Source organism: Pelophylax lessonae (genome assembly GCF_965119305.1).
Source record: "Pelophylax lessonae genome assembly, chromosome: 9".
In the NCBI taxonomy this organism is placed as follows: domain Eukaryota; kingdom Metazoa; phylum Chordata; class Amphibia; order Anura; family Ranidae; genus Pelophylax; species Pelophylax lessonae.
Window position 1 is genome coordinate 272,147,351 of NC_138776.1, and position 894,275 is coordinate 273,041,625.

The 894,275-nt window shown below is 46.1% G+C and overlaps 40 protein-coding genes, 2 long non-coding RNA genes and 1 pseudogene across 44 annotated transcripts in view; 29 read left to right on the forward strand and 14 right to left on the reverse strand.

The window, feature by feature from the left end:
* Positions 1 to 9,196: 9,196 nt before the first annotated feature.
* LOC309564469 (uncharacterized protein) lies at positions 9,197 to 11,271 on the reverse strand (the record flags this gene model as incomplete). The annotated part of the gene is made up of 2 exons (XM_082269099.1): positions 9,197 to 9,755; positions 11,247 to 11,271. The coding sequence occupies 2 exons, from the start codon at positions 11,269 to 11,271 to the stop codon at positions 9,310 to 9,312; spliced, it is 471 nt and encodes a 156-aa protein (XP_082125225.1). The 3' UTR covers positions 9,197 to 9,309.
* Positions 11,272 to 41,941: 30,670 nt separating this feature from the next.
* Positions 41,942 to 720,950, forward strand: LOC309562616 (uncharacterized protein). Its single transcript, XM_082266869.1, is given in 15 exon segments — positions 41,942 to 42,552; positions 104,928 to 105,851; positions 144,205 to 144,601; positions 165,941 to 167,136; positions 225,056 to 225,872; positions 432,892 to 433,701; positions 454,285 to 455,954; positions 555,364 to 555,684; positions 571,575 to 571,995; positions 571,999 to 572,576; positions 587,610 to 588,864; positions 588,868 to 588,961; positions 598,539 to 599,849; positions 621,394 to 622,144; positions 720,507 to 720,950. Coding segments are annotated over 15 exon segments (11,367 nt in total). The 5' UTR covers positions 41,942 to 42,118; the 3' UTR covers positions 720,895 to 720,950.
* LOC309562621 (uncharacterized protein) lies at positions 51,136 to 529,726 on the forward strand. The gene is made up of 15 exons (XM_082266874.1): positions 51,136 to 51,246; positions 51,447 to 51,581; positions 51,668 to 51,791; positions 51,908 to 52,005; positions 52,095 to 52,175; positions 63,675 to 63,785; positions 117,930 to 118,110; positions 201,562 to 201,587; positions 282,999 to 283,196; positions 283,286 to 283,513; positions 297,026 to 297,232; positions 297,321 to 297,539; positions 418,122 to 418,328; positions 418,450 to 418,591; positions 528,307 to 529,726. The coding sequence occupies exons 1-15, from the start codon at positions 51,163 to 51,165 to the stop codon at positions 529,707 to 529,709; spliced, it is 3,444 nt and encodes a 1,147-aa protein (XP_082123000.1). The 5' UTR covers positions 51,136 to 51,162; the 3' UTR covers positions 529,710 to 529,726.
* LOC309564111 (uncharacterized protein) lies at positions 52,844 to 54,823 on the forward strand (the record flags this gene model as incomplete). The annotated part of the gene is made up of 2 exons (XM_082268739.1): positions 52,844 to 52,861; positions 53,744 to 54,823. 2 exons carry the CDS (start codon positions 52,844 to 52,846, stop codon positions 54,821 to 54,823), a joined length of 1,098 nt encoding a protein of 365 aa, XP_082124865.1.
* LOC309562718 (uncharacterized protein) lies at positions 62,691 to 188,241 on the forward strand. The gene is made up of 9 exons (XM_082267006.1): positions 62,691 to 62,797; positions 62,925 to 63,059; positions 63,146 to 63,269; positions 72,763 to 72,860; positions 72,950 to 73,168; positions 73,250 to 73,456; positions 98,731 to 98,943; positions 141,270 to 141,482; positions 188,035 to 188,241. Exons 1-9 carry the CDS (start codon positions 62,714 to 62,716, stop codon positions 188,233 to 188,235), a joined length of 1,494 nt encoding a protein of 497 aa, XP_082123132.1. The 5' UTR covers positions 62,691 to 62,713; the 3' UTR covers positions 188,236 to 188,241.
* LOC309564112 (uncharacterized protein) lies at positions 64,062 to 66,396 on the forward strand (the record flags this gene model as incomplete). Its single annotated transcript, XM_082268740.1, has 4 exons — positions 64,062 to 64,130; positions 64,897 to 65,368; positions 65,621 to 65,918; positions 66,051 to 66,396. The coding sequence occupies 4 exons, from the start codon at positions 64,062 to 64,064 to the stop codon at positions 66,265 to 66,267; spliced, it is 1,056 nt and encodes a 351-aa protein (XP_082124866.1). The 3' UTR covers positions 66,268 to 66,396.
* LOC309564113 (uncharacterized protein) lies at positions 73,841 to 76,740 on the forward strand (the record flags this gene model as incomplete). The annotated part of the gene is made up of 3 exons (XM_082268741.1): positions 73,841 to 73,867; positions 75,676 to 75,972; positions 76,225 to 76,740. The coding sequence occupies 3 exons, from the start codon at positions 73,841 to 73,843 to the stop codon at positions 76,579 to 76,581; spliced, it is 681 nt and encodes a 226-aa protein (XP_082124867.1). The 3' UTR covers positions 76,582 to 76,740.
* LOC309562897 (uncharacterized protein) lies at positions 84,838 to 86,321 on the forward strand. The gene is made up of 4 exons (XM_082267217.1): positions 84,838 to 85,121; positions 85,201 to 85,407; positions 85,790 to 85,996; positions 86,105 to 86,321. The coding sequence occupies exons 2-4, from the start codon at positions 85,273 to 85,275 to the stop codon at positions 86,306 to 86,308; spliced, it is 546 nt and encodes a 181-aa protein (XP_082123343.1). The 5' UTR covers positions 84,838 to 85,121; positions 85,201 to 85,272; the 3' UTR covers positions 86,309 to 86,321.
* On the forward strand, positions 90,520 to 91,746 carry LOC309564115 (uncharacterized protein; the record flags this gene model as incomplete). Its single annotated transcript, XM_082268743.1, has 2 exons — positions 90,520 to 90,542; positions 90,972 to 91,746. The coding sequence occupies 2 exons, from the start codon at positions 90,520 to 90,522 to the stop codon at positions 91,744 to 91,746; spliced, it is 798 nt and encodes a 265-aa protein (XP_082124869.1).
* On the forward strand, positions 174,031 to 223,205 carry LOC309562944 (gastrula zinc finger protein XlCGF53.1-like). Its single transcript, XM_082267272.1, has 3 exons — positions 174,031 to 174,197; positions 222,512 to 222,620; positions 222,821 to 223,205. The coding sequence occupies exons 2-3, from the start codon at positions 222,537 to 222,539 to the stop codon at positions 223,049 to 223,051; spliced, it is 315 nt and encodes a 104-aa protein (XP_082123398.1). The 5' UTR covers positions 174,031 to 174,197; positions 222,512 to 222,536; the 3' UTR covers positions 223,052 to 223,205.
* LOC309564116 (uncharacterized protein) lies at positions 174,305 to 180,118 on the forward strand (the record flags this gene model as incomplete). The annotated part of the gene is made up of 5 exons (XM_082268744.1): positions 174,305 to 174,727; positions 174,845 to 174,942; positions 175,032 to 175,244; positions 175,828 to 175,884; positions 179,909 to 180,118. Exons 1-5 carry the CDS (start codon positions 174,643 to 174,645, stop codon positions 180,116 to 180,118), a joined length of 663 nt encoding a protein of 220 aa, XP_082124870.1. The 5' UTR covers positions 174,305 to 174,642.
* On the forward strand, positions 253,801 to 257,783 carry LOC309564117 (gastrula zinc finger protein XlCGF66.1-like; the record flags this gene model as incomplete). Its single annotated transcript, XM_082268745.1, has 6 exons — positions 253,801 to 253,997; positions 254,271 to 254,405; positions 254,492 to 254,615; positions 254,732 to 254,829; positions 256,316 to 256,490; positions 257,749 to 257,783. The coding sequence occupies exons 1-6, from the start codon at positions 253,914 to 253,916 to the stop codon at positions 257,781 to 257,783; spliced, it is 651 nt and encodes a 216-aa protein (XP_082124871.1). The 5' UTR covers positions 253,801 to 253,913.
* LOC309564118 (gastrula zinc finger protein XlCGF66.1-like) lies at positions 261,306 to 265,069 on the forward strand (the record flags this gene model as incomplete). Its single annotated transcript, XM_082268746.1, has 3 exons — positions 261,306 to 261,405; positions 264,657 to 264,791; positions 264,878 to 265,069. The coding sequence occupies exons 1-3, from the start codon at positions 261,322 to 261,324 to the stop codon at positions 265,067 to 265,069; spliced, it is 411 nt and encodes a 136-aa protein (XP_082124872.1). The 5' UTR covers positions 261,306 to 261,321.
* LOC309562791 (uncharacterized protein) lies at positions 270,547 to 271,877 on the forward strand. The gene has a single exon (XM_082267096.1). It carries the CDS (start codon positions 270,574 to 270,576, stop codon positions 271,759 to 271,761), a length of 1,188 nt encoding a protein of 395 aa, XP_082123222.1. The 5' UTR covers positions 270,547 to 270,573; the 3' UTR covers positions 271,762 to 271,877.
* Positions 286,588 to 288,197, forward strand: LOC309562729 (uncharacterized protein). Its single transcript, XM_082267016.1, has one exon. It carries the CDS (start codon positions 286,633 to 286,635, stop codon positions 288,091 to 288,093), a length of 1,461 nt encoding a protein of 486 aa, XP_082123142.1. The 5' UTR covers positions 286,588 to 286,632; the 3' UTR covers positions 288,094 to 288,197.
* On the reverse strand, positions 289,657 to 289,981 carry LOC309563042. Its single transcript, XR_014225704.1, has 3 exons — positions 289,901 to 289,981; positions 289,763 to 289,854; positions 289,657 to 289,694 (listed from the first exon to the last, which is right to left on the reverse strand). It is a non-coding gene; the product is annotated as an uncharacterized lncRNA (long non-coding RNA).
* On the forward strand, positions 299,204 to 313,425 carry LOC309564120 (uncharacterized protein). The gene is made up of 2 exons (XM_082268749.1): positions 299,204 to 300,670; positions 312,215 to 313,425. Exons 1-2 carry the CDS (start codon positions 299,447 to 299,449, stop codon positions 313,334 to 313,336), a joined length of 2,346 nt encoding a protein of 781 aa, XP_082124875.1. The 5' UTR covers positions 299,204 to 299,446; the 3' UTR covers positions 313,337 to 313,425.
* Positions 338,607 to 339,950, reverse strand: LOC309562792 (uncharacterized protein). The gene has a single exon (XM_082267097.1). The coding sequence runs from the start codon at positions 339,832 to 339,834 to the stop codon at positions 338,650 to 338,652; it is 1,185 nt and encodes a 394-aa protein (XP_082123223.1). The 5' UTR covers positions 339,835 to 339,950; the 3' UTR covers positions 338,607 to 338,649.
* On the forward strand, positions 350,194 to 412,148 carry LOC309564121 (uncharacterized protein; the record flags this gene model as incomplete). The annotated part of the gene is made up of 16 exons (XM_082268750.1): positions 350,194 to 351,429; positions 356,752 to 356,809; positions 359,539 to 360,964; positions 365,210 to 365,346; positions 365,508 to 365,646; positions 365,905 to 366,141; positions 366,236 to 366,406; positions 366,883 to 367,119; positions 372,356 to 372,556; positions 372,641 to 372,749; positions 373,104 to 373,398; positions 380,954 to 381,022; positions 392,027 to 392,112; positions 392,221 to 392,315; positions 405,115 to 405,188; positions 410,730 to 412,148. The coding sequence occupies exons 1-16, from the start codon at positions 350,222 to 350,224 to the stop codon at positions 412,146 to 412,148; spliced, it is 5,961 nt and encodes a 1,986-aa protein (XP_082124876.1). The 5' UTR covers positions 350,194 to 350,221.
* On the forward strand, positions 471,002 to 498,699 carry LOC309564122 (uncharacterized protein; the record flags this gene model as incomplete). The annotated part of the gene is made up of 4 exons (XM_082268751.1): positions 471,002 to 471,152; positions 488,387 to 488,619; positions 498,381 to 498,535; positions 498,684 to 498,699. Exons 1-4 carry the CDS (start codon positions 471,068 to 471,070, stop codon positions 498,697 to 498,699), a joined length of 489 nt encoding a protein of 162 aa, XP_082124877.1. The 5' UTR covers positions 471,002 to 471,067.
* Positions 496,685 to 498,155, forward strand: LOC309564123 (gastrula zinc finger protein XlCGF66.1-like; the record flags this gene model as incomplete). The annotated part of the gene is made up of 3 exons (XM_082268752.1): positions 496,685 to 497,542; positions 497,743 to 497,877; positions 497,964 to 498,155. Exons 1-3 carry the CDS (start codon positions 497,447 to 497,449, stop codon positions 498,153 to 498,155), a joined length of 423 nt encoding a protein of 140 aa, XP_082124878.1. The 5' UTR covers positions 496,685 to 497,446.
* LOC309564124 (uncharacterized protein) lies at positions 537,499 to 541,248 on the forward strand (the record flags this gene model as incomplete). Its single annotated transcript, XM_082268753.1, has 8 exons — positions 537,499 to 537,649; positions 537,731 to 537,898; positions 537,985 to 538,188; positions 540,293 to 540,484; positions 540,571 to 540,694; positions 540,811 to 540,908; positions 540,998 to 541,149; positions 541,245 to 541,248. The coding sequence occupies exons 1-8, from the start codon at positions 537,524 to 537,526 to the stop codon at positions 541,246 to 541,248; spliced, it is 1,068 nt and encodes a 355-aa protein (XP_082124879.1). The 5' UTR covers positions 537,499 to 537,523.
* LOC309562834 (uncharacterized protein) lies at positions 541,829 to 543,060 on the forward strand. Its single transcript, XM_082267149.1, has one exon. The coding sequence runs from the start codon at positions 541,970 to 541,972 to the stop codon at positions 542,927 to 542,929; it is 960 nt and encodes a 319-aa protein (XP_082123275.1). The 5' UTR covers positions 541,829 to 541,969; the 3' UTR covers positions 542,930 to 543,060.
* LOC309562739 (uncharacterized protein) lies at positions 549,699 to 652,463 on the forward strand. Its single transcript, XM_082267027.1, has 3 exons — positions 549,699 to 549,875; positions 650,522 to 650,669; positions 651,339 to 652,463. The coding sequence occupies exons 1-3, from the start codon at positions 549,735 to 549,737 to the stop codon at positions 652,430 to 652,432; spliced, it is 1,383 nt and encodes a 460-aa protein (XP_082123153.1). The 5' UTR covers positions 549,699 to 549,734; the 3' UTR covers positions 652,433 to 652,463.
* On the forward strand, positions 568,472 to 569,280 carry LOC309564125 (gastrula zinc finger protein XlCGF66.1-like; the record flags this gene model as incomplete). Its single annotated transcript, XM_082268754.1, has 4 exons — positions 568,472 to 568,628; positions 568,705 to 568,817; positions 568,904 to 569,027; positions 569,144 to 569,280. The coding sequence occupies 4 exons, from the start codon at positions 568,472 to 568,474 to the stop codon at positions 569,278 to 569,280; spliced, it is 531 nt and encodes a 176-aa protein (XP_082124880.1).
* On the forward strand, positions 581,769 to 582,306 carry LOC309564126 (uncharacterized protein; the record flags this gene model as incomplete). Its single annotated transcript, XM_082268755.1, has 3 exons — positions 581,769 to 581,822; positions 581,909 to 582,032; positions 582,149 to 582,306. The coding sequence occupies 3 exons, from the start codon at positions 581,769 to 581,771 to the stop codon at positions 582,304 to 582,306; spliced, it is 336 nt and encodes a 111-aa protein (XP_082124881.1).
* On the forward strand, positions 618,226 to 619,304 carry LOC309564127 (gastrula zinc finger protein XlCGF66.1-like; the record flags this gene model as incomplete). The annotated part of the gene is made up of 4 exons (XM_082268756.1): positions 618,226 to 618,335; positions 618,680 to 618,814; positions 618,901 to 619,024; positions 619,141 to 619,304. Exons 1-4 carry the CDS (start codon positions 618,240 to 618,242, stop codon positions 619,302 to 619,304), a joined length of 519 nt encoding a protein of 172 aa, XP_082124882.1. The 5' UTR covers positions 618,226 to 618,239.
* LOC309564128 (uncharacterized protein) lies at positions 642,073 to 643,495 on the forward strand (the record flags this gene model as incomplete). Its single annotated transcript, XM_082268757.1, has 2 exons — positions 642,073 to 642,079; positions 642,197 to 643,495. The coding sequence occupies 2 exons, from the start codon at positions 642,073 to 642,075 to the stop codon at positions 643,465 to 643,467; spliced, it is 1,278 nt and encodes a 425-aa protein (XP_082124883.1). The 3' UTR covers positions 643,468 to 643,495.
* Positions 662,957 to 729,800, forward strand: LOC309562707 (uncharacterized protein). The gene is made up of 5 exons (XM_082266992.1): positions 662,957 to 663,092; positions 668,114 to 668,305; positions 668,392 to 668,515; positions 727,246 to 728,477; positions 729,764 to 729,800. Exons 1-4 carry the CDS (start codon positions 662,979 to 662,981, stop codon positions 728,361 to 728,363), a joined length of 1,548 nt encoding a protein of 515 aa, XP_082123118.1. The 5' UTR covers positions 662,957 to 662,978; the 3' UTR covers positions 728,364 to 728,477; positions 729,764 to 729,800.
* Positions 684,182 to 696,446, forward strand: LOC309564129 (uncharacterized protein; the record flags this gene model as incomplete). Its single annotated transcript, XM_082268758.1, has 8 exons — positions 684,182 to 684,222; positions 686,041 to 686,178; positions 687,672 to 687,839; positions 687,926 to 688,049; positions 688,166 to 688,263; positions 688,353 to 688,583; positions 691,273 to 691,378; positions 694,078 to 696,446. The coding sequence occupies exons 2-8, from the start codon at positions 686,083 to 686,085 to the stop codon at positions 696,444 to 696,446; spliced, it is 3,192 nt and encodes a 1,063-aa protein (XP_082124884.1). The 5' UTR covers positions 684,182 to 684,222; positions 686,041 to 686,082.
* On the reverse strand, positions 728,372 to 729,820 carry LOC309564471 (uncharacterized protein; the record flags this gene model as incomplete). The annotated part of the gene is made up of 6 exons (XM_082269101.1): positions 728,372 to 728,380; positions 728,458 to 728,797; positions 728,881 to 729,069; positions 729,238 to 729,289; positions 729,374 to 729,594; positions 729,636 to 729,820. 6 exons carry the CDS (start codon positions 729,818 to 729,820, stop codon positions 728,372 to 728,374), a joined length of 996 nt encoding a protein of 331 aa, XP_082125227.1.
* Positions 729,821 to 738,785: 8,965 nt separating this feature from the next.
* LOC309564472 (uncharacterized protein) lies at positions 738,786 to 739,545 on the forward strand (the record flags this gene model as incomplete). The annotated part of the gene is made up of 3 exons (XM_082269102.1): positions 738,786 to 738,966; positions 739,083 to 739,180; positions 739,270 to 739,545. Exons 1-3 carry the CDS (start codon positions 738,882 to 738,884, stop codon positions 739,543 to 739,545), a joined length of 459 nt encoding a protein of 152 aa, XP_082125228.1. The 5' UTR covers positions 738,786 to 738,881.
* A 20,140-nt stretch (positions 739,546 to 759,685) lies between these two features.
* LOC309564473 lies at positions 759,686 to 761,118 on the reverse strand (annotated as a pseudogene). Its single transcript has one exon. The product of its transcript is annotated as an uncharacterized misc_RNA (transcript).
* A 1,793-nt stretch (positions 761,119 to 762,911) lies between these two features.
* Positions 762,912 to 789,433, reverse strand: LOC309562828 (uncharacterized protein). Its single transcript, XM_082267142.1, has 8 exons — positions 789,331 to 789,433; positions 789,077 to 789,245; positions 788,869 to 788,960; positions 788,666 to 788,771; positions 787,758 to 787,855; positions 787,468 to 787,677; positions 787,246 to 787,381; positions 762,912 to 763,084 (listed from the first exon to the last, which is right to left on the reverse strand). Exons 1-8 carry the CDS (start codon positions 789,352 to 789,354, stop codon positions 762,927 to 762,929), a joined length of 993 nt encoding a protein of 330 aa, XP_082123268.1. The 5' UTR covers positions 789,355 to 789,433; the 3' UTR covers positions 762,912 to 762,926.
* LOC309564130 (uncharacterized protein) lies at positions 768,615 to 775,415 on the reverse strand (the record flags this gene model as incomplete). Its single annotated transcript, XM_082268759.1, has 3 exons — positions 768,615 to 768,763; positions 769,451 to 770,515; positions 775,337 to 775,415. The coding sequence occupies 3 exons, from the start codon at positions 775,413 to 775,415 to the stop codon at positions 768,615 to 768,617; spliced, it is 1,293 nt and encodes a 430-aa protein (XP_082124885.1).
* Positions 784,980 to 786,068, reverse strand: LOC309564131 (uncharacterized protein; the record flags this gene model as incomplete). Its single annotated transcript, XM_082268760.1, has 1 exon — positions 784,980 to 786,068. One exon carries the CDS (start codon positions 786,066 to 786,068, stop codon positions 784,986 to 784,988), a length of 1,083 nt encoding a protein of 360 aa, XP_082124886.1. The 3' UTR covers positions 784,980 to 784,985.
* An 11-nt stretch (positions 789,434 to 789,444) lies between the features above and the next one.
* LOC309563022 lies at positions 789,445 to 790,405 on the reverse strand. The gene is made up of 3 exons (XR_014225683.1): positions 790,331 to 790,405; positions 790,144 to 790,244; positions 789,445 to 789,501 (listed from the first exon to the last, which is right to left on the reverse strand). It is a non-coding gene; the product is annotated as an uncharacterized lncRNA (long non-coding RNA).
* Positions 790,406 to 799,596: 9,191 nt separating this feature from the next.
* On the reverse strand, positions 799,597 to 813,201 carry LOC309562797 (uncharacterized protein). 2 transcript variants are annotated; one of them, XM_082267102.1, is made up of 3 exons: positions 813,120 to 813,201; positions 812,910 to 813,033; positions 799,597 to 800,671 (listed from the first exon to the last, which is right to left on the reverse strand). In XM_082267102.1, exons 1-3 carry the CDS (start codon positions 813,171 to 813,173, stop codon positions 799,698 to 799,700), a joined length of 1,152 nt encoding a protein of 383 aa, XP_082123228.1. In that variant the 5' UTR covers positions 813,174 to 813,201; the 3' UTR covers positions 799,597 to 799,697. The 2 variants fall into 2 exon arrangements, with proteins under 2 accessions (XP_082123228.1, XP_082123229.1); XM_082267103.1 differs by lacking the exons at positions 812,910 to 813,033; positions 813,120 to 813,201 and adding an exon at positions 801,214 to 801,319.
* On the reverse strand, positions 811,300 to 812,145 carry LOC309564132 (uncharacterized protein; the record flags this gene model as incomplete). The annotated part of the gene is made up of 1 exon (XM_082268761.1): positions 811,300 to 812,145. The coding sequence occupies one exon, from the start codon at positions 812,143 to 812,145 to the stop codon at positions 811,300 to 811,302; it is 846 nt and encodes a 281-aa protein (XP_082124887.1).
* Positions 813,202 to 821,881: 8,680 nt separating the features above from the next.
* LOC309564474 (uncharacterized protein) overlaps positions 821,882 to 894,275 on the reverse strand; it is a gene marked incomplete at its 3' end in the record, with an annotated part of 139,275 nt that continues 66,881 nt past the window's right edge. The window contains exons 7-17 of the mRNA XM_082269103.1: positions 887,821 to 888,078; positions 883,680 to 884,780; positions 868,702 to 869,354; positions 862,657 to 862,791; positions 860,947 to 861,015; positions 860,629 to 860,687; positions 858,021 to 858,156; positions 854,740 to 854,919; positions 845,419 to 845,553; positions 840,249 to 840,802; positions 821,882 to 822,578 (exon numbers count right to left, since the gene is read on the reverse strand). Of these exons, the coding sequence (XP_082125229.1) occupies positions 821,882 to 822,578; positions 840,249 to 840,802; positions 845,419 to 845,553; positions 854,740 to 854,919; positions 858,021 to 858,156; positions 860,629 to 860,687; positions 860,947 to 861,015; positions 862,657 to 862,791; positions 868,702 to 869,354; positions 883,680 to 884,780; positions 887,821 to 888,078 (3,977 nt within the window). The remainder of the gene's footprint in view (positions 822,579 to 840,248; positions 840,803 to 845,418; positions 845,554 to 854,739; positions 854,920 to 858,020; positions 858,157 to 860,628; positions 860,688 to 860,946; positions 861,016 to 862,656; positions 862,792 to 868,701; positions 869,355 to 883,679; positions 884,781 to 887,820; positions 888,079 to 894,275) is intronic.
* LOC309564133 (uncharacterized protein) lies at positions 822,722 to 827,242 on the forward strand (the record flags this gene model as incomplete). The annotated part of the gene is made up of 2 exons (XM_082268762.1): positions 822,722 to 822,739; positions 826,466 to 827,242. 2 exons carry the CDS (start codon positions 822,722 to 822,724, stop codon positions 827,240 to 827,242), a joined length of 795 nt encoding a protein of 264 aa, XP_082124888.1.
* Positions 830,169 to 830,969, reverse strand: LOC309564134 (gastrula zinc finger protein XlCGF66.1-like; the record flags this gene model as incomplete). Its single annotated transcript, XM_082268763.1, has 4 exons — positions 830,169 to 830,284; positions 830,402 to 830,525; positions 830,612 to 830,746; positions 830,874 to 830,969. The coding sequence occupies 4 exons, from the start codon at positions 830,967 to 830,969 to the stop codon at positions 830,169 to 830,171; spliced, it is 471 nt and encodes a 156-aa protein (XP_082124889.1).
* Positions 858,238 to 860,622, reverse strand: LOC309562763 (uncharacterized protein). Its single transcript, XM_082267061.1, has 2 exons — positions 860,540 to 860,622; positions 858,238 to 859,520 (listed from the first exon to the last, which is right to left on the reverse strand). Exons 1-2 carry the CDS (start codon positions 860,619 to 860,621, stop codon positions 858,319 to 858,321), a joined length of 1,284 nt encoding a protein of 427 aa, XP_082123187.1. The 5' UTR covers position 860,622; the 3' UTR covers positions 858,238 to 858,318.

Sequence of the window (894,275 nt, forward strand, 5' to 3'; positions counted from 1 at the left end):
ATTCCTTGGTCCCCTCGGAGGAATGGGTGGCACAATCGGAAAAAGACCAGTAAGCAACCTCTCCCCCAGAATTCAAGCTCTTTCCTGCCTTTTTGGATGAGGACTCTCTTTCTCTCTTCAATGCTTTCTGGACTCCGAGTTAGAACTGCAGGAGCAAACCTCTTTGGAATTAGACACTGACTCTAGAACTGCAGTTTTCTTTCATTCGGCAGACATTTACTCTAAAGCAGGAGGCCGGATTAAATGCAGCTCATTGCTATCAAAGGAGGCTAGCCCTTAAAGGATACAGTTTAAACTCTTGCAATGTAGAAAAGAATGTCCAACTTGTAGAATTATTCTTTAGGATAGAATCAATATTCTTCACACCAACTTCCATTGCATTGGAAGAGAGGCAAGGGTTAAGGCAGGTTCACAGGCTACAACTGCAGACAGATATACCCCTTAGGGACAAGTCCAACACAAATTTACCACCAGAAGACCCTAAACCCCCCAAAGGACCAACCTAATCATCATTATTGAGTATACCCCTGAAGGACACAGCATCCCCCAATGGCAACTCCATGTATATGGCTAAGCTCATGAAGGCCACGTCAACCAAATAGGTGACTCATTATGCTGGAAAACCTCTTCAAGTGCCTAATCTGACATCCTGCAGTACAGGTAGAAGTGTTCTGGTTTGGGTTTGAACTGAGCAACCCAGTGCTGCAAAGTGATGACCACTAAGACATTCTGGTGCACTGTCCTTCTGTTCAATTTGCACCACTCTTCTAGTAAGAGGTTCTAGATTAAACATCATAGGGAAAAAGGCAACGCACTCCTTTTTAAGTGCTAAAAATACTTGCATTGCAGGTACCTCTGCAGGAAGGGAGGTACAAAAACCTGCTTATAGACCGTCCTCATCTTCCTTTTAGGAATTGTTTGAAGAGGATTAAACTGGTCAGTTGAGTGATCCTGCAAGGGAAAAGCTTGACATGGTCAGAGTTGAGACTCCTTGTACACGCAGATCTGGAGAGGCTTAATAGAAAGTGTCCATTAGTCAGCTTCCCATACACCAGCTTTATGAGGCCTGCAGAAGAGCTGACAATCCAGGAACAGTATCAGTAAGGAAGACGCTGCCCCCCTCCAGCTATAACCTGCATTGAGCAGCCACAGCATAGAGGGATTAGGCTGCAGCAGCACAAGGACCTGTCACAGTAAGAAATAAATCCATGATAAACAGAGACGGTGCAAAGGAGAACTCCATATTGTTAGGAAAAAAATATTATATTATACCATATATAATTGCTACTCTAGTAATTTATTTAAAAAAAAAAATCGCAATTCAAACTACGGCTGCTAAAGTCTCCTAAGCGGTCAGAAAAGACAGTGTAACAGTTGTTTGTTTGCTGGGTGAGAAAAACCCGTAAGGGGTTAATTAGTGCTAAAGGAATACTGACACTGCAGCTTCTCACATCAGAGCACCGTCCCAGCAGGTGAATAATCAAACAGACCCTTCCATACAGATGTAGAGCCCTCCTAGGTAGGTGCTAGAATGAGTGGATATCGTTTTTGGTTTTTCTGCCCAACAGGGACACAGCTCATGCTGTCTTGATGATTCACACTGATCCAATAGCCATGGAGTATATTGGACAGGTGGATGGAAGCCTGGCAGATGAGATCATGGATGTCTGTACAGCCCTGGCCAATTATAAGGGGATGTGCCCCAAGGCATACTGGTTACCTGCATTTATTTCTGAAGAGCACATGGGCTCGTAGTCCAGTTCAGTCTAACTCTAGGGAGAGAGGTCTAAGTGGGGAGGGGGCTGCTGCCTCTCCCTTGCAGAGGCTGCCAGGCAGCCTCAGGTGGGCGACCTGAGGGCCTAAAACATTGAAGTTGCAACCCCATTGGTTCTTACGAGGGCTGACTGAGGGAGGACATCTGCAGATCCTGTCTGGTACTACTGAGGAAGACTGGTGTGTGGGCTCCAAGAGCCTTGCGAGTATAGACCCCCCCACAGGGGATCCTTAAGACTTGTGCTGTTAGATCCTCCTCTGGGTGATAGAAGTCAGTTACTGGGTGCAAGCTAAAGGAGACACTGGCTGGTGTCTTGAAGAGGCAAGGTTCACTGAGTTCCTTCAGCTACAAAGGGACTTGTTCATCCCATACAGGTGCTTTATGGTCCTGCAGATCTGCGATACAGTTCTATTGAGAGAGTTGTCCTCACCTGTGAACAGTTATTTGGAGAATCCTACTAAATCCCTTCTCTTATCCAAAAAAATGCGAAACTACAGATGATCACAAGGAACCACTGTCATATGTATGGACTTTAAGGGCACAGCATGAGACAGATAACAACTACATGGATTTATCCTAAAATAACATTTATTGATTTATCTAAAACCAGATCTCAATAAAATGAGGAAACTGGCCCCAAACTGAGCTCAGCTCGTACACAGGAGATCAATGTCTCCTACTAATATCACTCATGTACATCATACATATATATAAGGATAAGTTTGTATATATCATAAGGTTCGTGTAGATATAGATATTTTGTCTGTTCACTGGTCTACGCGTTTCGCACAAGGCTTCTTCAGGACTATGAAGATGTACAGACAGTTTTCGCTTATAAACAGACTCGATATTAGTGTTTCATAAACATAGAACATATACTGTATTTATGTACTTCATAATAAATACAAACATGGCACACATCCTTCCTTCCAACCCCCAACAAATTATCCCGACCTGGGGTGGACACAGGGGAGAAAATCAGACCAAAATGTGTTGTATATATAGGTATCAGTCCTGATAATCCTAGGTACAAGATAAAATATATATGTGTAGTAGTGTGAGGAGTAATTACATTTTCTATTCTATATCTATTTATACAGAAAGGAGGAAGGATAATCACCTTATGAGGATAGCAGGTTGGTATACACCGGATGGAGTTTATACTCCCATAATATGTGGGTGTCTCTCTCTATAGGGGTCACCTAGGTATATGATCAAAGCCCATCTTGTTTATGACTCATAGTTAGTGTACTCTTATCTTTAATAATGTAGGTTTCAGCCTACCTGTAGGTTAGGTATATCTCTTGGATATACTTACCGCCCCTTACCTATGTAAGAAATGTCAAATGGAGGAGGAGCCTGCAGTAGTTATTTTTTAATAAGGGATTTTTTAAGAATTGTGTGTGTGTTCTTATTAATTTTTGACACTTTTTTGGTGAATAGGTACGAGTAATATGTTCCAGATGCTCATTCACATGGGGGGGTGGGATCTGGGGGCCCCCTTGGTAAAAGGGGTATTCAGATTATGACAAGTCCCCTGCCTGCAGACCCCCACAACCACAGGCAATGGTTGTGGGGAAGAGGCCCTTGTCTCCATCAACATGGGGAGGAGGTGCTTTAAGTTGGGGGGGCAGAGCTTCCCCAAAGCACCCACCCACCTATGTTGGAGGACATGTGGCCTGGTATTGTTAAGGAGGGGGGGCCCTCACTCGTCCCTCCCACTTTACTGACCTGCCAGGCTGCATGCCGGGATAAAGGGTCTGGTATGGATTTTAGGGAAGAACCCGTGCTGGTTTTTGTTTTATTTACATTTTGGCCCCCCAAGGGCTTGGTATGGACTGGGGGTGGGGGAGCACGCTGTTTTTTTTTTTTTTTCTATTGCCGGACAATGCCAGCATTCTTTTATTTCCATTCATCTGTCAGTGGGGAAGCCCGCTGACAGCTGATGAGTCATGGTTGGTAAGGATGCAGGAGGCCGGCTTCCCGGCTTGCTGCTTAACAACCAGCTATTTCTTCACACAGAATTTGCATCTGTCAATCGTTTTTTTTGACTGATCCTAACTCAAATCGTTCTGAAAAGTTGGAATTTGTATGAAAATTAATAAACGAAACAAATTTTAACAGATTTCAACAAAATTTATTACAATTTGATTTTGTCAGAATTAACCACTTAAGCCCCGGAAGATTTTACCCCCTTCCTGACCAGGGGGTTTTTTGCGATTTTTTACTGCGTGACTTTAACGGACAATTGCGCGGTCGATCGACGCTGTACCTAAACGAATTTCACGTCCTTTTTTTCCCACAAACAGAGCTTTCTTTTGGTGGTATTTGATCACCTGTACCATTTTTTGATCATGCGCTATAAACAAAAAAAGAGCGTAATTTTTGCAAAAATAACAATATTTTTCACTTTTTTTTTATATGAAATTCCCCCCCCAAAAAAATGTAAAAATCTAAATTTTTAAAAATTTTCGGCCAATTTGTTTTACGCTACATATGTTTGGTAAAAAAAAAAAAAAATCGCAAAAAGCGTATTTTGATTGGTTTGCGCAAAAGTTATCGCGTGTCAAAAATGTCAGTCAAGGGTCCGATCTGTCCGCCGCAATGTCGCAGTACCGCAAAAAAAATCGCAGATCGCCGCCATTACGCGTTAAAAAAAAAAACAACAAAAATGACAAAAATCTTTCCCTTTGTTAGTAAACGCGATAACTTTTGCGCAAACCAATCAAAATACGCTTTTTGCGATTTTTTTTACCAAACATAGGTAGCATAAAACAAATTGGCCGAAAATGTTAAAAAATTTTGATTTTTACATTTTTTTGGGGGGAATTTCATATAAAAAAAATGTGAAAAATATTGTTATTTTTGCAAAATTGACGCTCTTTTTTTGTTTATAGCGCGTGATCAAAAAATCGCACAGGTGATCAAATACCACCAAAAGAAAGCTCTGTTTGTGGGAAAAAAAGGACGCCAAATTCGTTTAGGTACAGCGTCGCACGACCGCGCAATTGTCCGTTAAAGTCACGCAGTGCCGAATCGCAAAATACCCCCTGGTCGGAATGGGGGTAAAATCTTCCGGGGCTTAAGTGGTTAAGTGACACTAAACTGAAGATAGGGGTCATACAATTTCTGTGCAAAAATATATATATTTATTGAATACTTAAGTGCAAGATAAAATGTCAAAATATAATTGGTGATAAACACAAAATTAGAATAAAATACAATGAAACAAATCACAAAGGTAATATGAGAATAAAACCAAAGAATTTTGTCTCAGAATATTAAAATGATCATAACCAAAGACTTTTAGGCCCCTTTCACACCAGTGCTACTGAAAAGTCGCGCGATTTTGCCGCGATTTGTAGACGCAATTTTACCGCGATTGTACTGTGATTTTGACGCGATTTCGATCCGATTTGTGGTCATTCCGACTTTTGTGCAACTTTAGGATTGGGTGGGGCAAGGGTCAAAAAGGTGCTTGTGTTAGCTTTGAGATACAAAGACGGACAGAAGTTGCGCTGAAATCGCGTCTGTATTATTCATGTGCGATTTGCATGCGTTTTTGGAGGGTTTACATTGAGGTCTATGGACATGAAAACGCATTAAAATCGTGGCAAAGTAGTGCAGGAACTACTTTGAAGTCGGTGCGACTTCAAAAACGCACTGATGTGAATGGGGCTATTGAAAATAATGGAAAACGACTTGTCATGCGATTTTGCGGTCCAAAATCGCGGGACAAGTCGCACTAGTGTGAATGGGGCCTTAGAAAATAATTAATAGTCTAAATATAGCAACCAACATGACAGATGTGACACGTGACTTTTCTCTCATCTAACAGATGTTCAATTCCTATGTTTTAAATAAAGTTGCATGGATCAACATTGTTGTACCACGCCTCAAAAGTCCAGATTAGTTTTGGTAAAATATGTTTCTATTTAGTTAATCTACCATAAAGAATACATCACAACTGAACCATATACTAAAGAAAATCAAACCAATCATACTGCAGTTAGAATGGTCCCAAATTCAAATCTTGATACTAACAGTTTCAATGATGGATCAGTTAGGTGCATCTAATTAACCACTTGCCGACCGCCGCACGACTATCTACGTGGGCGGTCAGCCCCTCACAGGCAAAGTGACGTAGGGCTACGTCACTAGCTTGTGAGGGTCTAGGGAGCGAGCGCGCGCCACCGGAGGCGCGCTCCCGCTCCCGCGTGGTCACGGACCCCCCCGCGCGTGTGACCAGCGGACCCGATGTCCCCCGGTCACTCGGCGATCGGCGGGGGAGAGGGAGAAAGTCAGGCAGCTTGTGTAAACATGCTGCCTGTCATTCTCCCCTCTGTATGAGAGATGATCACATGGATCTACTATGTAGATCCGTTGATCACTCTGCATACAGTTGAAGCCACAGCCAATCACAGTTAGAATCACGCCCCTAGGGACACACACAGCCCCTCCCTCTCAAATAAAGTTAACCCCTTCACTACCAGTGTATTTTTACAGTAACAGTGCATATATATAGCACTGATTACTGTAAAAATGTCACTGGTAACCCCAAAAGTGTCAAAAATGTCAGTCAAGGGTCCGATCTGTCCACCGCAATGTCGCAGTACCGCAAAAAAAATCGCAGATCGCCGCCATTACGCGTTAAAAAAAAAAACAACAAAAATGACAAAAATCTTTCCCTTTGTTAGTAAACGCAATAACTTTTGCGCAAACCAATCAAAATACGCTTTTTGCGATTTTTTTTACCAAACATAGGTAGCATAAAACAAATTGGCCGAAAATATTAAAAAATTTTGATTTTTACATTTTTTTTGGGGGGAATTTCATATAAAAAAAAGGGAAAAATATTGCTATTTTTCCAAAATTTACGCTCTTTTTTTGTTTATAGCGCGTGATCAAAAAATCGCACAGGTGATCAAATACCACCAAAAGAAAGCTCTGTTTGTGGGAAAAAAAGGACGCCAAATTTGTTTCGGTACAGCGTCGCACGACCGCGCAATTGTCACGCAGTGCCGAATCGCAAAATACCCTCTGGTCGTTTAGCAGCCAAATCCTCCGGGGCTTAAGTGGTTAAAGCAGATCAAACTGTTTGTAAGAAAAATAAGAATATACTTTACCAGCCAAGTCTATTATCTGAGATGTCACGCTGTCTTGCCTTACAGGGTCAAATGTCACCCTCAGTGTCTCAGAGCATCTGACTTCTCTTACGATCTCTCCAGTCCTCCCTTCCTCCCCCCTCTAGTTGACAAGAACCTTTTATGCCCCCAGCAGTGTGGGTGGGGATCTCGTTATCATATAAATTCTACGTCACTAGAAGGATCTGATTTCTATAATCAATGACTGCAGTATTGCATTACTCTCATATTCAGTATGTAGAATATAACAATTAAACTTTGAACCTTATGTTGACCAAGAGCCTATAATCCCCGACCTTCTAGACCAGACTTACAATTTACAAATGTTTACTGAAGCCTGTTTTGACATACAGAGAGATGATTCATCAAAATCAGTAAGGTTAGAAGTTAGCAAAATATGAAACATTATAATGTATAACGGTCTTCTACATATCTATGTATGCTAGTTATATATTTTATTGTTAATATCATGTTACATATAAGATTATAACATATCTGTAAATTTTAGTTTTACATTGGTCTAAGCATAGAAAAATACTGACTTGTTTTATGATCCCAAACAGAGATAAGATTACCTTGGAATAGTGTCTTAGACCTTATCTTAAAGAAAGTCAACAGACTATTTATTTATACAGCCTGTCTGGAATAAACCTGTTGAATAGCCACTTTTCCTGCATAGGCACTTTTTGTTAAAGGATATTTTAACCTTTTAGAAACCTGACAAAAATGGATACTACTGCTTCATTTCTATGTAGATCAAAATATGACATTTCATTTCTATTTGTTAAATTTAACGTCCCCAAATAACCCTGACAATTTGGAGATTTGGATACATCCGAATCTAGGAATAACCAGAAATTTGTCGGAATTTGTATTCGTACCGAAACAAATTTCACGTGTCTAACACTTAATGGCCACCCGCTAACAACTGGGCTCCCAGCCAATGCAAATCATAAAAGAAAGACTAGTGACGCCCAGATACGCCCACCAAAGCCCAAACACCCCGTGACGTCAGACGCAGCCGGAAGAAGCCTCCACAACGCTCCACATCTCCTATGCCGATCCGACCCGGAAGTCGCCTGAGAGACCCCGGACTTCTCCCGGATGATTGGACCGCATCAGGACCCAGAGCAGGCACCGAGCTAACTGACCAACACCAGGGAGGGCACCACAGTGACTGCACTGAAGTGAGTCCATTATCGAGTCACCATAACCTGTTCCTTTTTTTAATAAAACTTCCTTCTTTTAAAACTGCGCTTTTTTCCCCCTTTCTTTTATGATTAACATTGAGCTGCTTCGCTCACCCGGAGAGCAGCCCGGAGTGCAACCCATCCTCATCCACCCACTGAACAGTGGATCGTCCACACCCGGACTCCCCCTCCCCCCTCCCCTCTTACACCCGGGGTCAGCCCAACACTGTCAGCCTCCAGGCATTTGAGCCCTACTCCCCCCCAAGGCTGCTCCAGCTGACAACTCGTCTAAGTACCAGTGTCCTGCCTGAACCCCGCCTGACCATTTGCCTCTACTAGCAGCCACAATAGAGAGCAGCACCCCCTGTGAGCGCTTTAATAACATACTCTCTTTAGCCAATGCAAATGGCCGCCGATGGCAGGGCCCACTCTCCAGGCATGGATTCTCTACATATGTGTGCCATAACACCACCCCGCTGATAGCTGGGGACTCAATGACCACTCGGGACATCCTGGAAGACTTCTGGATACCAAAGGAAGCTCCTGACATCCCGCACAGCTGCCCAGCACCAGACTCCCCCACCAATACTTCCAATAGGTAGGAAAACTTCATACAAAAATGGTCCTATAAGTGAGGAGGACAAAAAAGCAATGCAGACATTGGCTTATCCTGAACATTTATGGGGGTGGGGTCTTATGGGGGAGGAATGAGGGCGGGGCTACTCAAACATATGCTGCCATGGACATCTGTCAGGAAAGCACATTATGGCCACTAGATGGAACTCACCATTATAGGAAACCCCAATTCACCATGACTGGGGGAATGCGGGTCACATTTCATCAACACATTTATAACAACCAGACCTGTAAGTGTTTGTGAAATCTTCCCACACAAAATGTACTCAGCCAATGAAAGGTAAGGACTCCATTTTTACTTTTCTCCTCCTATCAATGGCCAACACGGAACAACACTTCATCCATGTCTTTGGTGATCTTTGATCTCCTTATGAAGTGTTTCTTACATGATGAAGATCAGCCATGGAGTATATCTGAGGTGTATATCAGGGTTTGCTTCTTCCCCACATGTCCACCAACATTCATATAGAAGACATTTCCAGCACTCAATGCACTAATACACCTCCAGGGTTGTGTGGGATCCCTGATGTACAGGAAGACAGGACTTCAGTGAGGAACATTTCCCTCACTCAGGACAGGAATATGGCTTCTCCCCCGTATGAGATCTCTGATGTTTATAAAGATTGGACTTATCTGAAAAACATTTCCCACACTCAGGACAGGAATACGGCTTCTCACCAGTGTGTGATCTCTGATGTGTGGAAAGATGGGACTTCCGTGAAAAACATTTCCCGCACTCAGGACAGGAATACGGCTTCTCACCCGTGTGAGATCTCTGATGTGTGGAAAGAGTAGACTTCTTTGAAAAACATTTCCCGCACTCAGGACAGGAATACGGCTTCTCACCAGTGTGAAATCTCTGATGTGTGGAAAGATTGGACTTCTGTGCAAAACATGTCCCGCACTGAGAACAGGAATACGGCTTCTCACCGGTGTGAGATCTTATATGCACATTAAGATTGCCTTTCAAATGGAAACTCTTCCCACACTCAGAACAGGAGAACCTCTTATCTGTTGTAAGGATGGCACCGTCCCTCACAGTCTGAGGTTCCTCAGTATAAGAGGAATACGATGGTCCGGCACCGTCCCTCACAGTCTGAGGTTCCTCAGGATAAGAGGAATACGATGGTCCGGCACCGTCCCTCACAGTCTGAAGTTCCTCAGGATAAGAGGAATACGATGGTCCGGCACTCTCCCTCACAGTCTTAGGTTCCTCAGGATAAGAGGAATACGATGGTCCGGCACTGTCCCTCACAGTCTGAGGTTCCTCAGGATAAGAGGAATACGATGGTCCGGCACGGTCCTTCACAGTCTCAGGTTCCTCAGGATAAGAGGAATACGATGGTCCGGCACTCTCCCTCACAGTCTTAGGTTCCTCAGGATGAGAGGAATACGATGGTCCGGCACTGTCCCTCACAGTCTGAGGTTCCTCAGGATAAGAGGAATACGATGGTCCATCTACACTGTGTGGTGCCGGATGGACATTTGAGGTAGCCGGGTTTTCTCCTGGACTATACTGTGTGATGTCCTCATCTTCTACTTTACAGTCTGGAGACAAAGTGAGACAATCCTCTGAGGTTTTCCTCATCTCCCGTCCATATACTAAAATAGAAATACAAAGATTATTACTAGACATCAGCAGATTGGTTCCCCTAAACCAGGACTCCGCCCACATCAGACAGCTTTGTCTCTGAGGATCTTACAATTCCCCCCTCAAGGTAACTAGTAAATGGGTCCTCTGATCTCCTACCAGTTCATTTCTTTATTCATGGACCTTAGTCAGAGAGTGAGGAAACAATGAGAACTGTCTTTTATAGGAGTGACAGTGATGAGGGGACGAGTATAGGACGTCCCCTCCCCCTCTATCACTCATTGCCATCTTCCCAACACAAGAAGTCCCGCACTTCCTTATTTAGTCCATGATTTAGTCATGAATAACAGCGGGGCTGAGCCCCACCAGAGGTCAGAGAGTGAGGATGGGGGGAGAACAACCAAGATGAAGACTGGACTGATCCTGAAGACCACCATCATTGGGCTACTGACTCCTCCCCCATTATCACTTTCTGTTTAAGGTTCCAAAGTTGGAGGATGTTATCACATTATTATCACCATGTAAAAGTCTGTCCTCCAATCAAATCATCAGATATAAAATGTCCAGCTGGTAGGAAATGGGTGTAACAAAAGAGAATCCATATTATGTGTATATATAGCAGTAGGTAGAGGGGAGAGAGCAGAAGTCAGGAGTATGTAATGTACAACATAGAGTGTATAGTGCAGGGGTCAGGACTAATAATATTTGTGTTCAGTAATCAGTTGCAGAGGTCCCACATCGCTGCCTCCCATCTCCTTAGACTGCACTCAGTGACTTGGGTGTGAGACTATACAGACATATCCCTCCACCCAGCACAGCCAGCAAATAACAGAGCAAGTAACCCCAGGAGAATTGTTCTGTCAGAGATCTTGCTAGACCCGGGCATGGGGCTGAAGAACCAAGGTACATACCCCAGGTGTCTAGGCTGAGCAACATCTATGGTAAACATCAACATTTTACTGCCAGCTGAACCCCAGAATCTCCATAAATCCATTCTAGAGACATAAATTGTGTCTGCAGCACAGAGAAGGAAGATTATCCGAGAGAAATACAGAAATACAGGACGGGGAACACAGCTCAGGAAAGTGACCAGGGGATTACAGGCTGATATCACCCAGTCCCCGCCCTACTCTGGACCAATCAGTGAGCAGTATGGGTGGAGGAATGTATTTAGTGTTAATGACCCACCTGTGCTAATCTCTGTAGGAGTGTCCTCCTCTATAAATGTCCCCGTTATTCCATTCTCCTCCATAGACTGCTGATCATCCCTCACATACGTCTCTTCTTCTGCTTTAACCTCAAATTCTATATCGATTGGATCTCCACTCTAAACCAAGAGAAGGAGAGAGAATATCATCTGGAAGATATAAGCTTACATAAAAAACACACACATCCCCTCCACAAGTCTATGTTCTAGATACTCCATCCCACCAACCTTGTAACATTGAGGGATGGTGTGACCTTCCTGTGTGGAATCCCGGGAATACAGAGGACGGGGACATCTCTCTGGTGGGTTTCTGTAGCTGGATGACTTCATCATGGTGTCCTGGTACAGATCTTTGTGTACTTCCTCTATGACCCCATCCTCATCATCCTCCTCTTTTATCTCTTCTTTAACCTCAACTTTAGAATCTCTCAGGTTTCCACTCTGAATATATAATAAAAATGACATCAATGGTAACAATGCAGATAATGTACAGATCCTAATGATACTATCAGTGATTGTTCCTCATCTACCTGATGATGGTGAAGGATGGTGTGACCTTCCTGTGTGGAATCCTGGGAATACAGAGGACGGGGACATCTCTCTGGTGGGTTCCCATTACTGGATCCATCTGTAGGAAACACACACACACACACACGCTGTCAAGGACCATAAACCAGGCGAAGACAGAAAGTACAGTTAAAAACAAATCACACCTTTAATGAAATAGAAAAAAAAAAATAACAGTTCAGGAACTTTGTCAAAAACAGAAGCCGGGATTTGGATTCCAGAGCAGGTAATCAGAGGAGCCGGGATCAAGAAACCAGAAGTCAGCATAGTCAGGAGCAAAAATCAGGAATAGGAGGAGAAGTCAGCCAGGGCAAGTAACACACAGGAACACACTGGAGATCATAGACCAAGCAAGGGCAAGGATGAAATGAGCTCAGCTGCTTCAAAAGCAAAAAAGGGGCTGGCTGGAGGCTGGACTAATGAGGCAGGAAATGGTAATCAGGTGAGCAGCGTCTAAACACTGAAAGAAAAGAGCAGCTTGTTAACTAGCAGAAGCCCAGCCCTGACAGTAGCCTCTTCCCCAACAATCCCTCTCCCTTGGGGGAGCCCCAGGCTTGAGGGGAAAACGTATCTGGAAAGCCTGGAGCAGGGCAGGAGCATTTACGTCCCAGGATGAGACCCAAGAGCGTTCCCCTGGACCGTAACCCCTCTGTGAACTGGATATCCTATGAGTCCACTAAACCTACGGGAGTCAATGATATATTGTATCTCATATTCCACATGGTTGTCAACCTTAAGCGGGCGAAGGCGTGGTACTGAGGTGGTATAGCAATAACACTTAAGGAAACATGGAATACGTTGTAAATATGCATGTTGGAAGGAAGATCTAATGTGTAGGCCACTGGGTTAACCTTACCGTCTCCCCAACTTAGGAGGATGCAGGTAGGCGTCAGTGGTAAGCATTGTTTGTACCTCTCTCTGGAGTGTTGCAAAGATTCTTGGACCTGCACCCAAGTGGAACAAAGTTCGTGAAGATGTTGCTCTAACGCAGAAATGCCTTGCGGAACAGATGTATCAGGCAACATGGATGGCTGGAACTCATAGTTCACCATAAAATTAGATAATCAGGGGGTGGCATTGATGGTGCTATTGTGAGCAAACTCCACCCAAGGTAACAGGTCCCTCCAGTTATTATGGTGGTCAGAAATATAGCAACGTAAGAACTGCTCCCAGCAGGGCCGGAGTGGGACTCATTTTCAGCCCTGGAGTTTCATGCCTTAGACCAGCCCACTTTAGTTCACCTGACTGAAAAACCCCCACACATGGCATCATCCCATCCTACCTTGTTGCTAAGACTTTGCTACAACACTCCCAGCTGTTCACCTCCACCATCAAAATGGTGAGCTCCGTCTCCGCGCTTTTTCTCCCCTAGTGCAGTAGGTGTGAGCTAAAAGGTCACTCATGTGATGGTGGAAGTGGGATACCATCACTGGGAGGTTTTTAGTCAGGTTTCAGGAGGTATATAAATGGCCTTTACCTATAACAAGGGCTTTATTCATCTTTAGTCAGAGCTTTACTATTTCATTTTAACCACCCCCCTTATCTGTATTGGCAGTTTTTGGAAAAGATGAACTAATCCTTTCATGTTCACTAAAACATGCAGTTTGGCTCAGGGGCAGACTGACAACTCATGGGACCCCCGGGGAATAGGGGATCATGGGGACCCCTGTGTCCCCATCCATGTGTCCCAGCCCACACTTAAGCAGCTTATCAGTACCCATCAAATGCAGCTTATCAATGCCCATCAAATGCAGCCTTACCAGTAACCATCAAATGCAGCCTCATTAGTGCCCATCGAATGCAGCCTTATCGGTGCTTATCAAATGCAGCCTCACCAGTGCCCATCAAATGTAGCTTATCAGTGCCCATAAAATGCAGCTTATCAGTGCCCAAACGCAGCCTCGTCAGTACCCATCAAATGCAGCCCCATCAGTGCCCATCAAATGCAGCCCCATCAGTGCCCATCAAATGCAGCCCCATCAGTGCCCATAAAATGCAGCTTATCAGTGCCCAAACGCAGCCTCATCAATACCCATCAAATGCAGCCCCATCAGTGCCCATCAAATGCAGCCTAACCAGTGCCCATCAAATGTAGCTTATCAGTGCCCATAAAATGCAGCTTATCAGTGCCAAAACGCAGCCTCGTCAGTACCCATCAAATGCAGCCCCATCAAATGCAGCCCCATCAGTGCCCATCAAATGCAGCCCCATCAGTACCCATCAAATGCAGCCCCATCAGTGCCCATCAAATGCAGCCCCATCAGTACCCATCAAAAGCAGCCCCATCAGTACCCATCAAATGCAGCCCCATCAGTGCCCATCAAATGCAGCCTAACCAGTGCCCATCAAATGTAGCTTATCAGTGCCCATAAAATGCAGCTTATCAGTGCCCATAAAATGCAGCTTATCAGTGCCCAAACGCAGCCTCGTCAGTACCCATCAAATGCAGCCCCATCAGTGCCCATCAAATGCAGCCCCATCAGTACCCATCAAATGCAGCCCCATCAGTACCCATCAAATGCAGCCCCATCAGTACCCATCAAATGCAGCCCCATCAGTGCCCATCAAATGCAGCCTAACCAGTGCCCATCAAATGTAGCTTATCAGTGCCCATAAAATGCAGCTTATCAGTGCCCAAACGCAGCCTCATCAATACCCATCAAATGCAGCCCCATCAGTGCCCATCAAATGCAGCCTAACCAGTGCCCATCAAATGTAGCTTATCAGTGCCCATAAAATGCAGCTTATCAGTGCCAAAACGCAGCCTCGTCAGTACCCATCAAATGCAGCCCCATCAAATGCAGCCCCATCAGTGCCCATCAAATGCAGCCCCATCAGTACCCATCAAATGCAGCCCCATCAGTGCCCATCAAATGCAGCCCCATCAGTACCCATCAAAAGCAGCCCCATCAGTACCCATCAAATGCAGCCCCATCAGTGCCCATCAAATGCAGCCTAACCAGTGCCCATCAAATGTAGCTTATCAGTGCCCATAAAATGCAGCTTATCAGTGCCCATAAAATGCAGCTTATCAGTGCCCAAACGCAGCCTCATCAGTACCCATCAAATGCAGCCCCATCAGTGCCCATCAAATGCAGCCTAACCAGTGCCCATCAAATGTAGCTTATCAGTGCCCATAAAATGCAGCTTATCAGTGCCCAAATGCAGCCTCATCAGTACCCATCAAATGCAGCCCCATCAGTGCCCATCAAATGCAGCCTAACCAGTGCCCATCAAATGTAGCTTATCAGTGCCCATAAAATGCAGCTTATCAGTGCCCAAACGCAGCCTCATCAGTACCCATCAAATGCAGCCCCATCAGTGCCCATCAAATGCAGCCTTACCAGTGCCCACCAAATGCAGCTTATTAGTGCCAATCAATGCAGCATCAATAGTGCCTATCAAATGCAGCCTCACCAGTGCCCATCAATGCAACCTTACCAGTGTCCATCAAATGCTGCCTTATTAGTGCCCGTCAAATGCAGCTTATCAGTGCCATCAAATGCAGCTTATCAGTTCCCATCACATGCAGACTCACCAATACCCATCAAATGCAGTATGTTAGTGCTCATCAATGCAACATCAGCAGTGCCAACAAATGCAGCCTTATTAGTGCCCATCAAATGCGGCTTATCATTACCCATCAATTGCAGCCTTATCAGTGCCCATTCAATGCAGCTTATCAGTGCCCATCTAATTCAACCTCACCAGTGCCTTGATCACACAGAGCAGCGATCTCTCGCTGTGTCACAGAGCTTAAATTTAAATTGCCTGGCGGCTGCTGTCACCATAGTTCCACCTCCTAGACTGGCTCCTATGATACACGTCACACTGATTCAATTTTCTAGCATTTGATCAGTGTGCCGTCTATCATAGGAGCTGGTCTAGGAGGCGGGACTTTGTTACATCGCTGCAGAACAATTCAGATCCAGGTTCCGTGACACCGCAGGAGATCGCTGCTCTGTGTGACATACACAAGGAGAGGAGGAAGGAGGGGAGCACTCTGACAGGGGCGCCCCAGAATGACGTCATTGATGCAATTGTGATTCAGCTGTTGCCTGCATTGATGGAGAATCGTTTAAGGCTGAATCGCAATGCATCGATTATACAATTATTTTCAACACCCCTACTTGACCACCAATGTTAGTCCCGGTTCACATTCGTGCGATGACAGACATTGCATGTGATTCGCAGGGCACTGCTCTGAAAATCATGTGATGTTTGTGTGATGCGAATTGAGCCATACCGATTGTATGGCTAAATTCTCATCGCATTTGGACACAACTCGCACAGGATACCTTTTTTTGGGTCCGCAGCAGAATTGGATTGCATGGGTGTTCACACCTATGCGATCCGATTCATGTCTGAACTGACAGTTCACACTGCGATATGCAAACTGATCTGGGGGTGTCGGTAACTTTGTATTGACACCCCCCAGCGATTCGCATATGGCAGTGTGAACTGCCTGCGATTTGAATGCGATGCGGGAACCTGCAGTGCATTTGCAGGGTTCCCGCATCGCATATGTGTGAACCGGCACTAACAGACATTCTTCCAGCTGAAGTGCACAGATGTCAGTGTTAGGGAAAAGCCCTTAGTGTACACATATCAGAGATATATATATATATATATATATATATATATATATATATATATATATATATAGGGAATAACTCATTAGGTGCTGTTCCCTATAGATAACACTGATATCTGTACACTGAGTGGCACTCACTATACTGGGGAAGAAGGAAGGAACACTCCTGCTGGTGATTGGACACACAGAACACCTTAAACTGCTGTCATTATCACACACTGACCTGCTGATACACACACTGCAGGTCAGGCTGGTTTAGCTCCGAGGTGACTGCTCCACTCTGCAATCTACAGCCTCCATCTCCCTCACCCGAGGCAGTGATGTGTAGCCCCGCCCCTCAGCTGAAGGGAGGGGTGGCCAGAGCTCCTGTCCCTGCTATTATCTCCACAGGGCTGACGGCTCCGTGATCGCTCTCTGATCCATCCTGTGATAGGGTGCCAGCTCTTCTTCCACGCCTCCCACCAGAAGTGTATCGCCTGCAAGCCAATTATCGGCAGCGCTGGGCGGCCCGGGGGCGTGTTTTTGGAGTGGGAAGAGGCATGGAACGCAGCATGTCCTGGAAGTGAGTTCAGTAAGTGACTTCCTCTTCACCAAGACAACGGCCCTCGACCAATCCGGCCCACCGGGAATTCTCCCGGTGCTCCCGATTGGCCAATCCGGGCCTGGCTCCCAGGCTTGGTTGGCCCATTCTGCGGCCCCATTGGACTGTGGGTGATATGCAGAAAAGGAAAGCTGAATGTGCACAAAAGGCTCCCCAAAACTTGGACACCAACTGGCTACCCCTGTCCGAGATGATAACTTTAGGTAACCCATGTAACTGAAAGAACTCTCCAGTGAAAATGAATGCCAGTTCCTTGGACACAGGCAACTTCTTTAGCGGAATGCAATGTGACATTTTGAAAAACGGTCAATCACCATAAGAATAACTGTGTTGCTATGGGAGATGCCTAAATCAATAATAAAATCAATAGACAAGTGGGTCCAAGGCCTCTCTGCACTGCGTATGGGTTGAAGGAGGCCCACTGGAAGGTGTTGTGGTGTTTTATTCTGAGCACACACAGGACAAGCGGCTACAAAGCTGGTTTCATGAGCACGGAGACTAGGCCACCAGCATTGTTGAGACATAGGCCATATGTCTCAACAATATGTCCATACGCCGTTGATTTTTTCCTGGGTGCCCAGCTGTCTTAGGTGAATGGTAGGTCTGGAGGAAAATCGTGCAGAGATTCTCAGGGACAAAGCAGCGGTCATGAGGTTTTCCAGGAGGAGAATGGATCTGAGAGGGCATCATTCTCTCACCCAAAGGTGAAGTGAGACTAGAAAAAAATAGCCAAAATGCAGTCCGAAGGTATCACAGGAGTGGGAACAGACTCCATTTTGGAAGAGGAGGAAAACTGCGGCAATAAGGCATCTGCTCTTATATTCTTTGTATCCGGTATGAATGAGACTATGTAATTGAAGCTTGACAGAAAAACGTCCCACTGAGCTCTTCCAGGAGATAAACGTCTAGCCTCAGACAAGAATGAAAGATTCTTATGGTCAGTCAAAATGAGGACCAGCACAGTATTACCCTTGATGAGATGCCTCCCTTCTTTAAGAGTTAAAATTATGGCTAATAATTCTCTGTCCCCAGTTTCAGAATTTCATTCAGCTAGAGACAATTTATTTTAGAAAAGTAGCCACAAGGATGGATAGAACTCTCAGGGGTAGGAGGTTGGGACAGGACAACGCCTACTCCAGTCTCAGATTCATCAACTTCAAGAATGACGGGTAACATGGGATCAGGATGTTCCAGCACTGGAACTGCAGCAAAAGTGGCCATGAGGGATTCAAATACTTTAATGGATTCCGGGGACCAATTCTGTGGGTTGCCCTCTTTTCTGGTCATACAGTATCAATGAAGGGGTTTGACCAGAAAAGAGAAATTAAGAAAATCTTGTAGAGGACGTAGACCTGTGGGCCGAAGCCACTTTTGGACTGCAGATGGCTTCTCTAGGTCCATCGAAAACCTGGCAGCACAAATGACATAACCCAAAAATATAACCTGTTCATGGAATTCGCACTTTTCCAACTTGCAATAGAGGTTGCTTTCTCTCAACCTCTGTAGCACACGGGAGAGACATCTGTGTGGTGGTTCTCTAGGGATTTAGAATATATGAGAATATCATCCGGGTAAACCACCACACATTATGGCAACATATCTCAGAGGACATTGTTAATAAAGTCCTGGAAAACTCCAGGAGCATTGCAGAGACCAAAGGGCATTACGAGGTATCCGTAGTGTCCGGTCCTAGTATTAAATTTCCATTCGTGGCCCTCATTAATCCTCTCAAGATTGTATGCCCCTCGCAAATCGAGCTTAGTGAAGACCGTTGTTCCCTTGAGGCAGTCGAATAACTCCGTTATCAATGGGATCGGATAAGTATTTTTAACAGTAATGCGAATGAGACCTCTATAATCAATACAGAGACTCAGTTCACCACTCTTTTTTTCACAAATAAAAAGCCAGCTGTGGTAACAAGCGGCTGGTAATTAACCGACAGCTAAGCAACTTCTGAGCTCTGAAAGAAAAGAGCTGCTCGTTAAGTAGCAGGAGCCCAGCCCTGACACACACTGACTGAATACATTGTTTCTATGTGTTTATCAGATGATGGGGGATCTAGGTGGATCCTCTGTACTGCTCTCTCCTTTACAATAAAGTCTCCTCTTACCCGGTGATGTGAGGGGCGGCTGATTCTCCATCATGATGTCCTTGTAGAGATCCTTGTGTCCTTCTAAATACTTCCACTCCTCCATGGAGAAATCAACAATGACATTTTGACACCTTATAGGAACCTGACACACACAATGATACAGTCACCATCCAGACACATCCCTTGTCTGTTACTGGATAATGTCCCAGAATTCCCAGCACCGCTCACCTCTCCTGTCAGCAGCTCCATCATCTTCTTGGTGACTTCTAGAATCTTCTGCATGTTGTGTCTCTCAGGTCTTGGGGAGTCACATGGAGGCACTGTGATGGTCATATGATCACCTGACTTCAGAAGAGGAAATCTCTGTATTGGAGAACCCATAGGAATATCATGTTAGAATTCCAAAATCCTCCTCACCTCTCCGGTCAGGTCTGTGTTTTATTAATAGAGATAAGAGTGATGTCATGTGACCTCCCAGAATCCTCCTCACCTCTCCGGTCAGGTCTGTGTTTTATTAATAGAGATAAGAGTGATGTCATGTGACCTCCCAGAATTCTCCTCACCTCTCCGGTCAGCAGGTAGATGATCTCCAGGGTGAGGTTTAGTATCTTCTCAGTCATGTGACTCGGGTCCTCCTTCATCCCCATTCGTTCTGTCACTCGATCTATACAGGTTTCTGTCTAGACAGGTAAGGATAAAAATATATATGTAAGTGGAGGAATGTTCTGACCCTGAAGGTGTTGTTCTAGGTTTCCACACTATATATGTGTGTATCATCATCTGCTGGAGATAAAAGACATCACAGTGACTATGGAGGAAGAGGACGGACATGAAAGGGGGGGGGGGGGTTTCTGGGTGTAAATAGAAAATAAGATCTTATTACCTCCTCTGCTGCCTCTTCCAGCAACGTCTCCGCTCTACTTCCTCCTTACTCACCTCTGACCCGGAACTTCCTATTAATACCTGACATCACTTCCTGTCTTCTATAAAGACTTCCTGTCTGGGTAGAAGTGAGATCACCATCTTCTGAAGCTCAGAGGTACTGCAGCCCCGAGAATCATCTCGTAGTGTGAACACGGCCTTGTACTGTGTGTGTATGTACTGTATATCCTTATAGATGGGGTCATCTCCACTCCCACCAGGGAGGGGGGGGGGGGATATATTACTGCCTAATACCATCACACGCTCATCCCACCCTTTCTTGGCCAGGCAGGCTGCATGCTCAGGTTAACAGTTTGGTGTTTATTTCCTGGTTGACCTCACACATTCTCCAATGAAAACTCATATGGCTAAGCTCATGAAGACCACAACAAGCAAATAGGTGGCTCATTATTAGGGCTTGTTTTCTCAGAGAATAGGTGCAGGAACTCCCCCTTTCTCTGCCCCTACCCACCTCTGAGCATCATTCTATGGTTCCACCCCCTAACCACCTCCAAGCACCATTCCTTGGTTGCACCCTCTACAGTACCTACCTCCGAGTACCCTTCCTTGGTTCCACCCCCCTACCCACCTCCGAGCACCATTCCTTGGTTCCACCTCCAAGCACCATTCCTTGGTTCCACCCTCTACCGACCTCCGAGCACCATTCCTTGGTTCCACTCTCTACCCACCTCCCAGTACCATTCCTTGGTTCCACCCTATACCCACCTCCGAGCACCATTTCTTGGTTCCACCTCCTACCTACCTCCGAGCACCATTCCTTGGTTCCATCCTCTACCCACCTCTGAGCATCGATTCCTTGGTCCTCGGAGGAATGGGTGGCACAATCTGAAAAAGACCAGTAAGCAACCTCTCCCCCAGAATTCAAGCTCTTTCCTGTCTTTTTGGATGAGGACTCTCTTTCCCTCTTCAATGCTTTCTGGACTCCGAGTCAGAACTGCAGGAGCAAACCTCTTTGGAATTAGACACTGACTCTAGAACTGCAGTTTTCTTTCATTCGGCAGACATTTACTTTAAAGCCGGAGGCAGGACTAAATGCAGCTCATTGCTATCAAAGGAAGCTGCCCTTAAAGGATACAGTTTAAACTCTTGCAATGCAGACAAGAATGTCCAACTTGTAGAATTATTCTTTAGGATAGAATCAATATTCTTCATACCAACTTCCATTGCTTTGGAAGAGAGGCAAGGGTTAAGGCAGGTTCACAGGCTACAACTGGAGACAGATATACCCCTTCGGGACAAGTCCAATACAAAGTTACCACCATAAGACCCTAATCCCCCCAAAGGACCCACCTAATCATCATTAATGAGTATACCACTGAAGGACACAGCATCCCCCAATGGAAACTCCATGTATATGGCTAAGCTCATGAAGGCCCCATCAACCAAATAGGTGACTCATTATGCTGAAAAACCTCTTCAAGTGCCTAATGTGACATCCTGCTGTACAGGTAGAAGTGTTCTGGACTGAGCAACCCAGTGCTGCAAGGTGATGACCACTAAGACATTCTGCTGCTCTGTCCTTCTGTTCAGTTTGCACCACTCTTCTAGCATGAGCTTCTAGATTAAACATCTTAGGGAAAAAGACAACACACTCCTTTTCAAGTGCTAAAAATACTTGCATTGCAGGTACCTCTGCAGGAAGGGAGGTACAAAAACCTGCTTATCCTCATCCTCCTTTTAGGAATTGTTTGAAGAGGATTAAACTGGGCAGGTAGTGTCACCGCTGAATCTCAGCCATGGCTGTGTAAGATCTTCGGAAATGGCCTGAGATTTTCCTGGCCTGCCGCAAGACGTCCTGGACCCCAGGGTATTTGGCAAAGAATCGCTGCACCACCAAGTTCAGGACGTGTGCCATGAATGGCACGTGTGTTATTTTGCCCTGTTTCAGCGTGCTCAGCAGATTGGCACCGTTGTCACACACCACTTTACCAACTGAAAAATTCAGCGGTGTCAGCCACTGATCTGCCTGTGAACGCAAAGCTGAAAGGAGTGCAGGACCAGTGTGGCTGTTGGCTTCCAGGCACAACAGACACAGCACAGCATGGCAAGCAACGTCTCACCTGGCATGTGGAATAGGTTCTGGGGATTTTGGGCGGCGCAGCGGAAGAGACGGTAGCAGTGGAAGAGGAGGAGTCAGCCGAGGAGGAGAGAGAGGATGGAGGAGGAGGAGAAGAAGAGGCAGGCCTGCTTGCAATCCGTGGCGGTACAACTAAATCTACACTGGTGCCACGGGTTGCATGCTTACCGGCCGTCAGAAGGTTCACTCAGTGGGCAGTAAAAGAGATATACCTTCCCTGCCCGTGTTTGCTAGACCATGTGTCTGTGTAGATAACACCCCGCTTCAATCTGTGGTATTGGGGGGGCACAGGTTTATCACACCAGTTCTACAAATAATTGGCCAGTATCTGTTGTCAATGTGTGTAGCACAGTTAACACAGCAAAAGAGGCCACATTTTTGCAGGACAAAAATACAATCTTAGAAAAGTATTCTGTTAAATAACACCCCACTTCAATATGTGCTATTGGGGGGCCACTGGTTTATCACACCAGTTGTTCAAAAAATTGGCCAGTGAGTTTGGCACTGTGTGTATCAGACTTATCTCAGAAGAAGAGGCAATATTTTTGCAGGACACAAATACACTTGTAAAAGTATACTCAGATAGGCTCCAAAAATTAGCTCACATGGTTTGAACTGACAGCAAAAGACTTAGTTTTTGATGGCTAGAGGTACAGTAGGCGTTCACAGTATATACAAGTTGTTGGCGGGCTGTTTAGGCCGCAAACATGAGCTCACATGGGTTGAACTGACACCTTTTTTTTTACGCTCCAACATTTGAGCCACAGAAGCCTGCCTTTTTCCAGAAAAACGTGACGACGGCATCATGGAAGGTGGAGTGTTGGACAACTGTGAGGAGACAGGAGAAGGAGAAGGGAGAGGAGAAGGAGAAGAGGCTGGACAGTGAGAGCATGGAGTGTGGCTTTGTGGGTTCTGACAGTTTTGCTCCCACTGGGCTTGGTGATGGGATTTCAGGTGCCTTCTTAAGGCGGTTGACCCTAGTTGAGTGTTGGGCTTACCACGACTTATGCGTTGACTGCAAAGGCTGCAGATGGCAACACGGTGTCAGCAATGGACACATTAATAAAAGCCCACACTGCGGAGCCATGTGCCGGCATCCTAGGAGCACCAGATGTGACTGTACATGGCTGATGGCTCGCTCCTGATACATTTGCAGTCTGCTTTATACCTCTTCTGCAATGCAAGTTCTGCCTGCCTCTCCTCCCTATCTGCCGGTCCGTCAGTCCGCCAGTTCTACAAATAATTGGCCAGTAACTGTTGTCACTGTGTGTAGCAGAGTTAACACAGCAAAAGAGGCCAAATGTTTGCAGGACTAAAATACAATCTTAGAAAAGTATACTGTTAAATAACACCTCAATTCAATATGTGGCATGGGGGGGGGGGGGCACAGGTTTATTACACCAGTTCTACAAATAATTGGCCAGTAACTGTTGTCACTGTGTGTAGCACAGTTAACACAGCAAAAGAGGCCAAATGTTTGCAGGACTAAAATACAATCTTAGAAAAGTATACTGTTAAATAACACCTCAATTCAATATGTGGCATGGGGGGGGGGGGCACAGGTTTATTACACCAGTTCTACAAATAATTGGCCAGTAACTGTTGTCACTGTGTGTAGCACAGTTAACACAGCAAAAGAGGCCAAATGTTTGCAGGACCAAAAATTCAATCTTAGAAATTTATACTGTTTAATAACACCCCACTTCAATATGTGGCATTGGTTTAGCACAACAGTTCAAAAAATTGGCCAGTGAGTTTGGCGCAGTGTGTACCAGACTTCACTCAGCAAACTAGGCAATATTGTTGCATGACACAAATACACTTGAAAAAGTTTACTCAGATAACACCCCACTTCAATATGTGGCATTGGGGGGGGGGGGCACAGGTTTATTACACGAGTTCTACAAATGATTGGCCAGTATCTGTTGTCACTGTGTGTAGCAGAGTTAACACAGCAAAAGAGGCCAAATGTTTGCAGGACTAAAATACACTCTTAGAAAATTATACTGTTAAATATCACCCCACTTCAATATGTGGCATTGGTGTAGCACACCAGTTCAAAAAATTGGCCAGTGAGTTTGGCGCAGTGTGTACCAGACTTCACTCAGCAAACTAGGCAATATTGTTGCATGACACAAATACACTTGAAAAAGTTTACTCAGATAACACCCCACTTCAATATGTGGCATTGGGGGGGGGGGGGGGCAATTAGTCTATCACATCAGTTATAATACATTATAAGTGCTTTTGTCACGTGTGTAGTGTTGCTGTAGAAACGCTCAGTCTCACCACCACACCTGTCACAATGCTGCACAGTGCACAATAATAGTACTAATCCACTATAATATGCTTTCTACAAAGTATTATAGACAAAGGGGACAGCTAACCAACAAAAGGATTTGTAAATCAAAAAGTACAAGTATCCACGTCCCAATCAAATGTAAAGAAGGAAAATGGATGGGCCAAGGGGACTTTTAAAGGGATACTGTCATCAAGACAAATAGCAAAAAATCCACATATATGTAAAAATACACAAATTTTATTGATACAAAACCAAAAGTAAAGAAGAAAAACATTAAAAGTAACTATTATCGTGTTGACAGAACACCAATAATATTACAGCATACAGAGCAATTGGGCAGTACATACAATATACAGGCTTTAGGAGAGCCAGATATCCACGGAGGGTGGGTGTAGATCACGCTGTCCACTGCAGACCTATGCCAGAGATGGTATGACTGGTGGGTCTGGTGTGATGGACCTGGGTGTCTAAACCCAAACCCAGCCCGACATGTTTCGCGGGTGACCGCTTCCTCAGGGGCAAATAACGTGGGTATGTATATCAACAATGCTACTAGAATTTTAAGAAAAAGCAAAGTCAGTGCATATCTATTTGAGAGACATATCGCATAGTAAATCTCATAATGGTAGGTCAGAACAGAGGTAAGCGCCAACTAACATATGACCCACCTGTATAGCCGGTTCTAAAAACAACTGGAGACCTAGGGGATCACGACTGGGACTAGTACCCCCCCGGGCGGACATGGGAGCAGTCCACACCAAATAGGGGTCCAAATCAAAACGTATAAAGTGACTGTATTCTAGATAATGAAAAATATATAATCAAAATTAGATAATTGCATACATGCTTGTATATGTCAGCTCCATAATAGGAGGAGGACTTACCAAATACAGTGTACTTGTATATGTCCCCTGTAGTATCTCGTGACAGGGCTAGGGGGTGGCTGCTGGAGTAGCCAGGACTGGTGAACGGAAGATTGGGTCGATATCAGGACCAACAAGCCTTATGTCCATAAGGAGACAGAAAACGCAGCATTGAAATGTTTGGTTAGAACCAATGCGTGAACGCAAAAGAGAAAGTGGAAAGAAGGATAGACCCATCTCAGTAATTTGAGAATAGCGTATAAACACCTCGTGCTGTGAGTAAGCCAAGAACTATACCAAAGACCAAAGATTAGGTTTGGGATTTTGTCCTTCACAATCAATTAACATAAATGACACTATTAAAGACTTGTACCTTTTTGCTCGTAACTTGACTTACAAGTACATTTTCGATGCTGACCGCCAAAAGAAAAAGCTTGAGTTGGCTCTCACCGAGCAAATCAAGCATTTCTCAATGGATGAGTTCCGGGCTTTCCGGGATCTGATGCTCCTCTATGAAGAGGGTTCCTCAGATCCCGGAGAGCCTATTACCACATCCATTGCTACATCTTCCCTACAATCTGTTCCTCCAACTTTCAAACCTAAATCCACGAAATTTCCTGATCTATCTATTTGCCCAAAGATCTGGGCATTTGTCTGCCAGGTGATCCGTGATCTCAAACGGAAACGCTGGCAACCAATGCCCCAAAATCTAACCACCAATTTAAAAGCAGCCTTAAAGCAACTACAATCCAATCATGATATCATCATTAAACCCTCTGACAAAGGGGGAAATGTGGTAATCATGACACACCCACAATACCAGATGATGTGCTTAGATGTGCTCAACAATGAGTCGTGGTATCTCCCTATACAACCTGAACTAACAAATACTTTCCAAAACGAACTACAGAATTTATGTCTGAATGCCTATCTTGTAGGCACTATAGACAAAGACACATATGAGTATCTGCGCGTTCAATACCCCAGAACCCCAACTATGTACACACTCCCAAAAATCCACAAGAATTTATCTAGGCCCCCGGGGAGACCCATTGTCTCCGGCATCGGATCCATGTCAGAGCATGCTAGCCGATATGTGGACGCTTTTTTGCGCCCCTTTGTGCAGAGTTTACCATCTTACATCCAGGATACTCCCGACCTCCTACGCCACCTTGAGGACATTTATACACCCCCGGATGCCCTCCTCGTGGCGGTTGATATCGAGGCTCTATACTCGAGTATACCGCACGAGGAGGGCATCCGGTCGGTTAAGTCTTTCTTGTATGAGCAAGATCGTTCCACTTGGTCTCACAATGATTTCATTCTATCCTTATTAAGATTCATTTTGACTAGGAATTTCTTCACGTTCATGGATAAGACCTATTTGCAGATTCAAGGAGTCGCAATGGGGACCTGTTGCGCCCCCTCGTATGCCAATCTATTTCTTGGAAGTTGGGAAAGACACATTTTCGCCAATGAACAATATGCACAGTGGCTAAAATACCTACTGTGCTGGTTTCGTTATATTGACGACCTCCTAATTATATGGACGGGTCCACGCAGCGAACTAGGCGCTATGCTATCTGCCATGAACGTGAACGAATTCAACCTCAAATTTACCCACAACATACATGACAGGCAAATTGTCTTTCTTGATGTCGAAATCAAAAGAGAAGATGATGGACACATCATCACTAACCTCTATAGGAAGCCAAGTGCAGGCAATATGCTACTGCATGCATCTAGTTTACATCCTCAACCCCTAAAGAATAGTATCCCCTACGCACAATATCTGCAAACTCGTCGCAATTGTACATTAGACGCAGACTTTTTGGCAGAATCTAAAAAATTACGGGATAGACTCCTACAGCGAGGATATTCCCGTAAGATTCTGCGAAAAGCCTTCAACCGAGCGCAAGCTCAATCTAGAGCTGACTTGCTATATCCTAAAAAAACACATGAGAATACTCAGACAGTGAGATTTATCACGCAATACTCTAGTAATTCGTTGCAATTACGGAACATTTTGGAGAGAAATTGGCATTTACTGGATGAGGATCCTATCCTCTCCAGGTATATCAAGGACTCTCCTGAATTGGTATTCCGAAGAGCAACATCACTACGTGATCGGTTGATTACCAGTCACTATAGGGAACATACCACTGTAGTCCCACAGATTACGGGGACATATGCATGTGGGCATTGTCCCAGATGCCCCTGGATCAGGGAAGGCATTGTCACCTCACTACCCAACGGTCAATCACATAGACTTAATGGATATGCTAATTGCTCTACACGGGGAGTAGTTTATTTGATGCAATGCCAATGCTCTGCCTTCTATGTAGGCAAAACCATCCGTGAACTAGGTCAAAGAATAGGGGACCATCTTTACTGTTCAGAGGGTGGCAAGATACTCACTCCTGTCACACGCCACATTGGCCTCAGACATAGATACAACAACACATGTATATCCTTTAGAGTTTTAGAAGTAATCCCCCCAGACCCCAGAGGGGGTAACTGGGACCGTCGCATTCTCCAACGAGAAACACTTTGGATTGAGAGGCTCAATGCCCTCTCATATCCTGGTTTGAATGAGGCACATTCCTACAAATCATTTCTATAGATTTATGGTTGGTAGTTTGATTAACTGTTCTCTTTTTTGTCTTTCGTTGTTTCTTTTTCTTGCTACATTTTCTCTTTTTCCCCCCTCCCCCGTCTTGGTTTTCCCCTTCTTTCCCCCCCCCCTCTTTCCCCCTCCCTCTTTTTTCCTTTTCCTTTCCTTTTCCCCTTCCTTTTCCCTTCCCCCCCCCCTTTTTTCTTTCCTTCCTCCTTCTGTCCCTACCCTGTTCCCCCAATTGATCCATTATCCTATGATATTTAAGAGCTTGACTCCCAATTTGGGAATTATCAGGCTCCATACCTGGGAAGCAGCTTCTCCCAGAATGTTATGCAATTGTCTGAAACCCCTTATCATTTGAATCAATGTTTATGATAACTATGTTGTTTTGCTCATATGTTGTCAGTAATAATATTTTTCCATATGATCTGATGTATACATGTAAAATCTTGTATGTATATTTATTTATTGTATATCAATTATTTGTTGGTTATGGTCACAGAGGTATAGCGCCATTTGGCATTCATCTCCCCTGGTTATCCCTTGTTCAGCAACCCGGACCAATTTCCATCACCATCCACGGATGGGAGGATCCTGCTGGATGTTCCCCATGGCGGGCATGTGACGCCCGTCTGGGTACACATTCAATATGTGTCCCTGAGCCATGGTGTAGTGTCCGGGTACCGACACTGCTGACAGTCACTGGATATCCGGTGATTCGTCTGCGTCGGCGCCGTAGACACACCCACTGGCTATGCGCAGTACGTCACATCCGGCGCATCTTGATGAGCCGCTTGTGTACAAGCGCATTCGGAGCGTCTGCACGGCTATTACGTGGCCGGCTGATTACCGACCCAGCTGTGTTTGGGGTGGAGCGGTTCCTCATATAGGCGCCATCCCCACTGAGACACTCACTCGGCTACGGGATACCGGACTGCGAGGAGTGTTAGGTAAATATAGCACTTGGCTTTATTTTGTTACTCTTCTCATTGGACTCTCTGCTGCTTATGGATTCAAACACTATCACTCTTTGAGACGTCTGGGCTCTTGTCATCCACTTTATGGGTCTGCTTTCTGCCGTCCTTACTTCTTCACACTTTCATTCTTTTATGTTCACCATTGCTACACTTCACGTTTTTTGTAATTATTTCACTCTCACTTCTTGGTCTTATTTACTCACTTTTGGTGATGCGTGCACCTGGTTTTGGATCTTTGGTATAGTTCTTGGCTTACTCACAGCACGAGGTGTTTATACGCTATTCTCAAATTACTGAGATGGGTCTATCCTTCTTTCCACTTTCTCTTTTGCGTTCACGCATTGGTTCTAACCAAACATTTCAATGCTGCGTTTTCTGTCTCCTTATGGACATAAGGCTTGTTGGTCCTGATATCGACCCAATCTTCCGTTCACCAGTCCTGGCTACTCCAGCAGCCACCCCCTAGCCCTGTCACGAGATACTACAGGGGACATATACAAGTACACTGTATTTGGTAAGTCCTCCTCCTATTATGGAGCTGACATATACAAGCATGTATGCAATTATCTAATTTTGATTATATATTTTTCATTATCTAGAATACAGTCACTTTATACGTTTTGATTTGGACCTCTATTTGGTGTGGACTGCTCCCATGTCCGCCCGGGGGGGTACTAGTCCCAGTCGTGATCCCCTAGGTCTCCAGTTGTTTTTAGAACCGGCTATACAGGTGGGTCATATGTTAGTTGGCGCTTACCTCTGTTCTGACCTACCATTATGAGATTTACTATGCGATATGTCTCTCAAATAGATATGCACTGACTTTGCTTTTTCTTAAAATTCTAGTAGCATTGTTGATATACATACCCACGTTATTTGCCCCTGAGGAAGCGGTCACCCGCGAAACATGTCGGGCTGGGTTTGGGTTTAGACACCCAGGTCCATCACACCAGACCCACCAGTCATACCATCTCTGGCATAGGTCTGCAGTGGACAGCGTGATCTACACCCACCCTCCGTGGATATCTGGCTCTCCTAAAGCCTGTATATTGTATGTACTGCCCAATTGCTCTGTATGCTGTAATATTATTGGTGTTCTGTCAACACGATAATAGTTACTTTTAATGTTTTTCTTCTTTACTTTTGGTTTTGTATCAATAAAATTTGTGTATTTTTACATATATGTGGATTTTTTGCTATTTGTCTTGATGACAGTATCCCTTTAAAAGTCCCCTTGGCCCATCCATTTTCTTTCTACAAAGTATATTATACTGTGGATTACCCCCCTCCCCCACCCCCCCCACCCCCCTTTTTAGTGCAATGCACAGCAATACCAAAAAATTTGCAGCCCTTTACATTACTTTTGTGGACATTGACAAAGGGATTTCTGTGTGACTGCAGCCGATATCTAACTGCCCCTACAGCAACCACAGGATACCTCTCCCTAAGCTCAAAAGATACTAGACCTATATACCGAAATACCAGCCCTGAGAAGGGCTTTTGTGGACATTGACAGAGTGATTTGTGACAGCAGCCGATCTCTAACTGCCCTTAAAGCAACCACAGGATACCTCTCCCTAAGCTGCAAAGAGACTGTAGAAGGCCTATACCGAAATACCAGCCCTGGAAAGGACTTTTGTGGATCTTCACAGCGCTACGTGTCTAGCAAACTCTCCCTGACGAGCACAGCAGACCTCTCCCTACACTGGCAGAAAACGGAATGTGAAATGGCCACCAGATCAGGTCTATTTATAGGGTAGGGGGACTGTCCATGTGCTGGAATGTTTCAATTGGCTGTCCCTGACGGCTGTGTCATGGGTCAAAGTTATCCACAATATAAACAAATATGGCCACCGCGAACGACGCCATGTGTCCGAAAATTTGGCGGGTAGCGAACAAGCAAAGTTCGCCGCGAACCGACCGCCGGGCGAACCGCAAGGCCATCTCTACTGAGGAAGACTGGTGTGTGTGCTCCAAGAGCCTTGTGAGTATAGACCCCCCCACAGGGGATCCTTGGGACTTGTGCTGTTAGATCCTCCTCTGGGTGGTAGAAGTCAGTTACTGGGTGCAAGCTAAAGGAGACACTGGCTAGTGTCTCGAAGAGGCAAGGTTCACTGTGTTCCTTCAGCTACAAAGGGACTTGTTCATCCCATACAGGTGCTTTATGGTCCTGCAGATGATCTGCGATACAGTTCTATTGAGAGAGTTGTCCTCACCTGTGAACAGTTATTTGGAGTATCCTACTAAATCTCTTCTCTTATCCAAAAAAAATGCAAAACTACAGATGTTCACAAGGAACCATTGTCATATGTGTGGACCTTAAGGGCACAGCATGAGACAGATAACAACTACATGGATTTATCCTAAAATAACATTTATTGATTTATCTAAAACCAGATCTCAATAAAATGAGGAAACTGGCCCCAAACTGAGCTCAGCTCGTACACAGGAGATCAATGTCTCCTACTAATTTCACTCATGTACATCATACATATATAAGGATAAGTTGGTATATATCATAAGGTTCGTGTAGGTATAGATATTTCCTCTGTTCACTGGTATACGGGTTTCGCACAAGGCTTCTTCAGGACTATGAAGAGGTGCAGACAGTTTTCTCTTATAAACAGACTCGATATTAGTGTTTCATAAACATAGAACATAATCTGTATTTATGTTTATCATAATAAATACAAACATAGCTTACTAGCACATGGCCTTCCTTCCAACCCCCAACAAATTAACCCGACCTGGGGCGGACACAGGGGGGGAAACCGGACCAAAATGTGTTATATATATATATATATATATATATATATATACATATATACAGTCAGGTCCATAAATATTAGGACATCAACACAATTCTCATCTTTTTGGCTCTATACACCACCACATTGGATTTGAAATGAAACAAACACGATGCACTTTAACTGCAGACTTTCAGATTTAATTTGAGGGTATTTACATCCAAATCAGGTGAACGGGGTAGGAATTACAACAGTTTGTATATGTGCCTCCCACTTTTTAAGGGACCAAACGTAATAGGACAATTGGCTGCTCAGCTGTTCCATGGCCAGGTGTGTGTTATTCCCTCATTATCCCATTTACAAGGAGCAGATAAAAGATCCAGAGTTCATTTCAAGTGTGCTATTTTCATTTGGAATCTGTTGCTGTTAACTCTAAATATGAGATCCAAAGAGCTGTCACTATCAGTGAAGCAAGCCATCATTAGGCTGAAAAAACAAAACAAACCAATCAGAGAGATAGCAAAAACATTAGGTGTGGCCAAATCAACTGTTTGGAACATCCTTAAAAAGAAAGAACGCACCGGTGAGCTCAGCAACACCAAAAGACCCGGAAGACCACGGAAAACAACTGTGGCGGATGACCGAAGAATTCTTTCCCTGGTGAAGAAAACACCATTCACAACAGTTGGCCAGATCAAGAACGCTCTCCAGGAGGTAGGTGTATGTGTGTCAGATCAAGAACACTCTCCAGGAGGTAGGTGTATGTGTGTCAGATCAGGAACACTCTCCAGGAGGTAGGTGTATGTGTGTCAGATCAAGAACACTCTCCAGGAGGTAGGTGTATGTGTGTCAGATCAAGAACACTCTCCAGGAGGTAGGTGTATGTGTGTCAGGTCAGGAACACTCTCCAGGAGGTAGGTGTATGTGTGTCAGGTCAGGAACACTCTCCAGGAGGTAGGTGTATGTGTGTCAGATCAGGAACACTCTCCAGGAGGTAGGTGTATGTGTGTCAGATCAGGAACACTCTCCAGGAGGTAGGTGTGTATGTGTGTCAAACTCAACAATCAATAGAAGACTTCACCAGAGTGAATACAAAGGGTTCACCACAAGATGTAAACCATTGGTGAGCCTCAAAAACAGGAAGGCCAGATTAGAGTTTGCCAAACAACATCTAAAAAAGCCTTCACAGTTCTGGAACATCCTATGGACAGATGAAACCAAGATCAACTTTTACCGGAGTGATGGGAAGAGAAGAGTATGGAGGAGGAAAGGAACTGCTCATGATCCAAAGCATACCACCTCATCAGTGAAGCATGGTGGTGTTAGTGTCATGGCGTGGGCATGTATGGCTGCCAATGGAACTGGTTCTCTTGTATTTATTGATGATGTGACCGCTGACAAAAGCAGCAGGATGAATTCTGAAGTGTTTCGGGCAATATTATCTGCTCATATTCAGCCAAATGCTTCAGAACTCATTGGACGGCGCTTCACAGTGCAGATGGACAATGACCCGAAGCATACTGCGAAAGCAACCAAAGAGTTTTTTAAGGGAAAGAAGTGGAATGTTATGCAATGGCCAAGTCAATCACCTGACCTGAATCCGATTGAGCATTCATTTCACTTGCTGAAGACAAAACTGAAGGGAAAATGGCCCAAGAACAAGCAGGAACTGAAGACAGTTGCAGTAGAGGCCTGGCAGAGCATCACCAGGGATGAAACCCAGCATCTGGTGAGGTCTATGTGTTCCAGACTTCAGGCTGTAATTGACTGCAAAGGATTTGCAACCAAGTATTGAAGAGTGAAAGTTTGATTTATGATTGGTAATCTGTCCCATTACTTTTGGTCCCTTAAAAAGTGGGAGGCACATATACAAACTGTTGTAATTCCTACACCGTTCACCTGATTTGGATGTAAATACCCTCAAATTAAAGCTGAAAGTCTGCAGTTAAAGCACATCTTGTTTGTTTCATTTCAAATCCATTGTGGTGGTGTATAGAGCCAAAAACATTAGAATTGTGTCCATGTCCCAATATTTATGGACCTGACTGTACATTTCCTGACGCCTTCTGTTGGACCTCCACATTCCTCATGTTCCCTGATATGAGATTATATTTTGGGCTTGTTCAACTTTCCAACCAGGAGGCAATGGACTTTGGAAGATGCCTCATGTTGAGGGTATGTGGTCTGGTATGGTTCAGGAGGGGGCATGCTCATTCCCCAGTCAGGCTACATGCTCAGATCAATGTCTGCTCTGGATTTTGGGAAGTACACAACACTTTTTGGTTTCTTCCTAGGTAGTCTAGGGGCCTAGGGAGGACAGCTAGAAGTATTATTTTACGTGCTCAGGGCAGATAGGTCCTTGACAAAGAAAAGGCCACCCCTCCCCCTTCCACCAGGACACCACACAGCACCCCCAGTCCCCCCTTCTTGCACCACACACAGGACCCCTGATGACTCTAATTTAACCTCCCCACACACAATACCCTCCACTCCCCTTCTCCAGACACTACCACCTCTCAGAGGACGGGATACACAGAGAAGAGATGACTTGTATAGACCTGGCTGCGTTGGATCACTACATGCTCATTGGCCACTTACAGACCCATCCTGGACACTGATTGGTCTACCATTGCCTGGACACAAACACATTTACATATTTTGCTGTGATTCCCGGGACACTGCCCGGGTCACAGACATCGCAGGACAAATAGATGACTGTCCTGGCAAAGTCTGAGACAATTGGCAACTATCCATCTATAAGGATATACAGTACATACACACACAGCACAAGGCCGTGTTCTCACTACGAGATGGTTCTCTGGGCTGCAGTTCTTCTGAGCTCCACAAGGTGGTGATCTCACTTCTACCCAGACAGGAAGTCTCTATGGAATACAGGAAGTGATGTCAGGCTGAGGCAGAAAGGGATGTCATGTATAAATAGGAAGTTCTGGGTTAAAGGTGAGTCGAGAGGACGTAAAGAGAAGACATTGCTGGAAGTGGCGGTAGAGGAGGTAATAAGATCTTATTTTCTATTTACACCCAGTAACCCCTCCCGTCATGTCCATCCTCTTCCTCCATAGTCACTGTGACCTCTTTTATCTCCAGCAGAAGATGATAAACACATATATAGTGTGGAAACCTAGATTAACCCCTTAGGGGCAGAACATTTCCCCACTTACGGGGCCGGAACATTCTCTTAATTTTTTTCTTTATATCAGTGGCTTTTATTGGCTTATATGACTTTTATATGGTGTGGGGAATGGTATTTGTCTTTCTTTGTTGGAAGATCAAAAACTACCTAACAGGCTTTGCGTAGAAACAGGAGTTTGTGATCCATCAAGCCAAAAGTAATTCCAAAAACACCAAAATGTTCCTCTGTGCGTAATCCCACTGAGGACGGTTCTTTTCACTCATATTATCCTCCATACATCCCCATCCTAATATTGTACCACCAGTACAGTCCACATCATTCTCTCTTATCGATTATTGGTCTACAGGAAACCTGTATAGATCACATGACCATTGGGGATGGAGGAGGACCGGAGTCACATGACTGAGAAGATACTAAACCTCACCCTGAAGATCATCTACCTGCTGACTGGAGAGGTGAGAAGGATTCTAGGAGGTCACATGACATCACTCTTATCTCTATTAATAAAACACAGACCTGACCGGAGAGGTGAGGAGGATTCTGGGAGGTCACATGACATCACTCTTATCTCTATTAATAAAACACAGACCTGACCGGAGAGGTGAGGAGGATTCTGGGAGGTCACATGACATCACTCTTATCTCTATTAATAAAACACAGACCTGACCGGAGAGGTGAGGAGGATTCTGGGATTCTAACATGATATTCCTATTGGTTCTCCAATACAGAGATTTCCTCTTCTGAAGTCAGGTGGTCATATGACCATCACAGTGCCTCCATGTGACTCCCTAAAACCTGAGAGACACAACATGCAGAAGATTCTAGAAGTCACCAAGAAGATGATGGAGCTGCTGACAGGAGAGGTGAGCGGTGCTGGGAATTCTGGGACATTATCCAGTAACAGACAAGGGATGTGTCTGGATGGTGACTGTATCATTGTGTGTGTCAGGTTCCTATAAGGTGTCAGGATGTCACTGTCTATTTCTCCATGGAGGAGTGGGAGTATTTAGAAGGACACAAGGATCTCTACAAGGACGTCATGATGAAGAATCAGCCGCCCCTCACATCACCGGGTAAGAGGAGACTTTATTGTAAAGGAGAGAGCAGTACGGAGGCTCCACCTAGATCCCCCATCATCTGATAAACACATAGAAACAATGTATTCAGTCAGTGTGTGTGTTTCCTACAGATGGATCCAGTAATGGGAACCCACCAGAGAGATGTCCCCGTCCTTTGTATTCCCGGGATTCCACACAGGAAGGTCACACCATCCCTCACCATCATCAGGTAGATAAGGAACAATCACTGATAGTTTTGATCAATACGCAAGCTTTTTGTTACAATGAATGTTTTGTTATATTTTCAGAGTGGAAACCTCAGAGATTATATTATTGGTGGTAAAGAGTATAAAGAGAAGGATGAGGAGTATGGAGTGATGGAGGAGTATTCAGAAGGACACAAGGATATGATGGAGCCACCTAATACCAGGAACCCACCAGAGAGATGTCCCCGTCCTCTGTATTCCCGGGATTCCACACAGGAAGGTCACACCATCCCTCACCATAACAAGGTTGGTGGGAAGGAGCTTCTAGAACACAAAAGTGACTTATGGAAATGATAAATGAACTCAGATACAAGATATTATAATCTATCATTCTCTTGGTTTAGGGGGAAGATCTGATGGATATAAAAGTTGAGGTTAAAGCAGAAGAAGAAGAGACGTATGTGAGGGATGATCAGCAGTCTATGGAGGAGGGTGGAATAACGGGGACATTTATAGAGGAGGACACTCCTACAGAGATCAGCACAGGTGGGTCATTAACACTAAATACATTCCTCCTCCCATACTGCTCACTGATTGGTCCAGAGTAGGGCGGGAACTGGGTGATATCAGCCCGTGACTCCAACTTAGCGTGCTCCACTCCTGTGTGCCCCCACTCAACAAAGCCCAGATAATATGTCTTTCTCCCCTCTTTTCCACGTGGTGGAACGTATCCAAAGCAGGCCTGTGACCCAGTGATCACCTCCTTATCTCCTCCACTTCTCTCTCCAAGTGATTCCCAGCCGTGTTTTCACCATGCAAGGAACGGGAGAACATCCGTAGTGTGATACTGTTAACTTTATACTTTATTACCCCCTTAAGAACCGGAAAGGTTTTACCCCCCCCCCCCTTAATGTCCAGGCCATTTTATTGACCACACCGCACCCAGATGACACCCGCCAGAGGGGTGACACCATGGCTGGATCTTGAGGGGGTGCTGATTTTAGTTGTACCCCCCCCCCCCCAGGCTGATCTTTTCATGGCTGCTGAGTGCCTTCCCCCTATCTCCGCACTCATGGCCAGGACAAGGGGAGAGCAGCCAGGAGCAGTGAGGTCCACAAAGGAGAGGACAGAGATGAGAGAGGTGGGAGGTGCTGGCTGTGTTCTTCCCTTCCAGTCAGCAGAGCGATCTTCCATAAAGCATATGACACAGGATCGATCGCTCTTACATCTTACAGTGTTTGCTTCATTCCCTGCTGCCGAGACATGAGCGGTCATTGGAGGAGATAGGTGGGGGGGGGGGGGGTAATCAAACAGTTTGCAGCCCGATCCTGTGTCATCTGCTGTATGGAAGAGTGCTCCACTGACAGCCGTGTGAGAGCACAACCCCCACCTCTACCTGGTTTCCTACCTGTAAGTTTGGGGTGGGGGGAGGTTACAGGCCAGGGGAACTTCACACAATGAAACGGGAAATAACAATCATTGGTGCTGAAATGGGAAGTTTGTGCAGGAGGAGGGATTGGGGGGATTTGTGCTAGGAGAGGAGGTTGGGGAGATTTTTACGAGGAGGGGGGGTTGTGCTGGGGGAGGGGATTGAGGGAATTTGTGTTAGGAGGGGGGGATTTGTGTTAGGAGAGGGGAATTGTGCGAGGAGGGGGGATTTGAGCTCGGATGCGGAATTGGGGAGATTTTTACGAGGAGGGGGGATTGGGGAAATTTTTATGAGGAGGGGGGTTTGTGCTAGGAAAGGGGATTGGGAGGATTTGTGCCAGGAGGGGGGGGTTTGTGCCAGAAGTGGGGATTGGGGGATTTGTGCTAGGAGGGGGGGATTTGTGTCAGGAGAGGGGAATTGTGCGAGGAGGGGGTATGGGGAGATTTGTGCGAGGAGGGGGGATTAGTGTGAAATGGGACTGGGAGGATTTGTGCTAGAAGAGAGGATTTGAGCTAGGAGAGGGGATTGGGGAGATTTTTACGAGGGGGGGGGGGGTTGTGCTAGGAGAGGGAATTGGGAGAATTTGTGCCAGGAGGGGGGATTTGTGCTTGGAGAGGGGATTGGGGGGGTTTGTTCTAGGAGGGGAGATTTGTGCTAAGAGAGGGGATTGGGGGGATTTGTGCTAGGAGAGGAGATTGGGGGGATTCGTGCTAGGAGAGGGGATTGGGGGGGGATTTGTGCGAGGAGAAGGGATTTGTGCTAAGAGAGGGGATTGGGGGGATTTGTGCTAGGAGAGGAGATTGGGGGGATTTGTGCTAGGAGAGGGGATTGGGGGGGGGGGGATTTGTGGGAGGAGAAGGGATTTGTGCTAAGAGAGGGGATTGGGGGGATTTGTGCTAGGAGAGGAGGGGATTGGGGGGATTTGTGCTAGGAGGAGGACTTTGTGTTAGCAGGGGGGATTTTGTTGGGGATTTGTGCTAGGAGTAGCGGCAGGACCACATTGTCCCCCCCCCAGCCTCAAGGGGGGGAGGGGGTGGCACCATGTTTTACCGCACCAGGCGACAACCAACCCTAGTGACGCCACTGGCAGCGCTGTACCCAAAAAAAAAAAATGTATGTCTTTTTTTTCCCCACAATTAGATATTTCTTTTGGTGGTATTTGATCGCCTCTTTGATTTTTTATTGTTTGCGCTATAAACAAAAAAAATCGCGACAATTACGGAAAAAAACAAACATTTTTTCACATTCTGCTATATAACATTCCCAATAAAAAAAATTAAAAAATGAATTTTTTTTCATCAATTTAAGCAAGTTTGTATTCTGCTCCATATTTTTGGTAAAGAAAAATCCCAATAAGCGTATTTTGATTGGTTTGCGCAAAAATTATCACGTCTACAAATTTTGGTTAGTTCCGTGCAATATACCTCACTCACCAGAGAGCTCTCCCCTCTTGTACCTCATTCACCAGAGAGCTCTCCCCTCTTGTACCTCATTCACCAGAGAGCTCTCCCCTCTTGTACCTCACTCACCAGAGAGCTCTCCCCTCTTGGGGGTAACCAGGATCCACAGCACCCAGTAGCTGAGACAGCAGACCTAAGATCCACATCCGAGTAGCACCCAGAAGCTGAAGCAGCAGACCTAAGATCCACATCCGAGTAGCACCCAGTAGCTGAGTCAGCAGACCTAAAATCCATCTCCGAGCATCACCCAGTACCTGAAGCAGCAGACCTAAGATCCATCTCCGAGTAGCACCCAGTAGCTAAGACAGCAGACCTAAGATCCACATCCGAGTAGCACCCAGTAGCTAAAACAGCAGACCTGAGATCCACCTCCGAGTAGCATCCAGTAGCTAAAACAGTAGATCTAAGATCCACCTCCGAGTAGCACCCAATGGCTGAAGCAGCAGACCTAAGATCCAAATCCGAGTAGCACCCAGTAGCTAAAACAGCAGACCTGAGATCCACCTCCGAGTAGCATCCAGTAGCTAAAACAGTAGATCTAAGATCCACCTCGGAGTAGCACCCAATGGCTGAAGCAGCAGACCTAAGATCCACATCCGAGTAGCACCCAGTAGCTGAGTCAGCAGACCTAAGATCCACATCCGAGTAGCACCCAGTAGCTGAGTCAGCAGACCTAAGATCCCCATCCGAGTAGCACCCAGTAGCTAAAACAGCAGACCTAAGATCCACATCCGAGTAGCACCCAGTAGCTAAAACAGCAGACCTGAGATCCACCTCCGAGTAGCATCCAGTAGCTAAAACAGTAGATCTAAGATCCACCTCCGAGTAGCACCCAATGGCTGAAGCAGCAGACCTAAGATCCACATCCGAGTAGCACCCAGTAGCTGAGTCATCAGACCTAAGATCCACCTCCGAGTAGCACCCAGTAGCTAAAACAGTAGACCTAAGATCCATATCCGAGTAGCACCCAGTAGCTGAAGCAGCAGACCTAAGATCCACCTCCGAGTAGCACCCAGTGGCTGAGGCAGCAGACCTAAGATCCACCTCCGAGTACCACCCAGTAGCTAAAACAGTAGACCTAAGATCCATATCCGAGTAGCACCCAGTAGCTGAAGCAGCAGACCCAAGATCCACCTCCGAGTAGCACCCAGTGGCTGAGGCAGCAGACCTAAGATCCACCTCCAAATAGCACCCAGTGGCTGAGGCAGCAGACCTAAGATCCACCTCCGAGTAGCACCCAATGGCTGAAGCAGCAGACCTAAGATCCACATCCGAGTAGCACCCAGTAGCTGAGTCAGCAGACCTAAGATCCACATCCGAGTAGCACCCAGTAGCTGAAGCAGCAGACCTAAGATCCACCTCTGAGTAGCACCCAGTAGCTGAAGCAGCAGACCTAAGATCCACCTCCGAGTAGCACCCAGTAGCTGAGGCAGCAGACCTAAGATCCACATCCGAGCAGCACCCAGTGGCTGAAGCAGTAGACCTAGGATCCACATCCAAGTAGCACCCAGTGGCTGAGACAGCAGACCTAAGATCCACATTCAATGGTAATCCTTTTACCTCATTTCACATGTGGAAACCTAAAAAGCAATGTCCCATATAGTGCAATATTGTATGTTTCCTTTATTTCAAACCCATCCCAATACACCTACAGCATGCACGAACGAACAGGAAGTCCGGGTTGTGATGCGTTCCACAGACTCTAACCAGAAGTGACGCAATGACAGACATTTTTATATCTGATGATCTGATTGGAGGACAGACTTTTACATGTTGATAATAATGTGATAACATCCTCCAACTTTAGAACCTTAAACAGAAAGTGATAATGAGGGAGGAGTCAGTAACCCAATGATGGTGGTCTTCAGGATCAGTCCAGTCTTCATCTTGGTTGATTAGGGGAACCAATCTGCTGATGTCTAGTAATAATCTTTGTATTTCTATTTTAGTAGATGGACGGGAGATGAGGAAAACCTCAGAGGATTGTCTCACTTTGTCTCCAGACTGTAAAGTAGAAGATGAGGACATCACACAGTATAGTCCAGGAGAAAACCCGGCTACCTCAAATGTCCATCCGGGACCACACAGTGTAGATGGACCATCGTATTCCTCTTATCCTAAGGAACCTCAGACTGTGAGGGACAGTGCCGGACCATCGTATTCCTCTTATCCTGAGGATCCTCAGACTGTAAGGGACGGTGCCAGACCATCGTATTCCTCTTATCCTAAGGAACCTCAGACTGTGAGGGACGGTGCCGGACCATCGTATTCCTCTTATCCTGAGGAACCTCAGACTGTGAGGGACAGTGCCGGACAATCGTATTCATCTTATCCTGAGGAACATCAGACTGTGAGGGACAGAGCCAGACCATCGTATTCCTCTTATCCTGGGGAACCTCAGACTGTGAGGGACAGTGCCGGACCATTGTATTCCTCCTATCCTGAGGAACATCAGACTGTGAGGGACAGAGCCGGACCATCGTATTCCTCTTATCCTGAGGAACTTCAGACTGTGAGGGACAGTGCCAGACCATCGTATTCCTCTTATCCTGGGGAACCTCAGACTGTGAGGGATGGTGCCGGACCATCGTATTCCTCCTATCCTGAGGAACCTCAGACTGTGAGGGATGGTGCCGTCCCTCCAACAGATAAAAGGCTGTCCTGTACTGAGTGCGGGAAGTATTTCCGTTATAGGTCCAAACTTAATGCACATATAAGATCTCACACAGGTGAGAAGCCATATTCCTGCCCTGAGTGCGGGAAATTTTTTTCAAATAAGTACAATCTCTCCATTCATCAGAGATTGCACACAGATGAGAAGCCATATTCCTGTTCTGAGTGCGGGAAATGTTTTTCAAATAAGTGGTATCTTACCATACATCTGAGATCTCACATGGGGGAGAAGCCGTTTGCCTGTCCTGAGTGTGGGAAATGTTTTTCAGATAAATCCTTTCTTTCCCAACATCAGAAATCTCACACGGCACAGAAGCCATATACCTGTCCTGAGGGCGGGAAAAGTGTTTCAGATAAATCTTGTCTTTCCCAACATCAGAGATCCCACACGGAAGAGAAGCAATATTCCTGTCCTGAGTGCGGGAAATGTTTTTCACATAAGTGGTATCTTTCCATACATCAGAGATTTCACATGGGGGAGAAGCCGTTTTCCTGCCCGGAGTGTGGGAAATGTTTTTCAGATAAATCCTATCTATCCCAACATCAGAGATCTCACACGGGGGAGAAGCCGTTTTCCTGCCCGGAGTGTGGGAAATGTTTTTCAGTGAAGTCCAATCTTTACAGACATCAGAGGTTGCACACGGGGGAGAAGCCGTATTCCTGTCTTGAGTGCGGGAAATGTTTTTCAGATAAGTCCAATTTTTCCGCACATCAGAGATTGCACCTGGGTGAGAAGCCGTATTCCTGCCCTGAGTGTGGGAAATGTTTTTCAGTGAAGTCCAGTCTTTACAAACACCAGAGATCTCACACAGGGGAGAAGCTGTACTCCTGTTCTGAGTGCGAGAAATGTTTTTCAGAGAAGTCTCGTCTTTACAGACATCAGATTTTGCACTTGGATATTAAGACCTATTCCTGTCCTCAGTGCGAGAAAAGCTTTCTTCATAAATCCTCCCTAATGAAACACCAGAGATCTCACACAGGGGAGAAGCCGTATTCCTGTTCTGAGTGCGAGAAAAGTTTTTTCCAGAAGTCAGATCTTGAGGCACATCAGAGAACTCACACGGGGGAGAAGCCATGTTTCTGTCCTGAGTGCGGAAAATTTTTCTCAAGGACATCCAGTCTTTACAAGCATCAGAGATTGCATGCGGGGGAGAAGCCAGAGTGAAGGAAATGTCTTCCTGTACGTCAGGGGTCCCAAACAACCCTTGAGTTGTATTAGTGCCTTGAGTGTGGGCAATGTTTTTCAGTGATGTCCACTCTTCAGAGATTGCACATGGGGGAGAAGCCGTATTCTTGTCCTGAATGCAGGAAATGTTTTGCAGAAAAATCACAACTTGTCACACGTCAGAGATCTCACACGGGGGAGAAACCACTTTCCTGCCCTGAGTGCGAGAAATGTTTTTCACAGAAGTCCAATCTTTCCAGGCATCAGAGATTGCACACGGAGGGAGAAGCCGTATTCCTGTCCTGAGTGCGGGAAATGTTTTTCACAGAAGTCCAATCTTTCCAGACATCAGAGATCCCACACGGGGAAGAAGCCGTATTCCTGTCCTAAGTGCGAGAAATGTTTTTTCACAATCTTTCCAGACATCAGAGATCTCACACGAGGAAGAAGTCACATTCCTGTCCTGAATGAGGGAATTGTTCCTCACTTAAGTCCTGTCTTTCTGTACATCAGGGGTCCCACACAACCCTTGAGGTGTATTAGTGCCTTGAGTGCGGAAAATGTCTTCTATATGAATGTTGGTGGACATGTGGGGAAGAAGCTCACCCTGATATACACCTCAGATATACTCCATGGCTGATCTTCATCATGTAAGAAAAACTTCATAAGGAGATCAGAGATCACCAAAGACACGGATGAAGTGTTGTCCCGTGTTGGCCATTGATAGCAGGAGAAAAATAAAAATGGAGTGCTTACTTTTCATTTACATTTTGTTATGTGAAAACACATAGAGGTCTAAAATGTTGGATAAATATAACACGCATTCCTCCAGCCCTGAAAAATTTTGTCTGTATTTGAATGAACTCAGTGATTTCCTATAATCATCAGCTCCATTAGGTGGCCATAAACTGGTATTTCACTATTTATCCTGACTTAGACCTTCCTGGAAAAATACCACTTTAATTCCAATCTCTACATTCATCAGAGGTCTCACACAGGGGAGAAGCCGTATTCCTGATCTGAGTGCGGCAAATGTGGGGGTCTTTCAGCAGAAAGCTTATCGGAATCTGGAAGCCGCCTTTAATACCAAGATACTGACCCCCACTGATATGAATGGTTATGGGGTACATTGTACCTGAAGGTACCACTAGCCGAATGACAGATCCCCAAGCTGTTATCAGCTCTATAAGAAAGTGGGGGAGATAGTGGAGACATTGACCAGTGGCTAAAGACATGGATGAAGGGTTGTCCCTTGTTGGCCATTGATAGCAGGAGAAAAATAAAAATGCCATTACCTTTCATTGGCTGAGTGCATTTTGTGGTGGAGAGACTAAAGCCCCGTACACACGCAATGATTATCGGCCGACCGATCGTCTGTCTTTTGTCCAGAGTTGTGTTTTGTTGGTTGGAATGTGCCTAGACTGCACACGAATTTTCTCGCCCAACAAAATTCTACTTCAGAAGTGATGTCATGTGTTGGATTGCTTACTTTGTGTTCTTTCTTCTCTGAGCATGCCCAGACTTGCTCCTCAGATTTTTCCCTGTCGAAATCTGTACTGACTGCACGAAGATCCACGTTGTGTTGACGGCCAACAAAAATTTTATAGTCTGCACACCGGATTTTTTTCGGCCGAAAAGTCAGAGTTGGTTGTCGGAAGCATCATACTAACAACCTGAAAATTGGCAGATCGGTCGTCGGACGGAAAATTCCCTGCCAATTTTCGACGCGTGTGTACGGGGCTTTAGAGGTCTATTTTGAAAAAGGAAAACAATTTGTTGATCGAATGTGACACGCATTCATCCAATCATGACAAATATTGGATCATCGACTCCATGTAATGGCAAAAATCTGGCACTGTGGTATTATACCACATTTTGGCCACTAGATGGAGCTGACAGTCATAGGAAATCAAAATACGGCCAGAATTCATCACGCCTGGGCAAATGCTTGTCACATTCATTCAACAAATTTTCTATAAGTAGACTCCGTTGTTTCCTTCGTCAGGGGTGGTGTACTACAAATACCCGAAATCATCCTCATACACTTTTGAGTTTAGTAGACATCGAAGAACGTAAGTTAAGTAAGTGGGTAGGGGAGGACTCTAATCAAAAATACCATGGCACTATCCCCATGTAAATGGGTACATTAGACAAAGGGTCCCTAAAACCCATCACAAGGAAGAGATGGTGGGAAATAGTGGATTTTTAAGTGCCCATCAAAAAACTAAAAATTACATGAATGCACTAAATTCTAAAAACATCGTAAAGTTTATTAATACAAAAAGTCCTTAAAAGCGTGTATATTATCAAAACATATTAAACAATATGTACCATCCCGTGCAAAAAAAGCGCAGAATAATACATATGGATCTGGGTCAACGCGTTTCGCCCTGACTCGAGGGTTTCCTCAGGATCCACGTTTCTGATTTTGATAAGCTCTAATGCAGATCACCAAGAATGTGACCTATTCATTGTACCTTGCAAGACCATGATCGAAACGGGTGTCGTAGAAATGAGTGAATGGGACTTTATTATATCTGCAAAAGACAATAGCAGCGGTATTTCAATCATATGGATCAAATATGACAGAAAGATGCCAGCCATTAATCCTGGTAAAGGGCAGATATTATTAAAATGATAAGAATTCCACATCACAAACATATCTCCGCAGTGAACACCGGGGCCCCGGCTGGCTGATATACATTTGTGAATACCGGGGCCCCCGGCTGGCTGATATACATTTGTGCGCGGGAGTTCTTCTTGCACTGCCATAGATCCGGACCGGCACCGCTGATATGGATGATTAGGCTACAAGTAGTGTGCAGTCTCCATTTAATGGAAGGTTTCCACATCTACAGGTCTTTCCTCACTGCTAGTTAAAGCAATAGACACTCGGCATAGCGATTACCGGTAAACTGACACTGGGAGACATTATGGCAATTTAACTAAAAATACATCCTAAAGAAACGTCCACATAAATATTAATAACATCTCCACAACACTGGGAGGTATATATTCACAAACATATAAAATCTCTCCTCTGCACTTCACAGTATTCAAAACGGCAAAATCTGAATTTTTGAATACCGTCACTTTTTCCAAATCAGCGTCATGGGCAGCTGAGTTAACCTGGAAGTGACGTTGCTTCCGGGTCACTTTATCGGACACCCCCCGATCGAAGCTGAATCCGGCTTCGTTCAGGATTCTGACGTGCCAGCTGGTCACTCGCGTCTCCCGGTGGGACGGGAGATCCGGGCAGAAGGCAGTGGGAGGGGAGGGGGATGTCCCCTCCCGCTCACTGGGATAACAGCTGAGCGGCTGCAGAGCCGCATTGGTTGTTATCATCAGAAAGCCGACTACCGGGTCTAAAAAACGATACCTGCAGATCATCCCGCTACAACCACTTCTTCAAGCTGGTGAACAGGTACATCAGTTTTCGGGAAGTGGGAAAACAGTGTATCAGACATACAGTATCTGACAAAAGTAAGTACACCCCTCACATTTCTGTAAATATTTTATTCTATCTTTTCATGTGACACCACTGAAGAAATGACACTTTGCTACAATGTAAAGTAGTGAGTGTACAGCTTATATAACAGTGTAAATTTGCTGTCCCCTCAAAATAACTCAACACACAGCCATTAATGTCTAAACCGCTGGAAACAAAAGTGAGCACACCCCTAAGTGACAATCTCCAAATTAGGTTCAATTAGCCATTTTCCCTCCCCGGTGTCATGTGACTCATTAGTGTTACAAGGTCTCAGGTGTGAATGGGGAGCAGGTGTGTTAAATTTGGTGTTATTGCTCTCACTCTCTCATACTGGTCACTGGAAGTTCAACATGGCACCTCATGGCAAAGAATTCTCTGAGGATCTGGTATGGATTTTAAGGGGAACTCCACACCAAAATTAAAAAAAAAACATGTGGGGGCCCCCCCCCCCCAAAATCCATACCAGACCCTTCTCCGAGCATGAAGCCTGGCAGGTCAGGAAACCATACCTAGCCGCTTGCCCTCAACATGGGGAGGGTGCTTTGGGGTGCCATGTTGATGGGGACAAGGGCCTCTTCCCAACAACCCTGGGCTGAGGTTGTGGGGGTCTGCGGGTGGGGGGCTTATCGGAATCTGGAAGACACCTATAACAAGGGTATCGGGTACATCGTACCCCTACTCATTAGCCAAAAAAGTGTAAAAACCACAAAACACAGTTTTTGACAATTCCTTTATTAAAAAGACAAAGAAAAGAATAGCGTCCCTCGATGTAAATCCATCATCAATCACAATGCCTCATCTATATAGTCTACATTTGAAAAACATTTCCAGAGACACCCCTTTTTTGCTGTGTGTTCCGCGCAAGCCATCATAGGTGAAGAATGTCCATTAATTAGGGACGGGGCATTTATTTAAAATGGGCGTGGTTCTACAAGACGCATATTGATAAGTTATTGTACAAAAAGATTTTTATAATACTGTATATACAGGAAGATTTATCATAATAAGGACGGACACAAAGACAAGAAGGCTGTGTTCATCATTAAAATTATTCATATATTTGGTTATCTGGTTATAGACTTTAAAGCTCTTTTAAAGTTTAGCAGTTTCATTGCCGCCCCTCTGAAAAACGATCCATGGTGAATTACGTTGCAGGGAGTGGTTGACAAGCGGGTGGGAGGCAATAGGTCACCACATGTTTTAACACTGAAAAGCCTTCACCACTGCACATGGAGAGGTGAAAAGAGGGATGAGGTGGATGGGGAAGTGATGAGGGGGACATGGGGGGGTGAGGAGGTGATGAGAGGGACTATAGGGGGTGAGGATGTAATGAGGGGGATGAGGAGGCAATGGGGGGGGTGAGGAGGTGATGAGGGAGTATGAGGAGGTGATGAGGGGGATGAGGAGGTGATGAGTGGGTATGAGGAGGCAATGGGGGGGAGGTGAGGAGGTGATGAGTGGGTATGAGGAGGTGATGAGGGGGATGAGGGGAAAATGAGGAGGTGATGAGGGGGATGAGGAGGTGATGAGAAGAAAGAGGAGATGAAGGGGAGGTGAAGATGGTAACAAAAGGATAAACAGGGGGACTTGGGGGTGATGAAGGTGATGGGGGGTGTTAAAAGGGGAACCGGAGGGTGAAGAGAAGGATGGGGAGATGAGGGGGTGATGAGGGGGATAAGGAGGTGATGAGGGGGGGTGAGGAAGTGATGGGGGGATGAGGGGGTGATGGGGTGGGACGAGGGGGTGATGAGGGGGATGAGAAGGTGATGGGGAAATATGGAGGTGATGAGGGGGATGGAGAGGTGATCAGGGGGATGAGAAGGTGATGAGAAGAAAGAGGAGATGAAGGGGAGGTGGAGATGGTTACAGAAGGATAAAAAGGGGGACTTAGGGGTGATGGAGAGAGAGTTCAAAGGGGAAAAGGAGGATGAAGAGAAGGATAGGGAGATGAAGATGGGGAAGGGCGAGGTGAAAAGGGAAATATGGAGGTAAAAAGAGTGGGCAAGAGGGTAAAGACGGGGGACATGGGATTGATAAAGGGAAAGGGGAGGTGAAGTGGGAAAAGGGGGTGAGTAGGGGAAAAGGAAGGAGGATAGGGGGATAGGAGGGTGAGGAACAGGGGAATGGGGAGGTAAAGAGGGGGAATGAAGAATGAAGAGTGGAATTGGGAAATTAAAAGGGGGGCCAGGAGAGTGAGGTGGGGGACATTCGGGTGATACAAGCATGGGGAGGTGAAGAGGGGGGCAAGTTGGTGAAGAGTGGGATGGGGGGTGGGTGGAGAGTGGGATTGGAAAATGGAAAGGGGACCAGTAGAGTGAAGAGGGGGACATTGGGGTGATGCAGGCATGGGGAGATAAAGAGGAGGATGGGGAGGGGTAGAAAGGGGGAAGGAAGGTTTTAGGGGTGAAGAAGGGGGGGGGGGTGAGGGAGTTAAGAGGAAGATGTGGGGGTGAAGAGGTAATCGGGTGGGTGAAGAGGGGGAGGGCAGTAAAGAGGATGATGGGGGTGAAGAGAGGAAGGGAGGGGATATGAAGAAGGGGAAAGGGGAGTAAGGAGGAGGATGTTGAGGAGAAGCAGGGGATGCAGAAGTGAAGTGGGAAATAGAGGGAAGGTGAAGAGGGGGACAGTGTAGTGCATATGGCGAAAAGGGAGTGAAGTGGGGGGACAGAGGTGTGAAGTGGGTGGCAAGTTGGTGAGGAAGGGGATGGGGTGAAGAGGGGGATTGGAAATGGAAAGGGGGCCAGGAGAGTGAAGCGTGGGACATTGAGGTGATGTGGGCATGGGGAGGTAAATTAGAGGAGGAGGAGGGGGGGGAGGTTTTGGAGGGGGGTGAAAAAGGGGGGAGGTCGAGGGAGTTAAGGGGAAGATGTGGGGGTGAAGAGTGAAGAGGGAAATTAAGGGGATACGAAGAAGGGGAAAGAGGAGTAAGGAGGAGGGGGGACGGAGGGCAGAAGAGGGGGATGCAGAAGTGAAGTGGGGAAGAGAGGGAAGGTGAAGAGCGAGACAGTGTAGTGAATATGGCGAAGAGGGGGATGGGGTGGTAAAAGAGAGTGAAGGGGGGAAGATGGGGACAGGGGGTGAAGAGGGGCATGGGGTGGTGAAGAAGGAGATGAGTCGGTAAAGAGGGGAACATAGAGATGAAGAGAGGAGACAGGGCAATGAAGGAGGGTATTAGAGGGTGAGGAGTGGAGTGAGGATGGGGACATAGGGTGTAATTAGGAGATGGGGGGATTGAAAAGGACACATGGGGGGGGGGGGTGTTCTCCTAGCAGTGAACAGCTTGAAGCAATATTTTACGTGGTAAGGGTAGATAGGATGTTGAGAGCATTTCCCCAGCCAGGTGATGGGGACATAAAAAGGGCCACCGCTCCCCCTTCCACCAGGACACCACACAGCACCCCTAGTCCCCCCTTCTTGCACAACACACAGGACCCCTGATGATTCTCATACAAACCCCCACACACAATGCTCTCCACTCCCCTCCTCCAGATACTACCACCTCTCAGAGGATGGGATGCACAGTGAGAAGCAATGATCTCCATACAACTGGCAGGTTTGGAGAAGCCAGGCGCTCATCACCGGACACCCCTCAGGAGGAGAATCCAGAGCGGAGCCCATTCCACACACTGTGCACACCGTCCTGATGAATCCCGAGAGCAGGAACGCCTTTGCCTGAGTGTTCTCTGATACCCCCCCCCCCCCCCCCCCCCACTGCTGATCACTAAATGCCTTTTGGCCACTTACAGACCCATCCTTGACACTGAATGGTCTACCATTGTCTGGACATAAACACATTTACATGTTTCGCTGTGATTCTCGGGACACTGCCCGGGACACAGACATTGCGGGACAAATAGATGAAAAGAGTGACTGTCCTGGCAAAGTCTGAGACAACTATCCATCTATAAGGAGGATATACAGTACATACACACACAGCACAAGGCCGTGTTCACACTACGAGACGTCACTTTCTCTGGGCTGCAGTTCCTCTGAGCACCACAAGATGGTGATCTCACTTCTACCCAGACAGGGAGTCTCTATGGAAGGCAGGAAGTGATGTCAGGTATAAATAGGAAGTTCCAGGTGAGAGGTGAGACGGGAGGAAGTAGAGAGGAGATATTGCTGGAAGTGGCAGCAGAGGAGGTAATAAGATCTTATTTTCTATTTACACCCAGTAACCCCCCCACGTCATGTCCGTCCTCTTCCTCCATAGTCACTGTGACCTCTTTTATCTCCAGCAGATGATGATACACACATATATAGTGTGGAAACCTAGATTCCCCTTTCAGGGTCAGAACATTCCCCCACTTACGGGACCGGAACATTCTCTTCATTTCATCAGTGGCATTTATTAGCTTATATAAGATATAAGATCAGAAATTACCAAAACAGACTTTACGTAGAGATAGGAGTTTGTGATCCATCAAGCCAAAAGTAATCACAAAAATACTGAAATGTTCCTCTGTGTGTAATCCCACTGAGGACGGTTCTTTCCTGACAGAAACCCTCATATTATCCCCCATACTAATATTGTACAACGAGTACAGTCCAGATCATTCTCTCTTATCAATTATTGGTCTACAGGAAACCCGTATAGATCACATGACCGATGAGGATGGAAGAGGCCAGGAGTCACATGAGTGAGAAGATACTAAACCTCACCCTGGAGATCATCTACCTGCTGACCGGAGAGGTGAGAAGGATTCTGGGAGGTCACATGACATCACTCTTATCTCTATTAATAAAACAAAGACCTGACCGGAGAGTTGAGGAGGATTCTGGGAGGTCACATGACATCACTCTTATCCCTATTAATAAAACACAGACCTGACTGAAGAGGTGAGGAGAATTCTGGGATTCTAACATGATATTCCTATTGGTTCTCCAATACAGAGATTTTCTCTTCTGAAGTCAGGTGATCATATGACCATCACAGTGCCTCCATGTGACTCCCTAAAACCTGAGAGACACAACATGCAGAAGATTTTAGAAGTCACCAAGAAGATGATGGAGCTGCTGACAGGAGAGGTGAGCGGTGCTGGGAATTCTGGGACATTATCCAGTAACAGACAAGGGATGTGTCTGGATGGTGACTGTATCATTGTGTGTGTCAGGTTCCTATAAGGTGTCAGGATGTCACTGTCTATTTCTCTATGGAGGAGTGGGAGTATTTAGAAGGACACAAGGATCTCTACAAGGACGTCATAATGGAGAATCAGCCGCCCCTCACATCACCGGGTAAGAGGAGACTTTATTGTAAAGGAGAGAGCAGTACGGAGGATCCACCTAGATCCCCCATCATCTGATAAACACATAGAAACAATGTATTCAGTCAGTGTGTGTGTTTCCTACAGATGGATCCAGTAATGGGAACCCACCAGAGAGATGTCCCCGTCCTCTGTATTCCCGGGATTCCACACAGGAAGGTCACACCATCCCTCACCATCATCAGGTAGATGAGGAACAATCACTGATAGTATCATTAGGATCTGTACATTATCTGCATTGTTACCATTGATGTCATTTTTATTATATATTCAGAGTGGAAACCTGAGAGATTCTAAAGTTGAGGTTAAAGAAGAGATAAAAGAGGAGGATGATGAGGATGGGGTGATGGAGGAAGTACACAAAGGTCTGTACAAGGACACCATGGTGGAGCCATCCAGTTACAGAAACCCACCAGAGAGATGTCCCCATCCTCTGTATTCCCGGGATTCCACACAGGAGGATCAAAACTATACACATGATCAGGTTGGTGGAACTGAACTACTAGAATGTGAAAGTTAATAAACTCTCTGACATGAAGATGTGTGAACCCTGCAAGATGATATTTTCTTTGAAGTCACCCATTATTAGAGCTTGTATTTTACAGATGATATTCTCTCTCCTTCTCTTGGTTTAGGGTGAAGATCTGATAGATATAAAAGTTGAGGTTAAATCAGAAGAAGAAGAGACGTATGTGAGGGATGATCAGCAGTCTATGGAGGAGGATGGAATAACGGGGACATTTATAGAGGAGGACACTCCTATAGAGATCAGCACAGGTGGGTCATTAACACTAAATACATTCCTCCACCCATTCTGCTCACTGATTGGTCCAGGGTAGGGCAAGGACTGGGTGATATCAGCCTGTAATATCTTGGTCACTTTCCTGAGTTGCGTCCTGAATTCCTGTATTTCTCTCGGATAATCTTCCCTCTCTGTGCTGCAGACACAATTTATGTCTCTAGACTGGATTTATGGAGATTCTGGGGGGCCGCACTTAATATTAGGTGGGTGGTCATGATGTTATGGCTGATCCATTAATTGTACATTACATACTCCTGTCCCCTGCACTATATACTCTATGCTGTACATTACATACTCCTGACCCCTGCACTATATACTCTATGTTGTACATTACATACTCCTGACCCCTGCACTATATACTCTATGCTGTACATTACATACTCCTGACCCCTGCACTATATACTCTATGCTGTACATTACATACTCCTGATCCCTGCACTATATACTCTATGTTGTACATTATATACTCCTGACTTCTTCTCTCTCCCCTCTACCCACTGCTATATATACACATAATATGGATTCTCTTTTGTTACACCCATTTCCTACCAGCTGGACATTTTATATCTGATGATTTAATTGGAGGACAGACTTTTACATGTTGATAATAAAGTGATAACATCCTCCAACTTTGGGACCTTCAACAAAAAGTGATAATGAGGGAGGAGTCAGTAACCCAATGATGGTGGTCTTCAGGATCAGTCCAGTCTTCATCTTGGTTGATAAGGGGAACCAATCTGCTGATGTCTAGTAATAATCTTTGTATTTCTATTTTAGTAGATGGACGGGAGATGAGGAAAACCTCAGAGGATTGTCTCACTTTGTCTCCAGACTGTAAAGTAGAAGATGAGGACATCACACAGTATAGTCCAGGAGAAAACCCGGCTACCTCAAATGTCCATCCGCCACCACACAGTGTAGATGGACCATCGTATTCCTCTTATCCTGAGGAACCTCAGACTGTGAGGGACAGTGCCGGACCATCGTATTCCTCTTATCCTGAGGAACCTCAGACTGTAAGGGACAGTGCCGGACCATCGTATTCCTCTTATCCTGAGGAACCTCAGACTGTGAGGGACAGTGCCGGACCATCGTATTCCTCTTATCCTGAGGAACCTCAGACTGTGAGGGACGGTGCCGGACCATCGTATTCCTCTTATCCTGAGGAACCTCAGACTGTGAGGGACAGTGCCGGACCATCGTATTCCTCTTATCCTGAGGAACCTCAGACTGCGAGGGACGGTGCTGTCCTTCCAACAGATAAGAGGTTTTCTTGTCCTGAGTGCGGGAAGTGTTTCCCTTTTCTCTCTAAACTTAATGTGCATCAGAGAACTCACACAGGAGAGAAGCCGTATCCCTGCCCTGAGTGTGGGAAATGTTTTTCACAGAAGTCCAATCTTTACACACATCAAAGATTGCACGTGGGAGAAAAACCGTATTCCTGCTCTGAGTGTGGGAAATGTTTTGTACAAAAATCAGACCTGGTCTCACATCAGATGTCTCACACGGGGGAGAAGCCGTATTCCTGTCCTGATTGTGGGAAATGTTTTGTACAAAAATCAGATCTTGTCAGACATCAGAGGTCCCACACAGGGGAAAAGCCATATTCCTGTCTTGAGTGCGGGAAATGTTTTTCAGATAAGTCCAATCTTTGCCAACATCAGAGATTACACACGGGAGAAAAGCCGTATTCCTGTCCAGAGTGTGGGAAATGTTTTTCACAGAAGTCCATTCTTTACAGACATCAGAAATCTCACACAGGAGAGAAGCTGTATTCCTGTCCTGAGTGCGGGAAACGTTTTGTACAAAAATCTGATCTTTTCTCACATCAGAGGTGCCACACAGGTGAGAAGCCGTATTCCTGTCCTGAGTGCGGGAAATGTTTTGTACAAAAATCAGATCTTGTCAGACATCAGAGGTCCCACACAGGGGAAAAGCCATACTCCTGTCCTGAGTGCGGGAAATGTTTTTCAGACAAGTCCTATCTTTCTCAACATCAAAGATTGCACACCGGGGAGAAGCCATATTCCTGTCCAAAGTGCAGGAAATGTTTTTCATTGAAATCTAATCTTTATAGCCATCAGAGATCTCACACAGGAGAGAAGCCATTTTCCTGTTCTGAGTGCAGGAAATGTTTTTCAATAAAGTCAAATCTTTCCAGACATCAGAGATCTCACATGGAGGAGAAGCTGTATTCCTGATCTGAGTGCTGGAATTGCTCTTCACTTAAGTCCTGTCTTCCTGTACATCAGGGGTCCCACACAACCCTGGAGGTGTATTAGTGCCTTGAGTGCGGGAAATGTCTTCTATATGAATGTTGGTGGACATGTGGGGAAGAAGAACGCCCTGATATACACCTCAGATATATTCTGATATATAGCATCACCCTTCACTCTGTAATCAAGACCTAGTCTGGCAATGCCCAGAATAATACCAATGAGTCTCTGACCAATCTCACGGTTTGGATGGACTTTCTCCTTTTCATTATTTCCATTAATTAGAGTCCCAATATCTCCCCTGTATTCTGCAGACAGATATACATTTCCTGAAGCTCCATACCACGCTGAACGGTCCTGGCCTGCCCCTTCCCGGATGTAGACACGCCTCTTCCGGGTGTGCTGTGCGGGATGGCGTCACTCCCTAGCCCATAATTATGTAACACGTTGTGTATTGTATTGTACCAAATCAATAATGACTCCGCCTCCACATTCCGGACAAGTGATTTTCCTGATCAATTGGATTTCTACCTTTTTACTATTTCCTGATTTATGATTTTTACTGCAATCTTCATAACAGTAAAATTTATAATAAAAAAAATGTTGAATAAAAAAAGAAGTGTGTTGACAAATTTTGGTATCTAAAAATTATCCAAAGGTGACGCTTCAAAAGGCTTTACAGGTCATCAGTTTAGAGATAACTGTAAATAATGGCCCGGAGTGCAGTGGTCAGGAGTAGAGTTGGGCAAACGGTTTGGGTCAAGCAAAAGTTCTACATCTACTATTTGGTGAACACCCGAATTTGCGGGGTGCTCGGTGGGATGTTTTGCTGGTCAGGTGCAAGGCTTTGCCAATTAGGGCACAGAGCACTGTCAATGCCCTGATTGGACTAAGTGATGATGACTTTGTCCAATCGGGGCTCAGTACTCATAGTCCCATCCCACACTATAAAAGGTTCCTTCCCACAGAAAGCTTTTGCAGTGTGTTGGTGTAGTGGAGATAAATAGAGCACGGCTCAGTTTGCTCCTAGCGATTTAGTGTGTTCACTTATTGTGTAGAGTGTTCCTATAGTGAGTCAGTAAAGTGTAAGTTCAGTGTGTCAGTATAGTGTAAGTGTAGTGTCAGTGTAGTGTGTCAGTATAGTGTAGTGTGTCAGTATAGTGTGAATAATATGTGTCAGTATAGTGTGTCAGTTTCGTGTAGTGTGAGTATAGTGTAGTGTCAGTGTAGTGTGAGTATAGTGTAGTATCAGTATAGTGTAGTGTCAGTGTCGTGTGAGTACAGCGTAGTGTCAGTGTAGTGTGAGTACAGCGTAGTGTCAGTGTAGTGTTAGTATAGTGTAGTGTGAGTATAGTGTAGTGTCAGTGTAGTGCGTCATTGTAGTGTGAGTATAGTGTAGTGTCATTGTAGTGTGAGTATAGTGTTAGTATAGCGTAGTGTGAGTGTAGTGTCAGTGTAGTGTGAGTATAGCGTAGTGTTAGTGTAGTGTGTCAGTACAGTGTAGTGTCAGTGTAATGTTAGTATAGTGTGGTGCCAGTGTAGTGTGAGTATAGTGTAGTGTTAGTGTAGTGTCAAAGTAGTGTGAGTATAGTGTAGTGTCAGTGTAGTGTTAGTATAGTGTAGTGTCAGTGTAGTGTGAGTATAGTGTAGTGTCAGTGTAGTGTTAGTATAGTGTAGTGTCAGTGTAGTGTGAGTATAGTGTAGTGTTAGTATAGTGTGACTATAGTGTAGTGTCAGTGTAGTGTTAGTATAGTGTAGTGTGAGTATAGTGTAGTGTCATTGTAGTGTGAGTATAGTGTAGTGTTAGTATAGTGTAGTGTTAGTATAGTGTAGTGTTAGTGTAGTGTGACTATAGTGTAGTGTCTGTGTAGTGTTAGTATAGTGTAGTGTCATTGTAGTGTGAGTATAGTGTAGTGTCAGTATAGTGTAATGTGAGTATAGTGTAGTGTCAGTGTAGTGTCAGTATAGTGTAATGTGAGTATAGTGTAGTGTCAGTGTAGTGTTAGTATAGTGTAGTGTCATTGTAGTGGGACTATAGTGTAGTGTCTGTGTAGTGTGAGTGTAGTGTAGTGTCATTGTAGTGTGAGTACAGCGTAGTGTTAGTGTAGTGTGTCAGTATGGTGTAGTGTCAGTGTAGTGTTTTTTTTATAGTTTTACATTTCTCTCAGCGACAGTCCTCAATTTATAGTGCACCCAACACCACTTTCCATTGATTAAAGTGCATCCACGTACACATCTCCCCGTCTCTATTACAATTTAGTAATAAGCCCCCCCCCCCCATCATGTCTGGGAGGCCACCAAGGAGAGGCAGACTTTCCCATGGCACTGTGAGGGGCCAGCAGCGTATTTGTCCACAGGTAAAGGTGGACGCGGTCAGTCCTCAGGCAGGGCATCATTTCCTCTGGTGATGTTGCCCGTGCCATCCAGCCACAGCATGCAGAGGAGGTGGTGGACCGGCTTACTAAACCATCCTCACCCTCCTTCACCCAAGAAGAGACTAGTGCGCAGTCCACTGCAGCTGCCAGAGCGACTTATTCTGCCTCCTTGTCCACAACTACTCCTGCCATAGCCCCAGCATCAGGCATGGAAGAGTCAGCTGACTTATTTGAACACAGCGAGAACAGTGGTACACAAGTCGGTAGTCATGTTCCCCTAGCTGCAGCGTATTGCCAGGTTGTCTCCAGTGATAATGAGGATGGATGGGGATGTTTCCAATGATGGAGATCCAGAGATTGACCTGAGTCTTCTCCATTTCTCCAGACCACATCTTCCTCTACTATTAGGGGACCTTTCTATGACTACTCAGGACCCCAACCTCTTCTATAGGATTGTGAAGATTTCTATCCTATTTACTCAGAAGCTGAATAAAATGTCCTTCACTCTGTAACTAAGACCTAGTCTGGCAATGCCCAGAATAATACCAATTAGTCTCTGACCAATCCCAGACTTTGGATGGACTTTCTCCTTTTAATTATTTTCAGGTGACGACGAATTAGAGTTCCAATATCTCCCCTGTGTTCTGCAGACAGATATACATTTCCCGAAGCCTTCTGTTGTACAGATTCCTCATGTTCTCAGATATGAGCTCAAACATTGAACTTGATCAACTTTCCAAGAGGAGTGAATGGACTTGGCAAGATACCCCCCCCCCCCCACGCTGAGGACACATTGCTGACACCTGGTATGGTTCAGGAGGGAAATATGCTCACTCCCTTCTCCCCACCCTTTAGTCCCCAGTCAGGCCGCATGCTCAGATTAGGATCTGGTATGGATTTCAGGGGGGAGGGGGAGTACCCCACATTTTTCCTGTTTTATGCAAAGGGTTCCTTCCTAAAATCCATACCAGACCTGAGGGGTCTAGTATGATTTTTCTTTTGGGTCCCTATGCAGTTTTTTTTTACATTTTGATTGCATTCACCTGTTAGCCCCAGTTGACAGCTAAATGGTGCGGAGGGGCAGGATGCACCACCAGGTGTTGGGGTGCCTGCAGCCGCTGGCTCCCCATAAGCCAGCCTGAGTGGGAAGCTGCCACATTTAGCAGCAATAGTAATACTGCAACTAAAGGTTCAACTTGGCCTAATACCCATTTAGTTCAGACACTCGCTGACATCATCAGGAAATCATTGTTACTGAGAGACAGAAATTGTTCATTGCTCATGGAACCCCTAGAAACCTTTTGGAGGAACCCTGGCTGAGAAAGGCTGGACTAAGCAGTAATATATTTCTCCCCCTTGGTGGGAGTGGAGATGACCCATCTATAAGGATATACAGGCAGGGGTTGCATTGGCAACTACCATCTTGGATAAAGTATTAATATTGGATTAAGTATTACACTTCGGCTCAGCACCTCAGCGAATGCACAAAGCATACAACTGCAAGCCAACAGACAGACTACAGGTGATCTGAGACTCTATACAACTTTTCCATCTCACATTCAGTCTACTTCTCAATCTCACCACCCTGTATTATGCAATCCCTAATTCTCCTTCTCATGTTTGCATCCTCTCTCCTAAAACTTTCTCTCCTTTACCCCTCATCTCCGCCCCACAGCTTGTATATATCACCCTCACCTTTATACTGCACTCATCAACTCCTGCTGATTCTGAACCCACACACCAATAAAACCTACAGGACACTGAGATGTGTCCCCCCTCATAAATCACACTCCCATATCACCTCCCTCACCCTTCTGCTTCTCCTAACCTCTGGAGATATTTCCCCAAATCCTGGACCCCCATCATTTACCTTTGGCAAACATACCCATCACCCCCTATCCTCTGACACCAGCCGAAATCCACACAATCTGGTTTCTATTCCTCTTCTGCCTAGAGCCAACCTCCCCTTCTCCTGCGCCCTCTGGAATGCCCGCTCTGTTTGCAACAAACTCACCTCTGTCCATGACCTATTTATCACAAACTCCTTCAACCTGCTTGCAATTACTGAGACCTGGCTTCAAGAATCTGACTCTCCTTCTCCTGCTGCCCTCTCCCATGGTGGCCTCCTGTGGACTCACTCTCCCAGGCCTAGTGGACGGAAAGGAGGTGGGGTTGGAATTCTGCTTTCCCCTCAAAGCACTTTTCAGGTTCTTCATCCACCCCCTTCTCTGTCTCTCTCCTCATTTGAAGCTCACTGTATTCGTCTATTTTCTCCAGTTTGGTTGAGAATTGCTGTGATCTATCGGCCTCCTGGACCGGTATCAGGCTTCCTTGATGACTTCTCTGCCTGGCTACCCTACTTTCTCTCTTCTGAAATTCCCACAATCATTCTTGGAGACTTCAACATCCCTGTTAATCTTAACACTCCTGCTACTTCTAAACTTTTCAGCTTAACCTCCTCTTTTGACCTAAAACAATGGACAGATGCTTCTACTCACTCTAATGGCAACAGCCTTGACCTCATGTTCTCCTACCTATGCACCCCTCACAACCTCTCCAACAATCCATTCCCTCTCTCTGATCACCACCTCATTAGTTTCAGTCTCTCCTTGTCCTCCTACTTACCTTCCAACTACCGAACAATTACCTGTAGAAACCTTCGCCATCTTAACCCTTCACTTCTTTTTTCTGATACAGATTGTCTCTTCAACACAATATCATCCCTCTCCTGCCCCAACATGGCCACTTCTGTCTACAACAGTTCACTGTCATCTACCCTGGATGCTTTGGCCCCCCTCACTACACACAGAATCAGGCCCCGACCGCTACAACCCTGGCAGACAGACAATACCAGAAGCCTCAAAAAACGTAGTCGCGCTCTTGAGCGTCTGTGGCATAAGACTAAGTCACAGCAAGATTTCAGCCAATATAAATCTGCCCTCCAAAAATACAGTTCCTGCCTCCACACTGCCAAACAGACCTACTTTATCACTCTCATTAACACCCTCTCACACAGTCCCCGTCAACTCTTTTCTACCTTCAACGCTCTACTTCGTCCTCCATTGCCTCCACCCACTAACTTACTCACTGCCCAAGAGATTGCCAATCACTTCAAAAATAAGATCGATACAATTTGTGAAGAGATTTTTACACTAAAGATATCTCCCTCACCTTACACACCTTGTCCTCCTGCACAATCAATACTTCCCTTGTTTAACCCAACTACTGTAGAGGAAGTCACTAAAATTTTTTCTAATGCCCACCTAACTTCCTGCCCCCTGGACCCTGTTCCTTCTCAAATACTACGGTCACCCTCTGACTCTATCCTACACTCTTTAACTCATATCTTCAACCTCTCCCTCTCCACTGGCATCTTCCCCAGCTCTCTAAAACATGCGCTAGTAACTCCCATACCAAAGAAAGCCTCGCTAGACCCCTCCAATCTTAAAAACTTAAGACCCATCTCCTTACTCCCTTTTGCTTCCAAACTCCTTGAACGTTTAGTCTACAACCGCCTGAGCGAGCACCTCATTGAGAATAACCTCCTTGATCCCCTTCAGTCTGGATTTCGCCGGCAACACTCCACAGAAACTTCTCTCCTAAAACCTACAAATGACTTACTAACAGCTAAAACCAATAGTCACTACTCGATACTCTTACTCTTGGACCTCTCTGCTGCCTTTAATACTGTTGACCACCCCCTCCTTCTAAAAAAACTCAGTTTGCTCGGTCTCCATAGCTGTGCTCTCCATTGGTTCGAATCTTACCTATCTCACCGCACCTTCAGTGTCACTTACAATTCCACTTACTCCTCTGCAACTCCTCTTACCGTTGGGGTCCCCCAAGGTTCTGTCCTTGGACCGCTACTATTCTCAATCTATACCTCCTCCCTGGGTCAGCTAATAGTCTCCCATGGCTTCCACTACCATTTCTATGCTGATGACACCCAAATCTACCTCTCTACCCCTCAGCTCACCCCATCAGTCTCCTCCCGCATCACTGATTTACTAACAGACATATCAGCCTGGATGTCACACCACTTCCTCAAAGTGAATTTATCTAAAACTGAGCTCATAATATTTCCTCCTCCACGTGCCCCTTCCCCGGAATTCTCTGTCAAGATCAATGGAACAACTATCAGTCCTTCCACACATGCCAAGGTGCTAGGGGTAACCCTGGACTCTGCACTGTCCTTTCAGGCTGACATCCAATCCTTGTCCAAATCATGCCACCTTAACCTCCGCAACATCGCTAGAATACGTCCCTTTTTAACCAATGACACCACCAAGCTTTTAATTCACTCCCTGGTTATCTCTCGCCTCGACTATTGCAACTCCCTCCTCATTGGATTACCCTTACATAGATTATCCCCCCTTCAATTCATAATGAATGCTGCTGCAAGACTTATCCACCTTACCAACCGTTCAGTGTCCTCCACCCCTCTCTGCCAATCCCTTCACTGGCTCCACCCCTCTCTGCCAATCCCTTCACTGGCTCCTCCCCTCTCTGCCAATCCCTTCACTGGCTTCCACTCACCCAACGAATAAAATTCAAAGTGCTAACAATAGTTTACAAAGCCATCCACAACTCTGCCCCCAGCTAGATCATTAACCTGATCTCAAAATATCAACCAAGCCGCTCTCTTCGGTCCTCCCAAGACCTCCTGCTCTCTAGCTCCCTTGTCACCTCTTCCCATGCTCGCCTCCAGGATTTCTCCAGAGCTTCTCCCATTCTTTGGAACTCTCTACCCCAATATGTCCGACTGTCCTCTAATCTATCCATCTTTAGACGATCCCTGAAAACTCTTCTCTTTAAAGAAGCCTACCCGGCTACTAACTAATAACACTGTTTCACTTGCTCCATCAGCTCATCCCCCACAGCTATTGCCTTTTGTATCAATTGACCCTCCCTTTTAGATTGTAAGCTCTAACGAGCAGGGCCCTCTGATTCCTTTTGTTCCAAATTGTATTGTAACTGTAATGTCTGCCTTCATTTTGTTAAGCGCTGCGCAAACTGTTGGCGCTACATAAATCCTGTATAATAATAATAATATAATACAGTACATACACACACAGCACAAGGCCGTGTTCTCAATACGAGACGTTTCTTGGGGCTGCAGTTCCTCTGAGCTCCACAAGGTGGTGATCTCACTTCTACCCAGACAGGAAGTCTCTATGGAAGACAGGAAGTGATGTCAGATAAAGACAGGAAGTTCCATGACGTACACAGTAACGAGGTGACGTTGCTGGAAGTGGCAGCAGAGGAGGTAATAAGATCTTATTTTCTATTTACACCCAGTAACCCCCTCCCCCCGTCATGTCCATCCTCTTCCTCCATAGTCACTGTGACCTCTTTTATCTCCAGCAGATGATGATACACACATATATAGTGTGGAAACCTAGATTAACCCCTTCAGGGTCAGAACATTCCTCCTCTTACATATATATTTTTATCCTTACCTGTCTAGACAGAAACCTGTATAGATCGAGTGACAGAACGAATGAGGATGGAGGAGGACCGGAGTCACATGACTGAGAAGATACTAAACCTCACCCTGGAGATCATCTACCTGCTGACCGGAGAGGTAAGGAGGATTCTGGGAGGTCACATGACATCACTCTTATCTCTATTAATAATACACAGACCTGACCGGAGAGGTGAGGAGGATTCTGGGATTCTAACATGATATTCCTATTGGTTCTCCAATACAGAGATTTCCTCTTCTGAAGTCAGGTGATCATATGACCATCACAGTGCCTCCATGTGACTCCCTAAAACCTGAGAGACACAACATGCAGAAGATTCTAGAAGTCACCAAGAAGATGATGGAGCTGCTGACAGGAGAGGTGAGCGGTGCTGGGAATTCTGGGACATTATCCAGTAACAGACAAGGGATGTGTCTGGATGGTGACTGTATCATTGTGTGTGTCAGGTTCCTATAAGGTGTCAGGATGTCACTGTCTATTTCTCCATGGAGGAGTGGGAGTATTTAGAAGGACACAAGGATCTCTACAAGGACGTCATGATGGAGAATCAGCCGCCCCTCACATCACCGGGTAAGAGGAGACTTTATTGTAAAGGAGAGAGCAGTACGGAGGCTCCACCTAGATCCCCCATCATCTGATAAACACATAGAAACAATGTATTCAGTCAGTGTGTGTGTTTCCTACAGATGGATCCAGTAATGGGAACCCACCAGAGAGATGGCCCCGTCCTCTGTATTCCCGGGATTCCACACAGGAAGGTCACACCATCCCTCACCATCATCAGGTAGATGAGGAACAATCACTGATAGTATCATTAGGATCTGTACATTATCTGCATTGTTACCATTGATGTCATTTTTATTATATATTCAGAGTGGAAACCTGAGAGATTCTAAAGTTGAGGTTAAAGAAGAGATAAAAGAGGAGGAGGATGAGGATGGGGTCATAGAGGAAGTACACAAAGATCTGTACCAGGACACCATGGTGGAGTCATCCAGCTACAGAAACCCACCAGAGAGATGTCCCCGTCCTCTGTATTCCCGGGATTCCACACAGGAAGGTCACACCATTCCTCACCATCATCAGGTAGATGATTGACAATTATTGGTAGTTATGATTTATACACAGAATGTTTGTTACAATGAATGTTTTGTTATATATGCAGAGCGGAAACCTCGGGGATGATAATATTTCTGTAAAAGAAGAGTATAAAGAGGAGGATGAGGAGTATGGAGTGATGGAGGAGTTTTCAGAAGGACACAAGGATATGATGGAGCCACCTAATACCAGGAACCCACCAGAGAGATGTCCCCGTCCTCTGTATTCCCGGGATTCCACACAGGAATGTCACACCATCCCTCAATGTTACAAGGTTGGTGGGACGGAGCTTCTAGAACATGGATTGGTGGAGATGATATGTGGATTTTGTTTGTAAGCTTATATCCTACAGATGATATTTTCTCTCATTTTCCTGATTTAGAGTGGAGATCCAATCGATATAGAATTTGAGGTTAAATCAGAAGAAGAGGAGACGTATGTGAGGGATGAGCAGCAGTCTATGGAGGAGGATGGAATAACGGGGACATTTATAGAGGAGGACACTCCTACAGAGATCAGCACAGGTGGGTCATTAACATTAATACATTCCTCCACCCATACTTCTCACTGATTGGTCAAGTGTAGGGTGGGGACTGGGTGATATCATCCTGTAATTGCATCATCTTTGGCTTGCTTAATGTGCATGGGGTGATTAGGGTGGGCCCAGGCACTACCGGCATACCACATGCACAAGTCTATGAAGGAATTGTAAGATCCTCAGAGACAAAGCTGCCTGATGTGGGCGGAGTCCTGGTTTAGGAGAACCAATCTGTTGATGTCTAGTAATAATCTTTGTATTTCTATTTTAGTAGATGGACGGGAGATGAGGAAAACCTCAGAGGATTGTCTCACTTTGTCTCCAGACTGTAAAGTAGAAGATGAGGACATCACACAGTATAGTCCAGGAGAAAACCCAGCTACCTCAAATGTCCATCCGGCACCACACAGTGTAGATGGACCATCGTATTCCTCTTATCCTGGAGAACCTCAGACTGTGAGGGACAGTGCCGAACCATCGTATTCCTCTTATCCTGAGGAACCTCCGACTGTGAGGGACGGTGCCGGACCATCATATTCCTCTTATCCTGAGGAACCTCAGACTGTGAGGGACGGTGCCGAACCATCGTATTCCTCTTATCCTGAGGAACCTCAGACTGTGAGGGACAGTGCTGTCCTTCCAACAGATAAGAGGTTTTCTTGTACTGAGTGCGGGAAGTCTTTCCGTTTTAAACACGATCTTAATGTGCATAAAAGATCTCACACAGGTGAGAAGCCGTATTCCTGCCCTGAGTGTGGGAAATGTTTTTCACAGAAGTCCAATCTCTCCATTCATCAGAGATTGCACACAGGCGAGAAGCCATTTTCCTGTATTAAGTGCGGGAAGTGTTTTTCAAAGAAGTCCAATCTTTACATACATGAGAGGTGTCATACGGGGGAGAAGCCATTTTCCTGTGCTGAGTGTGGGAAATGTTTTCCTTTTAAATACAGACTTAATGAGCATAAAAGATCTCATACTTGTGAGAAGCCGTATTCCTGTCCTGAGTGCGGGAAATGCTTTTCAAACATGTCTGATTTCACCCTTCATCAGAGGTCACACACAGGAGAGAAGCCGTATTCCTGTCCTTTGTGTGGGAAATTTTTTTCAAGTAAACATTATCTTTCCAGACATCAGAGGTTTCACACGGGGGAGAAGCCTTTTTCCTGTCCTGAGTGCGGGAAATGTTTTTCAAATAAGACCAATCTTTACACTCATCAGCGACTGCACACGGGAGAAAAGCCGTACTTCTGTTCTGAATGCGGGAAACGTTTTGTACAAAAATCAGACCTTGTCACACATCAGAGGACTCACACGGGGGAAAAGCCGTTTTCTTGTTCTGAGTGCGCGAAAAGTTTTTCAAGGAAATCCATTCTCCGCACACACCAATGGTCTCACACGGGGGAGAAGGCACTTTCCTGTCCTGAGTGCGGGAAACGTTTTGTACAAAAATCAGATCTTTCCAGACATCAGAGGTCCCACACGGGGGAAAAGCCATACTCCTGTCCTGAGTGCAAGAAATGTTTTACAGATAAGTCCTATCTTTCCCAACATCAGAGATTGCACACGGGGGAGAAGCCATATTCGTGTCCAGAGTGCGGGAAATGTTTTTCATTGAAGTCCAATCTTTATAGCCATCAGCAATCTCACACAGCAGAAAAGCCGTTTTCCTGTTCTGAGTGCGGGAAATGTTTTTCAGGGAAGTCACTTCTTCACAGACATCAGAGATCTCACACGGGGGAGAAGCCATTTTCCTGTTCTGAGTGCGGCAAATGTTTTTCAGTGAAGTCCAATCTTTCTAGCCATCAGAGGTGTCACACAGGAGAGAAGCCGTTTTCCTGTTCTGAGTGCGGGAAATGTTTTTCAGTGAAGTCCAGTCTTTACAGACATCAGAGATCTCACACGGGGGAGAAGCCGTATTCCTGTCCTGAGTGAAGGAATTGTTCCTCACTGAAGTCCTATCTTCCTTTACATCAGGGGTCCCACACAACTCCCGAGGTGTATTAGTGCCTTGAGTGCGGGAAATGTCTTCTATATGAATGTTGGTGGACATGTGGGGAAGAAGCACACCCTGATATACACCTCAGATATACTCTGATATATAGCATCACCCGTCACTCTGTAACCAAGGCCTAGTCTGGCAATGCCCAGAATGATCCCAATGAGTCTCTGACCAATCTCACGGTTTGGATGGACTTTCTCCTTTTCATTATTTCCATGAATTAGAGTCCCAATTTCTCCCCTCTGCTCTGCAGACATTTCCCGAAGCTCCATACCACGCTGAGCGGTCCCGGCCTGCCCCTTCCCGGGTGTAGACACGCCTCTTCCGGGTGTAGACACGCCTCTTCCGGGTGTGCTGTGCGGGATGACGTCACTCCCTAGCCCGTAATAATGTAACACGTTCTGTATTGTATTGTACGCAAATCAATAACGACTCCGCCTCCACGTTCCGGACAACCCTTTTTTATGACCAATCGGATTTCTATCTTAACTATTTTCTGAATTATTATTTTTACTGCAATCTTCATAAAAGTAAAATGTATAATAAAAAAAAAAATTTAGTGTACACAAAAAAAAAGTGTGTCGACCAAATTTTGGTATCCAAAAATGATCCATAGGTGACGCTTTAAAAGGCATTACAGTTGTGTATCAGGACTTACTATAGGGCCACACACCTCACCAGAGGGCCACACACCTCACCAGAGGGCCACACACCTCACCAGGCTGGTTGACTGGCATTGCCACGCCGAGGCCAAGAGCCGGGTGGCCATGGAGATGGAAGATTCTGACAACGCTGCAAAAAGTTTGCCTTGATTACCCTTCCTCTTCCTGAGGAGCTCCTTAAACACCCTACCTTAGGGAGCACACTCACAGTTGTCCGGGAAGACCTCCATCACACTTCAGTATCCCCTATGCCACAGGTGGCAAACACAAGGCCCGCGTGCCGAATCCGGCCCACCAGGCCTTGTCATGTGGCCCTTGGCAGCGGCCTCTGGCCACCACCACTTTTGCTCCCCACTGTTCGTTTTTCTCAATGCCAGGTCTCCCAGGCAACAAGAGTAAACATCCTCTCCCTCAGTCCCGCGAACGGCGGCGGCGGCTTTGTATCAACGCATGTGCCGCTAGTCGGTCTCCAAGGAAACGAGAATAAACATCTCCCATTCTCTCACCTCCTCAGTCCCACTTGCGGTGCCGGCTATTTGTGAGCTAAGCACATGCGCATTGGGCACGGCATAGCTGTCAGCACTCCTGATCCCTGCACTCTGTACGTAGCGCACTCCTGATCCCTGCACTCTGTACGTAGCGCACTCCTGATCCCTGCACTCTGTACGTAGAGCACTCCTGATCCCTGCACTCTGTACATAGCGCACTTCTGATCCCTGCACTCTGTATGTAGCGCACTCCTGATCCCTGCACTCTGTATGTAGCGCACTCCTGATCCCTGCACTCTGTACGTAGCGCACTCCTGATCCCTGCACTCTGTACGTAGCACACTCCTGATCCCTGCACTCTGTACGTAGCGCACTCCTGATCCCTGCACTCTGTACGTAGCGCACTCCTGATCCCTGCACTCTGTACGTAGAGCACTCCTGATCCCTGCACTCTGTACGTAGCGCACTCCTGATCCCTGCACTCTGTACGTAGCGCACTCCTGATCCCTGCACTCTGTACATAGCGCACTCCTGATCCCTGCACTCTGTACGTAACGCACTCCTGATTTCTGCACTCTGTACGTAGCGCACTCCTGATTTCTGCACTCTGTATGTAGCGCACTCCTGATTTCTGCACTCTGTACGTAACGCACTCCTGATTTCTGCACTCTGTACGTAGCGCACTCCTGATTTCTGCACTCTGTATGTAGCACACTCCTGATCCCTGCACTCTGTACGTAGCGCACTCCTGATTCCTGCACTCTGTACGTAGCGCACTCCTGATTCCTGCACTCTGTACGTAGCGCACTCCTGATCCCTGCACTCTGTAAGTAGCGCACTCCTGATTCCTGCACTCTATAAGTAGCGCACTCCTGAATTAAATACTGAGAAAATTATTTATGATAATAAAGAGTAGAAACATAGTCTTACAGATACAACTGGCCCTTTGAGGGCAACCATACTGCTAATATGGCCACCGATGAATTTAAATTTGACACCCCTGCCCTATGCCCTCTCCAATGATACTCATCATGGACAACCCAGCCTTTGAGCCAGGCCTCGGGGGTGTGCATTTCCAGAGCTTGAGGCTCAGGGGTCGCCTGCACCTTTGGGACTTCCTCAGGCCTGACGGGGAAACTCTTAGCCGCTTCCTTGACTTCAGTGGGGGACCCTCCCCTTGGACTTTTGGAGTGGTCTTCAACTCAGACATTTTCTCCGTAAATGCAGCCGAATCCCTGGTATTTCTAGACCCCTCACGAAAATTAGAGCGCATCTGTTACAAACGCGAGCCGATCCGACATAGCCTGGCCACCCTCTATGCCACCCTACAAAGTGCCCGGCTACTTTACTTCCCACCCCCCCCCCCCCATTTCTAACGAGATGGGAAGCCGACTTATCCATCAAATTCACAGACTCCCAAAAAGAGAAAATTCTTCACTTCGCTCAAAAATCATTCATAGCTACGAAAATTACAGGAAACAAACTACAAAATACTCATGAGGTGGTTTAGAGTACCCCAACCCTCCACCGCTTCTTTCTGCAAGCTCCTGACAAATGCTGGCGCTGTGACATGGGCCCTGGGACCGTCTTCCAAATCTTTTGGGACTGCCCCAAAATTAAACCCTTCTGGCAAGCTGTGACTGACATTATATATCAGCTGACCAATGTAGACCTCTCAAGCGACCCTGTGGCATGCCTGCTCCATTTTACCCGAAGGCCCATTAAAAAATATATGGCATCCCTCACCATCCACCTATTCAATGCAGCCAAAAGCTTGAATTTCCCTATGTTGGAGATCGTCTGCTGCACCCCCAAAGTCCTTTTGGTTCTCCAAGGTCAATGAACTGAGAGACATGGAGGATCTTACAACCATGCTTTACGACGGGGGGCTTCTGGGACAAGTGGAGGCACTGGAAGCACTTTGTCTTTACAGATACTTACCTGCAGGAATTCCCACAGCATGATTGAGGTTGGGGACCATGGGTTGTAGAGGCCCCGCTCAATGTCCTCACTCTCCCCTTCCCAGGCTTTCCTTTCTTCCCCTTCCTTTTTTCCCCTATCCCCCATACCATTTCCTATCTCAGGCTATCTTTCCATTGATCATATCACATTGACGTCATCATATTGACGTCATCAATCCCATCCAAAAAGAGGTTGTTATTTACAGGACTAATTTTCCTTTCACATACACGGTCTTTCAGGAGGATGGAAAACTGTTGTAAAACAATTATTCCTGTTGCTCTCATTTGCTGTGCTGCGACACTGTTAACTGTTCAGTTGTACCTCGTTTTCCTTTTATTCTACTAATTGTTTGTAATGTACTGTAACCATTTAATAAATAAAGAATTACAAAAAAAAAAGGCATTACAGGTCATCAGTTTAGAGATAACTAAATAATGGCTGGAGTGCATGGTCAGGAGTAGAGTTGGGCGAACTAATTTACAGGATACTCAGTGGGATGTTCCACTGGTCAGGTGCAAAGCTGTGCCAATTAGGGCACAGAGCACTGTCAGTGCCCTGATTGGACAAAGTAATGATGACTTTGTCAAATCAGGGCTCAGTACTCATAGTCCCATCCCACACTATAAAAGGTTCCTTCCCACAGAAAGCTTTTGCAGTGTGTTGTAGTAGAGATAGATAGCAGGGCTCAGTTTGCTCCTTGCGCGTCAGTGTGTTCACTTATTGTTGTTAGTATAATGTGAGTGTAGTGTGTCACTATAGTGTGAATATGGTGTGTCAATATATTGTAGTGTGTCAGTATAGTGTAAATATAGTATAGTCTGAGTATAGTTTGTTAGTATACTGTAGTGTCAGTGTAGTGTGAATATAGTGTAGTGTGAGTATAGTGTAATGTCAGTGTGGTGTGAGTATAGTGTAGTGTCAGTGTAGTGTGTCAGTGTAGTGTAATGTCAGTGTGGTGTGAGTATAGTGTAGTGTGTCAGTATAGTGTAGTGTCAGTGTAGTGCGAGTAAAGTGTAGTGTGAGTACAGCGTAGATTCAGAGTAGTGTGAGTATAGTGTAGTGTGAGTATAGTGTAGTGTGAGTACAGCGTAGTGTCAGTGTAGTGTGTCAGTATAGTGTAGTGTGAGTACAGCGTAGTGTAGTGTGAGTATAGTGTAGTGTGAATATAGTGTCAGTGTAGTGTAGTGTCAGTGTAGTGCGTCAGTATAGTGTAGTGTGAGTACAGTGTAGTGTGAGTATAGTGTAGTGTGAGTATAGTGTCAGTGTAGTGTGAGTATAGTGTAATGTCAGTGTGGTGTGAGTATAGTTCAGTATAGTGTAGTGTCAGTATAGTGTAGTGTGAGTACAGTGTAGTGTGTCAGTATAGTGTAGTGTCAGTATAGTGTAGTGTGAGTATAGTGTAGTGTCAGTGTAGTGTGTCAGTATAGTGTAGTGTCAGTGTAGTGTCAGTGTAGTGTGAGTACAGCGTAGTGTGAGTATAGTGTAGTGTGTTAGTATAGTGTAGTGTCAGTCCCACTGTATTTGTTGTCTCACCATGTTTTCAATGATGGAGATCCAGGTATTCTCCATGTCACCAGACCACCTCTTCCTATACTATTAGGGGACCTTTCTATGACTACTCAGGACCCCCAACCTCTTCTATATGATTGTGAAGATTTCTATCCTATTTACTAAGAAGCTGAAGAAAATATCCTTCACTCTGTAACCAAGACCTAGTCTAGCAATACCCAGAATAATACCAATTAGTCTCTGACCAATCTTACAGTTTGGATGGACTTTCTCCTTTTCATTATTTCCAGGTGACCACGAATTAGAGTTCCAATATCTCCCCTGTGTTCTGCAAACAGATTTACATTTTCTGATGCCTTCTGTTGTACAGATTCCTCATGTTCCCCCGATACGAGTTCATAAATTGGACTTGTTCAACTTTCCATCCAGGAGTGAATGGACTTGGCAAGATACTTCCCCAGGACACGTTGCTGACACCTGGTATGCTTCAGGAGGGAATATGCTCACACCCTACCCCCACCTTTTATTCCCCAGTCAGGCTGCATGCTCAGATGAGGATCTGGTTCCTTTTTTATGCATAGGGTTTCTTCCTAAAACCCATACCAGACCTGAGGGGTCTAGTATGATTTTTTCGGGTGCATATGCAGTTTTTTTACATTTTGTTTGCATTCACCTGTTAGCCAGGAATCCCCAGTTGACGGCTGAATGGTCCATAGGGGAGGATGCACGGGGTGCCTGCAGCCACTGGCTCCCTATAAACCAGCCTGAGCGGGAAGCTGCCACATTTAGCAGCAATAGTAATACTGCAACTGAAGCTTCAACTTGGCTGAATACCCATTTAGTTCAGACACTCGCTGACCCTCTCCCCCCAAACAGGCCAAATTCTGTACAAACATGGATTCAGTCCAAACCCGGAGCGAATTTCAAGTGGTCCATTATTGGTTTCATATTGGTGACCAATTGGGGGAAGGGCATTCTTACATTATCATGAAATCATTGTTACTGAGAGACAGAAATTGTTCATTGCTCATGGAACCCCTAGAAACCTTAGGAGGAACCCTGGCTGAGAAAGGCTGGACTAGGCAGTGATATATTTCTCTCCCCCTTGGTGGGAGTGGAGATGACCCATCTATAAGGATATACAGTACATACACACACAGCACAAGGCCGCGTTCTCACTACGAGATGGTTCTCGGGGCTGCAGTTCCTCTGACCTCCACAAGGGGGTAATCTCCCTTTTACCCAAACAGGAAGTCTCTATGGAAGAAAGGAAGTGATGTCAGGTACAGACAGGAAGTTCCAGGTGAGAGGTGAATTGGGAGGAAGTAGAGAGAAGACATCGCTGGAAGTGGCAGCAGAGGAGGTAATAAGATCTTATTTTCTATTTACACCCAGTAACCCCCCCCCCCCCGCCCCCCCCTCCTCTTCCTCCATAGTCACTGTGACCTCTTTTATCTCCAGCAGATGATGATACAAACATATATAGTGTGGAAACCTAGATTAACCCCTTCAGGGTCAGAACATTTCCCCACTTACGAAGCAAGATCATTCTCTTCATTTTGGAGATGTGTCACCTTTCCCACCAATCATCTTCTCAGTTTATACTAACAAATTATATGATGATAAGGGATGGGGGTTGTTATTTAGAGGTGGATTTATAATACGTATGTTTGATTTTATTACCTCACCGGGTAAGAGGAGACTTTATTGTAAAGGAGAGAGCAGTACGGAGGATCCACCTAGATCCCCCATCATCTGATAAACACATAGAAACAATGTATTCAGTCAGTGTGTGTGTTTCCTACAGATGGATCCAGTAATGGGAACCCACCAGAGAGATGTCCCCGCCCTCTGTATTCCCGGGATTCCACACAGGAAGGTCACACCATCCCCCACCATCATCAGGTAGATGAGGAACAATCACTGATAGTATCATTAGGATCTGTACATTATCTGCATTGTTACCATTCATGTCATTTTTATTATATATTCAGAGTGGAAACCTGAGAGATTCTAAAGCTGAGGTTAAAGAAGAGATAAAAGAGGAGGATGGGGTGATGGAGGAGTCAGAGTTTCCAAAAGAACAACAAGATCTGTACCAGGACACCATGGTGGAGTCATCCAGCTACAGAATCCCACCAGAGAGATGTCCCCGTCCTCTGTATTCCCGGGATTCCACACAGGAAGGTCACACCATCCCCCACCATCATCAGGTAGATGATTGACAATTATTGTTAGTTATGATTTATAGACAGCGTGTCTTTGTTACAGTGAAAATGTTATTATATATTCAGAGTGGAAACCTCGGGGATGATAAAATTGATGTTAAAGAAGAGTATAAAGAGGAGGATGAGGAGTATGGAATGATGGAGGAGGTTTCAGAAGGACACAAGAATATGATGGAGCCACCTAATACCAGGAACCCACCAGAGAGATGTCCCCGTCCTCTGTATTCCCGGGATTCCACACAGGAAGGTCACATCATCCCTCACCATCAGCAGGTAGATGAGGAACAATCACTAATAGTTTGGATCAATACACACGCTTTTTGTTACAATTAATGTTTTGTTATATATTCAGAGTGGAAAACTCCAAGATTATACTATTGTCGATAAAGAAGATTATAAAGAGGAGTATGGAGTGATGGAGGAGTTTTTAGAAGGACACAAGGATATGATGGAGCCACCTAATACCAGGAACCCACCAGAGAAATGTCCCCGTCCTCTGTATTCCCGGGATTCCACACAGGAAGGTCACACCATCCCCCACCATCATCAGGTAGATGATTGACAATTATTGGTAGTTATGATTTATACACAGCATGTTTGTTACAATGAATGTTTTATTCTATTTTCAGAGTGGAAACCTCTTGGATGATAAGATTAATGTTAAAGAAGAGTATAAAGAGGAGGGTGAGGAGTATGGTATGATGGAGCCACCTAATACCAGGAACCCACCAGAGAGATGTCCCCGTCCTCTGTATTCCCGGGATTCCACACAGGAAGGTCACACCATCCTTCACTGTTACAAGGTTGGTGGGATAGAGTATCTAGAACATGGACTTGTGTAGGGGGATGTGTGTGTTTTTTATGTAAGCTTATATCTTCCAGATGATATTCTCTCTCCTTTTCTTGGTTTAGAGTGGAGATCCAATCGATATAGAATTTGAGGTTAAAGCAGAAGAAGAAGAGACGTATGTGAGGGATGATCAGCAGTCTATGGAGGAGGATGGAATAACGGGGACATTTATAGAGGAGGACACTCCTACAGAGATCAGCACAGGTGGGTCATTAACACTAAATACATTCCTCCACCCATACTGCTCACTGATTGGTCCAGAGTAGGGGGGGGACTGGGTGATATCAGCCTGTAATCCCCTGGTCACTTTCCTGAGCTGTGTTCCCCGTCCTGTATTCCTGTATTTCTCTCGGATAATCTTCCTTCTCTGTGCTGCAGACACAATTTATGTCTCTAGACTGGATTTATGGAGATTCTGGGGTTCAGCTGGCAGCAAAATGTTCATTTTCACTAGAGGAGTAGCTCAACCTAGACACCTGGGGTATGTACCTTGGGTCTTCTGCCCCATGTCCGGGTCTAGCAAGATCTCTGACAGAACAATTCTCTCGGGGTTACTTGCTCTGTTATTTGCTGGCTGTGCCGGGTGGAGGGATATGTCTGTATAGTCTCACACCCAAGTCACAGTGCAGTCTCAGGAGATGGGAGGCAGCGGTGTGGGACCTCTGCAACTGATTACTGAACACAAATATTATGAGTCCCAGGGGGGTTATGTTGGTAGCCTTTCATCTCGGGGGGTTGTTTCAGTCTGTCATCTTTGGGGGAGGGGGATGTTTACAGGATGAAAATTGCATCATCTTTGGCTTGCATAATGTGCATGGGGTGATTAGGGTGGGCCCAGGCACTTCCGGCACACCACATGCATAAGTCTACAGAGGAGATGTAAGATGCTCAGAGACAAAGCTGCCTGATGTGGGCGGAGTCCTGGTTTAGGGGAACCAATCTGCTGATGTCTAGTAATAATCTTTGTATTTCTATTTTAGTTGATGGACGGGAGATGAGGAAAACCTCAGAGGATTGTCTCACTTTGTCTCCAGACTGTAAAGTAGAAGATGAGGACATCACACAGTATAGTCCAGGAGAAAACCCGGCTACCTCAAATGTCCATCCGGCACCACACAGTGTAGATGGACCATCGTATTCCTCTTATCCTGAGGAACCTCAGACTGTGAGGGGTGGTGCCAGACCATCGTATTCCTCTTATCCTGAGGAACCTCAGACTGTGAGGGACAGTGCCGGACCATCGTATTCCTCTTATCCTGAGGAACCTCAGACTGTGAGGGACGGTGCCGGACCATCGTATTCCTCTTATCCTGAGGAACCTCAGACTGTGAGGGACAGTGCCGGACCATCGTATTCCTCTTATCCTGAGGAACCTCAGACTGTGAGGGACAGTGCCGGACCATCGTATTCCTCTTATCCTGAGGAACCTCAGACTGTGAGAGACAGTGCCGGACCATCGTATTCCTCTTATCCTGAGGAACCTCAGACTGTTAGGGACGGTGTCCTTCTACCAGATAAGAGGTTTTCCTGTACAGAGTGTGGGAAGTCTTTCCATTCTAGATACAATTTTAATGTGCATAAAAGATCTCACACAGGTGAGAAGCCGTATTCCTGCCCTGAGTGTGGGAAATGTTTTTCACAGAAGTCCAATCTCTCCATTCATCAGCGATCGCACACAGATGAGAAGCCATTTTCCTGTACTGAGTGCGGGAAATTCTTTTCAAATGTGTCCCATTTCACCATTCATCAGAGGTCACACACAGGAGAGAAGCCGTTTTCCTGTCCTTTGTGTGGGAAATTTTTTTCAAGTAAGTATTATCTTTCCAGACATCAGAGGTTTCACAGGGGGGAGAAGCCGTTTTCCTGTCCTGAGTGCGGAAAATGTTTTTCAAATAAGACCAATCTTTACACTCATCAGCGACTGCACACAGGAGAAAAGCCGTTTTCTTGTTCTGAGTGCGGGAAACCTTTTATACAAAAATCAGACCTTGTCGCACATCAGAGGACTCACACGGGAGAAAAGCCGTTTACTTGTTCTGAGTGCGGAAAAAGTTTTTCAAGGAAATCCACTCTCAGCAGACACCAATGGTCTCACACGGGGGAGAAGGCACTTTCCTGTCCTGAGTGTGGGAAATGTTATTTAGATAAGTTCCGTCTTTCCATACATCAGAGATCTCACATGGGGGTGAAGCCGCATTCCTGTCCTGAGTGCGGGAAATGTTTTTCAATGAAGTCCAATCTTTACAGACATCAGAGATCTCACAGGGGGGAGAAGCCGTATTCTTGTTCTGAGTGCGGGAAATGTTTTTCACAAAAGTACACTCTTTACAAACATCAGAGATTGCACTCGGGGGAGAAGCTGTATTCCTGTGCTGTGTGCGGGAAATGTTTTCAAACTAAGTCCGATCTTAACATACATCGGAGATCGCACACAGAGGTAGATCCACTTTCCTCTTCTGACTGGAGGAAGTGTAACCCACAGAAGTCCTCTGTTTACAGTCATCTGAGATTGGACACGGAGGAGAATGAACTTTCCTGGTCTGAGTGAGGGAATTGTTCCTCACTGAAGTCCTGTCTTCCTGTACATCAGGGGTCCCACACAACCCTGGAGGTGTATTAGTGCCTTGAGTGCGGGAAATCTCTTCTATATGAATGTTGGTGGACATGTGAGGAAGAAGCACACCCTGATATACACCTCAGATATACTCCATGGCTGATCTTCATCATGTAAGAAACACTTCATAAGGAGATCCGAGATCACCAAAGACATGGATGAACTTCCTCCACCCCAAACTTGCTCATCCATGTCTTTATGGTCTTTACTTTGTGCACTGGTCCAAATCATTTGGTGGAGGGGGGATTATGGTGTGGGGATTGTTTTTCAGGGGTTGGGCTTGGCCCCTTAGTTCCAGTGAAGGGAACTCTTAAGGCGTCAGCACACCAAGACATTTTGGACAATTTCATGCTTCCAACTTTGTGGGAGGAGTTTGGGGATGGCCCCTTCCTGTTCCAACATGACTGCACACCAGTGCACAAAGCAAGGTCCATAAAGACATGGATGAGCGAGTTTGGGATGGAGGAACTTGACTGGTCTGACCTCAACCTGATAGAACACCTTTGGGATAATTTAGAGCAGAGACTGTGAGCCAGGCCTTCCCGTCCACCATCAGTGCCTGACTTCAAGAATGTGCTTCCAGAAGAATGGTGAAACATTCCCATAGACACACTCCTAAACCTTGTGGACGGCCTTCCCAGAAGAGTTGAAGATATTATAGCTGCAAAGGGTGGGCCAACTCAATATTGAACCCTACGGACTAAGACTGGGATGCCATTACAGTTGATGTGTGTGAAAAGGCAGGCGTCCCAATACTTTTGGTAATATAGTGTATGTAGCAGATAAATGAATAGACCTAGCAACCTTATTACCAGGCTGCAGCTATGGGGAGCTCTTTTGTGACCTCAGAAGAGTGATCCTATCTACCTCACATTAACCCCTTTCACTGTCAGAGCTGTTTTTGGACCTGAAGATTAGTTAAAACCCCCAATCATCTATTTTCTGAAAGCAGAGGCCCGAAGAATAAAATAGTGATGAGTATTAAGGTGTTCCTCGTACACAAATGTCACCTTCATATCCTGGTTTATTTCCTCCTTCTCCCCATTCTCTATGGCAGGGGTCGGGAACCTTTTTGGCTGAGAGAGCCATGAGCACCACATATTTTTAAATGTAATTCCGTGAGAGCCATACACTATATTTCAGGGGTCGGGAACCTTTATTTAATATTCATATTCATGGGCTGCAGCTATACAGTGAGTAGATGGAGCCGTGTGAAAGTGTCTGGAGTCCGGTCGGGAAGAGAGCAGAGCAGGCAGGTATGCAATGAGGCCGGAGTGGCGAAGCGCCTGCAGGCCTGATGGAGATGAGTATAGGCCCTGAGAAAATGGCGGCCGGACGCTGAAGGCCTCAGAAGTGGATGTGAGAGGCGGGTCCCCGCGTGTCAGAGGGGAAGGAGATTGCGTCTTTCGGGGCACAAGGAGCGGATGGCAGGTCTCCTTACCGGGCGGTGATTGCCAAGGCCCTCAGATGCACAGCACACGAGCCAGCGGCGGTACCGCGAGTAGGCCGCGGGGTCCGTAGTGCGGCAATCCAGTCTCCCAGTGACGAACTGAGGGTAACAATGGGTAGCCCACAAAGTGTACCATCGATGGGTGCAGAAATCTCCTTGGCACCGGGCACAGCTACGCGGATGGCACTGAATTGAGTGGTAGATGCTCTGGGACTACACGTCCAGCGTGGCTCACGTCCGGACATGCCCCCCTTTATTAAAGATTTGTCTGCGAGCCAGATGCAGCCATCAAAAGAGCCACGTCTGGCTCGCGAGCCATAGGTTCCCTATCCCTGCTCTATGGTGTGATCTTTTCTACAATACTTTTTATAATAATGTAGCACGTTGTGTATTGTATTCTACACAAATTATTACCGACTCCGCCTCCACATTCCAGACAAGTCATTTTCCTGACCAATCGGATTTCTTCATTTACTGTTTCCTGATCGTATGACTGCAATCCTTTTTTTAAAGTAAAATTATAATAAAAAAGCTTTATTGAACAAAATAAAAGAATTGTGTGTGTCGGTGTAAATTCGAAGTCTTTGCAGGTCATCAGTTTATAGTTTACCGTGAACAACGGGTGTGAAAGTCTTCTCACTCCGGTGTGCACAGGAATATATAATGTGATGCAACCAATGTTTTTTTTTTTTTTTTTAAATAATCTTTATTTAACAAGTTCAAAATAACATACAGATACATAAACAGCAAAGAAGTGCACAAGTGCATTTAGAAAGAACAATGAAAAGGCACAGTCGGCATTATGATCAGTCCGGACACCATTAGTGAAACAGGAACGTCCATAGGGGTCAATCAATCAGACATTGTGAAGGCGTGTGCCAATGTCGGCCAAACAGCAAGTACATTCGAGGACCCCCAGGATGCACCATGTCTGTCAGTGCCGCCCAAAACGGGTCTCCGCAAAGGGAGCCGGAGAGCCCGACAGACACCACGCATATTTCAAACAACAGTGCACATTAGTATCCATGTTACAGTACATACTACCGAAGAATTAGCCACCGGCCTCAGGGAAGAGACGGTGAGAGAGAAATACAGTCAAGAAGAATAGAAAGACAGCAGAGGTGAAGAGACACAGAGGAGGGAGAAAACAGGTAGGGAGAGGGAGGTCCGGGTTGGGGGCGCGGGCCCCAGGTAGGAGAAGATCAGGCAGGAGTCTTAGCGTTCAGCTGCTAATAGTAGTTGTATGCACGTCTGGGATCTCATCAGAGTAATACATCCACCCCACCCAAGTGTCTTTAAAGCGTTCCTCTCTGCCCTGTGATGTGAGAACTCGCCGTTCCGCTTCCATCACCAGGTTAACCTCCCGTTTCCACTCAGAAAGCGTGGGGCAGGTGGAACTTCGCCAATGCCTCTGTATAAGGCACTTGGCGGCGTTCAGCAGGAAAGGAACTATACTACGTTTGTAGCGTTTGAGTGAGGAACGTGTGTCATGGAACAGGTACTGAAGGGGGGTGCGGGAAGGAGGAGAAAGTGACAACTTGGACACCCACTGATGTACGGCGTCCCAGAAGGGCTGCAGTAGGGGGCACTCCCACCAGATGTGGAGGAAAGTACCCACCTGACCGCAACCTCTCCAACAATGGGGGTCCGCGCCTGGAAAAAGCCGGGCTAATTTGGCAGGGGTCCTGTACCATCGGGCTACAAACTTATAGGCCGACTCCTGTACCCTGGTACTAATGGAGGAAACATGGGTCAATCACAGGATGCGAGACAGTTGTGGGGGAGTGAATTCCACCCCCAGTTCTCTCTCCCATTCCTTCACGAAATAGGGAGGCAAGGAGGAAACCCCACTCAGTAATAATTTGTACATATGTGACAGTAGATGGCGGGATTCCGGGGGGTCAACAAACCACTTCTCGAAGACCAGTAATCGGGCGTGGAGCATTCGGAAGAGTGGCGAAGAAGTCAGTCAGTTGCCTATATCGCCAGTCGGACATCGGAAAATCGCCGAAGCGGTCGCGTAGAGTCGCTAAGGGTAGCAAAGTGCCCGCAGGAGCGAATTTCCCGCAGTACAGTTTGCCATCCGCGCTCCAAGAGCGAAAAAAGCGTATATCTTCCCCCGGGGGGAACCAGGGAAATCCACCCAGGGGAGTCAAAGGGGACACGCCAGAAGACATAGCGCCAGACGTGTTAAGGCCATCCCAGATGCGAAGTGTGGCTATAGTCAGGGGTGACGTCCAGGCCGACAATCCACGACTACCCGGTGGAATCCACGGGGCTCCCGCAAGATTCCGTCCCGCCAGCGTTTTCTCCAAGGGGACCCAAATGCAACCAACGTTTTCATACACAGGCCGCCATGACACGTGGATTTACGTAAGGGCTCACAAATTTGGGGAAAAGGGGTTTAAGTGCTTGGGTGTAACTTTAACTTTTACATTTGTTTCACTTCCATTTTATTAGTTTTTCATACTGGATCAATATTCTCCTATGTGATAGGATATTGTGACAGGTATTCTTTAATGAGACATCAGATGTTCGCTTGTCTCCTCTCCTCTACATGGCAATATCTGCCAAGCCGGTTCCAGGCCCACAGGTGGGATAACATCATTTACCCGTGCTCAACACGCCCATTACCCTGCACCCTCTGGCTGCAGCCACACTCAGCACAATCTAGTTCCCATCTTTCTTCTTCCCAAGACCAGACTCCCTTTCTCTTGCGCCCTTTGGAATGCCCGCTCTGTCTGTAATAAACTCACCTCTCTCCATGACCTTTTTATCGCTAACTCATTTAATCTACTCTCCATCACCGAAACCTGGCTTCACGAATCCGACACTGAACCTCTGCTGCCCTATCACAAGGTGGTCTTCTATGGACTCACTCCCCCAGAACCAATGGACGCAAGAGAGGGGGTGTTGGGATCCTTCTAACCCCACATAGCACCTTTGAGGTACTTCACCCACCTCCCTCCATGTCACTCTCCTCATTTGAGGTACATTGCATTCGTCTATCCTCCCCTGTTTCTCTAAGGATAGCTGTGATCTACCGCCCACCTGGACCAGTATCGACCTTTCTTGATGACTTCTCTGCCTGGCTACCCTACTTTCTCTCTTCCAAAATCCCCACAATCATTCTCGGCGACTTCAACGTCCCTATTAATACTAACACTCCTGCCACTTCCAAACTTCTCAGTCTAACCTCCTCCTTTGACCTGAAGCAATGGATACATGCTTCTACTCACTCTGAAGGCAATATCCTTGACCTTGTTTTCTCCCACCTATGCACTCCGCACAACCTTTCCAACAATCCTTTCCCTCTCTCTGATCACTACCTTATTAGTTTCACTCTCTCCCTCTCCTCCACTTCCTCTCCCTCCAGCTACCTTACAGTTACCCACAGAAACCTACGCCATCTCAACCCTTCTCTTCTCTACTCTGCTACCGACCACCTCTATGATAAAATCGCACCCCTGTCCTACACTAACCATAGCCACGTCTGTCTACAACGCTTCACTCTTAGCCTCCCTGGAGACACTGCCCCCCTCACTACACACTGAACCAGGCCCCGACCCCTTCAACCTTGGCAAACAGATAACACTAGAAGTCTGAAAAAGCATAGCCGTGCTCTTGAGCGCCCATGGCGTAAGACTAGGTCTCAGAAGGATTTCAACCAATATAAATCTGCCCTCCAAAAATACAATTCCAGTCTCCACACTGCCAAACAGACCTATTTTATTACTCTCATTAACAGCTTGTTATCCCACCCCCGGCAACTCTTCGCTACCTTTAATTCTCTACTCCGTCCTCCAATACCCCCTCCCACTGACTCACTCATTGCCCAGGAGATTGCCAACCACTTCAAACAGAAGATTGACACAATTCATAAGGAGATCGTTGCTGTTCAGATACCTTCCTCCATGCCTTATGCTTCATTCCCACAAGTGCGATCACTACTTCCCTCATTCAACCCCACCACTATAGATGAGGTTGCTAAACTACTTGCTAACGTCCACTTACCCACCTGCCCTCTGGATCCTGTTCCCTCGCAAATGCTATATTCACCTTCCGGCCCTATTCTATGCTCTCTAACCCACATCTTCAATCTCTCCCTCTCTTCTGGCTTCTTCCCCAACTCTCTAAAACATGCACTTACTTAAAAAGCCCTCACTGGACCCAACCGATCTTAACAACCTACGCCCTATTTCCTTGCTCCCCTTTTTATCCAAAATCCTTGAACGTCTGGTCTACAACCGACTGTGCGACTACCTTGCTGAGAATAGCCTCCTTGATCCCCTTCAGTCTGGATTTCGGCCTCAACACTCCACTGAAACTGCTCTCCTAAAACTGACAAACGATCTACTAATGGCCAAAACCAATGGACACTATTCTGTACTCCTACTCATGGACCTTTCTGCTGCTTTTGATACATTTGACCATCCCCTCTTCCTCAAAAAACTCCATACCTTTGGTCTCCGTGACTGCACTCTTCATTGGTTCTCTTCCTACTTATCCAACCGCACCTTTAGCATTATGTACAATTCTACTTCCTCCTCTCCTCTTCCCTTCTCTGTTGGGGTCCCACAAGGCTCTGATCTTGGACCCCTCCTATTTCCAATCTACAACTCCTCTCTTGGTCAGCTGATAGCCTCCCATGGCTTCCAATACCATCGCTACGCTGACGATACCCAAATCTATCTATCCACCCCTCAGCTCTCTCCCTTAGTCTCCTCACGTATCACTAATTTACTATCAGATATATCGGTCTGGATGTCTCACCACTTCCTCAAACTCAATCCACCCAAAACCGAGCTTATAATTTTTCCTCCACCACATGCCCGTTTCCCTGATCTCTCTGTCAATATCGATGGCATTACTATCAGCCCATCCCAGCATGCCAAGGTCTTAGGTGTTGTCCTGGACTCTGAACTTCAAGCCCCACATCCAATCGCTGTCCAAATCTTGCTGCCTCAACCTCCGCAACATCTCCAAAATACTCCCCTTTATACCCAATAACGCAACAAAGCTCCTAGTTCACTCCCTGGTCATCTCCTGCCTGGACTACTGCAATTCCCTGCTCATTGGCTCTACATAGGCTCCTCCCCCCTTCAATCCATCATGAATGCTGCCGCCAGACTTATCCACCTTACCAATCTCTCAGTGTCACTTGACCCTCCCTTCTAGATTGTAAGCTCTAACGAGAAGGGCCCTCTAATTCCTCCTGTATTGAATTGTATTGTCCTCCCTCACATTGTAAATCGCTGACCAAACTGTTGGCGCTATATAAATCCTGTATAATAATAATAGTGGTCCTTTACACTGGTGACCAAGGGGAGAAGGATCCCTTGTATCAGGGGTCAGTGTAGTGATCCCTTATATTGGTTACCAATAGGAGAAGGACCCCCTTATATCAGAGGTCAGTGTAGTGGTCCATCATATCAGTGACCAATGAGAGAAGGACCCCTTATCTCAGAGGACAGTGTAGTGGTCCATTATATATCGGTGACCAATAGGAGAAGAACCCCTTACATTAGTGGTCCCTACATTTGTGACCAATGGAAGAAGGACCCCTTATATCAGAGGTCATTGTAATGGTCCATTACATTGGTGAGCAATGGGAGAAGGACCCCCTTATATGAGTGGTCCCTTACATTGGTGACCAATGGGGGAAGGAACCCTTATATCAGAGGTCAGTGTAGTGGTCCCTTACGTTAGTGACCAATGGGAGAAGGACCCCTTTATATTAGTAGTCAGTGTAGTGGTCCCTTACATTGGTGACCAATGGGAGAAGGACCCCCTTATATTAGTAGTCAGTGTAGTGGTCCCTTACGTTGGTGACCAATGGGAGAAGGACATTCTTGCATTGTCATCAGTGGGAAAACTGCCCCCCTTACAGATCATTGATGTCAGTTGTTACTGAGAGACAGAAATTTTTCATTGCTCACGGAACCCCTAGAAACCCTTTGGAGGAAACCTGGCTGAGAGAGGCTGGATTAGGCAGTAATATATTTCTCTCCCTCTTGGTGGGAGTGGAGATGATCCCATCTATAAGGATATACAGTACATACACACACAGCACAAGGCCGTGTTCACACTACGAGACGGTTCTCGGGGCTGCAGTTCCTCTGAGCGCCACAAGGTGGTGAGATCACTTCTACCATAGAGACAGGAAGTCTCTATGGAAGACAGGAAGTGATGTTAGATAAAGACAGGAAGTTCCATGACGTACAAAGTAGCGAGGTGACGTTAATGGAAGTGGCAGCATTAGAAGGTAATAAGATCTTATTTTCTATTTACACCCAGTAACCCCCCCCCCCCGTCATGTCCGTCCTCTTCCTCCATAGTCACTGTGACCTCTTTTATCTCCAGCAGATGATGATACACACATATATAGTGTGGAAACCTAGATTAACCCCTTCAGGGTCAGAATATTTCCCCACTTACGGGACCGGAACATTCTCTTCATTTTGGAGATGTGTCTCCTTTCCCACCAATCACCTTCTCACCTCATCAGTTTATACTAATGGATTATATGATAATACGGGATGGGGGGTGTTATTTAGAGGTGGATTTATAATACGTTTGTTTGATTTTATAATCTTTATGGAGGAGGAAAGAACTATTCCTGATGTCTGTTAAGATTCAACACAAGGGATGTGTCTGGATGGTGACTGTATCATTGTGTGTGTCAGGTTCCTATAAGGTGTCGGGATGTCACTGTCTATTTCTCCATGGAGGAGTGGGAGTATTTAGAAGGACACAAGGATCTCTACAAGGACGTCATGATGGAGAATCAGCCGCCCCTCACATCACCGGGTAAGAGGAGACTTTATTGTAAAGGAGAGAGCAGTACGGAGGGTCCACCTAGATCCCCCATCATCTGATAAACACATAGAAACAATGTATTCAGTCAGTGTGTGTGTTTCCTACAGATGGATCCAGTAATGGGAACCCACCAGAGAGATGTCCCCGTCCTCTGTATTCCCGGGATTCCACACAGGAAGGTCACACCATCCCCCACCATCATCAGGTAGATGACTGACAATTATTGGTAGTTATGATTTATACACAGCATGTTTGTTACAATGAATGTTTTTCTATATATTCAGAATGGAAACCTCGGGGATGATAATATTGTTGTAAAGGAAGAGTATAAAGAGGAGGATGAGGAGTATGGAGTGATGGAGAAGTTTTCAGAAGGACACAAGGATATGATGGAGCCACCTAATACCAGGAACCCACCAGAGAGATGTCCCCGTCCTCTGTATTCCCGGGATTCCACACAGGAAGGTCACACCATCCCTCACCATCATCAGGTAGATGAGGAACAATCACTGATAGTATCATTAGGATCTGTACATTATCTGCATTGTTACCATTGATGTCATTTTTATTATATATTCAGAGTGGAAACCTGAGAGATTCTAAAGCTGAGGTTAAAGAAGAGATAAAAGAGGAGGATGATGAAGATGGAGTGATGGAGGAAATACAAAAAGATCTGTACCAGGACACCATGGTGGAGTCATCCAGCTACAGGAACCCACCAGATAGATGTCCCCGTCCTCTGTATTCCCGGGATTCCACACAGGAAGGTCACACCATCCCTCACCATCATCAGGTAGATGATTGACAATTATTGGTAGTTATGATTTATACTCAAGAATGTTTATTACAATGAATGTTTTATTATGTATTCAGAGAGGAAACCTCAGGGATGATAATATTGCTGTAAAAGAAGAGTATAAAGAGGAGGATGAGGAGTATGGAGTGATGGAGAAGTTTTCAGAAGGACACAAGGATATGATGGAGCCACCTAATACCAGGAACCCACCAGAGAGATGTCCCCGTCCTCTGTATTCCCGGGATTCCACACAGGAAGGTCACATCATCCCAACATGTTACAAGGTTGGTGGGACGGAGCATCTAGAACATAGACACATGGAGACAATGTGTGTATTTTGTATGTAAGCTTATATTTTACAGATTATATTCTTTCTTATTTTCTTGATTTAGAGTGGAGATCCAATCGATATAGAATTTGAGGTTAAATCAGAAGAAGAAGAGACGTATGTGAGGGATGATCAGCAGTCTATGGAGGAGGATGGAATAACGGGGACATTTATAGAGGAGGACACTCCTACAGAGATCAGCACAGGTGGGTCATTAACACTAAATACATTCCTCCACCCATACTGCTCACTGATTGGTCCAAAGTAGGGCGGGGACTGGGTGATATCAGCCTGTAATCCCCTGGTCACTTTCCTGAGCTGTGTTCCCCGTCCTGTATTCCTGTATTTCTCTCAGATAATCTTCCTTCTCTGTACTGCAGACAATTTATGTCTCTAGACTGGATTTATGGAGATTCTGGGGTTCAGCTGGCAGCAAAATGTTGATTTTTCACAATAGATGTTGCTCAGCCTAAGCACCTGGGGTATGTACAGTGCCTTGCAAATGTATTCACCCCCCTTGAACTTTGCACCCTTTTGCCACATTTCAGGCTTCAAACATCTATATTAATAAAATGCAACTGTCCCTGCGTCCACACTCTAGATTCCGTGTGTCCGTGATATTGCGCTACTGCGCATGTGCACCACGGACAGCCAATGGGATTGGGAATGGGGGCGGGCACTGACCTTTTTAGGCTGAGGGAGCTCCTCGGTGTCGGAGGCCGGGTATTGGGGGTCACCCCCGATGATGCTGCGGTGTGAGGGCCGTTGTATTGCCGGTGCTCACGGTGCTGCGGTGTGAGGGCCGATCGTTTCAGTAGCCACTGTCTGATCCGTATGTGCTGGGGAGGCGGGAGGCGGAGTTCCGATCCGCTGCCTTAGATTTAAAAATGGCGTCACACGTCATTGAGTATACGCCGCCGCTCGGGAAAGCTCGGATACGTTTTGGTATTCCCGGAAATTACCGAGCAGCGGCGCATACGCAATGACGTGTGGCGCCGGGTGGCGCCATTTTTAAATCTAAGGCAACGGATCGGAACTCCGCCTCCCACCTCCCCAGCACATATGGATCAGACGGTGGCTACTGAAACGATCGGCAGTACAACGGCCCTCACACCGCAGCATCATCGGGGGTGACCCCCAATACCCGGCCTCCAACACCGAGGCGCTCCCCCAGCCTAAAAAGGTCAGTGCCCGCCCCCAGCACATAGGAATTCAGAATGGCCCTCACACCGCACCATTATCGGGGGTGACCCCCAACACCCGGGAACCGGCCTCCAACACCGAGGAGCTCCCCAATCCTCCCCAGCACATATCAGGAACAGGTAAGTTAGACTCCTCCACTGCTGCACTGCCTGCCATTATGCGGGGGCTGCAGGCATACTACAAGAGATGCAGTGCTGCAGGCATGGTACTCCTGTACCATGCCTGCAGCACTGCATCTCCTGTACCATGCCTGCAGCACTGCATCTCCTGTACCATGCCCGCAGCCCCCGCATTCCCCTGTACCATGCCCGCAGCCCCGCATTCCCCTGTACCATGCCCGCAGCCCCGCATTCCCCTGTACCATGGCCACAGCCCCGCATTCCCCTGTACCATGCCCGCAGCCCCCGCATTCCCCTGTACCATGCCCGCAGCCCCGCATTCCCCTGTACCATGGCCACAGCCCGCATTCCCCTGTACCATGCCCGCAGCCCCGCATTCCGCTGTACTATGCCCGCAGCCCCCGCATTCCCCTGTACCATGCCCGCAGCCCCCGCATTCCCCTGTACCATGCGCGCAGCCCCGCATTCCCCAGTACCATGCGCGCAGCCCCGCATTCCCCAGTACCATGCGCGCAGCCCCGCATTCCCCAGTACCATGCGTGCCGCCCCGCATTCCCCTGTACCATGCGCGCAGCCCCGCATTCCCCAGTACCATGCGCGCAGCCCCGCATTCCCCAGTACCATGGCCACAGCCCCGCATTCCCCTGTACCATGGCCACAGCCCCGCATTCCCCTGTACCATGCCCGCAGCCCCCGCATTCCCCTGTACCATGCCTGCAGCCCCGCATTCCCCTGTACCATGCCCGCAGCCCCGCATTCCCCTGTACCATGCCCGCAGCCCCGCATTCCCCTGTACCATGGCCACAGCCCCGCATTCCCCTGTACCATGCCCACAGCCCCCGCATTCCCCTGTACCATGCCCGCAGCCCCGCATTCCGCTGTACTATGCCCGCAGCCTCCGCATTCCCCTGTACCATGCCCGCAGCCCCACATTCCCCTGTACCATGCCCGCAGCCCCACATTCCCCTGTACCATGCCCACAGCCCCACATTCCCCTGTACCATGCCCGCAGCCCCGCATTCCCCAGTACCATGCGCGCAGCCCCGCATTCCCCAGTACCATGCGTGCAGCCCCGCATTCCCCTGTACCATGCGCGCAGCCCCCACTCAGTCAGCCATATGTTCTAGCGCCCGTTAATTTAACGGGCTTAATGTCTAGTAAAGATATAAAACTAATTTTTTGTGAAGAATCAACAAGTGGGACACAATCATGAAGTGGAACGAAATTTATTGGATATTTCAAACTTTGTTAACAAATAGAAAACTGAAAAATTGGGCGTGCAAAATTATTCAGCCCCTTTACTTTCAGTGCAGCAAACTCTCTCCAGAAGTTCAGTGAGGATCTCTGAATGATCCAATGTTGACCTAAATGACTAATGATGATAAATAGAATCCACCTGTGTGTAATCAAGTCTCCGTATAAATGCACCTGCACTGTGATAGTCTCAGAGGTCCGTTTAAAGCGCAGAGAGCATCATGAAGATCAAGGAACACACCAGGCAGGTCCGAGATACTGTTGTGGAGAAGTTTAAAGCCGGATTTGGATACAAAAAGATTTCCCAAGCTTTAAACATCCCAAGGAGCACTGTGCAAGCGATAATATTGAAATGGAAGGAGTATCAGACCACTGCAAATCTACGAAGACCTGGCCGTCCCTCTAAACTTTCAGCTCATACAAGGAGAAGACTGATCAGAGATGCAGCCAAGAGGCCCATGATCACTCTGGATGAACTGCAGAGATCTACAGCTGAGGTGGGAGACTCTGTCCATAGGACAACAATCAGTCGTATACTGCACAAATCTGCCCTTTATGGAAGAGTGGCAAGAAGAAAGCCATTTCTTAAAGATATCCATAAAAAGTGTCGTTTAAAGTTTGCCACAAGCCACCTGGGAGACACCAAACATGTGGAAGAAGGGGCTCTGCTCAGATGAAACCAAAATCAAACTTTTTGGCAACAATGCAAAACGTTATGTTTGGCGTAAAAGCAACACAGCTCATCACCCTGAACACACCATCCCCCACTGTCAAACATGGTGGCGGCAGCATCATGGTTTGGGCTGCTTTTCTTCAGCAGGGACAGGGAAGATGGTTAAAATTGATGGGAAGATGGATGGAGCCAAATACAGGACCATTCTGGAAGAAAACCTGATGGAGTCTGCAAAAGACCTGAGACTGGGACGGAGATTTGTCTTCCAACAAGACAATGATCCAAAACATAAAGCAAAATCTACAATGGAATGGTTCACAAATAAACATATCCAGGTGTTAGAATGGCCAAGTCAAAGTCCAGACCTGAATCCAATCGAGAATCTGTGGAAAGAACTGAAAACTGCTGTTCACAAACGCTCTCCATCCAACCTCACTGAGCTCGAGCTGTTTTGCAAGGAGGAATGGGCAAAAATTTCAGTCTCTCGATGTGCAAAACTGATAGAGACATACCCCAAGCGACTTACAGCTGTAATCGCAGCAAAAAGGTGGCGCTACAAAGTATTAACTTAAGGGGGCTGAATAATTTTGCACGCCCAATTTTTCAGTTTTTTATTTGTTAACAAAGTTTGAAATATCCAATAAATTTCGTTCCACTTCATGATTGTATCCCACTTGTTGTTGATTCTTCACAAAAAATTACAGTTTTATATCTTTATGTTTGAAGCCTGAAATGTGGCAAAAGGTCGCAAAGTTCAAGGGGGCCGAATACTTTCGCAAGGCACTGTACCTTGGGTCTTCTGCCCCATGCCTGGGTCTAGCATGATCTCTGACAGAAGAATTCTCCCGGGGGTTACTTGCTCTGTTATTTGCTGGCTGTGCCGAGTGGAGGGATATGTCTGTATAGTCTCACACCCAAGTCACTGAGTGCAGTCTCAGGAGATGGGAGGCAGCGGTGTGGGACCTCTGCAACTGATTACTGAACACAAATATTATGAGTCCTGACCCCTGCACAATATACTCCATGTTGTACATTATATACTCCTGACTCCTGCACTATATACTCTGTTGTACATTACATACTCCTGACCCCTGCACTATACGGCTCCCCACCGGCAGAACGTAATGGCGCTGTGGGAGGGATTCCCCTATCAACACTGACTGTGTTACAGGAAAGGAAATTGCTTCCCTATGTCTTGCCGGAAGTGCCTTGGCCCACCCTAATTACCCCATGCACAAGTCTACAGAGGAGATGTAAGATCCTCAGAGACAAAGCTGTCTGATGTGGGCGGAGTCCTGGTTTAGGGGAACCAATCTGCTGATGTCTAGTAATAATCTTTGTATTTCTATTTTAGTAGATGGACGGGAGATGAGGAAAACCTCAGAGGATTGTCTCACTTTGTCTCCAGACTGTAAAGTAGAAGATGAGGACATCACACAGTATAGTCCAGGAGAAAACCCGGCTACCTCAAATGTCCATCCGGGACCACACAGTGTAGATGGACCATCGTATTCCTCCTATTCTGAGGAACCTCAGACTGTGAGGGACAGTGCCGGACCATCGTATTCCTCTTATCCTGAGGAACCTCAGACTGTGAGGGACGGTGCCGGACCATCGTATTCCTCTTATCCTGAGGAACCTCAGACTGTGAGGGACAGTGCAATCCTTCCAACACATAAGAGGTTTTCCTGTACTGAGTGCAGGAAATGTTTTTCAGATAAGACCAATCTTTACACTCATCAGCGACTGCACAGGGGGGAGAAGCCGTATTCTTGTTCTGAGTGCGGGAAATGTTTTGTACAAAAATCAGACCTTGTCAAACATCAGAGGACTCACACGGGGGAAAATCCGTTTTCTTGTTCTGAGTGCGGGAAATGTTTTTCAAGGAAATCCAATCTTTGCAGCCACCAATGGTCTCACAGTGGGGCAAGGGCACATTCCTGTCCTGAGTGCGGGAAATGTTATTTAGACAAGTCCTGCCTTATCACACATCAGAGATCTAACACAGGGAAGAAGCCGTATTCCTGTTCTGAGTGCGGGAAATGTTATTCAAATAAGTCAAATCTTTACAGACATGAGAGATCTCACAGGGGAGAGAAGCCGTATTCCTGTCCTGAGTGCGGGAAATGTTTTTCAATGAAGTTCCATCTTTACAGTCATCAGAGATCTCACACGGGGGAGAAGCCGTATTCCTGTTCTGAGTGCGGGAAATGTTTTACACAAAAGTACACTCTTTACAAACATCAGAGATTGCATTCGGGGGAGAAGCTGTATTCCTGTCCTGTGTGCGGGAAATTTTTTCAAACTAAGTCCGATCTTAACATGCATCGGAGATCGCACACGGACGTAGATTCACTTTCCTCTTCTGATTGGAGGAAGTGTAACCCACAGAAGTCCTCTGTTTACAGTCATCTGAGATTGGACACGGAGGAGAATGAACTTTCCTGGTCTGAGTGAGGGAATTGTTCCTCACTGAAGTCCTGTCTTCCTGTACATCAGGGGTCCCACACAACCCTGGAGGTGTATTAGTGCCTTGAGTTCGGGAAATGTCTTCTATATGAATGTTGGTCGACATGCCTGATATACACCTCAGATATACTCCATGGCTGATCTTCATCATGTAAGAAACACTTCATAAGGAGATCCGAGATCACCAAAGACATGGATGAACTTCCTTCACCCCAAACTTGCTCATCCATGTCTTTATGGTCTTTACTTTGTGCACTGGTCCAAATCATTTGGTGGAGGGGGGATTATGGTGTGGGGGTTGTTTTTCATGGGTTGGGTTGGCCCCTTAGTTCCAGTGAAGGGAACTCTTAAGGCGTCAGCACACCAAAACATTTTGGACAATTTCATGCTTCCAACTTTGTAGGAGGAGTTTGGGAATGGCCTCTTCCTGTTCCAACATGACTGCACACCAGTGCACAAAGCAAGGTCCATAAAGACATGGATGAGCGAGTTTAGGGTGGAGGAACTTGACAGGTCTGACCTCCACCTGATAGAACACCTTTGGGATGAATTAGAGCGGAGACTGTGAGCCAGGCCTTCCCGTCCACCATCAGTGCCTGACTTCACGAATGTGCTTCCAGAAGAATGGTGAAACATTCCCATGGACACACTCCTAAACCTTGTGGACGGCCTTCCCAGAAGAGTTGAAGATATTATAGCTGCAAAGGGTGGGCCAACTCAATATTGAACCCTACGGACTAAGACTGGGATGCCATTACAGTTGATGTGTGTGAAAAGGCGGGTGTCCCAATACTTTTGGTAATATAGTGTATGTAGCAGATAAATGAATAGACCTAGCAACCTTATTACCAGGCTGCAGCTATGGGGAGCTCTTTTGTGACCTCAGAAGAGTGATCCTATCTACCTCACATTAACCCCTTTCACTGTCAGAGCTGTTTTTGGACCTGAAGATTAGTTAAAACCCCCAATCTATTTTCTGAAAGCAGAGGCCCCGAAGAATAAAATAGTGATGATTATTAAGGTGTTCCTCGTACACAAATGTCACCTTCGTATCCTGGTTTATTTCCTCCTTCTCCCAATTCTCTTTGGCATGGGGTCGGGAATCTTTTTGGCTAAGAGAGCCATGAGCACCACATATTTTTAAATGTAATTCCGTTAGAGCCATACACTATATTTCAGGGGTCGGGAACCTTTATTTAATATTCATATTCATGGGCCGCAGCTATACAGTGAGTAGATGGAGCCGTGTGAAAGTGTCTGGAGTCCGGTAGGGAAGAGAGCAGAGCAGGCAGGTATGCAATGCAGGCCTGCGAGTGATGGAGGTGAGTATAGGCCCTGAGAAAATGGCGGCCGGCCGCTGAAGGCCTCAGAAGGGGATGTGAGAAGCAGCTCCCGCGGATCCCCGGGTGTCAGAGGGGAAGGAGATCGTGTCTGTCGGGGCACAAGGAGCGGATGGCAGGTCTCCTTACCGGGCGGTGATTACCAAGGCCCTCAGATGCACAGCACATGAGTCGGCGGCAGTACTGCGAGTAGGCCGCGGGGTGAATAGCACGGCATTCCGATCACCCAGAGATGAACTGAGGGTAGTCCACAAAGTGTACCATCGATGGGTGCAGAAATCTCCTTGGCACCGGGCACAGCTACGTGAATGGCACTGGATTTAGTGGTAGACGTGGCAGAGCATTGGAACTACACGTCCAGCATGGCTCACGTCCAGACTCGCCCCCCTTTATTAAAGATTTGTTTGCGAGCCATCAAAAGAGCCACGTCTGGCTCGCGAGCCATAGGTTCCCTACCCTTGCTCTATGGTGTGATCTTTTCTACAATACTTTTTTATAATAATGTAGCACATTGTGTATTGTATTCTACACAAATTATTACCGACTCCGCCTCCACATTCCAGACAAGTCATTTTCCTGACCAATCAGATTTCTTCATGTACTGTTTTCTGATTTTATGACTGCAATCCTTTTTATAAAGTAAAATTATAATAAAAAAGCTTTATTGAACAAAATAAAAGAATTGTGTGTGTCGGTGTAAATTCGAAGTCTTTGCAGGTCATCAGTTTAGAGTTTACCGTGAACAACGGGTGTGAAAGTCTTCTCACTCCGGTGTGCACAGGAATATATAATGTGATGCAACCAACGTTTTCATACACAGGCCGCCATGATACGTGGATTTACGTAAGGGCTCACAAATTTGGGGAAAAGGGGTTTAAGTGCTTGGGGGTAACTTTAACTTTTACATTTGTTTCACTTCCATTTTATTAGTTTTTCATACTGGATCAATATTCTCCTATGTGATAGGATATTGTGACAGGTTCTCTTTAATGAGACATCAGATTTTCGCTTGTCTCCTCTCCTCTACATGGCAATATCTGCCAAGCCGGTTCCAGGCCCACAGGTGGGATAACATCATTTACCCGTGCTCAACACGCCAATTACCCTGCACCCTCTGGCTGCAGCCGCACTCAGCACAATATAGTTCCCATCTCTCTTCTTTCCAAGACCAGACTCCCCTTCTCTTGCGCCCTTTGGAACGCCCGCTCTGTCTGTAATAAACTCACCTCTCTCCATGACCTTTTTATCGCTAACTCATTTAATCTACTCTCCATCACCGAATCCTGGCTTCACGAATCTGACACTGAACCTCTGCTGCCCTATCCCAAGGTGGTCTTCTATGGACTCACTCCCCCAGAACCAATGGACGCAAGAGAGGGGGTGTTGGGATCCTTCTAACCCCACATAGCACCTTTCAGGTACTTCACCCACCTCCCTCTCTATCACTCTCCTCATTTGAGGTACATTGCATTCGTCTTTTCTCCCCTGTTTCTCTAAGGATAGCTGTGATCTACCGCCCACCTGGACCAGTATCGACCTTTCTTGATGACTTCTCTGCCTGGCTACCCTACTTTCTCTCTTCCAAAATCCCCACAATCATTCTCGGCGACTCCAACATCCCTATTAATACTAACACTCCTACCACTTCCAAACTTCTCAGTCTAACCTCCTCCTTTGACCTGAAGCAATGGATACATTCTTCTACTCACTCTGAAGGCAATATCCTTGACCTTGTTTTCTCCCACCTATGCACCCCGCACAACCTTTCCAACAATCCTTTCCCTCTCTCTGATCACTACCTTATTAGTTTCACTCTCTCCCTCTCCTCCACTTCCTCTCCCTCCAGCTACCTTACAGTTACCCGCAGAAACCTACGCCATCTCAACCCTTCTCTTCTCTACTCTGCTACCGACCACCTCTATGACAAAATTGCACCCCTGTCCTGCACTAACCATAGCCACGTCTGTCTACAACGCTTCACTCTTAGCCTCCCTGGAGACACTGCCCCCCTCACTACACACTGAATCAGGCCCCGACCCCTTCAACCTTGGCAAACAGATAACACTAGAAGTCTGAAAAAGCAAAGCCGCGCTCTTGAGCGCCTTTGGCGTAAGACTAGGTCTCAGAAAGATTTCAACCAATATAAATCTGCTCTCCAAAAATACAATTCCAGTCTCCACACTGCCAAACAGACCTATTTTATCACTCTCATTAACAGCCTGTCATCACACCCCCGGCAACTCTTCGCTACCTTTAATTCTCTACTCCGTCCTCCACTACCCCCTCCCACCGACTCACTCACTGCCCAGGAGATTGCCAACCACTTCAAACAGAAGATTGATACAATTCATAAGGAGATCATTGCTGTTCAGATACCTTCCATGCCTTATGCTTCATGCCCACAGGTGCGATCATTACTTCCCTCATTCAACCCCACAACTATAGATGAGTTTGCTAAACTACTTGCTAATGTCTACTTAACCACCTGCCCTCTGGATCTTGTTCCCTTGCAAATGCTATATTCACCTTCTGGCTCTATTCTATGCTCTCTAACCCACATCTTCAATCTCTCCCTCTCTTCTGGCATCTTCCCCAACTCTCTAAAACATGCACTAGTCAGCCCCATACTTAAAAAGCCCTCACTGGACCCAACCGATCTTAACAACCTACGCCCCATTTCCTTGCTCCCATTTCTATCCAAACTCCTTGAACGTCTGGTCTACAACCGACTGTGCGATCACCTTGCTGAGAATAGCCTCCTTGATCCCCTTCAGTCTGGATTTCGGCATCAACACTCCACTGAAACTGCTCTCCTAAAACTGACAAACGATCTACTAATGGCCAAAACCAATGGACACTATTCTGTACTCCTACTCCTGGACCTCTCTGCTGCTTTTGATACAGTTGACCGGTGACTGCACTCTTCATTGGTTCTCTTCCTACTTATCCAACCGCACCTTTAGCGTTATGTACAATTCTACTTCCTCCTCTCCTCTTCCCTTCTCTGTTGGGGTCCCACAAGGCTCTGATCTTGGACCCCTCCTATTTTCAATCTACACCTCCTCTCTGGGTCAGCTGATAGCCTCCCACGGCTTCCAATACCATCTCTACGCTGACGATACCCAAATCTATCTATCCACCCCTCAGCTCGCTCCCTCAGTCTCTGCACCTATCACTAATTTATATATATATCCGTCTGGATGTCTCACCACTTCCTCAAACTCAATCCATCCAAAACTGAACTTATAATTTTTCCTCCACCACGTGCCCCTTCCCCTGATCTCTCTATCAATATCGATGGCATTACTATCAGCCCATCCCAGCATGCCAAGGTCTTAGGTGTTGTCCTGGACTCTGAACTTCCAGCCCCACATCCAATCGCTGTCCAAATCTTGCTGCCTCAACCTCCGCAACATCTCCAAAATACTCCCCTTTCTAACCAATAACGCAACAAAGCTCCTAGTTCACTCCCTGGTCATCTCGTGCCTCGACTACTGCAATTCCCTGCTTATTGGCTCTACATAGGCTCCTCCCCCCTTCAATCCATCATGAATGCTGCCGCCAGACTTATCCACCTTACCAATCGCTCAGTGTCACTTGACCCTCCCTTCTAGATTGTAAGCTCTAATGAGCAGAGCCCTCTAATTCCTCCTGTATTAAATTGTACTGTAACTGTATTGTCCTCCCTCACATTGTAAATTGCTGACCAAACTGTTGGCGCTATATAAATCCTGTATAATAATAATAATAATAATAATAATTGTGGTCCCTTACATTGGTGACCAAGGGTAGAAGGACCCCTTGTATCAGGGGTCAGTGTAGTGATCCCTTATATTGGTTACCAATAGGAGAAGGACCCCTTATATCAGAGGTCAGTGTAGTGGTCCATCATATCAGTGACCAATGAGAGAAGGACCCCTTATCTCAGAGGACAGTGTAGTGGTCTATTATATCGGTAACCAATAGGAAAATGACCCCTTATCTCAGAGGACAGTGTAGTGCTCCATTACATTGGTGAGCAATGGTAGAAATACCCCCATATATCAGTGCTCCCTTACATTGATGATCAATGGGAGAAGGACCCCTTATATCAGAGGTCAGTGTAGTAGTCCATTATATCGGTGACCAATAGGAGAAGGACCCCTTACATTAGTGGTCCCTACATTTGTAACCAATGGAAGAAGGACCCCTTATATCAGAGGTCAGTGTAGTGGTCCCTTACGTTGGTGACCAATGGGAGAAGGACCCCCTTATATTAGTAGTCAGTGTAGTGGTCCCTTACATTGGTGACCAATGGGAGAAGGACCCCCTTATATAAGTAGTCAGTGTAGTGGTCCCTTACGTTGGTGACCAATGGGAGAAGGACATTCTTGCATTGTCATCAGTGGGAAGACTGCCCCCCTTACAGGTCATTGATGTCAGTTGTTACTGAGAGACAGATATTTTTCATTGCTCACGGAACCCCCTAGAAACCCTTTGGAGGAACCCTGGCTGAGAAAGGCTGGACTAGGCAGTAATATATTTCTCTCCCCCTTGGTGGAAGTAGAGATGACCCATCTATAAGGATATACAGTACATACACACACAGCACAAGGCCGTGTTCACACTACGAGACGGTTCTCGGGGCTGCAGTTCCTCTGAGCGCCACAAGGTGGTGAGATCACTTCTACCATAGAGACAGCAAGTCTCTATGGAAGACAGGAAGTGATGTTAGATAAAGACAGGAAGTTCCATGACGTACAAAGTAGCGAGGTGACGTTAATGGAAGTGGCAGCATTAGAAGGTAATAAGATCTTATTTTCTATTTACACCCAGTAACCCCCCCCCCCCCGTCATGTCCGTCCTCTTCCTCCATAGTCACTGTGACCTCTTTTATCTCCAGCAGATGATGATACACACATATATAGTGTGGAAACCTAGATTAACCCCTTCAGGGTCAGAATATTTCCCCACTTACGGGACCGGAACATTCTCTTCATTTTGGAGATGTGTCACCTTTCCCACCAATCACCTTCTCACCTCATCAGTTTATACTAATGGATTATATGATAATACGGGATGGGGGGTGTTATTTAGAGGTGGATTTATAATACGTATGTTTGATTTTATAATCTTTATGGAGGAGGAAAGAACTATTCCTGATGTCTGTTAAGATTCAACACAAGGGATGTGTCTGGATGGTGACTGTATCATTGTGTGTGTCAGGTTCCTATAAGGTGTCAGGATGTCACTGTCTATTTCTCCATGGAGGAGTGGGAGTATTTAGAAGGACACAAGGATCTCTACAAGGACGTCATGATGGAGAATCAGCCGCCCCTCACATCACCGGGTAAGAGGAGACTTTATTGTAAAGGAGAGAGCAGTACGGAGGCTCCACCTAGATCCCCCATCATCTGATAAACACATAGAAACAATGTATTCAGTCAGTGTGTGTGTTTCCTACAGATGGATCCAGTAATGGGAACCCACCAGAGAGAAGTCCCCGTCCTCTGTATTCCCGGGATTCCACACAGGAAGGTCACACCATCCCTCACCATCATCAGGTAGATGAGGAACAATCACTGATAGTATCATTAGGATCTGTACATTATCTGCATTGTTACCATTGATGTCATTTTTATTATATATTCAGAGTGGAAACCTGAGAGATTCTAAAGTTGAGGTTAAAGAAGAGATAAAAGAGGAGGATGATGAGGATGGGGTGATGGAGGAAGGACACAAAGATCTGTACCAGGACACCATGGTGGAGTCACCCAGCTACAGAATCCCACCAGAGAGATGTCCCCGTCCTCTGTATTCCCGGGATTCCACACAGGAAGGTCACACCATCCCTCACCATCATCAGGTAGATGATTGACAATTATTGGTAGTTATGATTTATACACAGCATGTTTGTTACAATGAATGTTTTATTATGTATTCAGAGCAGAAACCCCGGGGATGATAATATTGTTGATAAAGAAGAATATAAAGAGGAGGATGAGGAGTATGGAGTGATGGAGGAGTTTTCAGAAGGACACAAGGATATGATGGAGCCAACTAATACCAGGAGCCCACCAGAGAGATGTCCCTGTCCTCTGTATTCCCGGGATTCCACACAGGAAGGTCACACCATCCCAACATGTTACAAGGTTGGTGGGACGGAGTATCTAGAACATGGACTGGTGGAGATGATATGTGGATTTTGTATGTAAGCTTATATTTTACAGATGATTTTCTTTCTTATTTTCTTGATTTAGAGTGGAGATCCAATCGATATAGAATTTGAGGTTAAAGCAGAAGAATTCGAGACGTATGTGAGGGATGATCAGCAGTCTATGGAGGAGGATGGAATAACGGGGACATTTATAGAGGATGACACTCCTACAGAGATCAGCACAGGTGGGTCATTAACACTAAATCCATTCCTCCACCCATACTGCTCACTGATTGGACCAGAGTAGGGTGGGGACTGGGTGATATCAGCCTGTAATCCCCTGGTCACTTTCCTGAGCTGTGTTCCCCGTCCTGTATTCCTGTATTTCTCTCGGATAATCTTCCTTCTCTGTGCTGCAGACAATTTATGTCTCTAAACTGGATTTATGGAGATTCTGGGGTTCATCTGGCGGTAAATGTTGATTTTCACAATAGATGTTGCTCAGCCTAGGCACCTGGGGTATGTACAGTGCCTTGTGAAAGTATTCGGCCCCCTTGAACTTTGCAACCTTTTGCCACATTTCAGGCTTCAAACATAAAGATATAAAACTGTAATTTTTTGTGAAGAATTAACAACAAGTGGGACACAATCATGAAGTGGAACGGAATTTATTGGATATTTCAAACTTTGTTAAAGTGGAGTTCCACCCATTTTTTTCACTTTAGATCTATGTAATCCCCTTTAAAACGACTTTTACCAATTGAAAGTTTTTTTGGGTTTTTTTTTTTGCTAGTAAATACCTGATTTTCTGCTTTATTTATCCTCTTCTCACTTCCGGGTCTGGTCGGCGATTGCGTCATTCGACAATTCGCAGTGTGTGCTGGGATGGCATGAAATCTCGCATTATTACACAGGAGATGAGCTGCACTGTGTGCTCTGCCTCGCCTCCTCTCAGTGAGCTGTATGTATGTAGTGTATTCAGGCCGTGCTCCGCCCCGCCTCCTCTCAGTGAGCTGAATGTATGTAGTGTATTGAGATTGTGCTCTGCCCCGCCTCCTCTCAGTGAGCTGTATGTATGTAGTGTATTCAGGCCGTGCTCCGCCCCGCCTCCTCTCAGTGAGCTGAATGTATGTAGTGTATTGAGATTGTGCTCCGCCCCGCCTCCTCTCAGTGAGCGAGGACTGAAAGCATTATAGCTCACTGAGAGAAGGTGGGGTGGAGGCGGGGCGGAGACATTGGAAAAAGTCGTTTTAAAGGGGATTACATAGATCTATGTAATCCAATTTATTAAAAATGGGTGGAACTCCACTTTACCAAATAAAAACTGAAAAATATGGCGTGCAAATTTATTCAGCCCCTTTACTTTCAGTGCAGCAAACTCTCTCCAGAAGTTCAGTGAGGATCTCTGAATGATCCAATGTTGACCTAAATGACTAATGATGATAAATAGAATCCACCTGTGTGTAATCAAGTCTCCGTATAAATGCACCTGCACTGTGATAGTCTCAGAGGTCCGTTTAAAGTGCAGAGAGCATCATGAAGAACAAGGAACACACCAGGCAGGTCCGAGATACTGTTGTGGAGAAGTTTAAAGCCGGATTTGGATATAAAAAGATTTCCCAAGCTTTAAACATCCCAAGGAGCACTGTGCAAGCGATAATATTGAAATGGAAGGAGTATCAGACCACTGCAAATCTACGAAGACCTGGCCGTCCCTCTGTCAGGGACACAGCTGTACTGGCATTTCTGCCAGTACTAATCATGGGCGCTCCTGGCTCAATCGACACAGCCCTCTGCTGGCCCATCAGGGAAATGGCCGTAGGAGAACTGGCAACATTGCCAGTAATAGCAATGGTCGCTCCTGCCTCAATTGACACTGCCCTCTGCTGGCCTATAAGAGGTGGCCATAGGAGCAGACTCATTGCTGGATTGTCTCTCAGCTTCCTGATTCCTGTTTGGACTTCCTGTTGTGACCCAGTGTAACGTTAAAAAACCATACCCCGTGAAGAAACCATACCCCTCGTCACTTCCGGTCTGAAACAGCAGAGCAGCGCAGCAGAGCGCATGCTCAGAGCCCCGGAGACGTGATTGAACAAAAAATAAGTTAAAGCGGAGTTCCGGGCACAAAAAAGATTTTTTTTTTTTTGTGCCCCTCCGCTAGGTATGCCGCACCTGAAAAGGAATTGGATAGTTATTTTTTTTTTTTTTGTTTACTCACCTTTTTATTGACGATCGTAAATACTCACCTATGACAGCTTCCTCCTCCAGCGCCGCGGCTCACCCCGTCACTTCCTGCCTCGCGATGATTCCTGGGAGCTAAACGTCATAGCTCCCAGGAATCAATGCGCCGCACCGGCCCCGCTCGTCATTTCCGGGCGACGCCGCATTCCCCTGCTAAACAGCTTCTGGGCATGCCCAGAAGCTTTTTAGGAATGCGGCGCCGCACCGGAAGTGACGAGAGGGGCCGGTGCAGCGCATTCTGGGACACGAAGACGCGGAAGAAGACGGAGAAGAGGACCGCGCCGGCTTCAGCTGCCCACAACCGAGATGGAAACGCTGTGGAAGAAAACTTCTAAGTAAGTATTTCTTCTAAAAGGTAAGTGCGAACCGAGACAGATCAGAGGCTAGCCATTGTGGAATGTGCTAGCCCTGACTGTCCCGGGGGTATGTTCAAAAAAAAAACGATTCTCTGCCCGGAACTCCGCTTTAACAAGTGCGCATGCTCGGAGGGTATGATATGTTAACGGCAGTAATACTTGCGGCGGTAACATTAAAACAGTTCTGCTGCAACATCAATCATCTCCTCTCCTCTCCCTGTCACTTCCCTGATCTCCCCTAATAAATATAAAAGCGGCGGCGGGTGTATGAAATGTAAGTGACGGCGATCTGTGCTCCGTGATCCGCTTTTATATTTATTAACGGAGATCAGGGAAGTGACAGGGGAAGGAGCGGACATGAGCCATGATGCAGAGGAGCTGTTATAATGTAACCGCCGCAAGTTAAAGTACCGTGAAAAATCCATACCCTCCGGAAGTGACTAGGGTATGGTTTTCTCACGGGTATGGTTTTTTCACGGAACACCGGCTTGTTTCTGAACCATCTGATCTCCTCCTGGTGTTTGACCCTCGGCTTGCCTCTCGGACTTTGCTCTTGCTACTACCTGCCTGTTTTCCCAGTGTATGACCCCGGCTTGCCTAAGGACTCTGTTTCTGCCTGCTCACCTGTGTATGACCCCGGCTCGTCCCTGTTCTGCTACTTACCTTGCTCTTGGACTGATCACCGGTGTTTGACCCTCGGCCTGGCTTTTACTACTCCTCTAGTTGCCTACCTTACCCAGAGTTCCTGAAATCATCTGGTGCGACCTGTGCTACTTGGGATGCTTCACCTCCTGTACCACTTCCAGGGGTGACTTGCACTGAGCTGCAAGGGAAGCCCTCTCTGCACTTCGGCCTTCATCCAGATTGTGACACCCTCTAAACTTTCAGCTCATACAAGGAGAAGACTGATCAGAGATGCAGCCAAGAGGCCCATGATCACTCTGGATGAACTGCAGAGATCTACAGCTGAGGTGGGAGACTCTGTCCATAGGACAACAATCAGTCGTATACTGCACAAATCTGCCCTTTATGGAAGTGTGGCAAGAAGAAAGCCATTTCTTAAAGATATCCATAACAAGTGTCGTTTAAAGTTTGCCACAAGCCACCTGGGAGACACCAAACATGTGGAAGAAGGAGCTCTGCTCAGATGAAACCAAAATCAAACTTTTTGGCAACAATACAAAACGTTATGTTTGGCGTAAAAGCAACACAGCTCATCACCCTGAACACACCATCCCCCACTGTCAAACATGGTGGTGGCAGCATCATGGTTTGGGCCTGCTTTTCTTCAGCAGGGACAGGGAAGATGGTTAAAATTGATGGGAAGATGGATGGAGCCAAATACAGGACCATTCTGGAAGAAAACCTGATGGAGTCTGCAAAAGACCTGAGACTGGGACGGAGATTTGTCTTCCAACAAGACAATGATCCAAAACATAAAGCAAAATCTACAATGGAATGGTTCACAAATAAACATATCCAGGTGTTAGAATGGCCAAGTCAAAGTCCAGACCTGAATCCAATCGAGAATCTGTGGAAAGAACTGAAAACTGCTGTTCACAAACGCTCTCCATCCAACCTCACTGAGCTCGAGCTGTTTTGCAAGGAGGAATGGGCAAAAATTTCAGTCTCTCGATGTGCAAAACTGATAGAGACATACCCCAAGCGACTTACAGCTGTAATCGCAGCAAAAGGTGGCGCTACAAAGCATTAACTTAAGGGGGGCTGAATAATTTTGCACGTCCAATTTTTCAGTATTTTATTTGTTAACAAAGTTTGAAATATCCAATAAATTTCATTCCACTTCATGATTGTGTCCCACTTGTTGTTGATTCTTCACAAAAAATTACAGTTTTATATCTTTATGTTTGAAGCCTGAAATGTGGCAAAAGGTCGCAAAGTTCAAGGGGGCCGAATACTTTCGCAAGGCACTGTACCTTGGGTCTTCTGCCCCATGCCTGGGTCTAGCATGATCTCTGACAGAAGAATTCTCCCGGGGTTACTTGCTCTGTTATTTGCTGGCTGTGCCGGGTGGAGGGATATGTCTGTATAGTCTCACACCCAAGTCACTGAGTGCAGTCTCAGGAGATGGGAGGCAGCGGTGTGAGACCTCTGCAACTGATTACTGAACACAAATATTATGAGTCCTGACCCCTGCACTATATACTCTATGTTGTACATTACATACTCCTGACCCCTGCACTATATACTCTATGTTGTACATTACATACTCCTGACCCCTGCACTATATACTCTATGTTGTACATTACATACTCCTGACCCCTGCACTATATACTCTGTTGTACATTACATACTCCTGACCCCTGCACTATACGGCTCCCCACCGGCAGAACGTAATGGCGCTGTGGGAGGGATTCCCCTATCAACACTGACTGTGTTACAGGAAAGAAAATTGCATCATCTATGTCTTGCTTAATGTGCATGGGGTGATTAGGGTGGGCCCAGGCACTTCCGGCACACCACATGCACAAGTCTACAGAGGAGATTAAGATCCTCAGAGACAAAGCTGTCTGATGTGGGCGGAGTCCTGGTTAGGGGAACCAATCTGCTAATGTCTAGTAATAATCTTTGTGTTTCTATTTTAGTACATGGACGGGAGATGAGGAAAACCTCAGAGGATTGTCTCACTTTGTCTCCAGACTGTAAAGTAGAAGATGAGGACATCACACAGTATAGTCCAGGAGAAAACCCGGCAACCTCAAATGTCCATCCGGGACCACACAGTGTAGATGGACCATCGTATTCCTCTTATCCTGAGAAACCTCAGACTGTGAGGGACAGTGCCGGACCATCGTATTCCTCTTATCCTGGGGAACCTCAGACTGTGAGGCACAGTGCCGGACCATCGTATTCCTCTTATCCTGAGGAACCTCAGACTGTGAGGGACAGTGCCGGACCATCGTATTCCTCTTATCCTGAGGAACCTCAGACTGTGAGGGACAGTGCCGGACCATCGTCTTCCTCTTATCCTGAGGAACCTCAGACTGTGAGGGACAGTGCCGGACCATCGTCTTCCTCTTATCCTGAGGAACCTCAGACTGTGAGGGACAGTGCAATCCTTCCAACACATAAGAGATTTTCCTGTACTGAGTGCGGGAAATGTTTCCGTTTTAAATATGATCTTAACATGCATAAAAGATCTCACACAGGTGAGAAGCCGTATTCCTGTACTGAGTGTGGGAAATGTTTTTCAAAAAACTCCAATCTTTACACACATCAGACGTGTCATACGGGGGAGAAGCCGTATTTCTGTGCCGAGTGCGGGAAATGTTTCAGATTGAAATACAGACTTAATGAGCATAAAAGATCTCACACAGGTGAGAAGCCGTATTCCTGTCCTGAGTGCGGGAAAAGTTTTTCAAAGAAGTCCAGCCTCTCTGTTCATCAGAGCTCTCACACAGGAGGCAAGCCGTATTGCTGTCTGGAGTGTGGGAAATTCTTTTCAAAAATGTCCTATTTGACCAGTCATCAGAGGTCGCACACGGGACAGAAGCCGTTTTCCTGTCCTGTGTGTGGGAGATGTTTTTCTAATAAGCATTATCTTTCCAGACATCAGAGGTCTCACACGGGGGAGAAGCCATTTTCCTGCCCTGAGTGCGGAAAATGTTTTTCAGATAAGACCAATCTTTACACTCATCAGCGACTGCACAGGGGGGAGAAGCCGTATTCTTGTTCCGAGTGCGGGAAATGTTTTGTACAAAAATCAGACCTTGCCAAACATCAGAGGACTCACACGGGGGAAAAGCCGTTTTCTTGTTCTGAGTGCGAGAAATGTTTTTCAAGGAAATCCACTCTCTGCAGCCACCAATGGTCTCACAGTGGGGCGAGGGCACATTCCTGTCCTGAGTGCGGGAAATGTTATTTAGACAAGTCCTGCCTTATCACACATCAGAGATCTCACACAGGGGAGAAGCCGTATTCCTGTTCTGAGTGCGGGAAATGTTATTCAAGTAAGTCAAATCTTTACAGACATGAGAGATCTCACATGGGAGAGAAGCCGTATTCCTGTCCTGAGTGCGGGAAATGTTTTTCAATGCAGTCCAACCTTTACACACATCAGAGATTGCACATGGAGGAGAAGTCGTTTTCCTGTCTTGAGTGCGGGAAATCTTTTTTACAGAAGATCAATCTTTCCAAACATCAGAGATCACACAAGGCGGAGAAGCTGCATTCCTGTTCTGAGTGCGGGAAATGTTTTCAAACTAAGTCTGGTCTTAACATGCATCGGAGATCGCACACGGAGGTAGATCCACATTCTTCTTCTGATTGGAGGAAGTGTAACCCACAGAAGTCTTCTGTTTACAGTCATCTGAGATTGGACACGGAGGAGAATGAACTTTCCTGGTCTGAGTGAGGGAATTGTTCCTCACTGAAGTCCTGTCTTCCTGTACATCAGGGGTCCCACACAACTCTGGAGGTGTATTAGTGCCTTGAGTGCGGGAAATGTCTTCAATATGAATGTTGGTGGACATGTGGGGAAGAAGCACACCCTGATATACACCTCAGATATACTCCATGGCTGATCTTCATCATGTATGAAACACTTCATAAGGAGATCAGAGATCATCAAAGACATGGATGAACTTCTTCCAGCCCAAACCCGCTCATCCATGTCTCTATGGACAGTGCTTTGTACACTGGTCCAAATCATTATGGTTTGGGGGATTATGGTGAGGGGTTGTTCTTCAGGAGTTGGGCTTGGCCCCTTAAGACACTGAGAGATCCGGTCCGGAAGTGGGAGGAGCAAGCAGCAGCGAGCAGCCGGAGGAGTGTGTGTAGAGGAGAGCGTGGAGGAGAGCCGGGTGACACGTGCGGGGGAGCCGCACTAGGTCACCAGAAGCCGGCGCGAGTGCAGGGGACAGAGAGACCGGAACAGAGAGCGGGACCGGGACGTGAAGGACCAGGACTGGAAGCCGCGGCCGTAGACGGTGGAGCGGCGGCTGCGGCGGTGAACGGACACCACACAGTATTGAGGAGGGAGGTTCACGGAAGCAGGGGAGGAGGAGCAGCGGCGACTGGTGAGTATCTCCCTGCAGCTGTGTGACGTGCTTTGGGGACCTGTGACTGACGGACTGACAGACCATCCTGTGACTGACTGACCATAGGGATCTGTGACTGACTGACCATAGGGATCTGTGACTGACTGACCTTGCTTGCGACCGTCAACGACTGACAAGACTGTTCTGCGACTGACAAGACTGTTCTGCGACTGACAAGACTGTTCTGCGACTGACAAGACTTCTGCGACCGACAAGACTGTTCTGCGACTGACAAGACTGTTCTGCGACTGACAAGACTGTTCTGCGACTGACAAGACTGTTCTGCGACTGACAAGACTTCTGCGACTGACAAGACTGTTCTGCGACTGACAAGACTGTTCTGCGACTGACAAGACTGTTCTGCGACTGACAAGACTGTGCTGCGACTGACAAGACTGTTCTGCGACCGATAGACTGTTCTGCGACTGACAAGACTGTTCTGCGACTGACAAGACTGTTCTGCGACTGACAAGACTGTTCTGCGACTGACAAGACTGTTCTGCGACCGACAAGACTGTTCTGCGACCGACAAGACTGTTCTGCGACCGACAAGACTGTTCTGCGACCGACAAGACCGTTCTGCGACCGACAAGACCGTTCTGCGACCGACAAGACCGTTCTGCGACCGACAAGACCGTTCTGCGACCGACCGACGGCGCTCTTGACTGATCGACCGTGAGTATTTTAGAGACTGGTGAGTATCTTAGCGACTAGTGAGCATTTTGCGACTGGTTAGCATCTTGCGAGGGTTAGCATCTTGCGACTGGTGAGTATATTTGCAACTGGTGTGTATCGGGTGAGTATCTTGCGACTGGTGAGATTCTTTGCGACTGGTGAGTATCTTTGCGACTGGTGAGTATCTTTGCGACTGGTGAGTATCTTTGCGACTGGTGAGTATCCTTGCGACTGGTGAGTATCTTTGCGACTGGTGAGTATCTTGTGTCTGTTGGATCTTTGCGACTGGTGAGTATCGTTGCGGTTAGTGAGTATCGTTGCGACTGGTGAGTATCTTTGCGTCTGTTGGATCTTTGCGACTGGTGAGTATCTTTGCGTCTGTTGGATCTTTGCGACTGGTGAGTATCTTGCGTCTGTTGGATCTTTGCGACTGGTGAGTATCTTAGCGACTGGTTAGTATATTAGCGACTGGTGAGTACCCCAGGTTTAGTACCAGGGAAGTTAGAGGTAGTGTAGGTAAGGAAGAGCAGTTCGTTAATATATCCCCATAGAGTAGAGGGTAATAATGTCCGACAGGATTGCGGATGCCACTCAGTGCACTTCTTGCTGCATGTATGCGTTCCTTGATGAACCATTCGAGGGCGAATACTGCTGTGCAAGATGTGAGCAACTTGTTGCTCTGGTAGACCAGATCCTGGACCTACAGAACACAGTGGCAACACTGCGTGGCATCAACAACCTGGAAAGGAGCTTGGACATTACCTATCAGGCGCTGGTAGGGGCCAGCATAGAGGAGGGAGGAACAGAGGAGACGCAAGAAGCAGAGGTACGCAGCTGGGTGACTGTTAGGAAGGGTAGAGGGAGGAGAGCCAGGGAGGCCAATCCTGAGTTGGTACACCCTAACAAATCTGTCGAGTTGCAGGTTGAGGGGGATATCAGCTCAGGGGTGGCAGAGCTGGAGCATGCACCCTCCCCCAGCTGCCAGGGGAGGGACGGCTCCAGGAAGAAGGGGGGCCGTAACTCAGGAAAGGTTAGAAAGGTTGTGGTAGTGGGGGACTCAATTATCAAGAGGACAGAGAGGGAAATCTGTAAAAAAGATCTCGTGAACCGAACAGTTTGCTGTTTACCGGGCGCCCGAGTTCGGCACATCGCAGATCTGGCAGACAGATTGTTGGGCGGGGCTGGGGATGACCCAGCGGTCATGGTGCACGTGGGCACTAATGACAAAGTTAAAGGTAGGTGGAGGATCCTTAAGAACGATTTCAGGGACTTAGGTAATAGATTGAGGAAAAGGACCTCCAAGGTGGTTTTCTCTGAAATACTGCCGGTACCTCGAGCCACACAGGAGAGGCAGAGGGAGCTTAGGGAACTTAACAAGTGGCTGAGGAATTGGTGTAGGAAGGAGGGGTTTGGGTTCCTGGAGAACTGGGCTGACTTCTCAGTCGGCTACCGGCTCTTTAGTAAGGATGGGCTGCACCTTAATGGGGACGGTACAGCTCTTTTGGGGAGAAAGATGGCCACCAAGTTGGAGGGGCTTTTAAACTAGGAGACGGGGGGGAGGGCTCAGAAGTAGAGTCAGTCAGGAGGAAGCAGAGGACTGAAGGCAGCTGTAGTGTCAGCAGCGACAGTAGGTCCACAAGGTCAATTGGCAGGTCTGTGCGGGAGAACCTCAGACCAAACAGGAATAAACATAACCGCCAATCACGTTTAACTTCCGTAAAACTAAGAGGTGTATATGCTAATGCCAGGAGCCTAGCTAATAAAATGGATGAGTTGGAAATATTAGTACATGAGGAGGACATAGACCTTGTGGGAATAACAGAGACTTGGTTCGACCACTCACATGACTGGCTGGCCAATATCCAAGGGTATTCGGTGTACCGGAAGGACAGGGTAGGAAAAAGAGGGGGAGGGGTATGTCTCTATGTCAAGAACAATATAAAGGTGACAGAAAGGAGTGACATTACGGATGGGATGAGCATGGATTTAGAATCTGTGTGGGTTGAACTCCATAGGGAAGGAGAAAAGGGGAAAGTAATTGTGGGGGTTTGCTATAGGCCACCTAACCAAGGGGAGGAGGTAGAGCTGGAATTTTTAGCACTAATGGGTAAAGTGGCAAAATTGGGATCAGTCATCGTATTGGGGGACTTCAATTACCCCGACATTGACTGGGAAGAGGGGACTGCACACTCACAGAAGGCCCGCCTATTCACGGAAACCTTACTGGATAATTACATGTCACAGTTGGTGGATTCCCCCACCAGAGAAAACGCAGTCCTGGATCTATTGCTCACTAATGACCCAGACATAATCTCGGAGGTAGGAGTCCAGGACAACCTGGGCTCTAGCGATCACAGGATGATCACATTTAGTGTAAATAACAACATAACAAGACAAGTGGGGAACATAAGAACCCTAAACTTCAGAAGGGCAAACTTTCCAAAATTGTACTCAATGATGGAAAAGGTAAACTGGGACCAAACCCTGGGATCCCTGACCACAGAGGAAAAATGGGAATGCTTTAGGAACATATTAGGCAAAGGCATCTTGCAGAGCATTCCTATGGGAAATAAATTTAGAAGAGACAAAGCCAAACCTGGCTGGCTAAACTGTAGCGTCATAAAACTTATTAGGGGGAAAAAATTGGCTTTCAAGAAGTATAAATCAGAGGGCACAGTATCGGCTTTCGAGCAATACAAGGAGGCAAATAAGAAAAGTAAACAAGAAATCAAGATGGCTAAAATCAACTTTGAGAGACAAATAGCGGAGGATAGTAAAAAAAACCCAAAGAAATTCTTTAAATATATCAACAGCAAAAAAACTAAGGCAGAGCATATTGCACACATAATTAACAATGATGGGAGGATGGTTACAGAGGACACTGAAAAAGCAACCGTGCTAAATGCTTTTTTCTCGTCAGTCTTTACACAGGAAAAGGAGGGGTACACTGACCATGACTGTATGGTTAGTAGTAATAAACAGGACTTGCCACCATGGCTAACAGAGGGGGAAATCAGGGAAAGGCTGGATAAACTTAACACAAACAAATCACCAGGACCGGATGGCATACATCCGAGAGTACTCAAGGAACTCAGTAAAGTTATATCGAGACCACTGTTCCTGATCTTTGCTGACAGTATTAGGACAGGAGATGTACCAGGGGATTGGAAGAAAGCTAACGTGATTCCAATATTCAAAAAGGGCCAGAGGCATATCCTGGGAAATTATAGGCCTGTCAGTTTGACATCAGTAGTATGTAAACTTCTGGAGGGGATGATAAGGGACTATATTGTAGAGTTTGCTAAGGACAACAACATCATCAGCAGTAATCAGCACGGGTTTACAAATGGGCGTTCTTGTCAAACCAATCTCCTTACATTCTACGAGGAGGTGAGCTGTGAGCTAAATAGGGGCAGACCAGTAGATGTGGTGTACTTAGATTTCGCTAAGGCGTTTGATACAGTTCCCCACAAGCGCTTAATTTATAAAATAAGGTCTGCAGGTATCGATAGCAGGGTTTGCTCTTGGATACGGAACTGGCTAAAAAGGCGGGTCCAAAGGGTAGTAATAAACAGCGCATACTCAGACTGGTCTGAGGTGGTAAGCGGGGTCCCCCAAGGCTCAGTCCTGGGACCAACCTTGTTCAATTTATTCATAAACAACATTGAGGTCGGGATCAGTAGTTCGATATCAGTTTTTGCAGATGACACAAAATTGGGCAGGGCAATAACTTCACAACATGAAGCAGATATCCTGCAGAATGACCTGGACAAAATAACAGAGTGGGCAACGACATGGCAAATGAGGTTTAACGTGGAGAAGTGTAAGGTTTTGCACTTGGGGACTAAAAACATAAAATCACAATACACGTTAGGAGGGGAGCCCTTGGGGGAATCAAAAATGGAGAAGGATCTGGGAGTATTGGTTGATGATAGATTAGGAAACAGCATGCAATGTCAAGCGGCAGCTTCCAAAGCCAACAGAATATTAGCATGCATAAAGAAAGGGATGCATTCCAGAGATAAGACTATAATCCTTCCACTTTATAAAACTCTGGTCCGACCGCATCTGGAGTATTCCGTCCAGTTCTGGTCGCCAGTCCTCAGGAGGGATGTGTTGGAGCTGGAGAGAGTCCAGAGAAGGGCAACTAAACTAATTAGGGGATTGGAGGACCTTGACTATGAAGAGCGTCTACAATCGCTCGATTTATTCTCCCTGGAGAAGAGACGTCTGAGGGGGGACATGATAGCAATTTATAAATATCTTAATGGGGATCCCAGCTTAGAAAAAAAGCTGTTCATTCGAAGGGATTGCATGAGGACTCGAGGGCATACAATGCGATTAGAGGAGAAGCGTTTTAACCTCAGGCAACGCGGGGGGTTCTTTACTGTTAGGGCAACAAGATTGTGGAATTCTCTACCACAAGAGGTGGTTTCTGCGGGTAGTATGGTGGCTTTCAAAAGACTCTTAGACTTACATCTCAAGGATCAGAACATTCAGGGGTATGGGAGATGATTACAGCCACACATGCCTACACAGGTTGAACTGGATGGACTATTGTCTTTATTCAACCTCACCTACTATGTAACTATATATGTAACTATGTAACTAGTACACACGCAACGATTATCGGCCCGACCGATCGTTCGACTTTTGTCCAAGTTGTGTTTTGTTGGTTGGAATGTGCCTAGACTGCACACGAATTTTCTCGGCCAACAAAATTCTACTTCAGAAGTGATGTCATGTGTTGGTTTGCTTTCTTTGTGTTCCTTCTTCACTGAGCATGCCCAGTCTTACTCATCACATTTTTCCCTGTCGAAATCTGTACGGACTGCACGAAAATTGGCGTTGTGTTGACGACCAACAAAAATTTTATAGTCTGCACACCAGATTTTTTTCGGCCGAAAAGTCAGAGTTGGTTGTGGGAAGCATCATACTAACAAGCCGAAAATCGGCAGATCTGACGTTGGCCGAAAATTCCCTGCCAATTTTCGACGCGTGTGTACGAGGCTTAAGTTGCAGTGAAGGGAACTCTTAAGGCGTCAGCATACCCAGACATTTTCGACAATGTCAGGAAGACATTGGGGATGGCCCCTTCCTGTTCTAACATGACTGTGCACAAAGCAAAGTCCCATAAATACATGGAGGAGCGAGTTTGGGGTGGAGGAACTTGGGGGTGTGAGGTTGTTTTATCAGGGGTTGGGCTTGGCCCCTTAGTCTCAGTGAAGGGAACTCTTAAGGCGTCAGCATACCAAGACATTTTGGACAATTCCATGTTACCAACTTTGTGGGAGGAGTTTGGAGATGGCCCCTTCCTGTTCCAACATGACTGCACACCAGTGCACAAAGCAAGGTCCATAAAGACATGGATGAGCGAGTTTGCGGCGGAGGAACTTGACTGACCTGCACAGAGTCCTGACCTCAACCTGATAGAACACCTTTGGGATTAATTAGAGCAGAGATTGCAAGGTCAGTCAAGTTCCCTCACCCCAAACTCGCTCATCCATGTCTTTATGGACCTTGCATGGTGCACTGGTGTGCAGTCATGTTGGAACAGGAAGGGGCCATCCCAAAACTCTTGCCAGAAAGTTGGGAGGATGAAATTGTTAAAAATGTTTTGGGCAATCATCCAAATCATTTGGTGGAGGGGGGATTATGGTGTGGGGGCTGTTTATCAGGGGTTGGGCTTGGCCCCTTAGTTCCAGTGAAGGGAACTCTTAAGGCGTCAGCATACCAAGATATTCTGGCAAATTTCATGCTCCAAACTGTGGGAATAGTTTGGGGATGGCCCCTACCTGTTCCAACATGACTGCGCACCAGTGCACAAAGCAAGGTCCATAAAAACATGGATGAGCGAGTTTGGGGTGGAGGAACTTGACTGGTCTAACCTCAACCTGATAGAACACCTTTGGGATGAATTAGAGCGGAGACTACGAGCCAGGCCTTCTCATCCAACATCAGTGCCTGACCTCACAAATACACTTCTGGAAGAATGGTGAAAACTTCCCATAGACACACTGCTAAACCTTGTGGACAGCCTTCCCAGAAGAGTTGAAGTTGTTATAGCGGCAAAGGGTGGGCCAACTCAATATTGAACCCTACGGACTAAGACTGGGATGCCATTAAATTTTATGTGTGTGTAAAGGCCGGCGTCCCAATACTTTTGATGATATAGTGTATGTAGCAGATCAATTAATAGACCTCCTACGAATGATATTACCAGGCTGCAGCTAGGGGGAGCTCTAATGTGACCACAGCAGAGTGATCCCATCTACCTCACATTAAACACTTTCACTATCAGAGCTGCTTTTGGGAAGGAAAGATTAGATAAAACCCCCCAATCATCTATTTTCTGAAAGCAGAGGCCCCGGAGAATAAAATGGTGGTGATTGTTAAGGTGTTCCTCGTACACAAATTTCCCCGTAATTTCTATGTTTATTTCCTACTTTTCCCCCATTCTCTATGGTGTGATCATTTCTACAATACTTTGTTATAATAATGTAACACGTCGTGTATTGTATTCTTCACAAATAATTACAGACTCCGCCTCCACATTCCAGACAAGTCATTTTCCTGACCAATCAGATTTCTTCATTTACTGTTTTCTGATCTTATGACTGCAATCCTTTTTGTAAAGTAAAATTATAATAAAAAAACTTTATTGAACAAAATAAAAGAATTGTGTGTGTCGGTGTAAATTCGAAGTCTTTGCAGGCCATCAGTTTAGAGTTTACCGTGAACAACGGGTGTGAAAGTCTTCTCACTCCGGTGTGCACAGGAATATATAATGTGATGCAACCAACGTTTTCATACACAGGCCGCCATGATACGTGGATTTACATAAGGGCTCACAAATTTGGGGAAAAGGGGTTTAATTGCTTGGCTGTAACTTTAACTTTTACATTTGTTTCACTTCCATTTTATTCGTTTTTCATACTGGGTCAATATTCTCCTACGTGATTGGATATTGCGACAGGTTCTCTTTAATGAGACATCAGATGTTCGCTTGTCTCCCTCTATATTACATGGCAATATCTGGTTCCAGCCTGGGAAACATGGGGGGGGTTGTGACCAAAACTAGAAGGACCCCCTTATATCAGTGGTCAGTGTAGTGGTCCCTTACATTGGTGACCAATAGGAGAAGGACCCCTTATCTCAGAGGACAGTGCAGTGGTCCTTTATGTCGGTGACCAATAGGAGAAGGACCCCTTATATCAGTGATCAGTGTAGCGGTCCCTTACATTGGTGACCAATAGGAGAAAGACCTCCTTATATCAGTGGTCTCTGTAGTGGTCCCTTAAATTGGTGATCAATGGGAGAAGGACCCCTGATATTAGTGGTCCCCAAAATTGCTGAGCTATGGGAGAAGGACCCCCTTATATGAGTGGTCCCTTAAATTGGTGACCAGTGGGAGAAGGACCCCCTTATATCAGTGGTCAGTGTAGTGGTCCCTTACATTGGTGACCAATGGGAGAAGCACCCCCTTATATCAGAGGACAGTGTAGTGGTCCATTGAGTCGATGACCAATAGGAGAAGGACCCCTTATCTCAGAGGACAGTGTAGTGGTCCTTTATGTCGGTGACCAATAGGAGAAGGACCCCTTATCTCAGGGGAGAGTGTAGTGGTCCATTATGTCGGTGACCAATGGGAGAAGGACCCCCTTATTTCAGAGGATAGTGTAGCAGTCTATTATATCAGTGACCAATGGGAGAAGGACCCCCTTATATCAGTGGTCAGTGTAGTGGTCCCTTACATTGTTGACCAATGGGAGAAGAACCCCCCTATATCAGTGGTCAGTGTGGTGGTCCCTTACATTAATGACCAATAGGAGAAGGACCCCCTTATATCAGAGGTCAGTGTAATGGTCCATTATATCGGTGAAGGACCCCTGATATTAGTGGTCCCCAAAATTGGTGAGCTATGGGAGAAGGACCCCCTTATATGAGTGGTCCCTTACATTGGTGACCAGTGGGAGAAGGACCCCCTTATATCAGTGGTCAGTGTAGTGGTCTCTTACATTAGTGACCAAAGGGAGAAGGACCCCCTTATATCAGTGGTCAGTGTAGTGGTCCTTTGCATTGGTGACAATGGGAGAAGGAACCCCCTTATATCAGTGGTCAGTGTAGTGGTCCTACACTGACAATGTTACCCGGAAGAAAGGTAACATTGGACGAAACGCCGCGTCAGGCGGGACCTGTGACGTGGGACGTCACTACTGAGTGAAGCAGTGGTCATCTCGTTGGCGGTCAAACATTTCCGGCAGATAAGCTCTTTTTACTCCTATTACCTGTAAGTAGTTATTTGGCCTAAGAAAATAAATGGTGGTTCATTACTGTAGGTGTTGCACTATGGTTTTCTTTTTTCTGGTTTATATGAGTGATCAGCCTGCCTTGTACCATCTGTTTGGAGTCGCACCTAATTGGCTTGATCCTGGAATTGCTGAGGATTTCTGGAGGAGCAGTTTGGTGGATCCATTGAGCCTTCTTTTATTAGTGGGACGGTAAGCAGCAGTGTGATTGGGGTCACTCTCTCTATTTGGTGGTAGTGGCACTTCAAGGAGACCAATCAGCTGGACCCTACCTATACCTGGACTTTTTATATAGCGCTGCTTTTCAATTTTATAATAGGAGAAGGACCCCCTTATATTAGTAGTCAGTGTAGTTGTCCCTCACATTGGCAACCAATGGGAGAAGGACCCCCTTATATCAGTGGTCTGTGTAGTAGCCCCTTACACTGGTGACCAATGGGAGAAGGACCCCCTTATATCAGTAGTCAGTGTAGTGGTCCCTTACATTGGTGACCAATGGGAGAAGGACATTCTTGCATTGTCATTAGTTGGAGAACTGCCCCCCTTACAGACCATTGATGTCAATTGTTACTGAGAGACAGAAATTGTTAATTGCTTAAGGAATCCCTAGAAACCTTTGGAGGAACCCTGGCTGAGAAAGGCTGGACTAGGCAGTAATACATTTCTCCCCCCTTGGTGGGAGTGGAGATGACCCATCTATAAGGATATACAGTACATACACACACAGCACAAGGCCGTGTTCTCGCTACGAGAGGTTTCTCGGGGCTGCAGTTCCTCTGAGTGCCACAAGATGGTGAGATCACGTCTACCATAGAGACAGGAAGTCTCTATGGAAGACAGGAAGTGATGTTAGATAAAGATAGGAAGTTCCATGACGTACAAAGTTGCGAGGTGACGTTACTGGAAGTGGCAGCATTAGAAGGTAATAAGATCTTATTTTCTATTTACACCCAGTAACCCCCCCCCCCCCCCATCATGTCCGTCCTCTTCCTCCATAGGCACTGTGACCTCTTTTATCTCCAGCAGATGATGATACACACATATATAGTGTGGAAACCTAGATTAACCCCTTCAGGGTCAGAATATTTCCCCACTTACGGGACCGGAACATTCTCCTAATTTTGGAGATGTGTCTCCTTTCCCACCAATCATCTTCTCACCTCATCAGTCATACTAACGGATTATAGGATGATACGTGGTGGGGAGTGTTATTTAGGGGTGGATTTATAATACGTATGTTTGATTTTATAGTCTTTATGGATGAGAAAATAACTATTTCTGATGTCTGTTAAGATTTAACAAGGGATGTGTCTGGATGGTGACTGTATCATTGTGTGTGTCAGGTTCCTATAAGGTGTCAGGATGTCACTGTCTATTTCTCCATGGAGGAGTGGGAGTATTTAGAAGGACACAAGGATCTCTACAAGGACGTCATGATGGAGAATCAGCCGCCCCTCACATCACCGGGTAAGAGGAGACTTTATTGTAAAGGAGAGAGTAGTACGGAGGATCCACCTAGATCCCCCATCATCTGATAAACACATAGAAACAATGTATTCAGTCAGTGTGTGTGTTTCCTACAGATGGATCCAGTAATGGGAACCCACCAGAGAGATGTCCCCGTCCTCTGTATTCCCGGGATTCCACACAGGAAGGTCACACCATCCCTCACCGTCATCAGGTAGATGAGGAACAATCACTGATAGTATCATTAGGATCTGTACATTATCTGCATTGTTCCCATTGATGTCATTTTTATTATATATTCAGAGTGGAAACCTGAGAGATTCTAAAGTTGAGGTTAAAGAAGAGATAAAAGAGGAGGATGGGGTGATGGAGGAAATACAGAACAATCTGTACCAGGACACCATGGTGGAGTCATCCATCTACAGAATCCCACCAGAGAGATGTCCCTGTCCTCTGTATTCCCGGGATTCCACACAGGAAGGTCACACCATCCCTCACCATCATCAGGTAGATGAGTGACAATTATTGGTAGTTATGATTTATACACAAACATGTTTGTTACAATTAATGTTTTTCTATATATTCAGAGTGGAAACCTCGGGGATGATAATATTGTTGTAAAAGAAGAATATAAAGAGGAGGATGAGGAGTATGGAGTGATGGAGAAGTTTTCAGAAGGATGCAAGGATATGATGGAGCCACCTAATACCAGGAACCCACCAGAGAGATGTCCCCATCCTCTGTATTCCCGGGATTCCACACAGGAAGGTCACACCATCCCAACATGTTACAAGGTTGGTGGGACGGAGCATCTAGAACATGGACAGGTGGAGATGATGTGTGTATTTTGTATGTAAGCTTATATCTTACTGCTGATATTCTCTCTCATTTTCTTGGTTTAGAGTGGAGATCCAATCGATATAGAATTTGAAGTTAAAGCAGAAGAAGAAGAGACGTATGTGAGGGATGATCAGCAGTCTATGGAGGAGGATGGAATAACGGGGACATTTATAGAGGAGGACACTCCTACAGAGATCAGCACAGGTGGGTCAATAACACTAAATACATTCCTCCACCCATACTGCTCACTGATTGGTCCAGAGTAGGGTGGGGACTGGGTGATATCAGCCTGTAATTCCCTGGTCACTTTCCTGAGCTGTTTTCCCCATCCTGTATTTCTCTCGGATAATCTTCCTTCTCTGTGCTGCAGACACAATTTATGTCTCTAGACTGCATTTATAAAGATTCTGGGGTTCAGCTGGCAGAAAAATGTTGATATTCATCATAGATGATGCTCAAACTAGACACCTGGGGTATGTACCTTGGTTCTTCTGCCCATGCCCGAGTCTAGCAAGATCTCTGACAGAACAATTCTCCCGGGGTTACTTGTTCTGTTATTTGCTGGCTGTGCCGGGTGGAGGGATATGTCTGTATAGTCTCACACCCAAGTCACTGAGTGCAGTCTCAGGAGATGGGAGGCAGCGGTGTGGGACCTCTGCAACTGATTACTGAACACAAATATTATGAGTCCTGACCCCTGCACTATATACTCTATGTTGTACATTACATACTCCTGACCCCTGCACTATATACTCTATGTTGTACATTACATACTCCTGACCCCCTGCACTATATACTCTATGTTATCACCCGGGGGTGGTTGCACCCTGTAATCTCGGGGGGGGGGGGGGTTGCAGCCTGTCACCTCAGGGAGGGATGCAGCTTATCAGCTAGTGGGGTGGTGGTGCGGTGGTTGCAGCCTGTCACCTCAGGGGGGGGGGGGTGCAGCTTATCACTAGGGGGTGTGTGTGCGGTGGTTGTAGCCTGCAATTTCATAGTCACCTTGAGGAGGATGGGGGTTGGTGCAGCTTGGGTCTCACCAGTGCTATGAGATCCTTTCCCCGGCCCGGCTCTCCTCCCTCCCCCCTTCTTCTTCTTCTTCATGACCAGAGAGAGCAAGGCGTAGTGGTGCTAGGAGAGGGGGAGCGGGCACCTTCTGGTGTGTTGGAGGGTGACAGTGCAGGATGTGCTGGCTTGCTCCGCCCATTGCCAACCCCCGCTGTATGTCCTGGCTCCCAGCAGTCCACCAACCAGCACCTGTTCTCGGCCCGGGTGTTGGGGACGCAGTTGAGACAGAGAAAGGGATTGAGGACAGAGATTCCCCACGCCTTTTCTCTGCAGCCTCAGCTGCACTGTGTGCTGAGGCTTCCTGTTCATTCACAAACTGAAGCATAGGAAACCCCGTTTACTATGCTTCAGTGATGAATGGACACAGGAGCGATCGGTACCCGTCACTCGCTGAGCTCATTACGGAAAGAAAGGGCTGGTAAAATATTTACCTGCCCTCCCCCGCTCTCCATCCTGAAATCAATCCTCCTCTGTATCTGGAGGAGCTACCAGTGGAAGAGCAGAGGAGAGAACCCGGCAGTGCTTCGAGGGGGGAGAGGCACAGTGGGGGGGGGGGGGTCAGACAGCAGTGGGGTGGGGACAAAGATGCCAATCCCACTAAAATGCAGCCAGAGGAAAAAAGGGAGAAGAAGCCGGCAGCACTGCAGGGGGAGCTACAAGAGTTGGCAATAAAGCAGTTCCACATCTCCGCAAGAGAGTGCCGGCAGTACAGCCGTATCAGCAGCCCCTGCAATAATCATGTTTTGTCAGCAGGGACAGCTCCCCACCGGCAGAACGTAATGGGGCTGTGGGAGGGATTCCTCCATCAACACTTGACTGTGTTACAGGAAAAAAAAATTGCATCATCTTTGGCTTGCTTAATGTGCATGGGGTGATTAGGGTGGGCCCAGGCACTTCCGGCACACCACATGCACAAATCTACAGAGGAGATGCAAGATCCTCAGAGACAAAGCTGCCTGATGTGGGCGGAGTCCTGGTTTAGGGGAACCAATCTGCTGATGTCTAGTAATAATCTTTGTATTTCTATTTTAGTACATGGACAGGAGATGAGGAAAACCTCAGAGGATTGTCTCACTTTGTCTCCAGACTGTAAAGTAGAAGATGAGGACATCACACAGTATAGTCCAGGAGAAAACCCGGCTACCTCAAATGTCCATCCGGGACCACACAGTGTAGATGGACCATCGTATTCCTCTTATCCTGAGGAACCTCCGACTGTGAGGGACGGTGCCGGACCATCGTATTCCTCTTATCCTGAGGAACCTCAGACTGTGAGGGACAGTGCCGGACCATCGTATTCCTCTTATCCTGAGGAACCTCAGACTGTGAGGGACGGTGCCGGACCATCATATTCCTCTTATCCTGAGGAACCTCAGACTGTGAGGGACAGTGCCGGACCATCGTATTCCTCTTATCCTGAGGAACCTCAGACTGTGAGGGACGGTGCCGGACCATCGTATTCCTCTTATCCTGAGGAACCTCAGACTGTGAGGGACAGTGCTGTCCATACAACAGATAAGAGGTTCTCTTGTACTGAGTGCGGGAAGTGTTTCCGTTTTAAAACCAGGCTTAATTTGCATAAAATATTTCATACTAGTGAGAAGCCATATTCCTGTCCTGAGTGTGGGAAATGTTTTTCAAAACCCTCCAATCTTTACACACATCAGAGGTGTCATACGGGGGAGAAGCCGTATTCCTGTCTTGAGTGCGGGAAATGTTTTTCCCAGAAGATCGGTCTTTACAAACATCAGAGATTGCACACGGGGAAGAAGCCCTATTCCTGTCCCGAGTGCGGTAAATGCTTTTCAAGTAAGTCCAATCTTTACACACATCAGAGATCTCACAGGGGGGAGAAGCCGTATTCCTGTCTTGAGTGCGGGAAATGTTTTTCAAAGAAGAGCAATCTTTACAAACATCAGAGATCTCACACGGGTGAGAAGCCGTATTCCTGTCTTCAATGCGGGAAATGTTTTTCACAGAAGTACAATCTTTACACACATCAGAGATTGCACACGGGGGAGAAGCCGTATTCCTGTTCTGAGTGCGGGAAAAGTTTTCAAACTAAGTCTGGTCTTAACATACACACAGAGGTAGATCCACTTTCCTCTTCTGATTGGAGGAAGTGTAACTCACAGAAGTCCTCTGTTTACAGTCATCTGAGATTGGACACGGAGGAGAATGAACTTTCTTGGTCTGAGTGAGGGAATTGTTCCTCACTGAAGTCCTGTCTTCCTGTACATCAGGGGTCCCACACAAACCCCGAGGTATATTAGTGCCTTGAGTGCATGAAATGTGTTGGTGGACATGTGGGGAAGAAGCACACCCTGATATACACCTCAGATATTATTATTATTCTTTAATTACACTTTACAATATAGAGGGGGGACAGTACGGTTCAGGAGGTGGCCTGGGTGCAGTTCTTAGGTGGAGGTGGGGTAAGCTTTCATGAATAAGTGAGTTTTCCGGAATTGCCTAAAGGCGGACAGTGTAGGGGCTGACTGGACATACTGCAGCAGGGAGTTCCAGAGGAGGGGAGAGGTTCTAGAGAAGCCCTGGAGGGGGAATTAATGGAGCTAGAGATGAGGAGGTCTTGGAAGGAGCTGAGAGTACGATTTGGGCGATATCTGCAGATGAGATTAGGGAGGTACAGTGCCTTGCGAAAGTATTCGGCCCCCTTAAACTTTGCGACCTTTTGCCACATTTCAGGCTTCAAACATAAAGATATAAAACTGTAATTTTTTTGTGAAGAATCAACAACAAGTGGGACACAATCATGAAGTGGAACGAAATTTATTGGATATTTCAAACTTTTTTAACAAATAAAAAACTGAAAAATTATTCAGCCCCCTTAAGTTAATACTTTGTAGCGCCACCTTTTGCTGTGATTACAGCTGTAAGTTGCTTGGGGTATGTCTCTATCAGTTTTGCACATCGAGAGACTGAAATTTTTGCCCATTCCTCCTTGCAAAACAGCTGGAGCTCAGTGAGGTTGGATGGAGAGCGTTTGTGAACAGCAGTTTTCAGTTCTTTCCACAGATTCTCGATTGGATTCAGGTCTGGACTTTGACTTGGCCATTCTAACACCTGGATATGTTTATTTGTGAACCATTCCATTGTAGATTTTGCTTTATGTTTTGGATCATTGTCTTGTTGGAAGACAAATCTCCGTCCCAGTCTCAGGTCTTTTGCAGACTCCATCAGGTTTTCTTCCAGAATGGTCCTGTATTTGGCTCCATCCATCTTCCCATCAATTTTAACCATCTTCCCTGTCCCTGCTGAAGAAAAGCAGGCCCAAACCATGATGCTGCCACCACCATGTATGACAGTGGGGATGGTGTGTTCAGGGTGATGAGCTGTGTTGCTTTTACACCAAACATAACGTTTTGCATTGTTGCCAAAAAGTTTGATTTTGGTTTCATCTGAGCAGAGCCCCTTCTTCCACATGTTTGGTGTCTCCCAAGTGACTTGTGGCAAACTTTAAACGACACTTTTTATGGATATCTTTAAGAAATGGCTTTCTTCTTGCCACTCTTCCATAAAGGGCAGATTTGTGCAGTATACGACTGATTGTTGTCCTATGGACAGAGTCTCCTACCTCAGCTGTAGATCTCTGCAGTTCATCCAGAGTGATCATGGGCCTCTTGGCTGCATCTCTGATCAGTCTTCTCCTTGTATGAGCTGAAAGTTTAGAGGGACGGCCAGGTCTTCGTAGATTTGCAGTGGTCTGATACTCCTTCCATTTCAATATTATCGCTTGCACAGTGCTCCTTGGGATGTTTAAAGCTTGGGAAATCTTTTTGTATCCAAATCCGGCTTTAAACTTCTCCACAACAGTATCTCGGACCTGCCTGGTGTGTTCCTTGTTCTTCATGATGCTCTCTGCGCTTTAAACGGACCTCTGAGACTATCACAGTGCAGGTGCATTTATACGGAGACTTGATTACACACAGGTGGATTCTATTTATCATCATTAGTCATTTAGGTCAACATTGGATCATTCAGAGATCCTCACTGAACTTCTGGAGAGAGTTTGCTGCACTGAAAGTAAAGGGGCTGAATAATTTTGCACACCCAATTTTTCAGTTTATTATTTGTTAATGTTTGAAATATCCAATAAATTTCGTTCCACTTCATGATTGTGTCCCACTTGTTGTTGATTCTTCACAAAAAATTACAGTTTTATATCTTTATGTTTGAAGCCTAAAATGTGGCAAAAGGTCGCGAAGTTCAAGGGGGTCGAATACTTTCACAAGGCACTGTAGCTGGGGGCGATGTTGTGGATGGCTTTGTATGTTGTGGTTAGTATTTTCAATTGTATACAGTGGGGGAGGGGAAGCCAGTGGAGTGATTGGCAGAGAGGGGTGGAGGACACTGAATGGAGGTCAGTGTAGGGATTAACAGAGAGGGATGGAAAACACTGAATGGAGGCCAGTGGAGTGATTGGCAGAGAGGGGTGGAGGACACTGAATTGAGGTCTATGGAGGGATTGGCAGAGAGGGGTGGATAACACTGAATGAATGCCAGTGGAGGGATTGGAAGAGAGGGATGGAGAACACTGAATGGAGGCCAGTGGAGTGATTGGCAGAGAGGGGTGGACACTGAATGGAAGCCAGTGGAGGGATTGGCAGAGAGGGGTGAAGGACATTGAATGGAAGCCAGTGGAGGAATTGGCAGAGAGGGGTGAAGGACACTGAATGGAGGTCAGTGGAGGGATTGGCAGAGAGCGGTGAAGGACACTGAATGAAGGCCAGTGGAGGGATTGGCAGAGAGCGGTGGAGGACACTGAATGGAGGCCAGTGGAGGGATTGGCAGAGAGCGGTGTAAGACACTAAATGGAGGGATTGGCAGAGAGGGGTGGAGGACACTGAATTGAGGTCTATGGAGGGATTGGCAGAGAGGGGTGGAGGACACTGAATGAATGCCAGTGGAGGGATTGGCAGAGAGGGGGTGGAGGACACTGAATGGAATCCAGTGGAGGGGTTGGCAGAGAGGTGTGGAGGGCACTGAATGGATGCCAGTGGAGAGATTGGCAGAGAGGGGTGGAGAACACTGAATAGGGGTCAGTGGAGGGATTGGCAGAGAGGGGTGAAAGACACTGAATGAAGGCCAGTGGAGGGATTGGCAGAGTGCGGTGGAGGACACTGAATGGAGGCCAGTGGAGGGATTGGCAGAGAGCAGTGTAGGACACTGAATGGAGGGATTGGCAGAGAGGGGTGGAGGACACTGAATGAATGCCAGTGGAGGTCTTGGCAGAGAGGGGTGGAGGACACTGAATGGAGGTCAGTAGAGGGATGGGCAGAGAGGGGTGGAGGACACTGAATGGAAGCCAGTGGAGGTATTGACAGAGAGGAGTGGAGGACACTGAATTGAAGCCAGTGGAGAGATTGGCAGAGAGGGATGAAGGACACTAAATGGAGGCCAGTGGAGGGATTGGCAGAGAGCGGTGGAGGACACTGAATGGAGGCCAGTGAAGGGATTGGCGGAGAGGAGCAGCAGTCCTGGGTTGGTTAGTAAGGTGTTTAAAGGGCCATACACACTATAAGATTTTCTGAAGACTTTTTCCTTCAGATTTACCTTTTCTATGTAGTGAAGGGCCTGCCAGATTGCATACAAATTGAAAGTGTTTAGGTTTGACCTCATATTATATGGTTTTGGTAAATCTAAAGGAAAAAGTTTTTAGAAAATCTTATAGTGTGTATGGCCCATTAGTCTAGTAGCAGCATTCATAATAGACTGAAGGGGGGAGGAGCCTATGTAAAGGTTAGCCAGTGAGGAGGGAGTTGCAGTAGTCGAGGCGGGAAATAACCAGGCAGTGAATAAGAAGTTTTGTGGTGTCGTTAGTCAGGAAGCGGAGTATTCTGGAAATGTTGCAGAGGTTGAGGAGGCAAGATTTGGCCAGTGATTAGATGTGGGGAGAAGGAGAGGTCAGGGTCTAGGATTATACCCAGCACCTTGGCATGTGCGGAGGGACCAATGGTTGTGCCATTGATCTCAATGTTAAAGTCCTGGGGAGGGGATCGGGGAGGAGGAAATATTACAAGCTCAGTTTTAGAGAGATTGAGTTTGAGGAAGTGGTGTGACTCAGTAAGTTTGTGATACGTGAGGAGATTGAGGGGTGAGTTGGGAAGTGGAGAGATCGATCTGGGTGTCGTCAGCATAGAGGTGGTATTGGAAGACATGGGAGGATATCAAATGGCCCAGAGAAGAGGTATAGAGAGAGAATAGGACAGGCCCAAGGAAGGAGCCTTGAGGTACCCCAAAAGAAAGAGGAAGAGGTGGTATTGTATGTGACACTGAGATAGGTAGGAGGAGAACCAGGAAAGAACGAGTCACGGAGGCCAAGGAAGAGGAGTTTGTTGAGAAGGAGTGAGTGGTCAACTGTGTCGAAGGCAGCAGAAAGGTCCATGAGTATGCGGTATTGGCCGTTGGTTTTAGCAGTTAGCAGGTCGTTGGTGAGTTTTAGTAGGACTGTTTCTGTGGAATGTTGTGGGGAAAAGCCGGACTGTAGTGGATTGAGAAGGTTGTTGTCAGTGAGGTAGCAACTCATACGGTTGTGGACAAGGTGCTCAAGAAACTTGGAGGCAAACGTGAGCAGGGAGATAGGTCTTAAGTTATTCTAACAGGTGGGGTCCAGTCAGGGTTTTTTAAGTATGGGGTTAACCAGTGCATGTTTGAACTGGGAGAGAAAGGGACCGGAGGAGAGGAAGAGGTGAAAGATGTGGTTTAGGGAGTTTAGGATAGGTGGTTGCAGTAATTATGATGGGACAGGTGGTGAGGTGGGCTGTGAAAAGGTTGTTGGCAACTTTCTTAGTGGTGACAAGGCTGAAGGAGGAAAGCAGTGTGGTGTAGGACCTGGTGTGTTGGCTTGGGGAGGTAGCCGGGCGCTGGAGATCTCAAAGTAATGCATAAAATGGCCTGGTCATGAGGGGGGGGGGGGGGGGGGGAGAGATTAAACCTTTCCGGGACTGAAGTGGATAAAGGCGCTATAAACAAACTACTGAAAATGTTGAAAAACAATATTTTGTCTAATTTCTGTCATAAAACATCAATAAAATCAACTTTCTTCATAAATTTGGCCCAAAATGTATTCTTCTGCATGTCTTTGGTAACAAAAATCCCCAAACAGTGTTTATTGATCGGTAGAGATGGCCTTGCAGTTCTCCCGGCGGTCGGTTTGCGGCGAACTTTGCTCGTTCGCTGTCCGCCGATCATGCGAACATATGGCGGTTCGCGGCCGCCATATTCTTTTACATTGTGAAGAACTTTGACCCATGACACATCCATCAGGTTGAACAGGACGGCCAATTGAGACATTTCAGCACATGGACATACCCCCTACCTTATAAATAGACCTGATCTGGCGGCCATTTTACATTTTGCATTTTGTCAGTGTAGGGAGAGGTTTGCTGTGTGGAGCAGGGACAGATTGTCAGTGACACAGATCGCTCGGTAATAAGTCCACAAAAGTCCTTTAAAGGACTGGTATAGGTGTACTATTGTTTGGTGTTCACTATATAGGGGTGTAATACACTTATAATATACTTTCTAATATACTGTAGAAAACATATTATAGTGTATTTGGGTACTGCAGAAATGTTGCCTCTTTCGCTGCGTTAACTCTGCTACACACAGTGAGAAAAGTTACTAGAAAATATTTTTCATAACTGGTGTGATAAACCAGTGGCCCCCCAAAACGACAGATTGAAGCGTGGTGTTATATACCTTCTTCCACATATACTGCGCTTCTCTAGAGACTTTTTTCACAGGGTCATCTAAAAAATGACAGGCAGAGGAAAAGGCAGGCCCTTCCGCAGGGGTGGTAGGAGTAGGGCAGGAGCAGTAGGCCGGAGCCAAAGTGGGAAGTTGCAGAAGGTGTGTTTGATTACATCAAAGGATGCACCAGACTTGGTTGAATGGCCGTCCTCTTCTGCACCCTCCTCATCCTCTCTATCTGCACCCTCTTCACTCTCTGCTGTGTGCACCCGCAAAGACACCAACACCACCACCATATACCCTCCGCTTGAGTCACAGGTATTATTTTCCGATCCATCGCAAAACATTGGCGATGCGCAATGTACCTCCAGCCACAGAATACAAAGTTCTTTGCTGTCAGGTGAATACCTGTTGGCTAATTTTTGGGGCCTGTACTGGCCGACACTTACTTCTGTATCCTGTGTATGCCTAATGTACCTCCAGCCACAGAATACAAAGTTCTTAGTTGGGAGAAGGACCCCTTATATGAGTGGTCAATGTAGCAGTCCCTTATATTAGTGACCAATGGGAGAAGGACCCCCTTATATCAGTGGTCAGTGTAGTGGTCTCTTACATTGGTGACCAATAGGAGAAGGACATTCCTGCATTGTCATCAGTGGGAAGACTGCCCCCCTTACAGATCACTGATGTCAGTTGTTACTGAGAGACAGAAATTGTTCATTGCTCATGGAACCCCTAGAAACCTTTGGAGGAACCCTGGCTGAGAAAGGCTGGAGTAGGCAGTAATATATTTCTCTCCCTCTTGATGGGAGTGGAGATGACCCATCTATAAGGATATACAGTACATACACACACAGCACAAGGCCGTGTTCTCACTGCGAGATGTTTCTCGGGGCTGTAGTACCTCTGAGCTCCAGACAGGAAGTCTCTATAGAAGGCAGGAAGTGATGTCAGGTATTAATAGGAAGTTCCGGGTTATAGGTGAGTCGGGAGGAAATAGAGAGGAGACATTGCTGGACGTGGTTGCCGAAGAGGTAATAAGATCTTATTTTCTATTTACACCCAGTAACCCCCAGTTATGTCCGTCCTCTTCCTCCATAGTCGCTGTGACCTCTTTTAATTCCAGCGGATGATGATACACATATATATAGTGTGGAAACCTAGATTAACCCCTTCAGACCATTTCCCCCACTTACGGGGCCGAAATATTCTCTTCATTTTGGAGATGTGCCACCTTTCCCACCAATCATCTTCTCACCTCATTCGTTTATACTAATGGATTATATGATAAAACGGGATGGGGGTTTTATGCAGAGGTGGATTTATAATACGTATGTTTGATTTTATAATCTTTATGGAGGAGGGAATAACTATTCCTGATGTCTTTGAAGGTTCAACACAAGGAATGTGTATGGAAGGTGACTGTATCATTGTGTGTGTCAGGTTCCTATAAGGTGTCAGGATGTCACTGTCTATTTCTCCATGGAGGAGTGGGAGTATTTAGAAGGACACAAGGATCTCTACAAGGACGTCATGATGGAGAATCAGCCGCCCCTCACATCACCGGGTAAGAGGAGACTTTATTGTAAAGGAGAGAGCAGTACGGAGGATCCACCTAGATCCCCCATCATCTGATAAACACATAGAAACAATGTATTCAGTCAGTGTGTGTGTGTTTCCTACAGATGGATCCAGTAATGGGAACCCACCAGAGAGATGTCCCCGTCCTCTGTATTCCCGGGATTCCACACAGGAAGGTCACACCATCCCCCACCATCATCAGGTAGATGAGGAACAATCACTGATAGTATCATTAGGATCTGTACATTATCTGCATTGTTACCATTGATGTCATTTTTATTATATATTCAGAGTGGAAACCTGAGAGATTCTAAAGTAGAGGTTAAAGAAGAGATAAAAGAGGAGGATGATGAGGATGGGGTAATGGAGGAAATACAGAACAATCTGTACCAGGACACCATGGTGGAATCATCCAGCTACAGAAACCCACCAGAGAGATGTCCCCGTCCTCTGTATTCCCGGGATTCCACACAGGAAGGTCACACCATCCCCCACCATCATCAGGTAGATGATTGACAATTATTGGTAGTTATGATTTATACACAAGCATGTTTGTTACAATGAATATTTTATTATATATGCAGAGTGGAATCCTCGGGGATTATAATATTGTTGTAAAAGAAGAGTATAAAGAGGAGGATGAGGAGTATGGAGTGATGGAGGAGTTTTCAGAAGGACGCAAGGATATGATGGAGCCACCTAATACCAGAATCCCACCAGAGAGATGTCCCTGTCCTCTGTATTCCCGGGATTCCACACATGAAGGTCACACCATCCCAACATGTTACAAGGTTGGTGGGACGGAGCATCTAGAACAGTGGTTCTCCACTCCGGTCCTCAGGGCACACTAACAGGCCAGGTTTGCAAGATAACTGAAATACATCACAGGTGATATAATTTGCTGCTCAGTGATTGCAGTACTCTGGTCTGCATCTCCCCAAGGTAATATTTAAAATTTGGTCTGTTAGTGGGTCCTGAGGACTGGAGTTGAGAACCACTGATCTAGAACATGGACTGGTGGAGATGATATGTGGATTTTGTATGTAAGCTTATATTTTACAGATGATATTCTCTCTTATTCTCTTGGTTTAGAGTGGAGATCCAATCGATATAGAATTTGAAGTTAAAGCAGAAGAAGAAGAGACGTATGTGAGGGATGATCAGCAGTCTATGGAGGAGGATGGAATAACGGGGACATTTATAGAGGAGGACACTCCTACAGAGATCAGCACAGGTGGGTCATTAACACTAAATACATTCCTCCACCCATACTGCTCACTGATTGGTCCAGCGTAGAGAAGGGGACTGGGTGATATCAGCCTGTAATCCCCTGGTCACTTTCCTGAGCTGTGTTCCCCGTCCTGCATTCCTGTATTTCTCTCGGATAATCTTCCTTCTCTGTGCTGCAGACACAATTTATGTCTCTAGACTGGATTTATGGAGATTCTGGGGTTCAGCTGGCAGAAAAATAATGATATTCACCATAGATGATGCTCAATCTAGACGCCTGGGGTATCTTCCTTGGTTCTTCTGCCCCATGCCCGGGTCTAGCAAGATCTCTGACAGTACAATTCTCCCGGGGTTACTTGCTCTGTTATTTACTGGCTGTGCCGGGTGGAGGGATATGTCTGTATAGTCTCACACCCAAGTCATTGAGTGCAGTCTCAGGAGATGGGAGGCAGCGGTGTGGGACCTCTGCAACTGATTACTGAACACCAATATTATGAGTCCTGATCCCTGCACTATATACTCTATGTTGTACATTACATACTCCTGACCCCTGCACTATATACTTTATGTTGTACATTACATACTCCTGACCCCTGCACTATATACTCTGTTATACATTATACTCCTGACCCCTGCACTATATATTCTGTTATACATTAAATACTCCTGACCCCTGCACTATATACTCTATCTTATACATTACATACTCCTTACCCCTGCACTATATACACTATGTTGTACATTACATACTCCTGACCCCTGCACTATATACTCTGTGTTGTACATTAAATACTCCTTACCCCTGCACTATATACTCTATGTTATACATTACATACTCCTGACCCCTGTACTATATACTCTATGTTGTACATTACATACTCCTGACCCCTGCACTATATACGCTATATTGTACATTACATACTCCTGACCCCTGCACTATATACTCTATGTTGTACAATACATACTCCTGACCCCTGTACTATATACTCTGTTATCACCCTTAGGCGGGGGGGGGGGGGGGTTTGGTGGTTGCAGCCTGTGATCTCATAGGGTGTGGTCATGTTGAGGAGGATGGGGGTTTGTACAGCCTGGGTCTCACCAGTGCTATGAGATCCTGTCCCCGGCCCGGCTCTCCTCCCTCCCCCCCTTCTTCTTCTTCATGACCAGAGAGAGAAAGGGGTAGTGGTACTAGGAGAGGGGGAGCGGGCACCCTCTGGTGTGTTGGAGGGTGACAGTGCAGGATGTGCTGGCTTGCCCCGCCCATTGCCAACCCCCGCTGTATGTCCTGGCTCCCAGCAGTCCACCAACCAGCACCTGTCCTCGGCTGGGGTGTTGGGCACACAGTTGAGAAAGGGATTAAGGACAGAGATTCCCCACGCCCTTTCTCTGCAGCCTCAGCTGCATTGTGTGCTGAGGCTTCCTGTTCATTCACAAACTGAAGCATAGGAAAACCTGTTTGCTATGCTTCAGTGATGAATGGACACAGGAGCGATCGGTACCGATTACTCGCTGAGCTCATTACGGAAAGGAAGGGCTGGTAAATTATTTACCGGCCCCTTCCCCCGCTCTCCATCCTGAAATTGATCTTCCTGTGTATCTGGAGGAGCTACCAATGGAAGAGCAGAGGAGGAAATCCGGCAGTGCTTTGAGGGGGGGGCACAGTGGGGGGGGGGGGAGTCAGACAGCAGTGGGGTGGGGACAAAGATGCCAATTCCACTAAAATGCAGCCAGAGGAAAAAAGGGAGAAGAAGCCGGCAGCACTGTAGGGGGAGCTACAAGAGTTGGCAATAACGCAGTTCCACATCTCAGCAGGAGGGTCGGCAGTACAGCCGTATCAGCAGCCCCTGCAATAATCATGTTTTGTCAGCAGGGACGGCTCCCCACGGGCAGAACGTAATGGCGCTGTGGGAGGGATTCCTCCATCAACACTGACTGTGTTACAGGAAAGAAAATTGCATTATCTATGGCTTAATGTGCATTAGGGGGTGATTAGGGTGAGCCCAGGCACTTCCGGCACACCACATGCACAAGTCTACAGAGGAGATGTAAGATTCTCATAGACAAAGCTGTCTGATGTGGGCGGAGTCCTGGTTTAGGGGAACCAATCGCTGATGTCTAGTAATAATCTTTGTATTTCTATTTTAGTAGATGGATGGGAGATGAGGAAAACCTCAGAGGATTGTCTCACTTTGTCTCCAGACTGTAAAGTAGAAGATGAGGACATCACACAGTATAGTCCAGGAGAAAACCCGGCTACCTCAAATGTCCATCCGGCACCACACAGTGTAGATGGACCATCGTATTCCTCTTATCCTGAGGAACCCCAGACTGTGAGGGACAGTGCCGGACCATCGTATTCCTCTTATCCTGAGGAACCTCAGACTGTGAGGGACAGTGCCGGACCATCGTATTCCTCTTATCCTGAGGAACCTCAGACTGTGAGGGACCGTGCCAGACCATCGTATTCCTCTTATCCTGAGGAGCCTCAGACTGTGAGGGACAGTGCCAGACCATCGTATTCCTCTTATCCTGAGGAGCCTCAGACTGTGAGGGACGGTGCTGGACCATTGTATTCCTCTTATCCTGAGGATCCTCAGACTGTGAGGGACAGTGCCGGACCATCGTATTCCTCTTATCCTGAGGAACCTCAGACTGTGAGGGACAGTGCTGGACCATCGTATTCCTCTTATCCTGAGGAACCTCCGACTGTGAGGGACGGTGCCGGACCATCGTATTCCTCTTATCCTGAGGAACCTCAGACTGTGAGGGATGCTGCAATCCTTCCAACACATAAAAGGTTTTCCTGTACTGAGTGCGGGAAATGTTTCTGTTTGAAAGGAGATCTTAATGTGCATAAAAGATCTCACACAGGTGAGAAGCCGTATTCCTGTACTGAGTGTGGAAAATGTTTTTCAGTGAAGTCCAGTCTTTCTACACATCAGAGATTGCACACGGGGGAGAAGCCGTATTCCTGTCTTGAGTGCGGGAAATGTTTTTCTCAGAAAAGCCATCTTCACAAACATCAGAGATTGCACACGGAGGAGAAGCCGTGTTCCTGTCTTGAGTGCGGGAAATGTTATTCAGATACGTTCAGTCTTTACATACATCAGAGATTGCACATGGGGGAGAAGCCGTATTCCTGTCCCGAGTGCGGTAAATGTTTTTCAATGAAGTCCAGTCTTTCTACACATCAGAGATTGCACAGGGGGGAGAAGCCGTATTCCTGTCTTGCGTGCGGGAAATGTTTTTCTCGTAAGACCAATCTTTACAAACATCAGAGATCACACAACAAGGGGGGGAATTTGTGTTCTGAGTGCGGGAAATGTTTTCAAACTAAGTCTGGTCTTAACATACATCGAAGATCGCACACGGAGGTAGATCCACTTTCCTCTTCTGATTGGAGGAAGTGTAACTCACAGAAGTCCTCTGTTTACAGTCATCTGAGATTGGACACGGCGGAGAATGAACTTTCCTGGTCTGAGTGAGGGAATTGCTCCTCACTAAAGTCCTGTATTCCTGTACATCAGGGATCCCACTCAATCCCCGAGGTGTATTAGTGCCTTGAGTGCGGGAAATGTCTTCTATATGAATGTTGGTGGACATGTGGGGAAGAATCACACCTCAGATAGTGTTATTATTCTTCAATTACACTTTACAATGTAGAGGGGGGAACAGTACGGTTCAGGAGGTGGCCTGGGTGCAGTTCTTAGGTGGAGGTGGGGTAAGCTTTCATGAATAAGTGAGTTTTCAGGGATCGCCTAAAGGCTGGCAGGGTAGGGGCTGACTGCACATACTTGGGCAGGGAGTTCCAGAGGAGGGGAGAGGCTCTAGATAAGTCCTGGAGGTGAGCATATGAGTAGGAATTAATGGAGCTAGAGATGAGGAGGTCTTGGGAGGAGCTGAGAGTACGATTTGGGCAATATCTGCAGATGAGATTAGTGATGTAGCTGGGGGCGATGTTTTGGATGGCCTCGTATGTTGTGGTTAGTATTTTCAATTTTATACAGTGGGGGAGGGGAAGCCAGTGGAGTGATTGGCAAAGAGGGGTGGAGGACACTGAATGGAAGCCAGTAGAGAGATTGGCAGAGAGGAGTGGAGGACACTGAATGGAAGCCAGTGGAATGATTGGCAGAGAGGGGTGGAGGACACTGAATGGAAGCCAGTGGAATGATTGGCAGAGAGGGGTGGAGGAAACTGAATGGAAGCCAGTGGAGGGATTGGCAGAGAGGGGTGGAAGACACTAAATGGAGGCCAGTGGAGGGATTGGCAGAGAGGGGTGGAGGACACTGAATGGAAGCCAGTGGAGGTATTTGCGGAGAGGAGCAACAGTCACGGATCGGTTAGTAAGGTGTATTAATCTAGCAGCAGCATTCATAATAGACTGAAGGGAGGAGGAGCCTATGTAAAGGTCAGCCAGTGAGGAGGGAGTTGCAGTAGTCGTGGCGGTGAATAAGTTGTTTTGTGTTGTTGTTAGTCAGGAAGCGGAGTATTCTGGAAATGTTGCAGAGGTTGAGGAGGCAAGATTTAGCCAGTGATTAGATGTGGGGAGAAGGAGAGGTCAGAGTCTAGATTACACCCAGCACCTTGGCATGTTCGGAGGGACCAATGGTTGTGCCAATGATCTCAATGGTAAAGTCATTGGGAGGGGATTGGGGAAGAGGAAATATTACAAGCTCAGTTTTAGAAAGATTGAGTTTGAGGAAGTGGTGTGACTCAGTAAGTTTGTGATACGTGAGGGGGTGAGTTGGGGGGTGGAGGGATCGATCTGGGTGTCGTCAGCATAGAGGTGGTATTGGAAGACATGGGAGGTTATCAACTGGCCCAGGGAAGAGGTTTAGAGAGAGAATTGGTAGGACCCAAGGACGGAGCCTTGAGGTACCCCCAAAAGAAGGAGGAAGAGGAGCGGAAGAGGTGGTGTTGTATGTGACACTGAGATAGGTAGGAGGAGAACCAGGAAAGAACGAGTCACGGAGGCCAAGGGAGTGGAGTTTGTTGAGAAGGAGTAGTCAACTGTGTCAAAGGCAGCAGAAAGGTCCATGAGTATGCGGTATTGGCCGTTGGTTTTAGCAGTTAGCAGGTCGTTGGTGAGTTTTAGTAGGACTGTTTCTGTGGAATGTAAAGTCGGACAGGGTAGGGGCTGACTGAACATACTGGGGCAGGGAGTTCCAGCGGAGGGGAGAGGCTCTAGAGAAGTCCTGGAGGTGAGCATAGGAGGAGGAATTAATGGAGCTAGAGATGAGGAGGTAGTATTGGAAGACATGGGAGGTTATAAACTGGCCCAGGGAAGAGGTATAGAGAGAGAATTGGTAGGGCCCAAGGATGGAGCCTTGAGGTACCCCCAAAAGATGGAGGAAGAGGAGCGGATGAGGTGGTGTTGTATGTGACACTGAGATAGGTAGGAAGAGAACCAGGAAAAAGTGAGTCATGGAGGCCAAGGGAGTAGAGTTTGTTGAGAAGGAGTGAGTGGTCAACTGTGTCGAAGGCAGCAGAAAGGTCCATGAGTATGCGGTATTGGCCGTTGGTTTTAGCAGTTAGCAGGTCGTTTTAGTAGGACTGTTTCTGTGGAATGTTGTGGGGAAAAGCCGGACTGTAGTGGATTGAGAAGGTTGTTGTCAGTGAGGTAGCAACTCATACGGTTGTGGACAAGGTGCTCAAGAAGCTTGGAGGCAAACGTGAGCAGGGAGATGGGTCTTAAGTTATTCAAACAGGTGGGGTCCAGTCAGAGTTTTTTTAAGTATGGGGGTAACCAGTGCATGTTTGAACTGGGAGAGAAAGGGACTGGAGGAGAGGGAGAGGTGAAAGATGTGGTTTAGAGAGTTTAGGATAGGTGGTTGCAGTAATTATGATGGGACAGGTGGTGAGGTGGGCTGTGAAAAGGTTGTTGGTAACTTCCTTAGTGGTGACACGGCTGAAGGAGGAAAGTAGTGTGGTGTAGGACCTGGTGTGTTGGTTTGGAGAGGTAGCCGGGCGCTGGAGATCTCTACAATGGCCTGGTCATGAAGAGGGGTAAAACATTCCGGGGCTGAAGTGGATAAAGGCGCTATAAACAAAATACTGAATATGTTGAAAAAAAAATGTTTTTTCTATTTTCTGTCATAAAACATCAATAAAATCAAATTTCTTCATAAATTTGGCCCAAAATGTATTCTTCTGCATGTCTCTGGTAACAAAAATCCCCAATTGATGTTTATTGATCGATTTGTGTGAAAGTTCTCACGTCTACAAATTATGGGATATATATTTGATCCCGATGTACTGACGGCCGATCTCATTTCGTAAGGCCAGAAAACACCAGGACAGCACAATTACCCCCCAAATCACCCCTTTTTGGAAGGTAGACAGTCTGAAGTATTTAGTAAGAGGCATGGCCAGTTTTTTGGAGTTATTTTTTGTCACAATATTTCTGAAAATAAAGAAATTGAATACATTTTTTTTTCCAACCCGTCACCAGTGCAGTACAGCGCCATCAAATGACTGGAGTGGCGCTGATCAGGTATGGAAGAGCCCTGGGGCCATCATAAAAACATTTTTTGAAAGATTTCTGAACTTAAAAATATATATATATTTTTTTTTTTTTTACAGAATTTTGAGTTTGAAAGACAGAATTCTGATATGACAAGTTTGGACCATGCTAAAATTTATTAAACACAATTCTGAAATTAAAAGTCAGAATTCTGAGTTTAAAAAGTCAGAATTCTGACTTTTTATATTCAGAATTCTGACTTTCAAACTCAGAATTCTATATAAAAAAAAAAAACTATATATATATATATATATATATATATATATATATATATATATATATATATATATATATATATATATATACAGTGGGTACGGAAAGTATTCAGACCCCCTTAAATTTTTCACTCTTTGTTATATTGCAGCCATTTGCTAAAATCATTTAGGTTCATTCTTCTTCCTCATGAATGTACACATAGCTCCCCATACTGACAGAAAAACACAGAATTGTTGACCTTGTTGCAGATTTATTAAAAAAGAAAAACTGAAATATCACATGGTCCTAAGTATTCAGACCCTTTGCTGTGACACTCATATATTTAACTTAAAGTGCTTTCCATTTTTTCTGATCATCCTTGAGATGGTTCTACACCTTCATTTGAGTCCAGCTGTGTTTGATTATACTGATTGGACTTGATTAGGAAAGCCACACACCTGTCTATATAAGACCTTCCAGATCACAATGCATGTCAGAGCAAATGAGAATCATGAGGTCAAAGGAACTGCCTGAAGAGCTCAGAGACAGAATTGTGGCAAGGCACAGATCTGGCCAAGGTTACAAAAAGATTTTGGCAACACTTAAGGTTCCTAAGAGCACAGTGGCCTCAATAATCCTCAAATGGAAGACGTTTGGGACGACCAGAACCCTTCCTAGAGCTGGCCGTCCGGCCAAACTGAGCTATCGGGGGAGAAGAGCCTTGGTGAGAGAGGTAAAGAAGAACCCAAAGATCACTGTGGCTGAGCTCCAGAGATGCAGTCAGGAGATGGGAGAAAGTTGTAGAAAGTCAACCATCACTGCAGCCCTCCACCAGTCGGGGCTTTATGGCAGAGTGGCCCGACGGAAGCCTCTCCTCAGTGTAAGACACATGAAAGCCCGCATGGGGTTTGCTAAAAAACACCCGAAGGACTCCAAGATGGTGAGAAATAAGATTCTCTGGTCTGATGAGACCAAAATAGAACTTTTTGGCCTTAATTCTAAGCGGTATGTGTGGAGAAAACCAGGCACTGCTCATCACCTGTCCAATACAGTCCCAACAGTGAAGCATGGTGGTGGCAGCATCATGCTGTGGGGGTGTTTTTCAGCTGCAGGGACAGGACGACTGGTTGCAATCGAGGGAAAGATGAATGCGGCCAAGTACAGGGATATCCTGGACAAAAACCTTCTCCAGAGTGCTCTGGACCTCAGACTGGGCCGAAGGTTTACCTTCCAACAAGACAATGACCCTAAGCACACAGCTAAAATAACGAAGGAGTGGCTTCACAACAACTCCGTGACTGTTCTTGAATGGCCCAGCCAGAGCCCTGACTTAAACCCAATTGAGCATCTCTGGAGAGACCTAAAAATGGCTGTCCACCAATGTTTATCATCCAACCTGACAGAACTGGAGAGGATCTGCAAGGAGGAATGGCAGAGGATCCCCAAATCCAGGTGTGAAAGACTTGTTGCATCTTTCCCAAAAAGACTCCTGGCTGTATTAGATCAAAAGGGGGCTTCTACTAAATACTGAGCAAAGGGTCTGAATACTTAGGACCATAAGATATTTCAGTTTTTCTTTTTTAATAAATCTGCAGCAATGTCAACAATTCTGTGTTTTTCTGTCAGTATGGGGTGCTATGTGTACATTCATGAGGAAGAAGAATGAACTTAAATGATTTTAGCAAATGGCTGAAATATAACAAAGAGTGAAAAATGTAAGGGGGTCTGAATACTTTCCGTACCCACTGTATATATATATATATATATATATATATATATATATATATATATATATATATATATATAGGTGTGTTCCCGCTATGTTCCTAAAGGTGAGTGCCACATCCCGAATATGCAGAACATTTATAGGCCACTCGAGAAAAATAGAAATTGTTTTGAGTATTCATAAATATTTATTGATGTATACAAAGAAAAAAGAGAAAAACATATACAAGATATATATGTTAAATATACAATAAAAATTGGCAAAACTGGTGTTTAAAAATGTGCATATACACTCAACCGACTATTCCAGGTATGATCCAACGTTTCGAGGTGGAAACCTCTTCTTCAGGGATTGTACTGGAAATAGTTATTTCTGTAAGTATTGGAAAGAGCATATGTGTCATAAAAGACAACAGACAAATTGCAAAATACAGAAAAGAATATACCATATTATATGTATATGCATGTATTCACTGTAACGAATGAGACAGTTGAAGGTAAACTTACATGGTTGGTTGGAATATGAACATAAATAATTGTTTTGCCGCCAGATAAAAACAAGGATTTTCATATAGCACCCACAGGAAGTAGTAGTCTTGTAGAGAAGGTTTATACAAATATAAGGTCAAGATGGTACCAAAAGAAATGGAGCAGGTGGGATGTGCAAACCAGAGACCAAGTGTCTCAACTGGAGTCCAATTATAGCCTAATCAGTCGGGCGGAGGCCAATCACATCATACTGCAAAAAGTAATAATAGAAATAATGAATGTGTGTCAACACTCAACTGTTCTGTATACACATCATATATATGCAGCAGAACAAGTGGGTGAAAAGGGGGAGCAAGGTCTACACATGTATTGTAGTTGCCTGTTTGATTGAGGCAGTGATATAAACTGTTTGACAATACAGTTTGCCAACAAAGTACAAAAAATGCAATTGTATATAAAAAAATATAGAAAAAAAAGGGGGTAAGGCCAATAAATAGGCACAAAAATGTCATGGGAATTGTCCCAATTTAGCCTGTGGTGCAATTACTTTGTTTGGCCACTAGTAAAATTGTCCACATGCACTTGAGACCTAACTGAGCACCAAAAACTATAGCAAGAAGTTGGTGGTCAGTAAATTTGCTCCCCAGAGCAAACACGGGTAGCAATTAACATTCAAAGATGGAGCAGAAAAATTGAAAAAAATGAAAAAATTTTTTTGAAAAATATTGAAAAGAAATTGTTTTATACCAACCTTGAAATGGTACTTATTAGGCGAGCCTTCTCCCAGTAGTGGATGTCTGGAATGATCCACGCTGGGAGTGGTGCCTAAATAGGGAATGTGCTGGGTGAAAGCAATCAGTGTGATTGCATCTCAGCCCCCTGACAGCTGTGGGCTCCCTGGGCGGCACTCGCCAGACCCGCCCCCCGCACACCCCCGACGTGCACAGGACGTGCGTCATCGTAAGGGGCGGGAGCGTGGCCGGCAGGGCGTCTCCCACCGGCACGGGATGTGACGCCGTCACTGCGTGATGACGCAGATGGCGGCGTACACCGGAAGTAAGGAAGACACCATGTTGGTGTCAGCAGTTATCGACCTAACCACCGGAAATAGCGGGACCATAAGCAAAGGTCCCGGACCCCGTGCCGGGTTGGACAATGGGTCTCCGGGATGCACAATGGGGAATAGAAAAACCTGCAAATAGAATGAATAAAATGGAAAAAAGGCAAAAATTTTGACAAAAAAATGAAAACACTACTCTGTCCACAATTAATGTTAATGACTGTATGGCATGTGGTATATTAAACATAAAGCCATAGCAGTATATAGAACAACGAATATAGAAAGAATATAATAATAATGGGCCAACTCGTAAGCAAGGCACTCTACTTGAAAACCCCTAGAAACCTTTTTGAGGAACCCTGGCTGAGAAAGGCTGGACTAGGCAGTAATAGATTTCTCCCCCCTTGGTGGGAGTGGAGATGACCCATCTATAAGGATATACAGTATATACACACACAGCACAAGGCCGTGTTCTCACTACAAAATGTATCTTGGGGCTGCACTTCCTCTGAGCTCCACAAGGTGGTGATCTCACTTCTACCCAGATAGGAAGTCTCTATGGAAGACAGGAAGTGATGTCAGGTATAAATAGGAAGTTCCGGGTGAAAGGTGAGTCAGGAGGAAGTAGAGAGGAGACATCGCTGGATGTGGCAGCAGAGGAGGTAATAAGATCTTATTATCTATTTACACCCAGTAAACCCCCCCCCCCCCCCCCCGTCATGTCCGTCCTCTTCCTCCATAGTCACAGCGGATGATGATACACACATATATAGTGTGGAAACCTAGATTAACCTAACCACTTTAGGGTCACAATATTTCCCCACTTACGGGACCGGAAGATTCTCTTAATTTTGGAGATGTGTCAACTTTCCCACCAATCATCTTCTCACCTCATCAGTTTATACTAATGGATTATATGATAATACGGGATGGGGGGTGTTATTTAGAGGTGGATTTATAATACGTATGTTTGATTTTATAATCTTTATGGAGGAGGAAAGAACTATTCCTGATGTCTGTTAAGATTCAACACAAGGGATGTGTCTGGATGGTGACTGTATCATTGTGTGTGTCAGGTTCCTATAAGGTGTCAGGATGTCACTGTCTATTTCTCCATGGAGGAGTGGGAGTATTTAGAAGGACACAAGGATCTCTACAAGGACGTCATGATGGAGAATCAGCCGCCTCTCACATCACCGGGTAAGAGGAGACTTTATTGTAAAGGAGAGAGCAGTACGGAGGATCCACCTAGATCCCCCATCATCTGATAAACACATAGAAACAATGTATTCAGTCAGTGTGTGTGTTTCCTACAGATGGATCCAGTAATGGGAACCCACCAGAGAGATGTCCCCGTCCTCTGTATTCCCGGGATTCCACACAGGAAGGTCACACCATCCCTCACCATCATCAGGTAGATGAGGAACAATCACTGATAGTATCATTAGGATCTGTACATTATCTGCATTGTTACCATTGATGTCATTTTTATTATATATTCAGAGTGGAAACCTGAGAGATTCTAAAGTTGAGGTTAAAGAAGAGATAAAAGAGGAAGATGATGAGGATGGGGTGATGGAAGAAATACACAAAGATCTGTACCAGGACACCATGGTGGAGTCATCCAGCTGCAGAATCCCACCAGAGAGATGTCCCCGTCCTCTGTATTCCCGGGATTCCACTCAAGAAGGTCACACCATCCCTCACCATCATCAGGTAGATTGACAATTATTGGTAGTTATGATTTATACACAGCAAGTTTGTTACAATGAATGTTTTATTATATATTCAGAGTGGAAACCTCGGGGATGATAATATTGCTGTAAAAGAAGAGTATAAAGAGGAGGATGAGGAGTATGGAGTGATGGAGAAGTTTTCAGAAGGACGCAAGGATATGATGGAGCCACCTAATACCAGGAACCCACCAGAGAGATGTCCCCGTCCTCTGTATTCCCGGGATTCCACACAGGAAGGTCACACCATCCCAACATGTTACAAGGTTGGTGGGACGGAGCCTCTAGAACTGTGGTTCTCAACTCCGGTCCTCAGGACCCACTAACAGGCCAGGTTTGCAAGATAACTGAAATACAACACAGGTGATATAATTTACTGCTCAGTGATTGCAGTACTCTAGTCTCCATCTCCCCAAGGTAATATTTAAAATCTGGCCTGTTAGTGGATCCTGAGGACTGGAGTTGAGAACCACTGATCTAGAACATGGACTGGTGGAGATGATATGTGGATTTTGTATGTAAGCTTATATTTTACAGATGATATTCTCTCTTATTTTCTTGGTTTAGAGTGGAGATCCAATCGATATAGAATTTGAGGTTAAATCAGAAGAAGAAGAGACGTATGTGAGGGATGATCGGCAGTCTATGGAGGAGGATGGAATAACGGGGACATTTATAGAGGAGGACACTCCTACAGAGATCATCACAGGTGGGTCATTAACACTAAATACATTCCTCCACCCATACTGCTCACTGATTGGTCCAGAGTAGGGGGGGGACTGGGTGATATCAGCCTGTAATCCCCTGGTCACTTTCCTGAGCTGTGTTCCCCGTCCTGTATTCCTGTATTTCTCTCGGATAATCTTCCTTCTCTGTGCTGCAGACACAATTTATGTCTCTAGACTGGATTTATGGAGATTCTGGGGTTCAGCTGGCAGAAAGATTTTCGATTTCACCATAGATGTTGCTCAGTCTAGACACCTGGGGTATGTACTCTGAGTCTTCTGCCCCATGCCCAGGTCTAGCAAGATCTCTGACAGAACAATTCTCCCAGGGTTACTTGCTCTGTTATTTGCTGGCTGTGCCTGGTGGAGGGATATGTCTGTATAGTCTCACACCCAAGTCACTGAGTGCAGTATCAGGAGATGGGAGGCAGCTGTGTGGGACCTCTGCAACTGATTACTGAACACAAGTATTATGAGTCCTGACCCCTGCACTATATACTCTATGTTGTACATTACATACTCCTGACCCCTGCACTATATACTCTATGTTGTACATTACATACTCCTGACCCCTGCACTATATACTCTATGTTGTACAATACATACTCCTGACCCCTGCACTATATACTCTGTGTTGTACATTACATACTCCTGACCCCTGCACTATATACTCTATGTTGTACAATACATACTCCTGACCCCTGCACTATATACTCTGTTATCACCCGGGGGGGGGGGGGTTTGGTGGTTGCAGCCTGTCATCTCATAGGGTGTGGTAACGTTGAGGAGGATGGGGGTTTGTGCAGCCTGGGTCTCACCAGTGCTATGAGATCCTGTCCCCGGCCCGACTCTCCTCCCTCCCCCCTTCTTCTTCGTGCAGGATGCGCTGGCTTGCCCCGCCTATTGCCAACCCCCGCTGTATGTCCTGGCTCCCAGCAGTCCACCAACCAGCCGCTGTCCTCGGCCCGGGTGTTGGGGACGCAGTTGAGACAGAGAAAGGGATTGAGGACAGAGATTCCCCAGGCCCTTTCTCTGCAGCCTCAGCTTCACTCTGTGATGAGGCTCCACGGGAGCTGTGCTCATTACGGAAAGGAAGGTCTGGTAAAATATTTACCTGCCCCTTCCCCCGCTCTCCATCCTGAAATTGATCCTCCTGTGTATCTGCAGGAGCTACCAGTGGAAGAGCAGAGGAGGGAACCCGGCAGTGCTTCGAGGGGGGGGGGGGGGGCACAGTGGGGAGGGTGAGTCAAACAGCAGTGGGGTGGGGACAAAGATGCCAATCCCACTAAAATGCAGCCAGTGGAAAAAAGGGAGAAGAAGCCGGCAGCACTGCAGGGGGAGCTACAAGAGTTGACAATAACGCAGTTCCACATCTCGGCAGGAGGGTCGGCAGTACAGCCGTATCAGCAGCCCCGGCAATAATCATGTTTTGTCAGCAGAGACGGCTCCCCACCGGCAGAACGTAATGGGGCTGTGGGAGGGATTCCTCCATCAACACTGACTGTGTTACAGGAAAGAAAATTGCATCATCTTTGGCTTGCTTAATGTGCATGGGGTGATTAGGGTGGGCCCAGGCACACCACATGCAGAAGTCTACAAAGGAGATGTAAGATCCTCACAGACAAAGCTGTCTGATGTGGGCGGAGTCCTGGTTTAGGGAACCAATCAGCTGATGTCTTGTAATAATCTTTGTATTTCTATTTTAGTACATGGACGAGAGATAAGGAAAACCTCAAAGGATTGTCTCACTTTGTCTCCAGACTGTAAAGTAGAAGATGAGGACATCACACAGTATAGTCCAGGAGAAAACCCGGCAACCTCAAATGTCCATCCGGCACCACACAGTGTAGATGGACCATCGTATTCCTCTTATCCTGAGGAACCCCAGACTGTGAGGGACAGTGCCGGACCATCGTATTCCTCTTATCCTGAGGTACCTCAGACTGTGAGGGAGGCTGCGATCCTTCCAACACATAAGAGGTTTTCCTGTACTGAGTGCGGGAAATGTTTCTGTTTTAAAGGAGATCTTAATGTGCATAAAAGATCTCACACAGGTGAGAAGCCGTATTCCTGTACTGAGTGTGGAAAATGTTTTTCAATATCCTCCAATCTTTACACACATCAGAGGTCTCACACGGGAGAGAAGCCATTTTCCTGTCCTGAGTGCGAAAAATGTTTTTCAAATAAGGCCAATCTTTACAATCATCAGCGACTGCACACGGGGGAGAAGCCGTATTCTTGCTCTGAGTGCGGGAAATGTTTTGTACACAAAAAAGACCTTGTCAAACATCAGAGGACTCACACGGGGGAAAAGCCGTTTTCTTGTTCTGAGTGTGGAAAATGTTTTTCATGGAAATCCACTCTCAGCAGCCACCAATGGTCTCACAGGGAGGCGAGGGCACGTTCCTGTCCTGAGTGCGGGAAATGTTATTTAGACATGTACAGCCTTCTCATACATCAGAGATCTCACACAGGGGAGAAGCCGTATTCCTGTTCAGAGTGCGGTAAATGTTTTTCAATGAAATCCACTCTTTCCACACATCAGAGATTGCACACAGGGGAGAAGCCGTTTTCCTGTCTTGAGTGTGGGAAATGTTTTTCTCAGAAGAACAATTTTTACAAACATCAGAGATTGCACAAGGGGGAGAAGCTGTATTCGTGTTCTGAGTGCGGGAAATGTTTTTCCCAGAAGATCAATTTTCACAAACATCAGAGATTGCACACAGGGGAGAAGCCGTATTCCTGTCCTGAGTGCGGGAAATGTTTTTTAAGGAAGTCCACACTTTCTACACATCAGAGATTGCACACGGGTCAGAAGCCGTATTCCTGTCCCGAGTGCGGTAAATGTTTTTCATTGAAGTCCACTCTTTCCACACATCAGAGATCACACAAGCGGGAGAAGCTGTATTCGTGTTCTGAGTGCGGGAAATGTTTTCAAACTAAGTCTGGTCTTAACATGCATCGAAGATCGCACACGGAGGTAGATCCACTTTCCTCTTCTGATTGGAGGAAGTGTAACTCACAGAAGTCCTCTGTTTACAGTCATCTGAGATTGGACACGGCGGAGAATGAACTTTCCTGGTCTGAGTGAGGGAATTGCTCCTCACTAAAGTCCTGTCTTCCTGTACATCAGGAGTCCCACCCAACCCTGGAGGTGTATTAGTGCCTTGAGTGTGGGAAATGCCTTCTATATGAATGTTGGTGGACATGTGGGGAAGAAGCACACCCTGATATACACCTCAGATATTATTATTATTCTTCAATTACACTTTACAATATAGAGGGGGGACAGTACGGTTCAGGAGGTGGCCTGGGGACAGTTCTTAGGTGGAGGTGGGGTAAGCTTTCATGAATAAGTGAGTTTTCAGGGATCGCCTAAAGGTGGACAGGGTAGGGGCTGACTGGACATACTGGGGCAGGGAGTTCCAGAGGAGGGGAGAGGCACTAGAGAAGTCCTGGAGGTGAGCATAAGGAGGAATTAATGCAGCTAGAGATGAGGAGGTCTTGGGAGGAGCTGAGAGTGCGATTTTGGGCGATATCTGCAGATGAGATTAGTGATGTAGCTGGGGGCAATGTTGTTGATGGCCTCGTATGTTGTGGTTCGTATTTTCAATTTTATACAGTGGGGGAGGGGAAGCCAGTGGAGTGATTGGCAGAGAGGGGTGGAGGTCAGTGAAGGGATTGGCGGAGAGGAGCAACAGTCACGGATCGGTTAGTAAGGTGTATTCGTCTAGCAGCAGCATTCATAATAGACTGAAGGAAGGAGGAGCTAATGTAAAGGTCAGCCAGTGAGGAGGGAGTTGCAGTAGTCGTGGCGGTGAATAAGTTGTTTTGTGTTGTTGTTAGTCAGGAAGCGGAGTATTCTGGAAATATTGCAGAGGTTGAGGAGGCAAGATTTAGCCAGTGATTAGATGTGGGGAGAAGGAGAGGTCTGAGTCTAGGATTACACCCAGCACCTTGGCATGTGCGGAGGGACCAATGGTTGTGCCAATGATCTCAATGGTAAAGTCATGTGGAGGGGATCGGGGAGGAGGAAATATTACAAGCTCAGTTTTAGAAAGATTGAGTTTAAGAAAGTGGTGTGACTCAGTAAGTTTGTGATACATGAGGGGGGTGAGTTGGGGGGAGGAGAGATCGATCTGGGTATAGGAGGTGGTATTGGAAGACATGGGAGGATATCAACTGGCCCAGATAAGAGGTATAGAGAGAGAATAGGAGGGGCCCAAGGAAGAAGCCTTGAGGTACCCCAAAAGAAGGAGGAAGAGGTGGTATTGTATGTGACACCTAGATAGGTAGGAGGAGAACCAGGAAAGAGCGAGTCACGGAGGCCAAGGGAGTGGAGTTTGTTGAGAAGGAGTGAGTGGTCAACTGTGTCGAAGGCAGCAGAATGGTCCATGAGTATGCGGTATTGGCCGTTGGTTTTAGCAGATCGTTGGTGAGTTTTAGTAGGACTGTTTCTGTGGCATGTTGTGGGGAAAAGCCGGACTGTAGTGGATTGAGAAGGTTGTTGTCAGTTAGGTAGCAACTCATACGGTTGTGGACAAGGTGCTCAAGAAGCTTGGAGGCAAACGTGAGCAGGGAGTTCGGTCTTAAGTTATTAAAACAGGTGAGGTCCAGTCAGGGTTTTTTTAAGTATGGGGGTAACCAGTGCATGTTTGAACTGGGAGAGAAAGGGACCGGAGGAGAGGGAGAGGTGAAAGATGTGGTTTAGGGAGTTTAGGATAGGTGGTTGCAGTAATTGTGAGGGGACAGGTGGTGAGGTGGGCTGTGAAAAGGTTGTTGGCAACTTCCTTAGTGGTGACAGGGCTGAAGGAGGAAAGTAGTGTGCTGTAGGACCTGGTGTGTTGGTTTGGAGTGGTAGCCGGGCGCTGGAGATCTCTCAAAGTAACGCATAAAATGGCCTGGTCATGAAGGGGGGGGGGGGTAAAACCTTCCGGGGCTGAAGTGCATAAAGGCGCTATAAACAAACTACTGAAAATGTTGAAAAAATTTGTTTTTTCTACTTTTTTGTTATATAAAAAAAAAATAATAAAATAAAATTTCTTCATAAATTTGGCCCACAATGTATTCTTCTGCATGTCTTTGGTAACAAAAATACCCAATCGGTGTTTATTGATCGGTTTGTGTGAAAGTTCTCACGTCTACAAATTATGGGATATATATTTGATCCCGATGTACTGACGGCCAATCTCATTTCGTAAGGCCAGAAAACACCAGGACAGCACAATTACCCCCCGAATCACCCCTTTTTGGAAGGTAGACAGTCTGAAGTATTTAGTAAGAGGCATGGCCAGTTTTTTGGAGTTGTAATTTTTTGTCACAATATTTCTGAAAATAAAGAAATTGAATAATTTTTTTTTTCCTGACAGACTCCATGGCAGCATACGTTCGGGTAGGTCCCGCCTCCTCTCCTACCCTATAGGACCCCACTCCCATAAATCTTTGCTCCCTTTCAGCATCCATGTTCCTTTTTTGTCCTCTGGTTGCACACATAACGGGGCGCTCCTACCTTCAACGGACGTCAAATGATTATGTAAGTGGTCCGACATGGTCCTTTCCTCCGATAAGCCCTTGCTATTAGCCAGGTATGGATGGGGCAACTGAAGACTCCTAGGGTGGCCAGAAAGTCCAGCTGCTGCAGGTGGCCCAGTATTGCCCGAAGCCCGGTGTCCTGCGCTGACGGTGTCTGAACTAATCACAAGTAACTTCCCTGGTTTCTAGTGGTGCTTCCCTCTCCACCCCTTCATTTTATTGTATAATGGCTTCCTAAATGCTTCCTCTTTTATTTTAGACAAGGATGATTGTATATTCTGTTCCTGCTGCGGTGGGGGCGGGCGCCTCTTACCTGTTGAATCGCTGGTGTCTTCTCGGCCTGCAGGTCCCAGACGGAAAATCTCTCTGCGACCGTTGCTATGCTCAGGCAGCAGGTGAAAGAGGAAACACGGACCAGCATCTGGAGTCAGTGGTGATACAGGTCCCAAAGGATTCCTTGTCAGATCTGGGAGTCTCCCACCAAAGAGCAACTTCTGTTCATCCGCACTCCCCCACAAATGGAATCACAGGGTCAAGATTTCTTGGACTCTTCCCAGCCAAGTCGCCCTTCTATCAGAGAGTGATTCACATACGGACGATCCCTGTGTGGGGTTTGATTTTGGGCTTGTTCCCGCTCTTGTAAAGGCGGTAAGGGAGGCCCTCGATTGGGAAGAGCCTACGGTCTCTCCCCCCAAACAAACATTTTTTCAAGCAATTGAGCAAGGAACGTCTCAACTTTCCATTCCTAGGAGAGCTAGGGGAAATTATCACTGAAGAGTGGAACAAGGTGGAGAGAAAAAATTCCATGCTCTCTAAAATGGCAAAACTTTATCCATTTAAACAGGAGGAGGTGAAGCATCTAGAGTCCCCTCCTTTGGGGGATGTGGCAGTTATGAGGCTTGTCAAGCACGTAACTCTCCCTCTGGAAGATGCGGCCTCCTTTAAGGATCCATTGGAGAGAAGAATTGACTCTGACTTAGACAGCGAGTCTATCTTACAGCAGGCATGGCCTGCAAACCAGCTTTGGCCCTGGCCACAACGTCTAAGGCAATGGAAATCTGGACCGAAGACATTGAGGAGACTCTTAAGGGTGTCCCTGAAGAGGTGGCCAGCAGCTCTCCCATTCAGGAATTGAAGATGGCATCAGCATTCCTGGGCGAGGCGTCCATTGACATCATCCATCTTCTGGCCCGAGTGATGCTATCTTCTTTGACTGCCAAGCGAGCGCTCTGGCTTCGGCCTTGGGTAGCTGGCGCCGCATCTAAGCAAGTGTGGTGTCGGATCCCATTTGAGGGTTCTTCTCTCTTTGGGAACAAATTAGAAAGTGCTATTACTAGGGCCACTGGCGGTAGGTCGGGGTTCCTCCCTCAGGATAGATGCCCTGTTGGCTCCAAACAAGCCATGTAGCTACAAGCCAGGAAAAAGCTACGGTAGAGGCTGGAAATCCAGACAGTCCTCTTTTCAGAAGACCTCCAAGGGAGGACGCAGTGGTTACCATTCCAGAAATCGAAAGAGGGCAGGGTATCTACTTACCTCTTTTTATGGTCCGGAAAAAAGAACAGTGCCTGGAGGCCCGTCATAGACTTGACACACCTAAACCGGTTTATTCGCAGAGAAGGATTAAAAATGGAGTCTTTCTTGACAATTCAACATTCAGTTCAGCCGGGACATTAGCTGATATCCATAGATTTAAAAGATGTATACTTTCACGTTCCCGTCGCAAGTAGTTTTCAACAATTTTTTCATTTTGCCACAGGAAGGAGTCACTTCCAGTTTACCTGTCTCCCCTTCGGGCTTTCCACATTGCCTCGCACGTTTTTGAAGGTCTTGTTGGCAGTGGTGGCCTTAATCAGAGTCAGGGGCATCAGACTGCACCACTATTTGGACGATCTTCTCCTTCTGTCCCAAGACAGAAGTCTCAACTCCTTGAACACAGAGACCAAGTGATCAAGGTCCTTCAAGAGTTTGGGTGGATCCTGAATATTGAAAAAAGCCACCTGGTGCCCACTCAGTCTCTCATCTTTCTGGGGGCACAGTTCAATACGGCGGGCGGTACCATCTTTCTGCCCGATGAGAAGATTCCATTGGTCAGGGACAGGGTTTCACTGGCCCTTTCCTCCTCTCATCTCACTGCTCAACAGTGTCTGAAGATAACTGGGACTCTAGTAGCAACAGCTCCCATGGTGAAGAGTGCACTATGGAAGCCACGGCCCTTCCAGATAGGCTTTCTACAGCAGTGGAAGTCAGAAGACCTGGCTCAACGCATAGCTTTAACAGCAACCATGAAGAGGTGTCTTCCCTGGTGGTTGCTATGGGAGAACCTTCTGAACTGTCACTCCATAGCTCCCATGGGTCACGGTAACATCAGATGCCAGCAGCACGGGTTCGGGAGCCCATTTTCTGTCCAAAGTGGCACAGAGCAAGTGGAGCTTCTCTTCCCGTGGAGTAGTCTACAATATTCTAGAACTAAGGGCGGCCTTCAGGGCTCTTCAGGCCGTTCGACATCTAATTTGAGGGTCATCTGTAATACTCAGGCTAGACAACACAATGGCCGTAGCCTATGTGAAGAGACAAGGTGGAACCCGCAGCTGGTCCTTGCTTTGGGAGGTGAAACCGATTATGTCCTGGGCCCAGAAGAATCTGTCCTATCTGTCGGCAGCATATGTTCCAGGAGTACAGAACCTGCAGGCGGATTTTCTCTCCCGGGTCACACTCGACAACAACGAGTGGTCCCTCAACAAAGAGGTATTCAAGTGGGTTCAGTCCCTAGGCTTTCTTCCGGAGGTCGACCTGTTTGCAGCTCCATGCAACAAGAAGCTTGCAAAATATTACACAAGATTCCGAGACCCCCCAAGCCTTCGGGGTAGATGCTCTCACGGATTGTTGGAAGTTTCACAGAGCCTATGCCTTCCCTCTTGTCCCGATCATTCTTCAATTCCTACAGAAGCTCAGGATGGAAGCAGTGGAAGTTCTAGCAATAATTCCATACTGGCCCAACAGGCCATGGTTTCCCTTACTGACACTACTCGGTTACCGGGCTCCAATCTCCCCCCCTGCCTCTCAGGCCGGATCTTTTATCTCAAAGTCCTGCTCTACACCCGTGCCTGGCACGTCTGCACCTCAAGGTTTGGTTCTTGGTTCTTGAGAGGGGGAGGCTGGAGGCCCTAGGATGTCCAGCAGAAGCTATTCCTACTCTTCTGAACGCTAGGCGGAGTAGCACAAACAGAGTTTACGAGAGGATTTGGGCAAAGTTCTCTTGCTACTTGTCTCCTAGAATCTACCCTGATACGACTCCTACAATACAGGATGTTCTAGGTTCAGGTATCAGTCATCTCAGCTTTCACAGGAGTTTCTTGGGATAAGCATGCACTGGTTCACCATTTCTTCAAAGGTGGTTTGAGACTTAGGCCTCAGAGGAAGCCGAGATTTCCCAATATGGGATCTTCCCTTTGTTTTGGATTTCTTTTCCTCACTCGGATCGATTTCGAATAGGAAAAGGGATGCGGGCCTCATCCAGAGCGGTTGCTGCATGGATCATTTAAGCAATTCAGTGGGCATACAAATCAAGGGGCTTGGCTTCTCTGTAAGTGGTGACGGCACATTCAACCCGAAGTGTCTTAACGTCTTGGGTAGGGTAACGAGTACAGTGGTCAGGAGTATATCATATTAAGCCCAGGGTACAGAGTGCAGTGGTCAGGAGTATATCATAATAAGCCCAGGGTACAGAGTGCAGTGGTCAGGAGTATATCATATACAGCCAAGGGTAGTTAAATAGTTAGTGAGGTTGAAAAAAGACATCAGTCCATCCAGTTCAACCTATGATGTGTGTGTGTGTGTTTACTGTTAACCACACATTGAATACCCCTGTATGTTGTGGTCTTTAGGGTGCCCATCTAATAGTTGTTTGAAACTATCGATGCTCCCTGCTGATACGACTGCTTGTGGAAGAGAATTACACATCCTTACTGCTCTTACAGTGAAGAACCCCTTACGTATTTTAAGGTTAAACCGTTTTTCCTCTAGTTTTAGTGAGTGGCCACGTGGTGACCAAAGGGGGAAGGACCCCTTATATCAGAGGTCTGTGTAGTGGTCCATTATATCGGTGACCAATAGAAGCAGGACCCCTTATATTAGTGGTCCCTTACTTTGGTGACCAATGGGAGAAGGAGCCCTTATATCAGACGTCAGTGTAATATTCCATTACATTGGTGAGCAATGGGAGAAGGACCCCCTTATATGAGTGGTCCCTTACATTGGTGACCATTGGGGAAAGGACCCCTTATATCAGTGGTCAGTGTAGTGGTCCCTTACATTGGTGACCAATGGGAGAAGGACCCCCTTATATCTGTAGTCAGTGTAGTCGTCCCTCACATTGACAACCAATGGGAGAAGGAACCCTTATATCAGTGGTCAGTGTAGTGGTCCCCTATATTGGAGACAAATGGGCAAAGGACTCCCATATATCATAGGTCAGTGTAGTGGTCCATACATTGGGGAGCAATGGGAGAAGGACCCCTTATATCAGTTGTCAGTGTAATGGTCCCTTACATTGGGGACCAACAGGGGAAGGACTCCCTTATGTCGTAGTCAGTGTAGTGGTTCCATTACATTAGTGACCAATGGGAGAAGAACATTCCTGCATTGTCATCAGTGGGAAGACTGCCCCCCTTACAGATCATTGATGTCAGTTGTTACTTAGAGACAGAAACTGTTCATTGCTCAAGGAACCCCTAGAAACCTTTTGGAGGAACCCTGGTGGAGAAAGGCTGGACTAGGCAGTAATATATTTCTATCCCCCTTGGTGGGAGTGGAGATGACCCATCTATAAGGATATACAGTACATACACACACAGCACAAGGCCCTGTTCACACTATGAGACGTTTCTTGGGGCTGAAGTTCCTCTGACATCCACAAGGTGGTGATCTCACTTCTACCCAGACAGGAAGTCTCTATGGAAGACAGGAAGTGATGTCCTGTATAAATAGGAAGTTCCGGGTGAGAGGTGAGTTGGGGGACGTAGAGATGAGACATTGCTGGATGTGGTTGCCGAAGAGGTAATAAGATCTTATTTTCTATTTACAGCCAGTAACCCCCCCCCCCCCCCCTCTGTCATGTCCATCCTCTTCCTCCATAGTCACTGTGACCTCTTTTATCTCCAGCAGATGATGATACACACATATATAGTGTGGAAACTTAGATTAACTCTTTCAGGGTCAGAATATTTCCCCACTTACGGGACCGCAACATTTTCACATTTTGGAGATGTGTCACCTTTCCCACCAATCACCTTCTCACCTCATCAGTTTATACTAATGGATTATATGGTCATTAGAGATGGCCTTGCGGTTCGCGGCGAATTTTGCTTGTTCGCAAATTCGCAAAAAGTCAGACTTTTGCTGATGTTCGCAAATATGTCCGCGCCGCCATTTTCTTTTTCATTCAGAAGGACTTTGACCGATAACACAGCCGTCAGGTGGAACGGGAAAGCCAATTGAAACATTCCAGCACATGGACAGTCCCCCTACCCTATAAATAGACCCGATCTGGCGGCCATTTCACATTCCGCTTTCTGCCAGTGTAGGGAGAGGTCTGCTGTGCTCGTCAGGGAGAGTTTGCTAGACACGTAGCGCTGTGAAGATTCACAAAAGTCCTTTTGAGGGCTGGTATTTCAGTATAGGTCTAGTATCTTTTGAGCTTAGGGAGAGGTATCCTGTGGTTGCTGTAGGGGCAGTTGGAGATCGGCTGCAGTCGAACAGAAATCGCTTTGTTAAAGTGGAGTTCCACCCTAAATTTATACTTGCCTCCATCTTCTCGCTCCGGGTCACCTGAAAAACAAATGGATAATCGCAATTTTTTTTTTTATTATTTACTTACTTCGTATAGAAGAAAATATACTTACCTTACTTCCTTCTTCCTCCCCTCGGCGGCCACGGCGATTCATCACTTCCTGGCTTTGCAATGATTCCTGGGAGCTGAACGTCATCGCTCCCAGGAATCAATGCGCCTGAACCGGCCCCCGACGTCAGTTCCGGTGCGCGCGTGTCATTCCCTTCTAAACAGCTTCTGGGCATGTGGAGGGATGACGCGCGTGCACCGGAAGTGACGGCGGGGCCGGTGCAGTGCATCGTGGGACCGAAGAGGACGCAGAAGAGGATCGCGCTGGCTTCAAGCTGCCCACACCTTAGATGGCAGCGCTGGACAATACTTTTTCAAGGTAAGTATTTCTCCTAAAAGGTAAGTGCGACCCGGGACAGATCAGAGGCTAAGCATTGTGGAATGTACTAACCCTGACTGTCCCGGGGGTATTTGTATTAAAAAAAGTATACCCAGGGTGGAACTCCGCTTTAATGTCCACAAAAGTCATTTAAAATGCTCCAATGTCGTTTTAGGGTCTATTACAGTCTCTTTACTATAGGGCCTACTAGGTATCCTGTGGTTGCTGTAGGGGCAGTTAGAGATCGGCTGCAGTCACACACAAATTGCTCTGTAATGTCCACAAAAGTCATGTAAAGGGCTGCAAATTTTTTGGTATTGCTGTGCAGTGCACTAAAAAGGGGGGGGGGGTAATCCACAGTATAATATACTTTGTAGAAAGCATATTATAGTGACAAAAACATTTATAATGTATTATAACTGGTGTGAAAGACCAATTCCCCCCCCCCCCCCCAATGCCACATATTAAAGTGGGGTGTTATCTGAGTAAACTTTTTCAAGTGTATCTGTGTCCTACAACAATATTGCCTCTTTTGCTGAGTGAAGTCTGGTACACACAGTGCCAAACTCACTGGCCAATTTTTTGAACAACTGGTGTCATAGACCAGTGGCCCCCCAATAGCACATATTGAAGTGGGGTGTTTTTTAACAGTATACTTTTCTAAGATTGTATTTTAGTCCTGCAAAAATTTGGCCTCTTTTGCTGTGTTAACTGTGCTACACACATTGACAACAGATACTGGCCAATTATTTGTAGAACTGGTGTGATAAACTTGTGGCCCCCCAATATCACAGATTGAAGCAGGGTGTTATCTACACATAACACCCCACCAGGGAATATACAGGCCGACACTTACGGTTCTGTGTACTGGGAACGCCTACCGTACCTCTAGCCATCAAAAACTACGTTTTTTACTGTCAGTTCAAACCATGTGAGCTAATTTTTGCAGCCTATACAGGCCGACACTTCTGTATACTGTGTGAATGCATAATGTACCTTCAGCCACAGAATACTACATTCTTAGCTGTCAGGTAAACCCATGTGGGCTATTTTTTGGTGCCTTTTATGGCAGACACTTACTTCAGTTACCTGTGAATGCCTAATGTACCTTCACCCACAGAATACTACGTTCTTAGCTGTCAGGTAAACACATGTGGGTTAATTTTTGGGGCCTGGAATGGCCGACACTTACTTCTTTATCCTGTGAATGCCTAATTTCTCTGTTGCTCATTGACAGACGCAGTCCTCTTTGATTCATATCAAATTGGGTTATACTGCCCTCTACAGGAGTAGGACACTAGGCAGAAGAAAACGTTCTGGCCACACCCTAGGGGCAGTCCCAGAGGGTATATCCTCTCACTTCCTGCTACAGGATGTCAGTTTTTTTCTGTCTAGTCAGGAGTAAGGACCTAAGTTCCTTGCTGGGATCTTTTGGTCCTGGCAAGATTTTTTAGATAAATCCTTTTTTAGTTAGCTTTTTTCTCCAGTTTCCTGTGAGATCTTCAAGCAAATTATGCCGGATCTGGGCGACGGGCTGGATGTTGAGATCCAGTGGTCACCCCAGCCGGCCTACAAGCGCGTGCAGACTCCAGCTCCGCGCTGGATCAGCCGCGACACATTCAAACAATTATGCTGGAGCTGGGCGACGGGCTGGATGTTGAGATCCAGTGGTCACCCCAGTTCAGCCTACAAGCGCGTGCAGACTCCAGCTCCGCGCTGGATCAGCCGCGACACACTCAAGCAATTATGCTGGAGTTGGGCGACGGGCTGGATGTTGAGATACAGTGGTCACCCCAGTTCAGCCTACAAGCGTGTGCAGGCCCTAGCTCCGCGCTGGGTCGGCCTACGACATAGTCCCGCTGGATGGGGACTGGCCTTGCGAGTGAAACATCTCGCTAGGACGCCTACGACCAGTCGGAATCTGAGTCATGGCGTCCGCATTGGTCGACAGCCCCCCACCTCGGTGGAGAGGGGTTCTGTTAAGAGGGGGTGCCCGTCGGTTCCGGTATGGTGAGTAGATGTTCCCCCTTTCCCCCTGTCGGGTTTTTGGGATGGATACGGGCCCCTCTGGGGATGGTCGGACCCTTTGATCCTAAGGTTCCCCCTCTGTCCTATGACATGTTCACAGATCCTCCTTTTGAGAGTGCGATTTGGTGAATAGGAGGTACACTCCAGCAGGCTTGGTTTGGGAGCTGACGCTCCAGGAGCCTTGGTTTGGGAGCTGACGCTCCAGGAGGCTTGGTTTTGGAGCTGACGCTCCATGAGGCTTAGTTTGGGAGCTGACGCTCCATGAGGCTTGGTTTGGGAGCTGACTAATTAGATAATCATAGAAAGTACTGGCATGTAGGTAAAAGGTTAAGCACCTACCCTATGCAGAGTGATGCAGCACAGGGGCTACCGCCATCCTCCCGCAGGCTGCACTTGTCAGGTCCATAGCCATCCGCAGGCCGCCGCCAATCCTCCGGTAGAAGCCACACAAGATCAGCAGGCCGCCACCATCTTGCTGCAGGCCGCACGGATCCCGCAGGCCCATAGGCCGCATAGGAACCGCCATTGTTTACACAGGCCGCAGGCCGCAGGTCAAGCAGGCCGCCATTTTGCCGTAGCCTGTTGTCTCCTGCATGGGGGTGGCCATGTTTGATGTACCCAGCTACCTCGAGGAGTAGCACTGGGAGCGCCGGAAGGCGTGTATAGGGGCGGAGCCACTTCCTTTACCCGGGAAAGCTATCACAGGACTTCCTGGTCTGCTTAGGACAGCGCTGGGAGCAGTTTGGTAGAAGCTTCTCTGCATCTGGTGGTGAGCCCTTAGGGTCTCTCTCTCTCTCTGTGGGGGTCCAAAGCAGGTACGCTGAGGGGCGCTATTGCGCTGGGAGATTACACATAAAAAAAAAAGAAGAAAATATTTTTATTTTTCGTTTTCAAATTTTTTACTGGCAAAGTGTCCGGGATTAGCAGGGACCCTGCCACACATATATCTCCACCTGATCCCCTCGAGGTGGCTGCAGGACCCTCCAGTTCCCCACTTTCAATTGATGCATTATCAGCGGTTTTGGAGACTTTTGTATCCCGGGTGGAGGTGGCCTGTCTGGAACGGGGCGCAAGGAAGCGACCCCCGCCTACCCCTATTTCATCTGAAACTTCAGATTCAGATTCTGAGCTTGTCACTGCAGCTGCAGGTCCCTCATCTGGGACTTGTGTTTCGGGTACTGTCTCCTCAGACAGTGAGGAGGACGTTTCGGCATCCGCCATAGCTCAAGAAGAAGCGTTGGTGAATGCACTAATTGTATCTGTCCGGGAAACCTTAAGACTTGAGGTTACACTGGCGGAAGTAGCTGATACTGAGATTCTTTTGGTACTAATAAACCTACCAAAATGGCGAGAGTGTTCCCCTTGCCCAAATGTTTTGGTAATATAATTAAAGAGGAATGGGGTCGTCCGAAACGAACCCCTGGTATTTCCAAACGCATTATTAGGCGTTATCCGTTTGAGGAATCCCTCCTCAAAGAAATGGACAGTACCACCATTGGTGGATTCACCGATTTCCAGATTAAATATAGCTACTGTTATCCCATTGGAGGACGCTCCGTCCTTTAGGGATCCGGTGGATCGTAAGGCGGAAGCCGTGTCTCGCTCCATCTTTTCCCTGATTGGGTCAGCTTTTAGGCCAGTGATTGCAATTGGTTTGGTTTCACAAACATTGACAGAATGGACCAAGTTGTTATGCCGGGACTTAGAGGGGAGAAGCATCCCCCCGGCAGTATCAGACCTGCTGGAGCAGATGATACAAGGGCTACAATTTGTCTGTGACGCTGCTCTGGACGCCACTCCATTGTTGGGGCGGGCATCGATTTCGGCAGTGGTCCTCAGGCGTATGCTGTGGTTAAAGTGCTGGTCGGCGGACCAAGGTTCCAAAAAAGCTTTGGCTAATCTCCCCTTTCAGGGGGATCGCCTATTTGGGGCCACCTTGGATGAGATTATCAAGGATCTCACTGGGGGCAAGAGCACCTTTTTGCCACAGAATACTAAGGGTAAAGGACCTCGTCAGAGACGGGGGCCTTCCTTGTTCGCTCATAAAAAAAAAAAAAAAAAATTTCGCTCCGCTGGGGCGGGCGATAAAGCAAAGCCCTCCAAAGCTCCTCCAGGAGGTTTCAAGGGGCACCGGTCGGGTAAACAAAAGTCCGGCTCTTCCAGACCCGAAGATAAGACTACTAAAGCCTGAAGGTGCGCCCCCACCCATAGCCGGGGTGGGGGGACGTCTTCGCCGGTTTCCGGATCCATGGCTTTCCAGAATCCCGGACAAGTGGGTTCGCAAAGTCATACGGTCAGGATGCAAGATCGAGTTTCAATCACTCCCACCGGTGCGATTCTTCCCTTCCAATATCCGACTATCCACGGATCGCTTAAAAGCTTTGCGGGGGGCAGTAACGGATATAATGCAACAAGGAGTGGTGGTCCACGTTCCTTGGACAGAGCGTTTTCAGGGGTTCTATTCGAACCTATTCACAATACCCAGAAAAGAGGGCAAGGTGCATCCAACTCTGGACTTAAGAGCACTCAATCTTTTTGTCAGGGTACAAAAATTCAAAATGGAGTCCATTCGCACAATAGCGACCTCCCTGCATCAGGGGGATTTTCTGGCGTCCATAGACATCAAGGATGCCTATCTTCACATTCCCATTTACGCAGGACATCAGCGTTTCCTGCGTTTTTCCGTAGAGGAGAACCATTATCAGTTTGCGGCGTTACCCTTTGGTCTCGCCTCGGCTCCCCGGGTCTTCACAAGGGTGTTGGCCCCAGTGTTGGCGCTGTTGCGACAGCGAGGCATATCGATTCTAGGTTACCTAGACGATCTTCGGCTCCGTGCGTAGACTCTGTTGCTAAACTTGGAGATCACCATGATCTCTTTGCAAGAGTTCGGGTGGCTGGTGAACTTGCAGAAGTCATCTCTGGTTCCCACCAGGAGGCTGGAATATCTGGGTCTAATTTTAGACACATCCAGGGCAAAAGTGTTTCTCCCTGCGGAGAAACTCCAGAAGATTCAATCAACGATTCAGTTGTTACTATCCGACAACTGGCCTTCCCTTCGGACTTGCATGAGGGTCCTGGGTTTGATGGTGGCTTCCTTCGAGGCAGTACCATTTGCCCAGTCCCATACACAAATCCTTCAGAGAGAGATTCTTCTCAAATGGAACCGGAATCCAGATTCCCTGGACAATCGGATCCGACTGAGCGAGCGGACCAGGGAGTCTCTGGTCTGGTGGCTTCGGTCTCAGATGCTCAGCCAGGGGAAGTCATTTCTGCCAATATACTGGACGATTGTCACCACGGATGCCAGTCTATCCGGGTGGGGAGGAATTCTCGGCAAATTATCTGCTCAGGGGCTTTGGTCCCTGGAAGAGTCCAGGTTACCGATAAATGTATTGGAACTAAGAGCGATCAGACTTTGTCTGATTCATTGGACCGAGCAGCTCCGGGGCAGCCCGGTGCCAATCCAGTCGGACAATGCCACAGCAGTGGCTTACGTCAATCACCAGGGGGGCACCAAGAGTGTCCTGGTGGCCATAGAAGTGGCCAGCATTCTTCGTTGGGCGGAACGGATTGTTCCAGCTCTCTCTGCGGTATTCATTCCGGGGGTGGAGAATTGACAGGCAGATTATCTCAGCCGTCAGATTCTGGATCAAGGGGAATGGTCTCTTCATCCAGAGGTATTCCACCAACTGTGCCTTCGTTGGGGCACCCCGAATGTAGATCTGTTGGCATCTCGGCTCAACAGGAAAGTGCGGAGGTTTGGGGCTCGCTCCCGCGATCCTCTAGCAGACGCCGCAGACGCGCTGATCACCCCGTGGGGGCAGTATCAGCTATTGTATGCCAGTTATCCTGGTAGCTCCGGACTGGCCTCGTCGGGTCTGGTACGCCGACCTGGTCAGGCTGGTCGCAGACGTTCCTTGGCGACTTCCTCTCAGGGAGGATCTGCTGTCGCAGGGACCGATCTTCCATCCTGCTTTACGATCGCTGGCTTAACGGCCTGGCTATGGAGACCCAGGTGCTGAAGGACAAGGTGTTGTCCACTTCAGTGATTCCTACTCTAATTAAAGCAAGGAAAGCGACTTCCAGAAAAGTCTATCATCGCACATGGAAGTCTTATATTGCGTGGTGTGAATCCCTTGGGTTCCCTCCACGTTCTTATTCGGTGGCCCGAATATTGGCTTTTTTGCAAAAGGGGATTGAGCAGAAACTGACCTTGAGCACTATCAAGTGTCAGGTTTCAGCATTAGCAATCTTCCTTCAGAAGCCTCTGGCTACTCATTCCTTGATGCGGAGTTTCATCCAGGGAGTGCGACACCTGGCTCGCACCCTTACCGCCCTGGGATCTTAATTTGGTGCTGTCGGTTCTTCAGAAACCTCCCTTTGAAGATATCAGGGAGATTCCCTTGCTTACTTTATCCCAGAAGGTGGCCTTCTTGGTGGCCATTACTTCTGCACGCAGGGTGTCAGAACTGGCTGCATTATCCTGTCGTTCCCCATATCTGGTGGTTCATAGGGATAAGGTTGTTTTGCGTCCGAATCCATCCTTTCTGCTAAGGTGGTTTCAGAGTTTCAGTTGAATGAGGACATTGTATTGCCTTCCCTGTGTCCTAAGCCCAGTCATCCTCGAGAATTCGCGTTGCATTCCTTGGATGTAGTTCGGGCGATCAGGGTATACTTGAATACTACGGATTCATTTCGTAAGACGGATTCACTGTTTGTGATCACGGATGGCCCTAAGAAGGGGTTGCCTGTTTCTGCCGCGACCATCTCTAGATGGATCAGACAGACGGTGGTATAGACTTATTCTATTTAAGGGTCGGGATCCCCCGTTCCCTGTTAAGGTGCGCTCTACTCGGGCGCTTAGTGCTTCCTGGGCCTTCCGCCATTAGGCGTCAGTGGTTCAGGTTTTCAAGGCGACTACTTGGTCGTCGGTTCATACCTTTACAAAATTGTATAAGGTTGAGGTACTATTGGTCTACCTCGAGGGTTTGTTGGGTTTTTCACTTAGGTCTCATCTTTTTGTTCAATGAGTCCCTTGATGCTTCTGGTTGGCTCCGGTTGGGCCTTCTGGATTTTGATTTCTGTTCCCACCCCTCATTTGTGGCACTGCTTTGGGACGTCCCAATTTGATATGAATCAAAGAGGACTGCGTCTGTCAATGAGCGACAGAGAAAAATGGATTTTTGTAAAATCTTACCGTAAAATCCTTTTCTCTTAGCTCATTGACAGACGCAGTACCCGCCCCTCTATCTTTGAGTTGGGTTGGGTTAAATTCTCTGACACTGCTTTGTGACATAACTGACATCCTGTAGCAGGAAGTGAGAGGATATACCCTCTGGGACTGCCCCTAGGGTGTGGCCAGAACGTTTTCTTCTGCCTAGTGTCCTACTCCTGTAGAGGGCAGTATAACCCAATTTGATATGAGGACTGCGTCTGTCAATGAGCTAAGAGAAAAGGATTTTACGGTAAGATTTTACAAAAATCCATTTTTTTTTCAGACTGGAAATGAAAAACAATGGGTCTGTAGAGGTTCTGCCAAATTGTGGAATGGATGCGGACCCATTTTACAGATGTGTGAATGGACCCTATATGGATTAGACAATGGATTTACCGGCTGCTTTCAGTTCTGGCTGATTTATGGAAAAAAAAAAATATTTTTTGCTGTAAAAGAAAAAAAAAATTTAGGGCAACTTTTTCGATTGCAATACTTCTGTTATGACATTGTCCATGTGCTGGGACTATTTGTGCACAGCTAGCACGTCTTTTGTGGCTGCAAATATGACCTAAAGGTTTTTAAAGTTTGCCTGCCATTAAAGTCAATGGGGCCCGCCGCGAACTTGCGGTTCGCGGACTTTTGAGAAAATTTGCGGCTGGCGTTCACGAACCGCCCAGCCGCTGTTCATCCATCACTAATGATAATACGGGATGGGGGTTTTATGCAGAGGTGGATTTATAATACGTAGTTTTGATTTTATAATCTTTATGGAGGAAATGACTATTTCTGATGTCTGTGAAGGTCCAACAAAAGGAATATGTCTGTATGGTGACTGTATCATTGTGTGTGTCAGGTTCCTATCAGGTGTCAGGATGTCACTGTCTATTTCTCCATGGAGGAGTGGAAGTATTTAGAAGGACACAAGGATCTCTACAAGGACGTCATGATGGAGAATCAGCCGCCCCTCACATCACCGGGTAAGAGGAGACTTTATTGTAAAGGAGAGAGCAGTACGGAGGGTCCACCTAGATCCCCCATCATCTGATAAACACATAGAAACAATGTATTCAGTCAGTGTGTGTGTTTCCTACAGATGGTTCCAGTAATGGGAACCCACCAGAGAGATGTCCCCGTCCTCTGTATTCCCGGGATTCCACACAGGAAGGTCACACTGTCCCTCACCATCATCAGGTAGATAAGGAACAATCACTGATAGTATCATTAGGATCTGTACATTATCTGCATTGTTACCATTGATGTCATTTTTATCATATATACAGAGTGGAAACCTGAGAGGTTCAAAAGTTGAGGTTAAAGAAGAGATAAAAGAGGAGGAGGATGGGGTAATGGAGGAAATACACAAAGATCTGTACCAGGACACCATGGTGGAGCCATCCAGCTACAGAATCCCACCAGAGAGATGTCCCCGTCCTCTGTATTCCCGGGATTCCACACAGGAAGGTCACACCATCCCTCACCATCATCAGGTAGATGATTGACAATTATTGGTAGTTCTGATTTATACACAAGAATGTTTGTTACAATGAATGTTTTATTATATATGCAGAGCAGAAACCTCGGGGATGATAATATTGTTGTAAAAGAAGAGTATAAAGAGGAGGATGAGGAGTATGGAGTGATGGAGAAGTTTTCAGAAGGACGCAAGGATATGATCGAGCCACCTAATACCAGGAACCCACCAGAGAGATGTCCCCGTCCTCTGTATTCCCGGGATTCCACACAGGAAGGTCACACCATCCCAACATGTTACAAGGTTGGTGGGACGGAGCATCTAGAACATGGACTGGTGGAGATGATATGTGTATTTTGTATGTAAGCTTATATTTTACAGATGATTTTCTTTCTCATTTTCTTGGTTTAGAGTGGAGATCCAATCGATATAGAATTTGAGGTTAAAGCAGAAGAAGAAGAGACGTATGTGAGGGATGATCAGCAGTCTATGGAGGAGGATGGAATAACGGGTACATTTATAGAGGAGAACACTCCTACAGAGATCAGCACAGGTGGGTCATTTACACTAAATACATTCCTCCACCCATACTGCTCACTGATTGGTCCAGAGTAGAGTGGGGACTGGGTTATATAAGCCTGTAATCCCCTGGTCACTTTCCTGAGCTGTGTTCCCCGTCCTGTATTCCTGTATTTCTCTCGGATAATCTTCCTTCTCTGTGCTGCAGACACAATTTATGTCTCTAGACTGGATTTATAAAGATTCTGGGGTTCAGCTGGCAGAAAAATAATGATATTCACCATAGATGATGCTCAATCTAGACGCCTGGGGTATCTTCCTTGGTTCTTCTGCTCCATGCCCAGGTCTAGCAAGATCTCTGACAGAACAATTCTCCCGGGGTTACTTGCTCTGCTATTTGCTGGCTGTGCCGGGTGGAGGGATATGTCTGTATAGTCTCACACCCAAGTCATTGAGTGCAGTCTCAGGAGATGGGAGGCGGCGGTGTGGGACCTCTGCAACTGATTACTGAACACAAATATTATGAGTCCTGACCCCTGCACTATATACTCTATGTTGTACATTACATACTCCTGACCCCTGCACTATATATCCTATGTTGTGTATTACATTCTCTTGACCCCTGCACTATATACTCTGTGTTGTACATTACATACTCTTGAACCCTGCACTATATACTCTGTGTTGTACATTACATACTCCTGACCCCTGCACTATATACTCTATGTTGTACATTATATACTCCTGACCCCTGCACTATATACTCTGTTGTACAATACATACTCCTGACCCCTGCACTATATACTCTATGTTGTACATTACATACTTCTGACCCCTGCACTATATACTCTATGTTATCACATGGGGGGGTGGTGGTTACACCCAGTAATCTCAGGGGGAGGGGGTTTTGCAGCCTATCGCCTCAGGGAGGGATGCAGCTTATCAGCTAGTAGGGGGGGGTGCGGTGGTTGCAGCCTGTCACCTCAGGGGGAGGGGGGTACAGCTTATCACCAGGGGGGTGTGTGTGCGGTGGTTGCAGGCTGTCATCTTATAGGGTGTAGTCACCTTGGGTGGGATGGGTGTTGGTGCAGCTTGGGTCTCACCAGTGCTATGAGATCCTCTCCCCTGCCCAGCTCTCTCCTCTTCTCCTCTCCTCCCCTCCTCCTTCTTCCTGACCAGAGAGAGAAAGGGGTAGTGGTGCTAGGAGAGGGGGAGCGGGCACCCTCTGGTGTGTCGGAGGGTGACAGTGCAGGATGTGCTGGCTTGCTCCGCCCATTGCCAACCCCTGCTGTATGTCTTGGCTCCCAGCAGTCCACCAGCCAGCACCTGTCCTTGGCATGGGTGTTGGGGACGCAGTTGAGACAGTGAAAGGGATTGAGGACAGAGATTCCCCACGCCCTTTCTCTGCAGCCTCAGTTGCACTCTGTGCTGAGGCTTCCTGTTCATTCACAAACTGAAGCATAGGAAAACCCGTTTACTATGCTTCAGCGATGAATGGACACAGGAGCGATCGGTACCGATCACTTGCTGTGCTCATTACGGAAAGGAAGGGCTGGTAAAATATTTACCGGCCCCTTCCCCCTCTCTCCATCCTGAAATCGATTCTCCTGTTTATCTGGAGCAGCTGCCAGTGGGAGAGCAGAGGAGGTAACCCGGCAGTGCTGCGTGGGGAGCTGCAAGAGTTGACAATAACGCAGTTCCACATCTCAGCAGGAGGGTCGGCAGTACAGCCGTATCAGCAGCCCTGGCAATAATCATGTTTTGTCAGCAGGGCTCCCCACCGGCAGAAAGTAATGGCGCTGTGGGAGGGATTCCTCCATCAAACACTGACTGTGTTACAGGAAAGAAAATTGCATCATCTTTGGCTTGCTTAATGTGCATGGGGTGATTAGGGTGGGCCCAGGCACTCCGGCACACCACATGCACAAGTCTACAGAGGAAATGTGAGATCCTCAGAGACAAAGCTGTCTGATGTGGGCGGAGTCCTGGTTTAGGGGAACCAATCTGCTGATGTCTAGTAATAATCTTTGTATTTCTATTTTAGTAGATGGACGGGAGATGAGGAAAACCTCAGAGGATTGTCTCACTTTGTCTCCAGACTGTAAAGTAGAAGATGAGGACATCACACAGTATAGTCCAGGAGAAAACCCGGCAACCTCAAATGTCCATCCGGCACCACACAGTGTAGATGATCCATCGTATTCCTCTTATCCTGAGGAACCTCAGACTGTGAGGCACAGTGCCAGACCATCGTATTCCTCTTATCCTGAGGAACCTCAGACTGTGAGGGACGGTGCCGGACCATCGTATTCCTCTTATCCTGAGGAACCTCAGACTGTGAGGGACAGTGCCGGACCATCGTATTCCTCTTATCCTGAGGAACCTCAGACTGTGAGGGACGGTGCCGGACCATCGTATTCCTCTTATCCTGAGGAACCTCAGACTGTGAGGGACAGTGCCGGACCATCGTATTCCTCTTATCCTGAGGAACCTCAGACTGTGAGGGACAGTGCGGGACCATCGTATTCCTCTTATCCTGAGGAACCTCAGACTGTGAGGGATGCTGCAATCCTTCCAACACATAAGAACTTTTCCTGTCCTGAGTGCGGGAAATGTTTTTCAAACTCCTCCAATCTTAACACACATCAGAGGTGTCATAAGGGGGAGAAGCCGTATTTCTGTGCCGTGTGCGGGAAATGTTTCAGAGTTAAATACAGACTTAATGAGCATAAAAGATCTCACACAGGTGAGAAGCCGTATTCTTGTTCTGAGTGCGGGAAATGTTTTTCAATGAAGTCCACTCTTTCCACACATCAGAGATCGCACACGGGGGAGAAGCCGTATTCCTGTCTTGAGTGCGGGAAATGTTTTTCAGATAAGTCCACTCTTTCCACACATCAGAGATTGCACACAGGGGAGAAACCGTATTCCTGTCCCGAGTGTGGGAAATGTTTTTCAAAGAAGTCCACTCTTTCCATACATCAGAGATTGCACACAGGGGAGAAGCCGTATCCCTGTCTTGAGTGTGGGAAATGTTTTGCAATGAAGTCCACTCTTTACACACATCAGATATTGCACACGGGGGAGCAGCCCTATTCCTGTCTTGAGTGTGGGAAATGTTTTTCACAGAAGTCCAGTCTTTACACACATCAGAGATTGCACACGGGGGTAAAGCCGTATTCCTGTTCTGAATGTGGGAAATGTTTTTCATGGAAGTCCAGTTTTTACAAACATCAGAGATTGCACACGGGTGAGAAGCCGTATTCCTGTCTTGAGTGCGGTAAATGTTTTTCACAGAAGTCCAGTCTTTACACACATCAGAGATTGCACACGAGGGATAAGCCGTATTCCTGTCTTGAGTGTGGGAAATGTTTTTCCCAGAAGATCATTCTTTACATACATCAGAGATTGCACACGGGGGAGAAGCCGTATTCCTGTCCCGAGTGCGGGAAATGTTTTTCAAGGAAGTCCACTCTTTCCAAACATCAGAGATTGCACACGGGGGAGAAACCGTATTCCTGTCCTGAGTGCGGGAAATGTTTTTCAAGGAAGTTCACTCTTTCCAGACATCAGAGATTGCACACGGGAGTGAAGCCTTATTCCTGTCCTGAGTGCGGGAAATGTTTTTCAAGGAAGTCCACTCTTTCCAAACATCAGAGATTGCACACGGGGGAGAAACCGTATTCCTGTCCCGAGTGCAGTAAATGTTTTTCACAGAAGTCCAGTCTTTACACACATCAGAGATTGCACACGAGGGAGAAGCCGTATTCCTGTCTTGAGTGTGGGAAATGTTTTTCCCAGAAGATCAATCTTTACATACATCAGAGATTGCACACGGGGGAGAAGCCGTATTCCTGTCCCGAGTGCGGGAAATGTTTTTCAAGGAAGTCCACTCTTTACAAACATCAGAGATTGCACACGGGGGAGAAACCGTATTCCTGTCCCGAGTGCGGGAAATGTTTTTCAAGGAAGTTCACTCTTTCCAGACATCAGAGATTGCACACGGTGGAGAAGCGGTATTCCTGTTCCGAGTGCAGTAAATGTTTTTCACAGAAGTCCAGTCTTTACACACATCAGAGATTGCACAGAAGGGAGAAGCCATATTCCTGTCTTGAGTGCGGTAAATGTTTTTCCCAGAAGATTGATCTTTACACACATCAGAGATTGCACACGGGGGAGAAGCCGTATTCCTGTCCCGAATGCAGTAAATGTTTTTCAAGGAAGTCCAGTCTTTACACACATCAGAGATTGCACAAAAGAGAGAAGCCATATTCCTGTCTTGAGTGCGGTAAATGTTTTTCCCAGAAGATCAATCTTTACAAACATCAGAGATCACACAAGGCGAAGAAGCTGTATTCCTGTTCTGAGTGCAGGAAATGTTTTCAAACGAAGTCTAGTCTTAACATACATCGGAGATCGCACATGGAGGTAGAGCCACTTTCCTCTTATGATTGGAGGAAGTGTAACTCACAGAAGTCCTCTGTTTACAGTCATCTGAGATTGGACACGGAGGAGAATGAACTTTCTTGGTCTGAGTGAGGCAAATGTTCCTCACTGAAGTCCTGTCTTCCTGTACATCAGGGATCCCACACAACCCCTGAGGTGTATTAGTGCCCTGAGTGTGGGAAATGTCTTCTATATGAATGTTGGTGGACATTTGGGGAAGAAGCACACCCTGATATACACCTCAGATATTATTATTATTATTATTCTTCAATTACACTTTACTATGTAGAGGGGGGACAGTACTGTTGAGGAGGTGGCCTGGGTGCAGTTCATTCATGAATAAGTGAGTTTTCAGGGATCGCGTAAAGGTGGACAGGGTGGGGGCTGACTGGACATACTGGGGCAGGGAGTTCCAGAGGAGGGGAGAGGCTCGAGAGAAGTCCTGGAGGTGAGCATAGGAGGAGGAATCAATGCAGCTAGAGATGAGGAGGTCTTGGGAGGAGCTGAGAGTACGATTTGGGCAATATCTGCAGATGAGATTAGTGATGTAGCTGGGGGCGATGTTGTCTATGGCCTCATATGTTGTGGTTAGTATTTTCAATTTTAGACAGTGGGGCAGGGGAGAGGGGTGGAGGACACTGAATGGAAGCCAGTGGAGTGATTGGCAGAGAGGGGTGGAGGACACTGAATGGAGGCCAGTGGAGGGATTGGCAGAGAGGGGTGGAGGACACTGAATGGAAGTCAGTGGAGGGATTGGCGGAGAGGGGTGGAGGACACTGAATGGAGGCCAGCGGAGGGATTGGCATAGAGGGGTGGAGGACACTGAATGGAGGCCAGTGGAGGGATTGACAAAGAGGAGCAGCAGTCGCGGATCTGTTAGTAAGGTGTATTAGTCTGGCAGCAGCATTCATAATAGACTAAAGGGAGGAGGAGCCTATGTAAAGGTCAGCCAGTGAGGAGGGAGTTGCAGTAGTCGTGGCTGTAAATCACCAGGCAGTGAATAAGTTGTTTTGTGGTGTCGTTAGTCTGGAAGCGGAGTATTCTGGAAATGTTGCAAAGGTTGAGGAGGCAAGATTTGGCCAGTGATTAGATGTGGGGAGAAGGAGAGGTCAGAGTCTAGGATTACACCCAGCACCTTGGCATGTGCGGAGGGACCAATGGTTGTGCCAATGATCTCAATGGTAAAGTCATGGGGAGGGGATCGGGGAGGAGGAAATATTACAAGCTCAGTTTTAGAAAGATTGAGTTTAAGAAAGTGGTGTGACTCAGTAAGTTTGTGATACGTGAGGAGATTGAGGGGGTGAGTTGGGGGGATGGAGAAATCGATCTGGGTATCGTCAGCATAGAGGTGGTATTGGAAGACATGGGAGGATTTCAACTGGCCCAGGGAAGAGGTATAGAGAGAGAATAGGAGGGGCCCAAGGAAGGAGCCTTGATGTACCCCAAAAGAAGGAGGAAGAGGTGGTATTGTATGTGACACCTAGATAGGTAGGAGGAGAACCAGGAAAGAGTGAGTCACAAAGGCCAAGGAAGTGGAGTTTGTTGAGAAGGAGTGAGTGGTAAACTGTGTCGAAGGCAGCAGAAAGGTCCATGAGTATGCGGTATTGGCCGTTGGTTTTAGCAGTTAGCAGGTCGTTGGTGAGTTTTATTAGGACTGTTTCTGTGGACTGTAAAGGCAGACAGGGTAGGGGCATGACTGAACATACTGGGACAGGGAGTTCCAGAGGAGGGGAGAGGCTCTAGAGACAGGGAGTTCCAGGGGAGGGGAGAGGCTCTAGAGAAGTCTTGGAGGTGAGCATAGGAGGAGGAATTAATATAGCTAGAGATGAGGAGGTGGTATTGGAATACATGGGAGGTTATCAACTGGCCCAGGGAAGAGGTATAGAGAGAGAATTGGTAGGGCCCAAGGATGGAGCCTTGAGGTACCCCCAAAAGAAGGAGGAAGAGGAGCGGAAGAGGTGGTGTTGTATGTGACACTGAGATAGGTAGGAAGAGAACCAGGAAAGAGTGAGTCATGGAGGCCAAGGGAGTGGAGTTTGTTGAGAAGGAGTGAGTGGTCAACTGTGTCGAAGGCAGCAGAAAGGTCCATGAGTATGCGGTATTGGCCGTTGGTTTTAGCAGTTAGCAGGTCATTGGTGAGTTTTAGTAGGACTGTTTCTGTGGAATGTTGTGGGGAAAAGCCGGACTGTAGTGGATTGAGAAGGTTGTTGTCAGTGAGGTAGCAACTCATACGGTTGTGGACAAGGTGCTCAAGAAGCTTGGAGGCAAACGTGAGCAGGGAGATGGGTCTTAAGTTATTCAAACAGGTGGGGTCCAGTCAGGGTTTTTTTTAAGTATGGGGGTAATCAGTGCATGTTTGAACTAAGAGAGAAAGGGACTGGAGGAGAGGAAGAGGTGAAAGACGTGGTTTAGAGAGTTTAGGATAGGTGGAGAGGGGACAGGTGGTGAGGTGGGCTGTGAAAAGGTTGTTGGTTACTTCCTTAGTGGTGACACGGCTGAAGGAGGAAAGTAGTGTGGTGTAGGACCTGGTGTGTTGGTTTGGAGAGGTAGCCGGGCGCTGGAGATCTCTAAAATGGCCTGGTCATGAAGAGGGGTAAAACATTCCGGGGCTGAAGTGGATAAAGGCGCTATAAACAAAATACTGAATATGTTGAAAAAAAAATGTTTTTTCTATTTTCTGTCATAAAACATCAATAAAATCAAATTTCTTCATAAATTTGGCCCAAAATGTATTCTTCTGCATGTCTCTGGTAACAAAAATCCCCAATCGATGTTTATTGATCGCTTTGTGTGAAAGTTCTCACGTCTACAAATTATGGGATATATATTTGATCCCGATGTACTGACGGCCGATCTCATTTCGTAAGGCCAGAAAACACCAGGACAGCACAATTACCCCCCAAATCACCCCTTTTTGGAAGGTAGACAGTCTGAGGTATTTAGTAAGAGGCATGGCCAGTTTCTTGGAGTTATTTTTTGTCACAATATTTCTGAAAATAAAGAAATTGAATACATTTTTTTTTCCAACCCGTCACCAGTGCAGTACAGCGCCATCAAATGACTGGAGTTGGCGGTGATCAGGTATGGAAGAGCCCTGGGGCCATCATAAAAACATTTTTTGAAAGATTTCTGAACTTAAAAATATATATATTTTTTTTTTTTACAGAATTTTGAGTTTGAAAGACAGAATTCTGATATTACAAGTTTGGACCATGCTAAAATTTATTAAACACAATTCTGAAATTAAAAGTCAGAATTCTGAGTTTAAAAAGTCAGAATTCTGACTTTTTATATTCAGAATTCTGACTTTCAATCTCAGAATTCTATATAAAAAAAAAAAATATATATATATATATATATATATATATACAGTAAGCTCAGAAATCTTTCAAATTTTTTTATTATGATGGCCCCAGGGCTCTTCCATAATCAGGGACACTGACGGGTGACAGGATGTTAAAAAAAAAGTAATATTTATTCAACTTTTTAAACATTTAAAAAAAAAATATATATATATTTTTTTTTACATCCTGTCATCAGAGTAGTTCAGTGTCTCCATAGTAACCCTGTACTACTCTGGGGGGAGGAGGGGTGATCAGGGATTTTTATTTTATTTTTTACATTTTCCTTGTTGTTACAATAAAGATCATTGTAACAGCAAAGTTTTCAACTGGGATCACTAGTAATCTGTGATTGGCTACAGCTAATCACATGGTACAGGGCACTGTGATTGGCCCAGGTACCATGTGATAGCTGTGGGCCAATCTTGGCATACTCCACACAGCTGTAATGAAGGAATGAATTCATAACAGCTTTGTTGACCTTGTCATCATGTGATCACATAGCAATCACCGCCCCGAGTACTGGGAACCGCGTAGGCGCGCCCCCTCTTAACCTGAGCAGGCAAATTGACGTACATTCATATGATTTGTGGTCAGAAGTATATCATATACAGCCCAGGGTACAGAGTGCAGTGGTCAGGAGTATATCATATACAGCCCAGGGTACAGGGTGCAGTGGTCAGGAGTATATCATATACAGCCCAGGGTACAGAGTGCAGTGGTCAGGAATATATCATATACAGCCCAGGGTACAGAGTGCAGTGGTCAGGAGTATATCATATACAACCCATGGTACATAGTGCAGTGGTCAGGAGTATATCATATACAACCCATGGTACATAGTGCAGGGGTCAGGAGTATATCATATACAACCCATGGTACGTAGTGCAGTGGTCAGGAGTATATCATTTATAGCCCAGGGTACAGGACCCCTACAGGAGAAAGACGCCTTCTATCAGTGGTCAGTGTAGTGGTCCATACATTGGTGATCAATGGAAGAAGGACCCCTTATATCAGTGGTCAATGTAGTGGTCCCCTACATTGGTGACCAATAGGGGAAAGACCACCTTATATCAGTGGTCAATGTAGTGGTCCCTTACATTGGTGACCAAAAGGGGAAGGACCCCTTCAATCAGTGATCAGTGTAGTGGTCCTTTACACTGGTGGGCAATGGGAGACGGACCCCTTATATCAGTGGTTAGTGTAGTGGTCCATTACATTGATGACAAATAGGAGAAGGACATCCTTATATCAGTAGTCAGTGTAGCAGTGGCGGCCCGTGCATAGGGGGCGCCAGGGCGCCACCCCCCCTACCCCTAAAGAAAAGAAAAAAGAAGAAAAAAAAAACGAACAAATAAAGTTTTGAAAAAAAAAATTACAAAACGGACAAAAAGTTTTGAAAAAAAAAAAATTGTGTTCGCCGCTACCCCGGCCTGTGTGGTGGCTATGGGGGGGGGTGGGGTTTACGACACAGAAGGGTGCCGATTGGCTGCCTTCTGGGGGCGTAACCTGAGTGCAAGTCTTTGCGCTTGGGCACCCCCACTTTCCTGATATCCTGGCTGTGATTGGTCCAGTCTACAGCCTGGACCAGTCATCATCCAGGACATCCCATGGCCCCATGCTGACGTCGCGTGGACCGGCATTGCAGAGAGCGGAGCGGAGAGGAGACTGGAGAAGAGGAGAGGGAGAAGCCGAGCCTCCAGGTAAGTGCACTGCTCTGTCGGGCACGCACGCATAGCTCTGCATTGGGGGACATATACTTGTGGTCACTGCATTGGAGGCACGCACGCATAGCTCTGCATTGGGGGATGTATACTTGTGGTCACTGCACTGGAGGCACGCACGCAAAGCTCTGCATTGGGGGACATGTATACTGGTGGTCACTGGCTGCACTGGAGGCACGCACGCATAGCTCTGCTTTGGGGGACATGTATACTTGTGGTCACTGCACTGGAGGCACGCACGCATAGCTCTGCATTGGGGGACGTATACTGGTGGTCACTGGCTGCACTGGAGGCACGCACGCATAGCTCTGCTTTGGGGGACGTATACTGGTGGTCACTGGCTGCACTGGAGCCACGCACACATAGCTCTGCATTGGGGGACGTATACTGGTGGTCACTGGCTGCACTGGAGCCACGCACGCATAGCTCTGCATTGGGGACATGTATACTGGTCACTGCATTGGGGACATGTATGCTGGTCACTACATTGAAAGGGGGCATTTATACTGGTCACTATATTGAAGGGGGCCTGTACTGTGGGGTTTGTGCTAGGGGCCTGTACTGTGGGGTTTGTGCGGGGTTTGTGCCTGAGGGGTTTGTGCCGTGGGGGGTCTGTACTGTGAGGTTTGTGCTGGGGGGTCTTTACTGTGGGGTTTGTGCTAGGGGGTCTGTACTGTGGGGTTTGTGCTAGGGGGTCTGTACTGTGGGGTTTATGCTGGGGGGAGGGGTCTGTACTCTGGGGTTTGTGCCACTCTCAGTCAGTGTATCCCATAATAGGATGTCTCTCACAGTATATCCCATAATAGGGCCCCTGTTCCCTATTATGGGATATACTAGTACTGATGGACCCCTTAATATGTGATATATTGGGAGAATTGGTTCATGCAAGCAAAATACAGGGGACAAAATGAGTGGAGTCTATAAGGGGTGTGGCTTCTGAGAAATGGGAGGGGTCAAAATGGAAGGGTGGGGTCTTGCGCCCCCCCATCTTAAAACTTCACCAGCTGCCACTGCAGTGTAGTGGTCTCTTATACTGGTGACCAATGGGAGAAGGACATTCCTGCATTGTCATCAGTGGGAAGACTGCCCCCCTTACAGATCACTGATGCCAGTTGTTACTGAGAGACAGAAATTGTTAATTGCTCAATGAACCCCTAGAAACCTTTTGGAGGAACCCTGGCTGAGAAAGGTTGGACTAGGCAGTAGTAATAGATTTCTCCCCCCTTGGTGGGAGTGGAGATGACACATCTATAAGTATATACAGTATATACACACACAGCGCAAGGCCGTATTCTCACTATGAGACGTATCTTGGGGCTGCAGTTCCTCTGAGCTCCACAAGGTGGTGATCTCACTTCTACCCAGATAGGAAGTCTCTATGGAAGACAGGAAGTGATGTCAGGTATAAATAGGAAGTTCCGGGTGAAAGGTGAGTCGGGAGGAAGTAGAGAGGAGACGTCGCTGGACGTGGCAGCAGAGGAGGTAATAAGATCTTATTTTCTATTTACACCCAGAAACCCCACCCCACCCCCCCGACATATCCGTCCTCTTCCTCCATAGTCACAGCGGATGATGATACACACATATATAGTGTGGAAACCTAGATTAACCCCTTCAGGGTCAGAACATTTCCCCACTTACGGGACCGAAACATTCTCTTAATTTTGGAGATGTGTCAACTTTCCCACCAATCACCTTCTCACCTCATCAGTTTATACTAATGGATTATATGATAATACGGGATGGGGGTTTTATGCAGAGGTGGATTTATAATACGTATGTTTGATATTATAATCTTTATGGAGGAGGAAATAACTATTCCTGATGTCTGTGAAGGTTCAACACAAGGGATGTGTCTGGATGGTGACTGTATCATTGTGTGTGTCAGGTTCCTATAAGGTGTCAGGATGTCACTGTCTATTTCTCCATGGAGGAGTGGGAGTATTTAGAAGGACACAAGGATCTCTACAAGGACGTCATGATGGAGGATCACCACACCCTCACATCACCGGGTAAGAGGAGACTTTATTGTAAAGGAGAGAGCAGTACGGAGGGTCCACCTAGATCCCCCCATCATCTGATAAACACATAGAAACAATGTATTCAGTCAGTGTGTGTGTTTCCTACAGATGGATCCAGTAATGGGAATCCACCAGAGAGATGTCCCCGTCCTCTGTATTCCCGGGATTCCACACAGGAAGGTCACACCATCCCTCACCATCATCAGGTAGATGAGGAACAATCACTGATAGTATCATTAGGATCTGTACATTATCTGCATTGTTACCATTGATGTCATTTTTATTATATATTCAGAGTGGAAACCTGAGAGATTCTAAGGTAGAGGTTAAAGAAGAGATAAAAGAGGAGGATGATGAGGATGGGGTGATAGATGAAATACACAAAGATCTGTACCAGGACACCATGGTGGAGTCATCCAGCTACAGAAACCAACCAGAGAGATGTCCCCGTCCTCTGTATTCCCGGGATTCCACACAGGAAGATCACACCATCCCTCACCATCATCAGGTAGATGATTGACAATTATTGGTAGTTATGATTTATACACAGCATGTTTGTTACAATGAATATTTTATTATATATTCAGAGCGGAAACCTCGGGGATGATAATATTGCTGTAAAAGAAGAGTATAAAGAGGAGGATGAGGAGTACGGAGTGATGGAGGAGTTTTCAGAAGGACGCAAGGATATGATGGAGCCACCTAATACCAGGAACCCACCAGAGAGATGTCCCTGTCCTCTGTATTCCCGGGATTCCACACATGAAGGTCACACCATCCCAACATGTTACAAGGTTGGTGGGACGGAGCATCTAGAACTGTGGTTCTCAACTCCGGTCCTCAGGACCCACTAACAGGCCAGGTTTGCAAGATAACTGAAATACAACACAGGTGATATAATTTGCTGCTCAGTGATTGCAGTACTCTAGTCTCCATCTCCCCAAGGTAATATTTAAAATTAGGCCTGTTAGTGGGTAGTGAGGAATGGAGTTGAGAACCACTGATCTAGAACATGGACTGGTGGAGATGATATGTGGATTTTTTTATGTAAGCTTATATTTTACAGATGATCTCTTATTTTCTTGGTTTAGAGTGGAGATCCAATCGATATAGAATTTGAGGTTAAATCAGAAGAAGAAGAGACGTATGTGAGGGATGATCAGCAGTCTATTGAGGAGGATGGAATAACGGGGACATTTATAGAGGAGGACACTCCTACAGAGATCAGCACAGGTGGGTCATTACCACTAAATAAATTCCTCCACCCATACTGCTCACTGATTGGTCCAGAGTAGGGCAGGGACTGGGTGATATCAGCCTGTAATCCCCTGGTCACTTTCCTGAGCTGTGTTCCCCGTCCTGTATTCCTGTATTTCTCTCGGATAATCTTCCTTCTCTGTGCTGCAGACACAATTTATGTCTCTAGACTGGATTTATGGAGATTCTGGGGTTCAGCTGGCAGAAAGATTTTGGATTTCACCATAGATGTTGCTCAGTCTAGACACCTGGGGTATGTACTCTGAGTCTTCTGCCCCATGCCCGGGTCTAGCAAGATCTCTGACAGAAGAATTCTCCCGGGGTTACTTGCTCTGTTATTTGCTGGCTGTGCCGGGTGGAGGGATATGTCTGTATAGTCTCACACCCAAGTCACTGAGTGCAGTCTCAGGAGATGGGAGGCAGCGGTGTGGGACCTCTGCAACTGATTACTGAACAAAAATATTATGAGTCCTGACCCCCTGCACTATATACTCTATATTGTACATTACATACTCCTGACCCCTGCACTATATACTCTATGTTGTACATTACATACTCCTGACCCCTACACTATATACTCTATGTTGTACATTACATACTCCTGACCCCTGCATTCTATACTCTGTTATCACCCGGGGGGGGGGGTTTGGTGGTTGCAGCCTGTCATCTCATAGGGTGTGGTAACATTGAGGAGGATGGGGGTTTGTGCAGCCTGGGTCTCACCAGTGCTATGAGATCCTGTCCCCGGCCCGACTCTCCTCCCTCCCCCCTTCTTCTTCTTCATGACCACAGAGAGAAAGGGGTAGTGGTACTAGGTACATGCGCATCGGCGTCACGCATGTCCATGTCGGGTCCTGACGTCATGACTGGCGTCGGCACCCTGACACGTGCTGTCCATCGGCGTTCCCACATATGGACTTCCGCTTCCGGCTAACACAGCCGTTTGCGGATTCCTCGTTGTGGTCACAGCAGCGTGACGTTGGGAGCCATTCCTGCTCATGTCTTCACGGAGGTATTGCTTCTCCTCTTTCTCCCACTATCACTGCTCCTTCTATCCACTTTTCAGATGGTCAGATATTCCCACTGTTATGTACACTCTCATCACTCCAATCGGGTTATCCACCCCACATCCCCCTTTAGGGAGTTACTGGTATTGTATACCAGCCTTATCTTTTCTATAGTACACAATCTCACTGGCTTATCACCATCTATTTCGGCTATTTATCTACCCTCGCACTTTCTCTCCTTCCTTCTTGACTTTTCCACTTTTTACACTTTCCAACACTTTGCCACATGTACTAACTATGGTATATTGCCTTGGCGGCTTGGTTCTCGGGTATGGACATTCCACCTATCTCCCTACTTGTATACGAGTTATTAGCTTCATTCAGCTTTCAAAACCCTATCATGATATTATTTCCTTAGAAACCCATTGTGGTCAACTGTTGGAGTTTATGGTGGCCCTCACCCGTGGATCCACAGCATCCATAGATCTATCATCACATCTACTCATGTGCGCAGGCGTTGCTCCCTCAGCTCCCGGGTCAGACGTACCCTCTAATGGCGCATTCTACACATCCTGCAACCCATCCTGGAACATAATTGTGAGTTCCAAATCTACAAGGGCTAGGGATAACAGGCTGTTATACAGCGACATACATGACTATTTTGCTATATATGTGTTTTATTTTTTCTAGATACTTGGATTTTACCCGCTCCTGATGAGTGTTTTTTACACGAAACGCGTCGAGCTTTCCATGAAAGAAATCCAATGTTAATATTTGCATCATTATGTATTTTAAGTTATTGGTATACTACCTGTACATATGGGTGACATTCATGTTGCCAGACAACATGCATGTACTCATGGTACTATTTTATTCATATGTCATTGTTGTCATCTATACTGTCATATTCATGTATGATCCATGCTCCTTATGTTGTTCTTCATGTACACCATTATTATCCAATATTTTTTACCTCATCTTTGAGTAGAATAAAAACATGACTTATCATACTTGTTTTGTTATTTGATGGTTGCACAATTATTAGTCACATAGGGTCACACATCTCATATAAAGTCCCAAACTATGATTATTATGTCTAGGAGAGGGGGAGCGGGCACCCTCTGGTGTGTCGGAGGGTGACAGTGCAGGATGTGCTGGCTTGCCCCGCCCATTGCCAACCCCCGCTGTATGTCCTGGCTCCCAGCAGTCCACCAACCAGCACCTGTCCTCGGCCCGGGTGTTGGGGACGCAGTTGAGACAGAGAAAGGGATTGAGGACAGAGATTCCCCAGGCCCTTTTTCTGCAGCCCCAGCTTCACTCTGTGCTGAGGCTCCACGGGAGCTGTGCTCATTACGGAAAGGAAGGTTTGGTAAAATATTTACCTGCCCCTTCCCCCGCTCTACATCCTGAAATCGATCCTCCTGTGTATCTGGAGGAGCTACCAGTGGAAGAGCAGAGGAACGAATCCGGCAGTGCTTCGAGGGGGGGGGGGGGCACAGTGGGGGGGGGGGGGGAGTCAAACAGCAGTGGGGTGGGGACAAAGATGCCAATCCCACTAAAATGCAGCCAGTGGAAAAAAGGGAGAAGAAGCCGGCAGCAGTCCTGGTTTAGGGGAACCAATCTGCTGATGTCTAGTAATAATCTTTGTATTTCTATTTTAGTAGATGGACGGGAGATGAGGAAAACCTCAGAGGATTGTCTCACTTTGTCTCCAGACTGTAAAGTAGAAGATGAGGACATCACACAGTATAGTCCAGGAGAAAACCCGGCTACCTCAAATGTCCATCCGGCACCACACAGTGTAGATGGACCATCGTATTCCTCTTATCCTAAGGAACCTCAGACTGTGAGGGACGGTGCCGGACCATCGTATTCCTCTTATCCTGAGGAACCTCAGACTGTGAGGGACAGTGCCGGACCATCGTATTCCTCTTATCCTGAGGAACCTCAGACTGTGAGGGACAGTGCCGGACCATCGTATTCCTCTTATCCTGAGGAACCTCAGACTGTGAGGGACGGTGCCGGACCATCTTATTCCTCTTATCCTGAGGAACCTCAGACTGTGAGGGACGGTGCCGGACCATCGTATTCCTCTTATCCTGAGGAACCTCAGACTGTGAGGGACGGTGCCGGACCATCGTATTCCTCTTATCCTGAGGAACCTCAGACTGTGAGGGACGGTGCCGGACCATCGTATTCCTCTTATCCTGAGGAACCTCAGACTGTGAGGGAGGCTGCGATCCTTCCAACACATAAGAGGTTTTCCTGTCCTGAGTGCGGAAAATGTTTTTCAAATAAGGCCAATCTATGCAATCATCAGCGACTGCACACGGGGGAGAAGCCGTATTCTTGCTCTGAGTGCGGGAAATGTTTTGTACACAAAAAAGACCTTGTCAAACATCAGAGGACTCACACGCGGGAAAAGCCGTTTTCTTGTTCTGAGTGTGGGAAATGTTTTTCATGGAAATCCACTCTCAGCAGCCACCAATGGTCTCACAGAAAGGCGAGGGCACGTTCCTGTCCTGAGTGCGGGAAATGTTATCTAGACATGTACAGCCTTATCATACATCAGAGATCTCACACAGGGGAGAAGCCGTATTCCTGTCCTGAGTGCGGGAAATGTTTCTTAAGGAAGTCCACACTTTCCAGACATCAGAGATTGCACACAGGGGAGAAGCCATATTCCTGTCTTGAGTGCGGGAAATGTTTTTCTCAGAAGAGCAATCTTTACAAACATCAGAGATCACACAAGAGGGAGAAGCTGTATTCGTGTTCTGAGTGCGGGAAATGTTTTTCCCAGAAGATCAATTTTCACAAACATCAGAGATTGCACACGGGGGAGAAGCCATATTCCTGTCTTGAGTGCGGTAAATGTTTTTCAATGAAGTCCACTCTTTCCACACATCAGAGATCACATAAGCGGGAGAAGCTGTATTCGTGTTCTGAGTGCGGGAAATGTTTGCAAACTAAGTCTGGTCTTAACATACATCGAAGATCGCACACGGAGGTAGATCCACTTTCCTCTTCTGATTGGAGGAAGTGTAACTCACAGAAGTCCTCTGTTTACAGTCATCTGAGATTGGACACGGAGGAGAATGAACTTTCCTGGTCTGAGTGAGGGAATTGTTCCTCACGGAAGTCCTGTCTTCCTGTACATCAGGAGTCCCACCCAACCCTGGAGGTGTATTAGTGCCTTGAGTGTGGGAAATGCCTTCTATATGAATGTTGGTGGACATGTGGAGAAGAAGCACACCCTGATATACACCTCAGATATTATTATTATTCTTCAATTACACTTTACAATGTAGAAGGGGGACAGTACGGTTCAGGAGGTGGCCTGGGTGCAGTTCTTAGGTGGAGGTGGGGTAAGCTTTCATGAATAAGTGAGTTTTCAGGGATCGCCTAAAGGTGGACATGGTAGGGGCTGAATGGACATACTGGGGCAGGGAGTTCCATAGGAGGGGAGAGGCACTAGAGAAGTCCTGGAGGTGAGCATAGGAGGAGGAATTAATGCAGCTAGAGATGAGGAGGTCTTGGGAGGAGCTGAGAGTGCGATTTTGGGCGATATCTGCAGATGAGATTAGTGATGTAGCTGGGGACAATGTTGTGGATGGCCTCGTATGTTGTGGTTAGTATTTTCAATTTTTTACAGTGGGGAAGGGGAAGCCAGTGGAGTGATTGGCAACGAGGGGTGGAGTACACTGAATGGAGACCAGTGGAGAGATTGGCAGAGAGGGGTGGAGGACACTGAATGGAGGCCAGTGAAGGGCTTGGCGGAGAGGGGTGGAGGACACTGAATGGAAGCCAGTGGAGGGATTGGCAGAGAGGGAAGGAGGCCCAGTGGAGGGATTGGCAGAGAGGGGTGGAGGACATTGAATGGAGGCCAGTGGAGGGATTGGTAGAGAGGGGTGGAGGACACTGAATGGAAGCCAGTGGAGGGATTGGCAGAGAGGGAAGGAGGCCCAGTGGAGGGATTGGCAGAGAGGGGTGGAGGACATTGAATGGAGGCCAGTGGAGGGATTGGTAGAGAGGGGTGGAGGACACTGAATGGAGGCCAGTGAAGGGATTGGCGGAGAGGGGTGGAGGACACTGAATGGAAGCCAGTGGAGGGATTGGCAGAGAGGGAAGGAGGCCCAGTGGAGGGATTGGCAGAGAGGGGTGGAGGACATTGAATGGAGGCCAGTGGAGGGATTGGTAGAGAGGGGTGGAGGACACTGAATGGAAGCCAGTGGAGGGATTGGCAGAGAGGGGTGGAGGACACTGAATGGAGGCCAGTGGAGGGATGGGCAGAGAGGGGTGGAGGACATTGAATGGAGGCCAGTTGAGGGATTGGTAGAGAGGGGTGGAGGACACTGAATGGAGGCCAGTGGAGGGATTGGTAGAGAGGGGTGGAGGACACTGAATGGAGGCCAGTGGAGGGATTGGTAGAGAGGGGTGGAGGACACTAAATGGAAGCCAGTGAAGGGATTGGCGGAGAGGAGCAGCAGTCACGGATCGGTTAGTAAGGTGTATTCATCTAGCAGCAGCATTCATAATAGACTGAAGGAAGGAGGAGCCTATGTAAAGGTCAGCCAGTGAGGAGGGAGTTGCAGTAGTCGTGGCGGTAAATCACCAGGGGGTGAATAAGTTGTTTTGTGGTGTCGTTAGTCTGGAAGCGGAGTATTCTGGAAATATTGCAGAGGTTGAGGAGGCAAGATTTAGCCAGTGATTAGATGTGGGGAGAAGGAGAGGTCAGAGTCTAGGATTACACCCAGCACCTTGGCATGTGCGGAGGGACCAATGGTTGTCCCAATGATCTTAATGGTAAAGTCATGTGGAGGGGATCGGGGAGGAGGAAATATTACAAGGTCAGTTTTAGAAAGATTGAGTTTAAGAAAGTGGTGTGATTCAGTAAGTTTGTTATACGTGAGGGGGGTGAGTTGGGGGGAGGAGAGATCGATCTGGGTATAGGAGGTGGTATTGGAAGACATGGGAGGATATCAACTGGCCCAGATGAGAGGTATAGAGAGAGAATAGGAGGGGCCCAAGGAAGAAGCCTTGAGGTACCCCAAAAGAAGGAGGAAGAGGTGGTATTGTATGTGACACCTAGATAGGTAGGAGGAGAACCAGGAAAGAGTGAGTCATGGAGGCCAAGGGAGTGGAGTTTGTTGAGAAGGAGTGAGTGGTCAACTGTGTTGAAGGCAGCAGAAAGCTCCATGAGTATGCGGTATTGGCCGTTGGTTTTAGCAGTTAGCAGGTCATTGGTGAGTTTCAGTAGGACTGTTTCTGTGGAATGTTGTGGGGAAAAGCCAAACTGTAGTGGATTGAGAAGGTTGTTGTCAGTGAAGAAGCAACTCATACGGTTGTGGACAAGGTGCTCAAGAAGCTTGGAGGCAAACGTGAGCAGGGAGATGGGTCTTAAGTTATTCTAACAGGTGGGGTCCAGTCAGGATTTTTTAAGTACGGAGATAACCAGTGCATGTTTGAACTGGGAGAGAAAGGGACCGGAGGAGAGGTGAAAGATGTGGTTTAGAGAGTTTAGGATAGGTGGTTGCAGTAATTATGAGGGGACAGGTGGTGAGGTGGGCTGTGAAAAGGTTGTTGGTAACTTCCTTAGTGGTGACACGGCTGAAGGAGGAAAGTAGTGTGGTGTAGGACCTGGTGTGTTGGCTTGGAGAGGTAGACGGGCGCTGGAGATCTCAAAGTAACGCATAAAATGGTCATGAAGAGGGGTAAAACATTCCGGGGCTGAAGTGGATAAAGGCGCTATAAACAAAATACTGAATATGTTGAAAAAAAAATGTTTTTTCTATTTTCTGTCATAAAACATCAATAAACTCAAATTTCTTCATAAATTTGGCCCAAAATGTATTCTTCTGCATGTCTCTGGTAACAAAAATCCCCAATCGATGTTTATTGATCGATTTGTGTGAAAGTTCTCACGTCTACAAATTATGGGATATATATTTGATCCCGATGTACTGACGGCCGATCTCATTTCGTAAGGCCAGAAAACACCAGGACAGCACAATTACCCCCGAAATCACCCCTTTTTGGAACGTAGACAGTCTGAGGTATTTAGTAAGAGGCATGGCCAGTTTCTTGGAGTTGTAATTTTTTGTCACAATATTTCTGAAAATAAAGAAATTGAATACATTTTTTTTTTCACAATTTTGTTTTTTTTTTTCACAATTTAGTTTTTTGTTTTTTTTAACCTCGTCACCAGTGCAGTACAGCGCCATCATATGACTGGAGTGGCACTGACGGGTGACAGGATGTTAAAAAAAAAATAGTAGTAATTTTTATTCATTTTTGGAAACATTTTTAAAAAATATTTTATTTTTATATCCTGTAGTTCAGTGTATCCATAGTAACCCTGTACTACTCTGGGGGAGGGGGGGGGGAGTGGCGACCAGGGATTTTTATTTTTTACATTTTCTTTGTTGTTACAATAAAGATCATTGTAACAGGAAAGTTATCTACTGGGATCACTAGTAATCTGTGATTGGCTACTGCTAATCACATGGTACAGGGCGCTGTGATTGGCCCAGGTACCATGTGATATCTGTGGGCCAATCTGAGCATAGTCCACACAGCTGTTATGAATTCATTCTTAAAGCTTTGTTGACCTTGTCATCATGTGATCACATAGCAATCATCGGCCCCCGAGTATTGGGAACCGCGTAGGCACGCCCTCTCTTATCCTGAGCAGCCAAAATGATGTACATACATGTGATTTGTGTCAGGAGTATATCATATACAGCCCAGGGTACAAAGTGCCAGGGTTCGTACGGTCCTTGAAAACCTGGAAAAGTTTTGGAATTTGTAGATGACACTTTCCAGGCCTGGAAAGGTCATGGAAACTTAGGAAACACACTAAGGTTTTGGAAAAGTCATGGAATTTACTGTGGAGGAGCGGGGAGCAGCGGGGGTTTCGGTTACCGCACCCCCGTGTCATCACGTTCACGCGGCCGGCCCGCCCTCCAGTGACGCTTCCGCTGCCTGTGATTGGTTTGTTATCTCCCGGCTGTTATTGCTGCTGCTGGCCAGTCACAGTGTCTCCAGGCAAACCGCGGCCGGCCCTCCCCGCTGCCTGATTGGTTCACGATCATCTCCTCGGCTGCTGCTGGCCAGTGACTGACAGTAAGGGCAAACTGCGGACCCGGAAGGACACCTACCTGTACCAATGCTATACGCTGAATGTAAAAATGCCCCCCCCCAGTGCTCTTTAGCCCCCCCCAGTGTTCTTTAGCCCCCCCCAGTGTTCTTTAGCCCCCCCGTGTTCTTTAGCCCCCCCAGTGTTCTTTAGCCCCCCCAGTGTTGTTTAGCCCCCCAGTGTTGTTTAGCCCCCCCCCCCAGTGTTGTTTAGAGCCCCCCCAGTGTTCTTTAGCCCCCCCCAGTGTTGTTTAGCCCCCCCCCAGTGTTGTTTAGCCCCCCCCCCAGTGTTGTTTAGCCCCCCCCCAGTGTTGTTTAGCGCCCCCCCAGTGTTCTTTAGCCCCCCCCCCGGTGCTCTTCATCTCTCCCCCCCCCATGCTTTCTGGCACCCCAGTGCTCTCCAGCTCCCTGGCTCCCCCCTCAGTGATTTCCAGTTCCCCCCAGACAGTGCTCTCCAGTCCCCCCCCCCTCTCCCCCTGTGCTCTCCATCCCCATAGTTTTCCATGCTCCCCCCCGCCCCTTCCAACCCCCCTGCAATGCTTTCCAAACCCCCCCTTAATTCTCTCCAGTCTCCCCCCCCCCGTGCCCTTCAGCTCCTCCAGTTCTCTCTGCTTCCCCTGTGCTCTTCTATCATTTCCGCAGCCTCTGACCACCTCCTGTATCATGTCCGTAGCCTCTGGCCACCTCCTGTATCATGTCTGCAGCCTCTGGCACCTCCTGTATCATGTCCACAGCCTCTGATCACCTCCTGTATCATGTCCGCAGCCTCTGACCACCTCCTGTATCATGTCCGCAGCCTCTGACCACCTCCTGTATCATGTCCGCAGCTTCTGACCACCTCCTGTATCATGTCCGCAGCCTCTGACCTTGTCCTGTATCATGTCCGCTAAATGTACAGTGTGTGTCGTAAAACGTTTGACATTTTGAACATGGGAGAGGCAGCGCTGTCTAGCTACGCTAAAGGTGCAAAGCACCAGTCTGCTGCTGCATGCTTGACAGCTTCCAATCCGATCGCTGGCTTTTTCACCCTTGCGCCTGAAGTGACCCCGGCTCCCAGCTGCGGCAGAGGTGCTTCCATCTCATCCACTGTAAAACAAGGGACCATTTTGAGTCACGCTGTATCCAGAAACTAAACCCTAACGGCAGAGGTACTGTACACTACAAAGATTGTCATTTATTTTAGTAAAAATATGCTGGGTGTAACATGGATTTTCTTCTTATATAATATGCAGCCCAGGGTACAGAGTGCAGTATTAAGGAGTATATCATATACAGCCCAGGGTACAGGATCCCAACAGGAGGAGGACACCTTCTATCAGTGGTCAGTGTAGTGGTCCCTACATTGGTGACCAATAGGAGAAGGACCCCTTATATCAGTGGTCAGTGTAATGGTCCATTAGATTGGTGACGAATAGGAGAAGGACCTCTTATATTAGTGGTCCCTTACATTGGTGATCAATGGGAGAAGGAACCCTTATATCAGAGGTCAGTGTAATCGTCCATTACATTGGTGACCAATGGGAGAAGGACCCCCTTATGTCAGTGGTCAGTGTAGTCGTCCCTCACATTGGCAACCAATGGGTGAAGGAACCCTTATATCACTGGTCAGTGTAGTGGTCCCCTATATTGGTGACCAATGGACGAAGGACCCCTTATATCAGAGGTCAGTGTAGTGGTCCATACATTGTTGAGCAATGGGAGAAGGACCCCTTATATCAGTGGTCAGTGTAGTGGTCCCTTACATAGGTGACCACTGACCAATAGGAGAAGGACATTCTTGCATTGTCATTAGTGGGAGAACTGCCCCCCCCCCCCTTACAGATCATTGATGTCAGTTGTTACTGAGAGAAAGAAATTGATCATTGCTCATGGAACCCCTAGAAACCTTTTGGAGGAACCCTGGCTGAGAAAGGCTGGACTAGGCAGTAATATATTTCTCTCCCCCCCCCCCCCCCCTTGGTGGGAGTGGAGATGACCCCATCTATAAGGATATACAGTACATACACACACAGCACAAGGCTGTGTTCAAACTACGAGACGTTTCTTGGGGCTGCAGTTCCTTTGACATCCACAAGGTAGTGACCTCACTTCTATCCAGACAGGAAGTCTCTATGGAAGACATGAAGTGATGTCAGGTATAAATAGGAAGTTCCGGGTGAGAGGTGAGTCGGGAGGAAGTAGAGAGGAGATGTTGCTGGAAGTGGAAGCAGAGGAGGTAATAAGATCTTATTTTCTATTTACACCCAGTAACCCCCCCCCCCCCCCTCATGTCCGTCCTCTTCCTCCAGGGGAGGACTGGCAAGGGGGGCAGGGGGGCAATTGCCCCCCGGGCCACTCTGAAAAGTGGTAAAAACTGGTAAAAAGGCAGCACTCAGGGCTGGATTAATATAGGGGCCAGAAACTGTATACAGCTGTCAGTCCAAAACCAGGCCGGCATGGATGGTGAACTGATTGCATGGTTCAATGGGCCACTTGACTGGACTTGCCCCCCAGGCCTAAGGCTGCCAGCCCTCCCCTGTCTTCCTCCATAGTCAATGTGATGTCTTTTATCTCCAGCAGATGATGATACACACATATATAGTGTGGAAACCTAGATTAACCCCTTCAGGGTCAGAATATTTCCCCACTTATGGAACCTTAATTTTGGAGATGTCACCTTTCCCACCAATCACCTTCTCACCTCATCATTTTATACTAATGGTTTATATGATAATACGGGATGGGGGTTTTATGCAGAGGTGGATTTATAATACGTATGTTTGATTTTATAATCTTTATGGAGGAGGAAATAACTATTCCCGATGTCTATGAAGGTCCAACACAAGGGATGTGTCTGGAAGGTGACTGTATCATTGTGTGTGTCAGGTTCCTATCAGGTGTCAGGATGTCACTGTCTATTTCTCCATGGAGGAGTGGGAGTATTTAGAAGGACACAAGGATCTCTACAAGGACGTCATGATGGAGAATCAGCCGCCCCTCACATCACCGGGTAAGAGGAGACTTTATTGTAAAGGAGAGAGCAGTACGGAGGATCCACCTAGATCCCCCATCATCTGATAAACACATAGAAACAATGTATTCAGTCAGTGTGTGTGTTTCCTACAGATGGATCCAGTAATGGGAACCCACCAGAGAGATGTCCCTGTCCTCTGTATTCCCGGGATTCCACACAGGAAGGTCACACCATCCCCCACCATCATCAGGTAGATGAGGAACAATCACTGATAGTATCATTAGGATCTGTACATTATCTGCATTGTTACCATTGATGTCATTTTTATTATATATTCAGAGTGGAAACCTGAGAGGTTCTAAAGTTGAGGTTAAAGAAGAGATAAAAGAGGAGGATGATGAGGATGGGGTGATGGAGAAAATACACAAAGATCTGTACCAGGACACCATGGTGGAGTCATCCAGCTACAGAATCAAACCAGAGAGATGTCCCCGTCCTCTGTATTCCCGGGATTCCACACAGGAAGGTCACACCATCCCTCACCATCATCAGGTAGATGATTGACAATTATTGGTAGTTATGATTTATACACAAGAATATTTGTAGCAATTAATGTTTTATTATATATTCAGAGTCGAAAACTCGAGGATGATAATATTGCTGTAAAAGAAGAGTATAAAGAGGAGGATGAGGAGTATGGAGTGATGAAGGAGTTTTCAGAAGGACGCAAGGACATAACGAAGCCACCTAATACCAGGAACCCACCAGAGAGATGTCCCTGTCCTCTGTATTCCCGGAATTCCACACATGAAGGTCACACCATCCCAACATGTTACAAGGTTGGTGGGACGGAGCATCTAGAACATGGACTGGTGGAGATGATATGTGGATTTTGTATGTAAGCTTATATTTTACAGATGATTTTCTTTCTCATTTTCTTGGTTTAGAGTGGAGATCCAATCGATATAGAATTTGAGGTTAAAGAAGAAGAAGAGACGTATGTGAGGGATGATCAGCAGTCTATGGAGGAGGATGGAATAACGGGGACATTTATAGAGGAGGACACTCCTACAGAGATCAGCACAGGTGGGTCATTAACACTAAATACATTCCTCCACCCATACTGCTCACTGATTGGTCCAGAGTAGGGGGGGACTGGGTGATATCAGCCTGTAATCCCCTGGTCACTTTCCTGAGCTGTGTTCCCCGTCCTGTATTTCTCTCGGATAATCTTCCTTCTCTGTGCTGCAGACACAATTTATGTCTCTAGACTGGATTTATGGAGATTCTGGGGTTCAGCTGGCAGTAAAATGTTGGTTTTCACCATAGACGTTGCTTGACCCAGACCCCTGGACTAGGAACCTTGGCTCTTCTGCCCCATGCCTGGGCCTAGCAAGATCTCTGACAGAACAATTCTCCCGGGGTTACTTGCTCTGTTATTTGCTGGCTGTGCCGGGTGGAGGGATATGTCTGTATAGTCTCACACCCAAGTCACTGAGTGCAGTCTCAGGAGATGGGAGGCAGCGGTGTGGGACCTCTGCAACTGATTACTGAACACAAATATTATGACTCCTGACCCCTGCACTATATACTCTATGTTGTGCATTACATACTCCTGACCCCTGCACTATATATTCTATGTTGTGCATTACATACTCCTGACCTCTGCACTATATACTCTATGTTATCACCCGGGGAGGGGGGGTGTGCGGTGGAAAATTGCATCTTCTTTGGCTTGCATAATGTGCATGGGGTGATTCGGGTGGGTCCAGGAGTAAGGTGATTGGGTGTCAGTTCCAATGACAACCTACCTCAGCCATATCCCAAATAGCATAGGACAAAAAAAGAGAGAAGTACAGGGCGAGAAATAGTGGAGATTCATCAGCTCCGGTGTCCCCCAGCCGAGCAAACTCCTTTTCACCTCCTGTAGGCAGGACTTTAACCACTTCAGCCCGGAGGATTTGGCTGCTCAATGACCAGGGCCTATTTTGCGATTCGGCACTGCGTGATTTTAACGGACAATTGCGTGGTCCTGCAACGCTGTACCCAAATGAAATTGACGTCCTTTTTTTTCCCCACAAACAGAGCTTTCTTTTGGTGGTATTTGATCACCTGTGCAATTTTTTTTTTTGATTTTTTTTTTTTTTTTTTTTTTTTGGCGCTATAAACCAAAAAAGGGGGACAATTTTGAAAAAACTAACAATTTTTCACATTTTTTTGTATGAAATTCTCAAAAAAAAAATGTCAAAATCTTTTAACATTTTAACATAACTACGGAAAAGATTTGTAATTTTTTGTTTTTTTTTTTAAATTAGTAATGGCGGCAATCTGCGTTTTTTTTTTTTTTTGTGGGACTGCGACATTGCGGCGTACAGATCGGACCCCTGACTGACATTTGACACTTTTGGGGGTACCAGTGACATTACTACAGTAATCAGTGCTAAACATATGCACTGTTACTGTAAAAATTACACTGGCAGGGAAGGGGTTAACTTTGTTGGTGATCAAGGGGTTAAGTGTGTCCCTAGGGGCGGGATTCTGTTAGGGGGCGTGGCTAGTGAAGTAATCACAGAGACATACGATTCAAAATAGCAGGATCGCATAGTCTCTGCAGTTACTTCAGGGAGAATGACAGACGGTTGTGTTTACATCAGCCGTCTGTCTTTCTCTCTCTCCTGAGGGAGATCGCGAGTGGCCGGCGGACATCGGAGTCATCGGTCACACACGCTGGCTAGGCAGGGAACGAGCGGGGGTGGGAGCCAGCGGCGCACTTACCCCCTACAGGCTCGTGGGCGAGTGACGTAGGTCTTCGTCGCTTTGCCCAGGAGAGGCTGCTTGCCGCAGTAAATAGTCGTGCGGCGGTCGGCAAGTGGCTAATATAGGTAGAAATGCCTCGGCCTCCGTGGTAAGAACAGAGGGGGAGATTGGCTGTTAGTAGTCCCAATTTCAGCATCCTGTGACATGAGGGAGCCATGTCCGGCTTCCTCTGCCCTTAGAGCCCTTGATGTATGGTCTCACCAGAAGTGACAGAACCATGACCGGCCCCCTAAACGTCACTTACGTTGCGGGCAAATTGACGTCGGATCCCGGGAAGAGCCAGCGTATGTCCCGGAGACCATAGAAACAGCTACACGCTGGCCAGCAGTACTCCCCGTCACCACCTGGATATACTGGGCAGATAGGGATGGCCAAAGGGAAGTCTAAGACTCCCTCCCCAATCCCTGTTTGTGCCCGAATGACCGCCAAAAAGGTTAGCCACCAGAGCCGTGCGCCAACACAGCACTGGATTCACGGAGATCACGGTCCTCCCCGCAACAGAAACACTGCAATTCCACCAGAGACCAATACACAATGAACACAATTCTTCCATCATAATAAGCCTATACACTAACATGCATAGGCATAGAAAACATCATCTAAATGTAGATAAAACAAAGCATCATAAAAAATAAATAAATAATTATTAAATATATATATATATATATAAAAAAAATTCCCTTGTTACACATTGTAGTTCTAGAAGATGCCAGCTGACAATTGGCATATTACCACATCTAGCCCTAGCAAAATCACCTCCAATGGGCAACAATTTTTCCCCCTTATATTGAGAGAGCGACCGCTTACAGGCCCCTATTTTATAGAAATGGTTTGAAAGACAGGGTTGTGTTTATTCCAGGTCCTTGGGTAGCATTAAGATTATAAATCCATTTCACCTCCTGCCGTAAAATCATATTGTCAAAATCTCTTCCCCTGAAACTCCTGTGAATGAATTCAAGGACAGAAAAGGAGATTACATTTGGGTCGTAGCTATGATGTTAACCCTACGTGTTTACCAATGTGGGTATATAGTAACCCCGCATCAATGTAATACAAGTGGTCCTGTATCCTGCGTGCAAAAGTGTGTTTCGTCTTACCGACGTAAAACGCACCACATTTGCACTGCATTAAATAGACTACTCCCTCTGTTTGACAGTCGGCACGAAATTGCGGTTTGAGTGTTCCACCCCTTGGGAGGGGTAGCAAGTACCCTTCTCTGACCCAGGGGCATTGATCACACCCTTGACATCTGAAAGTACCTAGATCATCAGTGACCCTACTTCCCCTCTTCCTTGCTGTGGCACCCATCTCCCCAGCAGAAGGATAATGACTGTGGACTAACGAGTCCTTGATTGAACGTGCCCGACTGTACACTACCTCTGGATGTTATCTTACAAATTTGGACACAGTAGAATCGTCCGTAAGAAAGTGCCAATTGCGGCTCAAGAACATTCTAACTTGTTGATAATTAGCATTATACTTGGTAATGACCTTGGTGGTTGAATTGGACTGCCTATTTTTGGGCTCAAAAATCAATTTTTCTCTTGTATGTTCCTTTTGTTTTATTGTATGCTCTCTAAATCTAAAGATTTCCTACTGTATCCACAAGCTAAGAGGTGGGTCTGTAAGGCTTGTGCTTCAGCTTCAAAGTCACTATCCTTTGCGCAATTTCTACGCAACCTCAAGTATTGACCATACGGGATGCTTTGTATAAGTGAGTGGGGATGACTACTTGTGGAATGTAGAATCGTATTCCCTGCTGTCTCCTTCCTATAGAGGGAAGTATATAGTGTGCCATCGGGGTTCAAAAAGATCTTGGTATCCAAAATATACTTTCCCTGTCCGATTGCATTGTAAACTTTAGATTGTATTCATTGATAGACAAAAAGTCCATGAATGAGTGAAGTTCACTCTCTGTACCCGTCCAGACGATGAGCACATCATCGATGTACCTGCGCCACAACAAGATATGGCGCAGGTACAGCGAGGCGCCATCATCTACAAACAAGGCACGCTACCAACCCCCCCAGGTACAGGTTAGTATACGATGGGGCACACAAAGTCATCATCGCACCCCCTGTACCTGGGAGGTAGGTTACACTGTTATACACTAAAATATTACAGCGGAGTACGTGGTCCAAGAGCAGGACCACAAAATCCATCAATGGCCAAGTAGAGCGTACTTGTTCATGTAGGAAAAAGGAAACTTTCCACACCTTTCCCATGTGGGATACTGGAAAAAAGTGCTTCAATATCCAAGGCTACCAGTAATGATCCGCTAGAAAATATAAGGCCCTCAATGGCCTTTAACAGTTCCAATGTATCCTTCAAATATGACGGCAATCTTACAACATGGGGTCTGAGTTGTTCCATCTATGAACCTACTGGCCATTTCGGTCTGGCACCCAATACTGGAGACTATTGGCCGACCGGGTGGTTTTCTAGCAGATTTGTGCACCTTTGGGAGCGAATAAAATGTGGGTGTGACTGGCCACTGAACATTAAGGAATTCATAAAGATCCTGATCAATGATCGATTCTTGTTGAGCATTTGTGATAAGTGATTTGTATCGCATGCTCATTCTGTCTATCAAATCCTGGGAGACAGGTCTATACCAATCCTCATTGGATAGGATTGCCATACACATGTCCTCGTATTGTTTTTGGTCCATCGCAACCACATTCCCTCCTTTATCTGAGGGCTTGATTATAATATTTTCATTTTGGGCTAGCACCTCCAAAGCTTTCCTTTGTGGGATTGTTAAATTAGGGGCATGCATTGTGTGTGTAGTAAGACCTTCAATATCCTTAACCTTCTGTTTCAGAAATGTCCAGATTGCTGGGCAGGACTAAAGTTTGGGAAACTTCTTGGATTTTGCTTTCCATTTTTGTGACATGGTTTGGACCTGTGTTGATTCCTCATCCGACGATGATGAATCTGAAGCAGAATCAATCTGATCTGATTCATTTTCATCAAGTAACTGTATGGGAATTTTCATAGTTCTGAAATCTTGAGTTTTAAAGTCTTTATAGAGGTCTTCTTCTTGGCTGGCTCCTGATCCTCGATTTTTATCAAATATATGTCTAAATCTATCTATATATCTAAATGTCAAGTTTCTAGCAAACAGGCGAAGCCCTTGCTTAATGTGCATGGGGTGATTTGGGTGGGCCCAGGCACTTCTGGCACACCACATGCACAAGTCTACAGAGGAGATGTAAGATCCTCAGAGACAAAGCTGTCTGATGTGGGCGGAGTTCTGGTTTAGGGGAACCAATCTGCTGATGTCTACTAATGATTTTTGTATTTCTATTTTAGTAGATGGACGGAAGATGAGGAAAACCTCAGAGGATTGTCTCACTTTGTCTCCAGACTGTAACGTAGAAGATGAGGAGGACATCGCACAGTGTAGTCCAGGAGAAAACCCGGCTACCTCAAATGTCCATTCGGGACCACACAGTGTAGATGGACCATCGTATTCCTCTTATCCTGAGGAACCTCAGACTGTGAGGGACAGTGCCGGACCATCGTATTCCTCTTATCCTGAGGAACCTCAGACTGTGAGGGACAGTGCCGGACCATCGTATTCCTCTTATCCTGAGGAACCTCAGACTGTGAGGGACGGTGCCGGACCATCGTATTCCTCTTATCCTGAGGAACCTCAGACTGTGAGGGACGGTGCCGGACCATCGTATTCCTCTTATCCTGAGGAACCTCAGACTGTGAGGGACGGTGCCGGACCATCGTATTCGTCTTATCCTGAGGAACCTCAGACTGTGAGGGACAGTGCTGGACCATTGTATTCCTCTTATCCTGAGGAACCTCAGACTGTGAAAGACGGTGCCGGACCATCGTATTCCTCTTATCCTGAGGAACCTCAGACTGTGAGGGACAGTGCTGGACCATCGTATTCCTCTTATCCTGAGGAACCTCAGACTGTGAGGGACAGTGCCGGACCATCGTATTTATCTTATCCTGAGGAACCACAGACTGTGAGGGACAGTGCAATCCTTCCAACACATAAGAAGTTTTCCTGTACTGAGTGCGGGAAATGTTCTTCAAAAACCTCCAATCTTTACACACATCAGAGGTGTCCTACGGGGGAGAAGCCATATTTCTGTGCCGAGTGCGGGAAATGTTTCAGATTGAAATACAGACCTAATGAGCATAAAAGATCTCACACAGGTGAGACGCCGTATTCCTGTCCTGTGTGTGGGAGATTTTGTTTTAGTAAGCATCATCTTTCCAGACATCAGAGGTCTCACACGGGGGAGAAGCCCTTTTCCTGTCCTAAGTGTGGAAAATGTTTTTCAGTTAAGACCAATCTTTACACTCATCAGCGACTGCACACGGGGGAGAAGCCGTATTCTTGTTCTGAGTGTGGGAAATGTTTTATACAAAAATCAAACCTTGTCAAACATCAGAGGACTCACACAGGGGAAAAGCCATTTTCTTGTTCTGAGTGCGGGAAATGTTTTCAAACTAAGTCTGGTCTTAACATACATCAGAGATCGCACACGGAGGTAGAGCCACTTTCCTCTTCTGATTGGAGGAAGTGTAACTCACAGAAGTCCTCTGTTTACAGTCATCTGAGATTGGACATGGAGGAGAATAAACTTTCCTGGTCTGAGTGAGGGAATTGCTCCTCACTAAAGTCCTGTCTTCCTGTACATCAGGGGTCCCACACAACCCCCGAGGTGTATTTGTACCTTGAGTGCGGGAAATATCTTCTATATGAATGTTGGTGGACATGTGGGGAAGAAGCACACCCTGATTTACACCTCAGATATTATTATTATTATTCTTCAAATACACTTTACAATGTAGAAGGGGGACAGTACGGTTCAGGAGGTGGCCTGGGTGCAGTTCTTAGGTGGAGGTGGGGTAAGCTTTCATGAATAAGTAAGTTTTCAGGGATTGCCTAAAGGGTAGGGGCTGACTGGACATGTTGGGGCAGGGAGTTCCAGAGGAGGGGAGAGGCTCTAGAGAAGTCCTGGAGGTGAGCATAGGAGGAGGAATTAATATAGCTAGAGATGAGGAGGTGGTATTAGAAGACATGGGAGATTATCAACTGGCCCAGGGAAGAGGTCTAGAGAGAGAATTGGCAGGGCCCAAGGATGGAGCCTTGAGGTACCCCTAAAAGAAGGAGGAAGAGGAGCGGAAGAGGTGGTGTTGTATGTGGCACTGAGATAGGTAGGAGGAGAACCAGGAAAGAGTGAGTCACGGAGGCCAAGGGAGTGGAGTTTGTTGAGAAGGAGTGAGTGGGCAACTGTGTCGAAGGCAGCAGAAAGCTCCATGAGTATGCGGTATTGGCCGTTGGTTTTAGCAGTTAGCAGGTCGTTGGTGAGTTTTAGTAGGACTGTTTCTGTGGAATGTTGTGGGGAAAAGCCGGACTGTAGTGGATTGAGAAGGTTGTTGTCAGTGAGGAAGCATCTCATACGGTTGTGGACAAAGTGCTCAGGAAGCTTGGAGGCAAACGTGAGCAGGGAGATGGGTCTTAAGTTGTTCAAACAGGTGGGGTCCAGTCAGAGTTTTTTAAGTATGGGGGTAACCAGTGCATGTTTGAACTGGGAGAGAAAGGGACCGGAGGAGAGGGAGAGGTGAAAGATGTGGTTTAGAGAGTTTAGGATAGGTGGTGATGGGACAGGTGGTGAGGTGGGCTGTGAAAAGGTTGTTGGTAACTTCCTTAGTGGTGACAGGGCTGAAGGAGGAAAGCAGTGTGGTGTAGGACCTGGTGTGTTGGTTTGGAGAGGTAGCCGGGCGCTGGAGATCTCAAAGAAACGCATAAAATGGCCTGGTCATGAAGGGGGGTAAAACATTTCGGGGCTGAAGTGGATAAAGGCGCTATAAACAAAATACTGAAAATGTTGAAAAACATTTATTTTTCTATTTTCTGTCATAAAACATCAATAAAATCAAATTTCTTCATAAATTTGGCCCAAAATGTATTCTTCTGCATGTCTCTGGTAACAAAAATCCCCAATCGGTGTTTATTGATCGGTTTGTGTGAAAGTTCTCACGTCTACAAATTATGGGATATATATTTGATCCCGATGTACTGACGGCCGATCTCATTTCGTAAGGCCAGAAAACACCAGGACAGCACAATTACCCCCAAATCACCCCTTTTTGGAAGGTAGACAGTCTGTGGTATTTAGTAAGAGGCATGGCCAGTTTTTTGGAGTTGTAATTTTTTGTCACAATATTTTTGAAAATAAAGAAATTGAATAATATATATATATATATATATATATTTTTTACCCCGTCACCAGTGCAGTACAGCGCCATCATATGACTGGAGTGGCACTGACGAGTGACAGGATGTTTAAAAAAAAATAAAATAATTTTTATTCAATTTTGGAAATATTTTTTTTGAATTAGAAAGCAAGTTTATTTGTGGTTTGAAGAAAGAACAAGGTACAAAAACGCATAAACATATGATTCGCTCAATAAAGTACATAGCAAGATATAACACGTGAAATATGGAAATACATGCACCATACAATATGAGAGGAAACGTGACACAACAACACATCTGTTCTAAAAGTTGGTGTGGCGCCCAGGTATGAGAGCAGTATACATCCATCCACCAAAAGACAATAGGCAAAAGCCCACAGCCAAGCTCGGGCTACACCATGACTCCCCGCCCCCCAAAAACAAAACATAGCAACAAGAGACTAAGAGCCCATTCAGACTAGCGCGACCCGACTCTGCACGACTTGGGGAGGCGACTTGTCAGTCCCGTGCAGCACGACTTCGGAGTGACTTGCAGGGACTTCACATAATGGAAGTCTATGCAAGTCGCTCCGAGGTCGCCCCAAAGTAGTACAGGACCCTTTTTCTAAGTCGGAGCGACTTGTGTCGCTCCTATTAGAACGGGTCCTGTACTACTCAATGGACCGCGACCGAGCGCGACTTGTCAGGCTGACAAGTCGCGCTAGTCTGAATGGGCTATTATGCATTACATGTTCGTGTACTCTCCAGCCACCGACTCCAGATTTTGTCAAATTTGTTAGGGCACCCTCTATGTTTATAGATCAACCTTTTGTACTGAAGGGTAGAATTAACCTCAGCGATCCAATCCTGAAGGGTGGGAACATGCACGCTCATCCACATTCTAGCTATGATTTTACGGGCACTAAAAAGGGATTAATGAAGGAAGGTGGTGAAGAATTTATCAATGTTATCGTAGGCCCAACACACAGGGTAGGACATCCAATTGCAGGGGAGAGCCCATGTGGTCGTGCAAAAATTTGATGACTTGTGCCCTGTATGATTGGATGGCCGGGCATGACCAAATGAGATGTATAAAAGTACCCGGTTGTAGTGGGCAGCGAGGGCAGGAAGAGTTGTAAGCCTGTATTTCGAGATTCTGAGCGGAGTGAGATCAGCTCTATGCAAGATGTACAGCTGAGTCGCACATTCCGAGAGCTTGGGTGAGGCCAGCCTAGGGCCTAATTTTGGAAATATTTTTTAAAAATATTTTATTTTTTACATCCTGTCATCAGAGTAGTTCCGTGTCACCATAGTAACCCTGTACTACTCTGGGGGAGGAGGGATGATCATGGATTTTTATTCAATTTTTTACATTTTCCTTACAGTAAAGTTATCTACTGGGATCACTAGTAATCTGTGATTGGCTACAGCTAATCACATGGTACAGGGCTCTGTGATTGGCCCAGGTACCATGCGATAGCTGTGGGCCAATCTTAGCATAGTCCACACAGCTGTTATGAATGAATTCATTCAATACAGGAACCCTACAGGAGAAGGATGCCTTATATCAATGGTCAGTGTAGTGATCCCTACATTGGTGACCAATGAGAGAAGGACCCCCTTATATCAGTGGTCAGTGTAGTGATCCCTTACATTGGTGACCAATAGGAGAAGGACCCCTTATATCAGTGGTCAGTGTAGTGGTCCCTTACATTTGTGACCAATGGGAGAAGGACCCCCTATATCAGTGGAGTAGTTCCCTACATTAGTGACCAATGGGAGAAGGACCCCCTTATATGAGTGGTCCCTTATATTGGTGACCAATAGTAGAAGGACCCCTTATATCAGTGGTCAGTGTAGTGGTCCGTTACATTTGTGACCAATGGGAGAAGGACCCCCTATATCAGTGGAGTGGTTCCCTACATTAGTGACCAATGGGAGAAGGACCCCCTTATAGGAGTGGTCCCTTATATTGGTTACCAATAGGGGAAGGACCCCTTATATCAGAGGTCAGTGTAGTGGTCCCTTACATTTGTGACCAATGGGAGAAGGACCCCCTATATCAGTGGAGTAGTTCCCTACATTAGTGACCAATGGGAGAAGGACCCCCTTATATGAGTGGTCCCTTATATTGGTGACCAATAGGAGAAGGACCCCTTATATCAATGGTCAGTGTAGTGGTCCCTTACATTTGTGACCAATGGGAGAAGGACCCCCTATATCAGTGGAGTGGTTCCCTACATTAGTGACCAATGGGAGAAGGACCCCCTTATAGGAGTGGTCCCTTATATTGGTTACCAATAGGGGAAGGACCCCTACAGGAGAAGGATGCCTTATATCAATGGTCAGTGTAGTGGTTCACTATATTGGAAACCAATGGGCAAAGGACCCCCTTATATCAGAGGTCAGTGTAGTGGTCCATACATTGGTGAGCAATGGGAGAAGGACCCCCTTATATCAGTGGTCAATGTAGCGGTCCCTTACATTAGTGACCAATGGGAGAAGGACCCACTTATATCAGTTGTCAGTGTAGAGGTCCCTTACATCGGGGACTAATAGGGGAAGGACCCCCTTCTATCAGTGGTCAGTGTAGTGGTCCTTTACATTGGTGAGCAATGAGAGAAGGACCCCCTTATATCAGTAGTCAGCCTAGTGGTCCCTTACATTGGTAACCAATGGGAGAAGGACATTCCTGCATTGTCATCAGTGGGAGAACTGCCCCCCCTTACAGATCACTGATGTCAGTTGTTACTGAGAGAGAGAAATTGTTCATTTCTCAAGGAACCCCTAGAAACCTTTGGAGGAACCCTGGCTGAGTGTTCAGCTTCGCGTTATTGAACTGTTGTATAACACTAGTCAGACAGCTTAACAATAATTCAGAAGTCAAGAAACGTGAGACATCAGATCTGTATGTATTCTTATTTCTGAATAACTTTGTAAAACAACAACATAAGCATAAACAAAACATATGTGTCAGTACATTAAACATTATACAGCAGCCTCACTCCATCAGTGAATGTACTTACAGACAATTCCATCATTAGCCCAAGAATAGATGAGAGCTCTTCTGCATGCTTACAGGAGTGGTTATGAAATGGAGGAAATACAGTTCCAGGTTAAAGGTTACTGCCTCTTCCTCTGAGGGAAAACATTACTTCCTGTAAGCTCTGGCAAATAATAACTAACTCTGACCACTAGATGGCAGCAACATCCAAAACATTGCAGTATAATCTGTAACAGCACTTTACTATGACTAATATGGGCAGAACACTGAGAATGACTGGACTGAGCAGTAATATATTTCTCTCCCCCTTGGTGGGAGTGGAGATGACCCATCTATAAGTATATACAGTACATACACACACAGCACAAGGCCGTGTTCTCACTACGAGACGTTTCTCTAGGCTGCATTTCCTCTGACATCCACAAGGTAGTGATCTCCCTTCTATCCAGACAGGAAGTCTCTATGGAAGACAGGAAGTGATGTCAGGTATAAATAGGAAGTTCCGGGTGAAAGGTGAGTGGGGAGGAAATAGAGATGAGACGTTGCTGGAAGGGGCTGCAGAGGAGGTAATAAGATCTTATTTTCTATTTACACCCAGTAACCCCCCCGTCATGTCCGTCCTCTTCCTCCATAGTCACTGTGACCTCTTTTATCTCCAGCAGATGATGATACACACATATATAGTGTGGAAACCTAGATTAACCCCTTCAGGCTCAGAATATTTCCCCACTTACGGGTCCGGAACATTCTCTTCATTTTGGAGATGTGTCAACTTTCCCACCAATCACCTTCTCACCTCATCAGTTTATACTAATGGATTATATGATAATACGGGATGGAGGTTTTATTAACCAAGGAAGATTTTACCCCCTTCCTGACCAGGGGGTATTTTGCGATTTGTCACTGCGTGACTTTAATGGACAATTGCGCGGTCGTGCGACGCTGTATCTAAACGAATTTGGCGTCCTTTTTTTCCCACAAACAGAGCTTTCTTTTGGTGGTATTTGATCACCTATGCGATTTTTTGATCATGCGCTATAAACAAAAAAAGAGCATACATTTTGCAAAAATAGCAATATTTTTCACATTTTTTTATATGAAATTCCCCCCCAAAAAAATGTAAAAATCAAAATTTTTTAACATTTTCGGCCAATTTGTTTTATGCTACCTATGTTTGGTAAAAAAAATCACAAAAAGCGTATTTTGATTGGTTTGCGCAAAAATTATCGCGTTTACTAACAAAGGGAAAGATTTTTGTCATTTCTGTTGTTTTTTTATTTAACGCGTAATGGCGGCAATCTGCGATTTTTTTTTTTTTTTTTTTTTTGCGGTACTGCGACATTGCGGTGGACAGATCGGACCCTTGACTGACATTTTTGACACTTTTGGGGTTACCAGTGACATTTCTACAGTAATCAGTGCTATACATATGCACTGTTACTGTAAAAATACACTGGCAGTGAAGGGGTTAACTTTTTTTGAAAGGGAGGGGCTATGTGTGTCCCTAGGGGCGTGCTTTCTACTGTGATTGGCTGTGGCTTCAGATGTATGAAGATTGATCAACGGTTCTACCCCTCCGGGGGCGCGCGCTCGCTCCCTAGACCCTCACAAGCTAGTGACGTAGCCCTACGTCACTTTGCCTGTGAGGGGCTGACTGCCGACGTAGATCGGCGTTAGGCAGTCGGCAAGTGGTTAAGAGGTGGATTTATAATACATATGTTTGATTTTATAATCTTTATGGAGGAGGAAATAACTATTTCTGATGTCTGTGAAGGTTCAACACAAGGGATGTGTCTGGATGGTGACTGTATCATTGTGTGTGTCAGGTTCCTATAAGGTGTCAGGGTGTCACTGTCTATTTCTCCATGGAGGAGTGGGAGTATTTAGAAGGACACAAGGATCTCTACAAGGACGTCATGATGGAGAATCAGCCGCCCCTCACATCACCGGGTAAGAGAAGACTTTATTGTAAAGGAGAGAGCAGTACGGAGGCTCCACCTAGATCCCCCATCATCTGATAAACACATAGAAACAATGTATTCAGTCAGTGTGTGTGTTTCCTACAGATGGATCCAGTAATGGGAACCCACCAGAGAGATGTCCCCGTCCTCTGTATTCCCGGGATTCCACACAGGAAGGTCACACCATCCCCCACCATCATCAGGTAGATGAGGAACAATCACTGATAGTATCATTAGGATCTGTACATTATCTGCATTGTTACCATTGATGTCATTTTTATTATATATTCAGAGTGGAAACCTGAAAGATTCTAAAGTTGAGGTTAAAGAAGAGATAAAAGAGGAGGATGATGAGGATGGGGTCATAGAGGAAATACACAAAGATCTGTACCAGGACACCATGGTGGAGTCATCCAGATGCAGAATCCCACCAGAGAGATGTCCCCATCCTCTGTATTCCCGGGATTCCACACAGGAAGGTCACACCATCCCTCACCATCATCAGGTAGATGAGTGACAATTATTGGTAGTTATGATTTATACACAAGCATGTTTGTTACAATGAATGTTTTATTATATATTCAGAGTGGAAACCTCGGGGATGATAATATTGCTGTAAAAGAAGAGTATAAAGAGGAGGATGAGGAGTATGGAGTGATGGAGAAGTTTTCAGAAGGACACAAGGATATGATGGAGCCACCTAATGGGAACCCACCAGAGAGACGTCCCCGTCCTCTGTATTCCCGGGATTCCACACAGGAAGGTCACACCATCCCAACATGTTACAAGGTTGGCAGGACGGAGCATCTAGAACTGTGGTTCTCAACTCCGGTCCTCAGGACTCATTAACAGGCCAGGTTTGCAAGATAACTGAAATACATCACAGGTGATATAATTTGCTGCTCAGTGATTGCAGTACTCTAGTCTCCATCTCCCCAAGGTAATATTTAAAATCTGGCCTGTTAGTGGGTCCTGAGGAATGGAGTTGAGAACCACTGATCTAGAACATGGACTGGTGGAGATGATATGTGGATTTTGTATGTAAGCTTATATTTTACAGATGATATTCTCTCTTATTTTCTTGGTTTAGAGTGGAGATCCAATCGATATAGAATTTGAGGTTAAATCAGAAGAAGAAGAGACGTATGTGAGGGATGATCAGCAGTCTATGGAGGAGGATGGAATAACGGGGACATTTATAGAGGAGGACACTCCTACAGAGATCAGCACAGGTGGGTCATTAACACAAAATACATTCCTCCACCCATACTGCTCACTGATTGGTCCAGAGTAGGGCGGGGACTGGGTGATATCAGCCTGTAATCCCCTGGTCACTTTCCTGAGCTGTGTTCCCCGTCCTGTATTCCTGTATTTCTCTCGGATAATCTTCCTTCTCTGTGCTGCAGACACAATTTATGTCTCTAGACTGGATTTATGGAGATTCTGGGGTTCAGCTGGCAGAAAAATTTTCGATTTCACCATAGATGTTGCTCAGTCTAGACACCTGGGGTATGTACTTTGAGTCTTCTGCCCCATGCCCGGGTCTAGCAAGATCTCTGACAGAACAATTCTCCCGGGGTTACTTGCTCTGTTATTTGCTGGCTGTGCCGGGTGGAGGGATATGTCTGTATAGTCTCACACCCAAGTCACTGAGTGCAGTCTCAGGAGATGGGAGGCAGCGGTGTGGGACCTCTGCAACTGATTACTGAACACAAATATTATGAGTCCTGATCCCTGCACTATATACTCTATGTTGTACATTACATACTCCTGACCCCTGCACTATATACTCTATGTTGTACATTACATACTCCTGACCCCTGTACTATATACTCTGTGTTGTACATTACATAATCCTGACCCCTGCACTATATACTCTGTGTTGTACATTACATACTCTTAAAGTGGAGTTCCACCCTAATTTTATACTTACCTCCATCTTCTCGCTCCGGGTCACCTGAAAAACAAATGGCTAATCGCATTTTTTTTTTTTTTACTTACCTTGTAGCGAAGAAAAAATATTTACCTTACTTCCTTCTTCCTCCTTCAACGGCCACGGCGATTCGTCACTTCCTGGCTCTGCAATGATTCCTGGGAGCTGAACGTCATCGCTCCCAGGAATCATTGCGCCTGCACCGGCCCCGTCGTCAGTTCCGGGGCGTGCGCGTCATCCCCTTCTAAACAGCTTCTGGGCATGCCCAGAAGCTGTGGAGGGATGACGCGCGCGCCCGGAAGTGACGGCGGGGCCGGCGCAGAGCATCGTGGGACCGAAGAAGGCGGAAGAGGACGCCGAAGAGGATCGCGCTGGCTTCAAGCTGCCCACATCTGAGATGGCAGCGCTGGACAAGACTTTTTCAAGGTAACTATTTGTCCTAACAGGTAAGTGCAACCCGGGACAGATAAGAGGCTAGCCATTGTGGAATGCACTAGCCCTGACTGTCCCGGGGGGATTTAAAAAAAAAAAAAAATTCCAGGGTGTAACTCCGCTTTAACCCCTGCACTATATACTCTGTGTTGTACATTATTTACTCTTGGCCTCTGCACTATATACTCTATGTTGTACATTACATAATCCTGACCCCTGCATTATATACTCTGTTATACATTACATACTCCTGACCCCTGCACTATATACTCTATGTTGTACATTACATACTCCTGACCCCTGTACTATATACTCTATGTTATCACATGGGGCAGGGGGTTGGTGGTTGCACCCTGTAATCTCGGGGGGAGGGGGTTTTGCAGCCTGTCACCTCAGGGAGGGATGCAGCTTATCAGCTAGTGGGGGATGCGGTGGTTGCAGCCTGTCACCTCAGGGGGAGGGGGGGTACAGCTTATCACCAGGGGGTGTGTGTGCGGTGGTTGCAGGCTGTCATCTCATAGGGTGTAGTCACCTTGAGTGGGAAGGGGGTTGGTGCAGCTTGGGTCTCACCAGTGCTATGAGATCCTCTCCCCTGCCCAGCTCTCTCCTCTCCTCCCCTCCTTCTTCTTCTTCCTGACCAAAGAGAGAAAGGCATAGTGGTGCTAGGAGAAGGGGAGCGGGCACCCTCTGGTGTGTCGGAGGGTGACAGTGCAGGATGTGCTGGCTTGCTCCGCCCATTGCCAACCCCTGCTGTATGTCCTGGTTCCCAGCAGTTCACCAACCAGCACCTGTCCTTGGCCCGGGTGTTGGGGACACAGTTGAGAAAGGGATTAAGGACAGAGATTCCCCACGCCCTTTCTCTGCAGCCTCAGCTGCACTCTGTGCTGAGGCTTCCTGTTCATTCACAAACTGAAGCATAGGAAAACCCGTTTACTATGCTTCAGTGATGAATGGAAACAGGAGCGATCGGTACCGATCACTTGATGTGCTCATTATGGAAAGGAAGGGCTGGTAAAATATTTACCGGCCCCTTCCCCCTCTCTCCATCCTGAAATCGATTCTCCTGTTTATCTGGAGGAGCTACCAATGGAAGAGCAGAGGAGGGAACCCGGCAGTGCTGTGTGGGGAGCTGCAAGAGTTGGCAATAAAGCAGTTCCACATCTCAGCAGCAGGGCCGGCAGTACAGCTGTATCAGCAGCCCTGGCAATAATCATGTTTTGTCAGCAGGGACGGCTCCCCACGGGCAGAACGTAATGGCGCTGTGGGAGGGATTCCTCCATCAACACTGACTGTGTTACAGGAAAGAAAACTGCATTATCTATGGCTTGCTTAATGTGCATGGGGTGATTAGGGTGGGCCCAGGCACTCCCGGCACACCACATGCACAAGTCTACAGAGGAGATGTAAGATTCTCATAGACAAAGCTGTCTGATGTGGGCGGAGTCCTGTTTTAGGGGAACCAATCTGCTGATGTCTAGTAATAATCTTTGTATTTCTATTTTAGTAGATGGACGGGAGATGAGGAAAACCTCAGAGGATTGTCTCACTTTGTCTCCAGACTGTAAAGTAGAAGATGAGGACATCACACAGTATAGTCCAGGAGAAAACCCGGCGACCTCAAATGTCCATCCGGCACCACACAGTGTAGATGGACCATCGTATTCCTCTTATCCTGAGGAACCTCAGACTGTGAGGGACGGTGCCGGACCATCGTATTCCTCTTATCCTGAGGAACCTCAGACTGTGAGGGACGGTGCCAGACCATCGTATTCCTCTTATCCTGAGGAACCTCAGACTGTGAGGGACAGTGCCGGACCATCGTATTCCTCTTATCCTGAGGAACCTCAGACTGTGAGGGACGGTGCCAGACCATCGTATTCCTCTTATCCTGAGGAACCTCAGACTGTGAGGGACAGTGCCGGACCATCGTATTCCTCTTATCCTGAGGAGCCTCAGACTGTGAGGGACAGTGCCGGACCATCGTATTCCTCTTATCCTGAGGAACCTCAGACTGTGAGGGACGGTGCCAGACCATCGTATTCCTCTTATCCTGAGGAACCTCAGACTGTGAGGGGCGGTGCGGGACCATCGTATTCCTCTTATCCTGAGGAACCTCAGATTGTGAGGGACAGTGCCGGACCATCGTATTCCTCTTATCCTGAGGAACCTCAGACTGTGAGGGACAGTGCCGGACCATCGTATTCCTCTTATCCTGAGGAACCTCAGACTGTGAGGGACAGTGCCGGACCATCGTATTCCTCTTATCCTGAGGAACCTCAGACTGTGAGGGATGCTGCAATCCTTCCAACACATAAGAGCTTTTCCTGTCCTGAGTGCGGGAAATGTTTTTCAAACTCCTCCAATCTTAACACACATCAGAGGTGTCATACAGGGGAAAAGCCGTATTTCTGTGCCGAGTGCGGGAAATGTTTCAGAGTTAAATACAGACTTAATGAGCATAAAAGATCTCACACAGGTGAGAAGCCGTATTCTTGTTCTGAGTGCGGGAAATGTTTTTCAATGAAGTCCACTCTTTCCACACATCAGAGATCGCACACAGGGGAGAAGCCGTATTCCTGTCTTGAGTGCGGGAAATGTTTTTCAATGAAGTCCACTTTTTCCATACATCAGAGATTGCACACAGGGGAGAAGCCATATTCCTGTCTTGAGTGCGGGAAATGTTTTTCAAAGAAGTCCACTCTTTCCATGCATCAGAGATCGCACACAGGGGAGAAGCCGTATCCCTGTCTTGAGTGCGGGAAATGTTTTTCAATGAAGTCCACTCTTAACACACATCAGATATTGCACACGGGGGAGAAGCCCTATTCCTGTCTTGAGTGTGGGAAATGTTTTTCAATGAAGTACACTCTTTCCACACATCAGAGATTGCACACGGGGGAGAAGCCGTATTCCTGTTCTGAATGCGGGAAATGTTTTTCAATGAAAACCACTCTTTCCAGACATCAGAGATTGCACACGGGGGTGAAGCCGTATTCCTGTTCTGAATGCGGGAAATGTTTTTCATGGAAGTTCAGTTTTTACAAACATCAGAGATTGCACACGGGGGAGAAGCCGTATTCCTGTCCCGAATGCAGTAAATGTTTTTCAACGAAGTCCACTCTTACCAAACATCAGAGATTGCACAAAAGAGAGAAGCCATATTCCTGTCTTGAGTGCGGGAAATGTTTTTCTCAGAAGATCAATCTTTACAAACATCAGAGATCACACAAGGCGAAGAAGCTGTATTCCTGTTCTGAGTGTGGGAAATGTTTTCAAACGAAGTCTGGTCTTAACATACATCGGAGATCGCACATGGAGGTAGAGCCACTTTCCTCTTCTGATTGGAGGAAGTGTAACTCACAGAAGTCCTCTGTTTACAGTCATTTGAGATTGGACACGGAGGAGAATGAACTTTCTTGGTCTGAGTGAGGCAAATGTTCCTCACTGAAGTCCTGTCTTCCTGTACATCAGGGATCCCACACAACCCCTGAGGTGTATTAGTGCCTTGAGTGCGGGAAATGTCTTCTATATGAATGTTGGTGGACATTTGGGGAAGAAGCACACCCTGATATACACCTCAGATATTATTATTATTCAATTACACTTTACAATGTAGAGGGGGGACAGTACGGTTCAGGAGGTGGCCTGGGTGCAGTTCTTTCATGACTAAGTGAGTTTTCAGGGATCGCGTAAAGGTGGACAGGGTGGGGGCTGACTGAACATACTTGGGCAGGGAGTTCCAGAGGAGGGAAGAGGCTCTAGATAAGTCCTGGAGGTGAGCATAGGAGGAGGAATTAATGGAGCAAGAGATGAGGAGGTCTTGGGAGGAGCTGAGAGTACGATTTGGGCGATATCTGCAGATGAGATTAGTGATGTAGCTGGGGGCGATGTTGTGTATGGCCTCATATGTTGTGGTTAGTATTTTCAATTTTAGACAGTGGGGGAGGGGAGAGGGGTGGAGGACACTGAATGGAAGCTAGTGGAGTGATTGGCAGAGAGGGGTGGAGGACACCGAATGAAAGCCAGGGGAGGGATTGGCAGAGAGGGGTGGAGGACACTGAATGGAAGCTAGTGGAGTGATTGGCAGAGAGGGGTGGAGGACACCGAATGGAAGCCAGTGGAGGGATTGGCAGGGAGGGGTGGAGGACACTGAATGGAGGCCAGTGGAGGGATTGGCAGAGAGGGGTGGAGGACACTGAATGGAGGCCAGTGGAGGGATTGGCAGAGAGGGGTGGAGGACACTGAATGGAAGCCGGTGGAGGGATTGGCAGAGAGGGGTGGAGGACAATGAATGGAAGCCAGTGGAGGGATTGGCAGAGAGGGGTGGAGGAAACTGAATGGAGGCCAGTGTAGGGATTGGCAGAGAGGGGTGGAGGAAACTGAATGGAGGCCAGTGGAGGGATTGACAAAGAGGAGCAGCAGTCGTGGATCGGTTAGTAAGGTGTATTAGTCTAGCAGCAGCATTCATAATAGAATAAAGGGAGGAGGAGCCTATGTAAAGGTCAGCCAGTGAGGAGGGAGTTGCAGTAGTCGTGGCGGTAAATCTCCAGGCAGTGAATAAGTTGTTTTGTGTTGTTTTTAGTCAGGAAGCAGAGAATTCTGGAAATGTTGCAGAGGTTGAGGAGGCAAGATTTAGCCAGTGAGTAGATGTGGGGAGAAGGAGAGGTCAGAGTCTAGGATTACACCCAGCACCTTGGCATGTGTGGAGGGACCAATGGTTGTGCCATTGATCATAATGGTAAAGTCATGGGGAGGGGATCGGGGAGGAAGAAATATTACAAGCTCAGTTTTAGAAAGATTGAGTTTGAGGAAGTGATGTGGTAGAGATGGTATTGGAAGACATTGGAGATTATCAACTGGCCCAGGGAAGAGGTATAGCGAGAGAATAGGAGGGGCCCAAGGACGGAGCCTTGAGGTACCCCAAAAGAAGGAGGAAGAGGTGGTATTGTATGTGACACTGAGATAGGTAGGAGGAGAACCAGGAAAGAGCGAATCACGAAGTCCAAGTGAGTGGAGTTTGTTGAGAAGGAGTGAGTGGGCAACTGTGTCGAAGGCAGCAGAAAGCTCCATGAGTATGCGGTATTGGCCGTTGGTTTTAGCAGTTAGCAGGTCATTGGTGAGTTTCAGTAGGACTGTTTCTGTGGAATGTTGTGGGGAAAAGCCGGACTGTAGTGGATTGAGAAGGTTGTTGTCAGTGAGGTAGTAACTCATACGGTTGTGGACAAGGTGCTCAGGAAGCTTGGAGGCAAACGTGAGCAGGGAGTTCGGTCTTAAGTTATTCTAACAGGTGGGGTCCAGTCAGGGTTTTTTAAGTACGGAGATAACCAGTGCATGTTTGAACTGGGAGAGAAAGGGACTGGAGGAGAGGGAGAGGTGAAAGATGTGGTTTAGAGAGTTTAGGATAGGTGGTTGCAGTAATTGTGAGGGGACAGGTGGTGAGGTGGGCTGTGAAAAGGTTGTTGGTAACTTCCTTAGTGGTGACAGGGCTGAAGGAGGAAAGTAGTGTGGTGTAGGACCTGGTGTGTTGGTTTGGAGAGGTAGCCGGGCTCTGGAGATCTCAAAGTAACGCATAAAATGGCCTGGTCATGAAGGGGGGTAAAACCTTCCGGGGCTGAAGTGGATAAAGGCGCTATAAACAAAATACTGAATATGTTGAAAAAAATATTTTTTTATTTCTATTTTCTGTCATAAAACATCAATAAAATCAAATTTCTTCATAAATTTGGCCCAAAATGTATTCTTCTGCATGTCTCTGGTAATAAAAATCCCCAATCAGTGTTTATTGATCGCTTTGTGTGAAAGTTCTCACGTCTACAAATTATGGGATATATATTTGATCCCGATGTACTGACGGCCAATCTCATTTCGTAAGGCTAGAAAACACCAGGACAGCACAATTACCCCCCAAATCACCCCTTTTTGGAAAGTAGACAATCTGAGGTATTTAGTAAGAGGCATGGCCAGTTTTTTGGAGTTGTAATTTTTTTGTCACAATATTTCTGAAAATAAAGAAATTGAATACATTTTTTTTTTTTCCACCCCGTCACCAGTGCAGTACAGCGCCATCATATGACTGGAGTGGTGGTGATCAGGGACACTGACGGGTGACAGGATGTTAAAAAAAAAAAAAGTAATTTTCTCTTACGTCCTCTGACAGTCGTCGCCCGTTCATACAGCCTTCACTTGTGGGTAATGGCGCCCTCTGCAGGAGTAAGCTAGGCAGTTAGAAATGGTAATAAAAAACCTTTCTATACTTAGACACACCTCTAGGAGGCCGACCCTCAGCCATTATCCTGATCCAGTTATCACTGGTCCTCAGTTTTATGCTGCCTAGCATCAGAAGTAGGCTAACTCTTCCCAGCTGGGATCTAGCGTCTCAGTTTCTTTGTTTTTTTTCCCAAAATATGTTTTATTCTTTTGAAAATAGCTTTTTATTTCTCTCACTATCGCTAGTAAGTCAGGGTTTTTTCCTGGAGGACTACAAGCAACAGCAGAGCTGGGCCTCGCACTGGATAATATGGATCCTTATGGAGTCCCATCCTGCCAAGGAGCGTCGCAGGTTACTGGTGCGCCCAGGCCTCGCAACGACAATGCCCCTCGGGATGGGCACGAGCCCGTGGAGGTCCATCTTCGCCGCGGGTGTCTCAAATCCGGAACGCCCGCGTGTTGCTAGCATCCCTCCCTGGCTGACGGCACCCCCACTCAGGGTGGGAGGTCTCCTGTATCAGAGCGGTGCCCGCTTCTTCTGGACTGGTGAGTACTACTACCCCTTTGTCCCTGGAACTGGGTTCTGTGGGGGGGTTCTCTGGGCCTACTCTTAGGGGATGGCAGTGCTGGTGGTCTCTGTGGTATCCCCCTTCTGGCTAGTGTGGTAAATTCCCCTCCCTCCATGAAGGCGTTGTGCGGTGCAATCTGCTGTACCTGGGGGGGGCTCTATAACATCCAGGGGTTCTCTTTGGGGTTCCCTGTGGTGGCCAGATAGTCCATGAAATAAAATGCAAATAGGTTGAAAAAGGCGCTACTTATAAATATATGTAAAGTGCTAGATAAGATGGTGTACCACGCAAATGGTGAAACCAGAAATCATAAAATGCACAAGTGCCAAGGTTACCCCAATGGTCTGGGAGAAATACCCAATTACTGTCCTGAATCAGACAGTGTGCCGTGAACAAAATAAAGCTGCAAGTACACCATTCAAGTACACCATTTTAAGTACATTGAAGAGATATTGCAGGAAACTGAAGAGATTGAATAGATCCTGCAAGAGATTGGCTTGGAGTTTGCAACTGACTCATCTGTATTTTTTGCTGGCTATTGCTTGAGAAGGGGAAAGGAATTTGGTCAGGTGTTTGCTATTTGCATTTGCTAATGAGACTAGCCCATTAAGGTGTTAGAATTGTTGCTGGGGGAGGAGCTGTGAAGGAGTGTGTATATATAGAGAAATACTAATTAGCTGGTCTAATTCAATTAGCTGCAAGTACACCATTCAAGTACACCATTTTAAGTACATTGAAGAGATATTGCAGGAAACTGAAGAGATTGAATAGATCCTGCAAGAGATTGGCTTGGAGTTTGCAACTGACTCATCTGTATTTTTTGCTGGCTATTGCTTGAGAAGGGGAAAGGAATTTGGTCAGGTGTTTGCTATTTGCATTTGCTAATGAGACTAGCCCATTAAGGTGTTAGAATTGTTGCTGGGGGAGGAGCTGTGAAGGAGTGTGTATATATAGAGAAATACTAATTAGCTGGTCTAATTCAATTAGCTGCAAGTACACCATTCAAGTACACCATTTTAAGTACAGTGAAGAGATATTGCAGGAGATAGTCAGGAGGAAGGCTGGAAGGTGGAAAACTAAAAAAAAAAAAAAGGTAAGATTTGTTTGACTTAAATTTACATTTTTTTTTTCTCCTCTTTAAAATGGCAGACTTGGTTCAGTGCAGGAATTGTTGTGCATTTATTTCATGTTCCACTCTTTGGAGATTCGGATGCTGTCAGATCTGTAGGCAATTCTCCTTACTGCAGCAGGAAATTGCATTTTTGAAATCAGAGATATTTAAATTATCTGTTAAACAAACTCCAGCTGGGACTGCTGCAATGCCACTGCCACAGAGGACCCCCAGAAATGGCAGATGGGTTACTGTAGGTTCTGGAAGACTTAGAGTGGTGGATAGAAGACAAGTCCCACAGTCGGTGGTTCTCCAAAATTCATTTGCAGCACTCTCAGAATGTAAGGACAACATGGATATGGACTCAAGCACAGAGGGTGAGAAACCATCGACTCCTATGTCTAATGTATGCAAGACTGCAGCCAAGGACAAAAAAGATAAAGTGAAGTCTCAAAGGAAGCAGCTGTTGCTGGGTGATTCAATCATAAGAAGTGTGGAGCTTAAAGAAAATGGTTCTGTGAGATGTCTCCCTGGTGCTACTGCTAGGCGAGATAGAAGACGTATTATTAATATTGTTAAGCAAGCAAAGCAGGAAGGGGACGTGGATGTTCTTGTCCATCTAGGGACAAATGACCTGGCTTGCAATGAAATGTCAGAGGTGAAAAAATCTTTTATCACACTTGGAAATGACATACAGCATTTTGCATCCACCATTTCATTTTCTGAAGTTCTGCCTGTGCATAATGTTCAGAATGATAGGCAGAGGCGCATAAAGGAGTTCAACATATGGCTTAGTAAATGGTGTCAAGAGCAAGGATTTGGCTTTGTTTCTCATGATAGCTCTACTTGGAATAGAAAGGAACTGTACAAAAAAGATGGTTTGCACCTTTCTCTCAAAGGAACAAATGTACTTAGTGAACAACTCCAAGAATTTGCGAAAGAGTATTTAAACTAGGAAGGGGGGGCAAAAGAGTGAAAATACAAGAGTCCAATTGCCCCCCGAAACAATGCCAGAACAGGTCAGAAGCACAGAGGTTAAGAAATGATAAGCTCAGAGTCCTGTCTACAAATGCTCGCAGTTTAGGTAAAAAAATCAATGAACTTGGGTCAATAATGGAATCTGAGAATGTAGATTTAGTGGCTGTTACGGAGACATGGTTTAATAAAAGAAATGACTGGGACATAACCATACCAGGGTACTCTTTATACAGAAGAGACAGAGAAGGCAAGAAAGGAGGAGGAGTGGCCCTGTATGTGAAAGATAGCATTAAATCTAACCTAATACAAGTTGGTGAGGCCAACATAGAGTCAGTTTGGGTTACGTTGCAGTTTGCTAATCATGCAGTAACTCGTGTAGGTGTGATATATAGACCACCTGGTCAAGTTAAAGAACTAGATGATCTACTAGTTGAAGAAATAGCTAAAATGACAATGAAAGGAGAAGTTATCATTATGGGAGATTTCAATCTTCCAGATATAAACTGGAAAACCAAAATAGCAAGTTCTACCAGGAGTACAGATATTCTAAATTCCCTACTGGGGTTGTCTCTGCAACAAGTGGTTGAGGAGCCAACCCGGAGGGAGGCCATTTTGGATCTGGTATTCACAAATGGGGATTCGGTATATGATGTCATTGTAGGCGAAACCTTGGGATCTAGTGATCACCAGTCAGTGTGGTTTAATATAAGAACTGTGAAAGAGTCACACCACACAAAAACAAAAGTTTTAGATTTTAGAAAAACAGACTTTTCAAAAATGAAATTAGTCATAAATGAGTCCTTATCAGACTGGAACGGATTACATGGAGTCCAGGAGAAATGGGACTACTTAAAAGGTGCATTATTGAAGGCAACAGAAAATTGCATTAGACTTGTCAGTAAAAGCAAAAAAAGGAAGAGACCACTGTGGTACTCAGCAGAAGTGGCCCAAATCATTAAAAATAAAAAGCTAGCATTTTGTAATTATAAAAAAACCCAGAGCAATGAAGATAAGGAAATCTACAAGATTAGGCAGAAAGAGGCCAAGCAAGTTATAAGAACTTCTAAAGCGCAGGCAGAAGAAAAACTAGCTCAGTCTATGAAAAAGGGGGATAAGACATTCTTCAGATATATAAATGAAAAAAGGAAATTAAAACAAGGAATAACTAAATTAAAAACAAAGGACGGAAGGTATGTAGAAGAAAATAAAGGGCTAGCTGACTGCCTTAATGAATACTTCTGTTCAGTTTTTACAGAAGAAAAAGAAGGAGAAGGACCTCCACTTGAAAGGATGACTAATGAATCATTTGATGCATGTGTCTTTACAGAGGAAGACATTCTAAGATTGCTGTCTAAAGTGAAGACAAATAAGTCACAGGGTCCTGATGGGATACACCCAAGATTATTAAAAGAGCTTAGTGGTGAGCTGGCAAAACCATTAACAGATTTATTTAACCAATCATTAGTAACAGGAGTCGTCCCGGAAGACTGGAAATTGGCAAATGTCGTGCCCATTCACAAGAAAGGTAGTAGGGAGGAGTCGAGCAACTATAGACCAGTGAGTCTGACATCAATAGTAGGCAAATTAATGGAAACCCTATTAAAGGATAGGATTGTGGAACATCTTAAATCCCATGGATTGCAAGATGAAAAACAACATGGGTTTACTTCAGGGAGATCATGTCAAACAAATCTTATAGATTTTTTTGACTGGGTGACTAAAATAATAGACGGTGGAGGTGCAGTAGACATTGCATATCTAGATTTTAGTAAGGCTTTTGACACTGTCCCACATAGAAGACTTATCAATAAACTGCAGTCATTGAGCATGGACTCCCATATTGTTGAGTGGATTAGGCAGTGGCTGAGTGACAGACAACAGAGGGTTGTAGTCAATGGAGAACATTCAGAACAAGGTCATGTTACCAGTGGGGTACCTCAGGGATCTGTACTGGGACCAATTTTGTTTAATATCTTCATAAGTGATATTGCAAAAGGCCTCGATGGTAAGGTTTGTCTTTTTGCTGATGACACAAAGATATGTAACAGGGTTGATGTTCCTGGAGGGAAACGCCAAATGGAAAAGGATTTAGGAAAACTAGAAGAATGGTCAGAACTCTGGCAACTGAAATTTAATGTGGATAAGTGCAAGATAATGCACCTGGGGCGTAAAAACCCAAGGGCAGAATATAGAATATTTGACACAGTCCTGACCTCAGTATCTGAGGAAAGGGATTTAGGAGTAATTATTTCAGAAGACTTAAAGGTGGGAAGACAATGTAATAGAGCAGCACGAAATGCCAGCAGAATGCTTGGATGTATAGGGAGAGGTATAAGCAGTAGAAAGAGAGAAGTGCTTATGCCGCTGTACAGAACACTGGTGAGACCTCACTTGGAGTATTGTGCGCAGTACTGGAGGCCATATCTCCAGAAGGATATAGATACTCTAGAGAGAGTTCAGAGAAGAGCTACTAAACTAGTACATGGATTGCAGGAAAAAACTTACCAGGAAAGGATAAAGGACCTTAACATGTATAGCTTGGAAGAAAGAAGAGAGAGGGGATATGATAGAAACATTTAAATACATAAAGGGAATCAACTCGGTAAAGGAGGAGAGCATATTTAAAAGAAGAAAAACTACCACAAGAGGACACAGTTTTAAATTAGAGGGGCAAAGGTTTAAAAGTAATATGAGGAAGTATTACTTTACTGAGAGAGTAGTGGATGCATGGAATAACCTTCCTGCAGAAGTGGTAGCTGCAAATACAGTGAAGGAGTTTAAGCATGCATGGGATAGGCATAAGGCTATCCTTCATATAAGATAGGGCCAGGGACTATTCATAGGATTCAGATATATTGCGCAGACTAGATGGGCCAAATGGTTCTTATCTGCCGACACATTCTATGTTTCTATGTTTCTATGTTTCTAAGTGCTATGTGCAATAAATAAACAGAAAGTGGAGAAGCAGTGATCAGTCTATTGCAAAAACACTGTACAGTGCATGTGTTCAAATTCCAGTGGGGGTATGGTGCACACAAGAGCTCAAATAAATACGTAACAAATGTATAAAAAAGTGACAAAATAAGTAATGTTTGGAGGAAAGTTCTTCCTGAAAGTGCTGTGTGCAATGATAATAAAGGAAATATTAGTGAAATATAGATAAAAAGAGAATTCCAATGAAAACGAAAGAAGGTGCATTGACCTGTGTGACCACTAGGTGTCGCACTTCTCATACAACCTGTTGTTGCGAGTTGCAATGATAAAACAGGCTAATTTTCCGGGGTTACCTCCAGTCTAGGTGAGCAGATTTCAGACTATCTGTGTGCTCAAAAAGAGAGGAAGCCCCATGATGCAATATACAAGTGCAATCCAATGACAGAAGAAAGTAGTGACTCACGGTGTAGGCTGGTCGAAATCAGTGTACTAGACAGGAAGCTTCCGCGTTCCACGGCTCAGGCTCCAAAGACCGGAAGTGACGTATGACATTTTAGACTCCACCCTACGCGTTTCGTCAGCTTTCATATGCTTTATTTGGCGCCGTTTAGCGTGGCCACCATCTTGGGTGAGGGCAGGCTGGCTGGGCTCATTGTAAGGGCAGAAGCCATTTTAGATCCCTGTTCTGGCGCCGATCGGGCGCCATCTTGGATGTGGGCAAACGCCTAGTAAGGGTGGCAGCCATTTTGCCTGTGATTCCTCCCATTGCCTTACATTAGGCATAATTTTCCTGTGGATCAGGGTGGGCATAGGCCTCTAGGGGTTGAGGGGCTCCACAGATAGTGCAAGTTGCGGTGGGGGTCCGCGGGAAACGCCATTTTAAAGAGTCCTATTAATTTTAAATTACAATAATGGACTCCCTGGTTACCGATTTCCCAACAGACCTGGTTGGGGCTTCAGGTACTCCTGAATTCTCTTCCATGGCCTCTTTTTTTTTTTTTTTTTTTTGTTATGCTGCTCTTGCGATTTTTGGCGTCAAAAGAAGTTCTGCTGCTGTCTGAACGCACTGGCCATACATGGCCTATGCTCTTCTGACTCAGAGCCCCGAGGGGTCCCAGTCCTCCCATTCGGATGGTGAGGGGAAGGTGTCTTCCTCCATGGCGGCGCGGGAACGTGCCGCGGTTGATGCACTCCTTAGCTCTGTTAAGGTTTCCTTCGGGTCCCACACGGGCCAGACGTCGGGTCAGGTTTCCCCTGTCCCGGGAAGTTTCACAAAACCGTGGACGACCAGTGGCGTCCCATTAAGCATATGCTGACGGTACCTAAGCAGTTTTCATGCCGTTATCCTTTTGCGGATCCTGTTGTTATCCGTTGGACGGTGTCTCCTGCTGGGGACCACACTGTTTTTTCTAGACTATGTAGATCCTTTTTAATGCCGTGGAGGACTCCCCGGTGTTTTCAGGATCTGGCAGATAAGGCGTGGGAGATGCCTTTACCGCCATATCTACTTGATGGCGGGCTCCCTGCTCACACCTGTGTTTGCTTCTGGGATGGTTTCCCAAGCGGTCGCGGAATTGACCGGGGCACTAAGACGCACGTTAGTGGCGGAGTCGGTATCTCCGGCTACCCTGGACCTGGTGGATCAAGTGCCCCAGGCCTCTTTGATCACTTGGCTGTCTGCGGTCAGGGTTGTGATCTGCCGCATTGTGTGGCTAAGAAGCGGGTGGGCTGACCATGCTCCCAAATGACTGTGTCTGATGTCCCTTATGTGGGTTATCGACTTGCTGGGGACACTCTAGATGTGTTGATCTAAGGGCTTGCGGGGCGCAAAAGTGTTCTTTTGCACCAGGGCTCTAAGGGTGAATCTCCCTGCGCTAGGTGGGGCCTTCCCTTAACAGCTCATCGGGGGTCCTTTTGTGCCTTCGGGGCACGGGATAAAGGGAAGTCCTTCAAGTCCTCAAGTTGTAACGAGAAGCCATGGTCAGGTAACCAAGGGTGGTCGGGCCGGTTCGGCGGCACAGTCCACCTCTGCCTACGGCCCTTTTCAGGGGTGGGGGGGAATGTCTGCCTTATTTTCAGGAACCCTGGTTGACCTGAATCCGGGACAAATGGGTTCAAGCACTGTTCGTTCAGGGTACGTGACCGGGTTTCGATCTCGCCCCACAGACAGGTTCTTTTCCATCACATCTCCCTCTGACTCCTTGCCTTCCGGAAGTCGGCTCTGCCTCTTTTGGTTCGCCTCTCATACCTGGGGATGGTTCTGGACTCCGCTCCAGCAGAAGTCTTTCTCCCGAAGGACTAGCTCCGGACCTTACAGAGCGGGATCTGGTCCCTCAGGGATACCGATACCTCCTCTCTGCGGGCCTGCATGCGGTCCCTGGGTCTGATGGTTTTCAGCTTTTGAGGCTGTCCCTTTTGCTCAGTATTCACACGTGAACTCTGTAAGCTGAGATTCTTGCCAGGTGGGACAGAACGCCTTTAGTCATTGGACAGGAGGATTTCTCTGAGCCCCGTCGCAAGATCTTTTGTGGTGGCTCCTTCCTGTCATCAACTCTGACACGAGGCAAGTCCTTCTGACCTCTGTTGTGGACGGTGATCACCACGGATGCCAGTCTGACGAACTAGGGTGGAATTCTGGGCATGCTTTGTGCCCAGGAGACGTGGTCGGCGGAGGAGGCTTTCTTGCCGATAAACGTTTTGGAGCTTCATGCAATCAAGCTGTGCTTGTTTCGTTGGTTAACTCGGCTACGGGGTTGCCCGGTTTGGGTACTGACGGACAACGCCACGGCTGTGACGTACTTCAATCACCAAGGGGGCACCGAGAGTGCCAAAGCGGCCAGGGAAGTGGCCGAGATCCTATCTTGGGCTGAGACACACGTTCCTGTGATTTCGGCAGTTCATTTTCCGGGGGTTGACAACTGGTAGGCGGACTATCTGAGTCGTCAGACCTGGGCAAGGGGAAATGGTTCCTGCATCCAGAGGTGTTTCGCCTCCTGTGTGCCCAGTGGAAATCTCTGGACGTAGATTTGTTTGCGTCCCGTCTCAACCACAAGGTGGGAAGGATCATGGCCAGAACCCACGATCCTCTGGCGGACACCACGGATGCGTTGGTGGTGCCTAGGCACCAGTATTGGCCGATTTATGCCTTCCCTCCGATTCAGCTGTTATCCAAGTTCCTCCGCAGGATGGAGTCGGAACGGATTCAAGTCACTCTGGTGGCCCCAGACTGGCCGCGCCGGTCTTGGTATGCAGACATCGTGCAGATGGTCGTCGAGCCTCCATGGCGGCTTCCGCTGAGAGACGATCTACTGTCTCAAGGGCCAGTCTTCCATCCTGCTTTACAGTCTCTGGCTTTGACGGCGTGGCTGTTAAAAGCCTAGTCTTGTGGGTCAGAGGTCTCCCAAATGCTGTCATTCCTACCTTATAGGCCTTTTAGGCTCGAAAAGCTACCTCTAGTAGGATTTATCATTGCACCTGGAAGGCGTTTATGGCCTGGTGCGAGTCGCATGGTTTCCATGCCCGCTCCTTCTCGGTGGCGAGGGTTTTGGCCTTCCTACTGGAAGGTGTGGATCAGCGCCTGGCGCTAACCACGATCAAAGGTCAGTTGTCAGCCTCTGCCGTTATTTTCCAACGTCCTTTTCGACTAATTCCTTGATTCGTACCTTTATTTCAGGGGTGCGGCATTTGGCTCTTCCGTGGAAGGCTCCCTTGCCTCCCTGGGACCTGAATTTGGTTTTGTCCGTTTTGCAACTGCCTCCCTTTGCAAACATCAGAGACATTCCTCTGCCTGTGTTGTCCCAGAAGTTTGCCTTTCTGGTGGCTATCCCCTCTGCTCGCAGAGTTTTCTGAATTGGCGGCTCTGTCTTGCCGTTCACCTTATCTGGTTGTTCATAGGGATGAAGTGGTCTTGCAACCCAGTCAATCTTTTCTCCCCAAGGTGGTGTCTGCTTTCCACCTCAATGAGAATATTGTTCTGCCTTCGCTTTGTGCAAAGCCCAAGCATCCCAAGGAATTCTCCTTGCATTCCTTGGATGTTGTTCGGGCAGTCAGGGTTACCTGCCTGCCACGGAGTCTTTTTGGACGTCCGATCCCTGTTTAGCCTTCCTGAAGGGCCTCGGAAGGTTTTTTCGGCTGCGTTCGCGGCAACTATTTTTTGAATGGATCAGACAGACGGTTGTTCAAGCCTATTCGATCAAGGGTCAGGTTCCTCCTTTCCCTGTGATGGCACCTTCTACTAGAGCTGTGAGTGCCTCTTGGGCATTTTTGCCATTAGGTTTCTGTGGCTCAGGTGTGAAAAGCGGCGACCTGGTCGTCTGTGCACACTTTCACAACATTCTGCGGAATTGCTGTACTGGCATCCTCAGATGCTTCCTTTGGCCACAAGGTTTTTAGTGCGGCGGGTTGTTTTGAGGAGATGTATTTTATTTTGTCTCTTCCTGGGCTGCTTTTTGGTTGTTTCATTACCTTTTCGGTAGGTTGCGTCTTGCCACCCCTCACACCTACACTGCTTTGGGACGTCCCACTAGTGAAGGCTGTATGAACGGGCTGCGACTGTCAGAGGACGTAAGAGAAAATAGAATTTTTGTAAGAACTTAACATAAAATTATTTTCTCTGAGTCCTCTGACAGTGGCCGCCCCCGCCCCTCTGGTTCTTGGATTTGGGGGTTATTGCCTTCCGGTACTGCTTGCTCCAAACTTAGGATAATGGCTGGGGTCGGCCCCCTAGAGGTGTGTCTAAATATAGATAAGTTTTTTATTAACCTTTCTAACTGCCTAGCTTACTCCTGCAGAGGGTGCCATTACCCACTAGTGAAGGCTGTATGACCGGGCGGCGACTGTCAGAGGACTCAGAGAAAATAATTTTATGGTAAAATCTTACAAAAATTAAGTTTTTATTCAATTTTTGAAACATTTGTAAAAAATGTTTTATTTTTTTTTTTACATCCTGTTATCAGAGAAGTTCAGTGTCTCCATAGTAACCCTGTACTACTCTTGGGAGGATGGGGGGGGGGGGGGGTGATCATGGATTTTAATTTAATTTTTTACATTTTCCTTGTTGATCCAATAAAGATCATTGTAACAGCAAATTTTCAACTGGGATCACTAGTAATCTGTGATTGGCTACAGCTAATCACATGGTACAGTGCACTGTGATTGTCCCAGGTACTATTTGATAGCTGTAGGCCAATCATAGCATAGTCCACACAGCTGTTATGAATGAATTAATTCTTAACAGCTTTGTTGATCTTGTCATCATGTGATCACATAGCAATCACCAGCCCCCGAGTACTGGGAACCGCGTAGGCACGCCCCCTCTTAACCCGAGCAGCCAAAATGATGTACATACATGTGAATTGTGGTCAGGAGTATATCATATACAGTCCAGGGTACAGAGTGTAGTGGTCAGGAGTATATCCTATACAGCCCAGGGTACAGAGTGCAGAGGTCAGGAGTATATTATATACAGCCCAGGGTACAGAATGCAGGGGTCAGGAGTATATCCTATACAGCCCAGGGTATAGAGTGCAGTGGTCAGGAGTATATCATATACAGCCCAGGGTACAGAGTCCAGTGGTCAGGAGTATATCATATACAGCCCAGGGTACAGAATGTAGTGGTCAGGAGTATTTCATATACAGCTCATGGTACAGAATGCAGGGGTAAGGAATTTATCATATACAGCCCAGGGTATAGAGTGCAGTGGTCAGGAGTATATCATATACAGCCCAGGGTACAGAGTGTAGTGGTCAGGAGTATATCATATAAAGCCCAGGGTACAGAGTGCAGTGGTCAGGAGTATATCATATACAGCCCAGGGTACAGAGTGCAGTGGTCAGGAGTATTTCATATACAGCCCAGGGTACAGAGTGCAGTGGCCAGGAGTGTATCATATACAGCCCAGGGTACAGAGTGCAGGGGTCAGGAGTATTTCATATACAGCCCAGGGTACAGAGTGCAGTGGTCAGGAGTATATCATATACAGCCCTGTGTATAGAGTGCAGTGGTCAGGAGTATATCATATACAGCCCAGGGTACAGAGTGCAGTGGTCAGAAGTATATCAATTACAGGACCACTACAGGAGAAGGATGCCTTCTATCAGTGGTCAGTGTAGTGGTCCCTACACTGGTGACCAATGGGAGAAGGATCCCCTTATATTAGTGGTCCCTTACATTTGTGACTAATTAGAGAAGGGCCACCTTATATCAGAAGTCAGGGTAGTGGTCTCTTACATTGGTAACCAATGGGAGAAGGACCCCTTATATCAGTGGTCAGTGGGAGTGAAAAGACTGCACCTCTAACAGATCAATGTCGATTTTTATTGAGAGACAGAAATTGTTCATTGCTCATGTAACCCCTAGAAACCTTTAGAGGAACTCGGGCCGAGAAAGGCTGGACTAGGCAGTAATATATTTCTCTCCCTCTTTGTGGGAGTGGAGATGACCCATCTATAAGGATTTACAGTACATACACACACAGCACAAGGCCGTGTTCTCACTACGAAACGTTTCTCGGGGCTGCAGTTCCTCTGAGCTCCACAAGATAGTGATTTCACGTCTACCCAGACAGGAAGTCTCTATGGAAGACAGGAAGTGATATCAGTGATAAATAGGAAGTTCCAGGTAAAAGGTGAGTTGGGAGGAAGTAGCGAGGAGACATTGCTGGAAGTGGCAGTAAAGGAGGTAATAAGATCTTATTTTCTATTTACACCCAGTAAACCCCCCCCCCCGTCATGTCCGTCCTCTTCCTTCATAGTCATTGTGACGTCTTTTATCTCCAGCAGATGATGATACACATATATATAGTGTTGAAACCTGGATGAACCCCTTCAAGGGCAGAACATTCCCCGACTTACGGGTCGGACTAGTTCCTTATTTTGGAGATGTGTCACTTTTCACACCAATCAACTTCTCACCTCATCAGTCTATACTAACAGATTATGTAACTTTTATTTGGAAGCGGGGGATGGTTTTTTTTTTAGAAAGTAATAGAATCTTCATCAGCATTCTTTGCAGGTGGATCAAGAATAACGGAAAATGGACTTCACAGAAAACAAATATTGTGATCCATTGAATCAAAGGATTAGAGACTCCCAAATTACAAAAAACACAGCAAACCCTAAACTGAATGTTCCTCTGCTTGTAATCCCACTAGGGGCGTTCTTCTCTGATAGAAACCCTCATATTATTCCTCGTACCTCCCCATCCTAATATTGTACAACCAGTACAGTCCACATCATTCTCTCTTATCAATTATTGGTCTATAGGAAATCTGTATAGATCACATGACCAATGAGGATGAAGGAGGACCCGAGTCACATGACTGAGAAGATACTAAACCTCACCCTGGAGATCATCTACCTGCTGACCGGAGAGGTGAGGAGGATTCTGGGAGGTCACATGACATCACTCTTATCTCTATTAATAAAACACAGACCTGACCGGAGAGGTGAGGGGGATTCTGGGAGGTCACATGACGTCACTACTATCTCTATTAATAAAACACAGACCTGACTGGAGAGGTGAGGAGGATTATGGGATTCTAACATGATATTCCTATTGGTTCTCCAATACAGAGATTTCCTCTTCTGAAGTCAGGTGATCATATGACCATCACAGTGCCTCCATGTGACTCCCTAAAACCTGAGAGACACAACATGCAGAAGGTTCTAGAAGTCACCAAGAAGATGATGGAGCTGCTGACAGGAGAGGTGAGCGGTGCTGGGAATTCTGGGACATTATCCAGTAACAGACAAGGGATGTGTCTGGATGGTGACTGTATCATTGTGTGTGTCAGGTTCCTATAAGGTGTCAGGATGTCACTGTCTATTTCTCCATGGAGGAGTGGGAGTATTTAGAAGGACACAAGGATCTCTACAAGGACGTCATGATGGAGAATCAGCCGCCCCTCACATCACCGGGTAAGAGGAGACTTTATTGTAAAGGAGAGAGCAGTACGGAGGGTCCACCCAGATCCCCCATCATCTGATAAACACATAGAAACAATGTATTCAGTCAGTGTGTGTGTTTCCTACAGATGGATCCAGTAATGGGAACCCACCAGAGAGATGTCCCCGTCCTCTGTATTCCCGGGATTCCACACAGGAAGGTCACACCATTCCTCACAATTACAAGGTCAGTGTGATGGAACATTTAGGATCATGGACTCGTAGAGATGATGTGTGGATTTTGTATGTGAGTTTATATTTTACAGATGATATTGTTGATCCTTCTCTTGGTTTAGGGTGAAGATCTGATAGATCATAAAGTTGAGGGTATAGCAGAAGAAGAAGAGACGTATGTGAGGGATGATCAGCAGTCTATGGAGGAGGATGGAATAACTGGAACATTTATAGAGGAGGACACTCCTACAGAGATCAGCACAGGTGAGTCATTAACACTAAATACATTCCTCCACCCCTCTAATGCTCACTGATTGGTCCAGAGTAGGGCGGGGGCTGGGTGATATCAGCCTGTAATACCCTGGTCAATTTCCTGAGCTGTGTTCCCCATCCTGTATTCCTGTATTTATAAACTGAATTTATGGAGATTCTGGGGTTCAGCTGGCAGCAAAATGTTGATTTTCACCATAGGTGATGCCCGGCCTAGGCACCTGGGGTATGTATCTTGGATCTTCTGCCCCATACCCGGGTCTAACAAGATCTCTGACAGAACAATTCTCCTGGGGTTATTTGCTCTGTTATTTGCTGGCTGTGCCGGGTGGAGGGATATGTCTGTATAGTCTCACACCCAAGTCACCGAGTGCAGTCTCAGGAGATGGGAGGCAGCGGTGTGGGACCTCTGCAACTTGTCTCATGTAAACATTTAAGGCTGCCACTGATTACTGAACACCAATATTATGAGTACTGACCATTACACTGTATAATTTATGTTGTACATTACATACAGTATTCCTGACCCCTGCACTATATACTCTATGTTGTACATTACATACTCCTGATCCCTGCACTATATACTCTATGTTGTACATTACATACTCCTGACTTCTGCTCTCTCCCCTCTACCAACTGCTATATATACACATAATATGGATTCTCTTTTGTTACACCCATTTCCTACCAGCTGGACATTTTATATCTAAAGATTTGATTGGAGGACAGACTTTTACATGGTGATAATAATGTGATAACATCCTCCAACTTTGGAACCTTGAACAGAAAGTGATAATGAGGGAGGAGTCCATCTTGGTTGGTTAGGGGAACCAATCTGTTGATGTCTAGTAATAATCTTTGTATTTCTATTTTAGTAGATGGACGGGAGATGAGGAAAACCTCAGAGGATTGTCTCACTTTGTCTCCAGACTGTAAAGTAGAAGATGAGGACATCACACAGTATAGTCCAGGAGAAAACCCGGCTACCTCAAATGTCCATCCGGCACCACACAGTGTAGATGGACCATCGTATTCCTCTTATCCTGAGGAACCTCAGACTGTGAGGGACAGTGCCGGACCATCGTATTCCTCTTATCCTGAGGAACCTCAGACTGTGAGGGACGGTGCCGGACCATCGTATTCCTCTTATCCTGAGGAACCTCAGACTGTAAGGGACGGTGCCGGACCATCGTATTCCTCTTATGCTGAGGAACCTCAGACTGTGAGGGACAGTGCCGGACCATTGTATTCTTCTTATCCTGAGGAACCTCAGACTGTGAAGGACAGTGCCAAACCATCGTATTCCTCTTATCCTGAGAAACCTCAGACTGTGAGGGACGGTGCAGGACCATCGTATTCCTCTTATCCCGAGGAACCTCAGACTGGGAGGGGTGGTGCCGTCCTTCCAACAGATAAGAGGTTTCCCTGTACTGAGTGCGGGAAATGTTTTTCAAAGAAGTCCAATCTTGCCATTCATCAGAGGTCACACACAGGAGAGAAGCCATATTCCTGTCTTGAGTGTGGGAAATATTTTTCAAATAAGTGGTATCTTTCCACACATCAGAGGTGTCATACGGGGGAGAAGCCGTTTTCCTGTTCTGAGTGTGGGAAATGTTTTTCAGATAAGTCCAATCTTTACACTCATCAGAGATCTCACACGGGGCAGAAGCTGTATTCCTGTTCTGATTGCGGGAAATGTTTTGTACAAAAATCAGACCTTGTCAAACATCAAAGGACTCACACGGGGGAAAAGCCGTTTTCTTGTTCTGAGTGTGGGAAATATTTTGCAAACAAATCCAGCCTCAGCAGACACCAATGGTCTCACACGGGAGAGAAGCCGCATTCCTGCCCTGAGTGCGGGAAATGTTATTTAGACAAGTCCAGCCTTTACAGACATCAGAGACTGCACTCAGGTGAGAAGCCGTATTCCTGTCTTGAGTGTGGGAAATGTTTTTCACAGAAGATCATTCTTTACAAACATCAGAGATCTCACACGGGGGAGAAGCCGTATTCCTGTTCCGAGTGTGGAAAATGTTTTTCAATGAAGTCCAATCTTTACACACATCAGAGATTGCACACGGGGGAGAAGCCATATTCCTGTCTTGAGTGCGGTAAATGTTTTTCACAGAAGTGCATTCTTTACAAACATCAGAGATCTCACATGGGGGAAAAGCCGTATTCCTGTCCTGAGTGTGGGAAATGTTTTTCAGTGAAATCCGATCTTTACAGCCATCAGAGATCACACAAGGAGGTAGAGCCACTTTCCTGTCCTGAGTGGCAGAACTGTGACCCACAGAAGTCCTCTGTTTACAGTCATCTGAGATTGGACACGGAGGAGAATAAACTTTAATGGTCTGAGTGAGGGAATTGTTCCTCACTGAAATCCTGTCTTCCTGTACATCAGGGGTTTCACACAACCCTGGAGGTGTATTAGTGTCTTGAGTGCGGGAAATGTCTTCTATATGAATGTTGGTGGACATGTGGGGAAGGAGCACACCCTGATATACACCTCAGATATACTCCATGGCTGATCTCCATCATGTAAGAAACACTTCATAAGGAGATCAGAGATCACCAAAGACATGGATGAAGTGTTGTCCCGTGTCGGCCATTGATAGCAGGAGAAAATAAAAATGGAGCCCTTACCTTTTATTGGCGGAGTGCATTTTGTGCGGGAAGATTTCACAAACACTTAAATAATGTAACACGTTGTGTATTGTATTTTACTTAAATTATTAAAGACTCCACCTCCACACTCCAGAAAAGTAATTTTCCTGACCTGTCGGATTTTTACCTTTTACTATTTCCCGATTTTATGACTGCAATCTTATAAAAGTGAAATGATAATAAAAAAATTTTAACCAAAAAAATATGTAACATAATGGAGATTTTCATATGTAGGCGGCCATCACACATGCATGTATGTAAGAGCTCTTGGGGGGAAAAGGGTTTAGGTGATTGGGTATAACTTTAACTTTTACACTTTTTTCACTTAACTTGTTATTGCTTTCTCAAAAGGGTTCAATATTCTCCTATGTGATTGGATATTGTGACAGGTTCTCTTTAATGAGACATCAGATGTTCGCTTGTCTCCCTCTCCTCTACATGGCAATATCTGCCAAGCCGGTTCAAGGCCCACAGGTGGGATAACAGAGCCTGGGAAACATGGGGGGGTTTTGAGCAAAAGTAGAAGGACCCTTATATAAGTGATCGGTGTAGTGGTCCCTTATATTGGTGACCAATGGGAGAAGGGCCCCCTTAAATGAGTGGACAGTGTAGTATTCACTTACTTTGATGACCAATGGGAGAAGGACCCCCCTTATATAAATGGTCTGTGTAGTGGCCCCTTACATTGGTGACCAAAAGGAGAAGTACACCCTTATATCAGTGGTCAGTGTAGTGGTCCCTTACATTGTTGACCAATGGGAGAAGGATCCCCTTATATCAGTGGTCAGTGTAGAATGTACCAAGTATGCAATTGGGCTGCCCTGCATCCAGCCTGCTTTGGGAACTGGCATTTAGAGCTGCCAAAGGTTTTGTGACAGATAATAGAGCACATCTGGTTACATACTCCGTGGACTGGCTGACATTTATCAAAATGAATCAGTCCTGGATTAGCAGCAGCTATGATGCCCCTGATGGAGATGTTGCTGTTTAAGTGTATTCTGGATCTAAGCTGCTTAGCTTTGTGGGTGTTGATTTAATCTGGAAGAAATATTTTGGTGTAGGTTTTATGGGCACAATTAACACCTTTGTTTAACGGGTACATATCATTTAAATTTTTGACAGCAAGGCAATTCTTGCTTTGATCAAGAGAACCTCTATAGGCTTACGGTGTGAAGGCACCTCAGACAAACAAAGACCATTTTGGACTGGGGGGGGGGGGCGCAAAAACTGCAGGACTGAGGGGGCCCAATGACTGTAAGACTGGGGGGATGCAGAGAATGAGGGACTGGGGGGGTGCAAAGATTGCAGGACTGGGGGGGTGCAACGACTGCAGGACTGGGGGGGCACAAAGACTGCAGGACTGGGGGGCGCAAAGACTGTAGAACTGGGGGAGATACAGAGAATGCAGGACTGGGGAGGGCGCAAAGTCTGCAGGACTGGGGGGGGGCGCAAAGACTGCAGGATTGGGGAGTGCAAAGACTGCAGGTCTGGGGGGGTAAATGAGAGACTGGTGTAGGAAACCACAGGGCTGGGAAGGGAGATACAGGGAGCCCATTGTTTGGGGGAGGGGGTAAAGCCCCGGATCCAAACAAAACAGGACATTCAGCCCCCTTCTCAATACATTCACTAAAACATTTCTCAGGGCTGCTGTTTCTCTGACCTCCACAAGGTGGTGATCTAATTTTTACTTAAATCAGGAGTCTCCATGGAATACAAACAGGAAGTGAGGTAATATAAGGACAGAAAGTTCCCGGGTCAGAGGTGAGTCGGGAGAAAGTAGAGAGGAGACATTGCTGGAAGTGGCAGTAGAGGAGGTAATAAGATCTTATTTTCTACTTCCGTGCTCTTCCTCCATATTCACTGTGACGTCTTTTATCTCCAGCAGATGATGATACACACATATATATAGTGTGGAAACCTAGATTAACCCCTTCAGGGGCAGAACATTTCCCCACTTACGGGGCTGAAACATTCTCCTTATTTCGTAGATGTGTCACCTTTTTCCTCCAGTTTCGACTCATCGGTCTATCCCTTCAGAGAGGACCTACTTCCTTCCTCTGGAGGTTCTAAAGATGCCCATACAGGGTTAGATTCTCTTTTGAGTGTTCGTAGAGCAATCGTTCATCAGAAAATTCTTTCTTGCCATCACCAAGTCGGCCAATTTTATTTGAAAGCAAATTTTGCCCAGACTGGCTATCCCAGTCGTTTCAATTACTATGTGTTTGATTTTTCGTAAGGAAATCCACAGTTAGAATTTTCCTAATTTGAGAAAAACTTTCCATCCTGCTCCTTTTGGATTTTATCGTTCGTACAGTTGAAAACAAGTGTCAATTCGACCCCACTAGAAAATTAAACAAACCTTCCAAAAATTAACATTTTCAGGGGCTAAAAAAAAATGGATTTTTTAATACAGACTTACCTGTAAAATCCATTTCTTGAAGTACATCACGGGACACAGAGTCATAAATCATAACATATGGGTTATATAGCCACCTACAGGTGAAGGACACTGGCAACCAATCAGAATTGATGCCCCCCTATTTAACCCCTCCGACACAGGAAGTACCTCAGTTTTGTAGCAAGCAATAAGGACCCCATAGAAGAGGGGAGGGACCTCTGTGATGTACTTCAAGAAATAGATTTTACAGGTAAGTCTGTATTAAAAAATCAATTTTTAATTTTGTACATCATGGGACACAGAGCCATAAATCATAACATATGGTATGTTCCAAAGCAATGCATCTGTGGGGAAGGGGCCCACCAAAAAATACCGCCATTTTAACCCCAAAAAAGGATTACACCACCACCTGCATAACACTACGGCCAATCACAGATTCCTCCTGAGTCCCAACATCCACTCGTTAGAAACGAGTGAACATATGCACCGACGACCAGGTCAGGGCCTTGCAAATCTGAGCCATAGAGACATGATGGCGATGTGCCCAAGAGGCACCTACTCCTCTGGTAGAATGTGCCTTTACAGGAAAAGGTGGAACCTTTCCTACTAAACCATACGCCTGGGTAATAACCTGGCAAATCCAAAAAGAAATCATAGATTTAGATGCTGCCAACACCTTTCTGGGGCCTTCTGGCAGTACAAACAAGATCTCGGTCTTACAAAATCTGAGGTGTTTCCTATAAGTAAAAAAGTGCACGCATTACATCAAGAGAATGCAATAACTTTTCCTCCTCTGAGTGAGGGGCTGGAAAAAAGGAAGGTAGTATAATGTCCTGTTTCAAATGAAAGGTGGACACCACCTTGGACAAAAAACCTGGGTGTGGATGTAAAATCACCCTCTCTTGATGAAATATCAAGAATGGCTCTTTACAAGAAAGAGCTGCTAGTTCCGATACCCTTCTAGCTGAAGTTATCAAAATCAAAAAGACTAGTTTCCTGGTCAAAAGAACCAGGGGAACCTCCCTCAAAGGCTGTTTTTGCAAAACTGCCAACACCAAATTTTAGTCATAAGGACATAATGATGGCTTCACTGGTGGAAGCAAATGTAACATTCTCCGGACGAAGGTCTGAACCAACGAATAGGAAGTGATTGGTTCCTGGAAGATGGCTAAAGCTGAAATCTGCCCTTTGATAGTGCTCAAGGCTAACTTCATATCTACACCTATTTGAAGGAAAGCTAGAATTCTCCCGATGATATATATGCGGGGATGCCATTTCCTGGTCTCACACCAGGAAATGTAGGATTTCCAAACCCTGTAATAAATGTATCTAGAGACTGGTTTCCTAGCGTTTATCAGTGTAGGAACTGCAGGGCCAGGTACACCCCGTTCCTTCAAGATTACAGCATCAATAGCCAAGCCATCAATTTTAGAGACTGTACAGCAGGGTGGAATTGAGAGAGTAGGTCCGGACGCAGTAGAAGAATCCAAGGCCTCATCACTGCCAATCTCTGGATTTTTGCAAAACAAACCCTCCTCGGCCATGCTGGGGCTACCAAAATTTCTGGTTTCCTCTCTAGCTGGATCCTGCGCAACAGACGCGGTATCAGCTGCACCCGAAGAAAGACATAAATCCAGGAATACTCCTCCCAAGGATTTACCAAAGCATCCACTCCAACCACGAGTGGATCCCTGGTCCTGGACACAAATTTCTTCAACTTGTTGTTGAACCTGGATGCCAACTGATCTACGTCTGGAACTCCCCAGCATAGGCAGATTGATTGAAAAATCTTGGGGTGTAAGGACCATTCCCCGGAAACATCTGTCGACAACACAAAAGTCTGCCTACCAGTTCTCTATTCCTGGAATGAAAACTGCTGTCAGGCATGGCAGAAACTTCTCTGGCCACGACAGGATGAAGTCCACCTCTTTCTGGGCTGACCGACTCTTTGTGCCTCCTTAATGGTTGATATAAGCCACAGCCGTGGCATTGTCAGATTGTACCCTGACAGGGTAACCCTGTAAACCCTGGACATCCAGAATTTCAAAGCTCGACTGACTGCTCGGATTTCCGAAATGTTGATGGGGAGACTTTTATCTACCCAAGACCATTTCCCCTGGACAGTGGCTTCCTCGAGAACCGCTCCCCAGCCGGAGAGACTGGCATCTGTAGTGACTAATTTCCAAGTCACTGGAAGAAAGAATTTCCCTTTCTCCATATTTCTGGTCAACAACCACCAATTTAGACTCTGACGTACTCTTGGTACCAGAGACATGGACCGGTCTAGAGACTGAACCTTTCTAGTCCAGGCAGACAGAATGTTGTTCTGTAAGGGTCTGGCATGGAACTGGGCATAGGGAATATCCTTGAATGCGAACACCATTTTCCCCAATAACTTCATGCAAAGACGTATAGAAGAATATCTCAGCCTTACTATGGACCGAACCTGATCCTTTAGGTCTGCGACCTTTCTTGCTGGCAAAAATATCTTTGCCTGTGCTTTGTCCACAAGAAGACCCAGATATTCCAGATGCTGGACCAACTGTAATGCTGACTTTACCAAGTTCAGTATCCAACCCAGATGTTCTAAGAAATGTACTGTCTGATGGACATTTTGGCTTAGAGCCAAAGCCGATCGATCTATCAGTAATAGATCATCCAGATATCCTATTATAGATATACCTCGGGACCTTAGAACAGCCAAAACTGGAGCTAGGATCTTTGTGAACACTCTTGGAGCTGTGGCTAACCCGAAGGGCAGGGCCACAAACTGAAAATAACGGTTCTCTATTGCAAAGCGTAGAAACCTTGATGAGCCTGGAATATAGGCGTGTGAAGATATGCATCCTTAATGTCTATGGATGCTAGAAATTCCTCTCCCTGCCGGGAGGCTATGTCTAAACGTACTGACTCCATACGGAAAGTACGAAGGTTCAGAAACTATTATAGAGCTTTGAGATCCAGAATAGGTCTCACATCCCCGCTTGGTTTGGGGATTATGAACAGGTTTAAGTAAAAACCCCTGAACCTTTAGTTCTCTGGAACCTCCATTATCACTCTTTGAGCCCTCAGCTGGTCCAATGCCAGAAAGAGAGACCTTTTTAGGGGATCTGTCGGTATACTTGACCTTATAAACTAAGGATATGGGAACACCTGAAATTCCAGTTTGTACCCCTGAGAAATGGTGGAGATAACCCAGTTGTCTTGGATTGATTCCACCCAAACCTTTGAGAACTGCAGCAGCCTCCCCCCCCCCCCCCCCACCCAAGTGAGTGGGGGCGCCCCTTCACAGAGTAGGCTTAGAGCAAGACTTGGCTGATCTCTGGGCCCAGGGCTTTTACTGACCCTGTCCTGAAGGCTTGGTTCCAGACCCAGATGGTTGAGGCCGTCGCCCCCGTCTGGAATTAGAAGCACTGGCAGTATGAGTGCTGGGGATCTTAAAGGAAAGACGCTTGCTCTTCCTTTTCACAAGTAGCAACGTACTCTTCACCCACCCCGAGATCTTTTGGATATACTTATCCAGATCGTGACCAAAAAGGCGTCCTCCCTGAAAAGGGAAGCCAGCCAGTAACTTTTTCATGGTAATTAACATACAGTGCGAGGTAGAGCTGACAGATCTTCCACAGACTCTCCTTGAGAAGGAACTGTCTTGGACACCCGCTTCATATGGTCTTTTTAAAAACCGACAAACTCCTAAGGCCGCTACTGCTGGCTGTATCGCAGATCCTGCAACCACAAAGGAGGCTTTCAATAACGAGTCCAACTTCTTATCTGCTGGAACTTTAAAAACCTGTACAGAGTATAGTGGTCAGGAGTATATTATATACAGCCCAGGGTACAGAGTGCAGTGGTCAGTAGTATATCATATACAGCCCAGGGTACAGAGTGCAGTGGTCAGGAGTATATCATATACAGCCCAGGGTACAGAGTGTATTGGTCAGGAGTATATCATATACAGCTCAGGGTACAGAGTGTAGTGGTCAGGAGTATATCATATACAGCCCAGAGTACAGAGTGCAGTTGTCAGGAGTATATTATATACAGCCCAAGGTACAGAGTGTAGTGGTCAGGAGTATATCATATACAGCCCAGAGTACAGAGTGCAGAGTGCAGTGGTTAGATGTATATCATATACAGCCAGGGTACAGAGTGCAGTGGTCAGGAGTATATCATATACAGCTCAGGGTACAGAGTGTAGTGGTCAGGAGTATATCATATACAGTCCAGGGTACAGAGTGCAGTGGTCAGGAATATATCATATACAGTCAAGGGAACAGAGTGCAGGGGTCAGGAGTATATCATATACAGCCAGGGTACAGAGTGCAGTGGTCAGGAGTATATCATATACAGCTCAGGGTACAGAGTGCAGTGGTCAGGAATATATCATATACAGTCAAGGGAACAGAGTGCAGGGGTCAGGAGTATATCATATACAGCCCAGGGTACAGAGTGTAGTGGTCAGGAATATATCATATACAGTCAAGGGAACAGAGTGTAGTGATCAGGAGTATATCATATACAGCCCAGGGTACAGAGTGCAGTGGTTAGAAGTATATCATATACAGCCAGGGTACAGAGCGCAGTGGTCAGGAGCATATCATATACAGCTTAGGGTACAGAGTTTAGTGGTCAGGAGTATATCATATACAGCCCAGGGTACAGAGTGCAGTGATTAGAAGTATATCATATACAGAAAAATCAAAAAACGTGCTGCGCCAGAAGTGCACAAAAATAATTAGTGATTACATGAATCACTATATCATATACAGCCCTGGTTACAGAGTGCGGTGGTCACGAGTATATCATATACAGCCCAGGGTACATAGTGCATTAGTCAGGAGTATTTCATATACAGCCAAGGGTACAGAGCATAGTGGACAGGAGTATATCATATACAACCCCTATACAGAGTGCAGTGGTCACTATCCCTGCTGTGAATGGTTGCTAAGGAAGCAGTGGCAGCTTGCACCCGCTGCATCCTTAGCAACTACTGTTGTCTCCTCAAAATCCTTATGACAAGTCTGGGTTCACACAGGAGCAGTGGTGGAAACCACATGTGATGCGGACAAGAATCACCTCATTTGCATTGCGATTTGCACCTTTTCATTTTTGTATGGATGAAAATGGCACTGGAAAGTATCGGTACTCGGCATGAGTGAGTCCTTGACAGAAAGTATCGGTACTCATAGTCACTGATAGAAAAAAGGATATTGGTGCAACCCTAGTTCTTACTATACGGTCTACACTCATCTGAGATCTTGGAATCCATCCACCGGATGGAAACTTTGATATCTAAAAATTGAGTCTTTATGCAATGTTCTCACATAAATCCCTCTTCTTCAAGCTTTCCTCATCTTGTTATGCTTGAGTAAGATGCAAGCCTTGGGAACGTTGCTGCTTATTTATATATGCCGATTGCCATCGTATGGATTAGGATGGATTTAGTTCCCCACAAAGGATATTTAAAGGGTAACTATAACAAGAAAACCTTTAAAATGCTAAACAAGTAGCCTAAGGCCGTGTTCACACTACGAGACGTTTCTCAGGGCTGCAATTCCTCTCAGCTCCACAAGATGGGGATATTCTCACTCCTACCCACACAGGAAGTCTCCATGGAAGAGAGGAAGTGATGTCAGGTATAAATAGAAAATTCCATGAAAGTACAAAGTAGAGAGGAGACATTGCTGGGAGTGGCAGCAGAGAAGGTAATAAGATCTTATTTTCTATTTACACCTAGTACCCCCCGTCATGTCCGTCCTCTAACTCCATAGTAACTGTGACCTCTTTTATCCCCATCAGATGATGATACACACATATATAGTGTGGAAACCTAGATTAACCCCTTCAGGGGTAGACCATTCCCCCACTTACGGGGCCGGAAAAATTCTCTTCCTTTTGGAGATGTGTCGCTGTTCCATCAATTTCACCTTTTCAGTTTATACGATGATACGGGATGGGGTTTTTTTTAAGAGGTTGGATTTATAATACGTATGTTTGATTTTATAATCTATATGGAGGAGGAAATAACTATTTCTGATGTCTGTGAAGGTTCAACAGAAGGGATGTGTCTGGATGGTGACTGTATCATTGTGTGTGTCAGGTTCCTATAAGGTGTCAGGATGTCACTGTCTATTTCTCCATGGAGGAGTGGGAGTATTTAGAAGGACACAAGGATCTCTACAAGGACGTCATGATGGAGAATCAGCCGCCCCTCACATCACCGGGTAAGAGGAGACTTTATTGTAAAGGAGAGAGCAGTACGGAGGGTCCACCTAGATCCCCCATCATCTGATAAACACATAGAAACAATGTATTCAGTCAGTGTGTGTGTTTCCTACAGATGGATCCAGTAATGGGAACCCACCAGAGACATGTCCCCGTCCTCTGTATTCCCGGGATTCCACACAGGAAGGTCACACCATCCCTCACCATCATCGGGTAGATGAGGAACAATCACTGATAGTATCATTAGGATCTGTACATTATCTGCATTGTTACATTGATGTCATTTTTATTATATATTCAGAGTGGAAACCTGAGAGGGTCTAAAGTTGATGTTAAAGCAGAGATAAAAGAAGATGAAAAGTATAGGGTGATGAAGGAGTTTTTTGAAGGGAACGCAGAGCTCTATAAGGCTTTCATGATGGAGCCACCTAATACCAGGAACCCACCAGAGAGATGTCCCCGTCCTCTGTATTCCCGGGATTCCACACAGGAAGGTCACTTCATCCCTCACCATCATCAGGTAGATGAGGAACAATCACTGATAGTATCATTAGGATCTGTACATTATCTGCATTGTTACCATTGATGTCATTTTTATTATATATTCAGAGTGGAAACCTGAGAGATTCGAAAGTTGTTGTTCAAGACGAGAGAAAAGAGGAGGATGAAAAGTATAGGGTGATGAAGGAGTTTTTTGAAGGGAACGTGGAGCTCTATAAGGCTTTAATGATGGGGCCACTTAATACCAGGAACCCACCAGAGAGATGTCCTCTGTATTCCCGGGATTCCACACAGGAAGGTCACACCATCCCTCACCATCATCAGGTAGATGAGGAACAATCACTGATAGTATCATTAGGATCTGTACATTGTCTGCATTGTTACCATTGATGTCATTTTTATTATATATTCAGAGTGGAAACCTGAGAAATTCTAAAGTTGTTGTTCAAGACGAGAGAAAAGAGGAGGATGATGAGGATAGGGTGATGGAGGAGTCAGAGATTCCAAAAAGACACAACGATCTGTACCAGGACACCATGGTGGAGTCATCCAGTTACAGAAACCAACCAGAGAGATGTCCCCGTCCTCTGTATTCCCGGGATTCCACACAGGAAGGTCACACCATCCCTCACCATCATCAGGTTGGTTTGATGGAACATCTAGAACAGGAAAGTAGCTCAGCAATGCAGGACAATATGTTGGCTCTACAGGCTGGAGTTTTCTGTGTGGTTTTGCATTATTGAAGTGTTTGTAAAGCCAAATTCCCAAACACAATTTCTTTGCATAGTTATGACCTAAATCAAATTGTGAGTATCTCTCAAAAATGCATCCTCATTTATTTGTAGCCCTCAATCTGTGGGCGTTGCAGAGCATCAAAACTTAGGTGGGGGGGGGGCCAAAGACCCAACATAACACTATTCCCTTCTCACCCACTGTATACACCGAGTCTCTCTATCTCTGTGTATTCCTTCTCTGTCTTTCGTTCTCTCTCTTTCTATGTCTTTTCTCTCTTTCCCTCCATCTTTCTCTTTTTCATTCTCTCTCTCTCTGTTTCTGTGTCAAGGGGCGGGGTTAATGGGTAATATAATGAGGAGTGAGTCCATGTAAAGGATTGTTAAGTCCTCAGTTTTTCATGTCCCTCTCAGGCTGTGACACGCTGTCACATATTATGCAGATATTTTCATCATTGGCTCCTCTTCTCCCAGTAGGATTTGGAGTTTCCTCTTCTCTTCCATAGAATTAAAGTCCGGCATGACAGCGGAGAGTCTCTGGAAGTGTCCCTCACTGCTGAGTATTTAGGGCACTGTAGCAGGAAGTAATCCTCATCCTCCAGGATCCCCTGGTTACATTGTAGCAGGAAGTAATCCTCATCCTCCAGGATCCCCTGGTCACATTGTAGCAGGAAGTAATCCTCATCCTCCAGGATCCCCTGGTTACATTGTAGCAGGAAGTAATCCTCATCCTCCAGGATCCCCTGGTCACATTGTAGCAGGAAGTGGTCCTCATCCTCCAGGAACCCCTGGTCACATTGTAGCAGGAAGTGGTTCTCATCCTCCAGGATCCCCTGGTCACATTGTAGCAGGAAGTGGTCCTCATCCTCCAGGAACCCCTGGTCATATTGTAGCAGGAAGTGGTCCTCATCCTCCAGGATCCCCTGGTCATATTGTAGCAGGAAGTGGTCCTCATCCTCCAGGATCCCCTGGTTACATTGTAGCAGGAAGTGGTTCTCATCCTCCAGGATCCCCTGGTCACATTGTAGCAGGAAGTGGTCCTTGTCCTCCAGGATCCCCTGGTCACATTGTAGCAGGAAGTGGTCCACATCCTCCAGGATCCCCTGGTCACATTGTAGCAGGAAGTGGTCCTTGTCCTCCAGGATCCCCTGGTCACATTGTAGCAGGAAGTGGTCCTCATCCTCCAGGATCCCCTGGTCACATTGTAGCAGGAAGTGGTCCTCATCCTCCAGGATCCCCTGGTCACATTGTAGCAGGAAGTGGTTCTCATCCTCCAGGATCCCCTGGTCACATTGTAGCAGGAAGTGGTCCTTATCCTCCAGGATCCCCTGGTCACATTGTAGCAGGAAGTGGTTCTCATCCTCCAGGATCCCCTGGTCACATTGTAGCAGGAAGTGGTCCTTATCCTCCAGGATCCCCTGGTCACATTGTAGCAGGAAGTAGTCCTCATCCTCCAGGATCCCCTGGTCACATTGTAGCAGGAAGTGGTCCTCATCCTTCATGATCCCCTGGTTACATTGTAGCAGGAAATGGTCCTCGTCCTCCAGGATCCCCTGGTCACATTGTAGCAGGAAGTGGTCCTTATCCTCCAGGATCCCCTGGTCACATTGTAGCAGGAAGTAGTCCTCATCCTCCAGGATCCCCTGGTCACATTGTAGCAGGAAGTGGTCCTCATCCTTCATGATCCCCTGGTTACATTGTAGCAGGAAATGGTCCTCGTCCTCCAGGATCCCCTGGTCACATTGTAGCAGGAAGTGGTCCTTATCCTCCAGGATCCCCTGGTCACATTGTAGCAGGAAGTGGCCCTCATCCTCCAGGATCCCCTGGTCACATTGTAGCAGGAAGTGGTCCTCATCCTCCAGGATCCCCTGGTCACATAGTAACAGGAAGTGGTCCTCATCCTTCATGATCCCCTGGTCACATTGTAGCAGGAAGTGGTCCTCATACTCCAGGATCCCCTGGTCACATTGTAGCAGGAAGTGTGCCTCATCCTCCAGGATCCCCTGGTTACATTATAGCAGGAAGTGGTCCTTATCCTCTAGGATCCCCTGGTCACGTTGCTGGCTCATTCTACTCTCCTTGGGCTTGTAGGTCTGTCTGTGCCGTCCTAATTGTATATCCAGGCTGTGGGTGCTCAGTCTGTACAGGCTCAGAGTCTGTCTGTCTGTGGGCGCTCAGTCTGTACAGGCTCAGAGTCTGTCTGTCTGTGGGCGCTCAGTCTGTACAGGCTCAGGGTCTGTCTGTCTGTGGGCGCTCGTTCTGTCTGTCTGTGGGCGCTCAGTCTGTACAGGCTCAGGGTCTGTCTGTCTGTGGGCGCTCAGTCTGTACAGGCTCAGGGTCTGTCTGTCTGTGGGCGCTCAGTCTGTACAGGCTCAGGGTCTGTCTGTCTGTGGGTGCTCAGTCTGTACAGGCTCAGGGTCTGTCTGTCTGTGGGCGCTCAGTCTGTACAGGCTCGGGGTCTGTCTGTCTGTGGGCGCTCAGTCTGTACAGGCTCAGGGTCTGTCTGTCTGTGGGCGCTCAGTCTGTACAGACTCAGGGTCTGTCTGTCTGTGGGCTCTCAGTCTGTACAGGCTCAGAGTCTGTCTGTCTGTGGGCGCTCAGTCTGTACAGGCTCGGGGTCTGTCTGTCTGTGGGCGCTCAGTCTGTACAGGCTCAGGGTCTGTCTGTCTGTGGGCGCTCAGTCTGTACAGGCTCAGGGTCTGTCTGTATGTGGGCGCTCAGTCTGTACAGGCTCAGGGTCTGTCTGTATGTGGGCGCTCAGTCTGTACAGGCTCAGGGTCTGTCTGTCTGTGGGTGTTCAGTCTGTACAGGCTCAGAGTCTGTCTGTCTGTGGGCGCTCAGTCTGTACAGGCTCAGGGTCTGTCTGTCTGTGAGTGCTCAGTCTGTACAGGCTCAGGGTCTGTCTGTATGTGGGCGCTCAGTCTGTACAGGCTCAGGGTCTGTCTGTCTGTGGGCGCTCAGTCTGTACAGGCTCAGGGTCTGTCTGTCTGTGGGCGCTCAGTCTGTACAGGCTCAGGGTCTGTCTGTCTGTGGGCGCTCAGTCTGTACAGGCTCAGGGTCTGTCTGTCTGTGGGTGCTCAGTCTGTACAGGCTCAGAGTCTGTCTGTCTGTGGGCGCTCAGTCTGTACAGGCTCAGGGTCTGTCTGTCTGTGAGTGCTCAGTCTGTACAGGCTCAGGGTCTGTCTGTCTGTGGGTGCTCAGTCTGTACAGGCTCAGGGTCTGTCTGTCTGTGGGCGCTCAGTCTGTACAGGCTCAGGGTCTGTCTGTCTGTGAGTGCTCAGTCTGTACAGGCTCAGGGTCTGTCTGTCTGTGGGTGCTCAGTCTGTACAGGCTCAGAGTCTGTCTGTCTGTGGGCGCTCAGTCTGTACAGGCTCAGGGTCTGTCTGTCTGTGAGTGCTCAGTCTGTACAGGCTCAGGGTCTGTCTGTCTGTGGGTGCTCAGTCTGTACAGGCTCAGGGTCTGTCTGTATGTGGGCGCTCAGTCTGTACAGGCTCAGGGTCTGTCTGTCTGTGGGCGCTCAGTCTGTACAGGCTCAGAGTCTGTCTGTCTGTGGGTGCTCAGTCTGTACAGGCTCAGAGTCTGTCTGTCTGTGGGTGCTCAGCCTGTACAGGCTCAGGGTCTGTCTGTCTGTGGGCGCTCAGTCTGTACAGGCTCAGAGTCTGTCTGTCTGTGGGCGCTCAGTCTGTACAGGCTCAGAGTCTGTCTGTCTGTGGGCGCTCAGTCTGTACAGGCTCAGGGTCTGTCTGTCTGTGAGTGCTCAGTCTGTACAGGCTCAGGGTCTGTCTGTCTGTGGGTGCTCAGTCTGTACAGGCTCAGAGTCTGTCTGTCTGTGGGCGCTCAGTCTGTACAGGCTCAGAGTCTGTCTGTCTGTGGGCACTCAGTCTGTACAGGCTCAGAGTCTGTCTGTCTGTGGGCGCTCAGTCTGTACAGGCTCAGGGTCTGTCTGTATGTGGGCGCTCAGTCTGTACAGGCTCAGGGTCTGTCTGTCTGTGGGCGCTCAGTCTGTACAGGCTCAGAGTCTGTCTGTCTGTGGGTGCTCAGTCTGTACAGGCTCAGAGTCTGTCTGTCTGTGGGTGTTCAGTCTGTACAGGCTCAGAGTCTGTCTGTCTGTGGGCGCTCAGTCTGTACAGGCTCAGGGTCTGTCTGTCTGTGAGTGCTCAGTCTGTACAGGCTCAGGGTCTGTCTGTCTGTGGGTGCTCAGTCTGTACAGGCTCAGGGTCTGTCTGTCTGTGGGTGCTCAGTCTGTACAGGCTCAGAGTCTGTCTGTCTGTGGGCGCTCAGTCTGTACAGGCTCAGAGTCTGTCTGTCTGTGGGTGCTCAGTCTGTACAGGCTCAGAGTCTGTCTGTCTGTGGGTGTTCAGCCTGTACAGGCTCAGGGTCTGTCTGTCTGTGGGCGCTCGTTCTGTCTGTCTGTGGGCGCTCAGTCTGTACAGGCTCAGAGTCTGTCTGTCTGTGGGCGCTCAGTCTGTACAGGCTCGGGGTCTGTCTGTCTGTGGGCGCTCAGTCTGTACAGGCTCAGGGTCTGTCTGTCTGTGGGCGCTCAGTCTGTACAGGCTCAGGGTCTGTCTGTCTGTGAGTGCTCAGTCTGTACAGGCTCAGGGTCTGTCTGTCTGTGGGCGCTCAGTCTGTACAGGCTCAGAGTCTGTCTGTCTGTGGGCGCTCAGTCTGTACAGGCTCAGGGTCTGTCTGTCTGTGGGTGCTCAGTCTGTACAGGCTCAGAGTCTGTCTGTCTGTGGGCGCTCAGTCTGTACAGGCTCAGGGTCTGTCTGTCTGTGAGTGCTCAGTCTGTACAGGCTCAGGGTCTGTCTGTCTGTGGGTGCTCAGTCTGTACAGGCTCAGGGTCTGTCTGTCTGTGGGCGCTCAGTCTGTACAGGCTCAGGGTCTGTCTGTCTGTGAGTGCTCAGTCTGTACAGGCTCAGGGTCTGTCTGTCTGTGGGTGCTCAGTCTGTACAGGCTCAGGGTCTGTCTGTATGTGGGCGCTCAGTCTGTACAGGCTCAGGGTCTGTCTGTCTGTGGGCGCTCAGTCTGTACAGGCTCAGAGTCTGTCTGTCTGTGGGCGCTCAGTCTGTACAGGCTCAGAGTCTGTCTGTCTGTGGGTGCTCAGCCTGTACAGGCTCAGGGTCTGTCTGTCTGTGGGCGCTCAGTCTGTACAGGCTCAGAGTCTGTCTGTCTGTGGGCGCTCAGTCTGTACAGGCTCAGAGTCTGTCTGTCTGTGGGCGCTCAGTCTGTACAGGCTCAGGGTCTGTCTGTCTGTGAGTGCTCAGTCTGTACAGGCTCAGGGTCTGTCTGTCTGTGGGTGCTCAGTCTGTACAGGCTCAGGGTCTGTCTGTCTGTGGGCGCTCAGTCTGTACAGGCTCAGGGTCTGTCTGTCTGTGAGTGCTCAGTCTGTACAGGCTCAGGGTCTGTCTGTCTGTGGGCGCTCAGTCTGTACAGGCTCAGAGTCTGTCTGTCTGTGGGCGCTCAGTCTGTACAGGCTCAGGGTCTGTCTGTCTGTGGGTGCTCAGTCTGTACAGGCTCAGAGTCTGTCTGTCTGTGGGCGCTCAGTCTGTACAGGCTCAGGGTCTGTCTGTCTGTGAGTGCTCAGTCTGTACAGGCTCAGGGTCTGTCTGTCTGTGGGTGCTCAGTCTGTACTGGCTCAGGGTCTGTCTGTCTGTGGGCGCTCAGTCTGTACAGGCTCAGGGTCTGTCTGTCTGTGAGTGCTCAGTCTGTACAGGCTCAGGGTCTGTCTGTCTGTGGGTGCTCAGTCTGTACAGGCTCAGGGTCTGTCTGTATGTGGGCGCTCAGTCTGTACAGGCTCAGGGTCTGTCTGTCTGTGGGCGCTCAGTCTGTACAGGCTCAGAGTCTGTCTGTCTGTGGGTGCTCAGTCTGTACAGGCTCAGAGTCTGTCTGTCTGTGGGTGCTCAGTCTGTACAGGCTCAGAGTCTGTCTGTCTGTGGGTGCTCAGCCTGTACAGGCTCAGGGTCTGTCTGTCTGTGGGCGCTCAGTCTGTACAGGCTCAGAGTCTGTCTGTCTGTGGGCGCTCAGTCTGTACAGGCTCAGAGTCTGTCTGTCTGTGGGCGCTCAGTCTGTACAGGCTCAGGGTCTGTCTGTCTGTGAGTGCTCAGTCTGTACAGGCTCAGGGTCTGTCTGTCTGTGGGTGCTCAGTCTGTACAGGCTCAGGGTCTGTCTGTATGTGGGCGCTCAGTCTGTACAGGCTCAGGGTCTGTCTGTCTGTGGGCGCTCAGTCTGTACAGGCTCAGAGTCTGTCTGTCTGTGGGTGCTCAGTCTGTACAGGCTCAGAGTCTGTCTGTCTGTGGGTGTTCAGTCTGTACAGGCTCAGAGTCTGTCTGTCTGTGGGCGCTCAGTCTGTACAGGCTCAGGGTCTGTCTGTCTGTGAGTGCTCAGTCTGTACAGGCTCAGGGTCTGTCTGTCTGTGGGTGCTCAGTCTGTACAGGCTCAGGGTCTGTCTGTATGTGGGCGCTCAGTCTGTACAGGCTCAGGGTCTGTCTGTCTGTGGGCGCTCAGTCTGTACAGGCTCAGAGTCTGTCTGTCTGTGGGTGCTCAGTCTGTACAGGCTCAGAGTCTGTCTGTCTGTGGGTGTTCAGCCTGTACAGGCTCAGGGTCTGTCTGTCTGTGGGCGCTCGTTCTGTCTGTCTGTGGGCGCTCAGTCTGTACAGGCTCAGGGTCTGTCTGTCTGTGGGCGCTCAGTCTGTACAGGCTCAGAGTCTGTCTGTCTGTGGGCGCTCAGTCTGTACAGGCTCAGGGTCTGTCTGTCTGTGGGCGCTCAGTCTGTACAGGCTCAGGGTCTGTCTGTCTGTGAGTGCTCAGTCTGTACAGGCTCAGGGTCTGTCTGTCTGTGGGTGCTCAGTCTGTACAGGCTCAGAGTCTGTCTGTCTGTGGGCGCTCAGTCTGTACAGGCTCAGGGTCTGTCTGTCTGTGAGTGCTCAGTCTGTACAGGCTCAGGGTCTGTCTGTCTGTGGGTGCTCAGTCTGTACAGGCTCAGGGTCTGTCTGTATGTGGGCGCTCAGTCTGTACAGGCTCAGAGTCTGTCTGTCTGTGGGTGCTCAGTCTGTACAGGCTCAGAGTCTGTCTGTCTGTGGGCACTCAGTCTTTACAGGCTCAGGGTCTGTCTGTCTGTGAGTGCTCAGTCTGTACAGGCTCAGGGTCTGTCTGTCTGTGGGCGCTCAGTCTGTACAGGCTCAGAGTCTGTCTGTCTGTGGGTGCTCAGTCTGTACAGGCTCAGAGTCTGTCTGTCTGTGGGTGCTCAGTCTGTACAGGCTCAGAGTCTGTCTGTCTGTGGGTGCTCAGTCTGTACAGGCTCAGGGTCTGTCTGTCTGTGGGCTCTTGTAGCATCTCCAGGTCAGTTTGTAGCTTCTCTCTCTCTCTCATTCTCTCTCTGTGAATCTTCCCCCCCCCCCCCGCCTCAAAGAGCTTTGGGGGGAGGGGAGAGGAGAGAAGGGGACGGAGGGGAGGGGGAGGGAGGGGAGGAGAGGAGAAGAGGGGGGAGGAGGGAGGGAAGAGGAGAGAGGGGAGGGGGAGGTGGGAGAGGAAGAGAGAGGGAAGGGAAAAGGAGAGGAGAGGGAAAAGGAGCGGAGAGGGGGAGGGAGGAGGAGAGTGGGGAGCGGAGAGGGAGGAGGAGAGGAGAGGGGGAGGGAGGAGGAGAGTGGGGAGCGGAGAGGGAGGAGGAGAGGAGAGGGGGAGGGAGGAGGAGAGTGGGGAGCGGAGAGGGAGGAGGAGAGGAGAGGGGGGGAGAGGAGGAATGAGGAGAGGAGTAGGAGGGGAGATGGGGAGAAGAGTAGTGGAGGGGAGGGAAGAGAGAGGGGAGGGAAGAGGAGAGGCGGAGGGGAGGGAAGAGGAGGAGGAGAGGGGAAGAGGGAGGGGGGGAGAGGTGGAGGGGAGAGAAGAGAGGAGAGAAGAGAGGGGGAGGGAGGAGGAGGGGGGAGAGGAGAGAGAGGGGGGTGGGGAGTGGGAGAGGAGGGGAGGGAAAGTAAACTCTGCCAGCTCTGATTTCAGTCACAGTGAGGTGCAGAGCAGGATAGACACGCCCCCTTCCCCCTGGCTCCTGCATATATCTTATTACACAGGCTGTCAATCACAGGAGAAGGGGAGTGGTATCACCAATTTTTTTTCATGGTGTCGGGTTTTTTTTAATCAATAGTGCGGAGAGGATTACTGATGACAATCTGTTCTTCTACCAGCCATACTATTCACAAATGATTTGTGCTCTTGTTCTCTATTAGATTTTATGTTGTGTTTGTATTTGCTTTTTCCTGGTTTACAACCACTATAACTCCTCAATGTTCTCTCCTTCTCTTGGTTTAGAGTGGAGATCCAATCGATATAGAATTTGAGGTTAAAGCAGAAGAAGAAGAGACGTATGTGAGGGATGATCAGCAGTCTATGGAGGAAGATGGAATAACGGGGACATTTATAGAGGAGGACACTCCTACAGAGATCAGCACAGGTGGGTCATTAACACTAAATACATTCCTCCACCCATACTGCTCACTGATTGGTCCAGAGTAGGGCGGGGACTGGGTGATATCAGCCTGTAATCCCCTGGTCACTTTCCTGAGCTGTGTTCCCCGTCCTGTATTCCTGTATTTCTCTCGGATAATCTTCCCTCTCTGTGCTACAGACACAATTTATGTCTCTAGACTGGATTTATGGAGATTCTGGGGTTCAGCTGGAAGCAAAATGTGGACTTTCAACTTGGGCGCCTGTGGCCGGTGCCATGGGTCATCTGTCAGAGATCCGGCTAGAACTGGACATGTGGTAGAACAATTCCCTCGTGATTACTCAGGAGTCCTCAGTCAATCTCCAGTCCCGGCTCCCGTGCCTCGGGACTCCCGCTTCTGAGCCTTGGGTCCCCCGCGTCGGCCCTGCTGAAAATTTGTAAAAGGCGTCAAGCAGGGCCATTATGTCATCATGCCCGCCAAAGCCCCGAACCCCCCCTGACCGAGTCCAGCCAGCTTCAGAGCTGCGCATGCACAGTTCTGAAGCCGGCCCGCTGCCATATTTTTATGGGCAGCCACTGTCCGTAACTGATGTTTTCAGACAGTTTGTAAATCGACCAAAATAAATTTACAGACAGTTGGCAACCTTACCCTGTGTGCCCGCAGCAACTGCCAGTGAGAGAGGAAGCCGGCAGTGCTGCAGGGGAGGAAGGGTACACAGGGGGCCCAGACAGGGGGGGGGCACAGATATCAATCCCCCTGCAGTGTAACCAGAGGGAGAAAGAGGAGGAGAAGCCGGTAATGCTGCAGGGGGAGCAACAAGAGTTGGCAATGAGGCAGCACCATATGTCCTCCTGCTCAGCAGATACCCAGGCCTAGTACAGGAGGGCCAGCAGTAAAGACTTATCAGCAGCCCTGGCAATAATTGTGTTTTTTCAGCGGGGACGGCTCCCCACTGGCAGAACACAATAGAGCAATAGGAGAGATTCCCCCTATCAACCCTGACTGTTGCTGGAAACCCTGCTGAAAATGGCATGATCTATGGCTTGTGAATGGGCATGGGGTGATTAGGGTGTGCACACCGCGTAAGCATGCCTACCGTGACATTGTAATATCTTCAGAGACAAAGCTGTCTGATGTGGGCGGAGTCCTGGTTTAGGGGAACCAATCTGCTGATGTCTAGTAATAATCTTTGTATTTCTATTTTAGTAGATGGACGGGAGATGAGGAAAACCTCAGAGGATTGTCTCACTTTGTCTCCAGACTGTAAAGTAGAAGATGAGGACATCACACAGTATAGTCCAGGAGAAAACCCGGCTACCTCAAATGTCCATCCGGCACCACACAGTGTAGATGGACCATCGTATTCCTCTTATCCTGAGGAACCTCAGACTGTGAGGGACAGTGCTGGACCATCGTATTCCTCTTATCCTGAGGAACCTCAGACTGTGAGGGACAGTGCCAGACCATCGTATTCCTCTTATCCTGAGGAACCTCAGACTGTGAGGGACAGTGCCGGACCATCGTATTCCTCTTATCCTGAGGAACCTCAGACTGTGAGGGACAGTGCTGGACCATCGTATTCCTCTTATCCTGAGGAACCTCAGACTGTGAGGGACAGTGCCGGACCATCGCATTTCTCTTCTCCTGAGGAACCTCAGACTGTGAGGGACAGTGCCAGACCATCGTATTCCTCCTTTGCTGAGGAAACTCAGACTTTGAGGGACAGTGCCAAACCATCGTATTCCTCTCCTCCTGAGGAACCTCAGACTGTGAGAAACGGTGCCGGACCATCGTATTCAGAAAACCCCACTATCTTGTATATCTATGTGGTGCCTCACATTGTTGTTGGATCATCGTATACCTCTTATCCCGAGGAACCTCAGACTGTGAGGGACGGTGCCAGACCATCGTATTCCTCTTATCCTGAGGAACCTCAGACTGTGAGGAACAGTGCCGGACCATCGTATTCCTCTTATCCTGAGGAACCTCCTGAGGAACCTCAGACTGTGAGGGACGGTGCCAGACCATCGTATTCCTCTTATCCTGAGGAACCTCAGACTGTGAGGGACGGTGCCGGACCATCGTATTCCTCTTATCCTGAGGAACCTCAGACTGTGAGGGACAGTGTCGGACCATCGTATTCCTCTTATCCTGAGGAACCTCAGACTGTGAGGGACGGTGCCGGACCATCGTATTCCTCTTATCCTGAGGAACCTCAGACTGTGAGGGACAGTGCCGGACCATCGTATTCCTCTTATCCTGAGGAACCTCAGACTGTGAGGAACAGTGCCGGCCCATCGTATTCCTCTTATCCTGAGGAACCTCAGTCTGTGAGGGACAGTTCCGGACCATCGTATTCCTCTTATCCTGAGGAACCTCAGACTGTGAGGAACAGTGCCGGCCCATCGTATTCCTCTTATCCTGAGGAACCTCAGACTGTGAGGGACAGTGCTGGACCATCGTATTCCTCTTATCCTGAGGAACCTCAGACTGTGAGGGACAGTGCTGGACCATCGTATTCCTCTTATCCTGAGGAACCTCAGACTGTGAGGGACAGTGCGGGACCATCGTATTCCTCTTATCCTGAGGAACCTCAGACTGTGAGGGACGGTGCCGTACCATCCCATTCCTCTTATCTCGAGGAACCTCAAACTGTAAGGGACGGTCCCGTCTGTCCAACAGATAAGAAGTTTCCATGTACTGAGTGCGGAAGGTGTTTCAGTTTGAAATGCAGTTTTAATGTACATAAAATATCTCACACAGGTGAGAAGCCATATTCCTGTCCTATGTGTGACAAATGCTTTTCAAACAAGTCCACTCTTTCCCGACATCAGAGGTCTCACACAGTGGAGAAGCCGTATTCCTGTCCTGAGTGTGGGAAATGTTTTTCAATGAAGTCCAGTCTTAACACACATCAGAGATCGCATTTGAAGGCAGATCCATTTCCCGGATCTGATTGGAGGAAGTGTAACTCACAGAAGTCCTCTGTTTACAGTCATCTGAGATTGGGCACGGAGGAGAATGAACTTTCCTGGTCTGAGTGAGGGAATTGTTCCTCACGGAAGTCCTGTCTTCCTGTACATCAGGGGTCCCACACAACCCTGGAGGTGTATTAGTGCCTTGAGTGCGGGAAATGTCTTGTATATGAATGTTGGTGGACATGTGGGGAAGAAGCACACCCTGATATACACCTCAGATATACTCCATGGCTGATCTTCATCATGTAAGAAACACTTCATAAGGAGATCAGAGATCACCAAAGACATGGATGAAATGTTGTCCCGTGTTGACCGTTGATAGCAGGAGAAAAATAAAAATGGAGTCATTACCTTTCATTGGCTGAGTACATTTTGGGCAGGAAGATTTCACAAACACTTACAGATCTGTTTTGTAAAAAAATATTGGACATATGTGACACACATTCCCCACAATAGTTCTGAATTTTGGCAGTATTTTTTTTACCAGGGTCATTTCCTACAATTGTCAGCTCCATCTAGCGGGCATATTGTGGTATTTTGTGATTTTTCCTGATTGAGGTATTTAAGGAAAAATATCTCATTATGGCCACTAGATGGAGATGATGATCATAGGAAATCACTGTGTTAAATTATGGCCAAAGTTTATCACCGCTGGTCACACTCGGCCCAGAAATCTTCTATGCATCGACCGCTTAGTTTCCTCTGTCAGGCACGGCTTCATACTAATACCTGAGATCAGACTCATCTACTTATGAATACAGCACACATTAAAAGACATAAGTTAATGAAACCAACAATATTAAACCAAGCATTGATTTCAAACAGAAGACACTGAATTTGGCCATTAGAAGGATCATAGGTGTTAGCATCATCTAGTGGCCAAATGTGGTATATTCCTTTCTAAATCAATGGGAAACATTCTACCAGCACCAAATCCCATTCACTCCCCCCCCCCCCCCCATACAGAGAAGGAATGTAGATGGACTTTCACTGGGGGAATTGCTGTGCACATTTGTTTTATGAAGACCCCTAAATGTCAGGAGACGTTTATATAAAGATGGGAAGTATGTAGCAGATAAATGAATAGACCTCCTAGCAATGCTATTACCAGGCTGCAGCTAGGGGGCGCTCTAATGTGACCACAGCAGACCGATCCCATCTGTCAGAGCTGTTTTTGCACACATGGTAAAATACACATTTTGGGCCTGATGACCAATAGGAGAAGGAACCCCATATATCAGTGGTCAGAGTAGTGGCCTCTTATATTGGTGACCAATGGGAGAAGGACCCCCTTATATCAGTGGTCAGTGTAGTGGTCTCTTACATTGGTGACCAATGGGGGAAGGACCCCCTTATAGCAGTGGTCATTGTAGTGGTCTTACATTGGTGACCAATGGGGGAAGGACCCCATTATAGCAGTGGTCATTGTAGTGGTCTTAAATTGGTAACCAATGGGGGAAGGACTCCCTTATATCAGTGGTCAGTGTAGTGGTCTCTTACATTGATGACCAATGGAAGAAGGACCCCCTTATATCAGTGGTCATTTTAGTGGTCTTACATTGGTAACTATAGGGAGGACACCTTTATATCAGTGGTCAGTGTAGTGGTCCCTTACATTGGTGACCAATGGGGGAAGGACAACCATATATTAGTGGTCAGTGTAGTGGTACCTACATTAGTGACCAATGGGTCCAGTGGTCAGTGTAGTGGTCTCTTACATTGGTGACCAATGGGAGAAGGATCCCCATATATCAGTGGTCCGTGGGATTGGAATGACTGTCCCTCTAACACATCAATGTTGGATTTTAATGAGAGACAGAAATTTTCCATTTCTCAGGGAACCCCTAGAAACCTTTGGAGGAACCCTGGCTGAGAAAGGCTGGACTAGGCAGTAATATATTTCTCCCCCCCCCCCCCCCTGCTGGGAGTGGAGATGACCCAGGATATACGGTACATACACACACAGCACAAGGCTGTGTTCTCACTACGGGACGTTTCCTGGGGGCTGCAATTCCTCTGACATCCACAAGGTGGTGATCTCACTTCTACCCAGACAGGAAGTCTCTATGGAAGACAGGAAGTGATGTCAGCTATAAATAGGAAGTTCCGGGTGAGAGGTGAGTCACGAGGAAGTAGAGAGGAGACGTTGCTGGAAGTGGCAGCAGGGGAGGTAATAAGATATTATTTTCTATTTACACCCAGCAACCCCCCCCCCCCCCCGTCATGTCTGTCCTCTTCCTCCATAGTCATTGTGACCTCTTTTATCTCCAGCAGATGATGATACACACATATATAGTGTGGAAACCTAGAATATTATTATTATATAGTATTTATATAGCGCCGACAGTTTACGCAGCGCTTTACAACTTGAGGGTAGACAATACAAATACAATACACTTTAATAAAGTAGGAATCAGAGGGCCCTGCTCGTTAGAGCTTACAATCTAAGAGGAACGGTCAAGAGATACAAGAGGTAGTAACTGTGGGGGATGGGCTGATGGAGAAAATAAGAGTACAGTTGTTAGGTGGTTGCCAGATAGGTTTCTCTGAAGAGATGAGTTTTCAGGGATCGTCTGAAAGTAGGCAAAGTAGGAGATAGTCGGACAGATGGGGGTAGAGCATTCCAGAGGATGGGAGAAGCTCGGGAGAAGCCCTGGAGGCGAGCAAGTGGCTACAAGGGAGCTAGAGAGCAGGATGTCCTGGGAGGAACGAAGAGAACGAGTTGGTCGGTATTTTGAGACCAGATTAGTGATGTAGCTGGGCGCAAAGTTATGGATGGCTTTGTAGGTTATGGTTAGTAACTTGAATTTAATTTGTTGGTTGAGTGGCAGCTAATGGATGGAGGGATTGGCAAAGAGGGGAAGCAGACACAGAGCGGTTTGCAAGGTGGATGAGCCTGGCAGCAGCGTTCATGATGGACAGAAGGGGGGATAGTCTTTTTAAAGGTAAGCCAATGAGAATGGAGTTGCAGTAATCAAGAAGAGAGATGACCAGGGAGTGGATTAGAAGCTTTGTGGCATCATTGGTTAGGAAGGGACATATCTTGGAGATGTTGCGGAGGTTGAGGCGGCAAGCTTTGGACAGTGACTGGATGTGTGGCTGAAAGGATAGTTCAGAGTCCAGGATTATACCTAGGACCTTGGCATGGGTGGACGGGTTGATAGTTGTGCCGTTGATGTTGACCGAGAAATCAGGGGAAGAGGAAAGTGGGGGAAGAAATATCATGAGCTCGGTTTTGGATAGGTTGAGTTTGAGGAAGTGATGTGACATCCAGGCTTATATGTATGTTAGTAAGCTGGTGATGCGTAAGGAGACTGATGGAGTGAGCTGAGGGGTGGAGAGATAGATTTGGGTGTCATCAGCGTAGAGATGATATTGAAAGCCATGGGAGGCATTCAGCTGACCCAGGGAGGAGGTGTAGATTGAGAAAAGGAAAGGCCCAAGAACAGAACATTGGGGGACCTCGACAGAGAAAGGAAGAGGAGAGGAGGTAGTAGAGTTGTAAGTAGCACTGAAGGTGCATTGGGATAGGTAGGATGAGAACCAGTGAAGAGTACGGTCACGGAGGCCAAAGGAGTGGAGTTTTTGAGAAGGAGGGGGTGGTCTACGGTGTCAAAGGCAGCAGAGAGATCCAGGAGGAGTAGTACAGAATAGTGTCCATTGGTGTTAGCTGTTAGTAGGTCGTTTGTGAGTTTAAGGAGAGCAGTTTCAGTGGAAAGTTGAGGGCAAAATCCAGACTGAAGGAAATCAAGAAGATTGTTCTTAGTCAGATGGTCACTCGTTCAAAGAGTTTGGAGGAGAAGGGGAGTAAGGAGATGGGGCGTAGATTGTGAAGGTTGGTGGGGTCCAGTGAGGGCTTTTTAAGGATGGGAGTGACTAGCACGTGTTTTAGAGAATTAGTGAAGATGCCAGAAGAGAGGGAGAGGTTGAAGATGTGAGTTAGAGAGTGTAGAATAGAGTGAGAGGGTGAGCGCAGCTTGTGCGAGGGAACAGGATCCAGAGGGCAGGTGGTTAGATGGGTGTTAGATAAAAGTACAGCAACCTCGTTAATACTAGTAGGGTGGAACGCGGGAAGTAATGATTGTACCTGTGGATATGGGTTGGTAAGTGGGGGAGATTTCTGCACATTGGAGATCTCCTCACGAATTGTATATATCTTATTTTTGAAGTGATTGTCGATCTCCTGGGCAGTGAGCGAGTTAGAGGGTGGAGTTGGTGGAGGACAGAGTAGAGAGTTAAATGTAGAGAAGAGATGACGGGGACTAAAAGAGAATGTCTGGATGAGCGTGGTAAAATAGGTTTGCTTGGCAGTGAGGAGGCAGGAATAATATTTTAGAAGGGCAGATTTATATTTGTTGAAGTCATCCAGGGACTTAGTCTTACGCCACAGGCGCTCAAGAGCGCGGCTACATTTTCTGAGACTTCTGGTGTCGTCTGTTTGCCAGGGTTGTAGGGGTCAGGGCCGAATTCTGCAGGTAGTGAGGGGAGTGAGCTTGTCTAGGGAGGATGACAGTGAGCTGTTATAGATGGAAGTGGCTAGGTTGGGGCATGACAGGGGTGATATTTTGTCATATAGATGGTCAGTGGCAGAGTAGAGCATAGAAGGGTTGAGGTGGCATATGTTTCTACGAGTAACTGTTATTTAGGTGGTTAGAGGGAGAGGAGGTGGAAGACAGGGAGAGTGCGAAACGAATAAGGTGGTGATCAGAGAGTGGGAGAGGTTGCAGGGAGTGCATAGATAGGAGAAGACAAGGTCAAGGGTGTTGCCAGTGGAGTGTGTAGGAGACTGTATCCATTGCTTCAGGTCAAGAGATGAGGTTAGGCTGAGAAGTTTAGAAGCAGAATTAGTATTGGCATTAACCGGGATGTTAAAGTCACCAAGAATGATTGTGGGGATATCAGAACAGAGAAAGTAGGGTAGCCAGGCAGATAAGTCATCAAGGAATGTGGATACTGGTCCAGGGGGCCGGTAAATGACAGCGATTTTTAAAGAAACAGGAGAAAATAAACGAATGCAATGCACCTCGAAAGAGGAGAATGTCAGAGAGGGAGGTAGGTGAAGTACCTGATAGGTGCTGTATGGGGCTAGAAGGATTCCCACTCCACCTCCCTTCCGTCCACCTGGTCTAAGAGAGTGAGTCCAGAGGAGGCCGCCATGGGAGAGGGAAGCAGGAGAAGTAGTATCGGAATTATGAAGTCAGGTTTCAGTGATGGCGAGTAAGTTAAAGGAATTTGTGATGAAGAGGTCGTGGAGGGAGGTGAGTTTGTTACAGATGGAGCAGGCGTTCCAAAGGGTGCAGGAGAAGGGGAGGCTGAAGAAGAGGAATGGAGACTAGGTTCTGTGGGTTGCGGCTGCTGGCAGAGGGTGTAGGGTGGTGGGAGAGTGGGGAAAAGCCAAATTGAGACCCTGGGTTTGCGGATATGTCACCAGAGGCAAGGAGAAGGGTGAGGGAGATAAAGTGGGAGTGCAGTTTATATGAAGGGACATGCCCCAGAGTCCTTGACCTTTTCTCGGTGTGTGGATGTAAGATTAGCAAGAGTTGGCAGGAGCAGTAATAGGGAGAGGACAGAAAATGGGGTGATATATATAAGCTGTGGGGTGGAGAAGAAGGGTGAAGGTGAGTGAGTTTGAGAAGAGAGGACACAACTGTCAGCAAGAGTGGTAGGGAGTGCATGTTACAGAGTGTGCAAAGAGCTGAATAGAGAGACGGGGTCATCTGCAGCCAGTTCGGTGCTTGTTGGTGTTTGTTCGCCTTGTGCAATCGCTGAAGTGCAGAGTTTGAAGTGCATATCACTTGTAGAAAAAATCACTTAGAGAAAGAAGCCTTAGGAAAGATGCCCCAGCAATGTGAATAACATTTAAGATTAACCCCTTCAGGGTCAGAATATTTCCCCACTTAGGGTTCGGACTAGTTCCTTAATTTTGGAGATGTGTCACCTTTCTCACCAATCACCTTCTCACCTCATCAGTTTATACTAACGGATTATGTAACTTTTATTTGGAAGCGGGGGATCGGGGTTTTATTTGGAAAGAAATAGAATCCTAATCAGCATTCCTTGCACGTGGATCAAGAACGACGCAAAATGGACTTTACACAAAACAAACTTTGTGATCCACTGAGTCAAAGGATTAGAGACTCGTAGCTTGCAAAAACACAGCAAACCCTAAACTGAATGTTCCTCTGCGTGTTATCCCACTGGGGGGCGTTCTTCTCTGATAGAAACCCTCATATTATTCCTCGTGCATCCCCATCCTAATATTGTACAACCAGTACAGTCCACATCATTCTCTCTTATCAATTATTGGTCTACAGGAAACCCGTATAGATCACACGACCAATGAGGATGGAGGAGGACCAGAGTCACATGACTGAGAAGATACTAAACCTCACCCTGGAGATCATCTACCTGCTGACCGGAGAGGTGAGGAGGATTCTGGGAGGTCACATGACATCACTCTTATCTCTATTAATAAAACACAGACCTGACCGGAGAGGTGAGGAGGATTCTGGAAGGTCACATGACGTCACTCTTATCTCTATTTATAAAACACAGACCTGACCGGAGAGGTGAGGAGGATTCTGGGAGGTCACATGACGTCACTCTTATCTCTATTTATAAAACACAGACCTGACCGGAGAGGTGAGGAGGTTTCTGGGATTCTAACATGATATTCCTATTGGTTCTCCAATACAGAGATTTCCTCTTCTGAAGTCAGGTGATCATATGACCATCACAGTGCCTCCATGTGACTCCCTAAAACCTGAGAGACACAACATGGAGAAGATTCTAGAAGTCACCAAGAAGATGATGGAGCTGCTGACAGGAGAGGTGAGCGGTGCTGGGTATTCTGGGACATTATCCAGTAACAGACAAGGGATGTGTCTGGATGGTGACTGTATCATTGTGTGTGTCAGGTTCCTATAAGGTGTCAGGATGTCACTGTCTATTTCTCCATGGAGGAGTGGGAGTATTTAGAAGGACACAAGGATCTCTACAAGGACGTCATGATGGAGAATCAGCCGCCCCTCACATCACCGGGTAAGAGGAGACTTTATTGTAAAGGAGAGAGCAGTACGGAGGGTCCACCTAGATCCCCCATCATCTGATAAACACATAGAAACAATGTATTCAGTCAGTGTGTGTGTTTCCTACAGATGGATCCAGTAATGGGAACCCACCAGAGAGATGTCCCCGTCCTCTGTATTCCCGGGATTCCACACAGGAAGATCACACCATCCCTCACAATTACAAGGTCAGTGTGATGGAACATTTAGGATCATGGACTCGTAGAGATGATGTGTGGATTTTGTATGTGAGTTTATGTTTTACAGATGTTATTTTCTATCCTTCTCTTGGTTTAGGGTGAAAATCTGATAGATATAAAAGTTGAGGTTAAATCAGAAGAAGAAGAGACGTATGTGAGGGATGATCAGCAGTCTATGGAGGAGGATGGAATAACGGGGACATTTATAGAGGAGGACACTCCTACAGAGATCAGCACAGGTGAGTCATTAACACTAAATACATTCCTCCACCCATACTGCTCACTGATTGGTCCAGAGTAGGGCGGGGACTGGGTGATATCAGCCTGTAATCTCCTGGTCACTTTCCTAAACTCTGTTCCTCGTCCTGTATTCCTGTATTTCTCTCGGATAATCTTCCTTCTCTGTGCTGCAGACACAATTTATTTCTCTAGACTGGATTTATGGAGATTCTGGGGTTTAGCTGGAAGCTAAGACGTTGCTAGCCTAAACACCTGGGGTATGTACCTTGGGTCTTCTGCCCCATGCCCGGGTCTAGCAAGATCTCTGACAGAAGAATTCTCCCGGGGTTACTTGCTCTGTTATTTGCTGGCTGTGCCGGGTGGAGGGATATGTCTGTATAGTCTCACACCCAAGTCACTGAGTGCAGTCTCAGGAGATGGGAGGCAGCGATGTGGGACCTCTGCAACTGATTACTGAACACAAATATTAGGAGTCCTGACCCCTGCACTATATACTCTATGATGTACATTACATACTCCTGACCCCTGCACTATATACTCTACGTTGTATATTACATAGTCCTGACTTCTGCTCTCTTCCCTCTACCCACTGCTATATATACACATAATATGGATTCTCTTTTGTTACACCCATTTCCTACCAGCTGGACATTTTATATCTGATGTTCTGATTGGAGGACAGACTTTTACATGGTGATAATAATGTGATAACATCCTCCAACTTTGAAACCTTAAACAGAAAGTGATAATGAGGGAGGAGTCAGTAACTCAATGATGGCGGTCTTCAGGATCAGTCCAGTCTTCATCTTGGTTGATTAGGGGAACCAATCTGCTGCTGTCTAGTAATAATCTTTGTATTTCTATTTTAGTACATGGACGGGAGATGAGGAAAACCTCAGAGGATTGTCTCACTTTGTCTCCAGACTGTAAAGTAGAAGATGAGGACATCACACAGTATAGTCCAGGAGAAAACCCGTCAACCTCAAATGTCCATCCGGCACCACACAGTGTAGATGAACCATTGTATTCCTCTTATCCTGAGGAACCTCAGACTGTGAGGGATGGTGCCGTCCTTCCAACAGATAAGAGGTTTCCCTGTATTGAGTGTGGGAAGTGTTTTTCAGTGAAGTCCAATCTTTACAGACATCAGAGATCGCACACAGGGGAGAAGCCGTATTCTTGTCTTGAGTGCGGGAAATGTTTTTCAGATAAGTCAAATTTTTCTGCACATCAGAGATTGCACTTGGGTGAGAAGCCGTATTGCGGGAAAGATTTTGTACAAAAATCAGACCTTGTCAAACATCAAGGGACTCACACGGGAGAAAAGCAATTTTCTTGTTTTGAGTGCGGGAAATATTTTGCAAAGGATTGCAGCCTCAGCAGACACCAATGCCCTGAGTGCGGGAAATGTTATTTAGACAAGTCCAGTCTTTACAGACATCAGAGGCTGCACTTAGGGGAGAAGCCGTATTCCTGTCTTGAGTGCGGGAAATGTTTTTCAGAAAAATCCTACCTATCCCAACATCAGAGATCTCACACAGGGGAGAAGCCGTATTCCTGCCCTGAGTGTGGGAAATGTTTTTCAGTGAAGTCCAATCTTTACAGACATCAGAGATTGCACACGGGGGAGAAGCCGTATTCTTGTCTTGAGTGCGGGAAATGTTTTTCAGATAAGTCCAATTTTTCCGCACATCAGAGATTGCACTTGGGTGATAAGCCGTATTGCGATAAAGGTTTTGTATAAAAATCAGACCTTGTCAAACATCAAGGGACTCACACGGTGGAAAAGCAATTTTCTTGTTCTGAGGGTGGGAAATATTTTGCAAAGGATTGCAGCCTCAGCAGACACCAATGCCCTGAGTGCGGGAAATGTTATTTAGACAAGTCCAGTCTTTACAGACATCAGAGCCTGCACTTAGGGGAGAAGCCGTATTCCTGTCTTGAGTGTGGGAAATGTTTTTCAGATAAATCCTATCTATCCCAACATCAGAGATCTCACACGGGGGAGAAGCCGTATTCCTGTCTTGAGTGTTCCTCACTCAAATCCTGTCTTCCTGTACATCAGGGGTCCCACACAACCCTGGAGGTGTATTAGTGCCATGAGTGCGGAAAATGTCTTCTATATGAATGTTGGTGGACATGTGTGAAAGAAGCACACCCTGATATACACCTCAGATATACTCCATGGCTGATCTTCATCATGTAAGAAACACTTCATAAGGAGATCAGAGATCACCAAAGACATGGATGAAGTGTCGGCCATTGATAGCCGGAGAAAAATAAAAATGGAGTCCTTACCGTTTATTGGCTGAGTACATTTTGTGTGGGAAGATTTCACAAACACTTAAATAATGTAACACGTTGTGTATTGTGTTTTCCTCCAATTAATAAAGACTCCGCCTCCACACTCCTGAAAAGTCATTTTCCTGAGCAATCGGATTTCTACCTTTTACTATTTCCCGATTTTATGACTGCAATCTTATAAAAGTGAAATTATAATAAAAAAATTTGAACAAAAAAAAAAAATAATATGTAAGATTTTCATATGTAAGCGGCTATGACACATGCATTTATGTAAGAGCTCTTGGGGGAAAGGGGTTTAGGTGATTGGGTATAACTTTAACTTTTACACTTTTTTCACTTAACTTTTTATTGCTTTCTCATAAGGGTTCAATATTCTCCTATGTGATTGGATATTGTGACAGGTTCTCTTTAATGAGACATTAGATGTTCCCTTATCTCCCTCTCCTCTACATGGCAATATCTGCCATGCCGGTTCCAGGCCCACAGGTGGGATAACAGAGTCTGTAAAACATGGGGGGGGGTTGTGACCAAAAGTAGAAGGACCCCCTCATATCAGTGGTCAGTGTAGTGGTTCCTTACATTGATGACCAAAAGGAGAAGGACCCCTTATATCAGTGGTCAGTGTAGTGGTCCCTTACATTGGTGACCAATGAGAGAAGGACCTTATATCAGTGGTCAGTGTAGTAATTCCTTACATTGGTGACCAAAAGTAGAAGGACCACCTTATATAAATGGTCAGTGTAGTGGTCCCTTACATTGATGACCAATAGGAAAAGTCTAGGTGACCAATATCAGGGGTCAGTATATACGAAAGATTGAACCCCAGTGGAACAATAATGCAGAATAGGAGAAACCCTTGTTTACCACCGTTACAAAGGTAAAGTCTCGGAACTCATCCCATCCTCACAGAGGGAGCAGAAGATGAAATCTCTTGAAGACACCTTAAAGAGGAATTTATGTAACGCCTTTCCCGACTCTGCTAGGTTACATTCTGGTGGAAAATGTGGTTTTGAGGCTACTGTTGGTCAAAAGAGGAGCGGTGAAGAAGGGGGCCGCCTCAATGATGCATTTCAAAAATGTTTTAGTCCTCGGCGTCCAGGGCTGTCAGCTTCCACATCTCATTGGTAGATTATCCATGGGCAATAACAGACATGGAGAGCTTTCCGCTGGGTTACTGGGTCGTGAGATTAGACCCCTGGCCAGAATGTGCCAAGTATTCAATTGGGCTGCCCTGCATCCAGCCTGCTTTGGGAACGGGCATTTGGTGCTGCCAAAGGATTTGTGACAGATAAAAGAGTACGTCTGGCCACATACTCCGTGGACTGGCTGACATTTATCAAAATGAATCAATCCTGGATTAGCTGCAGCTATGATGCCCCTGATGCCGATGTCGTTGTTTAAGTGTTTTCTGGATCTCGAATCTCTGAAAGACTGTCTAGGCTGCTTAGCTTTGTGGGTGTTGATTTAATGTGGAAGAAATTTTTTGGTGTAGGTTTTATGGGCACAATTAACACCTTTGTTTGACGGGTGCATATCATACTAATTTTTGACAGCAAGGCAATTCTTGCTTTCATCAAGAGAACCTCTATAGGGTTAGGGTGCGAAGGCACCTCTGCCCCCAATTTATCTGCACCTGTTACCTTTTGCTGCAGCAGGTTCTATACACGATACAGATGTGCCACTTTACAGGCAGACTAAGGGGACCCCCCGAGCACGATACTGGAATTTTTAATGTTTTTTCTCATTTTTATGCTTTCACTTTAACCACTTTACTACCGCTTACGGGAATACTACTGCGGCAGAGTGGCTCGTTCCCGTCCAGTCACGTAGTATTAACGTGACTGGACTCCTCCCCTTCTGGGCGGCGCTTGCGCGCCGCCGGAGGCTCGCTCCCGCTGTTTTCATTCACAGCGGGAGTCGGGCCAGGGGAGGAGCAGCGGCGATCGCCGCTGCTCTTACCCGATCGTCGGGGATCGAGTCTGGAGATCCGCCCGCTGTGTGTAAACACAGCGGGCGGATCTCCATAGTGACAGGGAGTGACAGATCGGACTGTTCAGCATAGCTGGACATCCGATCTGTCCATGAATCACATAGTCACCTCCCCCCCTACACGTCAGTAAGCACCAGGCATACATTAACCCCTCCCTCTCCAATAAAATTAACCCCTTCCCTGCCAGTGTCATTTTTACAGTAACAGTGCATATATATAGCACTGATTACTGCAGTAATGTCACTGGTACCCCCAAAAGTGTCAAAAATGTCAGTCAGGGGTCCGGTCTGTCCGCCGCAATGTCGCAGTCCCGCAAAAAAAATCGCAGATCGCCGCCATTACGCGTTAAAAAAAAAACACCAAAAATGACAGAAATCTTTCCCTTTGTTAGTAAACGCAATAACTTTTGCGCAAACCAATCAAAATACGCTTATTGCGATTTTTTTTACCAAACATATGTAGCATAAAACAAATTGGCAAAAAACTTTTAAAAAAATTGGTTTTTACATCTTTTTTGGGGGGAATTTCATATAAAAAAATGTGAAAAATATTGTTATTTTTTCAAAATAAACGCTCTTTTTTTGTTTATAGCGCAAAAAGTAAAAATCGCACAGGTGATCAAATACCACCAAAAGAAAGCTCTGTTTGTGGGAGAAAAAGGACGTAAATTTCGTTTGGGTACGGCGTCGCACGACCGCGCAATTGTCAGTTGAAGTCGCACAGCGCCGAATCGCAAAAAGTGGCCTGGACGGAAGACAGCAAAATCCTCCGGTTGTAAAGTGGTTAAGCATTAGTAAATCACTGCTCATTTTAAAATTATGTTTTTTACAAACTTTGTTTTCATTGATACATGTGCCCCATTGTATGCTCAATTACTTACATATAAGCCCTCAAAATGGACATTTTAGATTTTTCCAATTAGGGTCCCATAGACTTTAATGGGGTTCGTTATTTGGTTTCCGAACATGTTTGAAAGCATTGCTGCAAACTGAACAGAGGGTCGTTCGGTCCATCTCTACCTAGAAATATTTGGAGGAACCCTAGCTGAGAAAGGCTGTATTAGGCAATAATATATATCTATCCCCCTTGGTGGGAGTGGAGATGACCCCATCTATAAGGATATACAGTACATACACGCACAGCACAAGGCCTTGTTCACACTGCGAGATGGTTCTTGGGGCTGCAGTTCCTCTGACCTCCACAAGGTAGTGATCTCACTTCTACCAAGAAAATGAGTCTTTATGGAAGACAGGAAGTGATGTCAGGTATAAATAGGAAGTTCCGGGTGAAAGGTGAGTCGGGAGGAAATAGTGAGGAGACGTTGCTGGAAGTGGCAGCAGAGGAGGTAATAAGTATTTTCTATTTACACCCAGTAACCCCCCCCCCCCCCATCATGTCCATCCTCTTCCTCCATAGTCACTGTGACCTCTTTTATCTCCAGCAGATGATGATACACACATATATAGTGTGGAAACCTAGATCAACACCTTCAGGGTCAGAATATTTCCCCACTTACAGGGCCGGAACATTCTCTTCATTTTGGAGATGTGTCAACTTTCCCACCAATCACCTTCTTATCTCATCAGTCTATACTAAAGGATTACACCACTTTTATTAGTGGGGGGGGGGGGTTATGAGGACATAAAGAGCATCTAAATCAGCTTTCTTTGCCAGCGGATTAAGAATGAAGCAAAACAAATTTTACATAAAAAGAGCTTTGTGATCCATCGCGCCAAAGGTTTAGACGCTCCCGGATCACAAAAACAGAAAACCCTAAACTGAATGTTCCTCTGTATGTAATCCCACTGGGGGGCGTTCTTCTCTGATAGAAACCCTTATATTATCCCCCATACACCCCATTCTAATATTGTACAACCAGTACAGTCCACATCATTCTCCTTTATCAATTATTGGTCTACAGGAATCCTTTATAGATCACATGACCAATGAGGATGGAGGAGGACCCGAGTCACATGACTGAGAAGATACTAAACCTCACGCTGGAGATCATCTACCTGCTGACCGGAGAGGTGAGGAGGATTCTGGGAGGTCACATGACATCACTCTTATCTCTATTAATAAAACACAGACCTGACCGGAGAGGTGAGGAGGATTCTGGGAGGTCACATGACATCACTCCTATCTCTATTAATAAAACACAGACCTGACCGGAGAGGTGAGGAGGATTCTGGGAGGTCACATGACATCACTCTTATCTCTATTAATAAAACACAGACCTGACTGGAGAGGTGAGGAGGATTCTGGGAATGCCGTATAATATTATGTAGAAAATGTAAATTTTGCACTTGGGGTCTAAGAATATGAATGCAAGTTACTGACTAGGAAGATAACCTCTGGGGGGATCTAGGATGGAGAAAGATCTGGAGGTCCTCGTAGATGAGACACTCAGCAGTAGTATGCAATGCCAAGCTGCAGCAAACAGGGCCAGCAGAATATTAGCATGCATTAAAAAGGGGAGATACTCCAGAGAAAAAAGGATAATTCTACCACTTTACAAAACACTGGTCAGGCCACATCTTGAATGTGACATCCAGTTCTGGTCACCAGTATTCAGGAAGGATGTGCTGGAACTGGGGAGAGTCCAAAGAAGGGCAACAATGCTAATAAGGGAGCTGGAGGACCTCAGGTATGGGGGGTGGAAGGGCTTAATTATGGAGGATGCAGCAGCCAAGTTATTGGGGATGGAGGATTTCAGACATGGAGGATGGAAGACCTCAGTTTTGGAGGATAGAGAGCTCGGTCTTGGAGGATAGAGGATCTTTGTTAAAGAGGACTTCAGTTATTAGGATTGAGGACCTCAGTTATGGGGGATGGAGGACCTCAGTTATGGGGGATGGAGGAGCTTGGTTATGGGGAGATAGGATATCAGCCAAGGAGGTTTGAGGACATCAGTTATGGGGGATGGAGGAGCTCAGTTATGGGGGATGGAGAATCTCAGTTATGGGGGATGGAGGAGCTCAGTTATGGGGGATGGAGAATCTCAGTTATGGGGGATGGAGGAGCTTGGTTAAGAGGATGGAGGACCTCAGACATGGAGGTTGGAGGACCTCAGTTCTGGAGGATGGAGGAGCTCAGTTATGGAGGGTTGAGGAGCTCAGTTATGGTGGATGGAGGAGCTCAGTTATGGGGAATGGAGGAGCTCAGTTGTGGGGGGTTGAGGAGCTCAGGTATGGGGGATGGAGGAGCTCAGTTACAGGGGGTGGAGGAGCTCAGTTATGGGGAATGGAGGAGTTTAGTTATGGGGGGTTGAGGAGCTCAGTTTCAGGGGATGGAGGACCTCAGTTACGGGGGATGGAGGAGCTCCGTTATGGAGGATGAAGGAGCTCAGGTATGGGAGACTAAGTAGCTTTGTTATGGGGAATGGAAAAGCTCAGTTATGGGGGATGGAGGAGCTTAGTTATGGGGGATGGAGGAGCTCAGTTATGGGGGATGGAGGAGCTCAGTTACGGGGGATGGAGGAGCTCCGTTATGGAGGATGAAGGAGCTCAGGTATGGGAGATTAAGTAGCTTTGTTATGGGGAATGGAAAAGCTCAGTTATGTGGGATGGAGGAGCTCAGTTATGGGGGATGGAGGAGCTCAGTTATGGGGGGATGGAGGAGCTCAGTTATGTGGGATGGAGGAGCTCAGTTATGGGGGATGGAGGAGCTCAGTTATGGGGGATGGAGGAGCTCAGTTATGTGGGATGGAGGAGCTCAGTTATGTGGGATGGAGGAGCTCAGCTATGTGGGATGGAGGAGCTCAGTTATGGGGGATGGAGGAGCTCATTTATGGGGGATGGAGGAGCTCATTTATGGGGGATGGAGGAGCTCAGTTATAGGGAATGGAGGAGCTCAGTTATAGGGAATGGAGGAGCTCAATTATGGGGGATGGAGGAGATCAGTTATGGAGGATGGAGGAGCTCAGTTATGGGGCATGGAGGAGCTCAGTTATAGGGGGATGGAGGAGCTCAGTTATGGGGCATGGAGGAGCTCAGTTATGGTGAATGGAGGACCTCAGTTATGGGGAATGGAGGAGCTAAGTTACATGGGACGGAGGAGCTCAGTTTCAGGGGATGGAGGACCTCAGTTACGGGGGATGAAGGACCTCAGTTATGGGAGACTAAGTAGCTTTGTTATAGGAAATGGAAAAGCTCAGTTATGGTGAATGGAGGAGCTCAGTTATGAGGAATATGGGAGCTCAGTTATGGGGGGTGGAGGAGCTTTGTTATGGGGAATGGAGGAGCTCAGTTATGGTTGATGGAGGAGCTCAGTTATAGGGGATGGAGGAGCTCAGTTATGGGGGATGGAGGAACTCAGTTATGAGGGATGGGGGAGCTCAGTTATGGGGGATGGAGGAACTCAGTTATGAGGGATGGGGGAGCTCAGTTATGGGGAATGGAGGAACTCAGTTTTGGGCGATAGAGGAGCTTTGTTATGGGGTATGGGAGAGCTTAGTTAAGAGGGATGGAGGAGCACAGTTATGGAGGATGGAGGAGCTTTGTTATTGGGGAATGGAAGCGCTCAGTTGCGGGAGATTGTGGAGCTCAATTATGGAGGATTAAGGGGCTAATTTACAGGGATGGAGGAGTTCAGTTATGGGGAGATGGAGGAGCTCAGTTATGGGGGGATGGAGGAGCTTGTTTACGGGGATGGAGGAGCTCAGTTATGGGGGATGGGGGAGTTTGGTTATCAGCAATAGATACAAACATTAAAGCTATTTCCCTGAAGAAGGGCCTCCATAGGAAGCGCTTTCCTATGAGGTACCACCGAGAAGAGGAGGAGCCAAGAGTGCGGGCGGAGAACCCCAGAAGAGGAGGATGGGGGGTGCTCTGTGCAAAACCATCAGCGAGCAGCCAAGTATAACGTTTCCTATATAAAAAGAATAAAAGATACGGGTTTACAATGACTTTAGGCGGGGATTTGATAGTGATATAGGAATCCTTGAATGGGGATTCCAGCATTGGGAGAAAACTAAAGTCTCTAAAGAAGACACCCCACCACACTATGAAGTTGGAGGGGAAGTGGTTTCCTCTTAATCTGTGCAGGGCATTCTTTACTGTTAGAGCGGTAAGGATGTGGAACCCCTTTCCACAGTTGGTGGTGTCAGTGGAGAGTGTAGAAATGTTCAAACATTTATTGGATGTGTCTCTTAGCAAACACAATGTAGAGGGCTATGGGAAATGGTAGTCACTTATACACACTTACTGTAGCCTGAACTGGATGGACCGGTGTCTATATTCAGCCTTACCATCTTTGTTACTTTTATTGGCTTTTATTGTAGAGTTTCCCTTCTGTGAAGTCAGGTGATCATATGACCATCACAGTGCCTCCATGTGACTCTCTAAAACCTGAGAGACACAACATGCAGAAGATTCTAGAAGTCACCAAGAAGATGATGGAGCTGCTGACAGGAGAGGTGAGCGGTGCTGGGAATTCTGGGACATTATCCAGTAACAGACAAGGGATGTGTCTGGATGGTGACTGTATCATTGTGTGTGTCAGGTTCCTATAAGGTGTCAGGATGTCACTGTCTATTTCTCCATGGAGGAGTGGGAGTATTTAGAAGGACACAAGGATCTCTACAAGGACGTCATGATGGAGAATCAGCCGCCCCTCACATCACCGGGTAAGAGGAGACTTTATTGTAAAGGAGAGAGCAGTACGGAGGATCCACCTAGATCCCCCATCATCTGATAAACACATAGAAACAATGTATTCAGTCAGTGTGTGTGTTTCCTACAGATGGATCCAGTAATGGGAACCCACCAGAGAGATGTCCCCGTCCTCTGTATTCCCGGGATTCCACACAGGAAGGTCACACCATCCCCCACCATCATCAGGTAGATGATTGACAATTATTGGTAGTTATGATTTATACACAAGCATGTTTGTTACAATGAATGTTTTATTATATATTCAGATTGGAAATCTCGGGGATGATAATATTGTTGGTAAAGAAGAGTATAAAGAGGAGGATGAGGAGTATGGAGTAATGGAGGAGTTTTCAGAAGAACACAAGGATATGATGGAGCCACCTAATACCAGGAACCCACCAGAGAAATGTCCCCGTCCTTTGTATTCCCGGGATTCCACACAGGAAGGTCACACCATCCCTCACCATCATCAGGTAGATGAGGAACAATCACTGATAGTATCATTAGGATCTGTACATTATCTGCATTGTTACCATTGATGTCATTTTTATTATATATTCAGAGTGGAAACCTGAGAGATTCTAAAGTTAAGGTTAAAGAAGAGATAAAAGAGGAGGATGATGAGGATGGGGTGATGGAGGAGACAGAGATTCCTCAAGGACACAAAGATCTGTACCAGGACACCATGGTGGAGTCATCCAACTATCGGAACCCACCAGAGAGATGTCCCCGGCCTCTGTATTCCCGGGATTCCACACAGGAAGGTCACACCGTCCCTCACCATCATCAGGTAGGTGGGATGGAGCATCTAGAACTTGAAGGTGACTCATGGAGAAGATCTATAGATCCTTCAAGATTATATTTTCTATTCTTGGTTTAGGGTGACGATCTGATAGATATAAAAGTTGAAGGTAAAGCAGATGACGAAGAGACGTATGTGAGGGATGATCAGCAGTCTATGGAGGAGGATGGAATAACGGGGACATTTATAGAGGAGGACACTCCTACAGAGATCAGCACAGGTGGGTCATTAACACTAAATCCATTCCTCTGCTCATACTGCCGGCACAAAATTGTTTCATCATTTTGTTACAGAAGCTAAAATAGTATTTTCATACTCACCGTATAATGATGTTCTTGTAACCCATTGAGAGACACAGGAACTCATAAACGTTTGGGTTATATTGCCCCCTATAGGAAGATTCAACATTAGCAAATAAAAAAAAAAACCTGCAGCCCAGCCCAGGATGACCGCTACCAGCACACCTCAGTTTTGTAGGAAAGCAATATCAAAAGTATAATCCAAAATATAAAAGGGTGAGACCTGTGTCCCTCAATGGACATCAAGAAAAGGATTTTATGGGCAGTACAGAAATCCTATTTTCTCACTCGCCTCTTGAGGGACACAGGAAGTTTTGACCTTCAGGAATTCCATTAGCAGTCCAACCGAGGGATGAGAAACAGCAAACAAATGCTAACCAGGCCAAGAGAAAACCAAGTCAGAACTGAGGACTGTCTACAGCTCAAAGAGTGGCCTGAATGAACTTCTACATGTTCATTCAGACGAGGCTGCAACATCCACATGGTAGAACGTAAAGAACCTAGGAGCAGGAACCCAGATGGCAACCTTGCAAATCTTGGAAACAGTTGCTTGATGCCAAAAAGTCCAAGAAGCACTCATAGATCCATGACAGTTAAAGATGGAACCCATGTACAACTATGAACAGAATATGTAGTCATGGACTTTGTGTAGACATATAGAAGAGGAACTGAGTACCATAAAAACAATACAACTTTATTATGTACCTTTAAAAATCTATTACACCACATTAAAAATTACTCTCCACATAGGGGTTCAAAAAATGCAAAGATTCCGATTACCGTTCACGTGTGGACTTGACGCGTTTCGGGAATCCTTCTTCAGGAGAACATGTGACAGAATAAGTACACTGGAAGCCACTCCTAATCTTTAATAGAGTAATATCAGCCAGTAGGGGGGTAGACTGGAATTCATAGCATGTGTATGTTGTCCATAGAGGTGCAAAGGAGTAGGCCAAGGTGAAGCCACTGCCTCTCAGATGGAAAAATAGGTACAATTAGGTAGTAATTAGTCTTGTACACACAATCTTCAAATAAAAGGACCAACTTCCCAATGGGGAACTATCCAGACTCAATGTGCGTAAGTCACCACAGGCCGGATTCATGTGAACTGAGTTTGTTTCTAAGATACTTCCGTTCTCAAGGACCCCCGCTTTGGAATACGAGGTGTGTCTAAAAAGTAGGGTGAATGGTATCAGAAGATCCAAACAAATGACCTTTATTGGCCTTCAAAATAATCTCCATCCTTCACAACACACTTTTGGCAACATTCATAAACCTTCTGGAAACTGTCGGCCAAGGGATCTTTAGGAATTGATTGCAGAACCGCTGTCACACAGTCATGAATTGCTGCCAAGTCCGCAAAACGTGCGCCTTTCATGACGCTCTTCAGGTGGGGAAACAGAAAGAAGTCCGCAGGCCCCAGATCAGAGGAGTACAGTGGATGATCGAGAACAGGTACGCCATGCTGAGCCAAGAATTGGCACACACGGATTGCCCAGTCCTCAGGTGCATTATGGTGCAGCAACATCGACTGTACAGTCCTGTGCAATGGCGGATGCGTCGTAGCAACTATTGCAAAACTTCCTTGTAGAACCCGGCATTCACGATTTGACCCGCAGGAGTGAATTCCAAATGGATGATGCCATCATTGTCGAAGAAGGTGATCAACATTGTCTTGACCTTTGACTTTTGTAGGCGACTCTTATGGGGTCGCAGAGAAGACTGTAAATGCCATACCATCAATTGCCGATTGGAATCCGGATGGAACTGGTAGCACCGGGTCTCATCCCCTGTGACCATGGTTGGCCAAAAGGACGGATCCTGGTCACACATGGTAATGAAATCTTAAGAGGTTTCCATTCGTTCCGCTTTCTGGTCGTCTGTCAGCTTATGCGGCAAAAACCGGGAACAGATCTTCCGCTTACCCAAATCTTCGCGAACAGTGGTGCGCACCGTGTCCTTGCTAATGCCCAATTCCTCAGATATCAATCGTAGAGTCAGTCGCAGTTTCTCGTGCCAGCATTTGTCGCACTCGCTCGATCATGTCTGTGGTTCTGCTTGTCAATGGTTGATCTGAACGTGTCCCATTCCTTCCCGTTGCGAAAGCGTTTGAATACATGTTCTGCTCAAGGCTTCCATCCCGTACACTCGCATCAACATTTCATACGTCTCTGTCGCCGTTTTCCCCAATTTAGTCGGTGCTCCTACCTCTCACACTGACTACGTTCCACTGCCTGCAGCTGGTTTACCCATATGGTCACGTGTACTGCACGCTAGGTGGCATCTCGCGACGTGTCTCTAGATAGCAATGTGCATGCATGCGCACCTGGCTCATGTTGCCGTTTGAGATTTTGGACCATTTACCAAACGTTTTAGGCACACCTCGTATATGTGCCTTGAAAACCATGCTATCTTTATGGTGACTTACTCACGTTTGGGTCTGGATGGTTCCCTATTTGGAAGTTGGCTGTGTCCTGACCCCTGCAATCCTAATGGTATATGTTACATACTTCTGACCCCTGCACTCTAAACCTCCTCTGGAGGTTCTAAAGATGCCCATACAGGGTTAGATTCTCTTTTGAGTGTTCGTAGAGCAATCGTTCATCAGAAAGTTCTTTCTTGCCATCACCAAGTCTGCCAATTTCATTTGAAAGCAAATTTTGCCCAGACCGGCTATCCCAGTCGTATTAAACGGATTTCCATTACTATGTGATTGGTTTTTCTTAAGGAAATCCACTGTTAGAATTTTCCTAATTTGAGAAAAACTTTCCACCCTGCTCCTTTTGGATTTTATCGTTCATACAGTCGAAAAATAGTGTTGATTCGATCCCCACTAGAAAATTAAACAAATCTTCCAAAAATTAAAATTTTCAGGGGCTAAAAAAAAAAGAGTTTTAGGAAATTGCATCCAACCTGATTCGTGCTCTCCAATGTGCCTCTCTCGCTGCACAGACGGGCAAATCTTCTTGTTGCTGTTCAGCAGCTCTTCTCGCAGGAGGTCATGACAACGTTTTTGAATGAGGAGCACTTTCAGGGTTTCTACTTGAACCTATTAACAGTTCCCGAGCCATATGGAGGCATTTGGCCAGTTCTGGATCTGAAGACTCAGTTTGTTCCTGCGGGTTCAAGAGTTACACATGGAATCGGCTAGGTCAGTCATTGCCTCCCTCCATCCAGTTTAATTTTTCAACTTCAATAGCTGTTTTACACCATAAGTGCTCAACCTGTGGCCTTCAAGCTGTTGTGGAACTCTTCCTTTGGAAGTCGTGCTTGTAATTGTCAGCCTTGCAATCCCTCATGGGATTTTTAGTTCCACAACAGCTGGTTGAGCGCCCATGCCACATCTTGAGCACCCATTCTCTTTTATCCTCTTCACAAACATTATGTGCATATTGCAGTGGGTGGCCAGCATTACTGATTTGCCACCCTTCCCTTAGGCCTGCCCATGGTCACCCAAGTTTTCACCAAGGTGCTTGCACTGGTCCAAGCTCTGCTCCATTCCCAAGGAATGCTAATTGCGGGTTATCCGGGCAGTCTTTTGCTAAAGGACCAGTCCTTTCTATCCCTGTCAGCCAATGTCCAGTGGACGGTGCACTCTCTCTAGAGATTCTGTTGTATCTCCACAGGACAAACTTCTGTCACTGCTCCAGTGCTAGCGACTTTTGGTGCACGCTCAATTTGTGCCTGTGTGAGGCTCTTGGGCCTGATTGTACCCTCCTTCGAGGCAGGGCTGTATGCCCAATTTCTCTACAGATTACTGGGCTCCATTCACAAAGCAGTATCTACCACTTTAAGAAATGCAGTAAAATACAGCTCACTACCATGCTGCCTTTATGGTGACTTACTAAAGTTGGGTCTGAATGGTTCCCTATTGGGAAGTTGGTTGTGTCCTGACCCCTGCAATCCTAATGCTATTGTATGTTACATACTTCTGCCCCCTGCACTCTGAACACTATGGTTTATGTTGCATAGTCCTAACTCATGTCTAACCACAACCTTTTTATTTCTGTTTTAGTAGATGGACGGGAGATGAGGAAAACCTCAGAGGATTGTCTCACTTTGTCTCCAGACTGTAAAGTAGAAGATGAGGACATCACACAGTATAGTCCAGGAGAAAACCCGGCTACCTCAAATGTCCATCCGGCACCACACAGTGTAGATGGACCATCGTATTCCTCTTATCCTAAGGAACCTCAGACTTTGAGGGACTGTGCCGGACCATCGTATTCCTCTTATCCTGAGGAACCTCAGACTGTGAGGGACGGTGCCGGACCATCGTATTCCTCTTATCCTGAGGAACCTCAGACTGTGAGGGACAGTGCCGGACCATCGTATTCCTCTTATCCTGAGGAACCTCAGACTGTGAGGAACAGTGCCGGACCATCGTATTCCTCTTATCCTGCAGAACCCCAGACTCTAGGTCCTGTTGTCGCCCTTCCCAAGATGTTTCTCTGTGCCGAGTGTGGGAAATGTTTTTTCAATAAGACAACTTTAGGTAGACACCAATTATCTCACAGAGAGGAGAAGCCATTTTCCTGTCCTGTGTGCGGGAAATGTTGTCCACGCAAAGCTGCACTTGTCAGACATCTAACTGCTCACACAGAAGAGAAGCCGTATGCCTGTCCTGAGTGCGGGAAAAGTTATCCGTATAAATGGGCACTGCTCAGACATCTAACGTCCCACACGGGAGAGAAGCCGTTTTCCTGTAATGAGTGTGAGAAATGTTTCCCAGTGAAATCAGCACTTGTCAGACATCTAAGATCCCACACGGGAGAGAAGCCATATTCCTGCACAGAGTGTGGGAAATGTTTTGCGTGGCACACCCAACTGATGAGGCATCAAATGAATCATACAAACAAGATTTCATTTTCCTGTCCAGAGTGTGGGAAATGTTTTCCAATTAAATCAGACCTTGCCAGACATCAGAGGTCTCACACGGAAGAGAAGCCATCGTATTCCTGTCCTGAGTGTGGGAAATGTTTTTCACGGAAGTCCTATCTTTCTGTACATCAGACGTGTCACACGGGGGAGAAGCGATATTCCTGTTCTGAGTGCGGGAAATGTTTTTTTGGTAAATCAAATCTTGATGCACACCGAAGGTCTCACACAGGTGAGAAGCCTTACTCCTGCCCTGAGTGCGGGAAATGTTATTCGCTAAAATCAACGCTTGTCACACATTTAAAATGTCACACGGGGGACAAGCCGTTTTCCTGCCCTGAGTGCGGGAAATGTTATCCACGGAAATCAGAACTTGACACACATCAAAGATATCACACGGGGGAGAAGCCGTATTCCTGTCCTACGTGTGGGCAGTGTTATCTGGTGAAATCAGCGCTTGTCAGACATCAGAGATCTCACACGGGGGAGAAGCCGTATTCCTGCCCCGAGTGCGGGAAATGTTTTTATGAGAAGTCCTACCTTGCCAGGCATCTGAAGTTTCACTCGGGGGAAAAACCGTACCCCTGCAGTGAGTGCGGGAAAGGTTTTGTAGATAAATCAGATCTCACTAAACATCAGAGATGCCACACAGGGGAGAAGCCATATTGCTGCCCAACATGTGGGAAAAGTTTTACAGAACAGTCCAGTCTTGCTAAGCATCAGAGAAACCACACTACTCTTGAGATTTGTTAATGTCCGGAGTGCGGGAAGTGTTTCAAAAATTCAACTGTATTTTGGGGCATATCAGAGATCTCACACTGGGAAGAAGCATATACACCTCATATGGCTGGGAACTCTGATACTCATAGGAGAAGGACCAAAGACTTCAAAGTTCTGTCTGGCCTACTCTGCTAGGAGAGAGGGGGCATATCACTGCTGTTTAAGTTCCTCCAGCTATGTATTCTGATCTTCCCTGCTGTTCAAAGCTTTAAAGAGAGAAATCCCAACAAAAGAGGCGCAAGAGAACTTCTAGGGGAATCAAAGAGAAAAAAGGATCTGGAAGTCCTAGCAGATGACAGGATCAGCAATGGCATGCAATGCCAAGCTACAGTAAGCAAGGCCAGCAGATTATTAGCATGAGAGATACAAACTATATTTCTACCACTTTATATAACTCTGGTTTGGTCACATCTGGAGTATGCTGTCATGTTTTGGTCACCGGTTCTCAGGAAGGATGTGTTGGAACTGGAGAGAGTCCAGAGAAGGGCAACAAAGCTTATAAGGGGGCTAAAGGAGCTCAGTTATGGGAGATGGAGGTCCTCAGTAATGGAGGAGCTCAGTTATAGAGGATGGAAGATCTCAGTTATTGGGGATGGAGGAGCTCAGTTATGGGGGATGGATGTCTTCAATTATGGAGGAGCTCAGTTATAGAGGATGGAAGACCTCAGTTATTGGGGATGGAGGAGTTCAGTTATGGGGGATGAAGAATCTCAGTTATGGGGGAGGGAGGACCTCAGTTATGGGGGATGGAGGACCTCAGTTATGGGGGAATGGAAGACCTCAGTTATGGGGGAGGGAGGACCTCAGTTATGGGGGATGGAGGACCTTGGTTATGGGAGAATGGAAGACCTCGGTTATGGGGGATGGAGGAGCTCGGTTATTGCGAATGGAAGACCTCAGTTATGGGGCATGGAGGACCTCAATTATGAGGGTTGAAGGACCTCAGTTCTGGGGGATGGAGGAGCTTAGTTATGTGAGATGGAGGGCCTCAGTGATAAGGGATGGATGACCTCAGTGATGTAGGATGGAGGACCTCGTTTATGGGGGATGGGGGAGCTCAGTTATTGAGGATGGAAGACCTCAATTATGGGGATGAAGAAACTCAGTTATGGGGGATGGAGGACTTCAGGTATGACGAATGGAGGAAAAATAAATAAAAACTGTGCTGTGAGTGGGATCCAGTGATCCTTGTGGGTCAAAGTGGCCCAACAGTAAGTGGAGAACCCATGCGGAAATATATGACCGGGAACCCTAAGCAACCACGCACAGATTCCAAAAAAGAGGGGGGGTTTTTGGGAGGGGAAAGGCCCTACTGGGAAGGTTGCAAAAGACCGGGCTCACTGGGTATGACGAATGGAGGACCTCAGTAATGTACGATGGAGGACCTCGGTTATGGGGGATGGAGAACCTCAGTTATGAGGGATGAATGACCTCAGTGATGTAGGATGGAGGACCTCAATTATGGGGGATGGAAGGCCTCAGTGATATAGGATGGAGGACCTCAGTTATGGGGGGGATGGAGAGCCTCAATTATGAGGGATGGATGATCTCAGTGATATAGGATGGAGGACCTCAGTTATGGGGGGGATGGAGAGCCTCAATTATGAGGGATGGATGATCTCAGTGATGTAGAATGGGGGACCTCAGTTATGGGGGATGGAGGGGCTCAGTTATGAGGGATGGAGGACCTCAGTTATGGGGGATAGAGGGGCTCAGTGTTGGTGGATGGATGATCTCAGTTATGTATAATGAAGGACCTCAGTGATGTAGGATGGGGGACCTCAGTTATGGGGGATGGAGGAGCTCCATTATGAGGAAAGGCTGCACACACTAAGCTTATTTTCCCTGGAGAAGAGAAATATCTAAATGGTGATTCTAGCATTAGAAGGAATCTATTCAGTTTCAGGTCGCTCAAGAGACCACGCGGACACTCAATGAACTTGGATGAGAAGTGGTTCACCTTAAACTGCAGGATGTTCTCTACTGCTAGAGTGGTAATGATGTGAGACTCCATTCTACAGTTGGTGGTGTCAGCGGGAAGTGTTGATAATTTCAAAAGACTTTGGATGTGCATCTTAGTGAACACAATATACAGGGATATGGGAATTGGTAGTGACATAATCGCATACACACACCCACACATTGACACAGGTTAAACTGGATGGACTGGTGTCTTTACTCAACCTCACCAACTATGTAAAATATTGTTAGTGGATGAATATTAAAATAAATTATACTTAAAATCACGAAATTCTTTGTAAGTTGATGAATAAAAGTCCACCTTAAGATCTGTATATGTAGAAATGTCTTTTCTGGTCAGTCCATAAATCCTTTCAAAACCCAAACTTAAAACTGAACCCCGTTGAAGTTTCTGGGGAACCAAACTTGAAACTAGATTTTTGTCCACATTCAAGGTGAAGAGGAGCACGGGGATCTGGGCCTTCATGGATTCCATGGGACCGTTCTGAGATTTTAACACAATTGTCACATTTGGCCCCCCTGGTTGTCACTATGGTCCCCCCCCCCCCACCCCTTGCTGGACATTTTTGTTTTTCAACAAACCCCCAGTGAGCACTATTGTTTACCCTGCTAAGCCCTATCATTCCCCACCACCTCTCTCTGGGTACAATTCTTCCCTCTGAACATCAATGTTGCCATTGCACCCCCACCACATCTTGTTGACCCAAATGCGTCTCTTTCCCTCCACCAACATCATGGCATCCTTCCTCCCACACGCTAACACTGGCCATTTATTTCTTCTTACAACCAACTCCCCCCACTAATCAGAGGACTTTTTTCTTTGCAGGGACCCCCCATTCTGGGGAATCCCTGCTCCCCCACCCCCTTCCCCTACTGACTATAGGACTTTATTCCCACAACTAAGAGTGGGGCATTTTTTCCTTCCATTGAAGGGGGGGAGGGAAGGGGTGGGCGCAAAGACTGCAGGACTGAGGGGGGGGGGGGGGTGCAGAGACTGCAGGACTGGAGGGATGCAGGGAATTCAGGACTAAGTGGGGCACAAAGACTGCAGGACTAGGGGAGATGCAGATAATGCAGAACTGGGGGGTGCAAAGACTGCAAGACTGGGTGCAGAGACTGCAGGGCTGGGGGAGATGCAGAGAATACAGAACTGGGGGGCGCAAAGACTGCAGGACTGGGGATATGCAGAGAATGTGGGACTGGGGGGGCGCAAAGACTGCAGGACTGAGGGGGTTGCAGAGACTGCAGGCCTGGGGGTTGCAGAGACTGCAGGACTGGGGGGGGTGCAGAGACTGCAGGACGGGAGGGTGCAGAGACTGCAGGACTGGGAGGGGGGTGCAAAGACTGCAGGACGGGGGGGGGGGGGAGATGCAGACATCCCAACCTGCAAAAACTCATTTCAGGGAGGTGGCAAAGTCATTTCAGGGAGGTGAGCCCCCCCCCACACGCCGACGCCCCGCCCCCCACGCACGCCTGCGCCGCACCCCCCCCCCCTTTCCAATTTAACACTACCAGAGAATAATGAAATGAAATGTAATCAGTATACCTGGTCACTGGTGCTGGTCACTGATGCTGGTACTGTACTGGTCTGGTAACTGGTGCGGGTACTGGTCACTGGTACTGGACATTGATGCTGGTACTGGACACTGATGCTGGTACTGGACACTGATGCTGGTACTGGTCACTGGTGCTGGTACTGGTCACTGGTGATGGTACCGGTCACTAGTGCTGGTGCCGGTCACTGGAGCTCGTACTGGCCTTGTCACTGGTGCTGGTACTGGTCACTGGTGCTGGTATTGGCCTGGTCACTGGTGCTGGTGCTGGCCTGGTCACTGGTGCTTGTCACTGGTGCTGGCCTGGACACTGGTGCTGGCCTGGTCACTGGTGCTGGCCTGGTCACCGGTGCTGGCCTGGTCACTGGTGCTGGTACTGGCCTGGTCACTGGTGCTGGCCTGGTCACTGGTGCTGGTACTGGCCTGGTCACTGGTGCTGGTACTGGCCTGGTCACTGGTGCTGGTACTGGCCTGGTCACTGGTGCTGGCCTGGTCACTGGTGCTGGCCTGGTCACTGGTGCTGGTACTGGCCTGGTGCTGGCCTGGTCACTGGTGCTGGTACTGGCCTGGTCACTGGTGCTTGTCACTGGTGCTGGTTAATGGCCTGGTCATTACTGCTGGTACTGGCCTGGTCACTGGTGCTGGTACCGGTGCTGTTACTGGCCTGGTCACTGGTGCTGTTACTGGCCTGGTCACTGGTGCTTGTCACTGGTGCTGGTACTGGCCTGGTAACTGGTGCTGGTACCGGCCTGGTCACTTGCTGGTACTGGCCTGGTCACTGGTGCTGGTACTGGCCTGGTCACTGGTGCTGGTCACTGGTGCTGGTACTGGCCTGGTCACTGGTGCTGGTACTGGCCTGGCCACTGGTGCTTGTCACTGGTGCTGGTACTGGCCTGGTCACTGGTGCTGGTACTGGCCTGGTCACTGGTGCTGGTACTGGCCTGGTCACTGGTGCTGGTCACTGGTGCTGGTACTGGCCTGGTCACTGGTGCTGGTACTGGCCTGGTCACTGGTGCTGGTACTGGCCTGGTGACTTGCTGGTACTGGCCTGGTCACTGGTGCTGGTACTGGCCTGGTCACTTGCTGGTACTGGCCTGGTCACTTGCTGGTACTGGCCTGGTCACTGGTGCTGGTACTGGCCTGGTCACTGGTGCTGGTACTGGCCTGGTCACTGGTGCTGGTACTGGCCTGGTCACTTGCTGGTGCTGGTACTGGCCTGGTCACTTGCTGGTACTGGCCTGGTCACTTGCTGGTACTTGCCTGGTCACTGGTGCTGGTACTGGCCTGGTCACTTGCTGGTACTGGCCTGGTCACTTGCTGGTACTGGCCTGGTCACTTGCTGGTACTTGCCTGGTCACTGGTGCTGGTACTGGCCTGGTCACTTGCTGGTACTGGCCTGGTCACTTGCTGGTACTACTACTGGCACAGAGTGGGGTGTCACAGTGTCACGGTCCCGCGGGCGCCAAAATGCCTCCTGGAGTAGAATGTGGCTGTAGTAGAGAGCAAATCCGCTGCTTGCTCTCTGCAGCTCCTCCCACAGGCGGAGTGCATGACTCATATCACTCCGCCTGTGAGCCGGATCTACTTCGGCTCCGACGTGATTTCTCTGAGTGTGCAGGCTCAGCTTGCTGACAGCTGACACACTCCTGCCTGCATCGATGAGTCATTTCATCTGAGTGACTCACTCTGTGACTGACTCACAGCCGGGATATTGCCCTGAGCTCGTGGGTGTCCGTGAGCTCAGGGCGGATAGCGGGAGTCTCCCGCGACTTGCGGGAGACTTGAGATGTCTGGAGATGCAGAGACTGCAGGACTGGGAGGGGGGGCATAAAGACTGCAGGACTGGGGGAATGCAGAGACTGCAGGACTGGGAGGAGGGCGCAAACACTGCAGGAGGGGGGGGGGGGGTTGAAGAGACTGCAGGACTGGGAATGGGTTTGCAAAGACTGCAGAACTGTGGGGGATGCAGAGACTGCAGGACTGGGGGGGGGGGGATGCAAATACTGCAGGACTGTGGGGGGGGGGGGGTGCAGAGAATGCAGGTCTGGGGGGAAATGAGAGACTGGTGTAGGAACACAGAAACCACAGGGCTGGGAAGGGAGACACAGGGAGCCCATTGTTTGGGGGAGGGGTAAAGCCCGTATCCAAACAAAACAGGACATTCAGCCCCCTTCTCAATACATTCATTGAGACATTTCTCAGGGCTGCAGTTCCTCTGACCTCCACAAAGAGAATACAAAGAGGAAGTGAGGTCAAATAAGGACAGGAAGTTCCGGGTGAGAGGTGAGTTGGGAGGAAGTAGAGAGGAGATATTGCTGGAAGTGGCCGCAGAGGAGGTAATAAGATCTTATTGTATATTTACACACAGTAACCCCCCCCCCCCCCCCGTCATGTCCGTCCTCTTCCTCCATAGTCACTGTGACCTCTTTTATCTCCAGCAGATGATGATACACACATATATAGTGTGGAAACCTAGATTTCCCCTTCAGGGTCAGAACATTCCTCCACTTACGGGGCCGAAACATTCTCCTTAATTCGTAGATGTGTCACCTTTTTCCTCCAGTTTCGACTCATCAGTCTATCCCTTCTGAGAGGACCTTCTTCCTCTGGAGTTTCTAAAGATGTCCATTGTCACGTACCTGATCCAAAGCCGGAGTGTAGAGAGGGCTCCCCTTGCGGCTAGGTGCAGAACACCCCTGGAGGTGAGACAGGGAGTGCTGTGCCCGAAGTAGCACGGGTTGCTGGCTGGGATGGCCAGATGGTGGCTGAGGCCAATGGGTGATAGGTCCAAGGCGGATCTGGAACACTTGACAAGCCAGGCAGGTGTGCTGCAGGAACAAGGTGAGTTGGATAGCCCACATGAGACTGGTACAGCGGAGTCAATAGCCAAGCCGGGTCAGACACTGGAGAAAACAGGGAAAGTCCAGGGACAAGCCAAAGGGTCAAAAGCCAGAGGTATCAGGAAGAGTCGGTGGTCAAGCAATCCGGGTCGGCAACAGGAAATCCAAGATAAAGGCAAAACAAGGGACACAGGGAGCTGAAGATCATCCAGCAACTAGTGCCTGTCATTGCTGAGTTTAAATAGGCCGTTTGGCGCCAAGCGCCGTCACGTCCCGCGTGCGTGTGTGCGCATTGGCGCACGCACGTTCTTAGTTGATCTTGCCCGGAGTTGGCCGCGCATGCGTATTCGTCAGTTTACCTGACACCCATACAGGGTTAGATTCTCTTTTGAGTGTTTGTAGAGCAATCGTTCATCAGAAATTTCTTTCTTGCCATCACCAAGTCGAACAATTTCATTTGAAAGCACATTTTGCCCAGACCGGCTATCCCAGTTGTATAAAACGGGTTTCCATTACTTTGTGATTTGGTTTTTCTTAAGAAAATCCACAGTTAGAATTTTCTTAATTTGAGAAAAACTTTCCACCCTGCTCCTTTGGATTTTATCGTTCATACCGTCAAAAACAAGTGTCGATTCGATCCCTACTAGAAAATTGAACAAACCTTCCAAAAATTTAAATTTTCAGGGGCTAAAAAAAAAAAAGTCTCAGGAATTTGCCTCCAACCTGCTTCGTGCTCTCCAATGTGCCTCTCTCCCTGCAAAGACGGGCAGATCTTCTTGTTGCTGTTCAGCAGCTCTTCTCGCAGGAGGTCAACACAACGGTTCTGAATGAGGAGCACTTTCAGGGTTTCTACTTGAACCTATTAACAATTCCCAAGCAGTGTTGCCAACCCCCCGGACTAAAATTTACTGGCAGAATGCCAAAATTTACGGACGGCACCAATTTTTTACTGGCACTGCAAAAATGTACATAAAATAGCCGTTTTCAGTGCTAAACCGTGCAAATATGAATAATTAAGCTATAAACATGTAGATAGTGCTATTAGCAATGTGTTTAAGTTAAACAAAAGTCATAAACCATATTTCTCTATTTACATGTCCTTCTCTGCCCCCTGCCTTTAGCCCCCATAGCACAATGTCCTTCTCTGCCCCCTGCCTTTAGCCCCCCACAGCACTGTCGTCCTTCTCTGCCCCCTGCTTTTAGCCCCCCACAGCACTGTCGTCCTCCGCCCCCTGCCTTTAGCCCCCATAGCACAGTGTCCTTCTCTGCCCCCAAAATAATAACTCCCCCAAGATGATTAGACCCCACGATGATGGGACCCCCACGATGATGGGACCCCCAGAATTATGAGACCCCCCTCATGATATAATCCCCATATTAATGGGACCTCCAGGATGATATGACCCCCATAACAATTAGACCCCCAAAATAATAAGAACCCCAGGATGATTTGATCCCCAAACTGTTGACTCCCCCATTACAATGACACCCCCGGATGATATGACCCCCCATAATGATAACTCCACCCTAATAATTACTCCCCCATAATGATCACTCCCCCATAATGACGAAACCTCCAGGATTTTAGGATCCCCCATAATGCTTAAACCCCCATTAACATAGCAGTGTGCGTCTCCACCCCCCCCCCCCCGCTATGTAGTAGATGGGAGGGGGTTGCTCCTACCTTGCATATTCTGCACTCTCATGTCGGTGATTTGCCCGATGAGCTCCTCTCTCTGGAACCGATCCCACTCGCGCCCCGCCATTGGAGGAGGGGGGACCGACCGGGTGGGGCGGCGGAGGGTTCTCCCAGAGGACGGCGGAGAGCCCCGTCCTCTTCTTCTTCTCTAGCCGCAGTCAGCAAGACAGTGTCACTCACTGTCTTTTAAAAATGGCGCCAACCGTCACCAGTTCTTTACTGCGCATGCGCCCGTCCAGCCGGAAATAGGCGAGCTTTTCCGAGCCAGACAGGCTTCGGAACGGCGCATGCGCAGTTGCGTGTCGGCCCGTTCTGCCATCTTTATTACGGGCGCCGCTGCCCGTAACGGGCATTTACGGGCAGCCCGAAAATGGGCTAAAATTCACGGGCTGCCCGTAAATCTACGGGCGGTTGGCAACACTGTTCCCAAGCCAGAGGGAGGCACTTGGCAAGTTCTGGATCTGAACACTCTCAGTTTGTTCCTGCGGGTTCAAGAGTAAAGCCCCGTACAGATATCGACCGATCTGTTGTCCGTTTTTTGTGGCATGCTAGTCTCATGTGGAAAGTGAGGTTATTTTCATAAGAAATTTTCAGGCACGACAGAATAGAATTCTACTTCAGAAGTGATGTCATGTGTTGGATTGCTTTGAATGTGTTCTTTCGCCTCTGAGCATGCCTAGTCTTACTTGTAAGATTTTTTTTCAGACGAAAACTGTACTAATGAGATGAAAATCTGACGTTTTATTAAGGACGACAAAAATTTTATAGCCTGCACATCAGGATTTTGTCAGCCAAAAAGTCGGAGTTGGCTGTCGAAAGCACCATACTAACAATCTGAAAATCGGTCCTCGGACGAATTTTCCCTTCAGATTTTCTTATCGTGTGTAGGGGCCTTTACACATGGAATTGGCTAGGTCAGTCATTGCCTCCCTCCATCCAGTTGAATTTTTCTACATCAATAGCTGTCTTACACCATAAGTGCTCAACCTGTGGCCCTTGAGCTGTTGTGGAACTCTTCCTTTGGAAGTCAGGCTTGTAATTGTCAGCCTTGCAATCCTTCATGGGACTTTTAGTTTCATAACAGCTGGTTGAGCACCCATGCCACATCTTGAGCACCCATTCTCTTTTATCCTCTACACAAACATTATGTGAATATTGCAGTGGGTGGCCAGCATTACCGATTTGCCACCCTTCCCTTAGGCCTGCCCATGGTCACCCAAGTTTTCACCAAGTTACTTGCACTAGTCCAAGTTCTGCTCCATTCCCAGGGAATGCAAGTTGCGGGTTACCCGGGCAGTCTCTTGCTAAAGGATCAGTCCTTCCTATCCCTGTCAGCCACTGTCCAGTGGATGGTGCACTCTCGCCAGAGATTCAGTTGTATCTCCACAGGACAAACTTCTGTCTCTGCTCCAGTGCTAGTGACCTTTGGTCACCGCTCAATTTGTGCCTGTGTGAGGCTCTTGGGCCTGATTGTACCCTCCTTCGAGGCAGGGCTGTATGTCCAGTTTCTCTCCAGATTACTGGGCTCCATTCACAAAGCAGTATCTACCCCTTTAAGAAATGCAATAAAATACAGCTCAGCGTTTTTCAAAAAACATTTTTAGCATGCACAAAGAAACGCTGCTAAAATACTGCATGTGCTATTTTATGAAGTAATGTCATATTTTAGTAGTGAGACCTTGGTGGTAATCCTTAACAACCAGTAGCTGGTTGTTAAATAGCGGCTGGCTGCTGCGTCTTTAACAACCAAAGAGTCATAGGCTTCCCCGCTGACGGCTGAATGTAAAGAAAAGAGTTGCCGCCATTAAAAAAAAAAAAATCACAGAAAAAAACGGTGTGGGGTCCCCCCCCCCCCGATTCTTCATGAGCCCTGTCCTTTATCAGGGTTGGTCATCCCTACTCTTTTGAAGGCTACGAAGTCATATTTTTGCAAAGTCTACCATTGCGTCCTTAATCCTTCATCGTAGGGTTTACTCCATGAGATGCAACCTGTCCTTCCTCCAGTCTGGTCTAGATCAGCATCTGTCTTGGGGTACCATCAAATCCTTGCCTTGGCAGTTTTATTTCTGAGACCACTGGCACTCTCATTCTGTATTTGAGGCTTTTGTTGGGGGTGTCACACACATCTCTCCCCCTGTTGTTTCCCCTGTGACTCTGCAAGGCCTTCATCTGGTTCTTTAGGTTCTTCAAAGGATGCAATCTGAACCTGTTAGGAATGTTTCTTTTACCATATTCACAAGGTGACCTTTCTCATTGCTGTGACCTCCATGAAGAGGATCTCTAACAGCCTTATCCTGTAAAGAGCCTTTTCTAGTGTTACACAAGGACAAGGTTGTCCTCAAACCTAAAGACACTTTTCTCCTTGAGGTGGTTTCCTATTTCCATCTCAACCAGCACATCATTTTTCCTTCCTTATGTTCTACTCTGAAACAGCCAAAGAAAACTTCAGTCCACGGTCTTGACATAGTAAGTGTTGCGAGACTTGGCTACAGCCTTTTTTAGACAATCAGATTCCAGCCCTGGGCTCCCTGAGGGTTCCTGCAGAGGGCTCCTTACTTCTCACTCCATCATTGCTGGGTGGATTAGACAAGTGTTCATTTAAGCTTGTGGTCTCCCCCTTCCCTGTTAGGGTGCAATCTACTATATCTGTTAGAGATCTTTACCAGCATCCTTATATCATGATAACCTTGTGTCTGGATGGTGACTGTATCATTGTGTGTGTCAGGTTCCTATAAGGTGTCAGGATGTCACTGTCTATTTCTCCATGGAGGAGTGGGAGTATTTAGAAGGACACAAGGATATCTACAAGGACATCATTATGGACAATCCGCATCACCGGGTAAGAGGAGACTTTATTGTAAAGGAGAGAGCAGTACGGAGGCTCCACCTAGATCCCCCATCATCTGATAAACACATAGAAACAATGTATTCAGTCAGTGTGTGTGTTTCCTACAGATGGATCCAGTAATGGGAACCCACCAGAGAGATGTCCCCGTCCCCGTCCTCTGTATTCCCGGGATTCCACACAGGAAGGTCACACCATGCCTCACCATCATCAGGTAGATAATTGACAGTTATTAGTAGTTGTAATTTATAAACAGCATGTTTGTTACAATGAATGTTTTATTATATATTCAGAGTGGAAACCTCAAGGATTATATTGTTGTTATTAAAGAAGAGTATAAAGAGGAGGATGGAGTGATGAAGGAGTTTTCTGAAGCACACAAGGATATGATGGAGCCACCTAAAACCAGGAACCCACCAGAGAGATGTCCCCGTCCTCTGTATTCCCGGGATTCCTCACAGGAAGGTCACACCATCCCTCACCATCATCAGGTAGATGAGGAACAATCACTGATAGTATCATTAGGATCTGTACATTATCTGCATTGTTACCATTGATGTCATTTTTATTATATATTCAGAGTGGAAACCTGAGAGATTCTAAAGTTGAGGTTAAAGAAGAGATAAAAAAGGAGGATGATAAGGATGGGGTGATGGAGGAGTCAGAGATTCCAAAAAGACACAAAGATCTGTACCAGGACACCATGGTAGAGTCATCCAGCTACAGAAACCCACCAGAGAGATGTCCCCATCCTCTGTATTCCAGGGATTCCACACAGGAAGGTCACACCATCCCTCACCGTTATCAGGTAGGTGGGACGGAGCTTCTATGAAAGTGACTCATAGAGATGGTGTATAGATCCCATGAGATGATATGTTCTCTCATGTTCTTGGTTTAGGATGAAAATCTGATAGATATAAAAGTTGAGGTTAAAGCAGAAGAAGAAGAGACGTATGTGAGGGATGATCAGCAGTCTATGGAGGAGGATGGAATAACGGGGACATTTATAGAGGAGGACACTCCTACAGAGATCAGCACAGGTGGGTCATTAACACTAAATACATTCCTCCACCCATACTGCTCACTGATTGGTCCAGAGTAGGGTGGGGACTGACTAATAATAATCTGGTAATGATTCTTGTAATCTGTATGCTATGTTTTACATTATGTAATCTCTCATCTCGTCTTAAAAAAAAGTATATATCCAATGTGCAGGAAATTATTAGAAGAACTATTATAAGAGTGTGAGACTTTCATGTGGCACAGTAGTTAAGAAGTATTTTGAAGGTATTTGGACTCCCATATATGTGCAATATATGCAGCGAGGGTACTCAAACTCTGTTTAACCATGCCCCTTTAAGCCACACCCTCTATTCAGCACAGGGTGCAAAAATTAAAGGAGCCACAGGATGAGATACACATCCACCCCCCCCCCCACTAAAAGTCTTTGGTCCCCAAAGAAACTGAATTTTGTAGTCACGAATAAACTATAATTATCTTAGCATCTACATGGAACCAAGTAACTGTTTTTAGCATAACTTGCAAGCAATGTTGTGGCCCACCGTGGTATGTCAGGTATAGGGTGGGGGTTATTACCTACTGGTGCAGTGGCTTGAGAAACAGCAGTGATGGCCTTTTCAGAAATGTTCCTCATCCACTGGAATCCAAGCTTCTCTCTCGAACATTAGCATGTAAAGTGAATACCCTGCCACATCATGGTTTTTACATGGAATGCTGCTGATATGTCTACTGCAGTGTTATTTCTTTTCCGATGAGAGTATTCTCAACTTCTTCACAATGGTACGATTGTACCACTCAGACTATGGGTCTCTATCACATATTTGGCTTTTGAGACCGAGATAACAAGAGGGCTTCCTCTACACCATGTGTGTTCAACCTTTGGCCCTCCAGCTGTTGCGAAACTACAAGTCCTATCATGCTTGTAGTTGTCAGCCTTGCAAGGCCTCTTGGGAATTGTAATCCTGCAAAAGCTGAAGGCCCACAGGTTGAGCACCCATGCTCTACATCTTTGGTCTATACATCTTTGGTGTGTAGCACAGGGAGTGAGAGGACACAGAGTCGAATAGGTGCCAGGAGTCTGGAGGCAGGCTTAGCTGGGACATGCATGTGCAGACTAACAGGAAAGTAACTGTCAGGCTGGAAGCTTGGCCTGGACAGGCTATAGTCAGTAGCCAAGGCAGGGTAGGAGGCAGAGTTGAAAACAAGGTGTAGTCACGGTCTAGCTGATGTCAACCTGAGAATAAGCAGAGACAAGCCATGGTCAGAAAGCCTAGCTGTGCTTGATCCAGGAATCAGAGACAAGCCGTGACCAAGTACTAGCTGAGGTCAACCCAACAGAAAAGTCATGGTCAGGAACTAGCTGAGGTCAACACAGGAATCAGAGACAAGCCATGGTCAGGATTCAGGAACTAGCTAAGGTCAGTAGCAGAAAGGCAAAGGAGAGACAAGTCTCCAAGGGCAGACTGGGTCAGCAGTGAGATTCTCAGGAATACGTTCAGGGTTCAAGCCATAGGTAACAGCTGAGGACTATCCGGCAACTTCTTAGTACATCTCTCTTCTTTAAATAGGCTGCCTGGTGCCAAGATTGGAAATTATTGTGTGCTGTAAGAACTTAGTTTACATAGCACATCTGCACAAAATTTGTATGCACTAGAACCGAATATCCTGAGGATTGTTGTTTTGGGGGCACCAGAGATGGTGGGGACGTCTCTTGGAATAGCCTTTCTAGCTGGGATGCCCTGAGCTGGTTGGGTCAGCTGGAATTTGGTGTCCCCTCTTAGCTGTACATGCATACCCTCAAAGCAAGTCAGAGGGTCTGTCGGTGTGTCTAGGATGAACACTCAACAATCAATTACTAGAGCTGCAGCTGCCAAAGAATTTGGTCCACTCCATTTGTCAATCGGTATGTCCATCATCCCACTTATCTCCAGGTGACCATTTGGTTCTTCACACCACTGAGCAGCGGCCACTGGGTTCATCTTGCTGACTTGGCCCACACTTCCTGCAGCAGTCATTGCTCTTAGAAGGGGGCTAGGAGAATACTAGACGAGGTCTGCACATGTATCAATACCCCTGCAGGAGCTACTACAAATTTGAGGTGCTGCTACCTTTTCAAGTGATACCGTTCTGTAATTCGACCCAAAAGTACGCCGAAACACCAATAGCACGAACTAGATGAACAGGATTTATTAAAGGTAGCAATAAGCTCCAGAGAAAAGAGATGATTAAACACGCTTGACAATAGTAACTGCAGACGTTTGATAACAGCGGTATATTTCAGTAACACAACAAGGTAAGTTGGGTTGGTGTTTGTTCTCTTTGCCCCATGTGGGAGACCGGAACACAAGGAGAGTAGGGCCGCAGTCCTAAAGCAATACTTATTGCAATAAAATGTCCTCAAGGAATCAGGATAACTATTCAGGCCTTAATATTCTCTTTAGACCATGACTAAATACTGCCCAGTGGTTTAAACTACCACAGAGTCTGCTAGTGGTGGGGCCTTATTTGATGGTGGAGCGCGTAACCCTCAAGTGAAGGAATTTGTCATCATGAATGTGGGGCTTAGATCCAAGACACCAATGCAACCAATTGCATCCCTCATCCCCTCTTTCCGTGATGCTGTGACCTATCAGCTGTGAGGAGATGCAGGCTGAGCAGCTCCCCCATTAAAAGTGCCACCAACTGGGCTAAAATCCCAACCCTGTCACCTCTCTAAAACAGAGTTCTCGTTATTTTCTGTAGTCTCTGGTGTGGGTCTTTGAATAGAGAACTGGTGTTGACTTGAGGGTGGAATTATTCCTTAGAGACAAAGCTGCCATATGTGGGTGGAGTCCTGGTTTTGGTGGAACCAATCTGCTGATGTCTAGTAATAATCTTTGTATTTCTATTTTAGTAGATGGACGGGAGATGAGGAAAACCTCAGAGGATTGTCTCACTTTGTCTCCAGACTGTAAAGTAGAAGATGAGGACATCACACAGTATAGTCCAGGAGAAAACCCGGCTACCTCAAATGTCCATCCGGCACCACACAGTGTAGATGGACCATCGTATTCCTCTTATCCTGAGGAACCTCAGACTGTGAGGGACGGTGCTGGACCATCATATTCCTCTTATCCTGAGGAACCTCAGACTGTGTGGGACAGTGTCGGACCATCGTATTCCTCTTATCCTGAGGAACTTCAGACTGTGAGGGACAGTGCCAGACCATCGTATTCCTCGTATCCTGCAGAACCCCAGACTCTAGGTGATGGTACCGCCCTTCCCAAGATGTTTCCCTGTGCGGAGTGTGGGAAATGTTTTGTCAATAAATCAACTTTAAGTAGACACCAATTATCTCACAGAGAAGAGAAGCCGTATGCCTGTCCTGAGTGTGGGAAAAGTTATCCGTATAAATCGGCACTGGTCAGACATCTAACGTCCCACACAGGAGAGAAGCCATTTTCCTGTAATGAGTGTGAGAAATGTTTCCCGGTGAAATCAGCACTTGTCAGACATCTAAGATCCCACACGGGAGAGAAGCCATATTCCTGCACAGAGTGTGGGAAATGTTTTGCGTGGCACACCCAACTGATGAGGCATCAAATGAATCATACAAACAAGATTTCATTTTCCTGTTCAGAGTGCGGGAAATGTTTCCCAATGAAATCAGACCTTGTCAGACATCAGAGGTCTCACACGGAAGAGAAGCCGTATTCCTGCCCTGAATGTGGGAAATGTTTTTCACGGAAGTCCTATCTTTCTGCACATCAGACGTGTCACACGGGGGAGAAGCGATATTCCTGTCATGAGTGCGGGAAATGTTTTTTTGGTAAATCAAATCTTGATGCACACCGAAGGTCTCACACGGGTGAGAAGCCGTATTCCTGCCCTGAGTGTGGGAAATGTTATTCGCTAAAATCAACGCTTGTCACACATTTAAAATGTCACACGGGGGACAAGCCGTTTTCCTGCCCTGAGTGCGGGAAATGTTATTCACGGAAATCAGAACTTGACACACATCAAAGATATCACACGGGGGAGAAGCCGTATTCCTGTCCTACATGTGGGCAGTGTTATCTGGTGAAATCAGCGCTTGTCAGACATCAGAGATCTCACACTGGGGAGAAGCCGTATTCCTGCCGCGAGTGCGGGAAATGTTTCTATGAGAAGTCCTACCTTGCCAGGCATCAGAAATTTCACTCGGGGGAAAAACCGTACCCCTGCAGTGAGTGCGGGAAAGGTTTTGTAAATAAATCAGATCTCACTAAACATCAGAGATGCCACACAGGGGAGAAGCCGTATTGCTGCCCAACATGTGGGAAAAGTTTTACAGAACAGTCCAGTCTTGCCAAGCATCAGAGAAACCACACTACTCTTGAGATTTGTTAGTGTCCTGAGTGCGGTAAGTGTTTCAAAAATTAAACTGTATTTTGGGGCATATAAGAGATCTCACACTGGGAAGAAGCATATACACCTCATATGGCTGGGAACTCTGATACTCATAGGAGAAGGACCAAAGACTTCAAAGTTCTGTCTGGCCTACTCTGCTAGGAGAGAGGGGGCATATCACTGCTGTTTAAGTTCCTCCAGCTATGTAGTCTGATCTTCCCTGCTGTTCAAAGCTTTAAAGAGAGAAATCCCGACAAAAGAGGCGCAAGAGAACTTCTAGGGGAATCAAAGAGAAAAAAGGATCTGGAGGTCCTAGCAGATGACAGGATCAGCAATGGCATGCAATGCCAAGCTGCAGTAAGCAAGGCCAGCAGATTATTAGCATGAGAGATACAAACTATATTTCTACCACTTTATACAACTCTGGTTTGGTCACATCTGGAGTATGCCCTCCAGCTCTGGTCACCGGTCCTCAGGAAGGATGTGTTGGAACTGGAGAGAGTCCAGAGAAGGGCAAAGCTTATTTATAAAAGCTTATAAGGGGGCTAAAGGAGCTCCGTTATGGGAGATGGAGGTCCTCAGTTATGGAGGAGCTCAGTTATAGAGGATGGAAGATCTCAGTTATTGGGGATGGAGGAGCTCAGTTATGGGGTATGGATGTCTTCAATTATGGAAGACCTCAGTTATTGAGGATAGAAGACCTCAGTTATTGGGGAATGGAATACCTCAGTTATGGGGTGATGGAGGAGCACAGTTATTGAGAATGGAAGACCTCAGTTATGGGACCTGGAGGACCTTAATTACGGGGGATGAAGGACCTCAGTTCTGGGGGATGGAGAAGCTTAGTTATGTGAGATGGAGGGCCTCAGTGATTAGGGATGGATGAACTCAGTGATGTAGGATGGAGGACCTTGGTTATGGGGGAACGGAGAACTCAGTTATTGAGGATGGAAGATCTCAGTTATGGGGCCTTTAGGACCTCAATTATGGGGATGAAGGAACTCCGTTATGGGGGATGGAGGAGTTCAATTATGTGGGATGGAGGACCTCAGTTATGATGGATGGAGGACCTCAGTGATGTACGATGGAGGACTTTAATTATGGGGGGATGGAAGACCTCAGTTATTGGGGATGGAAGACCTCAGTTATTGGGGAATGGAATACCTCAGTTATGGGGGATGGAGGAGCACAGTTATTGAGAATGGAAGACCTCAGTTATGGGACCTGGAGGACCTTAATTATGGGGGATGAAGGACCTCAGTTCTGGGGGATGGAGAAGCTTAGTTATGTGAGATGGAGGGCCTCAGTGATTAGGGATGGATGACCTCAGTGATGTAGGATGGAGGACCTTGGTTATGGGGGAACGGAGAGCTCAGTTATTGAGGATGGAAGACCTCAGTTATGGGACCTGGAGGACCTTAATTATGGGGGATGAAGGACCTCAGTTCTGGGGGATGGAGAAGCTTAGTTATGTGAGATGGAGGGCCTCAGTGATTAGGGATGGATGACCTCAGTGATGTAGGATGGAGGACCTTGGTTATGGGGGAACGGAGAACTCAGTTATTGAAGATGGAAGACCTCAGTTATGGGGCCTTTAGGACCTCAATTATGGGGATGAAGGAACTCAGTTATGGGGGATGGAGGAGTTCAATTATGTGGGATGGAGGACCTCAGTTATGATGGATGGAGGACCTCAGTGATGTACGATGGAGGACCTCAGTGATGTAGGATTGAGGACCTTAGTGATGTGGGATGGAGGACCTCGGTTATGGGGGATAGAGGGCTTCAATTATGAGGGATGGATGACCTCAGTGATGTATAATGAAGGACCTCAGTGATGTAGGATGGGGGGCCTCGGTTATGGGGGATGGAGGACCTCCGTTATGAGGGATGGATGACCTCAGTGATGTAGGATGGAGAACCTCGGTTATGGGGGAATGGAGGGCCTCAGTTATGAGGGATGGATGACCTCAGTGATGTATAATGAAGGACCTCAGATATATAGGATGGGAAACCTCAGTTATGGGGGATGGAGGGCCTCAGTTATGAGGAATGGATGACCTCAGTAATGTTGGATGGAGGACCTCGGTTATGGGAGAATGGAGAGCCTCCGTTATGAGGGATGGATGATCTCAGTTATGTATAATGAAGGACCTCAGTGATGTAGGATGGGGGACCTCATTATGAGGAAAGGCTGCACACACTAAGCTTATTTTCCCTGGAGAAGAGAAATATCTAAATGGTGATTCTAGTATTAGAAGGAATCTATTCAGTTTCAGGTCGCTCAAGAGAACACGCAGACACTCAATGAACTTGGATGAGAAGTGGTTCACCTTAAACTGCAGGATGTTCTCTACTGCTAGACTGGTAAGGATGTGAGACTCCATTCTACAGTTGGTGGTGTCAGCAGGAAGTGTTGATAATTTCAAAAGACTTTGGATGTGCATCTTAGTGAACACAATATACAGGGATATGGGAATTGGTAGTGACATAATCGCATACACACACCCACACATTGACATAGGTTAAACTGGATGGACTGGTGTCTTTACTCAACCTCACCAACTATGTAAAATATTGCTAGTGGATGAATATTAAAATAAATTATACTTAAAATCACGAAATTCTTTGTAAGTTGATGAATAAAAGTCCACCTTAAGATCTGTATATGTAGAAATGTCTTTTCTGGTCAGTCCATAAATCCTTTCAAAACCCAAACTTAAAACTGAACCCCGTTGAAGTTTCTGGAGGACCAATCTTGAAACTAGATTTAGGCCACTTTCGAGGCGAAGAGGTAAGGTATTGTCAATAAAGGAGCACGGGGAACTGGGCCTTCATGGATTCCATGGAACCATTCTGAGATTTTAACACAATTGGCCCCTCTGGTTGTCACTATGGTGCACCCCCACCCCTTGCTGGACATTTTTGTTCTTCCACAACCCCCCAGTGGGCATTATTGTTTCCCCTGCTAAGCCCTATCATTCCCCACCACCTCTCTCTGGGTACCATTCTTCCCTCTGAACATCAATGTTGCCATTGCACCCCCACCACATCTTGTTGACTCAAATGTGTCTTTTGCCCTCCAGGGACCACCAACGTCATGGCATTCTTCCTCCCACACGGTTATTTCTTCTTACAACCAACTCCCCCCACTAATCAGAGGACTTTTTTTTTTTTTTTTGCAGGGACCCCCCATTCTGGGGAATCCCTGCTCTCCCGCCCCCTTCCCCTACTGACTACAGGACTTTTTTCCTACAACTGAGAGTGGGGCATTTCTTTCCCTCCATTGAAAGGGGGGGGTGCAAAGACTGCAGGACTGGGGGGGGTGCAGAGACTGCAGGACTGGGGGAACGCAGAGAATGCAGGACTGGGGGGGGTGCAGAGACTGCAGGACTGGGGAATGCAGAGAATGCAGGACTGGGGGTCGGGTGCAAAGTCTGCAGGACTGGAGGAGGGATGCAGAGACTGCAGGACTGGGGGGGATGCAGAGAATACAGGACTGGGGGGGCAAAGACTGCGGGACTGGGGGGGGCACAAAGACTGCAGGTCTGGGGGGGGGAGGGATGCAAAGACTGCAGGACTGGGGGGGGCACAAAGACTGCAGGATTGGGGGATGCAGAGAATGCAGGACTGGGGGTGCAAAGACTGCAGAACTGGTGGGATGCAGAGACTGCAGAACTGGGGGATACAGAGACTTCAGGACTGGGGGAGGTGCAAAGACTGCAGGACTGGGGGGGGGGGAGCAGAGAATGCAGGACTGGGTGGGCGCAAAGACTGCAGGACTTGGGGGGATGCAGAAAATGCAGGACAGGGGGGCAAAGACTGCAGGACTGGGGGAGGCTCAAAGACTGCAGGACTTGGGGGGGGATGCAGAAAATGCAGGACTTGGGGGGCACAAAGACTGCAGGACTGTGGGGGATGCAGAGAATGCCGGACTAGGGGGGCCAAAGACTGCCAGACTGAGGGGGCACAAAGACTGCAGGACTGGGGGGGATGCAGAGAATGCAGGACTGGGGGGGTGCAAAGACTGCCGGACTGGGGGGGTGCAGAGACTGCCGGACTGGGGGGGTGCAAAGACTGCAGGACTGGAGGGTGCAAAGACTGCAGGACTGGGGGGGGGTGCAGAGACTGCAGGACTGGGGGGGCGCAAAGACTGCAAGACTGGGGGGATGCAGAGAATTCCAGGTAAGGGGGGCGCAAGGACTGCAGGTTGGGGGGGATGCAGAGACTGCAGGACTGTGGGTGATGCAAAGACTGCATGACAGGGGGGGATGCAGAGATTGCAGGACTGGGAAAGGGGCACAAAGACTGCAGGACGGGGGGATGCAGAAACTGCAGGACTAGGAAAGGGGCACAAAGACTACAGGACGGGGGGATGCAGAAACTGCAGGACTAGGAAAGGGGCGCAAAGACTGCAGGACTGGGGGGGGGATGCAGAGACTGCAGGACTGGGAGGGGGGCGAAAAGACTGCATGATGGGGGGGATGCAGAGACTGCAGGACTGGGAAGATGGGGCAAAGACTACAGAACGGGGCGATGCAGAGACGGCAGGACTGGGAGGGGGGCGCAAAGACTGCAGGACTGGGGGATGCAGAGACTGCAGGACTGGGAGGAGGGCGCAAAGACTGCAGGACGGGGGGGATGCAGAGACTGCAGGACTGGGAGGAGGGCGCAAAGACTGCAGGACGGGGGGATGCAGCGACTGCAGGACTAGGAAAGGGGTGCAAAGACTGCAGGACTGGGGGGATGCAGAGACTGCAGGACTGGGAGGGGGGGGCGCAAAGACTTCATGACGGGGGGATGCAGAGACTGTAGGACTGAGAGGGGGGGTGCAAAGACTGCAGGACTGGGTGTGCAAAGACTGCAGGACTGGGGGGGGGTGCAGAGACTGCAGGACTGGGGGGAGCAAAGACTGCAGGACTGGGGGGATGCAGAGAATTCTGGGTAAGGGGGTGTGCAAGGACTGCAGGACTGGGAAGGGGGCGCAAAGACTGCAGGACAGGGGCGATGCAGAGACGGCAGGACTGGGAGGGGGGCGCAAAGACTGCAGGACTGGGGAGATGCCGAGACTGTAGGACTGGGAGGAGGGCGCAAAGACTGCAGGACGGGGGGGTGCAGAGACTGCAGGACTGGGGGGGGGCTGAGACTGCAGCACTGGGGGCGCAAAGACTGCAGGACTGGGGGGATGCAGAGACTGCAGGACTGGGGGTGACGCAAATACTGCAGGACAGGGGGGGCACAAAGACAGCAGGACCAGGGGGGAAGCACAGACTGCAGGACTGGGAGGGCGCAAAGACTGCAGGACTGGGGGATGCAGAGACTGCAGGGCAAGGGGGAGCACAAAGACTGCATGACTGGGGGGCAGGATGCAGAGACTGCAGGACTGGGGGATGCAGAGAAGTCAGGACTGGGAGGGAGGCACAAAGAGTGCAGGACTGGGGGAGATGCCGAGACTGCAGGACTGGGAGGGGGGTGCAAAGACTGCAGGATGGGGGGATGCAGAGACTGAAGGACAGGGGGTTGAAAAGACTGCAGACTCGGGGGGGGGGGGATGCAGAGACTGCAGGACTGGAAGCTGGTGCAAAGACTGCATGACGGGGGGGATGCAGAGACTGCAGGACTGGGAAAGGGGGAAAAAAAGACTGCAGTACAGGGGGATGAAGAGACTGCAGGACTAAGTAAGGGGTGCAAAGACTGCAGGACTGGGGGGGGTGCAGAGACTGCAGGACTGGGAGGGGGGGGGCGCAAAAAGACTGAATGACGGGGGGGATGCAGAGACTGCAGAACTGGGAAGGGGGGGCACAAAGACTGCAGGACGGGGGCGATGCAGAGACTGCAGGACTGGGAGGGGGGCGCAAATACTGCAGGACTGGGGGATGCAGAAACTGCAGGACTGGAAGGAGGGTGCAAAGACTGCAGGACTGTGGGGGAGGCAGAGACTGCAGGACTGGGGGGGGGATGCAAAGACTGCAGGACTGGGGGGGGGATGCAGAGACTGGAGGACTGGGGGGGGGGATGCAGAGACTGCAGGACTGGGGGGGGATGCAGAGACTGCAGGACTGGGGGGATGCAGAGACTGCAGGACTAGGAACGGAGACACAGAGAGCTCATTGTTTGGGGGGTAAAGCCTGGATACAAACAAAACAGAACATTTAACCCCCTTCTCAATACACTCACTGAGACATTTCTCAGGGCTGCAGTTCCCCTGACATCCACAAGGTGGCGATCTCATTTCTACTCAAATCAGGAGTATTGATGGGACTACAAACAGGAAGTGAGGTCATATATTGAAAGGAAGTTCCGGGTGAGAGGTGAGTTGGGAGGAAGTAGAGAGAAGACATTGCTGGAAGTGGCCGCAGAGGAGGTAATAAGATCTTATTTTCTATTTACACCCAGTAACCCCCCCCCCCCCCATCATGTCCGTCCTCTTCCTCCATAGTCACTGTGACCTCTTTTATCTCCAGCAGATGATGATACACACATATATAGTGTGGAAACCTAGATTTCCCCTTCAGGGGCAGAACATTTCCCCACTTACGGGGCCGAAACATTCTCCTTATTTCGTAGATGTGTCACCTTTTTCCTCCACTTTCAAATCACCAGTCGATCTATTCTGAGAGGACCTTCCTCCGGAGGTTCTAAAGATGCCCCTTCAGGGTTAGATTCTCTTTTCAGTATTAGTAGAGCAATCGTTCATCAGAAAATTCTTTCTTGCCATCACCAAGTTGGCCAATTTCATTTGAAAGCAAATTTTTCCCGGACCGGCTATCCCAGTTGTATTAAACGGGTTTCCATTACTATGTGTTTGGTTTTTCTTAAGGAAATCCACAGTTAGAATTTTCTTAATTTGAGAAAAACTTTCCACCCTGTTCCTTTGGATTTTATCGTTCATACAGTCGAAAACAAGTGTAGATTCTATCCCCACTAGAAAATTTAACAAACCTTCCAAAAATTTTAATTTTCAGGGGCTACAAATAAAAAAAAAAGAGTTTCAGGAATTTGCCTCCAACCTGCTTCGTGCCTCTCTTCCTGTAAAGACGGGCAGATCTTCTTGTTGCTGTTCAGCAGCTCTTCTCGCAGGAGGTCATCACAACGGTTCTAAATGAGGAGCACTTTCAGGGTTTCTACTTGAACCTATTAACAGTTCCCAAGCCATATGGTGGCATTTGGCCAGTTCTGGATCTGAAGACTCTCAGTTTGTTCCTGCCGGTTCAAGAGTTACACATGGAATTGGCTAGGCCCTTCATTGCCTCCCTCCATCCAGTTAAATTTTTCGACTTTAATAGCTGTCTTACACTATAAGTGCTCAACCTGTGGCCCTCAAGCTTTTGCGGAACTCTTCCTTTGGAAGTCATGCTTGTAATTGTCAACCTTGCAATCCCTCATGGGACTTTTAGTTCCAAAACAGCTGGTTGAGCGCCCATGCCACAGGTTGAGCACCCATTCTCTTTTATCCTCTTCACAAACATTATGTGAATATTGCAGTGGGTGGCCAGCATTACTGATTTTTCAACCTTCCCTTAGGCCTGCCCATGGTCCCCAAGTTTTCACCAAGGTGCTTGCACTGGTCCAAGCTCTGCTCCGTTCCCAGGGAATGCAAGTTGCGGGTTACCTGGGCAGTCTCTTGCTAAAGGACCAGTCCTTCCTATCCCTGTCAGCCAATGTCCAGTGGACGATGCACACTCTCCAGAGATTCAGTTATGTCTCCACAGGACAAACTTCTGTCTTTGCTCCAGTGCTAGCAATCTTTGGTGACTTTGGTGCAAAGTCTACCATTGCGTCTTTAAAGCCTATTTTGTGTGGTGAAAAAATGGGAAATTACATCGTAGGGTTTACTCCATGAGATGCATCCTGTCCTTCCTCCAGTCTGGTCTAGATCAGCATCTGTCTTGGAGTACCATCAAATCCTTGCCAGTTTTATTTCTGAGACCACTGGCAGACATCTCCCCCCCCCCCCCCCCATGTTTCCCCCGTGACTCTGCAAGACCTTAATCTGGTTCTTTAGGTTCTTTAAAGGATGCAATCTGTACCCGTTAGGAATGATTCTTTGACCATATTCACAAGGTGACCTCTCTAACAGCCTTATCCTGTAAAGAGCCTTTTCTAGTGTTACACAAGGACAAGGTTGTCCTCAGACCTAAAGACACTTTTCTCCTTGTGGTGGTTTCCTATTTCCATCTCAACCAGCACATCATTTTTCCATCCTTATGTTCTACTCTGAAACATCTAAAGGAAACTTCAGTCCACGGTCTTGACATAGTAAGTGTTGCGAGACTCGGCTACAGCCTTTTTTAGACAATCAGATTCCAGCCCTGGGCTCCCTGAGGGTTCCTGCAGAGGGCTGCTTGCTTCTCACTCCATCATTGCTGGGTGGATTAAACAAGTGTTCATTTAAGCTTGTGGTCTCCCCCTTCCCTGTTAGAGTGCCCTCTACTATATCTGTTAGGGATCTTTACCAGCATCCTTATATCATGATAACCTTGTGTCTGGATGATGACTGTATCATTGTGTGTGTCAGGTTCCTATAAGGTGTCAGGATGTCACTGTCTATTTCTCCATGGAGGAGTGGGAGTATTTAGAAGGACACAAGGATCTCTACAAGGACGTCATGATGGAGAATCAGCCGCCCCTCACATCACCGGGTAAGAGGAGACTTTATTGTAAAGGAGAGAGCAGTACGGAGAGTCCACCTAGATCCCCCATCATCTGATAAACACATAGAAACAATGTATTCAGTCAGTGTGTGTGTTTCCTACAGATGGATCCAGTAATGGGAACCCACCAGAAAGATGCCCCCGTCCTCTGTATTCCCGGGATTCCACACAGGAAGATCACACCATCCCTCACCATCATCAGGTAGATAATTGACAGTTATTAGTAGTAATTTATAAACAGCATGTTTGTTACAATGAATGTTTTATTATATATTCAGAGTGGAAACCTCGAGGATTATATTATTGTTGTGAAAGAAGAGTATAAAGAGGAGGATGAGGAGTATGGAGTGATGAAGGAGTTTTCTGAAGGACACAAGGATATGATGGAGCCACCTAATACCAGGAACCCACCAGAGAAATGTCCCCGTCCTTTGTATTCCCGGGATTCCACACAGGAAGGTCACACCATCCCTCACCATCATCAGGTAGATGAGGAACAATCACTGATAGTATCATTAGGATCTGTACATTATCTGCATTGTTACTATTGGTTCCTTTTTTTTCTATATTCAGAGTGGAAACCTGAAAGATTCTAAAGTTGAGGTTAAAGAAGAGATAAAAGAGGAGGATGATAAGGATGGGGTGATGGAGGAGACAGAGATTCCAAAAAGACACAATGATCTGTACCAGGACACCATGGTGGAGTCATCCAGCTACAGAAACCCACCAGAGAGATGTCCCCGTCCCCTGTATTCCACACAGGAAGGTCACACCGTCCCTCACCATTATCAGGTAGGTGGGATGGAGCATCTATGAAAGTGACTCATAGAGATGGTGTATAGATCGCATGAGATGATATGTTCTCTCATGTCCTTGGTTGTAGGATGAAGATCTGATAGATATAAAAGTTGAGGTTAAATCAGAAGAAGAAGAGATGTATGTGAGGGATGATCAGCAGTCTATGGAGGAGGATGGAATACCGGGGACATTTATAGAGGACACTCCTACAGAGATCAACACAGGTGGGTCATTCATAGTAATACTGACTAATAATACTGATACATACATTCACAGTGGGGAATGACTAATAATAATCTGGTAATGATTCTTGTAATCTGTATGCTATGTTGTACATTATGTAATCTCTCATCTCGTCTTAAAAAAAAAGTATATATCCAATGTGCAGGAAATTATTAGAAGAACTATTATAAGAGTGTGAGACTTTCATTTTGCACAGTAGTTGAGAAGTATTTTGAAGGTATTTGGACTCCCATATATGTGCAATATATGCAGCGAGGGTACTCAGACTCTGTTTAACCATGCCCCTTTAAGCCACACCCTCTATTCAGCACAGGGTGCAAAAATTAAAGGAGCCACAAGATGAGATACACATCCACCCCCCACTAAAAGTCTTTGGTCCCCAAAGAAACAGAATTTTGTAGTTACAAATTTACTATAATTATCTTAGCATCTACATGGAACCAAGTAACTGTTTTTAGCATAACTTGCAAGCAATGTTGTGGCCCATCGTGGTATGTCAGGTATAGGGTAGGGGTTATCACCTACTGGTGCAGTGGCATAACAAACAGCAATGATGGCCTTTTCAGAAATGTTCCTCATCCACTGGTATCCAAGCTTCTCTCTCGAACATTAGCATATAAAGTGAATACCCTGCTACGTCATGTTTTTTACATGGAACGCTGCTGATATGTCTACTCCAGTGTTATGTCTTTTCCGATGTGAGTATTTTCAACATCTTCACAATGGTACGATTGTACCACTCAGACTATGGGTCTCTATCACATATCTGGCTTTTCAGACCGAGATAACACGAGGGCTTCATCCACACCATGTGTGCTCAACCTTTGGCCCTCCAGCTGTTGCGAAACTACAAGTCCCATCATGCTTGTAAGTTGGAACTGTCAGCCTTGCAAAGCCTCTTGAGCCTTGTAATTCTGCAAAAGCTGAAGGGCCACAGGTTGAGCACCCATGCTCTACATCTTGGGTTAAACTGCCACAGAGTCTGCTGGTGGTGGGGCCCTATTTGATGGTGGAGCGGGTAACCCTCAAGTGAAGGAATTTGTCATCATGAATGTGGGGCTTAGATCCAAGACACCAATGCAACCAATTGCATCCCTCATCCCCTGTTTCCGTGACGCTGTGACCTATCAGTTGCAAGGAGGAGATTCAGGCTGAGCAGCTCCCCCATTAAAAGTGCCACCACCTGGGCTAAAATTCCAACACTGTCACCTCTAAAACAGAGTTCTTGTTATTTTCTGTAGTCTCTGGTGTGGGTCTTTGAATAGAGAACTGGTGTTGACTTGAGGGTGGAATTATTCCTTAGAGACAAAGCTGCCTGTCCTGGTTTTGGTGGAACCAATCTGCTGATGTCTACTAATAATCTTTTTATTCCTATTTTAGTAGATGGACGGGAGATGAGGAAAACCTCAGAGGATTCTCTCACTTTGTCTCCAGACTGTAAAGTAGAAGATGAGGACATCACACAGTATAGTCCAGGAGAAAACCCGGCTACCTCAAATGTCCATCCGGCACCACACAGTGTAGATGGACCATCGTATTCCTCTTATCCTGAGGAACCTCAGACTGTGAGGGACGGTGCCGGACCATCGTATTCCTCTTATCCTGAGGAACCTCAGACTGTGAGGGATGGTGTCCTTTTTGCTTGTATTGAGTGTCGAATGTGTTTTGGCAGAAAATCAGATTTAGATGACCACCAACTATCTCACGGGCAGGAAAAGTCACATTCCTGTCCCGAGTGCGGGAAAAGGTATCCACGGAAATTGGCACTGGTCAGACATCTAAGATCTCACACGGGTGAGAAACCATATTCTTGTACCGTGTGTGGGAAATGTTATCCGTGGAAATGGGCACTTGTCAGACATCAAAGATCTCACACAGGGGAGAAGCCGTATTCTTGTTCTGAGTGCGGGAAAAGCTTTTTGTGGCAGTCTCAACTTCTCAAACATCAAATCACTCATACAGGTAATGTGCCCTTTTCATGTTCTGAATGCGGGAAATGTTTCTCAGTGAAATCAGCACTTGTCAGACATGAGAGATCTCACACAGGGGAGAAGGTGTATTCCTGCTCTGAGTGCGGGAAATGTTTTCTGTGGCAATCCCAACTTATTAGACATCAGGTAATTCATACAGGCAGCATGCCATTTTCCTGTGCTGAGTGCGGGAAATGTTTCCCATTGAAATCATCGCTTGTCAGACACGAGAGGTCTCACGCAGGGGAAAAGCCATATTCCTGCAATGAGTGCGGGAAATGTTTTTCACGGATGTCTTATCTGTCTGAACATCAGAGATGTCACACGGGCGAGAAACCGCATTCCTGTCCTGAATGCGGGAAGCGTTTTCTACGTAAACCAGATCTAGCCGCACATCAGAGGTCTCACACTGGTGAGAAGCCGTTTCCTTGTCCTGAGTGTGGAAAATGTTTTTCACAGAAGTCAAACCTTTACGTCCATCTGAGGTCCCACTCAGGCATGAAGCCATATTCCTGCCCTGAGTGCGGGAAGTGTTATACAAGGAAATCAGAACTTCTCACACATCAAAGATCCCACACGGGGGAAAAGCCGTACTCCTGTCCTGACTGCGGGCAGTGTTACACGATGAAATCATCGCTTGTCAAACATCAGAGATCTCACATGGGGGAGAAGCCGTATTCCTGCCCTGAGTGCGGGAAATGTTTTTCAGGGAAGTCCAACCTTTCCGTACATCAGCTATGTCACACGGTGGAGAAGCCGTTTTCCTGCTCTGAGTGCGGGAAATGTTTTGTACGTAAAGCAGATCTTCTTCGGCACCAGAGGTGCCACACGGGGGAGAAGCCCCTTAAGGGAGTTCCTGCCCCAAGTGCGGGAGAAGTTTTTCAAAACAGTGCAGTCTTGCCAAGCCCACACGACCCTTAGGACATGTCAGTGTCTGGGGTGCGGGAAATGTCTCCTACTTGAAATGTATTTTACCATATGTCAGAGATCTCACACTGAGAAGAAGCACGCCTTGAGACACACCTCAGAAAACGCGGGCTGAACACTTTGCTGATCTTCTAATATAAAACTTAAGAAAATCAAAGGTTACCAGAAAGTTAGAATAGGAGCGTAGGGCGGGGGGGGGGGGGGCATATTGAGTGACTCCTGCAGTGTAGCCTGATCTCAACTGCTCTTCAATAGAAGCTATAAAGGAAATCATGGTGGTGAAAGAGATGCTGGATGACAAGCAGGAGAGATCAGACTAAATGATAAGGCTCCTTCAGTGCTGTGGTAGTGCTATGAGCCTTCACAGACGACTGCATTTTCTTGGGGAGAGCCACCTGCTGGTTGGGCTTTGCTAGCAAATGAAAATGTGAATCTTAGAATGATATGGCTCACGGGGGTACTCTGCGTCTCATAACGGTTACTGGATGCCCAGGAGGAGCAGAATCTTACGGGGTGTATATTTCACCAGGAGCCATGGAGCCGCAACATTGACCTGAGCAAAGTGTAGCCTAACGAAGATCAAAATCTATATTTCTACTTAAAGTTATGATATTCTTTGTAAGTTGATGAATAAAAGTTTGATTTTGGATTTGGTTTATTTAATGTTTATTTCCTTTTCTACCAGAAGTCAACCACATTGGTTTTTGACCCCATAAATCTCAAGACGTCTGTAGTATACTCCCAAGTCCATCAGTTTATAGATCCATCTATCATTCCACCAAGTTATTCCTCCTCCTCACCATCACAACCTCCAACCAAAAGATCATCTTTCTTCCTCACTTTCACATCAAATCTAACATTGAGGAACCCCCCTCCATCTTTTCTATGTCTCGCATCCCTCTAAATAAGAGGATCAGTATGAAAACAAAAAGCCCAGTCTTGTGAGGAGTAAAGCCGTGTTTCTGGAACACCAACTACATTCTTATTTCCATCTATCATTCCTCCTTCGCACCATCACCACCTCCAACCAAAGATCATCGTTTTCCTCACTTTCACATCACATTCAACATAGAGGAACGCTCCTACATCTTTTCTATGTCTCATGTTCCTCTAAACAAGAGGATCAGCATGAATACAAACAGCCCAGTCTTGTGAGGAGTCAAGCCGTGTTTCTGGAACTCCAACCACAAGAGATCTTTCTTCCTCACTTTCACATCACATCTAACATAGAGAAAACCACCTCTATCTTTTCTATGTCCCGTGTCCCTCTAAACAAGAGGATCGGCATGAATATAAACAGCCCAGTCTTGTGAGGAGACAAGCCGTGTTTCTGTAACACCAACTACGTTATCATTCCTCCTCCGCACTATCACAACCTCCAACCACAAGATCATCTTTTTTCCTCACTTTCACATCACATCTAACATAGAGGAATGCTCCTACATCTTTTCTATGTCTCGTGTTCCTCTAAACAAGAGGATCAGCATGAATACAAACAGCCCAGTCTTGTGAGGAGTCAAGCCGTGTTTCTGGAACTCCAACCACAAGAGATCATCTTTCTTCCTCACTTTCACATCACATCTAACATAGAGGAACCCTCCTCCATCTTTTCTATGCCCCGTGTCACTTTAAACAAGAGGACCAGCATGAATACAAACAGCCCAGTCTTGTAAGGAGTCAAGCTCTGTTTCTGGAACACCAACTACATTCTCATTCCCATCTATCGTTCCTCCCGTTATTTCTCCTCCGCACCATCATCAACTCCGACCACAAGATCATCTTTTTTCCTCACTTTCACATCACATCTAACATAGAGGAACGCTCCTACATCTTTTTTATGTCTCATGTTCCTCTAAACAAGAGGATCAGCATGAATACAAACAGCCCAGTCTTGTGAGGAGTCAAGCCGTGTTTCTGGAACTCCAACCACAAGAGATCATCTTTCTTCCTCACTTTCACATCACATCTAACATAGAGGAACCCCCCAACCCCCCTCCATCTTTTCTATGTCCCGTGTCCCTTTAAACAAGAGAATTAGCATGAATACAAACAGCCCAGTCTTGTGAGGAGTCAAGCTGTGTTTCTGGAACACCAACCACATTCTCATTCCCATCTATCATTCCTCCCGTACTTCCTCCTCCGTACCATCATTACCTCCATCCACAAGATCATCTAAACTTTCACATTACAGCTAACATAGAAAAAAAACCTCCTCCATCATTTTTGTCTTGTCTTAATGAACCTTGCTTTGTGCATTGGTCCAAATTATTTGGTGGAGGGGGATTATGGTGTGGGGTTGTTTTTCAGGGGTTGGGCTTGGCCCCTTAGTTCCAGTGAAGAGAACTCTTAAGGCGTCAGCATACCAAGACATTTTAGACAGTTTCATGCTCCCAACCTTGTGGGAAAAGTTTGGGGATGGCCCCTTCCTGTTCCAACATGACTACGCACCAGTGCACAATAAAAACAAGGGTGAGCGAGTTTGGGGTGTAGGAACTTGACTGGCCTGCACATAGTCCTGATCTCAACCCGATAGAACACCTTTGGGATGAATTGGAGCAGAAACTGCGTCCCTATGACAATTGGATTTTGAAAATTTTGGGTTGTTTTGTAAACAAGGATTGGTGATAATGCTTTATTGGAGACACCTTTTCCCATGATAACTCTTACAGGCGTAAATTTCCCTTCCTAGGAGTAGATTTTCTCTCACTTCCTGTTGTCTCTCTCCGTTTGCAAGTAGGGGTCATTTGTAAGTCAGATGTTTGTAACCCGGAGACTGCCTGTAATCAGGTAGCAGTAGTGTCTAAACGGGGTCAGAGGCAAGCCAGGGTCAGAGTCCAGAATCCACAAAGCAAGGTCAGGAGCAGGCTGGGACAGCAACGGGAGATTAGACAAAAACAGGAATACAGATTAATGGGAAGCTGAAGAACATTCACCAAATAGCACACAGCAGGGTCTCCATTAAAGAGGCAGCTTTGCGCCATTCCCGGGATTGGATGTGTACCAATGTGCACTGGTGCACACGGATGCACCAACGTGTCAGTGCATGCCGGTAACTGGCTAAAGTCTGCCTGTGTGCTGAGCATTAGCTGTACAAGTATTAATCTCCTGACACACTCTGTGAATGGAGGATGAATGAATGAATACTCCATTCAATTTGGCAGCTGAAAAACAGCCAACCATCATGGATTCCATTGGACTGGCCAGGGATTTTAACACAATCCCAGCACCCTGCGAATCCCAGGACTGGTTGCAGGGACCATTGGGAGCATCATGGGACTCAGACTTTAATGCAAGGTATGTGCTTTCCATTGACACCAATGTTTATCCCTACCCACTACTGGTCACTATCGTTCCCCTTGGCCACTATTGTCCTTCTCCACCCCATCTGGGCACTGTTGTCCTCCCTCATCCCTCACTGGGCACTATTGTTCTTCCCCACTCCACGTTATTATTTTTCCATCCAATCCCCTGTGGGCATTTTTGTTCTCCCCCCACTAGGCCCTATTGTTTCTTCTGATATGCCCTATCACTCCCCACCACCTCCCACTGGCTCTATTCCCCCCCTCCCTTTTCTTCTGAGCATCAATGTTGCCCCCCGCCACCCCCTCTAAGCACCAATGTTTTACCCCGATCCTTCATTGGGCACTACTATCCTCCTACACCCCCATCTGTGCACTATTTTCCTCCCTCACTGAACACTAATGTTTTCCTCCACCCCTACTGGGAAATATTGTCCCTCCCCATCACCCACTGGGCATTATCGTTCTCCCCCACCCCCCTTTTTGGCACTGTTGTTCTTCTGGTGCACCGTGGTTTCTGCCCACCCCACCAGGCATCATTGTTCCTCCTACCCCTGCTGGGCACTACTGTTCTTCCTAACCTTGGTGGGCACTATTGTTTCCCCCCACCTCCTGATTGGCATTATTGTTCTTCCCTACCCCACTATTGTTTCTTCTGCTACTCCCTATCAATTCCCCACCACCACCTGCTGGGTACTATTATCCCTACTCCCCGCCTTCAGGGCACTCTTGCCCCCCCCCCCCCCATTTGGCACTTTTGTTCTCCTGGGGCACAGAGACTGCAGGACTGGGAGACACAGAGAACACATTGCTTGGAGGGAGTGGGGGGGTAGAGCCCAACTCCAAACACACACCTCCCAGCTTTTTGAGATGGGAATGAGGGACACCTATTAGCAAAAGGGTGTAGGCATAGGACCCCATGCCATGCCCCCTTAAAGGGGGCAGCAATGCAGCAATTTAGTAATTGGATGAAAGGTTTAGCCGTAGGAAACTTTTTGAATGATAAATAGTGCATTTTATATACAACTATATCGATCAGACCAAAAGGAGGGACAAATGAGGAGGAATGAGGGACAGAGGGACATTGCTCCAAATCAGGGACAGTCCCTCCAAATCAGGGACAGTTGGGAGCTATGCAAACAATACAGAACATTAAGCCCCCTTCTCAATACATTATTAAAGCGGAGTTCCACCCTGGTTATACATTTTTTTACAAAAATACCCCCGGGACAGTCAGGGCTAGCACATTCCACAATGGCTAGCCTCTGATCTGTCCCGGGTTGCACTTACCTTTCAGGAGAAATACTTACCTTGAAATTGTCTTCTCCAGCGCTGCCATCTCAGGTGTGGGCAGCTTGAAGCCAGCACGACCCTCTTCCGCGTCCTCTTCGGTCCTCTTCCTCCTTCTTCGGTCCCACGATGCACTGCACCGGCCCCGACGTCACTTCCGGGTCGCGCGCGTCATCCTCCACAGCTTCTGGGCATGCCCAGAAGCTGTTTAGAAGGGAATGACGCGCGCGCCCCGGAACTGACGTCGGGGCCGGTGCAGGCGCAATGATTCCTGGGAGCGATGACGTTCAGCCAGGAAGTGACGAATCGCCGTGGCCGCCGAGGGGAGGAAGAAGGAAGTAAGGTGAGTATATTTTCTCTAAAAGGTAAGTGAAAAAAAAAAAAATTGCGATTATCCATTTGTTTTTCAGGTGACCGGGAGCGAGAAGATGGAGGTAAGTATAAATTTCGGGTGGAACTCCGCTTTAAGATGTTTCTCTAGACTTCAGATCCTCTGACCTCCACAAGGAGGTGATCTCACGTACAGGACAGAAAGTCTCTATGGAATACAGGAAGTCTCTATGGAAGACAGGAAGTGATATCAGATACAAAGAGGAAGTGATGTAGAGTATAAATAGGCAGCTCGATGAAAGTTGAGTCGGGAGGAAGTAGAGGGGAGACATTGCTGGAAGTGGCAGCAGAGGAGGTAATAAGATCTTATTTTCTATTTACACCCAGTACTCCCTCCGTCATGTCCATCCTCTTCCTCCATAGTTACTGTGACCTCCTTTATCTCCAGCAGATGATGATACACACATATATAGTGTGGAAACATAGATTAACCTCTTCAGGGGCAGAACATTTCCCCAATGATGGGGCCGGAACATTTCCTTCATTTTGGAGATGTGTCTCCATCAGTCCGTCCCTCCGGAGAGGACCTTCCTCTTTCCCCTATAGGTTTTTCTCTCTGAAGGTGGCCATACGGGGTTAGATTTTCTTTAGAGAGTTCATAACATTCTTTCTTGCCATCATTGAGTCTGCTAATTTAGATCAAAAGTAGAATTTGTCCAGACCTGTTATGGGAATGCAGTCACAGACGTATTAAGAGGGTTTTCATTACGACGTGTACGAATTTTTAAAATGAAAAACCACATTCACAGAAGTTGGTTCTTAGACAAAAAAAAACCTTTCCATCCTTCTTCGAATTTTCATACTTCAATCAAAAACAAATGTCCATTTGACCCCACTAGAAAATTGATCAAACATTCCGAAAAGGAAATTTTCAAACAAAGTTCTACTGATGTGTGGTCATCTTCATATGATTCTTCTATCCAGATTCCTGACTTCACCACAACATCTGGGACTTTTTCTGCAGCTTCCAGATCAGTTGACTCCTTGTCTGATCCTTGAGGGAACTCTACCTTGACCCCTCTTGGATACAGATGCGGGGTTGGGCTGTAATGTTATTTTAGACACTGGATCCTGTGTGGGTGTCCAGCTTGGCATGTGCTGCATCGTGTTAAGTTATATGGGACCAGGGCCACTCTGCTGGTGACGTAGTCCTGTCCGTTCCTAAGAGTTCCCGCAGAGGACTCCCTGCTTCTCGCTCCACCATTGCTGGGTGGATTAGACAAGTCATTGTTCGAGTTTATGGTCGAAAGGACTGGGTTTCCACCCTTCCCTGTTAGATTTCATTCTACCAGATATGTTAGTGCTTTGTAGGGTTTCCAGCATCAGGCGTCTGTTTCTCAGATTTGCAAGGCTTCTGTTTACATGTTTATTAGGTTCTACCAGGTGAAATTTCAGACCTCTTCTAAAGCCAATTTTGGGTGTAAGGGGCACAAGCTGCTCCCCGAGTCTGTCTAGCTCTTCTCAACCTGTTTGCTATTTGCCCTTGGTGAGGTGCATTCTGAGAGGTCACATGATATCACTCTTATCTCTATTAATAAAACACAGACCTGACCGGAGAGGTGAGGAGGATTCTGGGAGGTCACATGACATCACTCTTATCTCTATTAATGATACACAGACCTGACTGGAGAGGAGAGGAGGATTCTGGGAGGTCACTTGACATCACTCTTATCTCTATTAATAAAACACAGACCTGACCAGAGAGGTAAGGAAGAATGCTCCAGTGAAGCCTGGTGTCCATATGACCATCACAGTGTCCCCACCTCACTCCTTGACAGACAGGAGAAACAATAAGTAAAGCAGTTGTATTGTATCCCTCACACACCTCACAGGCTTTCATGCAGAGTGCTTAGGTGAATTAGTGGATGGCACTTCCATACAATCATAGGAAACTAGAGATCTTCACCAGCATCTTGTATCATGATGATTTTGTGTCTGGATGGTGACTGTATCATTGTGTGTGTCAGGTTCCTATAAGGTGTCAGGGTGTCACTGTCTATTTCTCCATGGAGGAGTGGGAGTATTTAGAAGGACACAAGGATCTCTACAAGGACGTCATGATGGAGAATCAGCCGCCCCTCACATCACCGGGTAAGAGGAGACTTTATTGTAAAGGAGAGAGCAGTACGGAGGATCCACCTAGATCCCCCATCATCTGATAAACACATAGAAACAATGTATTCAGTCAGTGTGTGTGTTTCCTACAGATGGATCCAGTAATGGGAACCCACCAGAGAGATGTCCCCGTCCTCTGTATTCCCGGGATTCCACACAGAAAGGTCAAACCATCCCTCACCATCATCAGGTAGGTGACTTACAAATTTTAGTAGTTATGATTTATACACAAACATGTTTGTTACAATGAATGTTTTATATTTTCAGAGTGGAAACCTTAAAAATTACAATATTGTTGTAAAAAAAGAATATAAAGAGGAGGATGAGGAGTATGGAGTAATGGAGGAGTTTTCAGAAGGACGCAAGGATTTGATGGAGCCACCTAATACCAGGAACCCGCCAGAGAGATGTCCCCGTCCTCTGTATTCCCGGGATTCCACACAGGAAGGTCACACCATCCCTCACCATCATCAGGTAGATGAGGAACAATAACTGATAGTATCATTAGGATCTGTACATTATCTGCATTGTTACCATTGATGTCGTTTTTATTATATATTCAGAGTGGAAACCTGAGAGATTCTAAAGTTGAGGTTAAAGAAGAGATAAAAGAGGAGGATGATGAGGATGGGGTGATGGAGGAGTCAGAGTTTCCAAAAGGTGGAATGGTGGAGCCATCCAGCTACAGAAACCCACCAGAGAGATGTCCACATCCTCTGTATTCCCGGGATTCAACACAGGAAGATAACACCATCCCTCACCATCATCAGGTTAGTGGAACAGAGCATTTAGAACATAAGTCACTTATGAAGATGATTCAGACCCTCCAAGACGTTATTGTCTCTCCTTCTCTTGGTTTAGAATGAAGATCTGATAGATGTAAAACTTGAGGTTAAATCAGAAGAAGAGACGTATGTGAGGGATGATCAGCAGTCTATGGAGGAGGATGGAATAACGGGGACATTTATAGAAGAGGACAATCCTACAGAGATCAGCACAGGTGCGTCATTAACTTTAATTGCATTCCTTTGTTCATACTGATCACTGATTGGTTCAGGGTAGGGTCGGTACTGAGCGATTTCAGCCTAAAATAATCTGATAATGGTCCCTTTACTGAATGTGTTCCCTGTCCTGCACATTAGAGCTTCTTCTGCATAATCCTTGTTCTCTCTGTTGCATGTACATTCTGGGATTCTGCTGACCACTGCACTCTATGCATTAGGGTGTATGTTACATACTCCTGACCCCTGCACTGTATACACTTTGCTGTACATTTATATAGTCCTGATATAACAATGGGTGGCTAGAGGCTCCTCACCAGACTGACAAATGGCCATCTGGATACAGTCTTACCTCTGATGTTCACTGGATGATGGCAGATGAGAGGCTGCACTGTCTGGCTCAGTGAATGGGTCACACTCTAGCTTCTCCAGTGAACAACAATTCAATGCCAAAGATAGTTCAGTCATTTTCCCCCTTGCCAGCTGCCTACTCATCTTTCTTTTCCTGGTAGTCCCAATGGATCTATCCTGGTGGTCCCCTGGATCTATGCAAGGCTGCTACAATTTCCTTTCCTTTTGTGGCCAACCTGCACCTTCATTCACCTCTCTCTCTCTCTCTCTCTCTCTCACACACACACTCTCTCTCTCTCTCTTTCCTTGATGGCTTTGGTGATAAGGAGGAATCGCAGGCTGCAGCGCAGCCACAAGAATGACCAGATTGAGAGGTTCCTAAAATTAAAGGGGCTGCTGGAGAAGCTACATCCCCCCCACTAAAAGTCTTTGGTCCCCAAAGAAAGAGAATTTGCAGTTTTAAACTATATATACTTATCTTCGTAACTACACGGAATTGTTTCTAGCATAATTTGTGAGTAAGGGAATGGCCCACCGTGGTGTGTATGGTATAGGGTAGGGGTTTTTACCCACTGCTACAGTGGCCTAACGCAAATCAGTGATGGCTTTTTCAGAACTGTTTTCCCATCCGCTGGTAACCAAGCTTCTTTCTATAACATAGGCATGTAAAGTAAATACCCCACTACATCATGGTTTTTACATGGAACACTGCTGATATGTTTATTGCTATTTCTTTTGCAACATGAGTATCTATCAAATGTTCAGAAGGGTACGATTGAACCACTCAGGCTGTGGGTCTCTATAAAATATCTAGCAGGAGGCCAAGATGATCTTTCCCTACACCTCTGGTCAAGACACCCTTAAAGTGTGGTACAGGAAGTGAGAGGGCACAGAGTGAAACAGGTGCCAGGACTCCAGTCTACGGAAGCTTCCTTCTGCAGGCAGGCTTGAGTGTGGGCAGCATGTGCAGACCAACAGGAAGGTAGCTAGCCAGAACACTGATGCACACAGCAGGCTAGAAACATGATCTGGATGGGCTGTAGTCAGTAACCAAGGAGAAAGCGGAAGAAAAGCTAAGATCACAGCAAGAGGTCAGCAGAGGTGAGCAGTAGTCAAGGTCTAGCTGATGTCAACCTGGGAATCAGAAGCTGTGGTCAGGAACTAGCAGAGGTCAAAACAGGAATCAGAGACAGGCACGTGGTCATGTACTAGCTGGGGTCAACCTGCGAGACAAGCCATGGTCAGAGACTAGCTGACGTTGAACCTGGAATCAGCAGAGGCAAGTCATGGTCAGAAACTAGCTGAGGTCAAACTGGGAATCATCAGAGACAAGCCATGGTCAGGAACTAGCCGAGGTTAACCCCCGGAGACAAGCTATGGACAGGGACCAGCTGAGGTTAAACCAGGATTTAGCAGAGACAAGCCATGGTCAGGAACTAGCTGAGGTCAAACTGGGAATAATCAGAGACAAACCGTGGTCTAGAATTAGCTGAGCTCAACCCGGGACCCAAGCTATGGTCAGGGACTAGCTGAGGTCAAACTGGGAATCATTAGAGACAAGCCATTGTCAGGAACTAGCTGAGGTCAAACTGGGATTCATTAGGGACAAGCTGTGGTCAGAAACTAGCCGAGGTCAATCAGGGAGACAAGCCATGGTCTCACTAAGGTGAGAGGCAGAGAATGACAGGTGGTGGGATCTTTTGAGCACTTTTTCTGTCACATCTAAGAATTGAATGACTTGCTCTGGGATTGTTACCATCGACTACAGGGACAGTTGGTTTTCTCTATTTACACCTGCACCTGAGTTCTTGGGACTTATCTTGAGCATGTTTCTATGATTTACCATTAGGATTGCGCTGCACTATTGTTATTTATTTTTTCATTATATATATATGGTGTTTATATGTCCAGCGCTGAATATTCTTACAATTTTATGGTCAGCTACTAGCTGAGGTTGAACCAGGAATCAGTCGAGACAAGCCATGATGAGGAACTAACTGAGCTAAAACTGGGAATCATTAGAGACAAGCCATAGTCAGGAACATGCTGAGGTCAAACTGGGAATCAATCACCAGAGACAAGCCATGGTCGGGGACTAACTGGGGTTGAACCAGGAATCAGCAGAGAGAAGCCATGGTCAGGAACTAGCTGAGGTCAACCTGGGAATTATTCGAGACAAGCCATGGTCAGAAACTAGCCAAGATCAACCAGGGAGACAAGCCATGGTCAGCTACTTGCTGAGGTTGAACCAGGAATCAGCAGAGACAAGCCGTGGTCAGGAACTAGCGGAGGTCAGTAGCAGAAAGGCAGAGCAGAGGCAAGTCCAAGGGCAGGCCAGGATAGTAGTGGGAACACAGATTTCCACAGGTTACAGCTGAAGACTATCTTGCAACTTTCTAGTTCAGCGCTGCTCTTTAAATAAGCTGCCTGGTGCCAAGATTGGAATTGATTTTGCACTGTAAGCGCATATGTTTGCGTATAACGTCCTCACAAACGTGTATGCATAGGAAACTAAATGCGATACAGGTTAAGAAGCTCTCATGATAATAGGGCCCAACTGGCTACAACCCCAGCTCTGTCACTCCTATAAAACAGGGTTCTCGATGATTTCCTTCGTCTCTGACAGGTTTCTGTGAATAGAGAACTGGTGTAGATCCAGCAGACACATTTACCTATTGGGGAATGGAAATGTAAGATCCTCAGCAGTAGTTCAAAGTTGATGAATGCGGTTTAAATCTTCATTTAAATGAACCAACCTGATCATATCTAATCGTAATCTTTGTATTTCTATTTTAGTAGATGGACGGGAGATGAGGAAAACCTCAGAGGATTGTCTCACTTTGTCTCCAGACTGTAAAGTAGAAGATGAGGACATCACACAGTATAGTCCAGGAGAAAACCCGGCTACCTCAAATGTCCATCCGGCACCACACAGTGTAGATGGACCATCGTATTCCTCTTATCCTGAGGAACCTCAGACTGTGAGGGACAGTGTCGGACCATCGTATTCATCTTATCCTGAGGAACCTCAGACTGTGAGGGACGGTGCCGGACCATCGTATTCCTCTTTTCCGATTTATCAGACTGTGAGGGATGTTGCCGTTCTTCAACAGATTTTTACTTGTACTGAGTGTGGAATGTGTTTTTGCAGAAAAACTGATTTAGATAAGCACCAACTATCTCACAGGGGTGAAAAGCCACATTCCTGTACTGAGTGCGGAAAATGTTTTCCACGAAAATCTGCTCTAGTTAGACATCTAAGATCTCACACAGGGGAGAAGCCGTATTCCTGTACCGTGTGTGGGAAATGTTACCCATGGAAATCTGCTCTTGTTAGACATCAAAGGTCTCACACAGGGGAGAAACTGTATTCATGCTCTGAGTGCGGGAAATGTTTTCTGTGGCAATCTCAACTTATCAGGCATCAAATAAATCACACGGGCAACATGCCCTTTTCCTGTGCTGAGTGCGGGAAATGTTTCCCATTGAAATCAGCACTTATCAGACATGAGAGGACTCACACAGGGGAAAAGCCGTATTCCTGTAATGAGTGTGGGAAATGTTTTTCACGGATGTTTTATCTCTCTGAACATCAGAGATGTCACACGGGGGAGAAGCCGTATTCCTGTCCTGAGTGCGGGAAACGTTTTCTGCGTAAACCAGATCTAGCCGCACATCAGAGGTCTCACACGGGGGAAAAGCCATTTTCCTGCCCTGAGTGCGGAAAAAGTTTTTCGCAGAAATCTCATCTTTCTGTACATCTGAGATGCCACTCAGGCATGAAGCCATATTCCTGCCCCGAGTGCGGGAAAAGTTATCCACGGAAATCGGAACTTGTCACACATCAAAGGTCTCACACGGGGGAAAAACCGTACTCCTGTCCTGACTGCGGGCAGTGTTATACGCTTAAATCAACACTTGTCAGGCATCAGAGGTCTCACACAGGGGAGAAGCCGTATTCCTGCCCTGAGTGCGGGAAATGTTTTTCAGAGAAGTCTTATCTTTCAGTACATCAGCGATGTCACACGGGGGAGAAGCCGTTTTCCTGCTCTGAGTGCCAGAAATGTTTTGTGCGTAAATCAGATCTCGGTAAACATCAGAGATGCCACACGGGCGAGAAGCCCTATTCCTGCCCCAAGTGCGGGAGAAGTTTTTCACAACAGTGCAGTCTTGCCAAACATGTTAGAACCCCACACAACTTTTGAAACATATTAGTGTCCGGAGTGAGGGAGATGTCTTCTTCTTAGATTGTTTTTTGCCCCAGGGAAAAAGGACATCTTGATATACACCTCAGAACGCTGACTGGACGTTCCTCTGATCTTCAAAATGGAAAACAAGCTTCAAAGGAATATCCGAGCCGACCAAAGACAATAAAGTTAGAAGACAGGAGAGGGGGGGGGGGGGGGCAAGTCCCTGCTGGTTGAGTCCCACCTACCAATGTAGCCTGATCTCCCCTGCTCTTTAGTAGAAGTTATAAAGTGGGAAATCATGGTGAGACAGATGTTAGATATTCCTAGTGGATGAAGAGCAGGAGAGATCAGACTAAATGACATGTTTCAATGTAGAGGTAGCACCATGGACCTTCACAGACGCCTGCATTTTCTTGGAGAGAGACACCTACTGGATGGGTTTTGGTAGCAAGCAAAGGAAAAAGTGACTCTCGAGTTAGAATAGCACCATTCATAGGGTACTCTACTGCAGTGGTCCCCAACCTCCCTGGCACCAGGGACCAGCAGCTAGGATGTCAACCCTTCCACTGCCCAGGAGGTCAACCTTTTCACTGATCGGGGGGTTGGTTGTTATTTGTGTGGTGGTTGCATCCTATCACAGGAGGTGCAGCTTGTCTCCTCTGGGAAGGTGGTGTATGTGGTGGTTGCAACCTGTCACCTCTGGGGGAGGGGATGTTGCAGCCTGTCATCTCGCGGATGGAAGCAGCTTATCACCTGGGTGGGTGGTGGTTTCAGCCTATCATCTTGGGGAGGGGGGGCAGTTGGTGCAGCCTGTTACCTCAGGGTGTGTGGTGCAGCCTGGGTCTCACCAGTGCTATTAGATCCTGTCCTTGGCCCGGCACTCCTACCTCTTCTTCTCCTTCTTCCTGACCACAGAGACAGAAGGGCATAGTGGTGCTAGGAAAATTAGAGCAGGCGCCCTCTGGAGGTCTAAGAGTGGCATGCTGGGAGCCAGGCCGTCCAACCCCCGTTGCACGGCCCGGCTCACAGCATGCCACGAACGGGCACCAGTCTGTTGCCCGAGGGTTGGGGACCTCTGCTCTACTACATATATCAGTTGCCCAGGAGGACAAGAATCTGAGTGTATATTTCATCTGGGACAATAGAGCTACAACATTGGCCTTGCAAAGTCTATATTTATACTTTAAATTCATGATATTCTTTGTAAGTTGATGAATAAAATTCTGACTTCAGATTTGTTTTATTAAACATTTATTTCCTTTTATTCTTTTTCTATCACAAGTGAGCCACATTGACACTCACCCTCCTCATAAATCTCAGGAAGTCCGTAGTAGACTCCAGTTATAACGGATTGTCGTTTCTGGGCTTGTGGTTCGTCTGGTACCTTGGTGCATGTACGGTGGGCGTGTCCCAGGATAAAGGGATTCTTGAGGCGGGTATAGCAGCTCATTTATAGGGTTGTGGACACCAGGATCCCTCAGAACCTTTATGAGGCCTTGCTTAACCCAAAACCCACTCAATGCAGGGCCAACCAATTTAGGCTGAATATCTTTTACTGCCACCAAATTGGCCTTGACTTGGCCTTGGCCTTGGCTAGACATTGGAAATCTGGGATTCCGACCATAGCACAGGTTAAAGCCAGGGTGGCCTGGTATCTGATTAATGAAAAGTTGGCAGCAGTCTTGCTAGACAAGGTGAAGAAACTTAAGAAGGTCTGAAATCCATGGATCTCCAAATATTAGGTTGGAAACCAAACAACTCTTTGTGGTCACTTTAACCCATGTATCATTATAATTTAGGGATCCGATGTCTAATCTGTAGTGTTGAATCCTTCCTGATATTTCTCCGACCCTTTCCCTACCCTCCATTCCCTGTAAGTCCATCAGACCATATACCCATAAATCATTTCACCCGTAATTCCTCCTCCGCACCATCACTTTGTAAGTTGATGAATAAAATTCTGACTTTAGATTTGTTTTATTAAACGTTTATTTCCTTTTATTCTTTTTCTATCACAAGTGAGCCACATTGACACTCACCCTCCTCACAAATCTCAGGAAGTCCGTAGTAGACTCCAGTTATAACGGATTGTTGTTTCTGGCCTTGTGGTTCGTCTGGTACCTTGGTGCATGCGTGGTGAGAGTGTCCCAGCATAAAGAGATTCTGGGGGTGGGTATACCAGCTCATTTATAGGGTTGTGGACACCAGGATACCTCAGAACCCTTATGAGGCTTTGCTTAACCCGAAACCCACTCCTCAATACAGGACCAACCAATTTAGTCTGAATATCTTTTACTGCTGCCAAATTGGCCTTGGCTAGACATTGGAAATCTAGGATTCCGACCATAGCACAGGTTAAATCCAAGATGGCCTGGTATCTGATTAATGAAAAGTTGGCAGCAGTCTTGCTAGACAAGGTCAAGAAACTTAAAAAGGTCTGAAATCCATGGATCTCCAGGTATTAGGGTGGAACCCAAACCCTTTGTGGTCGCCCTAACCCGTGTATCATTATAATTTAGGGGTCCAATGTCTGATCTGTGGTGTTGAAACCTTCCTGATATTTCTCTGACCCTTTCCCTACCCTCCCTTCCCTGTGAGTCCATCAGACCATATACCCATAAATACCTCCTCCGCACTATGACCACCTCCAACCACAAGATCATCTTTCTTACTTTCTTACCTTAGAGAATCCCCTTCTATCTTTCCTATGTCCCTCCAAACAAGAGGATAAGCATGAATACAAACAGCCAAGTCTTGTAAGGAGTCAAGCCTTGTTTCTGGAACACCAATAATCTGTTGTCTAACCCTTATGCCAGTGATGGAGAACCTTGGCACTCCCAGATGTTTTGGAACTACATTTCCCATGATGCTCATGCATTCTGCAGTGTAGCTGAGCATCGTAGGAAATATAGTTCCAAAACATCTGGGGTGCCAAGGTTCGCCATCACTGCCCTATGCCTTACCCAACAACCCATTTAAAAAGAGGAAGTAAACCCTCCTCTACAAATTGTACCTATAGATGATCCTATGATAAGACTTACCTATAGGTACTGTAAATATCTCCTAAACATGTACCGTTTAGGAGATATTTACCTTAGATGCCGCCAGTGACGTCACTGGCGCATGCGCTCTGAAGGAACGGCCGATCGTGCCGTTCCTTCAGAGTCCCGTGCCGTGACTGTCGGCTCCCGCGCGCGTGCGCGGGAGTGACGTCACCGCGGCTCCGGCCAATCAGATGGCCGGATGCCGTGATCCCGGAAGACGGGCGACTGGACATGTCGCCCGTCATAGAGGTGAGTGAGTGGCACGGCGGGGGCTCGTTCTAAGGTAAGTATTGCATAATAAGCTAGTATGCGATGCATACTAGCTCATTATGTCTTTCTCTTGCAGGGTGTAAAAAAAAAAAAAAGCAAACGAGTTTACAACCTCTTTAAATAACCTTCCAACTGTCCCAGAAGTCTTTCCAGAGTAGACTCTTTTATATTTACATTCAAACCATGTTTCTCCAAGCGGTCATTGGGTGACACGGCATCAAACCTCTCGGCATACACCCTACATCTAGGAGGTTAGACACTCGGTAAAATCAAAAGCACATAGTGGGTATATCCCAGCACACAGTGAACCCAGCTCAGTTTAACATGGTGTCCTAGAAGGTAGGACATTTTTCCAGTCCACTGCATCAATTCTTTATTGGCCACATGACAGGATACAGCGGTAACGCTCCAATGCGTTTTGGCTTAGGCCTGAACAAAATACCATGCTACTGCTGTATTTCATCAAAAATCAAAAGCACGTAGTGGATATACCCCAGCATATAATAAACAAGCCCAGTTGAACTTGGTGTCCTAGAAAGTAGGATATTCCTCCAGCTCAACGCATCAATTCTTTTTCGGCCACATGGCAGGATACAGCGGTAACACTCCAACACTTCAGCTTAGGCCAAAACACGTTAGCCTGTTAATCCTGTAATGCAGCCATAAAAGAACTTGATGCAATGGATGTCACCGAGTAACTGGCTTCATTATAGTAGAGGATTACTACATTTCAAAGGTACTTGTGACACAGCCCCAGTCCCCAGTCTTCCAGGTAATTTGTGGTAGAGCGTGTTTTCTCAGTTGGATCGCTCAGCTGGATCAATGACATTGCAGCTGAAGATTTCTCTATCAACATGTACTGGCAGTATCAAACCTAGCTTCTCAATCCAGGACAGGCACCCCAATAACTGTTTCCTTAATGTTATACCAGGACCTCAGATTTACTGTATGTTGTCACTTACCTGGTCAAGGCTGAACTGACGAGAGGACTTCCTTACTCCTCCTGTCCCGTTTCCCTTGTTGATGGTAAGGTATAACAGGGCATAGAGTGGTGCCTGTAGAAGATCCTGGCCAGAAGATACTCTGGATAGTGCAGGTACTGTATGTAGACAGAACAGGACTGGAGTCCATGCAGAAGTCAATCTGGAAGCTGGCAGATGTGGAATCTTGAAGCATAGTCAGGTGGGCAGGAGTCGACAACAACAATGGGGTGGCAAGTGTTCTGAATCAGGAAAGAGAGGCAGAGTTCGGGACAGGGCAAGGTCATTATCAGGCAAGCAGAGAAGGTATAAATGAAACAAAGAAAGCAGCTCCAGGTGAGTGAGTATCCAGCCAATCCCCACACACCGTAATCATGTGCTAGCCCAGCTTGCATGCTGTGTATCATAAAGGTATCAGAGAAGGTATCAGATCAGCAAGCAGAAGGCAAGGTCAGGTCACAAGCCCAGGTGGAAAGGAGTCAGCAACAACCGGGTGGCAGATGTTCAGAATCAGAAACCAGAGGCAGAGTCTGGGCCAGGCCAAGGTCAGTATCAGGGGAGCACAGAAGGTATCAGATCAGCATGCAGAAGACAAGGTCAGGTCACAAGCCAGAGTCAGCAATGGAATATCTGGATCAGATCAAGCAGAGTCAAGACGAAGCTGGGTAAGAAAATAGATGAAAGCACAGTATTAGGGTCCAAAATATTCACTGCAGCAGCCACTACCCAATTCCGTGTCTTACCGATTCCCCAAATTTAGATGTTCACTGATGCTTTGCTCCTTCTGAGTAGGGAGGAGCTCCCAGGTTGGTCCTAATATGGGTTCGGACAAAACCTTGATTGTTTGGGCATTTATCTAAACAGCGGTCTTTTATCATTTATAGTAAGGTTTTTTTTACTGCTACTACATATGATCGCTTCTCAGTGGTTGTAAAGGAAGCTGTGGGTCCTGTCACCTGCCACATCCTTAGCAACCAGTGACGTCACCCAGCCCCAATCATTTGCTGGCCATATAAACAGAGGGGCTGACATTATTGCCCATATATGTCCACTTCATTGTTCACATCTGGCTGTGGCCATATTTGGTAAAAGAGTAGTGAAAGAGTGACAGAAACTGACGCGTCGGCCAGTTTTTTCCTTTGACAAGTCGGTGGGCTTGTTCAGAGGGAGGTCTTCATAGCTGGATGATGACCAGACTTCAATAAGTCCCCTGCCTGCAGATCCCCACAACTGCAGGGCCAGGGTTGTGGGGAAGAGGCCCTTGATCTCATCAACATTAGGTGGCCTCGTATAGTTCAGTAGGGGGACCTTATGGCCATCCTCCCACCTTTTCCTGCATGCTGAGAAAAAAGGGTCAGGTATGGAGTTTGGCGGGACCCTGTGCTTTTTTTCCCCTTGTTTCTTGCTTGTGGGTCCCCCTTTGACATCCATACGAAGGATAAGAGTCTGCTATGTATTAAGGGAAACCCCACACTTCAGTAACACACCCGAACCAAACCCAAGTGTGTTTGGCTCATCCCTAGTTCTGAGTAGGCTGTGCAACAGTGAGGGCTCCTCTTTCTTCTCCATCTACTTATGGTCAATGACAATCAGTTCTCTTTTCCCATGCTACGTCCTGCATCTGGGGTGTGGGGTCTGGGGATCGCACTCCTCTGAGTGTCTAACTTGGAGAAGTCTATGGCCTTCCCAGGGATAATGAGGTCTTCCTAGGGGTAATGAAGTCTTCCCAGGGGTAATGAGGTCTTCCTAGGGGTAATGAGGTCTTCCTAGGGGGAATGAGGCCTTCCTAGGGGTAGTGAGGCCTTCCTAGAGGTAATGAGGCCTTCCTAGCGGTAATGAGGCCTTCCTAGGGGTAGTGAGGCCTTCCTAGAGGTAATGAGGCCTTCCTAGGGGTAATGAGGTCTTCCTTAGGGTAATGAGGCATTCCTAGAGGTAATGAGGCCTTCCTACAGGTAATGAGACCCTCCTAGAGGTAATTAGGCCTTCCTAGAGGTAATGAGGTCTTCCTAGGGGTAATAAGGCCTTCCTAGGGGTAATAAGGCCTTCCTAGAGGTAATGAGGCCTTCCTAGAGGTAATGAGGCCTTCCTAGAGGTAATGAGGTCTTCCTAGGGGTAATGAGGCCTTTCTAGGGGCAATAAGGCCTTCCTAGAGGTAATGAGGTCTTCCTAGGGGTAATGAGGCCTTTCTAGAGGTAATGAGGTCTTCCTAGAGGAAATGAGGCCTTCCTATGGGTAATGAGGCCTTCCCAGGTGTAATGAGGTCTTCTTAGGTGTAATGAGGTCTTCCTAGGGGTAATGAGGCCTTCCTAGAGGTAATGACGCCTTCCTAGAGGAAATGAGGCCTTCTCAGGGTTAATGAGGCCTTCCCAGGGGTAATGAGGTCTTCCTAGGGGTAATGAGGCCTTCCCAGGGGTAATTAGGTCTTCCTAGGGGTAATGAGGTCTCTTCCTAGGTGTAATGAGGTCTTCCTAGGGGTAATGAGGCCTTCCCGGGGGTAATTAGGTCTTCCTAGGGGTAATGAGGTCTCTTCCTAGGTGTAATGAGGCCTTCCTAGAGGTAATGAGGCCTTCCCAGGGGTAATGAGGCCTTCCCAGGGGTAATGAGGCCTTCCTAGATGTAATGAGGCCTTCCTAGAGGTAATGAGACCTTCCCAGGGGTAATGCGGTCTTCCTAGGGGTAATGAGGTCTTCCTAGGGGGAATGAGGCCTTCCTAGGGGTAGTGAGGCCTTCCTAGAGGTAATGAGGCCTTCCTAGCGGTAATGAGGCCTTCCTAGGGGTAGTGAGGCCTTCCTAGAGGTAATGAGGCCTTCCTAGGGGTAATGAGGTCTTCCTTAGGGTAATGAGGCATTCCCAGAGGTAATGAGGCCTTCCTAGAGGTAATGAGGCCCTCCTAGAGGTAATTAGGCCTTCCTAGAGGTAATGAGGTCTTCCTAGGGGTAATAAGGCCTTCCTAGGGGTAATAAGGCCTTCCTAGAGGTAATGAGGCCTTCCTAGAGGTAATGAGGCCTTCCTAGAGGTAATGAGGTCTTCCTAGGGGTAATGAGGCCTTTCTAGGGGCAATAAGGCCTTCCTAGAGGTAATGAGGTCTTCCTAGGGGTAATGAGGCCTTTCTAGAGGTAATGAGGTCTTCCTAGAGGAAATGAGGCCTTCCTATGGGTAAGGAGGCCTTCCCAGGTGTAATGAGGTCTTCTTAGGTGTAATGAGGTCTTCCTAGGGGTAATGAGGCCTTCCTAGAGGTAATGACGCCTTCCTAGAGGAAATGAGGCCTTCTCAGGGTTAATGAGGCCTTCCCAGGGGTAATGAGGTCTTCCTAGGGGTAATGAGGCCTTCCCGGGGGTAATTAGGTCTTCCTAGGGGTAATGAGGTCTCTTCCTAGGTGTAATGAGGTCTTCCTAGGGGTAATGAGGCCTTCCTAGAGGTAATGAGGCCTTCCCAGGGGTAATGAGGCCTTCCCAGGGGTAATGAGGCCTTCCTAGATGTAATGAGGCCTTCCTAGAGGTAATGAGACCTTCCCAGGGGTAATGCGGTCTTCCTAGGGGGTAATGATGCTTTCCCAGGGGTAATGAGGTCTTCCTAGAGGTAATGAGGCCTTCCTAGGGGTAATGAGGTCTTCCTAGAGGTAATGAGGCCTTCCTAGAGGTAATGAGGTCTTCCTAGAGGTAATGAGGCCTTCCTAGGGGTAATGAGGCCTCCCCAGGGGTAATGAGGTCTTCTTAGGTATAATGAGGTCTTCCTAGGGGTAATGAGGCCTTCCTAGAGGTAATGAGGCCTTCATAGAGGTAATGAGGTCTTCCTATAGGTAATGAGGCCATCCTAGAGGTAATGAGGTCTTCCTAGGGGTAATGAGGCCTTCCTAGAGGTAATGAGGCCTTCATAGAGGTAATGAGGTCTTCCTAGAGGTAATGAGGCCTTCCTAGAGGTATTCATAGAGGTAATGAGGCCTTCCTAGAGGTAATGAGGTCTTCCTAGAGGTAATGAGGCCTTCCTAGAGGTAATGAGGTCTTCCTAGAGGCAATGAGGTCTTCCTAGGGGTAATGAGGTCTTCCTAGGGGTAATGAGGCCTTCCTAGAGGTAATGAGGTCTTCCTAGGGGTAATGAGGCCTTCCTAGAGGTAATGAGGCCTTCATAGAGGTAATGAGGTCTTCCTAGAGGTAATGAGGCCTTCCTAGAGGTAATGAGGCCTTCCTAGAGGTAATGAGGTATTCATAGAGGTAATGAGGCCTTCCTAGAGGTAATGAGGCCTTCCTAGAGGTAATGAGGTCTTCCTAGAGGTAATGAGGCCTTCCTAGAGGTAATGAGGCCTTCCTAGAGGTAATGAGGTCTTCCTAGAGGTAATGAGGTCTTCCTAGAGGTAATGAGGTCTTCCTAGGGGTAATGAGGTCTTCCTAGAGGTAATGAGGCCTTCCTGGAGGTAATGAGGACTTACTAGAGGTAACAAGGCCTTCCTAGAGGTAATGAGGCCTTCCCAGGGGTAATGAGGTCTTCTTAGGTATAATGAGGTCTTCCTAGGGGTAATGAGGCCTTCCTAGAGTTAATGAGGCCTTCATAGAGGTAATGAGGTCTTCCTAGAGGTAATGAGGCCTTCCTAGAGGTAATGAGGTATTCATAGAGGTAATGAGGCCTTCCTAGGGGTAATGAGGCCTTCCTAGAGGTAATGAGGCCTTCCTAGAGGTAATGAGGCCTTCCCAGGGGTAATGAGGTCTTTCTAGAGGTAATGAGGCCTTCCTAGAGGTAATGAGGCCTTCCTAGGGGTAATGAGGCCTTCCTAGAGGTAATGAGGTCTTCCTAGGGGTAATGAGGCATTCCTAGAGGTAATGAGGCCTTTCTAGAGGTAATGAGGTCTTCCTAGAGGTAATGAGGCCTTCCTAGAGGTAATGAGGCCTTCCTAGAGGTATTCATAGAGGTAATGAGGCCTTCCTAGAGGTAATGAGGTCTTCCTAGAGGTAATGAGGCCTTCCTAGAGGTAATGAGGTCTTCCTAGAGGCAATGAGGTCTTCCTAGAGGTAATGAGGTCTTCCTAGGGGTAATGAGGCCTTCCTAGAGGTAATGAGGCCTTCATAGAGGTAATGAGGTCTTCCTAGAGGTAATGAGGCCTTCCTAGAGGTAATGAGGCCTTCCTAGAGGTAATGAGGTATTCATAGAGGTAATGAGGCCTTCCTAGAGGTAATGAGGCCTTCCTAGAGGTAATGAGGTCTTCCTAGAGGTAATGAGGCCTTCCTAGAGGTAATGAGGTCTTCCTAGAGGTAATGAGGTCTTCCTAGAGGTAATGAGGTCTTCCTAGGGGTAATGAGGTCTTCCTAGAGGTAATGAGGCCTTCCTGGAGGTAATGAGGACTTACTAGAGGTAACAAGGCCTTCCTAGAGGTAATGAGGCCTTCCCAGGGGTAATGAGGTCTTCTTAGGTATAATGAGGTCTTCCTAGGGGTAATGAGGCCTTCCTAGAGGTAATGAGGCCTTCATAGAGGTAATGAGGTCTTCCTAGAGGTAATGAGGCCTTCCTAGAGGTAATGAGGTATTCATAGAGGTAATGAGGCCTTCCTAGGGGTAATGAGGCCTTCCTAGAGGTAATGAGGCCTTCCTAGAGGTAATGAGGCCTTCCCAGGGGTAATGAGGTCTTTCTAGAGGTAATGAGGCCTTCCTAGAGGTAATGAGGCCTTCCTAGGGGTAATGAGGCCTTCCTAGAGGTAATGAGGTCTTCCTAGGGGTAATGAGGCATTCCTAGAGGTAATGAGGCCTTTCTAGAGGTAATGAGGTCTTCCTAGAGGTAATGAGGCCTTCCTGGAGGTAATGAGGACTTACTAGAGGTAACAAGGCCTTCCTAGAGGTAATGAGGCCTCCCCAGGGGTAATGAGGTCTTCTTAGGTATAATGAGGTCTTCCTAGGGGTAATGAGGCCTTCCTAGAGGTAATGAGGCCTTCATAGAGGTAATGAGGTCTTCCTATAGGTAATGAGGCCTTCCTAGAGGTAATGAGGTCTTCCTAGAGGTAATGAGGCCTTCCTAGAGTTAATGAGGCCTTCATAGAGGTAATGAGGTCTTCCTAGAGGTAATGAGGCCTTCCTAGAGGTAATGAGGTATTCATAGAGGTAATGAGGCCTTCCTAGGGGTAATGAGGCCTTCCTAGAGGTAATGAGGCCTTCCTAGAGGTAATGAGGCCTTCCCAGGGGTAATGAGGTCTTTCTAGAGGTAATGAGGCCTTCCTAGGGGTAATGAGGCCTTCCTAGAGGTAATGAGGTCTTCCTAGGGGTAATGAGGCCTTCCCAGGGGTAATGAGGATTTGTGTTATACTGGTTACCCTGTCTGGGGTCAGTTCTATGAAGCTGAGAACACATGTACCATTTCTATCACTTCTCTTCAATTTTACCAAAATTTCTGACACGAGGAGGGAAGTCACTACACTGATGTGGGCGGAGCTTCAGAACCTTTCCACCCCCTCCTTCCATTATAGTCACCATGTGGACAAATGTCTGATCTTCCCACCGCCATCCCCACCTCTCATCTCTCTCTGTCCGTCTCTCTCTCAGCTCTGTCTGTCTATCTCTGCCTGTATGTCTCTGTCTGTCTGTCTGTCTGTCTATTTGTCTCTGTCTGTCTTTCTCTCTCTCAGCTCTGTCTGTCTATCTCTGCCTGTATGTCTCTGTCTGTCTGTCCGTTTCTGTATATCTCTGTATGTCTGTCTGTTTCTGTCTGTCTGTCTGTATGTCTCTGTCTGTCTGTCTTTCTCTCTCAGCTCTGTCTATCTGTCCGTTTCTGTATGTCTCTGTCTGTCTGTTTCTGTATGTCTCTGTATGTCTGTCTGTTTCTGTATGTCTCTGTCTGTCTATTTGTCCCTGTCTGTCTTTCTCTCTCTCAGCTTTGTCTGTCTGTAAGTCTTTGTCTGTATGTTTCTGTATGTCTCTGTCTGTCTATTTGTCTCTGTCTGTCTTTCTCTCTCTCAGCTTTGTATGTCTCTGTATGTCTGTCTGTTTCTGTATATCTCTGTCTGTCTGTTTCTGTATGTCTCTGTCTGTATATCTCTGTCTGTCTGTTTCTGTATGTCTCTGTCTGTCTATTTGTCTCTGTCTGTCTGTCTGTTTCTGTATGTCTCCGTTTCTGTTTGTCTCTGTCTGTCTGTTTCTGTCTGTCTGTCTCTGTTTCTGTTTGTCTCTGTCTGTCTCTCTCTCAGCTCTGTCTGTCTGTCTCTGTCTGTCTGTCTCTGTTTCTGTATATCTCTGTCTGTATGTCTCTGTCTGTCTGTTTCTGTATGTCTCTGTCTGTCTGTCTCTGTATGTCTCAGTTTCTGTTTGTCTCTGTCTGTCTGTTTCTGTCTGTCTCTGTCTGTCTGTCTCTGTTTCTGTAGGTCTCTGTCTTTCTCTCTCTCAGCTCTGTTTCTGTATGTCTATTTCTGTCTATGTCTCTGTCTGTCTCTGTATGTCTGTCTCTCTCTCAGCTCTGTCTGTCTGTTTCTGTCTGTCTCTGTTTCTGTATGTCTCTGTCTGTCTGTCTCTGTTTTTGTATGTCTCTGTATGTCTGTCTGTTTCTGTATGTCTCTGTCTGTCTATTTGTCTCTGTCTGTCTTTCTCTCTCTCAGCTTTATATGTCTCTGTATGTCTGTCTGTTTCTGTATATCTCTGTCTATCTGTTTCTGTATGTCTCTGTTTATCTCTGTCTGTATGTCTCTGTCTGTCTGTTTCTGTAGGTCTCTGTTTCTGTATGTCTCTGTCTATCTGTCTTTCTCTCTCTCAGCTCTGTCTGTCTCTGTTTCTGTATGTCTGTTTCTGCATGTGTCTTTCTCTCTCTCAGCTCTGTCTGTCTGTATGTCTGTCTGTCCCTGTCTGTCTTTCTCTCTCTCTCAGCTCTGTGTGTCTCTGTCTGTCTGTTTCTGTATGTCTGTGTCTATCTGTCAGTCTGTCTCTGTCTGTCTTTCTTTCTCTCTCTCAGCTCTGTCTGTCTCTGTCTATCTGTCTCTCTGTATGTCTGTCTGTTTCTGTATGTTTCTGTATGTCTCTGTCTGTCTATTTGTCCCTGTCTGTCTTTCTCTCTCTCAGCTCTGTCTGTCTGTAAGTCTTTGTCTGTATGTTTCTGTATGTCTCTGTCTGTCTTTCTCTCTCTCAGCTTTGTATGTCTCTGTATGTCTGTCTGTTTCTGTATATCTCTGTCTGTCTGTTTCTGTATGTCTCTGTCTGTATATCTCTGTCTGTCTGTTTCTGTATGTCTCTGTCTGTATATCTCTGTCTGTCTGTTTCTGTATGTCTCTGTCTGTCTATTTGTCTCTGTCTGTCTGTCTCTGTTTGTCTCTGTCTGTCTCTCTCTCAGCTCTGTCTGTCTGTCTCTGTCTGTCTGTCTCTGTTTCTGTATGTCTCTGTTTTTGTATGTCTCTGTATGTCTGTCTGTTTCTGTATGTCTCTGTCTATCTGTTTCTGTATGTCTCTGTTTATCTCTGTATGTCTCTGTCTATCTGTCTTTCTCTCTCTCAGCTCTGTCTGTCTCTGTCTATCTGTCTCTCTGTATGTCTGTCTGTTTCTGTATATCTCTGTTTATCTCTGTCTGTATGTCTCTGTCTGTCTGTTTCTGTAGGTCTCTGTCTTTCTCTCTCTCAGCTCTGTTTCTGTATGTCTATTTCTGTCTATGTCTCTGTATGTCTTTCTCTCTCTCAGCTCTGTCTGTCTGTCTCTGTTTCTGTATGTCTCTGTCTGTCTTTCTTTCTCTCTCTCAGCTCTGTATGTCTGTCTGTCTCTGTTTCTGTATGTCTCTGTCTGTCTGTCTCTGTATGTCTCAGTTTCTGTTTGTCTCTGTCTGTCTGTTTCTGTCTGTCTCTGTCTGTCTGTCTCTGTTTCTGTTTGTCTCTGTCTTTCTCTCTCTCAGCTCTGTTTCTGTATGTCTATTTCTGTCTATGTCTCTGTATGTCTGTCTCTCTCTCAGCTCTGTCTGTCTGTTTCTGTCTGTCTCTGTTTCTGTATGTCTCTGTCTGTCTGTCTCTGTTTTTGTATGTCTCTGTATGTCTGTCTGTTTCTGTATATCTCTGTCTATCTGTTTCTGTATGTCTCTGTTTATCTCTGTCTGTATGTCTCTGTCTGTCTGTTTCTGTAGGTCTCTGTTTCTGTATGTCTCTGTCTATCTGTCTTTCTCTCTCTCAGCTCTGTCTGTCTGTATGTCTGTCTGTCCCTGTCTGTCTTTCTCTCTCTCTCAGCTCTGTGTGTCTCTGTCTGTCTGTTTCTGTATGTCTGTGTCTATCTGTCAGTCTGTCTCTGTCTGTCTTTCTTTCTCTCTCTCAGCTCTGTCTGTCTCTGTCTATCTGTCTCTCTGTATGTCTGTCTGTCTCTGTCTGTCTGTATGTCTCTGTCTGTCTATTTGTCCCTGTCTGTCTTTCTCTCTCTCAGCTCTGTCTGTCTGTAAGTCTTTGTCTGTATGTTTCTGTATGTCTCTGTCTGTCTTTCTCTCTCTCAGCTTTGTATGTCTCTGTATGTCTGTCTGTTTCTGTATATCTCTGTCTGTCTGTTTGTCTCTGTCTGTCTTTCTCTCTCTCAGCTTTATATGTCTCTGTATGTCTGTCTGTTTCTGTATATCTCTGTCTGTCTGTTTCTGTATGTCTCTGTCTGTCTATTTGTCTCTGTCTGTCTGTCTGTTTCTGTCTGTCTCTGTTTGTCTCTGTCTGTCTCTCTCTCAGCTCTGTCTGTCTGTCTCTGTCTGTCTCTGTTTCTGTATGTCTCTGTTTTTGTATGTCTCTGTATGTCTGTCTGTTTCTGTATGTCTCTGTCTATCTGTTTCTGTATGTCTCTGTCTATCTGTCTCTCTGTATGTCTGTCTGTTTCTGTATATCTCTGTTTATCTCTGTCTGTATGTCTCTGTCTGTCAGGTCTCTGTCTTTCTCTCTCTCAGCTCTGTTTCTGTATGTCTATTTCTGTCTATGTCTCTGTATGTCTTTCTCTCTCTCAGCTCTGTCTGTCTGTCTCTGTTTCTGTATGTCTCTGTCTGTCTTTCTTTCTCTCTCTCAGCTCTGTATGTCTGTCTGTCTCTGTTTCTGTATGTCTCTGTCTGTCTGTCTCTGTATGTCTCAGTTTCTGTTTGTCTCTGTCTGTCTGTTTCTGTCTGTCTCTGTCTGTCTGTCTCTGTTTCTGTTTGTCTCTGTCTTTCTCTCTCTCAGCTCTGTTTCTGTATGTCTATTTCTGTCTATGTCTCTGTATGTCTGTCTCTCTCTCAGCTCTGTCTGTCTGTTTCTGTCTGTCTCTGTTTCTGTATGTCTCTGTCTGTCTGTCTCTGTTTTTGTATGTCTCTGTATGTCTGTCTGTTTCTGTATATCTCTGTCTATCTGTTTCTGTATGTCTCTGTTTATCTCTGTCTGTATGTCTCTGTCTGTCTGTTTCTGTAGGTCTCTGTTTCTGTATGTCTCTGTCTATCTGTCTTTCTCTCTCTCAGCTCTGTCTGTCTGTATGTCTGTCTGTCCCTGTCTGTCTTTCTCTCTCTCTCAGCTCTGTGTGTCTCTGTCTGTCTGTTTCTGTATGTCTGTGTCTATCTGTCAGTCTGTCTCTGTCTGTCTTTCTTTCTCTCTCTCAGCTCTGTCTGTCTCTGTCTATCTGTCTCTCTGTATGTCTGTCTGTCTCTGTCTGTCTGTATGTCTCTGTCTGTCTATTTGTCCCTGTCTGTCTTTCTCTCTCTCAGCTCTGTCTGTCTGTAAGTCTTTGTCTGTATGTTTCTGTATGTCTCTGTCTGTCTTTCTCTCTCTCAGCTTTGTATGTCTCTGTATGTCTGTCTGTTTCTGTATATCTCTGTCTGTCTGTTTCTGTATGTCTCTGTCTGTCTATTTGTCTCTGTCTGTCTGTCTGTTTCTGTCTGTCTCTGTTTGTCTCTGTCTGTCTCTCTCTCAGCTCTGTCTGTCTGTCTCTGTCTGTCTCTGTTTCTGTATGTCTCTGTTTTTGTATGTCTCTGTATGTCTGTCTGTTTCTGTATGTCTCTGTCTATCTGTTTCTGTATGTCTCTGTCTATCTGTCTCTCTGTATGTCTGTCTGTTTCTGTATATCTCTGTTTATCTCTGTCTGTATGTCTCTGTCTGTCAGGTCTCTGTCTTTCTCTCTCTCAGCTCTGTCTGTCTGTCTCTCTTTCTGTATGTCTCTGTCTGTCTTTCTTTCTCTCTCTCAGCTCTGTATGTCTGTCTGTCTCTGTTTCTGTCTGTCTGTCTCTCTGCATGTCTCTCTCTGTCTGGGTGACCCCCCATGTATAGTTGGAGGGACAGTCTCTGTTATCCCCTCCCCCATCTCTATAGAACTCTCACACATCTTCTTGCCGCCTTCCTGAGTCCTGAGGTGAGGAGAAGGAGGCGGAGTCACACTCTCTGATTTACCTCACAGCTGAGGACACGCCCCCTTCTGCACGTCATCCAATGAAGGCTCCGCATGTGTCTCCTCCCACAGACTGTCACTCAGAAGACGAGGGGGCGGGGCGTCACCATTTTTATTCTGACCATAGAGAAGATCCCTTTGAAAAAGGGACTTTACTGGCCAATCCGGTTTAACCACTTCTGGACTGGAAGATTTTACCCCCTTCCTGACCAGGCCCTATTTTGGGATTCGGCACTGCGTGACTTTAACTGACAATTGCGCGGTCGTGCGACGCTGTACCCAAACTAAATTGACGTCCTTTTTTTCCCCACAAACAGAGCTTTCTTTTGGTGGTATTTGATCCCCTGTGCGATTTTTACTTTTTGCGCTATAACCAAAAAAAAGCGACAATTTAAAAAAATAACAATATTTTTCACATTTTTTTATATGAAATTCCCCCCAAAAAAAAGTAAAAATCAAAATTTTTTAACATTTTCGGGCAATTTGTTTTCTGCTACATATTTTTTGGTGAAAAAAATCGCAATAAGCGGATTTTGATTGGTTTGCTCAAAAGTTATTGCGTTTACTAAGGGAAAGATTTTTGTCATTTTTATTGTTTTTTTTTTTTACTAGTAATGGCGGCGATCTGCAATTTTTTTTGCGGTACTGTGACATTGCGGCGGACAGATCGGACCCCTGACTGACATTTTTGACACTTTTGGGGGTACCAGTGACATTACTACAGTAATCAGTGCTATACATATGCACTGTCACTGTAATAATGACACTGGCAGGGAAGGGGTTAACTTTATTTGTGATCAAGGGGTTAAATGTATCCCTAGGGGCGTGATTCTAACTGTCAGAGGGCGTGGCTTGTGATGCAATCACAGAGACATACGATCCTACATAGCAGGATCACATAGCCTCTGTGATTACTTCAGGGAGAATGACAGACGGCTTTGCTTACATCAGCCGTCTGCCTTTCTCCGTCTCCAGCGGGAGATCGTGAGTGGCCGGCGGACATCGGAGCCAGCGGTCACTCGCGCGGGGATGGCAGTGAACGAGCGGGGGCAGGAGCGAGCTTCCGGCGGCGCGCGCTCACCCCCTATTGGCTCGCGGGCGAGTGATGTACCGATACGTCACTTTGCCCAGGGGGGCCTGGGGTGACCGCCGCAGTATATGTACTTGCGGCAGTCGGCAAGTGGTTAAAAATGAAATTTTGTAACATTTTAGGCCAATTTGTATTCTACATATTTTTGGTAAAAAAAAAAAAAAATCCCAGTAAGCGTATTTTGATTGGTTTGCGCAAACGTTATCACGTCTAATAACTACGGGAAAGATTTGTCATTTTTATTTGTTTTTTTTTACTAGTAATGGCGGCGATCTGCGATTTTTTTTGCGGGACTGCGACATTGCAGCGGACAGATCGGACCCCTAACTGACATTTTTGATGCTTTTGGGGGTACCAGTGACATTACTACAGTAATCAGTGCTATATATATGCACTGTCACTGTAATAATGACACTGGCAGGGAAGGGGTTAACACCAGGGGCGATCAAAGGGTTAAGAGTGCTCCTAGAGAGTGCTTTCTAACTGTGGGGGGAGTGGATGTACTAGAGGAGGGATATGCAAACTGTGCCCCCCCCCCCCCAGATGTTGCAGAACTACAAGTCCTATGAGGCATAACAAGACTCTGACAGCCACAAGCATGACACCCAAAGTCAGAGGCATGATGGGACTTGTAGTTCTGCAACATCTGGAGGGCCGCAGGTTGCATATCCCTGTACTGGAGGAAAGGAGAGATCCGTGACTCTGCTAAAAGATCTCTCTTTTCCTCCCTTGTTTACATTGGCAGACCCCCGTTCTGTCTTCCTGGGGAGCGATCGGGGGTGCCCAGCGCACATCGCGTCCGCCAGACCCACTGATTGGCTCCCCCTCTGGCCATTCGGTGCGTGTGCCCCCCTAAGTTCTGTTACACGAAGCAGCATACAGGTACGTCACTGTATTAATGACACTGGCGGGGAAGGGGTTAACTCAGAGTGTTAAGCGTGAGCCCTAGGGGGTGTTTTCTAACTGTATGGGGGTTGGGCTTGTGAAATGACCATAGAGATCTGTGTTCCTATATAGAAGGATCACTAGCACTCTGTGATCATTTCAGAGAGAGGGACGGTCAGCTGTGTTTACAATACGATCGATCAGTGGGGAGCGATCGCCGGCGGCAATCGGTGCCGCTGGTCCTGTGCATCAGAGTCCGTGCTGCCCAGTGGGGGACGGCGGCGCGCGCTCGCCCCCCCCAGCACCTTGCGCGCGACCCGACGTAAAGCTACGTCAGTTCGCGCAGGAGAACCGGCCTGCCGCAGTAAAACTGCGGCGGGCGGTCTGGAGCGTGTTAACCACTTTAACCCCGCCCACTGTACATTTACTGCGGCACTCTGCCGCTGCTGGGAAAAGCAACGTAGCCCTACGTCACTCGCTCAGAAGACTGTAGGGGGCGAGCGCGCACCGCCAACGGCGTGCTCCCACCCCCGCTCATTCCCTGGGGAGCCAGCGCATGTGACCGGTGGCTCCGATGTCCACCGGCCACTCGCGATCTCCTGCCTGGTCTTCTCTATGGTCAGTTCTTCTCTGTGGTCAGTTCTTCTCTGTGGTCAGTTCTTCTCTATGGACAGTTCTTCTCTATGGTCAGTTCCTCTCTATGGTCAGTTCTTCTCTGTGGTCAGTTCTTCTCTGTGGTCAGTTCTTCTCTATGGACAGTTCTTCTCTATGGTCAGTTCCTCTCTATGGTCAGTTCCTCTCTATGGTCAGTTTTTCTCTATGGTCAGTTCTTCTCTATGGTCAGTTCCTCTCTATGGTCAGTTCCTCTCTATGGTCAGTTCTTCTCTATGGTCAGTAGATTGGGATGTAGGCTGTATATCGATCGATCTACCTCTACTATCTTACACCAAAGTCAATGGGAAGTGAATACTGGAAAACATTATTGATCATTGTCTAGCAGTGATTGGAAGAATTGCTTTATAAGGGAAACAATAAAAATACAAAAATCAATATAAAAGGAATAGGAGGTGAAGGATAAATGTAATACAGAACGCGGCAGAGATGGCCCCTCCTCCGCAATCTTCCCCCGCTTTTCTCATCACAAAAAAGAGGACACCAAGAATAAAATGGTGACGCCCCGCCCCTTCGTCTTCTGAGTGACAGTCTGTGGGAGGAGACACATGCAGAGCCTTCATTGGATGATGTGTAGGAGGGGGCGTGCCCTCTGCTGTGAGGGAAATCAGAGAGTGTGACTCCTCCTCCTCACCTCAGGACTCAGGAAGGAGGCAAGAAGATCTGTGAGAGTTCTATAGAGATGGGGGGGGGATGGGGATGATGGAGGGGGGTGGAGTCTGTGTATTGTACAGATAACAGACTGTCCCTCCAACTCCTTCCATCTTCACTTTATAGATGGGGGGGGGGGGGGGGTCACTCCGGGGTGTATATCACTGTGTGTCACCCAGACAGAGAAACAGACAGCTGAGAGATGAGAGGTGGGGATAGCGGTGGGAAGATCAGACATTTGGCCACATAGTGACTATAATGGAAGGAGGGGGTGGAAAGGTTCTGAAGCTCCACCCACATTAGTGTAGTGACTTCCCTCCTTGGGGTGGAAAGGTTCTGAAGCTCCGCCCACATCAGCGTAGTGACTTCCCTCCTTCTCGTGTCAGAGATTTTGGTAAAATTGAAGAGAAGTGATAGAAATGGTACACGTGTTCTCCGCTTCATAGAACTGACCCCAGACAGGGTAACCAGTATAACACAAATCCTCATTACCCCTGGGAAGGTCTCATTACCCCTGGGAAGTTCTCATTACCCCATAGGAAGGCCTCATTACACCTAGGAAGGCCTCATTATCCCTAGGAAGGCCTCATTACCCCTGGGAAGACTTCATTACCCCTGGGAAGGTCTCATTACGCCTAGGAAGGCCTCATTACCCCTGGGAAGGCCTCATTACCTCTGGGAAGACCTTATTACCCCTGGGAAGGCCTCATTACCCCTAGGAAGGCCTCATTACCTCTAGGAAGACCTCATTACCCCTAGGAAGGCCTCGTTACCCCTGGGAAGGCCTCATTACCCCTGGGAAGACTTCATTAACCCTGGGAAGGTCTCATTACGCCTAGGAAGGCCTCATTACCTCTGGGAAGGCCTCATTACCCCTGGGAAGGCCTAATTACCCCTAGGAAGGCCTCATTACCCCTAGGAAGGCCTCATTACCTCTAGGAAGGCCTCATTACCTCTGGGAAGGCCTTATTACCCCTGGGAAGGCCTCATTACCTCTAGGAAGACCTCATTACCCCTAGGAAGGCCTCATTACCCCTGGGAGGGCCTCATTACCCCTAAGAAGGCCTCATTACCTCTAGGAAGGCCTCATTACCCCTGGGAAGGCCTTAGTACCCCTGATAAGGCCTCATTACCCCTGAGAAGGCCTCGTTACCCCTGATAAGGCCTCATTACCCCTAGAAAGGCCTCATTACCCCTGGGAAGGCCTCATTACCCCTAGAAAGGCCTCATTACCCCTGGGAAGGCCAGAGACTGCTCCAAGTTAGGCACTTACAGAGATGTGCATTTGCCGGAGGGTCCCAACAGTGCAATCCCCACACCCCAGATGCAGGACATAGTAGGGGGAAAGAGAACTGATTGTCATTGGCCATAAGTAGATGGAGAAAAAAGAGGAGCCCCCACCGCTGCACATCCTACTCGGCACTAGGGATGAGCCAAACACACTTGGGTTTGGTTCAGGTGTGTTACTGAAGTGTGGGGTTTCCCTTAACAATACGTAGCAGGCTCTTATCCTTCGTATGGATGTCAAGGGGGACACACAAGCAAAAAACAAGGGAAAAAAAAGCACAGGGTCCCGCCAAACTCCATACCTGACCCTTTTTTCTCAGCATGCAGGAAAAGGTGGGAGGATGGCCATGAGGTCCCCCTACTGAATTATACGAGGCCACCTAATGTTGATGAGATCAAGGGCCTCTTCCCCACAACCCTGGCCCTGCAGTTGTGGGGATCTGCAGGCAGGGGGCTTATTGAAGTCTGGTCATCATCCAGCTATGAAGACCTCCCTCTGAACGACGCCCACTAAATTGTCAAAGGAAAAAACTGTCCGACACGTTAGTTTCTATCGCTCTTTCACCATAAATGACAGCTCCCTGAGGTATCATCTGGAATGTAAAAAAAAGAATGGGCGGGGTACACCCAGTGATGTCATTTACCAAATATGGCCACAGCCAGATGTGAACAATGATATGGCCATGTGGACCTATATGGGCAATAATGTCAGCCCCCTCTGTTTACATGGCCAGCAAATGAATGGGGCTGGGTGATGTCACCGGTTGCTAAGGACATGGCAGGTGACAGGACCCACAGCTTCCTTCACAACCACTGAGAAGCGATCATATGTAGTAGCAGTAAAAAAAAACCTTACTATAAATGATAAAAGTCCGCTGTTTAGATAAATGCCCGAATAAGCAAGGTTTTTCCGAACCCGTATTAGGACCAACCTGGGAGCTCCTCCCTACCCAGAAGGAGCAAAGCATCAGTGAACATCTAATTCTGGGGAATCGGTAAGACACGGATTTGGGTAGTGGCTGCTGCAGTGAATATTTTGGACCCTAATACTGTGCTTTCATCTATTTTCTTACCCAGCTTCGTCTTGACTGTGCTTGATCTGATCCAGATAGTCCATTGCTGACCCTGGCTTGTGACCTGACCTTGTCTTCTGCATGCTGATCTGATAATTTCTGTGCTCACCTGATACTAACCTTGGCCTGGCCCAGACTCTGCCTCTGTTTTCTGATTCTGAACTTCTGCCACCCGGTTGTTGCCAACTCCTGTCCACCTGGGCTTGTGACCTGACCTTGCCTTCTGCTTCTGATACCTTCTCTGATACCTTTATGATACACAGCATGCAAGCTGGGCTGGCACCTGATTACAGTGTGCGAGGATCGACTGGAGACTCACTCCCCTAGAGCGGCTTTCTTTGTTTAATTTATTCCTTCTCTGCTCGCCTGATAATGACCTTGCCCTGTCCCCAACTCTGCCTCTCTTTCCTGATTCAGAACATTTGCCACCCCATTGTTGTTGTCAACTCCTGCCCACCTGACTATGCTTCAAGATTTCACATCTTCCAGCTTCCAGATTGACTTCTGCATGGACTCCAGTCCTGTTCTGTCTACATACAGTACCTGCACTATCCAGAGTATCTTCTGGCCAGGATCTTCTACAGGCACCACTCTATGCCCTGTTATACCTTAGCATCAACAACAAGGGAAACGGGACAGGAGGAGTAAAGAAGTCCTCTTGTCAGCTCAGCCTTGACCAGGTAAGTGACAACATTCAGTACTGTAAATCTGAGGTCCTGGTATAACATTAAGGAAACAGTTATTGGGGTGCCTGTCCTGGATAGAGAAGTTGGGTATGATACTGCCAGTACATGTTGATAGAGAAATCTTCAGCTGCAATGTCATTGATCCAGCTGAGCGATCCAACTGAGAAAACACGCTCTAACACATATTCCCTGGAAGACTGGGAACTGGTGCTGTGCCACAAGTACCTTTGAAATGTAGTAATCCTCTACTATAATGAAGCCAGTAACTCAGTGGCATCCATTGCATCAAGTTCTTTTATGGCCACATTGCAGGATACAGCATTAACAGGCTAATGTGTTCCGGCCTAAGCTGAAACGCGTTGGAGTGTTACCGCTGTATCCTGCCATTTGGCCGAAAAAGAATTGATGCGGTGAGCTGGAGGAATGTCCTACCTTCTAGGACACCAAGTTAAACTTGGCTTGTTTATTAGGTTCTGGGTTATATCCACTATGTACTTTTGAATTTTGATAAAAGGATACAGCAGTAGCACGGTAACTTGTTCTGGCCTAGGCCAAAACCCATTGGAGCGTTACTGCTGTATCCTGTCATGTGGCCAATAAAGAATTGATGCAGTGGACTGGAGAAATGTCCTACCTTCTAGGACACCATGTTAAACTGGGCTGGGTTCATTGTGTGCTGGGATATACCCACTATGTGCTTTTGATTTTACCGAGTGTCTAACCTCCTAGATGTAGGGTGTATGCTGAGAGGTTTGATGCCGTGTCACCCAATGACCGCTTGGAGAAACATGGTTTGAATGTAAATATAAAAGAGTCTACTCTGGAAAGACTTCTGGGACAGTTGGAAGGTTATTTAAATGGGTTGTTGGTTAAGGCATAGGACAGTGATGTTGAACCTTGGCACCCCAGATGTTTTGGAACTATATTTCCCACGATGCTCAGCTACACTGCAGAGTGCATGAGCATCATGGGAAATATAGTTCCAAAACATCTGGGGGTGTCAAGGTTCACCATCACTGGCATAAGAGTTAGACAACAGATTATTGGTGTTCCAGAAACAAGGCTTGACTCCTTACAAGACTGGGCTGTTTGTATTCAAGCTGATCCTCTTGTTTGGAGAGACATAGGAAAGATAGAAGGGGGTTCTCTAGGTTAAGAAAGATGATCTTGTGGTTGGAAGTGGTGATAGTGTGGAGGAGGAATTATGGGTGGAATAATATATGGGTAAGGGGTATATGGTCTAATGTACTCACATGGAAGGGAGGGTAGGGACAGAGAAATATCAGGAAGGTTTCAACACCACAGATAAGACATCGGACCCCTAAATTATAATGATACACGGGTTAAAGTGACCACAAAGAGTTGTTTGGGTTCCACCCTAATATCTGGAGATCCATGGATTTCTGACCTTCTTAAGTTTCTTGACCTTGTCTAGCAAGACTGCTACCAACTTTTCATTAATCAGATACCAGGCCATCTTGGATTTAACCTGTGCTATGGTCTGAATCCCAGATTTCCAAAGTCTAGCAAAGGCCAATTTGGTGGCATAAAAGATATTCAGCCTAAATTGGTTGGCCCTGCATTGAGTGGGTTTTGGGTTAAGCAACGCCTCATGAAGGTTCTGAGGGATCCTTGTGTCCACAACCCTATAAATGAGCTGCTATACCCGCCTCAAGAATCCCTTTATCCTGGGACATGCCCACTGCACATGCACCAAGGTACCAGACGAACCACAACAACGGAAACAACAATCCGTTATAACTGGAGTCTACTACGTACTTCCTGAGATTGATGAGGAGGGTGAGTGTCAATGTGGCTCACTTGTGATAGAAAAAGAATAAAAGGAAATAAACGTTTAATAAAACAAATCCAAAGTCTGAATTTTATTCATCAACTTACAAAGAATATCATGATTTTAAGTAGAAATATAGACTTTGCAAGGGCCAATGTTGTAGCTCTATTGTCCCAGACAAAATATACACTCCATCAGATTCTTCTCCTCCTGGGCAACTAATATGTGTAATAGAGCAGGGGTCTCCAACCCTTGGGCAATGAATCGGAGCCCGTCCGTGGCCTGCTGGGAGCCAGGCCGTGCGAGGGGGGTTAGCAGTGGACAGACCAAGCCGGCATAACATGCACTGCCATCCTCTGACCTCCAGAGGGTGTCTGCTCCACTTCTCCTAGCACCACTACGCTCTTCTCCCTCTGTGGTCAGGAAGAAGGAGAAGAAGAGGGAGGAGTGCCGGGCCAGGGACAGGATCTAATAGCACTGGTGAGACCCAGGCTGTACCACACCCCCTGAGGTAACAGGCTGCACCAAATGCCCCCCCTCCCCAAGATGACAAGCTGAAACCACCACCCACCCAGATGATAAGCTGCTTCCATCCCCGAGATGACAGGCTGCAACATCACCTCCCTCAGAGGTGATGGCTTGCAACCACCACACACCCCCTTCCCAGAGGAGACAAGCTGCACCACCCGTGATAGGCTGCAAGCACCACACAAATAACAACAAACCCCGCCCTGATCAATGAAAGGGTTGACCTACCGGGCAGTGGAAAGGTTGACTTCCAAGCCGCCGGTCCATGGTGCCGGGGAGGTTGGAGTCCGCTGCAGTAGAGTGCCCTATGAATGGTGCTATTCTAACTCGAAAGTCACTTTTTCCTTTGCTTGCTACCAAAACCCATCCAGTAGGTGGCTCTCTCCAAGAAAATGCAGGCGTCTGTGAAGGTCCATGGTGCTACCTCTACATTGAAACATGTCATTTAGTCTGATCTCTCCTGCTCTTCATCCACTAGGAATATCTAACATCTGTCTCACCATGATTTCTCTAACCCATCCAGTAGGTGGCTCTCTCCAGGAAAAACAGATACAGTAAGGATTAATGATACATCTGCATATCAGGTCCAAAGGCCTGAGTATAAACCATATAATCTGCTGATATATCTAATGTATATTGATATATATTGTTGTTTATTTTAGATATTATGACATTTTGCAAATCTGTATGATATATACATATTGGCTGTATCCTGAAGAAGCTATTTCAGCGAAACGCGTCGATCCATCAGCAGATTATATGGTTTATACTCAGGCCTTTGGACCTGTTATACAGATGTATCATTAATCCTTACTGTATCTGTTTTAATGAATTGTTTGTACAAATAAAAAAATGTTTAGATTTTATATTGTATGTGGACATATATTTTTAATATATATTAGGCACAATCCTATCCCCACCATCCAGGTAAATACATTTTCCCATCAATTTCCCCTCTCCCTTTCCCTATGTGCTCTCCATTACCACACCTGGATTGTACCTTTCTTCCCGTATGGAAAACACAATTCATTTATAAAACATTTCTCGCACTTCACCCACTAATATGTCTCAAGGGTTGTGTGGGTTCTCTGATGTTTGGCGAGGCTGGAATGTTGTGAAAAGCATCTCCCACACTTGGCACAGGAATATGGCTTCTCCCCCGTGTGGCATCTCTGATGTTTAGCAAGATCTGATTTACGTACGAAACATTTCCCACAGTCATTGCATGAATACGGCTTCTCCACTGTGTGACATTGTTGATGAACGGAAAGATAGGACTTTTCTACAAAACATTTTCCGCACTCGAGGCAGGAATACGGCTTCTCTCCTTTGTGGGATCTTTGATGTCTAACAAGCGTCGATTTCAGCGGATAACATTTCCCGCACTCAGCACAGGAGAACGGCTTCTCACCCGTGTGAGTTCTTTTATGCGTGACAAGTTCTGATTTCCGCGGATAACATTTCCCGCACTCGGGGCAGGAATGTGGCTTTTTGCCTGAGTGGCATCTCAGATGTACAGAAAGATGGGAGTTCTGCGTAAAACTTTTCCCACACTCAGGGCAGGAATACGGCTTCTCACCCGTATGAGATCGCTGATGTCTGACAAGCGTTGATTTCAGCGGGAAACACTGCCCACACTCAGAACAGAAAAAGGGTTTCTCCCCTGTGTGAGTCCTCTGATGCGAAAGGAGGTCTGGTTTTCTCAGGAAACGTTTCCCACACTCAGCACAGGAATACGGCTGCTCCCCTGAGTGAGACCTCTGATGTGCCGAAAGATAGGATTTCCGGGAAAAACATTTTCCGCACTCAGGACAGGAATAAGGCTTCTCACCCGTATGAGATGTCTGATGTCTGGCAAGTGCTGATTTCAATGGGAAACATTTCCCGCACTCAAGACAGGAATATGGCATCTGGCCCGTATGATTTATCTGATGTCTGACAAGTTGTGATTGCCACAGAAAACATTTCCCGCACTCAGGACAGGAATACAGCTTCTCTCCTGTGTGAGATCTCTGATGTCTGACAAGTGCTGATTTCAATGGGTAACATTTCCCACACTCGGTACAGGTATACGGCTTCTCCCCTGTGTGGGATCTTAGATGTCTGACAAGTTCTGATTTCCGTGGGTAGCATTTCCCGCACTCAGGACAGGAATAGGTTTTCTCCCCGCTGTGAGATATTTGGTGTCTACCTAAGCCTGACTTTTTGACAAAACGTTTCCCGCACTCATTACAGGAAAACATCCTTTGAAGAATGATACTGTCCCTCACAGTCTGAGGTTCCTCAGGATAAGAGGAATACGATGGTCCGGCACCGTCCCTCACAGTCTGAGGTTCCTCAGGATAAGAGGAATACGATGGTCTGGCACTATCCCTCACAGTCTGAGGTTCCTCAGGATAAGAGGAATACGATGGTCCAGCACTGTTCCTCACAGTCTGAGGTTCCTCAGGATAAGAGGAATACGATGGTCCGGCACCGTCCCTCACAGTCTGAGGTTCCTCAGGATAAGAGGAATACGATGGTCTGGCACTATCCCTCACAGTCTGAGGTTCCTCAGGATAAGAGGAATACGATGGTCCGGCAGTGTTCCTCACAGTCTGAGGTTCCTCAGGATAAGAGGAATACGATGGTCCGGCACCGTCCCTCACAGTCTGAGGTTCCTCAGGATAAGAGGAATACGATGGTCCGGCACCGTCCCTCACAGTCTGAGGTTCCTCAGGATAAGAGGAATACGATGGTCCGGCACTGTCCCTCACAGTCTGAGGTTCCTCAGGATAAGAGGAATACGATGGTCCGGCACTGTCCCTCACAGTCTGAGGTTCCTTAGGATAAGAGGAATACGATGGTCCATCTACACTGTGTGGTCCCGGATGGACATTTGAGGTAGCCGGGTTTTCTCCTGGACTATACTGTGTGATGTCCTCATCTTCTACTTTACAGTCTGGAGACAAAGTGAGACAATCCTCTGAGGTTTTCCTCATCTCCCGTCCATCTACTAAAATAGAAATACAAAGATTATTACTAGACATCAGCAGATTGGTTCACTTAGCAAGTGGTTTTCCTCTTAGAGTGGCTCGAGAGATGATCTACAGCGGGGGTTGGCGACTGGTCTATCACAGGCAGACAACCGGTAGATTGCGAACACATTCTCGATTTGCTAGTCCTCCCCCTCAGCCTCCACTGCTCTCATCTTCACTGCAGAGCAGAGAGTGGGAGGCAACACAGAACTGGATAAAGGGCGGGAGCTGCCTAAGTTAACACTTCAAGTTAACCAGCTAGTGATTGGATGCTAGGACGCAGGCGGTCCTAGCAACCAATCACCAGCTTGTTAATATCATAGGTTAGCACCAGCAGCTCCTGCTCCTGCCCTCTGTCCAGTACTGTGCTGCCTCCTGCTCTCCACTCTACTGTACACATGTTGTAAGGAGAGTGCAACCTACACACTGCTGCATGTTTGGGTCAGAGGGATGATGGAAAGGGAGCAAAGAACACTGCCTGGGGGGAGGGGGGGTGGGGGACAGGACACTAGTGTGTGTGTGTGTGTGTGTAATGTATAGAGGTCAGGAGTATGTAACATACAACGTAATGTATAGAGGTCAGGAGTATGTAACATACAACGTAATGTATAGAGGCCAGGAGTATGTAACATACAACGTAGTGTATAGAGGCCAGTAGTATGTAACATACAACTTAGTGTATAGAGGTCAGTAGTATGTAACATACAACATAATGTATAGAGGTCAGGAGTATGTAACATACAACGTAGTGTATAGAGGTCAGGAGTATGTAACATACAACGTAGTGTATAGAGGTGAGGAGTATGTAACATACAACATAATGTATAAAGGTCAGAAGTATGTAACATACAACATAATGTATAGAGCTCAGGAGTATGTAACATACAACGTAGTGTATAGAGGTCAGTAGTATGTAACATGCAACATAATGTATAGAGGTCAGAAGTATGTAACATACAACATATTGTATAGAGGTCAGAAGTATGTAACATACAACATAATGTATAGAGGTCAGGAGTATGTAACATACAACATAATGTATAGAGGTCAGGAGTATGTAACATACAACATAATGTATAGAGCTCAGGAGTATGTAACATACAACGTAGTGTATAGATGTCAGTAGTATGTAACATGCAACATAATGTATAGAGGTCAGAAGTATGTAACATACAATATAATGTATAGAGGTCAGCAGTATGTTACATACAACGTAATGTATAGAGGTCAGGAGTACGTAACATATAAACATAATGTATAGAGCTCAGGAGTATGTAACATACAATGTAATGTATAGAGGTCAGTAGTATGTAACATCCAACATAATGTTTAGAGGTCAGCAGTATGTTACATACAACGTAATGTATAGAGGTCAGGAGTATGTAACATACAATATAATGTATAAAGGTCAGGAGTATGTAACATACAATGTAATGTATAGAGGTCAGGAGTATGTAACATACAATGTAATGTATAGAGGTCAGGAGTATGTAACATACAACGTAATTTATAGAGCAGTGTTTCTAAACTCCGGTCCTCAGGGCCCACTAACAGGCCAAGTTTTCAAGAAAACTGAAATACATCACAGGTGATATAATTTGCTGCTCAGTGATAGCAGTATTCTAATCTGCATCTCCCCAAGGTAATACTTAAAATCTGGCCTGTTAGTGTGCCCTGAGGACCGGAGTTGAGAAACACTGGTATAGAGGTCAGCAGTATGTTACATACAACGTAATGTATAGAGGTCAGGAATATGTAACATACAATATAATGTATGAAGGTCAGTGGTATGTAACATACAACGTAATGTATAGAGGTCAGGAGTATGTAACATACAATATAATGTATAGAGGTCAGGAGTATGTAACATACAACATAATGTATAGAGGTCAGGAGTATGTAACATACAACATAATGTAAAGAATGCAGGTGTCTGGAATATGTAACAAGCAATTAATGTATGGATCGCAGGGGTCAGGAGGAGTCTGTAGCGTATCCCCTCAATGATGTTTGTCAAATGGGAGGAAAATTATACCCCCCAAACCATTACTGGTTAGCAGCAGTGAGAAAGCAGGCTGTAAATTTACTTTAGGAGATGAAACATCCTAATAAAGGCAGATTAGGATTTATCGTATCTATGCTAATGTTAAAAAAGAGGGACGCTTAATATTTTCCTTTCAGCAGAGCCCCACAGTTCAGGAAAGTGACCATTACCATACTATTAAACACTGATAGGGCTCTGTCTCCACCCTATTCTAAACCAATCCATGAACAGAGGAGTGGATTTAGTGTTAATGACCCACCTGTGCTGATCTCTGTAGGAGTGTCCTCCTCTATAAATGTCCCCGTTATTCCATCCTCCTCCATAGACTGCTGATCATCCCTCACATACGTCTCTTCTTCTTCTGCTTTAACCTCAACTTTTATATCTATCAGATCTTCACCCTAAACCAAGAGAAGGATCAACAAAGACATCTGTAAGAGAATGAATTAAATGTATCGTCTTCCAGGATCCATAACTCATCTCCACATCTTCCAGGATCCATTCCTCATCTCCACAAGTCACTTTCATGTTCTAGATACTCCACTCTACTTACCTGATAATGGTGAGGAATGGTGTGACCTTCCTGTGTGTAATCCCTGGAATACAGAGGACGGGGACATCTCTCTGGTGGGTTCCTGTAGCTGGATGACTCCACCATAGTGTCCTGGTACAGATCTTTGTGTATTTCCTCCATCACCCCATCCTCCTCTTTTATCTCTTCTTTAACATCAACTTTAGAATCTCTCAGGTTTCCACTCTGAATATATAATAAAAATGACATCAATGGTTACAATGCAGATAATGTACAGATCCTAATGATACTATCAGTGATTGTTCCTCATCTACCTGATGATGGTGGGGGATGGTGTGACCTTCCTGTGTGGAATTCCGGGAATACAGAGGACGGGGACATCTCTCAGGTGGGTTCCTGGTATTAGGTGGCTCCATCTTATCCTTGTGACCTTCTGAAAACTCCTCCATTACTCCATACTCCTCATCCTCCTCTTTAAACTCTTCCTTAACAACAATATTATAATCTTCAAGGTTTCCACTCCCGGAGTCCCGGGAATACAGAGGACGGGGACATCTCTCTGGTGGGTTCCCATTACTGGATCCATCTGTAGGAAACACACACACTGACTGAATACATTGTTTCTATGTGTTTATCAGATGATGGGGGATCTAGGTGGATCCTCCGTACTGCTCTCTCCTTTACAATAAAGTCTCCTCTTACCTGGTGATGTGAGGGGCGGCTGATTCTCCATCATGACGTCCTTGTAGAGATCCTTGTGTCCTTCTAAATATTCCCAAAACATCTGGCACCTGGGTCACCGTTTGGAGACCACTGCTATAGACTGAGGAGGTGAGAAGGTGATTGGTGGGAAAGGTGACACATCTCTAAAATTAAGAGAAAGTCCTGGCCCCGTAAGTGGGGAAATATTCTGACCCTGAAGGTGTTGTTCTGGGTTTCCACACTATATATGTGTGTATCATCATCTGCTGGAGATAAAAGAGGTGACAGTGACTATGGAGGAAGAGAACAGACATGATGGGGGGGTTACTGGGTGTAAATAAAAAAATAAGATATTATTACCTCCTCTGCTGCCACTTCCAGCAACGTCTCCTCGCTAAGTCCGCCCAGCTCACCTTTCACCCGGAATTTCCTATTTATATCTGACATCACTTCCTGTCTGTAACTGACATCACTTCCTGTATTCCATAGAGACTTCCTGTCTGGGTAGAAGTGAGATCACCACATTGTGGCGCTCAGAGGAACCGCAGTTCCGAAAAACCTCTCGTAGTGTGAACACGGCCTTGTGCTGTGTGTGTATGTACTGCAGGGATCTCCAAACTTTGGCCCTCCAGCTGTTGCGGAACTACACGTCCCATGAGGCATTGTAAAACTCTAACATTCACAGACATGACTAGGCATGATGGGAATTGTAGTTCCTGAACAACTGGAGGGCCGTAGTTTGGAGACCCCTGATGTATTGTATATCCTTATAGATGGGGTCATCTCCACTCCCACCAAGGGGAAGAGAAATGTTGAGTTCACATATAGCTGGTATTTATGTTGATTTCAGATTTGAGTTATAGCTAGAGAGCACAACGGTCAGGTCAGGTCACATCTCTAATTTAGTAGATTATTTTTATTATTAATTTTATTATTTATTATTCTGGTTGGTGATGGTAACTGGTTGAAATGGGCACCTTATTGTGAACCAGCAGCTGATAAGCAGCCTAAAGGGTAACTCAATCAGGAGATGAGTTGAACGTTACCTGGGTTCAGTCAAGGTGGCTTTGGTGAACATTCCCTCCGAATCCGAACCCCACCAAAGTCAATGTTGGTTATCTTTTTGTCAATGTTTTAAAAATGACAATCTTTTCCCTGGTTTGTAGACGCAATAACTTTTGCGCAAACCAATCAAAATACGATTATTGCGATTTTTTTTTTTACCAAAAATATGTAGCAAAAAACAATTTTTTTGGAGAATGTTATATAGCAGAATGTGAAAAGTATATATATATTTTTTTTTCAGAATTGCCGCTCTTTTTTTGTTTATAGCGCAAAAAATAAAAATTGCACAGGTGGGTGATCAAATACCACCAATAGAAATCTCTATTTTTGGGGGAAAAAGGACATCAATTTTATTTGGGTACAGCGTCACAGGACCGCGCAATTGTCAGTTAACCACTTTAGGACTGCTCACGTTGCTGCTACTGCAGCAAGGTGCCAGTCATGGGTCCAGCGACGTAGACCTACGTCGCTGGATTCCTCCCTGTCTCGCCTCCCGCTGTGTATGCCCAGAAGCTGTTTAGCAGGGAATGACGCGCCTGCACCGGAACTGACGAGCGGGGCCGGTGCAGGCGCATTGACTCCTGGGAGCGATGAAGTTCAGCTCCCTGGAGTCATCACAAGCAGGAAGTGACGGCGCGGGCCGTGGCCGCAGAGGGAGGAAGTAGAAGGAAGGTAAATATACTTTGTTCAAAAACAAGGTGAGTAAAGAAAAAAAAATCGGGAGTATCCAATTGTTTTTTAGGGGATTTACAGCAAGCGGATGGGCCAAAGTTGTTTTTGAGCCCCGTACTCCGCTTTAACATTTCTCTCCCCCTTGGTGGGAGTGGAGATGACCCCATCTTTAAGCCTCGGTTCACACTAGGGCGACCTGTGAGGTCGCCTCCCATAGGGAAGCTGCGGACCCGTTCTAATAGGAGCGACACAAGTCGCTCCGACCTAGAAAAAGGGTCCGGAGCTTCTTTGGGGCGACCAGGAGGCGACCGTCATAGACTTCAATGTTATGAAGTCCGTGGCGGCCGCTCCAAGGTCGTGGCGCGCTGCTCGCACCGCGATCTCGGAGGTCGCCCCGGGAAGTAGCGTCGCGGTAGTGTGAACCGGCGCTAAGGATATACAGTACATACACACACAGCACAAGGCCTTTTTCCACTACGAGACGTCTCTCAGAACTGCAGTTCCTCTGAGCTCCACAAGGTGGTGATCTCACCTCTACCCAGGCAGGAAGTCTCTATGGAAGACAGGAAGTGATGTCAGGTATAAATAGGAAATTCCGGGTGAAAAGTGAGTTGGGCGGAAGTAGCGAGGAGACGTTGCTCGAAGTGGCAGCAGAGGAGGTAATAAGATCTTATTATTTTCAATTTACAGCCAGTAACCCCCCCCCCCCCCTGTCATGTCCGTCCTCTTCCTCCATAGTCACTGTGATGTCTTTTATCTCCAGCAGATGATGATACACACATATAGTGTGGAAACCTAGATTAACCCCTTCAGGGTCAAAACATTTCCCCACTTACTGGTCGGAACTTTCTCTTAATTTTGGAGATGTTTCACCTTTCCCACCAATCACCTTCTCACCTCATTAGTTTATAGCAGTGGTCTCCAAACGGCGACCCAGGTGCCAGATGTGGCCCTTTGCCTGCTTTTATCTTGCCCTTGTTGCACTATTCCACCAACTGACACCAATGATGGAGCACCATTTCATCCACTGATACCATCAAGGGAGCACTATTCTTCTAATTGATATCAACAATGGGGTACTATATTCCTCTCATTAAGACCAATGATAGAGCACTGATGTCAAGGTATTTTTCACTCCCACTGGCCATAGCCTGCTACCCCTAAAGCCCGAAGGACAGTAAACACTTTTCTTAGAAAGTTTGGAGACCCCGGGTCTATAGTAACAAATGATATGATATTTATTGTAGTGGGGAATGGGTGATTTATTTAAGGGGGAAATTATAATAGGGATGTCTTTATGAAGGAATTGTAAGGGAAAAATAGATATTCCCAATGCGTGTGAAGGTTCTCATTGATCCAGATCATGGTAACTCCATACTGCCCAACTTTAGAACTTGAAAAAAAGGAAGGATGATCCGGGACAACATGTAGCAAGTTATGGGACGAAAAGTGGAGCCTTCAGGAGTCCTGTCCCCCATGGCAGTGTCCAGCTTCCCATGCCTCTTGTTAGGCAATAACTTGTCTTATTAGCCTTACAAATAACCAGAATTAAGTAACGAGGATCCCTACAAAGAGTTCACAAAGCAAGACTTCCTTTCAAATCCAAGCATACTTACTCATCATTAGGGGAAGATTCTAGAAAAATTGCATATAATTACTTTTATCTTCATTATTTAAAAGCACATGTGACTGGTGAGAAGAGGAGAATTCTGGGAATATTATTCGTGAAATCCTGGGACATTATCCAGTAACAGACAAGGGATGTGTCTGGATGGTGACTGTATCATTGTGTGTGTCAGGTTCCTATAAGGTGTCAGGATGTCACTGTCTATTTCTCCATGGAGGAGTGGGAGTATTTAGAAGGACACAAGGATCTCTACAAGGACGTCATGATGGAGAATCAGCCGCCCCTCACATCACCGGGTAAGAGGAGACTTTATTGTAAAGGAGAGAGCAGTACGGAGGATCCACCTAGATCCCCCATCATCTGATAAACACATAGAAACAATGTATTCAGTCAGTGTGTGTGTTTCCTACAGATGGATCCAGTAATGGGAACCCACCAGAGAGATGTCCCCGTCCTCTGTATTACCGGGATTCCACACAGGAAGGTCACACCATCCCTCAATGTTATAAGGTTGGTTGGACGGAGAATATAGAACACAGACTCATGGAGACGATGTGTGGATTTCTTATGTGATGACACAATAATAAAGATTATATTTTACAGATGATATTCTTTCTCATTTTCTTGGTTTAGAGTGGAGATCCAATCGATATAGAATTTGAAGTTACATCAGAAGAAGAAGAGGATTTCTACAAGGACGTCATGATGGAGAATCAGCCGCCCCTCACATCACCGGGTAAGAGGAGAGTTTATTGTAAAGGAGAGAGCAGTACGGAGGATCCACCTAGATCCCCCATCATCTGATAAACACATAGAAACAATGTATTCAGTCAGTGTGTGTGTTTCCTACAGATGGATCCAGTAATGGGAACCCACCAGAGAGATGTCCCCGTCCTCTGTATTCCCGGGATTCCACACAGGAAGGTCACACCATCCCCCACCATCATCAGGTAGATGATTGACAATTATTGGTAGCTATGATTTATACACAAGAATGTCTGTTACAATGAATGTTTTTTTTCTGTATGCAGAGTGAAAACGTCGGAGATGATAATATTGATGTTAAAGAGGAGTATAAAGAGGAGGATGAGGAGTATGGAGTGATGGAGGAGTTATCAGAAGGACACAAGGATATGATGGAGCCACCTAATACCAGAAACCCACCAGAGAGATGTCCCCGTCCTCTGTATTCCCGGGATTCCACACAGGAAGGTCACACCATCCCTCACCATCATCAGGTAGATGAGGAACAATCACTGATAGTATCATTAGGATCTGTACATTATCTGCATTGTTACCATTGGTGTCATTTTTATTATATATTCAGAGTGGAGACCTGAGAGACTCTAAAGTTGAGGTTAAAGAAGAGATAAAAGAGGAGGAGGATGAGGATGGGGTGATGGAGGAGTCACGCAAAGATCTGTACCAGGACACCATGGAGGAGTCATCCAGCTACAGAAACCCACCAGAGAGATGTCCCCGTCCTCTGGATTCCACACAGGAAGGTCACACCATCCCCCATCATCATCAGGTAAGTAGAGTGGAGTATCGAGAACATGAAAGTGACTTGTGGAGATGAGTTATGGATCCTGGAAGATGTGGAAATGAGTTATGGATCCTGCAAGATGATGCATTTAATTCATTTTCTTACAGATGTCATTGATGATCCTTCTCTTGGTTTAGGGTGAAGATCTGATAGATATAAAAGTTGAGGTTAAAGCAGAAGAAGAAGAGACGTATGTGAGGGATGATCAGCAGTCTATGGAGGAGGATGGAATAACGGGGACATTTATAGAGGAGGACACTCCTACAGAGATCAGCACAGGTGGGTCAACAACACTAAACCCATTCCTCTGTTCATGGATTGGTTTAGAATAGGGTGGAGACAGAGCCCTATCAGTGTTTAATAGTCTGGTAATGGTCACTTTCCTGAACCATGGGGTTATATGGGGTCATACTTCTGACCTCTATACATTACTTTGTATGTAACATACTCCTGACCTCTATACATTATGTTGTATGTTACATACTCCTGACCACTATACATTATGTTATATGTTACATACTCCTGACCTCTATACATTATATATACACACACACACACACTAATGTCCTGTCCCCCAACCCCCCCCCCCCCCCAGGCAGTGTTCTTTGCACCATCCCTCTGACCCAAACATGCAGCAGTGTGTAGGTTGCACTCTCCTTACAAAATCTGTACAGCAGAGTGGAGAGCAGGAGGCAGCATAGTACTGGACGGAGGGCAGGAGCAGGAGCTGCTGGTGCTAACCGCCTGGCGTCCTAGCATCCAATCACCTGCTGGTTAACATAGGCAGCTCCCGCCCTCTATCCAGTTCTGTGTTGCCTCCCACTCTCTGCTTTGCAGTGAAGATGAGAGCAGTGGAGGCTGAGGGGGAGGACTAGCAAATCGAGAATGTGTTGGCGATCTACCAGTTGTCTGCCTGAGATAGACCAGTCGCCAACCCCCGCTGTAGATCATCTCTCGAGCCACTCTAAGAGGAAAACCACTTGCTATAAGTAAACCAATCTGCTGATGTCTAGTAATAATCTTTGTATTTCTATTTTAGTAGATGGACGGGAGATGAGGAAAACCTCAGAGGATTGTCTCACTTTGTCTCCAGACTGTAAAGTAGAAGATGAAGACATCACACAGTATAGTCCAGGAGAAAACCCGGCTACCTCCAATGTCCATCCGGCACCACACAGTGTAGATGGACCATCGTATTCCTCCTATCCTGAGGAACCTCAGACTGTTAGGGACGGTGCCGGACCATCGTATTCCTCTTATCCTGAGGAACCTCAGACTGTGAGGGACAGTGCCAGACCATCGTATTCCTCTTATCCTGAGGAACCTCAGACTGTGAGGGACAGTGCTGGACCATCGTATTCCTCTTATCCTGAGGAACCTCAGATTGTGAGGGACAGTGCCGGACCATCGTATTCATCTTATCCTATGGAACCCCAGACTGTGAGGGACAGTGTCGTTCTTCAAAGGATGTTTTCCTGTAATGAGTGCGGAAAACGTTTTGTCAAAAAGTCAGACTTAGGTAGACACCAAATATCTCACAGCGGGGAGAAAACATATTCCTGTTCCGAGTGCGGGAAATGCTACCCACGGAAATCAGAACTTGTCAGACATCTAAGATCCCACACAGGGGAGAAGCCGTATACCTGTACCGAGTGCGGGAAATGTTATCCACAGAAATCAGAACTTGTCAGCCATATAAGAACTCACACGGGGGAAAAGCCCTTCTCCTGTGCTGAGTGCGGGAAATGTTATCCGCTGAAGTCAACGCTTGTTAGACATCAAAGGTCCCACACGGGAGAGAGGCCATATTCCTGCCTCGAGTGCGGCAAATGTTTTGTAGAAAAGTCCTATCTTTCCGTTCATCAACAATGTCACACAGTGGAGAAGCCGTATTCATGCAATGACTGCGGGAAATGTTTCGTACGTAAATTCGATCTTGCTAAACATCAGAGATGCCACACGGGGGAGAAGCCATATTTCTGTGCTGAGTGTGGGAAACATTTCCTGAGAAATCCAGATCTCCTTTCGCATCAGAGGACTCACACAGGGGAGAAACCCTTTTTCTGTTCTGAGTGTGGGCAGCGTTTCCCGCTGAAATCAACGCTTGTCAGACATCAGAGATCTCACACGGGGGAGAAGCCATATTCCTGCCCTGAGTGTGGGAAAAGTTTTAGACAGAACTCCCATCTTTCTGTACATCTGAGATGCCACTCAGGCAACAAGCCACATTCCTGCCCCGAGTGCGGGAAATGTTTTCTGCGGAAATCAGAACTTGTCACGCATAAAATAACTCACACGGGGGAGAAGCCGTTCTCATGTGCTGAGTGCGGGAAATGTTTTTCGCTGAAATCAACGCTTGTTAGACATCAAAGATCCCACACGGGAGAGAAGCCGTATTCCTGCCTAAAGTGCGGCAAATGTTTTGTAGAAAAGTCCTATCTTTCCATTCATCAACTATGTCACACAGTGGAGAAGCCGTATTCATGCAATGACTGCGGGAAATGTTTCGTACGTAAATCAGATCTTGCTAAACATCAGAGATGTCACACGGGGGAGAAGCCATATTCCTGTACCAAGTGTGGGAGATGCTTTTCACAACATTCCACCCTCGCCAAACATCAGAGAACCCACATGTGACGGTACTAACCGTCACTATGAGTGAAAGACTGAGTATCAATCTTTTGGATTGCTTTAATATTTGTCAGCAATATCTTCATTTAGAAATATGAAGATTTAATACCACCTTACACAGTGTATTCCATGCTTGTCTGTGAGAGAGACACACAGACTGTCATTGGCAGACTTCCCTATTGTTTGTGTATTGGGAGGGAATGTGGATTGTGTCTTTTTCATTGTTATATGTTAATGATCTCACATTGTTCTGGCCAGATGGCTGGATAATTCGTTCAGTTCCTGTATACACTTTCATCTGCATATTCTTCTGTAATCAGCCAGAGGGAAGGGGTTGTGTACACTGTATAGAAGAATAAAGAGTATAAAACTCTGTTTTCATTGGATTGTGAATCTCATGTCCAGTTCTCCACAAGGTCCACCTGGGCGGTAACCTTGTGGGGGAAAACTGTATAAAAGGATGTTTCTTGTTCAATAAAGAGTTATAGTTCACCCTCAATCTAGAGTCCTGTCTCTACAATATGCTACAAGGGATTGCTATGTCCTCCATACTCCTTTGGATAATCACTAGGCTCTTGTAAGAGCTTGTGTAGAGCTTGTTCCTGCTGCCCTCTCTGGGGAAAGGGAGGTTCACCCATGGGAACCTGGAGCCTTGTCGTAGGTCCAGGGTGGGTAGGAGACGGGGAGACCCCAACCAAGCTGCGGCGGTTCGTGGGGTCTGAAGTGGTTACAGTGTCTGGTGGAGTGCTTGGAGCCCTCAGGAAGCACTAGGAGCATCCGTCAACGGAGGTACCCGGTCGGGGTGCCGGTTGATCCGTTACACCACACAACCCTTGAGACATATTAGGGGGTGAAGTGCGGGAAATGTTTCATAAAAGAAATGTGTTTTCCATACATTTCCCCATCAATTTGCTCTCCATTACCTCACCTGGATTGTACCTTTCTTCTCGTATGGAAAACAATTCATTTATAAAACATTTCCTGCAGTTCACCCACTAATATGTCTCAAGGGTTGTGTGGTGTAACGGATCAACTGGCACCCCGACCGGGTACCTCCGTTGACGGATGCTCCTAGTGCTTCCCGAGGGCTCCAAGCAATCCACCAGACACCGTAACCACTTCAGACCCCACAAACCGCCGCAGCCTGGTTAGGGTCTTGCCGTCTCCTACCCACCTACCCACGTTACCAGTTCCATCCGGAATCCAAGCTGAAATCCATGGAACGGCGTTCACCACTCAAAAAACCCCTACAAGAGCATCATGAAAATCCCACGTTTTACGGATGTGGCGGCAATCCAAGAGTGTGGCAGCGGTTCTGAGATCGATTCCTAAAGAGGCGGATGAACATTTCACCTGGAACAAGCTACAACGTTGACCCCTGTGGGGTGTCCGGCTTTCGTATCACTTTTTTATTAGACACTTAAAGATTAAATTATATGATTCTACCTAAAGTCAACCTAATTATACACTACAGGACACAGGCAACTCATTCATAGACCCTGGGTTGTAGGCTTTTACCTTCAAGTGACTGTGCACTGGCACGCTTTTGAGGACACATTTCCTCTGGGGAACTGCCCTTATAACTCTACCCCATTCTGTGAACCCTCAGTTTTTTGCTAGGGTCCTAGGGTGATAAACCTCTTGTCCACGTATTCATAGACCCTGGGTTATGGCTTGTATCTTCAAGTGACTGTGCACTGGCAAGCTTTTGAGGACACACCTCTTCTGGGGAACTGCCCGTATAATCTTAACCCGCTCTGTGAGCCCTCAATTTTTTGCTAGGGTCCTAGGGTGATGGACTTCCTGTCCACATATTCATAGACCCTGGGTTATAGGCTTGTACCTGCAAGTAACAGGCCACGGGCAATCTTTTGAGGACACATCTCTGGGGAACTGCCTTTATAACTCTACCCTGTTCCGTGAGCCCTCAGTTTTCTGCTAGGGCCCTAGGGTGATGGACCTCTTGTACACATATTCATAGACCCTGGGTTAAAGGCTTGTATTTTCAAATGACAGGGCACTGGCAAGCTTTTGAGGACATACCTTCTCTGGGGAATCACCTATATAATCCCACCCCACTCTCCATGAGCCCTCAGATTTTTGCTAAGGTCCTAGGGTGATGGAGCTCTTATCCATATATTTATAGACCCTGTGTTATAGGTGTGTACCTTCAAGTGACTGGGTACTGACAAGCTTTTGAGGACACATCTCCTCTGGGGAACTGCCCCAATAACCCTACCCCACTCTGCGAGCCCTCAGTTTTTTGCTAGGGTCCTAGGGTGATGGACCTCTTGTCCCTTGTGGAGAAATCACTCTAGTCTAATATTATATAGGGATCTGCTGTCCTCTACTCTACTGAGCAAGGCCAGAAAAGGGGGGGGGGGTTGTGCGGCTCCCCTCTATGCTCCTGCACCTTACCAAGCCACATGCCTATAACATTAGAGGGTTGCCCCCTGACAAAACACATTGTCCCCATGGCATGTTGATGAGGACAAGAGTTTCTTCTCCCCAACCCTGGCTTCCATAACTTCAATGGGGTTTGGTTTCATCACCAAAACTTTACTCATGCTTGCTGAAGCCACATCATACTGAACCAGGTACATCCGACTCATCACTTGATGAAGGTCAGTGAAGGCTTCATAGGAACAATACACAATTCCTGTATCTGTGGCACCATTGGTTTATGTTAGGCTCCCACCACCAATACATTGCCTCAAGGATGATATCAGCTGACAGCAGAGACATAACGATCCATATGTAACAGGGTGTTAGTCGCAAATTGTTGAAATTTCTGCTGCAGTTCTCACTTTCCACCACTAGATGTCACCACCTGTCCTTAGTTGGAATCATGTTCAAGAAAAATACTTCCCTTTTGGTTTGGCACCTGCTGTGGCCATGTGGTGAGTCCTACATGGGGAAAGCAGGTAGATTCATACACCCCCTTGTGCAGCTGAGCCTAGGCACAGGTTTCTGTATAGAGGGGACAGTCTAGGGACATTCTGACACCTCTGGTTGTACCCAGTGTAGGGAAGAAGGAACTTGTGTATGTAGTACCGGTCTGTGTGAACATATGCACCAGTTGGGCAGTCTAGTATCCCTCTCATCGGGTTACAGTGATCGGCCATGACCAAATCTGCATAAGGTAGCAAGCCTTGGGCACCCTACTGAATGTAAGCTCTGTATGTTTGGTGTGGAGAAGGGCCTTGTTGCTAAAGTTGCTTTTGGAAGAATGTTTTGTAAGTAAAGGAAAGCTTAAGAGAAAACCTGTTGCGTGATCCCTGTGCACCATAGCCACACATTAGCCCTGCATACACATACCTACCTGGTCACTACAAGTTGACCACACAAAAGAGAGGACACCACACTGCAGATGAGTCCACAACTGTTCTACAATTCCATCAAATAAATTGCCTTCAAAGATCCCAACCCCGAAGATCAATGACTACGACTGGATTCCAGATCAAACAATTACAGTAGAAAGCATGGAAGAGAAGCTCCCTCGTTGTCTGCAAATCTCCAACTGAACTTTCCTCACTTGAGCCCCTTATGGAGCTCCTCCTAACCAGCCCATATCTAACCAATCAGGTACATATCCTTTCTTTAACCTCATGGCTACCCAATTTAATTTAACATTCCCTTGATTGGCTTCGCTTCTCACCAGGGGAGGACTGGGCAAGGGGGCCAATTGCCCCCTGGGCTGCTCTGATGCCCCCTAAAAAGGCTGCACCACTCCTGCCACAGACATGCCTATAGGATACCTGGAGAAGAGAAGTAAAAAGTTCCCACAACTGACCTACCAAATGCGGGATGAAGACAAGGACACAGCACGGGCCTCCTCCCCCAGCATGGATGATGTATTGTAAACTGTGTCTGAGCAGAGGCCGGTTCCATGCCACACTGGAGACTCTCCTCCACTAGCCCTTAGCTAGCCAAAACCGAGTTGTCCCAGCTCCCACGAACCTGCTGGCCAGGTTGGGAACCTGGATTTGGCCGGTGAGTAGTGAGTACCTGGAGCGGAGCTTCAGTCTGGAATGGGGGTCACGAAGAGATCGGAAAGAGGGGGAGTGAGAGGGGGCCGAATCGCGTACCATGGGTCTCTGGTTTATACTTGGCCCCTGGGCCGAAAGTTGCCAGTCAGTCCCTGCTTCTCACCCAGTCATATTGGCCCTATGCATATTTATTTTCCTGTCTTAGCTCTGGGTTTACCTCTATAGTGATACTAACAATGGAAAAATAGAAGAAAAAGACCAAGCGGTCCATCAAGTCTTCTCCTGTAATTAAATGTTAAGGGTATCACAGGGCAGAAGGTAGTCCGTAGGGTCTGGATGATGGAAGGGGTTTCCTTTTCCGGTGAACCCCTGACGATATAGGGGAAGGAGCCCAGATTATAGATGCTGCCTATATTTTTTTCTCCTCTCCGAATGTTCCTCCTCTATCTCAGACGGTTTTCTGCTGCTGAATACCAGGCCAAGGTGAGAGGGTTGGCTGCGACTGGCTGCGTCTTATCTGCGTTCACAGACTACGAGACGTTTCTCGGGGCTGCAGTTCCTCTGAGCTCCACAAGATGGGGATCTCACTACTACCCAGACAGGAAGTCCCTATGGAAGACAGGAAGTGATGTCAGGTATAAATAGGAAGTTCCGGGTGAAAGGTGAGTCCGGAGGAAGTAGAGAGGAGACATTGCTGGAAGTGGCAGCAGAGGAGGTAATAAGATCTTATTTTGTATTTACACCCAGTAACCCCCCCCCCCGTCATGTCCGTCCTCTTCCTCCATAGTCACTGTGATGTCTTTTATCTCCAGCAGATGATGATACACACATATATAGTGTGGAAACCTAGATTAACCCCTTCAGGGTCAGAACATTCCTCCACTTACGGGGCCGGAATATTCTCTTAATTTGGAGATTTGTCACCTTTCCCACCAATCACCTTCTCACCTAATCAGTCTATACCAGCCTTTCTCAACCTTTTCAACACAGGGGAACCCTTGAAATAAATTTCTGGTCTTGGAGAACCCTGGCTAAAAATTAAAACTCTCAACTCATGACACATTAGTGTGACAGTCAGTGGGAGGAATGCTCCTTACTCTTGTCATCATTGGGAAGAATTACCCCCCACAGATAGCTAAAAGGAACAATGGTGTCATTGGGAACTTATCTGAGAGGCAGAAATTGCCCATTGCTCAAGGAACCCCGTAGCAACCTCAGGAGCAACCCAGGTTGAGAATCCCTGGTCTATACTAACAGATTATACAATAATAGGGGATGGAGGGTTATTTTGAGGTGGATTTATAACTAGAAATATCTTTTATTACCTTTATGTAGGAATAATGAGGAAGAAATAACATCTGTGAAGGTCCAAGACAAGGGATGTGTCTGGATGGTGACTGTATCATTGTGTGTGTCAGGTTCCTATAAGGTGTCAGGATGTCACTGTCTATTTCTCCATGGAGGAGTGGGAGTATTTAGAAGGACACAAGGATCTCTACAAGGACGTCATGATGGAGAATCAGCCGACCCTCACATCACCGGGTAAGAGGAGACTTTATTGTAAAGGAGAGAGCAGTACGGAGGATCCACCTAGATCCCCCATCATCTGATAAACACATAGAAACAATGTATTCAGTCAGTGTGTGTGTTTCCTACAGATGGATCCAGTAATGGGAACCCACCAGAGAGATGTCCCCGTCCTCTGTATTCCCGGGATTCCACACAGGAAGGTCACACCATCCCCCACCATCATCAGGTAGATGAGGAACAATCACTGATAGTATCATTAGGATCTGTACATTATCTGCATTGTTACCATTGATGTCATTTTTATTATATATTCAGAGTGTAAACCTGAGAGATTCTAAAGTTGAGGTTAAAGAAGAGATAAAAGAGGAGGATGATGAGGATGGGGTGATGGAGGAAATACACAAAGATCTGTACCCGGACACCATGGTGGAGTCATCCAGCTACAGAAACCCACCAGAGAGATGTCCCCGTCCTCTGTATTCCCGGGATTCCACACAGGAAGGTCACAGCTATGGACAGCATCATCAGGTTGGTGTGACGGAGCATCTAGAACACAAAAGGAACTCAAGTAGACAATGTGTGCACACTACAAGATGATTATTTTATTCTATTTGGTTTCACATCATTGAAGCTTATATTTTGCAGATGATATTCTCTCTTATTTTCTTGGTTTAGGGTGAAGATCTGATAGATATAAAAGTTGAGGTTAAAGCAGAAGAAGAAGAGACGTATGTGAGGGATGATCAGCAGTCTATGGAGGAGGATGGAATAACGGGGACATTTATAGAGGAGGACACTCCTACAGAGATCAGCACAGGTGGGTCATTAACACTAAATACATTCCTCCACCCATACTGCTCACTGATTGGTCCAAAGAAGGGTGGGGACTGGGTGATATCAGTCTTAGTAACCTGGTAATGCTCATTTTCCAAAACGGTGGTCCTTGTCCTGCATTTTAGATCTTCTTCCTCTCAGATAATTCCCCTTCTCCACATTGCGCAGTCCTAGACTGGACTCAGGCGGTGGGAAGATGTCAGTCTGCACACTATTTATCATAGTAGCACAAATAATATAAAACAGATTTTGCATATTTTAGGTTGTCTTATCTTCCTAAAGTAAAATCCTTTCCTAATGCCACCAACCACTAATGACGGGTGGGGAATGTTCTTCCTCCTGGTGGTCTGAAATCATTGAGGCGCTATGTTACGTACTCCTGACCCCTGCACTATATACTCTATGTTGTACATTACATACGCCTGACCCCTGCACTATATACTCTATGTTGTACATTACATACTCCTGACCCCTTCACTATATACTCTATGGTATGTTGTACATTACATACTCCTGACCCCTGCACTATATACTCTATGTTATACATTTCATACTCCTGACCCCTGCACTATATACTCTATGTTGTACATTACATACTCCTGACCCATGCACTATATACTCTATGTTGTACATTACATACTCCTGACTTCTGCTCTCTCCCCTCTACCCACTGCTATATATACACATAATATGGATTCTCTTTTGTTACACCCATTTCCTACCAGCTGGACATTTTATATCTGATGATCTGATTGGAGGACAGACTTTTACATGGTGATAATAATGTGATAACATCCTCCAACTTTGGAATCTTAAACAGAAAGTGATAATGAGGGAGGAGTCAGTAACCCAATGATGGTGGTCTTCAGGATCAGTCCAGTCTTCATCTTGGTTGTTCTCCCCCCATCCTCACTCTCTGACCTCTGGTGGGGCTCAGCCCCGCTGTTATTCATGACTAAATCATGGACTAAATAAGGAAGTGCAGGACTTCTTGTGTTGGGAAGATGGCAATGAGTGATATAGGGGGAGGGGACACTCGTCCTATAATCCCCTCATCACTGTCACTCCTATAAAAGACAGTTCTCGTTGTTTCCTCACTCTCTGACTAAGGTCCATGAATAAAGTAATGAACTGGTAGGAGATCAGAGGACCCATTTACTAGTTACCTTGAGGGGGGAATCGTAAGATCCTCAGAGACAAAGCTGCCTGATGTGGGCGGAGTCCTGGTTTAGGGGAACCAATCTGCTGATGTCTAGTAATAATCTTTGTATTTCTATTTTAGTAGATGGACGGGAGATGAGGAAAACCTCAGAGGATTGTCTCACTTTGTCTCCAGACTGTAAAGTAGAAGATGAGGACATCACACAGTATAGTCCAGGAGAAAACCCGGCTGCCTCAAATGTCCATCCGGCACCACACAGTGTAGATGGACCATCGTATTCCTCTTATCCTGAGGAGCCTCAGACTGTGAGGGACAGTGCCGGACCATCGTATTCCTCTTATCCTGAGGAACCTCAGACTGTGAGGGACGGTGCCGGACCATCGTATTCCTCTTATCCTGAGGAAACTCAGACTGTGAGGGACAGTGCCGGACCATCGTATTCCTCTTATCCTGAGGAACCTCAGACTGTGAGGGACAGTGCCAGACCATCGTATTCCTCTTATCCTGAGGAACCTCAGACTGTGAGGGACGGTGCCGGACCATCGTATTCCTCTTATCCTGAGGAAACTCAGACTGTGAGGGACAGTGCCGGACCATCGTATCCCTCTTATCCTGAGGAACTTCAGACTGTGAGGGATGGTGCCGTCCTTCCAACACCTAAAAGGTTTTCCTGTACTGAGTGCGGGAAGTGTCTACGTTCTAAATACAAACTTAATGAGCATAAACGATCTCACACTGGCGAGAAGCCGTATTCCTGTCCTGAGTGCGGGAAATGTTACGTGCAGAAAGCAATACTTGTCAGACATCAGAGATCGCACATGGGAGAAAGGCCGTATTCCTGTCCTGAGTGCGCGAAATGTTTTGTATTGAAATCAGTTCTTGTCAGGCATCAGAGATCTCACACAGGTGAGAAGCCATTTTCCTGTACCGAGTGTGGAAAATGTTTTTCACGGAACACTAGTCTTTCTGTACATCAGAGATGCCACTCAAGCAACAAACCGTATTCCTGCCCAGAGTGCGGGAAAGGTTATCCACAAAAATCAGAACTTGTCAAACATCAGAGATCTCACACGGGAGAGAAGCCGTATTCCTGCTCTGAATGCGGGAAAGCTTATCCACGGAGATCAGAACTTGTCAACCATCAAAGATCTCACACGGGGGAAAAGCCATACTCTTGTCCGGAGTGCGGGAAGTGTTATTCGTTGAAATCAACGCTTGTCATACATCAAAGATCCCATACAGGCAAGAAGCCATATTCCTGTCCTGAGTGCGAAAAATGCTATCCACGGCAATCTGTACTTGCCAGACATCTTAGATCCCACACAGGTGAGAAGCCATATGCCTGTCCTGAGTGCGGAAAATGTTTTTCACAGAACTCTCATCTTTCTGAGCATCTAAAATGCCACTCGGGCAGCAAGCCATATTCCTGCCCTGAGTGTGGGAAGTGTTATCCACGGAAATCAGCACTTGTCCATCATCAAATATCTCACACGGGGGAGAAGTCATATTCCTGCTCTGAGTGCCGAAAATGTTTTCTACGAAAACCAGAACTTGTCAGACACCAAAGATCTCACACAGGGGAAAAGCCTCACTCCTGTCCTGAGTGCGGGAAATGTTATCTGTGGAAATCGGAACTTATCACACATCAGAGATGTCACACAGGGGAGAAGCCGTACTCTTGTCTTGAGTGCGGGAAATGTTTTCCCTTTAAATCAACACTTGTCAGACATCAAAGATCCCACACTGGCCAGAAGCCGTATTCCTGTTCTGAGTGCGGGAAATGTTTTGGAGAGAAGTCCTCTCTTTTGATACATCAGCAAAGTCACACAGGGGAGAAGCCATTTTCCTGCCTTGAGTGCGGGAAATGTTATCCGAGGAAATCGGAGCTCATCACACATGAGAGATCTCACACAGGTGAGAAGCCGTATTCCTGTTCTGAGTGCGGGAAATGTTATGCACGGAAATCAGATATGGTCAGACATCAAAGATCTCACGAGGGGGGGAAGCAGATTCCTGACCTGAGTGCGGGAAGTGTTTTCTAGGGAAGTCCTTTTTGTTGGTACATCATCCATGCCACACGGGAGAAAACCCGTATTCCCGAACCAAGTGCGGGAAAAAGTTTTTTAAGGAAGTGCGGGAAATGTTTTCTATATATATCAGATCTTCCTAAACATCAGAGATACCACACGGAAAAAAAATACATACCTGACCCAAGTGTGGGAAAAGTTTCTAGAGAAGCCCCGTTTGTTGGTACATCATCAATGCCCAACGGTGGAAAAGCAGTATTCCGGCCCTGAGTACGAGAAATGTTTTCTATATATAGATATCAGAGATACCACACTGGAAAAAAAAAACCTATTCCTGATCCAAGTTCGGGAAAAGTTTTCTAGAGAAGTCCTGTTTGTTGGTTCATCATCAATGCCCAACGGTGGAAAAGCCGTATTCCGGCCCTGAGTACGAGAAATGTTTTCTATATATAGATATCAGAGATACCACACTGGAAAAAAAAAACCTATTCCTGATCCAAGTTCGGGAAAAGTTTTCTAGAGAAGTCCTGTTTGTTGGTTCATCATCAATGCCCAACGGTGGAAAAGCCGTATTCCCGCCCAGAGTTTTTTTTTTTTTTTTTTTTTTTTTTTTAATTTACAGGTTGCTTTAAAGTGACTTCATCTGCAGATGGAAGTTCATCCCTTTGATCTGTAGATGAATAAACAGAAAGCTACAAAAAGAAACAATAGTAGTTTAATAATATATAAAAAATAATATGTAATTTTGAATACCTGGAATAAAAATTTGTTTTAGATGTAATGTTTAATTGTTTGTCTATGAGCACCTAAAAAAAAAAAAAAAAAAAAAAAAAAAAAAACACGTCATCCACTTTTTCAATAAAGTGTCTACAAAAAGAAACAATGTTTCTTTTTTATCTTTCTGTTTCAGCGGCTGAGCAATGTTGTTGATAAACATTGGGCTGCTTTTTTTTTTTTTTCTGGCTCCAATTGCCAGGACTACCTTTACTCTTCAGCTGTCAACAGGGTAGCCCCGTTGACAGCTGAATGAGTCATTATTTGTTAGGGACAAGGCAGCCCTGCTCCTTAACAATCGGTAATTGACGGCTTTTTTTTTTTTTAATTTGCCCCCCCCCCCCCCCACTGACAGCTGAAAGAACCGAGCCCTGAAAGTATCAGTTTCAGGTATCGGAGCATTTGGATGAGGATCAATACTCGTGCAAATGCATAGTATTGGCACCAATACCGGTATCAATGCAACTCTAATCCGAACCAAATATCAGAGAACCCAAACTACCCCTGAAACAATATGGAGTCCTGAGCACCTCCCATACACCATATTACCAAAAGTATTGGGACGCCTACCTTTACACACACATGAACTTTAATGGCGTCCCAGTCTTAGTCTGTAGAGTTCAATATTGAGTTGGCCTCAAGGGGGCATTTCATTGCTAACAGGGGCTTTAAAGGAAGAAGTCATGGTGAATGAGGAGCTGGTAATGGATGAGCAGGGGAGACTCAAGGGCTTGATGGAGTAGTTAAGTGCTATAAGCTTGCATTTTCTTGGAGAGGGCCACCTGCTGGCTGGGTTTTTTGAAACACCAAGTGGAAAAGTGACTATGAAATAAGGATGGCTTCACTCAACGGGAATTTGGTTGCCCTAATTAGAACCAGGTGCCCAGGAGGAGCAGAATCTGAAGGGTTGTACATTTCACTTGGAACGATTAAGCTACAACACCGACCTGTGTGGAACAAACATTTGTGTGTCTCGTTTTCAGACAAATGAAGATTAAATATATATTTTTTACCTAAAATCATGATATTCTTCGTAAGATAATAAAAGTTTGCCTTCAGATTGGTGTTAATATTTTTTTTTTTCCTTTTTTACCTCTACAACTGAGCCATATTGGTTTTTGTTGAAGGATACGGACACCATGCTGAGCTACCTCACCTTATACAGGAAGTGGGAAGCCAAACCTCGCTTTGGATTCCATTGCACTCCATAGCTGTGTGGAACCCAAGCCTCTTTCTGGATTGTGCCTGGGTGACAAACCAAGCCTCAATCTCAAGAAAAGCCTCGATTGAAGGATAGCAACCACAATAGACAGGGGGGTAACGAAACACATAGGGCAAAGTGTTCTGTGACGTCATTGCGCAAACCATAATATAAAAAACATAAACGCTGATAATGTAACAACCTTCAGAGTAGAAAAAACTAAGGGGGTGAGGCACATTAATCCTTGAGGAGTACAACTTACCTTCTTCCAGGGTACGGACACCATGCAGGGCTACCTCACCTTATATAGGAAGTGGGAAGCCAAACCTCGCTTTGGATTCCATTGCACTCCATAGCTGTGTGAAACCCAAGCCTCTTTCTGGATTGTGCATGGGTGACAAACCAAGCCTCAATCTCAAGCAAAGCCTCGATTGAAGGAAAGCAACCACAATAGACAGGGGGGTAACGAAACCCGTAGGGCAAAGTCTACTGTGACGTTATCACACAAACCATTATATAAAAAACATAAACGCTGATAATGTAAAACTTTTCAGAGTATAAAAAATGAAGGGTGTGATGGACGTTAATCCTCGTGGTGTACAATTTATCCTCTACATGTTTTTCGCAGACTATTCCGCTTCATCAGGAGGAATATTTCAGAGTACTACCTGTAACAAAGCATATCAATCAATTAATACCATATAATTCATGATACCCGGTAAATAGTGTAATGCCAATATTACAGGGGAAGCCACATATTTGCTTACCAACGAGAACCAGAAATAAAAATGAGTGCAAAATGAAGTACTTTATACTTTGTTCCCAGGACAGGCTTTTGAGATTGGCGCACACCGATGATGAAACGCGTCAAACTAGCTCCTGTGCGTCTCTTCCGGGCCAGAGAGTGGAACGCATGCCAGGTAAACAGGAAGCATCCATCTCTCCAAGCACATAGAGGGACATTTTTTAATGTTATGGTGCTGTTTGTATACATTTTATACTGTTTTATTTTGGAAAACGTTTATAAGAATAAACACACAAGGATTTTACCTATGAGAGGTCTCCTCTCCATTCATTTTCTGCCTACATAGAAACGTTCTGGACCTCTGGGACTGCTCTAGGAGGAAGTCTGAATGGGTTGGAAGTCTTCAGGGAACATCATGGTGGAATTGGTCCCCCAAAAAAAGACCTACAAGCGCAGTTGACTTTCCTCACTATATAGTGAGGGAGTCATCAACATCTGGTGAGCGTGGAGTGACTATATTACCTCACGTGGTGGACACACAGAGAATATCTTGGGAACAAAGCATGAAGCACTTCATATTACACTGAGAGACATTTGATGCACTTTATTTTTCACTTTAATAGTATTATGTTGGAGTTTTTATTGGTTTAAGAGTGGTATCTATAGTACACACCACAGTATTCACAGTACAACTTATCATTTAGGGTTAAGCAAGCGCAGTCTGATTATTTACTTATATTAACGAGAACCAGAATCTAAGAGATGCCGAGGCAGAAACACCAACATACTTCCCCTATGGCTTACCCGAGGGGCAAATAGCAGGTGCACAAACAGGAGCACCACCGCGAAGAACTGGAAAAAAAATGTACGGACAGTATAAAACTAGTCATCGTGAAAAACCACTCAAGCAAGGAAAAACAGTTTTCCAGCACTTTGCTCCTGTTTGTGGGCGACGTAAGTAGGCGTTTCTGCCTTGGCCTCTCTGGTTCTCGCTGGTAAGCAAATAATTGGCTTCCCCCTGCAATATTGGCGTATTGTATTTACCAGGTATCATGAATTATACGTTATCAGTTGATTGATATGTTTCTTTACAGATAGTATTCTGAAATATTTATTTGATTTATTGGAATCATGATGCCCCCTCTTTAACAATAATGGGGTTCCAAGGTATCAACCCCCCCCCCCCGACCCCCCATGTGAATGAGTAAGGGTTACATATTACTCCTACTCATTCACAAAAAATATAATCAATAAATAAAGACATTTACTTTTTTAAGCCCCAACAACAGACGATGTTCAGAGTTCCATCTTCCCTATCTCAAACTATGTTGAGTGTTCCATCTCCCCCATCTCAGATGATTATGAGTGTTCCATCTTCCCTATATAAGAGGACATTGAGTGTTCCATCTTCCCCATTTCAGACGATGTGTAGTGTTCCATCTTCCCCATCCCAGATGATGCTGAGTGTTCTATCTTTCCCATCTCAGACAATGTTGAATGTTCCATCTTTCCCATCTCAGACAATGTTGAATGTTCCATCTTTCCCATCTCAGAGGATTATGAGTGTTCCATCTTCCCCATCTCGGACAATGTTGAGCATTCCATCTTCCCCATCTCAGATGGTGTTAAGCGTTCCAACTTCCCCCACTCAGATGATGTAAGAGCGTTCAATCTTCCCCATCTCAGACAATGTTGAGCATTATATCTTCCCCATCTAAGACGATGTTGAGTGTCCCATCTTCCCCATCTCAGACAATGTTGAGCATTCCATCTTCCCTATCTCAAACGATGTTGAGCGTTCTATCTTCCCTATCTCAGACGATGTTGAGAGTTCCATCTTCCCCATCTCAGACGAAGTTGAGTGTTCCATCTTCCCCCATCTCAGACGATGTTGAGTGTTCCATCTTCCCCATCCCAGATGATGCTGAGTGTTCCATCTTCCCCATCTCAGATGATGGTGAGTGTTCCATCTTCCCCATCTTAGACGTTGTAAGAGCGTTCAATCTTCCCCATCTCAAACAATGTTGAGTGTTCATCTTCCCCATCTCAGACAATGTTGAATGTTCCATCTTCCCCATCTCAGACAATGTTGAGCATTATATCTTCCCCATCTAAGACAATGTTAAGCGTTCCATCTTCCCCATCTCAGACAATGTTGACTGTTCCAGCTTCCCCATTTGAGATGATGTTGAGTGTTCCATCTTCCCCATCCCAGATGATGCTGAGTGCTCCATCTTTCCCATCTCAGACAATGTAGAATGTTCCATCTTCCCCATCTCAGCCAATGCTGAATGCTCCATCTTTCCCATCTCAGAGGATTATGAGTGCTCCATCTTCCCCATCTCAGACGATGTTGAGCATTCCATCTTCCCCATCTCAGACGATGTTAAGCATTCCAACTTCCCCCACTCAGATGATGTAAGAGCGTTCAATCTTCCCCATCTCAGACAATGTTGACTGTTCCATCTTCCCCATCTCAGACAATGTTGAGCATTATATCTTACCCATCTAAGACGATATTGAGCGTTTCATCTTCCCCATCTCAGACAATGTTGAGCGTTCTATCTTCCCCATCTCAGATGATGTTGAGTGTTCCATCTTCCCCATCTTAGATGATGTTGAGTGTTCCATCTTCCCCATCTCAGACGATGGTGAGTGTTCCATCTTCCCCATCTTAGACGATGTTGAGTGTTCCATCTTCCCCATCTCAGACGATGGTGAGTGTTCCATCTTCCCCATCTTAGACGATGTTGAGTGTTCCATCTTCCCCATCTCAGACTATGCTGAGTGTTCCATCTTCCCCATCTCAGACGATGTTCCTCTGCTGATGGCCAAGGCAGAGTGAGAGGATAGGCTCAGACCGGCTGGGACTTGTGTTTACTGCCCTCACGTCACCCTTGTTATACTATTTTCATCGATACTGATAAAATTAAACATCATACAAGCCATACAAAATGAAGTCAGATTATATTCACACATTTATATTCACGTTGGAAATGTGGAGTTCTTCCTAACTGGTTGAGTTCCTGAGCCCCTTCTGTTGTTCTCATATCTATTCTAAGACGATGTTGAGCGTTCCATCTTCCCCATCTCAGACAATGTTGAGCATTCCATCTTCCCCATCTCAGACAATGTTGAGCATTCCATCTTCCTATCTCAGACGAAGTTGAGTGTTTTATCTTCCCTATCTCAGACGATGTTGAGTGTTCCATCTTCCCTATCTCAGACGATGTTGAGTGTTCTATCTTCCCTATCTCAGATGATGGTGAGTGTTCCATCTTCCCCATCTTAGACGATGTTGAGTGTTCTATCTTCCCTATCTCAGACGATGTTGAGTGTTCCATCTTCCCCATCTTAGACGATGTTGAGTGTTCTATCTTCCCTATCTCAGACAATGTTGAGTGTTCCATCTTCCCCATCTCAGACGATGGTGAGTGTTCCATCTTCCCCATCTCAGACGATGTTGAGTGTTTCAGCATTGCTGAGTGTTCCATCTTCCCCATCTCAGATAATGTTCCTCTGCTGATGGCCAAGGCAGAGTGAGAGGATAGGCTCAGACCGGCTGGGACTTGTGTTTACTGCCCTCACTTCACCCTTGTTATACTATTTTCATCGATACTGATAAAATTAATCATCATACAAGCCATACAATATGAAGTCAGATTATATTCACACATTTATATTCACGTTGGAAAAGTGGAGTTCTTCCTAACTGGTTGAGTTCCTGAGCCCCTTCTGTTGTTCTCATATCTATTCTTCGAGAACAGGTGTACTGGTCCTATCTCACGCCAAACAATATTACTCCCAAATTGATGGATTACTTCTATGACTGTATTAGGGGCAATGAATAAACACATTCACATATTTGTATGCCAGAATATATATATTTTTCATTTTCCTTCACTGATAGAAGTTTCTCCATCGCCATGGCTGTGTGCCTGAGATATAGCGTAATAATAATAATAACGAAGCTGTATTTACATGGGCTGTGATATTATATCATATTAATCAGTAAACCATATACAGATGTCCTAGGTAGGTGCTAGGAAAAAGCATCTATTTGCTCCTTCTGCTTATCTGGGGAGCCTGATCTGTTAAGTTGCCTGTTGCATGTCTCCAGATATGATTCACTGGGTCTGAGGGAGTGTCCCTACTGTATTCAATGAGGGAGGTTGTTGAACAGTGGAGGAAACCCAGCCAGTGACACATTGGCTTTTGTGGGAGTCCCAGTGGAAGGGCATTCTTGCAATGCATCCTGGGATTGCTCATAAAAGCCGGGGGGACAGGTGACAGGGCGTCTTTGGCGGGAAGCAGAGCCCCAGGAGGAGGCTGACAGCTGGTCTCTCCTCCTGCTGTTTATGAGGAAGGTGGTCTTAGGCAGACGGCCTAGTAAACCAGGTGTGGAACTGAGCCGCAGAGGATCCAGTGGAGCTGACGGTGGAGTTGCTGGCAGAGTCTCCCGGGAAAAACAGTGTCCGTGAGTACTAAGGGACTTGCCAAAGGGTCGGCCCAGGAAGGGGGACCACTCCATTGAAGTCAGGGGATCCAGGAGCTAGCTCACACAGAGAGATGTACAGTAAAGGGGGTGCCGTGTAGAACCCTGAAGAATAGGGATAAAGGGGGTGCCTAGTTGGGCCCCGAAGAGGAAGAGCGATTCACAGAGCAATGCAAGTTCATCAAATTCTTCTTCACTGCTAGTGACAAGGTGAAGCAGCGGCCTTGCCGCACTCAGTTATATCTAGACGTCCCAGCAAACTGTGCATAGTTTATTCAAGTTGGAGTATCCCACTCATTCCTTTTCCTATCCAAGTTCTCAAATAAAACTACAAAAAAACAAAACCCCTGGACTGTTTCCTGACTGAGCCAGGCACTTTGAAAATGCTAAACCGTGATGTTGTTGCTATGGGTAACCTAGGGGAATCCGTAACCAGCAGCTCCCAAGGGAGTAGTGCTACACAGACGAGCAAATTCTTCCTTGATGTCTTTTATTCAAAGACTCTACTTATCAATACATTACTTTGATGCTTACAACACTATGGAGTTTTTAGTGCAGCTCCCTGTTGTAATGTTTTCTGATATCTTCTTCACACTACGAGATATTTCTCAGTTCCTCTGAGCTCCACAAGGTGGTGATCTCACTTCTACCCAGACAGGAAGTGTCTATGGAAGACAGGAAGTGATGTCAGGAACAGACAGGAAGTGATTCAGGTATAAATAAGTTTCGGGTGAGCGGTGAATGGGGAGGAAGTAGAGAGGTGACATTGTTTGAAGTGGCAGCAGTGGAGGTAATAAGATTTTATTTTCTATTTACACCCAGTCCCCCAATCTCCCCCCCCCCCGGCCGTCATGTCCGTCCTCTTCCTCCATAGTCACTGTGACCTCTTTTATCTCCAGCAGATGATGATACACACATATATAGTGTGGAAACCTAGATTACCCCTTCAGGGTCAAAACATTCCCCCCACTTACGGGGCCGGAACGTTCTCCTTATTTTGGAGATGTGTCACCTTTCCCACCAATCACCTTCTCACCTTATCAGTCTATGCTTACGGATCATACGATAATATGGGGTGGGATTTTATCTGGAGGTGGATAATACATTTGTTTGTATTTAATGAGTTTACGAATAATGAGGAGGAAATAACTATTCCTTTAGTCTGTGAAGGTCCAACAGAAGGGATGTGTCTGGATGGTGACTGTATCATTGTGTGTGTCAGGTTCCTATAAGGTGTCAGGATGTCACTGTCTATTTCTCCATGGAGGAGTGGGAGTATTTCGAAGGACACAAGGATCTCTACAAGGACGTCATGATGGAGAATCAGCCGCCCTTCACATCACCGGGTAAGAGGAGACTTTATTGTAAAGGAGAGAGCAGTACGGAGGCTCCACCTAGATCCCCCATCATCTGATAAACCCATAGAAACAATGTATTCAGTCAGTGTGTGTGTTTCCTACAGATGGATCCAGTAATGGGAACCCACCAGAGAGATGTCCCCGTCCTCTGTATTCCCGGGATTCCACACAGGAAGGTCACACCATCCCCCACCATCATCAGGTAGATGAGGAACAATCACTGATAGTATCATTAGGATCTGTACATTATCTGCATTGTTACCATTGATGTCATTTTTATTATATATTCAGAGTGGAAACCTGAGAGATTCTAAAGTTGAGGTTAAAGAAGAGATAAAAGAGGAGGATGATGAGGATGGGGTGATGGAGGAGTTGGAGGTTCCAGAAGGACACAAAAATCTGTACCAGGACACCATGGTGGAGTCACCCAGCTACAGGAACCCACCAGAGAGATGTCCCCGTCCTCTGTATTCCCGGGATTCCACACAGGAAGGTCACACCATCCCTCACCATCATCAGGTAGATGATTGACCATTATTTTTAGGTATGATTGATACACAGAATGTTTGTTACAATGAATGTTTTATTTTATATTCAGAGTGGAAACCTCGGGGATGATAATATTGTTCCTAAAGAAGAGTATAAAGAGGAGTATGGAGTGATGAAGGAGTTTTCAGAAGGACACAAGGATATGATGGAGCCACCTAATACCAGGAACCCACCAGAGAGATATCCCCGTCCTCTGTATTCCCGGGATTCCACACAGGAAAATTACAGCTCTACACATCATTATCAGGTTGGTGGGACGGCTCATCTAGAACATAAAAATAACTTGTGGGAACAATGTGGGAACCCTACATGATGATATTTTCCATGTGGTCTGACGGAGCTCAGTAAAGCTTCTATTTTACAGATGATATTCTCTCTCCTTCTCTTTAGGGTGAAGATCTGATAGATATAAAAGTTGAGGTTAAAGCAGAAGAAGAAGAGAGGATGGAGGAGGATGGAATAACAGGGACATTTATAGAGGAGGAAACTCCTACAGAGATCAGCACAGGTGGGTCATTAACACTAAATCCATTCCTCCACTCATACTGCTCACTGATTGGTCCAGAGTAGAGTGAGGAGTGATATCAGCCTATAATAAGCTGGTAATGGTCTCTTTCTGGAACGGTGTTCCCTGTTCTGCACATTAGATCTTCTTTCTCTCAGATTGACCCCTTCTCTGTGCTGTGAAAAAAATGTATCTAAACTGGATTTATGGAGGTTTCGAGGTTTCACTCTTTTTAAAACCACTTGTCATCCTACTGCTATAGATAAATGGCCGGACAGCTGACTTCTGAGGGCGGGAGGCCGGATTCAAATGGCCTTCCATTCGCGTCACTCGTTGGTGCCCTCTGGTGTGCACAGTGACATGCTCCACTGGACACAGCAGATCACAGAGTGGGGTACAGGGCCAATGAAATGGGCCCTATACTATGTCGTCACTGTGACCAATCACAGGGACCAGATATGTAAACAAAGGCATTCTGTTTTCTATCACATTGATTGGCTGTGAGAGGAAACAGTGATCAGCATAGGCTTGTCTTTTACACAGTGTCACCAGTGCAGCTAGCTACAGTGTTCCTAATTATTGCCACACATGTGCATTGTCACCAGACCAGTGCAGCCAGTCACAGTGTTCCTGATTGCCACCACGCCAGTCCCAGTGTCACCAGATCAGTGTAAGCCAGTAATCATCTCCGCCAGGAAACACTGGGTGACACTAGGGATCTTCTCCACTAGGAAACACTGGGGGATACTAGGGATCTTCTCCACTAGGAAACACTGGGGGATACTAGGGATCTTCTCCACTAGGAAACACTGGGGGACACTAGGGATCTTCTCCACTAGGAAACACTGGGGGATACTAGGGATCTTCTGCATTAGGAAACACCGGGGGACACTAGGGATATTCTCCGCTAGGAAACACTGGAGGACACTAGGGATCTTCTCCACTAGGAAACACTAGAGGACACTAGGAATCTTCTCCACTAGGAAACACTGGAGGACACTAGGGATCTTCTCCACTAGGAAACACTGGGGGATACTAGGGATCTTCTCCACTAGGAAACACTGAGGGACACCAGGATTCTTCTCCACTAGGAAACACTGGAGGACACTAGGGATCTTCTCCACTAGGAAACACTGGAGGACACTAGGGATCTTCTCCACTAGGAAACACTGGAGGACTTCAGAATCTGTCCAGTCTTCACCTTGGTTGGTTAATGGAACCAATCTGCTGATGTCTAGTAATAATCTTTGTATTTCTATTTTAGTAGATGGACGGGAGATGAGGAAAACCTCAGAGGATTGTCTCACTTTGTCTCCAGACTGTAAAGTAGAAGATGAGGACATCACACAGTATAGTCCAGGAGAAAACCCGGCTACCTCAAATGTCCATCCGGGACCACACAGTGTAGATGGACCATCGTATTCCTCTTATCCTGAGGATCCTCAGTCTGTGAGGGACGGTGCCGGACCATCGTATTCCTCTTATCCTGAGGAACCTCAGACTGTGAGGGACAGTGCCGGACCATCGTATTCCTCTTATCCTGAGGAACCTCAGACTGTGAGGGACGGTGCCGGACCATCGTATTCCTCTTATCCTGAGGAACCTCAGACTGTGAGGGACAGTGCTGGACCATCGTATTCCTCTTATCCTGAGGAACCTCAGACTGTGAGGGACGGTGCCGGACCATCGTATTCCTCTTATCCTGAGGAAGCTCAGACTGTGAGGGACGGTGCCGGACCATCGTATTCTTTTTATCCAGAGGAGCCTCAGACTGTGAGGGACAGTGCCGACCTTCCAAGGACGTTTTCTTGTCCTGCATGCGGGAAGTGTTTTGCATGGTGTTCAGAACTTGTCAGGCATCTAAGATCCCACACACGGGAGAAGCCGTATTCCTGCCCTGAGTGCAGGAAATGTTATTCCAGGAAATCAGAAATTGCCAGCCATCTAAGGTCACACACGGGTGAGAAGCCGTATTCCTGTACTGAGTGCGGTAAATGTTTTTCACAGAAATCTTACCTTTCTGAACATCAGAAATGTCACACAGAGGGGAGGCCGTATTCCTGCTCTGAATGTGAGAAATGTTACCCACGAAAATCCGATCTTCTCATGCATCAAAGATCTCACACAAGCGAGAAGCTGTATTCCTGCTCGGAGTGCGGGAAAAGTTATCCACGGATATCAAAACTTGTCGCACATCAGAGATCTCACACAGGGGAAAAACCGTACTCCTGTCCTGAGTGCGGGAAATGTTATTCTGCGAAATCCTCACTTGTCACACATTTACGATCTCATTCGGGGGAGAAGCAGCATTCCTGTCCTGAGTGCGGGAAATGTTTTTTAAAGAAAACTGCACTTGTCACACATCAGAGATCTCACACGGGAGAGAGGCCATATTCCTGCCCTGAGTGTGGGAAATGTTTTTCATGGAAATCAGCGCTTGTCGCACATGAAAGATCTCACACGGGGGAGAAGCCATATCCCTGTCCTGAGTGCGGGAAATGTTTTAGATGGAAAGCTGCACTTGTCACGCATCAGAGATCCCACACAGGGGAGAGGCCGTTTTCCTGCGCTGAGTGCGGGAAATATTTTGAATGGAAATCCGGACTTATCGCACATCAAAAATCTCACACGGGCGTGAAGCCATATTCCTGCCCTGAGTGTGGGAAATGTTTTAGATGGAAATGTGCACTTGTCACACATCAGCGGTCTCACACAGGAGAAAAACCGTATACCTGTCCTGAGTGTGGGAAATGTTTTACAGGGAACTCCGGACTTGTCTCGCATCAAAGATCTCACACGGGGGCGAAGCCGCATTCCTGTCCTGAGTGCGGAAAATGTTTCGGACTGAAATTCGACCTTGTCGCGCATCAGAGATCTCACACGGGGGAGAAGCCGTTTTCCTGTCCTGAGTGCGGGAAATGTTATCCGCTGAAATCAACGCTGGTCAGACATCAAAGATCTCACGCTTGTAAGGAGCCGCATTCCTGACCTAAGTGCGGGAAATGTTTATTAGGGAAGTCCTGTATACAGAGATCCCCTGTAATAGGAATAGGGATGACAGGTCCTCTTTATGGAGAGATCCCCTCTAATAAAAATAGGGATTACGGGTCCTCTTTATGGAGGGATCCCCTGTAATAGGAATAGGGATGACAGGTCCTCTTTATGGAAGGATCCCCTGTAATAGGAATAGGGATGACAGGTCCTCTTTATGGAGGGATCCCCTGTAATAGGAATAGGGATGACGGGTTCTCTTTATGGAGGGATCCCCTGTAATTGGAATAGGGATGACAGGTCCTCTTTATGGAGGGATCTCCTGTAATAGGAATAGGGATGACAGGTCCTCTTTATGGAGGGGTCCCCTGTAATAGGGATGACGGGTCCCCAATTTTGTGTACTGGTATATTATAAGCTCCTTCGAGTCATCTGAGCTCATAGTAATGGCCGTTCTCTTTTTGCTGATTCCTGAAAAACGCAAAATTAAAGATTATAAAAAAATAAGAATGAAGCCGTTTTGTTCTTTCAGTGTCCTCATCCCGTGTTCTGTCCATTTCCACACTGACACCAACAGCTCCTCCACCATCCCGCTCTATTTGCTGTCCCACCATGGTTCCAATGATGGAGATCCAGAGATTGGCCAGAGTCTTCTTCTCCATGTCACCAGACCACCTCTTCCTCTACTGTTGCGGTGCTGGGAATTTCTATGACCACTCAGGACCTCCAAACTCTATAGGATTGTGAGGATCTCTATCCTATTTCCTAAGAAGCTGAAGGACATTTCCATAATGTAGATGAGGGTTACATATAGTATGAGCAGCATCACCCGTCACTCTGTAACCAGGACCTAGTCTGGCAATGCCCAGAATAATACCAATGAGTCTCGGACCAATCTCACGGTTTGGATGGACTTTCTCCTTTTCGTTATTTCCAGGTGACCTCAAATTAGAGTCCCAATATCTCGTCTGTGTTCTGCAGACAGATATACATTTCCATGACGTAGATGAGGGTTACATATAGTATTAGTTGCATCACTCTTCACTCTCTAACCAAGACCTAGTCTGGCAAGGCACACAATGATACCAATGAGTCTCGGACCAATCTCACGGTTTGGATGGACGTTCTCCTTTTCATTATTTCCAGGTGACCATGAATTATAGTGTGAATACACGATTAGAATATCGCCCGATCATTCGACCACCGACTTTTGAAAAAGTATTTGTCGGTCGAAAACGTTGCCAACATACACGGTCCGAATATCGCCCGACCGTTGCCCGCCGACCATCGAAACAGTGTTCGTGCGTGATGAGGTTATGCAGATTTAAACTGAACAACCTCAACCAACGTATAGAATATCGTTCTTTCGCAAATGAGTACCCCACATTTTTATTTTCCTTTTTTTTGCATAGGGTTCCCTCCTAAAATACATGCCAGATCTGAAGGAACCAGTATGCATTTTTGGAGGCCCCATGCAGTTTTTTTCATTCACCTGTCAGCCGGGAATCCCCAGTAGACAGCTGAATAGGCCTGGGGGGGATACGTCACTAGGTGTTGGAGGTGCCTGTGACCACTGGCTCCCTATTGACCAGCCTGAGCGGGAAGCTGCCACATTTAGCAGCGATATTAATACTGCAAATGAAAGATTGACTAGGCTGAATTTAGTTCAGACACTTGCTGTCACGGTACGATGTACAGGGTTCCTGGCACCTGGCTTTACTTCCTGTTCGAGCTGCTCGGGTTCCTGCCATTGCACCCCGAATGGAGGTATAATTAGGCCTGTGCACCTGTGGCCTAGTGTTCGAGCAATGTGTCTCTATGCTGAAGCTGGACCCTCCTGTTCCTCAGGCATTTGATATTGCTGAGTGTAGCACTAACCCCTTGGGAGCTGCTGGTGACGGGTAGCAACAGTAGAACTTTCTGGCATGTTTCCAAGTGTTTTTACCTCAGACAAGGACCAGTCCAGTTTCTTTAGTTTTTATGTTTATTTAGAACTTGGATAGGAGAAGGGATGAGTGGGATACTCCAACTGACCTGAACTATGCACAATAGGCAGGGACGATCCAGTAAAATGCTGAGTAACGCTGGTTAACGCTATGTTGAGCTAGTCACGGCTAGGCCACTACTTCACTTTGCCCTCGGGCTGTGAAAGAGTCCTTAAAGCTTCCTGAGGTAATCCTTTCCTGAGGCAGCTATCCTTCAAAGTAGACTGTACTGCTGAATAACTTCAGGGCCCTTCCTGGTGCCCCCTTTACCCCCTAATCTTCAGGGCTTGACAACTTGGCACCCCCTTTACTGTAACACTCTGGGTTAGCTGGCTCCTTGACCCCTCTGGCGTGGTCCCCTCTCATAGGCAGATCCTTAAAGCGGAGTTCCGGGCACAAAATCGACCTTTTTTTTTTTTTGTGCCTGTCCGCTTGGTCTCCTTAACCTGAAAAGGAATTGGATAGTTAGGTTTTTTTTTTTTTTTTTATACTTACCTTGTAATTGTAGATCGAAGATACTCACATATTCTTCACTTCCTCCCTTCAGCGCCGCCGTCACTTCCTGTCTTGCGATGATTCCTGGGAGCTGAGCGTCATCGCTCCCAAGAATCAATGCGACGACACCGGCCCCGCTCGTCACTTCCGGGGCGACGCCGCATTCCCTGCTAAACAGCTTCTGGGCATGCCCAGAAGCTGTGGAGGAATGCGGCGCCTCACCGGAAGTGACGAGAGGGGCCGGTGCAGGCGCATTCTGGGAGAAGAAGACACGGAAGAGGACGCTGAAGAGGATCGCGCCGGCTTCAGCTGCCCACAAGAGAGATGGCAACGCTGTGGAAGAAATTTTATAAGTGAGTATTTCTTCTAAAAGGTAAGTGCGAACCGGCACAGATCAGAGGTTAGCCATTGTGGAATGTACTAGCCCTGACTGTCCCGGGGGTATGTTCAGTGAAAATGTTTTTCTGTGCTCGGAACTCCGCTTTAAGTACTCATGACACTGTTTTTTCAGAAGTATTCTACCCAGCAGCTCCACCGGTAGGCACACACTGGATTCTCTGCAGCCCAGCTCAACCCCTGGTCCCTAGGCCGACTGCCTGGACCACCTTCCTCACTTCAGCAGGAGGAGAGACAGCCGTCCACCTCCTCCTGGGACTTTGCTCCCGCCAAAAGACACCCTGTCACATGCCCCCTCAGGATTTATTCCCAATCCCAGGATGCATTGCAGCAATGCCCGCCCACTGGGACAGTCATAAACCCTGGTGTGCTATTGGCTAGGTTTCCTCCACTGTCCAAACAAGGCCCCTCATTGGATACAGCGGGGAGACTCGCCAGGCTCAACAGGTTACACCTGGAAGCGTGTGACAGGCTAACTAACAGATCAGACCCTCCTGATAAGCAGACAGGGCCACTCTATACTTTACCTAGCACCTACCTAGGAGGGTGCTACATCAGCATTCCCTTATTCTGTGTGTTTAATCCTGTCTTTGATCTCCGTGTTTGCCTCTGGATGTGTATTATATTCCCTTTGGTTTCTGTCAGTGGATTCCCCATTCCCTGTTGCTGTGTGTATCTCCCTCCGTATAGTCTCTATTACCTCGTTTCCACTGATCGGTTCGGGTCAGTTCGGTACGGTACGCTATTTTGAGTGTTTCCATTATGAAAGTGGTCCATACAACCGAACCAAACCGCACCATTCCTGGTCCTCCTTTAGATGTAGGGCCATAGGAAATGTTACGGCGCGGTACGGTTAGAGCGGAGCTACTGGCGTCACATGATACATTCCACTGATTGGCGTACAGGAAAACGTCAATGCTCACGTCAAACAAAAGCGCAAAATAAACACCACGTTTGGTGTAAACCCCGCATGGCCCCTGGCGGTCCGACTTGCAGTGGAAACGCTCACCTGAATAGGCCGGACCATTCTAACCCTTCCAAACTGTACCGACCCGAACCGTTCCGCTCAGTGGAAACAAGGTATTAGTGTGCCCGTGTCCTTCCGGCGTGCTTATTTGGCTGCACTGTGCCCGTACAGGTGAGAGCCACAACCTGGGGGCTGCCACACAGAGCAACATCCACACGTCCAGTGGCTCTGGTGAAGACCAGGTGCTCCTCAGATCCAGCGGCTCTGGAACATCTTTATTGCGTGTGATCCCCTTATTGGTGACCAATGTGAGAAGGATCCCATGTATCAGTAGTCAGTAGGAGAAGGACATTTTTACATCCATTTATTGATCCCTTATTGGGGACCAATGGGAGAAGGATCCCATATATAAGTAGTTAGTATGAGAAGGACATTCTTGCATCCATTTATTATTCCCTTATTGGGGACCAAGGGGAGAAGGATCCCATATATCAGTAGTCAGTAAGAGAACGACATTCTTACATCAATTTATTGATCCCTTATTGGGGACCAACGGGAGAAGGATCCCATATATCAGTAGTCAGTAGGAGGACATTCTTACATCCATTTATTGATCCCTTATTGGGAACCAATGGGAGAAGGATCCCATATATCAGTAGGAGAAGGACATTCTTACATCCATTTATTGACCGTAGGAGAAGGACATTCTTACATCCATTTATTGATCCCTTATTGGGAACCAATGGTAGAAGGATCCCATATATCAGTAGTCAGTAGGAGAAGGACATCCTTACATCCATTTATTGATCCTTTTTTGGGGACCAATGGGAGAAGGATCCCATATATCAGTAGTCAGTAGGAGAATGACATTCTTACATCCATTTATTGATCCCTTATTGGGAACCAATGGGAGAAGGATCCCATATATCAGTAGGAGAAGGACATTCTTACATCATCAGGAAATCATTGTTACTGAGAGACAGATATTGTTCATTGCTCAAGGAACCCCTAGAACCTTTTGGAGGAACCCTTTATTGCGTGTGGTAAGGCTGCTCCCACACCCTGTGAGGACCCGTACCCGGGTATACCTGTTTAGTTGTTGCCTTGGTGGCTAGATCTTGAGTTACATTGCCAGGTGATCTTATTCTCTGATCGTGACACCCGCTGACCCCCCGAAAAAAAGCCAAATTCTTTACAAACATGAGTTCAGCCCATAACCAAAGCTCATTCCAACTGGTCCATTTATTGATCCCTTATTGGTGACCAATGAGAGAAGGATCCCATATATCAGTAGTCAGTAGGAGAAGGACATTCTTACATCATCAGGAAATCATTGTTACTAAGAGACACAGAGGCGTAACTACAGGGGCTGCAATTGCAACCGGGCCCCATGCTCCAGGGGGCCTGTGCGGCTCCCCTGTACACCTGGATAGGAGGGGCGGCGGAGGCAGCATGTAGAGAAACCACTGTCCTCCTTTTTCCTCCTGTAGCTGCAGGAGAAATATGGAGGAGATTGGTTCCTCTGTATGCTGCCCCCGCCACTCCTCCTATCCAGTTCACTTGTGTTCTGCTGTCTCTGAGCCCCTGTGTGCTCCCCTGGTTCCCCCCTCCTACTGTGCTGCCCTTCCCCTACTGTGCTCCCCCACCCCCACTGTGCTCCCTCTCCTCTCCTGCCGGCTGCTGCAGGGGATATGTCGCAATAGAGAACTAGTAAGGGGTCGGTAAAGATGTAATGAATGGACAGAGTCATAGTCAGTGACATTGTAAAAAAAAATAAAATGATAAAAAATAATACAATAAAAATACCAAAAAATAAAAACTACTGACACCAGTGGGTGAACTTCCTGGATTGCAAAAGTCACACTTCCGACTGGGCCCTGGCAATCCACCACTGTGGGGAGGCACCAAGATGGCAGGAAGGGGGCCCACTGCAGAACTTGTGAAAGGGTCTCACTGCGGGACTGTAATAAAGGGCCCCCGCAACGAGAGTAAAGGGCCCCAGGATTAGTGGGAAAAGCCCCAGGCTTGAAGGGAAGGGCCCCAGCCAGGGGCCCCTTCATGGTTTCTTGCACTGGGGCCCTGAAGGTTCTAGTTCCCTTCTGGAGAGACAGAAATTGTTCATTGCTCATGGAACCCCTAGAAACCTTTTGAAGGAACCCTGGCTGAGAAAGGCAGTAATATAGTTTCATATTTCCCAACTGTCCCTGATTTCGAGGTGCTGTCCCCGATTTGGAAAAAGGTCCCCCTGTCCCATTTTCCTCCTCGTTCATTTTGGTCTGATCTACTGTAAATAGTTGTGTATAAAACACACTATTTATGTTTCAAAAAGTGTTTCCCAGTGATAAACCTTTCATCCAATTTCTAAACTGCTGCATTTGTAATCTTCAAAAGCCAATATAAAGAAATAGTAGTGGTAAAAAAAAGCATGTGTGGGTTTTACTAATCATTTTTTTCTTTTATAATTCTCCTTTAAGGGGGTGTGACAGGGGGTGTGTCCTATGCCTACATACTTTTGGTAAAAGGCGTCCTTCATTTCTATTTAAAAAAGATGGAAGGTATGTATTTCATTCCCCCGTGTCGGGAGTGGAGATGACCCATCTATAGGGATATACAGTATATACACACACAGCACAAGGCCATGTTCTCACTACAAGACGTTTCTCGGGGCTGCAGTTCCTCTGACCTCCACAAGGTGGTGATCTCACTTCTACCCAGACAGGAAGTCTCTATGGAAGACAGGAAGTGAGGTCAGGTATAAAGAAGTTTCATGAGGTATAAAGTAGAAAGAAGACGTTGTTGGAAGAGGCAGCAGAGGAGGTAATACGATCTTATTTTCTATTTACACCCAGTAACCCCTCCCGTCATGTCCGTCCTCTTCATAGTCACTGTGACCTCTTTTATCTCCAGCAGATGATGATACACACATATATAGTGTGGAAACCTAGATTAACCCCTTCAGGGGCAGAACATTTCCCCACTTACGAGACCAGAATGTTCTCCTCATTGTGGAGATGTGTCACTGTTCCATTCATTTCACCTTTTCAGTTTATACTATGAAAGGATTATACGATGATGCTGGATGGTGACTGTATCATTGTGTGTGTCAGGTTCATATAAGGTGTCAGGATGTCACTGTCTATTTCTCCATGGAGGAGTGGGAGTATTTAGAAGGACACAAGGATCTCTACAAGGACGTCATGATGGAGAATCAGCCGCCCCTCACATCACCGGGTAAGAGGAGACTTTATTGTAAAGGAGAGAGCAGTACAGAGGCTCCACCTAGATCCCCCATCATCTGATAAACACAGAAACAATGTATTCAGTCAGTGTGTGTGTTTCCTACAGATGGATCCAGTAATGGGAACCCACCAGAGAGATGTCCCCGTCCTCTGTATTCCCGGGATTCCACACAGGAAGATCCCAACTACACAAAACATGATCAGGTAGATGATTGACAATTATTGGTAGTTATGATTTATACACAAGCATGTTTGTTACAATGAATGTTTTATTTAATATTTAGAGTGGAAATCTCGGAGATTATAATATTGTTGTTAAAGAAGAGTATAAAGTGGAGGATGAAGAGTATGGAGTGATGGAGTTCTCAGAAGGACACAAGGATATGATGGAGTCACCTAATACCAGAAACCCACCAGAGAGATGTCCACGTCCTCTGTATTCCCAGGATTCCACACAGGAAGGTCACACCATCCCCCACCATCATCAGGTAGATGAGGAACAATCACTGATAGTATCATTAGGATCTGTACATTATCTGCATTGTTACCATTGATGTCATTTTTATTATATATTCAGAGTGGAAACCTGAGAGGTTCTAAAGTTGAGGTTAAAGAAGAGATAAAAGAGGAGGATCAGGAAGATGGGGTGATAGAGGAAATACAAAAAGATCTGTACCAAGACATCATGGTGAATTCCACACAGGAAGATTACACCATCCTTCACCATTACAAGGTTGGTGAGACAGAGCTTCTAAGAACATGGACTCATGGAGACGATGTGTTGATTTTTTTTATGGAATGTCACAATATTAAAGCAAATATTTTACAGATGATATTTCTCTTGTTTCCTTGGTTTAGGGTGAAGATCTGATAGATATAAAAGTTGAGGTTAAAGCAGAAGAAGAAGAGACGTATGTGAGGGATGATCAGCAGTCTATGAAGGAGGATGGAATAACGGGGACATTTATAGAGGAGGACACTCCTACAGAGATCAGCATAGGTGAGTCATTAACCCTTAATACATTCCTCCACCCATACTGCTCACTGATTGGTCCAGAGTAGGGCGTGGACTGGGTGATCTCACCCTGTAATACCCTGGTCACTTTCCTGAGAGTGGTCTTCAGGATCAGTCCAGTCTTCATGTTGGTTGTTCTCCCCCCATCCTCACTCTCTGACCTCTGGTGGGGCTCAGCCCCGCTGTTATTCATGACTAAATCATGGACTAAATAAGGAAGTGCGGGACTTCTTGTGTTGGGAAGATGGCAATGAGTGATAGAGGGGGAGGGGACACTCTTCCTATAATCCCTTCATCACTGTCACTCCTATAAAAGACAGTTCTCGTTGTTTCCTTACTCTGACTAAGGTCCATGAATAAAGAAATGAACTGGTAGGAGATCAGAGGACCCATTTACTAGTTACCTTGAGGGGGGAATTGTAAGATCCTCAGAGACAAAGCTGCCTGATGTGGGCGGAGTTATGGTTTAGGGGAACCAATCTGCTGATGTCTAGTAATATTCTTTGTATTTCTATTTTAGTACATGGACGGGAGATGAGGAAAACCTCAGAGGATTGTCTCACTTTGTCTCCAGACTGTAAAGTAGAAGATGAGGACATCACACAGTATAGTCCAGGAGAAAACCCGGCTACCTTAAATGTCCATCCGGCACCACACAGTGTAGATGGACCATTGTATTCCTCTTATCCTGAGGAACCTCAGACTGTGAGGGACGGTGCCGGACCATCGTATTCCTCTTATCCTGAGGAACCTCAGACTGTAAGGGACAGTGCCGGACCATCGTATTCCTCTTATCCTGAGGAACCTCAGACTGTGAGGTTTCTCTGTACCGAGTGCGGGAAGTGTTTTCGTTATAAATTCAGTCTTAATGTGCATAAAAGATCTCATACAGGTGAGAAGCCACATTCCTGCCCTGAGTGTGGAAAATGTTATTCAAAGAAGTCAGAACTTTATATTCATCAGAGATTGCACACAGGAGAGAAGCCGTATTCTTGTCCCGAGTGCGGGAAATGTTTTTCACGTAAGTCAGATCTTTACAGGCATCAGAGATCCCACACGGGGGAAAAACCATATTTCTGTTCTGAGTGCGGGAAATGTTTTTCAGGGAAATCGGATCTCAACAGACACCAAAGGTGTCACACAGGGGAGAAGCCGTATTCCTGTCCTGAGTGTGGAAAATGTTTTGTACAAAAATCTGTGCTTGTCATACATCAGAGGTTTCACACGGGGGAAAAGCCATTTTCCTGTCCTGAGTGTGGGAAACAATTTTCACAGAAGTCCCATCTTATCTTACATCAGAGATCCCACATGGCTGAGAAGCCATATTCCTGTGCTGAGTGTGGGAAATGTTTTTCAAACACGTCCGATCTTGATAAACATCAGAGATTTCACACGGGGGAGAAGCTTTTTTCCTGTTCTGAGTGCGGAAAATGTTTTTTAAAAAAATCAAAACTTGCCACACATCAAAGGTGTCACACGGGTGAAAAACCATATTCCTGTATTGATTGTGGGAAATGTTTTTCAAGGAAATCCAATCTCAACAAACACCAAAGGTCTCACACAGGTGAGAAGCCGTATTCCTGCCCCATGTGCGGGAAATGTTTTACAGAAAAGGGCAGTCTTTACAAGCATCTCAGACTGCACACGGGGGAGAAGCCTTATTCCTGTCCTGAGTGCGGGAAATGTTTTTCACAGATATCCACTCTTAATGCACATCAGAGATCCCACACGGGGGAAAAGCCGTATTCCTGTCCTGAGTGCGGGAAATGTTTTACACAGATGTCCAGTCTTAATGCACATCAGAGATCTCACACAGGTGAGAAGCCGTATTCCTGTCCTGTGTGCGGGAAATGTTTTTCACAGATGTCCAGTGTTAACGCACATCAGAGCATTCACATGAGGGAGAAGCCATATTCCTGTCCTGAGTGCGGAAAATGTTTTTCACATAAGTCGAGCCTTACCACGCATCAGAGATCTCACACGGGTGAGAAGCCGTATTCCTGTCCTGAGTGCGGGAAATGTTTTTCACGGAAGTCCAGTCTTAATGCACATCGGGGGAAAAGCCACTTTCCTGTCCTGAGTGAGGGAAATGTTCCTCACTGAAGTGCGATCTTTCCAGACATCAGAGATCACACACGGGGGAGAAGCCACTTTCCTGTCCTGAGTGAGGGAATCGTTACTCACTGAAGTCCTGTCTTCCTGTACATCAGGGGATCCCACACAACCCTGGAGGTGTATTCGTTGGATTTCTACCTTTACTATTTCCTGATTTTATGACTGCAGTTTTGTTAAAAGTAAAATGATAATAAAAAATGTATCGAATGAAGAAAAGATTGTGTGTGTGTCGGTGCAATGACGGGAAACTTTGTATCCAAATATTGCTCATAGGTCATCAGTTTAGAAGGAACCCTGAATAACGGGCCTAGAAAAAGAAATATAGAGATAGATAGATATAGATTTATATATTATAGATTCATTGTCCCGTTTTGTTGCTTGGAGGGTATTTCTGTTTGTGTATGTATTGGGATGAGGGCACTCCACCATGCTTGTCTTTTGAATAATGGGCATAGAGTGCAGTGGCCAGGAGTATATCTTATACAGCCCAGGGTACAGAGTGCAGTGGTCAGGAGTATATCATATACAGCCCAGGGTACAGAGTGCAGTGGTCAGGAGTATATCTTATACAGCCCAGGGTACAGAGTGCAGGGGTCAGGAGTATATCATATACTGCTGGAGCGGGGTTCTTTTTTGTCAAGAGAAAATACTTTTTCCTTTATTCTTGTATTGACTACCGGGATTTAAAGCGGTTGTATACTCCTGAAAAAAAAAAAAAAAAACCCTGCAGGACAAAGGCATAATTATGAAATACTTACCTTAGAACGAAGCCCCGACACGGTCTTCTGGACAACGCTGAGGAAGCTGACATGCTCCCTCTGCGTCTCTTCCTGGTTTGGCGGCTCCGGCGCTATGAGTGACCGGAGCCGCCATGACGTTGCATGCTCGGGAGTTTCACTTTCCGGCAAAAGCCAGCAAGGAGCTCTTAAGGTCCTCCGGACCTTCCGAGCGTATGCGCCGCTGATGTCAGCGGCTGCATGCAGGTTGAATATCTCCTAAACCGTGCAGGTTTAGGAGATATTAATTGTACCTACAGGTAAGCCTTATTATAGGCTTACCTGTAGGTAAAAGTCAGATAACGTGGTATACTACCGCTTTAATGCCATTACGGTTAAAACTATTACCTGCTGCCACCTATTACTGAGCTGTTTGATCGACTTTGTGGGGTGCAAGTTTTCACAAAACTTGATTTAAGAGGAATGAATAATCTAATTTGCATCAACGATGGATTGGAGTGGAAGACTGCTTTTAACACCAGGGAGATGGCCATTATAAATATCTAGTGATGCCTTTTGGCCTCTGTAACACCCTGGCGGTTTTTCATCACTTTGTCAACGAGATCTTCCGCATTCTCCTCTATGTCTGTGTAGTAGTCCTATCTGGATGACATTCTTATTTTTTCCCCAGATCTTCCTACACACAGATTTCATGTCCATACAGTTCTCCAACGCCTCCGTGAGAATATGCTTTATGCTAAGGCAGAAAAATGCCTCTTTGAACAATCTCAAGTACCTTTTCTGGACTACTTTGTCTCTAGAGATGGTATTTTTATGAACCCTGAAAAGGTTTGCCGCAATTTCCAATTGGCCCCTGGCCTGGCAGCCTGAAGGCTATCCAGCGCTTTCTAGGCTTCACGGTCTACCACCAGCAATTAATTTGCAACTATTTTGTGCTGGTTGCACCCATCACAGCCCTTACCCGGAAGGATGCTGATCCTAGGAACTGGCCATTTGACGCAGTGGAGGCCTTCCATGCCTTAAAACGGGAATTTCTTTCTGTCCCTGCTCTCTTAAGCTCTCCCTGATATCTCCAAGCCCTTCTCCATCAAAGTGAATGCCTCCTCTGTTCTTTTCCAGTCACCTAGCAAGGACTAATCATCCTTGTGCCTTTTTCTCGAAGAAGTTCTCCCCAGCAGAGAGAAATGACTCCATTGCAGATCGTGAATGTCTTGCTGTAAGATTAGCCCTGGAAGAATGGCGATACCTTCTGGAAGGTTTGCCCCATCAGATCACTATCTACACAGATCATAAGAATTTGCATTGCTTCCACTCTGCCTTCCACGACAGGCTCTCTGGTCACTGTTCATCTCGCGTTTTAATTTTGTTATCACCTTTAAACTGGGAAAAGCCAACTCAAGGGCGAATGCATTATCACGTTCATTTGATACACAGGATTCTGTGACCTCTGGGGAACCAGAGTTTATAATTCCTCCCACCCCTGTTCTTGCTCTCACCTCGGTTCAGGACTCTACCCCACCGGGGAACCTTCATGCCAGTGAATTCTAGAATGAAGCTGTTACATTGGGCTCATAACTCTAAGTTCTCTGGCCATCTGGGTATCAATAGGACCCTAACATTGCTCTCTTGTTTCTACTAGTGGTTAAGCCGCTGCAAGGATGTTAAGGACTCCATGAAAGCCGGTCTGTGCCCATATCAAGTCCCCTAACCGAGCTTTGGCAGGACCCCTTCTCCCATTGTATACCCCCGGGCAGCCTTGGTGTCAGATCACCATGGATTTATAACTGAACTTCCCCCGTCTGAGGGCTGTACTGTAGGGTGGGTTGTGGTAGACCAATTTTCCAAAATGGCACAATTTGTACCTCCCCCCTCACTGCCAACAGCAGCAGAATTGGTGCCAGATTTTATTTGTGAAATCTTTATGCCTATAAAGTAAGTATGGTTTCAGACCGTGGGGTTCTGTGTACTTCCAAATTCTGGAGAGCTCTTTGTAAATCACTGGAAATATCTTTGCAATTTTCATCGGCCTACCATCCTCAGTCCAATGGACAGTCCAAAAGATTCAAACAGTCCTTGGAGCAGTTCCTTCGGGCCTTTGTGTCTGCCTACCAAGATGATTGGCTTGTCCCTCTGCCTTGGGCAGAATTTGCTCACAATAATCATCCTAATGCCAGGGCACAGGAGTCTCCATTTTTTTTTTATAGTTTTTGTTATATGCAAAATAAACAGGTGTGACCACTTTTGTGCTGCCGATACCAGCACTAGAGGGCCCACTTCAAGGATCTGTTCCCATTTTCACTCATCAATAGGGCTTACATCTCTCTCCCATTTTTCTTAGCAGGGTAAAAGGTCAGGGGCCTGAATGTGATGTAGCTCTCTCCTAGGTAGGTGCTAGTGAGGACATGGCTCAGTTTGGCAGGGGATGGATGTAGCACCCTCCTAGGTAGGTGCTAGAAGAGAGAGTATAGTTTTGGATCTTTTTCTGCTTACCAGTGGGATTGCAGGTAAATCTATATTGTTCGCTGCCTACCAGAGAGCAGGATCTGCTAGTGAGGTCTGCTCATGGTGCTCAGGTGCAGCACAGTTTGTCTGAAGTGTTTCACACTGGTCCAATAGGAGGCATATTAGACAGTGGGAGGAAACCTGATGAATGAGCGCACCGGCATTTAGTACAGCCCTGGTAAATGGCAGAGGAAAGTGCCTCATTGCATGCTGGGATACTGTATAAATGCCAAGGGCACATGTGCTCTGAGTCTTTCAGCTGTAAAGCCGGGTCCCGGAGGAAGGGGGGGGGGGGCTGCCCCTCCTCTGTAGAAGTTGTCATGCGGGCTAAGGTGGTCGACCTGAGGGCCAGTCAGAGAGGAGCTGAACCCGGATGTCCTGTAGAGCTGACTGGAAGAGAGACACTGGAAAGGATCTGATTCTGCCTATAATGATTCCCAACCTGTGTCGTGAGGCCTGCCCTGAAGAAGAGTCAATGGATGGGTGTCAGTCATGGGAATGGCAGAGAGTGTACTGAAGGAAATGTAGTTGCATCAAGTCTGCTGCTAGAGCGAGAGCAAGAATACATAACCCCTTCCATACAAGTGGCAGTATGGCTAAAACAGTGTATCTGCTTCCACAAATAGCCTGGTGAGGCCAAGTGACTTATCAACTGTAAATAGTTCAGGTTGGAATATCCTACTATTCCCTTCTCCCATCAAAGTTCTACAATAAAACCAAAAACTCCTGGACTGTTTATTAAATAATGAGCAACTGGGAGTAAGGATGGATGAGTGACTGTCTGCAGGTAATCAGAGGAGGCCCAATAAGTCATCACACAGCAAGCCCTACAGGGACAGTGCTACAGTAAGATAAGAGACGTGCATAAATCCGAGAGATAATACCCTTCTTTTCACTGTCAGTGTATATGGATTCCAGAAACGGGGATTTCACTAATCTCATGATGGAATATCTACCTTGGCACCTAACAGCGTGATGCAGCTGAATATTTTGATAGTATTGCGTCCTCAACAATGGAAACTCCATCACCAGTTGGGCATATGATTTCAAGCCAGAGTTAGTACTTGAGAAACTTAGTTAACTCCAGCTTTCATCTCCAGCATGCTATTTGACTGCACTGTGCCCGCACAGGTGAGCTAGAGAACCACAACCTGGACGCTGCCATGCAGCACAACATCCACCCCTCCAGTGGCTCTGGTGAAGATCAGGTGGCTCCTTAGACCCTCTAACTCTGGCACATTTTTTGTGTGTGGTCACACTGCTCCCGCACCCTGTAAGGGCCCATACCCAGGTACAGATGTTTAGTTGGTTGGTATTGGTCTATAGATCTTGAGTTACAGTCCCATGTGATCTTACCCTCTGATCATGACACCCGCTGACCCCCCCAAATAAGCCATATTCTGTCCAAACATGGGTTCAGTCCAAACATGGAGCTCATTTCAACTGGTCCATTCATTAAACCCTTATTGGTGACTAACGGGAGATGGATCCTATATATAAATAGTCAGTAGGAGAAGGACATTCTTACATCATCATGAAATCATTGCTACTGAGGGACAGAAATGTTTCATTGCTCAAGGAACCCATAGAAACCTTTGGAGGAACCCTGGCTGAGAAAGGCTGGACTAGGCAGTAATAAAGAGTTCTATAGCTCCCAACTGTCCCTGATTTCGAGGGACTGTCCCCGATTTGGAACAAAGTCCCTCTGTCCCTTTATCCTTCTCATTTTGGTCTGATCTACTGTAAATAGTTGTATATAAAATACCCTATTTATCTTTCAAAAAGTGTTTCCCGGTGATAAACCTTTCATCCAATTTCCAAACTGCTGCATTCGTAAACTTCGAAAGCCAATATAAAGAAATAGTAGTGGTAAAAAAAAGCATGTGTGGATTTAACAAATCATTTTTTTTAATACTTCTCTTTTAAGGGGGCTTGGCAGGGGGTGTGTCCTATGCCTACATACTTTTGCTAATAGGTGTCCTTCATTACGATTTAAAAAAGATAGGCGGTATGTATTTCTATTCCCCCTTGATGGGAGTGGAAATGACCCCATCTATAAGGATATACAGTACATACACACACAGCACAAGGCCGTGTTCTCATTACGAGACGTTTCTTGGGGCTGCAGTTCCTCTGAGCTCCACAAGGTTGTGATCTCACTTCTACCATAGAGACAGGAAGTGATGTCAGGTACAGGCAGGAAGTGATCCTAAATAAAGACAGGAAGTTCCATGAGGTACAAAATAATGGGGAGACATTACTGGAAGGGGCAGCAGAGGAGGTAATAAGATCTTATTCTCTATTTACACCCAGTAACCCCCCCCCCCCCTGTCATGTCCGTCCTCTTCCTCCATAGTCACTGTGACCTCTTTTATCTCCAGCAAATTATGATACACACATATATAGTGTGGAAACCTAGATTAACCCCTTCAGGGTCAGAACAACCTCCACTTACGGGGCCAAAACCATCTCTTCATTTTGGAGATGTGTCGCTGTTCCATTAATTTCACCTTTTCGGTTTATACTAACAGGTTATACGATGATGCGGGATGGGGGCTCTATTTAGAGGTGGATGTTGACTGTATCATTGTGTGTGTCAGGTTCCTATAAGGTGTCAGGATGTCACTGTCTATTTCTCCATGGAGGAGTGGGAGTATTTAGAAGGACACAAGGATCTCTACAAGGACGTCATGATGGAGAATCAGCCGCCCCTCACATCACCGGGTAAGAGGAGACTTTATTGTAAAGGAGAGAGCAGTACGGAGGATCCACCTAGATCCCCCATCATCTGATAAACACATAGAAACAATGTATTCAGTCAGTGTGTGTGTTTCCTACAGATGGATCCAGTAATGGGAACCCACCAGAGAGATGTCCCCGTCCTCTGTATTCCCAGGATTCCACACCGGAAGATCCCAACTACACAAAACATGATCAGGTAGATGAGGAACAATTATTGGTAGTTATGATTTATACACAAGCATGTTTATTACAATGAATATTTTATTTAATATTCAGAGTGGAAATCTTGGGGATTATAATATTGCTGTTAAACAAGAGTATAAGGAGGAGGATGAGGAGTATGGAGTGATGGAGTTCTCAGAAGGACACAAGGATATGATGGAGCCACCTAATGGGAACCCACCAGAGAGATGTCCCCATCCTCTGTATTCTCAGGATTCCACACGGGAAGGTCACACCATCCCTCACCATCATCAGGTAGATGAGGAACAATCACTAATAAAATCTGTACATTATCTGCATTTTCACAATTGATGTTGTTTTTTTTTTTTTTTTTTATTATATATTCAGAGTGGAAAACTGAGACATCCTAAAATTGAGGTTAAAAAAGAGATAAAAGAGGAGGATGATGAAGATGGGGTGATGGAGGAGTCAGAGTTTCCAAAAGGACACAAAGATCTGTACCAGGACACCATGGTGGAGTCATCCAGCTACAGAAACCCACCAGAGAGATGTCCCCGTCCTCTGTATTCCCGGGATTCCACACAGGAAGGTCACACCATCCTTCACCAATACAAGGTTGGTGGGGCAGGGCTTCTAGAACATGGACTCATGGAGTCAATGTGTGGATTTTTTTTTTATGTGATCTCACAATATTAAAGCGCATATTTTACAGATGATATTTTCTCCTATTTTCTTGGTTTAGGGTGAAGATCTGACAGATATAAAAGTTGAGGTTAAATCAGAAGAAGAAGAAGAGATGTATGTGAGGGATGATCAGCAGTCTATGGAGGAGGATGGAATAACGGGGACATTTATAGAGGAGGACACTCCTACAGAGATCAGCACAGGTGGGTCAATAGTACTTCTTGTGTTGGAAAGATGGCAATGAGTGATAAAGGGGGCACTCGTCTTAGAATCCCTTCATCACCGTCACTCCTAAAAAAAAAAAACAGTTCTCATTCTTTCCTCACTCTCTGACTAAGGTCCATGAATAAAGATATGAACTGGTTGTAGATCAGAGGACCCATTTACTACTTACTTTGAGGGGGGAATTGTAAGATCCTCAGAGACAAAGCTGTCTGATGTGGGTGGAGTCCTGGTTTAAGGGAACCAATCTGCTGATGTCTAGTAATAATCTTTGTATTTCTATTTTAGTAGATGGACGGGAGATGAGGAAAACCTCAGAGGATTGTCTCACTTTGTCTCCAGACTGTAAAGTAGAAGATGAGGACATCACAAAGTATAGTCCAGGAGAAAACCCGACTACCTCAAATGTCCATCCGGCACCACACAGTGTAGATGGACCATCGTATTCCTCTTATCCTGAGGAACCTCAGACTGTGAGGGACAGTGCTGGACCATCGTATTTTTCTTATCCTGAGGAACTTCAGACTGTAAGGGAAAGTGCTGGATCATCGTATTCCTCTTATCCTGAGGAACTTCAGACTGTGAGGGACGGTGCTGTCCTTCCAACAGATAAGAGATTTCCCTGTATTGAGTGCGGGAAGTGTTTTCGATATAAAATCAGTCTTAATGCACATAGAAGATCTCATACAGGGGAGAAGCCACATTCCTGCCCTGAGTGCGAAAAATGTTTTTTAAAGAAGTCTGAACTTTATATTCATCAGAGATTTCACACGGGGGAGAAACCGTATTCTTGCCCTGAGTGCGGGAAATGTTTTTCACAGAAGTCACATCTTTACAGACATCAGAGATCTCACACGGGGGAAAAACCATATTTCTGTTCTGAGTGCGGAAAATGTTTTTCAGGGAAATCCGATCTTAACAGACACCAAAGGTGTCACACAGGTGAGAAGCCGTATTCCTGTCCTGAATGTGGGAAATGTTTTTCAGGGAAATCTGATCTCAACAGACACCAAAGGTGTCACACGGGGGAGAAGCCATATTCCTGTCGTGAGTGTGGAAAATGTTTTGTACAAAAATCTGTGCTTGTCATACATCAGAGGTCTCACACGGGGGAGAAGCCATTTTCCTGTACTGAGTGTGGTAAAATGTTTTCACAGAAGTCCCTTCTTGTCCTACATCTGAGGTCTCACATGACTGAGAAGCCATATTCCTGTGCTGAGTGCGGGAAATGTTTTTCAAACACGTCCGATCTTTATAATCATCAGAGATTTCACACGGGGGAGAAGCTTTTTTCCTGTTCTGAGTGCGGAAAATGTTTTTTAAAAAAATCAAAACTTGCCACACATCAAAGGTGTCACACGGGTGAAAAACCATATTTCTGTTTGGATTGCGGGAAATGTTTTTCAAGGAAATCCAATCTTAACAAACACCAAAGGTCTCACACAGGTGAGAAGCCGTATTCCTGTCCTGAGTGCGGGAAATGTTTTTCAGAAAAGGCCAGTCTTCACAAACATCACAGATTGCACACGGGGGAGAAGCCGTATTCCTGTCCTGTGTGTGGCAAATGTTTTTCACAGAAGTCCGGTCTTAATGCACATCAGAGCTCTCACACGGGGGAGAAGCCTTTTCCCTGTCCTGAGTGTGGGAAATGTTTTTCACGGAAGTCCAATCTTTACACACATCACAGATTGCACACGGGTGAGAAGCCGTATTCCTGTCCTGAGTGTGGGAAATGTTTTTCACAGAAGTCCGGTCTTAACGCACATCAGAGATCTCACATGGGGGAGAAGCCGTATTCCTGTCCTGAGTGAGGGAATTGTTCCTCACTGAAGTCCTGTCTTCCTGTACATCAGGGGGTCCCACACTTCCCTCGAGGTGTATTAGTGGATTTCTACCTTTGCTATTTCCTGATTTTATGACTGCAGTCTTGTTAAAAGTAAAATGATAATAAAAAATGTATTGAATGAAGAAAAGATTGTGTGTGTGTGTGTGTGTGTGTGTCGGTGCAATGACGGGAAACTTTGTATCCAAATATTGCTCATAGATGACGCTTTAAAAGCCTTCACGGGTCATCAGTTTGGTGGTAACCCTGAATAACGGGCCCAGAAAAACAAATACCCTCCATGCAACCAAATGGGACTATAGATTTATAAATTATAGATTTATAGTCCGTTTATTTGTTTGGAGCGTATTTTTTTTCTATGTATATATATATATATATATATATATATATATATATATATATACACATTCAAAAGTTTGGGGTCACTTAGAAATGTCCTTATTTTTGAAAGAAAAGCACTGTTTTTTTTCTCAGTGAAGATAACATTGAATGAATCAGAAATAGACATTGTTAATGTGGTAAATGGCTATTCTAGCTGGAAACGGCTGATTTTTAATGGAATGTCTACATAGGTGTACAGAGGCCCATTTCCAGCAACCATCACTCCTGTGCGCTAATTAGTGATCGACGGATATCGTTTTTTTAATGCTGATACCGATATTTTGGTCATCGGATATCGGTATTGGCCGATATTTTCGGATATGTAAAAAAACATATTTTTGTTTTTCTAAAGGCACTACTTTTGCAGGGATCTGGGGGGTCTAAAAGACCCCAAACCCCTCCTCGGCACCGAAAAGCATTCAAAAACGCCAAGTTTGGCTGTTTTGAATGCTGTCATTTTTTTAAATTCGGCGCCGAGTACCCGGAAGTGATGTCCCGCTCCTTGTTATGACACCCGAGCGGCTTCTCAGCCACATCGGTTGTTATTACAAGTCAGCCGACCGTTGGCTATGGACAGGCATCTACATCTAGCTGCAGGCATCACCCTGGTACATGCACTTTCCCTAAATATCGGTAACCTCAGGGGCCGATTCCGATATATCGGGGAAAGTGCATATCTGCCCCCGATATATAGAACTAGGGACTATATATTAGAACTAGGGATCGACCGATTATCGGCAACACCTATATATCGGGGAAAGTGCATATCGGCCCCCGATATATAGGTGTTGCCGATAATCGGTCGATCCCCAGTTCTAATGGTACATTGCGTTAGCTAATCGTGTTAAAAGGCTAATTGATGATTACAAAACCCTTGTGCAATTATGTTAGCAAAGCTGGAAACTGTTGTACTGATTAGAAAAGCTATAAAACTGGCCTTCCTTTGAGCTAGTTGAGTATCTGGAGCATCAGCATTTGTGGGTCCGATTATACTCTCAAAATGGCCAGAAAAAGAGAACTTTCTTCTGAAACTTGACAGTCTATTCTTGTTCTGAGAGATGAAGGCTATTCCAAGTGCCAAGACACTGAAGATTTCCTAAGGGTGTGTACTACTCCCTTCAGAGAACAGCACCAACAGGCTCTAACCAGAATAGAAGAAGTGGGAGGCCCGGTGCACAACTAAGCTAGAGGACAAGTCTCTAGTTTGAGAAATAGAAGCCTCACAGGTCCTCAACTGGCAGCTACATTAAATAGTACCCACAAAACGCCAGTCTCAACATCCACAGTGAAGAGATGACTCCGGGATGCTGGCCTTCTAGGTAGAGTGGCAAAGAAAAAGCCATAACTGAGACTGGCCAATAAAAGGAAAAGATTAAGATGGGCAAAAGAACACAGACATTGGACAGAGGAAGATTGGAAAAAAGTGTTATGGACAGAGGAATCTAAGTTTGAGGTGTTTGGATCACACAGAAGAACATTTGTGAGAGGCAGAAATAGTGAAGAGAAACTGGAGGAGTGCCTCACGCCATCTGCCAAGCATGGTGGAGGTAATGTGATGGTCTGGGGCTGCTTTGGTGCTGGTAAAGTGGGAGATTTGTACAAGGTAAAAGGGATTTTGAATAAGGAAGGCTATCACTCCATTTTGCAACGCCATGCCATACCCTGTGGACAGCGCTTGATTGGAGCCAATTTCCTCCTACAACAGGACAATGACCCAACGCACACCTCCAAACTATGTAAGAACTATTTAGGGAAGAAGCAGTCAGCTGGTATTCTGTCTGTAATGAAGTGGCCAGTGCGGTCACCTATTGAGCTGTTGTGGGAGCAATTTGTTTTCTGCTACATATGTTTGGTAAAAAAAATCGCAATAAACGTATTTTGATTGGTTTGCGCAAAAGTTGTTGCGTTTACTAACTAAGGGAAAGATTTTGTAATTTTTGTTGTTTTTTTTTAACGAGTAATGGCGGCGATCTGCGATTTTGTTTGCGGGACTGCGACATTGCGGCGGACAGATCGGACCCTTGACTGACATTTTTTACACTTTTGGGGGTACCAGTGACATTACTACAGTAATCAGTGCTATACATATGCACTGTTACTGCAAAAATTACACTGGCAGGGAAGGGGTTAACTTTATTGGTGATGCAGGGGTTAAGTGTGTCCCTAGGGGCGTGCTTCTAACTGTAAAGGGGGCGTGGCTAGTGGTGTAACAACAGAGACATACGATCCTACGTAGCAGGACTGTATGATCTCTGTTCTTACACAGGGGAGAATGACAGGTGGCTTTGTTTACATCAGCCGCTTGCCTTTCTCCCTCTCCAGCGGGAGATCGCGAGTGTCGGTCACACGCGCGGGGATGTGCAGGAACGACCGGGGGCGGGAGCGCGCCTCCGGCGGCGCACGCTCGCCCCCTAGAGCTTCACAGGCTAGCGACGTAGTACTACGCCACTTTGCCTGTGAGGGGCTGACTGCCGCAGTAAATATACTGTAGGCGGTCGGCAAGTTGCTAGCAGATGACATGGCTCCCCAAATCATCACTGACTGTGAAAAAAGTTTGCATTTCATTTTGAAATCAAGGTCCCAGAGTCTGGAGGAAGCGTGGAGAGGCACATAACCCAAGTTGCATTAGGTCCAACGTGAAGTTTCCACAGTCAGTGGTGATTTGGGGAGTCGTGTCATCTGCTGGTGTTGGCCCACTGTGTTTTATCAAGTCCTAAGTCAGCGCAGCCCTCTAGCAGGAAATTCTAGAGCTCTTCATGCTTCCCTCCGCTGACCAGCTTTGTGGATGTAGCACTGCCCCCATGGGAGCTGCTTGAAGCGGATACACATCGCAACAACTTGTCATTTCTTAGTACTTTAAGTCCTTGGCTCAGTCAGTAAACAGTCCAGGGGATTGGGTTTTTGGTATTTTATTAGAACTTGGATGGGAGAAGGGATGAGTGGGATACTCCAACTTAACAAACTATGGACAATCTTGAGGGCTTCTAGCTATGTTGAAAGCGGCAAGGCCGCTGCTTCACCCTGCCACTGAAGTAAAGTGTTGAAAAGCGAACTATTTGGTAAAATACAGGGTCTAACTTGGCACCCCCTTTCTCGCTGACTATGTGCGCTGACCTTCTGTCCACTGACCTCACTTGAGTGGTCCCCTTCCTGGGAAGACCGTTTGGCAAGCCCCCTGGTAGTCCCAGGTAGCTCTGCCCTCAGCTGCACTGTCAGTAACTTCAGGACCTTCAAGGCTCAGCTCCACACCTGGCTCACTAGGCCGATGGCCTATGACCACTTACCTTTCTGACAGGAGGAGAGACAGCCGTCACCCTCCTCCTGGGACCTGGCTTCCCGCCAAAGACACCCTGTCACATGTGCCCTTGGCTTTTATGGTCAATCCCAGGATGCACTGCAGTTGTGCCCTCCCACTGGGACTGTCACAAAAGCCTGTGTGTCACTGGCTGGGTTTTCTCCACTGTCCAACAGGCTCCCCTATTGGATACAGTGGGGACACTCCATCAGACCAAGTGAATCACACATGGACACATGTAACAGGCCTAACTAACAATCCCGCTCCCTGATAAGCAGGAGAGAAAACAAATGCTTTTTCCTAGCATGGAGACGCTGATTTCATTTTGCAGCAGGTCTTGGCCCCCGCCCACACTGCCAAAACTACCAATACCTGGTCACATGATCATGGGATCACTGTGCTTGATTGGCCAGCAAACTGGCCTGACCTAAACCCCATAGAGAATCTGTGGGGTATTGTCAAGAGGAAGATGAGAGACACCAGACCAAACAATGCCGAGGAGCTGAAGGCCGCTATCAAAGCAACCTGGGCTTCCATAACACCTCAGCAGTGCCACAGGCTGATCGCCTCCATGCCACGCCGCATTGATGCAGTAATTCATGGAATAGGAGCCCCGACCAAGTATTGAGTGCATCCTATACTGTACATGGACAGACTTTTCACTAAGACAACATTCCTCTATTAAAAATCCTTTTTTTTTATATTGGTTTTATGTAATATTCTAATTTTCTGAGATACTGAATTTTGGGGTGTCAGTCGCTGGAAGCCATAATCATGAAAATTAGAAGAAAAGAAATGTGTGAAATCTCTCACTCTATATAAAATATAGGAGATTACCTTTCTGAATTGAATTACTGGAATAAATTCACTTTCTGATGATATTCTAATTTTATGAGATGCTCCTGTACTGCCATAAGCTGGATCACTTATTCCAGGGGTGGGGAACCCGGCCCGCACAATCGTTGCGTCTGCCCCCCCCGTGCCGCTGTGTCAGAAAGAGCAGATGGCTCCGTCCTAACAGTGTGAGTCTCAGAAAAGGGTGGACCCGGGGCGCAGAGCAGTGCGCCCCGAGCCCGCCCATTTGTGTGACAATAGCGAATGAAAAACACGGATCATCCCCCTGGCCAATCAGGAAGCGGGTTTGAAACCCACTTCCTGATTGGCCGAAAAGGCGAACACATGCAATAGATACACCCCAGGAACAATAAACCTCTAGCAATAGACCCTGTCAGTAACAGTAGTTCTCCCAGAAGCCAGCATGAACAGAACTTTCAGCAGCCAGCAACAGTAGACCCCTCCCTCAACAACAATAGTTTCCCCACCAGCAACAATAGACCTCCCCAGCAACAATATATCCCCCCAGTGACAATAGATCCCCCTTCCCCAACGACAACAGATTGCCCAGCAATCAGCATCAATAGACCCTCCAAAACACCCGGCACACATCCTGTCCTGACACTACTAATTGAAAGCCACACAGCTTGAAGATAAGTCTGTATCCTAACTGACCTGTTATTTCTTTAGGAGGTTGGGGTTTTTTGAGTCCTGGAAACCCACTGTTTCGGATGTTAAGTTGTTTGGGTTCTGGAAATCAACTCTTTAGGATGTTAGGGTTTTTGGATTCTAAAAATCCACCATTTTGGATTTTAGGTTGTTTGGGTCCTGGAAATCCACTATTTAGGATGTTAGGTTTTTTGGGTTCTGGAAACCCACAGTTGAAAGTGTTAGGTTATTTGGTTTCTGGAAATCCACCTTATAGGTTGTCTACTTTCCAACCAGTAGTGAATGGATTTGGCAAGTTACTCTCCCCATGTTAAGGGTATGTGATTTGGTATCAGGCTGCATGCTCAGATCTGCTTCTGGTATGGATTTTGGGGGGTGTCCCACATTTTCTTTTTTGCATAGGGTTCCCTCCTAAAATTCATACTAGACCTGAAGGGCCTAGTATGAATTTTTGGGTCCCTATGTAGTTTTTTTTTTTACCTTTTGTTTACATTCACCTGTCAATCAGTGTTCTGTCAAAACACCCAGCTTGTCAAAATCTCCAACCATGTCACTTCCGGTGACTCTCCAGCAGCAGTAATTGGATAATTCGATGAGTAGGCTGTTTTGGCAGAACATCGACAGCGCATACATTACGGTATACAACGAATTGGCTGTTTTGACAGAACACGGGCTAAGGAGGAAAAAAGTTGTCGCCGTCTTGGACATGGCCATGTTGTTGGTTACTAGCGGGCAGACTGACAATAGCCACTAATTATATAGTGTACCATAGTGTATACGCTGCCGGTGTTCTGTCAAAACAGGCAACTCGTCGAAATCTCCAATTACTGATGCTGGAGAGTCACTGGAAGTGATGTAGTTGTAGATTTCCATGAGTTTGCTATTTTGACAGAACACCAGGAAACACCAGTTGGCAGCTGAATGGGCCGGGAGGGGGAAAGCATAACCAGGTGTTGGGGTGCCTGCAGCCACTGGCTCCCTATCAACCAGCCTGAGTGGGAAGCTGCCATATTTAGCAGCGTTATTATTACTTCAACTGGAGGTGCAACTTAGCTGAATACCTATTAAGTTCAGACACTCACTGACCCCCCCAAACAGGCCGAAAACTGTGCAAATATGGGTTCAGTCCAAACCCAAATTCCTATTGGTTTTTATATTGGTGAGGTGAACAGTGGGAGAAGGACCCAATTTATCAGTAGTCAATAGAAGAAGGACATTCTTACATCATCATGAAATCATTGTTATTCCAATCGCTGTCCAAATCTTGCCGCCTTAACATCTCCAAAATACGCCCCTTTCTAACCAAAGACACAACAAAGCCCCTAGTTCACTCCTTGGTCATCTCTCGTCTCGACTACTGCAATTCCCTGCTCATTGGCTTACCTCTACACAGGCTCCTCCCCCTTCAATCTATCATGAATGCTGCCATCAGACTCATCCACCTTAACAATAACTCAGTGTCTGCCGCTCCTCTCTGTCAAGCCCTCCACTGGCTTCCGCTCACCCAACTAATTAAATTCAAAACAACATCTTCCAAAGCCATCCACAGCTTAGCCCCCAACTACATCACTAACCTAGTCTCCAAATACCAACCTAATCGCTCTCTTCGTTCCTCTCAAAACCTCCTGCTCTCTAGCTCCCTTGTCACCTCCTCCCACGCTCGTCCTCCAGGACTTTACCAGAGCCTCTCCAATCCTGTGGAACTCCTTACCCTTATCTGTCCGATTATCTCCTACTCTATTAGCTTTTAGGCAATCTCTGAAAACCCTCCTTTTCAGAGAAGCCTATCCTACCCACACCTAACAACTCTACCTCCATTTTCTCCATCTGCCCATCCCCCTCGGTTACTGCCTTTTGTTTCACTTGACCCTCCCTTCTAGACTGTAAGCTCTAACGAACAGGGCCCTCTGATTCCTCCTGTATTGAATTGTACTGTAACTGTATTGTCTTCCCCCACATTGTAAAGCGCTGCGCAAACTGTTGGCGCTATATCAATTCTGTATAATAATAATAATAATAATAATAATTGAGAGACAGAAATTGTTGATTGCTCAAAGATCCCCTAGAAGCCTCCTGGCTAAGAAAAGCTGGACTAGGCAGTAATATATTTCTCTCCCCCTTGGTGGGAGTGGAGATGACTCCATCTATAAGGATATACAGTACATACACACACAGCACAAGGCCTTGTTCTCACTACGAGGAGTTTCTTGGGGGATGCAGTTCCTCTGAGCTCCACAAGGTGGTGATCTCACTTCTACCCAAACAGGAAGTCTCTATGGAAGACAGGAAGTGATGTCAGGTACAGACAGGAAGTGATGTAAAGGTACAAGCAGGAAGTGATATTAGATAAAGACAGGAAGTTCCATGAGGTGCGACAAACAGAGGTGACATTGCTGGAATTGGCAGCAGAGGAGGTAATAAGATCTTATTTTCTATTTATACCCAGTAACCCCCCGTCATGTCCGTCCTCTTCCTCCATTGTCACTGTGACCTCTTTTATCTCCGCCAGATGATTAAACACATATATAGTGTGGAAACCTAGATTACCCTACTTATGGGACCGGAACATTCTCTTAATTTTGTGTCACCTTTCCCACCAATCACCTTCTCACCTCATCAGTCTATAACTGATTATACCACTTTTCTTAGTGATGGGGGATTATTTAGGGGGGATTGGAATATGTATGTCTTTATTTTATAAGATTCAAATCAAAACACCACCTCTTCAGGCACTGCCAACCCACCTGGCTGCAGCTGCCCTTTTTCACCAACCCTCCTGGCTGCCTCTCCACACACCAGTTCACCTCGACTGACTCTTCACCAACCCACCCGACTGACTTTCACCAGCCCACCCAGCTGATTCTTCACCAGCCAGTCCACCCGACTGATTCTTCACCAGCCAGTTCACCCGGCTGACTCTTCACCAGCCCACCCGGCTGACTCTTCACCAGCCCACCCGGCTGACTCTTCACCAGCCCACCCGGCTGACTCTTCACCAGCCCACCCGGCTAACTCTTCACCAGCCCACCCGGCTAACTCTTCACCAGCCCACCCGGTTGACTCTTCAACAGCTCACCCGGCTTTCCTCCTCAGAACTGCTGTGAGATGTCTATTCCTCCCAGTTATCATCTATTTGCCCGAACTCTGCTTGCAGTCTATTGCCCCAACACTGCCGCTCCACTCTGGCTCACCTGAAGACAAGATGTCTTCTTGCAATGGCTCCTTTCAGGTGGGGCTGACAGGGCGGGTGGACGCAGCTGGTCTTCCAGGAGCAGCTTCTGTTTCCTGCTGGGCAGCACTAACAGGTACCAGCTCTCTGGTCGGGCTGCAGGCCGAGGCAGATTTTCAGCTCTCCATTTCTTGTCTTTGCAAGAGAGTCCCCATGCTCAGACTCAACCCTTCCTTTGGGAGTCACTTTTTGGCTTATTCTGGCCTTCCTGGACTTCCGTGGCTGTTCTGTGTGGAGACCTGACCGCAGGTCTACGCTGTAGGTGAGCAGCTCCTGCTCACTTGGTGTCAATTTGGTAAGTGGTTTATCGCAGTGCCCAAACTGGATCCAGGCACTGACCACTGTGGTGAGTCTCCTGCAGCCAGGACATAGAAGACATAGCCTCTCTGTCCCCTCGATCAATCGGAGGGCGAATCCCCCTCGATGTTTCAACTGTCCACCAGTGTCACCTCCTGCAGTGCAGGCAACCAAGTCAACACCGGGTACATGTGTGTACTGTTTGTCATCTTGCTCCTCTCTCTCTTCGCAAGCAAGGCACATTGGGTCTCCCCAGGGACGTGGCTCCAGCTGCAAGCTTCCAGATTGGCAGGCGCCAACACTTCTCATAAGCAGGCCTTTTCCTGCATGCTCTGTAACTCTTTCCTGGCTGGACTGAAACTTGTAGGCACAGACCGTATGCTTGGGGTTGCCGTATACATATTGATACATGCAGAACTTGTCAGGACATGCTGCTCAGCACTGTTCCTGAGAAACTGAAGGCAGACTGTTGTGAGAGTTCACTGTGTTTGCCATGAGCAACAGCGAAGTCTGTAACACGTGCCAAACTGTTTTTAGCAGGGCCAGGACAGTCTTGGTTGAACAACTGACAGACCCCCCCCCCCTACGGGAACCCACTGACTTACCCTGATCACCATGGGCAACAGCAGACGTATCTTTGAACATTTTACGGTTTCTAGAAGGGCATTGAAACATACATTCCCTTTCCCCAGCTCTATGCAGACCTCTAGGCAATTCGTAATCCATGGGTGCAATCTTCTGCTGTGGTTGTCACGGATGACAGCACATGACACAGTTCTCACTGAACAAGCAGGTTGGAGCACAAGTGTCCATACCAGCCGTGGTTGAGAGTCAGAGAATCCTATGAAATCACACTGACCCCACAGCTCCCCCTCCCAATGTCCCTCCAACCAGAGTCAGAGAATCCTATGAAATCACACTGACCCTACAGCTCCACCCTCTCAATGTCCCTCCAACCGGAGTCAGACAATCCTTTGACATCACACTGACCCCACAGCTCTACCCTCCCAATGTCCCTCCAACCGGAGTCAGACAATCCTTTGACATCACACTGACCTCACAGCTCCCCCCTCCCAATGTCCCTCCATCCGGAGTCAGAGAATCCTATGACATCACACTGACCCCACAGCTCCACCTCCCAATGTCCCTCCAACCAGAGTCAGAGAATCATATGACATCACACTGACCCCACAGCTCCCCCTCCCAATGTCCCTCCAACCGGAGTCAGAGAATCATATGACATCACACTGACCTCACTGCTCCTCCTCCCAATGTCCCTCCATCCGGAGTCAGAGAATCCTATGACATCACACTGACCCCACAGCTCCACCTCCCAATGTCCCTCCAACCGGAGTCAGAGAATCATATGACATCACACTGACCCCACAGCCCCCAATGTCCCTCCAACCGGAGTCAGACAATCCTTTGACATCACATTGACCTCACTGCTCCTCCTCCCAATGTTCCTCCAACCAGAGTCAGACAATACTATGAATTACACATGGAGCACCATAATGATGAGGACCTCATCCCATTTACCCTCCACCCCTCCTCTTCCCCCCCAGTCCGCCATTCCTCACTCAGGCCCAAATCTACATTCAACCCCACCCAGTCTAAAGGTCCGTATCTCCAAACGTTCTATCAAGTAGTTTACGCGGACATTCTCAAAATGTGCAAACGATCAAAAAACCCCTCCCATGCTCCAGCTTCCAATCTTAGCCAAGCAGAAAAACTTGCCCTGAAACACCTCACCCAGAGCCAAAGCCTCATAATTAAAACCGCGGACAAAGGTGGAGGCATAGTGGTCTAAACAGGGCCGACTACATCCAGGAGGCCACCCGCCTTCTTTCAGATACCTCCACATACCGCCCCCTCCCGCAGGACCCCCTCACTAAGTTCCAAGCAGAGGCGCAGTCCCTCGCCAGAGACGCTATGGAAGAGGGGATAATCAACAAACAAGAACTCTCATTCTTCAATAGAGATTTCTTTTCCACCCCATATTTCTATCACATACCCAAAATCCATAAAAACAGCACCCACCCCCCTGGCCGACCCATCGTAGCCGCCATGGACAGCATCACCAGCCCCTTTTCCCAATACATTGATTTATTCCTGCAACCATTAGCACAAAGCCTTCCCTCATACATCAGAGACGGAGCTTACCTACTCGACCTCCTCAGTCACTATTCCTGGGAACCCACTTACATGTGGGCTTCCCTGGATGTCAATTCCCTGTACACCTCCATCCCCCATCAAGTTGGACTCAGGGCCGTCTCACACTTCCTATCTGCAGACCCTACGATCCACCCCCAGCAAGCTCAATTCATCCTAGATGCCACTGAATTCTGCCTCACCCGGAACTACTTTGAGTTCAACAGAGACTTTTATCTCCAAGTCACTGGCACAGCGATGGGGGCCAATTTTGCACCCAGCTATGCCAACCTCACCATGGATCTCTGGGAAGCCCAATACATCTGGCATAACAACCCCTTCACGCCTCACATCATATTCTATGGCCGATACATAGACGACATCATCGTCATCTGGGACGGTCCACTTTCCACCTTCACACAGTTTGTACAACATTGCAATCAAAATCCCTTCAATCTATCCTTCACCTCTGTATGTGATTCGGCTCAATTGGCATTTCTAGATCTCACCCTATATCATGAAGAAGGCAACATCGTAGCCAAAAATTACACAAAACCCACCGCAGGAAACTCATTCCTACATTACCACAGTTGCCACCATCCCAGGTGGATCTCCAACATCCCAAAGAGTCAATTCTGCCGCTTGAAACGCAATTGCACAAAACAGGATTACCGCGAACAAAGTGCCTTCTTAACCCAAAAATTCGTAGATAAAGGATATCCCGCATCCCTGGTCCAACAAGCTCACTCAGATTACCTGTCAAAATATGACCCTAGTGCTCCCCAGGCCTCACCTCAACCAAAGCACTCATTGCCCCAACCACTCCGTTTTACCACACAATTCCATACCAAACACAGACAAATGGAAAAGATCTTACGAAAACACTGGTCCATCCTATCGGAGGACCCCCATCTAAAATCCTCCATCCCCCCTGTACCCAAAGTCTCCTACAGAAAATCCTCAAACATCAAAAATCTCATTGCCCCGAGCAAACTCAAATCTGACACCCCCCACCCCACCACCACCATCTGCCTCATCCCCCTCATAGGGATGTTCCAGTGCCGGAAACCTCTGTGCCTCACTTGCGCCCATGTCCAACACGGCCAGACTGAGTTCACCGTGAAAGGCAAAACATACCCCATCAAACAATTTTACAACTGCTCCACAGAATATGTAATCTATTGCCTAACCTGCCCATGTGGACTATTCTATGTAGGCCGTACCATCAGGCCCCTCAGAAAACGTTTCGGCGAGCATCGCAGGCTGGTCGAAAAAGGGAAGGACAAACACAGTGTCCCCAGACACTTTGCAGAGTCCCACAACAAATCTCCCTCTGGACTCAAGGTGTGGGTAATCGAATCAATTCCGAACACCTTGCCCAGGACAGAGCGTTTCAAGCGGTTGTGCCAGAGGGAAACCTTCTGGATTTACTCCCTTGAAACGCTCTCGCCTGGGGGCCTGAACGAAGAAATTGAAATCAATGTGCTGCTGTAGCCCATCTCCCTAAGCAATAACCCTTGTACTAACATGACCATTTTTTGCCCAGGTTCTTCCCTCCGCCTTCCAGAGATCTCTGTGAACCCTCCTACATATGCTTCCCTACACCAAGCCTACTCCAAAGTAAGTACCGTATATAAGTCACCCCATTCATACAGTTTCTTTGCCACCATCCCATTTTCAGCACGACTTTCTTTTGCATATGCCCCGCACGGTAACCGCCCACGCACTGGCACAACGATTCCCATGGGTGCGCTTGTGCGTGTGTGGTTGGACTTTTAATTCTGTATCTGTATGCAAAATGCGCCACGTACATGCTTGTGAGTGTACGTTTCCATATACACATACATGCAAGCCTGTGGGCTGGCATCCCTAACTTCCGACCATGAACCAGGACCTGTCAACATGCGTGCATAGATATGCATGCTAGCACGCACACACTTTTCTTCCTTCTCCCCCATGTATGCTTCCATGCGTAGGTCCATATACTTCACTAATATCACTTGGATCCCATCTATCTTCTCATGTTAAAAAACTCCTGACATTTCCTGACACCCTGTACATACCCATTCACATCATAACAATAGTCTTAATCACAGACACCTAGACAAGTGCGCCCCCATCCCACGGGTCACTCTATACACGCACCCGAGTGCACCCAAAAGAACATTTGGCCCCCTCATGCACATTATTCTCCTCTCCATACAGTTTCATTCTGTATGGCTACACCTCCATTGGCTTCAATACAATAACATCCAGTGTATTCAGCCAATTTCCTCCCCCCCTTCCCCCCCCCCTCCCCCTCCTCCCCCCTCCCCACACATCCAAACCTCTCCTCCTCCGCTCTCTAGCCTCCTCCCCCCTTCGTTCAACATACAATCCCATTGCTGGTTTGCTTTTCCCAATTCTGTCCCTCCCGAGCCACCATACTGCCTACCCCGGACTACTGGCATAAATACCACAACCAATATGGCCCCCGCACGGCCTGAAGAAGGAGCTGAGCTCCGCAACGCGTCGCCGTTTGATCCCCTGGTGTCTCCTGAAGTGACGTTACACCCATCCGACCGGCGGTCCCACGCTGCATCAACATCAAAGAGGATCGGCACGTCCCCCGCCTCCCACATGAGGTCATCGGCTGCCCTCCCTCATCACAGCGCTCCCGCCTGACCGGACCTTCCACCGTGGATGTGACTACAGAGACCTTCCCCTATTGATTTTAAGATGCCTGCTTTTATCCACTTCTTTTGAGTAGCATTGCTATTTGTGTGTCATTAAAGTACTGCTGTGCTACACTCAGATCGGCGCTGGGCTCTCTCTCTCTCTTGGTACCTTACAGGGTTGCTTCACCCTCTACAAGCCTGCAGCCATCCCAGTGTACAGCCACCGGATCGCACTCCATTATCTGCCCATAGTTGACACTGCTGCAGTTACCCACACTGTCCGATTGCGCCAACTTTTCTTCCCCATCTGCAATCCTATGAGATCACACTGACTCCACAGCTCCCCCTCCCAACGTCCCCCCAAGCGGAGTCAGAGAATCCTATGACATCACACTGACCCCACAGCTCCCCCTCCCAATGTCCATCCAACCGGAGTCAGACAATCCTTTGACATCACACTGACCCCACTGCTCCCCCTCCCAATGTCCCTCCAACCGGAATCAGAGAATCCTATGTCATCACACTGACCCCACAGCTCCCCCTCCCAATGTCCCTCCATCCGGAGTCAGACAATCCTTTGACATCACATTGACCCCACTGCTCCTCCTCCCCCCAATATTCCTCCATTCTTTTTTTCCATTGGTCTTAGAATGTGGACGGACCTTTTGCATCCTCACAAGCAAAGCAAGACTGTTGTTCCTGCGTTGTGTGTAATGACACCAGAATTCCTTGTGACAAGCTTTTAATCTACAGTGGGGGGGCCAAGTGTGGGTAAATTATATCTCAGTGGGGCTTTAATAAAAATGGAGACCTGAGCAGAGAGGTGAGGAGGATTCTGGGAATGTCATTTGATTTTACTTTTCGTGTTCAAATTTAGAGTTTTCCTCCTGTGAAGTGTGGAGATCACATGACCATCACATTGCCTCCACCTCCCTCCCTGATAGAATAGAGAAATAAAAGGAAGATTCTAGAAGTCACCAGAGAGAGCTGCTGACAGGAGAGGTGAGCGGTGCTGGGAATTCTGGGACATTATCCAGTAACAGACAAGGGATGTGTCTGGATGGTGACTGTATCATTGTGTGTGTCAGGTTCCTATAAGGTGTCAGGATGTCACTGTCTATTTCTCCATGGAGGAGTGGGAGTATTTAGAAGGACACAAGGATCTCTACAAGGACGTCATGATGGAGAATCAGCCGCCCCTCACATCACCGGGTAAGAGGAGACTTTATTGTAAAGGAGAGAGCAGTACGGAGGTTCCACCTAGATCCCCCATCATCTGATAAACACATAGAAACAATGTATTCGGTCAGTGTGTGTGTTTCCTACAGATGGATCCAGTAATGGGAACCCACCAGAGAGATGTCCCAGTCCTCTGTATTCCCGGGATTCCACACAGGAAGGTCACACCATCCCCCACCATCATCAGGTAGATGAGGAACAATCACTGATAGTATCATTAGGATCTGTACATTATCTGCATTGTTACCATTCATTGAATTTTTTGATATATATTAAGAGTGGAAACCTGAGAGATTCTAAAGTTGAGGTTAAAGAAGAGATAAAAGAGGAGGATGAGGAGTATGGAGTGATGGAGGAGTTCTCAGAAGGACACAAGGATATGATGGAGCCACCTAATACCAGGAACCCACCAGAGAGATGTCCCCGTCCTCTGTATTCCCGGGATTCCACACAGGAAGGTCACACCATCCCTCACTGTTACAAGGTTGGTGGGATGGAGCATCTATAATATGGATTAATGGAAACAATGTGTGGATTTCTTATGTGATGTCACAAAAACAATGCTTATGTTTTACAGATATTCTTTCTCATTTTCTTGGTTTAGAGTGGAGATCCAATCGATATAGAATTTGAGGTTAAATCAGAAGAAGAAGAGAGGTATGTGAGGGATGATCAGCAGTCTATGGAGGAGGATGGAATAACGGGGACATTTATAGAGGAGGACACTCCTACAGAGATCAGCACAGGTGGGTCTTTAACACTAAATATACTACACACTCCTGACCCCTGCACTATATACTCTATGTTGTACATTACATAGTCCTGACCCCTGCACTATATACTCTATGTTGTACATTACATACTCCTGACCCCTGCACTATATACTCTATGTTGTACATTACATAGTCCTGACCCCTGCACTATATACTCTATGTTGTACATTACATACTCCTGACCCCTGCACTATATACTCTATGTTGTACATTACATAGTCCTGACTCCTGCACTATATACTCTATGTTGTACATTACATACTCCCCACCCCTGCACTATATACTCTATATTGTACATTACACACTCCCGGCCCCTGCACTATATACTCTGTCAGGACTTCCCAAACTGTGGGTCGGGACCCACTGGTGTGTCACAAGCTGTGTTTGAGTGGGTCGCACTGAGCCGAAAATCACTGAGAGTGGGCCCGCTAAAATTGTGCTGTGAGAGCCCACGCAAATTTGCAGAAAGCCAGAGCAGTCAAATCGCGATGGATTCACGACCCCGCCCACGCAGTTTACGGAGGCTGGTCTGCATTGCCTGCGAGGGGGATACTGGCATCAGTGAGTACGTATGTAGGCTGTTATGTAGGATATGTTCATGGGGTGCAGAGCCAGCTCCTCGGTCCTGCTGGCGGCTGCGGTGGTGGCTAGACTGGCAGCGGGATTCTCTCAGCCATAGCGGGCAGAGACGGCAGCCTCAGTTTCATAGGAGGACCAGGTGGCCTGGCGGTGTCAGGAGTTAATGGCAGCTTCTGTGACCCCACTGGAGGATCTAAAGGAGAAGAACCAAGACACCAAGACCAGCATAGAGCTCCTCATCATGGAGACTCTGGGTGAGGTGTGCTGGGCCCTGGAGAGGGCAAACAGAGGCTTTACCTTCACTGTGGACTGCTGGGAGAGGAAGGAGGGTGAGTGCCATATAGCCTGTTGATCACTGTCCTGGGGTGGTTGATTTCTGTCCTCTGCCTGCCTTATACTGTCTATGAGGGTGCTGATTACCAACAACAAATTCTGTAGCGCTTGGCAATATTCAATTACAAGCAAGTGGATCCCGAAAAATAACTGTATGCAGAAGTGGGTCTCGGCCCAAAATAGTTTGGGAAGCCCTGCTCTATGTTGTACATTACATACTCCTGACCCCTGCACTATATACTCTATGTTGTACATTACATACTCCTGACCCCTGCACTATATACTCTATGTTGTACATTACATACTCCTGACTTCTGCTCTCTACCCACTGCTATATATACACATTATATGGATTCTCTTTTGTTACACCCATTTCCTACCAGCTGGACATTTTATATCTGATGATTTGATTGGAGGACAGACTTTTACATGGTGATAATAATGTGATAACATCCTCCAACTTTGGAACTTTAATGTATAACTATGGGTAAACTTTTTTTTTTCTTCATTTTGGGTAGAGTAAGGGAGGGTTATAACCCGGTTCAGATTTTTTTTCCCACCATCTGTGTCCCATTGCGAAGATTTCACTTCACTTCCTGTCCCATAGCCAAACAGGAAGTGAGAGGAAATCTCTGTAAATTAAGGGAATTTCTTGGGGACCCCCAGATCACCAGAACTAGTATCCGCATTGGAATATTTCTCCTCTATTACTTTTCATGGGACAACCCAAAATGTGGGGTTATCTTTTACTTTCATTTTCAAGTATAATGGTAAAAAGGACAAACAGGGAGGGTGAATCTCTTTAGCGGGGACACAGACAGCAATAAAAACAGACAGGGGTTCTAATCGCTCTCCACTCCATCCAAAACAAAAAAAAAGTTTTGCCTTTGGTTATGCTTTAAACAGAAAGTGATAATGAGGGAGGAGTCAGTAACCCAATGATGGTGGTCTTCAGGATCAGTCCAGTCTTCATCTTGGTTGTTCTCCCCCCATCCTCACACTCTGACCTCTGGTGGGGCTCAGCTCCGCTGGTATTCATGACTAAATCATGGACTAAATAAGGAAGTGCGGGACTTCTTGTTTTGGGAAGATAGCAATGAGTGATAGAGGGGGAGGGGACACTCGTCCTATAATCCCCTCATCACTGTCACTCCTATAAAAGACAGTTCTCGTTGTTTCCTCACTCTCTGACTAAGGTCCATGAATAAAGAAATGAACTGGTAGGAGATCAGAGGACCCATTTACTAGTTACCTTGAGGGGGGAATTGTGAGATCCTCAGACACAAAGCTGCCTGATGTGGGCGGAGTCCCTGTTTAGGGGAACCAATCTACTGATGTCTAGTAATAATCTTTGTATTTCTATTTTAGTAGATGGACGGGAGATGAGGAAAACCTCAGAGGATTGTCTCACTTTGTCTCCAGACTGTAAAGTAGAAGATGAGGACATCACACAGTATAGTCCAGGAGAAAACCCGGCTACCTCAAATGTCCATCCGGCACCACACAGTGTAGATGGACCATCGTATTCCTCTTATCCTGAGGAACCCCAGACTGTGAGGGACGGTGCCGGACCATCGTATTCCTCTTATCCTGAGGAACCTCAGACTGTGAGGGATGGTGCCGGACCATCGTATTCCTCTTATCCTGAGGAACCTCAGACTGTGAGGGACAGTGCCGGACCATCGTATTCCTCTTATCCTGAGGAACCTCAGACTGTGAGGGACAGTGCCGGACCATCGTATTCCTCTTATCCTGAGGAACCTCAGACTGTGAGGGACAGTGCTGTCCACCCAACAGATAAGAGGTTTTCTTGTACTGAGTGTGGGAAGTGTTTCCGTTTTAAATTCAGTCTTAATGAGCATAAAACTTCTCACACAGGTGAGAAGCCGTATTCCTGTCCTGAGTGCGGGAAATGTTTTTCAAAGAAGACCCATCTTTCCCGACATCAAAGATTGCATACGGGGGAGAAGCCATATTCTTGTACTGAGTGTGGGAAATGTTTTTCACAGACGTCACATCTTTACAGACACCAGAGATTTCACACGGGGGAAAAACCATATCTCTGTTCTGAGTGTGGGAAATGTTTTCCAGAGAAAACCAATCTCTACAGACACCAAAAGTCTCACACAGGTGAGAAGCCATATTCCTGTTCTAAGTGTGGGAAATGTTTTTCAGGGAAATCCGATCTCAACAGACACAAAAGGTCTCACACAGGGGAGAAGCCGTATTCCTGTCCTGAGTGTGGAAAATGTTTTGTACAAAAATCAGTACTTGTCATACATCAAAGGTCTCACACGGGGGAGAAGCCTTATTCCTGTCCTGAGTGTGGGAAACTTTTTTCACAGAAGTCCCTTCTTATCATACATCAGAGGTCTCATATGGCTGAGAAGCCATTTTCCTGTGCTGAGTGCGGGAAATGTTTTTCAAACAAGTCCGATCTTTATAATCATCAGAGATTTCACACGGGGGAGAAGCTTTATTCTTGTTCTGAGTGCGGAAAATGTTTTTTAAAAAAATCAAAACTCATCACACATCAAAGGTCTCACACTGGGGAAAAACCATATTTCTGTTTTGAGTGCGGGAAATGTTTTTCAAGGAAATGGAATCTCAACAAACACCAAATGTCTCACACAGGTGAGAAGCCGTACTCCTGTCCTGAGTGCGGGAAATGTTTTTCAGAAAAGGGCACTCTCTACAAACATCACAGGTTGCACACTGGGGAGAAACCTTATTCCTGTCCTGAGTGCGGGAAATGTTTTTCACAGAAATCCGGTCTTAACGCACATCAGAGATCTCACACGGGGGAGAAGCCGAATTCCTGTCCTGAATGCGGGAAAGGTTTTTCACAGAAGTCCAGTCTTAATGCACATCAGAGATCTCATGCGGGTCAGAAGCCGTATTCCTGTCCTGAGTGCGGGAAACATTTTTCACAGAAGTCCAGTCTTAACACACATCAGAGATCTCACATGAGGGAGAAGCCACTTTCTTGTCCTGAGTGAGGGAATTCTTCCTCACTAAAATCCTGTCTTCCCGTACGTCAGGGGTCCCACACATCCCTCGAGGTGTATTTGTTTGATTTCTATCTTCACTATTTCCTGGTTTTATGAATGCAGTCAAAGTAAAATTATAATAAAACGTTTAATGAACAAAGAAACAATTGTGTGTGTCGTCGCAAAGGCGATAAACTCTGTATCCAAATATTGCTCATAGGTAAAGTTGGGCGAACGGTTCCGCCCGAACATTGGGTTTAACGAACACATTCAAATTGTCGGGTCGTTTGATTGTTCACCACCGCACAGTGCATTGGAAGCCTTGATTGGCTGAGTTTTTATATATAAAAACAGTATATTTATTAGTGCACATTTACCCCAGTATATGTCAGTGCATTATTGCACGTTTACTGCAGTATATTGTAGTGCATTGGTGAACATTTACCGCAGTATATTTCAGTGCATTAGTGCACATTTACCCCAGTATATTTCAGTGCGTTATTACATGTTTACTGCAGTATATTGTAGTGTATTGGTGAACATTTACCACAGTATATTTCAGTGCATTATTGCACGTTTATCGCAGTATATTTCAGTGCGTTAGTGCACGTTTAATGCAGTACATTTCAGTGCGCTATTGCAGGTTTACCGCAGTATATTTCAGTGCATTAGTGCACATTTACCCCAGTATATTTCAGTGTAGTGTTGCACGTTTACTGCAGTATATTGTAGTGCATTGGTGAACATTTACCGCAGTATATTTCAGTGCGTTAGTGCACATTTACCGCAGTATATTTCAGTGCATTATTGCACGTTTATCGCAGTATATTTCAGTGCGTTAGTGCACGTTTTAATACAGTACATTTCAGTGCGGTATTGCACATTTACCGCAGTATATTGTAGTGCGTTAGTGAACATTTATTGCAGTATATTTCAGTGCGTTGGTGCACATTTACCCCAGTATATTGCAGTATGTTAGTGCATGCACCCCGCAGTATATTTCAGTGTGTAGGTGCACATTTACAGAAGTATATTGTAGTGCATTAGTGAACATTTACTGCAGTATATTTCAATGTGTTAGTGCACATTTACCGCAGTATATTGCAGTGCTTTAGTGCATGTTCAACGCAGTATATTTCAGTACATTACTGCACATTTATTGCAGTATATTTTAGTGCATAGGTGCTTGTTTAATGCAGTTTATTGCAGTGCATCAGGGCAGTTCTACTGCAGTATATTGCAGTGTGTCAGTGTCGTGAGTACTCAAATTAAAGTGCACAAAACACCACTTTCCATTGAATAAAGTGCATCCACGTACACATTTCTACATCTTTATTACATTGTGTTAATAAGCACCCCCCCCCCCCCCCATCATGTCTAGGAGACCAACAAGGAGGGACAGATGTTCCCATGGCACTGTGAGGGGCCAGCAGTGTATGTGTCCACAGGTAAGGGTGGACGTGGTCAGTTCTCAGGCAGGGCATCATTTCCCCTGTTTGGTGATGTTGCCTGTGCCATCCAGCCACAACATGCAGAGAAGGTGGTGGACAGGCTTACTAAACCATCCTCCTCCTCTGCCACCCAGGCAGAGACTAGTGCACAGTCCACTGCAGCTGCCAGAGTGGCGTATTCTGCCTCCTTGTCCACCACCAACACCCAAAGACCAAGTTTTACAGACCTGATACTTCCATCCAAAGTCTGCGGAAAAGACACCAGAATTTATCCAAAAAATCTCCAATCTTGTTCCCAGTGCACAAAATTGTGGCGTCATTGTACAGACTGGCTTGCCAAACCGTTGTTTACAAAATAAAGAAAACTTGCAGGAAAAATGTCTTTTGTTTTTTGCTATATAAATGTCATTATTGCTGCAGCAGGTTCTATACACGGTACAGATGCAGCAGGTTCTATACACTGTACAGATGCAGCAGGTTCTATACATGGTACAGATGCAGCAGGTTCTATACATGGTACAGATGCAGCAGGCTCTATACACGGTACAGATGCAGCAGGTTCTATACACGGTACAGATGCAGCAGGCTCTATACACGGTACAGATGCAGCAGGCTCTATACATGGGACAGATGCAGCAGGTTCTATACATGGTACAGATGCAGCAGGCTCTATACACGGTACAGATGCAGCAGGCTCTATACACGGTACAGATGCAGCAGGTTCTATACACGGTACAGATGCAACAGGCACTATACACGGTACAGATGCAGCAGGTTCTATACATAATACAGATGCAACAGGTTCTATACAGGGTATAGATGCAGCAGGTTCCATACACGGTGCAGATGCAGCAGGCTCTATACGCAGTACAGATGCAGCAGGTTCTATACACAGTACAGATGCAGCAGGTTCTATACACGGTGCAGATGCGGCACTTTACAGGAAGACTAAGAGGACCTCCCAGGCACTATATTTAAAGGAATTTTTCATTTTTGTTGTTTCACTGTAAGCATCTTTAAAATCACTGCTCCTTTAAAAATGGTATTTAAAAAAAATGTTTGCAGTGATACATGTCCCCCAGGGCAGTACCTGGGCCCCATACCCTTTTTACGTGTCACTTTTGAAGCTACTGGTTTGCAATCGCTATACTTCTTCACTTCCTCGCCCTTGTCCTATTCCTGTGGGCAATCATGAAGAGTATGAGGTTAGCAGCATCTGGGATTCTCGTCTGTTCCGAGGTCAGGTTCAATGCCTGGTTCACTGGAAGGGTTATGGTCCTGAGGAGCGCTCCTGGGTTCCCTCCACTAATGTTCATGCTCCCACCCTTCTCCGCGCTTTCAATGCTTGCTTTCCTCAGAAACCATTTTTTTGCTCCGTGGAGGAGGGGCCGTTGAGGGGAGGGTACTGTCAAGGTCTTACCTTGCCTTTCTTTTGGCAGCCATCTTGGACATGTGCAGATTTCTGTCTCTTATAAACTCTGTTTGCATCATCACTTGTCTGCTGCCTGGGCGTCGTTCAGTGATGATGTTGCACACCTGACTATATATATCCCCTGAGGGCTTGCAGTCCTTTGCCCTTGTGTTTGTGCTCCAAGGTGCATCACTGCTAGCAGTTTTCTGTTCTCCGTGTTCCCCTGTGCATGACCTGGCATGGCTGACCACTTTCCTGGCTCTCGATTCCGCATCGGCAAACGATCCGGCATCGGCTGGCTACCCGTTGCTGGACTCGACCCCAGCTTGGGTGACTACCCACTTCTAGACTCGATTACCTGTTTCTTGACTTGGGCATTTATTGTTGTTGCCCTAATAAACTTTTTTATTTTACTTGCATCTTAGGCTGGCCATACACTATACAATTTTCTTATTCAATTTCCTTTAGATTTACCTTAAACTATGTAGTGCAAGGGCCTGCCTGACTGCATACAAATTGAAAGTGTTTAGGTTTGACCCTATATTACATGGTTTTGGTAAATCTAAAGGAAAGTTGAACAAGAAAATTGTATAGTGTATGGCCAGCCTTAGTGTGGTCTGCTTTCCTGGCACCCTGACACTGCCCCCCTTACAGATCACTGATGTCAGTTCTTACATAGAGACAGAAATCGTTCATTGCTCAAAGAACCCCTTGAAACCTTTGGAGGAATTCTGGATCAGAAAGGCTGGACTACGCAGTAATATATTTCTCTCCCCCTTGGTGGTGGAGATGACCCATGTATAAAGATATACAGTACATACACACACAGCACAAGGCCGTGTTCACACTACGAGACGGTTCTCGGGGCTGCAGTTCCTCTGAGCTCCACAAGGTGGTAATATCACTTCTACCCTAGAGACAGGAAGTCTCTATGGAAAACAGGAAGTGATGTCAGGTATAAATAGGAAGTTCTGGGTGAAAGGTGAGTCAGGAGGAAGTAGAGAGGAGACATCGCTGGAAGTGTCAGTAGAGGAGGTAATAAGATCTTATTTTCTAGTTACACCCAGTAACTCCCCGTCATGTTCGTCCTCTTCCTCCATAGTCACTGTGAAGTCTTTTATCTCCAGTAGATGATGATACACACATATATAGCTCCCAACTGTCCCTGATTTGGAGGGACTGTCCCTCATTCTCAACAAAGTCCCTCTGTTCCTCTGTCCTCCTCATTTGTCCCTCATATTGGTCTGATCTATATATATATAAAATGCTCTATTTATCTAAAAACGTTTCCCGTTGCTAAACCTTTCATCCAATTTCTACATTTTTCTGCTGCAATTGTAAATTCCAAAAGCCAATATAAAGGAATAGTAGAGGAAAAAATGCATTGCATACCAGCACAGTATGTTCAACTTACCTTAAAATGAAGCCCTCCTCCCGCGCTGAGATCTCAGAGCTGCAGCGGGCTCCCATCTTCACCCGTCTTGCTTGCGAGTTCACAGACCTTGGCTCTGTGACTGGCTAAAGCCACTTCCGCGCATATGCGCAAGAGTAGTGGATTACAACAAAGGGCTCGGAAGGAACGGAATGACAAGGCACGGCTGGTCGTTCCTTTAGAGTGCATGCACCAGTGACGTCACTGGTTGCATGTAATGTAAATATCTCCTAAACTGTGCCGATTTAGGAAATATTCACACTACCTATAGGTAAGCCTTATTATAGGTAAAAGAAATGTGTACCTGATTTTTTTTTTTTTGCACAATTCTTCTTTAGGGGGGTGTGTCCTATGCCTATATATTTTTGCTATTAGGAGTCCCTCATTTCCATCTCAGACATTTGGAAGGTATTTCCACATATATAGTGTAGAAACATAGATTAACTCCTTCAGGGTTAGAACATTCCCCCCTCTTACGGGCCCGGGAACAATCCCTTCATTTCGGAAATGTGTTGTTTTTCCATCGATTTCTGCTTTTCAGTTTATATAACGGATTATACGATGATACGGGATCCAGGTTTTATCAGGAGGTGGATTTATAATACGTATGTTAGATTTATAATCTTTATGGAGGAGGGAATAACTATTCCTGATTTCTGTGAAGGTTCAACACAAGGAATGTGTCTGGATGGTGACTGTATCATTGTGTGTGTCAGGTTCCTATAAGGTGTCAGGATGTCACTGTCTATTTCTCCATGGAGGAGTGGGAGTATTTAGAAGGACACAAGGATCTCTACAAGGACGTCATGATGGAGAATCAGCCGCCCCTCACATCACCGGGTAAGAGGAGACTTTATTGTAAAGGAGAGAGCAGTACGGAGGATCCACCTAGATCCCCCATCATCTGATAAACACATAGAAACAATGTATTCAGTCAGTGTGTGTGTTTCCTACAGATGGATCCAGTAATGGGAACCCACCAGAGAGATGTCCCCGTCCTCTGTATTCCCGGGATTCCACACAGGAAGGTCACACCATCCCCCACCATCATCAGGTAGATGAGGAATAATCACTGATAGTATCATTAGGATCTGTACATTATCTGCATTGTTACCATTGATGTCATTTTTATTATATATTCAGAGTGGAAACCTGAGAGATTCTAAAGTTGATCTAAAAGAGGAGGATGATGAGGATGGGGTGATAAAGGAGTTTTCAGGACACAAGGATACGATGGAGCCACCACCTAGTAACAGAGAATGTCCCCGTCCTCTGTATTCCCGGGATTCCACACAGGAAGGTCACACCATCCCCCACCATCATCAGGTAAATGATTGACAATTTTTGGTAGTTATGATTTATACACAAGCATGTTGTTACAATGAATGTTTTATTATCTTTCAGAATGAAAACGTCATGGATAATATGGTTGTAAAAGAAGAATTTACAGAGGAGGATGAGGAGTATGGAGTAATAAAGGAGTTGTCTGACGGGCACAAGGATATTTTGGAGCCACCTAATACCAGGAACCCACCAGAGAGATGTCCCCGTCCTCTGTATTCCCGGGATTCCACACAGGAAGGTCACACCATCCCCCACCATCATCAGGTAGATGAGGAACAATTATTGGTAGTTATGATTTATACACAAGTATGTTTGTTACAATGAATGTTTTGTTATATATTCAGAGTGGAAACCTCAGGGATGATAAGATTGTTGTAAAAGAAGAGTATAAAGAGGAGGATGAGGAGTATGGAGTGACGGAGGAGTTTTCAGAAGGACACAAGGATATGATGGAGCCACCTAATACCAGGAACCCACCAGAGAGATGTCCCCGTCCTCTGTATTCCCAGGATTCCACACAGGAAGGTCACACCATCCCAACATGTTACAAGGTTGGTGGGACGGAGATTATTAAACACAGACTCAGAGACAATGTGTGGATCTCCTATATGATGTCACAATAATAAAGCTTATACCTTACAGATGATATTTTCTCCCATTTTCTTGGTTTAGAGTGGAGATCCAATCGATATAGAATTTGAGGTTAAAGCAGAAGAAGAAGAGAGGTATGTGAGGGATGATCAGCAGTCTATGGAGGAGGATGGAATAACGGGGACATTTATAGAGGAGGACACTCCTACAGAGATCAGAACAGGTGGGTCATTAACACTAAATACATTCCTCCACCCATACTGCTCTCTGATTGGTCCAGCGTAGAGAAGGGGACTGGGTGATATAAGCCTGTAATCCCCTGGTGACTTTCCTGAGCTGTGTTCCCCATCCTGTATTCCTGTATTTCTCTCGGATAATCTTCCTTCTCTGTGCTGCAGACACAATTTATGTCTCTAGACTGGATTTATGGAGATTCTGGGGTTCAGCTGGCAGTAAAATGTTGATGTTCACCATAGACGTTGCTCAGCCTAGACACCTGGGGTATGTACCTTGGGTCTTCTGCCCCATGCCCGGGTCTAGCAAGATCTCTGACAGAAGAATTCTCCCGGGGTTACTTGCTCTGTTATTTGCTGGCTGTGCCGGGTGGAGGGATATGTCTGTATAGTCTCACACCCAAGTCACTGAGTGCAGTCTCAGGAGATGGGAGGCAGCGGTGTGGGACCTCTGCAACTTCTCTCATGTAATAATTTCAGCCAACGCTGATTTCTGAACACCAATAATATTATTGTATATTATAGAGTCCTGACCCCTGCATTATATACTCTGTTATACATTACATAATTCTGATACTATAAAATCACGGTACACAGTAGGGGAGATAGCGGCCTACTACTTCCTGGGTGACAGGCCTATCCAAGAGAATCCGTGTTTGGTATACCTGGATATGAAAATCAATGCTGCACAATAATCTTCCAGTTTTCACCCACCAAACCCCTTTGACCACCCCCTTCAACCCTGGATGCTTTACCTGGCAGCTGAGCTCCTTTCCCATTCCAGCACTGCACACAGCTCCCCCCCCCCCCCACACTACACAGAGCTCCTCCCCCCGTATTACACACAGCTCCTCCCACCACATTATACAGAGCTAAAATCACATTCCTTTACACACAGCCATGATCTGCACAGGGTGTATCTGGATACTGTGCTACCGTTCTGATCTGGGAGATTTCCGGGTGGGAGATCGTGGCTGTGTGTAAAAGGAATGTGATTTCAGCTGTGTGTAGTGTGGGGGGAGGAGCTCTTTGAACTGTAGGGGGAGAAGCTGTGTGACATGTGGAGGTGGGAGCTCAGCCAAGTGCCATTCCAGAAGTGATCCTTGTCCTCTGACTCTCCGGCGGTGATCTCTGACTCTCGCTCTACAACGGTGACCCCTGTCTTCTCCCTCTCCAGCGGTGATCCCTATCCTCCCCCTCTCCAGCTGTCAGAGACTTAATACCCTGCGCAGGCGCTGTTAGGAATGCTTCCTGAGCACACTGATGTGCTGTCATGAGTCTCCTAAAGGGTTAACCTAGAGCAGACTAATTGCAATAATTGGCAAACAGGCTGCCTTATTTAAACAGCCCAGCAGCACTGCACTTTGCTGTGTTGTCTTCAGCTCTCCTGTATCCTGTGCCTGTTATATCTGCTGTTCCTGTTTACCTGACCTGGCTTGTCTTTGGATTCTGATTACCTGCTCCCCGCCCTGACCTTGGCTTGTCCTGACTATCCTCCTGTCTCGTCCTGATCTGTTTACCTGCTACCGGCTATTGGTCCTGGATCTGTTCCTGGCTCTCCCAGGGAATCCGGGGGGCCGCGACCTGGTGTTAGCAGGCAGCCAAATCCATCCCCACCATCTGGGGCCCTGGTGAAAACCGGCTTACACTTAGACTCCGCGCCTCTGGTGAACCTGTGCCACGCCAGTTACCCGGTAAGCCACTCCTCTTACGTCAGGCTCTGCCACGTTACCCTGTGACACCAGCAGTGATCCCTGTCCTCCCCCCACTCCAGCGGTGAACCCTGTCCTCTCCCTCTCCAGCAGTGATCCCTGTCCTCTGACTCTCCAGCAGTGATCCCTGTCCTCTCCCTCTCCAGTGGTGATCCCTGTCCTCTGACTCTCCAGCGGTGATCCCTGTCCTCTGACTCTCCAGCGGTGATCCCTGTCCTCTCCCTCTCCAGTGGTGATCCCTGTCCTCTCCCTCTCCAGTGGTGATCCCTGTCCTCTCACTCTCCAGTGGTGATCCCTGTCCTCTCACTCTCCAGTGGTGATCCCTGTCCTCTCACTCTCCAGTGGTGATCCCTGTCCTCTCACTCTCCAGCGGTGATCCCTGTCCTCTCCCTCTCCAGTGGTGATCCCTGTCCTCTCACTCTCCAGTGGTGATCCCTGTCCTCTCACTCTCCAGTGGTGATCCCTGTCCTCTCACTCTCCAGTGGTGATCCCTGTCCTCTGACTCTCCAGCGGTGATCCCTGTCCTCTCCCTCTCCAGTGGTGATCCCTGTCCTCTGACTCTCCAGCGGTGATCCCTGTCCTCTGACTCTCCAGCGGTGATTCCTGTCCTCTGACTCTCCAGCGGTGATCCCTGTCCTCTGACTCTCCAGCGGTGATTCCTGTCCTCTGACTCTCCAGCGGTGATTCCTGTGCTCTGCCTCTCCAGCGGTGATCCCTGTCCTCTGCCTCTCTAGCGGTGATCCCTGTCTTCTGCCTCTCCAGTGGTGATCCCTGTCCTCTGACTCTCGAGCTGTGATGTCTGTCCTCTGCCTCTCCAATGGTAATCCCGGTCCTCTGACTCTTCAGTGGTAAACCCTGTCCTCTGATTCTCCAGCGGTAATCTCTGTCCTCTTATTCTCCAGCCTTGATCCCTGTCCCCTGAACAGGTAAAATCAAAAGTGCCCATTTTGAAGGCTTATATGCCAGTAATTGGCCAAAAAAGAGTACTGCCCTGGGGGACATGTATCAATAAAACATTTTATTTTAACAACAATTGTTTTTTACTGTAGCAGGTATTTTAATAATGCTTAAAGTGCAACAATGAAAATGAAAATATAATATATTTTATCCTTTAAATACCGTGCCTGGGGTGTCCCCTGATGTGCCTGCAAAGTGGTGCATCTGTAGCATGTATAGATCATGCTGCAGCAAAAATTACATTTCTAAAGAAGAAAATCCCAAATGTCTCACGATTACAGTTGCCGGAACATGGCCATTAATAAATGAAGAAAAAATGGGTGAGAGGTCCCCTCCCAAAATCCATACCTGACCCTTATCTGAACATGCGGCCTGGTAGTTCAGGAGAAGGAGGGGGACGAGCGAGCGAGCTTGCGCCCCCCCCTACCCAAAAGCACCTTGACCTCATGTTGATGGTGAGAAGGGCCTGTTCCCAACAACCCTGGGCTTTGGTTGTGGGGGTCTGCGAGAGGGGGGGTTATCGGAATCTAGAAGTCCAAGGGGTCTCCCAGATCCCGGACCCCCCGTATGTGAATGGGTATCGGGTACATCGTATCCCTACCTATTCACCAAAAAAGGTTCCAAAAAATAAGAACCACAGGAAGCAGTTTATGACAAATCCTTTATTAAAAAAGAAAAAAATCGTGTCCCTCAATGTAAATTCACATCATGTGATGTCAAAAGAGGGCAGTGCCAGCGGGTAACGTAACTGGATGGCCCCGCCCCTTGCCTATATATGAACTGTCAAAGCGAAGAGAGAGCAGTCGGTGGGAGGCCTCCCAGGAGGCGATTTTTCGGGCGTCGTGATTGACGATGGATTTACACCGAGGGACACTTTTAGACTGGGAGGGCCTGGTATAGACTGGGGGGACCCCATGCTGTTTTTTTTCTTACCAGCACTTTTTTTTTTTATTCAGCTGTCAGTGGGAAAACCCATTGACTGCTGATGACTCATCGTTTGTTAAGGATGCGGTGGCCGGCTTCCCAGCCCCATTGCTTAACAACCAGCTTACACTGCGCCCTAAATGGGCAAAGCTTTGTCCAATCAGGGCACAGACTGCACTGTGCATTGCAGGGTGTTCGTCAAACAGGCAAATGTTCGGCCTAAACTCATACTTCCGGTCTGCTATGGATTTTAGGGAAACCCCATGGCAAGATAAAAAAAAAAAATCGGCCTAGGGTCCCCGCCCCAAAATCTATACCAGACCTTTATCTGAACATGCAGGCCAGAAAAGGGGGGGACAAGCAAGCAAACCCCCCCATCCTGAACCATAACATGCCCTCAACATGGGGGGAGCTTTGGGTGGGGGGCTATGCCCCAAAGCATCTTGTCCCCATGTTGAAGTGGACAAGGTCCTCTTCCCCACACCTTGGGCTGTGGTTGTGGGGGCTTATAAGTATCTGGAAGCCCCCTATGTCAATGAGTATTGGGTACATCCCTATCCATTCACAAAAAAAGTTTCAAAAAGTAATAAAAAAACATGGAGACAAGTTTTTGACAATTCCTTTATTAAAAAATAAAAAAATAGTGTCCCCCGATGTAGATCCATCGTCAATAGATCCGCACATCTACATCGGAGGACGCCAATATTTTATTATTACACTTTTTTGGTGAATGGGTGGGGGTTCTATGTACCTCATACTCTTTCACATAGGAAAGGGGCCTGGGATCTTGGGGTCCCTTTGTTAAACGGGGCTTCCAGATTCCGATAAGCCTCCTGCCTGCAGACCCCCACAGCCACCACCCAGGGCTGTGGGCAAGAGGCCCCCCTTCCCAAAGAACACCCCCCATGTTGAGGGCATATGGCCTGGTGTGGTTCAGGAGGGGGGGGCGCTCACTTGCCCCCCCCCCTTTTCCTGACCTGCTTGGCTGCACGCCATTTTTTTTTTACATTTTTCTATTGCCGACATTTTAAATGTAATGAATGTCAGTTTTGCTGCAGCAGGTTCTATACATGGTACAGATGTGCCACTTTACAGACAGACCAAGGGGACCCCCCAGGCACTGTATTTAAAGACATTTTTCATTTTTATTGTTTCACTGCTCCTTTAAAAACGATATTTAAAAAAAAAAATGTTGGCAGTGATACATGTCCCCCAGGGCAGTACCCGGACCCCCATACCCTTTTTATGGCCAATAACTTGCATATAAGCCTTACAAATAGGGAGTTTTGATTTTTCATGTTAGGGCCCCAGTGACTTTAATAGAGTTTGTGGCTCTTATTCAAACTTTTTCCCTGTTCAGGAGTTCTGGCCCAAACCAAACCGGGTGGGGGGTAGTATTAGCAATTTAAAACCCATGCTAGATGAATAAAAGGACCAAATAAATATGTGAATGTGTGATGCAGCTGCTGCACGTAAAAAACTCAGACAAACTAACAAAAAACACAGCGCTTGCAAATATAATAATTACAAAGTGCACAAATGCTTGAAATATATAAAGAAGGTGCAAAACTGCAAAAGTCCAATGATGTTGTGCAAAGATTAACAATGTCGTGCAATACTTTAATGAAGTGCTTAGGGTGCTAAAAAGTCCAAAATATAGTGCAGTATAATGGAAAAGGTGCTGGTGATACTGCAAATAAAGTGCTCCAAAATAATAGCTAGTGCCAGGTGTCTCAATCCCCTTCTGGGACCCTCCTCGCCAGAACTGATCGACCCCTTTGGGGTCAAAAGAAGCTTGTCACCAAAAGGAAAATTCCTCCAGGCTAACTCCATGTTGTGACCTTTTCTGAATAGTTGCTCAGAGCAAACAAAGGAATGGATCCTCTCAATGATGCCAGTTACAGCACTTGGTAATTACGGCCCCTCATATTTGTTGTCATTTATTTATGAGTAATTGGGAAAATGAAGCCATTTGGTGCGGCTATGGGAGGCAAATACGCTCCTTCCATAGCAAACATATTTATGAGTAAGTGGGAAAATGAAGCTATTTGGTGTGGCTATGGGAGCCAAATACGCTCCTTCCATAGCAAACATATTTATGAGTAAGTGGGAAAATGAAGCTATTTGGTGCGGCTATGGAAGCCAAATACGCTCCTTCCATAGCAAACATATTTATGAGTAAGTGGGAAAATTAAGCTATTTGGTGCGGCTATGGGAGCCAAATATGCTCCTTCCATAGCAAACATATTTATGAGTAAGTGGGAAAATTAAGCTATTTGGTGCGGCTATGGGAGCCAAATATGCTCCTTCCATAGCAAACATATTTATGAGTAAGTGGGAAAATTAAGACTTTTTTTTAGCAATAAACCTTCTGAACTCAAGGTATACATAAGTTATATTGATGATATTTTTATAGTCTGGAGAGGATCCCAGGATTCATTATCAAGGTTTCTGACCTATATTGGTGAAAACCAGTATGGGATTTCCTTTTCAGAAACCTGTGGATTGCAATAATTAAACTTCCTTGACTTGGTGATATATAAAAACAATGGAAAATTATTTAACAGGACTTTTTTCAAGGAGATAGATAAAAATGGCTATATCCCACTAGGGAGCTGCCATCATCCTAGATGGCTGAGCTCCATTCCTAAGAGCCAGATGCTGAGGGTTAGAAGGAATTGTAACCTAGACGAGGATTATGACCAACAGGCTAATATGCTTGTAGAAAGATTTAAAGAAAAAGGTTACAAGACCAGAGATTTGCTTGCCACTAAGGATGCAATTAACCACTTAAGCCCCGAAAGATTTTACCCCCTTCCTGACCAGGGCCTATTTTGCGATTCGGCACTATGTGACTTTAACGGACAATTGCGCGGTCGTGTGACGCTGTACCTAAACGAATTTGACATCCTTTTTTTCCCCACAAACAGAGCTTTCTTTTGGTGGTATTTGATCACCTGTTGCGATTTTTACTTTTTGCACTATAAACAAAAAAACAGCGTCAATTTTGCAAAAATAACAATATTTTTCACATTTTTTTTATATGATATTCCCCCCCAAAAAAAGTAAAAATCAAAATTTTTTAACATTTTGGGCCAATTTTGGGCCATATGTTTGGTAAAAAAAAAATCGCAAAAAGCGTATTTTGATTGGTTTGCGCAAAAGTTATTGCGTTTACTAACAAAGGGAAAGATTTTTGTCATTTTTGTTGTTTTTTTTTAACGCGTAATGGCGGCGATCTGCGATTTTTTTTGCGGTACTGCGACATTGCGGCGGACAGATCGGACCCTTGACTAACATTTTTGACACTTTTGGGGTTACCAGTGACATTTATACAGTAATCAGTGCTATACATATGCATTGTTACTGTAAAATGACACTGGCAGTGAAGTGGTTAACTTTTTTTGAGAGGGAGGGGTTATGTGTATCCCTAGGGGCGTGATTCTAACTGTGATTGGCTGTGGCTTGAGGTGTAGGAACAGTGATCAACGGTCCTACATAGTAGAACCGTATGATCACTGTTTCTACACAGGGGAGAATGACAGGCGGCTTGTTTACATTAGCCGCCTGCCTTTCTCCCTCTCCACCCGACGATCGCGAGTGACCGGCGGACATCGGGTCCGCCGGTCACACGCGCGGGGGGGTCTGTGACGACGCGGGAGTGGGAGCGCGCCCCGGCGGCGCGCGGGAGCTCTCTAGACCCTCACAGGCTAGCGACGTAGAGCTACGTCACTCTGCCTGTGAGGGGCTGACCGCCGACGTAAATAGTCGTGCGGTGGTTGGCAAATGGTTAAAGGGATTGAGAGAAAGAGCCTGTTTTACACTAAAAAGACTAAGACAAGGGATTTCAGTACAGCTTTTTTGACAGGCTATAAACGTCAATACCAACAACTAGAGAAAATCTTAAAAAAACATTGAAACATAGAAACATAGAATGTGTCGGCAGATAAGAACCATTTGGCCCATCTAGTCTGCCCAATATATCTGAATCCTATGAATAGTCCCTGGCCCTATCTTATATGAAGGATAGCCTTATGCCTATCCCATGCATGCTTAAACTCCTTCACTGTATTTGCAGCTACCACTTCTGCAGGAAGGTTATTCCATGCATCCACTACTCTCTCAGTAAAGTAATACTTCCTCATATTACTTTTAAACCTTTGCCCCTCTAATTTAAAACTGTGTCCTCTTGTGGTAGTTTTTCTTCTTTTAAATATGCTCTCCTCCTTTACCGAGTTGATTCCCTTTATGTATTTAAAAGTTTCTATCATATCCCCTCTCTCTTCTTTCTTACAAGCTATACATGTTAAGGTCCTTTATCCTTTCCTGGTAAGTTTTTTCCTGCAATCCATGTACTAGTTTAGTAGCTCTTCTCTGAACTCTCTCTAGAGTATCTATATCCTTCTGGAGATATGGCCTCCAGTACTGCGCACAATACTCCAAGTGAGGTCTCACCAGTGTTCTGTACAGCGGCATAAGCACTTCTCTCTTTCTACTGCTTATACCTCTCCCTATACATCCAAGCATTCTGCTGGCATTTCGTGCTGCTCTATTACATTGTCTTCCCACCTTTAAGTCTTCTGAAATAATTACTCCTAAATCCCTTTCCTCAGATACTGAGGTCAGGACTGTGTCAAATATTCTATATTCTGCCCTTGGGTTTTTACGCCCCAGGTGCATTATCTTGCACTTATCCACATTAAATTTCAGTTGCCAGAGTTCTGACCATTCTTCTAGTTTTCCTAAATCCTTTTCCATTTGGCGTTTCCCTCCAGGAACATCAACCCTGTTACATATCTTTGTGTCATCAGCAAAAAGATAAACCTTACCATCGAGGCCTTTTGCAATATCACTTATGAAGATATTAAACAAAATTGGTCCCAGTACAGATCCCTGAGGTACCCCACTGGTAACATGACCTTGTTCTGAATGTTCTCCATTGACTACAACCCTCTGTTGTCTGTCACTCAGCCACTGCCTAATCCACTCAACAATATGGGAGTCCATGCTCAATGACTGCAGTTTATTGATAAGTCTTCTATGTGGGACAGTGTCAAAAGCCTTACTAAAATCTAGATATGCAATGTCTACTGCACCTCCACCGTCTATTATTTTAGTCACCCAGTCAAATAAATCTATAAGATTTGTTTGACATGATCTCCCTGAAGTAAACCCATGTTGTTTTTCATCTTGCAATCCATGGGATTTAAGATGTTCCACAATCCTATCCTTTAATAGGGTTTCCATTAATTTGCCTACTATTTATGTCAGACTCACTGGTCTATAGTTGCTCGATTCCTCCCTACTACCTTTCTTGTGAATGGGCACGACATTTGCCAATTTCCAATCTTCCGGGACGACTCCTGTTACTAATGATTGGTTAAATAGATCTGTTAATGGTTTTGCCAGCTCACCACTAAGCTCTTTTAATAATCTTGGGTGTATCTCATCAGGACCCTGTGACTTATTTGTCTTCACTTTAGACAGCAATCTTAGAACGTCGTCCTCTGTAAAGACACATGCATCAAACGATTCATTCGTCATCCTTTCAAGTGGAGGTCCTTCTTCTTTTTCTTCTGTAAAAACTGAACAGAAGTATTCATTAAGGCAGTCGGCTAGCCCTTTATTCTCTTCTACATACCTTCCGTCCTATTGGTCCCTTCTTTTAAAAGATGAGGTCTTGAAAACCATTTTTCTCTGTCGCTCATTGACAGACGTAGTCCTTGTTGATTAATAACAACTCTGGTTATACTGCCCTCTACAGGAGTAGGACTAGACAGGAAAGAAAACGTTCTGGCCACACCCTAGGGGCAGTCCCAGAGGGTATATCCTCTCACTTCCTGCTACAGCAAATCAGTTTTTTTCTGTCTAGTTAGGAGTAAGGACCTAGATGCCTTGCTAGGATCTTCAGTCCTGGCAGGATTCTTTTCTTAGATTTTTTTAGACAGCTTTTTTCTCCAGTGTTCCTGTGAGATCTTCAAGCAAGAAAGCTGGAACTGGGCGACGGGCTGGATGTTGAGATCCAGTGGTCACCCCAGTTCAGCCTACGAGCGCGTGCAGGCCATAGCTCCGCGCTGGGTCGGCCGCAACATAGTCCCACTGGCAAAAACCTTTGGCTAATCATTCCTTGGTGCGGAATTTCATCCAGGGGGTGCGACATCTGGCTCCGCCAGTGCGCGCATCCTTACCGCCTGGGATCTTAATTTAGTGTGGTCGGTTCTTCAGAAACTTCTCTTTGAAGATAATAGGGAGATTCCCTTGCTTACATTATCCCAGAAGGTGGCCTTCTTGGTGGCCATTACTTCTGCACGCAGGGTGTCAGAACTGGCCGCATTATCTTGACGTTCCCCACATCTGGTGGTTCATAGGAATAAGGTGGTTCTTCTTCCAAATCCATCCTTCCTTCCTAAGTGGTTTTCAGAGTTTTCATCTGAATAAAAATATTGTGTTACCTTCCCCGTGTCCTAAGACTAGCCATCCTTGGGAGTTTGCATTACATTCCTTGGATGGGGTTCAGAAGGATACACTTGACTACTACGAACTTGTTTTCGTAAGACGGACTCACTTTTTGTGATCACGGATAGCCCTTGAAGGGGGTTGCCTGTGTCTGCCGCGACCATATCTAGATGGACCAGTCAGACGGTGGTACAGGCTTATTCTATTAAGGGTCGGAATCCTCCGTTCCCCGTTAAGGCGCACTCTACTCGGGCGCCTAGTGTCTCCTGGGTCTTCCGCCATCAGGCGTCAGCGATCCAGGTTTTCAAGGCGATGACTTGATCGTCGGTTCATACCTTTACAACATTTTATAAAGTTGATGTGATGGCATCGTCAGATGCCTCTTTTGGCCACAAGGTTCTGCAGGCCGCAAACTGAGGAGACTGTTGGTCTACCTCAAGGGTTTGTTGGGTGTTTCACTTAGGTCTCATATTTTTGCTCGATGAGTCCTTGATGCTTCTGGTTGGCTCCGGTTGGGCCTTCTGGATTTTGATTTCTGTTATCCCACCCCTCATTTGTGGTACTGCTTTGGGACGTCCCGAGTTGTTATTAATCAACAAGGACTACGTCTGTCAATGAGCGACAGAGAAAAATGGATTTTTGTAAAATCTTACCGTAAAATCCTTTTCTCTTAAGCTCATTGACAGACGTAGTACCCGCCCCTCTGTTTTTGAGTTGGGTTGGGTTAAATTCTCTAAACACTGCTTTGTGACATAACTGATTTGCTGTAGCAGGAAGTGAGAGGATATACCCTCTGGGACTGCCCCTAGGGTGTGGCCAGAACGTTTTCTTTCCTGTCTAGTCCTACTCCTGTAGAGGGCAGTATAACCCGAGTTGTTATTAATCAACAAGGACTACGTCTGTCAATGAGCTTAAGAGAAAAGGATTTTACGGTAAGATTTTACAAAAATCCATTTTTACATGCTTGGCCTGATTTTATCTAAACCAAATCCAAGGCTTTGTGATTAAGGTTGGCACATAATGTTATCAACCCCCCAGTAAAAACTTGCAGTTTTTTTGGATCAAATAGGTTGATTTCAGCTGTGGGAAGTGTATGATCTGTAGAACTTCGACACATCATAAAAGGAAAACCATCGAGTTCAGATCTCACTCCCAAGGCAAAATGTATACCATTAATAAGTTTATCATGTGTGGATCCACACATGTGACTTATCTGCTCTCTTGCCCATGTGGGCTCCAATACGTTGGGAGGACCTCAAGGGGATTGAAAGTGAGGTTGAGGGAGCATGTGAATAATATTAAAAAAGGGTTTAGAAACCACAGTCTGTCAAACCACTTTAGATTTCCACATAAATCGCGATCCGAGTGGTCTGTCTTTCTGTGGTATTGACAAAATAGAAGCTCATTAAAGGGGTGGTAATCTTAAGAGATCCATTTCTCAAAATGAAACGCAGTGGATCCATCGCTTGGGTACCCTTCAGCCTTTTGGGTCTTTTTATAGACCTGGATCTAAATTGTTTTCTTTCTAATTGGTGATCTTAAAAAACTTTTAAATTATTTATCAATAACAAATGTCTGATTTTTTTTTTTTTGTGTACCTTTTATTATTTTGGTTTGTTTTTCAGGATATTTTTATTTTTTGCATTTTTCTATTTTATTTTTTGCATTTTTATTTTTCTTTTCCATTCCTTTTTGCATATTTTATTTTTTTTATTTTTCCATTTTTTTTTATTTCCTTTTTTTTTTTCTTTTTCTTTTTTCTTTTTCTTTTCATCTTTATTTTTATTTATTTATTTTTTACTTTCAAAATTTTTTCATTTCTATTTATTTTTATTATATGTTTTTTCCCACTTATTTTGATTCATAATTGTGTTTATTATATCATCCTTTTAATTATTTCATTATGTTTTCATAAACATTTTAATAATTGTTCTTAGATGCTTTAGATATAGAAATGATGTGGGCAATTTTTTTATTTATTTTACGATAATAATGATGAAAGATTAAAGTGTTATTTGTATGTAAGAAATTGTAAACAGGAAGTGGTGCCGAAAGGTTCTGGAGTTGCGCTTTGATTGGAGCTCCGATCATTAGGCGTTTTTTCAGCATAAAAGTATATTAGTATATAAAAGTATATAAGTGTGGCCAGTCGCCGGAAGTGTTGTCTTTGATAACGCCCAAGTGGGAGGGTGAAACGCGTCGACGTCACTTCCTGGTTTCCATGTAACGCGCGCTGATGCGGCGTTCCCGGAACTAATTTGTATTGCAGCGGTGTTGTTCCCATCTATGCCTCTGACATCCTAATATATTGTAAGTAGAATTTTATGTGGGAATAAATATAAAACGGGCTTCACCATGTGGATTATCCAATTTCTTTGGAACTGCCCAGGGCCAACATATATGAGGGGCCGTAATTACAGAGTGCTGTAACTGGCATCATTGAGAGGTTCCATTGCTTCGTTTGCTCTGAGCAGTCATTCAGAAAGGGTCACAACAGGGAGTCAGCCTGGAGGAATTTTCCTTTTGGTGACCCCAAAGGGGTCCATCAGTTCTGGGGAGTAGGGTCCCAGAAGGGGATTGAGACATTATTTTGGAGCACTTCAGCACTTTATTTGCAGTATCACCAGCACCTTTTCCATTATACTGCACTATATTTTGGACTTTTTAGCACCTTAAGCACTTTATTAAAGTATTGCACAACATTTTTTATCTTTGCACTATTTTGCACAACATCATTGGACCTTTGCAGTTTTGCACCTTCTTTATGAATTTCAACCATTTGTGCACTTTGTAATTATTATATTTGCAAGCACTGTGTTTTTTGTTAGTTCGGGGGGTATTCAGCTCAACTTCAATGGCAATGAGAGATAGAGGGGGAGGGGACACTCGTCCTATAATCCCCTCATCACTGTCACTCCTATAAAAGACAGTTCTCGTTGTTTCCTCACTCTCTGACTAAGGTCCATGAATAAAGAAATGAACTGGTAGGAGATCAGAGGACCCATTTACTAGTTACCTTGAGGAGGGAATTATAAGATCCTCAGAGACAAAGCTGTCTGATGTGGGCAGAGTCCTGGTTTTGGGGAACCAATCTGCTGATGTCTAGTAATAATCTTTGTATTTCTATTTTAGTAGATGGACGGGAGATGAGGAAAACCTCAGAGGATTGTCTCACTTTGTCTCCAGACTGTAAAGTAGAAGATGAGGACATCACACAGTATAGTCCAGGAGAAAACCCGGCTACCTCAAATGTCCATCCGGCACCACACAGTGTAGATGGACCATCGTATTCCTCTTATCCTGAGGAACCCCAGACTGTGAGGGACGGTGCCGGACCATCGTATTCCTCTTATCCTAAGGAAACTCAGACTGTGAGGGACAGTGCCGGACCATCGTATTCCTCTTATCCTGAGGAACCTCAGACTGTGAGGGACTGTGCCGGACCATCGTATTCCTCTTATCCTGAGGAACCTCAGACTGTGAGGGACAGTCCCGGACCATCGTATTCCTCTTATCCTGAGGAACCTCAGACTGTGAGGGACAGTGCCGGACCATCGTATTCCTCTTATCCTGAGGAACCTCAGACTGTGAGGGACAGTGCCGGACCATCGTATTCCTCTTATCCTGAGGAACCTCAGACTGTGAGGGATGGTGCCGTCCTTCTAACAGATAAGAGGTTTTCCTGTACTGAGTGCAGGAAGTCTTTCCATTTTAAATGCCATCTTAATGCGCATAAAGGATCTCACACAGGTGAGAAGCCGTATTCCTGTCCTGAGTGCGGGAAATGTTTTGTACAAAAATCACAACTTCTCATACATCAGAGATCTCACACAGGGGAGAAGCCGTACTCCTGTTCTGAGTGTAGGAAATGTTTTAAAAAAAAATCACAACTTCTCATACATCAGAGATCTCACACAGGGGAGAAGCCGCTTTCCTGCCCTGAGTGCGGGAAATGTTTTTCACATAAGTCCAGTCTTTCCACACATCAGAGATTGCACACTGGAGAGAAGCCGTATTCCTGTTCAGAATGTGGGAAATGTTTTTCAGTGAAGTCCACTCTTTCCACACATCAGAGATTGCACACTGGAGAGAAGCCGTATTTCTGTTCGGAATGTGGGAAATGTTTTTCAGTGAAGTCCACTCTCTCTAAACATCAGAGATCTCACACGGCAGAGAAGCCGTATTCCTGTTCTGAGTGTGGGAAATGTTTTGTAGAAAATTCACAACTTGTCACACATCAGAGATCTCACACAGGGGAGAAGCCATATTCCTGTTCTGAGTGTGGGAAATGTTTTATAGAAAAATCAAACCTTGTCAGACATCAGAAATCTCACACAAGGGAGAAGCCACTTTCCTGTCCTGAGTGCGGGAAATGTTTTTCACATAAGTCCACTCTTTCCATACATCAGAGATCTCACACAAGAGAGAAGCTATATTCCTGTTCTGAATGCGGGAAATGTTTTTCATCTAAGTCTATTCTTTCCACACATCAAAGATCGCACACAGGGGAGAAGCCATATTTCTGTTCTGAGTGTGGGAAATGTTTTGTAGAAAAATCAAAACTTGTCAGGCATCAGAGATTGCACACGGGGGAGAAGACACTTTCCTGCCCTGAGTGTGGGAAATATTTTTCAGATAAGTCCACTCTTTCCAGACATCAGAGATCTCACACGGGAGAGAAGCCGTATTCTTGTTCTGAATGCGGGAAATATTTTTCAGATAAGTCCACTCTTTCCAGACATCAGAGATCTCACACGGGAGACAAGCCGTATTCTTGTTCTGAATGCGGGAAATATTTTTCAGATAAGTCCACTCTTTCCAGACATCATAGATCTCACACGGGGGAGAAGCCGTATTCCTGTTCTGAGTGCGGGAAATGTTTTGTAGAAAAATCAAAACTTGTTAGACATCAGAGATCTCACACGGGTAAGAAGCCTTATTCCTGTTCTGAATGCGGGAAATGTTTTTCAGCGAAGTCCACTCTTTCCACACATCAAAGATTGCACACAGGGGAGGAGCTGTACTCCTGTTCTGAGTGCGGGAAATGTTTTGTAGAAAAATCACAACTTATCACACATCAGAGATCGCACACGGGTAAGAAACCTTATTCCTGTCCTGAGTGAGGGAATTGTTCCTCACTGAAATCCTGTTTTCCTGTACATCAGGGGTCTACACAACCCTTGAGGGGTATTAGTGCCTTGAGTGCGGGAAATGTCTTCTATGAATGTTGGTGGACATGTGGGGAAGAAGCACACCCTGATATACACCTCAGATATACTCCATGGCTGATCTTCATCATGTAAGAAACACTTCATAAGGAGATCAGAGATCACCAAAGACATGGATGAAGTGGTGTACTGAAATTGTTGAACGAATGTGACCCGCATTCGTCCGGTCATGACAAATATTAGATCATCGGCTCCATCTAGTGGCAAAAATCTGGCACGCTGGTTTTATTACCAACCATTGACTTAAATTTAGAAAATAATGCATTTGGCCATTAGATGACGCTAAGTACCATAGATATTATCTCTATCTAGTGGCCAAATGCAATCCTTTCCATTTTAAATCAATGGAAACCATTTTGACCAGCACAGCACATTCATTTTTCCCCCAATTCACAGAGAAGGAATGTACGAGCACTTTCACCGGGGGAATTTCTATACAAATCTTTTATGAATGGACCTCTAAATGTCAGGAGACGTTTATTTAAAGATGGGAAGTATGTAGAGGCTCAGTAAATAGTCCTCCTAGGAATGTTATTACCAGGGTGCAGCTAGGGGGCTCTCTAATGTGACCACAGAAGAGTGATCCCATCTAGCTCACTTTAACCCTTTCACTGTCAGAGCTGTTTTTTGGCCATTTTGGGCCTTTAGATTAGTTAAAAACCCCCAAATATATATTTTCTGAAAACAGAGGCCCCGGAGAATAAAATGGTGGTGATTGTGAAGTTGTTCCTCGATCACAAAATTCCCCGTTTTATCCGGGTTTATTTTCTCCTTCTCCCCCATTCTCTATGGTGTGATCTTTTCTACAATACTTTGTTATAATAATGTAACATGTTGTGTATTGTATTCTACACAAATTATTACAGACTCCGCCTCCACATTCCAGACAAGTCATTTTCCTGACCAATCGGATTTATTCCTTTACTGTTTTTCTGATTTTTTTTTTTTTTTTTTGCTCTGTAATATTTTGAAAGTAAAATTATAATAAAAACAATAATGAACAGACAAAAATGGTGTGTCGGTGGAATGACAACAAACTTCAATACCCAATAATTGCTCACAGGAGATGCATTAAAAGCTTACACAGGTCATCAGAGTGCAGTGGTCAGGAGTATATCATATACAATCCAGGGTACAGAGTGCAGTGGTCAGGAGTATATCATATACAGCCCAGGGTACAGAGTGCAGGGGTCAGGAATATATCATATACAGCCCAGGGTACAGAGTGCAGGGGTCAGGAATATATCATATACAGCCCAGGGTACAGAGTGCAGTGGTCAGGAATATATCGTATACAGCCCAGGGTACAGAGTGCAGGGGTCAGGAATATATTATATACAGCCCAGGGTACAGAGTGCAGTGGTCAGGAGTATATCATATACAATCCAGGGTACAGAGTGCAGTGGTCAGGAGTATATCATATACAGCCCAGGGTACGGAGTGCAGGGGTCAGGAGTATATCATATACAGCCCAGGGTACAGAGTGCAGTGGTCAGGAGTATATCATATACAGCCCAGGGTACAGAGTGCAGTGGTTAGGAATATATCATATACAGCCCAGGGTACAGAGTGCAGTGGTCAGGAGTATATCATATACAGCCCAGGGTACAGAGTGCAGTGGTCAGGAGTATATCATATACAGCCCAGGGTACAGAGTGCAGTGGTCAGGAGTATATCATATACAGCCCAGGGTACAGAGTGCAGTGGTTAGGAATATATCATATACAGCCCAGGGTACAGAGTGCAGTGGTCAGGAGTATATCATATACAGCCCAGGGTACAGAGTGCAGTGGTCAGGAGTATATCATATACAGCCCGGGTGCGCAAGTCTTCTACTGACATTAATTAGTGAGGAAAGTCTCTCCTGTACCGTTCTCTCCTTGACATATCGTAGAATGAAGCCGTATTGTTCTTTCAGTGTGATCATCCCGTGTTCTGTCCATTTCCACAGCTCCACCATCCCGCTGTATTTGTGGTCTCACCATTTTTCCAATGTTAGAGATCCAGAGATTGACCGGAGTTCCATGTCACCAGACCACCTCTTCCTCTACAACTACTCTGCGTTGCTGAGTCTTTCAATGACTACTCGGGACCCCCAACCTCTTCTATAGGAGTATATTCACTAGAGTTTGGCGAACAGTTCAGGCCAAGCAAAATGTCGGCCCGTACATCGCCTGTTGAGCAAACAGCTGAACTTGCAGGGCGCTTGGCGGGATCTTAGCCAGCCAAGCACCCCACAATGCACTGTGCATTCTAAGCCCTGATTGGGCAAAGCTTTGCCTGTTGTTAAGGAGTGGGCCAGGAAGCCAGCCGCCACTTCCTTAACAACGGATGAGTCATCAGATGTCATTGGACTTTCCTTCTAACAGCTGAATGAAAAAAAAAAAAACATTGCAGGCAATAGAAAAATGTTTAGAAAACGGTGTGGGGTCCCCCCTTCATGCATGACAAGGCCCTTTGGGTTTAATAGGGACAAGGACCTCTTTTCATTATTTATATCAGAGCAGTGCTTTTTATGATGCTTAAAGTGAAACAATACAAATAAAAAATGTATTTAAATATAGTGTTGGGGGAAGGGGTCCCCTTAGACTGCCTATAAAGTAGCACATCTGTACTGTATATAGAACCTGCTGCAGCAAATCTTACATTTCTAAAGCAAAAAAAAAAAAAAGACATTTAAATTGGTCATCGCGGCTGCAAGTTATTGCCGGCAATACAAAAAAAAACAGTGTTAGGGTCCCCCCCCCCCCATTCATTCCAGACCCTCTGGGTTTTGGCTCCCACCCCCAAGCACCTTGTCCCCATGTTGATGGGGACAAGGGTCTCTTCCCCACTGTACTGTGCTGTGGTTGTGGGGATCTGCGGGCAGGGAGCTTATCGGAATTTCGAAGCCCCCCTTTAACAAGGAGTCCCCCAGATCCTGCCCCCCTATGTGAATGAGTGTGGGGTACATTGTACCCCAATCATTCACCAAAAAAAAATGTTAAAAAGAAATAAGAACACACAAAGTTTTTGACAATTCCTTTATTAGAAATAAAAAAACAATGTCCCCGCTGTGGATCCATCATCAATCACGATGCCGGACCAGAAAAAAAAAAACAAAAAAAACTTTCCGCTCGCAACAAAGGCTAATCTCTGTGTGCCTGCTCCACCATCTGACAGTTCTTAAATACGTATGTTAGGTGTGGGGCCCCCATGTGACATCACAACTCAGCGTGCACCAATCGGTGACGTCACATGGGCATAGTACCACCAGGTGATGTCGCCAGGTCGCTCGGCCCTTTACCTATGTAAGAACTGTCAGATGGCTTCCTCGCGGGCGGAGTGTTTTTTTTTTCTTTTTTTGGGTCCGGCAATGGCGTCGGCATCGTGAGTGACGATGGATCTCCATCAGGGGGCACTGTTGTTTTATTTGTAATTAAGGAATTTTTATGAACTATGTTTTTTTTGTACATTTTACACTTTTTTGGCAAATGAGCATACTCATTCACATGGGGAGGGGCTGGGATCTGGGGGCCTCTTTGTTAAATGGGGCTTCCAGGTTCCAATAAGCCTCCTGCCCGCAGACCCCCAAAACTACAGCACAGGGTGGTGGGAAAGAGGCCCTTGTCCCCTTTATCATGGGGTGGGGGGGACAACCCCCCCCCCATGTTGAGGGCATTTGGCCTGGTATGGTTCTGGAGGGGGGGCGCTTGCTCATCCCTCCCCTTTCCTGACCTGCGGGGCTGCATGCTCGGATAAGGGTATGGAATTTCGGATCATATCCTGGCTGCTATCCGCACCAACTTAACCTCTCCTCTTAGGGTACAGATCTTGGCTGCCACACCTGATGCTCCCACAGAAAGACCTGTTGGCAAATGTTTTGTACCTGAGGGGTTGCGCATCAGACTGTTGCACACGTACCACAATTCCAAGACTGCCATTCATCCTGGTAAGAACCAGTTGTCTTGGGCTATTTCCCATCAATTCTGATGGCCATCTCTCCGCACTGATGTTGCTGCATATGTGGCTGCTTGTTCGGTCTTTGCCCAGAACAAATCTCTGCGGCACCTTCCCTTGGGCCTACTGCATCCCATTCCCAATGGGGAGCGTCCCTGGTCTCACCTGGCCATGGTTTTTATAGTGAAACTTCCCGCATCTCGAGGTTACAATGTTATCTTCATACTTGTCGATCTGTTCTCCAAAATGTGCCACTGTGTTCCATTTAAGCGACTGCCTACAGCTCAGGAGCTTGCCTCTGTGTTTGCCAGGGAGGTTTTCCGCTTACACGGGTTGCCTAAGGAGATTGTTTTGGACCGTGGGAGCCAGTTTGTCTCCAGGTTCTGGCACACCTTTTGCTCCCAATTGGGTATTCAACGCTCCTTCTCCTCGGCCCACCATCCGCAGTCCAATGGTGTCACTGAGTACTCCAACCAAGCTCTGGAGCAATTTCTCCGCTGCTATATCTCTGACCATCAGGACAATTGGGTTGATCTGCTACCCTGGGCAGAGTTTACCAGGAACTCTGCCATCAACTCGTCTTCCGGAATGACTCCATTCATGGCCAATCATGGGTACCAACCCATTGTGTTGCCTGAGTTGTTCTCGCCACAGGACATCCTGGCTATGGAGGATCATATTTATGCCCTCCATTCCTCTTGGGTGCAGATTCAAGAGTCTTTACGGGTCTCTGTACAGTGTCAAAAGCTCCAGGCAGACCGGAGACGTTTATCTGCTCCTTCGTACCAGATTAGGGAGAGGATGTGGTTGTTGACCCGTAATCTCCACTTCAGGGTGCCCACTTCTAAACTGGCACCCCGTTTTGTTGGTCCTTTTTGCATCCTCCATAAGGTGAACCCAGTGGCCTATGCTCTTGCTCTTCCTCCTGGCATGCATATCTCCAATATCTTTCACGTGCCACTTTTGAAGCCACTGGTTTGCAATCGCTATACTTCTTCACTTCCTCGCCACCGTCCCATTCCTGTGGGCAATCATGAAGAGTATGAGGTTAGCAGCATCTTGGATTCTTGACTGTTCCGAGGTCAGGTTCAATACCTGGTTCACTGGAAGAGTTATGGTCCTGAGGAGCGCTCCTGGGTTCCCTCCTCTAATGTTCATGCTCCCACCCTTCTCCATGCTTTCCATCCTTGCTTTCCTCAGAAACAATTTTTTGCTCCGTGGAGGAGGGGCCGTTGTGGGGAGGGTAATGTCAAGATCTTACCTTGCCTTTCTTTTGGCAGCCATCTTGGACATGTGCAGATTTCTGTCTCTTATAAACTCTGTTTGCATTATCACTTGTCTGCTGCCTGGGCGTCGCTCAGTGATGACGTTGCACACCTGACTATATATATCACCTGTTGCCTTGCAGTCCTTTGCCCCTGTGCATGACCTGGCTTGGCTGACTACTTTCCTGGCTCTCTATTCCGCATCGGCAGATGACCCCGCATCGGCAAACGACCCCGCATCGGCAAACTACCCGCTGCTGGACTCGACCCCCAGCTTGGGTGACTACCCGCTTCTAGACTCGATCCCGGCTTGGATGACTACACCTTTCTGGACTTGACCCCGGCTGTTCCTGATTTCGCTTCTCACTCTTTATTGTTGTTGCCCTAATAACCTTTTTTTTTTTACTTGCATCTTAGTGTGGTCTGCTTTCCTGGCACCCTGACACTGCCCCCCTTACAGATCACTGATGTCAGTTCTTACATAGAGATAGAAATCGTTCATTGCTCAAGCAACCCCTAGAAACCTTTGGAGGAATTCTGGTTCAGAAATTCTGGTTCAGGAATTCAGAATTACTGCTGGACCAGGCAGTAATTTATTTCTCCCCACCCACCTTGGTGGGAGTGGAGATGACCCCATCTATAAGGATATACAGTAAATACACACACAGCACAAGGCCGTGTTCTCACTATGAGACGTTTCTTGGGGCTGCAGTTCCTCTGAGCTCCACAAGGTGATGATTTAACTTCTATTATAGGGACAGGAAGACTCTATGGAAGACAGGAAGTGATGTTAGATAAAGAGGAAATTCCATGAAGTAGGAAGTAGAGAGGTGACGTTGCTAGAAGTGGCGGGAGAGGAGGTAATAAGATCTTATTTTCTATTTACACCCAGTAACTCCCCCGTCATGTCCTTCCTCTTCCTCCATAGTCACTGTGACCTCTTTTATCTACAGTAGATGATGATACACACACATATATAGCTCCCAACTGTCCCTGATTTTGAGGGACTGTGCCTCATTCTCAACAAGGTCCCTCTGTTCCTTTGTCCTCCTCATTAGTCCCTCATGGTGGTCTGATTTATATAGTTGTATATAAAATGCTCTATTTATCTAAAAATGTTTCCCGTTGCTAAACCTTTCATCCAATTTCTACATTTTTTTTCTGCTGCAATTGTAAATTCCAAAAGCCAATAGAAAGGAATGGTAGAGGTAAAACTGCAAGCTAAATGGGGAGGGTGCAGCCGTACTGGGAGAGAAGATGGCCGGAAAGTTAGAGGGGCTTTTAAATTAGGTGATGGGGGGGGGGGTACAGATGTAGAATTAGCCAGTGGGAAGCAAGATTCAGAGGGCAGAAATGGGGGCATTAGTGGTAGGGTGTTCGGAGCTCCTAAACCCAGGTTGGGTATGGGGAAAAATCACAAGAGCAGCCTAAAAACATCAAATGAGGATATATGTAACCGGTCAAAATTACGAGGTTTGTATACCAATGCCAGAAGCCTGGCCAACAAGATGGGAGAGCTGGGGCTGCTGATGTTTGAGGAGGACTTAGATTTTGTGGGGATAACAGAGACTTGGTTCGACAGCTCTCATGACTGGATGGCGACCATTCAGGGGTATTCCCTTTATCGCAGAGATAGAGAAGGTAAAAAAGGGGGAGGGGTATGTCTGTATATTAAGAACAGTGTACAGGTAAATATGAGGGATGATATTAATAATGGAGATATGGACGAGGCAGAATCCCTATGAGTAGAACTTCAAAGGGAAGGCACGGTGGGGAAGGTAATATTGGGCGTATGCTATAGGCCCCCCCCCCAACCAGAGGGAGGAGGGTGAGGCGGACCTCCTTTTACAGATAGGATTGGCAGCAAGGATGGGAAATGTCATTATAATGGGGAATTTAATTATCCAGATATAGACTGGGCAGAAGGAACCACACACTCAGCCAAGGCTCGGCAGTTCCTAAATGTTTTGCAGGACAATTTCATGGGTCAGATGGTGAATGCACCGACAAGAAACAATGCGGTACTTGACCTACTGATTACCAACAATACAGACCTGCTCACGGATATAGAAATACGGGGCAACTTAGGAAACAGTGACCATAAGTCAATTAGTTTCAGTATTAATTATAGTTATAGTAAACGCAAGGGCAATATAAGGACACTGAATTTCAAAAGAGCTAATTTCCCAAAACTGCGCTCTCTGCTAGAAAATATCAATTGGGATGGAACCCTGGGAACAAAGAACACGGAGGAAAAATGGGAGTGCTTCAAGAGCATACTTAACAAAGGGATTGGCCAGTGCATTCCAAAGGGAACTACATTTAAAAGAGCAAAACTAAACCCTGGGTGGCTAAACTCCAACATAAAAATGCATATTAATGCTAAAGAAAAGGCCTTCAAAAAATACAAGACTGAGGGGTCATTGGCAGCGTTCAAGCATTACAAAGAGTGTAATAAGAAATGTAAAGACGAAATCAAGGTGGCTAAAATAGAACACGAGAGACATAAAGCGGAAGAGAGTAAAAAGAACCCCAAGAAATTCTTTAAGTATATAAACAGTAAGAAAGTGAGGCCAGAACACATTGGCCCCATAAAAGATGACAAAGGAAATTTGGCCACAGAGGACAGAGAAAAGGCGGAAGTGTTAAATAATTTCTTTTCTTCAGTCTTCACAAAAGAATTGGGGGGCTACACTAACCCAGCTTGTAAGGCCAAACTAAACAACACACCTCAGGAAGTACGGCCATGGCTAACATAAGATAGACTTAGAACTAAACTAGAGAAACTTAACATAAATAAATCACCGGGACCGGATGGCTTGCACCCTAGGGTTCTTAAAGAGCTCAGCCAGGTGATTGCCAGACCATTATTCATGATCTTTAAGGATAGTTTACAGACGGGTATGGTGCCAGCTGATTGGAAAAAAGCCAACGTGGTACCAATATTTAAAAAGGGGCCGAGATATATCCCGGGTAACTATAGGCCGGTCAGCCTAACATCTGTAGTCTGCAAGATTTCGGAGGGGATGTTAAGGGACCACATACAAGACTTTAGTAATGAAAACAGTATTATTAGTAGAAATCAGCATGGATTCATAAAAAATCGTTCTTGCCAAACCAATCTATTAACCTTCTACGATGAAGTGAGCTGCCACTTAGATAAAGGGAAGCCTGTGGATGTGGTGTATCTGGACTTTGCAAAGGCCTTTGACACCATTCCCCACAAACGCTTACTGTTCAAACTAAGGAAGGTAGGTATGGACCATAAGGTGAGTACCTGGATAGAGAACTGGCTCCAGGGGAGAGTTTAAAGGGTGGTGATTAATGGGGAGTACTCAGATTGGGCGGGTGTGGAAAGTGGGGTCCCCCAGGGTTCTGTCCTGGGACCAATCCTGTTTCATTTATTCATAAATGATCTAGAGGAGGGGATATCTAGTACAATCTCAGTATTTGCGGATGATACTAAACTAAGCAGGCCAATATCTTCTATGCGGGATGTGGAAACCTTACAAGCGGACCTGAACAAAATTATGGGGTGGGCAACTACATGGCAGATGAGGTTTAATGTTGAAAAATGTAAAGTAATGCACTTGGGTGCCAGAAACCAGAAAGCAAGCTACTCACTAGGGGGAGAACCTCTGGGTGAATCTAAGATGGAAAAAGACCTGGGGGTACTGGTAGACAACAGGCTTGGCAGTGGCATACAATGTACAACATACAGGGGTATACAATGTACAACATACAGGGGTATACAATGTACGGTTAACAGCAAACACCCGTCTTGCTTGCGGGTTCGCGAACCTTGGCTCTGTGACTGGCCAGAGCCGCGATGACGTCACTCCTGTGCATATGCGCAAGAGTAGCCCATTACGACAAAGGGGTTCGGAAGGAACGGCACGGCACGGCTGGCCGTCCCTTTAGAGTGCATTCACTAGTGAAGTCACTGGCTGCATGTAATGTAAATATCTCCTAAACGGTGCCCGTTTAGCAGAGGTGGGGGACTCAAGTCACATGACTTGACTTAAGTCAGACTCAAGTCACCAGTTTGAGGACTTGAGACTTGCTTGACTAAAATTAATTAAAGACTCGACTTGACTTTGACTTGGTATTCATGACTTGAGACTTGACTTTGACTTGAGACATATGACTCGAAAATGACTTTACTTTTTTAAGTTTTTAAATATTTGCATTTTCTCAAGATGTGTTAAAGCAAAATGAATGTGCCTGTTATGTTTCTGACACCACAGTCGCTTAAAACACCTCAGTGTGTTCTGATTTTTAGGACACTGGCTGTTTAACAAAGGAAATACTTAACATGTTTTTAGTGACTGTGGTGTTGATGACCGGATGAAGGATTTTGAGCTGTTTGGGCATTCAAAGTGTTTCTTTAATATGCCAAGAAAAAAGCACTAAGCAGTTTTGTTAATGTTGAAAATAAAACAAAACCTTTCCTGACTGCTGACTTTTAACGTAGATCAGTATTTTGACTTGATTTGTGACTTGACCAAAATAAATTACTTCACTTGACTTGACTTCTAGCAGGGACTCGACTTGACTTGCTTGCTTTTCGCCACAGTAACTTGAGACTTGCTTGAGACTTGAAGGTTAAGACTTGAGACTTGCTTGTGACTTGCACATGTGTGACTTACTCCCATGTCTGCAGTTTCGGGGATATTTACACTACGTATAGGTAAGCCTTGTTATAGGTTTACTTATAGGTAAAAGTAATGTGTAGAACTTTTCTTCCACTTTAACTGTTATTTTTTGCACAATTCTCCTTTAATGGGTGTGTGTCAGGGGGTGTGTCCTATGCCTATATATTTTTGCTAATAGGAGTCCCTCATTTCCATCTGAGAAAATTGGGAGGTATTTACTAGTGATCGACCGATATCGGTTTTTCGTTGCCGATACCGATATTTTGGCCAATGCATATCAGTATCGGGCGATATTGGCAGATATTTTTGTATATTTAAAAAAAAACATTTTTTTTTTTCACAGGTACTTTTGTGGAGGGATCTGGGGGTCTTAAAGACACCAAACCCCTCCTCTGCACTTAAAAGCATTCAAAACGCCAAGTTTGGCTGTTTTGAATGCTGTAATTTTTTTAAATCTGGCGCCAGACAGTACCCAGAAGTGTTTTTGCATGGAGACCCGATCAGAGCCGAATTCGGCTTTGATTGGGTCTTCAGTGGCCATGCAGGCTGGTTGCCCGGGTCTGCCGGTGGGACAGGAGACCCAGACGAGCCACGGAAGGCGGCGGGGGTTGCCCCCTCCCACTCCTTGTAATGACAGCCGAGCGGCTTCTCAGCCACATCGGTTGTTATTACAAGACAACCGACCATCGGCTATGGACGCCGGTACCGGGGTGATGCCTCTAGCTGCAGCCATCACTCCAGTACAAGCACTTTCCCGAAATATCGGTAACCTCCGGGGCCCATTTCGATATATCAGGGAAAGTGCATATCGGCCCTCGCTATATCAGTGTTGCCGATAATCGGTCGATCCCTAGTATTTACACATATATAGGTAAAAACCTAGATTAACTCCTTCAGGGTCAGAACATTCACCCTCTTAAGGGCCCCCGAACAATCCCTTCATTTCCGAAAGGTGTTTTTTTTCCCATAGTTTTCAGTTTATAAAACAGATTATACGATGATACGGCATGGGGGTTTTATGAGGAGGTGGATTTATAATATATATGTTTGATTTTATAATCTTTATGGAGGAGGAAATAACTATTCCTGATTCCTGTGAAGGTTCAACACAAGGGATGTGTCTGAATGGTGACTGTATCATTGTGTGTGTCAGGTTCCTATAAGGTGTCAGGATGTCACTGTCTATTTCTCCATGGAGGAGTGGGAGTATTTAGAAGGACACAAGGATCTCTACAAGGACGTCATGATGGAGAATCAGCCGCCCCTCACATCACCGGGTAAGAGGAGACTTTATTGTAAAGGAGAGAGCAGTACGGAGGCTCCACCTAGATCCCCCATCATCTGATAAACACATAGAAACAATGTATTCAGTCAGTGTGTGTGTTTCCTACAGATGGATCCAGTAATGGGAACCCACCAGAGAGATGTCCCCGTCCTCTGTATTCCCGGGATTCCACACAGGAAGGTCACACCATCCCTCACCATCATCAGGTAGATTGACAATTATTGGTAGTTCTGATTTATACACAAGCATGTTTGTTACAATGAATGTTTTATTACATATTCAGAGCGGAAACCTCGGGGATGATAATATTGCTGTAAAAGAAGAGTATAAAGAGGAGGATGAGGAGTATGGAGTGATGGAGGAGTTTTTAGAAGGACGCAAGGATATGATGGAGCCACCTAATACCAAGAACCCACCAGAGAGATGTCCCCGTCCTCTGTATTCCCGGGATTACACACAGGAAGGTCACACCATCCCAACATGTTACAAGGTTGGTGGAACGGAGATTATAAAACACAGACTCAGAGACAATCCCGTGTGGATTTCCTATATGATGTCACAATATTAACGCTTATATCCTACAGATGATATTCTCTCTCATTTTCTTGGTTTAGAGTGGAGATCCAATCGATATAGAATTTGAGGTTAAAGCAGAAGAAGAAGAGACGTATGTGAGGGATGATCAGCAGTCGGAGGATGGAATAACGGGGACATTTATAGAGGAGGACACTCCTACAGAGATCAGCACAGGTGGGTCATTAACACTAAATCCATTCCTCCACCCATACTGCTCACTGATTGGTCCAGAGTAGGGCGGGGACTGGGTGATATCAGCCTGTAATCCCCTGGTCACTTTCCTGAGCTGTGTTCCCCGTCCTGTATTCCTGTATTTCTCTCAGATAATCTTCCTTCTCTGTGCTGCAGACACAATTTATGTCTCTAGACTGGATTTATGGAGATTCTGGGGTTCAGCTGGCAGTAAAATGTTGATTTTCACCATAGGTGTTGCTTGACCTAGACACCTGGGGTATGTTCCTTGGGTCTTCTGCCCCATGTCCGGGTCTAGCAAGATCTCTGACAGAACAATTTTCCCGGGGTTACTTGCTCTGCTATTTGCTGGCTGTGCCGGGTGGAGGGATATGTCTGTATAGTCTCACACCCAAGTCACTGAGTGCAGTCTCAGGAGATGGGAGGCAGCGGTGTGGGACCTCTGCAACTGATTACTGAACACCAATATTAATATTGCCTCTCCGAAAGTGATCTGTGTCTTCTCCCTCTCCAACGGTGATCCCTGTACTCTGACTTGCCAGCGGTGATCCCTGTCCTCTTCCTCTCCAACGGTGATCCCTGTCCTCTGACTCACCAGTGGTAATCCCTGTCCTCTTCCTCTCCAACGATGATCCCTGTCCTCTTCCTCTCCAACGGTGATCCCTGTCCTCTGCCTCTCCAACGGTGATCCCTGTCCTCTGCCTCTCCAACGGTGATCCCTGTCCTCTGCCTCTCCAACGGTGATCCCGGTCCTCTGCCTCTCCAACGGTGATCCCTGTCCTCTGCCTCTCCAACGGTGATCCCTGTCCTCTGACTGGCCTGCGGTGATCCCTGTCCTCTGACTGGCCTGCGGTGATCCCTGTCCTCTTCCTCTCCAAAGGTAATCCCTGTCCTCTGACTCTCCAACAGTGGTCCCTGTCCTCTGACTCTCCAACAGTGATCCCTGTCCTCTGACTCTCCAGCAGTGGTCTCTTTCCTCTCCCTCTCCAGTGGTGATCCCTGTCCTCTCCCTCTCCAGCGGTGGTCCCTGTCCTCTCCCTCTCGAGCTGTGATCCCTGTCCTCTGACTCTCCAGTGGTGATCTCTGTCCTCTGATTCTCCAGTGGTGATCTCTGTCCTCTGACTCTCCAGCAGTGGTCTCTTTCCTCTCCCTCTCCAGTGGTGATCCCTGTCCTCTCCCTCTCCAGCGGTGGTCCCTGTCCTCTCCCTCTCGAGCTGTGATCCCTGTCCTCTGACTCTCCAGTGGTGATCTCTGTCCTCTGACTCTCCAGTGGTGATCCCTGTCCTCTGACTCTCCAGTGGTGATCTCTGTCCTCTGATTCTCCAGTGGTAAACCCTGTCCTCTGATTCTCCAGTGGTAAACCCTGTCCTCTGATTCTACAGCCGTGATCATTTTCCTCCAAACAGGTAAAATCAAAAGTGCCCATTTTGAAGGCTTATATGCCAGTAATTGGCCAAAAAAAGAGTGCGGGAGTCCGGGTAATGCCCTGGGGGACATGTATCAATAAAACTTTTTATTTTAGCAACAATTGTTTTAACAGGAGCAGTGATTTTAATGATGCTTAAAGGGAAACAATGAAAATTAAAAGTTCCTTTAAATACCGTGCCTGGGGGGTCCCCTTAATGTTCCTGCAAAGTGGCGCATCTGTAGCATGTATAGATCATGCTGCAGCAAAAATTACATTTCTAAAGAAAAAAATCCCATTTAAAATGTCTCGCGCTTACAGTTGCCGACACACGGCCATTAATAAATTAAGAAAAAAAGGGGCGTGTGGTCCCCTCCCCCCCAAAATCCATACCTGATCCTTATTCAAACATGCAGCCTGGAAGTTCAGGAGAAGGGGGGACGAGCGAGCGAGCGAGCTTGCACCCCCCCCATCCAAAAGCATCTTGACCTCATGTTGATGGGGACAGGGGCCTGTTCCCAACAACCCTGGGCTTTGGTTGTGGGGGTCTGCGAGTGGGGGGGGTTATCGAAATCTGGAAGTCCCCCTTTATCAAGGGGTCTCCCAGATCCCGGGCCCCCCATATGTGAATGGGTATCGGGTACATCGTACTCCTACCTATTCACCAAAAAAGGTGTCAAAAAGTAAGAACCACGGGAAGCAGTTTATGACAAATCCTTTATTGAAAAAGAAAAAAATTGTGTCCCTTGATGTAAATTCACGTCATGTGATGTCAGAAGAGGGCAGTGCCACCGCGTAGCATAACTGGATGGCCCCGCCTCTTGCCTATGTAGCCCTGCCCCCAGAGGGATGGCTGAGTATGTTCACATCCTCCTCTCTTCTTTGGCCCTGAGCATTTTCCAACCCACTTGACACTATAGGTTTGGACATGTTGAGTGAATAAACACAACCAAGTTTCAAAAGAAGATCAGTTTTTCCTATCTTTAGTAAAAGAGAATAAACAACTAGAAATTCAATATAACAGGTAGTATAAAGCAGTGGTCCTCAACACCGGTCCTCAGGACCCAGTAACAGGCCAGATTTTAAGTATTACCTTGGGGAGATGGAGACTAGAATACTGCAATCACTGAGCAGCAAATGAAATCACCTGTGATGTATTTCAGCTATCTTGCAAACCTGGCCTGTTAGTGGGCCCTGAGGACCAGGGTTGAGGACCACTGGTATAAAGGACCAAGAACAAAAGAGATATCCTGAATCCTCAAACTCAAAATCATATAGGGTTCAGCACTCAGGATCTGATTTGGCAATGTTGTGGAAATATTAATAGAGCTTGGCTCATAGAAATTCACTCGATGTGCTGAAGACTTCACTGCACTGAAACGCGCACTTGTGGATATTAACCACTTTACGACCAGTCACGTAGACCTACATCGGCTGACTTTGTGTGGTTGTACCAGGGTGATGCCTCTAGCTAGAGGCATCATCCCTGTCCTGTTTTTTAGAGCTGGCGGTCGGCATTTCGGCGGTAATGACCGATGCGGCTCGGGAGCCGCTTGATCGTTACCCCGGCAAGCGGGAGGGGACGTCCCCCCCCCTCCCTCCGCCTTCCGTGGCTCTTCCCGGGTCTCCCGTCCCACTGGGAGACCCGAGCAACCAGCCGGCGCATCCACCGGCTGGATGGAGTCCTGATTAAAGCCGGAAGCGGCTTCGATTGGGTCTCCGATGACGTAACCCGGAGGCGGCATCCATGAATTCACATCCGGGTTACTCGGCTGCTAAAGGCGGCAGATTCAAAAAGTGAATGTATTCAAAAATGCCGTGCAGTGGAGGGGTTTGGTGTCTTTTAGACCCTCGATCCCTCCATAAAGAGTACCTGTCACTGCATATTGCTGTCACAAGGGATGTTTACATTGCTTGTGACAGCAATAAAAGTGATCAGATTTTTTTTTTTTAAAAAAACCTGTGTTAAAATAAAAAAAATAAAAAAAAAAAAAATAGGAAAAAAAAATAAATATTTTAGCCGCCCCTTCGCTGTTAGCTCGCGCACGAAAGAAAACTTATACGGAAGTCGTGCCGCAAATGAAATTGCTGTTCAAACCACACAAACCACACACAGAGCCTGAGCAATAATTAGAAAAAAAGAGCTACACTCTAACTTTAAACTGGTAACCCGGAATTTTTTTTTTAAAGCATCGCCTATGAAGATTTTTATTGACCATAATTTGTCGCCATTCCGCGGGTGTGCGCAATTTTAAACAGTATCATGTTGGGTATCTATTTACTCGGCGTGACATCATCTTTTACAATATACAAAAAAAAATGGGCTAACATTACTGTTTAGTTTTTTTTAGATGCAGTGAAATGCGATTTTTCGTAATTTTTCCAAAAAAACGGCGTTTGAAAGACCGCTGTGCAAATACCGCGTGACAAAAAATATTGCAATGACCGCCATTTTATTCTAGAGAGTCTTTGCTAAAAAGAAAAAAAAAAATATATATATTTAATGTTTGGGGGTTTTAAGTAGTTTTCTAGCAAAAAATACAGATTTTAGCCTGTAAACAAAAAGTGTCAATAATAGGCTTGGGGCTAAAGCGGTTATTATGCGCCAAACGCCATTAACCACTTAAGCCCCGGAGGATTTTCCTGCTTAAAGACCAGCCCCTATTTTGGGATCTGGCACTGCGTGACTTTAACGGACAATTGCGCGGTCGTGCGACGCTGTACCCAAATGAAATTTACGTCGTTTTTTTCCCCACAAACAGAGCTTTCTTTTGGTGGTATTTGATCACCTGTGCGATTTTTACTTTTTGCGCTATAAACAAAAAAAGAGCGACAATTTAGAAAAAATAACAATATTTTTCACTTTTTTTAATATGAAATTCTCCCCAAAAAAAAAGGTAAAAATCAAAATTTTTTAACATTTTAGGCCAATTTGTTTTCTGCTACATATGTTTGGTAAAAAAATCACAATAAGCGTATTTTGATTGGTTTGCCAAAAGTTATTGCAGCTACTAACTACTGGAAAGATTTTTGTCATTTTTGTTGTTTTTTTTTTTTTAACTAGTAATGGCGGCGATCTGCGATTTTTTTTTTTTTTTTGCGGGACTGTGACATTGCGGCGGACAGATCGGACCCTTGACTGACATTTTTGACACTTTTGGGGTTACCAGTGACATTACTGCAGTAATCAGTGCTATAAATATGCACTGTTACTGTAAAAATGACACTGGCAGGGAAGGGGTTAACTTTATTGGTGATGCAGGGAATAAGTGTGTCCCTAGGGGCGTGATTCTAACTGTAAAGGGGTGTGGCTTTTGATGTAACCACAGAGACATACGATCCTACATAGCAGGATTGTATGATCTCTGTTCTTACATCAGGGAGAATGACAGTTGGTTGTGTTTACATCAGCCGTCTGCCTTTCCCCCTCTCCACCGGGAGATCGCGGGTGACCGACGGACATCGGAGCCGCCGGTCACTTGCGCGGACATGTCAGGGAACGAGCGGGGGCGGGAGCGCGCCTCCGGCGGCACGCGCTCGCCCCCTAGAGGCTCGTAGGCGAGCGACGTAGCCCTACGTCACTTTGCCTGTACGGGGCCGCAGTAAATAGTCGTGCGGCGGTCGGCAAGTTGTTAATCCTTTGTACTGAAAAGTACAAACGTACGGCTCTTTTACATAATGTTAACCAAGCGCTCAGCGACAAAGAAAAAGGAACAGACATGCTGGGTCATATTGATGCCATCTGCCTGGTCTCTCTGCGGGTATGTACAGTGTGTATGTGTATGTATGTGTGTGTGTGTGTGTGTGTGTGTGTGTATGTATGTGTGTGGGTTTGTGAGTGTGGGTGAGAGCGAGTGGTTGTGTATGTGTCAGTCTCTGTGTCTGAATGAGTGAGTGTGTGTGAGTGGTCTGTGTCCTTCTGTGAATGTCTGTGTGTGAGCTTCCTCCTGTGTGTCATAGAGCAGGCTTGCAAGTGAACAAAAGGGGGTTACAGGGAGTGGCTTCAAGACCACCAATCACAGAACATGTATACATTCAAAAAGTACAATAGAAAAGGAGGAGTGAATGCCTATGCATGAACATGGCTGAATCCAAAGACTCCCAACTGCCACAAAGGACAAATCACATGGCTTCTCATGATTCAGCCACGTTAATTCACAAACATGGACTCATTACCTGTTAGTGGATCCCATCGAATATAGTTCATAAAAAAACATATTTGATAGTGACCACCATGCTATTTGTTCCAGTGGATGGGACTTTATTATATCTGCATAAGACAATAGCAGCGGTATTTCATTCATATGGATCAAATATGACTGAAAGATGCCATCCATTAATCTTGGTAAAACGATAAGAATTCCACATCACAAACATATCTCCGCAGTGAATACCGGGGCCCCGGATGGCGGGTATATATTTGTACGATTGGATTTCTCCTTGCGCTTCCATAAATCAGGCTACAAGTTTTATGCACAACCCTTTTAATGGAAGATTTTCACGAACAGGCCTTTCCTCAATGACAGTTAAAGCAATATTCGCTGATCATAGCGATTACCGGTTAACTGACACTGGGAGACATAATGGCAATTTAACTAAAAATACATCCTAAAGAAATGTTCACAATAATTATTAATACAATTTCCACAACAGCAAAAAGGCAAGTAAGCATGCGTATTATGCAATTATAGGAGAGGATTGATGTATCAATTGCTCATCAATACATCATCCCTCAATTAAAGTGTGAGAGTGACCACAAATATATATATAGTATTCAATGCAATAGGGAACGATACTACTGTTAACCTAACTTAAATCAGTGACTCTATCAAGCTGCTGCTATGCAATCTACCAGAGTACACTCTGTATCCTATAGGGGGCCCCCTTTACTATGGATTGTTTGAGTCTCCTTGTTGAGAAAGGCCTTGCTAGTCTTCACCGACAAAGAGATCCTTAATCATTCAAGGAATTATATTTGTAATCCACTGTAAAGGCAAAGATTAAATGTAATCCAAACTGGGAAGGAGCATGGGCTTCTGAACTCAGTCAAGTTGATGTACAATCTGGAAAACGGAAAGCATTAAGTGAGGCCTTTTGGTCTGCCACGTACCACTCAGCACTACAGAGTCCTATGGCAACCGTTATATGTAGATGCAGCTCTCTGTCCAAACTAAACTGCGTCACAGGCCTTCCCTGTCTCCATCTAGTGAATCACTGTATTTACTTCAACTTGGGTCTCTCTCACCCAATGTGATGGGGATCCACGTCCCATTGTCCTCCGCACTGGGACCTGACACTCCTCAGAAGCACCCGCAGTTTCTCCGAGTGTCTCTCCCCTCGGTCTGCCACCGAGCTCTGTCACATACGCCGCTCTCTCTCTCTGACATCTCTCCGCTAGGCCTCTGGCCTACTCTCCTCTGCTCACCGCAGCAGCTCTTTCCCTCCACACACCGCGCTGTCCTCGAAGCAAGAGAGCGAATCCTTGATCCCGCCCCCTATTTATAGACATTCCCATCTGTCTCTGCGGAACCCAATGCTCCCTGGGAGGATAGTCCAATCAGTCGAGTCATCTTTAGCTTCCACTTTCTTCGGGACTACATTTCCCACAATCCATTGTACCATCACTTCACAGAAACCCCAACATTAAAGAGATAGAACAGCGCCCAACAGGCTGGAATGGATTCTTTATCCAGGCTATATGAATTGTCAAAGTGAAGAGAGAGCAGTCGGTGGGAGGCCTCCCGGGAGGCGATTTGTTGCGGGTCCAGCGGGCGTCGTGATTGAAGATGGATTTACTTCGACGGACACTTTTAGACTGGGAGGGCCTGGTATAGACTGGGGGGACCCCATGCTGTTTTTTTTTTTTCTTTATTTTTTTACCAGCACTTTTTTTTTTACTCAGCTATCGGCAGGGAAACCCATTGACCGCTGATGACTAATCGGTTGTTAAGGATGCAGCGGCCAGCTTCCCGGCCCCGTTTCTTAACAACCAGCTTACACTGCACCCTGATTGAGCAAAGCTTTGCCCAATCAGGGCACAGATTGCACTGTGCATTGCAGGGTGTTCGGCAAACAGGCAAATGTTCGGCCCAATTTCATACTTTGGGTCTGGTTTGGATTTTAGGGGAACCCAATGGCAAAATTAAAAAAAAAATGGCCTAGGGTCCCCCCCCAAAATTTATACCAGATGTTTATCTCAACATGCAGGCCAGAAAAAAAGGGGGGGACAAGCAAGTGTACCCCCATCCTGAACCATACCAGGTCACATGCCATCAACATGAGGGGAGATTTGGGGCGGGGGACTCTGCCCCAAAGTATCTTGTCCCCATGTTGAAGGGGACAAGGGCCTCTTCTCCACAACCTTGGGCTGTGGTTGTGGGGGTCTGCTAGTGTTGGGGCTTATCGCTATCTGGAGGCCCCCTTTAATTAGGGGGCCTCGAGATCCTGGCCCTCCTCTCATGTCAATGAGTATCGGTTACATCCCTATCCATTCACCAAAGAAGTTTCAAAAAGTAATAAAAACATGGAGACAATTTTTTGACAATTCCTTTATTTAAAAAAAGACAGTTCTTGTTGTTTCCTCACTCTCTGACTAAGGTCCATGAATAAAGAAATGAACTGGTAGGAGATCAGAGGACCCATTTACTAGTTACCTTGAGGGGGGAATTGTAAGATCCTCAGAGACAAAGCTGTCTGATGTGGGCGGAGTCCTGGTTTAGGGAAACCAATCTGCTGATGTCTAGTAATAATCTTTGTATTTCTATTTTAGTAGATGGACGGGAGATGAGGAAAACCTCAGAGGATTGTCTCACTTTGTCTCCAGACTGTAAAGTAGAAGATGAGGACATCACACAGTATAGTCCAGGAGAAAACCCGGCTACCTCAAATGTCCATCCGGCACCACACAGTGTAGACGGACCATCGTATTCCTCTTATCCTGAGGAACCTCAGACTGTGAGGGACAGTGCCGGACCATCGTATTCCTCTTATCCTGAGGAACCTCAGACTGTGAGGGACAGTGCCGGACCATCGTATTCCTCTTATCCTGAGGAACCTCAGACTGTGAGGGACAGTGTTGTTCTGTCCTTTTCAGCAAAGTCCACTCTTTCCACACATCAGAGATTGCACAGAGGGGAGAAGCCGTATTCCTGTTCTGAGTGCGGGAAATGTTTTGTACAAAAATCAAAACTTGTCAGCCATGAGAGATTGCACAGAGGGGAGAAGCCATACACCTGTTGTGAGTGTGGGAAATGTTTTGTACAAAAATCACAACTTCTCAGACATCAGAGATCTCACACAGGGGAGAAGCCGTATTCCTGTTCTGAATGCGGGAAATGTTTTTCATCGAAGTCTCATCTTTCCACACATCAAAGATCACACACAGGGGAGAAGCTGTATTCCTGTTCTGAGTGTGGGAAATGTTTTGTAGAAAACTCAAAACTTGTCAGGCATCAGAGAGTGCACACGGGGGAGAAGCCGTACTTCTGTTCTGAGTGTGGGAAATGTTTTGCACAAAAATCACACCTTGTCACACATCAGAGATCTCACACAGGGGAGTATTCACTTTCCTGCCCTGAGTGCGGGAAATGTTTTTCACATAAGTCCACTCTTTCCACACATCAGAGATCTCACACGGGAGAGAAGCCGCAGTATTCTTGTTCTGAATGCGGGAAATGTTTTTCGTTTAAGTCCAGTCTTTCCATACATCAGAGATTGCACACAGGGGAGAAGCCGTATTCCTGCTCTGAGTGCGGGAAATGTTTTGTAGATAAATCAAACCTTGTCAGACATCAGAAATCTCACACAGGGGAGTATTCACTTTCCTGCCCTGAGTGCGGGAAATGTTTTTCACAGAGGTCTTATCTTTACACACATCAAAGATCTCACACGGGAGAGAAGCCGCCGTATTCTTGTTCTGAATGCGGGAAATGTTTTTCACAGAAGTCCACTCTTTCCTCACATCAGAGATTGCACACGGGAGAGAAGCCATATTCCTGTTCTGAATGTGGGAAAGGTTTTTCACAAAAGTACGTTCTTTCCAAACATCAGAGATTGCACACGGGAGAGAATCTGTATTCCTGTTCTGAGTGTGGGAAATGTTTTTCAGTAAAGTCCGCTCTTTCCACACATCAGAGATATCACACGGGGGAGAAGCCGTATTCCTGTTCTGAGTGCGAGAAATGTTTTGCAGAAAAATCAAAACTTGTTAAACATCAGAGATCTCACACGGGTAAGAAGCCGTATTCCTGTCCTGAGTGCGGTAAATGTTTTTCAGAGAAGTCCTATGTTTCCAGACATCAGAGGTTGCACACAGGGGAGAAGCCGTACTCCTGTTCTGAGTGCGGGAAATGTTTTACAGAGAAGTCCAGTCTTTCCACACATCAGAGATTGCACACAGGGGAGAAGCCGTATTCCTGTTCTGAGTGCGAGAAATGTTTTGTAACAAAATCAAATTTTGTTAAACATCAGAAATCTCACACAGGGGTGAAGTCACATTGCTGCCCTGAGTGCGGGAAATGTTTTTCACAGAAGTCAACTCTTTCCAGACATCAGAGATCTCACACCGGAGAGAAGCCTTATTCCTGTCCTGAGTGCGGGAAATGTTTTTCAGAGACATCCAGTCTTTCCAAACATCAGAAATTGCACACGGGAGAGAAGCCGTATTCCTGTTCTGAGTGCGGGAAATGTTTTTCAGCAAAGTCCGCTCTTTCTACACATCAGAGATATCACACGGGGAAGAAGCCGTATTCCTGTCCTGAGTGAGAGAAATGGTCCTCACTGAAAGCCTGTCTTCCTGTACATCAGGGATCCCACACAACCTTGGAGTAGTATTAGTGCCTTGAGTGCGGGAAATGTCTTCTATATGAATGTTGGTGGACATGTGGTGAAGAAGCACACCCTGATATACACCTCTAATATACTCCATGGCTGATCTTCATCATGTAAGAAACACTTCATAAGGAGATCAGAGATCACCAAAGACATGGATGAAATGTTGTACCGAAACTGTTGAACGAATGTGACACGCATTCGTCTGGTCATGACAAATATTGGATCATTGGCTCCATCTCGTGGCAAAAATCTGGCACTCTGGTTTTATTACCAACCATTGACTTAAATTTAGAAAATATTGCATTTGGCCATTGGATGGCATTAAGTACCTTAGAAATTATCTCCATCTAGTGGCCAAATGCAATCCTTTCTATTTTAAATCAATGGAAACCATTTCGACCAGCACAGCGAATGGCCTAAGAACATTAATTTTTTTCCCCCCATCACAGAGAAGGAATGTACGTGCACTTTCACGGGGTGAATTTCTATACAAATCTAATGTGACCCCAGCAGAGTGATCCTATCTAGCTCATATTAACCCTTTCACTGTCAGAGCCGTTTTTGGACATTTTGGGCCTGAAGATTAGTTAAAAACCCCCAAATATATATTTTCTGAAAACAGAGGCCCCGGAGAATAAAATGGTGGTGATTGTTAAGGTGTTCCTCGTACACAAATTTCCCCATAATTTCTGGGTTTATTTTCTCCTTCTCCCCCATTCTCTATGGTGTGATCTTTTCTACAATACTTTGTTATAATAATGTAACACGTCGTGTATTGTATTCTACACAAATTATTACAGACTCCGCCTCCACATTCCAGTCAAGTCATTTTCCTGACCAATCAGATTTGCATCTTTACTGTTTCCTGATTTTTTGCACTGTAATCATTTGAAAGTAAAATTATAATAAAAACAATATTAAACAGAAAAAAATAGTGTCGGTGAAATGACAGCAAACTTCAATACCCAACAATAGCTCACAGGAGATGCATTAAAAGCTTACACAGGTTATCAGAGTGCAGAGGTCAGGAGTATATCATATATAGCCCAGGGTACAAAGTGCAGTGGTCAGGAGTATATCATATACAGCCCAGGGTACAGAGTGCAGGGGTCAGGAGTATATCATATACAGCCCAGGGTACAGAGTGCAGTGGTCAGGAATATATCATATACAGCCCAGGGTACAGAGTGCAGGGGTCAGGAGTATATCATAGACAGCCCAGGGTACAGAGTGCAGTGGTCAGGAATATATCATATACAGCCCAGGGTACAGAGTGCAGGGGTCAGGAGTATATCATAGACAGCCCAGGGTACAGAGTGCAGTGGTCAGGAGTATGTCATATACAGTCCAGGGTACAGAGTGCAGTGGTCAGGAGTATATCATATACAGCCCAGGGTACAGAGTGCAGGGGTCAGGAGTATATCATAGACAGCCCAGGGTACAGAGTGCAGTGGTCAGGAGTGTATCATATACAGCCCAGTTTACAGAGTGAAGTGGTCAGGAGTATATCATATACAGACCAGGGTACAGAGTGCAGTGGTCAGGAGTACTTTTGTTTATTTATTTTGTTTATTTAACTTTTGTTAAATAAACAGGAATATCACCTGAAGGTCCTTAAAGCTAAAGAATATGGCCTGGGTAATAGGGTGGAACGTTGGTTAACTAAAAAAAGTGAAAACGAAACAACTTGGTAGCAAAATAGAATCACTTCTACACCCTCATTCACATAAGAGGTTAACAAATCCTAGAGATATTGCCAACGCCTTTGCAGATTATTATCAGTCATTATATGATCTTTAAAAGGATACAACTATCCCCCAACCTACCAAAGAGATTATCTCAAACTATTTGGCACAGATTTCGTTACCTAAACTTACAGAGGATCAATTGAGCTCAATATCCCAACCATTCTCAACTCAGGAAATTAGCTCAGTCATCATCAAACTCCCCAATCAGAAATCACCGGGAGAGGACGGGTTTCCCAATGAATTCTATAAAAGTTTATCTACAGAAGTAGCTCCCCACTTAAAATCAGTATTTAAATTAGCAGCCTCCACTGGCACATTCCCATCGGAAATGTTGAAGGGATTAATTGTCACAATCCCCAAAAAAAAAAAAGGATACTGAGGACCCTTCATCTTATAGGCCAATCGCCTTATTAAATGTAGATATTAAAATCTTTGCCAAGTAGATTGCAGAAGTTTTTACCCCAGTTGGTACATGCAGACCAGGTGGGATTTGTGCCAAGACGGCAGGCTCCTGATGGCACGAGAAGACTTTTGAATCTGCTGACACGGATGGGATCCTGTCGGATGCCTTCCCTGCTACTTTCTTTGGATGCGGAGAAGGCGTTCGACAGGATCCATTGGGGATATTTGGAGGTGGTGCTGCATAAATTTGGGATTGTGGGTTGGTTAACCACTTTACCACCGGAGGATTTTGCTGTCTTACGTCTGGGCCACTTTTTGCGATTCGGCACTGTGCGACTTTAACTGACAATTGCACGGTCATGCAACGCCGTACCCAAACGAAATTTACGTCCTTTTTTTCCCATAAACAGAACTTTCTTTTGGTGGTATTTGATCACCTGTGCTATTTTTACTTTTTGCGCTATAAACAAAAAAATAGCGACAATTTTGAAAAAATAACAATATTTTTCACATTTATTATATGAAATTCCCCCAAAAAAATGTAAAAATCTAAATTTTTTTATCATTTTAGGCCAATTTGTTTTCTGCTACATATTTTTGGTAAAAAAAATCACAATAAGCATATTTTGATTGGTTTGCGCAAAAGTTATTGCGTTTACTAACTAAGGGAAAGATTTCTGTCGTTTTTGGTGCTTTTTTTTTTAACGAGTAATGGCGGCGATCTGCGATTTTATTTGCGGGACTGCGACATTGCGGCGGACAGATCGGACCCTTGACTGACATTTTTGACACTTTTGGGGTTACCAGTGACATTACTGCAGTAATCAGTGCTATAAATATGCACTGTTACCGTAAAAATGACACTGGCAGGGAAGGGGTTAATTTTATTGGAGAGGGAGGGGTTAATGTATGCCTGGTGCTTACTGACATGTGTGGGGGGAGGTGACTATTTGACACAAGGACAGATCGCAGGTTCAGCTATGCTGAACCCTGCAATCTGACCCTGCCTGTCACTTAGGAGATCCGTCCGCTTTGTTTACACAAGCGGGCGGATCTCCAGACTCGATTCCCCGACGATCGGGGAAGAGCAGCGGCGATTGCCGCTGCTCCTCCCCTGGCCCGACTCCCGCTGTGACTGAATACAGCGGGAGCGAGCCTCCGGCGGCGCTCGCGCGCCGCCGAGAAGGGGGAGTGTCTGCTGACGTATGTCTACGTCGTCAGACCTACAAGAGCCACTTTGCCGCAGTAGAGCTCTAGTTAGAGGCGGCAAAGTGGTTAAAAAAAAATATAATGGCTCTTTATTCTAGTCCAACAGCAAACGTACTTATATTGGGAATATTATCTAAATCGGTTGGGATAACCAATGGGACTAGGCAGGGATGTCCCCTCTCACCAGTTGTCTTTGCGTTGCTTACGGAGACTTTTGCTCAGAGTATTAGGAGTAACGCGAAGATAACAGGCTGGAAAGTTGCTGAAGTTGAACATAAGATTAGCTTATTTGCTGATGATGTCATGTTAATCATTACAAATCCAGCGTCATCTTTAATAGAAGTAGAGAAAATGATAAATGATTTTAGTGCAGTATCATATTACAAATGAAATATTACAAAAATCACAGATTATGGGTGTTGTTGTGGAAGGATGAACAAGATCGGCGCTAATTCAAATAAATATAGTGTTGAATAAATGTTCACATAAATGGGGCTGAAGATAATGCAAAAATCATATCGGTATCCAAATACTTATATCCATAGTGCATAATAAAATACAATCATGAATGACAGTGTGCAAAAGATGTCCAAATTATATCGTGTAAATACGAACGTGTGCATCAGCCATCTTATGATGGTGAAACTCAGCCAAACACGTCGACCACCAGAGCTTGCAGTGTTGAGGCTCGATTTTGGCATTTGATGCACTACTATTCAGCGGAGTATCTACATGTGGCCAGGCAATAGAGGAGATCAGTGATCGCTGGCTTCAAGGATCCCACCATCCATCCAGTCTACAACAGTACCTATGAGCTTGGGGATTATACACACGCGTTTTTTGGTGGGTTGCACACCTATCTATAGTCGAATGTGAGAAGAAGATTTGGTCTTACAGTTGATATTATTTGACCATCAAGATATATATCATATTGGAAGAATTTCTTGCTAATTATAAGATCATTGGTTCAGCACGATCCATTTGGGATTATTATTTGAACTTTTTGCACATTTCTTTTATGAGTTTTATTTTCACTTGCACCACACATGTGCAGGGACATCGTTAGGATTGATTTACACGATTGTTCGGAGATTTCATCATCTGTTCGTATTTACACAATATAATTTGGACATCTTTTGCACTCTGTCATTCATGATTGTATTTTATTATGCACTATGGATATAAGTATTTGGATACCGATATATTTTTGCATTATCTTCAGCACCATTTATGTGAACATTATTCAACACTATATTTATTTGAATTAGCGCCGATCTTGTTCACCATACACATTGCTATTTCACGGTGGGGACACCGATTAAGGTTGGCAGCTTTTTCGGTTTTATATTCTCACTCATTTATTAATTTTTTGTAGTATCAGACCCCTCGGTTAGCGCAATGGTCCTAGTTTTCTATAGATTATGGGTGTTAATAAGCAGGGCCGTCTTTAATATGGAATAGACCCTGGGCAAACATTTTCTTGGCCCCCCCCCCCCATGCAATTTAGCTCTCCACCCCAACAGCATGCCCCCTTCAATGCAGAGACCAGCGTACCCCCTTCAATGCAGAGGCCAGTGTACCCCCTTTCAATGCAAAGACCAGCGTGCCCCCTTTCAATGCAGAGACCAGTGTACCCCCTTTCAATGCAGAGACCAGCGTACCCCCTTTCAATGCAGAGACCAGCGTACCCCCTTTCAATGCAGACCAGCGTGCCCCCTTTCAATGCAGACCAGCGTGCCCCCTTTCAATGCAGAGACCAGTGTACCCCCTTTCAATGCAGACCAGCGTGCCCCCTTTCAATGCAGAGACCAGCGTACCCCCTTTCAATGCAGAGACCAGCATACCCCCTTTTAATGCAGACCAGCGTGCCCCCTTTCAATGCAGACCAGCGTGCCCCCTTTCAATGCAGAGACCAGCGTACCCCCTTTCAATGCAGAGACCAGTGTACACCCTTTCAATGCAGAGACCAGCGTACCCCCTTTCAATGCAGACCAGCGTGCCCCCTTTCAATGCAGACCAGCGTACCCCCTTTCAATGCAGAGACCAGTGTATCCCCTTTCAATGCAGACCAGCGTGCCCCCTTTCAATGCAGAGACCAGCGTACCCCCTTTCAATGCAGAGACCAGCGTATCCCCTTTCAATGCAGAGACCAGCGTACCCCCTTTCAATGCAGAGACCAGCGTGCCCCCTTTCAATGCAGACCAGCGCGCCCCCTTTCAATGCAGACCAGCGTGCCCCCTTTCAATGCAGACCAGCGTGCCCCCTTTCAATGCAGAGACCAGTGTACCCCCTTTCAATGGAGTGACCAGCGTACCCCCTTTCAATGCAGACCAGCGTGCCCCCTTTCAATGCAGAGACCAGCGTACCCCCTTTCAATGCAGAGACCAGTGTACCCCCTTTCAATGCAGACCAGCGTGCCCCCTTTCAATGCAGACCAGCGTGCCCCCTTTCAATGCAGAGACCAGCGTACCCCCTTTCAATGCAGAGACCAGCGTACACCCTTTCAATGCAGAGACCAGCGTACCCCCTTTCAATGCAGACCAGCGTGCCCCCTTTCAATGCAGACCAGCGTACCCCCTTTCAATGCAGAGACCAGTGTACCCCCTTTCAATGCAGACCAGCGTGCCCCCTTTCAATGCAGAGACCAGCGTACCCCCTTTCAATGCAGAGACCAGCGTACCCCCTTTCAATGCAGAGACCAGCGTACCCCCTTTCAATGCAGAGACCAGCGTGCCCCCTTTCAATGCAGACCAGCGTGCCCCCTTTCAATGCAGACCAGCGTGCCCCCTTTCAATGCAGACCAGCGTGCCCCCTTTCAATGCAGAGACCAGCGTACCCCCTTTCAATGCAGAGACCAGTGTACACCCTTTCAATGCAGAGACCAGCGTACCCCCTTTCAATGCAGAGACCAGCGTACCCCCTTTCAATGCAGACCAGCGTGCCCCCTTTCAATGCAGACCAGCGTACCCCCTTTCAATGCAGAGACCAGTGTATCCCCTTTCTATGCAGACCAGCGTGCCCCCTTTCAATGCAGAGACCAGCGTACCCCCTTTCAATGCAGAGACCAGCGTACCCCCTTTCAATGCAGAGACCAGCGTGCCCCCTTTCAATGCAGACCAGCGCGCCCCCTTTCAATGCAGACCAGCGTGCCCCCTTTCAATGCAGACCAGCGTGCCCCCTTTCAATGCAGAGACCAGTGTACCCCTTTCAATGCAGAGACCAGCGTACCCCCTTTCAATGCAGACCAGCGTGCCCCCTTTCAATGCAGAGACCAGCGTACCCCCTTTCAATGCAGAGACCAGCGTACCCCCTTTCAATGCAGAGACCAGTGTACCCCCTTTCAATGCAGACCAGCGTGCCCCCTTTCAATGCAGACCAGCGTGCCCCCTTTCAATGCAGAGACCAGCGTACCCCCTTTCAATGCAGAGACCAGCGTACACCCTTTCAATGCAGAGACCAGCGTACCCCCTTTCAATGCAGACCAGCGTGCCCCCTTTCAATGCAGACCAGCGTACCCCCTTTCATTGCAGAGACCAGTGTACCCCCTTTCAATGCAGACCAGCGTGCCCCCTTTCAATGCAGAGACCAGCGTACCCCCTTTCAATGCAGAGACCAGCGTACCCCCTTTCAATGCAGAGACCAGCGTACCCCCTTTCAATGCAGAGACCAGCGTGCCCCCTTTCAATGCAGACCAGCGTGCCCCCTTTCAATGCAGACCAGCGTGCCCCCTTTCAATGCAGACCAGCGTGCCCCCTTTCAATGCAGAGACCAGTGTACCCCCTTTCAATGCAGAGACCAGTGTACCCCCTTTCAATGCAGACCAGCGTGCCCCCTTTCAATGCAGAGACCAGCGTACCCCCTTTCAATGCAGAGACCAGCGTACCCCCTTTCAATGCAGAGACCAACGTACCCCCTTTCAATGCAGAGACCAGCGTACCCCCTTTCAATGCAGACCAGCGTGCCCCCTTTCAATGCAGAGACCAGCGTACCCCCTTTCAATGCAGAGACCAGCGTGCCCCCTTTCAATGCAGACCAGTTTGCCCCCTTTCAATGCAGACCAGCGTGCCCCCTTTCAATGCAGAGACCAGTGTACCCCCTTTCAATGCAGAGACCAGTGTACCCCCTTTCAATGCAGAGACCAGCGTGCCCCCTTTCAATGCAGACCAGCGTGCCCCCTTTCAATGCAGACCAGCGTGCCCCCTTTCAATGCAGACCAGCGTGCCCCCTTTCAATGCAGAGACCAGTGTACCCCCTTTCAATGCAGAGACCAGCGTACCCCCTTTCAATGCAGACCAGCGTGCCCCCTTTCAATGCAGAGACCAGCGTACCCCCTTTCAATGCAGAGACCAGCGTACCCCCTTTCAATGCAGAGACCAGCGTACCCCCTTTCAATGCAGAGACCAGCGTACCCCCTTTCAATGCAGACCAGCGTGCCCCCTTTCAATGCAGACCAGCGTACCCCCTTTCAATGCAGAGACCAGTGTGCCCCCTTTCAATGCAGACCAGCGTGCCCCCTTTCAATGCAGAGACCAGCGTACCCCCTTTCAATGCAGAGACCAGCGTGCCCCCTTTCAATGCAGACCAGTTTGCCCCCTTTCAATGCAGACCAACGTGCCCCCTTTCAATGCAGAGACCAGTGTACCCCCTTTCAATGCACACCAGCGTACCCCCTTTCAATGCAGACCAGAGTGCCCCCTTCCAGGCTGCTTTCATGTGCATTATCCCCCCCCCCCCCCACTCCACTCCCACTCCACTCCATTCCCAGGGGGGGGTGGGGGTAATGCACATGACAGCATTTAATCCAGTTAGTAAATCATGACCATTCCAGGCTGCAGTGCCGAGCCTGGAATGGTCAGGATTTACTAACTGGATTAAATGCTGTCATGTGCATTAACTCCCCCCTCCCTAGGGAGGAGAAAGACCTACCTGGTCCGGTCCGGTCCGTCCTGGCCAGCTCCGATCTGATCAGTGCCTGCGATGCTGCGTGACATGACAGGCTATCGGCTCTAATCCTCCCGCCACACACCATTCACGGACAGGGGCGGGGCCAGAGCGCGAGGGGAGCTCACGGCCCCGCCCACTCCTCGCTCCTTGCTAGAGAGCAGTGCGGGGGCGCCGATGCCATGCCCAGCCAGATGCCGGCTTCTATCACATAAAGTGACTGTCAAGCCGCAGCGGTCAGCGCTGATGGGGCTCCCGATTTGGGGCTTAAGGGTCAGCTCTGCTTTGGGCCCCTAAAGATTGACAGGGCCCTGGGCAGCTGCCCCTTTTGCCCTGCGGTAAAGACGGCCCTGCACGTCAGTGCAGAAACATATAACCGAAAAATTCTCCTTTACATGGTCTTTGTATATACCAATGTTGGGGATTAATTTAACTTCATCTATTTCCCAACTTTATGATTATAATTATAAACCCTTTCTGGACACTTTTGTCACGACAAATTGGAGAACTTAAGGTTCAAGATTTGACTGTAGCAGGCAGAGTGGCTATGTTAAAAATGATTATACAGTAAACCCCCCTCCATTGCGGGGGTTACGTTCCGGACCCAGCCGCGAAAAGTGAAAATCCGCGAAATAGAAAAACCCTATTAAAATGCATTGTAGGCATGTTTATTTTACTGTCACTGTACGTGTAAAAGCATTTTAAGGTCTTTAAACACACTTTTAAAACAATAGAAACTCATTTAAACACATAAAAGATACTGAGAGACATAGCAAGAGCTATGGAAAACACAAAAATATTTCATTTTTAATGATTTATATAGTAAAATAACATTACAAAAAAAAACGCAATATACCGGGACCGCAAAAACTGAACCGCGATGGAGCGGGGGTTTACTGTACTTCCCAAACTACTTTATTTGTTTTGTACGTTGGCAATTCCCTTACCACCCCAATATTGTGTCTCTGTTCAAAAGTACTTCAATCAAACTATATGGGAAGGAAAACCACCCCGATGCGCGTCCCTCATTATGAGGAGACATAGGAGGCATGGAGGGATGGGAGTTCCTTGGGTTTCTGCATATTATAAAGCATCTGTATTAGATCAATTGAAATATTGGTGGACGCCTGTGCAGCATAAATAGTGGCTGGGATTAGAGGCGGATGATTGTAATCAAGAAAATCTTAGGACCACAATATTAGCTGTAATGCCCAATATCCAATCTATTACAGTGCAAACTGCCTATACAACGCGGGCAGAAGTATTTTGTTCGCCTCCCGAATATGGGGCGACATGCAAATTCCCTACTCCCCTTTCAGTTCTCACGTACTTCATCCCAAATGTTGATATAAAATTGTGGTTGAGAAAGGGTGTTAATTGTATAATGAAACAGGGATTCATCCCTTTGAATATTTTGTTCACCAGTATAGAATACCACCGTCAGCTATTTTTGAGCTATTATCAAATATTTTCCTTTCTACGGAAAAATAGCCTTCCTTCATATGTTAAATTACCAATTTCTATATATTAAGCCTTGCACACATGCAACGATTATCGGCCGACCGATCGTCCGACTTTTGTCCAGAGTTGTGTTTTGTTGGTTGGAATGTGCCTAGACTGCACAAAAATTTTCTCGGCTAACAAAAATCTACTTCAGAAGTGATGTCATGTGCTGGTTTACTTTCCGTGTGTTTTTTCTTCTCTGAGCATGCCCAGTCTTGCTCATCAGATTTTTGTCTGCCGAAATCTGTACTGACTGACAGAAAATCGGCCGTTGTGTTGACGACCAACAAAAATTTTATAGCCTGCACACCAGATTTTATTCGGCCGAAAAGTCGGAGTCGGTTGTCGAAAGCATCATACTAACAAGCCGAAAATCGGCCGATCGGACGTTGGCCGAAAATTCCCGGCCAATAATCGATGCGTGTGTACGAGGCATAGGTTGTATCAAGCACCCTTGGCTACTGCCAAAGGTATTTCAGTTATTTATGATATATTGAACAAGCATAACACCTACTCTAAAGCCACTACTGTTCTTAAATTGGAAAAATTATTGGGGAAATCTTTCCCGGAAACTAACTGGCTAAAAGCTTTTGCTGCCACATATGCTTCCTCAAAATGTACTAATCATTGGGAATTATATCAAAAAACGTAACATTTTTGGTATTTGACTCCCACTAAACTTTCCAAATTTTACCTCTTAACTCCAGCATTTTGTTGGAGAGAGTGTGGTGAACAAGGGACGCTATTCCATATAGTTTGGGAGTGTAAATCGATTAGTGCATTTTGGAACAAAATAGTCTCTATGATCTCAGAAGTTGTGTAAAAAAACCATAATTCCAAGTCCTGAGATGGCGATCTTGCATCTAAAGCCTAGTACACACGCAACTCATTTCCGCCGACCGGTTGTCCATCTTTTGTCCAGAGTGGTGTTTTGTTGGTTGGAATGTGCCTTGACTGCACACGAATTTTCCCGCACGACAAAATTATACTTCAGAAGTGATGTCATGTGTTGGTTTGCTTTCTTTGTGTTCTTTCTTCTCTGAGCATGCCCAGTCTTGCTCATAAGATTTTTCCCTGTCGAAATCTGTACTGACTGCACGAAAATCGGCCGTGTTTTGACGGAGGACAAAAATTTTATAGCCTGCACACCAGAATTTTTTCGGCCGAAAAGTCGGAGTCGGTTGTCGGAAGCATCATACTAACAAGCCAAAAATCGGCAGATCGGTCGTTGGACGAAAATTCCCAGCCGAATTTTCGACTTGTGTGTACGGGCTTTAATATCCGTGAGATACCTATAAAGTATCGAGTAGTGGTCTTACATCTTTTATTAGCGGCAAAACTCTTAATCCCAAGAAGATGGAAATCTCAGGAGATACCATCTCCATCTGATATTGTTACATTACTTAATCAGCAATGTGAGGTTGAACTGGATGGACTGATGTCTTTTTTCAACCTCACTAACTATGTAACTATGAGATGTAAAAAATTATGGCTACTATAAGTTCGGCGAAGAAAATATTTGTAGTTAGATGGAATCCATGGCTATTTACTAATAATAATATATACATAACAGACCAATAGGAGAAGGACCCCCTTTTATCAGTGGTCAGTGTAGTGGTCCCTAACATTGGTGAGCAATAGCAGAAGGGCCCCCTTTATACCAGAGGTCAGTGTAGTGGTCCCTAACATTGGTTACCAAAGGGAGAAGGACCCCTTATATCAGTGGTCAGTGTAGTGGTCCCTAACATTGGTTACCAAGGGGAGAAGGACCCCTTATATCAGTGGTCAGTTTAGTGGTCCCTAACATTGGTTACCAAAGGGAGAAGGACCCACTTATATCAGTGTAATGGTCTCTCTAACATTGGTTACTAATGGGAGAAAGACCCCTTATATCTGTGGTTAGTGGGAGAAGACTGCCCCCCTTACAGATCATTGATGTCAGTTGTTACTGAGAGATAGAAACTGTTCATTGCTCAAGGACCCTTAGAAACCCTTGGAGGAGCCCTGGCTGAGAAAGGCTGGATTAGGCAGTAATATATTTCTCTCCCCCTTGGTGGGAGTGGAGATGACCCCATCTATAAGAATATACAGTACATACACACACAGCACAAGGCCGTGTTCACACTACGAGACGTTTCTCAGGCTGCAGTTCCTCTGAGCTCTACAAGGTGGAGATCTCATGTCTACCCAGACAGGAAGTCTCTATGGAAGACAGGAAGTGATGTAAGGTATAAATAGGAAGTTCCGGGTGAAAGGTGAGTCGGGAGGAAGTTCCATGAGGTAGGCAGTAGCGAGGAGACGTTACTGGAAGTGGCAGCTGAGGAGGTAATAAGATCTTATTTTCTATTTACACCCAGTAACCCCCGCCGTCATGTCCGTCCTCTTCCTCCATAGTCACTGTGACCTCTTTTATCTCCAGCAGATGATGATACACACATATATAGTGTGGAAACCTAGATTAACCCCTGCAGGGTGAGAACATTCCCCCACTTACGGGGCCAGAACCTTCTCTTCATTGTGGATATGTGTCACCTTTCCGTCCAGTGTTGGGTTGCCACCTCATCCCTTTAAACCAGGACACATATTAATTAAGCGGGTTCTGTGGCTGACTAAGGTGGTAATTAAACTCTCTTGGTGCCTTATCACATTCCATTAGCCTCAGAACCTGTGTTCATATGTGACCTGATAATATGTGAGGTGGCAACCCTAGTCCAGTGATAAACTAGAAACACAGAGAGGCCACACGGAACCCGACATGCAGGTGTTTATTGAGGGACTTGGGGGTATGGGAGGGGTGGCAGTGGGACACAGCACAGACAGTCCACAGGGTAGCAATATGGCACAGCAAGCTTAGATGATCCCCAGGGCATTAATGGGCACAGGAAAGGTTAACAGTCTAGGGAGTGTAAATATGGCACAGCAAAGCGGAAGATCCCAGGGTAGTAGAATGGCACAGAAAGGGGAGAGACAGGAGGGTTCAGGTACTCACGTTGAGGAGGCCTGATGACCCCAGGGTGGTTGGTTGGTTCTGGAGGGCCTGTCGAGGCTGGTCCCTGGGCAGGAGTCTGCTGGGTCTACAGAGACAGGCGGGCGGCACAGTGGTGTAGTGGTTAGCACTTTCACCTAGCAGCAAGAGGGTCACTGGTTCGAACCCCAATCACGACACTGCCTGCCTGGAGTTTGCATGTTCTCCCTGTGCCTGCGTGGGTTTCCTCCGGGTACTCCGGTTTCCTTCCACACTCCAAAGACATGGTGGTAGGTTAATTGGATTCCTGTATAAAAAAAAAAAAAAATGCCCTTACTATGTGTATGTATGAATGTGAGTTAGGAACCTTAGATTGTACACTCCTTGAGGGCAGGGACTGATGTCAATGTGCAATGTATATGTAAAGCGCTGCGTAAATTGACAGCGCTATATAAGTACCTGAAATAAATAATAAATAACCCTGGCCAAAAAAGGGGGGGGGGGCAGCAGGCACAGGCAGAGAGACGCCGGGTAATGGAAGGTAGAAGAAGTTCCTGAGGGCCCGACCTCAGTCTTGGGTCTTCACAGGCACATGTAGCTTCTAGGGGGACTGGCAGAAGAATTCCACACTCTTTCCCCCCAGCTCAGCAAGATATACCGGAGCCATGGCGCTACCCTGCAGCCCAGGCAGTCTGAAGCTTGGATTCAGATTACCTGGACAACAGGCTCCACCCCTTTCCTGCACTGCCACATAGGGAAAATTGCCAGGGGAAAGTTGTTTGTCTCCAGCGGCGCACAGCACTGGAAGAAGAGGGCGCTGTGCCTGCTAGACCCTGGCACCTGGGGGAAGGAAGTCTGCAACTGGCAGGAGGAGATTGGCACACTGGCAGCAACAGGGGATCGGATAGTCTGGTGCCTCGCATGCCGGAGGGGTGGAGTGGCAGGAGCTGTGTGTGAGGGGGGTCAGGTGTTGCCTGCATGTCTCCCTGTATGTATGTGGTTTGGGGCGGTGTGGGGAGCGTAGTGAGAATACCGGGTGCTGTGACACCTCCGATGACCTTCTCACCCCATCAATATCCACTAATGGATTATACGACTTTTATTAGCGGTAGGGGGTGGGTGGTTTATTTGGGGTGGATTTACAGTATAATATATGTGTAGCACCCTCTAGCTAGTGTGCTAGGTGTATATAGTTAGCAGTTAGTGTAGGCAAATTGGCTTGGCTGAGAACCAAACCTGGGTTGAATCTAGGTCAGGGTTAAGTGACTTAGGATGGCTGGATGACTCATCAGGCAGCTCTTCTGGTGCCTCCCCCTGTTTTCTGGTGCCTTGGAGAAGCTTCCAGATGCAGTGGGTGGAGGCTAGGAGGGGCCGCAAGAGTTTCTTGACCAATCCCCAGCAGAAAGGGGCTGGAAGAGGGCTAAAATACTCAGGAGTCCTACCAACAGAGTGTTGAGGAGGCTGTCGGAAGCCCTCGTGGGGCGCCCCCTAGTCTTGTGGGCTGACCTTGGGTCTGGGGCCTGGGTGCTGGAAAAGTTCCCCTAAAACACATGGAGGAAATCCTTCCTGGATGCATCGGAGCAAGGAGAGGACAGTGAGAGCAGGTCAGTATGTCTGGGAGATCTCCTGAAAGTCAGCCGAATGGGCTGGTGCCAGTATGGAGGACTGGGAGTATGGGAGAAGCTAGCCTTGAGGGCTAGTGAAAGGGGCAGCTGCAGCCAGGTGGGTATGCAGGGCCTGAAAAGGTGGCGCTGGGATCAGAAGCCACAGGTGGAATGTAAGCTGGACGCTGAACTTTGCTACACATCTAAGGGGCCTCGGGTTCCTACCTATAATAGGCTTTTGCTTTGTCAGGTTCAATAACAGTGTGTCAGTGGAGTTCTGGAGGAAGCAGAGGAGTGTATATAGACTGTATATAGGAAGAGTTGTTCTGAAGTCTAATGGACATCCCATAATCTTCAATCCCTATCCAAGTTCTCATCCTTCAATAAAACAAAGCACTGGACTTTTCTCTGCCTTAAACTGTGAAAATTTGGTGTGCCTGGCTGTACAGGGTGGGGGGGGGGGGGGGGGGGATCCCATTATAATTGCGGCTCATTAGGGGGTGCCCTACACATACATTTGTATTTTATCAGCTTTATGTAGGAATAATGACGAGGAAATACCTATCTGTAATGTCTGTGAAGGTTCAAAACATGTGTCTGGATGGTGACTGTATCATTGTGTGTGTCAGGTTCCTATAAGGTGTCAGGATGTCACTGTCTATTTCTCCATGGAGGAGTGGGAGTATTTAGAAGGACACAAGGATCTCTACAAGGACGTCATGATGGAGAATCAGCCGCCCCTCACATCACCGGGTAAGAGGAGACTTTATTGTAAAGGAGAGAGCAGTACGGAGGATCCACCTAGATCCCCCATCATCTGATAAACACATAGAAACAATGTATTCAGTCAGTGTGTGTGTTTCCTACAGATGGATCCAGTAATGGGAACCCACCAGAGAGATGTCCCCGTCCTCTGTATTCCCGGGATTCCACACAGGAAGGTCACACCATCCCTCACCATCATCAGGTAGCTGAGGAACAATTATTGGTAGTTATGATTTATACACAGCATGTTTGTTACAATGAATGTTTTATTATATATTCAGAGTGGAAACCTCGGGGATGATAATATTGATGTTAAAGAAGAGTATAAAGAGGAGGATGAGGAGTATGGAGTGATGGAGGAGTTATCAGAAGGACACAAGGATATGATGGAGCCACCTAATACCAGGAACCCACCAGAGAGATGTCCCCGTCCTCTGTATTCCCGGGATTCCACACAGGAAGGTCACAACTACACAAAACATGATCAGGTTGGTGTGACGGAACATCTAACACATGAAAGTGACTTGTGGCGACAATGTGCAGAAGCTACGAGATTATGTTTTTCTATGTGAGCTCACATCACTTCTATTTTACAGATGATATTTCTCTATCGTTCTCTTGGTTTAGGGTGAAGATCTGATAGATATAAAAGTTGAGATTAAAGAAGAAGAAGAGGAGGAGAAGGAGGATAGGGGAATGGATGAAATACACAAAGATCTGTACCAGGACACCATGGTGGAGTCATCCAGCTACAGAAACCCACCAGAGAGATGTCCCCGTCCTCTGTATTCCCGGGATTCCACACAGGAAGGTCACACCATCCCTCAATGTTACAAGGTTGGTGGGACGGAACATCTAGAACGAGGACTCGTGGAAACGATGTGTGGATTTTTTTTTGTGATGTCACAATATTAAAGCTTACTGTAGAAATTTTCTATCATTCTCTTGGTTTAGGGTGAAGATCTGATAGATATAAAAGTTGAGGTTAAAGCAGAAGAAGAAGAGACGTATGTGAGGGATGATCAGCAGTCTATGGAGGAGGATGGAATAATGGGGACATTTATAGAGGAGGACACTCCTACAGAGATCAGCACAGGTGGGTCATTAACACTAAATACATTCCTCCACCAATACTGCTCACTGATTGGTCCAGGGTAGGGCAGGGACTGGGTGATAAGGATAGTGCCCTCCAGTGTTTCCTAGTGGAGAAGATTCCTAGCGGGAATCCCTATCGTCATTTCCACCGCTGTAGAGCATCCATTCACCCTGTGAGCCCTGCACCCCAGTGCTGTAAGTGTCTCTTATCAGTATTCCCTGCCCTGCCCGCCTGGCATCAATGCTTTTGCTTTCCTAGATTCTTGTCTCTGCATCCTTATACCAATCCAGTTGTAGCCGGCACTACTGGAGCCATCCAGCGTGAAGGCCGTACAGAGGGTCCACCATCCCCATCCTTCCATGACCGAAGCACAGACTTTTACATGATGATGATAATAATGCGATAACATCCCCAAACTTTGGAACCTGAACCACTTCGATAATTCGACGTTAAATACCGGGGTTATGGTAACAGATAGCTGCCATAACCCCGGTATTTTCTTACTCGGCCGGCGGTCCTCTTTCACATAAAAGTCGTCCCAGTGGCAGATTCACCGCAGGATCATTTATAAGCGCGCACAAGCTCCACCTCCTGTGTCCACGCCTACTTCCTGTGTCCAACACTAGGTGAAGCACGCGGGTGCAAAGCGCCTGCCAGCGCCACCAGCTGTGTCCTACAGTAGGTGGAGCTGCGACCTTTTACCTCTGAGGCCACGCCTCCTGACCTTTGGGGTGGGTCCATGACCCATTTCCTGAGTCAAAACCCTCTCCTGTGTCTTCTCTGTCTAACCCTACCTAACCCTAACACCTAAACCCTAACTCTAACCCCAACCCCTAAACCCTGACTCTAACCCATACCCTAAACCCTACCCTGACCCCGACCCTAAACCCTAACTCTAAACCTAACCCCAACCCCTAAACCACAACCCCAACCCCTAAACCCCACCCCGACTCTAACCCCAACCCCTAACCCCAACCACTAAAACCTAACTCCAACCCCTAAACCCTAACCCCAATCCCTAAACCCTAACCACAACCCCACCCCGACCCTAACCCTAAACCTTAACTCTCACCTCTAAACCCTAACTCTAACCCCCATCCCTAACTCTAAACCTATTCCTAACCCCAACCACTAAAACCTAACCCCAACCCCTAAACCCTAACCACAACCCCTAAACCCGACCCTAACCCTAAACCTTAACTCCAACCCCAAACTCTAACCCTAACCCCAACCCCTAACTCTAACCCTAACCCCAACCACTAAAACCTAACCCCAACCCCTAAACCCTAACACTAATCCTAACCACAACCTGACCCTAAACCTTAACCCAAAACCCTAACTCTAAACCTATCCCTAACCCCAACCCCTAAACCCTAACACTAACCCTAAACTCTAACCCCAACCCCTAAACCCTAACCCCAACCACTAAAACCTAACTCTAACCCTAACCACAACCCCTTAACCCTGACTCCGACCCTAACCCCCTAACCCACCGCTTACTGGAGCCATCGGTAGCGCGGAAAATGATCCGATCCATCCACATCCCAGGCTAGAAGTCGAGTGAAGGCAAGATGGCCCCCCTCTCCACTCCATGGCCTTGGAGGACCGGAGCGACGTCATACGTTGCTTCCGCCCAACGGCCTTAAAGGGCCCATTTTTTTTTCTTGCTGAAAAAAATTACTTTTTTTTTTTGCTTTTTAGTGTAGATGTGAGGTGTGAGGTCTTTTGACTCCAGATCTCACATTAAAGAGGTCCTGTCCTGCTTATTTCTATTACAAGGGATGTTTACATTCCTAATAGGAATAAAAGTCATCAAAAACATTTTTTTGAAGAAACTGTTAGAACAAAAAGGTAAAATAAATAAGAAAAAAAAAAAGTAAAGCGCCCCGTCCCTGCAGAAGCGAACGCATACGCAAGTCCCGCCCACATAAATAAATGGTGTTCAAACCAAACATGTGAGGTATCGCCGCGATCGTTAGAGCGAGGAAAATAATTATTTCACCAGATCTCCTCTGCAACTCTAAACTTATAACCTGGAGATATTTTTAAAGCGTCGCCTATGGAGATTGTTAGGTAGCAATGTTTCTCGCCATTCTACGAGCGTGCGCAATTTTGAAGCATGGCATGTTGGGTATCTATTTATTCGGTGTAAAATTATCTTTCACATTATAGCAAAAAAAATTCGGCTAACTTTTCTGTTTTCTTATTTTTTAATTAAAAAAAGTGAATTTTGCAGCGATCTCCATTTTATTCTCTGCTAAAAAAATAAAAATGTTTGGGGGTTTTAAGTCATTTTCTAACAAAAAAAATCAGATTTTAACTTGTAAACAAGAAAATGTCAGAAATATATTGAAAATAAAAAAGTAGAAAAACATGGACTTTACTGGTTCAGGTATATAAAATATAACAAAATGTCAGAAATAGGTCCGGTCCCTAAGTGATTAAACAGAAAGTGATAATGAGGGAGGAGTCAGTAACCCAATGATGGTGGTCTTCAGGATCAGTCCAGTCTTCATCTTGGTTGTTCTCCCCCCATCCTCACTCTCTGACCTCTGGTGGGGCTCAGCCCCGCTGTTATTCATGACTAAATCATGGACTAAATAAGGAAGTGCGGGACTTCTTGTGTTGGGAAGATGGCAATGAGTGATAGAGGGGGAGGGGACACTCGTCCTATAATCCCCCTCATCACTGTCACTCCTATAAAAGACAGTTCTCGTTGTTTCCTCACTCTCTGGCTAAGGTCCATGAATAAAGAAATGAACTGGTAGGAGATCAGAGGACCCATTTACTAGTTACCTTGAGGGGGGAATTGTAAGATCCTCAGAGACAAAGCTGCTTGATGTGGGCGGAGTCCTGGTTTAGGGGAACCAATCTGCTGATGTCTAGTAATAATCTTTGTATTTCTATTTTAGTAGATGGACGGGAGATGAGGAAAACCTCAGAGGATTGTCGCACTTTGTCTCCAGACTGTAAAGTAGAAGATGAGGACATCACACAGTATAGTCCAGGAGAAAACCCGGCTACCTCAAATGTCCATCCAGGACCATACAGTGTAGATGGACCATCGTATTCCTCTTATCCTGAGGAACCTCAGACTGTGAGGGACGGTGCCGGACTATCATATGCTTCTTATACTGAGGAACCTCAGACTGTGAGGGACAGTGCCGGACCATCGTATTCCTCTTATCCTGAGGAACCTCAGACTGTGAGGGACAGTGCCGGACCATCGTATTCCTCTTATCCTGAGGAACCTCAGACTGTGAGGGACAGTGTCGGACCATCGTATTCCTCCTTTCCTGAGGAACCTCAGACTGTGAGGGACAGTGTCGGACCATCGTATTCCTCTTATCCTGAGGAACCTCAGACTGTGAGGGACAGTGTCGGACCATCGTATTCCTCCTTTCCTGAGGAACCTCAGACTGTGAGGGACAGTGTCGGACCATCGTATTCCTCTTATCCTGAGGAACCTCAGACTGTGAGGGACAGTGCTGTTCTTCCAAAAGATAAGAGGTTTTCCTGTACTGAGTGCGGGAAGAGTTTTCGTTTTAAATCCCATCTAACTGAGCATAAAAGATCCCACACAGACGAAAGGCCGTATTCCTGCCCTGAGTGCGGAAAATGTTTTGGGTGGAAGTCGACTCTTGCCAGACATCTAAAATTTCACACAGGGGAGAAGCTGCATTCCTGCTTGGAGTGCGGGAAATGTTTTCCAGGGAAATCTGAACTTGCCAGACACCTACGAACCCACACAGGGGAGAAGCCGTATTCCTGTACTGGGTGCGGGGAAAGTTTTTCACAAAAGTCGTATCTTTCTGAACATCAGAGATGTCTCTTGGATAACAAACCATGTTCCTGCGCTAAGTGCGGGAAATGTTATCCACAAAAATCTGAATTTGTCAGACATCGAAGTTCCCAAACAGAAGTGAAGCCGAATTCCTGCTCTGAGTGCGGGAAATGTTTTAGGTGGAAATCGGTTCTTGTCAGGCATCTAAAATTTCACACGGGGGAGAAGCTGCATTCCTGCTCGGAGTGCGGGAAATGTTTTCCAGTGAAATCTGAACTTGTCAGACACCAACGAATCCACACCGGGGAGAAGCCGTATCCCTGTACTGAGTGCGGGAAATGTTTTTCACAAAAATCTTCTCTTGCTCATCATCAGAGATGCCATTTGGAGAATAAGCCATATTCCTGTGCCGAGTGCGGGAAAAGTTATGTACGGAAATTGGAACTTGTCTCGCATCAAAGATCTCATACAGGGGAGAACCTGTATTCCTGCCCTGAGTGCGGGAAATGTTTTGGGTGGCAATCAGGTTACCTCCGACATCTAAAATTTCACACGGGGGAGAAGTTGCATCCCTGCCCGGAGTGCGGGAAACGTTTTCCAGGGAAAATAGAACTTGTCAGACATTTACGGACCCACACAGGGGAAAAGCCGTATTCGTGTCCCGAGTGCGGGAAACGTTTTGCAGAAAAATCTTATCTTTCCGAACATCGGAGACACCATTCGGACAACAAGCCATATCCCTGCCCCGAGTGTGGGAAAAGTTATGTATGGAAATCGGCCCTTGTCACACATCAAAAATCTCATACAGTGGAGAACCTGTATTCCTGCCCTGAGTGCGGGAAATGTTTTGCGTGGAAGTCAGCACTCGCCACACATCAGAAATCTCACACGGGAGAGAGGCCGTACTCCTGTACTGAGTGCGGGAAATGTTATCCGCTGAAATCAACACTTGTCAGACATCAAAAATCTCACGCTTGAAGAAGTGGCTTTTCTGGTCTTAGTGCGGGAAACTTTTTATTTTTCAGTATATTAGCAATCTCACACTGGGGAAGGGGGAGGGGGGTTAACAGTTCAAATATAAAGGTTCAAATATAATTTTATATTCAAATCATTCTTTTCTTTGTAAGTTGATTATTAAAGGTTTTCCTTCTGATTTTTTATTATTTTATTCCTTTTCTATTCACAATTAAATTACTGAGGGGTCACCAATCAGATGTCTTCACCAATCACAGGGCCACAACCTATAATCACAGTATTTTTTATGATAGGATTATTTCCTATGATCTTCAGCTCCATCTAGTGGCCATACAGTATTTTTTTAGGTATTTCAGAACAGCACAGGCCATTAGATGGAGCTGAAGATCATAGGAAATAATCCTAATACTGTATGGCCACTAGATGGAGCTCAAAATCAGAGGAAACAATCCTAATACTTTATGGCAACTAGATGGAGCTGAAGGTCATAGGAACAAATTCCAATACTGTATGGCCACTAGATGGAGCTGAAGATCATAGGAACCAATCCTAATACTGTATGGCCACTAGGTGGAGCTGAAGATCATAAGAAATAATCCTAATACTGTATGGCCACTAGATGGAGCTGAAGATCATAGGAACCAATCCTAATACTGTATGGCCACTAGATGGAGCTGAAGATCGTAGGAAACAATCCTGATACTGTATGGCCACTAGATGGAGCTGAATATCGTATGAAATAATCCTAATACTGTATGGCCACTAGATGGAGCTGAAGATCATAGGAAATAATCCTAATACTGTATGGCCACTAGATGGAGCTGAAGATCGTAGGAACCAATCCTAATCCTGTATGGCCAGTAGATGGAGCTGAAGATCATAGGAACCAATCCTAATACTGTAGGGCCACTAGATGGAGCTGAAGATCGTAGGAAACAATCCTGATACTGTATGGCCACTAGATGGTGCTGAAGATCATAGGAAACAATCCTGATACCGTATGGCCACTAGATGGAGCTGAAGATCATAGGAAACAATCCTAATACTGTATGGCCACTAGGTGGAGCTGAAGATCATAGGAAATAATCCTAATACTGTATGGCCCTAGATGGAGCTGAAGATCGTAGGAAACAATCCTGATACTGTATGGCCACTAGGTGGAGCTGAAGATCGTAGGAAATAATCCTAATACGGTATGGCCACTAGGTGGAGCTGAAGATCATAGGAAATAATCCTAATACTGTATGGCCCTAGATGGAGCTGAAGATCGTAGGAAATAATCCTAATACGGTATGGGCACTAGATGAAGCTGAAGATCATAGGAACCAATCCTAATACGGTATGGCCACTAGATGGAGCTGAAGATCATAGGAAACAATCCTGATACTGTATGGCCACTAGATGGTGCTGAAGATCGTAGGAAACAATCCTGATACTGTATGGCCACTAGATGGTGCTGAAGATCATAGGAAACAATCCTTATACCGTATGGCCACTAGATGGAGCTGAAGATCGTAGGAAATAATCCTAATACTGTATGGCCACTAGATGAAGCTGAAGATCATAGGAACCAATCCTAATACGGTATGGCCACTAGATGGAGCTGAAGATCATAGGAAACAATCCTAATACTGTATGGCCACTAGGTGGAGCTGAAGATCATAGGAAATAATCCTAATACTGTATGGCCACTAGATGGAGCTGAAGATCATAGGAACCAATCCTAATACTTTATGGCAACTAGGTGGAGCTGAAGATCATAGGAAACAATCCTGATACTGTATGGCCACTAGATGGAGCTGAAGATCATAGGAAATAATCCTATCACAAAAAATACTGTAATTATTTGTTGTGGCCCTGTGAATACTGAGGGCCTCCACACCGCAAGCGCATATATGCTAAAGTTAGGTTCAGTTTCTACCATGATGAGTCTTACATCAGGGTCCCCAAGGTACTCCCTTACATCAGGGTCCCCCCTCCCTTACATCAGGGTCCCCAGAGTACTCCCTTACATTAGGCTCCCCTTTAAAGTCCCTTTTTATATAAGATTTTCCCTTACAGTGAGGAAGAATTGATCAGTCTATAATTTTATTGGTCGGTTTATTTTTCTAGTGAGAGACAGAATAACAACAAAAATATCCAGAAAAATAAATTTAAAAAAAGTTATAAACCGATTTGCATTTTTATGAGTGAAATAAGTATTTTATTCCCCGATCAATCAGCAGATTTCTGGCTCCCAGGTGTCTTCTATACAGGTAATGAGCTGAGATTAGGAGGATTCTCTTAAAGGGAGTGCTCCTAATCTCAGCTTGTTACCTGTAAAGAAGACACCTGTCCACAGAAGTAATCAATCAGATTCCAATCTCTCCACCATGGCCAAGACCAAAGAGCTGTCTTAGGATGTCAGGGAGAAGATTGGAGATCTACACAAGGCTGGAATGGCTACAAGACCATCGCCAAGCAGCTTGGTGAGAGGTGACAACAGGTGGCTGGAAGTCTCCCTCAGTCTGGGGCTCCATGGAAGATCTCACCTCGTGGAGTTTCAATGATGAGGGAGAACGGTGAGGAATCAGCCCAGAACTACACAGGAGAATCTTCTCAATGATCTCAGCTGGGACCATCGTCACCAAGAAAACAATTAGTAACTCACTACACCATGAAGGACTGAAATCCTGCAGCCCCCGCAAGGTGCCCCTGCTCAAGAAATCTAATATCAATATCAAATATCTCAAAACGCTTTGGGTGCGCTCTGTCTGTTACTCCACGGATCTTGGGTTATTAACCACTTGCCGACTGCCGCTCGACTATATACGGCGACGGTCAGCCCCTCCCAGGCAAAGTGATGTACCGGTATGTCACTAGCCTGGGAGCGAATAGGGGGCGAGCATGCACCGCCGGAGGCGCGCTCCGGCCCCTGCTCATACCTGAAGAAGCCGGCGCGTGTGACTGGTGGACCCGATGTCCGCCGGTCACTCGCGATCGTCGGGTGGAGAGGGAGAAAGGCAGTCGGCTAATGTAAACTCTCCCCTGTGTAAAAGCACTGATCACTCGGTCCTGCTATGTAGGACTGTTGATCTGTGCTGTTACACACAAATCCATGTATGGGGGAAGGGAATGGGGAATGCCGCTCAGGTGTATGTCCAAACAGGTGCTGGCTGGATCCGCCGTCCAGGAAGATGCAAGTAGAAATGTGAAGCCGCACTCAGATGATTGAAATCAAATGAAAATGTCTTTATTCTTCAAAAGTATCCAGGACAAACAGACAGTGTGAGGAACAGAATATGTCCAAGGTAGACGCGTTTCACGGCTCGAATGGCCGCTTACTCATTACCACGGTGTGGGATAGCGGAAATTGGTCAATATTTAAAGGTGGTCACCAGGAAATTGATTGTTGTAGCTCTGCACAACTGCATATCATTAAATAATCAAGCATATTGAACATCCAATTTCTCTGCGATCCAACACCGAGGACATGTCAAAAGACACACATGAAACAACTTCACAAAATATGTGTAAAACAAAATTAAGAACGATACATTCAAGTGAACATACAAATGAATGTAATAGTAAAAGCAACAAAGTTAAGCGTAAAAAGTCAGATACACATATGCCAATTTTATATGAGAGATTGCATATGTAATCTAAATATAAATAGAACCACATATAAATAGAACCACATAGGATCTCAAAATGTTCATATATACATGTGTCCTATATTAGTATATGGTCTCTCATTGGTGCAAGATATAAACTATACAAAAATGCAAAGATATGAAAAAACTTTGTTATGCATATATGTCCATAAATATGTGATATGTTGTAATTTATGTGTATATAAATGTGTAACATATATATACTAAATGAAGTGAAAAATATGTGTATACGAATGTTAACAGGAAAAAGGAAAATAGAAGCATATATATATATGTGTATGAAGTGATACACAGAAACTGTGTCGATAATAAAAGTGAAATAATGTGTGATGAATAAATAAATGAATAATAAAAATATATATAAGTGTGTGATCAGTGTATATATAAGTGTATAATGATGTAAATGAATGGGCACATAAATGTATCACATGAACATCACCATATATATATACAGATCCAAATGTCTGTAAGTCTCATCATAAACTAGATGGAAATATAGCAAAACATAAATATCAATCATTAAACATCATTAGGACATATTGATGCACCTTGAAACATATATCGGCATATGTGTAGACAAAATACACAATGTGTGCATATACGTTAGGAGAAGGTCCCAAAAATATAGAATAAGGAAAAAATCTCTATATATGACCAAAATTATTAGCCTGGAAATTGGTATTAGTCTTTCGTGCCCATGTTATAAATATGGTTATTAAAAACTACCAATAATCCATATAGAGCCGAAAAACATTTCCTGGCCAAAATGAGGTCAATTAGAAGGGTGATAATCAAAATGAAGTAAATGAATCAAAAGAAAAAGAAAAATTACTACATATTATCAGGTATTATCAAATATATAAATTATCAAATATATTATCAACTGTGACGAACTCCAAAAACGTAAAAGCAACGGATACCCTTGTTTTACAAGTCGGAACATCAATAATGAATATATATATATATGTTCCGTAAAAATCCATCATATGTAAACATATAGACATTAATCAATCCAAAAACAAAAACAAAATCCGCAAGGATATACAGAACCCCAAGTAAATAGAATATACAAGGATGGTATAATGTGTGTAATGGCCAGAAGATGAATGAAAAAATCAATAAAAATTGTTGTAAAAATTATTATTGTAAACAATTGTTGTAAAAAACCCCCCAAAAAATTGGCGTATCCTGTAAGGTGTCACAGGGGATATTGGCTGATCGGGAGAGGTGTCACTCATAAAAATGGGTGACATCCCACTCCCAATTCAAGCCATGAGGCATCCGAGTGTGGAGCCTAAAAATCCACTGAACTTCTCTTTTACACAGTAAACGGAATACATCTCCACCTCTGATGGGTCTGGTAATATGGTCGATGACTTGGACCTGAACCAGGGACATGTCACCACCATGTTTATTATTGAAATGTTTCGCTATGTTTGTTGATTTGAAGGTCCGTATATCACTGAGATGCTCCCGAAATCGATCTTTTAGCTTGCGAATAGTTCTACCTACATATTGAATAGAACATGCCTTGCATGTAATTAAATAAATCAAATATTGGGTATTGCAGTTAAAAAAATCTCTGATATTATACACTTTATTGTCATAAGAAGAAATGATCTTATCTTTAGGAATTATATGGGGACAGGTGATACAATCAGTCGCACCACACCTAAAATTTCCTTTACAAAATAGCCATGTTTTTGAAGTATTGGATTTCTTCGAGGTGTATAGACTTGGTGATAAAGTATTACCTAAAGTGGCTGCTCTCTTAGCCACTATGTTAACCCCATTTTCAAGAATATCAGCACAGATATCGTCGGTGTATAAAGTGGGTAAATGTCTGTGAATGATATTTTTGACTTTACTGAATTCCAGACTATAAGGTAAGGACAATGTAATCAGAGGGTTGTTTTTGTCAAGATTCTTGGACCTAGTTTTTTTGTTTAACTGAAACTTATTGTAATTATATTTCTTACGTGTTTTGGTCCGGCGGAGAACATCGGGTTCAATGTCCTGAGAACTGCCAGGTACCCCACATTTAGCAATTTGTGAACGATCTTCGCCGGATGTTGGTAGTAAGAGCTCAGAACGGCTCTTATTCAGAGCAATAAAATAGGCCCTATCAAGCATCCATTTGGGATATCCTCGCTCCAAAAAACGTTGGTGAAGCGAGGATGCCTGTATCTTGAACTCTGACAGGTCACTACAAATTCTTCGCACTCTAAGAAATTGGCCAACCGGAATTCCCTTTATTGTGTGTATTGGGTGGCTGGAACGTGCATGCAACAAACTGTTGCCTGATAAGGGCTTTCTATATAGATTGGACGTCACTTTATTGTCAGCATGACCCAAAGCCACGTCCAAAAATTCTATGTTATCCATGTTTTTTATACCTGTAAATTTCAGGTTGTATGAATTACAATTTAAATATGATAAAAAGCTGTCCAAATCAACATCCTTATGACAGATAAAGATCAGATCGTCTATGTAGCGATAGTACAGAGCGATCTGATCTCTAAATGGATTCCTACCTCCAAAGATGTGGGGTCTCTCCCACCAACCCATATAAAGGTTGGCGAGAGAGGGGGAAAACTTGGCCCCCATCGCTGCCCCACATCTTTGGAGGTAGAAAGTGCCATCAAAAAAGAAAAAATTGTGCGATAAGAGAAACTGCAACACCTCAAGAATATAATTCTGCAAATCAGCATGAATATGAGCATATTGTTTAAGGAACATCTCTATAGCAGTGATAGCCAAACTATGGGGAATGGAAGAGTATAAACTGGATACGTCGCACGTGATCCAGGAATATTCCTGTGACCATGTGAACGTATACATAACATTCAAAAGATGCTTAGTATCTCTTAAATGACTAGGAAGATCTACCACTAAATCCTGCAATTGACCATCAAGCCATTCCCCAAGTTTCTCACAAAGAGAACCTATTCCTGAAACAATAGGTCTCCCCAAGACCGGGTTCACACCCTTGTGGACCTTGGGGAGATGATGAAATATAGGGATGGTTGGGTGGTCCGGGACAAGTTTTTCTGCTACTTTCGACGAGAAAGCCCCAAGGAATAAACCTTTTTTGACTAGTGCTTGAAGCTCTATTTTATAGTTGTTAGTAGGATCGCTTTTTAAAGGTAGATACGTATCTATATCTGTAAGTTGTCTGAGGGCTTCATTTTTATAGACTTCATTATCAAGAACAACTATTGCACCCCCTTTGTCCGCATTTTTAATTATGATGGAATCATCTTTTCTTAAAGATTCAAAAGAAACTCTTTCTTGTATTGTTAAATTATCTACAGACCTAGGTATAAGGGATGGTGTATTGGTGGCCAGACTAAATATGTCTCTCTCCACTAGTTTCTGGAAAAGATCCATATTTTGTGAGCGCGATTGAATGGGATAGAAGTCAGAAAAAGTGGTCAAGGAAACACTCTTAGTCTTTGTGTCTCTATGTTCTGCTGACAGACTAACATTTTCAAAGGCTAAATCCTCTAATTCAACCACAGCACATCTCTCTCGAAAGGTGAGTGGGGGCCCATCTACGTGGGAAAATGAAATTAAATCTGTATCACCTCCCGTGTCGGTAGCATCATGAAAAAAATGCCTTTTAAGGGTTAAATTTCGAACAAACTTATTAACTTGTAAAACAGTTTGAAAAGTATCTCATATAAAATTGGCATATGTGTATCTGACTTTTTACGCTTAACTTTGTTGCTTTTACTATTACATTCATTTGTATGTTCACTTGAATGTATCGTTCTTAATTTTGTTTTACACATTTTGTGAAGTTGTTTCATGTGTGTCTTTTGACATGTCCTCGGTGTTGGATCGCAGAGAAATTGGATGTTCAATATGCTTGATTATTTAATGATATGCAGTTGTGCAGAGCTACAACAATCAATTTCCTGGTGACCACCTTTAAATATTGACCAGTTTCCGCTATCCCACACCGTGGTAATGAGTAAGCGGCCATTCGAGCCGTGAAACGCGTCTACCTTGGACATATTCTGTTCCTCACACTGTCTGTTTGTCCTGGATACTTTTGAAGAATAAAGACATTTTCATTTGATTTCAATCATCTGAGTGCGGCTTCACATTTCTACCTGTTACACACAAAGCCACATCCAATCACAGTAAGAAACACGCCCCTAGGGACACACTTAACCCCTCCCTCTCCAATAAAGTTAACCCCTTCCCTCCCAGTGTCATTTTTACAGTAACAGTGCATATGTATAGCACTGATTACTGTAGTAATGTCACTGGTACCCCCAAAAGTGTCAAAAATGTCAGTCAAAGGTCCGATCTGTCCGCTGCAATGTCGCAGTCCCGCAAAAAAAAAAAAAATCGCAGATCGTCGACATTTCTCGTTAAAAAAAAAAATAAAAATGACAAAAATCTTTCCCTTAGTTAGTAAACGCAATAACTTTTGCGTAAACCAAACATAGGTAGCAGAAAACAAATTGGCCTAAAATGTTAAAAAATTCAGATTTTTACATTTTTTGTTTTGGGGAATTTCATATAAAAAATGTGAAATATATTGTTATTTTTGCAAAATTGTCGCATTTTTTTGTTTATAGCGCAAATCAAAAAATCGCACAGGTACCACCAAACGAAAGCTCTGTTTGTGGGATAAAAAGGACGTCAATTTCATTTGGGTACAGCGTCGTACGACCGTGCAATTGTCCGTTAAAGTCACGCAGTGCCGAATCGCAAAATAGGCCCTGGTCAGAAAGGGGGTAAAATCTTCCGGGGCTTAAAGCGGAGTTCCGGGCACAAAATCGACCTTTTTTTTTCGTGCCCATCCGCTTGGTCTCCTTCACCTGAAAAGGAATTGGATAGTTAGGTATTTTTTTTTTTTTTTCCCACTCACCTTGTAATTGTAGATTGAAAATACTCACCTATTCTCTACTTTCTCCCTCTGTGCCGCGGCTCCGACGTCACTTCCTGTCTCTCGATGATTCCTGGGAGCTGAGCGTCATCGCTCCCAAGAATCAATGCGACGACACCGGCCCCGCTCGTCACTTCCGGGGCGACGCCGCATTCCCTGCTAAACAGCTTCTGGGCATGCCCAGAAGCTGTGGAGGAATGCGGCGCCGCACCGGAAGTGACGAGAGGGGCCGGTGCAGGCGCATTCTGGGAGAAGAAGACGCGGAAGAGGACATAGAAGAGGATCGCGCTGGCTTCAGCTGCCCACAACAGAGATGGCAACGCTGGAGAAGAAATTTTAAAAGTGAGTATTTCTTCTTGTAGGTAAGTGCGAACCGGGACAGATCAGAGGCATCCATTGTGGAATGTACTAGCCCTGACTGTCCCGGGGGTATGTTCACTGAAAAAAAGTTTTCGTGCCCGGAACTCCGCTTTAAGTGGTTAATGTCCCAACTGTTATATCCTTCTCTAGTTCTGCATGATATTTTTCATCAATTGTATATGTTAGTACATCTATTTAATAAATATTTTTCTTATTTCCTATACACTTTTTTATTTTATGCCCTTAAAAGTCCCACCCATAGGGGGGTTCATACCTATTTTTTTCTGTCAATTAGGGATGCGGGCTTCTTCCAATTCCTTCAGCAGTTCACTTTTTTGCTCCCGGGATGTATGACATCATTTTGGCCTAGGCCTAGAAACCAGGAAGTAAGTGAAGAAACGTAAAAATAATTACAAGTATATAGTATATATATACCTTCCTATTAGTGTTAAAAATAATCAATATTAATTGACAGAGTGAAGTTCCACTTTAAGTACTTTTCTCGATTACTTGTATCAACCACACTTCATCTTTGTTTTTACTCTTTATATCCGTAACTTCCTTCGCTGCTTACAACCCAATTGAGTTTTTAGCGTTGCTCTTCATTTTAAAGATTTTCTGACAGTGTGCTGACGCTACGAGACGTTTCTCGGGGCTGCAGTTCCTCTGAGCTCCACAAGGTGGTGATCTCACTTCTACCCAGACAGGAAGTCTCTATGGAGGACAGGAAGTGATGTCAGGTATAAATAGGAAGTTCCGGGTGAGAGGTGAGTCAGTAGGAAGTAGAGAGGAGACATTGCTGGGTGTGGTGGCAGAGGAGGTAATAAGATCTTATTTTCTATTTACACCCAGTAACCCCCCCCCCCCTGTCATGTCCGTCCTCTTCCTCCATAGTCACTGTGATGTCTTTTATCTCCAGCAGATGATGATACACACATATAGTGTGGAAACCTAGATCAACCCCTTCAGGATCAGAACATTTCCCCACTTACGGGCCCGGAACATCCTCATCATTTTGGAGATGTGTCACCTTTCCCACCAATCATCTTCTCAGTCTATACTAAAAGATTATACCACTTTTATTAGTGGGGAGGATGGGGGCTTTATGAAGACATAAAGAGGGTCTTAATCAGCTTTCTCTGTTCAAGAACGAAGCAACACCAACATTACAAAAATAACTTTGTGATCCATCAAGCCAAAGGGTTAGAGGCTCCCGAATCACAAAAACATATAAAACCTGAAAACGAATGTTCCTCTGTGTGTAATCCCATTGGGGGGGGGGGGGCGTTCTTCCCCGATAGAAATCCTCAGATTATCCCCCATATACCCCCATCCTAGTATTGTACAACCAGTACAGTCCAGATCATTCTCTGTTATCAATCATTGGTCTACAGGAATCCTGTATAGATTATATGACCAATGAGGATGGAGGAGGACTGGAGTCGCATGACTGAGAAGATATTAAACCTCACCCTGGAGATCATCTACCTGCTGATCGGAGAGGTGAGGGGGATTCTGGGAGGTCACATGACATCACTCCTATCTCTATTAATAATACACAGACCTGACCGGAGAGGTGAGGAGGATTCTGGGAGGTCACATGACATCACTCTTATCTCTATTAATAAAACACAGACCTAACCGGAGAGGTGGAGGAGGATTCTGGGAGGTCACATGACATCACTCTTATCTCTATTAATAAAACACAGACCTGATCGGAGAGGTGAGGAGGATTCTGGGAGGTCACATGACATCACTCTTATCTCTATTAAAAAAACACATACCTGACCAGAGAGGTGAGGAGGATTCTGGGAGGTCACATGACATCACTCTTATCTCTATTAATAAAACACAGACCTGACCGGAGAGGTGAGGAGGATTCTGGGAGGTCACATGACATCACTCTTATCTCTATTAATAATACACAGACCTGACCGGAGAGGTGAGGAGGATTCTGGGATTCTAACATGATATTCCTATTGTTTCTCCAATACAGAGATTTCCTCTTCTGAAGTCAGGTGATCATATGACCATCACAGTGCCTCCATGTGACTCCCTAAAACCTGAGAGACACAACATGGAGAAGATTCTAGAAGTCACCAAGAAGATGATGGAGCTGCTGACAGGAGAGGTGAGCGGTGCTGGGAATTCTGGGACATTATCCAGTAACAGACAAGGGATGTGTCTGGATGGTGACTGTATCATTGTGTGTGTCAGGTTCCTATAAGGTGTCAGGATGTCACTGTCTATTTCTTTATATAGGACCATTTAGAAGGACAAAAGGATCTCTACAAGGACGTCAAGATGGAGAATCAGCCGCCCCTCACATCACCGGGTAAGAGGAGACTTTATTGTAAAGGAGAGAGCAGTACGGAGGATCCACCTAGATCCCCCATCATCTGATAAACACATAGAAACAATGTATTCAGTCAGTGTGTGTGTTTCCTACAGATGGATCCAGTAATGGGAACCCACCAGAGAGATGTCACGGGGATGATAATATTGTTGTTAAAGAAGAGTATAAAGACAAGGATAAGGAGTATGGAGTGATGGAGGCGTATTCAGAAGGACACAAAGATATGATGGAGCCACCTAATACCAGGAATCCACCAGAGAGATGTCCCCGTCCTCTGTATTCTCGGGATTCCACACAGGAAGGTCACACCACCCCCCACCATCATCAGGTAGATGATTGACAATTATTGGTAGTTATAATTTATACACAAGCGTGTTTATTACAATGAATGTTTAATTATATATTCAGAATGAAAACCCCAAGAATAACATTGTTGTAAAAGAAGAGTATAAAGAGGAGGATGAGGAGTATGGAGTGATGAAGGAGTTTTCAGAAGAACACAAGAATATGATGGAGCCACCTAATACCAGGAACCCACCAGAGAGATGTCCCCGTCCTCTGTATTCCCGGGATTACACACAGGAAGGTCACACCATCCCCCACCATCATCAGGTAGATGAGGAACATTCACTGGTGATTATTTATAAACAATCATATTTGTTACGGTTTGTCTTTCTTTATATATTCAGAGCGGAAACCTCGGGGATGATAATGTTGTTGTTAAAGAAGAGTATAAAGACAAGGATGAAGAGTATGGAGTGATGGAGAAGTTTTCAGAAGGACACAAGGATATGATGGAGCCACCTAATACCAGGAACCCACCAGAGAGATGTCCCCGTCCTCTGTATTCTTGGGATTCCATACAGAAAGATCACAACTACGCAAAACATTGTCAGGTTGGTGGGACAGAGTATCTAGAACATGAAAGTGACTCGTGGAGATGATGTGTGGTTCCTACAAGATGACATTTTTCTATGTGATTTCACATTATGTCCACATATATCTGTTGGTTTTCTCTCCTCTTGGTTTAGGGTGAAGATCTGATAGCTATAAAAGTTAAGATTAAAGCAGAAGAAGAGATGTATGTGAGGGATGATCAGCAGTCTATGGAGGAGGATGGAATAACGGGGACATTTATAGAGGAGGACACTCCTACAGAGATCAGCACAGGTGGGTCATTAACACTAAATACATTCCTCCACCCATTCTGCTCACTGATTGGTCCAGAGTAGGGCGGGGGCAAAGTGATATTGCTGTATGTTATGTCCTCCTGACCTTTGCACTCTATAGATTATATTGTAGGTTGTTTGCAACTAAATAAGGAAGTGCAGGAATTCTTGTTTTGGGGCTCACTCTCTGACCTCTGGTGGGGCTCAACCTTGCTGTTATTCATGATCAAATCATGGACTAAATAAGGAAGTGCGGGACTGTTGGGAAGATGGCAATGAGTGATAGAGGGGGAGGGGACACTCGTCCTATAATCCCCTCATCACTGTCACTCCTATAAAAGTCAGTTCTTGTTGTTTCCTCACTCTCTGACTAAGGTCCATGAACAAAGAAATTAACTGGTAGGAGATCAGAGGACCCATTTACTAGTTACAGTGCCTTGCGAAAGTTTTTGGCCCCCTTGAACTTTTCGACCTTTTTGCCACATTTCAGGCTTCAAACATAAAGATATAAAACTGTAATTTTTTTGTGAAGAATCAACAACAAGTGGGACACAATCATGAAGTGGAACGAAATTTATTGGATATTTCAAACTTTTTTAACAAATAAAAAACAGAAAAAATGGGCGTGCAAAATTATTCAGCCCCCTTAAGTTAATACTTTGTAGCGCCACCTTTTGCTGCGATTACAGCTGTAAGTCGCTTGGGGTATGTCTCTATCAGTTTTGCACATCGAGAGACTGAAATTTTTGCCCATTCCTCCTTGCAAAACAGCTGGAGCTCAGTGAGGTTGGATGGAGAGCGTTTATGAACAGCAGTTTTCAGTTCTTTCCACAGATTCTCGATTGGATTCAGGTCTGGACTTTGACTTGGCCATTCTAACACCTGGATATGTTTATTTGTGAACCATTCCATTGTAGATTTTGCTTTATGTTTTGGATCATTGTCTTGTTGGAAGACAAATCTCCGTCCCAGTCTCAGGTCTTTTGCAGACTCCATCAGGTTTTCTTCCAGAATGGTCCTGTATTTGGCTCCATCCATCTTCCCATCAATTTTAACCATCTTCCCTGTCCCTGCTGAAGAAAAGCAGGCCCAAACCATGATGCTGCCACCACCATGTTTGACAGTGGGGATGGTGTGTTCAGGGTGATGAGCTGTGTTGCTTTTACACCAAACATGAAGTTTTGCATTGTTGCCAAAAAGTTTGATTTTGGTTTCATCTGAGCAGAGCCCCTTCTTCCACATGTTTGGTGTCTCCCAGGTGGCTTGTGGCAAACTTTAAACGACACTTTTTATGGATATCTTTAAGAAATGGCTTTCTTCTTGCCACTCTTCCATAAAGGGCAGATTTGTGCAGTATACGACTGATTGTTGTCCTATGGACAGAGTCTCCCACCTCAGCTGTAGATCTCTGCAGTTCATCCAGAGTGATCATGGGCCTCTTGGCTGCATCTCTGATCAGTCTTCTCCTTGTATGAGCTGAAAGTTTAGAGGGACGGCCAGGTCTTCGTAGATTTGCAGTGGTCTGATACTCCTTCCATTTCAATATTATCGCTTGCACAGAGCTCCTTGGGATGTTTAAAGCTTGGGAAATCTTTTTGTATCCAAATCCGGCTTTAAACTTCTCCACAACAGTATCTCGGACCTGCCTGGTGTGTTCCTTGTTCTTCATGATGCTCTCTGCGCTTTAAACGGACCTCTGAGACTATCACAGTGCAGGTGCATTTATACGGAGACTTGATTACACACAGGTGGATTCTATTTATCATCATTAGTCATTTAGGTCAACATTGGATCATTCAGAGATCCTCACTGAACTTCTGGAGAGAGTTTGCTGCACTGAAAGCAAAGGGGCTGAATAATTTTGCACGCCCAATTTTTCAGTTTTTTATTTGTTAACAAAGTTTGAAATATCCAATAAATTTCATTCCACTTCATGATTGTGTCCCACTTGTTGATTCTTCACAAAAAATTACAGTTTTATATCTTTATGTTTGAAGCCTGAAATGTGGCAAAAGGTCGCAAAGTTCAATACTTTCGCAAGGCACTGTACCTTGAGGGGGGAATTGTAAGATCCTCAGAGACAAAGCTGTCTGATGTGGGCGGAGTCCTGGTTTAGGGGAACCAATCTACTGATGTCTAGTAATAATCTTTGTATTTCTATTTTAGTAGATGGACAGGAGATGAGGAAAACCTCAGAGGATTGTCTCACTTTGTCTCCAGACTGTAAAGTAGAAGATGAGGACATCACACAGTATAGTCCAGGAGAAAACCCGACTACCTCCAATGTCCATCCGGCACTACACAGTGTAGATGGACCATTGTATTCCTCTTATCCTGAGGAACCTCAGACTGTGTGGAAAGGTGTCCTCCTTACAACAGATAAGAGGTTTTTCTGTACTAAGTGCTGGAAGGGTTTCCATTTAAAATCCCATCTAATTGTTCATAAAAGATCCCACATGGTTAAAAAGCCGTATTCCTGCCCTGAGTGCGGGAAATGTTTTGCGTGCAAATCGGGTGTTGTCAAACATCTAAGATTTCACACAGGGGAGAAGCTGCATTTCTGCTTGGAGTGTGGGAAAGGTTTTACAGCGAAATCTGAACTTGTCAGACACCTACGAAGCCACACAGGGGAGAAGCCGTATTTCTGTATTGAGTGCGGGAAATTTTATCAACGGAAATCATCACTTGTCAGACATCAAAAAACACACTTGAAGAAGTGTCTTTTTTTAGCTTAAGTACGGGAAACTGTTTGTTTTTTTTTTGTTTGTTTTTTTTGTCTTATCTTTCAGTATATTGGCAATCTCACACTGGGGAAGGGGGAGGGGGGTGAGCAGTATGCTGTGATAAGTGTAGCCCGGTAAAGGTTCAAACATAATTTTATATTAAAATCATTATTTTCTTTGTAAGTTGGTTATTAAAAGTCTTTGTAATGATATCCTGCACTGGATATACGAAAAGCTGCCGCAAGTGGCCATGTTGTTCAGTCATTACAAGCCAGCCATGACAGGCAGACCCGATATACACGCAGTGATATTCTTCCCCCCACCTCAGGTAACTCATGGAATGCAAAGGTTTTACACTTTAAAAGAACCGTTATCTCAACTCAGAGACATAAAACCACTAATTGAGTCCTGGCAGGAGGTCTTTGTCTTCCAAACAGGCCTGTCGTAAAACTTTGAACAAATCCAGTCGTAAACAGCACTCAACCAGCTGCTCATTAAAAACTTGACAAATACACCCACGATTCATAAACGCAGACAGAAACCTGACGCATTAACAATAAGTATATGTTTGGATGAGAAATATCATACTGATCGAATTAAGACCATGCATGACCACCCTATCACATATAGATTAGAAGATAGCGGTCAGATATTCCCTGGGTGACAAGTAACTGTAACAGAATCCGGACACCCCGACCGGGTACCTCCCGTTGACGGATGCTCCTAGTGCTTCCCGAGGGCTCCAAGCACTCCACCAGACACCATAACCACCTCAGACCCCACAAACCACCGCAGCTTGGTGGGGGTCTCGCCGTCTCCTACCCACCCTGGACCTATGACAAGGCTCCAGGTTCCCGTGGGTGAAGCTCTCTTTCCCCAGAGAGTGCAGCCGGAACAAGCTCTTACAAGAGCTTAGTGATTATCTAAGGGAGTATGAAGAGCATAGCAATCCCTTGTAGCAGATTCCCCCAATAAGAGACAGGACTCTAGATTGAGGGTGAAATAGAACTCAAACTGTTTATTCAAACACATGCACAAAGAGATATACACTGTGGGACAATCCCCCCTCCCCCTTAGCAGCCAATCCACATACACATATATACATCTCATAATAAGTTTACCTTAAGGCAGACAGAACCAATAGAACAATGGGATACAGGCACTTACTAATAACAAACCCCACCCCCCATCTCACTATCTAGCAATGGTCTATGAGACAGTCCTGCAATATTCTAGCAATCTGAAAAGTCAAACCGTTCATCTTCATACATTTCCTGAGAGATATTGCTGACAAATATTACCGTCCCATCTGAAGCAATCCAAACCATTAATTTTCTGTCTTTCACTCCCAGTGGCGGTGAATACCGTCACAGTAACCAATACATATTTAGAGATATGAATAGTGGTATAAAACTGTCCAAAGAGGAAGGTCCTGATATTGTCATAACCCCAGGACAGCCCAAGGACACTCCCTTTTAATTGGTCAGGGGCATCTGTCAACGCCCCTTTTGATCTCAGAGAGAAAAAGGGAGACTCCTACCCAGTTATCAGAGTTCTCCTGGTAACATCAAAGGAGGAACATCTATCAAGTTTGAGAACCTATCACACCTGGCTCATCGATTGAACTCTGATAACACCCAGGACATTGACTGTAAGAATTCTTACTCCTCAATTCTACCTTATTTTTCTAATTGCTGAATTGTGTCTCTATTTCTTTGAACCACCTTTTTTTTTTTCTGTAAATATTTTATTTGCACCAATTTTGACCTTTTTATTATTATAACCTTATTTTGAAAAGTGTTAGCCTTGTCCCTAAACTCTTACTGCAAGCTAACAAAGAACCTGTCTCCTGAAGAGTGCTACCGTATAGGATAAATCCTCTAAACATTCCTGTCTGAGGTGACAGTGCGTGTTACAGACCATTATTCTAAAGTCATAATTGGTATTTCTAAAATAGAGTTTCCTCCCGCTCTGGAAACAACGCGGAGGTGGTGGCATTGAAAGGGTTAATTGCCTAATTAGCCCGGTGACAATCGCTCTCAGCCTGCTGGCACCTAAATTGTGGTCCCGGAAGCTGGAAAATCTTTGTGCAGGGTGCAGCTGAGAGTGGCATTGTTACGTAAGTGACGGCAGGGTGTGAGATTGGCCGGTCCTTTGTCACGAGTTAGTGAGAAGGGCAGGGATCTGATACCCACGTCCGTCACAGTCTTCCTTCTGGGTTTTTATTATTACGTTTATTTTATTTTATTCCTTTTCTATTCACGATTAAATTACTGAGGGGTCACCATCCAGAGGTCTTCAGCATTCACACGGCCACAACGAATAATCACAGTATTTTTTGTGATAGGATTATTTCCTATGATCTTCCGCTCCATCTAGTGGCCATACAGGATTAGGATTGTTTCCTATGATCTTCAGCTCCATCTAGTGGCCATACAGTATTGGGATTGTTTCCTATGATCTTCAGCTCCATCTAGTGGCCATACAGGATTGGGATTTGTTCCTATGATCTTCAGCTCCATCTAGTGGCCATACAGTATTAGGATTATTTCCTATGATCTTCAGCTCCATCTAGTGGCCATACGGTATTTTTTTTTTTTTTTTTTAGGTATTTCAGAACAGCACAGCCCACTAGATGGAGCTGAAGATCATAGGAAACAATCCTAATACTGTATGGCCACTAGATGGAGCTGAAGATCATAGGAAACAATCCTAATATCGTATGGCCACTAGATGGAGCTGAAGATCATAGGAAATAATCCTAATACCGTATGGCCACTAGATGGAGCTGAAGATCATAGGAATCAATCCTAACACTGCATGGCCACTAGATGGAGCTGAAGATCATAGGAAACAATCCTAATACTGTATGGCCACTAGATGGAGCTGAAGATCATAGGAAACAATCCTAATACCGTATGGCCACTGGATGGAGCTGTAGATCATAGGAAACAATCCTAATACCGTATATGGCCACTAGATGGAGCTGAAGATCATAGGAAATAATCCTAATACCGTATGGCCACTAGATGGAGCTGAAGATCATAGGAAACAATCCTAATACCGTATGGCCACTGGATGGAGCTGTAGATCATAGGAAACAATCCTAATACCGTATATGGCCACTAGATGGAGCTGAAGATCATAGGAAACAATCCTAATACCGTATGGCCACTAGATGGAGCTGAAGATCATAGGAAACAATCCTAATACCGTATGGCCACTAGATGGAGCTGATGATCATAGGAAACAATCCTAATACCTTATGGCCACTAGATGGAGCTGAAGATCATAGGAAACAATCCTAATACCGTATGGCCACTAGATGGAGCTGAAGATCATAGGAAACAATCCTAATAACGTATGGCCACTAGATGGAGCTGAAGATCATAGGAAACAATCCTAATACCGTATGGCCACTAGATGAAGCTGAAGATCATAGGAAACAATCCTAACACTGCATGGCCAGTAGATGGAGCTGAAGATCATAGGAAACAATCCTAATACTGCATGACCACTAGATGGAGCTGAAGATCATAGGAAACAATCCTAATACTGTATGGCCACTAGATGGAGCTGAAGATCATAGGAAACAATCCTAACACTGCATGGCCACTAGATGGAGCTGAAGATCATAGGAAACAATCCTAATACTGTATGGCCACTAGATGGAGCTGAAGATCATAGGAAACAATCCTAATACCGTATGGCCACTAGATGGAGCTGAAGATCATAGGAAACAATCCTAATACCGTATGGCCACTGGATGGAGCTGTAGATCATAGGAAACAATCCTAATAGCGTATATGGCCACTAGATGGAGCTGAAGATCATAGGAAACAATCCTAATACCGTATAGCCAGTGGATGGAGCTGAAGATCATAGGAAACAATCCTAATACCGTATGGCCACTGGATGGAGCTGTAGATCATAGGAAACAATCCTAATACCGTATATGGCCACTAGATGGAGCTGAAGATCATAGGAATTAATCCTAATACCGTATGGCCTCTAGATGGAGCTGAAGATCATAGGAAACAATCCTAATACCGTATGGCCACTAGATGGAGCTGAAGATCATAGGAAACAATCCTAATACCGTATGGCCACTAGATGGAGCTGAAGATCATAGGAAACAATCCTAATACCGTATGGCCACTGGATGGAGCTGTAGATCATAGGAAACAATCCTAATACTGTATGGCCACTGGATGGAGCTGTAGATCATAGGAAACAATCCTAATACCGTATGGCCACTAGATGGAGCTGAAGATCATAGGAAACAATCCTAATACTGCATGGCCACTAGATCAAGCTGAAGATCATAGGAAATAATTCTAACACTGCATGGCCACTAGGATAAACACAGAAGCATGGATCACAGACAAGTTGAAGATAATCCAGCCATCTTCTGTCACTGCTTCTTCCATTTAATAGGGTGTTTGGTGTCAGTTCTGTTGGCTTCCGTGTGCTAAAAAATCTCTGTTCAGGGTGAGTTATCATCACACTAAGCATCAACTGTCTCTGTTCCACCTTCTCAACCTTGGATACCGTTCCCCTTCTGATGGCCAGGACAAGGTGAAGGCATTACCCGAGGCTGGTTGTGTCTTATAATTACTTGGGCAGCCCACACGTCATCTTCGTTATACTCTTTTTCACAAAATATATTCCTTTGCTACTTACAATCCAATGCAGCTTTTAGCGCTGCTTTTCATTTGAAAGTTTTACTGACAGTTTGCTGACACTACGAGATGTTTCACAAAGCTGCAGTTCCTCTGAGCTCCACAAGGTGGTGATCTCACTTCTACCCAGATGAGAAGTCTCTATGGAAGGCAGGAAGTGATGTCAGTTACAGACAGGAAGTGATGTCAGGTATAAATAGGAAGTTCCGGGTGAGAGGTGAGTTCGAAGGAAGTAGAGGGGAGACATCGTTGGATGTGGAAGCAGAGGAGGTAATAAGATCTTATTTTCTATTTACACCCAGTAACCCCCGTCATGTCCGTCCTCTTCCTCCATAGTCACTGTGACCTCTTTTATCTCCAGCAGATGATGATACACACATATATAGTGTGGAAACCTAGATTAACCCCTTCAGGCTCAGAATATTTCCCCACTTACGGGGTCGGAACATTCTCTTCATTTTGGAGATGTCTCCTTTCCCACCAATCACCTTCTCACCTCATCAGTCTATACTAACGGATTATACCACTTTCATCATAGGTAATCATAGTTATCTGTCTAGGCAGAAACCTGTATAGTCCACATGACTGCCCAAATGAGGATGAAGGAGGACCGGAGTCACATGACTGAGAAGATACTAAACCTCACCCTGGAGATCATCTACCTGCTGACCGGAGAGGTGAGGAGGATTCTGGGAGGTCACATGACATCACTCTTATCTCTATTAATAAAACACAGACCTGACCGGAGAGGTGAGGAGGATTCTGGGAGGTCACATGACATCGCTCTTATCTCTATTAATAAAACACAGACCTGACCGGAGAGGTGAGGAGGATTCTGGGATTCTAACATGATATTCCTATTGGTTCTCCAATACAGAGATTTCCTCTTCTGAAGTCAGGTGATCCTATGACCATCACAGTGCCTCCATGTGACTCCCTAAAACCTGAGAGACACAATATGCAGAAGATTCTAGAAGTCACCAAGAAGATGATGGAGCTGCTGACAGGAGAGGTGAGCGGTGCTGGGAATTCTGGGACATTATCCAGTAACAGACAAGGGATGTGTCTGGATGGTGACTGTATCATTGTGTGTGTCAGGTTCCTATAAGGTGTCAGGATGTCACTGTCTATTTCTCCATGGAGGAGTGGGAGTATTTAGAAGGACACAAGGATCTCTACAAGGACGTCATGATGGAGAATCAGCCGCCCCTCACATCACCGGGTAAGAGGAGACTTTATTGTAAAGGAGAGAGCAGTACGGAGGCTCCACCTAGATCCCCCATCATCTGATAAACACATAGAAACAATGTATTCAGTCAGTGTGTGTGTTTCCTACAGATGGATCCAGTAATGGGAACCCACCAGAGAGATGTCCCCGTCCTCTGTATTCCCGGGATTCCACACAGGAAGGTCACACCGTCCCCCACCATCATCAGGTAGGTGATTGACAGTTATTGGTAGTTATGATTTATACACAAGTGTATTTTTTACAATTAATGTTTTATTATATTTCAGAGTGGAAACCTCGGGGATTATAATATTGTTGTTAAAGAAGAGTTTATAGAGGAGGATCAAAAGTATGGAGTGATGGATCAGTATTCAGAAGGACATAAGAATATGAACGAGCCACATAATTATGGAAACCCACCAGAGAGATGTCCCCGTTCTTTGTATTCCCGGGATTCCACACAGGAAGATCACACCATCCCTCACTATTACAAGGTTGGTGGAATGGAGCATCTAGAACACAACAGTGACTCATGGAGATGATGAATGAACTCTGTATAAGATGTTATAATCTATATTATTTTGGTTTAGGGTGAAGATCTGTTAGATATAAAAATTGAGGTTAAAGCAGAAGAAGAAGAGACGTATGTGAGGGATGATCAGCAGTCTATGGAGGAGGATGGAATAACGGGGACATTTATAGAGGAGGACACTCCTACAGAGATCAGCACAGGTGGGTCATTAACACTAAATCCATTCCTCCACCCATACTGCTCACTGATTGGTCCAGATTATAAAGTAAACTTTTCTATAAATGCAAAAATCAGTTAAATGGAGGTCACGAGGATCCATTTACTAGTTACCTTGAGGGAGCAATTGTAAGATCCTCAGAGACAAAGCTGCCTGATGTGGGCGGAGTCCTGGTTTAGGGGAACCAATCTGCTGATGTCTAGTAATAATCTTTGTATTTCTATTTTAGTACATGGACGGGAGATGAGGAAAACCTCAGAGGATTGTCTCACTTTGTCTCCAGACTGTAAAGTAGAAGATGAGGACATCACACAGTATAGTCCAGGAGAAAACCCGGATACCTCAAATGTCCATCCGGCACCACACAGTGTAGATGGACCATCGTATTCCTCTTATCCTGAGGAGCCTCAAACTGTGACGGACAGTGCCGGACCATCGTATTCCTCTTATCCTGAGGAACCTCAGACTGTGAGGGACAGTGCCGGACCATCGTATTCCTCTTATCCTGAGGAACCTCAGACTGTGAGGGACAGTGCCGGACCATCGTATTCCTCCTATCCTGAGGAACCTCAGACTGTGAGGGACAGTGCCAGACCATCGTATTACTCTTATCCTGAGGAACCTCAGACTGTGAGGGACGGTGCCGTCCTTCCAACAGATAAGAGGTTTTCCTGTACTGAGTGCGGGAAGCGTTTTCATGAAAAAACACGACTTGTCAGACATCAAAGATCTCACGCAGTTGAGAAGCCATATTTTTGTGGTGAGTCCGGGAAACGGTTTTCTGGGAAGACTAACCTTTCTGTACATCAGATATACCACAAAGATAAGAAGCTGCATTCCTGTTCTGAGTGCGGGAAATGTTATACACGGAAAACAGAACTTGTCATACATCAAAAATCTCACACAGGAGAGAGGCCGTATTCATGTTCTGAGTGCGGGAAATGTTTTTCAGCTAAGTCACATCTTTGCAGGCATCAGAGATTGCACACAGGTGAGAAGCCACATTCCTGTCCCGAGTGCGGGAAGTGTTTTTCTCGGAAGTCGCATCTTACTGGACATCAAATGTGCCACACCGGCGAGAAGCCGCATGTCTGCCCTGAGTGCGGGAAATGTTATCAACGGAAATCAGACCTTGTTACACATCAACGATATCACACAGGGGAGAAGCCGTATATCTGTCCTGAGTGCGGACAGTGTTTTGTACGTAAACCACTTCTTGACAGACATCGGGGTTGTCATGTTGGTCAGAAGCCATATTCCTGTCCCGAGTGCGGGAAATGTTTTATGCGTAAACCATTTCTTGATTTACACCGGAGATGTCACACAGGGGAGAGGCCGTATTCCTGTCCTGAGTGTGGGAAAAGTTTTTCGCGGAAGTCCCATCTTGCTGGACATCAAATATGCCACACGGGTGAGAAGCCACATTCCTGCTCCGAGTGTGGGAAATGTTATCTACGGAAGTCAGACCTTGTAATACATCACAGATCTCACACAGGAGAGAAGCCGTATCCCTGCCCTGAGTGCGGAAGATGTTTTGTACGCAAACCCCATCTTGATGCACATCGGAGGTGCCACACGGGGGAGAAGCCGTATTCCTGCCCCAAGTGTGGGAAAAAATTTTCACAGAAGTCCAATCTTTCCAGACATCAGAGGTCCCACACAACCCTTGAGATGTGTTAGTATTCTGAGTGCGGGAAATGTCTTTTATGTGAAGCACACTTTAATATACACCTCAGAGAACACTTCCCTCACTCTGGTGGTTGGCTGTACAAAAAAATATTTATATAAAAGTTAGGGAAGGTAGTGTGGGGTCACCACATATACCACAGCAGAGTGGGGGACTAAAGGGTAAGATTGAGGAGGGTCACTAACTCCTGTCAACTCCAAAAAGTGGCAATTTCCAAAGTAGGGGAGATCACTGGTGGCCCTCACCAATCCCTTGCTATCACATGACCTGTAGAGGACGGGGAAGGTGGGGGGAAGGGGATTAGCTCTCCAACTCATGGAAGTCTCGGGTGGATTCTTTTGGCATTCAGAACAGGATGTGAGTCCGAGGATGACCCATGTGTACCTTCAGCCTGCTTCAGAGTAGATGGACAGGTCCTCCATACTTTATAGGCAAAAGGGAGTGGTGGGTGGGGCCCAGATCCAGGCAAAGAACCTCAAAGGGGTATTGCAGCACATGGATTACGTAATTTTACAAGGACTTTAACCAGGATTTTGGTATTACAGAATTTCATAATGCTGACTCCTCAGCTGGCCGGCGGGGAGAAGGGGAGATAAGACGGGACACAGCAACTTTTTTTAAAACATTTTGTTTTATTCCAGATTTTTTAGAACATAGAGAGGGGTCAATAACACACCACACGCACTGTGCTGTCTATCATCCTTTAAAGCAGGGGGTCTTCAAACTACGGCCCTCCAGTTGTTCAGGAACTACAATTCCCATCATGCCTGTGAATGTCAGAGATTTACAATGCCTCGTGGGATGTGTAGTTCCGCAACGCCTGGAGGGCCGTAGTTTGAGGATCCCTGCTTTAAAGGGTCAGAATATTTTTATCCTTTAAAATTTTGTACATACCGTAAATAAGTAAGACATCCCCCGAAAATAAGCCCTAGTGTGTTTTTTGTAGCCAAAATTAATATATGACCCGGTCTTGTTTTCGGGGAAACACGGTACATATTAAAAAAAAAAAAAACCCAATAAGCGTATTTTGATTGGTTTGCGCAAAAGTTATCACATCTACAAACTAGGGGAAAGATTTAGGTCATGATTTTTTTTTTTTTACCAGTAATGGCGGCAATCAGCGACTTTTAGCGGGACTGCGACATTGCGGCGGACAGATTGGACCCCTAACTGACATTTTTGACACTTTTGGGGGGGGGGGGGGGGGCAGTGATATTGTTACATTAATCAGTGCTAAAAATATGCATAATGACACTGGCAGGGAAGGGGTTAACACCAGGGGGCGATCAAAGGGTTAAAAGTGTCCATAGGGGGTGCTTTCTAACTGTGTGGGAAATGGGCTTGCTGCTTAAATACAGAGACTTGTGATCCTAAATAGGAGGAGCTCTGTGTACATCACTGACAGAACAGCAATGTGCTGTGTTTACAATGGCAGACCGCCATTCTGTCTCTTCAGGGCGCAATTACGGGTGCCCGGCGGCAGTCGTGTCCTCCGGACCCGCTGACTGGCTCCCCCTGTAGAGAAGTGGCATGTGCGCGCGCCTCCGCTAGCGGTCCTGCGAAACGGCATACAGTTACGTCGTTTCGCAGGACAGAGCCGTCTTGCCGCAGTATATGTACTGCTGGCAATCGGCAAGTGGGTTAAAGGGAAACTCCAGTCATAAATGACATTTCTTATATTTTCGGACTGTATGGAGTTACTGTATTGCATTTGATAATTATATCCTGTGAATTTTTGTTTTATTGGTGCTTGTTGCACCATATTGAAGTTGTCATGTTCTTCGATTCTTGTCTGTTTATGCAAAACCAAATAAAAATTTATTGATAAAAATAAAAAAAATGACATTTCTCTTATTAATAGTTTGTGAAATATCTTTATCTTTGATATTATTCATTTTCTGGATAGCTTCTTGTGTAGCTTAGAAAGTCTTATCTAAGCTGAATAATCCTGTTCCTCACTGACAACGCTATCTCTCTTTATCTGAATTTGTTAAGCTTTATCTCACTTCCTAAAAAGGTTGTCGGTCTTTCTTAGACAGGCGTGCCTGGACCTGCCCCGCCCCGCCCCCATCCCCCCTATCCTTCACAGAACATGATCTCCTCCTATCTTCATAGCCTCGTTTAGGCTAGCAGCTTCTCCTGAGAGATGGGGGGAGAGAGAGAAAGGAGGAGGGGGGAGTGAGAAAGGAGGAGGGGGGAGTGAGAAAGGAGGAGGGGGGAGAGAGAAAAGAGGGGGGATTGAGAAAAGAGGAGGGGGAGGGGAGAAAGAGGAGGAGGAGGGGGAGACGGAGGGGGGGAGAGAGAGGAGGATGGAGGGAGACAGAGGAGGAGGGGGAGAGAGAGAGGAGGATGGAAGGGGCAGAGGAGGAGGGGAGAGAGAGAGAGTAGGATGGGGGGGGGAGACAGAGGAGGATGGGGGGGAGACAGAGGAGGATGGAGGTAGACAGAGGAGGAGGATGGGGGAGACAGAGGAGGAGGGGGGAGAGAGAGAGGAGGATGGAGGTAGACAGAGGAGGAGGATGGGGGAGAGAGAGGAGGGGGGAAGACAGAGGAGGAGGGGGAGAGAGAGGAGGATGGAGGGAGACAGAGGAGGAGGGGAGAGAGAAAAGCGGATGGGGGGGACAGAGGAGGAGGGAGGGGGGGGGGTCACGTGACAGGCACAATATATGAAAGAAATAAGGTAGAAAGGAACATTTGTGAAGGTGTAGAAGGATTCGGATCCATTTCTATTCCTCATTACATGTGAGTAATGAGTTTTAGGCTCCGTTTCCACTAGTGTGACTTGTCATGCGACTTTGGACATATAAAGTCACATGACAAGTCACAGTCCATTGATTTCAATGGCGCCCGTTTTCCATCTATGCCACTTGGAAAATCAGCGACTTTGAAAAGGTGCCTGCACTACTTTGATGCGACTTTGATTCCGGAGAGTGTAAAGTTGGATCAAAGCTGCACTGAAAGTCGCACTCTAAATCGCACAACCTAAGAGTCGCACTAGTGGAAATGTAGCCACTAGGCTAGAGTGTGACTTTGAGTGCAGCTTTGATCCAACTTTACACTCTGTGGATCAAAGTCGCACCAAAAATTGCATTAACCACTTGCTGACCGCCGCAAGTACATATACTGCGGCGGTCAGCCCCTCACAGGCAAAGTGACGTACCGGTACGTCACTAGCCTGTGAGGCTCTGGGGAGCGAGCGCACACCGCCGGATGCACGCTCCCGCTCGGTCACGGACCCCCCCCCCCCCGCGCGCGTGCTGTAACGCTCCTGCGTTTTACGTATGATGTGGATTTTCAGCTGCAGAAATATTCCACTTCAGTAGTCATGTAGAGAAACGCTGAGACACCAATCCCAACTCTCAATGACTCATCATGTGTGGATGATCTCAATTCAGCAAGTAAATACACACACTCAATAAGATGTTTCCTAGAGTGACTTATGTATATAGTAACACAGTGATGATAGGCTGAAGAGACAGGTTGGGTAGAGATGGTAGATGACAGACACTTGAAAGGAAATGTTCTTGAAAGTAAGATAGTAGCAGATGGGATGCAGATAGGTTTAGCAATCATGTATGGTAGCAGATGACAGAGTAGCAGGTGGACATACAAGAGAGATCAACCCAGTGCAAGAACAGGTGGTAGTAGGCTCAAGAGCTAGCAATCTTAGATAATGCAGATGTAGTAATAGTCCTTAGTATGCAGAGCTAGATAGTGTAAGCTTTAGTATAAAGGTTATAGAGGTTTCCCCTGTGGGGTACTTATCACTAATAGCAATGTAGCAGAGGAGAGGTTCGGCAAGAGCGGATGATCCGGTAGCGGGATACAGGGATCAGCGCAACGTGGTTCCGACAGCGAGGTATGCTTGCAAGCATGTGAGCTTCAAGACAGGTTAGCATCAAGGCACAAAGCAGTTTGAACGAACACATGTGAGTGAGAGCCGGCGATCTAAATAGCCATCCAGTCCGGCGCTCAGTGATGACAGCATCAGTCTTAAAGGTGTATGCGCACCTTACCAAAAGAGAATGGTGGGGCGCATACACTTATGAAAGAGTAATTAGGGTACCCAAAGGTACCAGAACATTACACGTGCCCGGCGGTTTATGAGATATAAATAATAAAGAGTAAAATATATTTATGAAATATAAATATTTATGAGTAAAATATATTTATGAAATATATATATATTGTATATATAAATAATAAATAGTAAAATATATTTATGAGATAGAAATAATAAAGAATAAAATATATTTATGAAATATAAATATTTCTAAGTAAAATATATTTAATATATTTCTGAGATATGTTTATGAAATATATATATATTTATGATATACAGTATTTGGAAAAAGTAAGTACACCCCTCCCCCTCAACACACAACCATTAATGTCTAAACCACTGGCAACAAAAGTGAGTACATCCCTAAGAGACAATCTCCAAATTGGGCCCAAAGTGTCAATACAGACTCAGGACAAGAAGATAGTTGAGGAATTTAAGCTGAGGTCAGTAGCAGTTGGGCAGCAAAATACCAATCCAGGAGACTGGAACAGAGTAGACGATTCAAGGTAAAGTCAGTCGTGGATTCAATTTGAGTTCAGTAAGAGCCGGGCAGTACCAATTCAGGAGAAAGGAACAGAGTTGAGGTTTTAAGCTGAGGTCAGTAACAGATGGGTAGCCGGAGTACCATCTCTGGGAAAAGTAACAATTTGAGTGCTTAAGCTTAGGTCAGTAATAGCAAGACAGCGGAATACCAATCCAGGAGACGGAAACAGAGTTGATTCAAGTTGAGTTCAGTAAAAGCCGGGCAGTACCAATTCAGGAGAAAGGAACAGAGTTGAGGATTCAAGCCAAAGTCACAAACAGCCGGGTACCAACTAAGAGGACAAGAAGTAGGTTGAGGATTTTAAGCTGAGTACAGCTGGGCAGTAGAAATCCATGAGACAGGAACAGAGTCGAGAAATCAAGTTGAGATCAGTAACAACCAGGCAGTACCAATTCAGGAGAAAGGAACAGAGTTGAGGATTCAAGTCGAGGTTGCTAACAGCTGGGTAGCTGGGTACCGACTAGAGGACAAGAAGAACATTGAGGATTTTAAGCTGAGGGCATGTAACAGCCAGGCAGTATAGTACCAATCCAGGACAGGGGAACAGAGTCAAAGATTCAAGTGGAGTTCTGTAACAGCTGGGGAGTACCAATTAAAAAGAAAGGAAATGAGTTGAGAATTTAGGCTAGGGTTAGTAACAGACAGGTAGCTGGGTACCAACTCAGGACAAGAAGAAAGTTGAGTGTTTAGGCTGAGGTCAGTCACAGCTGGGCAGTGGAGGACCAATCCAGGAGACAGGAACAGAGTCGATGACTCAAGATGAGTTCAGTAACAGCCAGGCAGTACCAATTCAGGAGAAAGAAACAGAGTTGGGGATTCAAGCCAAGATCGGTAACAGACGAGTATGGTACCAACTGGGGGAGCAAAAAGAAAGTTGGGTGTTTAAGCTGAGGTCAGTAACAACCAGGCAGTGGAGTACCAATCCAGGAGATGGGAAAAGAGTTGAGGATTCAAGTTGAGTTCAGTAACAGCCAGGCAGCTGGGTACCAATTTAGGAGAAAGGAACAAAGTGAAGAATACAAGCTGAGTAGTGTTGAGTAGGGTTGAGCGGACACCTAGATGTCCGTGTTCGACGGGTTCGGCCGAACTTTAAAAAAAAGTCCGGGTCCGTGTCCCGGACTTTTACCGAACTTTTCCCGGACACCGAACCCCATTGAAGTCAATGGGGACCCGAACTTTAAGGCACTAAAATGGCTCTAAAACACCAAAGGAAAGGGCTAGAGTGCTGCAAATGGCAGCAAAACGTAATTAAGAGCATGGCAAGTGCTCTGCAAACAAATGTGGATAGGGAAATAACTTAAAACAACAAAAAAAAACAGAAAAATAAAACAATGTTCTTCTTCATCTCTGAAGGACGAGGCCCATATGGAGTAGGAGGGAGGTTGAGGTGGTGGTGGATGTGGCGGTGACATAGGCGTGCGCACAGGGTGTGCTGGGTGTGCCTGGGCACACCCTAATCACCTAGGGCACATAGCATTGCCAGTGAGGAGATGGGAAAGATCTCCCTGGGACCTGCTCTGCTCTATTTCTCCTTGCCTACAGGTACATGGCCCCGATACATTACTCTCCCTGCTGGCAAACACATGCATGTGTATTTCAACTTTGGGGTGCACACCTTAATGCAATAGGCTGCGCACACCTATGGGCGGTGTAGGTGGAAGCGGCGGTGGAGGAGGACCAGGGCCGGATTAACAGCATCATGGGCTTGGTGCTGAGGATTTTGAAGGGCCTTAAGGGCCGTGCCTTGCCATGCACCCAGAGGAGGAAGGGTGCAGCCATGCATGCCTAATTCAACATGGGATGCTGTCTCTGAAGCCCATAAACACATCCATGCATCGCCAACTGTCCCTCCTTGTCCGGCCTTCACGCTGTGTGGGGAGGTTCTGAGGGTGCTGCCTGGGGAAGCGAGCATAGAAGCCAGACTTCTGTGTTTACAAGTGACAGAAGAGCGGTAACAGTGAATATGGCCAACCCGGGGCCTATATAAAAGGTAGGGGCCTGGAGCTGCAGCTCCAATAGCCCCTACATTAATCTGGCCCTGAGGAGGAGGACGAGGTAGCCAACACTGCTTCTTTTCAAAAATTTTAAATGAGGGTACACCCCAAAAGAGTGAGAAAGAGCAAAAATGGAACAATGGGTGGGTAAGGTCGGTATCCATTGCTATTCTGCATAAGGTACGGAAAAGTCCCGTGGGATCCATGCCTGGTTCATTTTAATGAACGTGAGCTTGTCCACATTGTCTCTGGACAGGCGGCTGCGCTTGTCTGTTATAACGCCCCCAGCCGTGCTAAATACCCGTTCAGATAATACACTGGCTGCAGGGCACGCCAGCACCTCCAAGGCGTAAAGGGCAAGCTCAGGCCATGTGCCCAATTTGGAGACCCAGAAGTTGAAGGGGGCAGACCCGTCATTCACTACATGTAGGCGTGTGCACACATACTGCTCCACCATGTTGGTAAAATGCTGCCTCCTGCTAAGACGTTCCATCTGAGCTGCTGGTGCTGCTGTTTGTTGTGGCGTGCTGACAAAGCTTTTCCACATTTCGGCCATGCTAACCCTGCCTTCTGAGGTGCTGGCGGTGCCCTGGTTGCGTTGGCGACCTCCTCCTCCTCCTCCTCTGCCTTGTGCTTCCACTGTGGCCCCGCTGTCAGATGGGAATGCCAGCAGCATGGCGTCTACCAGCGTGCGCTTGTACTCGCGCATCTTGCGATCGCGCTCCAGTGAGTGAATTAAGGACGGTACGTTGTCCTTGTAACGGGGATCCAGCAGCGTGGCCACCCAGTAATCAGCACAAGTTAGAATGTGGGCAACTCGGCGGTCGTTGTGGAGACACTGCAGCATGTAATCGCTCATGTGTGCCAGGCTGCCCAGAGGCAACGAAAGGCTGTCCTCTGTGGGAGGTGTATCGTCCGTGTCCTCTGTATCCCCCCAGCCACGCACCAGTGATGGCCATGAGCTGGCCTGGGTGCCACCCTGCTGTGAACATGGTTCCATCTCCTCCTCCAGCTCCTCCTCCTCCTCATCCTCCTCATCCTCCAGAACTGTGCCCCTGCTGGACAATTGCGTCCCTGGCGTTTGCGTGTGCAGGAACCCACCCTCGGAGCCCCTTGCGAATGACTGCCCTGAAAGCCTTGGAAATGTTACCTCTTCATCCTCCTCCTCCTCCTCATCCTGTGCCACATCCTCTTCCATCATCGCCCGAATTGTTTTTTCAAGGAGGCATAGAAGTGGGATAGTTAAGCTGAGAACGGCGTCATTGCCACTGGCCATGTTGGTGGAGTACTCAAAACAGCGCAACAAGGCACACAGGTCTCGCATGGAGGCCCAGTTATTGGTGGTGAAGTGGTGCTGTTCCGCAGAGCGACTCACGCGTGCGTGCTGCAGCTGAAACTCCACTATGGCCTGCTGCTGCTCGCACAGTCTTTCCAGCATGTGCAAGGTGGAGTTCCACCTTGTGGGCACGTCACATATGAGGCGGTGAGCGGGAAGGCCGAAGTTACGCTGCAGCGCTGCCAGGCGAGCAGCAGCAGGGTGAGAACGCCGAAAGTGCGCACAAACGGCCCGCACTTTCTGCAGCAGCTCTGACATATCGGGGTAGTTTTTAAGGAACCTCTGCACCACCAAATTCAGCACATGCGCCAGGCAAGGGATGTGCGTCAAACCGGCTAGGCCCAGAGCTGCTATGAGATTTCGCCCGTTATCGCACACCACCAGGCCGGGCTTGAGGCTCGCTGGCAGCAACCACTCATTTGTCTGCTGTTCCATGCTCCTCCACAACTCCTGCGCGGTGTGTGGTTTGTCCCCCAAACAGGCAAGTTGTAAAACTGCCTGCTGTCGTTTACCCCTGGCCGTGCTGAAGTTGGTGGTGAAGGTGTTACGCTGTCCGGATGAGGAGGCGGTAGAGGATGAGGAAGCGGAGTAGGAGGAGTTAGGAACAGGAGGCAAACTGAAGCGCCCTGCAATCCTCGGTGGTGGAAGGACATGCGCCAAATTGCTATCCGCCTCAGGCCCATCCGCCACTGCATTTACCCAGTGTGCCGTTAGGGAGATATAACGCCCCTGACCGTGCTTACTGGTCCACGTATCCGTAGTTAGGTGGACCTTGGCACAGATGGCGTTGCGCAGTGCACACCTGATATTTTCCCCCACTTGGTTGTGCAGGGAAGGGATGGCTTGCCTGGAAAAGTAGTGGCGGCTGGGCACGACGTACTGTGGGACAGCCACCGACATAAGGTTTTTAAAACTGTGCGTCTCCACCAGACGGAATGACAGCATTTCAAAGGCCAATAATTTTGAAATGCTGGCATTCAGGGCCAGGGATCGCGGGTGGGTAGGGGGGTACTTCCTCTTCCTCTCAAGTGTTTGGGAGATGGAAAGCTGAACGCTTCCACGGGACATTGTGGAGATGGTTGTTGGTGACCCAGGTGGTGGTGTTGCTGACAGATCGTCTGTTTGCGGGGTGGCAGGTGCCGGTATCACTACAGATGTGGCTGGAGCGGCCGAGACTGCAGCAGAAGAGGAAGCAGGATGAGCCAGAGACGTTTCTTGGTTTTGAAGGTGTGTACTCCACTGCAGCTCGTGCTTTGCACTTAGATGCCTGATCATGCAGGTTGTGCTCAGGTTGAGAAGGTTTATGCCTCGCTTCAAGCTCTGATTGCACAGGGTGCAAACCACTCGTGTCCTGTCATCAGCACATTTTCTAAAGAACTTCCACGCTAGAGAACTCCTTTGAGCTGACTTTGGTGCGCTCGTTCCCTTGCTGCGTTGGGCAGTAGCGGGCGTAGTGTCTAGGGCACGGCCGCTCCGCTTCTGCACCCTGCTCCCTCTTCTGCTGTGCTGGTGGCTCTGTGCGACCACCGCCTCTTCCTCCAAACTACTCAGGTCACCTGCATGACGTTCATTCCATGTGGGGTCGAGGACCTCATCGTCCTCCACATCATCTTCCACCCAGTCTTCACCCCTGCCCTCCTTGTCGGTCTCCACAATGCTGAACGCCGCAGCAGTTGGCACCTGCGTTTCGTCATCATCGGAGACGTGCTGCGATGATCCTTGCATGTACTCATCTTGAGAAATAAGTGGTTGGGCATCGCTGCACTCAATCTCTTCCACTTCTGGGGCAGGGCTAGGTGGATGGCCCTGGGAAACCCTGCTGACAGAGTCCTCAAAAAGAATAAGAGACTGCTGTATGGCTTGGGGCTCAGACTGCTGGCCTGATTTGCAAGGGGGTGAGGTGAAAGACGGTTGGACATTGGCTGCAGGTGCCAACTCTGACCTTTCTGCAGTAGACTGGGTGGGAGACAATGTGAAGGAACTGGAGGCACTGTCAGCAGCAAACCAATCTACTATCGCCTCAACTTGTTCTGGCCTCATCACTTCTAGGGGCGTTTGATGCCCTACCAAATACTGATGCAGGTTCTGTCGCCTACTCACACTTGAGGAAGGTGTTTCACTTGTGCGTGTAGCTGGCACAGATCGACCACGTCCTCTCCTTGCAACAGGAGCTCTACCAGCAGCACCACGACCCAGGCCACGGCCCTTATTTGACGGTCTCCTCATATTTCTGTAATTTAAGATCTTGCCCTAGAAAGGTTTTTATTGAATAGCGGAATAGGAAATATGATCCAAAAAAAGTGTATGTATCTCGCACGTACAAAACCACACTAGGCCCCAATTACTATTGTTTCTACCCCTAAAAGGATGGATGAGGAGTAGGAGGAGTATGGAACAGACAGCACCCTCAAATCTTCAGAAGTATGAGATGAACCCCAAAAACTTGGAAAGGTGGATCTCACACGTACCGACACAGACTATCCCGCAATTCAATTGATCCTCAAAGGTTTTTATTGAATAGCGGAATAGGAAATATGATCAAAAAAAGTGTATGTATCTCGCACGTACACAACCACACTAGGCCCCAATTACTATTGTTTGTACCCCTAAAAGGATGGATGAGGAGTAGGAGGAGGAGTATGGAACAGGCAGCACCCTCAAATCTTCAGAAGTATGAGATGAACCCCAAAAACTTGGAAAGGTGGATCTCACACGTACCGACACAGACTATCCCGCAATTCAATTGATCCTCAAAGGTTTTTATTGAATAGCGGAATAGGAAATATGATCAAAAAAAGTGTATGTATCTCGCACGTACACAACCACACTAGGCCCCAATTACTATTGTTTGTACCCCTAAAAGGATGGATGAGGAGTAGGAGGAGGAGTATGGAACAGGCAGCACCCTCAAATCTTCAGAAGTATGAGATGAACCCCAAAAACTTGGAAAGGTGGATCTCACACGTACCGACACAGACTATCCCGCAATTCAATTGATCCTCAAAGGTTTTTATTGAATAGCGGAATAGGAAATATGATCAAAAAAAGTGTATGTATCTCGCACGTACACAACCACACTAGGCCCCAATTACTATTGTTTGTACCCCTAAAAGGATGGTTGAGCAGTAGGAGCAGGAGTATGGAACAGGCAGCACCCTCAAATCTTCAGAAGTATGAGATGAACCCCAACAACTTGGAAAGGTGGATCTCACACGTACCGACACAGACTATCCCGCAATTCAATTGATCCTCAAAGGTTTTTATTGAATAGCGGAATAGGAAATATGATCAAAAAAAGTGTATGTATCTCGCACGTACACAACCACACTAGGCCCCAATTACTATTGTTTGTACCCCTAAAAGGATGGTTGAGCAGTAGGAGCAGGAGTATGGAACAGGCAGCACCCTCAAATCTTCAGTAGTATGAGATGAACCCCAAAAACTTGGAAAGGTGGATCTCTCTCACACGTACCAACACAGACTATCCCCCAATTTAACTGATCCCCAAAGGTTTTTGATTAAATAGCGGAATAGAAAATATGATCCAAAAAAAGTGTATGTATATCACACGTACACAACCACACTAGGCCCCAATTACTATTGTTTGTACCCCTAAAAGGCTAGATGAGGAGTAGGGGGAGTATGGAACAGGCAGCACCCTCAAACCTTCAGAAGTATGAGATGAACCCCAACAACTTGGAAAGGTGGATCTCTCTCACACGTACCAACACAGACTATCCCCCAATTTAACTGATCCCCAAAGGTTTTTGATTAAATAGCGGAATAGAAAATATGATCCAAAAAAAGTGTATGTATATCACACGTACACAACCACACTAGGCCCCAATTACTATTGTTTGTACCCCTAAAAGGCTAGATGAGGAGTAGGGGGGGTATGGAACAGGCAGCACCCTCAAACCTTCAGAAGTATGAGATGAACCCCAACAACTTGGAAAGGTGGATCTCTCTCACACGTACCAACACAGACTATCCCCCAATTTAACTGATCCCCAAAGGTTTTTGATTAAATAGCGGAATAGAAAATATGATCCAAAAAAAGTGTATGTATATCACACGTACACAACCACACTAGGCCCCAATTACTATTGTTTGTACCCCTAAAAGGCTAGATGAGGAGTAGGGGGGGTATGGAACAGGCAGCACCCTCAAACCTTCAGAAGTATGAGATGAACCCCAACAACTTGGAAAGGTGGATCTCTCTCACACGTACCAACACAGACTATCCCCCAATTTAACTGATCCCCAAAGGTTTTTGATTAAATAGCGGAATAGAAAATATGATCCAAAAAAAGTGTATGTATATCACACGTACACAACCACACTGGGCCCCAATTACTATTGTTTGTACCCCTAAAAGGCTAGATGAGGAGTAGGGGGAGTATGGAACAGGCAGCACCCTCAAACCTTCAGAAGTATGAGATGAACCCCAACAACTTGGAAAGGTGGATCTCTCTCACACGTACCAACACAGACTATCCCCCAATTTAACTGATCCCCAAAGGTTTTTGATTAAATAGCGGAATAGAAAATATGATCCAAAAAAAGTGTATGTATATCACACGTACACAACCACACTAGGCCCCAATTACTATTGTTTGTACCCCTAAAAGGCTAGATGAGGAGTAGGGGGGGTATGGAACAGGCAGCACCCTCAAATCTTCAGAAGTATGAGATGAACCCCAAAAACTTGGAAAGGTGGATCTCTCTCACACGTACCAACACAGACTATCCCCCAATTTAACTGATCCCCAAAGGTTTTTGATTAAATAGCGGAATAGAAAATATGATCCAAAAAAAGTGTATGTATATCACACGTACACAACCACACTAGGCCCCAATTACTATTGTTTGTACACCTAAAAGGCTAGATGAGGAGTAGGGGGGGTATGGAACAGGCAGCACCCTCAAACCTTCAGAAGTATGAGATGAACCCCAACAACTTGGAAAGGTGGATCTCTCTCACACGTACCAACACAGACTATCCCCCAATTTAACTGATCCCCAAAGGTTTTTGATTAAATAGCGGAATAGAAAATATGATCCAAAAAAAGTGTATGTATATCACACGTACACAACCACACTAGGCCCCAATTACTATTGTTTGTACCCCTAAAAGGCTAGATGAGGAGTAGGGGGGGTATGGAACAGGCAGCACCCTCAAACCTTCAGAAGTATGAGATGAACCCCAACAACTTGGAAAGGTGGATCTCTCTCACACGTACCAACACAGACTATCCCCCAATTTAACTGATCCCCAAAGGTTTTTGATTAAATAGCGGAATAGAAAATATGATCCAAAAAAAGTGTATGTATATCACACGTACACAACCACACTAGGCCCCAATGACTATTGTTTGTACCCCTAAAAGGCTAGATGAGGAGTAGGGGGGGTATGGAACAGGCAGCACCCTCAAACCTTCAGAAGTATGAGATGAACCCCAACAACTTGGAAAGGTGGATCTCTCTCACACGTACCAACACAGACTATCCCCCAATTTAACTGATCCCCAAAGGTTTTTGATTAAATAGCGGAATAGAAAATATGATCCAAAAAAAGTGTATGTATATCACACGTACACAACCACACTAGGCCCCAATTACTATTGTTTGTACCCCTAAAAGGCTAGGAGTAGGGGGGAGTATGGAACAGGCAGCACCCTCAAACCTTCAGAAGTATGAGATGAACCCCAACAACTTGGAAAGGTGGATCTCTCTCACACGTACCAACACAGACTATCCCCCAATTTAACTGATCCCCAAAGGTTTTTGATTAAATAGCGGAATAGAAAATATGATCCAAAAAAAGTGTATGTATATCACACGTACACAACCACACTAGGCCCCAATTACTATTGTTTGTACCCCTAAAAGGCTAGGAGTAGGGGGGAGTATGGAACAGGCAGCACCCTCAAATCTTCAGAAGTATGAGATTGTGTTCACTGTACCCCACAAAGATTGAGTTCACTGCACCCCACAATGATTGTGTTCACTGCACCCCACAAAGATTGTGTTCACTGCACCTCACAAAGATTGTGTTCACTGCACCCCCCAAAGATTGTGTTCACTGCACCCCACAAAGATTCTGTTCACTGTACCCCACAAAGATTGTGTTCACTGCACCCTAAAAGGATGTTGTTCACTGCACCCCACAAAGATTGTGTTCACTGCACCCTAAAAGGATGTTGTTCACTGCACCCCAAAAAGATTGTGTTCACTGTACCCCCCCAAAGATTGTGTTCACTGCACCCCACAAAGATTGTGTTCACTGCACCCCAAAAAGATTGTGTTCACTGTACCCCCCAAAGATTGTGTTCACTGCACCCCAAAAAGATTGTGTTCACTGTACCCCCCAAAGATTGTGTTCACTGCACCCCACAAAGATTCTGTTCACTGTACCCCACAAAGATTGTGTTCACTGCACCCCAAAAAGATTGTGTTCACTGTACCCCCCCAAAGATTGTGTTCACTGCACCCCACAAAGATTCTGTTCACTGCACCCCACAAAGGATTTTGTTCACTGCACCCCAAAAAGATTGTGTTCACTGCACCCCAAAAAGGATTTTGATCACTGCACCCCAAAAAGGATGTTGTTCACTGCACCCCAAAAATGATTTTGTTCACTCCACCCCAAAAAGATTGTGTTCACTGCACCCCACAAAGATTGTGTTCACTGCACCCCAAAAAGATTGTGTTCACTGTACCCCCCAAAGATTGTGTTCACTGCACCCCACAAAGATTCTGTTCACTGTACCCCACAAAGATTGTGTTCACTGCACCCCAAAAAGATTGTGTTCACTGCACCCCAAAAAGGATGTTGTTCACTGCACCCCAAAAAGGATGTTGTTCACTCCACCCCAAAAAGATTGTGTTCACTGCACCCCACAAAGATTGTGTTCACTGCACCCCAAAAAGATTGTGTTCACTGCACCCCACAAAGGATTTTGTTCACTGCACCCCAAAAAGATTGTGTTCACTGCACCCCAAAAAGGATGTTGTTCACTGCACCCCAAAAAGGATTTTGTTCACTGCACCCCAAAAAGATTGTGTTCACTGCACCCCACAAAGGATTTTGTTCACTGCACCCCACAAAGATTGTGTTCACTGCACACCAAAAAGGATTGTGTTCACTGCACCCCAAAAAGATTTTGTTCACTGCACCCCAAAAAGATTGTGTTCACTGCAGCCCAAAAAGATTGTGTTCACTGCAGCCCAAAAAGATTGTGTTCACTGCACCCCAAAAAGATTGTGTTCACTGCAGCTCACACACAGAAAAATGGATGTGGATCACTGACACCTGCCTATCTCCAATCCCACACCACACAGCAATATCGATTGTAGTTTGTAGAACACAGTTTCCCTAAAATTCAGCAGACTCTGTCCCTAACAGGATTGAGAAGAGATCGTAGATCAGGATTGAGTGCAGATTCACCCCACCCCCCACACAGCAATATCGATTGTAGTTTGTAGAAGACACTGACCCTATAATTCAGCAGACTCTATCCCTAAAATGCCTACAACTCGCCCTGCCTAAACACTCCGACCTGTCCCTCAATTCTATCCGGACACAAATGGTTTTTTCCTGCCTATCTTTCCCTAATCAGCAGCCAGCACATTGATGTGTGCTCTGTCCCTTAGCTAAGCAGCAGAATGACGCTGCTGCGGCGGCTGCCTCGAACTTATAAAGACTTGGTCACATGCTTCAGACGGCCAATCACAGCTACTAAGACATTTGCAGGCATGGCTGGGATGGCTTAAGGCACACCAGTTAAACGATTGTTGATTGGCTGTTGAAAGCCCGCCATGAAAAGAGCGCCAAAGCATGCAAAACCCGGAAATAAAACGACCGAACACGGATTTTTACCCGAACATACAGTAAAGTGTCCGTGTCCGTGTTCGGGTAAAAAAAATCCAATTATTCGGTACGAACACGAATAATACAGTCCGTGTTCGCTCAACAAGCTGAGGTCGGTAACAGCTGGGCAGTTGGGTAACAATTTAGAAGACTGAAGATCACTGGACAGTAACCAGATGCAGGAATGATGCCATGTATTAGGTGACAAGAACATTGACTAGATACTAGCCAAGGTTGGTAACAGACAGGCAGCTGGGTACCAATTTAGGAGAAAGGAACAGTCAGGAATACAAGCTGAGGTTGGTAATGGCTGAACTTTTGGGAAACAGTTCAGAAGACTAAAGATCATTGGAAAGGAGCAAGATGAGGAATGTTAACTGGATACTAGCCAAGGTTGATACATCTAGGCAGCAAGGTACCAATGCAGAAGACAGGAACAGAGTCAAATATTCAGAATTAGGTCACTAACTGCCAAGCAGAGGGGTACAATTTACGTAGACAGGAACAGAGTCAAACATTTATGCTGAGGTCAGTAACAGCTGGGTACCAATTCCGAAGATAGCAATAGAGTCGAGGATACCAACCGAGGTGGGGCAGCTGGGTAACAATTTAGGAGAAGGGATTCAAAGAGTCAAGCCAAGAACAGTAATAGCAAGGCAGTGGGGCAGCAGTTCAGAATACAGGAGTCAAGGATTTAAGCTAAGCCCAGTAACAACCAAACAGCTGGGTACCATTCCAGGAAATGGAAACAGAGTTGAAGATTCAAGCTGAGGACTGTAACAGCCGAGCAGTAAGGTACCAACCCAAGACACTGGAACAGAGTTGAGGATATAAGCCGAAATTTGTAACAGTCAGGTAACAGGGTACCAATTAGAGGTACAGTTGAAGATTGAGTGTGGTCACATTTCTTCTGTTGATTATTGGACTATTGGATGACGGATCCGACCTGCACCAGAGCACTTTATCTCACCTGAGCGGCTTTTTTCTGTTATCTACCAAATAGAGGAACAGGAAGAAAATTGTGGATTCAAGCTGAGATCGGTAATAGCAATTTGGAAGGCAGGAACAGAGTTAAAGATACAAGCCGAGGTCAGTAAACGCCAAGCAGTATGCTGCAAATTCAGGACAAAAAAATAACAGTCAATGATTCCAGCTTAGATCAGACAGCCCAGGCAGTACCAGTTCAGGGGACAGGAACAGATTTAAGGACACAAGCTGAGGATGGTAACAATCTGTAACGCTCCTGCGTATTTATATGGTGTGGATTTTCAGCTGCAGAAATAGTTCCACGTCAGCAGTCATGTAAGAGATATGCTGAGATACCATTCCCAACCTCAATGACTCATCATGTGTGGAAGGTCTTATTTCAGCCAGTAAATACACACAATTAGCAAGCTGGTTCTTAGAGTGACTTTATGTATGTGGTAACACAATGATGAAGGTTGAGTGGAGGTGGTAGGTGATAGACACTTGAAGGTGATACAGTAGCAGATGGATGCAGGAAGGTTTAGCAATGTTGTATGATAGCAGATGATAGAATAGCAGGTGGACATACAAAAGAGATCAACCCAGTGCAGAAAAGTAGCAGTAGTCTCAAGAGCTAGCAATCTAGTTTATGCAGATGTGATAAACAGTCTCTACTATGCAGAGCTAGATAGTGTAAGCTTAGTATAAGTTTATAGAGAATTCCCCTGCGGGGTACTTAGCACTATTAGCGATACAGCCGAAGGGTGGTTCAGGAGAGGTGGATGATCCAGTAGCGGGATACAGGGATCAGCGCAGCGAGGTTCCATCAGCGAAGTAAGCTTGCAAGCATGGAAGCTTCAAGCAAGGTTAGCATCCAGATAAGGGTGTTTGAACGAACACATGTGAGTGAGAACCGACGCCCTAAATAGCCATCTAGTCCGGCGCTGGGTGATGACAGCTTCAGCCTTAAAGGGAAACACACCTATATGTGTTTCTTCTGTCTAGGTAGATGGAAATCACCCGGAATAAATGTGATAGGAGGCACTGAGAGTGCCAGAACCTTACATTACCCCCCCCGTAAGGCCGGCTCCGGAAGGCCTCTAAGGCTGGTTGTTGATATAAGAATCACATGAGACTGGTTGCCGATGCGAAAATCGGAAGGAAAAAAAAAAAAATTCTCTTTTTTTTTTTTTTTTTGTTGCCGATATGAGAATCGGAATGAGACTGGTCTCCGATGCGAGAATCGGATAAGACTGGTTGCCGATATGAAAATCGGGAAGAAAAAAAAAAAAAAATTGGTTGCCGATATGAGAATCGGATAATACTGGTTGCCGATACGAGAATCGGATAAGGTTGGTAACCGATCTGAGAATCGGATCCCTTGTTGCCGATATGAAAATCGGATCAGGTTGGTAACCGATGAGAATCGGATCACTTGTTGCCGATATGAGAATCGGATCAGGTTGGTAACCGATCTGAGAATCGGATCACTTGTTGCCGATATGAAAATCGGATCACTTGTTTGCCGATATGAAAATCGGATCAGGTTGGTAACCGATCTGAGAATCGGATAGGACTTGTTGTTAGGGTGTCTGCTACATGGACCCCTCACTAGAATCGGACGCATAACCATCCGAAGTAATCCTAGTAGTCCTAGCAACCAATGCTTCTTCAAACATCCTCAGATCCTTCCTACATACCACCGTGCCATTAGAAGCACGTACGCAGTCAGGTGCAAGAATCTCTGTATTTTCATCGGAAGCCAGAAATGTGCTTGCAAAAATAGGAGTATCCTCAGGAGGTGGTACAGGAGGGTTTTTTGAACGTGGTATAAAGTTCACTGGAGTTGAAGGAATATCTATTCCAATATTTGTTAATTTCTGGGTGTCCTTCACTGATATAGAACGGGGACAGGGCTGGCAACAGCCTTGATAATTTCCAGGCTGTTTTTCAGGGAAGACCCTTCGGATTCGCCTGGCCTCCATTGGGAGAGCCTTAGGCCTATGGGGTCTGGTTGGGCAGAATGTAATGAAATGTCCCCCCTTACCACAATAAAAACAAAGGCCACAGATTCTCCTGTGATCTCTTTTTTCTTGTGAGGACAACCTAGCATGTATGGCACCAATCTCCATAGGCTCCTCATCCATCTCTGTAGGATCAGGGTCCAAATGGGATGTGTCAGAGTGACTAGGTCGACTGTTTGAGGCAGGCTCGGACCATGACCAGGCAGGATCACCATATCTACTAGGTCTCCTTTTTTCCTTAGGTAGCCGGGGTCTGTGGTTACCTGGAGCGGGTTTAGGAGTGGGGTCAATAGCTGAATTCTGAGAAGAACTGGATAATGGCATTTCCATTTTTTCAGACTTCCTTTCTCGTAGTCTTCTATCTATGGTGATACTGAGTTGTATCAATGTATCCAGGGTTTTTGGCATCTCTGCTCGGGCGAGCTCGTCCTTGACGGCTTCTGATAGGCCAAGCCTAAATTGGGTTTTCAGAGATGCATCATTCCATCCTGAATCAAGGGTCCATCTCTTGAATTCTGCGACAAAGTCTTCTACAGGCCTTTTTCCTTGTTTCAAGGATCTTAACTGAAGATCGGCAGTACTCTGCCTATTGGGGTCATCATATAGGCTAGTGAGCTCTACCAGGAACAAGGCATAGGAGTTGAGAAGCTGGTCGTTATTTTCAAAAAGAGAATCTGCCCAGGCTCGAGGATCGCCTGATAGGTAAGAAATAATAGTACAAACCTTAATGTGATCAGTAAGGTAGGTACGAGGTTTTAGCAAAAAAAGTAACTCACATGCGTTTTTAAATTCGCGAAATTTTTTGCGATCGCCTGTAAATACCAAAGGGGGATTTATCTTGGGTTCAGGAGACTGTGCAGAGGTAAGTTGTGTCAGTCTAATTAACTGCTGCGACAGAGCCTGATTGTCGTTTTTCAATTCAGCAAGTGCGTGTATTAACGCAGATACCTGCTGTTTTAATTGTGTCACCTGAGTGGCTACTTCTGCTGAATCCATTTTTTGGGTTCGTTCAATCTGTAACGCTCCTGCGTTTTTATATGGTGTGGATTTTCAGCTGCAGAAATAGTTCCACGTCAGCAGTCATGTAAGAGATATGCTGAGACACCATTCCCAACCTCAATGACTCATCATGTGTGGAAGGTCTTATTTCAGCCAGTAAATACACACAATTAGCAAGCTGGTTCCTAGAATGACTTTATGCATGTGGTAACACAATGATGAAGGTTGAGGGATAGGTTGAGTGGAGGTGGTAGGTAATAGACACTTGAAGGTGAGACAGTAGCAGATGGATGCAGGAAGGTTTAGCAATGTTGTATGATAGCAGATGATAGAATAGCAGGTGGACATACAAAAGAGATCAACCCAGTGCAGAAAAGTAGCAGTAGTCTCAAGAGCTAGCAATCTAGTTTATGCAGATGTGATAAACAGTCTCTACTATGCAGAGCTAGATAGTGTAAGCTTAGTATAAGTTTATAGAGAATTCCCCTGTGGGGTACTTAGCACTATTAGCGAAAAAAGCCGAAGGGTGGTTCAGGAGAGGCGGATGATCCAGTAGCGGGATACAGGGATCAGCGCAGCGAGGTTCCGTCAGCGAAGTAAGCTTGCAAGCATGGAAGCTTCAAGCAAGGTTAGCATCCAGATAAGGGTGTTTGAACGAACACATGTGAGTGAGAACCGACGCCCTAAATAGCCATCTAGTCCGGCGCTGGGTGATGACAGCTTCAGCCTTAAAGGGAAACACACCTATATGTGTTTCTTCTGTCTAGGTAGATGGAAATCACCCGGAATAAATGTGATAGGAGGCACTGAGAGTGCCAGAACCTTACACAACCAGGCTACAGGATACCAATTCAGGAGACATGGAAAAAGTTGAGGATACAAGCTGAGGATGGTAAGACATGGGCATCTAGGTACGGATTCAGGAGATAGGAACAGAATGGAGGATACAAGCTGAGGATGGTAAGACATGGGCAGCTAGGTACGGATTCAGGAGAGAGGAACAGAATGGAGGATACAAGCTGAGGATGGTAAGACATGGGCAGCTAGGTACGGATTCAGGAGAGAGGAACAGAATGGAGGATACAAGCTGAGGATGGTAAGACATGGGCAGCTAGGTACGGATTCAGGAGAGAGGAACAGCATGGAGGATACAAGCTGAGGATGGTAAGACATGGGCAGCTAGTTATGGATTCAGGAGAGAAGAACAGAATGGAGGATATAAGCGGAAGTTGGGAACAGCTGGGCAGTCTGGTACCGATTTAGAAGACAGGAACAGAATCAAGCACACAAGCCAAGGTTGGTAGCAACATGGTGCCAGTTCTGGAAACAAGAGCAGAGTTTAGGATTCAAGCTGAGGTCAGTTACAGACTAGCAGCAGAGTACCAACTTAGAAAGCAGAAGCAGGTTGAGAATACAAGCCAAGAAATTAAGCCGAGGTTGGTAACAGCCGGACAGCCCGGAACCAATACAGGATACAGGAACTCCTTGAGAATAAAAGCGTCAGTCTATAGAGACAGCATACCTAGCAGTCATGTGATGTATGTGGTGTTACTGGTGTTGTTGAGGATAATTGTTAACAAAACTGCAAAATCAGTTGCCTTGAAATTCCTCCACTCATCCCGATATATATTTCTCTCCCCCTTGGTGGGAGTAGAGATGACCCCATGTATAAGGATATACAGTACATACACACACAGCACAAGGCCGTGTTCTCACTAAGAGACGTTTCTCGGGGGCTGCAGTTCCTCTGAGCTCCACAAGGTGGTGATCTCATTTCTACCCAGACAGGAAGTCTCTATGGAAGACAGGAAGTGATGTCAGGTATAAATAGGAAGTTCCAGGTGAAAGGTGAGTCTGGAGGAAGTAGAGAGGTGACGTTGCTGGAAGTGGCAGCAGAGGAGGTAATAAGATCTTATTCTCTATTTACACCCAGTAACCCCCCCCCCCCCCCCGTCATGTCCGTCCTCTTCCTCCATAGTCACTGTGACCTCTTTTATCTCCAGCAGACGATGATACACACATATATAGTGTGGAAACCTAGATTAACCCAAGGGGCAGAACATTTCCCCCCACCTACGGGGTCGGAATATTCTCTTAATTCTGGAGATGTGTCACCTTTCCCACCAATCACCTTCTCACCTCATCAATCTATACCACTTTTATTAGGAAGTGGGCGGGGGGGGGGGGGTTCTTGTGACGTGAGTCACTTTGGTTGCGGGGCTTGTGGAACCCAGATTGCTTTAGGGAGTTTGGGAGACTCCTTGTCCAGTTTCCCCAGTCCTTCCTATGTGTAAGTCACCCTGTGTCTATTCGGGGCACAGGGTGACTGAAAACCCCAGTCAGGTCTGCTCTGCACTAATCAGACTCTTGCTAGTGGGGTGGGGGCTTGTTGTTGCTAAATACCTGCATTCCATTGTTATTGTTATTATGGGATGTGTATGTTGTGTGGATTGACTAAGGGGGAGGGGTTGTCCCAGAAGTGTTCATCTCCTTGTGCTTTGTGTTTGAATAAACAGTTTGATTCTGGTTGACTCCAAAGCTTGTACTGTCGAGTTCTTGGGGTAACTATAGCCAGATTCACGGATCCCGTGTTCCAGAGCTTAGGAAGCAGGTTACTGGCGGAGATACCCAGTCGCGGTGTCCGGATTCTGTCACGGTTCTATAGACATAAAGGATTAGAGACGGCCTTGACCCTAAAACCATTACAAATGCTAAAAGGAATGTTCCTCTGTGGGACCTATGTTTGCCGCCTCATCCCATCAAACCCGAACACATTAATTACACAGGTTCTGCGGCTGATTAAGGTGGCAATCAAGCTCACTTGGTGCTTTATCTGCATTAAATTATCCCCAGAACCTGTGTAATTCATATGTGTTCGGGTTCAAAGGGATGAGGTGGCAACCCCATGGGGGACGTTCTTCCCTGATAGAAACCCTCATATTATCCTCCATACACACCCATCCTAATATTGTACAACCAGTACAGTCCACATCATTCTCTCATCAATTATTGGTCTACAGGAAACCCCTATAGATCACATGACCAATAAGGATGGAGGAGGACCGAAGTCACATGACTGAGAAGATACTAAACCTCACCCTGGAAAACCTGTGGAAACCTAGATTAGCCCCTTTAGGGTCAGAACATTCCCCCACTTACGGGACCGGAACATTCTCCTCATTTTGGAGATGGGCCACCTTTCCCACCAGTCACCTTCCCACCTCATCCTTGATCCAGTGATGGGAAACTTGGCACCCCAGATGTTTTGGAACTACATTTCCCATGATACTCAACCACATTGCAGAGTGCATGAGCATCATGGGAAATGTCATTACAAAACATCTGGGGTGCCAAGGCTCCCCATCACTGGCCTTACCACTTGTATTACTGGTGGGGGGGGGGTGGATTTTTCAGGGTTTAGCCCTTTCACTACCAGACCCTGCACTCCACTTTTAACCTTTTAGACTGTTTTTCATTTTTTATTTATTTTTTTTACGATTTGTTTGACTAAGCCCAGATGGAGTCCTGCATTTTAACCCACCACTCCTCTGCAAAGTGATCTGCATTCAGGTCGCTTTTCAGAGGCAGTGAGAAAGTAATATAACACTACCTCACCACCTTCTTTAACCCCATTTTTGCCGAACAAGCGTGCTGCAATGCACGCGGTTGTGGGGTATTTGTGGTGCTTCTCCACTTGCTTGAATGGGCGATGTGTAGCAGGCTTGCAGCCGGCCGATTGCGTTATGTTGGATAGTTTTTGCTGCTGGGGGTTAAGCTTCGCGGCCATGGCATGTAAACACCCTCATTCGCTGTCATCTCAACTGCGCACTTATAACGCATTTTTATTTTTTACTAAGTCCCTAAATTGTTGAGCAAATGTCCATGGAAGCTATATGTTCTCTGAAATCACTATATTCTATGTCGCTACTAAGGTTGGGTTCAGATTTGTGTGGGCGCGTTTGCACGTGCACGTCGTGGGTAGGGCAGCCCATTTCTTTCACTGGGCTGCCCCACCTGTGAGAAATGCGGGAAAAGAAGTCTCCGAAAGAATTTAACCACTTGCCTTCCGGGAACTTTCACCCCCTTCCTGCCCAGGCCAGCTTTCAGCGCTGCCGCACTTTGAATGACAATTATGCGGTCATGCTACACTGTACCCATATGACATTTTTATCATTTAGTGTTGTTTTTGGTGGTATTTGATCACCGCTGTGATTAAATCAGAAAGGACTGTCCCTTGGGTTGGGCCTAGTCTCCGACACACAAATCAGAAGATGTTTTTTTCTTTGTGGCGAGTACATTTAGTAATAGTTTTCAGGACGTGAGTGGTGGGGATCAGCTACAGGGGTCAGTCAGAATGGTGATAGTAAGCTCCCTGGTGCACCCGATAGAATACGGGGGTACTTGTGTCTCGCTGGCTCCAGCTGTGACAGTTAGGTAATTGTGTCTGGGTGGCCGTGAGTAGTGCTCCTATCCAACCTGGGACCTGTAAAGAGAACCCTCAGTAGTCTATATGTGGAGACTGGTGGGATGAGGTGGTGTTTTTGCAAGCCGTCTTTGCAAAACTACTGTATATACTCGAGTATAAGCCGAGTTTTTCAGCATGTTTTTTTATGCTCAAAAAGCCCCCCTCGGCTTATACTCGAGTCACTGGCTGACTTACTTTTTAAAAATGGCGCCCCCCGGCGCCAACATGTCACCGTGCATGCACTGCATGGACGGAAATAGCCGAACGTGTACGGGCTTTCCCGAGCATCGGCGGCACATGCGCAGTGACGTGTTGGCGCTGAGCGGCGCCATTTTTAAATCTAAGGCACCTCACCGACAGGTAAGTGAGACTCCTCCACAGCCCCTGCATTTCCTCATTCTTCTGTACCATGCCCACAGCACTGCATCTCCTGTGCCATGCCTGTACCTACTGTGCCATGCCTGTACCTACTGTGCCATGCCTATACCTACTGTGCCATGTCTATACCATCACCTGTGCCATGTCTATACCATCTCCTGTACCATGACCTGTGCCATGCCTGTACCATGACCTTTGCCATGCCTACACCATGACCTGTGCCATGCCTATACCATCTCCTGTACCATGCCCGCAGCCCTTGTTTTGTGTCTCGTGGTGGTCCAGTTGGGTCCAGTAGCTGTAGCTGCTGCATTTCCCACCCTAGACTTATACTCGAGCCAATAAGCTTTCCCACTTTTTTGTGGTAAAATTAGGTTCCCTTCACTTATATTCGGGTCGGCTTATACTCAAGTATATACGGTATTTGGTCAGAGGTCCTTGTAGCAACAGGAACTTTGTTAACAACCTAGACACTAGTGGGCCTCCCAACATATACACTTCCTTAGTGGAGGGGTACATCTAGGAGGAGTGGAGCTCGAAGATGGTTGCCTTCATGGAACATCTTGAGATGACCACTGTCCTATCGATCTGGGTACAAGCTGAAGAGAATTAGAGCGGCTCATTCTTATGGTATACGTGCCGTCTGGTGACGTTTTACAGTCTGAAGAGCACAGATTGCCAGTTTTGGCCTAAAGGCCCTTTTTTCTGTATTGGCTGTAGTTAGAAATGTGGAGTTAAATTTGTGTTGCCTTTTGGTTATACTATGCCCAAATTCCTATCACCATCCCCTTCTTAAATGTTCTAAAATACTCTCCCCAAATTTCTTCCATTGCTCAGAGTCAAGGATCTTACCCTGAGGTTTAAAATAAGAGCTCACCAAGCCACCCAGGGGGTCCTCGTCAATCTCAAAAAAGGGGAACTGGGTGCTACATATACAATATAGACACCAAATGCAAGGAGGAAACACTATTTATGAAGAATGAGGTTGGTTACCCATATGTTATAGAAAACGGGGCAAAACCTATGTGGTCATTCAGGACAGGAGGTATAGTAGCCCCAAGGTCCATTTGGCATAATTTTGCAAAAGCAAGTTGTCAGAATCCCCTTCCCTGGGATTAAGCTGAATTCCATTGAAAGCCATATTACGATAAACCATCTGTTTGGTAATTATGACTTCTTCCAAAGTGTCTACCAATGGAAATTTGGAGATACCCTTCTGTAAGATCACGAATCTTCTTCTAGAACGGGCAACCTTCATATCACCCCTCCCCCCAACCCATTCACATATTATTATTATTATTATTATTATTATACATCCAATAGAATCCAGATCATTTTCTATTGTCAATTATCATTGATACCTTGTCTAGGCAGAAACCTGTGTAGACCACATGACTGCAAAAATGAGGATGGAGGAGGTCCGGAGTCGCATTACCGAGATAGTACTGGATTTCACCCTGGAGATCATCTACCAGCTGAGCAGAGAGGTGAGGAGGATTCTGGGAGGTCACATGACATCACTCTTATCTCTATTAATAATACACAGACCTGACCGGAGAGGTGAGGAGGATTCTGGGAGGTCACATGACATCACTCTTATCTCTATTAATAATACACAGACCTGACCGGAGAGGTGAGGAGGATTCTGGGAGGTCACATGACATCACTCTTATCTCTATTAATAAAACACAGACCTGGCCTGAGAGATGAGGAGGATTCTGGGATTCTAACATGATATTCCTATTGGTTCTCCAATACAGAGATTTCCTCTGGTGAAGTCAGGTGATCATATGACCATCACAGTGCCTCCATTTGACTCCCTAAAACCTGAGAGACACAACATGGAGAAGATTCTAGAAGTCACCAAGAAGATGATGGAGCTGCTGACAGGAGAGGTGAGCGGTGCTGGGAATTCTGGGACATTATCCAGTAACAGACAAGGGATGTGTCTGGATGGTGACTGTATCATTGTGTGTGTCAGGTTCCTATAAGGTGTCGGGATGTCACTGTCTATTTCTCCATGGAGGAGTGGGAGTATTTAGAAGGACACAAGGATCTCTACGAGGACGTCATGATGGAGAATCAGCCGCCCCTCACATCACCGGGTAAGAGGAGACTTTATTGTAAAGGAGAGAGCAGTACGGAGGATCCACCTAGATCCCCCCATCATCTGATAAACACATAGAAACAATGTATTCAGTCAGTGTGTGTGTTTCCTACAGATGGATCCAGTAATGGGAACCCACCAGAGAGATGTCCCCGTCCTCTGTATTCCCGAGATTCCACACAGGAAGGTCACACCATCCCCCACCATCATCAGGTAGATGAGGAACAATTATTTATAGTTATGATTTATACCCAAGGTTGTTTGTTAAAATTATTTTCTTATTATATATTCAGAGTGGAAATCTCGGGGATGATAATATTGTTGTTAAAGAAGAGTATAAAGAGGAGGATGAGGAGTATGGAGTGATGGAGGAGTATTCAGAAGGACACAAGGATATGATGGAGCCACCGAATACCAGAATCCCACCAGAGAGATGTCCCCGTCCTCTCTATTCCCGGTATTCCACACAGGAAGGTCACACCATCCTTCACCATCATCAGGTGGGTGGAGTTGAGGGTCGAGAACATAAAGCGATTGAACGCTCTGACATGTGGAGACGATGTGTGAACTCTACAAGATGATATTTTCTATGTGATCTCACATCCTAAATCCTTCTATGTTACAGATGTTATTTTCTGCCATTCTGTTGCTTTAGGATGAAGATCTGATTAAAATAAAAGTTGAGGGTGAAGAAGAAGAAGAGACGTATGTGAGGGATGATCAGCAGTCTATGGAGGAGGATGGAATAACGAGGACATTCATAGAGGAGGACACTCCTACAGAGATCAGCACAGGTGAGCCATAATACATTCTCGAGTCCCCATGGGTTCCTTCTCCTATCACAAGGCTGTGTAAATGTAGAAGTGATCTGGGAGGAGGACCAAAGGCCCTTTGACTGAAGAGGGGGGAGAGTCGCAGCTGGTTGGGACATCCACAGAGAACATCTGCTCCCTCATATCTACCTGATCCAGGTGGAATCTTGATGGAACCCTCTCAGATCTATTGATGATGTTTTTATATTTTTCCAGGACATGCCATGGAGAAACCCTCAAAGGACCGTCTCACTTTATCTCCGGGTTGTAAAATGGAAGATGAGGACATCACAGGAGATTGTGGAGGAGAAAAGACGATGAGCTCCACTATGGATGGTGGACTTCACAGTGTAGATAGACCATGGAATCCCTCTGACTCTGAGCAACCTCATACTGTGAGGGACGGGGCCGGAATCCAGGGGGAGAAGACCTTCATCTGTCCCGGGTGTGGGAAACGTTTTAGCTCAGAACTAAGTCTAACTGTACATCAGCGATCTCACACGGGGGAGGAGCTCCATTCCTGTCCTATGTGCGGGGAATGTTTTCTATATAAATATCATCTTGTGGTACATCAGAGATCTCACAGGGGAGCGGAGCTTCATTCCTGTTCTGAGTGCGGGAAATGTTTTGTAAGTAAAACAGACCTTGTTGTACATCAGAGATCTCACACTGGGGAGAAGCCGTATTCCTGCCCTGAGTGCGGGAAATGTTTTTCAAAGGGGTGCAACCTTATCAGACATCAGAGACTGCACACGGGGGAGAAGCCGTATGCCTGTGCAGAGTGCGGGAAATGTTACGTACAGAAAATAGGGCTGGTTATACATCAGAGATCTCACACAGGGAAGAAGCCGTATTCCTGTCCTGAGTGCGGGAAATGTTTTGGAAGTAAATTTGAACTTGTCTCACACCAAATGTCTCACACGGGGGAAAAAACGTTTTCTTGTTCTGAGTGCGGGAAATGTTTTCTACGTAAAACCGAGCTTACTGTACATCAGAGGTCTCACACAGGGGAGAAGCCGTATTCCTGCTCTGAGTGCGGGAAATGTTTTTCCAAAGCATGTAACCTTTCCAGGCACCAGAGAATACACACCGGGGAAAGGCCATATTCCTGTGCTGAGTGTGGGAAATGTTATCCACAGAAATCAGAACTTGTTATGCATCAAAGGTCTCACTCAGGGGAGAGGCCATATTCCTGCACTGAGTGCGGGAAACATTTTTATATGAAGTGCCATCTATACAGTCATCAGAGATTGCACACGGATGTGAAGCCATACCCTTGTCCTGAGTGCGGAGAATGTTTTAAACGCAACTCACAACTTGTTGTTCATCAAAGATCCCACACAGGAGAGAGGCCGTATTCCTGCGCTGAGTGCGGGAAATGTTTTACACGGAGCGGAGACCTTGTTGCTCATCAAAGAATCCACACGGGGGAGAGACCATATTCCTGCCTTGAGTGCGGGAAATGTTTTTCAGTGAAGACCCATCTTAACAGACATCAGATGAAGCACACTGGTGAGAAACCACACTGCTGTCCTGAGTGCGGGAAATGTTTTTCACGAAAGTTTTGTCTTACCGAACATCAGAAAACCCATCAGGTGCGGGAAATGTCTTCGATATGAATCAGATTTTGCATACATGAGGGATCTCACTCTTTGATATACACCCAGAAAAGGCATGGCTGAGCGCTCCTCTGATCTTTATAATGGAAGAAACATTTTATAAGGTAGTCAGACTTCAAGACTTCAAATTTCTCTGCCAGGAGAGGGTGAAGAGGGATGAGAGCCCCACAAGTCTCTTAAAAGTCTTTGTTGCCGGGGGGGGGGGGGGCAAAAAATTAGAATCGAGAAAGCCAACTCGTTTCGGTGGTCGGCATTCCCCTTCATCAGGGCTGAAAAATAAAACCACATAAAATATCATAGAATAAAAAGCCTAAAGATTAGAAATTGCCTATGAAATATAACCATCCCAGTCTTAGTCCGTAGGGTTCAATATTGAGTTGGCCCACCCTTTGCAGCTATAACAGCTTCAACTCTTCTGGGAAGGCCGTCCACAAGGTTTAGGAGTGTCTATGGGAATGTTTCACCATTCTTCCAGAAGTGCATTTGTGAGGTCAGGCACTAAAGATGTAGAGAAGGCCCGGCTCGCAGTCTGCACTCTTATTCCTCCCAAAGGTGTCCTAATGGGTTGAGTTCAGGCCAGTCAAGTTCCTCCACCCCGAACTGGCTCATTCATGTCTTTTATGGATCTTGCTTTGTGCACTGGTGCGCAGTCATGTTGGAACAGGAAGGGGCCATCCCCAAACTCTTCCCACAAAGTTGGGAGCACAAAATTGTCCAAAATGTCTGGGTATGCTGACGCCTTAAGAGTTCCCTTCACTGGAACTAAGGGGCCAAGCCCAACCCCTGAAAAAAAACCCACACCTCCAAGTTCCTCCGCCCCAAACTCACTCATCCATGTCTTTATCGATCTTGCTTTGTGCACTGGTCCAAATTATTTGGTGGAGAGGGGATTATGGTGCGGGGTTGTTTTTCAGGGGTTGGGCTTGGCCCCTTAGTTCCAGTGACAGGAACTCTTAAGTGTCAGCCTAGACATTTTGGATGGTTCCAGGAAGGGGCCATCCCCAAACTGTTCCCACAAAGTTGGGAGCATGAAGTTGTCCAAAATGTCTTGGTATGCTGACCCCTTAAGAGTTCCCTTCACTGGAACTTGGGGGCCAATCTTCTTCCTGACGGCTGGGTACAGAAAATACTTTAATTAGGACGTTGTATATACAGTACGTCATCTAAGTACCTTGGGCATACCTAGTATGCCCCGGTACTCTTCCTCTGCCATTCTGCTTCTATTCTTGGTGACATTAATAATTTACTCCCCATCTGATCTGTTACCCTCGCTGCCTTCTTCCTGATGGATGTGTACAGAAAATACTTTAATCAGGATGTTGGATATACATCATCTAAGTACCTTGGACATACCTTGTATGCCCTGGTGCTCTTCCCCTTTCTCAGCCATTCTGCTTCTATCATTGGTGACATCCATGCTTTACTCCCCTTTTGCCCTGGTAACCTCACTGTCCTCTTCCCGATGGTTGGGTACAGAAAATACTTAAATCAGGACATTGTTCATCCTAAGTTCCTTGGACATACCTATACGACCTGATGCTTTTCCCCTTTCTCAGACATTCTGCTTTAGTCATGGGCGACACCCATGTCTTAGTCCCTAGTCCCCATCTGCTATGTTAACCTCAGTATCCTCTTCCTGATAACTGGGCAAAGAAAATACTTTAATCAGGACGTAGATATACGTCATCTAAGTATCTTTGACATACCTCATATGCCTTGGTGCTCTTCCCATTCCTCAGCCATTCTGCTTCTATCATTGGTGACACCCATGTCTTACTTTGTTAACCTTTAGTATCCTCTTCCTGATTAACTGAGTACAGAAAATACTTTAAGACGTTGGACACGAGTCATCTTAAGTACCTTTGACATACCTCATACACCCTGGTCCTTTTCCCCTTCCTCAGCCATTCTGCTTCTATCATTGGCGACACCCATGTCCTAGTCCCTATCTTCCCTGTTAACATCAGTGTCCTCTTCCTAATTACTGGGTACAGAAAATACTTTAAGCAGGACATTGGACATGCATGATCGTAAGCTGCTTGGACATACCTCGTATGCCCTGGTACTCCTCCCCTGGATCAACCATTCTGCTTCAAAAATTGGTGACACCCATGATTTGCTCCCTATTTGAACTTTTACCCTCACTGCCTTCTTCCTGATTGTTGGACACAGAAAATTATTTAATCAAGACATTTAACATATGCGTAATCCTAAATTGTTTTGGACATAACTCATACACCCTGGTGCTCTTCCCCGGGCTCAGCCATTCAGCTTCTATCATTGGTGACATCCATGATTTACTCCCCATTTGCCCTGATAACCTCAGTGTCCTCTTCCTGATGGTTGGGTACAGAAAAAATTAAAATCAGGACCTTGTTCATCTTAAGGTCCTTGGACATACCTTGTTCGCCCTGATGCTTTTCCCCTTCCTCAGCCATTCTGCTTCTGTCATGGGCGACACCCATGTCTTAGACCCCCATCTGCTTTGTTAACCTCAGTATCTTCTTCCTGATAGCTGGGCAAAGAAAATACTTTTATCAGGACGTGGATATACGTCATCTACGTACCTTTTGACATACCTCGTATGCCTTCTGCTTCTATCATTGATTACACTAATGCCTTTCTCCCACCTGCTATGTTAACTTCAGTGCCTTTTTCCTGATGTTTGGGTACAGGAAATACTTAAATCAGAACATTGGAGATGCATAATCCTAAATGCCTTGGACATACCTTGTACTCCCTGGTGCTCTTCTCCTTTCTCAACCATTCTACTTCCATAATTGGCGACACCCATGTCCTACTCCCTATATTTTCTGTTAACATCTTCCTGATGGCTGGGTACACAATATTCTTTAATTGGGACATTGAAAATACGTCATTCAAATTCCTTTGACATACCGCGTACATCCTGGTCCTCTTCCCTTGGCTCTACCTTTCTTCTTCCATCATTGGCAACACCCATTGGTCATTTTGTAATCAGCCCCCAGTTTTTGTACTTTTTTGGGCGACAGGCGTCCCATGATTCTGTTTGCGCGATTTTACCGCAATCGTGGAAGAATCACGCCACGATCGGGGTGCCATTGGAAGTGATGAAGATTACTCTGGGGTCCCACGATTGTTGTAATTAGGGAGCGCGGGCAGAATCGCCGCAATTCTGCCCGAGATTCAGGACGCCAAGATGTGAACAGAGCCTGAGTAAATGATGCCCGTACCTCGTGCTTTCTGGGATCATTGGGAGGGGGGGGGGGTGTTTTATTTTTATTAAAAATTGTTCCTTTAATAACACTTCTCATGCCTAAATAACTAAATTCTCCTTTTTTATGTTTATTTTTGTTGCCTTTTGGAGCATTGTATTAAAAAATGCTCTTCATGTATATGATAAAGAATGCCTTTATGTTGATGTAGATGTCTTTGTTTTTCTTTGTACCAAATCTGTAATTGTAATCTCGTTATTAATTAGCCAAATCGGAGAATACAATGTGCCCATTTTTCTGCTCCGTCATTGTAAAAACTAGGAGGAAAGTCTATTTTTTTTTTTAATTGTCTTTTGAATATTTTTTTTTGCTTTTGATTATATGGATAATAAAATCAATCATTGTTTTGCAGGACACTAAATAAAGTTGTGTTGGTCTCAAGAACATTTTTATATGAACTGGTCCAAATCAATTGGTGGAGGGGGGATTATGGTGTGGGGTTGTTTTTCAGGGTTTGGGCTTGGCCCCTTAGTTCCAGTGAAGGGAACTCTTAAGGCCAGTCAAGTTCCTCCACCCCAAACTTGTTCCCCAAACTTGCTCATCCATGTCTTTATGGACCTTGCTTTGTTCACTGGTCCAAATCATTTGGTGGAACTTAATTCCAGTGAAGGCAACTCTTAAGGCGTAGGCATGCCAAGACATTTTAGACAATTTCATAGTCCCAACCCTGTGGGAACAGTTTGGGGAGGAGTCCTTGGCCCCTTAGTTCCAGTATAGGGAACTCTTAAGGCTTTAGCATACCAAGACATTTTGGACAATTTCATGCTCCCAACTTTGTGGGAACAGTTTGGGGATCCAACATGACTGCGCACCAGTGCACGAAGCAAGGTCCATAAAGACATGGATGAGCGAGTTTGGGGTGGAGGAACTTGACTGACCTGCACAGAATCCTGACCTCAACTCGATAGAACACCTTTGGGATTATTTAGAGCGGAGACTCTGAGGCCAGTCAAGTTCCCTCACCCCAAATTTGCTCATCCATGTCTTTATGGACCTTGCTTTGTTCACTGGTCCAAATCATTTGGTGGAGGAGGAATTATGTTGTTGTTCAGGGGTTGGGCTTGGCCCCTTAGTTCCAGTGAAGGTAACTCTTAAGGCCAGTCAAGTCCCTTCACTCCAAACTTCCTCATCCATGTCTTTATGGGCCTTTCTTTGTTCACTGGTCTAAATCATTTGGTGGAGGGGGTTATGGTGTGGGGTTGGGTTTGGCCCCTTAGTTCCAGTGAAGGGAACTCTTAAGGCCAGTCAAGTTCCTCCACCCCAAACTTGCTCATCCATGTCTTTATGGACCTTGCTTTGTTCACTGATCCAAATCATTTGGTGGAGGGGGGATTTTGGTGTGGAGTTGTTTTTCAGGGGTTGGGCTTGGCCCCTTAGTTCCAGTGAAGGGAACTCTTAAGGCGTCAGCATGCCAAGGCATTTTGGACAATTTCATAATTCCAACCTTGTGGGAACAGTTTGGGGAGTAGTCCTTGGCCCCTTAGTTCCAGTATAGGGAACTCTTAAGGCATCAGCATACCAAGACATTTTGGACAACTCCATGCTCCCAACATTATGGGAACAATTTGGGGATGGCCCCTTCCTGTTCCAGCATGACTGCCAACCAGTGCACAAAGCAAGATCCATAGACATGGATGAGCGAATTTGGGGCGGAGGAACTTGACTTTCCTGCACAGAGTCCTGACCTCAACCCGATAGAACACCTTTAGTATTAAGTAGTGCGGAGACTGCGAGGCCAGTCAAGTTCCCTCACCCCAAACTCGCTCTTCCATGTCTTTATGGACCTTGCTTTGTGCAATGGTGTGCAGTCATGTTGGAACAGGAAGGAACCATCCCCTAAACTCGTCCCACTAAGTTGAGAGCATGAAATTGTCCAAAATGCTTTGTGCACTGGTCCAAATCATTTGGTGGAGGGGGGATTATGGTGTGGTGCTGTTTTTCTCCTCATGTTTTTTCCTCAAGTCTCCCCCAATCTCTGTAACACCCCAATAACTAAACAGAAGGCCATTATGAGACTGTAACCCTATTTTTACACCTTCTGCAGGCTAATGGTGTGTTGTGATGCCCCCTGGGGGGTATTAGGAAGTAAAGCCTTTAATAAGCACCAGTGCCTTCACCCAGTTGGGTTCCGTGGATAACAAGGGCCGCCCCAACTGTCAGTTACATAGATGATAATCCTCACAGTGTTGTATTTTAAGATCCACACAATGAACAGCAGTAACGAGTAACATCCAGTGAACCATCAAACTTTATTCTCCCAACAGGAACATTGATAGAGATGATTCGAGATCTCCCTTCCTCCATCTCCTTGTCAATGTGATCTCCTCAAGGTTTAACCCAATCATTTTCTGGTATAGGCAGGTCACACTTGATGACCTCATCACAAAGTACAGACGGCAGAGAAGACATAATTGAAAAAGGAAAAAAAATTGACGAGATCCCACGTCATGATACACCTCGTAAATCTACAGGTCGAGACATTATCACACTACTAAACGTTTCTCTGGGTCTTCAGTTCCTCTGAGCTACGCAAGGCGGGGATTTATTTTTTACCCAGACAGGAAGTCTCTATGGTTACATAGTTTGTGAGGTCGAAAAAAGACATCAGTCCATCCTGTTCAACCTATGATGTGTGCGTGTTTGCTGTTAACCGTACATTGTATACCCCTGTATGTTGTGGTTTTTAAGGTGCCCATCTAATAGTTTTTTGAAACTATAGATGCTCCCTGCTGATACGACTGCTTGTGGAAGAGAATTCCACATCCTTACTGCTCTGACAGTAAAGAACACCCTACGTATTTTAAGGTTAAACCGTTTTTCCTCTAGTTTTAGTGAGTGGCCACGTGTCTTATTGTATCTCCTTTCTCTGAATAGTTTGTTCCTTATGCTAGGGTCACCAGTACAGTATTTGTACATTGATATCATATCCCCCCTCAATCGTCTCTTCTCCAGTTCAGTGTTTGTAGTCTTTCCTCATAGCCGATGCTATGGAAGACAGGAAGTGATGTCAGGTACAGATAGGAAGTTATGTCAGGTATAAATAGGAAGTTCCAGGTGAGAGGTGAGTCGGGAGGAAGTAGAGAGGAGACATTGCTGGAAGTGGCAGCAGAGGAGGTAATAAGATTTTATATTCTATTTATACCCAGTAACCCTCCCCGGCATGTCCGTCCTCTTCCTCAAAAGTCACTGTGACCTCTTTTATCTCCAGCTGATGATGATACACATATATAGTGTGGAACCCATCCAGGGGCAGAACTTTCCCCCGTTTACGGGGTCGGAACATTCTCTAAGTTTTGGAGATGTGTCACCTTTCCGATCAATCACTTTCTCACCTCATCAGTGTGTACTAATGGATTATACCACTTTTATCGGCGGGGGATGGGGAGGGGGGACATATTTTATCTCCAGCAGATGATCATACGCACATAAATAATGTGGAAACCTAGATTAACTCCTTCATGGGCAGAACATTTCCCAACATATATATATATGTATATATTGACAGGAAGTCAGGTAAATCTGTGGATGTAGTCACAGACAGGAGATATATTTCCACCTGGTTTAGAAAGTTCACCAATTACTATAGGGTGTCGGCTGAAAAAGTAGCCAGGACGGCTTAAGGAAGTTGAAAGGCCTTCAGCTGTTCGGAATGAGGAAGTTAAGACCTCTATAATTTGTCCAAAGGAAGTCTATTGATTGCTGCCTCCTGACGCTGTGTGAGCTGGGGAGAGGAGGACAGTCAGATGTGTGCCTCCCGACGCTGTGTGAAGCCTGGGAGAAGGATTGCTGCCTCCTGACGCTGTGTGAAGCTGGGGAGAGGAGGACAGTCAGATGTGTGCCTCCCGACACTGTGTGAGGCATGGGAGAAGGATTACTGCCTCCTGACGCTGTGTGAAGCTGGGGAGAGGAGGACAGTCAGATGAATGCCTCCCGACGCTGTGTGAGCATGGGAGAAGACCTCCTGAAGCGATGTGTGCTGAGGAGGGTAAAAAGTGTGAAGACTACTCAAGGTGAGGTCTGGGATTGTTTCTATGTGGAAGAAATAAATTAACTGTTTGCTATGTGAAGAGACAAACAAAGGGACATGTTCAATGTAAAGAGGAAAAGGGACATGTTCAATGGACATTTGTTATGTGAAGAGAAAAGAAATGGACTATTGAGTGTCTGCTGTAGGACACTACAAAGTTTGCCCAACAGTAGGTTGGAGAAAGACTCCGTAGGTAGGTTCCTGTATGTGAGACGGTAGCCGCCCACAGTGGCAAGGATTTATTTTGTGTTTTATTTTGATGTTTTGATGCTTGCAATTGTGTGAAGAAAATTGCAAGAATAAACCAAACTGTTGTTTGCAACCACTTCTCGGCTATCTCCCTGTGTAACTAACCCCCCCAAGGGGTCATCCATACCCGCCACCAAGCTAATCTCCCACAATATATATATATATATATATATATATATATATATATATATATATATATATATAAATATATGTATATTCCCATTAACATTTATCATTCTTACCTGTCTAGGCAGAAACCTGTATAGATCACATGACCAATGAGGATGGAGGGGGGTCGGAGTCATATGACTGAGAGGATACTAAACCTCACCCTGGAGATCATCTACCTGCTGACTGGAGAGGTGAGGAGGATTCTGGGAGGTCACATGACATCACTCTTGTCTAGTCTGGTCAGTAGACCATGTTCTTATTGTAGACATGTAGATGATGTCAGATGATTGATATCGGTTTATCTTTCTCCTGATCTGTAGGATTATGTTGTAGTGAAGAAGTCTAGTGGGGAGCCAATCTCAGGAGGATGGAGCCGGACCCAGAGCCCCACCATGGTGCCTCCCCCTCATTCTCCCATACCTGAGAGGAACAAAGAGCAGAAGATCCTGGAACTGACCACCATGATGGTCCATCTGCTGACAGGAGAGGTGAGCGGTGCTGGGAATTCTGGGACATTATCCAGTAACAGACAAGGGATGTGTCTGGATGGTGACTGTATCATTGTGTGTGTCAGGTTCCTATAAGGTGTCAGGATGTCACTGTCTATTTCTCCATGGAGGAGTGGGAGTATTTAGAAGGACACAAGGATCTCTACAAGGACGTCATGATGGACAATCAGCAGATTTTGAGTTTTGTGAAGATTGTAAGAAAGGAATTTTGCCGGAATGAGAAGATATTGAACCTCACCCTGAAGATCCTCAGCCTGCTGACTGGAGGGGTGAGTCTAATGAAGGAGTTAAATCTGACTCCGCTGTATACTCGTATGTATTCAGAGTCACTTTGGGGTGGATTTACTAAAACTGGAGAGTGTAAAATTTTCGGCAGCTGTACATGGTAGCCAGTCAGGTTCTAACCTCAGCTTATTCAGTGAAGCTTTGACAAAAACCCTGTTAGTTGATTGGCTCCCATGCACAGCTGCACCAGATTTTGCATTCCCCAGTCTGCTTTAGTCCAATCAGTGAGACTTATGATTACCAGCATGCCACACCCACTGACCGCTAAATCAATGGGTAACATTGACTGGTGGGTCAGTGAGCCTTACTGGTAAAACATTAGTGACTCTATTATATGACTTCTAGAAGGAGCTATAAATCTGACCACATTGTAATCATATCATTGGATGGAGGTGGTTCTACCCCACTAAACTGGCGGTCCTTTTCCTTCGGCTAGGGAACTGTGCATGCCTCTCCCTCATCTCTGTCCCCCGGGACTGCTGCTACATCTCCTGGCACAGGGGTCCCTGCACTGTGATCCTCCAGACTCAGGATTAGGCAGTGGGAGAAAAAAGATCACTGCCACTCACTTCCTATCTGAGTCTGCTGCCCAACCCTGTCCATACTGGTCCTGCCACTTCTGCATTGGCATAGTTGGGATCTCTCCTGCTCTCCCCATTTACATTTGTATAAGTCAAAGTACCCCGTCCTCACCAGATGGAAGAAGCTCTGCCGAGTGCCTTGCTAGCAGTGACCCCTGTCCTCTGCCCTGCTGACCCCTGTCCTCCAGCCTGCTGACTCCTGTCCTATGCCCTTCTAACCCCTGTACACTGCCCTATTTACCTCTGTCTGTCTCCCCGCCTGCTGGCCACTGCCCTACTGACCCCCTGTAGACTGATTTCTATACACTCCCCTGCTGACACCCTGTATACTGCCCTGCTGACCCCTATCCTCCACCCTGCTAACCCCCTGTATACTGTTCTGCTGACCCTTGGACACTGCCCTACTGATTTCTGTACACTCCCCTGCTGACCTCCTATCCTTTTCCCTGCTGACCCCTGTCCTCTACCCTACTGACCCCTGTACACTGCTTTACCGATTCTTGTACACTCCCCTGCTGACCTCCCATCATTAGCCCTGCTGAACCCTCTGTACACTGCACTGCTGACCTCTATCCTCCACCCCCTAACTCCTGTCCTATGCCATTCTAACCACTGTACACTACCCTGCTTAACCCTGTACACCGCCCTACTGACTCCTATCCTCCGTCCTGCTGACCCGTGTGCCCTACCATACTGACTCCTGTCCTCCACCCTGCTGACCCCTGTACACCGCCCTACTGACTCCTATCCTCACCCTGCTAACCCCTGTACACCTCCCTACTGACTCCTATCCTCACCCTGCTAACCCCTGTACACCGCCCTACTGACTCCTATCCTCACCCTGCTAACCCCTGTACACCGCCCTACTGACTCCTATCCTCACCCTGCTAACCCCTGTACACCGCCCTACTGACTCCTATCCTCTCGTCCTACTGAACCCTGTACACTGTCCTACTGACTCCTATCCTCACCCTGCTAACCCCTGTACACCGCCCTACTGACTCCTATCCTCACCCTGCTAACCCCTGTACACCGCCCTACTGACTCCTATCCTCACCCTGCTAACCCCTGTACACCGCCCTACTGACTCCTATCCTCACCCTGCTAACCCCTGTACACCGCCCTACTGACTCCTATCCTCACCCTGCTAACCCCTGTACACTGCCCTACTGACTCTTATCCTCTCATCCTACTGAACCCTGTACACTGTCCTACTGACTCCTGTCCTCTGTCCTGCTGACCCCTGTACACTGTCCTACCGATTCTTGTACACTCCTCTGCTGATCTCCTATGCTTTGCCCTGCTGACCCTGTACACTGTCCCAAAACGAATACACTACCATAGAAACTGCTAATCCCATCCTGTGCCCTACTGACCCCCTGTACACTGTCTGCTGACCTCCCATCCTTTGCTCTGCTATCCCCATCCTCTTCTCTTTTTACTGCACCCCCACATCAGACAGTCTAGATCCGGCCCGGAGAGTGATATTTATTTTTGTAAAATACAGAACTGTACAGTAATAATGAAGAAATCTACTAAAGATGAGACAAGAAGGAGCTCTCATAATATGACCACAAGATCCTCGAGAATCCAGAATCCCATCATCATCCCCCGACCGCCATCCCTGATCCCTACAAGACACAACATGCAGAAGATTCTAGAAGTCACCAAGAAGATGATGGAGCTGCTGACAGGAGAGGTGAGCGGTGCTGGGAATTCTGGGACATTATCCAGTAACAGACAAGGGATGTGTCTGGATGGTGACTGTATCATTGTGTGTGTCAGGTTCCTATAAGGTGTCAGGATGTCACTGTCTATTTCTCCATGGAGGAGTGGGAGTATTTAGAAGGACACAAGGATCTCTACAAGGACGTCATGATGGAGAATCAGCCGCCCCTCACATCACCGGGTAAGAGGAGACTTTATTGTAAAGGAGAGAGCAGTACGGAGGATCCACCTAGATCTCCCATCATCTGATAAACACATAGAAACAATGTATTCAGTCAGTGTGTGTGTTTCCTACAGATGGATCCAGTAATGGGAACCCACCAGAGAGATGTCCCCGTCCTCTGTATTCCCGGGATTCCACACAGGAAGGTCACACCATCCCTCACCATCATCAGGTAGATGAGGAACAATCACTGATAGTATCATTAGGATCTGTACATTATCTGCATTGTTACCATTGATGTCATTTTTATTATATATTCAGAGTGGAAACCTGAGAGATTCTAAAGTTGAAGTTAAAGAAGAGATAAAAGAGGAGGATGATGAGGATGGGGTGATGGAGGAGACACACAAAGATCTGTACCAGGACACCATGGTGGAGTCATCCAAGATGTTTTCTTGTACTGAGTGCGGGAAGTATTACCATTATAAATCCAAACTTAATCTTCATAAAATAACTCACACGGGAGAGAAGCCATATTTGTGCCCTGAGTGTGGGAAATGTTTTGCAGATAAGTCCAATCTTTCTAAACATCAGGGATCTCACGCAGATGAGAAGCCATATTCCTGTCCTGAGTGTGGGAAATGCTTTGTACAAAAGTCAAAACTTTTTAAACATCAGAGTTCTCAGATCGGGAATAGTCCAGGAGAAAACTTGGCGACCTCCAATGTCCATCCGGCACCACACAGTTTAGATGGACCATCATATTCCTCTTATCCTGAGGAACCTCAGACTGTGAGGGACAGTGCGGGACCATCGTATTCCTCTAATCCTGAGGAACCTCAGACTGTGAGGGACAGTGCCGGACCATCGTATTCCTCTTATCCTGAGGAACCTCAGACTGTGAGGGACAGTGCCGGACCATCGTATTCCTCTTATCCTGAGGAACTTCAGACTGTGAGGGACGGTGCCGGACCATCGTATTCCTCTTATCCTGAGGAACTTCAGACTGTGAGGGACAGTGCCGGACCATCGTATTCCTCTTATCCTGAGGAACTTCAGACTGTGAGGGACAGTGCCGGACCATCGTATTCCTCTTATCCTGAAGAACTTCAGACTGTGAGGGACAGTGCCACCCTTCCAACACACAAGAGATTTTCCTGTACTGAGTGTGGAAAGTATTTCCACTTCAAGTCCCGTCTTAATTTGCATAAACGGTCTCACACAGGGGAGAAGGTGTGTTCATGCCCTGAGTGTGGGAAATGTTTTTCACAGAAGTCTTCTCTTGCCATTCACATGAGGTCTCACACAGGGGAGAAGCCACATTCCTGCCCTGAGTGCGGGAAATGTTTTGTCATAAAATCAGACTTGGATAAACACCTGCCATCTCACACGGGCGAAAAGCCGTATTCCTGTCCTGAGTGCGGAAAATGCTTTTCACATAAGTCCACTCTAGTCAAGCATCAGAGATTACACACGGGTGAGAATCTAAATTTCTGTCCTGAGTGCGGGAAATGTTTTGCTGCTAAATCAGAATTAGATGAACACCAAACAACTCACACTGGTGAGAAGCCGTATTCCTGCCCTGATTGCGGAAAATGTTTTTCAAGGAAGTTTACTCTTTCCATACATCAGAGGTTGCACACGGGGGAAAAGCCGTATTCCTGCCCTGAGTGCGGGAAATGTTTTTCACGGAAGTTTAGCCTTTCCATACATCAAACATTGCACACGGGTGAAAAGTTGCATTTCTGTCCTGAGTGTGGGAAAGGTTTTTCACAGAAGTCCTCTCTTTCCACACATCAGAGAATGCACACGGGGGAGAAGCTGTATTGCTGCCCTGAGTGTGAGAAATGTTTTTTTAAGAAATCCTCTCTTTCCGCACATCTGAGCTTACACACGGGGGACAAGCCGTTTTCCTGTCCTGAGTGCGGTAAATGTTTTTCACAGAAGTCCTATCTTTCCGCGCATCAGAAACTGCACACAGGAGAGAGGCTCTATTCCTGCCCTGAGTGCGGGAAATGTTTTTTAAAGCAGTCCATCCTTTCCGCACACCTAAGACTGCACACGGGCGAGAAGCCATATTCCTGTCCTGAGTGTGGGAAATGTGTTTCACATAAATCCTCTCTTACCACTCATCAGAGACTGCACACGGGTGAGAAGCGGTATTCCTGTCCTGAGTGCGGGAAATGTTTTGCACAGAAGTCCTATCTTTCCAGACATCAGAAGTCTCACTCAAGAGAGAAGCCACGTTCCTGACCTGGGTGCGGAAATTCATCTCCATGGAAATCAAATATTAGATAACACTACACATGGGAGAGAAGTTGTATTCCTGGCATGAGTGTGGAAAATGTTTTGCACAGAAGTCCGCTCTTTCTAGACATCACAGATCTCACATGGGGGCAGAAGTCATATTCCTGTCCGGCGTGCGGGAAATATTTTGCACAGAAGCCCTATCTCTCCAGACATCCGAAATCTCATTCAAGAGAGAAGCCACGTTCCTGACCTGGGTGCGGAAATTAGTCTCCATGGAAATTAAATTACAGAGAGAGAGAGAAGTAATTTTCCTGTCCTGAGTGCGGGAAATGTTTTCATAGTGAGTGCCACCTGCTGGATGAAAGTGGCAAATATGAAATTTTTTAATGAGACATTGCATATTTACCTGATAAAATTGCAAACATATTAACAATGTTTATTTTTCTTATTATCACACAAATTGATATTAAAGTATACAGGATATTTTCAGTACGATGATATTCTTTGTAAGGTGATTGATTAAAGCGTACCTTCAGATTTTAGTTTTAATTATTCTTGTGCCTCAGAGTTTTTATTTTTCCATACTTTTTGGAACAGCCGACTCTCCCCCTTCTTATAAACCTCAGGACGTCTGTAGTAGACTCCAATTATAAGTCCATCACTTCATAGATCCATCTATCATTCCTCCCATAATTCCTCCTCCGCACCATCACCACCTCCAACCACAAGATCCTCTTTCTTCCTCACTTTCACATCACATCTAACATAGAGAAACCCTCCTCCATCTTTTCTATGTCCCGTGTCCCTCTAAACAAGAGGATCGGCATGAATGCAGACAGCCCAGTCTTGTGAGGGATCAAGCCGTGTTTCTGGAACACCAACTACATTCTCCTTCCCATCTATAATTCCTCCCGTAATTCCTCCTCCGCACCATCACCACCTCCAACCACAAGATCATCTTTCTTCCTCACTTTCACATCTCATCTAACATAGAGAAACCCTCCTCCATCTTTTCTATGTCCCGTGTCCCTCTAAACAAGAGGATCGGCATAAATGCAGACAGCCCAGTCTTGTGAGGAGTGAAGCCGTGTTTCTGGAACACCAACACACATCTCCAACCACAAGATCATCTTTCTTCCTTACTTTCACATCCCATCTAACATAGAGAAACCCTCCTCCATCTTTTCCATATCCCGTGTCCCTCTAAACAAGAGGATCAGCATGAATACAAACAGCCAAGTCTTGTGAGGAGTGAAGCCATGTTTCTGGAACACCAACCACATCCCCAACCACAAGATAATCTTTCTTCCTCACTTTCACATCTCATCTAACATAGAGAAACTCCCCTCCATCTTTTCTATGTCCCGTGTCCCTCTAAACGAAAGGATCACCATGAATGCAAACAGCCCAGTCTTGTGAGGAGTCAAGCCGTGTTTCTGGAACACCAGCCACAAGATAATCGTTCTTCCTCACTTTTTATGCCACATCTAACATAGAGAAATTCCCCTCCATCTTTTCTATGTCCCGTGTCCCTCTAAACAAGAGGATCAGCATGAATACAAACAGCCCAGTCTTTTGAGGAGTCAAGCCATGTTTCTGGAACACCAACTACATACTCATTCCCTTCTGTCATTCCTCCTCCACACCATCACCACCTCCTATCACAAGATCATCTTTCTTCCTCACTTTCATATCACATCTAAAATAAAGAAACCCTCCTCCATCTTTTCTATGTTCCGTGTCCCTCTAAACAAGAGGATCAGCATAAATACAGACAGCCCAGCGCCGTGAGGAGTCAACCCGTGTTTCTGGAACACCAATTACATTTTCATTTCCATCTATCATTCCCCCCGTAATTCCCCCTTTCGCACCATCACCACCTCCAACCACAGGATCATCTTTCTTCATCACTTTCACATCCCATCTAACATAGAGAAAACCCCCTCCATCTATTCTATGTCCTGTGTCCCTCTTAAACCAGGGATCTTCAAACTACAGCCCCCCAGCTGTTGCAGAACTACAAGTCCAATGAGGCATTGTAAAACTCTGACATTCACAGACTTTGCTAGGCATGATGGGAAATGTAGTTCCTGAACAATTGGAGTGCCATAGTTTGAAGCTCTTGCTCTAAACAAGAGGATCAGCATGAAAACAAAAAGCCCAGTCTTGTGAGGAGTCAAGCTGTGTTTCTGTAACACCAACTACATTCTCATTCCCATCTATCATTCCTCCCATAATTCCTCCTCCACATCATCACCACTTCCAACCACAAGATCATCTTTCTTCCTCACTTTCACATCACATCTAACATAGAAAAACCCCCTCCATCTTTTCTATGTACCGTGTCCCTCTAAACAAGAGGATCAGCATGAATACAGACAGCCCAGTCTTTTGAGGAGTCAAGCCGTGTTTCTAGAACACCAACTACATTCTCATTCCCATCTATCATTCCTCCCGTAATTCCTCCTCCGCACCATCACCACCTCCAACCACAAGATCATCTTTCTTCCTCATTTTCACATCACATCACATCATCACACAATCCTCCTTGATCTTTTCTATGTCCCGTGTGTTGGCTATTGATTGGGTTTTCCTTGATGACCAGTAGAGGGCCTCAGTCAGCGCTGGGAACCTGAAGTGACCACTCGAACACGCAGTTAGTTATCACATCAATTCCGAAGTTTATTTTAAGCCACTTGCTCTTTTATAGAGGTAATGACGTAGTAGATGTAAAGGCTTTCAACAAATCACAGTAATCAAAAGACATCGGTAGAGGTATCTTAACCAATAATATCATTACAGCGTATGAGTTGGCAATAAGGCAAAAGCATGGACATCGCAAGATATTGAATATTAATAATTAGCAAACGGCAGAGTCTAAAATCCACTATTCTGCAGCTTTCAGGTCAAACTGACTCTATAAGTCAATATCGGCCTATTGACATAAGCCTTGCCAAGTTATCAGTAACTTATGAAATGAGACAAATACCCTGCTTTCTGTAAAGTGAATTTTGACTATTTTTTTGTGAGGTGAAATGTTTCTGATTTAACCCCTACCTCTCCTCACACCGTGTCCCTCTAAACAAGATGATCAGCATGAATACAAACAGCCCAGTCTTGTGAGGAGTCAAGCCATGATTCTGCAACACCAACTAAGTGATGGGTTTTCCCAAACAATGTTTTTAACTCCTTATTAACTGAAGTCTCAAGGTGTCTTCAGTAGACTCCAATGATAAGTCCATCAGTTCATAGACCCATATATCATTCCACCCGTAATTTCTCCTCCACACCATCACCACCTCCAACCACAAAGATCATCTTTATTAGATCACATCTAACATAGAGAACCCCCCCCCCATCTTTTCTATGTCCTGTGTCCCTCTAAATAAGAAGGTTCAGCATGAATACAAACAGCCCAGTCTTGTGAGGAGTCAAGCCGTGATTCTGGAACACCGACTAAACGATGGGTTTTCCCAAACAATGGTATTAACTCGTTATTAACTGAAGTCTCAAGGTGTCTTCAGTATACTCCTATGATAAGTCCATCAGTTCATAGACCCATATATCATTCCACCCGTAATTCCTCCTCTCTGTCTTGTGAGGAGTCAAGCTGTGTTTCTGGAACACCAACTACATTCTCATCACTGAAAATATCAAACTCTCCCATTCTGCTTGCCGTGTTTCTGGATTTTGCCTGTTTAGTTACAATATTATTTTGTGACATATTTTGATTGTATATGTATTAGGAATAAGCTGCACAACCGTGAGTTAAACCCAACTGTTTTCCGTTCACTGCTAAATAGCTAGATTGGGTTATTTTTCCCACCTGAACCTACGCTTTCTATATTACTACTGCCACTAAAGGACATCTTCCCCTTTTAGGATGCCATTGGTTGCTTCTTTTTTCTATATTCTAATAGGTTTATCTGTAATCTAGATGTTCTCTCAATGAATGTGTAACTGTTTATTGGGTGCAGTATGTGGATTCGTCACCATGTATGGGGTCACTATTTAGTTTGTTCATTTAAAGTAAAGACTTGGAACACTTGAATACACTAGAATAAAAAACGGCATGAGGACTTCCCTCCAGAGACACAAAGAAACAAGGTGTTGGTTGTGCTTCATAGCATTGCTTTACCTCCCCAAAGTAAAGCCTGTCCTCATTCCTTCTCCTCCAAAATGAGGTCTTTGCCCCATTTTTTGTGCCACCACAGGCATGTGTCCAAACATCTGGTGGCAGCCATGGGATCACAGAGTGTACTGTTTTTATGGTTATTACCTTTGTCTGGATTGAGGAACTTTGGATTCTTGGGGCTCTTCCAGTGTGTTCATGAATTGGCCACATTACCTTGTCCCTGTACTCCCTGTACCCCTGTTTATGACACTGTAGTACATTAAACATTTTATTGACCACAGAATTCGGACGTCCTTTGGCTCTATCGCCTTGAAGCCAGACTGGCTCCATCAGCACAATCAAACACTATCAGACCTGACTTACCATGGACTCTCTTTAAACTCACCTCTTTTCTCTCCTTTTATCTTCAAGGGCTGTTATGGTTAGTATATTACAAAGACTTCAGCCTATTTGACATCATTGGAACCCAATTCCATTCCTTTAGTGGTTATATCAGGGGAAAAAAAAACATCAACAACAATATTGTAATTATTTCTTCTACTAAGTCTATAAGATTTATGTTTGAGATATATGCAATTCACTGTCTAGACCAGTATTTCGTGGAACCCTAGGGTTCCTCCTGAGGTTGCTAGGAGTTCCTTGAGTGTTTGGGAATTTCTGCCTCTCAGATAAGTTTCCAACGGCACCATTGTTCCTTTTAGCTATCTGTAAGGGGGTAATTCTTTTTTTTTCTTCCCAATGATGACAAGAGTAAGGAGCATTCTTCCCACTGACTGTCGCACTAATGTGTCATGAGTTGTAGATTTTTTATTTTTAGCAGGGGATCCCCGAGACCAGAAATTTATTTCAAGGGTTCCTCTGTGTTGAAAAGGTTGAGAAAGGCTGATCTAGACGATATCTTGCAACGCCATGTACCAGTTTTAAAAAATAAAAATTGTGACAAGGTCACAACCTCCAGGCTTCCCATGGGGACTCCTCTCAAAGCACCTCCCCAGTTCTCAAGAGCTTGCAGACTGGTGTAAATATTCTGGAGGTGACATGCTTGCCCATCGCCTGGTGTGGTGAGTTTTAGATGGTGGTGGGTGTTCTCGAAATCTATTTTGAATACTATACTACGAGACGTTTTTCGGGCGGCAGTTCCACTGAGCTCCACAAGGCATTGATCTCACTTCACCAGACAGGAAGTGATGTCAGGTACAGACAGGAAGTGATGCCAGGTATAAATAGGAAGTTCCGGGTGAAAGGTGAATTGGGAGGAAGTAGATAGGAGACATTGCTCGAAGTGGCAAAAGAGGAGGTAATAAGATCTTATTTTCTATTTACACCCAGTAACCCCCCTCCCCCCGTCATGTCCGTCCTCTTCTCCATAGTCACTGTGACCTCTTTTATCTCCAGCAGATGATGATACACACATATATAGTGTGGAAACCTAGATTAACCCCTTCAGGGTCAGAACATTCCCCCAATTACGGGGTCGGAACATTCTCTTCATTTTGGAGATGTGTCACTTTTCCCACCAATCACCTTCTCACCTTATCAGTTTATACTAACGGATTATACCACTTTTATCAAGGGATGGGGTTGGAGGTTATTTAGGGGGGATTTTGTTGCATAATAGGCACGGAGATGTCGGAAAAATAACATGGGGAGGGGGAGCGGGCACTGCCAAGGGAATCATGTACCATTGCAAAAATAAATAAAATTCCATTCGGCCAGGAGCAGCAATTTTTTATTTTTTTTAATGCTTAAAGTAAAATAATAAAAATGTCCAATTCCTTTAAATAACATGCCTGGTCTGGATTAGGGCCCTTATCCTGCCTGTAAGGGGGCATCTCCCTGATGAACAGAAAGAGCTGAAGCAGCACCAACATATACAAAGGAAAATTGCCAGCAAATTACATCTCATTGTTGGCTTCTTTGCTTTAAAAAGGAGGACCGCTAGAAAAGACACAAGGATCTCTACAAGGACGTCATGATGGAGAATCAGCCGCCCCTCACATCACCAGGTAAGAGGAGACTTTACTGTAAAGGAGAGAGCAGTACGGAGGGTCCACCTAGACCCCCCATCATCTGATAAACACATAGAAACAATGTATTCAGTCAGTGTGTGTGTTTCCTACAGATGGATCCAGTAATGGGAACCCACCAGAGAGATGTCCCCGTCCTCTGTATTCCCGGGATTCCACACAGGAAGGTCACACCATCCCTCACCATCATCAGGTAGATGATTATCAATCACTAGTGGTAAAAATTTCTACACAAGCATATTTATTACAATGTTTTTTTTTTTTATTTTATATTTAGAGTGGAAACTTCGGGGATTTTAATATTGTTGTTAAAGAAGAGTATAAAGAGGAAGATGAGGAGTATGGAGTGATGGAGGAATTTTCTGAAGGACACAAGGATATGATGGAGCCACCTAATACCAGGAACCCACCAGAGAGATGTCCCCGTCCTCTGTATTCCCGGGATTCCACACAGGAAGGTCACACCATCCCTCACCATCATCAGGTAGATGAGGAACAATCACTGATACTATCATAAGGATCTGTACATTATCTGCATTGTTACCATTTTTTTATATTATTATTATAAATTCAGAGTGGATATCGGAATGATCTTAAAATCATTGTTAAAGAAGAGATAAAAGAGGAGAATGATGAAGATGGGGTGATGGAGGAGTCACACAAAGATCTGTACCAGGACACCATGGTGGAGTCATCCAGCTACAGGAACCCACCAGAGAGATGTCCCCGTCCTCTGTATTCCCGGGATTCCACACAGGAAGATCACACCATCCCTCACCATGATCAGGTAGGTGAGGTAGAACATGAAACCGATCACTGAGATGATGAGGCTGCTTTAGGAGATGATAAAACAAAAGTATGGATAAAACACTAGGGAACAACTGGATCATCTGTCCATTTGTAAGGGAATAATAGTGATCCAAGAATTAATCTAACCGATGATGTACTAATGCTTCAACTTGATTCTTGTTGGTGGGGCATGGCCAATTTTGGATGGCCTCAACTTTGTCTCCCTGGGGTTCTGTTATACCCCTTCCAATGGTATACCCCAGATATATTGCCCCTTCTAGCAAAATGGTATTCTTTTTAGGATTTGCTGTAAATGTATCATCCCATATAGTGTTTAACATAGTTGGCAAAATGAGAGGCCCGATCTAGACTATGGGTGATCACATTATCCAGTGAGCAGCAGCATACTTTTGATTGTCCGAATTGTCCTACTCATCAGCCTTTGAAAGGTTGTTGGAGCGTTCTGTAACCCTAAGGCCATTCTCTAATACCAAAACACCCCATTGGGAGTTACAAATGCTGTTTTTTTTCTTGGCTGACTCGAAGATTCAATATTCAAAAAAGGGCCAAAATATATATCTGGGAACCAAAGATCAGCCAGTCTAACATCGATAGTATGTAAATTATTGGAGGGGATGATAAGGGACTATCCAAGAATTTACTGATGAATACAGTATCATTAGTAGGACTCAGCATGCGTTTATGAATGGTTGTTCTTGCCAAACCAATCTGTTAACATTTCACAAGGAAGTGAGCTGCCATAATGCTGATGGATGTGGTGTATCTGAATTTTGCAAAAGTATTCAATACATTCTCCCATAAGCGCTTATTTACAAACTGAGATCTGTAGGCATGGACCATAGGATTTGTACATGGATAGAAAACTGGTTACTGGGGGCGTGTCCAAAGGACGGAGATAAATAGCGTGTACTCAGAATGGTCTGAATTGGTAAATGGGGTCCCCCAAGGCTCTGTCCCGGGACCAGTTCTTTGTAAAAAAAAATTTTCATAAATGATATAGAGGTCAGTATAATTAGCTCGATCTCAGTGTTTGCTGATGAGACAAAAATAAGCAGGGCCATAACCTTACATCGGGTTATAGAAACTTTATAAGAGGACCTCAATAAATTAATGAGTTGGGCAACTACATGGCAAATGAGGTTTTATGTTGAAAAATGTAAAGTAATGCACTTGGGGGCTAAAAAATGTGAACGCCAGTTACTCGCTAGGGGGAGAACCTCTGAAAAAAATCGAAGATGGAGAAGGATCTAGTAGAAGAAAGACTCCGCAATAGCATGCAATGCCAAGCTACAGCAAGCAAATCCAGCATAGCATTAAAAAGGGATATACTCCAGAGATAAAACTATAATCTTGCCACTTTACAAAGCTCTGGTTCAGACACATCTGGAGTATGCCCTCCAGTTCTGGTCACTAGTCCTCAAGAAGGATGTACTGTAACTGGAGAGAGAGTCCAGAAAAGGGCAACAAAGCTAATAAAGTGACTGGAGGCCCTTGGTTGCGAGGAACGACTACAAGCACTAAATTTATTCTTTCTGGAGAAGAGATGCTTGAGAGAAGATATGATAGCGATCTACAAATACCTCAATGGTGATCCCAGCGTAGGAATAAACTATTCAGTCTCTGGGAGTGTAAGAAGACAAGTGGCCACACAATGAGACTGGAGGAGAAACGGTTTAACCTTAAGCTGTGTAGGGAGTTTTTCACTGTCAGGGTGGTAAGGATGTGGAACTCACTTCCACAATTGGTGGTGTCAGCAGGAAGTATTGATAGTTTTAAAAAAACCTTGGAGGTGCATCTTAGAGAGCACATTATACAGGGATACGGGAACTGATTATGAACACGCACACCTACACAGGTTGAACTGGATGGGCTGGTGTATTTATTCAACCTTACCAACTATTTAACTATGAAGAGCGGAATCTGCCAATAAGTTTGGTCAAATCCAATGTGGCCATATATTGGGCCAATAATCTTTAGTCAAGTCCAACGTGGTCATACTTTATATTGCGCCAATAAGCTTTGGTCAAGTCCAATGTGGCCATATATTGGGCCAATAAGCTTTTGTCCAATCCAGCGTGGTATCTCTGCTCTTTCTGTAACAGCTATTCCCTATGGTGGGCCTCGGCTTGTTCTTGCGCTTGCTGCTGGGCTGCAAGATTCTGTTTCTGGGCTTGTTGTTGAGCTGCAAAGCTCTGTTGCAACTGCTTCTTCGCCTCCTGTCAGAACTCCTGTATGCTGCAAGGATTGTTGCAATTGCGCATTTGTTTACAGTTGCCCTTCCATTTACGTCCGTAAATCAAACCCGATGTATAAACCTACAAGATGATGTTTTCTATGTGGTCCCAGAACGTTAAAGCTTATACTATGAATATGTTATTTTCAATCACTTTCTTGGTTTAGGGTGAAGATCTGATAGATATAAAAATTGAGGTTAAAGCAGAAGAAGAAGAAGAGACGTATGTGAGGGATGATCAGCAGTCTATGGAGGAGGATGGAATAACGGGGACATTTATAGAGGAGGACACTCCTACACAGATCAGCACAGGTGGGTAAACAACACTAAATATATTCTTTTGTTCATACTGCTCAATGATTGGTCCAGAGTTGGGTGAGTGATCACTCAGGATGATCAGCATGTCTATGGAGGAGGATGGAATAACGGGGACATTTATAGAGGAGGACACTCCTACAGAGATCAGCATAGGTGGGTCAACAATACTAAATATATTCTTTTGTTCATACTGATTAATGATTGGTCCAGAGTTGGGTGAGGACTGAGTGATTATTCAGAATGATCAGCAGTCTATGGAGGAGGATGGAATAACGGGGACATTTATAGAGGAGGACACTCCTACAGAGATCAGCACAGGTGGGTCATTAACACTAAATACATTCCTCCACCCATACTGCTCACTGATTGGTCCAGAGTAGGGCCCTGTACTGAAAGAGAAATGAGGGCTGCCATGGCTACACTTCCTTCTGAAAGTATTATTGGTCTGGCTGTTATGTGTCCTTAAAATTTTGAACCTTTGTCAGAAGATAATGAGCGATGAGTCAATAGCTCAAAAATGGTGGCCTTCAGGAGAAGTCCTAAATCAGGGCCAGGTTCCTCATTCTTTTGACTTCTGGTAGGACTCAGTTCTGCTGTTATGAATGATTATAGGAAGGAAGCATCTTGTGTTATCAAGATAATAATGAATGGAAGAGGGGTGGAGAGTCTCCTCCCAAAATCCCTACACCACTGCCAATCCTATAAAGTACAGTTTTCGTTGGATCTATCACAGACAAGAGCAGGGGTCCCAAACTGGTGGTCCTCCAGCTGATGCAGAGCTACAAGAAGATAAAATAAAGTAGAAGAGCGCACGACCACCCCGGCATAACACCGTTTATTGGGATGAAAGTTAAAACAGTTAATAAAACACTCACATGGAACAGATGAATGTGGGCACATCGATATATCAATAAGCCCAGGACGTCGGCAGCTTCCTGTAGTGTATGACCGCATTGCCACACTCACCGTCCAGGTGCACTCTGCCTCCTGTGAACCAAGACTCCCGGAGGCCTCCGTCTCAGGGTCAGCCGATCGGAGTGCGCATGCGCCCGGACCGGCCGGCGTCGCGCATGCGCCAGAAGACGGGAAGGAGAGTAGTCAAAGCCACAACCAGAGGAGCTTCAGAGGGGCTTCAAAGGAACAGCCCCCCAACGTCACTTCATCACAGGGGGTTGCTATGACTACGCGTTTTGGAGGTGTGGCCTCCTTCTTCAGGTCCTGCCCTTACTGGTGCCCCTCCACCTTAGATATGAGAGCAACCTAATTCCTCACTCATATTTTAAAGGGGAACAGACATAATAATACCACTAATGGGAAAAACAACCCCAGCAGGAGTCAGAATAAGGCAACCATATACAAGTTTAAAAAGTATTGAGTATTAAATATTAAAAATTAAAAATCAACAGAATTGGTTACAAAAAAAAAAAAAAGGGACAGAAGGGGATGGGGGGGGGGGGGAATAATACAAAAATATTTTATTCACAAGGTTATATCAAAGTGTTGACTTCCAACTCCTTATTCAAACCCTCGGGGGACATGGAGTTGAGTGTGAAAATCCAATAGGTTTCCCGTATACAAGGTCACGAAAACCTGATGCAGAACTACAACTCCCATGAGACATTGCAAGGCTGACAGTTACAAGCATGGCTCCCATAGGCAGAGGCATGATGGGACTTTTAGTTCTGCAACAGCTGGAGGGCCGCCAGTTTGAGACCCCTGAACAAGAGTCTATAAATGCAGACATGAGTTGGTTGGAGATCAGAAATGCAGAAATGAGCTAATTGGAGGTCACCAGGACCCATTTACTAGTTACCTTGAGGGGGGAATTGTAATATCCTCAGAGACAAAGCTGTCTGATGTGGGCGGAGTCCTGCTTTAGGGGAACCAATCTGCTGATGTCTAGTAATAATCTTTGTATTTCTATTTTAGTACATGGACGGGAGATGAGGAAAACCTCAGAGGATTGTCTCACTTTGTCTCCAGACTGTAAAGTAGAAGGTCAGGACATCACACAGTATTCAGAAGGCCCCACTACCTCCTATATCCTGGTGGTGCCGCACATTGTGGATGGACCATCGTTCTCCTCAAACCCCGAGGAACCTCAGACCGCGGGGGATGGTGCCGTCCTTCAAAAAGACAAGAAGTTTTCCTGTACTAAGTGTGGGAAACGTTTTCGTTTTAAATCCAGCCTCTGTGTACATGTAAGATGTCACACTGGTCACCGGCCATATTTCTGTAGTGAGTGCGGGAAAAGTTTTCCCTCGAAACCACAACTTGTCAGACATCAAAGATCTCACACGGGGGAGAAGCCGTATTCCTGTCGTGAGTGCGGGAAGCGTTTTTCAGGGAAGTCCAATCTTTCCAGACACGAGAGGTGCCACACGGGGACGAAGCCACATTCCTGCCCTGAGTGTGGGAAAAGTTATCTACAGAAATCAGACCTTATTATACATCAAAGATCTCACACGGGAGAGAGGCCATATTCCTGCCCCGAGTGCGGGAAAACTTTTGTACGAAAGCCACTTCTTGCTGCACATCGGAGATGTCACACGGGAGAGAAGCCGTATCCTTGTCCCGAGTGCGGGAAATGTTTTTCACGAAAGTCCCATCTAACTGGGCACCAGATATGCCACACAGGGGAGAAGCCACATTCCTGTCCAGAGTGTGGGAAATCCTACCTACGCAAATCAGACCTTGTTATACATCAAAGATCTCACACAGGAGAGAAGCCGTATACCTGTCCTGAGTGTGGGAAATGTTTTGTACGTAAACCGCTTCTTGATGCACATCGGAGATTGCACACTGGGGAGAAGCCTTATTCTTGTCTTGAGTGCGGGAAAAGTTTTTCTCAGAAGTCCCATCTTAACGGGCATCAAATATGCCACACGGGCAAGAAGCCGTATTCCTGTCCTGTGTGCGAGAAATGTTATCTACAGAAATCAGACCTTGTTATACATCAGAGATCTCACACGGGAGAGAAGCCGTATTCCTGTTCTGAGTGCGGAAAATGCTTTGTACGTAAATCCCTTCTTGATGCACATCGGAGATGTCACACGGGGGAGAAGCCGTATTCTTGCCTCGAGTGCGGGAAATGCTTTTCCCAGAAGTCCCATCTTAATGGACATCAAATCTGCCACACGCGCAAGAAGCCATTTCCCTGCCCTGAGTGCGGCAAATGTTATCCACGGAAATCAGAACTTGCCACGCATCAGAGATCTCATACTGGGGAAAAGCCGTATTCCTGCCCTGAGTGTGGGAAATGTTTTTCACAGAAGCCCTGTCTTTCCAGGCATCAGAGAACCCACACTACCGTGGAGGTGTATTAGTGCAGAAAACCTCTTCTCTATGAACCATATTCTGCCGTATATCAGAGATCTCAGATCGGGAGGAAGCACACCTTGGAGATGAGCTTTAGGTTCAGGTAGACCCCAACCCAAGTTGTCACCCAGTTTGTTCACCTGAACCTTTGACTTCAGTAGACAGAAGTCATTCATTTATTAGTGTTATAACTACGGCTACCAAATACCAACTTCACACTCAAGGCCAACCCCCTGTGATTGGTTGCTAGGACACTGGTGACTGTCTGCATCCTAGCAACCAAGTAGCCAGCATTGTTGGTTGCTAAGATGCATGTGGCTGCACAATATCATTGGTTGCTAGGTTGTATGTGGCCTCCCGGAGTCCCAGGAACCAATGATCCAGCCACCAGCTGCCTTGCTTCAAATTGTAAACTAGCCGGGTAGGCATCCGAGATGATGTCATTGACCAAATATGGTTTTGATGACCATATTGGTTGTAGACATCAGCCAGCATCTCCAGGCCCCTTTATTTAGATTCAGCTGCCAGACAGGGAAATGTCTTCAGCGGAGAGAGTATCAGTGGGAGAAAATCTTCGGTGTGGGTTGTCCGGGGATGGTTCATCGTTTTCGATGTTAGAGAACATGATTGAGGTTGGATTATATTGTGGGATTTTTTTTTAAGGTTCTTTTAGATTTTCTTTTCTTTTATTTCTGTTTTTAGTGAATGAGTAACCAAGAGAACAATGTAGCCTATACCCATAGAAGTAGGGGGGGGGGGAAGATATCTTCTGACCCCCCCCTTATTTTAAAGAGGACTTTCAGATTTTGATATATCATCCCACAGACCCCCACAAGCAGTGATGTGGGGAAGAGGCCATTGTCCTCATCAACATGGGGCCATCCTTCCCATTTTTAAGGCATGTGGCCTGGTATGGTTCAGGAGGCAGATTAGGATCTGATATGGATTTTAGGAAGAACTCAAAACTTCTTTTTTGAAAGTATCTTTTTTTATGGTGTTCCCCCTGCAAATGCTTTTCAGAACCTCATCAAGTATAAGGGAATGGAATGGATTTTAGGGTGACCCATTGCTTTTTCTTTTGTGGGGTTCCCCCTTTAAATCCATACTGGATCTCCTCAAGGTTAAGGGTCTGGTATGGATTTTGGGGGGAGCTCATGCTAATTTTTGTGGGTGTTCACCCTGTAAATACATACCAGCTCTCCTCTAGGTTAAAGGTCTGGTACGGAGTTTGGGGTGACTCCCATGCTATTTTTTTGTGTGTGGGTGTTCTCACTTTAAATCAATTCCAGATCTCCTCTAGGTTAAGGAGGTACCATGGATTTTTGGGAGACCCCATGTCATCTTTTTGTGGGCCCCCCCCCCTTAAATCTATACCAGATCTCTAGGTTAAGGTCTGGTATAGATTTTGGGGGGACCCCATGCCATTTCTTTTTTTAAATCCATACCAGATCTCCTCTAGGTTTAGGATCTGGTATGGATTTTAGGGTTCCCCCATGCTATTTTGTTTGTGGGTGTTCTCACGTTAAATCCATACCAGATCTCCTCTAGGTTAAGGTCTGGTGTGGATTTTTGGGGGACCCCATGCCATTTCTTTTTGTGGGTGTTTCCATTTAAATCTATACCACATCTCTAGGTTTAGGATCTGGTATAGATTTTAGGGTTCCTCCGTGCTGTTTTGTTTGTGGGTGTTCTCACTTTAAATCCATACCAGATCTCCTCTAGGTTAAGTAAATGTAATTTTTTGTTTTAGTAGATTCATGTTTAGGGCATCCCCCAAGCATGGTATTTAAAGGAACTGTGTATTTTTAATGGCATTTTTTTTTAATTTGCATTGGTACATGTCCCTCACGGCAGTGCCCAGCTCCCTGTACCCCCTTTCCCTCAAAAGCTTGCCAAACAGCCTGGTAGAAATAACTGGAAAAGATGACAAGATGTCCTCTCTGGTGACAAGGTTCTGTTGTTTAATTGCTCAATCTTGGGTAGACAATGTGCCTTTTGGCTTTTACCTCTTGTTGACTCATTGATTGCCCCGTTTGTGGACCTTTTTTTTTCTGCACCACCAGCAATTCTTAAAGATCAAATCTGCCTTCCTGTGATCATACATGACTGTCCAAACAGGCCCCCTAAGACTCCTAACTTCCATATGTTTTTCGGGAGAGCATGGTCTATATGCCTCCCAGCCTCTCCAGATCATGGAGCCCACTCTTTCCATCAGAGAAAGAACTCTTCCCCTTCTCTCCTCCTATGACTGAACCTTTAAGAAAGTAACTTCTACATACAGTATCATGGAGCCCACCCTTTCCATCAGAGAAAGAACTCTTCCCCTTCTCTCCTCCTATGACTGAACCTTTAAGAAAGTAACTTCTACATACAGTATCATGGAGCCCAGCCTTTCCATCAGAGAAAGAACTCTTCTCCTTCTCGCCTCCTAAGACTGAACCTTCATGAAAGGAATTTCTCCAGATAATAGAGCCCACCCTGTCCATCGGAGAAAGAACTCTTCCCCTTCTTGCCTCCTAAGACTGAACTTTCAAGAAAGTAACTTCTACATACAGTATCATGGAGCCCACCCTTTCCATCAGAGAAAGAACTCTTCTCCTTCTCGCCTCCTAAGACTGTACCTTCAAGAAAGGAACTTCTCCAGATAATAGAGCCCACCCTGTCAATCGGAGAAAGAACTCTTCCCCTTTTTGCCTCCTAAGACTGAACCTTAAAGAAAGTAACTTCTCCAGATCATAGAGCTCACCCTTTCCATCCGAGAAAGAACTCCTCCCTTTTCTCCTCCTATGACTGAACTTTTAAGAAAGCAACTTCTACATACAGTATCATGGAGCCCAACCTTTCCATCATAGAAAGAACTCTTCCCCTTCTTGCCTCCTAAGACTGAACTTTCAAGAAAGTAACTTCTACAGATCATAGAGTCCATCCTATCCATCGGAGAAAGAACTCTTCCCCTTCTTGCCTCCTAAGACTGAACTTTCAAGAAAGTAACTTCTACAGATCATGGAGCCCACCCTTTCCATTGGAGAAAGAACTCCTCTCCTTTTCTCCTCATAAGACTGAACATTCAAGAAAAGCACTTTCACAGATCAAGGAGCTCGCCCTGTCCATCGGAGAAAGAACTCTTCTACTTCTCGCCTTCTAAGACTGAACCTTCAAGAAAGGAACTTCTCCAGATCATGGAGCTCACCCTTTCCATCGGGAAAATAACTATTTTCTTTCTCACTGCCAAAGACTGAACCTTCAAGAAAGGAACTTCTTCATTTTCAAAGACTTGGTCGGTTGACATTGGTCAAGGAAGGGTACCTGATCTTCTGAGCCTCTCTCTGCAGGTCTCGGCATTCCCTTCTACTATTACTCTTGCAGAGGTCAAAGCATGAGGGGGATCCCATGATCCTGTTGGGGTATAGTTCAAATGGGTTGCCTGTACTAAGGACCAAAGGGAACTGCCACTCAAAAGCTCACAAATCTGTGTTTTCTGGTGCCGGCCAATGGAACTCCTCAATGCTCCGAACATGGAATAGCCACACTTTAAAGACATCAGCCATCACAAAGTTTTATTATTCTAGGACTAGACCACAGAAGAGTCCACCAAGAGACCAAGCCTCACCTTGACATGTTTTACCCATAAAAGGAGCGAGCCCTTATCTCCTACAACGTTTGAAGCCTTTTGGGCATGTATCAAATTTTACGTCCATGCTGCCACAAGAATAACCCTGTTCTGCTTTAATTATCTGTCAATGATGGTTCCCATGGTGCTGTGCTATGCTTTGATGGTGCTATGATCCTGATGTTGCAAACCCTGATTAGGTCATGAGCCGGCACTCTATTATACCCTTTAATTTCGAGGCCCCTTGGAACCCTACATGGCCATGTTGCCTCCCTGGCCTCTCCTAGGCTACTTTTTAGAGCTGTCACTAGAAGATACAATGTTTTTTTTTCCCCAGAGATACCTCATGATGCCTCAAGCGCTTGCGCAGCCATCAGGAATAATCCCTGTAATGTGTTTAATATAATGATTTCCTATGATCATCAGCTCCATCCAGTGGCCATAATGCAGTATTTTCCTGAATTACCTCAATCCAGGAAAATACTGCAATGTGGCCAGTAGGTGGAGCTGACAAAGAAATACACATATTATACCTCTTATGGTGATTATTAAAAAGGACCATGGGAATCCTTGAGGTATCTCGGGAGACACCTAAAACAAAATTGCCATTTTCTTTTTTACAATTGGCCCCTAATCCCCCCAACTTTACTATTAGCTTTTAGCTGCTTTCAGCTCCACATTAGCCAGATACTATAATACTTTTTTGCCACTATAGCACCCCCCCCCCCCCCCCCCGCCCAAGCTCAATGTTTTTTCTCTCCTGTTATAGACAAGGCCTGACGGTCTCTACTAACGTTGACAATATTAGGTGACTCCCTAGAACCCTTTCTGTTTTTTATTGGTTTAGAGTCCCACGGGGACTGCTAGTGTTGATAATTATATATATTGTGTTTCAGATATATCAACCACAATTGTTTGATCTTAGTTGTTCCTTCTGTTACTTTTCTTCCCCTCCCCATCCTCCCCACTTGGTCTCTACTGCCGCTCAACTCCACAGCCTGGTACCCCAATCCTGGGGCCCACTCTGCTGGTGGTGCACCACCTCTGGGTTTCATTTGTGCCACTATTGCCAGGGAGATGCTGTCTCAGGAGTCTATCCTAGTCACACCATATATTCAGTATGGCTAGGCGCTGTAGATACAAAATTTACCCCTTGATGGCCTCAGTTCCCATGCTGAACATAGCTTACCTCTCTACGAATGTAAGTCCTCTCCTGTAGGTTGGCTGACCTACAGCAGAGAACCACGAGAAATGTGGAATGACCAATTCTCCCAAGAGGGGATCAATACCTGCGTATTATATTCCTACTCCTATTAGGAAAAAGAGTGACTGGGAGTTCATGTTCACTCTATGGGCAGCAAGAGAGACCAGGAACCCGCCCCATCTTACTTTTTTCCTATTCACACCAACCCCCATCTCTTCCATTTATTATCTTTCCTGATTCTTCTCCCCCATCTTTTTCTTCTTTTCCACTTCCCCCCTCCCATCTCTCTCCTCTTGTCCCTTTCCCTCCCTCACTTTGCTCTTTTCCCTTTTCTGCTTCCTTGACCCCACTTTTTTTCCCGTTCACTTGCCCGCTTCCCATCCACCATCTTTTTTCCCCACTTACTTTCCCGTTTCCCATCCGCCATCTCTTTCCTTTTTTCCTATTCCTTTGCCTGCTTCCCCTCTTTCATCTCTTTCCTTTTTTCCTGTTCCCTTGCCCTCTTCCCATCCCCCATATATTTTCTTGTTCCCTTGCCCACTTTCCATCCTCCTTCTCTTTCCTCTTTTCCCACATCCCCCCCACCTCTTTTCCCACTTCTCCCATCTCTTTCCTGTTTCCCGTTCCCTTACCCACTTCCTTTGCCCATCTCTTTTTTTCTCATCCCGTTCACACTCCCCCCACCTCTTTTCCCTTTCCCGCTTCCAATCTCCATTCTCTTTCCTCATTTTCTGTTCCCTTGCCCACTTCCCATCCCCCATCTCATTTCTGTTCCTTTGCCACTTCCCACCCTCCATCTCTTTTCCTTTTCCCTTGCCTGCTTTCCACCCTCCAACTCTTTCCTCTTTTCCCACACCCCCACCCCTTTTTCCACTTCCCCTCTCCCATCTCTTTCCTGTTTCCCGTTCCCTTACCCACTTCCTTTCCCCTTCTCTTTTTTTCTCATCCCGTTCATGCTCTCCCCACCTCTTTTCCTCTTCTTTTCCCGTTCTCTTGTCCGCTTCCCCTCTCCAATCTCTTTCCTGATTTCCTGTTCCCTTGCCCACTTCCCATCCCCCATCTCTTTCCTGTTTCCTTGCCACTTCCACCCTCCATCTCTTTTCCTGTTCCTTTGCCTGCTTCCCATCCTCCATCTCTTTCCTATTTTTCCACCCGCACCTCTTTTCCCGTTCCCTTGCCCGCTTCCCCTCTCCCATCTCCTTCCTCTTTTCCTGTTCCCTTCCTATCTGCCATCTCTTTCTCTTTCACTTACCCACTTCCCATCTGCCATCTTTTTCCTTTTTTCCCGTTCCCTTGCCCGCTTCCCATCCTCCATCTCTTTCCTACTCCCCCCACCTCTTTTCCCACTTCCCCTCCCTCCTCTCTTTCCTGTTTCCCATTCCCTTACCTATTTCCTTTACTCGTCTCTTTCTTTCTCTTATCCCTTTTCTGCTCCCCCCACCTCTTTTCCCCTCTCCAATATCTTTCCTCTTTTCCCATTCTCTTGTCCGCTTCCCCTCTCCAATCTCTTTCCTTTTTTCTGTTCCATTGCCTGCTTCCCATCTCCTTTTCTGTTCCCTTGTCACTTCCCATCCCCCATCTCTTTTCCTCTTCCCTTGCCCGCTTCCCACCCCTTATCTTCTTTCCTGTTACCTTGTCACTTTCCATCCCCCATCTCTTTTCCTGTTCCCTTGCCTGCTTCCCATCCTCCACCTCTTTCCTCTTTTCCCCCTTTCCCTGACCCTTTTTTCCCTCTTTTCCCATTTCCTTGCCCGCTTCTTCTCTCCCATCCCTTTCTTCTTTCCCTCGTCCCCTATCCGCTTCCCATCCACCATCTTTCCTCCTTTCTGTACCCTTGCCCGCTCCCCATCTGCCATCTCTTTTCATGTTCCCTTTCCTGCTTCCCCTCTCCTATTGCTTTCTTTTTTCCCGTTCCCTTACCCGCTTCCCTTCCCTTATCTCTTTACTCTTATCTCTTTCCCACCTCCCCACCTCTTTCTTCTTTTCCCTTTCCCGCTTCCCCACCTCTTTCTTCTTTTCCCTTTCCCGCTCTCTCATCTCTTTCTTCTTTTCCCTTTCCCGCTTCCCCACCTCTTTCTTCTTTTCCCTTTCCCGCTTCCCCACCTCTTTCTTCTTTTCCCTTTCCCGCTCCCTCACCTCTTTCTTCTTTTCCCTTTCCCGCTTCCCCACCTCTTTCTTCTTTTCCCTTTCCCGCTCCCTCACCTCTTTCTTCTTTTCCCTTTCCCGCTCTCTCATCTCTTTCTTCTTTTCCCTTTCCCGCTTCCCCACCTCTTTCTTCTTTTCCCTTTCCCGCTCCCTCACCTCTTTCTTCTTTTCCCTTTCCCGCTCCCTCACCTCTTTCTTCTTTTCCCTTTCCCGCTCTCTCATCTCTTTCTTCTTTTCCCTTTCCCGCTCCCTCACCTCTTTCTTCTTTTGCCTTTCCCGCTTCCCCTCTCCCATCTCTTTTCCTGTTCCCTTGCCCGCTTCCCACCCTCTATCTCTCCCCTCTTTTCCCACTTCCCCTCTTCATCTCTTTCCTGTTTCTTCTCCCCCATTCTTTTACTCTTATCCCTTTTTCGCTTCCCCTTTCCTATCACTTTTCTCTTTTCCATTCACTTGCCGTTTTCCTCTCCCCCTCCTCCTTCTTCCTTTCCCACTTCCCCTCCCCCCTTCCCCCATTCTTGTAGTGGAAGGTCGGAATCCAATCAGAAGAAGACACCACACAGCGGAGTGATAACGTCCGCTCATGGGAAACTTTATTACAGCCAGACGGATCTTCAGGGGGTGTATTTATTAGAAATATTACAAAACTGCATAAGCATTCGTTCTGTATGAATAAAGGCAAGAAACGAATGTTATTCGGCTATTTTCCCTCCAAGTCAAATGTTACTCATTCTTACAGAATAGAGTGAATCTAGAAAATACCACATTATACCCACTAGATGGAGCTGATGATGATGGCAAGTAAGTACTTAAGACCATCAGCTCCATCTATTGGCCATAGGGCAGTTTTTCCTGATTCTCTCTATTCTGTTTGAATAAATAACATTCGACCTGGAGCGGAAATCACCTAAAAACATTCAATTTTGCCCACTTTTTGCACAGAGTGCAGTGTTGCAGGACAGACAACTCTGTGAATGTTTTATACATACACCTCTATGTAACAATTCAAACCTTGCTTGGTCTTCGATGGATCCCGATTTTGCTGATTGTATGATTTGTACTTTTTAGGAATAAAAAAAAAAAAGAAATAAAAAGAAAAAATTGTCTCCCGTCGCCTATAATGGGGTTCAGGCACTGCAATTCACAAAGTTCCAGCAGCAGTGACAGTGGAGAGTAGAAGGGGCGTGTCTCTGCTGGTTTAGTCCCTGCTGCACTGTAGTCTGATCTCCCCTGATTTTCAGCAGAAGTCTCTGACCGTCTCTTGTACCATGTCTGCAGTCTCTGACCGTCTCCTGTACTATATTTGCAGTCTCTGACCATCTACTGTACCATGTCTGCAGTCTCTGACCATCTCTTGTATCATGTCTGCAGTCTCTGACCATCTCCTGTATCATGTCTGCAGTCTCTGACCATCTCCTGTATCATGTCTGCAGTCTCTGACCGTCTCCTGTACCATGTCTGCAGTCTCTGACCATCTACTGTACCATGTCTGCAGTCTCTGACCATCTCTTGTATCATGTCTGCAGTCTCTGACCATCTCTTGTATCATGTCTGCAGTCTCTGACCATCTCCTGTACCATGTCTACAGTCTCTGACCATCTCCTGTATCATGTCTGCAGTCTCTGACCATCTCCTGTACTATGTCTGCAGTCTCTGACCATCTCCTGTACTATGTCTGCAGTCTCTGACCATCTCCTGTACTATGTCTGCAGTCTCTGACCCTCTCCTGTACTATGTCTGCAGTCTCTGACCATCTCCTGTACCATGTCTACAGTCTCTGACCATCTCTTGTATCATGTCTGCAGTCTCTGACCATCTCCTGTACTATGTCTGCAGTCTCTGACCATCTCCTGTACTATGTCTGCAGTCTCTGACCATCTCCTGTACTATGTCTGCAGTCTCTGACCCTCTCCTGTACTATGTCTGCAGTCTCTGATCATCTCCTGTACTATGTCTGCAGTCTCTGACCATCTCCTGTACTATGTCTGCAGTCTCTGACCATCTCCTGTACTATGTCTGCAGTCTCTGACCGTCTCCTGTACTATGTCTGCAGTCTCTGACCATCTCCTGTACTATGTCTGCAGTCTCTGACCATCTCCTGTACTATGTCTGCAGTCTCTGACCATCTCCTGTACTATGTCTGCAGTCTCTGACCGTCCCCTGTACTATGTCTGCAGTCTCTGACCGTCTCCTGTACTATATCTGCAGTCTCTGATCATCTCCTGTACTATGTCTGCAGTCTCTGACCATCTGTACCATGTCTGCAGTCTCTGACCGTCTCCTGTACTATATCTGCAGTCTCTGATCATCTCCTGTACCATGTCTGCAGTCTCTGACCATCTGTACTATGTCTGCAGTCTCTAACCTTCTCCCGTACTATGTCTGCAGTCTCTGACCATCTCCTGTACAATGTCTGCAGCCTCTGACCGTCTCCTGTACTATGCCTGCAGTCTCTGACCGTCTCCTGTACTATGCCTGCAGACTCTGACCATCTCCTGTAGTATGTCTGCAGTCTCTGACCGTCTCCTGTACCATGTCTGCAGCCTCTGACCATCTCCTGTACTATGCCTGCAGTCTCTGACCATCTCCTATACTATGTCTGCAGTCTCTGACCATCTCCTGTACCATGTCTGCAGTCTCTGACCATCTCCTGTATCATGTCTGCAGTCTCTGACCGTCTCCTGTACTATGTCTGCAGTCTCTGACCATCTCCTATACTATGTCTGCAGTCTCTGACCATCTCCTGTACCATGTCTGCAGTCTCTGACCATCTCCTGTACCATGTCTGCAGTCTCTGACCGTCTCCTGTACTATGTCTGCAGTCTCTGACCGTCTCCTGTACTATGCCTGCAGTCTCTGACCGTCTCCTGTACTATGCCTGCAGACTCTGACCATCTCCTGTAGTATGTCTGCAGTCTCTGACCGTCTCCTGTACCATGTCTGCAGTCTCTGACCGTCTCCTGTACTATGTCTGCAGTCTCTGACCATCTCCTGTATCATGTCTGCAGTCTCTGACCATCTCCTGTATTATGTCTGCAGTCTCTGACCGTCTCCTGTATCATGTCTGCAGCCTCTGACCATCTCCTGTACTATGCCTGCAGTCTCTGACCATCTCCTATACTATGTCTGCAGTCTCTGACCATCTCCTGTACCATGTCTGCAGTCTCTGGCCATCTCCTGTACCATGTCTGCAGTCTCTGACCATCTCCTGTACTATGTCTGCAGTCTCTGACTGTCTCCTGTATCATGTCTGCAGTCTCTGACCATCTCCTGTACTATGTCTGCAGTCTCTGAACATCTCCTGTACCATGTCTGCAGTCTCTGACCGTCTCCTGTACAATGCCTGCAGTCTCTGACCGTCTCCTGTACTATATCTGCAGTCTCTGATCATCTCCTGTACTATGTCTGCAGTCTCTGACCATCTGTACCATGTCTGCAGTCTCTGACCATCTCCTGTACTATGTCTGCCGTCTCTGACCATCTCCTGTACCATGTCTGCAGTCTCTGACCATCTGTACCATGTCTGCAGTCTCTAACCTTCTCCCGTACTATGTCTGCAGTCTCTGACCATCTCCTGTACAATGTCTGCAGCCTCTGACCGTCTCCTGTACTATGCCTGCAGTCTCTGACCGTCTCCTGTACTATGCCTGCAGACTCTGACCATCTCCTGTAGTATGTCTGCAGTCTCTGACCGTCTCCTGTATCATGTCTGCAGCCTCTGACCATCTCCTGTACTATGCCTGCAGTCTCTGACCATCTCCTATACTATGTCTGCAGTCTCTGACCATCTCCTGTACCATGTCTGCAGTCTCTGACCATCTCCTGTACCATGTCTGCAGTCTCTGACCATCTCCTGTATCATGTCTGCAGACTCTGACCATCTCCTGTAGTATGTCTGCAGTCTCTGACCGTCTCCTGTATCATGTCTGCAGTCTCTGACCATCTCTTGTACAATGCCTGCAGTCTCTGATTGTCTCCTCTACTATGTCTGCAGTCTCTGACTATCTCCTGTACTATGTCTGCAGTCTCTGACCGTCTCCTGTAGTAGGTGCCCCCCTCAACCATACCAAGCCACATGCCCTCAACATGGAGAGAGCTTCCAAATTCCCATGAGCCCCCATCCACAGACCCCCACAACCACCAGGTCAGGGTTGTGGAGTACAGGCCTTTGTACGTGGTTCTGGGATAGAGCTCCTACTTCCCGACCCACCATTATCCCCTAACCTGACCAGGTTTGCATGCAGTTGGTTTCACAAGGATCCTTCTTCTCTATGTGGACACTTCATGAGCTGCACAGTCTAGCAGAAACTTAACGGGGGGTCCTAACTCACTTCACAGCATCAAGAGTACTGAGGATCCTCTTCAGACACATGAAGCAGCCCCAGCCTTGGTCCAACTCCATTTTATTAAAACTGTTCTCAGCACGAATCCATAAAATAACAGCTGGCATCCATTAGACCCATATTGGGTGGCATTGTGCCCGAGAGCAGCTCAACATCAGAAGGTTTTCGGAGAAGATCATTGTTTAAAGTAAAGTTCACCTGAGGAGCTCTGTATGGCGAAATTTTCAGAACTATTATTGATGAAATTGGTAATTTACCAACAACAAAATCATCTGCCTTCAAATTACGCCACTCATCCCTATCCATAATATATTTATATTCATCCTTGGTGGAAGGACCCCTTTAGATCAGTGGTCAGATGGAGAAGGACATTCATACATCGTCATCAGAGAAGACTGTCCCCCTTACAGATCATAGATCCCAGGTGTCACTGAGAGACAGAAATTGTTCATTGCTCATGGAATCCCTAGAACCCTTTGGAGGAACCCTGGCTGAGAAAGGCTGGACTAGGCAGTAATAGATTTCTTTCCCCCTTGGTGGGAGTGGAGATGACCCATCTATAAGGATATACAGTATATACACACAGCACAAGGCTGTGTTCTCACTACGAGACTTTTCTCGGGACTGCAGTTCCTCTGAGCTCCACAAGGTGGTGATCTCACTTCTATCCAGACAGGAAGTCTCTATGGAAGACAGGAAGTGATGTCAGGTATAAATAGGAAGTTCCAGGTGAAAGGTGAGTCGGGAGGAAGTTGTGAGGAGAGATTGCTGGAAGTGGCAGCAGAGGAGGTAATAAGATCTTATTTTCTATTTACACCCAGTAACCCCCCCCCCCCCCCCCGTCATGTCCGTCCTCTTCCTCCATAGTCACTGTGACCTCTTTTACCTCCAGTCGATGATAATACACACATGTTGAACTTCCAGTGACCAGTATGAGAGAGTGAGAGCGATAACACCAAATATAACACACCTTCTCCCCATTCACACCTGAGACCTGTTGTAACACTAACGAGTCACATGACCCCGGGGAGGGAAAATGTCTAATTGGGCCCAATTTGGACATTGTCACTTAGGGGTGTACTCACTTTTGTTGCCAGCGGTTTAGACATTAATGGCTGTGTGTTGAGTTATTTTGAGGGGACAGTAAATTTACACTGTTATACAAGCTGTACACTCACTACTTTACATTGTAGCAAAGTGTCATTTCTTCAGTGTTGTCACATGAAAAGATAGAATAAAATACTTACAAAAATGTGAGGGGTGTACTTACTTTTGTCAGATACTATATATAGTGTGGAATCCTAGATTACCTCCTTCAGGATCAGAACATTCCTCCATATATATATATATACATACATGTCTTCATTATCATCCTTACATGTCTAGGTATCCAATGATAGCACCAATGAGGATGGAGGAGGAACGGAGTCACATGACTGAGAAGATACTAAACCTCACCCTGGAGATCATCTACCTGCTGACCGGAGAGGTGAGGAGGATTCTGGGAGGTCACATGACATCACTCTTATCTCTATTAATAAAACACAGACCTGACCGGAGAGGTGAGGAGGATTCTGGGATTCTAACATGATTTTCCTATTGGTTCTCCAAAACAGAAATTTCCTCTTCTGAAGTCAGGTGATCATATGACCATCACAGTGCCTCCATGTGACTCCCTAAAACCTGAGAGACACAACATGCAGAAGATTCTAGAAGTCACCAAGAAGATGATGGAGCTGCTGACAGGAGAGGTGAGCGGTGCTGGGAATTCTGGGACATTATCCAGTAACAGACAAGGGATGTGTCTGGATGGTGACTGTATCATTGTGTGTGTCAGGTTCCTATAAGGTGTCAGGATGTCACTGTCTATTTCTCCATGGAGGAGTGGGAGTATTTAGAAGGACACAAGGATCTCTACAAGGACGTCATGATGGAGAATCAGCCGCCTCTCACATCACCGGGTAAGAGGAGACTTTATTGTAAAGGAGAGAGCAGTACGGAGGATCCACCTAGATCTCCCATCATCTGATAAACACATAGAAACAATGTATTCAGTCAGTGTGTGTGTTTCCTACAGATGGCTCCAGTAATGGGAACCCACCAGAGAGATGTCCCCGTCCTCTGTATTCCACACAAGAAAATCACACCATCCCTCACTATAACAAGGTTGGTGGAACGGAGCATCTAGAACTTGATAGTGACTCATGGAGGTGATCTATGGACCTTACAGGGTGCGCTTTTCTCTCATTCTCTTGGTTTAGGGTGAAGATCTGATAGATATAGAATTTGAGGTTAAATCAGAAGAAGAAGAGACGTATGTGAGGGATGATCAGCAGTCTATGGAGGAGGATGGAATAACGGGGACATTTATAGAGGAGGACACTCCTACAGAGATCATCACAGGTGGGTCATTAACACTAAATACACTGCTTCACCCATACTGCTCACTGATTGGTCCAGAGTAGGGCGGGGACTGGGTGATATCAGCCTGTAATCCCCTGGTCACTTTCCTGAGCTGTGTTCCCCGTCCTGTATTCCTGTATTTCTCTCGGATAATCTTCCTTCTCTGTGCTGCAGACACAATTTATGTCTCTAGACTGGATTTATGGAGATTCTGGGGTTCAGCTGGCAGCAAAATTATAATTTTTGCCATAAGCGATGCGCAACTTAGGGGGCATTAAAAAGTGCAAATGTGTCCGCAGATGATTAAATGTGAGAACTATTCCTATTGAAAGGAACGTGAGGCTGTGAGCTCCGAAAACTAGTCACGGCCACTCACATGTAAATGCGGGAACCCCCACTGAGGTAACTGGGTGATGTAATTGGCCTTTGGATGCATTCACAATTTTTAATAAACCCTTAGGCACCTGGGTCTTCTGCCCCATGCCCGGGTCTAGCAAGATCTCTGACAGAACAATTCTCCCGGGGTTACTTGCTCTGTTATTTGCTGGCTGTAATTGAATCCTCACCTCTGTTGTACATTACATACTCCTGACCCCTGCACTATATACTTTATGTTGTACATTACATACTCCTGACCCCTGCACTATATACTCTATGTTGTACATTACATACTCCTGACCTCTGCACTATATACTCTGTTTTACATTACATACTCCTGACCCCTGCACTATATACTCTATGCTGTACATTACATACTCCTGACCCTTGCACTATATACTTTATGCTGTACATTACATACTCCTGACCCTTGCACTATATACTTTATGTTGTACATTACATACTCCTGACCCCTGCACTATATACTCTTATGTTGTACATTACATTCTCCTGACCTCTGCACTATATACTCTATGTTGTATATTACATACTCCTGACCTCTGCAATATATACGCTATTCTGTACATTACATACTCCTGACCTCTGCACTATATACTCTATGCTGTACATTACATACTCCTGACCCTTGCACTATATACTTTATGCTGTACATTACATACTCCTGACCCTTGCACTATATACTCCTGACCCCTGCACTATAAACTCTTATGTTGTACATTACATACTCCTAACCTCTGCACTATATACTCTATGTTGTACATTACATACTCCTGACCCCTGCACTATATACTGTATGCTGTACATTACATACTCCTGACCCCTGCACTATATACTCTATTTTGTATATTAAATGGTCCTGACACTCATTCTATAATCCCCTCCTCACTGTCACTCCTAGAAAAGACAGTTCTCGTTGTTTCCTCACTCTCTGACTAAGGTCCATGAATAAAGAAATGAACTGGTAGGAGATCAGAGGACCCATTTACTAGTTACCTTGAGGGGGAATTGTAAGATCCTCAGAGACAAAGCTGCCTGATGTGGGCGGAGTCCTGGTTTAGGGGAACCAATCTGCTGATGTCTAGTAATAATCTTTGTATTTCTATTTTAGTAGATGGACGGGAGATGAGGAAAACCTCAGAGGATTGTCTCACTTTGTCTCCAGACTGTAAAGTAGAAGATGAGGACATCACACAGTATAGTCCAGGAGAAAACCCGGCTACCTCAAATGTCCATCCGGGACCACACAGTGTAGATGGACCATCGTATTCCTCTTATCCTGAGGAACCTCAGACTGTGAGGGACAGTGCCGGACCATCGCATTCCTCTAATCCTGAGGAACCTCAGACTGTGAGGGACAGTGCCGGACCATCGTATTCCTCTTATCCTGAGGAACCTCAGACTGTGAGGGACAGTGCTGGACCATCGTATTCCTCTTATCCTGAGGAACCTCAGACTGTGAGGGACAGTGCCGGACCATCGTATTCCTCTTATCCTGAGGAACCTCAGACTGTGAGGGACAGTCCCGGACCATCGTATTCCTCTTATCCTGAGGAACTTCAGACTGTGAGGGACGGTGCCGGACCATCGTATTCCTCTTATCCTGAGGAACCTCAGACTGTGAGGGACAGTGCCGGACCATCGTATTCCTCTTATCCTGAGGAACCTCAGACTGTGAGGGACGGTGCCGTCCTTCCAACAGATAAGAGGTTTACCTGTCCTGAGTGCGGGAAATGTTTCCATTCTAAATATAAACTTAATGAGCATAAAAGATCTCACACAGGTGCGAAGCCATTTTCCTGCACTGAGTGTGAGAAATGTTACGTGCATAAATCAGCACTTGTCAGACATCAGAGATTGCACACTGGGGAGAAGCCGTATTCCTGTTCTGAGTGCGGGAAATATTTTGTATTGAAATCAGTTCTTGTCATGCATCAGAGATCTCACACAGGTGAGAAGCCATTTTCCTGCACTGAGTGTGGGAAATGTTTTTCACGGAAAGCTAATCTTTTTGTACATCAGAGAGGCCACTTGAGCATCAAACCGTATTCTTGCCCTGAGTGCGGGAAATGTTTTTCACAGAAGTCCAATCTTAACACACATCAGAGGTCTCACATAGGGGAGAAGCCGTAAACCTGTTCTGAGTGTGGGAAATGTTTTTCATTGAAGTCCACTCTTTACACACATCAGAGGTCTCACACGGGGGAGAAGCCGGGGGAGAAGTGTGGGAAAAGTTTTGTACAAAAATCAAATCTTTTCATACATCAGCTATCTCACAGGGGTGAGAAGCCACATTCCTGTCCGGAGTGCAAGAAATGTTTTGTAAGAGAAGCAGATCTTGTCAAGCATCAGAGGTCTCACTCTGGGGAAAAGCCGTATTCCTGTCCTGAGTGCGGGAAATGTTTTTCACTGAAATCCAATCTTAACAAGCATCAGAGATTGCATACGGGGGAGAAGCCATATTCCTGTCCTGAATGCGGGAAATGTTTTTCACAGACGTCTCATCTTGACAAACATCTGAGATGTCACACAGGGGAGAAGCTGTATTCCTGTCCTGAGTGCGGGAAATGTTTTTCACGGAAGTCCACCCTTTACAGACATCAGAGATCTCACACAGGGGAGAAGCCATTTTCCTGTCCGGAGTGTGGGAAATGTTTTACACAGAAGTCAGCTCTTTCCAGACATCAGAGATGTCACACAGGGGAGAAGCCGTATTCCTGTCCTGAGTGAGGGAATTGTTCCTCACTGAAGTCCTGTCTTCCTGTACATCAGGGGTCCCACACAACCCTTGAGGTGTATTAGTGGCTTGAGTGTGGGAAATGTCTTCTATATGAATGTTGGTGGAATGTGGGGAAGAAGCACACCCTGATATACACCTCAGATATACTCCATGGCTGATCTTCATCATGTAAGAAACACTTCATAAGGAGATCAGAGATCACCAAAGACATGGATGAAGTGTTGGCCATTGATAGCAGTAGAAAAATAAAAATGGAGTCCTTACCTTTCATTGGCTGAGTACATTTTTTGATTTAGAGACTTAGAGGTCCATTTCTAAAAAAAATGTTGATCAAATGTGATGCGCATTTACCCGGTCATGACAAATATCAGCTGTATTTTATGTCATACAGTGGTTTCCCATGATAATTGGCTCCATCTAGTGACCATCTTGATGTTCCAATTCTATACTACAGCCAAACTAACCCCCCCCCCCCCACAATGAAAAACTATATTAAAAAAAGTGCTACTAATAAACACCACAGATCAACCAAAAACCGCTCGGTGTGCTGCTGTACTAACAGCCCTCAAATCTGAACAGACACCGAGCGTGAAAAAGACTCCCCACAGAGTACATCTCCCCACCAATATCATTCCTATTTGTTCTAGATCACTTAGGGATGTTGAAGAGCAACATAGCTGTGACGGTAATCACCGTTACTGGGAGTGAAAGACAGATACTTAATGGTTTCGATGGCTTCAAATGGGTTCTGTGTTTACACTTATGATAATGTGTATTGTACTTCAATGTCAGAGACAGGCTCTCCCTATTGTCTGCATATTGAGGTGTGATGTGGATTCTGTTAAGCCTGTCTGTCCCATTGTTAATTGGTAATGAACTCACATTATGTTTCTGTCCAGATGGCTAGATAATTAGTTCAGGTTAATTCTATCTCTGTATACAATTTCTTCTGCATATGATAATGTAATCAGGCACCTGACCTTATGGGGTAATCTGATCAGGAGGGGGATGTGCTCATATGTGTATAAATTGAGTGTGAAACTGTTTAATAAAAGTGAAGATTCCAGTACAAGCTAAGTTGTCGGCTAGCTTTGTATGGGGGCGGCTGGAAAATCTGATATCTATGTCCATGACTGGTAGGAAGCCGTATACTGACGGAAGTCCACAAGTACAGTGTGGGTCGCGGTTCCGTTAGCTAATAAGGGGGCTGGAGGAGCTCAGTTATGAGTAGCGGGTGAGGTGAGTGAGAGAAATTCTTAGACACTCAGTACCCTCCCCTCTCATTTGTAGAAGGAGCAAGCCGATCCAGGGAGATTTGAAGAACTGTAAAGAACTATGGGACACGTAGTTCCCAATACAGGTGGCTCCATTCTAACCACTGCAGACAGGACTACAAACCCCAGCATTCTCTGGCAAGGAAAGAATGAAAGACACCATCTGGTTTGCTGAGGAGAAGTCAGTCACCACGAGGCAGGAGAAGAGACTGGACCCTGGGGAGAGGTGTTGCCTCCTGGGTCAGTCCACCATGTTGTTTCATGCATCCATGGCCAGTTGGGGACATCCAACCTGAGAGAGGGGGATCCCAGGTGCATATCCAGGTGCACCTGCATCGACAGTCATGAAGCACTCCAGTGTGAGGTGACCAGTCGGGTTACCAGAAGAGCCTGTCTGTTCCAGGACATTCATTTGAGCCTAGACCGCAGGATTAGTGAGAGGGCACTGGCCCATCTGCAGGAAAGATGGACACTGCACACAGACAGAGTTACTTCACTTGACAGAACCCGGGACTTATTGGTGCCCTGTTAAGCAGTCACAGTGTCTGACTTGCTATCCGGATAATGTCAGCATACCACAGTTACACTTTGCCAAGCAGGAGTTCTAAGTGCACCAACTAAAGTGACAAGCGGAAGATACAAGGCCTCGTCCTTCTTCCAAGGGACTGAAGTTATTGGTGCCATATGGGCACGCACACACATACTCAGGGCTCTGTATATGTAGTGTGTGCGCGGGGTAGTCTGACTTGGGAGTTTGGCCTCTAAGCACTGAATTAGGTACAGTGTTTGTAGTTTGGACCTGTGGTGTCAGGCGATAGAAGAGAGAGGTCTGACATAGGAGAAAGTCATCAGGTAGCCAAGATTACGATATGGTGGTTCATTGTTGTTTAAGTGCTTGCCTCTGCTTCTGGGGTAGTTATTTTTACACAGAAACCTTATAGAAAAGACATTTCTGTGTTTTACCATAATGTGTGTGTTTTCATTGGTCTTTGCACTTATACTATTGCCAGGTCTGCCAGAGGGGCGGAGATTGTTCTTAGGGTTGAGAGGCAAAGTACAGAACCAATCATACTTAAGCAACTCCTGCAGGGGCTGGACTACATATGGGACATGGAGGAGCTCAGTTGGGGGGTGGGGGTGGAGGAGCTCAGTTATGGGAGATTGAAGAGCTCAGTTATAGGGGATGGAGGAGCTCAGTTATGGGTGATGGAGGAGTTCACTTATAGGGGATGGAGGAGCTCTGGTATGGGGGATGAGGAGCTCAGTTATGGGGGATGGAGGGGCTCAGTTATAGGGGATAGAGGAGCTCTGTTTTGGGGGATGGAGGAGCTCTGTTATGGGGGATGGAGGAGCTCAGTTATGGGGGATGGAGGAGCTCAGTTATGGGTGATGGAGGAGTTTAGTTATAGGGGATAGAGGAGCTCTGTTTTGGGGGATGGAGGAGCTCTGTTATGGGGGATGGAGGAGCTCAGTTATGGGTGATGGAGGAGTTCAGTTATGGGGGATGGAGGAGCTCAGTTATGGGTGATGGAGGAGTTTAGGGGATGGAGGAGTTCAGTTATAGGGGATGGAGGAGCTCATTTATGGGGGATGGAGGAGCTCAGTTATGGGGGATGGAGCAGACTCCGTGATAAAGGCTGGAGGAGCTCAGTTATGAGAGAAGGAGAACCTAAATTATGGGGGATAGCAGGGACTGAGTTATGGGGGATGGAGGAGCTCAGTTAGGGGGGATGGAGGAGCTCAGTTATGGGGGGCTGGAGGAGCTAAGTTATGGTGGATGGAGGAGCTCCGTTATGGGGGCTAGAGGAGCTCCGTTATGGGAATAGAGGACCTCAGTTATGAGAAACGGCTACATACACTAAACGTATCCTCCCTGGAGAAGAGACGCGAAAGTGGAGATATGACTGCTATACTATATGTATTAGGGATCGACCGATTATCGGCAACACCGATATATTGAGGGCCGATATTCACTTTCCCCGATATATCGGAATCGGCCCCTGAGGTTACCGATATTGCCGATATTTAGGAAAAGTGCTATACCGGAGTGATGCCTGCAGCTAGAGGCATCACCCCGGTACCGGTGTTCATAGCCGACGGTCGGCTGACTTGTAATGACAACCAATGTGGCTGAGAAGCCGCTCGGCTGCCATTACAAGGAGCGGGAGGGGACTTCTCCCCCCCCCCTCCCGCCGCCTTCCGCAGCTCGCCCCGGGTCTCCCGTCTGATCGGGAGACCCGGGCATCCTACCTCCACCGCCGCGAAGAGAAGACCCAATCAAAGCCGCATTCAGCACCGAATTAAAAAAAACTGAACATGGCGAGGCCTGTTCTGAGTGGAACCTGTCCTGTTAAACCGCTGTATGGTCTTGGCCTCTGTGCTGCAGCTCATTTTCAGGGTCTCTGCAATCATCTTATAGCCTAGGCCATCTTTATGTAGAGCAATAATTCTTTTTTTTCAGATCCTCAGAGAGTTCTTTGCCATGAGGTGCCATGTTGGACTTCCAGTGACCAGTATGAGAGAGTGAGAGCGATAACACCAAATATAACACACCTGCTCCCCATTCACACCTGAGACCTTGTAACACTAACGAGTCACATGGCACTGGGGGAGGGGAAATGGCTAATTGGGCCCAATTTGGACATTTTCACTTAGGGGTGTACTCACTTTTGTTGCCAGCGGTTTAGACAGTAATGGCTGTGTGTTGAGTTATTTTGAGGGGACAGCAAATTTACACTGTTATACAAGCTGTACACTCACTACTTTACATTGTAGCAAAGTCTCATTTCTTCAGTGTTGTCACATGAAAAGACAGAATAAAATATTTACAAAAATGTGAGGGTGTACTTACTTTTGTCAGATACTGTATATATAATTTTTTTTTTTTTTTTTAAAAAGGTGTCTGAAGAAAAAACGACATGCACCCGCCCGGCGCTCTTATATATAAATATATAAATAAATAAATAAATAGATGTTCAAAATATTGAATACTCAAATTATGATGTGCAAACATGCAATAGCAGCCACTGTGAACAGATCACATCATGAAAAAAAAAATGTGTCCAAATCAGATCACCAGATCATAGCGGTCCGGGGGCAAGGGCTCATGCAGCTGATGCATACAGGCTGTTATGAGTGTGAGATGTGGTGAGTGTCCACTGCTAAGGCCCCTTTCACACATACAGTCCGTTCAGTTCATCAGTTCAGTCACGTCAAATGTATCAGTTTTTCATCCGTTTTTCATCCGTTTTTCGTCAGTTGTCATCAGTTTTTCATCCGTTTTTCGTCAGTTGTTATCCGTTTTTCATCCGCTTTTCATCAGTTGTTATCCGTTTTTCATCAGTTTTTCATCCGTTGTCGTCCGTTTTTCATCCGTTGTCATCAGTTGACATCAGTTTTTCATCCGTTGTCATCAGTTGACATCCGTTTTTCATCCGTTGTCATCCGTTTTTCGTCCAATCCGTTTTTTTGACGGATGAAAAATAGGGCATTCATCCGTTCAAAAAAACGGACATTGACGGAAGTGGATGAAAACGGATGTTAACTGATGATCATCAGTTGTCATCCGTTTTTACATAGAGATGCATTGATGTCCGTTTTTCATCCGTCAACGGATGGATGAAAAACGGACAAACGGACAGCATGTGTGAAAGGGGCCTAAGGGGAGCACGAAAAGGTGTGGTGAAGGCTGCTGATTTCAAGCTAAGGAACACGGGGGGTTTTTTAGCCAGGAGCATTTCAACCTTAAAGTTTTTTCCTTGCTTAAACATTGGACACCATCGTTTCACCTCTTGATGTGAAAGAGACAGTTTTGGATTATGAACCTTCATTGTATTGTCATAGGAGGATTAAGCGCTGCTGAGTGTGTTACACATTAGACTGTTACCAGTATGGTGATCTGATTCGGACACATTTTTTTTCATGAACTGTATATATAATGGCTATTCTAGCATAGGCAGGAAACGTTTCGGTTTCAGATTGCTCAGGAAGACACATGGCCACTCATTGAGTTTTGTCAAGAAGCCTTTTTTTTAGCTATATAAAGAATTCCTTACTATTAGATTGCTAAGAATGTGAAACTCCATTCCACAGTTGGTGGTGTCAGTGGTAAGTGTCGACAATTAAAAAAAAAAAACACGTGAAACATGTGAACACAATATACGGGGATATGGGAAGTGGTAAAGACATAAATACGTACACACACACCTTCACAGGTTGAACTGGATAGACTGGTAGACACATGCAGGACGCAATAATGTGTTTACTTTAGTGTCTGATAGATTTGTCATGTTACTAATTTTGTTTAGTTTGGTTTCAGAATTTGTTCAGTTTCGTTTCCTTTTAGTTAAATTTAGTTTCGTTTTTGTTACAGTTTGTTTTATTTGTTCATTTTCTAACAAATCCCAACTTTTCAGAATGATTAGAATTCGGATGAGTCGAAAAACAATCGACTGTTTCGAATTCTGTGTGAAGAAATAGCTGGTTGTTAAAGCGGAGTTCCGGGCACAAAATCGACCTTTTTTTTTTGTGCCCATCCGCTTGGTCTCCTTCACCTGAAAAGGAATTGGATAGTTAGGTATATATTTTTTTTTTTTACTCACCTTGTAATTGTAGATAGAATATACTCACCTATTCTTCACTTCCTCCCTCTGTGCCGCGGCTCCGCCGTCACTTCCTGGCTTGCGATGATTCCTGGGAGCTGAACGTCATCGCACCCAGGAATCAATGCGACGGCACCGGCCCCGCTCGTCACTTCCGGGGCGACGCCGCATTCCCTGCTAAACAGCTTCTGGGCATGCCCAGAAGCTGTGGAGGAATGCGGCGCCGCACCGGAAGTGACGAGCGGGGCCGGTGTAACGTTAGAATTCCATACCTCGTTAGAATTCCATACCCTCGTCACTTCCTGTCAGAAATAGCTGAGCAGTGTAACATTGCGCATGCTCGAACCTCCGAAAACACCATTGAACAGTTGTGAAGTTGAGAAGTGCGCATGCTCGGAGGGAATAAAATTATGACGGTATTGTGTGTAATGTTATACTTGCGGCGGTTACATAAAAACAGTTTGGCTGCAACATCAATCATCTCCTCTCCTCTCCCTGTCACTTCCCTGATGTCGGCTATTAAATGTAAAAGCGGCGGCGGGTGTATGAGATCTAAATGATGGAGTTGTTGGCTCCGTGATCCGCTTTTATATTTATTATCCGAGAGCAGGGAAGTGACAGGGGAAGGAGCGGAGATGATTTATGTTGCAGAGGAGCTGTTTGAATGTAATCTTGGCAAGTGTAAGTACCGTGAGAAATCCATACCCTCCATAGGTGCACCGGAAGTGACGAGGGTATGGTTTTCTCACGGGTATGGTTTTTTCACGGAACACCGGTGCAGGCGCATTCTGGAAGAAGAAGACACAGAAGAGGACGCAGAAGAGGATCGCGCCGGCTTCAGCTGCCCACAACAGAGATGGCAACGCTGGAGAAGAAATTTTATAAGTGAGTATTTCTTCTTGCAGGTAAGTGCGAACCAGGACAGATCAGAGGCTAGCCATTGTGGAATGTACTAGCCCTGACTGTCCCGGGGGTATGTTCACTGAAAAAATGTTTCTGTGCCCGGAACTCCGCTTTAAGCAACAGGTTGGGACAACTGGAAGTGATGTCAGGTACAGACAGGAAAAGATGTCAGGTATAGACAGGAGTGATGTCAGGTACAGACAGGAAGTGATGTCAGGTATAAATAGGAAGTTCCAGGTGAGAGGTGAGTCGGGAGGAAGTAGAGAGGAGACATTGTTGGAAGTGGCCGCAGAGGAGGTAATAAGATCTTATTTTCTATTTACACCCAGTAACCCCCCCCCCCCCGTCATGTCCGTCCTCTTCCTCCATAGTCACTGTGACCTCTTTTATCTCCAGCAGATGATGATACACACATATATAGTGTGGAAACCTAGATTAACCCCTTCAGGGTCAGAACATTCCCCCACTTACGGGGTCGGAACATTCTCTTCATTTTGGAGATGTGTCACCACCTTTCCCACCAATCACCTTCTCACCTCATCAGTCTATAGTAACAGATTATACGACCTATCACTCCATTCGGAGTCAGTGTGTTCTATGACAATACACTGACAGTATAGTAAAGTTATTGGGGAATCAGGTAATCATTACACCATGCCGCCAAAACACAATGATGGAGTGCCCGAGTCAGGATTAAGGAGCATAGAGCCCTTTACATTGCTGGTCAGGAGGAAGAAAACTTTCCCCGGCCTGCCATGAAGAATATGTTTCATCATTGGTGTCAGAGGGAGGAAAATACTGAGGGTTCTGAGGGAAGGAGAGGAGCTGACGGGGGACTGAGACTGAGGGACTTTGAGGTTAGTGGACTTGAAGGACTTTGGGCCCTTGATATGGATGGTCAGTGGGCAGCAGAGGAGGCTGTAGGGCTCAGGAGGACTCTAAGGTAGGGAGGGGGGACTCTTGGTCTATGATGGCCTCCCACCTACTCTTACTTTTCAGACCTCCTTACAGAACTCCTGATAGGAAATAGAAGCAACCTTCTTACCTCTTCTTACCATCTCACTGGTCAAATAAAAACATTTTCAAGATACCAAGTGGAAAAAACCCATTGGTGGTCACTTGTTCTTAGAGGAGGTCTGTTTGTGCAGCATTGATTATTGGGTGGCCATTGGTCTGAATTGGAGTTCTTGTGGGTCCGTCCAATACCTTCTTATGACACAGGCTCTGGCAGTACCAGGTGCTGGAATTCAGAGCCCCAGGAACCCACCACCACCCTGTACAATGTCCTGGATACTACAGTATACTTGTTAACGAAACCCCTTCCCCTGCTGTTTTCCTTCTACCAACACTGGATTGCCATTGGAGGGAAGAGAACAGACTCCACCCCACAGCTCTCTACCTCACCAGCAGCATCCTCCTGCTATCCAATCCAATCCCTTTTCTTACTGTAGAAAGTGACATCAATCCTGTCAGTCAGCCGGCTGCCGGAGATTAGAGCCTTGCAGCCGGAGTTCTGGCAATTATCCTGATTAGCCGGCAACTCCGGCCAAAAGTCAGCAAATTCCTCTTCCTGGACATCATGATGACCCTCCATTGACCTCAGGGCAAACAAGTCACATGAAGGATCGTATTTATCATTCCGTGTTTGCAGATCTAAAACGAATCCAAAACAGGTTCAAACACCAAACAAACCCAACAGAGAAAAGAGAATTTCGGATCCGGCAGGCCAAGAGGGTTCTGAGTTTGCAGAAATGTAGAAAATATTAAACAGTCCTAAATAAGTGTGTTACTATGGAGGCAGATGTTCCTAAATGTAGAGCAACCCTTCTATTACCCCCCTGCCACATCCTATTATTTGTGACCAATACCATCCAAATAATTCTTACTTTTTTTTTCTCCAACGTTATCCGTCTACAAGGAGACCGGTATAGATCAAATGATGTCACCAATGAGGATGGAGGAATACCTGAGTCACATGACTGAGAAGATACTAAACTTCACCCTGGAGATCATCTACCTGCTGACCGGAGAGGTGAGGGGGATTCTGGGAGGTCACATGACATCACTCTTATCTCTATTAACCATTTAGTGACCGCCCACCACAGTTTTACTGCAGCAGGCAGCCACTCCTGTGCAAAGCGACGTAGTACTACGTCGCTCGCTCAGGAGACTCTAGGGGGTGAACGCACGCCGGCAGCGGCGCGCTCCCGGCCCCGCTCGTCAGCTGGGGAGCCAGTGCGTGTGACCGGCGGGAGGAGGATTCTGGGATTCTAATATGATATTCCTATTGGTTCTCCAATACAGAGATTTCCTCTTCTGAAGTCAGGTGATCATATGACCATCACAGTGCCTCCATGTGACTCCCTAAAACCTGAGAGACACAACATGCAGAAGATTCTAGAAGTCACCAAGAAGATGATGGAGCTGCTGACAGGAGAGGTGAGCGGTGCTGGGAATTCTGGGACATTATCCAGTAACAGACAAGGGATGTGTCTGGATGGTGACTGTATCATTGTGTGTGTCAGGTTCCTATAAGGTGTCAGGATGTCACTGTCTATTTCTCCATGGAGGAGTGGGAGTATTTAGAAGGACACAAGGATCTCTACAAGGACGACATGATGGAGAATCAGCCGCCCCTCACATCACCGGGTAAGAGGAGACTTTATTGTAAAGGAGAGAGCAGTACGGAGGCTCCACCTAGATCCCCCATCATCTGATAAACACATAGAAACAATGTATTCAGTCAGTGTGTGTGTTTCCTACAGATGGATCCAGTAATGGGAACCCACCAGAGAGATGTCCCCGTCCTCTGTATTCCCAGGATTCCACACAGGAAGGTCACACCATCCCCCACCATCATCAGGTAGATGAGGAACAATCACTGATAGTATCATTAGGATCTGTACATTATCTGCATTATTAACATTGATGTCATTTTTATTATATATTCAGAGTGGAAACCTGAGAGATTCTAAAGTTGAGGTTAAAGAAGAGATAAAAGAGGAGGATGATGAGGATGGGGTAATGGAGGAAATACAGAACAATCTGTACCAGGACACCATGGTGGAGTCATCCAGCTACAGAAACCCACCAGAGAGATGTCCCCGTCCTCTGTATTCCACACAAGAAAATCACACCATCCCTCACTATAACAAGGTTGGTGGAACGGAGCATCTAGAACTTGATAGTGACTCATGGAGGTGATCTATGGACCTTACAGGGTGCGCTTTTCTCTCCTTCTCTTGGTTTAGGGTGAAGATCTGAAAGATATAAATGTTGAAGGTAAATCAGAAGAAGAAGAGACGTATGTGAGGGATGATCAGCAGTCTATGGAGGAGGATGGAATAACGGGGACATTTATAGAGGAGGACACTCCTACAGAGATCAGCACAGGTGGGTCATTAACACTAAATACATTCCTCCACCCATACTGCTCACTCATTGGTCCAGAGTAGGGGGGGAGGGGACTGGGTGATATCAGCCTGTAATCCCCTGGTCACTTTCCTGAGCTGTGTTCCCCGTCCTGTATTCCTGTATTTCTCTCGGATAATCTTCCTTCTCTGTGCTGCAGACACAATTTATGTCTCTAGACTGGATTTATGGAGATTCTGGGGTTCAGCTGGCAGCAAAATTATAATTTTTGCCATAAGCGATGCTCAACTTAGGGGGCATTAAAAAGTGCAAATGTGTCCGCAGATGATTACATGTGAGAACTATTCCTATTGAAAGTAACGTGAGGCTGCGAGCTCCGAAAGCTAGTCACCACCACTCACATGTAAATGCGGGAACCCCCACTAGGGTAACTGGGTGATGTAATTGGCCTTCGGATGCATTCACAAGTTTTAATACACCCTTAGGCACCTGGGTCTTCTGCCCCATGCCCGGGTCTAGCAAGATCTCTGACAGAACAATTCTCCCGGGGTTACTTGTTCTGTTATTTGCTGGCTGTAAAAATTTGAATCCTCCCCCCTGTACTATATACTCTATGTTGTACATTACATACTCCTGACCCTGCACTATATACTCTATGTTGTACATTACATACTCCTGTCCCCTGCATTATATACTATATGTTGTACATTACATACAACTGACCCCTGCACTATATACTCTATGTTGTACATTACATACTCCTGACCCCTGCACTATATACTCTATGTTGTACATTACATACTCCTGACCCCTGCACTATATACTCTATGTTGTACATTACATACTCCTGTCCCCTGCACTATATACTCTATGTTGTACATTACATACTCCTGACCCCTGCACTATATACTCTATGTTGTACATTACATACTCCTGACCCCTGCACTATATACTCTATGTTGTACATTACATACTCCTGACCCCTGCACTATATACTCTATGTTGTACATTACATACTCCTGTCCCCTGCATTATATACTATATGTTGTACATTACATACAACTGACCCCTGCACTATATACTCTATGTTGTACATTACATACTCCTGACCCCTGCACTATATACTCTATGTTGTACATTACATACTCCTGACCCCTGCACTATATACTCTATGTTGTACATTACATACTCCTGACCCCTGCACTATATACTCTATGTTGTACATTACATACTCCTGTCCCCTGCATTATATACTATATGTTGTACATTACATACAACTGACCCCTGTACTATATACTCTATGTTGTACATTACATACTCCTGTCCCCTGCACTTTATACTCTATGTTGTACATTACATACTCCTGACCCCTGCACTATATACTCTATGTTGTACATTACATACTCCTGTCCCCTGCATTATATACTCTACGTTGTACATCAGCCCTCAAATTTTCCACTCGCCTGCTCGCATTTTGCGAGTGGAAAATTATGTTGGGCGAGCTCCGGGGAAGAGAGGAGAGGAAAGCCGGATAATGTCAGAGCGGCGGATCATCCCGCTGTAACAGCTTCAATTGTAATTTGCGGGGCGCTCGCCGACATACACAGTCCCGCCTCCTAGCCCGGCTCCTTTGATAGCCCGAACACCTGGCCAACCAGGACGTGTGACGTCTATCAAAGGAGCCGGGCTAAGAGGCGGGACTGTGTGTGTCAGCGAGCGCCCGGCAATTACAATTGAAGCTGTTACAGCGGGATGATCCGCGCTCTGACATTATCCGGCCAGCAGTGGCATACCGATGGGGGGTGTCAAGCCGGTGAAGCGTGAAAATCGATCTCCCAGAGCTACACCGGTACTCGCGACGATCATCTCATGTAAAGGCAGCTGCTCCCTCGGTCTGTGCTGCGCTGCTCACGGGTGCTGGAAGCAGGTGAGTGTCCAAGGATTTAGCAGTCTCCCTGTGTGACTGGATAGGAGGAGCGGTGGGGCGGCTGCATATAGAGGAATTGATCTTTCCAGCTGGATGACTGATTCTCCTCTCTGCAGGCATTGAGCAGCTGCAGGAGGAATATGGAAAGATCAATTCCTCTATATGCAGCCACCCCACTGCTCCTCCAATCCAACTTCTTTTTTTCTTTTGCTGGCCCCCCAGTGCTGTACAGCCCCCCCCCCCCTCTTCAGCCCTCCCAGTGCTCTTTAGCCACCCTCAAGCCCCCCCCCAATGCTCTTCAGCACCCTCAGTGCTCTTAAGCCCCCTCCAGCCCCCCCCAGAGCTCTTCAGCCCCCCCAATGCTCTTCAGCACCCCCAGTGCTCTTAAGCCCCCCTCCAGCCCCCCCCCAGTGCTCTTCAGCCCCCCCCCAGTGCTCTTAAGCCCCCCTCCAGCCCCCCCAGTGCTCTCAGCCCCCCCAGTGCTCTTCAGCCCCCCCTCCAGCCCCTTAGTGCTCTCAGCCCCCCCCCTCCAGCCCCTTAGTGCTCTCAACCCCCCTCCCGCCCCTTAGTGCTCTCAGCCCCCCCTCCAGCCATTTAGTGCTCTTCAGCCCCCCCAGTACTCTTCAGCCCCCCCAGTGCTCTTCAGTCCACCCCTCCAGCCCCCCCAGTGCTCTTCAGCCCACCCCTCCAGCCCCTTAGTGCTCTTCAGCCCACCCCTCCAGCCCTTTAGTGCTCTTAGCCCACCCCTCCAGCCCCTTAGTGCTCTCAGCCCACCCCTCCAGCCCCTTAGTGCTCTTCAGCCCACCCCTCCAGCCCCTTAGTGCTCGTCAGCCCCTTAGTGCTCGTCAGCCCCCCTCCAGCCCCTTAGTGCTCGTCAGCCCCCCTCCAGCCCCTTAGTACTCTTCAGCCCCCTCCAGCCCCTTAGTGCTCTTCAGCCCCCCTCCAGCCCCTTAGTGCTCTTAAAGCCCCCCTCAAGCCCCCCCAGTGCTCTTCAGCCCCCCTTCAGCCCCTTAGTGCTTTTTAGCCCCCCCCCCCCCGTGCTCTTCAGCCCCCCGCCCTCCAGACCCTTGATGGGCACTGATGAGGCTGCACTGATGGGCACTGAAAACTTTGTTATTAATATTTATTTTTGTAACTTCTGCATTAATTCAAATACATTTAACAGTGTAATTTTGAGATAATTTATGAGGGCGTGTTTAGGGGTGGAATTAGGGGCGGGACAGGGTAGGGGTTGGGTGGGGCAACTGGTGGCGAGTAACCCTTAAGGCCTGGCTAGTAGCTCAGGACTTAAAATTTTGAGCCCTGTTGTACATTACATACTCCTTTCCCCTGTACTATATACTCTATGTTGTACATTACATACTCCTGTCCCCTGCACTATATACTCTGTGTTGTACATTACATTCTCCTGACCCCTGCACTATATACTCTATTTTGTACATTACATTCTCCTGACCCCTGCACTATATACTCTATGTTGTACATTACATACCCCTGACCTCGGCACTATATACTCTATGTTGTACTTTACATACTCCTTACCCCTGCACTATATAGTCTATGTTGTACATAACATACTCCTGACCTCTGCACTATATACTCTATGTTGTACATTACATACTCCTGACCCCTGCACTATATACTTTTAATTTGTACATTACATACTCCTGACCTCTGCACTATATACGCTATGTTGTATATTACATACTCCTGACCTCTGCACTATATACTCTATGTTGTACATTACATTCTCCTAACCCCTGCACTATATACTCTATGCTATACATTACATAATCCTGACCCCTGCACTATATACTCTTATGTTGTACATTACATACTCCTGACCTCTGCACTATATACTATATGTTGTACATTACATTCTCCTGACCCCTGCACTATATACTCTATGTTGTACATTACATACTTCTGCCCCCTGCACTATATACTCTATGTTGTACATTACATACTCTTGACCCCTGCACTATATACTCTTATGTTGTACATTACATACTCCTGACCTCTGCACTATATACTATATGTTGTACATTACATTCTCCTGACCCCTGCACTATATACTCTATGTTGTACATTACATTCTCCTGACCCCTGCACTATATACTCTATGTTGTACATTACATACTCTTGACCCCTGCACTATATACTGTATTTTGTACATTAAATGGTGCTGACACTCATTCTATAATCCCCTCATCACTGTCACTCCTATAAAAGACAGTTCTCGTTGTTTCCCCACTTTCTGACTAAGGTCCATGAATAAAGAAATGAACTGGTAGGAGATCAGAGGACCCATTTACTAGTTACCTTGAGGGGGAATTGTAAGATCCTCAGAGACAAAGCTGCCTGATGTGGGCGGAGTCCTGGTTTAGGGGAACCAATCTGCTGATGTCTAGTAATAATCTTTGTATTTCTATTTTAGTAGATGGACGGGAGATGAGGAAAACCTCAGAGGATTGTCTCACTTTGTCTCCAGACTGTAAAGTAGAAGATGAGGACATCACACAGTATAGTCCAGGAGAAAACCCGACTACCTCAAATGTCCATCCGGCACCACACAGTGTAGATGGACCATCGTATTCCTCTTATCCTGAGGAACCTCAGACTGTGAGGGACAGCTCCGGACCATCGTATTCCTCTTATCCTGAGGAACCTCAGACTGTGAGGGACAGTGCCAGACCATCGTATTCCTCTTATCCTGAGGAACCTCAGACTGTGAGGGACAGTGCCGGACCATCGTATTCCTCTTATCCTGAGGAACCTCAGACTGTGAGGGACAGTACCGGACCATCGTACTCCTCTTATCCTGAGGAACCTCAGACTGTGAGGGACAGTGCCGGACCATCGTATTCCTCTTATCCTGAGGAACCTCAGACTGTGAGGGACGGTGCTGTCCTTCCAACAGATAAGAGGTTTCCCTGTCCTGAGTGCGGGAAATGTTTCCGTTCTAAATATAAACTTAATGAGCATAAAAGATCTCACACAGGTGAGAAGCCATTTTCCTGCACTGAGTGTGGGAAATGTTTTTCATGGAACACTAGTCTTTTTGTACATCATAGAGGCCACTTGAGCATCAAACCGTATTCTTGCCCTGAGTGCGGAAAATGTTTTACGGTGAAGTCTAGTCTTCACAAACATCAGAGATCTTACATGGGGGAGAAGCCGTATTCCTGTTCTGAGTGCCGGAAATGTTTTAATAATAAATCCAGTCTTAATGAGCATACCAAAACTCACATAGGAGATAAGCCGTATTCCTGCCCTGAGTGCGGGAAATGTTTTTCAAAGAAGTCCGATCTCTCCAATCATCAGAGATCTCACACGAGGGAGAAGTCATATTCCTGTTCTGAGTGTGGGAAATGTTTTTCACAGAAATCCTATCTTTGCAAGCATCAGAGATTGCATACAGGAGAGAAGTCACTTTCCTGTCCTGAGTGCGGGAAATGTTTTGTAGATAAATCAGAACTTGTCAAACATCAGAGATCTCACACAGGGGAAAAGCCATACTCCTGTCCTAAGTGCGGGAAATGTTTTTCACAGAAGTCACATCTTTATAGACATCAGAGGTTGCACACAGAGGAGAAGCCGTATTCCTGTTCTGAGTGTGGGAAATGTTTTTCATTGAAGTCCAATCTTTACAGACATCATAGATTGCACACAGGCGAAAAGCCGTTTTCCTGTACTAAGTGTGGGAAATGTTTTGTACGAAACTCAGAACTTGTCACACATCAGAGGTCTCACATAGGGGAAAAGCCGTATTCCTGTCCTAAGTGCGGGAAATGTTTTTCACAGAAGTCCCATCTTTACAGACATCAGAGATCTCACATAGAGGAGAAGCCGTATTCCTGTTCTGAGTGCGGGAAATGTTTTTCATTGAAGTCCACTCTTTACACACATCAGAGATCTCACACGGGGGAGAAGCTGTATTCCTGTCCTGAGTGTGGGAAATGTTTTTCACGGAAGTCCCATCTTTCCAGACATCAGAGATCTCACACAGGGGAGAAGCCGTATTCCTGTCCTGAGTGCGGAAAATGTTTTTCACGGAAGCCAGATCTTTCCAGACATCAAAGATGTCACACAGGGGAGAAGCCGTATTCCTGTCTTAAGTGTGGGAAATGTTTTTCACAGAAGTCCCATCTTTCCAGACATCAGAGATCTCACACAGGGGAGTAGCCGTATTCCTGTCCTGAGTGCGGAAAATGTTTTTCACGGAAGCCAGATCTTTCCAGACATCAGAGATCTCACACAGGGGAGAAGCCACTTTCCTGTCTTGATTGAGGGAATTGTTCCTCACTGAAGTCCTGTCTTCCTGTACATCAGGGGTCCCACGCGACCCTGGAGGTGTATTAGTGCCTTGAGTGCGGGAAATGTCTTCTATATGAATGTTGGTGGACATGTGGGGAAGAAGCACACCCTGATATACACCTCAGATATACTCCATGGCTGATCTTCATCATGTAAGAAACACTTCATAAGGAGATCAGAGATCACCAAAGACATGGATGAAGTGTTGTCCCGTGTTGGCTATTGATAGCAGGAGAAAAATAAAAATGGAGTCCTTACCTTTCATTGGCTGAGTAAATTTTGTGATTTAGAGACTTAGAGGTCCATTTCTAAAAAAAATGTTGATCAAATGTGATGCGCATTTGCCCGCCCATGACAAATATCAGCTGTATTTTATGTCATACAGTGGTTTCCCATGATAATTGGCTCCATCTAGTGGCCGTCTTGATATTCCAATTCTATACTACAGCCAAACTATATAAAAAAAGTGCTACTAAAAATTTGCATAGGATAATGTAATCAGGCAACCCCTGACCTGTGTTTGGTAATCTGATCAGGAGGGGGAAGTTCATGCTGTATATAAATTATGTGTGATTGTTCAATAAAGAGAGATTCCAGTACAAGCTAGGTTGTCGGCTAGCTTTGTATGGGGGGGGGGGCTGGAAAATCTGATATCTATGTTCATGACTGGGAGGAAGCTGTATACTGACGGAAGTACAGTGAGGGTTGCGGTTCCGTTACAATAGGTAATAAGGGGGCTGGAGGAGGTTAGTTATGAGTAGTGGGTGAGGTGAGTGAGAGAAATTCACAGACACTCAGTACCCTCCCCTCTTTCTCATTTGCAGAAGGAGAAAGCCAATCCAGGGAGGATTGAAAAACTGCAAAGAACTTTGGGACATGTAGTTCCCAACACAAGTGGCTCCATTCTAACTACTGGGGACAGAACTACAAACCCCACCATTCTCTGGTATGGAAAGAATATAGGACACCATCTTGTCTGCGGAGGAAAAGTCAGTCACCACAAGGCAGGAGAAGAGACTGGACCCTGGGGAGAGGTGTTGCCTCCTGGGTCAGTCCACCATGTTGTTTCATGCATCCATGGCCAGTTGGGGACATCGAACCTGAGAGAGGGGGATCCCAGGTGCATATCCAGGTGCACCTGCATCGACGGTCATGAAGCACTCCAGTGTGAGGTGACCAGTCGGGTTACCAGAAGAGCCTGCCTGTTCCAGGGCATTCGTTTGGGCCTAGACCGCAGGATTAGTGAGAGGGCACTGGCCCATCTTCAGGAAAGATGGACACTGCACACAGACAGAGTTACTTCACTTTGCCCTCACTTGCCAGAACCCGGGTCTTATTGGTGCCCTGTTAAGCAGTAACAGTGTCTGCCTTGCTATCCGGATAATGTCAGCATACCACAGCTACACTTTGCCAAGCAGGAGTTCTAAGTGCACCAACTAAAGTGACAAGCGGAAGATACAAGGCCTCGTCCTTGTTCCAAGGGACTGAAGTTATTGGTGCCATACGGGCACGCACACACCTATTTAGTGCTCTGTATATCTGTGTGTGGGGTAGTCTGACTTAGGAGTTTGGCCTCTAAGCACTGAGGTAGGTACAGTGTTTGTATTTTGGGCCTGTGGTGTCAGGCAATAGAAGAGAGAGGTCTGAAATACAGTAGGAGAAAGTCATCAGGTAGCCAAGATTACGATATGGGGGTTCATTGTTGTTTAAGTGCTTGCCTCTGCTTCTGGGGTAGTTCACGGATGTGGAATCCCCTGGAAGCATTCTGATATAATACATTGAGTTATATTGCTCTTAGTGATTGCTAATTCGTTCAAGAATTCACTATTACTGTCTGTAATTTTCACACAGCGACGTGTATGTTTTCATTGGTCTTTGCACTTACACTATTGCCAGGTGTGCCAGAGGAGCGGAGATTGTTCTTAGGGTTGAGAGGCAAAGTACGGAACCAATTATACTTAAGCTACTCCTGCAGGGGTGGCGCTACATATGGGACATGGAGGAGCTCAGTTAGGGGGGGTGGAGGAGCTCAGTTATGAGGGATTGAAGAGCTCAGTTATAGGGGATGGAGGAGTTCACTTATAGGGGATGGAGGAGCTCTGGTATGGGGGGATAAGAAGCTCATTTATGGGGGATGGGGAAGCTCAGTTATGGGGGATGGGGAAGCTCAGTTATGGGGGATGGAGGGGCTCACTTATGGGGGATGAAGGAGCTCAGTTATGGGAGATGGAGGGGCTCAGTTATTTGGGATGGAGGAGCTCTGTTATGGGGGATGGAGGAGCTCAGTTATGGGTGAAGGAGGAGCTCAGTAATAGGGGATGGAGGAGCTCAGTTATGGCTGATGGAGAAGCTCAGTTATGGGTGATGGAGAAGCTCAGTTATGGGTGATGGAGAAGCTCAGTTATGGGTGATGGAGAAGCTCAGTTATGGGTGATGGAGGAGTTCAGTTATAGGGGATGGAGGAGCTCAGTTATGGGGGATGGAGGAGCTCAGTTATGGGTGATGGAGAAGCTCAGTTATGGGTGATGGAGGAGTTCAGTTATAGGGGATGGAGGAGCTCAGTTATAGGGGATGGAGGAGCTCAGTTATGGGGGATGGAGAAGCTGTTATGTGGGCTGGGGAGTATGGGGGATGCAGCAGACTCAGTTATAAGGGCTGGAGGAGCTCAGTTATGAGAGAAGGAAAACCTAAATTAGGGGGGATAGCAGGGACTCAGTTATGGGGAGTGGAGGCGCTCAGTTATGGTGGATATGGAGGTTATGGTTATGGTGGATAGAGGAGCTCAGTTATGGGGGATGGAGGAGCTCAGTTATGGAGGTTATGGTATGGGGGATGGAGGAGCTCAGTTATGGAGGTTATGTTATAGGGGATGGAGGAGCTCAGTTATGGGAATAGAGAGGACCTCAGTTATGAGGAACGGCTACATACACTAAATTTATCCTCCCTGGAGAAGAGACACGTAAGAGGACTCAAAAGTGTACTCACTTTTGTTGTCAGCGGTTTAGACATTAATGGCTGTGTGTTGAGTTATTTTGAGGGGACAGTAAATTTACACTGTTATACAAGCTGTACACTCACTACTTTACATTGTAGCAAAGTCTCATTTCTTCAGTGTTGTCACATGAAAAGATAGAATAAAATATTTACAGAAATGTGAGGGGTGCACTTACTTTTGTCAGATACTGTATATATAATGGCTATTCTAGCATAGGTAGGAAATGTTTCAGTTTCAGATTGCTCAGGAAGACACATGGCCACCCATTGAGTTTTGTCAAGAAGCATTTTTTTTTTTTTTTTTTTTAGCTATATAAAGGATTCCTTACTATTAGATTGCTAAGGATGTGAAACTCCCTTCCACAGTTGGTGGTGTCAGTGGTGGAAGATAAGAACAGCGCCACTCTAAGTGCAGTAAAACCAATACTTTATTTGACATATAATAATGCTGGGTACTCACAAGATAAAACGTTTAAAAAGCATGGTAAACGTATGTGGAAAAATCCATTAATCCGTCGGACGGATCTATGTGGAGCACATCAGCCCCTCCTTGCCCAGGCACTGGATTAATGGATTTTTCCACATACGTTTACCATGCTTTTTAAACGTTTTATCTTGTGAGTACCCAGCATTATTATATGTCAAATAAAGTATTGGTTTTACTGCACTTAGAGTGGCGCTGTTCTTATCTTCCAGTATATTGCAAGTTCCTTCTCGTCTTGAGAATCAGCAGCCTTCTGGAGTGCACAGACCGGTGCTTTTTATGGACTTTTTGGACTTTGCCACACAACATCCAGGTCCGTGCATCTTCCCATTAATATTTTCCCAGGTGGTTATTGAGGTTCATTTTTGAGTCCTGTTGCGCCAGTTTTTTTATGTTTGGTGGTGTCAGTGGTAAGTGTCGACAATTTAAAAAAAAACCAAATGAGTGCATCTTATTGAACACAATATACGGGGATATGGGAAGTGGTAAAGACATAAATACGTACACACACACCCACACAGGTTGAACTGAATGGACTGGTAGACATGTGCAGAACGGAATAATGTGTTTACTTTAGTTTCTGATAGATTTGTTATGTTACTAATTATGTTTAGTTTGGTTTCGGAATTTGTTCTGTTTCGTTTCCTTTTCATTAAATTTGGTTTAGTTTTCATTACAGTTTGTTTTATTTGTTCATTTTCCAATAAATTCCAACTTTTCAGAATAATTAGAATTCGGATGGGTCGAAAAACTATCGACTGATTCGAATTCTGTGTGAAGAAATAGCTGGTTGTTAAGCAACAGGTTGGGACAACTGGAAGTGATGTCAGATACAGACAGGAAGTGATGTCGGGTACAGACAGGAAGTGATGTCAGGTATAAATAGGAAGTTCCTGGTAAGAGGTGAGTCGGGAGGAAGTAGAGAGGAGACATTGCTGGACATGGCCGCAGAGGAGGTAATAAGATCTTATTTTCTATTTACACCCAGTAACCCCCCTGTCATGTCCGTCCTCTTCCTCCATAGTCACTGTGACCTCTTTTATCTCCAGCAGATGAGGATACACACATATATAGTGTGGAAACCTAGATTAACCCCTTCAGGGGCAGAACATTCCCCCAATTACGGGGTCGGAATATTCTCTTCATTTTGGAAATGTGTCACCTTTCCCACCAATCACCTTCTCACCTCATCAGTCTATAGTCACAGATTATACGACCTATCCCTCCATTCGGAGTCAGTGTGTTCTTTGACAATACACTGACAGTATAGTAAAGTTATTGGGGAATCAGGCAATCATTACAATATGCCGCCAACACAATGATGGAGTGCCGGGATCAGGAGTATGGAGCATAGAGCCCTTTACATTGCTGTTCAGGAGGAAGAAAATATTCCCCGGCCTGCCATGAAGAATATGTTCCATCATTGGTGTGAGAGGGAGGAAAATTCTGAGGGAAGGAGAGGAGCTGACGGGGGACTGAGGCTGAGGGACTTTGAGGCAGTGGAGGCTATCTGACTTGAAGGACTTTGGGCCCTTGATATGGTCAGCGGGCAGCAGAGGAGGCAGTAGGGCTCAGGAGGACTCTAAGGTAGGGAGGGGGGCTCTTGGTCTATGATGTCCTCCCACCTACTCTTACTTTTCAGACCTCCTTACAGAACTCCTGATAGGAAATGGAGGCAACCTTCACCTTCTTACCATCTCACTGGTCAAATAAAAAAAATTCAAGATAACAAGTGGAATAAAGAAGGGCAGTCTTTCACCCATTGGTGGTCACTTGTTCTTAGAGGAGGTCTGTTTGTGCAGCATTTGATTATTGGGTGGCCATTGGTCTGAATTGGGGTCCTTGTGGGTCCGTCCAATGCCTTCTCATGACACGGGTTTTGTCAGTGCCAGGTGCTGGAATTCAGTGCCCCAGGAACTCACCACCACCCTGTACAATGTCCTGGATACTACAATATACTTGTCAACCAAACCCCTCCCCTGCTCTTTTCCTTCTACCAACACTGGGCTGCCATTGGAGGGAAGAGAACAGACTCCACCCCACAGCTCTCTACCCCACCATCAGCATCCTCCTGCTATCCAATCCAATCCCTTCTCTTACTGTAGAAAGTGACATCAATCCTGTCAGTCAGCCAGCTGCCGGAGATTGGAGCCTTGCAGCCGGAGTTCTGGCAATTATCCTGATTAGCCGGCAACTCCGGTCAAAAGTCAGCAAATTCCCCTTCCTGGACATCATGATAGCCCTCCATTGACCTCAGGGCAAACAAGTCACATGAAGGATCGTATTTATCATTCCTTGTTTGCAGATCTAAAACTCATCAAGTCCAGTTCAGACACCAAACAAACCCAACAGAGAAAAGAGAATTTGGGATCAGGCAGGCCAAGAGGGTTCTGAGTTTGCAGAAATGTAAAAAATACTAAAGAGTCCTAAATAAGTGTGTTCCTATGGAGGCAGAAGTCCCTAAATGTAGAGCAACCCTTCTATTACTCCCCTCCCACATCCTATTACTGTCTGACCAATACCATCCAAATAATTCTTACTTTTTTTTCTCCAACGTTATCCGTAGGAGACCTGTATAGATCAAATGATGGCACCAATGAGGATGGAGGAGGACCGGAGTCACATGACTGAGAAGATACTAAACCTCACCCTGGAGATCCTCTACCTGCTGACCGGAGAGGTGAGGAGGATTCTGGGAGGTCAAATGACATCACTCTTATCTCTATTAACCACTTAGCGACCGCCCACCAGACAGCCGCTCCTGGGCAAAGCGACGTAGTACAATGTCGCTCTCTCAGGAGACTCTAAGGGGCGAGCGCGCGCTCGTCAGCTGGGGAGCCAGTGCGTGTGACCAGCGGGAGGAGGATTCTGGGATTCTAACATGATATTCCTATTTGTTCTCCAATACAGAGATTTCCTCTTCTGAAGTCAGGTGATCATATGACCATCACAGTGCCTCCATGTGACTCCCTAAAACCTGAGAGACACAACATGCAGAAGATTCTAGAAGTCACCAAGAAGATGATGGAGCTGCTGACAGGAGAGGTGAGCGGTGCTGGGAATTCTGGGACATTATCCAGTAACAGACAAGGGATGTGTCTGGATGGTGACTGTATCATTGTGTGTGTCAGGTTCCTATAAGGCAGGCCATAGACGATTCGAATTACGTACGATTTATCATTCGATAAACGAAAGCGGCACTCGTGCACATCATCGAGTGTACCATCAATGTGAGCCGAAAATCGTACATTTGCAGGCCATAGACGATTTGAATTTCGTTCGAAAATCGTAATTGGCAGTGTTATCGAACGATTTTCGTATCGTTAGTGTGGTATGTAAAACGTTTGATTTTCGTACGACAGCAAAAATTCACATATCCAACATGTTGGGTTTTTTGGCGAAAATCGGCCGAATTTCGTATCATTAGTGGGGGAGTTGTATGATTTCGCCTAACAAAACACAGAACAGTAGGGAGTGTGTCTGGTAGAGATGTGGTTAAAAGGCACAAAAAATAGTGTTTTGTCGTACGATTTTCGGCTCACATTGATGGTACACTCGATGATGTGCACGAGTGCCACTTTCGTTTATTGAACGATAAATCGTACGAAATTCGAATCGTCTATGGCCTGCTTTAGGTGTCAGGATGTCACTGTTTGACAGTTAAAAAATATCCAATATATTCAATCTTTGTCATATATTTAGGCCAAAATGTATTTTGCGCTATAAACAAAAAAAGAGCGACAATTTTGAAAAAATAACAATATTTTTCACATTTTTTTTATATGAAATTCCCCCAAAAAATTTAAAAATCAAAATTTTTTAACATTTTAGGCCAATTGGTTTTCTGCTACATATTTTTGGTAAAAAAAATCGCAATAAGCGTATTTTGATTGGTTTGCTTAAAAGTTATTGCGTTTACTAACTACGGGAAATTTGTCATTTTTTTTTTGTTTTGTTTTTTACCTAGTAATGGCGGCGATCTGCAATTTTTTTTTTGCGGGACTGCGACATTGCGGCGGACAGATCGGACCCCTAACTGAAATTTTTGACACTTTTGGGGGTACCAGTGACATTACCACAGTAATCAGTGCTATACATATGCACTGTTACTGTAAAAATGACACTGGCAGGGAAGGAGTTAACATTATTGGTGATCAAGGGGTTAATTGTATGCCTGGTGCTTACTGACGTGTGTGGGACTGTGTGACACAGACAGAGATTGCAGGTTGAGCTATGCTGAATCCTGTGATCTGTCCCTGCCTGTCACTTAGGAGATCCGCCCGCTTTGTTTACACAAGCGGGCGGATCTCCAGACTCGATCCCCGACGATCTCCAGACTCTATCCCCTGGCCTGACTGAATACAGCGGGAGCGCGCCTACGGGGGCACGCGCACGCTGCCCACAAGGGGAGGAGTCCAGCGACGTAGGTCTACGTCGCTGGACGACAACGAACCACTTTGCCACAGTACCAGCTCAGTGAGCGGTCGGCAAGTGGTTAAAGAAGAGATAAAAGAGGAGGATGATGAGGATGGGGTAATGGAAGAAATAAACAAAGATCTGTACCAGGACACCATGGTGGAGTCATCCAGCTACAGAAACCCCCCAGAGAGATGTCCCCGTCCTCTGTATTCCTGGGATTCCATACAGGAAAATCACACCATCCCTCACTATAACAAGGTTGGTGGAACGGAGCATCTAGAACTTGATAGTGACTCATGGAGGTGATCTATGGACCTTACAGGGTGCGCTTTTCTCTCAATCTCTTGGTTTAGGGTGAAGATCTGAAAGATATAAAAGTTGAAGGTAAAGCAGAAGAAGAAGAGACGTATGTGAGGGATGATCAGCAGTCTATGGAGGAGGATGGAATAACGGGGACATTTATAGAGGAGGACACTCCTACAGAGATCAGCACAGGTGGGTCATTAACACATCACCCCACTAGGGTAAATGGGTGATGTAATTGGCCTTCGGATGCATTCACAAGTTTTAATACACCCTTAGTCACCTGGGTCTTCTACCCCATGCCCGGGTCTAGCAAGATCTCTGACAGAATAATTCTCCCCGGGTAACTTGCTCTGTTATTTGCTGGCTGTAATAATTTGAATCCTCACCCCTGCACTATATACTCTGCACTATATACTCTATGTTGTACATTAAATGGTCCTGACACTCATTCTATAATCCCCTCATCACTGTCACTCCTATAAAAGACAGTTCTCGTTGTTTCCTCACTCTCTGACTAAGGTCCATGAATAAAGAAATGAACTGGTAGGAGATCAGAGGACCCATTTACTAGTTACCTTGAGGGGGGAATTGTAAGATCCTCAGAGACAAAGCTGTCTGATGTGGGCGGAGTCCTGGTTTAGGGGAACCAATCTGCTGATGTCTAGTAATAATCTTTGTATTTCTATTTTAGTAGATGGACGGGAGATGAGGAAAACCTCAGAGGATTGTCTCACTTTGTCTCCAGACTGTAAAGTAGAAGATGAGGACATCACACAGTATAGTCCAGGAGAAAACCCGGCTACCTCAAATGTCTATCCGGCACCACACAGTGTAGATGGACCATCGTATTCCTCTTATCCTGAGGAACCTCAGACTGTGAGGGACAGTGCCGGACCATCGTATTCCTCTTATCCTGAGGAACCTCAGATTGTGAGGGACTGTGCCGGACCATCGTATTCCTATTATCCTGAGGAACCTCAGACTGTGAGGGACGGTGCCGGACCATCGTATTCCTCTTATCCTGAGGAACCTCAGACTGTGAGGGACAGTGCCGGACCATCGTATTCCTCTTATCCTGAGGAACCTCAGATTGTGAGGGACTGTGCCGGACCATCGTATTCCTCTTATCCTGAGGAACCTCAGACTGTGAGGGACTGTGCCGGACCATCGTATTCCTCTTATCCTGAGGAACCTCAGACTGTGAGGGACAGTGCCGGACCATCGTATTCCTCTTATCCTGAGGAACCTCAGACTGTGAGGGACAGTGTCGGACCATCGTATTCCTCTTATCCTGAGGAACCTCAGACTGTGAGGGACGGTGCCGTCCTTCCAACAGATAAGAGGTTTCCCTGTTCTGAGTGCGGGAAATGTTTCCATTCTAAATATAAACTTAATGAGCATAAAAGATCTCACACAGGTGCAAAGCCATATTCCTGCTCTGCGTGTGGGAAATGTTACGTGCATAAATCAGCACTTGTCAGACATCAGAGATCGCACACTGGGGAGAAGCCGTATTCTTGTCCTGAGTGCGGGAAATGTTTTGTATTGAAATCAGTTCTCGTCATGCATCAGAGATCCCACACAGGTGAGAAGCCATTTTCCTGCACTGAGTGTGGGAAATGTTTTTCATGGAACACTAGTCTTTTTGTACATCAGAGAGGCCACTTGGGCATCAAACCGTATCCTTGCCTTGAGTGCGGGAAATGTTTCCATTTTAAATCACGTCTTAATATGCATAAAAGATCTCACACAGGTGAGAAGCCGTATTCCTGCCCTGAGTGCGGGAAATGTTTTTCAAATAAGTCCGATGTCTCCAATCATCAGAGATCTCACGCGAGGGAGAAGTCATATTCCTGTTCTGAGTGTGGGAAATGTTTTTCACAGAAATTCTATCTTTGCAAGCATCAGAGATTGCATACAGGAGAGAAGTCACTTTTCTGTCCTGAGTGTGGGAAATGTTTTGTAGATAAATCAGAACTTGTCACACATCAGAGGTCCCACACAGGGGAAAAGCCGTACTCCTGTCCTAAGTGCGGGAAATGTTTTTCACAGAAGTCACATCTTTACAGACATCAGAGGTTGCACACAGGTGAGAAGCCGTATTCCTGTTCTGAGTGTGAAAAATGTTTTTCATTGAAGTCCAATCTTTACAGACATCATAGATTGCACACAGGCGAAAAGCCGTATTCCTGTAATAAGTGTGAGAAATGTTTTGTACGAAACTCAGAACTTGTCACACATCAGAGGTCTCACATAGGGGAAAAGCCGCATTCCTGTCCTAAGTGCGGGAAATGTTTTTCACAGAAGTCCCATCTTTACAGACATCAGAGGTCTCACACAGAGGAGAAGCCGTATTCCTGTTCTGAGTGCGGGAAATGTTTTTCATTGAAGTCCACTCTTTACACACATCAGAGATGTCACACAGGGGAGAAGCTGTATTCCTGTCCTGAGTGCGGGAAATTTTTTTCACGGAAGTCCACCCTTTCCAGACATCAGAGATCTCACACAGGGGAGAAGCCGTATTCCTGTCCTGAGTGTGGGAAATGTTTTACACAGAAGTCAGATCTTTCCAGACATCAGAGATCTCACACAGGGGAGAAGCCGTATTCCTGTCCTGAGTGCGGAAAATGTTTTTCAGATAAGGCCAGTTTTAACAAACATCAGAGATCTCACACGGGGGAGAAGCCACTTTCCTGTCGTGATTGAGGGAATCAAGTCCTCACTGAAGTCCTGTCTTCCTGTACATCCAGTCCCACACAACCCTGGAGGTGTATTAGTGCCTTGAGTGCGGGAAATGTCTTCTATATGAATGTTGGTGGACATGTGGGGAAGAAGCACACCCTGATATACACCTCAAATATACTCCATGGCTGATCTTCATCATGTAAGAAACACTTCATAAGGAGATCAGAGATCACCAAAGACATGGATGAAGTGTTGTCCCGTGTTGGCCATTGATAGCGGGAGAAAAATAAAAATGGAGTCCTTACCTTTCATTGGCTGAGTACATTTTGTGATTTAGAGACTTAGTGGTCCATTTCTAAAAAAAATGTTGATCGAATGTGATGTGCATTTGCCCGGCCATGACAAATATCAGCTCTATTTTATGTCATACAGTGGTTTCCCATGATAATTGGCTCCATCTAGTGGCCATCTTGATATTCCAATTCTATACTACAGCCAAACTAAACCCCCCACAATGAAAAACTATATTTAAAAAAGTGCTACTAATAAACACCACAGATCAACTAAAAACCGCTCAGTGTGCTGCTGTACTAACAAAGCCCTCAAATCTGAACAGACACCAAGTGTGAAAAAGACTCCCCGCAGAGTACATTTCCCCACCAATATCATTCCTATGTGTTCTAGATCAGTGGTCTTCAACCCTGGCCTACAGGGCCCACTAACAGGCCAGATTTTAGGTATTACTTTGAGGAGATGCAGACTAGAGTGCTGCAATTACTGAGCAGCAAATGATATCACCTGGGATGTATTTCAGTTATCTTGAAAATCTGGCCTGTTAGTGGGCCCTGAAGGCCAGGGTTGAAGACCACTGTTCTAGATCACTTCGTGATGTAGGAGAAGAGCAACACGGTACTCACCGTTACTGGGAGTGTAAGACAGATACTTGATGGTTTGGATGGCTTCAAATGGGTTCTGTGTTTACACCTATGATAATGTGTATTGTACTTCAATGTCAGGGACAGGCTCTCCCTATTGTCTGCCTATTGAGGTGTGATGTGGATTCTGTTAATGAACTCACATTATGTTTCTGTCCAGATGGCTAGATAATTAGTTCAGGTTAATTCTATCTCTGTATACAATTTCTTCTACATATGATAATGTAATCAGGCCATCCCTGACCTGATGGGGTAATTTGATCAGGAGGGGGATGTGCTCATATGTGTATAAATTGAGTGTGAATCTGTTCAATAAAGGTGAAGCTTCCAGTACAAGCTAATTTGTCAGCTAGCTTTGTATGGGGGCGGCTGGAAAATCTAATATCTATGTTCATGACTGGGAGGAAGCCGTATACTGACGGAAGTCCACAAGTATAGTGTGGGTCGCGGTACCGTTACAATAGCTAATGAGGGGGCTGGATGAGCTCAGTTATGAGTAGCGGTGAGGTGAGTGAGAGAACTTCACAGACACTCAGTACCCTCCCCTCTTTCTCATTTCCAGAAGGAGAAAGCCAATCCAGGGAGGATTGAAAAACTGCAAAGAACTCTGGGACATGTAGTTCCCAACACAGGTGGCTCCATTCTAACTACTGGGGATAGGAATACAAACTCCACCATTCTCTGGTAGGGATAGAATGAAGGACACCATCTTGTCTGCGGAGAAGTCAATCACCACAAGGCAGGAGAAGAGACTGGACCCTGGGGAGAGGTGTCTCCTCCTAGGTCAGTCCACCATGTTGTTTCATGCATCCATGGCCAGTTGGGGACATGCAACCTGAGAGAGGGGGATCCCAGGTGCATATCCAGGTGCACCTGCACCGACTGTCATGAAGCACTCCAGTGTGAGGTGACCAGTCGGGTTACCAGAAGAGCCTGCCTGTTCCAGGACATTAGTTTGCGCCTTGACCGCAGGATTAGTGAAAGGGCACTGCATGCAGACAGAGCTACTTCACTTTGCCCTCACTTGCCAGAACCCGGGTCTTATTGGTGCCCTGTTAAGCAGTCACAGTGTCTGCCTTGCTATCAGGATAATGTCAGCATACCACAGCTACACTTTGCCAAGCAGGAGTTCTAAGTGCACCAACTAAAGTGACAAGCCAAAGATACAAGATCTCATCCTTCTTCCAAGGGACTGAAGTTATTGGTGCCATACGGGCACGCACACACCTACTCAGGGCTCTGTATATGTAGTGTGTGTGCGGGGTAGTCTGACTTGGGAGTTAAGCCTCTAAGCACTGAATTTGGTATGGGGCATGGAGGAACTCAGTTATAGGGGATGGAGGAGCTCAGTTATGGGGGATTTAGGAGCTCAGTTATGGGGGATGGAGGAGTTCAGTTATAGGGATGGAAGAGCTCTAGTATGGGGGCTGAGAAGCTCAGTTATGGGGGATGGAGGGGCTCAGTTATGGGGATAGAGAAGCTCAGTTATAGGGGATGGAGACGCTCTGGTATGGGGGCTGAGGAGCTAAGTTATGGGCCTGGATGAGCTCAGTTATAGGGGATGGAGGAGCTCTGGTATGGGGGAAGGGGAAGCTCAAGTATGGTGGATTAAGGAGCTCAGTTATGGGGGATGGAGGAGCTCATTTATGGGGGGTGGAGGGGCTCAGTTATGGGGGAAGGAAAAGCTCAATAATAGGGGATGGAGGAGCTCAGTTATGGGTCATGGAGAAGTTCAATTATAGGGGATGGAGAAGCTCTGGTATAGGGACTGAGGAGCTCAGTTATGGGGGATGGAGGAGCTCAGTTATGGGGGATGGAGGAGCTCAGTTATGAGAGCAGGAAAACCTATGGGGGATACCAGGGACTTTGCTACAATGTAAAGTAGTGAGTATACAGCTTGTATAACAGTGTACATTTGCTGTCCCCTCAAAATAACTCAACACACAGCCATTAATGTCTAAACCGCTGGCAACAAAAGTCAGTACACCCCTAAGTGACAATGTCCAAATTGGGCCCAATCATCCATTTTCCCTCCCCGGTGTCATGTGACTCGTTAGTGTTACAAGGTCTCAGGTGTGAATGGGGGGCAGGTGTGTTAAATTTGGTGTTATCGCTCTCACTCTCTCATACTGGTCACTGGAAGTTCCACATGGCACCTCTCTAAGGACCTGTAAAAAAGAATTGTTGCTCTACATAAAGATAGCCTAGGCTATAAGAAGATTGCCAAGACCTTGAAACTGAGCTGCAGCACGGTGGCCAAGACCATACAGCAGTTTAACAGGACAGGTTCCACTCAGAACTGGCCTCACCATGGTAGACCAAAGTAGTTGAGTGCACGTGCTCAGAGTCATATCCGGAGGTTGTCTTTGGGAAATAGACGTATGAGTGCTGCCAGCATTGCTGCAGAGGTTGAAGGGGTGGGGGAGGGGTCAGCCTGTCAGTGCTCAGACTATACGCCGCACACTGCATCAAATTGGTCTGCATGGCTGTCGTCCCAGAAGGAAGCCTCTTCTAAAGATGATGCACAAGAAAGCCCGCAAACAGTTTGCTGAAGACAAGCAGACTAAGGACATGGATTACTGGAACCATCTCCTGTGGTCTGATGAGACCAAGATAAACTAATTTGGTTCAGATGGTGTCAGGCGTGTGTGGTGGCAACCAGGTGAGGAGTACAAAGACAAGTGTGTCTTCCTACAGTCAAGCATGGTGGTGGGAGTGTCATGGTCTGGGGCTGCATGAGTGCTGCCGGCACTGGGGAGCTACAGTTCATTGAGGGAACCATGAATGCCAACATGTACTGTGACATACTGAAGCAGAGCATGATCCCCCTACCTAAGGAGACTGGCCAGTATTCCAACATGATAACGACCCCAAACACACCTCCAAGACGACCATCGCCTTGCTAAAGATGCTGAGGGTAAAGGTTATGGACTGGCCAAGCATGTCTCCAGACCTAAACCCTATTGAGCATCTATGGGGCATCCTCAAATGGAAGGTGGAGGAGCACAAGGTCTCTAACATCCACCATCCCTGTGATGTCATCATGGAGGAGTGGAAGAGGACTCCAGTGGCAACCTGTAAAGCTCTGGTGAATTAGATGCCCAAGAGGGTTAAGGCAGTGCTGGAAAATAATGGCGGCCACACAAAATATTGACACTTTGGGCCCAATTTGGAGATTGTCACTTAGGGGTGTACTCACTTTTGTTGCCAGCGGTTTAGACATTAATGGCTGTGTGTTGAGATATTTTGAGGGGACAGCAAATTTACACTGTTATACAAGCTGTACACTCACTACTTTACATTGTAGCAAAGTCTCATTTCTTCAGTGTTGTCACATGAAAAGATAGAATAAAATATTTACAAAAATGTGAGGGGTGTACTTATGTAGCACCACCCCCGCAGGAGCTGCTGATTATATTATTGGGTCTACACCCTGCCTAACAACCCAATCAAATTGGCTCGATCCCTCCTCAGGCACAACTGACCCAGAATAGGACTGGACTATCAAATGGATACGCAGATTGGAATACAATACTTCAATATGCAACAATACCTTGTTACCTTCTTGAATGGTAGTCCTTCTGGGTGACACAATGGAACAGCACACAGGATTGTAATTAACCAAACTTAGTTTACTATATATCAAATTGAATAGGGGAGATACAATACAATACAATACAAGTCCATAAAAGGTTATTTAAAACAGCTTTAAAAAGGATAAAAGAATACCCCCACACTCCTCCTTCTCTAAGGCTAGACACAGTACCAGGTAGGTAGGTCTATCTGAATCCCTCCCCCAGAGTTCTCTTCTTTCTTGTTGATCTTCGCTAGCAAGGTTATTGAATAGAGCTCATTTGTAATCCAAATTTAGGAATGAAGATCAAGAGAGAGAAAAACAACGAGCTGTTAGTTGTCACCGCAGGGTGTCTGCGTAACTGAGCAATAACTTCTGCAAGAGAGATAAGCCTCTGGCGACTCCTTTTCAGACCTTATTGTTTGTCTATGAGTCTCCTGAGAGAGTATGCTGATAAACCCCGGGGTTTTATCACCTTCTGTTGCGCTACCGCTATCTGTAGATAAAACTATCTCTTCGGCCGATAAAGTCAGTTATTGGGCATGTGCCCTCTCACCAACAGAAGTTTCCCCTTCGCGCGCTTCCACTGCGGTCTCAGTCCTTTGGCTATGTGCCAGCCGCGCGAGGTCCTTCTGGCGGATGACTTCCGGTCTCTGCAAACAGCAGTATGACCTCCAGGAATATGCCTCGTGCCTGAGATGGGACGGTTCCACGTCGTCCCTCCAGGCTAAGAGGCTTTGGCCCAATATCCGGCACCAGTCCTTCACTCTCGCTCGCTGGTTCCTCAGAGTCCAGCGCAGAAAAGGCCCCCCTCCGCGCGCTTCTCTCTTCCTTTAAATAACTTCCCCCATAGTGCCGTGCGGTGCAGCCGTGCACCCTGGATCTTGCAAAGCAGCGTGGGAGATGTAGTTTCTTCATCTTGTGAAAAGGAAGTCACAGCCCGGGAAATTCCATGCAGCTACCACTAGAGGGAGCCTAGTTCCTTCCCACATATCAAACAGTGTCTTTAGGCATATTTAACCCCGCTACACACTCCCCCCACTTGAGAAACTTTGGTCCCCAAAGAGGTCAACAGTATGTACCCTAGTGCATAGGTTGGCATTATACAACAAAAACATTAACATTTTGCTGAAATAAGTCAATCTGAATATATCCAATTTTGTATTCTGATAACAGTGCAACAGTAAAACGATAAAGTGCAATTAATAAGCAAATAAGTGATTTCTACAGTGTTAATATAGTGCTGATTTCTAGTGCTTTCATATAGTGCTCCCCTAAAAAGCACATGTGCATTTGCAATTTCTTAAACACTTACATCTTAAAGTTTGTGTTGTAAAAAAAAAACATCAAAAGGTGAGAAAAAGAAAAAAAACATATAGTGAGGTCAGAGCAACAAAATGTGCACAAACATTAACTCACAAAGTAAACCAAACTGTGAACATCAAAAACTGTGCTTATTATAATGGCCAAACCCAATATCCTTATGTACAAACTTAAATGCAAACGTTTTCTACTTCAATACTTTGTTCTCATGATCTCTCACAGACCCCCCGAAACTTGGGTGGCTTATACAGTTGTGCCTGGGGGTGAGCTAGGGTTGTCCCCCACCAGATCTACAGTGGAGGAGCTAGGCTGGTCAGGAGATCTTTTGGAGGTAAAAACAGCTTCTTCCGAACATTCACCCAATTGATCATAGGTCAGTCTCTTAGGTGGGTGAATGACTCTCCTTTCCCTCTGTTCCCGTGGAGGCATGCTCTCAGAGGTACTAGGATCAGGCACTTCTGAGGATTCTTCCATGTCCACCTCCTCATGTTCCAACACCGAGGAACCTGATGGTTCAAGAGCGGTCAGTTCTTCTTCAGAGAAAGGTGCAACCTCCTCCTCAGGATCTTCATCCTCAGCTGCTTCTTCTGGAAGCATATGAAAGGGTATGAATTCAGGGGCTTCTGCCCGAAGGGCTCCTCTATCAGCCAAATCAGATGAAGACAGGGAGGCAGGTGTGGGTTCTGGCAACTGAGATGACCACAACCAGTCGGGTACCTCCTCTTCATCTTCCAAATCTTCAGATAGAGAACTTCCCTCTCCCTCATCTGGGAGCGTCGTCTGAGATCTGGTAACTGGTCTGGACCGGCGAGAAGTTGAAGGGGCCTCTGACAAGTCTTCCACAGGGGGCATACGAACCGCTTCAGAGAGAGGCAGCAAATGGTTCCGATGCCAAGCCTTCAATGGACCCACACTTCCCTCAGGCCGAATTTGGTACACAGGAAGGTTTGGCAGTTGCTTACAGATAACATAAGGTTGGGACTTCCAGCGGTCTGCCAACTTGTGTTTTCCCGGGACACCCAAGTTTCTCAACAAAACCCTGTCCCCTGGCTGCAGGTCATGGATCCGAACTTTTAGGTCGAAACTTTTTTTATTCCGCAGTCCACGTTGATCAGATGTAGCCTGGGCCTTGTCATAGGCCGCTTTCAGACTCTTCCGCAGTCGGTCCACATATCCTCTATGCGATGCTGAAGAGGTATGATCAGGCGAAATGCCAAAGGCCAAATCCACTGGTAACCGAGCCTCCCTTCCAAACATCAGCCGATAAGGGGAAAATCCAGTAGCATCACTGACAGTGCTGTTGTAGGCATGCACAATGGCAGCTACATGCTTGCCCCAATGCTGTTTCTTCTCTGAGCTCAAAGTCCCCAACATATCCAAGAGAGTCCTGTTAAATCGTTCAGGCTGGGCATCCCCTTGTGGATGGTAGGGAGTGGTTCTAGTCTTTTGAATGCCCAACATATCCAACAGTCTCTTGATCAGTCTACTTTCGAAGTCCCTTCCCTGATCAGAATGGAGGCGTTGTGGTAACCCATAATGTACAAAAAACTTCTCTACAAGAACTTTGGCTACCGTTGAGGCCTTCTGATCCCTTGTTGGGAATGCTTGAGCGTATCTGGTAAAATGGTCTGTTACCACAAGAACATTCCCCTGGCCACTCAGATCAGGCTCTAAGCAAAGGAAATCAATGCACACCAGCTCCATGGGTCCCTGGCTTTGTAGATGGCCCATTGGGGCTGCTTGACGTGGCAGAGTCTTCCTCTGTATACACCGGGCACAAGAATGACAGTATCCTTCAACTTCGGCCCTCATACAAGGCCAGTAGAACCTGTCCCTAACAAGCCGAAAGGTTCTTTCGGGCCCCAGATGGCCATGATTATCATGAAGAGCGGCCAGAACTCCCTCTCTATATTTAGCTGGTAAGAACAGTTGCCACTTCTCCTCCAGATCTTCAGATGGACCTCTCCGGTAGACCACTCCTTCTCTGATCTGTAACCGGGTCCACTCTCTATGTAACAGACGGGCCCCCTGAGGGGAGTCAGTTAGAAGCAACTCAGGGCTCTGGATCTCCAAGGCTTCCAAGAGAAGTTTTCCCAAAGGGTCTTCCAACTGCTCCTTCCGCAAGTCCCTTTTGGACAGCCGGGGCAAATCCTCCCCTTCAACCTGGGTCACCTGGCAGTAGCATTTGGGTACTCCGATAGCCGAAACCCCAATCTCTTCTGCTCTTGACCCTCCTCGGGATCGAAATTCAGTTCCCTGATATAGGGCACGCACCCCTTCTGGAGCCAAATGAGTCCATTCTTCCGCAGGTTCCTGTGGAACATGCAACCTTCTGGATAGGGCATCTGCATCCCTATTTCCGATTCCTGGCCGATACTTCAGGCTAAAATTGAAGCTAGAGAGGGCAGCCAACCATCGATGTCCTGTTGCATCCAGCTTGGCCGTAGTCAACAGATAGGTGAGGGGATTATTATCTGTCTTGACAATGAATTCAGCTCCGTACAGGTAGTCTTTCAATTTGTCAACCACAGCCCACTTCAAGGCCAAGAATTCAAGTTTGTGAGTAGGATAATTCCTTTCAGCAGGCAGTAGGCTTCTGCTCACATAGGCAACAGGTCGCAGATGACCCTCATGCTCCTGATAAAGTACCCCCCCCAGCCCATCTCGGCTGGCATCAACATGCAGTTCATATGGTTTTGTGGGGTCCGCATAGGCCAACACAGGGGCAGTGGTTAGGGTTTCCTTCAGCTGGACAAAGGCCCCTTCGCATTCCGGGGTCCACTGATCCCGGATGGATTCCTTAGCCTTCCGGGGTCCCATTGTGGACTTCACCGGCTTTACTAACTCAGGGACATCATCTTCTTCATTCTTCAGGAGCTCATTTAGGGGTCGGGCAATCTGGGCGAACCCCTCCACAAACCTCCTGTAATAGGAGCAAAAGCCCAGGAATGACCAGAGTTCGGTCACATTTGTGGGTCTCGGCCAGGAAGCAACAGCATCCAGCTTGTCCGGGTCAGTGGCCACCCCTTCTCCAGACACGATATGGCCCAGGTAATGGACCGAGGACTGATAGAATTGGCACTTCTCAGGAGAAAGTTTCAGACCTTCTTCATGTAGCCTCTTCAAGACCTTTTCCAACCTCTCCTCGTGTTCTTCCAAAGTTCTGCCAAACACGATAACATCATCCAAGTATACCAGTACCTCTATCAAATTCATATCTCCAACGGTCCTTTCCATCAGCCTTTGGAAGGTAGCAGGGGCCCCGGACAACCCCTGAGGCATGCGATTGAACTCAAAGAACCCCACAGGGGTGATGAAGGCTGTTTTCTCCCGATCTTCAGGGTGCATGGGGATCTGATAATACCCACTCTTTAAGTCCATCACACTGAACCACTTCGCCCCTGACAGACTCTGTAGGGCATCTTCGATTCGAGGAGTGGTATGCTGGTCTGGGATGGTTCTTCTGTTCAGCGTTCGGTAGTCGATACAAAGCCTCAAAGATCCATTTTTCTTCCGGACTACCACTATCGGGGAAGCATACGGGCTCCTGGATTCTCGGATAATCCCGATCTTTTTGAGCTCTGCCAGCTGTTGACGTAGATCTTCTAAGTCACCTAAGGGGACTCGCCGGACTCTCTCCCTGAAAGGTCTGTCCTCACTCAGGCGGATCTTATGAGTGGTACTCCTGGCACATCCCACGTCAAACTCGTCCTTAGAGAATATTTCCCTCCATCGAGCAAGTTGTGCCTTGGCCCTCTTCACCCATTCCGGCGGGAGGGCAGCGTTTCCAGAGCAGAGCTCCTCTATAACCGCTTCACCCTGTTCCTTTTCTTTGAAATCAATGGGGGCAACTGGGGTAGCCGGGTTGACTTGGCCCAGGAGCACTCTGGCCGGTACCTTCACCGGTGTAATAGAGGTGTTTCTGACACTCACTAAAACCCTTCCACGGTTTTCCTGTAACACCTTCAAAGGGATCACCTCAGGGATCACTTCTATCCCTCTCTGTCTCTCCTTTTGACCTGATTCAAAGATAATGAAGGGACCCGGCTGTTGCCATGTGAGTTTAACAGAAGCCTTAAAACAGGCCACCTCTCCTGGCTGTAAGACCTTTTCTGCTCTGTCCAGCTTCCAGAGTCGTCCAACTCCTTCTGCGGGGGTCTCTTGCTCCAACACTAATCGTTGGTAGGCCTGCCGTAGCATGGGATGGATCCTTGGCGCCTGAGCATCTTGTCCCTGGACCAGTTGTATCAGAAGGCGCCTTACCAGATCAGTGTTTGTTCCTACGATGAGAGAGCTTTTGTTGGCCCCTGGTGGACGAGGACAGACCACCGCTAAGGTGTCGAAGGTTTCCGCTTCACCAGCCACTGATGGATCAAAGGTCAACTTGATTGGCAGATACCCGTCATAGGGAAAACTTTGGGTCCCGATACCCCATATCTCCAGATCTTCCAACTTCTGCAAAGGTAGATGGGTAAGATATTTATCATAGAAGTCTCTATACAAAAGAGTCACCTGGGCCCCTGTATCAAGGAGGGCTCTTGCGTAAATTCCTTCTACCTGAACCGAGACCACTGGGGAGGGCCCGACCAAGTTAGTTGGGAATTCTCTTGATGTAGCCTTGTTATCTGATTCAGTTCTCTGTACCCTGGCCCTCTTCTCCTTTTTCTTCCTTGATCTGGGCCCCCGCTGAACCCGGCGTGCATTGATTTTCCTTCCCTCAGTAACCCGGAGTCTAGAACTGGGGATGTTATATTTGGGCCTGACCCCCTGACTCGGTTTCCCTGATCCTGCACCACTCCTGGAGTCCCTTAAGACTGGCGGACACCCGGTTGACTCCTTCACCGGTGTCCTCTGAAGTTTCCCGCTGGCTCGCGAGGTTTCGTGGCAGCCTTTCCTGAGCTGGGACATACCCTTCTAACATGTCCAACTCCCCCGCAGTTGAAACAAGTTAACAATCTTGCAGGCCGTGGCTCTGGATCTGTGCTGAGACTAACAGGTTCATCTGGCCTCTCCGATATACTCCCCTTGGGTAGAGTGGATACCTGACCAGTCAGGATAGACACCATTTCTATCAACTGAGACACTTGGGTCTTTAGGAGTTCAACTTGAGAGTCGCCCTCTTCCACACTTATCACTCTAACCCGGGCAGTTGAGTCAAACTGCCGACTTTTCTTCTTGTTGTCCAACATGACCTCTTCCTCTCTGACCATTCGAATCAGGTCGGGGTATTCTAGAATGCCGCCATCTTGACGAGTTCGTAACAGTATGGCAATGGGATCTAAAGGTTGAGCCCCTTTCAGAACCTGTCGTGCACGAGTCTCATCTATTTTCCGGGGGTCTATTCCTTTCTTTAACAGGATCTGGTGGATAATCCTATCCAGACGTTTAATGAATTCGGACAACTTCTCCCCCTCTTCTTGATAACAATGGTCTAACTGGTAGAGGAGTTCAGCCGCGTTCTCCGTCCGACCAAACACATCTTGCAGAATGTCCAAATAATCCTGTGCAGTGCAGTTCTTCTTGCTAAGCTTTAGATTACGTACAGCCTCTAATGCAGGTCCCCTTAAACTCTCTGTGATTCTCTGCTTCTTATGCTGTTCTGGTACCTCCCATTCCTCCAAAGCCTGAGTGGCGGTATCTAACCACTCTTCGAACCCATCTTCTGCTGAAGGCACAGGCTGTTTCCCAGAGAATGTCCGGAGCTTCCTGTATCCAGTCATCAGATAGCTCGAGGAGTCCTTACTACATTTTGCTACAATCTCCCCCAGAACAGCACACAGTTCTGAGCTAAAAGTCGACAAAGGTGATGACTCAGGATGCCCTTCTTGGACACCTTTTTCTTGGCTGGATACCCCAGGAGTGGTAGAGGAGGGACCCGCAGTAGGAACTCCTGGATGTATCAGGAAAAGTTCTGTTTGGTCAATAGTTTTTACACTGTTTCCATTGAAATAATCAGGGACCCCTTTCCTCCACTCACACAGTGCATACGTGTGTGGGGCAGTGGTGTCGGTTTTTATGTCAATCACCCAGAATTTCCTGTCTGTGGATAGTGCCCTTAAAACAGGGAGGAGCTTTTCTTCAGTCCAGGCTTCTCCCTTGATTTCAACCACCAGGCCATTTTCCACTATGACATTCTCTTCCTTGCACCACTCAGCAGCAGCGGCAGGATCCATTTCTGCGTGGGAGGGGATTCTGGGGCTGAGAGGGTTGTGTTGCAGGACTGTAGAAATCCCGGACGAGCCCCCACGTGTAGCACCACCCCCGCAGGAGCTGCTGATTATATTATTGGGTCTACACCCTGCCTAACAACCCAATCAAATTGGCTCGATCCCTCCTCAGGCACAACTGACCCAGAATAGGACTGGACTATCAAATGGATACGCAGATTGGAATACAATACTTCAATATGCAACAATACCTTGTTACCTTCTTGCAGGGCTCAAAATTTCAAGCCATGAGCTACTAGCCAGGCCTTAAGAGTTACTCGCCACTTGTTGCCCCACCCAAACCCCACCCTGCTCCGCCCCTAAACACGCCCTCTACATTGCAGAGCGCCCACAGCATGTCCCCTTAAATTGCAGAGCGCCCACAGCATGTCCCCTTACATTGCAGAGCGCCCACAGCATGTCCCCTTACATTGCAGAGTGCCCACAGCATGTCCCCTTAAATTGCAGAGCACTCGCAGCATGTCCCCTAAATTGCAGAGTGATCACAGCATGTCCCCTTAAATTGCAGAGCGCCCACAGCATGTCCCCTTAAATTGCAGAGCGATCACAGCATGTCCCTTTAAATTGCAGAGCGATCACAGCATGTCCCCTTTCATTGCAGAGCGATCGCAGCATGTCCCCTTAAATTGCAGAGCGATCACAGCATGTCCCCTTTCATTGCAGAGCGATCGCAGCATGTCCCTTAAATTGCAGAGCGATCACAGCATGTCCCCTTTCATTGCAGAGCGATCGCAGCATGTCCCCTTTCATTGCAGAGCGATCGCAGCATGTCCCCTTAAATTGCAGAGCGCCCACAGCATGTCCCCTTAAATTGCAGAGCGATCACAGCATGTCCCCTTTCATTGCAGAGCGATCACAGCATGTCCCCTTAAATTGCAGAGCGCCCACAGCATGTCCCCTTAAATTGCAGAGCGATCACAGCATGTCCCCTTAAATTGCAGAGCGATCACAGCATGTCCCCTTTCATTGCAGAGCGATCGCAGCATGTCCCCTTAAATTGCAGAGCGCTCACAGCATGACCCCTTAAATTGCAGAGCGCCCACCGCATGTCCCCTTAAATTGCAGAGCGCTCACAGCATGTCCCCTTAAATTGCAGAGCGCCCACAGCATGTCCCCTTAAATTGCAGAGTGCCCACAGCATGACCCCTTTCATTGCAGAGCGCCCACAGCATGTCCCCTTTCATTGCACAGTGCCCACAGCATGTCCCCTTAATTGCAGAGCGATCATCACAGCATGTCTCCTTAATTGCAGAGCACCCACAGCATGTCTCCTTAATTGCAGAGCGCCCACAGCATGTCTCCTTAATTGCAGAGCGCCCACAGCATGTCCCCTTTCATTGCACAGTGCCCACAGCATGTCCCCTTAATTGCAGAGCGATCATCACAGCATGTCTCCTTAATTGCAGAGCACCCACAGCATGTCTCCTTAATTGCAGAGCACCCACAGCATGTCTCCTTAATTGCAGAGCACCCACAGCATGTCTCCGTAATTGCAGAGCGATCACAGCGTGCACTTCTCATCAATCCACAGGCGGCTTCTCATCAATCCTGTGCGTCCTCCGTGTCTCCCGAGTCCTCCTCCTCCTCCTCGGCCAGTTACAATCGTTTGCCTTTTGGCCAATCAGGAAACACCTGCCTCCTGATTGGCCAGTAGGAGGATCAGGAGGAGGATCCCTGTGACAATAGCGAATACTCATTCGCTATTGTCACACAATGGGTGGGCTCAGGACGCAGTGCTCTGCTCCTAGAGCCCATCCTTTTCTAAAAAAGAAAGTAAAAGTAATCGCCGGCTGCTGTTAATGGCGGCGGCGGCGGCATGCACAGCTCGCCATCCTCAAAATTCCACTCGCAAAATGCTAGTAGGCGAGTGGAATTTTTGAGGGCTGCCTTCTTGAATGGTAGTCCTTCTGGGTGACACAATGGAACAGCACACAGGATTGTAATTAACCAAACTTAGTTTACTATATATCAAATTGAATAGGGGAGATACAATACAATACAATACAAGTCCATAAAAGGTTATTTAAAACAGCTTTAAAAAGGATAAAAGTATACCCCCACACTCCTCCTTCTCTAAGGCTAGACACAGTACCAGGTAGGTAGGCCTATCTGAATCCCTCCCCCAGAGTTCTCTTCTTTCTTGTTGATCTTCGCTAGCAAGGTTATTGAATAGAGCTCATTTGTAATCCAAATTTAGGAATGAAGATCAAGAGAGAGAAAAACAACGAGCTGTTAGTTGTCACCGCAGGGTGTCTGCGTAACTGAGCAATAACTTCTGCAAGAGAGATAAGCCTCTGGCGACTCCTTTTCAGACCTTATTGTTTGTCTATGAGTCTCCTGAGAGAGTATGCTGATAAACCCCGGGGTTTTATCACCTCCTGTTGCGCTACCGCTATCTGTAGATAAAACTTCGGCCGATAAAGTCAGTTATTGGGCATGTGCCCTCTCACCAACAGAAGTTTCCCCTTCGCGCGCTTCCACTGCGGTCTCAGTCCTTTGGCTATGTGCCAGCCGCGCGAGGTCCTTCTGGCGGATGACTTCCGGTCTCTGCAAACAGCAGTATGACCTCCAGGAATATGCCTCGTGCCTGAGATGGGACGGTTCCACGTCGTCCCTCCAGGCTAAGAGGCTTTGGCCCAATATCCGGCACCAGTCCTTCACTCTCACTCGCTGGTTCCTCAGAGTCCAGCGCAGAAAAGGCCCCCCTCCGCGCGCTTCTCTCTTCCTTTAAATAACTTTCCCCATAGTGCCGTGCGGTGCAGCCGTGCACCCTGGATCTTGCAAAGCAGCGTGGGAGATGTAGTTTCTTCATCTTGTGAAAAGGAAGTCACAGCCCGGGAAATTCCATGCAGCTACCACTAGAGGGAGCCTAGTTCCTTCCCACATATCAAACAGTGTCTTTAGGCATATTTAACCCCGCTACACTTACTTTTGTCAGATACTGTATATATAAGTTGTTAGACAGGTATATTTGGTTTATTAGCAGACTGGTGGGTAAGTATATCAAACTGGGGACTGGCTGGTTCCCACACACCTATTATCCCTCTTGCTTTTCAATTTCATTATGTATAGGGATGGAGACGCTAAGCAGTGCTTGCCGGTGTCTCATCTAAAGTCCCAAAACTGCCCATTTTTTGAACTGTATATATAATGGCTATTTTAGCATAGGTAGGAAATGTTTCGGTTTCAGATTGCTCAGGAAGACACATGGCCACTCATTGAATTTTGTCAAGAAGCGTTTTTTTATTTTTTATTTTAGCTATATAAAGGATTCCTTACTATTAGATTGCTAAGGATGTGAAACTCCCTTCCACAGTTGGTGGTGTCAGTGGTAAGTGTCGACAATTTAAAAAGAAAAAAATGAGTGCATCTTAGTGAACACAATATACGGGGATATGGGAAGTGTGGGAAGACATACACAAAACATACACAAAAAAAGTGGTAAAGACGTACACAAAAACCCACACAGGTTGAAGTGGATGGACTGGTAGACACGTGCAGAACGGAATAATGTGTTTACTTTAGTGTCTGATAGATTCGTTATGTTACTAATTTTGTTTAGTTTTGTTTTGGAATTTATTCCGTTTCCTTTTCATTAAATTTTGTTTAGTTTTCATTACAGTTTGTTTTCTTTGTTAATTTTCTAACAAACTCCAACTTTTCAGAATGATTAGAATTCGGATGGGTCGAAAAACTATCGACCGATTTGAATTCTGTGTGAAGAAATAGCTGGTTGTTAAGCAACAGGTTGGGACGACAGGAAGTGATGTCAGGTACAGACAGGAAGTGATATCAAGTACAAACAGGAAGTGATGTCAGGTATAAATAGGAAATTCCAGGTGAGAGGTGAGTCGGTAGGAAGTAGCGAGGAAACATTGCTGGAAGTGGCCGCAGAGGAGGTAATGAGATATCCCCCCCCCCCCCCCCCCGTCATGTCCGTCCTCTTCCTCCATAGTCACTGTGACCTCTTTTATCTCCAGCAGATAATGATACACATATATAGTGTGGAAACCTAGATTAACCCCTTCAGGGGTAGAACATTCCCCCACTTACGGTGTCGGAACATTCTCTTCATTCTGGAGATGTGTCACCTCTTCCACCAATCACCTTCTCACCTCATCAGTCTATAGTAACAGATTATACGACCTATCCCTCCATTCGGAGTCAGCGTGTTCTATGACAATACACTGACAGTATAGCAAAGTTATTGGGGAATCAGGCAAGCATTACACTATGCCGCCAACACAATGATGGAGTGCCGGGGTCAGGAGTATGGGGCATAGAGCCCTTTACATTGCTGGTCAGGAGGAAGAAAATATTCCCCGGCCTGCCATGAAGAATATGTCCCATCATTGGTGTCAGAGGGAGGAAAATACTGAGGGTTCTGAGGGAAGGAGAGGAGCTGACGGGGGACTGAGACTGAGGGTTTTTGAGGCAGTGGAGGCTATCGACCTTGAAGGACTTTGGGCCCTTGATATGGTCAGCGGGCAGCAGAGGAGGCTGTAGGGCTCAGGAGGACTCTAAGGTAGGGAGGGGGACTCTTGGTCTACTTTTCAAACCTCCTTACAGAACTCCTGATAGGAAATAGAGGGAACCTTCACCTTCCTACCATCTCACTGGTCAAATAAAAAAAAATTCAAGATACCAAGTGGAATAAAGAAGGGCAGGCTTTGACCCATTGGTGGTCACTTGTTCTTAGAGGAGGTCTGTTTGTGCAGCATTGATTATTGGGTGGCCATTGGTCTGAATTGGGGTTCTTGTGGGTCTGTCCAATACCTTCCCATGACACAGGCTCTGTCAGTGGCAGGTGGCAGGTGACGAATTTTCCAACTTGCCAAGATCTCCAACTCACGTCACTTCTGGTCGGAGATCTCGGCAAGTTGCCGCCATTGCGCATGCGCGAACGTCAATGCCCGTTCACAGAGAACTCCAACGTCGTGAATGAGAGTTGGAGTTCTTGGTAGCACAATGCAATACTACTGCGCATGCCTGACAGTTGGAGCTTTTGGCAAATAAAAACCTGTGCACAGTGCTATCCCCCCACAGTACTTGTACAATTGTGAGCGTCCCTATACGCTGTTTGAATGGGCAGAGATACAGCCAGGAGTTAGCAGAGCTAAGCTCTAGTTCCTCAAAAAAAAAAAAAATTGTGAAGCTGAGCCTGAAAGTACATGCTGGGATTTATAGTTCCTTTAAAAAAAAAAACACAATTGTGAACAGCGCAGAGACACAGGCTGCATGATGGGGGACACAGGCTGCATGATGGGGGACACAGGCTGTGTGATTGGGGACCGGCTGGATGATGGCAGGGACACAGGCTGGATGATGGCAGGGACACAGGCTGGATGATGGGGGACACAGGCTGCGTGATGGGGGACACAGCCTGCATGATGGAGGACACAGCCGTCATCCAGCCTGTGTCCTCCATCATGCAGCCTGTGTCCCCCCATCATCCAGCCTGTGTCCCTGTGCTGTTCACAATTGTGTTTTTTTGAAAGGAACTATAAATCCCAGCATGTACTTTCAGGCTTATCTTCAAAATTTTTTTTTTTTTTTAGGAAATATAAATCCCAGCATTCCCATTCAGGCTTAGCTCTGCTAACTCGTGGCTGTGTCTCTGCCCATTCAAATAGCGCATAGGGACGCTCACAATTGTACAAGTATTGTGGGGGTATAACACTGTGCACGGGTTTTTATTTGCCAAAAGCTCCAACTGTCAGGCACTGTCCGCAGGTGCATGCGCAGTAGTATTGAACTGTGCTGCCGAGAACTCCAACTCTCACGCACGGCGTTGGAGTTCTCTGTGACTGGGCATCGCCGTTCGCACATGCGCAGTAGCGGCAAGTTGCAGAGATCTCCAACCGGAAGTGACATGGGTTGGAGATCCTGGCAAGTTGGAAAATTCGGCAGGACACCGGCAACTCCGGTCAAAATTCAGCATGTTCCCCTTCCTGGACATCATGACGACCCTCCATTGACCTCACAGGAAGGATCGTATTTATCATTCCTTGTCTGCAGATCTAAAACTCCTCAAATCCAGTTAAGAACCCAAACAGAGAAAAGAGAATTTCGGATCCGGCAGGCCAAGAGGGTTCTGAGTTTGCAGAAATGTAGAAAATATTAAACAGTCCTAAATAAATGTGTTCCTATGGAGACAGAAGTTCCTAAATGTAAAGCAACCCTTCTATTACCCCCCTCCCACATCCTATTACTGTATGACCAATACCATCCAAATAATTCTTACTTTTTTTTCTCCAACGTTATCCGTCTACAAGGAGACCGGTATAGATCAAATGATGTCACCAATGAGGATTGAGGAGGACCGGAGTCACATGACTGAGAAGATACTAAACCTCACCCTGGAGATCATCTACCTGCTGACCGGAGAGGTGAGGGGGATTCTGGGAGGTCACATGACATCACTCTTATCTCTATTAATAATACACAGACCTGACCGGAGAGGTGAGGAGGATTCTGGGAGGTCACATGACATCACTCTTATCTCTATTAATAAACACAGACCTGACCGGAGAGGTGAGGAGTATTCTGGGAGGTCACATGACATCACTCTTATCTCTATTAATAAACACAGACCTGACCGGAGAGGTGAGGAGGATTCTGGGAGGTCACATGACATCACTCTTATCTCTATTAATAAAACACAGACCTGACCGGAGAGGTGAGGAGGATTCTGGGATTCTAACATGATATTCCTATTGGTTCTCCAATACAGAGATTTCCTCTTCTGAAGTCAGGTGATCATATGACCATCACAGTGCCTCCATGTGACTCCCTAAAACCTGAGAGACACAACATGCAGAAGATTCTAGAAGTCACCAAGAAGATGATGGAGCTGCTGACAGGAGAGGTGAGCGGTGCTGGGAATTCTGGGACATTATCCAGTAACAGACAAGGGATGTGTCTGGATGGTGACTGTATCATTGTGTGTGTCAGGTTCCTATAAGGTGTCAGGATGTCACTGTCTATTTCTCCATGGAGGAGTGGGAGTATTTAGAAGGACACAAGGATCTCTACAAGGACGTCATGATGGAGAATCAGCCGCCCCTCACATCACCGGGTAAGAGGAGTCTTTATTGTAAAGGAGAGAGCAGTACGGAGAGTCCACCTAGATCCCCCATCATCTGATAAACACATAGAAACAATGTATTCAGTCAGTGTGTGTGTTTCCTACAGATGGATCCAGTAATGGGAACCCACCAGAGAGATGTCCCCGTCCTCTGTATTCCCGGGATTCCACACAGGAAGGTCACCCCATCCCCCACCATCATCAGGTAGATGAGGAACAATCACTGATAGTATCATTAGGATCTGTACATTATCTGCATTGTTACCATTGATGTCATTTTTATTATATATTCAGAGTGGAAACCTGAGAGATTCTAAAGTTGAGGTTAAAGAAGAGATAAAAGAGGAGGATGATGAGGATGGGGTAATGGAGGAAATACAGAACAATCTGTACCAGGACACCATGGTGGAGTCATCCAGCAACAGAAACCCAAAAGAGAGAGGTCCCCGTCCTCTGTATTCCACACAGGAAGGTCACACCATCCCTCACTATAACAAGGTTGGTGGAACGGAGCATCTAGAACTTGAAAGTGACTCATGGAGGTGATCTATGGACCTTACAGGGTGCGCTTTTCTCTCCTTCTCTTGATTTAGAGTGGAGATCCAATCGATATAGAATTTGAGGTTAAAGCAGAAGAAGAAGAGACGTATGTGAGGGATGATCAGCAGTCTATGGAGGAGGATGGAATAACGGGGACATTTATAGAGGAGGACACTCCTACAGAGATCAGCACAGGTGGGTCATTAACACAAAATACATTCCTCCACCCATACTGCTCACTGATTGGTCCAGAGTAGGGCGGGGACTGGGTGATATCAGCCTGTAATCCCCTGGTCACTTTCCTGAGCTGTGTTCCCTGTCCTGTATTCCTGCATTTCTCTCGGATAATCTTCCTTCTCTGTGCTGCAGACACAATTTATGTCTCTAGACTGGGTTTATGGAGATTCTGGGGTTCAGCTGGCAGAAAAATTTTGATTTTCACCATAAGCATTGCTGAGCCTAGACCCCTGGGGTATGTACCTTGGGTCTTCTGCCCCATGCCCGGGTCTAGCAAGATCTCTGACAGAACAATTCTCCCGGGGTTACTTGCTCTGTTATTTGCTGGCTGTGCCGGGTGGAGGGATATGTCTGTATAGTCTCACACCCAAGTCACTGAGTGCAGTCTCAGGAGATGGGAGGCAGCGGTGTGGGACCTCTGCAACTGATTACTGAACACAAATATTATGAGTCCTGACCCCTGCACTATATACTCTATGTTGTACATTACATACTCCTGACACTCGTCCTATAATCCCCTCATCACTGTCACTCCTATAAAAGACAGTTCTCGTTGTTTCCTCACTCTCTGACTAAGGTCCATGAATAAAGAAATGAACTGGTAGGAGATCAGAGGACCCATTTATTAGTTACCTTGAGGGGGGAATTGTAAGATCCTCAGAGACAAAGCTGTCTGATGTGGGCGGAGTCCTGGTTTAGGGGAACCAATCTGTTGATGTCTAGTAATAATCTTTGTATTTCTATTTTAGTACATGGACGGGAGATGAGGAAAACCTCAGAGGATTGTCTCACTTTGTCTCCAGACTGTAAAGTAGAAGATGAGGACATCACACAGTATAGTCCAGGAGAAAACCCGGCTACCTCCAATGTCCATCCGACACCACACAGTGTAGATGGACCATCGTATTCCTCTTATCCTGAGGAACCTCAGACTGTGAGGGACGGTGCCGGACCATCGTATTCCTCTTATCCTGAGGAACCTCAGACTGTGAGGGACAGTGCCGGACCATCGTATTCCTCTTATCCTGAGGAACCTCAGACTGTGAGGGACAGTGCCGGACCATCGTATTTCTCTTATCTTGAGGAACCTCAGACTGTGAGGGACAGTGCTGGACCATCGTATTCCTCTTATCCTGAGGAACCTCAGACTGTTGGGGACGGTGCCGGACCATCGTATTCCTCTTATCCTGAGGAACCTCAGACTGTGAGGGACAGTGCTGGACCATTGTATTCCTCTTATCCTGAGGAACCTCAGACTGTGAGGGACAGTGCCAGACCATCATATTCCTCTTATCCTGAGGAACCTCAGACTGTGAGGGACGGTGCCGGACCATCGTATTCCTCTTATCCTGAGGAACCTCAGACTGTGAGGGACAGTGCCGGACCATCGTATTCCTCTTATCCTGAGGAACCTCAGACTGTGAGGGAGGGTGCCGTTCTTCCAAAAGATAAGAGGTTTCCCTGTCCTGAGTGTGGGCAGTGTTTCTGTTCTAAATATAAACTTAATAAGCATAAAATATCTCACACAGGTGAGAAACCGTTTTCCTGTCCTGAGTGCGGGAAATGTTTTATATTGAAAGCAGCTCTTGTCAGGCATCAGAGATCTCACACAGGTGAGAAGCCAGTTTCCTGTCCTGAGTGTGGGAAATGTTTTGTAGATAAATCAGAACTTGTCGTACATCAGAGATCTCACACGGGGGAGAAGCCGTACTCCTGTCCTAAGTGCAGGAAATGTTTTTCACAGAAGTCAAATCTTTACAGACATCAGAGATCTCACACAGAGGAGAAGCCGTATTCCTGTTCTGAGTGTGGGAAATGTTTTTCATTCAACTCCAATCTTTACAGACATCAAATATTGCACACAGGGGAAAAGCCATACTCCTGTCCTAATTGCGGGAAATGTTTTTCACAGAAGTCACATCTTTACAGACATCAGAGATTGCACACAGAGGAGAAGCCATATTCCTGTTCTGAGTGTGGGAAATGTTTTTCATTGAAGTATAATCTTTACAGACATCATAGATTGCACACAGGCGAAAAGCCGTATTCCTGTAATAAGTGTGGGAAATGTTTCGTTCGAAACTCAGAACTTGTCACACATCAGAGGTCTCACATAGGGGAAAAGCCGTATTCCTGTCCTAAGTGCGGGAAATGCTTTTTACAGAAGTCCCATCTTTACAGACATCAGAGATCTCACACAGAGGAGAAGCCGTACTCCTGTTCTGAGTGCGGGAAATGTTTTTTATTAAAGACCCATCTTTACAGACATCAGAGATCTCACACAGGGGAGAAGCCGTACTCCTGTTCTGAGTGCGGGAAATGTTTTTCATTGAAGTCCACTCTTTACAAACATCAGAGGTCTCACACGGGAGAGAAGCCGTTTTTCTGTTCTGAGTGTGGGAAAAGTTTTGTACAAAAATCAGATCTTTTCATACATCAGATATCTCACGGGTGAGAAGCCACATTCCTGTCCGGAGTGCAAGAAATGTTTTGTAAGAGAAGCAGCTCTTGTCAAGCATCAGAGGTCTCACTTTTGGTAAAAGCCATATTCCTGTCCAGAATGCGGGAAATGTTTTTCTCTGAAGTCCAATCTTAACAAGCATCAGAGATTGCATACGCGGGAGAAGCCATGTTCCTGTCCAGAATGCGGGAAATGTTTATTATGAAAGTCCACCCTTTACAGACATCAGAGATCTCACACAGGTGAGAAGCCCTATTCCTGTCCTGAGGGAATTGTTCACCTCTGAAGTCCTGACTTTCTGTACATCAGGGGTCCCACACAACCCTGGAGGTGTATTAGTAAATGTGGGAAATGTCTTCTATATGAATGTTGGTGGACATGTGGGGAAGAAGCACACCCTGATATACACCTCAGATATACTCCATGGCTGATCTTCATCATGTAAGAAACACTTCATAAGGAGATCAGAGATCACCAAAGACATGGATGAAGTGTTGTCCCGTGTTGGCCATTGATAGCAGGAGAAAAATAAAAATGGAGTCCTTACCTTTCATTGGCTGAGTACATTTTGTGATTTAGATACTTAAAGGTCTATTTCTAAAAAAAAATGTTGATCAAATGTGATGCGCATTTGCCCGGCCATGTCAAATATCAGCTGTATTTTATGTCATACAGTGGTTTACCGTGATAATTGGCTCCATCTAGTGGCCATCTTGATGTTCCAATTCTATACTACAACCAAACTAAACCCCCCACAATGAAAAACTATATTAGAAAAGTGCTACTAATAAACACCACAGATCAAACAAAAATCGCCCGGTGTGCTGCTGTACTAACAAAGCCCTCAAATCTGAACAGACACCAAGTGTGAAAAAGACTCCCGCAGAGTACATCTCCCCACCAATATCATTCCTGTGTGTGATATGGGGGCTGGAGGACCTCAGTTATGTGGGATAGAGGACCTCAGTTATGTGGGATAGAGGACCTCAGTTATGTGAGATGGAGGAGCTCAGTTATGGGAATAGAGGAGCTCAGTTATGGTGGATGGAGGAGCTCAGTTATTTGGGATGGAGGAGACTCAGTAATGGGGAATGTATGACCTCAGTTATGGGGATGGAGACCCTCAGTTATGGGGAATGGAGGAGACTCAGTAATGGGGAATGGATGACCTCAGTTATGGGCATGGAGACCCTCAGTTATGGGGAACGGAGGAGAATCAGTAATGGGGAATGGATGACCTCAGTTTTGGGGATGGAGACCCTCAGTTATGGGGAATAGAGGAGAATCAGTAATGGGGAATGGATGACCTCAGTTTTGGGGATGGAGACCCTCAGTTATGGGGAATAGAGGAGAATCAGTAATGGGGAATGGATGACCTCAGTTTTGGGGATGCTGACCCTCAGTTATGAGGGATGGAGAAGCTCAGTTATGGGGGATGGAGGAGCTCAGTTATGGGAGATTGAGGAGCTCAGTTATGTGGGATAGAGGACCTCAATTATGTGGGATGGAGAAGCTCAGTTATGTGGGATGGAGGACCTCAATTATGTGGGATGGAGGAGCTCAGTTATGGGGGCTGGAGGACCTCAGTTATGTGGGATAGAGGACCTCAATTATGTGGGATGGAGGAGCTCAGTTATGGGGGAGGGAGGAGCTCAGTTATGTGGGATAGAGGACCTCAATTATGCGGGATGGAGGAGCTCAGTTATGGGGGATGGAGGAGCTTAGTTATGGGGGATGGAGGACCTCAGTTATGTGGGATAGAGGACCTCAATTATGTGGGATGGAGGAGCTCAGTTATGGGAATAGAGGAACTCCGTTATGGGAATAGAGGAACGGCTACACACACTAAACTTATCTTCCCTGGAGAAGAGACATGTAAGAGGAGATATGATTGCTATATATAATGGCTATTCTAGCATAGGCAGGAAACGTTTCGGTCTCAGATTGCTCAGGAAGACACATGGCCACTCATTGAGTTTTGTCAAGAAGCATTTTTTTAGCTATATAGGAATCCTTACTATTAGATTGCTAAGGATGTGAATCTCCCTTCCACAGTTGGTGGTGTCAGTGGTAAGTGTCGACAATTAAAAAAAAAAATTCAGAAATGTTATTATCTTTTAGAAAATCACTGTTTGCAGATATCTCAGATATGATTGCTCCAACCAGCATCGCTACACAATCACATGGTAATAAGATTGAACATTTAGAGACAAAAATGTCCGAGCTATATGTAGCCCATATTGAGCTGGTGGATGCCTATGCAGACCTTGAAACGGAGATTCAGCAACTTCAAAATAAAATGGCAGATCTAGAGGACAGAGCAAGAAGAAACAACATTAAATTTAGAGGAATCCCCGAATCGGTTCTGCATAGGGATCTAACGAATTATGTCCAGCAATACATGAAATCTCTCATACCCACATTAAATGATGTAGAACTGTGTATAGATAGAACACATCGAATTCCTAAACCAAAGTTTTTACCGGACACAGTACCAAGAGATGTCCTTACTAGAGTACACTATTATCATGTGAAGGAGAAAGTGATGCTGGCTGCGAGGAGAAATCCTGTTCTCCCGGAACAATTCAAAGGGATATCATTGTATTCTGATTTATCTCAGCAAACAGTGATGAATCGAAAAAAATTAACCCCTATCACTAAGATATTACAAACACATAAGGTTATTTACAGATGGGGTTTCCCTACAAAATTATTAATCACTTGGAAGGGAAAAGTTTTTCCTGTTTATAGTGTAGAGAAGGGACTGCTACTCCTTAAACAATGGCAGTTGTTACCCAATGATGCTCCCCCGAAGGAATCATAATTAATGTAATAAGTGGGAACTGGCGGCCTTTTATCCTCTCCCTCCCCCCCCCCTTTTTTTTTTTTTTTGGGGGGTGTGGGGGATGGTATAGAAGAGGATTGGGGGCTTTGAAGTTTCATATAAATGATTAGAGAAAATCTGTACTATTCGTAAAGTGGGTTGCAAGGGGAGGCATGAAGGGATAGGGAGGATGCCTTACTTAGAAAATATGTGTCTCTCATGTGAGAGAGTAGGTCGGTGTTATAATACACCAATAAATTCTGCCTCTGATAGAAGCAGTATTAACTGCCCATTTGCCTGCAATGGTTCAGGTATTTTTTTTTTATTATCATGTACTATGTATATTTTTTTCGTGTTTTTTTTTACTTTCTTGATTTATTGTTTCATACCCCCTCCCTTCCTTCCAGAAAATCTAATAACAAAAATACTAAAGATGAATTTGGATAATATTTTCAATAAGGATATAAATAACTGTATAAACCAAATACAGATACAAAATTATTCTAAATTAAAAAAGAATACCGGCAAAATAATAAAAAAGATACATATTAAATGCCACTGACCATTTTTTCAATAAATGCCAAAGGCCTTAATAGCCCATATAAGAGAAATACATTATTGAAAGAAGCTAAATTAAACAATACTGATATAATATTTGCTCAGGAGACACACTTCTCTATTTCAAAGTGTCCACTTTTTCAGTTCGAACACTTTCCACACATATTCTTGGCCAACAGCCCAAAAAAAACGAGCGGGACCTTAATTGCGATTAGAAGTACAGTTAAGTTTGAACACATACGTACTATTCAGGACCCTACGGGACGCTATATAATATTAATATGTAAGCTCAATAATTCAGTCTTTACGTTGGTAAATTTGTATGCTCCTAATACCGGTCAACGTCGATTTTTATCACCGCTTTTACAAAAAATTAAGGAGGAGAGGAAAGGGGCCTTAATAATAGGAGGGGATTTTAACACAATTCTCGATATAAAACTGGATACCTCAAACCCCACTAGAAGAACAACACAGTCTATACTACCTCTATTGGCAAAATACGAATTATTCGATATCTGGCGGGCCATGCATGGTACAGAGAGAGATTACACCTTTCTCTCTCCGGTCCATATGGTCTACTCTCATATAGATTTTTTTCTTACAGATAAAATCATGTTACAAAACATTCAAAAATCAAAAATTGGCACAGCTGGATGGTCTGACCATGCACCGATTATTCTGACCCTAGATGATAGATTGTCGAGTACTCCACCCCGACGATAGAGGTTGAATACATCACTATTACAGAACACCGAACTGTGCCAAAAAATATTGAGTGAGCATAAACAATACTTTGAATTTAATGATAACTTGGAAGTTAATAGGTTTGTATTATGGAATGCATATAAAGCATATATGAGGGGCATTTTGATCAAAATGTCATCGTACATTAATCGACAGAGGCGAAAAAAGATAGGAGATATCATGGATAGTATAGCAATAAATGAAATAACAAATAAAAAAAACCCTACGCTACAAGGTACACAAACCATAATAAAACTTAGACAAGAATTAAGGTTATTATTATTAAATAACCAAGAATATAATTTAAAGGTCCTTAAAGCAAAAGAATATAGCATGGGTAATAAAGTGGGGCGCTGGTTAGCTAGGAAAGTAAAGGCAAAACAAGTTACTAAAAGAATTGATGAGCTCATACACCCTATTACACATAAGAGACTTATAAACCCTAAAGATATTGCAAATGCTTTCGCAGATTATTATCAATCACTGTATGACCTAAAAAAAAACAAAACTATACACCAGCCAACAATAGAGATAATTTCAAATTATTTAGCACAGATTTCCCTACCTAAGCTTACGGAAGATCAATTAAAATCAATATCTGAACCATTTTCCATTCAGGAGATTAGATTGGTTATTAACAAGCTACCTAATCAGAAAGCATCAGGAGAAGATGGCTTCTCTAACGAATATTATAAGAGTTTGTCCTCAGAAGTGGCCCCCCAGCTAAAATCGCTATTTGAATTGGTAGCCACTACTGGTTCTTTCCCGTCGGAAATGTTGAAGGGGTTAATAGTTACTATCCCTAAACAGAAAAAAGATCCTAAAGATCCCTCATCTTATAGGCCCATTGCCTTACTAAATACAGACATAAAGATTTTTGCAAAATTGGTCGCGAACAGACTACAGGAGTTTTTACCTCACTTGGTACATGCGGACCAAGTGGGGTTTGTGCCAGGGAGACAGGCCCCCGATGGAACTAGAAGAATTGTAAATCTGCTGGCGCGGATGGGATCCTGTCGGACGCCTTCACTGCTCCTATCTTTGGATGCGGAGAAGGCGTTCGACAGGATCCATTGGGGCTACTTAGAAGCAGTTTTGGGTAAGTTTGGGATAGAGGGATGGCTGAAAAAGAATATAATGGCTCTTTATTCTGCGCCAACAGCGAATGTATCATTATCTGGATTGTTATCTAAAACCATTGGGATAACCAATGGGACGAGACAGGGATGTCCCCTCTCACCAGTTGTCTTTGCGTTGCTTATGGAACCTTTTGCTCAGAGCGTTAGGGACAACGCGGGGATAACTGGCTGGAGGGTCGCTGAAATAGAACATAAGATCAGCTTGTTCGCTGATGACGTTATGTTAATCATCACAAACCCACTCTCTTCCTTGATAGAGGTTGAGAGAATGATAAATGAATTTAGCGCAGTGTCATTTTATAAATTAAATATTACAAAATCACAAATTATGGGCATTAATATCACCACTTTGGCACAAAAACGGATAAAAGCGAAATTTTCATTCGCATGGTCTCCATGTATACCTTTCTTGGGGATTATCCTAACCCCACATACTTCCCAGCTTTACGATCATAATTATAAACCGTTTTTGGATAACCTATTATTACAAGCTAGGGATTTAAAAATACAAGACTTGACCACAGCAGGAAGAGTGGCTACATTAAAAATGATTATTTTGCCTAAATTACTTTACTTGTTCCGTACATTGCCAATTACCCTTCCATCTCAATATTGCACTTCGGTTCAAAAGCAATTTAACCAAATTATATGGCAAGGGAAACCACCTCGATGCTCATCCCTTATTATGAGGAGACATAGGAGGCACGGAGGGATGGGGGTCCCTTCGGTTCTCGCATATTATAGAGCATCTGTCCTTGACCAATTGAAGTATTGGTGGTCTCCTGAGCAGCATAAAAGATGGCTGAGAATAGAGATGAACGACTGTAAACAGGAGAACCTTAGAATCACAATGCTGGCTGTAATATTAGGAGCCGAGGTTCCTGTTATACAATCGATAGTGGCTAAAACAGCCCTAACAGTTTGGGCAGAAATTGTAGGAAAACTACTAGAACACGGGAAGATGTGCGAATTCCCCACTCCACTGGCAGTTCTTTCGTGCTTTATCCCTAACCTTGATATAAACCTATGGTTAAGAAGTGGTGTTGATAGTTTGAAAGATTTGTATAGCGACACAGGTATCTATTCATTTGAGAGTTTGACAGATCGGTATAAAATACCATCATCAGCATTAATGAGCTATTATCAAATACGTTCGTTTTTACAGAAGAATAATCTCACTTTATATCTTAAATTACCAACTACTATGTATAAATTGTATCAAGAACCAATGACTACCTCTAATGGTATTTCAATCATCTACGATATACTGAATAAACATAATATTTACTCTAAATCCACTACTGTTTTGAAATGGGAGAGAATATTGGGGAAAGTTTTTCCCGAAATAAACTGGTTGAAAGCCTTTGATATTACATACATTTCATCCAAATGTATCAACCATTGGGAGTTATACCAAAAAATCTTGAATTTTTGGTATTTAACTCCTATGAAATTGTCGAGATTCTATTCCTCAACATCAGCATTATGTTGGAGAGAATGCGGTGAGCAAGGATCGTTATTTCATATAATTTGGGACTGCAGATCGATTAGAGCATTTTGGTACAGAATATTCTCCCTGGTATCAGAACTGGTGGGAAAAAATATAGTCCCAAACTCCGAAATGGCGATCCTTCACTTAAATATATACGAGATTCCCCTGGAGTTCCGAGTAGTAGTTATGCATCTCTTATTAGCGGCAAAGCTTTTAATCACTAGAAGATGGAACTCTCAGGAGGTACCAACTCCATCCGACGCGGTTGAATTATTAAATCAACAATGTCAGATGGAAAAAATTGTGGCTACCTTAAGTGCAACAAAGAAAATGTTTGAAGTTAGTTGGAAATCATGGTTAAATAATAGAAGATGCATAGTAACATTGGATTAGGATTAAAGCAGCTGGGATAATATAAATATCGCTAGGCAGTTTTAGACTTGCTTTACCTCCCTCCATAAAAATTAATGTTAATTGAGAGAGATTTTAAATAACGGTATTCTAAATATGGTAACCCCCTTAGTGGGAGTCAAAACTATACTGGAAAGAAGGGGAGGAGTGGTTGTTTCCTTTTTTTTTTTTTTTTTTTCTTTTTTTTTTTTCTCTCCCTCTGGTAGTATAATGTTATAACTGACAAATTTACTGCAACAATGTTGTTTTTGTTTCTTCTACTGGATTTTGTACTATTTTTTTGTGGTTTGTATATTATTTTGGTATGTGAAAAATTAAAATAAAGAGATATTGAAATTAAAAAAAAAAAAAAATTCAGATGGGCATCTTAGTGAACACAATGTACTGGGATATGGGAAGTGGTAAAGACATAAATACGTACATTTACATTTCATAAATACGTACACACACACCCACACAGGTTAAACTGGATGGACTGGCAGACATGTGCAGAACGGAAAAATGTGTTCCTTTAGTTTCTGATAGATTCGTTATGTTACTAATTTTGTTTAGTTTGGTTTCGGAATTTGTTCCGTTTCGTTTTCTTTACAGTTTATTTCATTTGTTAATTTTCTAACAAATTCCAACTTTTCAGAACGATTGGAATTCTGTTTGAAGAAATAGCTGGTTGTTAAGCAGTGGGTCGGGAAGCCGGCCACCCGTGTCCTGAACAACCAATAAGTCATCATCTGTCAGCGGGCTTCCTCCCTGACAGATGAATGTAAAGAAAAGGATAGATTTTAGGGGGAATCCCATGCCAAAATAAAAAAAAAACGGCGTAGGGTCCCCCCAAAGTCTATACCAGACCCTTTTCCAACTATGCAGCCTGGCAGGTCAGGAAAAGGGAGGGGATGAGTGAGCGCCTCCCCCTCCTGAACCATACCAGGTCACATGCCCTCAGCATGGGAGGTGGGTGCTTTGGGGCAGGGAGGGCTCTGCGCCCTCCACCCCAAAGCAAAAAAAAACCTGCAAGACAAAGGCATAATCAGCTAGTGTGCATCGCATACTAGCTCATTATGTATTACTTACCTTAGAACGAACCCCTGACACGGACCCCCGGACATCGCTGCGGGCGCTGCCATGATCCCTCGGCGTCTCTTCCGGGTTCGGCGGCTCCGGCGCTGTGATTGGCCGGAGCCGCGATGACGTCACTCCCGCGCATGCGCACGGGAGTGTTTTTCCGGCAAGCTCCCGGCAAGGAAAACTGAAGGTCCCCCCGGACCTTCAGAGCGCATGCGCCGCTCGCGTGAGTGGCTGCATGCACTGCAAATATCTCCTAAACCGTGCCGGTTTAGGAGATATTAATTGTACCTACAGGTAAGCCTTATTATAGGCTTACCTGTAGGTAAAAGTGTCAAAAAGCGGGATACTACCGCTTTAAAAAATAAAATAAATAGGGTCCCTCGAAGTAAATCCATCAACAATCACCACGCCCGCCGGACATGAAAAATAGAAAAAAAAAATTCTGCCACCTGGGAGGCCTCCCACCGTCTACCCGCTCTGCGCTTTGACAGTTCTTATATAGGCAAGGGGCGGGACCACCTGACTACGTAACCCAGTGGCACCGCCCCCCTTCTGATGTCACATAACATCGTGTCATGTCATCTTTCAGAAAAGTTGGAATTTGTTAGAAAAGAAATTACTGAAACGAATTTTAACAGATTTCAATGAAACTCGTTACTATTTTATTCAGAGATTCAGATACATCCAAATAACCAAAAATCTGTCCAAATTGACATGTCTATGGACGGATGTCTTTTTTTTTTAACCTTACCAACTATGTCTTTATGGTCTCTACAACTTCCCATATCCCTGATAGAAGCCCTCCTGCTCCACCAGCTGCGGGTCTCATTCCAGCATCCTGGTTTTGGCTGTGATACATTCTCTCTGTCTGTCTGCCCACCTGCAAGGTGATTGATGTGGTCAGTCTTTGGGTGGAGACCAAACCTGATTTAGGCCAGCCAAGCCTGCAGTCTCATGCTTGTGGTATTGCATTTGTAACACGTGCTCCAAGCTCCCTGTTTGTCTGCTATGCAGAATAGATTTAGAAGAAAACAACAAGAGAAGGGCGCACCGACCTTGTGCATTACCACGTAAAAGTTTATTAAAATCAAAGAAGGGTAGCGTACAATATACTCACAAATGTAGGATATGAACAAGCATGTAGGAAATGGGCACCGCTCGCTTCCAGGACACTTCTCTACTGCTGGATAGCGTGATGGCATCCTCAAAACCTGATGTGGCTTACGCGTTTCGAGGGAGGACCCTCTTCCTCAGAGCCAAAATCGCCACCCTGACCCCAGATTGGTTCTGCCATTCGACCAGTCCCCAGACAAGCCACATTCTGTCTCAAACTGAATTCAGTCAAAACCTGGAACTCGCCCCTAGTGTAGTCGTCCCTTATATTGGTGACCAATGGGAGAAGGACTTCCTTATATCAGTGGTCAGTGTAGTGTTCCCCTACATTGGTGACCAATGGGAGAAGGACTTCCTTATATCAGTGGTCAGTGTAGTTGTCCCTTACATTGGTGGCCAATCTGAGAAGAACCCCCTTATATCAGTGGTCAGTATAGTGGTCCCTTACATTGGTGACCAATGGGAGAAGGACCCCCTTATATCAGTGGTCAGTGTAGTGGTTCCTTATATTGGTGGTCAATCTGAGAAGAACCCCCTTATATCAGTGGTCAGTGTAGTGTTCCCCTACATTGGTGACCAATCGGAGAAGGACCCCATTATATATTAGTCAGTGTAATGGTCCCTTACATTGGTGGCCAATCTGAGAAAAACCCCCTTATATCAGTGGTCAGTGTAGTGGTCCCTTACATTGGTGACCAATGGGAGAAGGACCCCCTTATATCAGTGGTCAGTGTAGTGGTCCCTTATATTGGTGACCAATGGCAGAAGGACCTCTTATATCTGTGGTCAGTGTAGTTGTCCCTTACATTTGTGACCAATGGGAGAAGGACCCCATTATATCAGTAGTCAGTGTAATTGTCCCTTACATTGGTGGCCAATGGGAGAAGCACCAGCTTATATCAGTGGTTAATGTAGCGGTCCCCTTACATTGGTAACCAGTGGGAGAAGGACCCCCTTATATTGGTGGTCAGTGTAGTGGTCCCTTACATTGGTGACCAATGGGAGAATGACCTCCTTATATCGGTGGTCAGTGTAGTGGTTCCTTATATTGATGACCAATGGGAGAAGGACCCCCCTTATATCAGTAGTCAGTGTAGTGGTCCCTTACATTGGTGACCAATGGGAAAAGGACCCCCTTATATCAGAGGCCAGTGGGAGAAGGTTATTCTTACATTGTCATCAGTGGGAAGACTGACCCCTTACAGATCATTGATGTCAGTTGTTACTGAGAGACAGAAATTGTTCATTGCTCATGGAACCCCTAGAAACCTTTGGAGGAACCCTGGCTGAGAAAGGCTGGATTAGGCAGTAATATATTTCTCTCCCTCTTGGTGGGAGTGGAGATGACCCATCTATAAGGATATACAGTACATACACACACAGCACAAGGCCGTGTTCTCACTACGAGACGGTTCTTGGGGCTGCAGTACCCTTGAGCTCCACAAGGTGGTGATCTCACTTCTACCATAGAGACAAGAAGTCTCTATGGAAGACAGGAAGTGATGTCAGATATAAATAGGAACTTCCGGGTGAAAGGTGAGTCGGGAGGAAATAGAGAGGCGACATCGCTGGAAGTGGCAGCAGAGGAGGTAATAAGATCTTATTTTCTATTTACACACAGTAACCCCCCCCCCCCCCCGTCATGTCCGTCCTCTTCCTCCATAGTCACTGTGACCTCTTTTATCTCCAGCAGATGATGATACACACACAGTGGCGGTTTTAGGCACGGGCGAACGGGGCAGCCGCCCGGAGCGGCATTTTTTCATACCACGTGGGGGGCGGCATGCCCGGGCCGCGGACCGGTACCGGTTCGTGGATCAAATGGTACCGGACCGCCCGAGCCCCGTTCGCCCATGCCTAAAATCGCCGCAGCCGAGCCGAGCCGAGGAGCAGAGCACTGCTCCCCCCCCGAGCCCGCCCATTGTGTGACAATAGCGAATGAAAATTCGCTATTGTCACACTGATCCTCCTCCTGGCCAATCAGGGAGCGGGTCCTCCCGCTTCCTGATTGGCCGAAAGGCAAACCCCACGCCATTGGCCGAGGAGGAGGCGCCGCAGGAGGAGTGAAGAGAAGTGACTATGAGGTAAGTGCACTGACGGGTCGGGGGAAACGCTGGCGCTCTGCATTGAAAAGTGGCACTCTGGCATGCCATCTCTACATTGAAAGGGGGCAATGCTGTGGCACTCTGCATTAAAGGGGGCATTTCTGTGGCGTTCTGCATTAAAGGGGGCAATGCTGTGGCGTTCTGCATTAAAGGGGGCATTGCTGTGGCGCTCTGCATTAAAGGGGGCAATGCTGTGGCGCTCTGCATTAAAGGGGGCATTTCTGTGGCGCTCTGCATTAAAGGGGGCAATGCTGTGGCGTTCTGCATTAAAAGGGGCATTGCTGTGGCGCTCTGCATTAAAGGGGGCATTGCTGTGGCGCTCTGCATTAAAGGGGGCATTGCTGTGGCGCTCTGCATTAAAGGGGGCAATGCTGTGGCGCTCTGCATTAAAGGGGGCATTTCTGTGGCGCTCTGCATTAAAGGGGGCAATACTGTGGCGCTCTGCATTAAAGGGGGCAATACTGTGGCGCTCTGCATTAAAGGGGGCAATGCTGTGGCGCTCTGCACTGAAAGGGGGCAATGCTGTGGCACTCTGCATTTATTGGGGGCAACAATGCTGTGGCACTCTGCATTTATTGGGGGCAACAATGCTGTGGCACTCTGCATTTAATGGGGGCATTGCTGTGGCACTCTGCATTTATTGGGGGCAACAATGCTGTGGCACTCTGCATTTATTGGGGGCATTGCTGTGGCACTCTGCATTTATTGGGGGCATTGCTATGGTACTCTGCATTTATTGGGGGCATCGCTGTGGCACTCTGCATTTATTGGGGGCAACAATGCCGTGGCACTCTGCATTTATTGTTATGTTGTCTTGTTATTTTTTTTTGGGGGGGGGGCGCCGGGAGGGAGTCTTGCCCGGGGAGCAATTTAATGTAGAACCGCCACTGTACACACATATATAGTGTGAAAACCTAGATTAACCCCTTCAGGGTCAGAACATTTCCCCACTTACGGGACCGGAACATTCTCTTCATATTGGGGATTTGTCACCTTAGCATTCTCTTGTAACGAGAAATAAGTTTCGGTTTTGGGTTGTACTGAAATTCGCACTTCCACACTCTTCCTCTGAAGATACAAATATCTACTTTATTTCTAATATATATATTTATTTTTTTACTCCTTTAATTGTTACCTTGTACTCCTGTCATTTTCTTCATTTACCTAATGTTGTTACATGTACCAAGCAATGAGACAGAAGTAACAAATAACTGTAAATGTAATTGTTGAAATTGTTAAATTAAAATTCCAATAAGAATTGAAAAAAACAAAAATGTTAAATAAAGAAAAAAAAAGAAAAGAAAGATTGACAACGGCTGTTCCTATAATCTCCACAAGGTGGTGATCTCACTTCTTTCCACACAGGAAGTCTCTATGGAAGACAGGAAGTGATGTCAGGTACAGGACAGGAAGTGATGTCAGGTATAAATAGGAATATTGGGGGTAAGAGGTGAGTCGGGAGGAAGTAGAGAGGAGACATCGCCGAGGAGGTAAGAAGATATTATAGAAGTAATAATACTAGAATATAATATATTACGATACAAACACATGCAGTAAATGAATATATAAGTGTAATATCTGCCTCCATACACATTATATATAACCATATACACTCACCGGCCACTTTATTCAGTCCCCTTCCTAGTAGCGGGTTGGACCCCCTTTTGCCTTCATTCTTCGTGGCATAGAAACAACAAGGTGCGGGAAACTTTCCTCAGAGATTTTCCTCCATAGTAACATAACATCACTCAGTTGCTGCAGATTTATCGGCTGAACATCCATGATGCCGATCTCCCGTTCCACCACATCCCAAAGGTGCTCTATTGGATGAGATGTGGTGAGCGTGGAGGCCATTGGAGGACAGTGACCTCATTGTCATGGTGAAGAAACCAGTGGTGAGATGATTGGAGCTTTGTGACATGGTGCATTATCCTGCTGGAAGGAGCCATCAAAAGATAGGAGGAGCCATCAGAAGATGGGGACACTGTAGACATAAAGGGATGGACATGGCCAGCAACAATACTCAGGTAGGGGGTGGGGTTTATACCACTAAAGGGGCCACACTATTACACCACCAGCCTGAACCGTTACCCTCCTCCCCCACCATTACACCACCAGCCTGGACCGTTACCCCCCCCCCCACACCATTACACAACCACCAGCCTTAACCATTACCCCCCCCCCCCCCCACACCATTACACCACCACCAGCCTGAACCGTTATTTCCCCCTCCTCCCCCACACCATTACACCACCACCAGCCTGAACTGTTACCCCCTCCCCCACACCATTACACCACCAACACCAGCCTGAACCATTACACCCAGCTCCCCCCCACACTATTACCCCCCTCCCCACACCATTACACCACCAGCCTGAACTGTTACCACCTCCCCACACCATTACACCACCAGCCTGAACCATTACCCCCCCCCTCTTCCCCCCCACACCATTACACCACCAGCCTGAACTGTTACCCCTCCTCCCTCCACACCATTACACCACCAGCCTGAACTGTTACCCCCTTTCCCACGCCATTACACCATCACCACCAGCCTGAACCGTTACCCCCCCTTCCCCACGCCATTACACCACCACCAGCCTGAACCGTTACCCCCCCCCCTCCCCCACACCATTACACCACCAACACCAGCCTGAACCATTGCCCCCCTCCTCCCCCCACACTGTTACACCCTTCCCCACACCATTACACCACCAGCCTGAACCGGTGATACAAGGCAGGATGGATCCATGCACCAAATTCTGACCCCACCATCAGAATGTCGCAGCTGAAATCCAGACTCATCAGACCAGGCAACGTTTTTCCAATCTTCTGTTTGTCCAATGTTGGTGATCCTGTGCCAATTGTAGCCTCAGTTTCCTGTTCTTAGCTGACAGGAATGGGACCCGGTGTGGTCTTCTGGTGCTGTAGCCCATCTGCTTCAAGGTTGGATGTGTTGTGTGTTCAGAGATGGTATTCTGCATACCTTGGGTGTAACGAGTGGTTATTTGAGTTGCTGTTGCCTTTCTATCATCTGGAACCAGTCTGCCCATTCTCCTCTGACCTCAACAAGGCATTTTCCTCCACACAACTGCCCCTCACTGGATATTTTCTCCTTTTCCCACCATTCTCTGTAATCCTGAGAGATGGATGTGTGTGACAATCCCAGAAATACTCAGACCGGCCCGTCTGCCAAAAACAACCATGCCACGTTCAAAGTCACTTTAATTCCCTTTCTTCCCCATTCTGATGCAGCAAATCCTCTTCACCACTTCTAGATGCTGAAATGCATGAAGTTTCTGCCATGTGATTGGCTGATTAGCAATTTGTGCTACCTAGCAACTGAACAGGTGTACCTAATAACGTGGCCGGTGAGTGTATATTGTATAATCAATAAAAATAGGAATCAGATCCAATTTTGGAGCCCATCAATAAATACCTTACGTACTACGTTTGGGTTTATCGTTGTTGTATGGGTTTACCAGCACCGGGTGGGAATTTATTGAGCGTCAGGTATAATGATGGACTCATGCGTGTTCGGGATCCTAGTTCCAGCCTACATGTCCAATCCCGCCAGGAAGCCGACATTGCTCACCGCTAATCACAGGCAGTGAGACATTTGCCGGTCTGCAGCTGCACAGATCAGGAAGTGTCTCACTGCCTGTGATTAGCGGGACCTGGCAGGTGGGTTTGGACTAGGATCCCAAACACGCCTGAGCCCATCTCTAGTCAGGAACATGAAAATTATATAGAGAAAACTCTTCTATATCTGTCCTACGATGGTTGTGCCAGTACTTGGAAAAGACGACCAGCACTACATATGGCGAAACAGCGTCATCTGTTGTTCTAGTTGTGCTTCAGGGTTCCTGTTCATCTAGTCAGGTAGATATGTGGTGGACCAATTGGGATGAAAATCGGTTCTAACGAGAGTAGGTGATCCCCTGGTGAAAGTGAGGTATAGATAGGACCTGGTTTTATTCTTAGGCTTCCACCTCTCTGACCATGGTAGAAGAAATCAGGCGAGAAGTGGTTAGGAGCTCCTAGTGCAGATGGTCATCCAGCTTCGAGGTTCAGAGATCATCACCCTCTCTGACTACAGTGAATCCCAAAATACGCGGGCCCAACCTAAAGTTCTTGTTCAATGAATGAAATATGACTGTAGAAAGCACTCTTAACCACATATCCAGGATTTGGTCATCCAGTCACTCTATGAGATTGTATAGGTCCTCAATATAATGTCATGTCCCCAACAAATGAGGAGGAGATACTGTATACACCATATGAAAGGTCCATCTCCATTCCTCAATATAACGTCATGTTCCCAACAAATGAGGAGGAGATACTGTACACCATATGAAAGGTCCATCTCCATTCCTCAATATAACGTCATGTCCCCAACAAATGAGGAGGAGATACTGTACACCATATGAAAGGTCCATCTCCATTCCTCAATATAAACGTCATGTTCCCAACAAATGAGGAGGAGATACTGTACACCATATGAAAGGTCCATCTCCATTCCTCGATATAACGTCATATTCCCAGTAAATGAGGAGGAGATACTGTACACCATATGAAAGGTCCATCTCCATTCCCCCAGTATAACGTCATGTTCCCAACAAATGAGGAGGAGATACTGTACACCATATGAAAGGTCCATCTCCATTCCCCCAATATAACGTCATGTTCCCAACAAATGAGGAGGACGTACTGTACACCATATGAAAGGTCCATCTCCATTCCTCAATATAACGTCATTTTCCCAACAAATGAGGAGGAGATACTGTACACCATATGAAAGGTCCATCTCCATTCCTCAATATAATGTCATGTTCCCAACAAATGAGGTGGAGATACTGTACACCATATGAAAGGTCCATCTCCATTCCTCAATATAACGTCATGTTCCCAACAAATAAGGAGGAGATACTGTACACCATATGAAAGGTCCATCTCCATTCCTCAATATAACGTCATGTTCACAAAGAATGAGGAGGAGATACTGTACACCATATGAAAGGTCCATCTCCATTCCTCAATATAACGTCATGTTCCCAACAAATGAGGAGGAGATACTGTACTCCATATGAAAGGTCCATCTCCATTCCTCAATATAACGTCATGTTCCCAACAAATGAGGAGGAGATACTGTACACCATATGAAAGGTCCATCTCCATTCCTCAATATAACGTCATGTTCACAAAGAATGAGGAGGAGATACTATACACCATATGAAAGGTCCATCTCCATTCCTCAATATAACGTCATGTCCCCAGCAAATGAGGAGGAGATACTGTACACCATATGAAAGGTCCATCTCCATTCCTCAATATAACGTCATGTTCCCAACAAATGAGGAGGACGTACTGTATACACCATATGAAAGTTCCAACTTTACTATGGATGCAAGGCATGAGCCGGTGACACTGTTTCTTTCATATTTAGTTACACCCATGAATAAGACAGGTAATAACTTTTAGTATCCTGGATGAAGAAATAATTAAAATTTGCATATTTTTTTCAGCTTATGACCCATTTTCTAAGAGGTGCTTCCTGTACAGATTGCATGACCATTTCAATGAGGATGGAGGAGGACCAGAGTCACAACATGGAGAAGCTACTAAATCTCACCCTGGAGATTTTCAACCTGCTGACCGGAGAGGTGAGGAGGATTCTGGGTGGTCACATGATATCATTCTTGTCTAGTATGGTCAGTAGACCATGCTCTTATTGTAGACATGTAGATGATGTCAGATGATTGATATCAGTTTATCTTTCTCCTGATCTGTAGGATTATGTTGTAGTGAAGAAGTCTAGTGGGGAGCCAATCTCAGAAGGATGGAGCCGGACCCAGAGCCCCACCATGGTGCCTCCCCCTCATTCTCCGATACCTGAGAGGAACAAAGAGCAGAAGATCCTGGAAGTGACCACCATGATGGTCCATCTGCTGACAGGAGAGGTGAGCGGTGCTGGGAATTCTGGGACATTATCCAGTAACAGACAAGGTATGTGTCTGGATGGTGACTGTATCATTGTGTTTGTCAGGTTCCTATAAGGTGTCAGGATGTCACTGTCTATTTCTCCATGGAGGAGTGGGAGTATTTAGAAGGACACAAGGATCTCTACAAGGACGTCATGATGGACAATCAAAAGAATTTGAGTTTTGTGAATAATGAGAGGAAGGAATCTCCCCCGAATGAGACAATATTGAACTTCACCCTGGAGATCCTCAGCCTGCTGACTGGAGAGGTGAGGTCTTTTTCTCTGTCCAGCACCGAGAACCAAGGCAAATCCTCAGTACTCCCTCACCAGAATCCCACTGGAGACCAAGTGGTCTCTGCCCACTGCTTACCCCCCCCCCAGCCCCTATAGTCCTGCTCTTCTGTCCCCTGCAAGATGGGTTTTTTTTTATTATCCACCCCCTATTCCTCCAACAATGTCTGTCCTACATGTACTCCCATTGCCCCAACTCCCACCCTCAGCATCCTCCTCTCCAACTACACTATATACACTACCGTATTTTTTGTGTGAAGTTGTGCTGGATTACATTTACCTCTGATGTATACCTGCAGTAAACGCTTTCCTCCCCTTGCCGAACAGCAGATTGCATTCATCTTCCTAGTCCACCCTGTGCTAAAATAGGCAAACTTTTACCAGTCCTTAGTAAATATAGACCTGCCCATAGAGTTGAGGGATGATGGGAGTGAGACTTTTCATTCTGTATAACACAGGGCTGTGAATTAGTATTGAAGGACCCAACTGAGCATGACACAACAGAGAGCCATCATCGAACCTCTACAAGATGGAGGAGAGGCCAGAACCCCATTACTATCCCCCCACCTCCATCCCTCATACCTGAGAGACACAACATGCAGAAGATTCTAGAAGTCACCAAGAAGATGATGGAGCTGCTGACAGGAGAGGTGAGCGGTGCTGGGAATTCTGGGACATTATCCAGTAACAGACAAGGGATGTGTCTGGATGGTGACTGTATCATTGTGTGTGTCAGGTTCCTATAAGGTGTCAGGATGTCACTGTCTATTTCTCCATGGAGGAGTGGGAGTATTTAGAAGGACACAAGGATCTCTACAAGGACGTCATGATGGAGGATCAGCCGCCCCTCACATCACCGGGTAAGAGGAGACTTTATTGTAAAGGAGAGAGGAGTACAGAGGGTCCACCTAGACCCCCATCCAACATGAGGAGGAGATATCCATCTCCATTCCTCAATATAACGTCATGTTCCCAACAAATGAGGAGGAGATACTGTACACCATATGAAAGGTCCATCTCCATTCCTCCATATAACGTCATGTTCCCAACAAATGAGTAGGGGATACTGTACACCATATGACGTGTCGGTTCACACTATGGCGATCCAACTTCGGGGACAACTAGTGAAGTCGCCGTGCACCGCGACTTCGGCGCGACTTGCACAGACTTCACATAATGGAAGTCAATGCAAGTCGCTCCTACTTTGGTCAAAAGTAGTGCAGGAACTATTTTCTAAGTCGGAGCGACTTGAGTTGCTCCTATTAGAACGGTTCCCATAGCACTGAATGGACCGCGACTTGTCAGGCGGCCAAGTTGCCTGACAAGTCACGGTAGTGTGAACCGGGACTAAAGGTCTTTCTCCATTCCTCAATATAACATCATGTTCCCAACAAATGAGGAGGACGTACTGTATACACCATATGAAAGGTCCATCTCCATTCCTCAATATAACGTCATGTTCCCAACAAATGAGGAGGAGATACTGTACACCATATGAAAGGTCCATCTCCATTCCTCAATATAATGTCATGTTCCCAACAAATGAGGAGGAGATACTGTACACCATATGAAAGGTCCATCTCCATTCCTCAATATAATGTCATGTTCCCAACAAATGAGGAGGAGATACTGTACACCATATGAAAGGTCCATCTCCATTCCTCAATATAACGTCATGTTCCCAACAAATGAGGAGGAGATACTGTACACCATATGAAAGGTCCATCTCCATTCCTCAATATAATGTCATGTTCCCAACAAATGAGGAGGAGATACTGTACACCATATGAAAGGTCCATCTCCATTCCTCAATATAATGTCATGTTCCCAACAAATGAGGAGGAGATACTGTACACCATATGAAAGGTCCATCTCCATCCCTCAATATAACGTCATCTTCCCAACAAATGAGGAGGAGATACTGTACACCATATGAAAGGTCCATCTCCATTCCTCAATATAACGTCATGTTCCCAACAAATGAGGAGGAGATACTGTACACCATATGAAAGGTCCATCTCCATTCCTCCAATATAATGTCATGTTCCCAACAAATGAGGAGGAGATACTGTACACCATATGAAAGGTCCATCTCCATTCCTCAGATCTATGTCACACCGGTCACTATTAGACCACCATAGACAATGATTAGATTATGATGGATGGAAATCCGTTGATGATGATGAAGGTTTCTCTCTCACAGATGGAAGTGATGTTGGAAATTCCTCCGAAGGTTTCCATATTCCGTCTGTGGATGATGATGAAGGAGATGATGGAATCCCAGGATATTCTCGGGAAGGAAGACCTTATTTGTGCTCGGAATGCGGTCAGACTTTTAAACAGAAGCATCATTTGCTAAGACATATGAGAGTTCACACCGGGGAGAATTTTCCATGTGAAGAGTGCGGGAAATGTTTTTTACGGAAAGAGAAACTCGCAGAACACCTGAAATCCCACACAGGGGAAAAGTCGCATACTTGTGCAGAGTGCGGGAAAGGTTTTATACGGAAAGAGGGGCTCCTCCTACACATGAGAATCCACACAGGTGAGAAGCCGTATTCCTGCACAGAGTGCGGGAAATGTTTCTGCAGGAAATACAGTCTTACCTTACATCGAAAAAAGCACATAGACAAGTCCTTGTCGTGTTCAGAGTGCGGGAAATGTTTTCACACAAGATCCGATCTGATCATACATCAGAGAGTACACATCGGTAAGGAGATCTTTCCGTGCTCGGAGTGTGGGAAACTGTATTCAAGTAAATCTCAGCTTACCATACACCAGAGAAGTCACACCGGGGAGAGGCCCTTTTCTTGTTCCCACTGCCAGAAATCATTTGCGGTGCGGTCAGAACTTCTGGTGCACCAGAGGACTCACACCGGGGAGAAACCCTTTTCATGCACAGAGTGCGGAAGATGTTTCTCACAAAAAGACAACTTAAATGCCCACATGAAACTGCACACGGGGGAGAAGCCATTCTCCTGTACGGAGTGCGGGAAATCCTTCAGTCGGAATAGTGACCTTGTTGCACACCTGAGCACTCACACAGGCATACATCGTTTTTCGTGTTCAGAGTGCGGGAAAGGTTTCATGCATAAAGGAAAACTTCATAGGCACCAGAAAACTCACACGGGTGAGAAGCCTTACGCCTGTTCAGAGTGCGGAAAATGTTTCCTACAGAATAGCCATCTTCTTGAACACCTAAGAAGCCACACAGGGGAGCGCCCTTTTCCGTGTTTGGTGTGCGGGAAATGTTTCCCGCGGAAAATTGATCTTGATATACACAGGAAAAGTCACACCGGGGAGCATTCTTTTTCATGCTCAGAGTGTGGGAAATGTTACACCAATGAAGGACATTACCGTAGGCACCAGAGGAGCCATGCTGGTGAGCCTTCTCTTTCCTGCGGAGAGTGCGGGAAATGTTTCAATAAGAAACGTGAGCTTGCTGCACACCGGAGGAGTCACAAGAGTAAGTGAGCTCTCCTGTGCTCTAATGCCGTCCATACAGTGATACCTTCTTATACCCATGAGAAGCCACATTGGATGAGCATGCTTTTCCATGTTCCTTCCTAACCCCTTCAATACCGGGCACGTTCACCCCCTTCCTGCCACCCCATACCGGGCACTTCCCCCCCCCCTTCCTGCCCCCCCATATTGGGCACGTTCATCTCCTTCCTGCCCCCCATACCGAGCATGTTCACCCCCTTCCTGTCCCCCCCCATACTGGGCATGTTCATCCCCTTCCTGCCCCCCCCATACCGGGCACTCCCCCCCCCCCTTCCTGCCCCCCCATACTGGGCACGTTCATCTCCTTCCTGCCCCCCATACCGGGCACGTTCATCTCCTTCCTGCCCCCCCATACTGGGCACTCCCCCCCCCCTTCCTGCCCTCCCCATACTAGTCACTTCCCCCCCCCCTTCCTGCCCTTCCCATATTGGGCATTTACCCCCCCTTTCTGCCCTCCCCATACCGGGCACATTTGCCCCCTTCCTGCCCCCCAATACTGGCCACTTTCTCCCCCTTCCTGACCCCCCCCCATACTGGATACTTTAACCTCCTTCCTTCCTCCCTCAACATACTGGGCAAGTTCACCCCCTCCTGCCCCCCCATACTGGGCGTTCCCCCCCCCATACTGGGCACGTTCACCCTATTCCTGCCCCCCCATATTGGGCACGTTCACCCCCTTCCTGCCCCTCATACTGGGCACTTTCACCCCCTTGTTGCCCCCCTCCATACTGGGCACTTTCTCCAACTCTCGTGCCCCCCCCCCCATACTGGGCACTTTTACCTTCTTCCTGCCCCCTCTTCCATACTGGGCACTTTCACCCCCTTCCTGCCACCCACCCCATCCTGTGCACCCTGCCCCCCATACTGGCCCCTTTACCCCCTTCCTGTACCCATATGACATTTCTATCATTTTATCACACAGATAGAGCTTTCTTTTGGTGGTATTTAATCACCGCTGGGGGTTTTATTTATTTTTTTGCGAAATAAGTGAGAAATGAGAAAAGATCGTAAATGTAAAGAAAAAAAAAAAAAAGGTGTTTTTCTTTGCTTCTGTTTTAATATTTTGCAAATAAATAATGATTCTTCATTAATTCGACCCAAAATGTATTCTGCTCCATTTCTTTGGTGAAAATCCTCCAAATCACCCCCCCCCCCTCAAATCAGTGTATATTATTTATCTGTAGGAAAGTTATAGATTCCACAAACTATGGGATATATCTGACAATCGATTAATCCTAATGACGGCCCATCTCATTTCTTGAGGGCCAAAAAAAAACACAAATACCCCCAAATCACCCCTTTTTGGAAAGAAGACGACAGGGTATGTAGTAGGAGGCAAGCTGAGTTTTTTTTTTTTTTTTTTACACAAAATTGTCATATTACCAGATTATTTATCTCACTCGGCATAGGCATACTTGCAACTACACCCCAAAACACATTCTGTTACTCCTCCTGAGTATGGCAATACCATCTGTGAGACTTTTACACAGCCTGGCCACATAGAAGCCCAACATTCCAGGAGCTACATACAGAGACCCAATATCCAAGGAGCCACGTACAGAGACCCAATCTCCAAGGAGCCACGTACAGAGACCCAACATCCAAGGAGCCACGTACAGAGGCCCAGCATCCAAGGAGCCACGTACAGAGGCCCAGCATCCAAGGAGCCACGTACAGAGGCCCAGCATCCAAGGAGCCACGTACAGAGGCCCAGCATCCAAGGAGCCACGTACAGAGGCCCAGCATCCAAGGAGCCACGTACAGAGGCCCAGCATCCAAGGAGCCACGTACAGAGGCCCAGCATCCAAGGAGCCACGTACAGAGGCCCAGCATCCAAGGAGCCACGTACAGAGGCCCAGCATCCAAGGAGCCACGTACAGAGACCCAACATCCAAGGAGCCACATACAGAGGTCCAACATCCAAGGAGCCACATACAGAGGTCCAACATCCAAGGAGCCACATACAGAGGTCCAACATCCAAGGAGCCACATACAGAGGTCCAACATCCAGAGCAACATACAGAGGTCCAACATCCAAGGAACCACATACAGAGACCCAATATCCAAGGAGCCGCATACAGAGGTCCAACATCCAAAGAGCCACATACAGAGACCCAACATCCAAGGAGCCACATACAGAGGTCCAACATCCAAGGAGCCACATACAGAGGCCCAATATCCAAGGAACCACATAGAGAGGCCCAACATCCAAGGAGCACCTTCAGGTGTTCGAAGGACATAAATTACACATCTAATTTTCTGACTATCTATCACACATGTGATGGCACTGGAGTGCAACAACAATGAAAATGCCCACAAAATTATTCCACAAGACCAGGTACTCGGGTACTCCGTCTGGAGAGAGGTATCCAGGTAATCTGTTGGGCTGCAGATAGGTACTCCGTTACTCTGACTGGCTGGAGACAGGTATTCGGGTACTCAGATGGGCTGCAGATAGGTACTCCGGTACTCTAAGGGCCTGGCGACAGGTACTCTGGTACTCCAATGGGCTGCAGATAGGTACTTGGGTACTCTGATGGGCTGGTGACAGGTACTTGGGTATTCTGATGGGCTGAAGACAGGTACTCGGGTATTCTGATGGGCTGAAGACAGGTACTCGGGTATTCTGATGGGCTGGAGACAGGTACTCGGGTATTCTGATGGGCTGGAGACAGGTACTCGGGTATTCTGATGGGCTGGAGACAGGTACTCGGGTATTCTGATGGGCTGGAGACAGGTACTCGGGTATTCTGATGGGCTGGAGACAGGTACTCGGGTATTCTGATGGGCTGGAGACAGGTACTCGGGTACTCTGATGGGCTGGAGACAGGTACTCGGGTACTCTGATGGGCTTGTGACAGGTACTCAGGTACTCTGATGGGCTGCAGATAGGTACTCAGATGGGCGTGGGACAGGTACTTGGGCACTCTGGGCTGCAGATAGGTACTTGGGTACTTTGGACTGCAGATAGGTATTCAGGTACTCTGGGCTGCAGATAGGTACTCGGGTACTCTGGGCTCTGGGGTCACCAACAGGAGGAAGGAGGTCCTGATTCCTCTATATAGATCTTTATATCACTAGAGGGATCACCGGCAGGAGGAAGGAGGTCCTGATTCCTCTATATAGATCTTTATATCACTAGAGGGGTCACCAGCAGGGGGAAGGAGGTCCTGATTCCTCTATATAGATCTTTATATCACTAGAGGGGTCACCAGGAGGAGGAAGGAGGTCCTCATTCCTCTATATAGATCTTTATATCACTAGAGGGGTCACCAGCAGGAGGAAGGAGGTCCTGATTCCTCTATATAGATCTTTATATCACTAGAGGGGTCACCAGCAGGGGGAAGGAGGTCCTGATTCCTCTATATAGATCTTTATATCACTAGAGGGGTCACCAGGAGGAGGAAGGAGGTCCTCATTCCTCTATATAGATCTTTATATCACTAGAGGGGTCACCAGCAGGCGGAAGGAGGTCCTGATTCCTCTATATTGATCGTTAGTTAGACCCCAATTAGAAGAATGAATCCAGAGATGGAGAACAAAAAATGTAAAGATTCTAAAGTGATAAAACATATCAGGAGAAACTGTTGGAATGTTAAATGTAGAGTCTGGAGGAAAGGATGGATGTGACTGAGATCTTTAAATACATGAAGAGATTGATTAAGATTCAGGAGGGAGGAATTTTCAATTTAAAGCCCGGATGAAGAACACAGGGACCTGACCTCCAACTATCAGGAGGAAATCTGAAAACGAACCTTAGAAAGTATTTTTTTTTTTTTATTTGCTAAAAGAGTCGTTGATTCTTGGATCAGACTTCCAGCAGAGGTAATCATACAGTCAACAGTAACTGGATTCAAACATTCTCTGGACAAACAGAGATTTCTTATTGGACAAACGTTAAAACGGCAAGACAAAAAACAGCTTCTTTACAGCTTCTCCTGTCTTTTTTTTCTTTAATTAAAATGTGATCTGGATCTTTAAGAACGTAACGCAATAGAAAAAAAGACAGACAACCGAAAAAAAAGAAAAAAGATCGATGGCTGCAGTACCTATACTCTCCACAAGGTGGCAACCTTACTGATAAGGATCCGCTCTGGAAATCTCTATGACACCTACAGACAGGAAGTGATGTCACATGTAATAGGACACAGGGGAGTCCATAGGAGGTACAGAGGAGACGTTGGTGAGACAGACGAGGAGGTTCGAAGGTTTTATGTTATAGAAGTTATGAAGAGGATGGTTTGGGTGATAACTTGACATGAGGTCAGTGTTAAAGCTCGGGGCAGAGTTGTAAATGGCTTTGTATGTTATTGTTAGCATTTTGAATTTTATTTGTTGGTCAATGAGAGGTCAGTGGAGGGATTGGCAGAGAGGGGGGGGGGACACTGAATGGAAATCAGTGGAGGGATTGGCAGAGAGCGGTGGAGGACACTGAATGGAGGCCAGTGGAGGGATTGGCAGAGAGGGGTGGAGGACACTAAATGGAAATCAGTGGAGGGATTGGCAGAGAGGGGTGGAGGACACTGAATGGAATCCAGTGGAGGGATTGGCAGAGAGGGATGGAGGACACTGAATGGAGGCCAGTGGAGGGATTGACAGAGAGGGGTGGAGGACACTGAATGGAGGCCAGTGGAGGGATTGGCAGAGAGGGGTGGAGGACACTGAATGGAGGCCAGTGGAGGGATTGGCAGAGAGGGGTGGAGGACACTAAATGGAGGCCAGTGGAGGGATTGGTAGAGAGGGGTGGAGGACACTGAATGGAAGCCAGTGGAGGGATTGGCAGAGAGGGGTGGAGGACAGTGAATGGAGGCCAGTGGAGGGATTGGCAGAGAGGGGTGGAGGACACTGAATAGAGGCCAGTGGAGGGATTGGTAGAGAGGGGTGGAGGACACTGAATGGAAGCCAGTGGAGGGATTGGCAGAGAGGGGTGGAGGACAGTGAATGGAGGCCAGTGGAGGGATTGGCAGAGAGGGGTGGAGGACACTGAATAGAGGCCAGTGGAGGGATTGGCAGAGAGGGGTGGAGGACACTGAATGGAGGCCAGTGGATGGATTGGTAGAGAGGGGTGGAGGACACTGAATGGAAGCCAGTGGATGGATTGGTAGAGAGGGGTGGAGGACACTGAATGGAAGCCAGTGGAGAGATTGGCAGAGAGGGGTGGAGGACACTGAATGGAGGCCAGTGGAGGGATTGGCAGAGAGGGTTGGAGGGCACTGAATGGAATCCAGTGGAGGGATTGGCAGAGAGGGGTGAAGGACACTGAATAGGGGCCAGTGGAGGGATAGGCAGAGAGAGGTAAAGGACACTGAATGGAGGCCAGTGGATAGATTGGCAGAGATGGCTGGAGGACACTGAATGGAATCCAATGGAGGGATTGGCAGAGAGAGGTCGAGGACACTGAATGGAGGTATCGGTATAGAAGAGTGGAGGACACTGCGCAGGAGATCAGAGCCCAGGATTACACATAACACTCTGGCTATGCAAGGAAGGACTGATGGTTGTATGTTTGATCTCCATGGAGAAGTCAGGGGAGGGGATGTGGGGGGAGCAGGTTGCAGAAATATTAGGAACTCCGTTTTGGAAAGATTACGTCTGACAAAAGCAGTGTGATATCCAGTTGTAGGTTTGGGAACAGAGACTTGGGGGAGCCCCTAAGGAAAGCGGAAAGGAGCAGATTGAGTAGTAGGTTTTGGGACAGAGTCTAGCGGGCACCCCTATGGAAAGAAGAGAGGAGGAGATAGAGTTGTAGGTTTGGTGACAGAGCTTTGGAGGAGCCCCTATGGAAAGAAGAGAGGAGGAGATAGTGAGAAAGGTAACAGTTCATATGAATGTTAGATATAAAGAGTTCATTGTAGTTGGCTGATATCGAAGATGGTTTTCAACGTGTTTAAATCAATGTTCAATTTTATCATTGAGAACTGGGCTGGTAGTAATAATCCTTTCCCCCGATGGAGACAATGTAACAAGGGAGTAGGATAGTCCTGGCATGGGGACCTCATAGAACTCGCACAACCATTTGTCTTCTTTTTGAAAATCAGGATATGGATCAGGAGCAGTACAACATTGGCTTTCTTTTCCTTCTGGGGTTCACTGATCATTGGATGTGAGGATAAGCTTCAGTCTATGACCCACCTATGAAGAGGAGCGTTCCCGTACAGATCACATGACCACCACAATTAGAATGGAGGAGGACCGTAGTCACAGCATGGAGAAGATATTAAACCTCACCCTGGAGATCATCTACCTGCTGACCGGAGAGGTGAGGGGGATTCTGGGAGGTCACATGACATCACTCTTATCTCTATTAATAAAACACAGACCTGACCGGAGAGGTGAGGAGGATTCTGGGATTCTAACATGATATTCCTATTGGTTCTCCAATACAGAGATTTCCTCTGGTGAAGTCAGGTGATCATATGACCATCACAGTGCCTCCATGTGACTCCCTAAAACCTGAGAGACACAACATGCAGAAGATTCTAGAAGTCACCAAGAAGATGATGGAGCTGCTGACAGGAGAGGTGAGCGGTGCTGGGAATTCTGGGACATTATCCAGTAACAGACAAGGGATGTGTCTGGATGGTGACTGTATCATTGTGTGTGTCAGGTTCCTATAAGGTGTCAGGATGTCACTGTCTATTTCTCCATGGAGGAGTGGGAGTATTTAGAAGGACACAAGGATCTCTACAAGGACGTCATGATGGAGAATCAGCCGCCCCTCACATCACCGGGTAAGAGGAGACTTTATTGTAAAGGAGAGAGCAGTACGGAGGTTCCACCTAGATCCCCCATCATCTGATAAACACATAGAAACAATGTATTCAGTCAGTGTGTGTGTTTCCTACAGATGGCTCCAGTAATGGGAACCCACCAGAGAGATGTCCCCGTCCTCTGTATTCCCGGGATTCCACACAGGAAGGTCACACCATCCCTCACCATCATCAGGTAGATGAGGAACAATCACTGATAGTTATGATTTATACACAAGCGTGTTTGTTACAATTCATGTTTTATTATATTTCAGAGTGGAAACCTCCGAGATAATAATATTGTTGTTAAACAAGAATTTAAAGAGGAGGATGAGGAGTATAGAGTGATGGAGTATTTAGAAGGACACAAGGATCTCTACAAGGACGTCATGATGGAGACTCAGCCGCCCCTCACATCACCGGGTAAGAGGAGACTTTATTGTAAAGGAGAGAGCAGTACGGAGGATCCACCTAGATCCCCCCATCCAAAAAAATGAGAAGGAGATACTGTACACCATATGAAAGGTCCATCTCCATTCCTCAATATAACGTCATGTTCCCAACAAATGAGGAGGAGATACTGTACACCAGGGTTCCTCAAACTACGGCCCTCCAGCTGTTGCGGAACTACACATCCCATGAGGCATTGTAAAACTCTAGAATGCACAGACATGACTAGGCATGATGGGAATTGTAGTTCCTGAACAACTGGAGGGCCATAGTTTGAAGACCCCTGCTGTACACCATATGAAAGGTCCATCTCCATTCCTCAATATAACGTCATGTTCCTAACAAATGAGGAGGAGATACTGTACACCATATGAAAGGTCCATCTCCATTCCTCAATATAACGTCATGTTCCCAACAAATGAGGAGGAGATACTGTACACCATATGAAAGGTCCATCTCCATTCCTCAATATAACGTCATGTTCCCTACAAATGAGGAGGAGATACTGTACACCATATGAAAGGTCCATCTCCATTCCTCAGATCTTTGTCCCACCGGTGACTATTAGACCACCATAGACAATGATTGCAGAAGATGAAGGGTGGAAATGCGTTGACGATGATGAAGGTTTCTCTCTCACAGATGGACGTGGTGTTGGGAATTCCTCCGAAGGTTTCCATGTTTCTTCTACAGATTATGACGGAGAAGATAATGGAATCACCACGGATTCTGAGAAGGAAAGACCTTATTTGTGCTCGGAGTGCGGACAAAGTTTTAAACGGAAGGACCATCTGCATAGACATTTAAGAATTCACACGGGTGAAGGTTTTCCATGTGAAGAGTGCGGGAAATGTTTTTTGCGGAAAGATAAGCTCTACATACACCAGCAGATCCACACAGGTGAAAAGCCGCATACATGTTCGGAGTGCGGGAAAAGCTTTGTACGGAAAGAGGCACTTGTTGTACACCTGAGGACCCACACAGGTGAGAAGCCGTTTACCTGCCCAGAGTGTGGGAAACGCTTCAATCAGAAAGGCAATCTTTGGAGCCATCAGAAGACTCACCAGAGTTCCTTGCCGTCTTCGGAGTGCGGAACTCCTTTCGATAATAAATATGAACTTGCCATTCACCAGAGAGCCCACGCCGGTAAGGAGTGCGGGACTCCGTGTGACGGGAAACCCCATCTTATTACCCACCAGAGAAGTCACACCGGGGAGAAACCCTTCTCATCCCAATGCCAGAAATCATTCGAAGGAAAGTCAGAACTTGTCATACACCAGAGAAGCCACCCCGGGGAGAAACCCTTCTCATGCCCAGAGTGCGGGAAGTGTTTCCTAAGACAAGGATGCTTTAAAAAACACTTGAAACTGCACACTGCAGAGCAGGCGTTCTCCGGTCCGGAGTGCGGGAAATTCTTCATTGAAAAAGGTGACCTTGCTATGCACCTGAAGAGTCACACAGGCGAACATCGCTTTTCACTTTCAGAGTGCGGGAAAGGTTTCTCCCCTAAAGGAAATTTTCAGAGACACCAGAGAACCCACACGGATGAGCGACCTTACAGCGGTTCAGAGTGCGGAAAAACTTTCCTGGAAAACTCTGATCTTATTACCCACATAAGAAGCCACACCGGGGAACAGCCTTTTCCATGCTCAGTGTGTGGGAGATGTTTCCCAAAGAAATCTCTTCTTGTTAAACACCGGTGCAGGCCCCCCGGGGTGGCGTCCTTTTCCCTATAAATCTTAGACTGATAAAGGAAACCTCCATAGATACCAGAAAAGTCCTCCTCCTTCACAAAAGTGCGGGAAATGCTTCATTGAGAAACCTATTTCCATTCACCTGTTCACACTGGTCAACATTCTCTTTCCTGACCATAGTGCGGGAAATGTTTCATCGATAAACTGAGCTTGTTGTTCACCAAAGGTTCCTTACTAATTGGGGTCATTCTTACACCACCACGCCCTTTTTCATGCTTCCTGACCAAAGTGCTGGAAAGGTTTCACTGAGAAAAAAAATCATTGCCATTTACCTGTTCACACTGGTCAACATCCACTTTCCTGACCGAAGTGCGGGAAATGTTTCATAAAAAAAACTGACTTTGTTGTTCGTCAAAGGTTCCGTACTAAATGGAGTCTCTTACTATGCCCTTTTCTATGCTTTCTGATGTACACATTAATGCCGTTCCCCAGAGACCTCACAAGGGTCGGCGATTTTTCTGGCGCTCGGAAATCATTTTATACCAAAAAGGAAAACCCAACAGAAGCAGCCAAAAGATGAAGAGTCCAAAATGCTTTACGTGTTCCTTAGCAACAATCACATAAAACCTTCAACGCGTTTCGTACGGGAAAAGCTCCGCCTCCATCCGACTGAACAAACTTTTATCAACTAAAGGATATTTTTTAGGTGAAATTCTCTGTAATTCAAATGTAAAGTAACCAATTTTTCTTTTTTTTTTTTTTTTTTTTGCTAGAGAATAAAAACCTGGAAACAATTTTATACGAAACCTCGTAGAAGAAGACGTTTGGAAATTGCAATTTGTAAAAGTCGTGCAACTTTATTCCTTCTATATTTTAAGGAAAAATACACTAAAATTAAAGTTAGCGCTCACAAATACAATAAAATACCCTTTTTTTTTTTATTTTATGTAAATGTAAACATTTTTTAAATGTAATTTAATATAAATGTAACTTTAAAAAAATAAAATAAATAATATTGTAAATGTAAACCTTTTTTATTTTAATGTTAAAAATTATTACTTTTTTTTATTTTAATGTTAAAAATTATTATTACTTTTTTTTTTTTTTTGTTAAAATTTTTTCAATACAGAGGACGGGTTTGTGTTGAGTAAATAGATACCAAACATGCCACCTACATGGAAAAAATCTTTTTTTTTTTTTACTAGAAAATCACTTAGAACCCCCAAAAATTCTACTATACAGTGAGAGGAAAAAGTATTTGAACCCCTGCTGAATTTGTACGTTCGCTGACTGACCGAGAAATGATCAGTCTATAATTTTATTGGTCGGTTTATTTTACCAGTGAGAGACAGAATAACAACAAAAATATCCAGAAAAACGCATTTCAAAAAAATTATGAATTGATTTGAATTTTAATGAGTGAAATAAGTATTTGATCGCCCATCAATCAGCAGATTTCTGGCTCCCCGAGATCTTCTATACAGGTGACAAGCTGAGATTAGGAGGAATCTCTTATAGGGAGTGCTCCTAATCTCAGCTTGTTACCTGTATAGAAGACACCTATCCGCAGAATAAACCAATCAGATTCCAATCTCTCCACCATGGCCAAGACCAAAGAGCTGTCTTAGGATGTCAGGGAGAAGATTGGAGACCTACACAAGGCTGGAATGGCTACAAGACCATCGCCAAGCAGCTTGGTGAGAGGTGACAACAGTTGGTTGGAAGAAACAGAAAATAACTGTCAGTCCCCCTCAGTCTGGGGCTCCATGGAAGATCTCACCTTGTGGAGGTTCAATGATGATGGAGAACGGTGAGGAATCAGCCCAGAACTACACAGGAGAATCTTCTCAATGATCTCAGCTGGGACCATCGTCACCAAGAAAACAATTGGTAACACACTACCCCATGGAGGACTGAAATCCTGCAGCACCCACAAGGTCTCCCTGCTCAGGAAATCACATGGTACAGCCCGTCTGATGTCTGCTAATGAACATCTGAATGATTCAGAGGAGAACTGGGAGAAAGTGTTGTGGTCAGATGAGACCAAAATCAAGCTCTTTGGCATCAACTCGCCGTGTTTGGAGGAGGAGGAACACCATCCCCCACCGTCACACATGGAGGAGGAAACATTATGCTTTGGGAGTGTTTTGCTGCTAACGGGACAGGACAACTTCACCAAACTTCATCAACGGGACGATGGACGGGGCCATGTACCATCAAATCTTGGGTGAGAACCTCCTTCCCTCAGCCAGGGAATTGAAAATGGGTCATGGATGGGTCTTCCAGTATGACAATGACCCAAAACACACGGCCAAGGCAACAAAGAAGTGGCTCAAGAAGAAGCACGTTAAGGTCCTGGAGTGGCCTAGCCAGTCTCCAGACCTTCATCCTATAGAAAATATGTGGAGGGAGCTGAAGGTTGGAGTTACCAGACGTCAGCCTGGAAACCTCAATGACTTGGAGAGGATCTGCCAAGATGAGTGGGAGAAAATCCCTCCTGAGATGTGTGCAAACCTGGAGGCCAACTACAAGAAACGTCTGACCTCTGTGATTGGCCAACAAGGGTTTCTCCACCAACTACTAAGGGGTCAAATACTTATTTCACTCATTAAAATGCAAATCAATTCATAACTTGAAATGCGTTTTTCTAGATATTTTTGTTGTTATTCCGTCTCTCACTGGTAAAATAAACCGACCAATAAAATTATAGACTGATCATTTCTTTGTCAGTCAGGGAACGTACAAAATCAGCTGGGGGGTCAAATACTTTTTCCCCTCACTGTAGATATATACTTTTAGCAGAGGAAACAAATCTGCAGCAACTGTGTGACGCTATCATGTTACATACTGTAGTTACATAGTTAGTGAGGTTGAAAAAAGACATCAGTCCATCCGGTTCATCCTATGATGTGTGTGTGTGTTTGCTGTTAACCGTACATTGTATACCCCTGTATGTAGTACATTGTATACCCCTATATGTTGTACAATGTATACCCCCTGTATGTTGTACATTGTATACCCCTGTATGTTGTACATTGTATACCCCTGTATGTTGTACATTGTATACCCCCTGTATGTTGTACATTGTATACCCCTGTATGTTGTACATTGTATACCCCCTGTATGTTGTACATTGTATACCCCCTGTATGTTGTACATTGTATAACCCTGTATGTTGTGGTCTTTAAGGTGCCCATCTAATAGTTTTTTGAAACTATCAATGCTCCCTGCTGATACGACTGTTTGCGGAAGAGAATTCCACATCCTTACTGCTCTGACAGTGAAGAACCCCCTACGTATTTTAAGGTTAAACCCCCTTTCCTCTAGTTTTAGTGAGTGGCCACGTGTCTTATTGTATTCCCTTTCTCTGAATAGTTTGTTCCTTATGCTAGGGTCGCCAGTACAGTATTTGTACATTGATATCATATCCCCCCTCAATCGTCTCTTCTCCAGAGAGAATAAGTTCAGTGCTTGTAGTCTTTCCTCATAGCTGATGTCTTCCATTCCCCTAATTATTTTTGTTGCCCTTCTCTGGATTCTCTCCAGTTCCAGCACATCCTTCCTGAGGACCGGTGCCCAGAACTGGACGGAATACTCCAGATGTGGCCGGACCAGAGTCTTATAGAGCGGGAGAATAATATCTTTATTTCTGGAGTGAATCCCCTTTTTTATACATCCCAGTATTCTGTTGGCTTTGCTTGCAGCGGCTTGGCATTGCATGCCACTGCCAAGCCTGTTGTCTACCAGTACCCCCAGGTCCCTTTCCATCCTAGACTCACCCAGAGGTTCCCCCCCTAGTGAGTAGCTTGCTTTCTGGTTTCTGGCCCCCAAGTGCATTACTTTACATTTTTCAACATTAAACCTCATCTGCCATGTAGTTGCCCCTCCCCACCCCGTTATTTTGTTCAGGTCTACTTGTAAGGTTTCCACATCCTGCATAGAAGATATTGGCATGCTTAGTTTAGTATCATCCGCAAATACTGAGATTGTACTAGATATCCCCTCCTCTAGATCACTTATGAATAAATTAAACAGGATTGGCCCCAGGACAGAACCCTGGGGGACCCCACTTTCCACACCCGCCCAATCCGAGTACTCCCCATTAATCACCACCCTCTGGACTCTCCCCTGGAGCCAGTTCTCTATCCAGGTACTCACCTTATGGTCCATACCTACCTTCCTTAGTTTGTACAGTAAGCGTTTGTGGGAAACGGTGTCAAAGGCCTTTGCAAAGTCCAGATACACCACATCCACAGGCTTTCCTTTATCTAGATGGCAGCTCACTTCATCATAGAAGGTTAATATATTGGTTTGGCAAGAACGATTTTTCATGAATCCATGCTGATTACTACTAATAATACCATTTTCATTACTAAAGTCTTGTATGTGGTCCCTTAACATCCCCTCCAAAATCTTGCAGACTACAGATGTTAGGCTGACCGGCCTATAGTTATCCGGCATATATCTCGGCCCCTATTTTAAATATTGGTACCACGTTGGCTTTTTTCCAATCAGCTGGCACCATACCCGTCTGTAAACTATCCTTAAAGATCAAAAATAATGGTCTGGCAATCACCTGGCTGAGCTCTTTAAGAACCCTCGGGTGCAAGCCATCCGGTCCCGGTGATTTATTTATGTTAAGTTTCTCTAGTTTAGTTCTAAGTCTATCTTCTGTTAGCCATGGCGGCACTTCCTGAGGTGTGTTGTTTAGTTTGGCCTTACAAGCTGGGTTCGTGTAGCCCCCCGATTCCTTTGTGAAGACTGAAGAGAAGAAATTATTTAACACTTCCGCCTTTTCTCTGTCCTCTGTGGCCAAATTTCCTTTGTCGTCTTTTATGGGGCCAATGTGTTCTGGCCTCGCTTTCTTACTGTTTATATACTTAAAGAACTTATTGGGTTTTTTTAATCTCTTCCGCTATATGTCTCTCGTGTTCTATTTTAGCGGCCCTGATTTCGTCTTTACATTTCTTATTACACTTTTTGTAATACTTGAATGCTGCCAATGACCCCTCAGTCTTGTATTTTTTGAAGGCCTTTCCTTTAGCACTAATATGCATTTTTATGTTGGAGTTTAGCCACCCAGGGTTTAGTTTTGCTATTTTAAATTTATTTGCCTTTGGAATGCACTGGCCAATCCCTTTGTTTAGTATGCTTTTGAAGCACTCCCATTTTCCTCCGTGTTCTTTGTTCCCAAGGTTCTATCCCATTTGATATTTTCTAGCAGAGAGCGCAGTTTTAAGAAATTGGCTCTTTTGAAATTCAATGTCCTTATATTACCCTTGTGTTTCCTATTACTGTAATTAATACTGAAATTTATAGACCTATGGTCACTGTTTCCTAAGTTGTCCCGTATTTCTATATCCGTGAGCAGGTCTGTATTGTTGGTAATCAGTAGGTCAAGTACCGCATTGTTTCTTGTCGGTGCATTCACCATCTGACCCATGAAATTATCCTGCAAAACATTTAGGAACTGCCGAGCCTTGGCTGAATGTGCGGTTCCTTCTGCCCAGTCTATATCTGGATAATTAAAGTCCCCCATTATGACATTTCCCATCCTTGCTGCCAATCCTATCTGTAAAAGGAGGTCCGCCTCCCTCTCCTCCCTCAGGTTGGGGGGGTCTATAGCATACGCCCAATATTACCCTCCTTATAGTGCCTTCCCTTTTAAGTTCTACCCATAGGGATTCTGCCTCATCCATAGCTCCATTATTAATATCATCCCTCATATTTACCTGTACACTGTTCTTAATATACAGACATACTCCTCCCCCTTTTTTACCTTCTCTATCTCTGCGATAAAGGGAATTCCCCTGAATGGTCGCCATCCAGTCATGAGAGCTGTCAAACCAAGTCTCTGTTATCCCCACAAAATCTAAGTCCTCCTCAAACATCAGCAGCTCCAGCTCTCCCATCTTGTTGGCCAGGCTTCTAGCATTGGTATACAAACCTCGTAATTTTGACCGGTTGCATATATCCTCGTTCGATGTTGTTTTTAGGCTGCTCTTGTGATTTTTTTCCCCATACCCACCTTGGCCTTAGGTACTCTGAACACCCTACCGCTAATGTCCCCATTTGTGCCCTCTGAATCTTGCTCCCCGCTGGCTAATTCTACATCTGTACCCTCCCCCCCATCACCTAGTTTAAAAGCCCCTCTAACTTTATGGCCATCCTCTCACCCAGTACGGCTGCACCCTCCCCATTTAGGTGCAATCCGTCCCTACCATAGAGCTGGTGGCCGACTGAGAAGTCAGCCCAGTTCTCCAGGAACCTGAAACCCTCCTTACTACACCAGCTCCTCAGCCACTTGTTAACTTCCCTAGTCTCCCGCTGCCTCTCTGGTGTGGCTCGAGGTACAGGTAGTATTTCTGAAAATACTACCTTGGAGGTCCTACTCCTCAACTTAGCTCCTAAGTCCCTGAAATCGTTTAGGACTCTCCATCTTCCTCTGCCTATGTCATTGGTACCCACGTGTACCATGACAGCTGGGTCTGCCCTAGCCCCACCCAGTAATCTGTCCACCCGATTGGCGATGTGCCGAACCTGAGCGCCCGGCAAACAGACTGTTCTGCGCCCACGGTCTTTGTGACAGATTGCACTGTCTGTCCTTCTAATAATTGAGTCCCCTACCACTAGCACCTGTCTTTCCTTTCCCTTTCTCCCGGCCTCAAGACGGTCAGTCTTTCTCTCTGCACCCGCCTCCCTCTGTCACTTCCCGGTTAGCCTCCCCCTTTGTTTTGTTAGTCTCCTCTGCTCCCTCTCTGTCTGGGGGGGGTTTACCGCACTGCTCGCCGACCGCAAGGGGGGGAGGCTCTAGCACCGCTTGCCGCCGCTCTTCTGAGGGGGGGGGTTACTCGCACACTCATGCGGTCGGTCACACACGTGCTCCTCACACACGCACGCCCTGTCAGCCTCTGTTCCCCCGTTCTGCTCCTCTGCTCCACAGCACCACCTGCCGGTCCCTCCAGCAGCAGATTCACAACAAAGTTGGATGTTACGGCTACAGTGCTAGAGAACTCTGCAGCACACAAATTAAAGAAAATAAATAGTTGGCAGTTACAGCATTAAGATCCAGGACACAGGGCAACGGATTCTGGGAGCTTGCCAACAGATTCACAACATGTGCTCTGGGTGCCCGGTGCTAGCGAAAGCCCTTGTTGTCCCTTTTGGAAAATCCACGATCACTTTCTGTCTCACACACAGTTGTCACCAGGACAGAAGTAAAAGGAATACACAGAATTTAACAGATATCAAGAGAATAGCAGACGAGGGGGACTCTCTAAAGAGGGACATCTGTTCCAATGACAAGGCTGGATTTTCCCACCACTTTAGAGAGGTTTCCTTTCGTCTCAAACTGCCAATGAGACAGGAAAGGGGGAAGATTACTCCAAGGGGGACATGGAGACCACAGCTGGTGCATGACGAACCTGCATCGGAAATGACGTAGGTAGGGAAATCTGATGGGGTACGGTTTTCTCATAGAACACCGGCCAAAAAGAATCACCGAAGACTGCAGTCCCTATCATCTCCACGAGGTGGTGATCTCAGGTTATATGGAGTGGAACGCAAACAGGAAGTCTCTATGACCACCATGGACAGGAAGTGATGTCAGGTATAAATGGGAATTTCCGGGTGAGCGATGAGTCGTGAGGAAGTAGAGAGGAGACGTTGTTGGGGCAGACAAGGAGGTAATAAGATATTATAGAAGTAATAATATGTGAATATAATATTTTTACATTAATTAATATATAAATTCAATATCTACCTCCATACATACACATATATATATATATTTATTACATAATTATTAAAGATAAGAGTCAGATCTAATCTCGGATCCCATCAATACATACCCTACGTACTATGTCTGGGTGTATCGTTGTTATACGGATCTATCAGCACCGGCAGCCAATTTATGGAACGTCAGGAATATAAAAACAATATAAAGAAGACTTGTTTGAATCTGCCGTGCGAGTGTATCGGTACATGGGTGAGACCACCATCTGACATCACTACGTACGTCCCAACATGTCTCACACATCACTGTTTCATGAAGGACATATCAACCATCTGATACACTTACCGTTCAAACTGTGACATCCGGTCTTTGAGATTGTATGTCTTGGGTTGCTGTTTTACTTGGGATGGGGTTGCTAAGACTAATTTCGGTTGAAATTGGTTAAGACTGAAAGTGCCCATAGGGGTCCACCAAGGCTCTGTCCTCTACACCTTCTCTATCTACACCTCTTCCCGGGGTCAGTTGATTGGCCATGGCTTCCAATACCATCCTTATACTGACGACACCTATCTCATCTCTATACTCCTCACCTCACCTCACCCCTTCAGATTCCTCACCCATCACTAACTTACTATCTGACATATCAGTCTGGATGTCACACCACTTCCTCAAACTCCATCTTTCCGTAAGGGAGGTCATAATATTTCCTGTAAACGCTAGACAGGAATACAAAGCGTTCATGGTTGTCTCCTGTTATTAATTTCAAAAATGGCTTTAAATAAATGTTTAATTTTATTATTTAGAACTCAGCCGATGGAGATGATGTAACGTGGAATAGAAGAGTTCTGGCTTGGAAGGCTTCATATAGCTCATGCAACCATTTGTCTTCTCTGGTAATCACAATACGGACCACGGTCAACACTTCAACAGGTGTCTTTTCATGCTGGAAATATACTGATTCTAGGAGATAATAAAAATGGTATAAAATTTTCAGTTTTTGTCCCATCTATGAAGAGGAGTGTCCTGTACAGATCACATGACCACCACAGTCAGGATGGAGGAAGACTGGAGTCAAAGGATGGAGAATATATTAAACCTTACTCTGAAAATCATCTACCTGCTGACTGGAGAGGTGAGGAGGATTCTGGGAGGTCATATGACATCACTCTTATCTCTAATAATAAAACAGACCTCACCGGAGAGGTGAGGAGGATTCTGAGAGGTCACATGACAACACTCTTATCTCTATGAATATGTACATCTCTATGTTCTTATTGTAGACATGTAGATGATGTCAGATGATTGATATCGGTTTATCTTTCTCGTGATCTGTAGGATTATGTTGTAGTGAAGAAGTCTAGTGGGGAGCCAATCTCAAGAGGATGGAGGAGGACCCAGAGCCCTACCATGGTGCCTCCCCCTCGTTCTCTGATACCGGAGAGGAACAAAGAGCAGAAGATTGTGGAACTGACCACCATGATGGTCCATCTGCTGACAGGAGAGGTGAGCGGTGCTGGGAATTCTGGGACATTATCCAGTAACAGACAAGGAATATGTCTGGATGGTGACTGTATCATTGTGTGTGTCAGGTTTCTATAAGGTGTCAGGATGTCACTGTCTATTTCTCCATGGAGGAGTGGGAGTATTTAGAAGGACACAAGGATCTCTACAAGGATGTCATGATGGAGAATCAGCCGCCCCTCACATCACCGGGTAAGAGGAGACTTTATTGTAAAGGAGAGAGCAGTACGGAGGGTCCACCTAGATCCCCCATCATCTGATAAACACATAGAAACAATGTATTCAGTCAGTGTGTGTGTTTCCTATAGATGGATCCAGTAATGGGAACCCACCAGAGAGATGTCCCCGTCCTCTATATTCCCGGGATTCCATACAGGAAGGTCACACCATCCCTCACTGTTATAAGGTTGGTTGGACGGAGAATATAGAACACAGACTCATGGAGACGATGTGTGGATTTCTTATGTGATGAGACAATAATAAAGATTATATTTTACTGATATTCTTTCTAATTTTCTTGGTTTAGAGTGGAGATCCAATCGATATAGAATTTGAAGTTACATCAGAAGAAGAAGAGGATTTCTACAAGGACGTCATGATGGAGAATCAGCCGCCCCTCACATCACCGGGTAAGAGGAGACTTTATTGTAAAGGAGAGAGCAGTACGGAGGATCCACCTAGATCCCCCATCATCTGATAAACACATAGAAACCATGTATTCAGTCAGTGTGTGTGTTTCCTACAGATGGATCCAGTAATGGGAACCCACCAGAGAGATGTCCCCGTCCTCTGTATTCCCGGGATTCCACACAGGAAGGTCACACCATCCCCCACCATCATCAGGTAGATGAGGATCAATCACTGATAGTATCATTAAGATCTGTACATTATCTGCATTGTTACCATTGATGTCATTTTTATTATATATTCAGAGTGGAAACCTGAGAGATTCTAAAGTAGAAATTAAAAAAGAGATAAAAGAGGAGGATGATGAGGATGGGGCGATGGAGGAAATACACAAAGATCTGTACCAGGACACCATGGTGGAGCCATCCAGCTACATAAACCCAAAAGAGAGATATTCCCCTCCTTTGTATTGCTGGGATTCCACACAGGAAGGTCACATCGTCCCCCACCATCATCAGGTAGATGATTGACCATTATTGGTAGTTCTGATTTATACACAGTATATTTGTTACAATTAATATTTTATTATATATTCAGAGTGGAAACCTCTGGGATTATAATATTGTTGTTAAAGAGGATGATGATGAGGAGGAGGATGGAGTGATGGGGGAGTTTTCAGGACACAAGGATCTTCACAAGGACGTCATGATGGACAATCAGCAGACTTTCAGTTTTGTGAAGAATGAGAGGAAGGAATTTACCCGGAATGAGAAGATGTTGAACTTCATCCTGGAGATCCTCAGCCTGCTGACTGGAGAGGTGAGTGTAATGAAGGGGGTAATATTCTCATCTCTGTCTGTCCATTGGGAGCCGTGATGTATTCTCCACCCTCTGGTTCCTCCAACATGTCCTGCTCCACCCCTACTTCTATTCCCCCCCCCCCCCCCCAGCATCCTCCTCTCCCACCACACGGTGTACTATGTATATTATAGAGGAAGGAAATTGTGAAATCATCTTATATTACATTTACCCAATGAGATTTCATCTGTTCATCCCTCCATTCCGTGCCGTACTGTGTTCAGTCTGAACTCACACGGTACACTGTGCTGTACATCCCATACTGTACATTAATCTGTATATCCCATACTGTACCCTGTGCTGCACATCCCATTTCCCAAAACTGCGCTCTCTGCTAGAAAATACCAAATGGGATAGAACCCTGGGAAAAAAGAACATGGAGGAAAAATGGGAGTGCTTCAAGAGCATACTAAACAAAGGGATTGGCCAGTGCATTCCGAAGGGGAATACATTTAAAAGAGCAAAACTAAACCCTGGGTGGCTAAACTCCAACATAAAAATGCATATTAATGCTAAAGAAAAGGCCTTCAAAAAATACAAGGCTGAGGGGTCATTGGTAGCATTCAAGCATTACAAAGAGTGCAATAAGAAATGTAAAGACGAAATCAGGGCGGCTAAAATACAACACGAGAGACATATAGCGGAAGAGAGTAAAAAGAACCCCAAGAAATTCTTTAAGTATATAAACAGTAAGAAAGTGAGGCCAGAACACATTGGCCCCATAAAAGACGACAAAGGAGATTTGGCCACAGAGGACAGGGAAAAGGCGGAAGTGTTAAATAATTTCGTCTCTTCAGTCTTCACAAAAGAATCGGGGGGCTACACTAACCCAGCTTGTAAGGCCAAACTAAACAACACACCTCAGGAAGTACCGCCATGGTTAACAGAAGATAGACTTAGAACTAAACTAGAAAAACTTAACATAAATAAATCCCCGGGACCGGATGGCTTGCACCCGAGGGTTCTTAATGAGCTCAGCCAGGTGATTGCCAGACCATTATTCTTGATCTTTAAGGATAGTTTACAGACGGGTATGGTGCCAGCTGATTGCAAAAAAGCCAACGTGGTACCAATATTTAAAAAAGGGCCGAGATATATCCTGGGTAACTATAGGCCGGTCAGCCTAACATCTGTAGTCTGCAAGATTTTGGAGGGGATGTTAAGGGACCACATACAAGACTTTAGTAATGAAAACGGTATTATTACTAGTAATCAGCATGGATTCATGAAAAATCGTTCTTTCCAAACCAATCTATTAACCTTCTATGATGAAGTGAGCTGCCACCTAGATAAAGGTAAGCCTGTGGATGTGGTGTATCTGGATAAAGGTAGGCCTGTGGATGTGGTGTATCTGGATAAAGGAAGATCTGTGGATGTGGTGTGTCTGGATAAAGGAAGGTCTGTGGATGTGGTGTATCTGGATAAAGGAAGGCCTGTGGATGTGGTGTATCTGGATAAAGGAAGGCCTGTGGATGTGGTGTATCTGGATAAAGGAAGGTCTGTGGATGTGGTGTATCTGGATAAAGGTAAGCCGGTGGATGTGGTGTATCTGGACTTTGCAAAGGCCTTTGACACCGTTCCCCACAAACGCTTACTGTACAAACTAAGTAAGGTAGGTATGGACCATAAGGTGAGTACCTGGATTGAGAACTGGCTCCAGGGGAGAGTCCAGAGGGTGGTGATAAATGGGGGGTACTTGGATTGGGTGGGTGTGGAAAGTGGGGTCCCCCAAGGTTCTGTCCTGGAACCAATCCTGTTTAATTTATTCATAAATGATCTAGAGGAGGGGATATCTAGTACAATCTCAGTATTTGCGGATGATACTAAACTAAGCATGCCAATATCTTCTATGCAGGATGTGGAAACCATACAAGCAGACCTGAACAAAATAATGGGGTGGGCAACTACATGGCAGATGAGGTTTAATGTTGAAAAATGTAAAGTAATGCACTTGGGTGCCAGAAACCAGAAAGAAAGCTACTCACTAGGGGGGAACCTCTGGGTGAGTCTAGGATGGAAAAGGACCTGGGGGTACTGGTAGACAACAGGCTTGGCAGTGGCATGCAATGCCAAGCAGCTGCAAGCAACAGAATACTGGGATGTATAAAAAAAAGGGGATTCACTCCAGAAAACAAAGATTATTCTCCCACTCTACAAGACTCTGGTCCAGCCACATCTGGAGTATTCCGTCCAGTTCTGGGCACCAGTCCTCAGGAAGGATGTGCTGGAACTGGAGAGAGTCCAGAGAAGGGCAACAAAAATAGCACCCAATCTGAGTACTCACCACACCACCCTCTGGACTCTCCCCTGGAGCCAGTTTTTACTCCAGATACTCACTTTATGGTCCATACCTACTTACCTTAGTTTGTAAAGTAGACGTTGGTGGGGAACTGGGTCAAATTACTTTTCAAAATCCAGATACACCACATCTACAGGCCACCCTTTATCCAGATACACCACATCTACAGGCCATCCTTTATCCAGATACACCACATCCACAGGCCTTACTTTATCCAGATACACCACATCCACAGGCCATCCTTTATCCAGATACACCACAGGCCTTCCTTTATCCAGATACACCACATCCACAGACCTTCCTTTATCCAGATACACCACATCCACAGACCTTCCTTTTATCCAGATACACCACATCCACAGACCTTCCTTTATCCAGATACACCACATCCACTGGCCTTCCTTTATTCAGATACACCACTTCCACTGGCCTTCCTTTATTCAGATACACCACTTCCACTGGCCTTCCTTTATCCAGATACACCACATCCACAGACCTTCCTTTTATCCAGATACACCACATCCACAGACCTTCCTTTATCCAGATACACCACATCCACTGGCCTTCCTTTATTCAGATACACCACTTCCACTGGCCTTCCTTTATTCAGATACACCACTTCCACAGGCCTTCCTTTATCCAGATACACCACATCCACAGGCCTTCCTTTATCCAGATACACCACATCCACAGGCTTACCTTTATCTAGATGGCAGCTCACTTCATCATAGAATGATAATAGATTGGTCTGAAAAGAAAGATCCTTAACAAATCCATGCTGATTACTACTAATAATACTGTTTTCATTACTAAACTCTTGTAAATAGCCCCTTATCATCCCCTCCAATATCTTACATACTAGTGATGTTAGGCTGACTGGCCTGTATTTTCCAGGGATATATCTCGGCCCCTCTTTATATATTGGTGCCATGTTGGCTTTTCCCCAATCAGCTGGCACCCTTCCAGTCACTAAACTGTCCATACAAATTATGAACGATGGTCTGGCTATCACCTGGCTGAGTTTCCTAAGGACCCTCAGGTGTAAGCCATCTGCTCCCGGGGACTAATTTATGTTAAGTTTTTCAAGTCTATTTCTAAAGCTGTCTTCTATGAGGGTGCATTCTGTGACTTGTTACTATAGCCCCACCGTTTCCTTTGTGAAGAATGCATTTTAAACTTTTGTCTTCTTTTTGTCTTTTGTAACCAAATTCCCTTTATTATCCTTTATGGGGCCAATATGTTCTGGCCTCACTTTCTTACTATTTATATATTTAAAAACATTTCTTGGGGTTTTTTGTTACTTTCCTCCGCTACGTGCCCTTTGTGGTCAATTTTAGCTGCCCTGATTGCGCTCTTACATTTCTTATTGCATTCCTTGTAATGTTGGAATGCTGCCAATGAACCCTCAGCCTTGTATTTTTTGAAGGCCTTTTCTTTTTCTTTATATGCATTTTTACATTAGAGTTTATCCACCCAGGGTTTACTTTAGCTCTTTTATTCCTTTTTGCCATTGGAATGCACTGGCCAATCCCTTTATTTAGTAAACTCTTAAAGCACTCCCATTTTTCCTCTGTGTTCTTTGATCCTTGAATTTTATCCCATTTAATATCATCTAGCATAGATCGCAGTATGGGGAAGTTGGTTCTTTTGAAATTCAGTGTCCTTGTATTACCCTTGTGCTTCTTATTTCTGTGATTTATACTTAAACTAATTGACCTTTGGTCGTTGCTTCCTAAGTTGCCCCGTATTTCCACATCCGCGATCGGGTCTGTAATGTTGGTAATCAGTAAGTCTAATAACGGATTTTCTTGACGGTGCGTTCACCATCTGACCCATGAAATTGCACTGCAAGACATTTAGGAAATGCCGAGCCTTGGATGAATGCGCGGTTCCTTCTGCCCAGTCTTTATCTGGATAATTAAAGTCCCCCATTATAATGACATTGCCCAGCCTTGCCGCCATTCCAAGCTGTGCACCTCCTCCTCCTCCCTCTGATTAGGGGGACTTCAACATACGCCCAGCATTACTTTCCCCATAGTGCCTTCCCTTTGGAGCTCTACCCACAAGGATTCCACCTCCTCCATAGCTCCATTGGTGATATCGGCCCTCGTATTTACTTGCACATCGTTCTTGCTATACAGGCATACCCCTTCCCCTTTCCTACCCACCCTATCTCTACGAAATAGAGAATACCCCTGAATGGTTGCCAGCCAATCATGAGAGCTGTCAAACCAAGTTTCGGAATTTCCCACAAAATCCATCTATGTACATTGGCAGCTCCAGTTGTCCCATCTTGTTGGCCAGACTTCTAGCATTGGTGTAATTTTGTCCTTTTCACATATTATTTCCTTGTTAGTTGTTCTGAGGCTACCTTTGGGATTTTCAAACTTACTTACACTGCTTCAGACTGTACACTGTGGTGTACTTTCCATATTCTATACTGGTCCACACTGTGCACTGGTCTGTACATTTTATATTTTATGCACTTCTCCGCATGGTACACCTTTCTCTACAGTACATTTCATACTCCACATTCCACTCTCAAATGTAGACCTGTAGCAGACCGATGCCCCCCGTGCCAAACAGCAGATTGCTTTTATTTTCATAGTCCCTCCTGTGCTGGAACAGGCACACTTTTAGGATGAGGGATGATGGGACTAATATTTCTCCTTCTATAACCCAGGACTGTGAAGTGCTAATGAAGAAATTTCCTGAACACGACACAAGGAGGAGATATCACCTAACCGCTACAAGACAGAGGAGAGGCCAGAACCCCATTACCATCCCCCCATTTCCATCCCTCATACGTGAGAGGAACAACGAGAAGAAGATCCTGGAACTGACCACCATGATGATACATCTGCTGACAGGAGAGGTGAGCGGTGCTGGGAATTCTGGGACATTATCCAGTAACAGACAAGGGATGTGTCTGGATGGTGACTGTATCATTGTGTGTGTCAGGTTCCTATAAGGTGTCAGGATGTCACTGTCTATTTCTCCATGGAGGAGTGGGAGTATATAGAAGAACACAAGGATCTCTACAAGGACGTCATGGTGAAGAATCAGCTGCCCCTCACATCACCGGGTAAGAGGAGACTTTATTATAAAGGAGAGAGCAGTAAGGAGGCTCCATCTAGATCTCCCATCTAACAAATGAGGAGGAGATACTGTACACCATATGAAAGGTCCATCTCCTCTCCTCAATAGAACGTCATGTCCCCAACAAATGAGGAGGAGATACTGTACACCATATGAAAGGTCCATCTCCATTCCGCAATATAACGTCATGTTCCCTATAAATGAGGAGATACTGTACACCATATGAAAGGTCCATCTCCATTTCTCAATATAACGTCATGTTCCCAACAAATGAGGAGGAGATACTGTACACCATATGAAAGGTCCATCTCCATTCCTCAATATAACGCCATGTTCCCAACAAATGAGGAGGAGATACTGTACACCATATGAAAGGTCCATCTCCATTCCTCAATATAACGTCATGTTCCCAACAAATGAGGAGGAGATACTGTACACCATATGAAAGGTCCATCTCCATTCCTCCAATATAACGTCATGTCCCCAACAAATGAGGAGGACGTACTGTATACACCATATGAAAGGTCCATCTCCATTCCTCAATATAACGTCACGTTCCCAACAAATGAGGTGGAGATACTGTACACCATATGAAAGGTCCATCTCCATTCCTCAATAGAACGTCATGTTCCCAACAAATGAGGAGGAGATACTGTACACCATATGAAAGGTCCATCTCCATTCCTCAATATAACGCCATGTTCCCAGCAAATGAGGAGGACGTACTGTATACACCATATGAAAGGTCCATCTCCATTCCTCAATATAACGCCATGTTCCCAGCAAATGAGGAGGACGTACTGTATACACCATATGAAAGGTCCATCTCCATTCCTCAAATCTATGTTTCCTCGTTGACTTGTAGACCAACATACACAATGACTGCAGAACATGAATAATTAAAATATGTTTGTCGATGATTAATAATATTTCTTTCTAACAGATGAATGGGATGTGGGGAATTCCTCAGAGGGGTCCCAGTTTTCATCTGATTATGACGGGGAAGAATATGGATCCAAACCAAAATCACGGAGAGTAAAGCCTTACTCGTGCCCGGAGTGTGGTCAGAGTTTTAAACGGAAAAGTAATCTGCGAAGACACGTGAGACTTCACACCGGTGAGACTTTTCCCTGTAAAGAGTGCGGGAAATGTTTTTCGCGGAGCGACCGACTCACGGAACACCTGAGAAACCACACTGGGGAAAAGCTGCATACTTGTACAAAGTGCGGGAAAAGTTTTTCACGGAAATATAGACTCATCAGACACCTGAAAACCCACGAAAATGATGACCTGCATCCCTGTCCAGACTGCGGCCAGAGCTTAAAACAGAAAGGCGGTCTTTGCAGCCATAAGAATACTCCCATAATAAAGAGTTCCCATTCATGTTCGGAGTGCGGGATTTCCTTCGATACTCTAACTGAATTCACCATACACCAGAGAGCCCACGCCGGTAAGGAGATCTTCACATGCTCGGAGTGCGGGTTAGTGTGCGTCAGTAAATCCCGTCTTATTATCCACCAGAGAAGTCACACCGGTGAGAGGCCCTATTTATGCTCCCAATGCCATAGAGGATTCGTAGTAAAGTCAGAACTTATCATACATCAGAGAAGCCACACCGGCGAGGTGCCGTTCTCATGCCCAGAGTGCGGGAAAGGCTTCACACGGCACGGGAACCTCACTAATCACATGAAAGTCCACGCTCAGGAGAAGCCGTTCAACTGCCCAGAGTGCGAGAAATCCTTCAACCGGAAAAGCGAATTTGTTATGCACCTGAACGATCACACGGGGGATCATCCTTTTTCATGCTCAGTGTGCGGGAAAGGTTTCTCTCATAAAGGAAAACTTAATGTACACGAGAAAACTCACAAGGCTTTGAAACGGCACGGGAACTCATCTAATGACATGAAAGTCCACAATCGGGAGAGGCCGTTCTCCTGTCCGGAGTGCGAGAGGACCTTCAACCGGAAAAATGAGCTTGTCATGCACATGAGCGATCACACGGGGGATTATCGTTTTTCATGCTCGGTGTGCGGGAAAGGTTTCTCCCATAGAGGAAAACTTAATGTACACGAGAGAATTCACAAACGACATCAAACCTGTTCATAGTGCAGAAAAACGTTCCTGGAAAATGTACATGTCCTTCAACATCTTATTAACAACACGGGTGGAGAGTAATGGGATGGCTGATCTGATACCTAGCGTACAAATTCTGTTCCCCCAGCCCCACCGATCCCAAAACCCTTTCTCATCGCGTTACCAAATTATGGAGATCAGAACTTGATCCTAGCCTAGAACCTGCCCAGGTCTCGCTGTTCTCCGGGTGCAGTAGATCCTTCAGGGAGATTCAGAAGAATCTCGGGGATCAAGGCATCAAATACAGCCTCATATATCCCAGCTGAGTCCATATCCTCGAGGGAGAGACAACCAGATTCTTTGATGCCACCAGGTTGGACATCCACAAGCTTAAACGGGGCTCCTCTGATCAGCACACTTCAGTATTGGAGACTACCTCAGTCCGGTCAGTTGAACTTTGTGTTCTCCTATGAAAGCTCAGGGCATTTAATCACTTTTTTGTTTTTCACAATGAAAATTTACAGGCCGAACCAGCTATTGAAGCCAGCCTCGTCTTTCTGTCAACAAGTCACCTTAACCTGACCTAACCTCCAAAGTAAATGGCAACTTGGCATACCAGATAAAATTGATAAGGACTGGACAGAAATTTGGGTCAGTATCTGGCAGAGGGAGGTTGATACGGTTCTAAATTCTTCATAGAACATATTACACTACCTATAGGCTCCACCAATTGAACCCTGCCCTATCTTCTGCCTGTTGGTGTTGCCGTCATCTTGATGGAGACTTTTTCCATAGATCTGCCCTTATGTTTCTCTTTTCTGGAAGGAAATAGTGGACTTCGTAAATAAAAAGTGGCTTTGGCCCACCTTACTCCAACACCGAAAATCTGCTTACTTCTAGTACAAGACATGGCTTTCAATATTGCTGAGAGGACACTGCTAGGTCTACTGCTCCTTTATGCCCCGAAGGCTATCACCATGACTTAAGAAAAAATAAGACCCTCCTTTTATCTCTTTTTGGACACATTTGGTAAACTCTAACCTTCCTCTATATATCAAGACACATGTGAAAACAGGGGTTGGGGAAAAAAATTCACCAATGTCTAGATGAAGTGGCTGGAGGAGCCATCAACAACTATGGATCCAGCCCCTTAAAGCTGAATTCCAGGAATTCAGCCACTTTGTAATAAATGCAGGCATGCCATAAGTCTAACGAGGTGCCTGCTGCCTCATAGACTTATCTCTAGGATTTACATCTGACAGGTTTATTGTGCTCCAAGAAGATAGCTTACGGAGCTCCAACGCTTCTCACTGTGATCTCCATTCCTTCAAGAGCAGAGCTGCTGGAACTGCTATACCCACCCCTCTTGCCCATTCACAGAAGCCTTTGTATTATGTGAACTTATTAATAAAGTAAAAAAAAGGCTTCTGTGAATGGGCTGGGAAGGGAGGGAAGGGCATAGCTGCTCTGTTTCCTTCTCGCTTCTCACAGCCGGATTGTAACAAACTTATCTCATATACACGATATTGTCAAGTATTGGGACGCCGGCCTTTACACACACATTACCTTTAATGGCATTCCAGTCTTAGTCCATAGTGTTCAATATTGAGTAGAAGACATGGCTTTCAATATTGCTGAGAGGACGCTGCTAGGTCTACTGCTCCTTTATGCCCGGAAGGCTATCACCATGACTTAAGAAAAAATAAGCCCCTCCTTCTATCTCTTTTTGGACACGTGGTAAACTCAAACCTTCCTCTATATCGAGACACATATGAAAACAGGGGTTGTGGAAAAAAATTCACCAATGTCTAGATGAACTGGCTAGAGCAGCTATCAACGACTATGGATCCAGCCCCTTAAAGCTGAATTCCAGGAATTCAGCTACTTTGTAAAAACTGCAGGCATGCCATAAGTCTAATGAGGTGCCTGCTGCCTGATAGACTTATTTACATCTGACAGGTTTATTGTGCTCCAGGAAGATAGCTTACGAAGCTCCAACGCTGCCCACTGTGGTCTCCGTTCCTTCAAGAGCAGAGCTGCTGGAACTGCTATGCCCACCCCTCCTGCCCATTCACATAAGCCTTTGTATTATGTGAACTTATTCATAAAGTAAAAAAAAAGGCTTCTGTGAATGGGCTGGAGAAGGGAGGGAGGGAAGGGCATAGCTGCTCTGTGTCCTTCTCGCTTCTCACAGCTGGATTGTAAGAAACCTATCTCCTATACACGATATTGTCAAGTGCCGGCCTTTACACACACACTTTACCTTTAATGGCATTCCAGTCTTAGTCCGTAGGGTTCAGTATTAAGTTGGCCCACCCTTTGCAGCTATAACAGCTTCAACTCTTCTGGGAAGGCCGTCCACAAGGTTTAGGAGTGTGTCTATGGCAGCCTTTCTCAACTTTTTCAACACAGAGGAACCCTTGAAATTATTTTCAGGTTTCAGGGAACCCCTGCTAAAAATGATTATATTTACAACTCATGATACATTAGTGTGATGGTCAGTGGGATGAATGCTCCTTACACTTGTGGTCATTGGGAGGAATTACCTTCTTTCAGATAGTTAAAAAATTATCAATGGTGTCAGGGGGAACTTATCTGAGAGGCAGAGATTGCTCATTGCTCAAGGAACCCCTAACAACTTCTGGAGGAACCCTAGAGTTCCACAGAACCCTGGTTGAGAAACACTGGCTATGGTTTGACCATTGGCTATGGTTTGACCATTGACCACTGGCTATGGTTTGACCATTCTTCCAGAAGTGGATCTGTGAGGTCAGGCACTGAAGTTAAACGAGAAGGTCTGGCTCGTAGTCTCCGCTCTAATTCATCCCAAAGGTGTTCTGTCAGGTTGAGGTTAGGCAAGTCAAGTTCCTCCACCGCAAACTCACTTATCCATGTCTTTATGGACCTTGCTTGGTGGATTGGTGGTCATGTTGGAACAGGAAGGGGCCATCCCCAAACTCTTCCCACAAAGTTGGGAGCATGAAATTGTCCAAAATGTCTTGGTATGCTGATGACTTAAGATTTCCTTTCACTGGAACTAAGGGGCCCAGCCCAACCCCTGATAAACAACCCCCACACCATAATCCCCCCCCCCTCCACCAAATTATTTGGACCAGTGAACAAAGCAAGGTCCATAAAGACATGGATGAGCGAGTTTGGGGTGGAGGGACTTGACTGGCCTTAAGAGTTCTCTTCACTGGAACTAAGGGGCCAAGGCCAACCCCACACCATATTCCCCCCTCCACCAAATGATTTGGACCAGTTCACAAAGCAAAGCTTACAATCTAAGGCCCCTAACTCATATCCTACATACATACACTAGGGCCAATTTTCACAGGAGCCATTTACCCTCCCACCATGTTTTTGAAGTCCGGGAGGAGTACCTGGAGGAAACCCACACAGGCACAACATGCAATTTCCAGGCAGGTAGTGCCATAGTTGGGATTCAAACCCACGACCCCAGTGCTGCTAGGCAAAAGTGCTAACCACTTAGCCCCTGTGCTGTCCATATAAGCAACAGAGAAGTCTTGGAGGTGACTTGGACCTAACTCATAGTGTGCCTGCACTCCCAAGTTGCTGAATTCCTGGAATTCAGCTTTTTAAACTATAAAACAGATACATAATAAAGCCTGAACCAGATTCCTTGTCCTCGGTTCACCCTCCCGGGGGAACACAAAACTGGGGAGATGCTCCGATGTCTTCAACATTTATGCTTTGGACCACTAAATTGTGTTTTGCATTGTTTTTCCTTTTGTTGTAGATTGTAAGTTGTCACAAGTGACCTCCCCTGCGTGGGCTGCGTCATTTTGAGTATGTAGTAACCCTATTTTTCTTAAAATCTTAATAAAAGTAAGATAAAAAAATGATCTGGGACTCAAGAGGATTGGGGGAGGGCGGAGATTCTGACACTAAAGGGGTTATCTGTAATGTTAACCCGGATAAATGAGATGTACAGCGTTCATTTTGGCAGCAAATTTCGGCATTGGCATTTTAGTTTTAGTCCCATTTTAGTCTTCTGCAAATGTTTTAGTCTAATTTAGTCAACTAAAATCTCCAGTACATTTTAGTCGACTAGAACCATTTTAGTTGACTAAAATCATTTTAATTGACTAAAATCAAATGTGTTTAGTTAAATAATGCATTATTAATGCATTTCTCCAGAATTTCAAAACTGATTATACACTTCTGGAGTAAAGAAAAAACACCTAATATCATGTTATTATATATACAGTATCTCACAAAAGTGAGTACACCCCTATATGACAATGTCCAAATTGGGCCCAATTAGCCATTTTCCCTCCCCGGTGTCATGTGACTCGTTAGTGTTTCAAGGTCTCAGGTGTGAATGGGGAGCAGGTGTGTTAAATTTGGTGTTATCGCTCTCACTCTCTCATACTGGTCACTGGAAGTTCAACATGGCACCTCATGGCAAAGAACTCTCTGAGGATCTGAAAAAAAGAATTGTTGCTCTACATAAAGATGGCCTATAAGATTGCCAAGACCCTGAAACTGGGCTGCAGCACGGTGGCCAAGACCATACAGCAGTATAACAGGACAGGTTTCACTCAGAACAGGCCTCACCATGGTCAACCAAAGTTGAGTGCCGTGCTCAGCGTCATATCCAGAGGTTGTCTTTGGGAAATAGATGTATGAGAGGTTGAAGGGGTGGGGGAGGGGTCAGCCTGTCAGTGCTCAGACCATACGCCGCACACTGCATCAAATTGGTCTGCATGGCTGTCATCCCAGAAGGAAGCCTCTTCTAAAGATGATGGACAAGAAATCCCGCAAACAGTTTGCTGAAGACAAGCAGACTAAGGACATGGATTACTGGAACCATCTCCTGTGGTCTGATGAGACCAAGATAAACTTATTTGGTTCACATGGTGTCAGGCGTGTGTGGGGGCAACCAGGTGAGGAGTACAAAGACAAGTGTGTCTTCCTACAGTCAAGCATGGTGGTGGGAGTGGCATGGTCTAGGGCAGGGGTCTCCAAACTACGGCCCTCCAGTTGTTCAAGAACTACAATTCCCATCATGCCTTGTCATATCTGTGAATATCAGAGTTTTACAATGCCTCATGGGATGTGTAGTTCCGCAACAGCTGGAGGGTAGTAGTTTGAGGATCCCTGGTCTGGGGCTGCATGAGTGCTGCCGGCACTGGGGAGCTACAGTTCATTAAGGGAACCATGAATGCCAACATGTTACTTTTAAAAGACTCTTGGACATTCATCTCAAGGATCAAAACATTCAGAGGTATGTGAAATAATTACGGCCACGCACCCCTACACAGGTTGAACTGGATGGACTATCGTCTTTATTCAACCCCAACTACTATGTAACTATGTACTGTGACATACTGAAGCAGAGCATGATCCCCTCCCTTCGGAGACTGGGCCGCAGGGCAGTATTCCAACATGATAACGATCTCAAAAAGGACCTCTGCTTTGCTAAAGTAGCTGAGGGTAAAGGTGATGGTCTGGCCAAGCATGTCTCCAGACCTAAACCCTATTGAGTATCTGTGGGGCATTGTCAAACAGAAGGTGGAGGAGCGCAAGGTCTCTAACATCCACCAGCTCCGTGATGTCGTCATGGAGGAGGGGAAGAGGACTCCAGTGACAACCTGTGAAGCTCTGGTGAACTCCATGCCCAAGAGGGTTAAGGCAGTGCTGGAAAATAATGGCGGCCGCACAAAATATTGACACTTTGGGCCCAATTTGGAGATTGTCACTTAGGGGTGTACTGACTTTTGTTGCCAGTGGTTTAGACATTAATGGCTGTGTGTTGAGTTATTTTGAGGGGACAGCAAATTTACACTGTTATACAAGCTGTACACTCACTAATTTACATTGTAGCAAAGTCTCATTTCTTCAGTGTTGTCACATGAAAAGATAGAATAAAATATCTACAAAAAAAATGTGCGGGGGGGGGGTGTACTTACTTTTGTCAGATACTGTATGGTTTGAAGAAACTACGCAGATGCAGATTTAGCCATTATCTAACGTCTTTACTCTGTAAAACCAGGTTTTCGAGTCACAGAGTCATTCCATGCTACTTTTCTGTTGTTGAGAAGAAGTAGCCCAAAGCCCACCCACACAATGAACAGTCGATGAGTCGACGATGTGTGGACAAATATTTGGACGGGTGGGAGATACCAAAGAGGAAGATCCTAAGAGTTATAACAGACGGTAGGAGGAATATGGTGGCAGCATTTAAACAAACCACAGCAGCAGCAGAAGAAGAACCACCCAGCTCAAGTGAGGAAGACTCCTCCATGACCAAAAGTGACCGCGAGAGTCCAAAATTAATGATCTACGGACGGGGAGCCATTTTTATTATTCTTTTACACAATGAAACTACAATGAGTTATCAAACGGATGTGAGATGAATGATCTTGGGGCTCTCTGCTCTACTGGTGTATCTTTGTTAGTTTTCCACTTTATTTGTATCTCGTGTGAAACGATCCCCGTAAGATGTTGGACCGAACACCATGGATGATCTCGTCTGGTGCATAGTCATACCTTGTGTTCCACACAGGGCTGCTGTTAGAAATCACAGGGCCCCCTAGAGCCTACCTGACAGGGCCCCCCGACCACACTCCCCCCCCCACCCCGTCTCCCCCCCTTCGAAAATGTCAAAATGATATTTTCAGAAAAAAAATATATGAAAACCAAACACTCCATTATACATAAAAAAAAATTCCATCTTCAAGCCAAAATTCTCCCTAAACAATAATTCATATATTCCAACTCCCACAGCCAGCTCAAATCCCACCTGAATCCCCCCTCCTAGCACAAATCTTTGCCCCCCATTCCTGCCTCTCAGCTCAAATCCCACCTGAATCCCTCCTCCTAATACACATCTTTGCCCCCCCCCCCATTCCTGCCTCTCAGCTCAAATCCCACCTGAATCCCCCCTCCTAGCTCAAATCTTTGCCCCCACCCCCATTCCTGCTCCTCAGCTCAAATCTCACCTGAATCCCCCTCCTAACACATATATTTGCCCCCACCCCCATTCCTGCCTCTCAGCTCAAATCCCACCTGAATCCCTCCTCCTAGCACAAATATTTGCCCCCATTCCTGCCTCTCAGCTCAAATCCCACCTGAATCCCTCCTCCTAGCACAAATATTTGCCCCCATTCCTGCCTCTCAGCTCAAATCCCACCTGAATCCCTCCTCCTAGCACAAATCTTTGCCCCCATTCCTGCCTCTCAGCTCAAATCCCACCTGAATCCTCCCTCCTAGCACAAATCTGTGCCCCCATTACTGCCTCTCAGCTCAAATCCCACCTGAATTCCCCCTCCTGGCACAAATCTGTGCCCCCATTCCTGCCTCTCAGCTCAAATACCACCTTAATTCCTCCTCCTAGCACAAATCTTTGCCCCCATTCCTGCCTCTCAGCTCAAATCCCACCTGAATCTCTCCTCCTTGCACAAATATTTGCCCCCACCCCCATTCCTGCCTCTCAGCTCAAATCCCACCTGAATCCCTCCTCCCAGCACAAATCTTAGCCCCATATTCCTGCCTCTCAGCTCGAATCCCACCTGAATCCTCCCTCCTAACACAAATCTTAGCCCCCCATTCCTGCCTCTCAGCTCCAATCCCACCTGAATCACCCCTCCTAGAACAAATCTTTGCCCCCTACCCCCATTCCTGCTCCTCAGCTCAAATCTCACCTGAATCCCTCCCTCCTAGCACAAATCTTTGCCCCCTACCCCCATTCCTACCTCTCAGCTCAAATCCCACCTGAATCCCTCCCTCCTAGCACAAATCTTTGCCCCCCACCCCTATTCCTGCCTCTCAGCTCTAATCCCACCTGAATCTCCCCTCCTAGCACAAATCTCCCTCACCCCAAAAAAATCAACACAAATACCCTCTTTGTGTCAGGTCACCTGTGGCCAGGTGACAACTGCACCCTGTTGGAGGCAGGGGTGCACCACAAGGTAGTGAACCCAATAGCAGACTGCTGCGGATGGACAGAAACGTGAGCCCAAGATTCCCCGGGGCGCGGAGTCTAAGACCCAGCAGGTGTTCACCAGAGCTTCTAGTGGTTAGGATGAACTTGGCTGCAGCTGGGCCCAGGTCGCGGCCCCTGGGGTCCCCCGGGTCACGCTCCGTAACAGAATTCTTGGCAGAGACGTAAAAGAGCACTTGCCGCTGAAGAAACCCGAGCCGGGTCCTCGAAGATGTTATGAAAGAGCTTCAAGAAGTCAAACAGGTTGGAAACTACCTGATCATTCTTCTCCCTTATGGGGGCAGCCCAGGCTAGAGCTTCACCGGAAAGGAGGGAAATAATATAGGCTACCTTTGCCCAATCTGACAGGAAGTTTTGCAGCTGAAGCTCGAAATGGATGGTACATTGGCTAAGAAACCCCCTGCAGGCCTTGGAGTCTCCAGAAAAACGGATTAGAGGAGGTAATTCCAGCGAATGCGAATCTGTGACTTGCGCGACAGGCCCAGCCACTGGTTGCTCTTGGGGTTTGCGGATTCGGGGTTCTCAACGAGGTCTGAAGCTGTTTAAAGTGGGAAGCCAGATCCTGTAGGAATCACCTGAGGCTAATTAGCTTCTTGCGTCTCGAGTCTGCGAACTAAGCCCTGTAATGGATCGTCTGGGGGGAGCGGCACGTCGGCCGGGTTCATGGCTGTTCAAACTGTCAGGTCACCTGTGGCCAGGTGACAACTGCACCCTGTTGGAGGCAGGGGTGCACCGCAAGGTAGTGAACCCAATAGCAGACTGCTGCGGATGGACAGAAACGTGAGCCCAAGATTCCCCAGGGCGTGGAGTCTAAGACCCAGCAGGTGTTCACCAGAGCCTCTAGTGGTGAGGATGGACTTGGCTGCAGCTGGGCCCAGGTCGCGGACCCTGGGGTCCCCCGGGTCACGCTCCGTAGTGAGAGAGGGGAAGCAGTCACTCGGGACACAAGGGATAGTGATGGGTAAGCCAAGGTCGGGGGGAACAGGCAGACGAGGATAACCAAGGGACAGGCCAAAGGTCAGGGTCACAGGCAAACAGGAGTAGTCAGAGACAAGCCAAAGTCGGTACACAGAAAGGTAGATCAAGCACACGGCAGACAGGAACATGAACTAACAAACACTGTTGAACAGCAAAGCAGACCTGCAGTGCACTGGTTAATATAGGCTTCCTGGGATGGCCTGGGGAGGAGCCAAACAGGGAGGAGAGATGATAAAAAGCAGCAAGAAGTAGAGTCTGGCCTCTAATGCAGACATGAAGGGAGAAGGTAAGCTGCCAGACACTATTGCATGTCCATGGCACTTTGATTTAAGCCCCGTACACACGCAACTAATTTCCGCCGACCGGTCGTCCATCTTTTGTCCAGAGTGGTGTCTGTTGGTTGGAATGTGCTCTAGACTGCACACGAATTTTCCCGTACGACAGAATTCTACTTCAGAAGTGATGTCATGTGTTGGATTGCTTTCTATGTGTTCTTTCATCTCTGAGCATGCCTAGTCTTGCTCATAAGATTTTTCCCCATCGAAATCTGTACTAATGAGACGAAAATCGGCCGTGTTTTGATGGTCAATTATATAGCCTGCACACCAGGATTTTTTCAGCCGAAGAGTCGGTTGTCGGAAGCATCATACTAACAAGCCGAAAATCGGCAGATCGGTCGTCGGACGAAATTTCCCTGCCAAATTTCTTCTCGTGTGTACGGGGCTTTACTCTCTACTCTACAGACCACTAGCTACGAAGACCTTGCCACAATTGCACAGAAGATGAAAGAGAATGTGAACCAGAGTTTTGCTTCATCCATTCTTAGATCCAAGTACCTGATGAAATGTTCTCACCAGTGCTTGTTTTTTTGTCTATTCTGCTCTCTGTGAAAACCATTGCTGATGTCACAGATGAGAATATTCAGGAACTGCTTAAGAAGGCAGAGGAGTATGTCCGTGCCGTAAGAAAATCCACATTGCTCCACACACAAGATGAGGATCTGTCTGACTCTGAAGATCTTGCGAAGGAGAATATTGAAAAATCACAGGAAGTGGAAGAAGGACCATTCACATCAAAGCAGCCAGTCTTTCCATTTTTCGTTCAAAATGCAGCAGAAGACCCAGGCAGAGGACCTCCCCAAACAGGCATCATAGAGCAGAAGATCACTCTGACTGGTAATCTGGTGCACACAATCCATTTTGCTTCGGCCTCCTCCCTGGCCTCAGTGACCTGCTGTTCCTTAGAGTCAATTTTGTATTTTGAAACCTAAAAGAGCAGTGCAAATAGTTTGCTGTGGTGGTGCACTGGCTTGACTTGGAACGTCATTGGAAGTTTTATGTATCTGTGGGATTGAATTCGGGGAAAAAAATCAAGTTATTCTGATTTTACCTTCTATCTCACCCCACACAGTCAGCTCCGAGTTGTCTCTCATTAATATACTACATGTATGGCCCTTCCCAGGGCCGGTCTTAGGCCTTTTGGTGCCCTGTGCCGTGCGAAAATTATTGACAGTGCCCACATCCCTCTATATATATTTTGGTGAGATGCATCAATTCTGGGAAAGCAGCAGCTGAGAGATATTATGAAATGACTCTCATTAAGACTCAGTGACGGGTGCACAACATGAACAGACAAAATGCTATTACTTCACAATAACAAAATGTAAGCAATCTGACTGCAAGAAAGTTTATTAAAATAAATCCCTGCAATGTACATGGATGAGACTTCCCAACAAAAGTGGAGGTACAGTAAGTGTGTACTGTGGTTACCTTTGTAGGAAACTTTGTTGTATTTTTACCAGCGAGTGTCGCTTCACGTGGTTTGCAAAGGGTCTTGTTTTCCTTAACATCACAGCCCTGGATGGTCCGAGGACAATGAGGAGGCTTGTAATGCACACATTGCTCTGGACGGTGGTCTGAGGAGGCCTGTAATGCTGCACAGTGCTCTGGACGGTGGTCTGAGAAGGCCTATAATGCTGTACAGTGCTCTGGACGGTGGTCTGAGGAGGCCTGTAATGCTGCACAGTGCTCTGGACGGTGGTCTGAGGAGGCCTGTAATGCTGCACAGTGCTCTGGACGGTGGTCTGAGGAGGCCTGTAATGCTGCACAGTGCTCTGGACGGTGGTCTGAGGAGGCCTGTAATGCTGCATAGTTCTCTGGACGGTGATCTGAGGAGGCCTGTAATGCTGCATAATGCTCTGGACGGTAGTCCTGAGGAGGCCCGTAATGCTGCACAGTTCTCTGGACGGTGGTCTGAAGAGGCCTGTAATGCTGCACAGTGCTCTGGACAGTGGTCTGAGGAGGCCAGTAATGCTGCATAGTTCTCTGGACCGTGGTCTGGGGAGGCCTGTAATGCTGCACAGTGCTCTGGATGGTGGTCTGAGGTGGCTTGTAATGCTGCACAGTGCTCTGGACCGTGGTCTGAGGAGGCCTCTAATGCTGCACAGTGCTCTGGACGGTGGTCTGAGGAGACCTGTAATACTGCATAATTCTCTGGGCAGTGGTCTGGGGAGTCCTGTAATGCTTCACAGTGCTCTGGACGGTGGTTTGAGGAGGCCTGTAATGCGGCACAGTGCTCTGGATGGTGGTCTGAGGAGATCTGTAATGCTGCATAGTTCTCTGGACGGTGGTCTGCGGAGGCCTGTAATGCTGAACAGTGCTTTGGAAGGTGGTCTGAGGAGGCCTGTAATGCTGCACAGTGTTCTGGACAGTGGTCTGAGGAGGCCTGTAATGCTGCACAGTGCTCTGGATGGTGGTCTGAGGTGGCTTGTAATGCTGCACAGTGCTCTGGACGGTGGTCTGAGGAGGCCTCTAATGCTGCACAGTGCTCTGGACGGTGGTCTGAGGAGACCTGTAATACTGCATAATTCTCTGGACAGTGGTCTGGGGAGTCCTGTAATGCTTCACAGTGCTCTGGACGATGGTTTGAGGAGGCCTGTAATGCGGCACAGTGCTCTGGATGGTGGTCTGAGGAGATCTGTAATGCTGCATAGTTGTCTGGACGGTGGTCTGCGGAGGCCTGTAATGCTGAACAGTGCTTTGGAAGGTGGTCTGAGGAGGCCTGTAATGCTGCACAGTGTTCTGGACAGTGGTCTGAGGAGGCCTGTAATGCTGCACAGTGCTCTGGACAGTGGTCTGAGGAGGCCTGTAATGCTGCACAGTGCTCTGGACGGTGGTCCTGAGGAGGCATGTAATGTTGAACAGTGCTCTGTATGGTGGTCTGAGGAGGCATTTAATGCTGCACAGTGCTCTGGACGGTGGTCCTGAGGAGGCATGTAATGCTGCACAGCGCTCTGGAACGTGGTCTGGGGAGGCCTGTAATGCACACACAGTGCTCTGGATGGACAGTGGTCTGAGGGGAGGCCTCAGGCCTGCTGTAGTTGTAATGTACACAGCACTCACAGTGGGTGTTCTGTCTGCTGTCTCTGCTCTGGATGTGGGCGGTCGTCTCGTGAGTCGGGAGTGGGACTCTCGTCGGGACTCCTCGGTAGCCATGGCTGTAATGCACAGTGATCCTCTGGTCTCTGGCAGTCGTTACGGTGCACACAGTCGCTTCAACTTGCTTGCTGGGAGCGGAAGCAGGCAGAGCTCTGTGAAAACCGGAAGTTAGTTCACAAAGGGTAACGTCCCTGCCTCACATATTCATTTTGTTTTCGTCTGTTAACGAAAACGGATTTAATTTTTGTCATAGTTTTCTTCAGTGGACAAAAATGTGCTGTGCTTTTCATTTTGTTTTCATCACTGTAAAAATTCCGCTGACTTTTTTTTTTTTGTAGGTAAAATGTTATGATCAATAATTTTATTGCAACATTTTATGTTGATATTTTGTTATTTTGTTTTTTTGTGTATGTGTATTACTATTTTGTGGAAAATTATAATAGAAGAGATATTGAAAGAAAAAATTCCGCTGACGAAAACTTTGACGAATACGTTTTCGTTGACAAAATAAACAGTGAAAATGTAGAACAGGGGTCTTCAAGCCCCAGGAGGAGGTGTGGATAGAGAAGAAAACAAGTCAAAGGACAGAGCATTGGGGGACCACGATGAAGTCCTGGCCACCTTCAACCTCCTCTAAAACTAGTTTCAGCTACCCCATCCCACCCAGACAACAATCCAGGACTTATACAATCAGAATGACCGGGAACTCTCAACACAGCTTGAAAGGTAAGCATGTCCATTAACGTGTCCTACTGCCCTATAGTGATGGGTAAAGTAGTGATTTCACATGGTGGTCTCTTCTACGTTCTTACGCACTTAGTTTGAAGACTCCTGTTCTACAGCTTCACTGTTTATTTCATCAACGAAAATGTTTTCGACAACGTTTTCCAGTTGCCCTCCAGTTGTTCAGGAACTACAGTTCCCATCATGCCTAGTCATATCTGCGAATGTCAGAGTTTTACAATGCCTTATGGGATGTGTAGTTCCACAACAGCTGGAGGGTCGTAGTTTGAAGATCCCCGATGTGGAACAAAGCCATCAAGGACTGCAGTCCCTATCATCGACACAAGGTGGCGCTCTCACCGAGAACACACACAGGAACTCTCTATGATTCCTATGGACTGGAAGTGATGTCGTTACAGACAGGAAGTGATGTCAGGTATAAATAAGAATTTCCGGGGTAAGAGGCGAGTCGGGAGGAAGTAGAGAGGAGACGTTGCTGGGACAGACGACAAGGTAGTAAGATAATTTAGGAGTAATAATATGCAAATATAATCATTTTACACGACATAAATCAATATATATATATATCTTATATCTACTTCCATTCCAAACTCACATATCGATATTTATTACATAATCAATAGATAGCTTTTTGCTGCAATTATGGAGCCCATCAATATATACCCTATGCACAAAGTCTGGGTTTATAAGTGTTATATGGATCTACCAGAACTGGGAGCTAATTTACTGAGCAACAGGAGAATGAAAATGATATAAAGAAGACACATCTGAAGCTGCCCTACGATGGTTGCGTAAGTATGTAGAAGAGACCACCATGTGAAATCACTACTTCACCCTTCACTGTAGGGCAGTAGGACACGTCAACTGACACGCTTACCTTTCAAGCTGTGTTGAGAGTTCCCGGTCATCTTGATTGTATAAGTCTTGGATTGTTGTCTCGTTGGGATGGGGTAGCTGAAACGAGTTTTAGAGGGGGTTGGAGTTGGCCAGGACTTCATAGGGGTCCCCCAATGCTCTGTCCTTTTGACTTGTTTTCTTCTCTATCCACACCTCCTCCCGGGGTTTGAAGACACCTGTTCTACATTTTCACTGTTTATTTCGTCAACGAAAACGTTTTCGTCAAAGTTTTTGTCAGTGGCATTTTTACAGTGACGAAAACAAAATGAAAAGCACAGCACATTTTTGTCCACTGACGAAAACGATGACAAAAATTAAATACGTTTTCGTTAACAGACGAAAACGAAATGAATATGTGAGGCAGGGGCGTTACCCTTTGTTTGATCTTGATTGTATGAGTCTTGGATTGTTGTCTGGTTGGGATAGGGTAGCTGAAACTAGTTTTAGAGGGGGTTGGAGGTGGCCAGGACTTCATAGGGGTTCCTCAATGCTCTGTCCTTTGACTTGTTTTCTTCTCTATCCACACCTCCTCCCTGGGTCAGTTGATTGTCCATGGCTTCTAATACCACCTCTATGCTGATGACACCCAACATTATGTCTATACTCCTCAGCTTACTCTTCAGGTTCCTCACCCATCACTAACCTACCATCTGACATATCAGTCTGGATGACCCACCACTTCCTCACACTTAAGCCCCGTACACACGATCAGATTATCGAATGATCTGTCGTCCGTTTTTTGTGGCATGCTAGTCTAATGTGGAAAGTGAAGAGGTTTTTTTTTCATAGGAATTTTCCCGTACGACAGAATTCTACTTCAGAAGTGATGTCATGTGTTGGATTGTTTTGTATGTGTTCTTTTGTCTCTGAGCATGCCTAGTCTTGCTCTTAAGATTTTTTTCCTTCGAAAACTGTACTAATGAGACGAAAATCGGACGTTGTGTTGAAGGACGATAAAAATTTTATAGCCCGCACATCAGGATTTTTTCGGCCGAAAAGTCGGAGTCGGCTGTCGAAAGCACCATACTAACAATCCGAAAATCAGTCGTCGGACGAATTTTCCATACAGATTTTCTTATCGTGTGTACGGGCCTTTAGTCTTTCCAAAACTGAACTCATAATATTTCCTATGAATGCTAGACAGGAATACAAAGAGGTCATTGTAGTCTCCTGATATTAGTATTAAAATGGTTTTCAATGTGTTTAAATGAATTATCATCGAGAACTCGGCTGGTAGTAATAATCCTTTCCCCTGATAGAGATGATGTAAAAGGGGAATAGGAGAGTCTTGGGATGGAGGACCTAACCATTGGTTTTCTGTGTGATAATCAGAACATGGAATACGCTCCGCACTCCAGGGGCTTTCTCTACAATCTGAAATTCTGAGATTTTGAATTGATATAAAAATTTCAGGTAATAATCTATCTTCGAAGAGGAGCATCCTGTACAGATGACATGACCACCTCATTGATGATGGCCAAGGACTGGAGTCACAGCATGGAGAACATAATAAACCTGAACCTGGAGATCGTCTACCTGCTGACCGGAGAGGTGAGGGGGATTCTGGGAGGTCACATGACATCACTCTTATCTCTATTAATAAAACACAGACCTGACCGGAGAGGTGAGGAGGATTCTGGGAGGTCACATGACATCACTCTTATCTCTATTAATAAAACACAGACCTGACCGGAGAGGTGAGGAGGATTCTGGGAGGTCACATGACATCACTCTTATCTCTATTAATAAAACACAGACCTGACCGGAGAGGTGAGGAGGATTCTGGGAGGTCACATGACATCACTCTTATCTCTATTAATAAAACACAGACCTGACCGGAGAGGTGAGGAGGATTCTGGGAGGTCACATGACATCACTCTTATCTCTAATAATAAAACACAGACCTGACCGGAGAGGTGAGGAGGATTCTGGGAGGTAACATGACATCTCTATTAATAAAACACAGACCTTACCGCAGAGGTGAGGAGGATTCTGGGAGGTCACATGACATCACTCTTGTCTAGTCTGGTCAGTAGTCCATGTTCTTATTGTAGACCTGTAGATGATGTCAGATGATTGATATCGGTTTATCTTTCTCCTGATCTGTAGGATTATGTTGTAGTGAAGAAGTCTAGTGGGGAGCCAATCTCAGGAGGATGCAGCCGGACCCAGAGCCCCACCACGGTGCCTCCCCCTCATTCTTCCATACCTGAGAGGAACAAAGAGCAGAAGATCCTGGAACTGACCACCATGATGGTCCATCTGCTGACAGGAGAGGTGAGCAGTGCTGGGAATTCTGGGACATTATCCAGTAACAGACAAGGGATGTGTCTGGATGGTGACTGTATCATTGTGTGTGTCAGGTTCCTATAAGGTGTCAGGATGTCACTGTCTATTTCTCCATGGAGGAGTGGGAGTATTTAGAAGGTCACAAGGATCTCTACAAGGACGTCATGATGGAGAATCAGAAGAGTTTTATGAAAATTGTGGGGAATAAGAATATGTTGAACCTCACCCTGGAGATCCTGAGCCTGCTGACTGGAGAGGTGAGTGTAATGATGGGGGTAATGTTTGACTTTGTTGTACACTGGGATGTTTTTTTGCTTTGTCTATTAGTCAGGTTTTCTTTAATCCCTCCTGACTCCGGAATAGACTTACCTCTCTTTCTGTCCAACATTGGGGGCCTTTATCTATTCTCTACCCCCGTCATCTCCAACATGTCCTGCTGCACCTTTACTCCCATTACCCCAACCCCCCCACCCTCAGTACCCGACCACCCTCAGTACCCGACCATACAGGCTCACTTCTATTGTATAACACAGGACTGTGAAGTAGTAATGAAAATTTTGTACCGGACATGACACGACGAGGAGATATTACAAAGCCCCTACAAGATGGAGAAGCCAGGACCCCATTACCATCCTCCCACCTCTATCCTTTATACCTGAGAGAAAGAAAGAGCAGAAGATCCTGGAACTGACCAACATGATGATCCATCTGCTGACAGATGATTGATATCGGTTTATCTTTCTCCTGATCTGTAGGATTATGTTGTAGTGAAGAAGTCTAGTGGGGAGCCAATCTCAGGAGGATGGGGCCGGACCCAGAGCCCCATCATGGTGCCTCCCCCTCGTTCTCCCATACCTGAGAGGAACAAAGAGCAGAAGATCCTGGAACTGACCACCATGATGGTCCATCTGCTGACAGGAGAGGTGAGCGGTGCTGGGAATTCTGGGACATTATCCAGTAACAGACAAGGGATGTGTCTGGATGGTGACTGTATCATTGTGTGTGTCAGGTTCCTATAAGGTGTCAGGATGTCACTGTCTATTTCTCCATGGAGGAGTGGGAGTATTTAGAAGGACACAAGGATCTCTACAAGGACGTCATGATGGAGAATCAGCCGCCCCTCACATCACCGGGTAAGAGGAGACTTTATTGTAAAGGAGAGAGCAGTACGGAGGATCCACCTAGATCCCCCATCATCTGATAAACACATAGAAACAATGTATTCAGTCAGTGTGTGTGTTTCCTACAGATGGATCCAGTAATGGGAACCCACCAGAGAGATGTCCCCGTCCTCTGTATTCCCGGGATTCCACACAGGAAGGTCACACCATCCCTCACCATCATCAGGTAGATGAGGAGCAATCACTGATAGTATCATTAGGATCTGTACATTATCTGCATTGTTACCATTGATGTCATTTTTATTATATATTCAGAGTGGAAACCTGAGAGATTCTAAAGTTGTTGTTAAAGACGAGAGAAAAGAAGGTAATGAGGAGGATGGGCGGATGAAAGAGATTCCAGAGATTCCAAAAGAACACATAGATCTGTACCAGGACACCATGGTGGAGTCATCCAGCTACAGAAACCCACCAGAGAGATGTCCCCGTCCTCTGTATTCCCGGGATTCCACACAGGAAGGTCACACCATCCCTCAATGTTATAAGGTTGGTTGGACGGAGAATCTAGAACACAGACTCATGGAGACGATGTGTGGATTTCTTATCTGATGACACAATAATAAAGATTATATTTTACAGATATTCTCTCTCATTTTCTTGGTTTAGAGTGGAGATCCAATTGATATAGAATCTGACGTTACATCAGAAGAAGAAGAAGAGGATCTCTACAAGGACGTCATGATGGACAATCAGTCACCCCTCACATCACCGGGTAAGAGGAGACTTTATTGTAAAGGAGAGAGCAGTACGGAGGATCCACCTAGATCCCCCATCATCTGATAAACACATAGAAACAATGTATTCAGTCAGTGTGTGTGTTTCCTACAGATGGATCCAGTAATGGGAACCCACCAGAGAGATGTCCCCGTCCTCTGTATTCCCGGGATTCCACACAGGAAGATCACACCATCCCTCAATGTTATAAGGTTGGTTGGACAGAGAATCTAGAACACAGACTCATGGAGACGATGTGAGGATATCTTATGTGATGACCAGTGGCGGCTGGTGCTCAAAATTGTTGGGGGGGGGCGCAAACAGAAAAAATATAATAGGCATTGCTTTGCGGCAAAAAATTGAATGACTTTGAGGTCACAAAAGTGTGAAAGGGGCCGTCAGTAATCAAAGTATAGTGTGCCCCCTTCAATGCAGAGTTACCACAGCATGCCCCCATCAATGCAGAGTTACCACAGCATGCACCCATCAATGCAGAGTTACCACAGCATGCCCCCATTGAATGCAGTGACCAGCAAGCCCCCATCAATGCAGTGACCAGCGTGCCGTGCCCCCATCAATGCAGTGACCATCTTGCCGTGCCCCCATCAATGCAGTGACCAGCGTGCCCTGCCCCCATCAATGCAGTGACCAGTTTGCCGTGCCCCCATCAATGCAGTGACCAGCTTGCCGTGCCCCCATCAATGCAGTGACCAGCTTGCATGCCCCCATCAATGCAGTGACCAGCTTGCATGCCCCCATCAATGCAGTAACCAGCGTGCCGTGCCCCCATCAATGCAGTGACCAGCTTGCCGTGCCCCCTTCAATGCAGTGACCAGCTTGCCGTGCCCCCTTCAATGCAGTGACCAGCTTGCCATGCCCCCTTCAATGCAGTGACCAGCTTGCCTTGCCCCCTTCAATGCAGTGACCAGCTTGCCGTGCCCCCTTCAATGCAGTGACCAGCTTGGCGTGCCCCCATCAATGCAGTGACCAGCTTGCCATGCCCCCATCAATGCAGTGACCAGTGTGCCGTGCCCCCATCAATGCAGTGACCAGCTTTCCGTGCCCCCATCAATACAGAGACCAGCGTGCGTGCGTGCCCCCTTCAAAGCAGTGTTGCCCCCCCCCCCCGAGGCATCACTTCATTTACCTCCTGGGCTGGCTCTCTGTCACGACGACCGGACCGACTCACACTGGTGCCATGCCTGGCGTGCTGCTGCCGGGACTACTGAGACGAGATGACCTCTTCTTCCAGTTCCTCCTCGATGACACGCCGGCCCGCTGCTCCTCCTCTCTGACCGTCTGACGGCGGGTGGGAAGGTGATGACGTGCGCCGGGACGGTGAGTGACTGACGCACGCACCGCCCCCACGCGTCACGTCCCCTGGAATGTCCTCCTGTATTATTGGTCCAGGCTGGAGTCTGGACCAATCACAGCCAGGACAGCACTATAGTGGGGAGTGTCGGGGCGCATTGCTCTGCGCCCCAATGACCCCCAGAAGGCCGCCAATCGGCGCCTCTGCCTGGCGCACGTGGGGTGCAAAACCCCACCCCCATAGCCAGTAGTAGGTCCGGCGCCCCTAGTGGGCTGCAAATGTTCATTTTTTTTTTTTTTATTTCTTTTTTTTTTTTCTTTGGCACAGATTGGGGGGGCCGCGCCCCTGCGCCCCCTATGAACCGGCCGCCGCTGGTGATGACGCAATAATAAAGATTATATTTTACAGATGATATTCTTTCTCATTTTCTTGGTTTAGAGTGGAGATCCAATCGATATAGAATTTGAGGTTACATCAGAAGAAGAAGAGGATTTCTACAAGGACGTCATGATGGAGAATCAGCCGCCCCTCACATCACCGGGTAAGAGGAGACTTTATTGTAAAGGAGAGAGCAGTACGGAGGATCCACCTAGATCCCCCATCATCTGATAAACACATAGAAACAATGTATTCAGTCAGTGTGTGTGTTTCCTACAGATGGATCCAGTAATGGGAACCCACCAGAGAGATGTCCCCGTCCTCTGTATTCCCAGGTTTCAACACAGGAAGGTCACACCATCCCCCACCATCATCAGGTAGATGAGGAACAATCACTGATAGTATCATTAGGATCTGTACATTATCTGCATTGTTACCATTGATGTCATTTTTATTATATATTCAGAGTGGAAACCTGAGAGGGTCTAAAGTTGTTGTTAAAGAGGAGAGAAAAGAAGGGAATGAGGAGGATGAGTGGATGAAAGAGCCAGAGATTCCAAAAGAACACAAAGATCTGTATAAAAATACAATGGTGGGGTCATCCAGCTACAGAAATCAACCAGAGAGATGTCCCCGTCCTCTGTATTCCTGGGATTCCACACAGGAAGGTCAGATCATCCCCCACCATCATCAGGTAGATGATTGACAATTATTGGTAGTTAGGATTTATACACAAGCATGTTTGTTAAAACTAACATTTTACATTTTCAGAGTGGAAACCCTGAGAACTATAACATTGTTCTTAAAGAAGAGTTTAAAGAGGAGGATGAGGAGTATTTAGAAGGACACAAGGATCAGCCACCTCTCTCCTCTTCGGGTAAGAAGAGTAAATATACTTCACTTTCATTCCTTGTTTATCTTCGTCATTTCAGGTCGATGTGTCCTCTATTAGACTGAATAATTTTTAATTGTCTTTTAGTAGTTGTAGTGAGACAAATATAAGAAATAGACCTATCCAGGTAATGATTAACTGAACCTGGCCATTTGGATTGAAAGTTTAGTCCGTCAATGATAAAATAGTTTCCATATAAGAGGTCTATCTCCATACCTCAATATAATGTCATGTTCCCAACAAATGAGGAGGACGTACTGTATATACCATATGAAAGGTCCATTTCCATACCTCAATATAACGTCATGTTCCCAACAAATGAGGAGGAGATACTGTACACCATATGAAAGGTCCATTTCCATTCCTCAATATAACGTCATGTTCCCAACAAATGAGGAGGAGATACTGTACACCATATGAAAGGTCCATCTCCATTCCTCCAATATAACGTCATGTTCCCAACAAATGAGGAGGACGTACTGTATACACCATATGAAAGGTCCATCTTCATTCATCAATATAAAGTCATGTTCCCAACAAATGAGGAGGAGATACTGTACACCATATGAAAGGTCCATCTACATTCATCAATATAACGTCATGTTCCCAACAAATGAGGAGGAGATACTGTACACCATATGAAAGATCCATCTCCATTCCTCAATATAACGTCATGTTCCCAACAAATGAGGAGGAGATACTGTACACCATATGAAAGGTCCATCTCCATTCCTCAATATAACGTCATGTTCCCAACAAATGAGGAGGACGTACTGTATACACCATATGAAAGGTCCATCTCCATTCCTCAATATAACGTCATGTTCCCAACAAATGAGGAGGAGATACTGTACACCATATGAAAGGTCCATCTCCATTCCTCAATATAACGTCATGTTCCCAACAAATGAGGAGGAGATACTGTACACCATATGAAAGGTCCATCTCCATTCCTCCAATATAACGTCATGTTCCCAACAAATGAGGAGGAGATATTGTACACCATATGAAAGGTCCATCTCCATTCCTCCAATATAACGTCATGTTCCCAACAAATGAGGAGGACGTACTGTATACACCATATGAAAGGTCCATCTCCATTCCTCCAATATAACGTCATGTTCCAACAAATGAGGAGGACGTACTGTATACACCATATGAAAGGTCCATCTACATTTATCAATATAACGTCATGTTCCCAACAAATGAGGAGGAGATACTGTACACCATATGAAAGGTCCATCTCCATTCCTCAATATAACGTCATGTTCCCAACAAATGAGGAGGAGATACTGTACACCATATGAAAGGTCCATCTCCATTCCTCAATATAACGTCATGTTCTCAACAAATGAGGAGGACGTACTGTATACACCATATGAAAGGTCCATCTCCATTCCTCAATATAACGTCATGTTCCCAACAAATGAGGAGGACGTACTGTATACACCATATGAAAGGTCCATCTCCATTCCTCAATATAACGTCATGTTCCCAACAAATGAGGAGGACGTACTGTATACACCATATGAAAGTTCCATCTCCATTCCTCAATATAACATCATGTTCCCAACAAATGAGGAGGAGATACTGTACACCATATGAAAGGTCCATCTCCATTCCTCAATATAACATCATGTTCCCAACAAATGAGGAGGAGATACTGTACACCATATGAAAGGTCCATCTCCATTCATCAATATAACGTCATGTTCCCAACAAATGAGGAGGAGATACTGTACACCATATGAAAGGTCCATCTCCATTCATCAATATAACGTCATGTTCCCAACAAATGAGGAGGACGTACTGTATACACCATATGAAAGGTCCATCTCCATTCCTCAATATAACGTCATGTTCCCAACAAATGAGGAGGAGATACTGTACACCATATGAAAGGTCCATCTCCATTCCTCAATATAACGTCATGTTCCCAACAAATGAGGAGGACGTACTGTATACACCATATGAAAGGTCCATCTCCATTCCTCCAATATAACGTCATGTTCCCAACAAATGAGGAGGAGATATTGTACACCATATGAAAAGTCCATCTCCATTCCTCAATATAACGTCATGTTCCCAACAAATGAGGAGGAGATACTGTACACCATATGAAAGGTCCATCTCCATTCCTCAATATAGCGTCATGTTCCCAACAAATGAGGAGGAGATACTGTACACCATATGAAAGGTCCATCTCCATTCCTCAATATAACGTCATGTTCCCAACAAATGAGGAGGACGTACTGTATACACCATATGAAAGGTCCATCTACATTCATCAATATAACGTCATGTTCCCAACAAATGAGGAGGAGATACTGTACACCATATGAAAGGTCCATCTCCATTCCTCAATATAAAGTCATGTTCCCAACAAATGAGGAGGAGATACTGTACACCATATGAAAGGTCCATCTCTATTCCTCAATATAACGTCATGTTCCCAACAAATGAGGAGGAGATACTGTACACCATATGAAAGGTCCATCTCCATTCCTCAATATAACGTCATGTTCCCTACAAATGAGGAGGAGATACTGTACACCATATGAAAGGTCCATCTCCATTCCTCAGATCTATGTCCTACCGTTGACTATTTAGACCTTCATACACAATGACTGCAGAACATGAACAATCTAAATTTGTTTGGTAATAATAATATTTCTCTCTAACAGATGGAGGTGATGTTGGAAATTCCTCTGATGATGACTGGGAAGATAATCAAATCAAAACAAAATCTCGGGGAGTAAAGCCTTTTAGGTGCCCGGAGTGCGGTCAAAGTTTTACACAGAAAGATACCCTGCGTCGACACGTGAGAGTTCACACCGGTGAGACTTATCCCTGTGAAGAGTGCGGGAAATGTTTTCCGCAGAAATATAAACTCACAGAACACCTTAGAAAGCACACCGGAGAAAAGATGCATACGTGCACAGAGTGCGGGAAAGGTTTTTTGCATAAAGGTAAACTTGTGAGACACCTGAAAATCCACACAGATGGTGGCCCGTATGTCTGTCCAGAGTGCGGCCTGAGCTTCAATCAGAAAAGCGATTTTTGGATCCATCAGAGAGTCCACGTAGTCAAGAGTTTTTTGTCATGTTCGGAGTGCGGGATTTATTTTGATACTCAAACTGAACTTACCATACACCAGAGAGCCCACGCCGGTAAGGAGATCTTCTCATGCTCGGAGTGCGGGAAAGTGTGCGTGAGTAAATCCCGTCTTATCGTACACCAGAGAAGTCACACCGGGGAGAAGCCCTTCTCCTGCTCCCAATGCCAGAAAGCATTTGTAGTAAAGTCAGAACTTGTCATACACCAGATGAGTCACACCGGTGAGATGCCGTTTTCCTGCCCAGAGTGCGGGAAAGGTTTCACGCGACACGGGAACTTAACTAATCACTTGAAAGTCCACACTGGGGAGAGGCCGTACTCCTGTCCGGAGTGCGAGAAATCCTTCAGTCGGAGAGCTGAGCTTGTTATGCATCTGAGCGATCACACAGGCGTGTATCGCTTTTCATGCTCAGTGTGCGGGAAAGGTTTCTCTCATAAAGGAAAACTCAATGTACACGAGAGAACTCACAAGGCTTTCAAACAGCACGGGAACTCATCTAAAGTCCACAATCAGGAGAGGCCGTTCTCCTGTCCGGAGTGCGAGAGGACCTTCAACCGGAAGAATGAACTTGTCATGCACATGAGCGATCACACAGGGGATTATCGTTTTTCATGCTCGGTATGCGGGAAAGGTTTCTCTCATAAAGGAAAACTCAATGTACACGAGAAAACTCACGAGGCTTTCAAACAGCACGGGGACTCATCTAAAGTCCACAATCAGGAGAGGCCGTACTCCTGTACGGAGTGCGAGAGATCCTTCAGTCGGAGAGAGGAGCTTGTTATGCATCTGAGCGATCACACAGGCGTGTATCCTTTTTCATGCTCAGTGTGCGGGAAAGGTTTCTCTCATAAAGAAAATCTCAATGTACACGAGAAAACTCACGAGGCTTTCGAACAGCACGGGGACTCATCTAAAGTCCACAATCAGGAGATGCCGTACTCCTGTACGGAGTGCGAGAAATCCTTCAGTCAGAGAGAGGAGCTTGTTATGCATCTGAGCGATCACACAGGCGTGTATCCTTTTTCATGCTCAGTGTGCGGGAAAGGTTTCTCTCATAAAGAAAATCTCAATGTACACGAGAAAACTCACGAGGCTTTCGAACAGCACGGGGACTCATCTAAAGTCCACAATCAGGAGAGGCCTTACTCCTGTCCGGAGTGCGAGAAATCCTTCAGTCGGAGAGAGGAGCTTGTTATGCATCTGAGCGATCACACAGGCGTGTATCCTTTTTCATGCTCAGTGTGCAGGAAAGGTTTCTCTCATAAAGGAAATCTCAATGTACACGAGAGAACTCACAAGGCTTTCGAACAGCACGGGGACTCATCTAAAGTCCACAATCAGGAGAGGCCGTACTCCTGTCCGGAGTGCAAGAGGACCTTCAACCGGAAGAATGAACTTGTCATGCACATGAGCGATCACACGGGGGATTATCGTTTTTCATGCTCAGTGTGCGGGAAAGGTTTCTCCCATAGAGGAAAACTTAATGTACACGAGAGAACTCACGAGGCTTTCAAACAGCACGGGGACTCATCTAAAGTCCACAATCAGGAGATGCCGTACTCCTGTACGGAGTGCGAGAAATCCTTCAGTCGGAGAGAGGAGCTTGTTATGCATCTGAGCGATCACACAGGCGTGTATCCTTTTTCATGCTCGGTGTGCGGGAAAGGTTTCTCTCATAAAGGAAAACTCAATGTACACGAGAGAACTCACAAGGCTTTCGAACAGCACGGGGACTCATCTAAAGTCCACAATCAGGAGAGGCCGTACTCCTGTCCGGAGTGCGAAAGGACCTTCAACCGGAGGAATGAACTCGTCATGCATATGAGCGATCACACGGGGGATTATCGTTTTTCATGCTCGGTGTGCGGGAAAGGTTTCTCCCATAGAGGAAAACTTAATGTACACGAGAGAACTCACAAGGGTAAGGGACCTTAAACCTGTTCAGAGTGCGGAGAAACGTACCTGGAAAATTCACATCTTCTTGAACACCTAAGAAGCAGCACAGGGAGATGGGGGGGGGGGGGTGAGGTTGGCGCCGGTGTTGCCAGGATGCTGAGCGGACTTGTGGCTGCTGAACTCCTCTTCCCCCCCCATCATGCTGACTTTATCCTGCTACAAGCCAGGACACTATATTGGTGATCCTTCTCCAGTAACCTGAGCACCTCCCCCCCACCTTTATCAGGTCTCCCGTCAAGCTGAAACCAACTCAAACTCCAGTGGCTTTTTTCCCGCACTTACCCAATGGTAGCCATCTTGGAAACACCGACTGAATGCTGGAGAATTTCTCTGCAGCCGGCTACGGAGGAAGGCGAAAATGCCGAACCTTCCGCTGCATCCATAACTACCTGTAAATAAACACTGACGGAGAAGATGGATTCTCTCTCTCCACTGATATCAGCTTTATTATGGCACTTTTCCACTGCAAGTACCGGCTCGGCCCTGCTTGGCCCGGTTTGCTTTTCCACTGCTGGTACCGCATGGTACGGTGTTGGAACGGTTCAGTACGGTACGGTATGGTTTGCTTTTCCACTAAAGTAGTACTAAAGTTAAGTGGGTGGGATAACAACGGGGTGGGTGGGATTCTCTGACCAATCAGTGGCTAGTAGTGACTGCATGCAAAGGATTGTGGGATATGGTACCGGGTATGGTACCTCTTGGAACCACAATCGAGGTGGTACTGTTTTTGAGAGCCGTACCGTTCGGTTCCATGCAGTGGAAAAGCGCAGCCGTACCGAACCGAACCGTTCCGTTCCGACATTATACCATGCGGTACCAGCAATGGAAAAGCACAAAAGCGAGCCGAACTGTTCGGTTCCATGCAGTGGAAAAGTGCAGCCGTACCGTACCAAACCGTTCCGTTCCGACATTATACCATGCGGTACCAGCAATGGAAAAGCACAAAAACCGTTCGGTTCCATGCAGTGGAAAAGCGCCTTTTAGAAAGGACCCGGCCAAATTCAGGACACATCTCACTCTCCGGTGGAAGGGATCGTTGGAACTGGCTCTATTAAACCTCAAGTAAAAGCTCCACAAGACAAATCGGTTGACACTGAAGACAGGCCCCGCTGCAATAATCTTCAAGTGTTGACCATACCGAAAAAGGGGAGGAAGGCCCCATACCTGCTGAATTATCCGAGACCTTCCAGATCTTCCACTGACCTTTGTGGTAGAGAAAGCGCATCACGTTCCCCCGACACTTCCGATCCCGGGAGTCCTGAGACCCTTCCCTGATCCGATTACTCAACTAGACTGAATGCTGAAGAATTTCTCGGCAGCTTGCTACGGAGGAAGTCGAGAATGCCGGACCTTCCGCTGCATCCATAACTACCTGTAAATAAACACTGACGGAGAAGATGGACTCTCTCTCTCTCCACTGATATCAGCTTTATTAGAAAGGACCCGGCCAAATTCAGGACAAATCTCACTCTCCGGTGGAAGGGATCCTTAGAACTGGCTCTATTAAACCTCAAGTAAAAGCTCCACAAGACAAATCGGTTGACACTAAAGACTGGCCCTGCTGCAATAATCTTCAAGTGCTGACCATACCGAAAAAGGGGAGGAAGGCCCCATACCTGCTGAATTCTCCTAGACCTTCCAAATCTTCCACTGACCTTTGTGGTAGAGAAAGTTCCCCCGACACTTCCGATCCCGGGAGTCCTGAGACCCTTCCCTGATCCGATTACTCAACTACTTAGACCAGGACGGGATCCTATCCACTGCCTGAACCCGCCTAGGTCCTGTTTTTACCTTGTTTCCAAATATCCATTAGGGGAATGTGTGCCAGGACAAGGTCATCTAGATCAGTGTTTCTCAACTCTGGTCCTCAGGGCCCACTAACAGGCCAGATTTTAAGTATTACCTTGGGGAGATGCAGACTAGAGTGCTGCAATCACTGAGCAGAAAGTTATATCACCTGGGATGTATTTCAGTTATCTTGCAAACCTGGCCTGTTAGATGGCCCTGAGGACCAGGGTTGAGGACCACTGATCTAGAGCCTCGGGCAAACATGCCAAACTGTGCCCCCTAAGTATGAGCATTATGTGTCAGCAAAACCCCCCCCCCACACAACCACTGAGCGCTAATATGCATGCCCACCCCAAAGCATAAATTCTCCCTCCTCCCAGTACAAATCCGCCCCCCCCTGCTGGAATCCCCCCTCTCAGCACAACCCCCCCCCCCCCCCCGAAAAAAAAACTCCTCTTAGCACAAATCCTCCACCCCTAAAATTTCCCCTCCTAGTACACATCTTCCCCCCCCTATTTCGAATCCCCCCTTCCAGCACAAAGTACCCCCAAATCCCTCCTTCTCGCAAAAGTCCTCTCCATCCCCCCTGCCAACACAAATCCCCCCTAAATCACCACTCTCAGCAATCCCCCCCCCCAAATTTCCCCCACTAGAACAATACCTAGTCCCTGCTGGCCCCTCAAATTCCCCCTTCCAATCTCCTAGTGGCGCCCCCCCCCCCTCCTCAATTGATACCACAGTGCCCAGGGCAGCTGCCTCCTCTCCTGCCTACCCCTTGTTCCGGCCCTGCCTGGAGGAAGCCTACCCCTCTTTAAAGGCACAGGGATGCACATGACGGCCAGCAAGAGCACACCTGCCCTAATCTATCCACTGCTAGATGTGCTCCAACTTAGGAGACAATGTCTAGGTGAAGTGGCTAGAGGAACCATCAAGGAATATGGATCCAGCCCCTTAAAAGTTGAATTCCTGGAATTCAGCTACTTTGTAAAAACTTCAGGCATGGCATGAGTTAAGTCACGAGGGACCTTCGGCCTTGTAGACTTATCTCTATTTTTCTCATCTGACAGATTTATTGTGCTCTAGGACAGTGGTCCTCAACCTTGGTCCTCAGGGCCCACTAACAGGCCAGGTTTGCAAGATAACTGAAATACATCCCAGGTGATATAATTTGCTGCTCAGTGATTGCAGTACTCTAGTCTGCATCTCCTCAAGGTAATACTTAAAATCTGGCCTGTTAGTGGGCCCTGAGAACCGGAGTTGAGGACCACTGCTCTAGGAAGATAACTTCCGGAGCTCTGATGCTGCTCACTGTGGTCTCAGTTCCTTCAAGAGCAGAGTTGCTGGAACTACTATGCCCTCTTCTTCTTCTGCCTATTCACAGAAGCCTTTGTATTATGTGAACTCATTTGCAAAATACAAAGGCTTCTGTAAATGGGCAGCAGAGGGGAGGGACGGGCATAGCTGCTCTGTGTGCTTCTCTCCTCTCACAGCCAGAGTGTAGTTTCCCTGCACTAAACCTGTCTTATATAGGTAACAGAGACAAGTCCCGGGGGGGACATGCACCCAATTGGACTTCATTTACAGTGTGCCTGCACCTTTTTCAAAGTTGTGGAATTCCTGAAACTCCGCTTTAATATTCTCAAACAGATACATAATAAGGCCTGAATAGGATTCCCTGTCTGTGGTTCACCTTCCCAGGAGGGGGCGACGACAAATAACTGAGAGATGCTTTGATATCTTCAACATTTACGCTATAGACCACTAAATTGTGTTTTGCATTATTCTTCTTTTTCTTGTAGATTGTAAGTTGTCACAAGTGACCTCCCCTGCGTGGGCTGCGTCATTTGGATTATGTAGTAACCCTATTTCTCTTAAATTCTCAATAAAAAATAAAAGGAGAAAAAATGCACTGGCACTCAAAGGTAAATAGGGGAGAAAAAGGTCAAGATACTCAAAAGGTTAAATGAGATGTCTCAGTTTTTGCAGATGACACAAAATTAGGCAGGGCAATAACTGCACAGCATGGAGCAGATATCCTACAGAATGACCTGGACAAAATAACGGAGTGGGCAACGACATGGCAAATGAGGTTTAATCTGGAGAAGTGTAAGGTTTTGCGCTTGGGGACTAAAAACATAAAAGCACAATACACTTTAGGAGGGGAACCCTTGGGGGAATCAAAAATGGAGAAAGATCTGGGAGTCTTAGTAGAAGATAGACTAAGCAATAGCATGCAATGTCAAGCGGCAGCTTCCAAAGCCAGCAGAATATTAGCATGCATAAAGAAAGGGATGTATTCCAGAGATAAGACTATAATCCTTCCACTTTATAAAACTCTGGTCCGACCGCATCTGGAGTATTCTGTCCATTTCTGGTCGCCAGTCCTCAGGAGGGATGTGTTGGAGCTGGAGAGAGTCCAGAGAAGGGCAACTAAACTAATTAGGGGATTGGAGGACCTTAATTATGAAGAGCGTCTGCAATCGCTCGATTTATTCTCCCTGGAGAAGAGACGCCTGAGAGGGGACATGATAGCAATTTATAAATATCTCAATGGGGATCTCAGCTTAGAAAAAAAGCTATTCAGTTGAAGGGATTGAATAATGGATATGGTGCAGCGCTAACAATATTAGATCCACAGTCCATACATATGTTCAAATGGATAAAATAGATAAAATATAGTAGACAAAGTCCATCACAGAGAGTGCTCCAAAAGAAGGGAAACTGTCCACCACTTCAAACTTGGAAAAAGCCCCAAGTGCAGGAACCGCCACCAAGGTAATGAATGGCCCCTTACCAATACGCAATGACCCCCATTACAAGGATCAGTGTCAGCCTGTGTAGTCTAACCGGTGCCCAGATCGACATGTACCGATTCTTAGTGTTCCCTCAACAGCTCCAACCGGAACAGATGCACATGAGAAAGAGAGGGACAACTCCAAATAGTGAAGTACGTTCACAGGTTTTATTGAATAAAAGCAGAGTGGCAACTCACGTGTACATGAAGAACTAACAGCATGTCTCGGAGCTATACTCTCGGAACGTTGTTTCTAACCGAAGAAATGGCCGCCGTGGCTCCTTGCTGGTCTCAGCGCGACGTGCCGCAGGTTCCTCCTCCGACCGGTTTCGTCAACATGTGACGTCAGGGGGTGTGGCCTACGGCAGAGCGTCTATTCTTATATGCTGGATGAGACAAGGCGGGACATACTGCGTCCAATCCGGAACCATCAGGGAAAGGTCGCCCCATACCATCGACAGGAAGGAGACTAACCCAAGACCCGGAACCGGATGTATACCATTTGCATACCAATACCTGAAGTCAAACCCGGAATCGGACCCCGCAAACGGAAATGGACAAGTCAAATATTAATAAAGATCACAAAAAGTGTGTATGCTTTATAATTCAAAGGGCAAAACCTCTATTCAATATTTGATCTCAAAGGGGAAACCTCATTTATAAAAAGCTTCCAATAGGGGAAACAAATGAGTTACCAAGGAAACAATGCTCAAATCTGTCGTAGGAGACCTTACTCGAAAACACCGCCATCTAGCGGTCAGAAACAAGAATTCCTGAGAGTGCTCTGTGGCATAGCATACATTGACATGAAAAAGAAAAACTTTAGAACATAACCTAAAATGTAAGCAAAATATGCCAATATACATCAAAACATAACGGTTTTTAGCATCCTAAAAATAAGATAAAAGCAAATATAGCTTTCCCCAAATATAAAAACACGGATAAAAGTAGTAACAAACTGATAACCAAAATATCCAACAGTCTAAAATGTACTGACATCCAGTTTATCAGGCATTGTTGATAAAGGAATTGATATCCCAATCAATGTTTAACCAGTGAGGGGCATAGGTTTTCAACCGATAAATCCAGCTCGTCTCTAGTTGTGAGACGCCTCTGGTACGGTTACTACCCCTCCAACTACCCGAAAACTTGTCGATGCCTAAAAAGACAGTGCCTTTGGGGTCATTCCCATGGCATTCATCATAATGCCTCGAGACACTATGTTTCGGGAATGCCTTCAATATATTCGCCACATGTTCCTGTAAACGCACATGTAACTTCTGTATCGTCCGGCCCACATACTCGCGGCCACAAGGGCAACGTAGCAGGTAGACGACGTGACGTGTGGAACATGTGATGAACGGCTTAATCTTAACATTTTGTTGTGTAGCATTAGAAAAGAATGTCTCAACCCTCCTAGACCTGCAGGCATTAACCTTGCAGATGGCACAACATGGATAAAAGCCCCCTCTCTCTTGAAAAAAAGAGATGGTCTTAGGTGGATCTACAATATTGGGGGCCACTTGAAGCCTCAACGGGGGCACACCCCTAAAAATAACCTTAGGGGCTTCTGGTAATGCAGGTCCCAGGAGGCTGTCATTCTTTAAAATGTGCCAATGCTTCCTGATCAGTTTTTTTTACAGAAAAATGCTGAACAGAGTATGATGAGAAAAAGGCAAACTGAAAATCATCATTACTCTCACGCACTCGTGGTACCAACAGATCAGCCCTATTGCGGGAATCAGCCTGCATGAGGGCCGTTTCAAGTTCCTCTTCCCTATACCCCTTCTTCAAAAATTTGGACTTCAAGGAGCTAGCCTCCCGCAGGAAGTCGGCTCTGTTAGAGCAATTCCTCTTCAGTCTGAGGAACTGACTGACAGGAACGGACCTAAGCCACGACACGTGGTGGCAACTAGATGTGTCAATAAATCCGTTCCTGTCAGTCTCCTTGAAGAAAGTAGAGGTCTCCAGGGAACTGCCAACCACTTTGATCTTAAGATCTAAAAAGTGAATTTCAGATCTACTACTTTCATGCGCCAACCTGATACCTCTGTCATTATCATTCAGTGTGGAAATGAATGATTCGAGAGATTCAGAGTCACCATCCCACAGGAGGAGGATGTCATCGATGTACCTCCGCCAGAGAACTATCTCCGGTCTCGGAACGTCACCGATGACATCCTCCTCCCATTTGGCCATGAACAGATTGGCCATACTTGGCGCAAATTTCGCGCCCATGGCCACCCCCTTATTCTGCCTGTAGTATGTGCCATTGAACCAAAAAAAATTATGGGCCATGGCATAATCCAGCAGGGATAAGATGAAGCGACTCTGAAGACCTAACAAGGTGCTATGACCCAAAAAATACTCGACAGCCTCCCTTCCATGCTGGTGCGATATTACCGTGTAAAGGGATGAAACATCAGCAGTCGCCAAGATATAGGTATCCTTCCACTCTATGTCTTTAAGAATATTGATGACTCGCATAGAGTCCCTCAAAAATGAGGGAGTCTTGGTCACAAGGGGCTGAAGAAAGAACTCGATGTACTTACCCACCCGGGAGGTGACCGAATCAATGCCACTAATGATTGGCCTCCCGGGTGGGTTCACCGCGTCTTTATGCACCTTGGGCAAATAATACATTATAGGCACCCTTGGGGCGGATGGTACCAAAAAAGATTTTTCCTTCTTGGTAAAAAGTTTACGTTGAAATCCATCCTCCACCAATTCGACAAGTTCTTTCTTATAAGATGTCGTAGGGTTACCCCTCAGGGGAATATATGTGTCCCGGTCAGACAATAACCTATTCATTTCCCCATTGTAAGCAGCAGTGTCTAAAATAACTATTCCACCCCCTTTGTCGGCTGGCCTCACGATTATATCCTTATGCTCTTTTAAAGAGCAAAGTCCCCGTTCAAACATATGTGTTTGGTGGACCTTTTTGAGGCTCAGCTTATCCAAGTCCTTGGCAACCAAATCTCGGAACACAGTCAGAGTGGGAGCCAAAGGACCTGGAGGGTTGAATAGTGAGGCATTGGAAAATGAAGTGGACTTGATGCCCATATTATATTCAACTCTGGGGATGATGGGATTCCCCATCATGTGCCTTTTAATGCTCATTTTGCGCACAAATTTTTGTAGGTCTATAAAAGTGTCGAACTTATTAAGAGGTCGTGGGGGGGCAAACTTGAGTCCATGATTTAACACATGTTTCTCCTCAACGGAAAGAGAAGCTGAACTCAAATTAAACAGACCCTGATCTCTTAATGCCGACTTCTTTTTACTGCGGACCCTCCGCCCCCCTCTAGTCCCTCTCTTCCTTCCTTTTGTCTTCTGTTTTTTGGGGTACCCCCGTGAAAAGGGGTATTGTGCTGATTCCATGAACCTTGCCCCCCAGGAGGGTTAGAGTAGGTAGATGGAGGCTGATAGTATGCCTGTGTAGTCGGTGGCCGTTGGTTCCCTCTATTCTGATAATAGGGTCCATTTGGCTGAAAAGGAGGTATATATTCCTCTTGTTGTGGGTGCATGGTAATATATTGAGCGGCTCCCTGATAATCATCTCGGAGTGGAAAAAAACTATTTCCAGGGGGTTGCTGGCTATCTCCCCGTTGAGAGGCTACTTTCCCCCTACCTCTAGCCCTTCCACGACCTCGTCCCCGTCCTCTGGGCTGAACCCATGTCTCCGTTGTAATAAGAGGATAATGGGACTGGCCAGACCCCTCAACAACTTCCATTGGGGTGCTAGGTGGGGGTGCAAGCTGAGGGTGCTGTCCTGTACCAACATCAGCAGGGTCCCTATTGGATTGCCATTTAAAAACCAGCTGGCTCTGATAATCACCACTATCCCTTAGGAATTTCTTCCTTTTCTTGTTTTTCTGTTCTAAATCCTCCTTTTCTAAATGCTTTTTTAAGAGGTCAGATTTTTGTTTATAGAGGTCTTTAGATTTAAATTCCTCCAGTTTGCCTTTAATAACATTAATTTCCTCATCCAATTTTTTAAGTTTAAGCCGTTTCTTGGTTGCCATATAGCGTAATAATTTGAGCCCTGCCTTATTGAAGTATTGGTACCATTCGTCTATATCTAAGACATCGCTTTGTGGTGCCACCTCCCACCTCAGGCTTCTGGGTACCATACTTTCGGCAAGATATTTCTCAAAGAAGGCAATATCCCACCCCGTGTGAAGCTCAGTTGTCATGATGTTCTTGAGTCTCAAAAAGAGACCACTCATGTCATCTGCAGGCTCACTGGAGGTCGAGAAAATGCCTTCCAGGTTGATAGAGTAGGTCTTCCTGTACTCAAATACATCCATGATGGTACACGTACAGAAAAACCAACCAACACTGGTATGATGGTGCAAAGAAACCAAATGTGGATACCTACACACAACTAATCCTTACTCAAATTCAAAAAGCAGCAGCACATGTACTAATTAGCAAAAATATAAAAACTCGGGGATATTGCTGCGCTAAAATGTGAAGATAAAAACATACAAAGATAAAATACAATAAAAAGTCAACAGACTGAACGAAAGCAGCCGACACCTGATCTAGAATCAGAAATACCAGATCTGAAAAGCAATGAAAAAGGGATTGCATGAGGACTCGAGGGCATACAATGCGATAAGAGGAGAAGCGTTTTAACCTCAGGCAACGCAGGGGGTTCTTTACTGTGAGGGTTACAAGATTGTGGAATTCTCTACCACAAGAGGTGGTTTCTGCGGGTAGTATGGTGGCTTTCAAAAGACTCTTAGACGTACATCTCAAGGATCAGAACATTCAAGGGTATGAGAGATGATTACGGCCACACACACCTACACAGGTTGTAGAGGAGGGACTATTGTCTTTATTCAACCTCACCTACTATGTAATTATGTAAAAAAAAAAAAAAGATGTGATCTGGATTGGTAAGATATAGAACAAGAGTGCAGTCCCTATTATCTACACAAGGAGGCAATCTCACTTATATAGAGAGGAACTCACACAGGAAGTCTCTATGATCCCTACAGACAGGAAGTGATGTCAAGTATAAATAATAATTTCCGGGTAAGCGGTGAGTCAGGAGGAAGTAGAGCGGAGACGTTGCTAGGACAGACAAAGAGATAATAGGACATTATAGAAGTAATAATACGAGAATATAATACATCGCAATACAATCATAAATTAATAATATAAATCTGATTTCTATACACACATGTATTGATATTTATTACATAATCAATCATATCCCATTTTGAAACCCATCAATACGTACCCGATGTACCACGTCCTTGGGTTTATAATTGTTTTATGGATCCACCGTCACTGGGAGCCAATTTACAGAGCATCCGGAACATGGAAACGATAAAAAGAAGACTCATCTAAATCTGCCCTGTGACGGCCGTTTCATTACATGGAAGAAGCCACCTTGTGACATCACTACGTATGGCAGAGCACTTCATATATCACCGCTACCGTGTGACATCATTATGGATGGCAGAACACTTCATATATCACCACATCAGGTAGGACACGTCAACCATCTGACACACTTACTGCCCAAGCTGTGCTTTGTTGTTTCTGGACATCCGGTCAGTCTTTGGGATTGTATATGTCTCGGGTTGTTGTCATGGGTAGGATGGGGTAGCTGAGACTAGTTTGGGTTGGGATTAGTTAAGGTTGGAGGTGGCCAGTATTCCATAGGGGTTGCCCAAGGCTCTGTCCTCTACACCTCATTCTGGGGTCAGTTGATTGGCCATGGCTTCCAATATCATCCCTAAACTGATGACACCCATCTCCTCTCTATACTCCGTCCTCACCACACCCGTTCAGATTCCTCACCCATCACTAATTTACTATCTGAGATATCAGTCTGGATATCTCACCACTTCCTCACACTTTGTCTTTCCATAACGGAGCTCGTAATATTTCCTATGAACACAAGATAGGAATACAAAGGGTTCCTTGTAGTCTTCTGTTATTAGTAATGAAATGATTTTCAATGTGTTCAAATAAATGTTTAATTTTAGAATTTAGAACTCGGCTGTTAGTAATCATCCTTTCTCCTGATGGAGACGATCTAACAAGGAAGTACAAGAGTTCTGGATTGGAGGACTTCATAGGGATAACACAACCATTGTTTTTCTGTGTTTTAATCAGAATACGGACCCCACTCAGCACTCCAGGGGGTTTCTGTTCATTCTGAATCACACCCATTCTTAGATTCTACAGGCATATACAATTTTCAGTTTTTGAGGCATCTACGAAAAGGAGTCTCCTGTACAGATCACATGACCACCTCAATGATGATGGAGGAGGACCAGAGTCACAGCATGGAAAAGATACTAAACTTCACCCTGGAGATAATCTACCTGCTGACTGGAGAGGTGAGGAGGATTCTGGGAGGTCACATGACATCGCTCTTGTCTATTATGGTCAATAGACCATGTTCTTATTGTAGACATGTAGATGATGTCAGATGATTGATATCGGTTTATCTTTCTCCTGATTGGTAGGATTATGTTGTAGTGAAGAAGTCTAGTGGGGAGCCAATCTCAGGAGGATGGAGCCGGACACAGAGCCCCACCATGGTGCCTCCCCCTCATTCTCCCATACCTGAGAGGAACAAAGAGCAGAAGATCCTGGAACTGACCACCATGATGGTCCATCTGCTGACAGGAGAGGTGAGCGGTGCTGGGAATTCTGGGACATTATCCAGTAACAGACAAGGGATGTGTCTGGATGGTGACTGTATCATTGTGTGTGTCAGGTTCCTATAAGGTGTCAGGATGTTACTGTCTATTTCTCCATGGAGGAGTGGGAGTATTTAGAAGGACACAAGGATCTCTACAAGGACGTCATGATGGACAATCAGCAGATTTTAGGTTTTGTGAAAATTGAGAGGACGGAATTTCCCTGTAATGAGAATATATTGAACCTCACCCTGGAGATCCTCAGCTTGCTGACTGGAGAGGTGAGGGGTTAATATTGGACTTTGTTGTACATTAGGATGTTTTTTTTGCAGATTCACAAAAAATAAAACTAGTGCTTCGCCCATTTGACAGGTTTGCTTTAATCCCCCCTGACCCCAGAATATACAGATCTCTATTTCTGTCCAGCATTGGGAGCATTGTTGTATTCTCTACCCCATCACCTCCAACATGTCCTGCTCCACCTCTACTCCCATTACCCCAACCCTCCACACCTCACCATAAAGACTCACTTCTCTTGTATAACACAGGACTATGAAGTAGTAATGAAAATTTCTACTGATCATGATACCCCGGGAAGACATCACCAAACCCCTACAAGATGTTGGAGAGGCCGGAACCCCATTACCTTCCTCCCACCTCCATCCCTTATACCTGAAAGACAGAATGAACAAAAGATCCTGGAAGTGACCACCATGATGGTCCATCTTCTGACAGGAGAGGTGAGCGGTGCTGGGAATTCTGGGACATTATCCAGTAACAGACAAGGGATGTGTCTGGATGGTGACTGTATCATTGTGTGTGTCAGGTTCCTATAAGGTGTCAGGATGTCACTGTCTATTTCTCCATGGAGGAGTGGGAGTATTTAGAAGGACACAAGGATCTCTACAAGGACGTCATGATGGACAATCAGCCACCCCTCACATCACCGGGTAAGAGGAGACTTTATTATAAAAGAGAGAGCAGTACAGAGGATCCACCTAGATTACCCATCCAACAAATGAGGAGGACATCCTGTATACACCATATGAAAGGTCCATCTCCATTCCTCAATATAACGTCATGTTCCCAACAAATGAGGAGGAGATACTGTACACCATATGAAAGGTCCATCTCCATTCCTCAATATAACGTCATGTTCCCAACAAATGAGGAGGAGATACTGTACACCATATGAAAGGTCCATCTCCATTCCTCAATATAACGTCATGTTCCCAACAAATGAGGAGGAGATACTGTACACCATATGAAAGGTCCATCTCCATTCCTCAATATAACGTCATGTTCCCAACAAATGAGGAGGAGATACTATACACCATATGAAAGGTCCATCTCCATTCCTCAATATAACGTCATGTCTCCAACAAATGAGGAGGAGATACTGTACACCATATGAAAGGTCCATCTCCATTCCTCCAATATAACGTCATGTTCCCAACAAATGAGGAGGACGTACTGTATACACCATATGAAAGGTCCATCTCCATTCCTCAATATAATGTCACATTCCCAACAAATGAGGAGGAGATACTGTATACACCATATGAAAGGTCCATCTCCATTCCTCAATATAACGTCACGTCTCCAACAAATGAGGAGGAGATACTGTACACCATATGAAAGGTCCATCTCCATTCCTCAATATAACGTCATGTTCCCAACAAATGAGGAGGAGATACTGTATACACCATATGAAAGGTCCATCTCCATTCCTCAATATAACGTCACGTCTCCAACAAATGAGGAGGAGATACTGTACACCATATGAAAGGTCCATCTCCATTCCTCAATATAACGTCATGTTCCCAACAAATGAGGAGGAGATACGGTACACAATATGAAAGGTCCATCTCCATTCCTCCAATATAACGTCATGTTCCCAACAAATGAGGAGGAAATACTGTACACCATATGAAAGGTCCATCTCCATTCCTCCAATATAACATCATGTTCCCAACAAATGAGGAGGAGATACTGTACACCATATGAAAGGTCCATCTCCATTCCTCCAATATAACGTCATGTCCCCAACAAATGAGGAGGAGATACTGTACACCATATGAAAGGTCCATCTTCATTCCTCAATATAACGTCATGTTCCCAACAAATGAGGAGGAGATACTGTACACCATATGAAAGGTCCATCTCCATTCCTCAATATAACGTCATGTTCCCAACAAATGAGGAGGAGATACTGTACACCATATGAAAGGTCCATCTCCATTCCTCCAATATAACGTCATGTCCCCAACAAATGAGGAGGAGATACTGTACACCATATGAAAGGTCCATCTCCATTCCTCAATATAACGTCATGTTCCCAACAAATGAGGAGGAGATACTGTACACCATATGAAAGGTCCATCTCCATTCCTCCAATATAACGTCATGTCCCCAACAAATGAGGAGGAGATACTGTACACCATATGAAAGGTCCATCTTCATTCCTCAATATAACGTCATGTTCCCAACAAATGAGGAGGAGATACTGTACACCATATGAAAGGTCCATCTCCATTTCTCAGATCTATTGACTAGAAGATCACTGTTGACTACTAGACCAACATTCACAATGCCTGCAAAACAACACAACATTTTTGTTGATTAAAAAAAAAAAAAAAAAAACATTTCTTTCTAAGAGATGGATGCAATGTTGGGAATTCCTCACAGGGGCCCCAAATTTCATGGAGTAACACAAACTCTGTAGTCACGGTCTTTATGTGGACTGTATAGAAAAAAAACCTGTGTATCATAAAAACATTTTCCTGACAGACTCCATGGCAGCATACGTATCGGGTTTGGCCCCGCCTCCAAACCTACCCATAGGACCTCACTCCCATAAATCTTTGCTCCTGTTCAGCACACGTGTTCTTTTTTTGTCCTCCAAAGGATTACCTGATATCCTACCTGAAGATGGATTCCGGGTGATGGATGGCTCTACCTGTCGGGTATGGAGCTCTCCAATAAGCCCCAGCTGCTGCGGGGTATGGAGGAGGGGCGAAGATGTAGCAGCCTTGGCCAAAAAGCCCAGCTGCTGCGGGTGGCCGGTACCCTTGAAAGAGATAAGTCCGGTGTGCATCCATCCCTGGTGGTCTGCGGTTCGTGAGTACACTCCATGGCAGCTATGTTATATGCTTATATTTGCCTTTGTTTATATGTTTTTTCTCTTACCTGGTCTTTCCTGCCTTCCCTGGTGGCTAGTGGTCCGGGGCCGGTCAGCGGTTCACTTCCTGACCGGCCGCCGGTGCGGTGCGCTACTGCGCATGTGCGGCGCCTCCAGAACGAGGCTTGGTTCTCGCGCGTGCGCAGTAAGAGCGCGGCGCATGCGCAGTGAGTTGGCGTCGGCGGCGAGCGCTGATGACGTCACCAGGCGCCATATTTAAACCCCAGAACTGTCAGCAGTGTTGTGTTTATACACACTGCTGATACTGGGTGTTCCATACTCCGCATCTGATCGGTGTTTGGACGCCTGCTGTTCGTTGCCGCTCTGCCTGCTAACCTCTGGTTCTTGGTGAGTACTGGCCCCAGTTTGGGAGCCTTCCCCCCCCTCCTCTTTTGCTGGTTTTCTGACATTGCTGTCCGGCTCATTCTTGTAGGTCAGCATCAGAATGGAAGCTACTTTGCCCTCCGGTGGTCAGCCCGCCCCTAACAGGTATTTGGGGCTTCTTAGTGGGGCTGTGGGTTATAGGGGGTGGGGGTAGGAACTCAAGTGTTCCTAGCTTCCTGTCTGTTTTTTTCTGTTTTTTCTCTTGTTCACAGCCCTCCTCGTTCAGAGACTAGGCACTCTTCTCAAAGAAGTGAAAGACGCTCAAGCTCTCGCCACCGGCACTCTACAGGAAAGTCCCGTTCGGGCTCACATCATCAAAAATCATCTACTTCAGCCAGCCACGCACGGAGACCTGACAAAGCAGGTTGCAGAGGCTGTGGCGCTAGTGTCCCGGAGAGGAAGCTTTTCTGTGATAGATGTTTCTCCCAGGCTGCGGGAGAAAGGGATACTTCCGATCAGCGCATTGAGGCTTTGGTCAAGAGAGTGGTTAAGGACTCTTTGGCAGAGTTGGGTGTCAGTCGTTCTCAAGACACTGCAACGGCTTCCCCAAGCCCCTCCCCTGTAGCACTACAGGTACAGGAAGATTTCGAGTCAGCCCACACAAGCCATCAGTCGATGCTCTTGTCAGGTAGCGACTCTGAAGATGAGGATCCCTGCTTGGGTTTTGAATATACCTTGGTGCCTTCCCTGGTTAAAGCGGTCAGAGAGACCTTAAATTGGGAGGAGTCAGCTGTTCCCCCTCCCAAGCAGAAGAAGTACTTTAAACAGCTCAATAAGGAGCGTGTTAATTTTCCCTTCCTGGGAGAGTTGGGTGAAATCATCTTGGAGGAGTGGAAAAAGGTGGAACGTAAGAATTCCTTAGTATCCAAGATGGCTAAACTTTACCCCTTCAAAGAGGATGATGTGAAACATCTTGAGTCCCCTCCCCTAGTTGACGCAGCAGTCATGAGACTGGTCAAGCACGTGACCCTTCCCTTAGAGGATACGGTCTCATTTAAAGACCCGTTGGACCGAAGGATGGACTCTGATTTGAAGAGAATCTACCTTACAGCAGGTATGGCCTGTAAGCCAGTCCTGGCTTTGGCTGCTCTATCCAAGGCCATGGAGTCTTGGGCTGATGTGGTAGACGAATCGGTCAGATCTGTTTCGGAGGAGGTGGCCAGAAGCGCTCCAATCCAGGAGCTTAGGCTGGGCGCGTCGTTCCTTGGGGAGGCTTCCATAGACTTGATCCGTCTATTGGCAAGAGTTATGCTGTCCTCGGTCACAGCTAAGAGAGCTCTTTGGCTCCGCCCTTGGGTGGCGGATCCGGCATCAAAGCAAGTTTGGTGCCGTATTCCCTTTGAGGGGTCCTCCCTTTTCGGGAATAAACTGGACGAGGCCATAGCCCGGGCTACAGGCGGTAAGTCTGGGTTTCTTCCCCAGGATCGGCGCCAGTTCAACGTCAAGAAAGGACAGCCTACCAGAAAATTTGTGCCTGACCGGGCCAGGGAAGCTCGTTCTTATAGACCTGGTCGGGAGTTCAACCGGAACTGGAGATCCAGACAGTCTTCCAGGAAGACGACAAAGAATGTCTCCTCTGGGGACCGCGAGCCCACTAAGTCCTTTTGAAGGTGGGCCCGCTCAGACATGTCGGGTGGGTGCACGTCTACGCTCCTTCCGACATGTCTGGGCGGCTTCGATTCGGGACCCCTGGGCCGTCAGGACGGTGTCTTCAGGCCACAAGTGGGTCTTCAAGGAGAGGCCAGGCTCAAGGTTCCTGCCTACTGCCATACCATGTCTAGAAGAAAGGCGTCAGATTTTGTTTTCTTACGTCGAAGCTCTCATTGCTCAAGGGGCTGTCATCTCCGTTCCAGAGTCAGAGCGAGGCCAAGGAATATATTCTCCGCTCTTTCTGGTCCAAAAGAAGAACGGATCATGGAGACCAGTAATAGATTTGACCTTCTTGAACAAATTCATAAAAAAAGAAAGGTTCAAAATGGAGACCCTGTTGTCCATACAGCAGTCAGTCCAGCCGGCAGATTGGATGGTGTCCATCGACTTGAAAGACGCCTACTTTCATGTCCCTGTGGACGAAGATTTTCAAAGGTTTCTCCGGTTCGAAGTGGGAGGATTACATCTTCAGTTTATCTGTCTCCCATTCGGGCTCTCAACATCTCCACGGACCTTTTCAAAAATCTTATTGGCCGTGGTAGCCCTACTGAGATTGAAAGGTATCCGTCTTCACCACTATTTGGACGATCTACTCCTGTTGTCCCAAGACAGAGACCAACTATTAGTTCATCTGGAGCAGGTCGTGTCCACTCTCCAGAAGTTTGGTTGGTTACTCAACAAGGAGAAGAGTCACCTGATTCCAACTCAGTCCCTGATCTACTTGGGCGCTCTGTTCGACACAGAGAAGGCGACTATCTCTCTTCCAGAGGAAAAGATAGGGACTCTCCGAGACAGGATTCGCTTTGCCCTCTCATCCTCTCATCTTCAGGCACGTCAATGTCTGAAGGTGATCGGGACTATGGTCGCAGTAGTCCCCATGGTGAAGTGGGCCCTGTGGAGGATGAGACCCTTTCAGAAGGGATTCCTTCAGCAATGGGATACGTGGCATCTGGATCAACGCATCTTCCTAACCCCTTCAATGAGAGCGAGTCTTCCTTGGTGGCTATGCAGAGACCACCTGCTGAACTGCCACTCTCTGAAACCAGCTCCGTGGGTAGTGGTTACCTCGGACGCCAGCAACATAGGCTGGGGTGCCCACTGTCTGTCGGAGGTGGCACAGGGCAGGTGGGAGTTTTCCACTCGAGGAATAGTATCCAACATACTAGAACTCCGAGCAGCATTCCAAGCTCTTCGAGCATTTGCTCACCTGACAAAAGACCAACCTGTCATGCTGCGCCTGGACAACACCTCAGCAGTGGCATACATCAGGAAACAAGGGGGTACACGCAGCTGGTCCCTATTGAGGGAAGTGGAGCCGATTATGTCCTGGGCACAGAAAAATCTCTCGAATCTTTCAGCGGTTTATGTTCCAGGAGTCCAGAATGTCAAAGCAGACTTCTTGTCCAGAGTGGATCTGGACAACAACGAGTGGTCCCTTCACAAGGAAACGTTCGACTGGATCCTAACATTGGGGTTTTCTCCAGAGGTAGATCTCTTCGCCTCCCCCTGCAATCACAAACTGCCGAAGTACTACTCAAGATTCAGAGATCCACAAGCATCAGGGATAGATGCACTCTCGGATCAGTGGAGATTCCACAGGGCATACGCCTTCCCACCAATTCCGATTGTGTTGCAGTTCCTTCGGAGACTCAGGTCGGAGCCAGTGGAGGTAGTGGCGGTGATTCCCTTCTGGCCGAACAGGCCATGGTTTCCCCTTCTGACGCTACTCAGTGTCCAAGATCCAATCCCGCTACCCTTCAGACCGGACCTGTTGTCCCAGGGGTCTGTACTCCATCCATGCCCAGACCGTTTACATCTCAAGGTCTGGATGTTGAGAGGAGGAGGTTACAGGCTTTAGGCTGTCCAGAAACGGCAATCTCGACACTACTTAGTGCTAGAAGAAGCTCAACGAACAGGGTGTATCAGAGAATCTGGGAAAAATTTTCTGCACAACTGAATACAAGGCCTGATCCTCAATCTTCAATTAAGATCCAGGATGTATTGAGCTTTCTCCAATCAGGACTGGATTTGCCTCTATCAGTGAGTTCGCTCAGAGTCCAGGTCTCGGCTATTTCTGCTTTTACAGGGATCTCCTGGGCCACTCATGCCCTAATTCGTCAGTTCTTCCAAGGGGCAGTGAGAATCAGACCTCAGAGAAAACCCAGGTTTCCCAAGTGGGATCTGCCACTAGTTCTGGATTTCCTGGCGAGTCAAATTCAAGACATGTTTGATTCTTTGACCATAAGAGAGCTTACACTGATAACAGTGTTTCTGGTGGCTATAACCTCAGCAAAAAGAGTGTCGGAAATTGGGTCCTTTGGGACACAAGAGCCTTTCTTAACCTTTTTTCCTGACAGAGTGGTGCTCATCCCCATGCTGGATGCGAGACCAAAAAGGACCTCTGTCTTCCATGAAAACATAGAAACAGTATTACCAACCTTTAGACAGGAAGAGGAAGAATCTTCGGTTCATCCGCTGGATGTTGGAGAGTGTATTAAGAGATATTTAAATGCCACTTCCTCTTTCAGAAAATCAGAACATCTTTTCGTTACCTTTTATGGAAAAAACAAAGGTTCAAGAGCCTCGACGAGATCCATTTCCTCTTGGATCATCCAGACCATCCAGTGGGCTTATAGGGCTAAGGGCTTGACCCCTCCAGCAGTAGTTACAGCTCATTCGACGCGGAGCATCTCTACCTCCTGGGCAGTATCCAGACATGTGGCTCCTGAAGTCATTTGCAGAGCAGCATCGTGGTCCTCTATTAACACTTTCTTATCCCATTACTGTGTTGAGCCAGCGGCTCTTTCTTCTGTGAATTTTGGTTTGCAAGTCCTGTCTGTTTGACAAAATGCATTAAAACTTTTCTGTTCAGCACCTGCCCACCCTGTGTGTACGGCGAGTTATTTCCCGATACGTATGCTGCCATGGAGTCTGTCAGGAAAACGGAAAATTTGTATCAAATACTTACCGTAATTTTCCTTTCCTGATGGACTCCATGGCAGCAGGAGTTCCCTCCCGGATTTCTGTGGAGGATAGTTACAGAACACGTGTGCTGAACAGGAGCAAAGATTTATGGGAGTGAGGTCCTATGGGTAGGTTTGGAGGCGGGGCCAAACCCGATACGTATGCTGCCATGGAGTCCATCAGGAAAGGAAAATTACGGTAAGTATTTGATACAAATTTTCCGTTTTTATTTTGTTCCATTAAAAATATCACAAACATGTTAAAAAGTTTCTGTGTTTAGAAGTTCACAACAGGTATAGATTCTATCACAGTTTACATGTAAACTCAACGCGTTTCGGAAAGTGAGAGAATCTATACATTGGAACCCACGATTGATCTTTGCAGAAGGATAACAAACAATGCAATTTACTGTAATTCACATCAACTAAATGTCTCCCATGGAGGTGCATCTCAATCCACCAAGCTGGAAGCCACTGTCTCTCAGGTATGGACACTAATATAGGGCCAAAGATCAACACATGATCTAGAAAGCACAATCTTCAAAGTGTTGGCCCCGGTGCTGGCATTGTTTGAGTCAGCGGGGGATCGCAGGACTTGGGTACCTTGACGATCTTCTGCGAGCGGAGTCTCCGACTGCTCTGATAGACAAATGGAGATTGCTCTGCAAACTCTGGGGGAGTTCAGTTAGATTATGAACCTTCAGGAGTCTGGTTTGGTTCTCCACCAAAACTGGACTATTTGGGTCTGACTCTGGACTTGGACTCAGCCAGCGTGTTTCTTCCTCTGGAAAAAGTCCAGACATTGCAGGAGGTGGCTTCATTCTCTGGCACTTTTGACAAGGAAAATCCTTCTCCCCCTGTACTGGACAGTTGTCACCACAGATGCCAGCCTGCCTGGGTGGGGACGCATCCTCGGCACAGATATGCTCAGGGGGTCTGGACTCTGGCAGAGTCTAGACTGCCGATTTAATGTTCTGGAAATCCGAGCGATCAGCCCTTGTCTGACTCATTGGACAATTTGTCTTCAGGGATGTCTGGTACAAATTCATTTGGACAATGCCACAGCCGTGATCTTTGTCAATCACCAAGGGGGCACAAGTAGTGTCCCGGTGGCTCGGTAAGTAGCCGGCATTCTAAGTTGGGCTTACCAATTGGTTCCAGCCCTCTCAAATTTCTGCCATGACTCCTGTGCAGGATCAAAGCAGAAGGGATTCCGTCCAGACTGACCTCACCGGTCTTAGTACTTCGATCGGGTTTGGCTGGTCGCCGATGCACCTGGAGGACTTCCTCTTAGGGAGGATCTGCTGTCCCAAAGACCAATCTTCCATCCTGCTTTACAGTCGTTGGCTTTTGAACGCCAGGTGCTGAAGGATGGAGGTTTGTCGGAGTCTGTGATTCCTACGCTGTTGAAAGCTAGGAAATCTACTTGTAGGAAGATCTACCATCGTACGTGGAAGATGTACATTGCATGGTGTGAGTCTCCTCGCTCCTTGTCGGTGGATTGGATCCTAACCTTCCTTCCACGGGGGGTTGCAAAGAAATTGGCCTTGAGTACCAACAAGGGCCAGGTATTGGCTTTGGCGGTCTTTTTCCAACGACCTTTGGCCTCACACTCCCTGGTGCGTACCTTTCTTCAGAGTGTCCAACATTTGGTTCCTTCAGTGCCGCCCTGGGATCCTAATGTGATGCTTTCAGGGCTACAGAAGCCTCCCTTTAAAAATATTCGGGAGGTTTCCCTGCTTGCGCTGCCCCAGAAGGTGGCCTTTTTTGGTGGCTATTACCTCTGTGCGTAGGGTTTTGGAACTAGCGGCGTTATCCTGTTGTTCACCTTATTGGTGATCCATAAGGCTAAAGTCGTGCTTCGCCCCTGTCTGTCATTCCTTCCTTAGGTGGTCTCTGACTGTCATTTGAATGAAGACATTGTGTTGCCTTCCCTGTGTCCCAGGCCAAAACATCCGAAGGAAATTGCCTTGCATGCCTTGGATGTGGTCCGGGCAATTAGGGTGTACCTGGCAGCTCCGGAGTCTTTTAGAAAGTCAGACTCTCTTTGTGCTCACGGACGAACCTCACAAAGGGTTGTCCACTTCTTCTGCGACCATTTCCAGATGGATCAGACAGATGTTGGTTCAGGCCTATTGCATCAGGCGTCCGGTTCCTCCTTTCCCTGTCAAGGAGCATTCTACTAGGGCGCTTAGTGTCTCCTGAGCTTCCATCAGCAAGCGTCAGTGATGCAGGTTTGCAAGGCTGCCACCTGGTCGTCGGTGCACTTTTACAAAATGTTTACAAAAGGTGGATGTGTTGTCATCTGTGGATGCTTCTTTTGGCCGTAATGTTTTGCAGGCTGCTGCTTAGAGGACCTGGTCCTCTTTGAGGGTGTATTGTATTTTTCCGGTGACCTCCAGTTGTTTATGGTTGAGCTTCGGTTAGCCTTGGGAATTTTATTCTGCTGTATCCCACCCCTCATGTTCAACACTGCTTTGGGACATCCCAATGGTTAAGAAGAATCAGGAGCTGTGTCTGTCAATGAGTGAAAGAGAAAATGGGATTTTTGACTTACCGTAAAATCCCTTTCTCTGATGTTCTTTGACGGACACAGCACCCAGTCCTCTGTGGAGTTGGCTTTCTTCTTACACTGCTTGTAGCAAAACTGAGTGCCTATAGCAGAGAGAGGGAGTATACCCCCTGGGACTGCCCATAGGCGTAGTCAAGCTTTTTCCTGCCTAGTGTCCTACTCCTGTAGGGGGCAGTAGATCCCAATGGTTAAGAAGAATCAGGAGCTGTGTTTGCGTCAATGGACATCAGAGAAATGGATTTTACGGTAAGTCAAAAATCCAATTTTTCCCACCATTCTCTGTAAACCCGAGAGATGGTTGTGCGTGAAAATCCCATGTCACATTCAAAGTTACATCAATCCCCTTCCTTCCCCATTCTGATGCTCACTTTGAACTTCAGCAAGTCATCTTCACTACGTCTAGATGCTGAAACAAATCGAGTTGCTGCTTTTAGGCATCTAGACGTAATGAAGATAACTTGCTGAAGTTCAAACTGAGCATCGGAATGGGGAAGAAAGGGGATTGATGTAACTTTAGTTACATAGTAGGTGAGGTTGAATAAAGACAATAGTCCATCCAGTTCCCCCTGTGTAGGTGTGTGTGGGCGGAGTTCCCCCTGTGTAGGTGTGTGTGGACGGAGTTCCCCCTGTGTAGGTGTGTGTGGCTGTAATCATCTCTCATACCCCTGAATGTTCTGATCCTTGAGATGTCTAAGAGTCTTTTGAAAGCCACCATACTTCCCGCAGAAACCACCTCTTGTGGTAGAGAATTCCACAATCTTGTAGCCCTAACAGTAAAGAACCCCCCACGTTGCCTGAGGTTAAAACGCTTCTCCTCTAATCGCATTGTATGCCCTCGAGTCCTCATGCAATCCTTCCGACTGAATAGCTTTTTTTCTATGCTGAGATCACCATTGAGATATTTATAAATTGCTATCATGTCCCCTCTCAGGCGTCTCTTCTCCAGGGAGAATAAATGAAACGATTGCAGACGCTCTTCATAGTTAAGGTCCTCCAATCCCCTAATCAGTTTAGTTGCCCTTCTCTGGTCTCTCTCCAGCTCCAACACATCCCTCCTGAGGACTGGCGACCAGAACTGGACAGAATACTCCAGATGTGGTCGGACCTTTGAACGTGACATGGGATTTTCACGCACAACCATCTCTCCGATTTACAGAGAATGGTGGGAAAAAATTGAATTTTTGACTGCAAAGATCAAATGCATCTTCCTGCAAAGATCCACAGTGGGTTCTAATGTATAGATTCTCTTGCATGTTCTCCTGAAGATGGTTTTCCGAAACGCGTCGAGTCTACATGTGGAACGTGTTGGAGTCTGTACTTGTGGAGAACCTCTAAGCTAAAAATATTTTAACTCGTTTTGTAATATTCTTTAATGGAATGAAATAAAATAGTTTTTATCATACTCAGGTTTTGAATATAGTCCAGATAAAGTCTATGACTATTCATGGACTAGTCATGGACTTTATGACTAGTCATGGACTATTTACAAGGCTCTTGATTCTAATTATATATGGCCCCCATATTTCATCTGCAGATTATAATGGAGAAGATAATCGAATCAAAACAAAATCTCGGGGACTGAATTCTTATTTGTGCTCGGAGTGCGGTCAAAGTTTTAGACGGAGAGATCACCTGGAAAGTCACGTGAGACTTCACACCGGTGAGACTTTTCCCTGTGAAGAGTGCGGGAAATGTTTTGTGCAGAAGTTTAAACTCAGAGCACACCTGAGAACCCACACCGGGGAGAAGCTGCATACTTGTACAGAGTGCGGGAAAAGGTTTTCACGGAAATACAGACTCATGAGACACCTGAGAACCCACACAGAGGATGTCCTGTGTATCTGTCCAGACTGCGGCCTGAGCTTCAATCAGAAAAGCGATTTTTGGATCCATCAGAGAGTTCACATAGTCAAGAGTTCCTTGTCCTGTTCGGAGTGCGGGATCTTTTTTAATACTCAAACTGAACTTGCCATACACCAGAGAGCTCACGCCGGTAAGGAGATCTTTTCATGCTCGGAGTGCGGGTTATTGTGTGTCAGTAAATCCCGTCTGGTTATCCACCAGAGAAGCCACACCGGGGAGAAGCCCTTCTCCTGCTCCCAATGCCAGAAAGGATTCACAGTAAAGTCAGAACTTGTCATACACCAGAGAATTCACACCGGTGAGATGCCGTTTTCATGCCCAGAGTGCGGGAAAGGTTTCACACGACAAGGGAACTTAACTAGTCACATGAAAGTCCACACTGGGGAGAAGATGTTCTCCTGTCCGGAGTGCGGGAAATCTTTTAGCCGGAGAAATGAACTTGTTATGCACCTGAGCGTTCACACGGGGGATTATCGTTTTTCATGTTCAGTGTGTGGGAAAGGTTTCTCTCATAAAGAAAAATTCACTAGACACCAGAGAACCCACACGGGGGGGCGACCTTAAACTGTTCAGAGTGCGGGAAAAGTTACCTAGAAAATTAAAATCTTATAGAACACCTAAGAAGCCATACAGACAGATGACGATGCCAGGATGTGATGCCGAGTGATCCTTGGACACTACATTGGGGATGCACCAGGACACTACATTGGGGATGCACCAGGACACTTCATTGGGGATACACCAGGACACTTCAATTTAGGGATGCACCAGGACACTACATTGGGGATCCACCAGGACACTACATTGGGGATGCACCAGGACCCTACATTGGGGATACACCAGGACACTACATTGAGGATCCACCAGGACACTACATTGGGGATACACCATGACCCTACATTGGGGATGCACCAGGACACTACATTGGGGATGCACCAGGACACTACATCGGGGATGCACCAGGACACTACATTGGGGATGCACCAGGACACTACATTGGGGATGCACCAAGACACTACATCGGGGATGCACCAGGACACTACGTTGGGGATGCACCAGGACACTACATTGGGGATACACCAGGACACTACATCGGGGATGCACCAGAACACTACATTGGGGATCCTGCTCCAGTAACCTGAGCATCTCCTCTGCTCCTTTATCATGTCTCCTAGCAAGCTGAAACCCACCCAAACTCTGGTGGCTTCTTTCCACGCTTACCCAGTGGTGGCCTTCTTGGAAAAACTAACTGAATGCTGGAGAATGTCTCTGTAGACGGCTACAGGGGAAGGCGGACCATCTGGTGCTGATGTTCTAACATCCATCACTACCTACAAAGAAACACTAATGGAGAAGGTAAACTCTCTCTCCTCTGATATCCGCTTTATTAGAAAGGACCTGGAGAAAATCAGGATGCGTTTCACTTAGGCGGAAAGCCGCATCTCTCAGGTGGAAGGTATAGTTAGAAATGGTTCTACTGAACCTCAAGTAAAAGCTCCGCAAGATAAATGGGTTGACGCTGAACATAGGCTCCGCTGCAATAATCTTTGAGTGCTGACCATACCGAAAAACGGACCTGCTGAATTCACTGAGACCTTCCTAAGTAGCCTACTGGGCACTGACAGATCTTCAACTGCATTCCCTCTGCACCTCCGATCCTGGGACTCCTGAGGCCCTTCCCTGATATGATTACCAAACTGTATATACCAGGACAAGACCCTCTCCACTGCTCAGAACCCACCCAGGTCTTGTTTTTTTTTTTTTTCTGAATCTCCATTAAGGGCAGGTGTGCCTGGAGGAAGCCCAGCAAGAGCACAAGGGCACATCTGCCCTAATCTATCCGCTGCTATATGTGCTCCTTCTTAGGAGACAATGTCTAAATGAAGTGGCTTGAGTAGCCATCAACGACTATGGATCCAGACCCTTTAAGTTGAATTCCAGGAATTCATCTACTTTGTAAAAACTTCCGTTATGCCATGTGTTAAGACTAACAAGGTGCTCGTCGCCTCATAAACCTCTCTCTATTATTCAAATCTGAGAGGTTTATTGTTCTCCAGGAAAATAACTTCTGGAGCTCCCAAGATGCTCACGATGGTCTCAATTCCTTCAAGAGCAGAGTTACTGAATTTGCCATGCCCGCCCCTCCCCTTCTTATGCCCATTCACAGAAGCCTTTGTATTATGTGAACTCATTCACAAAATTCAAAGGCTGCTGTGAATGGGCAGCGGAATGAAAACCAAGCTGCTCTGTGTGCTTCTCTCCTCTCACAGCCGGAGTGTAGGCTCCGTGGGTACAATAAACTTGTCTAATATAGGTAATAGAGTTAAGTCCTGGAGGTGACATGCACCTACTGGGTGTGCCTGCACTTTTTGCAAAGACGCTGAATTCCTTAAATTCAGTTTTAATACTCACAGATCCATAACGAGGCCTAAACCAGATTCCCTGTCTTCGATTCACCCTCCCAGAGAACACAAAACTGGGGAGATGCTCCGATGTCTTCAACATTTATAATATGGACCACTATGTTGTGTTTTTCATTGTTTTCCCTTTTGTTGTAGATTGTAATTTATCACAGGTGACCTCCCCTGCGTGGGCTGTGTCAGTTGGAGTATGTAGTAACCCTATTTCTCCTAAATTCTCAATAAAAAATAAAGATTTTTAAAAATAGAAGAAGAAAAATGCTCTGAGACTGAAGGGGAATACAGGGGAGAAAAAGATCCAGACACTCAAGGGGTTAACTGAAATGTGATCTGGATTGGTAAGGTATAGAACAAGGCCGTCAAGGACTGCACTCCCTATCATCTCCACAAGGTGGCGATCTCATTTATATTTAGAGAAGCACACAGGAAGTCTCTATGATGCCTACAGACAGGAAGTGATGTCAGGTATAAATAAGAATTTCCGGGTGAGAGTTGAGCCGGGAGGAAGTAGAGAGGAGAGACGTTGCTGGAACAGACAAGGAGGTAATAGAATATTATAGAAGTAGTAATATGAGAATATAATACATCACAATACAATCATAGAAACTAATATACAAATCCGATATCTACCTCCATACACACACGTATTGATATTTATTACATAATAAATCAGATCTTATTTTGGAGCCCATCAAGACATACCCTATGTACTACGTCTGGGTTTATCATTGTTATATGAATCTACCGCCACCGAGTGCCAATTTACTGAGCATCAGGAACGTGGAAACGATATAAAGAAGACAGAATCTGGCCTACGGCGAGTTTGTCGGAACATGGAAGAAGTCACCGTGCGACATCACTACGTATGGCAGAACACATAACACAGGTCGTATATCACCGCATCACGTAGGACACATCAAATATCTGTCAAACATACTGTTAAAGCTGTACTTCTGGGTTCCCGGACATCCGGTCAGTCTTTGAGCTTGTATATCTCTGGGGATGCTGTTTTGGGTAGGATGGGGTAGCTGAGACTAGTTTGGGTTGAGATTAGTTAAGGTTGGAGGTGGTCAGGAATCCATAGGAGTTCCCCAAGGCTTTGTCCTCTACACCTCCTCCAGGGGTCAGTCAATTGGCCATGGCTTCCAATACCATCCCTAAGCTGAGGACACCTATCTCATCTCTATACTCTTCACTTCACACCCTTCATAGTCCTCAACCGTCACTAATTTACTATCTGAGATATCAGTCTGGATTTCTCACCACTTCCTCACACTCCGTCTTTCCATAATGGAGCTCGTAATATTTCTTATCAACGCAAGATAGGAATACAAAGGGTTCCTTGTAGTCCCCTGGTATTAGTATTAAAATGATTTTCAATGTGTTCCAATAAATGTTTAATTTTTATCATTTGGAATTCGGCTGTTAGTAATAATTCTTTCTCCTGATGGAGACAATGTAACAAGGGAGTAGAAAAGTTCCAGGTTTGAGGACTTCATAGGGATAACACAACCATTGTTTTACTGTGTTTTAGTCAGAATACGGACCCCACTCAGCACTCCAGGGGGTTTCTGTGCATTCTGAATCGTACCGATTCTTAGATTCTAAAGTCATATAAAATTTTCAGTTTATGACCCATCTACGAAGAGGAGTGTACAGATCACATGACCACTTCACTGATTATGGAGGAGGACCAGAGTCACAGCATGGAGAAGATACTAAACCTCACCATGGAGATCATTTACCTGCTGACTGGAGAGGTGAGGAGGATTCTGGGAGGTCACATGACATCACTCTTATCTCTATTAATAAAACACAGACCTGACCGGAGAGGTGAGGAGGATTCTGGGAGGTCACATGACATCACTCTTATCTATATTAATAAAACACAGACCTGACCGGAGAGCTGAGGGGGATTCTGGGAGGTCACATGACATCACTCTTATCTCTATTAATAAAACACAGACCTGACCGGAGAGGTGAGGAGGATTCTGGGAGGTCACATGACATCACTCTTATCTCTATTAATAATACACAGACCTGACCGGAGAGGTGAGGAGGATTCTGGGAGGTCACATGACATCACTCTTATCTCTATTAATAAAACACAGACCTGACCGGAGAGGTGAGGAGGATTCTGGGAGGTCACATGACATCACTCTTATCTCTATTAATAATACACAGACCTGACTGAAGAGGTGAGGAGGATTCTGGGATTCTAACATGATATTTCTATTGGTTCTCCAATACAGAGATTTCCTCTTCTGAAGTCAGGTGATCATATGACCATCACAGTGCCTCCATGTGACTCCCTAAAACCTGAGAGACCCAACATGCAGAAGATTCTAGAAGTCACCAAGAAGATGATGGAGCTGCTGACAGGAGAGGTGAGCGGTGCTGGGAATTCTGGGACATTATCCAGTAACAGACAAGGGATGTGTCTGGATGGTGACTGTATCATTGTGTGTGTCAGGTTCCTATAAGGTGTCAGGATGTCACTGTCTATTTCTCCATGGAGGAGTGGGAGTATTTAGAAGGACACAAGGATCTCTACAAGGACGTCATGATGGAGAATCAGCCGCCCCTCACATCACCGGGTAAGAGGAGACTTTATTGTAAAGGAGAGAGCAGTACGGAGGATCCACCTAGATCCCCCATCATCTGATAAACACATAGAAACAATGTATTCAGTCAGTGTGTGTGTTTCCTACAGATGGATCCAGTAATGGGAACCCACCAGAGAGATGTCCCCGTCCTCTGTATTCCCGGGATTCCACACAGGAAGGTCACACCATCCCTCACCATCATCAGGTAGATGAGGAACAATCACTGATAGTATCATTAGGATCTGTACATTATCTGCATTGTTAAACTCAATGTTATTTGTTTTATATATTCAGAGTGTAAATATCGGGGATGATAATATTGATGTTAAAGAAGAATATAAAGAGGAGGATGAGGTGTATGGGGTGATGGAGTTTTCCAAAGGACACAAGAATATGATGGAGCCACCTAATACCAGGGACCCACCAGAGAGATGTCCCCGTCCTCTGTATTCCCGGGATTCCACACAGGAAGGTCACACCATCCCCCACCATCATCAGGTAGAAGAGGAACAATCACTGATAGTTATGAGTTATACACAAGCTTGTTTGTTACATTGAATGTCTTATTGTATGTTTAGAGTGGGAACCTCGAGTATAATACTATTATTGTTAAAGAAGAGTATGAAGAGGAGGATGAGGAATATGGAGTGATGCAGTTTTCAGAAGGACACAAGGATCTCTACAAGGATGCCATGTTGGAGAATCAGCCGCCCCTCACATCACCGGGTAAGAAAGTAAATATATTTCACTTTCATACTTTGTCTATCTTTGTTATTTCAGGACGATGTGTCCTCTATTAGGCTGAATAATTTCTAATTGTATTTTTAGTAGTTGTAGTGTGTCAATCTGGCCCTTTGGATTGGAAGTGTTGAGGAGGAGATACTGTACACCATATGAAAGGTCCATCTCCATTCCTCAATATAACGTCATGTTCCCAACAAATGAGGAGGAGATACTGTACACCATATGAAAGGTCCATCTCCATTCCTCAATATAACGTCATGTTCCCAACAAATTAGGAGGACGTACTGTATACACCATATGAAAGGTCCATCTCCATTCCTCAATATAACGTCATGTCCCCAACAAATGAGGAGGAGATACTGTACACCATATGAAAGGTCCATCTCCATTCCTCAATATAACGTCATGTTCCCAACAAATGAGGAGGAGATACTGTACACCATATGAAAGGTCCATCTCCATTCCTCAATATAACGTCATGTTCCCAACAAATTAGGAGGACGTACTGTATACACCATATGAAAGGTCCATCTCCATTCCTCCAATATAACGTCATGTCCCCAACAAATGAGGAGGAGATACTGTACACCATATGAAAGGTCCTTCTCCATTCCTCAATATAACGTCATGTTCCCAACAAATGAGGAGGAGATACTGTACACCATATGAAAGGTCCATCTCCATTCCTCAATATAACGTCATGTTCCCAACAAATGAGGAGGAGATACTGTACACCATATGAAAGGTCCATCTCCATTCCTCAATATAACGTCATGTTCCCTACAAATGAGGAGGAGATACTGTACACCATATGAAAGGTCCATCTCCATTCCTCAATATAACGTCATGTTCCCAACAAATGAGGAGGAGATACTGTACACCATATGAAAGGTCCATCTCCATTCCTCAATATAACGTCATGTTCCCTACAAATGAGGAGGAGATACTGTACACCATATGAAAGGTCCATCTCCATTCCTCAATATAACGTCATGTTCCCAACAAATGAGGAGGAGATACTGTATACCATATGAAAGGTCCTTCTCCATTCCTCAGATTTATTTTACTCCATTCACTACTAGACTAACATACAACTTGAACAATGAAAATTCTTTTGATGGTGATAACACTTCTCTTTCTAACAGATGGATGTGACGTTGGGAGATCCTCAGAAGGACTCCATATTTTATCTACAGATCATGAAGAAGAAGATAAAGGAGTCACAGCACATTCTCCAGAAGAAAGACGTTATTTCTGCTCGGAGTGCGGTCAAAGGTTTGCGCAGAAAGAGCATCTGCAAAGACACGTGAGAGCTCACACGGCTGAGACCTTTCCATGTGAAGAGTGCGGGAAATGCTTTCTGCAGAAAGAAAGGCTTATGTCACACCTGAAAACCCACACATGGGAAAGGCTGCACACATGTAAAGAGTGCGGGAAAGGTTTCATACAGAAAGGGGCACTCACCAAACACCTGAGAACCCACACAGGAGAGAAGCCGTATTCCTGTTCAGACTGCGGCAAACGCTTCATCCAGAGAGGCAATCTTACTGTACACCAGAGAATTCACACCGGTGAGAAGCCGTTCTCATGTTCCCAATGCCTGAAATCATTCATTATAAAGTCAGATCTTATCATTCACCAGAGAAGTCACACCGGCGAGAAGCCGTTCTCATGCCCAGAGTGCGAAAAATGTTTCTCACTAAAAAAGCGATTAAATAGCCACATGAGAACGCACACCGGCGAAAAGCCGTTCCCCTGTCCAGAGTGCGGGAAATCTTTCAGTCAGAAAAATGAACTTGCAATACACCTGAGCAGTCACACAGGTCAATATCCTTTTTCATGTTCAGAGTGCGGGAAAGGTTTCACTGAGAAAGGAAAACTTCGCATACACCAGAGAATCCACACGGGGGAGCGGCCTTTTTCGTGTTCAGAGTGCGGGAAAAGTTTCACGCAGAAGGGAAAACTTCATAGACACCAGAGAATTCACACGGGTGAGCGGCCTTACATCTGTTCAGAGTGCGGAAAAAGCTACCTACAGAATACGCATCTTCTTGAACACCTCAGAACCCACACAGGGGAACGACCGTTTCCTTGTTCAGAATGCGGGAAATGTTTCATACGAAAAAATGAACTTGTTATACACTGGAGCAGTCACACTAGGGAGCGTCCATTTTCATGTCCAGAGTGCGGGAAGTGTTACAAGAGTAGAAAAAACCTCCATGCACACCGGAAAAGGCACGCAGGCAAGCATTCTCTTTCCTGACCAGAGTGCTAGAAACGCTTCTTGACAAATGAGACAATTGTTTCATACCGAAAGGAGACCTTGTGAACCTGAGAAGCCACGTATGTGAGCATACTTTTTCATGTTCCCATGTGAGTGAGCACCCTCTACCATGTTTCCACCTAAGAAGCCACCTGCGTGTGCTCCTTTTACCATGTTTCCATCTAAGAAGCCACCTGAGTGTGCTCCCTTTACCATGGTTCCATCTAAGAAGCCACCTGAGTGTGCTCCCTTTACCATGTTTCCATCTAAGAAGCCACCTGAGTGTGCTCCCTTTACCATGTTTCCAGCTAAGAAGCCACCTAAGTGAGTGCCCTCTACCATGTTTTAACCTAAGAAGCCACCCAAGGGAACTCCCTCTACCATGTTTCCATCTAAGAAGCCACCTGAGTGAACTCCCTCTACCATGTTTCCATCTAAGCAGCCACCCCAGTTAACTCCCCCTACCATGTTTCCATCTAAGAAGCCACCGAGTGACCTCCCTATACCATGTTTCCACCTAAGAAGCCACCTGAGTGACCTCCCTCTACCATGTTTCCACCTAAGAAGCCACCTGAGTGACCTCCCTCTACCATGTTTCCACCTAAGAAGCCACCTAAGTGAACTCACCCTACCATATTTCCATCTAAGAAGCCACCCCAGTGAACTCCCTCTACCATGTTCCCATCTAAGAAGCCACCCGAGTGACCTCCCTATACCATGTTTCACCTAAGAAGCCACCTGAATGAACTCGCCCTACCATGTTTCCATCTAAGCAGCCACCCCAGTGAACTCCCCCTACCATGTTTCCATCTAAGAAGCCACCCGAGTGAATCACCCTCTACCATGTTTCCATCTAAGAAGCCACCCCAGTGACCTCCCTCTACCATGTTTCCATCTAAGAAGCCACCCGAGTGAACTCCCTCTACCTTGTTTTCATCTAAGAAGCCACCCGAGTGAACTCCCTCTACCATGTTCCCATCTAAGAAGCCACCCCAGTGACCTCCCTATACCATGTTTCCATCTAAGAAGCCACCCCAGTGAACTCGCCCTACCATGTTTCCATCTAAGAAGCCACCTGAGTGACCTCCCTTTACCATGTTTCCATCTAAGAAGCCACCCCAGTGAACTCCCTCTACCATGTTTCCATCTAAGAAGCCACCTAAGTGAACCCCCTCTACCATGTTTCCATCTAAGAAGCCACCCCAGTGAACTCCCTCTACCATGTTTCCATCTAAGAAGCCACCTGAGTGAATTCCCCTACCATGTTTCCACCTAGGACTCCACTGATGTGTGCACCTTCTACCATGTTTCTGCCTAAGAAGCCACCCAAGTGAACTCCCTCTACCATGTTTCCACCTAGGGCGCCACTCATGTGCACCCTCTACCATATTTCCACCTAGGAAGTCACCAGGGTAAGCTCCCTCTACCATGTTTCCACTAATGAATCCACCAAGCATGTTTCAGCCAATAATTGTTGTGACACAAATGAATGGATCCACCCCAACAGACTCTGGGGACAAACACAACCAGATCTCCCATTTACTGGCCAGGTTCCTGCCTACCTAGGATCTTTTCCTACCACCCATGTTGATGTCTTCTCATTGCTCCTTTTTTCCGTAAAGAAGAAGAAGGAAGAGGACCCACCCTGAATGAACTAGGAATCTAGAAAAACAATATTTAAAGACGAAATAGCCTCCTCTATGCCCAGTTATTACACTGCTTATTTTATTTGTAACAATGCAGGGCCTCTTTATGGGGAGAGAACAAAAAAACAAAATACTATTTATGTATAAAGATACTTTTTTATGGCTCTCAGGCTGGTGTACTTGGTGTACTTGGTGTACTTTTATTTGCTACTTCCTGAAACACATTCCTGATGACGTGTGTTACCCCAGGGGTTAGACCCACCAACGTACTCTCCGTTCCCATTTAAACGCTGCCTCAGGGTCCTCTCCTCTCAATGGTATCTTCCTATCCTGTCCAATGGGCAGGATAAGAGCTAGAGGTGTGATTAGTCCTTTCTAGATAAAGGATGAAACATTCCATACACCATAGGAGTCATCTCTAGATAAGGATGATACATTCCATACACCGTAGGAGTCATCTCTAGATAAGGATATGTTCCATACATCGTAGAAGTCATCTCTAGATAAGGATGATACATTCCATACACCGTAGGAGTCATCTCTAGATAAGGATATGTTCCATACATCGTAGGAGTCATCTCTAGATAAGGATATGTTCCATACACCGTAGGAGTCCTCTCTAGATAAGGAGGATACATTCTATACACCGTAAGAGTTATCTGATACATTCCATACACCGTAGGAGTCATCTCTAGATAAGGATGATACGTTCCATACACCGTAGGACTCATCTCTAGATAAGGATGATACGTTCCATACACCGTAGGACTCATCTCTAGATAAGGATGATACGTTCCATACACCGTAGGACTCATCTCTAGATAAGGATGATACGTTCCATACACCGTAGGAGTCATCTCTAGATAAGGATGATATGTTCCATACACCGTAGGAGTCATCTCTAGATAAGGATGATACATTCCATACATCGTAGGAGTCATCTCTAGATAAGGATGATATGTTCCATACATCGTAGGAGTCACCTCTAGATAAGGATGATACGTTCCATACACCGTAGGAGTCATCTCTAGATAAGGATATGTTCCATACACTGTAGGAGTCATCTCTAGATAAGGATATGTTCCATACACCGTAGGAGTCATCTCTAGATAAGGATGATACATTCCATACACCGTAGGACTCATCTCTAGATAAGGATGATACATTCCATACATCGTAGGAGTCGTCTCTAGTAAGGGATGATACATTCCATACACCTTTGGAGTCATCTTTAGATAAGGATGATACATTCCATACATCATAGGAGTTATCTCTAAATAAGGATGATACATTCTATACATCGTAGGAGTCATCTCTAGATAAGGATATGTTCCATACACCGTAGGAGTCATCTCTAGATAAGGATATGTTCCTTACACCGTAGGAGTCCTCTCTAGATAAGGATATGTTCCATACACCGTAGGAGTCCTCTCTAGATAAGGATATGTTCCATACACCGTAGGAGTCATCTCTAGATAAGGATGATACATTCCATACACCGTAGGAGTCATCTCTAGATAAGGATGTTATGTTCCATACACCATAGGAGTCATCTCTAGATAAGGAGGATACATTCCATACACCGTAGGAGTCATCTCTAGATAAGAATGATACATTCCATACACCGTAGGAGTTATCTCTAGATAAGGATGATACATTCCATACACCGTAGGAGTCATCTCTAGATAAGGATGATACATTCCATACACCGTAGGAGTTATCTCTAGATAAGGATGATACATTCCATACACCGTAGGAGTCATCTCTAGATAAGGATGATACATTCCATACACCGTAGGACTCATCTCTAGATGAGGATGATACATTCCATACACCGTAGGAGTCATCTCTAGATAAGGATGATATGTTCCATACACCGTAGGAGTCATCTCTAGATAAGGATATGTTCCATACACCGTAGGAGTCATCTCTAGATAAGGATGTTATGTTCCATACACCGTAGGAGTCATCTCTAGATAAGGATGATACATTCCATACACCGTAGGAGTCATCTCTAGATAAGGATGATACATTCCATACATCGTAGGAGTCATCTCTAGTAAGGGATGATACATTCCATACACCATAGGAGTTATCTCTAGATAAGGATGATACATTGCATACATCGTAGGAGTCATCTCTAGTAAGGGATGATACATTCCATACACCATAGGAGTTATCTCTAGATAAGGATGATACATTGCATACATCGTAGGAGTCATCTCTAGTAAGGGATGATACATTCCATACACTGTTGGAGTCATCTCTAGATAAGGAGGATACATTCCATACACCGTAGGAGTCATCTCTAGATAAGGATGATACATTCCATACATCGTAGGACTCATCTCTAGATAAGGATGATATATTCCATACACCGCAGGACTCATCTCTAGATAAGGATGATACATTCCATACACAATAGGAGTTATCTCTAGTAAAGGATGATACATTCCATACACTGTAGGACTCATCTCTAGATAAGGATATGTTCCATACACTGTAGGAGTCATCTTTAGATAAGGAGGATACATTCCATACACCATAGGAGTTATCTCTAGATAAGGATGATACATTCCATACACCATAGGAGTTATCTCTAGATAAGGATGATACATTCCATACACCATAGGAGTTATCTCTAGATAAGGATGATACATTGCATACATCGTAGGAGTCATCTCTAGTAAGGGATGATACATTCCATACACTGTAGGACTCATCTCTAGATAAGGATGATATGTTCCATACACTGTAGGAGTCATCTTTAGATAAGGATGATACATTCCATACACTGTTGGAGTCATCTCTAGATAAGGAGGATACATTCCATACACCGTAGGAGTCATCTCTAGATAAGGATGATACATTCCATACATCGTAGGACTCATCTCTAGATAAGGAGGATACATTCCATACACCGCAGGACTCATCTCTAGATAAGGATGATACATTCCATACACCATAGGAGTTATCTCTAGTAAAGGATGATACATTCCATACACTGTAGGACTCATCTCTAGATAAGGATATGTTCCATACACTGTAGGAGTCATCTTTAGATAAGGAGGATACATTCCATACACCATAGGAGTTATCTCTAGATAAGGATGATACATTCCATACACCATAGGAGTTATCTCTAGATAAGGATGATACATTCCATACACCATAGGAGTTATCTCTAGATAAGGATGATACATTCTGTACACTGAATTATCTTCAGGGAGGGATGATACCGTTCAGGCCTTCCTGGCTTTCCTACTGGTCGTTTGCCCTGTAACTGCACCTTGAGACTTCCTGGCTTGCCAACAGCAACAGACATACTGTAGACTTTCACTCCATCCATCTTAGTTGTCCTAGGAAGATAGGATTGGGGGTAAAGCATTTCCCTTGCACAGTTGTATCTTCTAGTATCTTTAACCTCATCCATGGGCTGATGCAGATTTGGCAGGCCAGGCAGCCAGATATGTAACGGCTTCTTCAGCTCCTCTCAGATCAGGAATTTGTGGCTTTGACCTTTAAGCCTGGACCTTTAATGGACTAAGCAGGACTCTTCTTCAACTTCCTTCCCCAGCAGAGAAGCCTGAGAAGCATGAACTGGACCTCACTGAAGCTATGCCCTCCCCAGGTAGTAGGTGTAGGGCCCTTTGGGGTAGGGGGCTAAGGCAAATGGCCCTCCCCAAACAGGATATTGCCCAAAATCTGGAGGTAAATAAAAGAACCAGAACATTCGCTCAGTGGAAGAGTGGATTTGATAGAGGATTCCCTACCTAGGACATTACTCGTAATCTAATCAAAGTAGTTGAGATCAGAGGAACTACTGCAACCAGCGTATAACCATGTATACCATAAGTATTTAGATGTACACCAGTATGGTAATAATACAAGCTTTATATAAGATGAGATTAATAACAGTACATGCATCCAATTTACAAACAGGTCCTATCAGCAAAGGGCCCAATGGGAGTCCTGGTGTAATTCTGCACATATACCCAGATATATATAGTTATTAACAGGGATTCCTCCAGATGAATGTTGCAGCAAAATCCAGTTTCAGGAGCCCCTGGGGTGATGTGGCATATGTCCTTGTGCCAGGGACCTAAATGCAAGATCAGCGGCCACAAGGGGGATCCTCTGACTGTTGTCCAATCAGCCTGAAATGGAACTTCTCACCGACAGGAACTGTGGTGTGGCACTGGAATTTAGAGTCCACTTTACTACTCTTTAGACCCTCCCTAGTAGTTTAGATTAGTCTCTTCTGGCCTGGGTAAAAATACAACAGCAGAAAGGACACGTAGCTCAGTTCTCCCTCTCAACTCTACTTCCTGGAAACTCCCCTTTATAAAGATATAAAAGTCCTCCTATCTGGGGTCAGCAGGAGCAGAAGATGGAGATACAGTGTTAGGGAGGCTGTCAGTGACTCTAAAGGGTACCCCCAGTCTGGGTGGGGGTTGTCCTGCCTTGAGCTGGGGCTTGGGTGCTGGAAGGATTCTGCCAAACATATGGGAGGAGGTCTTTCTGGAGGCACAGGAACAAGAGAGGATGGAGTGAGTATATCAATACTGTTGAGGACTAACAAAGGGGGAAGACTGCCACATGTAGCCAGTCTCCCTTGAAGACAGAGGTTGCTGTTTAAGTCTTCAGTCCTTTCCCTGAGAGATCTCCTGAGAGTCACTTGGATGAGCTGGTGAAGAGTCAGCCCGGTGGACTGGTAAAGAGTAAGTCGGGTGGGCTGGTAAAGAGTCAATCAGGTGGGCTGGTGAAGAGTTAGTCAAGTGGACTGGTATAGAGTGAGTTGGGTGGGCTGGTGAAGAGTAAGCTGGGTGGGCTGGTGAAGAGTTTGTCAGGTGGGCTGGAGAAGACTTATTCAGTTGGCCTGGTGTAGAGAGGCAGCTAAAACACGTGGGAGGACATCTTTCTGGAGGCACAGGAACAAGAGAGGACAGAGTGAGTAGATCAATACTGTTGAGGACTAACAAAGGGAAGAGACTACCACATGTAGCCAGTCTCCCTTGAAGACAGCGGTGATGCTTAAGTCTTCAGTCCTTTCCCTGAGAGATTTCCTGAGAGTCACCTGGGTGGGCTGGTTAAGAGTCAGCCCGGTGGGCTGATAAAGAGTCAGTCGGGTGGGCTGGTAAAGAGTCAATCGGATGGGCTGGTGAAGAGTTAGTCAAGTGGACTGGTATAGAGTCAGCCAGGTGGGCAGGTGAAGTGTAAGCCGGGTGGGTTGGTGAAAAGTTAGTCAGGCAGGCTAGTGAAGAGTCAGTCCGGTTGGGCTGGTCAAGAGTTAGTTTGGTGGACTGGTGAACAGTCAGCTGGGTGGGCTGGAGAAGAGTGAACTTGGTAGGCTGGTGAAGAATTAGTCGGGTGGACTGGTGAAGAGTCAGCCGGGTAGGCTGGTGAAGAATCAGTCGGGTAGACTGGTGAAGAGTCAGCCGGGTGGGCTAGTGAAGAGTTAGTCATGCGGGCTGGTGAAGAGTCAGCTGGGTGGACTGGTGAAGAGTCAACCCGGTAGGCTAGTGAAAAGTTAGCTGGGTGGACTGGTGAAGAGTCAGCCAGGTAGGCTGGTGAAGAGTTAGCCATGCTGGCTGGTGAAGAGTCAGTCGGGTGGGCTAGGGAAGAGTCAGCCGGGTAGACTGGTGAAGAGTTAGTCATATGGGCTGGTGAAGAGTCAGTCGGGTGAACTGGCGAAGAGTCAGCCGGGTGGGCTGGTGAAGAGTCAGCCGGGTGGGCTGGTGAAGAGTCAGCCGGGTAGGCTGGTGAAGAGTTAGTCATGCAGGCTGGTGAAGAGTTAGTCATGCAGGCTGGTGAAGAGTCAGTCGGGTGGGCTGGGGAAGAGTCAGCCGGGTAGGCTGGTGAAGAGTTAGGCATGCAGGCTGGTGAAGAGTCAGTCAGATAGGCTGGTGAAGAGATAGTGGGGTGGACTGTCGAAGAGTTATTCGGGTGGGCTGTTGAAGAGTTAGTTAGGTGGACTAGTCAAGAGTCAGTCAGGTGGGCTGGTGAAGAGTTAGGTGGACTGGTGAAGAGTCAGTCAGGTGGGCTGGTAAAAACTTATTCGGGTGGACTGGTGTAGAGAGGCAGCCAGGAGAGCTGGAGAAATAGGCAGGTGCAGTCAGATGGGCTGGCATTGCCTGAAGACGTGGTGCTGGGATCAGTGGCCACAAAGGAGAAGTTACCATGCTGTTTCATTACATCTGCGCTACACTTAGGGGCTCTGAGTTCCTGCCTGTAATGGGCTGTTGCTGATCTGAGGAGCCTGTCAGATCCCTCCAGAGTGATTCAGCCGGAGCAGCAAGAGTGTGCAGGAGGAAAGTGAAGTGGAGACTGTATATAGATGTACATAGGAAGTTGTCCCTGAAGATTGCTCAAGTCAACTGGGCTTCCCATAACCTCCCATCCCTATCCAAGTTGTTAACCCTCAATAAATAGCAAAAACAAAGCCATTGACTGTTCTCTGACTCTGTGTGCCTGTGAAGATTTGATGTGCCTGGCTGTACAAGGGTGGGGATCCCTTTCATCTGCAGCTCCTGCGTGGGGTGTATTGGGTGTAAACATTGCATTGGGAGAAATTACAAGAAAATACATTTTTTTTATTTTTTTACTATTTATTATCAATACATTTCAAGGAGATCAAAAATATATTTATTCAAATTTTCTAAGAAATTAAAGCTCTATCTCTACACAACCTTAAAGAGGAAGTAAACCCTCCTCTGCAAGTTGTACCTATAGGTAAGCCTATGATAAGGCTTACCTATAGGTACTGTAAATATCTCCTAAACTTGTACCGTTTAGGAGATATTTACCTTACATGCAGCCAGTGACGTCACTGGCGCATGCCCTCTGAAGGAACGGCCGCTGGTGCCGTTCCTTCAGAGCCCCGTGCCGTGACCGTTGCATACTAGCTCATTATGTGTTTCTCTTTCAGGGTGAAAAAAAATAAATCGGGTTTACAACCTCTTTAAGTAGATAATGTGCAAAACCGAGACATCTTTGGAACAAGAAAAATAATTCTCTGAGACATAAGATGATTTAGGGGGAAAAAGGCTCCGGGACACAGGGAGTTAACTGAAAGGTGGTCCAGATCTGTAATAACACCAATAACAGATCGGCAAGGACGACTAAGAACTGATCGCGACGACTGCAGTCCCTATAATCTCCACAAGGTGGGGATCTTACTTATACTAAGTGGAACGCACACAGGAAGTCTCTATGACACCTACAGACAGGAAGTGATATCAGGTATAAATAAGTTCTGGGTGAAAGGCAAGTTGGGAGGAAGTAGAGAGGAGACGTAGCTGTGAAAGTCGAGGAGGTGGTAAGATATAGATTTGCTAATCTTTAGGTCACCCTCTTGCTCTATTCTCCACCCTCTAAAGCCTCGTACACACGATCTGATTATTTGACGATCTTTCGTCCGGTTTTTGTTTCATGCTATTCTCATTTCGAAAGTGAAGGGGCTACTTTCATACGAAAATTCCCTTAGGACAGAATTCAACTCCAGAAGCGATGTCATGTGTTGAATTGTTTTGTATGTGTTCTTTTGTTTCTGAGCATGCCTAGTCTTGCTCTTATGATTTTTTTTTCGGACGAAAACTGTACAAATTAAACGAAAATTGGACATTGTGTTCACGTACGATAAAAATTTTATAGCCTGCACATCCAGTTTTTGTCATCCGAAAATTCGTAATCGGCAGTCGAAAGCACTATACTAACGATCTGAAAATTGGCGTATCGTTGGTCCGGCAAAATTTTACTTCTGATTTTCGTATCGTGTGTACGGGCCTTAACTCACATCTTCTATCTTTTCCTCTTTACTGTTATCTTCCGCCAACTTTCTATTAAATGCTCTGGTCATCCTATACTTAGAAAGATCTCACTGAACACCACCGGTCCGAACGACCTAAGACCCATCTCCTTGCTCTCGTTTTCCCCTGAACTCCTAGAACACGTAGACTAGCGCCGTCTGACCCACCATCTCACTGATAACAATCTTCTCCACCCCTTACCATCTGGATTATACTTGCAAAACCTCACAGAAACTGCCCTCCTAAAACTCACTAACGACTTACTAACTGCACAAGCCAATGGCTGCCATGCTGTACTCAGACTATTAGACCTTTTTTGCCGCCTTAGACATACTTTACCACCTGCTTCCCCTAGGAAAACTTCACTCCGTCCAAGACTCTGACCTGGTTCTCCTCCTACTTATCCAAGGGCTCCTCCAGCGTCACATACAAATCTGGCTCCTCCTCTCCTTTATCCTCTTCCCTTAGAGGTCCCCCAAAACTCTGTCCTACGGTTCATTCTATTCTCTACATCTTCTCCTGATATCAGCTACAGTGCCTTGCAAAAGTATTCGGCCCCCTTGAACTTTGCAACCTTTTGCCACATTTCAGGCTTCAAACATAAAGATATAAAACTGTAATTTTTTGTGAAGAATCAACAACAAGTGGGACACAATCATGAAGTGAAACAAAATTTATTTTATATTTTAAATTTTGTTAACAAATAAAAAACACAAATTGGGCGTGCAAAATTATTCAGCCCCTTTACTTTCAGTGCAGCAAACTCTCTCCAGAGGTTCAGTGAGGATCTCTGAATGATCCAATGTTGACCTAAATGACTAATGATGATAAATAGAATCCACCTGTGTGTAATCAAGTCTCCGTATAAATGCACCTGCACTGTGATAGTCTCAGAGGTCCGTTTAAACACAGACAGCATCATGAAGAACCAGGAACACACCAGGCAGGTGTCCCAATTCTGGGACATTATCCAGTAACAGACAAGGGATGTGTCTGGATGGTGACTGTATCATTGTGTGTGTCAGGTTCCTATAAGGTGTCAGGATGTCACTGTCTATTTCTCCATGGAGGAGTGGGAGTATTTAGAAGGACACAAGGATCTCTACAAGGACGTCATGATGGAGAATCAGCCGTCCCTCACATCACCGGGTAAGAGGAGACTTTATTGTAAAGGAGAGAGCAGTACGGAGGATCCACCTAGATCCCCCATCATCTGATAAACACATAGAAACAATGTATTCAGTCAGTGTGTGTGTTTCCTACAGATGGATCCAGTAATGGGAACCCACCAGAGAGATGTCCCCGTCCTCTGTATTCCCGGGATTCCACACAGGAAGGTCACACCATCCCTCACCATCATCAGGTAGATGAGGAACAATCACTGATAGTATCATTAGGATCTGTACATTATCTGCATTGTTACCATTGATGTTATTTTTATTATATATTCAGAGTGGAAACCTGAGAGATTCTAAAGTGGAGGTTAAAGAAGAGATAAAAGAGGAGGATGATGAGGATGGGGTGATGGAGGAAATACAGAACAATCTGTACCAGGACACCATGTTGGAGTCATCCAGCTACAGAAACCCACCAGAGAGATGTCCCCGTCCTCTGTATTCCCGGGACTCCACACAGGAAGGTCACACCATCCCTCAATGTTATAAGGTTGGTTGGACGGAGAACCTAGAACACGGACTCATGGAGACGATGTGTGGATTTCTTATGTGATGACACAATAATAAAGATTATATTTTACAGGTCATATTCTTTCTCATTTTCTTGGTTTAGAGTGGAGATCCAATCGATATAGAATTTGAAGTTAAATCAGAAGAAGAAGAGGATCTCTACAAGGACGTCATGATGGAGAATCAGCCGCCCCTCACATCACCGGGTAAGAGGAGACTTTATTGTAAAGGAGAGAGCAGTACAGAGGCTCCACCTAGATTACCCATCCAACAAATGAGGAGGAGATACTGTACACCATATGAAAGGTCCATCTCCATTGCTCCAATATAACGTCATGTTCCAACAAATGAGGAGGAGATACTGTACACCATATGAAAGGTCCATCTCCATTCCTCAATATAACGTCATGTCCCCTATAAATGAGGAGGAGATACTGTACACCATATGAAAGGTCCATCTCCATTCCTCAATATAACGTCATGTCCCCTATAAATGAGGAGGAGATACTGTACACCATATGAAAGGTCCATCTCCATTCCTCAATATAACGTCATGTCCCCAACAAATGAGGAGGAGATACTGTACACCATATGAAAGGTCCATCTCCATTCCCCCAATATAACGTCATGTCCCCTATAAATGAGGAGGAGATACTGTACACCATATGAAAGGTCCATCTCCATTCCTCAATATAACGTCATGTCCCCTATAAATGAGGAGGAGATACTGTACACCATATGAAAGGTCCATCTCCATTCCTCAATATAACGTCATGTCCCCAACAAATGAGGAGGAGATACTGTACACCATATGAAAGGTCCATCTCCATTCCTCAATATAACGTCATGTCCCCTATAAATGAGGAGGAGATACTGTACACCATATGAAAGGTCCATCTCCATTCCCCCAATATAACGTCATGTCCCCTATAAATGAGGAGGAGATACTGTACACCAGTGGTCTCTAACCTGCGGCCCTTTGCTGGCCTTTATCCAGCCCTTGAGGAATTATTTCTCCTCTTAATACCAAAGATGGGACATTGTTTGCTCCCACTGGGACAGTCTTGGCCCTCTAAATTCTGAAGGACAGTAAACTGGTCCTTTGTGTAGAAAGTTTGGGGTCCCCTGCCCTGGACTCTTCATTGAGCCAGAAGAGTGACGGTTGCTGTGTGCCTGGCTGCTATTGCACTAATCTGGGAAAGGAACCTGGGAGAAATCAGCGGCCCTTCCGAGGGGTGAGCACTACAGTAACAAGCAGGCTGAGAGGGCAAGAATAAAAGCTTCCATCAGTGCCTTCTCACAGAGGGATTTTTATTTTTAACAAAGTCCTTTTAAAAAGCAAGCCTGTCCCTTGGATGATTGTGTTTCGGTGAGAAAAGGACCTAAAAGTACAAACTTCAAGATTCTTCTATGTATTGTTAGTTGTGAAGTTCCCCATGGGGCCCCTGTCCTCAGTATATAGGGTCTGTGTCTGGCTCCAGCGTGGGCCCTTCACCACCCATCCCCCATATCAGTGCAGATTGTGTAATCTGGGGTCAGAAGCTCCGGAGTTCCTCAGCTTTTCAGCGGTTGCAGAGCACAGACGGTCAGATTGGAAGGCCTGGATGTTCCTCAGACATTGCAGGGTGGTAATCTGAATGTCACATACATTTATTGCCCTGGGATAGGCCCTCCTGCCAATAGCTTCCTGCCAGGGGACCAACAGCAACTCAGTCTGGTTGTTGGCCAAAATAAACTCCGCCTCTGGATGGGCTTTGCATCCAATGTCCATGGAGATGCTTTCTAACTGAGTCTGTATCTGAACGTGGATTGGTTGTTGGTGGCAGACGGCCGGTCTGAGTATTTCTGGGATCTCTCGGGATTACAGAGAATGGTGGGAATTGCTGAAGTCAGAGGAGAATGGGCAGACTGGGTCCAGATGATAGAAAGACAACAGTAACTCAAATAACCACTCGTTACATCCAAGGTATGCAGAATACCATCTCTGAACGAACAACACATCCAACCTTGAAGCAGATGGTCTACAGCAGCAGAAGACCACACCGGGTGCCACTCCTGTCAGCTAAGAACAGGAAACTGAGACTACAATTGGCACAGATCACCGACATTGGAGAATAGAAGAATGGAAAAACGTTGCCTGCTCTGATGAGTTTGGATTTCAGCTGTGACATTCAGATGGGGGAGGGGTCAGAATTTGGAGCATGGATCCATCCTGCCTTGTATCACCGGTTCAGGCTGGTGGTGGTGTAATGGTGTGGGGGAGGAGGAGGGGGGTAATGGTGCAAGCTGGTGGTGTAATGGTGTGGGGGAGGAGGAGGGGGGTAATGGTGCAAGCTGGTGGTGTAATGGTGTGTGGGGGAGAAGAAGGAGGAGGAGGAGGAGGGGGGTAACAGTTCAGGCTGGTGGTGGTGTAATGGTGTGTGGGGGAGGAGGAGGAGGAGGGGGGTAAGGGTTCAGGCTGGTGGCCGGGGTGTAATAGTGTGGAGGAGGGGGGGGTAATGGTTCAGGCTGGTGGCCGGGGTGTAATGGTGTGGAGGAGGGGGGGGGGGTAATGGTTCAGGCTGGTGGCCGGGGTGTAATGGTGTGGAGGAGGGGGGGGGGGTAATGGTTCAGGCTGGTGGCCGGGGTGTAATGGTGTGGAGGAGGGGGGGGGGGGGTAATGGTTCAGGCTGGTGGCCGGGGTGTAATGGTGTGGAGGAGGGGGGGGGGGTAATGGTTCAGGCTGGTGGTGGGGGTGTAAGGGGTTCAGACTGGTGGTGGTGTAATGGTGTGGAGGAGGGGGGGGTAATGGTTCAGGCTGGTGGTGGGGGTGTAAGGGGTTCAGACTGGTGGTGGTGTAATGGTGTGGAGGAGGGGGGGGTAATGGTTCAGGCTGGTGGTGGGGGTGTAAGGGGTTCAGGCTGGTGGTGGTGTAATGGTATGGGGGGGTCTTGGCACACTTTGTGCCCCTTAATACCAACTGAGCATGGTGTAAACCCCACCCCCTACCTGAGTATTGTTGCTGACCATGTTCACCCCTTTATGACTACAGTGTCCCCATCTTCTGATGGCTCCTCTCAGCAGGATAATGCACCATGTCACAAAGCTCCAATCATCTCACCACTGGTTTCTTCACCATGACAATGAGGTCACTGTCCTCCAATGGCCTCCACACTCACCACATCTCATCCAATAGAGCACCTTTGGGATGTGGTGGAACGGGAGATTGGCATCATGGATGTGCAGTCGACAAATCAGGCAGCAACTGTGTGATGCCATCATGTCACTATGGAGGAAAATCTCTGAGGAAAGTTTCCCGCACCTTGTTGTATCTATGCCACCAAGAATGAAGGCAAAAGGGGGTCCAACCCGCTACTAGCAAGGTGTACCTAATAAAGTGGATGGTTAGTGTAGTTCTACAGAGAAGTTGTATCCCTGGTTAGAGCCTGTGGCGCATGGTGTTGGTGTGTTGCTGTTGAATGCTGAAAGCCTTCGTCTTCTTGGTTCAAATCTGAAGTGGTGACAATAAAAGTGCTCTGTGGCCACTCAATAAATGTTTTTCTATTGTTCCCATCGTGTCTTCAGTATAAAGTTCTACAGAGAAGTCGGATTGCTGGCTGGAGCCTGTGGTGCGAGGTGTTGGTGTGTTGCAGTTTAATGCAGAACACTCAGGATTTCTTGGTTCGAATCCCGGATGTGATGACAGTTTTATGTTTCAAAGACTTAGAGAGTCTCTCCATGATATATCCATGATATAGGGCCACCAGCAACTCCTTCTATTGTCTTCTGGTTGTGTGGCGCAGCATGGAAGCTCCTGATGTAGAAACCAGAGGCTTGTGGGTTCGATTCCCATCAGAGAGCAATGATGGTTCTTCAAAGTTGCACCAAGACTTTGAGGGTTGCGTGAAGGCCGGATGAAGGTGTAAAGACTGTTCAGGAGTTGACGAAGTTGGTGGTGCGGGCCACCATTGGTTGAACTTGAAGAATTGGGACCCTAGAGGACCGAAACAATGAAGGACAGTTAATGAAAAAATATGATAAAAACATTACAGAACAGTATCCATTTGATTGCCATTACCTGGTTTCGAGGGCATTACTTATGGTCGGAACTATTGAAGTTTCACACTGTGCCAAGGTGCCTCTTTGATTGTTACATGGCTGCAATGTGGCTTCACTCACATGGTGCCAAGGTTGCCCATTTGGTTGTTACATGGTTGGAATGAGGCTTCACTCACATGGTGCCAAGGTCGCCCATTTGGTTGTTACATGGCTGGAATGCGATTTCACTCACATGGTGCCAAGGTCGCCCATTTGGTTGTTACATGGCTGGAATGTGCCTTCACTCACATGGTGCCAAGGTCGCCAATTTGGTTGTTACATGGTTGGAATGAGGCTTCACTCACATGGTGCCAAGGTCGCCCATTTGGTTGTTACATGGCTGGAATGTGCCTTCACTCACATGGTGCCAAGGTCGCCCATTTGGTTGTTAGATGGCTGGAATGCGGCTTCACTCACATGGTGCCAAGGTCGCCCATTTGGTTGTTACATGGCTGGAATGTGCCTTCACTCACATGGTGCCAAGGTCGCCAATTTGGTTGTTACATGGTTGGAATGAGGCTTCACTCACATGGTGCCAAGGTCGCCCATTTGGTTGTTACATGGCTGGAATGTGCCTTCACTCACATGGTGCCAAGGTCGCCCATTTGGTTGTTAGATGGCTGGAATGCGGCTTCACTCACATGGTGCCAAGGTCGCCCATTTGGTTGTTACATGGCTGGAATGCGGCTTCACTCACATGGTGCCAAGGTCGCCCATTTGGTTGTTACATGGCTGGAATGCAGCTTCACTCATATGGTGCCAAGGTCATCCATTTGGTTGTTACATGGCTGGAATGTGGCTTCACTCACATGGTGCCAAGGTCACCCACATCGTGGTTACTCAGTGAGAGAGTTCGCTTCTTAACCTCTCATTACACAGAGATGCCCCTTTGCCGCCAAGCACACAGTTGCTGTTCCACCCCAAACAGCTCTGAGTAGACACCTCCTTGACATGCTCTGGGAATCGAACTCACGGCCTTCAGATTCCTCATTCACCGCCCAATATGCTGCGCCACAGACCCTGGATGCTCAAGTGTGACAGCAGTGCCTATATATCCTAAATTCAACCTGCAAAATGCTGTAACTCATAGCAACCAACATGAAGAGGATTCAAAAGACGATTGGTTGCTGTTGGTTTCAGCAGTTTGTCCAATGTTAATAAATAAATTAATCTGGAAAGATGATCATCTGAGGATTTGAACTTACGACCATTCCGTTTGGGAGTTCACCAATTTACCCTTAAGGCTATAGCCCATAGATGGTGGGCGTGGCTTAAAACCCTACCATATGATCAGCGGATGTATGTCCAAACATTGTACTAAATATCCATCATCTAACAAAAACCAGTCTCCCAGTTGACCTTCCGAAGGATATTCCCATCTGGTAAAAATGTGTTTTCAAGAATACGTTCCCTTGAGCATTATCATAATTGCAGCTTGCAAAGTACAATAACCCAAAGCAACTATAATAATATCCCCGGTCTGAAAGTTGGTTGGTTATTATGGGCGTCTTCAGTTTATGTAACTTTAATAAATGAATCATGAAAAGGTGGCTGCTCGGGGATTTGAACTTGCAGACTTATCGTTTGTGAGATCAGCAGCATACATGCAAGGCCATTGGGTCAGATGGTGGGCTGGGCTTAAAACTAGACCTTTAATATCCTGAAATAACACATGACTCAATATTCGAAAATTGTATTAAATTGCTACAATCGGATTCAATACTAGTCTGCCACTTGGCATAGAGGAAATTACCATTTGGTAAAACTGTACTTTAAGGAGTCCATTGCCATGAACCAACAGGAACTATCTCAACTACTGCCTACAAAGTGCAGTAATCCATAGCAACTAATAAGAAAGGATAAATCCTCTGAAAGGTGATCGGTTGCTTTAGGTTTTTGCGATTTTATTAAATGAATTTGAAAAGGTGGCCACCTGGGGGCTTCAAACTTGCAACCATTTCACTTGTTAGCCCGGTGTCTTACATACAAAGCCACTGCCTCAGATGGTGGCTTGGGCCTCAAAACTGGGCCTTTCATTTAATGGAATACCATATGATAGAGCATTAATATTCACACAATTTACTAAACTGCTACCATCAGACCTAGGCAAATCTCTCACTCGGCTTAGAGGAAATTCCCATCTGGTAAACCTGCACCTTCAAGAGTCCATTGCCACCAACCACAGAGCACTATCTCAACTGCTGCCTACAAAGTGCAGTAATCTTTAGCAACTATAAAGAAAGGATAAGTCCTCTGAAAGTTGTTCGGTTGCTTTAGGTTTTTTTTATCAAATATGAAACGGTGGCCACCTGGGGGTTTCGAACTTGCAACCATTTCACTTGTTAGCCCGGTGTCTTACATACAAAGCCACTGCCTCAGATGGTGGCTTGGGCCTCAAAACTGGGCCTTTCATTTAATGGAATACCATATGATAGAGCATTAATATTCACACAATTTACTAAACTGCTACCATCAGACCTAGGCAAATCTCTCACTCGGCTTAGAGGAAATTCCCATCTGGTAAACCTGCACCTTCAAGAGTCCATTGCCACCAACCACAGAGCACTATCTCAACTGCTGCCTACAAAGTGCAGTAATCTTTAGCAACTATAAAGAAAGGATAAGTCCTCTGAAAGTTGTTCGGTTGCTTTAGGTTTTTTTTATCAAATATGAAACGGTGGCCACCTGGGGGTTTCGAACTTGGAACCATTTCACTTGTTAGCCTGGTGTCTTACATACAAAGCCACTGCCTCAGATGGAGGCTTGGGCCTCAAAACTAGACCTTTAATTTAATGGAACACCATATGATTAAGCATTATTATTCACACAAACTAAACTGCTACCATCAGACCTCGACAAATCTCTCACTCGGCTTAGAGGAAATTCCCATCTGGTAAAAGCGCACCTTCAAGAGTCCATTGCCACCAACCACAGGGCACTATCTCAACTGCTGCCTACAAAGCGCAATAACAACGTAGCAATCAATATGGAAGGACACCTTGGCCTCAAAGATGATCGGCTGCGTAAGGTTTCTGCAACTTTAGTAACTAAATCTGAAAAGGTGGCCAACCGAAGATTTGAACTTGCAACCATTTCTTTGCTAGCTCAGTGGCATACATACAAGGGCATTTCCTCTGATGGGAAGTGGCTCTCAGAACTAGAGCTTTAATATCATGGAATACCATATGACTAGGACATTATTATTCAAACATTTTACTAAATTGTTACCATTAGACCTAGACTAGTCTCCCACTTCCCCTCCTCCTAAGCGCACTTTGAAAACTCCATTGCGTTGAAGCACAGGACACCATCTCAACTGCTGCCTACAAAGTACAGTAACCCCCAGCAACCAAGTACCTAGCCTGAAAGCCAATTGGTTGCTATGAGCTACTATAACTTTAATAAAGGAAAACAAGCAGGTGACTACCTCAGGATTCAAACTCACAAGCATTGTATTTATATAACCACTGACCTACACACAATGCCACCAGCAAAGATGATGGGAGTGTCTAAACCAGTAGTTGTAATATCATTACAAATTTCCACATTAGGGGCTTCATGTCAAAAAATGTACTGAATTGCTATCCTCAGACTAAAGCCCCGTACACACGAGTCGAAATTCGGCCGGGAAATTTTCGTCCGATGACCGATCTGCCGATTTTCGGCTTGTTAGTATGATGCTTCCGACAACCGACTGCGACTTTTCGGCCGAAAAAAATTCTGGTGTGCAGGCTATAAAATTTTTGTCCACCGTCAAAACACGGCCGATTTTCGAGCAGTCAGTACAGATTTCAACAGGGAAAAATCTGATGAGCTAGACTGGGCATGCTCAGAGATGAAAGAACACAAAGAAAGCAAACCAACACATGACATCACTTCTGAAGTAGAATTTTGTCATGCGGGAAAATTCGTGTGCAGTCTAGGCACATTCCAACCAACAAAACACAACTCTGGACAAAAGACGGACGATCGGTCGGCGGAAATTTGTTGCGTGTGTACGAGGCTTTAGACTAGTCCCCTATTTGTCTGGACCATTCTCATGAACCACATGGCACAATCTCAACTGCTGCCTAATGTTCAATAAAGAAGTCTGTAAAGGTGGTTATTGGAGCATTCAAACTCACAACGCTTTGACCTGTAACAGCACCAGCTTTCTCGCAGTTCCACGGCCTCAGACACTTGATGAGCTTCTACTAGTCTTCTACTAGTCTCAACCTAGTCTCTCACTTGGCCTACTAAAAGATCTTTTCATCAGGTAAAACTCTCCTTACAAAAGTAAAGTCCATTGAACCATAGGACATCGTCTCAACTGATGCCATTATCTTCAAGATCTTTCACCAGACATGATCTCCATCTCTACTCCATCGAAATTCTCCAACACTGACCTGCTTTGCTAAGGTATCTTCTCATCTGGTAAAACTGTAGTTTTAACAGGAAACTCTCTTGACTCACAGAGCACGGTCTCAACTGCTGCCTAAATCTTCAATAAAGAAGCCCAAGCTGGTTATCTGAGGATTCAAACTCACAACCCTTGGCCTACAATAATACCAGCATACATGCAATGCCACAGCCTCAGAGAATAAAGGATAGCTTGTTGTGACCAGACCAGAGCAGACCAGACCAGACCAGACCAGACCAGACCAGACCAGACCAGACCAGACCAGACCAGACTCTCACTTGGCCTTCTAAAAAGATCTTTGTATCTGGTAAATCTCCCCTTTCAAATGTCAATTCCGTTGAGCCATAGGAAATCATCTCAACAATGCCATTATCTTCAAGATCTTTCACTACACATGGTCTCCCTCTCCATCAACAGTCTCTGACACGGACCTGGTTTACTAAGAGATCTCATCTGGTAAAAACAGTCCAACAGTTTCAACACTCCATTCTCTTGAACCACAGAGCACGGTCTCAACTGCTGCCAAAACTTCAATAAAGAAGTCTGGAAAGGTGGTTACTTGAGGATTTGAACTCACAAACCTTTGCACAAAAATTCAGCCTAGCGCTCACTTCGAAGGGGAAGACTGGCGTGCTGCTCTCCTCAGGCAGGGAACTCCAACATGGGTACATAGAAAAGAAAGGAAAAGGAGGCGCAAACACCTAGTGCATTACCCGTGGTCAATATTTGCAAATTTTTAATAAAAATGCCAAATGCATACTCACAGACGTAAAGATAAAATCATGTTACAAGCATCCACCATGTGTGAACTGGAACAAGTCCTTCAGTCAGGACCGCTAACGCGTTTCGGGGGTCAGGCCCCCTTCCTCAGAGCTCTCATGAGGAGGAGATACTGTACACCATATGAAAGATCCATCTCCATTCCCCCAATATAACGTCATGTCCCCAACAAATGAGGAGGAGATACTGTACACCATATGAAAGGTCCATCTCCATTCCTCAATATAACGTCATGTTCCCAACAAATGAGGAGGAGATACTGTACACCATATGAAAGGTCCATCTCCATTCCTCCAATATAACGTCATGTTCCCAACAAATGAGGAGGAGATACTGTACACCATATGAAAGGTCCATCTCCATTCCTCAATATAACGTCATGTTCCCAACAAATGAGGAGGAGATACTGTACACCATATGAAAGGTCCATCTCCATTCCTCAATATAATGTCATGTCCCCAACAAATGAGGAGGAGATACTGTACACCATATGAAAGGTCCATCTCCATTCCTCAATATAACGTCATGTTCCCAACAAATGAGGAGGAGATACTGTACACCATATGAAAGGTCCATCTCCATTCCCCCAATATAACGTCATGTCCCCAACAAATGAGGAGGAGATACTGTACACCATATGAAAGGTCCATCTCCATTCCCCCAATATAATGTCATGTCCCCAACAAATGAGGAGGAGATACTGTACACCATATGAAAGGTCCATCTCCATTCCTCAATATAACGTCATGTCCCCAACAAATGAGGAGGAGATACTGTACACCATATGAAAGGTCCATCTCCATTCCTCCAATATAACGTCATGTTCCCAACAAATGAGGAGGAAATACTGTACACCATATGAAAGGTCCATCTCCATTCCTCAATATAACGTCATGTCCCCAACAAATGAGGAGGAGATACTGTACACCATATGAAAGGTCCATCTCCATTCCTCAATATAACGTCATGTTCCCAACAAATGAGGAGGAGATACTGTACACCATATGAAAGGTCCATCTCCATTCTGTAATGGAAATTACCGTTAGACCACAAGCTGATTCAAAGAAGAATTCATTTAATACTCATATACGAGGAGAGAGGTTATATCGACATCCTTCTGTGAGCTTCTATAACCCGTCTGGTTTGCATACGTGTCTGCTGTCCTTATATATGTTTCAGACATAGTTAAAATTGAACCCCCCCCCCTCCTTCCTTTGGACAATGATTGACAGCCTTTAATATATCTTAAGGAAGGGGGTTGAACAGTAGTCTATTATTTCTCTGAACAGGATATACAGAGCAAGACATGTAGTAAGTCTTTGTAAGTGTGAAAACTTCATATAAGGTCTTAACAAGGAACATATGGCAGGATATGCAGTAGCCACTGTTTAAATTCTTAGCCGAATCTGCTGAAGGAATGCAGTTTCTAGATATACTCTATATATATATATATATCTTTGTCCCACTGTTGACTATTAGACTGACAATGATTGACTGTAAAATATGGACAATGTGAATCCGTTGATGATGATACAATGTTTCTCTCTTACAGATGGATGTGATGTTGGGAATTCCTCGGAGGGTCTCCGTATTCCATGGGCAGATTATGACGGAGGAAATGATGGAATCACATTCGATCCTGAAGAAGAAAGACCTCATTTGTGCTCGAAGTGCGGTCAAAGCTTTAAACGGAAAGATCATCTGCGTCGACATTTAAGAATTCACACGGGTGAAAAGCCGCATACATGTACGGAGTGCGGGAAAAGTTTTAATCGGAAAGAAGCATTTGTCATGCACCTGAGATCCCACACAGGTGAGAAGCTGTATTCTTGCCCAGAGTGCGGTAAAGGCTTTAATAGTAAATACATTCTCCTCCGACATCAGGAAATTCACACTGGCGGGAGTTCCTTGTCATGTTCAGAGTGCGGGAAATGTTTTAGATCGAAAAATGGACTTGACTACCATCTAAAGAATCACTTCAATGGGACGTCGTTGTCATGTTTGGAGTGCGGTATGTGTTTCGAAACGGGATCTGATCTTACCATACATCAGAGAGTCCACGCTGGTAAAGAGATCTTTCCATGCCCGGAGTGCGGGAAATTTTATATGAATAAATCTAAACTTGCTGTCCACCAGAGAAGTCACACCGGGGAAAGACCCTTTTCATGTTCCCAGTGCCAGACATCATTCGCAAGTAAGGGAGAACTTGTCTTACACCAGAGAAGCCACTCCGAGGAGAAGCCATTTCGATGCCCAGAGTGCGGGACAGGTTTCAGACGAAAATCGCACTTAAATAGTCACATGAAAATACACACGGGAGAGAAGCCGTTCTCTTGTACTGAGTGCGGGAAGTCTTTCCGCTGTAGAAACATACTTGCTATGCACCTGAGCAGCCACACCGGCGCGCTTCCATTTTCATGTTCAGAGTGCGGGAAAGGTTTCTCCCATAAAGGAAAGCTCCATAGGCACCAGAAAACCCACACAGGTGAGCGGCCTTACACCTGTCCAGAGTGCGGAAAAAGTTATGTGGAAAATTCACATCTTGTGGCACACCTGAGAACCCACACGGGAGAATGCCCCTTTCCATGCCCAGAGTGCGGGAAATGTTTCAAACGGAGAGTTGACCTTGATATGCACCTGACCACTCACACCGGGGAGCGTCCTTATCCATGTCCAGAGTGCGGAAAGGCTTTTAACCATAGAGGACACCTCCACAAACACCAGAAAATTCATCTGGGTCTGGATCCTCGTTCCTGATCAATGTGCGGGACATGTCCTCGAGTCAGTAGAAGCTTCTTCAATCTTTAGGCAATGATAAAGGAAGAGCATTGAATGTTTTATGTTACTAAAGAACCATTAAAGAATTTTCGACTCGTTACCTTTTTACCTTCTGTTGTATTCTTATGCTGTCCCTACAGTCACTGAGTCGTTCGGGCGTTACAGTGCGGGAAAATACTGCAGATTACAAAGAGATGGCGGGGGTATAATTTTTATCATAGGTGTATTTTATATGATAGAGACAGAATATTAACCAAAAATGATACAAATGTTATAAATGGAGTCGCAGTTCAGGGAGTAAAATAAGTATTTGACCCCTTCGTAGTTGGTGGAGAAGGCCTTGTTGGAAGCACAGAGGTCAGACGTTTCTTGTAGTTGGTGGCCAGGTTTCCACACATCTCAGGAGGGATTTTGGTCCACTCTTCTTTACAGATCTTCTCTAAATCCTTAAGGATTCTTGGCTGTCGCTTGGCAACTCGAAGTTTCAGTTCCCTCCATAAATTTTCTATAGGATGAAGGTCTGGAGACTGACTAGGCCACTCCATCACCTTAATGTGCTTCTTCTTGAGCCGCTCCTTTGTTGCCTTGGCGATACGTTTTAGGTCATTATCATGTTGAAAGACCCATCCATGATCCATCTTCAGTGTTCTGGCTGAGGGAAGAAGGTTCTCATCCAAGATTCTACAATACATGGCCCCGCCCATTTGCCCCTCCCCCATCCACATGGCCCCACCCATTGGCCAATCAATGCAGAAAAGTCTGGCTGTACCTTTAGCTGAGAAACAGCCCCAAAGCATCATGTTTCCACCTCCGTGCTTGACTGTAGGGATGGTGACTGCAGAGATGGTGACTGTAGAGATGGGGACTGTAGGGACGGTGACTGTAGGGAAGGTGGCTGTAGGGAAGGTGACTGTAGGGACGGTGACTGTAGGGACGGTGACTTTAGGGAGGGTGACTGTAGGGATGGTGACTGTAGGGACGGTGACTGAAGGGACGGTGACTGTAGGGATGGTGACTGTAGGGAAGGTGACTGTAGGGAAGGTGACTGTAGGGACGGTGACTGTAGGGACGGTGACTGTAGGGAAGGTGACTGTTGGGAAGGTGACTGTAGGGAAGGTGACTGTAGGGATGGTGATTGTAGGGAGGGTGACTGTAGGGAAGGTGACTGAAGGGATGGTGACTGTAGGGATGGTGACTGTAGGGAAGGTGACTGTAGGGAAGGTGACTGTAGGGACGGTGACTGTAGGGACGGTGACTGTAGGGAAGGTGACTGTTGGGAAGGTGACTGTAGGGAAGGTGACTGTAGGGATGGTGATTGTAGGGAGGGTGACTGTAGGGAAGGTGACTGAAGGGATGGTGACTGTAGGGATGGTGACTGTAGGGAAGGTGACTGTAGGAACGGTGACTGTAGGGACGGTGACTGTAGGGATGGTGACTGTAGGGACGGTGTCTGTAGGGATGGTGACTGTAGGGATGGTGACTGTAGGGAAGGTGACTATAGGGAAGGTGACTGTAGGGACAGTGACTGCAGGGAAGGTGACTGTAGAGAAGGTGACTGTAGGGACGGTGACTGTAGGAATGGTGAGTGTAGGGATGGTGACTGTAGGGATAGTGACTGTAGGGAAGGTGACTGTAGGGACGGTGACTGTAAGGGAGGTGACTGTAGGCAAGGTGGATGTAGGGATGGTGACTGTAGGGACGGTGACCATAGGGACGGTGATTGTAGGGAAGGTGACTGTAGGGACGTTGACTGTAGGGACAGTGACTGTAGAGATGGTGACTGTAGGGAAGGTGACTGAAGGGATGGTGACTGTAGGGAAGGTGACTGTAGGGATGGTGACTGTAGGGACAATGACTGTAGGGATGGTGACTGTAGGGAAGGTGACTGAAGGGATGGTGACTGTAGGGAAGGTGACTGTAGAGATGGTGACTGTAGGGACAATGACTGTAGGGAAGGTGACTGTAGGGACGGTGACTGTAGGGAAGGTGACTGTAGGGACGGTGGCTGTAGGGACAGTGACTGTAGGGAAGGTGACTGTAGGGACGGTGGCTGTAGGGACGGTGACTGTAGGAAAGGTGACTGTAGGGACGGTGACTGTAGAGATAGTGACTGTAGGGATGGTGACTGTAGGGATGGTAACTGTAGGGAAGGTGACTGTAGGGACGGTGACTGTAGGGACGGTGACTGTAGGAATGGTGAGTGTAGGGATGGTGACTGTAGGGATGGTGACTGTAGGGAAGGTGACTGTAGGGATGGTGACTGTAAGGGAGGTGACTGTAGGGAAGGTGGCTGTAGGGATGGTGACTGTAGGGACAGTGACCATAGGGACGGTGATTGTAGGGAAGGTGACTGTAGGGACGTTGACTGTAGGGACAGTGACTGTAGAGATGGTGACTGTAGGGAAGGTGACTGAAGGGATGGTGACTGTAGGGAAGGTGACTGTAGGGATGGTGACTGTAGGGACAATGACTGTAGGGATGGTGACTGTAGGGAAGGCGACTGAAGGGATGGTGACTGTAGGGAAGGTGACTGTAGAGATGGTGACTGTAGGGACAATGACTGTAGGGAAGGTGACTGTAGGGATGGTGACTGTAGGGACGATGACTGTAGGGAAGGTGACTGTAGGGAAGGTGACTGTAGGGAAGGTGACTGTAGGGACGGTGGCTGTAGGGACGGTGACTGTAGGGACGGTGACTGTAGGGAAGGTGACTGTAGTGACGGTGACTGTAGGGAAGATGACTGTAGGGAAGGTGACTGTAGGGACAGTGGCTGTAGGGACAGTGACTGTAGGAAAGGTGACTGTAGGGACGGTGACTGTAGAGATAGTGACTGTAGGGATGGTGACTGTAGGGATGGTAACTGTAGGGAAGGTGACTGTAGGGACGGTTTCTGTAGGGATGGTGACTGTAGGGAAGGTGACTGTAGGGAAAGTGACTGTAGGGATGGTGACTGTAGGGATGGTGACTGTAGGGAAGGTGACTGTAGGGAAGGTGACTGTAGGGATGGTTACTGTAGGGACGGTGACTGTAGGGACAGTGACTGTAGGGAAGGTGACTGTAGGGACTGTGGCTGCAGGGACAGTGACTGTAGGGAAGGTGACTGTAGGGATGGTGACTGTAGGGAAGGTGACTGTAGGGAGGGTGACTGTAGGGAAGGTGACTGTAGGGAAGGTGACTGTAGGGACGGTGACTGTAGGGACGGTGTCTGTAGGGAAGGTGACTGTAGGGAAGGTGACTGTAGGGACGGTGACTGTAGGGATGGTGACTGTAGGGATGGTGACTGTAGGGATGGTGACTGTAGGGAAGGTGACTGTAGGGACGGTGACTGTAGGGATGGTGACTGTAGGGATGGTGTTTTTAGGGTCATAGTCAGGATTTTTCTTCCTCCAAACACGGCGAGTCAAGTTAATGCCAAAGAGCTTAATTTTGGTCTCATCTGACCACAGAACTTTCTCCCAATCCTTCTCTGAATCTTTAGATGTTCATTGGCAAACCTCAGACGGCTGTACATGTGTCTTCCTGAGGAGGGGACCTTGCAGACGCTGCAGGATTTCAATCCATGGCGGTGTGTTGTGTTACCAATGGTTGGTTTGGTGACTGCGGTCCCATCTGGGTTGAGGAAGCACGGGGTACCTGAAGGTTTATCATTCTAGACCTCCATCTCTGATCTACTGTACATTATTCTGGACTATCTGCGTCCCTCTCTCATAAGGCTATGCTGGTTGGACGCTACACTTAGGACTAGAGATTGGGTTTGGTTCAAGCAGGTTTCACAGAACACAAGTAAAGATCGGGTGCTAAACCTAAACCCCATTGAAGTCAACGGGAGCCAAATGTTAAGAATCAGTTCTGCCATTTTCTTGGCTAAAATAGGCAAGGGACTGTCAAACAAATGGAATGAGGGGCTGGGCACTGCTCTGGGGGACATGTACAAAAGTGAATAACATTTGAAAAGTTCTGTTTGGCTGGGAACAGTGATTATACAAAGGGTAACTTAAAAAATACCAAAATCCTTTACATAAAATGCTCGGGGTGTGCCCTGACCCTGCCTGTGAAGTCGGACATCTGTACAATGGATACAGCCTACTGAAGAAACACTGATATTTACAAAGAAGAACGTGTGTTTCAATTGCCTGAAAATGACAGTTCCCAACTGCTTCGATCGATTTGTAAACCAGCAGCCTAGAATTCCCTTCCACAAACCCGTATTCAACATGAGGGTCTGGTATAGATGTTAATGGGGGACCCCCACAAAAAAACAGTGTGGAGTTCTCCCTAAAAACACATATTACAGTGCCTTGCGAAAGTATTCGGCCCCCTTGAACTTTTCGACCTTTTGCCACATTTCAGACTTCAAACATAAAGATATAAAACTGTGATTTTTTGTGAAAAATCAACAACAAGTGGGACACAATCATGAAGTGGAATGAAATTTATTGGATATTTCAAACTTTGTTAACAAATAAAAAACTGAAAAATTGGACGTGCAAAATTATTCAGCCCCTTTACTTTCAGTGCAGCAAACTCTCTCCAGAAGTTCAGTGAGGATCTCTGAATGATCCAATGTTGACCTAAATGACTAATGATGATAAATAGAATCCACCTGTGTGTAATCAAGTCTCTGTATAAATGCACCTGCACTGTGATAGTCTCAGAGGTCCGTTTAAAGCGCAGAGAGCATCATGAAGAACAAGGAACACACCAGGCAGGTCCGAGATACTGTTGTGGAGAAGTTTAAAGCCGGATTTGGATACAAAAAGATTTCCCAAGCTTTAAACATCCCAAGGAGCACTGTGCAAGCGATAATATTGAAATGGAAGGAGTATCAGACCACTGCAAATCTACGAAGACCTGGCCGTCCCTCTAAACTTTCAGCTCATACAAGGAGAAGACTGATCAGAGATGCAGCCAAGAGGCCCATGATCACTCTGGATGAACTGCAGAGATCTACAGCTGAGGTGGGAGACTCTGTCCATAGGACAACAATCAGTCGTATACTGCACAAATCTGCCCTTTATGGAAGAGTGGCAAGAAGAAAGCCATTTCTTAAAGATATCCATAAAAAGTGTCATTTAAAGTTTGCCACAAGCCACCTGGGAGACACCAAACATGTGGAAGAAGGGGCTCTGGTCAGATGAAACCAAAATCAAACTTTTTGGCAGCAATGCAAAACGTTATGTTTGGTGTAAAAGCAGCACAGCTCATCACCCTGAACACACCATCCCCACTGTGAAACATGGTGGTGGCAGCATCATGGTTTGGGCCTGCTTTTCTTTAGCAGGGACAGGGAAGATGGTTAAAATTGATGGGAAGATGGATGGAGCCAAATACAGGACCATTCTGGAAGAAAACCTGATGGAGTCTGCAAAAGACCTGAGACTGGGATGGAGATTTGTCTTCCAACAAGACAATGATCCAAAACATAAAGCAAAATCTACAATGGAATGGTTCACAAATAAACATATCCAGGTGTTAGAATGGCCAAGTCAAAGTCCAGACCTGAATCCAATCGAGAATCTGTGGAAAGAACTGAAAACTGCTGTTCACATACGCTCTCCATCCAACCTCACTGAGCTCGAGCTGTTTTGCAAGGAGGAATGGGCAAAAATTTCAGTCTCTCGATGTGCAAAACTGATAGAGACATACCCCAAGCGACTTACAGCTGTAATCGCAGCAAAAGGTGGCGCTACAAAGTAATAACTTAAGGGGGCTGAATAATTTTGCACGCCCAATTTTTCAGTTTTTTATTTGTTAAAAAAGTTTCAAATATCCAATAAATTTCGTTCAACTTCATGATTGCGTCCCACTTGTTGATTCTTCACAAAAAATTACAGTTTTATATCTTTATGTTTGAAGCCTGGAATGTGGCAAAAGGTCGAAAAGTTCAAGGGGCCGAATACTTTTGCAAAGCACTGTAACCCTTTATCCTTGATGAGGGTCTGGTATGGATGTAAGGGGGTCCACCCACAGAAAAACTTCCAAGGTGTTCCCCCCAATTCCCATACCAGATGCTTCAAGTCTGGTATGAATTTTAAGTGGGACTCCCACAAAAAAACAAGAAAAAAGGCATGGGATACCCCTAAAATCATGCTTGCCAGGAAAGGGGGGAGGGGTGAGTATGCCCCGTTCTTCCTGAACCATACCAGGTCACATGCCTTCAACATGGGGGATACCCTGCTCAGAGGGACCCCTCTGGTAAAGCACCTTGTCCCTATGTTGGTGAGGACAAGGGCCTCTTCCCCACAACCCTGGTCCGGTGAGGACAGGGGTCTCTTCCCCACAATCATGGTATGGTGGTTGTGGGGACTGCAACAGTAAATAAGCAAATAAAGACACTACACTTTTTGAGAAGTCCTTTATTTATAAAAAAAAAAAAGTCCCACCATGTAAATCCATTGTCCATCACGTCGTCCAGTGATGCAGACCCATGTCAGTCTTGATTAACAAATAACCCCCCCCCCCCCCTCAGAGTTGCTGAAAGAAAACACTTGCGGACCAAATGACACATCTGATCCTGATGCTACTATCGCGATAAATGACAGTGCCAGTCCCCACCGCCAAATGCATACCTACTCATGTAATTGATGACATTGCCATTACCATATTAGGTAAAATGTCATTGATGTCAACCACTGTCCCTTCTTTGCTTATATGGCCAGGAATTTCCAGCCAGCAAATGAATAGGGTCAGGTGATGTCACTGGTTGCTAAGGACATTGCAGGTAATGGCACCCACTGCTTCCTTCACAACCATTGAAAGTGGAAGACATAAGCTGTCATCTATAGTAACGGTAGAAAAATATGATGTGAATGACGCTTGTCTGCGCTCCCTTCATATAGCAAATGGAAAGATTGGCCACAGTCTGATAACCTTCTCATATAGTAAAGCTTTTTTATTACAGACAAAAACATAGAATGTCCAAGGTCCTCCTCGCACTAACACACGTAACCCATAATGGGCTTAGTCAAAGTTTTAATAATGTTCCTACGACTTTATAATGTCTCTATGACTAAGCCCTATAGTCATGACATCTTGAGGAGAGTCTTTACTGTATACTGATGTCATCAGAGTGCGCCCAGCCCTCTTCTTTTGTAGGATGTGGCTCCTGGGTGCTTAAGGTTCTAGTGGTAACTTAAGCCTCGTACACACGCGTCGAAAATCGGCAAGGAATTTTCGTCAGACGACCGATCTGCCTATTTTCGGCTTGTTAGTATGATGCTTTCGACAACCGACTCCGACTTTTCGGCTGAAAAAATTCTGGTGTGCAGGCTATAAAATTTTTTTCCTCCGTCAAAACACGTCCGATTTTCGTGCAGTCAGTACAGATTTCGACAGGGAAAAATCTTATGAGCAAGACTGGGCATGCTCAGAGATGAAAGAACACAAAGAAAGCAAACCAACACATGACATCACTTCTGAAGTAGAATTTTGTCGTGCGGGAAAATTTGTGTGCAGTCTAGGCACATTCCAACCAACAAAACACCACTCTGGACAAAAGACGGACGATCGGTCGGCCGATAATCGTTGCGTGTGTACTAGGCTTTAGTCTTTATATTTCAAGGTAGGACAGCATGAAAAGGTTCCTGTTTATACTTTACACTCAACCAATCACGTACCACCTCACTTGTGAAGGAAAGTTGCAGGTTGCTTTCTCTAGGCCAGAATGGACATCATTATTAGTCAACATCTTCAGGGTTTCCCCCGGAAGGGGAGATTCCTGCAGCACTCCAATACCAAGGCTCAATGGCCAGGAATAACGTTCTCACAGTAGAACCCTCACCAGGCAGGAGTCCAGGAGAGAAGACCTCATGCCAAGAAGTTTCTCAAATATTTAAAATCTTCCCAACCAGCTCAACAGAAACATTCCCATAGACACTCCTAAACCTTGTGGACAGCCTTCCCAGAAGAGTTGAAGCTGTTATAGCTGCAAAGGGTGGGCCAACTCAATATTAAACCCTACGGACTAAGACTGGGATGCCATTAAAGCTCATGTGTGTGTAGAGGCAGGCGTCCCAATACTTTTGACATTATAGTGTATGAGAATGGTTGTTGCACCTCTGTCGCTAACCAGAAGGAATTCCTCGCGATGACGATAATTATACCCATAACTAGTTTTGGAATGAATCTTTATTAAATGGAACAATTCAGCCTATGAAATTCCATTGCACACGTCCCCAGCGTTAGAAGGTACAGAATGCGTCCTGTGATGTCTAATTAAATGTATTTTTTGGATGAAACCTTTCCCGCACTCTGCACATGAAAAAGGGCGTTCGCCCGTGTGACCTCTCTGGTGTCTAAGAAGGTGTGCCTTCAAAGTGAAACATTTCCCGCAATCAGGACATGAAAAGGGACGCTCCCCCGTGTGACTTTTCTGGTGCTTTACAAGATATTTCTTCAGCATGAAGGACTTCCCACACTCTGAGCACGAAAAGGGGCGCTCGCCGCTGTGACTTTGGAGGTGTGAAAGAAGTTCTCTTTCTTGGATGAAAGATTTCCCGCACTCTGGGCAGGAAAACGGCTTCTCGCTGGAGTGGGTCTTCTGGTGTCTAACGAGTTCGGAATTATTGATAAAGGATTTCCCACACTCTGGGCAGGCATAGATCTCCTTCCCTGTGTGGCCTCTCTGGTGGATCTTCAGTTCCGTCTTCAGGACAACGGGGTTTTCTCCATGTGAAGTCTCTTATGTCTTTCGAGAGTCAGTTTCCGTGTGAAGCGTTTCCCGCACACTAAACAGAAGAACGGCTGTTCGCCGGTGTGGAATCTCTGGTGGTTAATAAGGGTGGTTTTATGAGTGAAACATTTCCCGCACTCGGGACAGGAAAACGGCTTCTCACCAGTGTGGAGTTTCAAATGAATGTTAAGGTGTCCTTTTTGTGAGAAGCATTTCCCGCACTCCGGACAGGAAAAGGGCTTCTCGCCCGTATGAACTCTCTGATGCCGGACAATATCTGCTTTATCTATAAAAGACTTCTTGCACTCCGCACACGAGAAAGGAGTCTCGCCCGTGTGAACTCTAAAGTGGGCCTTCAGGCGATCTTTCTGTTTAAAGCATTTCCCGCACTCTGGGCACGAATAGGGACGGTCTCCAGTGTGACTTTTTTCATGTCTGTCTAGATGTGATTTTGCAGTAAAGCCTTTCCCGCACTCCGAGCAGATAAAGGGCCGCATCCCGATGTGAACGTTTTCATGTCTGATAAGATTTGATTTGGTCTTGAAACACTTCCCGCACTCTAGACATACAAAGGGGCGCCTCTCTCTGTGGGTCTTCTGACGTAGAAGAGGTGTAATTATTGTGAAACAATCGTCATATGTAGAATTTGGTAATATCTCATCATCTCTAAGGATGGAAGCATGTGACTCGTCAGGGGAAGATTCCTCGGGATTGGATGGATCTATGGACCTATTCATACCGTAAAATGCCGGGTGGATATTGGAGGTCGTATCTAATATACTGCAAGATTCCTCGGGACTGGATGGATCTATGGACCTTTTCATACCGTAAAATGCCGGATGGATATTGGAGGTCGTATCTAATATACTGGAAGATTCCTCGGGACTGGATGGATCTATGGACCTATTCATACCGTAAAATGCCGGATGGATATTGGAGGTCGTATCTAATATATCGGAAGATTCCTCGTGGTCAGAGGCGTCTGCTGCTCTATCTACACCGTCATTTATTCTTTGATTCATATGGCCTTCTACTGGAGAATATTGTTCTATGCCATCATCTTTGATATTATACTCTGGAGACGAGATGAGATGTCCCATCAAGGTGCTCCAGGCACTGGGGTCATCTGTTAAAAAAACATTTTTCTTTTAGAATTTTAGAAGTCGATTTATTTTTCACATTTTATAGACATGAGTCATATGGATGTTGGTCTAGAAGGTATAGATCAGTTGGGAACATGACGTTATATTGAGGAATGGAGATGGACCTTTCATATGGTGTACAGTATCTCCTCCTCATTTGTTGGGAACATGACGTTATATTGAGGAATGGAGATGAACCTTTCATATGGTGTACAGTATCTCCTCCTCATTTGTTGGGAACGTGACGTTATATTGAGGAATGGAGATGGACCTTTCATATGGTGTACAGTATCTCCTCCTCATTTGTTGGGAACATGACGTTATATTGAGGAATGGAGAGGGACCTTTCATATGGTGTACAGTATCTCCTCCTCATTTGTTGGGAACATGACGTTATATTGAGGAATGGAGATGGACCTTTCATATGGTGTACAGTATCTCCTCCTCATTTGTTGGGAACATGACGTTATATTGAGGAATGGAGATGGACCTTTCATATGGTGTACAGTATCTCCTCCTCATTTGTTGGGAACGTGACGTTATATTGAGGAATGGAGATGGACCTTTCATATGGTGTACAGTATCTCCTCCTCATTTGTTGGGAACGTGACGTTATATTGAGGAATGGAGATGGACCTTTCATATGGTGTACAGTATCTCCTCCTCATTTGTTGGGAACATGACGTTATATTGAGGAATGGAGATGGACCTTTCATATGGTGTACAGTATCTCCTCCTCATTTGTTGGGGACATGACGTTATATTGGAGGAATGGAGATGGACCTTTCATATGGTGTACAGTATCTCCTCCTCATTTGTTGGGAACATGACGTTATATTGAGGAATGGAGATGGACCTTTCATATGGTGTACAGTATCTCCAATGGAGATAGACCTTTTAGATGGTGTACAATACTTCTATCTCCATTGATGGACAGTAGATGGCAGAGTAGGTACATGAATTTTATATCTGTTATGAAGGGAGAGAGAGTAGAACGCCATACGTTGGTGGGGGCATTTTGTTTGAAAGTGCACTTCTGCTTTCCTGGTCCAGTATTTATTATTCAGTCTAAACTGATCTTGTGGTCGGTTTCTGCAAGAAGTGTTAATTACTTACCTAAGCTCATATCTACAGAAGAATCCTCCTCTTTAATTGTTCCCACTATCACATCCTCCTCCATAGATGGCTGATCGGCCCTCACATACGTCTCATTTTCCTCCTGCTTAAGATCCACTTTTTTACCACTCGGGTCTTCATCCTAAATCCAGAATATGAAAGAAATATCATCTAAAGCTACAGAGAAGAACATTTCATACAGTCTAGTCTCTCATTCAGTTTAGTTCCACCTACCTGATGATGGTGAGGGATGGTGTGACCTTCCTGTGTGGAATCCCGGGAATACAGAGGACGGGGACATCTCTCTGGTGGGTTCCTGGTATTAGGGGTCTCCATCCTATCCTTGTGTCCTTCAGAAGGTTCCTCCATCACTCCATACTCCTCCTCATCCTCATCATAATCTTCTTTGACAATGATATTATAATTCTCGAGGTTTTCACTCTGAATATATAATAAAACATTTACGGTAACAAACACGCTTGTGTATAAATCAGAACTACCAATAATTGTTCGTCATCTACCTGATGATGGTGAGGGATGGTGTGACCTTCCTGTGTGGAATCCCGGGAATACAGAGGACGGGGACATCTCTCTGGTGGGTTCCCATTACTGGATCCATCTGTAGGAAACACACACACTGACTGAATACATTGTTTCTATGTGTTTATCAGATGATGGGGGATCTAGGTGGAGCCTCCGTACTGCTCTCTCCTTTACAATAAAGTCTCCTCTTACCCGGTGATGTGAGGGGCGGCTGATTCTCCATCATGACGTCCTTGTAGAGATCCTTGTGTCCTTCTAAATACTCCCACTCCTCCATGGAGAAATAGACAGTGACATCCTGACACCTTATAGGAACCTGACACACACAATGATACAGTCACCATCCAGACACATCCCTTGTCTGTTACTGGATAATGTCCCAGAATTCCCAGCACCGCTCACCTCTCCTGTCAGCAGCTCCATCATCTTCTGGATGACTTCTAGGATCTTCTCAAGATGGTGTCTCTCAGGTTTTAGGGAGTCACATGGAGGCACTCTGATTGGGGCTGATCCATTAGAATGGCTGTCGGATAACATTCGCTCCCGATTGGTCTTCACTACTTCATAAAGCTGTGTATAAGGAGACAGTAACTGTGATAATGATGAAAATTCCCAGAACCCTCCTCACCTCTCCGGTCAGGTCTGTGTTTTATTAATAGAGATGAGTGTTGTCATGTGACCTCCCAGAATCCTCCTCACCTCTCCGGTCAGGTCTGTGTTTTATTAATAGAAATAAGAGTGATGTCATGTGACCTCTCAGAATCCTCCTCACCTCTCCGGTCAGGTCTGTGTTTTATTAATAGAGATAAGAGTGATGTCATGTGACCTCCCAGAATCCTCCTCACCTCTCCGGTCAGGTCTGTGTATTATTAATAGAGATAAGAGTGATGTCATGTGACCTCCCAGAATCCTCCTCACCTCTCCGGTCAGGTCTGTGTTTTATTAATGGAGATAAGAGTGATGTCATGTGACCTCCCAGAATCCTCCTCACCTCTCCGGTCAGCAGGTAGATGATCTCCAGAGTGAGGTTTAGTATCTTCTTGATTATGTGACTGTGCTTCCCATCCATTGTCCTGGATTTGGTTGCTGGTCACTCAGAACGTTCCTTCTGTGGACAGACAACAAGCGGACAATGATCTAGGTTGTATTGGGATGAGGGTAGTCTAGGGGTTACAATGGTTGAATCAGAAACATGGTCAGGTAATAGGAATCCCCATACTGACTGCTGTGTAGTAATCTGGGAGCTGATCTGGACTCAGTTACGGTGGGATGTCCAGGTTCTGAGGTCATACATGGTCTGAGCTTCCTACGCACCGCTCCAGTCAAAAACAACTTTTCAGTGATGCCAGATTTATGTCTATTTACATTCTACTAAGGAGTCACTACAGCTCTGTCATCCCCATTGATGGATCCGTAAAAAGGTGTCATGTGACTATCCATTCGGGAGTCAGTCCATGTAGCGCCTGAGGTGATGGGGTGGCCCAAAGGCTGAAGGAACCCAGGCCTTGCAGCATTGTACCCTATCTCACTCCAGACCACCCACAGAACAGCCACTGGTTCAACACCCACCCCCCACAAGAAGGACTTATCCATAACCTGACCACTGGCAGCCTCGTAAGGACAACCACCTACATTAAATTAGATTCACATTGAAAGCCTTACTTCGTCTTTCTACATGACCGTTGTACATCTCTGGACTTGGGGAACGTAGATAACCTGACCACCGGCAGCCTCGTAAGAACAACCACCTCGATTAAATTAGATTCACATCAAAAGCCTTACTTCGTCTTTCTACATAGCCGTTGTACATCTCTGGACTTGGGGAACGTAGATAACCTGACCACCGGCAGCCTCGTAAGGACAACCACCTCGATTAAATTAGATTCACATCAAAAGCCTTACTTCGCCTTTCTACATAGCCGTTGTACATCTCTGGACTTGGGGAACGTAGATAACCTGACCACCGGCAGCCTCGTAAGGACAACCACCTCGATTCAATTAGATTCACATCAAAAGCCTTACTTCGTCTTTCTACATAGCCATTGTACATCTCTGGACTTGGGGAACGTAGATAACCTGATCGCCGGCAGCCTCGTAAGGACAACCACCTCGATTAACCACCTTTCTACTTAGCCGCTGTACATCTCTGGACTTGGGGAATGTAGATAGGATGTGTCCGTGTACAACTAGATATCGGTGGCTATTTTCAGTCCTATATAACGGGACATCTATGCGTGTAGGGATATATTATTACATCATAGAGATGTGTAGAATCAACCCCTGGGGATAGGAGGTTATATGTGTGGAAAAAGAAAATAAGATCTTATTACCTCCTCTGCTGCCAGTTCCAGCAATGTCTCCTCTCTACTTCCTCCCGAATCACCTCTCACCTGGAACATCCTATTTATACCTGACATCACTTCCTGTCTGTACCTGACATCACTTCCTGTCTGAGCCTTACGCTACCTCTTGTAGCCTTTTTTTTGGCAATTTTCCACTGCAAGTACCGGCTCGGCTTCACTCGGGCCTGCTTGGCTCTGTTGGTTTTCCACTGCATGGTACCGCATGGTACGGTGTTGGAACGGTTCGGTACGGTTTGCTTTTCCACTAAAGTAAAGTGGGTGGGGTAACAATGATTCTCTGACCAATCAGTGGCTAGTAGTGACAAATAGTCAAGGCTGCATGCAAAGGATTGTGGGATATGGTACCGGTACGGCCCTGTTGGAACCCCAACTGAGGCGGTACTGTTTAAGCGAGCCGTACCGTTTGGTTCCATGTAGTGGAAAAGCGCCACCGAACCGTTCCAACACCGTACCATGCGGTACCAGCAGTGGAAAAGCACAAAAGCGGGGTCACTGGGGGACACTGAGAATCTTTTTAGGAAGCCGAGGTCACTGGGGGACACTGGGAATCTTCTCAGGAAGTCGGGGTCACTGGGGGACACTGAGAATCTTCTCATGAAGCCGTGGGACACTGGGAATCTTCTCAAGAAGCCGAGGTCACTGGGGGACACTAGGAATCTTCTCAGGAAGTCGGGGACACTGGGAATCTTCTCAGGAAGCCTGGGACACTGGGGGACACTGGGAATCTTCTCAGGAAGCCGGGGACACTGAGGGACACTGAGAAACTTCTCAGGAAGCTGGGGTCACTGGGAATCTTCTCAGGAAGCCGGGGACACTGGGGGACACTGAGAATCTTCTCAGGAAGCCGGGGACACTGGGAATCTTCTCAGGAAGTCGGGGACACTGAGAATCTTCTCAGGAAGCCGGGGACACTGGGAATCTTCTCAGGAAGTCGGGGACACTGGGAATCTTCTAAGGAAGCCGGGGACACTGGGGGTCACTGGGAATCTTCTCAGGAAGTCGGGGTCACTGGAGGACACTGGGAATCTTCTCAGAAAGCTGGGGTCACTAGGGGACACGGAACCTTCTCAGGAAACCAGGTCACTAGGGGACACTGGGAACCTTCTCAGGAAGCCGGGGTCACTGGGAATCTTCTCAGGAAGCCGGGTCACTGGGAGACACTGGGAATCTTCTCAGGAAGCCGGGGTCACTGGGAATCTTCTCAGGAAGCCGGGTCACTGGGGGACACTGGGAATCTTCTCAGGAAGCCGGGGTCACTGGTGGACACTAATAATCTTCTCAGGAAGCCAGAGTTACTGTGGGGCACTGGGAATCTTTTCAGGAAGCCGGGGTCACTGGGGAACACTGAGAATCTTCTCAGGAAGCCGGGACACTGGGAAGCTTCTCAGGAAGCCGTGGTCACTGGGGGACACTGGGAATCTTCTCAGGAAGCCAGAGTTACTGTGGGGCACTGGGAATCTTTTCAGGAAGCCGGGGTCACTGGGGAACACTGAGAATCTTCTCAGGAAGCCGGGACACTGGGAAGCTTCTCAGGAAGCCGTGGTCACTGGGGGACACTGGGAATCTTCTCAGGAAGCCGGGGTTACTGGGGGGACACTGGGAATCTTCTCAGGAAGCTGGGATTACTGGGGGACACTGAGAATCTTCTCAGGAAGTCGGGGTCACTGGGGGACACTGAGAATCTTCTCAGGAAGCCGGGACACTGGGAAGCTTCTCAGGAAGCCGTGGTCACTGGGGGGCACTGGGAATCTTCTCAGGAAGCCGGGGTTACTGGGGGGACACTGGGAATCTTCTCAGGAAGCTGGGATTACTGGGGGACACTGAGAATCTTCTCAGGAAGTCGGGGTCACTGGGGGACACTGAGAATCTTCTCAGGAAGTCGGGGTCACTGGGGGACACTGAGAATCTTCTCAGGGAGCCGGGGTCACTGGTGGACACTGAGAATCTTCTCAGGAAGCCGGGTCACTGGGAATCTTCTCAGGAAGCCGGGGTCACTGGGGGACACTGGGAATCTTCTCAGGAAGCCGGGGTCACTGGGGGACACTGAGAATCTTCTCAGGAAGTCGGGGTCACTGGGGGACACTGAGAATCTTCTCAGGAAGTCGGGGTCACTGGGGGACACTGAGAATCTTCTCAGGGAGCCGGGGTCACTGGTGGACACTGAGAATCTTCTCAGGAAGCCGGGTCACTGGGAATCTTCTCAGGAAGCCGGGGTCACTGGGGGACACTGGGAATCTTCTCAGGAAGCCGGGGTTACTGGGGGACACTGGGAATCTTCTCGGGAAGCTGGGATTACTGGGGGACACTGAGAATCTTCTCAGGAACCCAGGGTCACTGGGGGACACTGGGAATCTTCTCAGGAAGCCAGGGTCACTGGGGGACACTGAGAATCTTCTCAGGAAGTCGGGGTCACTGGGGGACACTGAGAATCTTCGCAGGAAGTCGGGGTCACTGGGGGACACTGAGAATCTTCTCAGGGAGCCGGGGTCACTGGTGGACACTGAGAATCTTCTCAGGAAGCCGGGTCACTGGGAATCTTCTCAGGAAGCCGGGGTCACTGGGGGACACTGGGAATCTTCTCAGGAAGCCGGGGTTACTGGGGGACACTGGGAATCTTCTCGGGAAGCTGGGATTACTGGGGGACACTGGGAATCTTCTCAGGAACCCAGGGTCACTGGGGGACACTGGGAATCTTCTCAGGAAGCCGGGGTCACTGGGGGACACTGGGAATCTTCTCAGGAAGCCGGGGTCACTGGGGGACACTGGGAATCTTCTCAGGAAGCCGAGGACACTGGGAATCTTCTCAGGAAGTCAGGGTCACTGGGGGACACTGGGAATCTTCTCAGGAAGCTGGGGACACTGGGAAGCTTCTCAGGAATTCTGGGTCACTGAGGAACACTGGGAATCTTCTCAGGAAGCCGGGGTCACTGGGGAACACTGGGAGTGTGTTACTGGGAGGAGTAGTGTCACCCAGGACAGGAAGTGTGTTACTGGGAGGAGTGTTGTCACCCAGGACAGGAAGTGTGTTACTGGGAGGATCACCGGGTGAAAATAAAAGTAAATGAAAAAAGAGGAATGCAGCCGCCATGTTTGTTTTGGGGGTTTATATAAACTTTATTAGTACTCATCCACACATTCTATATGTTGATAACACGCCATTGTAAAACATTTCCCGCACTCTGTCCATGGCAAAGGCCGCCTGTCTACATGAATCCTCTGGTGTATAGGAAACTAAAATTTTCTCTATGTTAAACATTTCCCGCACTTGGTGCATGGAAAAGGCTGACTGTCTATGTGAATCCTCTGCCTTATAGAAAGATAATTTCCCGTACTAGAAGATTTCCCGCACTTGGTGCATAGAAATGGCCAGCTGCCGATGAGAATACTCTGATCTATAAGAAGCCAATTTCTCCATGTTAAACATTTCCCGCACTCAGTGCATGGAAAAGGAAGGCTGTCTGTGTGAATCCTCTAACTAACTAGTTTCTCCATGCTAAACATTTCCCGCACTTGATGCATGGAAAAGTCCTGCTGCATGTTTGAATTCTCTGGTGTATAAGAAGCTAATTTCCCCACATGAAACATTTCCCGCACTAACAATAGAGGATTGTCTTCCCCCGGTGTGTCTTTTTATATGGGTCTTGAGGCTTCCTCAACCCAACAACCATTTCCCGCACTTGATGCATGGGAAAATTAAGGCTGTCTGTGTGAATCGTTTAGCCTATAAGAATCAAATTTCCTCACATGAAACATTTCCCGCACTTGATGCATGGAAAAGTCCGGCTGTTTGAATTCTCTGGTGTATAAGAAGCTAATTTCCCCACATTAAACATTTCCCGCACTTGATGGATGGAAAAGTCCGGCTGTTTGAATTCTCTGGTGTATAAGAAGCTAATTTCCCCACATGAAACATTTCCCGCACTTGATGGATGGAAAAGTCCGTCTGTATGAATTCTCTGGTGTATAAGAAGCTAATTTCCCCACATGAAACATTTCCCGCACAAAGACCAGGAGACCAGCTTTTTCCCGGTGAGACTTTTCCTATGACTCTCCCTCTACCCAGCAAACACTTCCCGCACCGTGAGCCTTCTGGTGTCGGAGGAGCTCGGACTTGTATAGATAGGATTTGTGGCAGTCCGGACACTGATAGGTCCTCTTCTTGGGGTGACTCCTCTGATGGATCTTCATCTCGCACTTCGTATTGAATGGCATCCCGCACTCCACACAGGACAGTGTGGTTTCGCTCAACTTCTGGTGTCTTTCGAGACTCATTTTCCGCGTGAAGCGTTTCCCGCACACCGTACAGGAAAACGGCTGCTCCCCGGTGTGGAATCTCTGGTGGTTGACGAGCGTGGATTTATGAGTGAAACGTTTCCCGCACTCGGGACAGGCAAAGGCTTTCTCGCCGGTGTGAAGTCTCAAATGGATATTGAGGTGTCCTTTTTGTGAGAAGCATTTCCCGCACTCCGGGCAGGCGAAGGGCCTCTCCCCCGTGTGAACTCTCAGGTGACTGACAAAATGCGCTTTGTCTATGAAGGACTTCTGGCACTCCGCACACGAGAAAGGAGTCTCACCCTTGTGAATTCTACGGTGGGCAGACAGACGGTCTTTCTGCTTGAAGCATTTCCCGCACTCTGGGCATGAATAAGGGCGGTCCCCGGTGTGACTTTTTTTATGCCTGTCAAGATGCGATTTGGCAGTATAGTCTTTCCCGCACTCGGAGCAGGAATAAGGCCGCTTCCCGATGTGAACATTTTCATGTCTGTTGAGATTGGATTTGGTTTGAAAACACTTCCCACACTCTAAGCATATAAAAGGGTGGTTCTCGTTGGGGGTTTGCTGATGTGGAAGAGGTGATGACTTATCGGGAGAAGATTCCTCGGGGTTGGGTGGGGACCTCTTCATACTATAGAAGACTGGATGAATATTTGAGGTGTCCAATTTCCTGAAGGATTCCTCGAGGTGAGGAGGAACGGATGAGTCATCGGCACGGCCAGGACTCCCAAATCCTTCATGCTTGGCAAAATGTTCTGGAAACGGAAGTCCCACCGAGGAATTCCAGGCAATGATCTCATCTGTGGAAGAGATATCCTTATTAATTTCCGAAACACGATCAGATTTCATGTTCTCCACTCTGGAGGCATCTATGAAGAAGGTACCACCCATAGAGCCCCGTCATAGGATAAGGACCGCCCATAGAGCTCCGTCATAGGATAAGGACCACCCATAGAGCTCCGTCATAGGATAAGGACCGCCCATAGAGCTCCCTAATAGGATAAGGACCACCCATAGAGCTCCGTCATAGGATAAGGACCACCCATAGAGCTCCGTCTATAGGATAAGGACCACCCATAGAGCTCCGTCTAAAGGATAAGGACCAACCATAGAGCTCCGTCATAGGATAAGGACCGCCCATAGAGCTCCGTCATAGGATAAGGACCACCCATAGAGCTCCGTCATAGGATAAGGACCACCCATAGAGCTCTGTCATAGGATAAGGACCACCCATAGAGCTCCGTCATAGGATAAGGACCACCCATAGAGCTCCGTCATAGGATAAGGACCGCCCATAGAGCTCCGTCATAGGATAAGGACCAACCATAGAGCTCCGTCTATAGGATAAGGACCACCCATAGAGCTCCATCATAGGATAAGGACCACCCATAGAGCTCCGTCATAGGATAAGGACCTCCCATACCGGGCAGGATTCAGGAGAATATACAATACAACTCTATGGTGATGGACCTTTCATATGGTGTATACAGTACGTCCTCCTCATTTGTTGGAACATGACGTTATATTGAGGAATGTGTTCATAATTATTATAAGTGTTATAATCATTTATGTATACATAGGAGTATATCTAGAAACTGCATTCCTTCAGCAGATTCTGCTAAGAATTTAAACAGTGGCAACTGCATATCCTGCCATATGTTGCTTGTTAAGACCTTATATGAAGTTTTCACACTTAAAAAGACTTACTACATGTCTGAATCTGTATATCCTGTCCCGATGTTTAGAAATAATAGACTACTGTTCAACCCCCTTCCTTAAGATATATTAAAGGCTGTCAATCATTGTCCAAAGGAAGGAGGGGGGGGGGGGGTTTCAATTTTAACTATGTCTGAAACATATATAAGGACAGCAGACACGTATGCAAACCAGACGGGTTATAGAAGCTCACAGAAGGATGTCGATATAACCTCTCTCCTCGTATATGAGTATTAAATGAATTCTTCTTTGAATCAGCTTGTGGTCTAACGGTAATTTCCATTACAGAATGGAGATGGACCTTTCATATGGTGTATACAGTACGTCCTCCTAATTTGTTGGGAACATGACGTTATATTGGAGGAATGGAGATGGACCTTTCATATGGTGTACAGTATCTCCTCCTCATTTGTTAGGAACATGACGTTATATTGGAGGAATGGAGATGGACCTTTCATATGGTGTACAGTATCTCCTCCTCATTTGTTGGGAACATGACGTTATATTGAGGAATGGAGATGGACCTTTCATATGGTGTACAGTATCTCCTCCTCATTTGTTGGGAACATGACGTTATATTGAGGAATGGAGATGGACCTTTCATATGGTGTACAGTATCTCCTCCTCATTTGTTAGGAACATGACGTTATATTGGAGGAATGGAGATGGACCTTTCATATGGTGTACAGTATCTCCTCCTCATTTGTTGGGAACATGACGTTATATTGAGGAATGGAGATGGACCTTTCATATGGTGTACAGTATCTCCTCCTCATTTGTTAGGAACATGACGTTATATTGGAGGAATGGAGATGGACCTTTCATATGGTGTACAGTATCTCCTCCTCATTTGTTGGGAACATGACGTTATATTGAGGAATGGAGATGGACCTTTCATATGGTGTACAGTATCTCCTCCTCATTTGTTGGGAACATGACGTTATATTGGAGGAATGGAGATGGACCTTTCATATGGTGTACAGTATCTCCTCCTCATTTGTTAGGAACATGACGTTATATTGGAGGAATGGAGATGGACCTTTCATATGGTGTACAGTATCTCCTCCTCATTTGTTGGGAACATGACGTTATATTGAGGAATGGAGATGGACCTTTCATATGGTGTACAGTATCTCCTCCTCATTTGTTGGGAACATGACGTTATATTGAGGAATGGAGATGGACCTTTCATATGGTGTACAGTATCTCCTCCTCATTTGTTGGGAACATGACGTTATATTGAGGAATGGAGATGGACCTTTCATATGGTGTACAGTATCTCCTCCTCATTTGTTAGGAACATGACGTTATATTGGAGGAATGGAGATGGACCTTTCATATGGTGTACAGTATCTCCTCCTCATTTGTTGGGAACATGACGTTATATTGAGGAATGGAGATGGACCTTTCATATGGTGTACAGTATCTCCTCCTCATTTGTTAGGAACATGACGTTATATTGGAGGAATGGAGATGGACCTTTCATATGGTGTACAGTATCTCCTCCTCATTTGTTGGGAACATGACGTTATATTGAGGAATGGAGATGGACCTTTCATATGGTGTACAGTATCTCCTCCTCATTTGTTGGGAACATGACGTTATATTGAGGAATGGAGATGGACCTTTCATATGGTGTACAGTATCTCCTCCTCATTTGTTGGGAACATGACGTTATATTGAGGAATGGAGATGGACCTTTCATATGGTGTACAGCAGGCATCACTAAATGGCGGACCGCGGGCCAGGTCCGGCCCCAATCACTCTCTCAACCGGCCCGCAGCGGTCTCGCCATTTAGATGCCTGTTCTTCTCTCAGCTGTCACGCTTTCGCTTTCATCTTCACAGACCCAACTGCGGGAGGCAGGGACAGTTCTGGAGGGAGGGCGGAAGCTAAACAAGCCAGTGATTGGTTGCTAAGATAAAGGGCAGTCCAAGCAACCAATCACCAGTTTGCAGCTTCCGTCTTCTATTCAGAGCTACTGTGCCTCTCGTCCTCCTGTCTGTGTAAGGCAGGGGAAATGTGTGAAGAGAGAGAGGTGATGTGTGGCGAGGACGGAGTAGGAGGAAGAATGGACTACAGCAGAACAAGGTGGAGTGTATAAATAGGTCACTATTTTTACAGCATTAGAAAACTATGATCACTGAGTGGGGAGAGATGTTGCAGTGATCACTGTGAAGGAGGTAGTAAGAAGTGATCACTGCTGCTGATTGATGGGAGATCAATGTCTGAACCTGTGTAAACCCTACATCTGGTGCCTGCTATGTCTGCTGTGTGTGATGGTTGCAGGAGACATTGAAAGGGATCAAAATGCTAACTAATTGTCAGCTTGCTATAGTGCTTTTTTTCTCCTATCTCAATCTTAAGTGCAGTCATTGTTTGCTGCCCCCTATTTTATGTTAAGGGGCACACTGATGGGCACAGCAAAATGGGTCCATCAGCATGCCCCTTAAAGTGGTTGTAAACCCCCAAGTAGTGTTTGTATCTAAAGGTAAGCCTATAATAAAGCTTACCTATAGGTACTGTAGATATCTACTAAACTTGCACCGTTTGACGTTATCAGCACATGCGCTCTGAATGAACCCGTGTGCCCTGTGCCATGATTGACGGCTCCCGGGCGCATGCACAGGAGTGACGTCCTCACTGCTCTGGCCAATCAGGTGGCCAGATGACGCGAACTCGGAAGTAAGACGGCTGAACATGTCAGCCATGTTACCAGTGAGCGAGCGGCGCTGCAGGGGCTTCGTTCTAAGGTAAGTATTTCATAATGAGCTAGTATGCGATGCATACTAGCTCATTATGCCTTTGTCTTCCAGGTTTTTTTTTTCTGAGGTTTACAACCTCTTTAACATAAAATGTACCCATCAGAGTGCCCCTTAACATAAAAAATGGGGCATGCTGATGGGCACATATTATGTAAGTGGGATTGCACTGATGGGCACATGTTAAGGGGGGCACTCTGATGAGGACACCTGAAGTAAGGGGGCACACTGATCTGAATACCGGATCTAAGGTGGCACTGTGATGGCCCCACCTGATGTAAGGGGGCACTCTTAAGAGGACACCTGATGTAAAGGAGCACTCTAACCTTATTCGATGGGTACAAATGATGTAAGGGGGCACTCTGATGATGGCACCTAATGTAAGGGGGCCTTATGATGAAGAAACCTGATGTAAGGGGGGCACTCTGATGGGGACATCTCATATAAGGGGGTACCCTGACAGTGGCAACTGTTTTATGGGGGGACCCAATGTAATGAATCACTCTGGTAGGGGCACCTGATGTAAGGGGGAACACTATTGGGGACAGTTACAGAGTATTACCAGAGCGTGTGGGGAAAACAGTAATAAAAGCATCATAGAGCGTGGCTGTGCCAAAAAAAAGGAAAGTAGAAGCGTACAATCTTTCATGGCACATGCTTGAGATTCGGACCTCGGCCAGAAGAAAATTTTAGTGACCGGACCTCCTTGAATTTTAATTCACTACCCCTGGTGTACAGTATCTCCTCCTAATTTGTTGGGGACATGATGTTATATTGAGGAATGGAGATGGACCTTTCATATGGTGTACAGTATCTCCTCCTCATTTGTTGGGGACATGATGTTATATTGAGGAATGGAGATGGACCTTTCATATGATGTACAGTATCTCCTCCTCATTGGTTGGGAATATGACGTTATATTGGAGTAATGGAGATGGACCTTTCATATGGTGTACAGTATCTCCTCCTCATTTGTTGGGAACATGATGTTATATTGAGGAATGGAGATGGACCTTTCATATGGTGTACAGTATCTCCTCCTCATTTGTTGGGAACATGACGTTATATTGGAGGAATGGAGATTGACCTTTCATATGGTGTACATCAGCTGCTATATCTCCATCTCTGTTGGTCATTCTAAATATCTTAAACTTGTGAAAGTAAAACGGACCTGGCTGTTATCAGTTTCGGCATTTAGCGTTCATAACTCACCTGAGCTGATATCTGGAGAAGAATCCTCCTCTTTAACTGTCACCATTGTCCTGGCCTCCTCTATAAACAGATCACCCATCACGTGCGTCTCTTCTTCTTCCTCTTTAATCTTAATTTTCAATTCACTCAAATCTTCAGCCTAAACCAACAAGATGAAATATCAGCCAACTCTACATACCAGTACAACATTCCACATGGCCTGTGGTCTCAATCGGTCCTATCTACCTGACTACATTGTGCGTAGCGGGGACCTTTCTGTGTGGAATCCTGGAGACTGGGAGATCTTTCTGGTGGGTTTCGCTTACTGGATCCATCTGTAGGAAAACACACACTGACTGAATATATTGTCTCCTCACCATTCTATTTCTACCGGTTTATAAACCTTCATTAGAAGCTACAAATATCAACACAATGGAAATGTGTTCATTACTCACCTGGGCTGGTATTAGGTGAAGACCCTTCCTGTCCAGTTGTCACCATCACCACATCCTCCTCCATAGACTGCTGACCATCCCTCACATACGTCTCCTCTTCTTCTTCTTCTTTGACCCCAACATTGCAATCCGTCAGTTCTTTAAGCTAAATTACCAAAAACAATATCTGAATGATGAAACATACATAGAGGAATATAATCTTGTACCTTTGGGAGTCACTTTTACATTTTTGACCTTCAGTCCCGTCTACCTGATCAAGGATGAAGTCATCTTCCTGTGTGGAATCCCGGGAATACAGAGGACGGGGACATCTCTCTGGTGGGTTCCCATTACTGGATCCATCTGTAGGAAACACACACACTGACTGAATACATTGTTTCTATGTGTTTATCAGATGATGGGGATCTAGGTGGAGCCTCCGTACTGCTCTCTCCTTTACAATAAAGTCTCCTCTTACCCGGCTGATTCTCCATCATGACGTCCTTGTAGAGATCCTTGTGTCCTTCTAAATACTCCCACTCCTCCATGGAGAAATAGACAGTGACATCCTGACACCTTATAGGAACCTGACACACACAATGATACAGTCACCATACAGACACATCCCTTGTCTGTTACTGGATAATGTCCCAGAATTCCCAGCACCGCTCACCTCTCCTGTCAGCAGATGGACCATCATGGTGGTCAGTTCCAGGATCTTCTGCTCTTTGTTCCTCTCAGGTATGGGAGAATGAGGGGGAGGCACCATGGTGGGGCTCTGGGTCCGGCTCCATCCTCCTGAGATTGGCTCCCCGCTAGACTTCTTCACTACAACATAATCCTACAGATCAGGAGAAAGATAAACCGATATCAATCATCTGACATCATCTACATGTCTACAATAAGACCATGGACTACTGACCACACTAGACAAGAGTGATGTCATGTGACCTCCCAGAATCCTCCTCACCTCTCCGGTCTGGTCTGTGTTTTATTAATAGAGATAAGAGTGATGTCATGTGACCTCCCAGAATCCTCCTCACCTCTCCGGTCAGGTCTGTGTTTTATTAATAGAGATCAGAGTGATGTCATGTGACCTCCCAGAATCCTCCTCACCTCTCCGGTCAGCAGGTAGATGATCTCCAGGGTGAGGTTTAGTATCTTCTTGGTCATGTGATCTTGCTTCCCATCCATTGTCCTGGAATCGGTTGTCGGTCACTCGGAACGTTCCTTCTGTGGATGGACAACAAGCTGACAATGATCTAGGTTGTATTGGGATGGGAGTAGTGTAGGGGTTACAATGGTGGAATTATACACTCGGTCGGGTATTAGATTACTATAGAGCAGTCAGTATGGGGATTCCTGAGTGCTGATCTGGGTTATTTTGTCCAGGTCATTCTGTAGGATATCTGCTTCATGCTGTGCAGTTATTGCCCTGCCCAATTTTGTGTCATCTGCAAAAACCGATATCGAACTACTGATCCCGTCCTCAATGCTGTTTATGAATAAATCGAACAAGGTTGGTCCCAGGACTGAGCCTTGGGGGACCCCGCTTACTACCCCAGACCAGTCTGAGTATGCGTTATTTATTACCACCCTTTGGACCGGAAAGACACGGAAAGGAAGACCAGACAGTTCTAAGCTGGCCGTGTCCTCTGTGATCTGACACCAACCAACGCATCCCCTGACACCCACATATGGTGGACATAAGACAGACTTCTCTCTACATGGCCATTGTACGTTCCTGGACTCGGAGAACATAGACAGGACATGTCCATGTACAACCAAATCTTAGATATATTTGTGTCTGTTTTCAGTCCTCTATAACAGGAGATCTATGTTTGTAGGAAGTTATTATTACATCGCAGAGGTGTGAAGAATTGCCTGCCGGCGATAGGACGGTATATGTCGGGAAATAAAAAATAAGATCTTATTACCTCCTCTGCTGCCAGTTCCAGCAATGTCTCCTCTATACTTCCTCCCGACTTACATCTGACCTGGAACTGCCTATTTATACCTGGCATCACTTCCTGTCTGTGTCTGACATCACTTCCTGTCTTTACCTAACTTCACTTCTGCTCCCTCCCTGGTGGTCGAGACAATTGAGTACTGTCCGTGATACTTTTTTTTTATTTGCACCAACATACAATTTTTCAGGACAAGCTTTCGGGGTATGTCCCCTTCTTCAAGATCCAAGCAGTACTCCCTGGTGGTCAGTGCTGCCTATTTCTGGGGAGCGTTCCTTTACACCAGCCTTTTTCAACCAGCTTGCCCAGGCACCCCGGGGTTAGAATTACATAGTTTGTGAGGTTGAAAAAAGACATCAGTCCATCCAGTTCAACCTATGATGTGTGTGTGTGTGTGTTTGCTGTTAACTGTACATTGTATACCCCTGTATGTTGTACATTGTATACCCCTGTATGTTGTACATTGTATACCCCCTGTATGTTGTACATTGTATACCCCCTGTATGTTGTACATTGTATACCCCTGTATGTTGTACATTGTATACCCCCTGTATGTTGTACATTGTATACCCCTGTATGTTGTACATTGTATACCCCTGTATGTTGTACATTGTATACCCCCTGTATGTTGTACATTGTATACCCCCTGTATGTTGTACATTGTATACCCCCTGTATGTTGTACATTGTATACCCCTGTATGTTGTACATTGTATTCCCCTGTATGTTGTACATTGTATATCCCTGTATGTTGTGGTCTTTAAGGTGCCCATCTAATAGTTTTTTGAAACGATTGATGCTTCCTGCTGGTACGACTGCTTGTGGAAGAGAATTCCACATCCTTCCTGCTCTGACAGTAAAGAACCCCCTGCGTATTTTTAGCTTAAACCGTTTTTCTTCTAGTTTTAGTGAGTGGCCACGTGTCTTATTGTATTGCCTTTCTCTGAATAGTTTGTTCCTTATGCTAGGGTCACCAGTACAGTATTTGTACATTGATATCATATCCCCCCTCAATCGTCTCTTCTCCAGAGAGAATAAGTTCAGTGCTTGTAGCCTTTCCTCATAGCTGATGTCCTCCATTCCCCTAATTATTTTTGTTGCCCTTCTCTGGACTCTCTCCAGTTCCAGCACATCCTTCCTGAGGACCGGTGCCCAGAACTGGACGGAATACTCCAGATGTGAAGGTTTGCCACCTCATCCCTTTAAACCAGGACACACATTAATTACACAGGTTCTGTGGCTGATTAAGGTGGTAATTAAACTCACTTGGTGCCTTATGAACCTGTGTCTTGGATTAAAGGGATGAGGTGGCAACCATACCTGGGGTGCCTTGACAAAATGCCTAAAAATGGCCCCAAATACAAGCCAGCAGGAATATAGACTACCTTTTAGTTACACAAAGCCACAGGTTTTCATTGTGCACCATTACGACCTTCTAGCCATTGATGTCCTAACTACCAATGACCCTCCCCTGCCCCTCTCTGTCGTCTCTGGAGAAACACTGAGGGAGAAGAGAAACATTGGAATACTAGTCAGTGTGCAAAAGTGCACACTGATATCCAGTGAAAAACAGTCCCAATAAAAGTCCTCCATATCCTTCAAAGGGAACGGCTCGCTCCTCATGCTGTGATAGGTCAGTGCATCCCAGAAGTGAATACTTTAACAAAGAAAAGGTGCCACCCTGCGTGTAAAAATCCCCACTCACCAGATGTTGATCCTCCTTACCATATGGCAATAGGATGAAAGGAAGCTTTAGTGGTCTCCTTGACCAGGACATAATTTCTGGCCGGTCCATCGGTCCCCCTTCCTCATAGTAGATGAGAGCTCCAAAATGAATATGGGAGATGGGAAACAAAAACAGAGAGTGGAATAGCCCCTATACATGGGCTCTAAATAAAGGCTACCATACAATTCTACGCTATGTGGAGTCCGCTCTCCGTTTTTGTGGGGCTGATGGGATAGATAGCGTGGAGAACATCCCGTGTCAGGTACCAAATCTAGAGAATTTTATAGGTATTTTTTACGTATAAAGAGTACATAAGGAACTCTTCGCTGCCTGAGATCAGATTGTCTGCTACGTCTTGAGGAGAACCTCCTCACCTAATACCTTCTCACATCGGAGCATATTTAACTCGATCTTTCTGTTTTTCTAAATATAGCAGATTAGACACAAGTTTCTGGTTGTTGGTGCTCAGAACTTGAGTTTGCTCATCTAAAGCCTAGTACACACGCAACGATTATCGGCCGACCGATCGTCCGTCTTTTGTCCAGAGTGGTGTTTTGTTGGTTGGAATGTGCTCTAGACTGAACATGAATTTTCCCGACAAAATTCTACTTCAGAAGTGATGTCATGTGCTGGTTTGCTTTCTTTGTGTTCTTTCTTCTCTGAGCATGCCCAGACTTGCTCATTAGATTTTTCCCTGTCGAAATCTGTACTGACTGCACGAAAATCGGACGTGTTTTGACGGCAGACAAAAATTTTATAGCCTGCACACCAGATTTTTTTCAGCCGAAAAGTCGGAGTCGGTTGTCGGAAGCATCATACTAACAAGCTGAAAATCGGCAGATCGGTTGTCGGAAAAAAATTCCCTGCCGATTTTCGACGCGTGTGTACGAGGCTTAAGGCTGCAATTTCTTTTTGATAATGAGTTTTCAAGATCTCTATCATTTGGATTGAGCATTTCTGGAGGTTATCCTCCCAAAGCCCTTTCATCTCATTGCTAACCACCGGTATAGTGGAGAAATTCAGAATTCTCAGGCCAAATGGAACGCACTTACCCTCCGTGTATAAATCAAAAGTATTTCATGTGCCAGTAATAATGACGATTTTCTCATTGTTTAATCTTTTGAAGGAAAGTGTCAATATCCTGATGTCCCTCAGCTGTACCCAGGGCCATCTTACCGAATGGGCATGCCCCAGCCAAGCATTAGTCCCGATTCCCGTGTGCATCTCGCCGCCGAACTTAGCAGGTGGCAAGCGCCTGTCCGCCCTGCGCTGCTGTTAGGCCACTTGGGCCGTGGAGGGGGAGCCCCCAACTGCAGGAATGCCTGTCCGCCTCCACGGGAACAGGCACACACAGGATAGTTGAGTCTGTCTCCCGTCCGTGTGTGTGTTCACCGAACCCAGCCGCCCAACTTGGGAGCTGTCATTAGCCTGGCACTGCTGTACCGATAAATATCGCCTTATCAATAATTTGCATTTTTATTCTCGTGGGTGATTGTGTAGGCGGGGCCCCAGTGTATTGCATTGCCTGGGCCCATTTAATGCTCTTAAGATGGCACTGGCTGTACCAATCGCCTCTGATTGTATCCTAGAGGTAAAACCCTCCCAATCCTGTCCACAAAAATTCATCCTAGTTGATCACCTAATCTGTTAAAGTTTATCCAGTTGATAATAAAAGTTTCTAATTATAAACCTGAAGAGGGGGGGGGGCCCGGACAACCAATAGACAGGTGTTTTTCACCCAATAAGAGGAATAAATAGATAAATTGAGGTCCTGGCTACTCGTGTCAACATCCCAATGATAAATAGAGAAAACCAAAATGAAACTACGGGACTTCCCCTTCAGTATAATTATAGATAGACATATATTGTTAAAAGAACGTTACTTACTTGTGATGTACGATATTCCTTATTGATTTTAGGGGAAATATCATTCCTCAATCTTTGGGTTTTTAACTAATAATGATTGTGTTTGAATAAAGTAACTTTCTTTTACCAATGAATGTGTATCTATAATTATACTGAAGGGGGAGTTCAACACTTATAAAGTCCCATAGTTCCATTTCGGTTTTCTCTATTTATCATTGGGATGTGGTGTTGACGTGAGTAGCCAGGACCTCAATTTATCTATTTATTCCTCCACCCAAAACTCGCTCCTCCATGTCTTTATGGACCAGGGGTTGGGCTTGGCCCCTTAGTTCCAGTGAAGGGAACTCTTAAGGTGCCAGGATACCTGGACAATTTCATGCCAAAAGAGGTCACTTCTGACCCCAACTCTCAGTGCAGGCTGGTCAAGTTCCTCCACCCCAAACTCACTCCTCCATGTCTTTATGAACCAGGGGTTGGGCTTGACCCCTTAGTTCCAGTGAAGGGAACTCTTAAGGTGCCAGCATAGTTACATAGTTAGTCAGGTTGAAAAAAGACACAAGTCCATCTGGCTCGACCAATAAATACCTGGACAATTTCATGCCAAAAGAGGTCACTTCTGGCCTCAACCCTCAGTGCAGGCCAGTCAAGTTCTTCCACCCCAAACTCGCTCCTCCATGTCTTTATGAACCAGGGGTTGGGCTTGGCCCCTTAGTTCCAGTGAAGGGAACTCTTAAGGTGCCAGCATACCTGGACAATTTCATGCCAAAAGAAGTTACTTCTGACCTCAACTCTCAGTGCAGGCTGGTTAAGTTCCTCCACCCCAAACTCACTCCTACATGTCTTTATGAACCAGGGGTTGGGCCCTTAGTTCCGGTGAAGGGAACTCTTAAGGTGCCAGCATAGTTACATAGTTAGTCACTTTGAAATAATTTCATCAATGTTCCACCTCGGGCCTACGGGTCTGGATGTTATAATCTATACCCGATAACCTACCTGCAGCTGAACGTTTCACATTTCTTTGTGAACGGGAAACATTTTGGATTTACACCTTAGATTCTCTTAGCCTTAATGGGTTGAATGAAGAATTAGACGTCCATACCATTATATAACAGCCTTATTTATCCCTTGTATACTTCTCCTCTAATGTTACCATTTATCATTTCAGGTTCCCCTCTCTTTTTCATCGTTAGCCATTCAAATTTCTCCCACTAATTTGTAAGTATATTTTTGCCCCCCTCCCACACCCCCCCCCTCCTTTCACACCCCTCCCCCCTCTCTTCCCCCTGTGCCCCCACCCACCCAACCCCCTCCCCCCTTCCCTCATATATCTAATATAATATAACATATATCCAATTTATTTAATAATTAATTATTTTGCATCTTTATTATCCACCATGTTTTTGTTTTTATCTGTCATTTCTTGCTTACTCTTGTTGTTCTTTCTGGTATGGTTAGGATCAGTTTATTTCCACCATGACCAGTACTGTATACCCTTGAACATGTTGTACTGTACTATACATTTATTTTATATATGGTTGCACTAGCTTAATTCATATATTTATCATGGTGTGTCTAAACACATAAAGCCATATCTGCCTATTGTCCTTTCGAAGTGACCCTATATGACCATATATTACTTATACTTCCTCACAAAATTCCCAGTATCTGTATTAATCAGCCCACAGTGTTGCGGTTTTAAGTACTTGTTGCCCTTTTTAATTGTCCGGGACATGCCCCCAGCATTTGCCTATAAAAGACATTCTCTCTCCCTATGTTATTCACTTCAACTGAAGTAGGAGTGCGCTTGCCCCGCCCGGGCCTCCGCGCAGACTCCGAAACGCGTCAGAGTTGGGCTTGGCCCCTTAGTTCCAGTGAAGGGAACTCTTAAGGTGCCAGCATAGATACATAGTTAGTCAGGTTGAAAAAAGACACAAGTCTTATCTGGCTCAACCAATAAATACCTGGACAATTTCATGCCAAAAGAGGTCACCCTCAGTGCAGACCAGTCATGTTCCTCCACCCCAAACTCGCTCCTCCATGTCTTTATGGACCTTGCTTTGTGCACTGGTGTGCAGTCATGTTGGAACAGGGAGGGGCCATCCCCAAACTCCTCCCACAAAGTTGGGAGCATGAAATTGTCCGAATTGTCTCGGTATGCTGACGCCTTTAGAATTCCCTTCGGGATCTCTTGCTGGTCGGATCACCGGGTGAAGAAAAAAAAAAAGCAAAGAACCCTGGAAAGAAAAGTGGAATGCAGCCACCACACGTTTGTTTTTGGGTTTAGAAAAACTTTATTAGTACTCATCTACACATCGTCTATGCTGATAACACGCTATTGTAAAACTACGGGAGTACTTCTCACACCAGACACCACCTATAACCAAGAAAAAAAAACACTTATGGGTGGAGCTACCGGGTGTAAATCTTCCTCCTCTGTGCCACACACAGGACAATCCCCGAGAGAATAATTCAGTCACCCTGAGATCACCGCCAGCATCCTTCGATGTCTACGGAGATTCCCTTTCTTCATGAAACATTTCCCACACTCAGTACATGGAAAAGGCCATCTGTCTACATAAATCCTCTGGTTTATAAGAAGCTAATTTCCTCATCTGAAACATTTCCCGCACTCGGTGAATGGAAAAGGCCGACTACCTGATTGAAAAGGCCAGCTGTCTCCATGAATCCTCTGTTGTATAGAAGCAATTTTCTCCATGTAAAACATTTCCCGCACTCAGTGCATGGAAAAGGCTGTCTGTCTATGTGAATCCTCTGGCTTATAAGTAGATAATTTCCTCTTCTGACACATTTCCCGCACTCGGTGCATGGAAAAGGCTGACTGTCTACGTCGTGGGTATTCAACCTGTGACCCTCCAGCTGTTGTGGAACTACAATTCCCATGAGGCATAGGAAGCAAGTTTCTCCTTGTAAAACATTTCCCGCACTCATTGCATGGAAGAAGCTGGCTGTCTACAAGAACCCTCCTCTTCTGACACATTTTCCGCACTCGGTGCATGGAAAAGGCTGACTGTCTATGTCGTGGGTATTCAACCTGTGACCCTCCAGCTGTTGCGGAACTACAATTCCCATGAGGCATAGGAAGCAAGTTTCTCCTTGTAAAACATTTCCCGCACTCAGTGCATGGAAAAGGCCGGCTATCTGTGTGAATGCTCTGTGGCATAGGAGGATCATTTCCTCTTCTGGCACATTTCCCGCACTCGGTACATGGAAGGAGCTGACTGTATACCTGAATCCTCCTCTGTGGCATAGGAAGATGATTTCCTCTTCTGACACATTTCCCGCACTCGGTGCCTGGAAGAGGCTGGCTGTCTTCCTGAATCCTCCTATGTGGTATAGGAAGAGGATTTCCTCTTCTGACACATTTGCGGCACTCAGTGCATGGAATTGGCTGGCTGTCTACCTGAATCCTCCTCTGTGGCATAGGAAGAGGATTTCCTCTTCTGACACATTTCCCGCACTCGGTGCCTGGATGGGGCTGGCTGTCTGTGTTAATTCTCTGGTGTATAAGAAGCTAATTTCTCCATGTAAAACATTTCCCGCACTACATATGAGAGAGTTGCCTCTCCCTGTTAGGCTCTTGAGACGTTCTCTACCCAAGAACCATTTCCCACACTGGGAAGGTGAAGGTTTCCCGCACTGGGGTGGTGGGAAGATCTTCTAGCCAGTGTGACTCCTCTGGTGTCGGAGGAACTCGGATTTGTAGCTGAAGGATTTGGGGCACATGGAGCAGGAGTAGATCTTCTTCTTGGGGTGGATTTTCTGGTGGATTTTCATCTCACACTTGGTCCTGTACTGCATCCCGCACTCCCAGCAGGACGACGTGCTGTCCCTCGTGTTAAACTTCTGGTGGATGTCAAGATTCATCTTCCGCGTGAAGCGTTTCCCGCACACCGTGCAGGAAAACGGCTGTTCCCCGGTGTGGAACCTCTGGTGGTTGACCAGCGTGGATTTATGGGTGAAACTTTTCCCGCACTCCGAGCAGGAAAACGCCTTCTCACCGGTGTGGAGCCTCAAATGGATATTGAGGTGTCCCGTTTGTGAGAAGCATTTCCCGCACTCGGGGCAGGAAAAGGGCTTCTCGCCGGTGTGAACCCTCTGGTGGCTGACGAAATGCGCTTTGTCTATGAAGGACTTCTTGCACTCGGCACAGGTGAAGGGAGTCTCGCCCTTGTGAACCCTCAGGTGGGCGTTCAGGCGGTCCTTCTGTTTGAAGCATTTCTCGCACTCGGGGCAGGAATAGGGTCGGTCTCCGGTGTGATTTTTCTCATGTCGTTCAAGATGGGACTTCGCACTGAAGCCTTTCCCGCACTCCGAGCAGGAATAGGGACGCGTCCCACTGTGGATATTTTCATGTCTGACGAGACTCGATCTTGTTTGAAAACACTTCCCGCACTCTGTACATATAAAAGGGTGGTTCTCGTTGTGGGTTTGCTGATACACCAGAGGCAATGTAATGATGGTGAAGCATTCGTTATAGGTAGAAGATGTAGACATCTCATCACCCCTCTGTAGAGCAGAAGGTCCCTCAGGATTGGATGGATCCAGAGGCCGATCCATACTATAAAATCCGGGAGGGATATTGGAGGTCGTCGTGTCCAATTTAATGGAAGAGTCCTCAGGGGGAGAGGGACCGCTGGCTTTATCCGCACTCTCAGGTTTTAGATTGGGAACGTTTTCTGCTGGAGAATATTGTGCCGTGCCGTTGTCTTTTCTATCGTAATCTGGAAAGGGAAGTCCCATCGAGGAATTCCAGACAATCACGTCATCTGTTGGAAAGAGAAGTTCACAATTTTAGAAGCAAGTTCATATTTCATGTATGTTGGTCTACAGGTTACGGGACCATAGAGCTCCGTCATAGAATAAGGACCATCAATACAGGAGAGAAATCAGAAGAAATATACGATACGGTGATGGATGGAGATGGACCTTTCATATGGTGTACAGTATCTCCTCCTCATTTATAGGGGACATGACGTTATATTGGGGAATGGAGATGAACCTTTCATATGGTGTACAGTATCTCCTCCTCATTTGTTAGGAACATGACGTTATATTGAGGAATGGAGATGGACCTTTCATATGGTGTACAGTATCTCCTCCTCATTTGTTGGGAACATGACGTTATATTGAGGAATGGAGATGGACCTTACATATGGTGTACAGTATCTCCGCCTCATTTGTTGGGAACATGACATTATATTGAGGAATGGAGATGGATCTTTCATATGGTGTACAGTATCTCCTCCTCATTTGTTAGGAACATGACGTTATATTGAGGAATGGAGATGGACCTTTCATATGGTGTACAGTATCTCCTCCTCATTTGTTGGGGACATGACGTTATATTGGAGGAATGGAGATGGACCTTTCATATGGTGTACAGTATCTCCTCCTCATTTGTTGGGAACATGACGTTATATTGGAGGAATGGAGATGGAACTTTCATATGGTGTACAGTATCTCCTCCTCATTTGTTGGGAACATGACGTTATATTGGAGGAATGGAGATGGAACTTTCATATGGTGTACAGTATCTCCTCCTCATTTGTTGGGAACATGACGTTATATTGAGGAATGGAGATGGACCTTTCATATGGTGTACTGTATCTCCTCATTTGTTGGGGACATGATGTTATATTAAGGAATGCAGGTGGACCTTTCATATGGCAAACCTCCTAAGAATAGCCAATTAAACAATAAATGAAGAATCTTCAGCTTCATCCTACAATAGCTAAAATTTAATTTTTGGCCAATTTTAGCATTTCTGCTTTCCTGGTCTACAGTTTATAAATCAGTCCAGTCTTGGTGATGTTATGGTCTGCTGTATCTCCGTCTCCTTTGGTCATTCTGATATCTTAAACCCGTGAAAGTAAAATTGTCCTGTTATCAGTTTCTATATTTAGTTTCCATTACTTACCTGAGCTGATATCTAGAGAAGAGTCCTCCTCTTTAACGGTCACCATTGCCCCATCCTCCTCCGTAGACAGATCGCCCATCGCATATGTCTCTTCTTCCTCTTTGATCTCAATTTTCATATCACTCAAATCTTCAGCCTAAATCAACAAAATTAAATATCACCCGATTCTACGGAAAAGTGCGTCATTTCACCCAAACTGAGGTCTCATTCGTCCCTTCCTACCTGAGAAAATTGTGTGTAGCGGTGACCTTCTGGTGTGGAATCCCCGGAGTACAGAGGACTGGAACATCTCTTTGGTGGGTTTCTCTTATTAGGGGGCTTCTTCATAACATCCTTGTGTCCTTCAGAATGCTTCTTCATCACTCCATACTCCTCATCTTCATCTTTAAACTCTTCTTTTACAACAATGTTATAACCCCGGAACTTGCCACTCTGAATATATAATAAAACATTCATTGTAACAAACACGCTTGTGTATAAATCAGAACTACCAATAATTGTTCCTCATCTACCTGATGATGGTGAGGGATGGTGTGACCTTCCTGTGTGGAATTCCGGGAATACAGAGGACGGGGACATCTCTCTGGTGGGTTCCCATTACTGGATCCATCTGTAGGAAACACACACACTGACTGAATACATTGTTTCTATGTGTTTATCAGATGATGGGGGATCTAGGTGGAGCCTCCGTACTGCTCTCTCCTTTACAATAAAGTCTCCTCTTACCCGGTGATGTGAGGGGCGGCTGATTCTCCATCATGACGTCCTTGTAGAGATAATCTTACCTGAGGGTGAGAAGGTCTACAGACCCTCAATCCACATAACTTCCTTGTCTTATTGTAATGTTGACAGATTCAGTTTTCATAAAAATTAACCTGTATATTGGAATTCTCAACATGCACACAACGTGGACCTTTCATATGGTGTACAGTATCTCCTCCTCATTTGTTGGGAACATGACGTTATATTGAGGAATGGAGATGGACCTTTCATATGGAGTACAGTATCTCCTCCTCATTTGTTGGGGACATGACGTTATATTGAGGAATGGAGATGGACCTTTCATATGGTGTACAGTACGTCCTCCTCATTTGTTGGGAACGTGAAGTTATATTGAGGAATGGAGATGGACCTTTCATATGGTGTACAGTATCTCCTCCTCATTTGTTGGGAACATGACGTTATATTGAGGAATGGAGATGGACCTTTCATATGGTGTACAGTATCTCCTCCTCATTTGTTGGGAACATGACGTTATATTGAGGAATGGAGATACACACAACGTGGTCTCTCATTAGCCATAGACCTTGTCTCCTCCCCAACTGGATCCACTACTCTATTCCTAACATTTTTATAAAAGTTCAAGAAACTACAACACAATCACTTCTAGAAGAGAAATTAAAATGTGTTCATTACTCACCTGTGACCATCACCACATCTTCCTCCATAGACTGCTGACCATCCCTCACATACGTCTCTTCTTCTACCCTTTTGACCTCAACATTGATGTCCATCAGTTCTTCAAGCTAAATTTAAAAAGTTATATTCATATGATGAAACTACATAAAAGGAATATCATCTCATAAAGTCACTTTTACATTCAAGACCCTCATTCCCATCTACCTGATCAAAGATGAAGTCATCTTCCTGTGTGGAATCCCGGGAATACAGAGGACGGGGACATCTCTCTGGTGGGTTCCCATTACTGGATCCATCTGTAGGAAACACACACACTGACTGAATACATTGTTTCTATGTGTTTATCAGATGATGGGGGATCTAGGTGGAGCCTCCGTACTGCTCTCTCCTTTACAATAAAGTCTCCTCTTACCCGGAGATGGGAGGGTCTGGAGGGCCTCCATCACGACTTTCTTGTTATCTTTGTTTGGTTTCTGGCATTCATTCATCATGAGATTCTTGTAGAGGTCCTCGTGTCCCGTCTGGTGGTCCTTCATCATGACGTCCTTGTAGAGATCCTTCTGTCCTAAGTACTCCCACTCCTCCATGGAGAAATGGACAGTGACATCATTAAACCTTACCAAGACTGCTACTGGATAATATCTCAGAATTCCCAGCACCGCTCACCTCTCCTGTCAGCATCTTAATCATCTTCTTGATGACTTCTAGAATCTTCTTGTCATTGTTTGTATTGGGTGTCAAAGAGTCCAGCGGGGTCACGGTGATGGGGCATGACTCATTGGGAGAGCGGTTGTGTTTCAATGGCTCACTAGATGCCTTCTTCACTATTTCATAATCCTGAACAGAAGAACAAAGTGATCATTATCAATATATACCTTCCCAGAATCCTCCTCACCTCTCCGGTCAGGTCTGTGTTTTATTAATAGGGATAAGAGCGATGTCATGTGACCTCCCAGAATCCTCCTCACCTCTCCGGTCAGGTCTGTGTTTTATTAATAGAGATAAGAGTGATGTCATGTGACCTCCCAGAATCCCCCTCACCTCTCCGGTCAGGTCTGTGTTTTATTAATAGAGATAAGAGTGATGTCATGTGACCTCCCAGAATCCTCCTCACCTCTCCGGTCAGGTCTGTGTTTTATTAATAGAGATAAGAATGATGTCATGTGACCTCCCAGAATCCCCCTCACCTCTCCGGTCAGGTCTGTGTTTTATTAATAGAGATAAGAGTGATGTCATGTGACCTCCCAGAATCCTTCTCACCTCTCCGGTCAGGTCTGTGTATTATTAATAGAGATAAGAGTGATGTCATGTGACCTCCCAGAATCCTCCTCACCTCTCCGGTCAGGTCTGTGTATTATTAATAGAGATAAGAGTGATGTCGTGTGACCTCCCAGAATCCTCCTCACCTCTCCGGTCAGGTCTGTGTTTTATTAATAGAGATAAGAGTGATGTCATGTGACCTCCCAGAATCCCCCTCACCTCTCCGGTCAGCAGGTAGATGATCTCCAGGGTCAGGTTCAGTATGTTGTTGGACGTGTGGCTCGGCTTCTCCTCCATAGTCCGGGATTCGGTTGTTCCTCCTGTAGATGGACAATGGAGAATTATCTGGGCTGTGTTACCATGGGAATGATGTTGGTCGTAGGTCGTAAAGCTGAAATATTTTTACCTCTTCTGCTGCCAATTCCAACAAAGTCTCCTCCCTACTTCCTCCCGACTCACCTTTCACCCGGAACTTCCTGTCTGTGCCTGACATCACTTCCTGCCGGCACAATACATCACTTCCTAATCATGCGTTCCACCACTGAACGCTCTGATTTAACCCTTTGCTCAGGACTCTCCCACATGTCTCTAGCACAGCCTTTTTCAACCAGGGTGCCTTGAGGTTTCTTCAGGGGTGCCTCAGCAAAGAGCCTAAAAATTGCCCAAAAATTGTATACAAGGTGGCGTGTGGACGAAGCCTTCTTTTGAGTAAAGCCCCGTACACACGATCAGATTATCGAACGATCTGTCATCTGTTTTTTGTGGCATGCTAGTCTGATGTGGAAAGTGAAGAGGTTATTTTCATACGAATTTTCCTGTATGACAGAATTCTACTTCAGAAGTGATGTCATGTGTTGGATTGCTTTGTATGGGTTCTTTCCTCTCTGAGCATGCCTAGTCTTGCTCTTAAGGTTTTTTTCCATCGAAATCTGTACTAATGAAACGAAAATCAGACGTTGTATTACGGACAACAAAAATTTTATAGCCTGCACATCAGGATTTTGTCAGCCGAAAAGTCGGAGTCGGCTGTTGAAAGCACCATACTAACAATCCGAAAATCGTCAGATCGTTCATCTGACGAATTTTCCCTACAGATTTTCTTATTGTGTGTACGGGGCTTTACACAAAGCCACAGATTTTCATTGTACACCTTCTAGGACCTTCTAGCTGCCAACCTCCAAACAACCAATGGTGTCATCAGTTGATAAAGAGGATGTCAGTCATCTGTATAGCATCCTTGTTTGACTATTTTCTGCCTCTCTCCATCAGCTTTGGGGTCAGATTAGCTGAGTGATGGAGAAAAACTGAGGAAGAAGAGAAACATTGAAATACTACTAGTCAGTACCTCTAACATTGGGCCACCTACATGTGTGGATGTTGCTGCATTATGTAAAACTAATAGAATAGTGTTTACATTTTAGGATGGGGTGCCTCAAGATTGTTCATAATTTTAAAGTGTGCCTCGGGACTGTCCATCATTTTGGAGGGTGCCTTGACGAAAAAAAGGTTGAGAAACACTGCTCTAGCAGACTATTGTATGAAATCAGAGATTCTTGGGTCGCATTTATAGAAACGCGTGGTTACCGGTCAGTGTGATCCCTATCTGGCCAGTCCCTACTCTACGTGCAGAGTGCCAAATAGAAACTAAAATGATATAGAATACTTGTATGGACATGTCTTCCATCACTTCTTGCCTCGTCCTCCATGGTCTCCGGTGGATCTGGGTTATGATCCGGATTTTTACATAGTTTTTATATTGTGTTGGTATTAGGTTACCTATGTGTCGTGATTTGGGGCAATGTCAGAGGAAGTGGTGTAATATTTGTATTTTGGTAGTTTGATTTTCTATTATTTTTTCAGTCGTTTTTGGTTATTCTATGTAGTAGGGTAATAGGATGGTATGGCTGATTACAGTACGGTATTCATATCGTTTTATGTGATATTGATTGCTGTCATTTTATTGTTACTGTGTCTTGTTATTGTGATTTTTTGTTGTTTTTTGTTGAATGTTACTGTATTTTAGTCATTTCCCTTTGGAATAATAAAGTTTTCTGAATCTGAAGTCTGGTTGGTGCCTCTACCAGTGTAGGTGAACGCCCCCTGGCGGTGTCTGGTCTGTGTTCCTCCAAGTGTAGGTGAGTGCCCCCAGGTGGTGTCTGGTCTGTGTTCCTCCCAGTGTAGGTGAGTGCCCCCTGGTGGTGTCTAGTTTGTGTTCCTCCCAGTGTAGGTGAGTGCCTCCTGGTGGTGTCTGGTTTGTGTTCTTCCCAGTGTAGGTGAGCGCCCCCAGGTGGTGTCTGGTCTGTTTTCCTCCCAGTGTAGGTGAGTGCCCCATGGTGATGTCTGGTCTGTGTTCCTCCCAGTGTAGGTGAGTGCCCCCTGGTGGTGTCTGGTCTGTGTTCCTCCCAGTGTAGGAGAGTGCCCCCTGGTGGTGTCTAGGTTGTGTTCCTCCAAGTGTAGGTGAGTGCCCCCTGGTGGCGTCTGGTCTGTGTTCCTCCCAGTGTAGGTGAGCGCCCCCTGGTGGTGTCTGATGTGTGTTCCTCCCAGTGTAGGTGAGTGCCCCCTGGTGATGTCTGGTCTGTGTTCCTCCCAGTGTAGGTGAGTGCGCCACGGTGGTGTCTGATGTGTGTTCCTCCCAGTGTAGGTGAGCGCCCCCTGGTGGTGTCTGGTCTGTGTTCCCCCCAGTGTAGGTGAACGCCCCCTGGTGGTGTCTGGTCTGTGTTCCTCCCAGTGTAGGTGAGCGCCCCCTGGTGATGTCTGGTCTCTGTTCCTCCCAGTGTAGGTGAGCGCCCCCTGGTGATGTCTGGTCTGTGTTCCTCCCAGTGTAGGTGAGTGCCCCCTGGTGGTGTCTGGTCTGTGTTCCTCCCAGTGTAGGTGAGCGCCCCCTGGTGATGTCTGGTCTCTGTTCCTCCCAGTGTAGGTGAGCGCCCCCTGGTGATGTCTGGTCTGTGTTCCTCCCAGTGTAGGTGAGTGCCCCCTGGTGGTGTCTGGTCTGTGTTCCTCCCAGTGTAGGTGAGTGCGCCACGGTGGTGTCTAGTTTGTGTTCCTCCCAGTGTAGGTGAGTGCCCCCTGGTGGTGTCTGGTTTGTGTTCCTCCCAGTGTAGGTGAGTGCCTCCTGGTGGTGTCTGGTCTGTGTTCCTCCCAGTGTAGGTGAGTGCCTCCTGGTGGTGTCTGGTCTGTGTTCCTCCCAGTGTAGGTAAGTGCCCCTTGGTGGTGTCTGGTCTGTGTTCCTCCCAGTGTAGGTGAGTGCCCCCTGGTGGTGTCTGGTTTGTGTTCCTCCCAGTGTAGGTGAGTGTGCCCAGGTGGTGTCTGGTCTGTGTTCCTCCCAGTGTAGGTGAGTGCCCCTTGGTGGTGTCTGGTCTGTGTTCCTCCCAGTGTAGGTGAGCGCCACCAAGTGGTGTCTGGTCTGTGTTCCTCCCAGTGTAGGTGAGCGCCTCCTGGTGGTGTCTGGTCTGTGTTCCTCCCAGTGTAGGTGAGTGCCCCTTGGTGGTGTCTGGTCTGTGTTCCTCCCAGTGTAGGTGAGTGCCCCCTGGTGGTGTCTGGTCTGTGTTCCTCCCAGTGTAGGTGAGCGCCCCCTGGTGGTGTCTGGTCTGTGTTCCTCCCAGTGTAGGTGAGTGCCCCCTGGTGGTGTCTGGTTTGTGTTCCTCCCAGTGTAGGTGAGTGTGCCCAGGTGGTGTCTGGTCTGTGTTCCTCCCAGTGTAGGTGAGTGCCCCTTGGTGGTGTCTGGTCTGTGTTCCTCCCAGTGTAGGTGAGCGCCACCAAGTGGTGTCTGGTCTGTGTTCCTCCCAGTCTAGGTGAGTGCCCCCTGGTGGTGTCTGATCTGTGTTCCTCCCAGTGTAGGTGCGTGCCCCCTGGTGGTGTCTGGTCTGTGTTCCTCCCAGTGTAGGTGAGTGCCCCTTGGTGGTGTCTGGTCTGTGTTCCTCCCAGTGTAGTTGAGCGCCCCCTGGTGGTGTCTGGTCTGTGTTCCTCCCAGTGTAGGTGAGTGCCCCCTGGTGGTGTCTGGTCTGTGTTCTTCCCAGTGTAGGTGAGTGCCCCCTGGTGGTGTCTGATCTGTGTTCCTCCCAGTGTAGGTGAGTGCCACCAGGTGGTGTCTGGTCTGTGTTCCTCCCAGTGTAGTTGAGCGCCCCCTGGTGGTGTCTGATCTGTGTTCCTCCCCGTGTAGTTGAGCGCCCCCTGGTGGTGTCTGGTCTGTGTTCCTCCCAGTGTAGGTGAGTGCCTCCTGGTGATGTCTGGTCTGTGTTCCCCCAGTGTAAGTGAGCGCCCCCTGGTGGTGTCTGGTCTGTGTTCCTCCCAGTGTAGGTGTCTCCTTCTCCTGGTGGTTTCTGGTCTGTGTTCCTCCCAGTGTAGTTGAGCGCCCCCAGGTGGCATGTGGTCTGTGTTCCTCCCAGTGTAGGTGAGTGCTGGAGGGTCAGAGCGGAGAGCGGTCATTCACAGTCACTGCTCTATGCTTACGGAAGACTGAGAACTGAGCAATCAGCAGTCATGTGATCGCTCAGGTCTTGATCTTAGAGTCAGTGGGGGGCAGCTGCAGCTATAAAGATGAGTATGTAGGTTTGTTGTTTTAAAGTCCCGTATGTCTCCTTTAAATCCACGAAGGAGGTCCGGGAGGGCAGGATTTTCAATATGAAGATGAAGAACACGCGGACATGACCTCCAACTAGGAGGAAAGCTCAACAATAACCTTAGAAAATATTATTTTACCAATAGAGTAGTAGATGCTTGGAAAGGACTTCCAGCAGAGGTAGTGAGTCAGTCACTAGGAAACAGAGATCTATAGTCAGACAATGGGGCAGACTGGATGGAGAAGTTGGACCTTTTCAATTAGCACTTCAATAAGCACAAAGTGTGATGGGGGGGGGGGGGGGGGGGCAAGGGAGGGCGAGGAGCTCACAGGCCTGAAGCTTTATTGAAAGGAAAAATTTACACAATAGAAAGTGGGAGGAGGGGGGAAATCTTTTCAGCCGTCCTCTGCCTCCTTGATGTCCATGAGGTTCTAGTCTCTGAGCAGACCAGTCTGTGACCGTCCTCATTGGACACCTTCTCCCGGTGGATGGGATGCTGTAGCAGCAAACATTTGTTGGAAACCAGAAAAGGAATTCGGACGCGGACTCCAGGAAATCAAACCTTTTTATTCGCTAGCAAAAACGACTTAGCCCACCTCATGCCCATTTGCCAAGTGTCCAACTACGCGAGTACATCACATTTATAACAGCAGTTATAGTTGGGCAAAAACGTATTTAGTCAGCCATCAATCGTGCAAGTTCTCCCACTTAAAAAGATGAGAGAGGCCTGCAATGTTCATCATAGGTAAGCCCCGTACACACGCGTCGATAATTGGCCGTGAATTTTGGGCCAACGTCCGATCAGCCGATTTTTGGTTTGTTAAGCCTCGTACACACGCATCGATTATTGGCCGGGAATTTTCGGCCAACGTCCGATCGGCCGATTTTTGGCTTGTTAGTATGATGCTTCCGACAACCGACTCCGACTTTTCGGCCAAAAAAAATCTGGTGTGCAGGCTATAAAATTTTAAAAACGGCTGATTTTCCGTCAGTCAGTACAGATTTCGGCAGACAAAAATCTGATGAGCAAGACTGGGCATGCTCAGAGAAGAAAAAACACACGGAAAGTTAACCAGCACATGACATCACTTCTGAAGTAGATTTTTGTTGGCCGAGAAAATTCGTGTGCAGTCTAGGCACATTCCAACCAACAAAACACCACTCTGGACAAAAGTCGGACGATAATCGTTGCGTGTGTACGAGGCAGTACACTTCAACTATGAGAGACAGAACGGGGGTGGGAGAATCCAGGAAATCACATTGTAGGATTTCTAATGAATTAATTGGTAAATTCCTCGGTAAAATAAGTATTTGGTCACCTACAAACAAGCAAGATTTCTGGCTCCCACAGACTTGTAACTTCTTCTTTTAAGAGCCTCCTCCGTCCTCCACTCGTTACCTGTATTAATGGTGGGAACAGACAGTACAGTGGAGGCAGTTGATGGTAATGAACATGTCTGGGGAGGGGGGGTCCTGACCCGGCCTGTAAAGTGGGAGATATGTACGACGATGTATTCAACAAAGAGTGGCCTGAATTAACTTCTACATGTTCATTCAGACGAGGCTGCAACATCCACATGGTAGAACGTAAAGAACCTAGGAGCAGGAACCCAGATGGCAACCTTGCAAATCTTGGAAACAGTTGCTTGATGCCAAAAAGTCCAAGAAGCACTCATAGATCCATGACAGTTTAAGGCCCCTTTCACACAGGCAGACCGTTCAGATCCGCCTGTCCGTTTTTTTGGCGGATCTGAACGGTCCCCCCATGCATTCCTATGGGGCATCGGATGGCAGCGGAGACATGTCCGCTGACATCCAATCCGATCCGTCAAATCTGGACAGATGGAAACCCTATTTTCCATCCGTCCAGCGGATCGGATTGGATGGGTTTCGGATGAGAACGGACCGACGGTCCGTTCCCATCCGATTTCCTCCATAGAGCTGCATGGGGAACTGTCATCCTCCTGCTCAGCGGGGGATCCGTCCGACGGACGGATAGTGTGAAAGGAGCCTAACTTAGATTGCGGGTGAAGGACAAACCCTGACCACTTCTCTCTTTTCCTTACTTCTCCCTTTCCTTTCCCTCTCCCCCCCCCTTTTTTTTTCTATCTCCTCCTCTCTCTCTCTTCCTCCACTTCCACTCCAACTTCCCCTTCTCCCTCTCCCCCCTTTTTCTCCCTCTTTCCCGCTCTGCTTTCTCTTCTCCTTTTCCTCAGTTGTCCCTTTCCTCTCTTTCTTTTCTCCATTCCTTCTTTTCCTACCTCTCATCTCTGGTCTTCTCCCTCTCCTCCCTTTTCCTCATTCCTTCTTCTGCTCTCTGGTCTTCTCCCTCTCCTCCCTTCTCTCCTTTCTTCTCTTCCTCCTCTCATCCCCTTTGCTCTCCATTCCCCCCTCTCCGGTCTTCTCCCTTTCCTTTCCCCCTTCCTCTCCTCTTTCCCTCCTTTTTACTTCTTCCTTTCTCCCTTTTCCTTTCCCCTCATTCCCCTTTTTTCTTTAGCTGTTCTCTCTTGATGAGGCTCCCTTTTCTTCTCCCCTTCCTCTTCTTTCCCTTTCCTCTCTCCCTTCTCTTCATCTCCTCTTCTCTGTTTGATCCCCTCCTTTTTTTCTTCTTTTTCCACTCAACCTTCCTCTTTTTCCTCTCCCCCCTTTTCCTTTCCCCTTATTCCCTCTCTCACCCCTTCTTTTGCTTTTCTCTCTGGAGGAGGAATACACACGCTGCTGCTCACCCTGACCTCATCAATGTGGAGACAACCCATCAGAGACACCCATGGAAAAAAGCTTGGCATCCATGTTCTACTCATCCTGGACCTCACCTGTGTGGGGGAACTTCTCTTATGGGGATCTATAATTGTCTCAATCAATCTGTAAGGTGACACCTCTACACATTTAATTCACAATTTGTTCAGTGCAGAGACACCCCAACACTTGGAGTCCATGTTCTGCTCAATATGACCTCGCCTGAGTGAAGAAACTTCTCATCTGGGGCTCTGTGATTGTCCCAATCAATCCATACAATGACATATCTAAACAATTCCTTCACAATTTGGTCAGCATAGCGACAACCCCACAGAAACCCAAGGAGAATGGCTTGGAGTCCAAGTTCTGCTCAGCATGACCTGTATCAAGGAGCTTCTCATCTGGTGATCTGTTATGGTCCTAATCGATCTCCAAGCTAATCCATCTACACATTTCCTCCATACCCTACCCTGGTTAGCACATAGACAACCTAACAGAAACCCATAGAGAAACTCAAGTCATCTATTGAAATACGGTATCTTAACCCATCATGCTATACACTAAGGGGGTTGACCAATGGAAGCTGGACTGTAGGGAAAATTCAAAACTACATTTGCAGTGGGGCTAGTTTTAGTTACCATTCTCCCGCACTCCAGCAGGCGTCCTCATATTCATGTGACCCGTCCTCCGAAAACCACTTTTCTTCGATGCACTTTATGCTTATCTTACGGTCGTTGTTGTTTTTCTGGGTGTGAGAATACACGCTTCTCTCTCTGAGAACTAAAGCCCCGTACACACGATAAGAAAATCTGAAGGGAAATTTCGTCCAACGACCGATCTGCCGATTTTTGGATTGTTAGTATGGTGCTTTCGACAGCCGACTCCGACTTTTCGGCCGACAAAATCCTGATGCGCAGGCTATAAAATTTTTGTTGTCCGTAATACAACGTCCGATTTTCGTCTCATTAGTACAGATTTCGACGGAAAAAAAATCTTAAGAGCAAGACTAGGCATGCTCAGAGAGGAAAGAACACATACAAAGCAATCCAACACATGACATCACTTCTGAAGTAGAATTCTGTCGTACGGGAAAATTTGTATGAAAATAACCTCTTCACTTTCCACATCAGACTAGCATGCCACAAAAAACGGACAACAGATCGTTCGATAATCTGATCGTGTGTACGGGGCTTTACTCATAGTGTTAATATCTAAAGTCAAACCTATTGATGAACTTACAAACAATATAACTATTTTAAGAATATATATATATTGTATCTTTATTTGTTCCATATAAAGAAATAAGCTTTTTTATTATGTTTGTGTTTCTGATCGGGTTCATATGAAATGTTACATTCACATTTACAAAGTTCAACCAGCAGATGACATTCTATGAGCCGATGTCACTCTCTACGCAGGCTGATAGCGTAACCACAACACCAAGCTAGTCACTTCTGATGTGTAGGCTGTTCTTGATCCATCAGAAATATCCAGCTCCTCGTTCACCAAGATTTCCTAATATTAGGCTTCTGCTGAATAGCAGGGGAGATCAGATTACGCTGCAGGAGGTAGTCATCCAGAAGGAACACACCCCTTCCTCCTCTTACCTAAAAGAGTAATGTGACAGTACGCACCGTCACTGGGAACGAAAGACCGACACTATATGTGGGGCCCTTGGAGTAATGTTACTTTGGATTCAAGTCCATGTCTCCCCAAGACAGTAAGACTCAAAGCAGATGCTAATATCATCAGCTCAACCACCTGTCTTCCACACATTGTTGAATATGCCGATTTACTCACCTGTTATCTACTAGGGGTTCAGTGTGTACACTTATGATAGTGTGTATTGTATTGTACTTCATTGTCTGAGATGGACAGTCTGTCATTGGTGGTCTCTTCCTATTGTCTGTGTATTGAGGTGTGATGTGGATTCTTTTAAGCCTGTCTTTCCCATTGTTAATGAACTCATATGTTGTTTCTGTCCAGATGGCTAGATAACTAGTTCAGGTTAATTCTATTTCTGTATACAATTTCATCTGCATATCATAATGTAATCCGGCACCTGACCTGATGGGATAATCTGATCAGGAGGGGGAGGTCCATGCTGTATTTAAATATGTGAGAGTGTTCAATAAATGAGAAGGTTCCAGAACTTGTACAAGCTAAGTTGTTGGCTAGCTTTGTATGGGGGGCGGCTAGAATATTTGATATCTATGTTCATGACTATAGGAAGCGGTATAGTGACGGAAGCCCACAAGCACAGTGTGAGTCTCGGTTCCATTACAAGTAAGCTAGATAGAACTAGGACATCCTAATTCAACTCTGATATCTTTATAAAGTGTTTATAAAGATCAAAAGAGAGCTCAGCCATGTGTTTTCTGAGGTGTATATCAGGGTGGGCTTCTTTCCAGTGTGAGATCGCTCATGTATGACAACATATGATTCATATAGCAGACATTTCTCACACTCAGACCACTACTACACCTGCAGAGATCGGTGCGTTCTCAGATGTTTGGTAAGATGGGACTTCTGCGTAAAACATTTCCCACACACCAGACAGGAATACGGCTTTTCACCTGTGTGAGATCTTTGATGTTTGTCAAGTTGTGATTTTCGCGCAAAGCGTTTCCTGCACTCAAGGCAGAAATACGGCTTCTCACCCGTATGGCATTTCAGATGCTCAGAAAGATGAGGCCTCTGCGAAAAACATTTCCCGCACTCTGGACAGGAATAAGGCTTTTCGCCTGTGTGAGACCTCTGATGGGTTTGAAGAAGTTGTTTACGTACAAAACATTTCCCGCACTCTGGACAGGTAAATGGCTTCTCTCCTGTGTGAGACCTCTGATGTGTTGTGAGAAATAGTTTACGTATAAAGCTTTTCCCGCACTCAGGGCAGGAATACGGCTTCACACCCGTGTGCAATCTCTGATGTAGAGAAAGATTGGACTTCCGAGAAAAACATTTTCCGCACTCAGGGCAGGAATACGGCTTCTCACCCTTGTGGGATCTTTGATGTCTGACCAGCTCTGATTTTCTAAGAAAACATTTTTTGCACTTGGGACAGTAGTGAAGCTTCTTACCCGTGTGCAATCTTTGATGTACACTAAGATGAGATTTACGAAGAAAACATTCTCCACACATAGGACAGGAATATGTCTTCTCCCCTATGTGAGATCTCTGATGTACGGTAAGAGTTGATTCAGAGCTAAAACTTTCCCCACATTCAGGACAGGAAAATGTCTTCTCCCCCTGGATTCCGGCACCATCCCTCACAGTACGAGGTTGCTCAGAGTCAGAGGGATTCCATGGTCTATCCACACTGTGAAGTCCACCATCCATAGTGGAGCTCATTGTCTTTTCTCCCGCACAATCTCCTGTGATGTCCTCATCTTTCATTTTACAACCTGGAGATAAAGTGAGACGATCCTTTGAGGGTTTCTCCATGGCGTGTCCTGGAAAAATATAAAATCATCATCAATAGATATGAGAGGGTTACATCAAGATTCCATCTGGATCAGGTAGATATGAGCGAGCAAATGTCTCTGTGAATGTCCCAATCAGCTGGGACTTTTTCTGCTTTTTAGTCGAAAAGCCTTCAATCCTCCTCCCAGATCACTTCTATTTTCATGCAGCCTTGTCAACAAATTGGGGAAAGTATGAGAACTGAAAGAGGATGGAAGAGTCTGGGGATAGGGAAGGAGGAATCCATGAATAGGAAAGGAAGGATGGAAGAATCTGGGGATAGGGAAGGATGAGTCAATGAATAGGAAAGGAAGGATGGAGGAGCCTGGAGAAAGAGAAGGAGGAATCAATGGGTTTGAGTGTCTTCTTCTAAGTCGGCATTAAGATGAATGTGACAAGGGGGGGGAGGGCCAGGATGACCTCATTGCAATCGCGATTCTGGTGATTTCTGCATCGATGCGCCAATTAGTTTAAAAACCCCTATTGTGCAGTAACAGGGCAGAGATAAGAGAAGAATATATTTTTGGCTCACCTGTGCTGATCTCTGTAGGAGTGTCCTCCTCTATAAATGTCCCCGTTATTCCATCCTCCTCCATAGACTGCTGATCATCCCTCACATACGTCTCTTCTTCTTCTGATTTAACCTCAAATTCTATATCATTGGGTTCTTCACCCTAAACCCAACATAACAAAAATAGATCCATCACTACCTAAAAATATATAGAAGGGTTATGGAGGATTCGGGTTTCTCTTCCATTTCATCTACCTGATGATGGTGAGGGATGGTGTGACCTTCCTGTGTGGAATCCCGGGAATACAGAGGACGAGGACATCTCTCTGGTGGGTTCCTGGTATTAGGTGGCTCCATCATATCATTGTGTCCTTCTGAAAACTCCTCAATCACTCCATACTCCTCATCCTCCTCTTTATACTCTTCTTTAACATCAATATTATCATCCCCGAGGTTTCCACTCTGAATATATAATAAAACATTCATTGTAACAAACACGCTGTGTATAAATCATAACTACCAATAATTGTTCCTCATCTACCTGATGATGGTCGGGGATGATGTGACCTTCCTGTGTGGAATCCCAGGAATACAGAGGACGGGGACATCTCTCTGGTGGAATTCTGTAGCTGGATGACTCCACCATGGTGTCCTGGTACAGATCTTTGTGTATTTCCTCCATCACCCCATCCTCATCATCCTCCTCTTTTATCTCTTCTTTAACTTCAACTTTAGAATCTCTCAGGTTTCCACTCTGAATATATAATAAAAATGACATCAATGGTAACAATGCAGATAATGTACAGATCCTAATGATACTATCAGTGATTGTTCCTCATCTACCTGATGATGGTGGGGGATGGTGTGACCTTCCTGTGTGGAATCCCGGGAATACAGAGGACGGGGACATCTCTCTGGTGGGTTCCCATTACTGGATCCATCTGTAGGAAACACACACACTGACTGAATACATTGTTTCTATGTGTTTATCAGATGATGGGGGATCTAGGTGGAGCCTCCGTACTGCTCTCTCCTTTACAATAAAGTCTCCTCTTACCCGGTGATGTGAGGGATGGCTGATTCTCCATCATGACGTCCTTGTAGAGATAATCTTACCTGTGAGAAGGTCTACAGATCCTCAATTTATTTTACATAGTTGTCTTCTTGTGATGATTAAGATTCAGTTTTTTTTTAAAAAAATACCCGCTGTTTGGAATTCTTGGCAAACACACAAGGTGACCTCTCATTTGGAGAGAAGTTGGTGCCTCAAGCCAGGTAAGTTGGGACTTTATGAGCCCCTAAAGTCCCAACTTACCTGGCTTGAGGCACCATCTTCTCTCCAAACTATTCTCAGGGATGACGGCTAAACCTACTTTAAAGGTTTTGGGAATCGCACCCATACAATAGGTGACCTCTCATTAACCATAGACCTTCTCTCCTCACCAACTGGTTCCACCACTTTCCTTCCATTGTTTTTACAAAAGTTTATGAGTAACGACAAATATCAACAAAATTCCTTCTAGAAGAAAAATGAAAAATCTCTTCATTACTCACCGGTGCTGATATTTAGTGAAGACTTTTCTTGTTTAGTTGTCACCATCACCACATCTTCCTCCGTAGACTGCTGACCATCCCTCACATACCTCTCCTCTTCTTCCTCTTTGACCCCAACGTTGATGTCCATCAGCTAAATTAACAAAATAATATCCATACGAAGAAATTACGTAGAGGAATATCTCATACAGTTTAGAGTCCCATTTTTGACCCTCGTTCCATCTACGGAATATCTCATACAGTTTAGAGTCCCATTTTTGACCCTCGTTCCATCTACCTGATCAAAGATGAAGTCATCTTCTCATGAGGGATCCCAGGAACTGTAATGGCTGAAATGTTTTTACCTCCTCAGCTGCCAGTTCCAAAAATGTCTCCTCTCTACTTCCTCCCAGCTCACCTTTCACCTGGAACTTCCTGTCCGTATGTAACATCACTTCCTTTTGAAATCTTATCGCCCATCTGTGCGTTCCATCACTGAACATTCTGAATTAACCCTCCGCACACCGCTATATACCCGTACATGTGTCTAGCACAGTGTTTCTCAACCTTTTTTCAATCAAGGCACCCTTTAAACATAAGGAAAATCTCAGGACACCCTTTAAAATTATGGACAGTCTCAAGGCACCCCATTCTAAAATGTAAAAAACTATTCTAAAAGTCTTACATAATGCGGCAGCATCGACATACATAGGACACCCAATATTAGAGGTGATTGTTCACTTTTGCACACTAGTACCGACTAGTATCCAAGTGTTTCTCTTCTCCCTCAGTTTATTTTCATCACTCAGCTAATGTGACTCCAGTGTTGATGGAGAGGGGCAGGGAAGGGCCAAACAAGGATGCTGTGCAGGTGATCAACACCCTTCTTATCAACACCGGTGACATCACTGGTTGTTAGGAAGGCGGTGGCTTGAAGGTTGAAATTGTGCACAACAAAATCCTGTGGCTTTGTGGATCTTAAAGATAGGCTTGATCTCCCTGCTGGTTTGTATACAATTTTGGGCAATTTTTAGGCATTTTGCCAGGGCACCTCTGGAGAAACCTCAAGGCACCCCAGGGTGCCTGGGCACCCTGGTTGAAAAAGGCTGTTCTAGCAGACGACTGCATAAAGACAGAGATTATGGGTTCACATATACTGCTAATTCCTCTATTAAGATCTTTATATCACTAGAGGGGTCCCCAGCAGGAGGAAGGAGGTCCTGATTCCTCTATATAGATCCTTATATCACTAGAGGGGTCCCCAGCAGGAGGATGGAAGGTCCTGATTCCTCTATATAGATCCTTATATCACTAGAGGGGTCCCCAGCAGGAGGATGGAAGGTCCTGATTCCTCTATATAGATCCTTATATCACTAGAGGGGTCCCCAGCAGGAGGATGGAAGGTCCTGATTCCTCTATATAGATGAGATAGAATGAGTCTAAAGACGGCAACAAAAATTATGAAAGGTCTAAGGGATAACACAGGAAAGACTTCTGGAACTGAGAGTGGATCTCAGTTGGCCAACTATGGTGACTGCGCCCCCTCCTCAGGTGCCACCTTTATGGCACATGCATGGATTTCCTCCTTAAACTTGTAGTCTATGAGCAGACTGTGGACCAGTGTGGACATCTACTCCCCTTGGTGGATGATACGCTTTCACCACAAAGCAACACATCACCCACCCGGTACCTTCAATGTCTTCTGGTGCAAAACATTTACAAAAGAGCCCATGTATTATCCCAAACTGGGTGAGGGGTGATCGCAGCACGAGGTCGTTGAGTTCTTCTTCTCGGGCCCTCGATAAGTTCTCTGTGAAGGGTCACTGGCAGAGGACGTGCAAAGCAGTTTCTTTGATTATCATGCATGAAAGTCCTCAAGGACAACCTTCCATGGATGGCCATCGATGCCAGATCTTTGTGCCCATGGATTAAACATTCCTCCCGATCACCTGTGTCTAGAGGTTTACCTGGAACCGTCTCTACGGTGTCTTCGGCTCCGACCAACTTGTAGATAGTCTTTGGTTTCCAAAACCCGAGCTTAACTCCGCGCAGTGGAAAGGGTTAAATAACGGGTATTAAAAATAGTGATGTGTAATGTAGAATACGGTGAATATAAATATATATTGTGGAAGGGATTGGAAAATAAATAGTAAAGTGTAAATGTACAAAATATATATAAATGTGTGCAATCGTGATATGAAAAATGAATACCCAAACATGAATATAAAATCAAAATTTGTGAACGTAAAGTGATGTGTGCAATCAATAAAATATCAAAGTGCTAAAGTGATAATAACCAATGGAAACACCAGAAACTATTATGGTATATATATATATAAACTCAAAGAAGTCCAGAAACCGTCCATGAAGTGCTTGCTAGAAAGTGATTCCTAAAACCCGATGGTGATACAATATTATTCGGGAAGTGATCCGGGTGATAGGTGTGGGGTGAAGGAAAAAACGTGCACCCCTCCGGTATATCCCGCACTCACCAGAGATATATACCCCTACAGGGGTAATCAGCTTTAGATTAATAGCCTCTCTTCTGTAAATCCTAGCGGTGGGCTCTAATGTAGAAAATATCCCTGGGTGTCTTCTCATGGCGTAATCAGATATGCCAACAGACAGATTCCCCTTAACCACTTAAGCCCCGGAAGATTTTACCCCCATTCCGACCAGGGGGTATTTTGCGATTCGGCACTGCGTGACTTTAATGGACAATTGCGCGGTCGTGCGACGCTGTACCTAAACGAATTTGGCGTCCTTTTTTTCCCACAAACAGAGCTTTCTTTTGGTGGTATTTGATCACCTGTGCGATTTTTTGATCACGCGCTATAAACAAAAAAAGCGTCAATTTTGCAAAAATAACAATATTTTTCACATTTTTTTATATGAAATTCCCCCAAAAAAAAATGTAAAAATCAAAATTTTTTAACATTTTCGGCCAATTTGTTTTATGCTACATATGTTTGGTAAAAAAAATCGCAAAAAGCGTATTTTGATTGGTTTGCGCAAAAGTTATCGCGTTTACTAACAAAGGGAAAGATTTTTGTCATTTTTGTTGTTTTTTTTTAACGCGTAATGGCGGCGATCTGCGATTTTTTTTGCGGTACTGCGACATTGCGGCGGACAGATCGGACCCTTGACTGACATTTTTGACACTTTTGGGGTTACCAGTGACATTTCTACAGTAATCAGTGCTATACATATGCACTGTTACTGTAAAAATACACTGGTAGTGAAGGGGTTAACTTTATTTGGGAGGGAGGGGCTGTGTGTGTCCCTAGGGGCGTGCTTTCTACTGTGATTGGCTGTGGCTTCAGCTGTAAGGACACTGATCAACGGATCTACATAGTAGATCCATGTGATCAGTGTCTTTGCAGCGAGGAGAATGACAGGTGGCTTGTTTACACAAGCTGCCTGACATTCTCCCTCTCCCCCGCCGATCGCCGAGTGGCCGGCGGACATCGGGTCCGCTGGTCACACGCGCGGGGGGGTCCGTGACCACGCGGGAGTGGAAGCGCGCCTCCGGGGGCGCGCGCTCGCTCCCTAGACCCTCACAAGCAAGCAACGTAGCCCTACGTTAGTTTGCCTGTGAGGGGCTGACCGCCGACGTAGATAGTCGTGCGGCGGTCGGCAAGTGGTTAATGTTCCTCTCTCGCCCATGGGGAGATACCCCAAGATGATATATGGAAAGGAAGACCTCATATAGTGATCTACCATTTGATATGTTTATTTAACCATAAAATCAAAGAACGTACTCACATTTAAACAAGGTCACAGCTGACGTCATCAGCTGTGACGAAACGCGTCGTGCGCGGTTACGTCATTTCCGCCCCACTGGAACGCAGATCCGTTCGCTGGTTATCGTAGCATCCCGGAAGTAGCTGCCAACGAGGGACTCGCGGCCCCTACTGCTTCCTATACCTGTGACTACCTCGTTTAAATGTGAGTACGTTCTTTGATTTTATGGTTAAATAAACATATCAAACGGTAGATCACTATATGAGGTCTTCCTTTCCATATACCATCTTGGGGTATCTCCCCATGGGCGAGAGAGGAACATTAAGGTGAATCTGTCTGTTGGCATATCTGATCACGCCATGAGAAGACACCCAGGGATATTTTCTACATTAGAGCCCACCGCTAGGATTTACAGAAGAGAGGCTATTAATCTAAAGCTGATTACCCCTGTAGGGGTATATATCTCTGGTGAGTGCGGGATATACCGGAGGGGTGCACGTTTTTTCCTTCACCCCACACCTATCACCCGGATCACTTCCCGAATTATATTGTATCACCATCGGGTTTTAGGAATCACTTTCTAGCAAGCACTTCATGGACGGTTTCTGGACTTCTTTGAGTTTATATATATATATACCATAATAGTTTCTGGTGTTTCCATTGGTTATTATCACTTTAGCACTTTGATATTTTATTGATTGCACACATCACTTTACGTTCACAAATTTTGATTTTATATTCATGTTTGGGTATTCATTTTTCATATCACGATTGCACACATTTATATATATTTTGTACATTTACACATTACTATTTATTTTCCAATCCCTTCCACAATATATATTTTTATTCACCGTATTCTACATTACACATCACTATTTTTAATACCCCTTTCCACACCAGTATATACAGTATATATATAGATTTTAATAGGCAGCGCCATTTTACCTCATTTTCTTTCTTTATTATATGAAATAGCCCTTTTGGACTATATTTTGGGGTAGGTTGCAGCCTAATTTATATCCATAAGCACGGAATCTTATCTCTATTAACTCTGCGCAGTCCCGGCTTCATAATAAACTTAAAAAGAGTCCAAGTAAAACCGAGAAGTGTCCTTCGTTGTAGGAAAGAGAGCTGGTGTTTTCCTATTGGTGTAGGCGAACACCCCCTTGTGTTCTCTAAACTTCGTTCCTCTCATTATGAGTGAGAACCTCCTGGTGGAATCTGATCTTCTTTCCTCTCAGTGTAGGTGAGCGCCCCCAATGTTATCTGACCTGTGTTCTCTCATTTTATGTGAGCGCCCCCAATGTTATCTGACCTGTGTTCTCTCATTTTATGTGAGCGCCCCCAATATTATCTGACCTGTGTTCTCTTATTTTAGGTGAGCGCCCCGGTGGTATTTGGTCTGTGCCCCACTCAATGTAGGTTAGTGCCCCCTGGTGGTATCTGGCCTGTGTTCTTTTCAGTGTAGGTGAGCGCCCCCCTGGTTTAATCGGCTTTTATTTTGCCTTCCCTGGTTCCTCCCTCCCCTCCCCCCATCTCCATGCAAATATATTTTTTTTCAATCAAACCGGTTTTCATTTCATACTTTATTATAAATCTAGTGATGTCACCATTGGCTCTCTGTTCTTCTCTATGCAATGAAGGCAGATTGTTGTGGTGGGAAGGGATTTACATAAGTTCCTAAAAAAACAGCAGACCACCCTAAGAAAGGCGCGCATGTAATGCCGAGCCTCCACTAGAATCTAATAAATGAAAGCCAGAGAGAGGCTATGGATGAAAAGGCTAAATGATGCTGGAAGTCCTCCAGCCAGGATAGGACGACTTAACAATTGGTGTGAGCGGGATGAGGATAGAAATGAACTCAGTCTATGAAAGGGAGGCTGGAGGTATGAAGGGGAGGCTGGAGGTATGAAAGGGAGGCTGGAGGTATGAAAGGGAGGCTGGAGGGAGGAAGGGGAGGCTGGAGGTATGAAAGGGAGGCTGGAGGTATGAAAGGGAGGCTGGAGGGAGGAGTTAATGGCGGGAAGCTCCGGGTGAATATTCCCACCTTCCATGACTTGCAGTTACGGTGATGGTTTCTCCCATCATGGAGACCGTAAACCTTTCTAAATAGTTTAATAACACTCAGAATCCATCATGGTTTGGATGTATCATAGGACTGCTATCCGGACCCCACATTATTGTCACACACATTTGTGGCTGGGCAAGGGTGACCACTGGGTGACCCAACACACCTCATCACCCAACACGCGTCCCCACCCAACACGCGTCACCACCCAACACGCGTCATCACCCAACATGCGTCATCACCCAACACACCTCATCACCCAACACGCGTCATCACCCAACACGCGTCACCACCCAACACGCGTCACCACCCAACACGCGTCACCACCCAACACACCTCATCACCCAACACGCGTCACCACCCAACACGCGTCACCAACACACGTCACCACCCAACACGCGTCACCAACACACGTCACCACCCAACACACGTCACCACCCAACACACCTCATCACCCAACACACCTCATCACCCAACACACGTCACCACCCAACACGCGTCACCAACACACGTCACCACCCAACACGCGTCACCAACACACGTCACCACCCAACACACCTCATCACCCAACACACCTCATCACCCAACACACAACATCACCCAACACGCGTCATCACCCAACACGCGTCATCACCCAACACGCGTCATCACCCAACACGCCTCATCACCCAACACGCCTCATCACCCAACACACCTCATCACCCAACACACGTCACCACCCAACACGCGTCACCAACACACGTCACCACCAACACGCGTCACCAACACACGTCACCACCCAACACACGTCACCACCCAACACACCTCATCACCCAACACGCGTCATCACCCAACACGCGTCATCACCCAACACGCGTCACCACCCAACACACCTCATCACCCAACACACGTCATCACCCAACACGCGTCATCACCCAACACGCGTCATCACCCAACACACCTCATCACCCAACACACGTCATCACCCAACATGCCTCATCACCCAACACACCTCATCACCCAACACACAACATCACCCAACACACAACATCACCCAACACGCCTCATCACCCAACACACCTCATCACCCAACACGCCTCATCACCCAACACGCCTCATCACCCAACACGCCTCATCACCCAACACACGTCACCACCCAACACGCCTCATCACCCAACACGCCTCATCACCCAACACACGTCACCACCCAACACGCCTCATCACCCAACACGCCTCATCACCCAACACACGTCACCACCCAACACATGTCATCACCCAATGGAATTTCACTGAAAATGATAAATATTACTGAACAGAAATTTACTGAACAAGTAGATGCAGCCAACCCAAGCTCACCAGTGGATGCAGCCAACCCAAGCTCACCAGTGGATGCAGCCAACCCAAGCTCACCAATGGATGCAGCCAACCAAATATTCATGTTACACATTTTTTCTACTTCAAATTTTTCATGTTTATTGTTATGTTTGTTTTGTTCCGTTATGGAGCATTTTCTATGTATGTTTGAATAATCCCAGGTGCTGAATCACGGTTGTGTCGGTTGTTCAATTGAGAAACACCATGTTGATGATACAAACCTGCAATCAATCATCAATTAGAAATTGTATATCAAACCGATTTCCGTGATCCACCACTACGGTTATGAGTAAGCGGCTGTGTGCGCCGTGAAACGCGTTAACCTGGATTACCTGTTCCCTGCACTGTCTGTTCATATTTTGATTTAAAGAATAAAGTACTTCAATTGTTTTCATCTACCTGGGTGCGGTTCCAACACTTTTTTGCATTTATCCAGATGGCGGGTCTTACCAGCACCAGGTCGGACTGACACACCTGAGCGGCTTCATCTTTCCTATTACCGTCAACCCAAGCTCACCAGTGGATGCAGCCAACCCAAGCTTACCTCTGGATACAGCCCACCCAAGCTCACAAGTAGATGCAGCCAACCCAAGCTCAACAGTGGATGCAACCAACCCAAACCCACCTATGGATACAGCCAACCCAAACTCACCAGTAGATGCAACCAATCCACACTCACCAGTAGATGCAAACAACTCAAGCTCACCTGTGGATACAGCCAACCCAAACTCACCAGTAGATACAACCAACCCAAGCTCACCAGTGGATGCAACCAACCATAACCAACCCCTTGTTGTGTCTGGTCTTTATTCCGTTGGTGTAGGTGAGGCCCCCCCCGGTGGTGTTTGGTCTATATTCCTCTTGGTTTTAGGAGAGCGCCCCCTCGTTGTGTCTGGTCTTTATTCTGTTGGTGTAGGTGAGCGCCCCCTGGTGGTGTTTGGTCTATATTCCTCTTGGTTTAGGAGAGCGCCCCCTTGTTGTGTCTGGTCTTTATTCCGTTGGTGTAGGTGAGGCCCCCCCCGGTGGTGTTTGGTCTATATTCCTCTTGGTTTTAGGAGAGCGCCCCCTCGTTGTGTCTGGTCTTTATTCTGTTGGTGTAGGTGAGCGCCCCCTGGTGGTGTTTGGTCTATATTCCTCTTGGTTTTAGGAGAGCGCCCCCTTGTTGTGTGTGGTCCTTAGTCTATCGGTGTAGGTGAGCACCCCCTGGTGGTGTCAGGAGTCTTGATCTTTTTATTGGCCTTTACTCACAGTGCGTCAATGTGGTTAGTAGAGATATTGGGAAAGACTTTACCTATAATCAGACCCCCAGTATTGGATGGAAGGTAACTTAAGACGTTCTCATCCGTATCACACACACAGGACAACTATGAAACCAATAATTCATTCCACGAATGGCTACCCTGGGTTCAGCAGGCGTGAGTTCTCTGATGTTGACTGAGATTCCCTTTCTTTGAGAAACGTTTCCCGCACTCTGAGCATGAAAAGGGCCGGCTGCCCGTGTGAACCCTCTGATGGATATGAAGCTCATCTCTTCGTACAAAACACTTCCCGCACTCAGAGCAGGAGAACGGCTTCTCCCCGGTGTGCCTTTTTATATGGCTTTTGAGGCGCCCCCTCCCCGAGAAACATTTCCCGCACTCAGAACATGAAAAGGGCTGCTCGCCCGTGTGAATTCTCTGGTGTACGACGAGGTCCGACTTTCTCATGAAGGATTTCCCACACTCGGGGCAGGAAAAGGGTTTCTCGCCCGTATGAACCCTCTGGTGGATCAGAAGCTGAGAATTTTTGAGGAACGATTTCTCACATTCTGAGCAGGAGAAGACGGTCTCTCCGTTATGAATCCTCTGATGTATATTGAACTCGGACTTTGTTTCAAAACATTTCCCGCACTCGGAACACAACAGGGAGCTTTCGCGTACGTGAATTTTCTGATGCAGGGTGAGGGAGTATTTGCGTGTGAAACATTTTCCGCACTCAGGGCAGGAATAGGGGCGCTCGCCCATGTGTGTTCGCTGGTGTATGACGAGTGACTGCTTCTGCGTAAAATACTTCCCGCACTTCTCACACCGATAGGGTGCTCTCCCCACGTGGATTTGCTGGTGTCTCGCGAGAGATTCTTTCTGCGAGAAACTTTTCCTGCACTCTGAGCATGGAAATGAACCCTGTCCAGCATGTGATTCCTGATGATCACCTTCCTCCCCCGCATTCGTCTCCTGTTCTTCCTCTTCTGTAACCCCAAACTTTATATCCATCGGATCTTCAACCTGAAACCATAGGAGAGAAAACCATAAATCTCATCATTAGAGGTAACCGGAGAAGACAAATATCTTACACCTAGAGATCCACCTACTGAATGATGGTGGGGGATGGTGTGACCTTCCTGTGTGGAATCCCGGGAATACAGAGGACGGGGACATCTCTCTGGTGGGTTCCCATTACTGGATCCATCTGTAGGAAACACACACAAAGGGACCATAAACCAGGCGAAGACAGAAAAAAAAAAAAAAAAAAAAATCACACCTTTAATGGAATAGAAAAAAAATAACAGTTCAGGAATGTAGTCAAAAACAGAAGCCGGGATTTGGATGCCAGAGCAGGTAATCGGAGGAGCCGGGGTCAAGAAACCAGAAGTCAGCATAGTCGGAAGCAAAAATCAGGAACAGGAATAGAAAGAGAAGTCAACCAGGGCAAGTCATACAGAGGAACACACTGGAGATCATAGACCAAGCAAGGGCAAGGAGGAAATGAGCTAAGCTACTTAAATAGCAAAACGGGGCTGGCTGTAGGCTGGACTAATGAGGCAGGTAATGGTAACCAGGTGAGTCACTGTGGTAACGAGCGGCTTGTAGTTACCCGACAGCTAAGCAACTTCTGAGCTCTGAAAGAGAAGAGCTGCAGGAGCCCAGCCCTGACACACACTGACTGAATACATTGTTTCTATGTGTTTATCAGATGATGGGGGATCTAGGTGGATCCTCCGTACTGCTCTCTCCTTTACAATAAAGACTCCTCTTACCCGGTGATGTGAGGGGCGGCTGATTCTCCATCATGACGTCCTTGTAGAAATCCTTGTGTCCTTCTAAATACTCCCACTCCTCCATGGAGAAATAGACAGTGACATCCTGACACCTTATAGGAACCTGACACACACAATGATACAGTCACCATCCAGACACATCCCTTGTCTGTTACTGGATAATGTCCCAGAATTCCCAGCACCGCTCACCTCTCCTGTCAGCAGCTCCATCATCTTCTTGGTGACTTCTAGAATCTTCTTCATGTTGTGTCTCTCAGGTTTTAGGGAGTCACATGGAGGCACTGTGATGGTCATAGGATCACCTGACTTCAGAAGAGGAAATCTCTGTATTGGAGAACCAATAGGAATATCATGTTAGAATCCCAGAATCCTCCTCACCTCTCCGGTCAGGTCTGTGTTTTATTAATAGAGATAAGAGTGATGTCATGTGACCTCCCAGAATCCTCCTCACCTCTCCGGTCAGCAGGTAGATGATCTCCAGGGTAAGTCCTAATATCCTCTTGGTCGGGCGATTCCTGTCCTCGTCCACCATGCTTCAGGTGGTCATGTGATGTATACAGGACTCTCCTCTCTGTAGACAGATAAGAAGCTGAGCAGTGTAAATATATTATATCTCCGCCCACACACTCTCAGGATGGAGACAACTGCCGAAGTCATGTGGTATACAGTATGTGTTTGGGTGGAAATCATCCAGCTATCCCTCGTACAGCCCAGCAATATTGTATACTTCAACTTCCTGCCTGGTCCTACACTGTGTATTGGCATTAGAGTGTAAGCTCCTTTGGTGCAGAGACATAAGGTATATATAGTCCCCATACCCCAGGCAGTGTTGTAGTTGGTAGTTTGGTTCTGCTTTGTGCCCACCTGGCAATGGACAGTTCTGGAGATGGGGGGGTGGTGATTTTAATTTCTGCATGAAGCAAAACATTTTGGCACCAAATGATCAGTGAAGAGGAAGACCGGATAGAGTTCTGTCCCTGTAAACAATGCACAGCTCTGTCCTGTCAGCGGGGAGGGACTGTTTTTTGTTTCCCTGCAAAGCATTTCCCTTAGTGAAAGCACCACACTGTACACATAAACACCAGCTAGGCACACTGTACACATAAACACTGGCTAGGCACACTGTACACATAAACACCGGCTAGGCACACTGTACACATAAACACCGGCTAGGCACACTGTACACATAAACACCGGCTAGGCACACTGTACACATAAACACCGGCTAGGCACACTGTACACATAAACACCGGCTAGGCACACTGTACACATAAACACCGGCTAGGCACACAGTACACATAAACACCGGCTAGGCACACTGTACACATAAACACCGGCTAGGCACACTGTACACATAAACACCGGCTAGGCACACTGTACACATAAACACTGGCTAGGCACACAGTACACAAACCCTGGCTGGGCACACAGTACACATAATCACCGGCTAGTGTGATTATGTGTATTATGGATTATGGAGACGGGGGTCACCAGTGTCTTCAACACCCACTACTCGGATAGAGACGGGGTCTTCAGTGCCTTCCACATCCACTCCTCGGATAGAGACGGGGGTCCACAGTGCCTTCCACACCCACTACTCGGATAGAGACGGGGGTCCACAGTGCCTTCCACACCCACTACTCGGATGGAGACGGGGGTCACCGGTGTCTTCAACACCCACTACTCGGATAGAGACGGGGTCCACAGTGCCTTCCACACCCACTACTCGGATAGAGACGGGGGTCCACAGTGCCTTCCACACCCACTACTCGGATGGAGACGGGGGTCACCGGTGTCTTCAACACCCACTACTCGGATAGAGACGGGGGTCCTCAGTGCCTTCCACACCCACTACTCGGATAGAGACGGGGGTCACCGGTGCCTTCCACATCCACTACTCGGATGGAGACAAGGGGTCACCGGTGCCTTCCACACCCACTACTCGGATAGAGACAAGGGGTCACCGGTGCCTTCCACACCCACTACTCGGATAGAGACGGGGGTCCACAGTGCCTTCCACATGCACTCCTCCGATGGAGACAGGGTCACCGGTGTCTTCAACACCCACTACTCGGATAGAGACGGGGTCTTCAGTGCCTTCCACACCCACTCCTCGGATAGAGACGGGGGTCCACAGTGCCTTCCACACCCACTACTCGGATAGAGACGGGGGTCCTCAGTGCCTTCCACATCCACTCCTCCGATGGAGACAAGGGTCACCGGTGTCTTCAACACCCACTACTCGGATAGAGACGGGGTCTTCAGTGCCTTCCACACCCACTCCTCGGATAAAGACGGGGGTCCACAGTGCCTTCCACACCCACTACTCGGATAGAGACGGGGGTCCTCAGTGCCTTCCACATCCACTCCTCCGATGGAGACAAGGGTCACCGGTGTCTTCAACACCCACTACTCGGATAGAGACGGGGTCTTCAGTGCCTTCCACACCCACTCCTCGGATAGAGACGGGGGTCCACAGTGCCTTCCACACCCACTACTCGGATAGAGACGGGGATCCTCAGTGCCTTCCACACCCACTACTCGGATAGAGACGGGGGTCCTCAGTGCCTTCCACACCCACTACTCAGATGGAGACGGGGGTCCTCAGTGCCTTCCACACCCACTACTCAGATGGAGATAAGGGGTCACCGGTGCCTTCCACATCCACTACTCAGATGGAGACAAGGGGTCACCGGTGCCTTCCACACCCACTACTCGGATAGAGACGGGGGTCCTCAGTGCCTTCCACATCCACTCCTCCGATGGAGACAAGGGTCACCGGTGTCTTCAACACCCACTACTCTGATAGAGACGAGGTCTTCAGTGCCTTCCACACCCACTCCTCGGATAGAGACGGGGTCTTCAGTGCCTTCCACACCCACTCCTCGGATAGAGACGGGGTCTTCAGTGCCTTCCACACCCACTACTCGGATAGAGACGGGGTCTTCAGTGCCTTCCACACCCACTACTCGGATAGAGACGGGGTCTTCAGTGCCTTCCACACCCACTACTCGGATAGAGACGGGGTCTTCAGTGCCTTCCACACCCACTCCTCGGATAGAGACGGGGGTCCACAGTGCCTTCCACACCCACTACTCAGATAGAGACGGGGGTCCACAGTGCCTTCCACACCCACTACTCGGATAGAGACGGGGTCTTCAGTGCCTTCCACACCCACTCCTCGGATAGAGACGGGGGTCACCGGTGCCTTCCACATCCACTACTCAGATGGAGACAAGGGGTCACCGGTGCCGTCCACACCCACTACTCGGATGGAGACAAGGGGTCACCAGTGCCCTCCACACCCACTACTCGGATGGAGACGGGGGTCACCGGTGCCTTCCACACCCACTACTCGGATAGAGACGGGGGTCACCGGTGCCTTCCACACCCACTACTCGGATAGAGACGGGGGTCCTCAGTGACTTCCACATCCACTCCTCCGATGGAGACAAGGGTCACCGGTGTCTTCAACACCCACTCCTCGGATAGAGACGGGGTCTTCAGTGCCTTCCACACCCACTCCTCGGATAGAGACGGGGTCTTCAGTGCCTTCCACACCCACTACTCGGATAGAGACGGGGTCTTCAGTGCCTTCCACACCCACTACTCGGATAGAGACGGGGTCTTCAGTGCCTTCCACACCCACTACTCGGATAGAGACGGGGTCTTCAGTGCCTTCCACACCCACTCCTCGGATAGAGACGGGGGTCCACAGTGCCTTCCACACCCACTACTCGGATAGAGACGGGGATCCTCAGTGCCTTCCACACCCACTACTCGGATAGAGACGGGGTCCTCAGTGCCTTCCACATCCACTCCTCCGATGGAGACAAGGGTCACCGGTGTCTTCAACACCCACTACTCTGATAGAGACGAGGTCTTCAGTGCCTTCCACACCCACTCCTCGGATAGAGACGGGGTCTTCAGTGCCTTCCACACCCACTCCTCGGATAGAGACGGGGTCTTCAGTGCCTTCCACACCCACTACTCGGATAGAGACGGGGTCTTCAGTGCCTTCCACACCCACTACTCGGATAGAGACGGGGTCTTCAGTGCCTTCCACACCCACTACTCGGATAGAGACGGGGTCTTCAGTGCCTTCCACACCCACTCCTCGGATAGAGACGGGGGTCCACAGTGCCTTCCACACCCACTACTCAGATAGAGACGGGGGTCCACAGTGCCTTCCACACCCACTACTCGGATAGAGACGGGGTCTTCAGTGCCTTCCACACCCACTCCTCGGATAGAGACGGGGGTCACCGGTGCCTTCCACATCCACTACTCAGATGGAGACAAGGGGTCACCGGTGCCGTCCACACCCACTACTCGGATGGAGACAAGGGGTCACCAGTGCCCTCCACACCCACTACTCGGATGGAGACGGGGGTCACCGGTGCCTTCCACACCCACTACTCGGATAGAGACGGGGGTCACCGGTGCCTTCCACACCCACTACTCGGATAGAGACGGGGGTCCTCAGTGACTTCCACATCCACTCCTCCGATGGAGACAAGGGTCACCGGTGTCTTCAACACCCACTCCTCGGATAGAGACGGGGTCTTCAGTGCCTTCCACACCCACTCCTCGGATAGAGACGGGGTCTTCAGTGCCTTCCACACCCACTACTCGGATAGAGACGGGGTCTTTAGTGCCTTCCACACCCACTACTCGGATAGAGACGGGGTCTTCAGTGCCTTCCACACCCACTACTCGGATAGAGACGGGGTCTTCAGTGCCTTCCACACCCACTCCTCGGATAGAGACGGGGGTCCACAGTGCCTTCCACACCCACTACTCGGATAGAGACGGGGATCCTCAGTGCCTTCCACACCCACTACTCGGATAGAGACGGGGTCCTCAGTGCCTTCCACCCCCACTACACGGATGGAGACAAGGGGTCACCGGTGCCTTCCACACCCACTACTCGGATAGAGACGGGGGTCCTCAGTGCCTTCCACACCCACTACTCGGATGGAGACAAGGGGTCACCGGTGCCTTCCACATCCACTACTCAGATAGAGACAAGGGGTCACCGGTGCCTTCCACATCCACTACTCAGATAGAGACGGGGGTCCTCAGTGCCTTCCACACCCACTACTCAGATAGAGACGGGGGTCCTCAGTGCCTTCCACACCCACTACTCAGATAGAGACGGGGGTCACCGGTGCCTTCCACACCCACTACTCGGATGGAGACAAGGGGTCACCGGTGCCTTCCACACCCACTCCTCGGATAGAGACGGGGGTCACCGGTGCCTTCCACACCCACTACTCAGATAGAGACGGAGGTCCTCAGTGCCTTCTACACTCACTACTCAGATAGAGACAAGGGTCACCGCTGCCTTCCACATCCACTACTTGGATGGAGACGGGGGTCACCGGTGCCTTCCACACCCACTACTTGGATGGAGACGGGGGGGGGGGGGTCACCGGTGTCTTTCTCCTTCTCAAATCCACACCCACTTTCTTTGACTTAGTCACATTTAGATACAGATGATCCTCCCCACACCATGTGACAAAGTTCTCCACAAAAGTCCTATACTCAGAACTGCAACAGGGACTAAATATGTACTAATCATGGGTCGTAACTGAGTCTCTCTAAGGTCATCTGCTGGAGATAAAAGAGGTCACAGTGACTATGGAGGAAGAGGACGGACATGACGGGGGGGTTACTGGGTGTAAATAGAAAATAAGATTTTATTACCTCTTCTGCTGCCAATTCCAACAATGTCTCCTCTCTACTTCCTCCCCATTGACCTCTCACGCGGAACTTATTTATACCTGACATCACTTCCTGTCTCTGGGTGTCATAGAGACTTCCTGTGTGTGCGCTTCCTCAGTATAGCGAGATCACCACCTTGTGGTGATGAGAGGAACTGTGGTTGTCACTGCAGGTGTTCCGTGAGAATTACCTACCCGTGAGAAAAACCTACCCCTCGTCACTTCCGGTTCATGGCACTGTATGGAATGCAGCCGTTACATTAAAACAGCGGGGCTGCAATACGAATCATCTCCGCTCCTGTGCCTGTCACTTCCCTGCTCTCGGCAAGTAAATATAAAAGCGGCGGCGGGTGTATGTAAACATAAATGACGGAGACGCCAGCCGCTTTTATATTTACTTGCCGAGAGCAGGGAAGTGACAGGCACAGGAGCGGAGATGATTCGTATTGCAGCCCCGCTGTTTTATTTAACCGCCGCTTGGGTAGGTTTTTTGCACGGTACACCGTCCTATTTCCATACTAGTGCGCATGCGCACTAGTCCGCTCCTCTGTTGTCCCTTTAGGTATCCGGGGCTGTGAGCATGCGCACTGCTGCGCTGCTCAGCTGTTCCTGGCCGGAAGTGACGAGGGGTAGGTAATTCTCACGTTACACAGGCCTTATTACGTTGAAGTGTGGAGGGACATTAGGAGGAGGAGCTGTGAGGTCAGTGTGATGTCATAGTATTCTCTGACTCCAGATGGAGGGACATTAGGATGAGGAGCTGTGGGGTCAGTGTGATGCCATAGGATTCTCTGACTCTGGTTGGAGGGACATTGGGAGGAGGAGCTGTGAGGTCAGTGTGATGTCATAGGATTCTCTGACTCCAGATGGAGGGACATTAGGAGGAGGAGCTGTGGGGTCAGTGTGATGTCATAGGATTCTCTGACTCTGGTTGGAGGGACATTGGGAGGAGGAGCTGTGAGGTCAGTGTGATGTCATAGCATTCTCTGACTCCAGATGGAGGGACATTAGGAGGAGGAGCTGTGAAGTCAGTGTGATGTCATAGGATTTAATAATTACTATATTGAATACTATAGGATTACTATAAGTGATGCGATATCTGGCCACTCCGGAGAGTTTACAGATTATCTCCATGTAATAATCTGAGACTGAGATAATTATTTAAAATGTATTGTTACAAATGAAAGCACCATCCACCACTCCTAATAAAATGTTCTGTAATATGTTAGAGTACGATAATAAGAGAAAAGCTAAATGATATTTTTCTCCTTTCCCATCATGCCCCATTCACCCCTCCTCCTTTTTACTTTTACTTTTTTCTCTGGATGAGGAACCCACATTCTGTTCATCCTGACCTCACCCAAGTGGAGGATTGTCACTAACAACCTCTAAGGTGACAAATCCACACATTTCCTCCACAACTCCATCAGCACAGAGACAACCCAACAGAGATGCATGGAGAAAGGCTTGGTGTCCATGTTCTGCTCATCAGGACCTCATCTGTGTGGAGGAACCTCTTATCTGGGGATCGGTACAGGTCACAATATGTAAAAGTGACACATCTACACATTTCTTCCACAACTTGGTCAGCACAGAGACAACCTAACAGAGACACACGGAGAAAAGCTTGGTGTCCATGTTCTGCTCATGCTGACCTCACCTGTGTGGAGGAACCTCTCATCTGGGGATCAGTGATGGGCTCAGTCAATCTGTAAAGGTGACATATCTAAATATTTCCTCCACAACTTGGTCAGCATAGAGATAACCCAAAAGAGATGCGTGGAGCAAGGCTTGGTGTCCATGTTCTGCTCATCCTGACCCCACCTGTGTGAAGGAACCTCTTATTTGGGTATTGGCGATGGGCTCAAATTATCTGCAAGGTGACACATCTACACATTTCCTCCACAACATGGTCAGCACAGAGACAACCCAACAGAGACACATGGAAAACGGCTGGTAACAACCTTACACAACTCACTTATTGAAATCCAGTATGATATACACTAAGGAGGTTGACTAATTGAAGCTCGCCTCTGTGGAAAATTCAAAACTACTAGTTTTACCTACCTTCTCCTTGCTTCCCCATGCGTCCTCATATCCATGTGACCTGACCCCCGACACCACTTTTCTTTGGTGCTCCAGCAATCACAGTCACTCTGAGGCCATCATATACACCACAGCCTGTAGAAGAGCCTACCTATACTTACCTTTCTGGTAGACTTATGTCTACATGTGTTGCTCCTTCTCTGGGTTTAGAAATACATGCCCTTAGGGGCGTGGCATGGCGCGGCATGCAGTGAGACGTGAGTAGCTGGAGCTCCGTCAGCCTTACATCCTAATTTGCATATCCTGTACCCTCACAGCACATCCCGGCACCCCGCTTTCTCTTGTACCTCCTCAGACTCCCGCTGGGCATGTCGCCACCTAAAAAGAACTCGGAGGCCACGGCTAAACTAGACAAATACCGCCAGCAATCCGGCAAGGCCTCAATCCAAGATGGCGCTGACCCAGGCATGGACACAGGGCCGGCAGCGGGAGCTGACACAGCGGCGGTGCTGGAGGCGATCTCCACCTGCCAGGCCACCCTGACATCTAAGATTGATGAGAAATACTTGCCCTTCCCTCTGAGCACTTACTCGTAGTGTTAATATCTAAAGTCAAACTCATCAATCAACCTTCAAACAATATAACAATTTTAGGAATATATATATTGTAGCTTTATTGGTTCCATATTAAGATATTTGCTTTTTTATTATGGTTGCATTTCTGATCAGGTTCATATGAAAAGTTCACATTTACAACGTTCAACCAGCAGATGACATTCTACGAGCCGATGTCACTCTCTACGCAGGCTGATAGCATAACCGCAACACCAAGCTAGTCACTTCTGATGGTCTGTTCTTGATTCATTAGAAATATCCAGCTCCTCGTTCACAAGGATTTCCTAATATTAGGCTTCTGCTGAATATCAGGGGAGATCAGATTACACCGCAGGAGGTAGTCATCCTGAAGGAACCCACCCCTTCCTCCTCTATCCGAGAAGAGCAAGGTAGACAGAACTTTGAGGTCTTGATTGAAGTCGGATTTCTTTCATGATAACGATCAGAGGAATGCTCAGCCACGAGTTTTCTGAGGTGTATATGAAGGTTGGCTTCTTCCCGGTTTGAGATCTCTAAAGTACGGCAAAATTTGATCCATATAGAAGACATTTCCCTCAAGACACTACTACACCTCCAGGGTTGTGTGCGTCCTCTGATGTTTGACAAGTCCTGATTTCCGTGGATAACATTTCCCACACTCAGAGCAGGAAAAAAGCTTTCCCCTTGTGTGGCACATCTGATGTTCTGTAAGATGGGACTTCTGTGAGAAACATTTCCCGCACTCTGGACAGGAATACGGCTTCTCACCTGTGTGAGATCTTTGATGTCTAGCAAGTTGTGATTTACGTGCAAAACGTCTCCCGCACTCAGGGCAGGAATATGGCTTCACCCCCGTATGACATTTCAGATGTTCAGAAAGATGAGGCTTCTGTGAAAAACATTTCCCGCACTCAGGACAGGAATAAGGCTTCTCGCCAGTGTGGGACCTTTTATGGATGACGAGTTCAGATATCTGTGAAAAGCATTTCCCACATTCCGGACAGGAATACGGCTTCTCCCCCGTGTGAGACCTCTGATGTGTCTGGAGAAGTTGTTTACGTACAAAACGTTTCCCGCACTCAGGACAGGAATACGGCTTCTCCCCTGTGTGAGACCTCTGATGTGTTGTGAGAAATTGTTTATGTACAAAACATTTCCCACACTCAGGGCAGGAATACGGCTTCACACCCGTGTGCAATCTCTCATGTACAGAAAGATAGGACTTCCGTGAAAAACATTTCCCGCACTCAGGGCAGGAATACGGCTTCTCACCCTTGTGGGATCTGTGATGTGTGACCAGTTCTGACTTTGTAAGAAAACATTTCCTGCACTCAGGACAGCAATGAAGCATTTTACCCGTGTGCAGTCTTTGATGGACTCTAAGATGATATTTACGTAGAAAACATTCTCCACACATAGGACAGGAATGAAGCTTTTCCCCCGGGTGAGATCTCTGATGTACGGTAAGAGTTGATTCAGAGCTAAAACTTTCCCCACACACAGGACAGATAAAGGTCTCCTCCCCCTGGATTCCGGCACCATCCCTCACAGTATGAGGTTGCTCAGAGTCAGAGGCATTCCATGGTCTATCCACACCATGAAGTCCACCATCCATAGTGGAGCTCATTGTCTTTTCTCCGGCACAATCTCCTGTGATGTCCTCATCTTCCATTTTACAACCTATAGATAAAGTGAGACGATCCTTTGAGGGTTTCTCCATGGCATGTCCTGGAAAAATATAAAATCATCATCAATAGATCTGAGAGGGTTACATCAAGATTCCATCTGGATCAGGTAGATATGAGGGAGCAGATGTTCTCTGTGGATGTCCCAACCAGCTTAGATTTTTCATACAACTTTACAACTATAAAAGAGCCTTTGGACTTCCTCCAAGATCACTTTTATGTTTATGCAGCTTTGTCTAAATATGATGGATTCAATGAGGACTGAAAGAGTCCTCATTCATACAACTAAAAGCCTAGGCCCTCTTATGATCCCTGCTACATAGAAGGATTAGAGTTAAGACTGGCAGACCCTCTCCCTTCAACATGGAATAAGTTGTCCAAGGCTTAAGCCTCGTACACACGCAACGAATTTCCGCCGACCGATCGTCCGTCTTTTGTCCAGAGTGGTGTCTGTTGGTTGGAATGTGCTCTAGACTGCACACGAATTTTCCCGCACGACAGAATTCTACTTCAGAAGTGATGTCATGTGTCGGATTGCTTTCTTTGTGTTCTTTCATCTCTTAGCATGCCTAGTCTAGCTCATAAGATTTTTCCCCATCTAAATCTGTACTAATGAGACGAAAATCGCACGTGTTTTGACGGTCGACAAAAATTATATAGCCTGCACACCAGGATTTTTTCGGCCGAAAAGTCGGAGTCGGTTGTCGGAAGCACCATACTAACAAGCCAAAAATCGGCAGATCGGTCGTCGGACTAAATTTCCCGGCCGAATTTCTACTCGTGTGTACGAGGTTTTAGACTTCTATAAATGAGCAGCACTAGAGGGAACATTTTCTCCAGGTAATATCAGTGAGTCACTCGCTTGTTATTTTCCAAGATAGGCCATACACAGAGCTTTCTGGTAACATATAGCTATAGGTCTGCTCGAAGAAGATCCACCTAAGAAAGGCTCAACCTGTGTAGTATATCTGTACGAAGAAGGGAGCTATCTGAGAGGAAAGAAGATCTAACAGTTATTATAACACGGAGATGACCATTATAAAAGTGATATTTGCTGATTTCACTCCCTACTCTGGACCAATCAGTGTGCAGTAACAGAGCAGAGATAAGAGAAGAATATATTATGGCTCACCTGTGCTGATCTCTGTAGGAGTGTCCTCCTCTATAAATGTCCCCGTTATTCCATCCTCCTCCATAGACTGCTGATCATCCCTCACATACGTCTCTTCTTCTTCTGATTTAACCTCAAATTTTATATCTATCAGATCTTCACCCTAATTACACAAAATAACAAAAATAGACCCATCACTATATAAATAATAAAAATATATATATATATATATATATATATATATATATATATATATATATATACAGTATATGTGTGCGGCCGCAGGCCGGTATTTGTGGGAGGAGCTAGCGGGCTTTATAGCGCCGCCCCTCCCCTTGACCGGCCTGCTGCCTCGGGTCGTCACTCGGCTTGGTCAGGTGTTCTGGGTGATCACCTGACGTCGGCCGAATACCGCCTCCTCGTGGACCGGACGTCCGGTCGGGTGCTGTTCCAGGAAGCGCTGCGTGTGGCGCGGATCTCGGCTGTTCCTGAGCAACCTCTGACGGTGCTGTGTCTCACCCTCCGCTGCCATCCAGCCCAGCTTCTCTGCCGTGTCTACCAGCTTCGCCGCTGCTTCTCCTGCTGTTCAGTAGGGGATCAGGTACTTGTCATCATGGGGGGGGGAGGGGGGGAGGAGCCATCTTCCTGCACACACTGCCTGCCTCTGTAGGCCACGGCTATTTTTTTCACACTCAGTCCTGCACACACTGCCTGCCTTCCAGAAGGCCACGGCTACCCCTGTACACAGGCTCATGCACACACTGCCTGCCTTCCAGAAAGGCCACGGCTACCCCCGTACACAGTGCTCTTGCACACACTGCCTGCCTTACTAGGCCACGGCTACCTGTTTTATGTTCTCCTGCTCTCTTATCGGCCTCTGTCAGGTTGGGTACATCATCCCATGTTCCCCTGCTTGTCCCTGCTTGTCCATGGCTGCCTTGGTTGGGGGGGGGGGGGTCGCCCGGCCTTTTTCAGAGTGAGGGGGCGGGGGGGGGGGTTTTTGGTACCTAGGGTTGGTGGGGGGGGGGGTCTCTTTGCATTGTGGGTATGTGTGTTTTCCATTCCGGGTACAGGTATGTCTCTAGTGGGGGGTCACGCACCCCCCCCCCTTTTTTGACCGTTTGCCTTTTTCCCTTCAGGTTCTCTCCATGTCTTTCAATGCCGGCACCAGGTACTACTTCAGGTTCAGGTTCCTTCATGTACCTCACGGCTCAGCTTATTTAATTTTCACAGACGCTTCTCTAGACATCGCCCGTAGTCACTTATACCTGGTCTGTCACTTGGCCCCACACTCTTAGTCACCTTGTCGGCTGCCCGGTGGCCACCCCCTTTTATGTACACTTCAGGCCCGTATACTCCTCATGTTATTCACCTGCGGTTGCTTTTTGGTTCCTGTGCTCCGTCACGGCTTCATCACCTCTGTGCACTTACCGCTCTTCATGTCGTCTGTCCTTCTCGTTACTCTGTTGTGGCTCTCCAGCTGTGTTGTTCTGTCATGTATTGCCCCCTCCTCCCTGGTAGGGCTAGTCTACTGGCTGTTAGGGTTTCAGGTGCTGGCCCTAGTTCCCCCCCCCCCTTCATAGCCGGTCCCGCGAGGCCAACCCCCCAATCTCGTCGGAGATTATTTCGCCCCACGGGCCAAACCAAAGCTAGCGCCTCGCTCCACCCTTCTCATGGGGTTTATAGTTAGGGCCTCACCTGTCACGGCCACACGTTTGATTCTTTTACTGTCACCGAGAGGCCATCTTTCCCGCCACCACGTCAGTGGCTCACGCCCCTCGCCCAAATCATAGGTAGAGCCTCTCACCGGCCGCTTGGCATCTAGCAGGGCCTCACCTGTCACGGGGTAGTTAAGTTTTTCGCCTCTGGGCTCTAGCTAGCCAGCCAGTGGTTCTCCTATACGTTACGGTCGTTAATCGGTCTTGGGCGTTCTACTTTTTCTGTTTCCTTCTACAGCGGGCCTCAAGGAGCCACCCTGGAAGATGGATTTTCCTCCCCCTCCACGCCTGCCAGGATCGGCACCCCTGTCAGGTCCGGTACCCCCAGGGGTCGTCGGGTTCCTTCTCCGCTGGGCTCTTACGGGTCTTGGACTATTCCGAAGATCTCAGCGGTCCTACGCCAGAAGGGTATCTCGTTCCCGGCCACTGCAAGGAAAGCGGAGCTGTTCAGATTGATGATGGAACATCCAGAAGATCCGGGACTGGGCACCAGCTCTCAGGGCTGTTCGTCTGCCATACAAGGAACCCTGGACTCCATCCTATCTTCCCTACAGTCCATCGGCGATAGGCTGACTAAGCTGGAGGACGCCAGTCCGGCTCAAGGGGGTCCCCCTCCTTCCTTGCCGGTCCCGACCCCAGTTCCCGCTAATGATCAGGGTAGGCCCCCAGTTCCCATCTTGCCTTCTTCCACGGTTTCTCCTATTATCACCCCGGCCCACTTGGTCCCCGCGGCTCTCCGCAAGGATATCTTGGAGGGGAAGGATGTCAACCTAGTGGCTCTCCTCATTGCCTCCCAGGACATGGTCGAAAGTAAGGTCTACAATTACGGTGATTTGTCCGTAGTCATGAAGGCCAGGGACCCCAGGCTTAATAAGAAGCTCACTATCCCCGAGTTTGTCCTGGCCTTCGGCATCTACAGGGACGTTTTGTGTTCCGTTTACCCGCAGCGACGGGAAGAGTTAGATCTTTACTTGCATAAGATAGTGGATTTAGGGCACAAATACGGGGGTTTTACCTTCTTCGACTTTCATAAGTCAGTCTCGGCCAAGGCGGCGGCAGCCTTGGCTCAATTCAATGTTCGTGTGGATTGGAGTCTACTGGATACCGAGCTCTTCTGCAGGCACTTCGCAGGCTTGGCACCTCCCTCCTGTGCCACATGCTCCTCCACTTCACATTCTGCCAGCCTTTGCCCCATGGAGGCTGTATCCTCCCCGGCCGGGGTCCCGGGGGGGGGTGCTGGCAGGTCAGAGCAGCGTGGCCTTAGGGATAAGCTGGGTCGTCCCATAGTGTTCTTAGGTAAAGCCCAGGTTTGCAATAATTTCAATGGGGGGGCGTGCAGCTTCAGTGCTTGCAGGCTGCTCCATGTCTGCTCCATCTGTTTCAGGGCTCACACGAAATCCATGTGTCCATCCAAGATGTACCCTAAACAATGACTAACCGGGGTCAAGGTCGAGGTGCTGGAGTTTTACCTACAGGCTCATCCGTCTCCACACCTGGTGGAGTATCTGATCCAGGGGTTCTTGGGTGGGTTCCACACGGGGCTGGTGTCTCTTCCCACGGGGACTCTGGAATGTCCCAATTTACTGTCGGCCACGGAGGACCCGGAGTCGGTAGATCTACTACTTGAGAAGGAAGTGCAGGAGGGGTTCATGTTAGGCCCCTTCCCGGCCCCCCCCTTCTCCTCTTGGCGTACCAACCCGATCGGTATTGCCACAAGCAAATTCACCAATAAAAAACGCTTGATTATCGACATGTCGGCTCCTCATTCTTCCACCAACCCCAGCCTTAATTCCCTTATTCCTTCGGCCGAGTTCTCACTCCACTATGCTACCGTGGACAATGCCATCCAGGCCATTTTAGGGGCTGGCAGGGCTGCCTGGCTCAGTAAAACGGATATTGCCAATGTCTTCAAGCCGCTGCCTATTCACCTCTCCTTATGGCACATCCACGGTGTAAAGTGGAGGGAGAAATATTATTTCGCTTCCAGGCTGACTTTTGGGTCTAAAAGCAGCCCCAAGATTTTTGATACCTTTGCTGAGACGCTCTGCTGGCTCCTTCTGAATGTCTCCAGGTGCCCCTCGGTGTTGCACTACCTTGATGATTTTCTGTTGGTCGAGGATAGCAACTGCACGCCGGTCAGTCTAAGTAGTACCTTGGCCTTATTTTCCACCTTAGGGGTTCCCCTGTCACCAGGCAAAACGGTCGGTCCGGTCACCAGGCTGGATTTCTTGGGGATTACCCTGGATTCTGTCTCCATGCAGTCCAGCCTCCCTGTGGACAAACTTGAACGTATTCGTGGGGTGGTAGACAGGTTCCTTGAACTAGGGTCTTTTTCCAGGAAGGAGTTGCAGTCCTTGATCGGGTCATTAAACTTTGCCATGCGAATCATCCCCCAGGGCAGGTCCTTTATCTCTCGGTTGCTGCGGCTGTTGCCAGGTCTTCCGGAGGGTGTCATCTCCCACTTGGATCCCCCTGCCAGGGCGGACCTGGGTATGTGGGTTGAGTTCCTGGAAAGCTGGAACGGTATCTCCATGTTCATCCCGCCCATCTCTGCCCAGTCCCCTGTGTTTTGGACGGATGCGGCCGCCAGTACCGGGTTCGCAGCCATCTTCGGGGACTCATGGTTCAGGGATAGTTGGCCGGCTGAGTCTCTAGCCTTACCTGCTTTCCGGGAAACCTCAGCGCTGTTTGAATTATACCCTATCGTGGCAGCTGCTGTCACCTGGGGTAGGTACTGGTCAGGGAAGGCAGTCAAATGTTTCAGTGATAACATGGCTGCTTGTGATATCATCAATAAAGGCCGTTCATCGTCCCTGACTATTATGAGGCTGGTCCGCAGGCTGACCTTGGTAGCTGCCACTTACCAGTTTTTTCTTTTCTGTGAGCACATTCCGGGTCATACCAACTTAGCCGCTGACGCTCTTTCCCGCTCCAAATTGCAGGTTTTCTTCACTCTCCACCCGACGGCCGACAGATGTCCCACGCGGACCCCGGAGTTCAAGGATCTGCTCCTGGACTAGCCCGCATCATGGCGCATGGACGGGAGTTGGCCCGTATGGCTCTGTCATCCAACACCAGGAAGGCTTATGACCGAGCCTTGGCCATCTTCCAAAGGTTTTTAGTGGAATTTGGGTTGGATGACCAGTCAGTGCAGACCATGGTCGCCTTCGCTGCTTTTTGCCACCTCCAACTCAAGCTATCTGTCAGTACTATTAAACTATATCTGGCGGGTGTTCAACACCACGTTCTGACGCACCATCCAAACTCCTTGCCTTTCCTCCGGGCATATCCTCTGAAGAGCCTCCTGAAGGGCATTGGCAGGTTGGATCACCATTCCCCCATCAGGCGGCTGCCGATAGATGGGGAGAAATTTAGGGCCCTCTCCAACTTACTGGACACGTCGCCCTTTGAGCCATACACGAATGCTGTGGTCAAAGCGGCAATGTATCTGGCTTTCTACGGTTTTCTCAGACCCGGGGAGTTTTCGGTAGCTTCCGCAGCTGAGGGGCGGTTGTGTCTCCTCAAGCGAGATCTCGTCAAATGGGGGGATCATTATGTTTTGACTCTGCAGAGCACCAAGACCAGGCAGGTGGGCCACCCCGTTACCATCCCGTTTTACCCGTCTGGGAATCTTTGGTGCCCGGTCAGAGTGTTGGATGTTTTCGTGGCTCAGACCCTGAGCAGTCCCAGCCATGCACCGCTCTTTGCGCTCCTGGACGTTCCCCTCACTACGTCCAAATTCATTTTTTACATACGTTCTCTTTGCATCAGACTGGGGTGGGACCCGGCAGCGCACTCTGGCCATTCCTTCCGGATAGGAGCGGCTACGGCTGCTTCAGGGAATAATACGCCAGGCCATATCATTAAAAGGCTTGGTAGGTGGGAGTCGGACGCCTTCCAAGTGTATATACCGCACCCAGAGAAGGAATTGAGATTGGCTTTTCGCAAGCTTGTGTCCTAGATATTTTGAATAAAGTGTGTTGTTTTGCTTACTCTTTTTGCCCTCTTTATTTACAGGCTACCCCCCTTACGTCGGTTCAGGCACACCACACCGACTGTCCTTACCAGGGGGTGACGTCTTTTAGTATTGACCACAAGTGTGCGGCCGCAGGCCGGTATTTGTGGGAGGAGCTAGCGGGCTTTATAGCGCCGCCCCTCCCCTTGACCGGCCTGCTGCCTCGGATCGTCACCCCACCCTCCTTCACCCTTTTTTCTCTACCTCTTTCCCTTGGGGGTGCCCTCTTTATTTACAGGCTACCCCCCTTACGTCGGTTCAGGCACACCACACCGACTGTCCTTACCAGGGGGTGACGTCTTTTAGTATTGACCACAAATAATGTTATGTTCTTTTAGGGTTTCTCATCCATTTTTATCTACCTGATGATGGTGGGGGATGGTGTGACCTTCCTGTGTGGAATCCCGGGAATACAGAGGACGGGGACATCTCTCTGGTGGGTTCCCATTACTGGATCCATCTGTAGGAAACACACACACTGACTGAATACATTGTTTCTATGTGTTTATCAGATGATGGGGGGATCTAGGTGGATCCTCCGTACTGCTCTCTCCTTTACAATAAAGTCTCCTCTTACCCGGTGATGTGAGGGGCGGCTGATTCTCCATCATGACGTCCTTGTAGAGATCCTTGTGTCCTTCTAAATACTCCCACTCCTCCATGGGGAAATAGACAGTGACATCCTGACACCTTATAGGAACCTGACACACACAATGATACAGTCACCATCCAGACACATCCCTTGTCTGTTACTGGATAATGTCCCAGAATTCCCAGCACCGCTCACCTCTCCTGTCAGCAGCTCCATCATCTTCTTGGTGACTTCTAGAATCTTCTGCATGTTGTGTCTCTCAGGTTTTAGGGAGTCACATGGAGGCACTGTGATGGTCATATGATCACCTGACTTCAGAAGAGGAAATCTCTGTATTGGAGAACCAATAGGAATATCATGTTAGAATCCCAGAATCCTCCTCACCTCTCCGGTCAGGTCTGTGTTTTATTAATAGAGATAAGAGTGATGTCATGTGACCTCCCAGAATCCTCCTCACCTCTCCAGTCAGCAGGTAGATGATCTCCAGGGTGAGGTTTAGTATCTTCTCAGTCATGTGACTCCGGTCCTCCTCCATCCTCATTTGGATCGTCATTTGATTTATACACGTTTCTGCCTAGATAGGTAAGGATGATAATTGATAACGAATATACATATATATAAATATTGTGACCCTGAAGGTGTTAATCTAGGTTTCCACACTATATATGTGTGTATCATCATCTGCTGGAGATAAAAGAGGTCACAGTGACTATGGGGGAAGAGGACGGACATGACGGGGGGGGGGGGGGGGTTACTGGGTGTAAATAGAAAATAAGATCTTATTACCTCCTCTGCTGCCACTTCCAGCGATGTCTCATCTCTATTTCCTCCCAACTCACCTCTCACCCGGAACTTCCTATTTATTCCTGACATCACTTCCTGTCTTCCATAGAGACTTGCTATCTCTATGGTAGCAGTGAGATCACCATTTTGTGGAGGTCGCTTCTCGGCCTTTTGGCTAAGATCAAGTGTAGTATCTGTTCTTATCAGTTGGTATGGAACCTGACGGTTAGTATCGGTGGGGGCTGAAATGAACCAGGGCGCTCCGGAACTACCGGGGGACTGAGAAGTAAGCCCACATCAGAGAAAGCCGGATGGGTCCATTGCCTTCTGATTTGAATGGGTCCGCCCCTATCAGTTTGAAGGGAGCGAGAAAACCAGCTTGTCCGACTGGTTAGTACTGCTCCTGGATGTGATCCCTAAGGAATGGCGTATGGCGGTGGGAGGGCCTTTCCTCCTGGGTTGAATCTGGCCTTGCAAAAAGCTTGTCCCTAGTTGAAGGCAGGCTCACCCTAAGCTGTCCAACGTTCTGATGCCTCCTGATGGGATAGGGCTACACTCGGTCTGGCCTTTGGGCCGGGGTAGAAAAAGCCCGTAGTGTATGTGCCCCTGGGGTGGCAGCCCAGGGGTGCCTTAATTCTCACTGGTGAGGGGCAGCTCGCCTTGAGTTTTTCGGCACCATGGTCACTGCACCTACACACTTTTTTAAGCACCTGCCTCTTGGGCAAGGCCTTTTGGCTTCGACCAGAGGAATTTTTTATTCCGGCCGGAAGGCCTGCCTTTGTATTTTCACAAAGGCACTAATTCACCTCTCCACTTCCACTTCCACTTCCCCTTCCCCACCTTTTTGTTTGTGTGTATTTTTCTTTGTGGTGTGTCACTTCACTTTCACTCTTCTTTTCCTGCACGATGAGTACGGTGTGGGTCTCTGGGCCTACCTTGAAAGTCTTGGGAGGGGGTGGACATGGCCTTCTGGCTTAGTTTGCCCTCTCTCATGGGGTCTCCCTTCGGGGGAGCCCCACCCAGTACTTGGGGTGGGCTGTTTCGGCAGTCCCCCTGGAGAACGGGGTTTTCCAGGTCTCGGCCAGGCAAACCATAGGAAGTACCTCAGTCCCTGTCAGGAGTCTTGCGCCCCGGGGGATCAAGGTATAGGTCCAGCCTCTTCGGAGGCCAGACCATTTTCGCACACCCTGTGCAGTTTTTGTGTGTTCACGTTTGCGTGTGCACTTTTTATGCACCGGGTGAAGTCTTTTGAGTGTGTTTCACACGCTACGGGCTTAAAAAAAAATTTTTGTGGAGGTCAGAAGAACTGCAGCCCAGAGAACCGTCTTGTAGTGAGAACACGGCCTTGTGCTGTGTGTGTATGTACTGTATATTCTTATAGATGGGTCATCTCCACTCCCACCAAGGGGGGAGAAATATATTACTGCCTAGTCCAGCCTTTCTCAGCCAGGGTTCCTCCAAAGGTTTCTAGGGGTTCCTTGAGCAATGAACAATTTCTGTCTCTCAGTAACAACTGACATCAATGATCTGTAAGCGGGGCAGTCTTCCCACTGACCACTATATAAGGGGATCCTTCTCCCATTGGTCACCAATGTAAGCCACCACTACACTGACCACTGATATAAGGAGGTCCTTCTCCCGTTGGTCACCAATGTAAGGGACCATTACTCTGACCACTGATATAAGGGGGTCCTTCTCCCATTGATCACCAATGTAAGGGACCACTACACTGACCACTGATATAAGGGGGTCCTTCTCCAATTAGTCACCAATGTAAGGGACCACTACACTGACCACTGAAATAAGGGGGTCCTTCTCCCATTGATCACCAATGTAAGGGACAACTATACTGACCACTGATAAAAGGGAGTCCTCTAATTGGTCACCAATGTGAGGGACCACTACACTGACCACTGATATAAGGGAGTCCTTCTCCAATTAGTCACCAATGTAAGGGACCACTACACTGACCACTGAAATAAGGGGGTCCTTCTCCCATTGATCACCAATGTTGGAGATCGCTACACTGACCACTGATATAGGGGATCCTTCTCCCATTGGTCACCAATGTAAGGGCCCACTACACTGACCACTGATATAAGGGGGTCCTTCTCCCATTGGTTACCAATGTAAGGACATGGCATGAGCTTTGTGTTTGAACCAAAGGAGAGCTTGATCCGAACGGGTAAATTAAATGGTTTCTGATGTATGCATAAGATAGTGGGTTATCTAAATACAGATCTTGGTGGGAGTGCTGATCCTGTGGTGACAGTGTGACTCTAAAGCTTTGTAAATCCTTGCTGTACACATGGGTCCTCAGATTAGTGGTTACAAGCTGAAGCTTCTACTAGGCCCATGAGCTAATCAGGACTAGTTTGAGTTTTTCATCTCAGTGGGATACATTTTCAGTAAAAGGCCAGTCTACTATTGTCACATTTTCTTCTTCTCACATTTGACACTTAAAGCTGAACTCCGATCGCAGAAATGTTCCTTTAAATTTATTTAATAGCCCAAAAGATAGAAATCTTGTTTTTGTTCACCAAATTCCTACAAAGACTTAGATATTACCTGGTAAAAAATAGTAACAACATTATCATTGTGCTGCAAAGAGTCTGGTCAGAGAGCATAGCGGTGGGAGGGGCATAGCAGGTCCACCCCCAAAAAACTACAGGAGGGGCCAGACACCGAAACCAGCCACCCTTTAGAAGAAGAGCTAACAGCCGTCACTGTTTTTTGGCACAGGAAATGCCTGTACAGAGCTTGAAGAAATACACAACGGACGCCAAAACTCAAGTAGGAACGTACGTGGCTCTTAAACTATTTTTATTTAGCCTGGATTTCAGCTTTTAATATCTTTTGAGGTCTTTGGGAGCAGCTAATTATAATTCATTTATGGGGAGAAGAAATTGTAGAACCCTGTAGAAGGTCCATCAATATAGCCCTGTGAGCCTCACATGGAGGAGGTGCTCATCATTAACCTTATCTGTGTGGAGGAACCTCTCTTCTGGGGATCTGTGATGGTCCCGATCTATCTGTAAGGTGACACATCTACACATTTCCTCCATAACTTGGTCAGCACAGAGACAACCTAACAGAAACACAAATGGCTTGGAGTCCATGTTCTGCTCATCATGACCTCACCTGTGTGGAGGAACTTATCATCTGGAGATCTGTGATTGTCTCAATCAGTCTGTAAGGTGACACATTTACAAATTTCCTCCACAATGTGGTCACCATAGTGACAATGCAAAAGAGAAACGTGCAGAGCTTTGAGTCAATGTTCTGCTCATCAGGTGGAGAAACTTCTTACCTGGTGATGGTCCCAATCGACTTGTAAGGTCACGTTTCCCCCACAAAGTGGTTAGCACAGAGACAACCCAACACAGCCACACAAGGTAAGGCTTGCAGTGCATGTTCTGCTTATTATGGACCTTACTTTTGTGGAGTAACCTCACTTGAGGTATCTGTAATTGTCCCAATGAATCTGTAAGCTGACACATCTACACATTAAAGCCTCGTACACACGCACCGATTGTTTTGTGCAGTGTTGTTGTGTTGGTTGAAAAGTGCTCTAGACTGCACACGAATTTTGTCGGCCAACAACAACCAACTTCAGAAGTGATGTCATGTGCTGGTTAACTTTCCGTGTCTTTTTTCTTCTCTGAGCATGCCCAGTCTTGCTTATCTGATTTTTGTCTGCCGAAATCTGTACTGACTGACGAACAATCGGCCGTTGTGTTGACGGCCAACAAAAATTTTATAGCCTGCACACCAGATTTTGTTCGGCCGAAAAGTCGCAGTCGGAATCATCATACTAACAAGCCGACAATCGGCCGATCGGACATTGGCCGAAAATTCACGGCCAACAATCGGTGCGTGTGTACGAGGCTTTACTCCACAAAGTGGTCAGCATAAAGACAAGCCAATTGAGACACGTGAAATAAAAGCTTGCAGTCCATGTTCTGCTCATCATTACCTCATTAATGTGGAGTAGTTTCACAAACAACCCCTATAGTGACATCCACACATTTCCTTCACAACTTGGTCAGAACAGAGACAACCCAAGGTAGATACATGGAGTCCATGTTCTGCTCATCATGACCTCACCTTTATGGAGGAACTTCTCATCTGGAGATTCACGATTGCCCTAATCAATCTGTAAGGTGCCACATTTCCTCCACAAAGTGGTCACCATAGAGGTGACCCAAAAGAGAGACATGGAGAAAGGCTTGGAGTCCATGTTCTGATCATCATGACCTCACCTTTATGGAGGAACTTCTCATCTGGAGATCCACGATTGTCCAAATCGATCTGTAAGGTGCCACATTTACACATTTCCTCCACAAAGTGGTCCCCATAGATTTGACGCAAAAGAGAGAGACATGAAGAAAGGCTTGGAGTCCATGTTCTGCTCATCATAACCTCAGCTGTGTGGAGAAACGTCTCATCTGGGGATCTTTGATTGTATCAATCAATCTGTAAGCTGACATATCTACACATTTACTCCACAAAGCGGTCAGCATAGAGACAACCCAATAATGACACGTGAAGGAAAGGCTTGCAGTCCATGTTCTGCTCATCATTACCTCATTAATGTGGAGTCGTTTCACAAACAACCCCTATAGTGACATCCACACATTTCCTCCACAACTTGGTCAGAACAGAGACAACCTAAGGAAGATACACAGAGAGAGGCTTGGAGTCCATGTTCTGATCATCATGACCTCACCTTTATGGAGGAACTTCTCATCTGGAGATCCATGATTGTCCCATACACTCTGTAAGGTGCCACATTTACACATTTCCTTCACAAAGTGGTCACCATAGAGGTGACACAACAGGGAAACACAGAAAAAGGCTTGGAGTCCATGTTGTGCTCATCATGACCTCACCCGTGTGGAGAAACTTCTCATCTGGGGATCTTTGATTGTACCAATGAATCTGTAAGGTGACATATCTACACATGTCCTTCAAAACCTGGTCAGCAAAAAGACAACCCAACAGAGACACAATGAAAAGGCTTGTTAGAACCTTACACAACTCAAGCCATTGATTGAATTATCCTATCTGAGCATTGTGTACACTATGGGGGTTTGTTTTCCAAAATGGAGCTTGGTTGATGCTGGGCCTCAGAGAAGATTCATAGAATAGGGACTATGATTATGAGACTTACACAAATTTTGTTAGTGACCAAAGTCTCTTATCTTAATGATATGAACTATAAACTGATAATATTATATTATAAACATGATGATGGCTTTGGCCTCAGTCCGAGTGTCTCTATTCACCATCTCCTAGAGGATGTAAGCTGGGGAACAGGTAGCAGGTGCAAAGCTCCCTGGGATGAGCAGTCTTTCAGGCACAGATACCAAATCCACTAAGGGAGTGACAAACAGTGCGGTGTTTATTGGTGCTATATACAAGTTTATAACCAGGCGCTGTACAGTGCTTTAAGGAAAACAAGCAGGGATAATAATAATAAACAAAAGCCTAGCCGTGTCCCGGTGCTTACTACACACAATGCTGTCCCTAACTAACGCAGACTGAGCAAGCCTACAGCTTGTCAGCTTTCAAAGACACACACTAACAGTGTTACCAACCTTCTGCTCTCCTAGACAAACGTTGTCTGTGTTCCCAGGCTGAGAGAGAGCCCTGCTGTCTGTCTCAGGTGAGATTAAATTGGCCTGGTGAAGAGGACGAAGCTCCGAACTGGATCATGGCTCAGAGATCCCTAAAGGCACAGGAGAGATGCCTGGGTGATGTATAAACCCCGAACAGGACCTTTCCTGGCTCTCTCTGGGACACTCTGCTACAAGGAGAAGAAGAATTCTGTATCATAGAGTGTATCATAGAGACAAGTGACGCAAGAGTCTTTCATACAATATGACTGTTTATTAAGGTAGACATAAACCACGACTGATGTATAGTTTGCTCTGTACAATGTTTTATCACATGCAATCACCATGTTTCTTCCATCTTGGTTCTGCTGATCTCCCCCAGTGCCTTTCCATCAATTCCTCTGTACATACTCTACAATATCAGCTGCATGTCATTGTCCAGGACCAGCGTCCAGATGGTGACATTAGTGGACCATTCCTTCCCATTGTGTGTCAGCATGGTTCCTTGTAGTCCCCACCAACCCTATTGGTGGAACTAGATGGACTTGTGTGTCTTTTTTCAACCAGACTAACTATGTAGCTATGAAAATGAAGAGGATCAACTGGGAGCCAGGCACAGAGCATTGTCATCCCATAACAGGAAGTGCCAGAATTAGACTGTCAAGCATTTGTCCACACCACCCTAATGGTTATGGCCGGACAATTTTTTTTTTGTTTTATTTAGAATATGGAAGGACTAGAACCGTTTATGGCATGGGTGCTCAAGCTGTGGCCCTCCAGCCGTTGAAGAACTACAAGTCCTATGAGGCATTGCAAGGCTGAAGATTACAGGCATGACTCCCAAAATCAAAGGCATGATGGGAATTGTAGTCTGCAATAGCTGGCAGCCCACAGGTTGAGCACCCATGCTTTATGGTTTTACTGCTATCCAGGGCTTCTATAGCGACATCTCTCCTCACTTTCTTTAGGAAGGGACTACTTCAGTGTTTGACCTCCCACTGATCCACCATTAAAAACAGAAGACTAGGCCTTCCTGTGGTGGAACAGGTGTCACCTGAACATAGTACTGAGGACCGGGGGGGGGGGGACTGTTTTTATGAGGAAAGAATGGGAACATACATTCATGGGGGCCCCAATAGCTATTTAAGCTTCCTGTGCCACTATCGCTCCAACTAGACTGCCATCTTTGTTAAGTTCACCATTTGGCTTCTAGAGGACTAAAAGGATCTCCACTTTTTTACCGGGACTCATTTGTGAATAACTCCCTTGACCTACTGACCTGTGTCCCCGTAACAAATCTCCTTTGCTTGCCATTGGTTTATTTACTTGTGCTTTCCATTGTTTGCTGTACTCATGTGTACATGATTATGATTTATCAGTGATTTGTATTAGGGATCGAGCGATTATCGGCAAGGCCGATATATCGAGGGCCGATATGCACTTTCCCCGATATATCGGAATCGGCCCCGGAGGTTACTGATATTGTCCTGACGTCATTGCGTATGTTGCGCCACGCCCCTCCGCGCACTAGGACAGCTTCTGCCTTCTTAGGCTGCCTCCCTCAGCCTCGTCTGGAGTTGGGGAGTCTCGGGACAGTGAGTGTACAGTGCACACAGTGTGTTTACCACAGCCGCCATACATCCACCCACCCACAGCTGCCCAGTGCCAGCCACCCACACACCCACAGGCCTGTACCAGCCAGCCACCCACCACACAGGGTGCCAGCCAGCCAGCCACCCACCAAAGGGTGCCAGCCAGCCACCCACCCACCAAAGGGTGTCAGCCAGCAAGCCACCCACCCACCACAGGGTGCTAGGCAGCCACCAAAGGGTGCCAGCCAGCCACCCACCACAGGGTGCCAGCCAGCCACCCACCACAGGGTGCCAGCCACCCACCCACACACCCACCCACAGGCCTGTACCAGCCAGCCACCCACCAAAGGGTGCCAGCCAGCCACCCACCCGCCAAAGGGTGTCATCCAATCAGCTACCCACCAAAGGGTGCCAGCCAGCCACCCACACACCCACAGGCCTGTACCAGCCAGCCACCCACCACACAGAGTGCCAGCAAGCCACCCACCAAAGGGTGCCAGCCAGCCACCCACCTACCCACCAAAGGGTCCCAGGCAGCCACCCACCACGGGGTGCCAGCCAGCCACCCACCACAGGGTGCCAGCTAGCCACGCACCCACCAAAGGGTTCAGTAACAGATTTGTGTTGAGAATTGTGTTTATTTTGCAAAACATTAAATGTTCAAAATATCGGCCCATATCGGCCAATACCGATATGCAATGGCCAAAATATCGAAATCGGCAACGAAAAACCGATATCGGTCGATCCCTAATTTGTATAAAAGCATGTCTGATGAAGTAAACAAAGGGGTGTATTTTATTAAAAAAAATAATTGGACGAATGTCACAAGCATTCACCCATCCATCACGAATTGTGACCGTACTTTGCTCAATTGATATCCTATGATGGTCAGATCCATCTATCCTCAAACAGGTAAAAAATAAAAAAAGACAATATGGCCACCTGATGGAGATGGTGGAAATCAACATATAAGGCAAAATAGGGCTGTGATGGCTGGACGAATACTTATGACATTCGTCCAACAATTTTCCTTTTATAAATGGACCCCTAAGTTTTTGTGAAAGCTTACACCACAAAATATACTCAACCAACGAAAGTTATTGATACATTTTTTTCTACCGCTATCAATGGCTAACACTGTACAACACTTCACTGATCTCCTTATGAACAGTTTCTTCAGATTACGAAGATAAGTCATGGAGTTTTCTGAGATGTATATCAAAGTGTGCTTCTTCCACACATGAGATCTCAGATGTACGGCAAAATATGACTCATATAGAAGACATTTCCCGCACTCGGGTAACTGATACGCCTTTAGGGGTTGAGTGGGATCTCCTCTTATGTACGGTAAGATTGGACTTCAGTGAATAGCATTTCCCGCACTCAGAACAACAATACGGCTTCTCCCCCGTGTGAGTCCTCAGATGTCTGATAAGTTCTGATTTCTGTGCAAAGCTTCTTTTGCACTCAGAACAGGGATGCGGCCTCTGCCCCATGTGACATTTCAGGTGCTTGGAAAGATAGGACTTGTCTGAAAAACGTTTCCCGCACTGAGGACAGGAATATGGTTTCTCCCCCGTGTGAGTCCTCTGATGTGTGACAAGTGTTGATTTATTCAGATAACACTGCCCACATTCAGCACACGAAAATGGCTTCTTGCCCGTATGACATATTTGATGTCTGATATGTTGGGATCTCCACAGAAAACTTTTCCCGCACTCAGAGCAGGAATACGGCTTCTCGCCTGTGTGAGATTTCTGATGTATGGAAAGATAGGACACGTCTGAAAAGCGCTTCCCGCACTCAGGGCAGGGATACGGCTTCTCCCCCGTGTGAGACCTCTGATGTTTAGTGAGATCTCCTTTACGGAGAAAACATTTCCCACACTCAGAACAGGAATACGGCTTCTCGCCTGTGTGAGATTTCTGATGTATGGAAAAATAGGACTCATCTGAAAAGCTTTTCCCACACTCAGAACACGAATACGGCTTCTCCCCTGTGTGAGTCCTCTGATGTTTAGTGAGACCTACTTTACGTAGAAAACTTTTCCCGCACTCAGGACACGAATACGGCTTCTCACCTGTATGAGATTTTTTATGCACGTTAACACTGGATTTAAAGCGAAAATGCTTTCCGCACTCATTACAGGAAAACTTCTTATCTGTTGGAAGGACAGCAGCATCCCTCACAGTCTGAGATTCCTCAGGATAAGAAGAACAAGATGGTCTATCTACACTGTGGGGAACCAGATGGACATCTTTTGGAAGGACGGCACCATCCTTCACAGTTTGAGGTTCCTCAGGATAAGAGGAACATGATGGTCCATCCACACTGTGGGGCACTGGATATACATCTGTTGGAAGGACGACACGGTCCCACACAGTCTGATGTTCCTCAGGATAAGAGGAATATGATGGTCCGGCACCGTCCCTCACAGTCTGAGGTTCCTCAGGATAAGAGGAATACGATGGTCCGGCACCGTCCCTCACAGTCTGAGGTTCCTCAGGATAAGAAGAATACGATGGTCTGGCACTGTCCCTAACAGTCTGAGGTTCCTCAGGATAAGAGGAATACGATGGTCTGGCACTGTCCTTTACAGTCTGAGGTACCTCAGGATAAGAGGAATACGATGGTCCGGCACCGTCCCTCACAGTCTGAGGTTCCTCAGGATAAGAGGAATATGATGGTCCGGCACCGTCCCTCACAGTCTGAGGTTCCTCAGGATAAGAGGAATACGATGGTCCGGCACCGTCCCTCACAGTCTGAGGTTCCTCAGGATAAGAAGAATACGATGGTCTGGCACTGTCCCTAACAGTCTGAGGTTCCTCAGGATAAGAGGAATACGATGGTCTGGCACTGTCCTTTACAGTCTGAGGTACCTCAGGATAAGAGGAATACGATGGTCCGGCACTGTCCCTCACAGTCTGAGGTTCCTCAGGATAAGAGGAATACGATGGTCCGGCACTGTCCCTCACAGTTTGAGGTTCCTCAGGATAAGAGGAATACGATGGTCCGGCACCGTCCCTCACAGTCTGAGGTTCCTCAGTATAAGAGGAATACGATGGTCCGGCACCGTCCCTCACAGTCTGAGGCTCCTCAGGATAAGAGGAATACGATGGTCCGGCACTGTCCCTCACAGTCTGAGGTTCCTCAGTATAAGAGGAATACGATGGTCCGGCACTGTCCCTCACAGTCTGAGGTTCCTCAGGATAAGAGGAATACGATGGTCCATCTACACTGTGTGGTGCCGGATGGACATTTGAAACACCTGGATCTTCTCCTCGACAATTATGTGAGATGTCTTCTTCATTACAGTCTGGAGACAAAGTGAGACAATCCTCTGAGGTTTTCCTCCTCTCCCGTCCATGTACTAAAATAGAAATACAAAGATTATTACTAGACATCAGCAGATTGGTTCCCCTAAACCAGGACTCCGCCCACATCAGGCAGCTTTTTCTCTGAGGACCTTACAATTCCCTCCTTTAAGGTAACTAATAAATGGGTCCTCTGATCTCCTACCAGTTCATTTCTTTATTCATGGACCTTAGTCAGAGGGTGAGGAAACAACGAGAACTGTCTTTTATAGGAGTGACAGTGATGAGGGGATTATAGGACGAGTGTCCCCTCCCCCTCTATCACTCATTGCCATCTTCCCAACACAAGAAGTCCCGCACTTCCTTATTTAGTCCATGATTTAGTCATGAATAACAGCGGGGCTGAGCCCCACCAGAGGTCAGAGAGTGAGGATGGGGGGAGAACAACCAAGATGAAGACTGGACTGATCCTGAAGACCACCATCATTGGGCTACTGACTCCTCCCCCATTATCACTTTCTGTTTAAGGTTCCAAAATTGGGGGATGTTATCACATTATTATCACCATGTAAAAGTCTGTCCTCCAATCAAATATGAGAACTTCTATAAATAAAATTGTATATTGTATAATTTCTATAATTTGGATCTATGGGACCAGATTTCAAATAGGTCAAAGGACAGTGTTGACTATCCCAGGAGGCAGAAGGGGAATTAATTTGGTCTGCAAACAAGCCTGCGTACAGAATAACTTCTCAGAACAATGAGGGGAATTTATCCGCACACCTGAAGCCTAGGAAGAGGACCTCTTATTACTCTGAAACTGGGCTATGGTTACAAACCAACAAATGCGAGACAGAGAAGGATCTCTTCTATAGGGAGAAGTCCACTGCTTGGTGTCACTTGTGGATAAAAACAATTAACAAGACCTCCACTAAAATAAGTAAATGGCTTGCAAAAGTCTACTATATCCCTAGCTCAAGTTATTCATCTACACTATATTACCAAAAGTATTGGGACGCCTGCCTTTACACACACATGAACTTTAATGGCATCCCAGTCTAAAGCCTCGTACACATGCGTCGAAAATTGGCAGGGAATTTTCGGCCAACGTCCGATCTGCCGATTTTCGGCTTGTTAGTATGATGCTTCCGACAACCAACTCCGCCTTTTCGGCAGAAAAAAATCTGGTGTGCAGGCTATAAAATTTTTGTTGGCCGTCAACACAACGGCCGATTTTCATGCAGTCAGTACAGATTTCGACAGGGAAAAATCTGATGAGCAAGACTGGGCATCCTCAGAGAAGAAAGAACACAAAGAAAGCAACCCAACACATGACATCACTTTTGAAGTAGAATTTTGTTGGCCGAGAAAATTTGTGTGCAGTCTAGGCACATTCCAACCAACAAAACACCACTCTGGACAAAAGACGGAACGATCGGTCGGCCGATAATCGTTGCGTGTGTACGAGGCTTTAGTCCATAGGGTTCAATATTGAGTTGGCCCACCCTTTGCAGCTATAACAGCTTCAACTCTTCTGGGAAGGCCGTCCACAAGGTTTAGGAGTGTCTATGGGAACGTTTCACCATTCTTCCAGAAGTGCATTTGTGAGGTCAGGCACTGATGTTGGGGGGAAGGCCTGGCTCGCAGTCTCCGCTCTAATTCATCCCAAAGGTGTTCTATCGGGTTGAGGACAGGACTCTGTGCGGGCCAGTCAAGTTCCTCCACCCCAAACTCGCTCATCCATGTATTTATGGACCTTGCTTTGTGCACTGGTGTGCAGTCATGTTGGAACAGGGAGGGGCCATCCCCAAACTCCTTCCACAAAGTTGGGAACATGAAATTGTCCAAAATGTCTTGGTATGCTGACGCCTTAATTGTTCCCTTCACTGGAACTAAGGGGCCAAGCCCAACCCCTGAAAAACAACCCCACACCCCCAAGTTCCTCCATCCCAAACGCGCTCATCCATGTCTTTATGGACCTTACTTTGTGTACTGGTCAAAATCATTTGGTGGAGGGGGGGATTATGGTGGGGGTTGTTTTTCAGGGGTTGGGCTTGGCCCCTTAATTCCCTTAGGCCTATGAAATGGTCAGTGGTCAGAGCAGGGGTCAGGACAATGTAATTATACAGCAAAGTGCAACGGTCAGGGGTAAGTCCATGTGTGTATGTTTGGTGATCATTGTGCCTCCTCACTTTGGTGTTCTAGGGTCATTGATAGCTTACTTACTTACGGGAAGCTGCGGAGATTCAACACCGCTGCCTCTCATCTCCTGAGAATGCCCTGGATCTAGAACTATGCGTGCACATTTTTATAGGTCTCAGGACCCACAGGATCCCCCCCTCCCCCCAACCCAGCTGCTGGCAATTAATCCTGGGAGAATTGCTCTGTCCGTGATCTTGCTAGACCCAGGTCGTGGGCAAGACACCCAAGGCATATGCCCCAAGTTCATAAGTTGAGAAATGCCTATGGTAAAATCCAACATTTTGCTGCCAGCCGAACCCCAGAATCTCCATAAATCCAGTCTAGAGACATAAATTGTATCTGCAGCACAGAGAAGGAAGATTATCCGAGAGAAATACAGGAATACAGGATGGGGAACACAGCTCAGGAAAGTGACCAGGGGATTACAGGTTGATATCACCCAGTCCCTGCCCTAATCTGGACCAATCAGTGAGCAGTATGGGTGGAGGAATGTATTTAGTGTTAATGACTCACCTGTGCTGATCTCTGTAGGAGTGTCCTCCTCTATAAATGTCCCCGTTATTCCATCCTCCTCCATAGACTGCTGATCATCCCTCACATACGTCTCTTCTTCTTCTGCTTTAACCTCAAATTCTAAATCAATTGGATCTCCACTCTAAACCAAGAGAAGGATTGGAAATATAAGCTTTAATGATGTGATATCATCTTCTACAATACATAAATCTCCATGCATCCCTTTCATGTTCTAGATGCTCCATCCCACCAACCTTGGTATAGTTAGGAATGGTGTGACCTTCCTGTGTGGAATCCCGAGGACGGGGACATCTCTTTCTTTTGTAGCTGGATAACTTCACCTTGTTGTCCAGGTATAGATCCTTGTGTCCTTTTGGAATGTCTGATTCCTTCATCGCCCGATCTTCATCATTCCTTTCTTTTCTCTCTTTTTTAACAATAACTTTAGAATCTCTCAGGTTTCCACTCTGAATATATAATAAAAATGACATCAATGGTAACAATGCAGATAATGTACAGATCCTAATGATACTATCAGTGATTGTTCCTCATCTACCTGATGATGGTGAGGGATGGTGTGACCTTCCTGTGTGGAATCCCAGGAATACAGAGGACGGGGACATCTCTCTGGTGGGTTCCCATTACTGGATCCATCTGTAGGAAACACACACACTGACTGAATACATTGTTTCTATGTGTTTATCAGATGATGGGGGATCTAGGTGGATCCTCCGTACTGCTCTCTCCTTTACAATAAAGTCTCCTCTTACCCGGTGATGTGAGGGGCGGCTGATTCTCCATCATGACGTCCTTGTAGAGATCCTTGTGTCCTTCTAAATACTCCCACTCCTCCATGGAGAAATAGACAGTGACATCCTGACACCTTATAGGAACCTGACACACACAATGATACAGTCACCATCCAGACACATCCCTTGTCTGTTACTGGATAATGTCCCAGAATTCCCAGCACCGCTCACCTCTCCTGTCAGCAGCTCAGACATCTTGTTCATGATGTGCCAAATCTTTTGTCTGTTGTGTTTCCTAAACTTTAGGGAGCGATATTGAGGCACTTTGATGGCCATATGATCCCCATACTTCACAAGAGGAAAACTCTGTATTGAGAATAAGAGTGATGTCATGTGACCTCCCAGAATCCTCCTCACCTCTTCGGTCAGGTCTGTGTTTTATTAATAGAGATAAGAGTGATGTCATGTGACCTCCCAGAATCCTCCTCACCTCTCCGGTCAGGTCTGTGTATTATTAATAGAGATAAGAGTGATGTCATGTGACCTCCCAGAATCCTCCTCACCTCTCCGGTCAGGTTTGTGTTTTATTAATAGAGATGAGTGATGTCATGTGACCTCCCAGAATCCTCCTCACCTCTCCGGTCAGGTCTGTGTTTTATTAATAGAGGTAAGAGTGATGTCATGTGACCTCCCAGAATCCTCCTCACCTCTCCGGTCAGGTCTGTGTTTTTTTAATAGAGATAAGAGTGATGTCATGTGACCTCCCAGAATCCTCCTCACCTCTCCAGTCAGGTCTGTGTTTTATTAAGAGATAAGAGTGATGTCATGTGACCTCCCAGAATCCTCCTCACCTCTCCGGTCAGCAGGTAGATGATCTCCAGGGTGAAGTGTAATATCTTCTCCAGGCCTTGACACTGGTTCTCCTCCATCCTCATTGACGTGATCATGTGATCTGTAGAGGACGCTCCTCTTCGTAGATGGGTCATGAACTGAAAATGTTATATCAGTTTTATTATCTCCATAATGAAAAGAAAGCTCTTGGAGTGCTGACTCATTATTCTAAATATCAAACAGAAAACAAAAAGGTAACATTGGAATGTGTGTTCAATGGGGGATGGGGTGTGGTCCAAAAGCACCCTCAACTAGACTATATCCAAGATGGACCCCCCTGGTATGTATTTCAATGCAAAGAGGGGTTGCTTGAGGTAGGTTGCTGCAGCAAAAGGAGGAATTTTTGGCTATATAGGGACACAATTTCCCATTTGATGTACAAAACAGTCAAATAAAGAAAATCCACCTCTTAGTTGGACCCAAGACTTCCCCAGTCTGTGGCCTCCAATAACTGGAACATATCAAGTTATCCAAAAATCCCAGTCACCTCTAACCTTCCTGACCACTCGCAGCAACCAGTACCAGGCTCAAATAAGCTCCACCCAAACATCACCCAATCCAGTGATGGGGAACCTTGGCACCCCAGATGTTTTGGATCTACATTTCCCATGACGCTCAACTACACTGCAGAGAGCATGAGCATCATGGTAAATATAGTTCCAAAAACATCTGGGGTGCCAAGGTTCACCATCACTAAGGCAGGCCATAGACGATTCGAATTTCGTACGATTTATCGTTCGATAAACGAAAGCGGCACTCGTGCACATCATCGAGTGTACCATCAATGTGAGCCGAAAATCGTACGACAAAACACTATTTTTTGTGCCTTTTAACCACATCTCTACCGGACACACTCCCTACTGTTCTGTGTTTTGTTAGGCGAAATCATTCAACTCCCCCACTAATGATACGAAATTCGGCCGATTTTCGCAAAAATTTCGCAGAATTTTTGCTGTCGTACGAAAATCGAACGTTTTACATACCACACTAAAGATACGAAAATCGTTCGATAACACTGCCATTTACGATTTTCGAACGAAATTCGAATCGTCTATGGCCTGCCTTAGTCCTACTCCATCCTACCCAGAACAGCACAAACCACAACCCAGGACATATACAATCTTAAAGACTGACCGAATGACCTGGAAACCTGAAGCACAGCTTGATTGGTGTGTCAGATGGTTGACAAGTCCTACGTGGTGGAGTGCTGACGTGTACAGCCGTATAAAGTGATGTCACATGGTGGCCTTCGACGAGTCTCATTTATATCGTTTCCACGTTCCTGATGCTGAGTATCTTGGCTCCCGGTGCTGGTAGATCCATATAACTACAGGAAACCCAGACGTAGTATGTAAGGAATATGTTGATGGGCTCCAAAATTAGATCTGATTTTTCTATTTATTGATTATATAATAATTATTGATAGGTGTGTGTATGGAGCTAAATATTATATATATAAATTTATGTGATTGTAGTGTGATATCATTATATTACTCATTATAATATCCTATTGCCTCCTCGTCTATCTCAACAATGTTTCCTCCGTCTAGCCGGGAACCTATTTATACTTGACATCACTTCCTGTCTGTACCCAACATCACTTCCTGTCTGTAGGTATCATAGAGACTTGCTATGTATGCCCCTCTCCAAATAAGCGAGATCACCACCTTGTGGCAATTACAGGCACCGTGGTCGTTGAACATTCTTTTTGGTTGGCTTGACTTCGTGGTGCATTATTATTATTGTTATACAGGATTTATATGGCGCCAACAGTTTACGCAGCGCTTAAATGAAAAGGGGGGCCGCACAATTTACAATACAGTTGTTCATGGAGCTTACAATCTAAAGGGTTGCCGGATCACATTTCAGTTAACCCCATGAGTTCCCAGGCCTTCTTCTTCCATTTTTTTTAATTTTGGTGATGTCCCAGTCCAACACATTATAAAAAATTATAAACGCAGCACTTGTGTTTTTGCCCCCATTTTTCATGAGCTGAACTCAAAGATCTAAGACTTTTTCTATGTACAAAAAAGGCCGATTTCTCTCAAATATTGTTCACACATCTGTGTAAATCTGTGTTAGTGATCACTTCTCCTTTGCCTGAGATAATCCATCCACCTCACAGGTGTGGCATATCAAGATGCTGATTGGACAGCATGATTATTGCACAGGTGTGCCTTAGGCTGGCCACAATAAAAGGCCACTCTAAAATGTGCAGTTTTACTGTATTGGGGGGTCCAAAAACTAACCAGTATCTGGTGTGACCACCATTTGCCTCACACAGTGCAACACATCTCATAGTTACATAGTAGTTGAGGTTGAATAAAGACAATAGTCCATCCAGTTCAACCTGTGTAGGTGTGTGTGGACCTATTCATTTCTCATACCCCTGAATGTTTCGATCCTTGAGATGTACGTCCAAGAGTCTTTTAAAAGTAGCCATACTTCCTGCAGTTACTAGCAATTGTGGCAGGGAATTCCACAGTCTTGTAGCCCTTACAGTAAAGAACCCCCTGCGTAGCCTGAGGTTAAATCTCTTCTCCTCTAATTGCATTGTATGCCTCGTGTCCTCATGCATTCCTTGCGACTGAATCGTTTTTTTTATATGCTCTGATCACCGTTGAGGTATTTGTAAATCGCTATCATGTCCCCTCTCAGACGTCTCTTCTCCAGGGAGAATAAATCGAGTGCTTCTAAACGCTCTTCGTAATTAAGGTCCTCTAATCCCCTAATAAGTTTTGTTGCCCTTCTCTGTACTCTCGCAAGCTCCAACACATCCCTCCTGAGGACTGGCGACCAGAACTGGACAGAATACTCCAGATGCGGTCGGACAAGAGTTTTATATAGTGGAAGGATTATAGTTTTATCTCTGGAATACATCCCTTTCCTTATGCATGCTAATATTCTGCCGGCTTTGGCAGCTGCAGCCTGACTTTGCATGCTATTGCCTAATCTATCTTCCACTAAGACCCCCAGGTCTTTCTCCAATTTTGATACCCCCAGAGGTTCCCCCCCTTGCTTGTATATTGCTTTTATGTTATTGGTCCCTAAGTGCAATACCTTGCACTTATCCACATTAAACCTCATTTGCCATGTAGTTGCCTACTCTGTTATTTTGTTTAGGTCATTCTGTAAGATTTCTGCCTCACGATGTGAAGTTATTGCCCTGCTTAATTTTATGTCATCTGCAAAAACTGAAATCGAGCTACTGACCCCGTCCTCAATGCTTTTTATGAACAAATTGAACAAAATTGGTCCCAGAACTGAGCCTTGGGGGACCCCACTTACAACCCCAGACCAGTCAGAGTATGCGTTGTTTATTACCACCCTTTGGACATGCCCCTTTAACCAGTTCCGTATCCAAGAGCAAACCTTGTAGTCGATGCCTGTCGCCCTTAATTTATAAATCAAGCGTTTGTGGGGAATTGTATCAAATGCCTTAGCAAAATCCAGGTACACCACATCCACTGGTCTGCCCCTATCTAGCTCACAGCTCACCTCCTCGTAGAATGTTAAGAGATTGGTTTGACAAGAACGCCCCTTTGTAAACCCGTGCTGATTACTGCTGATGATGTTGTTTTCTTTAGCAAACTCTTGGATATAGTCCCTTATCATCCCCTCCAGAAGTTTACATACTATCGATGTCAGGCTGACCAGCCGATAATTTCCCGGGACATGCCTCTGCCCTTTTTTGAATATCGGTATCACGTTAGCTTTTCTCCAGTCCCTTGGTACATTTCCTGTCAAAATACTATCGGCAAAGATCAGGAAAAGTGGTCTAGATATAACCTTACTGAGTTCAAGTACTCTTGGATGTATGCCATCCGGGCCTGGTGATTTATTTGTGTTAATGTTATCCAGCCTTTCCCTGATTTCACCATCTGCTAGCCATATTGGCAAGTCCTGTGAAGTACTGCTAACCAAACCGTCATATGGTCAGTGTACCCCTCCTTTTCCTGTGTAAAGACTGAGGAGAAGAAAGCATTAAGCACAGTTGCCTTATCCATGTCCTCTGCAACCATCCTCCCATCATCGTTAATTATGTGTGCAATATGCTCTGCCCTAGTTTTTTTGCTGTTGTATATTTAAAGAATTTCTTAGGGTTCTTTTTACTATCCTCCACTATTTGTCTCTCGAAGTTGATTTTAGCCATTTTGATTTCGGATTTACATTTCTTATTTAATTCCTTGTAATGCTGGAAAGCCGATACTGTGCCCTCCGATTTATATTTCTTGAAGGCCATTTTTTTTTCCCTAATAAGTTTATTTACATTACGGCTAAGCCAGCCAGGTTTGGCTTTGGCTCTTTTAAATTTATTTCCCGTTGGAATGCACTGCGAGATGCTTTTGTTTAATATGTTCCTAAAGCATTCCCATTTTTCCTCTGTGGTCAGTGTTCCTAGGGTTTGGTCCCAGTTTATTTCCTCTATCATTGAGCAAAATCTGGGAAAGTTTGCCCTTCTGAAGTTTAGGGTTCTTATGTTCCCCTCATGCCTTGCTATGATGTGATTTATGCTAAATGTGATCCGAGATCACCTTGGCATAGAGTTGATCAGGTTGGTGATTGGCTCCTGTGGAATGTTGGTCCTCTCCTCTTCAATGGCTGTGTGAAGTTGCTGGATATTGGAGGACCTGGAACACGCTGTCCTATACGCCGACCCAGAGCATCCCAAACATGCTCAATGGGTGACATGTCCGGTGAGTATGCTGGCCATGCAAGAACTGGGATGTTTTCAGCTTCCAGGAATTGTGTACAGATCCTTGCACCATGGGGCCATGCAATATCATGCTGCAACATGAGGTGATGGTCGTGGATGAATGGCACAACAATGGGCCTCAGCATCTCGTCACGGTATCTCTGTGCATTCAAAATGCCATCAATAAAATGCACCTGTGTTCCTTGTCCATAACATACGCCTGCCCATACCATAACCCCACCGCTACCACGTGCCTCTTCATCCACAAAGTATGCCTGCCCATATCATAAACCCAACGCTACCATGGGCCACTCCGTCCACAACGTACGCCTGCCCATACCATAACCCCACCACCACCATGGGCCACTCCGTCCACAACATACGCCTGCCCATACCATAACCCCATCGCCACCACAGGCCACTCCATAAATAACGTATGCCTGCCTATACCATAACCCCACCGCCACCATGGGCAATTCCATCCACAACGTACACCTGCCCATACCATAACCCCACCGCCACCATGGGCCACTCCGTCCACAGCGTACGCCTGCCCATACCATAACCCCACCGCAACCATGGGCCACTCCATCCACAACATACGCCTGCCCATACCATAGCCCCACCGCCACCATGTGCCTCTCCATCAACAACATACGCCTGCCCATACCATAACCCCAACACCCCCACGGGCCACTCCATACACCATACACAACGTACGCCTGCCCATACCATAACCCCACCGCCACCATGGGCCACTCTGTCCACAACGTACGCCTGCCCATACCATAACCCCACCGCCACCATGGGCCACTCCATACACAACGTACGCCTGCCTATACCATAACCCCATCGCCACCATGGGCCACTCCATCTACAACGTATGCCTGCCCATACCATAACCCCACCGCCACCATGAGCCACTCCATACACAACGTACGCCTGCCCATACCATAACACCACCGCCACCATGGGCCACTCCATCCATAACGTCGACATCAGCAAACCGCTCACCCACGCGCCATACATGCTGTCTGCCATCTGCTCTGTATAGTGAAAACCAGGATTCATGCGTGAAGAAAACACCTCTCCAAAGTGCCAGGCCCCATTGAATGTGAGCATTTGCCCTTCATGAGGTTGGACTGAGGGTCCGACGTCTTCTAGTGGGCCCTGTGTTCACTACCCGGCACCGTAGTGCTCGATTGGCATTTGCATTGAACACCAGAATTGGCAGGTCCACCACTGGCACCCTGTGCTTTTCACAGATGAGAGCAGGTTCACCCTAAGCACATGTGACAGACGTGAAAGGGTCTGGAGAAGGAGCGTAGAACGTTATGCTGCCTGTAACAACGTTCAGCCTGACTGGTTTGGTGGTGGGTCAGTGATGGTCTGGGGAGGAATATCCATGGAGGGACGCACAGACCTCTACAAGCTAGACAATGACACCCTGACTGCTATTAGGTATCAGGATGAAACCTTTGGACCCATCGTCAGACCCTATGCTGGTGCAGTGGGTCTTGGGTTCCTCCTGGTGGACGGCAATGCCCGGCCTCATGTGGTGAGAGTATGAAGCCAATTCCTGGAGGATGAAGGAATTTATACCATTGAATGGCCCCCAAGCTCGCCTGACCTAAATCCATTAGAACACCTCTGGGACATTATGTTTTGGTCCCTCTGACTCTGTCAGGTTGCCCCTCAGTCTGTTCAGGAGCTCAGTGATGCCCTGGTTCAGATCTGGGAGGAAATAACCCAGGAGACCATCCGTCATCTCATTAGGAGCATGCCCCGACGTTGTCAGGTACGCATACAAGCACGTGGGGGCCACACACACTACTGAGGACCATTCTGAAGTCCTGCAATGAAATCTCAGCAAAATGGACTCGCCTGCTGCATCATTTTTTCACTTTGATTTTCAGGGTGTCTTTGAATTCAGCCCTCTGTAGGGTGATAATTTTCATTTCCATCAAACGATGTGACATCCTTTCCTTCCTAACACAATACCCAGTCCATACCAGTATAGATCCTAACACATTACCCAGTCCATACCAGTATAAATCCTAACACATTACCCAGTCCATACCAGTATAGATCCTAACACATTCCCCAGTCCATACCAGTATAGATGCTAACACAATACCCAGTCCATACCAGTATAGATCCTATAACATTCCTCAGTCCATACCAGAATAGATCCTATAACATTACCTAGTCCATACCAGTATGAATCCTATAACATTACCCAGTCCATACCAGTATAGATATCCAGCATGAGAGGTTTCCCCATCGAGATCTGATGTGTTTTCAAAGTGTTCCTTTTATTTTTTGAGTAGTGTGTGTCAGACTGGGGGACACATTGTACTCTAGGAAGAGGAGAGTCCCCCTGTTGACCCAATAGTCAGGACCTGATATGGAGTGACTGTCTGTACCCCCTTATCGGCCTCTCTGGCTCTGCATGTGCCCTTTGGGGTAATTTTGTCCCAAACACAGAGCATGAAGGGAAAGGAAACCTACCCAATGTCATAGGAGAACCCAGCTTTGACAGCGGTCATTGGAACAGATCCGTCCCTTCAACCATTTACCCCCATCTGACATTTTGTTGAAATATGGTAAATTGTGGGTACAACCAGTGTTGGTGAACTGGGTACAATTAGTGATGGTGAACTGGGTACTAGTGATGGTGAACTGGGTACAACCAGTGATGGTGAACTAGGTACAAATAGTGATGGTGAACTAGGTACAACTAGTGTTGGTGAATTGGGTACAACCAGTGATGGTGAACTAGGTACAAATAGTGATGGTGAACTAGGTACAACTAGTGTTGGTGAATTGGGTACAACCAGTGTTGGTGAACTTGGTACAACCAGTGATGGTGAACTAGGTACAAATAGTGATGGTGAACTGGGTACAACTAGTGTTGGTGAATTGGGTACAACCAGTGTTGGTGAACTTGGTACAACCAGTGATGGTGAACTTGGTACAACCAGTGATGGTGAACTAGGTACAAATAGTGATGGTGAACTGGGCACAACTAGTGATGGTGAACTGGGTACAACTAGTGTTGGTGAACTGGGTACAACTAGTGATGGTGAACTTGGTACAACTAGTGATGGTGAACTGGGTACAACTAGTGATGGTGAACTTGGTACAATTAGTGATGGTGAACTGGGTACTAGTGATGGTGAACTGGGTACAACCAGTGATGGTGAACTAGGTACAAATAGTGATGGTGAACTAGGTACAACTAGTGTTGGTGAATTGGGTACAACCAGTGATGGTGAACTAGGTACAAATAGTGATGGTGAACTAGGTACAACTAGTGTTGGTGAATTGGGTACAACCAGTGTTGGTGAACTTGGTACAACCAGTGATGGTGAACTTGGTACAACCAGTGATGGTGAACTTGGTACAACCAGTGATGGTGAACTAGGTACAAATAGTGATGGTGAACTGGGCACAACTAGTGATGGTGAACTGGGTACAACTAGTGTTGGTGAACTGGGTACAACTAGTGATGGTGAACTTGGTACAACTAGTGATGGTGAACTTGGTACAACTAGTGATGGTGAACTTGTTACAACTAGTGTTGGTGAACTGGCTACAACTAGTGATAGTGAACTGGGTACAACTAGTGATAGTGAACTGGGTACTAGTGGTGGTGAACTGGGTACAACTAGTCATGGTGAACTGGGTACTAGTGATGGTGAACTTTCTAAAAGGGACGAAGACAGAAGTGTTTGGTTAGATCTCACTATACTGCCACCATTTGGTGATTGGTGCTCTCAGCCTCACCTGACACAGATTTTCCAGCATGCAGGACCACAATCTAAGTACCAGCAGCCTGCCACCAGTGAGTGGCACTGGGGTTGGTTAAAACCGTAGTTAACCCGTTATACACTAAAATATCCGCCACCACTTGCTTCATCAGAGACAAAAACCTCCATAATAATCAATGGAACAAGCCTGACTTTAATGAAATGCCGGTAATACTCGCTGTCACGCAGACAGGAATACTTCAGAGATTTACACCGCGGTGGAGCTCCTCGAAGAGACGGGAATTCTTTACTGGCTTCGCACATTCGAAAGAAGAGTAACCATTTTTTAAAATTTAGTTTAATGAGGAAAAGGTAAATTAGTGCAGAAAACATCTACGGAATAATAATGTATTACAGCAGAAAAAAGACAATAATACGATAGCAAACAAAAAAAGAATACAAATGAAAGTAAAGTCCCGGGTTCTTCAGGTTCTGGAACAATTCAATAAGTTGGGCATAAAAAGGATCCGAGATAATTTGGAGTTTTTAATTCTCAAGATAGAAGACTCTTGGCAGATGTTCTTTATTTCAATGGTATAGGAGGAGCCTGGACTGCTGAGGCGACCCAGCTTTTTATGGTCCTGGAGGAGGGTGTTGACCCAAATTCCTTGCCAAATCAGGAGGTCTGAAGGATGGCGGAGAGGGCACCAAAAATGTTTATGATTGTGCAGGTTTCATATGTCCACCAGTTACAGCTATTTAGAGACCAGGTTTGCACTCATCTCAGGAGGGATTTTGGTCCACTCTTCTTTACAGATCTTCTATAAATCATTAAGGTCTCTTGGCTGTCACTTGGTGTGACGGTACTCAACGTCACTGGGAGTGAAAGACAGATACTTAATGGTTTTGATTGCTTCAAATGGGACAGTAATATTTGTCAGCAATATCTCTCAAGGAATATGAAGATTTAATCCCACTTTACACTGTGAGACCTATAGCCTGTTCCCATGAAGTCTGACTCCTAAATAATCATAGCAATACGTAGATATGTATTCCATGTACTTCAATGTAGCAGACGGACAGACTGTCATTGGCAGTCTTGTCCTATTGTCTATCTATTGAGATGGAATGTGGATAGTGTTAAGGCTGCCTGTCCCATTTTTAAATGTTAATCACCTCACATTGTTCTGTCCGGATAATTAGTTCAGGTTACATAGTTAGTGAGGTTGAAAAAAGACATCTGTCCATCCAGTTCAACCTATGATGTGTGTGTTTGCTGTTAACCGTACATTGTATACCCCTGTACGTTGTGGTCTTTAAGGTGCCCATCTAATAGTTTTTTGAAACTATCGATGCTCCCTGCTGATACAAATGTTTGCGGAAGAGAATTCCACATCTTTACTGCTCCGACAGTGAAGAACCCGCTACGTAGGTTAATTCTGTTTTTGTATACAATTTCATCTGCATATGATAATGTAATCAGGCAACCCCTGACCTGTGTGTGGTAATCTGATCAGGAGGGGGGAGGTCCATGCTGTATATAAATTCTGTGTGACTGTTCAATAACGAGTGATTCCAGTACAAGCTAAGTGTCAGCTATCTTTGTAGCTTTACACTGTGAGACCTATAGCCTGTTACTATGAAGTCTGTGACTCCTAAATAATCATAGCAATACGTAGATATGTATTCCATGTACTTCAATGTAGGAGACGGACAGACTGTCACAGGCAGCCTTGTCCTATTGTCTATCTATTGAGATGGAATGTGGATAGTGTTAAGGCTGCCTGCCCCATTGTTAAATGTTAATCACCTCACATTGTTCTGTCCAGATAATTAATTCAGGTTAATTCTGTTTCTGTATACAATTTCATCTGCATATGATAATGTAATCAGGCAACCCCTGACCTGTGTTTGGTAATTTGATCAGGAGGTAGAGGTCCATGCTGTATATACATTCTGTGTGATTCCAGTACAAGCTAAGTGTCAGCTAGCTTTGTAGCTTTACACTGTGAGACCTATAGCCTGTTACTATGAAGTCTTTGACTCCTAAATAATCATAGATGTGTATTCCATGTACTTCAATGTAGGAGACAGACAGACTGTCATTGGCAGTCTGGTCCTATTGTATATCTATTGAGGTTTGATGTGGATTGTGTTAAGGCTGCCTGTCCCATTGTTAAATGTTAATCACCTCACATTGTTCTGTCCAGATAATTAGTTCAGGTTAATTTTGTTTCAGTATACAATTTCATCTGCATATGATAATGTAATCAGGCAACCCCTGATGTGTTTGGTAATCTGATCAGGAGGGGGAGGTCCATGCTGTATATATTCTGTGTGATTCCAGTACAAGCTAAGTGTCAGCTAGCTTTGTAGCTTTACGCTGTGAGACCTATAGCCTGTTACTATGAAGTCTGTGACTCCTACATAATCATAGCAATACGTAGATGTGTATTCCATGTTCTTCAATGTAGGAGACGAACAGACTGTCATTGGCAGTCTTGTCCTATTGTCTATCTATTGAGATGGAATGTGGATAGTGTTAAAGCTGCCTGTCCCATTGTTAATGGTTAATCACCTCACATTGTTCTGTCCAGAAAATTAGTTCAGGTTAATTCTGTTTCTGTATACAATTTCATCTGCATATGTATGATAATGTAATCAGGCAACCCCTGACCTGTGTTTGGTAATCTGATCAGGAGGGGGGAGGTCCATGCTGTATATAAATTCTATGTGACTGTTCAATAACGAGTGATTCCAGTACAAGCTAAGTGTCAAGCTAGCTTTGTATGGAGGGCGGCTGGAATATCTGTATATGTTCATGACAGTAAGGAAGCCATATACTGACGGAAGACCACAAGTACAGTGTGGGTCAGAGGTTCTGTTACACTTGGCAACTCAAAGTTTCAGTTCCCTCCATAAATTTTCTATAGGATGAAGGTCTGGAGACTTGCTAGGCCACCCCATCAATAAAACACTTTCCACACGATGGACAGGAAAGAAGTCTCTAACACTGGTGGCATTACTGGTGTCTGTGAATTTTGCCTTTTTAAAGTGGAAAGTTTCCCACACCATGAACATGTAAACAATGCTCTCTTGCAGGACTTGAACAGCAAAGTCCCATTTATCAATGAAACACTTTCCACACTATGGACAGGAAAGAAGACTGACCCGTGTGGCTTTTCTGGTGTCCAAGACATATTCCTTAGTGAAGTGACACATTTCCCGCACTATGAGCATATATAATTAGAACCGTCTGGTGAACAGCATGGTCCCATTTATCAATAAAACACTTTCCACACGATGGACAGGAATGAGGACTTTGACCCATATAGCTTTTCTGGAGTCTAAAAAATTTTTTACTTCATAAGTGAAGCGTTTCCCGCACTATGAGCATAAAAAGATGCTCTCCTGTGTGGCTTTCCTGGTAAAAACAAGGTCCCATTTATCAATAAAACACTTTCCACACAATGGACAGGAAAGAAGTCTCTGACACCGGTGGCATTACTGGTGTCTGTGAATTCTACTCTTTTAAAGTATAAAGTTTCCAGCACTATGAGCATATAAACAATGCTCTCTTGCAGGACTTGAACAGCAAAAGTCCCATTTATCAATGAAACACTTTCCACACTATAGACAGGAAAGAAGACTTTGACCCATGTGGCTTTTCTTGTGTCCAAAAGGTTTTCCTACAAGTAAAACTATTCCCGCACTAAAAGTTGCTCTCTCATATGACTTCTGTGTTTAAAAACAAAATCTCATTTGTAAAAGGAAACACTTCCCGCACTCCGATCACGGAAAAGGAAGCGCGGCCGCGTGGTTTCTTTGGTGTACGAGAAGTTGTGATTTCTGTGAAAAACATTTTCCGCACTCCAAACAGGAAAATGGTCGCTCGCCTGTGTGACTTCTCAAGTGGACAACAAGGTCCTCCTTCCGCCTGTAAGATTTCCCGCACTCCGAACAGGGAAAAGGTCGCTCGCCCGTGTGGTTTCTCATGTGAACTACAAGCTCATCCTTCCGTCTGTAAGATTTCCCGCACTCCGAGCAGGAGAAAGGTCGCTCACCCGTGTGGCTTCTCTGGTGTTTACAGAGTCGGGTTTTTAGTGCAAAACTTTTCCCGCACTCTGAACATGAAAAAGGACGCTCACCCGTGTGACTTCTAATGTGCGCAATAAGTCCAGTTTTCCGACTGTACGATTTCCCGCACTCTGGACAGGCGAATGGCTTCTCTCCGCTGTGCAGTTTCATGTGGAGATTGAAGTGACCTATAATGGAAAAACATTTCCCGCACTCTGGACACGAATATGGCTTCTCACCGGTGTGACTCCTCTGGTGTACAATAAGCGTGGATTTATTTTGAAACCACTTCCCACACTCCGAACATGAAAAGATCGCCTTCCCGGCGTGGGCTCTCTGATGTACGATAAGTTCGGATCTCTTCTCGAAACATTTCCCGCACTCCAAGCATGACATGGAATTCTCATGGATATGAATTTTCAGATGCTGATTGAGACTGCCTTTGTGGCTGAAATGTTTCCCGCACTTTGGACAGCAATAAGGCTTATCGCCTGTGTGGGTTCTAAGGTGGGAAATGAGTACCTCTTTCCGTACAAAACTTTTCCCGCACTCTGCACATGTATGTAGCTTTTCACTTGTGTGGGTTTTCAAGTGTGCAAGGAGTCTCTCTTTCCGTATAAAACATCTCCCGCACTCTTTACACGTATGCATATCTTCACCTGTATGGGTCTGCCGATGTATGTGGAGTTTATCCTTACGCAAAAAACTTTTCCCGCACTCTGCGCATTTATACCTTTCACCGGTGTGAAGTCTCACGTGTCTCTGCAGATGATCTTTCCGTTTAAAACTTTGGCCGCACTCCGAGCACGAGAAAGGCCGATCTTCCCGAGAATGTCCTGCGCTTCCATCATCTCCTCCATCATAGACCACAGACGAAATATGGAAACCTTCCGAGGAATTCCCAACATCACATCCATCTGTGAGAGAGAAACCTTCATCATCATCAACGAATTTCCATCATTCATAATCTAATCATTGTGTATGGTGGTCTAATAGTCACCCGTGGGACAAAGATCTGAGGAATGGAGAAGGACCTTTCATATGGTGTACAGTATCTCCTCCTCATTTGTTGGGAACATGACGTTATATTGAGGAATGGAGATGGACCTTTCATATGGTGTATACAGTACGTCCTCCTCATTTGTTGGGAACATGGCGTTATATTGAGGAATGGAGATGGACCTTTCATATGGTGTACAGTATCTCCTCCTCATTTGTTGGGAACATGACGTTATATTGAGGAATGGAGATGGACCTTTCATATGGTGTACAGTATCTCCTACTCATTTGTTGGGGACATGACGTTATATTGGAGGAATGGAGATGGACCTTTCATATGGTGTACAGTATCTCCTCCTCATTAGTTGGGAACATGACGTTATATTGGAGGAATGGAGATGGACCTTTCATATGGTGTACAGTATCTCCTCCTCATTTGTTGAGAACATAACGTTATATTGAGGAATGGAGTTGGACCTTTCATATGGTGTACAGTATCTCCTCCTCATTTGTTGGGAACATGACGTTATATTGAGGAATGGAGTTGGACCTTTCATATGGTGTACAGTATCTCCTCCTCATTTGTTGGGGACATGACGTTATATTGAGGAATGGAGATGGACCTTTCATATGGTGTACAGTACGTCCTCCTCATTTGTTGGGAACATGACGTTATATTGGAGGAATGGAGATGGACCTTTCATATGGTGTACAGTACGTCCTCCTCATTTGTTGGGAACATGACGTTATATTGAGGAATGGAGATGGACCTTTCATATGGTGTACAGTATCTCCTCCTCATTTGTTGGGAACATGACGTTATATTGGAGGAATGGAGATGGACCTTTCATATGGTGTATACAGTACGTCCTCCTCATTTGTTGGGAACATGACATTATATTGAGGAATGGAGATGGACCTAGTGTTAATAACCCACCTATTCTGATCTCTGTAGGAGTGTCCTCCACTTTAAATGTCTCTGTTACTCCATCCTCCTCCATAGACTGTTGACCATCCATCATATACATCTCTTCCTCTTCTTCTTCGGCTTTAATCTCAACTTTTAGGTCTAACAGATCTTCAACCTAAACCAAGAGAATGACAGAAAGTATAAGCACTAAAGATTTAAAACCACAAAGATTAATATCATCTTCATGCATCACTTTCATGTTTTAGATGCTTTGTCCCAACCTTGTAACAGTGAGGGATGGTGTGAGCTTCCTGTGTGGAATCCCGGGAATACAGAGGACGGGGACATCTCTCTGGTGGGTTCCTGGTATTAGGTGGCTCCATCATAATATCCTCAAAGAGATCTTTGTGTCTTTCAGAAAGCTGCTTTATCACTCCATATTCCTCATCTTCCTCCGTATACTCTTCTTTAACATCAATATTATCACCCCCGAGGTCTCCACTCTGAATATATAGAAAAACATTAATTGTAAAGAAACAAGCTTCTGCATAAATCATAACTACCAATAATTGTTTCTCATCTTGTTAGAAATTCTGTATATAGTCCTACATATCAGACAGACAACACTCAGTCCACATGGGCTTTGCTGCTTAACTGAAAAAAGGATCTTATATTAGTTTACCATAGAGAAGCTACAAACTTGTAAATACTTGCATCTACTGGCTGATGTAGTTGTTGCACAAAATACATGAACAATGTATTCCAACACCCCTACTCAACAACTACTCTTTTATATTAGTCCTATTTTGAGTCTCAGTTCTATAAATCTGTTTGTTGCAAGCAATTTTGTCAGAGCTTCTGATCCACTTTTGTTTTTCATGAGTTGGAAGTTTTTTCATCTCATCCCATGAATCTGGCTCTGGTTTAATGCTACGCGAGCAACATAGGACATGACAGATGTCTGGCCGAGATGCCTTTATTGCTTGTGGTGGATTTCCTGATTGAAGCCTCTTGTGGTCTGGTTTCTTCTTTTACAGCGTTTCTATTGTCTGGGGCAATTTCGATGTCACTTTGTTGCTTATCTTCATGTGTGGGATTTATCTCAGTTTGAAGCATTTTTGTTAGTTCATGACATTTTGAAAACACTGAAAGTGGTTGTAGAGGCAGAAGATGCATTCTTTGCATGAAAGTAGTAAACCTTCTGTGTGTAGCAGCTCCCCCCAACCCCCTCCCTCCAATACTTATCTGAGCCTATCTCGATCCAGCGATAGCCACAAGAGCCTTAGCTCTCCGGGGACTCCCACTCCTAATTGACCTCTGGCAGAAGCGGGAGTCATTTAAGAGACAGACTGGTAGTTTTGGTTTTTCAGATTTGCAAATGCAAATTTTATTGCAGCCATGTTACTGGCCATTTTCTTTTGTAGTCTTTTTTCTGTTGCTGTATCGTGCACTTCTTATTTGCTGTAGCTGCCTATGACTAGGTATCTGGGATATGTCTGGATTCTCAAGCTTTTCCCTGGGCCCATAACCTGTTAGAAATTCTGTATATAGCCCTACAGATCAGACAGACTGTGCCCAGTCCACATGGGCGTTGCTGCTTAACTGCAAACAGGAACTTTTATTATGCAGAGAAAAGACATAGAGTTTACCACAGAGCAGCTACAAACTTAAAAAGACTGCCATCTATCGGAAGATGTAGTTGTTGCACAAAATACAAGAACATTGTGTTATAACATATCTACCTGATGATGGTGGGGGATGGTGTGACCTTCCTGTGTGGAATCCCGGGAATACAGAGGATGGGGACATCTCTCTGGTGGGTTCCCATTACTGGATCCATCTGTAGGAAACACACACACTGACTGAATACATTGTTTCTATGTATTTATCAGATGATGGGGGATCTAGGTGGAGCCTCCGTACTGCTCTCTCCTTTACAATAAAGTCTCCTCTTACCCGGTGATGTGAGGGGCGGCTGATTCTCCATCATGACGTCCTTGTAGAGATCCTTGTGTCCTTCTACATACTCCCACTCCTCCATGGAGAAATAGAAAGTGAAACCTCTTAGGAACTTGACACAAGCAATGATACAATCACCATCCAGACACATCATCTGTTGGCCAAGAATTTCCAGCACCGCTCACCTTTTCTGTCAGCAGCTCAATAATCTTGTTGGTAACGTCTAGAATCTTCTTCTCATTTTTTTTCCAAGGTTTCAGGAAGGGAAGTGAAGGCACCGTGATAGTTACCTGGCCACCCAACTCCACAGAAGGAAAACTCTGTATTTAAACACCAACAGAAATATCAAATGACGTTTTAGAGATAAGAATGATGTCATGTGACCTCCCAGAATCCTCCTCACCTCTCCGGTCAGGTCTGTGTTTTATTAATAAGGATAAGAGTGATGTCATGTGACCTCCCAGAATCCTCCTCACCTCTCCGGTCAGGTCTGTGTATTATTAATAGAGATAAGAGTGATGTCATGTGACCTCCCAGAATCCTCCTCACCTCTCCGGTCAGGTCTGTGTTTTATTAATAGAGATAAGAGTGATGTCATGTGACCTCCCAGAATCCTCCTCACCTCTCAGGTCAGGTCTGTGTATTATTAATAGAGATAAGAGTGATGTCATGTGACCTCCCAGAATCCTCCTCACCTCTCCGGTCAGGTCTGTGTTTTATTAATAGAGATAAGAGTGATGTCATGTGACCTCCCAGAATCCTCCTCACCTCTCCAGCTAGGTCTGTGTTTTATTAATAGAGATAAGAGTGATGTCATGTGACCTCCCAGAATCCCCCTCACCTCTCCGGTCAGCAGGTAGATGATCTCCAGGGTGAGGTTTAGTATCCTCTCAGTCATGTGACTCCGGTCCTCCTCCATCCTCATTGGTCATGTGATTTATACGGGTTTCCTGTGGACCAATAATTGATAAGAGAGAATGATCTGGACTGTAGTGGTTGTACAAAATTAGGATGGGGATATACGGGGGGGGGGGGGCAATTTTTTTTTTTTTTAACGTACCAACAAGCCAATTTATTAAAAAAGATTGCACTTACTAAAAACATAGGGTAATCTGTCAGAAAAGCAAAATACAACTATGCAAAGATCCGCAATGCAGCATCCCGCGTATAGCATGTAAAGATCTCCGGCCGGCGTTGGGGGCGTGGCTTCAACGTATCCGGAACCGCATTCAAAGTACAGATGTTGTATATGCGGCAAGGAAAAAACCCTTTTAGTTCAGGAAAAAAGATAAGTTTGGGGGGGCCATCAATAACATTTTTGGCTATTTTGTGTCTGAGGGACGCTACCCCTCTAAATATGACACTAGGTTGATTGGGTAACTACGCCCCGGAAGACATCATTGTGTGACAAAATTATGGCCCCCAATGGCTTTACACATAGAGGAACATTTTTTTAGCTTTTTTTATGCTTTTGGGGTCCAGGAGTCTCTTTCCTGTTGCCCCAATCCTCCGCACATCTCCAAAATCAAGAGAATGTTCCGGCCCCATAAGTGGGGGAATAATCTCCCCCCGAAGGGGTAATCTAAATTTCCACACTATATATGTGTGTATCATCATCTGCTGGAGATAAAAGACATCACAGTGACTATGGAGGAAGAGGATGGACATGATGGGGGGTTACTGGGTGTAAATAGAAAATAAGATCTTATTACCTCCTCTGTTGCCACTTCCAACAATGTCTTCTCGCTACTTCCTCCCAACTCACCTTTGACCCGGAACTTCCTGTCTGCACCTGACCACTTCCTGTCTGTGCCTTACATCACTTCCGGCCTTCCATAGAGACTTCCTGTCCGGGTAGAAGTGAGATCACCATCTTGTGGAACTCAGAGGAACTGCAGGCTGAGAAACTTCTTCAGTGAAAGAAATGTGGCATCTCAACCCCTCCAGATGCTACCAGCCCAGCACGTCAGACATGTTGGATGGTATCTCTGTTATAGTTGCCTTCTTTGTTCTGGAGAGGATGGAGCCAACAGAACTGATTTTTTTGAGCTGAAGAACACTGACCTCGGGAGTAGAGGATCATTTCATCCCTCTTCTTGGTGCCACAGGGGAAGTCCCCCTTTTGACATGAGTCCCCCCTTCACACCAAGAAAAATGCATTTTCTTACAAAATTTTCAGTATTTTTTTTATTTATAGAGCAAAAAATGAAAACCCGATGGTGATTAAATACCACCAATATTGTACGTAATAGATTTGAGATGCGACTCAGAAATATGTGGCACCACATCCAAATAGAACATTACAGAAGAAATGGAAGGATGAGTAGGACTTTTGAGGTAGCCACTGATAATCCCATAAAGAAACAACAAGTACTCAACAGGGAAAATTAAGTAATGTATTTGACAACATAGTAAAAAATATTTAAACCACATCATATGGTGAAAAGAGTACAATATCTCCCCATACGAGGTAGGTATAATAGTGCAAAAGAATCGATTACATGCCAATATCAAGCTAAGATCTGGGATAAGGAAACACAGAATCTGCGATGACCTTTGGATATCCGGGCCGAACAGGGATCTCAAGCATCATAAGCCAATGGATCACTACGCATTTCACTTACAGCTTCCTCAGGAGATCCTAATGGTGCCAAACCCCAAGGGGGGGGGGAGACGGGGAGAAAAAACCAGAGCACCCGGGCCAGCACAAGGGCATGAGGAATGGTCATACGCACATCAGTTCCAACAGGAGATGTGTACACGAACACTCTATAGCCAAATCAGCAGGAGTCCTGTCCTAGGGCCATACAGACTTCACAAAGTAGCCACAGATAGAGGGTAGGCTCCAACCCCACATGACTGTAGAGGGTGGTAACAGGGTCGTCCCTAAAATCTCAGGAGTCCCCCATATCACAGCTTCTCTCTTATGGAATATGGAGCTCCTGCCGATCCTCGCCCAAACGCACAAATAGGAGCAACAGCTCCATATTCCATAAGAGAGAAGCTGTGATATGGGGGACTCCTGAGATTGGAGGGACGACTCTGTTACCACCCTCTGTTTTGTACTAGGGGGGAAAGATCTGTACTTGGTGCGTGATCTTTACTTAGGGGGGAAATCTTTGCTGGAAGAAACTGTACTTGGTGGAGGGGTGGGTAAGATCTGTATTGGGGTGGGGAGAGATCTGTACTGGTGAAGAGATCTGCACTTGGAGGAGAGATGTATACTGGGGGAGTTCTGTGTTAAAGGGAGTGATCTGAACTGGGGAGAGATCTGAACTGGGCAGAGATCTATACTGGGGGAGTTCTATGTTGAAGGGAGTGATCTGTACTGGGGAAAGATCTGTACTTGCTGCGTGACCTTTACTTAGGGGGAGATCTTTGCTGGAAAAAACTGTAATTGGTGGAGGCGGGTTAGGATCTGTATTGGGGGTGGGGAGAGATCTGTACAGGAGAAGAGATCTGAACTTGGAGGGTAGATGTATACTGGGGGAGTTCTATGTTGAAGGGAGTGATCTGTACTGGGGAGAGATCTGTACTGGAGAAAGATCTGTACTTGTTGCATGATCTTTACTTAGGGGGAAATCTTTGCTGGGAGAAAACTGTACTTGGTGGAAGATCTGTACTGGGGGGTAAGATCTGTATTGGGGGTGGAGAGAGATCTGTACTGATGAAGAGATCTGCACATGGAGGGGAGATGTATACTGGGGGAGTAATCTGTACTAGGGGGAGGGAGATGGAGAGATATGTACTGGGGGAAAGGTCTACACTTGCAGCAAGATCTTTACATAGGGGGAGATCTATACTGGGGATAGAGATCTCTGGATTCAGGGGGGAAATCTGTACTTGAGGAAAGATTAATACTGGGGGTGAACTTTAATAGGGGAAATCTGTACTTAGGGGAGATCTGTACTTGCAATAAGTGCTCAACTGGGGAGATTTGTACTTGGTGAAAGATCTGTACTTAAAAAAGGGAGATCTGTACTGGGGGAGAAATCTGTGCTTGGGGGGATTTGTACTGGTCATGAAGGGGTAAAACCTTCTGGAGCTCAAATGCTTAACGAAGGACAATGGTTCCTCTCCATGTTATCCAAAACAAAAAATAATGTAGCCAAAGTAGGCCTGCTGTCTGGGGTAGAAAGCTGAAGAAGAACCTTACTTAGCAGATTGCTGATCCTGGCTTAAAGGTCCACAACGAGCCTGTGAGGAGGGGCTGAAGATGCTTAAAAAGGTAGCTGTCCATCTGAGCTGCCTAATGGTCATTACCCTGTATGAAGTCCCCCTTAGAAAGAAGAGTCCTCCTTAGCTAATTGCCCGTCCCGGCTTGAAGGCCCATAACTACAAATTTCTGGTCACAGCATGAAGATACTTGAAGGTAGCTGTCCGTCTGAGCTGCCTAATGGCCATTACCCTGTATAAAGTCCTCCTTAGTACAATGAAAAGTCCTCCTCAGCTAATTTCCAGTTCTGGCTTGAAGGCCCATAACTACAAATTTCTGGTCACAGCATGAAGGTAGCTTTGAAGGTAGCTGTTAGTCTGAGCTGCCTAATGGCCATTACCCTGTATGAAGTCCTCCTTACTCAGCAGGAAGGAGAGTCCTCCTTAGCTAATTGCCAGTCCTGGCTTGAAGGCCAATAACTACAAATTTCTGGTCACAGCCTAAAGGTCACAGCATGAAGATACTTGAAGGTAGTTGTCCGTCGGAGCTGCCTAATGGCCATTACCCTGTATAAAGTCCTTAGTAGAATGAAGAGTCCTCCTTAGCTAATTGCCAGTCCCGGCTTAAAGGGCCCATAGCTCCAAATTTCTGGTCACAGCCTAAAGGTCACAGCATGAAGATACTTGAAGGTAGTTGTCCGTCTGAGCTGCCTAATGGCCATTACCCTGTATGAAGTCCTCCTTACTCAGCAGCAGCCAGAGTCCTCCTTAGCTAATTGGCAGTCCCAGTTTGAAGGCCCATAACTACAAATTTCTGGTCACAGCATGAAGATACTTGAAGGTAGCTGTCCGTCTGAGCTGCCTAATGGCCATTACCCTGTATGAAGTCCTCCTTACTCAGCAGGAAGGAGAGTCCTCCTTAGCCAATTGCCAGTCGCAGCTTGAAGGCCCATTTCTTCAAATTTCTGGTCACAGCCTAAAGGTCACAGTATGAAGGTACTTGAAGGTAGCAGTCCGTCTGAGCTGCCCAATGGCCATTACCCTGTATGAAGTCCTCCTTAGCTAATCGCCAGTCCTGGCTTGAAGGCCCATAACTACAAATTGTTGGTCACAGCATGAAGATACTTGAAGGTAGCTGTCCGTCTGAGGTGCCTAATGGCTATTACCCTGTATGAAGTCCTCCTTACTCCGCAGGAAGGAGAGTCATCCTTAGCCAATTGCGAGTCCTGGCTTGAAGGCCCATAACTACAAATTGTTGGTCACAGCCTAAAGGGCATGAAGATACTTAAGGTCTGTCTGAGCTGCTAAAAATTCATTAGCCTGTAGCCAGTTTGTCTGTATGTGTGTCACTGTTGGTGAGCCTCTGGGTGATACTACAAGGCAAGTCACCAGTAGTCAGGCTTAGGAGGGCCTGAATATTCCACCTATTTTAAGGCTTGGTGTGTTTGGTATCCATTTACTCAACACGACCCCGTTATATATTCCCCATAAAATAATTATTTTATTGTATTTGCGTGCACTAAAATTCATTATATTGTATTTTTCCTGAAAATATAGATGTGACAAACAGTTGTGCAAATATTGTGTACGACGTCAAAAGGAATTGCAATTGTCCACATTTATTTCCACCGGGGTCTCTTCTCTCAGAAAATATAGAACTGCAAATTTTTATTTTCTAGCAAAAAATAAAAAAATTAGGCAATATCCATTTGCCTAAAAATATCCCTGAGTCGATATCAGTTTTTTTTGGTCTTTAAGCCCGGATGAAGGATAAGCTTTTGGCCGAAATGCGTTGGTTGTTTTATGTGATTGTTGCCAAGGAACCCTTAAAGCATTTTGGATTCTTTATCTTTTGGCTTGCTGCCTGAGTTGTATTCTCATTTTAGTATATTATGCTTTCAGAGCTCATTGACCCTTGTGAGTTCTCTGGTAAAAAGCAAGGTTAGGTTTATCGATGAAACATTTCCCGAACTTTGGTCAGTGCTACTTTTGCGGTGTCCATGGAGGCTTCCTTTCTCAGTCTAAAATTTGTTTGAAACAGGACACCCTTTAGTGTGCCTGCTCTGGTGTTTAACAAGAGCGGATTTCAGTGGAAAACATTTCCCGCACACCGTGCAAGGAAAAGGGCGTTCGCCTGTGTGGCTTCGTAGGTGTTCAAGAAGGTGAGAATTCTGTAGGAATCTTTTTCCACACTCTGAACAGCTGTAAGGTCGCTCACCCGTGTGGGTTCTCTGGTGTCTATGAAATTTTTCTTTATGAGAGAAACCTTTCCAGCACTCTGAACATGAAAAACGATAACTGCCTGTGTGAATGCTTAGGTGTAAATCAAGTTCACCTTTTTGAATGAAGGATTTACCGCACTCCACACAGGAGAACGGCTTGTCCCCAGTGTGTAGTTTCATGTGTTTATTTAGGTTCCCTTGTATTGAGAAACCTTTCCCGCACTCTGTACAAGTATGCAGATGCTCCCCTGTGTGGATTCTCAGGTGTGCTGTGAGTCTCTCTTTCATTACAAAACTTTTCCCGCACTCTTCACATGGAAAAGTCTCACCGGTGTGAACTCTCACATGTCTCTGCAGGCTAGTTCTCCATTTAAAGCTTTGACCGCATTCCGAGCACAAAAAAGAACTTTCTTTCTTAGAATCGGTTATGATTCCATTATCTTCTCCGACATAATCTGCAGGTGAAATATGGGACCCCTCGGAGGAATTCCCAACATCGCATCCATCTGTAAGAAGGAAATATTTTATCAACAAACATATCTGAGATCTTAATATTTTACAGTCAGTCATTGTGTATGAAGGTCTAATAGTCAACGGTGAGACAAAGATCTGAGGAATGGAGATGGATCTTTCATATGGTGTACAGTATCTCCTCCTCATTTGTTGGGGACATGACGTTATATTGAGGAATGGAGATGGACCTTTCATATGGTGTACAGTATCTCCTCCTCATTGGTTGGGAACATGACGTTATATTGGAGGAATGGAGATGGACCTTTCATATGGTGTACAGTATCTCCTCCTCATTTGTTGGGAACATGACGTTATATTGGAGGAATGGAGATGGACCTTACATATGGTGTACAGTATCTCCTCCTCATTTGTTAGATTGGTGATCTAGGTGGAGCCTCTGTACTGCTCTCTCCTTTACAATAAAGTCTCCTCTTACCCGGTGATGTGAGGGGCGGCTGATTCTCCATCATGACGTCCTTGTAGAGATCCTTGTGTCCTTCTAAATACTCCCACTCCTCCATGGAGAAATAGACAGTGACATCCTGACACCTTATAGGAACCTGACACACACAATGATACAGTCACCATCCAGACACATCCCTTGTCTGTTACTGGATAATGTCCCAGAATTCCCAGCACCGCTCACCTCTCCTGTCAGCAGATGGACCATCATGGTGGTCAGTTCCAGGATCTTCTGCATGTTGTGTCTCTCAGGTATAAAGAATGAAGGTGGGGGGATGGTAATGTGGTTCTGGCCCCTCCTCCTTGTAGAGGTTTGGTGAGGTCTGTCATTTTCAGGAGATTTCTTCATTACTACTTCACTTTTCTGGGTTATACAATAGAAATGAACATCTGTGGTCAGGTCTATATGTACTAAGGACCAGTAGAAGGGTGTTCATTTCAGTTCTGGAGGGACTATGAAGATGAATGCAATCTGCTGTTTGGTAAAGGGGGGAAGGGGGGGTGTACTACATGTATATATCAGAGAGCAGACAGTAGAGCAATGTGAAGTATGAAATGTAAAGAATGGTGTACCATGTGGAGATGTGTAGAGTATGGAAAGTAAAGCACAGCGTACAGTCCCAAGCAATGTAGAGAATAGAACATGCAGCACAATGTACAGTATGGAGCATGGGTTGTACAGCATAGTATAGAGTGTGGACGGTGTCAGTAGGGCAGTGACACTCACCTCTCCAGTCAGCAGGCTGAGGATCTCCAGGATGAGGTTCAACTTCTCATTCCGGGGAAATTTCTTCCTCTCAATCTTCACAAAACTCAAAGTCTGCTGATTCTCCATCATGATATCCTTGTAGAGATCCTTGTGTCCTTCTAAATACTCCCACTCCTCCATGGAGAAATAGACAGTGACATCCTGACACCTTATAGGAACCTGACACACACAATGATACAGTCACCATCCAGACACATCCCTTGTCTGTTACTGGATAATGTCCCAGAATTCCCAGCACCGCTCACCTCTTCTGTCAGCAGATGGACCATCATGGTGGTCAGTTCCAGGATCTTCTGCTCTTTCTTCCTCTCAGGTATGGGAGAACGAGGGGGAGGCACCGTGGTGGGGCTCTGGGTCCGGCCCCATCCTCCTGAGATTGGCTCCCCGCTAGACTTCTTCACTACAACATAATCCTAGAGATCAGAAGAAAGATAAACCGATATCAATCATCTGACATCATCTACATGTCTACAATAAGAACATAGACTTCTGACCATACTAGACAAGAGTGATGTCATGTGACCTCCCAGAATCCCCCTCACCTCTCCGGTCAGGTCTGTGTATTATTAATAGAGATAAGAGTTATGTCATGTGACCTCCCAGAATCCTCCTCACCTCTCCGGTCAGGTCTGTGTTTTATTAATAGAGATAAGAGTGATGTCATGTGACCTCCCAGAATCCTCCTCACCTCTCCGGTCAGCTCTGTGTTATATTAATAGAGATAAGAGTGATGTCATGTGACCTCCCAGAATCCTCCTCACCTCTCCGGTCAGGTCTGTGTTTTATTAAAAGAGATAAGAGTGATGTCATGTGACCTCCCAGAATCCCCCTCACCTCTCCGGTCAGGTCTGTGCTTTATTAATAGAGATAAGAGTGATGTCATGTGACCTCCCAGAATCCTCCTCACCTCTCCGGTCAGGTCTGTGCTTTATTAATAGAGATAAGAGTGATGTCATGTGATCTCCCAGAATCCTCCTCACCTCTCCGGTCAGCAGGTAGATGATCTCCAGGGTGAGGTTTAGGATCTTCTCAGTCATGTGATTCTGGTCCTCCTCCATCCTCATTGGTCATGTGATCTATACAGGAGACTTCTTTCTTTAGATAGATGATATAATGAGAAATATCCTAACATTACAGTAATAATGTCCCCCCAGGAATGTCTCCTTTTAGTGTCAGCTTTTTTCATCTGTTGCCCTGTGTGCATTACCATGATGTTTTTGTTGTTCTGTTCTTGTTGTTCTTGTTCCAAGTGTCCAATAATGCTTTACCCTTAGGCCTTTTCTTTATAGTCATTCTTGCCCCTTTCCAGTCTGACTTTAGAAGTGAAAGATCCACTCTGTTAGACATCCTTATATACACTCATGATAAAACCAATTTCCACCCCCAACCTTATACCAGTATAAATTCAGTGCATCCTTAAGGGGTCAGCACATTGCTGGGGGAGAAAACGTTGCTGGGGTCAGCACATTGCTTGGGGAGGACGTTGCTGGGGTCAGCACGTTGCTTGGGGAGGACGTTGCTGGGGTCAGCACGTTGCTGGGGGAGGATGTTGCTGGGGTCAGCACGTTGCTGGGGGAGGACGTTGCTGGGGTCAGCACGTTGCTGGGGGAGGACGTTGCTGGGGTCAGCACGTTGCTGGGGGAGGATGTTGCTGGGGTCAGCACGTTGCTGGGCATCTTTCCTTAAGGCTTCTTTCTCTAAGTGATTCTTTCTACAAGTGATATGCACTTCAAGCTCTGCACTTCAGCGATTGCACGTGTCGAACATACACAGCAAACTACATCAACAAGCACCAAACTGGCTGCAGGTGACCCCGTCTCTCTATTTAGCTCTTTACACACTCTGTAACATGCTCTCCCTACCACTCCTGCTGACAGTTGTGTCCTCTCTTCTCAAACTCACTCACCTTCACCCCTCTTCTCCACCCCACAGCTTATATATATCACCCCGTCTTCTATCCTCTCCCTATTACTGCTCCTACCAACTCTTGCTAATTTTACATCCACACACTGAGAAAACCTCCAGGACTCTGGGGCATGTCCCTTCATATAAACTGCACTCCCACTTTATCTCCCTCACCCTTCTCCTTGCCTCTGGTGACATATCCCCAAACCCAGGGCTTCCATTTGGCTTTTCACCACATTCCCACCACCCTACACCCTCTGCCAGCAGCCACAACCCACAAAACCTAGTCTCCATTCCTCTTTATCCCAATACCAGCCTCCCCTTCTCCTGCGCTCTCTGGAACGCCCGCTCCGTCTGTAACAAACTCACCTCCCTCCATGACCTCTTCATCACAAATTCCTTTAACCTACTCGCCATCACTGAAACCTGGCTTCATAATTCCGATACTACTTCTCCTGCTTCCCTCTCCCATGGCGGCCTCCTCTGGACTCACTCTTCTTTAAGAATTTCTGTCATCTATCGGCCCCTTGGACCAGTATCAAACTTCCTTGATGACGTCTCTGCCTGGCTACCCTACTTTCTCTCTTCTGAAATCCACACAATCATTCTTGGTTACTTCAACATCCCTGTTAATGCCAATACTACTACTGCTTCTAAACGTCTCAGTCTAACCTCATCTCTTGACCTGAAGCAATGGATACAGCTTCCTACACACTCCACTGGCAACACCCTTGACCTTGTCTTCTCCTATCTATGCACTCCATGCAACCTCTCCCACTCTCTAATCACCACCTTATTAGTTTCGCACTCTCCCTGTCTTCCACCTCCTCTCCTTCCAACCATCTAACAATTACTCGTAGAAACCTTCGCCACCTCAACCCTTCTATGCTCTACTCTACTACTGACCATCTATATGACAAAATCTAACCCCGGTCAATCCCCAACCTAGCCACTTCCATCTATAACAGCTCGCTGTCATCCTCCCTAGACAAGCTTGCTCCCCTCACTACACGCAAAATTTGGCTCCGACCCCTACAACCCTGGCAAACAGACGACACCAGAAGTCTCAGAAAACGTAGCCGCGCTCTTGAGCGCCTGTGGCGTAAGACTAAGTCCCTGGAAGACTTCAACCAATATAAATCTGCCCTTCTAAAATACTATTTCTGCCTCCTCACTGCCAAGCAAACCTATTTTATCACGCTCATCCAAACATCCTCTTCTAGTCCCCGTCATCTCTTCTCTACCTTTAACTCTCTACTCTGTCCTCCACCAACTCCACCCTCTAACTCGCTCACTGCCCAGGAGATCGCCAATCACTTCAAAAATAAGATAGATACAATTCGCGAGGAGATCTCCAATGTGCAGAAACCTCCCCCACTTAACAACCCATATCCACAGGTACAATCATTACTTCCCTCGTTCCACCCTGCTAGTATTATTGAGGTTGCTGGACTTTTATCTAACACCCATCTAACCACCTGCCCCCTGGATCCTGCTCCCTCGCACATGCTACGCTCACCCTCTGACTCTATTCTACACTCTCTGACTCACATCTTCAACCTCTCCCTCTCTTCTGGCATCTTCCCTAATTCTCTAAAACATGCGCTAGTCACTCCCATCCTTAAAAAGCCCTCACTGGACCCCACCAACCTTCACAATCTACGCCCCATCTCCTTCCTTCCCTTCTCTTCCAAACTCCTTGAACCCATTGGTCTACAACCGACTAAGTAACCAACTGACTAAGAACAATCTTCTTGATTTCCTTCAGTCTGGATTTTCGCTCTCAACATTCCACTGAAACTGCTCTCCTTAAACTCACAAACAACCTACTAACAGCAAACACCAATGGACACTATTCTGTACTACTCCTTCTGGACCTTCCTGCTGCCTTTGACACAGTAGACCATCCCCTCCTCCTCAAAAAACTCCACTCCTTTGGCCTCCGTGACCGTACTCTTCACTGGTTCTCATCCTACCTATCCCAACGCACCTTCAGTGCTACTTACAACTCTACTACCTCCTCTCCTCTTCCTTTCTCTGTCAGGGTCCCCCAAGGTTCTGTCCTTGGACCACTCCTTTTCTCAATCTACACCTCCTCCCTGGGTCAGCTGATGGCCTCCCATGGCTTTCAATATCATCTCTACGATGATGACACCCAAATCTATCTCTCCACCCCTCAGCTCTCTCCATCAGTCTCCTCACCCATCTCCAACTTACTAACAGACCTATCAGCCTGGATGTAACATCACTTCCTCAAACTCAACCTATCCAAAACCGAGCTCATGGTATTTCCTCCCCCACTTTCCTCTTCCCCTGATTTCTCTGTCAACATCAACAGCACAACTATCAACCCGTCCACCCATGCCAAGGTCCTAGGTATAATCCTGGTCTCTGAACTATCCTTTCAGCCACACATCCAGTCACTGTCCAAAGCTTGCCGCCTCAACCTCTGCAACATCTCCAAGATACGTCCCTTCCTAACCAATGATGCCACAAAGCTTCTAATCCACTCCCTGGTTATCTCTCGTCTCAATTACTGAAACTCCCTTCTCATTGGCTTACCTTTAAAAAAGCTCCTCCCCCTTCAGTCCATCATGAACGCTGCGGCCAGGCTCATCCACCTTGCAAACCGCTCTGTGTCTGCCACCCCTCTCTGCCAATCCCTCCATTGGCTGCCACTCAACCAACAAATGAAATTCAAGTTACCAACCATAACTTACAAAGCCATCCATAACTTGGCGCCCAGCTACATCACTAATCTGGTCTTAAAATACCGACCAACTCATTCTCTTCGTTCCTCCCAGGACCTCCTGCTCCCTTGTAACCACTTCCCATGCTCACCTCCAGGACTTCTCCCGAGCCTCTCCCATCCTCTGGAATGCTCTACCTCAATCTGTCCGACTATCTCCTACTTTCAGACAATCCCTGAAAACACATCTCTTCAGAGAAGCCTATCTGGCATCCACCTAACAACTGTACTTTTATTTTCTCCATCAGCCCATCCCCCACAGTTATTACCTCTTGTATCTCTAGACGCTCCCTCTTAGATTGTAAGCTCTAACGAGCCGGGTCCTCTGATTCCTACTGTATTAAAGTGTATTGTATTTGTACTGTCTGTACTCAAGTTGTAAAGCGCTGCGTAAACTGTTGGCACTATATAAATCCTATATAATATATATATATATATATATATATAGATATATATACCCACACACACACGTGATTCTGTACAGCCAGCCCGCACTGTAGCGGGAGAGCAGTGTGTGCTTGGAAAGTGGATATTACCCAATATTTTGGTAAAAAATAAAAGATGATTTTACACCCAAACATGTGGAGCCCTAAAATTGTGTGTGCCTGGGAAACGGAGGGGAACTTCGGTACCCCATATTCACCATAGGTGACCCCCTATCTACAGCTCACCTCTGCTCCCCTCTTCCTCAGCTCTGACATCTGCACTTCCAGCAACGGCTCCTCTCTACTTCCTCATGACTCACCCGGAACTTCCTGTCTGTGCCTGACATCACTTCCTGTCTGTACCTGACATCACTTCCTGTCTGTACCTGACATCACTTCCTGTCTTCCATACAGCTTACCATCTTGTAGAGCTCAGAGGAACTGCAGCCCCGAGAAACGTCCAGCCTTTAAGTGGTTCTAAAGCCTTTTTTTTTTTTTTCCAACTTTAAAATGTTTATTGGAATTTTAATTTAACAATTTCAACAATTACATTTACAGTTATTTGTTACTTCTGTCTCATTGCTTGGTACATGTAACAAGAGTTAGGAAAATGAAGAAAATTACAGGAGTACAACAAATAATTAATTAACATCAAGGGAGAAAAAAATACATTTTTTTTTCTTTAAAGGTTTCCCCCTTAACCAATTTCAGCCCCGGAGGATTTGGCTGCTCAATGACCAGGCCCAATTTTGCGATTCGGCACTGTGTGAATTTAACAGACAATTGTGCGGTCGTGCGACGCTGTACCCAAACTAAATTGACGTCCTTTTTTTCCCACAAACACAGCTTTCTTTTGGTGCTATTTGATCACCTGTGCAATTTTTACTTTTTGCGCTATAAACAAAAAAGTGCGACACTGTTGGAAAAATAACAATATTTGTATATAAAATTCTAAAAAAAAAAAAAAAAAAAAGTAAAAATCAAACTTTAACATTTTAGGCCAATTTGTTTTCTGCTACATATTTTTGGTAACAAAAAATTGTAATAAGTGTATTTTGATTGGTTTGCGCAAAAGTTATTGCGTTTACTAACAACGGGAAAGATTTGTCATTTTTATTGTTTTTTTTTTTTTACTAGTAATGGCGGCGATCTGCGATTTTTTTTTTGCGGGACTGCGACATTGCGGCGGACAGATCATACCCCTGACTGACATTTTTGACACTTTTGGGGGGACCAGTGACATTACTGCAGTAATCAGTGCTATATATATGCACTGTTACTGTAAAATTGACACTGGCATGCAAGGGGTTAACTGTATGGGTGATCAAGGGGTTAAATGTGTCCCTAGGGGCGTGATTCTAACTGTCAGGGGGAGGGGCTTGTGATGTAATTACAGAGATATGCGATCCTATATAGCAGGATCGCATAGGCTCTGTGATAATCTAAGGGAGAATGACAGATGGTTGTGTTTACATCAGTCGTCTGTCCTTCTCTCTCTGCTGCGGGAGATTGCGAGTGGCCAGCGGATATCAGAGCTGCCGGTCACACGTGCTGGCTTCCCGGCTGACAAGCGGGGGCGGAAGTGCACCGGCGGCGGCGTGCGCTGACCCCCTAGAGTCTCCTGAGCGAGCGACGTAGTGCTACGTCGCTTTGCCCAGGAGTGGGTGGTCTTTAAGTGGTTAATGACCAGGTCATTTTTTGGGATTCGGCACTGCGTTATGTTAACTGACAATTGCGTGGTCGTGCGACGCTGTACCCAAATACAATTAATGTCCTTTTATTCCCCACAAATAAAGTTTTCTTTCAATGGTATTTGATCACCTCTGCGGTTTTTTTTTTTGCCCTATATTTAAAATATATATATATACCCCTACAGTATCTGACAAAAGTAAGTACACCCCTCACATTTTTGTAAATATTTTATTCTATCTTTTCATGTGACAACACTGAAGAAATGAGACTTTGCTACAATGTAAAGTAGTGAGTGTACAGCTTGTATAACAGTGTAAATTTACTGTCCCCTCAAAATAACTCAAAACACAGACATTAATATCCAAACCACTGGCAACAAAAGTCAGTACACCCCTAAGTGACAATGTCCACATTGGGCCCAATTAGCTATTTTCCCTCCCCGGTGTCATGTGACTCGTTAGTGTTACAAGGTCTCAGGTGTGAATGGGGAGCAGGTGTGTTAAATTTGGTGTTACCGCTCTCACTCTCTCATACTGGTCACTGGAAGTCCAACATGGCACATCATGGCAAAGAACTCTCTGAGGATATGAAAAAAAAAGAATTGTTGCTCTACATAAAAATGGCCTAGGCTATAAGAAGATTGCCAAGACCCTGAAACTGAGCTGCAGCACGGTGGCCAAGACCATACAGCGGTTTACCAGGACAGGTTCCACTCAGAACAGGACTTTGTCACTTAAGGGTGTACTGACTTTTGTTGCCAGTGGTTTAGACATTAACGGTTGTGTGTTGAGTTATTTTGAGGGGACAGTAAATTTACACTGTTATACAAGCTGTACACTCACTACTTTACATTGTAGCAAGGTGTCATTTCTTCAGTGTTGTCACATGGAAAGATAGAATAAAATATTTACAAAAATGTGATGGGTGTACTTACTTTTGAGATATACAGTATCTATCTATCTATCTATCTATCTATCTATCTATCTCCTCTATACCTGTGTGTATATATATATATATATATCCTCTCCCCTATTCCTGTATACATCCCCCACACTGTGTGTGGGTGTATATATATATATATATAATCTCCTCTATACCTGTATGTATATATACACACATCGCCTCTCCTCTATACCTATATATCTCCTCTCTCTATCTATCTATATATATATATATATATATATATATACACATACATACATACATACACACACACTCCTCTCTGCTATACCTGTATGTATATATACACATATCCTCTCCTCTATACCTGTGTGTATATATATATATATATATATATTGTGACAGGAAGTCAGGTAAATCTGTGGATGTAGTCACAGACAGGAGATACATTTCCACCTGCTTTGGAAAGTTCACCAATTACTATAGGGTGTCGGCTGAAAAGGTAGCCAGGGCGGCTTAAGGAAGTTGAAAGGCCTTCAGCTGTTCGGAATGAGGAAGTTAAGGCCTCTATAATTTGTCCAAAGGAAGTCTATTGATTGCTGCCTCCTGACGCTGTGTGAGCTGGGGAGAGGAGGACAGTCAGATGTGTGCCTCCCGACGCTGTGTGAAGCCTGGGAGAAGGATTGCTGCCTCCTGACGCTGTGTGAAGCTGGGGAGAGGAGGACAGTCAGATGAATGCCTCCCGACGCTGTGTGAGCATGGGAGAAGACCTCCTGAAGTGATGTGCGCTGAGGAGGGTAAAAAGTGTGAAGACTTCTCAAGGTGAGAAAATGAACTATTTCTATGTGGAAGAAATAAATGAACTGTTTGCTATTTGAAGAGACAAGCAAAGGGACGTGTTCAATATATAGAGGAAAAGGGACATGTTCAATGGACATTTGTTGTGTGAAGAAAAAACATGGACTATGGAGTGTCTTCTGTAGGATCAGCAAAGTTTGCCCAACAGTAGGTTGGAGAAAGACTCTGTAGGTAGGTTCCTGTATGTGAGAAGGTAGCCGCCCACAGTGGCAAGGATTTATTTTGTGTTTTATTTTTATTTTGATGTTTTTGAGGCTTGCACTTGTGTGAAGAAAATTGCAAGAATAAACCAAACTGTTGTTTGCAACCACCTCTCGGCTATCTCCCTGTGTAAACGCACCCCCCCCCCCCAAGGGGTCATCCATACCCACCACCGAGCTAATCTCCCACATATGGTGGAGGTATGCATTGGGCAGAAGCAGAGATCCCTGCAAAGAAGTGCATATGTTCTATGAACTTTGTCTGGTGCATGAGATTGCACAATCTATGTGTGCAGGAGAGGAAATCCTGAAAGAGAGAAAAAACTACTTGTTTTAAAGAGACAGTGGTCTCAAAATTTTTTGCTGGACTGTGAAAAAATTTTTGTGGAGTTATTGAAGATGGGGCGGTCAAAACGCCTGAAAGATGCAAAGATAGCTGAAATGAGAGACCGAATTCTATGGATGGAGGGGATGTTACCGCCTGAACGAGCCCCATCCATGCCTGAACAAAGTCGGCTAAAGAGGAAGGTTGTTGTCCCTAGCAACAGTCAGGCAAAGTTTTGCAGCTCAACAAAAGGCTCACCAAGAGAGCATGGCAGGCTGGAAACAGAGACGCCAGCAGCAAATGGAGGCCATCGGTTTGGAGGAAACCGAATATGCTGTGCAGGGCTGAGTTGGATGCCTTGCAACGGAAAATGGAAGAAAAGGAACAAGCCCTGGAGTTGCTTAGGATGGAGCATAGAAACTTGCAGGCTCAGGTGTTACAGTGGGAAGAATCCACTGCTCTTCTTTTTTCCGAGTTACAAAAACGTAGAGAGACTATAATGGAGAAAGATACCATCCTCATGGAAAAGGAAAGTGAAATTCAGACTTTGCAGAAGCAAAGTAAGGGTGATATGTTGGAGTCGCGTAATCAACTGGCAAAAAGGCTTCAGTCTTTGGAAGCTACCAAAATAGACCTGCAGGGGGTGCAGGAACAGAATGTCGCTCTGAAAACTACATTGTCTCTCAGCTACAAGGAGAAAAATGAGAGAGAGGCTAAATTACTGAGTACTGTGTATGAGCTCACAACTTTGAGCAATGTGGTAGATGAATTGCGTACGGACTGTGAAAGTTGGAAAGATGAAGCCCAACGTGTCCAGCAGCAGTTAAAGGAGAAAGAAGCCTGTGTGGCAGAATTACAGTCTCATTCCCAGAAACTAGCCAATGAGGTGAAGGCTCTTATGCAGGGAAAAGGAGATTCTGAACACAAGAGAAAAAAAGTAGAGGCACAGCTGCAGGAATCGCAAGTCAAGGTGTCAGAAGGTGACCGAGTGTGTGCTAAGCTGTCAGAGAAGGTAAATCGACTGCAGGTTGAGTTGGACAATGTCACAAATCAGCTTTCTCAAGCAGACAGCAAATCTAGAGAAATTGTCAAAGATTTCTCTATCTTGGAATCGCAGCTGCAAGACACGCAGGAACTCTTACAGGAAGAGAGGTGTCAAAGGCTGAGTTTTAGCACAAAGCTCAAACAAATGGAAGATGAGAAAAATGGTGTCCTGGAACAATTAAAAGAGGAGGAGGAAGCAAAGAAAAACCTATCGGAGCAAGTCGCAACACTGCAAGCTCAGATAGCGGATATGAAAAAACGCATGGAAGAAAGCGTTGGTTCATTAGAGAGTGTTGAAGATGTGAAAAAGAAGTTGGATCAGATGCTTGGTGAGGAGAAGACTGTCTGCAAAATATACAGAAGAATGTGACCGTGCAGAAACGGAGGCACGTGATAGAGAGAGCAAAGCCCTGTTCTTGGCTTGCTCCTTGGAGGAAGCTCTAGAGTCTAAGGCTGAACTAGAAAGAGTTAACAAACAGCTGTGTACAGAAATGGAAGATTTGGTCAGCTCCAAGGATGATGTTGTGAAAAGCGTTCAGGAGCTAGAAAAGTCTAAGCGAGCCTTAGAACAGCAAGTAGAAGAGATGAAGATTCCGTTGCAGGAACTGGAAGAGGAATTACAGGCAACAGAGGATCTGTCCCAAAGAGGGGATAGTGTGCCTGATGCAGTTTTTAAAAGGATCAGTGTTTTGGGGTCTGTCCTGAGTGGGCATCGGAAATTTGACATGTTGCTTGACTCACCCCTCTGGAATAAACCGTTCCTTCAAAAACTTCAAGCACTGGAAAATGTATCATTAGAACTTCAGCAAACAAAGGAGCTGTGTAAGAAATGTGATGATTTCTCAGTTCAGGCTGAAAACCTAGTGGAGAAAACTAAAGCAAGTGATATAAAGCTGGGAGAAAAAAGCAAACACCACCTAGTGGAGAAAACTAAGGCTTTTGGTGAAAACGTGAAGCAAATGAATAAGTGTCTTTCAGGGAATATTCCCCAAATGGAACTGGTGAAAGACAGGTGGCAGAAGTTTGAGCGTGATCTTGAGATGCATTCCATGTGGAGTTCAGATAAAGAAAAAGGAACTAGGTGACCTTGAGCGGTCAAATAGTTCAGCAGATATGCAATTCAACCAAATCAAGGAAATGCTAAAGGAGCTACAAGGGAAAAGTAGTGCAATAGCAGAAAGTGCATTGAAGAAACCTGTAATAGACTGTGTTGTTGCCTTTGACCCATATGTTGGTGGAAGGAAAGTTGATGATGTCGCTGAAAAAATGAACAGGGGTCAACTTTCAAGAAATGTGTGACAGCCTGTTGTCGCAAATGGAAGGCCTTCTGCACAGCATCTTAGAGCAAGCTAAGCTCAAGAAGGCATTTCTTGGAACAAAGCCAACTGAAGCAGAGGTTCTCAAAGTTTTGTGGAAATCATTCATTGATTGCAGAGAGAGGCGGCTCAAGAATGTTGAAGACTTTAAGACTAGCACAATTGAGTTGCCTATGGATCACGGTCCTCCTTGGTGGATAGGACAGACGGTTATGCAGGACAAACTTGAGAAGGAGCGAAATTATGCCAAAAATTCAGTTGAAGAATGTGTACATGAGATGAGAGACAAACTGTGTGGCATTTATGAGAAATCTGTCAATGAAGATGACAGAAACAGTTTCACACTGAAGCTTGAAGATACTAGGAGGCTTATCAGTGGGAGTCAAAAGAAGTGCCTGACACATGCGTGCCTGGAAAACTGTGTCCCAACCCTAGGGTTGAAACAAGAGGGGGGGGGGGTATGTGACAGGAAGTCAGGTAAATCTGTGGATGTAGTCACAGACAGGAGATACATTTCCACCTGGTTTGGAAAGTTCACCAACTACTATAGGGTGTCAGCTGAAAAGGTAGCCAGGACGGCTTAAGGAAGTTGAAAGGCCTTCAGCTGTTCGGAATGAGGAAGTTAAGGCCTCTATAATTTGTCCAAAGGAAGTCTATTGATTGCTGCCTCCTGACGCTGTGTGAGCTGGGGAGAGGAGGACAGTCAGATGTGTGCCTCCCCACGCTGTGTGAAGCCTGGGAGAAGGATTGCTGCCTCCTGACGCTGTGTGAAGCTGGGGAGAGGAGGACAGTCAGATGAATGCCTCCCAACGCTGTGTGAGCATGGGAGAAGACCTCCTGAAGCGATGTGCGCTGAGGAGGGTAAAAAGTGTGAAGACTTCTCAAGGTGAGAAAATGAACTATTTCTATGTGGAAGAAATAAATGAACTGTTTGCTATGTGAAGAGACAAGCAAAGGGACGTGTTCAATATGAAGAGGAAAAGGGACATGTTCAATGGACATTTGTTGTGTGAAGTAAAAACATGGACTATGGAGTGTCTGCTGTAGGATCAGCAAAGTTTGCCCAACAGTAGGTTGGAGACAGACTCCGTAGGTAGGTTCCTGTATGTGAGAAGGTAGCCGCCCACAGTGGCAAGGATTTATTTTGTGTTTTATTTTTATTTTGATGTTTTTGAGGCTTGCACTTGTGTGAAGAAAATTGCAAGAAAAAACCAAACTGTTGTTTGCAACCACTTCTCGGCTATCTCTCTGTGTAAACGCACCCCCCAAGGGGTCATCCATACCCGCCACCGAGCTAATCTCCCACTATATATTATATATATATATATATATATATATATATATATATACACACACACACTCCTCTCCGCTATACCTGTATATCATTGGTCACAGGATTTCATTTTCCAGCTACAAAATGGAATTTGGTTCCTATACCTATAAATAAAGAGCGTTTTGCAGAAAACTATCCTGAGTGCGTCCGTTCAGTTCAGTCTTTAGGCCCTGATGAAGGAGGAGTTATTGGCCCCGAAACGTGTAGGCTGTCTAATTTCATGTTGCTAAGGAACCAAATAAAACATTTTAGACTCAGAAAAGTAAACATTGACCCGTGTGACTTTTCAGTTGTCTACAGAGGTGTCCTTCATCAGTCTAAGATGTGCATGGAACAGGACGTTCCCCGGGGGGCGTGCACCGGTGTTTAACAAGAAGAGATTTCTTTGAGAAACATTTCCCGCACTCTGAGCATGGAAAAGGGCGTTCTCCTGTGTGGCATCTTAGGTGTTCAAGAAGGTGAGATTTCTGTAGGAAACTTTTTCCACATTCTGAACAGCTGTAAGGTCGCTCACCCGTGTGGATTTTCTGGTGTCTATGAAGTTTTCCTTTATGAGAGAAACCTTTCCCGCACTCTGAGCATGAAAAACGATGTTGGCCCGTGTGACTGTTCAGGTGTATAACAAGATCATTGTTCCGAATGAAGGATTTCCCACACTCCGGACAGGAGAATGGCTTCTCCCCAGTGTGCACTTTGACGTGTTCAATTAGGTTCCCGTGTCGTGTGAAACCTTTCCCACACTCTGGGCATGAAAACGGCACCTCGCCGTTGTGACTTCTCTGGTGTAGGACAAGATCTGACTTTACTACGAATGATTTCTGGCATTGGGAACATGAGAACGGCTTCTCACCGGTGTGACTTCTCTGGTGTACAGTAAGATGGGATTTACTGATAGACAATTTCCCACACTCTGAGCATGAAAACAGCTTTCTGGGGTGGGCTCTCTGATGTACGGTATGTTCAACCTTGTTATTAAAATGTTTTACGCACTCCATAAATGACAAGGAACTTGTATCTAAGTGAACTTTCTGATGGCTCCAAAGATTGTATTTCTGAGTGAAGCATTTCCCACACTCTGGACAGGAAAACAGATTCTCACCTGTGTGGATTCTCAGGTGTGTGGTTAGGCTCTCTTTCCGCAAAAAGCATTTCCCGCACTCAGTACAAGTAGGCAACTTTTCTCCGGTGTGAATTCTCAGGTGTGTTGTGAGGCTCTCTTTCCGCAAAAAGCATTTCCCGCACTTTTCACATGGAAAAGTCTCACCAGTGTGAATTTTCACGTGTCTTCGTAGATTATCTTTCCGTTTAAAACTTTGACCGCACTCCGAACACGAAAAAGTCATTACTGCCTGAGAATCTGTTGTGATTCCATTATCTTCTCCGACATAATCTGCAGATGGAATATGGAGCCCCTCCGAGGAATTCCCAACATCACATCCATCTGTAAGAGAGAAACATTGTATCATCATCAAAAACATCTTCATTGTACATGTATCTCCTCCTCATTTACTGGGAACATGACGTTATATTGAGGAATGGAGATGGACCTTTCATATGGTGTACAGTATCTCCTCCTCATTTGTTGGGAACATGACGTTATATTGAGGAATGGAGATGGACCTTTCATATGGTGTATACAGTATCTCCTCCTCATTTGTTGGGAACATGACATTATATTGAGGAATGGAGATGGACCTTACATATGGTGTACAGTATCTCCTCCTCATTTGTTGGGAACATGACGTTATATTGGAGGAATGGAGATGGACCTTACATATGGTGTACAGTATCTCCTCCTCATTTGTTGGGGACATGACGTTATATTGAGGAATGGAGATGGACCTTACATATGGTGTACAGTATCTCCTCCTCATTTGTTGGGAACATGACGTTATATTGAGGAATGGAGATGGACCTTACATATGGTGTACAGTATCTCCTCCTCATTTGTTGGGGACATGACGTTATATTGAGGAATGGAGATGGACCTTTCATATGGTGTACAGTATCTCCTCCTCATTTGTTGGGGACATGACGTTATATTGAGGAATGGAGATGGACCTTTCATATGGTGTACAGCAATGTTCCCTCTAATTTTTTACTGTGCTGAGCAAATAAAAAAATTTCTGAGCGCCAAACTTTAGACTGAGCAATGGGGGGATGTCAATGCAGAGTGACCAGCGTGCCCCCAATAAATTGCAGAGTACCACAGCAATGCCCCCAATACATTGCAGAGTACCACAGCAATGCCCCAATACATTGCAGAGTACCACAGCAATGCCCCAATACATTGCAGAGTGCCCACAGCATTGCCCCCAATCAATGCAGAGATGCCAGCGTCCCGTCCCAGCCCCCCCCCCCCCCCCGAATCCCCACTGCTCCATTTAGCTGACAGGAGTGAAGAAAAAACCTAGTAATTCTGGGTATGAAGGTGCAGGTGACATCCCTGGTGATTGGTCTAGTGCCATCCTATGACAGTTTTGACCAATGACTGCTAGCTATTGGCAGAATTTTGCTGCTACTCAAACTATGGGGACTGATGTATGGACTTTAAAAGTGTACAGATCGATAGATGGGAGAAGAGTATTTGAACATCAGATAAGTGCAGTACTTCTGGGTATGGAGGTGCGTGTTACAACCCTGGAGCTTGGCAATCGGCCTAGTGCCCTCCCAGGGGGTGGGGAGACAATTTGCAGCCTTGTGTAAGCTCCAGCCAAAGCAGCACATGCTGGCAACAAACTATTTTTGGAAAACCACTGGTGTATTTACCATAGAAAAAAAAAAAAAAGCCTTCGCTAATTCCCAAATGTTAAAAAAGGTGATGGGAGCACTGGCTCACCCACCAGTGTAGAAACCGTTTGCAACACCACACAGCAAGTGTGTATAATATACTGAACATAGCAATGCACAGAAATGTTTAATGAACTCTTAGTAAAGAATGCACTGTATAAATATTTTAACCAGTGTCAGATCTTACAGATACCCAAGAACCCCGAGTAAGGAAGTGAGGTTTACCAGAACCTGTAAATAATTTTGCATTGGATATACAGAAGAGGAAACAATGATAAAATCTTCCACCTACGACCCGTGCACTTACCTCACGAGTCGACGAGTCACAGCAGCTTCTCTTTAGTCCCGGCACCCGCGTCCCTACATCTTCTCAGTCCTCCCGCCTCCTCCTCGGACCTCGGCCAATGGCATGGGGGTGGTATGCCTTTCGGCCAATCAGGAAGCGGGAGGACCCGCTCCCTGATTGGCCAGGAGGAGGATCCGTGTGACAATAGCGAATTTTCATTCGCTATTGTAACACAATGGGCGGGCTCTCGCGGCGCACTGCGTGGCTGCGCCGTCTGACATTGTACTGCGCGGGACCGTCATTTAGACTGCGCTGCCGCGCAGGCGCGCAGTTTAAAGGGAACATTGGTGTACAGTATCTCCTCCTCATTTGTTGGGAACATGACGTTATATTGAGGAATGGAGATGGACTTTTCATATGGTGTACAGTATCTCCTCCTCATTTGTTGGGAACATGACGTTATATGGAGGAATGGAGATGGACCTTCCATATGGTGTACAGTATCTCCTCCTCATTTGTTGGGAACATGACGTTATATTGAGGAATGGAGATGGACCTTTCATATGGTGTACAGTATCTCCTCCTCATTGGTTGGGAACATGACGTTATATTGAGGAATGGAGATGGACCTTTCATATGGTGTACAGTATCTCCTCCTCATTTGTTGGGGACATGACATTATATTGGGGGAATGGAGATGGACCTTTCATATGGTGTACAGTATCTCCTCCTCATTTGTTGGGAACATGACGTTATATTGGAGGAATGGAGATGGACCTTTCATATGGTGTATACAGTATCTCCTCCTCATTTGTTGGGAACATGACGTTATATTGAGGAATGAAGATGGATCTTTCATATGGTGTACAGTATCTCCTCCTCATTTGTTGGGAACATGACGTTATATTAAGGAATGGAGATGGACCTTTCATATGGTGTACAGTATCTCCTCCTCATTTGTTGGGAACATGACGTTATATTAAGGAATGGAGATGGACCTTTCATATGGTGTACAGTATCTCCTCCCCATTTGTTGGGAACATGACGTTATATTGAGGAATGGAGATGGACCTTTCATATGGTGTACAGTATCTCCTCCCCATTTGTTGGGAACATGACGTTATATTGAGGAATGGAGATGGACCTTTCATATGGTGTACAGTATCTCCTCCTCATTGGTTGGGAACATGACGTTATATTGAGGAATGGAGATGGACCTTTCATATGGTGTATAGTATCTCCTCCTCATTTGTTGGTATGGTATGTTCAGATTTATTATTAAAAGGTTTTCCACACTCCATTAATGACAAGGAACTCGTATCTAAGTGAACTTTCTGATAGCTCCAAAGATTGCATTTCTGAGTGAAGCATTTCCCGCACTCTGGACAGTAAAACAGCTTCTCACCTGTGTGGATTCTCAGGTGTGTGGTGAGGCTCTCTTTCCGCAAAAAGCATTTCCCGCACTCTTTACATGGAAAAGTCTCACTGGTGTGAATTCTCCCATGTCTTTTCAGATTATCTTTCCGTTTAAATCTTTGACCGCATTCCGAGCACGAAAAAGTCTTTACTGCCTGAAAATCTGTTGTGATTCCATTATCTTCTCCGACATAATCTGCAGATGAAATATGGAGACCCTCCGAGGAATTCCCAACATCACATCCATCTGTAAGAGAGAAACATTGTATCATCATCAAAAACATCTTCATTGTACATGTATCTCCTCCTCATTTACTGGGAACATGACGTTATATTGAGGAATAGAGATGGACCTTTCATATGGTGTACAGTATCTCCTCCTCATTTGTTAGGAACATGACGTTATATTGAGGAATGGAGATGGACCTTTCATATGGTGTACAGTATCTCCTCCTCATTTGTTGGGAACATGACGTTATATTGGAGGAATGTAGATGGACCTTTCATATGGTGTACAGTATCTCCTCCTCATTTGTTGGGAACATGACGTTATATTGAGGAATGGAGATGGACCTTTCATATGGTGTACAGTATCTCCTCCTCATTTGTTGGGAACATGACATTATATTGAGGAATGGAGATGGATCTTTCATATGGTGTACAGTATCTCCTCCTCATTTGTTGGGAACATGACGTTATATTGAGGAATGGAGATGGACCTTTCATATGGTGTACAGTATCTCCTCCTCATTTGTTGGGGACATGACGTTATATTGAGGAATGGAGATGGACCTTTCATATGGTGTACAGTATCTCCTCCTCATTTGTTGGGAACATGACGTTATATTGGAGGAATGTAGATGGACCTTTCATATGGTGTACAGTATCTCCTCCTCATTTGTTGGGAACATGACGTTATATTGAGGAATGGAGATGGATCTTTCATATGGTGTACAGTATCTCCTCCTCATTTACTGGGGACATGACGTTATATTGAGGAATGGAGATGGACCTTTCATATGGTGTACAGTATCTCCGCCTCATTTGTTGGGAACATGACATTATATTGAGGAATGGAGATGGATCTTTCATATGGTGTACAGTATCTCCGCCTCATTTGTTGGGAACATGACGTTATATTGAGGAATGGAGATGGACCTTTCATATGGTGTACAGTATCTCCTCCTCATTTGTTGGGGACATGACGTTATATTGAGGAATGGAGATGGACCTTTCATATGGTGTACAGTATCTCCTCCTCATTGGTTGGGAACATGACGTTATATTGGAGGAATGGAGATGGACCTTTCATATGGTATATGGTGTTTATCAGATGATGGGGGATATAGGTGGACCCTCCGTACTGCTCTCTCCTTTACAATAAAGTCTCCTCTTACCCGGTGATGTGAGGGGCGGCTGATTCTCCATCATGACGTTCTTGTAGAGATCCTTGTGTCCTTCTAAATACTCCCACTCCTCCATGGAGAAATAGACAGTGACATCCTGACACCTTATAGGAACCTGACACACACAATGATACAGTCACCATCCAGACACATCCCTTGTCTGTTACTGGATAATGTCCCAGAATTCCCAGCACCACTCACCTCTCCTGTTAGCAGCTCCATCGTCTTCTTGGTGACTTCTAAAATCTTCTGCAGGTTTTGTCTCTCAGGTATGGGGGATGGAGGTGGGGGGATGGTAATGGTGTTCTGGCCTCTACTCATTGTAGAGGTTCGGTGATATCTCCTCCTTGTGTCATGCTCAGGAGATTTCGTGAATACTATTTCACAGTCCTGTGTTATACAAATAGAAATGTCACTCTCACATCATCCCTTACCTCTATGGTCAGGTCTATGGTATTTACTATGGAAGAGTAGCCCCTTGCCAATCATGTCTAGGGTGTCACCTCACCTTATGGGAGAAGAAGTCTCCCTTCTGAAGTAGCCATAGAATATATGGACCAGCTGGATCTGATGGTTGAATCGGGGGTTCCAATATCAGCCCCTCAGTGGACCTCCCTCAGCTCACAGTGGGTCCACACACCACATGACTGCCACACGGCCCTTAGGGGACTCAGTACAACCAGGACATACCATTTTATATGGGCACATAGCTCAATATGTTTACTATCAGAAAGGATTTATTCCATCTCCCTGGGGCTAATATTTCGGACTTAATTACAGATGAATCATAAACCTTTCAATCCAAGAAAGGAGAAATATGTTTTTTCTTGGAGAGAGTACAGCTGTCCATATGGGACATCCTCGGCCCTCTGCTAATTCTTCAGCTGAAAAGTCTAAAGCCGTCCCCTCTGCTCACCTGTCAGAAATCTATTGGCAGCTAATTTAGGTCGTCAGGCCTGAGACAGCTTTCCAAATTCTATACAGTGACCATTGGTCCTAATATTGATTACTGGCTCCAAAAGGTCATCTGTCTACAACTGACCACCAACATGAGGAGAAGATCTTGGTGGATACAGAACTGCAGGCTTATGTGTAACGGGAGTTGAAAAATAGGAATTTTTTGTAGGGTGGTCATTGGGGACTAGAGCAAACCTTATGAACGACCCCTTTATTACCCTCACCTCTCCGGTCAGCAGGCTGAGGATCTCCAGGAAGAGGTTTAATATCTTCTCATTTGGGGGAAATTCCGTTCTCTCAATCTTCACAAAACTCAAAGTCTGCTGATTCTCCATCATGACGTCCTTGTAGAGATCCTTGTGTCCTTCTAAATACTCCCACTCCTCCATGGAGAAATAGACAGTAACATCCTGACACCTTATAGGAACCTGACACACACAATGATACAGTCACCATCCAGACACATCCCTTGTCTGTTACTGGATAATGTCCCAGAATTCCCAGCACCGCTCACCTCTCCTGTCAGCAGATGGACCATCATGGTGGTCAGTTCCAGGATCTTCTGCTCTTTGTTCCTCTCAGGTATGGGAGAATGAGGGGGAGGCACTATGGTGGGGCTCTGGGTCCGGCTCCATCCTCCTGAGATGGTCTCCCCACTAGACATCTTCACTACAACATAATCCTACAGATCAGGAGAAAGATAAACTGATATCAATCATCTGACATCATCTACATGTCTACAATAAGAACATGGTCTACTGACCATACTAGACAAGAATGATATCATGTGACCTCCCAGAATCCTCCTCACCTCTCCGGTCAGCAGATAGATGATCTCCAGGGTGAGGTTTAGGATCTGCTCAGTCATGGGATTCTGGTCCTTCTCCATCCTCATTGGTCATGTGATCTATACAGGAGACTTCTTTCTTTAGATAGATGATATAATGAGAAATATCCTAACATTACAGTAATAATGTCCCCCCAGGAATGTCTCCTTTTAATGTCAGCGGACACTGCACACAGCTCACCTCTGCACCCCTCTTCCACATCTTATCTCTGCAACCCCCCTTTCCCCCAACACAGACACACACAGCTCACTTCTGCACCCCTCTTCCACATCCTATCTCTGCAACCCCCCCCCAACACACACAGCTCACCTCTGCACCCCTCTTCCACATCTTATCTCTGCATTCCCCCCAACACACACAGCTCACATCTGCACCCCTCTTCCACACCTTATCTCTGCAACCCCCCCAACACACACAGCTCACCTCTGCACCCCTCTTCCACACCTTATCTCTGCAAACCCCCCCCAACACACAGCTCACTTCTGCACCCCTCTTCTAAATCTTATCTATGCAACCCCCCCCCCCAACACAGACAGCTCACCTCTGCACCCCTCTTCCACACCTTATCTCTGCAACCCCCCCCCCACCCACAGCTCACCTCTGCACCCCGCTTCCACACCTTATCTCTGCAAACCCCCCCCCCCCCCACAGCTAACCTCTGCACCCCTCTTCCACACCTTATCTCTGCAACCCCCCCCCCCACCCACAGCTCACCTCTGCACCCCACTTCCTCCGCTCTGACCCCTGCACTTCCAGGTTCTTACTAGCTAGAGGAGATCATCATATGGATATTCACCAGCCTCCTTCTAGTCTAGTCTGGGACACCCGCTGTGCCATTCCCAGGTCCACAGGCCCCTGCCCCTGGCCCGCCAGCCAGCCAGCCAACATATGACATGCATTGTTGGCAGTAAAAGGGTTAATAAACAGATGAAACCTCCGATCCCTGATCCCGTGTTTCACCAATAATAATCTTCATCCATTGCCGTAACTTCCACCCCCCTAATCCGATTACTGGGGTCAGTCCGGGTCCCCCTTCCCCCAGTTTTGGATGTGTGGAGGAAAAAACACTCCGGATTTAGACTACGGCCCTTATTACATATATATATATATTATTATGTTATATATGTGTGTATCATCATCTGCTGGAGATAAAAGAGGTCACAGTGACTATGGAGGAAGAGGACGGACATGACGGGGGGGTTACTGGGTGTAAATAGAAAATAAGATCTTATTACCTCCTCTGCTGCCTCTTCCAGCAACGGCTCCTCGCTACTTCTTCCAGACTCACCTCTCACCCGGAACTTCTTATTTATACCTGACATCACTTCCTGTCTTCCATAGAGACTTCCTGTCTGGGTAGAAGGGAGATCACCACCTTGTGGCGTTCAGAGAAACTGCAGCCCCGAGAAACAGCCAGCTTTGCTATCACTTTAAATAGTTTGTTTGAGCAAATGATTTTCTTTAATAATACGTGTGCCTGCTGTCCGTAATGTACAAACGGTGAGAAGGCTCAGCTACGTACAGTGTACAGCTCTATTTACTGGGAGTTGGACCACTCACAAGAGTGTGTGTTGTTTTTTTTTTAGCAATTAATATAAGACTTCCTCTGACTGGCTATGGTGGAGATTGCGATATCATCCTCCCACCTCTCCACCTCAGCCAATCATTGATAAAATGAAAAGCTTCCTGGGAATGGCTGAACAGTCCCCACTTCACATCAGAGTACTTAGTCTTACTTAACATCAAAATCCTCAGTCCCCCTTCACATAAGAGCCCCCTTTCACTTTAGAGTATTCCCTATAAGTGTCCCCTCTTCACATCTGCCCCTCCCCCCCCCCAACATTAGAGTTTCCTTCCTAACATCGGAGTCCTCCCTTAACATCGAAGCCCACTATACTCCCCTTTACATCATGATTGATGTGGATTTGAACCCTAGGATGACTTGGGGAGAGATATGTACTGGGGCGGGGAGAGATGTATACTGGGGGAGTATTCTGTAGCTGCGGTTGGTTCCTTACTTAGAGGGAGATCTGTATTGAAAGGAGAGAAATTTACTGGGAAGAGATGTGTACTGGAGCGGGGAGAGATTTGTACCTGGGGGGAGGTACTGTAGGGGAGATCTGTATTGGATAGGGGGTCTGTACTCAGGGGGAAAGATCTGTACTGGATAGGGGGTCTGTACTGGAGGGAGAGCTCTGTACTCAGGGGCAGAGATCTGTACTGGATAGGGGGTCTGTACTGGAGGTAAAAGCCCTGTACTGGGGGGGAGGGGGGGTAGAGAATCTGTATTGGATAGGGGGTCTGTACTGGAGGGAGAGCTCTTTATTCGGGGCAGAGATCTGTACTGGATAGGGGGTCTGTACTGGGGGAAATATCTGTACTTGCAGTTGCATCTTTACTTAAAGTGACATCTGTATTGGAGGGAGAGTTCTGTACTTTGGGGAGAATTTTACTAAGGAGAGATCTGTACTGCGGGTAGGAAGAAAGATCTGTACCTGGGGGGAGGTCTGAACTGGAGGAAGAGCTCTGTACTTGGGGGGACAGATCTGTATTGGATAGGGGGTCTGTACGTGATAAGTGGTCTGTACTGGAGGGAGAGCTGGACGGATAGGGGGTCTGTATAGGAGGGAGAGCTTGGTTCTTGGTGGAAAGATCTACACTGGATAGGGGGTCTGTAAAGGAGGGAGAGCTCTGTACTCGGTGGGGCAGATCTGTATTGGATAGGGGGGTCTGTACTGGATAGGTGGTCTGTAATGGAGGGAGAGCTGGACGGATAGAGGGTCTGTACTGGAGGGAGAGCTCTGTTCTTGGTGGAAAGATCTGCACTGGATAGGGGGTCTGTAAAAGAGGGAGAGCTCTGTACTCGGTGGGGCAGATCTGTATTGGATAGGGGGTCTGTACTGGATAGGTGGTCTGTACTGGTTGGAGAGCTCTGTACTCAGGGTGCAGATCTGTATTGGATAGGGGTCTGTATGGGAGGGAGAGCTCTGTTCTTGGTGGAAAGATCCGTACTGGATAGGGGGCCTGTACTGGATAGGGGGTCTGTACTGGAGGGAGAGCTCTGAACTCGAGGGAGAGATCTGTACTGGATAGGGGTCTGTACTGGAGGTAGAGCTCTGTACTTGGGGGGGTGGGGGGGGGAGGGGGAGAGCTCTGTATTTGAAGTGGGATCTTTACTTAGAGGGAGATCTGTATTGGAGGGAGAGATCTGTACTTGGGGCATGGAGAGATTT

Excerpts from the sequence above, each read along its gene's own strand:
- LOC309564120 (XM_082268749.1), top strand. The coding sequence starts at position 299,447 with ATGTGTTTTGGCAGAAAATCAGATTTAGATGACCACCAACTATCTCAC. Across the intron at positions 300,671-312,214 it reads CAGTCTTGCCAAGCCCACAC|ACTGTGAGGGATGTTGCCGT; the intron begins GACCCTTAGGAC and ends CCGATTTATCAG.
- LOC309562763 (XM_082267061.1), bottom strand. The coding sequence starts at position 860,621 with ATGGATGGTCAACAGTCTATGGAGGAGGATGGAGTAACAGAGACATTT. Across the intron at positions 859,521-860,539 it reads TCCTACAGAGATCAGAATAG|ATGGATGTGATGTTGGGAAT; the intron begins GTGGGTTATTAA and ends TCTCTCTCACAG.
- LOC309562897 (XM_082267217.1), top strand. The coding sequence starts at position 85,273 with ATGGAGAAGTTTTCAGAAGGACACAAGGATATGATGGAGCCACCTAAT. Across the intron at positions 85,408-85,789 it reads CCATCCCTCACCATCATCAG|AGAGGAAACCTCAGGGATGA; the intron begins GTAGATGAGGAA and ends TTATGTATTCAG. Across the intron at positions 85,997-86,104 it reads TCATCCCAACATGTTACAAG|AGTGGAGATCCAATCGATAT; the intron begins GTTGGTGGGACG and ends TTCTTGATTTAG.
- LOC309562729 (XM_082267016.1), top strand. The coding sequence starts at position 286,633 with ATGAGGAAAACCTCAGAGGATTGTCTCACTTTGTCTCCAGACTGTAAA.
- LOC309562791 (XM_082267096.1), top strand. The coding sequence starts at position 270,574 with ATGTTTCTCTGTGCCGAGTGTGGGAAATGTTTTTTCAATAAGACAACT.
- LOC309562792 (XM_082267097.1), bottom strand. The coding sequence starts at position 339,834 with ATGTTTTCCTGTAATGAGTGCGGGAAACGTTTTGTCAAAAAGTCAGGC.
- LOC309562834 (XM_082267149.1), top strand. The coding sequence starts at position 541,970 with ATGAGGTCTCACACAGGGGAGAAGCCACATTCCTGCCCTGAGTGCGGG.
- LOC309562828 (XM_082267142.1), bottom strand. The coding sequence starts at position 789,354 with ATGATTAAGATGCTGACAGGAGAG. Across the intron at positions 787,856-788,665 it reads AGATGTGGTGATGGTCACAG|ATGGATCCAGTAATGGGAAC; the intron begins GTGAGTAATGAA and ends TGTTTCCTACAG. Across the intron at positions 763,085-787,245 it reads TTCTCTAGATATCAGCTCAG|ATGGATCCAGTAATGGGAAC; the intron begins GTAAGTAATGGA and ends TGTTTCCTACAG.
- LOC309562944 (XM_082267272.1), top strand. The coding sequence starts at position 222,537 with ATGAGGATGAAGGAGGACCCGAGTCACATGACTGAGAAGATACTAAAC. Across the intron at positions 222,621-222,820 it reads TCTACCTGCTGACCGGAGAG|AGATTTCCTCTTCTGAAGTC; the intron begins GTGAGGAGGATT and ends TCTCCAATACAG.
- LOC309562739 (XM_082267027.1), top strand. The coding sequence starts at position 549,735 with ATGGAGGAGTCACACAAAGATCTGTACCAGGACACCATGGTGGAGTCA. Across the intron at positions 549,876-650,521 it reads CCATCCCTCACCATGATCAG|AGTGGAAACCTCCGAGATAA; the intron begins GTAGGTGAGGTA and ends ATTATATTTCAG. Across the intron at positions 650,670-651,338 it reads GCCGCCCCTCACATCACCGG|ATGGACGTGGTGTTGGGAAT; the intron begins GTAAGAGGAGAC and ends TCTCTCTCACAG.
- LOC309562621 (XM_082266874.1), top strand. The coding sequence starts at position 51,163 with ATGAGGATGGAAGAGGCCAGGAGTCACATGAGTGAGAAGATACTAAAC. Across the intron at positions 418,329-418,449 it reads CCATCCCAACATGTTACAAG|AGTGGAGATCCAATCGATAT; the intron begins GTTGGTGGGACG and ends TTCTTGGTTTAG. Across the intron at positions 418,592-528,306 it reads TCCTACAGAGATCAGAACAG|GACATGCCATGGAGAAACCC; the intron begins GTGGGTCATTAA and ends ATATTTTTCCAG.
- LOC309562797 (XM_082267102.1), bottom strand. The coding sequence starts at position 813,173 with ATGAAGAAGATTCTAGAAGTCACCAAGAAGATGATGGAGCTGCTGACA. Across the intron at positions 813,034-813,119 it reads TGGAGCTGCTGACAGGAGAG|GTTCCTATAAGGTGTCAGGA; the intron begins GTGAGCGGTGCT and ends TGTGTGTGTCAG. Across the intron at positions 800,672-812,909 it reads GCCGCCCCTCACATCACCGG|GACACGCCATGGAGAAACCC; the intron begins GTAAGAGGAGTC and ends ATATTTTTCCAG.
- LOC309562707 (XM_082266992.1), top strand. The coding sequence starts at position 662,979 with ATGATGGACAATCAGCAGACTTTCAGTTTTGTGAAGAATGAGAGGAAG. Across the intron at positions 663,093-668,113 it reads TCAGCCTGCTGACTGGAGAG|GACTGTGAAGTGCTAATGAA; the intron begins GTGAGTGTAATG and ends TCTATAACCCAG. Across the intron at positions 668,516-727,245 it reads GCTGCCCCTCACATCACCGG|ATGGATGTGACGTTGGGAGA; the intron begins GTAAGAGGAGAC and ends TCTTTCTAACAG.
- LOC309562718 (XM_082267006.1), top strand. The coding sequence starts at position 62,714 with ATGAGGATGGAGGAGGACCGGAGTCACATGACTGAGAAGATACTAAAC. Across the intron at positions 73,457-98,730 it reads TCATCCCTCACCATCAGCAG|AGTGGAAACCTGAGAGATTC; the intron begins GTAGATGAGGAA and ends TTATATATTCAG. Across the intron at positions 141,483-188,034 it reads CCATCCCTCACCATCATCAG|AGTGGAGATCCAATCGATAT; the intron begins GTAGATTGACAA and ends TTCTTGGTTTAG.